This window comes from Galleria mellonella, unplaced genomic scaffold, assembly GCF_026898425.1.
Source record: "Galleria mellonella isolate WM207_F2 unplaced genomic scaffold, CSIRO_AGI_GalMel_v1 utg54, whole genome shotgun sequence".
Lineage (NCBI taxonomy): Eukaryota > Metazoa > Arthropoda > Insecta > Lepidoptera > Pyralidae > Galleria > Galleria mellonella.
In genome coordinates, this window is record NW_026442114.1 from 1,599,249 (window position 1) to 2,656,662 (window position 1,057,414).

General features: G+C 35.0%; 23 protein-coding genes and 2 long non-coding RNA genes across 32 annotated transcripts; 10 read left to right on the forward strand and 15 right to left on the reverse strand.

Annotated features, from left to right (window-relative positions):
- Positions 1–725: 725 nt before the first annotated feature.
- On the reverse strand, positions 726–7,668 carry LOC113513190 (activator of 90 kDa heat shock protein ATPase homolog 1). Its single transcript, XM_052898866.1, has 5 exons — positions 7,061–7,668; positions 5,980–6,345; positions 4,763–4,933; positions 3,793–3,953; positions 726–2,297 (listed from the first exon to the last, which is right to left on the reverse strand). The coding sequence occupies exons 1-4, from the start codon at positions 7,415–7,417 to the stop codon at positions 3,822–3,824; spliced, it is 1,026 nt and encodes a 341-aa protein (XP_052754826.1). The 5' UTR covers positions 7,418–7,668; the 3' UTR covers positions 726–2,297; positions 3,793–3,821.
- Positions 7,669–10,976: 3,308 nt separating this feature from the next.
- On the forward strand, positions 10,977–14,701 carry LOC128201547 (uncharacterized). Its single transcript, XM_052898892.1, has 2 exons — positions 10,977–12,048; positions 12,573–14,701. The coding sequence occupies exon 2, from the start codon at positions 12,578–12,580 to the stop codon at positions 14,447–14,449; it is 1,872 nt and encodes a 623-aa protein (XP_052754852.1). The 5' UTR covers positions 10,977–12,048; positions 12,573–12,577; the 3' UTR covers positions 14,450–14,701.
- Positions 14,702–16,219: 1,518 nt separating this feature from the next.
- Positions 16,220–36,740, forward strand: LOC113516587 (short/branched chain specific acyl-CoA dehydrogenase, mitochondrial). The gene is made up of 9 exons (XM_052898915.1): positions 16,220–16,365; positions 16,448–16,574; positions 24,887–24,987; positions 26,217–26,423; positions 27,781–27,951; positions 29,729–29,892; positions 31,014–31,158; positions 34,598–34,733; positions 35,516–36,740. Exons 1-9 carry the CDS (start codon positions 16,333–16,335, stop codon positions 35,692–35,694), a joined length of 1,263 nt encoding a protein of 420 aa, XP_052754875.1. The 5' UTR covers positions 16,220–16,332; the 3' UTR covers positions 35,695–36,740.
- On the reverse strand, positions 36,734–37,150 carry LOC128199946 (protein FMC1 homolog). Its single transcript, XM_052898916.1, has one exon. It carries the CDS (start codon positions 37,148–37,150, stop codon positions 36,824–36,826), a length of 327 nt encoding a protein of 108 aa, XP_052754876.1. The 3' UTR covers positions 36,734–36,823.
- Positions 37,151–37,177: 27 nt separating this feature from the next.
- Positions 37,178–38,133, reverse strand: LOC113513749 (SRR1-like protein). 2 transcript variants are annotated; one of them, XM_026897733.3, is made up of 3 exons: positions 37,958–38,133; positions 37,799–37,862; positions 37,425–37,715 (listed from the first exon to the last, which is right to left on the reverse strand). In XM_026897733.3, the coding sequence occupies exons 1-3, from the start codon at positions 38,098–38,100 to the stop codon at positions 37,674–37,676; spliced, it is 249 nt and encodes an 82-aa protein (XP_026753534.2). In that variant the 5' UTR covers positions 38,101–38,133; the 3' UTR covers positions 37,425–37,673. The 2 variants fall into 2 exon arrangements, with proteins under 2 accessions (XP_026753530.2, XP_026753534.2); XM_026897729.3 differs by having other exon boundaries at positions 37,178–37,862; positions 37,958–38,123.
- Positions 38,134–41,565: 3,432 nt separating this feature from the next.
- Positions 41,566–171,912, forward strand: LOC113513186 (uncharacterized). Of its 3 annotated transcripts, none has more exons than XM_052898912.1 (6): positions 41,566–42,124; positions 164,666–167,132; positions 167,223–167,869; positions 168,325–168,646; positions 168,865–169,210; positions 170,212–171,912. In XM_052898912.1, the coding sequence occupies exons 1-6, from the start codon at positions 41,996–41,998 to the stop codon at positions 170,618–170,620; spliced, it is 4,320 nt and encodes a 1,439-aa protein (XP_052754872.1). In that variant the 5' UTR covers positions 41,566–41,995; the 3' UTR covers positions 170,621–171,912. The 3 variants fall into 3 exon arrangements, with proteins under 3 accessions (XP_052754872.1, XP_052754873.1, XP_026752968.2); XM_052898913.1 differs by lacking the exon at positions 41,566–42,124 and adding an exon at positions 56,314–56,754; XM_026897167.3 differs by lacking the exon at positions 41,566–42,124 and adding an exon at positions 128,200–128,791.
- Positions 42,967–45,699, reverse strand: LOC128201550 (uncharacterized). Its single transcript, XR_008253281.1, has 3 exons — positions 45,198–45,699; positions 43,865–44,062; positions 42,967–43,428 (listed from the first exon to the last, which is right to left on the reverse strand). It is a non-coding gene; the product is annotated as an uncharacterized LOC128201550 (long non-coding RNA).
- Positions 171,913–174,115: 2,203 nt separating the features above from the next.
- Positions 174,116–192,915, reverse strand: LOC113512754 (sideroflexin-2). Its single transcript, XM_052898834.1, has 9 exons — positions 192,753–192,915; positions 191,871–192,028; positions 190,298–190,468; positions 183,780–183,981; positions 182,446–182,524; positions 180,217–180,304; positions 179,666–179,791; positions 178,834–178,881; positions 174,116–177,610 (listed from the first exon to the last, which is right to left on the reverse strand). Exons 2-9 carry the CDS (start codon positions 192,023–192,025, stop codon positions 177,499–177,501), a joined length of 981 nt encoding a protein of 326 aa, XP_052754794.1. The 5' UTR covers positions 192,026–192,028; positions 192,753–192,915; the 3' UTR covers positions 174,116–177,498.
- An 813-nt stretch (positions 192,916–193,728) lies between these two features.
- On the forward strand, positions 193,729–199,354 carry LOC113513198 (PWWP domain-containing protein 2A-like). Its single transcript, XM_052898852.1, has 3 exons — positions 193,729–193,913; positions 193,997–195,359; positions 196,534–199,354. The coding sequence occupies exons 1-3, from the start codon at positions 193,741–193,743 to the stop codon at positions 196,690–196,692; spliced, it is 1,695 nt and encodes a 564-aa protein (XP_052754812.1). The 5' UTR covers positions 193,729–193,740; the 3' UTR covers positions 196,693–199,354.
- Positions 199,355–202,296: 2,942 nt separating this feature from the next.
- Positions 202,297–233,366, forward strand: LOC113513200 (protein PF3D7_1417600). The gene is made up of 12 exons (XM_052898830.1): positions 202,297–202,803; positions 203,359–203,426; positions 204,625–206,508; positions 206,836–206,918; positions 207,084–207,138; positions 207,808–208,000; positions 214,947–215,123; positions 215,660–215,777; positions 220,068–220,280; positions 229,347–229,442; positions 231,071–231,282; positions 232,836–233,366. Exons 1-12 carry the CDS (start codon positions 202,409–202,411, stop codon positions 233,035–233,037), a joined length of 3,696 nt encoding a protein of 1,231 aa, XP_052754790.1. The 5' UTR covers positions 202,297–202,408; the 3' UTR covers positions 233,038–233,366.
- Positions 233,367–235,885: 2,519 nt separating this feature from the next.
- LOC113513193 (uncharacterized) lies at positions 235,886–252,459 on the forward strand. Its single transcript, XM_026897177.3, has 7 exons — positions 235,886–236,176; positions 236,263–236,381; positions 236,606–236,686; positions 239,814–239,922; positions 241,412–241,500; positions 243,512–243,683; positions 244,329–252,459. The coding sequence occupies exons 1-7, from the start codon at positions 236,149–236,151 to the stop codon at positions 244,475–244,477; spliced, it is 747 nt and encodes a 248-aa protein (XP_026752978.2). The 5' UTR covers positions 235,886–236,148; the 3' UTR covers positions 244,478–252,459.
- A 328-nt stretch (positions 252,460–252,787) lies between these two features.
- On the reverse strand, positions 252,788–659,221 carry LOC113513188 (max dimerization protein 4-like). Of its 2 annotated transcripts, none has more exons than XM_052898890.1 (7): positions 659,024–659,221; positions 658,798–658,891; positions 658,664–658,693; positions 334,969–335,083; positions 287,557–287,797; positions 259,489–259,697; positions 252,788–258,535 (listed from the first exon to the last, which is right to left on the reverse strand). In XM_052898890.1, exons 1-6 carry the CDS (start codon positions 659,076–659,078, stop codon positions 259,489–259,491), a joined length of 744 nt encoding a protein of 247 aa, XP_052754850.1. In that variant the 5' UTR covers positions 659,079–659,221; the 3' UTR covers positions 252,788–258,535. The 2 variants fall into 2 exon arrangements, with proteins under 2 accessions (XP_052754850.1, XP_052754849.1); XM_052898889.1 differs by having other exon boundaries at positions 658,798–658,906; positions 659,024–659,220.
- LOC128201546 (uncharacterized) lies at positions 563,549–644,916 on the reverse strand. The gene is made up of 3 exons (XR_008253280.1): positions 644,632–644,916; positions 602,552–602,590; positions 563,549–564,986 (listed from the first exon to the last, which is right to left on the reverse strand). It is a non-coding gene; the product is annotated as an uncharacterized LOC128201546 (long non-coding RNA).
- Positions 659,222–659,954: 733 nt separating the features above from the next.
- On the reverse strand, positions 659,955–666,271 carry LOC113513187 (DALR anticodon-binding domain-containing protein 3). Its single transcript, XM_026897168.3, has 5 exons — positions 665,518–666,271; positions 664,076–664,263; positions 662,458–662,591; positions 661,632–661,802; positions 659,955–660,075 (listed from the first exon to the last, which is right to left on the reverse strand). Exons 1-5 carry the CDS (start codon positions 666,156–666,158, stop codon positions 659,956–659,958), a joined length of 1,254 nt encoding a protein of 417 aa, XP_026752969.2. The 5' UTR covers positions 666,159–666,271; the 3' UTR covers position 659,955.
- A 699-nt stretch (positions 666,272–666,970) lies between these two features.
- Positions 666,971–668,568, forward strand: LOC113513191 (dnaJ homolog subfamily C member 25 homolog). Its single transcript, XM_026897173.3, has one exon. It carries the CDS (start codon positions 667,129–667,131, stop codon positions 668,140–668,142), a length of 1,014 nt encoding a protein of 337 aa, XP_026752974.2. The 5' UTR covers positions 666,971–667,128; the 3' UTR covers positions 668,143–668,568.
- Positions 668,322–730,425, reverse strand: LOC113513192 (blood vessel epicardial substance-like). 2 transcript variants are annotated; one of them, XM_026897176.3, is made up of 6 exons: positions 729,546–730,425; positions 701,024–701,181; positions 681,018–681,120; positions 678,902–679,042; positions 678,401–678,536; positions 668,322–671,480 (listed from the first exon to the last, which is right to left on the reverse strand). In XM_026897176.3, exons 1-6 carry the CDS (start codon positions 730,047–730,049, stop codon positions 671,416–671,418), a joined length of 1,107 nt encoding a protein of 368 aa, XP_026752977.1. In that variant the 5' UTR covers positions 730,050–730,425; the 3' UTR covers positions 668,322–671,415. The 2 variants fall into 2 exon arrangements, with proteins under 2 accessions (XP_026752977.1, XP_052754848.1); XM_052898888.1 differs by lacking the exon at positions 668,322–671,480 and adding an exon at positions 673,232–675,898.
- An 865-nt stretch (positions 730,426–731,290) lies between these two features.
- Positions 731,291–733,410, forward strand: LOC113513196 (ashwin-like). 2 transcript variants are annotated; one of them, XM_026897180.3, is made up of 3 exons: positions 731,291–731,465; positions 731,552–731,884; positions 732,391–733,410. In XM_026897180.3, exons 1-3 carry the CDS (start codon positions 731,391–731,393, stop codon positions 732,448–732,450), a joined length of 468 nt encoding a protein of 155 aa, XP_026752981.1. In that variant the 5' UTR covers positions 731,291–731,390; the 3' UTR covers positions 732,451–733,410. The 2 variants fall into 2 exon arrangements, with proteins under 2 accessions (XP_026752981.1, XP_026752982.1); XM_026897181.3 differs by having other exon boundaries at positions 731,552–731,787.
- LOC113513182 (cAMP and cAMP-inhibited cGMP 3',5'-cyclic phosphodiesterase 10A-like) lies at positions 733,082–751,050 on the forward strand. 2 transcript variants are annotated; one of them, XM_052898886.1, is made up of 14 exons: positions 733,082–733,169; positions 740,267–740,365; positions 741,473–741,675; positions 742,152–742,325; positions 743,653–743,801; positions 744,814–744,983; positions 745,376–745,509; positions 746,089–746,207; positions 746,324–746,561; positions 747,115–747,270; positions 747,829–748,008; positions 748,611–748,709; positions 749,866–750,035; positions 750,878–751,050. In XM_052898886.1, exons 2-14 carry the CDS (start codon positions 740,311–740,313, stop codon positions 751,002–751,004), a joined length of 1,974 nt encoding a protein of 657 aa, XP_052754846.1. In that variant the 5' UTR covers positions 733,082–733,169; positions 740,267–740,310; the 3' UTR covers positions 751,005–751,050. The 2 variants fall into 2 exon arrangements, with proteins under 2 accessions (XP_052754846.1, XP_052754845.1); XM_052898885.1 differs by lacking the exon at positions 733,082–733,169 and adding an exon at positions 739,011–739,537.
- LOC128201543 (uncharacterized) lies at positions 733,417–737,403 on the reverse strand. Its single transcript, XM_052898887.1, has 2 exons — positions 735,857–737,403; positions 733,417–735,332 (listed from the first exon to the last, which is right to left on the reverse strand). Exon 2 carries the CDS (start codon positions 735,162–735,164, stop codon positions 733,458–733,460), a length of 1,707 nt encoding a protein of 568 aa, XP_052754847.1. The 5' UTR covers positions 735,165–735,332; positions 735,857–737,403; the 3' UTR covers positions 733,417–733,457.
- Positions 751,051–755,218: 4,168 nt separating the features above from the next.
- Positions 755,219–760,301, reverse strand: LOC113513194 (sorting nexin-12). The gene is made up of 4 exons (XM_026897178.3): positions 760,040–760,301; positions 759,778–759,873; positions 757,325–757,427; positions 755,219–755,896 (listed from the first exon to the last, which is right to left on the reverse strand). The coding sequence occupies exons 1-4, from the start codon at positions 760,211–760,213 to the stop codon at positions 755,769–755,771; spliced, it is 501 nt and encodes a 166-aa protein (XP_026752979.1). The 5' UTR covers positions 760,214–760,301; the 3' UTR covers positions 755,219–755,768.
- Positions 760,302–761,477: 1,176 nt separating this feature from the next.
- Positions 761,478–775,140, reverse strand: LOC113513195 (pre-mRNA-splicing factor Slu7). Its single transcript, XM_052898879.1, has 12 exons — positions 774,833–775,140; positions 772,528–772,682; positions 771,090–771,182; positions 769,742–769,931; positions 768,839–768,921; positions 767,786–767,931; positions 766,012–766,195; positions 765,391–765,536; positions 764,734–764,839; positions 764,019–764,121; positions 762,327–762,514; positions 761,478–761,726 (listed from the first exon to the last, which is right to left on the reverse strand). Exons 1-12 carry the CDS (start codon positions 774,999–775,001, stop codon positions 761,550–761,552), a joined length of 1,740 nt encoding a protein of 579 aa, XP_052754839.1. The 5' UTR covers positions 775,002–775,140; the 3' UTR covers positions 761,478–761,549.
- An 897-nt stretch (positions 775,141–776,037) lies between these two features.
- Positions 776,038–787,102, reverse strand: LOC113513184 (kinesin-like protein KIF20B). The gene is made up of 13 exons (XM_052898910.1): positions 786,503–787,102; positions 785,905–786,159; positions 785,336–785,464; positions 784,749–784,865; positions 784,354–784,504; positions 782,903–783,259; positions 782,027–782,150; positions 781,227–781,371; positions 780,045–780,131; positions 779,495–779,530; positions 779,119–779,203; positions 776,809–778,921; positions 776,038–776,299 (listed from the first exon to the last, which is right to left on the reverse strand). The coding sequence occupies exons 1-13, from the start codon at positions 786,854–786,856 to the stop codon at positions 776,158–776,160; spliced, it is 4,095 nt and encodes a 1,364-aa protein (XP_052754870.1). The 5' UTR covers positions 786,857–787,102; the 3' UTR covers positions 776,038–776,157.
- A 5,823-nt stretch (positions 787,103–792,925) lies between these two features.
- Positions 792,926–809,744, forward strand: LOC113513197 (adhesion G protein-coupled receptor A3). Its single transcript, XM_026897182.3, has 9 exons — positions 792,926–793,512; positions 793,589–793,654; positions 793,995–794,210; positions 795,533–796,410; positions 797,004–797,152; positions 797,949–798,134; positions 798,568–798,799; positions 799,664–799,792; positions 801,332–809,744. Exons 1-9 carry the CDS (start codon positions 793,268–793,270, stop codon positions 804,160–804,162), a joined length of 4,932 nt encoding a protein of 1,643 aa, XP_026752983.2. The 5' UTR covers positions 792,926–793,267; the 3' UTR covers positions 804,163–809,744.
- Positions 809,745–810,136: 392 nt separating this feature from the next.
- On the reverse strand, positions 810,137–827,354 carry LOC128201549 (epoxide hydrolase 4-like). Its single transcript, XM_052898911.1, has 6 exons — positions 827,060–827,354; positions 823,504–823,814; positions 819,241–819,364; positions 817,673–817,787; positions 815,578–815,766; positions 810,137–813,936 (listed from the first exon to the last, which is right to left on the reverse strand). The coding sequence occupies exons 1-6, from the start codon at positions 827,273–827,275 to the stop codon at positions 813,776–813,778; spliced, it is 1,116 nt and encodes a 371-aa protein (XP_052754871.1). The 5' UTR covers positions 827,276–827,354; the 3' UTR covers positions 810,137–813,775.
- A 202,305-nt stretch (positions 827,355–1,029,659) lies between these two features.
- LOC113515928 (homeobox protein SIX6-like) lies at positions 1,029,660–1,032,856 on the reverse strand. The gene has a single exon (XM_031910888.2). It carries the CDS (start codon positions 1,032,647–1,032,649, stop codon positions 1,031,825–1,031,827), a length of 825 nt encoding a protein of 274 aa, XP_031766748.2. The 5' UTR covers positions 1,032,650–1,032,856; the 3' UTR covers positions 1,029,660–1,031,824.
- Between the last annotated feature and the right edge of the window lie 24,558 nt (positions 1,032,857–1,057,414).

The following is a 1,057,414-nucleotide window of genomic DNA, read 5'->3' on the forward strand; positions in this document are numbered from 1 at the left end:
GAAAAATAAGGCGTATTTGTATACAGTATCAGTATTTATTACTACTCTACTATTATATATATTATTTTGTTTATTCCAAATACAGCTCTCTTACACTTTAGCTGCGCACTCATTACATACTTTGGTGGAAAGGGATTGTAAATAATGCGAACTACTAGTTCCATTACTAACAATATACCCTGACAGTCCCCCCTTGAAACAATCATGCTAAATTCTTGGTGTATTGATATGAATGGGTTAACTGACCTGCCTTGGGGGGAAAGGGATCGTTAGTTACCGAGTCTAACAAGCCCATTGCTAGCAATATATCCTATAAAGTAGACCTCCACGCGGTTCTCCCTGGAAACCACGTGATTAATTCTTGAAAAATTCGTCACGATGCTACTACTACTTTCATACTCAGCTATTACTGGTGACCTGCCAGTGCATACCAATATATATATGTATATGTAAGTTACATATAAAATAATGTATTTATAAATGTTGTGAGCAAGGGTGGACTTATCTCTGACAGAGATCTCTTCCAGTCAACCCAGTACAGTAAGACATCTCTAAAAACCTAACTACAGTTGCCATCCCGCCTCCCAGGCGTGGCAACTACAGGCAAAACTCCCCTCATGGGGATGTCTTATGTCCAGCAGTGGACAGTTAACGACTGAAATGATGGAAAATAATGACTTTTGTAATTTACTAGTGCACTGCTTACATACAATAAAAGACAAATATGTTCTAACATAATTTATTGGACATTCCATAAATTAAAAAAAAAAGTATACATTATACAACCGCTACTTAAGAAAATAGCAAACTAAACAGTGTTCCAGCAAAGATGCGGTGAGTTACAGCTTACTGGCAGACTTGTAAGCTAAAAAAACTTAAGTAAAAATCTGTTGTACAGATTTTTTTTTTGTAATTCAAAAATAATTCGCTTTTAGCTTAAATTTCATTATAAATAAATTTATAATTTACGCTATTGAACAATAAACAGTATAAGGAGTTTGCACAGACGAGAGACTTGTTTGTAAATACTCTGTGGCTGATATTTAAATGATCTAATTCTCAGCCAGAAGAATGAATGTTGATTTTGTGGGTGAAAATTAATAAAGTTTCGTAAATTCTGAATTTAAAACATACAGTAACATAAATCATACTACCCACCCTGGCTCCACAGGGATCGATAGATAAATTTCTATTTTTTTTTTTTTTTAATATATACTACATACATTACTTGTAGTTGATAATGTAGCTTTGTACAAGTTTTTTTTTTTATCAGTTAAGTTTTTTTTTTTATTTTGCCATTACAAAGTATAGAAGGAGGAAGGAATTGTTAGTAATGGGGATGTAACAGCTACTTTGCTAGCAATACATCCTATCAGGTCGACCTCCTCGCGGTTCCCTCTGAAAACCATCATGGCTAATTCTTGTGGAATTAGTCACGATGGGCTATCTGACCTGCTTTCATCCTCATCTATCATCGCTCACTGGTACATATCATTATATAGTTTTAAAAACAAAAAAAGGGGCGAGAATAATCTCTCGTCTGCTCAGACCCATCGCTTTAGCTTATAAGCCTGCCAGTCGTATGTAGACTGTATATGGGTAAATATGGGTAACGTTCAAGTATTATGTAACGCAATTTGAGGGGGGAGGGAGGATAGGAGGTCTTGTAAAACATTACGAGTGTTACAGGATCAGAAGGGGAATCCGAACAATACGTTACGTAAGATTGTTTTCATTTTTTATTTAATTAAAACACTAGGGAATTAAAATCTCCCAAGTTGCTAACCCTATTCATTTGTTTTATGGGACATCGCTCGACTGTAATGTACGTCATTTTTGTTTTCGTTGTCAGTAGCCGTTAGTATTGTGACTTTTAATAATGGTCAGTTGGATGTTACATAATCTTTAGAGGCGAGAGGGTACAAAAAAAGGTCATGACGGGATTATGTTATGAATGAATTGTACGTGTACTTTATTTGCATTATACAATATAGGGGAAAACAAGACAATTCATAAATATAACGATACAATTGTATAAGTACAACAAGACGGTCTTATTGCTGAGAGCAATCTATTCAAGACAACTTTACAAGACCTTAGGGTAATAGATGTTATAACATGGGAGGGGGGGGGGGGGGGGGGCGAAGGTAAAAAACTTCAACAATTGCATTACGTAGTAATTGAACGTGAACTATACAAGTAAATTATAAATCACAGTTGCATTACAAATTATCAAATCACTGGTATTTCATTCGGGCGGGAAGCCAATTTCTTCACGAATCGCTTATTAATTGAACCTGAAAATATACAAAAGTAACTAAATGTAAATAAAACATTATTATACAATATACTACATATATACTGGCCGTGTGGTCCCCGCATAAAATAGGCCAGTCCTTCCTTTCCCGTGAGTGTCGTAAGGGCCGACTAAGGGATAGCGAGAGATGGGCAGCAGCAACCCTCTTAAAACATCTCTAAAAACCTGACTGCGGTTGCCAATCCGCCTGCCAAGCGTGGCAACTACTGGCAAAATCGTCTAAGGGTGAGACTTATGGACAGTTAAAGACTGTTTATACTAGATATCACTTATACTAGTTATCATCGTATAATAAAGCCGTAAACGTTGACCATGATATCGACATCTTTGGTAATTCTTTAGTCCAGTTTATAAGGCTTATTAATAATATGAATTGGTAGTTAGGTCTGCTCTAATTGTATAATTGTTACTTAGTATACATTGACGCTTATCTGTGAGAGCTGTATACACCTTTAATTGATGTGTTCATATGGCCTTAAGCTTGGTAGGGAGAAGTGAGATGTTTTTATTCAAGTAAACTTAGATTTAAGCATTTTTGAATAGTTATATTTCACTTTTTACTTACTTATAACATTGTACATTGTCTGCTTAATTGTGATCATACTGTTGGTGTGTCTTTTATAAATAAATAAATAGATATACGAATGGCGACCTCAAGTGCATTGCAGGGAGTTAGTGGATACAGGAGGATCAGGCCTTCCTTATTGCAGTCAATGAAGGAGGCCTATGTTCAGAAGTGGACAGACAATGGCAGAGATGATAATGATGATAATACATACTAACTGTATTCCACAGCTTCACCCGCGTGAAATAATACATAAAGTAGTCTGTGTTACATTAGGACATAACCTATCATAGGTAATGTATCAGATTTCATTCAAATGCATTCAGTAGCTTTTGCGTGAAAGAGTAACAAGTATCTGTCTATTCTCACAAACTTTCCAGTTCATAGCATATACGTACGTATTGTTCACCGCCGAGTGAACAACTTATAGCGAGACAACATCTACCTATTTCAAACACAATTCCGCGTTCTAAATTCAAGTACTTTCAATCTAATTTGTCTATAAAATATTTATTTATTTATCCCCTTATTCATAAAACGCCAAAGTCTCATAAACCCATTTCAGCTATTGAAGTGTTTTGTCTTTTTCTCTTACATGAAATTCCCAATTAAAAAGACAGTAAAATAATGTACATTTATTTGAACCATGTAGTCCCGGGATAGAATAGGCGACCCCCTCCTTTCACGTGGATATAGTAAGAGGTGACTAAGAGAGCTAAATAGTCTAGGGACGGGCAGCAGTATCCTTCTTAAAACACCAAAGCCTAACTGCGGATTCCCATCCGCCTACCAAGCATGGCAACTACTGGTAAAACCCCCCTTAGGGGGAGGCTTATGTTCAGCAGTGGACAGTTGTAACGGTTGTTTTTATAACAAAATAATCATTTATTTGAACATAATTGTCACTCACCTAAATTGTCTATGCGTGTTTGTAACAGATCAGAGGAATGCCCCAAAACCAAACGCGCGTTTAATACTGTCGAAGTAGTATCGCCGCCAGTTCTCTTGCGTTTGTTCTACTTCCGATGCGGGGACCAACACTTGCTTCAGTGTTACCAGCGTATGGTCCTCCTGAAAACAAAGATAATTTTTTATTGCTGTATTAAATTTTTATAGCTGAATTATTTCACTAAAATCATAAAATTGTAACTAGACGATGTTTGTATATTTATTTAAAAAAAAAAATTGATATGATATATATGCTGATATATGTCTGTCTTTATGTCTATTCCGGCATCAAGTAATAATTACTGTACCAAAAATATGTGTGATTTCCACAGTTGTGTTTCTGAAGGTCTAACTTATAATCTGTTTTTTTTTTTATACAACTTAGAATGGCAAACAAGCTGACGGCCCACCTGATGGAAAGGGGTAACCGTCGCCTATAGACATGAGCAGTATCATGGACGGACATAACAGAGTATACTGTTTCGCCCATGATACTACCCATGCGTTACCATTCCTGAGGACTCAGATGTTATTCCTCTGTACCCTATAAATTCACGCCATATCCCACCCTTCAAACTGAAACACAGCCATGCAAACATATTATCTAGTATATGTTATATGTATCTTTATCTAGTATATATATGTATATTTATCTAGTATTTTCTAGTATGTAAAGAAATAAAAACACCGATTTGGAAGAAAGGTTTACATATACAACCTAGAATGGCAAACATGCTGAATGGTATGGTACTGCTCATGTCTATAGGCGACGGTTACCATATTCCATCAGCTTGTTTGCCATTCTAAATTGTATAAAAAAAATTTAAAAAAGGCTCTCCTGATGGAAAGTGGTAACCGTTGCCTATAGACGTGAACAGTACCAGAAGTTTGTGAGAAGAATAAACTTAGTAAATCTAGTCCTTAACTCTTACCTTTTCTTCTATATTAAAGGTAACTTCAGAGAAATGCTGATCAGGCCACTGCTTATATCGCCAGTACTGCACTATCTTCTTCCCAGGGACCAGCTCACGGAACTCCCCAGTAATGTTGCCACCAAACAATGCAAATTTGCCACCCTTCTCAGCTTCCAACTTGACATGTCCCTGATAAGTAATTCAAATATTACAATGATAATGTTAATATATAAAAATTCATTTGATATATGCAAAAAAATATTTATTACTAGATGTATCCCACTTCCTGTGTGAATCAATACATAAATATGTGTATTATGTGCTGAATTAGAACATAATCTACTAGTATGTCATAGTTTATTCAAATCTGTTAATTTAGTTTCTTAATCTGCTAGTTATCGCATGAAAGAATAACAAAATCCATACATCCTTACAAACTTTCACATTTATAATAACAATAACAATGGAGATAGATGTAGATTATTTTTAACAATCAATAAATGTGTCTCAGTCATGAAGACGTAAGACTTGCGTGTAATTACCTTGAAGTCTAATCTTCTAGAACTTAATGAAAATAAAAAGAAACCAACTAATAACATGACCGTAAGATCTGCTGATGTCCAACAATAGTGCAAATCAAAAACAATTGTATATTTCTGTTTGTTACTAATTTCCTTTAGAGAATATTTCTGTGATAATTTAAATAAAAATTAATTAACTTTTTATTAAAAATTTTAAAACGTTTCTATCTTTAGTGAACTCTAATTCTATTAAATGACTATGTGAGTCAAATAGTAAACTCTAATTAATATTATTATGGCAGTAATACAATTTTTGCTAATAGTAGTTACTCTTTTTCTGAATTAGATGTTAACTTGCAGAAGTCCATAAGTGATATGGTCTATATAACTGGTTATTTGATTAGATTTATTTTGTTTAATTCCACTACCATTAGTATGTGCATGACTGCCAACACTCGAAGACTAACCACCACTTCCATGTTAACCATTAATCTCTGACTGATCAATCTTCGAGTGTTGTTCGAGTCACACAAATACTAACAATACAACCAGTAAATTACTCTTCCTTTCTCTTTCTAAAAGAATAATATAGCACCATACTTAATAAATAATTATTATTGAAATTAATAACTAACATATATAACTTATGGCATTATATCTTCAAATATAGTAACTACTTAACAAATGAAGCACAAATTATTAAGAATTGCTTACTTGAGTAAATGCTGTAACCATTTCTATTCGAGTCATTGCATTATAAAATTCCTCTGCACGACATTGAAACTTCTCAGACATCTCAATAGATTTTGTATCTAATTTACAACCAATTTGTTTATTCTCCGGTGATATTACTGGTTCCATATTAATTTTCTTATTGAAACCACTCGTTATGGTTGAGACATTGTCCGGCTTCACAGAGTTTTCACCTTTCTTGGGGAGTATGAGGCCTTTTGAAAACTCTTCTTTGAGACTTCGTATGTACTCTTTGAGTTGCGTACGTATTTCATTTCGGCCCACATTGTGCATGAATGCCTTCACCCGTTGAGCCTCTTCACCGCTACCTTTAATTGTTACAGTCATCTGAAATGTTTGAGAAATAAAAATATTAAAAATAAACCTTCATAACGTAGCTTGTAGCAACTTGAAGAGATTAGTAATGCAGACTATGGGCTCCATTGCTAGCAACATACCCTGTCAGGTTGACCTCCACATGATCCCCCTGGAAACCATCATGCTGAATTCCAGGTGTATTCATCACAACGCACAACTGACCTGCCTTTTCATTCTCACCTGTCATCCCGCAATGGTGCCCGTCAGTGTATAATGCAATATATGTGCTGTTAGTGTGGGCGAGGCTGGCATACTATTTTAATTAATTAAAAAAAAAAACTAGGTTGTAATAGACTTGATGTGAAATGAAATTATAGAAAAAAATTAATTATTATTTTATTGCTAATAAGAAATAAACAGCATTGGGAACATTATATAGTATTATCTCATTCCAAGCCAAGTCGAACTTATAAAACCTAACCTAAAATAGTTACTAAACTATACAAATTGATAGGAACATATGTAATGGAGGAAGAATGAAATAAGATTAGTACTGAATCAAAACTATAATAAATTTACCACCACTTTATTTATATGTGTTCTATAAAGAATTGAAATTCATTTGAATAATCTAGTAGGTGCAAGAAAACAAGACATTAGAATTTCATTATTAGACTGAAAACATACATATGTAATTCAGCAAACATTAATATTATTAGCTCTATTTCTAATATTCTATACTTACATCTACTTCACTGACGTCATTTTCCTCCGACAGATTCGGAATATGCACTTCACCTTTCACAACATCACTGCCACCTGATAATTTTCCTTCCCACTTCAATTTGATGTCCCATTCATAGAAAAATATAAGCTTTCCTTTCCTATTGTTCGCCGACGCTTCGCCTTCGATTTTTTCTAATTCAGTTATTTTACAATCCACACCGTTCTGGGATATTTTTAAGTCATTTAATAATTCTTTCAACCTATCTTTCGACCACGGTCCAGCGTTTTTTTCTGTCCAATGCCAGTTATTTACGTTGGTAGCATCAGGTCGCTCCTCCACGATCCACCGAGGGTCGCCTTCACCCCATTTGGCCATGTTTCGCGAGCTCTAAATATGAACAATGACTGAGGATTTTAAGATTAATCAAAATCGTATGTGACCGTTTGTTCTTTTAACACAGAATATCCCTAGACGAAAATGATAGTGCTCGTCTACGCACTATACAGTCAGAAAATACAATAAATCGCTCGATACAGTGGTAAACGATTTCTAATAGTCTCGTTTCGAGAAAAATCGCGTACAAAACGCACCATGCTACAAAACCACTGACATGACAATTTGACAGTTGAAGACAGTGTTCCCATAGTCTACATAAGAAAACTGCACGTGATATTTAAACTGGCAGTCAGGAGAAAGAATTCCTTTAAAAAAATATGGGCGTCTTTACACTCATAATTTCTTTTAAGTACACTTTTACTTTTAAATAATTTGATGATGGTGACGATTATAAGTAATTTATTTTTTGAGTAATTTTTTTAACACCTTGTTCAATTAAAATAATTGTCTATTTGTTATAGTCAGATCTATATGAAATATTAAGTAAATAATTGCTAAATGTTACAAATATACTCATATTATATATGTAATAAACCTGTAAGTATATATTCTATCAAACCCATATCAGTTATTTACTCCCAATGTTGTGAAATCTCAGCTTAACTGCCGTGCATTGCCCATAAAATTTTAACTACATTACTGGTAAGTAATATGAATCTGGCAACAACGGTATCGTTTCTGTATGTTTCTAGAAAATATTGCTACCAACCTAGTATTAGCATCCGGATGTCAAAATTACGTTTCATTATACGCATACTAAAGTCTTATTAAATAATGGAAAGATTTTTCTTACAAATTGTAATTATGATTTAAATTAAATATTGATTTTATTCAATTTATATACCTTTGAATATAAATTAGCTGAAACCTAATTAAGTATTTTTGAACATCTGTAAATTATTGATACCGATTAATTTCTCTCTTTTCTTCAGTAGGGAAAATAGGTAAAGTTTTATCTGAGAAGTTCAGGGTATGAAAAAGCTAATATGCATAAAGAAACGAATCATAGTTGTCCCTCCCTCAGAAAATTAATATTAAATTAATATTATTATTAATTAATTTTCTTCAATTTTAAAAACCATAACAATATTTGTTTTTAGTTAAAAAAAAAAAAAAATTACGCCTATGCAAAATATAAAATGATTATTTTCTTTCTCATATATAGGTGTGTATCATAGACCTTTCGATTATTGATTATTATATAATATTTTATACATTGCTTATTGATTCGATTATTGACAATATTTAATATAATTAAAATTAAAAAAAAAAATACATGTATAAATAGCGATCCGACCCGGCTTCATACGAATAGACAGAATTTTCAAAAATCAATGCGCTACACTCCACTTAACATTTATGTATGTGATATAAAACATTTCAATCGCTTCATTAATAAAAAAGTTATATCTATGTAAAAAAATCACATATAAAATGCTACCTATAAAATAACCAATCAGATGAATTGGCTAAAACTTTATGAAGGTATTAGGTACTATATTAACATTTAAGTACAAAATAAAATATAAGACCGGATTCATGAAGAGTTCCAATGGGAATGATATACGGGAACTACGTAGAAGCGGGCAACGCCGCGGGAAACGACTAGTTCTTAAATAATAACCAAATAAGTGAGGTACCGAGTTATTCTCTTATTTGGCAATAACGAGCATCGCGACGGGTACAAGAAAATAAAGGAGTGTCTTTCTATACGCTCCTTTATTTTCCCCCCTTTATTTTATATGTATATAAAAATTCCTATTAAGGGTAGGGTTTAAGAGATCTTGAAATACAATTTAATTTTATTATTTCTAATGAATAAAACTAGTTTTATTTTGTAAATAGAATGATCAGGATGACCTATGTATTAAACATAAGACAGATGTAAGAAATAAGAATTTCTGGGAGATAAGACAGTTTATGAATGAGGAACGATCATAGAAGAACAGTAGAGAGTGGTTAAAATAGATAATAACTTGTCATTTTGTTTGGCTGCTAACGATCCAAGACTAAATCCTGGATTGAAGAAGTCAAACTTTAGGTAAAGTAGCAATCATCATTATCATCTCAGCCATTGTCCGTCCACTGCTGAACTTAGGACTCCCCCATAGATTCCCGGTTCTGAACCACCATCACTCCATCTAGTAAGAGGGAGGAGGGGGGAGGTTATCTTATATTGCGTTTGCCCCATCGATTATCGGTTTTGCGAGCTATGTGACCAGCCCATTGCCACTTCAGCTTGCTTTTTCTTCGATCTATGTTGATCGCTTTAGTTCTTTTTGAATATTGTTACGTAAAGAAACTCCGAGCATAATCCTCTTCATAACTCGCTGAGGAACTTGAAGCTTTTCCATACGAGCATCATTGTAAGACCATGTTTCAATTCCATAGGTTATTAATAGCAACACGTACTGGTTTAAGCTCTTCGTCTTCAAAGTAGCAAGATCTGGACAAAGATTGTTGTAAGGGTTAATGTCTCTTGACCGAATTGCTTCATTTGCCATTCGTAATTGCATCAGCTTTCTCATTGCTTCTAAAATCACAATTACTAGGAACCCAAATTAATATTGCCAATTATCTTTTATAATAATACTGATATACTTGGTTGTTATAATTTTTTTATACCGCGAAGCTGACAAAGAAGCATATAGCCCGTCTGATGGTAAACAGTTACTTTAGCCTATGGACGCCTGCAACACTAAGGGTGTCACGTGCCCGTTGCCTACCCTGAAGAAACCTATATATACTCGTATTGAAGAACCCCAAACTGTAGTCTCTGAGCAGTCTCGCCAGGGGGCTCATTCCAAAGCCTGGACGTTCGCGGGAGAAAATTCCTCTGGAACACTGTACTTGTTACCGACCCTGATATATGTACCCTTTTTGAAGAACCCCATACTGTTTCTAGAGTAAACCTCGGCTGGGACCTCATTTTACAACCTGAGCGTATAGAAAATACTTATAATATAGAGAGGTAAGGGATTGTTAGTAATGGAGTCAAATAGCCCCAATATACCCTGTCAGATCGAATTCCACGTGGTTCCCACTGGAAACCATCATGGTTACAGATGGGCAAAGCACCGGGTTTAAACCCGGTGCTTTGGTAAAAACCCAATAAACACCCATAAACTCCCATAATCACCCAAAAAAATAGGTTTTTACGTATTTTTTTGAAAATATGTAAGTAATACCAATAAATTATTTTTATAAATTGTATTGATCAATTCTACAATATTAAATAAAACGTTAACTAATAATATTTCAGGAAATTTTAAAAATCTATATATAATAAAATGAAAGTAATTAATTTTCAGTGTTTTCATGTTGCAGTTGATCAACATGTTGGCCTTTTGCTTCCCGTAGATACTTTAAAATTTCTTCATAACACCTCGTTCGCACACATGGCCGTATATATTTAAATTCTTGAGCCACTAACAGTCCGAAATACTCATTTCTTTTATCCTCTTCTCCATAAATTAAGCATTTAGAACAGTTTGTTTCTTCTTTCAGTAAATTTTCTTTTACTTTATCCTCGTTTTTTTCTTTGTTGCGACGACGCTGGGTAAATCATCTGGACACTGGGTCTCACTATCGCCAAATATATTTGGAGATCGGCTTCGGCTACGGCTTGGCAGACATTTTTTTCTTTCTACAATTTTAAATTAAATTTATTAGAATAAATGCTTCGAACACACGCGATCTAAGTACCTTTTGTGTTTATTATACCTTACCTACCTAGGTATAAAAAGAGTACTTACGTAGATTTTCTTTTATTAACTGTTTTATACGAAGATCTTGATCTCTCAAATTAGCATCCATTTTACTTCCAGTGATTATCAACTAAATTAATAATCCACAAAGTATTAAATAACGTTTTTATGAAATATTTAGCACAAAAACAATACCCTTTAAATATCGATCGTCAGTAACTGTGGCTGACTTACCTATATTCTAGCAAGCAGGACTGCCAGATGTGAAGGGGAAATCCCCAATAAATTGTTGCATGTGACTGATGATGTGAGCATGTTCGTTTCATAATAAAAATGTTGCCAGGTAACCAAAAAGTCGTATGTTTTTGTGCGAATTACGATCATAATCTTTACGATCGTACATTAAAAAATAGACAAATAATAGTATGAGTACGATTTAAATCGTATATCTGTCAACCCTGCTAGCAAGACAGCGACAAAATCACGTTGCATAACAATGTAGCCCAAGCTTATATCTTATGAAATATACGGAAGAGATACGGACTTAGAAAAAACAGAAATGTTGTTCTTTGTGGAAGTCATTGATGAAATTCTATGTATTTTAGCCCGCAAACTTTCTTCAAACAAAAACAGCGCCATCTAGTATCGAGTTCTGTAATTATCTCTTTGTTTATGGATTTGAAGTAAGACCGCCACGCATGCAATACATTATGACTGGGGATTCCCCTATTCGTCGACGCTGAATATGAGGCGACGACAATCACTGTCAAACGTGTTCACTATTACTCTGACTCTGGTAACGTGACTTCCTGGTAACGTGTTAGGTAGGAAAAGCAGTAAAAAAGTGCATATTAAGGGAGCAGATTTGAAATAATATTTATACTTAACAAGAAATAATTAAAGGTAAGTGGATTTTTGAATGATACAATTATATCATGATCACTTAACAATTTTAACTTAAAATTAGATGTATTATTACAAGCTTTTATTTAGCTTGCGTTATGTAAATAAAAGTATGTAGGTATGTTCGTATGTTGATGCAATTATCCTCAATCCTCAACCGACTGGGATAAAATTTTCCATACACGTTTATTTTGGATGATAGTGCATAGTTAGCTGAGAGTCGTCATTGGATAATAATGGTGGATAGCCTAAGATGTGTACTAGATATTTATTTTTAACATAATATGCGTAAGTACCTAATCGAATTAAAGAAGTTGCTGAGAAAAATACAGAACAATACGATAATAAACTAGCGTCTGCGTTTAATCCTCCGAGGAGATGTAATTTTACAAAGGTTTTTTGTATTTATTTTATTATTTTTTTAATAAATTTATTGTAAATAACAAGAAATAATCATTGTAAAAAAATAGGCACTCTATTGTTGAATTTTCGTCAGACCAACTAATCATCGTTCATTTTTTTAGGTTCAATGGGGAGACCTAAAGATTTACGCATATGGGAGCACTACCGTACTTTACCAAACAAGTCTGTTTCTTGCAAGCTTTGTAATAAGGTCTACAAATTCAGTAATGCTGCCAAAATGCTTCAACATCTTATCACTTGTCCAAAATCTCCAGAAACATTAAAAGACTCTATGAAACTTATAAAAGATAGCTCGTCCAAAACCAAAATGTCTGGACTGTCAGAGATAGAGACAAATGATTCTTTTATAAGCCCCTCGTCGTCTGCTAACACTACAATAAATGCTGAGTTTCAAGACACCGATGATCATATAAAAACAGAATTAGCGAGAGCTATATTTGTAACAGGGACGCCATTATCGATGGTGCAACATCCTTTATGGATACAATTTTTCGAAAAATTGCAACCAAAATTTAAAATACCTTCACGTAAAGCTTTAGCGACAAAATACTTAGATAAAATATATAGAGAAATGCGTTTTGAGTTAAATGAGGAACTAAATGCTTGTAGTTACTTACACATTCAGTGCGATGGCTGGTCTAATTTAAGAAATGAAGGAATAATAAACTTTCTTATATCAAAACCTCAACCTGCATACGTTAAAAGTTTGAATACAGAAAGTAATCCTCACACTAGTGAATACCTTAGCCAAGAAGTTGAAAAAGTAATGAAAGTGTATGGAGCAAATAAGTTTCTTGTACTTATTGGCGATAACGCTAGAAATATACAAAAGGCATTCGAATTAACAAAACTCAAATATCCACATGTTGTTCCTCTCGGTTGCTGTGCACATATCCTTAACTTGTTGTGCCAAGATATTGTAAAGATACAAGAAGTAACTGTGTTTATTATGCAAGCCATAAATATAATAAAAACTGTTAAAAGGAGTCAACGATTAAGTTCCTTGTTGATAAAATCAAGGCAGGGTGAAGATTCTACACAAACACTAAAATTGCCTTGTGCTACAAGATGGGGAAGTCATGTTACTTCGTTAAAAAGTTTGAAAGCAAATAAGATAGCTTTGCAAATATTAACAGTTAGAGAAGATGTGGTAATTTCAAGAGATATTAAAGATTTAATTCTAAGTGATGATTTCTGGACGAAGACAGGGGAATGTATAAGTATTTTGGAACCAGTCACTGAAAGCATATTTTACTTAGAGAGCGACCAGAATCGTTTGCATCGCACATACATTACATTTAGAGATGTACAAGCTAAGATACGTTTTGCATTAAATGAGATTTCGACATTGAGCGAAGAAAGCAAACAGCAGATTCTAACATCAGTATCTTCAAGATGCAATATGGCAATGAGGCCAATACATTTTGCAGCATATATTCTAGACCCCAGGACTCTAGGAGTCGAACTTACTCAAGAGGAAGAACTTAAGGGTATGGAGTTTATCTACAATTTAAGCCAACACTTAAGTTTGTCAAATGTAATGGCAGATTTGGCGTGTTATAAAGCTAAAGAAAACTTTTGGGCCAGAGGATTTGTATGGAGCTCATTAGATAGCATTGAGCCCCTAATATGGTGGAAAGGTATTTGTGGTTCCACTGAGTTAAGCAAAGTAGCGATTCGTATTCTATCAGCTCCCTGTACTTCGGCAGCCACTGAGCGTTCCTTTAGTATCCAAGGCTACATACATAATAACAAAAGAAATCGACTTACAACTGAAAGAACTGAAAAAATTTCATTCATTTGTTATAACTGGAATCTTAAACATAAAGCTGAATGCGAGGACATTCAGTTTAATGAAGAAAATACCTTAGAAGCTTTCATTGAGCAAGTAAATGAACATAACAGTTTAGACGAAATAGAGCCTATCGAACCTATACAATTCATCGCTTGTAATAACTCTGAATCTGACAGTGATTGACTGTAGTTTTACATTTTACTTTCATCTCTTTCTTAATAAACTCAAAATCAAATTAAAAGTTTTTTATTCTGTAGGCTGCATAATAATATTGTCTATGTCCAGTATAGTGGACGTCTTGCGGCTGAGATGACGATGATGAAGTACAAAATCATAAACACCCAAAAATTTGGGTGTTTATGGGGTTTAAACCCAATAAACCCAAAACACCCGGTTTTTACCCACCAGACTTTAAACCCACCCAGGTGGATTGCCCATCTCTAATCATGGTTAATTCTAGTTGAATTCGTCTGGATGGGCTAACTGACCTGCATTCTCCTGTCATCCACCACATGACCACCATTCCTCACCTATCATCTTTCATTGGCTCCACCGGTGTATACCGATAGCGAAGGTGGGATTACCGTTCTATTATTATCCATTAAAAACACCTTATAATATAGGTATTATTTATTTAAAAGAATTTTGCGACAAAATTTGGAGGGTAGTTGCGTCGAGTTAACCTTTATAATTATTTATTCTTAACAAACCCATGTATAATCTGTCTCAATAGAATTTAATATTATTATATAAAACCTATAGATCCTTTCTCCTTTCGTGTTCTCAAGGTTGACTGGAAGTAATCCCTTTAAGGGATATTCTACCTATGTATTATATATTTTTGTTTTTTTTTTATACAACTTAGAATGGCAAACAAGCTGACGGCCCACCTGATGGAAAGTGGTAACAGTCGCCTATAAACATGAGCAGTACCATGGACAACACAGAGTATACTGTTTCGCCCATGATAGCCCCCATGCGTTGCCATTCCTGAGGACTCAGGTGTTATTCCTCCGTACCGAGTAAATTCACGCCATATGAAGAGTGGGCCCTTCAAACCGAAATACAGCTATGCAAACACAACTACTTTACGGTTGAAACACGAATGGGACAGAGGTGCCCAAGCAATCGACTTTTGTACAAAGTCTCCCTTCCTTGTTATAACCTAATATCTATATTATAAGTGAATATACAAAAGCACATATTTTTCTTACAACACGGGAGGCAAACGAGCATGCGGCTCACCTGATTGTAAGTGACTACCGCCGCCATGATCACCCACAACACCAACGGCATTGCAGGCGTGCTGCCGGCCTTTTAAAAAAGTATATGCTCTTTTCTTGAAGGTTATGATATTATAATTAAATAAATAATAAAAAAAAAATAAAAAAAAATTATAAAATAGTATACTGATATCAAATAAGAGTAACTACAGATAAAAAAATTGATCGATTAATTGAATGTTTCGATTTGTTACTAATATCTTGTTTCTGTAATAGTTTAAAAAAACTTGGTTACCATTTTATTAAGTCAGAACCGGTTTTATCTTACTTGATACCCTTAAACCAGTTTTTAAAATGACACGCCCCTGATGAAAAAACGCCATTTGTGCTATATACCAGCGAGGAATTGTTGGGGGATGATAAGGGATGAAAGTAGGTCCATAAGTCCATCATAACAAATTCATCAAGAATCAATCACAATAAAAAGAACCCCGTTGCGTTGCCATCAATGAACCGCTAGTCCCCATTACCAAAAAAACCCTTTCTACCTGCAACTACTGATATTATCTTGACCTTAAAATGGAACTAATATACCCAAGACAAGCGTTATAGAAAAGTATCCACATAAATTACTTTGATTAATAAACAAGTCACATTAAGACACCATTCATCATCAATTGGTCGAAACTCGTTATCTTAGTGTGAGTGAGATAATATAGGCTCTCAAATGGCCTCCGATGTAATGAATTCATTCAAACCAGTTCGATCTGTATTCCGGACTGCAAAGCGCCGGCGCACGCACGTCTACACGCGCGGTAATTGCAAATAGAAATCACAAAAACTATGTTCCCATTACGCCGTGTCGTTGGCAGCAAGGTGTGTGTGATTAGTGCATTAAAAGTTTAATTTAAAAATAAACTGGTGCATTCGATATTTGAAATACTCCGCGGTTTTGCAGATACTGGAGCAATGGCGCGCTCCGGTGATAGCTGGCGCGAAACAAGTGAAGAGTTACAGCTCAGAAGCATCAACGCCTCGACCTTTGTCCATGTTGACCGATGATGAATTGGCGATGAAGGATACAAGTAATTTTAACTATTTACATCCAATAATATAAAGTTAACGGGGAAATATGGAGATAGTGTTTTCTACAGATTATTGTATTAAAACAACTATTAATTGAATACGTAACTTACGTATTAGTCTGTACGTATTTTGACAAAATATTTTACAGTACAGTTCTGAAAGAATTTAGATACAATTTTTTTAAAATCGAATCTGAATTTTTTATCAACTTATTAAACTTGCCGCAAGTGGAAAACAAGATGACAGTCACCGTTTTGCAATAACCATAATTATGCATGGATAATTGACAAATGCATTAGGTAACTAACTATACATAATTATAAAACATGAATTAGTCTAAACACAAGTCTATTTAATCTTTTCCGCAACTACGTGTATTAAATCCTTTATATATATATATATATATATATATATATATATATATATATATATATATATATATATATATATATATATATATATATATACCCACTTGTTTATAAAAGTCTATGGTTTTGTCACTTTCTTTCAAATTGAGAATTTAGCGTAAAAGAAAAAGGCAAAAACAGTTAATTGCTTAAAGAGGTTTATTTATGAGAAGTTTTATGTTTTTCCGAATAAAAAGGCTGGTCTGACGTAGTTAAACATGTGTTTATAATTGAAATAACAAAAAAATATCTTTCGCGGTAATCCAGCTTATAATTGAATAACAAACAATATGAATGTTATTTACAAAATGTCAAATAATCAGGATAAATAATTATTTGTCGACTTCTCAATTCTTACAAGCAACTAGCTGACCTGGCAGTTTCAATTTCAATTTGTTAACATTTTTTTTTAATTAAACGTACACGTTAAAAAGTAAACCTATATTCCAAACGTCAGTATCAGTTGAAAAAAATATTTTTTAAAATTTCAACTTTAAGGGGGAACAGTGATGAGTTAAAGAGGGGGGACAACCCACCCCGAGAATCTGGTCCTGAAGAGCCTCCAATTACCTCCATTTTCTAAATCGATATCCATATTGTATACCTGTTTATTTAATATCATGGGCGAAACAGTATACTCTGTTATGTCCATGGTACTGCTCATGTCTCTAGGCGACGGTTACCATTTTCCATCAGGTGGGCCGTTAGCTTGTTTGCCATTCTAAGTTGTATAAAAAAATCTATTTTAGATATTACTTGAAAAATTTTAACTAAAAAAACACTTTAAAGTGTGAGCTGGATAACATCGGCTTCGTAAACTAGGAGCCTCATTCGCTCCAAACCTCTGACGGGCGATCAGGTAGCAATTATTTATCACGTTGAGGTCGATTTTCAGTCACTGACCCTAAAATGTTTTAAAACTGACGTCTTTTCTGAGTTGATAACTTTACCTGGGTCTAATCCGCCACTGAACGATACCACTCGTGCGAAGCCGCAGGCAACAGCTAGTTTATAACATGAAATCAAATTAACCATAGCTACCCATAGACACACGATTCACACAAATACAGATTGCTGGGGGGAAAGGGATTGTTAGTAATGGAGACTGAGAATCCTATTACTAGCAATATACCTAACCAGGTCGACCTACTCGCGGTTCCCCCTAGAAACTATCATGGTTAATTCCTGATGAATTCATCATGATGGGCTAACTGGCCTGTTTTCATTCTCATCTATCACCTTTCACTGGTGCTCCGCCAGCGTATCCGGTTAGCGCAGGCGGGGTTACCATACCATTTCCACCAATCAAAAAAAATACAGATTGCTTCACATCAAAAGAGATTTCTAAAAAATCTCAGCGATTACAAAAAATAATTATTATCATAATCGATTCAGTATTTGTGATTCGCGACAAGTTATGTCATAAAAGGAACAGAGATGAATTGAGAATCACTTCCAACTTCTGTCAAAAGTGTCTTATAATAAATGTCTTATCAACCAACTTCAAAAAGAAGGTTTTCAATTCGAGTGTTTTTTTTTATGCATTTTACCTCATAACTCCGTCAGTTTTTAACCGATTTGGAAAATTCTTTTTTTTTTATCTGAATAGAAAAATTACCAAAATCGATTCAATAGTTTAATTTATATATATATAAAACAACTGAATTTGACATAATTGAAGTCGGTTTTCCTTTTGGGGGCAATCTTTAGCAATTTTATATGCAAGTTTGCATCCACATAGTCTAAAAACTAATGCAACGGTTTCAACGCTTCTTTTTTAAACGAACCTCAGTTCACGAAATTTTCAGTTCACGGTAATTATTATTGGAAATAATTATAACAATAGTTTGTCATTGTTTACCATATAAACACTTAGGTGTTTTGTTTAAAATCTTTCACCTTCCATATTTGCGTCGGAAATGTTTATTTATCTTTATTTGTGCATTATGTAACTCGTACTAATTTAATTTTAAACACAATAAGTTTAAAATAAAATAAAAACCGTACAAGGTATGGAATTTTTTTATTTTAGTAATGCTAACCAGCCATGATTAACTCAACAAGTCGCTTCTTTAAAATTATATACGGAGAAGGCATGGGTAATATTGATACAGATCCGATATCTATTTTTTTTTTTGGTGAAAATGTTATAGTAACCCCGCCTGCGCTAACGGGATACGCTGACGGAGCACCAGTGAAGGGTGATAGATGAGAATGAAAACAGGCCATTTAGCCCATCATGACGAATTCATCAGGAATTAACCATGATAGTTTCCAGGGAAAACCGCGAGGAGGTCGACCTGGTTGGGTATATTGCTAGCAATGAGATTCTCAGTCTCCATTACTAACAATCCCTTTCCCCCCGATATCTATCTATTAGGTTCCTCTAGACATTGGTAGTGGAAAAAAGGTCATTACTCATTTCGATATCGCCCATATTGGTCGGATATCTATTTTCATGTAAGTTAAAAGTCTGTAATCAAATATAAAGTTTTTTTATCCAAAAAAAGATAACAAACTTTTAAAATATTCGTTTGGAACAGTATAGACATAGTAACTAATATATATATATATATATATATATATATACAACCCTAATACAGATTGTCATTTTTTTTATTTTCCATCCTATAACATCGAATCCTTTAAACGTAGTGTAAAAAGGCACTTAGTGAGCCGACATAGTGCGGTCAAGCGTTGAGAATAAATAATTCTCTTTTTGGTTATTTCGTATTCATAGACCACATTGTCTCTGTCTTCACTCAAAACGATGTGGTCCCATGTCATGCTATAATAAAATAAAAGAAATGATTCATTTTTAATTTACAATAGTTTTTGTATTTTATATATTTTTTTTTTGATGGATGACAATGGAGTGGCAGCTCCACCTGCGCTACCGGTATACGCTGGTGGAGCACCAGTGAAGGGTGATCGATGAGAATGAAAACAGGCCAGTTAGCCCATCATGATGAATTCATCAGGAATTAACCATGATAGTTTCCAGGGGGAACCGCGAGGAGGTCGACCTGGTTGGATATATTGCTAGCAATGGAATTCTCAGTCTCCAATACTAACAATCCCATTCCCCCCTGTATTTTATATTAGTCACCCTGCTTTAAAACTATAATGACATTAGAAACACATAAGGAGACCATTCCAGACAATTTATCATATTGAAGACTAGGCAGCATGGTCTCCGACCTTAGCCTGTTCCACAACGGAACAAACGTACTAAAATAAAAAACATAAGAAGACCTACTATAGGTACATTGTACTCTGTGATAACCACTCCATAGAGCTATTTATTAGTTTTTTTTTATGACATAAAGAATTTTAGAAAAAAAAATATAACAATGAATGATGGAATAACGCACCTACCTATATTAATGGTATACACTGATGGGGCGCTAATAGAGGATGAATCGATGAGGTTGTTATCCCGTCGGAACGCTTGGCAGGCGGATTAGCAACCGCAGTTAGACTTTGGTAATGTTTTAAGAGGGCCGCTGCTGCTTACTCCTCGAATGTGAAGTTTCCTTAGTCGATCTCTTACGTCACACACGGGAAAGGACGGGGTGGCCCATTCTATGCCGGGACCACACGGCAACAATGTTTTATTTATGATTTCTATACATTGTTAATATTATGTCAGTAAGTCGGTACCTATATAGATTACAAAAGCAATTTATAACAATTACCTTGCTTTATCAGTGACTATATTTTCACGACTCGTCTTATCAGTATTATGATATTTGACATATACCTACGAATATACATAGTTGTAGAATTTTACAAGCTACATATTATCAGTTGTTGCCAAGAGTTCATTTTCTATTTGTAATAAAATAAATATTTTTTCCTCAAAAATATTTGTTTAATGCTACCAGGAGTGGCACAAATATTGACAGCACAATTAATGATTTAAGATTATGTCACACAAAAAAGATGACCAATTTCAAATATGGCAAGACCAATTATATTGATTTAAATAGTTTTAATTTAGTAATTACTGAACAATTTAGATAAAATTTTCATGCGACTAATCTAAAATTATATCTTTTGAAAAAAAAAATTCCAAATCGGTCTAAAACTTATAATGTTATGAGGTAACAAACATAAAAAAAATATATAACCGAATTAAGAACCTGCTCCTTTTTGAAGTCGTTTAAAAAAAGGTAAAAATGTTTGTCTATGCACGCGTGAATAATAGAGTATTTAGAGATAGAGAGTATATAGAGTAGTAATATGAATTTACTACTCTGTATATGAGAAACACTGATAAAAAAGCGCGCTTTGTTTTTTCTTAAAAAAATATGTACGAGCTATTGGCTGACTAAATTTTATCTAGTCTATGTAATCAAGATTTTAATATCTTACCAATGTACTTTCGATCGATTGAATAATTAGATTAGGTTATAAATAGATAGGTATTGTGAGATCGAGCAGAGTTTATCTTTTAGTTACATTGTAACTTGAAGACCATCAGGTATATGTATTAGATAGATAGATAAACACTTTATTTGAGCCATTTATGACACACGTCAATTAACAAATGAGTTTATACAATCAGATTATTTACATTTTTTAAATATAAAACAAAAGATTAAGTATGTAAATATGTTTTCACCAAGTGTGTGTATGTGTGTGTGTATCATGTATTCATGTATGTATATTTATAAAGTATAATAATTTTGACATAAACCTATTAAAAAATTAGTTCATATATATTCTTCATAATAAAGATTTCATTGTAATATCAAATTAATATTTTAATTTTAGATAGATTTAAAAAAATGGCGTCTCAGAATTGACAACTGTGTCTGTTGCTAAGTGTTATGTTTGCATGACTGTATTTTTTCGGTTTAAAAGGATAATCATCGTCATCTGATGATGATTATTATCCATCCGCTGCTGAACATGAGCTTCCCTCATAGATTGCTATAAGGAACGGTCCTGAGCCAACGGCATCCACTGACTCCCTGCAATGCATTTGAAGTCGTCACTCTATTTAATGGGGAGATGTTCTATACTGCCTTTGCCCTTACTGGGTCGCCACTCAGGAATTTATCGCTTGTCGATTTTTCGAGCTATGTGACCAGCCCATTGCCACTTTAGCTTGCTTAATTATTATTTTATTAATTTTAAATAATAAAAATGAGCACTGTAGGTGTTATAAGCGTATTTAATCTGAGCCCATAATGCTGTTTTTGTTACCATTTTCCTAATAATAAGTTATTACCATAATTCCTTATACCAAATTTCAAAAAGTTAACTGCAGTAGACTTGTCTTGTGCATTAACAATAAATCACCCGTTCGCGAGTATGACGTTTGGCCCACCCATAATTACGTTCCACCATTTAAAACAAAAACAATGTCAATAATGATGTAATAAATCATTACATTTATAATACTATTATATAATTAGATTAGATATGACAAAGTGTCTATTTATATATTATAAATTGCCGGCAAAATAATCCTTATTACCAATATAATATGATATAAATGCACGCATACATGATAGTAATTATAATTGTTCAAATAAAATTTAGTACTCTTAATCAGTCTCGAACTAGACAATGTCTGCGTATTCAGAGATAGAACTGACGGCCACTTAAGGGTTCCGCGAAACATTACTTCTAATGGTTATGCGGATAGCGAAAGGATTGTCAGTCACGGGGACTTTTTTTGTTTTTTAATGGGTGATAATGGAATGGTAACCCCGCCCGTGCTATCGGTATACACTGGCGGGGCACCAGTGAAGGATGATAGATGAGGATGAAGCAGGTCAGTTAGCCCATTGTGACGAATTCAACAAGAATTGTTCACGATGGTTTCCAGGGGGAACCACGTGGAGGTCGACCTGATAGTGTATTGCTAGCAATGGGTTCATTAGACCCCATTACTAACAATCCCTTCCCCCATAGTCACGGGGACTAATAGCCCCATTGCTAGCAATACCTTATCAATTCCCTCCTGGAAACCATCATGGTTAATTCTTTATGAATTCATCACGATGGGCTAACTGACCTGCCCTTTTATTCTGATCTATCATTCCTAACTGGTGCCCCGCCAGCGTATAACGCTGATAACGGAAACCATTCCGTTATCATCCATTGAAAAAAAACGACCTCATAGCTATTTATTATAGGTATTGCTAAGAATGGGGACTAATAGCCCCATTGCTAACAATCCTCATGTATGCAATATAGAGATAGAGAGGGACAAAGGCTACATTTTTTCCTAATTAATCAGTGGGTCTTGGTCACGCGGACAAAGTCGCGGGCAACGAGTAATAAAACTAACTATACGAAACGATAGGTAACTATTATGTAGCATTATCAATAAGATTGTTGATATTCAATAACCTCCAAACGAGTTTATCGCGGTACGGTATATTTTTATAACATTTATTCTTGCCAGTAATGTAAAAAATTAATAAAAAGAAAAACTACTTCCCTGTTTCATTATTATACGAAATAAAATAAAAGGAGATTTTTTTTTTAATTCTCCCGTATTTTTTTTTTTGTTTGTTTGTTACGCGATATTTTCACAGAGTTATAACGGATTTTGACAATTCATAAACTCTGTTAATTTTTATAAACTGTAATCCCCTTATTCATAAAAACTTAAACAACCACTTCCCTGTTTCATTATTATACGATTTAAAATAAAAACATAAAGTTTTCATTTGTCCTGTATTTCTTTTTTGTTTGTTACGCTATATCTTCATAAAGTTATAACCGATTTTAACAATTCATAAACTCTATTCATTTTTATAAACTCCCACTACCTACCTTATTTATAAAAACTAATACTTTCTACAAACCTATTCTAATTATTACACTGTTTTGTCACTTTCTTTCAAATTGGGAATTTAATGTAAAAGAAAGAAACAGAACAGTAGGAAAGCTAAAATAGGTTTATTAAAAATTTGACGTTTTTATAAAAACGGGAGATAGGGGTTTTTCAATGGGTGGGAATGGAATGGTAACCCCGCCTGCGCTATCGATATGCACTGATGGGGCACCATTGAGGGATGACAAGTGAGGATTAAGGTAGGTCAGTTGGCCTATCGTGGCGAATTCCACAATTATTTAGGATTTAACTACGATGGTTTCCAGGGGTAACCGCGTGGAGATCGATCCCGTTACTAACAGTCCCTTTCCCCCGGGAATTAAGGTTTACTCTGGTATTATTGCTGTTATTTTTCTGCAACAATTTCATTACTCCATAAGAAATGTTACACAATTAGTTAAGTATACAAAAATGTTTGCCTAAAATTGTGGAAAAATTACCCAATTTCGTAATGCTCCTGTACTACATATACATTCAAAAACTCCCTGAAACATGTTTTCTAAACCGTTACTCATTATAGATATTCTTCTAATAGGTATAAAACATCTATACAAAAAATACATTATTCAATCAATCTCGAAGTTGAATATCTGTACCTAAGTATTCATTATTAACTACTTCAAACAAGAGTCCAATGTACAAGGAAACTAGTACTATTGCTTATACTTTGCTATTACCTAATAATATCAGCTATTTTGTATACAATAATTATTTTACCTTCATTCTATCTACTTACTTATTTACTCTACTATGAAGCATTTACTCTAGCACACTACACTACGAGAGAAGAGTAAGTTCTACCCAAAGGGCTCCAGCTGAAAATCAACGCTGTAGGTCCTTGGCTGCAGCATAACACTGAGCGGGGAATCATATCGGCAAACATTGTCTAAAACCTTTACCTTCTATACATGTTATGTTACTCTGTATGAACCTTTGTAACTGTAACAATGCTGAATAAACTATTATCAACATTTCTGTTTTATAATAAAGTTTACTTTCAGTCTGACTGCATACAAATTTATTTATTAGACAATTTACTTTACAGTTAGAAAGTTGGCCACCGAACAAATATTACCACTGGTGAGAAAAATGGAGGATGACCACCGCATCGATGATGGAATCAGACAGTTGCTGTTCGATAATGGTGTACGTACAGTTTCAATCTAATTGACATTCCACATTTAATTGAATTTACAGAGTACAGAGGAATAACACCTGAGTCCTCAGGAATGGCAACGCATGGGGGGGTATCATGGGTGAAAGAGTATACTCTGTTATGTCCATGGTACTGCTCGTGTCTATAGGCGACGGTTACCACTTTCCATCAGGTGGGCCGTCAGCTTGTTTACCATTCTAAGTTGCATAAAAAAAATTATAACAATGGTGTCCATATAATAACGGGGAAAACATACTATATATTATCACGCATTTTCATCCTCAGTATTCATAAGAACTAATAAGGCTGTATTGAAATGAGACACGGTTTATTTTGCAATGGCATAATTAAAAACTAAGAACTTTTGTTTTTACTTCGGCGCCTAGAATTTTACTATGGTCATAGCATTAGGGGGATGTCAAGAGAAGTGCTAGCGGATGCTCTGGGAGTACTTTTTTAATGAATGATAATGGAATGTTAACTTCGCCTCTGCTATCGGTTTACTTTGGCAAGGTATCAGTGAGTGATGATAGGTGAGGATGAAACCAAGTCAGTTAGCATGAATTCGACAAAAATTAACCACAATGGTTTCCCGGGGGAACCGTGTGTAGATCGACCTAATAGTGAATATTGCTAACAATAGGAACTAACGTCTTCATTACTAACAATCCCTATCCTCCCCCTCTGTGAGTACTAGTAAGCCCCTTCCTCGTCGAAAAGACTTGTAGTAAGCTGTACCCTGCTCTTATTAAAAGACCCATAACCAACAATGTATGCGGGGGGGGGGGGGAAGGGATTGTTAGTTATGGGGACTGAGAATCCCATTGCTAGCAATATACCCAACCAGGCCGACCTCCTCGCGGTTCCCCCTGTAAACTATCATGGTTAATTCCTGATGAATTCATCATGATGGGCTAACTGGCCCGTTTTCATTCTCATCTATCACCCTTCACTGGTGCTCCGCCAGCGTATCCCGTTAGCGCAGGTGGGGTTACCATACCATTTTCACCCATCAAAAAAAAAACAATGTATGCGATAGTTATGGATTCTCTCTGCCTATTCCGAACTTGTTGATCTGACTTACAAGTACATTAATAATACTTTCAATTGTAAATTTTGAAAAAGCGACAGAAATACAAGCAAGATAGAAGTACTCATGCAGATGTCTATCCAAAATCTATATCCAGCAAACGAATTATCACTTCCCATATGTTTTCAGCTTATGGGGATCGAAACACCTACAGAATACAGCGGCAGTGGGTGCGGATTCCTGACCATGATGCTGGTCGTAGAAGAACTGTCGAGGGTGGACCCTGCAGTGGCTGCTTTCGTCGATATACACAACACACTGGTCAACTCGCTGTTCATGAAGTTGGGGACCGAGGAACAAAAGCAGAAGTACTTAACGAAACTCTGCACGGAATACGTGAGTATTTATAAGATCTTACTTTAAATTTGATGGTGAATCTACAATAGATATCAGGAGTACTATCTCATCAGAAGCGTCTTCATCAAGAAGAGAGACCGACTTCTAAAAAACAGAGGTTCTCAATTCGAATTTATTTTTTCTTATGTTTGTGACCTCACTTTTAAACCGTTACTTATAAACCGATTTGGACAATTCTTTTTGTTTTTATCTAAAACGATATATTTATAGATTTTATCGAAGTCGGTTTAGTAGTTTAGTTTTTAAATCCAAATAACTGTTTTTACTACAATTACAATTTTAAATAATTTGTCTGGTCTTGACATGTACCAGTGTGTTTGTGTAGTTCTGTACAAATCTGTATTGTTAAGATTTTTTTTTATAAAAAATTAATTACCCATCTGTATTTTAAATATTTGAAAAGTTCTTCTATTTTGTCGTAATTTAAAGTTTTTTTCTCAAACATGCTTGGAAATGGGAGCATTATTTTGACAATCTTCTTCGAGATAAATCAAAATTGCCGTACTGGCCAGATAAATTACTATGTGAACTCATATCTGTCCTGTAATTTAAAAATGGAATAACCTTTTACTTCGAAACATGGCTAAGAAGGAGATAACTAATAAAAAGTTTTATTTAAGTTTCGAACTGGCTTGCAAATAGAAAGCTGTTTATTGAAAAAAAAAAAACAAAGGAACATTATGTCGCGTGAAAAATTATTATTGTTCGTTATTCGTCATTGAACTTAAAAAGTAAAACTGTGTTTTTTCGAACTGGCTTGCAAATAGAAAGCTGTTTATTGAAAAAAAAAAAACAAAGGAACATTATGTCGCGTGAAAAATTATTATTGTTCGTTATTCGTCATTGAACTTAAAAAGTAAAACTGTGTTTTTGATTTCCGCGCATTGTTTGAGAAAAGTACTATACAAGCCTTGGCCATAACTAGACATTGATGGACTCACGTATGTGTGCCTCGGCTAGGCCTCGGCCCACATTTGCACGTTCGTCCATCAATGTCTCAGTTGCTGGCCGCTGCAGTAATGTACTATAACCATTTAGTAATTACTCCTTTACAATCAAATTTGTTTAGCTTATAAATATTCAATTTGCTATTTATAACTTGTATAAATACGTTGATTGTTTACTACTATATTGTCGCATAGCAAAACTTGTCCTAACGTTACTTTTCATCACAATTATGTTTTTCCTACTTTTTAATAAATAAGAAAAGTCTAGTCCTACACTTTTGTGTCTTTTTAGAGTTGCATAAACACTTAGTTTTAATAATCAATATACTTTTTGTAGGTTATTGTTGATCAACTGTTGATGATAAATTATAATTTTTTGTATTTATCAGGCTGGTAGTTTCTGTCTGACGGAACCGACGTCGGGTTCCGATGCCTTCGCCCTGAAGACTGTCGCCAAGAAGGACGGCGATCACTTCGTCATAAACGGCTCCAAAATGTGGATCTCGAATTCCGATGTCGCTGGAGTGTTCCTTGTCATGGCTAATGCTGACCCTTCCAAGGTAAGAAGAATTGTAAAATGAAAATAGAAACAATATTTAGATCAAAATCTCCGCCTGCCTTTCAATATACATAATAAAATATCTCATACTCGACTTTATATTTTATAGTAATAAATGATTATTCCACAATTTCAATAATAACATATTTTTGTATATGTATTAATAAAAATATTACAGCAACTAAAACATATTTATATACAATTCGAGAAATCAGCAATTCTACAATCATCACAATAATCATTGTTGCATACACTGAACCATGCATATTTGAGACAATCACTCCATCCAGTTGAAGGTCGTTCTTCACTACATTTGCCTGTGCGCGGTCGCCATTTGACAATTTTTCCTCTTCGTTTCATGTCGGTCCTTTGAACTTTATAGTCGGCCTATAAGCATTACTTTGTTTTTGTTTTAGCATTTTCTCATTTAAGAGTTTCCTATTGTCGAGGCAACTAATTCATGCATTCTAATCTAATATTAAATGAAATATTTATAGCTAAGTTATACATCAAAACAGCGATGTTTATAATGATAGTACTGTTGCGTAATTTAATGACGTTATTCTGTATCTACGTATTGACACAGATGTAAATAATTCATATCACAATTTTGATAAAACTCCAAGTGGCTTAAAACATTGTATATATGTTATACCTACTTTACCGTTTAATACATATAGTTTAGTTCATATCATATTTAAGCTAAACTTTCATCCCGACCATTTGGATGAGTGAGGGTACTCCACCGTGCGTTTCAAAGTATAAGATTTCCAAAATGATACGACAATTAAACTTTCATGAAAAGAGCATATTCCTTCTTAAAAAACCAGAGGGAGATTTTGTACAAAAGTCGTTTGCTTGGATACCTTTATCCCATCCGTGTTTCAACTGTAAAGCAGTTGTTTGCATGACTGTGTATCAGTTTGAAGGGTGGGATATGGCGTGAATTTACAGGGTACAGAGGAATAACACCTGAGTCCTCAGGAATGGCAACGCATGGGGGGTATCATGGGCGAAACAGTACACTTTGTTATGTCCATAACACTGCTCGTGTCTATAGGCGACGGTTACAGCTTTCCATCAAGTAAACTGTCAGCTTGTCTGCCATTCTAAGTTGTATAAAAAAAAGCACAGTAACGGTGTTTTCGGTGCTCGACCTCTACTCTTCTTTCCCTCCACACAACCGCGTAACTATTATCTTAAAGAGGAAAATTTATTTTTTTATTTTAACGGATAAACTTGAAAAGTACTTAAGTTATTTTAAAAATTCTTTCAACTATAGAAAGCTACATTATCAGTGAATTACACGGAAGGTTATTATTTTTTTTAATCAGAGATCTCTTCAAGAAGAATGAATAGGTAATCCATGCAAAGTTGGGGCACCAGTACTAATCTTTTTATTCGATACAAATACAGTGTAAAAAACAACCAGATGGTCTACCATGAAATGAAATTCCAAAATTTCGAGCTCAATTTCGTGTTTTTGTTCGTACCGAAATCGACCCAGTAAATGGAGCTTAACGTTTCATTCATCATAAATACTATCCTAATAGTCCAGAGGAATGATATTTTAATAATTTTAAACGGCATGTATTGTGTAATTTTAACATCAATTTGATGTTTAAATTACACAATACATCTGTTTCGTTCGTCCCCGAAATTTCAGAAAATATTTCATGGTAGACCCATAGTTGTCCAACGTTTTCGAGACGTCCCAAAAGATTACATGACAATTCAGGTCGATAAAATTATATTATACAAATGTATCCATTCACCAGGGATACAAGGGTATCACATGCTTCATCGTGGAGCGTGAGACCCCAGGTCTGACCGTTGCCAAACCAGAGAACAAGCTGGGTATCCGCGCTTCAGGAACTTGTATGGTGCACTTTGACAACGTCAGAGTACCTGAGGGGAATATCCTTGGAGAATATGGTAAAGGGTGAGTGTTATATTTACATCTTACGCAATGTACTAGATATATTTTTTTTAATTATTGTGAATAACAACTACGTGCCATGAGCATAGTGTATTCTATAATGTTCGTGATGCAGTTCTTGTCTATAGGCGACGGATACTACTGCATATTTTTTTTTTATGGGATGAAAACGGAGTGGTAACCCCGCCTGCGCTAATGGGATACGCTGGCGGGGCACCAGTGAAGGGTGATCGATGAGAATGAAAACAGGCCAGTTAGCCCATCATGATGAATTCATCAGGAATTAATCATGATAGTTTCCAGGGGGAACCGCGAGGAGGTCGACCTGGTTGGATATATTGCTAGCAATGGGATTCTTAGTCTCCATTACTAACAATCCCTTTTCCCCCCACTACTTTATATTAGGTGGGCCATAAAAAATATATATCTTAAATGATCATTATTGGTTGATTCATCAAGACTATTCGAACATCAAGACTATTAGACATCGAAGTCATTGAATTATGACTTCTGCCTTACCAAAAAATTCTTTTGTTCTTCCTTAAACTTGGATCTAGTTACGGTCCTGTACCTTCAAAAGTTTGAAGCGGAATCTTAGGCTTTTGGTATAGGTCATACATCTATAGCAGAGGCTTTGTGGCTTTCTCTATTAGTTATTAATCTCTGATCGTTATTAAGTCTATACCCATATTGTGACATGTGTTTTATCTCGAAACGAGGCATTATTAATTAATCGAATCGAAGCTTTTAGCCCTAACTAGTTAGTTTTTTTTTTTTTATACACGATAATGAAATGGTAACTCCGCCTTCGCTAACGGTATACGTTGGCGGGGCACCAGTGAAGGATGATAGATAAGAATTTAAAGGCAGATCAGTTAGTCCATCGTGACAAAAACACCTGAAATTCAGTTGACCTGAAAACTATCAGGGGCAAGTGGGGATCGACATGATAGAGTATAATTCTAGCAAAGGGACTGGTAGTCTGCATTACCAACAACTCCCCCCCCCCCCCACTCAACTCGTTAGTAACAGTCGTTCGACGCCCAGGAGACGAATAAACAAATGAACAATAAATGTACCTACTAGCCCATACTAAATGCGATATTTCTCCAATACTATTACAGTTACAAATACGCAGCTGGTTTCCTCAACGAGGGTAGGATCGGCATCGCATCGCAGATGATTGGCCTCTGTCAAGGCTGTATGGACGCCACCATACCGTACACTCTCGAGAGAAAGCAATTCGGCAAAAGCATATACACCTTCCAGGTAGATCTTTTTTTATTTATTTCTGACTCACAGGACCCTCTGAAAAATGCCTTATCCTTCGATTAATTTTCAGATCAATATATCAAGCGTCAAAAACGGATTAAATTTTGTCAGCTACTTTAACGTTTGTCGTGTAGTTCCGGCATAGAATGAACCATCACATCCTTTTTCGTTGGTGTCGTAAGAGGCGACAAAGAGAGCTTAATGGTCGAGAAATGGGCAAGCAAGTAGCAATCCCCTTAAAACATTAGAATAAATAAAATAAATTAATTAATTAAATTCTAACACTCGCCTTAGACTACCTAAGCGGCTTTATAGCTACCTTTATCAGGGGAAAGCACAAAAGATCCCGATAAGCCGACGTGCCACGTCTTAATAATAATAATAAAGTGACAATAGTTCCAATAGTACTCTCCACGACAGGTGTGATACTGTAACAACTGCATCAGGCGATAAGTACCCTAAAGTTACCACCCCATACTTATCATCAATTACAGAAAGCCGTAATCATAAATACATGCCGAATTATCAGGAAATTTATGCAAATTGTCCTATAAGTTCCTGGTACATCTACATGTTAACATAATATTACAAACAGATTACACAAACAAATTATATTTATACAAAAAACATAGCACACAGTTATGCACTTGACTTAGGCCCGTGTACACTTGTAAAACCGGTTTTAAGCCGAGATATCGTAAATTTAAAATAATAATAAATCATTTATTCAGCTACAAAACGATTAATTACAGTATTTTACATTAAAATAATAATTCGATGGTAGCAAATGAAATGGTCCCCAGCGGTGCTATAGCGCTAATTTTCAGTGGGGTCACCACTCGATAGGTAACACTAAAAAAACAGGATTAAATTTATAACACATTGGACCTTATAGAAAATATCAACATTATATATATAATATAATAATATATTATAATGAAGATATATAAAATAATTATGTAGGTATATTAAGTAAGTAGGTATGCATGCATCAGTTATAATTTATCTGCCAAATTTACAATTTTTGAACTTGATTCATATGTTTTTAAGCGATATTTAAAATATAACAATAACTGTCTTTATTGAATAATAAATTACATTTAGATCTACTAGCCAACAAACTAGGCTGAGCCTTTATCTCAGTGGACAGTTCTGACTTCTTCAACTTCCTTTGACTTAAATAGTCTTAGCTGACCCCATACGCGAATAAAAGATAAGGTTGACTACCTAAATTTATAAATATAACTGCAAAAACAAAACGCTCCTACACCCCACTTTTTTTTTATTTTTCCCCTTTACTTCTGGTGTCCCGTCGCCCGTATCAAAAAGCAAGAACAGTATACCCACTTCAATTACTATTCACCAGAGGGAGACTGTGTATTAAAGTCGTTTGCTTGGGCACATCTATTCCATTCGTGTTTCTACCATGAAACAGTCATGTTTGCATGGCTATGTTTCGGTTTGAAGGGTGGGATATGGCAGTGAATTTACAAGGTATAGAGAAATAATCTCTGAGTTCTCAGGAATGGCAACGCATGGAGGGTATCATGGGCGAGACAGTATACTCTATTATATCCATGGTACTGTTCATGTCTATAGGTGACGGTTACCACTTTCCATCATTGGACCGTCAGCTTGTTTGCCATTCTAAGTTGCATAAAAAAAATTAAGTGTACCAAACTAAGAAAATAAGTCACTTGTTAGATAGACGTTTAAAATCGATCATGTGGCGGTATATTAAAAAAATATCTTCCACCGACATTATTTGTAAACTGATAAGAATACGTATCTACTGCGATTAAATATCTAAATATCTAGTAGTTATCGGTATAAACAGAGTTCTTGGCATCATGCCACGTTCAGTTAATATGCAGTTATGGCTATTTATAATCATACAGCATTATTATACTCGTAATGCATAGGTAAAAGTGCATAAGATTGTTTGCACTCAATTCTTTTTCTGTCTATTCGGTGAAGAACTGTCATGATAATATAAAGATAGTTTAGAATAATACAGAATAATGTAGTCATTATCAGCATCATATCAGCCGTTAAATGTCCACTGCTAAACATAGGCCTCTCGTATAGGGGGGAGGGGGTTGTCAGTACTTGCCACGTTTGGCAGGCTTTGCCAACAGCAGTCAAGCTTTGGTGATGTATAAAGAGGGACGCTACTTTTTGATTGATGAGTGAAAATGAATCCAAGCATTTGGCGTTCCATTGTTTCTGCCTACCCTAATGGGAGACAGGCGTGACAGATATGTATGTATGTATATATGTATGAGTGAAAATGGTATGGTAACCTCGCCTGCGCTAACGGGATACGCTGGCGGAACACCAGTGAAGGGTGATAGATAAGAATGAAAACAGGCCAGTTAGCCCATCATTATGTATTCATCAGGAATGAATCATGATTGTTTTTAGGGAGAACCGCGTGGAGGTCGTTTAATGCTAGCGATAGGATTCTCAGTCTACATTACTAACTATCCCTTTCCCTCCAGAGCGACGCTACTGCCCATTGCTTACTTAAGTTCCCTTAGTCGCCTCTTACGACACCCATGAGAAAGAAAGAGGTGGCATTCTATGCCGGGACCACACAGAGAAATGTATAAAGACTGTAGTAATAGTGAATAAATATACATTCGATCCAATACAAATATATGTACATACCAGTTTCCCCAAGTAACTGAGCGAAAATATGAAAATGTTATCTGAACACGTGACTGATCACATGAGTTTGTCCACGTGAATTAAAATGTTCATTGTATTAAAAAAAAACTACTTCAATTCTGGCAAAACCAGTTATTTTGTATTAAAAGACATGAAAACAAGAGACAATAGACAATACAAATTTTTATGTCAACAATTTTTTTTTCTATGTTTTATAATTAAGACATTGTTATGACTGTAATAATGGAATTTTACTAGTGTTTATATTAAAAGTAGATTTGCACGCCATTTGTGGTAAAATATGGAGACGTAATATTCTAATAATGTGGGGGGGGGGATTGTTAGTAATGGGGTCCAATAGCCCTATTACTAGCAATATACCCTATCAGGTCGACCTCCACTTGGTTCCCACTGGAAACCATCGTGACTAGTTCTAGTTTAAATCATCAGGATGGGCTAACTGACCTACTTTCATCCTCATCTGTCATCCCTCACTGGTGCCCCGCCAGCGTATATCGATAGCGCGGGCGGTGTTATCATTCTATTTTCACCCGTTAAAAAAAATTATTATAAAAAAAATAATTTAGAGCCCATTACTAACAATCCCTTTCCCCCTATATTATTATTAGGTTTAACTAGATGGTACAACGATTTGCATTGAATAAAATCGATAGAACAAAATATAATAGTGCACTTTCAATGAAAGCTATGTCCAGCAGTGGACTGATGAGTGACCGGAACTAAAAATTTCCATTCTGATCTACAGGGTATCAGCTATCAAATAGCTCATCTCCAAACCGAGTTGGAGGCAGCACGCTTGCTCACCTACAACGCGGCTCGATTGAAGGAACACGGACAAGAGTTCGTGAAAGAGGCAGCCATGGCTAAATACTTCGCATCAGGTAAATAAAATGTGACCGACATAGCCTGAAGGATAAGCAAGCTGAAGTGGCAATGGGCTGGTCACATAGCTCGGAAGATTTATCATTTTTCATCAAATGAATGATTTCTTGCCAGTCCGAAAAAATACTGGCCACTGGTACTCCCCGCATACTAGTGGTTGGTATGTCGTAAAACAAATTACTTCATCATGGATTCTGGTCCAAATTAAATAATAATTTTTAATACTATTGATGATTTCGGACGCTCATATCACAAACAACACGCGCTGATGTCTGCAATTGCACATTAAAAAGCTGCAATAATTATAAAACAATAAATATAGAAGTTATAAAAGAATCACTCATAATTATTTATCACGCAAATTTGTATGAAAAATTTAACCCACTTTTCTCGAAGCATTTGCATGAAGACACTATGTATAAGATCTAAGGATATACCTAACCAGAGGGAGACTTTGTACAAAAGTCGATTGCTTGGGTACCTCTGTCCCATTCGTGTTTCAACCGTGAAGCAGTTGTGTTTGCATGGCTGTGTTTCGTTTTGAAGGGTAGGATATGGCGTAAATTTACAGGGTACAGAGGAATAACACCTGAGTCCTCAGGAATAGCAACGCATGGGGGGTATCATGGGCGAAACAGTATACTCTGTTATGTCCATGGTACTGCTCATGTCTATAGGCGACGGTTACCACTTTCCATCAAGTAGACCGTCAGCTTGTGTGCCATTCTAAGTTGTATAAAAAAAACCTAAAATTAATGTTTTTGTTTTTTTTTTTTTGCAGAAATTGCACAAACCCTTACATCAAAATGCATAGATTTTATGGGTGGTGTGGGATTCACTCGTGATTTCCCCCAAGAGAAGTTCTTCAGAGACGCTAAAATCGGGACCATTTACGAAGGAACCAGCAATATGCAACTGCAAACAATAGCCAAGTACATAGAGAAGGAATATACACAATAGTTCAGATAATGTACTACAAAAACCTTTGATACTTCTAAGAACTAGTTTATGTAAAGTTAATAATACATTTTTTAATCAACAATTGACCAGTCCGTTGATTGTTTTGGTTCTACAGCATAATTGTACTACATACTTTCCAATTTAATCCATCAATATTGTAAACTGAATATTCCTATATGTAACAACAATAAGACCAAAAGTTTTAGATTATAATAAAAAATGGCATTAGTACAGTTTGGTAAAAAAAGTCGACAGTTAATCACTTTTAGTAAACAGTACAATAAGTACATTAAAAAATACACACCTACATGTGGAAAATTACTTTTTATTAAAGAAACACTGACAAACTGTAATACCTTGACTCGCTGCTAAATATGGCAATTAATATTTGTAGTAGTTGTTAGGAATCAATCTCGAATGAAATGTTAACTCTTATCACATAATTATTTGATTCTATAGCTCAAGATACATACAATATTAAAAACAATTATATTTTAAATCTGCAAGATCTTACATTGTCAGATTTGAATAAGTATCTATAAATAAATTTTGTAAATATTTAAAATTACATAAATCATAGATTTTTTGTATTTACATTTGGAAATTATTTGAGATTAGTGATCTTATAGAATAAAAAGTATTGAAGATTATCTTTTCACTCTATGTATAAATTTTATCTGTGGAATTTTACATGACAATATAAGGCAAATTTTAGAAACTGGAAATAGTAACTATGTAAAATGTATTTTAAATTTGAGCTCAAATGTCACTCAAAAAATATTGTATTATAAAACCATAAAAAAAGTAAAGATAAATTTAGTAGTTATATCTATTAAAATATGAATGTATTTTCATATTTGTAACAGGGTTTTACTGAAATTTCATAATCTATGATTTGGTTATAGTTTTGCATAGGCTATAATCAATGCTATACATGCATAATAATAAAAATATTTTTGAATATTAAAAAGTTGTTTCATCATATTTTTTTTAAATGGCCTTGATCCTTTTACAACTATCTATTGTTAATAAAACAAATATTTTAATTGATGATTTTTATTTCCTATTTTTTTTTTACAACAAAACTAGTTTTATAAATATATACATAGAAATAAAATCACATCAAAATTTATGGCTTCGGATCATGTGGTAATTTAAAGCCAACCATCCTTGCAGTTTCTTCCACAGATCTTTCTCCTTTACCTTTATATTCTGCATTGATTTCTTTATATCTTTTTGCATTATGCATGTAATCAACATATGTGCGTGCCTTGAAATGCATTTCATCAATTGCCTTACACAGTTGTTGATCAGTCGTCTGATATTTTCGATACTGTTTGAATATATACTGAACCATTTGGTTATCAGACAGTTTCTTATTAGTACTTTGTTGACGGATCTCTGATAACAACTGTCTTAATGTAACGAGTACAGGCTTAGAAGTTATTGACGCCATTGTTCAGAGTATACACCTTCAAACAAATCAAAGTTTCAACTTTTCAATCATTAAGGAAGTTATGAACTCCTCTGTATTTTCATAAGAAGGTTTGTTATTTTTCTTCCAAAAATTATGATCTATGGTATCTATTTTTTCTTTGGGAAACCAATGGAGCGATGTGTCATTGAAAATATCTGTATACTTGAAATTATTCTCCAACACAATCTCAGATGTAAATGGAAATAATTTATGTATGTATGCGACTGTTTCTGATAACAGTCTATTTGGTTGACTTTCTATTAGGGAATTAAAACTATTGCCAATAAGGACACAATTCTTTATATTCACTCCCCAATTACTCCAAAGGAAATTGTTTGTCAACTGTTTGGGACAGTGAGGAAAATAAAGTAAGGTTATGCCTTGATCAGAAATTACATAATTCCCTTCAATGTTTTGTTCAATTATTTCAATATTAAATCGCTTCAATATATCACATTCCCCTTTATAGAAGATTGGATCGTGCACATAAACCTTACTAGGTTCACAGAAGTCTTTCAGACACAGTAAAAAGGCTAGCTGGTACCTAGAAATATGACATTCTGCGATATGGCCTAGCCCAAAACAAACAATTTCTATAACCTTCCTAGAGGATAAGATACTACTTACAGCTTTTAATGCTTCCTCTGTATACTTTGAATTTCTTAATTCTTCAACAGCTGACTGAATTCGTCTACAAAAAATCAAAAACAATATATTGATATAATATAACCTCAATTATTGCATGACAGAAATATGTCACAATACTTTTAAAAGAAAAACAATCACCGTGCAGACTTCTCAATATCAATTGAGACCTCTTGTTTCTCAAAATTATTTTGTTTAATTGGTATTTTCGTTTGTTTATTTTTAGAAAAACGTTTTGTTTTTACTATTTGAAAGCCATCAGAGTCGAATGGAGTATTTAACATTTTGATATTGAAAATGACATTTCAGTGTCAGTCAGTCAATCAATAAAAGATTTATTTTTCTTTTTCTTCTCTTGCCATCTAGTATCGGAAGTCGGTGATTATCAGGGCTATTTTAAATATTAGAGACTGTCGCTCGAAAAAGAAATTTGGTGCTCATCCTAAACAAGACTATAATATTTAAACCACTAAATGCGTCTTTTGCCAAGTAGTCTATAGCTTTCTATCTTGGATAAAGTGGTATCTACTCCATGGTCTTAAAAGCCAAAGGATCGAATCAATGTAATATACATAAAAATACTTTTACTGTAACATTGTTACAGCATAATTAAACGAATATTAAAGTACTGGTAAGTAGATACCAATAGTAGGGTATATAATAATTACATAATTTTGAGTAAAAATTAGTAAAAAAAAGCGTAACCCTGCATGTAGAAAACGTTGGATTATATGCATGTGATTTACTTAAAATATTATTATTAATTTATTGTCAAAAACAAAATTTTACATAAACTATTACCAGGAGATAATAAAATAATGAATATATACGTATAAATAATTTTCCGTGTAGTCTTGGTATAGGTCACCCCTTTCTTTCCAGTGAGTGTCATAAGAGGTAACCAAGAAGGGCGAGGGGTGGGCAGCAGCATCCCTCTTAAAACATCTCCAAAGCCTAACTGCAGTTGCCAATCCACCTGCCAAGCGTGACAACTACTGGCAAACCCCCCAAGGGGAGGCTTATGTTCAACAGTGGACGGTTAAAGGCTGATATATTATATTGACGAATGAATAAAGACAACAAATCTAATGTAATTAATTAACTTGAACATAATAAGTAAAAGGAAGCTCATTGATATGTCTTATATATATGTCCCTTCTTATACGGTTCGAACATTTTCACCCATAACCACATGCATACAAATTATGCTCGTACTACCACCCACCGAAGTGGAACCAAGTAGACGGCTCGCTAGACGTAATTTAGCTATGTAAAGTATTGTATAGTATATTTTTAAATGGGTTATAATGGAATGATAACCCTGCGCTAACGGTATACGCCGGCGGGGCACCAGTAAAAGATGATAGGTGAGGATGAAAAGGCAGGTCAGTTAGCCCATCATGATGAGCACATCTGAAATTCAGGTGTACTCATCACGATGGTTTATAGGGGGAACCACGTGGAGGTAAACCTGACAGGGTTATGGCTAGCAATGGAAGTGGTAGTCCGCTTTATTAACAGTCCCTTCCCCTCTTTTGTACAGTATTAATAGGGTAACCTCTGACCACTAATTCATTATTAAAACTATATTTAAATCATTTTTTATGCTTACAAAAATCATAATAATCTTCCTTATTTTATTTTTATATTTTATTTTTACAACACAGGGGCAAACGAGCACGCGGCTCACCTGATGGTAAGTGACTACCGCCACAAATAATCACCCACAACACCAACGGCATTGCAATGAGGGGTCATAATAAGACCAGTACGTGCCAAAATAATATTTAGAAATTTTCTGTATGACACTCTGTGTTAGTTCTAGCTTGATGCAAAAACTATTACACCAAAAAATGTATTGCGATTTTTACAGTTATATTTCTAAAAACCCAACTTAAATTCAGATGCATGTTTTATCTTAAAAAGCTGTCTATTGTGGAAGTTCCCCATTTCATTTGTTTTTCAACCGACTCCAAAAAGAAGGAGGTGTTTAAATCGATTGTATTTTTTTTTGTACTTCCAAAATCTACGTATACGAAATAACGGGCTAATAGCTAGTGTTAGATAAAAGAAAATAAAATACAGAGTAAGAGCTAAAATAAAAAACTAGACAAGTTATATGTAGTCTAAAAAAGGCCGGTTTATGTTTAGGCCGGCAGCACACCTGTAATGCCACTGGTATTGTGGGTGATCATGGTGAACATTACCATCAGGTGAGCCGCATGCTCGTTTGCCCCCTGTGTTGTAAAAAAAAAGATTAAAGAAAAAACTTAAAGATCGTGCGGTCATATATTCAGGTTATGTACCTACACTACATTCTAAAATACAGAGGGAGACATTGTACAAAAGTCGTTTGCATGGGCACCTCTATCCCATTCGTGTTTCTACCGTAAAGCAGTTGTGTTTGCATGGCTGTATTTCGGTTTGAAGGGTAGGATATGGCAGTGAATTTACAGGGTACAAAGGAATAACACTTTAATCCTCAGGAATGGCATCGTGTGGGGTATCATGGGCGAAACAGTATACTCTGTTATGTCCATGGTACTGCTCATGTCTCTGGCCACGTTTACCACTTTTCATCAGGTGGCCCGTCAGCTTGATTGCCATTCTAAATTGCATAAAAAAACACGGGTGTGGCAGTGAATAATTTACAAAATTATACCAAATGCTCTCTATGTACACACCAACACAATGTAACCGAGTTATATACAATCACAGAATACCTAATAATACACACGTGCGGTTACAGAAGAGTTACCAGATTTAGGAATGAAGACGTGCGTGGAGTTCGCCAAAAAGGCATTAGAAGGTTTCCTCAGGGTCGACAACGTGACTTCCCTGGTGTTATACGTAGGTATCAGTATATAATCAATAATTAATTAATTACTAATTATTTCATTCGAATTATTTTGTTTTATTCAATAAAATATATATTAATTAAATAAAACAAGAGACGTATAGAATTGAAGTTTGTGACACTCAGTTTGCTCTAAATACTGCGTAAAGAAAGACACATGAAAAAATATAGAACTTGTTCCTTTCCCGTGGGTGTCTAAGAGCGACTAAGGGAACTTAATGGTCGAGGGATCACCACAAAAAGCTTAACTGTAGTTGCCGCCTGCCAAGCGTGGCAACTTCTGGCAAAACCTCTCAATAGGGGGAAGGCTATGTTCAGTAGTGGATAGTTAGAGGATAGTATCGTATAGTCTATATCCCTTACCCCCAACCCTTATAAGTTAGGTCAACAGACTTACCATGACAAATTTACCAAGTAGGTTTCCTGAGTGGATTGCGTGGAGATAGACCTGACCAGGGTATATTATTAAATGGTATATTTTTAGCAATGGAGCTGTCTCCATTACTAATAATACCCTCTCTCTAACTGTAGGTAAAAATTCTCTGGACTGTAAAACTACAATGCAATAAGATTCAAACAACGTAACATTAGACGTACAAAACACAATCGAGGATAGATAGGTACTTTACTAACATTAAGGTTTTATGCTTTTGTCCGAAAAACCTACTTCCCACACAACGAACTATACGTCCTTGGTCGAGTATTTAGGTTGGGGAAATTACCTACTAACATGAGGGACAACAAACGCGACGCATATCGAGTGGCCATTGTGTGTTTTGTGCTACACCGACAATCGAAATCTATGGACGGAGCATTCAAATCACGCTCCCGTATTCGTTCCAACATACCGTAACACGAATAAGGCGACAATAAAGTGTACCGAACATTATTATTAGCTGTACAAGTTTAGTCACAGGACGACGTTTCAGAACGCCACCCGGAATAAGCGCGCGAAAATTCCAGCGTTACGTTCCATTTCTTTTTTTTTTTTCTTCTAACTTTTTAAACTGCGTTCCTATTTACACTTTTATAAACACTTAGAAATAAACTTTCAAATGTTTATTAACAACGCAATTGCAATTTATACGTGAGAAGCACTAGTTGTGACCACTTGAGAGTAATCTATTCCGAAAGGTGTAATTAATTCGGTTCGCTTCGTTACTTTTTATATAACATATAATGTAGTACGGCGGTCAAGATTTGTTTTTTATGTGTATTTAGTTTTAGCGTGTCCGTAGACTGCGGCTATCGTGTCGTGATTGGGTGTGTAAAGTATGAAACTGTTTGTGTATAATACATTGATTGTTTAGTTCTAATGTAAAATGGAACGTTACACAGTGAACCGTAGGTCTAAAAGGAGGAACGATGGATTGTTGACTAAGTGGAGAAGAAAATGTGTCGGTGGTATCCTGAACAAGCGTTCGTGGATAAGTAGTGGATACGATCTGAATGTAAGTAGCTATCTATACAATGAACATGTACTCGTAGTTTATTCGAAAGTATAGAACGAGCAGATATCGAAAAATTTTCAAAACACAAGCACCACTAATTCTTTATCATCAACATATCAGCCGTTAACTGTCCACTGTTGAACATCAGTCTCCCCCTTGAGGGCAGAGGGAGTGTTTTGCCAGTAGCCGCCATGCTTGACAAGCGAATTGGCAACCGTAGGCAGGCTTTGAAGATATTTTAAGAGTAACACTGCTGCCCATCCCTCGCCCTCCTTTAGTGACCTCTTACGACACTCACGGGAAGGAAAGGGTGTCCCGTTCAATGTTGGGACTACACGGCTCCACACAATTACGGTCCATTAAGCGTCTTATGGATGAAACCCATAGATGGCTTTTATGAGATGATAAATAAAAAATAAACATACCACGTTTTTATCCTATACAAAGAGCCACGCTTACCATCAGACGGGCTGTATGCTTCCTGCATACAGCCCGTCTGATGATAAGCGATTACCGTACCCTATGAACGCCTGCAATACCAAGGGCGTTACGTACGCGTTACTGACGCTGAAGAAACCTCTTTATTCCTTTCTTGAAGAACATCATGCTGTAGTCTCTTGGATATTGATCCGCCCTGAAAAGACTACTATTTATTACTAGATATATCCTGCGGCATTACCCGCGTGAATCAGTAAATATATAAAGTATCCTATATGCTAAGTTAGGGTTTAACCTACTTGTGTACCAAATTTTATTCGAACCTGTTAAGTAAATTTTGCATTAAAGGGTAACAAACATCCATCTATCGTTACAAACTTTCGCATTTATTATATTAATAAGGTAATAATATTATATTTTATTTCTTTAATTATTAAAAAAATAGGAATACCTAACAATATATTTTTTTAATGGATCATAATGGAATGGCAACCCCGCCCACGATTACGATATGCAATGACGCGGCACTAGTGAGGGATGACAGGTGGAAATTAAAAGGCAGGAATGACAACTGATCTCATTGAGATGATACAATAAAAAAGGAGAAAAGGCGGGAAACTCGAATAAGAACAAGCGGGTTTTTTAAATTTTTTTTATTAATTTAATAAAACTATCTCTATCAATTCTTATTATTGAATAAAATATTATATTTTCACTAAATTCAGCGACAGTAATATAATTAGCATTCATGGGGAAGCGCAGTTGTAGAAAAAGGAAAAAAAAAGATGACGATTCAGGTGATGTAGACCATGAACCTTGTAATGACAAGGATATATATTCGGAAGATACTTCTACTGACTCAGAATCTGAAATTGATAAGGCCGATAAGTATAAACCTTACTACGTCACAGATTATATTAGAAGATATCCCGAGGAATCCCCTGGGACAGAATTTGTTGTCTTTGTAGAATCCTCAGATAGTCAGAAAACCATTGGATCCAGAGACTTGCTCTCACTCTCCTCCTGTTTAAAACGATTTAATAAAGGGGTAACTTATCTTAGATCTATAAATAAATTCAAAATCGGAGTATACTTTCAAAAGCCAGACTTAGCCAATGCTTTTTTAAATAATAAAACTTTTTTAAATGACTACCATTTTAAGGCCAGTATTCCTGCTTCTTCAACAGAAGTTACAGGCGTTATTAGAAATGTACCTACAAATATATCTAATAAAAAAATATATACTATAATATCGAGTTCTAAGAAAATTATTGCTATTAAAAGAATTTTAAGAAAAAATACCTTGACTCATGGATATGTGTTACAGCCAACTCTAACCGTGACAATTACTTTTGCTGCATCTGTATTACCTGAATATCTGGATATTGGAGGTTGGCGCCACAATGTCACTCCATATATACCACCAGTTAAACAATGCTACCGGTGCTTGAGGTATGGACATTTAGCTAAATTCTGTAAGAATTCTGAGCGTTGCAGCATCTGCAAAGGTGAGCATAATTATAAAACTTGTACAACTGGAATGGAAAACGCTATTTGTGTACACTGCAATGGAAATCACACAAGTGTATCACCGCAATGCCCTGTTAAACAAAAGAAAATTGCTGAAAATAGATCTAAATTCAGACCTGCTTCTTTTGGAGATATACTTAGCACTGAAATATTTCCTAAACTGGGTAACAAACCTAAAAAAAATGTAGACCTAATTTCAATTCTAAATTCTGATAACAAGAGTTTATCACTTTTAATAGAAAGCATAATCAAACTTATTTCACTACATAACACAAAGAACACATCTATTAACACTAAAAGTGTTTTGAATGTGTTATATGATACTTTTGGTAATAGACCTATTTCACAAAATTCAATCGAGACCAATTAACTATCATACAGTGGAACGCTCAGAGCCTACTGAGCAATCGACATATTTTTACACAATTTTTAAATGAACATCATATTCACATTGCTCTCATCTCAGAAACTTGGCTAAAACCACATTACAAATTAAAAATTAAAGATTATTGTATAGAACGAAATGATTGTGGTAATAACCACAATGGAGTAGCGATTATTATACATAATAGTATTAGATATAAAAAACTTCACTCTTTTTTCGACAATTCTTTGCAAACTATAGCTATTAGTATTGAAGTTAATAATTCTTGGTATTCAGTTGCCAGTATTGACTGTCCTACCAATAGTACACCTAGTTTTACTAAAGCCAAATTTAAGTTCTTTTTGGAGTCTCTTCCTAAACCCACTATCATATCTGGAGATTTAAATGCACACCATACTATGTGGGGTTGTACCTCCACTAATACAAGAGGTAAAGACATTCTTGATTGTTTAGATGAATGTAATTTGGTACTATTAAATGATAAGCAAGTTACTACTGTTGGCTCTCATATTTGGAGACCCAATGGCCTTGATTTAACTATGGTATCCCCATCCATATCATTAAAATGCGAGTGGTCGGTTCATGATGATCCGTTAGGAAGTTATCACCTGCCGACTTTTACTAAAATAAACACAAAGAACTCTTCATCAACTCCGTCAGGTGAACAACATGCTCCTATAGATGAAGTTAATAAACTTTTGTTAAATCGTATAAACCTACGTCTCGTTAATTGGGATCTTTATTCTGAAACTGTTAATCGATTACTTTTGGATTTCGAGTATGATGTCAATGAACCCTTAAACAATTACAATAGATTCTGTAAAATTATTTTGACAGCTGTGGAACGTTCCGTTCCACATAGGAACTTATCAAATAGCGGTGCAAATACTTCAAAGAGGCACAAACATATTGCAGTACCTTGGTGGAATAACAGGTGTGCGACAGCTGTCAATGATAGTAAAGCGGCTTACCTTAGGTTTAAACAAAATCCAACTCTCGATAATTACATAAGTTTTAAAAGAGTTCAAGCTGTTAAAAAGTTAGTAATTAAGCAAGTAAGACAACAGGGGTGGCAGGAATTTTGTTCCAAATTTAATAGATTAACACCAATTTCCACTGTTTGGCAAAATATGAGAAAACTAAATTCAAAACATCGTCAAAATCATCTTAAAGATATATCATGGGTCAATGATTTTTTACGTAAATATACTCCTGATTTTGTACACTCACCTTTTGATGACAAACAGTTTAATTCTGTTAATTCATGCCCAAAATTTCTCACTGACCCATTCTCAATTGATGAAATATCCAGTGCAGTAAAATCTAGAAAAGATACAGCTAGTGGCCTTGATCGCTTAACATACAATATGTTTCGATTGCTGAATAAAATAAACCTTACTAAACTCTTACAAATTTTTAACGATTTATGGAAGGACTGTATTATCCCACCAGAATGGAAAATGGATTGTTTGATTCCAGTAATTAAACCCGGTAAAGATCCTACAAATTTCGACTCCTATAGACCTATAACATTGACGTCCTGTGCAGGCAAATTATTCGAACAATTAATTAAACAGCGTTTAGAGTTCTTTATTGAAAGTAATAGTATATTACCATCGAATCAATTTGGTTTTCGCCGTGGATATTCAGCGCGCGAAAGTTTAGCGAACTTCTATGTCGACCTTAGTACTGCTTTGAATAACGATGAATATGTTCTATCTGTTTTTTTAGATGTCGTAGGAGCTTTTAACAATGTAAATTTAACAGTTCTATCTTCGATTTTATCCTCATTTCTTCCAATGAAACTTATCGAATGGATTTATAATTTTCTTAGTAATAGAGAAGTGTATGTTAAAGTAAATAGTAAATTAATAGGACCTAGGTTAAGCTCTAAAGGAGTATGTCAAGGTGGTATTCTAAGCCCGCTACTATATATTTTATATATCTATAAACTTAATTCAATTTTAGGAAACAGTGTGAACAACTTGCAATTTGCCGATGATTTATTAATTTATATAAAAGGAAAGAATATTATTGATATGCAATTAGTGTTAAATGAGTCATTAAAAAGACTTGAGAAATATTTTTCTCTTCTTTCCCTCGATATTAGTTTAACCAAAAGTAAAGTAGTTGTTTTTCATCAAGTTCATAAATATGTTCCATTAATGAATATTATATATAATAATCAAACTCTTCCAACAGACTGTAGCGTTAAATTTCTGGGGGTAATTTTTCATCAAAATTTAAAATGGGATCTATACGTTGATTGCTTAGTAGATCGTGCTTTAAGAGCCACTAATATAATAAGATCTGTAATTGGTCGTAACTGGGGAGCTGATCCTAAAATTATCCTTTTACTTTACAAATCTCTTGTTAGAAGTAATTTTGATTACGCTTTCTTTTGTTATGCCTCAGAACATAAATTAGTAGAAAAACTCGAAAAAATTCAAAATATGAATTTAAGACTTATTTTAGGTGCTATGTATACTTCTCCAATTATCTCAATGCAAGTAGAATGTAATTTGCCTCCTATCCTTCTTCGTTTCGAATACCTAAAACTCAAATTTCTCTTCAAAGTTTTTTCAGTTTCCAATAACCCACTCATACTCAAATTATTAAATTGCCCCATTTCTATGTTTTTGAATAAAACTATTGTCAATGATTTGAATTTACGAGATGAATATAACATCTATAGTAGTAAGATACTTCCTTGTTATAATGGCCTTTATGAGAGTAAGTTCTGTAAGATCAAAATTGTTATACGTAAAGACATAAAAGAAAAGCACGATATGTATGAGACTTTATCAGAATTTATTGACTACAGGCAGATATATACAGATGGTTCCAAAAATGCACTTAGCACTTCAGTGGCTTTTTACGATTTGTCAAATAGATTTGGTCACGGTTATAAAATTTCAACTTTGGCTAGTATTTACACAGCAGAAGCAAAAGCTATATTTTTAGCATTAGAATACATAGAAAAACAGGTACTATATTCGAAATGGATTATAATTACAGATAGTATGAGTGTTCTTATGGCATTAAAAAATAACACATTCATTTCATCATCAAACTACTTAATTCAAGAAATTCGTAATAAATATTATCATCTCTGTACTATATATGGAAAAGATATTATCTTCATCTGGACCCCTTCACATATTGGAGTGTTTGGGAATGAACAAGTAGACACTTTGGCTAAAATTATTAATTCAAGTGCTGCTCGTGTTCAAGATTTACCCCTTTGTTATTCAGATTGTAGTATTGGAATACATAAAATCGTTACAACTAAATGGGAGGAGCATTGGACTCAAATATTACAGACTAAAGGCAAATGGTACCGCAAAATTAATTGGCGTATTGGAAAACCGTGGTTCTGCAAAGGAAAGGACACAAACAGAAAATTTTACACCAATATTTGTAGATTACGAATCGGCCACGGACATTTCAACGAACACCTGCACCGAATGGGCATGATCGCTTCCCCATCATGCACATGGTGTAACTCAAATACAGCCCAATCTCTACATCACCTTTTTTTTGATTGCTCTGAATTTGTCATTCAAAGACACATTATGTTTGACGAACTTAGGATTATCTTCAAAAAACCCGAAAATATCCCGCACTCAATCCCGCTTCTCTTAAGATTTCCTTCTTGTTTCAAAGCTATTTTCACTTATATTACTACAACATTCAAGGAGCTATAAGAATACTTTTATTGAATTGCAAGACAATGATTTTTTATAATTATTTATTTTTAATTTGATAAATCCACTGGTTTAAGAAAACTCAAGAAAAGATATTTATGAAAATGTACTTACCGGATTTGACAAATGAAATATTGAAGATTATGACAATAATTGAAGCGACATTAGAAAAATAAAATTCCAGACAAATTATCTTTTTGAAGACTAGGCAGCATGGTCTCCGACCTTAGCCTGTTCCAAACGGAACAAACGTACTAAAAAAAAAAAAATTAAAAGGCAGGTCTGTTAGCCCAGATTTCTAGACGGAATCACATGCTAGCAATGGGACACATTACTAACAATCCCTTCCCCCCAATATATATATATATATATATATATATATATATATATATATATATATATATATATATATATATATATATATATATATATATATATATATATATATATAAATTTTAATCACCTACTAAAATTAGTCACTTCAATAAATACATCACTATACAATTACAATAGAAAATATACTGTGACACCCATCGTCCATGCCAATCCATTCATAAAACACTTCCATGTAATGGAATACAAATAATTATTTTTATAATAAAACATAAACATAAAATACCATCAAATTCTTTATGAAAAATAATTACCTTAATATTGCATTGATGATAATTACAATATTTCATTTAAATTATTACAAATCTATTAACAAACAAGAAAAGTATAAAACAACAAACTGGATTTCAAAATATGCAAATTATTGCAAGCGTAATATTTAAAAATATATATATATATATATATATATATATATATAAATACCGTTTACAGTTGGTTTACTAAAATACATATTAGATTAGATAGATAGATATATAATCTTATTACTTACAGCACACAAATAAGAATATACATACATAGATAGATACATATATATACATATATACCATATATGTAGATACATATATACCAGAGGGAGACTTTGTACAAAAGTCGATTGCTTGGGTACCTCTGTCCCATTCGTGTTTCAACCGTGAAGCAGCTGTGTTTGCATGGCTGTGTTTCGGTTTGAAGGGTGGGCGTGGTATGGCGTGAATTTACAGGGTACAGAGGAATAACATTTGAGTCCTCAGGAATGGCAACGCATGGGGGGTATCATGGGCGAAACAGTATACTCTGTTATGTCCATGGTACTGCTCATGTCTATAGGCGACGGTTACCACTTTCCATCAGGTGGGCCGGCAGCTTGTTTGCCATTCTAAGTTGTATAAAAAAAAACACAAAATAATTAAAGATTATGTATCACAAAGACAGCCGACTTTAATCGTGATAAAACCGGATATTTTAATCTAAAAAGATCTAGTGAACTGATTTTGCTTCAAATAAAAAAAAAAAGATTTTTCTAAATCGATTTAGAATTAACGGAATTGTGAGATAACAAACATGTGAAAAAATACACCTGAATTGTGAACCTTTTTCTTTTTAAAGTCGATTGAAGAAAAAGAGATAAAAGAATACATACAGACATACATTTTTTTTATACAACTTAAAATGGCAAACAAGATAACGGCCCACCTGATGGAAAGTGGTAACCGTCGTCTATAGACATGAGCAGTACCATGGACATAACAGAGTATAGTAGTAACATATTTTTTCATTTTTCTTAGCTAGCATTTGTTGCAAATGCTTCCATAATTAATTGATCGCATTCATTGTACTCGCCATCCAGTCTCGGTATAAAATAGGCCACTCTTTCTTTCCCACGGTATAGGAAGGGGTGGCTTATTCTATGCCGGGACCACACATCAGACTAAGATAAAAGCTAGTTAGAAATAATTAAGATAAAAGTGTCCTTTTTAAAAGGCCGGCAGAACACCTGCAATGCCGCTGGTGTTGTGGGTGATCATGGGCGGCGGTAGTCACTTACCACCAGGTGAGCCGCATGCTCTTTAGTGGTCTGTAAGTCTGCTCTTTATTTTTTTTTTACAACATAAGGGGTTATGTTGTAAAAAAATATATAGAGCAGTAATAAAATAAAACGAGTCAGCTAATTTGACAATTAGCTGATAAAAAGTTGACTCGTTTTTGAGGTTCGAAGCTCTATATATATAATTTAAAGATAAAACGTAACCTATAGATACGTTATGTCTAGAATACAGTGTATGTGTGACTAAATTTCAAATCTATCTTCTCGTTGCAGCGTGATTGAGCAACAAACATCTGTAAAATGTAAAAGGACAAGTTAATTTTTATTCCGGCCACGCAGATGAAGTCGCCATCAAAGCTAGTGATAAACAAATAAATTCTCTTTACTGCCAACTCCAATAACATCTTAATGTTGCTATAAAAAAAGAGAAGTACAATGAATCATCATATCAGACTTTAACTGTCCACTGCTGGACATAAGCCTCCCCCTTGAGGGGTTTTCTCAGTAGTTACAACGCTTAGCAGGCGGATTTTTTTTTGTAATGGGTAAAAATGGTATGGTAAACCCGCTTGCGCTAATGGGATACGCTGGCGGAGCACCAGTAAAGGGTGATCGATAAGAATGAAAACAGGCCAGTTAGCCCATCATGATGAATTCATCAGGAATTAACCATGATAATTTCCAGGTGGAACCTGGAGGAGGTCGACCTGGCTGAGTATATTGCTAGCAATGGGATTCTTAGTCTCCATTACTAACAATGCCTTTTCCCCCTGGCAGGCGGATTGGCAACCGCAGTTAGACTTTAGAGATGTTTTAAGAGGAACGCTGCTGTCCATTCCTTTCTCTTACTTAAGAAGCGTCTTACGACACCCACCGGAAAGAAACGGGTGGCCTATTCTATGCAGGGACCACACAGCGTTTTCTGCATATGTTGAATTAATTTTTTTCATAACTGAAATTATTCATTACTAGCTGTATCCTGCAAATTTGCCTACAAATCACTATATAGTGTCCTATGTGCTAAGTTAAGATATAACCTATCCGTATACCAAAATCTAATTTAAATTTGTTTAGTAGTTATTACGTGACAGAATAACAACATCAATCCATATACGTGCCTACAGCTACTTTTCATCTCCGCAGTGCTCGCCATAAACAAGGAATACTGCCTTACACGCTTGAACCTAAATGGTTACGTAAGAGTTTTTTTTTAATGCATGATAATGGAATGGTTACCCGCCCGCGCTAACGGTATACGCTGACGGGGCACCAGTGAGAGATGATAGGTGAGAATGAAAAGGCAGGTCAGTTAGCACATCGTGATGAATACACTTGGAATTCAGTACGACAGTTTCCAGGGACGACGACGTGGAGGTCGACCTGATAGCGTATATTGCTAGCAATAGGACTAGAAGTCCATATTCTTATAGAAGAATAAGAATAAGAAACGTCATAGAAGCTTTCTCCCGCGAACGTCCACAGTCGTCAGGCTATATGCTTTTTTGCCACCTTCGTGGTATAAAAAAACATGCTATATATAAATATGTATATGATCATATATACATGTTGTAGAGCGTCAACGTTTCTATTACGCAATTATATAACTTTTTAAAATTATATTTAATTCAATTCGTTTGATTCATTTTTTTTTTGTAATTATATTGCGCAATAACCTCGCCAATTTTGAATCGATTTTTACGATTATTTTTTATATAATCATATATATAATCGTTTTTTCGACGAGGCATTCATTTGCTGCCAGAAAGATGGGAAAAAGTAGTGTCTTGTGATGGCTGTACTTTGAGTGACGTGTTGTGCACCACATTGTGTAAATAAAGCATTGATTTTCACAAAAAAAAACAGCGAGAACTTATTCAAGTACCTTATATACATATACACATATATATATATATCTATCTATATATATATATATATATATATATATATATATATTATTACTTATATATTGATCAATAATATTGGACATCAATAAACTTGTCTTCTGTAAATCAATATTGGAATTGAGACGTTTCACACTCTCAAATTGCAACACTAGCGACATAACGATTACATACTGTTCTGATAGATGAATATTAGTGCAACTTGCCAATGCTTACTATTGCAAACCGATCCCAATTTTATCTTAATTCCAAATTATTATTTCATGAGTGCGTACTGCACTCATGAAATAATAATTTGGAATTGATATTAAATTGAATTTATTTCGATATTAAATTCACGAGTAGGCCTACTGATGGGATCAATTATTAGTTTCTTTTTATTTTTGTTTACATTTACATTAGGTTCTATTGAAAAAAACTAATTGTAGTCAATAGTAACTTTAAAAACTCAACTAGTTTCGGAATCAATTCGTGATCCTTAGCCATGAGCGATCTTGACACGAGCATGACAGTCTAATTAGACATAAGTTAAACCGGTAGTTATTATATTAGAAAATAATGTGTGCTCACGGAACTTTTAACAATAATTTATTTATTTATTTATTTTTAGAAAAACGTACAGCTAAATGACAATCAATGCATAATCAATAATATTGATTTTGTCACGTTTTAAACCGTTTTTTGTGGCACATTTTTAAATAATAAACGCCAACTACACTTTCACCAATAAATAGTGTACATAATAATGATTTATATTTGGCGATGCGGCCATAATTTGCATTGCAACAATGCGTGACGTTTCCTTATTGTCTTGGCGCATAAAAATTTGCATACATGTGTATGAAAACCGAACGAAACGATACATCAGACCCATACACAAGGTTAACTTGGAAACCGGTAATAATTCGTGAAACTTCAGTTATAAAAAGAAGTATGTATTTCAGTAGATTCCCACTTTCTCCAAAAAACACGACTGAGCTCCTAACCCGTTCTTCTCAGCTGAAATTGCATTACGAACTGGGCGGTAGAATCATAAAAAAAATTACTATTAAAAAATGCTTACAATCTGTTATGTCCACGGTACTGCTCATGTCTATAGGCGACGGTTACCACTTTCCATCAGGTGGACCGTCAGCTTGTTTGACATTCTAAGTTGTATAAAAAAAAACTTAAACGGGTAAACGCAATGTAGGACGACCTTCCACTAGATAGAGTGATGACCTCAAATCCAATGCCTTAAATAATAACACAAATTATTTTTAATAAAAAAAAAAATATAAAGTAGGTGTCTACCTACTTAGTACTTTTAAAAAAGTCTCATTCGACGCTTCCACGATTCTATATGCATATTGTAAAAACTAGTCTTTACAAACTCAATGGAAATAATATCTAAATTTTTATATAACAAGCGTGTCTCTAAAATTACATAACTGACATAATATATTTGGCATATTTTTTATATGTTATGATTTTTAAAGTGAAAGTAGACGTCATATAATATTAATACAAGTTTATGCGCAAATATAACAAACAAATTACTTACGTAATCTTATAACTGGCTATAGGGTTATAAAAATCATGGTACGCACCCATACTGGTAAACGTAACAACTCCATTTTTTTTCGGTAATTTTTTTCATGGGTGAAAATGGTATGGTAACCCCGCCTGCGCTAATGGGATACGCTGGCGGAGCACCAGTGAATGGTGACAGATGTGAATAAAAACAGGCCAGTTAACCCATCATGATGAATTCATAAGGAATTAACCATGATAGTTTCCAGGGAGAACCGCGAAGAGGTCGACTTGGCTGGGTATATTGCTAGCAATGGGATTCTTAATCTCCATTACTAACAATCCCTTTCCCCCTTCTATTCGGTATTAGTTTTGCATTTTAACTATAGATAGGAAATGAGAAGAGAAGAAGAGGAAAAGAGAGAGAAAAGATTTAATTGTTTGTTTGTAATACGAAAAACTTAAAAATTACTGCATCGATTTTTTTAAATATTTTCACGTATAGAAAGCTACATTATCAGCAAATAGCATATACATATGTTATTTTTAAAAATTCTATCTGCTATGTGGAAGAGGTTATGGTCAGTATGGGAGTGTCAATATGGAAATTACTGCGAATAACGACGAATGGAAGAAAAATAAAATTCGATCTACTGTCAATTATGTACATTGTTTGATCTATTAATTTATACAATTATAGATAATTAATTTACATAGATAATATATATTAACCCCCCCCCCCTAATTCATAAAACGTCAAGCTTTTCATAAGCCTATTTTAGCTATTGAAATGAATGACAGTGACCAGACCAGACTCTAATAGTTAAAATAGATATATAGGATTTATTTTTGAATAAGTGAAATGAGTTTGATAGGTGAGAATGAAAATAGGTCAGTCAGCCCATCATGAATCATCGCCCATCACCCATAGAATTAACCACGATAGTTTCTAGGGGTAACCACGTGGAGGTCGACCTGACAGGGTATATTGACTCCATTACGAGCAATCTCTTCCCCCCCCCCCCTCCTCCTCGGCTAACAATTTAAAAACATATCATGATATGACCACTACAAACATAATGCAAATAAAATTTGTCATAAGTCAAGAACGAAAAACAAATGTGAGGTTGAGGTTAATTCACAAATTTATTACGGGTATATATAATGTCTTATAACATTTATACCTACTATGAATCTGACCATATGCAAGTTTATTATAATGCTATAAATCTAAAAAAATATAAATATATATATACGCCATATCCCACCATTCAAACCGAAACACAGCCATGCAAACACAACTGCTTTACGGTTGAAACACGAATGGGACAGAGGTACCCAAGCAATCGACTTTTGTACAAAGTCTCCCTCTGGTAAATGCAATAATTTGTAAGTTACATATAAAATAATGTATTTATAAATGTTGTGAGCAAGGGTGGACTTATCTCTGACAGGAGATCTCTTCCAGTCAACCCAGTACAGTGAGAAAGCATTTCGTTAGCGGGCAGCTGAAGTGCTACAACTATTAGTACATAAACAAATATACAGTTAAATAAAATATTAAAATATATAATAAAATATTACATAAATACATACACTATAAATACATATAATACCTACCTATTTATATAATAATATTATTTTTGATGATTTAATGCCTATAATATATTAATGAATTCTATCGCTGTACAAGCTAAATAGAATTAGTTAATATTTTCCAGTCAATTATATATATATACATAATATAATTATAATTCATTAATAATTAAACGCCGTATCCAATCTATCAACTACGTAACGCTACGTAATCTGTATTCGACACAGATGTGTATGAATTAAAGAGTATAATCACACAATAACTCTTACTAGGGTAGAAAGGGAATGTTGCTAGCAACAAGGCTTAACTGACACCATTGCTAGTAATACATCCTATCAGATCGACCTCCACGCGGTTCCTCCTGAAAACCATCGTAAGTAATTCTAATGTAATTCGTCACGATGGGCTAACTGATCTGTCTTTTCATTCTCACCTATCACCCCTCACTGGTGCCCCGCCAGCGTATACCGTTAGCGGAGTTACCATTCCATTATCATTCATTGAAAACAAAATACTCTCTTGCACTATTGAGACTTGAGTAGGTACTCAAGTTTTCCTATACTGTATTGAGTTGACTGGAAGAAATCTCTTTTAGAGATAAGTTTACCATAGCTCCCATTATTTCTAATTGATATTATTATAGTGTCTCTGAGTGCAATACAAAATGTAATAAAAAAGTAAGTATTTTGTTATCTAGAAAAGTCAAAAATGTGGCCTGGGACAGAACCATTTGGTAAAAAATCTGATATATACAAAGAGTGGCCACAAAAAGAGGAAACACTTAAATTATGAAGAAAAAAAAGAGTTTTATAAATAATTTGTTTATTATTCTTTCATTAAAAAAAAAGTAACCACAATCTGAAAAAAGTTACTTCATTATAAACAGGAAAATGTTCTAAGACCCAACACCTGTTTCTTGAACCTATCTCACATACCAGATTATATTGCATTTTCTATAAAAGGCTTTTGCATCGTTAGATAAACTTGTATTTCGCACTACTCTAAAAATAATGCTAGAACAATCTGAACCTTATGCCAAGAGTAATAACAGGGTCTTGCCGCGAAAAATGTTGCTATTGCGACAGGCTGCCGTGGGCAAGTAATACTTATAAACATTATACTTGTTGTGTTGCTTAGTTGAATATACAGTGTTAGAAGGGAAAGGTCTGTGCTCAAATCACATCTATACAGACAGTTTAACTTGCAAATATAATATACGATCCATAATAGAACGTGTTTATAAAGTCGAGTCATGCCCCATCGTGTCTGTGTGCTATAATACTAAACATCCATTGTTATGGTTGCAAATATTTGTGCCTGTGCCATAAAAACAAAATTAAAAAACTATTTAGCTACTTGACATTTTGTTACGCGCCAAAAAACTGTGTACTTAATTGTATTGCCAGCCAGTGTCATTGTACATAAAAAAAAAAGTTAATTACTTTTAATCAAATAGACGTTGCAACAGAGAACTTTATGAAAAAGAACTGTTAGTTTTTAATTAATCTTTAATTGTTGTTCGAATGGTATGGACCATTGGGTGTCTTTGTAGATTCATTGACAAAGTGAGGTCGAAGGTGACATTATGCCCCAGATTTTCTTCAAAAAAGTAATGGTGGTGAGGGACCGAGGCGACTTCGAGGTAAGCTACTTTCACTTTCCGCGGTACACACACTCCTTGCCGGTATTAACAAAGCAATTACAGAAATATTAAGCTATATACATATACCATAATAAAATATTAACTGTCATTTGACTTTACCAATTAATTATCAATAATTCGATATTAAAGGTCCAATTGTTAACAAATTTTATTGGTATATAAAATTACTACGAGTATTCTGAATTCAAAAGTCAGTTCATACATAATAAAGTTTTAATAGTTCTGATTTTTTTTTTTAATCTGATACATGCTCGCACTAAAGTGAACTTTGTAAAATGTCATCAACTGTATAATCTTAAAACCAACAACTAATTATGAGAAGTGTCGCAAACTGTTTCGTTCATAAGTTTTATGTGCAAAAAATGCTCTTACATACAAAACTATTTTACATTTATGACGTAAATAAAATCCAATTCTTGTTATTCTTTTCTCCAAACTAAAATTTAGAACAAACTTTAGACTTTATTGCATAAATTTAAGTGAAAATTAGTTCAGAAAAAAATATCTATTTATTTATTTATTTCTTATTGCATTCCATAATATAATTTGTAGATAACATTTCAATTATGGACCCTGTTGGGCACAGCAAGTAGGAGAGAGGAGGACAACACTTTTTTCACTTTAGAAATAGTCTAAGGATCTGTTACAATATTGTCCAGTCATTGAAATTGTATCACGATAGGAACGTATTTTCTTATTATTATTATTCATTATTTAAGTATTGGTGTGTATCTATTCATATCGTAATTGTTATTAGTATTATATAGTAAGTCCCGGCATATAATAAATACTCCTTCCTTTCGCATGGATGTCGTAAGTGGCGACTAAGGGATCTTATAGTAGAAGAATGGACAGTGGCGTCCCTCTTAAAACATCACCAAAAGCCAAACTGCAGTTTCCAACCCACCTACCAAGCGTGGCAACTACTGGCAAAACCCCCAAGGGGAGGCTTATGTTCAGCAGTGGACAGTTAAAGGCTGATATCACGATGATGATGAATAGGTACCAAGCAGATAACCAGTACTGGCAGTGTCTTCTGGAATACCTATGATTTTATTATTAAATCAGACGTTAACTGTTCAATGCTGAACATAGGCCTATAGGAACATAGGCCAGGTAGTTACCACGCTTGGCAGGCGGGTTGGCAACCGCAGTTTGACTTTGATCATGTTTTAAGAGAGACGCTACTGGTCATCTCTCGACCATTAAGTTCCCTTAATCGCCTCTTACTTACTTTTTTTTTGAAACCTAACGTATGTTTACCATTTACATGCATTTGACCTTTGAAAATCGTTTAAGCAGTGTTATATTTCGTAAATAGTTTTGAAAACTACAAATCTGCTATTACTATTTGATGGTTTTTTTTTTCAATGGATAATAATGAAATGGTAACCCCACCTGCGCTAACAGTATAAGCTGGTGGGGCACCAGTGAGGGATGATACGTGAGATTAAAGGACAGGTCAATTAGCCCACCGTGATGGATACACCTCTTTTTTTAACTTCTGGAAAATGCTTTATGAAGACCCATACACCTTGTGGGAGGTGAATGGGTACTGTGGGAATCCCCCCGTAAGGTGGGAGTGTACCCACCAAAAACCAGACGATATACCCTCGAGGTGCTATATGTCGGAGACATGGGTTCGCTTTCGCACTCACCACATCTCCGACGGCAGCGACCTGCCCCCTGATGGTAAGAGCAGGTCTCCTCTCTCAAGATAGGGTGGCTGGCGTGCTCACCCTACCACTCGGGGGATGCGCCGGTATGTGATGAATACACCTGCAATTCAGCACGATGGTTTCCAGGAGGAGACCACGTGGTGGTCGGCCTGATAGGGTATATTGCTAGTAATGAGAATGAGAGTCCGCATATATATATATATATATATACACATACATACATATATATATATATATATATATATATGTGTATATACATACATACATACATACATATATATATATATATATATATATATATATATATATATATATATATATATATATATATATATGTATCTATCTATGTATGTATGTTCTTATTTGTGTGCTGTAAGTAATACGATTATATATCTATTTATCTAATCTAATATGTATTTTAGTAAACCAACTGTGAACGGTATTTTTTTTTAAATATCAGTGTTGCAATAATTTACATATTTTTATATGTTTCTATCGATTCATAGGGATGTAAATATTAATTACAAAGCAAAATATCTTGCTCAAACTCAAAGTTTTAATTAAATGAATGCACAATCCAATTGCATACGGAATGTTAATAAGGTAAAGGTAAGGCGTTTGTCCCATTGATAGCGATTATACCGATAATATCTTTAATGGATGAAAATAGAATTTTACCTTCACTTGTGCCATTTATTTTTAATGGCGGTTTATCAGTAATGTATGATACTGTATGAAGATGAAGCCTAGTGTGATGAATTTGGCAATAATTAACTACGATGGATTCCAAAAGAGACTGCGTGGAGATCGACTTAGAAGAGCATATCTTAAACAATAAGTTTGTTGGCCCTCACTTAAGAAACCCTCTCTTTAAATGTTTTAGTATGCTTATATGTATACAATTATATAATTTTATCACTTTGGAAGTGTCTAATTATGTATTAAACGGACATTATATTTTCTAAATAACCGTAGTATTAAAAAATACAGCACACAAATGTGAGAGAAATAGTCTTGTCACGTTTCTGTACCTTACGCAATAGAATGATTTTCGGAATACCTATGAGAACAGACAAACCTGTTTAAATTCTTTTTAATAAGCAAATGTAAATCTTCTCTATGTGATGATATAAATTATTGAAATACACACAAAAATATAATACTTACCAGACTTGATATCCTTCAACAATGTCAGCGTATGAGAATCACGATGCACATTGATGGATAATCGACGACCAACCGCCTAAATATTTTATATTTTTATTGCTTTATAAAAAGTATAACCCTATAAATTTTATCTCAAAATTTGTATAGCAATGAGGCCTCACAGATACAGTATAATACATAATCATCTTTGAAAATATATGTTTTTTCATATGAGCTCTTTTCTTGACGATAAATTTAAAAAATATATTCATAACTATATGTCTGTAAATTGAAAAGTAAAATCGCTCATTAGCGCTTATCGGTGCCCGCTAATAGTCGTTAGTCATACAGAAGCCTCTACCCGCCATACTAGTCGAAGCACTATGAGAACACGAGAAATACTATATTGCAAAATGTCGACGACCTCGCGACGTCAATCATGGTGTCGTGCCTATTTCTATGCAATATTAGACTTTTTGTTGATTTGAATATCCCTGTTCAGTATTTGTACCATTATTTTTTTATTAGACTGAATATGCTTCCCATTGGTACAAGTGTCTAATAAATTTGCTTTAAAAAAGTCTATGATTCTATTATGAAGAAACTGTGAAAGAAATGCATCATTCCTGAGTCCTCAGGAATGGTAACGCATGGAGAGTATCATGGGCGAAACAGTAAACTCTGTTATGTCCATGGTACTGCTCATCTCTATAGGCGACGGTTACCACTTTCCATCAGGTGGGCCGGCAGCTTGTTATCCTTTCTATGTTGTATAAAAAGAAATCATAGATAACCCACAATTACTCGTTTTGTATCTATATATATATATATATATATATATATATATATATATATATATATATATATATATATATATATATATATATATATATATATATATATATATATATATTTTTTTTTTTTTAATGTAAATGGAATGGTCGTCCCGTCTGCGCTATCGGGATACACCGACGAGGCACCAGTGGAAGATGATAGGTGAGAATGAATGCAGGTCAGTCGGCCCACCATAATGAATTCGACAAGAATTAACTATGATGATTGATATGATATATATGATAACTGGCCTGTTTTCATTCTCATCTATCACCCTTCACTGGTGCTCCGCCAGCGTATCCCGTTAGCGCAGGCGGGGTTACCATACCATTTTCACCCACCAAAAAAAAAATCGGCAGTACATACTACACAATAAAGTCTAGTACCAAGCTAAGCAGAGCTTGCATTAATAGGTACTACAACAGCGCAGAAAACACTCAGACCAATACAAACATACGATAACAAACGTATTTTGCCGGAATCGAACCCGCGACCGACGGACGATATGGCGGTACATTAAACCGGTATGTCACCAAGGTCATCCGTGTTTATGTCTACTCGATAATAATTCGATTTCCTTATTGTTTTTAAATCGAATACATATACAACAATTCTAATTGTCGCTTCCGCACTTCGTAGAATAGATTGGACCTGTCTATAGCCGGATGCAATGCTTTCTAAGCTCCTACGAAATGATGTTTACCATTACAAACACCATGACGAAATTAACGGGCAAACAAACTTTTCACAATTTCAAGAGAAGTGGAGCATGGCACGTCGACTGCGCATATAGTCGATTAACACTCCTAATACACACACATACAAGCTTCATAGTGGTGAACAAGATTCTAATAAGCTTTTATTTAACTTGTGTGTAAGCCGTGTGGTCTTAGTATAGAATGGGCTACCCCTTCCTTTCCCATGGGTGTCGTAAAAGGCGACTAAAGGACGAATAAACGAGAGATAGGCAGAAGGGTCCCTCTTAAAACATCACCAAAGGCTAACTGCAGTTGCCAACCTTGCCTGCCAAGCGCGGCAACTACTGGCAAAGCCCCCCAATAAGGGGAAGCCTATGTTCAGCAGTGGACAGTCAACAACTGGTGTGATGATGATGATCAAATCTGAAATGAAACTTAAAATGGCAGGAGAAAGAAGGGATCATTAGTAATGGAGTTTAGCAACCCCATTGCTAGCGAAATACAAGATCGACCTCCACAGGGTTCTCCCTCATGATGAATCATGATTGTTTTAGTGTTGAATTTGTCACGATAGCCCCAAATAACTTGCTTCTTCCTCACCTATCAACCCTCACTGGTATCCCGCTGGTGTATACCGATAGCGTAGACGGGATCACCATTCCATTATCATTACCATTGAAAGAAAACTTCAGGTTTCTTGAGAAAACCACATGAAGGTCAACCATAGACGGTATTACCAATAATCCCTTTTCCCCAGCAATTGAGGTCAGGTAGGTTAAGGCAGTTCACAGACAGTCTTATGCTCTATTCTATCTACAGAGGTGCCGTAAAGTGTGTGAAGCGCCTACAGTGAGGTACGAAGGTTCCACGAAGGTTACATTTGAAACCTACTTGTTTTGTAGGTGTACATATACTAAGATTTAAATATATATACACCTTTGCTACTAATTGCAAACTATGCTCACTACATTACTACTACGGTACTCAAACGGTGGAAGCACGAGAAATATTTTGTTTTCCTAGGAAATTCCAAATAATGGAGCGATGAGTCATCCTTGTTAGCTGTAATCCCTATCAGGTCGACCTCCACGCAGTTTCTCCTTGAATGAACCTATTACGGTTATCATATCAGCTGTTAATTGGCCACTACTAAACATAGGACTCCACCTATTACAGGGTTTTGCCAGTAGTTGCCACGTTTGGCAAGAGGATTGGCAACCGCAGTTAGTTTTTGGTGATGTTAAAAGGGAGACGTTGCTTCCTAACCCTCGATCATTAAATTCCCTTAGTCATCTCTTATAATACCCACGGGAAGGGAAGGGGCGGCCCATTCTATGTCGGAACCACATGGAAATCATGGTTAATTACTTAGTAAATTAACTATGATAGGTCAACTAACATGCTTTTAATCTTCGCCTATCATCCCTCACTGACGCCCCGCCAGCAGTTATCGACAGCACAGCTAAGGTTATCATTCCAAAAAAATCCTTTCTCTTAGGAGGGAGACGAGAAAGATACTTTAATAATGGGAGAAAGGGATTGTTAGTAATGGAGACTGAGAATCCCATTGCTAGGAATATACCCAACCAGGTCGACCTCCTCCGGCGGTTCTCCCTGGAAACTATCATGGTAAATTCCTGATGAATTCATGATGGGCTAACTGGCCTGTTTTCATTCTCATCTATCACCCTTCACTAGTGCTCCGCCAGCGTATCCCGTTAGCGCAGGCGGGAATACCATACCATTTTCACCCAACAAAAAAAAACACTTTTAGTAATGGAAAGATTAATCATTACTGTTAGCAATAGTTCCTCTCAGGTCGACCTCCACGTAGTTCCTCCCTAAAAGAAACTATTATAGTTAAACTACTAATAATTTCCCCACGATATGACAACTGGCCTTCTTACATCTTCACCTATCATCCCTCACTGGTGCACCGCTAACGTATACCAAAAACACAGGCAGGGTTACCATTCTTTTACTATTCATAGAAAAATACATGATATACCTAAAATTACAAATAATAACAATGATAGATATAAACATTTAGTCATATAAAGACGCTATATGCGTATACACAGCACGTGGTCGTGTTTCGTTAACTCACGAATCAGAGCGCGTCGGCCCCGTCGCATAACGTGACTTGCCTTGAACGTCCGTAGGTACCTGCTGACTTGTCGACAACTACCTTACTAAATATTATTCTTAGGGGGGAAAGGGATTTTAGTGATGGAGACAGAATCCCATTGCTAGCAATATCCTCAACCAGGTCGACGTCCTCACGGTTCTCCCTCGAATCTGCCATGGTTAATTCCTGATGAATACATAATGATGGGCTAACTGGCCTGTTTTCATTCTCATCTATCACCCTTCACTGGTGCTCCGCCAGCGTATCCCGTTAGCGCAGGCGGGGTTACTATTCCATTTTCACCCATCAAAAAAAAAATAGGGACCCTGCTGCTCATCCCTCGTTTTCCCGTAGTCGCTTCTTTCCACACTCACGGGAAAGTAAAGGGTGATCCATTATATGCTGGAACAACATGGCAACTGCATTAAGGGATGACAATTGCACCCTGTATAATAATATAAATCTATAAAGTACATATTGTACCTTTTTTTTATAGAACTTAGAATGGCAAACAAGCTGACGGCCCACCTGATGGAAAGTGGTAACCGTCGCCTATAGACATGAGCAGTACCATGGACATAACAGAGTATACTGTTTCGCCCATGATACCCCCCATGCGTTGCCATTCCTGAGGACTCAGGTGTTATTTCTCTGTATCCAGTAAATTCACGCCATATCTCACTCTCCAAACCGAAACACAGCCATGCAAACACAACTGCTTCACGGTTGAAACACGAATGGAACAGAGGTACCCAAGAATACCTAGAATAAAACATAACTATATGTCAAATAATTCTCATAAATAGGTCATTAATATATTACTAGCTTTTACCCGTGAATTCGTCCGTGTGACCGGGATATGTTAATTGACTTGAACAAAAACTTGCCTATAATCTTCCCCGTCCCATATAGTAAGTACGTGTTTAGCAAATTTCATAATGATTGGTTTAGTTTAGTCGTTAAGGTGATATAACTTACACATAAACAAACTCACTTTCACATTTATAATATTATTAAGGTTTAATTAATAACTTACTTCGTTCTGTTTGTGTATAATTTATTTCTGATTTTTTTTTGTAACTTAAGTACAAAATTAACTAAGTACTTTACTTAGTAAATTTCTCTTGACCGTAATACCAATTTCAATGATAACAACATTAATATAACCACAGAAAAAGAAAACGACCTGAAAATCCGGTCCAAACTTTAGACATCGTTTGTAAAAAAGATCCCAAATGTTCATAAACGAATTCACGAATTCAAAAACTCCTTACAATGCATGATGGAATAAAACGGTTAAACAGCTTGACGCTTGACATACCACCTAACTGAGTAGCGACTGTTTCAGCCAAGAAAAAGACAGTAAAGAATCAAAGAGCCTATTTCAGGAACAACTTGAAGAACGTTAAAGGAAATACAAGAGTATGATTTACACTGTGGATCAAAAATAAGTATAACTTAATTATTCACCGACACCGAACAAGCGATTATATGTCTAATGTTCTACTCGATAAAGCATATAATTTTATCTTATCAGAATAAAGTAACAATATATCTATCTACGAATTGACGTCACTCGGCGCCGACAGATGGCGCTAGTGGGTGCGCGAGCATGCGTCACTCATTAGTGATTGATTGTTCGACATTTTGTTGACCTTTTTATATGCAGTTTTAACTTAGTCATTAATTTAAAAGATGTACCTAGTTTAAATTCAATGGCTTTAACATTTAAATATGTTTACGTAGGTATAGAATGATGGGTTTCCGTAGGTGGATAGACTATAAAAATACATGAACAATTATTAACTGTATGGGCCATAATACAAAAAGTGTTAAACGTGACATAAAAATAATTGTCTTAAGCAATTGTTAAATAAAAAAAAATACATGGCAATTTTATTAACTTTTTATTCCCAACACGACAATAACAGAAATTACTTGACAAGATTTATGATTTTATCATTATTGTTATTGGAAACAAAGGGTTTAAAATAACATTGCAGGTTTGCTACTTTCTTGGTATAAAAAAAAAATATGTATAAAAATGCAGTGTTGCCATATCGTCCTGGCATAAAATGAGCCATCACTCCCTGTCTTGTGAGTGTCGTAAGAGGCGACTAAGAGAACTGGGGATGAGCAGCAGCGTCTTTAAATATCATCAAAAGCTAACTACGGTTACCGACTGGCCTGCCAAACGTGGCAACTATTAGCAAAATCTTTCCAATTGTAAACTGCCATAAGGAAGAGTCCCGTTCCTTCTGGAAATCTATAAGAGAGGTCTATGCTCAACAGTGGACAAATAACGGCTAAAGCGATGGCATAAATAAAAAAACTGTTTCATTTTTTTTTATTCTATGTTAAATCAGCTTATACAAGGTCTCCTAATTCTAATAAGGCCATTTAAATTGTATCCATTTTCTTAACCAGTTTTTTGACAGTAAAACTTTATTAAGTAGGTATTAGTAAATCAACAACTAAATTGTCGTAAGAAAACCAGCTTTTATTTCAAATTCAAGTACAACATTTATCACATGCCTTTTCGTAATGCATAAGTAGGTATAGAATGCAGTTTGCATCAAGGGTATCAAGTTGCAGCGAGCTTACAAACGAGGCGAAGTCAGATGGCCCAGTTAGTTTAGAATTAGCCGTTATGGTTTAAAGATTACATACTTATATGGAAATGTGTAATGTTTGTGAAATACCGTTTTTTGCAATAAAATACAAGTATATCATTTTAAAATAAACTTTTTGCTAGGAAATATTAATATTATATTTTACGAGAAAATAATTAAGTAAAAATCTATTTATAATTTAACTAATACAATAAAATAAATACAAAAGCTTATAAATAAATTAAAAAATATATATAAAATTGAGCAAAACCTGTTATTTTGATTTAAAAACTGAACTATTGAATCGGTTCTGATAGAATTTCTATGTAACCTATATTTAAGTATATTCTTTCAGATAAAATCGAAATTTTCAAAGCGATTTGTAACTGACGGAGATATGAGGTAACAAACATAAAACAAAATTACAACCGAAATGAGAACATGCTTCTTTTTGAAGTCAGTTAAAAAAAAATATAATCTATACGTATATGTCGAATGTCAATACATAAAAAAAAACGAATAAACTGTAGACTGTTTGATTGGACAAACGCCTGATCATTATCAATAAGTACGACTAGTAAACTATTGCTATTATATAATTTTAGGCGTTAATACATTATTGGAAGCATTAAAGTAATAGCAGTTACTACTCTTTTCATAAAAAATAACGTCATAGAAAGCATATATTCGCTATTATTAAAATGCTCATATAATTAAAATATTAACAACCTTAATGGTGTAACCATTTGACACACTACGCCATCTTCCAATGGTTTTTAACCATAGATTTTTTTATGAGTATAAATGAAATAGTGACCCCACTTGCATTATTTGTATATACTGGCAGCCTCAGTAAGAGATAATAGGTGAGAACAAAGTAGGTCAATTAGCTCATCGTGATGAGTTTAACAATTATAAACCACGATAGTTTCCAGGCAGAACCACATGGAGATCAAACTAATTGGATATACCATATTGTTAGTAACGAGGCAGTTGGACTTCATTACTAATACACTTTCCTCTCGCTTAGAAAGGATTACCGTTCTATTGTCATCTCATAAAAAAAAAAACAATTAACTGTACAATAAATTTCAATGTTTAACGAGTGTAAAATAACGTTGTGTAACATTATTTATATTCTAATGAGACGTTAAACATTATTTTCGCCGGGAAAGTGGCCCGTCATAGACAATAGACAAAATGATAAAGATGTAATCCTGTCAACTGTCAGATTTGACATATTCACTTGTTTCCTTTGCTTGTGCTATGAGAGATGATATTGAAAACACAACTCTAACACTTTGACGAAAAGGTGCATCATATTTGATCTCAACTTTAAAACTAGTGTTGTTCGCACGACAGGTATTTCGGTCGTAAGGTTGTGAGAAAGGTGACAGCTTATGTAATGGAAAGATTGGTGGTACAATATCATAGAAAATAGTGATTAATTTTAATTTTCTTTTTAGTATCAACCACAACGAAGTTAATTCGATTTTTATTTAATAACATATTCTATTGATGAAGTACATAATTCTATTTGTAGTAATTATTTATAAAGTTATATTATTTTATAGTTTGTAAATTCAAAATTAAACCATCGTTGTGGATTGTATAATACTAGCTTTTGCCCGCGACTTCGTCTGCGTGACCGAGATATGTTCACTGAACGGGATAAAAATAGTCTATAAAGCTTTTTCCATTCCAGATATGATAAATGTAAACCAAATTTCACGGTAATTGGTTAAGCTGTTAAAGCGCTAACCAGTGATGAACAGACAAACAAACCCACTTTCACTTTTATAATATTAGTAAGGATTATGGTAAGGTACGCTTGTTGGCTATCTGCACGGCAAATATTGTAGTGTATAATTTTAATTGAGTTTGGCTTTCTTTATAGTTTAATTCACATAGAAATGATACGACTCACTTAGAAAAAAAAAAAACTATTGATAGAATCATTATGCTTGTGAATCTAGATAAGATACCGTCGAACCGCTTATGTTCCGCTTTTCGCTTTTTACTTATCCCACACGACAATTAAACGCCGCATATTGTCACGTTCAGTTAGGACAAGTCATAAAAATGATTTCTCTTTTTAGTAACATAACACGTGACTAATTTGTCCAGTTCCAAAAATTATTATAATTTTATTATGTCATCACACCATACACAAATAATTTATTGTAATTTAATATTAAAAGATTTAGGAGACTTTGTACAAGAGTTGTTTGGTTTAGTACGTCTGTCCATTTTTATTACTGCCTTAAAGCAATTTTTTTTTAATGGGTGACAATGGAATGGTAACCCCACCCGCGCTATCGGTATACACCGGCGGGGCACCAGTAAAGGATGATAGGTGAGGATGAAGCAGGTCAGTTAGCCCATTGTGACGAATTCAACGAAAATTGTTCACAATGGTTTCCTGGAAAAACCACGTAGACCTAATATGCCCATATTGCTAGCAATGGGGCTGTCAAACTCCATTACTAACAATCCCTTTCCCTCTAAAAGCAATTGTGTTTGCATGGTCATGTTTCGGTTTAAAACTTAGGTTATTGCAATGAAATTACAGGGTACAGAGGCATAACTTTAGAGACAGAAGGGAGGGAATATTAGTAATGCGGACTACTAGTCCCATTGCTAGCAATATGCCCTGTTAGGTCGACCTCCACGTAGTTTCCCCTGAAAACCATCGTGGCTAATTCTTGTTAAATTCGTTACGATGGGTCAAATGATCTGCTTCATCCTCACCTATCATCCCTCACTGGTACCCCTCCAGCACATACCGTTAGCGTAGGCGGGATATCCATTCCACTATCATCCATTAAAAAAACCTTAGAGACGAGACGACAAATGACCTTAGTCTTCAAAATGGCAACGCATGATGGGTATCATGTGCGCACAGTATAGGTACCTAGGGGAAAGGGATTGTTAGTAATAGGAGGTTTAGTCCCCATCGCTATCAATATACCTTATCAGGCCGACCTTCACACGATTCCCCCTGGAAACCATCGTGACTAATTTATCGTTGAATTCGTCACGATGGGCTAACTGACCTACTTCATCCTCACCTATCATTCCTCACTGGTGACCGGCCAGTGTATACCGATAGCGCAGGCAGGGTTACCATTCAATTATCATACATAAAAAAACTTTAATAACCTTGATGCGTTCACAGTGCGCCGGCGCCGGTCACAAATAGCACAGAACCGTGGACTACTATAACAAAAACGGCGAAAGTGGTTTTCACTTACAAATAATAACAATCTAATTATACTTAATTTTTTTTTATAAACAGCTAAAACGAAAACAATGCTATTTAGAGTGGAAACCGAATTTACGCGGATCTCTAACGCATTATCTTTCCATTAGACAGCCGGTGCTCACTTTAATATATTATTCATCATAGATTATCAAGTTTTTTTTTTTTGGTGGATGAAAATGGTATGGTAACCCCGCCTGCGCTGACGGGATACGCTGGCGGAGCACCAGTGGAGGGTGATAGATGGGAATGAAAACAGGTCATTTAGCCCATCGTGATGAATTCATCAGGAATTAACCATGATAGTTTCCAGGGGGAACCGCGAGGAGGTCGACCTGGTTGGGTATATTGCTAGCAATGGGATTTTTAGTCTCCATTACTAACAATCACTTTCCCCCCCATAACGTGGAAACCGTATTTACGCGGATTTCTAACGTATAATCTTTCCATTGGACAGCCGGTGCTCACTTTAATATATTATTTATCATCCATTATCAAGATTAAATTTCATCTGACACGCTTGGGTATGTTTTTTTTTATGGATGAAAATGGAAGTGACCCTTCTAAGTTATTTGTTTACTCTGGCAGAGTATATATAAGAGATGAAAAAAAAAGAAGTTAGATCAGATGGCCTATCGCAGATGGACAAATTCATTAGGATTTTTTCAATGTATGACAAGGCTAAAATCGCCCGCGTTACCGGTATGTAACGGGAAGGCCCTAGTGAGGGATGATAAGTGAGGATGCAATACGTCAGTTAGCCCATCGTTATGAATTTTTTTTTATATACAACTTAGAATGACAAACAAGCTGACGGTCCTTCTGATGGAAAGTGATAACCGTCGCCTATAGACATGAGCAGTACCGTGGACATAACAGAGTATACTGTTTCGCCCATGATACCCCCCATGCGTTACCATTCCTGAGGACTCAGGTGTTATTCCTCTGTACCCAGTAAATTCACGCCATATTGTGAAACGCCCACCCTTCAAACCGACATCATGCAATACAGCCATGCAAACACAAATGCTATTAATCTCCATTACTAACAAACTCTTCTCCCCTCAGTCGACCTAGTTGGGTATATTGCTAGCAATGGGGCCCTTAATCTCCAAATCATCCACCACGCTTGGCCTATAAATCGGTAACCACAGTTGGACCTTAGAAATGTTTTAAGTGGAACGCTGCTGCCCATCAAGCGACCTTTAGCTTCTCTTAATCGCCTTTACGACATCCATGGGAAAAGAAGTGGTAGCTCATTCTATGTGAGAAACACACAGGAACCTTTGTATCTTACTTCCAGATAATCTTGTTAAAGCATGTTCAGACGTTTGTTTTTCTATAGAAAAACAAACGTCTGAACATGTATGTAGGTATAGACCTAACTGCGGTTGGTAAATCGCCTGCCAAGCGTGGCAACTCCTTCCTAATGCTCCTCAAATATTGCGTCTAAACTGCGCCCACCATGTACCCTCTTGTCACCTCTTGTCTTGTATTCCGTCACCCGTATCCAATAGCGAGGACGGGATGCCTTTAATACTGTACCGCAGGGGGGAAAGGGATTGTTAGTAATGGAGACAGAATCCCATTGCTAGCAATATACCCAACCAGGTCGACATCCTCGCGGTTCCCCCTGGAAACTATCATGGTTTATTCCTAATGAATTCATCATGATGGGCTAACTGGCCTGTATTCATTCTCATCGATCACCCTTCACTGGTGCTCCGCCAGCGTATCCCGTTAGCGCAGACGGGGTTACCATACCATTTTCACCCATCAAAAAAAAAAAACTACTGGCAGAAACCCAAATGATGATGATGTAGATATATCCGTATGACATTTTCTTTCTCAAATCGTAATGTAGCACACTAATAGTCCATTTCATGGATCAATATTATTGGATACATTTCTTTTAAATAACAAAATATACAGCTAATATCTTTTGATGTTTCTCCCAATCCTATAGGACTTTAAAAAACTTTTGTTTTATAAAAAATGTGTTAATGACCACTAGTAACCACTTTCCATCTTCAAATTTCGGTCATGTGGGCCATCAGCTTGTTTCTTTTTCGAACAATAAACAAAAATAAAAAGTATCTACGAAAGTGTTGCCAGGAATAAACCATTAACCCACAACCATAGACAAAACAGTATTTTTTTGTTTTATTTTCTTTTGTCTACACTACTGCAATAAAGATGTTTTAATTTATTGCTCCAACAGAATTTTTTGAAATTATTAGGAATGACAAGCTGACACTCGTGAGATAGAAAGTTTTTTTTATGCAATTTAGTAAATGGATAACCGTTGACTATAGACATGAACAGTACCGTGGACATAACAGTTTATATTGTGTCGCCATTTAAAGTTCCCTTAGTCGCCTCTTACGATACCTATGGGAAAGGAAGGGGTGGCCCACCCAAGTTAATATAAATATGTATGAAAATCCAACTACATGCTTCATCTATCAACAATAACATCATAACATCTTGGTTAAATACTTTTATAACACTAGTTTACTGAATTTTGAACTTTATGTGTACACGATTAAGGCCGCTACATAACAAAATATGTAAAATACTGTTATTCAATAAACTTGTAGTTTGACGTTTGACATCTACAGATGACAATTACGTAAGAATTATGTATCGTAAAAGGATGGTAGGTAAACTTTCCTTTCGATTTCGTAATTTTTTTCTAAACACGTGTTTTATGCGATTAATTATTTAAAATCATTGAGTTATTATTGCTAATTTAGTAAAATTTACATAATTAGCTAACATTTACAATTTTGTCTGAATAGATTTCAAATTTATACAAATACTGGTTTTTTCGCGCGGCTTCGTCCGCATGATCGGTATATGTTACTGACCGGAATAGAAAGTAGCCTATATACTTCTCCATCTCCTAACAGGTAACAAATAAACAAACACATTTTCACATTTATATTTTAGAAGAATATACAAAAATGCCTTGTCGAAATTAAATAAAATTTATAATTAAGCTAAAAAGAAAAAAAGTGTAAATTTTTCTACCTGTATCTAATGTAAGTAATAATTGTGTACTAATAAAAATATACAATACTTCATAAATGGAGAGAAAATTATTTCATACGTATTTTATATTAATCTTCATAGGATTTGTAACTACCAAGTGTTAAGAGTTCTTTGTTAGAGTCTCATCATTTTAACTTACTTCATCTAAAGTTTAACTTTATCCTTCGATAAAGAATTATTTAAAATCCATCAATGATGGCCAGTATCAATTCAAATTCAGAATTCAAATAAAAAAATCTTTATTCGAACACAGTATATATAAAAATATAAAAGCAACCAGCATCAAAAATAAATTGTACTCGAACTTTTCAAAATACTTCCATGTGTATTCTACTTATAGGCTTACAAGATAAATTACCAGCAATTAAAACACTACTTCCCCATAAAATATGTTACAAAATGATTAATAGTTTGAAAGTATTTGCTGAAGCTATTTACTGCTTTAACGGATTCCTTTGCCGATCGCCTGTCCTCTTCCCTCATACGGCAAACAATAAATCCCTCTCGCTCTTCTGGTCCCGTTGTGAACTGCGCAAGATATAGTTTTTATTATAAGCTGATCGCGGTAACATAGATTATAATCGGTTAAGCGGATATCTTGTAAAGATAGCGGTTTAATATTTTTTTTTTTAATTATATCATTCCCATGTCAAGTTCACACGTTCGGAATAATGGTGAATCTATAACCAGATGTAGCAACTTCATTGTGCTCCAAAGCTGACCAAAGAATAATTTACAATATTAATCTTCGCTTAAAATCATTAGTATCTAGTATTAAAATTTTAAAAAGAGAATTTCGAAAAATGGAACGAGAGAAATACTTAAAATCTGCCCCTAGACGAGCATAGGTTTATGCCCTTTTTAGCCATGTGATTCAAACAGTTCATCCATCCTTTTCTGGGTCACTGCACTTGCAACCTTTCATATTCGTACGTAACACCTTTCTTACCTTTGAGGGGAAAAGGAATTTTTTTTTTATTTTTATTATTTAGTTTTTTTTTTTTTAATTGTTAGTAATGGGGTGAAATAGCCCTATTACTAGCAATATACCCTGTCAGGTCGACCTCCACGTGGTTTCCCCTGGAAACCATCGTGACTAATTCTAGTTTAATTCGTCAGGATGGGCTAACTGACCTACTTTCATCTTCATCTGTCATCCCTCACTGGGAGCACCAGTGTATACCAATAGCGCAAACGGGGTTTACCATACCATTATCACCCATTACCCACCCACCAAAACCTCTCTTATGGGGGAGGTCTAAGATCACTAGAAAACGGTTATATAATGAACGTGATTATTTATCAAAGTCAAGAATATGAATATTAAATTATATATCAAAACGCAAAGGGAAGTATTGATACAGAAATATAGTCTCAATAGACAGAAGATTGGTTCATTTTTAAATATACTCCCAGATCCACATGCCTAAGTGGCAAAATCTTTATTATTTTTATATTTTTTTATACAACATAGAATGGCAAACAAGCTGACTGCCCATCTGATGGAAAGTGGTAACCGTCACCTATAAACGTAGCCAGTACCATGGACATAACAGAGTATACTGTTTCGCTTATGATACCCCCCATGCGTTGCCATTCCTGAGGACTCAGGTGTTATTCCTCTGTACGCTGTAAGTTCACTGCCATATCCCACCCTTCAAACCGAAATACAGCCATGCAAACACAACTGTTTCACGGTTGAAACACGAATGGGACAGAGGTACCCAAGCAATCGACTTTTGTACAAAGTCTCCCTCTGGTAATTGCTCCCTCTTGTATCAATGATTCCCTCTATTAAAATAGACTACTGAGGTATTATTTATTATTTATTTATGTATTAATGTATTAAGTATATGAAATACTTTTTAAGATTAGGGTATAATGGGGCTGGCATATCCTTATAGGATAAAAACCTCTAAATAAAAAAGATAAAAAAAATACGAGTAGAAGTAACATTGCTAAATTTCGTAATAACTTTTTGGAACCATCAGTATCGAATAATGCATAAGCTAAATGAATATTAGCATTTAAAATACTTTTTTTAGAAATCCTACTAAACTTACAGAACTTTTCAAGAATCGTTACGTTTTGGTAAACGCTCCTATGAGATGGAAAAAAACAACGAATTTATTCTATCTCTTGAACTATGTGTCACGAAGAATTTGGTCTTTTATTGGTTCTGTCTGTCTTTCATTTAGGTAGATATACCTCAATGAAAGACAGACGTCTCGTATATACGTAGATAATTATTAAAAATTAAATGGCGAACAATGTAATAGCTGTGCCATCCTTGCAACCAAAGGTTGCTTCCTTCACATTCACTTTTTAAATGTGAAGGACTCAAGGACTTGACGCATTAATCTCAGAATTGATTGGATACAGCCTTTTGTCACACTGTGAAGGGTCATAGGCCTACGTGAACCTAGTGGCTGTTAATGTCACAATGAGAATAGTTTCAAGGTGTTCGGAAGCTTAGTTACTTCAACGATCACTAACAATAATAGGGGCAAAAATGGCCATGCTCAATAGGTCTATAAGTCCTTAACTTCATCATTATATTATTCATCAACTATATGATGATTTAAACACTTCATTAACATCTTTCTACTATATCATCATAAACTATCTGCGATCCAGAGCACATCTATGGTCCAGAGCATTCATCGACACACTTAAGGTCGTCACCCCAACTTATTTGTGGTCCCCTTACATTATACTTAGCTATAAGATATTATGGTTCCATAACCTTTCTCCATCATGTCAAAAAGTGGAATTCTCGATGTCCTTAAAAAGTTTTTTATTAGTTTGTTATACCTTTGAGAATTTTCACCCTAAAGTAAATAATCCAAGATAAAATGTTCAAATATGTTAAATATTTATTTTCTTCACTTTTACCCAATAACAAACTTTTAACAGTTTTTACTATATTTATGCCATGTAACCACTATGAGGACGACGAAAAAAGTCCTCCGTTGCGCCTAACCTTTACCCCAAATTCCCCAAATTTCTCCATTCCCATTTTATACAGTACATTCTAAAATTTATCCATTTATTTAATTTTCTAAAACTTCACGAACACAATTTCTTTTTACCTAAAATTGCCAATGTAACAACTATTAATTCTTAGTAACTGCCTGATGACAGGTAGTTACTCAAAATGTGATCCATGGACACCTGTAAATTAGTTTAGTTCTGGTTACAAAGACTGGTTTCGGTTATGACATTGTTCAACTTTCCCCAAGGAAGGTCGAAGGTTGTTTTATAAAAAAACATCCTTCGTTCAAACCTTGTAAATGGAGTTTTTTTTATTACACTTAGGATGGCAAACGATGACCCAACTGATGGAAAGTGGCAACCGTCGCTTATAGATATTAATAGCACCGTGGTCAACTCAAAATGCACGGTGATTTTCGTGGTATTATGAGTTATTACTTCTGAGAACTATAGTTATGCCTTCGTAATGGATTTCATGGAATACGATCAAAATATACGCGGACGGAGTAGAGGGAACGTCTAGTCTATGTCAGCGGTCGACAACCAGCGGGTCGTCTTTGCGGCTCGTGGCCTGTTTTGTAAATGAGTCTTATAAATATTGTATAGTTAATAGAGTACTGATTATTTATTGCAATTATTACCTGAATAATTGTTATGTTTTTTTATATGCGATTGTATTTTAAGTAACAATTATTATTATTTTTAATTGATGTTTTATATAAATTTGTATACCTTATGATGGTGAAACATAGCACACTACACTTCTACAACATCAAACTTAGGGGGAAAAGGGATTGTTAGTAATGGAGAATGAGAATCCCATTGCTAGCAATATACCCAACCAGGTCGACCTCCTCGCGGTTCCCCCTGGAAACTGTCATAGTTAATTCCTGATGAATTCATCATGATGGACTACCTGGCCTGTTTTCATTCTCATCTATCACCCTTCACAGGTGCTCCGCCAGTGTATCCCGTTAGCGCAGGCGGGGCTACCATTCCATTTTCATCTACCGAAAAAAAACATCAAACTTATAACTAAACCTATGTTTATGCACATGAATGATTGATTGATAAACCTGTTTTTTTTTTTATTTTATTAATTACAACTTCTTAAACAATAAATATGTTTTTAATATATAATATATAGTTTGAAATTCTTCTTAATTTTTATAAATCAAAGTATTTTCGCATTTTTATTACCATCTATATACGAATCGATAATCAAAATTATAGATAAGTGTGGCACGCTTTTGCTTCACGTTACCAATAGGCCCTTGCTTGCCAAAAGGTTGCCGACCCCTGGTCTGTTTAACAAAATTAATATAGTTTTTTATTTTTTTTTTATTTTACTAATAATGTATGTACTCATGTATTTATTCATAAATTCTTCGTATGAAGCCCTACACACCATCGCTGTTTTGCAATTCGATACCTTTGTGGTGTACATTATTAAAAATCTATTTCAATATTCGTATGAATCATCCGCCATTGTTTACTATAGCGGATGTTGTTTGTGATTAGTTTAGGCAACGTGCGCGTAATACCTCTGGTATTGCAGGTGTCCATAGGCTACAGTAACCACTTACCATCAGATGGGCCGTGTGCTTGTTTGCCACCTTAGTGGTATAAAAAAAATTATAACCGACTTAAAAAAAGAAGGTTCTGAATTCGTTTGTATTTTTTTATGTTTGTTACCTCACTTCTAAACCGATTTTTTTTTATCTAAAAGGATATACAATATTTACACACATTGGTTCCATAGAAATTTTATTAAAATCAATTCAGTAGTTTAGTTTTTGAATAAAAATAACTGGTTTTATCAAAATTGAAGTCGGTTTTTTTTATGGGACACAATCTTTAATTACGAGTATTATTATAAAATAGGTTGACACTCGATCTTACCTCACCTGATGGTAAGTAATATAAGAACTAAGATGGAATGCGCTTACCCAAAAGATACTTATTCACTATCAACTTCTATGAAGTCTCAGATTGTATTTCTCCAAAAACACAGAAGGTGGAAGGATATTCCACTCCTTAGCAGTTCGCGTTAGTAATTACCTTCACGTGGTTTCCCTGGAAATCATCGTGATTAATTCTTGTGAAATACATAATAACAACTGATGGGGAAAAAATTTGTGGCGACCACGTACGATCAAACGCAGTGCAGGACGACCCCCCACTAAATGGAGTGAGGACCTAAAATGCTTTGCAGGGAGGCAGTGGATGTAGGTGGCTTAGGACCGTTCTTTATGGCAGTCTATGGGGGACGCTTATGCCCAGCTGTGGACGGATAATGGTTGAAATGTTTATGATAATATCACGTTGGACTAACTGACCTGCTTTCATCCTCATCTATACCATATCCCACTGATGCCCCATCAATATCTATATATATCGATATTCCATTATAGTTGGGGGGAAAGGGATTGTTAGTAATGGAGACTAAAAATCCCATTGCTAACAATATACCCAACCAGGTCGACCTCCTCGTGGTTCCCCTTGGAAACTATCATGGTTAATTCCTGATGAATTCATCATCATAGGCTAACTGACCTGTTTTTATTCTCATCTATCACCCTTCACTGGTGCTCCGCCAGCGTATCCCATTAGCATAGACGGCATAGTTACCATACCATTATCACCCATTAAAAAAAATCCATTAGTCTATTAAAATCCATTCAACGGGTTTAAATCTTTCTATACCTAACATTTATTGTAGTGTATTTCAAACGTTCTTTGTCATCATAAGTATAAAGGGAAAATGCATAAATAACAATGTATGCATTTATATATTACAGCACTAATATTTTTTATATATATATATATATATATATATATATATATATATATATATATATATATATATATATATATATATATATATATATATATATATATATATAACGCGAAAAAATATTAGTGCTTTGGCTAAGTTTTTGCTCATACCAGGTAGAAATATAAACACTAATAAAGGGCATACTGCCCATGAATGCTCGATTTAAAACAAACTAGCTAAGTATATAATTGTAGACCTTATATGAATCATCGTGAGTCACTCGAGGTCATTTAATACTTGTTTCTTAAAATTGTTACATACATACGTAGATATTATGATTTACGTTTTCTCGAACTTTTAAATTACTTCAAATATATTTATTTATTTAACTAACTGTATTGAGCAAAGAAAATATAGTACAAAAGGCGGACTTAATGCTAGTAGCATTCTCTACCAGTCGACCTTTGGGATGAACAGTGAATCACGAACGTGGTTATTAGGATACGTAATGATAATAATAGTTAATAATATAATTTAATATACAATAATTTTTTTTATACCACTATGGTGGCAAGCATACGGTACACCTGATGCTAAGTGGTTACCGTAGCCTATAAACGCCTGCAATACCAGGCGCAATAAAAATAAATAATATATATCTAAAGAACATAAAATAATGATTATGGAATTCGTCGCAGTGGGCTAATTGACCTGCTTTCATCCTCACCTATCATCCCTCACTGGTGCCCTGCCATATATATATATATATATATATATATATATATATATATATATATATATATATATATATATATATATATATATATATATATATATATACTTGTGTTTGTACCAAATTGATTAATAATCACAGTAATGTTACGAATATGATAGTTCGTACAGATGTTTTTATATTTTCCGTTAGTATTGTTCCTTTATCGACGTGATAGGTAAACACTTAAATGGTTAACGGATTCGAATGGAATTTGGAACACAGATAGACAATTTTCTAGATTAACATAAAGGTTTTACAGCATGAATTTAAATTAAGAACTTGTACCAGTTCAATTTGAATGTGAGCTAATTTAAAAAAAAAACCGATCTTTTTTATGAAGGATGGACAAAAGAAACAAAAAAAGTTAGTGTTTTAAATTTGTCTGACTGATATTCGAATTTAGAATTTCATAAATCACAATTTTTTCTCCACAAGAAACAGTGTAAAATTGTGAGATAATTATTTGAAAAATATCATTTCCTATAGGTTTTTTTATGTAACTTAGAATGGCAAACAAGCCGACGACACACCTGATGGAAAGTGGTAACCGTCGCCTATACACATGGGCAGTACCATGAACATAACAGAGTATACTGTTTCACCCATATTATTTTAAATATAAATATTAAGCAAATTGTGTTTTTAGAATAAATTCAACGGATTTACAATAAACAAACATATTTTGAAAAAATCTGACGTTAGATAAGGATTCGGGAGGAGAGACGTGCACTGCGTCTCACGACATCTTACTGAGGAAGAAGAGGGGTCAGGAAATCGCCAAAAACACTTCACATAATTAAAGAACAATCCCATAACCACATAAAAGTATGCACTAATGTGACGCGCTCTGCCAAACTGCAAGGGAAAAGAGAGAAAAAGATGTTTTTGTAAAATGGACTAAAGACATGTTTGCTAGCAAAATTTCTACCAGATTAATCTCCACGCCAAACTACCTCCCTACTTCCCCCGAACTAATTCCAGTTAAATTCGTTACGATGGACCAATAAATTTGACTCAAACTATTATCAATATTCCACCATCACCAGGAGAGAGACTTTGTACAAAAGTCGATTGCTTGGGTACCTCTGTCCCATTCGTGTTTCAACCGTGAAGCAGTTTTGTTTGCATGGCTGTGTTTCGGTTTGAAGGGTGGGATATGGCGTGAATTTACTGGGTAGAAAAGAATAACACCTGAGTCCTCAGGAATGGCAACACATGGGGGGTATCATGGGCGAAACAGTATACTCTGTTATGTCTATGGTACTGCTCATGTCTATAGGCGACGGTTACCACTTTCCATCAGGTGGGCCGTCAGCTTATTTACCATTCTAAGTTGTATAAAAAAAAAAAGAAAAACCAATAGCAGTTAGAAGCCAACAGAGGTAGGATGGGGCTACAATTCCATTTTAATGCAATAAAAAAAAAACATAAACAAAAAAAAAGCGTGACTTTTCACATAAATACAACGCAACAATGGGCGTATCTACATAACAGATGTAACCAACAAAGAAATAGTGGAATTGGCACATCTAATAACAAGCTGAACTAGACTATGTCGTAACATCGATGTTTTTTTTTTAAACTGGTCCTCACTGAACTAATTTTCAAAGCATTGGATTCCGTGAATTTTATACCACAGAAGCAAGTGGGGCAAACCAGTAAAATTTAATATAGTGATACGTAATCTATTAATAATACAAATGCAAAAGTTTGTAACGGTGGATGGATGAATATTTGTTACTCTTTCACGCAAAAACTACTGAACGGATTTGAATGAAAATCGGTACACGGGTAGGTTATATCCTTATTTAATACATAGGATACTTTATGTATTAATGTACGCGGATAAAGCTACAGGATTTAGCTAGTTGTTAATAACTCTTATCTAATTTACTTACACTGACTTCGTAAATCTTTTTTTTATACAACTTAGGAAAATCTAACGGCTCACCTGATGGAAAGTGGTAACCGTCGCCTATAGACATGAGCGGTACCATGGACAGAGTATACTATTTCGTCCATAATACCCCCATGCGTTGCCATTCCTGAGGACTCAGGTGTTATTCCTCTGTACCCAGTAAATTCACTCCATATCCCACCCTTCAAACCGAAACACAGCCAAAACACAACTGCTTCACGGTTGAAGCACGAATGGGACAGACCATGCGTCGCCATTCCCCATTCCTAAGGACTCAGGACTCAAGAGACGATTGAACGGAAATCCGCGTACTCAAACCGATGAAGAACTTAAGAGATCATCACCACCATTTAATCCATCCATTGTTTATTTGTAAATATGTACAATGCCCTAAAGTATGGACCTTTTATTAGTTGCCATTTGGAGGAATTACAATAGACAGTGGAAGCCTATTGCTTAATAGATATTTTTTTAATAGGTGATAATGGAATGGTAACCCCGCCTGCGCTATCGGTATACACTAGCAGGACACCAGTGAGGGATGATAGGTAAAAATAAAGCAAGTCAATTGAACTATTTTGATAATTCATCAATAAATCAATGGAGATGGTTTCCAGGAACAACCACATAGAGGTCATTCTGATAGGTTAATATAACCTATGTAATATATGGGGGAAAGGGATTGTTAGTAATGGAGACTGAGAATCCCATTGCTAGCAATATACTCAACCAGGTCGACCTCCTCGCGGTTCCCCCTGGAAACTATCATGGTTAATTCCTGATGAATTCATCATGATGGGCTAACTGGCCTGTTTTGATTCTCATCTATCACCCTTCACTGGTGCTCCGCCAGCGTATCCCGTTAGCGCAGGCGGGGTTACCATACTATTTTCACTCATAAAAAAAAACCTGTACAATATATGCTATATGCTGGCAATATTTATCTGTGCTATAGAGTTTTAAAATATTTCAGATGTTGCTGGGTATCTTTCAGCTATGTTAGTCTTCTTTTCCATTGAGAAGAATCTGTGACGCTCATACCGACCTTTGAATCTCTTACAACTATTATATTTGTAAATGCGAACGTCTGTGAGTATGGATGATTGTTACTCTTTCATACAAAAGCCACTAAGCGGATTTAAATAAAATTTGGTACACATATAGATTATATCCTAACTTAGAATACAGGATATTTTTTATATATATTGATTCACACAGGCAAAGCCGCGGTATACACTTAATAATGCATAATTTTATCACCAACGAACTAAACATAAATCACGTTAACCATAACAAAACTCTTTTTTTTTTCACATTTTACTATTTTTAATGCCTGTGTTGGAGGGAAAGGGATTGTTAGCAATGGAGTTTGACAGCCCCATTGCTATCAATATGCTCTGTTAGGTCGACCTCCACGCGGTTCCCCCTGGAAATCATCGTGGTTAGTTCTAATGGAATTCATCACGATGGGCAAACTGACCTGCTTTTATCGTCACCTATCATCCCTCCCTGGTGTCTCGACAGCATATACCGATAGCGCAGGCGAGCTTACGATACCATTATCACCCATAAAAAAAACCATAACAAAGCTACCGAATACCAGCATCCAAACAGCATTTGTACTAATTTCTTGCACATTTTACAATTTTTAGTACCTATATTATTAAAAACCTAATTAATTTCACGTCGTTCTTCACTTCCTACATGTGCATGGGGTGCATCTCGTGTCAAATACGAGAAAACGCGACAACCCGCCGATCAACAGTACACCGCCGCGCTCTGTTGGCGCGCGACGTTTTTGTCGGCCATTTTAAATTAAATAAGTGTATTACATTCGGAAACACGTAGAAAACGATTCAAGAACTGTTTCGCGTATTTCTGTGAATAATATTTATTTAAAAAAAATATTTGTTGTGTCTGTGTTGTGTGGACATATTGGCTTGGCACTATTTGAGGAATAAAATAATAAATAAATTGATTGGTAAGTCAGATTTCTACGTGATTTTTTTCTACCCTCATTTAAACAAGGAAAATATACAAAAGATGAAGCGCAAAGAATTTAGAAACATTGATGTTAAAATAAATCGTACGTATTTAAATATATGTACATACAAACTGACAAGCATTGTTGTGCCCCCCACCATTACTTACCCGTTTAATTTTTTTTTCAAGACTAACTCTTATCATAGGAGTTATTTTGTCTCATTTAGGTTTTGAACCCTAAAAAAAATATCCCTTATTAATTATTATAAGTGAGTTTGTTTGTTTATTACCTCTTAACACCTTAACTTACATTTAATGACTTATTTTAACAGCTCAATCAATATCATTAAGTTTTTCATAACATTATTTAATATGGATGTTGAATAAGAACGTCGACTTATTTTTAATTCGATCAATTAATATCTCCCATTCACGCAAAGTCGGGGATAAAAACTAATAGAGGTATATAGTTCTAAATATAATTTTATCATTCGCTACCCATTTAAACATAAGTACATTTATTGTGCAAGTGTCCCAATGAATAGACTTTATTGTACCATTCATTGTTGCCATATTGACGTGACACCGGGTTACCGGTACACAATGACCATCCTCAACTACTGAGAATTTTGTGATTACAACACCATTTAAATAATAAATTAAATAAAAATCATTGTCACAGGCCTCACCTACTAAGGAAGGTTTTGCCAGTAGTTGCCACCTTTGACAGGCCGGTTGGCAAACGCGGTTAGACTTTTAATAATATTTTAAGAGGGGCGGTGCTGCCTATCCCTCGACCAATAAGTTCCCTTAGTTGTCTCTTACGACTTCCAAAGGTATATATGTCCTTTACATACATATTCTTTATTGCACTTGTAAGTTACATATAAAATAATCTATTTATAAATGTTTTGTTAGCAAGGGTGGACTTATCTCTGACAGAAATCTCTTCCAGTCAACCCAGTACAGTAAGAAAGCATTTAGTTAGCGGGCAGCTGAAGTGCTACAACTATTAATACATAAACAAATATACAGTTAAATAGAATATTAAAATATATAATAAAATATTACATAAATACATACACTATAAATAAATATAATACCTACCTACTTATATAATAAATGTTAAAATAAATGAATATACATTATTCATTTTATCTACTATTTAAATAACAATATAGGTTAATTATTATACTAATAATTTTATATGTATAAATATATTGATAGGTTAGTACGTATTTCTATAGGTACTTTCTCTATTCGGGTTCTTAAGGTTGACTGGAAGGAATGTTTTTAAGTGATAAGTCCGTCTGTATACATTTTTGTTATAACCTAATATTTATATTAAAAGTGTATCTACAAAAGCATATAAATAAATAAATATCACTGTTTATAAATTTTAAATTTATGTAATTTAAAGTAATAAAATCTGGTCCCTCTATAATGTCATAATAGGTGTTTAAATATATATATATATATATATATATATATATATATATATATATATATATATATATATATATATATATATATATATATATATATATATATATCATTCATCAGAAATTAACCATGATAGTTTCCAAAGGGAACCGCGTGGAGGTCGACCTGGTTGAGTATATTGCTAGCAATGGGATTCTTAGTACATTACTAACAATCCCTTCCCCTTAACATGTAGGTTAGGTGTATTGTTTATTTTTTTAATGGATCATAATGGAGTGGTAACCCCGCCTGAACTAACGGTAAACGCTGGCCGGACACCAGTGAGTACACGTGCACATAACCGACCCTGAAAAAACCTTAATATACTCTTTTTGAAGAACCCCATACTGTAGTCTCTAGGGAAAACCTCGGCAGGGATTTCATTCCACTGCCAAAGCGTTCACTGGAGAAAATCCATATGCCATATGAAAAAGCCATATGGTTGCAAATATACAATAACATAAAAAAAAAAAACACTGATTTTAAAATTTTAAATTTAATTATTAATAAATAAAGCTTTATAAATGAGGTAGTTCTGTGATTACAAATATTAAAAAAAAAAACAACCGAATAACTGAATGGAAATACAAACCGAAGAAGGTTCTCACCTTTTTTAACGTCAGTTTGAAAATTATTTAAAATAAAAAAAAAATTTAAGAGTATAGACTGCGGCAAGGTTTCCGAAGACGGCATAGAATTCACAAAGCGAAATACGAGGCGACTTGAGTATCCCACAACATGCTATTGCGTGTGTTTACGATAAATAAAACTGACTTGGTTGACAACATTCCGGTACAATTCCGCATTGTCAACAACTTCGTGTCAACGTGCTGTGTGGAGGCTAGCAGATAACAAGCTAGGAATGATAAAGGTACCTTAGATTATATAGATAGAGCATCGTGCCTTAAAAACTTCATTCTTCAAAATCACCGGAGGGAGACTTTGTACAAAAGTCGATTGCTTGGGTACCTCTGTCCCATTCGTAGTTCAACCGTGAAGCAGTTGTGTTTGCATAGCTGTGTTGCGGTTTGAAGGGTGGGATATGGCGTGAATTTACTGGATACAGAGGAATAACACCCGAGTCCTCAGGAATGGCAACGCATAGGGGGTATAGTGAGCGAAATAGTATACTTTGTTATGTTCATGGTACTGCTCATGTCTATAGGCGACGGTTACCACTTTCCATCAGGTGGGCCATCAGCTTGTTTGCCATTGTATCGAATTCAACGATAAATTAGTCACAATAGTTTCCATGAGGAACCGCGGGGAGGTCAACCTGATAGGCTATTCTGATAGCAATGGGGACTAACCTCCCCATTACTAAAAATCCCTTCCTCCCTTTATCTCATACTAGCGTTTACCAAAAAGAACATGAATAAAACAATAGAAACAGAAAAGGCAAAATGCTGGTCCAACTTATACGACATGATGAAATAGAACTGGCTGGAAGAGAATGCATAAAATAATTGCCTCGACCAAAGGAAACTCTTAAATAAAAAAAATAAATTAATTAATTAATAGAAACATAGCCTATGTTCAGCAGAGGTCAGTTAACGGCTTATATGGTACATAGTAACCCTAATCAGAGGAATTGAGGCAGTGTTGCCAGCCTTTTAGGAAATTATTTAATTTATTATCTTTTATTATTTACTTGTAGTTCCTGATGCGTTACAAAATGGCTGCTTACATGCAAACATTGCTAATTGAATCAATATCTTACTTATTCCGTAATTGTATTTATATAACATATTAATTACCACTTGAATGCTAATCAGCTAAGATCTGTTTCCTCAAATGAGCGCTGTATGGTATAATTTGAAGACAATAAAAAATAATAGTAGCTACGTAACTATTAATTGGTATAATAAATATTAAATTATTTTATTAAAATATTGAAGGTATCGGTTGTATTTTTTTATATTTTTTTTATTTTTGATGGGTGAAAATGAATGGTAACCCCGCCTGCGCTAACGGGATACGCCGGCGGAGCACCAGTGAAGGGTGATAGATGAGAATGAAAACAGGCCAGTTAGCCCATCATGATGAATTCATCAGGAATTAACCATGATAGTTTCCAGGGAGAACCGCGAGGTCGACCTAGTTGGATATGTTGCTAGCAATGGGATTCTCAGTCTCCATTACTAACAATCCCTTTCCCCCTTATTTTTTTATGTTGAATAAATTAAAAGTTTATTTTTATTTATGTAAAGGAACTGTTAGTAGTGGGGTTTAAAGAGCCCATAATTAGCAATTTGCCCAATCAGATTGACCTCCACTCTGTTCCCCCTGGAAGCCACCACAGTTAATTTTTGAAGAATCTATCACAATGGGCCAACTGACCTGTTTTCGTCCTCACCTATCATCTCTCATCTCGGTTACAATTTCATTATCATTCTCACAATTTAAAACACCGACAATATAAACCTACAATACAGGGGGGAAGGGATAGGGAAAGGATGCTGACTGTCAACTCTATTGCTAGGGGGGGAAAGGGATTGTTGGCAATGGAGTTTAACAGCCCCATTGCTAGCAATATGCCCTATTAGGTCCACCTCCACGTGGTTCCCCCTGAAAACCGTCGTGAACTATTCTTGTTGAATTCGTCACGATGGGCTAACTGACCTACTTCATCCTCACCTATCATCCTTCACTGATGTCCCGCCGGTGTATACCGATAGCGCGGTTGGGGTTACCATTCCACTATCACCCATTAAAAAAAAACCATTGCTAGCAATATACTGTCAGGTCGACCTCCACGTGGTCTCCCCTAGAAACAATCGAGCTAAATTCCAGGTGTATTCATCACGATGGGCTAACTGACCTACCTTTTCATTCTCACCTATCATCCCTCATTGGTGCCCCGACAGCGTATACCATTAGCACAGGCGGGGTTACTATTCCAATATTATAACACCTATTAAAAAACCCACAATGCGGAGCGAAAGCGTAAATGGGTTTACCGTTCCATTTTCAACTATTTTGATATAAATAGATAGATACTCTTTATTGTTTCCTCCAAAAGATTAGAATAGTAAACTTATTATAAACAATTACAAGAAATAATCACAGTGAGAAAACAATGGGCGACCCTATCGCTAAAATCCATCTCTTCCAGGCAACCTTTGGATGGAGAGGAGTAAATATTTAATTTATTCCACATGTCTAAGTTTTAAACTATATTCAAAGTAACTACACTCGCATGAGCGTCTACAACCGCGTGTAACAGCCTTGAGCAGCACTCTAGCGGAACGTTAAGGCTCAGTACACACACTACACATGTTGCATTACATAAAAAAAAAATATTAAGAGCCTTCATACCGAAGTGTTCGTGAAGCGTACGCCTTTATCATATGTCAATTTACAAAAACAATTAAAACACAATTCTCAATATTTGTGAATTATTAAAAAAAAATCTTTGAATGAACTAAAATATAAATTTTCAAATATAAATGTACCATTGAATATTTTTGTTATAAATTGTCTCATATTTTACATTTAAAATTCTCTAAATATTTTGTTAGCGTTAAAATTTAAAATTTTATTTTATTTATTTATTTATTTAAAGGAACACCAACAGCATATTGCATTATAACACATATAAAAACATTTAATACAATACAATATTAATGCACATGCCTATTAAAGCTATTCACAGCATTTGCTTAAACTTAATTATACAGTATAAAATAAAGTAAACAATTTTAAGGAATTAATTAACACTAGACTACAAACATTTAAAAAATACGTTACATATTATGGAAATATGCTTTTAACCTGAGTTGTGAGTAATATTAGTAAATACAATTATAAGTAAATGAATGAAAATTAACTTCGATAATTCTTCCATAACACTCACATACAATTTGGCTACGTATAATAACTACTTAATATAATATAAAAAAAGTTTATATATATATATATATATATATATATATATATATATATATAAGAAAGGCAAGTTAAATTGGACCACCAACCACCACCATGGACTTATGTCCATAATATACTTTGCGACTTCCATTTTACCTTACATACATTGCCATTCTTGAGGACTATGGTGTTGTCTCTGTACCCTGTAATTTCCATGACATCTGTTAAGTCAATCGTTTGTTTATATTTTGATTAAGTTCCATTAAATTAGACAACACTTTGTTTTGTTTTTTTTTTTAAATGGATAATGGAATGGTAACCCCACCCGCGCTATCGGTATACACCGGCGGGGCACCAGTGAAGAATGATAGGTGAGGATGAAGTAGGTCAGTTAGCCCATCGTGACGAATTCAACAAGAATTGTTCACGATGGTTTCCAGGGGGAACCACGTGGAGGTCGACCTAATAAGGTATATTGCTAGCAATGGGGCTGTCAAACTCGATTGCTAATAATCCTTTTCTCCCCCTTTGTTTTGTCTTTGACGCTTAGTTTGAACGCTCTTAAGGCTTACTACACATTATACATGTTGCATTCTTTTAATGTGTAACGGGTAATGTAATCCACGTCAAGCGCTTTGAACTCGAGATATCCTATCCTATTATATATGGCATGCTCGCATGTATACTAATCCTATTGTAAAAAGTATTGTATAGCGGAGTGTGAAGAAATTACATTTGATGCAATAATAAAACGTAATATTTAATGTTCTATATTTAAATTTGGAAAGTCTTTTATAATACCAAAGAGACACATCATCAGAAGGAGACTTTGTACATTTTTTTTTTATGAGCAAAAATGGTATCATAACCCCGCTTATGCTAACGGTATACGCTTGCGGAGCACCAGTGAAGGGTGATAGATAAGAATGAAAACAGGCCAGTTAGCCCATCATGATGAATTCATCAGGAATTAACCGTGATAGTTTCCAGGGAGAACCGCGAGGAGGTCGACCTGATTGGGTATATTGCTAGCAATGGGATTCTCAGTCTGGATTTCTAACAATCCCTTTCCCCCCTTTGTACAATATTGGGTGTATTGTATTACGATTTAAAGTGTGAAATGGTTCTCGTGAATGGCAAATCATGAGATTCTAATGTGGATGTCACAGTATATTTTGTGATACATTTGTGATGACTACCTACAGTTATCATGACTATCACTGTTATCACTTTCCATCAAATGGGTCTTAATTGTCAGCTTGTTTGCCGTCCCAAATTGTAAAAAAAAAATTCTTTATTCATCTCTACAGTTGCCTTTGAACACTTGCAACAGGAGAGGAGTTGCTTGTGCGTTGCCGGCCTTTAATAATAGTGTTGTCAAAATTTTATTTATTTTAATTAAGTTCTCACAGATGACTAAATCATTGATAATCTAATTATATCCGCTATATTTAAAAAGTGACAGTTCATATTGCGTTGTCATTCCTCCTGTCTCGCCAACCACTTGACTTTATTCTTAACTAGCGTCCCGCCCCGGTTTTGCACGAGTGTATATTACATCACGTCACATTAGATACCTCTAAAATTATCAGTGTTTCTCTACAATATTATGCATGTATTGTACATAGAAACCTTCCTCTTGAATCACTCTATCTATTAAAAAAACCGCTACAAAATCCGTTGCATAGTTTTAAAGATCTAAGCATATATAGGGACAGACAGACGGGAAGCGATTTTGTTTTATACTATGCTATGTAGTGATTTAAACTCACCAAACATAATATATGCTCGTGACATGGTGAAAATAGTATAGTGTCAAAAAAAAGTCAAAAACCGGCAAAAATTGTTGTTGTATATCATTCCACGTTTCTTTAGGAGAAATACTCAGTTTCACTGATAAATAAATAACATAAAAGAGATTAAATTATATAAACTCTTTGACTCCATGCTGCTTCGGGAAAAATATTTAATTTCACTGGTAAAACAATAACTTTTTTTTAAATTCATTACATAATTATTTTAATTTCATAATATTTTATAGTATTACTAAAAACAAATAAATACACGAAAAATAAAATCTTTCCTTTTCATAATATAAGTAGATTTAGATTATAATTATTAAATAATACTTATGGGATTACTAATAATGTTTTCAACCGACTGTAAAAGGAAGGAAGGTTCTCAGTTCGGTTGTATTTTTTTTCTTTATTTTTTTTATACAACTTAAAATAGCAAACAAGCTGACGGTCCACCTGATGGAAAGTGCTAACCGTCGCCTATAGACATGAGTAGTACCATGGACATAACAGAGCAGACTGTTTCGCCCATGATACCCCCCATGCGTTGCCATTCCTGAGGACTCAGGTGTTATTCCTCTGTACCCTGTAAATTCACGCCATATCCCACCCTTCAAACCGAAACACAGCTATGCAAACACAACTGCTTTACGGTTGAAACACGGACAGAGGTACCCAAGCAATCGACTTTTGTACAAAATCTCCCTCTGGAGAATGTATCCATAGATTTTTTATATTAATCGATTCAGTAATTCAATTACAAAATCTATATAACTGATTTTGGCAGAATTGAATTCGGTTTTTTTTTTGTAAAACAATCTTTTGTCTACCTTGTTTCATTGTATGATTGGTTTACTAATCAGTATTTATAAGATATTATGTCTTAGTAATCCCTTTTCCAATGGACTCGTGTTTGTAAATTGTGTTTAAATATATCAATAATACTATTGTAATATTCCCCTTTCTTTCCCATGAGTGGTGTAAGAGGCGACTAAGGGAGAGCGAGAGATGGACAGCAGAGTCCCTCTTAAAACATAAACCTAACTAACGCTTGCCAAGCGTGGCAAGTACTGGCATACCTCCCCATATGGAGAAGGCTTATGTCCAGCAGTGGACAGTTAACGACTAAAGTAATAAATAATAATAATTGATTGGTAGACTGGAATGTTAAAAGCATTCTGCTTTTAACATTAAGTCAAGAAAAAGAAAAAAAAGAAGAAAAGAGCATATTCCTTTTTAAAAGGCCGGCAGCACACCTGCAATGCCGTAGGTGTTGTGGGTGGCCATGGGCGGCGGTAGTCACTTACCATCAGGTGAGCCGCATGCTCGTTTGCCCCCTGTGTTGTAACAAAAAAAAACATTAAGTCCGCCATGTACACATATTTATACTAATGAATAAATAAAAATTTTAATATTCGTACTCTCGTGTGCATCAAGCTTAGTACCGCTAAATTGTAGGCCACTGGAAGATTTTACTCGTCTGCCGAGCCAGCAACGGGACCCATTAACCAGTTTCCAATAATTGGCTGATACGTCCGAAGAAGCTGTGTGCATTTTAACTGTCATCTATTCGAAGACAATCAATACATATAATAAAATCGTAACCGGTCGCTGTCTGTACATGGAAGATATATAACAAAAACTATTAGCTATTATTAAGCAATAGAACCCAAAACGATTATTTTTAGATTTTTGTCTGTCTGTATATCTGTACGTTTGTGCACGTTAATCTCGGAAACGGCTTAATCGATTTGAATGCGATTTTTATTAATGCGTTACGGTTTACTCCTCTTAACATTTAGTGTTCGTTTTATTTCAATCGGTTTGTAAATTAAAAAAATACATTAATATAAAGAATCACATATAAAATGTTATAAAATGACCGATCACTTGAATTGGTTGTAACTTTTTCTATTATATGTTATTGAATTTCGAAATACTGTCTACCCGTGCGAAGCCGGGTAGGATCGCTAGTATATAATACTTGTATTTAGTAAACAAATATCTCAAAAACAATTATATTTTACTCCGAAAAAAAAACAACGATTTTCGTAACACAAAAATTAAATTTAAAATGCCGAATCGTAAATCTACTAGTAGGTTTTGCCCCTCAACAAATAGAGTTTTGTTTCGTAAAAAAAACAGCAACAAATCGCTTCACAATAGGCAACGATGTCAGGTCGACCTCCAAGTGGCCTCTCCTGGAAACCATTGTGGCTATATCCAGGATAATTAATCACGACGGATCTTTATCCTCACCTATCATCTCTCACTGATGTCCCACCAGCGAATACCAATAACGCGTTTGGGGAGAAACGGATTGTTAGTAATGGAGACTGAGAATCCCATCGCTAGCAATATACCCAACCAGGTCGATCTCCTCGCGGTTCCCCCTGGAAACTATCATGGTTAATTCTTGATGAATTCATCATGATGGGCTAACTGGCCTGTTTTCATTCTCATCTATCACCCTTCACTGGTGCTCCACCAGCGTATACCGTTAGCGTAAGCGGGGTTATGATACCATTTTCACCCATCAAAAAAAAATACCAATAACGCAGGCATATTCATTACCATTCTATTTACATCTCATTAAAAAAAACTCATTGGCGTTAATTAAATAAAAATATAAACGTGTATGTACTCTCTGACATGTTTTTGAGACACTTTGCTTGCATCCTGGGAGGGCACTAGACTTTTCCGGTCCACCGGCCCCTCTCTAAATACGCTTGTATATACTCAAATACCAATACAAATAATATCAAATCAATCATCAGTGTTATCGCCTAGTGACTCACTTGTATTAATTCACCTCAATTAACTGCCCCAAGCCAAGAACTGTAAATCGTTTAACTATGCAATTATGTCTTTAATGCACGCTTCAAACATAAAACGAGGCGGCCAGTAGCTGTTATATCTTATATACCCTGTGTGTTTAGCATAAAGGTCATTATGGGATGCCATCATAAATTAGAAAGCCGGGTCACATACTTGCCTCTTTCTGTAGCTTGTTTATGACTATGTAACCACACACTGTAATCTGACATACAAATAATATATACACATAAATATAGAGTAGGTGTGTGTGTGTATGTATCTATCTATTATAAATTTTATAGAACATAAAAAAAACTCCATAGAAACAGGCACTTCTGTCCCCCTCATGTTTCTACCATGAAACAACTTTGTTTGCATGGGGGGAAAGGGATTGTTAGCAATGGAGTTTGGCAGCCCCATTGCTAGCAATATGCCCTATCAGGCCGACCTCCACGTGGTTCCCCCTGGAAACCATCGTAAACAATTCTTGTTGAATTCGTCACGATAGGCTAACTGATCTGCTTCATCCTCACCTATCATCCTTCACCGGTGCCCCGCCGGTGTATACCGATAGCGCGGGTAAGGTTACTGTTTCATTATCACCCATAAAAAAAAAACTGTGTTTGCATTGCAGTTTGAAGAGATACGGTTTTTTTATGCAACCTAGAATGGCAAACAAGCTGACGGCCCACCTGATGGTAAATGATAAGCGTCGCCTATAGACAGGAACAGTACCATAAACGTAACAGAGTATACAGTTTCGCCCATGATACCCCCATGCGTTGCCATTCCTCAACTCAGGTGTTATGCCTTTGTACCTTATAAATTTACTGCCATATCTCGTCCTACAAACCGAAACACAGCTATGCAAACATGGAATGGTTACTCTATTTGCGGTATCTGTATACGCTAGCTGAGCACCAGTGAGGGATGACAGACAGACAGGAATGACGAATTTAAATAGAATTAGCCATGATGGTTTCCAAGGGCAACCACAAGGAGGTCGACCAGATTGGGTATATTATTAGCTATGGGACTAGTCCACAATTTCTTCGTCCACTAATGGATAGTGGTAACAGCACCATGGAGGTTCCCGTGGTTCTCCAGGAAATTCACTGTTGTGTATTCATCACGATGGGCTAACTGAACTGCCCTTTCATTCTCACCTATCATTCCTCACTGGTGACCCGTCAGTGTATACTGTTAACCTTCTGTGTGGGGGGGAAGGGATTGTGAGTAATGCGGACTATCAATACTCTCAGGTCGACCTCCACGTGGTTCCACCTGGAAACCATCGTGCTGAATTCCAGATTTATTCATCACGATGGGCCAACTGACCTGCCTTTTCATTCTCGCCTATCGTCTGTCACTGGTGCCACGCCGGCGTATACCGTTAGCGTCGCTGGGATTGCCATTCCATTATCATCCATTACAAAAAAAAGCCTTCTGTGTAACAAAACAAAACATTGTGTATTATTTACAAACAGACAGGTGCATAAAATTATTTAAATAGATCAAGTGTAAGTTTACTACAGTGCACCGGCGCTAATATAAACAAGTGCATCCGATCCGGCGCCGGCTGGCCTGACCTCGGCCCACGCGAATCCATTTGTCCAAACCCACGGCCTCATAATCGTCAAGTCAGCATTTAAATGATCCGGATGTAAATCACAAAGTAATCTAATTAAAACCTGATTTTAAATTGAATATGTGAACGCGATTAGTACCAAAAACACCGATTGTAAAAGATGTTCCATTTTTTATTAAATAAATGTACACTGTGTCAAGTAAAATAATAAGGATTATTAAGAAATTTGGCCGTGTGGTCCCCGCATAGAATAGGCCACCCTTTCCTATCTCGTGGGTGTCGTAAGAGCCAACTAAAGTAGAACGGGGGATGGGCAGCAGCGTCCTTCTTAAAACATCTCTAAAGCCTGACTGCGGTTGCCAATCTGCCTACAAAAATTGTGTGACAATTACTGGCAAATCCCCCTCAAGGAGGAGGTTTATGTTCTATAGGGGACAGTTAAAGGCTGATATGATGAATTGTACACTATGTCAAAAAAACTAAAATAAACATTTCAACAAAAAAAAAAAATTAACATTGATGCTCCTTACTACTATGGATTTGCTAGAAGGAACTCTTTTAGAGGTAAGCTCGCCTTTATACATTTACTTACCTCTGTCATATTTTTTTGTACTATCAGTGTATGCAATAAATTATAAAAAAATTAATAAAAATATAAAAGATTAATAAGATAATAATATAATAGTGGTCCACAAAAAATAAACGACTTCAATTGTGGTAAAACTAGTTAATTTGAGTTAAAAATTAATCACTGCACCGATTTTGTTAAAATTTCTATAAGACTAATCTGTAATCACCTGATTACATGATAAAAAAAAATGAATTTTCCAAATTGGTTTAGAACTAACGGAGTTATAAGGTAACAAACATAAAAAAAATACAGAATTAAGAATCTCGTCTTTTTTTTAAGTCGGTTAAAAAGACACTAATCTTAAAAAAAATCAAAGCGTAAATTTAAATTAATATCCCGCCAAAACTATATATTGGCTATGGTATTGCAAATATGGATACGGCACAATATGTTCGTATCATGTCAATGGTTTTATCTATTAGTTTTGTATTTTAATCTCTCAGATGTTATCATTGTCACACGCAGAACGCCACTTGAATTTTATCTCTGACTTGACATCGTGTGAGAAAACTAACTCTATACGTATCTTCACTTGCTTATTTTGGAAAGTTGGCGAACATTTTTGCATTTCTATTTATAACACTTAACACAGGGACGAAGTTGCATGTGCTTTTACATGCTTTCACATGTTCGTATGCCCTGAAGGTCTATCACAAAATGGAATTCCGAATTTACGGACTGAATTTCGTGTTTTCGTTCAAAATCGGTCCAGTAAATGGAGCTTAACATTTCGTTCGTCATAAACCCTACCATAAAAGTCCGTAAAACGATATTTTAACTATTTTAATATTTTTAAACGTTATGTATCGGGTATTTTTAACATCAAACTTTTGTTTCGTTTGACCGCAAAATTTTGGAAAACATTTTATGGTAGGCCCTTTTTGTTTATGTTGTTTGACCGTGATAAATAGTAATCTATGTCCTCTCCGTTCCAAATACTTGGAGTATACAAAATTTTATAACGATTGGTTCAGCCGTTAAGACATTTTTCTTGACGGCCCACCTGATGGAAAGTGGTAACCGTCGCTTATAGACATGAACAGTACCATGGACATAATAGACTATACTGTTTTGCCCATGATACCCCCCCCCATGCGTTGCCACTCCTGAAGACTCAGGTGTTATTCCTCCGTACCCAGTAAATTCACGCCATATCCCACCCTTCAAACCGAAACACAGCCATGCAAACACAACTGCTTCACATATTTAACGAAAACTTAATTACTTACAATCTAGATTGATTATTAAATATAAAAACACAGGTTATCTATATAAAAATTTATCTTTTTTTTATTTATTTTTTTATTCAACTTACAATGGCAAACAAGCTGACGGCCCATCTGATGGAAAGTGGTAACCGTCGCCTATAGACATGAGCAGTACCATGGACATAACAGAGTATACTGTTTCGCCCATGATACCCCTCATGCGTTGCCATTCCTGAGGACTCGGGTGTTATTCCTCTGTACCCAGTAAATTCACGCCATATCCCTATATATCTATATATCGTTATGGTTCAAGGTATAAGTTATTCCTACTAATAAAGTTAACAATATCCATTAATTAGGCAAACAAATGGTTTAATTATAACTGACACTTATAAAATGACGTGAAGGCGTAACTAAGCACCATTCGAGTGTCACGCGTAGGCGAAAATACACTTTGTCTATGGCATATATATATAATCTATTTCAACACAATCTAATGAAAAATTCTACAAAACACGCGAAAAATTCAAAAAAAATCATTAATTGGTTAAAAGTTTTAATTTAGTTAAATTTAAACTTTCGCGTTGTTTACACATAATTTTAAATACACAATTTATTTTATTATTTATTTATTAAAAATAATTAAAACATTATGAAAGCAAAAGCCAAACTAATGTTATAAACCTACTGTACTAACATACAAAATTATAATAAAAGTATTTAACCCGACAGATACTTCTAAGCCACTTCTAATATCTTAGGCGACTACTAAAAATATATTTTTATTTATTTATTTATTCATTAATACATATATGTATACATGGCGGACTTAATGCTAGAAACATTCTCTCCCAGTCAACCATAGGGAAGTGTTAGAATACTCGAATGCGGTACTAGTAATTACTAATATACATGCATACTAAAATTACATATATAAACGAATAAATATATATAAATAACAAATATACTTACACATATATGACATAAACTATATTATACACGAAGTTGAGAATAATATAAAGTACTTACAAAGTAAAGTACAAAAATATCGATAATGTTATTTAATAACCGTACTGCGTGAATTAAAGGAGCGTGCTGAACAATTGGGACTTCCGACGTGGATTGGGACGGATTCGACGTGGATTGTACCGCGTTCTTTGTCTTGTCGTGGCCACGACGTGATGCAATCCACGTCGAAACGTCGACAATAAAAAAACAGGTCTGTAGATACTATTTACCTGTAAAAGCTTTTACGTCGTGTTAAATTCCGATTGTGTATTTAAAATATGTTTTGATTTGTTATTAATTTTGTTTATTGAGCCTAATATTTAGGATAATTTAATAACACAATTTACTTTTTTTTTTATACAACTTAGAATGGCAAACAAGCTGACGGCCCACCTGATGGAAAGTGGTAACCGTCGCCTATAGACATGAGCAGTACCATGGACATAACAGTTTCACCCATGATACCCCCATGCGTTGCCATACCTGAGGACTCAGGTGTTATTCCTCTGTACCCAGTAAATTCACGCCATATCCCACCCTTCAAACCGAAACACAGCTATGCAAACACAACTGCTTCACGGTTGAAACACAAATGGGACAGAAGTACCCAAGCAATCGACTTTTGTACAAAGTCTCCCTCTGGTATTTACTTATCAAAAAAAAATACAAAATTAAAACAATACAAAATTAACACTTTCAAACACACTCTTTATCCTGAGGAGATAATAAATGCTGCTACAAAAAACATTTTAAAATTCCTATTATTAATAGGAATTAGCAGTAAACTTTAAAAAAGGGCGAGCACATAAGATCGTGGAAAGGTCACAGTGTCACAGGTTTTTCTGTCTGGAAAAGCCCGTCTTTCAATAATAATAATAATAAACGCCATCACTCACGATTCCTCTTCATGACGATTAGTTAAATCTAGTATCTCTGAGAAAATCTCGTGTCTCATTATAAATTACTAACTTTCCGTTGATGGAAAACACCGTAATAAACCATATATATATATATATATATATATATATATATATATATATATATATATATATATATATATATATATATATATATATATATATAGTGATTCGACCCGGTTTTTGCACGAAAATATAGAATTTACAAAAATAATACATAGTCTATGTTACTCGCTAATAACGTAGCCTTCTATGGGTGAAAGAATTTTTAAAAAAAAGGTTAAGTAGTTTTTGAGTTTATCCATTATAAACAAACATATAAATATTTCCTCTTTATAATATTATTATAATTATATATCAAGGACACAATAAGTGTTTTAGAAAGTCAAGTAGCCAACTAGACAGGCTGCAGGTGACTACCAAGCAAGGTCACATGCGCGTGCGTCGTTTTGCAGCAATTACTCTGTACTTTTGTGCATAATAAGTGTTTGATGATTACAATACAGTGGTACATTTTGCTTAAAAGGTTATTTTTTTAAATGTCAGTACCCAGCCGGATCCTAATTAAAAAAAAAAAAACAAGCATATGACAGTATTTTAAGACGCCTTTACAAGATATGCAGCTGTACTTTTTTTATGGGTGCTATGAAATGCCCAATTATAGGCGAGTTATATTTGTCGCCTATTACTTTTAGAATGCTGTTGGTGCTTGTCCTAACCCCGTGCAGCAATGATGCGGTTCTCTTTCTCCGTATAGATAACAATAATAACGTTATGGTTCCAGTAAGGATTATTTTTAGCCATAATTAAAATTTAGTTTTGTTTCCTCTCTAATTAGATAAGCAAGCCCGCAACCGCAGCCCATAAAGCGCCCACTTCAGACAGACAGACATGTTACTATTTTAACGATAATCATAATTTATTTGGTTGACCTTTTAACCTCACTGCATAACTCAAAAGAAGGCGAACCACACTTTGTGATTACACTACATGCATAATACATACAGATTGAGTAATAAATTATTAGGTATTTGGCTTTTTGGCTGTTACATCGTGCATGTGAATTTCAGAAGTAGAAAAACCTATCAAACTGACTGTTTCTACATGGCGTATCAAGATAAAAAATACTTGCACTAGTTTTTATTTCTTTTTTAATGCGTAAAAATGGAATGGTAACCCCGCCCTCGCTATCGGTATACACCGACGAGACACCAATGGAAGATGGTAGGTGAGAATGAATGACACGAAAATGAAACGACCTCCTCGCGGTTCTCCCTGGAAACTATCATGGTTAATTACTGATGAATTTATCATGATGGGCTAACTGGCCCGTTTTCATTCTCATCGATCACCCTTCACTGGTGCTCCGCCAGCGTATCCCGTTAGCGCAGGCGGGGTCACCATACCATTTTCACCCATCAAAAAAACCAGCAAGTGATGATAGGTATTGCTTTATCTCATACGAGTAAAGCAGGTCAGTTAGGCCGTCGTAACGAATTTGACAAGAATTAATCACGGTGATGTCCAAGGGGAACCACGTGGAAGTCGATTTGAGAAAGTATTTTGCTAGCAATAAGGCTATCAAATCTCATTGACTGACCTGTTTCATTCTCATCTATCATCTCTCACTGGTGCCCCGCCAGCGTATACCGATAGCGCATGCGGGGTTACCATTCCATTATCACCTATTAAAAAAAAAAAAACAAACAAATTAATGTTAATTTCGAAATTATATATTTTTAAATTGACCCAATTATTCGAATACAGAACGTACCTAATTAACACGACGCGGCGCGCTAATAAAGCATAATTAATTAATTTAATCGAAAATCAATTTTAGCATGTTGCCTTTAAAGGTCAAAGTCCTACAAACTATAAACAATGTCTATCCACGAACGAGAAACGTCCGATACGGACAGAAATACACCGCGTCTGACACGCATTAGTTAACAGTACCAACAGCTTCCGACCAATTTGAACATTCATAGACACAAATAGGGCTCTAAAAGCGATAACAGGCTGGCCATGAACGTGGCGTGAAAGGAAACATACTACCTACTAATATCTAGGGCTGCCAATGAATCTTTATTGAAATATTAGCTTTTGTCTACGGATCTACTTACTTATATACCTTTTACAGCGCATCAATGTTTATTTTTAAGCTTATCTATATAATCCCTTTAGGTGTGGGTAATATTTTATTTATTTATTTATTTCATTAACCGAATGAACTTTGCAGTTTCCCAATACTCTCGCTCAGGAAAGCATTAGTACAGTAATACATACGTATAATTAAATGTAATAATATTAAATACATTTACCAGAGGGAGACTTTGTACAAAAGTCTATTGCTTGGGTACCTCTGTCCCATTCGTGTTTCTACCGTGAAACAGTTGTGTTTGCATGGTTGTGTTTCAGTTTGAAGGGTATGTGGTTTGTAGGGGATATGGCGTGAATTTACAGGGTACAGAGGAATAACACCTGAGTCCTCAGGAATGGCAACGCATGGGGGGTATCATGGGCGAAACAGTATATTCTGTAATGTCAATGGTACTGCTCATGTCTATAGGCGACGGTTACCACTTTCCATCAGGTGGGCCGTCAGCTTGTTTGCCATTCTAAATTGTATAAAAAAAAATCTGGTCGAAAAATGAAGATGTTTTTTGACTCAACGTTGTTACAGCCCTGTTTTAGAAGATGTTAATACTCGTAATTAAGCGAACTTATTGGTTATTGGGGTTAAGTAAAGTAAGCTACTAAAATTTAATGTCTTATTTATTTATAGTGTTGCCATAGGTACAAGACATAAACATCAAACTCTGTTTCGAACACACTTTAAAAAAAAGACTCTGAACTCTATTGTGTTTCCGTTATTTTAGTGTGTATGTTACGCGATATCTTCGTAATTTCATATAAGATTGTGTTCTATAAAAAAAAAATTGCAAATGGGGCGAAACTAGTTATCTTGATTTAAAAAAATAAATTACTGAACCGATTATGATGAAATTACTATGAAATTTTCTAAATCGGTTCACAACTGAGGAGAGGAGAGTTATGAGATAACAAACATAAAAAAATACAACAGAATTGAGTACCTCCTTTTTTCGAAGTTAGTTAAAAATAAGATAAAAATAAAATAAAATAAAAAAAATATACATATGTGTAGCAGTGTGTAAGTAATAGCTAGAATCCACGTCCGTTCGAGTTTTATTATATATTCCCCAAATCTTTTTACTTTTCTTTGACACGATGAGAGGTCGTCAACATTTATTGAATTTTTATTTATATTTTTTATTTATATTAAATGAAAAAAAAGTTACAACCACTCGAACACTGCCCGATTCCAAATTTAAAATCGACTCGAAAGTTAATGGAATTCTTAAAAAAAAACAGGGAGCGACCGGAGCTCAACGAAGCGTGACGTCTTCCAGCCGAGTGACGAGGCGCTCCCACGAATATCCGGCTGGGTGTGGGATCTTACAAGTTACTTAGATATTTACGTAATTAACATTCGTATGAAATGCCTCTGTGTGAATGTGCGCACTTCCTACACAATGGTGGCTTTAAATAAATTGATTTAAATAAAGATACCTAGCTTAATTCGATGTATTATTTTTAAAAAGATGTACAATTTACATATGTTATTAATTCTCATTGTTTAGACACCAAAAAGTCTCTTAAAATTTTAACTTTAAATTTAAAAAGAAGGTTCTTAGTTCATTTCATTATTCAACTTTCATGTAATAAAGGTACATGAAACTTTAGTAATGAAGTTAATTTAACATTGGATATATATTTGTGGCGTTTGAAGTTGAAACTCTGGGTCCGTGGGGCCCCGAGGCCATGAATCTTTTCAAAGAGATTTCACGCCGGCTGGTGGAAACCTCTGGTGACCAGAAGGTTGGCCTATACTTTGATCAACGCATTTCCATTGCTATTCAGCGTGGAAATGCAGCAAGTATCCTAAGTACCCAACCAGCTGGCAGTGATCTCAAAGAATTTTTTTATCTTTAAACATTTTTTTTAATTCTTGTTCTTGATATTTATAGCACGTAGATGTTTTTTTTTTAATGGATGATAATGGAATGGTAACCCTACCCGCGCTATCGGTATACACCGGCGGGGCACCAGTGAAGGATGATAGGTGAGGAGATGAAGTAGGTCAGTTAGTCCATCGTGACGAATTCAACAAGAATTGTTCACGATGGTTTCCAGGGGGACCACGTGGAGGTCGACCTAATAAGGCATATTGCTAGCAATGAGGCTGTCAAATTCCATTACTAACAATCCCTTTCCCCCCAGCACGTAGATGTTAGGTGTGTATATAATAGATAGACTATATTTTTTACATATTTGTTTATATATATAATATATATAAAATTTTGTATATCAATATTAAAGTAATTTTATCATAGCATAATAACTAAATTACAAGGTGAATAAAACTTTTTGTGTATAATCATGTAACAGCCACAATAGGTAACTAAAGACGTTTGCTACCAGTTAACCATGTGGCAAGCAAAGTACTTTGTAGTCAGTATAGTTTCAAATTTAAAAGAAAAGTCTGTGTTGTAGCACTTAAGGTTCAAAAATATGTTTAGCTTGATCTGTTTTAGAAAATCAAATGGCACGTCTTTCTTACTACATTGTTTTATTGTGAACTAAAGTAACAATCTCTTTTTACTAATACTTTTTTTTATGGGTGAAAATGGTATGGTAACCCCGCCTGCGCTATCGGGATATGCTGGCGGAGCACCAATGAAGGGTGATAGATGAGAATGAAAACAGGCCAGTTAGCCCATCATGATAAATTCATCAGTTTCCAGGGAGAACCGCGAGGAGGTCGACCTGGTTGGGTATATTGCTAGCAATGGGATTCTCGGTCTCCATTACTAACAATCCCTTTCCACCCTTTTACTAATACTTATATTATAAAATATTAGGTGTCGGAGTGGAGTGTGTTTGTGTGTGTTAAGTATGAATGTATGGTAGTATATCTGAATGGATTGATGTGTGAACTGTATGTTAAGATTACATAATTATATTATCTTTATGAACAATATACCGTTAATAGCTACAAAAGTCTGCATTTTTTTTTACAACACAGGGGGCAAACGAGCATGCGGCTCACCTGATGGTAAGTGACTACCGCCGCCCATGATCACCCACAACACCAGCGGCATTGCAGGTGTGCTGCCGGCCTTTTAAAAAGGAATATACTCTTTTCTTGAAGGTTATGTTGTCGTATCGGTTCGGAAATACTGCTGCTGGAAGTTGATTCCAAAGAATGGTTGTGCGTGGAAGAAAGTGCCTTGAAAAACGCACGGTGGAAGACCGCCACTCGTCCAGATGATTGGGATGAAACTTTGGTTTGTGGCGGGTTGTGCGGTGGTGAAAATCAGCAGCAGGTATCAATCCGAACAATTCCAATGCATTATTTATTTCACACGATATCTTTGCCATTTCTAAACCTTTATAAACATAATAACCTTCAAGAAAAAAGCTTATTCCTTTTATAATAAAAGCCGGCAGCACACCTGCAATGCCTTTAGTTGTTGGTGGATTATGGGCGACGGTAGTCACTTACCATCAATGCAAATAAATTATCTCTCTATCTATTTGTTTGGTCAGCTAGTATGTACTTATATAATTACGTGCATGTCCAAATTAACGCCATGGGCACCGTTATCTCCTAAGCAATCGTTTAGTGATTAATATTCCTTGCTCTGTAATGTTTCTTAATGACAGTTCTAAATTCATTGAAAGGTTTAATTGACTGGGAAAGTTTGTAATTTATTGAGACACTATTTTGGATATAAACATCGATTGCAAAGACGTATTCGGACATTTATTACATAACCTAACTTAGACAGGTATGCCTTGAAATTCTAGAGGACATTCTAAATACATAATGAAGTAGAGTTTGGACTGAATAAAATAAGCGATTTTAAGCGTGACAAAATTAACATTAGGTAAACAGTAATGACAAATTCTATTTTAAAACGTATAAAACACATTGATTTACATCGTATTTATAAGTAGGTTTTGTACAGAAAATAACAGTTCCAATCGTGACAAAATTACATATTATTGAATCTTGTTGATTCAATATATAATGAAAGAAAGGAAGAATGAATATATACGGAATAAACTCTATTGAATGCAAATTATTAATCAGAACTGTCTTTTTTTTTACAACACAGAGGACAAAGGAGCATGCGGCTCACCTGATGGTAAGTGACTACCGCCGCCCACAATTTCAGCGGCATTGCAGGTGTGCTGCCTGCCTTTTAAAAAGGAATATACTCTTTTCTTGAAGGTTATGTTGTCGTATCGGTTTGGAAATACTGCTGCTGGAAGTTTATTCCAAAGAATGGTTGTGCGTGGAAGAAAGTGCCTTGAAAAACGCACGGTGGAAGACCGCCACTCGTCCAGATGATTAGGATGAAACTTTAGTTTGTGACGGGTTATACGGTGGTGGAAATCAGCAGCAGGTATCAATCCGAACAATTCCTCAGAACACTCCCCATGAAAAATTCGGTAGAAGATGCACAGAGATGCAACATCTCTGCGCAGTTTCAGTGGGTCGAGTCGGACAGTAAGGTGCTGACTATCAATAATTCGAGCCGCCCGACTTTGAATGCGGTCTAACGGAAGGAGTTGGTACTGTGGCGCTCCTGCCCATAGGTGAGAACAGTATTCCATATGCGGCCTGACTTGAGCTTTATATAATTTCAGGCGGTGTTCCAGCTTGAAATACCGTCTCACCCTATTGAGCACTCCTAACTTTTAAAGCAGCTTTTTTCTAGAAAACTATCTTAGCTTTCTCCTCCAGATGACCACAAAACTGGACGTCGTCGTACATTAACGCCCAGAATTCCTAAACTCGACTTTTTATCAAGGGATGTGCCCTGAAAGTGAAGAGATACGACAAACAGCGTCTTTTTGCGGTGAACGCACAGACTTGTGTCTTCTTAGGGTTAAATTGTCTATTTATCTATCTAATAACTTTCTAGCCACATTCACTTACTAAACTAAATTATTGGTTTAAAATTATTGACGTGCATTAGTAATAAAAAAGTCTTACATATTTTTATTATATGTATCTCATCATTTTAATTTCTTGATAAGCCATCCACAATGCAATTATTGTTATTTAAATATGTTACTTATATAATATCACTAAGCTACCAAATTATTTGTTACAATTATTATAACACAACAATTGTGCGTGAAATTGCGTGCCGGTGCGTAAGCGAACTCGCTATCTCCTTTATTTGTGATTGCATGACACGGCCAGTTTGTGCGTGAGAAGACTGACTTAATAACTGTGAACAGCCACTAACTGTTTGCAAACCAATTTAACAGCTATCAAACTATATCAATAATGAAAACGATGTAAGAACTGTATCCGTCTGTACACGCAACGTGCGGTTACTATTGACTAAACATGACATAAACAATCTATTAATTTTATGTGTTACTAAATTAATTACCAGTGATTTTTAATATAATTACAACAGTTTGCCTTCACAGTTTTATGGTCGTTCAGAAAATGACGAAACGCACATATTTTCCTAATGGAGAACATATATTAATTTTATTACGTACACAGAAATATTTTCAAATATCGTTTAATTACACAGATTAAAAAGCAAAGTTATGGGTATTTTTTTTAATGGATGATAATGGAATTACCATCTGCATTAACGGTATATGCTGTCGAAGCACCAGTGAAAATTAAAAAGGAAACAAAAAAGGTGCGTCATGCACAATTATATTAATGGGATTGCACTGATACACAGTTTTCACGACAAAAATTTGAACATAATAAATTTTGCAAATGAATACATACTGCTACTTACCTCTGCAGAATGAGTGACAAATGCCAATTAATAGATAGATAGTCTTTATTGTTTGCGTCAGGGATCTTCTTCTCTCAAAATCTGATTCTAGAGTAAGGGCATACGGGTATGCGATCCCGGCCTTCCGAGCCGCTGCAGTGTGCAAGTCATTTCCAAAACTGCAGTGTCCCCCCCTTTTCCATTCCCACATAAGTCCCTTATTCCTCTCATTTACAAATTTCCTTTACGCGTTTCCAACGTTTCTTTCCTTTTTTCCTTAACCCTTTCCTCCATGCCGTAGGTGGCGAAAACCACCAACAAATGCATTCCCAAAGAGGGTTGACGTCAGGCAGGCGGCCAGTCGTAAAACTATAAGTCAAATCTTTTTGTAATATGGATAGAACCATATTACGCCGAACCCATGTAATAATTGGGATAAGAATAGGAAGACGCCGAGATACTCATTATTGTTTCCTCCATAAAATTACAATAGTAAACTTATTACAAATACAAACAATCATAAAAAAAATATACACAATTAATCTTATAAATGTAACACCCTCTTATGAGTGTACCAAGTGTTTCAAAGGCGTTATTGGATTACATATTTATTTTAATTTCTTAGTTAAATTATTAGTTAATCACCTTAATAATTCAACTGCTCAAGTTGGATGAAGACCTTAGAATCTCTAGAGCTCTCGGCTCTCTCCAAGTGATTTGTCTTGTCATCTCCATAAATCCATCATTCATTAACATGGTCAACTTAAATGATGTCGACAACTTTCATTCCTAAGCCTCAAAAAAACTGAATTGTAAATAACTTTACCTTTCTAAGTCCATCAGTTATTGCATAAACAAGTTATTAGGTGTGTTAGAAAGAAAAAACAATAACACCAGAGAGGGACAGTAGATAATCGCATGGTTCAACGCACTCACTGGGACCTGTCGGACCGGCACTGAACTTGGCTCTAAAGATTATAAAATAGAAATAGTATTTCATAAGATCTACATATTTTTTATTATATAATATACCATATATAGTGGCAAGAGGGGGAAGGAATTGTTAGTAATCGGGTAGTCTCCTAATAGCTTCATTGCTAAAAATATATCTACTCTACCTAGAAACCATTATAAGTAATTCTTGGTGAATTAGGTACGATGACCAAACTTGCCTATCTTCATTTACACCTATTACCATTTACTGGTATCCCGTCTGCGTATTCCGATAGCGTAGGCGAGGTAATAATCCATCACTTCACCCTTGGCGGGTTTTGCCAGTAGTTGCCACGGTTAGCAGGCAGGTTGGCAATCACAGTTAGTCTTTGGTGATGTTTTAAGAGGGACGCTAATGCTCATCCCTCGACTATTATATTAAAAATGGGTAGTATTATGTGTACAAATGTAAAAATATTGACACTCAAATTTAAATTGATTCAGCTAATTTTTAAATGAATTTACAATTTATCTATGTGATGTAGCTTAACTGTCGACTGTCTTTACATAATATCTATTAACAATATTAACAGAATACGGCTGTAAACATAGTTTCCACATGATGGAAACCGGCACTACAGCCCATAAAAGATTACAACACCAGAGGTACTGATCGTGTACCCGAATGTTGTCGACCCTCGTGACTAGGAAGAAGGGATTGTTACTACTTAATGAAGATATTACCGTATGTATATTCTGGTATAGAATGAGCCATCCCTTCCTCTTGTGTTCAGTCTCGTAAGAAGCGACTAAGGGAACTTTTTTTTTTATACAACTTAGAATAGCAAACAAGCTGACGGTCCACCTGATGGAAAGTGGTAACCGTCGCCTATAGACATGAGCAGTACCATGGACATAACATAGTATACTGTTTCACCCATGATACTTCCATGCGTTGCCATTCCTGAGGACCCAGGTGTTATTCCTCTGTACCCAGTAAATTCACGCCATATCCCACCCTTCAAACCGAAACACAGCCATGCAAACACAGCTGCTTCACGGTTGAAACACGAATGGGACAGAGGTACCCAAGCAATCGACTTTTGTACAAAGTCTCCCTCTGGTAATAGTTAGCTCATTACTACGAGTAATGAGCTAACTGATCTGATTTCATCTTCCACTAGTAATCCGCGCTAATGAGATTTCTCTTCCATTTATCATCTAACTACCCGTTAACATTTCACAGCTAAACATAGATCTCCCACATGAAGGGAGTTTTGCCAGTAGTTGCCACGCTTAGCAGACGAGTTGGCAACCGCAGTTAGGTTTTGGTGATGTTTTAAAATGCCCTTCCATTATCACAAATAAAAAAAAGACTCTAGTAACTTAAGGATTTTGAATCTCTGTACTCAATAATTTCACTGCCATATCTCACTCTTCAAACAGAATCTCAGTCTATGATCAAACTGCATAGCAACAAAAGCCAAAAACCAAAAATATCTGACAACAAACATCTTCTAATCAGAACCAACTGAGGCTCACTTCCTAAATTGACCAGACCGGGAACTAAACTTAGGTCTTCTTTTTCTCACTATTGTAACCTGTTACGTTCTCTATATTATAAGCAATAGGTTTTTTTTTTTTTTTTTATGGGTGATAATGAAATAGTAACCCCACCCGCGCTATCGGTATACACCGGCGGGGTACCAGTGAAGGATGATAGGTGAGGATGAAACAGATCAGTTAGTCCATCGTGACGAATTCAACAAGAATTGTTCACGATGGTTTCCAGGAGGAACCATTTGGAGGTTGACCTGATAGGGTATATTGCTAGCAATGGGGCTGCCAAACTTCATTGCTAACAATCCCTTTCCCCCATAAGCAATAGGTTAAATATTCATTAAATTCTCCTTATATGTACGGAAAAAAATATCAAGTATATAACTTGACCAGTAAAAAAATATTATAAGGCAATAAAGATTAAGGCAATTGGTGCATTATAAAGTGTAAATGACTCACGTGAGAACACAAGGAACGCATAACAATGTGACCTCACCTTTAATTTTGGTTATGAGAATTATCAATTATAAAATTTAAAACAAACCATTATAAAACGCAAACTACTCCGAATTTCCATGAGAGAAGGTTTATTACCTCTTACCGCGCGTGCTATACGGTTATCGACTGTATTCCTTTGTGATAAGAACTAGACAAGTATACAGGTGAATGATATAAAATGCTCCATTAATTTTTTTTATTACAAGTAGATACCTACATCTCGTCTAGATGAGAACATACAAAGAAAGTTGAATGCTTATTGCGTGCGTTTTTAACCGACTTAAAAAAAAAGAGACTCTCAGTTCGGTTATATTCTTTTTTTATAATTATTACCTCATAGTTATGAGTTTCGTCAATTCTAAACTAAAAGATTGGTAGCATATAAATTTTATCAAAATTTCGTTTAAAAATCAGTAGTTTAATTTTTAAACGAAAATATCTGGTTTTGTCACAATTGAAAACGGTTTTTTTTTTTATATGAGAACTATAATTATTCCTAATGGCTGTGTTTCGGTTGAAGGATGGGATATGGCAATGAATTTACAGAATACAGAGGAATAACACCTGAGTCCTCAGAAATGGCAACGCAAGGGAGGTATCAAGGGCGAAACAGTACACTCTGTTATGTCCATAGTATTGCTCGTGTCTACTCGTATAGGCAACGGTTACCAATTTCAATCAGGTGGGCCGTCAGCTTGTTTGCCATTCTAAGTTGCATAAAAAATATTATTATTTCTGACTTTATTACATTACAAAGAGTTTACACGTTGTACACAATTTTTTAAAACCTTTTTTTTTTATCGACGACCTCTCACTAGATAGAGTGACGACCTAAAATGCATTGCAGAGTCAGTGGATGCAAGTGGCTCAGGACCGTTCTTTATGGCAGTCTATGGGGGAAGCCTATGTCCAGTAGTGGACGAATAATGGTTGAAATGATGATGATGATGATGAAACACTTTAATCTCGACTCAGAATTACATAAATATTACTTACAACAAAAAATAATAACCATATTTGTTTACCTAAAATTACCCCAAAGATACCAATAGAATTCTCACAAAAAGACGTTAATTTTATAAATAAAAAAATGTGTGTGAACAAAAAATATCCAAACCTCTTTCGTAACGAAACCTCGAAATTGTGTTTCATGGTAGGGTCTATCAAATTAGTGGATACTTCCACATAAAAAACTCACAGCCTATAGAACCTCAAATTACTGTAGGAATTAACAACTGCCATAAAACAGTTACGTGATTGTAGCTAATGAACGAGTTATAATACCGCTTCCTACCTATAGAGTTAACATTAACTGTCTATTAACCACTATATAGGTATACACAGTTAATAATCCTAAGGCATCAAACAAACTTTTTCATAATCTTCTCACACTCATTACAAAAACTAGTTATGCCAAATGCCTCTCTCCTTGTATAATTGCTTTTATACACAATAAAGTAAGTAAAATTTGCAATCTAAAATTATAAACCTAAAAGAAAACCAAAGTTTTACTTTTGATTGCAAATAATTGACGGAATTATCAGGTAACAAAAAAACACCAAAATTAAAACACTGCTTCTTTTTTTGAAATCCGTTTTCAAGTTCTATAAAATACATTTATTTAAATTATCTTTTTATGATTATTATATAAATGCATGGCCGTAGCTAGGAGGAGGGAGGGTCATTGAGGGGTAATGCCCTACTTTAAATGGTCCAATATCCTGCCCTAAAATGAAACACCTCAAGAAAATTAGATAAATTAACTTTTTTAAAATTACTTACTTATAACTACTAACCTACCAAAAAGTTCTTTTGCCCTACCTTAAACATAGGCCTAGCTACGGCCCTGTATTAATGTGCTAAATCGTTTTTATTAATTTGTGACTTTTTATTTACAGGTAAGAACAACTTTTGTCACGAGGTGCTCTCCTTATGTAGTAAGTCCTGAAAATACATAGTTATACTAATATTAATCCTCATAGGCAATGATAAATTACAAAACGTACTGATAAATCTTATTATTCTAAATTCTCCTCAAATACATATAAATCTTTATATATATATAAAACAGAATCACCGTTTGTTAGTTGCGTGAAAACTCAAAAACAGCTTGACCGATTTGAGTTTTATTTATTTTTCGTTTTATCTTTACAATACAAAGAAGGTTTAAAAGAAAAAAAAACAGAAAACCCTAAAGGTTAGCAAAAAAATAGAAAATTTTAAATACGTAAATTCGTATGGAAATTGCTACTTTGAAATACTTTTAATAGATGGCGTTGTAAGTGATATGAAGTTCACCGGGTCAGTTAGTAATATATTAATTATTGATTGGTTTTCGTTAAATTGACTATTTTATTCTATTTTTACTAATGTTGGGTCTATTTTGACATTGTTTTTGCAATCTATAAGCATTACCCCCAATTCTGGCTTCCCCCAAATGGGGGGTTTTGCCAGTAGTTGCCACGCTGCGCAAGCGGATTAGCAATCACTTTTAGGCTTTGAAGATATTTTAAGAGAGACACTGCTGCCCTTCCTTGACCATTTAGTTCCCAAAGACGCCTCTCACAATACCCACGAGAAAGGAAGGGATGGTTCATTCCATGCCAGAACCACGTGGCAAATGATTGTTATTATTTATCCGTTATTTTTAGCGACAAATAATTTTAAATTATTTACATCGATTGATACGATTTTTTTTTATACAACTTAGAATGGCAAACAAGCTGACAACCCACCTGGTGGAAAGTGGTAACCGTCGCCTATAGACATAAGCAGTACCATGGACATAACAGAGTATACTGTTTCGCCCATGATACCCCCCATGCGTTGCCATTCCTGAGGACTCAGGTGTTATTCCTCTGTACCCAGTAAATTCACGCCATATCCCACCCTACAAACCGAAACACAGCCATGCAAACACAACTGCTTCACGGTTGAAACACGAATGGGACAGAGGTAGCCAAGCAATCGACTTTTGTACAAAGTCTCCCTCTGGTTTTTACATTTAACATCCATATCCATAAATATAGATGATGTATATATAATCAAGCACATAACAAGTAACCCAGTTTTGTTAAATTAGCAATTACTTACTTTGAATGCGTTTGCGCAACACGAAACGTAATCGAACGTAAAGTGCGCTCAACCGGAAACTATGATGCTTTACTTTTAACTTATCGCGACATTGAAACAACTCGTTCAGTGATTAATTAATGTGATTAAAACAGGTAAACAATTAAGATTTTTTTAACGAAATAAGATCGCGTTCCACAGAAAAGAGAACCGACTACAATCGTGGTAAAATCAGTTGATTTAAAACCCAAACTTCTGGACCCATTTTGATAAAATTTCTGTGGAATCAATCTGGAAGTATATCCTTTCAGATAAACAAAGATTTTTTCAAATCGACATATAAATAAAGCTTTTATTTTTATTTAAAAATTATAAAGTTGTGAACCGATTTTCATAAAATTTCTATGGAACTATTAATGTTAAAAAAAAAATACAATAAACTGCTAGCGTTTCTTTTACTACACTAATTCTACTATTTGTCTATACAAATTAATTTATTTAAAAAAAAAATGCTATTATCATATCTAAAACTCTTTCCTTTATTTTGCTTTTTTTTATCGCCTACAATTCTTGCTACTCATTACCTGTCTGACAAGCGCTTTATCCGTCATCTTCCAAGATTCGAGTATATTTTATACTTATTGACATGGCAAAACTCGTTTTTTTTTAATCTCGCCTTTCGAAATGTGTATCGATTTTGTAATATCGGAGACGGTGTTTATCTATACTATTTTTTTTTTTGCATATTTTTAACAGCTAAAGTCTACATTCACACATAGACATAATAATGATAAGTACCATTCGTGTTTCAATCGTGTAGCAGTTATGTTTGCATGTCTATGTTTGGGTTTGAAGAATGGGGTATAGCGTGAGTTTACTGGGTACAGAGGAATAACACCTGAGTCCTCAGGAATGGCAACACATGGGGGGTATCATGGGCGAAACAGTATACCCTGTTATGTCCATGGTACTGCTCTTGTCTATAGGCGACGGTTACCACTTTCCATCAGGTGGCCCGTCCGCTTGTTTGCCATTCTAAGTTGTATAAAAAAAAAAACATTTATACCACTGAGGTGGCAAAGAAGCATACGTTCCACCTGATGGTAATCGGTTACCGTAGCCTATGAATCCCTGCAATACCAGGGGTACTACGCGCGCGTTGCCAACCTGTTGCTGAAGAAACCTCTTTACGGCAGAGAGCGTCCACAACGTTCATTAAGAGGGAGAAAGGGGTTGTTAGCAATGGAGTTTGATAGTCCCTTTGCTAACAATATGCCCTATTAGGTCTACTTCTACGTAGTTCCCCCTGGAAACCATCGTGAACAATTCTTGTTGAATTCGTCACGATTCGCTAACTGACCTGCGTCATCCTCATCTATCATCTCTCACTGGTGCCTCGCCGGCGTATACCGATAGCGCGTGTGTGGTTACCATTCCATTGTCACGTATTAAAAAAAACGTTCAATAGGAGACCATTTTTTATGACAGTCTATGGGGGAGGCTTATGTCCAGCAGTGGACGGATAATGGCTGAAATGATGATGATGTTGACATCAGTCAAATGTAAAAAAATATACATAAAATTCACCATATATACGTATCTGTGTTTATGAATGACTTAGTCTTAGCACAGCGCACGATGTTTTCCCCATAAAATAAAAAAAAACACATTTTAAACTACACATAGATAAGTAAATATACGTTTAAAATGTAGTCGCGCCATAGAATGGGCCACCTCTCCCTTTTCCGTAGGTGTTTTTTTTTTATGTGTGAAAATGGAATGGTAACCCCGCCTGCGCTAGTGGGTTACGTTGGCAGGGCACCAGTGAAGGGTAATCGATGAGAATGAAAACAGGCCCGTTAGCCCGTCATGATGAATCCATCAGGAATTAACCATGATAAGTTTCCGGGGGGAACCGCGTGGAGGTCGACCTGGTTGGGTATATTGCTAGCAATAGGATTCTTAGTCTCTATTACTAACAATCCCTTTCCCCCCCCCCTTTCCGTAGGTGTCATAAGAGGCGACTAAGCGAACTTAATGCTCGAAGGATGGACAGCAGTGTCCCTCTTAAAACATGACCCTCTTCAAAAGGCTAACTGCGGTTGCCAATCCATTCACTAAGCGTGGCAACTACTGGCAAAACCACTTCATATGGGGGAGGCTTTTGTTCAGCAGTGGACAGTTAACAGCTGATATGTTGGTGATGAAATATAGTTTATACAAGAATTCTCTTCCACAAAATCAATATTTTTTATTTATGGTGCAATAAAGAGTTAAATACATAAATAAATATATAATACTGAAATGAAAAACCAGAACGTGATGAATATAAATATCCAACTGGGTTGAGTGATATCGAAATGGGTGATGACCTTTTTACCAACATATTGGGTTTGTCTAGACATCAATGTCTAGAGAAATTTAATACATATATAGATTTCGAAGCGATACAGATATTACCAATGTCTAAAGTGCTGACAAAATAGATGCTTATACACAATACGAAACATATTATAAGTGGCATAATTTATTTGATGAGATAATAAAGTTTGCGTAATACGTAATTCCAACTCAACCGAAATAATTTGGAATTCGAAATGCTAGTGACGGAAGCATTATGGCATGAATATTAATAATTGTACGTTGAATTATCATTCCACCATTGTATTGCAGAGAAAGTGCCATTTTCAATGGTCATTCCGATGTTATTTGTAGACCACTTTCCCATAATGTACCCATGCGATGGCATTCATAATTCGCATAAACAGCCGTACTTGTATGATATAAATGGCCATAATAACAGATAATACAAGTTTAAAAATAGAATTAAATTATAGATTAATAATATGTTGTAGATACAATGGTAAATTTTTACGAATGTTGGTCGACAAAAGTTCGATTTCTAAATTAAAACATCGCATTCATCATCAGTCATAGTCATAATCGCCACAGTTTTTTTTTTTTTTATGGGTGAAAATGGTATGGTAACCCCACCTGCGCTAACGGTATACGCTGGCGGAGCACGAGTGAAGGGTGATAGATGAGAACGAAAATAGGCCAGTTAACCCATCATGATGAATTCATCAGGAATTAACCATGATAGTTTCCAGGGAGAACCGCGAGGAGGTCGACCTGGTTGGGTATATTGTTAGCAATGGGATTCTCAGTCTCCATTACTAACAGTCCCTTTCCCCCAATCGACACAGTGTACACTGTTATGACCACGGTACTGTTTATGTCTATAGGCGACAGTTACCACTTTCCATCAGGTGGGCCGTCAACTTATTTATCGATTCGATAGTTTAGTTTTTTAATCAAAACGACAGGTTTTGTCACAACTGAAATTGGTTTATTTTTGTGGGATACATACATACATACATATCTGTCACGTCTGTCTCCCATTACAGTAGGCAGAAGTAGTAATAGGTAGGTAGGTATGGAATACATACAATCTTTAATTATTGCAGCTTATGCATATTATTGTGTGCATCAAAGTTGAGCTATTGAATATTATATAAAATAAATGCTTTAGCGATTGCGTCTAAAATTAAATATATTTGCATAATATACAGATTTATTTGCGGAAGTATTTGTATGGATTTAAACGCATTATGTATTTTTAATAGAAAATTATATTATATACATTTACTTATTGTTACGGAAAATGTAGGTATATATACCTAAATGGATTTGGTACCTTCTTCTAAGATTGTTTCTCTCTATATATAAGCTATTCGGGGGGGGGGGGGGGAGAAGGGATTGTTAGTAATGGGGATTAGCAACCTCATTGCTAGCAATAAACCCTATCAGGTCGACCTCCATGCGGTTCCCCCTGGAAACCATCATGATTGATTCGTTGTTGAATTTGTCAGGATGGGCTAACTGACCTGCTTCATTCTTTCCTGTCATCCCTTACTGGTTCCCCGCCGGTGTATACCAATAGCGCAGGCGGGGTTGCCATTCCATTATCATCCATTAAAAAAAAATATAAGCTATTCGTATGTTTGATTGAAATGAATTTCATTTTCAACCGACTTTAAATAAGGAGTTTCTGAATTTGGTTGTATTTTTTTATAATTGTTACCGCAAAACTCCATCAGTTATAGACCAATTTGAATTTTTTTTTATTTGAAAGGATATATGTACTTTCAGATTAGTCTCATAGAAATGTTATTAAAATCGGTTCAGCAGTTGAGTTCTTAAATCAAAATAATTTAAGTTTTTCCACGATTAAAATAGTTAGTTATTTTATTTCATAAAACAACGTGTGTTATAATAAAAAAAATAATATACTCGTACCTACTTTCTTAATCATTGTGTCCCAGTTATTATTTTTATTATAATATTTCTAATGTTAATAAAAAAAAAATATTAGCCTCGTTATAAAATTAAAAATCACGTGTTATTTCTGTTCAGTCTAACTCATTAAGTTCAATAACCGGACACAGTTTTCAGTTAAATGACGTATCTTTTTGAGTACACTCGTCATTGTTGAATCACGATATTTGAAACCGTGCCAACGGGGTTGTAACACTTCGCCCATTCACTCTATAAGTGCATAGCAAATAGACTAATCAGATTCGTGGAACTAGCAATTAATTTGCGATTTCATAGATGTAGGTAGGGGCCACATGGTCCGTGCCCACCCCGTAATTGTCTAATGCCCACCACTAAATCGAGCATTTAGGCGTTAAGACATGTGAAAGAATATATGGTATAATACATTTTTTCTTCAGACAAATCGTAAATACGCCAATATATGGCAGGAGATACTCGTTTCGATTATATGTTTTTGTGTGTATGTATTTATAACATTCAAAATGCGTTCTACATATTTTAATGTAAACTAGCTAACTTGTCATGGCATTGACCAAATTTTAATTTTATTTCGTTCTTTCTAAAAAAGTATCAGAAGTTATCAAGTTATATTCTAACCAAAGAACAGCATTTTTTTATATTAAAGATAAACTCGACTGAACTTGTTAAACTTACTGCAAGAAAAAATATTTAAAACACCTAATATGCATACATGGGGGGGAAAGGGGCTGTTAGTAATGGGGTCTAAATGACCCATTGTTACCAATACAGTCTATCAGGTCGACCTGCACACGATTCCCCCTGGAAACCATCGTGATTAATTCTTGTTAAATTCCTCACGATGAACTAACTGACCTGCTTTCATCATCACCTATCATCCCTCACTGGTGCCCCGCCAGCGTATACCGATAGCGCAGGCGGGGTTACCATTCCTTTATCAGCCATTTAAAAATGATGAGTATATACATTATTTGAACAGTGTTTAATTTTTATTTATATATAATAATATCTCTTTCAGAGATAAGTTCGCCTTTGCTAACATTGTTATCAACTTATTGTATATATATATATATAATTAGTTCCACAAAAAACTTATTTAAAATTATTTTGACTTCAAAACTAAACTACTGAGCCGATTTCGATAAAATTCCTGCAGGACCAATATATAAGTATAACCTTTCAGATAAAAAAAGCAGTTTACAAATAAGTTTAAAGCTGACGGAGTTATGAGATAACAAATATAAAAAAAATATAACCGAATTGAGAATAATATTCATTTCGATTAAACACGTAAATAGAGAAAATATCTCTGAAAAAAAGTATATTAATGTAAAATGAGGAAAAAAAATTCAATGCTTTAAATTGTCATTCCCTAATACGTTAACTAAAGTACGACGCCAGTGAATTCCTAATAAAATTAAAACTAAACATAGCGTAAAATAAATTTTAATGCAATTATAAATGTAATGAAATAAAATTGTCTTGCATATTTTTGTCACGACGCGACAATCGACCCCATGGCACCGTGACCCCCGTGACCCCCGTGAAAGCTATGATCAACGGTCAACAACTATTTTGAAAACTAGTTTCTTGCAATATAGGTCAGTTATCCTAACATAGTATTATAGGTGGAAAAGGGATTTTTAATAATGGAAATTAACAGCCCTATTACTAGAAATATACCTTGTCAGGTAGACCTCCTCGCGGTTTCCCCTGGAATCAGTCTTGATTGATTCATTGATAAATTTGTCACGATGGACTAACTGCCTTGCTTCATCTTCACTTATCGTCCCTCGCTGGTGCCCCGCCAGCATATACCGTTATGAATTCACTTGGAATAGAACACGATAGTTTCCAGAGGAAACCGCGAGGAGGTCGATCTTACTGGGTGTAATGATAACAATAGGGCTACTTTTAATAATTTTTTTTTTAATGGGTGAAAATGGTATAGTAACCCCGCCTGCGCTAACGGAATACGCTGGCGGAGCACCAGTGAAGGGTGATAGATGGGAATGAAAACAGGTCAGTTAGCCCATCATGATGAATTCATCAGGAATTAACCATGATAGTTTCCAGGGGAAACCGCGAGGAGGTCGACCTAGTTGGGTATATTGCTAGCAATAGGATTTTTAGTCTCCATTACTAACAATCTCTTTCCCGCACGAAAACACAGAATAGATTCGTGCTGGTGAATCCACGGGTAACGACAAATCGTTACACTAAATATTGAGAAATCCATTTCTAAAATCATAATAAAAAAAAATAATAATCAGCGGAAACTTAATAATTAACAAGCCACGTGAAATTCAATAAACAAACAGAAAGTATGGTAAGTAAACGAGCATTATTCAAATCACTCTACGTTATTATACGCTGATCGCCACTTTAGAAGCTAGTTTGCTACACCGCACATAATGACCGTCTGTTTTACAACTAGACTATTGCCTTTTTAACTAACTTCAACGAAGGAGGTTCTAAATTCAACTGCTTCTTTATTTATTTTTGTATGTCTATACTAATATTATGTCGTAAGGGAGAAAAGAATTGTTAGTAATTGGGTCTATGGTAACAGTCAGCAATACGAGTATACTCCGTCAGGTCGACCTCCACGCGGTTTTACTTTGGAAACCATTGTAGTTAATTCTTGTTGAATTCGTCACGATGAGCTAATAGATCTACTTTCATTACTGTAGTTGCCAACTTACTTGCTAAGTGTGACAAATACTGCCAAAACCCTCCATAGGGAGAGGCCTAAGTTCAGCAGTGAACAGTTAATGTCTGATATGATGATGATATATGTATATATATATATATATGTATATATATATATATATATATATATATATATATATATATATATATATTTATACAACTTAGAATAGCAAACAAGCTGACGGCCCACCTGATGGAAATTGGTAACCGTCGCCTATAGACATGAGCTGTACCATGGACATAACAGAGTATACTGTTTCGCCCATGATATATATACATATTGATATTGTTACCAACAGGGTTGTTGTTGTTGGAGTCTTCATTACTAATAATCCCTTTCCCCCCACCACGCGGATGTTGCAGTAGCAAACCGGTACAGAACGGATGACCAAGCGGGTTACGAAAGCGAGAACATATTGGCCGGAGCTTAACGGTGCTCGGTGCGACGCGACCTACATAAAAGTTTACCCAAAACATTGTCACATCTCAAACGCAGTGCGCTCTTCGAGTCGTGACTCAAAACGTTATTAAAACGTAATGTGTAATAATTTTTTTATACAACTTAGAATGACAGACAAGCTGACGGCCCACCTGATGGACAGTGGTAACCGCCACCTATAGACATGAGCAGTACCATGGACATAACAGAGTATACCGTTTCGCCCATGATACTTGCCATGCGTTGCCATTCCTGAGGACTCAGGTGTTATTCCTCTGTACCCAGTAAATTCACGCCATCCCACCCTTCAAACCGAAACACAGCCATACAAACACAACTACTTCACGGTTGAAACACGAATGGGACAGAGGTACCCAAGCAAACGACTTTTGTACAGTCTTCCCCTGGTGAAATGCATTAAATGATCCCTTTGACATATATAATCATTTATAATAAACTAAATGGACGAAATGAAAACACTACCCTTGTATATATTTAAATAGAAACTAAAAAGTGGCTAATAGAGAAATGTTTGATAGGTGAGAATGAAAAGACAGATCAGGTAGCCCATCGTGATGAATACACCTGGGATTCAGTACGTGGAGGTCGACCTGACAAGATATATTCCCAGTAATGGGGCTATTTGACCCCATTACTAACAACCCCTTTCCCCCCAATAGATGATGTTTAAGAGTGTAATAACAATGTAAGAGGAGAAAAACTCAAAATAACTCAATCAACCAATCAATCAAAACCTTTAGCTAACATGGTAATCGTAAGATGGCCAGTAGGTTTGGTATAGGATTTGTTATATATCCAAGAATCACCATCGTCATATCAGCTGTTTACTATCCACTGCTGAACATAGGCCTCCCCCATAAAATGGAGTGTTGCCAGATAAGGGTAGCACAGTATAACTCTGAAGTCTATGGCGTTATTTACATAATCACATTTATAAAGGACAGTTACACATTTTCAACTGAGCGCTTGTCAGTCTGTTTGCCAATCACAAACAAATCACATTCGCGCAGAGCCAAAATGCAATCCGTATGTATAAGTGCATACTTATAACCATATTTTACGAACCCTCATTGTAAGCGCATGCGCAGCTGAGTTCTACAATAATATCAAATTACAAATTAAATATTAGCTAACTCCTGCGTTGTTTTGTATTGCTTTTCCAACTTCGTCTAAAAATAAAAGTAATTGAATAATAACTAACGTGAGTCATATTGTATTCTGTAATGAATATATAGACTTTACTCGTGTAATAATTTTGGGGTTATGAATAAGGGCTCCTACTGAGTCTGCGTGGAGGGAAAGAGATCGTGAGTTATAGGGTCTCGATGCCCTATTGCTATCAATATACTCTAATACAATGTCCTCCAAGTGATTCCCCATGGAAACTACCGTGGTTAATTATTGATGAATTGGTCGTACCAACTCATCAACAATTGGTACAACGTACCAATTAACCAGAGGGCCTAACATGAAATATTTCCTACAATTTGGGGCCGTACGTAACACAAATTTGATGTTAAAATTACATAATACATGCAATTTAAAAATGTTAAAATATCGTTCCTTTGGACTTTTATGGTAGGATGTTTTACGAACGAAGTGTTAAGCTTCATTTACTATGTATGTATGAATAAAAACACGAAATTGAGCCCGAGAATTCGAAATTTAATTTCATGCTAGACCCCTGTTTCATCCTCACCTACTCGTATTATCTCTCACTAGTGCCCCAACAGCGTATACCCATAGTGCAAGCGGAAATACTATTCCATTTTCATCCATTAAAAATCCCCAAAAAATTTCTTCACACTAATTGCTTATAAACCTTTAATTGCTTACGGCACATCAAAGTCAATATAGCGTACTGAAAAGAGCATACAGCAAACCGTTTTTGCAGTTAACAAAGAGTTAACTAACAATTAAAAGGTCCAAGGTTGGCCGTCAATTTGTCTCGGTAGGATGCGGGTCCCTTCGTATTGTCTAGAAATTATTCAATTGCCGATGTCAATGAACGCCCTACTGATAGCTCCCTAAGTTGTTAATGTTACATTACTTCTTATTTATTTCCACATTATTGCACCATTTATATAAAAAAAATAATTAATACAGTTTATTTTAATGATACGTGATACAAAAGGCGGCCTTATTGTTAAGCAATCTCTTCAAGACAATCTTTGGGTAGAGGGCATTGAGAAAAAAGACAAAGTTCTTACTAGCTTTTACGCGCGACTTTGTTCAGGTGACCAGAATCAAAAGTAGTCTATAGCCTTCTCTACCTTAGCTTTGTCTGTGTGAACAGGAGATGTCGATGGACATAGACAAAAAGAAACCCGAGTCCTTCTCATTCATACACGTACTATACGTGTATGAATGGAATATAACAGAAAAAAATATTTGGATTTCCCAGTGGATAATAATACCATGTGGATTTATTTGGTATTATTATTATTATTATTGAAAAATGTCATCTTTCAGCCAGAGAAACCTTTGACACTGCGACCTTTCCACGATCTTTTGTGCTCGCTCTTTTTTAAAGTTCTCTACTAATTCCTATCGGTGATAGAAATTTTAAGATGTTTTTGTAGCGATATTTTTTATTTCCTCAGGACACACATATCATATGTATGGTAAGTCACAATAAAATACCGACTTCGGTCGAGGCAAAACAAGTTCTTCAAGGACATGATTTCATTTGACTCACCCTTTAAAAATACTGATCTTACTTTATCCGCCCGTAGTATTGATTTACGCTAGCAAGATACTAGAGACAGATGATAATCCCTCTCTAGTACCCTACTAACCTAAAGCAACGGGGGGAAAGGGATTGTTAGTAATGGAGACTGAGAATCCCATTGCTAGCAATATACCCAACCAGGTCGACCTCCTCGCGGTTCCTCCTGGAAACTGTCATAGTTAATTCCTGATTAATTCATCATAATAGGCTAACTGGCCTGTTTTCATTCTCATCTATCACCCTTCACTGGTGCTCCGCCAGCGTATACCGTTAGCGCAGGCGGGGTTACCATACCATTTTCACCCATAAAAAAAAACATAAACCAACGAGGGAAAAGGGATTATTAGTAGGTGCTCTCCACGTGGTTCCCCCTCGAAACCGTCGTGGTTGATTCTAGGTGAATTAGTCACGACGGACTAACAGATCTGTTTTTACCCTTACCTATCACCCCTTCACTGGCCAGCGTATACTGATAACGCAAGCAAGATACTATTTTCACCAATTAAAAAAAAAAACCAATAACACAGGCGTAAAGTCCTTTTATTTTTTATCGATTTAGAAAAAAAAAGCAACAACCGGCTCACATAAAGCTATCGCATAACAACGTTTACCACCAATTCAGTGAGTTACTGTAAACAAAATAAACATACCAAGAATAGGCTATTAAAAAAAAAAAGATATTTATAAATAAAATACTAAAACAATACTTAAATGCCTTTATTACTAACGGAGATCTCACAGTGAATTGTGTTCTGAATACAATAGTTTTTTCTAACAGGAGATATGTAGCCGACACATTGTTTTTTAGGGTCCCGTACATCAAAACAATCCGTTAACCTTATTGCAGCTTTGTTATCTCACGGCCATTGACCATAATACTTCTTTTCCAAAACACCTAAAAACAAAAAAAGTTTTGATAAATAACCTTGCACATTTCTTTTTAAAAGGCCGGTAGCACACCTGCAATGCATCTAGTGTTCTAGTGTGCTCATGGACGGCGGTAGTCACTTACCATCAGGTGAGCCGCATGCTCGTATGCCCTCTGTTATAAAAAAAAAGTTAGCCTCAATTTAAAAAATTAATTTAAAAACTAAATGCGTGTTTGTATTTCCTTAATAGCAATGTTATCAAAACCTCTACAACTTTATTGTCATTTTTGGAATTGTAAATTTGGTTAAAACATATATATTAATAGTGTGGCTTTTGAAATAAAGTAAAGAATAATATAGTAAAGAATCCTATTAATAATCACTTTGTAGTCATTACAAGTGCGCGAGCGATGGTACCCAATGGATATTAATATTAGATGATAGATTGACAACTGATGGTGTATCTTTCGTCCTCTTTTTACTTATTATATTTTCATAAGAAGAAAGGAGGCAACCATATGATTTACAGTTTTTATTTTATCATTCCTTCCATAGAATACATATAATTTCTTGTTTTTAAGAAGGATTGTGTCGGATTGACGTCTGTCACATGACAGTTGAGGAGCGACAGCCGGTTCTCTATATAAAACCTTATCATTAACATTGTCTATGTCCTCTATTTAGATATCTATAATTTTAAAGGAGGAACTTAACAAACAGGACAAATAAAAGGAAAAAAAATTGAAACGCTATTCATACGCACAATGGCCCAAGTGAGAGGCTAAGCGCGGAAAATGGATTCTTTTTTTTTCACATTAAAACGCTAATTTTTCAACAACAAATATTTTTTTTTCTTTTATTTACGACTAGCATCTGCCTGTAACGTTATAAGCTTGGTTTTTCTAAAGTAAGTAACCACTTCAAGATGCTGTAACCAAAATTTTAAGTTAAACCTTCCGGAACACCGGAACCGAAATAAACAACAGATAGACAAAGTTTCAAAAAATTAATGTTTTATATTCTGTTCCTATTGAGACCTCTCCTCCCTTCCCGATGTTATTTTTTCTAAATATATCTTATGTACAGACAGCGTTTAGTTACAATTTTATTATAATAGTAACATTAATAGTATCCCTTTATGGGATAAGTTCACCGTTGTGTATTTAATCATTTAATGTATTCAATATGAATTATGTACAATAAAGATTTTACAATACAATAAGATAGTACAGAACCATCAATGCGCCAATCCAACTCGCACTTGACCAATTTTTGTCCATCACACACAATGTAATCTGTAAGTAGGTGAATATGCGGGTACAATTCGAACAATCGATCGAGCTAGTGATTAAAGCACATGTCAAGGACTAGAAAAGACAATGATGTGTACACCAATAAGAAAGTTGGTTTAAGAGCAGGGTTGCCATCTCTAAAAGTTGATAGATAACCAGGACAAGACGTGTGACAACCCCGAATTTGAGAGCCACATGCGTACGTCGCGAGCGGCCCAAGACTTTAAATTTTTAAATCCGGACTAACTTCGTTCGGACACTCCTGGATGCCCTCTAAACTTGGACAAATCCGGAGAAACCGGGCGGATGGCAACCCTATTTAAAAGTAACCCACTCTAATAAATACAATCGACCTTGATTCATCTACAGATAAAAAAAATAAGTATGTTAATAAGGAACCACTTATGACCGTATCATGAAGGAGAAAGTGGCATTACTCTTATTCCTTCCTATGATTTTATAAATACCTTCGAAGGGACTTCAACACAATTATGAAATTTTACTAAATATGATAAACTGTAACTAGATAATATCTGTGTAAGATTTGTTAAATATCTCCCTTTAATTTGAAGTAAGTTTTCTCAAATGTCTCCCTTGGTAAAACGAGGGAGACATTTAAGAAAAAGTTATATGAGGAGTCTTATTAATTAAGAACAAAAGAAACCAAAACAATAGATTTATTATAGAATTATAGAAATTTTATCTATCTATCGGTCTCTCTATATGTTTTATCCAGCATTACGCAAAAGCTATATATATATATATATATATATATATATATATATATATATATATATATATATATATATATATATATATATATATATATATATATATATATATATATATATATATATACATATTTATACATATTTGTATAGACACATAACATCTATAACTCTTCCATTTCTCTTCACCGATGAGTGAAAAGTGAAAATAGTTTGTCATAAACATCATGGCACGTCGCTCCTTATCTTCGGATAATGTTTAGTTTGACTGACACTATCAGGTCCATAACATCATCGTATACAACTATTTTAAGTATTTCACGTCGTACACTATCATTGCTGCTCCATTTACACATTGCTTACTTGATTGATTTATATCTTACAAACATAATTAAAGTTATATTTATATTAATTTACAAACAATTCCATTTAAATATTTGCTCCTAGAATTGTTATGAATTTGGTTATTCGATTAAAATCATTTTTGTTTAATTCTGCTACCATCGGTGTGTGTGCGATTGCGGAATTAAACAAAATAATTCTAATAATAAATTTTATAATTAAAAATATAATTACAACCTAGTTCAATAAAATATTTATTTGTCTACCAAACATTTTAACGTTTAGTAATCCACTCCTTCCCACTTGTAGGGGTGACAACCTCAAATGCATTGCAGGGAGTCAAATACAGTAGGTGGCTCAGCTTCCTTACGGCAGTTTAAGGGAAAAGGGATTGTTAGTAATTGGGGCTAACTGACTCATTGCTAGCAATACACCCTAGCATGTCGACCTCCACGCGGTTCCCCCTGGAAACCATCGTGATTAATTCTAATGGAATTCGTCACGATGGGCTAGCTGACCTGCTTACATCGTTATCTATCACCCCTTACTGGTGCCCCTCCAGAGTATACCGATAGCTCAGACGGGGTTACCATTCCATTATTACCCATTAAAAAAGGAGGCAGGCCTATGTTCAACAGTGGACAGATAGAGGTTGATGTAATTATGATCCAATTTTTATGCATCTAATACTTTATAGGTCCAAATCTACCAGAGGAAGACTTTGTACTAAAATCGTTTGCTTGGGTACCTCTGTCGCATTCGTGTTTTAACCGTAAAGCAGTTGTGTTTGCTGTGTTTCGGTTTGAAGGGTGGGATATGGTAGTGAATTTACAGCGTACAGAGGAATAACACCTGAGTCCTCGGAAAGACATCGCATGGGGGGTATCATGGGCGAAACAGTATACTCTGTTATGTCCATGGTACCGCTCATGTCTATAGGCGACGGTTACCACTTTCCACCAGGTGGGCCGTCAGCTTGAGTGCCATTCTAAGTTGTATAAAATACTATCTATATTTACACGTTCTATGTATTTAACTTATACTTCCTTCGTTACTTACTTCGTTCACGTCTACCGCCTCCTCCATTCTGTAGCTTCTGGCAACATGTGCAACTTCCTTTCGTTGTTTTGTTTGTGCACATGTGGCAGTTTACAATCTGATGCTATACACAAAACCCATTGTGGATTTAGAGGTGTAACTAACGACTTCAGTGTTTGAGGTCCCATGTTCAATTCAACCAAATATATGCTGTTACTCTGTTTAGTTGATGATTATTATTTAAAATACCATCCAGTTTAGTAAAATATCTGCTATATTTTATATTTATATTCTTTATTGTATATTTATATTATTTATTTATATACTTGAACATAAGATACAGCGATTAGTTTAACAACATGTTAGCAAGGGTGGGCTTATCTCTAAAAGAGATCTCTTCCAGCCAACCCAGTGCAGTTAGAGAGAAAATAATTAATTGACGGGTAATCTAGTACAGGAAAGGTACAGGTAAAAATAATGTAAATTTTCAATATGGCTTTAATTTGAGATGGCTTTGATATTTGATAAACATGAAGTCTACATAAAATACGCAATTTAAAAGGTTGAAGTAATATACTAAGAACTTACTCTACTAAGAATCTAATAAAAAAACAATGTTTCGTAACAATAACTGATGTTACATTTATATTATTGCTTCATTTTAAATTATTGCTTCGAGACCATAATTTAAAAGCAATACAATAATAATTAGTTCAATTAATTGTTAACCTAATTTATTAACATATTTTTGGGCTGATGTCATTTATATTTCTTTCAATAATCTAATATTAGCAATTTTGAAATTATCCTTCATGATGACAGATGTTCCATTTTTAAAAATAGCTACATGTTGTGGTTTGTTAGAATCAAAATAACAACCATAGAGATAATGTATTCTTTTAAACTTCTGACCACTAAGATTGACGCCTATTATCTGAGTATGAGACAGTTGATGGTCATTAGTACATACATGTGTATGTGTATATATGTAATGTATATGTAAATAAAGTCAGTATATTCAAGTGACAACAAAATTATCTATGATTCATTAACATAATTATCTATTACATATAGATCAAATAAGGTTTTTATCTCGAATTTTTGCGTCTAGCTTTTTGTTATAGCAGAATATTTATGGCTTTACAAATCAGTGAACTAATGTATGCATATAACCATATGGTTAGCCATAAACTTAGTACTATAATTATCTAGTAATCCTGATCCTTAAGGGCGGACTTTAAATTTGCGCAACGAATCTACCATCGACCCGTTAATTAGTAAAGCCGGTGTGCTAATTCACTTGAACCTTGAATTTTTTATAGGTATTTGTAGATTTCATCTCAAATTTACAAACAGTGTTAAGACGCCGTTAAACCAACAAATCTTAAGTGTTATTTTCCTGTTCTCAATTATATCAGTTACGTCCTTATATATATATATTATAGATATGAAAGTTTTTTTTTTTTTATTTATTTGTAACTTTTTGGAATCATGCAAATTGCTATACAGAAAGTAAATTTAATGAATAAAAATAGGTAACGGCATTTTTTTTCTTAGTCAATCAACATAGCATGAAAACGATATGTAACATACATACAAGTGAATATTAAATTTATAAATACTGGTAAACAGAGGCCAAATAATTATACTAACTAAAATAATAGTAATTGATTAAAACTGTAAATAAATACATATGAAAAGATATAACGCGTATGGTGATCTTTATCTATGCCAAAAATGGAAAAGTCATGATTCGAAGAAATTAATAAGGAAATTTACAATGCTATATCAGAATAGGAGAATGATTTTTGATAAAGTTTATCTACTCGCTACACAGTTATGTTTCTTACACTTTTTATGGTAATAAATTAACTGAAATAATATAAAACTTCAATCCACATTATTTAAGTACCAAAAGGTTGAGAACAAATACCAAATGAAGGGAGCAACAGTAAAAAATATCACAAAAACTAGAAGCCGCTTTGGGGCTATTGGGCACAAATGCATAACACCGCCATTCATAAGTGAGGAAACGAGACGAACTGGTGGACAGGAGAAAACGTCTGCAAGCACGAGAGAGTGAGGGAGATTGCATTCCAAAGAAGCATTATGTCGGTGCGCCCGCGCAGTCCTCGGCACGCCGGACCGCCGCTCACTGAATCCGACGCAGCGTAACCGAGAGCCCGCGTGTCGCTGCTCACGCGCAGTTGCCTCTCGTGACAACACTACATATTATACAGGGAATTCTGCAATCGATAATTCAACGATCAGTGCCGGTGACGTCACAGTGCCCGTTCCCATAGTGATCGATCAGTGAAGTGCTTATGTGTGCGCTGGACTATAGAAGAACCGAAGATACTTTCACTGGGCTGAAAGTTGCAAATTATTCTTTCGGAGAACTTCTTTCAAACGGAAACTGTTGATGTGCAAACAGCGATCAGGTATGCATTGAAATCGCGTACTACTTCCTACCTATACATATGTTTAAAATAAAACATTAACAAATAAATACAACATTAATAAATAAAACATTAATTTATTTATACGTCTAATATTTTAAAATATACTTCCTATTTCTTTTGAGTGAAAGTCGCATTGTAGTTGATTTTGGTCATTCCAGAAATTAGATAAAAACTGAAAAAACCGGAATCCGGCGTGAGAGGACCACAATCGTTAAAATATTAGTCACGATTGTTGTGACCTAGAATAATGTATAAATCATTAATTCTCAACGCTATTATTTAAATTTTAAAATATACAAAATCTTATTTTTTATGTACGTGTATGTATAGCACTTAAGAGTCATATCTGTAGGTAGATATAATAGAAATTACTTAGAAATTCTTTTTTCAATTGCTAGATCCTCCAGATTTGAATCCATTGAGGTCAAAGTTGAGATTAGATGGTTTAACAACATTGATTTCAATTTCTCTCATTGTCCTAAAAAAAAGTGGAATAATATCGGCCATTGTTTTTGGAGTCCAATTTATTTTATTCACAAAAACACATAGCAATATGGCCGTAGTATTAGAAATTATTCATAAACAAACACTTTATCGTCATATAAATTTAAATGCGGCCATAAATATTCCAAAAATTCATCATACCCCACGGAGAAATTTGGACTATAAACCTAATGCTGTTTTAATAATGTTACGCTTTCATGATTAGTGGTAAACAGTGCGTTTAATACAACACCATTGGACTATCTTCAAAACTATAAAATCTTAGTAGATAATAATTTGGCAGTGCTATGATCAGTTTTTTAGTTTGTAGTCTCAATTTATGAACTGCTATGGATATAGAATTGTGCTTATCTCAAATGTATTTATCTTGTTTCGTTATCTAACATTTGACAGATGTAGGGACAGATCTAACTTGACTATACCTATTAGATAAGATATAAGGGGAGGCAGCGGATTGCTTTTATTTTAGTTGATAATTTTGTAATATAAAAGAGTTAATTTTAAACTTTCCCGCTGTTAATACAATTTATTTGCATTTTTCATCGCGTTAAGTCCTGATAGTGTATTTAAAATATTAGACAATTCATCGAAATATTGAATTGAATAATCGATAATATTGTCAACACTAATCACAGACCTACAAATACGTATTAATATCAAATGAGATGAAGTACATTAATTGACATGAAATTGTATTTGACACATAGTTTTTTTAAAAAGAATTGTTGACATTGTTTATTTAACGTTTAAATTTTGCATGCTTAGGCATGCAAAATTTAAAAGTGCAAAAGTGCAAAATTTATAAGTATTCATTCATTCATCGAACAATGAAACAATATAAATGCCTACCAAATTAAATAGGTACGTTCCAAAATCTAATGGTACTTTAGAAAAAAAATTCAAAAATAATTTACTATATTTTTTTTAAGATTTACCGCCAAGCCATTTCTTTGGCCATAGACAAGTTTATTAATGTCATTATATTAGTCACTGGATTTTTAAATATAGAACGCAATGTTCTTTTACAAATTGATTTAGATAATTTAAATTTAATCGCAAATATAATTATCGATTACGAATTTACAGAATCGTCAGTCACGTTTCGCAATGTGCTTCAAAACTTTTTCTGCGTAAACTTCTAAACGTATACCGTTATGTCCAGCTGTGGTGAACCACAGTATCTCATTTCTGTTTTGCATGTCATTGTAATATCCGTGAATGCATAATGCCAAATTTGTGATCTTGAATTTTTGACACGGTCATCTCATTTTGTTTTTTTTTTTAAACAAAATAAAAATATACACCAACCACATTCCAGGGAGAAAAAAGGGATTATTAATAATTGGGACTAGCGGCCCCATTGCTAGCAACCCTATCAGGTCAACCTCCACGCGGAACGCACCTGAAAACCATCTTGGTTAATTCTTTATGATTTGTCACTATAAACCACTTGACCTGCTTTCTTCCTCACATATTATGTTTCACTGGTGTCCTGCCAGCGTATACCAATAGCGGAGGCAAGGTTACCATTACATTATAATCTATTGCAAAAAAATAATTCACTTATTTTTATTTGTACACTTGTACAACAATTAGTCCATTACCTTAAGGTTGTCTTGAAAAGATTGATCTCAGCAATAAGACCACCTTACTGTACTTATACAATTGTATCGTTGTGTTTGTAAATTGTCTTGCTTATTTCCTATATTGTATAATGCAAATAAAGTATACTCATTCATTCATTTGTTTCGCTATCTCGCACTAACATAATTATGTTACTACATTTTTTCTCTTTTACATCACCAATCAATATATTTTTTACCAATTTTTATCTATTTGATTCATTTAATTACACTAACTAATTAACTATTTCCTAATAACTGTTTATTAAATTGTTCACATGCGGTAGGACGTTAGGAATCTCTAATAAAAATTTTTAAAGCACCTCAATAAATTGATAGTATCATTTTATATTGTAGTCGCTCGTTATAGTGAGAATATAACTTTAGAGAAGGCATAAAGAAGATTTAATTCTGTAGTTTGCTTAATAAGTGGGACACTCGTAAAGGAACTGTTTAATAATTATTACTTCATATTTATATAACTTTAACAGCGGTCATTAATATTTAAATACGTCTACAAAATATATATATATATATATATATTCATATTTTACTAAAGATATATCACTATGTATTTATAATTATTTACTTATTACGTTATTAATATCTATTTAATTACTTTTTGCTTCCTTAAAATTAACATCTTCAGTTTATATCTTCTTTTTTATTTTACTCTAACACGATTTCTTAAATGTAATGTAACAATATTTGAGGCCTATAAAATCAAAGACAACTGAATGCCATAAAATCGATTTCATTTTCACTCTGTATACACTCAAATAAAAAAGAAGTTCTATTAATTAAAATTCAAATTATTACTGATATTCTATTTTTTTTTTAATTTAGTTTAAAATATAGAATATCGTTCTATATCCAAAATATTAGATTTTGTAGTTTCCTGAACATTAGACAGATTTGGATTTAGCTGTCTTTGATTTTATAGGACTCATTTGTACTTAGTAGTAAATGCACCGCCTAACTATTAAACTGTTTATTAATTAATTTTACAATATGAATATAAATAATTATAAACTACAGAATATATTAAATAACTATATAATACTAATAACAATTACGATATGAATAGATACACACCAATACTTAAATAATGAATAATAATAATAAGAAAATACGTTCCTATCGCGATACAATTTTAATGACTGGATAATATTGTAACAGATCCTTAGACTATTTATAAAGTAAAAGAAGTGTTGTCCTTCTCTCTCCTACTTGCTGTGCCCAACAGGGTCCATAATTGAAATGTTATCTACAAATTATATTATGGAATGCAATAAGAAATAAATAAATAAATAATCTTCTGCTTGCCTTATGGTTGAATGGTAGAAAACGCCATTGGGTATTAATTTTGCTATATTTATAATTACTTACATAATTGTGCATTGAAATTTAAATAAATAAAAAAATTCTTAAAAGCAACGCTAATTTATTAATTAGCGTTCTTATTTTTTTTTTTTTTGCAATAATTTACATAATTGTATACATTCGTCATCAATTAAATGTTGCATAAACAAATTAAAGAATCTATTAGAAAGCATAGCATGTCATTTAGAATGTTACAATTTATTCACGTCTTTAAATGACACATAGATTTCAATTACAAAGCGTTCAACTACTTTAGTTAATTAAAATACTTTAGTAATGAAAATTAAGTACTTCGCCTATCAAAGTAGACTGCCAATTTACCACAGATAAGGTTTTAAACTTGTTATAAAATTTATATTAGACCTCAAAGCCGGAAATTTATTGAAATTACCACAGATTAATAATACAGATTAATAATAGTATTTCCCATGTAAAGAGTAGTCCTTAATCTTTGACATCAAGTATTCTTATTTTTTATTTTTTTATTTACACCATGGGTTAATTCTATAAAGATCATAGATTTATATACGTTGCAGTCAAAACTCTTAACCAGTCCAAAGTAATATTGACTAGCAAAATCAGTCAAAAGTGTTTTTGACTGAAAATTATTGGTTATTAGTACTTTTGACTGGTTAGGAGTTTTGACTGCAACATATACAAGGGACTCAATTAGTTAACATCTGCTATATTTTACCCACAAGTACTCTCTTTAATCTACAATTCTTCCTGTATCGACATAAACATATCTTTTTAAAATCCTCTGTATATCGTTGCGTATATAAATTATTACAAAATTGTTTTCTTTTTGACCTTTTACAATATTCATCCAATTTTGATGCCAGTATATTAAATAACAAACTTCGTCTTTTAAAAATCTAGTTTATTCAAATATATTGATTATTAAATAAACCGAGTATTTCTGTAAAAGATGTTTAAAATAATTAAGTAAGTAAGAAAATATCTAAATCGATTTTTGGTGCTAACTGTACCTAACTGTAACTGTGAAAAAAACAATTACATTTGCCTTATTCATACGTACAGACAGCAAATAAGTAGTAATAATACGGTATGATTGGTATGCACTCAGCTATATCAGTCTATTTACATAAACGCGCGACTATGTACATAGACAAGCACTTACAACACTACAAGCTAATTCAAACATAAATTCCACGAGTTTGCGTCGATAACTCAAATGTTTGGATAATTTATCAGAGGACAGTCAGATATTACGACAGAGTCAAACGCCGGAAGTAAGTGCATCGTCGGTCAAGTGAATTGGTCTTGTAAGCAATATGTTATCTAATTACTATTATAAAATCGTACATATATGTCTAATATGTAAAATGTAATTATGCAAATTAATATCGTCATAAAGTAAACCGATTAAAAATCTATTTCAGGCTCATTTGAATTTCGCGTGAGATTTTTAATTTGCAACTTACGCAACGACAGTTTTATAGAAGAAATATTCATTACTTACATAAAACGTCTTCGGTTCGCTGCTAAATAAAAAAAAAAAACTGTCAGCATAGATATATTTTTTAAATCATTAAGCTGGCAGAGAACAGCATAGATAAAATAATAATCTGTGTTTTCTTTTTTTTTCTATACTGCCAGCCCTTTACAAATACGTAGTGAAATTAATGAAATTATTATTTGCAAATAATTAATTATATTTTAATAAATGTATAAAGGTAACTAATTTTTTATTTAAAAAATAAACGCCTCCATTAGGTGTCAATCGTTTACAAACAAAATAAATATCATAATTTCCACTATACCGCAGTATATTAACTTTATTATCTGTGGCTTTACTAACAATCCCTATACCGCCTGTCGGAAGATTCAAATTTCATTCTCTTGGCCACATCTGCTATTATAAGTATCAACTGAACTAAATAAACATAGAAAGTGTTGCCACATCAGAAATAGTCAAGGAAATGTAAATCAGGAAGCGTCATTACGAAGTATTCGTCTCTCGACACGATTTCACTAGAAATAGATGGGACCACTCGAAATGTCAAATATCGACAACATTAGTCGATATTCCCACACTTTGAAACCATATTGCTCATTTAAAAATAGAACGAGCGACATCATTCCATTCTGTTGATATATGGACCAAATCTTGTTTTGTAGACAACGAAATACAACTTTATGGCATTAAATTAAATACTTATTCGGAATGCAGTAATTTTAAGACGAGTGTAACTTATTGACGACCTCCTTGGCGCAGTGATGATACGTTGCGTTATGCAAATAATGTCCCGGGTTTAATTCCCAATCAGCTTAACTAGAAAGTAACTTATCTAAATTGGATCTGGATGTAAATCAAAATAGATTTAAAAACTAAACTACTTCAGTAGTTTAGTTTTGAAAAAATTTCATTAAGACCAATCTAAAAACATATCCTTTCAAATAAAAAAAATATTTTTTCCCATCGGTTTAAAGATGACAGAGTTATGAGGTATCAAGCAAAAAAATACAACCGAATTCAGCTACTACCAAATTTTCGAATAATTCACCATAGTACGACAAAATACCGTATGATTTTGCCGTCACGATATTATAAGTTGATTTTGCTTACCGCGACGGTATCGTTTACGCGCGTGCATGGAAAGACAATACGCAACATGGACGTGCACGGAAATTTAACAGTGTCTCAATACAATTGCATATATTTTGCTGTACTATTACATCGTAACGGGAAAATCATACGATATCTTACCTTGTTACGGTAAATTATAAATAAACCCCTTAATATCGAAGTGATTGTAATAAAAAGAACAAATAGAAGCAATAAATAATTTACTGAATTGGGTGTTATTTTCAGGAATTAATAAATAATAAATTTAATACAAAATATATAAAAATTAATCACTAGTTAGTTAGAAAAATAAATAATAAATAAAATTCAATTTCACTTACAATTGGCAAAATTACCATGTGACAACACAAACAAAATCATTTGCCCTTATCATCATCATATCATACCAGCTGTTAACTCATGACTGCTGAACATAGACCTCCCCATAAACTGCCATAAGAAACGGTCCCAAGCCACCTGCATCCACCGATTTCCTGCAATGCAATTTCATCCAATGGGAAATGAAGATTTTTGTTTCCCATTAAAACAAAATCCATGTAGAAACCCATACTGGCAAACGTGGTGTAAGACGACCCCCTCACTTTATGAAGGGACTGCCTCAAATGCATTGCCCATATAATTTCCATATTTTAATCGTCAAATTTTCAACAATTAAAAAAGTACAAAATTAAAGTGACACAGTTTAAAAATCTTATTGCCTGTTTCAACGCGCTATCACATCATTTTAAATGATCATTAAATAACACATAAAACCGTTTAATAGTGTTTATACTTCAGAAGATAGTATAATTGCCTGTTGAAATTCAGTTGAGATAAATAAATACAAGACTTTTATAGGAGTATCAACAGTTTCTAACCTATATACTCTTCCACCTACGGCTATTAAAAATACTGAGTTTACGACACTGAGTAAACGAAAGAACAAAGTTTTTTCCGTAGACAGAGAATGCGACCGCATACTATTCTTAATCTATGGATTTTTCATTCTTTTTTTAACCATATTTGAATATTATGACGGTTATTAGAGTATTATTATCAACGTGATTACCCCCACAGAATAGCAACTTCACCCCTTCGGCCGTAATTACTTACGGGTTAGAAACCCGGGTCTTAGATAAATTACTACTTAATCTAATACCTTTAGGCGATACGAATATAAAACGATTAATGTTGACTTATTCTTGTAGAGGATATACAATTTAGTCGGTTCACTTTCTCACAATATATCATTATAATTTAGTATTACCGATTTAAATTTAATGTTCCTTTAAACTCAGAATATCCTGAGAATAAAGGATATCCGCCGCAGATAATGTAGCTAAGTTTATTGCATATATAAATTGTCTTCGTAAGTTACGCAACGTTATGTCGATCACATTATATACAGAATAAATTTAAAAATAATTTTCAATATTTTTTTTTCTGTGAATACATCAGTCGTGAAAGTAATTTGTTATTCAAATACTTTAAAACAAAATTAAACATGAGAACTCAAAATAAAATTGCCTTTCTTTTTGGTAAGTTTTAATATCTTTAACTATCTTCAAAGAAGACACTCGACTGTATTTTACTACCAATCCAAACCGAGAGGTGTCTTTTTTTAATTGGTGATAGTGAAATGGTAACCCTGCCTGCGCTGGTCTATATATGCTGGCGGGGCACTAGTGAGTTCCACTTGAAATTCAGAATAATAGTTTCCAGGGAAGACTACGTAGAGGTCGATCTGACAGGGTATATTGCTAGCAATAAGACTGGTAGTCCGAATTACTAACAATCTTTAACTAAATGTAGGTAAAAAAAAATCGAATTAAGAACCTCCCTCATTTTTAAGTCGATTGAAAATAAATAAGAAAGCTCTCTCTCCAATCTTGCCCCCTTAAAAAATATAATATATACAATTCAAAGAGATGTGGGATAAAAAGGTATCCCACATCTCTTTGATCATTGAAACTTCTTTATTTATCCTTTAGACGATCAATTTCATAAGTGTTTTTTTCAATAACATAGGTAGTCGATAATTGATTTGCCGTTTCAATATGGCGTCGGAGATTAATTTTGCACGTGCGTTTTTAACGTTGTCTTACTTTGTACGTGCTCACATAATGCAAGCTGTGATTTATTATACAACTGTACAAAGTTCAAGTTCGACATGGAACATTGGCGGCCATAAATTTTTTATTTAAACTTGTTTTTGCTTTTGGTTCTCAATTCTTTCTTTGAAAATATTTTTTTTATGCTCAACATTTCTGGTATGCCATTGTTTGACAGTTCTGGTTTATTATTTTGTCTATGGTCTGGTTTTTTATGTGTTTTACCAATTAATTTGTTTATTATGATTATATCAAAATGTATCAATTACAGGGACTTGTATGTAGCTGTATCCTTCACTTTACTAACTTAATACTGTGCATAAAATATATGTCTTAAGTTAGGATATATTATACTCGTACACTTAACTTCACTAAAATCTGTTCAGCAGTTTTTGTGTGAAAGAGTAACAAACATTCATCTATCGTTACAAAGTCTCGCATTTATAATATCAATAGTATAATACTGCGGTAATAGTAAACACCATGGTTACTATAAACTCCCCATAGGATTACACATGACAAAACATAAATACGTTTCCGGCAATTGATTCCCATTTCCCATAAAACCCATTCAGCACCATGCCCGCGTGTCGTAACTTTACGAAAACAATGAACATCAGATGTTTTTATATGTAAATAGAAACCTCTGATGCAAACTCCAATATTCTATCGGTTTTGGTGTTGCAAGCGTTCATAGACCGCGATGAATGACCCCGCTTGCCATAAGGTCGGCCGTATACTTGACACTCAAAAATTTCCAAATATTTTTTATATAGCTTTGAATTGGGAAACAAACTAATAACCTGGGGATACGGGACTGTTAGTAATAGGGTCTAACGGCCTCATTGCTACCAATATACCATATCAGGTCGACCTCCATGAGGTTCCCCTGAAACCATTGTGGTGTTAATTCTTGTCGAATTCTTCACGATGGACCAACTGACCTGCTTTCATCCACACCTATCATCTCTCACTGGTGCCCCACCAGCGTATACCGATAACGCTGGCGGGGATACCATTCCATTTTCACTCTTTAAAAAAACCTTACTAGTTAGAGATAATCGTCGCCTGTAGACATAGACAGTACCATAAACTTCACAGAATATACTGTGACGCATCACAGATGGCCTTGTGTTGTTTCAAAAGGAAGGGTTCTTAATTCATCTCCATTATTGTTTGTATGTATGTACCCCCCCCCCCTTATGGGGGAGGCCTATGTTCAGCAGTGGGCAGTTAACGGCTGATACGATTATGTTTGTATAATACGTGCGCGATACCTTCACCATTTCCTTGCCGATTATAATGATTCTTTTTACACTTGATAAGGTGTAGATGGTCTCTTGTTGGTGCATATTTGTTCAATAGTTTGGTTTTTGTTGAACAAATCGTAATTTAATATGAATGATAATGGAATGGCCAGGCCTGATCAGGTCAGATGACTTTAACATGGTTTCCAGAGAGTATCGTGATTTGCCCGCAGTGGGGCCTCTAGTCCCCGTTACTGACAATCCCTTCCCTCTCCGTTCGGATTTGTTTTCTTTTTAAAAAAATACACTAAACGATTGCATTAAAATAAAAACATCTCTATGCATTTAATACAATGAAATTACGTTTACCCAACATTGTAACGCTAAAGGGTCAGTAACTCTAACTAATAATAGTTTACGAGGTACGCACCCACATATAAATAGACAAGTACATTAACTTCTCTTTGAAACACGAGCCCATTGCATTAGTGGTGCATTCCACGCAATGTTAGAATTTGGTTAGACATGTTTTTTAATAATATAAAATTAAAGAAAAAACATACGACCATTTCATTTGTAACAAAATTGGTACAGAAACATCACTTTTTTTTATACAACTTAGAAAGGCAAACAAGCTCACGGCCCACCTGATGGAAAGTGGTAACCGTCGCCTATAGACATGAGCAGTACCATGGACATAACAGAGTATACTGTTTCGCCCTTTGATACCCCCATCTGTTGCCATTCCTGAGGACTCAGGTGTTATTCCTCTGTACCCAGTAAATTCACGCGACTAAATCTTGGCGATTACAAAAGGAATTATTGAAATCGGTTCAAATTTGACGAAGATGTCACGAAACATACCTATCCTGCTATTACTGTAAACGCGAAAGATAGATAGATAGATAATTTATTTGCATTACTTACAACACACAAATAACCACAAACATACACAGTAAAAAGAGATAAAAGAATGCATATACAAAAAAAAAGGCAAAACAAGTAGCAGTTTTCTTCCTTCATGCGTGTGCTATAGCAACACAAAATGGTCACAACTCAGTTTATTGTTTTGCTCTCAAAAGAGCAATACAAGTGTTCATTACTCATTCACTCAAAAATTATTAATCAAATTTGAATGAAATATGGTGCACGTATATATTATATTCTTACATGGAACTTAGTATATGTATGAGGAATGGTCAACTCATGTTTACTTGTTTGTTTTCCATTTAATCATCATCATCATCACTTCAGCCATTATCTGTCCACTGCTGGACATAAGCCTCCCCCATAGACTGCCATAAAGAACGAACTCCTTTCCATTTAATCTATACTTATAATAAATCTGTAGAAAGGTCAATTCTGTACATGAAATATATTTCCAAAATAACTATCAGTGGGTGATTAGTGATCGAAACTGATGCCAAAAATGCAATCAGTAAAATTTTTGTCTGTCTATTTTGTATGTTCGTTATAGAAACAAAAACTACTAGACGGATTTTAACGAAACTTGGTACAATTATTCTTCATACTCTTGGGCAGGTTATAGTATACTTTTCATCACGCTACGATCAATAGGAGCAGAGCAGTGAAGGGAAATGTTGAAAATGTCCACCCGTGCGACGCCGGGACGGGCCGCTAGTATAAATGGAACTTCTAATTATAGTCACAGTATCCATAAGCCTGTTAATCAAAAAATAATTTTGAATAACATTTCTTTCACATATTCCAAAGTAAATACCCGAAAGATATCAAAATGGATGATGACCTTTTTTCCACCATCACTGTCTAGAGAAAACCAATATATAGATTTAGGATCGGTATCCATATTTTTTTTAATGGATGATAATGGAATGGTAACCCCACACGCGCTATCGGTATACACCAGCGGGGCACCAGTGAAGGATGATGGATGACAATGAAGCAGGTCAATTCGTGGTCACCCATCGTGACGAATTCAACAAGAATTGTTCACGATGGTTTCCAGGGGGAACCACGTGGAGGTCTACCTAATAGGGCATATTGCTAGCAATAAGGCTGTCAAATTCCATTGCTAACAATCCCTTTTCCCCCGGTATATCCATGTCTACTCTATACTATATTGCGTGGAGTACAATTGACTGTTGAACCTGCAGTAAAATTATTAATTGTACATGAGTATTTGATAGCAATCAGCGAGGAACGTGTGTTCTTACGTTCTCCACTATCGTTATGAAACCATATCAACTTGTCATATTGTTATTGCAATAATATACACAGTGCGTTACCACTTATTGATGTATTGTGTTTGGCGACGCCAGTTTGAAATTAAAACATAATTTATATTGATATTTGTGCCTACTCGCTTTTCGTTATATAAAAGGGATAGGTACTTTGCATTTTTAGTATTAATCTGTGGGCTATAGACTGATTGTGTCCGATCTTTGTCGATGCTGCCCTCTCGCGCCGGTCGCTCCTTCTGTTTCAAAGTTCGTATGAGTAACCGCGACTGGCCGCTCTCCTACAAATTAATTAACGAATAATATATTTCTGCTGTGTTTCGTGCCATCTTTCTGACCATCAGAACACCGGATCCTGTAGAGAGCTGCTGGAATTGTTCGCAGGTGAGTACCTATCCTATTTTTGGAATTACGAAAAGCGAGGTAAAAACCAGCCGGCGACCCGGCTCAAATATCGAAAGGAATATAAAGGAATATATTGTGATTATTATTAAGTTACTTCACCAGTGTTGTTAATTTATTATATTTAATATTTTCTATTTTAAATGTCAAATGGTTTTCTAGTCAAGTGAGTTCTATTTTATTTTTAAAACTTATTTTCATTTTTTATTCGATGTCTATATACATACATATGTCTATATAATATATATTTGTTATTTTAAATAAATTATTAACTTAAATAAAGTATACTTTAATTCCCTATAATGCTTGATTCCTCTTTCAATTACATCCTATAGTGCTAGCTATTATTTTATTGAACTAAAAAAAACTATTTTCTAGAAATAATTTATATGGCAAAACAACGTTTGCAGGGTCAGCTAGTATACATATGTAGCGGAAAATTAATGTATTCATTATATTTTTGTCGTTTATTTATTTATACTTTATTGTACAGGGGGGAAAGGGATTGTTAGTAATGGAGACTGAGAATCGCATTGCTAGCAATATACCCAACCAGGTCGACCTCCTCGCGGTTCCCCCTGGTTAACTATCATGGTTAATTCTTGATGAATTCATCATGATGGGCTAACTGTCCACACTTTAAACAGAACAGCCGTGCAAGTGGTAGGGGCAAAGATACTCAAATTGACGATTTTTATAAATTATTTTGAATGTAACATAAAGTTGCGACCGCCTAGCACAAAAGTGGGGTCATAGCCACAACCTGTTTACAGCCGTGCCGTTAGATCTACCGGGTATTACGGGCGGCGCCGGCGCATTCGCTCTTCGCCGCTTACCATATTCCATTGCGCCATAATAATATAGGTAGTATTTATACTCATATTTACTGTGAACAGCTTTTTAATTCCTTTAAAATGTGCGTGGCAAAAGATTTATACGTAATTGTAAATCTAGTTAACAAAGATATACCAACAGTGTTATACCTTAGTTAAAGAAACATTATACTAAAAGTATATTTATTTATTTATCTATATTAATAAACTTGGAAAGAAAGAAAGAAATATTTTTTACGTATTTTACTTACTGACGTAATGTGGACTTCTCCGTCCGAAATAAAAGTTTCTTTCATTCATTGTTTGTTTTTGTTTAAACAATTCCCATAGCTTTATCTGTGGCTGCGATAAAATGTAGTTTATAAATGTGTCTTTCTCTATCCCAAATATTTACTATATGCATTACATTTAAAACTCAGAGGAACCACTCAATAATCTTGCGGAACAACCCTAATCCATAACTACTTTTACTTGCAATACAATCGATACTGCTTCCTTGGAATCGTCGTAACCTTTTAAAGAGAAAGTGTCGTTTTAACTTAAAATATTGTGACAAATCGTCTTCCGCCAGTTAGTTAAATGGCCACGTTTCGATTCCGCAAATTCAAATGAAGCGGCAAGTGTCGCTGTGACCTTTGAAACACGCTTGACCAAACATTATTGGGTCTAAAAAGTGCAGGTGGCCTTGTTAGTTCTTGCAGAGTGACGTCACTGCATGTTTGTATAGGGTTGGCACCTTGGATTTAATAATGTTACGTCCATTTTTTTTTATGGGTGAAAATGGAATAGTAGCCTGCGCTATCGGTATACACTGGCGGGGCACCAGTGATAGATGACTAATGAGGATGAAAGCAGATCAGTTAGCCCATCCTGACGAATTCAATTAGAATTAGCCACGATGGTTTCCAGGGAAAACCACGTGGAGGTCGACCTGACAGGGTATAGTACTAGTAATGGGGCTATTTGACATATTAGTTGTTGTAAACACGGAAACCAGTGAGCTAGACATTAGACGAGACATAAGTTTGGTTTCTTGAGATTTTTTCTCATTGCCACTACAGTCGAAAATTTTTATTTGCAGAGAATATTTTTGATATATTGAATTTGCGAATTTTTATTTATTATTATTATGTAATCACAGTTACGTATCAAGCCGAAACATTGTCCTAAGAATTTATTTATTTATTTAAACTTTATTGACCAATAAAATGTATGCTATAAAAGGCGGACTTAATGCTATAGGCATTCTCTACCAGTCAACCTTTAGGATGGACAAAGATAGTCGAATAAGAATCTATAGACACTTACAATGGCATTCAAACATTAAAAACAACAACAGGGGCTTCTCTTTGCCCGCCAGAAGATGTGTGGGCGGGCAAGGTAGGGGCCCTCGGGGCGTACCCCATTACCCCGGCTTCTACTCCGAAGGCGACAACCTCCTTAGGCTTCTATTCTTCACTCTTGAATTTTTTTTTTATATATATATATATATATATATATATATATATATATATATATATATATATATATATATATATATATATTATAATATTAACTAATTCTTTGCACGCTACTATGTACGCGTGGTATAAAAAACCAGGTCAATGTTCACTTCTAGATGGCGTTAAACATACAAAATTTTAATTTAGACCTACAGGAACACAACTATGAACACCGCATCCGAAATAGTGTAGTAATTTTTGCGTAATGCCGAAACAAACACACAGACAGATAGACAATATTTCTAAAATATATTGTTTCTTTTATAACATAAAGGGCAAACGGTCATGTGTGTCACCTAATAGTAAGTGACTAACCCTGTGCACAGGAATTGCTGATGTACTCCTAAGCCTTTATTAAGAGGCCTTTATTTCATTTACACATATTAATTTTTCTCAAATATTTCCCATACGCATGGGGGGTATCATGGGCGAAACAGTATACTCTGTTATGTCCATGGTACTACTCATGTCTATAAGCGACGGCGATTTGTTTGCCGTTCTATATCGTATAAAAAAAATTAAAAAAAAATCTTCTATTTACAATTTTATTATAATAGTAAAATTACATTACATTTAACAACCCTATATGAACACGTCCGGCTGGTCAAACAATCACTGTTTATAACAAATTAATATTACATTGACTTGAATATTGTCATGTCACGCTTAATCAACACACTACTACAGTATGGGATTCTTCAAAAAACGCATGAGGGGTATCATGGGCGAAACAGTATACTCTGTTATGTCCATGGTACTACTACTTTTTTGCCATTCTAAGTTGTATAAAAAAAATCTTCAACCATAAAAAAAATGCGTAATTAAAGTTTGTGTCCCACAAACAAACAGACTTCTCAATTTTGGCAAATCATACATTATCTTACCAGTTGATATAAAAGATAAGAAGAAGAATAAGATAAAAAATATGATCCTTGTAGATTAAAACAATTTTCCACATTAGTTTATAGTTAGTAGTTTAATAATATAGTTTGAAGTCTCTTTTTAGCTTAGCAATATGTAACTTGGGTGTATGGTCCCGGCGCAAAACAGCGGGTCTACCATGATATGAAATTCCGAAATTTCGGACTCAATTTCGTGTTTTTGTTATACCAAAATCGGACCAATAAATGGAGTTTAACATTTCGTTCGTCATACATCCTATCAGAAAAGTCCTAACGAACAATATTTTACAATTTTTAATATTTCCAAACGGGATGTATTATGTAATTTTAACATCAAATTTCTGTTTCGTTTGGCTCCGAAATTTCGGAAAACATTTCATGGTAGGCCCTCAGGCCACCCCTTCCATTCCCGTGATCATCATAAAAAGCGACTAAGGGACAACGAGGGATGAATAGCAGCGTCCCTCTTCAAACATAATTAAAGCCTAACTGCGGTTGCCAATGCACTAAGCTTGGCAACTACTGACAAGACCCCCCAAGGATAGGCTTATGTTCAGCAATGGATAGTTAAAGGCTAATCAAAATATCACTAAATATCACTTCTCATTAATATTTACTATATTTGTTATTTCTCTTTTTACTTGGTGCAATAAAGTGTAAATAAATAAATATATAATAAAAATATAAATATACATCTTGTTTTGAATTAGCAAACAAAAGTAAGAACCTACTTTGACAGTTAACTGTACCCAAATAAACTGATCTCTTATGAACCGCAATGCTACATAATACAGTTAATTTCTATAAATTGTTGTTTTGTTAAAAACTAGTTACCTAGGTGTAAGTAATTTATGTCTTATACACTTAACATAAAGTTCATTTTACACAGAATAATCCTATCCTTACTGATCTTATAAATATGAAAATGATTTTTTTTGTAACCTTTTTTGTTATACAACTTAGAATGGCAAACAAACTGATGGTCCACCTGATGAAAAGTGGTAACCGTCGCCTATAGACATGAGCAGTACCATGGACATAACAGAGTATACTGTTTCGCCCATGATACCCCCCATGCGTTGCCATTCCTGAGGACTCAGGTGTTACTCCTCTGTACCCAGTAAATTCACGCCATATCCCACCCTTTAAACCGAAACACAGCCATGCAAACACAACTGCTTCAAGGTTGAAACACGAATGGGACAGAGGTACCCAAGCAATCGACTTTTGTACAAAGCCTTTCCTCCTTTTCCTTTTAGCGCCTTAAAGGCTTGACCAATAAGTATGAAATTTAGTATACACGTACTATATGGGATGGAGAAGGGTATAGGCTACTTTTTATTCCAATCAGTAAATATGAACAAAGTCGAGGGTAAAAGCTAGTTAATATAATAATTGCGAAAGTTTATAACAATGGATAAGATGGTTATTACTCTTTCACGCAAAAACTACTTAACGGAATTCTATGAAATTTAGTTTAGAACTAGGTTATATCCTAACTTAGCATATAAGATATTTTAAGTATTGATTAACGCAGGTAGACTCGCGGGATACAACTAGTAATTAATAATGTGAACAATGATGAGTGTATAACAATGGGGCTTCCATAAGCACCATTGTTAGAGTTTTTACCGAACCAAAAGAATTGATCGCGTGCTGATAACACTGGCTAGTAACATTTACATTGGATTTAAAATTATAACTTGATAATTACTAACTATCACTAGTTACTGAATCTACGTGAAATTTACGATCTTCACTTTGTATTAATTTTTGTTTTTAACTATTTTTTTTTATACCACAGAAGTGGCAAACAAGCATACAGCCTGTCTGATGGTCAACGATCACTATAACCTATAGACGCCTGCAACACTAGAGGTGTCACGTGCACGTTGCCGACCCTGAAGACATCTTAATATATATCCTTTTTGAAGAACCCCATACCATACCATACCATAGTCTCTGGGAAAAACCTCGGCAGGAAGCTCATTAACACAATATTAACACGAAGCCAGCATTTCAACTTCTGTCACAGAATGACATCTTTATAGGGTACTAAAAAGATGCTGCAGCAAAATTATAAATAAAAAAAAAATTATATAAAAACACAGAAAATAAATATAAGAAAGAGCAATTGAAAATATGTAATAGCTTCTAAACTACTTATAACATCATTACATAGTATATAACAAAGTCGCTGTCGCTGTCTGTCCGTCCCTATGTATACTTAAATCTTTAAAACGGATTTTGAAGCGGTGTTTTTTAATAGGTAAAGTGATTCAAGAGGAAGGTTTATATATATAATACATGCATAATATTGTAGAGAAACACGGATAAATTTAGAGGTTTCTAATGTGACGTGATGTACTCGTAATGTGTACCCGCGCGAAGCCGGGACAGGTCGCTAGTTATATTATAAAATACTCGTAAACGGGTGTCGCCATCTAGTGATAAAAATTTTTAGAATCTAAGACTTTGTGTTAGAGATGTTTTAAAAAGGAGACTTCTACCCATTCCTCGCCCTCCCTTAGTCGCCTCTTACGACTCCCACGCCACTGAAAAGAAAAAAGTGGTATTTTGTTTCCTTAAAATATCTCTAAAGCCTAACTGTGGTTGTCAATCCGCCTGCTAAACGTAGCAACTACTGGGAAAATCTTCGTTATGGGGGAGGCTATGTTCAGCAGTGGACAGTGGCATTCTGATATTATGGTACTCTAAAAATACATAAACAGATATGCCACTGTGAGCCACCAGGTCAATGTACCATCCCGCCATTAGCGACTGTTTGAGGAATGCACATAGCCATAAACAAAGCACACCTTTGTCATTTTATGGGGTTTTCGTGGGAAAACTTTTAATAATAGTTGTTTAGAGTTACAATATTACGAATATAATTAAAGATTACGCTTTAAAAAGAAAAACAATTAAGATTGAGTACCACAAAAAATTCCCAACTTCAATTGTGGAATAACCTATTATTTAGATTTTTACCAGAGGGAGACTGTACAAAAGTCGATTGCTTGGGTACCTCTGTCTCATTCGTGTTTCAACCGTGAAGCAGTTGTGTTTGCATGGCTGTGTTTCAGTTTGAAGGGTGGGATATGGCGTGTATTTACTGGGTACAGTGAAATAACACCTGAGTCCTCAGGAATGGCAACGCATGGGGGGTATCATGGGCGAAACAGTATACTCTGTTATATCCATGGTACTGCTCATGTCTATAGGCGACGATTACCACTTTCCATCAGGTGGCCCATCACCTTATTTGTCATTCTAAGTTGTATAAAAAAAAGAACAAAATACTATTCCAAGAAACCCTACTTCAAGTTTTCTAAATTCAGTATGTGACAGAGGATTTCGAAAGTTTTTCGATTGAAATAATCATTAAAATCAGCTCAACACTAAAAAATTACAGTCCAATGTGTGAATTCCTCGTTTTCGAAATTGCTTGTGAAGATTTATCAATTTAATGCGATATTGAGAAACGTCGAACACTAATTTCGAGTGCCTTGACCGAAAATCGTCAAAATACGTTGCGTGAATACAAAATATATATAAAATATGTTACTCGATACTCGAACATTTTGTTGGATGTTATTATTGAGACAAGTACGATTTCAAAAGAAAAATAAATACTACAAGATCATTCTGTTCAGCTTCGAGAAAGTAAGTGAAAATACCTTTAAACAATTACGCATACGGTCCGCCTGACAGTGTGCAAATGCATGCAATACCGGGATCGGAGTGGAAAGGAATTGTTAACAATGGAGTTTGTCAGTCCCATAGCTATCAATATACCCTATCAGGTCGACCTCCACGTGGTTTCCCCTGGAAGCCATTGTGAACAATCATTGTTGAATTCGTCACGATGGGCTAACTGACCTGTTTCATTCTCACCTATCATCTCTCACTGCCATTCTAAGTAGTATAAAAAAAAAACCGCATTAAAATCCGTTGCGCAGTTCAAAAGGTCTAAACGTACAGACGTCGGGAAGCGATTTTGTTTTATACTATGTAAAGTTACATATAGATGCCTACTTTATTTTATAACATTTATTTTTCCAACACGAATTTATTTAAGGTCGTTTAAATTGAATTTATTAGACGTTTATTCGCTAAAAATACTGTTAGATATTTTAAAAGTTTAATAAACTTATTTTTATATTATATTAAGCCTATTAAATCTGTACAAACCTGATACCTAGCTCAGTTATTGACCCCCAATGGCATCCAATTCGCATCTACATTATCTGGACGATGGCGACAAACTCTAATATCAAGCTAGCTTAGAACGAAACGCGGAAATATTAATATTAGTACGATAATGGACTGTATTTGGAGATGTTAAAGTGTAAAATCGGTTAACATTAGAAAATGGAGTTTGAAAAAGCGTGGGTATTATTTTTGGCGAGACCAGTCACCTTTGCATAAAGCTGTCGAAGAAAAAAAAAATTGTATCCTTATATCGTCGGTTCGTGACCGGTATTACAAAACGCGGACTCTTGCTGAATGCATTCCAATACATTCGACACAAAAACAGTAGAAGACGAATTTCTAGCGACGCGATGGTTTGGTATACCGTATTTTTTTTTAATAAGTGAAAATAGAATGGTAACCTTTTTAAGTAATATATACTTTAAGGATGTCTTACAATACAGTTGAAAGTAGAACGAATCAAATAGTACAAGAGACTTTTTTTTAAATGAATGAACGTGGCATGGTAACCTCGCCTGCGCTATCGGTATACACTGGCGGGTCACCAGTAAGAGGTGATAGGTGAGGATGAAAAGGCACATCAGTTAGCTCATCGTGACGAATTCAACGATAAATTAGTTACGATAGTTTCCAAGGGAAACCGTGTGGAGGTCGACCTGAAAAGCTGTATTGATAACAATAGGTACTAACCCCTCCATTACTAGTAATCTCTTCCTCCCAGTATATCGTATTATAATATTATAATTGCGAAAGGTTATAAAGATGGATGGATGTTTGTTACTCTATCACGCAAAAACTACTAAACATATTTATATAAAATATGGTACACGGGTAGGATTTTTTTTTATAGAACTTAGAATGGCAAACAAGCTGACGGCCCACCTGATGGAAAGTGGTAACCGTCGCCTATAGACATGAGCAGTACCATGGACATAACAGAGTATACTGTTTCGCCCATGATACCCCCATGCGTTGCCATTCCTGAGGACTCAGGTGTTATTCCTCTGTACCCAGTAAATTCACACCATATCCCACCCCTCAAACCGAAACACAGCCATGCAAATACAACTGCTTCACGGTTGAAACACGAATGGGACAGATGTTATATAAGATTTACAGAATAATATATCCTATCTTAGCACATAGGGTACTCTGTACTGATTTACTCGGGCGAAGCCTCGAGATACAGGTAGTTGCGCACCTACTATTATTTGTGTGAGGATAGAGCCCTCTATTGTCAAGAGTTTCTAGACCACCTTCGTTAAATATGAAGACTTCTGACGTGACTTTACGTGCCCTCCCAAACACTATATAAAATAAATCATTGTTGAATGGTGTAAACGTGTTTTTTAAAAAAAAAATTGACTTCAAATATGACTAATTTATTTAAAAACTAAACTAATAAACTAAATCTTGATAAAATTCCTATGGTGGTTCCATAGAAAATATAGCCTTTCAAACAAAAATAAGAATTTTTGAAACCAGTTTTTAAATGTCGGCGTTATGAGGTGACAAACATAAAAAAAATACAACGTCCTTCTCTATTAAAGTTGGTTGAATATCAGAAGAGATTTGATTTTGGACTCGGAATGTAGTCAAGCGTAAGTCTCTATTCAATTTTTTTTTATGAGTGAAAATGGTATGGTATCCCCGCCTGCGCTAACGGAATACGCTGGCGGAGCACCAGTGAAGGGTGACAGATGAGAATGAGAACAGGCCAGTTAGCTCATCATGATGAATTCATCAGGAATTAACCATGATAGTTTCCAGGGGGGACCGCGTGGAGGTCAACGTGGTTGGGTATATTGCTAGCAATAGGATTCTCAGTCTCCATTACTAACAATCCCTTTCCCCCCTATTCATAATATTATAACAGTCATTTAACGGTTCCATTGACAATTAGTAAAAATAGAACATTTAGTTTTATGTCTAATTTCACACTTTTTATTGTCCATGATGAAATTTTAGTGAAAGATAACCCTCACAAAGAGATGTGTAAAGATAATTTGCCTGAGAAAATCCTTCTAACATAATAAACATGAAAGTTTACGCTGACTTGTAGTTATTTAGATTTTTTACGTAACTCTGAATGGCAAACAAGCGAACGGCACGTCTTATGGAAACTGGTAACCATCGCCTATTGACATAAATAACACCATTGGCATCACAATATGTAAATACACTACAAAAATTTCTAAAAAGTTATAATTATGTACTCGTGTCTATAGATTTTTTATGTAACTTAGAATGGCAAATAAGCTGACGACCCACTTAATGGAGAATGGTAACCGTCGTCTATAGACATGAGCAGTACCATAGACATAACAGAGTACTGTATACTGTTTCGCCCATGATATCGCCCATTTTTTTTAATGGGTGATAATGGAATGATAACCCCGCCTGCGCTATAAGTATACGCTGACGGAATACCCATGAGGGATGATGGGTGATGATGAAAACAGATCATTTAGCCCATCGTGACGAATTTCACTAGAATTAACAACAATGGTTTCCAAGGGGAACAGCGTGGGAGTCGACCTGATAGGGTGTATTGTTAGCAATGGGTCTGTTAGACCCCATTACTAACAATCCCTTTCCCCCCGGACTAAGGTGTTAAACCTCTGTACCCTGTAAATTCACTGCCATATCCCACTGTTCAAACCGAAACAAAACCATGCAAACATAACTGCTTCACGATAGAAACACAAATGGGACAGAGGTACCAATGGATATGGGATAAGGCGTGAATTTACAGGGTACAAAGGAATAACATCTGAGTCCTCAGGAATGGTAGCGCATGGGGGGTATCATGGGCGAAACACTATACTCTGTTATGTCCATGGTACTGCTTATGTCTATAGGCAACGGTTACCACTTTCCATCAGGTGGGCCGTCAGCTTGTTTGCCATTCTAAGTTGTATAAAAAAAAATCTACTTTGGTACAGAGACTCCATCTGGTAATGTCTATAAATAGTTTCATTGGAAATGTATAAAAAAAAGGTCGGCATTATTTTCGGCGAGACCAATCAATATTCTCCCCTATTCAACATCCCAAATCAATTTTATAACGTTAAAAATCTGTTCTCTTAATTAAATTAACTAATTTAATACGACAAATTATGGTAAGTGATTAAAGTCGTGAGAAATACGTCTAAGTGTCAAGCTAAATGTAAATTGCCTTACATTAAATCCACAATAGGAAACAACATTTGTTTCTCGGAAAACTTGTGAACTTTACACTACCTGTCTTGTAACTTTGTCATTCAAGTTAGAACCTTACAGTGCAGGTTATAAGTGATAGAACTGATGCAGGTGGATAATTAAATGCGTTAGGTAAACGCAAGTCACACCGGTAGGTATTATTGTATCAAATGCCATAAACAAAGTATTAGTCATTTTCTGAATCACCTGCCCACACCTTCGAAATGAGAATTTGCTAATCAGAAATAAAAGCTGAAGAGTGTGTGCGTAAAGACAAGCAAAATATTATAATCGTTCACGCTCACTTTTTATCTTTATCCGAGCAGTGTGCTTTATATTATTCCCAAATTCGTGTATAATATAGTATATATCATATATGTGTAAATATATTTGTTATTTATATATATTTATTCGTTTATATATGTAATTTTAGTATGTATGTATATCAATAATTAGTAGTACTGCATTCGAGTATTCTGACACTTCCCTATGGTTGATTGGGAGAGAATGCTTTTAGCATTAAGTCCGCCATGTACACAAATTTGTACTAATGAATAAATAAAATAAATAAATAAAATATTATAATAAGTAAATTATAGACAATTGTTTTTAATGGATGATAATGAAGTGGTAACCTCGCCTGCGCTAACGATATACGCTGGTGAAGCACCAGTGAGTGATGATAGGTGAGATGAAAGGGCAGGTCAGTTAGCCCATCGTGATGATGACCACGTGCAGGTCGACCTAGCATGGAATATAGGGATAGCAATGGGAATGTGGACTGCATTACTAACAATCCCTTCCCCTCAGATAAAAAAAAAATAGATGTAGGCAGTAAGTCCCTAAAACGAGTTATGATACACTAATGAAAAAAATTAAGGAACCAAAAAATTCAAATTTTTAGGTGATTTTCAATACGCTGTAACTTGGAGAAAAATCATCGTAGAGACATTTTAAATAAAGCAAATTGTATCTCTAAGTGTCTAGTTTTTGAGTCTATATTAAAAAAAAATATTTTTTTTTCATGTATTTTTGAACAAAACACTGACAAAAAGGTTAAAAATTTTTTTTGTTTTTTTTACAACGAGCAAGATAAGGCAGAGTTATGAAGTCATATGATACGGAGACATCATACTCCCTTATTCATAAAAACTAAAACTTTTCTACACACCTATTTTAACTATTACACTGTTTTGTCGCTTTCTATCAAATTAGGAATTTAGCACAAAAGAGAGAGACAAAACACATCAATAGCTAAAATAGGTTTATGAGAAATTTGACATTTTTACGAATAACTTTACAGGAATAGCAATGCATGATATGGATATTGCAGTGTATTTTCAACCGATTTTAACAAGAAGGAATACGTTTTGTTTCTTTGTTACCTCATAACTCTGTCAATTATAAAACGAAATCTATATTTTTTCGAAATGGATATACTTAGAGATTGGTCCATTAGAAATTTTATCAAAATCAGTTTAGTAGTTTAATTTAAAAAATTAAAATAACTAGTTTTACTATGGCGTGAATTTACTTGGTACGGAGGAATAACATCTGAGTCCTCGGGAATGGCAATGGCATGGGGGGGTATCATGGGCGAGACAATATACTCTGTTATGTCCATGGTACTGCTCATGTTTATAGGCGACGGTTACCACTTTCCATCAGGTGGGACGTCAGCTTGTTTGCCATTCTAAGTTGTATAAAAAAAAACTACAACTGGAGTCTGTATTTTATATTTTATAAATTACGTAATACCCATGACGGTTATCATGTCGATAAACAACAGTTACCACTTTCCATCAGGCGAGACATCAGTTTACTTACCATTCAGAATAATGTAACCACTAATCGTGTGAGATTCATGGTTTCACCATAAAAAAACCTATGTTCCATTTTACATGAGACCACACCCGACATCAAACGCGAAAGTTTAAAGTGAAAATTGTCAATGCCAGTTTAGTTTCTACACAAAACATGTTGGTTTTTCTCTTCCATAAACTGCAATGTATTTGTGGCAAGGTTTCGAACCACTGCCGCCTACTTTCTGCCTATAACTGCGACTAATTAAATGTTTATTTATTTTTACACTTTATCGCACCATTTTTTTTTTAAATAATAAGAAAGAAATAAATATTTTTAATGAAGTAAATTTAGATTTAAAGCATTTTTGAATAGTTTTTCGTTACAACCCATTCGGAACGCAATTTCAGCTAAGAAGAACGGGTAAGAAACTCAGCTGTTGCTTTTTTAAAAAAGTTTAACTATATAAATAATGAATTTGTATTAATACAAACTACTAAACAGTATAAGATCGTAAAATTTAAAATATATAGTATATAATTAAAACAAATCACTGAAATAAATCGACTACATTGACCAAAATAAATACATTAAATTTAAATGTAAATTGATACATAATTAAATTAAATTCAATTCAATTTATTTTATTCGTTACAATATTGCATTGTGTTGAATATTTTTACAAGTGACAAGAAGATATCGTAAAATATAACAAAACAAAAAAAAAATGAAGCAACAAAATAACCAATAATAATTGTCAAAAATAACATTACAATCAATTTACAAATGTCATTAGTAAGGCATAGAATATTAAAAGAGTATTTTAAAATTCATCAATTGAGTAGATGCACCTTTCTAACAAAAGGGTATTAATAGGACTAAAAATTGTGTCCTACAAAAAAACAACTTCAACTTTGACAAAATCAAAGTATTTTGATTTTAAAACTAAACTACTAAACCGATTCTGATAAAATAAGTAAGGAACCAATCTATAAGTAAATCCTTTAAGATAAAAAAGAATTTTCCAAATCAGTTTAGAAATGACGGAGTTATGAGGAAACGTACATAAAAAAATATAATCGAACTGAGAACCCCTTCTTTTTGAAGTCGGTTGCAAAGGCGGTATTCTCGCTAAGCAATCTCTTTTAGAAAACCTTTAAATATATATATATATATATATATATATATATATATATATATATATATATATATACCAAAAATCATTAACCGAGAATACTCCGTATATGTACCATCAGTAACAATATTTTTGTATTTGTATTTATTGGAACCATAAAATTTTTTTACAAATTACAAAAGTAGGGTAGTGTACGATAACAGCCACATTAGTTAAAAATAACTGTGTCGTGGCTGTCAACGCCCACCTCCTCAAGGCAGAGGCGCTAGCGTTCCAGTAGAATAAATAAAACTGTTAATTAAACAAAGACAAAGTTAGTGTTAGCATATAGCATGTACATACAGCACATATATATGTGCTCAAATATTTTTTTTTTATACCACTTAGAATGGCAAACAAGCTGACGGTCCACCTGATGAAAAGTGGTAACCGTCGCCTATAGACATGAGCAGTACCGTGGACATAACAGAGTATACTCTTTGGCCCATGATACCCCCCATGCGTTGCCATTCCTGAGGACTCAGGTGTTATTCCTCTGTACCCAGTAAATTCACGCCATATCCCACCCTTCAAACCAAAACACAGCCATGCAAACACAACTGCTTCACGGTTGAAACGCGAATGGGACAGAGGTACCCAAGCAATCGACTTTTGTACAAAGTCTCCCTCTGGTAAAAGAGTTATATGTTTTCAAAGACACATTGTTACTAGATTTCCCAAAATGAAATGCAATGTTTAAACGTTTTTTTATTCCACTATAACTTCTAAATTCCGAAGTATGGGATTACGGTAAAACCCATGTGATTATTGTTATTGTATTGTTATAACTAGTTTTATCATGCATACACAAAAAAAATTAGAATGGAACTTTTAAATTCCTTTTAAATCACAGATGCAAATGCAGATAATGAAAGTAAATTAAGTTTAATTTAATAATAACGTGAGACCATTTTTTGTATGGTTCACAAAAATGTTTGATCTTTTAACCTATTATTTGTGACCTACGACTTTGCCCACATAAATTGGATTATAAAATATAGGTATCTTACGTATTTAGACAATATGATTCATCTAGAAGGAAAGGGATAGTTAATAAAAGGGAGGTGTGAGGGGAAGGGATTGTTAGTAATGAGGTGGTTAGTTCCCATCAATCAATATACCTCATCAGGTCGACCTCCACGCGGTTCCCCCTGGAAATCATTGTGACTAATTTTATTTTTTATATCAAACATATTACGACTCTAAGGATTCTAAATAAAAATAACGTAGTTTATACTTGAATGCCAATACTTACTTTTCTTGCTGACTGTATCTATAAATGTAAAACGCTCTAATACCCCGCGTCCGGTATACCCGAGACCTATCTTAGAAACCAATAATTATGTTGTCCTAAAAGCGATTTTGGTTTAATGGATTTGAATTTGCCCTAAAGAGAAAGTATGTAATAAGGAACCTCTGGGAATTACTACAGACAGCCTTCTCTCCTGGGAAGCTTATTTTATTATAAATTATCTATTAAGTTACAATTAAGTTAATTGAATTTACTGAGTACAGAAGAATAACATCTCGTAGTCCTCAGGAATGGCAACGCATGGGGGGTATCATGGGCGAAACAATATACTCTGTTATGTCCATGGTACTGCTCATGTCTATAGGCGACGGTTACCACTTTCCATCAGGTGGGTGGTCAGCTTGTTTGCCATTCTAAGTTGTATAAAAAAAATCTCTTATAAGTAATGTAAGCATAATAATATTCTAAAAATGTTTCAATTTAACATGTATTTTTAATGGGTGAGAATTGAATGGTAACCCCGCCTGCGCTAACGGTATAAGCAGGCGATGCACCAGTAAGGGATGATAAGTAAGGATGCAAGCAAATTGGCTTACCATGATGAATTTATATTTTGAATTTAACCACGCTGATTTTTAAGAGCGAATCGTATACAGGTCAACCTGATGGGGCATATTGCTAGCAATGGGTTGTTAGACAGAAATGTCAAAAATTGACAGAAATTGTTTATACAGATATGTATGTATGTATGTATGGGTTGTTAGACCCCATTATTAGCAAATGTTTAATTCCAATTATTTTCAACCGACTTAAAAAAGAAAGAGATCCTCAATACGCTTGTATTGTTTTATATTTCTTACCTTATAACTTTCTTTGGTATAAACCAATTTGATTTTTTTTTATTTGAAAACATACAGATTGATCCTAACGCAGACAGGGTGGCGTTTCTATTTTCATGGCGTAAAAAAACAAACATCATATATACATATGTGCATCAATGACATAAGCGTATGAGATCACACCGAACGTAAAAGCCGATAATGGCGTATTAAGTCCTCGGACTGAGTAGCAACAAATTTACAATTATCGTTTGTTTTTAAACTTTATTATACAGAAAAAAGGTATTAATACAAGAGCAAAAAGTATGTATGTATTTTTTTAATTTGGGAAGTAGTAGTGAGGTGTGTTTATAATAAAGAAGGAAAATATGTAATTGTATATATTAATTAACTAATTAACTTACATATAGTACATATTTTAATTATTTGTTGTGTAAGTCTGCAACAACAGTATAGTTACTACCAAATACAGTGGGATCGATTCTGAAGCCTCATTTCTCTAAACCTATTTTTATACTTATCTTTGCACCTAATGTTTTAATTTTTTTTAGTTTTACGAAATTACTGTTGTATGGGCCATCATAAACTAAATTTATAATATTTCTTACTTTTATTATTAAATTAATTATTAAATATTAAATAAAGGGATAAGTGAGATTTATCACTTAATATTTACTCTTTATTAAAAATTACTCCAAAAAATAGGCTTATCTTGGGCCTGCAATACCTATCTTAGACCAAATCATCGCTTTTCATCAGGTAAGATCGTAATCAATCGTAGGACCTTTCAATAGTTAAAAAAAAAAGCGAACCCTCAAACATAACTCTTTCTATTGTTCAACGAGGAACTTGTAACGTCCCCAAACGACTAGCAATAAAAGACCGAGTTTCATAATGTATAATCGAGTTAAATTTCGTATAAACTGCAACTGTTACGATTCGATTTGCGGTCTAAACCAATTCGTAAAGTCAAGCTCGATTAGCACATAACCCTACAGTTGTCCACGGTTACGTACGATGCTTCGCAAGGGTTAACAATCTGTCATTAAGGCAAGTTTATTGAGCACTTTCGAGGGCCATAGTTGCTTTGATTCTGTGGTTTGGTTCTAACCACAGCGGTTCAACCTATATTGAGTGTTTCAAAAGATCTACCGTTGGTTGAGGATTGCGTAACCTACTGTGACAACTGTCAAATAGCTTCTACTATGAAGCAATAATATATGTGTTATGTTTTGGTGTGAAGGGACAGGTAATTAGATCACAACCATTACATTCTTTGACATAAGATTTTATTTTATATCGAGATTTTATAGACTTGTGAATTTTTTTTATACAACTTAGAATGGCTGACAAGCTGACGGCCCACCTGATGGAAAATTAGTCTATATTGATCCTTAGAATAAAAATTTCGCTGCGGTATCTAATTTAAACTTTATAGATTGAGAGAAATCTCGCCTAAGAATCGAGCCCACTGTGTTCTGCGATCCCCTTATTCTAAAAACGTCAAATCTTTCATAAATCTAGTTTAGCTATTGGTGTGTTTGTCCTTTTTTTTTTGCATTTATTTCTCATTATGAAAGACAATAATAAAACACTAGTTAAAATACATATATACGTTTTAATGTTTATGAATAAGAGAGTAAATATCTACACTAGATGTCAACATTACATACAGACACTCCGGTATTATTATGTATACATAAAGCGCTTACAGATAGATGAATACATTCGCTTATTAACTAAGTAGGCTACCTTGCGCCTGCGCACAATGTAATGTTATTTGAAAAGGTGCTGATACGCGTGACGCCGCAATTTCACCGTCACATTCCAGTTTACAGATGAACTAAAAACGACCTGAATACCTTAGCGCTGCTTAATGAAGGTTTTTTTATACTACTCGGAACGACAAACAAGCTAACGACCCTGGTGGAATAATAATAATATATAATTGGGCATTTCAATCAGCGCCATCTAGTAGCAAATTAAGCAGAGCATGATTTTAAAATCGATATTCACGTACGACTTCAATAACGCCTGCGAGTCTGCACATCACTAATGAAACTTTTATAAAAAAAAATATTTTATTTCTAGCAATAATATCAAACTACTCATATAATTCCATGATCCATACCAAATTCTTCTGTTTGTTAGTGACATAATGGACAACGCGGGCTCCTTGCCAAAATTTTAGTTTTATTTTTTTTTTATTTTAATATTACATCTGGAATTAACAGCTTATATCTAAAATAATTAAAAATATTATATTTACACCATACATTAGCCAATTACAGATTCCCAATTTGTATACCAAACAATATTATGCTTATTTTTGGAGTGTAGGTTAAATTAAATAGAAAAAAATATATGTAAATGAAATCTATGAAGATACTAAATAAATAAAAATAAAAGAAATAAAAAAAAAAAGGTATAATATGGCAGATGGGATTTTTTTTTAATTAAAAGCATTACTACCTTAATTCTGGTTAGACTTTAAAGATTCTTTAAAAAAAAGGATTCACTTTTTAATTATTATTTTTTTGGAATAGTATATTAATTTTTTATGTACAACATAACAAGCGGAATTATTACGTCATTCGATAGGTATAAATAAATATGATACTATTTTTCTATAGATATAGAAGAATGTACGAATATATTTAAATGAAGACATAACTCTGGCCTTAAATAATCGATTCATTAAAAAAAATAACTTCCTTAACAACAATATATACATATATAGATAATATTGTGTGTATGAAAACAGATGAAGGTAGTAATTTAATTTAAGAATTTATTACCATAGAGTCATGCTTTTATAAAATTAGGTAAGCATCGTGAGAAATTATTGCAAAATAATCAAATACATAACATCAATATATTAATGTACATGCTATTACTTATACAAGTACATAGTTTACATATGTCAGTGACCTCAATATTGCTCACGTGTGTAAAACAGGGGCAAGATTAAATAAACAATAATTGTAGAACATGACATACTTTGTAACATCTTTCCTTTATTGTATAGCCAAGGATGTTAACTGATGAGATATGTGACCTTCAACTGTCTCGTTAAAGACTGCGTCTACATATGGCGAACGAATTATCTATACCTATAAAATAAATTAAGATTTGCGCATCTTTGTTCAGAGTCCCCTAGTGTGAGTTTTACAAAGATTCATGTTACTACTGCGTTCTTTTTCAAGGAGTCTGTATGGAAATCTCAGTCTACAAAAATATCCTTTAGAGACCCGATTAGATTTTCAATACATATTATTGGCGTAAACGTAAATATTAAACCGTAAATGACGTTAACGCGATCTTAATGTAATTTCTTGTAAAACTCACACTAGACATTAAAAGTCCTAGTGTGAGTGGTACAAAGATTAACGTTAGATCTCATTCGGTTTTACACAAATTAAATCGTATTATCGAAACTTTATTTTCTGAAATCATACACTAGAGACGCAGTTAAGTTTTTAATATAAATTATAAACGTAAATGTAAACGCGATGGTGACGTAAATTTTTATACAACTCACACTAGGCATTCAGAATCCTTTAGTGTGAGTTATACAAAAATTTTTATTACTACTACATTTACGTGGAAAACTTTGTATGGAAATATCCGTATTTGGAACCATTTTCCGAGCAGATATTTTAATTCTATATTTATAAATTATCAACGTAAATACTAACGTTCTAACAACGTAAATTTATGTCAATCTCACACTATGGACTCTATAGTTTTGAGACACTTATTTATTTATAATTACAATTTCATTGCACATTCATAAGGCATTTAACACAAGATCTTGAAACAGGTATAATGCAGTACATTTTTAAGGTTCAATAGCGAAATAGTAAGAAAATAATCTTATTATCTTATGGCGAGACTTTGCTATTTATCTAACGGTATATGGTATCCGGTATTCTCAAAAACTACACTACAGTTACACTACTAGTTACTAGTACAGTTACTACGCTTACTCGCATCATTTTAATAAATAAAAAAATATAAAGTAATCCTCTTTAATTCATGAAAACTAAAACCTCCTACAAACCTACTTTAAATATTATTATTTTTATCACTTTCTTTCAAATTGGTAAATTAGTGTAAAAGAAAGAGACAAAACAGTTCAATAGCTAAAATAAGATTAAGACAGGTTTAATATCTTTATCAATAAGAGGGTAAGTGTATAATTAATGGGAATAGAAGATAGAAATATACAATAAAGTTACTATCATAATAAGTAAGGTGTCATAAAAATAAGTTTGGTTGCACAATTCCTAACTTTAATCTAATCTAAGAGACAGTTTTTGTTTTGTGATTAAAATGTAAAAAATCTACTTTAATAGCACTGAGTGATTATGGAACAGTTTTTTCTCCCTTTCTTAGTCTTGTAATTTTTCTGTTGACCAGATACAATTTTAATTATTCCTCTCCATCCTAAAGTTGCCTGGAAGAGATCGCTATTTGGCGATAAGGCCGCCCATTGTTACCTCTTTATCTTGCTTTTATGTAATAAAGTTTACGTAATTAAGTATTAATTTTATGTAAATATTGCTAATCTTTATAATCTCTATCATTCTTTACAACAATAAAGAGTTTTCATTCATTTATTCATTTCAGTACAATAAATATATAAATTAAAAACATACAACCCCAATATTTACTACTTCCTATGCCACTGCGTTAGGTTGACTGGAAGAAATCTCTGTTAGTGATAAGTTCGCCTTCGCTAACATTGTTATTAACTTATTGTTGTTATTGTATGTTTTAGTGCAATAAAGATATATATATATATATATATATATATATATATATATATATATATATATATATATATATATTTCTTAAAGGCAACGTATTACAAAAAAATATAATTGAAAACTTAGTTGAATTATCGTATTAAATATAACAGTAAGCATAAAACTCGCTGTACACCTAAATATTTTCAAAACCGGTAAACAACGATGCATACATAAATAGCTAGAAAAGATTAACGCCAAATTTAGGTGAACGTGGTACACTTTCAAAATTTGTTATCTCTAATGAATAAACTCAAATAATACCAAACTGATTTTAATAATTTATTCATCTATAAAAAGCATCATTTATTAATGAGCCAGTAAAATAGAGTTTTTATTTTCAAAAAAAATAAAAGACCCCTACAGTATTTTGTTTACAACACGGTGGGCAAACGGGCGTGCGGCTCACCTAATGGTAAGTGACTACCGCCGCCCATGATCACCCACAACACCAGCAGCATTGCAGGTGTGCTGCCGGCCTTTTAAAAAGGAATATGATCTTTTCTTGAAGGTTATAATGTCGTATCAGTTCGGAAATACTGCTGCTGGAAGATAAATAAAATAAAATTAATTAAATTTCCATTTACTCTTGATGCTGACTGTACCCGATCTATTGAACAATGATATAGTTGGATAATAATAAAGCAGACAGACTGACGGTCTAAAAATAATAAACGATCCATGATTAAGCGATTTTGCGTAACAAATTTTTTGTTTACGGTTTTTTTTTTATATATCTAACTAGATAATCACATCAAGTGTTTTCCGGAAACTAGGATATTGAGTCTAGTCAATTGTGAAATTGTACCATCATCATCATCATCATACCAGTTGTTCACTGACCACTGCTGAACATAAGCCTTCTCTATAAAGGGAGTTTTGCGAGTAGTTGGCACGCTTGGCAGGCAGGTTGGTAACCACAATTAGGCTTTTAGAGACGTTTTAAGAGGGACGTTGCTGCTTATCCCTTGACCATTAAGTTAGTCGCCTCTTACGACACCCAAAGGAAAGGAAGAGGTGGCCTTTTCTATTCCGGGACTACACAGTGAAACCATATACAGTATGATTTTTTTTTATGGGTGAAAATGGAATGGTAACCCCGCCTGCGCTAACGGGATACGCTGGCGGAGCACCACTGAAGGGTGATAGATGAGAATGAAAACAGGCCAGTTAGCCCATCATGATGAATTCATCAGGAATTAACCATGATAGTTTCCAGGGGCAACCGCGAGGAGGTCGACCTGGTTGGGTATATTGCTACCAATGGGATTCTTAGTCCCCATTGCTAACAATCCCTTTCCCCCCATACAGTATGATTACACATAGATTAATAAAAATTAAAACGGCAAAGCAGAATTCTTGGATTAAATATTACTTTATTTATGATTCAAATTGTATATTTTGTACTCTATAATTTAAAAGATTTTAAAGTGTGTTAATTAAAAAAAATATATGTTGAATAATAACTATCGTGACTCGTACTGTAACTGCGTTATAATTATTTATTACGAGAGTAAATAACTAGTTTATAAACGTGACTTTATCCATGTTAGCAGAATTTTTATTGAACAATATAAAAGCCTATGTCCATCTCCCTTCAAAATATTACGTGTTTGCAAAAATTTCATGACGATTGACATAAAATGAAGGATGATTGTAGTATTAAAACGAAGTACTAAAATTTGGGGGGGGGGGCAGGTCGTCCGTGTCCACCCGAAGACTGTCTGATGCACACACAAAGTACAGAAGCTCTGTCAAGTCTGTCAAGTCTTTATTCCAAGAAGGCGCCCTGAAAAACATATCTTAAATAATAAGGAACCTGGAAGGATGATAAAAAACATATGCGGGTATTTAATCTATTAGTAAAAATGCATTAACACAAACTTAGAAATATCATTTTAATGGGGGGAAAGGGATTGTTAGTAATGGAGACTAAGAATCCCATTGCTAGCAATATACCCAATCAGGTCGACCTCCTCGCGGTTCCCCCTGGAAACTATCATGATTAATTCCAGATGAATTCATCATGATGGGCTAACTGGCCTGTTTTCATTCTCATCTATCACCCTTCACTGGTGCCCCGCCAGCGTATCCCGTTAGCGCAGGCAGGGTTACCATTCCATTTTCATCCAATAGAAAAAAAAATATCATTTTAAATAAATAATAAATTTCTTTTAATCAAATATGTAATGAATGTCTAGAAAATAATCGCAATTTCTCCGTAAACAATACTCCGTGATTGTTTACCGTCTATGAATATTAGATTAGCTTGTGAAGTATGTGACACCCATTCCATCATTGTTTGCGGAGAAAGTATGCAAGCGCTTGACGTAATTCATAGGCGACAAGCGATGGAAGCAGTGACCAAAATTATTATCGAGTTATTTACTCGTTTATTATCCAAGAAAATGTAATATGGACAGACTTTAATAAAACGACAAAACACAGAAATCCCTACTCACGTACAAAATCATTATATTACTGTTATAAACTAAACGTTTAGAATAAAACACAAATTAATTAATAATTATAAACACTAGCAATTTTTACAAGTTGCTTAAAGAGAATTTATTTAAAATATATATATATAAATATTAATAAATATAAATATAATATATATTTAAATTTATTTACACGGAATTTTTTTAATATAAGTAATATAATATTTTATGATGGATTGTAGTTATCTTATATTCATTTATATATAGCTAAAACCACGGAATATAAATCTAAAATCGGCGTGGTTGCATCCAACACTAAGCCGATTCAAAAATGATTATTTTTCAAAATTATTCATCCTAAAATCGAACCTAGGTCTTTATTTAGACAAGGCACCTAACTTACTCACTATGTGCGTTATTGTATTGCAATATAATTTTATGACGATAATCTCTTGAGACCTATACAATTAATACCCTAAAGGCAATGTCACATAACGCTTATGACTCGTTCCGTGTCCCAACCACGTAACAACGCAGACTGGATAACTCCACTGCACTTATTCCTAATTTGCGTATTGGTATAACGGAATACTCGATTAGATGCTAATGTAACTTGTATACGCAAATCAGTCACGATTTCTGTACGCACGAAAGATTCAACGCAGTTTTGCAATTTATGTAAGAAAAGATTGATTCACGCACACTTTTCGACATACTAATCGATGAAAAATGTAATAAATAAATCACCTTTACCTATTTAAAAGATAAATTGATATTAAATATATTTTTCTCTTCTTTTCAGAATGCCAGTTATGTGATCAACAGACGATATTCGAAGGGCAAGATGTCACCGGTATGCCACAACTTCGTCCAGAATGCGTGGAAGAAAGATTTCTGCTCGAACTGTTTCAAATCGCGAGAAGAACACGTTAAAAACGAGAAAGTAACAGAGGGCAGTAAATATTTAGCGACGCCATTCCAAAACAGAGGTGCATTCTTCAAAAAAACACCACCGAGCATACTAAAGATTCATCCAAAGAAAAAGGGTAAACGAAATGTAAGGTTTCCTGAGGAAGTATGTAGCGTTATTGGTTTCGGAGGTGATGATTGGTCTGATGGGGAAGAATTTGAAATTTCTGAGGAAAATGAAGATGATGATATATTCCCGGACACCGAAGAAGAGAGGGAACTTTATAAAATCACAAAGTCTAATACAGACTTTAATACAGTTAAAGCTAACTTATTAGGAGAATCAGTAGCCAAATCGTATACTTCGCTGTTATTAGGAAAAATGCAAACTGATTCTGATGGCAAAAAGAAAACTTTATTAGTATCAGTAACTCCTTTCGGACAAGACAATAAGAGTCCAACTATAAAGTCCCACGTTCGCAAACCCGCCGTTCATTTAGCAGAACCATCATCTGAAAATTCCTCGAATGGTTACAAAACTAACATAGTTCTTTCGTCATATATTAAAGAAACGGAAACTGTTATCTGTGCTGAAAATTCTACAGGTAATATACTATGTACAGAAAAATCTCTACTCGAAGAAATATCAGAAACATTAGGACACAAATATAATAGAGACTCGAATTTAACAAAAGAATCAACAAAACCTACAGTTATTGAGGAGAAAATGAAGGAAAGCATGCAAGATGAAATTGAGAAAAAAGACAATAATGAAATAAGAAAGAATAGTATCGTTAGAAAATCACCACTTACAAAAACGCAAGATAGACCTAAAGTAAATCTTAGTCGATCAGAGTTCAAATTTTGTAAGATTAATATTGAAAACAGTAGCGTTGATTCAGCTGTTAGTACTTTAAACTCTACTGCAAATACTTCATTAGCTTCAGATGATGAAAGCTTTAGTGGGCGAACAGACTCAGATAATGATGACAGTGGCCATTTCTCAGAAACACATAAAAATGAAGAAACTGTTAAAATTAAAGTATTCAATGAGAGTGATAAAAACATTAAAATGTCCCCGATTGGACAAATCAGGAAAGTGGATGGACAAGCTAGCACTGGTTATTCGACATTCCAAAGTCCAATAATCGATTTGCCTCCGATATTGCCTAAACAGCCCGATACCATTTTCTCAGCTGAAGCTAGTCGTGAATTAGCTGGTGAACCTGATGGCCGAGCTGATCCTGATGAAACTAGTGAAGCTCCGGCTTTACCTCAAACTCCAATTCCTCCAATGGATCCTCGACCATCATTTCTACATGGTATGATAACTGATATAATACCTTCTTCTAAACCAGCCTTACCAGAAAAACCAAAGTTGCCGGTCAAACCATTAATTAAACAAAGTACTAAAAAACCTACAGTCAACACACATCATCAACAAATAGCTATGCATATACAACATACAATGAAAAATGATGAAGACAAAGTTATTAAAATAAGCGAAGAAAAAAATAATGAAATAAATGAAGTACATGAAGATAAACCGGAATCAATTTATTATGCTAAGCCAGTATTAACAAAACAAGATAGCGATACGTCATTAAACAGTCTTAGTAAACGTAAAGCTCCAACTCCACCATCATCGCCTTCAGTTGAAGAATATTCCAGTAACTTGTACCAAAGAAATCATAGCGGTTTCGTTAAATCCGATTCTCCTGTTGTAAGGGAAATGGAAAAAAGAGAAAGAGCTACAATGTTATCACCTAAAATAAAACCTGTAGAAGATGTAAATAAAAAAACTGAATCTGTTCCGGAACCAGCACCACGTCGGAATATATCCCTTTCTCATGACAACTTACTTCTCGATGAGAAACGGAAAGGCAAACTGAAATTCTCAATAAAGAAGTTACTTCGTATAGGATCATCGAAAGATTTGGATAAAAAAGAATTGAGTGTCGCCCCAATAGCAAAATTACCCAGCAAAACGGAGGAGATTTACGATTTAACACCAAAACCTAAACCTCGGCTTGTTATTATACATCCTTTGGACATAAATGGGTCGTCTGTCGAGGTAGTGAAATCAAATTGCGAAATCTCAGATTTAAGAAGAATGAGTCATGACGATAATTCTTCAATATATAGTGGAAGTAGCTCTGCAACTGATGTAGAGACACTAAAAGTTATAAATAAACCTCCACCTCCTCCAAGACATTCTAGTGAGGAACACAAGACTGTATCCAACGTGCCAAAACCAGCTCGACCACCACCTCCAAAATCTGCTTCTTTACAAAAAAAGCAAAAACAACAAGCCTGGGCTACTGCGCCGAGCAAAACTGATAATATTTATGCAAATTTAGGTAAGAATTATATGTAAAATCAATGAATATATACAATTACTTATATTATATATGTCATGATATAAACATTCCAATATCTTTATTTTTCAGGAGAAATCAGATCAGCGTTAGCACCAAGAAAGCCAGAGCGCACCGCGAGTATGCGTGAACGAGAAGCACATTTAGAATTACCGAAACGTAGAACGTCAATAGACGACGACAAGGACGAAATCGATGACGGTCCGCAAGAAATTGTGCAAGCTACAAACGAAACAGTCATACATAATTATGATGACGTATATAATTCTGCTAAATATGAGGAAGAAAATTGTGATTCAGCTAAGAATAGCGACAGTGATTATGAATATGTGAACCATGCTCGATCTAGTTCACCAGAATGTGACACTGCTATAAAAGCAAGTGAAAGCACTTCAGTAAATAGAATAGAAACAAGAAAGGTAGAAACTGAATCTTCTGAATTTCCTAAATACAACAATGGAATGTTTAATCGGTCGTCTCTCCCTTATTGTGGCAGTGAAACAGAATCTGAAATTTATTCGCCCTACAGTTTCTATAGTTCGAATGACACTATGGACAGTCCTGGGAATGAAGACTATCAAAACGAAATGTCTTCTAAAAATACTACAAACAAGTTACGAGTGAGAAAGGGACGGAGCGTTGTGCACAAAAACTTAGAAGACAACTATGGTGCTGTCGTTATTGCAAATCATGAAGCTCTCGCCCAAGTTTTAGAACAGGTAATCTAAACAGTTGATATAATATTATTTTACTTTAATGTCATTGTTATTACTACAGACAATAGTTATGTACGATTAGTATGTTAAACTAAAGCAAATTTCTTAAAAAACTCTTTCCTAACGGATGGCTAGGTTACTTATGGATTGCATATGTAAAACCAAGTAATTTTTATTGTATCTTTATAAATCATTCAAAACTTTATCGCCCCTTACGACATCCTAAGGATAAAAAGAAATCTAAGACATTGTTTGCCACCATGACACATTTTGTGTTAGTGATGTCATTTGTCTTAGATTTCAAATAACACAATGACTTGCATACTACAGAAATATACCTATAAATATTATATATAATATAATAATCGATGCGTATGAACTAGGTGTTTCACATAAAACTATTGACTAAACCCTAACCGAAGAAAAAGAACTTAATATATGACTTATTTACCCTTCAGGTCCAACAAAGTGCAACTATGCTGCCATCTCTCAGAGGTTTGAAAGCTTGCACCAACCTACGATGGAACGATTTTGCAATCCAATCATCTGCGAAGAATAGCTTTGTTAAAGCTGGAAAACGGGTTTTCTACCCCGCCATATGGAGTTCCAACCAAGGACCAGTAAATGTTACCCTAATGCTGTACAAAGAACAGATGGCTTCACAAATGGTTTGCCAACAATCAGTACAACCACAGACCTTGAGTTTGAATGCCATAACTGAATTTTGCGACTTAGTACCGTTACAACAATTTGGTGAGGAAGGCGAAGACTTAGTACAAGGTGTGTATTTACCTTATTACAATTGTATGGTAAACTCCTCATCTTCTCATATCAAATCTTATCTATAATTGTTATATAATTAATCTAGTTGTACTACATTTTAATAACATCTATGTATGTATAAAAAAATATCTTAATCATAATGAAATAAAATTTTCAATCATGAACATTGTGATACTTCTTCGTTACATTTATCATCATTATTTTAATTTTTTCAGCCACCATTGTCGTCTTAGCACAAGCTCAAGTGGACACCATCCAATCATACGGCGAGAATCTCCACGCAGCCGAAGGTCTCAGCACCAAGGAATATCAGTTAGTGCAGACTGAACAGATCCACGAGGCTATCTTCATGATGCTTCAACTCATAAATGGACTGAAGTGTCTCCAAGCGCGAGGTCTCGAAGAGATACCAGAGAGTTTGTCGTCCTTTATAGCCTTGAAGGAAATGCAGCCTCTGGTATCACACGGGAGTACCCTCAATTTGCCATCGCCTGATGATAGACTCAATTCATTATGGGCTCCAAAAACTAATTGTTATGGACGACTTTGCATATTACAAGGGTAAGTTGTGTACAATGTTCTTAAAGTGGGCATGCTGTCATGCCTGAATATATATGGTAATTACCACAACTGTAGGTTTTTTTATACAACATATAAAGCCAAACAAGCTGACGGCCCACCTGATGTAATGTTTTTTTTTTGATTGGTGAAAATGGTATGGTAACCCCGCCTGCGCGTAATGGGATACGCTGGCGGAGCACCACTGAAGGGTGATAGATGAGAATGAAAACAGGCCTGTTAGCCCATCATGATGAATTCATCAGGAATTAACCATGATAGTTTCCAGGGGAAACCGCGAGGAGGTCGACCTGGTTGGGTATATTGCTAGCAATGGGATTCTCAATCTCCATTACTAACAATCCCTTTCCCCCCTGATGTAATCTGTTATAGACATGATCAGGACTATGCATATAACAGAGTATAACTGTTTCGTCTATGATACTCTTCGTGCGTTGGTATTCCTGAGGACTAAGATGTTATGTCTCTGTACCCTGTAATTTCATTGCCAAGTGCCAAGCATTCCAGGCTTCTGTATTTACTAACATCAATCTATTATCGCACCCTTTAAAACAAAATATAGTCATAAACACAATTCGCGACAGAAACACAAACTGAATAGACTTTAAAATTACTTCAATAAGCAATATTTTTTTAATGATACTTAAAATGGCAAAGAAACTGACAGTTCATCTGATGAAAAGTGGTAACCGTCATCATCATCATTATACCAAGCTTTAACTGTACACTGCTGAACATAAGCCTCCCCCTTCAGGGATTTTGGCAATAGTTACCACGCTTGGCAGGTAGATTGGCAAACGCAGTTAGGCTTTAGAGATGTTTTAAGAGAAACGCTGCTGTCCATCCCTCGCCCTCCCTTAGTCGCCTCTAACGACACGCACGGGAAAGGAAGGGATGCCCTATTCTTTACTGGGGCCATACGACCATTATAGAATACGATTAATAATATTTATAGTTGTCATAATTTGCCTGTTCGATTCCAGATTGAGCGAAGAGATCAACTGCAAATCGGCAGAGGAGGAACATCTCAATTCTCTATGTAAATGTGCTATCAAAGCCCTCGAGATCCTGCTACCGGGAGAGAAGCTCACGCCTCTACTGAAGGAAGTGCTCCAGGAAGAACGGGCCGTATCCTTGAACCAGGCAAAGTCCGTACTGGAGTTCATGTTATGGGGCCCCTTAGATGTGGTCCAGGGTGTTCCAGTGGATGAGAGGGAGTTGTCTCTGCAGAGGTGGTTGGACTTGGAGAGGGCGACGGTGTTACACGGGCTAGTGAGGACCAGGGTCCACCTGAATGTCTTCGAGCAACTCCACCTGATGTTCTTAGTGCGTTCAACGGCGAAAGTCATGTGTGACGCATCGGTTCTTCTGGAGAAAGCCAATGTATATTGACTTGTAAAAATCTAAGCTTTACTCGATTAAGTTTATGTGTATCGTTAGTTTTTGATGTAGACATTAACCCTCTTCTTCATACAAATGTTAAATCCCTCAGAAACCTATTTTAGCTATTGAACTGTTTTGTCTCTTTCTTGTGTGTTAAATTCCCAATTTGCATGAAAGAGAAAAAATATTATGGTCAAAATAGGTTTGTAGGTGATTTTATTTTTAATGAATGATTTTGAGCTACTTTTAGCATCTACATATACTTTAGTATATTTGAAAACAGTTTTTTTTTGTAATAAATCTCTTTATGTGGCCAAATACAATGATGTTCTACATCACGAAATGTTCAATGATTTCACAATTTCATTGAGTCTGTTATTTAAGTTAGAATTATAGCTTTAAGTTTTGGGCACCTGAATAATTACGTATAGGTCCTTAAAACAAATTGTTCCATCGTTATTTTATTTATACATTAAAAAATATTATTTTAATTGTATAATAATATTCTGCAATTTATTATAATCTTCTGCATCGTAAATTATTTTAATCAAGTCTAGTTTTTTTTTTTTATTTTTATGAACAGTGTTTTGAAAACAATAGTGTCTCTAAATTATATTTATTGTGATTAATTATTAATTACTGTCAGTAGACAGAGCATAAAAGATACAATTCATGTGTTTAATTACATTGAACTTTAAATCAATATCATATGGTTTAGTTTGTCGGTATTTTATACAATTTATAACCCTTGAAAAGGGGCATATATACTCTCTGCTGGGGTGATGACCAGACGATTCTGGAGTGGGCACGACCCCTCTAAATATGCCTATAGTGGCCCCACCGTCAACATCGTTATCGAAAATTGGTTAAAATGAGAATTATTTAAAAGATTCCTACCTATACATATATAACATAGACGTAATACTATAGTGCTTAGAAATGGCAGTGTGTTCTGTGACGTCCATGTTGCTGTTCAAGTCTATAGACAGCGGTTACCACTTTCCATCAGGATCACAGCTTATAAAAAAAAAAAATGAAATACTGTTATTCTACAAAGGAAAATACAATAAATTAGACTATATTAGGACCTGTCATTACCTATATATAGTTAAATACTATTCCTAGTGACTGCCAATAGTTGGAGATTGGGGTCGATTCTAAAACGTAACCTCTTTACTTAATGTTTTAATTCGATAGTTTCACGAATTTACTGTTTATAAACCATCATTAACTAAAATTTATGATAATTTTGACTTAAACCCATTAGAAATATAGTTCATATTGGTCTTTACAATAAAGATTTCGCTCTAATATAAAATTGAAATTTCATTTATATTGATAGGTTTAGAACGTTGGCGCCTCAGAATCGACCCCGTTGATAAATATATTCATAATTTAGGTGCCAATAAATAGAACTGAAGTTATATACTCATTAATATACGTACTGGTGCCTTATATACTTGTAATATACTTATTGTATTGTAAATTAAAATGTAATTTATACCTGTGAGCTCTGTATGTAACCGTCGAGTTCAAAATAATTGTTTAATTTTAAGTTGTTCGTCAAATAAAAATTACAGAATTCATATACGTAACATATTTGTTTTTATTTTTAACTATTAACTCACCTTGGCTTTGCTCGAGTAAGTCTATGGGAATACAAATTACATATAGTGTTTATTTAAAATTTTTGGTACTGTGAATGTGAATGTGAAAAAGAATCTACTTTCCGCGCTTAACCTCTCATTTGGCGTTGTGCGTATGAGTCGTGGCTAGCTATAACTTTTGGTACTTTATATATTTATATTTTTAATTGTAATTTTCGTACGAATTTAAATTTTTTTTAAAATGATATATATATGGCACGGATTTCATTTTTTTTTTTAAAGTTGGCCTACATTACTCGCTGATAATCTAGCTATCTATGGATGACAGAATTTTTGCAATCAGTTAAGTAATTTTTAAATTTATTTATTACAAACAATCATACAAAAACACCAATAACCTCAACAAAAAAAAAATATCTTTATAATATTTGTATAGATACTAGAATCGTATCATATTATCTGTGGTATAAATAACAATCTACGCAGTGTGTAAAGATATATATCTACTTCTTTCGCAAAGTAGCGTAATCATTTTTAACGTGACTACAACAATATAAAGAGTTGCGCTGTACAGACAAGAGACTTTGTACAAAAGTCGATTGCTTGCGTACCTCTGTCCCATTCGTGTTTCAACCGTGAAGCAGTTGTGTTTGCATGGCTGTGTTTCGGTTTGAAGGGTGGATATGGCGTAAATTTACTTGGTACAGAGGAATAACATCTGCGTCCTCAGGAATGGCAACGCATGGGTGGTATCATGGGCGAAATACATGGGAGTCTCGATATATTCATTGATGCCCATATTCATATTTATAGGCAAGAGGTACCACTACACAACAGGTTTTTTTTAATGGACGATAATAACATAATAGTAGCCCCACCTGCGCCATCGGTATACACTAGCGGGGCACCATAGAGGATTGGTGAGGATGAAAAAAAACAGGTCAGTTAGCCCATCGTAAATTAGTCACGATAGTTTCCAGGGGGAACCGCGTGGAGGTCGACCTGATAGGATATATTGATAGCAATGTGGACTAATCTCCCTATTACTAACAATCCCTTCCCCCCTATATAACAGGTTAACAAGTATGGTCTTTTCCAAATTGCATAAAAAAGTTAGATATTAGAAAATAATATTAACAACTCAGTGATTCTGTGATTTAATTGATTTTATATACAAAATTCATATATATTATATAAATACTATCAATAGGTTTCAAATTTTTATTTCCTTTCTCAATCGACTTAACAAAAGAGGAGGTTTACTCTCAGCTCCGTTATTAAACACAGGTTTGGAAAATTCTTTTTTTTATTTAAAAGAATATACCTACGGATTGGTTTCATAGAAATTTTATCAAAATGGATTTAGTAGTTTGGTATTTAAATCAAAATAAATGGGTTTGCCAAGCGTGACAACTATTGACAAAACTACGCTTTTGTGGAAAGCCTATGTTTAGCAGTGGACAGTTAAACGCTGAAATAATAACTGGCTTTTCCACGATTGAATTCGGTTTTTCTTTGTGGCACAATACCTGTTTATCAATATTTTGCTTTTAGCAATAAGGCCGTCCATTGTTTTCTCAGTGTGAACATTTCTTATAATTTTTTTTTATAACACAAGGGCAAACGTGCATGCACCTAATGGTGACTACCGCCGCCCATGATCACTCACAACACTAACGGCATTGCAGGTGTGCTGCCAGCCATTTGTTTGTATCTATAAATTTACTACTGTAGTCTTTTGAAGGAAATAAAGAGTATCTATCTATATATTAGATATATTTATAACCTATTTATTCGGCCATCATCATCATCACTGCAGCCAATTTGGCCACTGCTGGACAATAACCCCCCCTCCCATATATATTCGGTATTAGGAAAGAAATAAAAACTACAATAATTTATTTATAATAATTTATTGTTTTAGCTTCAGAAAGCAACAAAGAACGTTATTACTATTCCAATGATTCATTTAATACGCTTTTAAGTTACTACCAAACTAAATTAGTATGACCTACTAAACTAAATAGTAGGTCCTACCGGTTCGGAAGCGCAGTAGTACAAAGAAAAGTAGTTTATACACATTGATGTAATTATGCGACAAATTAAAAATATTATCTTTGTTTTAGCTTGAAAAAAAAATTAACTTATGCACTTTTTATTTATTAGGAGAGACAAAAAATATAAACACGTCCATAACGTGTACAAATAAAGAACTTTTTTTTATACAACTTAGAATGGCAAACAAGCTGACGGCCCACCTGATAGAAAGTGGTAACCGTCACCTATAGACATGAGCAGTACCTTCAGTTGTTCTAACGTCCTAACTTCGACATTAGGATAGTGGCCACATTATACAAAAGCTGAGTTTTTCTGAATTAAAATAGTTTGCAAGTAGTGTGTCCTCAATAGAAGATGACTATAAGATTATTAAATGACCAAGACAATCATCATCATCCTACATCATCATCATTTTCACCTACACAACATCTATGTACTATAGAACAGTTTATACCTATACTGTTCACCTACGTACCTTACATGGCAGTGTTACTCCAATCTTTTGTCGTTGTGTTAACAAAAAAAAAATTGTCTATTCGTACCATAGACTGTACTAAAACATCGTGAGATATTTTTATACCATCAACCATAACAACTAATTAATAATACACCATAAATTATCAAACAACTTTAATTATTGCTTATAATTCCAAATGTGGCGTTAAAACAAGCATAATTCGTTAGCAACATAACAAAATTAAAATGTTTTTTCAAACATTTAAAAAAGAATGCCAATCTTACAATTTTGGTGCAACATTTCTACTCGATTACAAAATTTGTTATTTTTTCCATAAAACAAAAACTAAATTGAGCGTTACAGCAAATTAAAGACTAGACTTAAAAAAAATATATTTAAAACCATAAAGTGAACAAAAACGGAATATTAAAAAGCGTTCGCAAGGCGTTATTTGGAATGTACATCATGAAAAAAAAAATAAAAAATATATGACACGAATATTAAAAAATGACCAGATCTCATGATTACAAAAAAAACCTACACAAGCTTTATATACAACAAAATAATAATTAGTATAAAAAAATAGCACTAGAGCAAGAAAACATGATGTTGGATAATGGCCTTAAGTCCCAGTGTGGAGATACATAAATCAGTGCCAGATCTAACAATTTGGCGCTGTAAGGAAAATTATTTTGCCGCCATTTTTAAATTTCGGTTAATCTCTTTTTTTATATAACATTTTAAGTTATCATCGTCACTATAAATCGTTAAAATGTTTAAAAAAAAAAACATTAGAATAACACCCACATTTTTTAATGGAATTTTCAATAATTAGTCGAAGCACCTGATCTAAGTACCACCAAATCACTAGACCAATAGGCGTTAACAATTTCTTAAACATTTTCTATTTGTACAATGAAATAATTCTATACTCTTGACACAATATTACAGTTTTTCACATAGATTTATTTTTATTTTTCATTCAAATGAAATGATTCCGCCGTTCATGCGTACCTTATTCTAATTTAGGCTGTATGGGTACAGAGCCTTGGTTTTTCTCACTGGGATAATAGAACAAAAAAAATATTTATCGCGCAATTAGAAAGAGATAGAACATAAGGTTTTTGTTTTGTATTTGTACAATAGAAAATTTATTACAGATAAAATACAGATATATTACCAATCTGCTTTACACAAATGCTTTCGTATTTTTTTAATAATAACAATATAAAATTAACATGCAAGTATGTATGAATAAGTATCGTGTTTACGAACTAGCAATATAATAAAAATTCGTGTGAATCAAGACTAAAGCATGAAAAAAAAACATTCCAAAAAACCAAACAATTGAAAAACAATAAAAAAAATATTTAAAGCTTTAACAATTAAAAAAAAATAGTTGAAACTGTCCAAAACATTCCACTATTTCACGCGTAAATTTTTCAAAATTAAAAAATAACTCTCAATGACACAAATCACGAAGACTTAACAATTTTTAGAATAATTAAAACTTAGTAAACAAAATAGCTACGATTTGGCGCGTAAATTCATAGACATCATAAATTTTATCTCTGAATTTCTAGCACTTTTCCCGCTTTTTTAAAACCATACAAATGAACAGTCATTTTTTTTATTGATGGCTTGTCCCTTATCTCGTAAATTTTTAAAAGAAAATTTGACTCATAGATTCTAAAATTTCCTTACTTTTAGATCTACCTATTAAAATCTTATAGAAATTTCCACAAGACCACAACAAGACAGAACAAGTAACCACTACCTTGTTTAAGAGTCAACACTTCCCTTATATAGCGAAACTGGTAAATGAATCTATGTAACCACTTGAAGTATGAACAATTTACAATAAATTAACACATTGACTGCCACGGCAATATTAAAAAATCCTAAAATGTGACAATTTGATTTTATCACATTAAATTATTAAAACCTGTAATTCTAATGCATATTATCAAAAAACAAAAAGAATTAAACAAATGTTAAAATATCATTTTACTTTTTGAATTTGAATAAATTTATTAATTATATATTTTTGGTTAATTTTTAATAAATTTTCTGTTTACACAATGATTTTTTGTTCCTTTCCCAGAAGCCATCTATCGATATTAGCACTGGTATATTCCAAGTTTAATCATAGCTGCACAAAAATGGCAAGAAAACACAGGACGAGATAACTCGTAGTTGGCGTCCTAGAAAAAAACTCAATCTACGAGTTATCTCGTAGTCGGCAGTCAACGTGTCAATATTCATAGTGTTGTGCAACTATTTATATTACACTTCTACCTTAAGATCTAGCTACTTTAAATGAACTGGTTGAACCTATATTCATTCCGAAAGAATATCGCATTGTTCAAGCTCACTCCCATCACTATTTAGTCTCGACCTGTCTAGACTAGTTCATTTTGGCAAATTTAAAAATTAGACCGTATTTCACTTGAAAATTACAAATTATTAAATATATCGACATCAAATCTTCCGAAAGTAAATCAACAACAACTACTAGTAAAACAGCCAATTGTCAATGGAAACAATAACTCCATTACTTATCGCTAAATAAATTAAAAAAAAACCTAATCAATGAGTGATGCCATCATATGATGACTGACATTTAACGTCAAAATAATGACATTAAATGTCGAATTAGACATTGTTAATATGGGAGCGTATTTTTTTTAAGTAAGGGGATATTGTAGCGTATTTTAAATCCTACTTACGTGACTAATCGTATTACTTTAACAACATATATTCATTTACAAGCCCTTGTTGAAATAAACATACTCCGGCGGGTTTCCACCTGTGTTCTTCACTATTTCATCGTACTTGTCCTTCTCGAAACGCTTGATTGTGTCTATGGACAATTTACTGGAAAAAAAAACATATCTCTGTTCACAATCAAGTTTTTTTTTAATATATTGTTAACGGTTATTAAAAAATATTGGCAATTCCATTTTCAAATAGTAATTTTAACAATAAAACAGAACATAAAATAGTAATACACAATAATTATTTTTTTATATATTGTTAATTTTTATAATCTGTATAATTCTTTGAAGGGAACTATAAAAGGTTTTCATTCATTCATTCATAATTTAATCAATAATCAACTAATGCAAAAATCTTTGTATTTCTTTCAGTGTTACCCTTTTTTACCCTTAAAGAAAATAGTAAATTTTCTTTAAGGGTAAAAAAGGGTATGATAACCTAGCCTGCGCTAACGGGATACGCTGGCGGAGCACCAGTGAAGGGTGATACTATACCATATATATATATATATATATATATATATATATATATATATATATATATAATTTTTAAAAAACAAAAAATTGAGTAAAAAGTGAAAAACAAATAAAATTATTGATTTTTGAATGGATTAGGGTGAGTTTAAGGGACAAAAACCTTGTTCCCTTATTTTTTCCAAAATTTCAATCAATTGGTCCGGGAAAAACCGTTGAACCGATCGCTCCAGGGATTTAGTGGGTTCTTTAAGGAACAATAGACTGTAAAATTTTCCTCAAACCTTAGCTTTCCCGCCCATATTAGCGAAGATACAGCCAAGTAACCAAAAAAGGAGAAAAAGTCACTTTTTTTTTTCAAGTCACTTTTCAAAAAAAAAAACAAGTAGACAAAAAAACATTTTGTTACAAATATATTTATAAGATGAACTCTACAATTATATATACGTTACAGCCTAAATGGTCGCGTACAAAGCGGTTGCACAGATGTTTTCTCCCACGAACGCTCAGGTTATGGAATGAGCTCCCTGCCGAGGTTTTCCCAAGAGACTACAGCATGGGGTTCAAAAGGGGGGTAAAGAGGTTTCTTCAGGGTCGGCAACGCGCGCGTAATACCTCTGGTATTGCAGGCGTTCGTAGGCTACGGTAACCGCTTACCATCAGGTGGGCCGTATGCTTGTTTGCCACCTCAGTGGTATAAAAAAAAATTAATCCTACAATTTCAATAGAATCCATATAAGTTATCAATCTCAAGAGAAACTAATAATAATAGCGTTTAAATATTGACAGTCGGATGCACACTACTGTTAGTGGAATGAATATAGATAAATTACTACATAGTGAACTTACCATCTCTGTGGGAACAATGCACACGCAGTGGGCACCATGAATGTGAGGCTGAAAAAATTTAACATGAGATATTAAAAAAAATATTAATTATATTTATATAAATACTAACGCCCCGATGCAGCTTTGCCACTTATTATAATAAAAACTACTCAATCTCTCAAGTTCAGGGTTGCCAGAAGTGTTTATCCAAATTTCATAATATTTTTTTACAAATTCATACGATTTCTTTCACTTTTTACCCAATCATAAAATTGTATCAATTTTCAATACATTCTGCCCTGTACCACAAAGCTAATGGTAACAATAAAAATCTCTTACTCCCTTTCTCTCTCTCTCTCGCCCCTCCTCCTTCCTCTCTCTTTCTCTCCTTCCTCTCTCCTTGTGCTTCTCATCGCTCTCTCTCTCTCTCTCTCGCCCCTCCTCCTTCCTCTCTCTTTCTCTCCTTCCTCTCTCCTTGTGCTTCTCATCGCTCTCTCTCTCTCTCGCCCCTCCTCCTTCCTCTCTCTTTCTCTCCTTCCTCTCTCCTTGTGCTTCTCATCGCTCTCTCTCTCTCTCTCTCGCTTCTCCTCCTTCCTCTCTCTTTCTCTCCTTCCTCTCTCCTTGTGCTTCTCATCGCTCTCTCTCTCTCTCTCGCCCCTCCTCCTTCCTCTCTCTTTCTCTCCTTCCTCTCTCCTTGTGCTTCTCATCGCTCTCTCTCCCTCTCGTCCCTCTCTTTCTCTCTCTTTTCCTCTCATCTATCTCTCTCTCTCTCGCCCTTCCTTTCCCGTGCCCTCCACCTTCTCTCACACACTCTCCCTCTCTATGACGTGACAGCGCAGCACAGTGTACTCACAACATGCCGACGATGGCGGTCTGTATGCCCACGTGCGCCCACTTGATGCGCTGCATCCACGGCCGGTGCTCGATCCTCTCCATGATCACGGGCAGCAGCAGCATGCCCGGCGCGCACATCACGATCCTGGTGGGTTTACCACGTATAATTTTTCTAAGTAACGTCACATATATCATCCAATCTGAGTATTTGCAATCAAGCTAACAGTCCGCCTGATGGAAAGTTTTTTTTTATACAACTTAGAATGGCAAACAAGCTGACGGCCCACTTGATGGAAAGTGGTAATCGTCGCCTATAGACATGAGCAGTACCGTGAACATAACAGAGTATACTGTTTCGCCCATGATACCCCCATGCGTTGCCATTCCTGAGGACTCAGGTGTTATTCCTCTGTACCCAGTAAATTCACGCCATATCCCACCCTTCAAACCGAAACACAGTCATGCAAACATAACTGCTTCGCGGTTGAAACACGAATGGGACAGAGGTACCCAAGCAATCGACTTTTGTACAAAGTCTCCCTCTGGTATAGTAGTGGTTACCTTACATACCTGGAGGTTACGACCTGCGATATCCCCTTGGCGGGCGCCAATTGCGACTTCCCTATTACTTTATCATTCTCGTCTGTCACATCCAAACCTGAGAACAAATGTAATATTTTACTAATATATTAAATCTGGGGGGAGAGGGGATTGGTAGCAATGGGAATTAATAATCTCATTGCTAGCAATATACCCTATCAGGTCGACCTCCACGCGGTTCCCCCTGGAAACTATTGTGATTGATTTCTTGTTAGGCTCGATAGGCCAACTGAACTGCTTCATCCTCACATATCATCCCTCACTGGTGCCCCGTCGGCGTATACCGTTAGCGCAGGCGGGGTTACCATTCCATTATCATCCATTAAAAAAAATATATGTTAAAACTATAAATAGACTATATCTATACATACATAGAGGATGTTTAATATATATAATATAAAACCAATAGAAGGCATAATAATAAAATTTTAAAAATTTGTCTGTCTATACGTATATTTATTCCCGCATATATTATATTTAATCACGCAAAAATTGCTGCACCAAATTAGATGCGGTTTTCACAACTGTGAATTACAATGAAATGCCTTTATTCGCATTAAACAGCCTTAAAATTATTAACACACGCCACATAGTACTAATTTTGACCTTACTACCTTAAGACAGGGGTTCCCAAACTTATTTTGTCTACTGCCCACTTTGAGAATAAATTATTTTTTAGCGCCCCCATTTTTTCACCTACACAAAAAGCACTATTCAAGATCAACAAATCACCCCCCAAGCGTCTACACAACACCCCCATTATTTTATCTGGGTCTCTTACCACCGGCCCCCCATTAGGCCTACAGCGCCCACAAGAAAGCGTTATCGCCCACTTTGTGAAAGGCTGCTTTAAACGATATAGGAATGGAAATATTTATATTTTATTAAAATATAGCGAAAAATAGAATTATGACGCACTGTTAAAGCATTAATAATATGCCATAAATGTTCATCACTCCTGCGTACAATGAAGCGTTTTCAGCGGTAAAGCCAATGGACGACTGCTAAGTTATTAATAGATAATCACACACAACATCAACCAGTCATAAGAGTCGCTCATCACGACATCGTGAGAACGCCAATCATAACGCAGGAGAAATTTACATGACCTTTCAGGTTTCAAACTATAACTTATTTGCAAAAGAAAACTTAAACGCATTACATCAAATTTATATTACATCAACGCTTCAAAATTATTTATTTTTTATTTACCCTAGTTAAAACGCTTCAAATATTAGGTGTATTTATTCATCATCATCATCTTCATCATATCATCCGTTCATCATCAAAACGCAAACGCACATCATTAATGTGGTACTCCTCCTACTATCATAGGCTTTTTATCATCTAAGCGATCTGTCATTAATAACTTATGTCACGATTACATTAACATTAAATGATCTACATCTATTCTATGTTTTAATATTATATTGTTATTACAACAATTAACACACACTCATATATTATTTATCGCTACATATTAAACATTAAATTTATATTAAATCGTTATACATAATGTCACTTATATAAATTATATTTGCAATGAGAATAAAAGAGAATAATAATTAATTATTCAAATATCGATCGACTATAAAAAATAATACAATAAATTTACAAGTGAAGGAAATGTCAATCAGAGGGGTCTTTACTGCTAAAATTAATGACACGTCAACAATAATATTGATATATTGCTAAAATAAATATAACGCTATTTCAATTGTATGGTTTTTCTATTTCTGAAATTCGCGCATAAGAAGTTGCGGGCAGAAAACTAATCTATACTTATAATAAATCTGTAGAGAGGTCAATTCTGTACATGAAATATATTTCCAAAATAACCATCAGGCGGTGATTAGTGATCGATACTGATGCCAAAAATGCAATCAGTAAAATTTTTGTCTGTCTGTATGTTCGTTATAGAAACAAAAACTACTGGACGGATTTTAACGAAACTTGGTACAATTATTCTTCATACTCCTGGCCAGGTTGTAGTATACTTTTCATCACGCTACGGTCAATAGGAGCAGAGTAGTGAAGGGAAATGTTAAAAATGTCCACAGAAATATGACATCGCGCTTTATACCTTACTAGCTTTCTTGCTAGCTTTCTCTATTCTTCAGTTCCTGGATGTCGTATCGTTAAACGCTTTTGCCATTGAATATCAATCAGCTATATTATATAAATTATATATTTAATTACCTAATATAATTTCGTTTTGCCTCATCAGCGGAATGTTGACCCAGTTGGCCGCAGCCACCGCCACGAATGGTACAAATCTCTGAAATATAAGTAAATAAATTATTAACTGACTTCATTAAGGAGCCAGTTATTAAACGAGTAGAAGAAAAAAAGCTTTATTGCATTCACACAAAACAAAACAAAAAATAATAATATTAATATGTAATAACCAAAGATTTCGGAATAGAATAGATAGGATGCATAATTCACATAGTGTGTTGCTCGTTGTATTTACGACGTTGCCAATGCGTTAGAGAGGGATAGACATATAAAAACGCATCCGCCTTTCGACTAGTCCGTAGAAGTAAAATTCATCAAGATATGTCACTTGGTTCTATTGGCCGTATAACCCTACCAAATTCACATACAACCTGCTTGCATACTTTCTACATAAACTGTGTCGAATATATAATCTAGTAATGCATGATTTGTTATTGACAAATAACTGACATATCAATATGAATGAAAATTTTACATACACATTTTCTATACGCTAGCCTGTTATGAATTGAGAAAAATAGCAACTGATGGTGTATCTTTCGTCCTCTTTTTACTAATTATATTTGCATAAGAAGAAAGGAGGCAACCATATGATTTACAATTTTAATTTTATCATTTATTCTATGTAATTCCTTATTCTTCTTAGTATGTAACAATTTGTTGCCAATATGGCCAACACTCAGCATTATGCTATGGCAGTTTATTTACCGCTACAGCACTGTTATTTTATATAAGCCAAACAGTAACTTTATAAATAGTGTCATCTAGTCCGAAATTAAGCTGATTTTGTTCTAGTCAACTGTCATACATACAATATATTTTTTTTTTTGTAAATACATACATATATGGACAACAACCCAATCCAATGTGTTAATCTCAAAATACCTCCAATATGTCTCTTGTAGTATCGACAGAGCAGTAACTGATAATAATGATAGAATCTTGTATCTCAAATGTCATAAAATTTTTCATACAAAAAAAATATCCTTAATAAATGTAAATTTTTCACCCTGTGTAAAAAGTGCCTTTTAAAAAACGTTACGCTAAAACTGACGAATACGACCAACAATGTAATAGAGAAACGTATAGTTATGAAGATGTTTTACAAACAATAAAGAAATTTAAGTATTTTATAATTTTATTTTTTTTAAACAATTTCATACTACTCCGACATGAAATTTCTTTTTTATCGTAATGTATATATCTAATACTATGCCCTGTAGCAGGGAACGCAGATAATTTGGTAACACTTTATATAATAATGTCATACAGAGGCAAATAAAGGCAATACTTACAGCCAGAATAGGATTCGTAGCGCGCTTCTGCACCACGAATTTAAACGTTAACGCCGTGGCCATAGCGGCTGATGTCGCCGAAACGTATGCGACGCCCATCTGCGTCGTCGTGAGCGGTGAATTCGCGTTTCGGTTCGTGTAATTCACGAGCGCGTTGAACGACTGGTTCACCCATTGCCAGAACACCACGGCCGTCGCGGTTCTGTGACAAATACAATGCATCAGTACAAGTGTCTGATCTAGCAATTTGCCGCTGCGGAAAAAAATTACCGCTATGGGCAAAAATTACTGATATGAGCAAAAATTTACGCTATAAGCAAAAAATTTCCGCTATAGGCAATAATTACCGCTATGGGCAAAAATCAGCGCTACGAGCAAAATAACCACTAAAAACGGAAAATACTGCCATGGACCAATAACGCCGCTAGGAGCAAAAGTCATTGCTATGTGCAAAAGTAATTGCTATGGGCAAAAGTCATTGCTATGGTCAAAAGTCATTGCTATGAGCAAAAATTGCCGCCCAGATAAAAAAACAGTTTACTAGCCTTTTAAACTGCCAGCAGTCCTAAATTTTGTCGCTCTGGGCATTTTTGACCGGATTTTCCCGAATTGTTTTATCCCCTCGCAAAAAGCGACTAAAGGTATTAAACCGTCCCTTTAGTCCCTCTTAAAACGTCATTGCATCAAACCCTAACTGGCAGTTAGCAATCCGCCTGCCAAGCATGGCAACTACTGGCAAAACCCCCCAAGGACACCCCCACAGTTAAAGGCTGATATGATGATGATGATATTATTAATAATATATACAAAAGTTTGTAACAATTGATGGATGGATGTTCTGTTACTTCTTCATGTAAAATCACTAAAGGGAATTCAATAAAAATTGATACACGGGTTGGTTATATTCTAACATATGCTATGTTAGGATATAACCAACACTGTAGGACACTTTATATACATATCCAGGCGGGTGACGCCGCGGTAATCAGTTAGTCATATATAAATATGAAAATTTGAAATTACAGATGGATGTCTGTTACACTTTCACGCAAAAACTACTGGAACGGATTTGATTGAAATTTGATGTACGAATAGGTTGCATCCCAACTTAGAAGATGGGGGGAAAGGGATTGTTAGTAATAGGTTAGGTTAGGTCGACCTCCTCGCGGTTCTCCCTGGAAACCATCGTGATTGATTCATTAGTGATTTGTCACGATGGGCTGATTGACCTGCTTCATCGTCACTTATCATCCCTCACTGGTGCCCTGCCAGCGTATACCGATAGCGCAGACGGGGTTACCATACCATTATTATCTATTTACAAGAAACTTAAAATACAGGATTGCTTGAACATTGTTTCAACTGTGAAGCAGTTGTGTTTGCATGACTGTGTTTCGGTTTGAATGGTGGGATATGATAGTAAATTTACAAGATACAGAGGAAGAACACCTGAGTCCTCTGGAATAGCAACGGATGGGGGGGTATCATGGGGGAAACTGTATACCTACTCTATTATGTCCATGGTACTGCTCATGTCTATAGGCAACGGTTACCACTTTCTATTAGGTGGGCCGTCAGCTTGTTTGCCATTCTAAGTTGTATCATCATCACTTATCATCCCTTACTGGTGCCCCGCCAGGGTATACCGATAGCACAGGCGGGGTTACCATTCCATTATCATCTATTTACAAGAAACTTACAACATAGGACACTTTATATAATATTTCGCGCAAGTGAAGCCGCGGTACACAGGTAGTGTATAAATAATATTCATATCTGTAATAGATATGAATATATCTATTATATGCTACTTAGCCTTTGTACCTAAATAACATATTATCTACTTATCTGGTCGTATTAAGTTTACATGGGCATAATTATATAATTTAATTGTATTGTTGACTTATTAAATATTATGACTGCACGAACAATAAGTTACTTTAAGTGGTTTTTGTTTGTCTTGGCATTACACAAAACCTAATAAAAATATATATATATATATATATATATATTTGTACAAAACTCGATTTTGCAAGCAATCGACTTTGTACAAAAGTCGATTGCTTGGGTACCTCTGTCCCATTCGTGTTTCAACCGTGAAGCAGTTGTGTTTGCATGGCTGCGTTTCGGTTTGAAGGGTGGGATATGGCGTGAATTTACTGGGTACAGAGGAATAACACCTGAGTCCTCAGGAATGGCAACGCATGGGGGGTATCATGGGCGAAACAGTATACTCTGTTATGTCCATGGTACTGCTCATGTCTATAGGCGACGGTTACCACTTTCCATCAGGTGGGCCGTCAGCTTGTTTGCCATTCTAAGTTCTATAAAAAAAAAAAAAAAAAAAATATATATATATTCCATCAGGTGGGCCGTCAGCATGTTTGCCATTCTGAGTTGTATATATATATATATATATATATATATATATATATATATATATATTTTTATTTTATTGTTTATGTCTGGTAATGTTTTTATTTTTTTGATCTTATCTTTATAAATATATGTTGATACATAATTATACATGTATGTATGTATTCATGACCGACTATCTATAAATAGTAATTATAACTATTTCGAGTAAAAACCATGTTTTATAATTATTATAACAGACTCTTTTACATAATTTAGCTTTTTCACGGGCATAGACAATTCTATACCCAGTTTAATACTCTTTACTTCATTGAAATGAAATGAAATGAAATTTATTTGTTATAAAAGTAGTACATAATAGATGGTATGGTTATTTATGTTATATAGATCTCACTTTTAGTCCTTACAGACATGCAAATACATATTTGAATTAATCTATTATTATTCTTTATACAATTCAATTAAAATTAAATATTATACATTTATTATTATTATAAAAAGTAATAAAATTATTTTTTATAAAACTGTCATTATATTCATTACGAATGTTAAAATCATGTCAAGTTCGTATTGTCAACATATTATGTTTTCTAATAATTATAGTTCAACGTCGTTTATACAATCACATATTGTATAGTAACATTTGTGAATTAATATCATTTCCGTTTTCTACTTTTTTATTTATTTTTATGCTTTTGTACATTTACTTATAGTACAGATATTAGGTTATAATAAAAATGTACACAGACGGACTTATACCTTAAAGGGATTACTTCTACCTAGAGAACTCAAAAGGAGGAAGTATCTATAGAGTTTGTATATAAAGCATAACATATATGGTGCAAAAAATATATCATAAATAATATGATAAACAATTAATTATTATTAGCTATATAGTAAGCAACAGAGGATAAATAAATTAAATTAGAAATATATAATATGCATATAAACATATTAATATATATATATATATATATATATATATATATATATAGATACATATATAAATATAGCTAAATATATATATATAAACATAGAATAACTATTATACATATAAGTAACACAACTGTAAATTGTAATTTTTTTTGTTTGTGCTTGTTTGTTTTGTTTTCTTTTAGCTTTTCAAAGGTTAAGTGTAAGAGATCCCTTTGTGGGATAAGTCCGCCATTGAATATTAAATCATTTATCAGTGCTCAATTTGAATTATGTGCAATAAAGACTTTACAATACAATACAATATGACGGTGCATGTATTCTGGTATCATTTGGGAAGGAATACCAGAGTCTAGCAGCTTGCACTGTGAAGGATTTGGTATAGGAGCGGGTGTTATTTTTTTTTTCCCGATTATTAAATATACGATTTTTCAAATTCTTTCCTAAATGTAAAGCATGAAATTAATATGTAAATAAAGCCGATATAAATATAATACATCTGGATCGTATTAATATTCATTACATTACATTACGAGTTTTAACTGATTTGGCCGTGACAAGTAACTATTATGATATAGTCCCTCTATAAGGATGCAGAAGCTAGTAGTGATTAAAATATCTTCATCATCATCATCATCATCATCATCACCATATGTCATTAAGTCCACCGTTGGACATAGGCCTCTCCCCGTTGGAGTATTTTGCTAGTAGTCGTCACGTTTGGCAATCGAGTTTGCTGTCGCAGTTAGGCTTTGATGATGTAAAACGTCATCAAAAAAGGAGGACACTGGATTCACACGCCTCGACCATTTTTTTTTTTTGTTCTATGTACTGGATTTGGATTCCCAAGCACTTGCGGTTGCGCTTTTGATGTACGCTCGCATATGCCAAGGTTTGCAGTCGATTAGGTAATTATATGGGTAAAGAATTTGGGCTTCATCATTAAGTGGGTACTTTTTTTTTTTAAATGGATGATAATGGAATGGTTACCCCACCCGCGCTATCGATATACACCGGCGGGGCACCAGTGAAGGATGATAGGTGAGGATGAAGTAGGTCAGTTGGCCCATCGTGACGAATTCAACAAGAATTGTTCACGATGATTTCCAGGGGGAACCACGTGGAGGTCGACCTAATAGGGCATATTGCTAGCAATAGAACTGTCAAACTCCATTGCTAACAATCCCTTTCTCCCCATTAAGTGGGTACTAAGAACATAACTTTTAAGATAACCTTTCTAATGCGGACTGATGGGCGGTGAGTTATCGTAGTGGAATTTACGATTTACAGGTTAACAGTTGATGGAGTCAATAGAAAATTTTGGAAAAGGTTTGAGACCTTTTGAAGAGGGTGAGCATACGCCTCGACCATTAAGTTCCCTTAGTCGCGTCTTACAATACCCACGGGAAAGGAAGGGGTGGTCCAATCTTTGCAGAGGTCACACGGCAGTATGGCAGTAGGGCAGATGTGGTGAAAAATATGTGATAATTATAGTAACACATTAAGGCAATACACAATATAAATATAATATACACATAAGAAATGCACATATAATACATAAACATTACTTTTAATATATATGGATAAACTAATACATAAGAAATATATACATATATATACATACATATATATATGTATATATATATATATATATACATATACATAAATTAAAACAACGATAAGCATTATGAGATATAATAACTATTGAGTAACCTGTAACTAGAGATGGTTTTGTTGACTCAACAAATAATTAAAAAGTCTTCATACATATCTATCATTTATATGCAAATAGCGTTCTAATTTTGAATTACTCAAAAAATATGTGAACAATTAGTAACATACTTTTAAATTAGGTTCTAAGGTTAGCCAGAAAACTCATAAGTGCTCATATTCAAGGCAAACGACCTATTTATAAACAAATTATCATGTAAGCGATTTTATGTGACGGTAGAACAATTTTTGGCAACATACCTAATATATGTATTTCGCGCCAAAACTTATTTTTACCTGACTACCAACGAGAACTTTTTTTTTTCGAATAAGAAGGTATGTCTTATCTTTTGTTTATGACATTATTTGGGAAACAACCTTAGTAAGTTTTTTTTTATCGAAATAATAGTGCTTAAAATAAATAAATAGGTATAATAAAAACTTTTTGTTATATTCGATTATATTATGACTGTATTACATATTATTACATTTTTATCTTATTTTTTAAAGATCCATCGTCGTTACATTCTTACAAAAACATAATGACTCCATTTAAATTTAAATAATAAAAATAAAATAAATGTTATTATTAAAAGTTGCGTAAATTATAATTTAGTTTTAACGGAGTTTCGGTCTCGAATTCAAGTCTCGATTAAGATTTTTTTTATGGTAAATATAATATTAATGAATTTATAGAGAATAAATCTCGTACGTCCTGATTACAAGGTCATTTTACAAGCTAATACTTCCGTATTGTTTTGTACTGTTGCATACTGTTTCTTATAGCAATGACGGTAAGGATCAAAATTGAACAAATAATAGAATAGCTATATAAATGTATATATACCCGTATCAGAGGTAAAATATTAAAATAAAATAGATCTTTTGCATACCGACACATAAATAGGTAACTTTCCACACTATCATGCATAGTAAGTACAGAATTTACATACAACGCGTTCGTTTTTCGACCCTGGACCATTTAAGGATGTATTGTATAAGTTTTTATATCAAAAATGTGGAGTGGCAATTTTTTTTATTCAAATATATATATATATATATATATATATATATATATATATATATATATATATATATATATATATATAATTTAAAAGTTAATATATATATGAAAATATATACCCTATACAGTTTGTAAATAATATTTATTGCGAATACTTTTTGTTTTTCTTTTTTTTGCCTTAAAAATTTTTCCTTGATCATCACTTCTTATGGCATCCTTTTAAAAAGTTGCCAATTTTGTTTTTTATTAATCAAACTGTGTCAACTTTACAAAACGTGTCTCAGAACTTTGTTTCTTGGTAATTGTTAATCTGCTTAATAAATTAATATGTGCGATATAACTATATACTATTGTATACCATATAATATATACTAAAATAAGTTTATAACGCTTGCTTTTCGAAAATAGAAAAAAAAACCAATAAAAAAAACAACAAAAACATATTAAGAAAAAAAAAATAGGAATCAAATATTACCTGTACCACTGCAACATGGCTCCCGTAACAAGACACCCACCAGGCATCTGGAATGACATCCTTCCGAAGACATTCTGCAGCTCACCACTGTCCGGGTGGAATGCTGATTCATAGAGCTGCTTTGCTTTTACGACCTTTTCATAAGGCGTATCCTTTGGCTCTTTTCCTGCTCTAAAAAAAAAATATGAAAGATGTAAAAAAAAAAAACAAAACTTAAACCTAATTTTAATGGCCAAAATGCCTCATGAAACTTTTATTACTATATCAGCCGTTAACTCCACTGCTGAACATAGGCCTCCCCCTATTGGGTTGTTTTGCCAGAAGTTACCACACTTGGCAAGCGGGTTGGCAACCTTAATTAGGTTTCAGTGATGTTTTAAGAGAAATGCTGCTGCCTATCCCTCAATCATTAAATTCCCTTAGTCGCCTCTTACCCGCAGGAGAAGCAGGGGTGGCCTATTCTATGCTGGGACCACACAATAATAAAACTAGTTTCACGTAAATTATAACTTTCATTGACGGTTTCATAAATCATGTCTATAGGCGACGGTTACCACTTTCCATCAGGTGGGCTGTCAGCTTGTTTGTCATTCTAAGATGTATAAAAAAAATCTCTAATTTTGTAAAATATTAAACTAGAAACTAGAACCAATATTATTAGGCTAAGTTGATCTGAATAAAGGCTATAAATAAAACAAATAAAAAAAAACATACTTCTGTAGATTTCTCAATTACTATATATAAAGCATAAAAAAAAAAAATAACAGAATCATTTATTTTATCTTTACTGAGTTTTACTTCTTATCTGTTCAAAGGTTATTGCCAATCATAAATTTATTATTCTATAAAATGTATTTATAAATACTTATTATTGTTTACCAAATTGATAACATAAAATAAGCCCTTATTAAAGATAGTGTCTGCTCTGCTTGGACCTGACCTAAGGGACTTCGAGTTCTTTTTTTATGGTAGATGATGAAATAATTACAATTACCTATTCTAATAGCATATAATAGCAGGACACCAGTGAAGGACAAAACAATAATAATATGGCAAAGAGGAAATAACAGACAGTAACACAACAGTTTTCAAAGTGAACCAAGTGGGAAGTGGACCTTCCCATCCTCCTCCATTTAAACACATTAAACAGTTAAAAAAACTGTTCTAGGTGAATGAAATTAACATAATTATCAGGATAAGGGCTTTGCTATATATAATTAAGGCATAATTATATAATATTAATTTTATCGCCATATAATACTTTTTATAATAATTTCAAAGTTTTTCTTAGCATTATAGTTTAAATACATATTAATCGTGGTTTTTATTGTGAACATTGTATTACTACATAATGACAGACTATATATTAGTAGCCTACATAATAATACCTTTTTCAACAAAAGTTATAAAAGTGAGGGTAGTTTTTAAAAACATTGCCATACACAATTATTGATATGTAACACTTAATTTTTAGTAATGTTACAGGTGTAATATTAATGGACTCAGATAATTCGTTATATATGATATGAAAAAATTAAGCACTTACTTTAAATGTGAATTATAAAAAACTTACTTGTACTGAAAATACAACTCTTTGGCTTCATACAACTCTTTTTCAGGCACCAAGGACAACAGGGGATTGGAGATGAATGCAAAATGCCTGAACCTCCCAAAGAATGTGCTTTGATCCCATAGAGGCTGTGTGATGTCTATCCTTTGAACTGACATTATCTAAAAAAAATCTCATTATAGAAATAAGAAACTAGCATTGCAGGGTTAAGATGTTGTTTTTTCCTAGAAACTAATTGATGAAACTTTATTATATAATATTAAAATAAATTGAATAAAATAATAATAATAAAACTGTGTATTATTAATACATAAACAAGGAGTGTAAAGAAAAGATAGAATAAAGGAATATTCATTACATTTTCTGTGCCTACCCAAAAAGAAATATAACAAAATAGCTTATAAAACCAAAGTTTGTAATTAGTCAAATTAATCTTATGAATCTATTTATTTATTTTTTTATTAAGAGGGTATCTTTAGTGGCAGTTTACAGAAGAAACACGTTTAATATGTAGTTATACAGTTTTTTTATATACATATATTTAATTATTATGATTCATGTGGTCAGCATGATATTATTTTACATAAAAATTGATCAAATAATCTGACCGTTTAGTTAACTCGCTGATAAAAATAAATGGTAATAAGGTATATTATGAATAACAATATGAAAATTATATGGGTATTTTACTAAACATATTCTATTTTATATTTATTACACTTAAATAATAAAAAGATGTACCATTACATTATAAAAAAAAAAACAGTGGTTTAAACATATATGGAATTGTAAATACACTAAAATAAAAAGAAACAGATTATGTAAGTTACAAACTTATAACAGATGTAACCTTCGATAGTAATGAAAAATAAGTTTGAAACTTACAATACTTAATTGCTTTCTGCTTCAAAAGAATTTGTATTTCACTTTTTAAATGAAATATGAGATGCGTACGAAAGACGTACAGCGACAGAGTGGTTTATTCAAGTTTTATCTTATCTTTTGTAGGTATAATTATTGAATATTTTTTTGTGAACTAACATGTCAACTGTCAAAGTAAAGAACTTGTGCATTGAGCTGTGATTTGTCATTGTCAGGTGTCAACGATCAATAAGGTATATTTTGATATTCCAGACAAATTATCTTTTTGAAGACTAGGCAGCATGGTCTCCGACCTTAGCCTGTTCCAAACGGAACAAACGTACTAAAAAAAAAAAAGTATATTTTGAAAATTTTTCTTTAACTTTGAATTTAGGAGTCGTCACCCGAAAAAGTAAATGTAATTTTAAAAAAAAAAGTTTGTTACAGGCTAAAAAGCTAAAAATAAAAAGCTTCATGTGGCTTTGTTTCCATTATAACTAAGATATAAGTGTCTTTGTCTTTTTTCTTTTCTCAATGTCCTCTATCCAAAGGTTGTCTGGAAAAGATTGCTTAGCAATTAGGCCGGCTTTTGTATCATTTCTTATTAAAATTAACTGTATTTACTATTTTATAAATGGTGCAATAAGGTGTAAAATAAATAAATATAATGACACTCCCTCCTTAATTCTTAATGTACTTATATTGCTTACCTATTGTGTTATAAGACTATCTGTTTATAGTATTGCAATAGAACAAACTAAACTATACCGCCAGTAGGAAAACAATATCTTAATATTTTTATCATTAGCTATGAAGTCTAATATGATGAACTCCTTTGGCTTATTTATTAGTTAAGAATCTTATTTATTTTTTAATGATTTCAATATGTGTTTTAATTAATCCTCAATAAACAAATTCTTCACGATCGAAATAAAGCAGTCTAAAAAGATTATTCTGGTTTACTAGTGGATAATCTAAAAAAAGAAATTAAATTATCTTTGGTGATTGGTCTATGGATCGAGTTAATAAAAATATGGCGGCTGTCGTTTCAACAGCCGATATGACGATTCAGAAGAATTCGCAGATTTTAGTAAATGTTGAGGAAGCATTGTCTGACTTAATAGTTGTTTCATATTGTAGTGAAGACAAAAAATTTCAAGGTGTCTTATTAGACTCTAACAAAGGGTAGGTACCAGTATTTAATGTCGAGTGCTGTCCATATCGATTAATAAAAAAAAACTGAAGCCTAAATTTTATAATTTTTGCAGTAATTTACCGTTCGGGGTGTATAGTCTACATCCAGCATTTACTAAGCAAAGTGTATCCACCGATAGTCAAGATGATAAATTACATTCCGCCAGTCAAAGATTCACATATCAGGAGCCTCAATACGCTACTGAAAATGCACAGAAATCAAAGAAACCTGGACCCAAGGGTAAAACGCAACAAAAACAAAAGATGACGGTGCGACTACGACCTCGCAAGGTATTGTGTTCCAACTGCAAGGGGATATGTAACGAAAACAGCGAAAATGTGGACGTGTCTAAGAAACGGAAGCTAGACTCAGACGACGATACCGCCCATAACACTGAGTCATCTAACGTGGAAAAGAAATACCTAATGGGCAGTATGCTTATACCCAAACTGTCCAGATTACAACCCAGTGAAATAACGAGCGCGATTAAGAGCGCCCCAAAAAATTCCAATAAGGCTAGTGATAAATCTGTAAGCAAAACAAAAAGTGAAAAATCTAGTGAGAATATGCGGGCAACCCGTGAACTCGCCTTCGTCAGTGTTTCTGAAGGAGATTTATGTGATAGATCGGATCAGAGAGATGAAAGTGGCAATGATATTTCATTTAATTCTATGTTTTCGAGTGCACGAACTCTTAAAATATGTTTCGGCGAAGGAGAGGGCACGGTTGTGAAGATTCCACCCCTGTCAGGTGACTACAATGAGGATTCTGGTGTTTCCTGTGACATATCTAAACCAGCTAAACCTGATCTGAGGGCTGCAAAAAAAGCGCTGAAGAAGGCTAAGAAACAAGCGAAAAAGAATAATACTGTAGATAAAAGTGATGTAGATGTGTGGATGGAACAGTCACCGAAGCACATTGGGGCTCTATCACCACGCAATAATGTTTCCAATCACCCAATGACTGATCCATTAGAGAAAAAACACAAGCACAAAGTGAAGCATAAAAAAAAGTATAAATCACAAAAGAAACGAGATGAGAATACAAGTAAATGTGCTGATATTGAATCAGTTGATTACTTTAGTGATATAAAAGACAATTGCCTCAATCAGAAGCTGTCTATTAGTTTGAGAAGATTGAGTAGAGACTCTTATGAGAGGCGAAGTGAACAGGAGGTAATGGAGAGTGGATCTGAGGATTGGGAAAGTGAAGTTGTGCCAGACTTCCCTGAGAACAGTACAGAAGGTGTTGGTGGAAGATTGTTACGGGTATCTCCTGGGGACATTGTTTGGGGGAAGGTAGTTGGGTTTCCATGGTGGCCGGGCCGAGTTCTAAGTGTTACACCAACGTCCAAGGCTCATGTTGCATGGTATGCTTCTACTACATCTTCACTGATGCCATGTGATAGCTTGAGTCCGTTCTTAGAAGACTATAAGGTATGTCAACTTTCCCTCATTTATATTTTTAACAATAGTATACTTTAGAAGATAAATTTATAAAAACTACACAAAGTGATTCATATTAATTTCTCTACTGATGATTCTGCTGCTTTAGAATTTTACTTAGAATGTCAGAGATTTGCAATAGCTTGTATAAACTACCTACCTAATTCAATTAATTAATGTATTCATACTTATGACCTCTCATGAGTACATTTCATCTGGTATGGGTTATTTTCATTACATGTTGTACTTAAATTATTTTAATTATAAGCATAATTGTATAGTCTATTCCAAGTTACATCAAAATCTGATTAAGTAAAAAATTGTCCTAATTTAAAACTCATCACTGTTTTTTATGAAAGTCTGTCTTTTGGAATAATATTAACTTTTGTTTTTAAAGCAGAAAAACTAAAAATAAATAATCATTTATTTTCATCTACTTAAATTTTAACACCTGGTAAAATTCTATGTATATTTGACACACGCACGCACACATGTACTCACCTTTTTACATAGTTTTCCTTATTTATTTATTTATTTTTTTGCAAATAAAGTGTACTAATAAATAGGTAATCACACTCAGAGTCCCCAAGATACAGGTCTGACCTAGTTTGGGGACTGATGGTAATGCAGATATTTCCTCCTTGAATATAAACTTAACACCGGACAGTGTAGTCAACTGTTGGGAAACTGAGAAATAAGTATATATCCTGGTTTCAAACAACATGTCTTTCAAGATCCTATTTAGTTACAGCATTTAGGATGTGATTTGGCCTTGTTGTACTTGACAATTTTTTTTTATCTTATGGGAGTTAAGCAGTCACCAAATGGTACATATTGTAATAAAAGACCTTTTACATTTGCCGGTGGATTGTGGTCGGAATTGCAATCTGAGACAACAAATTCTGGGGGATATACTTCTATATGTATAATGGTAACATTAATGTAATTCTTTGTCAATTTGGCAGTCGATGCCAAGTGTCTATATCTGTGGGTAAAGGTGTCATTGAAGAATTGACATGACAAACCTAACATTTAGACATTCCCTATAAGGCTGGCATAGTCACCTAGATGACATAAAATTTGAATATATATAATTAAAAAGTAAACACAAAAAAAAGTCGCTATTTATGTAAAAATGAAAACGATGTGTTCATTGCAATTTCAGATACGCTTTAATAAGAAAAAGAGGGGTCCATACAAAGATGCTGTTAAGCAAGCTACAATTGAGGCAAAGAGGAACGAATCTCTACTAGGCGATCCTCTAGCGAGCCCCACTCATGCTGCTCTCACCATGTCGCCGCGCCCCATAGATGTGTTCTCTTAAAAGTTAATTAGTATTTGAGGTAAATGTACAGTCGAATTTATTCAATTTATGTGATATTATAAGGACATGGAACAAGCACAAATCTGGGACTACACCAAGTGTAAAAACAACAATAGACCTTGAAAATAAAACTTTTACCTAAAATTCTTTTATATAGAAGTTAACAGAGCCCAATTAAACTCTTTTGCCTTTCCAGGCAAAAAGTAACATTTGGCCCACTGGTGGGGCTCAATCAGGCCCTGTTAAATAGGCTCTATTAAGTAGGTTTAACAATATGTTTACCACTTAACAACCTGTTCAATAACAACTTCACTGTTCTAATATTAGTCTGGTTTATTGGCATGTGTGTGTAAAAAAACATCACAAAACTCATCTTCTAGATTTAAACTACGCATAACTGTTTACATAATTTATTAGATTCAGTAAAATCAATGAGGAAACTGCAATTTGCTGTAGTCGTTTTAGCATAATTTGCAAATAACCTAATGTCAAAAGTTTTGTATATGTTTATAACTGAACTATGCGAATTTAATGAACTTTAGGAAAAATCATTATTGTTTTTTATTACTCTTTTTATAAAGGCATTATTATCTTTATTTACATTTATTACGATTATATACTTAATATTTTTTATATGGCCACTGACTAATTTCAGTTTTGTTACAAAATTGCAAAATCTAGTTAAGCACTAGTCACAACTCTGCGCTGTTTTATGTGGTAGTTTATAATTCATTATATTACTAAATTACAAAAATTCCAGAACAGCATTTTTGAGTCACATAATTAGGAAAATTGGCCCCCCATAAAGTAAGAACATGCTAAAAAATAATAACTAATTGCCAAGTGTCTGACTATAAATAAATTTAAATGTAGATCTGTTCATTCAAATTGCTATAAGTGAAGTCCCAGACCATTGTATGTATTTCTTATATATATAAATGTATGTATAAATGTGCACAATTTCTATTGCACTTTGCGCTAACATTACAATGAATAAATACATACAATGGACTTTCAAAAGTAGAATTTTAAGATTTTACAATTAATGTTACAATAAAAAATAAATTGATATTTTCTGGGTGTTAAAATATTACTCATATTAGGTACTTATTTCAATGTTTCGAAGGTCGAAAATCATGTAAATGTAATACAATATCTGCCATGTCCTCTTATATGCTTTGTTCTAAATTATGGAGTATTATAGTTCTGTCATTCATTTTTACGATTTGAAACAACAAAACAATTACAAGTATTTGTATTTATGTCTTTACATGTATAGTAAATTAATATATAGAGTTTTACACATATTCAGAGACGAAATAGTTATTTACGGTCTATAGAAAATTATAGCATCATGTTCAAATTCAACCTGTGCCATTTTTGCTTACAATATAATATTATAACTCTGACTCAAGTTTACTTCTTCATTCTGTAGATGCTTACATTATTTATACCATAAAGTACTAAATTCCAGCATCACCCTTTACTATGATATCTAATAATATTTATATGTAAACCTTTCATCCACATGAAATGATCAGAAATCATAGATTTGCAATCACAAGTATATGTTATTATATAAAAATTAAAGTTAATTTTATTACAGTTATTTTCCAAACTAGAGAGAAGAAAAAATAGGTTAATAGATTCTTTCAAGTAACTCAATTTCAAGCATTTTTAATAGTTTTTTTTTCTGTGTTAAATTCTTAAAGTGATTTCGACTAACAAGAACGGGTTGATCAATTAAATGACATTACTGATGATATCTTGTCTCCAATCATGTAATTTTATATTCGATAAATTTTAAACTGTTATTCTGCCTAAATTGTGAATTTGAGTCAACTTTGTCTCTAAAGTGTGTGGTAGCAAAATTTTGCAATTTCCAAGTGTGTACTTGTGTAATTCCTTTGTTTTAATAAAATATTACGCAATAACGAAATATAATGGTAGGCACATTTTGAATAGGTAACAATATGTTTTCTGAGAAGGCTTGTAAATAGGTACTTATGTAATTATTCTTTTCTGGCACTGTCAATGTTAAAACACACTGTGTTATGTTCATTCCTTTTATATATATTTTTCTCTTGACTTTGAAGCATTTTTGTATATTTGCTTTATTACTTATTATCATCTATTTTGTACCTAACTTTACACATATGTATATATTAATAATTGAAAAATAAAAATGTTTTCAAATAATTTTTAAGTATAACATATGTCTAAAATTTTTTTTTTTTATATAATTCAAAGCCAAGAGAATAAAGTTAATACTTCTTTGTTGTTTATTTTTAAGTACTCTAATTTTATAAAAACAAGTTATTTTTTTTTTGTTTTTACGATAAGTGGTTTTGGTTACTGTACACAAAAAAAAATTCGTTAAATCAAAAGTAACTGAATATCTCTCACGTGTCATAGACAATTTATTTTGTAGAATCCATAAAATATATTTTTTTATTGTTAATAAATATCTGTTAAGTTTATGTCATCGCAACTAAATTGCTTATTAAAAGAATCTTATTTGACTAAGTACTTGAAATGAAATTTTTGTACCTAAAATACTATGTCATAAAAAAATCTACAGTACAGATATGGAATATTGAGAAAGATGCACTGCTGGTATTGATTCAGTTGATGGTCGTAACTAAATAAAAAGAAACTGGAATTTCTTATTTTTTATTACATGATTCCTTTATTTTTATAATTACTTGTGTATTTTTATGAGAAAAGTCACAGATTTCACTGATATTAATAGCTCGCATATTGCATATATGCTTGCATCATATATATATATATATATATATATATATGATGCAAGCATATATATATATATATATATATATATATATATATATGATTCTCATTGACTGACTGATCCATATATCAATACACAACCTACACTGCTAAATCTTGAATCTTGAAATTTTGCAGATAGGTTCATTATATGACATAGGTAAACAATAAAAAAAGAGTTTTGAAAGTTTAGGGGTTAAGGGGGTATAACGGAGGTTGAAAGCTTGTATGGAATTTGATCAGTTTAGAAGTGAGACACGTAAAATATTATAGAACAAGAAATCTAATACAATATGTGAACGAAGCCGTGGGCAAAAGCTAGTAATGAATATAAATTACATTCAATAATTTTGGTAGACCAATATTTGCCACTGTTGTCAATAATTTTGGGGACCAATATTTGCCACTGTTGTCAATCAGGTTGGAATTCGGCTATATATGGTTATCAAGCCACCGATACATCTAGTAAGTTTACTAGCAATGCTTCTTTTTTAATATTTCAAACCCAATTAAGTTGGTAACAATATTTTTGTTTTTTTATTACTCTATACATATTGTAGTTATGACAATATCATGTAAGCAAAAATAAGTGGTAGTTTACTTAAATGATTGTTGTAGTGAAACCTCGATGATATTAATTTTATTAATTATGTTTCGTAAGTACATATTATATTTTAATGTTGGTAATAAGAGTCAGATTAACTTACATCTATATTAGTCGAGAAAGCTCGACTAGTTTCGAGACCATCCGGGACCCTTAGTGATGAGCGGCCGTGACGCGTACGCAAACTTGGTACGACTCAAATATACGTCAAACCGGTTGTTATTATTTTAAATTTGAATAATTTTTCTAACAGCCATATTTTTACAGTGCTCATGTTGTAAACACAATAATAATTCAGTGCAACTTTATATGAAGGAATATTTTATTACCACAGTAACACTCTCTGAATCAAATTTGTAACAAATCGAAACATTTAATAATTTATTTATTTATTCTTTATTGACCACAATACAAAATAATGTTTGGTACAAAAGGCTGACTTAATCAACCTTTGGCAACAGAATTATGCAGTGAAAAATTGAAAATTGTTTTAGATAAACTTATTATTAGAAATGGGCTATTGGTCCCCAAGTCGACAGGTAAATAAGGTCGATTAACAAAACTGCACATGAAGCAAAGTGCAAAAAAAAAACCGTGCAAACTCGGTAACTTACATTTAGACATCGAGGTTTCACTTTAACTATGTTTATATTTTTATTCCATCACTTTTATATTGTAATATACAAAAGAAATTCTGCCAAAGATCCATAATCTTTGTCTTAAAAACTGTTGATCATTCTCAATGTGATCATTTAATAGGTATATTTAATGATAATGTAGTTGGCTGCAATGTATCGATATTACAGGAACTATGTATATTTTTAAAACTGAAATAAGGCATTCGAATTTAATATCTTTTATTTATTCCTTTATTTCTAAACTATACGACATTATAACTAGTCCCTAAAGGGGGGAAAGGGGTTGTTAGTAATGGGATCAAATAGCCCTATTACTAGCAATATACCCTGTCAGGTCGACCTCTACGTGGTTCCCCCTGGAAACCATCGTGACTAATTCTAGTTTAATTCGTCAGGATGGGCTAACTAACCTACTTTCATCTTCATCTGTCATCCCTCATTGATGCCCCGCGAGCGTATACCAATAACGCAGACGGGGTTACCATACCATTATCACCCATTAAAAAAAAAACTAGACCCTAAAGGTTGTAAGATCGAATTTAGAATTAAAAACTGTACGAATAAAATTAGAAACAGACTCTGGCATTGGAAAATTTAAAATTATTTTCAAGGAGGCTTCTGTCATACTCATGATTCGCTTCCATACTATACATTACTACATTCAGTACTGACACCAACACATTTTTGCTTACCATAATTGAGAGCAGTGCACTGTTAATACTGTCCCGCTTTCACTCTCCTTTCAATTGAATTCATTATCGTACTATATATCCATCGACAGTTAAATTCTCTTAGTCGCTTCTTACGATATCCATGATGGAGGAAAGGGATTGTTAGCAATGGAGTTTGACAGCCCCATTGCTAGCAATATGCTCTATTAGGTCGACCTACATGTGGCTCCCCCTGGAAACCATTGTGAACAATTCTTGTTGTATTCGTCACGATGGGCCAACTAATCTGCTTCATCCTCACCTATCATCCTTCACTGGTGCCCCGATAGCGCAGGCGAGGTTACCATCTATTATCACCCATTAAGATATCCATGACAAAGGAAGTGAAACAACATGGATAGAGATGAAACAAATGGAGGCGTTTGGGTGTTCCCCAGGAACCTAAAGCGGTTCCCGCTTCACGGTCCAATTGTCCACCATTGATTCTCGACGAAATGTAGGCATATTGAATGTTAGGCAATAATTATTAATGTAAGTCATAGCAGTCATTACATCCTTCTGACAGCTTTGCAATTCGAAAATTAAAATTATGAACAAAATAATACATTGAGTAGAAAAAAAAATTAGAAATTACCAACTTTTCATAAATACCTAACAACAACAACAACAATATATATATATATAGATCAATAAATATATAGAAAAAATACTAAGTCACTACTTAATATTCGGCAAAACTTTATTTTAATCGTAAACATTTTTTCAAATATAATTAATTATTAGATTAAATCCTTAAATTGCACTCATATCTCTACTACATTTACGTATACCTACCTTATCTAATACATTATTTTATTTTGGCAATAATTTTGTTCGTGTTTGACAGCCTTTTGTTTTTTCCGTTTGAAGTTTTAAGATTTCAATTCTGTATATCATAAAACATTCTACATTAATTTATTTGAATAAACTTAAATTTTGATTTTGTGAATAAATATACTTAAGTAATTAACAGAATGAGGCGTACATACAAGTCAAAAAAGGAAATAGGTGGAGCTTTAGACCACAGAGATATGTTGTTTGCAATGGATGAGAAAAGTTCGGCTTTTGACGCATTTTATATTCAAAATATTAAACAAACTGTGCGAGAATTGTCGTCGATAAACACAGCAAATCATCACGGGTTTACTGCAAACAAAGTACGAAAGAGAAAATACGTAAAACGAATTCATAAAGATATAGAATCTACCACACATCGGGAGTCTCTAGCTGGATCTGCATTTCTTACACCGGACAAATCTATACGTGTTAATAAAGTGCTTGATCCATTCGACCAATTATTAAACACACCGTCGAGAAATAATGACTCGTTGCAGGTCAAAAAAGATAATTTGTTTGATAAACTTCAGAAGTGAGTTCATTTAAAGGACCTGTTGTAATTTATATTTATGGCGACATTGTTATTTTTAATTGTAAAGATGTTATTTACCTTATTTTATTAATCATCAACTTATTTCATAATATGGAATAGTTATTGTGTTGATTCTTATAAATTTCATTCTTAAATCTTGAATATAAATAAAGTAGATATATTGCTGTAGTATTGAGTACATATCTCTCCACTTGTTCTTCCCTCAACAAGCTCTGACAATCTTTAGAAAAAATAATCTAATATTTTATTTTTATATAAACTTATCAAAAATTTAGTTTATAATTATGTTATGTCCATGGTACTGCTCATGTCTGTAGGTGATGGTTACCACTTTCCTTCAGGTGGTCCGTCAGCTTTCATTTTCAGTTGCATGAAAAAAGTAATAGAATTTTTTTGCATATAATATTTACATTCACCTAAAAATTTGTAGATACACATGTTTGGGTGAAAATACACAAACTAATTAGTTAACTTATTTAATAAAATACACTTGTAGACTGTTTATTCTAATTATTATAATTTCTCTATTTTTAGCAAAGGAAAAACCTATTGTAGAAAAAAAGTTCCTAAAATAAAAAAATATTCAAGCAGTGACACAACAGGTAATTTATCAAAATTCAAAATTCAAAATTCAAAAATCATTTATTCATGTAGGACATTTTAGCCGCTTATGAACGTCAAATTTTTACATTATAATTTTATATTTACCCTACCGTCCAGTTCGGTATATAGATCCAATTGAGAAGAACTGGCAAGAAACTCAATTGAATTACTTTTTTTTTTAAAGCCAGTTTATTTACAATGTATATTTATATAGGTGTCTATGTCTAACATTAAATGAAAATTCAGTGCATGAACAACTATTGCCATGCACACTCGTCATTCAAGTAATCGTTTAGTGAGTAATAGGCTTTGCTCAGTAAATATGATTTAACAGATGTTTTGAATTTATTTAAGGGTAATTCCAACATATCCTTTGGTATCTTATTGTAAATTTTTATACCTATTCCCATAAAAGACCTATTAACTTTTTCTAAACGATACTTGGGGACAGCAAGTTTGTCTTTAAATCTAGTATTAATATTATGAATATTGCTGTTTTTTGGAAATAAGTCAAGATTTTTATGAACATATAGAATATTTGAATATATAAATTGAGAAGCAACGGTGAGAATATTTGCCTCTTTGAATTTCTCTCTTAATGAGTCACGACTCTTCATACAGTAGATCGCTCGAACGGCACGTTTTTGTAATATGAATATATTCTTAATATCTGCCGCTTTTCCCCATAGTAATATTCCATAAGAGAGTAAACTATGAAAATAACTAAAATAGACTAATCTAGCAGTATCAGTATCAGTGTACTGTCTAACTTTACGCACGGCAAAAGCTGCTGAACTTAGTTTCGCTGCAAGGCTTTGAATTTGTGCACCCCATTGTGTTTTATTATCTAGTGTGATTCCTAGAAAGACAGTAGATTCTATAAATTCGAGAGATTCGTCATTTAATTTAATTTTATCACATTATTTTGTAATGAATCTGCAGAATCATTTGTTATTGGTTTCACTAATACTATAAATGTGAAAGTGCATTTGTTTGTTTGTTACCTTCTAGCACCTTCACGACTTGACCAATCACTATGAAATTTGGTATTCACCTACTATGTGGAATGAAGAAGGTTATAGACTATTTTTTATTTCAGTCAATAAACATATCTTGGTTATGCAAATGAAGTCACTTTTAAAAACACTTTTATAATATTTTTAATATGTGTATAATAGTAATATTTTTGTGTTACAGATTCAGATAAAGAGAACACTATTAAAGATTGCAAGTCACAAAACTTAACTGATATTGGAATGCATGAGTTAGTAATAGAAAAAGATAAAAAATCTAGCCCTAAACATTTTGATGAATCTATAAATAACATAGTAAAAAATATGTCTATATTGAAAAGTCCTAATGCCAGAACAAATTCTATTGGAAAACCAAAATATTTAAAATACAAGAAAAATAGACTTACCCTGAATATTCAGTCACCATTATTACAAAATTCACCTATGTGTAGTACACCATTTAAAGAGAAATATAGAGGTGCATCTATCTATAATTTTTCTCCAATTAGTACAAAAAATAATGAGGATAGCCCAACCTTTATGCCTATATATGAAGAGAATAAAGAAAAATATTGTAACATATATTTAAAGGAACAGAATGATAATAAATTCTTATCACAAGCACAAGATATTGATGTGCAAGTATCTCCAATTCTTATGAAGACTGTTAATAGCATAAAAAAGATTTCTCCTTTGGCCAATGTTTCTTCATCTCCTATTGATTATGTCTCTACTTTCCAATCAATAAAAAATAAACAAGATCATCATCTTGTAGTTGAAGTTCCACCAGATGAGGCTTTAGTACCAAATTGTTCATTAGTAAATAAGAAAAAATCTCAAGAAAATGCTAGTAATATCTTACCTGAAATAGACAATATAAATAATGAAGATAATATATCTAGCATTGAACTTAGCTCTTTTCAAATAACGTCAGAACCATTTTTAGGGTTTTCTAACAATAAATCTCTAGACAAAAGCAATGTGAGCAATAATAACGATTCATATGTAAATAATTTAAAGACTAGTACACCCTGTGAAATTTTCAATATTGTTGATATTTTATCTGAAAGTGATAATGATTCTAAATCTGAGGAGAATAAAATGTCCAAGAGTTTATGTAGTGTAAGTAGTACTAGCAAAGACAACACATCATTGAGTTCACAAGAAAATGAATCTATGTATGATACATGTGATAGTGGTGAACTTCAAGATGAAGATTCGAGAGAATCATTAGTCCATGAACCATTAGTCGTTTTACAGAGAATGAATGATTCTGTCTTCCAAAAATATTTTGAATTAATGCCAAATTATGATGATAGAGAAATTAGTGAAAACAGTTTTGATAATATTGATAATGATAGCAAAGGTAGTTATCAAGAATATGCTAGTCTTGAAAATGATAATTCATCAAATGATCATTCCTGTACATCGCAAAATATAGATAATAATAATTTGTGTGAAGTTAATACTGAAACTGAGTCAGAAGATTCATCCGATGAAAATACAATAGATTTAAATACTAATACAGAAGAGGAAAGGTGTATAAGTTTTGTCACAACAAGAAGGCGAAATGAAGTTACAAATGATTCTATATTTGTATTGAATGATTCATATAGCAGTACAAGTAGTATTGATTGTGATAAATCTGTACTTAGTAATACAGTTAGATTTGAAGAAAAGCTAAAATTAGATAACATGCAAAATTTGCCAATGGCTAAAGATTTCTTGTATGAAGCTAAAAACTCTGATAATAATAAAGTTATTGAAAATAGGTCATGTCATTCCAAATATGATGAATCTAAAATATCCATAACCACAGCTACGAAAACGGAAAGTATAAGAGACAGTATGTCGAATGTTTCTCTAGATGGTAGAAAAAGTAATTTACAAAACAAACCATCCATAGTCTTGCAGCCAGGAAAGAAGTGGGAAAGGTCCTTGAGCATTTATAGAAGAATAACAATGGTTGGCTCTGATCACTCTCTTTTAGAAGAAGAGCCTCTTCGTACTAAAGGAAGGAAATATAGACAAAGTGTCATCAGTACTATAGAAATGCAAGATTTGTCAGGTACTTTTAAATTATGTAAAGAGTTTTTATATGAATATATAGAATATGTAAATATTGATGTGTATTCAAACAAATTATACCTTAAATTATTATAAAGTAATTCTATCTTGTAGGATTACCACACAAGATAGAATTTTTAGGTATTTCATTATTTTTAGGCAATTCATACTCTTTAAATGATTTTTTTTTATAAATGAAAGATTCTGTTAATGTTACATCTGTCACATCCATCCAAAGTTTCAGTGTAATGTCAGGTGTGATATTTTGGTTTTCACTTATTATCTTTTATTTCTAACTTCTTATTATGATTTTTTTATAATATTGCAGATTCACTACACAATGAATCAATTATTAGCCGTAGAAGTACTTTTGTTTCCAAACCAAACAGATGCACAATTAGGATTGTAAAGGTATGTTTTTGTTATCATGTGTTTATGCCCATAACAATAAAGGTAAAGGTTTATTTTAATTTTTAACCATAATTATTACACAAGTTAATATTTATAATATACTTATAAACTGCGAATATTTATTCAATTATATGGGTAAATAAAAGAAAAATTCTATTGTTTTAGGAAGCTAATAATCCCAGACTTAGTGTATGTTCAACTGGAATAGAAGATTTGGGAGGTGTGTATAATGAATATTTTCATTACTTTTTTTTTAATTATGTACAAAATAACTTAATTTATATTTTATTATATGAGAACTGTCCAAGTATTTATTTAGGATAAAAAAATCGGAGATGTTAAATATTTTTTAAATGGTAATACTAGAGAAAAACTACCATCTATTACTTTTTCGGATCTGTGGCACTAGCAATAATCTATGCTCTGTGCATTACATCGATTTCGCGGAAGAAGACGCTTTGTTGGGTCTTTGTCCATAATTTTTATTTTATTTTTATTTAACAATCACGTGTTAAATACAATAAGTGGTGTTTTATAATATCTGTTATTATAAAATAATAGTAGTTTAAACTATTATATTAGTGTGAAACTTGTGTTACATTAGGTACATCGATTGACTGCCATTTGTTATCCCTAACGGGATAATAGCTTGGTTCTGCGCCTTTGTCCAAAACAGTGTCTAAAGCCAAGTGCATGCATCTTTCCCTGCAATACACAGGTTCGTATGTTACGAAATCGTATAATTTGACGGCGATTTCTCGTCTCGTATGATTTCCCAGTAGAGCCTACGTAACGCGATTACGCGTAGCGAAAGTTCGTCATACTCATTCACTTCCTCGTATGTGTCACGCTCGCGACGCGACCTCTGATGCCAACGGATTATTTTCAGGATTTCTGACCGAAGACTGTGATGATACGATTATTGAGTTATCAAAACTATCGATCGCCGATTCGGAACCCGAGGTCACTGTGCTAGAGCATTTCCATGATACAACGGGCCGCGTAGCTACTGCCAGAGACTACGTGTTGCGACGCTGCAATCAAACAGAAGCAATACTGTTTGATGAATGCTATCCAGATCCGTAAGTCATATTTTTATTTATACAATCAGTGGGTACTAGACAGGTCTAGGTAGGTAGTTGCAATATTATAATTATTTTTTTTATTAAATATATTTGTGGATTTTGAACTAAATTATAGGTACTATACAATACATGTGTAGTAAATTAGTATTATTTATATGTTAGCAGGGTACCAGTGAGTAATGATATGTTAGTATGGAAACAGCTCAGTTAGCTTATCATGACAAAATCATCAGGAATCCCTATGGTTTCCAGGGGGGGTCTATGTGAAGATCAAACACATAGAGCAGTGTTTTTCATGTCATGACTCCCCTTAGTATGAAAAAATATTTCATGACCCCTGACCCTTCGCTTATTTTTTTTTTTTTTTTTCATGTATTTTATATTGTTACAAAGATGTTGTAAGGACTGAATACTGCAATCCATACATTTTTTTGCATTTGCATAATTAGGTTTCAGATAAATACAGAATTAAGTACATATTTTTACATCAAATATGTAGCTAAATTGATATCATGATGTATGCTCGTAATGTATGACCAAATGTGATCTCGGTTGTCCAACCTATGAGTGCGTGGCAAATCTTTCTATATAACTTTTTTTTGCTACCCCTCTGGGGTTGAAAAATGCTAAAATATGACTAGTAATGAGGGTGATACTATTCTATATTAACAATCCCTCCCCCATGGGATATAACAGAATGTGAAAATGTATAATATTTATACATTTTTATATGTTTGTTATTCAAACACACTCAATGTATTTGGTATACATGTATGTTGATGTTGTTTACTGATTCACGCAGACAGAGCCATGGAACACAATTAGTTTTTTTAATACTAGCTATTGTCCGCAGCTTTACTTGCATGTGGTATTCATTGTCTTGTTCTATAAAATTTCACATGTCTAACTTCTAAAGTGATGAAATTCTATGCAAACTTTCTTCCCCCATTTTACTCGCTTAAGAATTGAGTTTTCAATATTCCTTATTGTTCACCTATGCTATATAATGAATCTATTTGCAAAATTTCAAAATTTTACATTCAATATTTTCTGCTGTGTGTTGATATTTGGTTCAGCTATTCAATAAATTTTATCATTAATGTGTGCCAGGGAATGCTAATTTAGAGAGAACACGTGTTGAATCTTCTACATAAAACTAGACTGAATATTTATTTACAAGTACCCTCAATCACAATATATGACATTCATGTTATGTATTTGCTATTTTTTTTTTTTTTACTATTTAGATATCGCTGTACTACAGCACTATTTATTTCATAGTAGCATATCTATTTAAATATTTTTTTTTTATATAAAGAAGTTTAAATATTCACAGATTAATTTTAATAATGTAGGTAATAACAACCAGGGTTATTATACTGATGCCTTTTTCTATCATCATCTTTATATCTGCCTTTAACTGTCCACTGAACATAAGCATTTCCCTTGGTGGGGTTTTTGCCAGTAGTTGCCAAGCTTGGCAGGTGGATTGGCAACCACAGTTAGACTTTGAAGATATTTAAGAGGGACATTGTTATCCTCCTTTAGTCACCTCTTATAAAACCCACGGGAAAGACAGGGATGGCCTATTTTATGCCGAGCCTTGCAGCCTTTCTCTATACCAAATACTGTTTATATTAGGTTGGGCTTGTATAGTTGTGTATCAGTTTGAAGATATGGCAGTGACATTCTCTCTTCAGTTGTACACTCTTGACAGAGTGGTTGTGGTTTTCACAATGATAGTGGATCGTCGATGAGGCTCTCCTTTGCGATTGAGGTCCTCGCAATATGTCTCCATCTAATTCTATTCGCCGCCGAGCGAGAGCATTCCACAATAGACTGCTGTGTGGCTGTTTTGATGATGTTAGTCCATCGTGTTGATGATGTACCTTGAGAAGGTTTGCCTTGTACCGCTCCTTGGACAATTAGACGTTCCATACAATTGACATTGCAATTGCAGTGACAATACAAAGAATTAAAAAGAGATATTATCATAGAATATATTGAGATGCTGGCCATTTGTAATACATTCGATCAATACAATGGATGAACGGTTACAGTGCTAAGAGATAAACAAACTTCCTTTCACATTTATATTCTTAGTAAAGATTTGTTTAGATACATATAACCTAACCTAGTAAGACCTGATTTACATTACTAAAACACTTGTTGCCTATAAAAGCACTTAATTTGCACTTAAATGTGTTTTACAAGTAAGAAACCTAAAAGTGAGTAGTGCATACTAATAAATTGAAAGCTGCCTTAATATTCTTCTATTGAAGCATTCGTGACAATGTATGTTTATGTTATATAAAGAGAGCTTTCTTAAGTTACGACAATTCTTTTTACTTAGGAAAACATAGGGAGACTTTGTACAAAAGTCGTTTGCTTGGGTACTTCTGTCCCATTCGTGTTTTGACCGTGAAGCAGTTGTGTTTGCCCCCAACTGTGTTTCAGTTTGAAAGATGGGATATAATAGTGAATTTACAGGGTACAGAGGAATAACACCTGAGTCCTTAAGGATGACAACGTATGGAGGGTATATTCTGTTATGTTCATGGTACTGCACATGTATATAGGCGATAGTTACCGCTTTCCATCAGGTGAGCTGTCAATTTGTTTGCCATTCTAAGTTGTATAAAAAAAAATATATGAATATTTAAATTCTTTATACATTTACCCCCTATATAAATCTACATTGATAATTTATTACTTAGCCGTGACCTGTGACAATGTTATTATTATTTTATTACTATGTAAGCAGGACAGCATTATTGATAAACTTATACATAATTATATTTCATTGTTGAATAAATTATATTGATATTAAATGTCGATCGAGCACATTATGCTTGTTATTAAAAAAATAAAGTTATTGTTTAAAATATGCAAATTATAATTTGTAGGTAATTATAAAAAAAAATTCTGTGATAAAAATTAGAAATTTTTGTGAAATAGACATTATTTACATAATTGTTGTTCACTCCTAATTAAAAATACATAAATATAATTTTTCGACACTGGTAACTTAAGAATAATAATTCTGTTCTTTAGTATGGCAACTCTTAGCCCCTCTCTCTCTCGTCTTTTCGAATATGTCGTGATGTGATTGCCAAAAGTTTATCGCTCTCGTAAATTAGAAGTTTATCTATAATTTATTGATATTTCATTGAATAAAATATATTTATTTACTATATTTAATAAAATACTAGCTGACTCGGCAAACGTTGTTTTACCATATACATTATTTCTAGAACTATACATGAAAATTTATCGTACTACAATTATTATATTCGATTACCATCTTGCAACCCTATTGCGGCATATAAAAATCGCGATTAAAAAACAGGGGTTGATCGTAAAAGCGTGTAAATTTGAATTTGTATGTATTTTTCAATGCTGAATTATAATAAAATGAAAATAAAAAAAAATTTACAAAAAAATAAAAAAATATTTTGGGGTGGGTCACCCTTATCACTTACGGGTATGAAAAATAGATGTTAGCCGATTCTCAGACCTACTCAATACGCACACAAAATTTCATAAAAATCGGTAAATCCGTTTTGGAGGAGTTTGGTAACAAACATCGTGACACGAGAATTTTATATATAAGATATTTATATTTCAACAATATAGTGTATAGTAAACTTAGATTTCCGATGGCAACAATCGTGGTAAGTCTAGCACTTTAGTCTTAGCCTTTGACTTTTTGCTTAGGAAATCTAGATGTCTACCTGTAGTGTAATAGAAAATTAAAGTCAAATTAAGTAGTTTTCTTTTAATTTTATATCTTCCCGTTATTTTGTAATAAATTATAAATTTTCAATACACTTCTGCTTTTAAAATACTTTTCATAATTGAAGGAAATTTAATTACATATTATATTTTTTATATATTATATATATAATAACATATTACATATATAATTCTATGCACTTATACATATGCATATATATTTATCTATTTACGTATTTATTTACATATTTATACACAATAGAGTTTGATGTATTTACATCATTTTCACTGGCACCTTTCCTGCACTGGATTACCCAAATTAAATCATTTTCTCTCTAACTACACTGGGTTGGCTGGAAGAGATCTCTTTCAGAGATAAGTCCTTCCTTGCTAACAAGTTGTTAAACTAATTGTCGAATATATTGTTTAAGTGCAATAAATAAAAAAATAAATAATAATAAATTACTAAACGCATTGTAAATGGGTAGAACTACTTTAAATTGGTCAACTTGAATCTAAGTGTTGAATCATTTTCATTCATTACTTTTTATATTGAGTCTAATATATTCACTTTTTTTTTTATTTATTTACAGTTTATTGGATCGCATTTTTGTCTGTTTTATTTTTATATTATTGAGTCCGATAAGACAGTCATGTAAAGATTATTTACTAATGCCAAGTATATATTGGTACCTATTAAATGGTATTTATTTATTATATATTTGGCGGCGTAGCGGGCCGGGTCGTTGGGCTCTCTATAATGCTGTTGAACACAACGATGACTGGCTCATTCGTCATACTCGTTAACGGCTGCTTCTAGTAGGAACTGGTCTGTTCAAAAATACTGCGATTGTTGCTTTTTTATGGTTGAAAAAAGAATGGTAACCCCGCCTGCGCTAACGGGATACGCTGGCGGAGCACCAGTGAAGGGTGATAGATGAGAATGAAAACAGGCCAGTTAGCCCATCATGATGAATTCATCAGGAATTAACGATATTGTTATTTGTAGATTATTGTTGTTATTGTTGTTTTGTAGATTTTTATTCTCTTTTATTTATCAATACGAAGTTTGAGATAATTATTTTATTCTGTAAATTTTTATTGTTGTAAACTTATTATTAATAATAAGTTAAATTTACAAATTTGATAATTATTTTAAAAAAAAGCAATAGCTATGTTTCTTGCCTGTTTTTCTCAGTTGAAATTGCTTTTCGGACTGGGCGATAGATTTATAAACAAAATGACTATTCAAGAATGCTTATTTATTAAGTTTACTTGAATAAAAAATATCTATTATTATTTTGTTTATATATATATATATATATATATATATATATATACTTTTAGGTTATTAATATGTTGCACTTGTTTGTACATATTTTCTAGTTGAACTATTTAAACAAGCTCCGGATATTCACATGTGGTTCCCAAATTGTGATACCGCACATGTTATATATAAACGAATTTAGGCCAATTCAGAAAAGTATGCTTCATAAACAAACCAGGCTTTCATTTATGTAAAGAAATATGTTTAAACGCTGTATTTTACAAAGGTCGATTTTGTTAAAGTGATTAATCTGGCTCATGTTTATATTTCTTTCGTGTTTAAATGGAGAGGTACATTTAACACTGCTTTTTTTTTTTTTTAAACCTTGCGGCATTATTTTGCGTTTACATCCTATAGCTTTAACTGTGTGGTCCTGGCGTAGAATAGGTCATCTCTTTTTTTCGCGTGGGTGTCGCAAGAGGCGATAAAGAGAGAGAACGAGAGATGGGCAGCAACGTCTCTCTTAAAACATCTCCTAATCCTAAATGTAGTCGTCAATCCGTCCGCCAAACGTGGCACTACCTCGCCTCTTAGGACACCCACGGGAAAGGAAAGGGTGGCTTTTTCTATGCCGGGACCGTACGGTATTGTAGTTACATGTCATGCTATATAATAACGAAAAACCAAGTCATTTTTTGAATCCACATAAATATCCCACTTGTGGTCACTATAGGTATTTGTTTTAAGTCAATCGAGATTTTGAAATATTTTTCTATCAGGTCGACCTCCACGCGGTTCCCCCTAGAAACTATCATGGTCAATTCTAGTGGAATTCGTCACGATGGGCCAACTGACCTGCTTTCAGCCTCACCTATCACCTCTTCTGTACGCAGGCGGAGCACCTGTGTGCTCCGCCTGCGTATACCGATAACTCAGGCGGAGTTACCATTTCATTATCATCTATTAAAAAAAAATACGGGCAAATAAGCTTAAATTATGAAAATAAAAAATAAAGTAATACCAACTGCACAAAAATGTTGGAGGGTAGATTTGAAAATAATAAGTCACTGCCGTAAATGATATCAACCATGGAGTTCGCAGCAACAAACATAAGTTAAAATTTAATAGTGTTATAAGAGGGTAGTTGTAGATTACCAGATAGCGCATCGCGTGCAGTTTTTTTTTATGTTGTTGCCAATTACTAGTCTATACAAATATTAAAGATTTGATTTTTTTGTTTGTAATGTAATACTACTCAAACGATTTGAAAACTTTTCACGTATAGAAAACTACATTATCAGTCAGTAATATAGGTTGTTTAAAAAAATTAAGTGATCCATATCTGTCACGCCTGTCTCCCATTAGGGTAGGCAGAAACAATGGAACGCCAAATGCTTCGATTCAAACAAACCTCTTTCGCTTCCTTCACATTCATCAATCTCTTTATACACGCTCGCCGGTTACGGGTATTTTTAATTTGGCCCTTCATCAGCACGTCGCCTATTTGGTCAACATACGTCCGTCTAGGGCGGCCCCTACCGACATCTCCATTCATTCTTGCTCGATAAATCTCTTTCGTAATTCTTCTTTTATCCATCCTCTCCAAATGACCAAATTAAGTGATCCCTACGAAAAAATTACAATGACCTAACTCGATACAGGTAGGGAGGAAAGCGATTGTTAGAAATGGGGATTAGTAACCCTATTACTAGCACTGTAACTCTATCAGGTCGACCTCCTCGCGGTTTCCCCTGGAAACAATTGTGATTGATTCATTAGTGAATTTGTCGTGATGGGCTAACTGACCTGCGTTATTCTCACCTATCATCCCTCACTGGTGTCCCGCCAGCGTATACCGATAGCGCAGGCGCAATTCCGTTATCATTCTGTCCACCTGTGTGAAGCTGCAGCGGAGCGGCATTGATTAATATAATTCGACAGGGTGCTGAAGAATTGCCGCAAGATCGGCGAAGGCGTATACGGGGAGGTGTTCCTGTGGCGTGCTGGAGATGGCCGCGCTCGTGTGATGAAGATAGTCCCCATCGCTGGCACCACGAAGGTCAATGGAGAACACCAGAAGGATTTCAACGAGATCATATCTGAGATTGTGATTGCTATGTATGTATTAAATTAATAAGTAGACACCTATCAATTTATTAGTTGTCTAGTACGGATAATGTACTTATAACTTTGCTTAGTTTGCATTTTATATATGACAATCAAGCATATGGCCTGCCTAATGGCAAACGGCCTTATTGTCGTTACAATTTGCTGTAATATTTAAGATTGTTTCACAAAAAAAAAACCAACTTCAGTTGTGGCAAAATCAGTTATTTTGATTTTAAAACTACTTTTTTTAAATTTGATGATTTTGTACGGAACCCTCGTTGCGTGAGTCCGACTCGCACTTAACCGGGTTTTTTTTTTTATAATTGTTTGAAAAGAAAAAGAAATACAGTCCCGAGCCGCTTGCATCAATCAACATCCTGGAGCATGCAAAGTCGTCGCCTCGTCTAGTATGGGGTCGCCTATACCGCGTTTGTATGCAAGAGTTCGCCACTCGAGAACTTTTCTACCCCAATGATCTGAAAGCCTTGAGTTTGCAACATACATTATTCATTCATGTATAATATTATGATATAATTTATTTTTAGGGAATTGAGCGCACTACGCGCTCCCATAGCTGATATCGAACGCCATTTTGATGAAGGGAAAGACGTCGAAGCATTGGATTTACATTCTGTAGTGAATGCCACTGACATTTTTAATGAGGTAAGTTTTTTTTATACATTTATTATCTATTATTTCTTATCCTTATTAATATTATAAATGTTAAAGTGAGTTTGTCCGTTTGTTTATTACCAATTAGTGCCTTTCAATTACTATGAAAATACTATATGCGATGTATATCCCGTACGCAGACGAAGTCGCGGATAAAAAGATAGTATTGAATACACAATAAAAGATAGATACTCTTTATTGTTTCTTCCAAAAGATTACATTAGTAAACTTATATATATATATATATATATATATATATATATATATATATATATATATATATATATATATATATATAAGAAATAATCACAATGAGAAAACAATGGGCGACCGTATCGCTAAAAGAGATCTCTTCCAGGCAACCTGTAATAAGAGAGAGAGAGGAATAATTATAAACAATTTGATCGGCACAATTTGACACAATGAAAATTCTGATTCTGAAAATGTGGATTTGACACAATGAAAATTCTAGATAGAAAATTTTTAAAGGCTTGAAAATCTTAGATTTTATTTACTTTTTTCTGTTTTTATTAAATCGACTTGTATTTTGAGAATGTAACAGCAATAATACAAAATTAACTATTAAAAGAAAAACAGATATTGAAAAATACCTGACACATTACTATGTATTTTATTCCTCGTGTAACGTTCCTTTATAAGTTCACCACTCCCTACCTGAACTTGGGTTAAGGTCACACCTATTTCTATTACAATCCGTTCTTTTGTTACACCGCTATAATTGATCTCTCTACCTGCTTTTTTTAGACACATTCTTGTATTTTTTTTTTTAATTCAGTCTATATAATTCAAGTTTTTGTTTTAACCTTTGGTAAAATATATTTGCGGTTGCTATGCAATAAGTAACACGAGAGAGTAGCGTTATTTTTGGCGTATTTATTAAACAGTTTTGGGTTATCACCTTATCAATATTGATTTATGGCATATAAAGTGAACAAAATATGGTTGATGAGAATTTAACCTTTTGATCGCTTGGTTCTTACTTGGTAGTTGGTAGTCATTTTACTTTTTTTTTTTTTTTATTATTATTTCTGACTACGAGCAATAATGTTATTTTGTTTTATGTTCTATCCCTATGTAAGTATTATTTGAAGATCTTGTTTTTGATATTTATAGTACAGAAATATAAAGTTTTTTATTTAATAGATAGATTATATTTTTTACATAATAATATATAATATAATTATTGAAATTGTATATTTAAATAATATAATAAAAATATCGATTTTGTCTGGGAATAGAAAATTATTTGAAGATTATATAGGTATATAATATATAGGTTGTGAACACTTCGGTGGTCGGTCAGTGAATCATTCTGTTCATATACGGAATAGGCCCCTTTGTGTCCCGTACTATGTACTATTATGATAACACAACTGGAGCAGTGTTATCACAAGACGGTTATCTTTACACAGCTGCATTATAGCTCAGTACGCTAATTACAGCCATATATACATATATACAATTATATATGTATTTATCTAGTGGTTATTTATTTCATTAAAGATTGATGAATGTAGATGAAGTGAAAGAGGTACGTTTGAATCGAAGCATTTGACGTTTCATTGTGTCTGTCTACCTTAATGGGAGACAGGCGTGACAGATATGTATGATACGTGATAGATATGTGACAGATGTGTGATTAAAAATTCTCGTGTGTGGCCTATATCTCTTTCTCTCTCTCTCGATATATATATATATATATATATATATATATATATATATATATAATATATATATATATAATAAAAAACTGCTATTTCTAATGACAGTTGTTGTTTTTGGAGGTTTAATTTAAAATATGATGTTTTATCTTGATACACCATCTAGAACTAGTCTACTGCATTAGTTTTCCTACTTTTGAAATTACGCGTACTAAGTAATAGGCAAAGAGTTTGTAACGTATATAAATCCTTACGTAATAAATCCACCAATAAATATGTCATTAACACACATTAAATTAATAATATTTGAATTTAGAATATTGTAACGTGTTTCAAATGTATATAGAGATATGGATACAATTGCTGCACAAGTCAGTTTAAAAAAAAAAAAACATTAAAAAATGAATATTTGAATTGAGAACACATCGGTGAAGGATTACATAAAAAATCACTATCGATTACAAAAAGAATAATCAAAAGTTGCGAAGATTTGCGTAACGTACAGAAAAATACAGGACGAATTGAGAACCTCTTTTTTCAAGTTGGTTAATAAATACAAATTCATATAATTTGATACGTTGTTTCAATATATATATTACTCGTCTCAGTACATAAAGATAATAAGTTTATCTACTTGTACTTTTATGTACATATAAATAGCTATATTATGCATATATACCAACACGTGCCTAAGATTAGCATTGTCACAACATTATGAATGCGTCAGATTTAATTAAAGGAAAAAAATATTACAAAAATATATCTATACCTATCATTGCCCCAAGTTTCTCACGGGGTAAGCAGAAAGAAACGTCAATGACCTTGCATATATGACTTACTTTTTGCGTTCATAACTCGTCTTATGCATGCACGCTAGTTTTGGAGACTTGAAACCTTCTTCAAAAGTAACGCGGTAGACCGCGTTCTTTCAGATAGACCTGATCATAATAGGTTAGTCTAGGACCTTTTCCTATTTAAGAGCTGCGTCTTTGTCGGTGGAGCTCTTGCCTCTCACTACGATTTTCAGCGAGTCTCTTCAGCTATGACACGACACCAACTTTTTCCTTGATCTGCCTGATGTAACTGTCCAAGGCCCCCCCTTCCCTTCCTTCCTTCTCACTTTTGTTATAATGTTCACAAGTGAAGACACGTCGTGTCGTATCAAGTGTCCCAACATTTTCCCTTTCTGACCTTAATAGTTCTTATAATTTGTCTCTTTTCTTGAACCCTAACTAGGACCTCCTTATTACTAATTCGATCTTTCCAGCCAATTTTCTCCATCCTAACTTCTTACTTAATCTAGGACCTAGATTGAGTAATTTGTTTACCAACTTACCAGGGAAGACTATTTCTAGGTCTTCTCTGGTACCTACAGCTTTCCACATTTGCATTTTATATCTGTTTTGTCGACCTTTCATCTTGCATTCTTTATATATATTTCTATTGCACTATAACATACAGTAATAACAATAAAAAAAAAAAACAATATAAGCATAGATGAACGTACCCATTGCTCATGGTATTCTATGGGGGAGGCTTATGTTCAACGATGGACGTATAGCAGCTGAAATAATGAATAAGTATCGACAATTTTAACACATATATGAACTGATCTGAACGCTAGACAGAGTACTTCAATATAATAAAACTATATATATAAATACCTATTTTAAAATTGTCATACTTATCATTATTTATATTTACTAAGTTGTCGCCTTTACAATAACTGTATCCGTTACTGATGACAATCGAATTTGTACACGTAATTGAAGCTATGTCAATGCAGTTTGCGGTTTCTTCATTTATAAAACATACCCACAAGAACGTTGATTTTAATTTGTTTGCATTTTGTACCTTATGAAATGTAATTAAACCACTCTCACTTGTAATGCCAGAGGGAGACTTTGTACAAAAGTCGATTGCTTGGGTACCTCTGTCCCATTCGTGTTTCAACTGTGAAGCAGTTGTGTTTGCATGCCTTGTTTCGGTTTGAAGGGTGGGATATGGCGTGAATTTACAGGGTACAGAGGAATAACACCTGAGTCCTCAGGAATGGCAACGCATGGGGGGTATCATGGGCGTAACAGTATACTCTGTTATGTCCATGGTACTGCTCATGTCTATAGGCGACGGTTACCACTTTCCATCAAGTGGACCGTCAGCTTGTTTGTCATTCATAACATTAATTGGTTACCTTGTTTTTGTGTAGTCCACGGAGATGGGGCACTGTTGGCTTGTAACACAGGTTCTTCAAAACCTACTGCAAGCACCAGTCTCTTACAAAATTGGTCTTACATATCTAATTGTACCTCAAGTTGTCACATTTTTTTTTTTATTTTAATATTACTTCTGAAATCAACAGCTTATATCTAGAATTAGAAAAAAAAAAAAAAATTATTTAGTATTAAATATTATATACTTTGTATACCAGACAATATTACGCTTATTTTTGAAGGGTAAGTTAAATTAAATAGAAAAAAAATAAAAATAATATCTGTGGAGATACTTATTTGAAACGTCGTATCACTGGGAGTTCTTTATACTACTTTTTGTGAAAAGAAAATAAATCATTCATCCATTAATATTTTTCCTGTCGCAGGTACTAGCCGTAAGGTGTGTATACGGCGGCTACCCATCTCGCTTGCTTGACTTATGGGAACTGTACGACGAGTGCAAAGGCTCTGAGAACGACAATCCGGCCATACTGCCCGTAGACCAGCAGTACATTGTGCTGGAGCTAGCCAACGCCGGCCAGGACCTAGAGAGCTACCAGTTCAACAGCGCTGAACAGGCACACGCGCTGTTCTTGCAAGTGAGTTGTGATTTTTTTTCTTATCTGTCTACGTGAAGAATGGAGTGTAATGTTTTTCAAATGTTTAGTTTGGTTAGAACGTTGATTTTTTTTTATATTAGACTCTAAACCCCTGCCCCTGTTGTACAGTAGTTTATTTTTAATAAAATGCAGTCCGTGTTAGGCATTGATTTCTATACATAAAAGATTTTTTTTATAATCAGTTAAGTAATTTTTGAGTTTATTAATTATAAATCAAAAATTAAATGTTTTTATAATAGATGTTAATTTAGACACATGGCAGCCATAGTCTATCAAATTTAAGTCGACTTTGTATTGTAATGTATTGTAAAATCCCAAAAAAAGGTACCCAAGCAATCGACTTTTGTACAAAGTCTCTGGTATATTTTATACATATAAAAAAACTATGCTATATACATATATGCTTTCATGGCATTTATCGTTCGGATATTCGGCCTATTCACAATTTTTATTTTTTTAATTAAAAGTTTTTATTTCACATTAAGTTACATTAATACTGGAGGTCATCATATTAGCCTTTAACTGTCCACTGCTGAACATAAACCTCCCCTTTGGGGGGGTTTGCCGTAGTTATTGTAGTTGCCACGCTTGGCATGCGTATTGGCAAACGCAGTTAGGCTTTAGAAATGTTCTAAGAGAGACACTGCTGCCTACCCCTCGCTCTCTCTTAGTTGGTTTTTCGACACCCACGGGAGAGAAAAGGGTGGCCTATTCTATGCTGGGACCACCCGGCCTTCGTGGAGATGGCTCATATTAAATATAAACAATAGTTGAATCACGAATTGTTTTTAATAGATAATAATGAAATGTTAACTCTGCCTTCGCTATCGGTATACACTGGCGGGGCACCAGTGAAAGATGATGGGTGAGGATGAAGCAGGTCAGTTATCCCACCGTAACGAATCTAACAATAAATCAATCACGATGGTTTCCAGGGGGAACCACGAAGAGGTCGACTTGATATAGTATTAGCATTATTAGCAAAATGAGGCTACTAACCCCCATTACTAACAATCCCCTCTCCCCCCCCTGTATCACGAAGTTGACAATTGCAGTTTATGACTTAAAATCCCTCATCATATCATATGTATAATAATTTTATTGTATGCACACTATTGTGGGGTGATATTTGCTAGCTAGTTATAAAGATAATTTTCAGTGTAAGATTATAATACTGCCAGCGAACGCCCCGGCTTTGGATTTTTTAAAAATAAATACAATAAATGTAGCTTTCTTTAGGTGAAAGATTGTTAATAACTATTTTTTATTTTATTTCTCTACTACAAACAAAAAATAAATCTTTTCTCCTATATATTAGATTACGTTGCCATTTGGTGTCAGCATAAAATAGGCGATCGCTTTCTTTGGGAGGGGAAAGGGATTGTTAGCAATGGAGTTTGACAGCCCCATTGCTAGCAATATGCCCTATTAGGTCGACCTCCGCGTGGTTCCCCCTGGAAACCATCGTGAACAATTCTTGTTGAATTCGTCACGATAGGCCAACTGACCTGCTTCATCCTCACCTATCATTCTACACTGGTGCTCCGCCAGCGTATCCCGATAGCGCAGGCGGGGCTACCATTCCATTATCACCCATTAAAAAAAAGACCCCTTTTCCGTGGGTATTGTAAGAGGTGATCAAGGAAACTTAATGGGCGAATAGAAATGGGCAGCAGCAGCGTCCCTCTTAAAAAATCACCAAAGCCTAATTGCTCTTGCTAACCCGCCTGCCAACGATGGCAACTACTGACGAGACCTTTCCCTTATGGGGATGTCTATTTTCAGCAATGAACTGTTAATGCCTGATGATGGTAATTTATTACATATTTGATTAGGTACCTTTTATTAAAAAATATCGATTGCATCATCAAATAAAAGTAGCTCAAAAAGATAACTGATTTCACAGTCCAAAGTCAGATTGTATCGTACAGATATCGATTCGAAATTTAAACCATTTCTTAGTCATTATATTATTGATTAATGGAATGAATCATTAATCATGACTTATTATTTACAATTATTATCTATGGTGATATAAAAAATACTCGCGTTCGTAATTTAATACTATTAAAGGTAATACTTGAAATGTCTCCATTCATATGTCGCCCAGATTCGAACCCATGACCTTTTACATACTAGTCAGTCAAGGAAATAAATTAATTAGGACATGACGTCGTGTTATATAAAAAAATAGATAGTCTCGTCTCTATCTCTAATGTTCTGATTTAATTTTGTTTTTTTTTTTGACGTTACTATAGCAACAGTGATGTTCCACTTATTTTACTGTCTCCGATCAGCGCAAATTATTTACTTATCTGAACATTTACTCGCGGATTCTGACGGAGTTATGAGGTAACAAACATAAAAAAAAATACAAGCGAATTGATTACATACTTCTTTTTTTGAAATCGGTTAACAAATAAATCAGGTCATTGTATTAAATGACAGCCAAACATTGCGACTCGAGTTACTGCGAATTAAGACACGTGGCGTAACGAAAATTATACGTTTTTTTATTATAATGACGTCAATTAAAATGACGTCCGATTTAAACGAGTTGGCGTGAAATGCCTACAATAAAAGCATTAACTTTTATGTTTATTTTAACAGATTGTATGAATGTATGGAATGTTAACATTACATTTACAATAGATTACGCAATCGGTTAATTATATATTGTAAATGTGAAAGTGAGTTGGTTTCTTTTTTTTTTTAATGGATGATAAGGTAATGGTAACTCCGCCTGTTCTAACGGTATACGCTGACGAGGCACCAGTGAGGGATGATAGGTGAGAATAAAAAGGCCAGTCAGTTAGCACATCGTGATGAATTCGCCTGAAATTCAGCACGATGGTATCCAGGGGGGACCACGTGGAGGTCGATAGGGTATATTGCTGGCAATGGGACTGGTAGTCCGCATTAATAACAATTCTTTCCCCGTCACGATAGTAGCCATACATTTATTGTTTGGTAAAAAAGGCATAGTCTACTTGTAATCCTGGTTTTATTAAATTATTTCTGGTCACGAAGACGAAATCGCGGGTAAAGACTAGTTTGTTAATAAAATAGAGATTTTTGAGAGAACAAGTTGCAAAAGGCTGAGAACAGCATTGATTGAAAGGTATTTAGGGAGGATTTAAAGAAAGTAAATCGAAGTAGATTGGTTATGAATGAATGAATAAGAGAAGATACGTCATCTATCTCTGTTATCTATTCCATAAAAACGTAGCATAAAGATATGTTCACAATGATTTGTTTTTTGTACTTGGACAATATATTTAATAAAAAATCTTTTTTACACAATGATTGTTGGAGTTTTAATACGGGGTGTTGACGTTGAGGTTTTTTAGAACAATGTATTATTTTTATGTTTGTTCTATGTTAAATTTTTATAAGACATGTCTTGTATTTTTTTTCACTAAACTTATTATTTTATATTTCAAATACATATATGTTTTATTACTGCATCCTGCTATTTACAACAATGATAAGTACTTAATAAATCAAAACAGAAGAACTATTTGATTTTCAGCTATTTTGTAATATAGATTTGTATGTATACATACATAAAGATGTGTATTCACTGAGAGCATGCTAATATCACATTTTCAGTTCGTGTCTACTATTAACTGATGTGCTCATTTCTTAGTTGTTTATTTGGATTTATGCTTTTAAAATGTTTACCTTAAACAAAAATTGGTAAAAGTAAGACAGCTTTATTTAGAATATGTTCAATATTTAAAAATTATGTTTGTATATATTGTGATTGCTAAGCGAGCTAATTTGGAAACTGTCAAGCTTCCTTCGTTGGTAAATATAAATAAATAAATAGACATAACATGACTTGCTGGTTTGGTCTGAACGCATTTCTATATACAAATGGCTTTAATGAATAAACACCTTTTTTTTAATTGTCTACCAAACTGCTTAAATCTAGTTTTGATATATTTGTTATTCATATCTACAGTTTGTTAAATTCCTAATTTGAATGAATGAATGAATGATTTATGAAAAAATGTATTAATTCAAATACTTAATTGTAACTTAGTGTTTATTTTTTTTTTTTACTTTTTAACAATTGGCTTTGTTTTGTTTTTGTGTTTAAAGGGTGCCGTACTAACCAATGTTAATAATGCGTAATAAATCTTATATTTATATAACAATTAACATATTAATTGCGGACTAAAAATGGTCTAAAGGAGTACATCCATTGACTGAGACTCCAATAAATGACTTGGCGATACGTCGTTTGTTTTAATCGATTTCGCCAATGTGAATACAGCTTTACGAACCTAACATTTTGAAATGCTACGCCAATAGTGTTAATCTTTTGGAATCGTGCCAATAAACACACGTTAAAAATTATTTCACTAGACTCAAAAGTTGAAATATATTTCTTGGCTTGTATAACATCCCATAGAGAATAAAGTTAGTACGGAACCCTTAGCATTTTCCTTTTTTTTTCAGCAACACAGCATGACACGTCGTTTCTTCGGGCGATAAGTGAATTTCTAGTTCAAGTGTTATTGTTTCTTGACTAGATTTTCACTTATCCTCTGCAGAGACGCTTCCAGCTTTTGATGTTCACCGAGTTTCTTTTTTTTTTTAATTGTGTGTACAGAGTAGAGATGGGTGAATGTGATGATTTATTCGAATTACGTCACTAGTACTCGTTCGAGTGTTGCCCTATCGTGTCTAGAGTTTTTAAGCCACTATCATTGTATACGAGATTTCTGGTTTTCTTTACAGCGCGATGGGCTTATCCCCCCTTTCCTATTATTCTTTTATGTGCCCTCCAAAGCACAGGACACAAATAATGTTCAGAACAGACTTCAAAAAGAAAGGTTCTCAATTCTGTTGTATTTTTTTTTCCTCATAGCTTTGTCAGCGATAAACTGCTTTTTTTTTTCTGAAAGGATATAGTTTCAGATTGATCCAATAGAAATTTTATCAAAATCAGTTTAGTAATTTAGTTTTAAAAACAAAATAACTGGTTTTTCCACGATTGAATGAGTTTAAATATGGAACAAAATCTTAATTAAAGGATCCATTCTAAATTTGAAAAACTCAAGGTTTGGAATTCGGTAATGGCATTCCCGAGCCGCCGTCGAGCATTATCCGATTAACCTATCACCGCTCTGACGATGATATTAAAGTTACAACTATTCGAATAAATAATTAGAACGATTAATAATTCTAAATTCGAATATATTGTTTTGGCACAATCACCCATCTCTGACGGAGAGTAACAGATGCGTTGTGTAACGTACGTCTGCTTTGACATTGTATTTTTTTGCTAGTAGACAGTTGAACAGCCCGTCTGTTTACACTCGAATGTTTATATTTTTGTGTTATTTGGCATGTTTTTGTATTCTATCATAAGTAACGTCAGGTCATTGACGCTGTACTGTTTAGTTTTTTTTTTTTATATTTATTTTTCTATACTGTACTGTTGTAAATACTTTGTACCTAACTAGGAATGTAAAGTTTTTATGTCGCGTGTCTGTAGACAATGAAAGATTACTTAGAATGTTTTGTCTTATTGCTAGCAATATGGTATACTTCCGCGCGGTTACGCTTGAACCTGTGTGTTTACAGAGCTAGACACTTTACAATTAAAAATTTTTGAATCATTGAGTAGAAAAATAATTTTATACTCGACAGAGGTCTATGTCAGCTAGGAGTTAAAAGTTTTGTATTCACGCTTTATTCACGTTTTCATTATTCACGGATTAAAAAATTCGCGGCTAAAAAATCTATATTCGTGGATCTAATCGGTACATATTATTAAAAAGAATTAGATATCCTTTGTGAACGCGTCGGCAAATGGACTAATAAAAAAGTAAAACGGACCTTATTGCAACTGTGCCTAAAGTATGTTGTCAAATGCTATTGCCGCTGTATAAAGTGGTTCGGTTTTCCATATTCACGGTTTCTGTATCCGCGGTATATTTACGGAACGGTATACACCGCGAATAAAGAGCTTTTATTGTATATTGTAATTACAATATCTATATATAAAATGAAGAACTCCATCGAAGTAAATGTAAATATTTGATGGGTACGGACGATATCGAAATGGGTGATGACCTTTTCTTCTTATAAATGCATCTTATAAATAACAGATGAACCCGAAATATAGATATCGGAGTGCTGACGGTATTACCATGCCTAGCGTCAGTTATGGGATACAAAAAGTTTTTTTTTTTTATTGGAGGCAAAGAGCAAACGATCGTACGGCAAATCTTTCTAGTTTCTTTTTTTTTATGAAATTTAGAATGGTAAAAAAGCTAACGGCCCACCTGATGGAAAACGGTAAACCTCGCCTATAGATATGTGAAACACCATGGATAACGCAGATGCAGCATATTCATAGAGTCTTGGAATTGTAAATCAATATATTAAACAGATCATGATTCATCGCACACTGACACTATAGATAAAAAACAGTTCAGTCATTATTTATTATATCCATATGATACGAAAGTGATATCACGTCTGTCATTTGATATGTACTTATTATAGTACTAAACTATGTATTTTTTTTTTTATTGGATGAAAATGGAATGGTAACCCCGCCTGCGCTAGCGGGATACGCTGGCGGAGCACCAGTGAAGGGTGATAGATGAGAATGAAAACAGGCCAGTTAGCCCATCATGATGAATTCATCAGGAATTAACCGTGATAGTTTCCAGGGGGAACCGCGAGGAGATCGACCTGGTTGGGTATATTGCTAGCAATAGGATTCTTAGTCTCCATTACTAACAATCCCTTTCCCCCCAAACTATGTATTTAGGAGATATTTTATGGATGATAATGGAATGATAACCCCGCCTGCGCTAGCGGTTAACGCTGGCGGGGCACCAGTGGGAGATGATAGGTGAGAATGAGAAGGCAGGTCAGTACATCGTGATGAAAACATCTGGAATTCAACACTATGGCTTCCAGGGGGAATCACGTGGAGCTCGAACTGTCAGGGCATATTGCAAGCAATGGAACTAGTCCACAATGTTAGCAATCTATTTCCCCCTTAAACCGGGAGATACTGACTGACTGGAATAAACGCTAACCTATGTCTTTTTGCACGTGTGTATCAAATTTCATTACCATTACTTGGAACTGATAAAGCGCCAAGAGGTAAAAAAACAAACACACTTGCACATATATATTATTAGTTGATTTTTAATACTAGACTTTGTCCACGACTTCGTATGCGTGAATTTTGGAATTAGATAACCATTTCTAAATGGCGTATCAAGATAAAACATACACCATATTTTAATCTAAACCATCAGGTACATAAATGTGAAAACTCCATTGATTTTGGTGTAGTCATATTTACATAATGCCCGAATAAAATATACAGACGAGAATTCAAAAATATTGTTTTGTCATATTATTCGTAAATATCTCCTATCAGTATGGTCCCGGCATAGAATAAGCTACTCTTTTCTTTCCCGTGGATGTCATAAGAGGCGACTAAAGGAATTTAATAGTCGAAGGATGGGCGGCAGCGTCCCTCTAAAAACATCCCTAAAGCCTAACTGCGGTTGCCAATCCATCTACCAAGCGTGGCAACTACTGGCAAAACTCCTCTTATAAGGAAGGCTTTTGTTCAACAGTGGGCAAGTTAAAGGTTGATGTAATAAATAATAATTACGTGATGTCACTAAAGTATGATTCGTGGAAAACGCTGCACAATCAGCCGGCCCCACACGACGCGTCATACCCACCTGCATGCACACAGCGCCGAGTCAGCGCAACGCGCCGGCGAATTTTCAAGGAAACGACCATTGTTCACGGCTTCACATAATCGCTTCGCCAATAGACATCACTTTATTTTGTAATCAGAATCAAGTTTATTGTTAAAATTAAAGTAGTTTTATAAATGCTCCTTCAGCTGTAGTCCTTTTATCTAACGTTCAGACAAGAATTTTAAAAATATTGTCAATTATTAAATTATCTCTTATAATAATTAATAATAATAACAAATAACAACAAATAGGTCTACGAAAAAATCTCTACATCTCCCTACAAAAGGCTGCCATATTAAATACTTGCAGAATAGTCAGAAAATTCTTAGATATAGATGAGGATGAAGTAGCCACCCGTCATACACAAGCATAACCTTCCATACAAGGGGGGAAAGGGATTGTTAGTAATGGAGACTGAAAATCCCATTGCTAGCAATATACCCAACCAGGTTGACCTCCTCGCAGTTCCCCCTGGAAACTATCATGGTTAATTTCTGATGAATTCATCATGATGGGCTAACTAGCCTGTTTTCATTATCATCTATCACCCTTCACTGGTGCTCCGCCAGCGTATCCCGTTAGCGCAGGCGGCGGGTTACCATTCCATTTTCATCCACAAAAAAAAAACCTTCCATACAAACATACACACTGCACTTACTTGGTCACGTACCCGTAAGTGTAGTATAATTACCAGCGCTAAAAGCTGAGAAATATAAAAGACAAGTACAATAATATGATACCTATATACAGATATTGTTTATATCTATGCTCTGTTTCTAACTATATAGCTACTAATATATTATTTATCATATTATTTTTGCACCATATATGTTATGCTATATATATAAACCCTATGGACACTTCGGGTTCTCAATCTTGACTGGAAATAATCCTTCTAAGGGATAAATAAGTATCGTCTAAATACATTACATTAGTTTATTATTATATATAATTTTCGCCTATTCGACTTATGTCGTATCGTATGTTATTCTTTATATATATATATATATATATATATATATATATATATATATATATATATATATATATATATATATATATATATATATAAAACAATGTTAGCAAGGGCGAACTTATCTCTAACAGAGATTTCTTCCAGTCAACCTAACGCAGTGGCATAGGAAGTACTTTATGTCCTACCTTGCCCTCTCCTTTGTTGAGTGTGTACTGAATTTGTGTATTATGTAGGAATACGTTGTCTCCTAATATAATTATTTTATTATTATGTTAGTAAGACAAAAATAACATAATTGAATTGTCCATATTGCAGGTGGCCTTTGGTTTGGCGGTAGGAGAGGAGAGCTTCCAATTCGAGCATCGTGATTTGCACTGGGGGAACGTGCTGATCGCTCCTACTGATCAGAAGGTACTTTATAAATGTTTATCTGTATATAGTATTTTTTATGCTTAATAAGGGTTTAATAAGCATACAGCCCGGCTGATGGTAAATGCTCATTGTAGCCTATGGACACCTGTAACATCAAAGCTGTCACAAGCGCGTTGCCAACCAGAAATATTTCAAACCTCAGGATTTTTTTCTTGGCTATATTTGGCTAAGTACTGCGTTTAAGGGTTTGAGTATATAAATATACTCACTGAGTGCTAATTACACGCAAGAGGGGGGGGGGGGGGGAAGGGATTGTTAGCAATGGAGTTTGAAAGCCCCATTGCTAGCAATATGCAGTATTAGGTCGACCTACCCCTGGAAACCACCGTGAACAATTCTTGTTGAATTCATCACGATGGGCTAACTGATCTGCTTCATCCTCACCTATTATCCTTCACTGGTGCCTCGCCGGTGTATACCGATAGCGCGGGTGGGGTGACCATACCATTTTCTCACATCAAAAACAAAAAAGTAATTCATGAATACAATTCCTTCCAAACCATTCTGAGAAGACTACATCATTTACTTTTGTGAACAAACAACAATGGCAAACTGTTTTATTTCTGTTTTATATTCATACTTTGCGATTGTGTGAGCTCATTAGCATATCTGCTGTCTTCATGCAACAACAAACGTATGTGTGTCGTGTAAATATTAAATTTAAAAAATTAGAACCGTATATACCAATATACGGATAGGAAATGATGTTAAATATATTTACTTGTGTCATGTATGTCTCGTTTGTTAACAATTTACGTTTCGCAATTGTTGTAAATATTTAAATAAAAAAGTGACTTGTATCGAGTTATCAATATCAATAGGAGCGCCCAGTAACTACGTGCGAGCACGTCGACGGCACTTATTCGATGTTCCATTACGAAGAACAGAGTTCGCTAAGCAGGCTCCCCTATCTCTTGCATTGAAACTGCTCAATGATATTTTGAGCCAGTATCCGCAATTGGATGTATTTGCCTCCAACTTGCTGGAGTTTCGTCAAGTGACCACAGTGTTTCAGTTAAATCTTTTTATATTATTTTTTGTTTAGTATTTTTGTGTAATATTCCTTTTTGTACATTATTGTACTCATGCTTTCCTGGGTGAGCGTATTGGAAGACTGTAAGGCTCACCCAGTGGATGTAATAAATAAATAAAGAATAATATAATTGAATTGAAATTTTATTTTTCATTCATTATATAATAAATAGATAGATTAGATAGATAATTTATTTACATTACTTACAGCACACAAATTACAATAAAAAAAAAAAAAACTATGTTTAAGTAGTTAGTGACAGTATAACTGTCAGTGTTCGTGGTGCGATGTAATAACTGTACAAATGACTTTTGGACAAATGTTATTACTCAATTAAGTACTTGTTGGACTAAAGAATAATTCTACTTTATAAGCACATAAATAATATTTTGTTAATAGTATTAGTAGTAGTAGTATTTAGTAGAAAAGAAGTTACCATAATATTAAAATTTTGTATGCTATTGTTTTGGCAAAACACGCCTGTTCCTAACATATTATTGCTAACATCTGTATACCGTGTTTTTCAGCAAATAAATTATATTATTATTATTAACATAGCGTGACTTGTTGGCAGTACGCGACCTTCGTGCTGGGCGGGCGGGCCCACCGCGTGCTGCGGTGCGGCGTGGCGGCGACCATAATAGACTACTCGCTGTCGCGGCTCTCGTTGCCGCTGGCGACCGACTGCGCGGCGCTGTACAACGACCTCGCCGCCGATGAATCGCTGTTCGAAGCCGTCGGCGACTACCAGTTCGAGGTGTACCGCCTCATGAGGGAGAAGTTGGGGTGAGACTTTTTTTTTATAATACAGGGGGCAAACGAGCATATGTGGCTCACTTTATGGTTGTATGGTTTGGTTTTTTTTTTTATACAACTTAGAATGGCAAACAAGCTGACGGCCCACCTGATGGAAAGTGGTAACCGTCGCCTATAGACATGTGCAGTACCATGGACATAACAGAGTATACAGTTTCGCCCATGATACCCCTCATGCGTTGCCATTCCTGAGGACTCAGGTGTTATTCCTCTGTACCCAGTAAGTTCACGCCATATCCCACCCTTCAAACCGAAATACAGCCATGCAAACACAACTGCTTCACGATTGAAACACGAATGGTACCCAAGCAATCGACTTTTGTACAAAGTCTCCCTCTGGTGTATGGCCTATCGCCGCCCATAAGCACCCGCAATACCAGAGGCATTGCAGATATGCTGCCGGCGTCTGTGTTAAGTATGAATAAATTTATATTAACCATCTAGGGTTTGAAGAACAGAAACAGTCGACAAAGAAACAATATAAGATACATTTTGGTGACATTGGGGTCGATTCAAAGACAGAATTCTCTAAATCTACCTTAAAATTTAAATTTCAGTTTGATATCACTAAATCTTTATTCAAAGAACTAATGTAAACTAAATTTCTAATCTATACTTATATAAATATAAATCTGTAGGGAGGTCAATTCTGTACATGAAATATATTTCCAAAATAACTATCAGGTGGGGTGATTAGTGATCGATACTGATGCCAAAAATGCAATCAGTAAAATTTTTGTCTGTCTGTCTATATGTTCGTTATAGAAACAAAAACTACTGGACGGATTTTAACGCAACTTGGTACAATTATTTTTTATACGCCTGGACAGGTTATAGTATACTTTTCGTCAAGCCACAATTAATAGGAGCAGAGCAGTGAAGGGAAATGTGTCTGTTACATCAAAACCACTGAACCGTGAGGAAGGACATAGGCTACTTATTTTACGAAAAAAAAAACGACGGAAACACGGACGAAGTCGCGGGGAACAGCTAGTCTCTAATAAATATGTTATTATAGTAAATTTACTTTATGATAGTTCATAAAGTACTATTGAAAACTATCAAAATGTTAGTTTTAGAGATATTTTTAGACAATGACACCTTGGAAAAGGACCTCATAGCTGCAATCATAAATAAAATTATTGTTTTTTTTTTAAATATTAGTTTCATTAAGTATTATTTACCCTACATGAATATAATGAAACCAACACGTGAATTTGAAAAGTTTGGTAGTCGGACATAATTTATGACAAATTGTAGACATGGACTGTTTAATCCAACGAAACGAACACTGTTAGCCTTGTTTGTGATGATTTTTAATAATTATGTCCCAGGATAATCCTTATTATGGACAAATTACCAAAATAAATAAATATAAAAGTCTTTCTAATTTACCTTAATTTTCTGTATTCTATTCCATCTATAGAATTTGAAACAATCCAGAAACAATTAGTATATTTTAGTTGTGTAATTGACTTAATCATACTAAAATTTGAACTTTTTTAATAAATTTTTGTTCACAGCAATGATTGGAAGAATTTCGAGCCATACACAAATATACTGTGGCTGCATTACACTGTGGATAAAATGATAACGGCCCTCCGGTACAAGAGGACTAACACGAAGATTCACAAGCACTACATAGCCAAGCTGAAGGGAATCAAAAACAGGATCCTCGAGTACCGAAGCGCTGCACAATTTGTACTTACAGACAACGAATTTTAAACGAACAAATTATGATAATAGGACATTCATTATTGAAAATTGCGAAGGAAATTTAATATTTTTCTCACTAGTAATTAATTAAATAATTAAATTCAAGATGAATCTAGTTGTTAGCACTGTTTGCTGTTGTTATAAAAACAATATTATGACGATAAATTGCATAAATTCAAATGTAAATAGTTTTTGCTTTGGGATATTTGTTAAAGTTATAGAAGTTAAAATGATTATTTACAATACATTACAACAATATCTGCTGAAAGGTGCCTTCTTAGCTAGGCTAGTGCCTTTATTCACAATACTAATAAATGCATACATCATATTTAACATAATTTGTTTTATTAAATGTGTGAAATACATTTAACCCACAGCTATCAGACTAATAATCAAGATTCAAGATAGTATCTTACACTGAGTACACCCTGAATGCAAAAAATACCACCCTCACCATAACTTTTATAGAAAAAGTATAATACCAATATCACCAAATTTTTTTAATAGATTACAATTTTTTTTTATGATGGGTGATAATGGTATGGTAACCCCGCCTGTGCTAACAAGATACGCTGGCGGAGCACCGGTGAAGGGTGATCGAAAACAGGCCATTTAGCCCATCATGATGAATTCATCAGGAATTAACCATGATAGTTTCCAGGAAGAACCGCGAGCAGATCGACCTGGTTGAGTATATTACTAGCAATGGGATTCTCAGTCTCCATTACTAACAATCCCTTTCTCCCCAATAGATGATAATGGAATGCTAGCAGATGAAAGCAACTACTGGCAAAACCCCCTAGAAAATAGAAGAAGGCCTATGTTCAGCAGTGAACAATTAACGGCTGGTATGGAATGGTAGCCCTGTCTTGGCTATCCGTATACACTAACACCAGTGATGGTGATAGATGGAGATGAAAGTAAATCATTACGCTCATAATGATGAATAAATTAATAAACGAATCGTGAAGGTTTCCAAAGGGAACAACAAGTAGATCGACCTGTTAGAATATATTTCTGACAATATAACTTCTAATCCCCGTTATTAACAATTCCTTCTCCCACTAATATCACCTTAGCTTGTCACACTGTTGTGGTTAACATTGTTTTGTGGGCTTCATCATGAAGAACGATCCTACAAAATAGTATAAACAATACCAGCTTCATAAAGTCCTAGAATTTTTTTTTTTTTTTATAGAATGGTAACCCATCTGCACTATCGGAAGACACTGGCTGGGCATCAGTGAGGAACAATGCATGAGAATAAAAGCAGGTCACTTAGCCCATAGTGATAAATTTCATAAGAATTATTCGCGATGGTTTCTAGAGGGAACCACCTGGAGATCAATCAGACAAGGTATATTGCTAGCAATGGGACTTTAAAACCCCATTACTAACAATCTCCCTTCCTCCTTCGATGTAGTAGGCTTGTGAACTAAAAAGCAAAACATTCAAATTCAGGCAGCTCAAATTATTGATGATCAGCGCCCTACTCGACCCACTGAAACTGCGTAGAGACGTTGCATCTCTATGCATCTTTTATTGAATTTATCAAGGGGAGTGCTCTTAGAAATTGTTAGATTAATATCTGATTTTTACCATCGTACTACCCGCTACAAACTAAATTTGCATCCCAAACATCTGGATGAGTGGCAATCTTCCACCTTGCGTTTTTCAAGGCAATTTCTTCCACATTACTACCACGCTTTAGCATCAACTTTTAATTGCAATATTTCCGAACCGAAACAACATTGTAACCTTCAAGAAAAGAGAATAATATTCCTTATTAAAAGACCGACAGCACACCTGCAGTGCTTCTGGTGTTACGGATGCTCATGTGTAGCGGTAGTAATCATCAAGTGAGCCGCTCTCCATTCTCAAAAACCGTTCTTTGGCTTTGGCGATCATAGGAAAAACTTTGAATGTGCGCCCTACCCTAAAAATTAAAGTTGCCGAAAGTGAGTCAATAGTATTTTCGATACATCAGCAGAAGTACTGATTACAAATTTGATGCTACACTTTATATATGGCTTCTAAAACCCTTGGCATCTATTAACTTATGGCATTCAGAGCGCTGTTAGACTATTCTTTCTATGTTACCCGCTAACTTTTTAATTTCGAACGGATTTTGCAAATTAATGTCAAATAAATATAACTTATTAAACTTATAAAATATTTATAATAAAGTAATAAGGGGAAAGGGATTGTTGGAAATGGTATCGAGCAACTCCATTACTAGTAATATATCGATTTTTTTTAATGGATGATAATGGAATGGTAATTCCGCTATCGGTGTATGCTGGTGGGATACCAGTGAAGGATGATAGGTGAGAATGAAAACAAATCAGTTAGCCCATCGTGACAAATTCATTAAGAATTAAAAACAATAGTTTCCAGTTGGAACCGTGTGGAGATCGACCTTAGTGAGTATATTGCTTGTAATGAGGCCGGTAGTCCTTATTACTAACAAAATATACCTTATTACATTGACCTCCACGCGTTTCCTCTTGAAAAACATCATGATTAGTTCTTGTAGAATTTATTATAATGGGCTGATCTCCGTCAACCTCATCTATCATTTTTAACTAATGCCTCGCCAGTGTATACCATATAGAACAAGAAAGATTAGCATTTCATTATCAGAATTAATTTAAGGAGGAAAAACCACCTTAAAGACAAGGCTGCTTGTTTTCTTTGTTTTATAACCAAAATTTTGAAATCGAAGCATCATAAAATGCTTGTTTAATGACCGTGTGCGGTAGTCATAATTCGTCATTGTCACTATTAAGTTGTCAAACAACAGGCTGTCAGTTTCACTGTCAATTCTTATCAATTTTATTTATCACAACAATTGTCACAATTTGACAATTGATCATGCAGTCAAATTGCGATTGACGATTTTTGTTCGGTTCTCTTTTTCTTCTGTTCTCAATAACATATGAAAAATGCGCAAATAAATAGTGTAAAACTTTTAAAATATATTTTAATAATGTATTTATTTTGCACGATGGCTTTCTAACAAATTGAGAACTTTAGGTTCATATGATACGATTCGTGTATTAAAAAAATCTTTAAATACAATTTCCCTCTATCGACTTTAAATCGTAATATTGTTAAAGAATGGAAGGCAGCACAGATTCTCTTTCTGGTAAGTAAATTTTTCTATTACTCTTCAATTATTCTAAAAATATCAAACCACTATTGAAAGGTTTACATAATTTACGATAATTCTAGTTTTGTCGCCACCAATGAGCGGTTCTCCTGCTGTTTTATTGACTCCTGGACGGACCAGAAACATCGCTCAGGACATGGAAGCCCTCAGGCTATCGAGACAGGATAATCCGTATTTACAGGTGCGTAATGGAACATTAATTATTTAAGTCAGTAATGGTTACATGACACCTAATTACAACATTGATTATTTAATACTTTGTTATGTAGTAGTTTTGTTGTATAATTTTACAATAATTTTAAAGAACATCTTTAAATTTCATTTTTTAACAATAATTATACAATTTATTGTATAAATTTTTAAAAACATTTTGTATTCTATTTTTAAAATAAAATTTTGTTACAGCAAGTAATGGCCAGTAGAGAAAGCCTAATTGAGAGTCACACAGACGAGTGTGAGTCAGATGATACAATACTCATGTCACAGGTATATCATATTTCTCAATTATTTAAGTATATATAAGTAATAATGTTAAGTATATAGAAATACGAATAGATGGAAGTGTATATGTGTATACTTATAAGTTCTATAAGTATAGTTTATTTTTGATGGGTGAAAATGTACTGGTAACCCCGACTGTGCTAACGGGATATGCTGGTGGAACACCAGTGAAGGGTGATAGATGAGAATGAAAACAGGCCAGTTAGCGCATCATGATGAATTCATCAGGAATGAATCATGATAGTTTCCAGGGGGAACCGCGAGGAGGTCGACCTGGTTGGATATATTGCTAGCAATGGGATTCTCAGTCTCCATTACTAACAATCCCTTTCCCTCCTCTATAAGTATAGTATTATGCTATTTATGTGTATACATACTAACAACTATAAATTATAGTGTAGTAGGAGAAGGGATTGTTAGCATTGGAGATCTAACAGCCCTATTGTTAGCATATACCCTATCAGGTCGACCTCCATGCAGAAACTAGCTCCTTGGAAACTATCTTGATTAATTATTTTTATTTGTTATTATGGGCCATCAGAACCTGCTTTCATCCTCATCTCTCATTGATGCTCTGTCAGCATATACCGATAGCGCAGGTGGGGTTACCATTGCATTATCACCCATTAAAAAAATATTATAAATTACAGTAATTGAGTGTAAATATAAGTTATGTTAATATGCACATAACACCTCCATTTATAGAATAACAAAAATCTGAAAATGTGACCTTCCATTCTTGTCTTAAGTTGTTCATACAGGTGATCCGTGCATTTTTACTTTCTATGGAATTTAATATTTACAATTATGTATTTAATCAGGTATAAATTAACTAAATGGGCATATAGCAATATCTAAATAAAATATTTTTTGCATCCCTGCTGATATGATGCTACCAAAGGGAGATTTTGTACAAAAGTCGATTGCTTGGACACTTCTGTCCCATTCATATTTCTACCGTGAAACAGTTGTGTTTGCATGGCTGTGTTTCAGTTTGAAGGGTGGGATATAGCAGTGAATTTACAGGGTGCAGAATAATAACACCTGAGTTCTCATCAATGGTAACGCATGGAGGGTATTATGGGCGAAACAGTATACTCTGTTATTTACCTAACTTAGTATGGCAAATAAACTGATGGCCCACCTGATGGAAAGTGGTAACCGTCGCCTATAGACATAAGCAGTACCATGGACAACAGAGTATATTGTTTCGCCCATGATACCCTCCATGCGTTGCCATTCATGACTTTGAAAAAGCCAGTTTTTTTGGGGCCATTCATTTTAAGGTAGGGTATTGGGCCTTTTAAGCTAGAGCATTGCTTCTCAATGCCCTCCCCCTCCCCCTCAGTTACGTCCATGGTCATAATATATGTTACTGTTTTATTGTAAACTAAACCATATTAATTTGCAAATTATGTCATAAAATAACGTCACCCCGTTAGATTTACAATTGAAAATTGACCTGTCAAATTAATATATGTTAATGTTTAGTTAAAAGATTCATGGCTGCTATGGGATTTGTAATTACTGTTGTAGGCTTTTAAATAGGATTAACTAAGTGTTTATATGCTACAAATTAAATATACTTACCTCTCTCCCTTCGTCCACTTAATTGCTGAAGGTCGTGTCCTTGAAAGGTGTATATACTTACCATTGAATGGTATACATCAATAATCACATTTATTTTATGTACATAATTGGATTTAGGTATTAACTACTAGGTATTTACGAGTTAACTTATTATGGTAATGCATTTTGGTTGATTGGTTATTGTTAGTATAAATTCATATATTTCTACAAATTACTTTCTAAACCAATTCTGTTTAGATTTAACCATTTCACAGACATGGTGAATTCATTTGAGCTCTTTTTTTTTAAATGGATGATTATAGAATTGTAATCCTGCCTGCGGTATCGGTATACACTGGTGGGGTACTAGTAAAGGATGATAGATGATGATGAAGCAGCTCAGTTGTCTTATGACACAATGGATGAAGGGTATATTGCTAGCAATGGGATTGCTAATCTCCATTACTGACAATTCCTTCTCTTTTTAAGTTTATTTGAGCTGTTCTCATATTCTTATGATTTACCAACTGTATCCTGCGACTTCGCTCGCGTGAATTAGTATATAAAGAATTCTATGTGTTAGGTTTGGATATAACTTACCCATAATTGTATTCAAGTCCGTTTGGTAGTTTTTGAGTGAATGAGTAATAAACATCTATTCATCTATCCATACAAACTTTTGCATTTATAATATCAATATGATACTAAAGGTTTTTTTTTGGTGGGTGAAAATGGAACGGTAACCCCACCTGCGCTAACGGGATTCGCTAGCGGAGCCCCAGTGAAGGGTAATACATGAGAATGAAAACAGGCCAGTTAGCCCATCATGATGAATTCATCAGAAATTAACCATGATAGTTTCCAGGGGGAACCACGAGGAGGTCGACCTGGTTGGGTATATTGCTAGCAATGGGTTTTTTAGTCTCCATTACTAACAATACCTTTCCCCCCCGATACTAAAGGTTATAATTTTAATATAGTATGATAGAAATAGCTAATATCCAAATTGTATTATAAAAACCATGTGGTCCCGGAATAGAATAGGCCCACCTTTCCCGTGGGTGTCGTAAGAGGCGACTAACGAGAGCGAGGAATGGGCAGCAGCGTCCTTTTTAAAACATTTCCAAAGCCTAACGACGGTTGGCAACCCACCTGTCAAACGTAGCAAATACTGGCTAAACACCAGGGCTCCCCCTGGTGTTTAGCTTACGTTCAGTAGAGGACAGTTAAGAGCTAATATGATGATAGTGAAGGGGCCGCCTGAAAATCAACGCTATATAGGTACATCTCGCTGGAGCTGTACATATATAGCAACAGCTGAGGCGGCTCCTATTACCAGCAACATTAATTGTTTTTTTTTCTTTTTGTTGTTTTAATTTTTATTTTCTTAATACTGGTAATAAAGGTTATCTATCTATCTATCTAGTTATAAAAACACCATGTCTTAAAAAAAAAAAAAAAACAAAATGTCTTCAATTTTCATAATTCTTTTTATATTTATTGTGTATATCTTTTTAAAGCCACATATTTGTTAATATTACAGGAGTTCGGTAGCACCGCGCTGGACTTCGTGGAAGACGACCCGCTCACTCTCAAGGAGGTCCATGAGCACATGATCAGATCACCGCCACCAATCAGCAGCTGGCCGCACGGTAACAATTATATTTTAAAAATATTCTACAATTACAATCTTGTATTTATTTAATAGTAATATTTTGTCAAATAGCATTGTGACTGATTACCTTGCTTCCTTTTTACCTAGTTTGTTTTATGTATGTTTTTTCATGATGGCAAACAAGTGTAGCTGTGTATAACGTGTTTATTTACAACACAGATTAATGATAAAAATCTTAAAAATACACTTGTGACTTTGAACTAACATTTTTTTTTTAAATGTAGCTCAATGTAGCTTTTACCAGAGGGAGACTTTGTACAAAAGTCGATTGCTTGGGTACCTTTGTCCCATTCGTGTTTCAACCGTGAAGCAGTTGTGTTTGCATGGCTGTGTTTCGGTTTGAAGGGTGGGATATGGCGTGAATTTACTGGGTACAGAGGAATAACACCTGAGTCCTCAGGAATGGCAACACATGGGGGGTACTATGGGTGAAACAGTATACACTGTTATGTCCATGGTACTGCTCATGTCTATAGGCGACGGTTACCACTTTCCATCAGGTGGGCCGTCAGCTTGTTTGCCATTCTAAGTTGTATAAAAAAAAGAAGCTTTTTACTACTTAACGGATTTTAAAGGATTTTCAAAATCGATTACTTATTTTACTTATTTTTGATATAATGGTTTATTTATCTATTATATTGTACTATACAAACAAACATACAAAATATATTTTTCTCCTATTTATAATGTTAGTCTAGGTCTACAAATTATAGTAGCTTTATGAATTCTGTTATTACTACGATATTTTACTACAATTTCATTAAAATTATATTAATTTTTATAATAGTACATTTTGCCAGTGATTGTTGCAAATAAACATTTGGTAACCTCAAAAGTACAACGATAAATTAATTATTACTAATACTTTATTTTCCTCCAATAAACCAACGATCGCTTCACTGGAAAAGGCGGTTAAGAATACGCGGGACAACTGTCTCTCGTCTTGAGCAAGCCTCATACTCTCTAGTTCAAGGGTGGCCAACTTGTTAAGACCCAAGTCTGTTTATTAAAGACTCTATGTGCGATCTACCAATACAAAAAGCGGTCAGTCCAAGTCAAAAAGTTGGCTACCCCTGCTCTAGTTATGTAGTTTATTTGTACTCCTTATGCTAACTCCATTAACCCTTAAAAGCCTGATTTTTTTAAATCAAATTAAAAAATATATAAGTGTACCCTTTACTGTGTTTACTAATGGGGAAAAATAGTAAAAAAAAATCAAAACGATATTTTTATATATTTATTTTGAAAAAAAAAAACCATTTGGTAACATGCAAACAGCCAAATATTAAAATAAAATCGATTGTAGGCGCCCAATGCGATTTATAACCCCGGTATCAAATTTGAAACTTCAGGTATTTAAGGGTTAACTTTCCAAGCTTTACAAGTCTTGATGCCTCATACCTTGCTATGCAACTCCTTACTACGTGCATTAATACATTAATATTTGTACCGACACGCTTACGAAGATCCGCTGTCGTACCGCGCGTCGAGTGCGTTCGACTTCGCCGACAGTCCAGTGTCGTATAGCGCTTTCTCAGTCAATTCCCAGGATAAGGTTACTAACATATATATATATATATATATTTGTGTTGTCCTCTATGTTAGAACTAATCGCTTATGCACTATGGTGGAACAAAACGATGATCAACTGTTGGTGAAAGAATAGAAGAGTTTTTAATGAGAACATGTTACGACCTCCATGGGGCAGTGTCGGTATATTGTTTTTTTTATGAATGATAATGGATACTCCGCCAGCGCTAATGGTATACGCTAGGGGGGGGGGGGGAACCAGTGAGGGATAATAGGTGAGAATAAAAAAGCAGGTCAGTTAGCCCACCGTGACGAATACACCTGGATTTAAACACGATGGTTTCAGAACATGTGGAGGTCGACCTGAAAGGACATATTGCTAACAATGGTATTAGTAGGGGGGAAAAGGATTGTTAGTAATGGAGACTGAGATTCCCATTGCTAGCAATATACCCAACCAGGTCGAACTCCTCGCCGTTCTCCCTGGAAACTATCATGGTTAATTCCTGATGAATTCATCATGATGGGCTAACTGGCCTGTTTTCATTCCCATCTATCACCCTTCACTGGTGCTCCGCCAGCGTATCCCGTTAGCGCAGGCGGGATTACCCATAAAAAATGGTATTAGTAGTTCGCGTTACTAACACTTCCTCTATCTTATTTAGGTGAAGTTAAGTTCATTTTAGAGGTTATATAACTTTTTTTTTATGAATGTCCATGAAAACGTTAACGTTTTACTATAAACATTTTGATATAGTGAATAATATAATTCATAATACTCGTTAAAAGTAGGCATCAGTAATATGGATACCGATGCAATATTGCCTTCCTCTGGACATTGATAGGGAAAAATAAAAATCACCAATTTCGATATTACCTATATCGGTCTGATATCTATTTTAAAATGTATTTAAAGTCTGTTAATCCCTATTATTTTTTGGATAACAGACTTTTAACATATTCGTTATTGGACCAATACATAGATGTTTTTTTAATGCATGATTAATGGAATGGTAACCTCGCTTGCGTTATCGGTATACGCTGGCGGGGCACCAGTGAGGGATGATAGGTCAATAATGAAAAATGCAGGTCAGTCAGCCCATCGTGATGAATACACCTGGAACTCAGCACGATGGTTTCCAGGGGGAACCGCGTGGAGGTCGACCTGACAGGGTATATTGCTAGCAACGGGACTGGTAGCCCGCATTACTAACGATCCCTTCCCCCCCAATATATAGATATTGTAACTAAAATATTGTTGTATATTACCCACCCCTAGTTAAAAGTATCGATTTGTTCCACTTTTTTTTTGTTAATATAATGCACAATAATAATTAAGGTAATGCACAATGTTTAGTAATAAATAGTTATGAAAATATTTTTATTATACTCAGTTACAGTTGAACAGAATCTCTCGATAATTTATAATAATGTGTAATTGACAATATGAATTCATATAATTGAATAGAGAAGAGCAAAGATTTTTGTTTCTTTTCAGTCCTTAGTGACTGACAAGTCACTAAGGACTGAAAAGAAACTAACTAACTCACACTAGATATACAGGTTTTATTTACCATTACACCAGATTTATTATACCAGAGGGAGACTTTGTACAAATGTCGATTGCTTGGGTACCTCTGTCCCACTCGTGTTTCAACCGTGAAGTGTGAAACAGTATACTCTGTTACTGCTCATGTCTATAGGCGACGGTTACCACTTTCCGTCCGGGCCGTCAGCTTGTTTGCCATTCTAAGTTGTATAAAACAAAAAAAAAAAATTCGTTGCTCTTTCGATTGACAAGTTCGACCCTAAATACTACGATAACTGAGTATGATAAAATATGTATTAATGTAATACAATTATTTCTTATCTCTTTACTAGATTCGTAGTAATTATCTCAAATAATCTCTTGAAATTATAATAATCATATCTCTATATTATTTTGTATAAGATTACTGTACCTATTTATAATATTTTGTATTATTTACATTCAAATTGGTATGACATGAGGTGACGAGATGAGTTGGCAAATACAGGAGCTACTAGGGCCTCGTTCGCCTCGACGAGGCGCACGAGGAGATCGAGGCGAGAGAGGAGACGAGGCGCGGAACAACAATTGGGGCGGCGGCGGGCGACCGCGCTCTTCGCGATCGGTCTCGCCGCGCTCGCACGATCTCACGCTCTGCGGCCGACCGCTCTCGCTGCCGGGTACGTTATTCGAAATGACCACATTTTATATTTATTTATTTAATCAATTAGTCGAGCTTTACAGTTTCCCAAGGATCATTACCCTTATCATTGAGCACCCTCAAGTTTAAAACGTGAGTAAAGCTGAAATGATTACAATACAATAATTATTATTCAAGTTTTATGTTACACTAGCGATCCATCCCGACTTCGTACGGGTATATATATATATATATATATATATATATATATATATATATATATATATATATATATATATATATATATATATATATATATATATATATATATATATATATATATATATATATATATATATATATATATATATATATATATATATATATATATATATATATATATATATATATATATATATATATATATATATCATTAATAATACATATTAGCTTTATTAGGCAAATTTTTGATACCTTAGGTTATATTATTGATATTTTCGTAAGGATCTCTAACTTCTTTTATTTTATTATATGCTTATATTATTCCCTAATAATGTAGCTTTTTATACGTATAAGAATATTTAAAATTTATTAAGTAGTTTTTGAGTTTATCCATTACAAACAAATATACAAACAAAAAGTCTAAATCTTTCCTCTCTATAATATTGATCTTGATGTATTCCAGGTGAGACGCATCTCCGCAACGCTCTGAGTAAAAAGCCGGGCCAACAAAACGACCGATTCTCGTTACTGCAACACCCGCGCCCCCTACGGAGGCCTCATGCCCGACGCGACGATGACAGCGAGCAGCTTGTCCCGCAGTGTGATAAGTAACGCACATATACTACCCAGTGCGGATAAGATTACGCAGACGCGTGGTGTCACTACTGGCGGTAGGGAGTAAGATTACGCAGACGCGTGGTGTCACTACTGGCGGTAGGGGGTAACATTGCGCGGACGCGTGGTGTCACTACTGGCGGTAGGGGGTAACATTACGCGGACGCGTGGTGTCACTACTGGCGGTAGGAGGTAACATTACGCGGACGCGTGGTGTCACTACTGGCGGTAGGGGGTAACATTACGCGGACGCGTGGTGTCACTACTGGTGATAGGGGGTAAGATTACGCGATTATCTATGCTCTGTTTAAAAATGTGAGAGGTAAGATTGCGCGGAGGTGTGCCATAGATGTGTAGTTATTTGGAAATACTGGGTAGATTACGTATGGATGTGCCATCTTTATCTATTGATTTAGAAATTGAAAAGTGTCTAAGTGTAAGTGTGTAGTGGGTCCAACCCATGCGGAAAAGGATTGTAAATATTAATGTACTTAAATGAGCTTTTGCTCTAGGAAACAAATTTCATTAATATGTGTTTTTATGTATGGATCAATGATCAAGATTTGTTATAATAGAACTTTTGTTCTTTGTTTAAAGTAGGTGGAAAAAATAATGGAATCGAATACTAACATTATAATAGTTATTGTTAAAAAAAAATTAATAGAATATTATCTATACAAAATTTATAACTTGTTTAGCAAATAGCATGTCACCTAGCTTGTCACACTCAAACATGAAATAATATAAATATGTTATTTTTTTATTATTTTTTTTTTTTTACAAAGGAACAAACGCCCAAAATTCCAATCTGTGAATAATCTATGGGTTCGCTCACACAGACGTATTTTTTTTTCGGTCGTGAAAAATTGAATATGAAGGAATTATTTTTTATTTTTACAATGTCCTCTGAATTTCTATGAACATACACATAAATACCAATATTTGTATGTCCTTGTGTTAAATTGTAATTTCTGGACATCTTTTTGTCTTGTATGGGTTGTCATTAAATTACGTATGTGTGAATGGGCTGTAAGATAATCATAAAATAAAAAAAAATCACTCAATTTACAAAACGAGAAGGTTCTGAATTCGATTTTTTTTTGTACGTTACGCTATATGATTGGTAATTGTGGACCGATTTTAATCATTCTTTTTCGTGAGAAATTTGCATATTCTACTCACGTATTTGTTCTATACTAGTATTGTCATAATTGAAGTTGGTTGTTCATGAAAGTTATTCTTAAATAATTTGAACATATCTCGCAGTGAAACATGTAGTTGTTTACATAAATTCCTAATAAATGCTCACATTAGTATTATTTATTGCTATTAAATACCAAATGTATAGACATGTAGCGACACGTTGTAACTTAGTATCGAGGCTGCGCAAATGAGGGGCTTTTAGTTCGCGGACGAATTATCCCTATAGATACTTTCTCCTTTCGAGTTCTGAAGGTTTTTTTTTATTGGATGAAAATGGAGTGGTAACCCCGCCTGCGCTAACGGGATACGCTGGCGGAGCACCAGTGAAGGGTGATAGATAAGAATGAAAACAGGCCAGTTAGCCCATCATGATGAATTCATCGGGAATTAACCATGATAGTTTCCAGGGGGAACCGCGAGGAGGTCGATCTGGTTGGGTATATTGCTAGCAATGGGATTCTTAGTCTCCATTACTAACAATCTCTTTTCCCCCCGGGAAAAGGGATTGTTAGTTAGAAGAGAGAAGTCAATCTGTGTATATTTTCGTTATAACCTGAGGACCTACGATGAAATGTTTTCCGAAATTTCGGAGCCGAAAGAAACACAAATTTGATGTTAAAATTACATAATACTTACCGTTCAAAAACATAAAAAATATGAAAATATTATTCCTTTGGACTTTTATGGTAGGATTTATGACGAACAAAATGTTAAGCTCCATTTACTGGGCCGATTTGGATATGAAAGAAAACACGAAATTGATTTCGAAACTTCGGAGTTTCATTTCATGGTAGGCTGCTAGATATCATGGTACTGCTCATGTCTATAGGCGCCGGGTACCACTTTCCCATCAGGTGGGCCGTCAGCTTGTTTGCCATTCTAAGTTGCTTAAAAGAAATATATATATTATAAGTGAATCTTTTATAGTATTTTGCAAAAATTGAAAAAAAAATTCAATTCGGTTGTGTTTTCTTTTATGTTTGTTAAATCATAACTCCGTCAATTGTAAACCGATTCGAAAAATTCTTTTCTTTATCTGAAAGGTTTAAGATTGGTCCCGTAGAGTGTTTAACAAGATCTTTTAAGAGGGACGCTGATGCTCATCCCTCGTCTTCCCTTAGTCATTTCTTACGACACCCACGGGAAAGGAGGGGGTGGCCTATTCTATGCCGGGTTGACACCGCAATGTCTTTAATTCTAGAAAGATTATGTGTGCCTCATCAACAAAGAAGATATTTGTCCGCGGACTAAATGTCCCTCGTAGTCGCTGGCCGTTATTGTTGAAAATAAACATTTTTTATTAATTACAGTAAAGGTGGAATCACGTTTATTTTGAATTGTTCAGTAAAATACATCCGGTGGAATCAGTCCTAACTTACAAGAGATTTCATTATTTTAATTTTCGTGTACGACCTCCATGGCGTTGTGGTGGGCATGTTGCTTTGCCTAAATGAGGTCCCAAATTCGATTCCCGGTCAGACAAATTTAAGAAACAAATTTTCTCGCTTAAATCGGTCCTGGGTGTTCTGGATTGTACCCCTAGGTCAGGGGTTCCCAAACTTATTTTGTCTACTGCCCACTTTAAGAGTAAATTATTTTTAGCATCATTGGCATCAGTATCGATCACTAATCACCCCCTGGCAGTTATTTTGGAAATATATTTCATGTACAGAATTGACCTCCCTACAGATTTATTATAAGTATAAAAGATAGATAGATAGATGAACATAAATTTTAAAAATAGTATTTTTTTTTTAATATTTACAAATCGAAAGTACCGATAACGTGATTCCTTCTTTTTAATAGATATTATTCTAAAATAACTAATAAATATTTTAAAATAAATAATAATTCATGATTAGCTACATGGGACAGATAAAGGAAACACTAGGCGTCATGTCGTATAGGGAGATAAAGGATATGGCCTGGGATAGAGCTGGCTGGAGGAAGATGCATGAATTAGCTGCACCGACAAGAGGGAACTCTTAAATGAAAAATGAAATGAAAATATTTTTGATGGTAAATGGCCAATGTGCGTACAGTGTGTGTTGTGCTACTGTAAATATTGTTAATTTATAATGCTCGTAATATTTTGAATCAATTCAATGTATTTAACTATCATGTTTGATGTAATATGTTTTTGTAGATTTTTAATTTCGATGTTGGTTGAATATAAATAAGGGGCTATTCACATTACAATGGCTGGGTACTGGCTAACTTTTGGACGCGCGTCAACTCGGCCAGTTTTTCTCCGCTAAATAAATTTTATATACTCGTACTTATAGGTATGGTTCCATAGAATTTTTATCAAAATTGGTTAATTTTTTAATAAAAAGAAAACAACTGTTTTTTTATCAAAATTTAATACGGTTATTTTTGTGAAAGACAATCGAAATTGTATAAATTGGGCTTAAATATTATATTGTTTTTTTTTTTTTTTTTAAATATTCTACACTTACATTTTTAATTCATAAATCTATAAGCAGAACGGTAAACCGTCTGTGCTATTAGTAAAAGCTCACCAGCTTATACCAATAGGATGAAGTGAGCATGAAGTTGGATCAGATGAGCCGTCGTGTACCATAATATAAATACGCTGATATCTCCCCCTTATAATTAATCCATGTTCAATAATGATATATTAATTTGATGTTATAAATAAATTTTAAAATTACTCGCCGGCCGAAACTGGCCGTCTATTCTCCACCCGTTGTAACATGAATAGCCCCTAAAGAATTTAGTGTTAAAGTTAGCAAAGTAAGTGGCAAGTTTTAAACCCCATTATTAATAAATTTGGTATCTCGATGTAGGTACTACCTTTTAAATGGCTTCGATGCGGCATTCCCGCTATTTTTAGATATATAAGTTTGAATTCTAGATTTGCACACTATAAATATAGTAATAAAAATAATTTTATATCGGTTGGCATTGGCAGGGTTCAAATAAAAAAAAATAAAAAAAAATCGGTTAAAAGATACGAGGAAAACCATGGGGAATATAAATTTATTAATTATCTAACTAATTTATATTAATATGAAAGATTTTTTATTTCTATTAATTAAAGTAATTGTATTTAAAAATTAATTCAATAGTAACTAGTAAGAAGGTAAACAATCAAATTTAGACACAAAACAGGAAAAAAAAAAATTTTTTTTTCAATTAAACTTAGATTAAAGCATTTTGGAATAGTAGTTTTTTTTTTTCACCAATTATTTATCTATTTGTACCATATTGATTAACCTTCTTCTTTCGAGTCAATAGACAACTTAAATATATTTGGACCGGAACCTGGCAACTAATGCTACTAATTGGACAACACTCGATTGTCTATGGTCTGTTTAATATGAGATTCGTTTACATTTCACCTAGCTTCTATTGTAATAAATTATAGAACCACGAAATCGTTTGTAAACATATTTAAAAATGGAATTGATATTATAAAATCAGTGCCTCGACAAAGTGGCAAGTTTTTCTAATTCCATACATTGTTCATACAATAATAATCTTTATTTTTATAAGTGTAGAATACAGAATTGTCTAAAAAAACACGCGTTCATAGTTGAACGAGATGGCACATTTGATATCTTGTTCTCTTACATTATATAGATAGAGTATCTCCATACAAATGTTACGTGAAAAGCGGGTCAACTTTTTCATACAATTTTGCATGATTAATAGTTATGAGAGATTCCGTTATAACTTCTATATTTATTTTGTTTTATAATTTCTGCATCCTTTTAATGCGTAAACACTCATTTTATTTATTAAATAATACGTCAAGATACATTTTATGCGTACGTATGTGTATAGAACACTGATAAAAAAACGTGTCAGCTAATTTGACAATTAGATGACAAAAAGTTGACCCGTTTTTGAGGCTCGATGCTCCATCTATATACCCTAAGCTTGTTCTCTATAAAAACTGTGGATAAATTCTGTTCCTGCACATTTTAAAAATGACTTGGTGTTTAGATATTAGTACCGATTGGACTTTACCAGAGGGAGACATTGTACAAAAATCGATTGCTTGGGTACCTCTGTCCCATTCGTGTTTCAACCGTGAAGCAGTTGTGTTTGCATGGCTGTTTCGGTTTGATGGGTGGGATATGGCGTGAATTTACTAGATGCGGAGGAATAACACCTGAGTCCTCAGGAATGGCAACGCATGGGGGGTATCATGGGCGAAACAGTATACTCTGTTATGTCTATGGTACTGCTCATGTCTATAGGCGACGGTTACCACTTTCTATCAGGTGGGCCGTCAGCTTGTTTGCCATTCAAAGTTGTATAAAAAAAATGTCTGCATAATATAATACAAAAAATTTATGTCTTATCTAGTATAAAATAGTGTATTACAATCATTCATGGCGCGACCCCCATAATATGTAAATTATTTTCCGACCTCCTACGGTTCCTAATCTGTAAATATTGGAGGGAAGAAATTGTTAGTAATGGGGAGGATAGTTCCCATTGCTATCAATATACCCATCAGGTCGACCTCCACGCGGCGCCCACTTCACTATCTTTATTAATATTTTAAATGTAAAAGTGAGTTTATTTGTTTGTTACCTTTTAACGCCTTAACAGTTTAACCAATTGCTATGAAATTTAGTATACACCTACTATTTAAAATGAGCCTATATTTTATCACGCTCATATCCCAAGTCAAACAGACGAAGTCGCAGGTAAAACCTAGTATTGTCATAAAAATATATAGCAAAGCTGTAACTCGAAGTTGCTTTAATTTTTTTTTATCGCAAAATGTATGATTTGTTCACGTTTTCTAACGACATTATTTGCCACTAGTCAATAGAAATGCATAAAAATTTAATAGACTTTAGATGTCATTAAACATATAATAGCAGGGTGTAACATAGTTCTGCAATGTTTGTGTTCATATTTTAAATATATTAATATTGTTTTTTTTTTTTTTTTATTAAATAATATATCTGTGTTTATCACTAGAAGTGATAGATTTTATCGTTAAGTGTCCGTATATTTTGCTGAAATTTAATTTTAGCATAAACTTGTCTTCGAATTGTTGTATAAATATATATGTATGTATGTATATGTAATTGAAGTAAGTGTGTAATGGAAACCAAGTCAAGTGTGTAAAAAAAGTGTAAAAAAGTTCATTGAACATGAATAGGATTTCTCCTCATTCGAAATTTAAATAATAATCACAGATATAGATGATAGTAGATGACGCAGTCACGATTTCAAATGGTATTTTTTTAAAGGGCTCGGTACAGAAGAGATTTCTGTCAATAAATAGCTTCTAGAAACCCTGTTAGCCGCATCATAACTGTAAAATGACTTGCTTTGACTTCCACGAGACGGGCTTTGCCTAGTGTGTGGTGATAGCTATATTGTACCATAGGCTAATTTTGTTAAAGGAAATAAAGATATTCTTAAGTCACAATACAAAATATGTAAGTAATTTAGTAACGGCTATATTTTGAATTTATTCTTGATGTTATTGTTACCTCAAACTATTCAGTACTGTAGCACTGAGATTTTAACATCTATTGTTCTCACCTTTTCTTCAATTCATGTCATCCTAGTTTTCGTATAAGTTAAATTATAAATTCAATTAAAAAGTATATATATATTAATGTTTTATATACGCTACAAGAATAAATTGTAAAGTTTGGTGTAACAACAATTTGAAACTTTATTATTTTTAACCAATCTGATCTTTATTAATAAATGAATTTACATGCGTCATCTATCTTTATTTATATCTATGTTATCATCTTTCCATAGGTAGAAAAAATGTTTATTTGCTGCTTATAATTTTAATTGTCAAATATAATAGTAATATATTTATGATATTATGTGATGATAGGCCAATTTCTGAATGAGGGACAGCGTAGACGAGCTACAGTCTTAGGAAACTGTTACTGCGGACTTTATTCCTACAGATTAGAAGGAATCCTTAAGAGTATTTACCTCTAAAGATTGCTTATCACTATAATTTGAATTTTAATTCAATAATTTAGCAAAACTATTATGCTATGACCATCGAGAATTACATATAAAGTGTTGGCACTTATTAGATTATTTTCCAGGTGACTGGCCATTTAAAAAAGGTGATTTTAGCCCATAAATGAAAAACTACTTATATCACTACTATTGAGATCACCGTCCGGTGTTAAGTTCGCCAAATGTACAAAGATTTACAATTTTACTGTGCATTAAAGTTTAAATAAATATATACATATATATCTTTCGTAACACATTTAAAGTTATTATATATAGAATAATTTTATAGTAGTTTTTGTATGCGAGACAGCTTAGAAGCCCTGGCATGGTTAATCCGGTCCTCCAAGTTCTTTTAAGGTAAAATCTACCAAAATGACAGCTGTCACTCGCACTTTGCCACAACGCAAAATTATAAGTGTACTGTAGTGGAGATAAATTCTGTTTGTTCTCCTTTAACAAAAGGTTGCCTGTAAGAGATTGGCCTAGCGATAAGACCGCCTTTTATACCTTTTTATTATATTTCATTATTTATTTTTGTTTCTGGTGCATAAGAGCTAAATAAATAAATCGCCTGAGGGACTGTCTCTCGTCTACGCAAGCCTTGACGCGTGTTTCTGTAAATGTATTCTGGTCCAATTGCTCTGCCCTGTCGTGTATTATTTCTTGAAAGTCATAAATTGTGTGGGCAGATCAAGGGGATCGATTTTGTAAAGTTTTATGGTGCTGGTAATTCGCTGGTCGATATTTCCAGATTGTGTCGATATAGGCAAATAAAATGTTTTGATCCAGAACTAGTTGTTTTTATTTCATCATAACAGCCGTTGATTGTCTGCTGCTGATCATAGGCCTTCTATTATTGGGTGGTTGGACCAGTAGTTGCCACGCTTGGCAAACGAATTGACAAGCACATTTAGGCTTTGATGATTTTCTAAGAGGGACGCTGCTGTGTATATATATACATATATATATATATATATATATATATATATATATATATATATATATTATATTTTAGAAATTATGTTACCATAATTAGTTCAGCCGTTAATTTTAATGTAATCTCACGATGAGTCTTATGCACTCGCAGAGAACTTAAGGAATAAAATAATACAAAGTGGATTTTATTTATAATTTTATTAAATTAATTCTATAACTTTTTTTACATATAATAATTATGTGCCACTTTTCATCAATTACATTGAATAATGCTGCCAAGTCACATCAGCAGTGTCACAATAGTACCTAATGTTTGCCTCTACGTCCAGACAACGAAAGACTGCAACTTCGCCGACACTGTTGGTACAGGCAGTGTCTAGCGCTCGGCAAACTCGCGTGTTACGAAACAGTCGCGCGATCGTCGGCCGATAGTCACGCGATCGACGGTCGACAGTCGCGCGACCGTCACCAGTGATACGCGAGCGGCCGCATCGTTCCGCGCAGTCAACCCGGCGACCGCCGCTCCCCACGCAACTTGGTCCAAGAATATATTTATGAAATAATTTGTATAAAAATTTTGGCTCCAATATTTACAATCGCACTGATATTTTAAAACGCCGGACTAATAGGGAAGCCGGGCTAAGGCTTGGCATAGTTGGCGCCACACGTTAATTTATTTGTCGCATATCTAGAGTCCTAACATCTTAGTTGCAATATTTAGCAGTCATTTTTGGCGCCACTAGCGGAATAAGTCTATCCGACTTCCCCATTTACAGCCACTAAGTTGAGTAAACAGCCGGGGAGCGGCGGGCCGCGGCGGCCAAGGAACAATTTATTGCAATTTCATTTCTAATAACACATTTCTTATCTAATAAGAGGTGCGCGCGTACAGTGCAACGCACATTTCCATTACCCTATCGTTACAGTGAGATAGACGACTGTCGACGCTCGTACGTCGCTACGGAAAGAGACGAATAGTTGGGAAGTTAGCAAATAAAATTCACTGTAGCAATAGGAAATAGATAGAGTAGATTTAGTTAAGGAAGAAACAACACCGAAGGCAGAGTTTACTGGATCCGTTGGCCATAATCGCCCGCGCTACATTTACCTACAATACGTAACGACGGTACATTCTCCCTGTTCCATTTAAAATTAACATTTAGTAATAGGGGGCTTATACAGAATTTGTACTCTGGAAGCGTCCCGTCGCCGCTTGCACCCGTCTACACTCGGTTGCAAAATATTCGGGTTCGTCATTATATACATTATTGACACTAGAATTAATGTGATGCAGTCTCGAATGGAGTATTAAGCAGGCATGCGATGACGGTGATGGAAACACTGGTTCCACTGTAGCTGTATCAGTCGATATCCACTTAGCACGGTACTGGGTTTGAAGATTTGCGATGACTACACGAATGATACGTTGGCGCTAATGAGGCAGGATTTACTGGGCGTTGTGATTAGCTGATGTTTAGCATCGGGCACGGGTCCCTACCGTCGATTCGCACTCACTGGGACCGATTCTGAGTTGCCATAATTTCGCAAAATTATCTACTATATTATTTTATAGACCATCATAAAGTAATTTAATTTTACAATGAATTTGATCTAAATTTAGCAGAAAATTAATTCAAATTAATCCTTATAATAAAGATTTGGCTATGATGTCAAATTTTAATTTTAAAGATAGGTTTCGATTAATGACGCCTCAGAATCGACTGTCGCTTTATTGAAAGTGTACAAACACTATGTTACTATTTTAAGTGTATACCAAATATAGATTAAGGGTCGGCACATCTGAGCATTCCGTTCACCACAATAATAAAAATCTAAATAATCATATTTATTAAACTATGTTTGAATGTAGAACAGTCCTTATTCGTGCAAAACTGTATTCTAAAAAAAAATATACATGTTTTACCACTTTGAAATAAATATAATTCTAAAAACATACAGAGACATGTTTGATCGAATTAAATTGAGATAAAAATGTCATAATATTTATTTATGACGATTTGTGATGTTATAGTGATGTGAAGACTCTCAGTGCGAGTCGACGGCGAGCGCGTAATATTTGCGTGGCGCTGAGTGCGAGTGAGCCCGACGAGACGGCCGCGCCACGCCGGGCGGCGCGCCTAACTTATCACGCATTACTTTAAGAGATCAGACTGTCATTTCTAAAACAAATGTATTACTTACAAAAAACAAATGATACGTTTACAACTATCCTTATTATAAACATCCATACCTAAAACAATTTACAATCATATTTATGAATATATTAAAAAAGAAATATACACATTCAGCTGGGCTGTAGAGGAAGGAGGCGCGAGATGACGCGTGACGCCCGCCGAACGTCGCATTCAATGTATATAATACAATGTACTTCAGTCATGCTTATCTAAGAAATGAATCAACAATTAATTAATTATAAGATACAATATTAATTAACAAGATACGCGTACCCTCTGGTTGTTTTAACATGTGCGTGCATAGCTTGTGTTCCCATGCGTTTATAAGTATTTTTTGGTACATTTAGGTCCACATATAACGTATGTCATTTACGTAATTATGTCATTCCTTCCATTAAATAATAAGTTGGTTTTATCTAACAAATATAAGTAGGTAGGTACAATTATATTTTTATATGTGTGTATATACATTGTAGTACCTAAAATTAACACTTCGTAGAGTTGATTTGAAAAAAAAAAATTAGATATGATTTTTACAATTGTAATTACCTACATAAATATATTTAGTAATATAAAATGAATACAGAAAAAAAAAATTAAAATATGCGAGTAAAAATATACAGATATTATTCTAAATATATTTTAATTTATTAAAAATTATATTTACTCGCATGTTTTTTACAAATTTCAAATTTGGAACATCACTAGTGCGTACCCACATATTGCATCAGAACAGCGTGAAATGACATATTACCAAAATTGACGTGTGACAATGACGTGAGATCATATTCAACATTAATAAGTACTTAACAATACGATGGTTAGTAGGTAGCGAACGTGTCGCCGAGTCCACGCCCACTGTCATACACACGAAAAGTAAAATAATGATGGCGAAGCATGCTTAAATAATATAAGAAAGCATGCTATGAGTGAGCAAAAATAAGATGTTCAAAAAATGGTTGACTATTTGGTCTACCTATGTAAGTCTCGAACGCACTTCGCCTCGTCAAGTAAACAGCTGATAGTGTTGCGCTGAATACAATTAGTCTATCGATAGTATAAATTATCGATAATAAAAAAAAATAACAAGTAATGTAAAATTACTAGTACAAACTTATTATAAACCTAAGGATTATAGACCTATGAGGGTGTCATAGTATAATTTGTGACGATGTAATGTGATGATCTGTATACCGGCGACGGTTAGCATTTCCAATCCTGGCGGGCTTTCAGTCATTTTGGACCATTCGTATTTGTTCTTTCTCTTGTCAATCCTTTTAATCATATGTTTCGATTGGTCATTGTTCGTTCACATATATTCACTCCTGCCGTATCCGTATCTTACATTAACGTGTGATTATGCTATATTTAAATCAATAAATAAAATTGCTTGATGTTCGAGACGTGGGTACATTAAAAAAAAAAAAAACATGATCTCTTTGAAATTCGTTAAAAACAGAACAAAATACACACTTCAATATTAATATATTTAGGCATATTTGGCCTAAAATATCATACTAAAACAATTGGAATAAATTTAATTTATATTATTTTTATGTATAAATAAAGAATTCACTAACCTAAATTTGATAATTATTTTTTTATACAATAATTGATAAAATAATTGCGACTCGCAAATAATAATATATTATCTTCAATAAATAAATCTAGAGGAAATTGATATAAAAAATAATTGATTTCATATAAGTAATTCTTTTAAAATGTTAATAGAATTTTATATTTATATTAATTTGTATGTACATATGTATGACAGTGATGGACTATTGTATACGGACATTAAAATAAACAAAATCTATATGTATCACTTAGGGTTCATAGCCATAAAAACTTTTCAAGAATCTGCCACTAACTGTGATACCTAAGGTTAGGCACTACGATTCTTTGCAGTGAAAGCTATTTACTAAATTATGTCCACTTTCTTAATTTAAATTTGGAAATAAAATTTCACATTTGATTATTTAGGCTGTATAATAAATTTAAGAAATTAAACAGTAAATCAGCTAACCTTGTACACTGCAAAGACCGTATTGCTGCACGATAGGCGATAATCGATAGAATACCAGTACTCAGCAGTAAAACAACAAAATATTGTAATACCATCGATGATTTGCAAAAGTATCGCTTTCTTGATATTAAAATATCGAATATCGATAGCAATGTCACCCTATCGGGTTCAATAGCAATGATAATAGTGAAAGTATAGAGATTTTTAACTATCATCTATCGATAAGAAACGAAATTATTATTGTTTATAGTTAAAGCCAATTGTAAATAATTTTATTAATTGCAAACTTATACAATATTTTAATCATGAAAAGATAGAGAATCAATCATTTCATCACTATTGACACTATTGTAAATTATCGACAGTATTATTATATTTTGCAGTATTGATTACGTATAAAAATATCGATACCATAATTGGTTTTAGAAGTGAATCGGATTCGCATCACTAGTCAACTGTAAGTGTAGGTAATGTAGATACGTACGCGGTGCAGGAGGGGAGGATGCCCCCCTCCCGCATCCCGCACACTTATACCTACTATAATACCCTATTCCAAATACGCGTAATTTAACTTAATTACAATGAAATAAGATTTAAAATAATTTTACACATTTAAATTATATAAACTTTTTTTTAATGTTTGCGTAATTGGAAAAGAGAATAGGTAATGACGCAGACTGGTATTTCTTTTTTAGGATTCAGATGGCATAATAGATCTAGATATTTAAATATAAAATTTAGTGGGATCCTCTTATATCCATGGATGGACTCAGTGAATCGTGGGAGAGGTCCGCGATACGTCCACAGATCTGACGTTTACCTGATTAATTTATACAAGAAAATAATTATATACAAAATAGAAAATAGATATATCTATACAACTTTCGTTACAATAGCAATTATGTTTTTAAAAAAAAAAGAATCATTAGCAGTAAGTACTTAGAGAGTTTTTTCAAAACTTTCTCCCAATGTTTGCACAATTAGTGTTCGAATGTGCCAATAGAGAATTCGTTAAATACAAAAATAACATGATCTCTATATAAAAGAAATGATATCATCTATATTAAAGGGGCGCCACTAACGATCGATGGGTCGTGCGTTAAAAATGTCTATGAAAATCGACCCCTGAGCGGAATACAGTCATTCTTACATTCATTACGTCAATACAGTAAAACATCAGATGTATAATTAATATAGTAAAATAATATATTATTGAACAAACATATTTATTTATCGCACATTTTAAAAAGTGTTTAACACAAACATGTGACAAAGATGCGGAAACAAAACGCGTGGAATATGACATTTTATACGTCAGCTATAATATTGCAACAGAGCAGCGAGCCAAGCTCGCTGAAAAAAAAATACAATTTAAATTTATCTGAAATGTGAAAAATAAATTGACTCTAAATTTTTGGCAATTTTGTACTCAGTGATGGTTCGCAGAGGTGTGTTGTTTACAAGTGTTAGTGTGTTGGTGTAGGCGTGAGCGGCGCGGGCGCAGGTCTCGTCGACGCCAAGTCACTCTGTCACATGGAACTGTCACGCAGGCAGTCACCGTTCCGATCAGTCACAGAAACAACATTCGCCTTAGTACATGTATCAACAAAATGTTCTACGTTTTTACGTTACGAAGTTGAAGCGCCAACGAGCGTCGGCGCGCCCGCGCTCGCCCCGCGCCACCTCGCGCCCCGCGCCGTCATTGCCCACCTGCAAACCGACAACGGTGACAATATATTAAGAGCTCTTTAAACGATCAAGTGCATTAAGTCAAGTAAGTTGAGACTTAGTTGCAAGTCAGTTCGAAATTTAAATAAAATCTTTTATTAGTTACCTCCTTGGTAGCCATGTTTCGAAGTAAAAGGCCATTCCATTTTTAAATTACAGGACAGATATGAGTTTACATAGTAATTTATCTGACCGCAAAACACGACAGATATGGATTTTCATACAACTTTTGCCGGCCGCTGCCCGCATGTATCTGGCCAGTACGGCAATTTTGATTTATCTCGAAGAAGATTGTCGAAATAATGCTCACATTTCCAAGCATGTTTGGGAAAATATTATTATTAATTAAAATTTGGTTAAAAATAGTACATTACTGCAGCGGCCAGCAACTGAGGCATTGATGGACGAACGTGCAAATGTGGGCAGAGGCGTAGCCGAGGCGCACATCTGTGAGTCCATCAATGCCTAGTTGTGGCCAAAGCTTGTATAGTACTTTTCTCAAACAATGCACAAAAATCAAAAACAATTTTACTGTTTAAGTTCAATGACGAATAACGAATAATAATAATTTTTCACGTGCCATAATGTTCCTTTGTTTTTTTTTTCAATAAACAGCTTTCTATTTGCAAGCCAGTTCAAAATTTAAATAAAACCTTGTATTAGTTACCTCCTCGGCAGCCATGTTTCGAAGTAAAAGGTCATTCTATTTTTAAATTACAGGACAGATATGAGATTACATAGTAATTTATCTGGCCGCAAAACACGACAGATATGGATTTTCATACAACTTTTGCCGGCCGCTGCCCGCATGTATCTGGCCAGTACGGCAATTTTGATTTATCTTGAAGAAGATTGTTAAAATAATGCTCAAATTTCCGGGCATGTTTGAGAAAATATTATTATTAATTAAAATTTTGGTTAAAAAACATACAAACCTAAACCCTCGTGGAGCGCGCGGAACGGCGCGGGCGCGCGGTCGTGTAGACGGGGGCCGCGGGCGCCGCGGGGGGCGCGGGGGCCGCGGGCGACGGGGCACGCGCCCGCCGCGCCCTCACCACCCCCACGCCGCTGTCGCCACTGTGCCCGGACACCAGGGACTCGCTGTCGCTCTGGTTCGACGTGTACCCAATAACGTCCACCTCATCTGGAATAGAAATGAGCGCCTTGTCAATTTAAGCGAGAACACTACCATGCACGACTTTTTACAATTAACTATAAAAGTAAGTGAAAAGCGACTTGGTCCGAACGCTACCGTGCATAATTTTATACGTTTTATAACATAAGTAAGAATTTGAAATTAGGTAAGTTCCATAAAAAGTAACACACTTTGATCTCGGTAAGATTTTGTAAAAGAATCGTCATATTATATAATAAAATAGGTGTTTTTGTTTGAAGGACGCGATGTGGAAATTAAATTACATAACACCTTAGTCATACACCTTAACACGTTCCTCAGGAACGGCAACGTATGGGGTGTATCATGGGCGACACAGTTATACTCTGTTACGTCCATGGTACTGTTATTGTGTAAAGGCCACGATTACCACTTTCCATCAAATATCGCGTATCACAACATAAAAATACTGTTCAAATTAAAATCTCGTCTTTTTCAAATTCGCTAAGACGTCAATTGATGAAAAAAAAAAGTATTTAAATTAGCCAATTATATCCACAACGGTCCAAATAAGAGGATTAGTGCGGGGAAAAGAGTCCAACTTACATTAAATTCCATTACATTAGCCAACTATCTAACGTTATCAATATTGTTGATCTTTCCCTCTATAAATTACAATACTAATAGCCATATCGCGTATCATACATAAAAATACTGTTTAACTAAAAAAATCTCGTCTTTTCCAAATTCGCTAAAACGTCAATTGATGCAGAAAAAAGTATATAAATTAGCCAATTATCTCCACAACGGGCCAAATGAGAGAATTAGTGCGGGGAAAAGAGTCTAACTTACATTAAATTCCATTATATTAGTCAACTATCTAATGTTATTAATATTATTGATCTTTCCCTCTATAAATTCCAATACGAATAGTCACACGCACAAAACACTGAAACCTGTTCTGTGTTTAAAGCCAACAACAATAATGTTGACCTAAAATTAAATCAGCCCCTTAATATGTACACAAAAGGGGAAGCCATCGCAAACTATGCGAGCGACTTCTGCGTCCTTCAATAGGCGATTTAGGCGGTGTTTCCATAATGGCTTGTCACATTAACGGAATTTAATTTCCTTTGTACGTAACGATAGATTATCGGCTGGAAAATGATTACACTGAAGACCAGCATCGAGTTGATTTGAAGCGGGAAATGTTGATGTTTTGAGGCCTTAAAGAAAGGATAAGACCGAGCTCACCATATGAACTCTTCGTCTCTTACATTTTATATAATTATGTAGTTGTATATATATAATCCTTTATATTTTTTATATGTATAATATAATTATCATTTTATGTTATTTATGTATATATTATTTATTTCGTATAGATATACGTTATTAGTTGTTATTATCATTTCCTATCCCAATAATGAAGTACCGCGTTTGTGTTTCACTGTTCATGCCAAAGGTTGACTGGTAGACAATGCTACTAGCATTAAGTCCGCCTTTTGTACCATATTTTTTTTAGGTAAGTAATAAAGTTATTCACATTAAATAAATAATTAAGATTCTCAACACAATTGTGAGTTTGTTTTTTAATTTATTTCTTCGCCAACTTTGATTTTATTTGAAAACATTCAACTAACATAACGTAAGTATGAGTAAGACCGAAATAAAAAAATATATAATATCCCTTTTTTTTTTAAATCGTTTAAAAATAAACACAACACAAAAAGCGTAAGATAATATTTGAAAAAAAAATCGCTATTTTTTACTATAAAATTAACCGGTATGTATGGACAAAAATAGATGTAAGTCACAGGAGTAAAATATTCAAATAATATGTACCTATACAAGTTTTATCAATACTTAATGTTTCAGTTACATATATTTACCTATTTATATATTTACAAGAAACCTCAATAACCTTCAGTTATTATATTGTACGGTTCTCGAATTGTTTTTATATTAGCAACTTATATTAACGGTTCAGATGAAAAATGGGGAATATTTGATGAGAGCAAATGGAAGGGTCTTTGTGAAATAATCTTATTGATGATTTATATTCGTATATGGTAAGAGAAGTTCGTGGAAAACACACAATTTTCAAGCTTACTGCAACGGAATAAAGTTCTATTTTTGATATTTTGAGAAAAGAAAAAAATGTCAGTAAATCTTTCTACACAAATTCACAATAGACATTGGCGAGTTGTTCAGAAAATGATTTCTTTTATTGTCCGGTCAATTCCGTTGTACACAATTTTGAATTCAGTTTACACGTCAGAGACTAGTACCATTTGAGTTTGGTAAGTACTTGTTTATGAAACAAACAACCATTACAGTTTATTAATTAAACTTTTTTTTTTTATACAACTTAGAATGGCAAACAAGCTGACGGCCCACCTGATGTAAAGTGGTAACCGTCGCCTATAGACATGAGCAGTACCATGGACATAACAGAGTACTCGTATACTGTTTCGCCCATGATACCCGCCATGCGTTGCCATTTCTGAAGACTCAGGTGTTATTCCTCTGTACCCAGTAAATTCACGCCATATCCCACCCTTCAAACCGAAACACAGCCATGCAAACACAACTGTTTCACGGTTGAAACACGAATGGGACAGAGGTACCCAAGCAATCGACTTTTGTACAAAGTCTCCCTTTGCATGAAAAAAAATAACTTTCTTATAAAAACATCACTTATAAAAATGTTTTAGCTGCTGAACTGTGTCGTCTGCTTCTTTTGAGTTAAATCTTCAATTAAAAGAGAGTGACAAAACAGTGTTAAAATTATTTTCGTAGAAATTTTTAGTTTTTACGAATAATGGAGTAAGTGTTTAAGAAATGTAATTTTTTTTCCTAGAATCTACGTAATGAATGAACGAATAAATAATTTAATTCAAAAAGTATATTGTCTATAAAGTTTTAAAGTTTTAATAATAATATTCTTAAGATCTAGTATTAATATATATATATATATATATATATATATATATATATATATATATATATATATATATATATATATATATATATATATATAATAGTTATTCTATTGTTATTATACGACTAAAATATTACTAATGATCATGGCGTATTCTCTTATAGTGTTTAGCGACGTGTGGGTTGTGACCCCCTGGGGGGTCGTGAAGTCTTTATAGGGGGTCGCGAAAACTATCTCAGTGAAAAAAACAAAGTCTTAAAGATAGATACTATTATACTTAATTCTGTATTTATCCGAAACATTATTATGTAAATGCATAAAAATGTTGTATGGATTGCAGTATTTAGTACCTACAACATCTTTGCAACAATACATAATACATGAAGAAAAAGCGGAGGTCTTAAAATTTTTTTTCATTCTAGGGGGAGTCGTGTCATGCAAAAGTTTGAAAAACACTGCTCTATAATATATAAATCTAATATCAAGATAGTTTCAGTGTAAAAAAAAAATGCTAAGAAATTCATAAGTTCAAAAGGTTCCATTGTAATACGTATATATATAGTTCAACATAAGCGTACGTCGATTGAACGCGCGAATGTACGTACAGAGAGTAATTACAGCACAAGCCGCTGCCAGCCATAGGCCCGGAATGGTGGCGGCGTGTTCGCGCCAATTTCCTGCAATACATGTTAAATGGCGGCCAATCGAACCCCACCCGGCCCGGCACACTCTCACATATCGACGTTAATACTCAAGTACGTTTCACATACGTAAAATTTTTTCGCAAAAAAAAAAAAACTTAATTCAATCCTGACAAAACACGAATTCAATTTAATCGTGACAATGAACGATGAGATGTTTCTTAAATACATATTGAAAATAATAAAATTTAAAACGAATCCGAATTAGAATTAGAAACCGCTAAAATAAGACTAGGATCTACGATCAAACGACCACTGTCTGACCTAACTAAGAAAGATTCAAAGATATGAGAGAAACGTCTATTAATAAATTTCCGAAAGAGAAATGGCGTCTTGAAACGTCAAAATCAATACACAATTGACGGCTCAATCGTGCAGAATAGCCAAAAAAAAGGTGAATTTAGAAATTGTTTTGTAGTCGCTCAAAAAGTTATTACCTAATATTTTATAATTATTGTAGATGGCAATTAAATTGGATATTTATAATTAATTAAATGTCATATTTAATAAATATAATGATTACTTGTCAGCCTATTCATTCATTCATGAATAGACTAACAACTAATTAGGGGGATTACGGGAGAGCGAGATTATAACATTAAAGTTACATTTGCATTCAACGTGGACCGAACGATGCGAACTGGACAAATGTGCAATCGATGCGGGCGCAAAGCTAACACGTGGGATCAAAGCGCAATGAATAAAGCAAATGCGACATCGGCGCTGGCTATCTTTGATAGCACCATACAGCAGACAAATGAACGCAAATTCCACATTCAATAAACCGTTTCCTGCAAATGCTTGCCGGTTTACAATTTGCGGCACAATATTTCGACGGGGGAATTTATTTTCATTGTGAATTGAATGGGAACGCAATGCAGGGGTTGTCTAGTTTGTTAACGTACGAGTATTTCAGAAAAAAGCTGTGAAAAGTCCGGTTGGCTGTCTCCGAATGTGTGAAGTTTTTCTTTACTATAAATTCTACAGATAAGGTAGAGAATATTAATATAGCTTCGATGAAGAATGAGAATATTGAATAATCTCACTTCGATTTGATAAGATTTTTTTGAACTAGATTTTCTGAGATGAGTCTCGAGCCTCATTTACCTCTTAGAACCAAAATATTTTTGTAAATGTTTTAGATATAAAATATCTATTTTAACAATTTCCCGGATATTAGCGTTTTAACAGCTTAACCAATCATTCTGAAATTTAGTATATATGTACTATATGGGATGAAGAAAGAGATAAGCTACTTTTTGTCTCGGTCAGTGATCATATCGCGGTAACGTGGACTAAGTTAGTTCAGAATAAACAGAATTGTAATTAATATGAGAATAAATTATAATTATAAAAATGATTAAAATTGGAAAAATATAATGTATAGTATTTTGTTTTATGCAACTTAGAATGGCAAACAAGCTGACGGCCCACCTGATGGAAAGTGGTAACCGTCGCCTATTGACATGAGCAGTACCATGGACTTAACAGAGTATACTGTTTCGCCCATGATACCCCCAATGCGTTGCCATTCTTGAGGACTCAGGTGTTATTCCTCTGTTCCCTGTGAATTCATTGCCATATCCCACCCTTCAAACCGAAACACGAATGGGACAGAGGTGCCCAAGCAAACGACTTTTGTACAAAGTAATAGTAGTGAAAATAAGACAGAAAAAAGCAGACGATTTGGGAATATCTTCCTTTTGACGGTCTTTTGAAAATAGAATATTGTGGATTAATGCCAAGATGTCTTATACATTATACAAGACATTTGTATAAAATGCAAATTGTCTAAACAAAATTACTGTAATGGGGTGTGATGGGGTGAGAATACATTGTGTTTCGCCCCAGGACGTCGTGAGAGGTGAGTGGGGACACGCACAATAGGGTACAAGAGGCCAGTGTTTAGACGTTAATTGATTGATATGACGACAACAATGCACCTTAAGACGGTCGCCTACAAGGCAGACATTTAATAACCATTAGATATTTACTCTTATGTCTTAGACCTAGTATAATATCGATAAATATATATAGATATTCAAACACATAGATATTCATTTATAGTGCGATACATTGCTATGGAGGAGGGGGGGGGGGGAATAGGGTTAGTAATGGGGTCTAACAGCCCCATTGCTAGCAATGTACCTATCAGGTCGACCTCCACGCGGTTCCCCCTGGAAACCGTTCCGATTAATGGGCTAACTGACCTGTTTTCATACACACCTATTATCTCTCATTGGTGCCCCGCCAACGTATATCATTAGTGCAGACGGGGCTACCATGCCGTTATCGTCCATTAATAAAAAAAGATACGTTGCTACGTAAACATGAATATTGTAATCATAAAAATAAATATATGTTTTATCCTTACATTATGTAGATAGAGTGTCTCCATACAAATGATTCGAGAAAAGCGGTTCAATTTTTTCATACAATTTTGCGTGATAATTACCTGTGAATGGGGGGAAAGGGATTGTTAGTAATGGAGATTGAGAATCCCATTGCTAGCAATATACCCAACCAGGTCCTCCTCCTCGCGGTTCTCCCTGAAAACTATCATGGTTAATTCCTGATGAATTCATCGTGATGGGCTAACTGGCCTGTTTTCATTCTCATCTATCACCCTTCACTGGTGCTCCGCCAGCGTATCCCGTTAGCGCGGCGGGGTTACCGTACCATTTTCACCCATCAAAAAAAAATACTTGTGAATGTTTCCTTTATAACTTATATAATATAATTATTTTGTTTTATAGTTTTTGCGTCTTATTAATACATAAAAACTTATTTTAATTATGAATATAAATAAAGAAATAAAGATACGTCAAGATACATTACGTGCGTAAATATATGGAACATATAAAAAACGAGTCAGCTAATTAGCTGACAAAAAGTGGACTCGTTTTTGAGACTCGATGCTCTATCTATATAATGTAAGGTTTATCCTAATGCACCATCTACAAATAATCTATTTCATTAGTTTTGCGACTTCTGAAGTCCGCGCGTACGAATCAGGGGATAAAAATCTAGTGTGTGTGTGTGTGTGTGTTAGGTATTAGGGGGGAAAGGGATTGTTAGTAATGGAGACTGAGCATCCCATTGCTAGTAATATACCCAACCAGGTCGAACTCCTCGCGGTTCCCCCTGGAAACTATCATGGTTAATTCCTGATGAATTCATCATGATGGGCTATCTGGCCTGTTTTCATTCTCATCTATCACCCTTCACTGGTGCTCCGCAAGTGTATACCGTTAGCGCAGGCGGGGTTACCATACCATTTTCACCCAACGAAATAAAAAAAAAACGTTAGGTACTAAAAGAGAATACAGTTTATAAGTAAGGCAAAGGTATTACTTGGATGTTTATAACTTTGGGGGAATGCTAATAACACGGTTATTCACGCTCGTTGGCTTGTGTCTGAGAAGTTAATAAGTCGCTAGAAGACAGAACTGGAGTCTACCTGAAACTTGGACTTAGTAGTTTGGTTCGAAACCGCTCATTTCATAGTTATATTTAATTAATTATATATATTCTTTATTGCACTTGTAAGTTACATATAAAATAATCTATTTATAAATGTTGTGAGCAAGGGTAGACTTATCTCTGACAGAGATCTCTTCCAGTCAACCCAGTACAGTGAGAAAGCATTTCGTTAGCGGGCAGCTGAAGTGCTACAACTATTAATACATAAACATATATACAGTTACATAAAATATATAATAAAATATTACATAAATATATACACTATAAATACATATAATACCTACCTACTTATATAATAAATGTTAAAATAAATGAATATACTTTATTTATATACAAGAAAACCAGGGCTACACTAGTGTAAATAGAAATAGTCCAGGATTATAAACTGAGCCAGTAATAAGTTTTATAAATAGTAACAAAATAGATTAGAGGTACTGCACATGAAGTAGGAAACACAGGAATAAATAAAAAATTGTGTGTTTGTTAAAACACTGAAATGTTTTATAATACATCTTTATTTTTGTCTTTATAAATTTCTTCATGATTCCCAACCTTAACCTTAAATATTTGGCATAATTCCTATGCCACTGCGTTAGGTTGACTGGAAGAAATGTCTTTTAGAGATAACTTCGCCTTTGCTAACATTGTTATTAACTTATTGTTGTTACTGTATGTTTTAGTGCAATATATATATATATATATATATATATATATATATATATATATATATATATATATATATATATATATATATATATATATATATATATATATAATATTAAGATTGCCTCGTGGTCCCAGCATAGAATGAGCCACCCCTTCCTTTACCGTGGATGTATAAAGTTGTGTCTACATGTAGATTTTACTTTCCAATAAAGTAATTCCCAGTAAGTGCTTTATATTATTCTCAATTTCGTGTATAATATAGTACATATCATATATGTGTAAATATATTTGTTATTCATATATATTTATTCGTTTATATATGTAATTTTAGTATGTATGTATATCAATAATTAGTAGTACCGCATCCGAGTATTTCCCTATGGTTGACTGGGAGAGAATGCTTTTAGCATTAAGTCCGCCATATACACATATTTGTACTAATGAATAAATAAATAATAATAATAAAAAAATAAACATGATATTAATCAGCGTAGAAAAAAACAGTTTTAATCAATACCAAATAATTATGGGACCAAAATCATTCAGCTAAAAAGAAATATCAACCTCGATTCAGAATTGACGAAAATATCATAATACAAAAGTATAAGCAAATAAATTACTGGTCTCCTTTTACAATATAATCATTATATTCGTTTAAAAATTCCATCATGAATAAATTATAAGAAAAATAAAATAAACGTGTACATATTTATTTTCCGATAAAAATGCGTCGTATTATACGTTAAAAGGGATGGGGACAATCTTTTCCCCACTTCGGGGGCGCCATATCTCGTTAACTTGACGTTCAATCAATCGATTGAAATATTCCAATCAATTTAAGAACACCTCTAACAGCACCTCACTTTATGATATTCCTAAATATTATTTATTGTGCTTAGATATAAAACTGAATCTATTTAAATATTTATTTAACAAATTACTATCGTTTAGATGGAGTTAAAAAGTTTTCTGTGGTTAAAGGAAAAGGGGATTTGATTGAAATTAAAAACTATTAAAAATGTATTCTATATACATTGTAAGAATTCAATCACTTATGAATAAGTCCGTTTTCAACCGACTTCAAAAAGGAGGTTTCCAATTCAAATTTGCGTTCCACTAACTAAATCGACTTCAATGTTAGCAAAACAAGTAATTTTGATTTAAAAACTCAACTACTGAATTGAGTTTCATAACATTTCTGTGACCAGGACAACAGGGAGCAATTTGTGTTTTTCCAAAAAAATTAAAAAGGAAATTTACATCCTTTTGAACCGACTTTAAAAAGAAGGAAGTTCCCAATTCCGTTGTATTTCGTATGTTTGTTACCATACACCACATAATTCGGTACCTTATAAACTGATTTGGATTTTTTTAAATTTTTTGGAAAAACACTTACAAATTGGTCCTTGTTGTCCTTGCATAGAAAATTAATTTTAAAAAAGACATTTTTTATCTGTCCTTATAAAAATTTGTCTTCAAAATTTCGACCTTAAAAATTCAAAGATCCAGGTCCAAAAGACGGATCCTTAAATCGAATCGAGATTGAAAACCAATATCTACGGAACAAAAAAATATGGGGACTTATGGTCCAGTCACATCTATATACAGAAATGTAGGGTAGTCGTGAAATTTACACCTGTGTGCGTGGACGCCCAATAAATCTGGGGCCGATAATTTAGCGATCGTTTGTCTCCGAGGCCTATAAATCCTTGGGCCTTGTTGCTGACACCACAAGTATGTAAGTTTGTTCGTTCGAAACTTAGTAATATATATGTTTGCTCACTTAAATTACGATAGTTCGAGACAATAACTGTGTGGTCTCGGCATAGAATGGGCTACCCTTTCCTTTTACGTGGGTGTCGTAAGAGGCGAGACTAATGGAACTTAAGTCGAGGGATGGGCAGCAGTTTCTCTTTTTAAAAATCTCCAAAGCATAACTGCGGTTGCCAATCCGCCTGTCAAGCGTGGCAACTACTGGCAAAATCCCCAAGGAAGAGACTTATGTTTAACAGTGAACAGTTAATGGCTGAAATGAAGATGATGATGATGAAAAATTTCAAAGGATTTGAACCGAAAATTGAAAACCTGGAAAGTGCTCTGTGGGCTATAAAGGAAACCAGGAATGGAAATTGGAAATATATGTATAATGGGTCTAAGGAACTTAGAAGACTAGGGCCGAGAAGGCAAGCCAAAAGGAAATTAAAGATAGATGGATAGATGGATAGATCTATATATCTATCTATCTATATAAAAGAAAACTATAGATATGCGTGTCAATTTCGAATTTGGTAAATAATAATATATAGCTATAAATAATATATGTGGCCTGTACTCCACATGCTCTTAAAGTTTTCAAGCGAATACAAAAAGAAGGGGTTTTCCAATTTGGTTCTAATTTTTTATGTTTGTCACTCCATAACAGTATCAATTGTAAACCAATTTGGAAAATTATTTTTTTATCTGAAGGGATACAACTTATAGATTGGTGACATTGAAATTTTTACAAAACCAGTAGTTTAGTTTTGTAAATCAAAACAACAGAATGAAACATATTTTTTTTTTTAATTTTAGTTAGATAGATAGACATATAATTTACTCTTATTGTTACGCACCCACTTACGAAGTACGGATGGAAAATACAAAAAAAAAAAAAATAAGAAAAAAACAGAAACCTATTTGCGTGAAATTAGGATCTCATAAGACTTTTGACGCGTAAAGAAATTCAATTCCGTATAAATTGAAGGGCAAATTAGATCCTGCAGAAGGTTTTAGCCGCGGGTGTAAGGTGTAGCGGGCGGCCTAGCTATCTCTGATAACGCGAAATAAATATATTCACCTAGTAATGAGTAATACGACTGAATAACTTTAGCCTTTTTAACCAACTTCAAAAGAGGTGGACCATCTCAGTTCGATTGTTCTTATTTAGGTTGGTTATTTTAGAATTCGGTCATTTATAAACGGGATAAGTAAACTATTAAAATTGATTTTGATATTTAAATTTCTATGGCACCAATTTTTAAGTAAACCCTTTCAGTGAATTAAAAAAGGAATTTAACAAATCGGTTTAGAAATGACGGACTTATGAGGTAACAAACAAATAAGAAAAATACAACCAAATTGAGATTTTCCTCATTTTTTGAAGTCGGTTGACAGTTAATATTTCGCAAAGACATGTCTAAGATTATATGTACGCCTTTTTTGGAGCCAGGTCCTCCTGGAAAATAATCTTAAATACATAAATGGTTGAAGAGTTAAGCGGAAAGAGGTAACAAACATACTTGGGGGGAAAGGGATTGTTAGCAATGGGGTCTAATGAACCCATTGCTAGCAATGTACCTATCAGGTCGACCTCCACACGGTTCTACCTGAAAACTGTCGTGATTAATTCTTGTGGAAGTCTTCACAATGGGCTAACTGACCTGCTTTCATCCTCACCTATTATCTCTCACTTTATATATTACTGGCAACACTGAAAAAAAGCACGTTTTGTATTGATTTAAAAATATCAAACTTTTCCCTAACAAAATTTTGACAGGTTTATGACCACTCGATGCTCTATATCTAATATATAATCTAATTACGAATTATTCAGAGGCTATGCTATAGCTGATAACGTCCATAATTCACGTAGGTAAAATAAATGGCTGCCAGGTATTTCCTAAATGCCAATAGCTTTATATTGGGTTAGTTCTGAGTTTACTGCGCCGGTGGGAGTGTTAACGAATATGTCGTACTAATTTTCTTTATGATATTTAAACGGTGTGCCGTAAAAATCATTATGACGGGCTTACACGCGATACTTATATACGAAACTATATATATATATAGTATATATAAATATATAACTAGCTTTTACTGTGACTTCGGCCGCGTGACCGGGATATATGTGTATGTATGTATGTAGATATATGTATTTATGTGTGTGTGTGTGTGTGTGTATATATATGTGTATATATATAATTATTTGTAATTTATGTAAATATTTATTTAAATTTCTGTCTTGCACTACTACTGCCCACTCACTACTTCCTATGCCACTGCGTTAGGTTGACTGGAAGAAATCTCTTTTAGAGATAAGTTCGCCTTTGCTTACTGTATGTTTTAGTGCAATAAAGAATATATATATATATATATATATATATATATATATATATATATATATATATATATATATATATATATATATACATACATACATATATATATATATATATATATATATATATATATATATATATATATATATATATATATATATATATATATATATATATATATATATATATATATATATATATATATATATATATATATATATATATATATATTGATTGCGATTAAAAGCCTATTGTGTAGCCTTTGTATATGTAGATTTGGAATGATCAGGATCAATTCGGTTATTTTTTGAAATTTAAATAAAATGGCGGCCATAGGCTACAGTGAGCTTTTACCATCAGAGGAGCTGTATGCTTGTTTACCACCTTTGTGATATATAACAAAAAAAAAAACAAAATTATAAAATATTATATATTTTAAATAGTAACTTATATTTTATAATCAAATAAGAGAATGCCCCATTAATTATTAAACATAACATTTTCTCATATGGAACATGTGTCAAGAATGGTAAAAAAAATCGTTTTCCTTTCTGAATCAATATGAGATCAAATTTTTTTGTCATTTTTGAGAAAAAAGAATAGTCGTGTAAAAAGATGCTAATCAGTTTAGATACACCCTGTACATATATATAAGTACTATACATAAACAAGTGGGACGGCTAGTTAATCTCCCACAGCTAGTCACGTATCCCGTTTGGTCTCTCGTCATTAGAACATGTTAGGGTAAGCATATCTAATCTAGTTATCTTATCCGTATGTGAGCGAAATTTGGCGGGAACTTTGACGTTTCATAATTATGGGAATAGACAATAGAAAAGTTATTTTTTTTATGTGTTGTACGGTTTAGCATAGGTATGCCGTAGTCTGACTATAGGTGATAGCAGAAAACCATTTTTTTTATGCCACTTAGAATGGCAAACGAGCTGACGGCCCACCTGATGGAAAGTGGTAACCATTGCCTATAAACATGAACAGTACCATGGACATAACAAAGTATAGATACTGTTTCGCCCATGTACCCCCCATGCGTTGCTATTCCTGAGGACTCAGGTGTTATTCCTCTGTACCCTGTAAATTCACGCCATATCCCACCCTTCAAACCGAAACACAGCCATGTAAACACAACTGCTTTATGGTAGAAACACGAATGGGACAGAGGTGCTCAAGCAAACGACTTTTGCACAAAGTCTTCCTCTGGTAGTGTTTTGTCCAAAAGGGCAAAGCTACACGCTGAGTTGTGGTCTTTTTATGTTACTACGGCACACACATGTATTTTTTTCCTTAATGTCATTGTGGAAACTCTGATTTCTTTGTTTTTTTTTTTTATTTTATTTTACACGTGTACAATTAGCTTACAAAACGTTTTTATTATTATTTAAGGGTCTAAATAAGTTTATATTAGATATTATTTTACATTTTTTATTAAACTTGAAAAAAAAGATACGGCGATTAGTTTAACAACTTGTTAGCGAGGGTGGGCTTATCTCTAAGAGATCTCTTCCAATCAACCCAGTGGAGTGAGAGAGAAAATGATATATTTTTTGTTTTATTAAACCTAATTAATCTATTTCAAAATTTCGTGATAAGAATCATTAATTGTTATCTATGTGGTAGGCAATTTTTTTCAGTTGTTTTTATGCAGAGGGAGACTTTGTACAAAAGTCGATTGCTTGGGTACCTCTGTCCCATTCGTGTTTCAACCGTGAAGCAGTTGTGTTTGCATGGCTATGTTTCGGTTTGAAGGGTGGGATATGGCGTGAATTTACTGGGTACAGAGGAATAACACCTGAGTCCTCAGGAATGACAACGCATGGGGGGTATCATGGGCGAAACAGTATAGTCTGTTATGTCCATGGTACTGCTCATGTCTATAGGAGACGGTTACCACTTTCCATCAGGTAAAATCGAAAAGAATTACCCACAATGGAGTCAATACTCCGGTACTGACGTGAAATGATGAGACAAGATATAAAAATGGATGGGACAAGAGCATATGTATTATATATACGAGTATTGTATGTATAAGCAAGAGCTTTAACACTTTCCATCAGGTGGGCCATCAGCTTGTTTGCCATTCTAAGTTGTATAAACAAAAAAAAAACTCACTGTACCAACTCCGCATAGAACTTGGCGTGAAGATATGTATACCATCAGGTGCATCAGTATCGACTATTCCTTTTATGTGATATGAAGGAACGTCAAAGTTGAAAGATGTGGCGATATTTATACGGCGTTTTAAAGGCAAAAATAGGGTTGTCACGATCGAATTTTCTAATTATGAATTTATTGAAACTGTTTCATAATGACTTGTAAAACGTGTAATATCTCACTTATTTTATTTCGTTTCTATATTTTCAAGTAATAGCGAATAATATGAAATTTACTAAGTCCTAAAGTGACAAGGAGAATGAAGGTTTGAAGTGCATAACGTATTTTAAACTGACTTCAAAAAAAAGGAGATATTTTTTTAATATTTGTTACCTCATAACTGTGTCAGCTGTAAATTGAATTTGATATTTTTTTATTTGAAAGATTGGTTCAAGAAAAATTTTGTTAAAATCGGTTCGGTAAATTTTGTTAATATATATATATATATATATATATATATATATATATATATATATATATATATATAATTAGAGAAAATTTTATATATATATATATATATATGATAATATCTGGATTTGCCCCAATTGAAGTCAGTTTTTTTGTGAAACAAATTTTAATTATTGTTTTTTTTTCTATATAACCTATTAATATAATATATTATAAATACACTATCGAGACTTAACGCAACGAAAAAATGTGCAAGTAAATAGTACCTACCTACATACCTGCTTTTTTACTGCCGACTTTTCGACATGGACTGCACCACGTCGTGATCACAAAATAGTATTAAAATATAGTATTTAAAATATGTGTCAACAACACGAAAGTTTAAAATTAACTATTAATATACTGTTTTTAAGTTCTAGTTAGTAGTCATTATAAAGTATTCATAAAATTTTATAAACAAATTGATTAATAAACGAACAAAACTATTGGCTCAATTTTAAAATTAATAATAAAGAAAATTAAAATTTCCAAATTGGCAACCCTGAAGCAAAGAAGAAATTCCCCAGTCTGTTGTACAGGGCTGTAATAGGTTATTGTTGTGTTGCCATCTTTGATGTTCCTTGTGACTGCTTTGCAGAAATGCATTTTACTATTTCTCTGTGGAAATTGCATGTAATAGTTATAAATCTTAGAGAAATTGTAGCTTATTTCAAAGCATAGCGAACGAGTGCAGTATATTAATTTTTTTATGCAACTTAGAATGGCAAACAAGCTGACGGCCCACCTGATGGAAAGTCGTAACCGTCGCCTACAGACATGAGCAGTAGCATGGACATAACAGAGTATACTGTTTCGCCCATGATACCCCCCATACGTTGCCATTCCTCAAGACTCAGGGGTTATTCCTCTGTACCCAGTAAATGGCCACAACAGTATACTCTGTTATGTCCATGGTACTGCACATGTCTATAGGCGACGGTTACCACTTTCTATCAGGTGAGCCGTCAGCTTGAATGTAATTCTAAGTTGTATAAAAAAATCTTTTCATCATTACAAATAAATCATGGTCATACAGACAAAGTCGCGTAAACTAGTGAATATAAAAGACAGGAATTCAAATTAAATAATCTAGTATTCACAACTGCTAGAACTCCGTATATAAATCAGCACAAACTTGTCATGGGCATTGCGTGTTCTACTAACGACCTAATTAAAGTTGATTGTAATTTGCGAGGAGTTACCGTGATGCCGCATTATCAGATACCAGCTGTCCTATGTAGTGAACCTAAAGATTACGGCGGCGATTGCCTGGATTTATCTCGATAAATGTAACGAAGGAATGCCTCCTATCAATTTAGGTTAACTTTTTTTTATTATTATTCTTTATTGAACTTGTAAATTACATTATTAATGCATTTATAAATATTGTCAGCAAGGGTGGACTTTTCTCTGACAGAGATCTCTTCCAGTCAACCCAATGCAGTTAGAAAGCATGTTGTTAGCGGGTAGCTGAAGTGCTACAACTATTAATATTTAGAGTACATAAACAAATATACATTTAAATAAAATATTAAGATACATAATAAAATATTACATAAATACATACACTATAAATATATACAATACCTACCTACTTATACAATGGATGTTAAAATAAATAAATATACTACTAAAAATAGAAATTTAGTTAAATGATTTTAAGATTTGACAGTTTTAATAGGTGATAATAGAATGGTAACCCCGCCCGCGCTGTCGGTATACGCTGGCGGGGCACCAGTGAGGATAAAAGCAGGTCAGTTACCCCTTGGTGGCGAATTCCACTAGAATTAACCACGATGCTTTCCAGGGGGATCCGCGTGGAGGTCGACTTGATAGGGTGTATTGCTAGCAATGGGTCAGTTAGACTCCATTACTAACAATTCCTTTCCCCTCATTTAGGTTGGCTAACGGTTCTGTTTGGTTACCGTCATACATGTACTGTAACGTACTCATGTGGTGACAGTCTGGAAATCCTATGGCAGAGACAGGCCTTAAGATAGAACTAATATGGCAGAAATATTTATTAAAATTGTAAAAATAAGTAAACAAAATCAGTGCAGAATTCATGATTTGCTAGAAAAAAAAAACTAATATTTCCATTCCAATATGAGTGGGCTAACAATATTTAAAACTACATATTTTATTTCGAATTCCAAAACTATATAAGCATTAGTATTGTGTACTGTTGAGCTATATTGCTGTGACAAATAGACGGACAGACAAAGTCCCACCACAAGGGTTTCTTTGTATCTTTTAGACTCGGAATCCAAATACAGACGAATTGCGAACTTTCTTTACTTGGACATAATAAATACTGCATTAAGAAAAAAAAAATCATTTTAAATATAACCCTACTGTTATTGCTGAATGTGAACATTTGTTACTATCTCATACAAAAACTACTAAACGGATTTGAATGAAATTTGATACATGTATAGGTCATATCCTAATTTACTATATAAAATACTTTATTTATTTATACTTTAATGCACAATAAAATTATATGTACATATGGCGAACTTAACACCGGACGGTGTTCTCTACCAGTCAACTATTGGGCAAACCGAGAAATAAGCACTGTTTTTTTTTGATGGATGAAAATGGTATGGTAACCCCACCTGCGCTAACGGGATACGCTTGCGGAGCACCAATGAAGAGTGATAGATGAGAATGAAAACAGGCCAGTTAGCGCATCATGATGAATTCATCAGGAATTAACCATGATAGTTTCCAGGGAGAACCGCGAGGAGGTCGACCTGGTTGGGTATATTGCTAGCAATGGAATTCTCAGTCTCCATTACTAACAATCCCTTTCCCCCCAAATAGGCACTGTTAGACGGGTGAAGCCGCAAGAAATAGCTAATCTATAAAGTCATACAGTATCCGTTTCATCGATCTACAGATAGGATGTCGTCTCAACGTATTGCAGATTGGTATCCTTGATATGCAGACTGTCTTCCGCTCGATTCACGATCTGTTTTGATATGAACACTTCATACAACTGTCCTACATTATTTACGCGTAGATCCTTCTTAATTTTATTTATTTATTCATAATTTAAAGTCTTGACTATGAGTGTTAAGGAAAACATAGCCTGTTTTTCTTCTTGGACATAAAATTAACATGTCTTATGGTTAGTTATTAAAAAAAAACAAAGAAATTTAACATAGAATCTTTTTATTACAGAACTTTTTTCAGGTTATGTTTTACTGCATATTTTCTGGTATCTAATATATATATAGTAAAGTATCCTAAGCACAGAAGTTGAACATAAAACAGCAAAGGCAAAATGCAACAGTATCTCTCTTAAAACATCAAAGAAAGCTAACTGCGGTTGCTAATCCGTTTGCCAAACGTGGCAACTATTGGCAAAACGACCCTTATGGAGAAGGCTTATGTTCAGCAGTGGACAGTTAATGGTTGACATGATAATGATGTTTAATAGTAAAGAATTGTCAAGTATTTTAATTCTAATCATAGATTACTCAAAAAAACTCCCATTAAAATACTTATAATAACTGATAGTTATTATAAGTTTTTTTTACTACTAACTGTTTTTTTTACTAAGAAAGATCAGATAAGTTATCATGATCATTATCATCATAATCATCACCAGAGGGAGACTTTGTACAAAAGTCATTTGCTTGGGCACCTCTGTCCCATTCGTGTTTCTACCGTGAAGCAGTTGTGTTTGCATGGCTGTGTTTCAGTTTGACGGGTGGGGGATATGGCGTGAATTTACTGGGTACAGAGGAATAACACCTGAGTCCTCAGGAATGGCAACGCATGCGGGGTATCATGGATGAAACAGTAATTCTGTTATGTCCATGGTACTGTTCATGTCTATAGGCGACGGTTACCACTTTCTATCAGGTGGGCCGTCAGCTTGTTTGTCATTCTAGGTTGTATAAAAAAAAAAGTTGCCACGTTTGGCAGGCGGGTTGACAGTCGCACTTAGACTCTGGTGATGTTTTAATAGGGATAAATAATAGTCATGTTTAGTTTTAAATAACTTTTTACCAAAAAAAAATAGTGTTTAAAACAACTAGAACGTAAACTCTGTTTTTCAAATTAATAACATTCCATGTGGAAAACGAGAATAAACGTGAAATTTTTGCTAGAAAAAAAAACATAGTGTAATCGAAAAGCAGACTCGGTTTGATTTATTCGCCGCATAAATTGGCGGTCGTAAATTAACAAAAAGATTTGTTTATTCAAACAAAGGGCAGCGGCAGCGTGCTTTCATTAAATTGGGATACTGTGGGATTGATATTCATTTAGGGGATAGGAATTTTTTTCCCCCTCACTTTTATTCTAATGAAATTATAATGATCTTTAGACATAGAATTCAATTTTGCGAATTCAATGGATTTGTTATTTCTAATTTCCAACCACGGTTATTATGTTTTCCTTTTCACTAATTTTATAATAATAAATTGACTTGTCCATTTTTAACAATTTTTTAAAACTCTTTTGTATTACACGATATGATCGCCAATTGTGAACGTTTTTGTTTTTTTATTTTGGTCTACCATGAAAAGAACATTCCGAATTTTCGGACTCAATTACGTGTTTTTGTCCATACTGAATCGATCCAATAAATGGAGCTTAATATTTCGTTCGTCATAAATCCTTCTATAAAAGTTCATAAGAACGATATTTTAACATTGTTCATATTTTTAAATAGTATAAATTAATATTACGTAATTTTAACATCAAATTTGTGTTTCGTTCGGCTCGGAAATTTCATGGTAGGCCCTCAGTACGGTTTAGTCCAATCTTTACCATTATCATCATTCGTATCAACCGTTCATTGTCCATTGCTGAACATAGGCCTCCACTTTAGAATTTTGTAGTTGCCACGCTTGGCAGGTGGGTTGACAACCGCAGTTAGGTTTCGGATATGTTTTAAGAGGGACGCTGTTGCCCATCCCTCGACCATTAAGTTCCCTTAGTCGCCTCTTACGATACCTACGGGATAGGAAAGAGTGGTCCATTCTATACCGGGATCACACGGCAAAAATATCCAGTTAGACCAGTGTTATTGGTCACATATTAAAATTGTGATAAGGTATTGAAATGTTTTGCCTGTATTTGAAATTTAAACTGTAGTTTAGCTTTTTTGTTGTGAATATCTTTGCCATAGCGGGCCGAGAGGGCCGTGCCCACAGCAAAACTGTCAGATACCCACCCCATGATCTGAGCGGAGTTTTCAGCTGTATATACAAAGATACATCTGAAAGCACCTATGCGTCTTTTTAAAAGGTCAGTCCCCTATGGAAATTAATTTTAAATACGTCAAACATTTTCGCCCATTCAGAAACATCAAAGAACGAACAAACGAACTCACTTTAACATTTATAATACATATTAGTAAGGTTTCATCTATTTGACTTCAATATTCGTATTACCCCTTGATATTGGGGGTATATGATTGTTAGTAATGGGGACTAGCGGCCCCGTTAGTATCAAGTCGACCTCTACGTATTTCTCCCCCGGAACTATTTATTAATTTTTTTAAAGGAACACCAACAGCGTATTGTATAAAGTCGATTGCTTGGGTACCTCTGTCCCATTCGTGTTTCTACCGTGAAACAGTTGTGTTTGCATGGCTGTGTTTCGGTTGTGAAAGGTGGAATATGGCGTGAATTTACAGGCTGCAGAGGAATAACACCTGAGTCCTCAGGAATGGCAACGCATGGGGGGTATCATGGGCGAAACAGTATACTCTGTTATGTCCATGGTACTGCTCATGTCTATAGGCGACGGTTACCACTTTCCATCAGGTGGGCCGTCAGCTTGTTTGTCATTCTAAGTAGTATAAAAAAACATACAACAAACATTAAATACAATACAATATTAATGCACATGCCTATTATAGGTATTCACAGCATTTACTTTAACATAGTTATACAGTGCGAGAAAATGAAGTAACAATTATAACGAATTAAATAACACTAGACTACAAATATTTTAAAAGTTGCGTTATTAGTTACAGAAATAAACGTGTAACCTGAGTTGTGAGCAATATCAGAAAATACGAATATAAGTGAATTAAAAAAAAAAAATATATATATATATATATATATATATATATATATATTATGTAATATATCATAATATATATATTTTTAGAGTTACTTTTTATAAGATTATTGTACAAAGTGCTTCAGCAATTTATTCCTGTAGGAATTCGAGCTATCATGCTTTATATCAATTTCAGGTAATTTGGCATTAATTTCATTGTATGACGCACTAATCCTGGCCAGAGGTTAATGAAGTCCTAGGTTTATTCTGTAGCGCGGTAAGCTAAATGTTCTAATTATATAACTATCGTAATTATATAGATAGATAGATAGATAGATAGATATTCTTTATTATTTCCTCGAAAAGATTACAATAGCAAACTCATTATAGATACAAACAAATTACAAGAAATAATCACAGTGAGAAAACAAATGGGTGACCTTATCTCGCTAAAAGCGATTTCTTCCAGGCAACCTTTGGATGGAGAGGAGTAATTATAAACAGTTTGAAATTAAATTAATTAATTAAATTAAATAATCGATTCTATAATTTAATTGGTCAAGTTTTAGATTATATAGACAGAAAGTCTCCACACAAATGGCCCGAAAAAAAAATTAATTCTTTCTTTTTAAATCCCTTCATCTTTAGATCTTCACCTATCATCCCTCACTAATGCCCCGACAGCGTATATACCGATAGCGCGGACGGGGTTACCATTCCATTATCATTCCCCAAAAAATCTCTTGATTTTCGCAACAAAGGGTACCCTACGGGGTGACATATTTATTTTTAAACGCTCCAGAAAGCAGTTTGGGGTCTCACTCCAACGGAACGGAGGAAATAAACTGGCGAGAGGCGACACAGCGAGGGGCATCCGCGGAACGGTGGCGGCGCACGGCGGTCGCCTTGTTCAGAAATTATTTCGCTTTTGGCAGCGGGCGGCCGGACGTGGGTAAAGGAAAAAAATTGCCACAATATATCCTAGCGGACGCAAAGAGACGATCCTGACTAATATTATAAACTGGATGTTTCTCGCGTCTTTGCCTGTGTCAATATATAAAATATGTATTTTTTTTTTATACAACTTAGAATGGAAAACAAGCTGACGGCCCACCTGATGGAAAGTGGTAACCGTCGCCTATAGACATGAGCAGTACCATGGACATAACAGAGTATACTGTTTCGCCCATGATACTCCCCATGCGTTGCCATTCCTGAGGACTCAGGTGTTATTCCTCTGTACCCAGTAAATTCACTTAAAAATTAATATAATCTCTAATGTAGAAGTGCATATTTATAGATATCTTTCACTCGACATACTTATTGAGGAACATCAATAACACCACATATAGGGGAGTGTTGATTGCCGCAGCTCACCCGGCGCCCACCCGAGCCGTGGAGCGGTATAGGTGGCGCTAGTGTCGAGCACTAGGTGTAATTAATAAACGAGAGAGCACGATAAGCCGCGTGCCCGCCGTAAATCAACCGTGCTAATGACGCCGCGCTTACGTCGTGCTGGAACGGTTCTTAAAAAAAGCAGACTAGCTGGCTGAATGCTTTTATTTTTCGCTAATATTCTTGTTGAACATGTGACGGTGAATAGCTAGTTATAATTATTTGTTACGTTATTACATAGGTTTAGTTTAGGTGTATCATACTAGCGAATCGCCCGGCTTTGCACGGGTAGATACGTAGAAGAAACTTTTTTTTTCTTAATAAAATACAGAATATGTTACTTGTGGATAATATAGCTTTCTATTTGTGATTGTTTTTTTTATTATTTTAAGTTTTTTCCTTACAAACAAAAAATTAAATCTTTTCTCTTCATAATATTATCGTGGAGTCATTAGCGAGTAACATGAGCTAATATTTGAAATAGTGTAAAAATTAGAGATCTACCTGTTTAAACGTGCGAAGTGCCGTGAGTTGCCGTATGGTCTCGGTGTAGACTAGGCCACCCTTTCCTTTCCCGTGGGTGTCGTAAGTGACGACTAAGAGAGGGCGGGGAATGGGCAGCAGCGTCCCTTTCAAAACATCTCTAAAAGCCTAACTACGGTTGTCAACCTGCTTGCCAAGCATAGTAACTACTGGCAAAACTTTCCTTATGAGGAAGCCTTATGTTCAGAAGTGGACAGTTAAGAGCTGATATGATGATGTTATGATAAAACGTGCGAATCCGGAGGAGTTAGGTGCTTTTTTTTTACAACACAGTGGACAAACGAGAATGCGGCTCACCTGATGGAAAGCTTATATAATAAATTGATTTACATACTTAAATTTATATTGGTTACACTATTACGCTATACAATTAAACGAATTTCTATGCAATTTAGTGCATAGATAGATCATAAGGCGCAGATAAAGTCACCTACACACCATACTAGAACGGATCTTGTTTTGACATGAAAAAAAAACATATATTAGCTGTAAATAGTTTCTATTTTTATAAGCTAAAACTTGCAAAGTATGTTAGTTTGTTCATCTCTAATTTTGTAATCTGAATTAGAAGGAGTCCGTCCTAAACGATTTTGCTGAAATTTTAAGTAATTGTTGAACAAAAATCACTTACATTTTAAAATCACAGCTTTGATATTTTCACAGTAAAAATCACTATGTTAATTAACAATAAATTTATTAAGTGATCAAGCATCGATCATTTTTATGCCCTGGCCCATAAGCTTATTCAGTTCAACACTACATCTGTGGCCACTTGGCTGAGCTTTGCCTCTGCAGCTCTACTCCGGCGAGCACAAACAAACATACCCTACCGCCGATATGCAAACAAATATGTATATACGAGCATATGTATAATCCTCTTAACGTTTTATATACAGGGTGGTATCGAAATCATTAACATCGTTTTAAGAGTGAGTAATATACATATATCAATACTAGCTGACTCTGCAAACGTTGTTTTACCATATACATTATTTCGAGAACTATACATGAAAATTTATCGTACTACAATTATTATATTCAATTTTTGCAATTTTGCAATCCTATTGCGGCATATAAATATCGCGATTAAAAAACAGGGGTTGATCGTAAAAGCGTGAAAATTAGAATTTGTATGTATTTTTCAATGTTAAATCATAATAAATTAAAAATAAAAAAAATTGTCAAAGAAATATTTAGGGGTGGGTCACCTTTATCATTGAGGTGTATGAAAAATAGATGTTGGCCGATTCTCAGACCTACCCAATATGCACACAAAATTTCATAAAAATCAGTAAAGCCGTTTCGGAGGAGTTTGGTAACAAACACCGCGACAGGAAAATTTTATAAATTAGATTTATTTATTTATATTTTTACACGTATTAAAATATGTCTACAGGGCGGACTTAATGCCTGATGGCATTCTCTACCAGTCAACCGTTACATTAAACAGAGAGAATAAATGGCTGTGCACAGATTTAAAATGAAATTGTAAATATCTATTTATTTATCTCTCATATCAGCTCTTGACCGTCCACTGCTGAACATAAGCCTCCCTTTTAGGGGGTTTTGCTAGTAATTGCCACGCTTGGCAGGCAGATTGGCAACCTCAGTTAGGCTTTGGAGATGTTTTAAGAGGAACGCTGCTGCCCATCCCTCGCCGTCCCTTAGTCGTCTTTTACGACACCCACGGGAAAGGAAGGGGTGGCCCATTCTATGCCTGAATCACATAACAATTAATATATAACGTGGCAATAATGATCATGTATGATATTTATTATATAAACGTCGCATGCGGGCGCCGCGCGGTCTTCTCACGTCACTACGCTCACTAGATTACTGTAATGCGATTGCCGGCGAGGACGTGGCAGGAACGCGGCGGGAACGTGGCGTGCACGCTGCGTGCACGCTAACCGTATTCATTAGCCGGTTATGTGCATAGTGATGTGTCGATTTGGCCTTTTATATTAGTCGAGTGTTTTAGGACTCGATAATTTTTTTTAACGAGTACTAAGTAGGTAGGTATTATATGTATTTATAGTGTATGTATTTATGTAATATATATATGTATATTATAATATTATTTAACTGTATATTTGTTTATGTATTAATAGTTGTAGCACTTCAGTTGCCCGCTAACGAAATGCTTTCTTACTGTACTGGGTTAACTGGAAGAGATCTCTGTCAGAGATAAGTCCACCCTTGCTCACAACATTTATAAATACATTATTTTATATGAAACTTACAAGTTCAATAAAGAATATATAAAATATTCGATTAATTAATACTCGTTAAAAAAAGTATCGAGTCCTGATTCGAATACTTTTTCAATTTATTTCTAAAGTCTACTTTTAATAAACATAGTAAATATTCAATAATTGAGCATTTTTTTAAAATAAGTATCATATTAATAAAATTATGAGAAAAAAACAAGATCTTACAATAAACTAGTTATTTGTCCGCTGTTTCTTACGCACGGATTTCAGAAGTAGGAAAATCCAATAATCATTTCTGGATGATGTATCAAGATAAAATATCAGTTTTTAAATAAAACCTTCAGAAACATAACTGTAACATAACAACAGACAAAATTTCTAAAAATTAACGTATTAACTTCTATTGTCCTTATATTTTCTAAAATATCTTTATTTATTTAAGGAACACCAACAGCATATTGTATTATAACATATAGGTGTAACAAACATTAGATACAGTACAACATCAATGCACATGCCTATTATAGGTATTCACAGCATTTGTTGTAACATAGTTATACAGTGCGAGAAAATGAAGTAAATAATAAAAACAAACATGTAACCTAAGTTGTGAGCAATATCAGAAAATACGATTGAGTGAATTGAATTAAAAAAAATATAAAAATATATATATATATATATATAAAAATATATATATATATATATATATATATATATATATATATATATATATATATATATATATATTATGATAATGAGAGTACAGTATAATTCATGTACAGACATCGTTAAGTTACAATTTTATATCTTTATACTTATTATTCGTAATAAGATACACGATTCGTATTCGAGTACAGTTGTTACAGCGAGTATTCGAAAGCTGTTATCGAACATCACATATCCGAATTCTGTATATTGAGTATTCGAATACCTGAGTATCTAAAAGTATTCGATTTATTACACGAGTCCGCCTGACTCGGCACATCACTATATACAAATTGTACAACTCATATAGAATACTGAAGTGTACACAAAAAAATGTTCTGTACAGTTAAGAAGCGAGTTAAAGAAACCGTCGTGTCACGATCGTATATTGTTCTGGGAAAACTCGCCTCTTTTTCCCTGTGGTATAATAACTAAGTTACCGAAACTGCACCAACGTCGGAATTGTATGACAATTTTCAAAAACAATTCAACAATTTTCAATTATTTCTGATCAAATTAAAAAAAAAAAAATGTTATGCCAATGTTCGGTAGTGGATACTTAAAGGCTGATGTAATAAATATATATTCTTTATTGCACTAAAACATACATATGTTAAATACAACATATAAATATCAAATAAAAGAGAACACAATGATGAAACTCAAAGGGCTGACTGACCCGCCTTTATCCTCATCTATCATCATTCATTGGTGGCCTGCCAGTGGATACTATCGATATCCAGCGCGAGCAGGGTTACAATTCCATTTCCATTTCATTAAGAAAAAAAATAACAATATTGTATTTATCAAAACAAAAACACATTCTAAAATCTTCACACGACGAATCAATACGAAGTACACACCGCCGTTTATAGACAGAAAGCGACCTATTTACCCTAAACATTCGATAGAGATGCAAATATTTATTTTTACGACATCCGAATCTGCATGCAAACGGCCCGAGCACAAGCCTCCCGATAGGTCATCATAAATACGGCGTCGACGCAAATTATAAGGCCTAATGCGGTATAAGCCGGCTTAATGAGACAGTTAATCGCCTCCCACAACTATTTATACGGTCAATAAAACCCGCTTGTTTACCATATCAATCCTATAGGAACGGAGAATACAATGAAATAACTCGGCGATGAGGAAAGTAGGCATGGAAATTATTGCTACATTTAATTCATTATCATTTAGTGAAATTATTATTTTTATTATCACTGTGATAACGTCAATGTCAAATGATATAAGTGATTTTCGGTCGCAGTGATTTAATGTCACAATTGCTACTATTTTGCAAAAGATTGTGAAATATCAAGTATGATTTATACGATAAGAAGCAAACGAACTAGCGAATAGTGCAGTGTGAAAAAACTCTATTTATCTGTACGGTCCAGTCGGTCGTTTGCTGAGATTTCACACATTTAATTTCACTGCTAAACGAGCGCAGTCGAATAAATCCGAACGCAGCGATTATCTGCGATTTCATTTAGTGCGATTTGTAACAGTCTATATGAAGCAACAAAGCTGGAGTAACATATGATTTTGCATAGCATATGATATTTCACTTGAGACAGTGAAATATTCCAAGCCTAGAGGAAAGTAAGTTCGCAGGGCGGCCGACAATGGATCAGGAATTTATGTGCGTCCGCGAATCCCCGGAATAAGTGTGCCTCTGACAGTTAAATTGCAAAAGTTAATGCATAAATAAAAGGTAACAATATAGGCGGGTGGGCCTATTTCAGCCCCTGCGTAAGCCTCTCACAATGCCGCTGTTTTTCCGAGGCTTCGTCTTTTCGTGTTATGTCCGAATCAAGAATGTCTATTACAATTATTGTTTTGACATGTTCAAGCTAGAGAATAATGTAACTAGAAGGGGGGAAAGGAATTGTTGGTAATGGGATCTAACGGTCCCATTGCTAACAATATCCCCAACATGTCGACCTTCACGGGGTTCCCCCTGAAAACTATCATGGTTAATTTTTTAATGAATTCGTTACGATTGGTCAACTAATCTGCTTTCATCTTAACAACTTAGAATGGCAAATAAGCTGACGGCCCACCTGATGGATAGTGGTAACTGTCGCCTATAGACATGAGCAGTACCATGGACATAACAGAGTATACTGTTTCGCCCATGATACCCCTATGCGTTGCCATTCCTGAGGACTCAGATGTTCTTTCTCTGTACCCTGTAAATTCACACCATATCCCACTCTTCAAAACGAAACACAGCCATGCAAACACAACTACTTTACGGTTAAAACACGAATGGGCAGGACTTGGAATATCAATATTTTTAGAAATCAGTTCTATTGATCTTCGCTCTGCATGAATATACAGGTATTTTCAAATAGGTACCTTTCTAGTATAATACGAATGCGAAGCAGCAACGTGGAGAGATCGTATTTGCTTACCGGTATCTTTTATGGTAAAGTACCTGAACGGTTTATTTTACCGGTATTAAAATAGTGAGGCTTGATCTAATGTATTTACCGCTTTCGGAGACGGATGAAGGTGATCGCTCAGCGGTGGATACGCCCGATGATGACTCGAGTGATGATAGCGAGTCCGCTCGCGTGGCGTGCGCGTGCGTCATCGAACTCTCTGAGAGGCTTCGCGAGGTGATGTCCCGTGGGGACGCTCTGAGCTGAGCCAACCGCCGCCGGAGGAATCGCTGCTCTCTCGCTAATTGCTCTTTGTGGCTCGAATGTCGTTTTTCTCTTTCTTCCAAACTCTGTAACAACGACATGGTCCGTTATAGGCAAGTTTTTGTCAAAGGCTATTTTAGCGCTTACTGTTGTGTATTAAGTCGTTAGAAATGGTGTAAACCTTATTTACATGTCCGTAAGGCATAGAATAGGCCACCCCTTACTTTCCTGTGGGTGTCGAAGAGACGACTAAAGGAACTTAATGGTACAGGGACAGGTAGCAGCGTTCCACTTAAAATATTTTTAAATTGTTTTTAAAAGCGTACTTGGCATGTGAGTCGGTAACCGCAGTTAGGCTTTTAGTCGAACGCCGACTAAGGTAGGGCGAGGGATGGGCAGCAGCGTGCCTCTTAAAACATCTCTAAAGCCTGACTGCGGTTGCTAATCTGCCTGCCAAGTGTAGCAACTACTGGCAAACCCAAGGGAGAGGCTTATGTTCAGCAGTGGACAGTTAAAGGCTGATATGATGATGATGATGATGAAAGGTTTCGTTGGACTATTTCGGTATGAAACTTTTTTTAATATAAATTTAATGTTTATGACATTGTATCGACCTAAATGAATAAAGTTTACGAGATGCGATTACAAAATACGTATTCAACACAAACCTTAGGAAGTGGATAGATTACAGAGCGGTAGTGAACTTCAAAAATTAGTTTTGTTTCGCCCACACCACTCCCCCGAGGTGTACGCGAGAGAAGTTTCAAATTAGAGTAATCTGTGATATGAACTCTATTACAATTCATAATACGGCTTCATTTCAAAATAACTATATGTGTCAATCTAATATTATTGCTGTTTGTTTGTTATTTATCGAACATAATTTATATTTTAGACGAAAAGGGTTATTAACGGGATACGCAATTTTCCGAATATTATGTTTATACTAGGGGTGGGTAATATATGGTAATATCTATATATCTTAGTAACAATATTTATATATTTGCCCAATAACGAATATGTTAAACGTATGTTATACAAAACATAATATTGGATAACATATTCAAAAATAGATATTCGATCGATATGGGTGATTACCTTTTTCCGCTATCAGTGTCTAGAGGAACCCAGTATATAGATATCAAATCGGTATCCAAATTATCCATGCCTAGTTTATACAATACCATATCACTTTTTGAGTTGTGACTTTTTAATGAAACATTATATTTTTGGCGACTTCCGCGACTCTACAAAACGAATACAGTTTGGCGATAATATGGTCCCCATAATAAAAAACAATGCAACATTGTTTTTATTATATCATTTAGTTTATTCTTATTTTAATTTAACATTACTTTTGATACTGTTGCTCTCAATGGTGTTTTTAGGAGTACAAATTACTTTATACGACCAGAAATATTGTAACAGATATACTTTAAGTCAAGAGTCATCCTGGCAGATTATACGGAAACGGATTATGTTAACACAAGACCTGAGATAAACAAATGCGAAATCGATAGAGCGACATAATTACTGAGGGCACCGGAGTGAACATCCCTAAACGAGGCTGTGTGAAACATTAATATCATCGTTGATTGGGTACCTGCCTCTACTCGGGGAATACTACAAATAATAAGGTATTTACAGAAGTCTGTTTTGTAATATTTACAATAGTAGTAAATATATATATATATATATATATATGAAACTATCTAAAAACTGTATAAAAAAAAGACATAGACATGAGTCACACCTATAGACATGAGCAGTACCATCGACATAACAGAGTATATGTTTCGCCAATGATACCCCCCATGCGTTGCCATTCCTAAGGACTTAGGTGTTATTCCTCTGTACTCTGAAATTCACTGCCATATCCCACTCTTCTAACCAAAACACAGCCATGTAAACACAAACGCTTTACGGTCATGTTTTAAGAGAGACGCTGCTGCTCATCCTTCCACCATAAGCTCCCTTAATCGTCGCTTACAACACCCTTGAAAGGAAGGGGTGTTCCATTCTATGCCGGGATCACATGGCAAACTGTATACCTAGATTGTATCAACACTACGTCTAAATAGGAAATCTAATAGCAGTGAACGTTGAGAGAATTTCAATCTAGTTTTTTTTTTACGCGAGCCTGTAGAGGAAAAATGGATTTTACCATAACATGCAGATGACCCACTTTCGCGAATCGAGGACAGGTTTTCCATGTGGTCGTATGAGGTAGTTAGCGTAAAATGTTATTTTTTATGACGACCACTTACCGAAATATCGAAGTAAATGCAGTTAACTTTATTTATTTACTAGTGGCCCGTCCCGGCGTCGCACGGGTGGACATTTTCAACATTTCCCTTCACTTCGCTGCTCCTATTGATCGTAGCGTGATGAAAAGTATACTATAACCTGCCCAGGAGTATGAAGAATAATTGTACCAAGTTTCGTTAAAAACCGGCTAGTAGTTTTTATTTCTATAACGAACAAACAGACAGACAGATAAAAATTTTGCTGATTGCATTTTTGGCATTAGTATCGATCACTTATCACCCCGTGATAGTTATTTTGGAAGTATACTATTTCATGTACAGAATTGACCTCTCTACAGATTTATTATAAGTATAGATTAAATGAAATAAATAAAAAAACTACTTCAATTGTGACAAAACCAGATATTTTGATTTAAAACCAACTGAACCGATTTTGTTAGAATTTCTATGAGTCGAATCTGTAAGTATAAGGTGTAAGTAATCTGTAAGTGATATATTATTTAAAATAAAAAAAAAAACAGCTACGGATTTATAACTACACCGGCTCAAAAAAGACGTCATTTGGGTCATGGCCTTAAAATGACTAAAAAATGACGTCTTATTATAGTCACAGACGTCACCGTGCTACCTAAGTCTTACAATTTGAACTACTGTTCTATGGGAGGCCCGTCACGAAGTTTGTGTTTCACTTCATGCATAGACATTAAAACATCGCTGTTTTAAGGACGCTTAACCACTTTTTTAAACGTCCAAGCTTTGGGGTGGTTAGAGTGGGGGTCACGGGGGGCCGGGGGTCACATCACGCTATCGCCGCTGGCCGCAGATGAAATATCCGCTCATAAATCTGCCGACTCTCGCCGCCCTTCGCCCACTCCTGTCTACGTTTGGTAGGGTTTAAGCGTCGCATTATAAAAATGTCGCTTTTGGTAAGCGTCCTGATTTACTACAATATCGGGTGACTCTTGTAACTTTTTAAGTGACTTCCGGAGGGAGGAGCCTCTCAATTCGTCTGTAATCTTTCTTCGCTTGAAAACCCTTTGAATATATACTGCATACATTTGAAATGGTTAGTATAGTTTTAATTTTTTTACTGTAAATGTGACATTGTTGATTTTTGTTATATAATTGCGAATTTGTATACCTCGATAGATGGGGTTGATCACAGAAGACTTATCTTGTTTTACCATCCAATGTTACCTATGTATCACAAAATATATAAATAAAAAAAAATTGTATCTTTTTATCGAAGTGTACTAGCAAAGAAAATGAACATTTTCAGTAAAAAAAAAAATGGGTCGAAAACAATATAAAAATTTTTGAACACTCCATATTAGCACGACGCGTTTAGCTTTTAAGTTGGTATAAATAAATAGATAGATAATTTATTTCCATCACTTACAGCGCACAAATAAAAAACAGACATAGACGCCGTGTGATTCCGGCATAGAATGGGCCATCTTTTCCTGGGTGTCGTAAGAGGCGACTAATGGAACTTAAGTCGAGGGATGGGCAGCAGTTTCTCTTTTTAAAAATCTCCAAAGCATAACTGCGGATAAGCTTAATGATCTTGAGGTGGTCAGCAGCGTTCCTCTTAAAACGGTAACAAACACTAACTGCGGTTGCCAACTCGCTTGTCAAACGTGGCAATTACTGGCAAAATTCTGCAATAGGGGGAGGTCAATATTCAGCAGTGGACAGTTAACGCTGAAATAATAAAAAATAAACGGAAATGCACAAAACGAGAGCAAAAAAAAACCGTCAACCGTTACTGGTAACATAACCACAACAAATTCAGACAAAGGAAGAACTTTTTGAAAGTAGCTAAAAAATAAGGATCTTTTCAAATCAAATGGTTTTATTGTAGAAAAACATAATAATGATATAAATAATGGACTAAAAACTAAAAAATGCAATGATACTGTATATATAATCATATTGTTATCAGAATTCAATGTATGTATTAAATTTCAGATCAATCGATTAATAAGAGGCGGATAAAATTTCAATTGTTAGATTGAAATTACACGAGACACAAACAAAGCAAACTGTTCAAAAATACGTAATGTTCAAACGATATTGTAGCTGGTACACGAGCATTAAGTAACAAATCAGTCCCCAACGAAAGAATAAATGTACATTTCCCCGTTGCCACCAGATATCTGAGAATCTCCAGTTAACAAAGTAGAAGAAATAAACATGTAAATTAGGTGGCTGATGAATTTTAAACATTGTATTCTCGAGACAAGCGAAGTATCGGCGGTTATAATTTAATTGGTTATTTGAAAACTTTTCCAATCTGCATGGGGAATGGAGCGGTGGCTCGATTTCTGTGAGCTGCGCTAAATGTACGGAGCATTGTTGATTTAGGTGGTTACACATAATGGAATCACCCGCCCGTCGGTCGGAAAGCACCGCGGACTTTGGCAACGTTTTTAGTATCGAAACAATTATATATTTCCAAAACAAAATCAATAGAAAACTGAAACAAGTAAAACTATTCAATAACATTTTGAAATTTTTAGAGTATGAAATATTAATGGGCATATCTATTGAACCGATGTTTAAAATGGTATTGATTATGACATTGATGTATATTAAAAGAGGAATCAAAGAAAACATGGATAAACTGTTTGAATGATATTATTAGCAAAAGATTTGACTATGACTGTTGGTGAGATCAATGGAAAAGGAAAATACATTTCTAACGATGTGGTAATAACGATCAACAACTGTATGCAAAAGACAAAAAAATATAAAACCAAATAGTGACTGCAAAATTAGCAAAGAACAGTAGAATGAACTAAGGACGCCGTTTATCCAGTAGAATGTTTATGGCCTCGTAAACAAGAATTAAAAGGGAACTATTAAAGACCAGTTACATTAATCTGCTTGTAAATATCCTTGTCCTTGGAGATTAAACACAAATACGAGTTCAAATTAATTTCAGTACTATCAATGATCAGTACGACGCGGATCCTGTTAGTTGATTGGACGTATTTATGATATAAGTTATATGTGTATGTATCGACGGTATGAAGCTCGTCTCTCAAGTTGCTGGCAATTCAGCCGGCTTATCGGCTCACATGGGACGAGGCGAGGAGAGATGAGGAGTGTTGAGGAGTGAGGAGGGACGGAGCAACCGCGTGCGCTCATTAAAACCTTCGCAGGGGAACGTAATCGCGGATTTACGAGGCGACACGAGACGCCAGTGTGCGCCTCTTCACGTACATACGTATATCCCGACACCCTATCATCTTCATCTTAATTATTTGGGTCGCTTTTAAGTGTAGGCTTTAAAATTTAGCCACCGGAAATATATTGTGATACGAAAGATAGGGAAAGTTCATGGTCGCTTGATGCTCAATGGACTTTGGGATAATAGTTTCTTAGTAACATTAGAAAGTTTAGTATATATATACGAGGTTTGTCCGGAAAGTACGTATAAAAGTTTTTTAAAAATTTTATTTTACAATTATTCAGGTAAATCAATTTTATCCCCTTCAAAGTACTCCCCCTGTGACATAATGCACTTGTGCCAACGCCGTTTCCACTGTGAGAAGGCTCCTTGAAAGTCCTCTGGTTGTAGGTTTCTCAGCTGCCCCGTCGTAGCTTTTTTTATCTCATTTATGTCCCCCAAATGCCGCCCCCGAAGTACCAATTTGGTTTTTGGGAACAAGAAGAAGTCACACGGGGCCAAATCCGGCGAATAGGGGGGGTGTTCGGTCACCGTAATGGAATTTTTACTCAAAAACTCACGGACAACAAGAGAGGTGTGGGCAGGGGCATTGTCGTGGTGAAGAATCCAACGCCCCTCTCGCGCCAATTCTGGACGAACTCGTGCCACACGAGCTTTGAGGCGTCTGAGCACATCGACGTAGAATTTTCCATCAACTGTCTGGCCTGGAGGGACGAATTCTTGATGGACAATCCCCCGAACATCGAAAAAAACAATCAACATTGTCTCGGCCCTCTCTGAATCTTTTTAGCCACTTGTGGACGGTTGGTTCCTTCACAGCATCATCCCCATAAACTGTTCGGAGATCGGCAAAAATTTCACGGCCATTCTTGCCGAGTTTCGAGAGAAACTTGATTACGACGCGCTGCTCTTCAACGGAAGCGGGCTCCATGCCGACGGGGTTTCGTTAAGAGGTAACTTCACAGATGGCGTGACAAGCCAGTTCGCACCGCACGGCGGTCAGACCAGAACTGAAGCATTGTTAGGGACATAAGGAAGGGGTCCTGCGCTTACCTGGCCTCCCCACTCCTCTTTCTCGCATTCCAGAACACTTTTATACGAACTTTCCGGACAGACCTCGTATATACCGCAATTTTGTGCTAGTCAAGTAAGATAAAAAGTATCTGTAAATATACGTGGTCCATTGGTGTACTAAATTTTTTTCTATTTAATTATTTTAGTATACTTCACTAACAAATCCATACATCTATTTATCAAAATACATAGATACTAATAGAGTTTAAAAACACATATGATTTATTGCACTTAATTCACAACAATCTAGTTATTTAACGGTGTAAGATTACGTAAGATTTAGTTGCCGCTGATGTTTAAATCACAGGAACCAAAAAGGTAAACAACATTAGAGGCGAACGTCACCCATCGCGGGGTGTTTAAAGTCACCCGCGGACTTCCGTCCGCAGTTGTACCTATAATCCTCTTAATTTTAAAGCCACCCGGCCCTGCCGCATAATTTACTGGCGCTCAACATTTATTCGCCGAGCAAAACATTACCAGGTGAAATGACGTAAGCTTCGAATTCGCTACCGGCCCTTTTTACTGTAGTTTTCGCAACTTAGCTGAATAGCTTCCGCACATTCCTTTACACAAATGAAAAGTGCCCGGCTCCCATGAGTTGCGATGAGCCTTCGTTCAACGATGCCTTTTAATTAGTCCTGCATATTAATCAGGCGGAACGCGGGGAGGGTTACGAACAAATTGGCCAAACTAAATAAAGTATCTACAGAACCGTGCCTATTAACATATTACAGTCGTTCCATTGAGCAACCTTAGAGAGCTCTAATTCTTTTGTCTGGAAATAAACTGCGGTGAAGCATTTCGTACGTCGTTCCCGACCCATTTTCTAGTCGCGTGATGCCGGTACATTGGTTATTTTGTTTATTGAAGTGATCCGCAGTAACGACTAATAGAATATCTGAAATAAGACCTGCGTCGGATATATTTTTACTTACAATTCACGAGGAAAGTTATGTACAAGGAAATACATACACTTAATCAGCAAATTAATGAAATTCGTAAATGTGGATATCAAATTCTTAGAAACCTTACCAGGTAATTGATTTTTCATGCAATCTAATTTAATTAGACGAGAACTTACAACTTCGTTGAAAATATTGTTAATAACGTATCAGAATATTGAAGAGCGTAAGTAGCTTTAATGGAAAACACGACCATGGAAGCGTTTGCGCCGAGCCAACACAATAATAGCCAAGAGAAGTAAGTTTGGTTTAATAACAGCCTTACTCTAGCGACAGCGGTTTATTTTACACTCAATTAGTGAAGCCTCACACGTGACGCCTCTGTTGCCCCCAACACCCCAGACGCCTGCCACCCGGCTCCCCAGTTCCAGTCGTCGCTTGTTCCGAGTTTGTTCCGGAATTAATGCCTGTGGGAACAACTATCTAGCTATGAGGTGCGCGAAACGAGCCTCTTTTACGATATCTTCGAATTGTCAAAGGGGTTGCGTTATTTTTGTGTGTTCGTAAGTAAACGTTGAAAGGAATTGGCACAATGAAATTATCAGTGATCTACCATAAGAAAACAGAAGAGTTTATTTGAAAAACACAGTGATGTGGATTTTATTTGTTGAAAGAAATTTCAGAAAGAATTCAGAATTTAGAAAAGAAGATTAAATAAATAAAAGATCTGTACGAATTAGAGTAATAAATTCTAACATGTGTGCATACGTAGTATTTAGTATTTAGTCACGCTTAAATGGTTATAAAGATTTGAATGAAATTTGACACACTGGTAAGTTAAATTCTAACTTAAACCATGTAAGAACTAACCTACTTCAGCAAGCTCCCTTAACTCATGCAGTACGGTTATAAAATAATATTATAAACATCATTGATATATTTAGTAGTAGCCTGCCAAAGATATTGGAAGCGGCTCAGACATATCTCGAGTCGGGTTAAATACATTTATTATAACTTTGTGTGTTAGCACACTAGATTTATAACATTGATTTGGCTTTTGCTGTTATAATGTTATAATTATTTTTAATGAATAAATAAATAAATAAAAATATTGATTGACTACGAAGCAGGAAAGAGCTTATAGTAGTTTTTTTTTTATATACAACTTAGAATGGCAAACAAGCAGACGGAAAGTGGAAACCGTCGCGTATAGATATGAGCAGTACCATGGACATAACAGAGTATACTGTTTCGCCCATGATACCCCCCATGCGTTGCCATTCCTGAGGACTCAGGTGTTATTCCTCTGTACCCTGTAAATACACGCTATAATTATCACTACAACCCTCTATATGTACATCAAGTACAGTTAAATAGATGTAACATTTATTAAGTTAAATTGAAGTTATTGATCCGTTAGCATAACACACCTCATAGGAAACGACAACAAGTCTACTAATTCTGTTCATACCGTTGAGCAGCTGCGCTTGTATGTTTTGATTTGTAGGGGGAATAGGGCGGTGAAATTACAGGGCGCGGAAGGCATAACACGCTAGTCTTCAAGAATAGCAAATCATAAAGGGTACCCCGTGAGGGGTAACTTTGTATTTTGTGATGTGCAAGTGGTTATTGCTTTTAAATTGGCAAATCTTTACCACTTTTGATCAGTCATTAATAGATTAGATTATTTTTAAAATATTTCTACCGTGTATTGTGCTGTTTCATATTGTTTGGCTGCTATGATTTAATAAGATTAATGCTACAATATTATTTCTGAAAATTTTAAGAGCGTATGTCTAATGTATGCAATTGTTAAATATTTTACGCCTTAAAAGGTATATCATGGATGAACTATCTAAATTGTAAGACCTTGTACAATGCACCCATAATGAACAGTAAAGATTTAAAGTATTTTCTGCCTTCTTTTATCTGCTGTTCTAATTTATCATAATTAAAATTATAGTTGCATATTATATTATACACACACACACACACACACACACATACACACACATATGAATGTATGTAATATGTAATAATAATATTTATTATACATATTTTAGTACTTAATGCACCGTCTACTTAATTTTCTGCTTGCCTCATGGTTGACTAGTAGGGAACGCCATTAGGTGTTAAGTCCGCCATATGTACGCTTATTCATTATGTAATTGTGCATTATAGCTTAAATAAATAATAATTAATTAATAATTAATTAATTAATTAAAGATAATAATAAATTCAATATTTCCAGTTGCATAAAAATATTACATCCTTACTAATATTGTACATGTGAAAGTTGATTTGTTTATTATCTAATAAACGCGTTAATAGCATAACCAATTATGATGAAATTTCGTATATACTTATTATATGGAATGGAGAGTAATTCTACATTTTCCAGTCACGCAGACTAAGCTGCCGATAAAAGCCAGTTTCAAATAATTAGAATCTAAATCTGACAATAATAACTTTTTCGTCAGTAATAATAAATGTTCGATTTTCAAATAATATTTTTAATAAGTTGTCAGGTATTCTAAGTGGTCTGCAGTCGATCCACATGTACAGTATTATTGTGTCTACAGTCTCAATAGCTTTGCTCTGTTCCAACGGCCCCGCGAGACGTCTAAATTTGAAGATAGGCAGCCACCGGCTGCCATTTCATGCAAACGTGCCTAAGTGTCAGATGTCCTATCTGGGGACAAATCTCTCCAATTATAATGGCCGATTTTATCTCCACTTCCTTGTTTACGAATTTATTAAAAATAACGCGGTTTTTATATAGAAAGATTAGGTAGTATAAAATATTTTATATTCATTCATACAATTTTTTTTAGATAAATACATTTATACTTTTATTATTTTGTTTTTTTTCAATTATTTTTGTATCAAATCTTATGAGTAATTTTGAACAAATTACTGCGTTTCAAATGGATCATGTTGCTGAAAATGATGATGTAAAAGAAGAAAGTTTACGAATGATTTAAGATGAATAAATGATGAATGAATGAATATTTAATGAAGTGAAATATAATATTAATATTTTTAATATAAAAGTTACAATAAAGTTTCTTTACTGGATAATAAAAGTAAAAAGTACTTACATTACGAATAATATAATTGAAACACATACAAACTTAAACCAATTTTCAGGAATAAGCATCAAAAATAGTATTATTTTTTTTAGATTAAAACACTAATTACTTTACAGGGCATAACATAGAGCTCAAATTCCTAGGCTACATAGAAATATATCCATTACACAGGTGCGAAACCACCAATTATTTTTTAATAGGCCTCGTAACTAGTAATTTTTGAAATGTTCCACGTGCACGAAACACAGTAGAGTATTTAAGCAAATAAAGCTTTTACAAGTTGTACCTACTGCGAACATATAATTTCAAATCAAATGTATGCAACTACGTTGGAACAAAAATAAACCATATCGTCGTTAAGGGAGAATGATCGTAGAGTGAGGAAATATACCAAACCAGCCACCCCTACATCAGGCATAGCGCAAAAAAAGAAAAACGCTTAGTAGAAAGTAGCCATTTTGTATTGACTACCGACGAAATTAGGTTCATATATTTTTGGTAAGCGTACTTTAATGAATGTTAACGGCACTAAAAATATCTTTAGTGATGGGAGGTGTCTCGTTTGATAGAATAATTGTTTCTAGGAAACATTTAATAGGTGGCGTGTCTGGTCTAGACAAATAGATTCATCTATGCTATTTTCAACTTAAAATAGCAATGCTTTGTTCTATATCGTTTTACAGAATAATAAAGCTAGTGCTGTACATTAATATCTCCAATTAATGTTAACCACTTGTAGTTTGCTACAACCAGTAGTATAAAATATTGTTAGTCGTTTAAATACGCTAGTAACACTTTCGACGTTATGTAATCATAAGCCTATCTTATACAATGACTATATATGTATGAATACAGAGTAGCTTCTAAAATAGACAGTATCCTCCCGTTGTCATTGAATCTGAATATTATTCCCGCCAATTTTGACAGTTGTGAATTCTAAAATGGCGGACATCGGAACGTCAAGATGTGTTTTTATGACATTTGTTTCATAAGATTAAACACTTCATTTGTCAAATACGAGTATTTTAAGACAGTCAGGTCTAAAGATTGGTTTTCCGATATAGCAAAAATATATTACATGTTTTTTGCATAAGATTTGTTTAGTAAGTGTTCATTTCTTATGTCTTATGAATTACATGTTTAATGCAATACAACTAATGTCTTATTTGTTTGTACTGATTTGAGATTAATAATTCCTGATGTTGCGATGGATCTAGACTTAATCATACAAATTGTGATGGTCAATGTGTATTTATGATAATTCCGTATTATTATTAAAGATAGAAGACAGACTCTTGAGTGGCAACCCCGTACGGGTAAACGCAGTGAGGGACGACCCCCCACTAGATGGAGTGACGACCTCAGATACATTGCAGGAAGTCAGTGGACGCAGATGGCTCAGGACCGTTTCTTGTGGCAGTTTATGGGGGAGGCCTATGTCCAGCAGTGGACGGATAATGGCTGAAATGATGATGATAATGATTATTACTATTATTATCAAAGATGAGATTGTTATACTCCTGCCTTTCATTACTATCCGTATTAAAATTCTATCATTGATAGATGAAATACGATAGTGTAAAATTTCGTTTAAATCCACACAGTAAACACAATACTGGTTAGAAATCAATAAACTAATTATCATCATATCGAACGTCAATCACCTACTGTTAAACATAGACCTCCTCCCCCATAAGGGGGGGGTTCGCCAATATTATAATTACCTAGTCCATATTATAATTTCCACTCTATATCAGAACAGCTATGCACTTAGTTTACACTACAATAAATTACTTTCAACTATACCGTATTTCAGTGCATTAAATATTCTATTTAACAACATTCCTCAATTACGAGAAAATGCACCAATTATATTTGTACAAGCGAATATTTTATCATGTGAATATCATACTCGTATTTTTACACGGCAAATAATAAACAGAGCCGATAGCATGGCTGAACAATGCCAGTACGTGTGTTTACTTTGCACACATGCTATATTTCTCTTTTAAAAAAAAATATATCATTATTTTTATACTCTATGGTATTAAAACGATTATCGATATAGATTAAACAAACACCGTGTCGAATAGCACGCCAACCATAGATAAAGCACTTTTAATTTTAAACGAATTTCAAATATGGAACGAGAAATACAATGCGCCTACGTCAATCTTAATGACTTTCGAAGAGATTGGAACCTACTGACATAATGTCTTTCGTGGTGTAATTGGAAACGTGGCTTGAATAGCAGAGGGATACAGATTCGAGTCCCGTCGGGAGTACAATGTATCAATCTAATATTTAAGATTCCATTAGCGTTATTTGGCTAAGCACTTCTGTAAGGCCAGTTGGGACAACTCCAGTTTTTATCGAGAAATTTATTCTCTGCCACTTTTTGTTTATCCAACCTGTTTTCCTGCATACCTTCCCTATTTCGAGGGTTTGGTATATACGGTCTTGCTTTCCAAACATTTGTTTTTTTATAAATTCTTTTTATATGGGTATATGGAGGACTTAATGTTCGAATACGGTACTAGTAATTATTGATATACATACATACTATATATATATATATATATATATATATATATATATATATATATATATATATATATATATATATATATATATATATATATATATATACGACACACACACACACACACACACACACACACATATATATATATATATATATATATATATATATATATATATATATATATATATATAAAATATATAAAATATACTACATTGAGAATAATATAAAGTACTTACTGCTCGGATAAAGTATAAAAATTAGTATAAATGTTTTTTTCTTAAAGACTTTAATCGATCACTTAATGGTATCATAAAGCGCGTTCCAGAACCATGAAGATATCATCATCATCATCATCATATCAGCCTTTAACAGTCCACTGTTGAACATAAGCCTCCACTTGGAAGGTTTTAACAGTAGTTGCCACGCTTGGTAGGCGGATTGACAACCGCAGTAAGGCTTTAGAGATGTTTTAAGAGGGACGCTGCTACCCATACCTCGTCCTCCCTTAGTCGATTCTTACGACACCCACGGTAAAGGAAGGGGAAGATATATATAAATACTAGCCTAAATATAGATATACCAATTAGTGTATTACCTATCTAGGCATAAACAAACTCATACAATAAACACTCGTTAAATGTGATTATTGAGCCGGAATAATTTTTTGTTCCTCTCTTCAGCTTCGTTCTCGTGAACGTATGGGTGGAGGGGAAATATATGCTATAATTATCATACGAGATCATAGATCAATAACATATAGATGGAGTAATACATTACAAATGCTTGGAAAAAACAGCCTTCTTTTTTTAAATGGTGCGATTTTAAAACTGTATTATACTTTTTATTAGTCTGCTACCATCTGCAGAGGTATCCATATTAACAACTTTGTACCAAATCGATTAATAAATAACTATAATAAAAGAGATTAAACATGTAATCGTTGTGTATGATAATAATTTAGTTAGTGTTAAAAAAAACTGTCTTCAAATTTAAAAACTAAAATACTCAAACGATTTTGATAAAATTTCTATGACAACAAACTGCAAGTACATCCTTTCAGAAAAAAAAAATAATTTCCCAAAACAGTTTACAATTGACCGAGCTATGAGGTAACAAACATAAAAAATACATGAGTGAATATACTATTTTTTTTAGTCGAATAAAAACGAGTCATCTGGCTGTTTTTTTTTCTTTTTTTTTTTATACAACTTAGAATGGCAAACAAGCTGACGGTCCACCTGAAGAAAAGTGGTAACCGTCGCCTATAGACATGAGCAGTACCATGGACATAACAGAGTATACTGTTTCGCCCATGATATCCCTCATGCGTTGCCATTCCTGAGGACTCAGGTATTATTCTTCTGTACCCAGTAAATTCACGCCATATCCCTTCAAACCAAAACACAGTCATGCAAACACAACTGCTTTACGGTAAACTGTTTTTGGAACATTTTCTCTATCTAGATGTATAAGATCTATCATAGATATATACAATTTTATTTATATTCACGAGTTTTCCTTACAAACGTCAAGAAGAAGACAATTACTAGAAAAGTATTTTTGGCCGCTTATTTTTCTTTATGAAATGCCTATGTTTCCTATAGAATTTTCTGTTTATTGATAACTAGTTGTATCCTGCAGCTTTGCCAGAGTAAAACAGTATATAAAGTATAGAATACTTATACTTATGCTAAGTTAGGGGATATAACCTATTCGTGTAATAAATTCATTCTTTTTTTTCAACACAGGGGGGCAAACGAGCATGTGGTTCACCTGATAAGTGACTACCGCCGCCCATGGTCACCCACAACACCAGCGGCATTGCAGGTGTGCTGCCGGCCTTTTAAAAAGGAATATGATCTTTTCTTGAAGGTTATGTTGTCGTATCGGTTCGGAAATACTGCTGCTGGAAGTTGATTCCAAAGAGTGGTTGTGCGTGGGAGAGAGTGCCTTAAAAAACGCACGGTGTAGGACCGCCACTCGACCAGATGGTCCAAAAAAAAACTATTGAACAGTTTTTGTGTGAAAGACTAACAAATATCCATACATCCATGCTTACAAACTTTGGCATTTATTATACTAATAGAATTAACAGGATTTCTCTTATAAAAAGTAATTATAACCCATTTCTTTTTTTTTAATTCTTGTTTTTTCTTATTTTTTTTTTTGCTTGGTGATTCTTAATTCAAATTTCTTAATAGTTTAGTTTTTGTTAATTCTGTACCGATATTGATTATTGTTTTTGCAGCCCATAAGAATATTTTTACATTCAAGTGCGACGGGCGGTAAAATCATAAAAAATGGCAGTTAAAAAAAGAATAGTCAATTTTTATGACGCTACCCGCCTAATACGGAATGTAATTTCAGCTGAGAAAAATGGGGAAGAAACTCAGCTGTTGCATTATTCGAGCAAAATTTGATTTTACTGAGTTTATTTACGGGGAGTGAATAACTCAAATTTTGTAATCTTAGTAATAAACAATTTAGTACGCGGATCGTTTACATTCTAAGTTAAAATATAGGATCCTAATTTATTATTATTATTATTATTTCAGTCGTTAATTGTCCACTGCCGAACATAAGCCTTTCCCATAAGGGGAGTTTTGCCAGTAGTTGCCACGCTTGGCAGGCGGGTTGGCAATCGCAGTTAGGATTAGGATTTTAGAGATGTTTTAAGAGGGATTTTGCTGCTCATCTCCCGCCGACCTTAATCTATCTATACTTATAATAAATCTGTAGAGAGGCCATGAAATATATTTCCAAAATAACTATTAGGGAGTGATTAGTGATCGATACTGATGCCAAAAATGCAATCAGTAAAATTTTTGTCTGTCTGTCTGTCTGTCTGTCTGTATGTTCGTTATAGAAACAAAAACTACTCGACGGATTTTAACGAAACTTGGTACAATTATTCTTCATTCTCCTGGGCAGGTTATAGTATACTTTTCATCATGCCACGATCAATAGGAGCAGAGCAGTGAAGGGCAATGTTGGGAAAACGGGAGGAGTTACTCCATTTTTAAGCTTCCGTTGCGTGTGCTGTGCAGCCTTAATGGCCACTTTAAATGGACAAACCGCTACGCATTAGTGAAAACCGCATTCGAATCGGTTGTCGTTCTGGGATTGACATGCACAAACGTATAGGCAAACAGAAAAAAATCTAAAAATATATTGTTTTGAGTTCTATTGTGTTTATAAAGCCCCCTATATTAATATTCTTATATACATCTTTAATGTACAGACAGAAATCAGTTGCCACTTTATAATATGTATTAATACGAACAATTACATGTAATGATCACAGTGAGAAAACAATGGGCGACCCTTTTTTTATGCAACTTAGAATGGCAAGCAAGCTGACGGCCCACCTGATGGGAAGTGGTACAATAACCTTATCCAGTATATTGTCGGATATCTACGTTCATTTATACCAAGTGCCTCATTTCGTTATTACGTTTTTTTTTTTTGACGAGCGAAAATAGTATGGTAACCCCGCCTGCGCTAACGGGATACGCTGGCGGAGCACCAGTGAAGGGTGATAGATGAGAATGAAAACAGGCCAGTTAGCCCATCATGATAAATTCATCAGGAATTAACTATGATAGTTTCCAGGGGGAACCGCGAAGAGATCGACCTGGTTGGATATATTGCTAGCAATGAGATTCTCAGTCTCCATTACTAACAATCCCTTTCCCCTCCGTTATTACGTACTGGATAACTGTTATTTAACGAACAAACTCTTTTTTTCACATTTAGAATATTAGGATAGAAAAAGCGAAGTTTTACAATCACTCATAACAATTTTCGAATAACAAAATTGACAAATACGAATGTTAATGTAAATGTTACTTTATCTGTACGTAGTAAAATCCATTTTAGTACATTCGCATACAAACACGTTTGTACGCAAGAAATGTTGCAGCGTGCTCGTCACTCGACTACATCCGAACTTCGAACGCCTAGGTGTCGGATGTCGGCCGTAATTGTACCGTCTCTTGTGGCGAAACCCTGCCGAAATGAATGATGCGCTGACTCAGGTCGATTCCGAGTATTGACTCGAATATCTAATCGATATTAATAGTACTCGAATACTATTCGTGCAATTCATAAAAAATGACAATTTAAAAGTGTTCGTAAATAAGTCTATTTGAATAAACATGTTTTGAGTTTGAATTTTTATTATTCCGAATGAACGAAAAAAAAAAATTATAAAAAAAAAATTATAAATGACAGAGTTATGAGGTGACAAATATAAAAAAAATACAACCGAATTGAGTACCAACTTTTCTTTTTTGAAGCCTACTGTTCCTTTTTGAAGTCGATTGAAAATGCGTAGACTCAAGTTTATTTAAATAAACATTATTTCTTTTATTCAGTTTAACTGTTTTCGTTTCAGTGTTTTATTAATATTTTCCTTAAATACATCACTGAACATTTATTATTTTCATAAAAATAAACTTCGGAAATCAATTAAGAAATAAGTATTTGTCCGATTCCTCGGATTCGAGTCAGGATTTGATATTATTTTAACGTGTATTAAAAAAAAAGCTTGAATATCGAAAACGTCCGACTTGGCACATCACTAACCGAAATGAGTGGCCCCGGGCGGGCCCCGCAGTCCCCGCTCCATTCAAATTGGCGTGCTTATTAAATTTCCCTGGGTGAAAAAGTGACGTACGCAACTACGGTTGGAATATTAGTCAATTATTTTTTTTTCAACGTTGAATATTTCAAAGAACATTCAAAGAGGGAGGAGATTAATGTTTTTATTTTATGAAATATGCAAGTCATTCTTTTGCGATGTCCCACTATGTCCCGTATTTATATTCGCCATGATTCAACCGCGACGGTTTCCAGGGGCAAATGGCATGAACACGTGGTTATATTGCTAGCAATGGACAGTCTCATTGCTAAAAAGTGAGGAAAGGCTCTTGAGTTCCATTGCTAGCAATATAGCATATATTGCTCATCAGATCATATCAGATCGACATCCACGTGGTTCTCCCTAGAAAGCATCGCGGTTGATTTTTGTTGAATTCGTCATGATGGGTCAACTGACCTGCTTTTCTCTTCGCATAGGTGATGATAGCATCACTCTTTGGTGCCCCGCCGGCGTATACCGATAGCGCAGGCAGGGATACCGTTCCATGTACATCCATTAAAAAAAAATTAGGTAATGACTAGTCCCCATTCTTAACTCTTCTCCACCATAAAATTCAACCATGTACGTTCAGGTTACGGAATGAGCTCTTTATTAAGGTTTTTCCAAGGGACTACAGCATGGGGTTCTCCAAAAGGGATAAAATGTTTCTTCAGGGACGACAACGGGCGTGGGGCATTATCTGCGATTACAGGTGTTCATAGGTTACGGTAACAGCTTACCATCAGATGGGCCGTATGCTTATTTGTCACCTCAGTGGTATAAAAAAAAAAGAATAATTGTGATTATGAACTAGTAACTACTTGTGATTGTAAACGTAACGTCACAATGCGTCGAACACACTTATTGTAACGTACTCGACGATATGGGTTCCATTTCGATATCTATCTGTTTATATTTCTAGAAATGAGGCAACTAGTCCCCATTCTTAAGAATCCTCACCCCCAACAATCAACTTTTGAGTTTATTTGTTATTGCGTGAACGTAACACATTTCGCCGAGCATATTCTCATTAGCGTATTTAAGATTATTTCCCACGGGGAATTGGCCCCTTGAAAAAACGCACGTACTTAAGGACATGTCTTTGTGAAATTTCGCTTAGGGTGGGCATTAGACAATTTGAGGTAAGCACACCCACTCGGCCTCCCTCTATATACGTCTTACATATTTAGAAATAGGTGATATCTGATATCTATATATTGAGTTCTTCTGAACATTGATGACTACCCATTGCTTTTTTTTATACAACTTAGAATGGCAAACAAGCTGACGGCCCACCTGATAGTAAGTGGTAACCGTCGCCTATATACATGAGCAGTACCATGGACATAACATACTGTTTCGCCCATGATACTACCCATACGTTGCCATTCCTGAGAACTCAGATCTTATTCCTCTGTACCATGTAAATTCACGCCATATATACATGAAAAAAAGGAAAATATATAAAACAAGTAACAATTTTTTCTATCATGCGTGCACCACAGTAACAGTTCCTATAGTGTATATATATAGTAACAGGTGCCTATCGATTTACTCCCTGTGATTAATTAACACGTTATCCATATTTGGTTGGTCGCGTAATCAATCAAATTGTGACGTCACGACATGATAATGCAGTTGTGCCGAAGTTTGATTGCCAATTCTACAATATATAGTGAACACCATGGATATAATGGGGTCATATGCAGTAATTGGTTTTCAAGTCAAATATTACATTATGTTACTGCATAATCTATGGTTGCTGAAAAGAACGTGAAGTGTGAAGCAAATTGCGACGACCTACTAAGCAGCAGCCACATTCACGTCATTCGTTACAATTGAATTGCATTATATATATATATATATATAATGCAATTCATATATATATATATATATATATATATATATATATATATATATATATATATATATATATATATATATATATATTAAATATTGTAAATTTATATATATAACTAAATTTAGTTGCAATATTTTTATTTTTATTGGATGAAAATGTAGTGTTAACCCCGCCTGCGCTAATGGGATACGCTGGCAGGGCACCAGTGAAGGGTGATCGTGATGAAAACAGGCCAGTTAGCCCATCATGATGAATTCATCAGGAATTAATCATGATAGTTTCCAGGGGGAACCGCGAAGAGGTCGACCTGGTTGGATATATTGCTAGCAATGGGATTCTCAATCTCCATTACTAACAATCCCTTTTCCCCCTAGAATGCAATGATTATTCAGCAGTGGACAGATAATGGCTGAGACGACGATGATGATTTAAGACCTAAGTATATCTTTAATTAATTTTATTGGTCACAAAATCTTTTGAACTTTTTAAATAACATATTAAAAGATTCAGCTGAAAGGGTCATTCGAATATATTTAAAAAAAAAGGCAAACTTGCCATTAATAAGTTTGGGCTATAAAGAAAATTTCAGTAATAAAGCCGGTGAGGACTCCCATGGGGTCGTAGGCGGACATTAACGGTGTTGCCATAGTGCTAAATTAATTCCATGCCGTACAATATAGCCCAAGTTTATGAGTGATGCCCTTTTGTTGGTGTAAGAATAATTGTTATATTGAGTGTAATTATCGAAATTATTATATAAAGACCGTTTATAATCCTACACAAAATGTATATATTCATCATCATCATCATCATCTCAGCCATTATCCGTCCACTGCTGGACATAATCCTCCCCCATAGACTGCCATAAGGAACGGTCCTAAACCACCTGCATACTAACTCCCTGCAATGTATTTGATTTCGTCTCTTCATCTAGTGGGGGGTTGTCCTACACTGCGTTTGCCCGTACGGGGTCACCGTTCCAGAACCTTTCTTCTATAAGAACCATATTTTAATAGTAGTTTATTTAATGAGAAGTCTATTACCCTAAGGTTGTCTTGAAAAGATTGCTCTCAACAATAAGACCGCCTTACTGTACTTATACAATTGTATCGTTGTGTTTGTAAATTGTCTTGTTTATTTGCTATATTGTATAATGGAAATAAAGTATACTCGTTCATTCATTCATCATTCTCATCAACGAATGACACAGAAAATAAATATTAACAATTTTTTTTATACAACTTAGAATGGCAAACAAGCTGACAGCCCACCTGATGGAAAGTGGTAACCGTCGCCTATAGACATGAGCAGTACCATAGACATGACAGAGTATACTGTTTCGCCCATGATACCACCCATGCGTTGCTATTCCTGAGGACTCAATTGTTATTCCTCTGTACCCTGTAAATTCACGCCATATCCCACCCTTCAAACCGAAACACAGTCGTGCAAACACAACTGCTTCACGGTTGAAACACGAATGGGACAGAGGTCAAGCAATCGACTTTTGTACAAAGTCTCCCTTTGGTATACGCTTTACTTTTTATTTTTTGTTATAATAAAGTGTACTAAATATTAGGTAACCGCACTCTTAATCCTCAAGATACAGATCTGGCCTAGTTTAGGGACTGATGGTAATGAATGAATACTTACCTACTTACTATATTTAACTATATAAACTTAATTACATAAAAGCAAGACAAAGAGGCAACATTGCGTGGTCTTATCGCTAAATAGCCATCTCTTATATGTATTTATTTAAATGTACTATGTCTAAAATTACATGGTCGTTAAAAAGTCCACGCATGATCGACTAACACCATGCACTTAGGGGGAAAAGGGATTGTTAGTAATGGGATCTAACTAACCTATTGCTAGCAATACACCCTGTCAGGTCGACCTCCACGCGGTTCCTCCTGAAAACCATCGTGGTGAATTCTAGCGGAATTCGTCACGATGGACGAACTGACCTGCTTTTATCGTAACCTATCATCGCTCCCTAGTGCCCCGCTAGTGTATACCGATAGCGCAGGCGGCGTTACCATTTCATTGTCACCCATTAAAAAAAACACCATGCACTTTTGTCATTCAAGTAATCGTTCAGTGTGTAATTGTAGAGTTAAAAAATAAAATACGAATACATGGCGAACGTCCTTTTGCTTTTTAACTGAAAGCGAAAAAGGTTTTAGTGCCTTTATCGAGAATAAAACGCCTATTTTGCCTTTATAGACAATTTTCGTGTTTATCATACAAAAACGCTGTCTATCGTACGGACCTCGCTCTAGGCTAGGATGGGACTTGTTCAACACGACGCAGTCATATTGTTAGGTGAAATTTTGAATTTACTTGGTGTTGTACAAAAAAAGAAATAAAAAAAAAACTGCAATTCATCTATATATTAATCGAGTATCGTTATCGTTATATTAGCCCTTCATTGTCCATTGCTCCCTCTTGGTGAGTTTTACCAGTAGTTGTCACGCTTGGCAGGCGGCTTGGCAACAGCAGTTACGCTTTGGAGATGTTTTAGCAGGGAGAGTTGCTACCCATCCCTCCTCCTCCCTTAGTTGCCTCTTATGATATCCATGGGAAAGGAACGGGTGGCCTATTCTATGCCGGGACCACACGAGAATTCAATTCTTCAATATTTGAATTTAATACATGTGGATGGAAAAAAAAGACGACTTTATTGAAACCTTGCAATTTATGTAATTTTTGTAAGGCCGTTTAATAAGCACTAACTGATTTCTGCGGTGTTGCTTGCGTTTATCATTAGATAAAATATTATTGGTATTAAGTTACGATATAAACTACTTATGTATCAAATTTTATCCAAATCCGTTCAGCCGTTTAAGCGTGCCTGAATAACAAACATCAAAACATTCAAATAGTTTGACAAACAACATTTATAATATAAGTACGGCTTAATAATTACTATAAAAACATGGCAAGTACATCAGTCAACGCGGATATTTTTTCCGCATGCAACCCAATAAAAAATGAAACCCGTAATTTGATGTTGACATTAATTGGTCAGCGTTCCCGTACTGATAGACGTAACTACATTTTGCATGCGACTCCATATTTCTTTTTTGCTCCAATAATTTAAGATTGTATTCCATAATATTCCATTTCTCATTGTGATTATTTCTTTCTTGTAATTATTTATATTTATAATAAGTTTACTATTGTAATCTTTTGGAGGAAACAATAAAGAGTATCTATATATCTGCTACTAAGCAAAATAAAAATTCAGTAAAATATAAACAAAATTTCAGTTACTTTACTAGATAAACAATTTCATTGAATAGTCAGTCATCCATGCGTATATATTATGTATGTTATGGTAAAATTGTGTTGATCCACACCATGATATGGGCACGCTCAGCACGTCAATAGGAATCGATATCACATAACATTTTGCCAACAAGACGGAAGGATGAACGGCAATGAGCGTCTCATCTCTATCATTTCTTGCCATTTTCCTCGACAATGCGTTTTCCACTGATTTATCTCGGATTCATTCCATTCATCGATACATTGCACGCTTGTCGAATAATATAGAGGTACGACAATATATTATTGTCCTCCGGAAATTTGTTTTATTTGTTTATTTAAGTATAACATTATTGGCAAATAAGAATCTTACTATAATAATATTATAAATGTGAAATATTGTAAAGATGTATGTAACTCATACACGTGTGAATGGTTTTAATAATATAATTTATAATTTTGCTCTAAAGAAACAAAAAACATCACTTCTATCGTGGCGAAATTTGTTATTTTGATTTAACTACACTTTCTACGAGACCAATCTGAAAGTGTATACTTTCAAATAAAAAAATATGTTTTCAAATAGTAACTATAAGCAGGTATATGGAGAACTTATGGAGAACCGAATCTTATCAATGGTTTAAACGAAATCCATCAAATTAACGGATCGTTAACTTTACATTGCCGCACAGTTTTGATATTGTAGCATTTTTTCATTATTTAAATCCATAATACAAATGATCCTACCTTCCTTTCGTGTTTACTTACGTTCCCATCGGAAAGGAAAGGTAAAAGATGTTAGAAACGGGCAGTTAGGCTTCTAGTGATGTTTTAAGAGAGACACCGCTGCTCAATCCTGGACTATTAAGTTCTCTTAGTCGCCTCTTACAACGACCAAGTGAAAGGAAGCGGTGGCCTATTCTATTTGGGGCAACACAGCGAAATCTTGGGTATAGGCTACTTTTATTCCGGTCAATCAATACATATTACCAGAGGGAGACTTTGTACAAAAGTCGATTGCTTGGGTACCTCTGTCCCATTCGTGTTTCAACCGTGAAGCAGTTGTGTTTGCATCGCTGTGTTTCGGTTTGAAGGGTGGGATATGGCGTGAATTTACTAGGTACAGAGGAATAACACCTGAGTCCTCAGGTATGACAACGCATGGGGGTATCATGGGTGAAACAGTATACTCTGTTATGTCCATGGTACTGCTCATTTTTATAGGCGACGGTTACCACTTTCCATCAGGTGGGCCGTCAGCTTGTGTGTCATTCTAAGTTGTATAAAAAAAAAAATTGTATGAACCGTTAACTATCCTCTACTGAATATAGCTTCCTCCATAAGGGGAGTTTTGTCAATAGTAGCCACGCCTAGGCAGACGAGTTGGCAACTGCAGTTAGACTTTTCCCATTCCTCGACTATTAGGTTCTCTTAATCGCCTTTTACGATACCCACGGGAAATGAAGGGATAGCCCATTTTATATTGAGACCACACGGCACTATGGGATATATTGATTGATTTAGCCAAATTTTATGACGATTGGATCGTAGAAACGCCAAGACAATAAAGAATTTCTTACATTTATTTGCAAAGATTCATAACAGAATAAAGAAATATGCTCTAAATCTTAGATATTACATTTTAGGCATCTACTGTCATGAATAAATATATATATATATATATATATATATATATATATATATATATATATATATATATATATATATATATATATAAAAGTGTGATTGTCACAATATTTGACAATCGACGACTGTTGTCATTTTCCTTGTGAGGATTACGTCGTGACTGATTCATGGGATACTGTCACATATTTGAATGGAGCACAATTGGGTTGTCAGTGTGAATAAAATATATTTTCTTGAATATCATATTTTGGACGTAACTTCGTTAGATTCAGTAAACCTTTGAAATTGCTTTTCTTGTATAACAACACTAGTTTGTCTTTACACAATTGTTTTTATTTATACATATATAAATAGCTAATTTTACAGACGTCTTTTACCAATTTATATTTTTTTCGTTCTCTAAAAAGCTATTAGGACTATTAAAAATCGACCAAACTTTTTTTCAAATGTTACATTTACTAAAGAACAGTATTTTATTATTAAATAGATGTTGTATCAAAATATAAACAAAAAAATGTTTACCAACTATAAACATTTATTTTTTTATTTTCATAAAATATTATAATAAAAAAATCTCGTGCCACGATGTTTCTGGTCGAACTCCTCAAAAACGGCTAGATCGCTATATTAATGATTTTTTATGTATGTATATTTAGTAGGTATGAGAATAAGTCGTAAAGTATATTTCATACCACTAGGTGATTAGGATGGCCCTATACAGAAAAAAAAATATTTATATGGCAGAACAATATTTGTCGGGTCAACTAGTGTCTTTATAAATTTGAAATTTATATTAAAATATCCTAAGTCGTAAACGATCTATAATCAGTTATCTCAAACAAACAAAAATGCAATACTTTCAATATGGCTTCAGTTTGTTTATTCAATAATGTTCCCCCTACACGTTTCGTTGGTTAACATTATAAGAATTTAAATTAAAAATATTCCATTCCATTTTTAAAATTACATAACCAACGTTACGGTACACGGTTACAAAGTAAAATGATCCTCGTTATATGAATACCAAATACAGCAACGTCTGCGGCTTGTCACTCACAGATACGAGATAAATCCTCGAGCGCCGATAATGGCGATGCGGGAGCGGGTATATTGTACTACGAACACTCGCGAACGACCGAAACGTAATAAAAGCACGTATAGAGAGGTGCTCTTTGAACAAAGGACTGTTCTAAAAAGAAATATACAACCATCAATATTTTGAAAAGAGAATTTGTATTTTTTAACAGCGTATTCTGAAATTGAAAAAATATGTATACTTGTGTGAGAGTGTGTGTGTGTGTGTGTGTGCACGGCAGTCTGGGCTATGTCTTTGGACTACTTGAGTGTTTTTGGCGGGAAATCTAAGACTTTAATTAATATAATAACAAATTGGTATACTTTTGTGGTAATATAAGATTTAACTATGCAAAAAAATGACCATTTCAATTAAGTCAAAATACAGAAGTACCTGATGTAAATATATAAGCGACCCTCGATTTGAAGAACAGCTATTTTCCAAATTAGCTGACTAGTGTACATGATTATCATCAATGTTCCATATACTTACGCGTACAATGTACCTTTTTGTATCTATATTTAATTATTTAATAAATAAGTTTTTGCGTATCAAAAAGATGCAAAAATTATAAAACAAATATCGAAGTTATAAAGGAATCGCTCATAACTTTTTATCACGCAAAATTGTATGAAAAAGTTGTCCCGCTTTTTTCGAAGCATTTGTATGGAGACACTCTATCTATATAATCTAAGGTACCGACATATATGATAGACTCATTCTTATATTTTATTTATTTTATATTTTTATATATGTTTAAATTAATCTAAATAATATACCGTTTACTTATTTCTCGGTTTGCCAAATGGTTGACTGGTAGAGAACACGGTCCAGTGTTAAGTCCGCCAATTGTACATATAATCACACTGTACATTTTAAATAAATATATTTGTAATATAAATTTAAAATTCCATTTATCCTAATGGGTGATAAGCGTGATAGATATGTATGTATAAATGTGAAACCGATTTTTTTTTTGTTTCAGATATGAAATTCTGGTTATATACGAGAAAGGAGATATAGACTACTTCTTGTCTCTGTCAATCAATATATCCTGATCACGCGGACGAAGTCGCGGCGAAATACTAGTAAATTATAAAACAACCATTTCATTGAACTTCACTAGATGTCAATTCTCTTCACCTTAAAAAGAATGATATTAATCACAGTCATAATTAACTTTAGGGCAAGCGTGGATCTTGGGTTACGGAGGTCGGGACCTCTGCTCGCACATAAATATCGACGGCGAACCTAATTAGGATGCCGTTGCAAGGAAAAATGTGGCCAATTAGGATGTCGCCACAGTAATAGTAGAAGCGTAAGCGGGGGCAGATAATAGGCGATACTCAAATTACGTTGCTACGGAAATTTTTCATAAGCATGTGCTTACGAAAAAATTCCGAAATATTACATTTGTAATACATGGCAGTCAATAATGTCTTAAAAGATATAAATAAAAAACATTACGTTCTGAAACAATAAAAAAAAAAACAACGGCATTGAGAAATTTGAATTGAAAAAGTCCTAATAAATTTTGATGTAATTAATATTATGCCAATTTAGGAAACAAAGCTTTCTGAATTATCTCGGGTCTGGATGTTTCAGGTTTAGCCTCCAGGTGTTCGTTTCGTGGTCGTACCGTGCCGTGCATAGCCAGTGATCCCGGCATAGAATAGGCCACCCCTTCCTGTCCCGTGTATTACGTAAGAGCCGACTAAGGGAGAGCTAGGGATGGGCAGCAGCGTCCCTCTTAAAACATCTTTAAAGCCTGACTACGGTTGCCAATCCGTCTGTCAAGCGTGGCAATTACTGGCAAAACCCCCCAAAGGGAGAGCCTTATGTTCAGCAGTGGACAGTTAAGGGCTGATGTGATGATGATGATGTTCGTTCCGTGGTTCTTTATAATAAGAGTAATTTTTTTTTATAATTTTATTTTTTGATTAATAATTTGAGGAGCAGACAATTAGTGCGACTGTTGGCACTCATTATTATAATTATTTTGAAAATAAAAGTGCAAATTTGACTAGTTTCACTAGTTTTACATGAAAAACAGTTTGCTTTTTAATTTTTTTTTATACGACTAGAATGGCAAACAAGCTGACGGCCCACCTGATGGAAAGTGGTAACCGTCGCCTATAGACATGAGCAGTACCGTGGACATAACAGAGTATACTGTTTCGCTCATGATACCCCCCATGCGTTGCCATTCCTGAGGACTCAGGTGTTATTCCTCTGTACCCCGTAAATTTACGCCATATCCCTTCAAACCGAAACACAGCCATGCAAACACAACTGGTTCACGGTAGAAACAGGAATGGGACAGACGTACCCAAGCAATCGACTTTTGTACAAAGTCTCCCTCTGGTAATAAGAATAGTTCAATAATAAAAAGCATACTGTTCAGTCTAAAGTGACCATATTAGCTCCTTACTTCTGTATTTAACAATCCGCTGTCGCTACAGCTTATTCACTGTACTCACATACTCTAGTTACCGCCTTGTTTTTCGTAACTAAGGACTAAAAGTCCACCGGAATATTCCAGACTTATATAATTTGTACTTCCCAGATGAGGGTCAGTGCGCCTCGAGAGCTCAACGAAAGACCAACGAATTTATTCACGAACTTATTTACTCGTCTAGCCCGAAGTGTCCGCCCACAATTTCGACTGATGAAGACTTCATGATTTTAACTGAATTGAAATTTCTAGAAATTAATGATTAAAGAAATCAATAAGCCTTCGTTTATACGTATATTATGCTGCTTCAAATATCGTCAACATATCAGCCCGTGGGTGTCGTAAGAGGCAACTAAGGGAACTTAAAGGTCGAGGGATAGATAGCAGTGTCTCTTAAAACTTCATTAACGCCTAACTGCGGTTGCCAATCCGCTTGCACAGCGTGGCAAATACCCCCCTTATGGGGGATGCCTGTCTTCAGCAGTGGACAGTAAAAGGCTTATATGATGATGACGATGATGGTGATGGATGATAAATAATAAGCTTTAGGATCCAAATATAATCGTACAACTTTTATATAATATCTAGCCATCTCGATTTCAATTTATTTAATTCTTAGATAGATTCGGCAAGACGTGTGCTGAGTCAGTGGTTCTTTGATAGTTTATCTTCGAACGTGTGATTTCAACTTTTTATTTTGCATGACTACCTCCTTAAAATGTTTGTATCTGTTACTTCAAGTTTAATTTAGTTAACTGTAAGTATTAGCGATGTCATATGCATTTAGTTAAATCTTGTTTTTATTTGTGAAAACCAGAGGGAGACTTTGTACAGAAGTCGATTGCTTGGGTACCTCTGTACCATTCGTGTTTCAACCGTGAAGCAGTTGTGTTTGCATGGCTGTGTTTTGGTTTGAAGGGTGGGATATTGCGTGAATTTACTGGGTACAGAGGAATACCACCTGAGTCCTCAGGAATGGCAATGCGTGGGGAGTATCATGGGCGAAACAGTATACTCTGTTATGTCCATGGTACTGCTCATGTCTATAGGCGACGGTTATCACTTTCCATCAGGTGGACCGTCAGCTTGTTTGCCATTGTAAGTTGTATAAAAAAAAACCTTTTTGGCTAGTTTTATGTCTTTACTGTTGTTTTTTATCAAAATTAAGATTATTATCGTTTGGTTTTACTTTAATAAATAATTTAATTAAAACAGCATTATTTTTACGCATATTTTAAATAAAGGCAAATCAATTTAAACCTTAACTTTCTGTAATGCTATAGCCAATAGAATTTATATGTGTACTCGAGTAAGCAATGAGCTGTGGCGATATTGGTGGTGCAACTCAACTTCCGAGGGCCACAGGCTCGTATGTATTATTCAAGAGTGGGCCAGGCTCGCAGCCTTATTCTGGATATATCGAGTACAATTCCAGTAAAGTATTGAGAAGTGTGATCGAACTTATTGTGGATATATCTCTAGTGACTTTTCAAGTGAACTATCGAAACACGTAATAATTTTTTTTTTTCATTATTATTATTTTATCAGTCATTAATTGTACATTGGTGAACATAGGCCTTCCATAAGAGGGGGTTTTACAAGTAATTGTCATGACAGGAGGATCGGCATCTGCAGTTAGGTTTTAGTGATGTTTTAAGAGGGTCACGCTGCTGCCCATCTCTCGGTCATTAAGTTCCTTTAGTCGATACGATACACACAAGAAAGGAAGCGATGGTCAATTCTAAGCTCGGACCATAGGGCAGTAATATAACTTATTTTAGATATATTAAGTTTTTACAGCAAACTATCGAGACGGGACTAACAAAAGGAAATCAGCCTTATTTTGAGCATATGAAAGGATTTTTTACAAATAAACTATTGAAACGAAATAAATAAAATGTAATCAACCTTATACACGGGTACATTAAGTAGTTTTTACAATAAACTATAGAAATGAAAAGAAAGCTGGGTTTTACCCAGCTTTATTCTGCTTACAACGACCGATTTTTACAGCAAACTCTCGAAATGGGACTAAGAAAGTGGAATGACCTTTATTTATTTATTTATTCTTTATTGACTGTATTACAAAATATTTTTTTTCTATATAATTAAGCAATGTAACAAACTAAAAATAATTAGTTTTATCATGGGCATATGGAAAAAAAATTCCAATAAATATATTTATATAATTGGAACGCACATTCCGTAATCTGTTTTTTTTTCAGAGTATTTAGAGAAATATTCAAAAGACTTTAAAAAAGTAGGAGGTTCTCAATTCCGTTGTATTTTTGTATGTTTGTTACGTCATAACTCCGTCAGTTGTAAACCGATTTGCAAAATCCTTTATTTGTCTGAAAGGATATACTTACAGATTAGTTCCATAGAAATTTTATCAAAATTAATCCTGTAATTTAGTTATCAGATCAAAATAACTGGTTTTGTCACATTTGAAGTCTTTTTTTTTGTGGGGCACAATTTTTTATTATTATGGCTAACTATCGAATCTAAAATATCAAAATATAACGAGGGAGACTTTTTACAAAAGTCGTTTGCTTAGGTACCTCTGTTCCATTCCATGTGTTTCAACCGTAAAGCAGTTGTGTTTGCATGGCTGTGTTTCGGTTTGAAGGGTGAGATATGGCGTGAATTTACAGGGTACAGAGGAATAACACCTTAGTAGTCCTTAGGAATAGCAACGCATGGGGGGTATCATGGGCGAAACAGTATACTCTGTTATGTGCATGGTACTGCTCATGTCTACAGGCGACGGTTACCACTTTCCGTCAGGTGGGCCGTCTTGTCTGCCATTCTAAGTTGTATAAAAAAATAATGATCACTTTTATTATTTGACAAAGACACGTTTTTATGCCAATAAAAAAATAGCTTCAATTTACTAAATCACAAACGAATGGAATAGAGACAAAAACACAATAAATCACACCACCGAAAAGAAAAATCACTGAACTTTTCTCAGTTCCTAGACGAATACTGTCGATTCATCGATAAAGCAAATTAGTATCGAATACAGAATAGTGTTGTGCTCGTAAGTCGTCCGTCCGCACGGGATATATTTACGATGCGCGAACCGATATCGTGTTGCGTACGACGAAAAAAGTATTTATGGCAACTATATGAGATAATAAATTTCGCCACCACCCGTAATAGATGGAGCGTGAAACGTTTATTGTACATCGATTGATCAACTCTTAAAATCGAGAGAACGATGAAAATTAATCTAACAATAGTGTTGTCGGGGGAAGGGATTGTTGGTAATGCGGACTACCAGTCCCATTGCTAGCAATATACTCTGTCTGAGCGACCTCCACGTGGTCCTCGCTGGAAACCATCGTGCTGAATTCGAGGTGTATTCATCACGGTGGGCTAACTGACCTGCCTTTTCATTCTCGCCTATCATCGCTCACTGGTGCCTCGCCAGTGTATACCGTTAGCGCTCATGTCTATAGGCACGGTTACCACTTTCCATCAGGTGGGCCGTCAGCTTGTTTGCCATTCTAAGATGTATATAAAAAAGGCGGGGTTACCATTCTCTCTAGTTTATTCATCTAGTTTATTTTGATACACATTTAGAGTATTGTTAAATTGTTTCTAGTTGCGATTTGATATTTTTGGTCGTGGTATACACGTAAAACTAGATATTTACGAGTATTTATTTATTTCGTGAATTTACTGGGTACAGAGGAATAACACCTGAGTCTTCAGGAATGGTAACGCATGGGGGGTATCATGGGCGAAACAGTATACTCTGTTATGTCCATGGTACTGCTCATGTCTATAGGCGACGGTTACCACTTTCCATCAGGTGGGCCGTCAGCTTGCTTGCCATTTTAAGTTGTATAAAAAAAAAACAAAAAAGAATGAATGATAAAAACTACATACAAAATAAGGATCAAAAACAAAACAATATATATACACATATATATATATATATATTGTATCATCATTATTTCAGCCATTATCCGTCCAGGTGCTGGACATAGGCCTCCCCCATATAATGCCATAAGGAACAGTCCTGAGCCACCTGCATCCACTGACTCCCTGCAATGCATTTGAGGTGGTTACTCCATTTAGTGGAGGTTGTCCTGCACTGCGTTTGCTCGTACGAGGTCGCCACACAAAACATTTCTTCCCCATCGGTTGTCGGTTCTTCGAGCTATGTGACCAGCCCATTGCCACTTTATCTTGCTTATCCTTCAGGCTATGTCGGTTACTTTGGTTCCTTTACGGATATCCTCGTTTCGGATTCTATCACGCAAAGAGACTCCGAGAAATGCTCCGAGAATATTGGAGTATAATGCACTCAAGAGTGATACAATTAACAAATAAACAATGACACAATTTCCATCACATCACGTAATTATATTACAATTGTAGGTATCCATACTTAAATTATAAAACGAAAAATTAAAAAATAAATCCAGGATTTTAGTTTTTAAACTTTTTCGTCTCATCATAAGTTGCACGTTCATTGATATTCACGAGGATCCACGGCGAAATCCTCGAACGCCCCCTGTGTATCAAATACTACGCTTTCAATTACAACAGAGGGCGCCCCCTACATATAAAGTTACAGCTCAAAATTGATCCTCAATAGGTACTTTAATCGAGGGATAAACTACATCGCTCCTATTAGTTAGCGGGAGTGTTACACGAATTGTCATATAAATGTATGTATATATATCAATCATATATGACCATATATCTTGTTTATCTCTAAATAGCATAGAACAAAGCTCGCTGTTTGTACGTTTAAATCTTTTAAACTATGCAACGGATTTTAATGCGGTTTTAATCAATAGATAGAGCGAATAGGAAGGTTTATGCGTGTAGTTTAATACTGCTTTGTATTAATTTGTTGAAATATGGTCAGATTATTTTATTCTATTGTGTGTAATTGTAAAAATATGCTATTTTAGCTAAATATTCAAACTGAATATTTAAAAAAAATATTATTCTATATTTTTTCTTTTTTTTATTTCACATCCAATATACTTGTATAATAGCTAGCGTACAGGTATTTAGCATACGCAAAATTGCATAATCTCATTGTCAAATAAAGTTATGTACAAGTTGCGTAAATAATTACCCAACTCTCCCCTCAGCTCTAATACCTAGTTATAAATTCAAGTCAAGCCAACATCAAGATTTACAATTTCTGCGCGCTCTATACAGGGTGGAACAAAAATGATTAGGTTGCTTTTGTGGTTACGGGAATGTTTTGACAGGGGAAATGACATTTTTTTCCTAAAGAAATATCTGTCAGAAAAAGACAAAACAATTAATAATTAGTACAGAAGTTAATGATAAAAATTACAAAGTATTTATACTAATTTGCCTGTGTGTAAAGTCACGACGTGTGTCTGGGAAGTTCCGATATTTTGGCAGTTTTCAATTCTTTGGGAAAAATGTTCACGTTCACTGGTAAATATAAAAAGACAATAGAACAAATTATATTTTCATAATAATGCTGTTACTAACTTAGTAACGTCGACCATCGTGGTTAATTCCTATTTTATTCCCCGGAATGGTCCAACTTATCTGACTTCATCCTCATTGTGTGCCATACATTACTAGTGCCCGGCTATTGTACGCAGTTTACATTGGCGAGTGCACAATTCGTTGCTTTTTAATCAATTAAAAAACCACATAGGATATTAGATGTATCGACAAGCGTTCTTTAGCTTTCTTTCGCCATCTATTGGAACAATTTTTTCTTATCAGAATAAAACTATCCTATCTCTTAAGTTGCAGCAAACAATACTTATTTACATATTAAAAGATTGTGGTTCATAAAAATCACCCTCACTTCAATTGTGAAAAAACCAGTTAATCTAAAAATTTTATTTCCTTACTATCTAATTTAAAAATCTAAGAATTACAGATTGGTCCAAAAGACATTTTTATGGGACCAATTTGTAAGTATATACTTTCAAACAAAGAAAAAAATTTCCAAATCGGTTTATAACTGACTGAGTTATGAGGTAACAAACACAAATAAAAATATAATTGAACCGAGAACCTCCTTCTTTTCAAAGTCAGTTGCAAATTTTAATAAAATCCTTTGAACGTATTCAGAGATTAGCGTAAACGAATACTATTACACGGGATTTTTATGAATTATAATTTTCACTACTATTGTGTCTCATTCCCATGGGAAAATACAAAATTACGCCACGCAAATATCGCGAGAAGTTGCGAATAGCTATCGCGTAAAGTTATGAACAAGTCGCGTAAATAATTACTCAATTTTCCCTTAGCTATAATAGTTGTAAATTCCAGTCAAGGCTACATAGAGATTTACAATTTCCGTGTGAACGGGTCGCAGGGGGAGAGGAAACACCGAGGGCGGGCGGAGGGGAGGGGTGCTAATCGGAAAACTTACTTATTTCGCCGCCCAACGCCTCATAATACATTATAGTTTGGGCGTCTAAGTAATGGTGCTGGCAGATTTGAGGAATAGGTTTTGGTTCATTAAGCATCGGAAGTTAAATATAGCTGTTGTAATGGAAATAAGGCTTAGCCGATTTAGTTATATTCAAATATAATTTATTAATAAATACTTACTAGGGGTGGCCAATTTTTTTTAATTTTTATATATATATATATATATATATTATATATAGGCCTAATGACGAATATGTTAAATGTTACCCGAAAAATAATATTGGAATAATAGACATATATATTTAACATATTCAAAAATAGAAATCCGATCGGAAGGGTAATGACCTTTTTACCGTTCAGAGGAATCCAATATATACAAGTAGATATCGAATCAGTATCTATATTATCCATGTGCATAATATTAATTACCTTAGTAATATTACATTATAAACTATATTATATAGCTAGTTTATAATATAATATTATATTATAAACTAGCTGTATCCAGCGGTTTCGCCCGTGTGAAATAGTAAGTACATAATATGCTATGTTAGGATATAACATAAGGCAAAATATCTTACAATCCATATTTCAAACATATAAAACACAACATAATTTACGAGTAAAATTGTGTTTTAAAATTGTCTAAATCAGTTATTTTAATCTAAAAGCTAAACTACTAAACGAATTTTGATTTATTTACTATGAGACCAATTTGAAAGTACAAACTTTATTACGGACGGAATTATGAGGCAATAAAAAAAAAACAAACGAATTCAGAATCTCCTCCTTTTTTGAAGTTGATTAAGAATAATCACAATGACGCTAGAATAAAAGATGTTTCACACGTACACACTCACACACACATTGTATTATATGAAATATATCTTATAACGGTTCGCTTTATTCGCATTCTAAATTCAATTATTTTGATGCATTACATTGAAAATAATTGAATTTAGAACGTGGAATCACGTGTGCAAAACAGGACGTTGCTTAGCAACAAGCGAGAATTTGCTATGCAATTAAATACGGAAATCGTTACCGTCGCCTGTACATATGAACAGTAACACGCCCATCACAGAATACACTGTGACGCCAAAGGTTTATTTGACGCGTAGACTGATTGTATCTCAGGACCGACATGTTAGGCTTCCGTTCGCTACAATTTAATTGTCATATTCAACATTTTGTAGTGTGGTCCCGGCATAGAATGGACCACCCCTTCCTTTCTTGCGGGTCATAAGAGGCGACTAAGAGAACTTAATGGTCAAAGGATGAGTAGTAGTGTCTTTCTTAACACATCACCAAAGCCTACCTGCGGTTGCCAACCCACCTGCCAAGCGTGGCAACTACTGGCAAAACTCCTCTTAGGGGCGAGATATAGATATTCAGTGGACAGTTAACATATTTATTTATTCTTTATTAAACACATTGCAAAAAAATGTCTGGTAGAAAAGGAGGATTTAATACTATATGTTTCTTTATGCAACTTAGAATGGCAGACAAGCTGACGGCCCACCTGATGGAAAGTGGTAACCGTCGCCTATAGACATAAGCAGTGCCATGGACATAACAGAGTATATATACTGTTTCGCCCATGATACCCCCATGCGTTGCCATTCCTGAGGACTCGGGTGTTATTCCTCTGTACCCTGTAAATTCATTGCTATATCACCACCATTTAAACCGAAATACAGCCATGCAAACACAACTGCTTCACGGTAGAAACACGAATGGAACAGAGGTACTCAAGCAAAGGACTTTTGTACAAAATCTCCCTCTGGTTAATACTATATATAGGGGGGAAAGGGGTTGTTAGCAATGGAGTTTGACAGTCCCATTGCTAGCAATATGCCCTATCAGGTCGACCTCCACGTGGGTCCCCCTGGAAACCATCGTGAACAATTCTTGTTGAATTCGTCACGATGGGCTAAGATGAAGCAGGCCAGTTATGGCCTGCTTCATCCTTACCTATCATCCTTCACTGGTGTCCCGCCGGTGTATACCGATAGCGCTGGTGGGGTTACCATTCCAATATCATCCATAAAAAAAAAAAACAACTGTATATATTACTATATTAACAGGGCTATTATATATTCACATTGTGTATTCCCATAATATACTTGTTACTAACAAGTAAGTGTTAAATAATTAATTATTGTACACAGATACCGTTAGCGTTATTAATCAAGTAAATGAAATGGACAATTACGGTCCGGTCGTAGCATTAACATTCCTAAGTACAACGCATTATAGTTTATTACACGAAACATATTATAATAATTAGTTTATTTAAATGATTTGTAGTTTTTTTTAGGGTTCCGTGCCTCGACAGGAAAAAACGGTACCCTTATAGGATCACTTCATTGTCCGTTCGTCCAATAAATAAATAAATAAATAAATTCGTTCGTCCGTCCGTCTGCCAAGACTCTTTTTTCTTAGAAACACCTGGACTCAGGTCTGCAGTCTCTTAAAGCAGTGAAAAAATAAAACTTTTGGGGAGAAAGGGATTGTTAGCAATGGAGACTGAGAATCCCATTGCTAGCAATATACCCAATCAGGTCGACCTCCTCGCGGTTCTCCCTGGAAACTATCATGGTTAATTCCTGATGAATTCATCATGATGGGCTAACTGGCCTGTATTCATTCTCATCTATCACCCTTCACTGGTGCTCCACCAGCGTATCCCGTTAGCGCAGGCGGGGTTACCATACCATTTTCACCCGTCAAAAAAAAAAAACTTCTAAATCGACGCAATCAAAAGATACGGCCGGTTATATAATATTTAATTTATACTGCATATTTTAATATTCGCAAATAAAATCAAACCCTATAGGGCACTTCCCGTTGATCTAGAATCATGAAATTTGACAAGAAGCAGTATCATACAGCACAAGTAAAGGAAAAATCCGGAAACGGAAATTTGTAGTTACGCACAAAAAAAACTTGATAATTTTGTACGTAACCCTCGTTGCGCGAGTCCGACTCGTAAAGATTAGTAAGAGTTATCGTATCGTTTTAGCCGTTAACTGTCCACTGCTAAACATAGGACTCATTCATAAAGGAAGTATTGTCCGTAGTTGCCACGTTTGGCAAGAAAGTTGACAATAATAGTTAGGATTTGATGATGTTTTAAGAGGGACGCTGCTGCCCATTACTCGATCATTAAGTTCCCTTAGTTGTCTTTTACGACACCCACGGGAAAAATAAAGCCTATTCTATGCTGGGACCACACGGCAAAATGATATAATCAATGTAAGCCATTCCTTAAAATTGATATTTGCATTCATTAAAAGGCTCTCAAATTTTGTTCCTACAATAAATTTATATTATATAAAAAAAAAAAAATTAAATACTTGAAAAAAAAAAGAGAACTACTGTATCTGTACCAACACGTAAACAACTAAAAACGGAATTTAACAAAAAATTTAATCAACTAACCAGTGATATAGTTTTACGCAAAATAATGCTAAGTTCATTAAAATTTCATTAATTTATTTTCAGACACCTTGAGTCCTTTTTTTTTTGTAAAATAGACTATTGATAGATTTAGTATTGAAAATTATTCGATTAAAAAAAATCGTCACTCATTATCTATTCGTAAATCCATCGTCAGTTTCACAAGGAAGGCGTACTACCAAGTTTCGGCTACAGTGGGCGCCACCCTCGCCCGACAAGTAGTAACATAGATAATGGCGGCACAAGGCGGCCACTGCATCAAGCAATCCGGCGATAACACACGAATTACCAGCCTAATGAAAGGATCAGATAGTCGCGGCTCCTGATGCCAGCCCCGGCTAACAGCGGCCGGGGGATCGCTTGCCCCGATATATCAAGGCTTCTAACTTGTAAGTGAATATAGAGTGAATGAACGAGTATACTTTATTTGCATTATACAATATAGGAAATAAGCAAGACAATTTACAAACACAACGATACAATTGTATAAGTACAGTGAGGCGGTCTTGTTGCTGAGAGCAATCTTTTCAAAACAACCTTAGGGTAATGGACTAATTGTTGTACAAGTAGGTATTGTATAATTAAGAAAATTAATAGAATAAATCATTAAGGAAAATAATTATAAGTATTAAATATATATATAAATATAATATGTAATTGTTTATATTTATAATAAGTTTACTATTGTAATCTTTTGGAGGAAACAATAAAGAGTATCTATCTATGAGTATAATAGTCAAATTAAGGAGGGAGAGGGAGACTTTGTACAAAAGTAGATTGCTTGGGTACCTCTGTCCCATTCGTGTTTCTACCATGAAGTAGTTGTGTTTGCATGGCTGTGCTTCGGTTTGATAGGGTGGGGATATGGCGTGAATTTAAAGGGTGTAGAGGAATAACATCTGAGTCCTCAGGAATGGCAACGCATACTATACGCATATATATACTCTGTTACGTCCATGGTACGGCTCATGTCTATAGGCGATGGTTACCACTTTCCATCAGGTGGGCCGTCAGCTTGTTTGCCATTCTAAGTTGTATATATATATATATATATTTGCAGTGTAGTGTGTTAATTACACCATTATTTTATTATCAGCCATTTTTTATGGATGATAATGTAATGGTAACTCCGCCTGCGTTAATGATATACGCTGACGGGGCACCAGTGAAAAATGATAGATGAGAATGAAAAGAGCAGGCCAGTTAGCCCATCGTGATAAATATAACTGGAATTCAGCAGGATGGTTTCCAGGAGGAACCATGTGGAGGTCGATACGCCATGGTATATTACTAGCAATGGGACCTGGTAGTCTGCATTACTAACAATATCTTCCCCCATAATCCGCGATATTATAATTAGTACGTAACGTTGTTTTACCATATACATTATTTCTAGAACTATAAATAAAATAAAAATAAAATTGTGAAAAAATAAACAAAAATATTTAGGGGTGGGTCACCCATATCATTGAGGGGTATGAAAAATAGATGTTGCCCGAATCTCAGACCTACCCGATATGCACACAAAATTTAATAAAAATCGGTAAAGCCGTTTCGGAGAAGTTTAGTAACAAACACCGCGACACGAGAATTTTATATATTAAGATGTATATATATTTACTGAAATTATTTTTACGACAGGAGATAAAATAATCTTTTGTTTAATAAGTTTTTTAATTATAAATTAATTAACACAAAACCTTAATGGTCTAACAACATTATTTATCCTTAATCTATGTTAACATTACAACCGTAACAACTACTTTTATAATGACGTGCAAGTTATTTTCCATTGCGTATTCGTACAACAAATTCTTCGGATATTTCAACATACGAAACGATCCTTGAAAATGAAATATGTAGTTCAAAAGTTGGGTCGTAAATTTGTTTTTTTTTTTTTTTTTGTATCCGCCGTGTATTGCATGACACCACGAAAGCATTTACACGCATTTATCAAAGCGATGCTATTAATTATATGGACGTAAACGTTGCGTTTGGGAACGCACGAACTAAATACGACACTAGCGCCCTCACTAAATGTAACTGTTTTTTTTTATAGGTGAAAATGGAATGGTAACCCCGCTGCGCTAACAGGATACGCTGGCGGACCACCAGTGAAGGGCGATAGATGAGAATGAAAACAGGCCAGTTAGCGCATCATGATGAATTCATCAAGAATTAACTATTATAATTTCCAGGGAGAACCGCGAGGTGGTCGACCTGATTAGGTATATTGCTAGCAATGGGATTCTCAGTCTCCATTGCTAACAATCCCTTTCCCCCGAATGTAATTGTTAGGTTTCTATACGAATTGCAATGAACACTTCCAGTGGCGACTCCTAACAATTATATATCACAAACAGGTTAATAAATATATTGTGGGTAGGGAAAACGGGATAATAATATGAAGAGAATGAATAATATGAAAAGAAAACTTCTAATGGGTTTAAAAAAAAATGTATCATAATAAAATATTAATTAAATACATTTAATCCCATCATATCAGCTATTACCATGCCATAAGAAATTAAATAAAGAAATTTTTTAGTATGATCAGTATAAAATAACTACAGTTTATAACATTACAAATATTCGGAAATATTAATTTGTGTATAACAATTGAAACGCACATAACACGTTTTTAAATTTGGAATAACCATTGATTTTATTCACGCATCATTACGCGTAGATAAAATAAGATCGGATAACGTATCGCAGTCCATCAAGTGATACAGACATGGAGTTATGATTACTAACTTATTAGATATAATATAACTAACACAGACATGATATATGCCCCACTTAACCGTCAAGGGTGGACTAATATCACTGCCGACACAAAATGAGATATTTCATGTCGATTTGTGCAGACATTGATTTATTCAGGCGACAGGGAGTCGATGGAAATGTACGAGTATCACGCAGTGCTGTCTCACAATCGATTATCGTTTAATCGATGGATAATATAGATCAATCGATAATAAGTTTAGAATGATCTGTACATCAATAAGCCTATCTGATTGTATCAATATGAAGCCTCGAAGTATTTACGCCAATATTTTTATTTTTTCAAACTGCCATCGAGTTTGTCTGCACATCTTAAAGATTGACTGGTAAAGAATGTCTATAACATTAAGTCCGCCTTTTGTACTATTTATTTGATTGACCATATTTTATTGGGTGTATTACTTGTGTATATTTTATTGGTCAATAAAGTTTAAATAAATAAATGTCGTTCAATAGATTATAATCGATCGTAGTATATAGTATTATCGACAGTCTTGATTATATTAAATCAAAAAGTTTTTATCTAACGTTTTCTTCACTTTGGTATGCTATAAAAATAAAAAAAAAAAAAAATAAGAGATTCCACATTTAAATTTCCCTCCATATTTTTTGTGAGGCGGGAATATTTCTGCTCCGAGATTTTGTATAACTACTTTTTATAGATGTAAAAATTATTATTTTAAACTTTATGGTAAAGAGACAAGCACTGTTTTTAGAAATTATACAATTATGCGGTTGCGGGAAAATATGTGTAGACTAATAATGTAAAATATTTTGTATAATTGAAATATTGTAAAACATAATTATTATTTAATATAAAATTTTAATATATTATAAAATAAATAAATTATAATTAATTTATTAATAGAATTAAAGCTTAAGTATTCGAACTTAACATTTAAAGTTCCAAATCTTACGTGAGTTAGACCCACTAAAAAAAATACGTATTCCATTTTCAAAATCCCTATTAAATAACTGGACATTCTCTATAAAAGGGCATCAGTGATCGAATTTCCACAGAATAAACGACTTCAATCACATCCGATAACGTTATGACAGTGTATGCGGGTATCTTTCTTTGGTATCTGTACGGTCAGCAGCGTCATGGTTAATGTGACGTGCAAAACGAATGACCGTCCGGGTGTACAGCTCCCGGCCCGGTCCTGTTATCCGTGCTCGACAGATAAATGCTTGATATGTATCAAATGAATTTCGTTATCGGAGGAATCGTGGAACGACTATAAGTAGGGGGTGAATACAAGTTAAAAAATAATAAAATTAATTATATAAATTCATATTAAATACAACAATAACCGATGGGGAAGAAGGTTATTAAGTGACGGCCCCGTACGGGCAAATACAGTGTAAGATAACCCCTCACTAGATGGAGTGACGATCTCAAATGCATTGCAGGGAGTTTTTTTTTATACAACTTAGAATGGCAAACAAGCTGACGGCCCACCTGATGAAAAGTGGTAACCGTCGCCTATAGACATGAGTAAGTGGATGCAGGTGGCTCTGGACTGTTCTTTATGGCAGTCTATGGGAGAGGCCTATGTCCAGCAGTGGACGGATAATGGCTGAAATGATGATGACGAATTATGATATCAAATACAAGTAATATCTTTTTTTTTCAAGTTTGGAAATATTATTTTCATTAATTTATTTTTTATTTTTTGGACTAACAAAACCTCAGTTTGTCAAATTTAAATTTAAGCATTTTGAACAGTCATTCTTTCATGTTTTACCGCCCATTCGGTATACATTTTCAATTGAGAAGAACGGGGTCTTGGCTGCAAAAAGATGGTAGGTGAGAATGTGAAGGCAGGGACAATCAGCCTATCGTGATGAATACACCTGGAATTCAACACGATGGCATACATGGGGGACCACGTGGAGATTAACCTGTTAAGGTATATTACTGGCAATGGGATTGGTAGCCCCTATTACTAACAATCCCTCCCCCCCCCCCTGGTACAATGTCTTTGGTCCCGAACGGTCATATAATATTTGTCTGTTTATGTCCTTTGGAAGACTGGGCCTCTAGAAAAATGGTAAACGAATTCGTCGATGGAATCAACATCGCTGGCGAGCCCGTAAGAAAGATTTTTTTATACAACTTAGAATGGCAAACAAGCTGACGGCCCACCTGATGGAAAGTGGTAACCGTCGCCTATAGATATGAGCAGTACCGTGGACATAACAAAGTATACTGTTTCGCCCATGATACACCCCATGCGTTGCCATTCCTGAGGACACAGGTGTTATTCCTCTGTACCCTGGAAATTCACGCCATATCCCACCCTTTAAACCGAAACATAGCCATGCAAACACAACTGCTTCACAGTAGAAACACGAATGGGCTAGAGGTACCTAAGCAATTGACTTTTGTACAAAGTCTCCCTCTAGAATGAGATAGCAATGCCGGATGACTCGTGGACTCGCTAGCCATGTCGATTCCATCGACGAATTCGCTTGCCACTTGTCTAGAGGGCCTGGTATAAAATAGTTAGACTGTGGTATACGTATAGTGTGGTAACAGCTCTCGGTACAATGGCTCGGTGACGAATGCGCGCCGCGTCCGGCGTGTCCGGCCATCTCTCATACCGCTCGGACGCCCGCATACAATCGCTTTATGCATTCCGAATCGTGGAGCTACACTAGTGGCGTATGATAATGTTTGTCTCGCTATAAATTTGTCTATGTCCGTCTGATGTGGATTTATACAACACTAGCACTCCGTCCAGGCTTCGCACGGGTAGATACAATAGATAGGAATATAAATTAGTATTTTATTTTAGTTTTAATTGACAATTTTTTTAAGACTTTCGGTTGCATTTTTATAATTTTCTTACGGATCTCAAATTTATTTAAAAAATATACAGCCTTAGATTTTATAAATGGAGTGTTTCCATACAAATGCATCGAAAAAAAACGGGTCAACTTTTTCATACAATTTTGCATGATAAATAGTTATGAGTGATTCCTTTATAATTTAAGCATTTTTTGCGTAAACACAAATTTTATTTATTAAATAATACGTCAAGATACATTTAATACGTAAGTATATATGTATGTAGAACATTGATTAAAAAACGAGTCAACTAATTTGACAATTAGCTGACAAAAAGTTGACCCGTTTTTAAGAGTCGAGGCTCTATCTATATAATCTACGTATATAGCCTATATTCTTTCCTATACTTCCTTTCCCATGGATGTCGTATGAGGTGACTAAGGGAGGGCGAGGTATGGGCAGTAGCGTCTCTCTTAAATCATCTCTAAAAGCCCAACTGCGGTTCCTAACCCGCCTGCCAAGCGTGGCAGGCACTGGCAAAACTCCCCTTACAGGAAAAGCTGATGTCCAGCAGCGGACAGATAATGGCTGAAATAATAATAAAATATAGCCTATATTAGTCGCTGGTAATACTGTTTTCTATAGGTGGAAGATGTTTTATAATTGACCAAGTAGTAAAGTATTAACGTATCCAATATTAAGATCTTTAAAATATTAATATAGACAATACTGGCTTAAATAAAAAAAAAAGTCTGTAAGAGATCGCCCTAGCGATAAGACCGCCTTTTGTACCTTTATGTGTATATTTCAATCTGTATTTATGTTACTGTATTTCACTTGAATTATTCAATTGTCATTTTATATTTTTGTTTATGGTGCAATAAATAAATAAATAATATGCTTTTAAGTGATCTATTAGTGAAACTAAAGACTTTCACCACAAAAAAATTAATTGAAAAACGAACAAAAATAATAGAAGCGTTCTTAACGAAGTAAGGTTGTACTTATGTCATTTAAAAAAAATTACATATGTAAAACCCTTTATATAATAAGTTATTTCATAGTGTTTGATATGACTTTCAAATCGATTTATTTAATTCGAATAATCGTAATTCTACTGTATATGCTTGTTAACAATACTAAAGATATCAGCTACTTAAATATTGAGTTCATTACAAAACAACTCTTCCGTGCCAACCCTGAGCGGGGACAAAGGCGCAGACATTCCATCACGAAACCATCACAATCCAGAGTAATGGCACAACAGAAACATTCGCATGCAAAAAAAATGATATAACGAACGCTAAACAGGAAACCTGTCCGCGACATCAAACTGTGCTGACAAAGCATTTTCCATTACCACTGAAAGCATACGCAACTTAAAAAAGCGCCTCCGGTGAGTGGCGGTCCCGAAGGGTCTGGGGGGTTGGGGGATGAGATGGAGGGGGGGAGAGGTCAGGAAGTGGCGGGCCGGAAACGGCGCCGGGCGGAAGCGCGCGAACCCTTTACGTCCTTTGTTTATGGAAGGCTCACCCAACTATTGCGCGGAACGGGAAGCCGTCCGCTCGACAGCGACACTGACTGCTCAAGAAGTTCCCCTTTGTGGTCCCGAAACGGTGGCTCTCCTTAGAAAATATTCGAATAATTTTCCGTATTGATTTGTTTTCAATTAAAACTTAGCGAAAACTTAGCGGCGAATAGATTTTGTTGCCGAATTGTTAAATAAAGTTCGTACTTAATATATAGAGAAGGCATATTATCTGACATCAGATAATGATATACTTCTAAAGCAAATATATATATATATATATATATATATATATATATATATATATATATATATATATATATATATATATATATATATATATATATATATATATATTTAATAAAATAATATTCTTTAAATAAATAGTTGTATTGACCTACTAGAAACATAATATCTCACAATGAGATAATAGCCTATAACATCTGTAAAATTATAAACAGCTGCAGTGACCAGGTCGATATTAATTTTGATACTCCAATTGTTTTTGTACGAAATATCTATAAATATATAAAATGAGTCGTGCTGCTTATGGATATGGTGGCTTTAGTTGTTAGTTGTTAAGCATTTAATAATAGATGTAAGCTATATATATATTTCTCTGTACTTATTGTTATACATGTATCAATATATGCTGTGTTTGCCTATAAACAATTGTTACACTTAGTTCTAAGCTCCATAATTGTATATATATTTACATTATTTTGTGAAAACAATTGTTGGTAAACCTAAATAAATAAATAACAAAAATAAATAAACATTTATAAATTACTATCTATGATTAAAAAGTCGGATGTCTTACGCAAAACCAATCGTCGCTCCAGCTACTTCACCTACCAAAGAACGTCACAAATCATTCTGAAATCACAGATAGTCGCTACGACATAAGAAAAAATATAATATAACGAAAAATTTAACGGAACTTAATGGTCCAGAGATGGGTAGCAGTGTTCTTATCACAAAAGGCTAATTGGGGTTGCCAACTCAATAGTGGGCAGTAAGACAATGACGATATCGCACGATTGTAATGTTTTATTAATCGTTTGTATTACGCAAATTTGTGAATTATTTTAGGAAAATAATAAAAGGCTTATTCGCTTCAACTCGGAATTAGCGCCTCAAAATTAATACTGTCTGAAAAGAAACGCCGACAGCAAGTCGACCGTGTAACTTCTTTTAAAACCATTTATCTTTTTAATAACTTTTTAAGCGACTTTAAAATGGAGGCAGTTCTCAATTCGTCTGCATTTTTTGTGTCTTCGTTATGCCCAATTTTGAACTGTTTTTTTTTTTATGAAAGGCTCTAAAGTACCCGTAACAACCCGTAACGTGTATGAATAGATTGATAAATGTGGAGGAAGCGAAAGAAATCTGTTTGAATTGGAGTATTTGGCGTTTCATTACTTCTGCCCACCCAAATGGGAGACAGGTGTGATAGATATGTATGTTCCTCGAATGACCTCGGTCTCATGATCATGATAGGAAGTGATTGAAATTGAAGATAGATTTTGTAAACTCATAAACAGTCTACTACTATTACTAAGGGCTACATGGTCAAAGTGGACGCAGAGGCAAAAAAAAAAAGAGAAAGAGAGAGAGAGAGAGAGAGAGAGAGAGAGAGAGAGAGAGAGAGAGAGAGAGAGAGAGAGAGAGAGAGAGAGAGAGAGAGAAGAATAGAAATGAGAGAGAGAGAAAGAGGGAATGTTCCTATCGTTTGCTGTACGTATGATGTAGAAAAGAGAAAACAATATACATTATAAAAAGTTTTGTAAGAAGAAATTGAAAATAGGACTAAATCGTAGAACTGTATCGATATAATCTTTCCTACATCCAATTGTGTCTCATATAGGGCGAAACCTTCAATATTAAGATACTTAATAGTACACTATAGAGAATAATATATATAGAATAGTAGGCAGTAGAACAAAACGGACAAAAAAGTCCGTTTTGTTCTACTGCCTATAATGTGATAGGACTAAATCGTAGAACTAAATGGATATAATCTTTCCTACATCCAATTTTGTCTTAGATAGGGCGAAAAAGTACTTAATAGTAGTAGAAGTAAACGGACAAAAAAATACGTTTAGTTCTACTGCCTGTAATGTGATAGGACTAAATCGTAGAACTATATGAATATAATGTTTCCCACATGCAATTTGGTCTCAAATAGGGCAAAAGCTTTAATATCAAAGTACTTAATCCCTATACGTACAAAACAATGAAGTGTTCGTTACCTTTATAAATCTTTTGGCCTTTGTTAATAATCCTAATGTGGTGTGTCGTGGTGCTTCGGGGCCTAGTGGTACCATGTCCTTTAATTTTTCCAAGCAGCTTCTAAGGTGTGCTCTCCTGCAACAAACAGACGAAACATTTTAATTGTGAAATTAAATCGTAATATGAATCGTATTTATTTTTACAATTCAGAATGGAAAAACAGCTGATGCTTTCTAAATTAAAAAAGATGGCGGTCCTAAACTAATTTTGTAAAATTCCTTTATTTAACCTTAAAATATCTGTAGATTATAATTTTTTAAGTTAAATGATATTGAACTCCGTATTAAAACCTATTATTACATGTATTGCATTTCCATATTTAGAAATAACAGGATCTTCATCATGCCTCCAATCAAACTGTTTATAATTACTCCTCTCCATCCAAAGGTTGCCTGGAAGAGATCGCTTTTAGCGATAAGGTCGCCCATTGTTTTCTCATTGTGATTATTTCTTGTAATTGTTTATATCTAGAATAAGATTACTATTGTAATCTTTTAGAGGAAACAAAGAGTATCTATCTATCTATCTATCTAAAACCCGTATATAATATGTGCTCCAGAAAAAACATCCAGGTGTGGAGAGCAATTTTCAAAAAGAAGGTTGTTCCCAATTCGATTATATTCTTTTTTATGTTTGTTACCTCATAACTACAACATTTTTTTTTTTTTTAATTTAAAAGAATTTTTTCTATAAAGATTGGTTCTATGGAAGTTCTATTTAGTTTAGTTTTTAAATTAAAATAACTGGTAATGCCACAATTGAAGTCAGTTTTTCATAGTGGAACACAATCTTATTATGTTTTATATTATCTAAAGATATTATGTATATATATATATATATATATATATATATATATATATATATATATATATATATATATATATATATATATATATAATGTACATACGACACGAATAAATAAAGGTATTGTCCGGCCGGATGCCATTTGTCTGGCTCGTGCCGAAGGTCGCCTCTATTTCTCTCAGCCTTCGGACCTAAATTGTGTTTCTTATTTATTTGTATGTTCTTCGCAAGAATTGGCTTGCTACTGCCGTCTAATTTTTTAGGTAAAACTAGTTTATTACAAGATGGAGAAAAGTAATTCATTACACGTCTACCGAAGGTCAGGATAACATAGATTATAAATTTATGTTTATTTTTTTGGTATTCAGAGATATTCTTGACAAATTTTTTTTCGGTAAGTGACTACCGCCGCCCATGATCACCCACAACACCAACAGCATTGCAGGTGTGCTGCCGGCCTCTTAAAAAGGAATATAAACTAATATTGTAAACATCAACGCAGCACTAAGGGGTAAGAAACACGGGATTTTATTTATTAAAATCTCTATTTTGTTCTTTTTTTTTTATGACACTTAGAAAGGCAAATAAGCTGACGGCTCACCTGATGGAAAGTGATAATCGTCGCCTATAGACATCAGCAGTAATATGGATATAACAGAGTATACTGTTTCGACCATGATACCCCCCGTTATATTGCATTAAACAAAGTCAATTTCCGTCGTCTGTACGCTTAGGTCTTTTAAACTACGCAACGGATTTTATTGTAATTTTTATCAATAGATACGAGTGATCCAAGAGGAAGGTTTATATGTATAAATTAATAATCATCATCATCATTTCAGCCATTATCCGTCCACTGCTGGACATAGGCCTCCCCCATAGACTGCCATAAGGAACGGTCCTGAGCCACCTGCATCCACTGACTCTCTGCAATGCATTCGAGGTTGACGACCTACACTGCGTTTGCCCGTCCGGTTCGTCACACGAACCTTTTTCTTTTAATATTTTAATATTTATTATTTATTGTTTTATCCAGTCTAATATTGTTTTGTGTTAATTTGTTGAAACATGATAATAATTGTTCAAGATGTCGGAAGAAACCAAATCGACTGAGAGTTTTCATACAATTGTAATATCATTCGTTTAATGTACTACACAATGACACCACATTGTTTGTACGTTGCACCCATGCGAAGCCGGGGCGAGATGTTAGTAAAAATAAAAAGAAACATGCTGATGGACCATCTAATAGAAAATAAAAACCATTATCTATGTTAAAATGATTTGAATAATAAATAATAATAGAAAGGCACAGTAGAAGAAAAGTATGGAAATTAAAAAAAAATCAAAGCATAGATAATTCATAAGTTTAATATAATATTAATAATATAGCAATTTTGTGCTATTACTGATTGATAATTTGATTTGAGATTCAACTGCTATTATAAAGCACATGGGGAGTTTCCCATGGCTTATGCTGACAGGGAGGTAGTTGGGAAGAGTCAAGTTTTAGTTTATAGACCCCCGGGCAAGGCACAGTAGGGTCGGGCCCGGCGAGGCTTTATTTTTATGTAGTTTCGTATTTAATGCAGTCCCAGAAACGAAATTGTTACTGAGATATTTTGGGAATTGACTACTGAGAGGTATATTTCACTTGAATACTATAATAATATTAAGCCCGCTTTTTGTACCACATTTTATTGGTCAATAAAGTTTTAATAAATATAAATAACTGTGTTAGGTTGATTGGAAGAAATCTCTTTTAAGTTCGCCTTTGCTTATATATATATATATATGCAACGTTCAATGAATGTGATAACTATAAAAGGTGTGGTGTGTATAAAACTATAAAATACACTCAGGTTGTGGAATGAGCTCCCTGCCGAGATTTTCCCAAGAGACTACAGCATGGGGTTCTTCAAAAGAGGGGTAAAGAGGTTTCTTCAGGGTCGGCAACGCACGCGTAATACCTCTGGTATTGGAGGTGTTTTTAGGCTACGGTAACCACTTACCATCAGGTGGGCCGTATGCTTGTTTGCCACCTCAGTGGTATAAAAAAAAAGGTGAAATAGAAGTAATAGAAATCCTTTAAAATAAAGAAAAAGTTACATTTTTTCCTAGGAAACATTAATCGAAAAACAGCAAGTAAACTATCAACGTCGCATACTAAAACTGAGCGTGCAACTGGTATGTTGATATAGAAAGTTCTATTGATTTTTTCCTGTTATTCTTCGACGCTTCCACGCTGCCTTGAAAAAATAAAAAAAAATCTCAAAACTTTTAATAATTATCTTATTCATTTTCTATTTAAGCTGTACAATTTTTACTCTCGAACATTCTATGGATTTCTTTCAGCTTCTCAAAGGTTGACTGATCCTTCTACGGGATAAGTGCGCCATTGTATATTAAATCTTCTTAATATGTCCAATGTAAAATATGATTTACAGTACAAACAAGTACTTCCAGGAACCCTATTAAATAGCGTAACTGGAATAAACGACAATTCTTTAAGACTATAAATGACATAATTTTATTAAATGTTAAAAAAAGAATGTGCTGTCGCACTTTGGGAACCTCGCCGCCAGTATCCAATAGCGAGGGCGAGGTTGTCAGATATCAAAGCTACCAAAAAACTACTCAAAAAAAAAATACAATTCGTGTTTCTACCGTAAAGCAGTTGTGTTTGCATGGCTGTGTTTCGGTCTAAAGGGTGGGATATAGCGTGCATTTACAGGGTACAGAGGAATAACACCTGAGTCCTCAGGAATGGCAACGCATGGGGGGTATCATGGGCGAAACAGTACACTCTGTTATGTCCATGGTACGGCTCATGTCTATAGGCGACGGTTACTACTTTCCATCAGGTGGGCCGTCAGCTTGTTTGCCATTCTAAGTTGTATAAAAAAAAATCTTAATGAAAACATTTTAAGCAGTTTAAATTATTTTTCCTCGCGAATCACACGGCCCCCGTCCACGCCCTAAGTCCGTCCCTGTACACAGGTAGTGCTCGTAAATAACACAATCGGATTGTACTACATAGGCAGTAAATACGGCAGCCAGTATGCCCTGGCTATAATTTTGCCACTAAAACCATATTACATTAGGTGGAAGCGTTCTCCCGTTTCAGCACAAACGAAATGTACGCCACGCCGCAATTTGTGGCCGTTGTTACCCCTACCATTGGTTACTATTATCTCACTGACCACAATAAGCAATTTCAATAATATATACTTCTTTTTATTATTTCAGCCGTTAACTGTCCGCTGCTGAACTTAGGCCTCCCCCATTAGGGGAGTTTTGCCAGTAGTCGCCACGCTTGGCAGGCGGCTTGGCAACCGCAGGTGGGCTTTTAGAGATATTTTAAGAGGGACGCTGCTGCCCATCCCTCGTCCTCCTTTAGTCGACTCTTGGGTGTCGTACCCACGAGAAAGGAAGGGTTGGCCTATTCTAGGCCGGGTCCACACGGCGATATATAATATACATATATATACATAATATATAAGATATATTGTGTGGTTTCGATATATAACTAAACAAAGTTAAAATCATCATCAGTATTATTTTAAGGGAATATTCTACCTTAACAGATGTCCAAGAACCATGGTATAAGCTCTGCTTAGTTTAAAACTAGATGGCTCTGTTAAACGGCATTTAGTATTTAATTTCCTTGTTAAAAAAATTATGATTTATCTACTCAGATAGATCATAATTTTTTTTAACAATGACTACTCAGTCATCGTCATCATCATATCAGCCGTTCACTGTTTTTTTTAACGGATGATAATGGAATAGTAACCCCGCCCACGCTAACAGTATACACTGGCGAGGCACCAGTGAGGGATGAAAGCAGGTCAGTTGGCCCACAGTGATGAACTCATAAACAATCAAGATGGTTTCTAGGGGGAACCGCGTGGTCGACCTGGTAAGGTATATTGTTAGCAATGGAGCCTCTAGTCCCATCACTAACAATCTTTTTTCCCCACTGTTCACTGTTGAAAAAAGGCCTCCCATTTGGGCAACTTTGCTTAAGCAAATTAGCCTACCAATTGCCAATTTGTAAGCAGTTTGGCAACCGGAATTAGGCTTTTGTGATATTTTAAGAGGAACAACTAACACTATTATATATTCTTTACTGCACCTAAATAATACATACAACGATTAGTTTAACAACATGTTAGCAAGGGTGGGCTTATCTCTGAAAGAGATCTCTTCCAGCCAACCCAGTGTAGTTAGAGAGAAAATAATTTGGGTAATCCAGTACAAGAAAGGTACCGGTAAAAATAATGTAAATACAACAAACAAAGACAAATTGTGAATAGATATATAAATAAATAAATAAGAAAATAGATAAATATATATACATATGTATAAGTGCATAGAATTATCATGTGTTATTGGTTAAAAGGTATGATTTTAGTCTTCTCTTCAAGGAAGTAATGGAAGGACTATCCCGTATGTCAGCAGGTAGCCTATTCCTCAGTTGCACACTATGTTATTTATTAACTACTTAAATAAGTAGTAAATTAAAGAGGAATTGAGCAACAAACCCTTAAATACTCTGCAATCTTTCACATTTAAATACATTAAGTAGAATCTGCTGAATAAATGGAATTTATACATTATGTATTCCTTTAATGGATGTAGCTGTAAGTTTTCTAAATAAAATAAAATGGAAACAGGTCGACATCTGTTACCACCGATTCTGTTCAACAATTGAAATGAATTTTGTGAAGTCAACAAGGTTAAATTAAAATTTTAATAAACTCTAACTTCTAACTTTAGGATATTTAGTCTCTGAAGTATTGTAAAACGTAGCTAACCAACCCTATCGAACAAAGTGCTTAATTAAAAAAAAATATGACATCGATGTTGTAGCTGTTTATTTATAAAAAAGGTTGATGTAGCACAATTTTTTTATGCATTTTCTAAAGGCTGTAGGTTCAAACCCCATAAACACAGGGGAAGAAGAAATTGCTAGTACTGAGGATTAGCAACTGTATTACTAACAATACATCCTATCGGGTCGACCCCCTCGCAGTTCCCCCTGGAAACCATCACGGCTGATAGTTCCATGACCATTGACCATCATACTGGGAGTTAGTTCCATATTTTGATTGTGCATCGAAGAAAATGTCTACAAAAACACATGGTGAAGAACTGCCACTCACCATATGAAGTTAATTAAAGATAAGGAGTATTTGGTTAGGCCTTTGCTTATAAATAATGATGGTTTAATAATGATAAAACAGTGGACTGTACAACTGTTATAATTCTTGTTGTAGTTAATTGAACATTAAACAATATAAAATACGTACGCGTAAAGTGTCGTCGGTGGCGTGACACAAAGTGGCGAACAGAGCCGACCTAAGCCGAGACCGCCCGACGGCTCTCAGTGTTGCCGTTCGATGAATCTCGAACAGTAGTTTAAACCGATACAAGATCGAATCACCTTGGTAGTGGTACAAATAAGCTTAGTTAGCGACCGTCGACGCGACAACGGTCCCGCGCGCGCCCTGTGTGCACCCACCTTATTCCGCTTTGATGGTACACCTACTAATTCCAATTTCATTTTTATTGTGGAGAATAAAGGTATTTCTTTATTTGTTAAATTAACGTTTCCCGCTAGTGAACTGTATTGTACCATGCAATTCGATATTGTACATTTATACGGACGACAAAGGAATTATTTTAATTAGGTAGGCACCTTGCATGTGAACGAAGTTTTTTTTTTATAACTTAGAATGGCAACCAAGCTGACGGCCCACCTGATGGAAAGTGGTAACCGTCGCCTACAAACATGAGCAGTAGCATGGACATAACAAAGTATACTGTTTCGCCCATGATACCCCCCATGCGTTGCCATTCCTGAGGACTCAGGTGTTATTCCTCCGTACCCAGTAAATTCACGCCATATCCCACCCTTCAAACCGAAACACAGCCATGCAAACACAACTGCTTTACGGTTGAAATACGAATGGGACAGAGGTACCCAAGCAATCGACTTTTGTATAATGTTTATTTCTTTAAATAAATAAAAAAAACAATTAATGTAATTGTTTTTTGTTGTTATATTCGCGAGTTGTTATATTCGCGGTATTTATAAATACAATTATTGTTATTATATACTGTTGTTATTTTTTTTCCTTGTGGTCTCTTCTTTTCTCGTGGGTGCCGTAAGAGGCGACTAAGGGAGGACGAGGGTTGGTCAGCAGCGTCCCTCTTAAAACATCTCCAAAGCCTAACTGCGATTGCCAATCCGCCTGCCAAGCGTGGCAACTACTCGCAAACCCACCCCCAAGAAGGAGGCTTTATGTTCAGCTGTGGACAGTTAAAGCATGACATGATGAGCTTTTTTTTTATATAAAAATGGTAAGATATAATATTAAATTCCATACATAAAAGTACATATTTACACTAATATGATAAATCTGAAGGTTTTGGTTAGTTTAATTAAACACACTTATCTTTGAAACCACTAGACGGATTTGAAAATTTTTTTTGCATTTGATAGTCCATTTCTTGAGGTAGGTTAAGGGCGTATTCAACGATACGATATGAAAACTTACTACTTACAACTTGTGTAAAACTTCGAAGAAGTTTAAGATTTTTAGTCTATACTCTTGAAATCCTTATTAATATATCTTTACTCTGTTAATATACTAATAATAAATGTGAAAGTAAGTTGTTTAGGCAAATAAAATAGCAAGCAGACAGCCTAATGTGACAAAAACTGGCAACTGTTGACAATAACACGAACAGCATCGTAAACATTATGGAATACACTGTGACATCTATGCTACGTCTCTACGTTTTTGTGGAAACCTCAATACGTTATGGGCCCATTTGAAATGCTTGCATGCACACATTCAGTTGCTTATATTCTTTCTAAATACTACCACTAGGATGGATCTTTGTTGTTGTACTTCTAAGAACAAATTTTTTTGACCTATTCAATTCTTCATACTCAAATACGTATGTATCCTGCAAACTTGTAGTTTTTGTGGAAACCTCAATACGTTATGGGCCCATTTGAAATGCTTGCATGCACATGTTCAGTTGTTTATATTCTTTCTAAATACTACGCTAGCGTAGACCTTTGTTGTCGTAGTTCTAAGAACAAATTTCTTTGACCTATTCCATTCTTCCTACTGAAATATGTTCGTATCATGCGAACACAGCTATTTGGTACAAGAAGTTAGAATAGAATAGAATTATAATTAAAAAAGAATTTAGTGTAAAAATTTTCTCTTATATTTTTATTTATTTATACTTTTTTGCATACATAAAAAATATGTCAGTAAAAAGCAAATGTATAAAGGCGAGCTTAACTCTATAAGTGTAGGGAACTCTTGTAGAGTTAAGCTCCAGTTCCAGTAAACCCAAAATGGAAAAGAGCATCAATGTGGGTAGAGCGGTAGTATTTAGAAACAACATGTACAAATGAACATGTATGGGCCCATAACGTATTGAGGTTTACCCACAAACTAAACATTTATTACCCGTAGGTACATTCCTCGCATTATTATTCATTACGACATTATCTAATTATTTGGCGGAATCGTAATTTCAGAATCACTTTATCTTACCTGATAGCTGGCTCTTGTGTGCGTACAAATTGTTAATTTATCGCGATGTTATTTCCCCGGGACGAGAGCGGAATGGAAGGAAAAATAATAATCCAGAGGAAAAAGGCAAAAACTAATTCATGGAGAGGTAAGCGCGCTGAAGGAATGACGCTTTCCCCAACTAAAATAAGTAAACGGCAGCGTTTTATAGGCTGAAAGAATGAAAAAACAGTATTTTCCTTTTTTTTTCTTTCCTATATATTTTCCGACACTTTAGTAATTGTTTACGGTTAATGTATTGACTCTACTTTTTTCCGTTTCGCTGTTCTGTAGCGACGTGATGTGTTTGTTTGGTTAGACTTATAAGGAACGTAAGTTGGAAAAATTAAAAAAAGCAATTTTTCCTGTTTCCATGTTCGATACATTATAGATACACAAATAATAACAGAAATACAAACAAAAAGAGACAACATAATTATATTTGCTCTTCTAATGCAGTTAATTCTTTGTTATAAGTAATACTTTATGTTATTAATTACTTATAAGTAGGTGTAATTACTTCAAGTATGTTAGTAACAAAATTTTTCGTTTTGCACGAGTGCCTACAGTAACACAAAATGGTCACAGTTTATTGCTTTATCCTAAAAAGAGCAAAATATACATATATTGTTTTGGCCACAACATAATATCAGTGTTTTGACATATGGCAGTGAATTTATAGGGTACAGAGGAATAACACCTGAGTCCTCAGGAATGGCAACGCATGGGGGATATCATGGGCGAAACAGTATACTCTGTTATGTTCATGGTACTGCTCATGTCTCTAGGCGACGGTTACCACTTTTCATCAGGTGGGCCGTTAGCTTGTTAGCCATTTTAAGTAGTATTAAATAAAATATATAATCGAATACTAGTAATTATTTACGATAAATTGGATTTTAATTAAATTTATAAAGTATATACACGAACGATAATTAAAGCCCTTTAAATTTGATTGACACAAAATTGCCTTTTATCATAATATACGTAAACCTATTATAATTAAATCTTACTAGTAATATAAATTTAAAAGTATGTTTGTCTGTTACCTCTTGGCGCTTCAAAGGTTTCAAAGCTTTGACCAATCACTATGAAATTTAGTACAAAGGTACTACACAAGATGGAGTAGAATACAGGAATATATAAAAATATAATCGTCGAATAAAAGTCGAATATAAATCAAAGTCGCGGGTCAAAATATAGTAGTACATAATTGAATAGAAAGAAAAAATAGAATAAAGAGCCAATAATTACGCAAATTACCTGATCCTCGAGCTATTGTAACATAGTATAAACAACTACAATACATACCATAACCGCAAATACCTAGACTCGAGCCAAATTAAATATTAAAAAAAAAATCTTAATACCGTACTTTTTTTAGTAAAAGCCTATAAGGCACGAAACACTTCAAATAAAATATCCAATTCGATTTTCCTCAAAAAAAAAAACATACCAAAAAAAGTAATACCCTGCGTATTATCCGAAATTTTTCCAACTCCAGTCGTTAGCTCAAATTGAATTATTGTATATATTTAATTGGTTCATTTGCGGGGGGAGACCAGAACAGATATTCATCAAAGGAACCAGTGGATGGCTAAATGCTAATGTCTCATTAAGCCTCCTCTGGGGTGGAACATTATTCTGTTATTGTAATAATCAGTGAAATCCAATTATCTGGATGAAAGCGCCTGAGAAAGATCTATTTATGTATTACAGATCCTTTAACGCTGTGTTGTCCCGAAATAGAATGGGCCACCGCTTCCTTTCCTTTGAATGGCGCCTGAGGGAACTTAATGGTCCAGGGATGGGCAGCAGCCTCGCTCTTTAAACATCACCAAAAGCTATCTGCGGTGGCCAATTCACCAGCCAAGCGTCACAACTACCGGCAATGCCTCTCGATTGGGGGAAACCTATGTTTAAACAAACCCAATTTAAACATCATCAAAGCCTAACTGCGGTTGTCGATCCACCTGCCGAACGTGGCAACTATTAGCAAAAACCTCCTATAGGGGCAGCCTATGTTCAACAGTGAATAGTTAATGACTGATGATGATGATAAGACCTTTTACAGGATGGACAGAAACGAAGACCAAGGCATTTAACTGTGTACTAGCTGTTTCCCACAGCATCTTCCGTACCTTCTTTATATCCCGTTCCCTTGGGAAAAACAGTGTGACTTGTCTAGAAATAGTAGGAACAGATGGACCGCACTCTAGTGAAGATATACTGGTAGTATTATAACAAAGAAAGTAAAAGAAATGTAACAGTTTATTTAGGAAAAATGTGACACGAAACTAGCGAATAAATGCACGAGTTACAAGCGAGAAACAGTTGACAATGGATTCAATGGGTCGTGAACGGGATATGACAGTGTCGGGCTACATGTTACACAATTACACTGAATTTCCATCTAAATAGAAAACGTCAATGTAATATTGAAAATTTGTGAAGACGTATTAGATGTATTATATTTACTAGAGGGAGACTATGTACAAAAGTCGAATGGTACATAAGTGCCCAAGCAAACGACTTTTGTACAAAGTCTTCCTCTGGTATAACAATAATAAGCAAGATAATTAATAAATGTAACGATACAGTTGTATAAGTATTTATTAGTAGTTTTTGAAATATAGATATCTCACAACAGTCGAGGTTTTGATAAAGGTTTTTATATATTGTGTTCGTACGGAACCCTAAAAATGAATGTGTTTGTATCCTCTTTAATACAATATAAAAGCGCTCAGAAAAAAATTCCGGAAATACTTGCAAGGGTTAGCTCGACTCCCCGTGGAATGCGTGGCTCCAATTATATACGGCAAGCACTTACGTTGATTTTAGGGGAAAACATTAGTACCTATGTCCATTAGGTATTATATAAAGTAACCAGACTTATACTATATAAAAATCGTCTGCTTGGGTACCTCTGTCCCATTCGTCTCTCTGTAGTGAAGCAGCTTACATTGCTCTTTCTGATTGAGCATGGCAGTGTAATTACAGGGTATGGAGGCACAATACATAAAGGCATAAAGGAGTTAGCGCCGGCGGGATTACCATTCCATTATCATCTATTAAAAAAAAACACCGTCATCCTCAAGAATGGCAACGCATGAGGGGAACTGAACATCACAGCGTATTCTATGATGTACATGGTGCTGTCCATGTCTATAGGCGACGGTTACCATTTTCTATTAGGTGGGACGTAAGCTTACTTGCCATTCTAGGTACTTATAGCTTCTTCTTGCATTGAAACTACTCAATAATATTTTGGGCCGGTATCCGCAATTCGAAAGAAAGTTTCTGGAGTGGCGACTACGTATGGGTAAACGCAGTGTAGGACGACCCCCCACTAGATGGAGTGACGACGTCAAATGCATTGCAGAGAGTCAGGGGATGCAGGTGGCTCAGGACCGTTCTTTATGGTAGTCTATGAGGGAGGCTTATGTCCAGGAGTAGACGGATAATGGCTGAAATGAAGACGATGATCCGCAATTGGACGAATTTGCCTTCAACTTGCTGGAGTTTCGTCGGATGACCGCGGAGTGTTTGTGTTCAGAGAATTAGGCTTTAATGTTATTTCTAGTTAAATCTTTTTTATATTATTTCTTTTATTTATGTGAATTATTCCTTTTTTAAATATGTTATTATCTTGATGCTTTCCTGGGTGAGCATATTGGGAGACTGTAAAACTCATCCAGTTGATGTAATAAATAAATAAATAAAAAATAATTTACTAAATTGTACCATTTTGACTTCAACTTCGCGTCAAAGTTTTAACACAGTTAAGTTCCGTTTTAAACGTACTCGGATCACATACAGCCCGACGTAACGTAGTCTTAAATGAAATTAAAAATTGTTTTCCAGGAAAATTGAGATGTAATATGGAATTTTGTAACTTTTTAAGCGACTTCCAAAAGTTTGGATTTTTCAACCGACATCAAAAAGAACGTTCTATTTACGTTTATTACCTTATAACTCCGTTAATTATATATTTAGACATTATAGTTCTTTTTTTATCTGAATTACAGATCTTGTTTACAGATTGGATAAGTGCTTTATATTATTCTTAATTTCGTGTATAATATAGTATATATCATATATGTGTAAGTATATTTGTTATTCATATATATTTATTCGTTTATATATGTAATTTTAGTATGTACGTATATCAATAATTACTAGTACCACATTCGTGTATTCTGACACTTCCCTACGGTTGACTAGGAGAGAATGCTTTTAGCATTAAGTCCGCCATGTACACATATTTGTACTAATGAATAAATAAATAAATACTAAATCGTCTCATAAACATTTTGTCAAAATCTGTTTTAGTAGTTCAGTTTTTAAAACATAATAAATGGGTTGGACATAATTAAAGTCAGTTTTTTGTGGAGTAAAATCTTAAAATATAGTGTACTCGTATATATTACGCTATTTCTTCAACAATTCTGCACAATGGTATGACGAAAATACGTACAGAAATTTACCAGAGGGAGTCCTTGCATTTGTGTTTGGATGGCTGTGTTTTGAAGGGTGGAATATACCAGTGAATTTACAGGGTACAGAGGAATAACACCTGAGTCCTTAGGAATGGCAACGCATGGAAGGTATCATGGGCGCAACAATATACTCTGTTATGCCCATGGTACTGCTCATGTCTATTGGCGACGGTTACCACTGTCCATCAGCTTGTTTGCCATTCTAAGTTGTATAAAAAAAATTGTATACTCCTCCTACATATATAAATAATAAATTAATAATAAGATATAAATAATAACATTAATACATAAGTAAATAATAACCTACACACATAAATACATATATCAAATACATAGATACATACTATATTATATATTCACAATTGGCTCACTAAAAAAATTCTACGAACAAGACTGTAGCAAAACTGAAAAAGTACTACACTGTATTATCCGTTTTCATGTAAATTATCCAACTTAATAATATATAAACTAAATATTGTCGAGTCTATTAAATAATTCGCAAAGGAAATTCCAATGGAAACCGCAAAACTCTGTCATACAGGTAGAAACCGGTTTACGCATCCGCCATTTAGATTTACAACCACTAATAAACCGGTTTGAGATCACTGGTGTGTATTTTAAATGTGGAGCAATATGTGGGACATATATTTGAGTATACTGTTTATTAGCTTTTAACGATCTCTTCGTATAGTCAATGGGAAATGTAATAAAGCTGAGTTACTCAATAAATTTAATAAGCATACGGCTCACCTGATAAACAACTGGTAAACGGTTACCGTTTATGAAAGTCTGCATTACCAGGGGCATTAAGCACGCACTGTCGACTCTGAAGTAACATCTTTACTCGTTTTCTAAAGAACCTCACGCTGTAATCTCGACAGGGAATTCATTAAATAACCTGATCATTCGTAGGACGAAATATATCTGAAACCGCACTGTACATGACCATCCTGGCTCTAAGGTATGAGGGTAAACTCCCTGCGATTTAATTAGTAGGTAATCAAAAGTATTTTTGATGGTAAATAGAATGGCGAACTGATTCTATCTAATGGGGATGTAGTAATCTTCGCATATGGACATGAACAGTATATTATGGACACAACAGAGTATACTGTGTCGCCTATTTCCAAAAATGCGTGAAGGCGTTGCCATTTTTGAGAATTAAGTTGTTTCTTTTTTTAATGAATGATAATGGAATGGTAACCCCGCCTGCGGTATCGGTATACACTGGCGGGGCACCAGTAAGGAATGAAGATTGAGGATGAAAAGGTAGGTCAGTTAGCCTATCATGACGAATTCAACGATAAATTAGTCACGATGGTTTCCAGAAAGAAGAACGCATGGAGGTCGATCTGATAGGGTATATTGACAGCAATGGGGACTAACCTCCCATTACTATCAACCCCTTCCCCCCGGACTAAGATGTTATGCCTCTGTAGCCAGTAATTTCATTGCCATATCCCACCCTTCACACCTAAACACAGTCATGCAAATACAACTGCTGGGGGGAAAGGGATTGTTAGCAATGTGGACTACCAGCCCCTGTGCTAGCAATATACCCTGTTGGGTCGACCTCCACGTGGTCCCCTCTGGAAACCATCGTGATGAATATCAGGTGTATTCATCACGATGGGCTAACTGACCTACCTTTTCATTCTCACTTATCATACTTTATTGGTGTCCCGCCAGCGTATCCCGTTAGCGTAGGCAGGGCTACCATTCCATTATCATCCATTAAAAAAAAATACAACTGCTTCACAACAAAAAACGAAAGGCTAAAAAAAACTATGGCAATATCTAAGACTCGTAGTCTAGATACTAATCTGGAACATAATTTCCTTTCAGTAAATGAGATCAGATATTGTTTTTACTTCTTTAAGTGTGTAATAAACTAGACTGTAACTACTACAAAAGTCGGTACTAACTTTTAGTGAAGACAAAGAATCCGAAGGGCCGTGTGTTCACGCATCATATAATCTGTTAGTTGCGGGCTTAATTCACTGCAACAGGGACATTGTTATCGGGGCCCGTACCACGGTTTACGACCTCATAAATTACGTGGACTCGAAAACTCGTAAAAAAGTCGTCAAGCCAAAATTGGGCACACTCCACTATGATAATGCGGTGGACAATCGCGGTAATTGTGCCACTGAGTTGGCGAATGGCCGTATAAACTATTCTATTTGGGGGGGAAAGGGATTGTTAGCAATGGTGTTTCACAGCCCCATTTCTAACAATTTCGTGGTTCCCCCTGGAAACCATCGTGAACAATTCTTGTTGAATTCGTCACGATGGGCTAACTGACCTACTTCATCCTCACCTATCATCCTTCACTGGTGCCCCACAAGTGTATACATTTATCGTTCATTAAAAAAAAACTATTCTATTTATGAATGCTACTATTAGGCATGGGTAACATGTATACCGATCCGATATCTATATACTGAGTTTGGACATGGACAGTGGAAAAAGGTCATCACCCACCAAACTGTTTATAACTCTCCATCCAAAGGTTGCCTGGAAGAGATCGCTCTTAGCGATAAGGTCGCCCATTGTTTTCTCATTGTGATTATTTCTTGTAATTATTTATATTCATAATAAGTTTACTATTGTAATCTTTCGGAGGAAACAATAAAGAGTATCTATCTATCTATCTACTCATTTCAATATCGTCCATATCGGTCGGATATCTATTTTCGAGTATATTAAAAGTCTGTTATTAATGAAATTTTATAGAAAAATACAGTTACATGAAAAAAATACAACTATATATGTATACTTACAATGGTCTGTAAAACTTGTGGGAGACTGGATCCTAAACTAGATCAGACATCAGGTGGTCTATCATGAAATTAAATTTCGAATTTTCGGGCTCAATGTCGTGTTTTTGTTCGTACCGAATTCGACCCAGTAAATGGAGCTTCACATTTTGTTCATTATAAATCCTATACTAATAGTCCAGAGGAACGATATTTTAACATTTTTAATAATTTTAAACGGCATGTATTATGTAATTTTAACATCAAATTTCTGTTTCGTTCGTCCCCGAAATTTCGAAAAATATTTCATGGTAGGCCCCCTGTATCTCAGGAATCCAGGCCCCCAACTCGGACACCATGTACAGCTTGTATTAAGGCTAAAATTAATCCAATATTATTTTGGATAACAGACTTTAAACATATTCATTATTGGACCAGTATATTGTAATTAAAATAAATATATATCGCTATATATTTTATTATCCACCCCCACTAGCTACAACCGATGGCAATAACCAACTTCTTACCGACTGACATTCTAAAATATTTTTTATGTGAATCTTCGATATTTTAATAGTTATTCTGCTATTTGGTGCGGAGACAAATCATTGATCATTTACATCTGTCCACCCGTTCTAGAGTTATAAATGACTTTTTTTATACAACTTAGAATGGCAAACAAGCTGACGGTCCACTTGATGGAAAGTGGTAACCGTCGCCTATAGACATGAGCAGTACCATGGACATAACAGAGTATACTGTTTCGCCCATGCGTTGCCATTCCTGAGGACTCAGGTGAATAAAACTTCTACGGAACCAAACTGTAAGTATATCCTTTTCAAATAAAAACAAACAGAATTTCCCAAATCGGTTTCCAATTGAGGGAGTAACAAACAAGAAAAATACAAACGAATCGAGTACCTCCTTTTCGAAAGTCGGTTAATAAAAAATGTTTTTGTTTTTACCCCTCGTTCCCCATAAAATTCCTCTAATTTTATGATATGAAAAATTTTTTTAATACCAATACAGTGTAGGCGAGGGAAGTGAAAAGTTTCACTCGACAAATGAGGGTAGACAAGTCATCAGTGGAGGGGATATCTGAAGCCTGAAGCAATAACAGTGATGATATAAAGCAGGTAACGATCTCCTTGTCCAATAACATGAGTTATTATGTTCGCTCGCGAAGGAAAAACATTTTATTACTGTCCTTATCCTGTAGTTCAGCCTTTCCCAAAGTGGGTGATAACGCCCCCTTGTGGGCGCTGCAAGCCTAAAGGGGTAAGAGACTCAGAAAAAAATGGGGGCGTTGTGTAGAAGCAGGGGGGGCTGCTGTTTCTAGATCACCCATTTGTTCATCTAGAAACAAATAATCAGTGACATTTTTTTTTACTATTTAAAGGATCCTGCAATTGATTACACTCTCACCTGATGTAAAACGATGATGAGGTCTAAGATGGGGCTCGCGGGCCCATGAATGAAGGCTATTCGTGGGTCTGCAATATACTTTTCTAATTGTCTGTCAAATCTAACAAACTGTCAAATCTTGAACTAAATTTCTAATGTCAGTAGTATATTCATTTATTTTAACATTTATTACATAAGTAGGTAGATATTATATGTATTTATAGTGTATGTATTTATGTAATATTTCATTATATATTTTAATATTTTATTTAACTGTATATTTGTTTATGTATTAATAGTTGTAGCACTTCAGCTGCCCGCTAACGAAATGCTTTCTCACTGTATTGGGTTGACTGGAAGAGATCTCTGTCAGAGATAAGTCCAGCCTTGCTCACAACATTTATAAATGCATTATATTATATGTAACTTACAAGTGCAATAAAGAATATATAATAATAATTATACTTAAATAGCAAATACTTCTGCAAAATAACACCTGTTTCAGTAAAAGAACTAACACCGTCCGACGCTTACGTTTTTAGTAAAAAAAAGTGTTCGTAAACAAAACCACAGATAAATACTCGTGTAATGATATTTTATTAACGGTAGTCAGGGGGCAAAGTTCCACGTATATCGGGAACATTACTGTACTAACTTTTCGTCTCGATTAATGATTAAATATTAATCTAGAAAATGATCCACGACTCCTCGCATGGCTAAATGTATGTGCTAAATTATGTATGAATTCACCCAAGTTGAATGAACGATTTATTTAAGATTGTGTTATGCTAAATTTAAGAATATGTATATGTATCAGTTAAGGGGTCGATGTAGATCATCCGCGGAACAGCATGGGGTTCTTCAAAAGGGGGGTAAAGAGGTTTCTTCAGGGTAAGCAACGCACGCGTAGTACCTCTGGTATTACAGGTGTTCATAGGCTACGGTAACCACTTACCATCAGGTGGGCTGTATGCTTGTTTACCACCTTAGTGGTATAAAAAAAACTTAGTTGTTTTTTAATGAGCGATAATGAAATGGTAATGCCGCCCACGCTATCGGTATATGCTGGTGGGAAACCAGTGAGGGATGATAGGTGATGATGAAAGCAGGTCTGTTAGCTCATCGTAACGAATTGCACTAGAATTAACCAGGATGATTTCCAGAGGGAACCGCGTGGAGGCCGACCTGATAGAGTGTATTGCTGGCAATGGGTCAGTTAGATCCCGTTACTAATAATCCCTTTCCCTTCCGCGGAACTAGGTTAGGTTGGTTTTATGACTGATATACATTACTAGCTGCATTCTGCGGTTTTATTCACGTAAAACAATACATAGTGTGCTGATTCATACAAATACATCTACTCGTGTACTAAATTTCAATGATCGAATTAATATTAGATTATATAGATGGAGTATCAAGCCTCAAAAACAGGTCAACTTTTTATCAACTAATTGTCAAATTAGCTGACACGTATTTTATCAGTGTTCTATATATTTACGAACATAACGTATATTGACGTATTTTTATTTAATAAATAAAATGAGTTTTAACACATTAGAAAGATGCAAAATTTATAAAACGATATAAAATATAGAAGTTGCAGTGTTTCCCCCTTTCCTTTCCCACATAAGTACCTTATTCTTCTCATTTACCAATTTCCTTTACACATTTCCAAATTTCCCTTCCTTTTTTTCCTCAATCCTTTCCTCCATACCATGATGGAAACCACCAACAAATACATTCCCAAAGAGGGTTGACGTCAGGCAGGTGGCCGGTCATAAAATTAAAAACCAGATCTTTTTGTAATATAAATAAAACAATATTATGCCGACCGCAAATAATAATTAGAATGAGGATAGGAAGATGATGATAAATATAGAAGTCACGCAAATACAATTTTGCGTGATAAATAGTTAAGAGTGTTTCCTATGATTATATAGATAGAGTATCTCCATACAAATGCTTCGAAAAAAAGCAAGTCAACCCCGGTGAACTATCATAGTTTACCTAAATCATCAACATCATATCATTAACTGTCCATTGCCAAATATAGGCCTCCCCATAGACTGCCATAACAAAGCCTCGAACCACTTGCATTCACTGTCTCCTTGCAATGTATCCGAAGTCGTCGCTCCACCTAGTGGGGGACCGTCCTACACTGTGTTCGCCAGTACGGGGTCGCCACTCAAGAACCTTTCTTCCTCATCGATTGCCGCTCCTTCAAGCTGTGACCAAGCCATTGCAACTTTTTTTTTTATACAACTTAGAATGGCAAACAAGCTGACGGGCCACCTGATGGAAAATGGTAACCGTCGCCTATAGACACTTTACATAAATGATCGCATTTAATTCCCCTCTTTTGTATGCTATAATTAATTTTTCTCATACATATTTCAGCTTGTGCTTAGGTCACACTCGCGTAGGCGTCCCTCGACCGCAGCCTAATTACAAAATACGATCTAATCGGGAAACTTTAAAATCAATTAAGCTCGTCTGACATTTTTCCAAAAAATTAATCTTCTCACCCTTCTATTCGAGACAGGAATAAAACCGTGTTTAGTATATCCATTATTAACTTTCAACCGACTTTAAAAAGAACGAGGTTTTCAATTCAGATGTAGTTTTTTATTTGTTACCTTATAACTCTGTCAGTTCTAAAACAGATTTGGAGAATCCTTTTTTTTTATCTCAAAGGATATACTTACAGATTTGTGCCATAAAATAAATATATATTTATTTATTCTTTATTGACCACATTATAAAAAAAATGTGGTACAACAGACGGACTTAATGCTATATAGCATTCTCTCTCAGTCAACCTTTGGCATAAGAGAAATATAATAATGCGGGAAAAAACTAAAAATCGTTGTAAAAAAACAATTACATGTATGTATTCATAGTGACATACAAATCACAATACATACAATGGAGAACTACCTATAATTATATTATGATTATATAAATATACTTATACATATACTTAGCAAATATTACTTACATAAACAAATATATTACATATAAAAATACATAATAATAATAATAATGAAGGCTTTTATTTATTTCCATATTCCTAATATATTTACAGTATTGTTAGTATCTAATCTATTTATAATTTTTCTTAATAACAAATTGTTAGTGTAATTCTTTCTTCGATTCTTGGATATGGACCCCTCTTTGGGTGAAGGCCTCCTCCATCTTTCTCCACAACTCTCTGTTTCTGCCTATCATAAACCAGTTATTTCCTGTATATTCTGTTATATCCTCAGTCCACCGTCTTATTGGTCTACCAACGTTCCTCTTACCTCGTGCTCCTGTCCATTTCGTACTTTGAAACGTCCATCTATTATCAGTAAATCGTGAGATGTGACCAGCCCATTGCCATTTTATACGTAGAGCATATGTGAATGCATCTGTTAATTTAGTTTTTATTCTAATTTTTTAATTTTTATTATAATTCTATGTTTTTTCTTAATCCTAATATACTTCTTTCCATAGCTCTTTGTGTTGCTGTAATTTTTTGTGTGACTTTAAAAATATATACAGACACGATAATTATCGAGTAGTTTAATTTTTAGATCAAAAGAACTGGTTTTGTCACAAATAAAGACATTTTTTTGTAGGCCACAATCTTTAATTATACTCGTATATGTCTGTATGGAAGCTGTAGACAGAATTTATAAATAAGACATATTTAATTATACCACAGTTTCAAAATTCATTAATTTATTTAGACTACTAGTTTTAAATATCATACATTTAAACACATTACCTTCTTCTATCTGGCAGTCGAGTAAAACTAAAATTCGACTGCCGCACACGTCACCGATCACTCGTAGCTGCTGCGTAGACTCTACGTGTCGTAGCATTGTAACAGTGCTACGAAAGCCGTACTACGCGTGTAACGGTTAGTGCACCGCTACACGCGTAGGCAGTTAAGGGATTAGATGAAACTGTACAATGATTGTATCGACATGAGATCATTGTAAAGTGTTTATTTATATGTATATATATCTGCTTTTAAATTTTTAAAAGTACTCTTGAATATATATATATAACGTAATATGCCTGTTCGAGTGACGATACAAAGTTACAGTGTATCAGTTTACGCTAGATATAGTTCATTCATGGATTAAATTGTATTGAAATCCATTAAAAGACCCAGGATATCATTTAAAAATTCATATATCCTTTTACCAGAGGAAGATTTTGTACAAAAGTCGTTTGCTTGAGTACCTCTGTCCCATTCGTGTTTCTACCGTGAAGCAGTTGTGTTTGCATGACTGTGTTTCGGTTAAAAAGGTGGGATATGGCAGTGATTTTACAGGGTACAGTAAAATAACACCTTAGTTCTAAGCAATGGCAACACATGGTGGTATCATGGGCGAAACAGTATACTTTGTTATGTCCATTGTACTATTCATGTCTATAAGTGACAGTTATCACTTTCCATCAGCTTATATGCGTAAGCTAAGCTAAATTGCGTAAAAAAATCTTTTAAAATTAATCATTAAAATCCTTTATGTGCCATGTATGTACCGTACTTTAAGTCCAGAAAGCGTTCATCATTTCCAATTTAACAAATACAACTTGTTCCCGAGTTCAAATCACAACAATATAACAAAAATCTTTGGCAAGTTACTAAAAGCATTATCGAAGGGTAAACTTCGCTAATGGATTATCCGCTTACCAAAACCGCTCAAGTTATTTAAAAATTCCAAGCATTTTTACGCTCGATCGCTAAAGCTTGCAGACAATGAGATATCGACTGTCAAATGTTATATTTTTAAGTTACTACTAACAGGGGGTTCTTAATTTTAGTTATAGGGTTTACACTCTTGCGAGGTGTGATATTTAAAATTGGTAATTTTCTTAAAAAACTGCTTAAGTCAATAAAAATAACAGAGTTTTTACGCTCGATCGCTAAAGCTTGCAAATAATGAGATATCGACTGTCAAATGTTATATTTTTAAGTTACTTCTAACAGAGAGTTCTTAATTTTAGTTATAGGGGGTTTACACTCTTGCGAGGTGTGATATTTAAAATTGGTATTTTTCTTAAAAAAAACTGCTTAAGTCAATAAAAATATCAGAGTATTTTTACGCTCGATTGCTAAAGCTTGCAAATAATGAGATATCGACTGTAAAATGTTATATTTTTTAAGTTACTTCTAACAGGGGGTTCTTAATTTTAGTTAAAAGGTTTACACTCTTGCGAGGTGTGATATTTAAAATTGGTATTTAAAAAAAACTGCTTAAATCAATAAAAATATTAGAGCTTTTTTACGCTCGATTGCTAAAGCTTGCAAATAATGAGATATCGACTGTCAAATGTTATATTTTTAAGTTACTTCTAACAAGGGGTTCTTAATTTTAGTTACAGGGTTTACACTCTTGCGAGGTGTGATATTTAAAATTGATATTAAAAAAAAAACTGCTTAAGTCAATAAAAATATCAGAGTATTTTTACGCTTGATTGCTTAAGCTTGCAAATAATGAGATATCGACTGTCAAATGTTATATTTTTAAGTTACTTCTAATAAGGAGTTCTTAATTTTAGTTATAGGGTTTACACTCTTGCGAGGTATGACATTTAAAATTGCTATTTCTCTTAATAAAACAGTGCAAGTTAATAAAAATGTCCGAGTATTTTTAGGCTCAATTGCTTAAGCTTGCAAAGAATGAGTTATCGAGTATTAAATGTTATAGTTTTAAGTTACTTCTAGCAGGGGGTTCTTAATTTTAGTTACAGGGTTTACACTCTTGCGAGGTGTGACATTTAAAACTGCTATTTCTCAACAAAACAGTGTAAGTTTGTATATAATTATTAATTTCTTTTGTTTGTTTTGTTTTGATTTCTTTTGTTCTTGTTTTGTGCGCTACTGTATGGGCCGCATGCTTCTTTGATTAAATTATTTCTTTTTAAGTCAATAAAAATATCCGAGTATTTTTACGCTCAATTACTTAAGTTTGCAAAGAATGAGTTATCGAGTATTAAATGTTATATTTTTATGTTACTTCTAAGAAGCGGTTATTAATTTTAGTAGTATGGTTTACTCTCTTGATTTTGAAAAACTTTTTTGCAGTCAACATTTTTGCAATTGACATCAATTTTGTCGAGAATATATTTTAAGAAATAGCCGTTTATTTGCAAAGTAAAAAATCGCTGAACTCATTTAAAATTTAACATAATTTACGATTGCTTCTTAAAAGGTACTATAATGAGATATTGCCGACAGTCGATATCTCATTATCTTTTGTAATATTTTTAAAAGTTCAGAATTTTACTTATAGGGTTTACTCTCGTGTTGGGATTTTTTTTTTCTTAAATTTACCATTTTCTTTTACGAAATAAAATACAGCTCAACTCATTAAAAAAAAAAACAAAGTATTGTTACGTTCGTCACTAGTTTTTACTTGCGACTTCGTCCGTTCATTGTCTAGGATAAAAAGTAACCTACATCCTTTAGTAATTATTTAAGCCGTTAAAGGCGCTAAGAGGTCACAAACAAACTTACCTTCACATTTATAATATTAGTAAAAATTATTGAATGAATATCAAAGTTTTTTATTACAACAGAGATATTTTTGGTGGAGCAAAATATTTTTTTATTCATATTAGAATAGTAAACAAACTAATGGCTTGGTGGAGAATGGTGACTTTCACCCATAGACATGAACAGCCCCATGATATTTGAAAGTCAGATTAAACTTAAGTAGAAAAACTTACTGCTGTTATATATGTACGTATAAAACTCGAAATTTGTTTACGAATATCCCATTGATAAGTTACAAGTAACTTGAGTACAACTAAGCACCAAAAAAATTGATTCCTCCCAAACTTGGGGAGTTCTCTTTGATCGGAGAAGTGAATTGAAAAGTCTTACAGAACACAAGAAACTTTACGAAGAGATTGCTTTCATTTTTGTCCCGATTTTGTGTCGGCCTATTGTTGCCGGGATTTCATTTAAAATATACATATGTCGTACGGTAGATAAAATATAAGTCGTTACTGTTAACTAATATAATTTAAAATACGACTTTAAATTTTCTAAGTTAATTAATTAATTTAATATTATTTATAATTAATTTTGTTTAATTTTATTAATATTAAATCTGAAATCATGTTAAGATCATTTAATAACTAATGCTAAACTTAAAGAAAACATTGATTTTATTTTAAAAGTTTCATCAGCACACTTTAGTCAGGCTCGTGCTCGCGTCATACTCGCTCATGACTAAGGATCACGAATTGATTCCGGAACTAGTCAAGAGTTTTTGAGCTAATTACACGTATCTTATCTTATCTTATATTCGCATATGGGGTCAGCTAAGCTGTTGCACGTCGACCCATAATTACACGTAAGTTAAACCGGTTGTTATTACAATAAAACATTTATTACATAATTAATAATATACATTTGCATTTTACTGTGTTGAATGATGGACTGACGTTTATTGAATGATGTTACAGAGTTCGAAGACGAAGCTCTTTAACCAGTGCGTGTTGCCAGTGACGACTTACGGAACCGAAACATGGTCCTACACGATTGACCGTACGCAAAAGCTTTAAATTACTCAGCGGCCTATGGAGAGGGCCATGCTCGGAGTCTCTTTGCGTGATAGAATCCGAAACATGGATATCTGCAAAAGAACTAAGATAACCGGCAAAGCCCGATGGATAAGCAAGTTGAAGTGGCAATGGACTGGTTACATAGCTCGAAGAACCGACAACCGATGAGGAAGAAAGGTTCTCGAGTGGCGACCCCGTACATGTAAAGACATTTTAGTACGCCCCCCCCCCCTCACCTCGCCACTAGATGGAGTGACGACGTCAAATGCATTGCAGGGAGTCAGTGGATGCAGGTGGCTCAGGACCATTCCTTATGGCAGCCTATTGGGAAGGTCTATGTCCAGCAGTGGACGGATAATGGCTGAAATGATGATGAATGATGTTATAATTATTTCAATAAATAAATAATTCAATTTAATGTATATATATATATATGTTATAATAGATACCTATCAAGTATTACGACACACCCTCAACGGCGATCGGATCGGACCACCTAGCATGACGCAAGAAGGTGCGCTACCCAGAAAGACACCTGCGTCGAGTCAGCATTTCAATTCCCACAGCAAAAACACCCATTTCCTTTATGTTTTATTCGATATGACTTCACTTACGGATCGCACATCGATCTGAAGACACATATTATTGTAATAATTAATTTTAGAATTAAATTTAGTTATATTTATAAAATTGGTTTTTTTGGGGTCTTCCAGCGACTTCAATAACTTCAATAACTTATTTTCTTATTTCAGCGACTTCAATAACTTATTTTCTTATTTCAGCGACTTCAATAACTTACTTTCTTATTTCAGCGACTTCAATAACTTATATCATAAAGTATGACACAAATTTTAGTAAACATTACATATGTCAATATTTACCATCGATTTGGCGTTCTGTTGACTAATACATCTCATTCAAATTACCTGTAAAAAAAAAAGAAATATTACATTACAATTTATACATAAATACACAATTATTAAATATAAAATAAATATGTTTGCATAGAAAATATACAAACACGGTAATTGAAGTCATCTTTATTTCATTATAAGAGTATGTTTATAAATATTTAATGAACGATAAATAATTTAATAAGTCAAAATATTGTATAATAAATAAAATATATTTGTGGAACTGTTTGTGTTACAGAAAGTAACATATATAGAGGCATTAAAAAGGTTACGTCATAGACAGGAAGCAAATTATGCAAAAAAGGAGGGTAAGGGATTGTTAGTAATGTGAACTACCAGTCCTACTGCTAGCCTATCAGATCGACCTCCCCGTGACTTCCCCTAGAAACCATCGTGCTGAATTCTGGATGAATTTATTACGATGGGTTAACTGACCTGCCTTTCAGTTTCATCTATCATCCCTTATTGGGGTTACCGTTCCATTACCACCCATAAAAAAAAAAAACTACAAAAAATCAAAACAAAATAGCGTAACGTGTATAAAAAATAAAAAATAAAAAACGTAAACCTCTTTTCTAGAAGTCGATTAAGGCTAATAAAGTCTTAAATGTCGGCTGTCCAAGATAGAGCTATCTCGTTCGCTTGCACAACACGTACCTACCTATATTTGACGGTCAAATCTGAGACTGTATGCAAAATGTCGGTGAGTGGCCTTTTTGTCCGCCTCAAGTGACCTCTGACGGAAGATGGATGGGTTTAAAAAAAACCCTCATCCGGACACACCTGGACAACCGTTTAACCCGTGCGGATAAGACGTTGTTTGAATGTATAATTGTTGTATCACGTTACTAAAATGAACTTTGTTCACTTCTTACTAATCCTAATTAAATTTATAAATGCAAAAATTTGTAAGGAAGGAAGGATGGATGGATGTTTGTGTGTCTTTTAATGCAAAAATTGCTGAACGGATTTGATTGGAATTTAATACACAGGTAGGTAATATCCTTACCTAGCATGTAGAAAGAAAGAAACGGAAAACAGTGAATACTTAATAAAATTTTATTTATATTGAATATTTAAGAAAAAAAAAAATATAAAAGTCAGATAGCATATATTTATAATTATTGGAGTTAATTACAAAATAAGATCAACAGAAGAAAAAACAAATTTTTTTAGATTTCTTGTCTATCTATTCTATATTGTTCTATTCTATATTATTATTAGTATCAATAGTAATAGTTAATAACTACAAAATTTTATTTTTATATTTATTTAAAAAAAAAAATCAAACAACGAGCCAAAAATCTGTCTACTGAACTATAGACGCCAGGGGATTGTTTTATGAATTTCCATGACACTGAATAGGAAACGTGTATAAAATGTGTTATATTTATTAATCCCTAAATAAACTCCATGCTAATCACCGTCACAGTACCCAGACAAATATAAAATTATTTTGTAAATAAATGAATTGTACGTAAATGTTGAGTTTTTTGCGGGTTAATTTCAGCAGATAACAACATTCTGAACCCTGCAGTCGAGTCATAAAAAAAATACGATTTAAAAGAATTTGTAAACAAGTCTATCTGAATAAATTATTATTTCTGTACTATTCTATTTTGATAATTATTATGAAAATCGATCTAACACGAAAAATCCAAACACGTAACACGAAAGTACGTCTACTTTCGTGTCGATCGCATATTAATATCGTTACGAATGAAGTCGCTTATTTGTGTTACTCACAAGTTATTTCCCTTAAATTATACAAGATTACAATAGGAATGTCAATCAACCGAAACCATGTGAAGTTTCAAGGTCCACTGGTAATGGCTCGGCTCTACCCGAATAGGTTCAATGCCTCATTTCGAATTTAACTTTTCATATTAACGAAACATCCGCACTGAACATCCGCCACGAAGTTAACAGCTAATCCGTGTTACTAATGCTTATTTACACGTGTTTGATATTAACAGTTAACTTTATTGTAACATTTACTTTTCCATTTATTTATAAAAACTTAAATATTCTACAAACTTATTTTAAGTATTAAACAGTTTGTCACTTTCTTTCAAATCGAGAAACTAGCACAAAAGAAAGAGACAAAACAGTTAAACAGCTAAATTTATAAGAGGTTCGAAGCTTTTAATGAATAAAGGTTAAACTTTTTATCAATTCACTAATTATTATTGTCATCATTATTGTGAAAATATAGCTACATTGCATACTGTATTGTCACCAGAAATAAAGGTGCATGCAAAATTTCTGTAAAATCGGTTGGGAGCTCTAATTTAATACATGCAAGTTAAATAATATCTTTTAAAATCGGCGGACACCTCGTCTTTTTATAATAATTTGAGAAATAAAGCATTTTATATATATTTGTATTCACTGCAGTGATAATTCGAAAAACAATCCACTGGCGCCTGTGGTTTAAACTACAGACTTTGGGACAGTAACATTTGAAACTCCATTTAAATGTATATAACCTAGCATTATATACATGCCCCTGTACACCGTAATAGAAATTCAAAAAACACTCCCCTGGCGGTCATGGTTCATAGTACCGATTTTTGGGACATTGACATTCGATACTCCATCTAAATGTATATGATCTAGTTAACTGAGAAATGAATATCAAGCGTCGATCAGTGCAAGTGAACCTCCCATTCTCATGTAAATATCGCCTGACGTGACATTTCAAACATATGAGTTCGCTACGCCGTTTCCTTAAAACGACCCATTGTTGTCAGTTCACGGAGTAATGTATCGTATGATAATGCATAATGTTGGAGAGTTGGAGGTACATATATTTTTTAAAATAACTTCTAAAAAAGAAAAACATTTATCATTCAAAACTAACAACTCGCCGCGGTTACACAGTTTTTTTTTTTTTTAAATAAGTAACAAATAATTATGTAAATAAATATTACGAAGATAATATATAAACATACAACATGAGAACGTAGTAAAAAAATGCCAAAAAAACTCCAATTACAAACTAAATAGGCAACTTTATACTTATTTCTTTCTGTATTATTAAATATAAGAGTTATTTTTCAATGTCACAGTTTCAGATATGAATTTTTCTGCGCTGGCAACAAATTAACTTTAAACCCGCGCCACTTGCTACAAATAAAATTACACATTATACGTACAAACGGTTATCAACGTAAGGACAGCGCTCTGCGACGGACAGGGAGGTGGCAGCGAATGTCTCATAGGGTTGCCAGTTGTAATTAAAGATGCATTTATATTTATTTTTATACCACCGAAATACTGGCATATGTACTTTAAAAAGTTGTATACAAAAGTAATTAATGAAATACATTAACAAAGACATGAAAAAATACTTAATGAAATACATTAATAAAGACCTTTAAAATAAATAAATAAAAATACAGCCTATAATCAGAAGGAGACTGTACAAAAGTCGCTTGCATGGGTACACCTGTCCCACTTGTGTTTCTGTTGTTAAGCAGCTATGCTTGCATAGCTATTTCGGTTTAAAGGGTGGAATATGACTGCGAACTTACAGGACATGGAGGCATAACAACGTAGTTCTAAGAAATGGGAACGCTTGAGAAGTACAATGGGCATCACAATGTCCATGGTACTGTTCATGTCTACAGACGACGGTTACCACTTTCCATCAAGTGGGCAGCAAGCTTGTTAGCCATTCTAAGTAACATAAAAAAAATTTTAGTGTAAAATACTCATCAAAACTCTCCAGATTCGCAGCATCAGAGCGAGAAATACATTTATGGATGAAGCAAATAAATAAGCCGATAGAAGACGTACTTATAGAAAATGTTACGAAAAAGTCAAAACTACAGACATCAATTTTACTTATTAAATAGATGTTATAATAATTAAAAATTATATCAGACATTTCGTCCACATACATTTTTTTTTTATACAACTTAGAATGGCAAACAAGCTGACGGCCCACCTGATGGAAAGTGGTAACCGGCGCCTATAGACATGAGCAGTACCATGGACATAACAGAGTATACTCTTTCGCCCATGATACCCCCCATGCGTTGCCATTCCTGAGGACTCAGGTGTTATTCCTCTGTACCCAGTAAATTCACGCCATATCCCACTCTTCAAACCGAAACACAGCTATGCAAACACAACCGCTTAACGGTTGAAACAGGAATAGGACAGAGGTACCCAAGCAATCAACTTTTGTACAAAGTTTCCCTCTGGAACAAAGGCTCTTTTGGTCTTTTGAAAGTCAAGTAATTGCTTTGCCGATTACATGCAATTGCTACTCGTCAAAGTGGCCAACCAAGGAAGCATGCGGCTCACCTGATGGTAAGTGACTACCGCCCCCCATGATCACCCACAACACCAGCGGCATTGCAGGTGTGCTGCCGGCCTTTTAAAAAGGAATATACTCTTTACTTGAAGGTTATGTTGTCGTATCGGTTCGGAAATACTGCTGCTGGAAGTTGATTTCAAAGAATGGTTGTGCGTGGCACATTTATATTTGATACATATTCGGGTGATTGTGCGGTCTATTTTCATTAATGCCAGTGGCTATATTAATCCAAAACTTACGTCAAAGTGAAAAACTTTCTCTAATAACTACCAATTATCATTATATATTCTTAGTCATTTAAGGGTGTTTAAAGGAACATAATGGTCGAGGAATGGGCAGCAGCGTCCCTCTTAAAACGTCACCCAACTCAAAGCCTAACTGCGGTTGGCAACCCGACTGTCAAGCGTGGCAACTATTGGCCAAACCCCCCAAGGTGTAGCCCTGGGGGGAGGGGGTGTTAGGCCTCTGCTTGTGTTCTGTAGGGAACATTTAAGGGCTGTATCATTTTCATAATCATACCATATATTCACGAAGTAACTTCTGAGGATTAAACTATTAAAAACATTGCTGTTTCAAGGACGAAATAGTCAGGATAATATTACCTATCCACCGAAAAAGGTAATGTCCAACCAATAAACTAACATTTGTGATTCAGTTATAAAGATAACTGGGTGTTAATAGTGAGTCCGCGGAATGGAATGTTAAATGGGCATTAATTTCGCTGCATTTTGCGCTCGGTGGCAACCCTGCTGCGCGATAAGCGAAACGCGAATATATTCAATTAGGGGGTGAAAGCTCGTGGAGCGGATTAAGCGGCATTATGCCTGTTTATATATTCACTTTGTGACGTCACCATCCTTTGTTTTGTGCAGCGTGCAATGCTGGCGGTCATAAAAGTGCGCTGTAGTTATCAAGAATTATACTTGGGACAAAGGGAGTACCTATTCACAAAATGGTTTTCAGTAAAAACAGAACCGGCAAAGAGGTCGCCGACCTTTAGTAGCTTCAGAGTTAATTAACCTAAGTTTATTTTTAATGGGTTTGTATGAAATTTTCATTCACGATTAAAGATGAATGCACATTTTATAAATACAATGTCAAATTGGATTCTCAACTAAGAGAAATATTATAAATTTAATGACAGACACGGGGTTTCTGTTGTATCCTGCTACAACTATCTTAGTGATCTTATTAATACAGTGGAACCTCGATAACAAGAATTTCAAGGGAAATATTAAAAATTTAATATACAAGCTAACAACATACCTATTGGTAAATAGTAACCATCGTCTATACACATGAACTGCACCATGGACACCACAAAATACTCTGCGGTGCCCATGCTGTTTATTACTATTGTCTGACGGTCTTTTTCATGCAGAAAAACCTGTGACACTATGACCTTTCCATGATCTTATTCTAATCGTATTTATTTATTACAATTAAAATTGGGTGCCATAAAAAAACCGACTTTAATTGTGGAAAAACCAGTTTATATTTATGCAACTTAGAATGGCAAACAAGCTGACGGCCCACCTTATGGAAAGTGGTAATCGTCGTAAGCAGTACCATGGACATAACAGAGTATACTGTTCTCTCATGATACCCCCCATGCGTTGCCATTCCTAAGGACTCAGGTGTTATTCTTATGTACCCAGTAAATTCACCCTATATCCCACACTTTAAACCGAAACACAGCCATTTAATTTCAAAACTATTATATTATATTGGACCGATTTTGATAAAATTTCAATAAGACCAATCAATAAATATGTCCTTTCAAATAAAAAAAGAAACCTCCAAATCAGTTTATAACTGTCGGAGTTATGAGGTAGCAAACATAAAAAAATACAACCTTTCTTTTTGAAGTCGGTTAATAATAACTTTTTGTATATCATACAAAATTGTTCTTTCCAAAGGTTCCTATGGAAAGTTAAAGTAATATAGTCATATTCCACCCCATATTCTATGGAAAGAGTTCAGTTCATGAATAGCGCCTCTGTATTTCCTTTTATTCGTCATACGCAGCAGAAAGAGGGAAAAGTTGTTGCGATGTTTGGAGGAAAATATAAGTCATTTTATTGCCGGAATCTTACGAGTTGTGCTCGCACACGGATTCCTATCTTATCGAACCAACTACCCACGTATTTATCGTTTGCAGTCGCGTGGTATTCCCCCTCGGTTAGCAACTAACCAACTAAGAAACTTTCTGAAACTAGTTTAAGGAAATTCCCTCTATTTTGCGCCGCAGAATTGAGGTACCAGATTGAATTGATCGCGCTGCACGACTGACAGAAGTTTGTGGATATTTTTAAAGACACGAATTTCTTTCGTTCTGTTCATTATTCACGCTAGGTAATTTACGAGGCAGGCAGTGAGGGGTGCATTTTTATGGTTTACATTCTTACATATTTATTGAGAAATCCTGCCTTGTCTTTTTATCAAAATAATTTGAGACATTATACCGCAATATATGAGCGTTATCTGAAGTCCCTGTTTTTTACTTACATACATTTCTTTCCTGCTACTATTATAAGTGTGGAAGAGAATTTGTTTGTTCCTTTTTAGTGATTTAAAAGCTACACAAATTTACAAGAAATTTAATTTACATACCGTATTCAGAATATAATATACATAGGCCATATTTAAAAAAATAACAGAATAGAAAATATTTATTGCCAAAAAAACACATAGTTATAACAGAAAATACAGTTTTATTATTATTATTTCAACCGTTAACTGTCCACTACTAGACATTCGCATAGACTTCCTCATAAAGGGAGCTTTGCCAGTAGTTGCTACGCTTGGCAGGCGAGTTGACAACCGCAGTTAGGCTTTTAGGGATGTTTTAAGAGGGACCAGGAAAAAAAAGGGGTAGCCTATTCTATACCGGGATCACACGACCAGTTATTCTATTTGATGGCAACGATATTGTTATACAAATACGAATTAAGAATCTTATTTTGGAGGGGGGGGGGGGGATTGATACTAACGCAGACTACCAGTCCCATTAATATGGTTGTGCAACCAGGTCGACCTCCACGTGGTCCCCCCTGGAAACTATCGTGTTGAATCCCAGATGAATTCATCACGATGGGCTAACTAACCTGTTTTTTTAATCTCACCTATCATCTCTCACTGGTGCCCCGCCGGTGTATATCATTAGCGCGGGCGGAATTATCATTCCATTATCATCCATTAAAAAAAATCCTTACTTTGGAATTGCTTAAATATTATGTTTGGAATTATGACACTAAAATAATATAAACAGTGTCCCGCGGTGGGCCTGTGTACGGTAAACATTAAGTAATTCGTCGGTTCCGCAGCTCAGGAAATCAGCACTGAATAGCTCGTAGAGACCGGCTACAGACACGCCGCAGTGTACGAAACTACAGTGTTATCATGTCGCACAAATATGCTATTAGGTAATAAAAATAACAATATTTGTAACAAAACTAAAATAGAGATTAAAATGGATATTATAAATGAAAATGTGTATTTTGTTTTTTTTTTTTCTTAAACTTCAAAACAAAGAAATACCATTTTAACATAGGTTATGTTTAAGCGCATTTAAAAAGTAGAAGGTACTCAATTTTGAATTGATTTTAATGAATTATTTTTACTTTTTATCATGTAGACTAAAAAACGTATCAAGCAATCAGACTACTAGATTTGGATACACTTATATATTGTATTATATATATAACAAAAAAATTACACATTGAATTTTAAAAAGATAATATGTAACGACAAAAAAAAGCGTCAAATGGAGTGACTGAAATGACAATGTTAAACAGAATTTAGCTGAATATAATTTTTTGAACTAGCCTATGAAGGCCAGGCTAGGCTTTTTGAAGGCTAAAATATAATATTTATTGCCTAGTATACATAAATACATTTTGCTCTGCAAAAAAAAAAAAAAGATGATTCGTCGACGTTACATTTTAAAATATCTGAATTTGAAATTCGAATTGAGAACGTCCATCTTTTGGAAAACGCTTAGAACTCATATTTCCTTTGTGTAATGTTCTTTTGACAGTCTGCTAAAAATTTAATTCTTCTACACTGTGGCCACGGGCAACCGGGTAGGACCGGCGGTAGGGGCAGGGCGGGGGAGGGTAGGAAGTGCCTCGCGCGCCGGAAATGAGCTTTCGATATCCGTCCCGCCCATCACCCACTTTGTCCGAATCAATTTCGCTTTACAACGCGCGCCCAGAAAAATGCAAAAGATGCATCGCAAACATTCGGAGCGATTGCTGAACGGGAAATTGGCACTGTTTTGGTACGTTAAGGCATTGTTCGGAGGCGTTTATTTTTAAATTACTTCGAAAGAAGCCTGTGTTCAATTCGAATGTATTTTTATGTAGATGTTTTAATACTGTAAATATGTTTATTATTAAAGAACATTCGAGAAGAAAACTTACTTAATTATGAAATGTGGCAATTAATTAAAAACTTTCATTTTATTAAATAAAACCAGTAATCTATATAATATAGTTAAAAGGAAAGATTTGACTGTTTATTTGTAATGGACAGACTCAAAAACTATTCAACCAATTTCAAAAATTCTCTCTCTTAAAGAAAGCTACCAGAGGGAGACTTTGTGCAAAATTGCTTAGGTACCTCTGTCCCATTCGTGTTTCTACCGTGAATAAGTTGTGTTTGCATGGCTGTGTTTCGGTTTAAAGGGTGGGATATGGCGTGAATTTACTGGGTACAGAGGAATAACACCTGAGTCCTCAGGAATGGCAACGCATGGGGGGTATCATGGACGAAACAGTATACTCTGTTATGTCTATGGTACTGCTTATGTCTATAGGCGACGGTTACCACTATCCATCAGGTGGGCCGTCAGCTTGTTGGCCATTCTAAGTTGTATAAAAAATGTATACTGTTTAACCATGCGTACAGAGAGGGAAGAGACTGTTAGTAATGCGGACTATCTATCTCACTGCTAGCAATATACTCTGTCAGGTCGACCTCCACGTGGTCCACCCATGAAACCATTGTGCTGAATTCCGGGTGTATTCATTACGATGGGTTAACTGACCTGCTTTTTCATTCTCACCTATCATCTCTCACTGGTGCCTCGCCAGTGTACAACGTTAGCGCAGGCGGGATTGCCATTCTATTATGATCTATTAAAAAACCCCTGTGTACAGTAGTACGTAGGGCAGATGGGACATTTGGTACACAATAAAGAAATATAATGGATACCTTCTTTATTCAAACACATTTTGTTTATTATAAAGATGTATAGTTTAGAATATTCTTTTAGTTAGTATTCTTCAAGTCGTTTGCTTAAGTACCTGTCTCCCATTCGTATTTCTACCGTAAAGCAGTTGTTTTTACATGGTTGATTCAAATTGAAGAGAGGGATATGGCAGTGAATTTACAGGGTACAGATGAATAACAACTGAGTCCTCAGGAATGACAACACATGGGCGGTATCATGGGCGAAACAGTATACACTGCTATGTCCATAGTACTACTCATGTCTATAGGCGACGGTTACCACTTTCCATCAAGTGAGCCGTCAGCTTGTTTGCCATTCTAATTTGCTTAAAAAAATATTCGACATCTTCGATGATCCAGGGATATGATTTATTCCCTGTGACTGATACATATTTATACAAAAATTATAATAATCCTAATACGAAACGTAGGAGACATAAAACATGTTATTCAGAACGGTAGCCAATAACTATAATCTGCGTGAGTCATCAGTGAGACTAGAGAATCAGCAATCTCGACTACTCGCAGATGAACGTCGGCGATACGTCATACGAAGTAAAACATGTCCCAGTTTTTATTATGTCTCCCAAACATGTTCAAGGCTAGCTGATCCCTATTACCGATAGACGCCCCCTGGCTCCACTTCTGCCCCCGGTATCTCTACGTAATAAAATGTTTATCTATCTATCAATCAGCTCGACCCTTGAGCGGGCCGATCCTCATTACAAGTACTTTTTCAACTGCAGATATTTCAACGAGCGCTCCACGAAAATTCCACGAGATCCCAGAATAACTCGAGTCAGCGATGCGAATTTTAAAACTGCTAAAAAATCTAGTGATGTGCCGGATCCGTTAAAAGTAGGAAACCGATACGAATACGGATTTCAGATTAGTGTTTAGATCCGTGAATTCGGACATGGATACGAAGCACCTGTTCTTTACAATCTTATGAATATTATAATAACATTATTCTTAATAAAAAATACCAGTCTTGAAATCCAACCCGGTTGTTATTGCCAATTTGTAAAAGAACACTAATTGGAAAAAAAACTATTATATTATATGGCAAAAATATATAATAAAATACCAAAAGACATTTGGGAGCTTCCCAATTAAACTTTTAAGATAACGTTTAAAAAACGGTTATTTCATAAATAATTGAATAAATAAATCAACTAGAGATATTAATATTACTGTGCCTATTGAATTGAAATTAATTATACCAATACAATATCATGATATTAATACAGTATTGGTTCATTAACAATACACAATATAATGTAACCAATTTAATGTAATACATGTACGATGAAATGACAAACTTGATATGGTATATATACCAATAATCGATTGATTGTTGTACTGAATACTGTATGTATGTAATATTGTTATTGTTAAAATTTAGTCGTATATAGTATTAAGGACGTTACCTGCCTATATATGGCGAAACATGTACTAATGCGTTTTAAATGTAACACCTTGTATCTCATGTTTCAAGTGGATAATAAATAAATGATTACAATTGGCGAGACTTAAATACACATGGATGCAAAGGATGCATAGGATGGAGCCGGTTTGTAGTCATGAAGAGGATTATACTTAACAATGGATGAAACCGGGTTGATGTAAAGATGGATTAATATTATAATGTTTGGATATTTGTTACTTAAACAAACATCCCAACGTGTTTGAATCATGTTTAAATGGTTAAAACAATTTGAATAAAATTTTATACATAAGTAGGTTATATTCTAACTTGAAAAATAGGATACTAATTCATGCGGGCAAAAAGATAAGCTAGTTTAAGATATTTTACCAAGTACCATTACAGTAACTCAATATAATAAATGTTAAAATGTATAATTTTCGCAACATAAATGTGCTAAACATATGACTTTCAAAAATAAAAAATATTTTAAATGCAATCTAAAAGTATATCATTGCTACCTATATTTAGATATACGTAATAAAATTTAATGATGTAATAAGATCCGTTGAAGATATGTCAAAAAGTAAAAGATACTGATCTAAGATACTAGCTACCGCCTTCTTTCTTTTTTCCTCTACCCAAGGGTTATCTAAAAGAACTTGCCTTAACGATAAGACAACCTTTTGTACTTTATTACAAATATATCCGAGATATCTGAGAGAGAGAGAAAAGATTTATTTATTTACTTTTAGGGCCAGTTTAATTATACCACATAATAAATAATTGGTTCATATATCCAAATGAGAAAAAAATAAATCTTTTTTCTCATTCGGATATACGCGGATACGATAACGAAAATCAGGCACATCACTATAAAAAAACGAATGGACCGACTCCGGTAACAGTGTTTGTTTGGGAATTTTCTAACGGACTAGATTGAATTTAAAGTTGGCAGTGGTGGTAAAAAGGAGTCGCCGAGTTACCTCTTAAACCGCCGTCGAGTTAACCGAGCACTTACCGAGTTTCTTTGGACTTTAGTTGGTTCAACTTGGCCGCTGACGGCGATCGAGTCGCCAGCACATGTTGCAACTTGCAACTCTTTTATAGACATATTAAACCACATTCTGGCGTCGTATTCGTGTATTCTATGTAGGGTTTATATTATTTGATCTTTGGAAATACTTTATGTTGTTTCTACGCCGTCGTACGATGTGTACTGCCATGGCATAAGGCGGAATGTTAGCTACGGTGACGACTAAATACTAATTAATTTAATTCTATTTTCAAGCGGCTTCAAAAAGAATTTGGTTGTATTTTGTTTTTTTTTTTTTTGTTATCTCATAGCTGTTAGTTATAAACCGATTTGGAAAATTATTTTACCTGAAAGGATATAAATACAGATTATTGTGAGGCATCATTTTTGTTTATAAATAATTTATTATAAGTAACATTTAAGGGTGTAATTGGTATGTAACAAGAAGGGATTTAAAAATTCTTAAAAATTGAAATATAAGTATTAAAAAAAGAACATATTTTTTCTTCAAATCATTTATCAATTAAAATCAGTTCACAGTTCATAAAAAAGATATACTGTAATATACATAAAAAGAGTCTTTCCTTTTTGGAAATCGGTAACAAATATAATAACAACATCAAATAGAAATATCTCACGAACTTTCCTCAAAGACGAAATATGTTTGTTCAATAAACGAACAACAGTTTTTCTAGTTAGTTCCCAAACAGACTACGGACGCTTGGTTTCATTCAATCCAGAGTCACAAACAAAGTTGGCGTCGCCCATTCCAGTGACAATTTATTATGATTGACGTATGCATGATAAAATGGGAGTTGGGGAGATTGGAAGAAAATGTTGCCAAATATGTTTGGAATGTGATATTTTTATACAACGGCGTTGGTTGACTAGCATACGGCTCGCCGGTTAGTAATACACTATTACAACTCAGAATTGTATATTTGATTAACATTCTTTTATAAAATAAAACCTGTGAAGTACCATTCGGACTCATACAAAGAAATATACATACATGTATACACACACACGCACACACACACACACATAGATTAAAAACTGGACTATATAACTAGGTTAGTTTTGGTAGATTTTTTTGACAATTTCTCAAACCTTACGCTAGAAACAGATCTTATTTTTCTACGATTAATTCCCATAACAAATTTTGAAAGTACTTCAAACTATCTATAGATCAACTAGGATCAACTATTACTACTTTGTAGAAAAATTTATTTAAAATCGCGAAAACAAAACTCAAACTGGCAACACCGTCGCAGCATTTTTAATGGATGATAATGGACAGGTAACCCCGCCTGCGCTAACGGTATACGCTGTATCAAAATAAACTAGATGAATAAACTAGTGAGAATGGTAACCCCGCCTTTTTTTTATATGCATTTTAAAATGGCAAACAAGCCAACGGCTCACCTGATGGAAAGTGGTAACCGTCGCCTATAGACATGAGCGCTAACGGCGAGGCACCAGTGAGCGATGATAGGCGAGAATGAAAAGGCAGGTCAGTTAGCACATCGTGATGAACACACTTGGAATTCAGCACGATGGTTTTCAGGGAGAACCACGTGGAGTTCTGACAGCGTATATTTCTAGCAATAGGACTGGAAGTCCACCTTACTAACAACCCCTTCCCACCTGCACTCGTCGCAGCATTAGGCTTCTTTTGTAACATTTTGGTACGGAACCCTAAAAAATGTGAGCATAATAAATAGCGATTTAACCACTGTTCGAAGCAAGTCAAATTGACATTGTTTAAGTCCTATTGTCAGGCTTTTTACACCAGCCAGTTATGGTATAGTTATACAAAGAGAACTTATAACACACTGCGTGTGCAATACAATAACGCATTCCGGGGGGAAAGGGATTGTTAGTAATGGAGATTAAGAATCCCATTGCTAGCAATATATTCAACCAGGTCGACCTCCCCGCGGTTCCCCCTGGAAACTACCATAATTAATTCCTGATGAATTCATCATGATGAGCTAACTGGCCTGTTTTCATCCTCATCGATCACCCTTCACTGGTGCCCCGCCAGCGTATCCCATTAGCGCAGGCGGGGTTACCACTCCATTTTCATCCAATAAAAAAAAATAACGCATTCCGAGCGATGCTCAACTTGCCATGGCGGTGTAGTGCGTCTGGCATGTTCGCAGACAACAGGGTTAATGATTTTTTTGCTATCTCACATAATTATAAGGCAAAATTTCTTGTAAAGACTGTATTCCTCACTGCATACCTGACGACCAAAGATTTTATAATGAAATAATTTAAATTAGTATTTTACAATTAATGTGTATTTTAAAAATAATAATAATAATAGTTTGTATAATACTCGTATACTATATATACCTGAAAATAAAGAGATTTATTTATTATTTATAAAATAATGCTACCGTGTTTATTCACTGGTAGCAAGCACCAAACAAAGCGGTGACTCTGCAGATTAAAAGCCCCACGACACCATTTGTACAACTCATCGTACGTAAACACGTCACACCATTTGTTTCAATAAACTCGGATAAGGCGCATCATGCATTGACGGCATCGGTGGTGTAACGGTTTCACTCTCCGATGGTCGTAGGTTCGAGTCTCACATATTACAAATATTTATATTCATAAGCTTACTTCCATATTAATTTAAATTAAGTCCTACCCGAAGGGCTCCTGCTGAAAATCAGCACTAACTTGTAGTGGGCCATGTATAAATTAACCATATCGTCATAGTCGTAGAATACTGACGGATCTCTATATGTAATCTTTGTCAGATCCGTCAGTATTCTACGACTATGACGATATAGTCTAAGGTACATATTAAATCATCAATTTATCATATTTTCATTTTATAAAAAAAAAAATTGTTTTTGTAATACTAAAAAAATAAATGATTCGAAATTTATTGCTGTTTTTATTTAGTAGTTGGGTCCTTAAAAATAGTGCTACATTTCCTAGGAGTCCGTGGTTGAAAAGGGTTTTTGATGGTAAAAATTGAATGGCAACTTTGAAAAAGCTGAATGTTTATGTAGCAATGTATTTTTTTTATTAATGGATGATAATGGATTGGTAGCTCCGCCTGCGCTATCGGTATACATTGACAGGGCACCAGTGAGAGATGAAAGCTGAGGATGAAAACAGGTTAGTCACCAATCGTGACGAATTTAATTAGAATTAACCAAGATAGTTTCTAAAGGGGTCACGTGGAGGTCAATCTCACAGGGTATATTGCTAGCAATGGTACTGTTAGATCCCATTACTAATAATCCTTTTGCCCTCGGTCGAAAAGGTTTAGGTAACGCTGCAACAAATAATTGATACACTATATACATAAATATATTGGTATGTACTCAGAATATCAGTGCTTTGCTCTTCTGAGGATATAGCAATAAACTGAGTTGTGACCATTTTCTATTGTTTTTTTTATACAACTTAGAATGGCAAACAAGCTGACGGTCCACCTGATGGAAAGTGGTAACCGTCGCTTATAGACATGAGCAGTACCATGGACATAACAGAGTATACTGTTTCGCCCATGCTACCCTGCATGCGTTGCCATTCCTGAGGACTCAGGTGTTATTCCTCTGTACCCAGTAAATTAATTATTGTTAAGGCACACGCACGAAAGGAAAAATTGTACTTGACTTTATAATATTTTTTTCCTCTTATCTCACTTTTTATGTATATTTGTATCTGTTATAATTACGGTGCTGTAAGTAATGCAATTAAATTATCTATCTATCTATCTATCTATCTACTCGTATAGATACATTAAGAAAAGCATTCATACAATGTTACAGTCCATTGTACTCCGACGTCTCGTATCGCTCTCGAGAGGAGCATTTCTCAGTCACTCGTTAAGCAATAAGCAATTTATTACGGAGACCAGACCGCGCAGCGTTCCTTATGGATATTTAAAGCTGCAATGTAGTTGTCTGCAGGATCTCTGATAAAGAATTGTTATCTATACTCGATAAAGACGATTTAGTGACAAAAATCGAAGAAGGAAAGCTGTGTTGGCTTGGCCGTTTGGAGGGGATGGATGAAAGAAGAATTATAAAAGAGATTTATCGAGAAAGAATGAATGGAGATGTCGGTAGGGGCCCCTAGACGGATGTATGTCGATCTAATAGGCGACGTGTTGAAGAAGTGCCAAATTAAAAGTATGAATGTGGAAGAAGCGAAAGAGGTATGTATGTATTTATCGGCAACTGTACTTAGGTTTTAATGATGTATTAAGTGGGACGCTGCTTCCAATCCAAGCTTAATGGCTCGACCATTAAGCTCCCTTAGTCGCTTCATATGCCAGACAGGGAAAAGGATATTCTACGCCGGGACTATACGGTAATGTTGTATAGATATATCCGTAAATGTCAAAAAATATAAACTTAGAAATTTCATTCATTCATTCATTCATTTCAGCTATTATCCGTCCATAAACTTACATATAATTGGGGCAAAATAAGGAAAAAAACGGGGGTAGTTCTTTATCAATTAATATACGCGCCTGTATAAAAGACTAGTGAACCGGCCCGATTTCGCACGGGTAGATATTCAGAAATAATATAGCCTATGTTACTCGCTGATAATGTAGATTTGTATATTTAAAAAAAAAATCTATTCAACAGATTATGAGTTTATCGATTACAAATAAACGAACAAACAAATGTTAGTATAAAAATCAATCGCATTGAGAAACGAACCTCCACTATTTGAAGTCGGTTAAAAATATTCCCACCATAAACACAAACTTCGAAGATCCAAACTGAGGTGGATTAAAGCGGTAATTAATCAAGAGTGTGCCTTCGCGACAGCGCCCGCACGCCGCTCCCCCCCCCCCCCCAAGCCTCCCACTACCCTTCCTTATTTTTACAACGCCGAAGAAACCTCCATTTCATTAGAGCGCTACAAAAGAGTTGCTTCCTCCGTGTACAATTCAGTTACATTAAATGTTTTAATGGCGTTGCCAGTGCTTTATTGCGTTTCGGATAAAAACTTCACCGCGCGGCAAAGGGCGCAAATGGGCTTTAGGAGTTATTAGTAGAACTGACCTGTCTTGCTATCCATTCAAAATGGTAGGGTTCCGTATCAAATTGGTACATTTCGATGACTTAAATATGACTGCAATTATTGTATAAATACATGATATTTGGAATACCTGTCCCATTCGTGTTTCAACCGTGAAGCAGTTGTGATTGCATGGCTGTGTTTCGGTTTGAATGGTGGAATATGGCAGTGAATTTACAGGGTACAGAGGAATAACACCTGAGTCCTCAGGAATGGCAACGCATAGGGGGGGGGGGGGGGGTATAATGGGCGAAACAGTATACTCTGTTATGTCCATGGTACTGCTCATGTCTATAGATGACGGTTACCACTTTCCATCAAGTGGTCCGTTAGCTTGTTTGCCATTCTAAGTTGTATAAAAAAAAATACCTAGTTGGAATATATTGATGTTTAAATAAATACACATAATTTAAACAGAGATTTAAAGTGCTTATAAACAAGTCTATATAAACAAAGATGATTTGAATTTATCAGTATCGCTCCAATATCAATATATTGACTTCCTTAGGATATTGATGGAGGAAGAAAAGGTCATCACCCATTTCGTTATCACCCATACCTATTGATATTTGGATTCATTTTGATCAGTTTCCCCATTTCAATATTGGATAACTTATTACTTAACATGTACGTTACTGGTTTCTTTGCGTGATAGAATCCGAAACGAGGATATCCGCAGTAGAACCAAAATAACCGTCATTTGCCCGAAGGATTAAGCGAACTGAAGTGGCAATGGGTTGGTCACATAGCTCGAAAAACGGGATGGGGAAGAAAGGTTCTTGAGTGGCTACCTAGTACGGGCAAACGCAGTGTAGGACGACTCGCACTAGATGCAGTGACAACCTGAAATGCATTGCAGGGAGTTAGTATGCAGGTGGCTCAGGACCGTTCTTTATGGCAGTCTATGGGGGAGGCTTATGTTCTGAAGTGGACGAATGACGAATGATAGCTGAAATGATGATGATGATGACGTTATTGAGCTAATATATAAATATTGCAGCTATAACATGTACTGCCTGCATATATAACCTACCCCTAATACCCAGAAACTAGTCGTAACGTGTTTTTTGGACGGTAATTTTTAAGTCACAAAGAAAGAATAGGTCTGCTTAGAAGTTGTCATAATGTAATCATAGTCATATCGGCCGTTAATTGTCCACTGCTGGACATAGCCCCCCCCCCCCCCCCTCATTAGTAATTCTAACACCATACCTAATAACTGACCGAGTTATGAGGTAACAAAATAAAAAACCGAATTGAAAGCCTCCATATTTTTGAAATCGCTTGAAAATATTAAATATAACGAAAGAACATTCTGGGCCTCGGTTCCCACAAATATTTTAGACCACTTATTCAAGCTGGCGGCGAGGATTCATTTATTTGACATGCCCCTTGAATGAAAGGCACATTGTAGGACCAATTAGGACCAGTGGAACGAAATTGGAACGTGTACAGACCTTTTTCGGGGACACTGATAAAAGAAACCTTTTGTCTAGTTAGTATTTGAAATAAAATTGTGGGTACTTGACCTAAGGACGCAATTGATAATATATTAGTTTACACACGAGGGAGTATATAGGACAGGAATAATTTATTTTAATGTAATGACTACCGGTTTAATTTAAGTGTAATTAGATCGAAAAAGCTCGACTAGTTTCGGGATCAATTTGTGATCCTTAGTCATGAGCGACTGACGCAAGAATGAGTCTAGCTGCGTACTCGACTCGATAAGCGCGGGTTTTTTTAATGGGTGATAATGGAATGGTAACTCCCCTTGCGCTTACATGATACGCTGGCGGAGCATCAGTGGAGGGTGATCGATGAGAATGAAAACAGGCCAGTTTGCCCATCATGATGAACTTACCAGGCATTAATCATGATAGTTTTCAGGGAAACCGCGAGGAGGTCGACCTGGCTGGGTATATTGCCAGCAATGGGATTCTTAGCTTCCATTACTAACAATCCCTTTCCCCCCGCTGAATGCAAGCTGTAAGCGCTTACGGCATCATCGTAATAATAATCATAGGAATAATTTATGATTCCGGTCCGCAAGAAAGACTTTAGTCATGGCAAATTTAGTATGGCACTAAAAAGGGATTAAATAATAGAATTGTGACATAAATATTCAGTGACTAGGACGTTTATACTAACTAATAAATCGTGATAAATACACCTGGAAATTCAGCACGATGGTCACCCCGTCCGCTCGACCTGACGGGGTATATTGCTAGCAATGGGACTACTAGTCAGCATTACTAATACTCCCCCCCCCCAAGTGAGTGTTACCCCTTAGCGCCTTAACAATACAACTAATCATATATATGTATTTTATACGACGGAGGCTATTTTTTATGCCTGCCATCAAACATACCCTGATAAAGCGAACAAAGTCGCGGGTAAAACTTTGTACAAAATAAAATTAATCTTAACTTTTTCAACTCTTGCATATATAATAAAAATACATATTACAGTTAAATATAATTTTAAAATAGCCGCGTACACGTGTTACTTTTTACATGGAACCAAAACGGCGTAATAAAGATAGGATGCACTTTATGTTACCGGGCCTCAGTCACACAGACCTGTAATAATATTGGAGCGAATGTGACAAGAATATATTTATTTCTCTGGTAATTGATTAATTTATATTTTTCATTTCATTAGTAAAAAGGGGTCAAATTCAATCGTATCTCTTTTTCAAAATAGACAGGAGCATTACAAAATACACTATTTTTTTTAATGGCTGATAATGGAATGGTAATCCCACCCACGCTAACAGTATACACCGGCGGGGCACCAGTGAAGGATGATAGATGAGGATGAAGCAGGTCAGTTAGCCCATCGTGACGAATTCAACAAGAATTGTTCACGATGGTTTCCAGGGGGAACCACGTGGAGGTCGATCTGATATGCCCATATTGCTAGCAATGGGGCTGTCAAACTCCATTGCTAACAATCCCTTTCCCCCAAAATACACTATTGGTGCGCTTTATGCGTTGCCATTATTGAGGACGACGGTGTTATGACACAGGCTAACTTTCAAATCAAAACAACCATGTAAGCACAGCTGAATCACGGCAGAAACAGGAGTGGGACAAAGGTATCCATGCAGACAATTTTCTTACTAAATTTTGCTCTGATAGTTTTTTAGAATTCCGGCAACTGTACTATAGACGAAATTCGGACGAATTCTTTCATACTTCAATAAAATTATTCAGCACTGAGAAATCAAAAAACAGAAATATAAAGATAATTGTTTGAAACTATCCAAATACAAACACTGCTGTGTATTTGCATCCAGTCGGTGTCGGCAAATGCCACTAACTGCCGATATAGCCGAAATGCGACGATTTATCGGCGAACTGGATGCCGGCTGTTACGTCCACGTTACGTTTACGGCTCGTCTGCGGTTTAATACCACCTTTTATTGTGATAGCGGCGAATCGTAAAGTTAAAAGTATAATAAATATTATATTAAATTATATTGTTGATACGGTCTAACGGGCGGAGAGTGATAGATTGTTGCTATATTTAGTTGAACATGTTTTTAGGCGAAACCTTGCGATAAAGGACTGACAAAGTCATAAATATATCTTTCTACAGCAGTGTTTTTCAACCCTTTCAATGACCACCCCCCCCCCCCCCCCCGTATGAAATAATATTTAGCGATCTCCCACTTATTTTTTTGTTACTTTTTATTAACGTACAAATGTTTTAATTATAATTATTCTTAATAGGTCTATCTTTATAATTTTGTTTTTTTTTACTTACGTAGTCTTCGCGACACCCTGGGGGGTCACATGTTGAAAAACATTGTTTTACACGATGAAAACTAAATCATGAGAGATATTGAAGGGTATATTCTACCAGCGAAATATATATTTTCCTCATAAAATGTTTTACTTATTTATTTTAGTATGGATTAAAAAAAAACTACCAAAATATGGTAGATTACACCATGTGGTGTTAAATCCGCTATTTACACTGTCTACATGCATTAAAGTTTAATAAATAAATAAATGAAAATTATATCATTTTAATAAAAAAACATTGTGTCAACTGTGACAAAACCAGTTAGTTATTATGATTTAAAACCTAAATTACTAAATCGATTTTGATAAAATTTCTACAGGACTAAACTGAAAGTATATCCTTTCAGATAAAAAAAGAAATTTCCAAATCGGTTCACAACTGACAGAGTTATAAGATAACAAACATAAAAAATACAAACGAATTGAGAACCTCCTTTTTGTCGGTCGGTAGAAAAGTATCTTTAAAGAGAGCGAGTTACATCGGTTCAGTCACGCGGAAAGGATGACGAAGTTATATATAATGAGAAAGTGGAAGGACGCAGGTACCAGGGGAGGCCATGATTGATCTATTATGATAAGATAGATCGAGTACGGTCAAGGGTTCGATGCCGGGGTTTAATATTATGAAAGTGGATAAAGCAATACACGTGTATAAGGGTTTTCGAGCTCGGTCCCCTCTGTCTACCCCATATGGGGATATGGCGTGAAGACATATATATATATATTTAAACAGATAATTAACGTGTATAAATATAGTCGACGTCGTATTTTCACGTGTATCACGGTGTATTGAGCAAGGGACGTAAAGGTCATACGGCAGGAAAATAGAACATTCCAAAATGATCAAAGGGAATAAAATATGAAGCGAACACATACAACGACGGGTCAATGGTTTATTGATGGGATTATATAAATAATAAATAATAATATTATGATTGGACGCCTGGTAAACATAGTCGCAAATAAATTGAAAAAAAAAAAGTGTCCTACAATTATAAATTAGCTGACCCGATAGATATCCTGTTCAAATATCGATTTTTAATACATGACATTATATAGGGAAGAAAGATTCTTATAAAAGTGGCGACCCCATATGGGCAAACGTAGTGTAGGACGACTTCCCACGAGATGGAGTGACGACCTCAAATGCGTTGCAGGGAGCAGTGCATGCTTAAGGCCGTTCCCTATGGTAATCTATGGGGGAAGCCTATGTTCCGTAGTGGAGTGTTAATGGTTGAGATAATGATATTTTATATTACTGATTTATGCGTGCAAAGCCACGGGAAACCGCTAGTATACAATAACACATATGACAGTTTTTATTCCTAATAATTGTGCAAATATGCTAATTACATCATATTTTATAAATAAGACTATAATAAATACGAAAGTTTGTAACGATGGACAGATCAATGTTTGTTATTCTTTCACACAAAAACTACTATACCAATTTGAATGAAATTTGGCACACGGATAGATTATATTCTCACTTAAAAAATAGAATACTTTTTATACTACTATTGTGGAAAACAAGCATATGGTTAGCCTGATGGTAAACGGAGTAAACCCGTAGGAAAACTTAATACGCCCTTTTTGACGGACCCCATGCTGTAGTCTCTAGGGAAAGTATTAACAGGAAGATCATTCCACAACCTGTATATCCATTTTATATACTGATTTATGTATGCAATTGCAAAGCCGTAGGAAACAGATAGATAGATAGATAATTTATTTGCATTACTTACAGCACTCAACTACAGTAGAGAATATATCCCAGTTCGTTGGAATTTAATAGTCCTTATTCGGATAGTAATGTATGCTAGAATTTGAGCATGTTACGTCTAATATAGTCTCTGCTTACCGCAATGGTTAGCACTGACTCTGTAAGTTAATTAAATTAGTATGGAATGAACTCTAAAACTAGGAGTATGAGAGTTATATCACATTGTAAATGTTTTATAAAATGTGTTACTGTGATATTGGTTTACACCAATGTTTCCACATCACATATCACAATTAAGGTAACTGAATTAACATATCTTTTATAATTAATGACTGTGTTCAATGAAAAACAGACTTTAATTGTGACAAATTGATTTTAAAACTGAATACTTGTGATTAAAGAATACTATGGTTGATTGTAGCTTAATAGTTTTTTATTTTCTTTCTTTTTATCAATATGAAGTTTATAATAACCATTTCATCCATTCATATTTTTTGTTGACAACTTTTTTTTTTACAACACAGGGGACAAACGAGCATGCGGCTCACCTGATGGTAAGTGACTACCGCCGCCCATGATCACCCACAACACCTACGGCATTGCAGGTGTGCTGCCGGCCTTTTAAAAAGGAATATACTCTTTTCTTGAATGTTGTCGTATTGGTTCGGAAATATTTAACATATATTAGAAACAAAAAAACAACTATAACTATAATAATAGTATTTTTTTCATGATTCAGCCGCCCAGTTCGGAATGCAATTTCAGCTGTGAAGAACGGGCAAGAAATGCAGCTACTGTTTTTTTTTTTCAAAAAGTCATATAATTATTTATCATCATCATCTATTTTTCTTCACTATCAGTATCCTCACTTGTCCCAAAAAATATCCTAAGATCTGTATTCATTGAGTCTGCGTTTAAGATCTTCGCTTCAAATATACAGTCTACAGCCCAGCTCAAATACTTAAGAGGGTTCCGAGCTGAAAGCTCAAACGTATTTCGGTAGTGAGCACTAGTTCTGATAGTAGCATCCAATATGACAGGTGTCCGCAGGGAATTATTCAAACCACGACGGCTGTTCGTTTAGGGTTGTCACATAACATATATACTCGTACATATTTCAAATTAAGTAGAAAATTTTATCATAAAGAGATTATTTGCTTTTAATACCTAAAGAGGTATATTTTTAATGAAACAAAAATAAACACTTGTTTTCACTTGTAAAGCAATTGAGAATAGTTTGATAAATAAATGTGTTACTCTGTACCATTTACTGCCATATCCCACTCTTCAAACTGAAACATACGTATACAAACACAACTACTTCACGGCAAAAACACAAATGGGGTAGAGGTACCCAAACAAATTTGTAGAAAGTCTCCATCTATTTCTGCCTACACCAAAAATATAATATGTGTTATTCTTGATTATGGCCTATTTATTTATGTATCAAATGTCATTAATCGATTTAGAAATACAGCATTTTTTTTAATGGATAACAATGGAATGGTAACCCTGTTTGGACCTACGATATATGCTGGCGGGGCACCAGTGACGAATGATAGGTAAGATGAAAAAGCAGGCCAGTTAGCTCATCGTGATGAATACACTATGAGTTTAGGACGATGGCTTCCAGGGTCAACCACGTGAAATTCGACTTGATAGGGTACATTGAGTCTAACAATGGGTCTAGTTCGCATTACTAACAATTCCTTCCCCCCACATATACCATTAGCATGAATCTCCTTCATTTAAATTAAATAAATATAAAAATGTATATCTTCCAATATTGCCTGTTTGAATATCATACAATTTGTGTAAAAATACCATGAACAATTCGAGTCGTCACAACAATAGACATATGTCAATTATTGTTTTAATGATATCCCAAACAAAAATTGCCAACCCTTATTACAGTGGCGCCGATTTAAAAACAATTGGAAATACAAGGCACGTGACATTTCGCAAGGCGCGCAATTTGCGTCAGTCGAACCCAACTAAATTAACTATTCAAATACAAATAGCCTTTAATTCGTACTGTCTCGCTCTAACACTACGTACGTACCACGAGTGTATAAAAGAGATGGAAACACGTCTAACGATTTGTCTAACTAATGAATTGATCGCTAGGAACATTCGTACTCAGCAAGTTAAAACCTTTTCTTATATATATATTTTTTTTTTGTGGAAACAAGCTGATATCTGGAGAAATTCGAAGTTTGCCCCTAATTAACTATTAGCTAAGGAATAAAGCAATTTGTGATGGTGGGATAACGATCCATTTTTTATAAGCCTTTATTTATCTTGCTTCGTTCGTATGTTGGTTTTTTCGATTCAGCTCCTTTAGATAAGACACGAATTTATTGGTACTCTTAGAATAGAAATTTCAGCCAGCGTTCATATGAGATAGAACGAGATATCTATAATTTGCCATTGTATATATTATATAATTTGTAAGTTTTTTTATGCAACTTAGAATGGTAAACAAGCTGACAGCCTACCTGATGGAAAGTAGTAACCGTCGCCTATAGATATGAGTACAATGGACATAACAGAATATACTGTTTCGCCCATGATACCCCCCATGCGTTGCCATTCCTGAGGACTCAGGTGTTATTCCTTTACACCCTGTAAATTCACTGCCATATCCCACCCTTCAAACCGAAACACAGCCTTGCAAACACAACTGCTCACGGTTGAAACACGAATGAGACAGAGGTACCCAAGCAATCGACTTTTGTACAAAGTCTCCCTCTGGTGAATCTGGTCTATTAGATCGAGATCCACGTGGCTCTCCCTAGAAAGCATCGCGGATGATATTTGTTGAATTCGTCATGATGGGCCAACTGATGCTTTTCTCTTCGCATAGGTGATGATAGCATCAAACTGAAACACAGCCATGCAAACACAACTGCTTCATGGTAGAAACATAATTGGGACAGAGGTGGCCAAGAAAACGACTTGTACAAAGTCTCTCTCTAGTAATAGGTCACAATATAGATACGTCTGTAACTATTTAACCATATTTTTTTTAATATAGTTTTTCCGCATTTTATTATAATTACGAGTATTTATAAAGGTTGACTGAGATAGAATGCTATATTCGTAAAGCATTAAGTCCATCTTTTGTACCAAACATTATTTTTTAACGTAATAAAAAAAAAACTGTGTTTGTTTGGCTGTGTTTCGATTTAAAGGGTGGGATATGGCGTGAATTTACTGGGTACAGAGGAATAACACCTGAGTCCTCAGGAATGACAACACATGGGGGGTATCATGGGCGAAACAGTATACTCTGTTATGTCCATGGTACTGCTCATGTCTATAGCCGACGGTTACCACTTTCCATCAGGTGGGCCGTCAGCTTGTTTGCCATTCTAAGTAGTATAAAAAAAATTACAATAAAACTCACGCCTTCTCCTTTTAAAAAATATATTATACTATTATACTTTTATACTATTAAACAATTTAAGAAATAGGCAAGACGAACATTCGCTCGCATAGTCTAACTCCGCCTCATGAAAAATTCCATTGAAAATAAAAGTGAGGAAAGAAAAGTAGGCATTCTGTATGCCGAGAGTTACATCACACCAAGAAACCCGCACAGCCCCCTCGTGGAAACATATACATGTTTTATTATTATTAATATTACCGCCTATTTGATATTTTATTGCGGAAAAATTGCAAAATTATTCATACAGACAACGATCCAGTTATACAGTGATATAAACATACATACATGTTACACAAGCTTTTAAAGCTAGTGTTCAACGTCTCTAGACAAAGTACAAAAGCACGAGGCACGCAGTCAGGCTCGGGCTCGCGTCACAGTCGCTCATGACTAAGGATCACGATTTGATCCCGAAACTAGTAGAGCTTTTTCTTTTTTTTTATTAAAATATAATGTGTGCTTACGACACTTTTAACAACAAAAAAGTTCAAACGAATCTATTGATAGAATCATTATCACTAGCGAACCCTTGATATAGAATAAGAAGGCGACATTCGCTGTCTTGTTCTATCTCATGTGAGCGCTGGCCGAAACGATTCTATTGCCGTGTGGTCAAGGCTTAACTTAAGGCATAGAAGGCCACCCCTTCCTTTCCTGTCGGTGTCGTAATAGATAACTAACAGAATGGTCAAGGAAAGAACAGCAGTGCCCCTTTTAAAACTTCACCAAAGCATAACTGCAGTTGCCAACCCGTCTGCTAAGCGTCGCAACTACTGGCAGAACTCCCCCAATAGGGAGAGGCCTACGTTCAGCAGTAGAGAGAAATAAAGCCATGCAAACATAACTTCTTCACGGTAACACGAATGGGACAAAGGTAGCCAAGTAGTTTTACCAGAGGGAGACTTTGTACAAAAGTCGATTGCTTGGGTACCTCTGTCCCATTCGTGTTTCAACCGTGAAGCAGTTGTGTTTGCATAGCTATGTTTCGGTTTGAATGGTGGGATATGGTGTGAAATTACTGGGTACAGAGGAATAACACCTGAGTCCTCAGGAATGGCAACGCATGGGGGGTATCATGGGCGAAATAGTATACTCTGTTATGTCCATGGTACTGCTCATGTCTATAGGCGACGGTTACCACTTTCCATCAGGTGGGCCGTCAGCTTGTTTGCCATTCTAAGTTGTATAAAAAAAATGTATACGACTTTGTACAAAGTCTCCCTCTAGTATCGTGTAATATACACAAAAAACACAAATCTTCTGTCAATTCTGAGTTTTTAAAGTCTAAAACAGGGGTAATGATAAAAATGCTGCAATAAATGCACACAAAAAAACCACTAAAACAATGCAATTCATAACCTCAACAGGCTCACAGAAATCGCGTGATTGCACATAATAAATACATTAACGTGAATAACTCTTCATGCATTTCGTTTTTTCGGATTTAATCACAGCTTCTTGGCATTGTGTGAACGCGATTCCAACATCAATCCACGTTCAGTGCACGGGCATTTTATATTCTAGCAATGTTATTCACTAAGAGTTACTTACCTACGTACGTCTGAGTGCAAAATCCATTTTAATGTGACTTAATTCCGTGTAGACCGTACTTTCATTGGCTTTAAATGTACACTTACATTTTTGAAATTAGAATTACTTTAAAGAATTTCCTTTTTTTTCAATCTTCATCTCTTAAGTGTCTGTTTTATATTTTTTTTTTTCACTTTTTAAGAGGATTCTAATGAATAAATAATACCATTAGACATCTTACACAACGCCATCTAGTCCTTAACTAAGCGAAGTTAATAGTTTGGCTACTAGACAACACACACTTAAATACTTCTTTTTTGTAAATACATACATATTGTACATAAGCAAACACCCAGACCAATACAAATAGTCATACTAATGAATAGATAGGCCTTTCCCATAAGAGGGAAGGAGGGTTGGCCAGTAATTGCCACTTTTGGCACGAGGCATGGTAACTACAGGCTTTAGTGAAGTTTTAAGAGGGACGCTGCTGCCTATCCTTAGTCGCCTCTTACGACACCCACGGGAACGGAAGAAAGATCGCTTCTATGCCGGGTCTACCCGACATTCACTTTTTACCATTCAGTTATAGCCTAAATTCGTAGCTCTGTGTACTTTTCTTTAAAAGTTTGATTTGGTTAGGAAGATCATTTCCACTAACATTGAGAGTCCACACGAGCAGCTTATAATGATCGTGGAAACCAAAGACAATCTCGAGATGGACGTAAATATAAACACAAAACTTTCCATGTTTTCTTATTTATTTGGCATGGAATGACTGATATTATTGCTATATTTAAATCATTATAATTTAGTGAAATCATACTTTTTATTCACAGAAATATATATCATTAATGAAAAATCACAACATGTGATTTTCGATCACAATCAAATTGCGTGGCTGACGAATAAATCTGAACGGAGCGGCTAACAGTGATTTCACAGCAGTGATTAGTAGCACTCTTTGTGAAGCGATATACTAGGTGTGACGTATGATTTAGCATAGCATAAGAAATTTCACATGTGACTTGTGAAATATTCCAAGCTTACTCTACATACTTACAAACCAGATACTGGCGAATACCGGCAGCACACCTGCAATGCCGTTGGTGTTGTAGGTGATCATGGGCGGCGGTAGTCACTTACCATCAGGTGAGCCGCATGCTCGTTTGCTCCCTGTGTTGTAAAAAAAATAGCAACCCTCATTTTGAACTCGCTAAAAACCGTGGCCATCACCCGACATGACCCTCCAGCGTGACCGCTCCAACCGCTATTAATCTAGCGTAAACGACATTAAAATGCTGTTACTTGGTTCAATTACGCAACCGCTTAATTGGCGAAACAAGAGGCCGCAATCAGGCATAATTCTAAGAGTGACGTCCAAATAATGAGCTCCGGCCGGAGCCAGGGCATCATTCCATAAAACTGGGGTTTTATTGCGACTTTTACGACTTTATTTGAAGAGGCACCACCGAGGGGACGCGCTTAAGTGATTAAAATCGCGACGACTGCATTAGAACAAAGCGGGCGCAATGTTCAGATGAATTTAAATGGGGACGAGACAAAGGAGCCGGGAGGGATGCACCGTGTCATCTTGTAACGCGAGGGCTTGCCGTGTCGTTAAATCTGCCTTTTCCACCGGTCTCCTCCTCCGCTGGTCTCCTTCACGTCTGTCTCACCGCGGATCTGCTATTTGAATGCACGCTACGTCGCCTCCAGTGATGTCCCTAGACTGACTCGAGTACTGACTCGAATAAATAACAGGCACGCCGACGCTTGAGTACTTAGTATCAATATTTATCAATTGCCTAACTATATTGCATTTGAATACATTCGAATATAATAAACCTGTAATTGGCAACCGTAGTTAGGCTTTGGTGATATTTTAAGAGAGACGCTGCTGCCCATTCCTCGACCTTTAAATTCCCTTAGTCGCCTCTTACGACAATTATGAGAAAAGGCCATGTAGGGACCACTTGGCAATACCCAAATATGTTCAAGTCCATGAACCCGAGTCAGGATTTAATAAATTTTTTAATGAATACAGAAATACTCGAAAGCTATTATATTCCGATTCGGCACATCACTAGCCGCCTCGTATTTATCAGAGCTCCGCGAATGCGCCAGGTAAATATCGCCTCCGTGCATCTGAATGGATATTTCGATTCGCGACGGTCTTAAGGATTTGAAGTAACACCCTCAGTAGTCGTGGGGTGTTTCTGTTATGTGTTTTAATAGAGTTATGATTTTATATACATTCTCTACTGCATTCTGGCGATAATACTTTAACTGCCCACTAATGACATGCTTTCCAACTGTACTAACTGGGTTGATTGAAAGAAATGTCTTTCAAAGATAGATGCTATCTCACTGTATTGGGTTGGCTAGAAATGATCTCTCAGAGACAAGTTCACCCTTGCTCAAAATATTTATAAATGTATTATTTATGTAATTTACAAGTGCAATAAAGAATATACATATATTATGTGGCTTTTGGCTATAACAGGAAATCAGTGTCTTGCCCTTTTGAGAGCAAAAAGATAAAGTGACTTATGGCCATTTTGGGTTACTGTGGCATAAAAACATAAAGATTGTGACTCAAAAAAAAAACTGACTTCAATTGTGACAAAATAAGTTATTTTGATCTAAAAACCAAACTAAAGAAGTTTCTTCAGGGTCAGCGCACGTTATGCCCTTGGTAATTACAGGCGTTCATAGGCTACGGTAATCGCTTACCTTCAGGTGGGCCGTATGCTTGTTTGCCACCTCAGTGATAAAAAAAACTACTCGTGTTCAGAATACCATACATACACCTAAGTACCTATATTAGTATATATTATATAAATATTTAAAATACATACATACATTTACATACCTATATACATATTGTAATATTATTTATATATATAATTATATTAATTACATATACGAATAGTATAATAGTATACAAGACAAAAGAGAGAAAATTATAAAAAAGGTACTTTACTTCCATTATGGTTTTATACAATGACGGTATAAACAACCCTATACCAAACCGCCTGGCCAATTTGAGAATAACAAATAATATTATTGCTTGTAAAAAGGAACAGCGCCTAACAATGGTATACGTATGTTAATGTATTGTTACGGCATTCCATTATGTGACACTGATATCCATTAAATGTTTCCCGAAATTCCCTCTGCAAGGGGAGATAATAGGTACCCGTGGGCGAAAATGCAAGAAATAGCTACTTATAAATAACAAACCCTTTATGGCGCACAAAGTAAAAGTATACAAAGAAAATTGTTAAAGAAAATGCAATTACAAAATGCGACCCTAGCGCTTACAGTACATAATTATATACAAATAACATGCAAGAACCAGATGTAATATAAATATATATTGATTAATAACATTAATAAAATAATGTTAATTAATGAACATTAATAAATTATTATTAATAAATTAATGTTCATAAATGAATATTAATAAATACAATATTAATAAATTACTATAAATAAATCAATGTTAAACAATTATAAAATTAAGATACAATAAAAATAAAATAGCTTTCTATTTCTCGCAGCGCAAATTACAATTTTCAAGTTTAAATATTTTACATTCGTTTTTAAGACTGGAAGTAATTACATTTTATTTTATTTTTACTATATTATATTATTTATTATCCATATACTATATTATAAATAGATTGCAATAAATATTAATTTTAAAGAATAATTATTCTGATTTTAATCTTAATTTACAACTAATATAGTTTTTGCATTTATTATATATCTTAATAAATTAATATAGAAAATAAATGTTTTTTTACTGCATTGTAGCTCACATCTATTTTCAATCGACTACAAAAAGAAACAGATTTTCAATTCGATTGTATTTTTTTTATATTTGTTACCTCATACGAGTAACTCCGTCAGTTATAAACCGATTTAGATTTTTTTTAATTATCTAGCTTACAGATTGATCTCTAAGCAATTTTATTACAATCTAGTTTAGGTTTAAACTTAAAATAATTAGGTTTGCTAGAAATGAAGTAGTTTTCTTTAATAAACACATTTTTAAATGATATATATTTAATAAAAGAACAAATATAAGCAGTAAACGCTGTAGAATCCTATCGATTGAGCGTGGGAGGGCAAGCCAACAATCAGACGGTGCCACTAATGATTTGCATAGCTCGCATTCACGTAGCCACTTGTGTTTTTGAATAAGCTTTACATTATTTTGTTCCGACATACCCCGTTAGCGTGTACCTATGTTTTGTGTGTTTTGTATTTGAATGGATTAATCTGTATATAATACATTATTATTGCTGTATAGTCCCGATATAAAATGGGCCTTTACTTTCCCGTGGGTGTCGTAAGAGGCGACTAAGAGAACTTAATGTTCGAGGGATGGACAGCGGCGTTCCTCTTAAATCGTCACCAAAACCTGACTGCGGTTGCCAACTCACTTGGTTAAGCGTGGCAACTACTGGCAAAAACCTCCCAATAGAGGGAGCCCTATGTTCAGCAGTGGACAGATAACGGCTGATATAATAATTATAATATAAATCTATATATTATAATATATATTAATAATTAAGGCTCAAGTTTTTACACAAGCACTAATGGCACTGTGAATTGCCAAACTATGTTTATGTACGCAAAATTTTTAAACGACTTTAAAAAAAGATCCAGCTCTCAATTCTACTGCATTTTTTTATATTTGTTACTTTAGAACTCTGTCATTCATAAATCGATTTGATTTATCTGAATTTTTTTTAATCGATTTACGAGACATCGATATTTAATCGATCGACAGTAGTTTAGTTTTTATATCAAAATAACTTGTTTTACTACAATTGAAGGCGGTGTTTTCTTATGTGGTATATCTACTTGTTATATTCCTATAATTCCAATGGGGATAAATCAGAACAGCAAAGAATAATACCAGAAAAATACCTACAACGGAAACAGAATGTACAAATAAAAAGTTTTAGATTTTAATGAAAAGAACAAATAAAAATAACGATTTTTGACGAACTTTATGTTAACAATTTTATTAATCAATAATTAACTAAACAAGATATAACAATGGAACTATTTATATATAAGTGGATAACGGGAATTTAATGAACTTACTATGTCCATTATTTCTATAAATGTAACTTTATTTTTTAATAACAATATTTATAAAACTGTATTCATTTCAATTTATTAACAATACTAGTAACGAATTTACATATGAAAATACTTAGTTTGCAATAAAACAAATCGTTCAAGAGTGGAAAGACAAATAAAACCTCTTTCTCAAGCTAAGACCGCTGTAAAATGTCTCACAATATCTTGATTTACTGCACAGTGCAGCTAGAACGGGTGTCGCGGTGCAAAATGGGTTGATAATTAATTCATAGCGGTCGCAGGGTTGGGAGGCCAGGGGGCTGAGCGAAGGAATGAGGCGTGGGAGGGTTTGTATGGAACGCAGGGCGACGTACAATTAGTTGAGGCATTCATTACATCATACGTAAGTTTAAGACTGGCGCAGGCGGCGAGCTTAGCGTCTTGAGAGTGGGTAGTCCGTTACAGTAGCGTCTGAGAAGCGTATTAGAGTGCTTTCAGTTGGCAAATGCACTGTGAATGATACGTTCAATTGTGAGGGATAAAGTAAAAGTTAACATTTAAGATACTTGTTCACCAATCGCGACAAAATTAGAATAGAACTAAAAGGAGTTACCTTTGTTGATTGCAAAAAGAATCATAGCAGTGGTAAAGTTTGATGGCCAATAGGGCTGTGATAGGGAATGAGGTGTGTAGGAGGGTTTTTATGGAACCTAGGGCGATGTGCAATTAGTTAAAGCATTCGTAATATTGTACGTAAGTTTAAGTCTGACGTAGGCGATGAGTTTAACGTCTTGAGAGTGGATAGTCCATTGCTGAGAAATGTATTAGAGTGCTTTTGGTTAGCAAATGTACTGTATATACCACACTTCTTTGCAAGCGATATAGTAAAATTTCTATCTGTTCTCCTTTAACCAAAGGTTGTCTGTAAGAGATTGCCCTAGCGATAAGACCGCCTTTTGTACCTTTATGTGTATATTTTAATCTGTATTTATGTTACTGTATTTCACTTGAATTATTCACTTGTTATTATATATTTTTATTTATGGTGCAATAAAGAGTTAAATAAATAAATAAAAGTTAACATTTAAGATACTGCTCTACCAATCGTGACAAAACTAGAACAAATCTAATACAAGAATAACCTTTATTGATTGCTGAAAGAAACATAACGATGGAAAGGTTTAACGGCCAATGGGGCTGAGAGAGGGAATGAGGAGTGTGGGAGAGTTTGTATGGAACGCAGGGCGACGTACAATAAGTTGAGGTATTCATTACATCAAACTAAGGCAGAGTGGCTTTCGACATTAAACACGGGTACAAGTGACAGTCACAGACACAGTTTCCTGATGGAAAGTGATAATTGTAGCCTAAACATGAACAGTACCATGGACAACAGTCTGCTATCGGAGGATTTTCGGATACTACGGTCATATTGCTCGTCGACAGTCCAACAAAAGTGGATAAGCTAATGGTTGTAGACAAAATGAAAGGAAAAAGACCACGCAGACGATCACCTAGTCGATGGTCGGACCAAGTAACCGCCGTTACGGGACTGTCAGTTGCAGCTGCCCTGCGAGAGGTTGATGACCATGCAAAATGGAAGTAACATCATAAGAGAGACAACAGACACCTTTCAAGGACACGACCTTTAGTAATGAAGCGGACAAAGAGAGAGACCATGGACAACAGAGTATACTGTATCACAAGTGCTTCACAGCAGAAACACGTATGAAAGAGACAGGTGGTAAGAAACACATAATTAATGATCCATCCCCTGTATCCCTGATCCGATGAACCCATTCTATTAAACATTATAACCGGGGACATTCATCACTCATGTTTTTATAGTGCAATAAGACCCCACTAACGTCGGCGCAATGATATGTGAACGACTGCGGCGTTGCTTTTATCATCGCATAAAACATTTCATTAGTGGGCTTTATTATTAACATTCGCAAACGAGCACTCACTCAGGTTGTATATTATATAGCCGGATTTTGTACGAGTCAGCGGATATTAAATAATAGCTGACTGCCCGGGTTTGCACTTAAAATGCAAAAATTTACTCTTTTTTGCACCACTTAACACTATATTTACCAGAGGGAGACTTTGTACAAAAGTCGTTTTCTTGGGCACCTCTGTCTCATTCGTGTTTCTAGCGTGACACAGTTGTGTTTGCATGGCTATGTTTCGGTTTGAAGGATGGGATATGGCAGTGAATTTACAGGGTATAGAGGAATAACATCTGAGTCCTGAGGAATGGCAACGCATGGGGGGTATCATGAGCGAAACAGTATACTCTGTTATGTGTATAGTACTGCTCATGTCTATAGGCGACGGTTACCACTTTCCATTAGGTGGGCCGTCAGCTTGTTTTCTAAGTAGCATAAAAAAATACAAAGATATAAATATTATATTTGTGATGTACAAACGGCAGTCTTATCGCTAAAGCAATCTCTTCCAGACAAATTTTAGTTAGAGGAGAAAAAAACAGTATAACTGTGTCATAAAATAAAATATATCTTAAATAATTTTGACATTAATTAAATGTCAATTAGTCAATATTTTTTAAGATCACCTTATTGTCTATTGCCTTACTTACAATACTTTGTATAAAGATTTTTTTAATCAAAATCTTTCACTTTCCCATTCGATTATTCAAATATTTTGCTTCATACGAGTACAAACATTGTCCTGACAATTTTAAAGACAAGAAAGAATGAATTAAAAAAATACAAAATGTCGACTAATTTTTACTTATACGGAAATGTAATTTGTAATTAAGTATTATATAATTAATATTATAAATGCGAAATCATCTGATAGTTTGTAAGGATGGATGAAAAGAGAAATTTTTATTATTCTTTCACGCAAAACTTACTAAATGGATTCAAATGCAATTTGCTATTTATTTGTTATTTGTTATTTTTTTACCCTATCTTAGCACATAGGATATTTTATGTACCGATTGACGTGGGCAAAACCGCGGAATATAGCTAGTACTACATATACAGGCTGATATCAAAATAATTAGCATTCTTTAAAGCGAATTTTCTACCAATAAATCTACCAGCGATTTCAACCATTTTATTAATTAATAACATTTAAAAAAGTAAAAAGAAGAGATCCCAAGAGATCGAAAAAAGGCAGCAAGTCCGAGGTATCTGACATCTGATAGCTGTCTAGACGGGAGTGTTCAGGGAAGGAGAATTAATTATATTATATAATAAATACAATTTACAATAAGAATTAATCATGAGTTTGAACTGTCTTCAAGTAGGAAACAATAGATTATTTATTCAGCGAAATTATTTTAGTTTTTTTTACCACTATTTGTCGTTTAGTATCCATAAAGAATTCCATTGTTGAAGAGAAATGTCGGGGGGTCGGAATATTTGAATGACTGTGATTATAGTGTAATAAAAACAGGGTAAAGATAGGCGGAGAAACGACCAAAATTTTGTAAATATCAATACTTTTATAATATAATAAATACGAAAATTTATAAGGATGGATGTTTGCTAGTCTTTCATTCTAAAACTACTAAATATAGTGAATGAAATTTGGTAGAATCACGAATACGTTACTAGCTTAGTACATAGAACACTTTATGTATTTGCAGTATAGCTAGTATATTACTAATTTGACAACACTAATATGGGAATCTCTAAATTTTTGTTGTAATCGTACTCACGTTTCTCTGGTAAAAATATTTTATATTATTGGTAAAATAATTCTTTAAAAGAATGCTTAACAATAAATTTTAATATCAACCTGTATAAAGGTAAACATTATTATAGAGTTTTTCAAATTTGGAGGTTTACATATTCGAATGTTTACTATCCGCTCTTGTTTAAATAACTGGATAAATTTCAATGAAATCTGACACTTGGATACTATATTCTGTATTACCACATACTTATATTTCACGCATGCAAAACCTTGGGATTTATCCAGTATATATATAATATGTAATATGACATGTATGACATTTTGTAGTGACATTTTGTATAGAAAGGAGAATGCTGACTGACTGACTGATTGACTGACCCATATATCGATGCACAACCGAAACTGATCAATCTAGAAACTTAACTTCATTGTACTGCGTAAGTGAATATTAAGAAAGAACTTAAAAATTCAACCCCTGACGGGTTAAAACGGTGGTTGAAAATTTGTATGGAGTTTCCTTAGTTTAGAAGAGCTTTTACACGCGACCGAAATCGTGGGAAAAGGCTAGTTTATAAATAAACTGACTAGCTATCACTGACCCACTTGCTTCCTTTCAAGATTGGTGAATAGATCTGTTTGATTCGTTGTTACATATATACATACATTTTCTCATTCACATTTGTAACGTTTTCAATTTTTACAGTAACTTATTCCCTAATGAACTACGGCTATAAAGTTGAAATTTGCCTGCACCTCAACAAGTCTCTTTAAACTATGAAAATTCATTGCTCTGTTTCCCAGAAAGACCCATGAATTTTAATATAGGACAGGTAAAGGAAAAATGCACCAGGAAATACTGAACATTTTATGTCACAGTACAATGTGTATATTATTCATTGTCACAGTATAAGGAAACTTTTATTGGCAATAAGAATATTTTAAGATTTTTCTCCGCAAAAAAAAAAAAACTTTGAATCGTAACAAAATTATTATGGGTCCCATTGTCGCAGTGAACTGAATAAAAAAAAAATTTTCTTTACTCGCGACTTCCTTCGCGTGAATGGGATATATTGAGTGAGATAAAAAGTACTCATGTCCTTTTCCATCCCAAATACTACGAGTGAAACAAAATCTACGATGACCGAATGAGCGTCTATAGGTGGAGACCTAAACAAACACTTTAATTTTCACATTTATACTACTACTAGATACCATATGTGAAGGGGGGGAGGGTGTTATACCAAAAGTTACCACACTTTGGTAGGTGGGTTGGTGGTACCCGCAAATAAGCTTTGGTGATAAAAAATAAACAAAATATTAATAAACAAAATATACAAAAACAATATAAATAAATAAAATAAGTGCTACACAATCACACCAATTACCTGGTCCTCAAGCTAAGATACCTTGAGTTATGACAAACCTCTGAGAACACAACTTACAACACCCAAAACCGAATTCAGAAAAGTTCGTTTGCTAAATTGGCTCGACTGGAAATCGATCCCGGACGCTTATCTACACAAAGCAGCGTGTTCATCAATGCACCGCGGAAGTCGTCAAAGATCTAAACAATAAAATGCTTCAAATTCAAACTATGAGCATTCCAATTAGTACTTTTTTATACTGACACGACACATTGAGTCCGCAGCCACCTGATATTGTGATTTGGTGATTGTGAAATCGGTCTGTGGTTTGTTGGTGTTGGTGGTGGATTATCGCAGGTCCAACGCAAGATTGCATCTAACCTGCGGAATCTGGCTCTCTTGAAAAAATCCAAGATATACATCGCAGTAAAAATGAACGCCGCATGAAATTTCTTAATTTGATGCTTCAACAAAGGTACTTCCAGCAGCAGTATTTCCGAATCGATATGACAACATAACCTTCAAGAAAAGAGTATATTCCTTTTTAAAAGGCCGGCAGCGCACCTGCAATGCCGCTGGTGTTGTGGGTGATCATGGCCGGCGGTAGTCACTTACCATCAGTTGAGCCGCATGCTCGTTTGCCCTCTGTGTTGTAAAAAAAAAAGGTAGGTAGCCCTTGAATTTTTTTGATCCTACTATGAATCTCATCAATAGTGGATCCATCCTCTGGCCAGTACAGGTCGGTTTGTGACGAAACTTCATTATAATCACGGATTAAACCCATCCACTGTCCACTGTTGACCACATTTCGCTAGAAAGTACGATGTTCTACTTGCGTCCATTGAATCTCTGTAACACTTTTGAGTTCGTATCTCCTTTTCACAGAGAGTCTCCCCACGTTTCGCTCACCTGCATGGGATCGTCACTCGAGAAAGTTTCTTCCCCATCGGTTATCGGTTGCTCAAGTTATATGGCCGGCCTATTACCGTTTCAGATTGCAGATCCCTCAAACTTATTTCCGTTTAACCTAATTGCACCAGTTTTGGAACAATAGTGAAGTTACAGGAACTAATTGGGGATATGAGATAAGATAAACTTTATGGTTACAACTCCAAACTTTCCACACAATACAGTGCCCACCCTCCATAGGTTTCTTCAGTTGGGTAAAACACCTTTTGAGCCAAACATTTCTGTTGATGTTGGAGATTTGAACATATATGGAATTTGGAATTCATATTAAGCGATACAACAGTTGTACTATTTCAAACCAGAGGTTTCCATAGATTTTTATTTAATAATAATTAAGTGGGATTTGGACGATTAAAATGGCTGGTTTATTCAGCAAACATTGTTACACTTACAAAAAATGTTCATACAGAGTAACATAACATGCATAGGAGGTAAAGGTATTAAGCAATGTTTGTCAAAACGGTCTCCGCTAAGCGTTATGCTGCAGTTGAGGAACTACAGCGCTGATTTTCAGCGGGAGTCCTTCGGGTAGGACTTAATTTAAATTAATAGGGAAGTATAAACACAAATATTTGTATCATGCGGGACTCGAACCTGCGACCATTGGAGAGTGATTATTAGGGGAACCCTTCGAGTAGGACTTTATTTAATATGAAGGTATCTTTACTCACATCACAACTATTAAAGTAATTTTTTGTGTATTTGTTGTAATGTTTTATGTATTTATTGTAATGTTTTATGTATGTGTTGTAATGTATTATGTATTTGTTGGTAAGCGTGTTGAGTGTCCCATCCGAGAAATAGATATAGGCGACCCGCACCCATGCTAAAGGTAAAGGAGATAAGGGGCCGCCTGAAAATCAACGCTATATAGGTACATCTCGCTGGAGCTGTACATATATAGCAACAGCTGAGGCGGCTCCTATTACCAGCAACATTAATTGTTCTTTTTTCTTTTTGTTGTTTTAATTTTTTATTTTCTTAATAATGGTAATAAAGATCATCTATCTATCTATTTATCTAAAGTACAATCATACACAGGATTTTTTATTTTATTTTAATAATATTTATACACTATGCACTATTTTCTTCAGTCAGTGGACAAACTTTGAAGTTAAGCATTTCTGTTTGTACTTGGTTAAAATTGATGCGACGATTATCATTAAAAACAAAAGTTTTGGATATTTTTTTTTTATGTGCACATATCGTCATAGTCGTAGAATACTGACGGATCTTTATATGTAATCTTCGTCAGATTCGTCAGTATTCTACGACTATGACGATATGTAATTCATACACTATGTTTCCTTCAGTCAGTGGACAATCATTTTTGAAGTCAAACATTAGTCTGCACTTGACTAAATTTGGTTTGTGTTTGTAAGGATTACTATTAAAATGGAAAACTACGGATAAAATGATATTTTTCAGCGTCGGTTTTGCAGAATTTCATAGATTACGATAACCGTTTACCATCAAGCGAGCCGTAAGTTTATGTGCCACTTTAATAGTATAAAAAAATAAATGTTTTAATTGTACAAAAACCCGGATATTACACACTACGTTTCTTTCAGTCTGCGGGCAAACCTTTGAATTGAAGTCAAACATTACTGTTTGACCTTTATCAAAGTTGAATTGGGGTGAAGTGGATCCATTAAAACTGGAATGGGCACAATGTTTTTATTCTATAATAAAACTGCATACTTAAAATTATTTCTATAATATCCATTTTTTTTTTATAAATTTATATTAAGTAGTTATTATTTTTAATGGTACTTAATTCATTTTAAAGATCATTTCGTTCAATAGTCGAATTACAAATTAGAAACTAACGGGTCTCTCTCGTTTGTTTTGTCAGGTTTTGTCAGTACTTGTCATGCTTGGCAGGCGGGTTGATTACCATAGTTTTTTTATTGGATTATAATGAAATAGTAACCCCGCCTGCGCTATCGGTATACGCTGACGGGGCACCAGTGAGAGATGACAGGTGAGAGATGACAGGTGAGGATGACAGCAGGTCAGGTAGCCCATCGTAGAGAATTCATTAAGAATAAAATACAATGGTCTCCAGAGAAAACCGCGTGGACTGACTATATTGCTAGCAATGGGGCCTTAGTCCTCATTACTAGGCTTTGATGTTTTAAGAGAAATACAATATAACATGTACATTATAGTTACAATACCAATCATTCCATACAACTAATATAATGCTACCCTTTGGCTTTCTTCAGTTGGTGGAGTTGACATACAGCTTTAAAGCAAAACTTTCCTGATTGATCATTGTTAAGGGTCGCAGTGTGGGTGACCATAACTTTAGCAAACTATGGATTTATAATTTTTACTTTTTAAAAATTTGTTTTAATTAATAACAATGACATTATTAATTTTTTTTAAGTTAATAGATATTTTTTTATACCAGTGAGGTGACAAATAAGTATACGGCCCATCTGATGATAAGCGGTTACCATAGCCTATGAACGCCTGCAATACCAGGGGTATTACGCGCGAATTGCTGACCTTGAAGAAACCTCTTTACTCATCTTTTGAAGAACCCCATGCAATAGTCTCTTGAGTAAACGTCGGCAGGGAGCTCATTCCACAACCTAAGTGTTCGTGGGAGAAATAATCTCTGAAACCATGTTCTACGTGACCATGTAGACTCTAGGGTATGAAGGTGAACACCCTGTCAATGACGGGCTGTACGATGGTAAAAAGTAGCCGTGGGCATCGTAATGAACAATTCCTCTGAGCACAATTCATTGTACAAGCGGTAGAACACGCAGAGTGAGGCAAAAGCTCTCCTAAGACCTTAAGGTTTGATACCAATAGATTTAAATATGCATATTGGTTTATATCTCTTTACAATTTTTCATTTACGAGTACAAAGATTCTAAGATGATATTTTTCTTACAAAAGTATAAGTAAGTAAGTAGCATAAATTATAGTTTTTCAAACTATATGCAAATAACGTTTAAAAGATTTTATTATTATTCTTACTGACGTTTCATGATGAAGAAACATATGTAACTGAAGAAGTACATATATTTAATGTCATTAATATTTACATTCTTTTAAATTATAATATTAACCTTTACTGTATACTGCTGAATATATGTAAGTCTTCCGCATAAGGGGAGTTTTTCCAGTAGTTGCCACGGTTGACAGGCGGATTAGCAGTCGAAGTTAGGCTTTCAGAGATGTTTTAAGAGGGACGCTGCTGCCCATCCCTCGCTCTCATTTAGTCGCCTCTTACGACACCTGAAAAGAAACGGGTGGCCCTTTCTATGCCGGGATACACACGGCGAACTGAAGAAGTATATCGTCATAGTCGTAGAATACTGACGGATCTGACAAATATTACATATAAAGATCCGTCGGTATTCTACGACTATGACGATATTTAGTAAATGTCATTCATATTAACATTCTTATAAATTACATATCTGTAGTTACTGTCCACTGCTGAACATATACATTTCCCATAAAGAAGGCTTTTCCCGTAGTTGCCACGCTGGGCAAGCGAGTTGACCACCGCAATTAGGCACTTTAGTGACTTAAGTAGAACGCTGCTGCCCATCCCTCGGCTATTTAATTCCCTTAGTCGCCTCTTACGACACCCACGGGACAGGAAAGGGTGACCCGTTATTAAATAATAGTCAAAAAACAATAAATTACCAAGACTTTTCAAATTTGGACACCACTGACCAAAATACCGGACTTATCCCGATAAATCCGGACTTACGGTAACCCTGATTGGGCCTTTCTAAATGGGATTGCGGTCGGCACCGTGAAATATATCAAAATGGTAGCCCTGCCGACGATTCTATTGTTTTGTGAGCGTAATGTTACAGCTACGAGTCCGCCGTTTGTTTGCCTCTCTGGAGAATGCAATTGTTCGGACGTTCGGCGGCACTGAGTTATTACGAATTGTTGATTGTTCAGCGAATAGCTGATACGTAGATTATTTTAATGTACAGCCATCTTATATGAACATATTATAGAAACACGTGTATGATATATTCAATAGACTTAAAAAAAAGAGGACGATTTAAATTCAGGTTTTTTACATCATAACTCAGTTAAAAACTGTTTTGCAAAACTCTTTTTTTAACAGCAAGGATATACTTTCACATTGGTCCCAGTGAAATTTCATGGAAATCAATTCAGTAGTTTTTAAAATAAAAATAACTGGTTTTTCTACAATTAAAGTCAGTGTTTCGTTGAAGAACAAAATATTAAATTGTCTTAGTGAGATATACACACGAGTCTGGTTTAAACAGTTTATCATCTTCCACTGTGATTGTGTTTATTCTATTTTTGTCAGGTCGTTTATAAACTAGACAAAGATCCAAATGCAAAAACAAACATCTGATCTATCCAAGCATGCGCACTAATTTCAGAGTCCTTTGAATTTACTCGCAGACTAATTAATTTTAGTGACAAAGATTGAAAAGGGGATTTTGTGTTTGGTCGTTTGGAAAAGATGGATGAAAGAAATACGATAGAAATATATCGAATACGAATCTTAGACGTCACGCGGCATACTACGTATCGTGCTGAAAAAGGGTCAACTTAAAAGTATTCTAGCAGTGTGGTCCCAGTATAGAATGGGCCACCTCTTCTTTTCCCGGGGGTGTCGTAAGCGGCAACTAAGGGAACTTGATTGTCGAGGGATGGGCAGCAGCATCCCTGCTTAAAACATCACTAAATGCCGAATTCCGGTCGCCAACTCGCCTGTCAAGCGTGGCAACTACTGGCCAAATCACTTTAATGGTAAAATTTACAACTGACGGAGTTATAAGGTAACAAACATAAAAGAATACAACAGATTTAAACCCCTCCTTTTACTAAGTCGGTTCAAAAGCCTTTATTCTCGTGATATTTTTATAATGAGACTATTTCTTTTCACTTCTCTAAAGTTGTATTGATTCAGAAATAAAATATTCATCTGAGCATCTGTCGTTTAAATTCTAGAATAATATTATCATTCAAAAGTTCAAATAAAATAAAACTTTTAATTCCAGTAATAGGAAAAACAAACTATCACATACTGGACATAATCCTATTTGCATTTGGGATGCGAGTAAATTCGTCGGCTCGCGGCCTTCAGGCACGTACGCAAATACGGAGACAGTTTGCGTTGTATCTCAGCCTTAGTTGGCCGGGCCGGGCAGGGCCGGGCCTCGGCAAATAAGCCTGATTTGTATGGGCCGCTGTTTGTAGCTGACTGTCTGAATATCTAGTACTTTCGGATACCTGGGCCTACATTTAAAAGCGCGGCAAACTCGTTTTGGTCCAAGAAAGGTCGCTTTACACAATTCATTATACATATATCTTCACAACAGACCTATTGCCAGGTAAACAGAGAGAATTGGGTGCCGAAGATATTCTTTCATCATCATCATATCAGGCTTTAACTGTCCACCGCTAAACATAAGTCTCTCCTTAAGGGGGATTGCCAATAGTTTATGCGGAGTGGCAACCGCAATTAGGCTTTAGAGATATTTTAAGAGAGACGCTGCTGCCCGTCCCTTGCCGTCCCGTAGTGATCTCTTACGACAACCACGGGAAAGGAAGGGGCCTATTTTATGCCGGGAACACACCCTTTATTCAGCAGTGGGCAGGTAACAGCTGATATAATGATGGTAAAGATCTATATGTATTGATACTAATTATGATATCAATACCACGCCAAAATACATCAACTATATATATATATTACAAGACAGGGGGCAAATGAGCCTAATGGCAAGTGACTACCGCCGCCCGTGATCACCCACAACACCAACGGCATTGCAGGTGTGCTGCCGGCCATTTAAAAAAGAATATGCTCTTTTCTTGAAGGTTATGATGTCGTATCGGTTCTGAATATATATATATATATATATATATATGATTAATATGATACGTGGAATCTCATTGAAACATAATACGTATGTATATAACATATAACTACATAGGCAGTACAAGGCACATAGTTGTTAGATGTCGCATAACATAATTAATAATACATCCTCTGTTTCGATAGATATTAATCAATGCCAGTTTCCCGTTGATTGGTCGCAATCATTAATGATCCCACCTGCCGCTGATTATCAATATGTCTATGTCATTACCTGGAACAAACGAATGGTACATTAATTATTATTATTTTTAATTAATTATTGTTTATGGGTAAAATAGTTTGTAGGGAAAAGAGAAAAGAAAAGCCCTTTAAAGCAATTTTCCAATTTTCATAAGAATCTTCCTTGAACTTTTATTTTATACCACTGAGGTGGAAAACAAGCATACGGCCTACCTGATGGTAAGTGATGGCTACGGTAACCATTTTACCGTAGCCTATAAACGCCTGCAATACCTGAATAAACCTCTTTACTCGAGGGGAAAGGGATTGTTAGCAATGGAGTTTGACAGCCCCATTGCTAGCAATATGTCCTATTAGGTAGACCTTCAAGTGGTTCCCTCTGAAAACCATCATGAACAATTCTTGTTGAATTCATCACGATGGGCGAGGATGAAACAGGTCAGTTAGACCTGTTTCATCCTCACCTATCATCCTTCACTGGTGTCACGCCGGTGTATTCCAATAGTGCAAGCGGAATAACCATTCCATTATCATCCATTAAAAACTTTCGAGGTATAAAATAAAGTGATTAGAGAAATAATACCATACAAACATATAGAAGAAAAGAAAATGTAAATATATGTTAAAGATGTCTGCGGGTCTACGAAGACTGTCTGCGGGACCATGAAAAAAAATTTCGAAATTTCGGACTCAATTTCGTGCTTTTGTTTATACCAAAATCGAACCAATAAATGGAGTTTAACATTTCGTTTATATATATAATAATGAGTAGGGATAATATTTATATATGTATCACATCTCCCATATTTAGAACTAACAGAATTTTTCATCGTGCCTCCCACCAAATTGTTTATAATTACTCCCCTCCATCCAAAGGTTGCCTGGAAGAGATCGCTCTTAGCGATAAGGTCGCCTATTGTTTTCTTATTGTGATTATTTCTTGTAATTATTTATATTTATAATAAGTTTACTATAGTAACCTTTTGGAGGAAACAATAAAGAGTATCCCGGACATGCGAACAAAGTCGCGGGTAGAAACTACAACTTTTTTTGGTTGTATAGAAAACAGGAAACGTAAACCAAGACCGCATCGCATCCGCAAAACGAAGCCCCATCACCGTGGCACTAATGCGATACCGCGAATATTGTTTCTGACTAATTTCGGATGGGAAGCCACAAGAATTCAGGGGTCGGTCAGTTGTGTTCCCTGTATCAGCGAGAACTATCTTGATTGTTAAACTTTTTTTTTCGTTTTTAAAATATAATCCTTACTAATAATATACTAGAATTTGTTTGTTGCTTTATAGCGTCTTAACGGTTTAACCAATCACTATAAATAAAACTGTTTATCTTTAACTCTTTTGTTTAGTCCTCTCCATCCAAAGGTTGCCTGGAAGAGATCGCTTTTAGCGATACGGTCGCCCATTGTTTTCTCACTGTCATCATTTTTTGGATCTATAATAAAGTTTATTATTGTAATCTTTTGGAGAAAACAATAAATAGGTTGCTTTTTATGCCGGTCAGTAAACATATCGCAGTCACGCAGACGAAGTTGCGGGTAAAAGCTAGTAATAAATAAATGCAATATAACCATAACAATTGCCTACATCTCAAGTTAAGATATTTTTCGTTAAGAGGAACGTTTCTAAAATTGGGCCAACCGAGAATCGAACTCGGGATCCGAGATAGGACCAAACGGGATTCATGCGAAGAAACGATCCTACACCACTAAATAGAAATTGTCAATTAAATGTTTGAAAAGGAATTACTAAATGGATTAACTCTGTGCTTTAGACTTACAAATTAGCATGGGAACTAGCTATAAAAAACAGTTAACTAGCTAACAAACAGGGTAATGCTTTTAACTGATGTGTATACATGTTACTTAATAATGTATATATAAGTAAAAAAATCTTAAGTAAATAAATCTAGAAACAACAGCAGAGAGCGGGATGAGAAAGGAATTGTTAGTAATGAGACCCCATTACTAGCAATATACCATTTCAGGTCAGCCTTCTCGCACCCCTCTAGAAACCGTTCTACTGTATTCCAGGTGAATTCAGGCTACCTGACCTACCTTTTAGTTCTAATTGGTACTCCACCAGCGTATACCGTTAGCGCAGGCGGGATTACCATTCCATTATTACCCATTAAAACATAGGGTAGTCAGCAGAGACATTTGTTGTCTGATAACGTTGTGGAACATACCACAGTATGCCTACCTTTTGCCAAAGATTTTAAAATTTTACGTAACAGCGGGAAACGACCACCATTACTCAGGTTATTTTTTTATATTACTATGGTGGCATACTAGCATACGACTCGATTGATGGAAAACGGTTACTGTAGTCTGTGGACGCCTGTTATACTAGGCATGTCACGAGCGCGTTGCCGACCCTTAAGAAATCTTATTACGCCCTTTTTGAAGAACCCCATGCCGTAGTAGTCTCAAGGGAAAACTTCAACGGGAAGGTCATTCCCCAAATTAAACCGCGAATAATTTGGTTTGTTATTATTGGTTTTCCTTTACCAAATTCTACATTATGTTCAACCGACTTCAAAAAAGGATAATGCTCTCAATTCGTTTGTTATCTCATAACTTCGTCATTTATAAACCGTTTTGTACTTTTTTTTTTTTGGTTGCTTTGGTCCCATAGAAATTTTAACAAAATCGGTTCGGTAGTTTAGTTTTTAAGTCAATTTGAATAAAAAACTGGTTTCGCCACGATTGAAGTCGGTTTTTTTTTATGGAACACAATCTTAAATAATTTAATCTCATATTTATCGCTAACAATGGCACCCAACCCTTGCCATCACAAATTGAAATAGCTACTCATCTTAAGATCGGGTTGAATGATGCGTAATTTGTGAGGTATTTCAAACAAGTTTGATAGACACTATTGTTGACCGCGCAATTTAGGGCTTGAGGGATGATTTGATTAAGGGCCAACCACTACTGAGGAAAGCCCCACATTCTAGTGTTGGAATTAACTGATAATATTAATGGTAAGTCTAAACTTTGTTTGAGTTTACATTATTACATGTATCACATCTTTATATTTTAGAAATAATAGAATTTCATCGTGCCTCCGATCAAACTGTTTATAATTACTCCTCTCCATCCAAAGGTTTCCTGGAAGAGATCGCTTCTAGCGATAAGGTCGCCCATTGTTTTCTCTTTTGTGATTATTTCTTATAATTGTTTATATTTATAATAAGTTTACTATTGTAATCTTTTGGAGGAAACAATACAGAATATCTATCTTTGTAATGGGTCCGAACTACGTTACATACTTTATTAACTTGTGTTTTTTACATGCAGGTATGGATATAGCTGGGCTTTTCTTTTACCGTTTTATCTATTTAGGCATACCTTATTTAGCAACAGACATACATACTGTTCAAAATCATAACCCACCTTTTTGCTTCTCTGTACTCATCTTAAAATAGGACCTTATTTTTTAAAAATTAATTTTCCTTTTAAATTTCTTATCATTTTATATGAAATACTATTCTAGAATGTCCTATAGTCCTGGTATAAAATGGGCCACCCCTTCCTTTCCCGTGGATGTCATAAACGGCGACTAAGAGAATTTAATGATCGAGCCATGGGCAGCAGCATTTTTTTTAAATATACTTTTTAAATGAATTTACAGGGTACAGAGAAGCGACTTTCTGGAGAATTGAAAATGGAATGGTAACCCCTACACTACCGGTATTTGCTATCAGATATCAGACCTGCGATTTCTTTCATAATATCACTACGGGTGATGGTAATTACTTACCAGCAGGTTAGTCATGCTCGATTGCCCCCATTATCGTAAAAAATAAATGAATTTACAGGGTACAGGGTACCTACAGAGGAATAACACCTGAGTCCTCAGGAATAGAAACGCATGGGGAGGTATCATTGGCGAAACAGTAAACTCTGTTATGTCCATGGTACTGCTCATGTCTATAGGCGACGGTTACCACTTTCCATCAGGTGGACCGTCAGCCTGTTTGCCATTCTAAACTGCATAAAAAAATTAAAGCTTGACTGCGGTTGCCAACCCAACCCAATATTTTCAAGCATGCCAATTACTGGCAAACGCCCTCAAGAGGGAGGCTTATGTCCAGGAGTGAGCAATTAACGGTGAATATTATGATTTTATGATGACGATTCTAGACAGCATTGTGAATGCATAAAGACCTACTAACTGTATGAATGCAATTATTAAATAAAAAATTCACAATACACTTAATGTCTCTGTCAGTACTAAGAAATATTTAGTGACCTCAATTGAACACTGTGACTGTTAATTAGCCAGTCTTATAATTACACGACGCTTTATAGCGTCATTATGGTGAAAATTGATCGAAATCAACATAATTATAGGAATAGATATGCTTAAAAATTCTCATTTACTTCTTTATAGTTTATTGTATTCAAATTCAAATAGACTTATTTACAAGCACTTTTTTTTTTATAAATGTAGAGTTCGGAAAGACGTTATCTGCTTGCAGTCTATTTAAAAATGCAGCTTGCAGAACAAACTTGGACCGCGAATCACCTATCGTCCGCATAACGCGTCTGTATAATGATATTGTAAAAACCAAAGCCTAAACTTGACATTCACAACGATTGTCAATCTGTGTTTATGGTTAAATTAAAATGTTGATGTACCTCGCCATTGCATTATATTTATTTATAATTTAAAATAATATTATACATTACAATTTCCATTAATGTTATTATTCATATTGTTAATATTTTTACTTATTTAATGACATTTAATAATTTAATTATATTATATTTATCAAACACAAGGCATGCTGTGGTTGCCTATACCATAAATGTAAGAACAGTTAGATCTAATCTACCAGTGTATTGTATTGAAATGTTTAACTGTATCGTATGTTGATAATCCTATAAATAAATAAATAAATACACACTAATAATACAATAAAAAAATATGACAAAAGTCAGCAAATGTACAAAGGCGAGATTAATTCTAAAGAGTTCTCTTCCAGCAAACCCAAAGTGGAAAGGAGTATCAGTGTGACAGTTCTTTATAAGTAAAATGAAGAATGATTCTTTACCCAATAGTCAACGAGAGCAAAACTTTTTTTTCAGCTTTGTTTTTCGCTTCGCGTATACCAAGATAGGGGAAGAGGGCGATATTTATATTTAATATTTTCCATCGTAAGCGAAAAACTACAGGGCACAAGAAAAAACAACAGATACACACAAAAAAATAAAACACTGACTTGAAAGAGGCGAAATAATGTTATTTTGATTTAAAAACTGAACTATTGAATCGATTTTGGTAAAAAAAATTATAGAAGTTTCCAAATCGGTTCACAGGCGATGGAGTTATGACGTAACAAAAATAAAAAATAACCGAATTCAGAATCTTAGAGCTTAGACAATCACTACGAAATCTGACATATAGGTAGTATATAAGATATCTGCATCCCATTACTAAGGCTACTTTAATTCCGGTCAGTTGGCATATCCCGGTCTCGCTAACGAAGTAGTAGGTAAAAACTAGTAGTGGATGAGTTTTGCCAGCAATTGTCAATCTTGGCTGATGGGTTGGCGACCGCAGTTAGGCTTTTAGTGATGTTTTAAAAGGGACGCTGCTGTCAATCTTTCTACTATTAAAATTCCTTAGTTGCCTCTCACGACACCCACGGGAAAGGAAGGGGTGACCTATTCGTGCCAGGACCATACGGCCAAAACACTATCACTATATGGTATAAAATAAAGTCTTTTTCCGTCTGTCTGTTCCTATGTATGCTCAGATCTTTAAAACTACGTAGCGGATTTGGATACGGTTTAGTTTAATAGATAGAGTGAGTCAAGAGGAAGGTTTATATGTATAATACATGCATAATATAGTGGAGAAACGCTGATAATTTTAGAGGTTTCTAATGTAATGTCGTAAAGTAATGGGGAGCCGGCGGCGCTATTTAGAATCAGTATTGCACCCATGCGAAGCAGGGGCGGATCGCTAGTATATAATATATATGTATAAATAATACACCAATAGTAGGCTGAATGTATACCAGAATCAAGCACGCTACCAACAACCAAAACGTTCCCAATTCCCAAACTTTGACCTTTGTACCGAAATCCATTAAATTCAAACACATGAAATATTGCTAAGAACTGTCACCGTTGAATTACCATTTGGAAATGGCGCTCTAACTGGCCTATAGTCCTATTGAATTATGGTTTAATCTAAACCTGTATAATTCGCTTTGAATCCAATACATAATTTACGCGGCCATTTATTTACAACTGTGGAAGAAATTGAAAATTTGGTGTAGGTAATATACAGCGATATCTATATATTGCAGTATATATGTTTGTATATATAATGGATAACAATGGAATGGTAACCCTGACTGCACTAACTGTATACGCTGGCGGGGCAGCAGTGAAGGATGATAGGTGAGATGAAAATGTAGATCAGCTAGCAAATCGTGATGAATATTGCTAGCAATGGGGCTGGTCAAACTCCATTGCTAACAACCCCTTTCCTCCCGGTTTGAAGGGTGGGATATGGCAGTGAATTTACAGGGTGCAGAGGAATAACATCTGAGTCCTCAGGAATGGCGACGCATGCGGGGTATCATGGACAAAACAGTATACCCTGTTATATTCACAGTACTGCTCATATCTATAGGCGATGGTTGCCACTTTCCATCAGTTCCTAATATCATTTAGAACAGAACTTCCTAACAATTATTATAGTAAACAAACAAACAAACAGACTCACTTTCACATTTGTAATGTTAGTAACAATATTTTACCTTCACTTTGCAAAATAAAAAACGTTAAACGAAAAAGACGTGCGAGTGCAATCTCCAATTTTTTCTCATAAGAAAAAAAAAACATGAAATTTAAACGATCAGTTAATGCGAAGAACATTTTATATTTAACTCAATAAGGTTATAAAGTTCGCGATGTGAACCCGACGAGCCTCTTGATTCTCGAGGCATGTGTGAACTAGGGTTGTCACTTGTTTAAATAACATATTCGTAATAAAAATACGTCGTTCCTTCTATTGACTGAGTCTGTAATAAGAGTCTTCACTCGCATTCGAAGTATGATTTTTTATTTTGTACTAGTTTTTGTCTGCTAGTTGGTACGCGTAGATTTCCGAAGTGAGAGAACCAGTGACATAGACCATTTTCCAAGATTTCAAAACAGATTTTTCGGCATATAATTGTGGAATATACCAGAGGGGGAGACTGTACAAAAGTCGTTTGCTTGAGCACCTCTGTCCCATTCGTGTTTCAATCGTAAAGCAGGTGTGTTGGCATGCCTGTGTTTCGGTTTGAAGGGTGGGATATGGCGTGTATTTACAGGGTACAGAGGAATAACACCCAAGTCCTCAGGAATGGGAACGCATGGGCGGTGTCATGGGCGAAACAGTATACTCTGTTATGTCCATGGTACTGCTCATGTCTATAGGCGACAGTTACCACTTTCCATCAGGTGGGCCGTCAGCTCGTTTGGCATTCTAAGTTGTATAAAAAAAACCAAGATGTAAGACACGCAGACAAAATTTCTAAAAAATTTATTATTTTGGAATCTATTAGTCTTAAGAACTCTCATATTCATGTTTTAATAAATATATGCTATGTACAGACAATCTATTTAGAATTTATTATATTCGTAAATGTAAGATTTTCTATAATAATTATTTTTCTTGTTAATATTACAAACATCAAAGATATTTGGGAAATATTGGGATGGAGAAGTCGCGAGCACGATTTATTTATAAGACTTAGCCAAAAACCGGTTTAGCATTAATTTGAAATAATAAACAAACAAATGCGTTTCCATTGGAATTGAGATTAAAATTAAAAGTTTTCAAATCAACTTGGTAGTATCCAATTAATCTTCGCCGGGTTTTCTTCAAAAAAAAAAATTTCCAACGAAGTGTCAACCCTAGCGGTGAGCTTCAACTTTTCACCTTTGAGTGAAATGTAATAAGCACCGGCAAAGTTGGCTAATGAAAGAAAATTGTAAGTTTGTCGTACCGTCCACACGCCGACCGCTCCACCCGTTGAATTGACGTCGCTTGCGTCTTTATATATGACCATACGATATGTAACTATTTGATCATTATTTGTTCTGAATAAGTAATTAATGTGTTATTTTATTAATATTTTTATTAACAAAATAATACATTAAGTATTCCCGAATCGATACGACATCGTAAACTTTAAGAAAAAAGCATATTTCTTTTAAAGGTTGACAGCACAACTGCTATTCCAACGGTGTTGTGGATGCTTATGGGCGGCGGAAGTCACTTACCATCAGGTAAGCCGCATACCCGTGTACTCTGTTTTATAGAACAAAAAAACTACTAGCTATGTTCGAAGTGACGCAGTTCTAAATATAAAAATTATTTAAAAATAAAATATACCTACCCATAGATTAAGGATAGTATCTGGGCATTCTCTTTCTACGAATATACCGATTTTTTTTGTTATCAACAATAATTATATGAGGCCAGTACCTATTGTCAGCGGAGTCTAAGGTCCGTAATAATAGTAATTATGCCACATTGTCCGTCGAGGTTTCGTGCCAACGGCCAGTCTGTGACAACTTTAATTTACTACTCACTGCTTAGCCTTTGGGGTGACAATTATTATGGTGACCATGCATTTTGAATTTATATTAAAATTAGTTTCCACTTGCAACTTTCTCCACGCGATCAGGATATATTGATTGACCGTGTATATTTTACAATGATCGTTTGGGCAGTTCAAATGCCAAAAAGTATGAAATAAACTCACATTTTACATTTATCGTATTAATAAAAATTGCTTTCAAAATTGACTGTTAAATATTAAAAAAATTCGTGACTTAATGAGTGATATACTTCGAATTATAATAGACTACAAATCATAAGTTTGAATTTGGCGGAAATAAAAAATATGTGTAAATTAAAATATCTTACTCTTCGGTGATTACGTTTTTAAACCAAATTAATCCAAGTAAAGGTGAGTGGGCACGCTTCCATATTTATATACAGCGTGGCAGGCCATGTTGTATAATTTATATGTGCGGCAAAATGTAGGATTGCTGATTGTCACGTTCACCGCCACGACAAAGACGTGAATCAGGCTCGTGAGTATTTCTTATTTTTTAATACATTAAAATTATAAAGTATAACCCTCTCCGACTTGTTCCATTTTTAAACAGCGTTCCATTTTTTAATGTAAATTAAAATAAAATCCAATGCGACGGAAGGAGCGCGTTTAAAGTCCACTTTATTAATTTGAATATAAAATATAAGTGTATTTTCCTGCAAAACCCGTCGAGCCTAGTTACCCTCGCAACAAAATCAACAATTTTATAAACACACCGAACTCTGTACTGTTCCTGAACAATTTAATCTCTCCCCGACGAGTAAAACGGAGCTTAATATTTATGTTAATATTATACGATATTAAGCTATGTCGTTATTAAAAAGCGATGCTAAATTACGCGGCGTAATAATAGTACGGCGCAGTTGGGCGACATATTTCAATGTTAATTTTTACCTTTAAAACACAATTAATTGTGATTTATTAACGATCTAGGTGTAAGCAGCCACCTTGTTATTTAATAACACTGGCTCTAGGGGTCGAAGTTTATTGCTCGATATCCTTTGTTAATTAATTATTAATACATTTTAATAATTAATTATCGAAGTGAAGTAGACTTACTCCCTTATTTATATAAACGTCAAATCTCTCGTAAACCTATTTTAGGTATTGAACTGTTTTGTCTCTTTCTTTTGTACTAAATTCCCAATGTGAAAGAGAGTGACAAAAGAAGCTAGTTTTTTTTTATACAACTTAGAATGGCAAACAAGCTGACGGCCCACCTGATGGAAAGTGGTAAACGTCGCCTATAAACATGAGCAGTACCATGGACATAACAGAGTATACTGTTTCGCTCATGATACCCCTCATGCGTTGCCATTCCTGAGGACTCAGGTGCTTCACGGTTGAAACATGAATGGGACAGAGGTACCCAAGCAATCGACTTTTGTACAAAGTCTCCCTCTGGTAAATTATAATAGGTTTATAGAAGGTTCTTGTTTCTATGTATAAGGGGGTGAGATTGCAAGGTGCAGTCGAAAATGTTGCCATCCTTGTAAGGGAATATTCTTTTTTTTTCAACTCTCCACTGATAGAAAGCGATGATATGGGTCTAAGATGGGGTTCGCGGGCCCACGAATAGCCTATTCACATTTGCTTTAAATTGCTGCAGATTACATTTAGATGGAAAAACATACGCAAAGAGAGTGTATGGGTTTTTTTTTTTTTATGGGTGAAAATGGTATGGTAACCCCGCCTGCGCTAACGGGATACGCTGGCGGAGCACCAGTGAAGGGTGATAGATGAGAATGAAAACAGGCCAGTTAGCCCATCATGATTAATTCATCAGGAATTAACCATGATAGTTTCCAGGGGGAACCGCGAGGAGGTCGACCTGGTTGGGTATATTGCTAGCAATGGGATTCTCAGTCTCCATTACTAACAACTATACTGTTAAAAACAGTATTATACTGTTTTTCACTACATTATACTCTTTACTGTTAAACAACAAGAAAATATACAAAATACTGTTTTCAACATCAAAATGGTTAACACTATAAGTGTTACACTTTTTTTTTGTACCACTGCGGTGGCAAACAAGCATACAGCCCACCTGATGGTAAGTGGTTACCGTAGCCTATGAACGCCTGCAATACCAGAGGTATTACGCGTGCATTGCCGACCCTGAAGAAACCTCTTTAACCCCCTTTTGAAGAACCCCATGCTGTAGTCTCTTAGGAAAACCTCGGCAGGGAGCTCATTCCACAACCTGAGTGTTCGTGGGAGAAAACATCTTTGAAACCGCGTAGTACGCGACCATTGTGGCTGTATGACATGAGGATGAACTCCCTGCCGATGGCGAGGCGAGGCGAGATAAATTTTTTTTATTTAGTCAGAGGGCGCTCAGTGCAGATTAGGTTAATAAAAAATAAACATTTATTTTAATTTTAGTTAATAATTATGGCGAGACATACGAAGTTATCAAAAAAGACTGTGAATTGATAAGTCGTGCGATAAGCTCTAAAAATATGTATTTAACTCGTTAAATAGGGGGAAAGGGATTGTTACTAATGGAGACTGAGAATCCCATTGCTAGCAATATACCCAACCAGGTCGACCTCCTCGCGGTTCTCCCTGGAAACTATCATGGTTAATTCCTGATGAATTCATCATGACGGGCTAACTGGCCTGTTTTCATTCTTATCTATCATTACTTACTGGTGCCTCGTCAGTGTATACCGATAGCGCAGGCGGGGTTACCATACCATTATCACCCATTAAAAAAAAAGATAAGCCGTATGCTTGTTTATCCCCTACATAATAAAAACAAATGAAAAATCTATGACTTACGTAAATTTTTAAATTAAGAATCGACAATTGATTTTAAGCGCCATATTGAATTTAAGGTAGCACCAATACATGATTGAAGTCGCTTTATAAATAAAAAAGAATAAAGTAAAAAAAAATATTCAGACAAAAATACCATTCTTTCATTCACTCGCGAACGAAACGAAAAAGTAAAAGAAGAGCGAAGATTCGTTCCTGTATCTATTAAAAAAAATCTGACAATCGGTTTCCCGCCAAAACATCTCGATTAAATGGAAGTGGGCCGATGAATAACGAGACGGCTCTCATTAACACAGATGTTGCATAATATGAATACCACTTACTAATGAGGCTCCGTGTAAATGAGGTACGACGCATCAAGACCAATTAGACTGGCAGCTAATGACACGGACCGCCTTTAAATCAAATGTTGACAAAGGAAAAAAATTTAAACGGTGAGCGACTTGTAGCTTTTCGTAATGGGTTCCGTGTGAATGTTTATTTATGTATAGATATAGATAGGTGAATGTATTTTTAAAATAGATGGGGTAGTTTTTATTTTATTACGAGTTTATAGACAAACAAACAAGAAAATCTTTCTTCTCTATTATATTAGTATAAATAATCATTATTTTATTATAGTTTTTCTGTTATGTTTATTAAGTATACTTTTACTTACTTATACTTCATAACTTCGTTAATTGTAAATTGATTTGAACAATTCCTTTTTTATCAGAAAGGATACCCACACTCACGGATCGATCCCATAGAAATTTCATCAAAATCGGTTTAGTAGTTTACTTTTTAAATCAAAATTACTTATTTTGCCACAATCGAAGTCGGTTTTTTGTGGGACACTATTATTAATTATTGTAAGGGATAAGTTTGCTTCGGTATTAATCTAATATTGATTCGATTACAATTATAGTTTTTTTTTTGTGAAATAGTATCTGAAAATTCTATAACGGAACCCTAAAAATACATTACCGTCGCCTCCATTCATACATCCACGCCGCCATAAAACACGGACATACAAGCCGTGAACTAACATTACTATCGATTCAATGGTAGTGCAACACACAATTATGACTCTTATTGCGTTGCAATAAGGAGCACTGGTTCAAGTTCTTAAGCCGATTCACAATAGTGAATAGCGCTAAGCTCTTTTAAGATGTCATTGAAATGTCAAAGGGAAATTTGTTCGAGTCAAACACATGCATGAATCGTGCCTTATGTCAGATTTAACGAGTGGGAAGTACACGTCATATGTATTATATGTAGAAATTGGCTATTCACAAAAAAGAGCGTAGCGGGGAGGGGTAAGGAGGTGGGGATGGAGTACTTATTGTAATATATAAAAAAATATACAATATATGTATTATATTAAAAAAAAAACAAAATTCACATCTGCCCTCTTAAGGAGAGGAGATGACAAACTAACCCCTGGCAGAAACAGTCGGTTGGAGTTCACGGCCCCAGGGAGAGAAACCGCAGTACCCGGGACCACAACGTTAAGGCGCGGCGAGGAATACCGTAGTGGTTTTAGCCAGTAGGAGTTCGGCAGTATCCATAGGTCTCCCCCGGGACGTATGGGTCTGCATGATACTTCCCCATGATAAAAAAAGGAGATATATATATATATATATATATATATATATATAATGAGTAGGGATAATATTTATATTATTATATGTATCACATCTCCCATATTTAGAACTATTTATTTTTCATCGTACCTCCCACCAAATTGTATAATTATATAATAATTATTCCTCTCCATCCAAAGGTTGCCTGGAAGAGATCGCTCTTAACGATAATGTCGCCCATTGTTTTCTCATTGTGATTATTTCTTGTAATTATTTATATTTATAATAAGTTTACTAATGTAATCTTTTGGAGGAAACAGTAAAGAGTATCTAACTATCTATATTTAATATTTTTAAATTATAAGGCAAAAGAAATATAAACGTTGTAAAGGAATCACTCACAACTATTTATCACGCAAAATTGTATGAAAAATTTAGTCCGTTTTTCTCAAAGCATTTGTATGAAGACTTTCCATCTATATAATCAAAGATTATATGTTAATACAATTGGATTCATAAGGACAGTTAATAAATAACAATCACAAGCGAACGACATAAAGAACTACAGCCCGTATGTAAATTAAACAGTCGTAAAATAGATTAGAACAGGGTCTCCTGTCCGTTCTGTAACAAGCTATCGCATCGCCGGGAGGCACAGTGTAAGAATAATAACTGTTTCGTTCCATGTTATTGGTATCCACTTGTTTATGGGGGAATGGATGGTTTTGTGTGTATAACGGGACATAGTAATACATATCTTGGCATACATGTGCCCGCAGGCAAAAAGGGATACAAAAATAATAGATATTTTCGCTACAAATGCAGTAAGAATATAAAAAATCTAACCAAATACAAGTTCTATCGGGTTTCGGACTTACGAACATATTACTGTTTTTTTTTTTATTATACTAAGGCTTTGTTAAGCACACGATTAGCTTTAGATAGCAATTAATTATATACCAAAAAAATATTTAATTAAAAATAAATATTTAATCTAAAAATTAAACTACTGAACCGTTTTTGATTAAATTTCTATCAATCTGTAAGTATATCCTTTTAGATAAAAAAGAATCTTCCAAATCGGTTTTCAACTGATGGAGATATGAGGTAATAAAAAAATTAAAACCGAACTCCTTCTTTTTAAATTCCGTTGAAAATATGTGTATATAAACATACGAGTATCAATCTATGCATTACTAGCTGTATCCCGCGGCTTTGCCCGCGTGAATTAGTAACATAACCTATCCATAGAACAATTTCAATTTCTTTAATTTCATTCAACATTCAGTAGTTTTTGCGTGAAAGAGTAATAAACTTAATTCCATCCATCCATACATCTATCCAACCTTTCAAACCTTTGCATTTATAACAATAATATGATTTACATTCATTTGCCCTATGTATACATAGGACAAATGAATGTCATTCATTTGCCCTATCACCCACCTATACATAGGACAAATGAATGTAAACGAAGATTAGCTTTTTGAAACGAGTTTAATTAAAAAATGTAAAAAGCACTTATTAGGCATAGTAGGTATGTCTATACCAAACAAAATTTTAGTTGTCTGTTTGTAAAATTTCATAGTAAATGATTAGGTAGTTAAATTAAGACATATATAGACGATATATAGTTCTATTAAATGTGTATACATACATATATATACTATTACGTTATTTCACTTAGTTACCTTAATTCTAGAATTGTACTTCGTATCTAAAACAAAATGCCTAGCTGTGTGTAAAATAATCGTGGGCCATTGACCCCAGTAGCCAGACTAGACTTCATCTGTTTATCTAGACTAGACATAACAACGGACACACTATATGGGCCTGACAGTTTACATTAATACAATGTAATGACAGCTTGTTTAAAAATTAAGGTCAAACACATTGGCAGAATGTGTGACTCGAATCTTTTTTTTAAACATCTTGATTTCTTTACACGTTTACTCAAAATACTTTACATTCTCTTCCCATTCCTATCCGTGAAAGTCAATCTCTAAATATTTTTAAAAGTAGACTTAAAGAGCATCTTCTATTTTTATGAATTTTCACTTATTTATTTGTATGTGTAGAAATATTTGTGTATGTGTACGTATAAATGTATATCTACTATATATATATATATATATATATATATATATATATATATATATATATATATATATATATTATATATACGATTAAATATTATATAATTAGCTATGTATAAACTTAAGTCAAGTTCTTTTTTTGTTTGAATATTGTCACATTATTGTACACCGCTCTACCCGCTGACATTGATGCTCTTTTCCACTTTGGATTTGCTGGAAGGGAACTCTTAAAGTTCGCCTTTGTACATTTACTTACCGCTGACATATTGTTATGTACTATCAATGTAAAATCAAGTATAAAAAATAATAAATTGTGTTGCATAAAAAAACCGACTTCAATTGTGATAACATCGGTTATTTTGATTTAAAAACTAAGCTACGGAACCGAATTTAATATTTCTTTTATGGAACCAATCTTTAAATATACCCCGCCAAATAAAAATCAAAAAAAGAATTTTTCAAATCGGTTTACAAATGACGCAGTTATGAGGTAACAAACATAAAAAACATACAACATCCTTCTTTTTGAACTAACGTCTAACGTTTACGGCGTTCATGTATGTATGTATGTATGTGAATCTCTTTATTCCAACATAAATGTTATCGTTAGAATCCTTAAATCTTCCTGAGCAACGCCGGGTATAATTTGGCAATGCAATTATTTTTTGTTTTAATTTGCGAAACAAAATGTGCTTGTTTAATTGGTTTCCAATTCGCCTATAAATATTTATTATGTATACAATACCGTCGTGTAATTTCGTTATAGAATAGGCCACCCCTTCCTTTACCCGTGGGTGTCATAAGAAGCGACTAAGAGAACGTAATGATAAAGGAATAGACAGCAGCGTCTCTCTTTAAACATCACCAAAACCTAACTGCAGTTGCCAGCCCGCCTGCCAAGCGTGGCAACTACTGTTTTGCCATTGCAAAACCACCTAATAGGGTGATGGATGACCTGATCATGGATGATCTACATGATATTTTCCTGAATTCTGAAACTATTTTGATAATTCTATTATTCATATATACAGTTTATTTTCGCATGGGTCTCAAATTAATCTGTTACAATTGAAACATTTTATTTAATCCCTCATCTATACATATACGATCGATAAATCGAAACGCTTTAGAAATGCAATACACACAACTTTTTTGCCATAGATTAAATAAATTTACGCATAAATTTCTTACTGTATAACTCGAAGCAACAAAGATAAAGCGAGACATATAAGTGTAATGAATGCTAACACAGATGCAACTTGGCCCGGGGTAATGGCGCGTGAAGCTGATACGCCGAATTCATCGGCTCGCTCTATCTCACTCTGTCACATACTGGCGGAGTGAGAAGACCTAATTAGGGAAGTTCTCGACTTTAGCGAACTTGAATCGATATAAGTTTTGATACGTTGGTAATTCGCACGGATCGAGTATCGATTCAAGATAATTATGTGAGTTTTACTTTACACTCGCAACTCACAAGTGTATAACGTGACACGTGGTTCTTAAAACTCGATTCGGTTCATAAACTAGTGTAATTTTATAAGCTATTTTTAAAAGCAGATTTCCAATTTGATCGCTTGGCGTTATGATACTCGATTATATTGCCAAATTTGATCTAATTTTCACAATCGTCTGGCCTTTTTTCTTACTTTTTAAGTTATTATTGTAAAATATTTATTGTAAATAATTTACATTGGACACAAAAAAGATGTACTATACAATGGTGGACTTATCCCATAGAGAAATTCTTTTGGTCTTATTATTTTTCTGTTACGTCTTGACCAGATACAATTTTAATTAGGTACTCCTCTCCATTCGAAAGTTGCCTGGAAGAGATTGGTATTTAGCGATAAAGTCACCAATATTGCTTCTTTATCTTGCTTTTCTATAATTAAATTTATGTAATTAATAATTTTTTTTATTTTTTTTATATACATACCTGTTAATCTTTATATTCTGTATCATTCTTTGAAGAGAACAATACTTTTCATTCATTCATTATTTTTACAATTAGAACTTTATATATATATATATATATATATATATATATATATATATATATATATATATATATATATATATATATATATATATATATGGAATGCGGGTTAACGAAAAATGTCGCCGTCTATTAAAAATCTCGTGCCTCAGTATGGCAACATTTATTATGCAATCCGCATATGCTGTGGCTATGATAAATCTCTACGATACAGTTCCATTGTACAGTTCGTATTTCAAAAATAAAATAGTACAGTCTGTGATAAAACCGCACAGTTTTCAATAGACAGTTTATATGTATTACCAGCACTATTTTCGTCCTATTTTTTTTAAATAAAAAAAAACACAAACAATTTTTTTTAATGAGATCAATTTCTACCTTAAATTAATCGATAACTCTAACAAATGTACCATGTTAGTAAACTTGGTGAAAATATCACCTACAATACAAAAACCTAAATCAAATTAACAACTCCATACTTCTTTTTTACATCGAATAGAACTTTTCAATAAATGATTAATTTGCATAACAGGAAGATTCATTTGGGACGAACTCTTTGTATACCAAAGACATGAAAAAATACGAGTTTTATACGAGAAAACACAACTAGTTTATTTTATTAGAGCGAAAAGTCAAGAGTTCACGAGTTATGAAAGTAGATCGGAAATATCAATATTTATGCAAATAAATAATTGACTGATATGTAATTAGAGATCTTCGACACTCAGTTCTCTAGAAAGGGATCTGCCCCACTAGACAAGGTATAAACGAATCTATTGACAAAATCAGTTCAGTCTGCGTTTAAATAAGACAGAACAAGACAGTATATGTCGCCATCTCATTCTAACTCACGGTCTCGCTAGCCATAACGATTCTATCAATAGATTTGTTAATAGTTTGTCTAGAGGAGCTTGTGATAGAATTATCATCATATTAGATGAGGCTTAAGTAAAGTTAGATCATTATCATATCTACCGTTATCTGTCCACTACTGAACATAGGTCTCTCCCAAATGGAGGGGTTTGCCAGTACTTGCCACACTTGGCAAGCGTATTGGCAATTGCAGATAGGCTTTAGTGATAGTGAAAAAGGAACGCAGCTGCCCAAAGCTGTAAAATTAGATAACAACAAGTATATATTTAAAATATAATGTTAGTATTATAGAAAACTTTAAATTATAAAACCGATGTTCAATATTAATTAACACTTTTTACCAATAAGGTTCCCCGAGGACGAATACATACTTATAACCGAACATCCATCTCGCATATAACAACCTGACCTACGCAATAGAGTTTCAAACAAGCACACAACTACTTTCCGTTAATCCCTCGTTACCCGGCGAGTGTCAAGAGCAGTGTCGAGAGCGCGCGCAACTACAGTTCGCAACACAAACACTCCACGCGAACTGTAGCGCCCAGGGGAACGAAGTTTTTTTAAGCCAGGGGATGGAAAACCCAGCGTCGGGATGTTTGGACAGAGACTATAATTGAAGTGTATTTACATTTGTGATGTATGTACAGATATTTTATATATTACAACGAGGTTCCAAAAAGTCTAACTTAGTAATGTTCTAGAATGTAAGTGTACCATACCATATTAGCCATTAACTGTCCACTGCTGGAAATAGGCCTCTTCCATAATGCTGCCACCCTTGACAGGCGAATTGGCAACCGCAGTTTGACTTTGGCGATGTTTAAAGAGGGACGCTGCTGCCCATTCCTCGACCAGTTCCCTTACTCGCCTCTTACGACACCCACGGGAAAGGAAGGGGTGGCCCACACTATGCCGCGACCAAAGTTTACTTAACAAACAACTGTATACACTATAACTGTAGTATAAAAACTTTTAGATAAAGTTATGTGTGAATTCGTTGGGAATTGGGAATAATTTACTTTACAAACTAACGGTTTATCCTCTTCGTATATGCAAAGAAAACAGGACGCGTTTTCATCTTATTTTTCGATTCATCTATTAAACAGATAAGTCTCTATATAATACTAGCTTTTCACCCGCATTTGTATATTGTTATATAGATACTATATGCGATAGAGAAGGATACAGGCTACTTTTAACTCGATCAGTAAACATTCCGATCACGCGAACGAAGTCGTGGGTAAAAGTTAGTTTATCATAGTCATTTTTCATCATCAGCCTTTAATTGTCCACTGCTGGACATAAGCCACCCTTTGGAAGGTTTTGCTATTAGATACTTCGCTTGGCACTGTGTGTGTGGCTTGCACAGAATATCGGCGCTGTGGCAGTAAATAAACTGCCATAGCATAACGCTGAGTGCTGGCCACGTTGACAACTAGTTGTAGCATACAAAAACAATAATATTTATTGTCTTTATTTTGTTTTATTTTGTTAAAGCAATTGGTTGTCAATAAAACTTTTTCTTTCTTTCTAGTGACGAATTCATAATGACTTAACCAAGATGGTTTCCAGAAGAAACCGTTTGGAAGTCGATCTAACAGGGTATATTACTAGTAATGGTGCTGTTAGATCCCCATTACTAACAATCACTTCCCCCCCACTGAGGCGGTTACACTAGCCCGCCACCAAGCGCGTGGAACATCAAATCCTGCCTATTAACCGTCTCGTATCATGTTTATTCCGCGTCTAAAACTTATCGTTTCTACATCGTTAACGCTGCCGCCGAATGAAGCACTAAAAGATCCCCCTAAAAGCTGTTTAAGGTCCATTATAAGCGAAAATACCGAGGCACTTAAGGAGCCCGGATTTCGAGCGGCGGTGCGGGAGGGCCGCAGAATTTTCCGGACTACTTTTTCAGATTAAAATTTTGGCATCGTGGAAAGCGGCCCGTAATGAAACCGGTACGGGCCATTAAGCAACGGTCGGCCGGCCATTAGTTGTTCACGCTTGCAATTACAGCAGTTTGTGAATTACGATGGTTACGCGTCACCCACTACGGTCGCGGCGGATCGATCGGGCCGTGCCCTCGGGCTGTCAGCGGATCATAGCCGCGCCACGCGTCACTGCCCACGTTCGGTAATTGTATCTATATCCTATTTGTTTATACGCTAGCTGTGACCCGTTGCTTTGCTTCACTGCAATCAGAAAACACCCTACGGATGATAGCGGAGTGGTAACCTCGTCTGTGCCATCGGTATATGCTGGTGCGGCACCAACTAGGGATTACAGTTGAGAATGAAAAGGTAGGTCAATTAGTCTATCGTGAAGAATACACCTGGGATTCAGCACGATGGTTTCCTAGGACCTATCATCCCTCAATGGAATGGTAAGGGCCATTCCATTATCATCCACAAAAACAAACAAAATCTCGTATATAAATACATAGTGTACATACATAAATATATAGTAAACACACTGAATCCGTGGCTATTCGCATCGTGCTAAACAGAAGTGTTTAACTAAATTGTATTCTAGCTCCGTGAACTGGAAAACGGCGAGTCTGGAACTCAGCCGCTCGTTGTCAACGGACCAAATTCTCAAAAGCGTTCATATAAGCCCGTGTCACGTTCAAGAATCCGCCGCTCTAAGAGGATTACGGATTATTTCCAACAGAGCTGCGCTCGTGTGACGAGCCGGGACAATATCACCGGACAATATGAACTGTGTAGCGTGAATTTGTTTGGACCATGGCCGGACATTGCAACTAGGGATTACTTATTACCTATTGTTTCCTTTGCCGTGTGCCCTGGCATAGAATAGGCCATACCTTCCTTTCCTATGGATGTCGTATGAGGCGACTAAGGGAGAACAAGGCGAGCAGCAGCGTCTCTCTTAAAACATCTCCAAAGCCTAACTGCGATTGCTAATCCGTATGCCAATCGTGGCAACTTCTGGCAATACTTTATGTCCACCAGTAGATAGTTAAAGGCTGGTATCTGTGATTATCTGTTTCCTGCCGCTTTGTCCACGTGAATTAGAATATAAAGAAAGTAGCTTGATATCCAATCGTAGTTAAAAATTTTTTAAGCAACTTAGAATAGCAAATAAGCTGAGGACCCAACTAATGGAAAGTGGTATAGAGTGGTGGAAGTAATTTAATAGTCGAAGAATTGGCAGCAATGTCCTTTTAAAACGTCACCAAAGCCCAACTGCGATTGATAACCCGCTTGCCAAACGTGGCAACTACTGGCAAACTCTATGTGAGATGCGTATATTCAGCAATGAACAGTTAACGGCTGATTTTATGATGATAATAATAAAAAAAAAAAACAAGTGAAGAGCATGTTCTTTTTTTAAAGGCTTACAATTTCTTCGGTATTGCGGGTGCTCATGGGTGGCGGTAGTCACTCACCATCAGATGTTCAGCATGTTCGCTTACCCCCTGTGTTATAAAAAAAAAAACAAATCCACCCCAAGACTTTCTTTCATCAGATAACACACAATGAGACCATAAAACGCCTGTCACATAAAATTTTGCGGCCATAAAGGTATTAAATATCGTCAATAATCTATCCGTTGTCTGTGTACGAATAATTGTAAATTAGGGTTGTCACTTCCGCGGCCGTAAATTCGCCGATTGTCACATATTTCGTGACGCATTCTATCCGCTTTAACAACACCGTGTGTTGGATTTCGTCGAATTGACGCGACGTGACAAATTCGCCGTGGTCACGGCTATATAATATACCAATAGCGAACCGTCTTTTTTACCCGACTGAAAAAGAAGGGTAGTGGGAAAGGAAGTGACACAAACAACTAACTGCAATAAATAATTTGAGAAAATTCGCCTTCAACTGTGGAAAACTCAATTATTTTGAATTAAAAAGTAAATTACTCAATCGATTTTGATATAATTTCTATGAGACCAATCTACAAATATAATTTAAAAACTAAACTGACCTCAGTCGTGACAATACCAGTTATTTTCACTTAAAACCTAAACTATTGAATTGTTTTTGTTAAAATTTCTATGGGTCTATAAGTATACGCTTTAAGATAAAAAAAAGAATTTTGCAAATCGGTTTAAAACCGATTGAGTATGAGGTAACAAACATAAAAAATACGACTGAATTATAACCCCCCTTTTTCTTGAAGTCGGTTAAAAATAATACAATCAAATTGAGAAGTAGATGAAAGTTCGTACGCAAGGCTCAGTTTAGAAATACATTTTATAATAGAGTTTTTATCTCAGGATAAATAATACACCAAATATTGACGCGGGATAATATAAACAACCACTATGGCAACACTAAATATAAATTCTGCCGCAAAGACCACTCAAATAGACAGCAATTACGAAAGAGTGCTACAAAAAATTCGTTTTCTAGTAATTTATTCACTGAAAGCATAGAAAAAAGGTATTATTTTATATATATACTAAGAGGTAAGGACGTCGACACTTGGCAAAAATGTATTCTCTTGTATAAATTACTTGTCTGCATTAGAACCTACTGTTCTTACATTTTATGTGGCAACATTATGTTCTAGAGTTAGTTCTCTTTTTTCCTTACAATAGAAGCAGAGAGCGTGAATTGTTGATAATACTTTCTTGTCTTTAAATCAGGTCGTCTAAAATGGCTCTTATACGAATATTAATATAACAGAAATGAAACGGTATTATTAGAATTATATATACAGGATGATTTTGTAAAACTAACAATCTAATCATGTTACTGAATACCTTTATCATCATATCTGCCTGCCATCTAGTGGAGGGTAATCCTACACTGCGTTTGCCCGTACGAGGTCGCCACTCAAGAACCTTTGTACTCCATATTGAATAAACTTGAATATAAATTCCGTGAATTAAGAATAAAAATAAAAAATAATTGAGTATTTCATACCAACTCAATAGTTAGTAAGTAAAGCTCAAAACTTTTTATCGATTTAAGACCTTATTTCTATAGTGAAAGTATTCAATTTTACACGAACTGGTGGATGCTATCGACTTTATTTTTACCCTGTATACAATATCTTCACACTTGACTGTCAAAGAAAAAAGAATAATCTTTTTCGGATGTATGTAGCGCGCATGTCCGGGTCTTAAGCGCGAAGTATCGCCTGAATGGCTTGATGGGCTTTAATAAATAGGGTGTCGTTAGATTAGGGTCAAAAATTCGGGACAGCTATAGATGACTTAACGATAATATAAAATAAATATGGCGGTCATAAACTGTCAATATTATTTTACTACAGAAAATTGACAATCTGGACTTTTCGTGGCATGTTACTTTTATTAGTACAGTCTTTCGTGGAAGTTTGCAAAGTACGTTTAGCTATTCACATGTTATAACGCGGGCAAAATTTTTCCATAAGACATCTATGTACGAAGTACCTGTAGTGTAATATGACATTGTTTTCAAAAATTTCCAAAGTCCGCTTAATTTTTAGTGCCTCTTATTTTAAGATAGGGCATTGCTCCTCAATGCTTCCCCCTCCAAAACTACATTCATGGGGTACATTCACGGGATTCAATACACGAGAGACAAATGCCGTATAATATCAAATAACAAATTCTAATAAGGCCAATGTTGGTTTACCTCTATATAACTTTACGCCAGCATCACCTGCATGAACAATACTATTGTTCATGGGCCAGCCCATAGTTCGCGTCTCCATTGAGCCGCTCGTAAATTAAGAGGACCCTGGCTCCCAGCTCTCAGCCCGAGCCGCAGCCGGTCCTCGCCGAATTAACATAATAAAAAGGCCAAGCATTCATATGCCGCTCGTAAATAAAGTTTTATAGTCATCGCTCTAATGCTTCGAAAAATGTCGCCAGAGGGGTCGGCCGAAACTTTACATTCGAGAATTTCGCACCCTCAATACTTGTATGGACGGTTTAGACGCAGGGTTGCCAGTTTGGGAATTATTTGGAATTTTGACACGTGTTTGTTAAAGGTCACGGAAATTCAGGACTGTCCTAGATAGAGTACTCCTAATGGTGAACATAGAATAATTAACGGGAGACTAACATAGACTTTTATATCACTGAGGTGGCAAACAAACATACGGCCCACCTGATGGTTAACGGTTACTGTAGCCTACAGTATTACGTATACTACTAATACTTAGATAAATAAGATCATAATAAGTTATTTATACACTGATATAATCCTCATCTATATATTATATCTATCTATGTATATAGGTACATTATTTTTACATACGCAAATATCGTAAGACGGTTACACACGCCCACAATACCAGAAATGTCACGTAATCGATGCTGACTCTGAACCTTTCTTCCAAAAGGGTTCAAGGTCAGCCACGGATCGCAAGGATAGAGGATTAAGATTCTTGGAAACGGCAGAAGCAGATCGCTACAAAACATCATTATATCGGATTACGTATGTTCAATTTTAGTTTGGCATCCCTTAGAGAGTATATTTCCGGTTTATTTTTTATTACGCGGTCGGTCTTCCAGTAACAAGTTAAGGGATGTGGCGAGAAATATTATTTATAGGAAGTCATTGGCATTGAACTTTCGTGAGCGTAAAAAAGTTCTCAAGGTTTTCTCGGAAGTTGGGAAATGTCATTTCAAAATTCGGCAATAAAGCGATTTAGCTATATTGCTGTAATAGCCATGGCTTAATAACACCCAATGCTCTTTTTTTAACCGACTTTAAAAAGAAAAAAGGTTTTCTATTCGGTTGCATGTTATTTTATGTCTGTTACTTCCTAATCTTGTAAGTTGTCAACTGATTTGCAATATTCTTTTGTTTTTATCTAAAAGGACTTATTTAACTGATTGGTCATTTGTGATTGAAAATCGGTTCAACAGTTTAGTTATTAAATCAAAATAACTGGTTTATTGCCACAGTCAAATTTGTTTTTTTTTTTTGCGAAACAGAATATTATCACTAATTCTACTCCGCAGTTGTTGTCCAGTAGTTGCCACGCTTGGTAGATGAATTGGCAACCGCAGTTAGGGCTTTGGATGATGTGAGGGACACTGCTAGCCCTCCTTTAGGACCTCCACGGGATAGAAAGGGGTAGCCTATACTATGCCGGGACTATATATATATATATATATATATGTCTAATATATAAAATTCTCGTGTCGCGGTGTTTGTTACCAAACTCCTCCGAAACGGCTTTACTGATTTTTATGAACCAAAAATTGTGATAAGTGTGAGTATATGGTACCGAGACACGGCCCTACAAATAAAGCTGTTACAAAACTAGTGGAACAAAGATATTTAAGTAGACGATTATTGTACAGTCTTCTTCTGGTAAAAATTAAAGAAAAATGAGTTTAATATATATACAGATTGAAATCAAAATCGTTAGCACCCTTTGAAGGGAGTGTTCCATCAGCGCAACTGAACATTTTCGCCAAAGAAATAAGGGTTGAGAAACGATAAATTAATAAACGATAAAATTAAGAGTCTCATATTAACTTTTTGCGTCCAGAGGAGCTACCATGAAATGTTTTCCGAAATTTCGAGGCCGAACGAAATACAAATTTAATTTTAATAGAAATTTGTTCAAATTGCATGATACATGCCGTTTAAAAAAATTAAAATTATTAAAATAACGTTCCTTTGGACTTTTATAATAGGATTTATGACTAAAGAAATGTTAAGCTCCATTTACCGAGTCGATTACAGTATAAATAAAAACACGAAATAGAGTCCAAAAATTCGAAACTTCATATAATGGTAAACCCCCAGCTGTTTCATTAAAGTGGGGAAGTACAAATTGTGTGTCGATCTTGAATTTTCGAATCACGAAATTTCAGTACTAATACATACTTTAACACGTGTATATTCTTACTTCCTTATTCATAAAACGTCAAACCGCTCATAAATTTCTTTCAGAAAATGAACTGTTTTGTCTCTTACTTTTTAGTGAAATTTCCAAATTGAGAGAAAGTGACAAAACAGTGTAATAGTGGGGGGAAAGAGATAATTAGTAATGGAGTCTAACTGCCCCATTGCTAGCAATATACCCTACCAGGTAGACCTCTACGTAGTTCCCTTTAAAAACCATCGTGGTTAATTCTAGTGGAATTCGTCACGATGGACTAACTGACCTCCTGTCATTGTCACCTATCATCCAACCAGTATAATACTTAAAATAGGGTTGTAGTTTAATTGAGGGCGGGTTAATTTACATACCGCTAACGCTTTAGATTTCATCCTGAAGACGAGCGACAAATTCAGAAAAGACCGAGGCGTGACAACCCTAGTCACTTACCCGCTGGGTTAATGAGGTGCAGCGTACGACACGCGCCCGCTGTAAATAGCTCGGAAAAGATTTTGTGATTTACCGACTCTGTGATGCATCGATAAAATCAATGGAGGCTGACTTTTGTGATCGGGTTTCACAACGAGTTTGATAAGAATTTTTCTCTCTTTTTATCATACCTTTTAACATACATCATCCATCAAACCAGAGGGAGACTTTGTACAAAAGTCGTTTGCTTGGGTACCTCTGTCCCATTCGTGTTTCAACAGTAAAGCAGTTGTGTTTGCATGGCTGTGTTTCGGTATGAAGGGTGGGATGTGGCGTGAATTTACAGGGTACAGAGGAATAACACCTGAGTCCTCAGGAATGGCAACGCATGGGGGGTATCATGTGCGAAACAGTATACTCTGTTACGTCCATGGTACTGCTCATGTCTATAGGCGACGGTTACCACTTTCCATCAGGTGGGCCGTCAGCTTGTTTGCCATTCTAAGTTGTATAAAAAAAATACGAATAAACTAGCTTTTTGCCCGCTGCTTCGTATGCGTGAATTACAGTATGTAAACCAATGACGTGGTTCACATTTCTAGATGGCGTATCAGGATAAAAGATTAACCAATTTTCAAGTTAAATCTTTAATAACACAATTGCGCAAATTGCACCTAATTTCGTACGGTAGTTTTTACGTGATGCCGGAACAAACACACAGACAAGCAGATAGATAAATTCTAAAAAAATATTGTTTTGACTTCCATTGCTCTTATTAAGATTCTTCGTATATGTTTTCTCAAATATCTCTCATGTAGTACAGTACATTATCTAGTTATATTTTTATTATATTTACTAAGATATTAATAAGGCTTTGTTCAGACTTCTCATTTCACACACATATATATATATATATATATATATATATATATATATATATATATATATATATATCTACATAATATATATATATATATATATTCTATCTTTACTTATATCATTATGCTAAATCCCTTACGGGGTAGACAGATCTCTTGCTTTGCCCCATTTTTCTTATTTCTTATTCTTTTTATTTTGTGGTCTCTCGTGAAAACCCTCGTGATTCATTCCTGGTGAATTCATTATGGTGACTTCAGTTTAAACGTACTATCACTCTCTCGTACTCCACCCTTGTATATTAATGTATAAGTATTATACTATCTTTCCTTCGCATTTTTATTTTAGATGAATTTGCAAATTACCTGAAACAAATAAAAATATGAATTAGTGAAAATAGTAATGACAATAAAAATATTATAATTATAGTAATTTATCAAAAAAAAAATTTGCTAGTTGTTTGCTTTAGACACCTTTTTTCACATTATACTCTGTTATGGAAGTCAATGGATACTGGTGACTCAGAACCGTTCCTTATGGCTGTCTATGGGGGAGACCTATATTCAGATAGTGGCTGATACGACGATATTGATGATGATGATAAGACTATTATGTCCATGGTACTATTCATGTCTATAGGCGACGGTTACCAGTTTCCATCAGGTGGACAGTCAGTATGTTTGCCATTCTAAGTTGCATAAAAAACTGTTTATTCAACAATAACTAAATAAGACTTCTCAAATAAATTCCTTAAAAACAATTGTGAAAAGAATTATCAAAACCGATTTGAAGCTGGCAAAGATATCGTTCAATATAAATAATAATAATGAATTAAGAATTCCATTTTTAAATCACCTTAAAATCTTGATGCTAGTTGTTTAATATACTAAAAATAAAAATAAAATACTGGCCGAAACGTACATGTACGAGTACATAGTACGGCTGTATATACAATAAGCCCGAAATATGTCGCAGTAGATAAGGGGGGCAGCATTGTCCCCGGCACAAATATAAATTGCACCATAAACGTCAAATGGACACAATTGGTCAGGCGGCCAGTGATTTCGCCGATTCACTGAACGGTCACTCAATGCTCAATAATAATGGGTGCGGCAGACAATAAATTATATTAACGTTAACCAAATAAAATTCTATAACGTATTGTGCAAAAAAAGCGAATAAATTCAGCTTAGCACTGATGGCTTATTTTTGTAGCTTACTTTTGATGTTAACTCAGTCACACACAAACGACCGACTAACTTTAAATATTTAAATAGTTCCAAAATTGAAAATTCAAAAATGGAACGAACATAGCGCAGCTACATTCGCAACATTCACAGACACCTATTTCCACCGCGCCACTGGGCGAAAATGTTCCAAAACATCAAAGTAACAAATCAAACGCAGGTGACAGCCTGTGTGTTCTGTCCGTTCCACGCGTATTCCGCACTTTTTACCATTCAAAGCGTTCCATGTAACGACGGGTGGAATGTCCGCGCTGCTGTTACGCTTCTTCCCAAGAGCAATGTGCGGAATTCCGAACACACCCGACCAATCCCGACGAATCCGAATAAAAAGGTATTTCTCTTAAACAATGTCTTAATATTGTATATTGTGATTTTTCACAGTGTAATTGAGAGGTTTGATATATATGTTACTAAACCTTTATATTTCGAATCTGTCTTCTAACGCCATCTGTTACGTTTTATGATGGGGCGCAGTTTTACGTCCCATTTTATGAATAAGATCAGCGGACATTTATGTCAGAGAATAAAACCTTTTGTGATTATTTATTTGGAGACCATAAAATGGACAAATTATTATGAAACTGATACTTATGGAGAAAGCAATAAAGAGTATCCACCTATCTATGAAACATTACACTTTAAACCATTCAGGTTTAAAAAAAGAACACAAAACAATTAGCTTCTTTCTTTCCTTAATTTTCTTTTTTAAGTAACTTACAAAAAGAGTAAGTTTTCAATTCATTTGTATTTTTATTTTGTGTATATACCATATTATATCAGCCGTCTGTTCACTGCTGAACATAAGTCTTCCCCATAAAGGGGTTTATCAGTAGTTGTCACGCTTGGCAGGCAGATTGGCAATCGCAGTTAGGCTTTGGTAAAATGTTAAGAGAGACACTGCTGTCCTTTTACCTAAAATTAAATAAATAATTCAAGATTTTAAGTCCACAAAAATCATCTATTGTATTTCAATTGTGACGAAACCATTTTCATTTACGAGTATAAACCAATTTTGTATAAAATTTGGACAACTATTGCACCAATCTGAAACAATATCATTTCATATAAAGAAAAAAAAATCAAAATCGTTTTAAAAGTAATAAACTTATGAGGTAATAAACAAAAAAAAAAACAAGCAAATTGAAAAGAATAATTCCCTCTTTTTACAATTGATTGACAATTAGAGATGGGCAATCCACCTGGGTGGGTTTAAAGTCTGGTGGGTAAAAACCGGGTGTTTTGGGTTTATTGGGTTTAAACCCCATAAACACCCAAATTTTTGGGTGTTTATGATTTTGTACTTCATCATCGTCATCTCAGCCGCAAGACGTCCACTATACTGGACATAGACAATATTATTATGCAGCCTACAGAATAAAAAACTTTTAATTTGATTTTGAGTTTATTAAGAAAGAGATGAAAGTAAAATGTAAAACTACAGTCAATCACTGTCAGATTCAGAGTTATTACAAGCGATGAATTGTATAGGTTCGATAGGCTCTATTTCGTCTAAACTGTTATGTTCATTTACTTGCTCAATGAAAGCTTCTAAGGTATTTTCTTCATTAAACTGAATGTCCTCGCATTCAGCTTTATGTTTAAGATTCCAGTTATAACAAATGAATGAAATTTTTTCAGTTCTTTCAGTTGTAAGTCGATTTCTTTTGTTATTATGTATGTAGCCTTGGATACTAAAGGAACGCTCAGTGGCTGCCGAAGTACAGGGAGCTGATAGAATACGAATCGCTACTTTGCTTAACTCAGTGGAACCACAAATACCTTTCCACCATATTAGGGGCTCAATGCTATCTAATGAGCTCCATACAAATCCTCTGGCCCAAAAGTTTTCTTTAGCTTTATAACACGCCAAATCTGCCATTACATTTGACAAACTTAAGTGTTGGCTTAAATTGTAGATAAACTCCATACCCTTAAGTTCTTCCTCTTGAGTAAGTTCGACTCCTAGAGTCCTGGGGTCTAGAATATATGCTGCAAAATGTATTGGCCTCATTGCCATATTGCATCTTGAAGATACTGATGTTAGAATCTGCTGTTTGCTTTCTTCGCTCAATGTCGAAATCTCATTTAATGCAAAACGTATCTTAGCTTGTACATCTCTAAATGTAATGTATGTGCGATGCAAACGATTCTGGTCGCTCTCTAAGTAAAATATGCTTTCAGTGACTGGTTCCAAAATACTTATACATTCCCCTGTCTTCGTCCAGAAATCATCACTTAGAATTAAATCTTTAATATCTCTTGAAATTACCACATCTTCTCTAACTGTTAATTAATAATAAATAATAAGCTATCTTATTTGCTTTCAAACTTTTTAACGAAGTAACATGACTTCCCCATCTTGTAGCACAAGGCAATTTTAGTGTTTGTGTAGAATCTTCACCCTGCCTTGATTTTATCAACAAGGAACTTAATCGTTGACTCCTTTTAACAGTTTTTATTATATTTATGGCTTGCATAATAAACACAGTTACTTCTTGTATCTTTACAATATCTTGGCACAACAAGTTAAGGATATGTGCACAGCAACCGAGAGGAACAACATGTGGATATTTGAGTTTTGTTAATTCGAATGCCTTTTGTATATTTCTAGCGTTATCGCCAATAAGTACAAGAAACTTATTTGCTCCATACACTTTCATTACTTTTTCAACTTCTTGGCTAAGGTATTCACTAGTGTGAGGATTACTTTCTGTATTCAAACTTTTAACGTATGCAGGTTGAGGTTTTGATATAAGAAAGTTTATTATTCCTTCATTTCTTAAATTAGACCAGCCATCGCACTGAAGGTGTAAGTAACTACAAGCATTTAGTTCCTCATTTAACTCAAAACGCATTTCTCTATATATTTTATCTAAGTATTTTGTCGCTAAAGCTTTACGTGAAGGTATTTTAAATTTTGGTTGCAATTTTTCGAAAAATTGTATCCATAAAGGATGTTGCACCATCGATAATGGCGTCCCTGTTACAAATATAGCTCTCGCTAATTCTGTTTTTATATGATCATCGGTGTCTTGAAACTCAGCATTTATTGTAGTGTTAGCAGACGACGAGGGGCTTATAAAAGAATCATTTGTCTCTATCTCTGACAGTCCAGACATTTTGGTTTTGGACGAGCTATCTTTTATAAGTTTCATAGAGTCTTTTAATGTTTCTGGAGATTTTGGACAAGTGATAAGATGTTGAAGCATTTTGGCAGCATTACTGAATTTGTAGACCTTATTACAAAGCTTGCAAGAAACAGACTTGTTTGGTAAAGTACGGTAGTGCTCCCATATGCGTAAATCTTTAGGTCTCCCCATTGAACCTAAAAAAATGAACGATGATTAGTTGGTCTGACGAAAATTCAACAATAGAGTGCCTATTTTTTTACAATGATTATTTCTTGTTATTTACAATAAATTTATTAAAAAAATAATAAAATAAATACAAAAAACCTTTGTAAAATTACATCTCCTCGGAGGATTAAACGCAGACGCTAGTTTATTATCGTATTGTTCTGTATTTTTCTCAGCAACTTCTTTAATTCGATTAGGTACTTACGCATATTATGTTAAAAATAAATATCTAGTACACATCTTAGGCTATCCACCATTATTATCCAATGACGACTCTCAGCTAACTATGCACTATCATCCAAAATAAACGTGTATGGAAAATTTTATCCCAGTCGGTTGAGGATTGAGGATAATTGCATCAACATACGAACATACCTACATACTTTTATTTACATAACGCAAGCTAAATAAAAGCTTGTAATAATACATCTAATTTTAAGTTAAAATTGTTAAGTGATCATGATATAATTGTATCATTCAAAAATCCACTTACCTTTAATTATTTCTTGTTAAGTATAAATATTATTTCAAATCTGCTCCCTTAATATGCACTTTTTTACTGCTTTTCCTACCTAACACGTTACCAGGAAGTCACGTTACCAGAGTCAGAGTAATAGTGAACACGTTTGACAGTGATTGTCGTCGCCTCATATTCAGCGTCGACGAATAGGGGAATCCCCAGTCATAATGTATTGCATGCGTGGCGGTCTTACTTCAAATCCATAAACAAAGAGATAATTACAGAACTCGATACTAGATGGCGCTGTTTTTGTTTGAAGAAAGTTTGCGGGCTAAAATACATAGAATTTCATCAATGACTTCCACAAAGAACAACATTTCTGTTTTTTCTAAGTCCGTATCTCTTCCGTATATTTCATAAGATATAAGCTTGGGCTACATTGTTATGCAACGTGATTTTGTCGCTGTCTTGCTAGCAGGGTTGACAGATATACGATTTAAATCGTACTCATACTATTATTTGTCTATTTTTTAATGTACGATCGTAAAGATTATGATCGTAATTCGCACAAAAACATACGACTTTTTGGTTACCTGGCAACATTTTTATTATGAAACGAACATGCTCACATCATCAGTCACATGCAACAATTTATTGGGGATTTCCCCTTCACATCTGGCAGTCCTGCTTGCTAGAATATAGGTAAGTCAGCCACAGTTACTGACGATCGATATTTAAAGGGTATTGTTTTTGTGCTAAATATTTCATAAAAACGTTATTTAATACTTTGTGGATTATTAATTTAGTTGATAATCACTGGAAGTAAAATGGATGCTAATTTGAGAGATCAAGATCTTCGTATAAAACAGTTAATAAAAGAAAATCTACGTAAGTACTCTTTTTATACCTAGGTAGGTAAGGTATAATAAACACAAAAGGTACTTAGATCGCGTGTGTTCGAAGCATTTATTCTAATAAATTTAATTTAAAATTGTAGAAAGAAAAAAATGTCTGCCAAGCCGTAGCCGAAGCCGATCTCCAAATATATTTGGCGATAGTGAGACCCAGTGTCCAGATGATTTACCCAGCGTCGTCGCAACAAAGAAAAAAACGAGGATAAAGTAAAAGAAAATTTACTGAAAGAAGAAACAAACTGTTCTAAATGCTTAATTTATGGAGAAGAGGATAAAAGAAATGAGTATTTCGGACTGTTAGTGGCTCAAGAATTTAAATATATACGGCCATGTGTGCGAACGAGGTGTTATGAAGAAATTTTAAAGTATCTACGGGAAGCAAAAGGCCAACATGTTGATCAACTGCAACATGAAAACACTGAAAATTAATTACTTTCATTTTATTATATATAGATTTTTAAAATTTCCTGAAATATTATTAGTTAACGTTTTATTTAATATTGTAGAATTGATCAATACAATTTATAAAAATAATTTATTGGTATTACTTACATATTTTCAAAAAAATACGTAAAAACCTATTTTTTTGGGTGATTATGGGAGTTTATGGGTGTTTATTGGGTTTTTACCAAAGCACCGGGTTTAAACCCGGTGCTTTGCCCATCTGTATTGACAATACACAATTTTGTATTGCTACTATATAGTAGCTGTCAATTGAGTAGCTCTCGTACCAATCTCAATCAGTGCCTTAGACAGAGAACAGAGGTTGGAATTAGTTACAAGAGTGCGATCATCAATTGCAGCGATCGCTGAGCAACTTAGCAACTTCTGCGCGATTACAATCAATTATATACAGCCGTCTGTTGTTAACTGCTCCCTACTTAGAATAGTTGTACAGTTCACCCTTTGACTCGGAGATATTGAACGGTTTTGAGTTCTAATGTTAGATTTGTGATTAAATTTAACGTTAGTAGTTTCTGTGGAAAACAGTGAGAATAAGTAACGACGTGAGGTATAATAAAATATATAATACATACGTACATATCTGTCACGCCTGTCTCCCATTAGGGTAGGCAGAAACAATGGAAAGCCAAATGCTTCGATTGAAACAAACCTGTTTCGCTTCTTCCACATTCATCAATCTTTTCATACACGCTCGCCGGTTACGGGTACTTTTAATTATAATAAAATATATAATTATAAATAATATAAATATGTATAAGTGTCAATAACACCAAGAGAGACGTATGCTGATTACGAAATTTATAGAAATGATACAAATGATATAAAACTCGATCAAATTAGATTTATTTGTGATGACTAATAGATGCCATGGATAAATAAAATATTATATATTTCAAAACTTAAAAATAATAACAATTGATTTTGATTACACTCCCACCAAATCCGCTTCGAGCTTATATTGTGTAAGTTAATGACCTCCTTGTCTATCTCGATGTAACATACATAAATATTATTACATTGTTCTTTTTTACATAATCAATCTATATACTTTGTAATCTAAGCACAAACTCTACCATGAAATGTCCAAACAAGCAAAATTGAACATTTTGACAGCATATCTTTCGTTGTTTTAACATCAAGTTCTTGTTTAATCCGACTTCGAAATTTGGAAAAAATTTTCATGGTACGTAGGCAGATCACCCTTCCAAAAGTTCCTACAATAAAATTTAATGGTTCCACTTTTAATATCAACTTGGCACATCAAAGGGTTGTATTACTGAGAATTTTTCTAAGAGCGCCCTTCATTTCAGGAGCATTCTCTGGAACAAATAAAGACGCTCTCCGAATGGGACAGTTAATCGTTTATTAAAGATACTTCAAAGGGTTCCAAACGTCCGGATAGACAACAGGAGGGTTTATTATCGATGTTATAATTTGAAAGTGAACGTTATCAGGAAAGACAAAGTTTGGGGTTATCGGCATTTCCCTCGCTAAGAAGTAAGAACATCATTGTTTTGTTAGAGGGGCAAGAGAGTCGATGCAATTTGCAGACTTAGATATAATTATTATTTTATGTAACACTTTAAATTCAAATCCAAATCATCTTTATTCAAATAGACTTTTTTTTTTATACCACTGAGGTGGCAAACAAGCATACGGCCCACCTGATGGTAAGTGGTTACCGTAGCCTATGAACACCTGCAATACTAGAGGCATTACGCGCGCGCTGCCGACCCTGAAGAAACCTCTTTACCCCCCTTTTGATGAACCCCATACTGTAGTCTCTTGGGAAAACCTCGGCAGAGAGGTCATTCCACAACCTGAGTGTTCGTGGGAGGAAACATCTCTGAACCGCGCAGTACACGACCATTGAGGCTGTAGGACATGAGGATGAACTCCTTGTCGATGGCGAGCCGTACGATGGTAGAAAGTGGCTGTAGGCATCATATTGAACAATTCCTCTGAGCACAATCCATTGTACAGGCGGTAGAACACGCACTTGTTTACAAACACTTTTAAATCCTCATTTCTTTTATGAATCTACTGCAGGGTTTGGAATATTCTTATCTGCTGAGAAAAGCCCGAAAGAAACTCAACAGTTACTTTTTACTTTACGTTTAAATCTCTGTTAATATTATGTGTATTTATTTAAATTTACAACATCTAAAATTACATGGGTCATTAAAAAGCCCGTGCATGATTTGCTAATACCATGAATATTTGTCATTCAACTAATTTTGTGTGGTCATTAAGTATTTTTATTTAATAACATTTTCAAATTTTTTGAAAGTTAAATTCATAATATTTTTCAATAATTTATTACTTATTCTCAAAGAAGGTTAACGTCAGGAAGGTGGCCGGTCGCAAAACTAAAAACCAAATCTTTTTGTAATATAGATAAAATCATATTACGCCGACCACAAATGATTGGGATAAGGGTAGGAAGATGATGATGATCTTATTACAGCCTTTAAGATCTATTCCCATAAGACTTTTTTAACTTTTTCTAAACGATATTTCGGAATAGCAAATTTGAATTTATATCTAGTGCTAAGATTATTGGATCGCAGTTTTATTTTGCTTATTTATTCAACCAGGATTTAATTTCTTCGAGCCAGACACAGAGAACTTAGTGGCAGAGGCATGAAGACATTATAAATACCCTTATTCATTTCGAGAACGAGACAACGAATATTTAGGGATACAGGATCCAGACAAGCCAGCCAGACTCGAACTAATTCGGAAAATTATTTTTCCTAAATTATTAGCCCGACCGAGATTTGAACCCGGGATCTTGTTTACGCAAACCAACGTACTATGAGGCTCGTCAAATCATAACACGTAAGTCTTAGTCCCTTGTACTGGGGGAAAGAGATTGTTAGTAATGGGAAGGTTCATCCCCATTGCTATGAGTATACCTTATCAGGTCAACTTCCATATGGTTCCCCCTAGAAATTATCGTGACTAATTTATCGTTGAATTCGTCACGATGGGCTAACTGACCTGCCTTTTCATCCTCACCTATCACCTCTCACTGGTACTCCGCCAGTTTATATCGATAGGGAAGGCGGCATGTCATGTTCATCCATTAAAAAAAAGTCTCTTGTATTATTTGATTCGTTCCACTTTCAACTGTATTGTGAGTCATCCTTAAAGTATATATTACTTAAATACTTATTAACAACTTGTGTACAACCCTACGTTTAGTCACGAGTAGTTTATCTCAAATGACTTGCAAATAGCGAACATTTGTTTGAAAGTAAAATGGCGCGTTCACTTTAGCGGCGCCTCGGATGTTTGCAATGAATGTATTACTTTATAACACATATCGAGATACATTTGTAGTAATTAGTACAGCAATAACGCAGGCTTTGTAGTTATCGATTGGTGATTATTAACATCTGAGTTCTCATAGTAGCAGAGACGTCATGTATGTGTTTTTTTATTATTTTAGTGTCACACAAGAACACCAATTTTCTAGTCTTCAAGTTATGACAACACGTTATGGGAAATAGTGCAACGAACATTTAGATGTAATACTACATCTAGAGCGGAATTAATTTATAAAAAATAGTTTTTTTTTTAATTTGGACACTCATTTTTTTATGCAACTTAGAATGAAGGGAGACTTTGTACAAAAGTCGATTGTTTGGGTACCTCTGTCCCATTCATGTTTCTACCGTGAAGCAGTTTGCATGGCTGTGTTTCGGTTTGAAGGGTAGGATATGGCGTGAATTTACAGGGTACAGAGGAATAACATTCGAGTCCTTAGGAATAGCAACGCATTGGGAGTATCATGGGCGGAACAGTATACTCTCTTATGTCCATGGTACTGCTCATGTGTATAGGCGACGGTTACCACTTTCCATCAGGTGGGCCGTCAGCTTATTTGCCCTTCTAAGTTGTATAAAAAAAAAAACAAGCTGACCGTCCAATTCTCCAGAAAGTCGCTTCTTACAACATTCTAGAGTTTTTTTTTCGATGGGTGAAAATGGTATGGTAACCCCACCTGCGCTAACGCGTTACGCTGGCAAAGCACCAGTGAAAGGTGATAGATGAGAATGAAAACAGGCCAGTTAGCCTATCATGATGAATTCATCAGGAATTTCCAGGGGGAACCACGAGGAGGTCGAACTGGTTGGGTATATTGCTAGCAATGGGATTCTCAGTCTTCATCACTAACAATCCCTTTCCCCCCACATTCTAGAGTTGATAATAAGTAGTGACATTCTATGTTCTTACTTCACATCATCACGAAGAATATATAGCAATATCTGCAATTTTATAACCAATGCCAATGCGTTCAATAGATACCACCACCGGCTGTAAACTCAACAATCTATACATCTATCGACTATCAAATCGTAATAATAATTGGCGCAATAAAATCGCGTGTTTACGACGCCAAACGCTACTGCCGTCTCGATCTTACACGTGTCTCGTTACCGTACTGCGTAGTGTTGCCAGATTTAGTACTTTTTTCGCGATTTTGGGTAAAATTTTTGGACTATGTTGTAACGTGAAAGTTTTGACTAATATAATCGTTAGAGAAGTATTTGGAGAAAAAATTGAGTAATATTTGTTATGTATTTGTAAACTAAATATTGCAGTGTATAAATCTATAGACAATAACAACGAAATTAGCAATATATAGTGAAAAAAAATGGCGTTTATAGAAACTAAGGGCATTTTGTCATTGTTCGCATAGTGGTGAAATGGTAACATAGTGGTAGAATGGAACATAGTAACAACAAAAAGTGTGTGATTAGGTATAATTAAAATTATGTTCAACAATAAAAAAAAAAGACTTCAATTATGGCAAAACCAATCATTTTAATTTTAAAAACTAACCTGTACCGATTTAAAAAAACAATTCTATGGCACCAATAATACCATATAGTACCAATAAATTTCCATGTCGGTTTTTATTCGACGTAGTTATGAGGTATTCATTTAATATTTACCAGAGGGAAACTTTGCAGTTGTTGTGTTTGCATGGCTATGTTTCGATTTGGAGGGTGGGATATGGCGTGAATTTACTGGGTACAGAGGAATAACACCTGAGTCCTCAGGAATGGCAACGCATGGGGGGTATCATGGGCGAAACAGTATACTCTGTTATGTCCATGGTACTGCTCATGTCTATAGGCGACGTTTACCACATTCCATCAGGTGGGCCGTCAGCTTGTTTGCCATTCTAAGTTGTATAAAAAAAGTTAATAAATAAAAAATACAACTGAATAGAAAAACGTCTTCTTTTTGCAGTTAATAGAAATCTAAAAGAAACTGTATCAATTTGGGGAAAAAATATAATTTGAGTAGAATAAAAAAATCGCATATAGCAACACTGGTGTTACGTGACGGTACGATGCTGCACCGTCGATGGTAAACTGCCGCGATTTATTCAGTTTCTTTGTTGGTGGAACATGTAAAGGCCCGGAGCGTTGTTCTAAACGAAAGAAATGAGGGCAATGTTTTTTGGGTATACACAAACCCGGAATTAAGGGGGAAATATTAGTAAGGGGGACTCTCTGCCGCTTTTCGAGCAATTTTTCTTTGGGGACGTTCAATTTCTTGTTAGATTAATACTTCCTTAACGATTTCCTCTTTATACTGTATTCACTTATAGATAGAGATAAAAGAATTTCTAAGTGTTTACCCAAAATCGTGAGAAGAGAACGCCCTCTAGTGACAGTTATAGATCGTCTTCATTGTACATGAACCTCCATACGTGGCTTATAACAACAGACAATGTCTTTACATACTTATTGTTAAAATAATACATTAATTTAAAAATAATCCAAACTTAAATTTGTAAAGTTAGAGATTTTAATGGTTGGAATTTATTCTAAAATCTCCAGACCGCAGTCAAGCGTTATTCAAATAATAAATCCGATGACTGATTGACAAATTTGGTAAAAAATAATAAATATAACAATTGATTGTATCTGATACTTTATTAGAATGATCTTGTATAATTTTCGATTGTATCCAATACTTTTGAATAATTATGTATAATAATCGATTGTATCCGATACTTTTGAATAATTATGTATAATAATCGATTGTATCCGATACTTTAGAATATTTATGTATAATAATCGATTGTATCTGATACTTTAGAATATTTATGTAAAATAATCAATTGTATCTGATACTTTAGTATGATAATAAAAAAAATAAAAATAAAATATATATATATATATATATATATATATATATATATATATATATATATATATATATATATAACAAACCTTCAAGACAGGTATGAAAAAGGATCTTTATCAGCCGGCATGTGAATCGTAGGTTCAATGCAATCTTGCATTGAATCTACAGCCGTCAAAGATAGATTTCATAATTATCATCGATATGAAGTCAAAGTATATTGTATTATAACTATAATCTTTATTGTACATAATTTACATTGGACACATTAAAAGATTTATTATACAATGGCGGATTTATTCCGTAGATCCCTCTATATGCTTGTGCTATCTTCAAGTTATTAGGAAGCGAAGTATCGTGGCAATATAGCAAAAAAAATCATTTGTATCTGATACTTTAGAATGATTAGGTACCTATAACAATCGTTTGTATCCGATACTTTACAACGACTGCGTACAATAATCGTTTGCATTCGATAGTCACTAATTATTTAAGCTATAAAATCGAGCTATTAATCTTTCGTATCGAGATTTTGCACGTGCGTCGTTACCGTGGAACGTGATGGGACACAACAAAGGGATAAACGCCGGTTCTTAATTACTGTTATTTATTTAAGCGATCGGTATTCGGTGTTATAAATGCGATTTAGTTATGGCCAGATATTATGGACGTTTTGTTTTCGGTATTCGGAGATTGTTTCGATATGTACTCGGTATAAATGTGAGGTTGATTTTTACAAATTACTACATTTAAGTGACTAATTTTTGAATGGACATTCTATTAAAAAAAATCTCTTAATGCAATTTGTTGTAATTTTAAATGGATACATTAATAAATTGTGGTTAACATTAATAGTTATAATGACCTTGGTCTAGAGGTTTGACATATGTTTCAGGATTGTCAGTAATGCGAACTACAAATGGGGCTACCAGTCCCATAGTTAACAATATACTCTGTCACTTGACTTTGACTTTCACGTAGAACCCGTGTAGGTCCCGGCATAGAATGGGCTACCCCTTCCTTTCCCATAGATAAGCCATAGCCGACTAACTGCTCTTAGTTGGCTCTTACGACACCCACATGAAGGTAGAAGAATGAGCAACAGCGTCCCTTCCTAGTCGTCGTCTTAAAACATCTCTAAAAGCCTAACTGCGGTTGCCAACCCGCCTCCCAAACATAGATATCACTAGCAAAACCCCCCTTATGAGGAAGGCTTATGTTCAGCGGTGAACAATTAACGACTGAAATAATGATGTACTTCATTATTTTTAATGGATTAAATAAGTATTTGGAATGATAAATGAAATAATTGAAATTACGTACTGATTCACGCGAGCGAAGCCGCGGAATATAGCTCGTATACTCCGAATTAGGTTTTAAGATTTTAGGGTTAACTTCCTATCATTGTGTACTTAGATACGCCTGCAAGATCACGTAGGCGAATTATTGATGATGTCACTCATTGGAATACATTGACCGCGTCGTCCCTTCTGACGTAACGATACACTGCAATTCCCTCGTTATACTGCGTCACCGGGCGTGAATGCTTAATGGGCGACCTTGTAAATAATTTGGCAGATCACCTCATTAAGTATACATGGTGCTGTTCATGTCTATAGGCGATGGTTACTACCCATCAGGTGGGAAATTAGTTTTGTTGCTTTTCAAAGTCCTTAAAAAATATATAATTTTAGAGTAATAAAATGCGTAAAGAAAATTATTGATTTATAAGTTTTTTTTTAGGTAATGGATGATAATGGAATGGTAACCCAACCCGCGGTATCGGTATACGCTGGCGGGGCACCAGTAAGGGAAGAAAGGTGAGAATGAAAAGACAGATCAGTTAGCCTATCGTGATGATTACACCTGGAATTCAGCACGATGGTTTCCAGGGGGAACCCTGTGGCGGTAGAACTGACAGGGTATATTGCTTGCAATGAAACTGTTAAGTCTGCATTACTAAGAATCCCCCTCCCCCCCCTCGATTCATAAATCTCACTATTACATAAAACTTCTTATTATATCATAATATTAAAATAATAAACTTGTTACTGGACGTTGTCTATACCTCGGGAAATATTTAAGAAAAAATTATATGAAAAGGTCTTAATTTTTCATAAATGATTTCTATGAAAAATTAATGTGAAAATAAAAACAAAAAAACAATTATAAAAAATTTTAAGAAATTTTCTCAGTCCGTCTCTGCACCCGTCAATATACAGTTCAATATCATGCAAAATGGCGCTTAATACGTTTTACTTTTGCACCAGTATAAGAGTAAATACAGCCAGTCGTTTACCCGTACATTTGAGCGATAACTTGCGATGAATAATCAACGCTGGTACCCAAGTACGTAACGATAGACAACCACTTCGGTCGGCTCTCATAAATATTAACCAAACAAGGGATGTGTCAACTTGATCGGTGGCTCTAGACGTTACGATTCTTGGTCTGTGTTCGTGATGTGCTCTTATCGATAAATCGTTTAATAGTATCGATAACAGAATAATATTTTTTTATACCACTGAGGTGGCAAACAAGCATACGGCTCACATTGCTAGGTGCAATCGAATTCACTGGGATCCTTTTAAGGGAGTTACTCTACCAATCAAATTTAACATTTAAAGAATCATGAGAATCGAAATAAAGAAATACAAATATGCCCATTGCTAAAAAAAATAGTATAGATATTTTAAACATTTGTCGATTTTCAAGTCGTGTTTCTATTAAAAAAGTTTTTCATATTTTTAAGGAACTTGAGAATAAAATATCTTAATTTCTGTATGTACGATATATATTTCTGTATGTTTCAATCAACAAAAATTTTATTTAACATATTATTGCAGGTACTTGTTAAATTTTAAAATTAATTAAAATTTATTCTTATAAATTAAAATTTACACGCTTACAAAAATTAAAACTTTAAGGTACTTAAACAGCTACAGAACAGTAAAAATTAAATTACATAGTCAATATTAGTATTACCTATGTGATTATTTTAACGTAAATAAAACTAATTTTATTTTAATAGAGACGTTATTAACGAGCCTACTAAATGTGTGGCAATTCTTATAATTTTTGGGTACGATAATTTTTTTTATGCAACTTAGAATGGCAAACAAGCTAACGGCCCATCTGATTGAAAGTGGTAACCGTCGCCTATAGACATGAGCAGTACCATGAACATAACAGAGTATACTTTTTCGCCCATGATACCACCCATGCGTTGTCATTCCTAAGGACTAATGTGTTATTCTTCTGTACCCTGTAAATTCACTGCAATATCCCACCCTTCAAACCGAAACACAGTCATACAAGCACAACTGTTTCACGGTAGAAACACGAATGGAATAGAGGTGCCCAAGCAAACGATTTTTGTACAATGTCTCCCTCTGGTGAGTAAGTCAAAAGGTATAGATTAGACTAGTAACAATATAATATCGATACCTACTGTGCACATCTCTATCGCGCTGACGTTTCCGTAACTATGAATAAATCTCTAGTGATAGGAAATACGCGTCGCATAATAAACCTTATTTACTATTCTGAATGGGAGTTGGTTTTCGTCATACCGTCATCATACATGCTATTTATTTGGCCGTCAATGGATGCTAGGCGCTGGAACGGATTTAGGCACAGGCTTGCCAGAGTCAAATCTAAGGCATAGTCCAAAGAGTGACGATTCTGATTTTTTTATATTACGAGATATCTTTACTAATAAATAATTAATTTTGACTATTTTCTAACCAATAGAATTTACTTTTACATTAATATCACACAAATTTGTTAAATATTTGCAACTACAATATTGAGTTTATCTTATTAAAAAAAATAGGAAATCTGCTTCAACACTATTAGTTTTTTTTTTATAATACAAGAGACAAATGAGCATGCGGCTCACCTGATGGTAGTTTACGATTACCTGACAATTAGAACAGTCGGTTAAATAGCCAATTTTGTTAGGTTTTTCAGCGCGGATCGCGTGATAACTGTTAGGATATATTGTTAGTAATCCGCTACCATTTCAAACTAAGAGAACCTTAATAGATGACAATGGGATATTAACTCCGCTTGCGCCATCGGTATATGCTGGCAGGGCAGTGAGGTATTATAGATGAAGACGAAAGCCGGCCAGTTGATCCATCGTGACGAATTTAACTAGAATGAACCACGATGGTTTTCAAGATAAACGTGAATGTCGATATGATAGAGCAACGAGACTATTAACCCTCTGACCGCATATTTTTGTTTCGCTTCATTTTCGCACATCTATTTGACAATAAATAGCAGTACAAGTGTTTAGCCATCTAGCGGAATTCTGAGAAACAATATCAGTCTACCAAAACAAAAATCGCGGGATAACAACGTCGATAAACATAAAAAATGCGAGCACGTCGAAATCGCGGGATGCGTAAAATTAAACTATTAGATACTGCACGCGGAAATCGCGTGATGCCCGGTCAGAGGGTTCAACCCCCTTTACTAACAATCCCTTTTCCCCGACTAAGAGCATCATAACAAACAACTACTTGTCTGAAATCTATATTTAATTGGCTACTATTGTTCTTATCTACTATGAGACTGGGTAGGGCAGGGCAGGGTCAGACTAGATCAGGGTCAAACTATTTGGTCCTCGGCCCTCGTCTCTCCTATTTATTACTATTTAAACGGTATTTGCCCTTGCACTTTGGCACGTTTACGACGACTTTGCAATTAACTTGAATAAATCTTTAACGACAAAGTCGGCAAACAGTTTTAAGTGTCGTTAGTTTAGATTAATCATGAATCCTTTAAAAGGAATGTTTTACCTGTTTTCCTGAATATTTTCTTAAAAAAATATAGGGCAAAGGAATGACATAATAATTGAAGTCTCCCATACTATTTAGCATTTATATATATTTATATTCCTATACTATTTGCAGGGAGTCAGTGAATGCAGGTGGCTCAGGACCATTTCTTATGGCATTCTATGGGGGAGGCCTATGTCCAGCAGTGGACAGATAATGGCTGAAATGATGATGATGCTGATACTATTTAGCAGCTAAACATATCGAATAACGTTCATATTATAACTAAGTACAATGACGGTCATGGCACCTCTAGTGCGTTGCCATTCCTGAGGGCTAGATGTTATAGTCACGTGTCTAGCAATTTTGCCTTTCAAAAATCAAAATTCCGTCACGCAACATGGCTTAATGTACGAAATACAAAAAGAACAGGGAGAAAGAGATTGTTAATAATGAGATCTAATAGGCCCATTTTAACAATATACCCTGACAGGTCGACTTCCACGCGGTTCCCCCTAAAAACCATCGTAGTTATTTTTTGATGAATTCATCACGATGGGCCAACTAACCTACTTTATCTTCACCTATCATCTCTCACTGGTGCCCTGCCAGCGTATACTTATAGCATAAGCTGGGTTACCATTCCAAATAAAGAAAAAAAAACAAAACTTTTTTATTTAAAACCTACTTTTAGAAGCCTTTTTTTTAACAGAACGCAACAGAAAGGAGGACTTGCTTGGTCAACTATATGTATCCATGTAGACTACAGTTGTACAGTCTTGTGGCAACTGGCGAACTATTTTAAAGTTTGTTCAATGTGTAACTAATTACATGGATAATTAAACTGTATGTATACTAAAATCTACCAACTTTAAGGCCTATCGCGACCCACATCGGCCGGGAGCTCGCTTGCTCTTCATTAATCATGTTCAAATCGCACAAATGTATCTGGGAACGCTCGCTGCCTGCCAGAGGTGCCAACATCGGAAAACTAAAACTTAATCGGCTAAGAAATTTGGCAGGGTTACTACACAAAATATCTGCATAATTATGCAAGTATCATGCGCTGAATAGCAGTTTAAGATAAGAAGTAACCGTCTGTCTTACTCAATACGGCATGCATTGTGAAAGTTGCATAATCGTGAGCTTTCGCAGTTCTGGTTGCTAGGGAGGCTATGTGAAATAAGCAATTAAACCTGAAACAGCCGTTTTAGAATCAAGATATGTCTGCGTTCATTGTGTGGATATGGCTGGACAGATTTCAATGAAATTTTGTACACTTAATGAATTAATAAAAAAAAATCTCTTTATATACCCACAGTTTAAATTCATTAGTATATTTTTATTTAACTAGTGTAAATTCAGATATTAGAATAACAATAAATTACAAGTGAAAATCATTTCATTATAAATTCCTTACTCATCAGGATGTTCCGACTTGACCCACTGAAACTGCGCAGAGATGTTGCATATCTGTGCATCTTCTACCGTATTTATCATGGGGAGTGTTCTGAGGAATTGTTCGGATTGATACCTGCTGCTGATTTTCACCACCGTACAACCCGCCACAAACTAAAGTTTCATCCCAATCATCTGGACGAGTGGCGGTCTTCCACCGTGCGTTTTTCAAGGCACTTTCTTCCACGCACAACCATTCTTTGGAATCAACTTCCAGCAGCAGTATTTCCGAACCGATACGACAACATAATCTTCAAGAAAAAAGTATATTTCTTTTTAAAAGGCCGGCAGCATACCTGCAATACCGCTGGTGTTGTGGGTGATCATGGGCGGCAGTAGTCACCATCAGGTGAGCCGCATGCTCGTTTGCCCCCTGTGTTGTAAAAAAAGTGTAGAATATTGTCTTAACAATAGGGTTACTTTCTGTATTCAGCGAAAAGCAATACTGGGACTCTCCGATTCATTCTGGTCAAGCGTATTGAGACTCTTTTGTTGTGGCTGCAATTAGATTATGGAACACACTTCCTCATGAAATTAGAAATAGCCCAAGCATTGGGATTTTGAAATCGCGTCTGAAGAATTATTACCTCTCACAATGCTGATTTACGTGCTTATTATATTTGTGTATTATATATAATATATATCTATCTATTTATATGTATTTACTTATATATATTTTTATTTATTTATTTAAAACAATCGGTCTTTTCAATTGGAAAGACATTTTATTTATTTTTAACTATAACATTTAAGTCGATTGGTACACATGTGTGACTGTAACTACTAATGAACTGTCAGTTTTCTCATATTGGGTTTGCTGGAAGAAATCTCTATTGGAGATAAGCTCGCCTTTGTGCACTATTATGTTTGTTTTTACATTTCAATAACCTTTTGTGTACAATAAAGAATAAAGAATTATAGGTTTACTTACATATTTTCATGATGAAATAAGTCATTACTAATACGAGTTAAAAAAGTGACATTGCTAAAGTTGACAACTCATAAGTTAAAGAGGGAAAGGGGTTGTTAGCAACAGAGTTTGACAGCCCCATATACCCTATCAAGTCGACCTCCACGTGGTTCCCCCTGGAAACCATCGTGAACAGTTCTTGTTGAATTCGTCACGATGGACTAACTGGCCTGCTTCATCCTCATCTATCATCGTTCACTGGTGCCCCGCCGGTGTATACCGATAGCGCGGGTGGGGTTACCATTCCATTATCACCCATAAAAAAAAACCCATAAGTTATTGGAAAGTAAGGTGATAACCGTCGACGTCCTCTTACAGTTAAGCTTGCTTATTGTTTCTACAATTTTGTAAAAAAAAAAAAAATATAAAAATAGAATTCTTGTGTGCAATAATGTATAAATAAAAAAAAAAATACGTACACCAATTGACAATCACAGATCCTTCTAAATAACTCAAGCGATATCCTGGCACGGGGCGGGGACGAATACCTACATTTCATTGTGGTACATTTATCTCGGCGTCCTCGAGGTTAGTACAACGTTAGGGCGCCGATAAATCTAGTGCGTCTATCGTGATCGCGATCCTGTCGGCGAACGCGACGACGGCGAAACGCGTCGCCCTTCGCCGACAAACCTCGAAGAGACGACTGTCGGTCGACTTTGACCGCATCGCAATTGTTCTTATCGGTTCTTTGAGAGGCACGAAATGGTTAGTTTTTTCTTAAATTTACAATCGGAACCGCATTCGATATTTTGAGTTTAGGTTCCGTTGAGGTTAGGTTTGATTTATTTAAAAAATTTGTTCCGTGTAGATTGATTTTATCAATTACAAATAAAAAATAAAATGTATTGATTTAGTGTACTATAAGTATATTTATGTATGAGGCCTATAAAATCAAAGACAGCTAAATCCAAGTCTGTCAAATGTCCAGAAAACTACAAAAACTAACATTTTGTCAAGAATATAGAACGATATTCTATATTTTAAACTAGATTGAAAAAAAATTTTATATGAGTAATAGTTTGAATTTTAAACTCTCTCTATGTTTGAGTACAGAGTGAAAATGAAATCGATTTTATGGTGTTTAGCTCTGCCTTTGATTTTATAGGTCTCGTATGTAATTATTAATGGCATTAGTCCATTTAACTTTTTATACAAATAATACTCATTTTATTTATTTTATTGTAAAAATATTATATAATAGAATTTTATTGTTAAAAATTTCGTAAGCACACATTATATTTCAATGTAATAATTACCGATTTAACTTACGTGTTATTTAGTCGAGAAATCTCAACTAGTCGAAAAGCTCCTAAAAATTAGTCGAGATTTCTCAACTAAAATACATGTGAGTTAAACCGGTAGTTATTACATTAAAATACCCATGCGAAATGAACAAAACTTGTCGCAGGTATCAGAGGGGACATAAATTGCAAAAAGGCGACGCTAGGCGCCGAATCGTCAAATGGTGTGGACGAGATACATTCCAGATATCGGTAGGGTTGCCACTTGCGTAAACGAAATTGAAATACATTTTGTGAATAAAAATTTATATGATATTTGAAAATGAATTTAAACTTGTAACAATAATAAATAAATTATTCTTATTGCCGTATGGTCCCGGCATAGAATGGACCACCCATTTCTTTCCCGTAAGTTTCCTAAAAAGATATAGACAGCAGCGTCCCTCTTTAATTACCAAAGCCTTATTGCAGTTGCCAACCGTGTACCAAGCGTGCGACCTTTTTAAAATTATCATAGTTTATCTAAATGTTCTCGTTAATTCCTATCTCATACAATTCATAAAACATGCAGTTGCGCTGCAAGTCTAAAACGTAACAACTCAACCTTTGCAAATAATAATTCATTGCCTCGAATATCTATTAATTACTGAATCTCTAGATATCGAACCCAAAAATAATTTATTGTGAAACTTTTATAATTACATCAATTGTCCTCATTTGAACTTTGAATTTGACCTTTGGGGAATTTGTGTAAACAAGTTAAATGTAAAACTAAACAAGACTCGACTTCGCTGAATAATACCAGAGCCAAATGTTTTTACCTTAACTTATTTGTAACTCGAATAAACTTTGTACACTGATTGAGTTACTGAGAATAGGAAGTTGGTGTTGATCTGAACCATACTTGACCCATCAATATCGGGGAAACTTCTTAAGTATTATAAGGCAAATTCAGTGAACGTACGTGTTTACGAATTGCCCTATTCATTTTTATCGTGGTATAATTATTAGGAACTACGCATTTTACGCATATTCGTTGCGTTTATTCGATTTTCACAGATGACTAACTTTTACCCACTTAATCGGCATAAAAAGTAGCCTATATCTTTCTCCATTCCATATAATACATGTACATACTACATTTTATAGTGATTGATTAAGCCGTTTAGGCGCTATAAGATAACAAACAAGCTCACTTTCATAATTATTATATTACTAATAAACATTATGTCGATTCTATTTATATCCAAAATAAAATTTTCATATATTCAAGTCCGTAAATAAATTATGATTTTAAAAACCTAGTCTAATTCAAATTTTTGAGTTCGAAAAAGCAGAATACAAACAAATAATAATAAAAGTTATAAAATTCAAATTGTGTGAAAATAAAACATTTGTTTGGCTGGAAAATATTAGAATTATTTTCTCATTTAATATTCTAAATAATAATAAAAAAGAATATGGTAAGTGACAATATTTTTACAAAGCGTTTATATAGCTTAAAAATTTCTCACAGGAGACAACCCTGTTCAAGTCACAACGGCATAGGCCATCCGCGGCCGATCGAGATTTATGTTCAAACCGAGTTTCTATCAGAGCTATATATATATATAGGTACGCTATAACCATATATTGCACGGTATAGTGGTGTAATATCATATAATCGCTCCTCTATGTCCTCTGTAAGCAAACCTATTGCAAAGGAAATTGGGAATAGTACGGACTAGATCAAACCCAAATGGAATTTCTGATTGAATTACCAGTAAATGTGGGATTACCATATAGATGAAATAGAAACACAATAATCCTCTGGCAAATAGAATATTATATTAATCGATTATTGTATTATTAATATTAAAATTAAATTAATTTATTTGGCCGTGTGGTCCCGGCACAGAATAGGCCATCCCTTCCTTTTCCGTGGATGTTGTAAGAGACAACTAAGGGAAAGCGAGGGATGGGCAGCAGTATCTCTTTTAAAACATCTTCAAAGCCTAACTGCGGTTGTCAATCCGCCTGCCAAGCCAACTACTGGCAAAACCCCCCAAGGGGGAGACTTATGTTAAGCAGTGGACAGTTAAAGGCTGATATCTATATGTTATTATGTATGATGTTAATGACGTACGTATACAGTCTGCCTCTGGTGACAACAATATTCAACAGTATATTATATATATATATATATATTTCCAATAATTTGTTATATAATTTCTTAACTTATTATTTTTAATTCACTATTCACTCATATCTGATATTTAAAAAAAAATCAAGCTGTTCGTACGAAAATAAGGGCAAAGCCGTACCATAAGGGTTCTATTAACCTTTTTGGTATGGTACCTTAATAAATTCTAATAACTAGAGGGAGACTTTGTACCAAAGTCGTTTGCTTGGGCACCTCTGTCCCATTCGTGTTTCGGTTCGAAAGGTGGGATATGGCAGCGAATTTGCAGAACAGAGGAATAACACCCGAGTCTTCAGTAACGACAACGTATGGGGGGTATCATGGGCGAAACGGTATACTCTGTTATGTCCATAGTACTGCTCATGTCTACAGGCGACAGTTACGACTTTCCATCAGGTGGGCCGACAGCTTGTTTGCCATTCTAATTTGCATAAAAAAAAAAATATTTCATTGTATTACCCTATAAACGTAATATAAACAGAATATGCGTGCGGTGTTGTGTTTAAAGCTATATACTCCAGAGAGCACATTATCTTATACATGCCCTCATTTACAAAACCCCCACTTAATCCTTATCTATCGTATCTGTGACGTGACAATTTATACTTACGTATGTACCGTCTTAAGACCTACTTGATTCCCGGATTAAGGCTGCCCTAGTCAGGGAGAGACGTGACATAGCGGCAGGGTTGCCATATGCCCAAATATTGAGGCATAAACAGTCTCACGTTAAGGATATTTTAGAACTCTTATTTACTGATTTTTATAAATAAATCTATGACATGGGACAACCCTGAATTTTGTATTATGGCTAAGTCTAATTATTTTAATAAACAAATTAAGCAGTCTTCTGACAAAATTAAAACCATCTGGAGCATTATAAATAAAGAAACTGGAAGATCTAAAATAGCCTGTAATCAATTTACATTAAATTATGATAATAAATTAATAACAACAACAAAAGATGTAGTTAATATTTTTGAAGATTTTTTTGCTAATATTCCGATTGATATTACATCTTCTCTGGACTCATCTCAATCTCGAGCAAAAAAATTACTAGAGACTAATATCGGTTGTTGTTCTTTAAGATTTAAATTTTCACATGTTAGCCCCTTTCATATCATAAAAATATTCAAACAGCTAAATTTAAAAAATACGGAAGACCTTTGGGGCATGTCTGTAAAAGTAGTTAGTTCTTTCATAGATATTGTTGCTCCATATCTAGCCACTATTTTTAATAAATGTATTGATAATGGCGTTTTTCCACATTTAATGAAATTTAGCAAATTAATCCCACTATTTAAATCAGGAGATAAATTTGAGCCAGGGAACTATAGACCTATATCTATTTTGCCAGTTCTAAGTAAGGTGTTTGAAAAGATAATGTTAAATCAAATGTTACATCACTTCAGGGTTAACGGACTGCTTCACAGTCAGCAATATGGTTTCACCGCCGGCAAGTCTACCACTGACGCAGGTGTTGCGCTAATGACACATATTTTCGAATCTTGGGAGAGGTCACAGGATGCACTCGGAGTTTTTTGTGACCTATCAAAGGCATTTGATTGTGTGGATCATAAAACGCTTTTGTACAAGCTCGAACATTATGGTATAAGAGATAATGATCTAAAATTAATGAGAACTTATTTAGAGGATAGGGTTCAAACTGTAGATATTGACGGTGTAAAATCTAAGGGAGCTAATATTAAGATGGGCGTTCCACAAGGGTCAATCTTAGGCCCCTTTCTCTTTTTAATCTACATAAATGACCTTCCCTTTATGGTAGAGAAAATTGCAGATATAGTGCTGTTTGCGGATGATACTTCGTTAGTGTTTAAAATTGGACGTCAAAGTAATCAATTAGACGATGTAAATTGTGCTATGTCTGCAATATTAAATTGGTTTACATGTAATAACCTATTATTAAATTCCAGCAAAACAAAGTGTATAAAATTTACACTTCCTAATGTAAGACTAATAAATACACAGTTATTGCTTAATGACGAAATAGTAAATTTTGTTAATGATACAGTTTTTTTAGGTATAACAGTGGACTCGAAATTACAATGGGGGCCCCATATTTCAAAATTGGCCAGTAGACTCAGTTCTGCTGCATATGCAATTAGAAGAATTAGGCAATTAACAGACGTGGCGACGGCTAAACTTGTATATTTTAGTTATTTCCATAGCATAATGTCTTATGGCATACTGCTGTGGGGTAAAGCAGCCGATATAAATACTATATTTGTTTTACAAAAGAGAGCCATACGTTCTATTTATGGTATGGGTTCAAGAGAGTCATTACGTCAGTGCTTTAAAGACTCAAATATCCTCACAGTTACTTCACAATACATTTATGAAAATATTATGTATACACGGAAGAACTTAGCGAGTTTTAAAAAACTCAAAGACTGTACAAGTAGAAACTTACGCAATATAAATAAGCTTATTTTACCTAAATGCCGTCTGCACAAAATCAGTAATTCATTCTATGGTAATTGCATAAGATTTTATAATAAACTGCCGGAATCTGCATTAAATCTGACAGAGAGGCAATTCAAATCTTATATTAAACAATTTTTATGTAAGAAAGCCTATTACAGGATAGACGAATTCAAAGATGACAACATATCAAGTAAATAATTAGTTTATTAGCATACAACGTTATAATTTTATTTTCTCATTGCTTTCTTGATTTAATTGATTAATTTTAGAAATATGAAAGCGTAGCGGTTTTTTGTATTAATTGCCGCATGCATTCTTATGTAAAATGTGAATACTATAACTATCAGATGGCAATTGTGAGTAGCTTTGACGTGGTCTAGTGTTTTGAGTAGTCATGCTCACTAAAATGTCCAGACTTGTGGCGGCGTGGTGGGCCGGGTCATTGGGCTCCCTAAAATATGGTCGAGCGCAGTGATGGCTGGCTCATCCGTCATACTCGTGAACGGGTGCTGCTTGTAGGGACTGGTCTGCTCTAATCACTATGACTGATGTCCTCTTATTAATTGTTTAACCAGTTGGTTATGTATTCAATTTTTTTTTTTCTTTTTGAGTATTTAATTGAATTAGTGCTAATTGGTGGTTTGTATTCACACAATTAAACTTAAAAATGTAAAATAATAATAAAATTATTTAAAAGAGCATCACGCAAGTTTCTTGCTCGTTCTTCTTGTGATGAGACAGCTTTCCGAACGAGCGGTAAATTAAAAAAAATGTAATGACTTTTCAAAAGTGCTTCAATGTAAGTTTATTTGAATAAATGATTTCTATTCTATTCTATTCTATTCCTGAAAGTAAACCAATAAAAAATATTTGGCATTTTGTATTTATATTGTGATATATTTTATATTCAAGTATACAGTATTCCTCATAATTTTCTTGTGGCTTGTATGCCATTCTAAATTGCGCAAAAAGAAAATTACTAACGGCCCACCTGATGGAAAGTGGAAATCGTCGCTTATAGACACGAACAGTACCATGGTTTAAATAAAAACATTAAGAAATAAAATCAAAATATACCTTTTGATAAAAACAGTATAAAATAAAAAGCATAAAACACAAGAGTTGTTACTTTTACTAAAAGGTTTGTTTTCTTCATAAAATTTTTCAGATAAGTCAGTATTTATTATACATACATATCTGTCACGCCTGTCTCCCATTAGGGTAGGCAGAAACAATGGAAGGCCAAATGCTTCGATTCGAACAAACCTCTTTCGCTTCTTCCACATTCATCAATCTTTTCATACACGCTCGCCGGTTACGGGTACTTTTAATTTGGCCCTTCTTCGCCTATAGTAGATAACAATATACAATGCCATCTACCGGTAAAATTATATTATTGTTAGTATAAAATTAAACATGACAAAACGAAAGAGGGACAAAATTGCAATCAATCAATACATATAATAAAATCGTAAGTGGTCGCTGTCTGTACATGAAAGATATATAAGAAAATCTATTATAGGAGGGCTTTATGAACGCAATAGAACCCAAAACAATGATTTTTACAGTTTTTTAGTGTTTATCTATACGTTTGCGCACGCTAATCTCAGAAACGACTAAACCGATTTGAATGCGGTTTTCACTAATGCGTTGCGGTTTGCTCCGCTTAACATTTAATGTTTGTTTTATTTCAATCGGCTTATAAATAAAAATTGTTATATCAATGTAAAGAATGCTCACCCGTGCAAAGCCAGGGTTACTAGTACATAAAGCATCGAAATGTTCATGATACACCTGTCGACTCCAGATGATTCATGACAAGCGACAGCCCTGCCTTCGAAATCCGAGCTGTAAGTATAAGTCAAGCTAATCTGTTAACACCCTGTATTAATTTAATCCCTGTATTTACGTTTATTATGTCTTCACTTAGTATTTTGTTTGGGCCGACACACTCTTTAAGAATGTTGTTCTTAAATTATTAAAAATATATATATATATATATATATATATATATATATATATATATATATATATATATATATATATATATATATATATATATATATATCTATTTATTGTATACTACCAGACTATCCGTACAATAAATAGATAGATATATATATATATATATATATCTATCTATTTATTGTACGGATAGTCTGGTAGTATTGTTTCATTGTTACCCTATTCCCTTTGGCCGCAACAGAATATCAGTGCTTTGCTCTTTTGAGGGCGAAGCATTAAACTGTGTTGTGGCCATTTTGTACTGCTACGGCACACTCACAAACGAAAACTGTATTTAGCTTTATGTATTTTTTTTTTTATCATTTATGTTATCTCGCTTTTTTTTGTATATGTATGTTGTAATTTGTGTGCTGTAAGTAATGCAAATAAATTATCTATCTATCTATCTATCTATTTATATATAAATTAGATAATTCATTAAGTAAATTGTTTTAATTTAATAAATCATTAATAAAGTTTTGAAGCTAACGAGAATATATATATATATATATATATATATATATATATATATATATATATATATATATATATATATATATATATATATATATATATATATATATATATATATAGATATATATATATATATATATAAACAATATTTAAATAATTCTATTAGTTATCTAGTGCCCATTGTACAAATTCTTAGCTTCATAATGGCAATAAAGAAAAAAAATTACTTCAAAAATGCTTAAATCCAAGTTCACTCGAATACAATTATATTTCTTTCTTTCTTTTTGATACCAGCTGACGTAGTATATCCAATGGTATTTATTATTATTAATTTATAATTATTTTAATTTGTCACATTCGTTGGCAAGTATCAAATAAATACAACGGAAGTTTTTGACCACCTCGATGAGTAACTTATTTACCGTAAATATTGTGTTTATGGTTTGTCTCGAACTCCACATACCTGCAACAAGAATAATAAATATTAAAAAATATCGAACAATCGGTTAGAATTCTATTATTAATATTATAATACAAAAGAAAAATACTTCAATATAATTAATAATCTATACTTATAATAAATCTGTAGAGAGGTCGATTCTGTACATGAAATATATTTACAAAATAACTATCAGGCGGTGATTAGTGATCGATACTGATGCCAAAAATGCAATCAGTAAAATTTTTGTCTGTCTCTCTGTATGTTCGTTATAGAAACAAAAACTACTCGACGGATGTCAACGAAACTTGGTACAATTATTCTTCATACTGCTGGACAGGTTATAGTACACTTTTCATCACGCTACGATCAATAGGAGCAGAGCAGTGAAGGGAAATGTTGTGAATACAGGAGAAATTACTCCATTTTTAAGCTTCCATGGTGTGCAACCTTAATGGCCACTGTTTAAAATGTAAAAATGTCCACGAAGTGCGAAGCCGGGACGGGCCGCTAGTTCATTAATACATTCGTTTAGACTTGAACGAAAAGTTACATTTCACACAATTCCTTTTGTCATTTCTCTGTAACTCATATCCTACATATTACATTACATATTACATATACATATTACATATTACATATACATATATACATATATTCAACACACAGATTCCTCGAGATAAGAGAATATTTGCAATCTACATCACAAACATGTGCCAATGCAACGAACGGGAATTGTGCAGGGAAATAACAACTAGAGGTGAGCAGTATCATTGCCTTGCATTTTCCCATTTATTTTTTATTTATTTATTTATTTACACATGCACTAAACAAACCTTTCATTTAAATAATATCATTAATCAGATAAAATCTCTCTTTAAGAAAAATAATATAAATTATACATGTTACATATGACGAAACAACATAATAATGAAGATTACACAATTATATAATAACATTACTGTTTTACTTTGAATTTAGAATAAAAAAAGAAAAACATAAAAAACAAAATGAATGTAGCAGTGTTTGTGCAAAGGACCTAACTCAGCATATGTCGCAGTTTCTGAAGCTACGACACTGATATTTTCAGCAATATTTACCACAACATAGGTGTGTTTTTATTACAATTAATTTTGTACGGAACCCTCATTGCTGCGAGTCCGACTCGCACTTGACCGGCTCTTTTTTCAAGACAATTAGTTTGCGTGTTAAAACAATACTTTTAGTTCCGATTCGTACCGTTCGTGTCGTCGCTGTACTGTCACTATACTGGCACACCCGTAAACCGATGACATAATGAGCTACAAATAGACGTGTCACAGTACGCTGAAAGATTCGTGTCACCGGGTTCTGAGATACGTGTTTTGTGATCACACGTGTTGAACGTCATCTTTGATCACACAGTGTTTATAATTTAATATTTTATTTCGATGGAAATAAACAATATAATAATACAATAGCTTCAATTTAAGCTTAAATAATATACTTTTTTAACTTTCGTCTGTCTGTATATATATATATATATATATATATATATATATATATATATATATATATATATATATATATATATATATATATATATATATATATATATATATATATATCAATATAATTCTTGTTGAATTCGTCACAGTGGGCCAACTGACCTGCTTTTTCCTCTCCTATCATCCTTCACTGGTGCCCCGCCGGTGTATACCGATAGAGCGGGTGGGGTTACCATTCCATTATCACCCATTAAAAAAAAAACTGGTCGCTGTCTACACATGAAAGATATATAGGAAAAACTATTACAGAGGGACAGCAGGAAATAGTATATACATGATTTTAAATATAAAAAAAAAATAATTTGAAGTATGAAATAGAAGTCCAGGAAAACAACAGTGAAAACAGTCACATATACAGACAGGCAGGTAAACGTCAAAGGGGCTTTCTGTATCTTCCATTGTGAAGAATAAAGCTAGCAAAACAGGCTCCTCTTCCACTGGCATTGACTCTGCTCAACGGTGTCATGAGCCAGTATCCTGACTTCTCTAAATTGACTCGTAAATTTGTCAAGCTTTGGAGAATGGCAATAAATTACTTAGAGTTTGCAATAAATTCTGATTCCTAAGGGATTCACAATACATAAAACATAATAATATAATATAATAATAATAATTGTTAAGCTCCCTTAGTTCGTAAATATGCTAAATAAATAAATAAATTTAATCTCATTACACCATCTAGAAGAGATTAGCTACTTCCGAAATCCACACTCACAAGTTTGCGAGCAAAAGCTAATTATGATGCCCACAGTCACTTTCTACCATCGTACGGCTCGCCATCGACAGGGAGTTCATCCTCATGTCCTACAGCCTCAATGGTCGCTTACTGCGCAGTTTCAGAGATGTTTCCTCCCACGTTAACACTCAGGTTATGGAATGAGCCGAGATTTTCCCAAGAGACTACAGCATGGGGTTCTTCAAAAGAGGGGTAAAGAGGTTTCTTCAGGGTCGGCAACGCACGCGTAATACCTCTGGTATTGCAGGTGTTCATAGGCTACGGTAACCACTTACCATCAGGTGGGCCGTATGCTTGTTTGCCACCTCAGTGGTACAAAAAAAAATTAATGCATAAATTTATTATGAATATCTTACTTAATAACTTTTGATCCAACAACATATTTCATGTTGATCCAACATAACAATACACACTGATCCGTTTCGTTTGATCTCATCCACTTTGCTATGTCTGCCAAGGTAGTATTATATGAGTAACGCCAGTAAGCCTAGAATTAATATTACAAATATTGTAAGGTACTGGTAACACAATTTTGAATAATAATAATTAATAATAATGATTAAAATTGTGTTCTATTTAAAAATATAAATATTTTGATTTATAAACCAAATTACTGAAAGGACTTTAATAAAAAATTGTAAAAGTGGCACCAATCTGTAAATATATTTGCTAAAAAAATATATTTATCAAATCCGTTTACAACTGACGCAGTTATGAAATAATAAACGTGAAAAAAAAAAGTATAACCGAATTGAGTACCTTCTTTTAAAACAATAATTTCGAACAGCATGATTCTAAATTCAAATTATTATTGTTTTTTTTTTTTTTATTTGACAGATATTTCAGAGATGCCAGTATTAAAACCTATCGCTAGAATCTCATTTGAATGCGACAAGCGTTGCTTACAACACTATGCTGTACTGTAACTGTATTTGTACATAACACATCGATATACACACAATTCCCAGCGATAAGGCCGTAGCTGAACTACGCTCGCAATGCGAGGCGACTGGCAAACCTGTGGGAGGTCTCTGCCAAGCTATTAACATAAACACTATGCGCTGAACATTTTGGAACTCGGCTATCAACGATATTGACTGTAAACATAAAAGTTGCTTCATCATATTTCGGAAGTGGATTAAATTCTTTTGTTAGGGAATATTCCAAGAATTTTCCAATTTATTCACATGAACGTTAAGTTTATTTATTATATATGTTAACATAAAGTTTATATATGTAAAAGATACTTATCAAAGCGTCTTTATGTTAAAAAGCAATTAAGCGAGTTATGAATTTATCTAATGGGATAAGGGTATTATGTAACTAAATGGAAGGCCTTAAACACCCATTTATATACTCTTCGGCTTTAAACTAAAATAGAGTTATTAAAAATCGATTTAGAATTAGCAGATATATTGCTTAACATAATATAAAAAATAATTTATATGTTCCAAAAAAAACTGATTTCAATTTTGGAAAAACCAGTTACATATTTTGATTTAAAAACTAAACTACTGAACCGATATTGATAAAATTGCTATGGGACTGTTCTGTAAATATATCCTATTATATAAAAGAAGAATTTTCGAAATCGGCCTACAACTAATAGAGTTATGAAGTAACAAACATAAAAAAAAAAGAATTGGGAAACTCCTTTTATTTGAAGTCGATTGAAAACACTCTTGAAACATTTAATTAAAAACATCATCATTTAAGCCAATATCAGTCCACCGTTGGACATAAGCCTTACCCATAGACTGCCATAAAGAACGTCATTTGAGCCACCTTCAATAATTAAGAACAACAAGTATAAATACATACAAATTAAATATATATATATATATATATATATATATATATATATATATGGGAGAAAGAGATTGTTAGTAATGGAGACTGGGAATCCCATTGCTATCAATATACCCAATCTGGTCGACCTCCTCGCGTTTTCCCATGGAAACTATCATGGTTAATTCCTGATGAATTCGTCATGATGGGCTAACTGGCCAGTTTTCATTCTCATCTATCACCCTTCACTGCTGCTCCGCCAGCGTATCCCGTTAGCGCAGGCGGGATTACCATACCATTTTCACCCATCTAAAAAGATACATATATTTATATAATTATTTTTTTTTATGCAACTTAGAATAGCAAACAAGCTGACGGCCCACCTGATGGAAAGTGATAACCGTCGCCTATACATAAACAGTACCATGGACATAACAGAGTATACTGTTTCTCCCATTATACCCCCATGCGTTGCCATTCCTGAGAACTCAGGTGTTATTCCTCTGTACCCAGTAAATTCACGCCATATCCCACCTTTCAAACCGAAACGCAGCCATGCAAACACAACTGCTTTACGGTTGAAACACGAATGGGACAGAGAGGTACCCAAGCAATCGACTTTTGTACAAAGTCTCCCTCTGATAATTTCTAGAAATCGATCTAATTACGGACAAAAATATATTACTATCCGATTACAGATACTCGACTGTACTAAGCTTCTTATTCATTATTAATATACAGTGAGGTTACGACATTTTTCTTCGGAATGGTAGCGAAAAACCGAGCGGTCGGAGTTCTGCCAAATTATTAACATAAACACCATACGAGCGAAGTGTACTTAAGCCCGGTTATCAGTGATATTGACTATCCTAATTTTCTTGTTGGCCAGAAATGCACTCGAATTTAGATCGTGAATTGTTTATGTTAATGTCCCCGAGGGGGGTTTTCTACAACGGAAAACGGAGCAACGGAATGGAATAGAAATAAAATTTCGATAATACAACGGCCACTGTTGGTTAGAAGTATAATGGTCTGCTTGTAAATTGAGTTCGGTTCGGAATAGACGATTGTCATAATCGAAATAGAGGATCCGTGCAGTGCGGTGGTAATTTACCTTTACCACCGGAACATTCAACACTATTGTGGTATCTTAGTGTTAGAAATTTCGTAAGCACACATTATATTTTAATGTAGTAACTACCGGTTTAACTTACGTGTAATTAGATCGAAAAAGCTCGACTGGTTTTAGAATCAATTCGTGATCTTTAGTCATGAGTGACTGTGACGCGAGCACGAGCCTGACTACGCGCCTTGGCGCACTGAGCGCGAGCTGTAGGCACTTGTGGCATTATCACAGATAAGAAAGATGGCATTCGATATTCTTCGGGTATGAACTTTCACGTCACATTATTTAATCAAAATAAAAACAAAGTGCTTCGCCCTCTCCTAGTACGATCCTAATTCGGGAACTAAGTAATTACGCATAAAGTAGTACTTCGCCCTCTCCTAGTACGATCCTAATTCGGGAACTAAGTAATTACGCATAAAGTAGTACTTCGCCCTCTCCTAGTACGATCCTAATTGGGGAACTAAGAAATTACGCATGAAGTTTACGTATGATACGAGTCGGTACTCGAGTTACTTTTTCGATCTACACTTAAAACTTGCCCGTCTCAATACTAATGTTTCGTGTACAAAGCAAGTCAGATGTGATACAGCTGTCAATAATAATAGGGTAATATCTAGTAACATTTCAAAGTGTCAAACCGTGTGATATATCACGAGTTTGTGTGACGTGCGAGTGATGGGCCTGGTCAGGGTAACTCGAGTACTGACTCGAATATCTCTTAGTTGTTCGAGTACTCAATATACAGAATTCGGATATTCGTATATTCGGTACTCGAATACTAGTCACGCCATTAGTATTCTCTCTGAATAAATTCGTATTTATTGTATTTTTTGTGTATCATTATCATCGTTATCTCAGCTGTTATCTGACCACTGCTGAATACAAACCTCCCCTACAGACCGCCATAAGAAACGGTTCTGAGGCACCTATATCTACAGACTTTTCTTTTATACCACTGAGGTGGCAAACAAGCATACGGCCCACCTGATGATAAGCGGTTACCGTAGCCTATGAACGCCTGCAATTACAGAGGTATTACACGAACGTTACCGACGCTGAAGAAACCTCTTTAGCCCCCTTTTGAAGAACCCCATGCTGTAGTTTCTTGGGAAAACTTCGGCAGGGAGCTCATTCCATAACCAGACTCCCCGGAATGCATTTAAGGTCGTCACTCCATTTAATATGCCATTATATTTTTTCTTTTTTCTACTAAAGAAAAAATAAACGATACATATTTACGTTCAATGCGCAGTCATTATTTTATAAATAAATTATAACTATTGACCTTATTACCTTTCTTCGAAGTAACCCTCAAAAATCAATTAAAAAATTACTTGAGTCTAATGAAATACCCGTACAAATATTGAGTACGAGTCTTTTACTCGAATTAGAATTCGATTCTTTTATTAACAAGTACTAGAGTACTCGAATAACTTAAAAGGCCAACTGGACACATCACTAGACGTGACAATGGCATGGGAGCCACGCCCATGAAATTGCATCAAATATTCACCGATTGCTATTATTGACGTTTGAGAGTGGGTGTGATGGGAGGAATTCACATACGTTTTATTGGTACCTACATTTATCTGGTTGGGTAAGGTAAGCTCATGTTTTTTTTTATAGAAAATGTAACAGTGCTGGTGGTTTACGTTAGCAGGGTACCAGAGAAGGGATGATAGGTGGAAAGAAAATTAGGTAAGATGACACATCGTGAGGAATTAATCAGGAATTATGTCAATTATTACTAGTTTTTACCAGCGACTTTGTCCGTGTAAATGGGATATTTTCATTGGCCGAGACAGTAACCTATATTTTTTTTCCAGCCCATATAGTATGCCAAATTTTATATTGATTAGTTGCCTCTAAGGCACCAAGCAGTAAGAAATAAACAAACTCACTTTCACATTTTCAATATTAGTAAAGAAGTAGGGATTTTAGTCAACATCATCATCATTTCAGCCATTATCCGTCCACTGCTGGACATAAGCCTTCCCCATAGACTGCCTTAAGGAATGGTCCTGAGCCACCTGCATCCAATGACACCCTGGATTGCATTTGAGGTTGTCACTCCATCTACTGGGGGATTGTCGGGATTTAAGTAAAAATGTAAAAAAATTTTATATATGGAACAACAAAATGTCGGCTCTCGACGGACATACACAATGACACACATTGCTAAAGACTAAGAAATGTCTCCTTACCCTGTAATTTCCCTGCCATATCCCACCCTCCGAACAGAAACAGCAAAGCAAGCACAGCTGCTTGGTCTAAATGAAAAAGGAGACATCATAAAAAGTCGATGGGAAGACTGAACGTTCACTCAACACGTGTATAAGTCGTATAAGACTGTTTGCTGCCACCACTTTAGCACGTGACAAGGGCCCCGGGCCTCGGGATCCGGCATCTCTAATAAAAACTCCACGAGCCGTTTGCACAAGTAATGCCTGAGTCAACAGTACGCACGCTTGGGACAGATTTGGGAAGTTTTTCGTGTTTCCTATTGGCGGTCTGAATGCGGGCGGATAGCGGGTTTGTTTAGCGATCAATTAATTAAAAAATCCTAATTTAAGATATTGATTTTTTCTATGCAACTTATGAGTGGCAAACAAGTTAACGGCCTACCTGATGGAAAAGTACCATAGACATAAGAGTATACTGTGTTACTCATGTTATCCCTCGTGCTTTATAGCTGTTAAAATGACAATTGGTTGTTTAATACATAATTAAAATGTGCGGTTATTAAATTTTTTTTTTTATTATCATTTCGAATTCGGAATTCAATTTCAGCGAGAAGAATAAGCATGAAACTCGACCACTTAAGTAGTCTCTAGAAAGTAGTTAACAGCTATTGAGAAAGAGTAAATTTTTCCTATCCTAATCGTTTTTAATTATGTTCTAGATTTGAAAATGCAATGCAGATATCGGCAAGTCTAAAAGAAGTCGACTATTCTTCTATCCCTCTGCGATGATATTTTTTTAATTCCGCCAGTCACTAAATTACACTGCGTATTAAATTTAAAAATGTTCGACACTTTTTTTTTTTTTAATTTAAACCGTACATAGGTATCGATAAAGCAATGATATTTTGAACCGCCAATCGCTGTCACTCACACAATGTTCCAATTTCAAAAATGTGCAGATAAATACAATGTCGGTTGCAGGCGCACATGACAGAATGCTCGATATTTTAGCCATAGAGAATGCAATGCGTCAGGTGTTTTTTATGGCGGTTTTATCGATGCCCCTCGACATACGGCCTAGCTGTCGTGGTCGTATTTTGTTTTGAAGCTCTTTCATCTTATCTTTCTTTTCATCTCAAGCTTTCTTATGTGATTATCAGTTTTAATATAAGTCAGATTTTTTTTTTACTAATAATATAAATTGATTGACAGAGAACGCCTTTAGATGTTATGTTCGCACTGTGTACCTTTGTTATGGTATATACATGTACATACAGTGTACATACAGTGCATGAAAATGAAGTAAATAAATGTAAAAGTGAGTTTGTTCGTTTGTTACTTTCTGGCACTTTAATGGCTAAGCCAATCGTCACGAAATTTGGTGTACACGTAGCCTATGGGATGGAAAACAAACTTGTATTACTTTTTATTTAGGCCGATAAACATATTGTGATTAGATAAACGGAGTTGCAGGTAATAACTAGTAAAGTCTATGGTTCAGAGTATTAACCCTTAAATACCTGAAGTTTCAAATTTGATACCGGGGTTATAAATCGCACTGGGCGCCTACAATCGATTTTATTTTAATATTTAGCTGTTTGCATGTTACCAAATGTTTTTTCAAAATAAATATATAAAAATATCGTTTTGATTTTTTTACTATTCTTCCCCATTAAGTAAACACAGTAAAGGGTACACTTATATATATTTTTTATTTGTTTTAAAAAATCAAGCTTTTAAGGGTTAATATTACACCAACTGTTAACTATCTACTCCTGAATATAATCCCCCCTCCCCCCCATAAGAGAGGATTTGCCAGTAGTTGCCACACTTGGCAGGCGGGTTGGTGACCGCAATTAGGCTTTAGTAATGTTTTAAGATGGACACTACTGGCCATCACTCGATCGTTAAGTTCCCTAAGTCGCCTCTTACGACACCCACGGGTAAAGAAGGGATGGGTCATTCTATGCCGGGATCACACGGCAATTTGTTGAGAGTATTAACTTCCATGTTAAAACGTATTACTGATTGCAGATAGAATAATAATAGATAAATAATAGAATTGCGATAAATGTATCTTGATATCTAATTAAAATATAGTCTGTCTGTGTACCAAATTTCATTAAAATCAGTTTAGCTTTCTAAGCATACAAATATAGTAGAAGAATTGACTAAAAATCTTAATATTAATAAATACCAGAGGGAGACTTTGTACAAAGATCGTTTGCACCCCTGTCCCATTCGTGTTTCTACCGTGAAGCAGTTGTGCATGCATGGCTATGTTTCAGTTTGAATTTGCGGTATTTGCTTAATAAATAAGTATAGAAAAAAACTTAACTGCCTGCCTCTAGGCTCTAATGGCTGCGTAGATGTTTCCTCACACGAACGCTTAGGTTATGAAAAGAGCTCCTTGTCGATGGTTTTTCAAAAACTACAGCATGGGGTTATTCGAAAAAGAGATATAGATTTCTTCAGGGTCGGCAACGCACGCGTAATGCCCCTGGTATTGCAGGTGTTCATAGGTTACAGTAACCGCTTACTATCAGGTGAGCCGTATGCTTGTACACCACCTCAGTGGTACAAAAACAACATTATTATAAGTGGGTACTTATCCCAAATAATAAGTACATTACATTACGACTTCGCCCTCTCGCTTCAGAGCGTATTAGTTCCGACAAAGATAAATCGACAAGTCAAATTTTATAGACGTTGTTTCTCTTAAGCCGCCACTGTTTTTGCCGAGACTTACGGGGGAATCATTTGTCTTGCGCTTTGCCTCTTTATAGCAAATCAATTTGGAGGAACACATAAAGGAATTCGGTTGATTTTCCTCTAAAAAAATCCGGTATATAAGTAAGCTTTAATGTTTCAGAGATAGAGGTTTTGATGTTTGGGTGAATTAAGTATTTGCAGTGTATGTATGTTATTTTTACTATTCATTCTTATTATCAGACTAGCGCTTCGACCCGGATTCGCATGGGTAGACAGATTTTTCTCTGTCCCATTCGTGTTTCAACCTTGAAGCAGTTGTGTTTGCATGGCTGTGTTTCGGTTTGAAGGGTGGGATATGACTCTACTACTCGAATATTTAGGAATCCTTTTTATGTGTAAAATTTATATTTTTAATTTATTAATCTGTTTTCCAAATCTACATTTATTTTTAAATCAATTTCAGACTATTTTTGTAAATCATAAAACAAGATATGTAAATAAGAATATTGATCCTGTAAGTACCCATATTGTGGGCAGAGTAAACAAGCTGCAAGCTGTCGCACCGTTCAGTTATAATATCAACAATTTGAAACAAACATGAATAGAATTTCATAACGGGAGACAACCGCGCAAACACCTCGCCGACGGTTTCCAACTGCATTTTTATAAAGCAAATGCAATATGGAATGATGGCAGTGTGCGCGACACGGGTCTGCACGAAAATGCCTTGAGCTTGCAAACAAATGCGACCGCATTTAGAGAGCGTTCATATCGCACCGAAGTCTGGCCACGTCTGCATTATCTTGTACAGAAATAATTAAATATTTCTTTTGTATCTTTAAAGTTTTAAACAAGTATATTTAGAACAAGTAATAAACGTCTTCAATTGTGGGCACATGCATATATACACGCGCGTGCACGCACACATAAGCACATGTAACATGCACACGCACGCACATGTAACACGCACGCGCACGCGCACGCACACACACATTCACACATCCCAATAACTGACGAGATGTTTTATAGACATCATCTTGTTAACTGTCCACTGCTGAACAAAGGTCTCTCCTTATTGGGAGTCTTTGGCAGTACTTGCCACGCTTGGCAGGCAGATTGGCAACCGCAGTTAGGCTTTGGTGATGTTTTAAGAGGGACGCTGCTGCCTATCTCTCTACTAATAAGTTCCCTTAGTCGCCTCTTACAATACCCACGGAAAAAAAGGGGTGACCCATTCTATACCGAGACCAATTACAGACATAGTTACACGGAAATTATTTGTATTTAAATTTTGCTTTACAACAGTTCTTAATCTGAAAAAAAAAAAGGTTTACGTCAATAAATATAATTGGGAACACACTCTACCAGGAAATCTGAGAGACGTCAGTAGATTCGAATCTATCCGACTTTGGAAGGTAAAAGTTTTTAACCTAATGAACTAATTTTTATTCGCGTCTTCGTCTGCTTGACTGGGTTATAATTATTCACTGGCCAAGATAAAAAGTCGCATATGTCCTTCTTCCTAGTATGAAATTTCATAGTGATCCGTTAAGTAGTTAAAGTTCCAAAAGGTAACAAACTCAACTCACTTTCACATTTATATATTATAAACGATTAACAACAATTTGCAAATGCAAACACAAAGGCATGGCGTGAATTTACTGGGTACAGAGGAACAACACCTGAGTCCTCAGGAATGGCAACGCATGGGGGGTATCATGGGCGAAACAGTATACTCTGTTATGTCCATGGTACTGCTCATGTCTATAGGCGACGGTTACCACTTTCCATCAGGTGGGACGACAGCTTGTTTGCCATTCTAAGTTGTATAAAAAAAAGGCATTTTGATATATTTTTGGAAATCCACTAAAGTAAGTTCATCAAAATGTATAACAAAAACTAGCATCCATTTTCATATTTTCTTTGTAGCGTTCAGTAGATAGTTCTAAATGATTTTCAGCCCAATTTTGCAAGTCACCTTTTGTCCAGTGTAGTTTTTAATATCATTTTTCAATATAAGGCAAAAGTATTTAACTGGAAATGTTTTTATAAGACGCAGTCGCATTTTTTATTAGATGATGATGGAATGGTAACCCCGCCTGCGTTATAGGTATACACTGGCGATGCCCCGCCAGTGTATATCCGCGTATAGTGTATCCGCGTGGTTCCCCCTAGAAACCATCGTAGTTAATTCTAGTGGCATTTGTCACGATGGGCTAACTGACCTGCTTTCATCGTCACCTATCATCCCTCACTGGTGCTCCGCCAGCGCATACCGTTAACGCAGGCGGAGTTACCATTTCATTATCATCCATTAAAAACAAATCAATAACCTAAATAAAATTAGTATTAAGGACTCAATTTTTACATGCTTACATATGGCGAAACATGTACTTATATTTTTATATGTAACACCTTCTCATATCGTCGTAGTCGTAGAATACGGATCTATAAATGTAATATTCGTCAGATCCGTCAGTATTCTACGACTATGACGATATTTTAAGTGAATAATAAATAAATAAGAGGTCAAAATGACAAGTCATTTCTAACATACGATCTTAATACTTTGAATGGACGCAACGTATTTAGTGGGCAAAATATAAATTCACCTGAAAACAATAACCATAGCGCGGGTCGCTACACTGTAATTTATATTACCTTCATAATTCCTATACAGCGGCGGAATTTATTGCGGGCAAATTAATTTGGCCGACGAGCCCCTGTAAGCCGGCCGCATCTGCGCGCGAGATAAAATATACTCGATATCAGAATATCGATATTAAAAGCATTCGGATATGCGCGTTCACAACACGGGGGGCAAAAGAGCATGCGGCTCACCTGATGGTAAGCGACTACCGCCATGATCACCCACAACACCAGCGGCATTGCAGGCGTGCTGCCGGCTTTTTAAAAAGAGATATATACTCTTTTCTTGAAGCTTATGATGTCGCCGATAAACTGGAAGGCAACGTATATATTGCCACTAGTTTTTACCCGTGACTTTGTCCGCGTAACCTGGACTAATTGGAATAACATTTTAAGCTGCTTAGAAATAGTAGGAGTCCATTACGTCAAATTAAAAATCCAAAAACTAGTCGCCATAGACTTTTTAATACCATAAACCAATAACTCACACATGTATTGGGTTCAAAAAGCTTAGCATAATGGATTAAAAATACTTAAGTTATTTACAAGGGCACGGAGGATGACATTTCTGTCGATGAAGGGGAAGGCTCTTGCCGACATTTGCACACCCAAAAACACCAAAAATACCAAAGATTTTAAATTAAATATATTAATATAACAAAATTGTAACCGGACGATGTCTGTTATTTAAGAAAAGATGGTAGTTATTTAAGAAAAATTTATATGGGAATAAAAAAAAAATAATAAAACAATAGAGAATAGAAAAGGCGTAAATTGCTGGGCCATTTTATACGACATCACGATTTTTTAAAGAGCATAGTAGAAGGTAAAATATAGAGCAAAAGAGGAAAAGGAAGACCGAGGAATAACAACATGGGACAGATAAAAGGAACACTACCTACCTCTATTCGGTGCGCTCAAACTCTTACTAGCTTCAAAACCTCTGTTAAATCTTACTACCTCTCACTTTAGTACTATTTTCCTGTGTTCTCTCTTCGTTTTCCTTCGTCATTTTTTTTTCTGTTGTATGTGTGCTGTTAAGTATGTGTATGTTATGTATATATTTAATTGTATATATATTATATATGTATGTGTATGTATGTATGTATGTTATGTATATATTTAATTGTGTATATATTATATATGTATGTGTATATATGTATGTATGTATCTATATATGTTTGTATATGATAAATATATAATAGTGCGCCACCTACTCTTTGTCTTTTTCTCAATGTCCTCTACCCAAAGGTTGTCTGGAAGAGATTGCTTAGCGATAAGGCCGCCTTTTGTATCACTTCTCATTAATATTTACTGTATTTGTTATTTCTCTTTTTACTTGGTGCAATAAAGTGTAAATAAATAAATAAATAAATAAAACACTAGGTGTCATGTCGTATAGGGAGGTCAAGGATATGGCCTGGGATAGAGCTGTCCAGAAGCAGATACATGAATTAGTTGCACGGACAAAAGAAAACTCTTAAATGAAAAGAAAAAGAAGAATATGGGAATAACTTTAGAAATTCTATCTGTCCGTATATTTATTTCGACATCACATTAAAACTGCTACACCGAATTGGATGCGAAATTCACAATTGTGTTCCGTAAGGTCTAACTTAAAATCTAGTGTATGTTAAAGTATTCGAAGATGCAAAACCAACTTCAATCAATTTAATCATAGTTGAACATGATTAGAAGACTGTCATCATTGTGTTCTCTTGTATTTGATATTTATATGTCATATATGTATGTGTATGTATATATGTATATATATATATATATATATATATATATATATATATATATATATATATATCTTGTCTGTCTTGCACTACTACTGCCCACTCACTACTTATTTTTTTACAACATAGGGGGCAAACGAGCATGCGGCTCACCTGATGGTAAGTGACTACCGCCGCCCATGATCAGAATGGAAGTTGATTCCAAAGAGTGGTTGTGCGTGGAAGAAAGTGCCTTGAAAAACACACGGTAGAGGACCGCCACTCGTCCAATGCCACTGTGTTAGGTTGACTGGAAGACGTTTCTTTTAGAGATATGTTCGCCTCTACTGTATGTTTTAATGCAATAAAGAATATATATAATATTTTTTACAATGATCAAGTGGAATCCAGAATCGCTGTAATAAAATTACATTTACAAACACACGCAAACTTTCTGGACGAGTTTCGCCAATACATTTCATTAATAGTAGTACAGTCGGCCGCAAAAACGACATCGTCAGAACGCCCATAACTACAAGTGTCTATAAATAAACAAGTTTTATTGTGTGATTACATTGGATCGTAAAAAATTCAATTCCCGCGGCCCAAGTCCAGACATCTGTAGACGGATAGTCCTCAGATTATTTATTCATTTCGGTACATCGAGTTAGTCTTAATTTGATTTCGCAGTCGGCGACTGGATCGTTCAAAACAAACGTTTGACACCCCGTTAAAAATTAAGATTGACAGTACTCGAGTCGTTGACCCGTCGCTGTGTTTTTATCGGTCGCCACGTGGTAGGTACTGATGGAGAAATGAGGTAAAATATTCTGTTAAAAGTGTCGTAAACACACATTATACAGTATTTTGAAGTAGGCGAAGCGCGCAGTCAGGCTCGCGCTCGCGTCGCAGCCGCCCATGACTAAGGATCACGAACCGATTCCGAAACTAGTAAAGCTTTTCTGAACTTATTAAATATAAGTTAAATTGGTAGTTATTACATTAAATTAAAATATTCTGGGTCTCGTATACTTCTCTTTATATGAGTACTAGTTGATATACATTTTTTGTTCATCAACATATCAGACGTTAACTGTCCACTACTGAACGTAGGTTTCCCCCATTAGGGGGTTTTGCCAGTACTTGCCACGCCTGGCAAGCGGACTGGCCAACACAGTTAAACTTTGGTAACGTTTTAAGAGGAACTTTACTGCTCATCCCTAGACGAATTAAACTCCCTTAGTTAGCTCTTACGATACCTACAAGAAAAAAGTGGCCTATTCTATTCCGGGTCCAAACGTCTACATTATAATATATCCATAATAATTCGTAAAACTACGAAAGCGCCAAGTAAGTAATGAAAAAAATATACAAATAAACGTAAAAACGTAACATAAAAATCGATTTTGAAATTTTTTCTTCGTAACCGGGTTACAAAAAATACATAAATTATCTCAAACGAATAATTTAATATTGTTATCCACAAAAAAAATCTATTTTCACAAAACTTGTTACTTTGATTTAAAAACTAAACTAAAAAAAATCGTATTTGACAAAACCTGTTACTTTGATTTAAAAACTAAACAAAAAAATATCGATTTTGACAGAACCTGTTACTTTGATTTAAAAACTAAACTAAAAAAAATCGATTTTGACAGAACCTGTTACTTTGATTTAAAAACTAAACTAAAAAAAATCGATTTTGACAAAACCTGTTACTTTGATTTAAAAACTAAACTAAAAAAAAATCGATTTTGACAAAACCTGTTACTTTGATTTAAAAACTAAACTAAAAAAAAATCGATTTTGATAAACTTTCTATGAGACCAATCTATAAGTACATCGTGTCAGAAAAAAAAAAGGATTTTCCAAATCTGTTTACAACTAACAAAGTTATGAGTTTACAAACATATAAAAGAAAAAACCAAAATAAGGGCCTTCTTTTTTTAAATCGATTGAAAAGTGCTCGTAGGTATGTTTGTGTGTACGTATGTTTGAATTTTTTGGAATTGACAGATTTTAATTAACGACACTAGTCAAATTCCTCTGAACCTCCAGCTTTTTGGAGTCAGTATTAAAAAAACCGGTTAAAAATGCGGTTATAATCACCTTTACCAGAGGGAGACTTTGTACAAAAGTCGATTGCTTGGGTACCTCTGTTTCATTCGTGTTTCAACCGTGAAGCAGCTGTGTTTGCATAACTGTGTTTCGGTTTGAAGGGTGGGATATGGCGTGAATTTACTGGGTACAGAGGAACAACACCCGAGTCCTCAGGAATGGCAACGCATAGGGGGTATCATGGGCGAAACAGCATACTCTGTTATGTCCATGGTACCGCTCATGTCTATAGGCGACGGTTACCACTTTCCATCAGGTGAGCCGTCAGCTTGTTTACCATTCTAAGTTGTATAAAAAAAAAAAACCTAAACTTCTACATCTATCGAACAATAACTGAATAATGTAAATATAAAACAATTAAAAAGCAATTAATACTAATCATTGTATTGAATATTAATTTATTTAGAACGTTTTCATGGTTCGATGGACAATTTCAATGAATTATTACTTATTTTACATCTTCAAGAAATACAAATGGTTTAACTTTAAATCGCTAAGTCAGTGAAAACCTGTTATTGGCTTTTTATATGGATAAGTTGTTATTGTTTTAAGCTATAAATTGTAAGCTGTTGGTTTTCCAATAAATAAATAAATAAATAACGATTCACTACACTGTGAAGCAGTTGTGTTTGCATGACTGTATTTTGGTTTGAAGGGTGGGATATGACAGTGAATTTACAGGGTACAGAGGAATAACACCTGAGTCCTCAGGAATTGCAACGCATGGGGTGTATCATGGGCGAAACAGTATACTCTGTTATATCCATGGTACTGCTCATGTCTATAGGCGACGGTTACCACTTTCACATTAGGTGGGCCGTTAGCTTGTTTGCCATACTAAGTTGCAGGGAGGGCGAGGGATGGAGCAGCAGCATACTTCTTAAAACGTCTCGAAAGCCTAACTGCGGTTGCCAATCCGCCTGCAAAGCATTGAAACTACTGGCAAAACCTACATCCAGCAGTGAACAGTTAAAAGCTAATATGATGATGATGATGAAGTAATTATTCATTTTGTGTACATACTGTTAATCTTTATAATCTATATCATTTGTATAGGATAAACTCAATAAACTCAAAAAAGAAAACAAAACAAAAACAGACTAACAGTGTAAAAACAACAAAAGTGCTATTAATATGAGCCTGTTTTAACGAGAGTTACTCGACTAGTTGTTAAAGAAGATTCCAATAACTTCTTGGCATACTCGTATACACGTAGTTACGATGAAAGACATTTTTTATATATAAATAAATAAATATGCTCACGACTATAATTCTTGATGAGGTATATAGACGCATGCCAGCAGTTACCATTGTGGTGAACGTAACATTTGACTTCTTTTAATTTTAATTAATATTTACAATATATAATGAATTATAAATGAACATGAACTATTATTAATTAATATTGTATTTCACAAAAAAATCTATTTAATTTAATATTAAACCAGTGAACCGATTTTGATAATTAATTTAAATATTTTTAAGGCAAGCCAATTTTTACAAAGAAGAATTTTCCAAATCGGTTCACAATTAACAGAGATATGAGGTCACAAAAACAAAAATAAAAAAATTCGAATTAAAAACCTTTTTGTCGTTTACAAAAATAATGTACTGCGTATAAAAAAATATAAAAAAATAGCCCATTTATTTTTTTACCAAAATTAAATTAGTATAAACAAAAGCAAGGGTTTTTGGTTCGCGATCTATAACAAACCAAACGATCCTTTGATGTTATTTATCCCATGGCGTGTGATGGTACACGAGTCGTACAACACAACCCATACATAGCTCTCCTTCGATCAGGTTATAAAAACTCTACGAGGCCATTACAAAAGCGTCTCGCGTTATCCTCTGAAAGATTGCAATCGGATAAGGATATCGATGGGAGCTTTAGAGACGTACAGACGGACAGCGGGCGTACTATTCCAGCACAATTGGACCACCCTCGTCAACGCGCCGAATGCATCGTTAAACACGGATGTTATGTGAATTTGATATCTTCTACTCGGTACTAACCATGGTAAGGGTTGTCAAAATCACACATAATATTTTTTTTAAACGATTTTCCATTCGTTTTTCGTGTGTATGTTACGGATTATTTTCTTTAAGTTATGAACTGATTTTGACATTTTATGGACAATAGATAGGGTTTACTCCTTTGTACGAGGTTTGTCCGGAAAGTACGTATAAAAGTTTTTTAAAAATTTTATTTTACAATTATTCAGGTAAATCAATTTTATCCCCTTCAAAGTACTCCCCCTGTGACATAATGCACTTGTGCCAACGCCGTTTCCACTGTGAGAAGGCTCCTTGAAAGTCCTCTGGTTGTAGGTTTCTCAGCTGCCCCGTCGTAGCTTTTTTTATCTCATTTATGTCCCCCAAATGCCGCCCCCGAAGTACCAATTTGGTTTTTGGGAACAAGAAGAAGTCACACGGGGCCAAATCCGGCGAATAGGGGGGTGTTCGGTCACCGTAATGGAATTTTTACTCAAAAACTCACGGACAACAAGAGAGGTGTGGGCAGGGGCATTGTCGTGGTGAAGAATCCAACGCCCCTCTCGCGCCAATTCTGGACGAACTCGTGCCACACGAGCTTTGAGGCGTCTGAGCACATCGACGTAGAATTTTCCATCAACTGTCTGGCCTGGAGGGACGAATTCTTGATGGACAATCCCCCGAACATCGAAAAAAACAATCAACATTGTCTTGACATTTGAGCGGGATTTTCTTGATTTTTTTGTTCGTGGTTCCCCGGATGTCTTATCGAATTAGATCGGCAAAAATTTCACGGCCATTCTTGCCGAGTTTCGAGAGAAACTTGATTACGACGCGCTGCTCTTCAACGGAAGCGGGCTCCATGCCGACGGGGTTTCGTTAAGAGGTAACTTCACAGATGGCGTGACAAGCCAGTTCGCACCGCACGGCGGTCAGACCAGAACTGAAGCATTGTTAGGGACATAAGGAAGGGGTCCTGCGCTTACCTGGCCTCCCCACTCCTCTTTCTCGCATTCCAGAACACTTTTATACGAACTTTCCGGACAGACCTCGTATTGTCATTTATTAATTTTGTAATAATAATAATAAATTAATAATAACCATTTATTTCAGGTACTGACAGATCCATATATTGTCACATGATAAAGTACTATAACAAGACTTTACAGTAAAAATTTAGTTATAAATACATTCAGCAGTGTAGTTACATAATATGGCGATAATTCTAAACAATCGTTTTAATATGGTATATGAAACTAAATAATTAAAGATTGTGTCCAACAAAAAACCGACTTCAATTGTGACAAAATCAGTTATTTTGATCTAAAAACTGAACTTTTGAGCCGATTACGATAACATTTCTATAAAACCAATCTGAAAGTACATCCTTTCAAATAAAAACGAATTTTCTTAAATATCATTGTATATATTAATTAAAAAATTTTCATAATTCATAAATCTTCCAAAACGGTTTGCACTGACGCAGAGAGACTAATGAGGTAACAGACATAAAAAAAAAACCACCAAAGTCAGAACATCCTGTTTGAAGTCGATTAATAAGTTGTCATAGTTTTAAATAGGTAAATATTTAGATTTGTCTGATCATAACTAATTCTTCACCTTTTGGTGACGGAAAGGATACATCGCCAACCCTAATTCTTAAATCTTTAAAAGACCCGTTGACAAACAAACAATAGATTAGTGGATGAAAAAAGAAATTCAAAATAGCATTCTATGCCAACTGCTTGTCCAGTGGTATGACAGTAAACTTCTCTCTTAATAGGGAGAAAGCAGTTCACTTGATAAATCAAAACTATGCAACCATATTTAGGAAACCTTCCAACACGTACACAGCGATTTTAAATACACTGCAAAATACCTTATCTGGCGATAATCCACTCGCGATTCCTATCAGCTCGGATCGATATGCGTGAGTTTAAACGTACCTAGTGACGGACAGACGGCCGACTATCGGAGTACAATCGGTGACCCTCGTCACGTCAACGATCCTACCCGAGCAGGTCATTAAACATTGACGCTATAATGTGAGTGCTGGGTACTTCCACCAGTTCGCAGTCCAAGATTTACTCACTTCAAGAGCTATTTATGGTTTTGAACAGTATCGATTTACCGTGCGATGACGGAATCCTTACTAATTGTATACATACAAAAGTGAGATTGTTTGTTTGTTACTTTATAACACTTTAACAGCTTAACCAATCATTATGAAATGTTATTTTATGTAATGCTACTTTTAATTCCAATCACATGGACGAAGTCGCGGGTAAAAGCTAGTAAGAGTATAATACATTATCACTCCTTTTCACCTTCAGAATGTTGTAACAGATTGAGAGAGGGGGGAAGGGATTGTTAGTAATACGGGCTACCAGTTCCATTGCTAGCAATATACCCTGTAAGGTCGATCTCCATGTTGTCCCCCCTGGAAACCATTGCGCTGAATTCCAGATGTAGTCCAGATACATCACGATGGGCTAACAGACCTGCTTTTTCATTCTCATCTATCACCCCTCACTGGTGCCCCGCCAACGTATACCGTTAACGTAGGCTGGGATACAATTCCATTATCGACATTAAAAAAAAAAATTAAAGGAATTCTCACTAATAATGTAAAATGTGAAAGTGAGTTTTTTAATTTGTTTGTTACCTCTCAGCGCCTAAACGGCTGAACCACTATGAAATGTGATAAACATAAATGATTCGTTCATATTAATGCAAATTTCATAGTATTTTTTTACAAGCTTTTATTTAACTTCACTTTTGTTTTTTTTTTATATTGGTATGGGCTACAGAGGACATAGGCTACTTTTTCATCCCGGTCAGTGAACATATCCCGGTCACGCGGACGAAATCGCGGGTAAAACCCAGTATTATATAAGTGTCAAAGAAGAAAAAAATAGAAATAAAATCCTATATCAAAACGCAAAGTTCTCGAGATGCTAGAAGGCTATCAACATTCCTTTGTGGGCAGAGAAGCAGGCCCATTAGTGGGTTCAACGTCGACATAGAAAACCGATAAAAAACTGTTGAACATCCTATTGCTTCACTAGTGAACGAAGTCCCAAAATTCTTGTCGTTTTCAGAAAAAAAAAAATTTAAAAAATTTCGTTTTACCGGGGAAACATTTCTTTAAATGGATGTTTACAATTTTATTTTAACATTTTTTCATACATAAACATTTGTCGTCATTCAGCATAGCTTCAATATTTTCATTAGTATGTTTTTCTTGCGCCTTTCATTGCAAGTGGAAAGAATTCAGCTTCTATTTTTAATGTATTAAAGTATCATTTCAAATGATGTAAGGCATCATTTCCATCTTTTCATCTCATCGCGGGCCTCGGAATGTTGCAGCCACCGAAGCATACAACTCACTATACACTTGTCAATTAGAATGAAAAATGGGGGAGGTGCGGAAACATTTGCAACGAATTTCAGAGCTAAAATATACATGAGTAGCACGCAATTTCGCTTGTGGTGCTATTGAGCGCTTTACTTGGTGATGTATAAAGAAAATAACTGAAGGCGATACAAAAGTGAAACTGGAGGCCCAAAGCCTGCGTGTGTGCGTACGTGCGTGCGCGTGTGTGCGTACGTGCGTGCGCGTGTGTGCGTGTGTACGTGCAAGCGTGTGAGCGTGCGTGCGTGTGAGCGTGTGTGTCACACATACAAATAACGAAACGTTTCGTATCCATATTCCATTACAATTTAAAACGTGTAACTGCATAAATGGATATTATTACAAAACAAGCAGTTTTTTGTACCATAAATTATTCCGTAACAATTATGTAAATAAATTCACAGTCAAGACGTAGCAATTAATAATACAACATAGAATAATTTTGAACTTGGCAGACAACTTCTTTGCAGATGAAAGTATCCTTGCCCATGAACTCTGTCTCTGATGAGGGATAACAGGCAGAAATGATCATCATTAATATATATATTCACTGACACATTTCGCATGGAATAAAACTGCAATGTTAAGAACAAAGGAAATATTTGTTTCATCGACTACTCTTTCATTTCAGTTAGTTGCAGGCGATCCAATAAAAATACCGACTTACGAGTTTTATCCGTACTAAATTGCCCGATAATATCTATAAAGATTTTATTTAAATTTGTTTGTTTATAACGTTGTACTTTACGAGTTTTTAAACCAGGAAGCAAAAATTGAAACGACGCAAAAAGAACTGTATAGAACTATATATATATATATATATATATATATATATATATATATATATATATATATATATATATATATATCAAAATTATAAAAATAAATATATACTTAATTAATAAATATATAATGGAAAAATGGTACATAAACGAGCCGCCGGACTACCGTGGTATTAATAGTTGACAACCCTCCCGTGTGGAGAGACCATGTCTTGCAATGGGACGATAATAGGTTGTTATAGTAATGCCTCATAATAATGCAGATCATTAATTCTCAAGTTGACCTGTGTAAAGCGAGTCAACACGCCATTCCGTGTCGAAATATTTTCATAATGAAACAAAAATATTAACACAAACTTCCTACACAACATCACCCTGTATTCACAACCCAGTTACAAAATGTCACTGCGACTAGGGTGGCCATACCACAAATTGGGAGTCCTGAAATATCAAGATAGAAATAAAATGTCTAATGTACATTATATGTGCTGTGTGGTCCCGGCATAGAAGGGATCACCTCTTCCTTTCCCATGGTGGTTGTAAAAAGTGAGGAAAGGAATCTAAATGGTCGAGGGATGGGCACCAGTGTCACTTTTAAAACATCACCAAAGCGTTTGTCAACCCACTCGCTAAGCGTGACAACTACCGGTAAAACGCCCTTTATAAGGAAGGTTTATGTTCAAGGTTTATTATGTAGAAGTTCAATTATATAATCATTTTGGAGTTTAAAATACAGTGTAATAACGAGAATTGGACTCACTACTCGTATAATACGAGTATTCCTAAGTTAAAAACAAGATTTTGTAAAATTATTGTATAAAGACATGAATTGCATCGCAAATTCATAAAGTAATCAATTAATTCATATGTGTATGTACAAAGTGGAAACAAAATAATTAGATACATAGATATTGTACTCTTTATTGTTTCCTCCAAAAAAATTACAATAGTAAACTTATTATAGATACAAACAATTATAAGAAAGATTAGAATCTAAAAGCTTGTTCAATCAACAAAATGTACATTTATCGAAAAATGAAAATGCAATTAACGTTAAAATTAAACAAACATAATAATAAAACAAACATAATAATAAAACAAACATAATAATAAAACTAGAATTCCGCATATGTCCGTGACAAATCTGAACGTGTGGTCGCCCTAACTGCGTCTGACATTTAACGGTGAATTTTACAAGTTTTCTACAAGTATAAAACACACGATATGGGCCAAGAGGTGCGATAAAAGGATTATTTATGCCGTCAACTATGGAAGCTTGCCTAATAATAAGGGAATTTATTTGTTTTTCTGTCCGATTCACCGATAAAACTAGTGCGCCCCGCGGTGTACATTGCGTTCACTAGACGTTTATGCAGCTATTAGGTTAAAATAAGAACTTTGTACGCTGTGCTTGCTTTGATCAACCCATGCATAGTTCAGCCATGTTTATATTTTACTCCGATTAAATGCTACAACGATTTCAGCCCCTACATATTATAATAAAGGTTTATTAATTTAGTATAGTTTTTCAACCGACTTGCAAAAGAAGGAGGCACTTAAATCCGTTGGGTTTTTTTTGTTTGTTCCCTCATAACTTCGCCATTTATAAACAGATTTAAAAAAATCTTTTTTTTTTTTATCTAAAACAATATACTTACACATTGTTAATTAGTTAATTAAATTATATTAAAATTATAATGTAACGTATTCATTACGTTGATGAATACTACTTATAAAAATTTGCATGCATGCATTAAATATGGCGAAACATACTGAACAATAAAAAACAAACTGTACCATCATATTATCTATATTTCTAGCAAATAAATAAATCTTTTGTTTTTTGAGACCTTTAAATCAAAATATAAATTAAAAATATTAGTTTTGTCACAATTAAACTCGGTGTTTTATCTTAATTTTTTTCTTTTAAATTTAGATCCTTGCAGTCCTCAGTCTATTCATTATGCAAGCTGCTTTACATGTAGTACTCGTATTTAGTTGATTAGTTGGACAAAGATATAAGCTTAAATTTGATTGTGCACCCGCTGGTGCTTTAGTAATTCAACTAAATGACACAATTTTTTTTTTATACAACTTAGAATGGCAAACAAGCTGGCAGACCACCTGATGGAAAGTAGTAACCGTCGCCTATAGGACATGAGCAGTATCATGGACGTAACAGAGTATACTGTTTCGCCCATAATACCCCCCATGCGTTGCCATTCCTGAGGACTCAGGTGTTATTCCTCCGTACCCAGTAAATTCACGCCATATTCCACCCTTCAAACCGAAACACAGCCATGCAAACACAACTGTTTCACGGTAGAAACACGAATGGGACAGAGGTACCCAAGCAATCAACTTTTGTACAAAGTCTCCCTCTGGTGTATAATATTTAAAAATGGAGAAAAGACATAGCTACTTTTTATCCTGGTTTTACGAAATAAATGACGGACACAGTTCGGACACTTTTAAATACTAGATTCAATAATACTAACCATTATATTAAGACACATCTGCAGGAACAGGAACATCATTAGAGAAAAGTGATTCTGTGGAGGGTTCTTGACCCTCAATAGATGAAAAACACGATGCGAGATGGAGCAGATGGCCACAAATAACCATTACAAATTCACTGATCACATGTAAGAGCAGTATGGCTCGGCTAAAGACCAAATCTTGCCGGATGTAACATAATATTTGCTGAAGGAAGCATCGAGTACAAAAAGTTTTTCGAACTGCTCTAAGGACGCAGATGACCGTTATAGTTTCACCAAACTCATACAGAGGTGAGCGCAAAGGGGATTCCTAGCTTGCAAAACAAGCTCAAGCTATTATGAAGAACACGCGGTTTCCCCAAAAAACCATCGTGATTAATTATTGCTGAATTCACCACGATAGGTTTTTTTTTTACAACACAGGGGGCAAACGAGCATGCGGCTCACCTGGTGGTAAGTGACTACCGCCGCCTATGATCACCCACAACACTAACAGCATTGCAGGTGTGCTGCCGGCCTTTTAAAAAGGAATATGCTCTTTTCTTGAAGGTTATGTTGTCGTATCGGTTCGGAAATACTGCTGCCGGAAGTTAATTCCAAAGAGTGGTTGTGCGTGGGAGAAAGTGCCTTGAAAAACGCACGGTGGAGGACCGCCACTCGTCCAAGGTCAACTGAATCTTTCATTCACATATATTATACTTCTCTAGTGTCCCGTCTATATATACCAATAGCACAAGCAAGGTTATCATTCCATTTTCATCCGGTGGAAAAACGCATATTAATATGTTTACCACACGTGTGCAATTAATGGCGGCGATTAGATTAAACTCTTTTATCAAGAGAGGTCGCGGGCGTGCAAGGTCAGATATAAATCGACCCACACCTACTGCGGCCCGAGGAGTGTGAGAGAGCCGATGCACGTACCAACTGCTCGTTTAATTTTAAACCTTCCGATAAAACCGTCTGGCCAAATAAAATGTGATTCGGCTATCTCAGTGTTTGTCGGGACTTCAATTTTATCAACATTGGCTTGCGATTATCCTAGAACACATAAAACCCTGCCAATAAAGGAAATCCACCAAAATCCGTTCACAATTGTCAAGGATATCAAATATCACATAGATTAAAAATAATAGTTGAAAAACAAGTAACATGTCAAACAAACAAGACAAAACAACCTTTTTCGGAGTAAATAAAATTCCTTTTTGTGTTCATTTGGAGTAGTCATCATATAAACCCATAGTCATTAGGAAAATGGCATTGCTTTTACAGCATCAATCAGTGTTTGAGAAATGTTTAAAATGGTATAATTTTCAACATTTAAGATGGAATCCATTTTGAACCGATGGATTTTAAAATCAGATGGGTTTTAAAATAATATTTAGGGTTATGATCAGAGACATTCTGGACTCTTATTACGTCTATTCTGGGCCGTATTTATCAGTTAGATTTTTTTACAACATATAACATATTCCATTAGTAAATAACTACCGCCGCCCATGAGCACTCGCAACACCGAAGGAATTGCAGGTGTACTGCCAGTCTTTTAAAAAGAAATCTCTTGAAGGTTGTAATGTCGTATCGATTCAAAAGCATTTTAACTAGAAGTTGATTCTATAGCTTGGTTATGCGTCGTGTGCTTTAAAAATGCACGATCGAAGACCGCTGCTCATATAGATAGTTGGGATGGAACTCTAGCAGAATTAAAAACTATAAGGCTAAGTGACTAAATCCTAGTATTTTTTTATAATACTTAGAATGGTAAACAAGCTGACAACTTATCCTGACAGAAATGAATAATCAAAGAGGTTTACTTCCTACTATTTCATTTTTTATTTATGTAAACGAACTACGAGAGTGCATTGCGAACAATTTGGTGCACCATCCTTGCATCGTTCTTTATGTTCTATATTTTAGTTATTTTATATATTGTCGCTAACAGAGATAAATTTCAAAATTTACATAGTGACATTTACAATATGATTGCATGATATTTTGAGAATGGCGATGGCGAACAATTTTATTGTACCATTTGTAACACTAAACAGCGATGCATTTGAGTCACGTCGCGAGGTCATATCTCTGCGCAAACGCAACCGAGACGCAAGGCCGCGCCGCCAGACGACGGTTTAGCACCTTTTGCTTTGAAATGTTTTCTAGCTGATATATATATAATGTATTTTTAGAGGTAAATTGATTGATAGTAATCACAATTTTGTCTAACATGTATTTTAAATATTGACTAACTTTCTCCCCGCTACTACTTACGCGTGGATTTTAAAAGTAGGAAAAACTATAAAATTGTCAACTATAGATGGCGTATTAAATTATCATATTTTAAGTAAGACATTTAGAAAGTCTATAAGATATTTATGGATGATTTAATTTTTTTTTTTATAGCTTAAGATACCTTTATAGGTGGCAAGTTTTTGATACGAATAAACATAAAACGTGTCTAATAACAGGCAGTTAGTGTAACCAATGCATGTTGCAACACCGGGAATGTTACGTGCTTGTTGACGAAGGGCCTACTGGTATACTACCCCGACTATTAAATCTCGTAACTTAAAAAATGTAGCCGACAACAATAGCGTTGATGAATCTCTTATACGAACCAGAATTAATAATTCTGAAAAAATGGGGGGAAGGGATTGTTAGTAATGGGAAGCTTAGTCCCTACTGCTATCAATATATCCTATCGGGTCGACCTCCACGCGGTTTTCCCTGGAAACCTGTGGTTAATTCTAGTTGAATTTGTCAAGATGGGCAAACTAACCTGCTTCATCCTCATCTATCATTTCTCACTGGTGCCCTGTCAGTGTATACCGATAGCGCAGGCCGGGTTACCATTTCATTATTAACCATTAAAAATAAAATTCTGTGAAAATATATTTAAAAACTAATTAAAAACAAATAACTTCTCAGTTCAGTTATATTCGTTTCCATGTTTGTTACCTCAGAATTCCGTCATTTATAAACTAAAGATAATTTATAAACTGAAAGTATCCTGAAACTGAAAGTTTTACCTGAAAAGATTACTTTTAGATTGGTCTCATACTTGCAGAACTCTTATCAAAATTAATTTAAGAACTTAATTTTTTTTAAAACAAAACAACTAACTGGTTTCGTCACCATTGAAGTTGGTATTTTTTGTTTATGGCACAATATGCATTATATTATTTTATTTTAAAAAGTATTACGTCAGCTATTGTTGCATTTGTGTAGAAGGTCGAGAGCGGAGCGAGACCAGAGGTGCACGCTCTGTGCGCGGGCGCAGTCTGTCAAGGCCGAGTCGATCACGCCACGGTCGCTAGAATGCGCGCTTTATTTTCCTATTCACTTGCAATGTTGATGAACTTTGTAGAGTTTTAAAATTATAATAAAGTACAGAAAACTAACAATAATATTGCAATATCAATGCTGGAAAAATAAAGTGTATTAAACACCACTTTAAGCGATAGTGAATTTTATATATCATTGAATTTAGATTTATTTTTCTATGTTCAATGGTATATTTTTTTTTGAGAATGAAAATGGTATGGTAACCCCGCCTGCGCTAACGGGATACGGTGGCGGAGCACCAGTGAAGAGTGATAGATGAGAATGAAAACAGGCCAGTTAGTCCATCATGATGAATTCATCAGGAATTAACCATGACAGTTTCCAGGAGGAACTGCGAGGAGGTGGACCTGGTTGGGTATATTGCCAGCTATTCTCCATTACTAACAATCCCTTTCCCCCTGAAACTTAACGGTTGAGGACGGGCACCCTTAAATCATCGTCAAAAGCATGCGATGGTAACCCGCCTGCCAAGCGTGGCAACTACTGGCAAAACCCCCCAAGGGGAAGGCTTATGTTCATCACTGGACAGTTAAAGGCTGATATGATGATGATAATAATGATTCGTCTATAAAATTCATTAAATAACGTTTAATACATTTCGACTTTCCTACGATTTTATATACATACATACACGTCCTCGCTACAGTATACTCCACTATTTAAGAGAAGAAAGTGTTCAAGAAGATGCAACAATTTCACCTACACGCAGGAGATCGCGTGTTCTTATTGTCGATTGGCCATACTGTAGGTGTGGTGGTGACGTCACAAACAGAGTACCATCCCCGTCCGCCAGATTGCGCTAGATGACCGTTACAGACGACCACAGTCATATTTTATACTAGCGGCCCGTCATTTACATAGCGGCGCCGTGGACATTTTTAATATTTTTCTTTATTGCTCTGCTCCTATTGATCGTAGCGTGATGAAAATTATACTATAACCTGCCCAGGAGCATGAAGAATAATTATATCAAGTTTCGTCAAAATCCGTCGAGTAGTTTTTGTTTTATAACGAACATACAGACAGACAAAAATTTACTTATTGATTAGATTTTTGGTATCAGTATCGATCACTTTTCACCCCCTGATAGTTATTTCGGAAATATATTTTATGTACAGAATTGGCCTCTCTAAAGATTTATTATAAGTATAGATGTGTGCGGATGACAAGCTCTAGGTACTTATGTCTGCTAAAAACAGATAAAAAATTTCAGGTCTTTAAAAAATAATAATAAAAATGATAAATTCTTACGCCAATGATGACATTTATCCTGATGTTATTACCTGTAACAATAACAATATTATGATGAATAACATATATGTATGTATTTTCAATAGATTAATTCTGGGGGGAAAGGGATTGTTAGCAATGGAGTAAGACATTGCTAGCAATATGCCCTATCAGGTTGACCTCCACGTGGTTCCCCCTGGAAACCATTGTGAACAATTCTTGTTGAATTCGTCACGATGGGCTAACTGACCTGCTTCATCCACATCTGTCATCCCTCACTGGTGCCCCGCCAGTATATACCAATAGCGCAGGTGGGGTTACCATTCCATTATCACCTATTGAAAAAAAAAATAGATTAATTCTTCGTATATTGATGTTGTTATGTTAATAATGTTGTTAAGTTCTTTTTTTTTTCCTCTTGTCGGTGCAACTAATTCATGCATCTTCTTCCAGCCAGCTCCATCCCAGGCCACTTCCTTGACCTCCCTATACGACATGACACCTAGTGTTTCTTTTATCAGTCCCATGTAGTTATTCCTTGGTCTCACAAGTCTCACTGCCACATCCCACCCTTCAAACCGAAACACAGCAATGCAAACACAACTGTTTCACGGTAGAAACACGAATGGAACAGAGGTGTCCAGATAATGTTACATTTGTTAAAAATCGCTCTTTCAATACAAATACCTTGTGTTAAGAAGAACCAGGCAATAAACCTGTGGAAGTATAATCCACAATATTCAAACACGAGCTAATTCATATAATTTCGTAAATTTGCCCGACCGTAAATGACAAACAAGCTGACGGCCCACTTGATGGAAAGTGATAACCGTCGCCTATAGACATGAGCAGTACCATGGACATAACAGAGTTTACTGTTTCGCCTATGATACCCCTTGATACATATAATAACAATAAGTCACTTTTGGATCCCAGATCACGTGTTATACATAACACGTCACAGATATATTTAATAATATAACATCGTAATTATTGCAAAGATAAAAAACACGCAGTAAACAAGACGACGTGTTGTCGAGCACGTAACGACATATCGAGCATCGACTTGGATGTTATTGAATGCAGTCTAGCACAGTTATTGGCGATAAACGCAAATAATAATGCAGTTAAAACCAGATGCTACATATATGGTATTGAAACAACGTTCTTAATATAAAACCAAAATAAACGTTGAGTGCTTGAACTTTTCCCGTTATATTTTTATGTTAATGTAGAAAGATATTTGTTTATATTACATTGGTGGCAAACAAGCATACGACCCGTCTGATGGTAAATGGGGTTACTGTAGCCTATGAATGCCTGTAACACCTGAAGAAAACTTATACACATATAAGAATGCCTCAGCAGGAAGATTATTCCACAACCCGAGTATTTGCTGGAGGAAGTTCTTCTGAAATCGCACTGTGCGTGACCATTCTGGATCTAAGGTGTGAGGATAGATTCCCTGATGATGGCAAGTGATACGATGGTGGTAGGTGGCTGTAGGCATCGTATTAAACAGCCCTTTAGAACATAATCCGTTATATCTTAAAGTTAATTTAGATTTATTGTAAATAGTTTATTACTTTTAATTCTCACTAGTATATAAATGTAAAAGTGAATTTGTTTTTTTGTTACCTCAATGTTTTATTAAAACTAGATTAACTAGATTTAAATCGCTATAAAATTTGGTTTACAGTTACTATATGAGCTGGAGAAAGACATAGGCTTCTTTTTATCTTGGTCATGTAGACAAAGTAGCGGGTTAAAGGCTAGTTTTAAAATAATTTTGTAGTAAAGCTGCAGTAAAAGTCTGTTCAAACAAAAAGTTGACAAAACGTAAAAACTACATGTAAAAATTATAAAAATTTAAGACATTAGTTAACGTAACTGAATCAACTATATTTATTTATGTCAACGTTATCTTTGAAGGTCTCATGAGGTCATTTAGCGTTTGGTATCTTGCAACATGTACGACGGTTCGATGTCCGATATTAGACGCACCGTGTCGATAAACGCCGCTATCGAGATATGGCCGCTCCAAGTGACTGGATTACGATTTATCACTTTTTGCATCGAGAACAATGCAAACACTTTTATACGTTGTGTAAATTCAATATATGTGAATCGATACACTTAGGATTATCCGTGTGGAGTAACGGAGTAATCCTTTGCATTTCCAAGATATCGTCAGACGACTACGGATCAGAGTAATATACAACAATGCAGGGGGGAGGGGGGAAAGGGATAGTTAGTAATGGGGTCTAATAGCCCTCTCAGGTTGACCTCCACGCGGTTCCCCCTGGAAACCATCATGTTTAATTCTTGTCGAATTCATCATGATGAGCTAACTGGCCTGTTTTCATTCTCATCTATCACCCTTCACTGGTGCTCCGCCAGCGTATCCCGTTAGCGCAGGCGGGGTTACCACACTATTTTCACCCATTAAAAAAATGCAGGGGGGAGAGGGGAACTGTAAATAAAACCCCATACCCCGCCAAAGCCAAGTACCCCGAGTACTTGGCTCGCCAATTTGCTTTTGGGGTTTCATGTGATTAGTATAGGGATGTTACTAGGATGAGGAATCGAATAAGAAGACACAGATAGACGCGGATTTATTACTTTACTATTTATATTTATATACTGTTTTATAAAGTCGTTACGTACATACAGAAGTTCGTCAACATAATTAGAAAATAGGAAAGTGATATCAAAAGTATAAATTTACATATTAAAGAAAAATTTAGTTTAAATAATGAAAATTTGGCACTTCCAAAGTTTAGGGAAATGTCAATTTACGAGTGTATCTTTTCAAGGTCAATGTCAAATATGTGCTACAACTATGAGTACACATACAAAGTTACATCGATGTGGAAAAAAACGAGGGAAACGTCATCATATTTAAACTTATACAGTGGGTTGAAAATGAATTTAAAATAAAGAATATTTGAGTGTGTTACAAAAACAAGAATGAGTCGTGTTATAATTGTCAAGGTCAATGTCAATATTACACTACAAATGTTTGCTCACATATAAAGAAATCAAGGTGAAAGCCACAAGGAAAATATATATCAATTCAAAAGTTACGCAGAAGGGAAAAGTGAGTTTCGAATAAAGAAAATTTGAGCGAGTTACGAAATCAAGATTGAGCGAGTGCAAAGTCAATTCGCCGGCGTAACAATTATCAAGGTCAATGTCAAGTACGTTGTGCCACAACTGTGTACACAGACAACATAGTGGACGAATTAATATTTGTTTATCTTTCGACTCACATAGGCTACAGATAAGAAATATTTTTTTTTTATCAATTACATCACTAACTATGTATTTGTGTTGAGTTTCCAGATAATTCTTGTGTCTACTCTGTAACGATTATAAACAAGAAAAATGTAACCTCGAAACAAAATCGGAAACTTCAAACGGCACAAAATTTATATGCGACAAATACGTGAGTCAAAATCTATTTTGAATTTGGCTACGTAATCTCATATCATAGCCATGGAAAAAATCATAGACTAATTCCTCTTTTAAAAATTATTTAAAAACTGATCACTTATTAAATGTATTAGTGAAAACATGCTACCTCCTAATACTATTTTGCTTGGTATCCAATTTCATATGTCTGGTGTTATGAAACCCCAAATAATTCATTCGTCGGTCTGTCTAGACCTGTAAATGTATTATTTTTTTTTTATACAACTTAAAATAGCAAACAAGCTTACGGCCCTGATGGAAAGAGACTCAGGTGTTATTCCTCTGTACCCTGTAAATTCACGCCATATCCCACCTTTCAAACAGAAACACAGCCGTGCACACATAATTACCTCACGATTTAAACACGAATGGAACAGAGGTATCCACGCAAAAGATCTTTTGTACAAAGTCTCCCTCTTTAACGTTCGATATTTCAAGTCGATGGAAAAATCGAACAACGATTAAGACCAATTCGGGGTTTTTTTAATGGGTGATAATGGAATGGTAACCCCACCCGCTCTATCGGTATACACCGGCGGGACATCAGTGAAGGATGATAGGTGAAGATGAAGCAGGTCAGTTAGCCCATCGTGACGAATTCAACAAGAATTGTTAACGATGGTTTCCAGGGGGAACCACGTGGAGGTCGACCTAATAGGGCAATAGGGCTGTAAACTCTTATATATATAACTTATATAACCATCACTATTATACACCGCTACACATTATTTGAGAATAATCCTCAGAATCATTATCATTTTCATTTCAGCCGTTAACAGTTCATTGCTGAACATGAGCCTTCCCCATAAAAGGAGTTATGCCAGTAGTTGCCACGCTTGGCAAGCAGGTTTAGTAACCATAATTAGGCTCATAGAGATGTTTTAAAAGGGACGCTGCTATCCCTTTACCATTAAGATTCCTTAGTCGCCTCTTACGACACCCACAGTAAAAAGGGGTAGCCTATTCTAATCCGGGACCATACGGCTGGACATTATTCGACTACAATCCCCAGAATACACCTGACAAAAAAATCTCAGGAATGTTTGTTAAAACTACTATCGATCAAATGAAACATTCGTTGGCGTCTTGTCAAAGCAGCGCGCCAAGAAGACAAATATCGTAAAAACTAACAAATCGGTACGAGGTTATTAGTGATATTTGTTGGTTATTTAAATTCACTCGCGAAGTCAAATGCCGACCTTATCATTCAACCGATTAAGTATACAAATATAAACTTTGTACAAAAGTCGATTGCTTGGGTACCTCTGTCCCATTCGTGGTTCTACCGTGAAGCAGTTGTGTTTGCATGGCTGTGGAGGAATAACACCTGAGTCCTCAGGAATGGCAATGCATGGGTGGTATCATGGGCGAAACAGTATACTCTGTTATGCCCATGGTACTGCTTGCTCATGTCTATAGGTGACGGTTACCACTTTCCATTAGGTGGGCCGTCAGCTTGTTTGCCATTTTAAGTTGTATAAAAAAAAAGACTTGAATATTTACAATGTTTGGATGTTTGGATTTGAAAGTGAAAAATTAAAAGCATTCGAGAACCCAAGGGAGTTTGCCGGGGTCCCGAATGCTTTTAATTTCGTTAATTAATAATATTGCAAATGCTTCTTTTCTTGCTTTCTGCTTTTTAATGTTCATTAATATAACGAATCATTTTTTATTAATTTTGTTTTACTTAATTACAGCAGCCATTTCGCTTGTCGTGTTTTTTAGGATTGGAATAAGGGGAGATTTATTTACATGGTTCTCATCGTATATATATATATATATATATATATATATATATATATATAAAACACATTTTATTTATTAATTACTTAAATATAAATACATGAAGATACATTATGTGCGTAAGCAATACACTAATAATACACTGTTAAAAAAAGAGTCAGTTAATTTGACAATAACCTGATAAAAAGTTGACCCATTTTTGAGACTTCATGCTCTATCTATATAATCCAAGCAAATGACTTACTGTAATACATATATACATACATATCTGTCACGCCTATCTCCCATTAGGGTAGGCAGAAACAATGGAACGCCAAATGCTTCGATTCAAACAAACCTCTTTCGCTTCTTCCACATTCATCAATCTTTTCATACACACTCGCCGGTTACGGGTACTTTTAATTTGGCCCTTCTTCAGCACGTCGCCTATTTGGTCGACATACGTCCGTCTAGGGCGGCCCCTACCGACATCTCCATTCATTCTTGCTCGATAAATCTCTTTCGTAATTCTTCTTTCATCCATCCTCTCCAAATGACCAAACCAACGCAACATTCCTTTTTCGATTATTGTCGCTACATTGTCTTTCAGTCCACACTTCTGTGATACAAATTAATAAATTCATTTTCAGTAAAACGAGTCTAATCCAGTCCATGCAACTTCTTATTTTATGCTCTTTGTTCCTTTATTGTAACTATATCCAAATAAATAATGTATACAGCAAATTATATTACAAGCTACAGTGACCCTTATCTAAACCTAATTACCATAAAAAAAAAAACGCAGGGCAAGATTATAAAATAATTCGCCCGCTAAATGAAAGAGGTTATGGAGGTTACAAAAGGCCGGTCAAGTGCGAGTCGGACTCGCAGCAACGAGGGTTCCGTACGAAATCATCAAGTTTAATTTTGTTTTTGTGAAATAACTACAAACTTACGGTTTTGAGATTTCTTCTTTTACTTATGCTACATGATACTGTTTTTTGCCGAATTTCATGATTCTAGGTCAGCGGGAAGTGCCCTATAGGTTTTCATTCCCTTTACAAATATCAAACTATGCGATAAAATAGACACAAAAATGGCCGTATATTTCGATTGCGCCGATTTAGAAGCTTGATTTTTACACTGCTTTAAGACATTTCAGACCTAAATAGATGATATTAACTACAACTTGATGCCTAAACGCGTTCCTAAAAAAAAAACGGTATTGACAGACGGACAACACAATGGGTTCCGTTTTTTCCTTAGGAGGTACGGAACCCAAAAAAAAATTGTAAATTATTTCACTGTGTTCCTCTCTCGACACCCGTATCTTCACATTAAGAAGTTTTTATTTCTCTTTCCTAGTGCTTTGTACTGTGTTTTATTATACAAAGCGTTTGTAAAATCGTAAAGCGTCAGTTTAATGGGCTTTATTTAAGAAAGTTACTGATGCAAATGTGCACGGTTGTTATTTATATATATATATATATATATATATATATATATATATATATATATATATATATATATATATATATATATATATATATATATATATAAACCACAAAAAATCCGACTTCAATTTCGGCAAAACCAGTTATTTTTACTAAAACTAAATTACAGAACCGATTTTGATAACATTTTTATGAGACTAAAAAGTATATCCTTTCAGATAAAATAAAATTCCCAATAGATTTACAACTAAAGGATAGAAGATATAAGGTATACAATAGAAGATATAGAAGATATAGAGGTAACAAACATAAAAAAATACAATCGAATTTAGAATCTCTTTCTTTTTGTCGTAGGTTGAAAATAACAGTGTTTTTTAATATCCCAATTATTTGTTACAGAACTGTCAAAATAGCTTAATCAGTATTCTACTCATAGAAGTGATTACATTTACTTTTGTTTTTTTTATACAACTTAGAATGGCAAACAAGCTGACTGTCCACCTGATGGAAAGTGGTAACCGTCGCCTATAGACATGAGCAGTACCATGGACATAACAGAGTATACTGTTTCGCCCATGATACTCCCCATGCATTGCCATTCCTGAGGAATCAGGTGTTATTCCTCTGTACCCAGTAAATTCACGCCATATCCCACCCTTCAAACCGAAACACAGCCATGCAAACACAGCTGCTTCACGGTTGAAACACGAATGGGACAGAGGTACCCAAGCAATCGACTTTTGTACAAAGTCTCCCTCTATAAGACTAGTTTAATTATTAACGATTACTTTTATAAAAGCAGTAAACACAGTACTAGGAAGTCACGATCAAAGAGAGTTAACAGTAATGGCATTGTCGCCGTGTGGTCTCGGCAAAGAATGGGCAACCCCTACCTTCCCATTTAAGTGTCGTAAAAGGCAAGTACTGGAACTTAATGGTCGAAGAATGGGCAGCAGTGTCCCTCTTTAAACGTAACCAATGGCAAACTGTAGTTTTTTTTATGATAATGGAATGGTAGCCGTAGGTGGTAGTAGCTGGAATGGTAGTAGCGCTAATGGTATACGCTGGCGGGGCACCAGTGAGGGATGATTGTTGAAGATAAAAAGGCAGGTCAGTTAGCACATCGTGATGAATACACTTGGAATTCAGCATGACAGTTTCTAGGTACCACGTGTAGGTCGACTTAACAGGGTCGACATACACGTGGCATTATTAACGAACCCTCCCCCCCCCGGCAACTACTGGCACAAACTATAAAAAAAAATTATGCTACATAAAATAGTTAAGAAATAGACAACACTCATATGGGTACGTAGAACCATATGTTTGAGAAACCCTGCTCTGAGTCAACAGAAGCCAACATTACAAGACAGAATTCACCGTGACCGTGGTGTCCCTGATGCCCTGTCATTCTGCATGGAGACGACTTTCGTGAACAACAACTTATAAATATTCGCCACAACCATCAAGTGTCACATATTCGCGCCAAAATTACAATATTACTTTATACAAAATAGTGACGTTTGGATCAAGAAATTTGACATTCAACTGACGTCCTGGACGTCGACCGCATTCGTACCGAACTATCTAACGAATACTAACGACGACGGTACAGCTGTTGTTTACTCGTCACAAAAGTGTGATGGATTTTTTTTTAAAGGATGATAATGGAATTCTAACACCGCCTGTGCTATCGGTATACACTGGCGGGGCACCAGTGAGCGGATGAAAGTCGGCGTTGAAAGCAGATCAGTTAGCCCATTGTGACGAATTCCACTAGAATTAACCACGGGGAACCACGTATAGGTCGACCTGGTTGGGTATATTGCTAGCAATGAGATTCTCAGTCTCCATTACTCACAATCCCTTTCCCCCCTGTTGGCTTCTGTTGGCTCAGAGCAGGGTTTCTCAAACATGGTTCCACGTACCCATATGAGTGTTTCTTGTCTATTTCTTTATCATTGTAAGTAGCATAAAAAAAATTAATAGTTTCTGCCAGTAGTTGCCACGCTTGGCAGGCGGGTTCGCCAGCTGCAGTTCGCCGGGTGTACAATATTCCCTGTCAGGTTGACAGGTGTTTTTTTATACAACTTAGAATGGCAAACAAGCTGACGGCCCACCTGATGGAAAGTGGTAACCGTCGCCTATAGAAATGAGCAGTACCATGGATATAACAGAGTATACTATTTCGTCCGTGATACCCCCCATGCGCTGCCATTCCTGACGACTCAGGTGTTATTCCTCTGTACCCAGTAAATTCACGCCATATCCCACCCTTCAAACCGAAACACAGTCATGCAAACACAACTGCTTCACGGTTGAAACACCTACACTAGCCTGAGCTTGTCCTGTATCCATCCACCTTAAGTTTAGCATTGATTCCTATCAATGCTAAACTTAATGCTTATACATACTTTGATAATAAATACATTTCTATATTTTTCTAATATCTATCTTAAATCGATTCGATATTCAAAAGATCGACCTTCGTATTTCTAAGAAGAATTGAAATATTAAATTACTCAGTTCTTACGCAATTAGACGGGCGCATCTAAACGCTCTGTATTCACATGTTTTCGCCGTCGACTGTACACGGACTGACACTTTGACACTTTGGACGCGAGAGAATGTTTCTAAGTTTTAAACGAATTTATGGAATAAGCCAAATTTTGCATATAGTTCGACGGAGAATTTGCGGGTAAAGCTTTTAGGGAATTGTGTCTGAAGATGAAAGTATAAGAATATATCTCTAATGATCTTCCTTCTAGAAGTTCCTGGTAAGCAAGGTTAGAATTTTTTTATGCAATTATAATTAAAAATGTAAGAAATAAATTTCGAAACTGATCACTTGTATAAATAATAAATAACTATATATTAATAAAGACAGTTGAACCCCAAATGAGGCCATCTACAAAAGAACCAGAAAAAAAAATCAGAAGAAATCAGGATACAGAGGAATAACACCTCAGTGCTCAGGAATTGCAACACATGGGGGTATCATAAACGAAACAATATACGCTGTTATGGCCATACTGTCCATGTCTGTAGGCGACGGTTGCCACTTTCCATCAGGTGGGCCGTCAGCTTATTTGCCATTCCTGAGGACTCAGGTGTTATTCCTGTGTACCCAGTAAATTCACGCCATATCCCACCCTTCAAACCGAAACACAGCCATGCAAACACAACTGCTTCACGGTTGAAACACGAATGGGACAGAGCAATCGACTTTTGTACAAAGTCTCCCTCTGGTAAAATTTTTGCGTGAAAGAGTAACATACATGTATCCATCCATTTATCGTTGCAAACTTTGCATTTATTATATTAATAGGCTAGTACTCATAAAGTGTATTCTTTAGAAGACAATTCGGCGATAAACTAAAAATCACGTAGAAACAGGTCGAACGATAATGGCGTATTGCGTAATGTTGGCAAACAAAAACATTTACAAGAAACAGGTGATAAGTGGATAATGGACCGGCGAAAGTGTGATAACGCTGTGATAAGGTTCTCGGTAGACCGAACGTAGGTGAAATCCGAACCTAATATTTTAAGTCGAAAAAATGAAGGCAATTCTTTCATGTATTAATGTTGTCTGGATCATAGAACATACATAATTAGATAGAAAACGCTTTTCAAAAACAGTCCAACCTTTATTCTAGTACGCATGGAAATGTTACAGCAATACCTGGGCCCCGTGTATGTACACTGTGTATAAAAAAAGCTAATCTCAAGCATATTCGAATTTAATACACCTTTTCTATCGATTTTGCTTTAATTTCTGGAACAAATTTAATTTCGAAATCAACATTTACAAAACAAAGTCAAATATACACCATATTTGACTTGGATTTATAAATGTTGAACCATCAGTGTCATTTTAATTGACGTTAATTGTAGAAATGACGTGGGTGTTAAGAACTGTCAAATATGTGAGAATTTCGTGAGTTTGTCGTTTAGAAATTCATATTACTATTTAATACAATTTACTGAAATTAAACATTTTAAAAGGTTTGTATGATAAATTCTTATTTTACAATTTATGCAATTACATATTTTTACCTTTGGCTTTTACCAGAGGGAGACTTTGTACAAAAGTCGATTGCTTGGGTACCTCTGTCCCATTCGTGTTTCAACCGTGAAGCAGTTGTGTTGGCATAGCTGTGTTTCGGTTTGAAGGGTGGGATATGGCGTGAATTTACTGGGTACAGAAGAATAACACCTGAGTCCTCAGGAATAGCAACGCATGGGGGGTATTATGGGCGAAACAGTATACTCTGTTATGTCCATGGTACTGCTCATGTCTATAGGCGACGGTTACCACTTTCTATCAGGTGGGCCGTCAGCTTGTTTGGCATTCTAAAATGTATAAAAATAAATCTGTTTATATAATCGTGTATATACTATGTTTATATATTATAAACCTATATTCATATCATAGAACCTTATGTAAGACACGAGTAGTCGATATGTGTGTGCACAGTGTGAATACCCTAAATAACTTTCAACAACGATAAACGACGCGTTTTGTTTTGTAAAAAACTTTCGTCTTTTGACAATCAACGCTCCATCTAAATGTATATGATCTAGCCTTTGGCGTAATGGATTGATGGAATTTTATAAATGGAATATCCTTATATCAGGCTATGTGACGACAGTATAAAATAAATATGGCAGTCATAAACTGTCAACAACTTATTTTATACTAGGGTCTTGGAAACAGACGAGTGTTGTATGTAGACATCACGTCCGCTCTTTGATTTTAAGCGCCTTCAAAAAGGGACAAAATCTCAATTTCATTGCATTTCTATGCGCCTTACAAATGTGATATGTATTAATTACTCCCGCTTACACGGCACATTAATTTTGAAACAATTATAGTTCTTTTTTTAAACGTTAAATTATAAAAAAATATTGCAATAAAAAAAAATCACAAACAATGAACAATTCTCTTTATGACTTTATGGTTGTCAACTTTTTTATTCCAATTTTGAAATTTTAAAAGCATTACGTATTTAAAAATGGAATTATTCGCCGACAACAGGGCCGTTAGCGCGCGATAAAAACTAAAGCAAGGTCGATGCTCTGACGTCATGGTAACGCAGAACGCTGCACCGCGCTGCGCCACGGATTTTTGTATGGCTTCCCTTAGTATTGATATCTGGAACGCAATTCCTTTAGAAGCAAATACAAATGGGTACTTCGGTAACATTATTTCTTATGCAATCTTTCCTATGTTTATTGTGTATATACAAATAAAATGTATTCCTTAGCTTAGCTCACGATAGTTTAGACAAATTACCTGTTAAATTTACATAGATTAAATATTTAAAATTTTAGAAGTTCTAAGTAGCTGTTTTTTATCGTGACAAAATTAACAAAATATAATATAACCTTACTATCAATTGCAAAAAAATCATCAAAATCAATTCAAAATTCGAGAATATGACTCATAACATACACGCAAAAATACAGATAAATCGAGAACGTTCTTTTGGAACTAGTTCCAAACTCCATACTACTATTATAACAAAAGATTACTAAAAAAAAACGCTTACGTTTTATATGCCAATTATTCAACTTTCTAGTATATTTGCTCAAATATGGGTATTACAGTTGGTACATTATTAGATTTTTACGCCTCCATATTTTACCATAAATGGCGTGCAAGTCTACTTTTAACATAAACACTAGTAAAATTCCATTATTATAATCATAGCATCGGAATAGAACATACCATCCCTTTCTTTCCCGTCAGTATCGTAAGAGACTAAGAGAAGGCGAGGGATGGGCAGCAGTGTCTCCCTTAAAATATATCCAAAGTCTAACTGCGGTTGCCAATCCACCTGCCAAGCGTGGCAACTACTGGCAAGACCCCCCTAAGGCTTATGTTCAGCAGTGGACAGTTAAAAGCTAATATTATGATAGGAAGAAAAAAAACAATTTTTAACAATCATCTATTATTAAACCACTAAACCAAAACAACTCTCATTAACTAGATGCACTGTAAATAAACAGTACATAGGATGGAAACTGGAAAACGTAGAAATAATATTTATATGTTACACCCCAACAGCAACGGATCGTTTGTAAGCGAACCTAGCCGCCATGCAGTCTGGCTAGACATTCCCACCAGGCACACTAGGTGAACGGTAAGTGCGTGGCACACTAAGAGATCAGCTACGCTAACATTGTGGAAGCAATAAATATAATAAATTGTATAGAGGTAAAGAAATTGTTATTAATGTGGATCTAACAGCCCCATTGAGGGGGGAAAGGGACTGTCAGCAATGGAATTTGACAGCCCCATTACTAGCAATATGCTCCATCAGGCCGACCTCCACGTAGTTCCACCTGGAAACCATCGTGAACAATTCTTGTTGAATTCGTCACGATGGGCTAATTGACCTGCTTCATCCTCACCTATGATCCTTCATTGGTGCCCCGCCGGTGTATACCGATAGCGCGGGTGGGGTTACTTTTCCATTTTCACCCATTAAGTTTGCCATTCTAAGTTGTATAAAAAAAAATCTATGACTCACAGCAACCAGTAGGATTAAGTTTAAAAATAAAGTACATAAGCAATTTATCTCTCAGTGTACTTCGAGCTTTTCGTTAGCTCACTTTATGCAGTGTAAGATTGCGTGTTGTCTATTCTTATCCAATCGATACACTTATTATATTACAACACAACTGTTTACAGACGAGTTTCAAACTAACATAGTGTTTATTTATTTTAAATCGAACGCATACAACTTTAAAGACCATATTTGTATAATTTTGACCTAGTTGCAATTAGGTTTATTCCTTAGAGCAGTCATTCTCAACCTTTTTTTTGTTGCGGCAAAAAAATTCTACAAATAAATAGCTTCGTAACTTCGTAAATTAATATAGAACCTACAAAGAAAATAATTGTAAATAAAACTAAAAAGAAAATATAAAAATTGTGTAGATTATATATATAAGAGTGCCTCAGTAGAAATGCTTCGAGAAAAACGAGTCAACTTTTTTATACAATTTTGCTTGATAAATAGTTATAAGCGACTGCGATACTTCTATATTTATTTTGTCTTATAATTTCTGCAACTTTTTAATATGTAAACACTCATTTTGTTTATTAAATAATACGTCAAGATACATTTTATGCGTAAGTATATAGAGTACTGTTAAAAAAAACGACAAAAAGTTGACCCATTTCTTAGGCTCGATGCTCTATCTATATAATCTAAGCAAACTTGGTACAGAACGTGCGACAAAGTCGCGCAACAAAGAAAAAAAAAACACCTCAAATGATAAGTACGAAAATCATGGCTGGAAACAAAAGCGATCCGGTAACTTTGCATGAATTCAAAAATGGAAACAAACCCTCCAACCATTAGTATGGTAATATGAAATTACGAAGGAGATATTAAATAAAATGCAAGTGATAACGGGAAAATGTAACAGGCGGATAAAGAACGGGTGGATAAGGGTAGGCTGTCCCGCTCGCGCATAATGCAGATAGACAGTGATAGATTGAGTTTTATGAGTGAAGTTTAAGTGAGTGATTATCCGTCAGTAGGCTCCCGAATCCCTACTCATCTTACACTCGCCTTAATCAAACTTTCGTGAAATACGCATTGTTATAATTTTTACACAGTTTTCATATTTTTTTATTAATGAATGTTAATGGAATGGTTACCCCGCACGCGCTAACGGCGTGCCCCAGTGAGCGTTCTAAGTGGGCGATGATGGAATGGTAACACCGACTGCGCTATCGGTATACACTGGCGGGGTACCAGTGAGTGGTGATAGGTGTGAATGAAACCAGGTCAGTTTTTTTTTTAATGGGTGATAATGGTATGGTAACCCCGTCTGTGCTATCGGTATACACTGACGGGGCACCAGTGAGAGATGACTAATGAGGATGAAAGCAGGTTAGTTAGCCCATCCTGACGAATTCAACTAGAATTAGCCACGATCGTTTTTCCAGGGGGAACTACGTGGCTAATCGCATGGTGGGTATCATGGGCGAAACAGTATAATCTGTTATGTCCATGATATTACTCATGTCTATAGACGACAACTTTCCATAACTGATAACCGTCGCCTCATGCCATATCCCACCCTTCAAACTGTAACACAGCCATGCAAACACAACTACTTCACGATAGAAACACGAATTAGACAGAGGTGCCCAAGCAAACGACTTTTGTACAAAATCTCTCTCTGGTAATGACAATAATAATATAAAAAATAATAATAAACATGATACCCCTTGATAGGACAGAGGTAACCATGCATACATTTTTGTGCTATCTCCCTCCTTAAACACAACTGCCATGCAAACACAATTGCTTCACGGTAGAAACACAAATTAGACAGAAGTGCCCAAGCAAACGACTTTTGTACAAAATCTCCCTCTGGTAATAATTTTATTATTGTCAATAATAATATAAAAAAATAAATAAACATGACAGCCCTTGATAGGACAGAGGTAACCATGCAGACAATTTTTATGCTACCTCCCTCCCTACACGAAAATATGAAAATTACAAATTTAATTAGCTATCTCACTATAGACTCGCCTATGACGTACTTATTAATTTATTCATGTATTCATTACGTCCTGTGAACGAATCCTGCTGTATACACAATATCTAGGATTGAATAAACAATATGTAGACTGTACAAAAGTCGATTGCTTGGGTACCTCTGTCCCATTTGTGTTTCAACTGTGAAGCAGTTGTGTTTGCATGGCTGTATTTCGGTTTGAAGGATGGGATATGGCAGTGAATTTACAGAGTACAGAGGAATAACACCTGAGTCCTCAGGAATGGCAACGCATGGGGGGTATCATGGGCGAAACAGTATACTCTGTTAAGTCCATATTACTGCTCATGTCTATAGGCGACGGTTACCACGTTCCATCAAGTGGGCCGTCAGATTGTTTGCAAAGACAGATTTAGAGAAATGGCGCTTAAAAATCGACCCCATGCATCTAAAATTAAAATATCACCTTACAAGGCCCTTGTCGAGTGTAATAGGTTGGTCATTCTTGGTTTCCCTCGCATACCACTTGTATGTAGTGCATGCACTCGTAGCATGCATAACAGCTGTTATTGATTCAGCCCCGGTAAACAATATGCCAGCATGATTTATGTGCGAGCGGCATGCGCGATTTGCATACGATTTAGTAAAGCTTAAACATTCTTTAGACGATTTTGAATAATTGAACGTGAAATCTTTGCAAACTATTTTAACTATGATATTTTTAAAGGACTCGAAGTAGTAGAGAGGAATTTTTAACAGATTTTAAAAAAGAAGAAGGTTATCAATTGTATTTCTTTTATCTTTGTTACTTCAGATCTCCGTCAATTACGAACCGATTTAGAACATTTTTGTTTTAGAAAGAGAGAAATAATTTATCCAGAGCACACAATAACATACAAAACAAGAACAAAAGACAGAAAAAAACCAGTAGTCTAAATTAAAAAAAATAATAAATAAACAATAAACAAACAGCAGGACAACTCTTTATATGTCAACAATTTTATGTAAAAGTATGTATATACATTCAGTTTGGTCCTAAAGAAAATTTATCAAAATCGATACAATACTTTGGTTTGTAAATCAAAATAACTAGTTTTACCATAATTGAAGTCGATGTTTTCTTTTTGAGAAATATCACCTCAGAATCGATCACATTGTTAATTATTTTAAACAAGTGTCGAATAAAGACAAAAATTCTGAGCATGTGAGTGTCTATTAATAAATGAATGTCATTAACTTCTTTGTTGTTTATTGCGCCCTGCTTCTTTGAAAAAGTTTTAGTAATAAAATAATATTTTAAATGATGATAAATAATTATTTACTCCAAACCATCATCATCATCATCTTCCTACCCATGTCCCAATCATTTGGGGTCGGCGTAATATGATTTTATCCACATTACAAAAAGATTTGGTTTTAGTTTTACGACCGGCCACCTGCCTGACTTCAACCAAATCATCATCATCATATCAGCCGTCCTGTCTGTCTGTCCACTGTTTACAATAATCCTCTTGCATAAAGTATCGCCAATAATCGCCAGCTGCGTTTGGCTGGTAGGTTGGCAATCGCAATTACACTTTGGTGATGTTCTAAGTTTACGCTGCTGCTCATCCCCGACCATTAGATTCCCTTAGTCGCTTCTTACGACACCCACGTAAAAGATGGCCTTTTTTTATACAACTTAGAATGTAAACAAGCTGACGGCCCACCTGATGTAAAGTGGTAACCGTCGCCTATAGACATGAGCAGTACCATGGACATAACAGAGTATACTGTTTCGCCCATGATACCTCTCCATGCGTTGCCATTCCTGAGGACTCAAGTGTTATTCCATAACATGGCTCATTCTATAACAAGATGCATGCATGATAGGAGAAAATGATTAAGCTAATAGGCAAAGATGATCAAGCAGAGGTGCCTAGCTAAACAGAAATCCAATCACATAATATCTGAACCACAATTGCACAGTTAATTTACGTTTATTACCAACCATCCTTTTACGATTCCCGCTATGATATTGCAAATATAGTATTATCTATGCACAATGAAATAGTTAGGGTTGTTACAAAAAATAAATGTATGTATTATATATTTTTTAATTTTGTCACAAAGTTGATAAAACTTAATATGATATACCATCGTCATCATCATATCAGCAATTAACTGTCCACTGCTGAACATAAGCCTCCCCTTGGGAGGTTTGCCAATAGTTGCTACTCTTGGCAAGCAGATTGGTAACCTCTGTTAGGCTTCGGAGATGTTTTAAGATGGATGCTGCTGCCCATCCCTAGCCCCCCTTTAGTTGCCTCTTATGATGCCCATGAGAATGAAAGGGGTGGCCTATTCTATGCTGGGACCACACGGTAATATAGTATAGTATATATAACTCTATATCTATCTACTTACTTGACAACTTTACATAGTTTTTACGACGGTATTTTTTGTTATATATAAGGTGACCTTCATATTTACCTGTAACAAAATATACATAATATTTAAAATTTATATAACACAGAACTAATAAGTATATGAGATTTAGGGAAAATAAATATGTAAAATACAGTTTTCTTTATTTGTAGAAGAGTAGACTTGTAGATAAACGAAAACATTTTACGACTTCAAAATGTTACTACACTGTACTTTAAATACAATCATACTTAATGAAAAAAACTTTTAAATACGTCAAAACATTTATTATTTACATGACAAAAAATCATATTTCTTTTTGCTTTTATGTTACAGCGCTCCTCCAACTAGTGAAGGCTGACTATCAACTAACGGAATCTGATCTTGTCTCTTGCGAGATACAATAATTCTGCTGCACTCAAAATGTTCGTCCACTAACGGATATTGCGAAGCCCGAACTTTTCTACGACTGATCCTTCTTTTACCAGCATTTTGCCTATCATAATTACGTGTAGAAGATATCTGTCGTCTTTAAGTGTACATCCAAGGTATATAGTTTTCTGCTTTTTGAGGTGCAATAATTTGCGCTGTTGTTTAATCTATTTCACTGAAATAGGTGTTAACTTGCGGTTATCATCACTGGTTATTTAATTAGAATTATTTTGTTTAATTCCGCTAACATTAGTATGTGTGTGTGTGACTGCCAACAATAATAATAATTGCTCATATGGAATGTAGTGGAACTTCTGGTAGTAATAGTGGTGGTCACTTTTCGAGTGTTGGCAGTCACGCACATACTAATGGTAGCGGAATTAAACAAAATAATTCTAATCAAATAACAAATTGCTTGACCTGTCGCAGGGATGTGACCTTCTGCGTCCAACTTATCCTCAACATCCGTCTCATTTTGTGCAGGAATTAAATGTGCAATAATTGGATAGTGAGGAGGTTTGTTTAATAATTATTCCACCAAAATATTCGATAACAATAATCAACGGCCTGCCAACCCTATCTCAAATGGATATTATATATCTTTTTCTATTGGCTTCTGTAACAAGGGTCGCCATTCCTATTGTGTTTGGCTTTACCGTTATCGGAAATAGCATTAATGAGGAAACTCGCTATTGTGCCGGACGCCGGACGCCGGACACCGGCCACGCTCGGACGCCGGACAGATATAAACAAGGCTTTTAAAGCGTTATCTTTTAAATGTGCAACTTGCATTTTCTAATTTGGATATAGGTATGTATTGAATTCTACTTTTAAACGGTTTCCAAAAAAAAAAAAATACCAATTAGTCTACATTTTATTGGAATTATTTACGTTGGCTTTACTACTTACTTTTATACTTTACTTTTTTATTTTATTTTCTAATATTTTAATAATTTAAAACGTGAGTAAAGCCGACTTAATTAATTACACTACAGTATGACTCACGATAGTTATTATTAAATTTTTTTATACAACTTAGAATGGCAAACAAGCTGACGGCCCACCTGATGGAAAGTGGTAACCGTCGCCTATAGACATGTGCAGTACCATGGACATAACAGAGTATACTGTTTCACCCATGATACCCCCCATGCGTTGCCATTCCTGAGGAATACTATACTATAATCTAAGTAGGTTATATTTCGTTTATGCGTAACATCACTGCTGAGCTTAGACCGCCACCATAGACTACCATTAAGAACGGTCCTACATGCTATTTACGCATATTCTAAGCCAGTGATTCTCAACTACTGTGCCGCGGCACTTTTGTGTGCCGCCAAATTTTGAAATCGTTAAATATGTGCCGCAACAAAAAAAAGGTTGAGAATCACTGTTCTAAGCGATTAAATCATCAATTTAAAATAGAAATTATTTTAGTATTTCTCAAAGTTTATTCCTATGTACATAGATTTATCCTGGTACGCCATCTAGAAGTACATTAAATTGCTTTTCTTTCTTCTGAAATCAACGCATACGAAGTAGCGGACGTAAAGCTAGTCATATATAAATGCTCGCGTAACAAACGTAAAACAACTCCTTCTAAAAGTCTTTTAAAAAAATTAAACTTCCATTAAATAGGTGGCGTGAGAAACGCCACTTCATAAATTTGGATTTATGTCAGACTCTTTCAACATCCAAGCTTCACGTCTCTGGAATGCACTGCCTGAAGGTGTCCGAGAACTTTCATTACATACTTATATATATATATATATATATATATATATATATATATATATATATATATATATATATATATATATATCATTATCCACTGTTCATCTCAAAGGTTGACTGGTAGAGAATGCTAGTGGCACTTAATGCGCCTTTTGTACTTTGTTTTTGTTAATTAAGTTATTTAAGTGAAATAAATATAGACATATGTAGAATGTAGGTAATATGAGTATTATATGTATGTCGACTGGTAGATAACGCCATATGATGTTAAATCCGCCACTTCTACTATCTAGATGTATACGTATTAAAGTTTAATAAATAAACAAATTAAAAAAAGAACTAAATACACGCGTATAAAGCGTTGTTTGTAGCCGAAAAGCTGTCACACAATTATTACATTATTCATATGCCCCGTAGGGTCTGGAGATAACAATATCAACGTTCCCATAGGGGATGGGCAGAATTAAATGTCACCACTCACTATGAATATGGAGGGACACTGTTTGTCTTCATAATGTCAACGTAGGTAGCACTCGGACAGTGTTTATGTAAATTAAGGCACTGCCACCATATAAACTGTCATAATATTAGTTAATTAAAATAATTTAACTACAACGATAGGACACGTGTAATGGAGTGCATATATAGGTATGTTTAGATAGATAGATAACCTTTATTACCAGTATTAAGAAGTATAAAAAACCAAAACAACAAAAAGAAAAAAAGAACAATTAATGTTGCTGGTAATAGGAGCCGCCTCAGCTGTTGCTATATGTATATGTACAGCTCCAGCGAGATGTACCTATATAGCGCTGATTTTCAGGCGGCCCCTTAACTCCTTTACCTTTAGCATGCGTGCGGGTCGCCAATACCTATTTCTCGGATGGGAGACTCAACACGCTTACCAACAAATACATAAAACATTACAACAAATACACAAAACATTACGACCAAAACGGAAAAAACAAACTCTTAATAAATTATCGCATCTCACAATGACTGTATATAGAAGATAGGTTGTAACAGATTGATCTATTTTTTACCAACTTCCATTAAAAATTACTGTTAAATACACACAAATAAGTGTGTTATGTATACTGTGTTTGCGTTACGCGATAATTTCGTTTAATTGGAAACTGATTATAATGATTATTTAGTTAATAGTTTAGTCACATGTTAAACCTAAACATATTTTGGTCACTTTGGTAGTTAGTGAATTTACATTTTGAGCCTTCCATACTAATTTGACGTCTATATTAATACTATACATACTGTGTTTTTTTTTTTATTTTTCTTTTTTTGCGTTTGCAAACACTACGCGTTAGTATCTTTAGAAATAAGATTGCATTTCACAAAAAAAACACCAACGTCAATTAAAAAAAAACATTTATTTTAATTTAAAAAAAAATATTTTTTTTTTAATATATAGAATAATTTATATAATAAAGAGCTATGTTTAGAAGTGGACAGTTAACGATTAATATGGTATAGTAAGAGGCATAACACCTTAGTCCTCAGGAATGGGAACATGAGAGCTACCATGGTCGATACAGTACACTCTGTTATGTCCATGGTACTGTTTATCTCCACAGGCGACGGTTTACATTTTCCTTTAAATGGACCGTCAGTTTGTTTGCCATTCTAAGTTGTACAAAAAAGTCCAAGTTCCAAGTTAATTCACCACAATGTACCAATTGGACCGATATCATCCTCATTTCAAACTCCACTGAGGACTGATGAATGACGGTTCATTGTACACCGTTAGCAAAAGCGAATGCATCATTACATATTTATTCATTAAAAAAAAAATGCAATATTTCAAACATTTAATATGCATTAGACACAATAACGCGTTCATGCAATCATAAGTACCCACGGTCGGGGCGACCCTAAAATATTTATAAAGTTGCCACTGTCCAAAAACGACCAGAAATAAGTTGCATTATAAAAAAAAAAAAAAAAAACGGGAACAATAAAGTTGCGAAGTAATTTATAGATCAAGATAACGGGTGGACAGGCTCGAAAAATAACACCCTTTTACCCCCGGTGGCGTGACAGTGGAGGTTTGATTCCAGGTCAAACACAATGGGTTATGTAAACAATCGCACTTTACAGTATTAAAAATTGTGAATTACGTAACTTTGGAACGTTGGAGTTAGCACTTTGAGTGCTGGTTTCGCAGACTTGTGACTTTCATTCTATTTAAACTTTACTGTTTAATTGTCGAAGATTAATATTTTTTTATAATGGTTTTATTTAGCTTATTGTTTGTGTCTTGTGTCCAAACTGGTACTTATTCTGATAGCGTAGGCGGGGCGGGGTTACTATTTCATTTTCATCTAAAAAAAAAACAACTCACTGCCACATAATAAACAGATACTATCAAAAAATTGGATTTGTTACTTTACTCTATTAGTATTTGTCAACTAATTAATATATTAATCTTACTAAAGTATAATACACGTAGGCAATTACCGACCCCTTAACATGTAACATGGGCGCATTAATAAGGTACAGGGTTCGATGCTCATTTGCTCCAATTAGGTATGTACTTGAGCGAACCATCAATGTTCCGCTGCAGGGCACGTCTCTTCCCTAAAGACGAGAATACGGATGGAAATATATATTGTACCGTAACACTCATTTCTTTCGCAGTCGGGTAAGGAGATAATCGAGTTATAAATTAATGTACACAAAATGCATTATAAATTACACGTTTTATGACATTAGGCGGATCCGGTTTAGCACCTTTTCCCTTCCTAATTACAGTGGAGAAACGGTACGTTTGTTGGGAACAAGGGAAGCTGTTAAATTGGTACACGACGATAACAAGAAATAAATCCTTACTATATATATATATATATATATATATATATATATATATATATATAATTTATTTATTTATTTACGGGATACAACCCAATGGTTATATTTTACAGTAAAAAATATAAACATTCCAACTCTTGTTAATTCCGTCGGAGAGCATAGATAGAGATTCGTTCAAAATTCATTGCACTCACAATTTCATTCTGAAGTCACTTAAAAACACTAAATCATCTTTACTAATATACTAAATGTGAAAGTGAGTTTGTTTGTTACTTTATAGCGCCTTAACGGATTGACAAATCACTATTAAATTTGATTTCCAAATACTGTATGTGATGAAGAAGGGCATTGACTACATTTTATCCTAATCAATAAACATACCCTGGTCATGTTAGGGGGGAAAGGGATTGTTAGTAATGGAGACTAAGATCCCATTGCTAGCAATATACCCAGCCAGATTAACCTCCTCGCTGTTCTCCCTGGAAACAATCATGGTTAATTCCTTGTGAATTCGTCATGATGGACTAACTGGCCTGTTTTCATTCTCATCTATCACCCTTCACTGGTGCTCCACCAGCGTATCCCGTTAGCGCAGGCGGGGTTACCATTCCATTTTCACCAATAAAAAAAAATAACCTAGTCATGCGGATAAAGTACTGGGTAAAAGCTGGTAACGATATAAACCAGAGGGAGACTTTGTACAAAAGTCGATTGCTTGGGTACCTCTGTCCCATTCGTGTTTCAATCGTAAAGCAGTTGTGTTTGCATGGCTGTGTTTCAGTTTGAAGGGTGGGATATGGCGTGAATTTACTGGGTACGGAGGAATAACACCTGAGTCCTCAGGAATGGCAACGCATGGGGAAAGTATCAATGGTGAAACAGTATACTCTGTTATGTCCATGGTACTGCCTCATGTCTATAGGCGACGGTTACCACTTTCCATCAGGTGCGCCATCAGCTTGTTTGCCATTCTAGGTTGTATAAAAAAAAATTATCTAAATAAAAAATATTACATTCAACTTTTAATCACCGACAAAAATATTGCGCATTTCTCCCTTTAGGTGGCGACGGTATCATAAATTTTAATCCCAAATACTTTCCCTTCGTTGCTGTTGGGGAGGATCACACGGGAGGGCGCCGTCGAGTGGATGGGCCCTACAATTAAACAGATACGACCACCGGGACCAGTTGTCGATAACTCTTCAGCGTGGAATGTTCGAGGATAGCTCGAGGATGGCTCGAGGATGGCTTGAGGTGGCAACACAATAGGTTGCATGCGCTCGAAACAATGAAACCTCATTTCTCATTTAAAGGACTTTCACAAGGTCACACTTGACATTTCGACTTAAAAATGGGGAGACAGTAATTTGCTAGCCTGTTGAAATCGTACTCTGAAGGTGGACTTGTCCGAGAGCGAACCCTTGTTAAGAGTCCCCAATTTTTGTTCAGTGTAAACTAGGGTTGCCAACATATTTTTGGCTGATTATAGTGTTTTTCAAAATAAAATATAAAACATACAGCAGGTACGGAGAGCTTAAAAATTAATTGTTGCTAATTTTTTAATTAGAATTACTTTGTTTATTTCCGCTACCATTAGTATGTGTGTGACTGCCAACACTCTAAGATTGACTACTATAATTACTACCAGAAGTTCTACAACCTTGCATATTAACTCACAATTTCTGACTGTCATTCCGTCCACGCACATTTTACGACACGTGTTTCACCTCTAAACGAGACATTTTTAAGTAAATTATTAAATCGCTACTTAGGGCCTAGTGCTAACCGTTCGGCAAATTGATCTATTGAATGAATATACCTAAATACCATATATAGTACATGAATTCAACAGTATATAGTACGGCGAGCCGAAATAGAGTACTATGTATTATAATACAGTTGACAACCCTAGTGTAGACGTGTTAAGAACGGTGGAGAAAGGGATTAGTTCGTAATGGAGTCTGTTTGCAGGTCGACTTCTACACGGTGCCCTGTCCCTTTGCTTATTACCCCTCACTGGTACCTCGCTGTGTGAAAGAGACATCCAACCATCCATCAGTAAAAAATTTTTGGCATTTATCATATTAATAGAACTAATTGTTATTATTAGAACCCTGTGGGTTGTGCTCGAGGCTCGTGCTGAAAATCAGCACAAAATGCTGAGCACTGACCTCATTTTGCAAGTATTGCGACGCACGCACACACACACACACACACACGTTTTGGATGAAACTGTATTATACGATTTTTTTTTTTATTATAGACAGATACTCTTTATTGTTTCCTCCAAAAGATTACAATAGTAATTATAAATATAAACAATTACAAGAAATAATCATAATGAGAAAACAATGGGCGACCTTCCGACGCGACTCTTCCAGGCAAACTTTGGATGGAGAGGATTAATTATAAATAGTTTTTATTTTCTTTATATATATATATATATATATATTGTGTAATTTCTTTATTATAATTGTAAATTATTTTTTTTTACTCATGTATGAGTGTAATCGTATATTTTTGTAAAATAAAGTTTCCTTTTATTTTCCTTCTAATTTAGTATAAATTAAAGGAAATGCTTGTTTTGTCTTTACATATTGACATAGTATAGTCAAAGCCAATATTTACTCTTACCATATTTCTTATCTACATCTGAAGACCTACCATGAAATGAAATTCCGAATTTTCGGGCTCAATTTCGTGTTTTTGTTTGTACCTAAATCGACCCAGTAAATGGAGCTTAAAATTTCATTCATCATAAATGCTATCCTAATAGTCCAGAGGAACGATATTTTAATATTTTAAATAATTTTAAACGGCATGTTTTATGTAATTTTAACATCAAATTTTTATTTCGTTCGTCCCCGAAATTTCGGAAAATATTTCATGGTAGGCCCTCTGTGTAGTAAAAACAAATCTTGATACTTGAATAGTACCTATCACTACGACGAGCATCAATTGACAGAGGTGTCGATGTACAAGAAGCAAAGAAACTGTGTCAGGACACGAGCAAGTTATTGATCTGTATTCTTTGACTATCCCGAAGGTAAAGATTTGTTTGTGAGCAGGATGGCTTTAGAATAAACTGTAGAATCCGGTATTAATCGAATCAGGTTGCTTATATTTTAACACTAAATACAAATTCAAAATTGCTGTTCCAAATTATGGACTGGACATTAAATGTTATAATAAGATACCGAAGGACATTTTGGATCTGCCTTTTAATAAGTTTAAAACTGCTATTAAAAACACTTATTGAACAAAACCTACGAGTATTACACACTAAACGATTACTTGAATGACAATTGTGCATGGTGTTAGTCGATAATGCATGGGCTTTTAACGACCATGTCATTTTAGACATAGTACATTTAAATAAATACACATAACGTTAACAGAGATTTAAAAGAGTAACTGTTGAGTTTCATGCGGGCTCTTCTCGACAGATAACAACCTTTTTGAACTCTGCAGATTAGAAAAAATATGACGGTTTAAAAGTGCTCGTAAATGAGTCTTTTTGAATAAAGGTGGTTTGAATTTGAATTAATTTATATATTAAACTATAATACGCCTATATAATGTAAATGGGGGACGTAACGATATGACGTTACGTAGATATGACGATATCTACCGTGTGACCGTAGACAGGAATAACAGAAAATATAATTGACGGTGCAACGTGATGAGCAAATTAATTAGGAAAACAAAAACAATATTGAAATAAAATAGTAATTAAAAAATGACATATAATAATAATATATTATATACGTGTTATAAAATCCAGTTCCAACCCAATCCAATTCATACACAAGAATTATATGATTTTTTCTTACTTTTATAACATACTCCACTATTTTGAATTTTGTAAACCCCTTTAAAACCGTTTAACTGTAGTAGATGTTATTTTGCGGAAGTCCAAACCATTTGTTACTTGATTAGAATTATTTTGATTAATTCCTGCTATTTTGATTAATGACTGCTAACACTCGAAAATTTACTACTATTATTACTACCGGAACTTCTAGAACCTTCTATATTAGCCATCAATATAGAACGGCTAATATAGAACCTTCTATATTAGCCGACCGGCATACTGTCTACGCATGTTTTGCGAAAGCACAGAGGTGAAACACGTGTTGATATTTTTGATTTTCAATTATTTTTTGCAATATAAATGACTCAAGAATATTTAAAATTATTTTAAATTTCAGTATTTACTGAGATATAACTCTGTGATAGATGGACGGATAAAGTTGTAACATGAGCGATTGATTTGGCTAAAGATACATTAAAAAAAAAAACGGTCCAATCATTTTGGTAACGAACTTTAAAAATATCTAATTACAAAATACGAATAAAATGAAAAATACAAATTCTTCGAAAATTTGATTCTAATAATCGTAAGAAACTCGTTAATAAAACGTCAAATTAATACTGATATTAAATCGCTTGCAACTGTGTTGTGAAGTAAGTCTCGTAGTAGCATAAACAGTTTATAGCCCGGGAAAGCTGTTGGGAGCGTAATCTGAAGCTTTGCTGTGAATCGAAGTTAATTAATATTCAAATAAGTTAAATGTATATTTGAAATTGGAAAGCACAAATATGAGAAGACTAGATAAAGCTCTCAATTCGGCTCAGCGATAGAAGACGTCATATTTCATACTAAATTATCAATCAATGTCTCACATTTATTATTTTTTATAGTTTTTTTAATAATCGTTGGTCCGTTTACTAGCGGATTCGAATAATAATTAATTTCATTTTAATTTTATACCAAAAATAGTAATTTTAGGTATAAAATTAAAGACATTTCTTGTTCTATTAGAAATTACATTTCTTTTTTATACCACTGAGGTGGCAAACAAGCATACGGCCTACCTGACGGTAAGTGGTTACCGTAGCCTATGAACACTTGCAATACCAGAGGTATTACGCGTGCGTTGCCGACCCTGAAGAAACCTCTTTACCCCCCTTTTGAAGAAACCCATGCTGTAGTCTCTTGGGAAAACCTCGGCAGGGAGCTCATTCCACAACATATTAACAAAAAAATATATATATTAAATTAAAAAAAATATAAGATACCAAGGAAACCCTATAGCAAATTACTAGATGGAGATTTTGTACTGAAGTCGTCTGCTTGGGTACCTCTATCCCATTCGTGTTTCTGCCGGGAAGCAGTTGTATTTGGCTGTGTTTTGGTTTGAAGGGTGGGATATGGCAAAGAAATTACAGAGGCATATAACATTTAAGTGCTCAGGAATGGCAACGCAGAAAGTGTATCATGGGCGATACTGTTCATATCTAAACGTGACGGTTACCACTTTCCATTAGGTGGACCGTCAGCTTGTTTTCAATTATAAATTAAAAAAAATTGCTAAATACCATTTAGCAATTAGATTCCTTACTAATATTATAAATGTGTAAGTGTATTTGTTTGTTACCTTTTAGCAGCTTAACGGCTTTTTTATGCAACTTAGAATGGCAAACAAGCGGACGGCCCACCTGATTGAAAGCGGTAATCGTCGCCTATAGACATGAGCAGTATCATGGACATAACAGAGTATACTGTTTCACCCATGTTATTCCTCTGCACCTTGTAAATTCATCAATATAAAATTAATAAATAATAATTAATTAATTAATCAATATGAAATTTGGTATACACTTAGTAAGTATATGTGATGAAGAAGGACATCGGCTACTTTTTATTTCGATCAGTAAACATATACCGGCCACGAGGACAAAGTGGGGGGAGGGGGTAAAAGTCTAAAAAAAGCTGGTCTGACTATAATGAAGATTGATGTGAAATCCAAATTTTTCTATAATCTTTACTAATATTACAAATGGGAATAACTATTTTTACTGCTATTTACCCGTTACAGGGTAAATGCCGTAATGAAAAATATTTTCCACATTTACATAACTGAAATAACGTTATAGTACGCTCTATGTATAGCAAAACGAGTGTTTACGCGCAATGCGCGGGCGCATGGTTGCTATAACTCCCGCGCTGTTATTTCCGAAGGCGCTATTTCTGTGCGACCTTGACATTGCGCATGCGTCACGCTCCGCCGGATCGACTCCCGCGCCGCGCCCGCGCCGCTCCCGCTTGACGCGGCCCGATTCGATTGTAGGCCTGATGATTGTTGGCCCAATAGGTTTCTATATTATAATGTAAACCACGAAATAAATTAGTTACAAACCCAATCAAAACCAATTGAAATAATACCATACATATACCCGAGTACCTAAAAGGGAGACTACAAAACTCGATTACTTGGGCGCATCTGTCCTGTTCGTGTCTCCACCGTAAAGCAGTTGTGTTTGCATGGCTGTGTTTCAGTTTTAAGGGTGCGATATGGCAGGAAATTTACAGGGTACAAAAGAATAACACAGCCTTCAGGAATGGCAACGCATGGGGAGTAACAGTATACTCTGATACGTCCATGATACTGTTCATGTCTATAGCCGACGGTTACCACTTTCCATCAGGTGGGCCGTCCGCTTGTTTGCCATTCTCAGTTGCATAAAAAAAGAGTACGATACCATTCACGTCGTACCCTAGGTTTCAAATAGCTAAGGATACTGATGGTCCTAAGTCCAGAAAAACACGTTTCTACGTCGAAAATTAGATTAGATTTACAAATTACAACCAATTCCAGATTCCGTAATTCCTTCTTAAGAACTCAAAATTAACGGTAATATCTCCTATACTTATCTCACGGTCTAGTTATGGAATCCCTACCCGGATTTGTTTCCTGCCAAATAGGTGTATCGTGGACTCCTTCAAGAGGCGTAGGAAATTCTTTCCAAAATTAATGAAAGGGAATTTGTTTGTTCGTATTTCATCTATTGGGGCCTTAACGCCTTATCATTAATCACATGGTGGTGAATTCCAGCGTATACCGTCAGCGCAGGTGGGGTTACTGTTCTATTACTGTTAATGGGTTTTTTTTTAATGGGTGGTAATGGTATGGTAACCCCGTCTATTGGTATACACTGGCGGGGTACCAATGAGGGATGACAGATGAAGATGAAAGTAGGTTAGTTAGCCCATCCTGACGAATTAAACTAGAATTAGTCACGATGGTTTCCAGGGGGAACCACGTGGAGGTCGACCTGAAAGGGTATATTGCTAGTAATAGGGCTATTTGACCCCATTACTAACAATCCCTTTCCCCCACTGTTAATGGGTTAGACATTAAAAAAAACCATTCATCAGGTTTGTACATATACGAGTATATCTAACATATTATAAACAATTTTTCACTATACGTGCTATTAATAAATTTATCTGAGGGGGAAGGGATTGTTAGTAATGCGAACTACCTGTCCCATTACTAGCAATATACTCTGTCAGATCGACCTCCACGTGGTCCCCCTTGGAAACCATTATGCTGAATTCCAAGTTTTTTTTATACAACTTAGAATGGCAAACAAGCTGACGGCCCACCTGATGGAAAATGGTAACTGTCACATATAGACATGAGCAGTACCATGGACATAACAGAGTATACTGTTTCGCCCATGATACCCCCCATACGTTGCCATTCCTGAAGACTCAGGCGTTATTCCTCCGTACCCAGGACTAACTGATCTGCCTTTCCATTCTCACTTGTCATCCCTCCTGTGACCCTTCGGCGTATATCATTAACACAGACGGGATTGCCATGCCATTTTCACCCTTAAAAAAAATACCGTTCATAGGATTTGTACATATATATGTAACATACTACAGTTATTCACTGTTTGTGATATTAATAGATTTATCAATATGATCAAACTTTCAATGTCGGAACATGTCAAATTGTATACAGACAGACGCCAACAAAAAAGACAATACATATAGAAACAAGTTTTTGTTTGGTATCATAAATTGGAATGATATCACGCTACCAGCCTATATACAATTTTAACCTTTATCCCAACACTGTAGAGTACAAAATAAGAAATAATCCGTGGTATATATGCATTAGATATATTTTATTACGAACTATTGTGTCAGAATAGAACTAGTTGGACGAACAAGTCTGCGACCAAATATGGGGGGAAAGAGATAAATTTAGAATAAATGTTCAGATATGTCAAAATATGGTATTTAAATGTCATAAAAATTTAAAATTCACCCACACATTTATATTGTTTTATTAAAAATAATAATAAAAAAAAAATTGAAATAAGCACTGTGAATGCTAGCTTTCAGAATTAAGTGACACAGCTGTTCTTTATAAACTTTACAATAATACTAATTAATATTACAAATTGCCGTGTGGCCCCGGCATGGAATAGGCCATCCCAGAAGAATAACACCTTAGTCCTCAAGAATGGCAACGCATGGAGGGTATCATGAGCGAAACAGTATACTCTGTTATGTCCATGGTACTGCTCATGTCTATAGGCGACGGTTACCACTTTCCATCAGGTGGGCCGTCAGTTTGTTTGCCATTCTAAGTTGTATAAAAAAAACTGATCTTGTAATTTATAATTATTAATACTTCTAATAAGTTTGCTATTGTAATTTTTTGGAAAAAAGAATAAAAGAGTATCTATCTACTTGAAATATAGTCTCAATAGGCAGGATATTGGTTCAATTTTAAATATACTCGCAGATTCACGTTTCGAAATGGCAAAATCTTTAATTGCTACATATTTGTATCAATAATTAACATAGACTACCAAAGTATTATTTATTTATTTATGTATTAATGTATTAAGTACATGAAATACTTTTTAATTAATTAATTTTTTTATTTATTTATTTAACACTTTATTGCACCAACATAACATGATTTGTTAAACAATTTTCAATACGTATAGTGTAGTACAAAAGGCGGTCTTATTGCTAAGCAATCTCTTCCAGACAACCTTTGGGTAGAAGGAATTAAAGCATAAATAGGTAGGTGGCGCGTTAAAAAAAATAGATTTGTAAAAAATAATATCTGTGACAGCATAGTCATATACACATACATAAATAAACACATACATCCAAACATATACACATATATACATACACATATAAATATATATACATACATATACATATAGACGCATAAATTGTGATGTATGATGAGACTGACATATCCATATAGGATAAAAGGCTCTAAATAAAAAGATAAAAAAAAATCTATCTATTTATATAGATAATCGATATAATAAAAATCAATTGCCAGATGTAAGTGTATCACTTTTAAACAGCTGCATTTGTTTAGCTATTTTATTGTTGTATTTGTAATTGTTAGGAGAAAGTTTATATGAAAGAGGATTTTTGAAAAATCATACGGAAAAGTGAAAAAATTGGGTTAAAAAATAAAAAGTGAATGAGCGAGATAGAAGACAGTAGAAAGAGCTTGCGAAACTGAGACAGACACCTTATTTTACAAAATTATTTTATTATAAAAGAAACAAAAATTTTATTAACTAGCTTGTACCTGAGCGTTTACAGATATGTAATTCTGTGTCCAGTTTCTAATAAATAATTGCCTTTATTTGCTATTATTAATTATAATTAAATAATATTTAGCTAATTTTAGTATTAAGCCTAGTGTAACCTCTTGATATAAATTTACATAAGAAGCCGATGACAACCCTACCGTATCCGGATATCGAACCGGTAAAGTACAGCGAGTAAAGTGTACATAATTATGTACACTATACTTAACATTGGATACTCGAGTATAACAATCATTGAAGTCATGACTCACTGAGGAGGCTTAGGAAATAATATTTGAACAAGAAAGCAATAAACTTTACGCGCCGCGTTGTTGCTAACCGAACGATGTGTGGACGCACCGGTTCGATATCCGGATAGGGTAGGGTTGTCACTAGCGTCTTATGAAAATTTATATCAATACTAGGCTAAATGCTAAAATTTGCCAAGTTTTATTGATCTAATCTGATATACATATCACCATCATTGCTTAGCCTTTCCATTTATTTGAGGTCGGTGCATATATTAACAGAATCTCTTTCTACAATTCGTATATTGTATTTTTTTTTTTGTAAAACTTAAAATTGCAAACAAGCTGACGTCTCACCTTATGAAATCATATAAAAAAATCTTATACTTCTTAAAAAAAATATTGATAAGATTTAATTAAAAGCATTTCAAAATTTATTATAAAGTCTTAAATTGTACGCTAAACTATTCTAAAAAAATCTTTTAATAACAAAAAATAAAAAAGCTTATTTCATCATCATCATAATCATCATATCAGCCTTTAACTACTGAACATAAGCCTCCCTCCCCCTAGAGGGGTTTTGCCAGTAGTTGCCACTCTTGGCAGGCAGATTGGCAACCACAGTTTGGCTTTGAATATGTTTTGAATGGGACGCTGCTACCTATCCCTCGCCCTCACTTAATCACCTTTTACGACAATCACAGGAAAGGAAGGTATGGCCTATTCTGTGCCGAGACTATATGGCAGCTTATTTGATAATTAAAAAAAAAAAAGATATCAATTTGTAGAAAAATACGAATACAATTTTTTACAAATTAAAATATTTTTATTAATATTTATACTTACTAATATAAAATTTGGTATACACATATTTATTTATTAGATGAAGAATATCATAGGCTATTTTTTATCCCAGTCAATAAACATATCTCGGTTACGCGGATAAAGTCCTGAGGAAAAATTAGTAATAGATAAACTCAATAATGTGACAACCCTAGTATCAAGCTAACCATTGACTTTACAAGGCTGGGGTCTACGTCCGACACATCGTAAAGCCTTACGGAGCTATAAAGAGACTCGGCAGACCAGCAGTTCGAGATGATGAGGTGTATCGATATATAAGAGATAGGAAAAGTTGAATGAATAGGAGGGCCTTTTCAATGCAATTTCAGGTATTTTACAGAGGTCAATTTGAGAAATAATACAATGAACTAGCAACCCGCTCCGGTTTTGCACGGGTAGAAATAATTAAAGATTATTTTCCACAAACAAAAATAGTTTAATTTTAGCAAAACTCAAATCGATTACAATTGACGGAGTTATGAGGTAAAAAACAATTTTTGAAGTCTTTTGAAAATGAAATATAGCCCATATTCATTATTATCATCACATTAGCTTTTAACTGTCCACTGTTAAACATAAGCCTACCCCTAGAGGGGTTTTGCCAGTAGTTGCCACGCTTGGCAGGTCGGATTGGCTACAGCAGTTAGGTTTTGGAGATGGTTTAGGAGAGACGCTGATGCCCATTCCTCATACTCGCTGATTCTACAGGTGTACTTTTAGAGTTTATTTATTAACAACAAAAAATCATAAAGCCAGTTAGTCTACATAGTAATATGTCTTTAATTGACTTCTAACTACCCTTCTTCTAATGGTATTTGTCATTTATTTATTAATTAAAATAAAATATTACATAATAGTGAATGTAATAAACACACATAATGTATTTTATCTATATTTCTTATTACTTTTTTTTTTCATGTTATTTCGCGGCTCACTTTTGGCCACAACAGAATATCAGTGTTTTGCTCTTTTTAGGGCAAAGCAATAAGCTGTGTTGTGGCCATTTTGTGTTACTGTGGCATACGCATTAAGGGGAAAATTGTTACTTATTTTATGCATTTTTTTTTTGTTTTTTGTACATGTATTTTTATCTTCTTTCACTGTGCATTTATGTCTATTGTTGTTTGTGTGCTGTAAGTAATGCAAATAAATTATGTATCTATCTATTTTTAGAAGTACTGCAAAGTGCAGCTTGCAATGCGAGGCAGGTCGCTAGGACGTAAACACCGTACTCACCCTGAAGAAGACTTCCGGAAAAAGCCGAAACACTTGTCGGAATCGACAAATCTAGTAAGTCCAATAAATTCCGGTTTCCTAGTTATGTATGTATTAAGTTTAAAAGAACTAATAAAATCTGTGACGGAAGTCTCTCTTTACCCAATACATTAGACGCATTGTCAATTTGAATAGTACGCTTTCTCGGTAGCTTTTCGACAGTAAACATCCTTCTGAAACTGGTAATGGAATCACGATATGATAATATGTTAGTTCGCACTGCTGACTTCCACAGGTATTAACAAAATTTGGTTTGAGCCTTTTAACGAAATTTGGTTCAAATGAAAGATGAACCAAAATACAATAATACAATGTACCGGAATTAGCGGCAAACTAAGGTTACCAGGCAGTACCTCCAGTCGTCTATATATGGGAACCTTGGCTTTTAGTGGGTAAGAGTCCCAAACACCCCTTCTGTCCTCCCTCCGGCAGTTGGACGGTCTTTCGAAGATTTTCTAAACGATAAAAAAGGGGTTGCTAACCCTTATATACAACCATTTTTTATAAGCAACTCTATATTGTCGTGTAGAAAAATCTAAAACAACCCAATACCACAAATCCACCTTTCCCATATCATCCGTTAATTGTCCACTCCTCAACTAGGCTTCTCCCTATTGATTTTACTAGTAATTGTCACGCGGGTTGGCAACTGCAGTTTGTCTTTTGGTAACGTTTTAAAATAGACGCTGCTGCCCATCCTAAACCATTAAGCACTTTTAGTCGCCTCTTACGACACCCAAGGGAAAGAAAGGTAACAACCCAATATTATGATGAAATTATTAATAAGCCAAATTAGAATTAATATAAATAAATATTGTGAAATCACTATTCTTAATAATGTAATAAAAGAGACTTTTTTGTTACCTTAAACAAAACGACATAGATACCTATATATCCTGGTCAGTCAATATATCAAGAATATCGCAGACCAAGTAGCGGGTAAAAGCTAATTTCATATACAACCGTCATATATTTATATGAGCAAGAAAGATTAGTACAATTCAATCCCTAGGAATGAATTAATTTCTCCAAAGGCTATCTAGAACAGTCACCATGACAACAAAGAAGTAAATTTCAAACAATCGCTGAACTGCTATTACTATGAATATCAGAATCAATAAAGATCCCCTCTCGGCACTTCTATGAAAAAAATCATAATAGACTTGTTGGAAAAGTAAATTAAGAAGAAGTTAATGGGCCGGTCCTCGTCGTAAAGATCTACTACAAACAACGCTGGCTCGATATGTATTCCTTTAATATAAAAACTTTTCATAACAACGCAATATTTATAAGTTATATGAATTGCGAGTAGATGCTTAAAACATCAATTGAAGCTAATATCTTCAAACAAGTCAACTATGCTATATATACAATGTCAAGAACATGACCGTCTTTATTTCTATAGCGAAATAAGTAAACAATTATAATTACATAAATTTTTATAATTAATCTTTTTGTTACTATACTCATGCAAATCCAAGAGCTTATTACTTATTATTAATACTTAAGCAAAGGCTTTCAGTTTTTACCCCCTTATTCATAAAAATTAAAATCTTCTACAAACCTATTTTAACTATTTTTTACCCAATTTTGTAGCTTTCTCTGAAAGTGAGAATTTAGCAGGTTTTGGGAATCGTAGAGCTGATTTACCTGTTTCGATAATACCAGAGAACATAAAATCACTAAAGATGCAGAACCCCAAAAAACATTACACTTATTTATTTGCAAAATCGTTTAAACACGCAAATCTTGAGAAAGTAAATGTTGTAGTAACAGCAAAGAAAGAGCATTAAATATATTATTATTTAACGCTATAATAACAGCAGCTACGTAGAATGCAGGGGAGTTTCATTAAGAATGATCATCTGGCAACATTTTACTGTCGCTCTCCTTAAGCTGATTTATTCTTATCTCCCCAACCGCCAGCAAAACGGAGCAAATAAACAATCACAATAAACATCTCAACAAATTAAAAGCGTTGTAAATTAAAATGCAAGATAATAAATTTCAAAAACACGCCAAACCGCGACTTTGAAGACGCAATGAGCTAGCGTACCGAATCCAACAACTATTACTAAATAACAAATTCAAACTGTTCTTGGCAAAAACACGATCCTAGCATTCTGATGAATGAAAAGCCAGCCCATTTCCATCAGGGATTGTGTATCAGCAGTAAAAATGGCTGGCTCGGGACCGGAGACGTTTTACGATTCACGCCATCACTGTCATCGGTTCAACGATACTTGCCGATAGGATCTGTTATTACATTTTAGTTTCTCTTTTAGTGCGCAGTCGACCGTCGGCCCCGGCATAGATGGCAGATCTTATAAATTGACTAGAAGGAAAATTGAAGATTTAGTGCTACCGTCAAACGCTGGATTTAATCTTTCATCTGTCTTTTTATTGTCGATTGTGTATTTACTACGTTCAGTGCTTGCTAGGCTACGGTCTGATGATTCTAAGATCGAATCTCAGCCTAAACTTGTATATATTTTCAATACTCATAATTTTTTTAAGAGCAGAATGGCATTAATTTAGACAACACGTCTTAACTATTTGGATATTAATGTCGGGATTATTTGAAATAATTATCACTTGCTTCGTGTCGAGGGCACGTATAGCTTGAAAGTCATGTCAGATCATTATTCCTTCGTTTACAACGAGGATGGTTTAAAAAGTTTTGTCGCCAGAGGGCGACACCTTGTTACAAGTAGAGTAGCAATAATGCTTTACCATGTTTGTGCTCGTGAGTAAGTACAGAGTAAATGATGCTCGTGTATCATTGTACGCCTGAAATCGTCAAGTATTTTAAACAATACTAGCATTACTAACAGTTCACAGCATAACAGACATAGACTTTTTGATAATTAATTTAATTTTTTTTTCTTTTACATGGTACTATGTTTTGGACCATCTTTTCCAATATTTGTATTCCTTTGGTCATACACCAATCCTTTTCTATACATGATTCTGTTTTAATTTACAACGTGCATCAATTGTAATTGATGTTATAGGTCTAATGGGATTAAATTGGAATTGTGTAGCAGCAATTGAAGAAAAAACAGCCAAACAATATTAATCAACTATATAGATAAAAGAATTAATATAAATCCACCAAAGGCATCTTTTCACAATACATCATCTTAATATCTGAGAAGCATCTTAAAATTAAATAATTGTAGTTATATACATAAGTCAGTCAGTGATTATGTGAAACAAACCACGACACGTGTGGACCTTGGCTCCAATCCAAAATAGTTCAAACCATTTGGAGTTACATAATACTTTATTTAGAAAGTCATTAGTGATAAATTGAAGTGTATCGGGTTATAATTTACGTGACCCGATATCTCGAAGATAAAATATACAAGTATACATATAATAAAACTATAATTGGCCGGTGTCTGCGCGTAGAATATGATTGGAAACACGCGAGAGCCCATTAAAAGTGTAATCATCATCGTCATAGTGAGAAACTTATTACAAGAGATGTAGAAACACCAAAACAAAATAATGATATTTGAAATTGAATTATTTGTGACATAGATTCTTCTTTGAGTTCCACTCCTATCGGAGGTTGAACAACATAAAGACAATTTTAATTTCAGAAGCTGCCGCTCTAAAGATCGAGGTTGTGCTACAGCCAATCCACCCCGCAGATTCTTCAGACAGGAGTGCCGTTTCCTCCCGGCACTTCTTTTACCAGCATTTTTTCCTTGGATGATCGTGATTAGCTTTATTATAGCATTAGCTGGAAAATTTTGTATTTTTCATTCCTTATGACGCGATCGAAGCACAATATTCTACGATGCTTACCACTGTTCATAAGCTCCAACTTTTTCCTAAGCCTGTTACTTCAATATTTGTGACTCAGTTACGCCATAAGATCTTCAAAATAATGTGAAAGAAATAATAAATGTAATTGATATAAAAACATTAAAGGAGTTATCAAAATAGTTGGAACAAGATATGTGTGCAAGGGCAGAACTGTTTGGCACTCGGCGCTTCGCCTATCCCGAGGGAGTTTGTGTGGAAATAGATAGAATTCCGGCCATTCCATCGTATTGCAGGCCGAACCGATACGATCAGCACGTTATTTAGTCGCCGCTTACGAATAATGACAACTTCATTGGTTCGTAAAATGGTTTTATATATAGAGGATTGTTACGAGATCTTGATTTGTCATTTTGCGTAGCCCGCGGATATTGCGCGTAGTAACGGCTCTGTAAAACCCAATAATAGCTGAATATAGCACGTTAATACCCTGTTATAGGATGTTGGATGCCGTAAATTGTACAGTCGCGTGCAATGATATGTAAACAATGTAGTACCTTGTTGTGGTAACCATTCATTAGTTTGCCTATTTAAAAAGTTTTTGTACTTTCAGTAATTACTTTGTCATACACGTGCCATATTGTACGTGACTGACTGTACCAAGGTTATTTTTGGCGTAGTCGATGGCCAAAACCTATTGTAATCTGTAGATATACAGCAAATAGGAAAGTCCTCAGTCAATACTTCAACGTTATGTAGATATAAGTCTACTTTGTTAAGTATTAAGTATATTTGGTGAGAATGTTAAAAGAAGGCATTAAAAAAAAAGGAATGTGAAAAATAATATAGTCAGTAAAAGAAGGAGTGAATACCGAGTTGACTTCAAATGAATGGAAAAGAAAATCATTACGCCATCCCTAAAAGATATGGGATCAACAGAAAGATGCTAACAATGATAAATTCCCTCTGCTCAACGAACAAGGAATTATGAATGGTTCTATTGTAAACATAAACTCTTTAATAAATAAAGAAAAATGCTGAAAATCTATCATCGTGGTCATTTGATCTTTCAATCTGTGTGTATATACACGATATATTGTAACGTTTTTTTTTTAATATTTAAGTCAAAGGGATTTATATGTCAGCGAGATACAGGCTCAACCTAATTCGGTTCCTTCTATACCTTCCTTACCTTCGATAACTGATTTTTAACCGACTTTAAAAAAAAACTTCCTTCTTTTTGAAGTCGATTAAAAATAAGTTATCAATTCAGTTGTATTTTTTTTATGTTTGTTACCTTATAGCTACGTTAGTTCTAGTCCTATTCGGAAAATTGTTTTTTTTTTTACCTAAAATGATATCTTTATAAATTGGTTCCATAGACATTTTATAATAACTTTAGTTTTCAGATCAAAATAACTGTTTGATAACATAACAATTACAATTTAACGATATTACATACTACTTAGAGATTAAGAAGACACTAAAAGATTAATTAAAACGCCGTTTAAGACAGGTACGATGTAAAGCAAACGTTGTTTAATATTCTTCGCAACAACTTATGTCTAAGACGAATAAGATAAAGCCCTAGTAATTTCTAAACAAAGAGGGTGTACATGCGCGCCTCAACTCGCGGATAATCCGTGTACTGTTGTTATCCGACTTAATCCAAGCAAGTTGGTCGGTACAAGACAGGAGCGGAGGCGTGACACGGTTTCAGTGAATGCAAAAACTTTCTAATCCAATCTCGGTATTGTTATATCAGAAGTCGATGGATGCTGGTCGGGACCGTTCCTTGTAGCAGTCTATGATGAAGCACTATGTTCTGCTGGGAGACAATAAGAAAGTTTCTGACGGTACACGGATGAATATCTGTTCCTTTTTCAATCACTTTCAAAAAAAGGAGGTATTCAATTCGGTTGTATTTTACTTAAGTTTGTTACCTTATAAGCCTGTCGGTTTTGAACCGATTTGGATGTTTTTTTATTCAAATGTATATATTTACAGATTGTAATAAGAATAATTGTAATAAGAAAGTAATTTTCATTCAAAATAACTGATTTTGCCACAATTTAAGTCGGTTTTTTTGTAGAACAAAAATACTTAGTGCTCTTAATCGCCATGCGTTAATTTCTAATAAATCTTTACATATTATGATCTCTATGTAATAAGTATTAAGTTTATGAAACCAAAAAATTTTTTTTAAATAAAGAAGTATTTCTTTAATAATTATAATTATTCGTTTAAGATGGCGTGCGTCATAATTATGGATAATATTAAAAGTCATTTTCAATCCAAGGGTCTTCTCCTGTAGTGATTTGTCCGGTATGTGATCCCGGCTTCCTTAATATCCCATCCAAAATTGCAACGTCCCTCTTTTCCCTATAAATCCTTCATTACTTTTTACCAGCTTACTTTACACACAACGTCCCCCTTTTTTCTCCTCAATTCTTTCCTTCATACTGTAGGTGGTGGATACCACTAACAAATGTAATCTCATAGAGAGTTGACGTGAGCTAGGCATCCGGGTGTAAAATCAAAAGTCAAAATCTTTTGTAATAAGAATATAATCATATTACACAGACCCCAAATTTGAGATAATTGAAAAAATCATCTTCAATGATAGACATCCAAAATACCTTAGCACTACACCATACAGACATTTAACGTCGATTCTTCAACTAAAGCTTCATTTGCATTTACAAATATTCTAAATATTTTCCAAAACTTACCATGAGAATTCTTATACGTGCTCATAAAACAGTGTGTGAAGCGAGATGACACGCGTGATTATAACTACAATGTTAAAGACATTTCACTAATAGGTAACAGAAATAACTGAATACTAATTAGAGACAATAACAAGCACATATCTTAATTTCCATTTACAAGCGGTTTAAATATTTTCCTGCAACTCATTGCGAGTATATGTACGTACATATAAAAGTTCGTATGTAAGACGTCGTGTAAAGTATTGCATGCAATTAAGACAGAACTAAAATATGACCATCGTCATTTTTTTATTCTTGAAGGTTTCGTAAGAACACGTTATATTTTAATGTAAGAATGGCCGATTTATCTATAATTTATATTATAATTTATTTGGTTCACTGCAACACACACGCCATCAACATATTTTTGTATTTTATCTTTTGTGTTTTAATTTAACAATTATGTAATTTATTTGATTGTATGAATTTAGTTGTTAATTTATGTGTGTCATAAATGACTTAAATAAAGTGTTTATGTGTTTATCAGTTAATTAATCAATTTTTATTTATACTACAATTGAACATCAATAAATTGTTATACGGTCGGATCAATTATTAATTTAATTAAATTTCCATTATATTTGTATCAAAACAAACTAGTAATTCGATCGATGTTTGAAGCTAGCCGTCCGCCATCGCTCGTCGCTTGCGCCGGCGGCGCGTGTAACGGTCGGTGGCAGTGAATAGGGCACTCACCCGGCTACCGTGGCACGCACCACGCGACTCGCCGGCCACGTGGCCGCTGCTACGTACGGGGGAACGCACCGAATCTCGGAAGGCGCCATCGCTCTAATGACATTTTTTTTATGGGTGATAATGAAATAGTAACCTCACCCGTGCTATCGGTATATACCGGCGGGGCACCAGTGAAGGATGATAGATGAGGATGAAGCAGGTCAGTTAGCCGAGTCAGTTGTACGAGTTCTCTACTTACGTCAATGTCAATATACAGCGTGATAGTTTTTACCTGTAAAAAGAATATTTTTTAGGTAAATAAGATATACAGTTTACGGTTTAAGACATTCACTTCTCTTAAGATTTGTACATAAACCACTTAAATGAGAAATTAACAAGTTCGAATATCAGAGGGAGACTTTGTACAAAAGTCGTTTGCTTGGGCACCTCTGCCCTTATTCGTGTTTCTACCGCGAAGCAGTAGTCTGCATGGCTGTGTTTCGGTTTGAAGGGTGGGATATGGCAGTGAATTTACAGAGTACAGAGGAACAACATCCGAGTCCTCAGAAATGGCAACGCATGGGGGGTATCATGGGCGAAACAGTACACTGTTATGTCCATGGTACTATTCATGTCTATAGGCGACGGTCACCACTTTCCATCATCCATACTAAACTGCATAAAAAATGCATTTAGTATCTAATTAAGATATTTATTTATTTATTCTTTCATCATCACCATCATCATCATATCAGCCTTTAACTGTCCATTGCTGAACATAAGCCTCCCCCTTGGGGGGATTTGCCAATAGTTGCCACGCTTGGCAGGTAGATTGCCATCCGCAGTCAGGCTTTAGAAACGTTTTAAGAGGGACGCTGCTGCCCATCCCTCGCCATTCCTTAGTTGCCTCTTACGACACTCACGAAGGGGGTGGCCTATTCTATGCCGGGACCACCCGACAACTAATTATTCTTTATTGTAAAATATTTATTTACAGATGGCGAGATCAATACCATATGGCATTTTATAGCAGCTAACTTTTAGGTGAAGACAGAAGGAGAACAGTCATGGCGAAAGAATAAGACATATCTAATATAATATTTCCGTGTGATGATGTAACGCGAATGCATTAATTTACGATTACCGACGAGCCCCGTTGCTTAGTGGTGAAGACGTTGCTTTGCAAAAATAAAGTCTTAGGTTCGATTCCCGGTCGGTTCAAATCAGGATATGAACTTTTCTGAATTAGATTTAGTGTTTTATACTATCTTTAACTCGCGACTTCGTCCACATGATGGGGATACATGTATATATATACATACATACATAAATATTACATTTGGTATTACACACCTGTATATCAAATTTAGTAGTAATTGGTTACGCCGTTAAGGTGCCAAAAGTACAAAACCAAATAAATGACAATTAGTGTTCCACAAAAAAAAAACCGACTTCAATTGTGACAAAACTAGCCATTTTGATTTAAAAACTACTAAACCGATTTTAATAACATTTCCATGCTATCAATCTGTAAATATATCCTTTCAGATAAAAAAGAATCTTCCAAATCGATTTACAACTAACGGACTTATAAGATGTCAAACATAAAAAAACAAATACAAACGAATTGAGAACTCCCTTTTTTAAAGTCGGTTGATAAACAAACACACCCTCTATCACATTTTTAATATTATTAACTATATAAACACTCATTCCATTCTGATGCCATTAAAACTCTAATTTACCACTAAGCAAAAGAATTTCCCAATATCAATTACAACACTAATGTATCGAGATACACAAATAACGAAACCAACGATGCAAGTAATAAGATTCAAAGTCGTACAACAACACAAATCGATCCATCAGAGCCCGAAGAGTGAAACAAACATTTTACCCCTATTTTGTTATCTGTAAACTAATCCCTCCTATTGATCAGTTAGATACACGCTACATTGTCTGTTATCTTCATTATTGCTGGCCCACGAATTCGGTCGCTTCCTATTATATATGTATAAAAATATTGTAACTAGATGTCTGTACATTGCAGATATTTAAGAGTATTATTGGAGATATTTACAATTTTGTATTGCTATGGCACACTCACAAACGAAAATTGTATTTTGCTTTATGTATTTTTTTTTTATCATTTATGTTATCTCACTTTTTTTTTTTTGTATATGTATGTTGTAATTTGTGTGCTGTAAGTAAGTAATGCAAATATATTATCTATCTATCTATTTAAGAATAAGTCGATGATATTTAAGATTAAATTGAAGATACATCGACAGTGTAAATACAAACATTAATTGATATATTTCATTTAATATATAGGACTTGTATTTTGCACATATACTAATAACAAATGCACACAACGTTTTCTTAAGACATCGATTTTTCGTTAATAAAACAATGAAAAAATTATGGACAAAGCGACAACTTAACAATACTAAATTGTTAAATTTAAATATGTAAAAAAATGAAAATTATTAATACAGTGTATTTCTTATGAATAAAATTGTAAATCTGCGATCGTTAGAAGCACAATTCACACTTTAACACTATTCGAGGAATAATCAGATTGTCGACATAAGATATCGTGAACTTGCTCCAAGAAAATGGACAACGAAAGATTCCGATACCCGACTCAGCCCCGAGCCTAATTTATAAAGTTTAGAAAGTCAATATTTGGTGCGCCTACTTCGAAGGGAAAAGGGGTGAGTTGAGCTTATAATAATAAATCATAGTCCAATTATAACCAGCACAGCTGAGCGATATTACTATCAAATTATTGCTGCACTGATTATATATATATATATATATTCTTTATTTATTTATTTATTTTTTATTACAACGCGAGTACATTGGATCTCGCACTAGGCGAACTTGTATTGCGGGAGTCCATAAGAGATTACCGAGACACGGTGATTTACAAATATTAATTAAATTATTGCACTAAAACATACAGTAACAGCAATAAGTTAATAACAATGTTAGCAAAGGCGAACTTATCTCTAACAGAGATTTCTTCCAGTCAACCTAACACAGTGGCATAGGAAGTAGTGAGTGGGCATACTAGTCAAATGTACTATTCCAGATATTTATTTATTACATTTTAATATACCAATAATACACTTAGAAAGTATAAATGGCGGACTTAACCCTTTGAGTGCTCACGAGCGTCATAGCGCTCGTGAAATCAGTCGCTGTTTAGCTTGCTGTAAAAAAATATTAAAAATGGATAATTTTTGGACATACAGTTTTTTTTAAGAGACAAGGGTACATGACGTCAACGCGACAAAGATTTCTTTGACATTTTTAAGTAGATATGAATAAAAACCAATGGCATAAAAAGGGTTAACATCATATGACGTTATCTACCAGCCGACCGTAGACAGGAATAACAGAAAATATAATCGACGGTACATCGTAAAAAATAATTAACGTTTAAATTTAGAACGCAGACAGAATCTATAGGATTATAAGTATTTTATTTAGTAAACAATAAACGAGGATTTTTGGTTAAAAATAGAATAGTAAATCCCGCCTGAAAATTTTTTAAGAGCGATCATAATGAGACCAATAGATGCTTAAACAATATTGTTGCAAATTTTTGTCTGCCGGTCTGTATATTTGTTCTGACATCAACAAAAAAACTATTGCGACAAATTGGATGCTGTTTTCCGTTTTGTTCGTAAAGGTGTAACTTAAAATCTGGTATATGTTTTGCCTTAATACGCCACCTATAAACTATTATAAATTATTTTACAGAACTAGATGTTTCTAGTTATATAAAATATGAGCTAATATACTATAACATAGTATATAGTTATTATATATATATATATATATATATATATATATATATATATATATATATATATATATTCTACTTCAATATCTTTGTACGTTTGGATATTCGAAATTTCAAGACCAAATCCGCATGTCTCATTAAAAATGTGATAACACTCGAAGTTTCCCAGCGTTCCTGAACAAAGGCAGTGGAAATACTTATCATTGGAACTGCCATGCTCTTTACTACTCGTGATGTGGTGAAACTAACTTGCTTTTTAATAGGGCAGCAAACAACTCCAGAAGTGTTCTTTAAGTTTTTCATTGTTGCATCAGATATTTATGAACAAGCGAGCAGTAAGATGCAGTGAGAGTTATCACTGAAATATTTTTAATATTAAACTTATATATATTTATTTTATTAAAATAAATACGAAAATATGTGTTCGGCTATTGAGTTAGTATTGGAGGCTAAGATTTTTATTTTAATTCACAAAATTTTACCTTATTTTTTTTTATATCACTGAGGTGATACACAAGCAAACGGCTCGCTTGATGGTAAGCGATTACCAATGCCTATGAACACTTGCAATGCCAGAAACGTTACGTACATACGTCGACCCTGTTGACACCTTTTTTAAATCTTTTTTTCAAAAACCCCATGCTGTAGTCTCTTAGAAAATTTTCGACAGGCAGTATAGTCCATAACCTGAGCGTTCTTGGGAGGAGCTTCATATTTATTTTGCAGCATAAATATATTCATGGGTAGATTCTAAATTTACAAGAAAAAATCATAATCATTGTCATCATCAACAACAAAAAACAACATATCAGCCGTTATCTGTCCACTGCTGAACATAGGCCTGTCCCATAGACTACCATAAGGAACAGCCCGAGCTACCTGCATCTACTGACTTACTGTGACTTCAAATGCATTTGAAGTCCTCACTCCATACAATTGTCCCACACTGCATTTTGAACCTTTCTTCACTATCTACAAGATACAAATAGAGGTTTCAACTGTTCCATTAATTAAAAACAAATTCTTTTATAAAAGTCTTAAAAATAACATCTGTGAAGTCCTTAGAAGAGTAGAAACCCCAATGCATAATGTTCGGCGCGTGATTTCCAAAGAGAAAATATTTGTTGAACTGAACCTTGGACCTAAATTACATCTAACAAAAGTCAGTTTTCTAGGTCCTCAAAGAGGCTACGCTCAGGCACTTATTTTAAAATACAAAGCGTCGGAACGTCTTAAGAAAACTCAGCGATTGCGGTAATATTCCTCGTGGTAGAGTCGAATTGTCGCCGGAATCGCAAATTTCCATAACTTATGCGCCTTTTCGAATCTCCATTAGCAAATTACTGGGGCTCCCCGAAGCCCTTGTTTTACATAATGCCACTTACAATATGTCGCGAGTACTTCATTACGCGATCAAGACAGTACATTTATTTTTATGAAAAGAAATGTTACTATATTACCTTTTTTTATATACAACTTTGAATGGCAAACAAGCTGACGGCCCACCTGATGGAAAGTGGTAACCGTTGCCTATAGACATGAGCAGTACCATGGACATAACAGAGTATACTGTTTCGCCCATGATACCCCCCATGTGTTGCCATTCCTGAGGACTCAGGTGTTATTCCTCTGTACCCAGTAAATTTTAGAAATACCTAGAAATGTTATTATATTGCCTCCCACCAAATTGTTTATAATTAATCCTCTCCATCCAAAGGTTGCCTGGAAGAGATCGCTTTTAGCGATAAGGCCGCCCATTGTTTTCTCATTGAGATTATTTCTTGTAATTGTTTATATTTATAATAAGCTTACTATTGTAATCTTTTGGAGGAAACAATAAAGAGTATCTATCTATCTATATTACGTTACATTGTTTTAATGGTCGTTACTGTACTTTACTTATTGAGATAAGAAACGAAAAAGATTTTTTTATATATATATACCACTAAGGTAGCAAACGAGCTTATAGTAAACGGTCACTGTAGTCTGTGGATGCGTCCAATACTTTTTTTAATGGGTGACGATGAAAGCAAGTCAGTCAGCCCATCGTAACGTAGTGCACTAGAATTAACCGCAATGGTTTTCAGGGGGAACCACGTGGAGGTCGACTTGATAAGGTGTATTGCCGGCAATGGGTCAGTTAGACCCCATTACTAACACTCCCTTCCCCCTCCTACAATACTGGATGTATCACATGCGCGTTGCTGACTTTGAAGAAACCTTAATAAACCCTTTTTGAAGAACCCCATACTGTAGTCACTAGGGAAAACCTCAGCAGAGAGCTTTTCCATATTTGCTTACAAAGAGTTGTCTAAGAGAAATTCCTTTTAGGGTTGATTTATTAACCAATTTATTCATAAACTAGTTGTATCCTGCGACTTCGGTTACGTGAATCAATACATACAAGATCCTGTGTATTAAACTATATTTACCACTTATAATAGTGGTAGGCTTATAGTGTGTAATACTAGTAGGGTGGGGGGAAAGGAATTATTAGTAATAATGTCTAATTAGACCCATTGCTAGCAATACACTCTATCAGGTCGACATCCACGCGGTTCCCCCTGGAAACCGTCGTGGTTAATTCTAGTGGAATTTTTCACGATGGGCTAACTGACTTGCCTTTACACCCTCACCTGTCATCCCTCACTGGTGCCCCGCCAGCGTATCCCGATAGCGCAGGCGGGATAACCATGCCATTATCATCTATTAAAAAAAAAACAGGGTTATTGAATTTCCATAATTTTATTATTATAATTAAAAGAACAGAAGAATAGATCATCAGAATAGATAAAACATGGATTCTGAATTATTTTCTATTTGTTTTAAGTTTGCCATGCCGACGAAGCTTTCAATGGACTTTTTAGTGCAGCTACCGATTGATTGCTGTCGACAGGAAAATTATTTCCCCTGTCGTATTGCCATATAACAAATGTCTAAATCCTTACTAATATTATAAACGTGAAAGTGAGTTTGTATGTTACCCAAACAATCAGTATAAAATTTAGTATATAAATAGATAAATAGATACACTTTATTGTTTCCTCCAAAAGATTACAATAGTAAACTTATTATAAATATAAACAATTACAAAAACTAATCACAATGAGAAAACAATGGGCGACCTATATACGTACTATATGGGGGTAATCATATCCCAGTCATGCAGACGAAGTCACGGGTAAGACCTAGTAATATTATAATGACAAAAGGTTAGATTTTTATTTGTAATGGCAAATCTAAACATAATTTAACATTTTTTTAACAATTATTTCATCTATAGAAAGCTACATTACTGGCGAATAATATAGTGTATTTTATTAAAAAAAAAGTTCGAAGCCGGGAGTAACAAATATTGAAAGCGAATAAAGAAAATATTGCACTAAGAGTTAAAAAAAAAAAAAAAACAAACATTCTTTAAAGTCTCCAATTCTGGTTTCTAGGAGAGATCGCGTGAAGATCAACTTGACACATATTGCTAGCAATGGGGCTGTTTATTTCCATTGCTAATAATCCCCTCCCTCTTTTTAAACTATTGCATCACGATTTATACCCTTATTTACCTCTTATTACATCTTTTGAATTAAAAAGAAATGGTAACTTGATACATCCACACTCCATCTCCGAACTAAGTACAAAATATACTATAATAAAAAATAACAAATGAAATATTACATCAAAGTATTCATATTTCACGAGTAATCATGCAGAATGAACGTAATAAGCTGGTCGTCACTAGTCAACAAGGCGGCCATCTTTCTCGCGATTTGATTACAGAAACATCTCTGTTCCCTCACACTAAAATAGGCGGCGACACGAAAATGCCTCCCAAATGAAGATGTAAAACTGTTGTAATTTTACGAGGCACCGCCATTGATATACAAAGATGCCAAGATTCACAATACTACATAGAATTTACACATGAAAGTGTCCCGAAATTAAATTGGAAAAATCATTATTTTTTATTGTACATAGAGAAAAAAATAAAAAGTAACATATTAATAGAAAAGTCAAATTAAAAACAAGGGCGTGATTACCTTTTAAAAAAGGTTTCCTCCAGCAAACCTTCGAATTACAAAAGTATATTTTCAATGAAATAGACAAATATGTACTAGTCTCGAATCTCAAAAACATATATCGACAAATAATCTATTTAGACAAAGTAAGAAAAGATCGAGTACTTACCTAACATAAATAAGAAATTACGTTTAGACGTTATATTTTTCTAAAATTTTTAAAAAATATTTCAATACCTTTCACAAACTTTACTTATTATTAGAAATAAGTGGAAAACTTGGTTAAATACTCTTTATTTTCAATATAAATGAGAATGAATGCTAAAATGGTTGCAAATAGAGATAAACATAAGAGAAACCCATTACCGAACCCAAATAATTAGGACAAGTGCAGGAAGACAATGATGCGCTCTATTTTCCAGTGCCCATTTTTGCCTCTGATTGTGTATCTAAGGTTTTTTTACATCAATGGGCGCATTGCTCGTAAAAATGACAAGTGTCGTTCACCTCTGTAAATAAGCAGATGAAATTATATGTCAGGATTTTTTTTTCTCGTCCTCTACTGCAATAGTGTACGCCGTTTATTGTAATAACAATATTGAACTTTTTGTCACCAGCGGCGACGTCGAGTTTTTCCACTTTATTTACGACCCCTTCTTTCATGGTTATTTCTATTTGGTTATTGTTTGTGTTATACTTCTGTTTTTACGAGCACTATTGTTAAAGGTTATGTTTTCTAACAGTAACATGAAGTTTCCAAATGTAATCAACGGTGACAGTTTTTTTTTTACTAGCTTTTCCCCGTGACTTTTTTCTGTTATGCCGATTTCAGCATTTAAGAAATGATAGCTTCCCTTTGCAAGAATCATTAGTTTTATCATAAGCAATTGCAATGGGAAAATTAGTCAGTCTGTGTAAAACTTCAATCCGGTATAAACGCGTGAACTATAATAAAAGATAAAGTTGTAAAAAATAATTGTTGATTAATTGTCTTTTCATAATAAATTCAAATTAAAATATGCAGTAAGAAGAATTACGAAAGAGATTTATCGAATAAGAATAAATGGAGATGTCGGTAGGGGCCGTCCTAGACGAACCAAATAGGCGACATGCTGAAGAAGGGCCAAATTAAAAGTACTCGTAATAGGCGAGTGTGTATGAAAAAATTTATGAATGTGGAAAAAGCGAAAGAGGTTTATTTGAATCGAAGCATTTGGCGTTCTATTATTTTTGCCTACCCTAATGGGAGACAAGCGTGACAGATATGTATGTAGGTATGTAATAAATTGGTGTAAAGTGGTAACAATGTTTTTTGAACTTTTTTTTAAAACCTATACTTGGTCGGCCTCTTTACAAGCTGGCTATGTAAGATATAAGAGATTGTTATTTTCAAAAATCCTATCTACCCGTGCAAAGCCGGACCGGATCGTTAGTATTTAATGAAATTTTTAATTAAATAATCTAATTTCCGAATAATTCTCTGATAATGAAAAATGCCAGTCGCAAACCTAGCTAATCCTCGTGACGGCGGTGGGCTCGCCCCTTGCCACACTGAGTTCTGGTATACTCGGCGAAATATGGGCATTGTGAGTGTTACGTTATCTTCCATATTCATTAAACAACAGCCTTCCAACATTATTAGTACAAAGCTCTCATGTTTTTATTATAGGATCAACGCATTACGTCGTATTTGGGTAACGCGTTGGGGATATAAATATTAAAAAAAATGGATGGACAAAGTAATCCGAAGTTATGAAGTGTACAACGTTAAAATCTTTAACGTAGTCGAATCTTAGATCTAAAAAGTTAAAATTACAATAGACAGGTGTTAAATACTCGTTCAGAAGTTTTACTACAAACGTGCGTCTAACATATTTTCATTATTAAACAGTGTCTAAACGAAAGTAGGTATAGGAGATATCTTAAATAAACAATAAAAGATATTTTACAGTAATAACTTTTATTATAATAATCTTTTAATTTAACACGTAAGATTACTAATAAATCAATATTTTAAATAAATAAAAACAAATGACATTTGCAATATCGAAACGTTGAAGTTAATGTTGAATGAATAACTTCCTTAGCCATATTTTAAAAGTAAACCATTGCGGAAAGAGAATGTTGCTTTCTTGGTAAATTTAAAGAGCGACTAAACAATGTTTATTCTCTTGAACAAACTTTTAAATTTCAATTTTATTAAACACGTGTTCAGATAACGTTTAAAAATATGCTCTAGTAGAAACTAGTGAGTTTAACGCAAACCGTTTGGAGACGCTAATCTATAATCATCATGATCTTCCTACCCTTATCCCAATTATTTATTTGGGATCGGCGTAATATATTTTCTCTTCCATTCTTTTCTATCCGCAGTCATTTCCACATTCACTCCCATTTTGGCCATATCATCTTTCATACAGTCCATTTATATCTTTTCAGGTCCTCCTTTACCCTTATAGTCATCCACATTTGTACTTAATATGTTTTTTAAAACATGCTCCACAGGGAGCGCATCATATGTCCATACCAAGACAGACAGTTCAACTCAGTCTACCGAAATCATTTTAAGTCTTCCTCTACCCTTATAGTCATCCACATTCGTACTTAATACGTTTTTTAAAACATGCTCTTCATCTCTGCGCATCACATTTCTAGACCAAGATAGACGGTTACTTCTTAACTTTTTCTGTGAGGTTAAGATTTTTTGCACTTATAAGTAGTAAATTAACAAGATCAAGAACAAAAACATGCACCTTATCCCTGCGCAACATTCCGGCTTGTATAATTTACAACGTCTATAGGTGACGGTGACCACTTCCCACCAGATCTACCGTCAGCTAGTTTACCAAAGGGGGGCCGAAAAAAGAAAAAAAAAAACAGTAAAAATTAGTTTTTATGAGGGCCCATTCCTAACTGACGGTAAATAGATTACGTTAGAAGCACCCTTGAGACTGTACAACAATCTTATGGAATCGTTGTTGAAAATTCAATGACATCCGCCCGAGGCGGGCTGGCGGGCCGCTATCTCTTTATGAGTCACAAAAAAATTGTACAAACTTTTTATCCGATCCAATTTTGTTCAGTAACTATGCCGGGTGGATTTGTGATAAGCTTTTTTTATAACAAGGGTGGGATTAGGTAGCTGATGTGGAAGATACAGACGTCCGAAGGCCATGTTCAGTTGTGCCGCAATAACAGCCTTAATTAATTGGATGGGGCCCATTTATTTTACGACTCACCATCCAAAGGTTGCAAGTTCGAGCCCGTATACAATAAATAGAATTGTTTATACAATTTGTAATGCCAGACGAGGTTAGAGTCTATCTGATGGAAAGTGGTAACTGTCGCCTATAGACATGAGCAGTACCGTGAATATCACATATACATTCATCATTATCGTCATCTCAACCATTATCTGTCCACTGCTGGACATAGGCATCCTAAATAGACTGCTATAAAGAATGGTCCTGAGCCACCTGTATCCAGTAACTCCCTACAATGCACTTGAGGTCGTCTTGTTACCGTCTTGTCTTTTTTTTTAAAAAACTGTAATAAAATTATTACAAACATGTTATTAATATAATAAAATTGTATTTACACATTGTCTGTATATAAGATTACATATTGGGCCTCCCCCTATTGGGGAGTTTTACCAGAAGTTGCCACGTTCGGTAAGTAGGCTGGCAACCGCAGTAGAGCTTTATTGATGATTGATAGTTTTAACTGTTCGAGCCATGCTAACTTTTTTCTTTAATGAATGATAAAAGAATGGTTACTCCGCCTGTGCTATCGGTATACGCTGGCAGGACACCACTGAGGGATGATAGGTGCGAAAAGTGAAATGGTAAGTCAATTAACCTATCGTGATAAATACATCTATAACTCAGCACAGTGGTTTCTAAGGGAGACCACGTAGAGGTCGACCTGTCAGTGTATAGTCCGCATTACTAACAATCCCTCCCCCTTTCATGCCAAAGGTTGGATCTTTGGTTATTCTTTTACACCGTGTCATTTTCTTTCACACAACGTCGTATTAGTAAATAAGGAATGTTGCGTTGGTTTGGCCATTTGGTGAGGATGGATGAAAGAAGAATTACGAAAGAGATTTATCGAGCAAGAATGAATGGAGATGTCGGTAGGGGCCGCCCTAGACGGACGTATGTCGATCAAATAGGCGACGTGCTGAAGAAGGGCCAAATTAAAAGTACCCGTAACCGGCGAGCGTGTATGAAAAGATTGATGAATGTGGAAGAAGCGAAAGAGGTTTGTTTGAATCGAAGTAAGCAATCGTTCCATTGTTTCTGCCTACAATAATAGGAGACAAGCGTGACAGATATATATATATATATATATATATATATATATATATATATATATATATATATATATATACACATATATATGTATGTATTAGTAAATACGACGTTGACTATACAAATTATATTCCCCAGTCTCGCCCGCGGCTTTTTACATCTCAGAACGGCGCATTAATACAGTCAAGGTTGATTGGAATCCTAATTAAAGGAACGACTTAAATTACATTGCGCACACTTAAAGAGGCAATTACGAAGACTCTACGCTGTGCAATGTAAATATTTATTTTCTAATAAAAATACCCAGTTTTTTGTTAAGCAGCTCGTATTAAGTAATTCTAGAGGAATACCTGAAAGTTCTATTATTACTACATAGAATCAAAAATAGTTTAACAAGTACAAGTTTCCCAAAAAGCTGATTATAAACGTAAAAAAAAATATTATCGACTAAACATCTCACTGTAAAACTGTAACAAAATTATGATATAGAAGAAAATTAAAAATATTTGAGAAAAAAATAATATTAGTGGTCTTAATAAACGCAAAATTCCATCTGAGCAAGTTATCATATTCGTAATTTGTGTCTGACTACCATAATTAAATTATATATATATATATATATATAATTATATATTTCTATGCATAAGTATATATGAATTTATTTAAGTATGTATTGTATTGTAAAATATTGTACATAATTCATACTGAATGTATTAACTGTACGTATTAATAATTTAAAATGCACGTTTATATATTCACATATATACGTACAATTTACGTATGCATACCCCTATATGTATTTAAAAAACGAACAGAGTTTTGTGCCTCCAGTCAAGCTGTTTATAATTACTCTTCTCAATCCAAAGATTGCCTGGAAGAGATCGCTCTTAGCGATAAGGCCGCCCATTGTTTTCTCAATACAATTATTTCTTGTAATTGTTTATATCTATAATATGTTTACTATTGTAATCTTATGGAGGAAACAATAAAGAGTATCTATCTAGTCTCTTGTCTAGGTAGTCTCTGCCTGCTTTGTAGAGATAAAGTCGTATTATAATAACGTGGAACAATGTTGGCTATGACCTTGCATACAACGACGCAGTGCAACACTTGTGTTAACCGTGTCAACACACCACGTCATTACCTTCATGTGGATCAAGATTGACAGCACTGACTCACGTTATCGTGTACTCAGTTGAGTTTTAACCGCGCTTCTATTATAACAATATATAATTATAATAATATATACAACATTCTAACAATATTAAATACATTTGGTAGTGAATTACAAAAATTAACTATTCAACAGACTTCAAATTGTGTCGCACAGGGGGGAAGGGATTGTTAGTAATGGAGTTTGACAGCCCCATTGCTAGCAATATGCCCTATTAGATTGACCTCCACGTGGTTCCCCCTGGTAACCATCGTGAACAATTCTTGTTGAATTCATCACGATGGGCTAACTGACCTGCTTCATCCTCATCTATCATCTTTCACTGGTACCTCGCTGGTGTATATCGATAGCGCGGGTGGGGTTGCCATTCCATTATCACCCATTAAAAAAAATTGACTTCAAATATGGAAATCAATTTTTTGTGAAAACAAAAAAATAGTTATTTAGATTTAAAAACCAAAGTACTAAACCAATTTTGATGAAAATTTTATAAGGACAATTTGTGAGCATATCTATTCAAATAAAATAGGAATTTTCTAAATCGGTTTAGAACTAACCGAGTTATAAGGTAAGAAACATAAATAAAATAAAAAATACAACTAATTTCAGGACCTCCTTCTTTTTAAGTTGGTTAAAAACGATGAAGTTATCAATTCAGTTGTATTCTTTTATATGTTTGTTACACAAAACTCTATCAGTTATAAACCGATTTGGGATTTTTTTTTTCTATCTGATAGGATATATTTTAGATTGATTCAACTGAAATTTTGTAAAAAAAATTCAATAATTTACTTATTATATCAAAATAACTAAATTTACAACAATTGAAGTAGGTTTTTTATGAGAAACTTAATTTTTTTAGCAACTCTAAACAATTGTTTAAAAGTACCGACTTAGTGCAAAAGTCGTCTAAATTCTAATTAGTGCGAAGCTAAACTTCCTAACACACGATTCCGCATTCTAAATTCAAATATTACAAATCTATTCTTTTTTTTTTATCGACGTTAAATTTGGGATTTTTGTTTTTTAACATGTCAATCCCATAAAATCTAAACAGGTTATCTACTATTATAATTACAACTAAACAATACTACTTACTAATTCACTTGAGCACAAAGCAATTTTAGCAGTAAGGAGCATGCATTATGCTCTGAACAATACCCACTCCAAATTTATTAATATTAAACGTTTTTAAAAATGTTTTCCTTTCCCTTCAGTTAATTTTCTATCACATTCCATCAATAGATGCTGCACATCTTCAACTTTTCCACAGACAATAACGATTTGGTGATTTTTTTTTTCATTAAATATGCAAACTTTCTTGATGTACAGTGACCAGATCTGATCCTTAAAATTAACTTAATTTTACTTCTATTTAATTTACTATTTAAAAACCAAGCTATTCTTTTTTTACGAATCCTCTCATCGATCAGTGACGTTATTTATTAGATTTACAGGGTACAGAGGAATCCTCAGGAATGGCAACGCATAGGGCGTATCATGGGCGAAACAGTATACTCTGTTATGTCCACGGTACTGCTCATGTCTATAGGCAACGGTTACCACTTTCCATCAGAGGAGCTGTCAGCTTGTTTGCCATTCTAAGTTGTATAAAAAAAAAAATTAAAAAAAGAATAATTTCAAATCGCGAGACTTCTAAAAGGAACAGGAGTTGCCGAAGTCGATTAAAAAGTTATGTGCGTTGTATTAGAGGTTCACGAAATATGAATTTATGAATTTTCCTTTCTTTTAAGGCTCGACGACGGTTGGACAGCTTGAATTTGCACAAGAAGCACGTAGATTTTACACCTTGTAAAATCTGATGCACCGAGCTACCACGCCGCGTACTCGTCATGTTTCTGTATACATTTATTTTCTTTTAACTTTTCCACTGCAAAGTTCTAAACTTTGAATGCATTTATTATTCCAAGTATTGCTGACAGATTTTTATTGTTAGCAGAGTTATTCAGCATTCACGTATAATACTCGTGTACGTACCTACATATTTATAACTTTTCGAACAGAAAATAATTTTATACAAAATCGGTTTATTAATGACGGAGTGATGAGGTAACAAACATAAAAAAATTAACCGAATTCAGTACCTCCTTTTTCGAAGTCGGTGGAAAAAAATGGCGACTTATCATAACTAAATCAATATTGGCTAGTAATCTCAACTCTTCTTAATTTAAAATAGGCAAATAAAAATCACCTCTGCACGACTTTCATAGACACACCATATTTAAAACATGTATTTGAATTTAGAACGCGGAATTCCAGCGTTCTTAATTTAAATTGTAATATGTTTCACAAAATGTAATAATATATGTTAAGTTTGACAAAAGCTAAAATCTCCCTGGTTGAATCAAGCTGCTTGATCGTCATAGAAACATCCTTAAAATTTGTAAGATTCTCAGCAAACAAGAGTATTTGATTACAAATACGCCCATGTGCCCCTTGTTATTCAGTTTATGTCAATGTTACGTCACTTTTACTGCCACGAATTTAAGTGGGTCCCTAAGATTGATTGCCGTCGTAATTCCAAGGCGTATAAGGCATAACAGTGTTCTACGGAAGGTCACTGACAATATAACAGTAAAGTAACAGCCAATTTATTTTCCCACTGCTGGGAAAATGATTGATATGAAGTCATTCTCATTATTATGGACATATTTAGATAAACATCTCGCTATCTATCGGATTGGTGTCGCATTTATCTTACTGGCTGGAAGGAATAGAGATTAAACTTTTCGTCTGAATTGCATTTTGAATTTGGAACGTTTATGACCGCCATATTTAAGAACGGTTCGCACCGATGGCTGACAACTTTAAATTATTGTAACTTTTTAAATTGTTTTTATATTTATTGTAATGAATTGTTACTTAATAATTTTTTTTTTTAGTTTAAATAATTTTTGAATGTCGAGCCTAGTGTAATGCTCCAGTTGCAGCATCAGAAAATATTAATTTACATTATGAGTCGATTAAAAATTTACAAAGTTGACTGAAAGAAATCCTTTCAAGGGACAAATCCGTTTATGTACCTTATTATTTTCCTATATTAAGAATATAATATAAATATACAAACAAACAAACAAACAAACAAAAATATATTTAGCACACATTGGATCACGTGATTTAAACCTTCACTGTTAAGAGTCATATATTAAACGGTAGGTAAGTTAGTGAAGTTAATGCGTAGATGGCGAGACGGTGAAAATTAAATGCGAGAGCCCGCTCGCTACAGCGCCAGCGTGACAAACGATCAGTGCCTTTTGATTTGATTGAGAGCCTCCTTTTGGGGAGTCGCTTAAAAAACAGTGACATCAATTGTGAACACACACACACACGAGTGCCTCCGATTATATAGATAGAGTATCTCAATATAAAAGTTTCGCCAAAAATAGGTCAGCTTGTTTTATTCGTGTTTACGTTAATAGGGTTACCATAATATACATTTGTTACTCAGTATATGGGAGAAATTATATTGTAAATTTAAGTTGAAAAATAAAAACGATACAAAACTCTTACGAATGTATTTGATCGGACAAGATAAACAGTGCATAATGATTCGTTATTATGCTTATCATTATTTATGTATATTACTTTTACTTATATCTGAATATAGATATAAAATATTTTTTGTTATTAAATCATTGAAAAAGGTCGTTATTTTAATTAATACATATATATTAATTAATAAGTAAATAATAATACTTACATATGTATATATATTTATATTATATCGAGCAAAATATTTCCCAATTCGAATTTTAAAAATCGTCTTAATATGGGGAAATGTTTAATTCACATACTTGCAATACTGAAAAAATGGCGCGCTTTGTTTTGGTAAAAAATATATCTATTAAAATTGTGTCAGCTGAAGTGAAATTGGCTGAGTACATTTTGACCTGTTTCTGACACTCGATGCTCTATCTATATAATCTAAGACGAGAGTACACATACGCCAATAAAGGACGAGATATTTCGTAGATTAGATTGAAAACATTTGAATTTAGAACACGAAAGCGTGATCTGAATTTAAATGGGTTGGTTACATGGCAGTTGTATAAAACAAATATGGCGGCAAAAACCGTAACAATTGTGAGTACCAAGGTATAATGCATACTTAGGGATGGCAAAGCAGTAGTGATGTGGTACCATGTGGTAGGCAACTCTAACAATTTACCGTTCCCAGTAGATTAAAAGAAAAAAAAATTTTGTCGTCCACTTGTTAATTGATTGTACAAATCTTTTACAGGAAATAATATACATGTAAACGCAATTGATGTACTAGGATCGCAGACACCGCAGGCACCTTCGAACCGCCGAGATATATTATGTAAATTGAGATTTATGCACCGCGGGCGGAGAACGTAATGCGACGGACTGCGCACTTGTCACCGTCTATTCGCATTTGCCTTTATTCGCGCTCAAAGAGAACAGATGGGTTGACACTTTAAGCGACTTCCAAAAGGAGGTTCTCGGTTACTTTTTTAATTTTCTCTTTCCTGTTACGCGATTTTGACGACGTCAATTTTGATACGTTTTTCACAATTCTTTTGCAATCCATAGGGTTTATACCCGTGTTGGCACTATGGTAATTTTGTGTTTGAAGCTGTCGTTTTTCTTTGTGGAACAAAAAACTGTTTTCTGCGAAACAAACTTGACTTCTAAACGCGCAATTGCGCGTTCTGAACAATGCAATGTCATTCTGGAGATTCTATATTGAAAATATTTGAATTTAGAATTCGACGCTATCTGTATACGTGTTTATATGTGTGTGTGTGTGTGTTCACGATTGACACACATGAACAGCACCATGGATGCCTCCCTACTTCGTCAGTTCACTGCTACCTGCTACCCACCCTTCAAACCGAAACAGAGCCAAAATAATATGATGTTAAATTGAGTTTGTTCGTTACCTTTTTCTTAATATCTTAACGGCTTAATCAATCATTATAAAATTTAATATACCCATATATTTTCCCTTCCCGTGGGTGTCGTAAGAGCCGACTAAGGGAGGGCGAAGGATGGGCAGTAGCGTCCCTCTTAAAACATCTCTAAAGCCTAACTGTGGTTGCCAATCCGCCTACCAAGCGTGGTAACCACTGGCAAAACCCCCCAAGGGGAGGCTTATGTTCATCAGTGGACAGTTAAAGGCTGATATCATGATAATGATGATACTTCATAGTAAACCAGAGGGAGACTTTGTACAAAAGTCGATTGTTTGGGTATCTCTGTCCCATTCGTGTTTCTACCGTGAAGCAGTTGTGTTTGCATGGCTGTGTTTCAGTTTGAAGGGTGGGATATGGCATGAATTTACAGGGTACAGAGGAATAACACCCGAATCCTCAGGAATGGCAACGTATGGGGGATATCATGGGCGAAACAGTATACTCTGTTATGGCCATGGTACTGCTCATGTCTATAGGCGACGGTTACCACTTTTCATCAGGTGGGCATCAGCTTGTTTGCCATTCTAAGTTGTATAAAAAAACAAAAAAAAAATACATTCCGATCACGCGGTAGAAATCTTGGTTAAAAGAAAACAAAAATATAATGAACCTTTAAAACGTAACACCATTTTAAATATTTTCAGTGACTGCAAAGTTCAAAGGGACATATTCATTGATATCGCTATAAACATGTCCAGATTATAAATATATAAAAGTGATAAGTCGCCGTCTGTTACGATATACTTATATTTAGAGCGCGTGTATTAATCTTGGCCGCGTTTCGAGGCGTCCTTTTCAATAACTCGATATAATATCACGCGTCGTAATGTTTTGATTTCAACGTACTGGTGTTGTGATGTTTTATTTTATTTATTGATGTATTTTTTATTTATTTATTTATTTTTACTACGTTCAGTTTGACTTGTGGTGACATAGATGGCGTTAGTGCATAAGGACTGAAAAAGTTTGAAACTGATAGCACCTTTGACAACTAGTTACAAATAGTCCAAAAGAAAGTAAAATAATTTACTCATGAGCAATTTTTAACCGACTTTAAAAAGAATGAGGTTCTCAGTTCGATTGTTTTTTTTTAATATTTGTTAACTCAAAACTCCGTCCAAAAGTTATTTTTTTTTTTTGTGGAAAACATATACTTCGCTTGATATAGCTACGGAACTTAACAGCGGCACTCGACGCCACCCGGTACATGAACATAACGTTGCAATCAAAAAGTTAGCGCTACCCGCGAATACGAGCGAATCAGTAACTCGATTACAGTCGATTCCTCACAGCACGCGGCTTGATATGCCATTCGACAGCGAATAATGATTTCTATGTAACTAATATTACAATCGAAAATTGCTTGCAAGTAACGATTGTTTTTGGGAAACACTTTATAAACGTCTTTTATTCTTTGTGTTTCTTTTTTCATAATTTCAGCTACTTATACATTACATACATACATTATAGAACAATTTCAACAAAATTCTTCCTGAGCGAACTCAGGGACAACATTGTACATGAGACAAAAATGGGACTTTTGGACCCATTAATAATGGATCTAAGAGTCCCAGTGCTGGCAATATACTTTATTAGGACCATTTCCACGTGGTTCCCCCTAAAAAACATTGTGGTTATTTCTTGTCGAATTCCTCGTGAGGGACCAACTGATCTGTATTGATCCTCAACTATTATCTCTCACTGGATCGGGAAGGCTGATTCACAGAGGAATAACACAGTCCTCAGGAATGGCAATGCATGGGGGGTATCATGGGCGAAACAGTATACTCTGTTATGTCCATGGTACTGCTCATGTCTATATGTGACAGTTACCATTTTCCATCAGGTGGGCCGTCAGCTTGTTTGCCATTCTAAGTTGTATAAAAAAAACCTGGAATTCAGCATAATGGTTTCCAAGGGGGACCACGTGGAGATCGACCTGACAGTATATATTGTTAGTAATGGGACTGGTAGTTCGCATTACTAACAACCCCTTCCCCCTCAGATAAATTTATTAATAGCACGTATAGTGAATAATTGTTTATCATATGTTTGATTCATTGAATGATCTCTAATTACACAACTATCACACACTATTTACCAGACGCGACCTTCTAACATATGAACGAAATTTAAAAGGAAAATCCATTTTAGTAAAATTATTTATATATAAGGAATTAGGAATATATAAGGAATATTATTATTGTATATCGCATTATGGCAATTGTATTTTAATTTAAAGGGTCATCATCATATCAACCATTGACTGTCCACTGCTGAACATAAGTCTCCCCCTTAGGAGGTTTTGGCAATAGTTGCCACGTTTGGCAGACGGATTGGCAACCGCAGTTAGGTTTTAGAGATGTTTTAAGAGGGACGCTTCTGCCCATCTCTCGCCCTTACTTAGTTGCCTCTTACAACATTAACTGGAAAGGAAGGGGTAGCCTTTCCTACGCCATAACCACACCGCAATGTGATATTGAATGAGTTACCTCCTCCTTTTTTGAAGTGGGTTGAAAAACGATGGCCATGAATAGAACACTGAAATTACATTTCTTTCAATACGTCTAAGGACACTCAATGACCTTCATAAGACTTACCCCAAAAAAATTAACAAAAAGCCTAAAAAAGCAACCCTCTGAACGTGCACAAGACGATATTTCCCATCGCGCAAGTATTTACGGACGGCTTAATAAGAAAGCGCGTAATTATCCGAAAATCCCCCGCTATGCGTACGAACCCGTATCCGTAAGGAGTTGTGCAAACTGTTTGGGGCCCCTAATAACTTTTGCGCAGTTCTCCGTCCTAAAGATGCACGTTCTATCTATAGATTTGCGACTCGGTAAATTAGCCTAAATCCCGCTGTACATAAATAACATCATTGGATATTTAAAACAGAATTAGATTACACAATAATCTCTAAGAACTTTAAAAAAAAAAGTATAGAATATTTAAAGAAATTTCTTGCCAGTCATTTTTTTTTATACAACTTAGAATGGCAAGCAAACTGACGGCCCACCTGATGGAAAGTGGTAACCGTCACCTATACATAAGCAGTACCATGGACATAACAAAGTATACTGATTAGCCCATGATACCCTCCATGCGTTGCCATTCCTGAGGACATAGGTGTTATTCCTCTGTACCCTGTAAATTCACGCCATATCCCACCCTTCAAATCGAAACACAGCTATGCAAACACAACTGCGTCACAGTTGAAACACGAATGGGACAGAGGTACCCAAGCAATCGACTTTTGTACAAAGTCTCCCTCTGGTAAAATCAGATCGTCTTTCTCAGATGAAGTTGTATTCTGAAGTGATAGCAAAAACATTAAAAAATTGACTAAAAATACTTAAATTTAAGTTTGCTACAATGAATTTTTTTCTGTATTTGTAACGAGTAATACTCTGGAATCTCTACAATGATATAAAGATGTCTCTCTTGAATCTTTTTTTTATATCATGGATTAGAAAAGAAATAGATTTCCTCATCCCTCGACTCGATAGTCTCCTTTTTGCTACCGCATCATGAGAACGGTACAGCGATTGTTTTTGTTCCAATACAAACGACTGATTGATTGATACACACGCAATACTCATATAAGTGTTTTTAAAACTACTTGCACTTGTAGAAGTTTCTGATAATGTTAAGTGAATTGAGACATTGAATTATTTCAATAAGACTTTGAAGAAATTAAATGTATTCAAAAAATAATAAAGGTACGTAAAAATTTAAAGCTAGCTATTAACAAACAAGAATGTAAGGGAAGACTACAAGCAAGACAGTTGATTAAAGAGAGTAAATAATTGACAAAAATCTGAGCAGAATTGAATGTATTGAAAACTGATAAGTTAAGACGAAGAAATATGATGGAGACGAAGCGAAGGATGAGGAATGATGAACGTCGAAGGTGACACAGTGGCGTTATAATAACAAAGATGGTCGCGATCTTTTCATTGGGACCCACGAGTAAAATTTCATCTTGTTAATTCAACTAGCAAATTGAGAAAACCTTTCAAGATCCATACACGCCAGAAGCCACCTCACACAAATATTCATAGCACGAGCGAGCGGGACAGAGTACTCGATCGCTCAGCAAATACGCCTCGCTCCGTTCACCGCAAATTGAATCGTGACGTAATATTTAACGTAGACATTTTGCTACCCTCGCCGAGGCGAAATTACGAGAAGCTTGCCCGGGAATAACTTATCATATAGCTCGTTTAACTCAGCCATCAATAAGTCATCCTGGTATAATTTTATTTTGATGTCAAGTTGTGACCGGTGACCGTGTAATATTTGTAAGCCTTGAACGCCGCTGGTAGTATTGTTTCGAATGTTTATGTTTCGAACTTGTGCAAAAAATCTATGAATCTTCGCATTGTCCCTTAAATGATAGGCAGGGAAAACTAAAAGTAAAAAAGTCTTTCTATCTTTTATTTTATTCATTTCCATAACTCGTCTTATGTTATATTTGCACGTCGATTCCTTGTCTGTCTTTCCTTGACAGTTACAGTTATCTGGTAATTATAGGTTAATTTAGTTCTTTATTTTAACTTTCACATTGCATTATCTGTTTTACAATCTTACTATTATTTGACTTTTTTCGTTATTCCTAAACGAATGACGAACCTTATCTCCTTTTGTTGAGTCTTGAAAAGCAATTAACATTAGAAATATTAGGCACATCTGCGGTTTTAATGATAAATATAAGTTAAGCGTTGACTGTTGTGTTCCTACCTAAATGCAAAATTCGTAATGCAAGAATGAATCTTTACTTAGCAGAAATTATTTAAATACTCTAGGAGTAATAAAATTGTGTATCACAAAAAAAAAGCAACTTTAATTATGGCAAACCCAGCTTTGTTTAAAAATTAAATTACTGAACTAAATTTAATAATACTTCCATTGGACTAATCTGTAAATATACATCCTTTCAGATAAAACAAGAATTTGCCTAACAGATTTACAACTGACGGAGTTATGTGGCAACAAATAAAAAAAAAATACAACCGAATTGAAAAGCTCCTTCTTTTAAAGTCAGTTTAGACGTTATAATCAGTATCTAAATTTGAATTAACCGCTTCTCAGTAGTTCGGTTCTATCCCCAAATTCGTAGTTCAATGTCCAAAATAAACACTATCAGTCAACAAGCATCCGTAGAATTACGATGGGGGTCATAAATACCCTTTTGTAGGGTTGTCAAGCTATTACATTTGACAAGACTGCCAGGTGTTCTATCCAAACCACACTCAGGAACCAGTAATGAATAACATATTATTAATTAATTTGCATTGTTCTTATTGATATTCATATAGTAATATCAAAATAATAACGTCCAAAATCTTTAAAGAGCAATAGACAGAATAGTACAAACATTTCAGATCTCGAGTGACTGGCAAATACTTGCGGAGCGTTGTCTAGGCACGTGTGCGAAGACACAGCAACCCTAGCTTGTATGGAAGCTCTTGTAAAACGGACTGGGACACTCCACGTGTTTATTCTAGTCGCTCACAGAGACGGCGCGAGCGTATCGCTTCCCTGATATCGGTAAACAATTTACATGTTACCTATACAATGCTGGTGTGGAGTGCCTACTTCAAGTTCATGCACCTACCGGTTTGAGATGTTAAAATCAACGTGGGCGTGAACGCTACGCGTAAATTTTAGTAAAACGCAAGAATATCATATTGAGATGGATTGATAGATATGCTTTATTGTTCATAAATTGAATCACAAAAAAATACCGATTTCAATTGTAACAAAACCAGTTATTTTTAATTCAAAACTAAACTACTCAAACAATTTTGATGGCCAATCTAAAAAAGCGTCTTCCAAATCGGTTTACAACTGACGGAGCTATGAGGTAACAAACATAAAAAATACTATCGAATTGAGAACCTCCTTTCTGAAGTCGGTTGAAAACATTATAATAGCAGAAACAAGCAATAAATCCCATAGAGGAAACATAAAACGGCATTATCGGTAAGGCTGATCGCAAGCATGCAATATTCGTATGGGGACCAATTTCAGTTAGAATGCAAAGAAGTATTTCCAAACGAATTCCAAAATTAGCGAATTAATATTAAAGCTTTTGAATTGTATTCATATTATTAAAGAAGTTTGGATGTTTACCAGAGGGAGACTTTGTATAAAAGTCGTTTGCTTGGGCACCTCTGTCCTATTCATGTTTCTATCGTGAAACAGTTGGGTTTGCATGGCTGCTTCGGTTTAAAGGGTGGGATATGGTAGTGAATTTACAGGGTACAGAGGAATAACACCTGAGTCCTCAGGAACGGCAACGCAAGGGGGTTTCATGGGCGAAATGGTATACTCTGTTATGTCCATGATACTCATGTCTATAGGCGACGGTTACCATTTTCCATCAGGTGGGTCGACAGCTTGTTTGCGATTTTAAGATTCATAAAAAAATTGTTGTTACTAAATCATGTTTAAACGGCAGGACGGATTTGAATGAAATTTGGTACCTATAGACATACCTAAATACCTAAAGACATAAATTAGATTATATATTGACTCACACCGGTAAGCTGTGGTTAACGGCTAATATTGAATAACGTCAACATTATTTTGAGAATTACTATTGTTCTACGAACAAATAATAATTTGTCAAGATCGAGGTAGTTCTCTGTTAATTTAAATTGTTATTCAACATATTAAGTACTTTTTTTTATTACCATAGACATAATTAATTCCCATTGTAACGTACAAAGTAATAAAACGTGTCTATGGTTGTATTGTCGAAAACGGAATATTTGAAGAGATGTTATCAACACATGCATGGTGTAATTTGTATGGGAAGGGAGTGCCCACAAAAGAACAAACAAATGACTGACACAGTTGTCAAGTGTGAAAACAGATGGCTCTTATCATTACCTCTCAATTTGAAGTGTTAATATAACGTATTGGGTTAACGAGACTGTACACAAAGTTTTCATGTGTACACACGTGTGCTCTATGCTCTATACAATATGTAGGAAATGTTAAGGTTAGTAAAATATATACGAAAATTTAGCATTTAACAAAAAAACCCAATTATGACAACATATTTACCAGACGGAGACTTTGTACAAAAGTCGTTTGCTTGGGCACCTCTGTCTCATTCGTGTTTCTACCGCGAAGCAGTTGCATTTCCATGGCTGTGTTTTGGTTTGAAGAATGGAATATTTCCATCAGGTAGATTGTCACCTTGTTTGCCATTCTAAGTTGCATAAAAAATCCTTTCTTTCCTGTGGGTGTCATAACAGGCAACTAAGGGAACTTAATGGTCGAATGATTGGCAGCAGCGTTCCTCATAAAATATCAATAAAGTCTAACTGCGGTTGCCAATCGGACAGCCAAGCGTGGCAACTACTGGCAAAACCCTCTAACGGGGAAGGTCTGAGTTCAGCAGTGGAAAATTAACAGTTGATAGGATAGGATATGATTTAAAAGAGACAAGATGAATAATAGAAAAATAAGTACCTCACGACACCAATCGCCTGATTTTCATTCCTGTGTTATGAATTTATAAGGATTTAGACAACGAACATCTGAAAGTACACGCCAGAATGGATTCGACTGTTGCCACTGTGGAAAACGTAGCTTTTTGCTGAATTTATTATAGTCCTCTTAGATTATTATATGAATAAAGTGTCTTCATATAAATGCTTCGCCAAAAACTACATTTTCATATGTGCTTTATCCATGTGTGTGTGAATAGGGTTACGTTAATGTATATTCTACTCAGTATATGAGAAAAATTACATTTGAAGATTAAATTGAGAAATAATAACGATACAAAATTATCACGAATATGTTTGAAACAACAAGTGCGTAATGACTTTTTATTTTAACATGTTTTATACAACTTAGAATGGCAAACAAGCTGACGGTTCACCTGATGGACAGTGGTAACCGTCGCCTATAGACATGAGCAGTACCATGGACATAACAGAGTATACCGTTTCACCCATGATACCCCCCATGCGTTGCCATTCCTGGGGACTCAGGTGTTATTCCTCTGTACCCTGTAAATTCACGCCATATCCCACCCTTCAAACCGAAACACAGTCATGCAAACACAACTGCTTCACGGTTGAAACACGAATAGGACAGAGGTACCCAAGTAATCGACTTTTGTACAAAGTCTCCCTCTGGTAAAACAACACAAACACAAGTTAACATATGGAGGGTACACGAAAATGCGGCTCATTTAATGGTAAGTAGTTACCGCCGTATACTAAAGGCAAAAGTGATTTTTTTTGTCTTAAAAACATTGTTAGAAATACAACGGAATACAACTATTTATACACAAAAGCGATGCGATTAAAAGTAAATATTTGTATGCATTGAAGATCAATGAAAAAAGAACCCACTGTCCCTCGGATCACGTTGGAAAATTGTATCAACAGGAACCTTTTGATCCACGAAATAGCTACTTCAAACGCGTACACACACAACTGCGCCAATGACCCGCGAGACGTTAAGTAGACACATTACATCGAAAATATTTCAATTTAGAACGTGGACTCACCTATCTATAAGTTTTGTATATATTTTGCTTCACAACAAAGTGTTCTTGTTCTAGAAAGAAAAACAGCACATCCAGTTGTCACAACATTAATGGGTCCAATCATCTGGATGAGTGGCGTTGCTCCACTGCGTGTTTCTATAGGCACTTTCTTCCACGTACAACCAAAACATGGAAGTAACTCCTAGCAACAGTATTTTCGAATAGGTACGACATTGAAACATTCGAGAAAAAAACACATTTTTTCTTGAATGGATGGCAACACATCTGCAATTAATTTACTTGATGTTGCCGGCGACGGTAATCACTTACCATCAAGGGACCCGCATGCTCGTTTACCCTCTATGTTATAAAAAAAAAACACGAGAGAAAACCCATTCTGAATAAAATGTTGCCCAGCGCCATCTTTTATCATCGCACCGCTGGCCATCAACAGGGAATTCATCTTTGCACGCTAAAACCCAAACAGTCGTGTACAATGCGGATTCAGAAGAGGTTCCTCTCGCGATTGCTTAGACTGTGCAATTAACTTCCTGCTGAGGTTTTTCCCTAGAGACTACAGAATGGAGTTCTTCAAAGAGAACGTATAAAGTTTCTTCAGGATCAGCACCGCGTATGTGAGATCCCTAGTGTTATAAGTGTCCGTAGATTACAGTGACAGTTTACCATTAGACGAGCTGTATGCTTATTTCACATCTTTGTATAAAAAACCCTATTCAGTAGTAAAAGAATCGCGAAAATCGGTCCAGAAATAGCAACATAATGGTTTAACATAGTCATAAAAAATGTCATTCGAGTTGAAAGCCTTCTTCTTTTGAAAGTCCCTTAAAAGTAGGCACCAAAAGGTTTAGAGGGGAAATAATTTGCAATATTCAGATGCAGTAAATTAGTTTATTTGTAGAACGAGGACCAAGTGCGCTCTTTTTGCGGCGTCGGAAAAAGTCGGCCGGACGTTACCTGTTATTATGCGGTCTCTATTTTCGTCTGAAAACGCTCGAGCGGTCGTAGGGTTGGCAGATAGTAAAAAGTAATGTACAAAAAAAATACACGTCATGGGGAGATAATTATAGATATGAAAATTTCGTTATAAAAGTGTAAAATTTTATCAATTGTGTATGGTTTTGTGTCTGCATTTAATTAAAAAAAAACAGGGTTTTCAGATATTTTCTTATAGCCCTTAGTTAATTAGAAAAAGTTCGTTCACATTCTTATTACAAAGTTATATATATATATATATATATATATATATATATATATATATATATATATATATATATATATATTAATTAATATTATCATTAGTACTTGGTCCATGAATGAATTTCTCGGTTGAAGGCTTCAGTTTTGTGTTTCCGTTGGTATTTATGATAACCTACCACAATCAAGCTTTTAGTTGAGGTAATTTTGTACAAAATATTTTTAATAATCTCATATTGGGTTTGCTGGTAGAAATCTCTTTTAAAGATAAGCTCACCTATTATACACTATTATGTATAATTATTATTTTTATATAATTTAGTGTTTAATTTTTTATTTATTTATTTAAGGTAAACAATATATAATAGTAAAAATAAAGAGTAAATATGTTTTATCAAGATTACAATAACTTTTGGCTCGTTTTATCAAAAATCACCTACACATGATCTCTCTTTGATCTTATACCTATATAGAGGGCAAATCGGACGTATTTCCAATATTAATCCGAATGATAGGCGGTGGCAACCCTATTAGTAACTGCTGGGCGCTGTCTGATCCAATCTCGCGGCGACCGCTCGCCTGTCATATCGCAGCGAACGGTAATATCTCAACACCTGTGCCGACTCCAGCACCTTCATAAGTTTTTCGACACTTTAATCTTGAAAGTTATTTGTTCCTCTCACTCCAAATAGGCGATCGCGGTGTTATGGCAGGACTTGGGAGTGATTATAATGAACTCATTAATTATAACCTGCTTTTGAATGGACGCTTGAATTAAATAGCGTGTGAACAGCTTTATTGGCGTATTTTTCACAGCTCTACAAATTAAGCAATTTTGGTAGTGTATTAATGCGTCGATATGAAGACATATTTCGTATAAGTCGTGTAGCAGTTTCTTGTGAGATTACGATAAGAGATTTATATGTGTAATTTTTTATACTTAATTACTAGCTGTTTCCCGTGGCTTCGTCCGTTCGGTTCTCACTAATACTCGTCGCTGATGTAAAATCTGGAAATCTATTTAATCTAAAACCAATATAGGACCTTTTTACAAATTTTCAAAGTTATATATATAGTAAACTTATACTGATGTACCGAATACTCAACATTATCATCAAATCAGCCGTTAACTGTCCACTGCTGGACATAAATCCCATAACTTTCCATCAGATGGGCCGTCAGCTTTATTGCCATTCTAATTTGCATATAAAATAATATACAACTGATCATCGAATTCACTTTATTTTTCTACTGGCATTGTTCTTTACACTTATTTAAACCTTCGTCAATGAAAATAAAAAAAAAAAAAAACAATATCTACAGATATTAAAATTATTAACAGTATGATATTCACATACCTAATAGCATAAAGGGCAATTCTGCTGTGGGCAAAATTGCCCGTCGCACAAAAGTCGAACATAACACTAAATAGTGTTTTTATCTCGCACTGCATAAGAGAAAATAATTTAGAAACGGGAACATAATGTACAATTTTGAGAGACGCACAATTATTACGGCGACAACTTGTGATTGATGGACAGTAGAATCAAATGGATGGCCACGAATCTGTTGGATAAAAAGATAAATTGCCGTTAAGACTATTTCTTGTCGCACCCCAAAAAAAGGTCCAATATATTGAGCAATAATATGTGGCAATCCATCAATCGTGGACGTGAAAATACGCGAGTTTTCAACACGTGTCTGTAATTGTTTAATTTAATTAAAATTCAATACAGAAATATACTTTTTCTCTCATGTACCACACGTAAATTAATAAATAAAAATAAATCAGATTAATTAAAAATTGGTAAATGATTTATAAAGATTAAATGAGTAAATCCTATGATTCATGACCCTTCTGTATGAAGAGGCGTAGAAAGTAGGAGTCTTTATTAATTAGCTAATAAAGTTTTCCGGCCAATCTCCTAGATGGCGTTAGTGTCAAACAATCACATTATGTTTTATACATTAACCACACGGAGAAAGTCACAAGTAAAGGTAGTAACAAATAACACAAATTTGAGTTCTGTACAATTTTAAAGATTTCAGAGTCAAGATAACCGATGTTCTTGTATATGGAAAGCCATCATAGAGATCAAACCAAGCACCTCTTCAACACACATCAGTACCGAGGTCTAATCGTTAAGCAGTGAAATGCCTTTGTTCTTACTTAGCATCGTTCATATTTCTTGTCCAAAGCATCTGATATACGATACGCCTTCAAAGAATATGTGATGGAAAGGATACCGACACAATTTTATCTTCGATTTGGAATTCACGAGATTTGAAAAAGTGCCTTCAGATTTTATTTTATACTACTTAGAATGGCAAACAAGCTGACGGCCCACCTGATGGAAAGTGGTAACCGTCGCCTATAGACATGAGCAGTACCATGGACATAACAGAGTATACTGTTTCGCCCATTATACCCCCTATGCGTTGCCATTCCTGAGGACTCAGGTGTTATTCCTCTGTACCCAGTAAATTCACGCCATGTACTAGAAACAGGCTATGTTTGTATTATCTGTTCCAAGAGTCCATTTAATCTATTCTCAGGAGTGGATTCACGTTGCATAAACAAGGAAATTATATAATTCGTATTGCATAAGAAGCACACTATCAGAGACAAACCACTCAATTATTTTCATATAAACGTGCTGTAACAACTAAATAATAGTCAATTACAAACAGTATAACTGAGCAAATCATTTCAAGGCACCATTTCAACTAAATTAGCAATGTTTCGAGGAAAAGCTACGAGTATAATGGAAGTATCCGAAAGTGATGATCAATTATGAATGAAGCGTAAAATGGACGTTTCATAAGATAGAATTATTGAGTTTTAAGTCCATAATTTGAAAACTAAACCATTAAACTATAAGAATAATACTTATGCATCCAACATCACTGTTGCGTGGGGCAATAACTGCAATTACTTGATTACTTATAACTTTGCAAATAGAGTCGTTTCTTTTTATTATTCTTGAAGCATGCCCAATCTGTTCAATGATATTACAAGTTGCACATATTAATAAAGGTTAAGCAATGTCGAAACAGTCAATAGAGGTGTACAAAAATGTATTTTTAGTGCAAATGTAAACACTTATGCACTTTTATCAGGTAATCAGGTTTTGCTAGTATCGGATAGTAGCTATTCGGATAAATTTTTCAACGCCTTATCAGAACCTGTCTGATTGAGGTAGAATTTAGTCTAGATTGAAATCTATTAAATTCGTGTTACGCTATCAACTACTATCACTCTTCTAGCGTATACTAATAGCGTAGACGGGGTCACTATTCCGTTTGCATCCATAAAAACTACTATCGTTCTTTCTTAACTCTTCTTAAGCGTTAAACTCTCAACGCCTCTCGTTCAAAATATGATTTTAATAAGACTATTAAATTCTTCTATTTTAAAATGTGTCTAAGAAAAAGTTGAATTTAACAAACTTCACATATTTCGGTTACTATCGTAGTAGAAAGATTAGCCAATTTTTGGGGATATGTCAAAAATATTTCAATTGGACTTAAACCTGTTTTTTTTTGAGCTGTATTTACTAAGCTCGTTCCTTTCTCACAACATTCCACCACTAGACAAAAATAAAGTTAAAGAGAACACACTTCATAGACAAGTCACCCCATTTGCGGTCACGTACAATGTTTTGTTCGCTCAATCATCGTCGATCATTCGCCGTCCGTACTGGTTTTTGTTTACAGCTGTTTTGTACCCCGGACCCGTGTGACAACACCATTTAGCCTTAACTGGCCTTAATAACGTTCTTCTGGACTCTGTTGAAGACTTCGAGAAATACTTGTCATTGATTATTTTTTTCTGAAATTTCTTGTAAATATAAAGCAATAGTCTGAATATAAACGTAAAGTAATTTAATATAACTCTTTGATATATAAATAGTAAAAGTTGTTTCGTAACAACGAAGCCAGATTACAAATATCAAGTAAATCGCATAACAGTGAAACAAGATCCAAAGTTCAAAATGATGAAAGCCCGACTAACTCCACAATACGATTTTCTTAGAACACACTATTTGAAGTAAAAATGTCGTTATTTCGAGATGCTGTATACGCTCAAAGTTTTAGATTACAGCCCGTACGAGACGTTGACATTCGGTATGTGCGAGTAAAGCTCGCGAGCCGTTTGTTGTAATAAAGGAGCGAGCCTCTACAGTTATTAAAATATCACCTGTGCTCCTTTAAAAATTTTATGAGAGGCGCGAGAGGCGAGCGTCTAGATGCCGGGGGCGCAAGACGCTTGCGGCAAATCCACTCAGAGGCGCGGCGCGCTGCAACGATGCCTCGCCTTCCTCTCTAAATAAAATATCAACGTCCGAGAACCCTCGTCTGCCGGTTGCCAGGTCTGCATTTCATTCTTACAATATTTACCGAGATACATTTCACCTATATCGGTAAAGGTTACACTCACCCGTTCCCAATATAATTCCGTCCCATGACTGCGCATTTACCTGAAACAAAGAATTTAAATTTCATGAGCCTTTAAATGGAATTAAAGCAGCGTTATGCAAATAGGCATTAAGTGAGGGAATAAAACAAAAATTACCGTACACGTCTAGCACGGGCGTTTAATATTTAATCCGGCACGGTTCTCCGGACCGGGCGAGTTGTTTAAGCACGAACGCATTATGAATAAACACGGAGCAATTTAAGTGGTAGGGCAGTGTGGGATATCATTGTCGTGAGTAGTCGGCGTCCGAGGAGGCGGCCGGCTCGTACGCGCCCAATGCTACGATGTAAACAGTAGGCTGCAGGACGCAGGGCGTCAAGGGGCCTCCAGTGGTGCCGAGTGCGGGCGCTGGCCGGGGCCGGTGCAGGGCGGCGCGCAGGGCAGAGGGCGCAGGGCTCCGCGGCGATCGATACTGCTCACGTGCGCTCCACGCGGCACGCCGCTCCGCACATTCTTTGTTCTCACACGCCGAGTTATCGCCTCACGACGCCCTTTATTAACTTCCGCGCGATATTTCGCGTGACAATATAATAGTCGTCGCAAGCATTGGCGCATACGTTTTTGGGCGATCGCGTGCCGGCGTCGCCGGCAAATGCATCGGAGACGTTGCGCCGGCAGATTACTTCTGAGGCTCGACTAACAAAACGTCTGGCGAGGTCTTTTGTGACGTGAACTAAGAGATAAAAAGCGGTGGCAATTACGTGTTGCAGTGAACGCAACAAGTTAGTACGGTGCGCGAAATCTTTGTCTTGGCGTTTTTGAAATTGGACACGTAGTGGCCAGCAGTGGCCGTGGAAAAAACACGACAGATCTGAATGTAATCGTGACTTGGCGTTGGGGCCACTCCCTTATCCTTTGTTTGAGACAAGGACGCCCATCCTGAGAATAGGCATTTCACATTCCAACCCATTGCACAGTACATTCACTCATGATGAATGACATCTCCCTCCCTTTGTACACCCTTAACCTTGAAAGAACCGTGACTCAATCCGTAAATATTCGTTTAAGAATGTAGGAACGTATTTATAGCGGGTAGTGTAAGGTTCTTTGTGCCGTACTACTATATCATTCTATTGAATTATTCTGCCCTTTTTAAGAAATTTGTTACACAACAAGTTATTTTATTGTCAACGTTATTATGTAATGTTTTTTTTACGCAACTTAAAACGGCAAACAAGCTGACGGCCCACCTGATGGAAAGTTGTAACCTTAACTTATAGACATAACAAATAGACTTAACTACGCCAAGTCCTATTTAAAACAAGTAGAAATGACGATGTCAACGACCTTAACTTACATTTATCTCTTGCAAATCTGCTTTCATAACTAGACTCAAGCACGTCAGTTCCGAAAACTCTGACATAACAGATGTTTATTTATAAAAATATTTATGGAAGCGTCATTCGTTTTAGAAAAAAAAACTTGAAACATTTTTCCGTCTGTTAGTGGTTCAGCTGAGTAACAGTAGCAAGCTAACATTCTCGTCTAACGGGGAGAAACTCAAATCCAGGAGTGGGACGTTAATGGGTAGTTACGGTTATGGCATGGTAAACATTTTTAACATGTACAAACCAAAATAAATGAATGTACATACATAAACATAGAGGATATTGAAGTAAAATTATGCTTAACTAAGCCTTAATAATGTAAAACTGGTGTAGTATTGTAAACTGTAAGTATAACGAACTAATTGTAACTTTTTGGCTTATCACTAAAGTATATCGGGGAGCAGTAAAATTTAATGCGCACTCGTCTAATTTTCCCAACGAAACTACATCGGTGAGCCAATATAAAAATAAATCACGATAGAAGATATTAAAAGCTAATAATATAAAGAGCTTCAGCCGACTCGTCGGTATGTAACGACCAGTGAGGTTAAGCCACGTCGAGTGCGGCCATTACCTGGATGGGTGACCGTGTACTAGTAACTTTAGCGTTTCAAATGGTATGATAAATTTGACGCAACCACAATGATTTCGAGCGGCTTTTAGGAGACCGAGAGATTTGAGTCCGATTTTAATGGTACTTTTTTATTTAAAGGTTATCTCTCGTATAAATATATTACATAATTATGTAGAGTACTTTTTATACTTATTAACGCAGACAAAAACGTATGACAGTAAGTAATGAAGTCTTGCCAATAAAAATACGTCGAGCTGGGAAAAGTATACTAAATTGTTATAAGGGGAAACCACGCTGGATCGCCGGTACTGCCATATTTTATACCGAAAATATACAGTGTTCCCGTGGGATAGACAAATATCAAGCGACGCTTCGTGTAATACAAGTCGCGGGCATGAGTTATTTCAATGTATTATTACAATTTAAAATGTGCGCTTTGAAACGTTCTGAAGAAATCAGACATTATATATATATATATATATATATATATATATATATATTATTTTTTTTTTTTTGTTGTCTTTGTAATGGTCTTGACAAGGTCGGTATGAAAAAGAAAATATAGACGCTCCTTTCCACTTTGGGTTCGCCTTTGTAAGTTTATTTATTATTACTGTGTAAAATAAATAAATAATATGCTTATGCTTAAAAAAACCTTACGGAAAATAAAAAATGTGAATTAAAAATCTCCATATATAAAAAGTGAGTGAATGAGACAGAATACAATAAAAAGATTTAAAAAAATTAAAATCTAAAAACAGATTACACCTGTGCGAATCTGGGGCGGCCAGCTAGTTTAAAATATATTTACGGAATCAAAATGAAATAAAGGGCCGATCACATATCTCAGAAGACCATCAAAGACCTGTGTCTTTGTCGGTCCAGAGAAAAAGCTCCATTTTGACTCTGACTTTTGGAAAAACTGGAAGTAGTTACCCCACCTGTGCTATCGGTATATACTGGCGGGGCACTAGTCAGGGGTAACATGTGAGTATGAAGTCGATCAATGACCCCATCCTGACAAAATTACCAGGAATTAACCACGACTGTTTCAACGAGGCAAAGTTGAAACCCATTAACCGAGAATGATAACCCACTGATTACATAACAGTATATGTGATTCTAATTAATATTAGTAGTTGGCAAGGCGAAGTAACACGAGAACCAATTGTCGCCAGGTGGCGCGCGTTGTTCTGACGGGATAATTTAAGACACTAATAGCTACAACACACGACAGTTCTAAGAAAGCGTTATCGAACACCTACTTACATTGTCATACATATTATCGTCTAGGTAACATTGATACAAAGATTAGAATAGAATTCATTTTGCAAGAATGTAAGTGATTTTTAAATAAATGCAATAACCTCCGTACCTTGTAAATTACATGTATGAGAACAATGTAACAGTTATACAAATTACAATGTACGGTGGATGTAATTTATATATATAAGGACAGCGTTATAGTTATACAGTCCAATGTAAATTGTATATAATAAAGATTTTACAATACAATACTTATTTCGAAACACAAAGTTTCACTTATTTATTTATTAATATAAACATACACAACTCTCTTACAAAATAACTTGCGTGCAGAGTACCTTAAAAATAATGCTAATAACCAGTGGGAGACTTAGTACAAAAGTTGATTGCTTGGGTACCTCTGTCCCATTCGTGTTTCTACCGTGAAGCAGCTGTGTTTGCATGTCTGTGTTTCGGTTTGAAGGGTGGGATATGGCGTGAATTTACAGGGTACAGAGGAATAACACCTGAGTCCTCAGGAAAGGCAACGCATGGGGAATATCATAAGCAAAAAAGTATACTTTGTTATGTCCATGGCACTGCTCATGTCTATAGGCGACGGTTACCACTTTCCATCAGGTGGGCCGTCAGCTTGTTTGCCATTCTAAGTTGTATAAAAAAATAATCGATTTTCTAAACCAAAATTACCAGTCAAAAAAACATTAGGTGGATCAGAGTGGGTGTGTGTATGCCAGTCAACACCTGAACGAAACACCATATCGACAGACGTCAAATATAGTCGCAAAATGGTATAAACGAGATATCTCCAAAACTTATTAATAACTCCATTAACCCTTACAATGCTACTGTGGTTTATCATCAGCAACTAGTCGAATAAAACGTATTAAAAGAAAAAAACTTGGGTCGTTAGCAGCCGCTCGTCATTAGTTACAGTGAGATTACGTCGGTGTCGACAAGTCCACGTATTGATTGGTAGAATTGACCGGTATTGTTTACTTTGAACAATCTGGAGTTACGTGCAGGGTTACCGGTTAGTTAGGTATGTTCGTTTCTAAATATATACTTACACGGCTTCAATACAATGTTGAAATTATTATAGAAACACTCGGCACAGTACTCTCTGTTATGTACATGGTACTGCTCATGTCTATAGGCGACGGTAACCACTTTCCATCAAGTGATCTATCAGTTTGTTTGACATTCTAAAATGCATAAACAAAAATATTGGCTAAATAAAATTTAAATAAAGTCAAAAAGTTAAGAAACTCGATGCATGATTATTTTTTAAATTAATGCAGCATAGGGTTCTTCAAAAGAGGAGGTAAATAAGTTACTTCAGGATCGGCAAAATGCGCATAATACCCCTGGTATTGCAGGTATTCATAGGCTACGGTAATCGTTCACCATCAGGTGGGCTGTATGCTTGTTTGCCACCTCAGTGATATAAAAAAAAAAAGAAATTTTAGATAGATATATTTGAAATCGTTTAAACTACATCAGGCAATACAGACGCTAGCCAACAAAGTGTCGTTAAGAAACTACAATGCATTATAGAGTTACTATTTAATTCTTTTTTTTTTATATAGGTAGTTATTTTAAAATCGTTCATTTCTTTTATGTTGTCAGACGACAAAAAGTATTATTAAAGAATCTCAATGCATAAAAAAGTCACTTTTTAAAAAAATATTCCTTTAACCGTTTAAAATTTATTAGATAACACTAATGTTGCCAGTCTACAAAAAGTGCTGTTAAAAACTTCAATGCATTATAAAGCCATATTATAAAATTTATAACCTTTTAAATAGATATATTTACAATCGAATAACATTTATTAAGTACTTACTGATGTTGCCAGTTTACAAAGAACAGTTTTTTTTGTTATAAAATTAACTAGTTAAAACAATTCGAGTGAACCTCACACAACTACAATGTGATTTACATACAAACCCAATAAACACATAAAGTTAAACACGGGCCACGAGGTTTTACACTCGTCGTCCATTTTAATGCTAATTTCACATAATTATTTCTGAAATGGTAGTAGTCCATGTACAAATTAGGGCTGACAAATTACGTGGCAGATGTGTTTTATTTTTTCTTTAATTAATCATTTACATTTCTCTCAGTTTCGAATGTAAATGAGATATATGTTAGATTGCCGAGTTTAGTGGGTAAACCGTATTGTTTGAGTGCAATGTCTAAACATAAATATGTACATAATTATTACACTTACACTTGGTAATTTGATCATAAATCGAGGTACTTTAAATGAGAAATTTATTTTTAATTTAAACATGGATTTTAACAGTTTTAAGAGAAAAAATACTAATATATTTAACTTATCTTTAATGCCTTAACTGTGGATTAAGAGATCTAACAATAAGAGGGAAAATTTTCTCTGAATCCACATAGTGTTTCCAAGTAGTGATTCAAAGTCAAGCACGTTTCTAGAATTATAATTAAAATAATACAGTCGATATTTTCATGCTATATCAGTGTTAACAGATTAAAAATATTTAAATATTCATTATCAATTTTTTTGCAAAACTCTACTGGAAAAGATTTTCATTCAAACAAAGTCTTAATTGTGACATTTTAGACAGAAAGATTATAGTCACGTTCAGGACCGCAGGCACTATCCTCAATCTATGTCACGTTCAGACATTATTACTAAATGCTGACGCCACTCATCTCAACATTCCAAATTTAAAAATAAATTGTTTGCAATGCTTAATTGGAGCAAAGGAAACTATTTAAAACGTTATGAACACAAAGTATGCATTGCCCCATAAATCGATTCGAGCACGCATTAAGTCGATAAATCAAGGCGAGTCTGTTACAAATCAACGAACGCATTAAGACACCGGATTGCACCTGCCAAAACTAAAGCTAATTAGAGTAATATTTTTTAATACTTTCTTTTTAATAATAAAACAATAACAGAAAAAAATAAATATAGCCTGACTGAAGATTTTTCGAAGAGGGTGAATAGATAAGGACGTACAAAAATCATACGATCATGGTGAGCTGTTTATGCTTTCGGTGGTCTACGATGAAAAAAACTCTTTAAAAAAATTATTTGCAGACGCAAGAGAACAACATTCATAGTTTAAATGTACTTAGTATCCCGTAACATTCTCTTTCTACGACAACGACTGATATATGGACGTAATATTTTCATGTTGGTCACACTGTTTGGTAAAGAATCTTTTTTCTTCTTTTTATACTCGTATAAGTGCATAGATAAAGGATATGCGATCCGTATTTCATTTTGTTTTTCTAAATATCATTTACCACATTCTAAGGATAAACAGAATTTGTTAATTATTTTACTTTTTTGAATTTTTGAATTGGCTGTTTTGTATATAATTAGTGTGAAATAAAACCAATGAATATCTACATTTAGGTTTCATGTAATACATAGCAATTGTAAATAAATACGAATTATTATTGTACAATTATAAAACATGTTACGTCATCGGTCATTGAACTGTAAGTCTAATTACATGTTCAATTAAATAGTATTATTTATTTATATAATGCAAGGAAGTTTATAACTATTATACAATTTATATGTCACGCAATATCTTCGCCAAGTCTGGACCGATTCTGATAATGCTTTTACATTCGAAAAGGTTCACACACACGGCATATCTATTTATTAAAAATCTACTTATTATTTATTAATTTATAATTCAGCCGTCAACTGTCCAGTGCTGGACATAAGCCTTCCCCAATAAGGGGAGTTTTACCAGTAGTTTGCACGCTTAGCAGCCGAGTTGGCAAACGCAGTTAGGCTTTTAGAGATAGGTACTTTAAGAAGGACGCTGCTACCCATCTCTCGCCCTCCCTTAGTCGCCTCTTACGTCACCCACGGGAAAGGTAAGGGCGGTCCGTTCTATGCCGGCGCACACACGGCAATCTAAAAACGGCAAAAAAAAAACTACTTGTTTACTTGTTTTTTCTCCTTTCTACGTATTTCTTTAATCATGTCACGCTATTATTAGACATAACTGCAATGTTGAAGAATGGAGACTGTTTTCAAGTGGCATAATATGAAAGCATTCGTTATGCGTCGTATCACTCACGTAGTTACGTCTCACGACATACGAGTGACAGCCCACAACGCGAAATAAATTAAATGCCCGAAGGTCGCAGTTATTCTTGTTTGGGTACCTCTGTCCCACTCGTGTTCTTGTCGTGAAGCAGCTGTGCTTGTTTGTGTTGTATTTCAGTTTAAAGTTTTTTTTTTTTTAATGGGTGGTAATGGAATGGTTACCCAGCTTGTGCTAACGGTATACGCTGGCGGGGCTGGGCACCAGTGAGGAATGACAGGTGAGAATGAAATAGCAGGTTAGTTAGCCTATCATGATGAATACACCTAGAATTCAGCACGATTGGAACTTGGAGGTCGACCTGAGTAGGTATATTGCTAGCAATGGGACTGTAGTCCGCATTACTAACAATTCCTCCCCCCCCCCCCCCCGTTTAATGGCTAGGAATAGGTAAATTACAGGGTACCTAGAGAGACATGACATTTTGGTCCTCTAGAATGGCTACCCATGAGCAGTACCATGTATAAAGGCGACAGTTACCATTTACCATCAAGTAGGCTGTCGTCGTCGATTCCTTTGCCATTCTAAGCTGCATATAAAAAAAACATTTCAACTGTGTTCTTCCAAAAATCTGGACGTCTCATTAAATCTTTTAAATTTAGAATGTTACGATTCACCTCTATGATACGGGTGAAAGTCACGCGTAAATGGGACAAAGCCGTTGTGTTTTCGCGGGAAAATGTAATATCTCTCTGTCATTGATTAAAAAAAAAAAACTGAACACAATCAGAGTTTAAAAATAGAGTGCGTATAACCTATTTGCGCCTTTCCAACTATTCAGTAATTTTTGTACATAAACATGTCAATGTTTCTCATAAATTTTATAAAAATACGATGTCTAGGCGTTTCTCGATTGGCGATTTCGGACAAGCAAACGCAGTGTGAGATGATGCTTCTATAGATGGAGCAATGACCTTAAATGCACAAATTCAATGAATGCAGGTGACTCAAAAACATTTATGTCTTATGGCAGTCTATGGGGTAATCCTATGGTCAAATTGGACAATTAATGGCTGAAATGATGATAAATTCTATAGAGTTTTATGCATTATGGTAAAAAATAAACTCCTAATACCCTATCTCATGGTAAATAGCTAATATTACTTTTAAATTTGCTCTCAACTTTTGCTTACTGCAGAGTGTGGCAATATTTACACATTCACACACACATACACACATAACACCCAGTATAGATTAGAATTATCTTTCAACAAATTATATTTATTACATTAAATACACATATTATATTACAAGTACATAGTAAGTAACCCTGCGGAGTGGGGGAAAAGAGTTTGTTAGTAATGGAGACTAAAAATCACATGGCTAGCAATATACCCAACCAGGTCGACCTCCTCGTGGTTCCCCCTGGAAACTATCACGGTTAATTCCTGATGAATTCATCACGATGGACTAACTGACCTGTTTTCATTCTCATCTATCACCCTTCATTGGTACCACGCCATCGTATCCCGTTAGCGCAGGCGGGGTTACCATTCCATTTTCACCCATCAAAAAAAAAAAAAAACACCCAGACATAGATTAGAATAAATCGTCTTTCAACAAATTACATTTATTACATTGAATACATATATTATATTACAAGTACATAGTAAGTAACCCTGCGGAGTGAGGCCCTGGTGACCTGTAATACATATGTACTATAATACTGTTATGTACTGTAATACTGTATGCTTATTACCTATCTCGGGCACCAGTCTCTTACATAATTTGATTCCTTTAATGTAAGCATCTCTAATTGTATATTTCACTGTGATAAATTGTGTAGAGAAAATAAATCAATTATTATTACATTATTAACTTTCAAAATTAATTTAAGTTTTTTCAAATGTTTCGTACCGATTATTATAAAAGTGTTCAGCTAAGAAACTAAAATGTTCTTCATAAAATACTTAGTATATATGTAAATCTACCATTTAAAACCGAGCACCTACTTCATATTTTGTTCCGGGATCAAAATTCATTTTTTTTTTATTATTACTTTAATAAGGACATTCTTGCTTGATCATCTTTTTAAACAATCAATCGGAATGTTTCTGTATTTGAAAATCGACAGCCAATTGCCACGTTATTATACATAATAAAGTATAGCATATAAAGAAGTTTATAACTATGAACGGTCTTAATTAATTTAATTTTTAATTTTACTTATTTATTAAACAACTTGGATCCATTTTTATTTTGTTAGTAAGTGTACTTAAAAACTATGTTAGTACTTAATCATTAATAATGGTCTAATCCTCTCGGCCTAATTATAATTCGACATACATTTAGTCGGAAATTTTGTATGGAAAAATTAATGTAGGAATATTTATATCTATCTACACTCTCAATTCACAATACAACCCACCGCTGATCATAGGATACACTCTCAAATAAACTCCATTGTTTATTTTAGATTTAATCCAAACAACATTATGTAACTCCTAATAAGAATGTTTTCCAATAACAAGAAGGTCCACAAATAAATTTATATCAGCGTGTAACAAGGCCCGGCCGTGCCTCCACAGTGTTTGAACTTCCAAATAAAGAAAAAATAGAACAGGGGTCGAATAAGGAACGTAAATATTCAACGGGGAGCGGTGACGCAGTATTAAGGTAACAAGTCAAGCAAAATGACCTTGTTAATGGAAACTACAGACTCTCAATTCCTGCAACAAAGGCCAGGGGACCGTTAAGTTTATGGGTCTAAGCGTATACGCATGTTGAATGGCGCCAGTGTGGTAGGTATACGAATATCATGTGGGGTCAATGCACCTCTCTCGTCCCAGCACGCAATTCCAGCGAATCGTCTCCGGTCACTTGTTTCCAACAAATTAATGGTTGCCACTCGCTTTAGACGGCAATTTTACAAGCGCGTTTGCAATCGCTCGACATGTTTATGAAAATGTAATTCGAAATTTGAATTCGTTGTGTTTTCGAATTTTTTAATTTTAAACTGTCACTTTTAGTGGAAGGACAGATAAATGGCATTTGTTTATTTCCTGCGTGGATTAATTATGTCATATCGAAATGCTGCCAAATATTCATTGCTACGTTCCATATAAATAATTATGATAATATTAGTGAAAGAATGACACAACAGAAAGACATTTTTAATGACCTTTCCGCTAATTTTATCGCGTGATGTAAGTTGGCATGTTACCAATTACGTAAACATTATCAGGTGTTATCGGAGTAAACTTCCCGGGTGGTATTAGCCACTTACAATATGGATTACGCTCGGCTAGTGTTGTGAAATAGGCGCCTTTGTGCTAGTGGACCTTGAGTAAAATGAGAATTCGCTAAGTCCCGGTAAATTGAAAGCGTTCCAGCCGAGCGCGAGCGTAACCCGTAAAACGGAGTTCCCTGTTACGCGGCACCGGGATCGTATTAACTACGCCCTTTGTCAGCGCCCGCCGCGTATCGCCCTTTCACTGGCGCTTACAGGCATTGCTGTGCGCTCAGATAACAACGAACAAAGCGTTCCCCACCGAATGCCAATTCGGGAAATGCTCAGTCATCCTTATGAGCGACTATCGGCATTTTCATTGAGTTTCAAATATCCAATTGATAGTAACAGTTTGCGTTGTTCCAGCCGTTTTTTTTTTTTTTTTGTTTAAGTGCCTGTCCATTTCGAGTTATGCTAATAAAGGCTATCCTAACCTGTCCTCAGCTATAAGTCGTTAAGCGAGCTATGTAGAGTTCGAGTATAGCTGATACTCGAAGTTTCCTATATGATAGAATCCGAAATGAAGATATAAAAAACCAAAGCACAGATATCTCCTGAAGGATAAAGAAGCCAAAATAACAGTAAGTATTACATATAGCTCTAAAATTGACAATAGATAAGGCAAGGTTCTCGACTGACGATCTCGTAAAGGAAAATGCATTGTAGAACGACCACTAGATGGAACGATAACATCAAATACATTGTAAGTAGATGTAGATGGCTTAAGACAAGGTTCCTTATCTAATCTATGCGGGAATTCAGTAATGAACAATTAACGTCTAAAAAGATAATGATGAATCTTCTGTTCATTTAGGAATATATCTGAAGCAATATAATGGGACTGATATCTACCCTCAGATTATTTCACAACGACGTCCACACATAGAGACTCACAATCGAAAACCCTTCACCTAAGGTCTTCGATGCAGCAAAGGCAGCAGGTTGTTTGTAGAAATCAGTAAAAGGCCGAACGAAGCGTATCGCTCGCAGTCGACTTTCAGATTGGTTCAGATACGCGGGCAGGGCGTCGACCCCGCGCACGCGCACGTTCGCACACCGCTCTCGACACAAACATGGTTAAAAATAGCATGTGACGTCATCTGTTTATCATCGTACGCAAGGTTACGAGGCGAATGGAGCGAGTGCGACCACGAGAAAAGCACGCCTTCGTATGCGCGCGCGCTGCCTACGATTTGACTGAAGTTTGTCGAATACGTAATAGAAGAGAATACAGATTTTTTTGTTCTACAACTTAACGTATGAGTTCTTATGTTTACGTAGTGATCTACTAACATTTCAATCCATTAATATCCCACTCTTGGGCATGGGTTTCTCCTTCCATAAGACTAAGATACGGCCTACTATTATTATCAAGGGCTTGGTGTAAGGTTTTATTTCCAGTTTTGTTCTGTTGCACAAGTGCATGTCATAAAGCACATTCTTTATTCCTCTAGATGGATTACGACATTTCCGGGATGGCAACTGATATATATTCATTTCCGAGAGATGTCATTTAAATTCCTTGGGTGACATATTATTTTTACTAGATCATTAAAATAATACGATGGTCTTCTAGACTATACTAAATAGTGTTTAAGTTGCTGGTTGAAAACAAGTTCTCCGCCTAAATTTACTGAATTCCAGAAACACATTTGAGGTCTTACATCCAGAGGTCCAGAAATAAGAACACAGCAAACACTCAGGTTGTGGAATGATTGTCCTGAAGAGACTCCCCTAGAGACTACAGCATCGGGTTCTTCTAAAAGGGCGTGTTAAGGTTTCTTAAGGGTCGGTGACATCCCTGGTGTTACAGGCATTTATAGACTATGGTAACCATTTACATACGTTTACCATCCGACTGCCCATATGCTTCTTTGCCACCAAAGTAGTATGAAAAAAATATATAGTAATCCTTTCATATTCAATGTTAGATAAAATGGCCAAAAAAGAAATGAACGGTCGTATTTGTTGTTTTTTTTTTTCAGAAACTTGCGCATATTTCTTAACAAAACCGAAAGTTACAAAGAATCCAACCGTTTCACGTTGTAAAACGGGCACTTAGTACTTATTATTCCTCGTTCTGTGAAAAAAGTAACGTTTTCCAAAAAAAATTTTTCGCCGAAACTTTTCTATTTACTTGAAATCCATAAGAATAATGTCGAAGTCGTATAATAGATTCATTTTTACAAGTTCCAATTATGTTTTGTGATTCTTATGTTTATTGAGGATTTTTTCGGTTTCCATGAAAACTTATTTAGACACAATGTCAAATTAGGACGTGGCTTGTATACATTTTTTTATTGTTATGAAATGATCTCAACTTTATTGGGTATATTAGAATTTTCCGAATTAGTTCATAACTGGCGGAGTTAAGAGGTATCAAACAAAATATATGTTTTTATAATTTTATTTATTTTTTTGTATCTACATTCTGTTACTTATTATATAGATAATAATAATATTGTTTATTAATTATCATATTGTTTTTGCACCATATATATTATATATTATATACAAAAAATATTTTCTCCTTTCCGGTTCTCAACGATGACTGAAAGAAATTACAAAGTAAAAAATAAACAACGCCTGCATACAATTTTCGTTATAACATGATATCTATATTAAAATGTAGATACAAAAGCATATAAATAAATTAAAAAAAAATACAAAAATTAAGAACCTCGTATCTTTTAAAGTCGGTTAAAATACGACGAGAGACGAGCGTGTTCGTTATGTTAATCGCTGCGTAAACAACACAATATGCGCGTACGCACAATAACGATGTTAATGTGTAGTGAGAAGTCCGATTTCACAATCTATCGAGCTGTTCCGAGGCCGACGCCGGCATAATTCTTTTCCGAGTGACTCCAAATTGTGAATATTCTAAATCCAACTGTATTTTTGTGTTGTTTTCGTGTGTTTACCAATTCTGGAACGAATTAACGATTCTTATTGCAATGTACAAACGGCGACAGAGCTAAATACTCATACACACACATCACGTGCCGTAAATAAAGATTAAAACATGACGTGATTTTTGACACTTTGACATAATCGTAAAATTTTATTTTTGTACACATACACATACTCGTATATAGGGCTTGCTCCTGTGTTGTCCCATATTAACTTTTCGTAATTAAACATTTTATGAATGTGAAACGAAATCTTAGATTAGACACTAAATCATTCAATTTATTAATCTCGACTTTTACCAGAGGGAGACTTTGTACAAAAGTCGATTGCTTGGGTAGCTCTGTCCCATTCGTGTTTCAACCGTGAAGCAGTTGTGTTTGCATGACTGTGTTTCGGTTTGAAGGGTGGGATATGGCGTGAATTTACTGGGTACAGAGGAATAACACCTGAGTCCTCAGGAATGGCAACGCATGGGGGGTATCATGGGCGAAACAGTATTCTCTGTTATGTCCATGGTACTGCTCATGTCTATAGGCGACGGTTACCACTTTCCATCAGGTAGGCCGTCAGCTTGTTTGCCATTCTAAGTTGTATAAAAAAAAACTCCTCAAAATCCTACATTGTCCTCATATCTGTGCTGTAAGTAATGCAAATAAATTATTTATCTATCTTCTATCTATTTTTGTCTCTTTCTTTTGTGCTAAATTTCCAATTTGAATGAAATTGACAAAACAATGCAATAGTTAAAATTGCTTTGTAGATGATTTTATTTTTTATAAATATGGGAATAAATCATATTATATCATAAATACCGTGTGGTCCCGGCATAGATTGAGCCCCCCTTCCTTTTCGTGGGTGTCGTAAGAATCAAGTAAAGGAAAGCGAGGAATGGGCAGCAGGGTCCGTCTTAAAACATCTCGTAAAGCCTAACTGCGGTTGCCAACCCTGCCAAGCGTAGTTACTATTACCAAAACTCCCCTTATGGAGAAGGCTTATGTCCAGCAATGGGCAGTTAACGGCTGATATGATATGATGATGACATCATCAACATCAATCGATACATCGATAAAAATTTTATTTAAATCAGCTTTTACACGTTAATACCGTGCTGTGTATGAATACCTAAACTTAGCTGAATGGTGACCATTTTGTTTACATAATTTCTAATACAAAAATAAATTTATAATTAAAGTTTATTTTTGTATTTCCTTTTTCTTTATAATTTATAATTGTTTACGTTTTAGTTGTAACTATTATTGATATATGCCAAATAAATTGTTTTTCATTTTTTTTTTGTTTCTTTATTTCATGATTATTAATTAACCATACAGTGTAAGAACAACATTATAAATTTAGAAATATATCAAGTCTGTTAATTTCTTTTTTCTTCAACTTTGTCATGTAATTATAATAAAAATATTTCATTCAAACAACAAGTATTACAGGAGTTCACATTACATATATATGCAAAAGTCGCCATTCTTAGGAAACTCACCCCTAAATTTCTAATCATCATCAACCTTCAAGCCTTTCCCCTTTAATTTGGGGTCGGCACAGCGTACTTTAGCTACAAACATAATTACAAAACCCCATTAATGTGGAGTGGGTTTTTTATAACGGAAACACGCCGGAAGCCTCGCAAGAATTCTTTAACTTTGAAAGAACAAAGGCGAAATTTCATTTCATTCCTAAAGATCGTTTTGAAGTAAGAAATTACGAAATTAAGTCAAATATATTAACACTCTAAAACTAGTAACATCTCCAAATAAAGCGAAGGAAGGAGATATTATTTTTAGATGTGTTAACAGTATATAATATTAAAGAAAAATTAGCCAGACTTCTAGTATTATATTAGCAGCACTGCATTTATGTCTCTATTACAAAGTACTCTAAGATCCATCCTTATTCTGTTACCTTGTAATTGTTACTTTTTGGCTGATGGCTTTTGCCAAAGTCACAATAAATGAAAAAAATGATTCTGTTCTAAATCTATGCTGTAATCACACAAGCTTGTGTAGTAGATAAAGTAAACGTATTCTCTATCTACAGAATAATAGCGTGTGTGAAATGCTTATGGAAAGAGTACGAGAGCGTAAATTCTTATATTCATAAATAAATAAATAATACATTAAAAGGTACTGACTGTTTTACAAATAACCTACAAAACTAAGAAACAAGGTATTTACCTAAAAATAAAAATCGAATAATGAATTACCCAAAACAATAAAACAATTGCCAAGAAATAAATTTAAAAATAATTATAAAGACATTTTTTGAACTTTGGAACTGAATACTTAAATGCCAATATTAAATTATGACATATGTTTAACCGACTTTAAAAAAAGGAGGTTTCTCAATTCGACCATATATATGCTTGTTATACATTTATTTATTCATTTTTAATTTTAATAAGTCTGACGTTTCCTATTTTGAAATCATCATTATTGACAAGTTATACATTATATTAGCATGTAATATAATTAATTTAAAACAATATATAAAATAATAATGTAAATATTGACTTGCCGTAATGTGACGAAAACTATTACAATAGTTAATAAAGAAATAAAAAAATAAATAAATAAAAATCTTACCTACTTCTTAAAAAAAATTAATAGTTTTGAAAAAATACATTTGAGAACAAAAACATTTGAGTTCTGAGCTTGAATTTCCAACCACTATATTTTTCATCTTAAACGCATCAATTTGATTTCAACGGATTAATATACGGTAACTCGCCATTGTTAGGTTTCTTATGACTGTCACGTCTATTTGTTTAATAATAGTAAGGGGTTCCCATCATAAAACGCGGATTAATGGAATAACTAATACACGTGGCGGTAATATAAACCTGTACTATCCACTTTACATTAGACAAATACAAAGAGACAATGACAAACTAATGAAGAAGACGTCAGCCTCATACATTATAAGTTCTCGCAATATCAAGTGTCTGTGTAACGCCACCTGCGACTAAGGGTTGCCATCTGCAGACACGTAACGTGCACGCTCATTAATTAATTGATATGCTTTAGTGCCACCCCTGTATGTTTGGTGGTACGTGTATTTCACCTTAATGAGGGTGTTATCGACTTGTTGACTTTAAAGTCAAAATCGATGTTTTAAACGATTTTCAAAAGGAACTACTAAATGAGTATTTTTTGTGTAGTCAGAGGGCCTATCACGCAATATTTTCCGAAATTTCGGGGACAAACGAAATAGAAATTTGATGGTAAAATTGCCGTTTAAAATTATTAAAAATGTTAAAACATCGTTCCTTTGGACTATTAGGATAGGATTTATGATGAACGAAATGTTAAGCTCAATTATTGGATCGATTTTGGTACGAACAAAAACACGAAATTGAGCCCGAAAATTCGGTATTTCATTTCATGGTAGACCACCAGATTATGAGGTATTTTCGACAATAGAAAACACTTTCGATAATATTTTTTACATTTGAATTGACTACGTAAAAAGAGAATGACAAAGGTATTCTTACCCCTTTATTCATGCTACAAATACTAGCACACTGTTTTGTGACTTTCTTTCAAATCGGGAATTTAGCACAAAAAAAGAAACAAAACAGTTTAATAAGTTTATGAGAGATTTGACGTTTTTATGAATTAATATATAATCAATTAATAATAGATAAATAAATTAAATTTATATATAAATGAAGGGATTAATATACAATCGTAAACAAATTAGGTATGTCCTAGATTAAGGATACAACTTGTCTATGGTCCTAAAATGATTTACTCTATCCAAAACATAGATCATATAAGCGTCTGCACAAAAACTGTAATTGTTAAAAATGGCATGCATAATTATTTTATTTTGGAATTAAAACTTCTAAACCAAATTTCGAGCAACAAAAATAGCCACTTCTAATACACTGTTCATCTCCTCGTTTATTATTATTTCCTGTAAATTTCACCCGAACGTTTAATAACGGTAGTTAATTATCTTTATTTTCTCTATAATTAGTCTAATTATGGCAGTTTGCAGAGGACATGGTGAGCGGGAATTTTGAAGCGATTTCCAAAGGGAGGAGGTTCTCGATTCGTCTGTATTTTCTTGAGTGAACTGATTTTAATAATACTTTTCGCAATCAATTGGATTTACTACCGCAGTATTGCCATATTACAGTTTTGCTTTGCAGAGCAAAATACTGCTTATTTATTTATTTATTACTCTTTATTGCACTACTTTAGGAATAAAATACAAAGATTAATATATATTACACTTATGGATTAGAAAAGGCGGTCTTATTGCTAAAACAATCTCTTCTAGACAACCTTTGGATAAAGGATAGGGAAAAAAGACAGTAGCTATTTGGCGCAATAAGTGTGAAGTCCTATACTAGTTAACTTTAGTTACCAGTTTCCATCAGTTGAGTTACCGCTAACTGTTCGCACGCTTACTATTCCAACTTCCAAGTTGTTATAAAAAGTTTAAAAATTAAAAAAAGAAACAGTTTTTGATATTACAATCAGTTGAGTGTATAATTCATGAAAAATAAAAAATTAGTCATAGCGATATAACGAAGGCACGTGTAGCATTAAATCAACAAGTATACACGTACGGCGTTTAGTGAGCAATGAACTCTACAAATAATACAATAAAGCTTAGAACACACTACAGCCAACAACGAAACTAACGGATTAAGACGACGACCGCGTCCGATGCATTTTGATCGAATTGACAGGTGTGGTAATGGTAACCATCGACAATTTCGTATTTCTAGTCGAAATGGGACAATGCTTATACGGGACTGTAATATATCAAGTTAAAAATCAACACACACAGATTACAGCAGACATAGACAATTATTTTAAAATCTATATTACACCCATAGAAAGAGAATGCCACAGATAATATTCTTAATCTATGATTACACTTTTGAGCAAGTAATCACTACTTTATTTGAGAGTCGGCACTGCCCTTATAATGATGGAACTGGAAAATAAATTTATGTTACCATCTAAAAGAATGAACAAAAATATATGTACAAAATAACGATAGATAAAACCTAGCTATTGCATAGTGCGATTTTTTTTATTAACCGATTGCATTTTACACAAGTCTTTATTTTGTTCGAAATAACGCTAATTTATACAATATAAAAACTATAAACATAAATAAGGTTAAAATAGCTCCCAACGATACTGTTAGTCATTATTAATAACAATGGATTTGATCCGGATATCCCTATCGTATTCATATTTATAATATCTTTTGAAGTCTATTATTCACCTTATCTATTACTAATTATCAGATGATTATCGAAAACTGATAAGCGCCGACCTATGTTACAAGGAGTAAATGGATGCAGATGGCTTAGGACCGTTCCTTAAGGTAGTTTATGGGGGTCTTTGTTCAGTAGTGGAGTGATAATTTGAACCCATAAAATTCAAATTATGATAACTATGATATGCTATCATCAGGTTTCTTCAGGGTCGGCAATGCACGCGTAATACCTCTGGTATAGCAAGTGTTCACAGGCTACGGTAACCACTTACCATCAGGTGGGCCGTATGCTTGTTTGCCACCTCAGTGGTATAAAAAAATCGCTCTTGCCCTATATAGAACTTTATTTATCACTATCTCACTCATTTTTTTCATCACGAGTACAAAATTCTATTTAAATAAGACATTTTTACACACACGTTTCTGAATATATGTTTGGTATTTTAAATAATAAATCTTATAATTATCTACTCCTAGTGTCTGGTTAAAAATTAATAATTGAAGTTTGAAAAAAAATAGCAAACGATGCATCTGTTCCACAGTCTTCAAACTAGGTCATGTTTAAATTATAAGACAAACAACATCTGGAACAACACGGAACACCCCGTTCAGAAGCAATTTAAATAATTCGTAGTCGACATAGTGTGCAATACACATGAGCTGTTTAACCCGGTGTCTAACATACTGGTCGACACTACTGGTGACTCGAATATTGGCACGTTCGTCACTCGATGCCATTTCAACGAATACGTTTTTTGTAAAACAACATAGAAAATATCCCGAGATCCTCAGTGTATTGACTACGTTATAAGCTTAAAGATGTTGGAAAACTATATGTTGCAAAGACAGTGGATACAGGTAATTCAGGACTGTCCTTATGACAATTTAACATTTATAATAAAAATATTTTACTTATAAAATAAAATTCGTATTAGTGTCTATTCGTAACAACTGCCGGTATAATCGTACCATGAAATGTTTTCCAAAATTTCGGGGTCTAACCAAACACAAATGGCATGTTAAGATTAAATAATACATACCGTTTAAAAATTTTTAAATAACGTTCCTTTTGAATTTTATAGTAGGATTTACGACGAAAAAAATGTTAACTTCATTTACTGGCCAAATTTGGGTATGAACGAAAACACGAAATTGAATCATTCAGAGAGAAAAAATTCACAATTTAATTTCATAGTAGACGCCCAGATCGAAACGTCCAGATAACCCAGAAATTATCATAGTATATTAAATGTCTTTTATAATCTACGTTTGTAATTGAGTAAAACTCTTGGAAATTATATCGATTTGAAGATAAGATATTAAACATTTGAGTTAAAATAAGAAATAACATCTGGCAACCCTGTTCGTCTTACGAGTTAGATAAACATCCGTATATTCGGAGAGACCCACGTGTGTTACTGGCTTTAATATAATTATTTCTAGACTACAAATTTATTTACATATTACACATTACAACGTACCGTGATTCTTTCGTCGTCTATTGTACGAATTAGATTATGGATACGCTTGTTTACATGAAGCAAAAATGGTAACCTCAATACCGTAGAACTTGATCTGTTAAGCTTATAATTCATAATCAGTGTCATTGTTTCACTGTAAGTATATGGAGCGTGCGTTAATATGGGTGATGGATTAGCTTTAAAGGGACCGAAACGAATCTCTAATCACCTGTTAAGCATACACTATATTCAGTTGATTTTTTATACAAATTAAAATTTTATTAATATAATAAATGAGACAGTTTGTAACCATAGATGAATGGTTTGCATGATGATGGATGACTCTATTACGCAAAAACTACTGAGCGGAATTGAATGAAATTTGGTACACGAGTAGGTTTTTTTTTAATGGGTAATAATAGAATGGTAACCCCACCTGCGCTATCGGTATACACCGGCGGGGCACTAGTAAAGGAGGATAGGTAAGGATGAAACAGGTTAGTTAGCCCATCGTGGCGAATTCAACAAGAATTGTTCACGATAGTTTCCAGGCGGAACCAGGTGGAGGTCGACCTAATAGGGCATATTGCTAGCAATGGGACTGTCAAACTCTATTGCCAACAATCCCTTTTCCCCCGTACATGGGTAGGTTATCCTTAGCACTATGTACTGATTCATGCGTGATTCATATAGCTAGTAGTAAATAAGCTGATAACCCACTTGGTAAAGAGACAAGGGAATGTTAGTAATGGAGACTGAGGGCCCCATTACTAGCAATATACTCAACTAGGTCAACCTCCACGTGGCGCCCTCTGGAAAATATCTTGCTGAATTCCAGGTTCATTCAATTCATCATAACATCACTGGTGCCCTGCCGGTGTATACCGTTAGAGAGGACGGGCTACCTATTATCTTTTATTAAAAAAAAAACACCAATATGTATTTTATTATTCTGTGATCGAGAAAAAAGACACACTTGACAAGTCTTTAAATTTTTCAACGCTCATGATTACTTTCTTTGCACGTTATAAGTTAATAAAAAAAAAACCTTTTTACAAATCTCCATATTTTTTTTTTAATTAGCATGCAAATACATTAAAAAAACACTATGGATTTTTAGTACCACTTAAACCTCTTGGGGCTTGTGTGTGATACTTTATATTTCGTTCACAAATGTCAATATTTGCATTAATACGAGTATTCTGCTGTTTTAACAAGGTTGGACAGTAAATAAACTTTCAGTTTAAACTTCATGTTTTTTACAGTGATATTGCTTCGCAATTCGGTTTCTCAAAACAGACAAATGCTATGTCGTAAAAATTTGTATAGGACCAAATGGGAAAAATAATTAAAGAGAGTGTTCCACAAAAAAAAAAAACGAATTTCAACTGTGACCCAGTTATTTCGGTGTAAAAATTAAACTAGTGTACCGATTATGATAAAATTTCTATGGGACCAAATCGGTTTAGAACTAACATAAAAATATACAAACAAGTTGCGAACCTCCTACTTTTTAAAAATGGATAAAATAAGTATAATAACATTCGGTTTAAAATAATATCGTGTAACATTACAAACCATAACAATCATCAATAAAACAATGTCCCGTTGCTGAATGAATTTCCCCATAAAAGTAGAAAATAACATTGAGTATACAACCTAATAATAAAAAAAAAAAACAATCGAATAGGAAAAATACGGAAGCAAACTCTTTCGATTAAAAAGGAAGCTTTAAAAATACAGTTCTTTTTTTAAAAAAAGGGTTTGTTTAACCTACATATAAAAAAAGCAAAAAAAAAAGTACAGTAAAATTGAGAATCTCCCCCTATTGTTTTAAGACAAAAAATGTCTGAACATTGACTTTTTGGTTTCAATGAATGGTAGTATTACCGCAAATAATTTAGGGAAAGGGCGCGGCCGCGGGGGCGCGCACGGAGGGGCAGGGCAGGAGGGGGGGGGGGCTATGGGCGCGGCATGGCCGTGACGTCACGAGCCCTGGGTCGTCGACCCGCGGCGCAAACAGCTGACACGTTTGGCAGCACTCGGCGGTTGATTGATGTTTGTGTATCTTCACGCTCGCCCCGCGAAGGGGTAGCCAGAGGCGCTTCCGGGCGGCGTGATTGATTAACCGTATCATTAATGACCACCGTACATTTGTGTGCTTTACTTTGGAGTGTGGCGTAATCAGCGATAGGAAATCACTACCGATTACAATGCTGCATTTGACTTTTATGTATTTTGGTCGAGTACTAGAACAAACATCATCATTTCAGCCGTTAACTGTCCACTGCTGAACATAGGCCTTCCCTATAAGGGAAGTATTGCCAGTAGTTGCTACGTTTAACAAACGAATTGACAACCGCAGTTAGGCTTTTAGATATGTTTTAAGAGGGACGCTGCTGTCCATCTCTCTACCATTCAGTTCCTTTAGTCGCCTCTTACGACATCCACAGGAAGAGATGGGCTTTTCTATGCCGGGACCACACGGCCATAACCAGAACCAATATACTTATGAATATTTATCTTATATGCATTATCTTAGTCAATCCTGAACTTATATATATATATATATATATATATATATATATATATATATATATATATATAACAATTTTTTAATTAGACTTTGATAAGTTTTACTTATATATTAGTTACATATTTTTTATTCACCATATCATTCCTATAAAATTAAGTCGTTTTTATACAGCTAAGCTGTACTTATACATACATTAGTGACTTTTAACCGACTTCAAAAAAGGAGGTTTCTCAATTCGACCTAATATGATTGTTTTTGCAGCTACAAAAGCTTGTAGAAACCCCTAGCTGAATCTTTGTTATCGATATATTTATCAAAATGTAGGTCGCTCCACGTGTCGCGTACGAACATAAAAGTCCTCATGCAAATTAGTCGCTCCCGGTTGCCGATTCTAAATTCCGTGTCTTTTTGTATTTATGTTACACGATATCTTAGACAAGCCTGGACTGATTTAGATATTTTTTGCAGATTTCTATTTTTTTTTACATTACTACTGTATTAGTTACGTACTTTTAGCCTCGATTGAATTAGCTGATTTTTTACCGTGTCATTTCAACAACTAAGTCATTTTTATACATCTAAGTTAAGTTTATACAGTTCTCAGTGGATGAGTTTATAGTTAGGTTACAGTAACTCCTTGTTGTGTGCATCTGTATAGTCGATATATCAAACGGAAGATCGCTTCACGTGCCACGTAAACATGTAGGATATTTCATGCAAAATAGGTGTCCCGATGGTTGATTCCAAAATACCTATATCTTATGGAAAATCCAGGAAGAAAATAAATTTATTTTCACAGGTATTTTTGGGTGGATATTTTTAAATAGGGAATTTTATAAAATAGAAGCCACGTATTATCCGATTCTTTCTCCACAGAATTTTTTTCATAACATTTTTTTTTTATAATATTAATGTAAGTAAAAGTATTATTACATCTATGTTCGGATCGATAATTTTTTATGTGTTACGTGATATGTTCACTAATCCTAAATAATTCCTTTCACATTAAATTTTTCAATTCAACTTCGTCGGGATTTACTTCTATACTCTTATAGATTTTTAGTCACGATTAGCGTTTTTTAACATATCACTTTTATACAGCTAAGTTTATTATATATATATATATATATATATATATATATATATATATATATATATATATATATATATATATATATATATATATAAACTTAGCTGTATAATATACTGATACACCTGACTGATACACCCTATGCGTTGCCATATATATATATGGCAACGCATAGGGTGTATCATGGGTGAAACAGTATACTATGTTATGTCCATGTTACTGCTTGCTCATGTCTATAGGCGACGGTTACCACTTTCTATCAGGTAGGCCGTCAGCTTGTTTGCCATTCTAAGTTGTTTTTAAAAAAAAAGACAAATTTATACAACCATCAGTGGCAATTTTATAGCTATGATTATTTTTAGAAATCCCTTAATGTGTGTTGGTACAGTCGATATATTATAATTAAATCTAGTTCCACAAATAAAACTTCAATTGTGGCAAAAAAAAAGTTATTGTGATTTAAAAACTAAACCGATTTTAATAAAATTTCTACGGCGCCAATCTGTAAATATATCCTTTCAGATAAAAATAAAATTTTCCAGATCGGTTCACAACTGACGGAGTTATGAGGTAACAGACATACAAAAAAAAAATACAATCGCATTAAGAACCTTTACGAAGTCGGTTAAAAAGGTAGGTAGCTACGCGAGTCACGTAGAAATATAAGAGTCCACGTGTAAAGTAGGCGTCCCCGGTTGCTGATGCGTGCACCGTGGTATTTCAGAGCACACACTGCCACCCCTCCGGGAGTAAGGAGTGAGTGATATTAATATACTCGAGATTTTTAGTCGACTTAAAAAAAAGAGGTTTCTAAATCGGTCTTTTTTTATAATTGTTACCTCAGAACTTCGTCATTTATAAACCGATTTGGTGAATTATCTTTTTTAATCTAAAATGATATACATTCATATTAAGTCCTGTAGAAATTTTATCAAAATCGATTCAGTAATTTACTTCTTTTAAGAAGTAGAATAACTAGTTGTATCACAATTCAAATCGCCTTTCAGTATAGCTTGCAACGCGATGAGCACAGGAATCGTGAGATAGACAACTAAGTAAACATAGAACCTCCTCCTCGACTGCTGTCGGTTGGGGGGAAGGGATTGTTAGCAATGGAGTTTGACAGCCCCATTGCTAGCAATATGCTCTAATCAGGTCAACCTCCGCGTGGTTCCCCCTGGAAACCATCGTGAACAATTCTCGTTGAATTCATCACGATGGGCTAACTGACCTGTTTCATCCTCATCTATAATCCTTCACTGGTGCCCTATCAGCGTAAACCGATAGCGCGGGTGGGGTTACTTTTTCATTATCACCTATAAAAAAAGAGACTGCAGTCGGTTAAAAATGTAACAGTACCATTCAGAATATACAGTTACATTTAATAATCCTTACCAATATTATTAGTGAAAGTTGGTTTGTTTGCTACTTCTAAACTGGGTCAATCAATCGGCCTACAAATACATGATCAATCATCAAATCAATATATTATATAATCAATATTTATTCGTACAAATAATCGTACATATAGTATTTGGGATCGAGAAGGATATTTCTAATATTAGTACCGGTTAATCAAAGATATCTCAATGTACAGTCAAAACCAGTAATATCAAGTATGTAATTCATAAAAATATATACACACTGTGTATATATGTATATTTTTTTATTTGTCGCGCCCAAGTAAGAATTAATTAAACAATGTTTTATTTTTATACATAATTACATTTTAAGGGTCATAAAAAGCGATAAGCTGTAAAAATATTTACATTGTTACACACGTGACTATACGTGCAACAATTTACAAAACAAAATAACCTATTCACAGCAACAATACGTATTCTAATGTAATATTGATCAACAAATACGTATTAAACAAAGAAATTATTATGAAAATTAATCGCAACAATATTAAAAGTTAGTATAAAAAACATAAATCACAAGTAGTATGTGACAACCCTAACAGAAATCTATTGGAATGAAAAAAAAAATAAAACAGTGTTTGCGTAATATTACACATTTAATATACAATCTTTAACTTGTTTTAAAACAGTTAAAAAGGCATAAGTTTAAATTTTCAAAATCTAAACGAAAACATAAAACTGAGAAAACATTACATTATACTATTTTTGCTAACCGTAACAATTTAAAAGACATACATTATACCATTTTTTGCTGACCGTAACAATTTAAAAGCAAAGAAAATGTCTTTGAACCCTACGCTCCGAGTTACACATTCAAACCTTGTAACAGAATTATACAGAGATAAGAAACACAAGGTCGACTTTTAAATTTAATTTTAATTGGTTGTTAACCCTAATTACGTAATCTTGAAATATAAACAGATGTAAAGAGTATTTGGGTTGAGCCGCGGCGCGGCGCCACTGTCCATATACAAAAAAAAAAAAAAAATACTATGCAAGACCTATCTGAAGTAATTCTAATTTTTAAAATGATATCTATTAAACATAATGTAATATTTAAAATTGGAAATAAATTAATGTAGGTATATATACTATTGAAAATAAGTAAATAAAAAAAACTATAAATCTGTGAAGTGTTTTGTCTTTTTCTTTTGCGATAATTTCTCAATTTGAAAGACAGTGATAAAATAATAATTAAAATAAGTTTATGTCGTATAAAGTTTTTATTACTATTTTTAGTTTTATGTGTGACATTTAAAAAAAAAAACAATCAAATCACTGAAATTGACCCAGTAAATAGAGCTTAACTTTTCGATCGTCACAAATCTTACCATAAAAGTCCAAAGGAACGATTTTTAACCATTTTTAATATTTTTGAACGGTACGTATTATGTAATTTTAACAATAAATTTGTGTTTCGTTCGGTCCCGAAATTTCGGATAACATTTCATGGTAGGCCCTCAGATATCTAATATCCATTTCGATCGGATTCCTCATTCAAAATTTCTTGGACAATCAATATTTAATATATTCATTATTGGACCAATATATATAGATAAATAGATATAGATATTATTATATATTGCCCATACTATTCCGCATACAATTTACAACCATACGAAGACAATAACGGCAGCGATAAACAATTCCAGCATTAGAACTATTATCATAATGATTATATGAAGTATAATGATTCCCTTTATTGATGTAATGTAACGTGATGGCCGGGCCTCACGCTAGCAGCTGTCGAACACCATACAAATAATACACCATATTTATAACCCGTTTTCATAATTGACATATACAGTAATATTCGTATGTCTACTCTAAGTTGTTGATTAAAAACAAAAACATTAAAAAATAATCAAATTATTATTTTGAAACTAAAATTCAAATTGCCACTTATACCATAAAACTGTTTACGAGCTCTGATAAAAACCGAAATGAATTACACAAACACACACTAGTACACAATCCCTTCTTACTTTTATACGTTGTGTACTAATTTAGTCGGTATTGTCAACATTCGGCTCCTTATTAATTATAGAGGGTTAGTCTGTACAAATATTGATATTCTTCGCCGATCGAGGGGATCCGGTAAACAGAGGACTGATACTTTATTAATGTGTATGTGTAGCTTGTTTAGGACTAAACCGGGGATTTAATGTGAATTAAAGGTATGAGTATATACATAAAGAGATATTATACGTAGCCTTATTCGACAATTAATATTTTTGGGGATTTTTTCATTCCCTTTTGTTTTATTTTCTTTTTCTTAATTCCCCCTTAAACTTAATCTTGCTGGTTACTCTGTTAGAGTCATAGATTGTTTAATATATTTAATATATTATGTATATATTAGTCTAATTTTATTTTTATTTTATTTGACAAAAAACACAAAGTTGAAAAAACAAGATACAATGGGCCCCACACTAGGCGAACCTGTATCGTGGGCACTCGACAAAGATTAACAAATCACAAATGTGTTGTAATAAAAAGTACATAGTGGGCGGGTATTAATATAAAAAGGAATATAAAATTGAAATAGTGAAAGAAGTAATAAAATCAACAATATAGATACAGAAGCAATTATAAAACACTAATAATATATGTCTTTAAGAGAAGAATATATATGTTTATAATATATGAATATAATAAATAGTATAGTTTATATTTCCTCAATTCAATACAATTCAATGCACCGCCTACTTATTTCTCTGTTTGTCAAATGGTTAACTGGTAGAGAACACCGTCCGGTGTTAAGTCCGTCATATGTACATAGTTTCACTGTACATTAAAGTTTAATAAATTAATAAATTAATAAATTTACTTATTTATTTGTCAATTATCGATAAAATACAATTAATATTAAGGTACACGTCCTAAAGTTTGTATTAAAATGAGATAACTTCAACTAAATACTTTTGTAGCGAAATGAGTTTGTGCAATCGAGAACTGAATGTAATTTCGAAGCAATTTTAATTAGTTTGATCAACAAATAATATTTTCATTACATATACATCAAAGTTTCAGAGAGAGAGAGAGAGAGAGAGAGAGAGAGAGAGAGAGAGAGAGAGAGATAGAAAATCACATTTCATAATCGATCCCACTATCCCACTCACTTCAAGGGGACGTAACAAAACACAGGCCACGTACACGCGGCTAATTTAGTTTGATAATTCACATCGAGTTAACCAAACGAAAACTCCGTTTGTCGTCGCAAAAGGCGGACTACCCCCATGGGGGTAGTGCGGCGAACTCGTGCCGCGATCGGGTAGTGCGGACCAATCGTATAACGAGCACTTATTGCGGGCTACTCGGTGTGGGCATGCCTTTACAAAGTTCGCTTGATCCGTGAAATTAAGTTACCTACTCATATATTCGTATTAAATATCAATCTCGTATTTTTTTTAAATGTATTTGTGAAATTTTAAAAATATCTATAATAACTTATTTTTTTAACCGAATTACAATTTAAAAAGATATGTCTTTAATTAGACAGTTTTTTTTTTGGTTATTTGATTAAAATCGCCAACACTCGAAGATTAACCCACCATCATTACTACACCACAATCTTCAATTTTTTATGCATATTATGCGACATGTAAATCGATTTTCATAAGATACTTTTTCCTGAATTTTATTTATTTTTAAAATTATTGTAAAATACATTTGTTAAATTCGTTTACGTTACGTTTTAATTTTTATTAATATTTTTAATTTGTATGTATGTGTACATGACAGACTTAATGCTAAAAACATTCCGTCCCAGTCAACCATAGAGAAGTGTCAGAATACTCGAATGCGCTACTAGTAATAATTGATATACACATACATACTAAAATTTATATATATAAATACATTCATACATAATAATATTCGTATATACATAACAAATAAGCACTTACATATGGCAACACCAGGATGGCGTCGTGAGCATACAGATTTTGTTTATTTGTTTAGTTAACAAGAGATAACAATCACAAATGTACTTAATTATAAATACACAAGCAACGAGACTAGATTCGTATCAGAAATGTGTTAACACACCACGGTTGAAGATGCAGTTTAATTTGATTTAACAAACGATGACTTTCAAAAGATATTGTCTTTTGAAATTATAGAAAGGATAACATAGTACATAATGCGAAAGATAATGCGCATACTGAACTTATAATAAGAAACTAAGTGTCAGTGTTGCCAGATAAGGCTTTTTTTGCTAATTTGGGTAAAATTTTCGGTTGGCAAAATTGTTCACGCCATGCTTCTACCATTTCTTTTCAAGTTTCTTTAGTCGCCTCCTGCGACACCCACGGAAAAGAGAGGAGTGGCCTATTCTATGCTGGGACCACACGGCCAATGTTAGGTTAGTTAGCCCATTTTTTTTTAACGGACGACAATAAAAATGGTAACCCGGACTGCGCTATCGGTATACACTGCCGGGGCACCAGTGAAGGATGATAAGTGAGTACGAAGCAGGTCAACCTACCATGACAAATTCAATGATAAATTAATCACGATGGTTTCCAGGGGGAACAGCGAGGAGTTCGATCTGACAGGGTCCATTGTTAACTATGGGGTTGCTATTTATTCCCTATTACTAACAATTCCTTCTCCCCACTTTGACAGATCCACCAAGAATTAACCACAACGATTTTCAGGAGAAACCGCATAGTTGTCGACCAGATTATATTTCTAGCAATGGGGCCGCCAGTCCCCGTTACTAACAATCTACACATTTAGAAATTCAACAGTCGAATTTTTGTGACTCCATGTTAAAAATAACTGCATATAATGACATACAACTGTACGTGTATTCGCGAATAACTGTACTCTTCCTGTCTAAATATTGAATCTATCATAATAAACCCTATTAACTCCTTACATATGGTTGATTGTGCAACTGATCGCGTTTTATGGACAAGAACCATAGCTGCATTGTAATACTCGTATTCGTAATGCATAATCTGAGGACAGCGCCATGCGAATTGACAATGTTTTGCTCCAAGTTTATAAATAGCAGATTAGATAGCTTATATATATAAGCATTAAATATAATATAACCAAAGGGAGACTTTGTATAAAAGTCTTAAATCGTAAAGCAATTATGTTTGCATGGCTGTTTCGATTTGAAGGGTTGAAAATGGTATGGTAACCCCGCCTGCGCTAACGGGATACGCTGGCGGAGCACCAGTGAAGGGTGATAGATGAGAACGAAAACAGGCCAGTTAGCCCATCATGATGAATTCACAAGTAATTAACCATGGTCGACAGAGGTCGACCTGGCCGGGTATATTGCTAGCAATGGGATTCTTAACCTCCATTACTAACAATCCCTTTCTCCCCGATCTGAAGGGTAGGATACGGCAGTGAATTTACAGGGTACAGAGAAATAACACCTGAATCATCAGGAATGGCAACGCATGGGGGGTATCATGGGCGAAACGGTATACTCTGTTATGTCAATGGTACCGCTCATGTCTATAGGCGACGGTTACCACTTTCCATCAGGTGGGCCGTCAGCTTGTTTGCCATTCTAAGTTGTAATATCTAAATATTATATCTATGTATATATCTGTAATAAAATTATTATAGTTGTAATAAATTATTAAATAAACATTTTATTTTCATAACAATAGGTTTCCATCAAAACAGCTGCTCTCAAAGTGGAGCCAGCGGCGGTCGCGGGCGACCTCAGCCGATGCAGTATTAATTAATTAAATTTTAATTAAATCAATTAGGTGCGGCGGTTTTTATCGACAACACGAGTACAAACGGAGGAAGTTATCAATTTATCAAATTTTTGAGTTCACTTATTAGCTTACTTATAGAGCAGTGATACTCAAACTTTTCAGTGTACTTACATATTTATTATTTGTAGTTTTTTTTTATTATTTAAAATACGAGTACTGGCAAACCTCTCTTTGGGGAGGGGGGAATGGATAGTTAGTAATGAGGTCTAATAGTCCCGTTGCTAGCAATTGATCCTATCCGGTCGACCTCCACGCGGTTCCCCCTGGAAACTATCATGGTTAATTCTTGTCGAATTCATCATGGTGAGCCAATTGACCTGCATTTATTCTCACCTATCATCTTCCACTGGTGCCTCATCGGTGTATACTGATAGCGCGGGTGGGGTTACCATTCCATTTTCATCTATTAAAAAAAAATCCTCTTTGGGTAGGGGGATGGACGAGACTGTTAGTAATGTGTACTACCAGTCTCATTGTTAGCAATATATCCTGTCAGATCGACCTCCACATGGTCCTCTCTGGAAACCATCGTGCTGAATTCCAGATGTATCCGTTACGATGGGCTAACAGACCCGCTTTCATCCTTACCTATCATCAGAAATCTATGTGTAGCAGTGGACAGGTAATGCTCATGATGATATCTTCTTTCTTTACCAAACGAGCCAAAAACCAATGGGAGTCACAGTATATTTTATAATACCCACATTACTTATACACGACAGTTAGCACCTTTCATCAAATGGATCATCAGCTTTTATGCCATTTAAAGTTACATAAAAATCAGTTCTAATCTAACGCCACTCACTACACGTAAGGGTCAACGACACTTCAGTAATCCCAAACCAAGTTTCAACAAACCTAGTCGAGAACAGTGTATCTTATAATCGTTGAGTACCTATCGATAGTTTTAAATAATTACTATAATCGATTTATTGTTTAAATCGATTATAACTCGCAATCTCTAACCGCTGTACTATGTAACAAGCTGACGGCACACCTGATGGAAAGTGGTAATCGTCGCCTATAGACATGAGCAGTAGCATGGACATAATAGAGTATACTGTTTCGCCCATGACACCCCCCACGCGTTGCCATTCCTGAGGACTCAGGTGTTATTCCTCTGTACCCTGTAAATTCACGCCATATCCCACCCTTCAAACCGTAACACAGCCATGCAAACACAACTGTTTAACGTTAGAAACACGAATGGGATAGAGGTACTTAAGAAAACGACTTTTGTACAAAGTCACTCTCTGGTAATAAATGCATTTGTAAATAGTAAATTATTTTCTACTGCTAAATTTAATAAACTTGTAAACTAATAATTTAATAAACTTCGATACTATTAATTCGATAGCATCGATTCTGGATGAGCACAATCGATTGTTGTCCAACACTAGTTGGGAACACCTCAACGTTTTGTTAACACAAACGTCTATATTTAGAAAGCCAAAGCTCGGAGTTAGAGCGAATTCGATTAACCCAAATCTAATTGCGAAAGGTACGAAGCCCTCGGTATACGCGCGAAGCCACGTTTAACACACTATGTTTTTTTTTAATGGATGATAATGGAATCGTAACCCCGTCTGCGCTACCGATATATACTGACGGGGCACCAGTGAGGGATGATTGTTGAGGATGAAGCAGAACAGTTAGCCCACACATTACTGCACTTGGCAAGCGGGTTGGCAACCACAGTTAGGCTTTGGTGATATTTTAAGAGAGACGTTGCTGCCCATCCCTTAACCATTAAATTCCCTTAGTTTTAGTTCCCTAACTTTCTATTTATTTATTTTATTTATTTATTCTTTATTGACCACATTACAAAAAAAAAGTCTGGTACAAAATTCTATGATTTATTTTTATAAAAAGAAAATTGTATCTCCCATACTTTGGTTCCAGCAGACAAGTTATAAAAAAGATAAAATTTTGTCATTTCTCGATTAGTGCTCTTCTGGCTTCACTGATAGAACACTCCTTTATATTTGTACATAGATTAACCTGTTTACGGAGTAAAATCTACTTATTCGGGACATTTTTTTGATAACTGATACTCCATCTAGATGTTTTACATCTAAAACGAAACCCTATTCCTACTAATATTATAAATGTGAAAGTTTGTCCAAATATTTATATGTTTGACGCTCGAATTCCATACACACATAAAACACATTATATACTCATTCATACGGGCAAAACCGCGTGAAACAGTTAGCAACGTATAAAGTTCCATTCACCACTCACACCTCTAGGATCATTACAGTACACGCGCGATGCATAATCTTAAGCAACAGCTGAGGTCGTCGACCGTTTTTAGTGTATTTAGGTTGCAATGATTTACGCAAACGTGCGTGGCCGCGCGCATCCAATGCGTAGTGTTATCATAGTACCAGATCAAGCAAGTCGATGCGCAGTGTTGCCAGAAGCGGTATTTTATTTCACTCGAAATTCTTAATTTCAAACAAGTATATTATTAAAATATATATATGTATGTTTCAACCGTGAAGCAGTTATATTTGCATAGCTGTGTTTTGGTTTGAAGGGTGGGATATGGCAGTGAATTTACAGGAATAAATAACACCTGAGTCCTCAGAAATGGCAATGCATGGGGGATATCATGGGCGAAACAGTATACTCTGCTATATCCATGGTACTGCTCATGTTTATAGGCGACGGTTACCATTTTCTATTAGGTGGGCCGTCAGCTTGTTTGCCAGTCTAAGTTACATAAAAATATATTTTAAAAATCGCATCTTATGATGTTCATTCACATTTATAATTGAATTTACTGAAATTTTGTAAATGTCAATTGTTTACTTCCAATTGCGAGATAGTTCTTATCCCAAAAAGAAAAAAATCCGATAACTACCGGTAAGGAATACAACATTTAGCGAATTTTTCCTCAAAAAACAATCAAAATTAACCTTCTATACAGTTTCCAAATTCCAGAACTTTTAAATAAATTAGTCAAAATTCGCTAAACCGATTATATTTTTCTTCAAAAATTTCTACAAGAAAATATTTTATACTCAAAATTGTGGAAAAATCACCCCCATCTGGCAACACTGTGGATGCGCGTGCGCGCAGTCACGAGCGTTAGCAATGCGAATCCTTGCAGCGATAAGCTGCTTGACCGAGCATGCTATTTAAATATGTACTTACATAACTACGGCTGTATAACAGAGAAAACAATGTATCACCCCTCTTTTTCATCCCCGGATACTTGGCTCATTAAAGGCCCTTAGATAACGCCTTATGTAACGTATCCTTACTAAAATAGAACTCAGATATATGGTCATTGCCTGACATTGAAAAAAAAGACAACACTTTAGGAAGCACGATGTAATTTAAACCTTAATAACAAATTATAAAGCGCAGTTCAGTTTGTATCAAAATGATCCAAGTTATTTTAAAGCAAGAAACTACTATCTAACTGAAGTGTAACTGGCTAGTCCATTTTGGATGATTTCACCAGATTCCTAGTAATTGATATTAATAATCATTATCATAAGATAAACTAACTAGGAGAATAAAGAACAACAACACCGGAGGGAGACTTTGTACAAAAGTCGATTGCTTGGGTACCTCTGTCCCATTCGTGTTTCAATTGTAAAGCAGTTGTGTTTGTATGGCTGTGTTTCGGTTTGAAAGGTGGAATATGGCGTGAATTTACTGGGTACGGAGGAATAACACCTGAGTCCTCAGGAATGGCAACGCATGGGGAGTATCATTGGTGAAACAGTATACTCTGTTATGTCCATGGTACTGCTCATGTCTATAGGCGAAGATTACCACTTTCCATCAGGTGGGCCGTCAGCTTGTTTACCATTCCAAATTGTATAAAAAAAAATATTTATTAATATTATAATAACAACAAAATTGCAGAGACGAAAACTTGATAAAAGAAACTCATTGCTAAATTAATTCATAATAAACGAGCCACAATGCCGGTTTCCGTAGAAACCTGTCAATTATATAAATGGCAACTATGAGCATTTAGGATCCTTTTACAAATGACAAAAGTGACAATTTCACATTCAAAACAGTCGCTTTTATGATTCATATTACACAATGAAATTAGATTTATACTTAAACAAAATCGTTTGTCCTGACTATCAATACAGAACCAAAACTACTAAGTCTAAAAAGCTCTTTGGAACATAGGTTTGTTTTAAACGTAATCATCCGTAAAGATTTTTGAAAATTTCACCCTAAAAGGAAATCACGCTACAGTTAATTCTTTAAAATAAATTTTATTTTAAAATAGTTTTTTAAACTGTTATTTTTATCATGATTCTACTGTAGGTAGTTGTTATCGTTTGCTAGACATTCCTTGTACATATTATTTCTTACAGACTCTATAAAAAACGTACGGCGTGGTCATTAGTGTCTAAGCAGTCGTAGTCACAGACAAAACAAGTAATTCATAAAAAAAAATACACGACCAAACTGCCAAAAAAAGAACTAAAAAGTAAAGTATTAAAAAATTATTTTACATTTTAAAATGGCGCAATACAGCCGCTATATTGAATTTGTTACAAATAAATTTATTACTAGCAATATACTCGATCAAGTCGACCTCCACGCAGTTCCCCTAGAAACCATGGCGAATAATTCTTGTGGAATTCATCTCGATGAACTAACTTTTTTAATGGGTGCAAATGGTATGGTAACCCCGCCTGCGCTAACGGTATACGCTGGCGGAGCACCAGTAAAGGGTGACAGATGAGAATGAAAACAGGCCAGTTAGCCCATCGTGATGAATTCATCAGGAATTAACCATGATAGTTTCCAAGGAGAACTGCGAGGAGGTCGACATGGTTGGGTATATTGCTAGCAATGGGATTCTCAGTCTCCATTACTAACAATCCCTTTCCCCCCGATGACCTAACTAGCCAAGCTTTCGTTCTAACCTATTATCTAACATTGGTAAATTGTCCATGCCATTGTATACCATTAACGTAGGTGAAAGCATCATTCCATATTGATCCATTAAAAAAAAAGTTATCGTGGAATAAATAAAACTCATACACATACACGAACTCTGAAAACAACACACTTTTTTTTGGGGCCAATCGTTTAATAATCCCGGCTAAAACACCGCTTCGCCGTTGTCCATGTGCATGGGCGCAATGTAAACAAAGCGATAGCATTGTTGGCGGGGTCGACGAACCCCGACGTACACTATCGGCCACGTTTCGAGAGAGCGTTCTATGGTTATACACGTTTTGTATGCCGACAACTCTTCACTCGCCTACTTATTGCCGTGGCTACGGTGATGAGATGAAACGTTTTTTTTTAATGGGTGATAATGGTATGGTAATCCCATCTGCGCTATCGGTAAACACTGGCAAACTAAATTATGTATGCACACGAAAGATATCGAAGTAAAATTTTTAAAATGCCCAATCAAATCAATGTTTTTACAGAGCAGGTACAGGGGAATTTGCGGTTTTTGCTTAATAAATAAGTATAGAAAAAAACTCAACTGCCTGCCTCTAGGCTCTAGCCTAGATGGTCGCGTACAGCGCAGTTTTAGAGACATTTAATCCCATGAAAGCTTAGGTTATGGAATGAGCTCCCTGTCGATGTTAAAGAGACGAGAGAGTATGGGGTTCTTCGAAAAAGGGATAAAACAGATTTTTTTAATGTGTGATAATGGTATGGTAAGTCCGTCTGCGCTATTGGTGTATACTGGCAGGGCACCAGTGATAGATGACTGATGAGGATGAAAGCAGGTCGGTTAGCCCATCCTAACGAATCCTACTAGAATTAGACACGATGGTGTCCAGTGGGGACAACGTAGAGACGTCAACCAGAAAATCTTTACCACTTCCAATAAAAAAAATTAAATACCTAACTCCTGTGAAGTAATTTAAAGCTTTTGCCTATTAGAGTCAAATTGGTTAATTAACAACAGGAGATGTAACTAAAAATTTAAATAAACACAAATTTTTTTTAATACCAAAATTGTACCTCAAAACATTTCTAGTATGCAAGTAATATATTACGGAACGTACTTCGGAGGACAAATCTATTTATTATGAATAGAAATATGCAGTATTAAGGCAAACAGAAGATATTGGCCATATATAAAGGAAAAAAAAAGAAAAAAAAAAACTTTTATTTATCACTCAGCGAGCTGATGGTCCAACCGGAACGAGATCACGAGCCTCCATAGTTTCAGAGAACATAACGTCGGAAACTCGTCAATATATCACAAATGTGGGCGGAGGAGGAAAACGGAGGCGATACGATGACATAATAGGGTTGTCACTTCTTAACAACGTTTATTTTGAGAAAACGTACGTGTGACAGATTCACTTGCGTTTATGACATTTATTAAAATTAATTATTAATAAATCAATATGAAAACGCGTTCGTTACACCACGACGTAACCAATTTTATTATGAGGGGCATACATTTAGTATCTGACATGAAAAGGGTGTAAGTATAGGTGTATAGACTTGTTATCTCATTCGATCAATATTTTCATTTTACACGGTCGATGTTGCGGTCACAATTAGTAACAATATACTTTAAAACATCTACAAAAATAATGTATAAAAATTAAAAAATAATTCCCGTACAAAAAAACGTGTTAACTTTGTTAATTTTACTTACTGCTTAATTGTTTATGTAACGGATTGTCATGATCCATACCTGTAACAAAAATGTAAAATTTAAAATGTATGTATAACATAACATATATATGAATTAAAATTTTAAATCAAAATCGAGAAAATCATAGTTTAATATAGTTTCTAACAAATACATTTTACTTTGCAAAACAAAAATTAATAATAATCCCATTATTCATATTTCAAAAGTAATAAAATATCTTCAAAAGGGGGGGTAAAGAGGTTTCTTCAGGGTCGGCAATCTATCAATAAAGGGCTTCTCTTTGCCCGCCGGATGATGTGTGGGCGGGCCAGGTAGGGGCCTCGGGACGTACCTCATTACCCCGGCTTCTACTCCGGAGGCGACAACCTCCGGGTCGCTGGATTTGCAGTCGGTATACACCGATTGTCTGTGTATGCCGGCGTAGCGTCTTCAGGGTCGGCAATAATATAATGAGATTAATATAATGGGACTAGATGGCGCTTCGTTCTATGTCTGGTAGTATTTATTTTTGTTACAAGTGTCAACCCTACCAATGATAGTTTTGTGAGCGCCGATAATACGCCGAGTACCGCCCAATTTGAGCTAGGGCAAGTGAATTGCTCCAGAAATATTTAGGTTCGGCAAGTTACACAATCAGAGAAATGAGTAAATGACAACAGCATCCGACTGGGAGTGCTGGTGCCTGGCCAGACTCAGATATCATTATAGATAAGTGTTTTAGTGCTTCTTAATAGATCTGTCGTTTTTAGGGTTCCGTATGGCAATTCATAAAACTGAAATATTACAAATATGAAAATTAAAAAAAAAAAATCTTCTCTGACAGAGTTCAAAAGGGAAAAAGAGTTCAAACTTTAACTACATTTTAAAATAAAAAATCCCTTGTCGTTCATTCTCAGTTCAGTTTATCATATATATATATATATTATAGTTTCACTCGTGCTAATCTCTAAAACTGCTGAACTGATTTTAATGAATCATTTACTTTTTTGAATGATACATTTTTGTACCCCCCCACCCCAATACTAACATGTTCTATTCGGAAAAAATGTTCAATTTTACCAGTAGAAAACTCTATTAACAAGCAATTAATTCTCGACTGTTTTTTACCATAATATGCAGGCGATATATATATATATATATATATATACATAATAACATATATTATGTATATTACAGTTACAATATCTAAATATATATTGGCCCTATATAGATATATTAAATATCGGTAATTCAATACTATAATAAAAAAAATTAAGAATCCAATCGAATATACATATGTGCATACATATTCGACTTGTATCAACGATATCGAAACGGGTGATAACGTTTTTTCAGTTATCAGTATCTACGGGCACACGATATATAGATATCGAAATGGTACCCATATTACCCATATCGAATACATAATATGTATTTTATTGTTCCATAACTAATTACTACATATCCCTAGTTTCACTTTTTGAATACTACGAAAATAATAAATAACAGATTGTTAATTTGTTTTTCAACTAGAGAACAAGTTCCAGCAAGTTTTAGTTAATTAATCTAGAAACACTTGTAAAGGCCAGAAAGTCGGAATTAATTTTCTTAAAGTTTCGCTCAGTATCTTAATTGATAATGGAAGTTTATTTGTCTATGAATACTAAATGTATTAGAATTGAAAATATGAATCTTTCATATCAATTGCTTGTATAATATAACAATAAAGGGGGGAAGGGGATTGTTAGTAACGGAGACTGAAAATCCCATTGCTAGCAATATATCCAACCAGGTTGACCTTCTCGCGGTTCCCCCTGGAAACTATCATGATTAATTCCTGATGAATTCATCATGATGGGCTAACTGGCCTGTTTTCATCCTCATCGATCACCCTTCACTGGTGCCCCGCCAGCGTATCCCATTAGCGCAGGCGGGATACCACTCCGTTTTCATCCAATAAAAAAAATATATATATAACATAAAATATGTGTATATCGCTGACAAACGACTTCCATTGCAAACACACGGATAAACGACTACATATTTCGTAGATACCTACACCCTCATACCCTACAGCCTAGATAATCGCCTACAACGCGGTTTCAGAGATGTTTTCTCCCACGAACATTCAGGTTATGGAATGAGCTCCCTGTTGAGTAACAAGAGACTACAGCATGGAATTCTTCAAAATGGAGGTAAGGAGGTTCTTTAGGGTCGGCAATGCGCGCGTAATACTACTCCTGGTATTGCAGGCGTTCATAGGCTACGGTAACCGCTTACCATCAGGTGGGCCGTCAGCTTGTTTCTTGTCAGGCCTCAGTGGTATAAAAAAAACCATTGTAAATGTTGCATATTCATGCCGATATAAATTTTGAAGCTACTACCTAAATACAGTTTATTGCTCGTCAAAAAAACTGCCAGCCTTAATCTTTTTGTATAGATTTTAGAATGACCAACATACTGATGGCCCATCTGATGGAAAGTGATGGAAACCGTCGCCACTACATGCAGTGTTCTGCTCCGCAAAATACTGCCAGCGTTTATTCATTCAACTCGTAAGATTTGACTCAACCAAACTAGCATTTTTTTTATACCACTGAGGTGGCAAACAAACATACGGCACACCTGATGGTAAGCGGTTACCGTAGCCTATGAACGCCTGCAATACCAGAGGTATTACACGCGCGTTGCCGACCCTTAAGAAACCTCCTTACCCACCTTTTGATGAGCCCCATGCTGTAGTCTCTTGGGAAAACCTCGGCAGGGAGCTCATTCTATAACCTGAGTGTTCGTGGGAGAAAATATCTCTGAAACCGCGTTGTACGCGACCATTTAGGCTGTAAGGTATGAGGGTGAACTCCCTGTCGCTGGCGAGCCTTACGATTGCATTCATTGCAAATTACAATACAAGCTTATAAAAATATTACCGAATAGCACCACACTCGTGCTAATTACGTACGCGCCAAAATACCCAAAGTCACAGAAATTGCCAGTGATTTTGCATTCCGCCTATAAAACTCATAGAAAGTAGATACGCAATACGACGCGTGCGCGCGCTGTGAATAGAAATCGCGCACTTAAACAATAACTTGTGACAGGCCGCCGGAGCGTCGTAACGACTAGAGTACGCACACATTCGGAAAATGATGGAAATTGTCCACAAAGGCCAGTCATTAACTGTCCACTGCTGGACATAGACTAACCCCATAAGGAGGTTTTGCCAGTAGTTGCCACGCTTGGCAAGTGGGCTGGTAACCGCAGTTCGGGGGAAGGGATTGTTAGTAATGGAGACAAAAATCCCATTGCTAGCAATATACCCAACCAGGTCGACCTCCTCGCGGTTCCCCCTGGAAACTATCATGGTTAATTCCTGATGAATTCATTATGATGTGTATGACAGTGTAATCTGTGATGTTCGTATTGCTGTCCATGTTTATAGGTGACGATTCCTCTGTACCCTGTAAATTCACTGCCATGTTTCATCCTTCAAACCAAAACACAGCCATGCAAACACAACTGCTTTGCGGTTGAAACACGAATGGGACAGAGGTACCCAAGCAATCGGCTTTTGTTGTCTCCCTCTTTATCTATCGATAAAAAAATCGTACATTCTACTTGGAGTCTGCTGAAAATCGCAGCAGAAATGTGACACGCCGTCTGTCTGAGAGCCATAAAGGTGTTATAAAATGCAATTAGGCACAACGGAAACTATGGGGCTAGTTCACAAAAAAAAATACATATTAACGGTAAACTGTGAGAGGACAAAACGTCTGAGACTGAATGCTGCATTCGAGTTATTACGCAACTCAATTATGAACGGTTCGAAATACGTGAAGAAATATTACGCATTTAATATAAAAATGATTCATATAGTGTGAGCATTGTAATATGCAGTAGACACATACGAATATATATCTACATCTGCACTAATATTATAAAGAGGAAATATTTGTATTTTTGTGTGTATGTATGTTTGTAATGAATAAACTCAAAAACTACTTTGCTAATTCAAAAACTACTGATAATAAAAAAGCGAAAGTTTATGAAGATAAAGGAGAGAAAGGCAGAAATATTTTTATTCGAGTAAACTTAGATTTAGCATTTCTGAATAGTCATTTTTTTCATTACCGTCCGACGTTTGTATATTTGTATGTTTATTAATGAATCATACTTAAACTGGTGAATGTTACGTACACGAGGTTATATCGTAAATTAATACAGCATACTTTATATAGTGATACATACGGACAAAGCTGCAAAAAAGAGCTATTATTACATCTATTATTATTAGAAATACAATTTACAAAAGATATATATATTTTTTTATACAACTTAGAATGGCAAACAAGCTGACGGCCCACCTGATAAAAAGTAGTAACCGTCGCCTATAGACATGAGCAGTACCATGCACATAACAGAGTATACTGTTTCGCCCATGATACTCCCCACGCGTTGCCATTCCTGAAGACTCAGGTGTACCCTTATTACGAAATGATGACGATGTTTTGATATATATATATATATATATATATATATATATATATATATATATATATATATATATATATATATATATTGTTTTGTTTTATATATATAAAATATTTTTTAAATTAACTATAAGAACAGTCCCAACAATCACATCCGAACTGGTCACCCTAAGTCTAACCAACCAAATCAACAAACTATGGTGGCTGGGTGCCACTTTATTACATGGACAACATACATATTCATACACTTTTGTGCCTCCTTATCGGGACTGATCAAATGTCGGTATCAAATAGTCTGATAAGGGTACATTAGCAATATTCTATTAGACAAGTTAGAAGGATGACTCAAAAGGTATGTGAAAAAAAAATTTTATGCAATTTGGAAGCAATTTTGTTTTTGGCGTGATTTACTGGGTACAGAGGAATAACACCTGAGTCCTCAGGAATGGCAACGCATGGGGGTATCATGGGCGAAACAGTATACTCTGTTATGTCCATGGTACTGCTCATGTCTATAGGCGACGGTTACCACTTTCCATCAGGTGGGCCGTCGGCTTGTTTGCCATTCTAAGTTGTATAAAAAAAAAATGGTAACTGTCGCCTATGGATGTGAACATCACTACGGACACTACGATAACGATTGTTCCGCATATGCGTTGCTATGCCTTAACTCTAAGACATCTTCCGTACGCTGCAAATTCATTGGATAAGCCTAGCATGCGTAGTCCTAACTTTTTTTTTTATCACAAAGGTATACAAGCATACAGCTTATCTGGTGGTGAAAGGTCACTGTAGCCTATGGACGCCTGCGACACTAGGAGTACTACGTGCGCGTTGCCAACCCCGAAGAAACCTTAATATTATCTTTTTGAAGAACCCCATAATGTAGTCTCTAGGGAAAACCAATGGCAGGGAGCTCATTCCACAGCCTCTGCGTTCACGGGAGAAAATCCCTTTGAAATCGCACTGTACGTGACCATTTAGGTTCAAGCGTGTGAGGATAAATTCCGTGTCGATGACGAGCGATGCAATGATAAAAGGGAACTGTGTGGGGCATCATTTCAAACAATTCCACCGAAGATCAATTCGTTATACAAGCGGTAGAAAACATAAAGGAAGATAAATTCTCTTAAGGACTCGACACCGCCTGTGAAATTGGGATCAAATAAAACAAGAATAAAGTAAACAAGGAAATTAAACGAGTAATCAAATAAATAAAATAAAAAATATTAAACGCAGCAAAGGAGACATCGAGGTTGAATGAGCCTTCGTAAAAAGGCCGCTTTGAAATCGGTATTTGTTTGGGAGTTACAACGCCGAAAACAAATAAACAGATTCAGAGGAAAGATCCAAAGTTATAAAACACCATTATGAATCAAAGCGACCCATCAGTCCATGGGGAGGCCTATGTACGTTTAGCGACGTCTGAAATAATGATTGGTGGAAAATGTAATTGCAATGGTGGGATCATTTTCTTTCTTTGCTTTATTGCATTCCTTTTCTTTCTTTCATTGCTTTAGTTTTCCCGCCACTTCCCCATCAATCGCCATTACGTGCAGACATAAATTTTAACTGTAACTTTTATATAAATAGTTCAAACTCTTTCTTGTTTCGACATCAAAACCCAGGGGAAAGGGATTGCTAGCAATAATAATATCCAACAAGCTTATTTTATCATCAGTTTTCCCTTCACAATATAAAATTGGGGATTTAAAAAAACGTGCCTACAAACATTTAAAAGGCCAGCACATGCACAAGCAACTCCTCTCGTATTGCTGGTGTTCGTTAATGGGCGGTAACCGCTTTCCATCAGGTTGACCATCTATTCATTAGCCTCCCTACCAATAAAAAACAAAGGCCCATTTCTAGCAATATTCCCTAGAAATCGACCTCCTGGCAGTTTGCCCTGGAAATCGTTGAGGTTAATTTTTGATCAATTCATTGCGATGGACCAACTGATCTGCTTCATCCTCACCTATCATCCCCACACTGGTGTCCTGCCTGCATAAACCGATAGCGTAGGCAGAGATATCATTCCATTTTCATCCATTAAAAATGTACAATCAAAGCCTCCCAATGATTTCATTTATTTATAAAAGATACACCAACAATATGTTCACAATAATTAAACAGACTATGTTCAATGTTATAGGTAAGTAAGTAATGAAAAATGACTATTCAAAAACGCTTAAATCTAAGTTTACTTGAACAAAAAAATTTCTTTCTTTCTTTCTAAGCTTAGAGCTAGATGAACATATCAATTAGAGGCGTGTACAGCTCTTACAGATAAGTGTTAATGTATACTAAATTAACAATCATACAATTAATGAAGACTTAATTATTAATCTATATTATTAATAAGCCTAGTAAACTGCACTAAAGAATTACCAATAATGATGACGAGACGCGATGATAAACAGAATAGAATTTTTTTATCCGCTGACACGATTCATTAATTCGTACTTTGCGGATACAATAGTAACAAATTGTAAATAGTAAATCCCTTTAAAAGGCCGTCAGCACAACTGAAATCCCTTCGGTGTTTGCGGGTGCTCATAGATGGCGGTAGTCATTTATCATCAGGTGCGATGCAAACTAGGTAACCGTTTGTGTTATTAAAAAAAAAATAAAGAAAACCAAAAATTGTGTAAAATTTTTGGCACTAAGTTCTCTGTGCCTGGCGCGACTTCACATGCAGATTGATCATAGTAACATACCACTCCAAAATCATATCTTTCATACCAATCATAAAAATAACATGTAAAAGATTTTCACCACAGATACAAACACAAATTGAGAACCCTACACATGTACCGCGTGGGAAAGTGTAACGAATTCATTTACCTGTGGAACCCGATTCACCGTTACAAACCATTACAAACCTTAACGTTTGGTAAATAAAGACTATAATAGCGGCAACACGACGTGTTTTGTTTTTCTCTACGTATATAGTTACCCAGATAAATAATAATGATAGATCGGCTCACGTTTTTATCTCGCCCGCAAACTGCAATAGGCGTACATTCTAGTTAGATATAACTAGCTGAGATATCGCACTTATGGTAGAAAAAGAAATAATACATTTACTTCATCGCTGGCTGGCGGGCAAAATGCTTCGTGTATTATATTAGCGGGTTTATAAAAAAGAATACGTTCTTAATTCGAATTTTCTTTTTTACGTTATTGATACCTTATGATAAGATTCTTTATTCAAATCATTCTATCCCGTAAGGGCAGATTATAACCGATTTTTTATATACCTGGAACGCTCCAGAAAGGTTCCAGGTGTGTAAAAAATATGCTCTCGACGATAATCCCTAATGGGGCAGTCAGCTTTTGTCTACTGTCCCCGTTGTGGTGACCGCAACACTCGACATGCCCATAATACGCCGAGCATATTATAATCCAACATGGCAGGAGGGATGTTACCGCCGTCACCCGGATTAATTTTGCCTGTATATTATGTGATAATCGCTAATACTGAAGCGATTTTGATATTTTTTTTTTTATATCGAACGAATACAACTTTTGTAGTAACATTTTTCTTTTTCGAATATAATGCAAAATTTATATAAAAACAGGCAATTCAGCGTTCTAAATTTGAATCTCTTAAATTTAATATATGTACGAAACATCTCGCCCTTCGGTGCGTGCTACTCGTTTTGAAACAAGAATACTGAGAGTAATTTACTAAGCAGTATTAATTTTGTCAGAAATGAAATCTCTTTTCAAGCGAAACCTTTACTTGCGATGGTCTAATGACCCCGAATATTTGGGCCAATCAAAATAACAACATTGTGAATATTGTTCTGTATTGAAAATTAATAGATAAGAGTTTCATTCATTAATGAATATTAATATAAAGGTCGCCGGCTGCACAAAGCGCCATAAAGATTAAAATGTAATTAAGAACACAATTGAAAGGCCCAGAATCTATCCGTACGCCACGAGGGAGCAGCAAATAATTTACGTTTGTTTTTTAATATGAATTTCCAAGGCAATGGTTAATGAATTCCCGTCTTTGTAGATATTGTAACAATGAAATTATTTTTTCTCTTAATAGCTTGTTGTCCGCAAAAGTTTATTGCCCTCGAATTTAAGGGCTATTTAGGGGCCCGTAGGAGCAACAGTAAAACGGAATTCCTCAAACATCGCCACGTTTGTTACGGGCTGGATCTTTATGATACTTAGAATGGCAAACAAGCTGACGGCCGACTGACCTAATGGAAAATAGTATACGATCAGTACCATAGACATTACAGAATACGTCGAGACGTCCATGGTACCCATCGTAAAAAGATTACTAATGTAGTTGTTTGGAGGAAATAAATAACAACTAACTTGATTATTTACATAACTATAATGAGAGAATGACAGCAGAAATGATTGTGAGAAGTAAACGTCGCTGTCATGTCTGTACGTCCAGTCCGAAAGCTAGAAAGAGGTAAAATATCTATGTTTAATTAAATTAACCTACTTGATGGAGAAGAAAGTAATGATGTTGACAAGTGGCTATGAGATGAATATTTACAATATTTATTTACAGACGCCACACTAAAATACTAAGCCGAAAATGTAAAGTTAAATTGACTACTCTCAATAGCGAATATTCTTTATTGAACTCAAAAATACAGTAATAATATCAGTATTACAAGTAATATGAGAAAATATGAACTTGTCTGTAAAAGGGACTCGCCATCGACAGGGAGTTCACTCTCATATCCTACAGCCTAAATGGTCGCGTACAACGCGGTTTCAGAGATGTTTTCTCCCACGAACACTTAGGTTATGGAATGAGCTCCCTGCCGAGGTTTACTCAAGAGACTACAGCATGGAATTCTTCAAAAGGAGGGTAAAGAGGTTTCTTCACGGTTGGCAAAGCTCGCGTAATTCTCCTGGTATTGCAGGCGTTCATAGGCTACGGTAACCACTTACTCGTACCATCAGGTGGGCCGTATGCTTGTTTGCCACCTCAGTGGTATAAAAAAAAGAGATCTCTTCCAGTCAACCAGTGCTGGGCATAGGAAAATGTTGACAGACATTTTGAGTACATTTTATTGCTGAGTGTAGTTTTTTTTTGATGGGTGAAAATGGTATGGTAACTCCGCCTGCGCTAACGGGATACGCTGGCGGAGCACCAGTGAAGGGTGATAGATGAGAATGAAAACAGGCCAGTTAGCCCATCATGATGAATTCATCAGGAATTAACCGTGATAGTTTCCAGGGAGAACCGCAAGGAGGTCGACCAGGTTGGGTATATTGCTAGCAATGGGATTCTCAGTCTCCATTACTAACAATCCCTTTCCCCCCTGCTGAGTGTACTGTCCATTAATGATGTCACACTCATTATAAAATTTAGCAGCGTGGCTGAACGCATTTCGCTACTTGATAAAATATTTTACGTGAACTAGATGTTATTTTGCGGAAGTCCATATCACTGGTTAGTTGATTACAATTATTTTGTTTAATTCCCCGCTACCGTCAGTATGCGTGTAACTGCTAACACTCGAAGATTGACTATTTTTATTACCAGAAGTTCTATAACCTTCCATATTAGCCATGAATCTCCGACCGCCATTCAATCCACGCATATTTTGTGACACGTGTTTCACTTTTAAAAAGACAAAGAGACATTTTCAGACAAAGACACAAATCCTTTTTCAGACCTTTTAGAGGTATGTACATTATAATATGCAATAAGTTTTTATGCTTATTGGAATGGCAAACCAGCTGATGGTCCACTTAATGGAAAATGTAATATTAATTACTATTTAAATTAAAAATATATATATGGATTGGTAATCAAAAAGAAATGGACGGAATATGTGAAAGATGACATCGACAGAAAGAGGGTGACTAAAATGACTAGAAATAAATAAAAATGGATGAGGAAAAACATTACGCTGACCCCAAATAGATATGGGAGGCAGATGATGATGATGGTAATGGAAAGAGAGAAAAAACAGTAATATTAATGTTAGAGCGAGAAAAAAAAAGCAATTCACACATACGCTAGGTGACTGTAAATAAATTAACCAGAGTTATGAACGACATATATTGGAATTATTTTCACAATTTTAAAACATAATTTGGTTTGAATGAACGTAACTATTCAGGGTTGTGCATGCAATACCTGGATATATTACAATAAAAAGGAAAGGGATTGTTTGAAATGGTGTCTAACAGCCCTAGGTTTCCCATGGTGGTTAATTCTTGTTAAATTCGTCACGATTGGTCAACTGAGCTGCTTTCATCCTCACCTATCATTTCTCACTGGTGCCCCACCAGTATATACCGATAGCGCAGGTAAAGTTGCCATTCCATTATCACCAATTAAAAATAAATACACAATTAAATAAAATCTTATACAAAATTATAAATTTTGATTGAAAAAAAAAATGTATCATCCGAATAAAGCTCTGAACGTCCACTAAAATTATAACAAACACGTCTACTCTAGTTTTTTTCAAATTCAGAAATGTCACATGCTCACATACATTTATATTATTTGTATGTTTAAATTTTTTTGTTCGCCTGTGTGCTGGCATTTCTAAACTGCCAGTATGTAAGTATTTTATATTACGTTTATGGTGATAACATCATCATCATCATTTCAGCCATTACCCGTCCACTGCTAGACATAAGCCTCCCCCATAGACTGCCATAAGGAGCGGTCCTGAGACACCTACATCCTCTGACTGATTGGTGATAACATAAGTTTTAATTAGTTATAAATTCGAAAAACATAGGTCCATATACACGTACACAATCACTTTACATTTTACATTGAAAATTCTGCTTCAATGCCAAAACGAAATGGTCCACCAAAAACCATCGGCGGTTGACGAATTCCCGTTATACAGGGAGTACCTACTAATTAAATCAAACTTCGCAATAACCGGGCAACCCCTTATTTTGATTGCTTTCATGTAAATTCATTCCCAGCCATTCGTATTCAGTTCTAAATGAATTTCGTGTCCGACGCTATCCGACCGCAACACAGAGACATCGGAAACTTTATAAATTATTATAACGAACAAAAACAATAAACAAACTCCATACAAATACAATTCCAACTACGAACGGAATGCACTAATCGAATGTTCGAAGATTTTAAATAAAAATGATAAACAAGTTATGGGCCCAGCTGACAGTAATAGCTCTGCATAGACGATGTTTTTTGTCTGCGGACCAAATCTCCCTTCGTTTGCCTGCTCTTTCTATATTTTTAAGACCAACAGAAGATAATGTGTAAATTTTAGTCTTGTTATAATAAAACCCCTAAATTGCATGCTACAATGCACATATGTTGTGCAAATGTACAGCTTATAAAGAGGATCCGTCGTTTGCGAAGTTCTTTAGTGGTAATGGTCACACAAAATGGCCTTCCTTTAGCCCAAGGTTAAGGAAGGTTAAGGAAGCCCATTTAGTGCGGCCATTGCCACTAAACGTGGTAAAATTAATGGTAGTTGATTACAGTTAATTAATGGTTAAAAATGGCAATTGTCACTCAAATTAGGATTAATATATTGAAACCAATCAATATTTCTGAAAATATTCCCGAATGGGCGTGTAGTATAAATTAATATATAAATTCAAAGATTATATAAAAATAATATTTGAACACATTTACGAGGGATTGCGTCATCGAACGATGATCGATTTAATGGGAATGGTTGAAAAAAAATATTTTTGACTTCCAATTGGGAAAACTTGTTCACTTTCATAAAGATACCCATGGATTTCAAATTAATGTACGCTCTCTATTAAACTCTTAAGACATAAAAACCCTCTTCGTAATTCCTACTTAGAATATTCTATATCAACCTTAACACCATATACATACCATAATTATCACAGAATATTCTGTTCGTATATAAGTCTCGAATCATCGTCTATAAGCGATGGTTACTATTATTTCCGTTATCCATCAGGTGTCCATATTTGTTAGCCATTCTAAGCTGCATTAAAAACACTCTTAATATGATCTAACAGTCTAACTGATAGTGAACGGGGGGAAAGGGATTGTAAGTAATGGAGACCGAGAATCCCATTGCTAGCAATATACCCAACCAGGTCGACTTCCTCGCGGTTCCGCCTGGAAACTATCATGGTTAATTCCTGATGAATTCATCATGATGAGCTAACTGGCCTGTTTTCATTCTCATCTATCACCCTTCACTGGTGCTCCGCCAGCGTATCCCGTTAGCGCAGGCAGGGTTACCATACCATTTTCATCCATAAAAAAAAAACTGACATTGAACTGGAACCTACGACAGTGGCCTACTAAATGAGGGATCTAATGCAAGATGCCAACTCTAATGGAACCTTTTGACATGTTTAGAACAACCTCATGCTGAAGTTTTTATAAAAACAACAGTAACCTTACGAACGTCATTTATACTGAGCATTCGATAAAACTCCTGTGAAATCACATTGTACTTAATCATTTAAATGCAACTGCAATAAAATAAAGATATCATTCAAGGAAGACAAATTCTGTGTCGATGACGAGCAATGCGATGATAAAATGGGCGATGGGTATCACGTCAAATAATTATTCAGACCACAGAGACTTCGTATCAAAGATTGAAAAAGATTTAGATCGACAACAACGCATTACTGTATTACGACAGAAAATGGTCGATTCATAATTTCACCATTCTTAAAATTGGACGTTAAGGACAAAGTCTCAAAACGTACTTGTTATGGTTGTTAACAAGAAAATAATAAAATTGTCACTAATAACATTAAATGGAAGTAATAACACGCTAGGGCACGTAAAAGCTAGATAATCATGTAAATCGATAATGTAACTGTAGTTTGAATATTATAGTAACACAATATCGGTCAATAAATTAGTTTGTCCTTTACCACAACGGTTTCTTGTACGGGACATTTACTTATAAAATCGTCATATTTAATGAGCGAGTAAAATCAGGGATATCATTTGAACATTGTCGATTATGTGTATGATCTTGAGTCATTGTACCCAATAAATTTTTTAACAATCCTATCCTACAAAGAGAAAATAAGCAAGCGTTTTAGCAGCAACATTAATATAATAGAATGCTTAATAATTCTTAAACATTGTACTTAGTTCGAATTTATTTGTTGCCAAAAGAAACGGAACCATTGCCCAGTAAAAGGACTGTTGCTGTTATGGTATAATTTTTTTCTGTCATATCAACAATCCAAATGTTATTGGACCTTACTACATTAAGCGCTTAAAGTACAAATTTGCATGACACATTGAATGGATACAGCAAACCGTCACCCTTTGCTTTGACAAAGTCAAGGGATGATATCTGTAGCGAGCGTCACAAGTAATTAAGAAGCGAGCCACGCTTTGTACCGGCATCCCCTGGGATGACTTGGGGAGCTTTCTACGCTTCCCCACTTACATAATTTGTCTTAACTGCATAATCGATATCAATGTGTCGCCCTTATTTCGAATACAGTTTGACGAGTCTCATATGTCTAGGGAGGAAACGTGAGTCAACGAGATATACTCGAAACAGCGATATTATTATATTACCTTTCTGTATTCAAAATTTTCCAATAACACGCGTACATTTAATACCTCAAACGAATGTAAGTATTTAATTAACAATGAATGTGACAGTGTAACGGCACGCGAGAGGGTTGCGAGTCAAACGGAGCGCGTCTCTGTTAATGGGGTCAGCGAAATTGAGAAAAGTGAAACGACGGAGTGGGCCGGACGGGCATTTATTACCGGACCCGAGCGACAACCCTCAGCGGAGCGGGACGAGACGATACCGAGGAAAGGGACGAATTGTTGCAAGTAGCGGCCGGTGGAGGCAGTTCGCGCAGTCCGTCAATCGGCGTTTCGAAAGGACATGGACCACCCACTGGATACAATGTTCGTTAGCTCGGAATTAATAACAACATTAAGACTGTGCATGACAGCGCCACTGTCCCCCTAATCATCTTTTTTCATCCAACTAAAGGAGCGGCCACGAAATTTAAGTCGACAGCTTATATTTTGCACAGCTCTCTTAATTTATAAGAACTATAAATAATTAATTGGCCGTGCTCCCTAGAGGGACGACGTCCAGTTTACCCACATCAAGCCTGTGACATTTTAATGGCCATTTAAACGTGCAACCACGCGAGCCCTGGAACAGCTTTTGTATATTGTATAAATAATTGAATATCAAAGCAATGCAAAGATACATTTCGTATGCGAACCTCGTAAATATTGGCTAATTATTTCCGATCCGGATCTCCAATATTCGTGTTGGTATGCACGAAGCACGAAGCGTGTCTGTTACAAATCGCCGCAGGCTGTCCCTGCGTACTCGTAACGTAAATCAGTGCATCTAATCACAGAGCAGCGGGCGACGGCTCTGGATAGGGACTTGGAAATCAGTTTGCCACTATTGAATTATACGAGAGCTGCAGCTAGGACGTCATACGCCGAAGTTTAATCTCTCGGAGCGGCGGACGGGCTTATTATGCAAATATAGTCGACGAGTCTCCTCGGTCATCTTACAGTCACGTACGTGGTGGCACGTCTCGGCGGAGACCGAGCGCCGCCGGCAGGCAGCGCGTCTCTGTCGACGCCGGTCCGCACGCCACTGCGTCGTGCGCCCTGCCGACTGCCGCGCCTCGTTTCGCGCTCACTAACTTTGTTGTACACGCCGAGCCTCTGTTTACATCGGGAACTACGCAACCGATGTAACGAATGTAAATGAAATTTCGAGATTGACGCTCCACAGACAAGTAAATTATTTTGCAAAATGAAATGTCTTCATTATGCGACGATAATAAAATGAAACGTTGATGAAGATAAAATTATTTGACTATCAAAAGGCTGGAGAAACTTGGACGACATCAATTTATTGCCTTCGAATAAATTCCGACCTAAAATTCGAAATGAAGCTACGCGTCGCGGAAACGAACGGGAGCGAGAGGAAAATCCAACTCTTTCTTTCGAAGAGAGCCAACCCCGACGGGCGTTAATTAAGCGAAAATCGAAACGTCAAAGCTCGACTCGGGCTTTATGCAAATTCGCTAGAATTGACTTTCGTGTCGACGACGTTAGAATTTTTACCGCTTTCCAGACGATTGTTTGAACAAGGTAATTAGGAAACGATAAAGATATGTACGTGATCGTCTGAAACTTTCTGCGAGTATTCAACGAACGGGTTACGGGCGAAAACTGTAGTGTCATCCGCATAGTACTTTATTACAAATGTATTTATGTACAGAGTCGGCAAAAGAAGGGCACGAGACGTACGGTGTCGCCAGCGGGTCGGTACCGGTGCGTACCGTTAGAGTGAACTCGGCAGCGGCGGCGGGGTCGCGATCGCTGCCACCGCCGCCAGCTCCCTGGACAAACTAGCTAGCTACAACTCGTATAATTTCATGCCGGCTTACTAACAGACAACCTCTAACAGCCATCATACTTATCTTGTCTGATTTATTGTTACTAACTATAATAAGCCACAGTAATTGCAATTCTAATGCTGAGTGCCGACATCTCGAATTATATTATTACTTACTCACGTGTTATGGGGATCTATTAATAGACGCATATCCAACATATTAGTATTCAAGGAAAACAGTCGATCTACATAATATCCGTAGAAGGGTAAATCGAGTCGAAACTTCACACACGATGAGTTTGTGCTTGTATCGTGAGAAGGCGCATTTAGCGCCTTAGTTATTTTGAGTCGAATCGCGTGATATCATTAGACCATTATTGCTACCACAAATTTCTTTTGTCACTTAACCGGCGCTGAATTTGTAGGATTTATTGAGCGTGACGCATTGCCACGGGTGGTTTCGAACATTTTGACGCAGTCTTAGATAAGAGAGTATTGAACTGACATCGAACAGAATAATGTTCAGATAAGTTGATTGCAAATAAAATACAAGGATCAAATTTGGATTGCTCTAAATTATTCAATAAATTGTAATGGTTAAGTGAGAACAGACTTGAAACCACTATTTAGTTAACAACGCAATTTTCATAAAAATATGAAGACATAGGAAGTAGGGAGCTTGGCTTTGACTCCGAGGCGGTAACGAAGTGATAGCCAAGAGTAGTTGGCAAGCCTGACTATACGTCGCACGGCTGTGGAAAGAGGTGGAAAATGAGCACACTCGACTCGGCGCTAACTAAATAAATTCCTTTTAGATTTCGAATCGGATACAAATGAAACTGGATCCCGTTTGTTTCTATTAAATCTGGTAGTCAAAGGCTTCTATACAAATCCGAAAATCGAAAACGTACAAAGCTAATGTGTTACATCAATAATATAATAGAAAGGATTAAGGATTGAAGCTTTGGTTAAAGGTAAAGTAAAATAAAAGGATCCACACAATAAGATGTATGTCTTTAGAACATAAGTATAAAATACGAGCGTTGCCATTAAAAGCTGTCTATCTGTGCGCAATTCTGTACGTATTCTCATGTTTGGGGCGTCTGAAGCACTTCCCAAGTGCCCGGGGTAATTATGAAGCTTCCGGCTCCTGAGATCCCTCCCGGCATCCATTTTTAGCTGTATTCATAACTACATGTAGACGATAATGTACGTCGGAGTTTTTTGCCATCTGGTATTTAGAAAACAGGTTGAGGCTATCATATACAATTTTTAAAATTTTTCTTCGATTCGTAAGCAATATTTATAAAAATAAAACAAAACTTTGCACAATATTATCTGTCTGTTAATGTCAATAGTTCCCCATAAATGTCACTTGATTTTTAACGTTCCTTGCCTATTCAGATTAGTGTAGGTACACTTGAGTTTCGTGTCGTGCAAGATAGGAGCCGTAACCGCGCACCACTCGCCATAATGGACAAATAATGTGCGCGTACCTCAGCCCGCTATTATAATGTTATTTGAAGCCAAGCAGTAATTTGCTCAAGCGGATTGTTTCCACTACAATTCCGTTGCCGGGCGATTTAAATAATTCTCTTTGGACACTTTGACATCGATATTCTTTTGTTCAACTGATTATAACGACGGGCATAGCCGGCGGTGAAACTAATTTCTGAGACATCCGGAACAATGATCTATGTCGCCTGAGGGAATATTGATTTGAAGGTACACCTGCCCCGGTGAACGTTTCACTTGTTTGTCTCTCCCTGAAGGGAAAAACTCATTTCTCACAGTCAAAAATTATAAATTTAAACATTCAAAAAAGTAATCGTGCTCTTCAAATGAAATATTACGCAATTGTAATTTGGATGACCCCGTGAAATCGAATATTTTTTTTTAAATTAAACTTCATAAATAATGCGGTAAAAGTGGCGAAGAGTTGATTAGCTTCAGAAATAGTTTTGCGAGTCCAAACCATAATTTGGGGGTAACGACCTCGTCGCCTTATTTGATGTGGTCAATAGTCACAATAAAACTCCTTATTTCGCGTGTCTTGTCATAGATTTAGTATCGAAGGTAGTATCAAGACATCAAGACTGGCAAGTCAGGCCCGTCACACATAAGAAGTCTAATTAAAACAAGAGGCAGATTGGAACTTGAGTCAACAATTATAACAACAAAGTTTGTCGGAGTGGCGCGCCGTGCCTTGGAGAATCTGCAGCTATTTTGATACTCCCATCTTCACTCGAGAACGTCTGGCTTTCAGCTGCTTTTTGTTTCTTGCATTTTGGTAGAGAAAAGTACAGTTGGCTTCATATAAGTATAGTCTAAATTATCATAAGGCACAATTTTTTTTTAATGCTTTTAGAACGGGATTATTGTAATCAACCGAAATGATCTTAGTTGTAGATGATACCTTAGTAACACATTTTCTAATTACATGTAAGCTGTTGGAAAATATCCATCGTTCAGAGTACTTAATTTTAGATATGAACAAGTTAAAAGAATTATAAAAAAATATTTCTAGAAATCTACTAATGCATTACCTATCTTACTATCTTTTTAATATTGTAAACTGTAACTAAACGAAGTATGTACGTGGAAGGAACCTTTATGAAGCAACTTTGTCCGTCCGACACTCCGACAATTATGGCCCAAAATAAAAATAAAAAAACTATTAATTGTGGTATTAATAATAGTCATTGTTAGGAGTATATTTCGTATGACATATACAATAAAGGTCATTTTATCTGATATTCATATATTTATGTACAGAACCCTCAGCGTGTGAATTCAACTCGCATTTGACCAGTTTTATTTTAGAGATTTTCTTTAAAAGTATTAACAAATTGAAAAGTTTCGGAGTTTTTTTACAATTGATTCATCTATAAAGATAATATTGTTATAGGCATTGGTACTGCTCATGTCTATAGGCAATGGTTATTACCACTTTCCATCAGGTGGACCGTCAGCTTGTTTGTCATTTTAAATTGCATAATAGTTGGGTTTTTTTCATAGGTGAAAATGGAATGGTAACCCCGCCTGTGCTAACGGGATACGGTGTCAGAGCACCAGTGAAGGGTGATAGATGAGAATGAAACAGGCCAGTTAGCCCATCATGACGAATGCATCAGGAATTAACCATAATAGTTTCCAGGGGGAACCGTGAGAAGGTCGACCTGGTTAGGTATATTGCTAGCAATGGGATTCTTAGTCTCCATTACTAACAATCCCTTTCCCCCCCATAATAGTCGGTTTGTTTGTTTGTTACTATTAGCGTTTTAACAGCTGAACCTATTACTATGAAATTTGGTATACACGTACTATTCATATACGAGATAGAGAAGAATGTAAACTTTTGTGTCAGTTAGTGAACAAAATATCCCAGTTGGGTAGACAAAGTCGCGGGTAAAAGACTGTAGTATATAAAATAAACAACTTACGAAGGAATGCTGTCAAAAATAACACACCAAAACAAAACCAAAAGTTATTATTATTTGTGTTAACACAACTACACTTGTCCGACCAAGTTATCAAACTCCCACCTAATTATTAACACAATTAAGATAAACTTATCGAGGATGTTGGCCTAGCATCCCAACGAGCGCAGATCGCAGGGCCAACTTCAGGGTGGGGACGGGCGTACGTGACCTGTATTGGCCCAAACATATTCAAAGCAAAGCAATCCAGATTTCGGACGTGAGCACGGAATTTTCGAAAACAAAATATAGCTTATATTACTCGCTGATACTGTAGCTTTCTATAAGTGGAAGAATTTTGAAAATCCGTTAAGTCATTTTTGAGTTAACAAACAGTCAAATTTTTCGTCTTTATAAGTATAGAAAAATGGTAAGACATGATGCAGATTCAAAAACAATTAAAAGATCCAACTTCAGGATTAAATAGTAAACTGTAATAAAAAAATTGTCAGCAATTTATAGTGGTTTGCTTAATTTACTTAATTCTTTAACTCACTTAGTTTAATTGACTAACTATTTTTACATATAAATTAGATAGATAGATACTCTTTATTGTTCCCTCCAAAAGATTACAATAGTAAACTTATTATAGATATAAACAATTACAAGAAATGATTACAGTAAGAAAACAATGGACGGCTTTATCGCTAAAAGTCTCTTCCAGGCAACCTTTGGACGGAGAGGAGTAATTATAAACAGTTCGATCGGAGGCATATATTTAACCATCAAGTTATTTCATCTAAGTGTAAACTTCTCATGATACAAAAAGTTATTAATAATTTAATTGTTAAACAAATCCGATTTTATTTTAAATTTATTTGTTAAAAGACAGTTTACAAATAACAAAGGGACCAAGTTTTAAATTACTCAATTAGTCAAAAAAATGTCTAACGATTTTATATCATTTTTATATTTAAAATTTCTGATAAATTTTCGAATAGACTTATCTAGGAAACGGTTATTTCTAACTCGCCTTCGATATAGGTGTTTACCAAAACCACAATTGCGGTTGCCATTCCACCTGCCAAACGTGGTAACTACTGGCAAAACCCCCTTGTGGGGAAGGCTCATATTCATTCAGATAGGTGTTTAAATTGTATTTAATTCCTTATTTGTAGCCTACAAATAATTTTCTTAGTCGACATGCAAATTAGAGCCTTATTACTTAACAAATAAGAGTCACTCCATCGAAACGTCCACAATTTAACTGACATACTTAACAATTACGTCACAGACACATCCACAAAAGAAACTTAATCCCACATAATCACGATCCGCTATCACTTAATTTATTTGCCAAAACTTCCCCCATGAGGAGCATCTGAAAGCTCTATAGAAACGGGCGCCATTCATCAGAAACTACTGCGCGATACGATGTTATTTCACGATTGAGTGCCATGCCGAGTGAAATGATGGTGTGAAAACAACTAAATACCTATTCCGTGCAATAAGATCGTGGTACATCCTCACTAATATTATGAATGTGAAAGTGAGTTTGTTTGTCATCTCTTGGCGCCTTAACGGTGTTTTTTTTTTTCGCAGTTTGGTACACTTTATTGAACTAAGTGTTCCGTATTCGCTATTTGATCGCCTTAACCGTTATATTAGGAGTAAAATTTTTTTAAGGGTGATATTGGATTAGTAGTTTAGGCTACAACTTCGGGCTGATTGATGATAGATGAGAAACTAAGGATGAAGGCAGGTTAAATGAGTCATCGTGATGAAATGATCAAGATTTAATAACAATACTTGCCAGGGGAACTGCGTGAATGTCGACCTAATAAGATATATTTCTATAAAATACAAATTGTCAAAAGCTTTAATGCAATTATATTGACTCTCGTATAAGATACAGCAAGTAAACATTGTAAAGTAGTTACAGCTCCGTGCGGGTTTACGATAATCGATTCCATCACTCGATTAAATTTAATTAAGTAATACGATGCTCGATGAAAATCGATAGGCCGTATCGAGATCCTTTTAAATGAATTGAAAGATAAGGGGGATTAGTGACGATTGTGCTAAGTCAGCAATTTGCTGGAATTCCTTTCACTGGAGGTTTGTTTTTCGACATTCGACAATCATTAGCCTATTGTAATGTTGACTTTTAATAATTCAAAGTCAATCTTATTATTAATAAATTATTTTCCCTTCCATCCCTTCTTTTTTCGTGGGTGTCGTAAGAAGCGACTAAGAGAATTTAACGTTCGAGGATTTGGCAGCAGCATCCCTCTTAAAACGTCACCAAAACCTAACTGTGCTTACCAACCAGTCTGCCAAGCATGGCAAATTACTGGCAAAACCCTTCAAGGGGAAGGCATATATTCAGAAGTAGACAATTGGCGACTGATAAGATGACGATGATTGTTTTATGTTTTTGCTTAAAAAGAAATGTTTGACGTATACAATTGAATTTAATTTTGTATTTTTAATTCTGACAACTTCCCAAATAAATTTTTTTTTAATGTGTGAAAATAGTATGGTAGTTAGCCCATCATGATGAATTCATCAGGAATTAACCATGATAGTTTCCAGGGAGAACCGCGAGGAGGTCGACCTGGTTAGGTATATTGCTAGCAATGGGATTCTTAGTCTCCATTACTAACAATCCCTTTCCCCCCCAAATTACATATTTATCATCAATAGATATACAATAGAGCAAAATAGTTTAAACAACAGTAATAAGGGAGGGAAGGGACTGTTAGCAATGGGAAGGTTAGTCCCCAATGCTATCAATATACCTTATCAGGTCAACCCCCACGCGGTTTCCCCTGGAAACTATCGTGACTAATTTATCGTTAAATTCATCACGATGAACTAACTGACCTGCCTTTTCGTCACCACCTATCACCTCTCACTGCTACCCCGCCAGTGTATACCGAAAGCGCAGGCGGGGTGGGATTACCATGCCATTATCATCCATTTAAAAAAATGGATAACGCCATTAAAAATTATGATCGTGAGCATATATATTCTTTTACTTATAAGTATACATTACAAATACGATTGACTTTATTTGATTAATTGTTGAATATTAAAAAAAATACTTCAATATACGCAAATAAAATTAGACAAGTAGACAGGTACTATTTCAGAATTTGTAATTTTTTTTGTATGAAAATAAAATATATAAAATATACAATGGTTTCCAGAGAGAAACGCGGGGAGATCAACCTGATAAGATATATTGATAGAAATGGGGACTAAACTCGCCATTGCTAACAATCCCTTCTCCGAATCCCTGAGATTGACAATCACTGAAAAGAGGTCGTTAGAAATTCCCAAAGGAAAAGAGAAAATAGTTAAGCGCAGACGAAGCCACGGGCCCAAGTTTGTAGTCCCTAAAAACTGTTACTCAGTGAAGCCTTCCAAAAGAAACGTAAGATAATCCCTAAGGCCATATATCACGTACACAAACAAAGTAATCGTCGCCAGTCACACGGCTCACAACGGCCGGCGCGGCGGTGCGAACATCACGGCCCACGCAACAAACCATAAACAAAACGCTCTCGTAACAAATGGGCATAGGAACAACGGCACCGAACATACTTCCATTCTTGAATGTCGCCTGCGCCATATTTGTACCGTGAAAGACATTTGGACGGATTAGAGATGGCACTATTTTCAAGGACCATTCAAGCCGTGTAGGGTTACCATTTGGAAATTTTAAAAGCTAACAAAAGGCGGAGTTTTTTAATCTTACTAATATAACAAAATTGTAACTTGATTATGTCTATAGATATCTTCTATATGTAATCTTATTTATTTATTTTTATTGGCCGTGTGGTCCCGGCATAGAATAGGCCACCCCTTCCTTACCTGTGGATGTCATAAAAGCCGACTAAGGGACGGCGAGTGATGGGCAGCAGCGTTCCTCTTAAAACATCTCTAAAACCTGATAGTGGTTGCCAATCTTCCTGCCAAGCATGGAAACTGCTTCTAATTTGGTATAGTTAAAACCCCCTATTTTTTTTTAAAGATTTCCCTTGAACAAATATCGTCTAGTTACTATTTTATTATATTAATAAGATTGTATAACATTACCTATCTCTCCATATTATAATATAAAATACATGAAAATTTACTAATTAACATTTACTAAAGACTGTGTGAAACAAATTAATCAATAAATACGTTTACACCTTTAGTCCTAAAGGGCTAGTTTATACTAACGTTTCCTGCACTTTTGTGGTAGTCTAAACAAACTAAAGATAGTTTGTTTAGACTAGAGCACAAAAGTGTAGAGGTAAATAAGGATATATCCTGCAGTTTTCTCACACTCGAATAAATAAAGCATGAGAACGATCACGCTCGTCACAAAAACAAATACAAAAAAGTTTTATAAACAGTACATGTTAAGCACATTGTATATATCATAGTTCATCCAAAGGATGCTAAGTGATCGTACGACCTCCTTGAAGAAACCGCAAGAAGCAAAAAATACAAGTACGTCCACCAGTACGCAAACACGTACGTACGTACTGTGGCGAGGATACTTGTGTAGAACTTCCGACACTACAAATTGACTAAAAAGAGACCTTAAGAAAGTCAAATTAGATTTGGAACAACAAACATCAGAATCAAACGGTCCCCCCAATCGATAAATTCCATCGAATTCAAGTAGCGGACGAATACGTTTTCTCTTATCTGCCTATTATTTAGTTAGTGGCGAGATGGTGAAATTGGAGGGGGCAGGCGAGGCGAACTACACGTATTGATTGATGGCCTGACACGTGGGGCCGACCAACTTTCAAGCTCGTATCTAGGCGCCCTTAGTCCATTCTGGAACTAAAAATCCGCTGACCCTGTCACTGTTCAGTGAGCCCTATATAATCAGCTGCACATCGCGAATACCCAATTAACGTCCCTGTCGACCGGAGATTAAGCCGGTACCTATCAGATCACCGACGCTTAACCTTCGGGTGCGACGAACTCGCACTACTACGCAATACACCTACCAAATTAAAAGGGTTCAGTCGCGATTCAATCACGAAATCCGATGGACTAGTCCCGCTGCGATTCCACGGAATGTCGAAGGTTATCATATTCGGAAATAACTTCAAAAAGGTATCAATTCGTTTGGCGGAACATTCGATAGAGCCTCGTCCGTATTTTAATTACACTTCACACGGGCGGCCTCGTTAGTCCGTCATCGTATTATTGTTGGCGGAGATCAAACGTTTAATTCTACCGGCCCGTGAAGATTTTTTAGATTCTTTCAATTAATCGAGGGACGCGGACAGGACAAAGGCGATGGTGAAGGAGCGAAGATTTCCTGAAGACAATAGCAGTAATCACGGGCCGGTACGGCGTGATTACCGCCTCCTTGCGCGCCGCCGCTCCGCGCCCCTCGCCACGTTACTAACCACCCGCGCTACTCCTAGAATTTGTAAGCTCAAAGTTTATCGATGACTAAACACAATCATGGAGGTACTAAACTACTGTTATTAAGACATTAGATTATAAATTAATTATTAAACTGGAGACATATTAAAAACAGTCGAGCTTCGAGGCGTTCCACTAATAAGCCAAGCATAATGCATGTTGCTTGGCACACGTGCCACAAAAACACCTCCTCATAATCCGTATGCAGATTACTGGAAATTATTAACATGCCAAGGTTGCGAAATATGAAAACACGAGTACACTCGTGGAGTGCAATGAAGTAATATGATTTATTATACAGGCGTTGTATTTTTACATCAATAACGATGCGGTTCTGGGACACGGAGTCCGCCCCACGCCGCCGGCGACACGCATGAGCCGCATCTATCCAAAAGATTCCAATTCACGGGCAAATTCAATTTGCAAATCTTCCCCGACGGCAACGTAAGAATCAATTTGCACAATCGTCTAAGTGAATTACGTCATTCGGCTGCCGAATATCGTAACGAGAAAAAAGGCACCAAGGCCGCCGCGGCCGTCGGTGCAGTCCGTTCACTTGCGATTTCGAGCGGGATTTGAACATTACAGTACGTATGTATAGTGCGAGATCATACTGCTCCGCCGTGGGCCCCGCACTCGCCCAAAAGTCAAGGTGAACCAGTCCTGTTTACATCGAGCGCTCTTGCTAGGCTCCATCGATTCACATGCACCCGGCCGCGCCCGACCGGAGTCATGTCGCGGGAATCGCCGTATTTATTACTACCGCTATAATCGATACGTCAATTACTCATAGCCACGTGGCCATTCTCAGCGAAATAATGGCTATGACAATTCGATCGGCACACGCGCGAATGAGGTCGGTGAAACCCGCAGACATAGATACAGGTAGACGATGCAAGTACATCGATTTATATGAGAACTAACCGTGTTATTATTAACTACTGCTTTGATGCTACATATACTATTAATATTTTAACTATTACCGTACGATACCTTTTCCAAAATGTTTATGTACAATCTTTTAAACTTTTGTCATCATTATGTAGGCTCTTATTTAAATATAGCTGGAGAACATTAAATTCTGCAAAGCCTAATTTAAGGGTACATAATGGCATGCAAAACATTTGAGACTTCTTTCCAAATTCATATCTGTTTTAAAATCTTTCGCCTCGCAATTTCATTTACAACAATCATATAGTTGTTTGCACTGTTGAGTATTCATAACAATAATCAAATAACCAATGTGCTTATTTGTTTAAATTTATTTTGTTTAATTCCGCTACTATTAGTATGCGTATGACTGTCAATTTGCAAGTGTTGGCAACACTTGAAGATTGACCACCACTGTTACTACCAGAAGTGCCACAATCTTCTGTATGTTCAGCCATCAATCTCCGACTTCCATTACTACTACTACTGTGCTATTTACGCAGGTTTTGCAAAACTACAACATAATAAGTCTACTGGTAGCAGAATTAAACAAAATAATTCTAATCTTATAACCAGTGATATGGGCTTTCGCATAAGATAACACCTAGTTCAGTGAAATAAAAGCATTGCTGTAATCCGACAGAACGTTTCTAATTCTAAGCAATGTGGTGAATCACATGAGTTTGCATCTTTACTTGCTTCCCGAAAAAGGTAAACGATTCTAGCTCCCGCATACATAGCCATGTGCGTTGAAGTCGAGGCAAGTGTTCAAGGAATGATGTACTTTACTAGGTTAAGCAGCAACTTGAAAGTTGTCTGCGCATAGTAAACGAGCTAGGTACAAATAAGGAAATAATGAAACTGCTATATCTAATGTCTAAATCTAGCATCGAATGGTGATAGAGGATGAGTGAAGGAGCGAACGCTTGACAATTAAAAAAATATAATGAATTTTCAATAATAATAGAAACATCTTCGCAAATTTTTTACTGCCATATTCAGTTTTTGCTGTCGTTATAAAGCCTATAGTCAAAACCTTCCTTATGATTAAGACGGATGTAACGATAATCCATTTACGAAAATCTTCGAAGCTACACGTTAAATTTGTCATGTGGTCCCTACATAGAATAGGCCACCCTTTCCTTTCCCGTGGGTGTCGTAAACACCGACTAAGGGAGGGCGAGGGGTGGGCAGCAGCGTCCCTCTTGAGACATCTCTAAAGCCTAAAAAGAATAACACCCGAGTCCTCAGGAATGGCAACGCACGGGGGGTATCATGGGCGAAACAGTATACTCTGTTATGTGCATGGTACTGCTCATGTCTATAGGCGACGGTTACCACTTTCCATCAGGTGGGCCGTCGACTTGTTTGCCATTCTAAGTTGTATAAAGAAAAAAATTAGATAATGAAACTTTCTATTTTTAGGTCGGTATTACAACAAAACTCATTTTGTCGTTTCGAGTTAGCTTGATAGTCGTATTTTATTAAAAGTATATGGAAAACGATATCCTCAATTTACTCGCAGTCGAGTAAGAAATTACTGACAACAACATAGTTACCATGTGAATAGATGATCAAATAAATGCAATCGTCCGCTTCGAACGTCCTCGACAGTAATAAATGGTGGTTTAATGCACAGTGAGCTATTCAATCAGTCTTTTTGTAGGGTAAATGCATCGCAAATAAAGAGAGCAAACGAGGACTTGTTTGTATACTTGCAGTGGTGTACGACAAATATAAAGTCGATCGGCTTAGTCATTGAATATTGGCAACGTTTACACGAGTTTAGTACTTGTGACCAGTACTAAACTTTAGTAAACTTTAACGTTAGCTGACTTCAGAAATTAATTACAAATTAGACAAAACGATCATAACAAAATATATTAAAACACATTCTTTCGGGATAAGAAACAACTGTAAGCATCACTAAAGGTCTAATCCTCAGTTTACTTATTTTTCTATCAAAATAAAGCAAAATTGCATTGGTAACGCACGAATTGCCACGACGAGGCTGTGGCAAATTCAGCGAAAACATAGGGAATTTTGCGTAGTAAATTGTGGTTGATGTAGTCAACTTGACGCTTAGTAAATAGTACTACTGACTCTCACTGGACGATAACACTAAAACCGCAGAGAGCATACTCTGTGCTAATACTTAGCACTAATTCATTTACACGCCAAGTATTAGTTTAAGTGCTGCGCACTAAACAGCAGCTACTAAACTCATGTAAACAGTACGTAATATAATTAATTATGCATGCACAAATGTCATGATCGTCCATTCAAAGCGTATTTATAAGTTCATTTTGCCATTTCAACTGTAGAATATTCATTTGACAAATATGTTTTTGAAACAGAATTACAAAGTCAACGCTTTCATGGTAACAGATTAAATTAATAACGAAGATTTTTATTGTGATCCCGGTATAGAATAGGCCACCCCTTCCTTTCCCGTGGGATTCGTTAGAGGCGACTAAGGGAAAGCAAGGGATTGGCAGCAGCGTCCCTCTTAAAACATCTCCAAAGTCAAACTGCGGTTGCCAATCCACCTGCCAAGCGTGGCAACTACTGGCAAAACCCCTCAAGGCTTATGTTCAGCAGTGGACAGTTAAAGGCTGATATGATGATGATTATATGTTTTTTTTATTTTGTATTCCTAAGTGAAATATCAAAACCTTAGAATATACAGATAGTCTCCATAAAAAAGCTTCGGAAAAAGCGGGCCCACTTTTTTTTTATTTATTTATCTTTTTTTATGCAACTTAGAATGGCAAACAAGCTGTCGGCCCACCTGATGGAAAGTGGTAACCGTCGCCTATAGACATGAGCAGTATCATGGACATAACAGAGTATACTGTTTCGCCCATGATACCCCCCCCCCCCCTACATACACACACACAAATTGCTATTCCTGAGGACTCGGGAATTTTGCATGATAGAGATAAGTGATTCCTTGATTAGTTCTATTTTTGTCTTATAATATTTGCACCTTTTTAATGCTCAAAAACTTATTTGTTAGATAATTAAATACAGATACGTCAAGATACATTGTGTTCGTAAGTATATAGGACACTAATAAAAAAACGAGTCGGCTAATTTGACAATTAGCTGACAAAAAGTTGACTCATTTTCGAGACTCGATGCTCTATCTATATAATCAAGACCAAAACATATTATCACGTAAAATCTTTCATATATTACAATGAAACCTTGGACATATAATTGACTGTAGAGATACGGGTCGACATGAATGACACAACTTTATACAACACAAAGGTAAAGATGATATAATAAACAAAAGTGGCTGAATAAACATAACTCGAGTGTCATGGTAAATGATTAGTTATAAACGCAAGAGATGCCACGTAAGCCTTGCCGAAAGATTAAAAAAAAAAAACAATCGCTAATAATTATTAAAAAGACTATCAGCAGATGCATAATTCCCATTTGAAACGATTAACTAACATAACGTAAACGGGGGGAAAGGGATTGTTAGTAATGGAGACTGAGAATCCTATTGCTAGTAATATACCCCCCAACCAGGTCGACCTCCTCGCGGTTCCCCCTGGAAACTATCATGGTTAATTCCAGATGAATTCATCATGATGGGCTGACTGGCCTGTTTTCATTCTCATCTTTCACCCTTCACTGGTGCTCCGCCGGCGTGTCGCGTTCGCGCAGGCAGGGTTACCATACCATTTTCACCCATCAAAAAAATAACCTAACGTAAACGAAAATTTATTAACCTAACCTAACCTAATATTTACGATTTGTAAATGTAAATTTTTCGATCACAGATAAAAGTATTGAATGCAAATAGACTACCTAGATTAGGCTTAATTTTTTTTTTGTCGTTTATTTGACCAATTGATTTCTTAGGAAATCAAGCTGAAATTTACAAGCCAATCACAGCCTTAAAATAATAGTTTTTATTTACAATTGAATCGTATTAATTAGTAACTAAGATTGTCTAATGCTATTGTCTATTCCTAACTCCTAACTCGACCATTAGGTTCCCTTAGACACCTCTTACGACGTTCACGGGAAAGGGACGGACCTTTATGCCTTGACCACACGGCAAAATATTAGGTAGTCCCCTGCGATCATATTAGATACTACAAATGATTTCAGTATATGAAAATTCATATTGACGATGACGTTTCGATGATCTTGCACCACAATTCGTATTGACTGCCATATAAAGTTTCTTTGTTCCTTTCACTCGCATGTGTCAGAAAAATATTATAAGTATAAACATGTAAGTACTTACTCATGCCCTTTGTTTCATGTTTTATACGTTTATTGATTTTTCAACCGACTTCAAAAAGAAGGTTCTCAACTCGATTGTATTATAGTATATTTATTATAACTCGGTTAGTTCTAAAACGACTTGTAAAATTCTTTTTTACGTAAAATGATATACTTACAGATTGGTCCCATATGAATGTTATCAAAATTGGTTCAGTCGTTTAGTTTTTAGATTAAAATTGGTTTTATCACAATTTGAGTGGGTTTAGTTGTGGGACACAATTATTAATTTATATTATGTAGTTGTGTTTAACTACATAAATGTATTTTGTATGTATCATATAGTATTCGTAATCCTATTGGTCCCAACAGTATTACAAATGTAACAAGTTTCAAAAGCTATTTGAAACTTTGATGTGTTAATAACGTTGAAATGGCTTCACGATTTTCAACAATATTTGGTAAACAGATCGATCGAAACCTATATTGATATAATACACATAGAATATTTGTTAATCTAACACTTTATCACAACTTGACACTTTATTAAAATTAGTATTTTTTTTTAATTAGTATTGAAAAATAATTCTTGTAAGAAGCAACTTACAGTGGTACTCTGCACTATGGTTATGTTTTGTTAAGAGAGGGACTGGCTAAAAACCAGCGCTGTGCAGCTGTTCACATTGCGCTGGGACACTCACAGCATCAGCTGAGCCGGTTCCTTTTGCCGAGTATGCGACACTTTTTGCATATTTATATTTTATATTGTAATTGTATGGCAATAAATGTTTCTATTCTATTCTATTCTAAAATTTGCTGCAAGCAAAGCAACCGGAGAGTAGCTAATGCTACAGTGGGATTATAGTACGGATTAGTTATAATTTCGATTCGACCCGTGCCCCTTAGAAAGTTGCTCGTTTCATGGATACCACCGCCGGATCGTTAAATCCTTTTTGTAACACCCTTTATAATCCTTTAAACTCATTTAACATAATGTTCTTATAAGCTCATGAATGTGAGAGGCTCGTGGTCTACTAAACTGTACAATTGGACAAATCTAGTACAAAGTACATTAAAATTTCTATTATCCGAATATTCCATTATCCGGACTTATTCTTAACGGCTCTAATTATCGATTTAGAAATGGTATTATGTATTAATTGGGTAAATAGGTAATGTACCAGAGGGAGACTTTGTACAAAAGTCGATTGCTTGGGTACCTCTGTACCATTCGTGTTTCTACCGTGAAGCGGTTGTGTTTGCATGGCTGTGTTCCGGTTTGAAGGATGGGATATAGCGTGAATTTGCAGGGTACAGAGGAATAACACCTGAGTCCTCAGGAATGACAACGCATGGGGGGTGTCATGGGCGAAACAGTATACTCTGTTATGTCCATGGCACTGCTCATGTCTATAGGCGACGGTTACCACTTTCCATCAGGTGGGCCGTCAGCTTGTTTGCCATTCTAAGTTGTATTAAAAAAAATGTATAATCCATTATCTTTATACCTTGTAATTTTTTTTATATCGTATTGTCTAAATAACGTATGTAAAACTCTTTACATAATAAGAAAATATTAAAAATTTACTTATGTATTGTTTAATTTGCATTTGAAATCTATTATACGGAATACCAGTGGTTTTGTTTGATTCGAATAATCGAGATTCTACTGTATTCTTTAAAATTAACAACACACCTAATAGAGAAGGGGGAAGGTATTGGATATGTACCCTATCAAGTATTTTTTTTTTAATGGGTGAAAATGGTATGGTAACCCCGCCTGCGCTAACGGGATACGCTGGCGGAGCACCAGTGAAGGGTGATAGATGAGAATGAAAACAGGCCAGTTAGCCCATCATGATGAATTCATCAGGAATTAACCATGATAGTTTCTAGGGAGAACCGCGAGGAGGTCGACCTGGTTGGGTATATTGCTAGCAATGGGATTCTGTCTCCATTACTAACAATCCCTTCCCCCCCCCCTATCAAGTATTAGTGGATGATAATGGAATGGTAACCCCGCCTGCGTTATTGATATAAGCTGTTGGGGCACCAGTGTGTTGTAATAGATGAGGACGAAACCAGGTCAGTTAACCCATTGTGATGGATTCAACAAGAATTTATCACGATTGTTCCCAGGGAAACCGCGTGGAAATCGACTTTATTAACAATTCCTTTCTTCTTGCTTTATTAAGTCGACCTCCACGTGGTCCCCCCTGTAGTTACCTTTCATAACGATGACTCGATTGATATGACTTCATCTTCGATCAATATCACAGACGAATTAACCATTGCATTTTCATAAAAAAAACCTAATATTAATAATAATTATGGAGAAAGTCATCGATCAGTCGTATCGTCAGGTCGACCTCTACAGGGTCTTTCCTGGAAACTATTATCATACGTCATAATATATTATACCATAAGAATACAGGGTTAATCATAATATAGCTAACAATCCGTTATCGAAATGTAATCATTGTAAACTAGGCTCTATTACATCTAATTTAGAGCTAAAAATACTTACAGTTGCGTCATCTATTAAGTCCATATCTATGTACTTGTACCGCGCTATGGCATGGTGAAAGTTTGAACCGCAAGTACAGTGGAGAACAAAAGTATCGCGCGTCATTACAGTTAGGTAAAATAGCTGCTTTGCACATTGCGCTACTATTGTACGGAACCTAATAAAGCACTCAGAAGCTCTTTTTGGCATTGCACGCTTAATATGAACATTTTCTGCCAAATAAGGATACGCTGGGTCAAGTGCAGTAGGCTCCAATTGTACTCATTCAATTCAATACCTGACATCAGGCTTCATTAGACTAAGCAATAACTTACGGGTTTTTACCACCCCTTTTTTACATACAACTTAGAACGGCAAACAAGCTGACGGCCCACCTGATGGAAAGTGGTAACCGTCGCCTATAGACATGAACAGTACCGTGGACATAACAGAGTGTAACAGACATAACTGTTTCGGCCATGATACCCCCCATGCGTTGTCATTCCTGAGGACTCAGGTGTTATTCCTCTGTACCCTGTAAATTCACGCCATATTCCACCCCTCAAACCGAAACACAGCCATGCAAACAGAACTGCTTTACGGTTGAAACACGAATGGGACAGAGGTACCCAAGCAAACGACTTTTGTACAAAGTCTCCCTCTGGTAAATTGTATTGTATTGTATTTTGTTACTGTCCCCGTACCCCCATTCAATGCAAGTCACTTTACATTCTTCTTTCTGATTAAATTCATCGTGGTTTTCAAGACGGCAATAGATTTTTCTCCCGGCCCGTGTGGGCTCACCGCGCTTTGTCAGTTGTTGCGAGTGGCAATAAATTCAACTTGTGGCATCTTGATATAGGCAACAGCACTGTGTATGGTAGGATTGTGCAAAGATCTTACTAATATTACTAAACTAGCTGCCCCACCCAGCTTCGCACGAGTACTATCTATATTTTTGTAGATACTCCCTATTGCCTTTTGACTCATTCTATGGTACGTTATTTTATATGGGTATTTTTAACCAAAATTTTTAAGTTTTCCATATGATTTTTCAAATATTTTCTTACATACAATTCTGTACAGATAATTACAAACACAACAGTAATTAAATATTAAAAAAAAATAGAATTGAATTAAAAATTAAAATTAGATTACCCCAAAAAAAAAACCTGTATTCAACTGTGACAAAATCAGTTATTTTGAACTAAATCCTAAACTACTGGACCGATTTTAGTAAAAATTTCTATGAGACCAATCTAAGTATACCTTTCAGATAAAAAAAAAATTCGAAAACGGATTAGAACTGACGGAGATATGAGGTAACAAAAATAAAAAAATAACCTCTATTTTTTAATAGGTTAAAAAAATTTGCTAAATAGGCGCGACCATTCTAAAGTGTTGCCCTTATATATGTATATTCGACAAATAATGTTTATAATATAAAAAGATAAATGGGAAAGTTTGTAAATATGTTTGTTACACAGTCACGTTTAAACAGTTGAATGTATTTAAATGTTTTTTTTTACACAGTTGGATTATATCTTAACTTAATACATAGGACACTTTACATGCTGATTAACGCGAGCAAAACCACGGAAAACATTTAGTATATTACAACGTAATAATAACTTGTTCCAAATTGCTTTGTCATTATTAAAATATGTACATATAATACCTATATGTGTCAGAGTCATGTGGACTACTGTTTTATCTAGCTTATGATAAGCTACGCCAGAAAAACCTATAATTGTTGTCCATTTGATATTGTTACAAGTAATCGAAGGGAAACAAAATGATATTCAGCTGTTATAAATTATTTAAACCGTGTTTTTCTTTATTGAATTATCCTCTAACAAGAATAGTTAAGGTTTACTCAAGTCTGGACAGAGTGATCCACGTAGTTTTTTTTTTTGATGGGTGAAAATGGTATGGTAACCCCGCCTGCGCTAACGGGATAAGCTGGCGGAGCACCAGTGAAGGGTGATAGATGAGAATGAAAACAGGCCAGTTAGCCCATCATGATGAATTCATCAGGAATTAACCATGATAGTTTCCAGGGAGAACCGCGAGGAGGTCGACCTAGTTGGGTATATTGCTAGCAATAGGATTCTCAGTCTCCGTTACTAACAATCCCTTTCCCCCCGATCCACGTAGTAGATGTCTTCAAAATTGTACAAAGGAAATTTTTCATGCAATTACTTGCAACACTGAAAAAAATGGCGCGTTTTATTTTGATTAAAAAAATGTGTCAAATTGATTTAACTGAAAGATAATTTAGCTGACTAAACGTTGATACGTTCTTAACCATTCGATGCTCTATTTATATAATTTAAGGATAGGCTATTCCATCCATTATTGTTATTATTTCTAACAAGTAGTGGTAGGAGTGAGAACGTGAGAAATAACAGAAAAGGGCGCGAAAAAAATAACTCACGCCCGTCATAGTGGGAACGGGCTATTAGCATAAAGAAAAATATGTAAAAACAAATCTATTCACGCACGAAACATACAGCGTCCATAACACATTACCATACAAGACAGCCGCAATCACCTACCAACATAAACACGGCCGTGTAATAACAAATAGTTCACAAAAAAAAGACACATTTATCTCGAACGAAATGGCTGTTAGCACTAACAACCAAGTTCCCACATGCCATAAATTAGTATAATATCCACTTTTTCATCCGACAGTACCTACGCGGAGTAAACAAGTGGTTTCATACATTTTTATCTAGAGTTTCAAGGGTGTGATATTACGTGGTAACTTCAAAATATTAGGTTATGAAGAAAAAAATTAAAAACTCTGTTAAGATGGCAACTTTTTAGTCTATGGTTTAAAAAACATTGTTTTTTTTTCAAATTCAAACTTGGAATTGTGGAGTTGTAGAAAGGCAGGTTACGCGAAAAGATCGTATACTATCTAAAGAATAATTGGGAAGTCTCTGGAACTGCCATGCTTGGATAACGTGGAAAAAGAAAAGCTATTCTATATCTACGAAGTAAACTATTGTTGTTATTTTAAATTTGACTAGCAAAGAGCATGGGCCATACAGCCTGTACGATGTATATACGACGGTATATAATATCGAAAATTGCTTCTGTCTAAATTAAGATTATAGGTATATTAATAAATCGAAATAAAACAATAAGTGTCACAAATAATAATGGACAGTGGGCGAGCCACGAGCGCCCTGACTCAGAAAACATTACGTCACAATCACAAGCTGTCTGGTCTAGATAAAAAGCTGATAATATTGTAAACAGTTGCCGCACTTGTTAGGGATAAATACATTGCGTTCCTATTTACATCAATTAGCATAAACGTGTAGCAAACGATAAGTTAACAAGACCATTATTATAGATGAATACGACAAAAAAAAGTAAGTATCGATAAAATTAAAAAATGTACTAGGTGTGTACCATAGACTTAGTATACCATAGACATACTATAAACTATAGAATCCAAGACATTCTATGGTATGCACAAAGCATACAAGGTTGAGATCAAACGAGCATTTATAAAAATAAAATTTTTAAGAAATTGAATTACGAATCGTACATGTGGTGATGGTATATCCCATCCAACTACATTTAAACTACATTGACCAAGAACACAACATTATTCGAATAATCGCACGTATCTACATATATTCATATTATAAAGAGAAAATATTTAATAATTTGTATGTAATTGCTTGTTTGTTTGTAATGGATTAACTCAAAATATGCTCAACCGATTTTAAAAATTTTTTCACCTATACAGAGCTACATTATCAGCAAGTAATATAGAGTATATGTTATGTCCATGGTACTGCTCATGTCTATAGGCGACGGTTACCACTTTCCATCAGGTGGGCCGTCAGTTTGTTTGCCAGTCTAAGTTCCATAAAAAAAATATAAAAAAAAAATAAAGATTCAATCAAAGTATCAAACATATGTCTATTGATACAGCTAATATAAAATCCTAATTTATTCATCTATCTATCTACCCGTGCAAAGTCGGGACGCATCGCTAGTATTTCATAATCAGATGGGACTCGCTCTCAGACAGCGTTGCGTAGTTAGCCAACTTTTTGCCACTTAATGGATGTAAATTCGTGTTTTAGCAACTTTTTAAAATCGTTTAACATTTTTAATATTAATTCCTAAAACACTGGTGTGAAATAAGTCTCGCGCTAAGGTCATCCACGAATTTCTACGCTTTCTCTCATTTTGAAAGACGTTCGATCAGTAATTTGATATTTTATCGGAAAACTGCCAACAAATTGTCTGGATATATTTATTTCATTGTAAAATAACATACAGCAATAATGCCAGATCGGCTCAAGAAATTAGTCATACTGCTATATTTGCCTAGACAACGTGCGACTGTTCAACGTCGATATATCTGTAAATACGAGCACTTAATTGTCGCAGGCGACGTGTATTCGATTTTTTTCGCATAATTATTAAGTTATCGATGTCATTTCCTGACTGACTCATAAATATTATTGGCAGTAATTAATAATTGCATCAGCTTTTTAACGTATGTACTTACCTTGGTAACACCAAGTCTGTTCCCGTGTATTGAGTAAGTTTTAAAAGCAGGAGGCTATCTTTTTTTTGCCGATTCTAAATCGATTTAAATGTTATAGATTGAAATTAGAATTTGATATTTTTTTTTTTTTGCAATTGACAGTGGGTTTACTTTCGTGCCAGTACCAGTACAATTATGTTACTATTGTGTTAACTATTTTTAAAGCAATATCTTAAATTAATTTAATAACTCTCATAGTATTGTTTATGATTTAATAGACGTATAATAGTTTACTGTGACCCCAATAATTAAAGATTCCACAAAAAAAACCACGTTTAATTATAACGAAACTAGTTATTTTTATCTCAAAACTAAACTAAACAACTAATTTTGATAAAACTTCTATGGGACTAATCTGTAAGTATATCATTTCAGATAAAAAAAGAATTTTCCAAATCGGTTTACAACCGACGGAGTTGTGATAAGAGACATAGAAAAAAAATATAATAGAATTGAGAACTTCCTTCTTTTTAAAATCGTTTGAAAATCGAACAAGATCCGATAGTTAAGGAATTTGGTGTTCTGAGATTAAATATTTCATCCGTAATGTTGGTATCCCAATTAGGATGTAAGCGAGATAAAAGACAAAGAACAATACAAACAACATTCAAATATTAGTGGTGATAATTTTCAGTTCTTGAATGAACTTTTGAATGCAACATAAAACTACTACCAGTTTTACGTTCCGTTATTTCAGTATTACATTTATGGCACTCGTCTCGCCCGTAAAGTGGAGACTAGTCTAGAACCGGGCAGATCTTTATCACGGCAACGCATAGCAACAGACGGCGACATGCGTCAATCACATTTGATGTGATACGCTTTGCAATGGATGCAATACGATGACGTAGCGACGTGCACTTGTATGTATCGTGAATTCGTGACGTTAGCTCGAATTTTCAGCTATTTAATTAGTCCGATCCAAAACTTTTGAAGTCGATTCCGAGTTGCCAGCCATTTCTCTATATGTATAAGTACCAAAATTCAAACTATATATATATATATATATATATATATATATATATATATATATATATATATATATATATATATAGTATTAATAGTTCAAACTATTAATCGTATATGCACATCACACTTAACAGTAACGATCCGGCTCGAAGGACCATGTAATTTTAAACGAAAACAAAGAGTATAAGGGTCGATTCTAAGTCGCCATTTTTCTAAACCTTACTCTAAAATTAAAATTTCAATTTGATACCGCAGCGAAATATTTATTGTAAGAACCAATATGAACTAAGTTTCTAATAGATTTAATTCAAAATTTTTATAATTTTAGTTTATGATGGTCCATAAAACAGTAATTATGCGAAATTATCAAATTAAAATATTAGGTTTAGAAAATGGTACCTCAGAACCGACCTCGATTTGTTCATTTTAAAATTACATATTACTTCTTTTAGCCTCATTCATTCAATTCATTCATTCAATCATATCAGCCATTCACTCTGTCCACTGCTGAACATAGGACTCCCCCATAAGGAGTATTTTGTTATTAGTTGCCACGCTTGTTAGGCGTATTGGCAACCAACATTAGACTTTTAGTGATGTTTCAAGAGGGACACTGTTGCCCATGCCTCGACCTTTATGTTTACTAAGACGCCTCTTACAACATCCACAGGAAAGGACCGGGTGGCCCATTCTATGCCGGGACTACAAGGCATTGAGTATTCATTTGTTTATTCAGTAATCGGATACAAAATGACTGCATATTCTTAATATTATATTATGCTAAATTCAAACGAACACATTACGGATTTTATTAAAAAAAAAACTTAAACACTGGATGAAGCTACAATCTTTTTTTTTATACCACTAAAGTGGCAAATAAGCAAACGGTCCACCTGATGGTAAGCGGTTACCGTAGCCTATGAACGCCTGCAATAACAGGGTTATTACGCCTTGGAGAAACCTCTTTATCTCTTTTTAAAAGAACCCCATGCTTTTTTTTTTGTGCTATGTATTGGATTTGAGTTCCCAAGCACTTGCGTTTGCGCTTTTGGTGTACGCTCGCGTATGCCAAGGTTTGCAGCTGGTTGACTTATAATATGGATGATAGATTTGGGCTTCAACATTGAGTGGGTACTGAGAGCATGACTTTTAAGATAACCTTTCCGATGCGGACTGATGGACGATGAGTTATCATGGTGAGTTTTAAGATTTACAGGTTGACAGTTGATGGAGTCAATAGAAAATTTTTGGAGGTTTGAGAGTTTATGAAGAGGGTGAAGAACCCCATGCTGTAGTCTCTTAAAACTATGGAGGGAGGGTCAATGCATGCAGATGATTCAGAATCGTGCCTTATAGTAATGTATAAAGGAGAGCTAGGTCCAGCAGTGGATAATTACAGTTAAAATGAGGTAGCAACCACATTATGTTGCGTTACGTTTACGCATAAACAATTATAATGTAATAATTTACGCTATATTTATGAACATTATGTAACATCTGCCTTCCATAACGATAGATGATAAATGATATCACTTCACAACAAACTATACATAATCAATGAAGATTAGGACATCCGTTATAATCACGTAATACAATACACAATGGAGGGAAACATGTTATCCTTTGAACAATAGTTGTATTATAATAAAACTATAAATATACCGAGTCTAAGATACATCCAAACAAGGGTTCGTAAACTTTTAAAACGGCTAAAAAATACCTTTTATTTTATAGAACCCCATATTAAATAAAAAACAAAGTAATTTAAATAAGAATAAAAGCTTTTATTAGAAATATTTTAAAAATATAACACTTTATAGTCTCTTTTAATTTTTTATGTGTAGAATAAAATTGTTTTACTGTATAAATAACTTTGCGGAACCCTGGTGACTTTTTTACGGAACCCACTTTAGGAATGGCTGCATTAAAGTATTTAAAAATTGCTTAAAGTGTAAATAATTATGCTCACGACTTTAATCCCTCATGGGATGGGTAATCTTTTAGAGAAAACAATCTGGAGTATCAATAAATTAATACAATAAATATAACTGCATACATTACTCCATACAGTACTAAACTAAACAGAATTTGTAACTGTGGATATTAGACAATTCAGAAAAATATCAGTTTTTTTTTTTAAATACTTATTATAGAAGAAGGCTTAAGTTCTGTAGAGGGCAATAAATCACTGAAATAATGAAGATGATGGGCTATTTGATGAAAAGTGGTAACAGTATGGACAATATACAATATATGTACCGCCCATGGCGCCTCTCACAGTAAAATCATAATTTTATAGGTTTAAAAAACTAAAACTTCATGCCTCAATCAAAAATTATTCTTTGGCGTCGGGCGTATAAATTAAAAATCCAAAATGAATCCAAATATTCAGCTCACATGTAGCCCTGTAATTTAAATAATTATTTGTAACAATTACCCATGTAGAAGATAATGAAAAACCATTATTTCATTGAAAATAAAATCACTTTCATTATACGCAATTACTATAATCAACAGCAACATCGCGAGTTGTTATACCAACAGAAAAAAAAAAAAGAAAATAATAATTGTCTATGATTGCCGGTATTGAAGTCAAAATTTTGTGCGGGAAAAGCGAGCAATGTACACTGTAACTATTACTTATAATATTTATTGTAGAATTCAGTAAGTGATAACTACATTACGTTATTTAATAATAGTCGGCACTACCCTTACGCTGACGAAACTGGAAATGCACCTATGTAACAATCTAGTGGTACCAACATAACAAAATAATGAATGTGCATAGAATTGCACAAACTTTTTATAATAACTAGAGATTCGGCCTGGCTTCGTACAGGTGGATCAAAGGTGACAAACAAGCATACAGCCCGGCTGATGGTAAACGGTCACTGTAGCCTATGAACGCCTGCAACAATAAGGGTGTCACGTGCGCATTGCCGGCCCTGAGGAAATCTTAATATTTCCTTTTTAAAGAACCCCATACTGTAGTGCCTAAAAAAGTTTTCTATAGGTGAAAAGATTTTCATCTATTACAACAAACAATCTTTATTTTATAATATTAGTATTAAACTCTATCAATCAATCAATCAAAATAAATTTTATTCATATAGTTATATCTGTAACAGACTTATGATACGTCATTTAAAAATATAATTACTATCTCAGGAATAACATACATAAAAATATCTCTCTATCTGTAATAAATATCTCTCTATAATGTCGATATCTAAAATACCGATATATAAATTTGTCGTACAAAAACATTGCTGTTTCTAAGCATTTGTCATTGATCTAAAATGACATCTAGACCGCTTAAATTGCAATACATTACTAATACATACATAATCAAGTACGTACTCGACCCGATTCATAATAATCACATTGAATAAGCTACATTATAATATTAATAATGCCATTATTAATTGATTTCAATTGACTGAGACGCCATGGAAACGCCAATTGAGACTACGTAAACAGCCATTGAGTAATAGGTACTTTAAATTTATTCTCAGACAAAATTATTTTCTTTGTAAATAAATATTTGAAACAAATCAATGGGCAATTAGATGGGAATTTAAAGATCACCCCTCCTCCTTCTTTTGCCGCTTGTCAGGCCCCTTATCGATTCCTGTGCGTCTATCGATGGGTTCTCGTACGTTTTTAGCGTACACTTGAGAGATATCAAGACGCCGGACATTATTGTCTTTTTCTACATCATGTATGCGGTAGCGATGACGTGTTTATTGATAGATTCGTTTGCCACGTATCTAGGGAGCCTGTTTACAAGTAGGCGTGCAAAGCAATAGACGAATGAAATCAAAATTAATTATTTATGTACTCATAGTACTATTAACGTCAATAGGTGATTGCTATCATTTTTAATGAAAAACCTAATGAGGTTTTCTAAGTCGTTTACGATTCTAAGTTTAAAAAAAAAACTAGACCTTTTCCCACGGCTTTGTCCGCGTGAATATGTATATAAAGTATCTTATGTATTAAATGAGGATACAACCTACTCATGTACTAAATTTCAATGTCTCCAGCCGTTTAAACATTACATCTTTACTAACTTTCTATAATACTATAGTAGGATTGCCAATAAAAATCGCACTCCAAACCAAACAACTAGTACTACAAGAAGCCATGAAATCAAGTACCTACACAGAAAAGTCCGGTTAGGAAAATTACTCGAACACGCGGTGCGCGGACACAGCGCTGTGATGCGTCACGACGCGCGGGAACCGCCGTTGTATAAACAATCTACGACGTAAAATTGTAAACTCCATTGAAAGCTATGCTAGAGTTGCCAGATGCGATTTTTAGTATCCCAATTTAGTGTCTTTTTTCCTTTAAATTGATACGATTCCTTAATAGAAACCCATAATGTTTCCTCTTCTTACTGTACGCACACTGCCCGCTGGTAATTAAGGCTCGTTTCCACTCAGGGTTTACTGGAAGAGAATTTTTATAGGTTTAATCTCGTTCGTTGTACAGCTTTATTCAAAATAATATAAAAATAAATTATAACAATGTAATTTTTGTATATAATAAATATAAATAAATAAAATAAATTCCTTTCACTTTTACAAAGTACATACGACGAAAAAAAAAACGTCGTTTTTTACGCTGATTTCACATCTATTTACTATTTGCATTATAATATTCTATTGATCTATATACCGTTATCTATATGTGGTTGGCACATAACAAATCTGTCAAAAAAATTAAACACAAATTTCTCTATACCAATTTTATTTGTTGTCTAAACATTTCGCAAACACAGAAATGGTTACACAAAACTACGAAAAAAATACCCAATCTAGCAACGATGAGCTGTGCCAACATACAAATGTTTAAGATGTGTTACGAGCCGAGAGAATTGCGATACGAGGTATCATAAGATAATAACGCTTGATATATTATTAGTAATACCTTGAGAGCGTTGTTCATTACCACAGACAGTTGAGTAAGGCCAGTAGCTCGATTCTCGTAAAATATTCGAAATATCTTTGATTGAACACCTCGCTCAAAGTTCTATCCAAAATTTGCATTGACGTTTTTCGAATTCGTCAAGCGAAAAACAAAAAATGTGTGCAGTTATATTTCTTTATATTATGTAATTTTTAATTTATTATATAATAATATTACATTATTGTACGCACACTCCCGCTGGTAATTAATGCTCCTTTCTACCCAGGGTTTGCTGGAAGAGAACTCTTACAGTGTTAATCTCGCCTGTTTTGCATCTTTGGTCAAAATAATTTGTAACAATACATGAATGAAAACTCTTTATTGTTCTCTTCAAAGAATGATATAGATTATAAAGATTTACAAAAAAATACTAATGAATTACTTGCAATAATGAATAACAATGTAATCTTTGTGTGTAATAAAGCATAAATAATTAAATATACATTACCATTGAAAAACTACAAATTGAGAATACGAATTGTTTCAATGGCTATCGCTATGATGCGTTTGTGGTTTTCATTATGGGAATAGAGCCAATGGAATATGGTAGCACCTGACATCACGATGGGGACTTATTAGTAACAAAACCAGCGGCTCTATTTTCAACAATATATCTCGTCAAGTCGACCTCCACACACCCATAGAATACCATTTTGATAAGTTTTTAAAAGTTTATGACCACTATATTTATTTTATATTATAGTTATATAGTACATATCAACTCTATATTTAAAACTGATTCAATGACACCATATTTCTAAAAATCAAATTCAATTAGGCTGTACATTGTGTCAAAATTCTGACATACTTACGAAATATAACCTTTCTTTTTCCAACACTCAAATAATCCTTAATCTATGATTAAAATACGGAAATATCTAATAATAGAAGCTCGGTGAATTCAAATTGTTCGCGACCAAAATAAAACAAAACCTATTGGCAAATTATGTAAATTTATATTACATAATAATTTATTCTGTTACTATTACATACTAACAACGTGCGAATGGCGTGCCCATAATAGTTTATCTGGTTAGATGTTTAGCGATTCCGTCTATCAAGGTAATCAAATATTAAATCTAATTATTAACACATCAAAACTGATACTGAACTGTTTTAATTGTTTATGAATAATTATTAAAGTAACTACATAATTTGTATACATTTTTTAAGCATTCAGGGCCGCGACACTTTGTACAAAAAAAAGTATATATGAAATCTATGCAATCAGTTTATTGAATTTGAAAATTGTATATGTAAGCAGCATATTTGGTTCTTTTATGTATCGATATTTTGGGCATTTACTTTATGCCTAATGCACCGCAATTTACGCTCTCTGTTTATTCCAAAGATACGGTTGACTGGTAGAGAATGCCAACAGGCATTAAGTCCGCCCTATGTATGTAAATACATATTTTAATGCGAGAAAAGAATAAATAAAGGAATGAAAAATTTTTTTCAGTCTCTCAAATAACCTTACTTGACTACAGATGATGTATAAACAATAATTATATAAACAAATAATACAAAATTATTTGTGTTGCAAGCACAGTGTACTGTGCATCAATTAATACAAGGGGTGTCATAAAAACTAAAACCTACACTAGCTATTGAAAATATTTTGTCACGTTCTTTTCAATTGAGAATATAGCTCAAAAGAAAGAGATAAAATATTGTAATAGGTTAGGTTTATGAGACGTTTCATGTTTTTTTTTTTTTTATGAATAACGGGGTTAATGTATAAAAACACGATAAATTTTTGATAGAAACGCAGCATTAGACAACCATTTTGATACGTCGTTGTGGGTAATATTTCTCTACTGTAGGGTGGGAAACTAGAAATATTTTTATACTTTTATAGATAAAACGGGCTGGCGAGGAAATCTTTTATCATAGGACCGTTTATATAACTGTTCATCAATCACAGCTCCATGTAGCTAAGACGTTATAAGAAATTTCCTGGTGGAATGGGTGTACCGCAACCTTTGCAAGGAATATGGATGGTGTTGCCATATAAAAGTCCAAGTAAGTTTTTTGCTTAAATTGGAACGTAATATGCGAATTGATTTTCGCAAATTTTTAAAAGGTTATTTTTATCGCAAATTTGTAAAACTAAATTGTTAGTTTTTGTCTAATTCTTTTGAGTTAATTTTAACAAAATTACTCACGGAATACCTAATGAGGTATTTATTAGTTGATTATTGCAGTTGCTTATGGAGAACGTAACACTCGACATGCCCACATTTAGACGTAAAAAATTTTGGAATTCATTGTGACAAAAGGCGAACCTATCAGTTTCTCGGATTAATTTAATTTTTCCCAACACCGGACTGTTTAGAACGGTGAGAGGAGGTTGATCTCCTATCAAATCCTTCTGGAAACTATCGTGATTAATTTCTGAGGAATTTGTCAAGGTGGACCAACTGATGACTTCACCATCACTGGTCAGCGTATTCCGACAACATAAACTAGGTTACCATTTTTTCATTTCATTAAAAAAACGGACAGTTACTAAGCAATTTGCAAACATAAAATTACATGTCAAGTGTGTCGTGTGAAGCTACATGAATAAAATATATTTTAGATGTAGTTTGATTCGCATGGCTCCGTTCAAAGGTATGACCCTTACGTTTGATTTGAGCCAAAGAAGATTGCCTCTGTATTATTACATTTTATCGCGGCTTCGCAAGCGTGAACCCAATCCTTGGAAAATAATGATTATTATAATCAAGTATAGAGAATAAAAGAGGCAAAATGCTGGGCCATATTATACGACGCGACGATTTTTTAAAGAATATAGTAGAAGGAAAAATAGAAGGCAAAAGAAAAAGGAGATGACGGAAGAACTACATGGAACAGATTAAAGAAACATTAGGTGTCATGTCGTATAGGGACGTCAAGGATATGGGCTGGTATAGAGCTGGCTGGAAGAAGATGCATGAATTAGTTGCACCGACAAGAGGAAACTCTTAAATGAAAAAAAATATATATCAAGTATAGCATATCTGTATTTTAGTGAAAGAATTTTTAGAACTAGTTCAGTAATTATGAAGATAACCGCCTACGTTCATTCCGGACTTTAGCACATTAGGTACTGATATAATTGTATAAGTTAAGATTATGTTTTACAAAAAAACCGACTTCAATTGTGGCCAAATCGGATATTTTAATTTCAAAACTAAACTTTTGGAGTGATTTTGATAAAAAAATTGTATGGAACCAATACTGTAAATATGTCTTTTCAGATAGAAAAGGAATTTTCCAAATTAGTTAAAAAAAAAATAAAAAAAAAACAACCATCCAGTGTTGTAAGTAGTCAAACGTGCAGAAATATTCATCTGTTCTAGTCAGGTAGCTTTTTTTTGGCTTGTTATTTCTAGTAGATATTTGGCTTTTTACAGTACGAATATTAGTAATAATTATCATGCATGGTTTATATTTCAGCAATAGAAAGATGTATACGTTAATGGTCCTTGGTTATTAAAAAAAAAGATTAAAAAAATGTTGTAACTGACATGAATGAACAAGAATGTTATCGATTCTAAAAAAAAAAAAACAATCTTATCTATACTAACGATTATTAAATATTGAGAATCATTCAAAATCAAGTCTGAATAGATAATATTTATACGTCTCAATATTTTAAAGGTGAGTAATCATGAACTTTCACAAACAATTCACAAACACCTGCGCCATCGGTATACACTGGCGGGGCACCAGTGAAGGATGATAGGTGAGGATGAAGCAGGTCAGTTAACCGATCGTGACGAATTTAACAAGAATTGTTCACAATGGTTTCCAGGGGGAGCCACGTGGAGGTCGACCTAATAGGGCATATTGCTAGCAATGGGGCTGTCAAACTCCATTGCTAACAATCCCTTTCCCCCCTGGATGTAATAGTAGGTACTATATACATGGGTACCACTATCACACATAGGTTAATGCCATCTGGCGGCTGTTCTGGCTAATCCGGTGGTTCTTTTTTTTTAATGGGTGAAAATGAAATAGTGTATAGCAATATTTTTTTAATAAATGGTAACCCCATCTGTCTATCGATGTAAGCTGGCGGGACACCAATGAGAGATGACAGGTGAGAATGAAAGCAGGTCAGTTAGCCCATCGTGACAAATTTAACAGTAATTACTCACGATAGTTTACAGGAGGCTCGGCTGATAGGATATATTGCTAACATAGGAGCCGTGAGACTCCATTAGTAACAACAATTTTCAGCCTATTTTGATGGTTCCAATTTGATGGAGCAGTGAAATTATAGGTAGAGGTATTAAACCTCACATAACACCTTAATTCAAGGGAGAATTTCATTTTATTGTTAACAATAGAGGTCTTTTAGACCTTACTGCTGGCATTCGAGTATTCTGACACTTCCCTATGGTTGACTGGGAGAGAATGCTTTTAGCATTAAGTCCGCCATGTACACATATATGTACTAATGAATGGATAAATAAATATACCCTATCAGATCGACCTCCACATAGTTCCCTCTGGAAACCATCGTAGTTAATTCTAAAAATGCCAACGGACCTGTTTTCTTCCTCGCCTATCATGTCTTACTGGTACTCCGCCAGCATTTATTGATAGTTGAGCTATGTAGATAGGTTGCCATTAATTTTATCCCATTAAAAAAAAAACAATTTACAGTAATGGTAACACATGAATTACGCACCATGGGTGTCAGTCTGATATTCACGGTGTTATTCATGTCTATAGATTGCAGTTATCACTTTCCAACAATTCCTTTTTATTTTATTTTATCTTTATTTGGTTTCACAGAAATTGTTACACCGATAAGATTTAATATTAAAATTACTGTCTATTTATACTTAGTGTACAATCATTTTAAAGGAAACACAGCGTGCTAATTAACAAATAAACAATAATACGGCATAACAAGCTCTTGAGGTATTTAACTCTGTCCCATTCGTGTTTCAACCGTAAAGCAGTTGTGTTTGAAGGGTGGGATATGGCATGAATTTACAGGGTACAGAGGAATAACACCTGAGTCCTCAGCGATGGCAACGCATGGGGGGTATCATTGGTGAAACGGTATACTCTATTATGTCGATGCTACTGCTCATGTCTCTAGGCGACGGTTACCACTTTCCATCAGGTGGACCGTCAGCTTGTTTGCCATTCTAAGTTGTATAAAAAAAACATAGGTGTTGTTTTTAGATTCAATAAATGATTGCTTCACATAAATTTTAGCTTTTCAAATTAACTGCAATGATTTCCCATAGAAATCCCCTTCTGTATCGAAGTGACTGTGATATCCAAGTGTTGCTTGCAATAATTCGACAGCTTCCAAAGACGTGGAACAGTGGAGTTCGCACCGAGAACAGCTCTACATAGTGTACAAGTAATCGAAAAAGAAATTTAGCAAGATGTTGCATTTCCGTCCCAAGTGCCTAGCTAAAAAAAAAAAAAATTGTCGGCCGACATAAATACATATTATTTATTAGACCATACTATAAACACATTATTATTCATAAGACAGTTTACGGTGTATTTTCCTTTAACTAGAATGTAACATGTTTTTGTAGATAAGTACATAATATTAAATGTGAAAGTATGTGAAGGTATCTGTTTGTTATTATGCTATCTTCACACTACGTGCAACACCTTCACCTTTTTTTTTATGGGTGATAATGGAATGGCAACGTCGCCTGCGCTAACGGTACTCGCTGACAGGGCACCAGTGACTAATTACTAAAGATGAAAAGCCAGTCATTGGTGGTGCTGGGCTATATCATGATGAATTCATCTGGAATTAAACATGATAGTTTCCACAGGAGGAACAGGAGCGAGTAGGTCGACCTGACAGAGTGTATTGGTAGCAATAGGGAAGCCCCTATTACTACAATCTTTTGCCCCCACACTTTCATCTTAGATTATATAGTGTCTCCATACAAATGCTTCACTAAAAACAAATCAACTTTTTTTTATTCACGTGTGCGTAAATAGAATTACCATAATGTACATCAAATAGTTAGTATAAATGAGGGAGAGATTATATTGTAATATTAAATTGAAATATAAAATTTTGCATCATAATTTGATTGTAAATGGCCGTCATTTCAATTAATACATACATATTAATTTGTAACTAATACGAACATATGAATATTTATATATTAGTCATAGTTCCCAATTCAAATTTAAAAAATCGATTTGATCTAGTAAATTTTTAATTTAATTACTTGCAACACTAAATAAATGGAGCGTCTTGTTTTCATTAAAAAAAAAGTGTCAAATTGAGTCAGTCAAATGTCAATGTAAAATAACACCTTTTTGACATTTGTTGCTCTACCTACATAATTCAAAACCTTCACACTATGTGGCCAAATTTAAACTGAGCTAGTAATAACAAATTTATAAAAAAATATAACTAATTATTTAAATAAATTAAGTGACAGATTAAAAATATTGTACAAAAGGAATGTCAACGCATGAAGAGTATCATGGTCGACACAATTGGACGCAGTACACTCTATTATGTCTATGGTACTGTTTTTGTTTACAGGCAAAAGGTGCCACTTTCCATCGGGTGGGGCGTCAGCTTATTTGCCATTCTAAATTGTATAAAAAATTAACGCCAATCGAAATCTCTACCACTCAACATTTGTGGATCGCAGGTAATATGTTATATATGTGTAAATATATTTGTTATTCATATATATTTATTCGTTTATATATATAATTTTAGTATGTACGTATATCAATAATTACTAGTTATTCGAGTATTCTGCCACTTCCCAATGGTTGACTGGGAGAGAATGCTTTTAGCATCAAGTCCACCATGTACACATATTTGTACTAATGAATAAATAAATAAATATCCTCAATATATGATTGACATGGACAGTGAATCTCGAAATAGTATTTTTAAACGAGTATTAAAGTAAATAAATATATTTCCATAAACTCCCATGCTTCTACACAATGAAAAATCACGTATCGCCTAATCATTATGAATACTAGATTTAACCCACGACTTCATCTGCGTAACCGATATATGTTCATGGAACGGGAGAAAAAGGAGCCTATAACCGTCTCCGGAGTCCTTATCTATCTCTATATCAAAATTCATCATTATAGGTTCAGCGGGTTAGACGTGTAATCATAATAAACAAAGTAAATCTCTTTCGCATTTATAATATTAGTTAAGGTTTAATTTATTTTATTTTTTATTAAAGAAAAACCTAAAAAAAAATTTGTAGCTGTCACAAATTTAAATATAAAAAAAAAAACAGTATACACAAAAAGCTAATTACAGGTTTTCACAAATAAAAACAAGATTATCTATACTAAAATTACAAAGAGGTAAGATTTGATTGTTTGTTTGTTAAATAATTTATTAAACCAGATGTTACCTTGCGGAAGTACAATATAACTGGTTATTGGATTAGAACAAATTTGTTTAATTGCCACTACCATTAGTATGTGTGTGACTGCCAACATTCGAAAATCGATAACCACTATTACTAGCAGAAGTTCCACAACCTTCCATATTAAAAGGGGGAAAGGGATTATTAGTAATAGAGACTGAGAATCCCATTGCTAGCAATATACCCAACCAGGTCGACTTCCTCGCGGTTCCCCCTGGAAACTATCATGGTTAATTCCTGATGAATTCATCATGATGGGCTAACTGGCCTGTTTTCATTCTCATCTATCACCCTTCACTGGTGCTCCGCCAGCGTATCCCGTTAGCGCAGACGGGGTTACCATACCATTTTCACCCATCAAAAAAAAAACCTTCCATATTAGCCATCAATCCCCGACCGCCATTTTGTTTTTTCCTTTTATGGATAAACTCAAAAACTACTCAACCGATTTTAAAAATTCTTTCACCTATAGAAAACTATCAATGAGTGACATAAGCTGTCTATTATTTTCGAAAATTCTTCTATCTAACCGTGCAAATCTGGGCCAGATTGCTAGTTACAAATATATATATAAAAAAAATATGATATTCCCGTCCTACGTAACTGTTAATATTAATAGAAATCTACGAAAGCTATTACGATAATTATCAGCGATAAAATAATAAAATTAATTACTTAATTCAAAATAATCAACATATATAACTGCGCATAAAATTAATATATGATAGGTACCTATTAGATACACGCACACACCTATATACGTCCTACGTGGAAATGTAACAATGCGGGAATAGAGCAGTGTGTGTGAACAACCAGTATTAATTAAAACATATCAATAAGCAGTCGACAACTCTACTTCAATTATAGCTTTATTTCAATTAACGTTGGCAAATAACGTTAATTTGGATTGCTAATTACGTAAAAAAAAATCAATATTATGTAAAATACAAACCATAGGAGTACAGTTTATTTTTTACACTTGAGCAAGTCCTCATCGTCATCATATCAGCCTTTTACTGTCCACTGCTGAACATAAGCTTTCCCCATAAGGGGAGTTTTGCCAGTAGTTGCCACGATTGGCAGGCGGGTTGGCAACCGCATTCAGACTAGAGATGTTTTAAGAGGGACGCTAATTATGATGACAATGAATGTAAGGATTATTTTTTATTATTATTATTTGAAATGTAACTACCGTGTCCATAACGTGAACTTTTATGTAATTTTATTTTATTAAATAAAATATTTATTCCTTTTTTTTTTATTGTTCTATAAGTCACTGGTCGTCTTACCTCTTGATAACACGAGTATACTTTTTTTACAACACATAGGGCAAACGAGCATGCGGCTCATCTGATGGTAAGTGACTACCGCCGCCCATGGTCACCCACAACACCAGCGGCATTGCTGGTGTGCTGCCGGCCTTTTAAAAAGGAATATGCTCTTTTCTTGAAGGTTATGATGTCATATCGGTTCGGAAATACTGCTGCTGTCACTGCTTGTTTATCTTTATGTTTTTATATCTTTACAAGAGGGAGACTTTGTACAAAAGTCGTTTGCTTGGGCACCTCTGTCCCATTCGTGTTTCAACCGTAAAGCAGTTGTGTTTGCATGGCTGTGTTTCGGTTCGAAAGGTGGGATATGGCGTGAATTTACAGGGTACAGAGGAATAACACTTAAGTCCTCAGAATGGCAACGCATGGGGGGTATCATGGGCGAAACAGTATACTCCGTTACGTCCATGGTACTGCTCATGTCTATAGGCGACGGTTACCACTTTCCATCAGGTGGGCCGTCAGCTTGTTTGCCATTCTAAGTTGTATAAAAAAAAATCTTCACAAACAACACATTGTATGCCATTTTTTTTTAATGTTTGTACGATACTTGAACGTTGATATTATATTCATGTAGGTCGGAAAAAACTATGGAATCAATTTTAATTGCTGCCTCGCTGTGTGGAAACCTCACGCTGTAACAATGGGAGGCGTAACCAACAACACGAGGACAATCCGCCGTAGGTACATTTGCTCACAATAAAACTAATTTAAAAAACATCAAAAAGAGGAAGGCTCCGAATTCGGATGTATTTTTTTATGTTTATCACCTTATAACTCCGTTACTTGTTTAACTCTCCTCTATTTAAGTCTCCGTAACTCATTTAGAAAATTATTTTTTTATCTTAAAGGATATACATACTTACAAAATGATCTCGTAGAAATTTTATCAAAATCGGTTCAGCAATTTAGTTTTTTAGATCAAAACAACTAATTTTGTCACAATTGAAGTCTGTTTTTGTGGGACACGATCTTTTATTATTTGGAGCCGATTGAAAAAAAAATGTAAAATTAAATCTAGTTTTGATTTCGAATCGTACTCGCGTCAAGGAAATTTTATCGATTTAGAGAAAAAAAAAAATAATTAATTTAGGTAAAAATAAAAAATCAAAACTCGCATCCAGTTACCCTGCCCCTGGAAACCATCTTGGTTAATTCTTGATCATCACGAGGGCCCAACTGAGTTGACTTCATCGTCACCTATCATCACTCACTGGTACCCATACCACCGGAGAAGGAAGGGATTGTTAGTAATAGGGACTAGCCCCATTGCTAGCAATACACACTCTCAGGTCGACCTCCACGCGGTTCACCCTGGAAACCATCGTGTTCAATTCTAAGTGAATTAGTCACGATGGGCTAACTGACCTGCCGTTTCATCTTCATCTATCATCATTCACTGGTGACCGTCTAGAGTATACCATTAACGGAAGAGTTTGTCATACCACTGTCATCCATTAAAAAAAAGGTATCCATACCACCAGAGTATACCGACAGCGCAAGCGGATTGAGTACTACTCCAGTTACATGATAATACGTACTTGTAATTATTCTCATTCATGTTTTACCTTCTTAATTATACAATAATATCATATTTACGTGGCCGTGTGGTCCTGGCATAGAATAGGCCACCCCCTTCCTTTCATAAAAAACAATTAAGGAAGGGCGAAAGATGGGCAGCAGCGTCCATTTTTTTTTCTTGGGTGAAAATGGAATGGTAACCCCGCCTGCGCTAACGGGATACGCTGGCGGAGCACCAGTTAAGGGTGATAGATGAGAATTAAAACAGGCCAGTTAGCCCATCATGATGAATTCATCAGGAATTAACCATGATAGTTTCCAGGGGGAACCGCGAGCAGGTCGACCTGGTTGGGTATATTGCTAGCAATGGGATTCTTAGTCTGCATTACTAACAATCCCTTTCCCCCCCCCCCCGCAGCGTCCTTATTAAAACATATCCAAAGCCTGACTGCGGTTACCAATCCCCTGCCAAGCGTGGCAACTACTGGCAGACCCCCCAAAGGGGGAGGCTTATGTTCAGCAGTGGACAGTTAAACGCTGATATATGATGATAATCATACCTACTTGTACAACAATTAGTCCATTACCCTAAGGTTGTCTTGAAAAGATTGCTCTCAGCAATAAAACCACCTTACTGTACTTATACAATTGTATCGTTGTGTTTGTAAATTGTCTTGCTTATGCCCATTTTTGTTTAATGCAAATAAAGTACGTTCATTTATTAGATTCACAAAAAAAAAATTTGCTATGAACATTCAAGTAGTAGATATTTCGAAAAAAACCGATAAGATTATTTGTAAGCATACTAGATAGGAATCACCTACTTATAACATAGATTATCAAGTACCCGCTACCTAGAAGCAGGTATTTTATTTATTTATATAACTCTTTATTGCACCAAAAAATATAAAAATAAACAATGACATATAAACAATTCAAGTGAAATACAGTAGCATGGAGTACAGATCAAAATATACATATGAAGGTACAAAAGGCGGTGTTATCGCTAGAACAATCTCTTACAGGCAAGCTTTGGTTAAAGGAGAACATATAGAAGTGGGTAGGTGGCGCAAGAGTGAATTAATAATTTTTACGCATAATGCACAAAAACATCAAATACATATTGTTTATCTACAGGTATCTGAATATAGAGTAAAAATATCACATTTTTACACCTATATTAATATTCATTGGGGGTGGGGGGGGGGAAGGGATTGTTAGTAATGGAGACTGAGAATCCTATTGCTAGCAATATACCCAACCAGGTCGACCTCCTCGCGGTTCCCCCTGAAAACTATCATGGTTAATTCCTGTTGAATTCATCATGATGAGCTAACTGGCCTGTTTTCGTTCTCATCTATCACCCTTCACTGGTGCTCCGCCAGCGTATCCCGTTAGCGTAGACGGGGTTACCATACCATTTTCACCCATCAAAAAAAAATTCATTGGGGAAGAAATTGTGAATACTAGGGTGTATCTTTTTTTTTCAATGGATGGTAATGAAATGGCTACATCGCCTGCGCTATCGGTATACACTGGCGGGGCACCAGTGAGGGATGATTTGTGAGGATGAAAAGGCAGGTCTATTAGGCCATCGTGACGAATTCAACGATAAATTAGTCACGTAGTTTCCAAAAGGGAATCGCGTGGAGGTCAACCAACTTCCCCCATTACTAACAATCTCTTCCCCCAAATAGGGTGTATTAGCAATATTGCTAGAAACATACGTTGTCAGGTCGTCCCCCTTATGGTCCCCTCTTGAAAAACATAGTGGTTAATTCCTGAAGTATTTGTTACGATCCGATTTCAAACTCGCTAATCATTTCATACCGTTAGATACTTTGCCAATATATTATATATCGACAGCGCAGGAGGGATAACTGCTTTTTTTAGTAAATGAATGATAATGGAATGGTAACCCCGCCTGCGCTATTGGCATATGCTCGCAGGGCACCAGAGATAAATAATATGTGAGGATGAAGGCTGGTCAGTTAGCCCATCGTGACGAATTCCAAGGGGAACCGCGTGGAAGTCAACCTTGGGTTCGTTAGACCCAATTGCTAACAAACTCTTTCCCCCTGGATAACCTCTTCGATCGAATTAGAAAAAATACCTATGCGTAAATTGCAAAGGTATTTTTTATTACATTTGTATAAACTTTAGTGCATAGATAAAGCAAGACTTGAATTGACCAAAATATATATTTTTACGTGTTTGAATAAATAGAGTAAGAGTGAAATAAATTTTTGTTACGTGTTTTTCTTAGATGCTTATTTACATTTTGTTTTCAAATATAAATCCTATTTTTATCTCAACAAAATTAATGTGAAACCAACACACGGGTAAACATTTAAAAAAAAGAATAAAAAAAATCGGTTCCGAATAGACGAAGATTAATAGCCTATACCTATGCAGGTACTAACATATGGATGTCACTCACCTACCTACAATATGCATAAACGGTCGAACGGATTTCAAATAGGTACGCAGGTAGTTCTAAAATTGCAGTGAAACGAGAATGACTAGGTATCCAACATATACACTTAGTTACCGGTTCTAAATTCCTATTCAAATGTAATGGCTGGTTACTCCCAGCAAATAAGGTGTAATGCACGGCTTTGTTTCGCAACAAACTCCTCGTCGACTACTAGTACTATACTGCCTATACAAACAGCGTAATCCTAAGATAACGCAGCACGTGCAGACCGCACTAGGAGCCGGCCGGTGACGACAGAGGAAGATCAGCGTCCCGGCAATATGACATAACTAGGCAACACTCGGCCGTGGCAACACTGCCAAATGGGTTACGAGACGCATCCGCCCCGCCCGCTCGTCGTTACGTTCGTGCACTCTTTCCCTATCGGATTAGACGCCTCGCAAGGTCACTGCGCCACGCGCGAACCACAAGCCGGCAACGCTTGCACTCCCAGCGCACCGCATTCACAAAATAATACATAAACCACTAACCTGTTCTTTTCCAACTCGTTATGAGTGGTCCTGGAACAGAAAACATACAATGTAACCGTCCGTCGGATGCACTAATTTCACATAAACTTCACTTCACTGCACTACCACTGTTAGAGAGCCGACTCTCCACTCACCTGCTGCCTTGAGATTTCTTAGTCTTCGGACGCTTGCCACCAGAGCGAGACTCTTCGTACGCCGGTAAACTCGACGCGTAACCGTGCTCCGCTTCTGCAACAAAGAAAACTGCCATTCCGTCAAAATCAGCTGATTATGGCATGGCAAAAATAGACGGGAGCCATGTTGACGTGTGCGTGTGTAGTGCACTCGATTGACAATTCAAACAAAGAAAATCCAATTCACCTCTATCGCGCCTTTCGATGTATTCAGCAGCTTGGATCAGTGCAGCAATACTCATATTTATTGTATCCCGGTTTGCACAGGTATTCACGAACGTTACACGACTTTATTCGATTAAAACTATAAATAAAAGTATGTTTATACGCTCTGAAATTCACGACCGCGTTCACCGATGTCAAAAACACACTAGGCGAGTCGGGACGCGCGATCGTGTAAACCGCTTCGTGATTTGTCGGCGGCGTTCGTGCACCGCTCGGTCGCCCAATCGCGACACGCCAATGCCCACAATAAAATACCTGGGTCAATCACGTGAACTTTGTGTTTCCAAACAAAACATTTTTTTTCTATACGCTCTTTGTAGTGGAGAGTAGTACATATATCGAGCAAGTTTTTTTATTGTTTTGAATAATTTCTGCAGCATATCGGGCTCGAAGTGCGTTCACGGATTTCATATTAATCAATATTTACAATTAAATCAGTTACCGTTTGTAAATTATTAAGCTTGCTAGCTTCAGATATTTCAAAGTCCCTAATATTTAGTCTACGGATTTAGGTAATTTTTTTAGGAGTACTTAATTTAATTTATATATGTACTAGGCAAGGAAAATACATAATTTCATACTTTAGGTCACATTTTCAATTATTATATTTTTAAACAATCATACGGCCAGTCCGATAAATAATAACATCAGTGATATTCGATTACAAATTCATCTGAGTATTGTAACTTATACAAGACCATGTATTACAAGAAAGTTTGTGATTTCATTGACCACAAAAAACTTATTATAATCTGAAATTTTTATACATTACACTGTATGTGTATCAGCTATCAGCTATTTTCAGCTATCATGTCTTTAAACCGGTATGGTATCGAGCATGGCCGGTAGCAACTATTATAATACAGATGGGCAAGAGAAAAATAAAAAATCCGTTTACATTTGTGAAACACTTTTAATATTTAATATGTGTAAACATGTTTTGAGCGTATCATTTATTGTTTTCAACATATATATGCGAGCGAACATTACGGGCAGCATGTGTTTCCTTGGTTCCTGTATAAAAAAAAAAGTTATTTAATTATCAACAACGCAAAAAAAAACAATATTAATGAAATAGTGGACTCAAATACTGTATTTACAACAATTACAGATGCATACAGCATTTTTTTTTTAATATTAATTTGATTTAAATTAATTAAGGTATAGTAAATAATAATATTTAGTTTTAAACGGACATGTCATTCAGCGCCATCTAGTGTCGAACAAAGCAACTTTGTTAATACAAACTTCACAGTATAATGGAAGTCAAGTTACTGTAAATAAATAAAGCCCCAGGTTCGATTCTCGGTAAAAGGAAACTAAGTTTTTTAAATTGGCTGGTATGTAGGTGTTCTGGTCTATTGTTTTTTTGATTGATAAAATAATGACATTGAGGCCTAAGCCTCCTTACATATTAAAATACTAAAAGAATATAGTGCTCTATGAAAAGTAGACTTCATCTATAGAAATGGACAGCACCATGGATCATGCACAATCAGCTGTAATGATGGGGTAAGAATACAGTCTTATTGTTAAAAGTTTTGTAATCATACATTTTAATGTATTAACGCGAGCTCGCATCTCAGCCGCTCATGAATAAGGACCACGAATTGATTGCGAAACCAGTCGATATTTCTCGAACTCGTAAATTAAACCGGTAGTTATTACATTAAAACGGAATACAGTCTGTTAGTAATATTTCGCGACTTTAGGATAACATAGGAACTGGCCATATTATTAAAGAACATATGCCACACCACATGGCATGCGTTATAAAGGACCCAAATCTACCAGTAGTAGGGGGAAAGGGATTGTTAGTAATAGAGACTGAGAATCCCATTGCTAGCAATATACCCAACCAGGTCGAACTCCTCGCGGTTCTCCCTGGAAACTATCATGGTTAATTCCTAATGAATTCATCATGATGGGCTAACTAGCCTGTTTTCATTCTCATCTATTACCCTTCACTGGTGCTCCGCCAGCGTATCCTGTTAGTTGTTATTATTGTTTTATTGTTAACAATTAACAACAGTTTTTTTTAATAGATGATAATGGAATGGTAACCCCGCCTGCGCTATCGGTATACACTGGCGGAGCACCAGTGAAGGGTGATAGATGAGAATGAAAACAGGCCAGTTAGCCCATCATGATGAATTCACCAGGAATTAACCATGATAGTTTCCAGGGAGAACCGCGAGGAGGTCGACCTGGTTGGGTATATTGCTAGCAATAGGATTTTCAGTCTCCGTTACTAACAATCCCTTTCCCCCCTATTTATGTTATATGTTCACCCATCGTGACAAATTCACTAACGAATCAATCACGATGGTTAGCAGGTGAAACCACTCGACTGCTAGTAATACAGTTACTAATCCCAATTACTAACAATCATTCCCCCCCCCCCCCCCCCCCAATCAACAAGAGTTGTTAATTGTTGTTGTTGTCAATTGTTGTAATGAGTTAGCATTAGTCCTATCACCATCACTTACCATCAGGTGAACCGTTTGCCCCCTGTGTTATAAAAAAATGTGGTCATATTAATTATATCCGACCAAAGACAAAATACTTACTGTTAATATCCTTACTCTTCTATAATACTGACTAAACACCCTGACCATAGAGCATAGGAAGTTACATATGAGGTGCGGTCGAAATTCGCAATTCTTCTCATTTATTTCAACACAGTTGGCAATGAGGGATGGAAATCCCAAAATGTAGTTGAATATCAGGCACCATTCATCCTAAAATAAAAAAAAATGCGCACTTTATAAATATAATAAAACTGTAACTAAATTATGTCTGTACGTGATCTGAGAAATCATAATAGGTTGAATAAAAACCAAAACAATATTTTTTAGAAATAATTAAGTGTGGGACATGGCAATGAATTTATGGGGTACATAGGTACATTTATAGGGTACCTTAGCAATACAAAACATGGGGGATATCGTGGACGAAAGAGTATATTTTTTTATATCCATGATACTATATCATATCTATAGGCGATGTTTACCACTTTCCATCAGGTGGGCCGTCAGCTTATTTGCCATTCAGCGAATTGCTAAAATAAAACAAAAAAAATGATCATACAAAAACTACTGCTCTAAATTGGATCCAGTTTTCACAGCTACATTCTTAAAGTTCTAACTTAAAATTCTTTTATATTTCATCTTGATATGCCATATAGAAATAGTGTATTTTATTAGTTTTCCTACTCCTGGAATACACGCGTGCAGAATAGGGGGCAAAAGCTCGTATGAAATATGTATAGTAATTGTAAACTATAGAAATAAATGGTTTAAAATCCCCAAGCAAAGGAGTTTTTACAAATTCAAAAATTAAAAAATATCTTTTATTCTAATACCTTCATTATTGTATTCATAATATGAAATTTACCTCTTGCGTTAGCAAAGACAGATCTACATCTTCATATTTGGGTAAAGCTGGATATGAGCCTTCAATCACTTTGTCATTGTAAGTTCTTAATATTGTCTCCAGTCTTGCACAATTGTATAAAATGAATGCAGCTCCTGAAATGCAATTAAACAATAGTTTAATAATTTTATTACATAACTAGTAAAGGTACTATTTTATAAGGCAAAAGTTAAGCTTGTTATTAACTAAATGATAACAACATTATCAATAAAATAAATGTAAAATAGCTTGTCCTGGTTCGTATGGTATTGCCCTCGGATAGAACAAACCGCCCCTTTCTTTTCGGTAGGTGTCATAAAAGGCGAATAAGGGAATTTAAAGGTAAAGGGATAGTCAGTAGTGTCCCTCTTAAAAAATTAATAAAAACCTAACTATGTTTGTCAACTTGACTACCAAACGTGACAACTACTGGCATAGCTCCCGTTATTTTACTATTACGGGGAAGGCTTATTTTACTGATTTAGAAAGACAAAGATTCTCAATTCAGTAGTATTTTTTGTTATTATATATATATATATATATATAATGTTTGTTATTCATTTACATCTTTATTGCAACTAAAACAAAAAAAAAACACTCAATGAATATTAATTCAGCAAGAAATGGATATTTTACAAAAGGCAAAATACATAAAATTAAAGACAAAAGAGCGACTTCTAACTAGCACAATCTCATAAAGATTATTTTCGGTATTAAGGACAAATTAAATTGATTTGAACTTTTATTAATTTACAAAATATTGGTGATTGCCAGTAGCAGATTTTAAATTACAAAAGATATCTTTACTCCCCATGGGGTCTATGTGACCTGATGTGCTTAGATAGAGAAATTGCCATTATAAAAAATCTTGTTCTAATATATAATATTGTTTATAAACAAGGTGTTTAATTTTACTTATCATCATTATAAATAATAACCTCTTATTAGTCATGAGGTCTCACCCCAGAAGGTGACAAAGGTTAATACTGCACCTTTGACACCTTTATGTAGGTAATGAATCTACCATTATGATATTAGGCCAAGTAATTTATCATACAGTTTATATCAAGTATTCCTTTTATTAAATTAATGTATTATGTTTAATTTCCTTAGTTTCATTACACCATAGAGAAGACATGGTGACATATTGTATTCTTGCACAACCTACTCCTCACATAAAGGATTATTAGTAACGGGGACATATGTCCCCATTGCTAGTAATATACCTTTACCTCCATGCAATCCCCTTTGGAAACCATTATAGTAAATTCAAGACAATGGGCCAACAGATTTGCCTTTATTGTTTTATTTTCCATTAGTACCAGTGTATTGTATGTATATCGTTAAAATAGGTGTGATTATAATTCTACTTACACTCATAAAAAAATAATACCTCTATATTATTATTGAGAGACGTACTTTTACAGACAGAAAAACCCTTGTACTACAATCTCTCTATGATTTTTTTGTGCTGGCGCTTTTTTAAAGTTAGTTGCTAATTTTTATCAGTGATAGGAATTTTAAGGTACAATAAATACGACCGCCACATAGAATTTCTCTAGTTTCAACATCATTTAGTTAAAAATAAAAAAATATTTACCTTTACTGGAACCAGTAGAGGAGCAATCAAAGTTAATTTTTACTGCACTATTAGGTTTTATTTGAAGCAACTCAAACACAACAGCGGATTCACCGAGGTGTGATATGAACTCTTTCCATTTTGTATCTGTGGACACCCTCACGCCATATTTGTGTTGTGCTATTAATGTCATTTCTCCTTGTCTTATCCTGTAAATGAAATATTTTATTATCAATATCTTTTTTGTATAAAAACTTTGGTAACTATGCTGTCTAAATGTAATAAAGTCCAATACTTCATTCTGGTTTGATGAGAATTAATTAATTAAACGCCAGTACTTAATTAATATTTTAAATGTAATCTTATTAATTCTATAAATGCAAAAGATTACCTGAATGGATAGATATTTGTTACTCTTTCACACAAAAATTACTGAATGGATTTGAATAAAATTTTGTACACAGGTAGATTATATCCTAACTCAGCATGTAGGATATTTTACCGATTCACATGGGCAAAGCAGTGGGAAGTAGGTAATAATTTATGAAGATAATACACAATGAAAAGTAAATAAAAGATAGAATTTATTTGAGTAAAATTTGGCATAGACATAGACCTATAGTAATTTGCTCCTGTGACATAAAATACAAAATCAAGCAGACCAAGTCTCTTTAACTTTTATTTTAAAACCCCAATGCAAAAAGAGGGGTGTTATAAATTTGATGTGTGTATGTGTCTGCCTGTGGCATCATGGCTCTTTTTTTGATGCAGTTTTTTTGTTTGAAAGCTGACATGATTGTGATGGTTCTTGGTTAAAATTTATGAAACTTTGTTCAGGTATTTCAAAGTCATCAGCTATTTTTATAGTTTTGTGTTGGGGCTTTTTTAAATTTATAGTTAAATTATTTTTAATGGATTTAGAATTTTAATTCCTAAGTGGTAATAAAACACACAATATAACAAATAATATGTATTTGTTAATGCTGTCAGGATACTTCTTAGTGGACGATAATGTAACAGTAACCCAGTCAGTACTATCAATATATGTTGACAGGGCACCACTAATAGGTGAGAATGAAGCAGGCCAATTGGTTCATCATCACAAATTGCATAAGAATTAATAGTGACGGTTTTAAGGGGAGAACTTGTAGAGGAGGACCTGACAAAGTATATTGCTAGCAATGGGTCTGCTAGTCCCAGTTACTAATAATCCCTCCTCCCTCCACTGTTAGAATACTAGCGAGAATATACACAAGAATGTAGTCAGACTAGTTGATCCATAGTAATAAACCATGATTCATAGTGATCACAACTAAAGGGATTAACCACTATGTTTTGCAGGAGAGATTGTGTGGATGTCAAATGTGTGGATAAAAATAATGCTAACAATCAGGCTCCTAGTCCTTGTTATTAACATTTGATTCCCCCAAACAGTCATAAACTTTTCTAATGAGAATTCTTACCTAATAAATTCATCACCACTAACTGATGTCTCTTTAACTCCAGTTTTTGCATTAAGCACAGCACCACACAAAACTTTTCTGCCTCCATCACAGGCATTGGAAGACTTGGAACTTACTATAATATTATAAAAAGAGTTTTTACACTTTGAATTAATGCAATAAAGGTTTTGTATTGACTTCGTAAGATACTTTACACGAAGGGATGTAATAGAGTTTTCATTTTCAACTGGGTCACTAAGCACTCTTGATGTGCCTTCACGTATACTTTGCTCTATAAATTCATTATTCCTCGACGCTTCCAACAAGCCCACACGTATAGCGTGCGTGCGTTCGATGAACATGTAAACACGCTCTTTGGATTCGTTCACTTTTCGTATTTTTAGTACCCAATTCTTAGACTGTTCAATTAAATCTTCCACTTGTTTATCCATAAAACTTAATAATGTAACGCCTGGATCCACATCAACGGTTGTATTTAGATATTCATGCCACGATTTCACAGTATTTGGAAAACTAATGTCGCCATGTGTTGAGAGGTTTTCACAATGTTTTTTAATTAATTGTCCTTTTACAGAGTTATGTGCTCCTGTTATAAAGGCCAATACTGTTTCATAAAACTTCTCGAGAACGTTTTCTAACATTTTTGGATAAGTTATTCACATTACAAACATATGACTACATTATAAGAAATCAAATTACAAAAATAAGCAAAGGACGAAACAAGACATGAACAGTCTACATGGCATCTGTCAAAGTAAACGTCCATAAACTTTTTTTTTTCTAATTTATTAGGTTTCGGCCAGAAGACATCAGCAAAAAAAGTACATTAATTACAAATGAAATTAATACTAATTTAATCAATATCTAATACAATTAGTTAGGGGAGAAACGGATTGTTAGTGATGGAGACTGAGAATCACATTGCTAGCAATATACCCAACCAGGTCGACCTCTTCGCGGTTCTCCCTGGAAACTATCATGGTTAATTCCTGATAAATTCATCATGATGGGCTAACTGACCTGTTTTCATTCTCATCTATCACCCTTCACTGGTGCTCCGCCAGCGTATCCTATTAGCGCAGGCGGAGTTACCATACCATTTTCACCCATAAAAAAACCCGACTATTATGTATTTTTTTATGCAACATAGAATGGCAAACTGAAAAAAATGTGCTTCCTATAGGCTACTTTTACCCCGGTTATGCGGACGTAGTCACTCGTAAAAGCTATTATAACTAAATTTCTAATGGATCTAAGTTAAAATGACGGATTCATAAAATAATACTTTCAAGAAAATAATAAATTAAAATATTAGTTGTAAAAAATGGTGTGACAGAATAAAATTCCTTTTTTAGTTTTATTTCTATGATTATTATATTTATTTAGTAGATAATAAATTTTACAAGAATGAAGAACGCACCTTCAAAAATAGTCGACGTCGTTATGACGTTGACATCGATTGTCAAACTTTGTATAGTTGGTGGCTGTTTCGCTGTTGTCGTGTATTAAAATTTTTAAAAATAATTATCAAATTAGTATTAAAATTAAAAATTTGCGACTAGTCACAAAATCGAGCATTTATTTTATTTATATTATGTTTTAATCAATAAAATGATTCTACCTTTAAAATATTTTTTATACATCTTTCTAACATGTCAGTTCGCTCTGGTTTCATCGCACGATCATCTTTTGGAAGGTATTTATTGTGGGAAAGTGAATTGCTATGATGTACTTGGAGTCTCAAGAGAGGCTACTAAAAATGAGATCGCCAAGAATTATAGACAGCTGGCGAGGAAGCATCACCCAGATTTACATAGAACAGAGGAATCCAAGAAAGAGGCTGAGGAAAAATTTAAAGAAATAGCGACCGCATACGAGATATTGCGAGATGATGAAGAGAGAGCCGACTATGACTATATGTTGGATAATCCTCAGGAGTATTACGCCCATTATTATAGATACTACCGGCGTCGCATGGCGCCGAAGGTAGATGTTAGAATTGTCATATCTGTCACAATCACAATCATATCTCTAATACAGTACTATAGTGCCTGGTCTAAATATGACACTGCCATTAAATACTTCATGACTGTACCAAAGTATAGAAATAAAGCGTTAGAAATAGCTAAAGCAGAAATTAAGGATCAACAAGGGAAAAAGAATAAGAAAAGTAAGGCTGAACAGAAGGAGGAGCAGGATAGGATAATTAGAAGGGTGATAGAGGATAATATGGATATCAAAGGTGCCTATGCCAAGCCTGAAATTGTGGACATTTTGTGGGTACAACTAATAATCTTACCATATACAATAACATATTATATTTATTGGTATTTGAGGTGGATTTGGAAATTTACTATTTTGAAGCAACCATATGGAGAGGAGGAAAAACTGTATTTAATTAGGAAATATATGAAATTGGGAAAACATCAATTTAATGCTTTAGATGATAAGGAGAAACGAGAGTTTTTGGAGGAAGAGTTATGGATAAAAGAGAACTTTAAAGTTTGGAAAGAAATCAAGGATGAAGAGGCTAAAAAGGCATTAGCAGAAAATAATAAATATAAACAGTACAGAAGGTATATTAAACAGCATGGAGTTGGAAGAATGACTTTTGATGACTCATGATAGTATAAAGAATTCTTATTATTTATTAACATTTATAAAATCAAAATATGTAAAGATAAGGTTATTTTTTCAGCTTTATCCATTAGGTTTTACTATTTATTTGTCACATGTATTTCTCAATGCTCGAAGTATAGTAACAATCTCAATTAACGAAAGGAGGGTAAGAATAAAAAACAATCTTTACACAATTTGTTACTTTTATTTCATTAATCTCTAGTCGTCTCAACATGTACTACAATGATTCAATTTATATATAGTCACTCATCCATAATTTACATTCATCACAAATGGCAATTCGTTAAGGCATTCTAATTTAACACACCAGGTGCTCTATGAAATACATCAAGGCAAGTAATAGATCTATACACAATCACATTTTGTCTTCGTACCAAAATAAAATCACAGTTTAAAAGTAATTAACAAAAACACGAGAGATTCAAATGATATAGTCGTATGCACGTATTTTGTCACTGTTGTTACTGCTGTTTTATTTGGATGACGCATATAATAATGGTGGATAGTCAGGTACTTTTTAGTCCATTAAAATGACAAAAGAATAGTGCTCCATATACCTAAAGGAACATTGTGGTGTACCCTGAAAACTGTTGCTTGTTTGCATTAGCCTTTATAAGCCTGAGCAGACAAAGAATTTATGTTGGTATCGTCATATTCACTGGGTATTTTCCATCGAGAATTTATTTCTATAATTGGTTTTTATTTGAAATAATTTTGAGAAGTTCATAGAAATATCGATACATAAAAGAGACAAATATTACCTATAATAAAAATGTATTTGTTTAATATTATTTTTGTGTCTTGTTATTTGCAAATTTCCAAAAAGACATGCCATAATTGTTTATTAAATGTGTTAAAGTAGGCGTAAAAAATAGTGCTCTATTCAATCAGATAGGAAATATTTGTCTCTCGTCTGGACTCTGCGGGCTCATAATATAACAATACTTCAGTAATTATATTTTATCACTTAAGATTGTTCTACAACATATTAGACATTTACCAAATATAACCATAGCGTCCATAGCTGCACATTTCATAGGAGCTTACAGTCAATACCTATATTAATAGTTTGCATTGGCAGTGCGTTACCAATAGTAACAATTAGAAACATTCAAATTAGCCACAAAACAAAAATAATTTGGAATGTTTAGGTACATCATATTCAAAGAACATTTAAACATCAAACATACAATATTCGATACACGTTTACATGAAGAGGACACCTTTATCAATACCGTTATTTTATAACTGTACTTATTGCTTCATTGTTGAGTTAAAGGCCGTACTACACGATGGACATTTTGTCAGCGATCTTTGTGATGTCGCGTACGGTATTGCACGCACAACATACAGTATTTGTTAATTCGAATTTAACTGATAAAATTTTTGATTATCACTTCAAATCTCCCACACATACTGCGGTGATTAAACACTGAATTAATCCTATTGCCGTCAATTGGATCAATTGGGACAGGGTGGCTGTCGATCCTTGACATGTTTGATGCAAATATACTCACCGTAAAATGAATGATCTTAGTATGCCGAATACATGTCATTCATTGATCATTCATAAACAGTCGACATATCCCCCTACCTACTCCATTAGGGAGGGGGGATAGAGATTGTTAGTAATGGAGACTGAGAATCCTCCGGTCGACCTCCTCGCGGTTCTCACTGGAAACTATCATGGTTAATTCCTGATTAATTCATCATGATGGACTAACTGGCCTGTTTTAATTCTCATCTATCACCCTTCACTGGTGCTTCGCCAGCGTATACCGTTAGCGCAGGCGGGGTTACCATACCATTATCATCCATTAAATACCCCAAATACTCCATTATGGATTATATTCGTGAACATATTAATTTATTTAAAGCATGGGAAAATGAAGCAAAATATAAAAGGCAATTTTGGCCGCAGATAAAATGTCCTTCGAGTGCGCAGGTCATAAGTTGTGTACTTGTTCTTTATTACTATAATTTCTTCATAATAAATAGCTTATATGCTTGTAAATGTAAATTGTATGGTTGAATCATCTTAATTTGTATCATACTGCCTTAGAAAAAAAAAAATTAAGTCACGAATTCAAAATTTATTGCAAAATTAATTGAAAAATATTTTTAAATATAATATTAGGACCCCAAATACTGTTGTGAGGTAATAGCTATATTAAAAACTTTGTATGGGAATTTTGCTATGAAACTCTAGCTGAAACAGAACGCAAGTTACGTCTCCCTTTAAATTCGTTTAAACATATATTTTGTACACACACGTATTACAAATATAATATCTATTGTCTATATATAAATATATACACAAAACATACTTTTCCGTTTGTTACAATTACTATAGGGACATAAGGTATGTACCTATCGTATATACAAAAGGAGTGGCCAATATCAATTATATATCTATCTACATACAATGTATATTATATACATAAAATAATAGTAATATCATCTTTCCGTTCGCACAATCATGATTTTAAATCCCTACTTATATCCATACATTTTCTAAAGACACCATAGTATATTCAATATTTATAAAAAATATTGCAAGTATAACATTCGTTAGGCCTATTTCACACACAACGGAGCGCATGTCCGCAAGAATGCAATAAGTATGAAAGTATGAACTGAGATATGCCAGTTTGCGAGAAGTTATTTTCAATCGCTTTATTTCAATAAATATCAAAGGTGTTATATATAAATATTGGCTAGGTTATTTCCTTGATATGATAGGCTATTTTTCAGTCAATACAGATATAATTTAGGAAGTCGTTTTTCTGCATCCAGTTAGAAAATCATCAGTCAGGTAATTTTAATAAAGAAATTTTAATTAAATTAATTATGACCAAGGTCACAATTAATTAATTTTTTTAGAGGTGCTCTCGGTACAATATCAAGTACATATTAAATCAATAAGTAAGTTTTAAAACAGTTTCAATAATTAGGGGCTTCACGTATGAAACCATTTGTATTGTATCGAAAAATTGTGCACTGCAAATTATTGCAAAACTGATCGGTTTTATTACATACGATCACTTGACATAAAGCTGGTAACGCATAAACTTTGTGACTATTACGAATCTCAAGCTTAAAGGCCTAGTTCACACATCAACATGTCCACTTCACTTGCTGTAACACTATAGCGCGTTCTGAATATTCGAGTGTTGATAGTTACGTGCACTAGCGGCGGGCGTGTTGCGGTCCGCGATGCAGAGCGCGCGGTCGCACCGCGACGTGCAGGGCCCGTCCTCACACCGGCGTCTCGTGATCTGCCTCCTCGATCCGACCCAGTCGCCACGCGTTCGGGTCTGTTGCTATATATAAAGCTTAATTATACAATTTCTATTTCAATTATATAGAACTATTATGAATTATAATTATTTATGTATCCGTTAGACCAAATAGGTAGAATTTGCTATAAAGGAATTGATGATCGAATCTCTATTTTCTATACAGGGTGAGATCGAATACTTTGAAGAGAGTGTTTTATCAGCAAATCTGATTATTTTCACAAAGGAGACTTAGAAATACAATAAAAAAAATTGAGTTTCTCATACTAATACTACGTGATCAGCTGTTGAGTTGAAGCAAAACATCATATGGACAGGTTCAAATGGTGGTAAATAGCCACCGCGGCCCAAAAATGCTTGCAACGGCAGAGTTTAGTGGCTTTACTTACGCGTTGTCTATCTTGTGATAGGAGGATCGTAAAGTACCCATTAATATCAACACAGTCTATAAATGTATAAAAAGGCATTACTTGCACGTTTCTGACCCCTGCATTAAGATCTTAATAGGTTCACGCCGGGGCCGACTTTAATGTTTTTTGCTGCGAGGCGGCGCTCTAATTGATGCTAATAGTACAATCGAATACGTACCACCGGTGGTACACGCCGCCAGAAAAGACAGTCTAGTGCGGGCCACCGGTGGTACGCGCCGCCAGATAAGACAATCTAGTGCGTACCGCCGGTGGTACGCGCCATCCAATGAGACAGTCTATCGCGGGCCACCCGTGGCCCGCGCCGGCGTGAACGTGTTAAACTACCTATTAATTGATAATGATACCATATCTCGATAAATTAAAACAGCACGAAAGCAAGTTGATTAGCGGCGAAAATATATAAGTCAGGTGTACAAGTGCATTAGGCATTTGTACAAATACTCCTTCTGCCCATGTAACCTTACTATGTTGTTATTGCGTTAAGTTAAAAGTACTATTATAAAAACGATTCAACGCGCACTAATAACATTAAATGGATGTTAATTGATTACTTTTGTACAAAGCATATATACAAGTTGTTTTTAATTTAATAAGTAAGACATTAAAAATTTAGGATCCCCGACACCTAACCCCGAAACGTTTACACGGATTGTTATCAAAAATAATCTGTATCAAATAAGTTTACAATGAAAACATCCATAATTTTATAGACTTAATTTTTTTTTTTAAATGTATAACTCTTTAGCAAAAGAAATGAAAAGGTGGTCGGTTAAAGTGATTGCTAGTGATTTTAATAAACACCGTGCGTGACACTGACTAAGCATATCCATAGCGTGAATTCTAGAGATGTGTTATTGACTCACTATAATTCTAATACAACTATTCCTACTAAATATACTGTTATCTAATGATTTAATACTCATCGTCCCTTCCTTAATGTTACATTATCATAAACAACTTCAATGTGATATGAAAATGCGTAAGTTCTCTCCCGGTGAAATAAAGCATTGGAAAAGAAAACATTGGGTTGAACAATTGGGTGCGTTCGGGTGGAAAAAATAACGTAAAGAAAAAAAATTACCTTCGTATGATGATCTTCCAAACATGCTTTAGGAATATGGAGTTTAAGGACAGGACGATAAGGATAGTAATCGTTTATAAAGCTCATTATACCTTACATAAACTAGACTTAATAATAATAACTACGTATAATTGTACAATAATAGTAAAGCACACTTAATGGAAACATGACGAGATGCTAACGAAACATTAAATTCGTGTACGTTTTGATAAAATAAAAAAAAAAAAAAAAAAATATATATATATATATATATATATATATATATATATATATATATATATATATATGATTTCAATACTCATTTACGTTCACTAGCATCTATTCATTTTCTCTAAATATATGTTAATACATCACATGCATAATAATCTAAGTAGAGAGGTATTAGATTTATTAGCACAATCAGACTAGGATATTAGATAAGCCGTCTTATCCAAGGTACAAACGAATCTATCAATAGAATCGTTTCGGTCAGCGCTCACGCGAGAAAGAACAAGACAGTACACGACGCCGTCTCTTTCTATCTCATGGGCTCGTTACCGATAATGATTTTATCAATAGATCCATTTATACGTTGTCTAGGAGGGAAGGTTACCAAATTATTTAAAATGATATATAAAAATAATAATCCTTAAACCATTAAATTTACGAGGGAAAAATTTATATAAGCATTTCTCAGCCAAAGTACTGGTGTTATTTTGTTTAGTTGCGCCATCAATCGGGTTGGTTGGTAAAGATCTCCCACTAGTATAGAGAATGAGCCATTGATTGAAATATACCCTATCGGGTCGATCTTCAGGCGGTTCCCCTTGGAAACCAACCTGGTTAATTCTTGTTGAATTCATCACGATGGACCAACTTCTCATTTATCATCTCTAACTACTGTTCCACCAGCATATACCGTTAGTACAGGTGGTTTTATCATTCCATTTAGAGTAAGGTCGCTCAAGCCATATCCCCTAAGGAAATAAACTGTTATATTCAGAGCAATTAAAATAAAAGAAAATTTCTGTACTTACTGGATCTTTATTTAGTTGCCATTTAATTAACAGTCATAGAAACTTGAAAATCTTTAATCAAAATACCTAATTTAAAATTTTTTTAAAAATATGCCTTCGGTACGATTGAGTCACCTGGTCGCCTATTTCGTACCATCTATAGCCTTAGTCGTACTTAGAAAATAGACTAGTAATAGAATACATATAAACTATATTTTTATTAAATCTTTTTCTTTTTTTTTTATATTTTCCTTGGTTTCTATTCCCTTTTTGTAAGGACTTCAAATAAATTCCACTGTTTAGTACCAGTCTTCATTTTTTAATTGCTGTTTTTATGCAAGGCTCAGGAGATTAAATATTCAAGTGAAACTTTGATTGGTAATTTTATCAATTGTTAATATATATTTTCAGCCACGTATCCAGCTTCACGACTCACTTTAACGCGATATTGTATACGGAATAATAGGATTTTATTACTTAATATAAAATAAATCAAAAGCTCGATGTGTACTATGATTCTAACGATTAAGTCCTCCTAAACATATTTCAGGTTGATGATACTAAATGGAGAAATTTATAAGTATCAACCGAGATATTACCGGGATACGACTCGGGCGGCGGTACGGCTAAGGCAACCTTACCCTACACCTATTTAAAAAATGACATTTAACAGTAGATTCTGTTTAGTTAGGTTAGTGGTCACACATACACCAAAGGTGTACATTAGTATGGGTGCAAACATCAACCCTTTTTAAGAAATATCTAACGCTGTTCTTATAAGGAATGGATAGTTACACAAGGTTAGTGATCACACACGTATTAAAGGTGGTGCTACATTTGACGAAGCGCAACTAATCGACGCTTTTTAAGAATGATTACGATTGTGGAACTAAACGAAATAAAATTATATCTACTCAAGAAGCTAATGAACAATAAATTTCCACAAATAAAAATAAAAAATATTCATAAAAAAAATCATAGCAATTTTCAAAAGCGCTTTATAAAATTCATTATAGCAAATTTTATATAATTATCCTTCCCCGTAAAATGAGAAATAACATGTTCTCTTCAGTTGTCAATGCTTTAAACGACGTTTTTAATGTAAACAAATATTCCTGTCATTTTAATTATTTTTAATTTACATTAATCAAAATTGGTAACCTAAATAATAGGTAATATACGTTCACATGCAAAATATATACAATAATAATATCAATAAACATGGTAGGTATTATATAAATTCGTTTATATAACGATGTCATGATGTATATTATGTCTACGCATCTACACAACTGCTAGACACATAATTACTAAATTATTGCAAATTACGTGCATTTAGTAAATTTACAAAGAATGTAATATAGATACGTTTATTATGAAATACATAATAATATGAAGATCTACATGTACATATTTTGTTAGGTGTGGAACCGTAAAGGATTCTCCATTTCTATACGAAAATCTGGCTGATGGAATCCTTAAGGACATATAAATAAAAACTTTTTTGTTCTTTTTAGAAGGAAAGTACAACATATTATATATTCTTATAAAAATATAGAATGGTGTTAATTTAGCAAATAAAAATAAATGCTGATTCACACTCAACGGAGTGCACAAAAAATATGATAATAATACAGTTAAGTAAAAAAGTAAGTAAATAAAGCAGCCATATTTGGACTTAAGCCATATACCAAAGTGTTAAGATATAGAAACCCACGTCAGTTATTTATATTAATAACATGTGTAAACATTTCCCTTTTGGATCGTGTAATAGTGGATAACTCGAATGTCGGGGACAATGAAAGGAAAAGGGTTAGGGGTTCGATGGAGGTTGTGGGTTGGGGCGCGAGGGAGACGCGGTCAGCGGTCAGCAGCCGGGGGCGGAGGGGTCGGCGGGGGCGGCGGGCGCGGCGCGTAGCAGCGGCGCGTGCTCGCCTGTTCGCAACACGCGGCGACACGCAGACGCGTCAGCACAAGCACAACATTTACGATGCACGCTTAGATTATACAGATGGATCATCAAGTGTTAAAACAGATCAAAATTCAATCAACAAAAAATAATATTGACTGAGTTGAATTTTGGTAATTTTTACCTTCTTAATTTAAAATTAACTGGATGAAAATTCCTCAAATTAGTGTAGATTTTTTAATTTGAACTTACTTGTACCTAACAAAACCTTTCATCTAACTGCTCCTTTGTTAGTAATATACCCTATCAGATCGAACTTCATGCGATACCCCTGGAAATTATCGTGATTAATAATTGTTTAATTCGTCACGATGAGTCAACTGACCTGTATTCATCCTCACCTCTCATCCCCAACTGGTGACTCGTCAATGTATACCGGTAGCGCAGGCGGAGGCCACTATTTCATTTTTACCCATTAAAAATATATTAAACTTTACCATATATTTCTCCTACATACATACTGAGTAATAACTATACATTCTGGTAACGAGATTCACGCACACATGAATAAATAAGTTGACCTGTTTTTGCCGAAGCATTTGTATGAAGACTGTCCATCTATATAATCTAAAGATGCAGGGTAGGAGGAACAAGAGGACTTGACTACTTTTCTATTTAAGAGAGTTTTTCCAATAGATTTTGATTTTGATTTGATTATTACTTCTCGTATGTGTGTGGCATCCTCTGGTGTCAAGACTTTCTAGGTAGCACTTATCGTACTTGATGGTCTCTAACGTGTCTTATCAATTTGAACAATCACGTCACAAAAAACATTATGTATTGTCATATCTAACAACAAAGCAGAAGTCCTCTTGTGTAATTTATGTTATTATTTGACAGTAACCATAAGAAATCGGTAACTAAAAAATAATATCACTTTAATTCGCTTAATAAATCATGAATTTTAAATATAAAAGAAATAGTAAATAAAACATTTAAAAGAAAAAAATAAGGCAAGTTTTCAAGGCTACTGACAAATAATCTGCTTAAACAGAACATTGAATCCAACCAAAAAGGAGCATAATGTATGAAATAGTTGATTCCATAAAAACATACCAATTGATTGAACTAACAACATGAGCACGTCTGCCTTGATAGATGAACTAGTAGGTATAGAATAGTTTTAACATAAAAAAAGCAAGCAAACCTCAAATAGCCAGCTAGAAAATGTATAATTTATAAAAATAATAACAACAAAAACAGACACGCTTAAGTTGTAAAACATTAACTTATATATTTAGACATAATCTGCTTTAATAAAACTTAATGAAAATGTAAATAAACGAATAATTGACCCGACTGTAAGACAAGACTACTGATATCCAATAGAAATACAAATTAAAATCGAATAATTCCATTGAATGTTTAGATTTACATTTAGAAATATTTCTGTTTATTTCAACAAAACTCGGTTATCTTTTCATTAAGTTCTATCGAAACAGAATATAATTATGACATGTAACGACATCCAATACATCTATTTACCAATTTTTTTGCGAGTGTTCTCACAGGGCACATATTAATTAGAATTTTTTCAAGACCAAGAATGCATTTTTAGTTTATTCAAAATAAAGAACAATTCATATCAGACGCAGCGCAAAAAAATAAGACATACTTATTTTTGCCATCGTCATTTTGTCATTTGTAATTGAAATTAGTAATTAAAAATAAGATTCAAATAAAAAAAAAAATAACAGTAAATTACAATAATAATTTTTTGTATTATGTATTTATTGTACAAAAATGTGTTCTTAGTCTATAATACACGTAATATTTTATAACCGAAGCCTGGAGCTAATTAATAAGCATTTACTAATGACTGTCATCTACGCTCATTCACTACAGATAAAATAAATGATAAATGTAATGATTTTTTTTCTTTTTTTTTATATCAATTTAACCAGGCCAAAAGAATTAGCTTCAGTCTAGAATTAATTATAAATTAGTTTACATAATTGTACTAACCTCATGCATATATTTCTGATCAACTGTTTTGAAATTTTAAGTGTTCTATCAAAAAATTGTGATTGTAACGCACTCAGGTAAGATGGTAACAGATGGAGAACAGTGCGAAGTCGAATACAAAGATGTTGAGGATTTGTATAGAAACAAAATATATAGATTTTCCAACTAATCTATCAACGCACAATTTTTGAATATGGAACAAATGGCCATTGAGTTAGAAATTTAAAATTCGAATACAGATTTATTTTAGAACATGAACACACTCTTTAAAATTAGGATCGGTTTAGACGAAACGGAATTCTATGCATCACGCCAATACAATTGTTTCTTTTACTTTATCGAACACATTGTAGGTAAGGAATATAAAGTGTTTGCGCGGGTGAAGCGACAGGTAACAGCTAGTATTCTTTATATCCTTTTCTAGACAACTTAAATATTTGTATTTTGTCAAAACAGTTGTTCAAAACATCGAGTAAATTGGAAAGCAAGCAACACGTTCGTACCTTGCAGCTGCCTGTTGAGTAGTGCGGTGATGCCGGGCCCGTCGCCCGCCTTCTTCACCACGAGCATAGGTTTGTCTTCACCCTCTTCGTAACTGTTGGGTAGGTGGCCGTTACTTACTGCCATCGTTTCGCTCACCTGTAATTCGCATTGAACGTAATTGGTACCAGTTATTTTGAGCCAGTATCCACAATTAGCCTCCAACTTGCTGGAGTTTCGTCGGATGACCATTTACTGAGAGGGAGACTTTGTACAAAAGTCGTTTGCTTGAGCATCTCTGTCCCATTCGTGTTTCTACCGTGAAGCAATTGTGTTTGCATGGCTGTGTTTCGGTTTGAAGGGTGGCAGTGAATTTACAGGGTACGCATGGGGGGGTATCACGGGTGAAACTGTATACTCTGTTATGTCCATGGTACTACTTATGTCTATAGGCGACGGTTACCACTTTCCTTCAGCTTGTTTACTACTCTAAGCACAATTAAATAAATATTTTATTCACATACCTGCATAAGCTTATGTACCACATCTCGGCCCAGTATGTGATCGAACACCGCCTGCAGGAAGCCGTCCGACATGATGGACAGTTTCAGTTTGTCGCGATGCCACACCAGCACGCGGGACTCTTCCATAGCCATTATTGACACCTGCAATGTTATCGGCATCAAGTATAATTTCTAGTTCTATTCACAAGTTGTTTAATTCGTTAAAAAATTAACAAAATATCTGTGAACTTGTTAAGTAACACGTTCATACGTTGTCGCATTCAAATATGGAACATTCGAACCCATAGATTAAGGATACAGTACTTGCGTTCGTATCTCGTTTCACTCACAAATCTTATTCGCAGCTCGCGTTCCGTTCTATGCGCAAGTTCGTTAATCTATAGATCCATGCATACTCTAAGAACAAGGAATTACATAGAAGGAATGATAAAATAAAAACTGTAAATCATATGGTTGCCTCTTTTCTTCTTATGTAAATATAATTAGTAAAAAGAGAACGAAAGATACATCATCAGTTGCTATTTTTGTCAATTCATAGCAGGCTAGTGTACAGAAAATGTGGACTACCAGTTCCAGACCATTGCCAGCAGTATAACCCTGTCAGGTCGACCTCTACGTGGTCCTCCCTGGAAACTATCGTGCTGAATTCCAGGTGCATTCATCACGATGGGCTAGCTGATCTGCCTTTTCATTCTCACCTGTCATCCCTCACTGGTTCCCCGCCAGTGTATACCGTTAGCGCAGGTGGGGTTACCATTCCATTATCATCCAATAAAAAAAACAGTATGAATGTGTACAGGAAATGATAGAAGATCTCTCATCTTCTATCATTTCCTGTACACATCTATGGTCATCGTCCGAAGTAAATAAATCCGAAAAACTTCATAGTTGCTTTACATTACATTTAGGTATATATTATTTAGGCCGCCTTTCGTTTTGGGTACGAAATTCGGGCTGACTGTTTCATGGTAACCCCGCAATATTACAATTTTATATACTATTTACGGTTTTCCCTAGAGATTACAGTATATCTTCAAAAAAAGGTTAGGTTTCTTCAGGGTTGGTAACGCGCACGTGACACCCCTAGTGCTGCAAGCATTCATAGGCTACAGTGACCGTTTACTATTAGACGGGCTGTATGCTTGTTTGCCACCCCTGTTTTAAAAAACCAAACACTTCTTATAACATCATGCATCCAATTTTCGTCGCCTGCATTGTAAATCTATACCGTGACTGATTTGAGCAACAGCTGCGCACACGCAGTCTGCTAGTAAACAATCCGCTACTTTATGTTATGACACTTTCACTATCCTTGCCCCAATATGCGCGTGGGGTTGGCGAGGTGAACGACTGGTCTTATTTGGTGGGTCCACCATGTTTCTCTCCCGTGTATGGTGTTCTATCTTCGGTAACCGGTTTATACTTGTCTTTGCCAATATTACATTCAGTTACATTTACAAATTAACTTGTTGGATATATAATCTGTGATTATACGAATCTACATATATGTATATTTCATTGACAGCTGATATACAATATTTTACATTAGTATAGTTGTTATTGTAATTTATTATTCTCTATTTTGTACCTATAAATATACCTTCTCATTTCTAATCAAATATATAAATAATTAATCTAAATATAATAATTAAATATGTTGTTAAGGAAAAAACGGGAGAATGGTTGGACCAATCTGTGTTATTATTATTTTTTAATAATCGTTGAAGTCCAATAAAAATTCTTTACGAACAAAAAATAAGAAAATATGCCCGGAAAATATTTTTCGTTAGAAAAAGTTCAATTTTTCGTTTTTCCACACAAAACTCTTTTGACTTCGTGGGTAATAGTGAGGGATAACATTTGTCAAGTCAGCTTATGTTTACTAGAATAATAAAGAGGAAAGATTTGATTAATTGTTCGTTTGTTTGTAATGGATAAACTCAAAAACTACTCAACCGATATTTTAAATTCTTTTACCTGTAGAAAGCTTACATTATCAGCGAATAACGTATATTATTTTCCAAAATTCCATCAAACCGTGCGAACCCGGGGCCGGATCGCTAGTAAGAAATAAGAAGTAAAAAAGAAAAAAAAAGACATTAAATAAATACATTACCTGGAAGTACTCATCTGTAGACACGCCGAACCACTCTGGCGAGTCTAAGAAGTGGTGGGGGAACACTATGTGTAGCGCCCTCTGGTTCTGGGACACCACCAGTCTGGAAGAGCACAATGAAAGGAATCATTAACAAGAGGTAGAGTTTTGAATTTCAATTTTGTCAACTTAGTAAATTATTGCGAAAAAATTTTGAGTAATTTCTAAAATTTTAGAAGATCTAATAATTAAAGACTGTGCCCAAAAACAAAACTGATTAAAATTGGAATAATGAAAATAATTGTGTTGTCAAGTGACAAACTTGGATTTAGCTGTCTTTGATTTTATAGGCCTCAATTGCCCTATTACTTGTAACCATCGTGGTAAATTAGTCATGATGAATCGACTTCAATAATAAACTAACGCAACTTACTGGTACCCCGGTACTATTGACTTTGTAATACTTTTTGAAGTCATTCATAAAAATTTCAACAAAATATCAGCCGTGTTAGCTGTCCACTGCTGAACACAAGCCTCCCCCGTGGGAGTATTGCTAGTAGTTGCCACGCCTGGCTGGCGAGTTAACAAAATAATAATGAATGTTCTTTAAGAAATATTAATATATTTTTCAAAATTAATAAAAACTGCTTTTAATTTACCGGTGTAAGTAGCTAATTAGACCAACATTGGGTTTAACTGACGCGTCGTGGGATTTACTTTTTTTTATATATAACTACCTAATATATATTTAATATATAGCTAACTATATATAATGTGGGAGAAAAGGGATTGTTAGTAATGGGGACTAAGAATCCCATTGCTAGCAATATACCCAACCAGGTCGACCTCCTCGCGGTTCTCCCTGGAAACTATCATGATTAATTCCTGATGAATTCATCATGATGGGCTAACTGACCTGTTTTCATCCTCATCGATCACCCTTCACTGGTGCCCCGCCAGCGTATCCCATTAGCGCAGGCGGGGTTACCACTCCATTTTCATCCAATAAAAAAAAAAAAAAACTATATATAATATATAGTTACCATAGTATCTATAGATATCTAACACTCGCAGCAGGTATAAAAAAGTCGGAAAATTTAATACATAAAGTTTAATAAACTACGGTCGGTTTATTCGTGAGAAGGCGGTAATTAAAAGGCGGCTGGGGAATAAAGCAACGTAGTGTTTTGCGGTCAAATTGACCGCAGTTTATTTTGGGGTCACAGGTACATTTCCTGTTTAGCCACTGTGACCGACTCATTGTTTGTGATTACCATCAAAAGTGGATAAATAATTTTCAAGTCAACTGACTTAAAAAGGAAGCCTCTTGATTCGATTGCATTTCTTTATGTTTGTTACATGATACCGTCACAAATTCTAAACCCATATTGACGATTCTTTTTCTTAATCGTAAGTGTTAAACGAAAACTAAAACGAAAATATTAGTCTAATACAAATTTTGTTAAAATTTTAGCACATTTTATTGTGATTAAAAAATCTTAATGAAATCAACATTATTAGTAAAATAAACATTACACGAACGAAAACATGGCTTGTACTCGTATGTAACTAATTAACAATAGGGTACAATAAAAATTTAGAAGTCACAAAAGTCTTTTATTTTTTACAGCCTATATATACTTATATACTTTTTATATATTAAGTAATTGACATTGTCCTGCGCTTTTGAAATTTTCATTGCGCATTTAAAGTGATACTTGATCCTCTGAATTCCCTCTAGTATAAATTGCCAACATTAGTTCTAGTGTATCTTATTTCGATCGATGGTTTTCTATTTTCATTCCGATATTGATACATATTAAAAAAAAAAAAAAAAAAAACAAAAGATTTTGTATCTTTTTTTAGTCTTCTGAGATTAAGCCCAAACGAGGCTTACTGCAAAATTCAGATTTCGTAATCACAGCTTTTCAATCAAATCGTTTCCGAAATATTCCTCTGCGTCTACGGTTTTAATCATTATTGATTATTAAACTCATTGTGATTATTTCTTGTAATTGTTTATATTTATAATAAGTTTACTATTTTATATCTTTTGGAGGAAACAATAAAGAGTATCTATCTATCTAATTATAAAAGTGCTTCGTGATCATAGACATAAAATACACATTCACATTCACATTATTGTTACATCCAAAAGAGTCCTAAATTACAATTCAGTATTATAATCATAGGATAGGACATGAGTAAAATTGATTATTAACCAAAAATATGAAACTAAGAGTCTAGGCTTCATATTTAGAGAAAAATTGTAAAAACGTCTACGTCACTCGATGGTTCGAAACTAATAAATCATCATCATTATCATATCAACCGTTCTCTCCACTGTTGTATATAGGCCTCTTTATAGACTGCCATAAGGAATAGTTTTTTTTTATACGACTTAGAATGGCAAACAAGCTGCCGGCCCACCTGATGGAAAGTGGTAATCGTCGCCTATAGACATGAGTAGTACCATGGATATAACGGCATATACTGTTTCGCTTATGATACGCCCCATGCGTTGTCATTCCTGAGGACTCAGGTGTTATTCCTCTGTACCCTGTAAATTCACGCCATATCCCACCCTTCAAACCGAAACACAGCCATGCAAACACAACTGTTTCACAGTAGAAACACGAATGAGACAGAGGTACCCAAGCAATCGACTTTTGTACAAAGCCTCCCTCTGGTATAGGAATAGTTCTGAGTCTTCTCCATGGCTTGTTAGTTCTTCAAGCTATGTGATCAGCAGATTATCGCAAAATAACACATAGGATCTATAAAATGATGGTATAAGGCTGGGGGAAGCACAAAATATCCCAATGGGTCGACGTGCAACGGCTTAGCTGACCCCATATGCGAATAAAAGATAAGATAAGCCCATTGCCACTTTATCTTACTTATCCTTCGGGTTAAGTCGGTCACTTTGATTCTTCTGCCAATAATTATAAATACGAGGATCAACTTTATTTTAACTGTTACACTGTGTTGTCACATTCTTTCAAATTAGCAATCTAGAACTTAACGTCACGAAAGAGTTCAACAGCTAAATGGGTATATAAGTGGTTTGAAGTTTTTAAGAATAAGGGGGTTATATTTTTATGTATTTTAAATTTTGTTACATTTTAATAAGAGAGAGAGACTGGCTGAAAAGCAATTCTGTGCAGCTACACACATTGCACTTTTGATACTCGCAGCATCAGCTAATACAGCTCCTTTTGCCTTATATAAGAAGTAATATGTTCTTGCAATAAATATTTACCTCCTACCTTATATATCTACTTCTATTTAAAAAGACTAGTGGAAAGTGGTATCCAAGCATATAACTTGTATACCAAGTCTATTTTTGATTCGCGATTCTGTTTTTTAATCTCCGATTATGCATCTAGGGTTTATCTGTACATCATTGTTCGTAATCCTTGACATTCTCGCGTTTGTATGGCCCAAATATAATCCATAGTAAGCTCAGTGGCACAGAAAGGTCGCTCCTAATACAGTCTGACAATGAAGCGGGGTTGGTGCGTTGACGTCATCGGAACCTTTACGGCTGCCATCTCCCGACATTATCCAAATATTTCAATAGCGCCGTCTCATTATTCAAAGTATTTATTACACACTAATGGTACGATGTAAAGGAACCGGCGAACTGTAATGGAGTTAATGAATAGTACATAATTGAAACGCAGAGCACTAGGACACTGTCTGTGCATTGATAAATGGTTTTCAAGTACGGAAATTCTTGAGATTGATTTTTGATTTATGAACTTTTAGACTTTCGCGTTGCATGTTTACTGTTCTTGAGACGGAAATTAACTTAATTATATAGGTAAACTATGATAATTTACTTGAATTAACTCGATCTTTCTATCAGGTTACATTGAAGTCACTAGTAGACTGATACCACGGCTGGTGTAACCTGGTTGAAATGTCGAGATAATTCGGGTAAATTATCAGAGTTTTTTTATTGTTAGGAAGGCAAACGAGCAGACGGTCCACCTGATGGAAAGCGGCTGTCGTCGTCCATGAACACGTTAGGATTTTTTAAATGGTTGTAGGCTAGTTTTTTGAAAAGCCCGATATTATACTGTAAGGGGTAAAGTGAAGACGGAAGCTCATTCCACAACTAGATGCACGAATCAGAAGTGAACGAAATGTACGGACAGTGGTGAGCCAGGCCCTCAAATAAAGAGGGTGAACTCCAGCTTTATGGCGAGAAGTACGGTGGTAGAAGGGTGATAAAGATATCAGCCTAACCCAAATAATCGGGGGGAAAGGGATTGTTAGTAATGGAGACTAAAAATCACATTGCTAGCAATATTGGGTATAGTACCAGGTCAGCCTCCTCGTGGTTCCCCCTGGAAACTATCATGGTTAATTTCTGATGAATTCATCATGATGGGCTATTTTCATTCTCATCAATCACCTTTCATTGGTGCTCCGCCAGCAGATTCCGTTAGCGCAGGCGGGGTTACCATTCCATTTTCATAAAAAAAAAACAAATAATCTTCCATCTTTTATAAGATTTTTGGTTTAATTAATTATCTTTAAGTCCATAAGTACTGGATTATACTAAAAGCCATCAGTAAGTTATTAAGGAAGTTTGATAGTTGGAATATTTATATTGCACAGTAAAATCTGCACAAATGGCGAGCTTAATGCCGAATATGACATTCTTCACCAGAAAATCATTAAAAAACTGAAAGCGATTGAAGGACAGTGACAAATAAATGTGTTTGAGGAATTTTAAATGCGTTATGCATGCTATCCTGAATTTGGGAATCCAATATACAATTTACCATGTATGTTACTAAAATCTATTAACGAATTCGTATATTAAATACTCTAAGGTTGTGGACTTAAAAACATAGGTAACTGAACTAGCATAAACCTTTCTAAAATATCTCTAGTTTATAGTCAGCGTATATATTCCAACAAAGAGATATGAGATGCTAATCTCGTCGACTTCAACAATATCCACTTTTCATTCCCAGTAGTGGGAGACGTCATATTAAATTGTACAAAAAGCTGTTCTGTATACAACCAAAACTTCAGCAGATTGGAGTCCCTCGCCGTTGTAAAGTTATCTGCTCGTAATTATTAAAAAGACTGACCTTCATTATCCTGCGACCCTGTATAGATACGTACCCGTATACACAGCATAGTATACCAAGCGGTTAAGTACTTGTTATATTTAAACATAACCTGCCAGTATGTACGACGGCTGAGTGCCTTTAAAGGGACGCTTGTACTTCATACACAATACGATTTACCACTTCGATCAATCGACACGACAATCGTTACGATCCACTTTTCGATTTGCGTCGGTTACGTACGATTATCAAATCGAACTATTTATATTTGGATATAAGCCGAAATGGCTAAAAATTGTCAAATATAGTTCTATAATCTACACTAATTCTATAAAGAGGAAAGATCTGATCGTTTGTTGGTATTGGAGAAAGCAACACTGCCATCGAGTACCATATTCTCTTTAAAAAAAAATAGAAATACTACTATCTAGACTAACTACTAACTACAAAAATTACAATAAGGTTTTTTTTTACACCATTAATGTAGCAAACAAGCATATGACCCACCTGATGGTAAACGGCTATCGTAGCCTAAGAACGCCTGCAATACCAGGGGCATTGCACACGCATTGCGGACCTTGAAGAAACCTCTTTATCCCTTTCTTGAAGAACCCCATGCTCTTGTCTCTTGGAAAATCCTCAAATGTAATTTAAAGTATCAAAAATTTGTCTAATAAAGCTAATACAAAATATCTACACAGTCTACACGTGTGAAGAGCGGATTGCAGGTCTAAATATATGATGAAGGCGATGCACTGGATCACGGAGCCACATACAAGTGCAATAGATCGAACGGTTTCGCATTCGCTATTTTTGGACTTGTGTGTTGCGATGTTTCTACCACAAAATGAATATCTTTGGCCCTTTTAATAGCGTTCACAACTTTAACTTAACGAAATGTGGCAATTAATCTGTCCATTTTCGAAAACAATTTTCAATGTTTTTTTAATTCATTATTTAAAAAGTTCTCTATTAGTCAAGTAAAACGTTAATGGTGCCGCAAAATTCTCATAAATCTTGTACTAAATGTTTGGATTTTGAAGTTAAAAATGTATTTGAAAAATTTGGAAGCAAAATATGAAGTAGGAGCAAACTTTTCAGTGGTAGATAGATGTACATGCAACGTATTTTATGTTTTGGTTCGCTTGCACTTAAAGAATAATCCATTGGGAATATCGAAAACGGATCCATTGTTTTTGAGTTATGTCGTTACCATATTTCATTATATACGCTCCAGCTAGTTCTAAACAGAAGCAGAAGTTATGCTATGGATACTAGGCAATTGATAGAAATACTATCATACTTTTCTTGTTGTAAAAAAGTATATACAGAATATAAATAAAAAAAAAATTGAATGCGATATCGCAATACACATGCGATCCGACGGATCTTTCAACCATCGTTCCGTGTACGGAACCCATTAGTTAAAACTTGCTCCGTATTCCGTATATGAGGGCGGCATACAGCTGTGTTGATTTTGCCCCTCGTAAATACAGCTTTTACCGTAGCAATTACTTGGGACTTATGTACACGGATTTTTATAGCTCGGAGTAAGAGGCGCGTTGTTAAATTTTTATGAGACAAAGAACGTATCTACGGTTCAACTCGTTGTGACGCTGTACCGGCTCCGTTCGAGGACATCCTGCGATAATACGTGTAAATTGCAAATTATCTTTGAAATGTCATTTTAAAAATACCTTTCAATATGTTTACTCTAGTAAAAAAAATGCCAAGAGCTTATCTTTACGCTTAAGTAGATTGGTTTCCGGGTTTTAATTTACATACATTTATCTAAGTGTATGTAGTTTTTATCTATACGTATTTTGTATTCAAACTAACTCTGTAGGAAGCGAAAGCTTTAATTCCGAGCTATGGAAACGGCTACTACAATGGGTGTACAAATGTGGAAAGTAAATTTTCTTAAATTTGGGTTTAATAAATACTAGCTTTGACCCGTGACTTCGTCAATCCGCCCGGAATATGTTTACTGATACTATATCTTTCTTCATTTCATATAATACGTTTATACTAAATTTCATAGTGATTGGTTAAGTCATTAAGGCGCTATAAGGTAAAAAACAATCATTTTCACATCTATCTATACTTATAATAAATCTGTAGGAAGGTCAATTCTGTACATGAAATATATTTCCAAAATAACTATCGGGGGGTGATTAGTGATCGATACTGATGCCAAAAATGCAATCAGTAAAATTTTTGTCTGTCTGTCTGTCTGTATGTTCGTTATAAAAACAAAAACTACTAGACGGATTTTAACGAAACTTGGTACAATTATTCTCCATACTCCTGGGCAGGTTATAGTATACTTTTCATCACGCTACGATCAATAGGAGCAGAACAGTGAAGGGAAATGTTGGGAAAACGGGAGAAGTTACTGTATTTTTAAGCTTCCGTCGCGTGTGCAGCCTTAAACGGGCCGCCAATTTATAATATTAGTAATCCTTGCATTCTATAGTATATATTCGTATGTATAACTGTTTGCATTGGTCCGGATGTTTTCTATACATAATATATATGTGGAAAGTCGTGGGCGGAAAATCAGACTATATTCACTTTTTTATAATTTATTTGCTCCACAGCACTTTTACAACATTTAACTCCTAACGCCATCTTGCTTCATTCATTCGTCGACCAATCATACTTGTATCATGCATCTCTTTCACTCATCATCTTTACTCTCATTACTATTCCTTTCACACGCCTTCTAGAAACATCTAATCCCACATATATATTTAAAAAAAATAGTATTTAAGTATTTATATCAGTTTTTTAATACCTACAGCACAATCTCGGCTTAGTTTGGGGCTTTTTTAATGAGTGATAAGGGATGGGTAACCCCGCCCGCGCTATCGGTATACATCGGCGGGGCACCAGTGGAAGATGATAGGTGAGAATAAATGCAGGTCAGTGGGCCCACCATAATGAATTCGACAAAATCAACCATGATGGTTTCAAGGGGGAACCGCGTGGAGATCGACCTAAGAGAGTATTGCGAGCAATGGGGCCACTAGACTCCATTACTAACAATCCCTTTCCCCCTAATTTGGAGTTTTTTTTTTGGATGGGTGAAAATGGAATGGTATGGTCTGCCTGCGCTATCGGTATACGCTGGTGGGGCACTAGTGATAGATAGGTGAGGATGAAGACAGGCTAGTTAGCACGTCGTGAAGAATTCAACAAGAATTAACCGCGATCGTGTCCAAGGGGAACGGCGAAAAGGTCGACCTGAAAGGGTGTATTCCTAAAAATAGGGCAGTTAAACCCCATTATTAATAAACCCTCTCTCCCCTTTCTCAACGGCTGGTCATATTATGCTAAGCTTATTTAATGTTCTTTCACAGAACAGTTGAAGGATCCGAGCTTTTACGACGAAGGAAACACAGTCTCAGTATTTATATATTTGTTTTAATTGTAAGAATTTCCAGTATTAGCCATTCTGTTGCGGAACCCAAAAAATCGGTCATAATGACGCTACGACACTCTTTAGTGAACATATAAAAACAGGAACAAGAAATATGATTTACGAACTCGGGCTCACAAGCACAACCAAGTCACGGCCTAGTTTAGACACTAATGTGCTGGGCATAATGTTCAAATTCAAATTCAAAAATCATTTATTCATGTAGGACATTTTAGCCGCTTATGAACGTCAAATTTTTACATTTTATACATAAGTATTTCACTTTGAAATTACTGTAAGCCCACGACTGTATATTTTTATGTGCAATAAATCTTTTATTATTATACTAGCGGCCAGTCCCGGTTTCGCACAGGTGGACATTTTTACATTTCAAAAGTAACCATTAAGGCTGCACACGCGACGGAAGCTTAAAAATGGAGTAACTTCTCCCGTTTTCCCAACATTTCACTTCACTGCTCTGCTCCTATTGATCGTAGCGTGATGAAAAGTATACTATAACCTGCCCAGGAGTATGAAGAATAATTGTATCAAGTTTCGTTAAAATCCGTTGAGTAGTTTTTGTTTCTATAACAAACATACAGATAAAAATTTTACTGATTGCATATTTGGCATCAGTATCGATCACTAATCACCCCCTGATAGTTATTTTGGAAATATATTTCATGTACAGAATTGACCTCTCTACAGATTTATTATAAGTATAGATTGATGTTCTATTTGAAGCTTCTATTGACATAATCATCATTACATCGGCCTTGAACTATCCACTGTCATCAGTTGTCCAAGTCCTCTCCTTTTGTCAGTAGTTGCCACACTTAGTAGGCAGGTCGGTAACTACAATTAGGCTTTGGTGACGTTTAAAGAGGGATACTGTCATATATATTCATATCAATATATATGATATTCTTAGAGTAAAGATTTTGCTGTGATATCAAATTGAATTTTTTATTTTTATGATAGGTTTAGAGAAATGGCGTATCAGAATCGATCGCATTGTGATTATAGTTATAACACATACCTTCCTGTTGCAAACATTATATCTATCGGAGTCATCGGCCGCGCGAGTGAGTCAGCAACATAAAATTAAACGAGCTGATGTAACACTTGTTATAGAAATACGAAACAGCGTAGTAGTGTATTAAAATTACCTAAGAGATGAATTAATTAAGAGATAAATTGTTTACTTCATTTCATACTGTATAATTATGTTAAAGCAAATGCTGTGAATACCTATAATAGGCATGTGCATTAATATTGTATTGTATTTAATGTTTGTTATATGTGTTATAATGCAATATGCTGTTGGTGTTCCTTTAAATAAATAACAATAATCGTGTCTCCCACCAAATTGTTTATAATTACTCCTCTCCATCCAAAGGTTGCGTGGAAGAGATCGCTCTTAGCGATAAGGTCGCCCATTGTTTTCTCATTGTGATTATATCTTGTAATTGTTTATATTTATAATAAGTTTACTATTGTAATCTTTTGGAGGAAACAATAAAGAGTATCTATCTATCTAAATAAATTCTATTTGCGATCATAACTAATATAATAATAATATAAGTGTGTTTGTTTATTACCTCTTCGCGTCGTAACTGCTCAACACACTGCACATAGGCAAATAAGTAATGTAACATAATTTCTGTAACTCTGTATTTTTGTGATAATAAATAAAAAAAAAATAAATAAAAAAAAAAGTATGGTTGCTCCGCAAGAAATAGCGAGTTCGATTCTGACAAAGTGATAGCGAACGATGAGATGTTTCACGTGATTGAGTTTGTGTATTAATAATTGAGAAAACATATTACCTATTTAGATTATAGAAAATAAAAAAAAACAGTGTTGAATAAAAGGCTGGATGGCCTTTTATCGCCATCGACAGGGAGTTCACTCCCATACCTTGGAGCCTAGACGATCGCGTATACCGCGGTTTCAGAGATGTTTCCTCCCACGAACGCTCAGGTTATCGAATGAGCTCCCTGTCGAGATTTTTCCATAATACTGTAGCATGGGGTCCTTCAAAAACGGGATAAAGAGGTTTCTTCAGGGTCGGCAAACGCACGCGTAATGCAACCTATGAGGTTAAGGTAACCGCTTACTATCAGATGGGCCATACGTTTGTTTGCCATCCCAGTGGTATAAAAAAAAAAACGGAGGGCATGATTTTTGGTAAAACCTTCATTCTTTGACGATTTCGATTTTACACTAATATTATAAAGGATTTAGTAAAGATTATTCCAAAGAAAGCCAATTCTAAATGAAGTTCTATAAATTGTAAATCCTTCTAAACAAAACACTGTGATTCCTTTTGGATATTTCATTATTGGAATACAATAAAGACGTGACCTTAAAGTGCACGAACAATCTACATTATACAATTAAAAGTGTATTAGTAAATCGGCGAGGAAGGCTGACAAGTCAACATTCGGCCATTTTGTAAACTAGTAACTTCTCATTGCGCAAGTATCATATTATGATTCACAGCGTTTACTTTGAATTTCCCTTCCCAAGTTAACAGTTAATCACCAATATTTCCTAAATGTTTTTATAAAATAGTTTCAACTTCAATCGTATGGGACAATCAAGAGAGTAATCCCAGGGTTGGTTTATTCAGTGAGTTTAAATTTAACTCGACAGCTATTTCAAATGACCCGTTCCACTCGTCCCAACCAACTTTCCCCACTGGGGAATAAGAGTGGATTTTTTACACCTGTCCCTGTACTCATAAATATGTATGAACTGATTATTTGGAAGTTTTTAACAAATCCTAATTGCACGTATGTGAAGAAAAACAAAGCACCTACCTTTTTGGAAATCGGCTAAGAAGCTTCAACGACGAGTAATGACGGCGTTATAACGATATAGATTTTTTACATCGAACACGGCCTAAAATTAAAACGCGACGCTTGACCTATTTCCAACAAGGCTATTGTTTACCATCTGATTTTTTTATATTTTATACACTATTTTATATTATATATATATATATATATATAATAATATTATATATAATATTATATATATATATATATATATATATATATATATATATATATATATATATATATATATATAATATTATTTGTAATTTATCTATACTGTTAAGTGGGCGTCGTAAGAGGCGACTAAGGGAAGGCGAAATATGGGTAGCAAGAACCATTTTAAAAAACCTCCAAAGCCTAACTGCGGTTGCCAATCCGCCTGCCAATCATGGCAACTACCGGCAAAGCCCCCAGGGGGAAGGCTTATGTTTAGCAATGTACAGTTAAAGGCTGATATAATGATACTGTTACTAACTATATAGCTACTAATAACTCATTAGTAGCCCTTCATTCATACCAGTAGTGATTTTTGTGTATTAAATAATTAGAAATAAATATATCTATGTAAATTCAATGGTTAATATTTGCATGCCATTTGATGTGGCGAAACATAATGGACATCTTGTAAACTTGACAAAATCAACATCTTATCTACAATGTTTCTGACAAATAAATTTCATTTAATTTCATTATTTATTGAATTAAGCAACATATATGTTATGCTTTATATACAAACCCTATAGATACTTTCTCCATTCGGGTTCTCGAGGTTGACTTGAAGAAATACCTTTAAGGAATATGTCCGCCTGTGTACTTTTTTATTATAACCTAATATCTATACTACAAGTGAATGTACAAAAGCATATAAATAAAAAAATAAAACAAAATCTACAAATCTACACAAAAACATAAATCTACGATTACATAACTGCAAGTATTATAATTCATCTTTATAATTACTATTATAAATGTGAAAGTATGTTAATCTTTGTTATTTAACAACACTTAAATTGTTAAACAAGTTTAATTTCTTACTTTTACTTTAACTACTAACTGGGTCAACATAGGACACTTTAACCCTCCCTACTCACGCGAGTAAAGCAACAGGATATAGCTAGTGTAAAATAGTGGATGAATTATGAATCCATTAGCCGTTTGTTGCGGCTTCGCCTTGAAAGGCGAAAATGATTGAATGAAATCAATCAATCATTTATTTGCATAAACACTACAATTTATGTGAAACAGGTGGCAGGGCTCTGTAAGTAGAATGTATAATTAACGAGTGGGCATGTAATATTGTTGTAAATTAAAAAAATAAAATCATCATCAACGAGTAATTGTCCACTCCTGAACATGAGCGTCCTTCATAAGGAGGATTTTGTCAGTATTTGCCTAGCTTGGCAGGCGGGTTGGCAACCGCAGTTAGGTTTTTGGTGACATTTTAAGAGGGACGCTGCTGCCCATCCTTTGACCATGAGTAATAATCAAAATAAAAGCTTTGAATTATGACTAATGAAATAATAAGATTTTTTGTTTGTTTGCGCACTAACCTGTTCAAATCAGGCTGCTTTTTTTTTTTTGATGGATGAAAATGGTATTGCAACCCCGCCTGCGCTAACGGGATACGCTGGCGGAGCACCAGTGAAGGGTGATAGATCAGAATGATAACAGGTCAGTTAGCCCATCATGATGAATTCATCAGGAATTAACCATGATAATTTCCAGGGAGAACCGCGAGGAGGTCGACCTGGTTGGGTATATTGCTAGCAATGGGATTCTCAGTCTCCATTACTAACAAATCCCTTTCCCCCCCCTTAAATCAGGCTATTACAGTCAGATTTGAAAAAAGCGATACAACCACGGGTAAAGCCGCGAGATTCTTCTAGTTATATATAAGCGTATAACCTAGACCTGGCATATTATACTATTCAACTGAAACTATAATTATAATAATGTTGCAAAAATCATTAATTATTATAAGATTGATAACATTATCTGTGGTTTGAGCAGCTACAGATGGTAGATAATTAATACTGCAATGAATGTCATATATCAGCCAATGATAACGACATCCCACGTCGTTTACATTGACCTCAGCTGAACTATTCCTTATTATAATTGCAATAAAGTTCAAAGATAACTTATATCTGTTTTGAAAACCTTTTATTAAAATAGAATTTGCAATAAATTAAGTACTTTGCTACGCAAAAATGTGTCTTAGTGACAAACTTATTATGGAACCTACGCGAGTGTAAACCTTATTGATTATAAAAAGAATTATGAAAATTAGTTCAGAAGATATCTCGTAATATGTTACGCGAAAAATTCAGAGAAATTAAGATCTTGTTCTAATACAGAAGGTTTTGGTTTTTGGTAGAAGTAAAGTATTCTGTGGATTCCATCATCAGATTTTAATATTGGATATTAATATATTTTGTCAGAATTCCTTCACAGTATCAAGGGTAAGAATACTTATGGCAATGACGACAAAATAAGCAATAATAATCTAATACTATAAAACTCTAATTTTCCTGATGAGTGTAGGTAAGATATAAGAAGTGCAAAAGTTTAAGTCGTTGGCGACATCACTTTGGCATGGCATCGAAATCTAAAATTTAAACAATATTTATATAACATTTCGAACACTTATGACATGTCATTCTTATTCTACTACTTGATTCATACAAAAAGTTTCAGACAAAAAGACTGTTTCTATTTTCAAACAAAAGTCAAATTAGCATCTTTGGGATCTTGTATAACTACAAATTCGCAATTATAAAATGTAGATTATTTGGATTACGCAAAATCAGATCAGTCGTGTCTAAATTGAGTCGACCAAATCCAAATTCGGGTTTACCCTCAAGGATTACGGTGCTATTAGCATTTTTATTAGCGAAAAAAAACACGAGCAAACCGGAAATTTACATAGTTACCTAGATGTAAGAGAACTCTTAAAAGCTTGAGTAAATATAATATCAAATTCCATTGAAAGGCTACTAATGGTTGAGTGAGTAACTTAGCAACCGGATAATCGCAATCCCTAGAGACTAGCTGCCTTCAGATTTGTTGGCTGCGATTGCCTTTTGTAAAATATGGGTATTTTAGGTTGACCAGTCCTAAATTGAAGAAGTGGACTTTTATGGAAAAAAAATACAGCTACTTCGATAACTCCTGTTAGTATTCTATTTCTTTTTTTAAAACGAATATAATATAACGATAATGACGAAACATCACGCAGAAGTTAGTTCTATGTTAAATAAAAAAAATCATCTTGTACTAATTGAGTAACATCAGAAGGCCAAGACAAGACTGACGTTTAAAACTTTAACGATACGTCTAGTAAAAATGGTTTTAAGTATTGAGAATCTCGACTTTCAAAAGACGAGATTCTCAATACTTCTGTTTTCTTTTTTTTTATGTACACTATTCGATTACTAAAACTTCAATTTATTATTAAAATCAGTTACTTTTATTTAAAAACTAAATTACTGATTATTAATAAAATTTCTATAGGACTAAACTCAAAGTATAGGATATACCTACTCAGATTGTAGGGATTCAGAGCACGTTCAGATAAAAAAAAAATCCAAATTGGTTTAAAAATATCGAAATTATGTAGTAACAAACATAAAAAAATACAACAGCATTGAAAACATCCTTCTATCGAAGTCGGTTGAAAAATGTTTCAGAACTTTCAGAATCATACTGAATTTTTTTATGCAACTTAGAATTGCATACAAGCTAACGGACCACCTGATGGAAAGCGGTAACCGTAGCCTTGCAAACACAACTGCTTCACGGTAGAAATACGAATAAGACACAGGTACCCAAGCAAGCGAATTTTATACAAAGTTTCTTGTACTTGATATTATTCCTCTTTTATTAATTATGTGACAATTGGAGCTGCTATTTTTCTTTATAGAACACCCACATGTTATAAAGCAAAATCTACATACATATTTATAGATTAGATATACGATCCCGCGTTCTTAATTAAAATTCTTAATCATGATTAGGCATAGCTGCGGTTTTGCCTACTCACTAAAATATTCATATCTTTAAAATAAATAATATGTTGCTCAGACGTTTAAGCATAGAACAACTATAAGTTTCTAGACATGAGTAATATTCGAACTGCTGTAATATCTATGTATTGAGCTATTTTGGACATCGATGGCGGAAAAAAGGTCATTACCCATTCCGACATCGCCCGTACCGGTCAGATATCTGTATTAATTTCGATCGGGTTCTTCGTTTCGATATTTAATATTGGTTAACAAATATTTTTAACATAATCGTTATTGCATCAGGGGTTATTATTATTTATTCTAGAATCTGACAGATTTCTAGAGAAGGACCTCTAGAAATCTGTCAGATTCTAGAATAATACGGGCATGCGACCCTGGCCTCCCGAGCCGCTGCAGTGTCCCAGTCCTTTTCGCAACTAGTGATCCCCCCCTTTCCATTCCCACATAAGTCCCTTATTCCTCTTATTTACCAATTTCCTTTACGCATTTCCAACGTGCCCTTCATTTTTTCTTCAATCCTTTCCTCTATACTGTAGGTGGCGGAAACCACCAACAAATACTTTCCCAAAGAGGATTGACGTCAGGCAGGCGGTTGGATAAAAAAGATTTTTTTATACAACTTAGAATGGCAAACAAGCTGACGGCCCACCTGATGGAAAGTGGTAATCGTCGCCTATAGACATGAGCAGTACCATGGACATAACAGAGTATACTGTTTCGCCCATGATACCCCCCATGCGTTGCCATTCTTGAGGACTTAAGTGTTATTCCTCTGTAACCTGTAAATTCACTGCCATATCCCACCCTTCAAACCGAAACACAGCCATGGAAACACAACTGCTTCACGGTTGAAACACGAATGGGACAGAGGTACAAAACATAACGACTTTTGTACAAATAATAATTGGAATAAGGGTGGGAAGATGGTTATTGGGCCAATATATATTTTGTAACTAAAACATATAGATATTGCTATTAATTAGTTCTATAAGTTACAATTAGTTACAAGTTTGCACACGACTAAGTCGTTAACATCGCTTATCAGATTACTCGAATTACTGTGAATTAAAGTGAACACACAAAACTGCTAATACTGGTATGATGTCATCGACTGTGAAAACATTTTCAACTCTAGAACCAGATGCGATTCTTAGAATCGTTATAATTAATATTAGGGTCCTAAATTGTTTGATACATTTCTTGAGAATTCAACGATTCTTAGGAACGCTTTTAATAATTTAGTTAGTGTTAACCATCGCAGTAAACAGTCTGCAGATGTAAATACTCCGCCTGAAGACTGAACTGAATGTATTAAATTATATAGAAGTGTAGTTATCAAATGTGTTACTTTTATAAATACGCTCTATAGCAGGGGTGGGCAAATATTTTGATAGTCGGGCCACATTGCAGATGAAAATTTGACCTCGGGCCAGTTTTTTTTTTCTATTTTTAAGCCTAACTTTTACTAAGGATGTCAATTAATGAATTATAAAACCAACATATTTAAATCAAAATATTTATCTATCAAGTCATTTGAATAAAAAAATTAAAAAGAGAATTTTTAAGCATTAATATCAGATAATTATCAAACTGTACAATTATCATACAAAGCTGTTATTAAAAGTATTACCACTATCATCTATGCTTAATAGATTTAGTCACAAAAAACATGAACAGCAAATGCTGGCAACACTGTGGTGATTTACATAGACTATTAATTTGACAGAACGTCAAATTAATAGTTTATACAATGCTTCAGGGGCCAGACAAAATTCTACCGCGGGCCGGATTCGGCCCGCGGGCCACCATTTGCCCAGGTCTGGTCTTGGGTTTAAGTTGTAACTTGTGAAAAAATTTAAATAAAATACAGACATTCCAAATATACGAAAACTTCAATTATGGTCCCCTGCTCCTTGTCGAGGTTTTCCCAAGAGACTACAGCACGGGGTTCTTCAAAAGAGGGGTAAAGAGATTTCTTCAGGGTCAGCAACGCGCACGTAATACCCCTGGTATAGCAGTCGTTCATAGGCTACGGTAACCGTTTACTATTAGGTGGGCCATATGCTTGTTTGCCACCTCAGTGGTATAAAAAAATATAAGTCTAAATATAATTAATTCAAAATTGAAAATTAACTTAAAATTATTTTAGGGTGGAGACAAAAACAAACATAATTTAAATAAGTAGATTTAACCAACGACCGCCTGTATTAAATCATGACTGTAATTGAATTAATAGCAAAATCTGCTAAAATGGGAAATACGATAATGAAAACAGACATCAGATGACATTGCATGATTATAAAATAATTGCCTATCAGACTGAATTAAAATTTAAATATTGTAACCTAGTTGTTGTAACGCCAGATGTACATAGCATAACTATGTAATATTAATGTCACACTATTTAGTCCATTAGAATTATTTAATTCCACTACCATGTGGTCTCGGTATAGAATAGACTATCCCTTCCTTTCCCGTGGGTATCGTAAGAACCGAATAAGGGAGGGCGAGGAATGGGCAGCAACGTTTTGAATATCTCTTGAGCCTAGCTGCGGTTGCTAATCCACCTGCCAAGCGAGGCAACTACTGACAGGACCTCCTAAGGAGGAGACTTATGTTCATCAGTGGATGATTAAAGATATGATGATGATGATGACCATTAGTATGCGTCTGGACGGCAAAATGCTAACATTAGTCTCGAGCAGCAATCTATTAATTTGCCTGAAAATTCCTCGTATAGATCGTGTCGCAAAACATGCGTGGACCGAATGACAGTCGGGGATTGTTAGCTAATATGGAAGGCTTTAGAATTTCTGTTAATAATAATGGTAGTCAATCTCAGAGTGTTGGCAGTTGCACGCTTACTAAAGGTAGAGGAATTAAACAAACTAATTCTAATCAATTAACCAGTGATATGGACTTCTGCAAAATAATACCAAATCAGTAAAATAATGTCACACAAGTATGAGTACATTTTACTCCGTAATAAAACAGCGGCTCGTTTCGTAACAAATTACGAAACTTCGATAAACAGCGAGATGTTTCATAAACACATTATTTTTGAGCGAATTCCAAAAAGAAAATGTTATCAATACAAGTTAAATAAAGTTATCAAAATATAATCCATTAGCGATTCGACCCGGCTTCGTCTTTGTTACTTGCTGAAAATATAGCTTTCTATAGGTGAAATAATTTTTAATAATGAGTTTATCTTTTACAAACAATAGTACATTACTGCAGCGGCCAGCAACTGAGGCATTGATGGACTCACGTATGTGGGCCGAGGCGTAGCCGAGGCACGATTTGCACGTACGTCCATCAATGCCTAGTTACGGCCAAGGCTTGTATAGTACTTTTCTCAAATAATACGCGGAAATCAAAAACACAATTTTACTTTTTAAGTTCAATGACGAATAACGAACAACAATAATTTATCACGCGCCATAATGTTCCTTTGTTTTTTTTTTTCAATAAACAGTTTTCTATTTGTAAGCCAATTCGAAATTTATATAAAACCTTTTATTAGTTACCTCCTTGGTAGCCATGTTTCGAAGTAAAAGGTCATTCCATTTTTAAATTACAGGACAGATATGAGTTTACTTAGTAATTTATCTGGCCGCAAAACACGACAGATATGGATTTCCATACAACTTTTGCTGGCCGCTGCCCGCATGTATCTGGCCAGTACGGCAATTTTGATTTATCTCGAAGAAGATTGTCAAAATAATGCTCACATTTCCAAGTATGTTTGAGAAAACAATATTTCCTCTTTATAAAGAGGAAATATTGTATTGAAATTAATATAGATTACACAAATTTCGTGAAAATCGAAGTTGCTGTTTTTTTTTTTGCGGAACAAATAACTGCATGTTGCATAACAAAATCTAATTTAAGTCCATTTGATTCTGCATTTTTAATCTAAATATTTTTAATTTAATGTATGTATATATTTTTTTGAGACTTAGGATAGCAAAGAAGCCGACGGATGGTGTACTTCATGGAATACGCTTCATCACTACCATGGACGTGATGTCCAGCCGTGACGTGAAGCCCTTGGTAACCCTCATTCGCATTACGCAGTATTCCACATAAAAAAACCGACTTAAATTACGCCAAACCGTTATTACCTCCCAGAGGGAGACTGTACAAAAGTCGATTGCTTGGGTACTTCTGACCCATTCGTGTTTCAACCGTGAAACAGTTGTGTTTGCATGGCTGTGTTTCGGTTTGAAGGGTGGGATATGGCGTGAATTTACTGAGTACAGAGGAATAACGCCTGAGTCCTCAGGAATGGCAACGCATAGGGGTATCATGGGCGAAACAGTATACTCTGTTATGTCCATGGTACTGCTCATGTCTATAGGCGATGGTTACCACTTTCCATCAGGTGGACCGTCAGCTTGCTTGCCATTCTAAGTTGTATAAAAAAAACTTTACGATTAAAAACTAAACTATTGAATCGAGTTTCATAAAATTTCTATAGGACTAATCTGTAAGTATATCCTTTCAGATAAAACAAGAATTTTCCAAATCGGTTTACAACTGATGGCGTTATAAGGTAACAAACAAAAAAAAACTAACCGAATTGTACTCAAGGGGTACTCTCCTTGATTTTGAAGTCGGTAGAAAATGTCAAAAGACTCACTTGCCGGACAGCACGAGGGAGAGGCTGTCCACTTTGGTGACCTTCTCGTGCGCGTACAGTTCATGGCACTTGAGGTGTCGCACGTTCCGCATACACATTAGCACGCGGCGGAACTGTCTCCTTGACACCCTTAGGGGCTTGAAGAGAGCCACGTAGACCTGCGGAAACATTTTGGGCTTAGTGCAGTTCAAAATTGGCAAAAGACTGTTTTTCGTGATCTTTCAAACTTTTTTTTTATTCTGGAGATAAAGTTTTAAGTCAGCAAGTTGATCAGTGATTAGAGTTCCGCGTTATTGAAAATAAAATAAATATACTTTCACCCCAAATTAAGAGGTATTTAATGGATGATAATGGAATTGTAGCCCCACCCGCGCTATTGGTATACAACGGTGGGGCACCAGTGAGGGATAATAGATGAGGATGAAGTGGGTCAGTCAGCCCATCGAGACGAATTCAACAAGAATTGTTCACGATGGTTTCCAGGGGGAGCCACGTGGAGGTCGACCTAATGGGGTATACTATAGCAATGGGGCTGTCGAACTCCAGAGTGTTGTTAGCAATAGATACTATACTAGCTGTACCATTGTTACTAGAAACCCTCGAGGTAACTCATCGCGATACAATGGGCTAACTGATCAGACTTGATCCTCCCTTACTGGCTTGCCAACGTAAACCAATAACGCAAGCAGGCTTATCATCCGATTATATCATTATATAATACTAGCGGCCCGTCCCGGCTTCGAACGGGTGGACATTTTTACAACATTTTAATTGGTTTTTATGACATAACGATAATAGTTGGACATATACTATTGCTAAGTTTTTTGTAGTTATTGATATTTTCTTCAATATTGTAGAACATACTTTTGTTCCATCACCAATAGTTTCCGCAGCGCACGCGACAAAAGATATTTTATAGAATTTTTTTACACCTTGAGTTACGTTACTAAAGTTTTAGTAAGGGTCCCTAATCTTTTCTAGCAATAAATATAGCCTATGTTACTCAGGGTGAATGAAGCTTTCTAATGGTAAAAGAATTCTTAAAATCGGAAAACTAGTTTTTGAGTTTATTCATTACAAACATACATACACACAAAAATACAAATCTTTCCTCTTTATAATATTAGTGTAGATTATTTTATACGCCATTATTTTGGCAAAACATACATGTTCATAACATATTATTACTGGCATCTACAATATATACTGTGTTTTTTAAACATATAAATTATTATTATAAATAAAATCTTACATGTATTTGTTGATCGTTGCAGTTATGTAACATATACTCGTATAACGTAACACTCGACATATATAAGTTTCATTGAACTAGGGTTGTCAACATTTTTTCGGTTAATTATATTTCAAAATATAGTATAAAAAAGAAAGTATACTTAAAAATGTAGTATTTCTTGGAGAGATTGCAAAAAACAATTGTTAGCGAGATACTCTGTTTTTACTACCTCGAATTTATAATTCAAAATATCCTTTCTGTGGGTGCCTACTAAATATTTTTTTAATAAAGTTTTGCATACAATGTCTTAATTTAACAATAAATAGTACGGCGAGCAGAAATAGAGTACTATACTATATATTACAGTACAGTTGGCAACCCTACACTGAAATATTTGAATCCATCGTGGCAGGAGGCGAGCTTACTGGCGTCAATTTAATTGGCATTGCAGATAATTAGCTGAGAGCGACCTTTTATATGACATCATTCACGTCCTAATATCATTCTTTGAATAGAACCAGAGTGATATCACATTTAACAGAATTTAAATTTTATACATTCTATACATAGACGTATTGGAAGGGAGGATGGGAGTGCTTTGTGCCCACCATAGAACTGCATGTAAGACATGTCTCCAAAGTACATAAGCGCCTTTTAAGGGGCCAGACTCGATGTTACCGTGTGGTCGTGGCATTGAAAGGACCATCCCTTTCTTTCCCGTGGACGTCGTAAGAAGCGACTAAAAGAACTTAAGGGTCGAGGGATGGACAGCAGCGTCCCTCTTAAAACATCACCAAAGTCTAATAAATGAGTACACTTTATTTGCATTATACAGTATAGGAAATAAGCACGACAATTTACAAACACAACGATACAATTGTATAAGTACAGTAAGGCGGTCTTATTGCTGAGAGCAATCTTTTCAAGACAACCTTAGGGTAATGGACTAATTGTTGTACAAGTAAGTATGATAATACTGTATAATTAACCCTCCGCCAACCGTGTTTTTTTTTGCACACCGTCTACCGTCACGGACGATATCGTCTTAGAGGGTAATTTAACCTACTTAAAGGTAGGGAAAAATTCCAAAAAAAAATCGAGGAATATGTTCTAAATTTCTTTTTCCTGTTTCCAAAGTTCTTGACTTGAATACTTGTTGAAATAAAATTTTGTAATGTCTACAAAAAACTATATATATATATATATATATATATATATATATATATATATATATATATAATGATACAGGCAACAACTGATAACACCCATCAATAGGGAGAGACCTATGTTTAGCAATGGACGATGAATTTAACGAAATGACGATGATGAAGGGGCCAGGTCTACCCTGGACGATAACCTAAAATATACCAATAATTCTATATCAAATAAATATTCTTTAATTTGGATAATTTCACAATAACTAATGACAAAGACATCCAGTAACCTAGTTATGTTTGAAATACTTTTTGATTAAGCCGGCTATTCATCGGGTGATTAGGGTCGAGTCGGGGCCGTTTGAGTTGAATCCCTCTTCAAGTAAATTAATAAGAAGACTTTTCATAAAATAACTTTTGCTTTTGAAGAAAAACTTCAATCATGACAAAAATATGGTGTGCGTTAATCTAAAGAAATATCATACGTTAAGCGAAATCATACGTCACTCCAGACACGTCGCTTTCAAGCCACTATAACTATTTCAATAGACTGTTTTGAATTATACCGCACATAAGGATCACGAATTGATCCCAAAACCAATCGAGCTTTCTGGATCTATTTTTTTTTTGATGGATGAAAATGGTATGGTAACCCCGCCTGGGCTAACGGGATACGCTGGCGGAGCACCAGTGAAGGGTGATAGATGAGAATGAAAACAGGTCAGTTAGCCCATCATGATGAATTCATCAGGAATTTACCATGATAGTTTCCAGGGGGAACCGCGAGGAGGTCGACCTGGTTGGGTATATTGCTAGCAATGGGATTCTCAGTCTCCATTACTAACAATCCCTTTCCCCCCTTCTGGATCTAATTACATGTAAGTTAAATCGGTAGTTATTACATTAAAATAAAATGTGTGCCTAAAATGTTATTATATATTAAACTTTTAACAAAAAACAAAAATGCTACAAATCACAACTAATTTTATCTAAAAACCCGTTTATTTTTTTTTATTTTTCTTTCCTTAAAAACCTTAATCGGACTATTTCGAACATAAAAAAAAATTACCAAAACTATTGAACCGTTCTCAAATGATGTACTCACCAACAAACGGCATTTAAATATATGAAAAGGATTGATAGTAATGGAGAGGTTTGTCCCCATTGCTATCAATAAGAGTATATCAGGTCGATCTCCACGTGGTTTCTCCTGGAAACCATCTTGATTAATATATCGTTAAATTCATCACAATGGGCTAACTATTTAACTAAGCTTTTTCATCTTCACCAATCATCCCTCACTGGTGCCCTGCCAGTGTATACCGACAGCGCAGGCGAGGTTATCATTACATTATCATCCATTAAATAAAATATAGACAGTTAATGATAATAAAACCAATGTGGAGGGGGGAAGGGATTGTTAGTAATGGGGATTAGCAACCCCATTGCTAGCAATAAACCCTATCAGGGCGACCTCCTCGCGGTTCCCCCTGGAAACCATCGTGATTGGTTTATTGTTGAATTTACGATGGGCTAACTGATCTGCTTCACCCTCATCTATCATCCCTCACTGGTGTCCCGCCAGCGTATACTAATAGCGCAGACGGGGCTACCATTTCATTATCATCCATTAAAATAAAAAAAAAAAACCTATGTGGAAGATAGCAAATACCGGATGCGACACAACTGATAATGATCAAATAGATTGTTAATTGTTTACAGAACACTTGACTTCACCCTTAGCTAATACTGGTTACGGAACTGGCGTGCCTGTTCCGAGGCGGATTATGAAAGTGAACGAAGCAAGAAAAGTGTGTATGGCCTAATGATAGCTTTGGCATTAAAGAAACCCTTGCTCATAAGGGACTTGGCATTCATAAAAGGCCGGTAATAAATGACGACCTAGTATAATTATAATCACATTATACTAGATCACTATTTATAATCACAATCTCGTCTTCTTCTTCTCATGCTCTCCCCTAGGGGGAGCCGGGGAAACCTGTCCGGGGTTTTTTACCCCTCTCAGGTGGTCTCTAACCGCCGCTCATTAATATGAGCGGGTCGTTGGGGTGAACCTGGTTCTTAACGTGCCGCCCCGTTCACTCTGCGCGGTCTTCGCCTGCCGGGTGAGACCCCGTGGGGGAGGCCCAGCAAACTGCCAGCGTTTGAATGATCGGGACGGCATTTTCAACCCTCATCAGAGGGGGGAGGGGTCTTCATGTGTCCATGGCGTCTTCCTCTGGGTTTTCTTGCACACGAGCTATTAGTTCGCGTGCGTAGGGCTTGTGGTCCGGAGGTCGCGCGTGCAGGGGCGCTATTCCCTTTAGGTGGTCCCAGCCCGATGCGTCCGCACGCGCGAACATCTTCGTTGCGAGGCTGCCGATGAATTCGTTCAGCGGAGGGATCTTTAGGTCCCTCTCCAAGGTGGCGTTCCTTACGTATTTATGCGCGCCGGCGATGGTGCGCAGTGTAAGGTGTTGTTGCGCGCTGAGTTTCTTTTTATTCGACGCAGATGCGTAGACATACCATGCCGGCGCTGCGTACGTAAGTCGCGGTCGGATGTATGTCTTGTAAATGGCCGTCTTTATTTGGAGAGGGAGTCTTCCTGTCAACGCTGGGCGAAGGAGGTGCCTGGCCACCCTGGTCTTGTTGCAGACCCCCTTGATGTGGGTGTTGAAACTTAGACGCCGGTCGATGTTCACCCCCAGGTAGGTGACGGTGGTAGACCACTCGATCGGGGAGTCGCACAGGTGCAATTTGGGAGGGCAGTGACGTTGTCCGAAGTAGATCGCCTGCGTTTTGCGCACATTCACCGACAATCTCCAATCGTCCAACCACTTTGGTAGGGTGTCGAGTTGCCGCTGCATTTTCAGCGCTGCGTGCTTCTTGCCGATGGATGTCACTATGAAGGCGGCGTCGTCGGCGTACAGCGCGAGGAGAGACTCGGGGGTAGTGGGAATGTCGTCGGTGAACAGCGCGTAGAGCGCAGGCGATAGGCAGCTTCCCTGTGGTACACCCGCGCGGATGGGTCGCTCTCCCGAACAGGTTTGTTCCACCGTCACCATGAAGCGTCTTGAATGGAGGAATGAGGCCACTATTCGGACCAACCTTCTTGGTGTATCGGTCTGAGTGGCCATTTTATACAGTAGACCGTTGTGCCACACGCGGTCGAAGGCTTTCTCCATGTCCAGTAACACTGCAATAACGTGCTCGTGCTTATTGTGGGCGCTCGTTATGACGTGCAGGACTCTGGTCAGTTGCAGTGTCGTGGAGTGTTCCGCTCTAAATCCAAACTGCTCCAGACGTGGTTTTAAATGTGGTTGTAGATGTTTGAGGAGGAGTTTCTCAAACACCTTTGACATGTGTTGCAGTAACGTCACTGGCCGGTACGATTCCGGTTTCAGTACGTTCTTACCGGGCTTAGGCAGCGTGATGACTTTGCCTATCTTCCAGTGGTCTGGGAAATGCCCTGTGCGTACTATTCCATTGTACAGGCGCGTCAGTGCCGCTATAGTGCGCGGCGGCAGGTGACGCAGCGCCGTATTTGGGATGTTGTCGCTGCCGGGGGCTTTCCGAGGCTTCGTCTTTCTGATTTCACGCTGCACTTGTCCCGGTGTAAAGACAATCGGATCTTCGTGAGGTGATAGTGGCGATGATAGGTACTCCTTCACGAAGTTGTCTATCCGTGCAACATGATCACTATTTGAGGATGGATTGAGCTGGAACTGGCGCTCTAGGTGATCCGCGTGAATCTCCGCTCGGTCTACTGCGCGGTACCTCGGTGTTCCGTCGTTCGCCAGTAGGGGTCGGACTGGGGGGTGGGAATTTGTTAGCCGGCGACACAGGCGATGAATGCTGTTCCAGTCGTCACCGGCTTCCTCTACGTATCTTTCCCAACTCTCCTTTCTATGGGACTCGATGTCACGCTTTATTTCTTCTGCAAGCTTGTTTAACCTCGTTTTGGTGGTGGGGCATCTGGTGGCCTGCCAGTCTCTGCGCAGTCGGCGCTTAACGGCGAGCTTCCTCTTTATTGCAGCCGGGATGGTGTTAGTTGTTTTCGCTACCTTTCCCGGCTGAGATGCGTTTTGCATGGCGGCCTGTATGGAGACTGACAGGTCTCCCGCAAGCTGTTCGACGTCGGCGGAGGTTAAAATTGCCCTCGTTGGCGTGTTGTCTTGCATGAAGTCCGTGAATTTCCCCAATCCGTCCGGCGGCGCGGGGCCTGCGGCGTCAGGAGCACCGGGGTCATCAGGATATCCATGCACACGGGAAGGTGGTCGGATTGGACGTCCTCCAAGAGGACTTCCTGCGTCAGTTGGCTGTCCAGTCCCTTGTAGAGGGCTATGTCGAGCACGTCGGGTATTCTTGCGGCGTCGTGGGGATAGTGTGTAGGTACCTCTGGACCATGCACAGCGATATTCAGTTTCTCTACTATCCCCAGGAGTTTTCTGCCTTCGGCGCTGATTATGTTGGAGTTCCAAGCCGTGTGTTTACAGTTCCAATCTCCTGCGGCGATGGTCGGCAGCGGCTCCTTGAAAAGGGCCTCGACGTCGGCCGTTGCAAGTTTCGTTGTCGGCGGTTTGTATACTGCAAACACACGGATGGGATTTCTATTGTTGCACAGCTCGATCCCAAGTGCGTACATCGATCCAAGTTGCACCTGTGGGAGCGGCTGGTGGACGATGTTCCTCCTTACTAGGACAGCCAACCCGCGATACACCCTTCGGTCGTCCGTAAGCTCGTCCTTGCGGTATGCATGGTATCCCGGTATGTGGAGTGCGTCGGCGGCCCCTAGCATCGTCTCCGAGATGAGACACACGTCGACTTTATACTCCACGAGCATCAGTTTCAGTAGGGGCAGCTTCTTGCGGATCCCGTCCGCGTTCCAGTGAACTATTCTAATCATGCTAGCTGCGATAGTTTCACCAGGCCCGCGGTTATTACCGGCAAGGGGTCTGCGCCGGTTTGTACCGCGACTAGCACCTCCATCAAGATGTTAATCATCGCCCTCATCAAGTGGTTGTTGTTGGAGGTGCTGGATTCCAGTGGCTGCTTCGCCATCTTCCCCTTGACATTTTCGTGTCGTGGCGCCGCGCTTGATGCGGCCTTTTGAGTGGCGGTTTCGTGATTAGTGGGGGCGGCGACCGCAAGCGGACGGGTTGTTTTTGCCGAAGCCTGTGTCTTGGTCGGCGCGGCCTCAGTGGGTGCGTCTTTGCGTTTCCCTTTCTTCTTCTTCTTGCCTCTCTTCTTTTTACGGGGTTTTTCAGGCAGCTGTTTCCCTCTTTCTGTAGCCGGGTTTGCCGCGGCCATCAGGTTGGATTCGTTGGTGCCTCCTGGGAGCGTCCTGTCTCGCCCGGCGAGTTGGCCTGTTGTTCTGGGCGCCGTGCCCGCCTTTCTGTTTCTTATTTCTCTTTTGAAAACAGGGCAGGCGGGGTTGTTAGCGGTGTGGTTTTCTCCGCAGTTTGCACAGGTCGGAGGCTCCTCTCTGGGCCGCGGGCAGTCCCTGGCTACGTGTTCACCCCCGCAGCGGACACATGCCATCTTCCTGTGACACCCATGGGAGGAATGCCTGAAATTTTGGCAGCGGTGGCATTGCGCGGGGCCGTTCTTGCCCCGCCAGGCTTCGATTTTCACCCCCGGCATGCAGAGTAATTCATCAATAGCGTATATGCCGGGGGTGATGCCCGGGGTGCGCTTAATCTGTGCGTGAAATATGCACCCCGGGCGGCCCTGACGTGCTTTGATCTGACGGATGTACTCAGGAACGTATCCCAGCTCCGTCAGGGCGTCGGCAATGTCCTCCACTGGAGTGTCGGCTGGTATGCCCCGGATGGCCACTTTCAAACTTCTCTCCGCTGGCAGTTGGTAGGAAAACCAACTTATTTTTTCCGTTTTCTCGAGGTCGGAGAGGTACCTCTGGATGATACGGTACTCATCCTCGGACCTCGGGGTGAATCTCACCCCCTTGCCATAGGGGCGGGCGTTCGGGGCGCAGTTCAGTAACTTTTTCAGGTTCTTGAAGTGGCGCACCCAGTCGGGCAGGTATTCCACTATTAGCGGGGGCAATCTGGGTCTTTTTGCCGCTGGCGGGGGCGGAGGCGGTGCAGTGTCCCTTGCTGTGCTTGAGGCCGCGCCTTGGTTTTTCGTCATGTCCGGTGGTTGCGTAGGGGCCCTTACTGCGCCCGCATATGTCTGGCCCTGTGAGTGGGCTGGCACTGGGAGTTCCCTGGGTCTCAGCCTTGGGTCTCTCTGTGGCAGTGGAGTCAATATCTGCGGCGGTGAAGGCTCTTGGCAGGGACGCTTGTGTCCCTCGTTTGCCGCGGAATCTGGGCTTCTAGGCCTTCGGGCTGGTCGTATGGCTGCCAGTTGGAACGATCGACCCATCTCTCTTGCCAGCTCCATCTCCTCTATTGGAGGCGACGGCTGGTCCCTCAGTCTCTCTGCTTCATCCCCCACCAGAGCGGCGATCCTCTCTTTCATTCCCTGGGAGAGGAGGTCCGCGGACAGCACTTGCGCCAAAATCAACGAGTCTCGCTCTAATGTTGATTTCGGCGAAAGGCCGCCCGACGAACCCCCGCTCCGGAACTCGGAGAGGCTCGCCGCCCCCGGCGGTGGCATGCCGCTCGAGGTGAGGAACGAGGTGCCCGCCTCCGCGAAGTCTTCCGATGGCGACGGTGATGCGGGCGATGGGGGAACGGCGGCTTGTTGTTGTGAGGGCCCCTCTGTGGTAGTCCTCGTTGTTGGATGCTGCTGCTGATGCCGGTAATTTGCACTGGTGACACCGTTTGCACTATCACTCGGCATTTGTTCGCCGCACTGAGCTTGCACTAGTGTCGCCGGTAAACCGGCGCGAGGGATGGTTACGCCTGCACGGTTACTGCACGGCGCGGTTGCATCGTCGCGTGGCGGGTTTGTCGTACCCGTGGCACGTTGCGCGGCGCGGGAGCGGGAGCGCTCTCTCCCCCGCGAGGGGGAGATCGCTGTACGCGGGCGCTGCGCACGGGCGCGCGCTGGAGGGGGGGCAGCGGCGGTTGAGCCCCCCTCCTGCGGTAATGGTACACTGTGGCCCTGATAAGGGCCTTTTTCATCCGGCCGCCTGGCCGGGCTCGGCATTCTTCGAATTCTTCGGATTCCTCTTCCTTCTGCTTCGTTGGTCGTTCTCTCAAGCAGTCGTCCGCGATCCCTTCATTCTGGGGATGCCTGTCCCCGGATGGACTTCAATCTTGGGTAGGCGGGGTGGGCTATTCTCAGCTGTCCGCTCCGATGACAGCCGGTTCGTTGCCTGGTACGTTTGCAACAACAAACGCACCAGACAACGTCTTCTCTCCTTGGTGCTGGCTACGGTGAGTTCGCTGGATCCGTGCGGTGCGACGTTGAGGCGATGGCGGGGCACACTCGAAGTTACCGCTTCGATGGTGCTAGTGCGGCGGTGCACGCAGTGGAGCTGGTACGGTGGTGCACAAGATGGTGTAGCCGCGCTGCTAGTACGATGGCGCTGCCGCGGTGCTGCTCGGTCGAGTTGCTGCGGTGGCGCACACGCAGGTGTTGTAGCGGTGCCGAAGCGGTGATGCTGCTGCGATGTATCTTCGGTGCTGCCAAGCTGCTGCCAAACTTTCCCTTCTTGTCGCTTCGACTGCTGGCCGATCCAATCACAATCTCAGCTCAAATATGATAATTTTAAAACAGGTTACTGAGTAGTTAATTAGTTTATGCTATAATTATTCAATATGGAGAATAAAGTTACTGATATTTTTAACCGATTTCCAAAAGTAGAAAGTTTTCGATTCAGTTGTATTATTGTTTGTTACCTCATAACTCCGTCAGTTATAAACCGATTTGGAAAATTCGGGATGTGAAAATGGATATCCCATCTATAAATGATCTTTCAAATTGGTTTCCTGATTTCCAAAATACATGCGTACGAAGTAAAAAGCTAATAACTATTAAAAATATCAAACAAATTACGTCGTTGAAGGCTTTTTCAGAGGTTTATTTACAAATAGAAGACGCTGTGTTTGTTTGTTTTCTGAATAAATAATTACTGTTCAATTTAGAAAGTACACGAGATGGTCTCTTGTTTTCGACTTGTCAAGATAAGGCGATGTCATGGCATCGCGAGTGAAACAAATCAGGGCCAGTTGGCATTCGAATTTATTGTTTGTAACTTTTAAATGAATCCAATTATTTCGCTTTACTGATGTTACTAATACAATAAAATTGTAACTTCGCCTACTTACAGTTTGTACATAGAAGATATTTAATAAAAATCGATATCTAATGTTTTAATAAAATCAATAAAAGTCAAAATATCAATTCTTGTCCGTCTATCAGCATGTTTGTTCCGGCATCACGCAAAAGCTACTGCACCAAATTTTTTTTTATACAACTTAGAATGGCAAACAAGCTGACGGTCCACCTGATGGTAAGCGGTAACCGTCGCCTTTAGACATGAGCAGTACTATGAACATAAGAGAGTATAATGTTTCGCCCGTGATACCTTCCATGCGTTGCCATTCCTGAGGACTCGGGTGTTATTCCTCTGTACCCATTAAATTCACGCCATATTCCACCCATCAAACCGAAACACAGCCATGCAAACACAACTGCTTCACGGTTGAAACACGAATGGGACAGAGGTACCCAAGCAATCGACTTTTGTACAAAGTCTCCCTCTGGTATATAATAATATGTAAGGGTATATACCTGAAATAAAATGATTTATTATAATATCTGAATGTTATATGTCTATAACAATGCCCATAGCTAGATCCAATAGAAAAAAATGTGCCAAAAGTACATATGTAATAGCATTTCAGTTTCTCGTTAATACCACAATCTGTGGACGGACGGAGGAGCTGTTGTGAATAAAGGAAAACTTAGATAATAATCCAATCGAGTCGTCGACACCCCCGACTCCAATACAACGCGTATTTCATAGCATATTTGTAGCTACTACAAAAATTTGTATTTTTTAATTTATTATTAACGTGGAGTACCAGTCCCATTGCTAGCAATATACTCTGTCAGGTCGACCGCCACATGGTCGCCCCCCGAAACCATCCAGGTGTATTCATCACGATGGACTTACTGACCTGTCTTTTCATTCTCACCTATCATTCCTCACTGGTTCCCCGCCAGTGCATGCCGTTAGCGCAGACGGGACTACCATTCAATTATCATCCATTAAAAAAAACCACATCATTTCATAAGTTGCATAGGGAGACAATAACATGGTTCGATTCCAATTGGATTATTCCAGAACAGGTGCACCTTTCGACTGTCGTAAGTTACAAAAACAAAGTTGTTTTGCCAATCTGTTTACTTGCCAGAGAGGAAACATTGGATGTATGTATCGAAATTGCATTGAGGTTTAATACTGGTATTAGGTATACTATCCGGTACTGATATCTAGTTCAATGTCTGAACTGGAGCAACATAGATTATATTTAATTTATATACTAATCAACTTAATTTTTTATACCACTTAGAATGGCATACAAGCTGACGGCCCACCTGATTCTTTCACATACACCCACTCTAACTTGCCTATCTTACTTTAGAATTATAATTTTATTAATTATATCAATATTTTCTATATTAGAAAATAGAGAAAGAAAGAAAAAATAAACAAAAATGAATAAACAAAATCAAAACAAAGCACTAAAATGAAGTCATTCTGTTACATGTCTTTTTGAACATAACGTTAAGTTCAGTGCCACAATATATATATATATATATATATATATATATATATATATATATATATATATATATATATATATAACAAATTAGATTCTGTTCAGCCGTTCAAGCGTAATATTAAGTAACATATACAAATCTAAACACAAACATCTCTACAAACTGTTACAATTATGATATTAGTAGTATTAAACTCTGACGATGTTTTCGAGAAGTCAACGTGAGATTTTCATTAACTCGACTCCCCCTGGGCTGCCTTCCTATAAATGAGATTTGATGCGATTTTGCCGGACCCTCCACCCCCGTTATAAGCTGACGTAAATAAATCAAAGCCCCCTAATTGGCTCTACCTCAGTGACATTTTTAGTTAAAAGCTCATTATTTGTATGGTTTGGAGTATTACTTTGTTGCAGCAATGATCTCGACATTGTTTACATAACTATAACATACGGAGTTAAGATAGATATAGATATATAGATAGATACTCTTTATTGTTTCCTCCAAAAAGATTACAACAGTAAACTTATTATAAGTATAAACAATTACAAGAAATAATCACAATGAGAAAACAATGGGCGACCTTATCGCTAAGAGCGATCTCTTCCAGGCAACCTTTGGATGGAGAGGAGGAATTATAAACAGTTTGATCGGAAACACGATAAAATTCTATTACTTCTAAAATATAGAGATGTGATACATGTAATAATGTAAATATATATCCCTACTTATTATATATACTTATTATATCTATATATAAATTAAATAAATCTATGAAGGACTAACAAAATTCGTAAAACAGGGAATACTATTGAAGATAATAATGTACAACCAGTTATCAAAGAGAGTAAAGGGATTGTTAGTAATGGGATCTAATTGATCCATTGCTAGCAATACACCCTATCATATCGATCTCCACGCGGTTCCTCCTGGAAATCATTGAGATTAATTCTAATGAAGTTCGTCACTATGGGCTAACTGACCTGCTTTCATCATCACCTATCATCCCTCGCTGGTGATAGACACTGGCGGGGCCAGTGTATACCGATAGGTCGGACGGGGTTACCATTTCATTATCATCCATTAAAAAAACGATTATCAACAGAACTGAAACGGGGCACCAGTGAAAGATGATGGAGGAAATTAGGTCAGTCGGCCCATCGTGACGAATTCCACAACAATTAATCACGTAGTTTTTAGGACAACTGCGTAGAGGTCGACTTGATATACTATTAGCAATAGGGCTGTCAAACCCCATCAATAACAACCCCTTTTCTCCCATTACAACAGATGTATTTAGCCACATGTTTCCTTCTTCCCACAAACGCTTAGGTTATGGAATGCCTATTGAGATTTTTCCAAGAGACTACAGCATAGGGTTCTTCAAAAAAGGGGTTAAAAATGTTTTTTCAAGGTTGACAACGCGCGCGTAATGCCCCTGATATTGTAGACGTTTATAGGCTACAGCAACCATCAGGTGGGTCGTACGCATGTGTGTCACAATAGTATAAAAAAGCCGGTTAATACGTAAACAGTCGTATCTTTCAATTGCGTCGATTTAGAAACTTAATTTGTCATTGCTTTAAGAGATTTTAACTTGATAACTCCACACGTTCCTGACAAAAAGGGTCTTGTCAGACGTACAACGAAGTGATCCTATAAGATTCCGTTATTTCCCTTGGAAGTACGGAACCCTAAAAATCCAGACGATCTAAGCAAAATTGTTCAATTAGCGCTATGCATGTTAAGAATAATTCCTTCAAAACTTTCACATTCATACTGGTAGAATTTCATCATTCTGTATTACCTATTATTGTATTAGACATACAATGTTACTGTTTACAAAACAAACATACTCTGCTTCTTCAAATACGACCTCTCGGTTATTTTCATCATATTGTGGCCACTATGTCAACAAAATGTCAACGGTGTAAAATTGAGGTCGGAAACAGGCGATATAAAACCTTATGATTTATACTCAAAGGTCAATTTGTAGGCACAAATTGATGGTAAACATAGTCGATTGGAACAATAAACTGTGGTTAACAAATCACTTTACAAATACCCGAAATGATACGTTTTAAACTTTTTTACAGTGGGATCTAATGGTTTTTTTAATGGGTGATAAGGGAATAGTGACCTCGCCTGCGCTATCAATATACGCTGGCGGGGCACCAGTGTAGGACGATAGATGACGATGAAAGCAAGTCAATTAGCCCATTGTGACATATTCCACTAGAGTTAACCACGATGGTTTTCCAGGAGGAACCGCGTAGAGGTCGATCTAATAGGACGTTTTGCTGGCTATGGGTCAGTTAGATTCTATTACTAACAGCCCCCCCCCCGATCTAATGGTTTTATTTAACATAATTTTCGTCATTTGTATATTAGACACAATAGATAATGTTTTTTGGAATTGACTTTTGAAATTGAATTAAATTCACTACCTACTTTATCCTTTCCAATCTTTTCAATCCTCACATTTCAAATGCTTTGAGCATTTATCTTTTTGTTTTTATTAAATAGAAAAAAAAGCGATTGGTTTTTATCAAGACTTATATACAAAATTATGGGGAAAATTCTCTAATATTTGTGTGTGTATATATATATATATATATATATATATATATATATATATATATATATATATATATATGTATATGTATATGTATATATATATATATATATATATGTATATGTATATATATATATATATATATATATATATATGTATATATGTATATATATATATATATATATATATATATATATATATATATATATATATATATATATATTTGTAGTATTAATTATATATACTAAAGATATCGTACGGACGTCGACTAGAGTCCACATAGAACGATCACTTTTCCGACTTTGCTATTAAATAAACCATGGATTTAGATAATAAATAGAAAAGTCACATACTTGTGTTAATAAATAATGTTTTACAACCATAATGAGCTTATTGTTTTATAGAGTGGGCGAGCTGTTATCACTCATCCTGGCTTAGTCCGCTGTGGGCGGACTAAAGCCGGCATTCTATAATAACGAATATTATCATTATTTTCCAATTATCTACATAAATACAATAAAGTGCATTTTTAAGCAAATTTAAGAAACATTGATAATTCGTATTTAACGAGTAAAAAAATTTGCCTCGTCAGAAAACGTCATCTTTTCCGTTATCTTAAACTTTTAAGATAATGGAACGCCCAACAAATACCTTTTATTTTATGGAATCCCATATCAAACGATTACAAATCAAAAACACTGTAATTTAAATAAAAACAATTACTTTTATTAGAAATATTTTAAAAGTTTAACACTTTATAGTTTCCATTAAGTTTTAATGTGAAGAATTAAATTGTTTTACTGTATAAATAATTTCACGAAACCCTGATGACTTTTTTACGGAATCCACTTTACGAATCGCTGTTCTAGACTATGTAGTGGTAGTGTTAGCTTATACTTATATTGTCGTTAGCCCACGTGTCATTACAACGTAAACTCTCATCTTTTGATAGTAAATGCATAAGATCCTAATTAGATCGGTTTGAAGGAAAAGGAATTGTTAGTAATGGGGATTGAACAGCCCCAATGCTAGGAATATACCCTATAAAGTCTACTTTCATGTGGTGTTCCTTGGAACTCCAACTCTTTCCCGCGGCTCCGACAATAGGTGGACGAGGTACACCGGGGGGTTTTAGCCAGTAAGAGTCCGGTAGTACCCACATATCTCCCCCGAGGTATGTGGGTCTGCATGAAGCATTTCCCCTCGACAAAAAAAAGGATGGGCGAACTCACCTGCTCTCATTCTCACCTATCATCACTCACTGGTGCCCCCCAAGTGTATACCGATAAAACAGGAAGGATTACCATTCTATGATCACCCAGGTATCACGGCCTCTGAATTTAAGTGCGTCCCTAATCTAAAATGACACGACAAAATCCAAATCTTTCATTTCGACAATAACTTACTTTGTGCAAGAACTTCATCAGAATTGGAAGGATTATCATATTAGATAGTAACTGCCTATTAATAAACACAGACCTCTCCATAAATGGGGGTTTTGTCAGTAGACGCCATTTGGTTGGCTTGGTATGCGGATTGGTAACTGCAGATAGACTCTGGTGATATTAAAAAAGAGGGACGCTGCTGCCCATCCTTCGACCATTCAGTTCTCTTACTCGCCTCTTAAAACATCCGGGAAACGAGAAAGGAAAGGGTGGCCCATTCTATGCTGGAAGCACATGTCTCTTTTTTTAAGGGTTACCAAAGTAGAAATGATTCTATAACCATAATGTCAAGATTAAATAAATAACCTTTGGATAACATCGATTTTGCCATGTAATTATCAGCCCAATACCAATATCCGACCTATATTGGTATTTTGGAAGTATGCCATGTTGCAGGAAAGGTTTTTATTAGTTACTAGCTACCCGCTCCGATTTCGCACGTGTAGGTAGCTAGAATGATAAATTATATGAAATATAGCCCACGTCGTTTACAGCCGTTAATTGACCACTGCTAAACATATACCCTTTTCTATAAGGGAGTTTTGCCAGTAGCTGCCACGCATGGCAGGCAGGTTAACAATGGCAATTAGGCTTTAAGAGATGTATTAAGAGGGACGCTGCTACCTATTTCTCGATCATTAATTTCCTTTAGTCGCCTCTTACGACACTCACAGGAAAGGAAGGGGTGGCTTATGCTATGCCAGGACCACACGGCCAATAGCCCTTGTTACTCGCTGATAATGTAGTTTTCTATAGATGATTTTTTTTTTAATTGAAGCATAAAAACAAAAGAAATTGTACTTGTAAAATTGTACATCTTCCCTGAGATCAACACTGTAATATCCAGTATCAATGTGTACAGTTGAAAACACAGTAAGACAATAAATTACCGATAACGAAGTAAAAACGACTCAACAGAAATACAATAGACAGTCTGAGAAAGCCGTAAATGTTACAATGCAAAAACAATCATTTATATCGTATCGACTATACATTATTTGTAGGGAGGCGCGCAGGTAACGCAAGCAGGTAGACGACCCGACAGTAAAAACACGGTGAGATTTAGATCTGTGCATAAAAACATTTTAATGTAATTAAGTCTAGGGTTGTCAATTTTTGTTTCTCACAACATTTTCTCACCAGAGGGAGACTATGTACAAAAGTTGTTTGCTTGGGTACCTCTGTCCCATTCGTGTTTCAACCGTGAAGCAGTTGCGTTTGCATGGCTGTGTTTCGGTTTGAAGGGTGGGATATGGCGTAAATTTACAGGGTACATAGGAATAACACCTGAGTCCTCAGGAATGGCAACGCATGGAGGTATCACGAGCGAAACAGTATACTCTGTTATGTCGATGGTACTGCTCATGTCTATAGGCGACTGTTAACACTTTCCATCAGGTAGGCCGTCAGCTTGTTTGCTATTCTAAGTTGTATAAAAAAAAATTGTGCCCAAGGACACGCTTTTGATAATTTTTAAAAGTATTGGATTTTTGTTGTAGCATCTTGATATGTGTTAGCCGTGAGGTCCCGGCATAAAAAAAGGCCATCCTTTCATTTCCCGCGGATGTCGTAAGATGGGCAACAGTGTCCCTCTTACAAAGCCTAACTACGATTGCCAAGCTTTGCCAAAATTGGCAAAACTTCCCAAGGGGAAGGCTTATGTTCAACAGTGGACAGTTAAACGCTGATATGAGTCCAGTTGTTTATCACTAACTAGGTATTGTTAATTTCGAAATTCCAAATTAAATAATGATATATATTAATAAAAATAAAACTGTCAGTACTATTTGATGTTTCATTGGTCCTGTTCCACTTGAACTAGCTCCTAATTAGTTATGTTTGTAAATCAAAATATTTTGGTAATTCCTCTTTTGAATCATCATTTCAGTATTTGGGGACGGCAAGTGGCAACCCTAAGTTAGACCCGATCCGAAACCATGAATTGCCCTACATTTAATATTCGTTTGTTAGGCTTCTTTTTAGAATGCGCCTTTTGTGTAGCATAAAACGTTTAACCGTGATAAAAAACCGCAATGTGTAGATTATATGAGTATAAAATGTAAGGGGTCGTGTTAAATCTATTTATCAAGAGTGAGGCGTGGCTTTAAATATTCTCTCCAAATAGCAAGCAGGTATCGTATAAGTTAAAGGATTCTTGATGACGAAAACGTGCTTCTTTCGGTCTGTGATTTTAAAATTGTTGATATTTTTCAATATTTATGGATAGTAAAGTTACGTGAGAATTTATGGTGAGTTTGCCGTTTTAAAGTAAGCACCTACTTCATTTATTATTTTTGTTCAATTTCTTTTACTCGACGTATTATTTGCAGTAATAAAAAAATAGTTTAGTCTAAAATATCTAAGGTTTGGACAAACATGATTTGAAGTCTTTATCTCCATTGTGAAATTCTTCTAAATCACATTTTTTTATTTATTTATGCGAAAAAGACTCGAACCTCAGTTACATAGGACAGCATACTCATTCATTTCTCAACAGTGGATCTGCTCGACTTCAACAGAAGAACTGGCTGTTAATCTCCTAACAAACCTATTATTAGCTTAGCGAAATGGGTATCGCATTTAAAGTGCAATAGGTAGAAGCATAAAATCGATATTTTCCAAGCCGATCACTTTGACGGTGTTGTACCCATTTACAAGTGGCTCGATCCACAACCACAGAGTACAGTCCACTATGAATATCCCTACAGTTAACAATAATATAGCAAGTCAACCCAATAGCTTCGGTCGAGCTAAGATGCAAGCAGTGCCGAATTTTTTTCATATATTATATAGAATGGCAAGCAAATTGGGCATCCATAGGCTAGCGACCACCTACAGACAGATTGTATACATGTTTGAGAAAAAAAACTGGTGTCCCCTCTGATGGAAAATGGTAACCATCGCCTACAGGCAATCGTGTACACGCTATTACATCTGCCTTATGCGTGTTCTACATTACTTATATATTACTATTTTAAACCGATTAACAGATATGAAAGCACAGCTGCTTATCGGCAAAAACACAATCTTTCATTTCTAAAAACACGTGAATTCCCGGCTATTGAGTACTGACAATTGAGGCTTTTGGTCACAACAGAATATCAGTGTTTTGCTCTCTTGATAGCAAAGCAATAAACTGAGTTGTGACTATTTTGCGTTATTGTTGCACATAATGTTGTATAACCAGGGTTGTATTCCCAAAGAGGGTTGACGTCAGGCAGGTGGCCGGTCGTAAAACTATAAACCAAATCTTTTTGTAATATGAATAAAATCATATTACGCCGACACCAAATGATTGGGATAAGAGTAGGAAGATGATGAATGTTGTATAACCAGGCTATCTAAAAGTCTTGACATGGATTTTAGTTCGAGTTTTCCTTCTCCTATATTATAATGTTATGATTCGTTCCCAAAGTCGCCTCTTACGACATCCTCGGGATAAAAAGGAAGTACATTGCCCTCTTATTCCGTCAACACACGGAAGTCCTCCTTCCTACGGTATCCTTCCATCTGGAAAATCAAGTAGTTTCTGCACGAACACAGACGGAAACTGTTGTGTAGTAGTTATTATTAAAATCACATCTCAGTGAGCTAATGCGGTCTATTCGATTGAGAAACTTCAAAGGGACAATATGAGTCCATGATACGTCATATATATACAGGGTTAATCAAAAAGGGTGTCAACATGATCATACACGTCTCGTTGGAACTAGGATAGTGCGGATTTTCGGTACTCTGTCCCGATGTCCTTGAGGAAATGTTTACTCGAGAAAAGTTTATGTACAAAAATCGTCTTTATGGACCTCTGTCTGTCTAATCTTTAAAGAAGCAGTTATGAAACAAATCATCAGAAATGCTAAAAAATAAAAGAATATGGAGACATAACAGGAGGCTTCAAAAATGGTAATGTGTGAGGCTATGAGATTCAGAATCTTTTGAGATATCTGATGTTGGTGATTGCCATTATCTTGGTAGATTGTCAGCTTATTTGCCATGCCTGCATTACATAAGAAAAAACTTTAGAATGCAGAATTGTCCAGCTTTAAGATAAAATTATAGGACAGTCCTCCATGATGAACAAATTTACATTTTTTGTTAAAAAATCCACTAAATACAATAATATTTTAGATTGAGACTGATCAAAATCGGTTCATTATCGGCGAATACTAACGATTCTTGATGTGTAGTTCCGGCATAGAATAGGAGACCCCTTTCTATACCGTGGCTGTCGTAAAAGGCGACTAAGGGAAGACGATGATTGGACACCCACCCACCTAAAGAAGAGGCTTATGTTTAGCAATGGACAGTTAAAGGCTATGATGATGATAATGACTAACAACTCTATATGAATCGACCGAATTATACTCGTATAGAAACGCGTCTGTTGTGAAATGCACCCCATTTTGTTGCAAGTGGTGACGTCACGAGGGCATTCACACCGTCTTGCCCTAGTGACCCACTGTTCAAAGGATTACAATAATTCACTAATTTGCACTAAACTAGTGACTTGGACGTTAATTTATTAGATTACAGCGCAACATAGGAGTGCATTATACTGAGTTCATGTAATATGTGAATGCTGCTTCTTGAATGATGATACTCACTGTAACAATGTTTATTAAAATAAAAATATTATTTACTAGCTGTTTCCCGAGGTTATTTTTTTTATACAACTTAGTATGGCAAACAAGCTGACGGCCCACCTGATGGAAAGTGGTAACCGTCGCCTATAGACATGAGCAGTAGCATGGTCATAACAGAGTATACTGTTTCGCCCATGATACCCCCATGAGTTGCCATTCCTGAGGACTCAGGTGTTATTCCTCTGTACCCTGTAAATTCACGCCATATCCCACCCTTCAAACTGAAACGCAGCCATGCAAACACAACTGCTTTACCTTCACTGCTCTGTTCCTATTGATTGTAGCGTGATGAAAAGTATACTATAATCTGCCCAGGAGTATGAAGAATAATTGTACCAAGTTTCGTTAAAATCCGTCGAGTAGTTTTTATTTCTATAACGAACATACGGACAGACAGACAAAAATTTTACTGATTATAATGGATGGATGGAGATGGATATAGGCTATATTTTATCTATTCACGCGGACAAGGTCGAGGGTAAAAGCTAGTCATTACTGATAGTTTAAATGTGAAAGTGAATTTGTTTGTTACCTCTTAGCTTTTAACTAATTTAATTAATAACTATGAAATTTGGCACACAAGTACTATTTGGGATGGAGAAGGCTACAGGCTACTTTTTATCCTGGTCACACAGACGAAGACGAGAATAAAAGCTAGTTAAAATACAAAGTAGATCTTTCCCCGTAACAAGCAACATTTTGCTGGGTAAAGAACAGCAGTTTCAATCGAACTCGAATCGCTACAAAATTAATATGAGATCAATACGGCAACTTGGGCATTCTTATTCCGTTACTATGGTAAAGTAATCGTATGTTTAATCATTCATTCAGTCACATATTATTATTAAATGTTTACTGAATTTATAATCACTTTCTATTTTATTTCAGGTCCCTTACTACTGGAAGAAGAGAGAGAGGGAGAGAGAATAACATACCAAATATCATCATCATATCAGGCGTTAACTGTCCACTGTTGTACATAAGCCTTTAGGGGATTTTGACAGTAGCTACCACGCTTGGCAGGCAGGTTGACAACCGTAGTTAGGCTCTGATGATGTTTTAAGAGAGACTGCTTCTGTCCGTTCCTCGAAAATTAGTTGCCTAAGAGGCGATCTTATGATACCCTCGGGAAAAGAAAGGGTGACTCATTCTATGCCGGGATCACATAGCAAAGATCAAGTGAGGGTGGTTAAAAAGCCTTCATTACGCGAATCATAATAGAATGCTTGCATAACCCGTTGAGTATAATAAGCCTTTTGCGCTGTAGGCGTAATATTAATTGTATATTTACATTAGGTTTTTGGCCAAAAGGTCTCCTTACAAACATTTCATCTTTCATCATCCACTTTCAAGACTCGTCTCGTGCACGCCTAATCCAGAAGACTGGCAATACGAGATTACAATAAGCCGATTTCTATAAATGAGGGCACTTCGGTACAGTAACTTTTATATGAAGTAGCGATAGTGCCCCAGTCGAGCTTAGCCAAGTTTTTACAGCGCGCCGCGCTGGGACGAACTTTTGCCTGGCCTGATTCAATATTATAGTTACAGCGCGGCCTGTGTAGGTGATAGATAGGTCAAAGTTTAATAGATGCAGGGTTCACATCCATTCGGATTTACACGGATATGTCCGAACACCCTCTGAACAAAATGGAAGCTGATCCTAACTTTTCCATTTTCACCCATTAAAAAAATATTTGACAGCATTTTCACCTATCATTTATTTACTGGTATTCTATCAACTACAAATAACGAAGACAAAGTCCATTTCCATCTAAAAAAAACCTATTTTCCTCACATACATCCTTTCATAGCTCATCACATGCTTTACGAATAACAAACGCCTAAAATCATATATGAAACAGGCGTGTTATTTAATACTAAAATAACAGAATTAATTAATGTTTCGAAACCAATTAGTGAGGTTAAGATAGTATCGAGCTCCTGGCGTGGCTGTAAGACAATAGATCGAGAAGACAATAAGGGTAAGTGCATACTACACATTGCTACAATTGAAACACGTTTCCATACTCCGCGCATAGGACTGAAAGCAATCATCATCATTGTATCTGTTAAGACTATTAAAGCTTATCATCACTGGACAGAAAATTTTGCGGAAATCCATATAAATGTTTCGTCATTTCTACCATTATTTGTCCACTGCTGAACATAGGGCTTTCACATAGATTGCCATAGGGAACGGTACTAAGCATATCAATATATAGATAGATAGATACTCTTTATTGTTTCCTCCAAAAGATTACTATAGTAAACTTATTATAGATACAAACAATTACAAGAAATAATCACAGAAAGAGAAAAAAAAAATGGGTGACCTTTTTGCTAATAACGATCTCTTCCAGGCAAGCTTTGGATGGTGAGGAGTAATTATAAACAGTTCGATTCAATATGAAATTTGGTATACACATACTATATGGGAATACTATATGAAAAGCAGCCTCTGCTCTTCTCCAGAAGGGCATAGGATGCTTTTCATCTCAATCGGTAAATATATCCCGGTCACGTGGACCTAGTCGCGGGTAAAAGCTAGTCTTTAAAAAAAGTAGCACGAAAAAGCGAAAATATTAAAATAATACGTGTAACCATGACCATAAACGATTTCTAAATTCGATTTTTAATCGAACGTTTCAATTTGTCTCTGGTCTGTAACTATCCAACAATATTCATTTACATACAAAACCTGTTACATGCATCACGCCACTTGATTATATTCAAAACTGCATAATACCAAATTAATTAATGTTGAAAGATAACACGTCACATTGCCAAAGTTTTACTGGCAAATTAAATGTCATTTATAAGAGAATTAAATACGTTTAATTAAATTGATAGGAAATTACCAGAATTAATAAATACGGAATTTGCTATTTATAAGCGAATTCTGAAAGACGGTATTCTGCCAGTTCTTGCATATGATTTCAAAACCTGGGTCCTTACCAAATCTCACTTTAAAAAGATAGATAATTTATTCAAGAGGAAGACCTTATAAAAGATGGGTAGACAACATTAGGGCTGAAACAGATGGAATTTGGACAAGAATCATTGCAGATCATTGAAGAAAAACTTTGCCAACAAGTAAATAAACAATAATCATTAAGCAATTACGAAATTATAAGTTATAAAAATAATTTATGTAATGTCTGAATTTAATGTCTTAATAATTATTTTTGCGAATCTAAAATTTATAGGGTTCTCTCCTGTGTTAAAGTTTGTGTATAACTTTATGGCGATTAAAACTGTTTCTTTGCGGAGAAAAAATACCTTTATTGTCCAACAAACTCTATAGATAAAAAAGCGTTTCCACGTTCTAAATTTAATATTTTAAATCTATAAGTCATCTCGTTGTCTATTGATGCCTTTTAATAGAAAAAAAAAAGTTTAAAACAAATGAATATTAATTTTGTCACGATTTCAACCGCTTTTTAATAGAAAAAAAAAAAAAAAACTATCTATTTGTCATATGAGTAAGAATGATCTACTTTGCGCCTATATCTCGTATACATTATTATACCTAGTATATTAATATAATAAAATAGAAAAGTTTGAACGCGCTAATATCTGGAACTACCACTCAGATTTGATTTTTTTACATTATATTGCTAATTAAAGTCCGGCAACGGTGTTCATGGACGACGGTAGCCGCTTCCATCATGTGTATCGTCTGTTCGTTTCCTTCCCCAACAATAAATAAAAATTCTCATTTCTTAAGAAAAGTTGTAGGCTAATAGTTCAACAACACGACACGACCGAAGACGAAACCGCGGGAATACAGCTAGTCTATATATGTTCGTGCTCGATTACCATCTTATATAAAAGAAGTGGAGGAAAGTAAGTTAAAAATTCAACGATTAGCATTTCAAACTAAATTTTCCCGTTAAAGGCTTATTAAAATCCTCAACCCCGCACCGTCCAATCACGTCTCTTTTGAATATAACCCTTCCAATATAACTCTACCCTCGTTCGTTGTTTATCTATCTTTATGTCAAGCCCCTTGCGGGATAAGCAGAGAAAACCAAATACCATAAGCCTCTTTTATCCTTACATGATACATCTTTTGCTTTATTCACTTTCTTGGGTGCACTCCCGTTCCAAAGACATTTGACTCGTACCTCAAATACAACACGGCAAATCTTAATTAGGCATTATTATTCTTCTAGCTTCTGAAACACTGACTGTAACAGAATCTCTATGGAATAAGTCCGCCGAATAATAAAGCTTTGTAATGTGTCAAATATAAAGTAATTTTACATTACAATATAATCGTTTTTTTATACCCCAAAGGTGGCAAACAGCTTGTCTGATGATAAACGGTTACTGTAGCCTATAAACGCCTGCTACACTAGAGGTGTCACGTACGCGTTGCCAATCCTGAAAAACTTAATAATCACATCCTTTTTGAAGAACCCCATACTGTAGTCTCTAGGGAAAACCTCGGCAAGGAGCTCATTCCACAGTCTGAGTATTCGCGGAAGAAAATTCCTCTGAAACTGCATTGTACGTGACCATTTCGTTTCTAGCGTGTGAGGATGAATATATATCATATAAGTTTTTTTAATAGATGGTAACACTGTCTTCGTTTTTTATATAAGCTGACAGAACAGACAGTGAAGGATAATAGGTGACGATGAAGCAGGTAGTCGGCCTATCGTTCGATTAATAGAATAGAAATTAACTACGATGGTTTCAGGAAGAAACGCGAAAAAGTCGACCTGTTTTTACTAACAAATGAGAACTAATCTGACCTTACGTTATGTTAAGTTGCCTGCCCCCCCCCCCCCCCCATTACAAGTAAGTCAAAGTCTTCTCCAATACCAATTCATCCCGTATTTTTATTATTATCAAGAGACGGGCTTTTTCAGGCAGAAAAACTTGTGACACTGCAACCTTTCTAAGATTTTTTGTGCTCGCCTTTCTCAAAGTTTGCTGCTAAATTCTATCAATGATAAGAATTCTGAGATAGTAGGGATGATATTTTTATCTCCTCAGAATATAAAGTGTATTTTCCAAAGGAGATATCGTTTATATACGAATGGGCTACAGTCACATATTAAGTGCTGCGGCATTTCTTTCACGTTGTGACAAAATCTGCACTTTTTATGCATAAGACTAGTTGGGCCATATGCTTGTTTAGTTTGCAGTGCCTAGTGATAGCCCTTGTTAATTCACACATATTATTTTTATTTAGAAGAGAAACTTTTAGAGTATTTCCGAAAACATCTTAATCAGGACTTTAGGGCGTTTTAATCCTGGCAACAAGAGCCAGCTTTTATTTGCTGTATTTAACCTTCCGAGTTTCAAGTGTCTGAGCTTTAGGCTCAAAGCATTCTACAGTACGTTTTTGGTTCTATTTAGGCATTCTTTGCCCGTTCCTTTGCTATCCATTCTGGTAACTACATCCTTCAAGGAGGGAAGGGATAGTTAGTAATTGAATCTAAGGCTCCAATTGCTAGTAATACATCCTACCAGGTTGACCTTTACATAGTCCCCCCTGGAAATCATCGCGGTTAATTCCTGGTGAATTCGTCACAATGTCCTTTCATTATCACCTATCGTCTGTCAGTCTTTTTCCGTCAACGTATATCGACAGCGCTGGCTGAGTAACCATTCCATTTTCACAATGGAATATTAAAAAAACCGCATCCTTCATGCACATTTGTTCGTAATATAATTTTAAAAAAGGAAAGTAGTGGTTACAACACGATACGTTTACCGTCGCCGGCATCACGAATTTCGGTTACGCTCGCTGAACTAACTACATTTAATTACACATTCGGAAACTAAATAATACTGTAGCGACGTCAGTAAATACGTGTATTATGAAAGAAAACATCAGTTCCGTTCGTTGGATTGGATGTTACATGATTACTGTACAAATTGTTGTGACGTTCTTCTAATGGGGTTGGTGACTATAGTGGAATATTATTTATTTACGCTAGAGTTTTGTTTAGAGAACATGGATTTTGAAAGTGATTACCGTCACCAATAGATATAAACTATGAACCTCTCGAAATACACTGTGACACCACTTTAGTACCACTTACACAGGCCCACATCCAACCTTGATATATGGGGGGAAAGGGATTGTTAGTAATGGAGACTGAGAATCCCATTGCTGTAATATACCCAACCAGGTCGATCTCCTCGCGGTTCCCCTTGGAAACTATCATGGTTAATTCCTGGTGAATTCATCATGATGGGCTAACTGGCCTGTTTTCATTCTCATCTATCACCCTTCACTGATGCTCCGCCAGCGTATCCCGTTAGCGCAGGCGGAGTTACCATTACATTTTCACCCATCAAAAAAAAAACTTGATATATGATGGGATATATATACTCATTAGCACTGTGTGCTTTTTTTTCTTCTCATTTATGTATTAATTTACCTATGACTCACCACACAAAGGATTTAAGTAAATAATGAAATAGGAACAAATAATTTTTGTTCTACAACAGTGTATTGGTGGTGTGTTTTTCAAAAAAAGAACACAAACTTCAATTGTTACAAAACTAGTTATATTGATTTAAAAACCACTTAACTATTTTTGATAAATTTTTTATGGGACGAATATGAAAGATATATATTCTTTGAGAAAAGAAATTGATTGTTTACAAAAAACTCACTTACTACATTTTGACTCTGATTAGCTATAATTTGGATAGATTAAAAATCCACTTTACCATATAAACTGATTGATGAAAATCTAATCTTAATATTATACTGTCAGCCCCAAATATATAAAAACTGGCCAACTATAACAAATGAATCATACATACTATGATTAATTTATACTCCCTATTATAATTGTCTGGTTAATAAAGTATTACATATTTTTTTAAAGTAGGAATATGGAAAAATAAAACAAATATTAAATGAATGGCCTGCGGAGATGAGGGACATTATATCTGCCCGCAAAGTAAATTTCCTTTATATTTATTTTCTCTAACCAGCTTTTAAAGTTGGATGAGAAACAATCCTCCACATTATCCTAATATCATAATGAATAATAAGAAGTCTTAAAAATTGCAAATCAGAAATAGAAAACTTAAGGCTAGTTAATAAAGATGGTCAAGAGTATTCTTGTCTAGCAGTAAAATGGATTGAATACAGAACTATTTAATTATTTAAAGGAATTCAAATATTATTTACTTAAACTGTAGACTTTCTAATAATCTATTCTCAAATAAACCACATTAATCAACATATTCAGTAGCAAAAGACTGCAAGAGCTTACAAACAAGTTTGTTTAAATAAAAACTGAGTTTTAATTAAAATAATTATGTTAATTTGATGCCCATTTAGCTGCTTAATCATTGTTTGCTTAAATGCTTATAATAAATTTAAATAAAATTCTAATTGCCATTCTTTATAACTTAGCAATCATGATGTTATGTCTAACATCAGATTTACATATACAAACAGGTAGATATTTCAATTTACAGATATTATAGTGTTTAAAATTTAATCAAATTAATTATAAATAAAGTTCTTATTTCTTATTATAAATATATTTTAGATTCAATGTTTTTTTTTTATTTTTATTTTTATCAAATGTTTTAATTTTTACACACTAGACGGTAGAATTCAATCTAAATCCTATTTATTTTTCCAAAAAACTTTATGAATAGAGGTCAAATTGGTTCAGCCATTATGAAGTAATGCACTTACTAACTACCTAATAGCATTTATTTTTATTTATTTAATTGGATAATATCAATAATAAATTATAAAAGATTAATAATAAATAAGAACTCACCTCCTCTATATCTTTGTGGAATTTGATTGGCTTCATCAAATAAAAGTGCACTGAGAAGTACACAAAGTTTATCACAATAAATGCACTGTTCCACAGCACTCCGTCCAGGTAGCACTCCACACTCCACGCCCACATGCCCGAGAACGCGCACCCGATGATAAGCGCCACCCTCAACCATATCAACCCACTAGGAGTATGAGGAGCCAAGAATGAAAGCAAGAAAAAAATGTTGGCCACTTGGAAAAATATATGATTTATTGGCCGCCACTTGGGGCAGTGGTGTAAGTACAACTCCCACATTGACGGCTGCTCCTGAATGGTAACGTTCACGAAGTCTCCCACTTGGGATCCTGATAACTTCGTCGTCTCCAGCAACCCCATTTCACTTGTCCTCTCCGTGGATTCAGGGACCTCCGTGACGTCACTGCCCGTCGATGGCAAATCGGTCGTGACATTCTGCAGCCCAGTTATCATACCGATCGTTAAGGCACCGAGAAACAACATAGTCCCACCACGCTCCCGCCGAAACACGAACGAGTTTTGTCATCGAAATGTTACCGGCAATTGGCATTTGCGCTTGTTGATGTTCACTTAAACACTTAGATTTTGTACAATATTAAGAAGAAACATGAAGGTATTTACAGACGGCCACTGATCAGATTTATTTAAAAAATAAAATTTATAGAACTCATAAAACACTACAAGTTCTTGCAAAAGCGTTTGAGTGCAAAATTAAATAAAGGAGATGTCGGCGTAAAGAAAACTTAATACGAATAAAATCTTTGCAATAGTCTAAAATAAAACGTTAGAATTAGAAATAGTAAAGCAAACAATCGAAGCACGTAAATGACAGACTACACCAACGAACTATGACAGAAGCCATAGCTAACTACTTTTACTTCATAAAACTCGAAATTCAATCCTTCATAGACAAGGAGTAAGTAGTGTAGTTAAATGTTAGTTTCATAAATAACAGATAATAAAACATAGGTTATTTTAATTAAAAAAGTAGTAGTATGAGTACACTATACTCGCTCCATACATTGTAAAGCGGTTCAAGTAATGGCAATGGTAAGTAATATTTTAGTAGTTTTTATTGTAATGGATTTGAATTGATGAGATATTTGTAGTCAAAATAAATTAATAATCAAAATATATGTATACATAATTAACAGGTTCCTATCATTTTTTATTTTGAGAGCACCGATATTAACTAACTGTGATAAGAAAACGTTTATTATGTATTATTATTTATATAGATAATGGAGATGTAAAATATCTAATATTCAAAATAAACATCTTCTCATAATTCAAAATATGTTTAATTGAATTCCAATGTTACATTTTAGTGACTTTCTCCTCAATCGTTTTAGTCGTCCATCGAGTCATGTTACTTAATATTTATATTATTTAATATAATTAACATTTGCTTCGTGGTCTTAAGGATACAGATAAAACCGTTGTCCAATAAGTTATTATTAGAGGCCTTCTTATTTATAGAAGATGGCCTAGAAATTCTTGACAACCGAGAGAATCATCCTTACACGAGTATTAATAATAATAGTATTTAATAAATTAAAAGGTTTTTTAATTTGTTAAACGATTTTTTTAAACAGTTTTTTATTTGTATAATAGTTCGTTTTTCTATAACTAGATAATAGTGACTGACAGTTTTCGCATGGTCGTGATTGACATTGATGGACTTTTAATAGACAAAAGAATGACATTTAGACATTTAGGTATGGCGGTTTATAATTTCTTTTTTATTTATTTAGTAAAATTAAAATGAAATACGTCTTTTTTTAAGTATTCTATTCTGTGATTTTGTGATATGTTGAAACCGTAATGGCAGTACCGTACGAAATGTTATTACATCCTGAATTATTAACAAATGAGCAATTAATTCAGATTATAGAAGAAGTACTTGACAAATTTTTATTTTTTTTTTAATATTCTTTGCTCGTCATATAATTTGGGTATTTATAATATTTGTTCATTTTTTACAGAGACATTTACGAGTTTCAAATATGGAAAGTATACCAAGGCACGAGCTATTAGAGATTTTTCATAATTATTGCGTACCTTACGGCCAACGAAAATATAGAGACACAGGAAGAGGGAAATTATTGAACAAGACGCGCCAAACAAGCCCTGAACCAAAATCGGCTTTAAACAACAATAATCATTGTAGAAAATTGTCACAGCCATGGCCTACTGAAAGACTAAAACCACCACCTGACCAGTTAAGTGGACGAGTAAAATTGTTGAAATTAGATAATAAATCTGCATTTACAAACAACATTGTTGATACCTCAAAAAGAAAATTGTGTATTGATTCTGTAAGTAATCTAAAATCTACTAATTTTTAGAAAACAATAATAATTTATTTAAAGGAAATGAGATGTCTTTTTTCATTGCCGTTAATATGAAAATTATAAATTATGGGCAATATTACGTACAGATGATAAAAAATGATTAAAGAATCTTTGCTAAAAATATTTTACACATAAATACAATATTCATTGTGTTACTGTATGTTATTTGAACTTATTTATTATTTCATGTTGATGATTTAAAAAGAGTTCCCAATTTTATCTTTATGTAATTTATGTTTAGAAAGCACCTGCTTCTCATGATATATATCGCTAGATATTTTTTAAATAAAATACAATTGAATTGATATTTATAGCTTTTTTTTTTTAATTTATTCATAACAAACAAAAAATAAAATGGTTTCTCTTTATAGTATTCATATTAGTATAATATTAATCTTATATATTATATTTATTAAAACTATATGAATAATCTGTATATTTGGTTAAAACAATAAATAATCATGTTTCAGGGTTCCACAACAGACTGTACACCACCAAAACGGGAAAGGAAACCAATCACATGGCCTTAAAAGAGGGTTCTATCCTAATTATATTTTATAGACATTTGAACAATTATGCTTTCAAACATGTTATTATTTATAAGATTTTTTTTTGACAAACAACCTATTAAAAGCTACTGAATTATACTAGACATATTCACATACACCTCTAATATTTTTAATTCCAAGTTATTAAGAATGGTATTGTTAAACTAATTAGGCTAGTACAGAAAGAATGCCTAAATATAACCAGAACCTTATTGTGGCATACCTCAAAGCCTCAAGCTCAGATATATCAAATTTGAAAGCTTAGAAGCAGCAAAAAGTAGCTGGCTCCTATCTAAGAGGTTTTCAGCAAATTACTCTAAGAAATTAATTATTTTGAAAAAAAATAATATGTACATATTAACAAAGGCTCCCACTGGACACTGCAAACTGAACACGCATATGGTCCAACTAGGCTTATGCCGAAAAAGTATTTGCAGATTTTGTCACAATGAGGAAGAAACGCTGCAGCACTTAATATATGGCTGTAGCCCACTCATACATAAACAATATATCTCCTTTGGAAAACAAAGAATTTCTCCTGAGAATTAAAAAAAAAAATGTCCTACAAAAGACATCTTAAAATTCCTATAATTAATAGGAATTAACAGATTAAAAAAGGACAAGCACAAAAGGTCACAGTGTCACAAGTTTTTCTACATGAACAAGCCTATCTTTCAATAATAATAAATGGGGCAGAAAAGGTATTTCAACTTAAAATTTACTATTGAGTAGAGATGGGCAATCCACCTGGGTGGGTTTAAAGTCTGGTGGGTAAAAACCGGGTGTTTTGGGTTTATTGGGTTTAAACCCCATAAACACCCAAATTTTTGGGTGTTTATGATTTTGTACTTCATCATCGTCATCTCAGCCGCAAGACGTCCACTATACTGGACATAGACAATATTATTATGCAGCCTACAGAATAAAAAACTTTTAATTTGATTTTGAGTTTATTAAGAAAGAGATGAAAGTAAAATGTAAAACTACAGTCAATCACTGTCAGATTCAGAGTTATTACAAGCGATGAATTGTATAGGTTCGATAGGCTCTATTTCGTCTAAACTGTTATGTTCATTTACTTGCTCAATGAAAGCTTCTAAGGTATTTTCTTCATTAAACTGAATGTCCTCGCATTCAGCTTTATGTTTAAGATTCCAGTTATAACAAATGAATGAAATTTTTTCAGTTCTTTCAGTTGTAAGTCGATTTCTTTTGTTATTATGTATGTAGCCTTGGATACTAAAGGAACGCTCAGTGGCTGCCGAAGTACAGGGAGCTGATAGAATACGAATCGCTACTTTGCTTAACTCAGTGGAACCACAAATACCTTTCCACCATATTAGGGGCTCAATGCTATCTAATGAGCTCCATACAAATCCTCTGGCCCAAAAGTTTTCTTTAGCTTTATAACACGCCAAATCTGCCATTACATTTGACAAACTTAAGTGTTGGCTTAAATTGTAGATAAACTCCATACCCTTAAGTTCTTCCTCTTGAGTAAGTTCGACTCCTAGAGTCCTGGGGTCTAGAATATATGCTGCAAAATGTATTGGCCTCATTGCCATATTGCATCTTGAAGATACTGATGTTAGAATCTGCTGTTTGCTTTCTTCGCTCAATGTCGAAATCTCATTTAATGCAAAACGTATCTTAGCTTGTACATCTCTAAATGTAATGTATGTGCGATGCAAACGATTCTGGTCGCTCTCTAAGTAAAATATGCTTTCAGTGACTGGTTCCAAAATACTTATACATTCCCCTGTCTTCGTCCAGAAATCATCACTTAGAATTAAATCTTTAATATCTCTTGAAATTACCACATCTTCTCTAACTGTTAATATTTGCAAAGCTATCTTATTTGCTTTCAAACTTTTTAACGAAGTAACATGACTTCCCCATCTTGTAGCACAAGGCAATTTTAGTGTTTGTGTAGAATCTTCACCCTGCCTTGATTTTATCAACAAGGAACTTAATCGTTGACTCCTTTTAACAGTTTTTATTATATTTATGGCTTGCATAATAAACACAGTTACTTCTTGTATCTTTACAATATCTTGGCACAACAAGTTAAGGATATGTGCACAGCAACCGAGAGGAACAACATGTGGATATTTGAGTTTTGTTAATTCGAATGCCTTTTGTATATTTCTAGCGTTATCGCCAATAAGTACAAGAAACTTATTTGCTCCATACACTTTCATTACTTTTTCAACTTCTTGGCTAAGGTATTCACTAGTGTGAGGATTACTTTCTGTATTCAAACTTTTAACGTATGCAGGTTGAGGTTTTGATATAAGAAAGTTTATTATTCCTTCATTTCTTAAATTAGACCAGCCATCGCACTGAAGGTGTAAGTAACTACAAGCATTTAGTTCCTCATTTAACTCAAAACGCATTTCTCTATATATTTTATCTAAGTATTTTGTCGCTAAAGCTTTACGTGAAGGTATTTTAAATTTTGGTTGCAATTTTTCGAAAAATTGTATCCATAAAGGATGTTGCACCATCGATAATGGCGTCCCTGTTACAAATATAGCTCTCGCTAATTCTGTTTTTATATGATCATCGGTGTCTTGAAACTCAGCATTTATTGTAGTGTTAGCAGACGACGAGGGGCTTATAAAAGAATCATTTGTCTCTATCTCTGACAGTCCAGACATTTTGGTTTTGGACGAGCTATCTTTTATAAGTTTCATAGTCTTTTAATGTTTCTGGAGATTTTGGACAAGTGATAAGATGTTGAAGCATTTTGGCAGCATTACTGAATTTGTAGACCTTATTACAAAGCTTGCAAGAAACAGACTTGTTTGGTAAAGTACGGTAGTGCTCCCATATGCGTAAATCTTTAGGTCTCCCCATTGAACCTAAAAAAATGAACGATGATTAGTTGGTCTGACGAAAATTCAACAATAGAATGCCTATTTTTTTACAATGATTATTTCTTGTTATTTACAATAAATTTATTAAAAAAATAATAAAATAAATACAAAAAACCTTTGTAAAATTACATCTCCTCGGAGGATTAAACGCAGACGCTAGTTTATTATCGTATTGTTCTGTATTTTTCTCAGCAACTTCTTTAATTCGATTAGGTACTTACGCATATTATGTTAAAAATAAATATCTAGTACACATCTTAGGCTATCCACCATTATTATCCAATGACGACTCTCAGCTAACTATGCACTATCATCCAAAATAAACGTGTATGGAAAATTTTATCCCAGTCGGTTGAGGATTGAGGATAATTGCATCAACATACGAACATACCTACATACTTTTATTTACATAACGCAAGCTAAATAAAAGCTTGTAATAATACATCTAATTTTAAGTTAAAATTGTTAAGTGATCATGATATAATTGTATCATTCAAAAATCCACTTACCTTTAATTATTTCTTGTTAAGTATAAATATTATTTCAAATCTGCTCCCTTAATATGCACTTTTTTACTGCTTTTCCTACCTAACACGTTACCAGGAAGTCACGTTACCAGAGTCAGAGTAATAGTGAACACGTTTGACAGTGATTGTCGTCGCCTCATATTCAGCGTCGACGAATAGGGGAATCCCCAGTCATAATGTATTGCATGCGTGGCGGTCTTACTTCAAATCCATAAACAAAGAGATAATTACAGAACTCGATACTAGGTGGCGCTGTTTTTGTTTGAAGAAAGTTTGCGGGCTAAAATACATAGAATTTCATCAATGACTTCCACAAAGAACAACATTTCTGTTTTTTCTAAGTCCGTATCTCTTCCGTATATTTCATAAGATATAAGCTTGGGCTACATTGTTATGCAACGTGATTTTGTCGCTGTCTTGCTAGCAGGGTTGACAGATATACGATTTAAATCGTACTCATACTATTATTTGTCTATTTTTTAATGTACGATCGTAAAGATTATGATCGTAATTCGCACAAAAACATACGACTTTTTGGTTACCTGGCAACATTTTTATTATGAAACGAACATGCTCACATCATCAGTCACATGCAACAATTTATTGGGGATTTCCCCTTCACATCTGGCAGTCCTGCTTGCTAGAATATAGATAAGTCAGCCACAGTTACTGACGATCGATATTTAAAGGGTATTGTTTTTGTGCTAAATATTTCATAAAAACGTTATTTAATACTTTGTGGATTATTAATTTAGTTGATAATCACTGGAAGTAAAATGGATGCTAATTTGAGAGATCAAGATCTTCGTATAAAACAGTTAATAAAAGAAAATCTACGTAAGTACTCTTTTTATACCTAGGTAGGTAAGGTATAATAAACACAAAAGGTACTTAGATCGCGTGTGTTCGAAGCATTTATTCTAATAAATTTAATTTAAAATTGTAGAAAGAAAAAAATGTCTGCCAAGCCGTAGCCGAAGCCGATCTCCAAATATATTTGGCGATAGTGAGACCCAGTGTCCAGATGATTTACCCAGCGTCGTCGCAACAAAAAAAAAAAACGAGGATAAAGTAAAAGAAAATTTACTGAAAGAAGAAACAAACTGTTCTAAATGCTTAATTTATGGAGAAGAGGATAAAAGAAATGAGTATTTCGGACTGTTAGTGGCTCAAGAATTTAAATATATACGGCCATGTGTGCGAACGAGGTGTTATGAAGAAATTTTAAAGTATCTACGGGAAGCAAAAGGCCAACATGTTGATCAACTGCAACATGAAAACACTGAAAATTAATTACTTTCATTTTATTATATATAGATTTTTAAAATTTCCTGAAATATTATTAGTTAACGTTTTATTTAATATTGTAGAATTGATCAATACAATTTATAAAAATAATTTATTGGTATTACTTACATATTTTCAAAAAAATACGTAAAAACCTATTTTTTTGGGTGATTATGGGAGTTTATGGGTGTTTATTGGGTTTTTACCAAAGCACCGGGTTTAAACCCGGTGCTTTGCCCATCTGTACTATTGAGGCATTTTTTAAATAATAAATTAGAAAATTTAAAATTATTGGAAATTCTTTAATTGTTTTTGATAATGAATAATTGCAATATTGTTACACTGTATATTTATAAGTGTATTTATAAATTTTGAAATGAAGCTAATTCCTTTTTACATGTTTGGCAAGTGGCATATGGCATCACCAAAGGTTTAAGCACAATTAGATAAAGTTGGTTTGCTTAAATAACTGGTGAATAAAATGTAGTACAGCTGTCAGTGGACTGCTTCTCAAAATGCTAATTTTCACAAAAAATACTGATTATCTGACCAACTGATTCTGTTGTGGAAGAGCCGATTGGAGATAACAAGAAAAAAAAACATCTACAATAGTCATTGATGGACTTTATTTCTTACTGTAGATATTATGTATTCTGGTATTGTTGTTGTTGTACCAGCCATTAAGTGTCCACTCCTGAACACAACCTGTATTATTGTGTAATAATTTTATATTTCTATCTCAATTAAAATAATTGTAACTGTAAAATAATTGTTAACTGTCATTTTGTCAAACAATATTAAAGAAGAATAGGATAGCGGTTGAACATTTCCTATTTTTGACCCATAAATTATAAATATTTAATATTCATACATATTTACACATTACATACTTTAATTTGATATTGGCAATGTGTTTGCTCAAACATTTTAGACTTTAAATCATGTTTCTTCAGTAGTCAATTCTAAGGAATTATTCATTGACATTTTTAAGATTATCTTCCAAGGGAGGTATGACCTCTTAAAAAAGACGTATATGTACTCTCTGACATGTGTTTGTGAAGCTTGCTTGCATCTTGGTGTAAGTATGGCTTATTTGGCCCCCATAGGTACTGTTCTTAGTCTATGCTACGAATATTGTTCTCAAAAATTACTCCCAATCTGTATTTAATCTAAATTTCTGTTTTTATGTTATTGCATTATTTCATTATTATTTTTTTATTGTAATTTTATTTTACTATATATCTGTGGGGTATATAAGTACATTTTAATGACTTGTCATAATGAATTTGATGTAAATAGGTTATAAGAATCAAATTTGTTGTTTTACTTGTACACTTAAATGAAGTCTATGACACAAATTTGTAATAAAATGACGAATTAATCGCTTTTAAAATCCATTTTATTTAGTATTGCTTTGGATAAAACTATTTTTTTTATGATCAATCCTTTTTACAAGGTAAGGACTTTTATCTACTTTATGTTATATAGATATGTAATTAATAACAAACCGAAATTATAAAGTGTATGCATTTTTATTTTCCCTCGTTCAAACGACTTCAATATTTCCTCCCTATCACAACCATGAATCCTATTAAATCATGCTATCTCAAACTATCCTATTTCCTATTTTGGATTATGTTGACGTTAGTTTTTTTTTATACAACTTAGAATGGCAAACAAGCTGACGACCCACCTAATGGAAAGTGGTATCTGTCGCCTATAGACATGAGCAGTACAATAAAAAATATATGTGTGTGAATAGTACAATGACATTATTATTACTAACTCATTTCATAAACTTCTACCTTAGATTATAAGTTTCTACATTCAAATAAAGAACTGTCATGTGTCAATTGACAAATAACAAACCTGGTACCATAGACTTAGTATAATATATACTTCATAATCTAAGTTTATTACTATACCTACTTATTTCATAAGCCTCACTTTATTCGTTTCTACATTCAAATAAAGAACTAATATCTGTCAACTGACAAATCAACAAACCTAGTGTTGTTGATAAGTCATAATATAATATATAATTATACTAAATCATGTACGATCCAACACCAAAAAATGCTAAATCAAAAAAAAGCAGACTCGATACGATCAATCAAAACGAGGAGGGCAAGCGTCCTAATGTCTCCAAAGTGCATTCCCACTTTCTAGTTCCCTCCGAGAAGTTGGATAAAGTGACCAGACGAGTCATCGCTCCTTATGCTCAGATAGAGAGGAAGGGATTGAAAGACGAGGAATATAGAGAGGGGCGATATTTAGATATAAACAGATTCAATGTCTTCTTGGAAGACACTGTGGATCTCGACTCATTGCTGTACGAAACGGCTATGGTCTTAAAAACGATTACTGATAGTTCTGGTAAGTAGGTATAGATTGTCTACGTTAAAATGGCACGCCCCTCCAACTTTTTACTTCAATATGTGTGACCAGGTGTAGACATTGGTGATCTGTTTGTATTTGTGAGAAAACTTCTTCAGTAGTCGTCCGGCCGGAGAAGTGTAAAATCAGTTTACTTACTCTTGCTCTCTCATTGTTAGTTCTTTTGATTTCGAAGGAGCGTAATATGTTATCACTAGCTCATTAGAAGCAGTTACGAAGTACCAAATGCGTGGCACTACGCCGTTTTTATGTTTATGTTTTTTTTTATTCTAACTTAAAAGATACAGCGTCTAGAATTTTTTTGTTTTGTTTTCTACAAACCTTGTTAATCAATTATATTTTTGAACATGTTGAAATGTGTTGGAGTATGTTTTATTTTGATTCGAAATCTAGAAGTTGTAGTTTTACTACTTACAATTTATGCAGGAGTGGTCAACTCCTAAAGAATAGCCCCTTTATTTATAAAAATAACAAACAAATCTCTCATAATCCTATTTTAGTTATTGAGATTTTTTGTCTGTTTTTTGTACTAAATTCTCAGTTTGAAAGTGACAAATCAGTGTATAAGTAAAATAGGTTTGTAGGATGTTTTAGTTTTTATGAATAAGGGGGTATATTTGTAACAGCTAAGATGTCTGTAACAATAGGTACATATCAAAGTCAATATGAGAGACAGAGAGAGTTAGAGAGTGCCGTTTAATTTTGCAGGCGTTTTCGTCTACATTGTAGACACGTTAAAAAATGAAATCGTAATGATGCCACACAACACCAAGCTACCAGAACGTCATGAAGTTAATATACCTATTGGTTAGTGAACAAATAGTTTTCTTTTTTGTATCAGCCGTTAACTCTACTCTGAATATAGCCTCCCTTATATGGGGGGTTCGCCAGTAGTTGCCACGCTTGTCAGGCGAGTTGGCAACCCATTTTGGCTTTTAGTGATGTTTTAACTGGGACGCTACTGCCCATCCCTCGACTGTTAAGTTCCCTTAGTCTCCTCTTACGACACCCACGGGAAATGGGTAACCTGCTAGCTACGCCGGGACCTACACGGCTATTCCTAGATACATCATGATAATTTGTATCAGCTTGTGTTGTTGTTATGCATTTTATGTATTCTATGAAAATATAAATCATAGGTTCTCCGTAGAAGAGCCAGAGAACAGCAGTTTTTTTTTCATTTTAATTTTTTCATAGTAAAGAAACAAGAACCCCGTGTACACTATCCGTATACACTTTTTTACACAACTTAGAATGGCAAATAAGCTAACGCCCCACCCGATGGAAAGTGGCAACTGTGGTCTATAGACATGAACAGTACCATGGACATAACAGAGTATACTGTGTCGTCCGTGATACCCCTTAGATATGCGCTGACATTTTGAGGACTAAGCTGTTATGCCTTGGTACTATGTAATTTCACTGCCATATCCCAACCTTCAAATCGAAATACAGGCATACAAACAACTGCTTTATGACAGAATCAAGAAAAGGACAGAGGTATCCAAGCAAATGAAGAATTTTGTACAGTTTCCCTCTAGTAAATGAGAATGAGAGATGACAAGTTAGTTGACTCATAGTGACGAATTCAACAATTATTAACCACGATGATTTACAGGGATATTTTGGTAGGAATACAGTAGTTAGGCCCCATTATTAGTAGATAATTCCTTTCTCCCCAGAAAAAGATAGGGGGCAAGAAATGAGATCATTCATCATTGAAAAGGCGCAGATAGTACTCATAGTTTTTATTTAATAATTGACAATGTGCTGTTAACACCATAGTTTTATGGTGGTAAGATACCAGTATGAGAGATAATAGAAGCGTATGAATTAGTTAGACTATTGTAATAAATATACCACGAATTCACAATTTAAAAAAGATCTGAATCCATCCATGTAATCCATTTTTAGAGGAAGGTAAAGTAGCGGCTGCCCATGTGGCAGCAACCAAAGAGTTTCTACTTCTAGAAGATGTGCAGCGTGACCGGAGGTTCGCGGAAGGTCTCAAGTGGGTAGATGCAAAGGTCGCACTACTGATGCCAGTGGTGAAGCCTGACGGAGAGTGTTATGCTGTGCTGGAATTGTATAGAACTTCCACAGAAGTTTATGACGAAGTGAGATGATAATATGAACTGTTAATCATTCACTGCTAAATACCAGGCCTCCACAAAAGAACGGTTTTGAACCACCTGAATTCACTGACTCCTTACAATGCATTTATGGTTGTCGCTTCATTTTATGGGGGGTCATCTTAGACTACGTTTTTTTTTTATACAACTTAGAATGGCAAACAGGCTGACGGCCCACCTGATGGAAAGTGGTAACCGTCGCCTATAGACATGAGCAGTACCATAGACATAACAGAGTATACTGTTTCGCCCATGATACCCCCCATGCGTTGCCATTCCTGCTTGTTTGTCAGCTTGTTTGCTATTCTAAGTTGTATAAAAATAAAAGTATTTTTAATTAATTAATCAATAGTGCTGGTATATTTAATAATTTTCTAAATATATTAGAAAATTATTTATTGATTATTTTGTAAAATTATGTGGTATGGACACTAATGTCTGCCCTACATCGTCATATTCAGAACGTCGTGTATACAGTGGTGAGTGTAGCGTGCTGGGCCGGCGCTGCGGTCCACCAGGCGCAAGCGAGGGTCACTCTGCAGAAGACTGCCCATCTTAATTGCGAACTGCGCACGCTGCTGCAAAACTATTTCTGCGACTTGGCCTCCATTGACACAATGCTAACCGATATGTTGGTATGTATATATTTTTATTTTTTACTAGCGGACCGTCCCAGCTACGCACGGATGGACATTTTTACATTTTAAAAAGTGGCCATTAAATCTGTACACGCGACGGTAGCTTAAAAATGGAGTAACTTCTACCGTTTTCCCAACATTTATCTTTACTGCTCTGCTGCTATTGGTCGTAGCGTGATGAAAAGTATACTATAACCTGCCCAGGAGTATGAAGAATAATTGTACCAAGTTTCATTAAAATCCGTCGAGTGGTTTTTGTTTCTATAACGAACATACGGACAGACAGACAAAAATATTACTGATTGCATTTTTGGCATCAGTATCGATCACTGATCACCCCCTGATGGTTATTTTGGAAATATATTTCATGTACAGAATTGACCTCTCTAGAGATTTATTATAAGTATAGATAGATAATAACAAAGCTTTTGAATTGATAGCTAATTAATTATAAGAAGATATGTACATCGGACGTATGGTCCCGGCATTTTATGGACCATTTACTTTCTCGAGGGTGTTATTAGTAATCTAATCCTAACTGACGTTGCCATTCCGCCTGACAGGGGGGGGGGGTTAGTTAGTAATGCGGATTACCAGCCCCATTGCTAGCAATATACCCTCGTGGTCGACCTCCACATGGATCCCCTGGAAACCATCATGTTGAATTCCAGGTGTATTTATCACGATAGGCTAACTGACCTGCTCTTTCATTTTCACTTATCACCTCTCACTGGTGCCTCGTCAGAGTATAGCGCAGGCGGGGTTACCATTCCATTATCATCCATTACAAAAAGAACCGCCTGACAAGTATGATGATATGATGTACTTCATAAGCGTTTATTAAAGGGGGGGGGGGGTCATTGCACACCCGAGAATTGTCTGGTGCCCAGTCATAACTTATCTATCTTCCCTTGCAAAATAGTCATAAATACGTCAGTGATGTACCTAAAAGAAACCTATTCATATACTTTCGAAATGAAGAGGTCAAATTCGCCTGAAAAAAATTATTGCGACTTTATTACATCGCCATTTCTGAACCAATTTGCATAATTCCTTCTGCAATTTTTTTTTTTTTTTTTTTAGTAAAATTAATAATATTTGATTAAAAATATAGGAAATAATAAGCAATAATATGTCACAATGCGATTCGCACGACCACTCGCCCGAACATTACCCAGGGGAGTAGCCTAAAGCGGGAGGTTTGCAGTCTAAGCTTAAATAAGTACATCACTGCAAATAAAAATAAATCAAATTCCAGAAGGTATGATATAAATTAATAAAAATATTTGATGATAAAAAATGACATTAATCGTCCATGACGTAGGCCATAGTGAAGTCGTTTATGGGCGCCATGAGGAGCAGTTTTTTCATCATCGACAGAGATCACGTCGGTGAAAACATACAAGCTGACATGTGGGATGATGGATGGACATCGGAGAAGACCACCATGCCAAAAAAGAGATTAAAAATAAAGTATATCGTTTACGCTAATATTTATATTTTTAAGTTATAGAACTTACCCCAAAAATATTAGCAACTATTAAGTCGTATACCTAGAATAAGAAAGCTGAACTGACAGTGAAAACAAACTGATAGACAAGTGGTGATCTCGTATTTTCTTTTAATGGGTGAAAATAGAATGGTAACCCCAATGAGGCACCAGTGGAAGATAAAAGGTGAGACTGAATGCAGGTCAGTTGGTCCACTATGTTGAATTCGACAAGAATTAATTAACCATGATGGTTTCCAGGGGGAACCGCGTGGAGGTCGACTTTCGAGGGTGTATTGCTAGCAATGGGGCTATTAGACCTCATTACTAACAATCCCTTTCCCCCCGGTGACCCCGTATTGTGTACAAATACAGTCCATTCGTTATAGAAAACGACAACCACTAACATTTTACATCGATAATGAAAACAAGTAGCTCAGAATTCAGAACCTTTCCTTACATTAGCCTATTGAGGCTGGTCCATATTCGGAAATGATGGGGGGGAGAGATTGTTGGTATCATAGCCTCATTGCTCGTTATATATTTTATCAGGTTGATTTTCATGCGGTTCCCCCTGGAAACTTACGTAGTAAATTTTTTGGAATTCATCATGACGGGCTAAATCCTGCTTTCATCCTCACCTATCGTCTCTCACTGGTACTCTGCCAGCATATACCGATGGCACAGGAGGAGTTACAATTTCATTTTCACCTATTAATAAAATATTCGTAAAAGGGGATGCTGAAATGACTTTTCAGTAATTTCTCTACACCCATCAACATTATTTCAATGTAGATGTTGATAATAGTGACTAAAGTGACAATGTGAGACATGATCGGTTCATGTTTCACTATGCACAATATCAGAGGATGACCACTAGTGAAGTGAGGACCCTCTCATCATCACAAGTTAAAGAAGAAAGTGATAACTACAATGACTTGCAGCATATTCTAAATTACTCCAGTACGTTAGTAACATTTACAATACGTATTCCAGTCTAAGCCAAGAACAAACTCCAGCAGGCTATGTGGCCAGAACAGGAGAGTCACTAAACGTGCGAGACGCATACATAGATCCCCGGTTCGTGAAGGAAATAGACCCAACAACGGGAACAGTCGTACGATCATGTCTCGCTGCACCGATTGTAGACAAACATGGAGTCATTGGTTAATTTATCAAATTTAAATATTATATCTGTAGACTATAACGAGGGTGGCTTTACAGAACCTACCTTAGATGTTGCTTCTTCTACTTCAGACAAGAGTTGACTAGCATGATAATTTTTGGCTGGAAAGTTATGGTGTGAAATTACTGGAAACTGAGACTCGAGATAATTAGATTAACTCTCAATTGAAACCAAGTTGACTGGTGTTGCAAGCGTCCATGGGCTACGTATTATCATCAGACGGGGACGTAAAGTTGGTTTACACTATCATTGTAAATATAATTTGACTTCAAAACAAACTACCATATTGTAAAATTTAGACAGATACAGGCACGTTTGTTTGTAGAATAGGTTGACCAAATACTTTAATTAAATGTAAATTACGTATCCCAGGTGTAGTGCAATTAACAAATAAAAGTAATGCGCTGCCATTCAACGCAGAAGATGAGACTATATTTAAAGTATTCATCAGTTATTGCTCCCTGATAGTGCACTTTTACCATATGCAACAAAAGAAGATTTATCACGTAAGTTTTGCTTCTATTTGTATAAACATGCCCTATCATACAATACACCCTCTTTTAGTGTAGAGGCACTTTCCATCGCATACATCCTTTCTGACGTTGAACTTTCTTATACAGGAGGTAGAATCGGAAATTGTTTTTAATCGTCTACCTTTTTTTTACACAACTTAGAATGGCAAACAAGCTGACGGCCCACCTGATGGTAAGTGATAACCGTCGCCTATAGACATGAGCAGTACCGTGGACATAACAGAGTATACTGTTTCGCCCATGATACCTCCCATGCATTGCCATTCCTGAGGACTCAGGTGGTATTCCTCTGTACCCAGTAAATTCACGCCATATCCCACCCTTCAAACCAAAACACAGCCATGCAAACACAACTGCTTCACAGTTGAAACACGAATTGGACAGAGGTACCCAAGCAATCGACTTTTGTACAAAGTCTCCCTCTCCCTAATTATAATCATAAGAGTAAGATAAAAGAAGAGAGCGAACAAAGCTAGACAATGTGTGAGCCGAATATTACTAACTGCTTTTGGCCAGTTCCAAAAATTAATGAAATTGTCTTTTAATTTAAAGGATAATTTGAACAAAGTGTATTCTGATTTGATGAGTCTACACCTGAAGCCTTGCAAACATGACATGGAAGAACTGATAGAGACAAACGGTATGGTACTGCCGCCTAACAATTTCAAATCGTGAGTGACGCAATTAGCTATTGAAGTATTTTGTCCTTTTCACATTGTAATCGACAGTTTCAATTTATCAAAATCAAACGGTTTCACTTTAATTTCTAATCAATCAACCTCAACAGTTACGATTATCACATAAGCGACGGCAGCAAAGAAGACATGCCAGGACTCATCTGCTATATGTTCATGGAGACATTCGCAGACCGCAACTTCGACAGGAATCAGCTGGCAGACTTCGTGTTCACAATACTAAACTGCTACCGACACAATCCGTACCACAACGCGGAGCACGCCTTCTATTTCACCCACACCATGTATTTAATACTGCTCAACAATTCTGGATACTTCGATTTTGTAGAGGTACTTCGTAAATCCAAACTTCTGTTCTTTATCATCGTCATCATGTCACCCGTTCGCTGTCCACCAATATAGAGTACTGTCTACCCCCATAAAGAACGATCCCGAACCACCTGTGCCCACTGACTCCCTGTAATGCAAGTTATGAATAAACGAATGTAATAAGCAAAGTTCATTTCGGAGACAAAAGACTTCCCGTGCCCCCCCCCCCCTGGAACCATCATGCTGAATCCCAAGTGTAGTCATCACAATATGCTAACTGATCTGCCTTTTTTATTCTCACCTATCATCCCTCACTGGTGCCAGCGTATATCCTTAGCGCAGGCTAGGTTATCATTCCATTATCATCCATCTTAATTGTTATTGCTGTGATATAAAAAAAAAAACTTCACGTAAAATAAAATACTCAGGTATAATGCAAAAAAAATCTGAGCTCGCGGCCTCTTGAACCGGGGCCCTTTTGGGTCGGGGGCCCGTGGCATTTTGCCAGCCCTATTGTTACGCCACTGAACATTGCTAAAGAAACCGATAAACGATCAGATATTATTGTTGACAGACGGTAGCGCTGATGCTGGCAGGGCTGTGCCACGACCTCGATCACCCCGGCTACAACAACAACTTCCTATCTCTCTGCAAACATCCTCTAGCCCAAATGTACAAGTCGTCCATGCTTGAATATCATCATTACTTTCTTGCAAAGAAAATTATTGAGGTACTGTACTATGTATATTAATATGAATAATGACAATGACTGTCCCATGTGGCCAGACAACACTGGGACTGGATCAGCACAGGGAATGAAGCGATCAAAAATATCAAGTTTAATTTTCAGAAAGTAATATGCAAATATTGCGTCGTGAGAGGCGACTAAGAGAATTTATGGTGGAGGTATGGGCAGCGGCGTCATTCTTAAAACATCTGTAAAAACCTAACTGCGGTTGCGAACCTGCTTGCAAAGCGTGGCGGCTACATGCAAAACTCCCCTTATGGGGAAGGTTTATGTTCAGCATTGGGCTATTAACGGCTGAAAATAATAATTTAATAATAATAGTATACAAATATTTAAAATAAAACAAATAGTACTGATTCGTAAAAATTGAGGCACTTTTATGTGAAGTCGTTCAAAGTGAGAACACTTTTTTTATTTTTTTTATGCAACTTAGAATGATAAGCTGATGGCCTGTGATTCTCAAGGCCTCGTACTTAATGCCTCGTTTCTGAGAACTAAGGTATTATGAATCTGTACGCTCTAATTATTAAAATATTTCAGGACAAAAATATCCTCGCCAGGATACCAGATATGGACCGTGTGCGTATAATGGAAGAGATAAAGTACGACATCTTGTGCACAGACCTGGCCGTCTACTTCCAGATACGAGCCCAACTCACGCCTCTAGTCGCGGACCATGCTTTTGACTGGACTGATAACTCACATCGGCGGATGTTAAAGGTCTTTGTTTGAATGTCTAGAAATTTTTTAAATTCAATACAAATACACCAGAGGGAGACTTTGTACAAAAGTCGATTGCTTGGCTACCTCTGTCCCATTCGTGTTTCTACCGTGAAGCAGTTGTGTTTGCATGGCTGTGTTTCGGTTTGAAGGGTGGGATATGGCGTAAATTTACAGGGTACAAAGGCATAACATCTGAGTCCTCAGGAATGGCAACGCATGGAGGGTATCATGGGCGAAACAGTACACTCTGTTATGTGCATGGTACTGCTCATGTCTATGAGCGACAGTTACCACTTTCCATCAGGTGGGCCGTCAGCTTGTTTGCCATTCTAAGTTGCATAAAAAAAAAACAGTGATGATTTCAGAGTTTGTAAACAAGTATGCTTGAATAAAGATAGTTTGAATTTACCTATATTTCTGTTCAGCGTTCGAATTCCAAAAATCAGAGAATATAAATACAAAAGATTCTAGATCGCCCATAGGCGATGTATAAGAATTTCTTTGGATCTTGATTTTTTATCAACCAATCAATTTCTTTGTCCTTTCAACTTTGGAGGATATGAAAAAATAATTATAACATTAATCTTATACTATTGCAGGGTATATTAATGACAACGAGCGACTTGTCTGGTTGCTGCAAGCCCTTTGGTGTAGCGAAGGCAATAGCCCAATCAATTTATGCTGAGTTTTATAATCAGGTGCAATTAATTGAATACTTTTTAGGTAATGATTTCAGTGGCTGTGTGGTCCCGGCATAAAAAAGACCACTCTTTTTTTCCTGTGGGTGTCGTAAACGACTAAGGGACGGCGAGGGATGGACAGCAACGCCCCTTTTATAACATCTCTAAAGCCTGACTGCGGTTGCCAATCCGCCTGCCAAATGTGGCAACTACTGGCAAACCCTCCCAAGGGGGAGGCTTATGTTCAGCAGTGGACGGTTAAGAGCTGATATGATGATGACGATGAATCATTCCACTTACTTTAGTTACTTAAATTATGTTCAATTCTTTTTTAATGGACAAAAATGAAATAGTAATGTCTCCTGCACTGTCGGTATGTACAAACGAAGCACCAGTGAGAGAAGATAGATGAGAAGGAAAGCAGGTGAGTTGGCATATCGTGAATTTATAATAATTAACCACAATGGTTTTTAAGGGAAACCACTGCACGGAAGTCGTCCTGATAGGTTATATTGCTAGCATATTGCTAGCAATGGGGCAGTTAGACCTCGTTATTAACAGTCACTATATGCCCAGTCTATTTGTCCTTTTCCCTCACCATATGCCATTTCAGCTTGATGATCTTTCATACTTCTAAGAGCACATTAAAAGTATTCTTGTGTGTGGCCTCTGATGAGATGAGAGAGCCTTCGTTTACAACAACATCTTGGAAATACTCAGCACATCCCTTCTCTAGTTTTTTATTGTACTAGCAACACTTTGCTCCGCTGCTAATTTTTTTTTAATGTCACGTACGTGTGTTCAATTCGACTCCGGTTTTAAACAAGTTATAATTGCGTTTCAGTGTATCTGTATGTATATAAAATTAAACACAGTTTACAATCAAATAGTTTATTTATTGCGCTCTACTGTAATAAGATCGAACACAACAGTGGGCTAGAAATCCTTAACCCCAAAGGAATGTTGACAAGAATAATTTTAAATAGATGAAAAGGCAATGATAACTTCAAGCGGATTAGACAGATGTGAATAAAGTTAGGTCAGTCAGCTTATTGTCACGAATTCGTCAGAAATTAATCACGACGGATTCCACCGACTATTTGCATATCAACCGATCAACAATCTGTCCCCCCCATGCCCAATTCGTAGCATATAATTTACTAAGTATACCTAGGGAGACAAAGAACGTGCTATGGGCTACACGCCCCTCAGCATGATGGACCGGCGGCGGCGCGTCAACCAGCCCGCCGAGCAGATCCAGTTCCTCTCCGTGGTGGTGCTGCCGTGTCTGATGCTACTACAAAACATATTCCCCAATACTGTGCCGCTCATTGACAACTGCAGGTGAGTCTCTTGTCATTTTTCTTTAAGACCCACGCAGACGATTTTTTCTCCGGAATTAAATTTTGTTTTGTGTTAGCAGAGTTTTTTTTTAATGAGTGATAATGGAATGGTTGCCCTGCCTGTGCTATCGATATACGCTTGCGGACAGTATATGGGCTAACTGACCTGCTTTTTCATTCTCACCTATCATCGCTCACTGGTGCCCTGCCAGCGCAGGCGGGGTTATCATTCCATGATCATGTGTTCATCCCGTCAGTGCAGGTTACCATTCATTATATCATCTATTAAAAATAGCCTGCCCACATAGATAACTGGTAAACGAATCGATCAGTAGAAACGTTTAGTTTAGCGCTCGAGGGATATTTGACAATTCTGAACCGATTTTAATTATTCTTATTCAATTATAATTTAAGATTGTATTTTACAAAAATAACCGACTCGAGTTGCAACAAAACCAGTTATTTTGATTTAAAAATTAAAACTAATGAACCGATTTTGATTAAATTTCTACAGGACTAATCTATATATATAATAGAATTAGGAAGTAGTAGAATTTGGAAAATGCTTCATTGAAAAAAGAATTTTCCAAATCAGTTTAGAACTGATACAGTTATGAGACAACATACAATTGTTGTTGTTGTGGGCGATCATGGGCGGCGGTAGTCACTTACCATCAGGTGAGCCGCATGCTCGTTTGCCCTCTGTGTTGTAAAAAACAAAACAAAAAAAAGAAACGAAGTGAGACTATTTAATTTTGAAGTCGGTTGAAAAGGGTTTACTCCTACGTTGGTTTTATACAAATTTTGGTTAATACTGAAGCCAGTGAATAATATTTTGGACAGAAAAACCCAAGAGGCGTGGCACGAAGAGATCGAGATCAGAGGACAGAAGCTGTGGCGACAGGACGATTCGCTGCCGAGCACTGCGCGAGGACAGTTCCTCATCAACAAGTCTGATCGAGATATATAATAATTATTAAATCGTAGATTATATAAATAGAGTATCGAGTCTCAAAAACGGCTCAACTTTTTGTCAGCTAATTATCGAATTAGCTGACTCGTTTTTTTTATTAGTGTTCTATATACTTACGCATACAATTTATCTTGATGTATTTATATTTAATTATTTAATAAATAAAATGAGTTGTGACCATTTCATTGACTTAAATTTGAAAAAAAAATACTAATATAGTATTTTAGATGTATTATTATTGTTATTGAATTTACCTTGTAGTGCCACCATTAAATGGGCCACCCCTTTTCCCATGAATGTCGTAAGGGGATTTAATGGTCGACGGATGGGCAGCAGCGTCCTTTTTAAAACATCACCAAATGTCAAACTGCGGTTGCCAACCTATCTGCCAAGTGTGCCAACTATTGGCAATACCCTCCTTATGGGGGAGAAATGTTCAGCAATGAAAAGGTAATGTCTTATATGATTACTATCGAACTATAAATCAAATATTGGTCTTTGTTTCAATAACTAAATTTATTAGCTACTTCAAAATAGATTCTCAAATTCGGAACCGATTTTAATGATTCTTATTTTTAGAAAAGAATAGATACCAGTTTTAGGGGTACTGCATTAAAACAACGATAGTGACATGATAGCAAATTTATTTATTAACCTAATTATGATCCACATAATACAAATGTAACCGATGTTTACTGGTGTTTAACAAATAACCATAAAAATCAATTTCGTGTAACCGACCAGCCCTAAAAACAAAGTACATTTTTACCGATTTAGTATCGTGGGCGTCACAGCATATTCTTTTTTTTTTTATACCACAGGTAGCGAACAAGCATACAGGCCACCTGATGGTAATCGGCTACGGTAGCCAATGAACACCTGCAATATCAGGGATATAACGTGCGCATTGCCGACCCTGAAGAAACATCTTTAACCCCCTTTTAAAGAACCCCATGCTGTAGTCTCTTTGGAAACCCTCGGCAGGGAGCTCATTCCATAACCTTAATGTTGGTGTTTCTGAAATATCCATGGTGACTTACCATTTTCTATCAGATGGGCCATCAGCTGATATGCCACTCCATACTGCATACAAAAGCCATTTTAGCTAGTTTATATCAGTCTATATTATTAATGGTGACTTCAAATTTGGAATATCATCAAAGAATATCTTATTTGATTTTACATTATGAAATGACCACCATGACCATGAGTTTTAACAGTCTCTCATGTAAACTTGCAATTTCATAATTCAGTCGTTTCCATGGTATCCAAATATAACAACTTCAAAACAATATAGCACTTGGTTACTTGGTTATGCTACTTTTAAATGACGTTAATATCACAACAAACTTATGTAGAAACGTGGTATATCAAAACTAACTTCAACATATCGTATGAAATTAGTCTCCATGTAAATTAGGCTCGTAACTTTGATACTAGCCATTTATAATTAAAAAAAAAATGTACTTTGTCTATACAGCCAGCCGTAACATCAATCTATGCCGTCACTATAGTGAATCGTTACACAGTACTACCAACCTTTGTACACTGAAGGCCTTGATAAACAAATTAGTACATAATATAACGGTATCACAAGTAAAGATTTATAGGGCCGAGTGCGGACAGAATGTGTGGACGTTTTGGCGGGAAAGGAGAAGTTTATCAAATACTTGTCTATGCTGTTATATTTGTCTCTATATTTTACACAGTGTATATTTCTTTGAGTGAAACAATTTTCATAAAAATTAAAACTTGTTTTTTGTCACTTACTAATTAAAAAAAAAAAGAATATTCAATAACTAAATATTTGAAGATTTTTGAATAAAGGAATAAAACGATATTTATTATTAATGCAATTATTAGTACTTCGTTTTACCACTTTTCCATGCAAAAACATATTAAAAAATAAAACATTTGGTTTATGACTTTACTTCAAATTTAGGTATAATCTTTTTTTTTAATTAGCAACAATAATAATAATTAAAAAAATATATTGTTTAAATATAAAGATAATCAAAATTAATCTCCAATCACTATATATTTCTCTACATATGTGTGTCACCACAAACGTTCTTCTGTCTGCACTCAAACATCGATACACAATTTTTTAATACCCTCAATCCGTAGTCTACGACAAACTAATACATCGAACGGTTCAGACTTGTTGATAAAGTTTGCTTTTTGTGTGTGACATCCTATCGAGACGGATTTAGGATCTTAGATTATGAAAATTATTATCTTTTATTGCGAAAAAAAAAACATGATATGACGTAACGTAATAGTGTAGATAACACCAGACCAATGCCAGTTCCAAGCTGGTTTAGACATCAAGTCCACATTATTCCGGTCTATAAAGTAACTGGAATAATTTAAATAAGCTTTTGATTTCAATATATGAGATCTACCAGAGAGCAGAGAGGACGGCCGATTTAATTTTTTTATTCTAAAAACAAACGTAATGCAAACTTTTTTATTTACAGCAAGTTTTTATCTGGCAACTCAAAAGAAATTTAATTCCGATTTACGCAGTATTTTTTAATTTATAAAAGTCGAGTATTAGATAAGATAAATCATGAAAATATACACATTATTTATTTATCAATACCTATAATTTAGTAGCCCATATTTTATATAGATAAACAAGGCATTTATGGTGTCCTCAATGATCTAGTTTCCTGATGTTGAAATTGCCTAAATTTGAAATCTATTTAAATTTCATAATTACCAGAAATCAAACTTTTAAAATATGACTAATATTGGACTGCCAAATAAGGGTTATTTATTTTCTTTTTCAAAACCTTTTCACTTGTATTTGGAAATCAACTAGATTTAAATTACTGGAAAAGCGAGCACTGTATTAAACGCACTGGTTCCAGTGACTGGAATAATGTGAACCGGGCACAAAGTCATTTAATTAATACTTAGCTATTTAGCTATATCTAGTTAAATCTATATAAAATACCTGCAATTTCTCGCACGACGTCAACACATTACAGGACAAATACGGATGTATTAAAATATTTCCTCTAATATGTAGCGCCCATATTTCTATATCCTCTGAGTAAACACATAATAAATAATAATTTATATAATAAATTATATAAATTCTTAATGAAATGAATTATAAATTATATTAATGAGATTTAATAATAATGCTACAATATAAGATAATCTGTAGAAATACATACGATTTCTGTTTTGAGTATTCCAAAATTTTGATGAAATGTTACTGCAAAAACTTTAATTAATGTACATAACCTATTCATATGTAACTCAAATGCTTATTAATCAATTCAAAAATCGGACTAAAAAAGTTTTTGTCAACAAAACAGAAATCCCCATCGGTACCGACTATATGAAGCGAATATATAAACAATTTCAACAATTCCAATAATATTGCTTAAGTGTAAACGATAACATTATCTTAATATAAACAATTTTGTTCTAATTGAATTAATTATTTGATGAATAAACAGATTTATTACACACATAAGACTATCTTTACATTTCCATTTTTATAAAATGAAATAATGTTTAGAAAACATTTTTTTTTTAAATACTTTTATTTATGGTATTTTTTGATTAGTCTGTGGAATGAAGTGGCGGGAAACGTATCTGTTCAATTCTGAGTAGTCTATGTTCTATAACAGATGTTAACCACGGATAATGATCTAAACATCCGACAATTAATCATCACTTCATAGCAGTAATAACATTTAGATTTTTAAAACAATTCTCTCATAGCTGACAATAGGGGTACGCGAATTTGAAAGAGTTAAAATGACAGTGTTCACGCTGCATTATTAGGTGAGAATGAATTTTTTTTCATAGGCGTAGCCAGTATTACTTCTGATGGACTTGTAATGTTAATTAAAAAATAAAAGAAAAAAAAATTACGAAAAATTTATTGTTAATAGTTTCGTAACTACACGTTTTATTTTAATGTAATAACTACTGGTTTAACTTACTTGTATTTTAGTCGAGTAAGTTCGACTAGTTAGTCAGGCTCGTGGTCACGTCACGGCCACTCACGACTAAAGGTCCCGATTAGTCCCAAACTTAGTCGAGCTTTCTCGACTAAAATATACGTAAGTTAATGCGGTAATTATTACATTAAAAATGTACGAAAAAAATTCACAAAGTAAATATCAATACCCAGTATGTATATATATATATATATATATATATATATATATATATATATATATATATATATATATATATATATATAAAGTATAAAAATGTTTTTAATTGAACATTTCACAACAATATATGTAGCTTGTGACTACAGACATATGCTGAATGCTGTATAAATAGCAAATATATAAATATATCATAAGAAAGAAATAAAATATGTAATATTAGGTTGACTGGAACAAATCTCTTTTAGAGATAAGTTCGCCTTTGCTAACATTGTTATTAACTATTTTTTTTTCGGAAAATTCTTTAGTAAAGAAGGGTAGACGAGGGGGAGGGAAAGGAAGGTATATGGCCTTCTAGTTACGCCCATGACTCCTGTTTTATACTGAAACAATATTTTGTGAACCATTATCATTATAACAGTCCATAAACGTCCCACTGTTGGGCACGAAGTTTGTGAGTCGTGATAATTATATAGTGTGCTTTCGAGTGGTGGTGGTTGATTTAAAATTCGAATTCACTGGAATGGAATAACCTCAAAGAGGATTTTTTTAACTGGCAATTTATAACGTAAAGAGAATTGCCTTAAAAGTCGAAGGCGGCAAGTTCGAACGTTGGCTATTATGTGTTCCGTATCTTGCCTGGTACATAGTTCTTGTCGATGACTTGTTCTTGCAGGAACATGTGAAGGCACCGCTCGTTCTGGGCTAGTGGGTGACCGGCGATCTTGTTGATAAATACTTCTAGGCCTAGAAATAGTAAAGAGCAACAAGTAAGTAAAGACATATATTGGGTTAGGAGGAAAGCGGATTTTATGGACTTTTGGACTATTGGAGCGAAACAGGAGTTTAGCTCCAATACTTACTAATAATACTAAAAAAATACAAATCTTAAGGTTTTTTCGAGTTAATACTTTAATTCTTAAATTTATTAAAAATATTCTGTTTCAAAAATTATGGAATAAATGTTAGGTTCTTCCTGTGTTCATGGCGACTCGAACCAAAGGCCCCTTCAGGCCGGAGGCTCGTGGCATATTGCCCACTCTGCCACCTTATTACGCCATTAGGTATTAAGGTATCAAAATATCTAAATATGAAAATATTAATAGGAAAAGCAGATAAATTTAAAAATTATACAAATATATTATTTAACTAAAATAAAACTATGTAGGAATACATATGACATCAAACAAATACCCGGTAATATGCTTTCTCACTGCATTGGGTTGACTGGAAGAGATCTCAGTCAGAGATAAGTCCACCCTTGCTCATAATATTTATATATACATTAACAATGTAATTTTTAAGTGCAATAAAGAATACATAAAGATAATAAAGATTTTAATGTCTATTAATAAACCGTTAAATATAAGCATTCATGAAAGTTAGTTGATAATTGCAGAAAAAAATTTCATGTCTTAATGTCAATGTAACTGACATGACCCCAGAACGTTTGCATTTCCATTTTGTAAACAATATTAATCAGAGCAGCTTATCAATTGACGTAACCAAACATCAAGTTTTTCATATATTAATAAGAATGTAGGTATCTTTATATATTATAGTAAACATGTACAACACTTATTTATGCAGTTGTATTTAAAGATTGACACAAAATGAAATAATAATAAAAAAGATAGGTAATTAGATAAACTATTAACAAATTGTACATTTAAAATGAAAATACTAATCCGGCTCGAAGGACTATGTAGAAATATGTATACGATTTATGTTGTAAATGAAGCACGTGATTCAATAGCTATTTAATATTCTAAAATACTAATAAATGCCTGTGCATTTGCTAGTTTTTTAGAACACACGTGCTTACGTAGATGAAACAACTGACATCTCTGTAGAGGTCAGTCGAATGCATGAATACTAAATATCACAGAATTACAAACATAGTTGAAATAATCAACACAAAGACCTAAACAGACTCATGGGACCTTTTATACGATTAACTAATTGATCTTTATATTGCTTACTTGTTTAGAGCAAGCAAGTTTTGCGGATTCATAGTAGCAGGAGTAATATATAAATCTTTTATATATTAAGAATTATCTCTCCTTGAAATTACAATGAGTTAAGCAAGACCATAGACTCTACAGAAACAGAATTTGAATAATTTATTTTAATTTATTATAAAAACATTAATAGTTAATAATTAAATTTATTTACCTTTTCTGCGATCCTCAATAAACTCCTCTTCAAATATACCATCATCGCCGCGGAATGGTAGCTGTCTCTTTAGAGCTTTGCCAGGCAAAGGTGGTACCACAATCTGCATTAATAAAGTGACATTAAACATAAAGTGAATTAAGTAAATATTTAAATAAATTCAACCTCAGATGAACATAGATAAAACTAACTTAATGACATTGGGGGGAAAGGGATTGTTAGTAATGGAGACTAAAAATCCCATTGCTAGCAATATACCCAACCAGGTCGACCTCCTCGTGGTTCCCCCTGGAAACTATCATGGTTAATTCCTGATGAATTCATCATGATGGGCTAACTGGCCTGTTTTCATTCTCATCAATCACCCTTCACTGGTGCTCCGCCAGCGTATCCCATTAGCGTAGGCGGGGTTACCATTCCATTATCATCCACCAAAAAAAAACTTTATGACATTTAAAAACAAAAAACTCTGAATAATATAAATATTAATTATATGGGGAAGAAAATTAAGGAAACTCATTGTGTTAAAGTTTTAGGTATCCATATTGATTCTGATATGACTTGGAAAACACAGATTGATCACATTTGTACAAAAGTAAATCAGTACTCCTATGCGCTTTACTTATTATGAAAAGTCACTAATCAATTTGCACTTCTGAGCACATATCATGTGTTTGCAGGCTCAACGTTCAAGTATGGAATTCTCTATTGGGGAAATTCCTCAGGGAGAGAAAAAGCTTTTAAAAGCCAAAGAAAATGTGTTCCTTCCATATGTAGATTACAGGAAAAGCCATATTTTAGGAAATTGATAATCTTGACCTTTTCTTCACTTTATCTCTATGAAACTGTAATTTTAATAAAATCTAATATTACAGATTATGAAACTCTAAAAAGTAAAAGACATTGTCATGTTATTCGAGTCACAAAGTGTAACACAACAGTATACAATAATAGCATATTCTGCATGGGTCTGAAAGTGTCCCAATATATAAAAGACATTAATCATTTGTCTCTGTTTAAAAAGGAACTAAAGAAGACACTAATTGACAAAGCATACTACACTCTAAATGAATATATGACAGATAGTTTTAAAAATTAAACAAACAAAAAATTACTGTGTTGTATTCCCATGAGACAAGAGACAAGATAAATTTTGATATAATGGTTTTCTTTGTTTTTTCTATAATCTATTATAATTAAGACATTGTGATATATGAGACTATAATAATGGAACTTTACTAATATTTATATTAAAAGAAGATTTGCACACCATTTATGGTAAAATATGGAGGTGTAATAACCTATTAATGTACCATATATATATATAGGCTACCCCTTCCTTTCCTGTGGATATCATATGAGACAACTAAGGGTACAACTTAATGGTAGAGGGATGGAGAGCAGTGCCCTTCTTAAAACATCACTAAAAGCCTAATAGTGGTTGCCAACCCATCTGCCAAGCATGGCATCTAACTCCCTGTATGGAGAAGGCTTATATTCACCAATGAACAGTCAATGGCTGATCTGATGATATATATATTAGTATTGTATATTACAAATATAATATAATGGGGGAAAAGGATTGTTAGTAATAGAGATTTACTAACTCCATTACTAGCAATATACCCTAGCAAGTTGAACTACATGCAGTTTCCCACAGAAACTGTCATGGTTATTTCTTGTGGAATTCACAACGATGAGCTAAATGATCTGCTTTCATTCTCACCTATCATCCCTCACTGGTGCCCCACCAGTGTATGCCGATAGCACAGACGAGGTTACCACTCTATTATCCCACAAAAAATATATAAATATAATAATATTAAAAGTTTGTAAATAATTAAAATGCTTTAGATTTCTGTTTTGCACTAATGCTGTCACACACTACTTCCTATGCCACTCTGTGTTAAATTTACTGAAAGTGATCTCTTTTAGAAAAGGTTCACTTATGCTTACATCATTTCTAAATGTTAAAAAATAAAGAAAATAAATGGAATTTGAACAGAATGTTTATTAAAGTCGCAAGTGCAAGATAAAACAGGTGGTTTATATTGATAAACAATAGTATTTTCAAATACAACAATGAATAATTAGACAATTAAAACGGCTATAAACTGCAATACATAGACAAAGTTGTAATTTTTAAATTTATCTTGTATTTCAAGGTAATTTTTGGTCCAGTGTAATATTTCTTTTTTAAATTACTATGAGAAACTAATTCTCCTAATAAAACTGTTTTTCCTTTGCCTATTGTTCATTTAGTTTCACTTGTTAATTGTGAGTTAAGACAAACTAAGTATGAGTCATCTATGTACTGTACTGCAATAAACAAAACCCACAATTATTTCAGACAATATTGGCAATTTATTAATGAATTACCGTTAAGTATTTTATTGGATATTGATAACAAATACATGCCATTATCAGTAGATGACTAATATCATTGTGCTCACCTTACTGTCTCTCTCCAGTTCGTTTCTTAGCCATTCAAAATCACTATACCGCCGTCTCACGCTTGACTCCTTTACTTTAAACACTGGTAGGTTCGTCTGCAAGCAAGAAACAGACTATGCTAGAACGAGACCCTTAAGAACGACGTATTGACGCGTCAAAACCCCAACACTGATACGCCCACAAACAAAGCAGGAACACCGACTGTGGCAAGAGCTAATTCAATTATGTCTCTACAAATGCACGAGAAATTCATTGGCTTACCCTCATGCGAACTTCGTAATCCGTATAGCGTTTTTTTCCGACACCCATAGACGTAACAGGGTTCACAACATCAATCTCGAGGAAATTCGCCGGCGCCGCGTAAGCGTCGTCTAATGTTTGTTTCTTAACGTTTAATCTTCTAGTCGCGTCGGCTGTCGTATCCTCAGCCATCATAACGCTTTATTTATTGTAACAATCACAAAAGAATAGGACGGCCCACTATACTATTAATCAAATAGGAAATGAAAAAATGACATGACACGAACAAAACATGATTTGATTGACGTTTAATTTGAAAAATGTGGCGACATAACCACAGATCATAAAGAACGAATGACAATACTTCATAAACGGTCAAATTACATTATTTGCTAATGGGGGCGCCGTTGTGTTATATACATAATCTCTACTTTCCATTGTAGGAACAAATAAACGGAAAAATAATACTCTTCTTTTCAATATCCTTTTTAATCCAACATGTCCACATTACTTTCACGAAAGGTTCAAATTTCGCGAGATTGATGTTCGCCTGAGATATAGTAATGATTTCATTATAGATTTGCCTTGTTTTAATACTCAAAGCTGTGCCAAGTCATTTATTATAAATACTGTATGTCTCTGGAATTCACTTCCTAATAACTTGAAGATGGCACAATCATTAAAATCGTTTAAAGCAGGTATTTATAAAATTTTATTCTAGAACTCCTTTTTCATTGAGCCAATTGTGATTTGATGATGATGAATTTGTATATCTATGTTTTTATTAAGTATGTATATTTATGCGTCTATGTTTATTATTATTTATTTATATATTAATGTTATATTATTATATAAATAAATAATATATTATTATAAAAAATATAAATATTATACAGTTATTTTTATTGTATTATATATTCAATTTTTACTGAGTTTATTTATCTTTAGCTGCACGGTTATTACCCTTATACATTCTATAGTTTTCTTTCAGCATCTCAAAGGTTAACTGTAAGAGATCCCTTTATGGGATAAATCCGCCATTGTAATTTTTTTTTTTTACAACACAGGGGGCAAACGAGCGTGCGGCTCACCTGATGGTAAGTGACTACCGCCGCCCATGGTCACCCACAACACCAGCGGCATTGCAGGTGTGCTGCCGGCCTTTTAAAAAGGAATATACTCTTTTCTTGAAGGTTATGTTGTCGTATCGGTTCGGAAATACTGCTGCTGGAACTTGATTCCAAATATTAAATCTTTTAATGTATTCAGTATGAATTATGTACAATAAAGATTTTACAATACGATATAATAAATTATTAAAATCTTGATTATATTTCTTTTAAGTTTTCATTAATCATTTACTATTATTTAAGTTGTGACTAGAGGTCACAATAAATATAGTTATTACGTTTGATTGTCGATTTTCGGCGACCGAAGGTGGTTAAAAAAAAGACCAAAATATTTATTCTTAAGTATTTATTTTAATAAATTATATACATAGTCGTACGTTAGATAATATGGAATAAATGTTTCACGAGAGGAACTGGCTCATGGGGTCCTCTTCTCTTCGCCTCTTCATCATATAGGCTTCCATTTCATCTTCAGTGGGCTCCTTGACTTCCACCATGCTATTGTATGGTCGCTTGCGCTCATCCACAGAAAGAAGATAGTCAGCTCGCTTTTGTTGCCGTTCTTCCATCTCCAATGCCTAAAAATGAGGATAAAATTAATTATGTTTTATACAATTTTAAATATTAGTATACATTTATATTATGCCATAAAGGTGACAAAGAAACAGCCTGTCTGATTATCAACAGACACGATAGCCTATGAACGCCTACAATATTAGGAAAAACCCTTACTGTAGGTCTCTAGAGAAAACCTCAGCAGGGACCTCATTCCATAGCCTAAGCTTTTGCGATAAGAAATTCCTCTGAAACCGTACTGTACGTGACTATTTTAATTTTTTTATAGGGGCTAGTCAGTGGCCACACCCCCACCTGGTGGTGAGCAGGTAATGTGGTTCAAACGTGAAGGTCGGTACATAATAGATAATGTTTTTTTTAATCAAAAAAGTTCCTGTTGTAGTGCCTGTGTCATTTTAACTAAATTAATGATTTTAATTTCATCTAATTCAAGATGAATTACATGGAGGTAAAAAAAAGGATCATCAAAAACAGTTCATTAGACACAACACAAACAATAGAACTATATTGAAAACTTTCTCTTTTTAAAGTCAGTTATGAGTAAATGTTACATGAATGAACGCTGTTGAAAATAAAAAAAAAATATTGCACTATTTTTTTACCTTTTTCAGTTTATCCTCCACTCGTTTCTCTTTTTTGAGATCCTTCTTCTTCTTTTTCTTTGCCTTCTTCTTATTCTTCTTTTTCTTGCTTGTCTTCTCCGTTTTAGATCTGATCTCTGGTTCGGAATCAGAGGAACTACTGTCGGAACTTGAGTCCGATGAAGACGAGTCTGACTTGTCTGATTTTGCTGAGAACAAATAATTTATATAATTAAAAGGAAGATTGGATTTTTCTTTACAATAAATAGTATAAAATAAAATATTTTAATAAAAATGGTTCAGAATGAACCATTCGCAGTTTAGGTGCCAAACGGTTAAGGCTAGCACTAGGCTCAGAGCAGCAATCTATTAATTTGCCTGAAGATGCCTTGTTTAGAGGTGTCGCAATACGTGTGTGCACGAAATGGCGGTTGGACATTGATCGCCAATATGAGAGATTATAGAACATCTAATAATAATAGTAGTCAATCAAGTCGCATGTACAGTAATGGTAGAGGAATGAAACAAAACCAGTGATATGGACTTCCGCAAAAAGACACCTAGTTCAGTAAAATATTTAAATATGAAAATAAATATATTCTTGGGAATGGCAATATATTTGAGGATCTAGATAGATAGATAAACTTTTTATTTGAGCCATTTATGACACACGTAAATTTACAAATGAGTTTATACAATCAAATTATTTACACTTTTTAAAATATACAACAAAAGATAAAATATGAAAATATGGTTTCGCCATGTGTGTCGCAGTGACCCAAATAGGCTACAGCTCAGTGATAGTTTTGCTTAAAAGCAAAGCACTGATTTTCAGCTACAGCCTGAAGTTAGGCTACACGGACGCGTACAACATGTGTACAAAATGTGTTGCCATTCCCAAGGGGCAAAACAATGTATTTTGTAATGTCTATAGACTGTTCATATCTATGGTTACCAGTTTCCATTATATAGACAATCAGCTTGTTTGCAATTTATCATAATAAAGATTAGAACATGTTCAATCAAGGTTCAAACATTCCTCATGTAGTTTTATGTCTGTCAAAAATACAATACATAAAATAGTATTTTTTATAGGATGATGAATGGAGTGATATATACTGCGCTATCAGTATACGCTGGCGGGACACCAGTGAGCGATGATAGGTGACGATGAAAGCAGGCAGTTAGTCCATCGTGATAAATTCCACTAGAATTAACCACAATGGTTTCCAGGGGGAACCACGTGGAGGTCGACCTGATAGAGTGTATTGTTGGCAATGAGTCAGTTAGACCCCATTACTAACAATCCCTTTCCCCCTATAAAATAGTATTACATAAGTATCTCACTGACATGATGAGGAATTTTGTCTTTTACAGGCACAAGATCTCATATTTACATTTTTAACACTTCTTTGCATGATTTTTTTATTGGCGAAATAAATCAAGGTGATATATTCATGTTCAAAATTAAAAGAAAAATGGTTAAAAAAAATAAATTTGACAGCTATGTTGTTTTTTTCTGTAATGGACATTAAAAAGGTATCCAGATCCGATCAATTTAAAGTGAACTTGTCCTTTTATACAATTTTTGGGCATTCAATGTTATGATGGAAATTTCCACCATTATGCAAAGAAGGATTAAACATGCCTAGTGATATTTATTGTTATGTGACACAAATATGGCCAGTTTTATTTCTCTGTCTATATACACACCTTTCTCTTTCTTCTCTGTAGTATCTTTGGCAGCAGTTTTCCTGTCATCTTCCTGTACATCTAATACGACTGATTTTCCAGCCTCACCCACGCAGTACGACATCTGAACAGAACAAAATAATTTTATCAAAAAATTTGTAAAAAAAACTGACTGTTCACAAATAAATAAAATGAAACGAAATTCCTTTTAGGTTTTGAGAGACAATTTTTAGCTTTAAATTCAGTCATAATAAAATTATCTAAAATTTATGCTACAAGTTAAAAAAAGGATTTTTTTTACTGAACTAAGTGTCATTTTGCTGAAATCCATATCACTGATATATAAATTAGAATTAGAATTTGTTTAATTCTGCTACCATTTACCTGAATTATTTTGTTTAATTCTGCTACCATTTACCTGAATTATTATGTTTAATTCCGCTATCATTAACTTACCCGAAGATGACTCATTCAGAAGTGAAACACGTTATGCAACATATGTGTGGGGTGGATAACGGTAGGAGATTGATAACTAATATGGAAGGTCATAACGTAACTACTGATAATAAAAGTAGTCAATTTTCATATGTTGGCAGTTGCACACTTACTAATGGTAGCGGAATTAAACAAAATAATTCTAATTAAATAACCAAGGAAAATTTTGTTTATGCAGAACAATAATATATTGTCTGTCTTGGCCATAATTATTAAAATCGCATGGGCAGTTTAACTTTACCTTTATAAACGAGTGACAGCACTTGTAGCCCCACTGTCCATCCTTCCAGTATGAGCCCCACACCGCTGTGTGGTTGTTGATAAGCACGTCCTCTTCATATTTGCTCCTGAAATTGTTCGTTTCTTTAAAATTTTCTTATTGTGCTTAACATCACGATAGAAATGCATTAATGGTGATAGTTATTTCTGTATCCATTTTTTACTTAATAATTCTTATAGGGAGAGAGGGAGGAGACTGTACAAAAGTCGTTTGCTTGGACAGCTCTATCCCATTCATGATTCAACCGTAAAGGAGTTGTGTTTGCATAGCTGTGTTTTGGTTTGAAGGGTGGAATATGGCGTGAATTTACAGGGTACAGAGGAATAACACCTGAGTCCTCAGAAATGGCAACGTATGAGGGGTATCATGGGCGAAACAGTATACTCTGTTATGTCCATGGTACTGCTCATGTCTATAGGCGACGGTTACCACTTTCCATCACGTGGGCCGTCAACTTGTTTGCCACTCAAAGTTGCATAAAAAAAAAACACAAATCTAATCTAATCTAAAGATTTCAACCATGACGAAACTTCCGGTTAGCAAAGAGTTAATAAGTATGGGAAGTATGGGATCTAAACCTGGCACAGCTACTTCACAATGAAGTGAAGCCGTACTCACTTGGCAAGCTGCTTCTCGGCGCCGTGCGCGAGCGTGCCGTCGCGGTTGTAGACGGTGTAGAGCTCGGTCTGCGCCAGCAGCAGCTCGCGCGGCGGCGCCGCCAGGTGCTCCGCGCCGCCGTACTTCTCCAGCACAGACTGCTTCACCTGTCCACCACACACATTTGTATCACATCACATTTTTTTGTCCTCTGGCAACACTGCCGACAACTGTCTTTGCCAGCTGACTCCAGTTTACCTATTGCTTTTATTTATTATACTAGCGGCCCGTCCCGACTTCGCACAAGCGGACATTTTTACATTTAAAAAAAGTGGCCATTACGGCTGCACACGCGACGGAAGCTAAAAATGGAATAACTTCTCGCGTTTTCCTAACATTGCCCTTCACTGCTCCTATTGATCGTAACGTGATGAAAAGTATACTGTAACCTGCCCAGGAGTATGAAGAATAATTGTACCAAGTTTCGTTAATCCGTCGAGTAGTTTTTGTTTCTATAACGAACATACAGACAGACAGACAGACAAAAATTTTACTGAGAGCATTTTTGGCATCAGCACCGATCACTAATCACCCCCTGATAGTTTTTTACTACCCATTTTTAGACATTCTTTTTAGACATACCTGCGTCTTGAACTGGTCCTTCTTGTCGCGGTATTCTCGTTGCAGCAGCTGCAGCTTGGTAGGCTCGGCCAGCAGGTGCACGTCGAGGCCGCGCGCGTGCGCGTCCCACGCGAACAGTTGGGCGGCCGCGTGCGCGCAAGTGTCGCCCGTGAACCTCACGAAGTTCTCGCCCGCGTACTCCGACCTGCCGGCCACGTATCATAAAGTTAAGAGAACTATTGCAAACGGGAACGTGACGGCTCACCAGATGGAAATATTATTACTGTTTTTTTTTTCAAGTAACTTATATATTTTTTTATTACACTAGATTAAAAATATATTACCTTAGGGTAAAGGGTTTTTTTTTAAAGAGTGAAAATGGATTGGTAACCCCGTCCGCGCTATCGGTATACACCGACGAGGCACCAGTGGAAGATGATAGGTGAGAATGAATGCAGGTTAGTTGGCCTACCATGATGAATTCGACAAGAGTTAAACATGATGGTTTCCAAGGGGAACCGCGTGGAGGTCGACCTGAGAGGGTATATTGCTAGTAATGGGGCTATTAGACCCCATCACTAACAATCTAGGGGAAAGGGGTTATTAATTATTGTTGAATTATTTACGATGGAGCAACTGACCTGCTTCATCCTCGCCTATCATTAATGAGGCACCAGTGAGTAATAATAGAAGTAAAGAATAGAATAGAAGTCAGGTCAGACGAATTTATTAGGAAATAATCATGATTATATCTGTTCTCCTTTAACCAAAGGTTGTCTGTAAGAGATTGCCCTAGCGATAAGACCGCCTTTTGTACCTTTATGTGTATATTTCAATCTGTATTTATGTTACTGTATTTCACTTGAATTATTCACTTGTCATTGTGTATTTTTATTTATGGTGCAATAAAGAGTTAAATAAATAAATAAATAAATGGTTACCAAGGAGGGGTTTATTTTTTTTGATGGGTGAAAATGGTATGGTGACGGGATACGCTGGCGAAACACCAGTGAAGGGTGATAGATGAGAATGAAAACAGGCCAGTTAGTCCATCATGATGAATTCATCAGGAATTAACCATGATAGTTTCCAGGGGAAACCGCGAGTAGGTCGACCTGGTTGGGTATATTGCTAGCAATGGGATTGTCAGTCACCAAGGAGGGGTTGCCCTGACAGGGGTATATTGCTAGCAACAGGGCAATTAATCCTCGCAATCAACAATTCCATAAGTGGACTAGCTGACCCGGCAAAGATCCTCTATGTTTGTCGATAGTAAACATATAAAATAAAATCAAATTGATATTTCATTTTGATGTATTCGATCATATAAAAATCTTCTGCGCCATGTTTCTGTGCAATACAATAGCTTTTTCTTTAATTTTTTTGCCATTCAGGCTATTAAGCACTGGAATGCTGTACCCTTTGACATCAGCGGGTCTACCATGAAATGAAATTCCGAAATTTCGGACTCAATTTCGTGTTTTTGTTTATACCAAAATCGGATCAATAAATGTAGTTTAACATTTCGTTCGTCATACATCCTGTCATAAAAGTCAAAAGGAACAATATTTTAACATTTTTAATATTTCCAAACGGCATGTATTATGTAATTTTAAAATTAAATTTCTGTATCGTTTGGCTCCGAAATTTCGGAAAACATTTCATGGTAGGCCCTCAGATTTGCTCCAAGCAAATTGGCTTTCAAGTTTCGTTCTTTTTTACATAGAATTCCTAGAATCTATGATTGAAACACTTCGTCTTATTAATAAATTATCTTGCTTTTTAAATTACTTACTCTGTAGCATTAGGATTAGGGTTGTCCCTCATGGAGCGTGTCTTGGGGTCGTAGTACGCCGAGTTAGGGTCCAAGTTCCGCAGGTACTTGGCGGTGTCCTCTCTGATACGCAAGTTTCGCACCGTGATACGCTGTTTGGAATCCACCTACAAGACAAAGGCGTCGGTTTGAAAAGCGATTACGTTACAATCTTAGATTATATAGATAGAGTGTCTCCATACATTTGTAATGCTTCGAGAAAAGCGTGTCAACTTTTTTATATAATTTTGCGTGACAAATAGTTATGAGTGATTCCTTTATAACTTCTATATTTTATTTTGTGTTATAAATTCTGTACCTATTAATGCGCATAACCTCATTTATACGTCAAGATACATTTTATGCGTAAGTAAATAGAATACTGATAAAAAAAAAACAAGTTAGTTAATTTGACAATTATCTGACAAAAATTTGACCCGTTTTTGAGGCTCGATGCTCTATCTATATAATCCTAGATTATTTCGTAAATGCATTAAATTAATGCATTAAAAAAATCATTTAAACGACTTATTGATAGTTAAATCCTTTGTCATTAAATCCTACGGTAAATATCACATAGCCTCTTTTTTTTTTATTGTTAGGGAGGCAAACGAGCAGACGGTCCACCTGATGGAAAGCGGCTACCGTCAGCCATGAACACTTGCAACACGAGAGTTGCTTGTGTGTTGCCGACCTTTTAAATGTTTGTAGGCACGTTTTATTAAATTCCCCATATTATATTTCACCAGAGGGAGACTTTGTACAAAAGTCGATTGCTTGTGTACCTCTGTTCCATCCGTGTTTCAACCGTGAAGCAGTTGTGTTTGCATGGCTGTGTTTCGGTTTGAAGGGTGGGATACGGCGTGAATTTACTGGGTACAGAGGAATAACACCTGAGTCCTCAGGAATCAGGTGGGCCGTAAGCTTGTTTGCCATTCTAAGTTGTATAAAAAAAAATTCTATTAAGGACGAACCTATTAAAAAAATCAGTAGCCTTTTTATCTGTAAGTTGCCGACCTAATTATGAAGAATTACCTTAGTTCCAGGCATGTCAACTTCATCCACGTATTTGTCTTCGTCTTCCTCAGCATTGTCATCATCTTCCATCGCTGTAGGATCTGTTGAAATATATAAATAACTTTAAGTTCCCTATCGACTTACAAACAGGAGGTTCTCGTATTGTATTTTTTTTTATGTTTGTTACCTCATAACTCCTTAAGTACTAAACCGATTTGGAAAATTCTTTTTTTAATTGAAAGGATATACTTTCAGATTGGTCCCATAGAAATTTTATCAAAATCGGTTCAGCAGTTTACTTTTCAAATAAAAATAACTGGTTTTGCTACAACTGAAGTCATTTTTTTCTATGGGACACAATCTTTAATTATTTTTTTATTTATTTGGTTTGTTTTTTTATTAATTACATACTTATGTTTCCATAGCGTATGATTTATCTTCATAGTTTACAAGTAGATTTTGCTCTTTTTTCATCCAACTTGAAATGGCAAACAAGCCGATAGTCTAGTTGATGGAAAGTGATAACTGTCGCCAATAGACATGAACAGTACCATGGACATGGACGTATACTGTTTCGCCCATGATATCCCTCATGCGATACTATTCCTAAGGATTCAGGTGTTATGCCTCTGTACCCTGTAAATTCACTGCCATATTCCACCTTTCAAATCGAAACAGCCATGCAAACACAACTGCTTCGCATTTTTTTTTAATCAAATACGAGGTTACGTGTAACACATTAAATAGTGTGAATTATTTAGGTATTGAATATTCTTCTATAGAATACGGAAACCATCTATCTATCATCAGATACATAGATGCCTGACTTCCACTTTTGAGTTATTAAAAAAAAAACAGAATAATTATCAATTCACAACTTAGTGGCTTATGAAAAAAAAAAAAAACAAACTCCCAACTCACCTTGTTCCAGTTTCTGTGCCCGTAACTCTCTTTTAGCATCTTCAACTTTCTGATACTCCTCTATAATGGCCTTGTGCTGTGCGGGGTCGTAACCGTTCCACCTGTCCCGCTTGCCATCGTAACTGAGGTTCAGATTAGGCTGTTGGTACTCATCCGGAGCTATACCAGCATTTGAAAATTTCGCTCCAATCTGTAGTGACACAAAATTTATCGATAGTCTTTAAGGAAACAAACCTTGAAGGGTGCAATGGGGGACAGCTTTTTTCGGCATTACTAACTCCACATCATCTTCTTGAGTCCAACTGCTAGATAATCAATATGAAAGCTATCATTGATACCTACATTGTATATTGTTAAATTTAGATTAACAAGTTGAGCCCGGCGCCGAATTTGCTGTCCTTTCCGTTCAGCCGGCAGCCGGCGAGAGATACAATGTTTAATGCTATCGCCAAGAGATTACTTTAGTACTAATGAGATAAGGAATTCTTTGTCGCGCTATTTTGGACGTTTTTTAGGTGTATGTGTAATGTATGTGTGATTCTATTCCATATTTTCGTATGATGTATAGTAAAACCATGTACGTATCTCAGGGACCGACGCTGGCCACACGGAAAGTTCCCTGCTGGTCCCAACGTGTTAATATAATTAAAGATTGTGTCCTACATCATAAAACAGACTAGTTTATTTTTTTTTTTATTTAAAAACTGAACCGATTTTGATAAAATTTCTATGGGACCAAACTGTAAGTTTGTTTGTTTGCTTATAAAAAATAACTTTCCAAATTGGTTTACAACTACCGTCAGTTGTCGACTCTTGTAGTCATAGCTCCATTCTTATGGGGTAACAAATAAAAAAAAAATACCACTGTATTGAAAACCTGCTTCTTTTTGACATCAGTTGTAATGACTTAATAAGTCTTAATAAATTGATTTGGCAAGACTGAAACCACTTGCAGTGTTACATCCATATGAAAAATACATTTCACAGGCTAAGGCACACTTTTAGTTGCCGCCAAATTTTGCAAACATTTAAAATTTTTGTCATAAACTATTTATGCAGTGTGTTGTAGTAAGTAAATAATTTTTATCTTTTCCTTTGTGTGCCGCCAAATTTTTTAAATCGTTAAATATGTGCCGCAACAAAAAAAAGGTTCAGAATCACTGGGCTAAGGTATTTAATATTTAAATGATTTTTATATGCTACAGCGGTAGCCCACAAATATAATTTTCAAACATGCTATTGTAAGGTTTTTAATGATTCATATTTATAAAAAATAACTTTGAAAAAATGCAAAAATCCTTATTTAAAGGAAGCTGATGAATAAAATAGAAATAAGAAGGTAATTTACCTTTCTCGGTCTCTCTAAGCAATCTTTCTTCTTATGAGTCATTGCCCCACAGTTCTCGCATGCGCCTTTTCTGAATTTCGTAGCTACTTTTGTCTGTAAATATAATATTTTAGAATAAATATATAAATTTTTTTTATTCACTGAATAATGTTGAATTTGGCTAATGTTTTATGTTTTTAACTTAATTTGCAGGAATGAGAATTCTTTAGTGTATTTCACATAGAATATATCAAATCCACACACAGATGTACATATATATATATATATATATATATATATATATATATATATATATATATATATATATAATATACATATTTATGAATATCATCTTACTACATACAACCAGAGGGAGACTTTGTAAAAAAGTCGATTGCTTGGGTACCTCTGTCCCATTCGTGTTTCAACCGTGAAGCAGTTGTGTTTGCATAGCTGTGTTTCGGTTTGAAGGGTGGGATATGGCGTGAATTTACTGGGTACAGAGGAATAACACCTGAGTCCTCGGGAATGGCAACGCATGGGGGGTATCATGGGCGAAACAGTATACTCTGTTATGTCCATGGTACTGCTCATGTCTATAGGCGACGATTAGCACTTTCCATCAGGTGGGCCGTCAGCTTGTTTGCTATTCTAAGTCGTATAAAAAAAATACAAACACTTTTGAGTATTTATTAAATGCAATGATAAAATAATATAATATAACAAATTTAATTTTAAACGCTATTGTTTTATAGACAAGTAGCTTTTTGCCTGATAATTCATACGCATGGATTTCAGAAGCAGGAACAACAATGAAACAGACCACTCTAGATGGGGTATCAAAATTAAAGATATGCCATATTTTAAGTTAGACCTTCGGGTATACAACTGTGAAAATTACATCCAATTTGTTGCAGGAGTTTTTGTGGGATGCTAGAACAAACATGCAGACAGGCAAATGGACAAAATTTTTAAAAATTGTTGCTTTGATTTTTACTGCTTTTATATTATGTTAGAAAGATAATGTCAACATAAAAGACAGTTAATTTGGGACATTAACAAACTGAGTCCTATGTTTAACAATAGGTTTTTTTTTTATACCACTGAGGTGGCAAACAAGCATACGGCCCACCTGATGGTTAGCGATTACCGTAGCCTATGAACGCCTGCAATACCAGAGGTATTACGCGCGCGTTGCCGACCCTGAAGAAACCTCTTTACCCCCCTTTTGAAGAACCCCATGCTGTAGTCTCTTGTTTTGGTAATAGCAGATTTTTTTTTTTTACAATCCAGGGGCAAACGAGCATGCGGCTCACATGATGGTAAGTGACTACCGCCGCCCATGATCACCCACAACACCAACGGCATTGCAGGTGTGCTGCCGGCCTTTTAAAAAGGAATATGCTCTTTTCTTGAAGGTTATGATGAAATAATTATATTATGTTGATTGTTAACTTACAGTATCCACTCCTTTGTAATAATATTTGTCCAGTTTTGTGAAATTAGCTTCCCTGTCTTCTTGTGGCCGCTGGTGCTTCAGTGTGGGTCCAGAAGTACCATAGTACCATGGTGCCGATGATATGTATTGTGGTATATGGGGATTTATGTCCTTGCCTTTAAAAAAGATTATATTAACAATTAAGGTTACTATTTGGGATGGATAACAACACAGGCTACTCGGCTCAATCAACATATCCCAATATAATTGTATTATCAACCCGTCTTGGCTTGGCAAGGCTACATACAAAATAATATATAGTCCTTATTTTACTGATAATGTAGCTTACTATATATGGAAGAATTTTTAAAATTGGTTGAGTAGTTTTTGAGTTTATTTATTTATTAGAAGCCAACAGCGTTACAGTTAAAATTTTTTTTTGATGGGTGATAACGGTATGGTAACCTCGCCTGCGCTAACGGGATACGCTGACGGAGCACCAGTGAAGGATGATAGATGAGAATGAAAACAGGTCAATTAGCCCATCATGATGAATTCATCAGGAATTAAACATGATAGTTTTCAGGGAGAACCGCGAGGTCCACCTGGTTAGGTATATTGTTAACAATGGGATTCTCAGTCTCCATTACTAACAATCCCTTTCCCCCCTACAGTTAAGATTTACATACTAGTATTTAAAATATTAAGGCTTATAACAAGTTTCTTATTATTATAAATGTACAAAATTGGTTTGCGCAAAAAAAGGAAAAGTACAATGCAGACATTCAATCACAAGACACTCAAATACAAATGTTTACCGTTGCATGTATGTTACAGTATATTCAGTACTGCTATATTTATTTTATACATTTATAAATACAACAGAGTTTGCATGAATACACTACCTCCTGTTACTGTTACCAGTATAACACATTAAAATACACATGTCCACTCACACCATGCAAATACAATCACACAGACCCTAAGATTTTACTTAATTACCTAATTAACTTGATTGATTATAATCGTCACTCATAGTGCTTACAACAAGCTTCATAAATGTCAATTTAGATTTATCCAATAACCAACAAAAAGACAATCAAACCCTTTATAAGTATTGACAACAAATTCATTGATAGGTATGTAATATTATTTTATTTTGTAAGAGGTAAGTAATGATTGAAAGATGGGTAGTATCTGCAATATATCAATATTGATATGAATATATATGACAGTATCCCTCTTTAAACGTCACCAAAGCCTAATTGTAGTTACCGACCTGCCTACCAAGTGTGGCAACTACTGACAAAAGGAGGGGACTTGGACAACTGATGTCAGTGGATAGTTAAACGCTGATATAATGTTGATTATGTCAATAGAAGCTTCAAATAGAATATCAATCTATACTTATAATAAATCTGTAAAGATGTCAATTCTGTACATGAAATATATTTCCAAAATAACTATCAGGGGGTGATTAGTGATCGATACTGATGCCAGAAATGCAATCAGTAAAATTTTTGTCTGTCTGTCTGTATGTTCATGATAGTTTCTATCACAAACATACAGACAGACAGACAAAAAACTATGCAATGGATTTTAACAAAAGTTGGTACAATTATTCTTTATACTCATAGGCAGGTTATAGTATACTTTTCATCACGCTACAATCAATATGAGCAGAGCAGTGAAGGAAAATATTAGAAAAACAGGAGAAGTTAAGTTACTCCATTTTTAATATTCCATCGCGTGTGCAGCCTTAATGGCCACTTTTTAAAATGTAAAAATGTCCACTTGTACGAAGCTGGGACTATAATGGGTATATAAATATATATACTGGGTAAATAAATGGTTTCTTTTACAAGAACTAAGGTAATGATATTGTGTTTATTCTGCAATATGTTGTACTACTACTTACTACTTACTTTAGCAGGTAGTAATTACATATAAAAGAAAAACAATCCATCAGTCAGTAACGCCCCATTTCTTATAAAACATAGGCAAACTTTGTTTCTATAACAATCTCTTCTCTTTTTATTAATAAACAAGCTAGCCAGTAATAATATATAAGCTTATATCTTTCTTGTAATTATTTAAATGTAAAAAATAAGACAATATTAAAGGGATATGATTATTTTTTCTAATTATATAGCAATATGTACCTGCTGACGAGGGACGAGCAGCAGCATCCCTATTAAGACATCTCTAAAAGCCTAACTGTGCTGGCCAATCCGCGTGCCAAGCGTGGCAACTACTGGCAAAACTCCCTTTATGGAGAAAACTTATGAACAGCATTGGACAGTTAACAGCTGAAATAATAATGTACCTGTTTCATCGACAGCAGCAGGAGCAGTACCAGCTTTCCGTGCCTCCTCCAACTCCTTAGCTTTCCTCCAGTCCTCCCTTGACTTCTTCTTTGGCTCATCTTCCTCGTCGCCAGCTTCATCTTTATTGCGCAAGATTTGCGATACAGCTACCCGGGCGTTGGTTGTCATGATGGCCGATTATTTTATAGATCACAAACAAATAATTTACGATTTCACTAAATAAAATAACATTACATTTATTAACAGAATAAAATAAGATAAAGTATAAACAACACGACACAATATACGATAGAAAATTGAATGACAATTAGATGACCTATGTCATATAACAAATGATTGTCAGTCAATGATTGATAGCACTGACAGATGAATGACAGAACAGTGTTGCCAACTCGGTAGTAGATTCACCAGAGGGAGATTTTGTAAAAAAAGTCGATTGCTTGTGTACCTCTGTCGCATTCGTGTTTCTACCATGATATTTCACGGTAGAAACACGTTTGTTGTGTTTGCATGGTTGTGTTTCGGTTTGAAGGGTGGGATATATGATGTCGTAAATACATACATTTTTTGCGTTTACATTGCAATCGTTGGTTGAACCCTACGAGATAGATTAAAATAATGTACTATAATATTATACACCTTACGAAGGCCTACAAAAAGTCCGCGATGTCTATTTCTTAGGGACAACATATTATGTCCATTTTAATACTTAAAAGATGGGTAATTTCAAAGCGGTAATTGAAAAGTTATTTATATAAATCCGGTATTAATCGTTAAAACTTTAAACACGTTATTTGACTTGAGCATTTCATGAAGACTATATTGTTTTTCTTTACACCATGCAAATTAAATATCTTAGGAGAATCTTAGGCAAAATCAAAATAATGCGCAACGAAATTAATTCGTATCGCCATGAGCCATGAGCTGTCTGAACCTGGGTGGGGGTCTGAAAGTTTAGATAGTGAATCGATGTAAATTAAAATTTTGTATAAAGAGGAAAGATGATTAATTTTTTGTTTGTCACGATTTAACTGAAAAAAACTACTCGACCAATTTTACCGAAAGCTACATCTCGGAGACCAGAGGCTATTTTATATTTTCTGTAAAGAATACCGTGCGAAGCTGGAGTGGGTTGCTAGTCCGATTATAAAACAAGAATGCACTTCATTTCCTAAAGGTATGTATGTAAAATTAAACCAGAGTATTCTTATAATCAATATTTAATTAATTGTAATAAAGTCAATACATAAACTCTGTTAATATCTATGTCGATTAAAATTATCATTACGGGACGAAAATGGGTTGCGAACGCGAATTTTAATGTTTACAGCTTGCGGCGTGCTCGAGTACGGTGGTAGGAAGGCCGAGGGACGTAGATGCGTTCGTTGCTGTCACCCGCTGCGCCCATAGACTCGTCCAGTGGTTCAATGCGCGGCGTGAATAACTTCCTCCGACTTCGTGTTACGCTGTACAAAAGAAAATATATATAAATTATATTAATATAATTTTGAGATGGTTAGTTAAACTAGAAAAGCATATAAAATTGCTTACTAAAAAAAGGGCAACTCAAAGCCAACGGTTTGGGATATAGAAACTTTACAACTTATGGCATGATTCTATTTGCAATGGGGAGTTATTATAAAAAAGAGACTTTGTCAAAAGTCTTTATAGAGTAGGCATAACACTTGAGACAGCCAGGAATAATTTTATAAGTACTACAGCAGAGTTCGAGTGTTTTCAAAACATAACATTGGGTCACGGATCGCTATGTAACCCACTTATTACTTAGCACTCAAATGCAATAGGTATCTTCTGCTAAAAAATTTGATGAGATAAACATTTGGCCTTTGATCTAAAATGGGACAATTCTCCAACAACTTTTATATAGTAAATTGTATATTTATCATTTAAACATTGTTATATGGACATTTAAAAGGCAAATTTTAAAATAAAATATTACTTGTCGTATACCTACCTTTTCGATGGACAGCTCTGTATTTCTAAGACAGGCGGTCTATTTTCATCCTCAAATTTAGATTTTTCTGGTGAAGGTATATCTTTAACAATTTTCACGGGCGCAGGAACATCTAGAGTAACATCAGAGAACTCTGTTTGCAAATTAACAATATCCTTCAAACTAACAGTCTCTGAATCAGACTTTTCTTCATCATTTTCATTTTTTCGTCTCCTTAATCGTAAATTCCTCTTAGATGGCTTAGTCTTACTTTCACATTTAGATTGACTCACAACTAAAACTTCTTCTGATTCTGAATCTTTATGATCTTTATTAAAACATTTAAGAGTTTCAGTTTTTACAGAGGCTTTGTTTCTTAGGTTATATTTCACCTCCTCTACTTCAGTAAGTTTTTGGGTTTCCATTTTAATTTCATCAACCTTAGACCCATTAGTTTTTTGTGTCACAATTTGATCATTTTCTATGGCCTTTGATATATTAGGCTCTTGAGATAAGAATACATCAAAATCAGTTGGCCTGGGAGCAGTAATATTTTTGTAGATATTTTCAAAATCTTCTATAGTATTATTTCCACTAATAGATGCTTGCTGCATATTTAGACTGAGTTCTTCTGTCTTTTCCACTTTTAGTAAGGGGGTTTTTTGCACTGCAGATATGTTGGTTAAAATAGTTTGTTTGACATCTTTTATTGGCTCTTTGACTACTGACTCAGACTCTACTTTATCTTTTCTTTTATTATTCTTTTGTACTTTACTAGCAGACTGTTGAGCTAATACTAATTTTTCAATAGATTTACGTGCATTTTCGATGACATCCAATTCTTTGGTAAAATGATGTGGCTGAGGCGAATCAAACCCTTCGAATATATCAACAGAGTTTTGTTTTTTTGGCACAGCTATGTTTTTGTGAGTTGATGATATATTTGTTTGGCGTGTTAAACTTTCACCTAGTAATTTTTTAATTGTACTAGGTTTGAAATTGTCAGTTATTATTTCATCTTTGACAATAGATGGAGAGCGTAAAATATCATTATTTAAGTTATCATTTAAAAGATCATTCTTTACGATATTACAATCACTATTAATATTCACATCTTTACTGTCAACATTCATGTGACTTTCTTGATTTACTTTTGTGCTCATAAAGTAATCTGTTTTTGTTAATTTATTATTTGGGTCCACTTTATCAGTATTCTCATTTATAATAGGCTGTTCATCAAAGTATGTCCTTTTCTCTTTTAGTATTTTAATATTAACGAATTCATCACTAATGTGTTTAGTTTCGTTACAGGTGTTAGTAGCCATTTCCAGTTGTTCAAATTGTGTTAAAGAATTATCGCCTGGTGTTGATTTAGCTGAGTTTATAATTTTACTTACCAATGTCTGAGATACCTTGATATTCGGTTTTGTTTCTGTATTGTCTGTTTGTGTGTATTTCATTTCTGCCTTTATATCATTATCTTTTTTAATATTTAGATCAATTTTTTGAGTTTCTATCTCTCTTGACAGTTGCTTAACAATATCTGTATTAATAACTGGCAAAATAGAAATAGGTTTAAGTTTGTCCGATTCAACATTATTCACATAGTAAATACCTCTGGAATGTGAGAGTACTTTTTCTTCATTTACATTACCAGTTTCATTTTCTTCAAAACTTTTGACACAGTAAGTACCTCTAAAATCAGACGTCTTTAATTTATTAACAGATTCATGCTCTTCTTTTTCACCTTCAAAGTCTTCTGTTTTTGTATTATTAAGAGACTTTTCCATCGTGTTTTTAATAGAATATATTTCTTCATCTTTGTCATATGTAGACTCTTTATCGGTTTCATTAGAACTATAATGGTCATCTTTAAGAGTGTCATTAGTTTTGTCAAAAATGCTTTCATTATTATCAATTGTATGCTCATCATCTTGCATAGTACTATACGAAGTATTATGAGAATTTAAGCTCTGCATAACAAGTTTTGAGCGGTTAATATCTTCTTTTTTAAATGTGGGTTCCAGACTCTCATTGCATGGATCTTCAACTTCTTCCTCACTGTCATGTTCACTATCACTCACGAGCATTACATCTTCACGTTTTTCTGACTGGTTATCTCCAAAGACTTTATCTGAAATAGAAGGTTTTATATTAGTGTTCGTAATTTATTTATTGACTTTTTTCTTATATTATGATTAATATTTACTTTAAAAAGGTTAGATAAGTTTTATTTTACAATTCTTTTGCTATGTATGTTGGATGACTTACAGTCTGTAAGTAAAAAAACTAATTTAGATTGTAATATAAATATATATAATGTCATTTTACCGTCTCTTTCGTCGATGCAAGCTCTTAGATGCTGCACTTCCTCTTCAGCGCGAGCACGTGCTAACCGCTCCGCAGTTAACTTCTCCTATTATATTTATTTTTAATTAGATAATCTTTATTTATTTTTTTTATAATTGTCAGAATTAGTAAAGAAATCTTGGTATATCATAAAAAGTAATAATAAAAAAGGAGATGAAAATATATTAATTGATAGAACTAAATGCATATTATTAATTTTATTATTTTAATTGTATATTAAACTTTTAATTTTATGATTTAAAAAAAAATTGAAACAAACGGTTGAGTATATTATTAAATTTTTTTACAAGGATGTCAGGTATTTAATAAAAAAAAAAATATATAATAATTTGTTTACCTCTAAGATTGCAATTTCTGTCATTAGTTCTGTAACCTGAAAAATAAATATGCAGTTAGAATAGTGTTTTTAAAAATAAAATATGAATTATATTCTTCATAATGGCAACATTTAACAAATGATTTTGGACAATCTGTTTGTATATAATAGTGTTGAGTATAAATATTCATAATATTAACTCTCTCCTCTCTTAAAACGTCATCAAAGCCTAACTGCACTTGCCAATCTGCCTGCTTGATAACTACTGGAGGAAAGTGGTGGAGACTGAGAATCCCATTGCTAGCAATATACCCAACCAGGTCAACCTCCTCGCGGTTCTCCCTGGAAACTATCATGGTTAATTCCTGATGAATTCATCATGATGGGCTAACTGGCCTGTCTTCATTCTCATCTATCACCCTTCACTGGCGCTCCGCCAGCGTATTCCATTAGCGCAGGCAGGGGTTACCATTCCATTTTCACCCATAAAAAAAAACCCTTTATGGGGAAGACCTATGATCAGTAGTAGACTGATATGATGAGTACGATGAATATAAACATTATTATATACCTTTTCTTGAAGCAAAAGTGTTTCTGCATTGGAAGGTGTAGCGGCCATCTTCAATTTGTTTTCATATTCTTCTATCATGTCATCCATCTATGTACAAAAGAATTATAATTAATACTAGCGTTTCGCTCCGGCTCCGGATGGGTAGATAGATCTATCTATCTATCCATTTAAGAGCTGCACTCTTATCGGTGGAGCTCTTGTCACTCACTACGATTTTTAGCGAGTCTCTTCACCTCTTGATACGACACGACACCAACTCCTTCCTTGATCTACCTGATGTAACTATGTCTTGGTCTCCTAATGTTCATAAGTTCGTCGTGTCGTATCAAGTGTCCTAACATTTTTACCCTTTTGTCCTCAATAGTTCTAATAATTTGTCTTTTTTCCTTAACTCTAAGCAGGACCTCCTCATTGCTAATTCGATCCCTCCAGCTAATTTTCTCCATCCTTCTCCAGCACCACATTTCAAAGGCTCTAAGTTTATCCATTTAGATAGATAGAAAGGTAATATTTTATATTAGCTTTATTAGGCAAACTTTTGATGCCTTGGATTATATTATTATAATTTTCGTGGGAATCTTTAACTTTTTTGAAAATACGATTATAGTCTATATTACTTCTTGATAATGTAGTTTTCTATAAGTGAAAGAATTATTAAAATCAACTGAGTGGTTTGTTTGTTTGTTTGTAAAACTTCATTGTTCTAAATTAGAATAATAGATTTCTTATGATTTCTAATGAAATAAGTACTATGGCAGAATTATCCCATAATAGTTAACCTTTGAATGTTTGATAAAAATTATGAATTGGTTTTGATAGAAAATAATAGCTAATTAAAAAATATTAAATGTTACAGTTACAATACAAACACAGCATTGATACTGGACAACATATCTTAATGATACGTAATACATTCTATTTTAATTAAAAAAAAAAAAAAAAAAAAAAAACATTTCCTATTTATAATATTAGTAAAGATATAGGAGAGAGATACACTCTATTGTGGAATGCTCTCAAAAAAATCAAATTTCCAGTAAGAGTTTTCACTGGTAATCAGTAGTTCAGACTAATGGCCTGAACTCATTATTTCAGTTTTTGCCAAGCTATCCCTTACATCATTACATCCTATGTAGCTCTGTAAGAAGGCTACGAAGAGATAAATAAAGGTGATGATGACGATACCTCCGAGCGCTGTGCAGCCAGCTGCGCCTCGTAGTACTGGCGCGTCATGTCCTTGGCGTCGTCCACCAGCTCGCGCATGGTGGCGGCCGCCTGCTGCTGCCGCTCCTCCATGTTCGCCAGCAGCTCCTTGTTGCGGGCTTGCGCTCTGCAATAGCCACTCACTACAATCCTATTCTACTAAGAAATTATTTTAAAAGCAAGATATTTTTGTGATAGATTTATGGACAATAATATTTTTAATTTCACGGTATTGGTCCCAGCAGAGATAGGTCCCTTCCTTTCCCTTAGTGTTGTAAGAGGCGAATGAGAGAGGGCGAGGGATGTGGATCGGCGTCCTTCTTAAAACATCTCCAAAGCCTAATTGCGGTTGCCAATCCCTTTGCCATGTGTGGCAATTGGCAAAACCTTTTAAGGGGCTTATGTTCAGCAGTGGACAGTTAAAGGCTAATGTGAAATGCTTTTAAATATAATTTTAATCATTAAATTAAACAAATACTAACTGTGGAATGACATACCTGTTGCGATTTTTTTCTAGATACTATAGTATGGGGTTCTTGCAGAAAGGGTGTATAAAATTTCTTCCAGGTTGGTAATAAATTCTGACACCCCTAGTGTTGCAGGCGTTTATAGGCTACTGTGACCATTTGCCATCAGATAGACTGTAAGCTTGTTTGCCAATTTTGTGGCATATAAAAAAAACCGTTTTAAGCATTGATCTTTCATATCAATCTTATTAAGATTTTATTTTTAAAAATGTTACGAATACAATGTATGTATACCAAAATAATATTAACACTTACTGAACCAGTTCGAAATGCAATCTCTCATTGTCCGCGCGAAGTTTCATCACTTCAGCACTCGAAGGTATTGTCGAATTTTGTGTACTGTCTAGGCAGGTCATCTCTGCTATTGTGCTGTTAACCTCTGTACACAAAGTACTATTTATGTAGTAATATAAAATATTGTACAAAAATTAAGTTTTTAAACGAATGCACTGTCGTAAATATACAAATATTTTCGGTGGGAATCAGCTGTTTTCATTTTGGAACTTGTCTCTTGCACCATGTATAAGTACATATAAGTAGTGAGGTATGGATAGTGAGTATTTAGCGGCGAGTTTTACCAGTGGGAGACTTTGTACAAAAGTTGATTGCTTGGGTACCTCTGTCCTCTTCGTGTTTCTACCGTGAAGCAGTTGTTTGCATGGCTGTGTTTCGGTTTGAAGGGTGGGATATGGCGTGAATTTACAGGGTACAGAGGAATAACACCTGAGTCCTCAGGAATGGCAACGCATGGGGGGTATCATAGGCGAAACAGTATACTCTGTTATGTCCATGGTACTGTTCATGTCTATAGGCGACGGTTACCACTTTCCATCAGATAGATAGATAATTTATTTGTATTGTTTACAGGACACAAATTATAAAAACGAGATAATATAAATGATTAAAAAAAAAATACATAAAGTCAAGCACAATTTTCTTTTGTGTGTGTGCCATAACAATACAAAATGGTCACAACTCAGTTTATTGCTTCGCCTTCAAAAGAGCAAAGCACTGATATTCTGTTGCGGCCAAAGGGAATAGGGTAACAGGTAAGGTAAGGTAACAAAATAATCAGGTGGTCCTTCAGCTTGTTTCCCATTCTAAGTTGTATAATAAAGTGGTGTTACTGACGTATGTCGCGCGCGACGGCGGCGAGCTGCAGCACGTGGCGCGACTCGGGCGCGGCGAGCGGCGCGGGGTTGAGCGTGACCACCATGGCCACGGCCTCGGCGCGCGCGCCGCTCAGGCCGGCCGCCAGCAGGCGCGTGAGCTTGGACTCGCGGTATGGCACGAGCTCGGCGGCGGCGGCGGCGGCGGTGGCGGCGCGGCGGCGGCGGCGCAGCGTGTGCAGGCAGCGCTCGAGCACGTGCAGCGACGAGTTGATGGCGCGCGACTCCTGCATGCGCGCGCCCGCGTTGCGCGTGCGCCGCGCGCGCTCGCAGCCCGCCAGGTCGCACAGCCGCACGCTCGCCGTGCGCGCCACGCCCTCTGCGAACCATTTTTTTTTACCACAAAGGTAGCATACGAGCACACAAGTCATCTGTCAGTAAACGATCACTGTAGCCCATGAACGCCTGTAATACTTTTTTTTTAATGGGTGATAATGGAATGGTAACTGCACCCGCGCTATCGGTATACACCGGCGGGGCACCAGTGAAGGATAATAGGTGAGGATGAAGCAGGTCAGTTAGCCCATCGTGATGAATTCAATAAGAATTGTTCACGATGATTTCCAGGGGGAACCATGTGGAGGTCGCCCTAATAGGGTATATTGCTAACAATAGGGGTATCAATCTCCATTCCTAACAATCCCTTTCCCTCCCACCTGTAATACTAGGGGTATCACATGCATGTTGCTGACTCTAAACAAACCTCAATGAACCCCTTTTGAAGAACCTCATACTGTAGTCTCCAAGGAAAATCTCGACAGAAAGCTCATTCCACAGTCTGAGTAACCATGCAACCATAATTTCAAATAACAAAAAAGCAATCAACAAATATTTGTAAAAAATCAAATTAGGAATATTAAAACTTCGAGTTTAAAATTTGCAATTACCACAATTAACTTTGCTATTTGGGATGATACTGTTCAAGAACAAATAACATTTATTGAATTTTATATGTAGTTTCACCTTGAAATTTTTTTCAAGACTACAACAGTAAAAATTTGCATGTATTTAAGAAAAAAACTGAAAATATTTTTTTATAACAATAAAAATTATAGAACAAATGTTTCACATTTTAGAACATATGCATATGCATGCATTACAAAATGTGAATTTATTTTACAGTTAAATTACTTATTTACTTTTCTAATACAAAAAATGTGCTTGTTTTACTTTGTTTTAATTTCGTTACATGATAAACCGTTTCTACTCCAATGTTGAGTGTCATTTAACATTGATTTTGTAACATACCAAAAGGGATTATAAAGATATAATAAGAATTATAATCAATCAAGAAAAAGTAATTTTTAGTTACAACATACGAAAAACCCCTAAAAGTTAAAAAACGCAATTTTAGCGTGGAGCTGGTGGAATAAAGAGAAATAGAAGCTTGGAGTGGAAAGGGATAAGCCATACCAGTTTCAGTAAGCATGGTGATGGTGAATATGCAGTGCGAGCGTGAGGATTGCGCGTGGATGCCGGTGGCGGCGACCTGCAGGTTGTGCTTGCCGGCCACCATCACGTCGTACGCCTCCTCGCCGCTCCGCACGAACGCTTGCGTCACACCCTGTTTAATGAATGATATGACATATTAGATATACTCAGTTTTCTGCATCATTACCTGTGCGAACAACCTGTGTGAAACAAAAAAATAATTAGAGTATTTGACATTTTTAAACAATATCAAATATAAAATTATATAAGCTTCTTTGTAACTTCCAGTACAGTTACATTTCAAAAGAGCTTTTTGGGAGTGTTTTCTTTATCACATAAGAGAACTGGGTGATGGTATACAAACAAAAAAGACTTACTTTAACAAAGACATTGCCATTTGAATCTTCTCTAATTTGGAGCTTGTTAGAAGATCTCCTGTCTGAACTTGCCAACAAATCATATATGCCCTCATTGTATATCTCTACAAATGATACCTAAAAATGGCAATAAATTATTAATCATTAGTGATTGTTACCAATTATGCCTATTATGTTTTTATATTTAAACAAAAATACTGAATCATTTTGAACAAAACTTAACTACTTAAATATTTTTATGAATATTATAATTGTGAAATTGAATGACTTTATTTTTCACTGCATGATGCCTTATTGGCTCATTTAATTATCATGAAATTTGAATAACAGACAATTTTCTGTATAGAAAAGGAATTAAATAACTTTTTATGCCAGTTAAGTGGACGAAGTGGACATCTTCATAGTGGTAAACTCATTTATATAGTAAATAAAAATCTGTAGAAGTATCATAAACAAGCAGGTATTCTAATATAAACAGAATAGCTGAAAAAATATTGTTATCCTAGAGTTTTAAGTAGTAAAGAAGCATATTCCAAGCCAACTTGAAAAAAAAATTCTGATATAAACAATAAATTAATTCTACCTACCCATACATAATATTTAGTTCTGTTGGACAAATCCAAGCTGCTGGCTGTAAAGTCACTGCAGAGCCCTGCACTCATCCGTTTATATTTATCTCTTAGCGGGGCTGATACCTGTCTCAGTCGCTTCACCCACTGAAAACCATAATGATCCTAAGTACAGTTAATTTTAAAAATTCACATTGTTTATACATATTTTAAATACACAATAGGAACTTGATAAAAAAACTTTTGCAGATAAATAGTACCTACTTACCTGCTTTTTTATTGATGACATTTCGACATGGATTACAACATATCTAGTCACAACAGGACTGTGACATTTTTTGTAATTTACCATAAGAGCAAATTTGTATGCAGCAAGAAAACAGAGACAATGTATAATTGTAAGCTAAATTAATACTTTAGACATATATTAATGCATAGTTTACATTAACATATGTCATATGTATAGAGTTGAGTAAATTTATTTTTTCACATAATACAATTATGTAATATAGAAAAAAAATCTGAAATTTTATATTAAATTCAAGATTAAAGTGCTTAACACGAATAACTATTGTGGAATGCAACACCTGCAACTCATACTCTTGTTCAGCATAATCCAGCTTGTCAGCACCACCTTCTGAAGGTTTATAGACAGGTTGCTGTGCAGCATCAACCACTCTGAAGACATACTCAAGGGAGCGGGGTACAAGACCTGGAGATGCTACTGTACCCATTAATGTATATGTTTTTCCAGAACCAGATGCACCATATGTAAGTAGAGTGAAGCTATGACCATCTGGCAGTTTCTTCAAATTGTCCTTAACCACATGTTCAAATATCTCCTGAAAACAAAATGTTATCTATATATGTATGGTATTATATTAGGTAATATTGGAATATAGGAGAAAGAGGATTGCTTGCACTTAGATTTAGGTTGATAAATGTACAGTAACACCCAGAATCATCAAGGTTGATTCCTGATGAATTAGTCATAATGGGCAAAATGTATTTATTTCATTTTGATGAATTAAACGTAACAGGTACTCCACTAGTGTAAATTTTACGCAAACGTAATTAGAATTCCATTAAATTTCATGAAATTATTTTTGTCATATTCAAATATGAAAATTAATGTTTTATTAAATTCATGCAATGGTGGCCTAGTACCATTTAAATGAAACTTACTTTTTGAGTGGTCTCCGCATCAAATATACGTGAAAATGTGTACATTTTCGATATATTGTGCTCAGTTCTTCGACCATGACCAGCAGTGGCCGTGTCGACAGATGTTATCAGACACCTATCTGAACGGACTTCATACAAATTGCTCTGGCCGTGATAGGGTTTCAGGCGCAAATATACTTGCACTAATTCAGGTTCGTCACTCACAGAGTCTTCATCAAATAGTTCCATTAAGTTGGTGCCCTTCTGAGGGCGAGGTCGCATAAATGGATTTAATATAAGAGGCGGCCGAGGTTCAATGAAAGAAGGGATGTCGCGTTTGGATTGATCATTATCGGAATACCGTTGTTCAATCATTGTAACGTAATGAACTTAACAGTCACTAAACTAATTGAAACATTGGAAGCATTTGAAAAAAAAAGAGTAATAATAAACGCCGAGAAAAACAAACGCAACGGTTAATTTTTTTTTTTTTTTAGTACGTTTGTTCCGTTTGGAACAGGCTAAGGTCGGAGACCATGCTGCCTAGTCTTCAAAGAGATAATTTGTCTGGAATTTTATTTTTCTAATGTCGCTTCAATTATTGTCATAATCTTCAATATTTCATTTGTCAAATCCGGTAAGTACATTTTCATAAATATCTTTTCTTGAGTTTTCTTAAACCAGTGGATTTATCAAATTAAAAATAAATAATTATAAAAAATCATTGTCTTGCAATTCAATAAAAGTATTCTTATAGCTCCTTGAATGTTGTAGTAATATAAGTGAAAATAGCTTTGAAACAAGAAGGAAATCTTAAGAGAATCGGGATTGAGTGCGGGATATTTTCGGGTTTTTTGAAGATAATCCTAAGTTCGTCAAACATAATGTGTCTTTGAATGACAAATTCAGAGCAATCAAAAAAAAGGTGATGTAGAGATTGGGCTGTATTTGAGTTACACCATGTGCATGATGGGGAAGCGATCATGCCCATTCGGTGCAGGTGTTCGTTGAAATGTCCGTGGCCGATTCGTAATCTACAAATATTGGTGTAAAATTTTCTGTTTGTGTCCCTTCCTTTGCAGAACCACGGTTTTCCAATACGCCAATTAATTTTGCGGTACCATTTGCCTTTAGTCTGTAATATTTGAGTCCAATGCTCCTCCCATTTAGTTGTAACGATTTTATGTATTCCAATACTACAATCTGAGTAACAAAGGGGTAAATCTTGAACACGAGCAGCACTTGAATTAATAATTTTAGCCAAAGTGTCTACTTGTTCATTCCCAAACACTCCAATATGTGAAGGGGTCCAGATGAAGATAATATCTTTTCCATATATAGTACAGAGATGATAATATTTATTACGAATTTCTTGAATTAAGTAGTTTGATGATGAAATGAATGTGTTATTTTTTAATGCCATAAGAACACTCATACTATCTGTAATTATAATCCATTTCGAATATAGTACCTGTTTTTCTATGTATTCTAATGCTAAAAATATAGCTTTTGCTTCTGCTGTGTAAATACTAGCCAAAGTTGAAATTTTATAACCGTGACCAAATCTATTTGACAAATCGTAAAAAGCCACTGAAGTGCTAAGTGCATTTTTGGAACCATCTGTATATATCTGCCTGTAGTCAATAAATTCTGATAAAGTCTCATACATATCGTGCTTTTCTTTTATGTCTTTACGTATAACAATTTTGATCTTACAGAACTTACTCTCATAAAGGCCATTATAACAAGGAAGTATCTTACTACTATAGATGTTATATTCATCTCGTAAATTCAAATCATTGACAATAGTTTTATTCAAAAACATAGAAATGGGGCAATTTAATAATTTGAGTATGAGTGGGTTATTGGAAACTGAAAAAACTTTGAAGAGAAATTTGAGTTTTAGGTATTCGAAACGAAGAAGGATAGGAGGCAAATTACATTCTACTTGCATTGAGATAATTGGAGAAGTATACATAGCACCTAAAATAAGTCTTAAATTCATATTTTGAATTTTTTCGAGTTTTTCTACTAATTTATGTTCTGAGGCATAACAAAAGAAAGCGTAATCAAAATTACTTCTAACAAGAGATTTGTAAAGTAAAAGGATAATTTTAGGATCAGCTCCCCAGTTACGACCAATTACAGATCTTATTATATTAGTGGCTCTTAAAGCACGATCTACTAAGCAATCAACGTATAGATCCCATTTTAAATTTTGATGAAAAATTACCCCCAGAAATTTAACGCTACAGTCTGTTGGAAGAGTTTGATTATTATATATAATATTCATTAATGGAACATATTTATGAACTTGATGAAAAACAACTACTTTACTTTTGGTTAAACTAATATCGAGGGAAAGAAGAGAAAAATATTTCTCAAGTCTTTTTAATGACTCATTTAACACTAATTGCATATCAATAATATTCTTTCCTTTTATATAAATTAATAAATCATCGGCAAATTGCAAGTTGTTCACACTGTTTCCTAAAATTGAATTAAGTTTATAGATATATAAAATATATAGTAGCGGGCTTAGAATACCACCTTGACATACTCCTTTAGAGCTTAACCTAGGTCCTATTAATTTACTATTTACTTTAACATACACTTCTCTATTACTAAGAAAATTATAAATCCATTCGATAAGTTTCATTGGAAGAAATGAGGATAAAATCGAAGATAGAACTGTTAAATTTACATTGTTAAAAGCTCCTACGACATCTAAAAAAACAGATAGAACATATTCATCGTTATTCAAAGCAGTACTAAGGTCGACATAGAAGTTCGCTAAACTTTCGCGCGCTGAATATCCACGGCGAAAACCAAATTGATTCGATGGTAATATACTATTACTTTCAATAAAGAACTCTAAACGCTGTTTAATTAATTGTTCGAATAATTTGCCTGCACAGGACGTCAATGTTATAGGTCTATAGGAGTCGAAATTTGTAGGATCTTTACCGGGTTTAATTACTGGAATCAAACAATCCATTTTCCATTCTGGTGGGATAATACAGTCCTTCCATAAATCGTTAAAAATTTGTAAGAGTTTAGTAAGGTTTATTTTATTCAGCAATCGAAACATATTGTATGTTAAGCGATCAAGGCCACTAGCTGTATCTTTTCTAGATTTTACTGCACTGGATATTTCATCAATTGAGAATGGGTCAGTGAGAAATTTTGGGCATGAATTAACAGAATTAAACTGTTTGTCATCAAAAGGTGAGTGTACAAAATCAGGAGTATATTTACGTAAAAAATCATTGACCCATGATATATCTTTAAGATGATTTTGACGATGTTTTGAATTTAGTTTTCTCATATTTTGCCAAACAGTGGAAATTGGTGTTAATCTATTAAATTTGGAACAAAATTCCTGCCACCCCTGTTGTCTTACTTGCTTAATTACTAACTTTTTAACAGCTTGAACTCTTTTAAAACTTATGTAATTATCGAGAGTTGGATTTTGTTTAAACCTAAGGTAAGCCGCTTTACTATCATTGACAGCTGTCGCACACCTGTTATTCCACCAAGGTACTGCAATATGTTTGTGCCTCTTTGAAGTATTTGCACCGCTATTTGATAAGTTCCTATGTGGAACGGAACGTTCCACAGCTGTCAAAATAATTTTACAGAATCTATTGTAATTGTTTAAGGGTTCATTGACATCATACTCGAAATCCAAAAGTAATCGATTAACAGTTTCAGAATAAAGATCCCAATTAACGAGACGTAGGTTTATACGATTTAACAAAAGTTTATTAACTTCATCTATAGGAGCATGTTGTTCACCTGACGGAGTTGATGAAGAGTTCTTTGTGTTTATTTTAGTAAAAGTCGGCAGGTGATAACTTCCTAACGGATCATCATGAACCGACCACTCGCATTTTAATGATATGGATGGGGATACCATAGTTAAATCAAGGCCATTGGGTCTCCAAATATGAGAGCCAACAGTAGTAACTTGCTTATCATTTAATAGTACCAAATTACATTCATCTAAACAATCAAGAATGTCTTTACCTCTTGTATTAGTGGAGGTACAACCCCACATAGTATGGTGTGCATTTAAATCTCCAGATATGATAGTGGGTTTAGGAAGAGACTCCAAAAAGAACTTAAATTTGGCTTTAGTAAAACTAGGTGTACTATTGGTAGGACAGTAAATACTGGCAACTGAATACCAAGAATTATTAACTTCAATACTAATAGCTATAGTTTGCAAAGAATTGTCGAAAAAAGAGTGAAGTTTTTTATATCTAATACTATTATGTATAATAATCGCTACTCCATTGTGGTTATTACCACAATCATTTCGTTCTATACAATAATCTTTAATTTTTAATTTGTAATGTGGTTTTAGCCAAGTTTCTGAGATGAGAGCAATGTGAATATGATGTTCATTTAAAAATTGTGTAAAAATATGTCGATTGCTCAGTAGGCTCTGAGCGTTCCACTGTATGATAGTTAATTGGTCTCGATTGAATTTTGTGAAATAGGTCTATTACCAAAAGTATCATATAACACATTCAAAACACTTTTAGTGTTAATAGATGTGTTCTTTGTGTTATGTAGTGAAATAAGTTTGATTATGCTTTCTATTAAAAGTGATAAACTCTTGTTATCAGAATTTAGAATTGAAATTAGGTCTACATTTTTTTTAGGTTTGTTACCCAGTTTAGGAAATATTTCAGTGCTAAGTATATCTCCAAAAGAAGCAGGTCTGAATTTAGATCTATTTTCAGCAATTTTCTTTTGTTTAACAGGGCATTGCGGTGATACACTTGTGTGATTTCCATTGCAGTGTACACAAATAGCGTTTTCCATTCCAGTTGTACAAGTTTTATAATTATGCTCACCTTTGCAGATGCTGCAACGCTCAGAATTCTTACAGAATTTAGCTAAATGTCCATACCTCAAGCACCGGTAGCATTGTTTAACTGGTGGTATATATGGAGTGACATTGTGGCGCCAACCTCCAATATCCAGATATTCAGGTAATACAGATGCAGCAAAAGTAATTGTCACGGTTAGAGTTGGCTGTAACACATATCCATGAGTCAAGGTATTTTTTCTTAAAATTCTTTTAATAGCAATAATTTTCTTAGAACTCGATATCATAGTATATATTTTTTTATTAGATATATTTGTAGGTACATTTCTAATAACGCCTGTAACTTCTGTTGAAGAAGCAGGAATACTGGCCTTAAAATGGTAGTCATTTAAAAAAGTTTTATTATTTAAAAAAGCATTGGCTAAGTCTGGCTTTTGAAAGTATACTCCGATTTTGAATTTATTTATAGATCTAAGATAAGTTACCCCTTTATTAAATCGTTTTAAACAGGAGGAGAGTGAGAGCAAGTCTCTGGATCCAATGGTTTTCTGACTATCTGAGGATTCTACAAAGACAACAAATTCTGTCCCAGGGGATTCCTCGGGATATCTTCTAATATAATCTGTGACGTAGTAAGGTTTATACTTATCGGCCTTATCAATTTCAGATTCTGAGTCAGTAGAAGTATCTTCCGAATATATATCCTTGTCATTACAAGGTTCATGGTCTACATCACCTGAATCGTCATCTTTTTTTTTCCTTTTTCTACAACTGCGCTTCCCCATGAATGCTAATTATATTACTGTCGCTGAATTTAGTGAAAATATAATATTTTATTCAATAATAAGAATTGATAGAGATAGTTTTAATAAATTAATAAAAAAAATTTAAAAAACCCGCTTGTTCTTATTCGAGTTTCCCGCCTTTTTTCCCGCAACGGTTAAGTTTTTTTTTTTTTTTTTTTTAGTACGTTTGTTCCGTTTGGAACAGGCTAAGGTCGGAGACCATGCTGCCTAGTCTTCAAAAAGATAAATTGTCTGGAATGCAACGGTTAAGATGGGAGACGGTTCAACTTTTAAAACTTTTGACAGTTGTGATTTTTGTCATTTTTATGACATTTAATTTTTTTCTCTGTGTACGTGTATTAAGGTAATCATAAACAGTCATGTATATTATATTTCAAGACAGTAAAATAAAATTGCGAGTTTGATTATGCTAGTATTTGATTAGAATTGTCTTTTTTAATTCAGTTACTTAAAAAAACCAGTGACATGGAATTTTGAAAAATAACACTTAATTAATCATAATATTTAATTAAGCCACTTAATGATACAAGATGTTTATGAAAAACATGATAAAAACTATGTTCGATACGATTATATAATATAATTAATAATTAAAAAAACAAACCTGAAGCACTATTTCCTCAAACCTAGTTCTTAAGTTAATATTTTAATTTAATAATTTCACAAAATAAATATTTTATGGACCATCATAAACTAAATTTCTTTTAATAATTAATTATAATCAATAATCTATAAGAAATTTAGTTAATATTGGTTCTTAGATTAGATTTTAAATGATTTAAAATGGTTTGCACTTATTTGTAGTTTCTACAAAACATCACTGATTCAATCCTCGGCATTTATTAATTCAAACAATCATTCGCTCACATTCATTCATCAGTCAAAATTTTACAAATGTCGGATTTGTACTTGTGTATTGTTTCGTGCTTGTTTATTTTTAAAGTAGTACCGTAACAAACTTATTCCAGCTTTTTATTTATTTTTTCTTACATATTTGAAAATTGTAACTTTTTAGATTTTGAATTGAAATGGGCCTTGAACATTGTCAGTGACGAAATAAAGATTTTCTAAAATGCGATTATTTTTCGTATTTGGCTTTGTGCCATAGCTTTAATTGCAGTTTTTACTGAAATAGTCGTCATGCAGTGGCGGGTGATTGTTTTGTTGGTGTTTGTATGCGTGTATAATGTATTTGGGTATTGTCCATCACTCTGTTCGTGTAAGAGCAATAAACCGAGCGATACACCACTAATGTTTGGCCCTGGAGGTTTCCCTGAGCCTTTACCAGGGGAGCTTTTAAGGCTAAAATGTGGAGGTACGCCGACACAGATTACCGAGCTTAAGGAAATAGACTTGAGCAAACTATGGACCAATGTTGTGAATCTGTAAGTACTTACCTATGAATTTTAAAAAAGTATTTGATTTTTTTTTTTAATTCTAAATGAGAAGTTGTCGTTTCAGGAATTTGTCTGGTAATGCCATATCAACACTATCAAGAGAACTGCATCTACCTAATTTACAAAAGTTGTAAGTATAGTCTTATTGTAATATACTAAGTGACAAAGCTTAGATGAGGATCCTTTTGTTTAGAGCAATTACAATTTTAAAGCTTTCCAAATGAGTTGAGTTCTGATATTTTTGTAAGTAAGAACTTGGATGTAATACTGAATTGACACTTTTTGTTCCTTAACATACCATAATAAGAAAGTTTACTGTTCAGTTATAGGGGATGGACTTTTTTTGTATTATTTGAGATATTTGTTAGTCTAATTTATACTTGATAACGTTTTTTACACTTACTAAACATAATTAAATGAGTTATTATTTTTTTCAAAATGTAATAAAATGTTTAAATTTTAAATTTCAGAGACCTAAGCAAGAACCAAATATCATTAATAGAATCGGATGCTTTTTATAATATGACTGCACTACAGAGGCTAGATTTATCCAATAATCAAATAAGTAAGATCTACAAAGAGATGTTCAAGGGCCTTATCAATTTGGAGAGACTGATCTTAGCCCAAAATCACATATCAGTGTTAGCTGTTGGTACTTTTGAATATCTAATAGAATTGAAACAATTGTAAGTATTAGTTGATAGTATACTTTAATCTGAGTTTCATGGTAGAAATTTTATTATTATTATGTTTTTTATACAACTTAGAATGGCAAACAAGCTGATGGCCCACCTGATGGAAAATGGTAACCGTCACCTATAAATGTGAGCAGTACCATGGACATAACAGTGTAGTTGTGTCATATTTGGGTAATAAGGATAAAAAATTACTGTCAACATGTGATTGGAGTTATTATATTTTTGGTGTGAATGAAATTGAAACTAAGTTTTGAAAAAAAAATAACAAAGAAAGTCATGGAAACTTTTGTTTGAACATTATTGGATATACTTATGTTTTCAATCCTAATTCATATAGGCAAACCTGTGGAATACATCTAGTTATATATATACTAGAGCAGTGATTCCTAATATGGGTTCTGTAGAACCTAGGGATTTCATAAAAAAGTCACTAGGGTTCTGTGAAATTATTTATACAGTGAAACAATTTACATTAAAAATTAAAGGAAATTATAAAGTGTTATACTTTTAAAATATTTCTAATAAAAGCTTTTGTTTTTATTTAAATTACAGTGTTTTCGGTTTCGATTTATAATTGTTTGATATGAATATATGGAACCCATAAAATAAAAGGTATTTGTTGACCATTCTGTTATCTTAAAAGTTTAGGAACCCCTGTACTAGAGAATTGATATTACGATTTGGTTTTGTTAATTTTTTTATGATGTGATATTATCTAAATATTACATAGAAATATCTTTCTTAGTTTATTATTTATCCATCAAAAGAGATCAAAGACAAATAGATGGTCACTTTGTTATCTGTTCTAATACTAGCTGTATCCCATATTCTCTCTTGTGAATCAGTATATAAAGTAACTTTTGTGCTAAGATAGGGTATAACCTACCCATTTATTAAATTTATTTCAAATTCAATACATTTTATATGCCTTTATTATATAAAAAGGATTAAAAAGAGAATTTTTTTTTTGTATTTTTTGTAATGGATGGACTTGAATAACTACTCAACATACATTTAAAAAAAAATTATATAAAGTTACCTACATTATAAGTGAATAATATAGGATTTATAAAAGTAAAAAAAAAAAAAAAATAGAGATTCCTATGAAAATTATAATAATGTATATCAAAGTATAAAAAAATTGCCTGTCAAAGCTAATATAAAATACAAATTTATCTTTCTATGTACCCATGCATAGCCAGAGTGGATCACTAGTTCCGGATATTATGTCAAATATTACATTATTAATAGTGTTAAAATATGAATGTCTTTTGAATATATTTACATAAATCTGATGTATTTATTTACAGAGATATCTCAGAAAATCCTCTGATATGCGACTGCAACATGCTTTGGGTGGGAGACTGGGCATCCAACACCAGTGTGAAGCTTGTTGGCAATCCAAAATGTGCCTTCCCTGAAAACATGGCTTTGAAAATTGTTAAAAAACTGAGGATTTACTTAGACCTGTCTGAATGTACTAATGTGTTACCCTCAAGGACACTGATAGTGAAACCCGCTTACGACCAAATAGTCTTCGAAGGGGATACTTTAACATTGACCTGCAATGCACCATTTGCATCAGCCTTGACCGAGTATAAATTGAAATGGGTCCACCCAATGCTAGAAGTCTGTGATGTTAATATCACAAACACGAACATGCTAGAAGAAGGTATAGCTGAGACATCAGTACACTTTCCTAATATAACAAACCATCATATGGGAAACTGGACGTGCGTCTACAACGACGCGAACTTTATAGGACATAACCACACCATTGAAGTGTTGGTATTCTCAAATAAGACCCGTTATTGTATGACCAATCATACGATAAATAATAAAGGTTTATATTCGTGGCCTCAATTGCTGTTGAATCATACTGCGGCAGTGCCCTGTAGGACTGGAGAAGGTTTGGCCTATAGGCATTGTCACGCGAATGCCACTTGGGGTCCGGCAAACACAACGGAATGTTCGTACATTAGTAATGTGACAAAATTACTTCAGCAGTTTGCTCTATTGAATGTGAGTCTAGTGCAATACTCGGCTCTGAATGCAACGGAGAGATTGGCGATACTGATTCAAGAGAAGACATACCCGTTGGCGGAAATAACGGACCCTGATGATGTAATGTTCATTGCAGAGGCCATAAAAAATTATATGCAGTATATAACAGAGGAACGCGATTTAGGTGAGTGTGATTTCTTTTTAATACAGGGGAATTTTGATTTTAAACAAATATCACAGAAGGTCACGATCTTGTTTCAGTAAAGAAAGGTTGTTTTGCTCAAACGACGTTCCGTGTTTTATTCTCGGTAGGTCACACCTGAGCAATACAATAGATAAATTTAAATATAAGATTTTGACGAGGGTTTGGCAGTGCTTCTAGGTGTTATTGTCCAGTCTTGCCTTACTTTACATACTTTGTATACCAACAGAATATCTTAGTTTCAAGACAAATTGGTATAATTGCTAATCTAAATTATGCTACATATTCATTTCTTATTATTATTATATTACTTAGTTTTTGTATATTTCTTAGATTTTTAGTTATGTTAAAGAAAATAAATGTTAATTAATCAAAATATTAACTAAAAAATAAATAGGTCGAGGAATCGTAACTGCGGTTGCTAACCAGCCTGCCAAGCGTGACAACTACTGGCAAAACCTCCCTTTATGGGAAGGGCTATGTTCCATAATGGACAGTTAACGGCTGTTAAAAAAAAAACATTAATTTCAAGATTTTTTGCAGGGCGTCAACACAAGATTTTTCTTAAATTTCAGGTGCGAAACTCTTGGACGTGATAAGCGCGGCGATGAACATCAGCATGCCGGTGCTGTCGCTGGCGGAGCTGCAGCACGGCGCCTGCAGCCGCCTGCTCCGCGCCGCCGAGGACATCTCCGCATACATCAGCAACGTGCAGGGACAGAAGGTGCTCAGACATAAATTGAAGATTTATTTTATGAATCATCCAATCGTAACTGGTAGCCGATTTGATGGAAAGTTCTTAATGAATGATACTGGAATGGTGACCTGCTTGCCTTAACAGCATAAGCTGGCGGGGCACCAGTGAGGGTTAATAGATGTGTATGAGAAGGCATTTGGCCTGTCATGGTAAATTCACCTGGAATTAAACACCATAGTTTCTAAGGGGGACTTTGAGGAGGGTGACCTGAAAGCGTAACAATGGAGTTGCTAGTTCCAATTATTAACAATTCTTTTTTCCCACTTGAGTAGTATACACTTTTTTTTATTTTTATTTTTTTTATGCAACTTAGAATGGCAAACAAGCTGACGGTCCACCAGTACCCAGTAAATTCACGCCATACCCCACCCTTCAAACCGAAACATAGCCATGCAAACAAAACTGCTTCACGGTTGAAACACGAATAGGACAGAGGTACCCAAGCAATCGACTTTTGTACAAAGTCTGTGTGGCTCTACACTCTACATACACACTTCATAAATGCCATTCTTGAGGACAAGGTTTTATGGCTTTGTACCTTATAAAAGCAATGGCCATAACCTATTCTTTAAATCTAAAACATAGTCATGCAAGCACAACTGCTTTGTGACAGGAACACAAGTGGAATAGAGTAGTCATCACCTATGATTGCTGATATGAAACCTTTACGGGTTGTAGTTGGACCCTGGGGGTTGATAGACCACTTAGAATATCGCCATCTTTGAGGATCTGTAACTTATTCACCATATTAATTCATCGGTAGACGAACATGGCCGTGGAGCGGTTCCCGGTGCGCGAAGGTTTCAGCGGCGTGACGTGCGTGTGGTACAGCCCCGCGCCGCCGGCCGCCGCCGCCGCCACCAGCCCGCGCCTGCATTGCACCACCACCAACCGCACGGTGGCGCCATTGCTCACCGTCACTGATGCCTACATACACGCCAGCGTACAGGTACCGTTCATTTTTTAGATTCTAGAATAAAGGCATACGGGTATGCGACCCCGGCCTCCCGAGCTGTTGCATTGTCCCATTCCTTTCCGCAACTGCAGTTGCCCCCCTCACCTCTTTCCTTTTCCACATAAGTCCCTTATTCCTCTCATTCACCAATTTCGTTTACGCATTTCCAACTTTCCTTCCTTTTTTCCTCAATCCTTTCCTCCATACCGTAGGTGGCGGAAACCACCAACATATGCATTCCCAAAGAGGGTTGACGTCAGGCAGGTGGCCGGTCGTAAAACTAAAAACCAAATCTTTTTGTAATATGGATAAAATCATATTACGCCGACCCCAAATGATTGGGATAAGGGTAGGAAGATGATGATTAATTATACCATAATTCATTGCCATCATAAATAATTAGAAATGTCACATAATTCACTTCCAGATTCCACAGTCATTCCTATACAGCACGACAGATTCAGGGACGTTACTGCAGAGCAAACCTCAGGACCTGGTGGTGGCCATGTATGAAGATGCATCGCTGTTCCCTCTGCTGCCTGAGCAGAGTGAGGGTGGACCGTACTTGAGCTACAGGGCGAAGGATTACTACGGTAGAAGCACTAAGAGGGAAGACATGAACATGGAGATCACTTCGCCAGTCGTTGGTTTTCAGTTAGGTATGTAGTGGACTTAATTATAATAAATAGGTATAATTATTTATTAAATTTCAAGGAGAATAAGTTGAACCGTTACAGTATTAAAAGATAACAAGTACATTTATAATATTATTAAGGATATGATATAAAAGAGAAGTTTGAAAATAAATTCACAATAATTTTACTATTATAATAAAATTGTGTCTGGATGATGACTGCACATGGGAGTTATTTAAGACAAATTTATATGAGGAGTCTTAATTAGAGCAGTAAACCCTAGAATAATAATTTTTAGAATATTTGTTAGTTTGTACCGGTATTACAGATGTGAAAACTGGTCTAGGATCTATTTCGTTGGCTTGCCTACTTTTTAAATCCAAAAAGGCAAAAACTAGTTTAAGTATAAAATAGAACCATTTTAATTTTTTATTTCTATTGCTTTGTGTACTTTTAATTATTTTTTTATTTTTACCGTATAGTAAAAAATCGTGTCATGCCATGTTACGATTTATTATGAAAACATTCAATCTTAAAGTCAAATTAATATGGAATGAATATAGCAGGAAATTTTCTCCTTTAATAAATAATCGTTTAAAGCGGTTCGCAATTGGTATTTTGTAATATATACTGACAGAACAATAATTAAGATCTTCCTCATTTCCGAACATGTACCTCGTATGTGGTGCTACTTGTAGGAACTAGGGTGTTTATCCTTCGGGTGTTAATCCTATCTATTAACTTGGTCCTTGAACTGAAGCAGCGCGTTTCAAGTCTAAATATGTACCGCGCATTGTCCGGATCGTCCGTGTGAGAGCTAGTCGAGTGGGGGTAGAGAGTTGTGGTAGAAGCCGCTAACACGTCGTGGTATGTTCCCGGGGGCGGCAGAGGGCGCGCGCGTGAGCGGGCCGCTGCTGGAGCCGGTGATCGCGGCCGTGCGCGCGCGCAGCCCGCCCGCCGCCGCGCGCGCCGCCGTCTGGGCGCCGCCCGCGCGCCGCTGGGCCGACGCCGCCTCGGGTACGCCTGCACCTGCACCTGCACCTGCACCTGCACCTGCACCTGCACCTGCACCTGCACTACACTACACTACACTACACTGCGCTACGCTACACTACACTGCGCTGCGCTACGTTACACTGTACTGCACTGCGCTACGCTGCACTACACTACACTGCACTGCACTGCACTGCACTGCGCTACGCTACGCTACACTACACTGCACTATGCTATGCTACGCTACACTATACCACACTACACTACCCTACACTACATTAGACTACGCTGCACTACACTGTGCTACGCTGCACTACACTATGCTACGCTGTACTACACTGCACCATACTACGCTACATTATAAATAAAGAAAAGAAATATAATACTCCTCTGACCAAACCGCTACTGAAGACATATCTTTACAAACACAAACAGAGCACTACATCTGTATATGGTCACATCTCTCCCTCTTCATCCACTTCATTACTGGAGGTCGTGTCCTCGATAGTCCCGTAACAGCGGTTACTTGATCCGACCATCGACTAGGTGATCGTCTGCATGGTCTTTTTCCTACTATCTTGCCTACAACCATTAGCTTGTCGGATTGTCAGACTGTTGACGAGCAATATGACCGAAGTATCCGAGATATGGGACATAAATTATAGGTCATATACGTTAAAGTATAAAGTTGAAGGGGCATGCCATGTTAATATAGGCAATCTATACATTACACTACCTTTTTTTTATAATCTGTGTTAATAATTCTGTTTTATATCGATCTGCACCTGTAACTTTTGTTTCTACTGTAAGTAACATCACTATGTCGTCATAAAATTTACAGTATTGTTGTCACACATAGTGGTGTGTGATGACATCACTAGTGCAATATTTCAAACAGCACCCTCCGTCGTCATTCATCATCTTTATCCCACCACATTTTTTTTATACAACTTAGAATGGTAAATAAGCTGATAGCCCACCTGATGGAAAGTGGTAACCGTCGCCTATAGACATGAGCAGTACCATGGAGATAACAGAGTATACTGTTTCGCCCATGATACCCCCCATGTGTTGCCATTCCTGAGGACTCAGGTGTTATTCCTCTGTACCCTGTAAATTCACGCCATATCCCACCCACCCTTCAAACCGAAACACAACACTGCAAACACAACTGCTTCACGGTTGAAACACGAATGGGACAGAGGTACCCAAGCAAACGACTTTTGTACAAAGAGTCTCCCTTTGTTAATTTTGTTTATTGACACTTGTTTATAACATTTCACTCTGCCTTACGTTATTAAACTAAATTGCATATGTTTTTTAATGGAATAGAAACCCCGTCTGCGCTAACTCTGGTGGGGCACCAGTGAGGGATGATACGTGAAAATGAAAAGTCAGGCCTGTTAGCCCATCGTGATTCCAATACACTTGAAATTTAGTATGATGGTTTCCAGGGGGGACCACGGGGAGTTCGACCTGTATACCATTGTTAGCAATGGGAGCCTCTTAGCATGTATTATTAAATCTATGGAAAAACTATATAACTTTCTTCTTTAATTACAGACTGCAAGATAACTCACGTTATATCCGAAATGATAATCATAAGCTGCACCAAACTGGCTTATGTGGGATTGCTGCAGAACGTCGAGACCGGCATTTACGGAGCCAGAACCGACGGGGCTAGATTCAAGGTATCCCATCCAGCAGTGTACGTCGGCAGTCTCATATTAATAGGATGTGTTAGCTGCGCCACGCTCACGTACATCATGTGTTACCCAGCTATACAAATGGCCAAGAAGACCAAACACGCACTCATCAATACTTGGATAGCTATCGGTCTACTTTGTTTCTTGTACACATTAGGCATATATCAAACCGAAGATGTCAAGTTATGCCAAATATTGGGGCTGCTGATACACTATTTGTCTCTCTCTTGCTTGCTATGGATGTGCGTATCCGCTAGTAACATGTACAAGTGGGTGACAAAGACACACAATCCTGTGAGGACACCAGAAGACGACATTCCACCTGATGTGCCAGTACAGAAACCGATTTTAGGCTTGTACTTAGTCGGGTGGGGTATAGCTTTGATTGTATGCGGAATATCAGGTGCGGTGAATCTAAAAGACTACGCAGGTTATTCGCAATGTTTCTTGAGTACGGCGCCGGCGTTGAGTGCTTTGTTTGTACCTGGTGGTATATTATTAATGTTCTTACTTATTCTATTCTTGTTGATACGGTGTACGATCAGAAACATGAATGTACAGTTGTCAGAGGGCACACAAGCGACCGAGAATGTGGATTTAGAGATGTGGGAACCTAATCAGGCCACTGAGCGGACAGAGAGAAGGAGCATCAAGTCGGCAGTAGATTCAGAAGTTGATGATATTGAGCATACTCCGATAATCCAGTTAAGAGCACAAGTTATAGTCTTGTGTCTGTACATGTCTGTGTGGGCTTGTGGGGCTATAACGGTATACAGGCCCTTACCAGCCTACTTGCCGTACCAAGAGGATATATGTAGTATAATTTACGCTGTCTGCGCTACTGTGTTAGGTACTTTCATACTCTTCTTCTATGGAATTGCTAGAAGCGACGTTAGAGCACAGTGGTCGATGATGCATTGCTATCTGCAGAAGAGTAAACAGTGTTGCAGAAATAGAAGCGTTTTTGACACTAATCAGCAGAATTTGCCGGGTGTTCCAACTACTACCACCCCAGTGACTCTTCCGATACCCAATGATAACAGATCCAGATCGGGCAGTAGAAGTTCTAATAGAACGAATTCGAAGACTAACAACAGCGGGACGTATAAAGCTGGAGCTGAGTTAAATGGGCAGACGCTCCAAAAAGATCACCTCAAAAATATTAATGGAAAAACCCCAAATATAAATTTAGTTGTATTACATAGGCAACAGTACAGATCTAATAACTCTATGATGACTTACCCTGAAAATTCTAGTGTTGGCCCAGAAATATTTTATAATCCTAACCAAATGAATGTGGCTAAGAAATTCTTTAAAAAGCAGAGGCAAAATATGAAGAGAAATTGTTTGGAACTTCCTGTTAGGAGGGATTGTGACAATGATTCGCATATTTCCCTTCCGTTACCGACTAGGGAAGCTTACAGTGGTGTAGCGAATATTATAAACTCTGGTTCAAAAGTGAATAACACCAATATACATGTAGAACGATCAAATAACGGGATCAAGGAGAAACGTAATGTTATTAATCCGAATTTACTAGAGGAGGAACCGAAAGATAACTACAAAAATTACTCTATCGATAGGAAGTCGTGGAATAAAAACGAAGAAAGCAAAGCTAGAGCTCAAATTATGAATATCTATACAAATGTTCCGGAAACTCAAGTGCCACAGCATCAGATTGTTAAGGCTAATGCGCCAAAACCCTTTTCCGGCCAGAGGACTAGTGTCTCTGAAGAGTGTCTACAGAGTCATGCAAGTGAACAACCAGAAATGAGAACGATCTCTCAGCAATGCAGTTTGGAATATAGTTCAGCGTCAGAGATAGCAATGCCGCACACATGCTCAGATCAAACGCTGAATACTCACTCAGAATTGACTTCCTTCCAAGAGACTCACAGTGCCTTATGTTCGACAAACGAAATCACAGATACAGAAAGTTTTGGGCAGTATATAGACTATATTCAGCCCAAACAAGATGCCAAAGATGCTGTTGATAAATCTTTACAAGATATATCTGAAGAATGCACTATGAACAGCGACGAAATTAACCGATCGAACACTCCGCAACGCTTGGATGAAACTGGTTTGGGCGAAATGGACAATTTACTGCAGAATCCAGACAATGATTTCACCGATTCTAAGGAAAAGTTGGACGAAGACAAAGATGGCTTTTTCATAGCTAAAACTACGTATGATTTCGAGACGTGCAGCACGAACGCCAGCGAGCAGGGCTTCGAGAACGAAAGCGACATCTATTGTCCTAATTATCAAATGTCGGAAGTGAGTATACGCAGTCACGGGTTGTACGCGCCTTCCCCGTCGTCGATGTGTCCAAACGAGATAAGTTTCAGTAACGAAGACGTTTCGAATATCGAGAGTCAGTACGTGAACTACGATCCAGGTTGGCGGAAGACGATAAAAAGCAACCCGAAGCTAGGTAAATACGTTCCGACGCCGGCGCTCAGTTGTCCGGAAGTGAACCGCGACAGTAGCCCAGTGTCGTTTGCCAGTGAGTTGGACGAGTTGTACACGCAGATAACCAGTAGGGACAAAGAGAGGACGCCGCGGAAGGAGATGGGATTGGATGTGACTATGAACAGTGACGTCACGCTGAAGCCCACCGATAGTGACAGTTGTGTGAGTGAGGCCATATCTGACGTTGATATTAATGGCGAAACAACTGTGTAAATTATGTTGAAATGCGACTGCTATGTACAGTCAGCAGCAAAAGTATGACACAGTTTTCAGTGACAAACAAAAAAAATCAGTCGGAATATAAAAATGAAATATGAATATCACTGTACATGACAATGATATGCGAACAACGTGATACATTTTGCATTAAATGTCCAGTAAATTTAATTAGAAGATCTTGTAATGTCTCTGTGACAATGTACTTCGTTGTTCTCAAATGACTGGTTAATATTGTCAGATAAAAGTTAAAGTGAATGATTGATTTTTGAAGATTCTTGAAGTCTTTTTTACTATTTGATACAAATTATTTTTTATATTACTGAAAAATAATTTGATTTAATGAAGTTAAACGTTTATTTCATTATCGTAATATTTATGTTACTTTTATTGAAATACCAAAAGTTTATTAATTTTTTCAAAAATAATAATTATTAGTGTGTCTTCCAAGTTTACGACTGGCCAAATTACCGACCTCCTAATGGCGACAGTGATGTCTGAGAACACATCAAATAATTTTCTTGTATGTTCAGATGTATGAAAATTATGTAGTCAGTTTTGTCACAAAAATGCAATTTGTTGTGTCATACTTTCGATGCTGACCATACATGAATAGTTATTGTACTATACTGTTACTAAGTTATCCACTATATCTATGGAGGTATGCATTTATATACTGTAGATAAAATGTTTTATAATGATCCAAATTATTATTATTATTTGTAGTTCAATTAAATATTTTTTAGGGTACTGCAATACGAAAGTCGAGCGAGTTATTTTATTGAATAATTCGAGATAAGACTCGACAAGCCATAATTAGAGTACAGTTTTCCACGTCGGTGACTTTGCCCTTTTTTCCGATATCATGAACGTGCACGGTACGACGATATCTTTGACGGAAAATTAAAAGTGTCTTCAAACAATTGTATATAAGTTCTTATTACCTACGTCACGTTAAAATCGTGTCGTGCCGTGTTACGGTAAATTGTAAATCGCTCAAACAATATTGGTCAACAAAATGTTGTTTATAGATACTTTGTAGACATTGCCAATTCGTGTGAGGTCGTTCCTAATTGATAGAACAATTAGGATCGAAAATATTAGTGCCATTACACAATCTTTGTATATTTTTTAGCTTAGATCATATACTTCAAGATATACGTCATGTGTCAAATAACTGTCAAAGTGACATTTGGTAGACATTTTTTATTATTATTTTTTTATTAAACACGCCATTTTCTAGTGTTGCAAGTCAATTCAATTAAAAATTCGTGTGGTCATTTTTTTCTTACATGTATAACAAATGTATTTATGTACATATTTTATTCATGTATTAATAAAAATGGCGGTCATTTTGTATGATGCTGCTAATGAATAAATAATTATTTCAAGTCGATTCTCAGCATAAATTTAACTCTTAATCATAGTCATGAGAATTTTGTATTACGTTTTATTTTTCAATTTAAATTTACAATTACGTATCTCCCACATACTGAGTAATGACTGTATATTATGGTATCCCTATTTACGCACACATAGATAAAAAATTGTATTGTTAATACAATGCGTTTGTATTGACACTATCTTGAAGTATATGACCAAAGAATTTTAGTTATAAGCTGTACAATAATTTGTCTGTAAAGTTATTTATTTGTAAGTTGATATTGGTCTGATAAACTGTGGCTTTGTATTTGTGCATGTACGATGGACGTGTATGAGGTTGTACTAATAATAATATCGTGCCAAAATTGTCTATGGAATGTTCTAGATTGTTATATGCAATTGGTAACCCTTGTCACTCTCATTAGGATACTAAACACTGACTGAATTAATATTACCCGCCTGCGTCTAGTCTTACTTGCAGAATGTTGATTTGATCTAATAATTTTATATTAAATGGATTTGTTATTGTTGAACGCTAAGGGACCACTCACACTTATTCAGCTTCATTCGCGTTTCGCTGAACGATTCTGGTCACACTTATACAGCTCTGCTTCTATCAGCCGCGTACGGCGTCGTAAGAATGAGAAAAGCCGTCGTAGCGTGCTATCTCCGCTCAAACGCTTGTCTACTGCTTACGGCGTAGAGTATGCTGCATTTCGTAAAAATAAAATAATTATAATTACTATAAAATACGTGTGCACTCTTTAATGCTTGCGTACATAATGATTACGCAATAATGAATCAAATCAATGCAGAAACAATACAGGTCGCAACTTGACAAGGAGTCGCGAAACATCCCTGTGAAGAGCTGTTTCGCCGCGTTTGACGGTGAACGCGGCGGAACAGCGCTGAACGCTCTCTATAGCATTCGCATGATCAATACACATTTATCCTCATTTTATACTGAGTTACCGCGAAAGCAGAATAGACGCGGAGAGCTGAACGGATGCGTACACGTCTCAATAGAAAATCGTTGTTTTCTATGGACAAAAGCTGAGTAGAGCTGAATAAGTGTGAGTAGTCCCTAAATCGTTGAAATACCAGAGGGAGACTTTGTACAAAAGTCGTTTGCTTGGGTACCTCTGTCCTATTGGCAACGCATGGGGGTATAATTTTTTTTTTAATTATATTTCTTACATAATCATTCAATCATATTTCGTTTACTATCAGATGGGCTGTAAGCTTGTTTGCCACCTTCATGGTATAATAAAATAATGGATCAAAATACAAGTGTATCATATCCATATATTTGTGCAGGAAAATATGTAATATTTAAATCTTCTAGGAATTTTTAAAAATATTTGATTTTAAGAGAGAAAATTATACATCTTTTGTTTTACTATCGGGATGCGTTAATTATGCAAATACGTTGTAATGAGTTAATTCATTAATTAATTAAGTCTTGAAGTTAATAAAAGCAAATATAAATTATTTACTCGATCAGATCAACATTGTGTAATGTGTTTCCACTATGGGGTCGATTTTTATTGTGACATTCTCTGTCTCTGAAATGGAATTCCTTACAAACATTTGTATGATGCCCGTGAGGATTGCGCAGTGGTAGAAATACGAAATATATTTTTGTGATATAACTACAAATTTAAGGTTTTCAGTTTTTCCCCTTTATTTGTATTGTACGATATTGTTTCTTGTCAAATTTCGTGATTATAAGTTAACTTGAAGTATCTTATAGGTTCTGATTCTCTAAATTCTAGTAAATTCTAATTTACCAGAATTTAGAGAATTTCGAGAATAAAGTTTCATCCCAATCATCTGGACGAGTGGCAGTCTTCCACCGTGCGTTTTTCAAGGCACTTTCTTCTACGCACAACCATTCTTTGGAATCAACTTCCAGCAGCAGTATTTCTGAACCGATACGACAACATAACCCTCAAGACAAGAGTATATTCCTTTTTAAAAGGCCGGCAGCACACCTGCAATGCCGTTGATGTTGTAGGTGATCATGAGCGGTGGTAGTCACATGCTCATTTGCCCCCCTGTGTTGTAAAAAAAAAATTCTAGTAAATGTCACCCCACCCTGCGTGTCCTACCACTTGTACAACGCATTGTGCTCAGAGAAATTGTTCAATATGATTCCCACGGCCACTTTTTTCCATCGTACAGCTCGCCATTGACAATGGAGTTCACTCCCATATCTTAAAGCCTGGATGGCAGCGTACAGCGCGGTTTCGAGGCGTTTCTTCCCACAAACGTTCAGGTTATGGAATGAGCTCCCTGTCGAGGTTTTTCCAGCAGATTACAGCATGGGGTTTTTTTTTAAAAAAGGGGTAAATAGGTTTCTTTAGGTTTGGCAAAGCACAAAAACGCAACAAAAGAAGGATAAATATCAGAGGCAGACTTTGTACAAAAGTTGTTTGCTTGGGCACCTTACTCCCATTTGTGTTTCTACCGTGAAGCAGTTGTGTTTTCATGGCTGTGTTTCGGTTTGAAGGGTGGGATATGGTAGTGAATTTACATGGTACAAAAGAATAACACCCGAGTCCACAGGAATGACATCGCATGGGGGGTATTATGGGCGACACAGTATACTCTGTTATGCTCATGGTACTGGGCCTATAGACATGGTAGTCATGTCTATGGTCGACGGTGACCACTTTTCATCAGGTGGGCTGTCAGTTTGTTTGCCATTCGTAGTTACATAAAAAAAATCCAGAGAATGCTACCTCAGAATCGACCCCGGCATCTTATTTAGACTTGTAGTGAATGTAAATTAAATGATTTATATAACAATGTGTGCCTATCAATGTCGTGTCTTGGCCTAAATTGTTTCTGCAGTTGTAATTTGGGTACAGAATGGTATATACACAGAATTATTGTTGACTAGGCTTTTTACCCGCTATTTCGTACGCTTTTATTTCAGAAGTAGGAAAATCAAAGAAATAGACTATTTCTAGTTATAGACGTATAAAGGTAAAACATATATAAGATTTAGGAATACAATTGTGAATATCGCATCCAAATTGGTACAGTAATTTTTGCGTGATGTCGAAACAAACATATTAACAGACAAAATTTCTAGAATTTTTTTTTTTTTTGGTGTCTATTGGTCTTATTAAGACTGCTCGTATTTTTTCTTAAATATCTCTAAGGTAAAGACAACGTGTAGTTACAATTTTATTATATTAGTAAGTTAGTCTATGCCTGAAACAATTTCTTATTTATGGTCATCTTTTTGGAGGGGAAAATAAATAGTGTTATTTATAAAAAAAAAACAAACTTATTTTAGTTATGATTTGTCACTTATTTTTAAACTGAGAATTGAACCCATAAAAAAAGTTAAATAATTCAATATTTAAAATGGTTCTATTAGGCATTTAACGGTTTTGTAAATATCTACCAATGATGGAAGATAGTAACCGTAAACCATAGACACGGTTAAAGTATCCCGTATCGCCTATAATGATGTTTCACAATTTATCAATTTTAATTCACCAGAGGGAGACTTTGTACAAAAGTCGATTGCTTGGGTGCCTCTGTCCCATTCGTGTTTTAACCGTGAAGCAGTTGTGATTGCATGGCTGTGTTTCGGTTTGAAGGGTGGGTTATGGCGTGAATTTACTGGGTACAGAGGAATAACACCTGAGTCCTCAGGAATGGCAACGCATGGAGGGTATCATGGGCGAAACAGTATACTCTGTTATGTCCATGGTACTGCTCATGTCTACAGACGACGATTACCACTTTCCATCAGGTGGGCCGTCAGCTTGTTTGCCATTCTAAGTTGAGTAAAAATATATATATATATATATATATATATATATATACTTTAACGTACCTTATGATTTATGACTTTTATATTAGAAGTTACACTTAAAACCGCAATTCAGAATTAATAATACAAGATCCTTTTAAAATTGTATATATCTTGATTACATAAATATAAGCAAATTATATAAAAAATACTTCTGTATATATTCCATTTTAAATCGTAAATAGAGAACTGGGTAATTGACAGAATTTTTGAATTGAATTCGTATGATGTTTTGAATGTATTTATAACCTATAAAAGATGTATAACAGGCGAGCTTAACTCTTAAGTTTTCATTTAGTAAACTCAGTATTATTACTTATTATTGTAATAAACAGTAAAATGCTATGATTAGTTTAAAAAAAAAGTTTGACTGTTAGATTTTATATTCTCTACACTTGAATATGTACATATAATACTCATATAAGACTTTCAATATATGTAGTTTTTCAAATAGGTTCTCGCATATTTTATACATATTTTTTTATTGTTTTTTTTTTTATAATTATTAATGTAAATACTAATAAGTATTGTAATTAATAATTTCAAAAATAAGGTCAATCACCCAAAAGTAGCAATGTAACGTATTATTTGAGCTAATGTGATATAAAATATCTTCCTTTCATTGCGTATAATGTGCAATGTATTGTACTCAAGAGAACAGTTTTGAATTCTATTGAATTGTGCAAATAATATATTGTTAGTGGAAATTTATAAATGGTTAGCTTTTTGTGGGCATATTGCGTATTAAAAGAGGCGTTTGCACTTAATAATTGCAGTTTTATTTACATTAAACGTTATTCTAAAAACATTCTGGGTGAAACAGTGTATTCTGTTATGTGCATGGTACTGCACATGTCTATAGGCGACGGTTACCACTTTCCATCAGGTGGGTCGTCGGCCTGTTTGCCATTTCTAAGTTGTATGAAAAATAAAATATAAAAAAAAATCTAATTAACCTACTTACGTATGAATCGTTGAAAAATGGTAATTGTTTATAAACATATTTATCTTTGGTAACATACAAAGGTCGACGAGTGTCTAGATAAAATATCAATTATGTTTGTAAATGATAATGAATTTTGCGTAACTTTTATTTGACACTGTATCAGTACTTCATTAGGTATAATATAGTAATTATATTTTTATATTTATATACAGTAGAATCTCGATTATCTGAATTAAATAAAACCAAGGGTATTCCGTATACGGAATCCGGATTTTCGATTATAATCGAAAATCCGGATAATCGATTTCAAAGTCAAGTCGAACATCTATAAATTATAATTTTTTTTATTATGTAAAGGGTTTTACATACGTCATTTAGACAATATGATATAAAAAAATACGAGCTATAAAGATAACGGATGCATAATATTTATTTACACAATTAATACATAATACCATTTCTAAATCCATAATTAGAGTCGTGAAAAATAAGTCCGGATAATCGAATATTCGGATAATCGAGATTCTACTGTATATACCCATATATAATATGCTGAATATAGATCTACAAAAGCAACGTAAAGTCTGTACAGTGGTTTTACAAATTTAGAAATGTACAATTCATATTTATTTTGCTTAAAGCTATGCAATTAGCCCAATAATGAAATGGTGAGCACAATAGCATTACTCCACTATTATTGGCGGGGATTTTTTTATATATGTATATATATATATATATATATATATATTATGCATATGAAGTACAAAATACGGTCTTATCGCTAAAGCAGTCTCTTTCAGACAACCTTTGGGTAGAGGAATATAGAATACACGATGGTGGGCCGATGGTAGCTATTTGGTAATAAGTAATTGTTAGTACTATCATATTAGTGGAAAAGGGATTATTGTTTGTTTTGTAACAGGGTCAAATCAAAGGGTAGTGTATATTGCTAGCAATGGTCAATCCCATTGCTAGCAATATACACTATCAGGTTGACTTTTATACGGTTCCCTCTGGAAACCATCTTCAAAATAGGTCAACTGGCCTGCTTTATCCTCACCTATCATATTTCACTAGTGCCTCGCCAGCGCTACCAGGGCTACCTTTCCATTTGTAGCCATTAAAAGGATAAGGTCATATTTATTGGTGTATTTATGATTTTCCAGGGGGATCTGGTCCCTGGAGAAAGGTGCATATGCACTTTCAGATATGTTTTTGCGGAACTCGCATCTTGAGGTGAGCACCAGGCAATTCTGGGATGGCCACGGACCACTCCCCCCCCCACCCCCTAAATACGTCCATGGTCATATTACTAGTAATATACTCTGTCAGGTAAATCTTCACGTTGAACTTTATTGGAAATCATCGTGGTTTTTTTAATGGATGATAATGGAATGGTAACTCCGCCTGTGCTAACGGTATACGTTGAGGGGGAGGGGGTACCAGTGAGGGATAATAGGTGAAAATGAAAAGGCAGATTAGTTAGCCTATCGTGATGAATACACCCGGAATTCAACACGATGGTTTCCAGGGAGGACTACATGGAGGTCGACCTGACGACCTGAATATTGCTACCAACGGGACTAGCGGTCCGCATAACAAATAATCCCCCCCCCCCTTAATTCTTGAATTTTGACTTCGTTGTCATCTATCATCACTCACTGGTACCTCGCCAGTATACGAGTATACCAATAGTGCAGGCGAGGTTATATTTACTTGTATAAAAAAACTGGTATCCCACATCTGTTCCCAGTCTTGGGACTTGGGGTGAAAGAGATTGTTAGTGTTGGGGTCCAACTACACTACTAGCAATATCCCCCTGGAAACCATAGTGATTAATTCTTTAATTCGTCACGATGGGCTAACTGACCTGCTTTCATCCTCACCTATCATCCCTCACTGGTCCCTGCCAGTGTATACTGATAACGCTGGCGGAATTACCACTCTATTTTCATCCATTCAACAAGTCTTGAGATTTTATGTATTTATTACTTATTTGTAGATTTTGCAGTATTGATACAAAGGAATTTTATGTTGTGATTATTTTGTAACTTAAATTCAATAACAATTTTATACAAAATATAAAATGCTAAGTAAATAATTCACATTCATTACACATGATCTAAAACTTTAAGATTCATAATTTTTAAACTTAGACTATATAGATAGAGTGTCCCTATACAAATGTTTCGAGAAAAGCGGGTCAACTTTTTCATACAATTTTGCGTGATAAATACAATAGTTATGAGTGATTCCTTTATAACTTCTATATTTATTTTGTCTTATAAATTTTGCATCTTTTTAATGCGCAAAAACTTATTTTATTTATTAAATAAATATAGATGCGTCAAGGTACATTGTGTGCGTAAGTATATAGAGTATTAATAAAAAAAAAAACGAGTCAGCTAATTTGACAATTAGCTGACAAAAACTTGACCTGTTTTTGAGGCTCGATGCTCTATCTATATAATCCAAGTTTTTAAATTAAAAACATAGAAACTATGTCTTATGTAGATATTTACAGTGACATTAAATACTACATATACAAATTGCTCACTTACTTTAAATCAAATCAAATCATATTTATTCGCTTGCTACATACATAGTACAATAAGAAGTTACATACATATACAGGCACATAACATGCACCCCCCCCCCCCCCGCAGAAGTATGCAAATGTTAAAATGGTTTTAAGTCTACATTCTATTATAATTATACAGTGCAAACATTTTCCAAATTACAATACTTATACTTTATATAAATGTTTATATATAACATATATGTATATACAAACGGTAACTTAGTCTATATAGTATGTGCTTTAAAACTTTTACAACTACACATCCACAACAAGTAGTTTAGAAATTATGAAGAAAGAAATGAACATAAATATCGATCAAAATCATAACCCTCTTTTTTACTTCGCCGTTGTCGAGTAAAAATAAGTTACGACTTATTTAGTCGATGTGACTAGACAGTTATATTGACCAAATAATTCGACACTCCTATAAATAATTTTTATAACTGAATATCATTTAATTCTACGTCAATGACATTTTATAGTAGTCCAATCAAGTCTTAAAATAAGGGAGGGTTGTGGTAAAATTTTATCAAATGTCGTCATCTAGGATTTGCATATAATTAAAAAAAAAAACATTAATGATCGTGTCCTGTCTAGGTATTATTCAAAGTATTACGTATGTCTTGTAATTTTATAATTAACTATAGACTTTTTTTTATTAATAATTAAAAATAACTCGTGACGCATCATGTGGCAAATTTAAAAAAAAGTTCAACTTAGAAAAATCATAAGAACAGAGGCACAATTTAAACTTATTATTGAAACATATTTTAATACATTTGTCTCTGGCTGATATATTCCATCGTGATCTTTTTTTTTAATTATAACCTACTTAATTTTTGTGTTATTCCAAAAATGAATCCAGTTACTACCCTTGTACAGGCAGTACGAGCGAGCTATTCACATTGCACGCTCCATTCACCAGTTTGCTGGTGAGCTCCCGTCCGCGATCAGCCACCGCCCCCAGTAAGCCCCTTATTATACTTCTGGACACCTCTTGTGGCTGCTTCTTCGCTGTATCTTTTGTCTCTGTAAAATAATAGGTGCATTGTTTAAAGCTAAAGCAGCGATTTTATTTCAGTTATTCAGTTAATTATAAAGACATAATTAATCTGAAATTTTTTCATAAGACATAAACTGTGGGAGACTGTACAAAAGTCGTTTGCTTGGACACCTCTGTCCCATTCGTGTTTCTACCGTAAAGCAGTTGTGTTCGCATGGCTGTGTTTCGGTTTGAAGGGTGGGATATGGCAGTGAATTTACAGGGTACAAAGGAATAACACTTGAGACCTCAGGAATGGCGATACATGGGCGAAACGGTATATTCTGTTATGCCCATGGTACTGTACATGTCTATATGCGACAGTTACCACTTTTCATCAGGTGGGCTGTCAGCTTGTTTGCCATTTCAAGTGGTATAAAAAAAAGATATCGGATCACAAAAATTACAGATTTTGGCCCACAGGAAAAAACCCACATCAATTGTGACCAAAACCAGTTGTTTTGATTTATAAACGAAACTACTGAGCCGATTTTGATGAAATTTCTATATGATCAACCTATAAATATATCCTTTCAGACGATAATAAAATTTTCCAAATCGGTTTACAACTGACGGAGTTATGAGGTAACAAACATGTGAAAAATTACAACACAATCGGGGACCTTCTTATTTTTAAAGTCGTTCGAAAAATATGAATGAATAACCTACACTATTTGTTTTTATTGGATGAAAATGGAGTGGTAACCCCGCCTATGCTAACGGGATATGCTGCCGGGGCACCAGTGAAGGGTGATCGATGAGAATGAAAACAGGCCAGTAAGCTCATCGTGATGAATCCATCAGGAATAAATCATGATAGTTTCCAGGGGGAACCGCGAGGAGGTCGACCTGGTTGGGTATATTGCCAGCAATAGGATTCTTAGTCTCCATTACTAACAATCCCTTTTCCCCCCAACCTTCACTATTGTGAAATTGATTAAAGATTAAAATTGGATTTTACAAAGAAACCAATTGATTTTATGAGCGTAATACGACAGTGTGGATATTGTTTGTGTACAATTAATTATCTCGTAGTAATTATTAAAATCATACGATAAATACGTGGAGCTCGAAATATGTGACTTGATTAGGTACATATTAGAAAATCCTAGTGACGACATCTGGTTATGCATAGTCGAGATTATTATCTGTGGCTAACTCGTGCTTATATAAATATTGCATGCTAACAAGTTGTTAAACTAATCATTGTATTTTATTTATTTATATGTTTTTGTACACACTAATAATACATTAAAATATGACAAAGGTGAGCGATACAAAGACGAGTTAAACTCTATAAGAGTTCTTTTTCAGCAAAACCAAGATTTATTTTTAAATAAATGTGAAAGTGTGTTTGTTAGTTTACAGCGCGCTGACGTTTTAATTTAAGTGTAATTATTACATCGAGGAAGTTCAACTAGTTTCGGGAGCAACTCGGGACCCTTAATCATGAGCGTATCTACTGTATGGGATGAAGAAGAACAGAGGCTATTTTTTATCCCGGTTAATAAATGTATCTCGATCATGCGGACGAAGTCACGGGTAAAAGTTAGTTAACTATATATTTGGACTTATTATTGAATTTACGCGAAGTTACGAGAACATTAGAACCAACACATTCAACTAACCAATCAGAAAGTCCAGCATTATCGCCGGCAGTTTCTCGTCGGTGGGGTCCGGTTTCTCCACCAGGCGTATCTTAGAGGCGCTGCAGTGGAGTGTGGAGGCCACCACCAGTAGTGCGCCGTTGGTGGCGCCCACCAGGAGTACCGGCGCTTCCACTAGGTGCCCGGCCCGGATGCGCCACCAAGCTGCGCCTGTATAAAATAAAAACAAATTATGTAACCATATCTAAGCAGTAAGTACTTTATATTATTCTCAATTTCGTGTATAATATAGTATATGTCATATATGTGTAAGTATATTTGTTATTTATATATGTTTATTCGTTTATATATGTAATTTTAGTATGTACGTATATCAATAATTAGTAGTACCGCATTCGAGTATTCTGACACTTCCCTACGGTTGACTGGGAGAGAATGCTTTTAGCATTAAGTCCGCCATGTACACATATTTGTACTAATGAATAAATAAATAAAAATAAAAATATTGTTTATACTGTTTTGTCCCAGCATAGAATAGGCTACCCTTTCCTTTTCCCATTAGTGTCGTAAGAGGCGACTAAGGGAATTTGATGGTCGAGAGACGGACAGCAGCTTCTCTCTTAAAACATCACCGAAACATAATTCCGGTTGCCAAACCGCCTGCCAAGTGTTGCAACTATTGGCAAAACCCTCCCAATAGGGGGAGGCCTATATTCAGCAGTGGACAGTTGCCGGTTGATATGATAATGATGATGATGAAACAAAATCCAATCTTTTCATTTTGATGATGACAGTTGGAGTGTTTTGTCAGCTGTTTGAATTTTTTTTTATACAACTTAGAATGGCAAACAAGCTGACGGCCCACCTGATGGAAAGTGGTAACCGTCGCCTATAGACATGAGCAGTACTATGGACATAACAAAGTATACTGTTTCGCCCATGATACCATACCCCCATGCGTTGCCATTCCTGAGGACTCAGGTGTTATTCCTCTGTACCCAGTAAATTCACGCCATATCCCACCCTTCAAACCGAAACACAGCAATGCAAACAAAACTGCTTCACGGTTAAAACACGAGTAGGACAGAGGTACCCAAGCAATCGACTTTTTTACAAAGTCTCCCTCTGGTATATTCACTGTTTTTTGCCTTTTTGTTTAAAATTTTTATGAATAGATAAACACTTTATTTGAGCCATTTATGACACATGTAAATTAACAATTAATTTACAATCAGACTATTTACACTTTTTTTAAATATAAAACAAAAGATAAAATATGAAAATATGTTTTCACCATGTGTGTCGCAGTGACCCAAATAGGCTACAGCTCAGTGATAGTTTTGCTTAAAAGCAAAGCACTGATTTTCAGCTGCAGCCTGAAGTTAGGCTACACGGACGCGTACAACAAACCCAGAGTGTAACCTGTGTAACCAATTTAACAGCCAAAGATAAAATTGTATTATATAGATACATACATAAATGATGCATAAATAATATATTTCATTAATTAATTAAACTTTTTTACAAGTGACACATTTTTACCCAAAATTAAAATGGCGAATAAATACCAAATCTGGCAACACTGATAGCGACACTGGCTAAGATAGAAGATGGCCGTTTTAACCCTTCTTTACATAATTAATAAACCACACTATATAACTTATATAAAAGACCAAGTTCACTTTAAGTTGATTGTGTCTGGATAACTTTTTAATGTCCATTGCAGAAAAAAAAACAGCTGTCAAATTTTTTGTTATAACCATTTTTCCTTTAATTTTAAACATGAATTATATCACTTTGATTATATGACTTTGATTTCACCAATAAATAAAAATCATGCAAAGAAGGTTTTTTTTGATGGGTGAAAATGGTATGGTAACCCCGCTTGCGCTAACGGGATACGCTGGCGGAGCACCAGTGAAGGGTGATAGATAAGAATGAAAACAGGCCAGTTAGCCCATCATGATGAATTCATCAGGAATTAACCATGATAGTTTCCAGGGAGAACCGCGAGGAGGTCGACCTGGTTGGGTATATTGCTAGCAATAGGATTCTCAGTCTCCATTTCCTTTCCTACCCGCAAAGAAGGGTTAATACGATTGAGTTATATACTCACCTCTGAGATAGTTAAGGGCTCCAGTCCAGTCACAGGCCCGTGAGCTGGCCCATCGTCCGTTCTCACCATCCTGCAACTCCCCCTCAGCCAGCCACCGTTCTGGCAGATATGGCCACTAAAAAAAATGGAATTGTTCACGATGGTTTCCAGGGGGAACCACGTGGAGGTCGACCTAATAAGGCATATTGCTAGCAATGGCGCTGTCAAACTCCATTACTAACAATCCCTTTCCTCCCAGACAAATCACCCATTAAAAAAAAATGTCCACACGGCAATTACTCGTGTATCTAGCTAGATCTTTGATATAGGTAGGTACTTTTGTGGAACTCTTATCTCGACTTATCAACAGTAAGGTAGTTATATCGACGTTAGTGTTGCCATTAATTAAACGAGAATCACAGGACAATAAACATCGACTCCAATTAAAGCAGGCGTTACATAAATTATAATTAATGTATGCCGGTGGAGACTTTAACCTGGCCATTATATAAGAATTCCACTGATATTGATACACAATACATGCCAGTTAGATTGTTCGCGTCATTAAAAGAAAATAATAAAAAAAGTTATACAATTGCATTATCTATAATTAAGTAAGCGGGTCAGTGTTCCGCGTTGTGATACGTTACCAAGTATACTACGAGTCGTGCGAGGATGGTGCCCTCTGATATCAAGAGTTTCTAGGCCGTGTACGTTATTTTTTTTTTTAATATTCAGTACCTTTACAGTATTGTTACAAAATATAGTAGATATAATGTTATTTATTTATTTTAATACAACGTGCACGTGATACCTCTAGACTGTAGTCTACGGATATGTAATGCACGTCACGGTCACTGCAGTGACCATCAGAAGGGTTGTTTGCTTGTTTGCCACCTTCGTGGTATATTTTTTTTTAAACTTGATTGCATAGTGTAATTGTATGTATATTTGATGGACTTAACACCGGATAACATTCTCTACTAGTCAACCAATGGGCAAGCCGAGAAATAAATAGATGGTGCATTCAAGAATTATATATATAACATATATATATATATATATATATATATATATATATATATATATATATATATATATATATATATATATATATATATATATATTTCATAAACATCTTTACAATGATATTCTGTAAAGGCTCAGCAATTGGTAAAAGACTTGACAATAAAAAAAAATTAATTATTAGAAGTCGTGGTATTTTTTTTAATGGATGATAATTAAATAGTAACCCAGCCCACGCTATCATATACACTGCGGCATACACTGACGGGGTACCAGACGGGTGATAGACGAGGATGAAGTCAGGCCAGTTGGTTCATCGTGACGAATTTAAAAATAATCACGATGGTTTCCAGTGGGAACCGCGTGGAGGTCGACCTGATAGGGTATATTGCTAACAATAGGGATTAACGTCTTCCATTACTAACAATCCTTCTCCCCCCCCAGTCGTGGTATTTATACATGTAAGGAAAAGATTAGTAGCTTAGTAAATATTTTTCTTTCTTTCTTTTGGCACATTGTTCCATTTATAAAAATAGAAAAACATAGTTATGTTGATATATTACCTGTATAAAATGCAAAACTCCGTTACAGAAAACAGCTGGCGGATTTTGCCAGTAGAGATTCGGGTGTGGAGCTCCGATGACGGCCATCTTGCTTATTAAATGTCCGTGGCAGTGGGCCAGGTACCTGTGAACAAAAAGTATTAAAATATAAGACGACGCAATGCTTGTATCTACATCTAGCTTTTATCTCGAGGTCACCTCTGTGACAGATAATGACTCTGTTACGACGTAGGTAAAGATATTGTGTCTCGGATATCCAAACCTCAGATGACTGGGGTAAAGAGGGATTATTAGTAATGAGGCCTATCTGCTCCATTGCTAGCAATATAGGGTACATTAAGTCGACCTCCAGTCGGTTATCTTCGGAAACCATCGTGGTTAATTCTTGTTAAAATGGGGGAAAGGGATTGTTAGTAATGGAGACTGAGAATCCCATTGCTAGCAATATACACAACCAGGTCGACCTCGCAGTTCTCCCTGGGAACAATCATGGTTAATTCCTGATGAATTCATCATGATAGGCTAACTGACCTGTTTTCATTCTCATCTATCACCGTTTACTGGTGCTCGGCAAGCGTATACCGTTAGCGCAGGCAGCAGTTACCATACCATTTTCACCCATCAAAAAAAAATTCTTGTTATATTCTTCAAAATGGACCAACTAACCTGCTTTCATTCTTACCCGCCATAACTCATTGGTGTAGTATGTAGGACGGTCCTTAAAGAGATGGAGTGACCTTCTCAAATGCAAATCAAGGAGTCAATCAATGTGGATTGGTTTAGGACTATTCTTATGGCAGGCTATGGGGAAGGCTTATGTTCATCAATGGACAGATAATGGCTGAGATGAATCGACTTCAAAAAGAATATTTTCAATGTATATAATAACTGATTCGTACTATAATTTTAAAGAGAAAATGCATGAAAATATGTGTTACGGTCTTATTATCTACAGTGATAAGAGTGCAGATATGTCTGTGTACCAACACAATGCTCGCGGATCTGACCCTTGAGTCGGGAAAAATATTTATGTCATAATAATCGCGTATTTTATTACATATATGTAGTAAACATTTTATACTATCAATCTTCACGCCAGTTTCGTACGGGGTAGGTAGAGACAATAGAGTCTTTTTTGATTGATCATGTTAGTTTTAAAAATTAAAAATATAAAAGATATATATTTTACCAGAGGGAGACTTTGTACAAAAGCCGTTTGCTTGGGTACCTCTGTCCTATTCGTGTTTCAACCGTAAAGCAGTTGAATGAGTTCAATATGATGTTGCTTGGGTACCTCTGTCTCATACGTGTTTCAACCGTAAAGCAGAGGTACAGTAAAAGAAAGAAGTACAGAGGAATAACACCTGAGTCCTCAGGAATGGCAACGCATGGGGGGTATCATGGGCGAAACAGTATACTCTGTTATGTCCATGGTACTGCTCATGTCTATAGGCGACGGTTACCACTTTCCATTAGGTGAGCCGTCAGCTTGTTTGCCATTCTAAGTTGTATAAAAAAAAAATGATAGGGATTATTGCAAGAAAAAAAGGAATTTTATTACGCAATTCAATATAGACTGGCGTGTGGAACACGGCGCCGGGTACGTACGAGTAGTTACATAGTTGTGAACTTTCGTTATCAATCCTTAAACGATAACAGTAGGATATTTACATAATAGTCGTGTACGATAATCATATTTCGATACCTCATAGTGCTACAACTTGAATAGATTATTAGTTAGATTCTATGATATTTCTATGAATATATATTTATTTATCTATATATGTAGGTATATTAAATGTATACGTATACGTGCATTTATACGATTAAATATAATAGTAATTAATTTAATTTTGTCTAGTTTGTTCAAAAATTGTCACGATATTGTACACTGCTGTATCCGCTGACATGCTCCTTTCCACTTCGAGTTTGCTGGAAGAGAACTCTATTAGAGTTAAGCTCGCCTTTGTACATTTGATTACCTCTGTCTTATTCTTATAACTGTTGTGTACAATAAAGAATTAAATAAATAAATAATTTCGTATATAGTTTTATAAGCATAATTTTTATTGTAGTTAAATCTTCAAATGTTGGCAGTTGCACCCGTCTTATGGACATTTATAACCATCCATTATGATATCGCCCATATCAGTTGTATATCTATATTTATTTACAAAGTGTTTTTCTTTTCAATTTTATATATAACTAATATATCTGTTACTGGGCCAATATATGTATAAATATTGTAACCACTATATAGTTATTCATTATTTCAGCCGTTAACTGACCACTGGTGTACATAAGCCTCCCCCATAAGGGGAGTTTTGAAGAAAGAAGAAAAAGAAGTTTAGACTTTAGAAGACTTTTTAAGAGGGACGCTGCTGTCCATCTCTCGCCGTTCCTTAGTCGTCTCTTACGACACCCACGGTAAAGGAAAGGGTTGCCTATTCTATGCCGGGACCACGCGGCTGTATACGTATATATATATATGTATATGTATATATATGTACATATATATGTATATCTCTGGTATTGCGCGCGAGAGTTGCAAAGAATCGGAATCGGTAAATAATATCTAAATATAATATAATATGATTATTATTATTCAGATACATGATAAATACATGAATTACTCAAAGTTTTGTTATCATGGTACGGATTACCCGCTATGAGTCGCAATCCCGTCTCGCGGATAGCGGATTCTCATCAGATTACAAGAATGAAGAGTGATTAATACATCAAGTATTACTATAAAAAAAGTGTTTACTTTTACGGAAATTGTAGATACGTGTAGACGCCTGCCTAATTAAATTATGACACAATATTTTTAGTACTGATATTATATTATTTGATTAGATATACATATATGAGTCAGGATAAACATTTCAGACATTTCAGTTTAATATTATTTATTGTATTTTTATTACATTACCAAAGGGAGACTTTGTACAAATGTCGTTTGCTTGGGCACCTCTGTCCTATTCACGTTTCTACTATAAAGCAGGTGGATTTGAAGGGTGGGATATGGCAGTGAATTTACAGGGTACAGAGGAATAACACCTAAGTCCTCAGGAATTACAAATAATGCGCGAAACAGTATACTCTGTTATGTCTATGGTACTGCTCGTGTCTATAGGTTACCACTTTCCATGTGGGCCGTCAGCTTATTTGTCATTCTAAGTTGCATATAAAAAGAACTACGTAAGTGATTTAACTTATAGTTTTTTAAGAGAAGGAAAATTATAGAGTAGGATAGATATATTTATTTATATGTGTCAAATAAAAACTAGGTGTCTTGTCACAAGAGAAAGTCAAGTAAATAATTTAAAATAGTGAGACAGATTCATTTGGAGAAAAACAAATAGTTGCACAACCTTTGGACACATTACACAGTAGCATTTAATTTCAAATTAAGCAGAGCTTATATAAATAATTGATAGAAATATATAAATATCCAATATATTCATAAATAGTGTGGAGTACAGGCCACATATATTATTTATAGCTATATATTATTATTTACCAAATTCGAAATTGACACGCATATCTATCGTTTCCTTTTGGCTTTCCTTTAGGACCCTAGTCTTCTAAGTTCCTTTGACTATTATATACATATTTCCAATTTCCATTCCTGGTTTCCTTTGTCGCCCACAAATAGAATAAATAAATAGAATAAATGTTTATATTGTATAGGAACCTGCGACCAAGTTCTTACAAGGGGGGGAGGGGGGAACGATTACCAGTCCATTCTCAATCATTCTGCTAAATTCCAGAGGTAATCATCACGATGGGCTTACTGACTTGTCTTTTCAGTTTCACCAATCATTCCTTACTAGTGCCTCGTCAGCATAGACCGTTAGCCCAGCCGAGGTTGTCACTCCATTATTATCCATTAAAGAAAAGATCTTACCAGAGTGAGACTTTGTACAAAAGTCGATTGCTTAGGTACCTCTGTCCCATTCGTGTTTCAACCGTGAAACAGTTGTGTTTGCATGACTGTGTTTCGGTTTGAAGGGTGGGATATGGCGTGAATTTACCGGGTACAGAGGAATAACACCTGAGTCCTCAGGAATGGTAACGCATGGGAGGTATCATGGGTGAAACAGTATACTCTGTTATGTCCATGGTACTGCTCATGTCTATAGGTGACGGTTACCACTTTCCATTAGGTGGGCCGTCAACCTGTTTGCCATGCTAAGTTGTATAAAACAAAAACATATAAAGGGCACATGAATTAATTTAATTAAAAGATAATTAGCTTACCACGACAGCATACCGCCAATTCCGAAGCCTATCACTACAGCTGGCTTCGCTTGGGATACACCGATAGCTTTCATCAACGCAGACAACTCTGCTACAGCCTGAGGCGGTGATAAGTCCCATCGTGCTCCACCCTCACTGCCCCCAGTGCCCCTCAGGTCTAGACTGACTACGTAATATCCAGTCTCCATCAGTCTCCTCACGACGGCGGACCATGTGGGGCACCACAAATTTCCATTGTCAGGTGCGTCACCCAATATGAGGACTACCTGGCCATTCTTTGGCCCGCTCGCAACGTAGTGGTATTTTACACCCTGTAAAAGTCCATCCAATATTTCGTCATAGTCGTAGAATACCGACGGATCTTTATATGTAATATTTGTCAGATCCGTCAGTATTCTACGACTATGACGATTTATGACTTTTAATTGGCTTCAAAGAAAGGGCTTATTAATTTGACTGTATTTTTATTTATGTTATTTAGTATAAGTAAAGGCGACGGTTGCCACTTTCCATCAGGTGGGCCGTCAGCTTGTTTGCCATTCGAAGTTCTATAAAAAAAAATTGCGGTATTCCATGTCACTGGTTATTTGTTTAGAATTATTTTGTTTAATTCCGCTACCAATAGTACCATATGTGTGAGACCACCAACACTTGAAGATTGATTACTATTATCACTACAAGAATTTCTATAATTTTCCATTTTAGCTATGAGTCTCCGACCGCCATTCAGTCCACACATCAGAGGCAGACTTTGTACATAAGTCGATTGCTTGGCTACCTTTGTCCCATTCGTGTTTCAACCGTAAAGCAGTTGTGTTTGCATGTCTGTGTTTTGGTTTGAAGGGTGGGATATGGCGTGAATTTACTGGGTACGGAGGAATAACACCTAAGTCCTCAGGAATGGCAACGCATGAGGGGTATCATGGGCGAAACAGTATACTCTGTTATGTCCACGGTACTGCTCATGTCTATAGGCGACGGTTACCACTTTCCATTAGGTGGGCCGTCAGCTTGTTTGCCATTCTAAGTTGTATAAAAAAAAAAAACATTTTTTGACACGTTTCATCTCTACACGAGGCGTCTTCAGGTAAATTAATAGATTGCTGCTAGGAGCTTAGAGTTAACTGTTTGGTACTCAAACTTGTTTGTAGAAACATTAATAGTAGTTAATTTGGATTTTTTTTTTTATTTAAAAGGTAATACTTATAGGTTGGTTTCAAAGAAATTTAACCAAAATAGGTCCAGTAGTTTAGTTTTAAAGTCAAAGTAACAGATTTTACACTAAATCAAGTAGGTGTTTTTGTGAAATACAATTTTATTAATAAAGTTTTTGCCGATTTCGTGTACGTGTTGTGTCTGCTAGTCATCAGTAATGAATGACGCATAATATACAGTTCATGGTTCAGGAATTAGATAAGTGCTTTTTGAGAAATTGTTTATTTCAGATATAGCACAATATTAATTAAGATATGTAAATAAGTTTTCGATAGACTGTGCGGCAGATAAACCTGTAGAAGTACTGAGATATTTGTAGATATGAAGAGTACAAGATATAGGAAAGAATACAGGTTGAAATTTACATTTTACTACCCAGGTAGTAAGTTGACGTATGCGACTCAAATAAGACGCCATTTTTAAATAGTTTTAGGATCAGTGACTGTAAATTGACGTATGACAGTATGACGAATGATTGCTACCTGGTTATTTATATATAATTTTATATATATTTATATATAAAATGTGTTTATTTACGACATCACATTAGCAACCTCTAAATTTATCAGTGTTTTTCTACAATATTGCATGTATTATACATATAAACCTTCCTCTTGAATCACTTTATCTATTAAAAAAACCGCTTCAAAATCTGTTGCGTAGTTTTAAAGATTTAAGCATACATAGAGACGGACAGACAGCGATAGCGACTTTATTTTATATTATGTAGTGAGGGTATATAAATGCCATACGAAATTTCGCGTGGATTTTCTCCACGGTTTGACGTAAAAACTATTAAACAGATTTGAATGAAATTTGGTACACGGGTAGGTTATAAGGTTATTTTTTTATACTACTATGGTGGCGAACAAGCATACGGCCCGTCTGATGGTAAACGCGGTTACCATAGCCTATGAACGACTGCAATACCAGGGGTATGTTTTTTTAATGAGTGAAAATGGCATGGTAACCCCGCCTGCGCTATCGGTATACATTGGCCGGGTACCAGTGAGAGGTGATAGGTGACGATAAAAAGGCAAGTCAGTTAGCCCATCATGACGAATTCAACGATAAATTTGTCACAATAGTTTCCAGGGGGAACCGCGTGGAGGTCGACCAGATAGGGAATATTGATAGTAATGGGGACTAACCTCCCCATTACGCCTATAACACCAGGAATGTTACGCGCACTTTGCAGTCCTTTAAGAAATCCTAATACACAATTTTTTAAAAACCTCATGCGTTAGTCTCTGGGAGAAAATCTCGGCAGGAAGATCAGTTTACAAACTTAACATTCTATGCCAATTTACGAGGACAAATACGTGAGAAATAGCTAGTAAATAAATAAGTCAAATTCGTTAGCTGTACGTAAAACTAAGAATCAATTCATGACATATATTTGGACAGAATTTTTGTAAATTAAAAACAAATAGAAAACGCCAAAAAAGTTAAGAAAAAATGTTCGAAAGAGGACACCTAAGTAGGTATATAGTCTTTTTTTAACATTGCTGTGGTGGCAAACAAACATACGACTCATCTGATGGTAAATGGGGTTACCGTAGCCTAATGGATGCCTGTAACACCAGGGAAGTCATTAACGCGTCACCGACCTTTAAGAAACCTTAGTACGCCCTCTTTGAAGAACCCTCTAGGGAAAGCCTTGTGAGAAAAAATAAAATGTACAGCTACACTTTATATTAATCTACACTAATATTATAAAGAGGAAAGATTTGTATTTTTGTGCGTATGTTTGTAATGAATAAACTCAAAAACTGCCGATTCCAAAAATTCTTTCACCATTAGAAAGCTACATTCACCCTGAGTAACATAGACTATATTTATTGCTAGAAAATATTAGGGATCCTTACTAAAACTTTAGTAACGTAACTCAAGGTGTAAAAAATGCTATAAAATATCTTTCGTCGCGTGCGCTGCGGAAAATATTGGTGATAAAACAAAAGTATGTTTTTTTTTCTTTTTTTTTTTATACAACTTATAATGGCAAACAAGCTGACGGCCCACCTGATGGTAAGTGGTAACCGTCGCCTATAGACATGTTCTACAATATTGAGGAAAATATCAATAACTACAAAAAAACTTCGCGATACTATATGTCCAACTATAATCGTTATGTCACAATTAAAATGTTGTAAAAATGTCCACCCGTGCGAAGCCGATAGATATAAGATACAAATGTCATTGTATAGTGAAAGCTAAATGTTTTTATAGCCGTCTCTTCTATCAGTATTTAATCAATAACCCGATTAGTGTATATCAGGAAATCCTAATTTTGTGTCATTTACCTTCTACATTTTAAAGTAATTTTTAACATACAACTTACCATAATTTTAATATAACAATGTGTCCCTATTGACGAATCTACAGTCAACTCAACAGGCGAATGGTCCTTTAGCGATTTTCTGCGGTGCCCTTTCCAAAATCTTTTCACGGATATCTTTATAAATTGCCACAGTCCAATAAATATGCACTTAAATATTTGCTCTACTGCCTCCCAACCAGAGACCAGTTCCAATACGTTTGTATTCTTTGCACCCATATTTTTTTTTTCACATAATAAAAAAAAAATCCACTGAACGTTCGCTTACCACCAATGTCTTTGCCGTTGTATCGGCAATTATGACATTAGCCGTAGGTATATCTCGCTCGGCTTGGCTCGATGACTTCCTTATCAGTATTATCAATCATTGGAAGCAAGTGGATGTATTTGTTGTTAATATTTATAGAATTGGCCATATATTGGCTGATTTTTATACGAATATGTCTACTTGAATACTTAATACACAGTCATCAATATCATAATACCAGAAGTTAACTCCCCCCCCCCCCTAGTATGTATAGGCCTTCCTATAATTAAATGCCTGAAGTTTCAAATTTCATACCGGGGTTTGCATTGTTTCATTGTTAAATAAATTTAAATATTTTAATTACCGTAATGCCTAAAGTATCAAAAATGATATCAAATGTTTTTTTCAAAATTAATATATAAAAATATCGTTTTGATTTTTTTACTATTTTTCCCTATTAGTAAACACAGTAAAGGATACATTTATAGAGTTTTTAATTTGATTTAAAAAATCAGGCTTTTAAGGGTTAAGGGGGATAATAGGGGGAGGAGGGCTTGCCAGTAGTTGTCTCGCTTTTTAGATACATAATGTGTTTTTTTTATACCACTGAGGTGGCAATCAAGCATACGGTCCACGTGATGGTAAGCGGTTACCGTAGCCTGTGAACGCCTGCAATACCAGGGCACAGATAATATAATACTATACTAGACCAGGGGTATTACGCGCGTCTTAAATGGTATTATTATTTATAATATATATATATATATATATATATATATATATATATATATATATATATATATATATATATATCAGTATCGATCACTAATTACCCCCTGGTAGTTATTTTGGAATATTTCATGTACAGAATTGACCTCTCTACAGATTTATTATAAGTATAAGACATAATTATGTGTTGTTTTTTTTATAAATCTATCCTTGAATATAGAAATACACATATAACAAACATTTGTTATTAATAAATGACACAAGTATAAAGGAGTTATTTGAAAACAAATTAAGGCCGAGACAGGAGGCACTCAGCCTCAGCCGAAGTTGAGTGCATAATGACGAGTGACGAAGAAATGTCAAGTCATCACGGATAACGATGCGTCCAAATGCGTCCCTGGACAACATTTAAATCTGCTCAAGCGTCGATCGACTCACAAGAACGTGTTTGTATTAATTTTTGAATTTGATATTGTTTATTTGTAAGATTTGTGCTTGATGGCGCCTTAATGAAATGTGAGAGCAAAATGTGAGATGGACGCATTATGTGGTTTTATTCCGTTAATTGAATTCCGTTATCGATGCACCATTTATTTTCTTATCGATCAATCGATACATGTAATAAAATCGTAACTGGTCGCTGTCTGTACATGGTAGGTGTATAAGAAAAACTATTATAGGATGGCTTTATGAACGCATTAGAATCCAAAACAATGATTTTTTTAGAATTTTTGTCTGACTGTCTGTACGTTTGTGCACGTTAATTTCAGAAACAGCTCAATCGATTTCACTTTGCTCCACTTAACATTTAGTGTTTGTTTTATTTCAATCGGTTCATAAATAAAAAAAGTTATATCAATCTAAAGAATCACATATAAAATGCTATAATATAACCGATCAGTTGAATTGGCTGAAACTTTATGAAGGCATTAGGTATGTAATTATCATTTAAGTATATAATACAATATAAGACCGGATTCATGAAGAGTTTCAATGTGAATGATATATAGGAACTACTTAGAAGCGGACAACGCCGCGGGAAACGGATAGTATATAGTATATATATATTATCCATGCCTATACAGTACAGTCTATACAACATATAGTACACGCCTATTAATTCATATATATATATATATATATGTATATATATATATATATATATATATGACAATTAGCTGACACTTTTTTTATCAGTTTTCTATTATATGCCTATTTTTGAATTTGTCTCGGCTAGCTTTGGTGATTTATAAAACGACATCCATACGTATACATTAAACAAAGACTTTTTAAAGCTTATAAGTATTTTGTGACTAATGAAAAAGATATGGCGACTCCGCCTTGTTATAACCCGGATAGAAAATACATTACTGCAGATTATGCTGTATGGCTCAGTACCTTTGCCTTTCCCTGAGTGGGATAAATTAAACTACTATACTACTCTATATACTTATGCATACAATGTATCTTGATGTATTATTTAATACATAAAATGAGTGTTTATCGGGGGGAAAGTGATTGTTAGTAATGGAGACTGAGAATCCCATTGCTAGAAATACACCCAACTAGGTCGACCTCCTAGCGGTTTCCCCTGGAAACTATCATGGTTAATTCCTGATGAATTCATCATGATGGGCTAACTGGCCTGTTTTCATTGTCATCTATCACCCTTCACTGGTGCCCCGCCAGCGTATCCCGTAGCGTAGGCGGGGTCACCATACCATTTTCACCCATAAAAAAAGAGTGTTTATCCATTAAAGAGATGTAAAAATTATAATATGAAACAAATATAGAAGTTATAAAGGAATCACTCATAACTGTTTATAACGTAAAATTGTGTGAAAGCTTTTTTAGAAGTATTTGTATGGAAACACTCTATCTATATAATCTAAGGTACCTATATTTATTGTTATTTGTGTGCTGTAAATAAGTTATATATCTTATCTATCTAATAAGATTAGTGAGGTAAGATTTCTTTTAGGAAAAAAGTAGATTCGGAGTAATAATAATTATATTTTTATTATATATCTACGTATTTATTGACTTACCTATATAGATGTCGCAAAAATTATGGAGTCTCCTAAGTTCAATACGGTATTAGGGGAGATTTCTCCCCATTCAAGTTTCACCCATAGTTGATGCGTTGGCACGTTCTCAGCACCCTCTGTCAGAAGGTACCGTAGGTATAAATGTATAATTGTATATATGTATATGTAAAGAATGTATATTTAAATATAATATCGACGCTGTAAATAATATCGAGTGCCAAGTGACTGATTTTTAGTGTTCCGTAAAAGATAAGGTACAAAGGAACCCTTCTTTGTCCATCTGTCCGTCTGTCCGTCTGTCGCAGCGGTAGTCGATTATATTTGTACTTGTATTGAACGTAATATTTGAGATGTAGTCTTACTAGAGATTTGTTTATGTATTAATAGTTGTAGCAGTTCAGCTGCCCGCTAACGAAATGCTTTCTCACTGTACTGGGTTGACTGGAAGAGATCTCTGTCAGAGATAAGTCCACCCTTGCTCACAACATTTATAAATAGATTATTTTATATGTAACTTACAAGTGCAATAAAGAATATATATAGATATTAAGTCCTTAATTGTTTGTGGTGAGAAATAATAAATAAATAAATAAATGTACTATCTATATTTACAAATATACAAGGATGTAAGTTGGTTAAATATACATTTTTTATTTCAATGTGATTTGTATGGTGGAACAGAACGATCGCTCGATAAGATCCACCCGGCTTTCAACTACGTGATGTGAGGTTGGGGCGCTTATCTGAGCGGAGGGGAGAAGGTAACAGGAAAGTTAAACATTTGTTATTTTGCAGCCTTTCCACTAATATAATGTTAGCTTCATCATCGTCATCTCAGTCTTTAACTGTCCACTGCTGAACATAAGCCTCCCCTCTGGTGGGATTTGCCAGTAGTTGCCACGCTTGGCAGGCGGATTGGCAACCGTAGTTAGGCTTTGGATGTTTTTTTTTTATACAACTTAGAATGTAAAAGTTTCATAGAAAAAACGTGACATATATTTTTAAATTCCTCAATGAACTCAATTCGCTATAAATGTCAAAACGTTACTCCGTTAGGAAGCATACAAAAATACTTACTCATTCAAATTTAAATTACCTTTATTCAAATACACTTGTTTACAAGCACTTTTAAATAGTTTTTTTTTTTTAATTTACCGCAGGGTTCGGATGGCTGTTATCTGTTGAGAAGAGCCCGCAAGAAACTCAACAGTTACTCTTTTAAAACACTATTAACATTATGTATTTAGTCTACAAAGAATCTTGTTGTTTTTCAATTTTTTTTATACAACTTAGAATGGCAAACAAGCTGACGGCCCACCTGATGGAAAGTGGTAACCCTCGCCTATAGACATGAGCAGTATCATTTTTGAATGCGATTGAGTACGTATAATAAAATAATAACTCTGTTTAAAGCAATAGACAATTTAATATTGTTTTACGTACTAGGGATGTTTTTTTTAGTACGTTTGTTCCGTTATGGAGTATTAGGGATGTGCTCTTTGACAGTTCCGTTCTGTTAAAAAATAAAAAAAAAAACTGTCGTCGATAGAGAGCCGCTTACACTGTCAACTGAATGTCGCTGCAGTCACGCAGCACGCCCGCAACGGGAGATCGTCGCATGGCCGTTAATGGCACATTGTGCAGTATCTATTAACAACGAACACATAGCCGTCGAGGGATGGATCGTGCGATTGTCATGTAAATGTTCGCCGCCGACAGGGGGCGTGACGACGCCCCACGGAACTGTCGTGAGATGATTAATAATTATGTACCACTTGGGGGCGCTTATGTAACGTTGAGATTGAAATATGTTACCCATAGCCGAACACTTTGGCAGTGTTTCTATTATGTTTATTATGAAATTAGGTATTAAATTAATACCTATCCATTCATATTAGATACTATTGATTTTCTTTGATGTTATTAAACAGGAAAAATTTACCGGGTATTTAAATAAATGAAAATTTATTCACGGCATATACAAAAAGGTCCTTCGAGCCGGATATGAGCCAGCGACCTATGGATAACGTCGTTCATATTGACAATTTGAATATTATTTTTAATTTTACATAAACTGTCAAAACAATGTTTCATACAAAACTAATAAAGAGGTTGCATTACTTAAATTATAATTGCTCTTAACGTCCAATGTCCCTGTGACTTTAAAATTTAATTAATATTATAAAGTGAAAAGATTTGGCTTTTTGTATCGTCATCATCAATATCAACGGTTAACTGTCCATTGCTGAAAATAGGCCTCCTCCATAAGAGGGAGTTTGCCAGTAGTTGCCACGATTGGCAGGTGCGTTTTTTTTTAATGGGTGATAATGGAACGGTAACCTCACCTGTGCTATCTGTATACCCAGGCAGGGCACCAGTGAAGGATAATAGGCGAGGATGAAGCAGGTCAGTTGGCCCATCGTGACGAATTCAACAAGAATTGTTCACGATGGTTTCCAGGGGGAACCACGTGGAAGTCGACCTAATAGGGCATGTGGCTAGCAATGGGGCTGTCAAACTCCATTGCTAACAATTCCTTTCTCTCCTGGCAGGTGGGTTGGCAACCGCAGTCAAATATTTTTAATCTTATGTGTTAAATTTAAATAATCTTTTTCCAAATAGACTTGTTTACAAGCACTTTTAAATTGACATTTTTTTTTCTTAATCCACTGCTGGGTTCGGAAGGTTGTTATCTCTTGAGAAGAGCCCGTAAAAACTCTTTCTTTCTTTTTCTCTGTTAAATATTATGTGTATTTATTTTGTTTACGAAGGATCTTGTCGTTTTTCTATGCGATTGAGTACGTATAATAAAATAATATCTCTATTCAAAGCAACAGGCGCGTAATGCGGGTCACCGCATTCATTTCACAACCGCATTGCACTTTTTCAACGCACGCACAATGTAGTATTTTACAAAATAAACGCCTTAAATTTCACACCGTTATTGAGATATTTATCAAATCATTCCATATAATATTCCAGGTAGCGGCGGTGTCCTGTTGCTAACGATTCTGTGGTAATATGACGCTTGCTGTAATACAAAATATGTATTTTGCTCTTTGAAAAAATAATCGAGTCTTGGGGGTGTACCACGAAATGAAATTCTGAATTTTCGGACTCGACTTCGTGTTTTTGTTCATAACGAAATCAGTTTCTCTTAGCTTAAAGGTACAAAGGAACGATGTTTTAATATTTTTAAATAGTACCTATGTATCATGTACTTTCAACATTTCGTTCGGCCCGAAATTTCGAATAACATTTCGTGGCGTTGACTCGAGTCTGGGACTTGGACAAGTACTTGAGCATCTATATGGTATTCGAGTACTTAATCAGACTTGAGTATATTTTCAATCGATTTATAAAATTTAATTTTATAAAGGTAATAAATGTTCAGTAAACCAATAATTTTTCTTTTGGTAAATTAAAGAGAATATTAATAAAATTCTGTACAAGAAACAGAAAACTTAGAATAAACACACGAGTAGTATTCGAACATGGTGCTCGAAATCTATATTCGAATATCGTATGTTCGAGTTCTGTATACTGAATACTCGAGTACCTATTATAGGCCGTCCATAAATTACGCCACATTTTTTTACATCACCTTGCTCTATCCTTGTAATAGTTGATTACATTTGTGAAACTCTTCTTCCCTCGTGTTATGTCATATATTTTGCAATTTTACATCTAAAAATGATTACATTAAAAGAGCAGTTCCGAAATTAGTTCTATTTACATTTACAAATAGAGTTGCAATTATTTTAAAATTTTTCGTTAATACTTATAAATATTGAAATGTAACTCTCCTCCCCATGTCACGCATTGTCACATTTGCTCCTTAGGTATTCGAGTCAGTACCCGACTCAGACATACTCGGCACATCACTAAACATGTAATGTAACTTATACGAAAAAAAATTCGCTGCAAATAAAGTAATAGAAATTAAAGTTGGCCTAAAAGGATATATCCAAAGCCGTAAACCTAACATAAAAAAAAAAAAACTTATACAATACACTTCGTGCTAAAATAAAAAAAAAAAAAACATAATGGCGCGTTCTGATAAAATATATTGTTTCGCGCCTAAACTTTTTTTTTATAAAAAAAGGAGGTAAGTTGGTTTGAGTATATTCGACATTGATTTTACGTTTATAGCATACATTTAATAGGGGTGTCATTTTCCTACCAAATCCGATTAGTGAGTTTCGTGTTTCACGCGAGACGAGCCTGCAAACCGGTTTTACATTAATGGACTCACAATAACGTTAACTGAGACTCGTAAGTATTTGAAATGTAAAACATTTGGGCATTATAATAATTCAATTATATTGTTGTTCTCGCTTTTGTGCAATGTTGAATGCGTCTTTTAAATATAATAGAATGAGTTTCTCAAGTTATATCTTTTTAATTTGTCTAGGTATACATAGTCTATGTATTGTAGCATAGTTACTATATATATTCACTGAAAATAATTTACGATTATTTATGTAATTTAAAAACTACACTACTGAGTCAATTTGGATAAAATTTTAATTAATTGGATGAATTTTTAATATCTTTTTAGATAAATGTTAGAATTTATTAAATATATATATATATATATATATATATATATATATATGTATATGTGTGTTTATATATATATATATATATATATATATATATATATATATATTTATATATATATAAATAAAAAATAAATGTACAGACACTATCTAGTTACAAATATTTTCGTAAGATGTCGTTGCCTCACTGGCCAGCCAGTTTGGTAATATTGTAATGGGTGTTATTTTGAGATTACCTTTTCTGACGTAGTTATTGTGCTTTTCCCCCTAGTCGCATTCAATTTTGCGGATGAAAAGGAATGGTGAAATATTGTCATTATGGTGATGAAGAAAAAAGATTTTTTCTTCATAATTTTATATATTGACATTTAGAGGTTATGTTTTTTTTATACAATTTAGAATGGCAAACAAGCTGACGGTCCACCTGATGGAAGTAACCGTCGCCTATAGACATGAGCAGTACCATGGACATAACAGAGTATATTAGTATACTGTTTCGCCCATGATACCCTCCATGCGTTGCCATTCCTGAGAACTCGGGTGTTACTCCTCTGTACCCTGTAAATTCACGCCATATCCCACCCTTCAAACCGAAACACAGCCATGCAAACAACTGCTTCATAGTTGAAACACGAATGAGACAGAGGTACCCAAGCAATCGACTTTTGTACAAAGTCTCCCTCTGGTTAGGTTTAGATGCACATAGAGGTTTTCTTTTTTATATTTTATCTAACTAGATGTTATTTTGCAGAAGTCCATATCTCTGGTTATTTCATTAGTATTTTTTTTTTGTTTAATTCCCCTACCAATAGTAAGTATGTGTGTACTGCCAACACTTAAAGATTAAGAGAAAAATTTATAATTTTTTTCTTTATAAATACTATTAGACAATATATACATATACATGTATATATATTATAACATTATTTCAACAATTTGAATATTATATACTTATAATTTTGTTGGTATTCTTGATAAGTTAAATTTTGCAATCATCCCAGTTTGTTATCGATCTTTTTAAGAGTCTAAGCATTCATTTAAACGATTCGAATGCAATACACTGCACCGCTAACCGCTTCAGGGCGTTCCGTCCAGAAAAGAGAAAAAGTGCGAAAATCGGTTTACTGACAGCCCGAACGGTGGACAGTTGTACTTTTTTTTTATTTCCTTTGCCTTTTTTCGACGAGCATTAGCATGCGCCGGGTGGCCGGTAACTGTGTTACGTGCGGCGTTGCCAGTTTTGGGATTTTTTTCGCAATTATGGGTAAAAATCAGTCTCTAGGATAGATAGATAGATACCTTTTATTGTTTCCTCCATAAGATTACAATAGCCAACTTACTATATGTATTTATAGTAAGTTGGCAATAGCAATAACAATTGTAAGTAAATATTACACTAAGAAAACAATAGGCAGCTTTATCGCCAAGAGCGATCTCTTCTAGGAAACCTTTGGATGGAGAAGAGTAATTGAAACGGTTTGACTGAAGACACGAAAATCTGTTCGATTTTTAAATATATTAAATGATTAACACATGAAAAAAAGGATAAATGAAATAATTGCTGTAAAGTCGTATTGAAAAAATTTGGATAAAAATAAATGTTTTTAAAATTTTGGTTTTTATTTATTTAAGTATTTAATATTGGTGTACTCGTATATTGGTGTATATAATACACCAATGAATCAAAGAAGATAACATTGGCGTAAAGAATAATTTGTTTTTATTGTTAGTGGTAGTGATTACGTGGTAAAAATGTATTGAAATAGTTAAAAAATATATTAAAAATAAAAAAAATAAAATGTATTTTATTATAGGGAATGACGATCTCAAATGCATTGCCGGGAGTCAGTGGGTGCAGGTGGCTTAGGACCGCTCCTTACGACAGTAGAAAGGCGAATCTATAAGGAAGGCCTATTTATTTATTTATTTAACTCATTACTGCATCAAAAACCACCAGACCAGAGGGAGACTTTGTACAAAAGTCGATTGCTTGGATACCTCTGTCCCATTCGTGTTTTAACCGTGAAGCAGTTGTGTTTGCATGGCTGTGTTTCGGTTTGAAGGGTGGGATATGGCGTGAATTTACTGGGTACAGAGGAATAACATCTGAGTCCTCAGGAATGGCAACGCATGGGGGGTATCATGGGCGAAACAGTATACTCTGTTATGTCCATGGTACTGCTCATGTCTATAGGCGACGGTTACCACTTTCCATCAGGTGGGCCGTCAGTTTGTTTGCCATTCTAAGTTGTATAAACAAACAAAAAAAAAAAAACAAAATATATAATGACAATTTGAAAATTCAAGCTCTGTTATATGCCTATGTCCAGCAATGGATAGACAGCGGCTGATTTGATGACGATGTAAATGATTTTGAAGAAAAAGACTTGTAATTCGGAGAGAAATAAAAAATATCGCATCTGGCAACACTGGTTCGTGGACGAACAGCGTTCAGACTGCATTACACGTTACAATAGCGGGGGCCACTCGTTACATACTTGACTGTGTAACTTCGTTTGTGAACGAACGCTCGCGTGGCCCTTCGGTCGTATGCTACGTTGCTAAATGGACATTAAACATAAATTACCGATTATATTGAATGTAATCCGCGGCTTTGCGCGTGTGAAATAGATTAAAAGCTTATATTATATAGATAGAGCATAGAGTCTTAAAAACGAGTCAACTTTTGTCAGCTAATTTGACAATTGATTAGTTTTTTTTTTATTAGTGTTCTATATAATTACGCATAAAATGTACCTTGACGTGTTACGCGTAAAATGTATCTTGAGTGTTTACGCATTAAAAAGATGCAGAATTTATAAGAGAAAATAAATACAGAAGTTATAAAGGAATCACTCATAACTATTGTATTTATTACGCAAAATTGTATGTAAAAGTTGATCCGCTTTTCTCGAAGCATTTGTATATAATCTAAAATTAAAAGATATCCTATTTTACTTTACTTACCAATCTAAGTATCATAATACATATGTACTGGGGGGAAAGGGATTGTTAGTAATGGAGACTGAGAATCCCATTGCTAGCAATATACCCAACCAGGTCGACCTCCTTGCGGTTCCCCCTGGAAACTATCATGGTTAATTCCTGATGAATTCATCATGATGGGTTTTCATTCTCATCTGTCACCCTTCACTGGTGCTCCGCCAGCGTATCCCGTTAGCGCAGGCGGGGTTACCATACCATTTTCACCCGTCAAAAAATACATATGTACTTGTATACACATATTATTTAATTTCAATTATTATACAATATTTAAATTCACACAAAATCGGTAACGTATTCAATCAACAAACATAGGGGGGAAGGGATTATCAGTAATGGGGAGGTTAGTTCCCATAGCTTGCATCTCACCATATGTTTGCTACAATACAACAAGTATGTATACTTACATAGCTTGCTGTTATCAATTTTGTCAAGAATTTTAAAGACAAAAATGTATATATTTTTTTTTTAATTTTAATTTTTTTCTAGTAACATATAAATTATGTCCAACATACTTCTGTGTCAACGGCGAAAGCATTTTGATTTCCTAACGGAGGGTGCGTCAGTCGCTGCGAGAGTTCGTAATAGCTATTATGGCGCCCCATCACAAAGATTTATTTAAAATGTTATTTTACACCCAACTATGTATTTCCATTGTACGGAATCTATGTGCAATGACATTGTAATTTTCTCTGTTGTTAAAACTTATTGCATTTTGAACCGTGGCGTGGTTCCTAAAAAATGTAGTGGCGTATTCATGTGACGCCATTTTGTCGAGCCTAGGGTGCATGTAACTGTTATTGACTTGCGTTATTAGATTACATTGAGTGGATAAGTTACGACACGACATATAGACATTTGTCCATACTGATGAATATTTGGTTCCACTGTTTTGCTCATACTGACCATTTATTAGTTTAATTGCACATTAAATAGCATATTTATCTAACGTTTAGATGTTCAATATTATGATATTTATATGATAGGTCCTTTGTACAAACTTTGTTTTTTTTATATGTTTTTCTTTTTTGATTCTAAATTCAAAGTAAAATAGTAATGTTATTATATAATTGTGTAATCTTCATTATCATGTTGTTTTGTCATACATATGTAACATGTATAATTTATATTATTTTTCTTAAAGAGAGATTTTATCTGATTAATGATATTATTTAAGTGAAAAGTTTGTTTAGTGTATGTGTAAATAAAATAAATAAATATTTTATAGGAACATATGTGAATTTATCTTTGATTTAGTGATTAATCTAGAGACGTATTTTTTATTTATTCGATAGTACTTAGTTACTGTTATCGAAGTATTATTACTTTATTTTTATTAAAACAAACGGTGTCATTTTCTTTAAATAATATACTAGAAATTTGTTTTACTTTACATTTACTTCTTTATTCATAAAAACATCAAACTTCTCACAAAACAATTTTAGCTATTGAATTGTTTTGTCTTTTTCTTTTACACTAAATTGACCATTTGAAAGAAAGTGTCAAAACAGTGTAATAGTCATAGTAGATTTGTAGAAGGATTTAGTTTTTATGAATAAGGGTTTTTTTTGATGGGTGAAAATAATATGGTAACTAACGGGATACGCTGGCGGAGCACCAGTGAAGGGTGATAGATGAGAATGAAAACAGGCCAGTTAGCCCATCATGATGAATTCATCAGGAATTAACCATGATAGTTTCCAGGGAGAACCACGAAGAGATCGACCTGGTTGGGTATATTGCTACCAATGGGATTCTCAGTCTCCATTACTAACGATCCCTTTCCCCCCACCAAATAAGGGGGTTTGTATAAGGGGTGAGATGCTAGCTAGTGCGTATCTCTGGTATAAGATGTATGGTATAAGATGATAACAATATCCCTCCTGTGACAACGCACGAGGGGCCACGTTATACCTACGAATCTGTATCTATTTTATATAATGTCCACGGATTTTATTAATTTTTCTTTATCTATGTGTACGTACAATTTCTTTCGACTACTTTTGTGCACTTCCAATGGTGTTTGTGATTCCTAGGATTAAAAAACATTAATATTATCTTTTTAAAATCAAAGTAGGCAGTTATCAGAATCAAATATTGCAGAGTTATCTATTATTTGGTATTTAAAAATAGAATAGAAAGAGACAGATAAGTAGGTATCATTTGTAATCTATGTCATTTCACCAAAGTCACAATAAATGAAAAAAAAAATCTATGTCATATAATTAATTTTTTTTAGTGTAACTAAAATTAAGAAAACCAGCCAGCATGTCTTTCAAACTGTCGCTTTGTACACAGATGTCCGTACTCCGCTAACGAAGTCAATTTGCCGGCTTCGTAATGAACCTCTCGTCGTGATGACCACTCTCGGCCTTCAGTCTCGGCTTGGCCTCAGTGACGATTCTGTTAATACTTAACTAATTATTATTAAATTAATACTTTACTTTTTTATCAATTGTAACACTTCATTGGGATCTTGAGTTTATAAATGTCGATGGTTCTCTAGCCAATTTTAATATTGGAATGTACTGTCATGATATGATTGACAAAATTTTTGCTCGTTACTTCGTAGGCGTGGATTTTATGAAGTAGGGAAATTGATTATATAGGCCATTTCTAAATGGCGTATTAAAATGAAATATATACGAGATTTTAAGTTAGATCTTCAGAAGTACAACTATGAAAATTATGCCAAATTTGATGCAGTCGTTTTTGCGTTATGCTGGCACAAACATATAGATAGATAAACACACAGTCCATCAAAGCACAATCCATGTTTTCGTAACCCTTATGGCAAGAGGTCATGAGCATTTTGAGATATATTTTCTACCTAAGGATTTCATTATTCTCTCCCTTAAAACCGGAATAAAAAAAAAATAAGCAGTGTTGCTTGCGAGTAGAAAGAAGTAAAAGAGGTAAAATAGCTAGACGAAATTAATTTCTCTTTCTGTTTAATTAACTTAAACCTTATCATTTATTTATATATTAAATTATTTATTTATTTATTTACTTAATTCTTTATTGTACACACTAGTTTTAAGAATAAGACAGGTAATCAAAAGTACAAAGGCGAGCTTAACTCTGATAGAGTTTTCTTCCAGCAACACCCAAAGTGGAAAGGAGCATTAATGTCAGCGGATACAGCAGTGTACAATATTGTGACAATTTTTAAACAGACAAAATTAAATTACTATTTGATAGTACTTGCGAGCCTTCTAAACGCGTTTAAATTCAAAGACATTCAAATTTAGAATTATACTCTGTACGCAAATAAAAAAAGTTATACTCACATTTCGAATTCTGAATTTTTTAAAATAAGTACCTATGCGTGAAATAAAAAGAAAAAAAAAAGTTCGAATTTCAAAAATCTGTTTTAAGCTACACAATCTCGAGATGTGACTGGCAGCTGCCACTCACGGAGTGGCTTCGTTACGGCGAGTGCGCCCGCTACTGGCTCCGAGGACGGGCGACAATTATACGCGAGTTGACTGCTACTCGGGATAATCTGCAGCCATATTTAATGGATAGGGTTCGCATCAAAAATTGTTAAATGTACTAAAAAAAGCACATACATTATGACCTTCATAGTTTGTACCAATTGTTACACCTATTCATATACACACATTTTTAGTATATTAATAGTTTTTTTAAATTAAACTTTTAATAATATAATAATTTTTATTTCGGACTTTTCTGGTCCATTAAATATTTATTAGTAACAATATTCTTAAAACTAATGTTAGTAAATTTTGTATGTAACACAATACACACACACATACATATATACATACACACATAATTTATTAAATAGTATATAGCTAATCACCGCCGTACAATTCTTATTATGCAAATTTAAATAATATTAAATTCTATTAATATATTGGAAACATTTTTGATGAGTTTAGTCATCGCAAACAAGAAATTTTTGATCTGGGATTAGTGATGTCACGATAAGTAGGTAGTTATTTATTGGCCTACCCATACAAAAGATGTTTGAATGTTTATTATTAAAAACAACTACAAATTTAGTATACTTATAGATGGATCATTTAAATTAACACGTAGAATTTTTATTTGAATTTACACAGACAAAGCCGTGGATTATGGCTAGCGTAATATAAAATAACTAAGTACCAACATACAGCATAAATGCAGTATAAAATATTGAAGCTCCTAGTTTTGCAGGAGCTTATAAAATATGTACGCTGCCGTCGGAAGCGACCGCCAGTTTCCGGCGCAGACAGACCTCTTATCTATGCCCGGTTGTTGTTTATGGTTGTTTTGAATAAGGAAATATGAATTTATTATTTTTATTAGGGTAGTTGTGGACGGTAATAAGTACGCGCTGCACTTACCTAAGTTTTTTTTTTTTTAAAATGGAACAGGTAAATTTATGCAGTCCATCAGATATTAAGACAAATATCACGATAGGCTGAACTATTATGTCTTCATAATGTACCTAGGTATTTTTTCTAAAATGTTTAATTATTTGTTCCATTTAGTGGAACAATTGAATTACTACTTCTAATAAAAATTATATCTAATTTGACCACAACATAATATCAGTGTTATGCTCTTTTGAGGGCAAAACAATAAACTAAGTTGTGACCATTTTGTAATACTGTGGTACACACATGGAAGAAGAAAACTGTTGTTTGTTTTATTATATTATATTTTGCCTCTTTGTATATGCATTCTTTTATCTCTTTTTACTGTGTATGTATGTTATTATTTGTGTGCTGTAAGTAATACAAATAAATTATCTATCTATCTATCAATCTAACTATAAAGTGCAGTGAAGAAACTTCAAAAATATTTTTTTTTGTTATAATTTTTAGATACGCCACTATACGATAAAACTAAGTAATAGGTACCTAATTCATCTTAGGAAAATAACGGTTTCTCAATTGACTATAGAACCCAAAAAAGTAGGAAAGGGATTGTTAGCAATGGAGTTTGACAGCCTCATTGTTAGCAATATGCCCTATTAGGTCGACCTCCACGTGGTTCCCCCCGGAAACCATCGTGAACAATTTTTGTTAAATTCGTCACGATGTTCCAACTGGCCTGTTTTCATTCTCATCATCTTCACTGGTGCTCCGCCAGCGTATCCCGTTAGCGCAGGCGGGCTTACCATTCCATTATCACCCATTAAAAAAAAAAACAAAAAAGTATAAGCACAGGTATCATAATCATAATATTATTATTTACCAACTCTCGTGTCCACTACGCCAGCTGACCAAACCATAACCTAAGTTAAACTCAGTCATACATATTGATTTCAAAACCGGCCGCATTCTTCTCTATGACTACTTCAGCTTGGATAGTTTTGGCGGTATTGTCTCTGGTCACGTCCCGCCATTGTCCGCGAGACTTGTTTGCGTCTATAGGATGATTATCAAAATAGCCGGGATGCTGTATGTTATTTCAACTGGACAGCGCGTGACTAGGTTACGTATGTGTACGCACTTGAATTTTAATTGAGGTCCTTTAAAATTTTTAGGGAACCATAGATTAATTGTTTATTTTTTTTTTATCTCATTTTAGGCAAAGTGCTTATTTTTATTTGCCGTGTTTGATATTATTTATTTTTTAATAAGAAATTTTAGTAAATATTAAAAGAAACGCATTTAAAATGTGGATTGATGAAATTTGCAGATATTGAATTGAGTGTCAATAGATAGAGCTACTTGATAGAGCACTTGGATACATCTATGCCCTCATATATATATAGCTGTCTATGGGATTCTAAAATAAATACTGTTGATCCATTCTTTAACAGAAACTGAAAGTAAGTTAAAGATAAATATTTTTCTTATAATTGTGTATCAATTAGTCATATTATGTCGAGCAGGCACTATTTATTCCGTGGTAGTTTTAATTTGTTATTAGGAGGATATTTTATTAGGTAGGAGTAAAGAGAAACTCAGCTGTGGGATATTAATGGCATATTATGGTATTCGTATATACATTTGTTTTATTCACTATTAAAATACACCTAGTTATTTTATGTTATTTTAAAAGTAGTAAACGAAATTTGAACTTGAATAAAAATTTGGTTTCTTATGTACTAGATAACCTGCCTAACAGAAATACCTTATTTCCTCTTATATGTACTGCTTATAAAGTAAACATATAAAGATTTACATTGTTCTACGCATAAAAACCAATAGTGATTTAACCTAATTTGTCATATCGTATTGAAATATTATTTAAACAGCACGAACCGGTATTTTCAACGCATTTAAATTTGAATTTAGAATGTCACCCGTTGTCTATGGTTTAGATTTATGACAGGCACAGATTTAATGCTGGGGAGCGGCTCGCGTCCCTATCGGAGCGTTGTCTTCGATTGGCTATATGCCACTTACGGCGTATTCATTACACCTCGTTATGTGCTGGGTACTGTGGGTGGACTTTAGGTGTGCGTGAAATGGATACTGCCCTACTGGGCGGGGTCGATGTCAGCCAATCCTGTAAGTGATACTCTACTTCTTCTTCACGCACGAACATAGAATTTAGACTCTATTCATGGTAGTTAGAGCTTTGTTTCCTACTACGAGTTATGATTGTTTTGTAAGCGATACCCTAGTTTTTCTTACGCAACGCGAAGGATTGTAGTCTCTGTCATATGGAGGTTACGGTTAAAAATACCGTGTTAAGTATTTGAAATTGATATAGGTTGTCAAAAATTTATGTGTCAGTTATTTTTCAACGTATGTCTATGTTTGTCTATGGACAAATGTGGAACACATTTTTTAAATTATTATCAACAGATTATAATTTGGTGTTAGATGGCAATTTATTTAAGTATTTCTGTATTTTTAAAACTAAGTAATATTAAAAGTCGTTTTAAAAGTAAAAACTTTACCATAGATATTAAAAGTATGTATGGTAAAGTATTAGGCAAGTCTTATAATCAAATTTATTATGTACATATTTATTACCTAATTTCCGTTAATAGTATTTAATCCCAAAGCGTCTCATTACTTATGACTTTAGGCGATAAAAATGTATAATGAGCTTAACAAAACGAGTACTTGTAAGTAGACAGCTACAGTTACGCACCTAGTAAAGGAAACAACAAAAAGAACTCGCCAAGAAACATATTTTGTAATTAGAAACTTAAAAAAACGTGAATTGATGATGATTAATTATAAAAAAAAGCAGGGTGTATTTCATTAGTATTAAATGGAACATGGATTCCCGCTCATGACGTAGCCGTAGTCACAGATAAAATATTTCACTTGTCACCCAAATGAGTTTTTACAGAGTAGGTAGGTTGCTATGTTTTTTTTTTCATTCCATTGGCTGTATGTATAAAAAAATCATTAGAAAGGGGAGGTCGGGGCGCACCTGACGCCGGAAGTCATTAGTAAATAGATGGACACACAACAGAGAGTGATAACACCCCACTCTCCCCAAAATTACACAATACAATTCTTATTTTGCATTCGTACAACTGTTACATTTGCAAAAGTGTATTCTAAACTGTTCGGATAAGGTTCAAAATGGTTTGTCGTTGAGTTTTATAGGTGTAGACACAAAATGGCCGGGTGTTTTATAAAAAAATACATTGTGGAGGCAACACCCTACTGTTGGCAGTGTCTGTATCTTTTGTTACGATCTTGTATTGAGAGTTGAGGACTTAAAATGTATTAAGATAAGCATTTTTTTGCGGTCATTTTGGTTAGTCTTGTTTGTTAGCATTATGCGCTTTACAAAGAAATGGGACCTCATTTTGAATTAGATGAATCATCAAAGAGTGCTTAAATCTATTTCCGTTTGTTTAGCTACTTTGCGGGTGAGGTCTCTGTGATCTGTTATTATTTAGACAGATATTATAATAAGTACTTACTAGGGGCTATACCATAGTAAACTAGAGTTACGTATTTGCTACTGAAATAGTTGACTGGACATTTGTCCTGTTCAAACTTCAATTACCAGTTTCTTTATTAAAAACTATAAATCAGACTCTATTAGAGTTTACTCTAATATATACCAGAGGGAGACTTTGTACAAAAGTCGTTTGCTTGAGCACCTCTATCTTATTCGTGTTTCTACCGTGAAGCAGTCGTGTTTGCATGGCTCTGTTTCAGTTTGAAGGGTGGGATATGGCGTGAATTTACAGGGTACAGATAAATAACACCAGAGTGTTAAAAATTTTATAGATAAATAAATAGATATATAATTTATTTACATTACTTACAGCACATAAATCACGATAGACGTAGATAGAGACATACACAAAAAAGGCGAGATAAAAGAATACATATACAAAAAAAGAAATACATAAAAGAAGAAACTTATTTTTTTTCCTTTTGTAAGTGTGCCACAGCAACACAAAATGGTCACAAGTCAATTTATAGCTTTTCCTTCAAAAGAGCAAAATACTGATATATTTTGTTGTGGCCAAAACCGAATAAGGTTATCAGCTACACAATAAACAAATATGCGACACTTCATCTAGTTTTTTTTTTTTTGATGGGTGAAAATGGCATGGCAACCCCGCCTGCGCTAACCGGATACGCTGGCGGGGCACCAGTGAAGGGTGATTGATGAGAATGAAAACAGGCCAGTTAGCCCATCATGATGAATTCATCAGGAATTAACCATGATAATTTTCAGGGAGACCTGGTTGGGTATATTGCTAGCAATGGGATTCTCAGTCTCCATTACTAACAATCCCTTTCCCCCGACAGTTCATCTAGTAGGTAAATGGAATAGAAAGGTAACTTGATGGAATATCTAATTTTTGCTTTTCAATCAAGAATTTTGACCTTGTAGTCCCGGCATAGAATAGGCCACACTTTCCTCACCCGTGAGTGTCGTTAGAGGCGACTAAGGGAGGGCGAGGGATGGGCGGTAGCGTCCCTCTTAAAACATCTCCAAAGTCTAACTGTAGTTGCCAATCCGCCTGCCAAGCGTACAAGCAACTACTGGCAAAAACCCCCAAGGGAAGGCTTATGTTCAGTCATGGACACTTAAACGTTGATCATCTTATCAGCTTTTATGATGATGAATCAAGAATTTATTGAAATTAATTTTGAAAGTGAATTTTAATAGGATAAACATAAAATGGCAACCCCAGTCTCACTATCGGTTTACCTTGTACATATAATCTGTGCTCAATTGAAATAATAAAAAGAAATCTACTTACCTAGATACTGTATCGAGCAGCTGCATTCTAGAGAATTGCGTAATGACAATAAAAAAAAAAGTTAACCCTAACTGGCAATGTGCAGTCACGAGGACCGATGCGTTACATTACATCGCGAGCGGCTAGAGGGCGCTACGCGTTCAATCCAACCCGTTCCCGCTTATTAACTTACCAAAACCAACAATCGTGATTAAATCGCGCATGAACTAATAAAATAATAAGACTGCGCTCTCTAACGCTTCAATTAATGCTCGGCTTATATGGAGCTATATCTGAATTGCTATACTTATAATAAAAAAAAAAGTATTTTTTGAAAGCTGGTGTTCATTTTCATATACTTCTATCTGTTCTCCTTTAATCAAAGGTTGTCTGTAAGAGATTTCCATAGCGATAAGAGCGTCTTTTGTATCTTTATATATATATATTCTAATCTGTACTTTATGCTACTGTATTTCATTTTTTCTAATTGTCGTCGTATATTTTTAAAGTTTTTTTGGTGCATTAAAGAGTTAAATAATAATAGATCTATATGTATGATTGGCGCTTAGATTAATAATGTAGTATTGTTTCTTCCTAAGAACCATGTATCTAATTGTTAAATATTGTACGCCATAAAAAGCAATATGGATGAACTGTCCAAATTGTAAGACCTTGTATATATTCGTAACAGACAATACAGTTAATAATAATAAATAAAAATGTCTTATCCCTTGTGCTATAAAAAATATACATATATAAAAAAATATATATTTTGTAGAGTATGTATTATATTTGATAATGATAGTACCCATGCAGAAGTATCAATTAGTTTGAAATTGGTATAAATATCGTGACATATAATTATAAGTTTGTGTTCTACGTAAATCCAACTTCAATTGTGGTAAAACCAGTTATTTTGATTTCGAAATTGCATTACTGTACCGATTTTGATAAAATTATTGTAATACCAATCTTGCATAGTATTCTTAAAACAAAAAATATTCATATACCTTTAACGATATTAATTTTCCAAATCAGGTTATAACTGACGAACTAACAAATATAAAAAAAAAAACAGAAATCTTCTTTTTTTGACACCACTTTTCTGAGAATTTTGGGAAGATTTTAAAAGTAAGTCACTATTATTTTTATATAATTTTTGTAATTAATTAATAGGTTATGTCAATATTTTTTATACAATTTATTAAATTGTTGCTTCTCGACTGGATAGCGAAGTACGATCGTCAAGTAAGCCAACACTTACTTCACTAGAGGGGCAGAGTGGTGAGGGGGGGGGGGGGGCGTAAATTTCATTACAATTAGCTGTCACGTCGTATGAATAATTCATGGGTCTCTCCGACCGCGCAAACAGCGAAGGGTTGATTGTCAGATGACCGTTTACGAGCTCCTGTTTGCTGGAATTACTAGTCCAGTAATTTGCGTTTCACGTTCATTAACACGGGTTTACGTTTAGATTTAGTGTTTCGAATAATTTAAATTCTAAAACGTCAGTGCTTGATTGACGCAGTGCGAAATTTGATTTTAATCTCTCACAAGTTATTAATTGGCGTTGCAAGGAAGCCATAAAAGGATGTAAGAACGTAATATTAGGTAATACTCTCTGCAACTACAAATTTCTTCATAAATCACCTCAAAATATAGAATTTAAAAAGTAAATAAATTAGGATGTGGTTGCTATTTGTAAAATAAAAAAAAAAACCTGCAACAACTCCTATTTTCTTATGGCAATGCTAACATGATTTTAAAATAATTTGTAATTCATGCTGAACATTAAAATGATGTTATTATATATATGTATATATATAACATCATCAATGCCCTGATGCTTTCGCGGTTCTCATTCTCTCTACGACGTTAAATCGGAAATCTAAACATATGTCAACCCTAGATTGATGTGACTTCGACAAATTGATTCGACTGTGATTCGATTAGTACAATAAAAACGACTTTTTTAGCAACACGTGACAAATACATGAAAAGTATTTTTTTTTTAATTTTCACTTTGATAATTATGTATGTACAAGATGCATCTGTAAGAAGTAATTAAATACTAGATAGAAGATGCACAGGAACAACAAGCGAACGGATGCGGTGGCGCCGGCGCAGGCAGCCAGTTGGCCCGCGTCACTCTGCTCGCACACACGCTGTATAATGCATGGCGTAAGGCACCACATTTAGCGGACTATAGGTACGTGATGAATAACAGTATATGCTGAATTTTCATCGTGCCTCCCACCAAACTGTTTATAATTACTCCTCTCCATCCAAAGGTTGCCTGGAAGAGATCGCTTTTAGCGATAGGGTCGCCTATAGTTTTCTCATTGTGATTATTTCTTGTAATTGTTTATATTTATAATAAGTTTACTATTGTAATCTTTTGAAGGAAACAATAAAGAGTATCTATTTATCTATTTATCTATGCTGAAAGGATTAACATTAAATTAGGTATTATTGCTTTGTAAAAACAAAATATGGATTGTCTCTATATTAATGTGTCAGTGTAATGTAGCAGGTAACTTCTTGAGCGCGTGTGAGAAGCCACTTCATCATGGCTGATCGCCTTTCGTTTTTCTACCATCTATTCACGCTGAATAGACCGTGATAAACCGCTGATACAGTCCACATACGCTGATCTCAAGACGAAGACGACCTTTGGCCGAGAAGAAGAGCTGCAAGGCCCTGGATACAAGGATTGCCGCCAGCAGAGACACAGAGTTATCTACTGGTGTATGCAGCGTACTACGTCACAGCTTAAGGTCAGCCCTTGTCCCTCTTAACGTACATCTTTGATATTCTGAACCAGACCGCAGTACGTACCAGAGGGAGACTTTGTAGAAAAGTCATTTGCTTGGGTACCTCTGTCCCATTCGTGTTTCAACCGTAAAGCAGTTATGTCTGCATGGCTGTGTTTCGGTTTAAAGGTTGGGATATGGTGTGAATTTACAGGGTACAGAGGAATAACACCTGAGTCCTTAGGAATGGCAACGCATGGGGGGTATCATGGGCGAAACAGTATACTCTGTTATGTCCATGATACTGCTCATGTCTATAGGTGACGGTTACCACTTTCTATCAGGTGGACCGTCAGCTTGTTTGTCATTCTAATTTGTATAAAAAAAAAGTTCATTAGACACCTAATATTCGTTCCCTGCGCGTACAAATGTCATTAAACAGATGTTCTACCGTTATTTACAATTATATTATAATTTCAAAAATTCTAATATGCTCGGTGAAATGAGATTAAGGAGTCATATTCACTACAATAGTAACCATAGTCTTAATATAACATTATACTTTGTAATCTTACATAGAAGCAGTCAAAAAACGCATGTACCTGATTAAAGATTATAGATGAGTGTAAATTTATTTTTATTTTAAATTAAGAATAAAATAATATTCACAAATATTACAATTACGATATTTTTTATTATTCTCTAAGTAGTGCCATGAAAAGTAAATAAATAATTACAATCGCTTGTTCTCATCGCTTGGACCATACGCGCGTCTGAAACCCGATCACCGCGGGTCGTAAGGTGATCGCATGACTAACGTCACAGTGACATGCTCTGTAATGAACTGCTAAATACACTGTCAACACGTCGCACCACAGAATTAGACGCGCAGTTTGATCCTGGCCGGTTTTAGTTGCTCACTAAATAAATATGACAAGACATAATTGAGACATTTCCATGAAATCGTTGAGTAATATGACATACCAGAGGGAGACTTTGTACAAAAGTCGATTGCTTGGGTACCTCTGTCCCATTCGTGTTTCAACCGTGAAGCAGTTGTGTTTGCATGGTTGTGTTTCGGTTTGAAGAGTGGGATATGGCGTGAATTTACTGGGTATAGAGGAATAACACCTGAGTCCTCAGGAATGGCAATGCGTTGGGGGTATCATAGGCGAAACAGTATACTCTGTTATGTCCATGGTACTGCTCATGTCTATAGGTGACGGTTACCACTTTCCATCAGGTGGGCCGTCAGCTTGTTTGCCATTCTAAGTTGTATAAAAAAAAAACTTGATGGTAAGCGGTTATCGTTGCCTATGAACACCTGCAATAATCCAGAGGTATTACGCGCGCATTGCCGACCCTGAATAATCATCTTTACCTCCATTTTGAAGAAATCCATGCTGTAGACTCTTGGAAAAACCTCAGCAGGGAGCTCATTTCATAACATTAGCGTTCGTGGGAGAAAACATCTCTGAAACCGTGTAGTACGCGACCATTTAGACTCTAGGATATGAGGGTGAACTCCCTATCGATGGCGAGCTGTACGATGGTAAAAAGTGGCCGTGGACATTATATTGAACAATTCTCCTGAGCACAATCTGTTGTACAAGTGGTAGAACACGCAGAGTGAGGCAAAATCTCTCCTAAGACTATGATAAAAACTGTCTAACACCTACCTATTCAGTCAAGTTCTTTTACAGGATTAGCAGAGAAAATTGAGTAGGTACGAAAGGCCAGTACGTTTTTTTTACAACACATGGGGCAGGGGGGGAAAGGGATTGTTAGTAATGGAGACTAAAAATCCCATTGCTAGCAATATACCCAACCAGGTCGACCTCCTCGCGGTTCCCCCTGGAAATTATCATGGTTAATTCCTGATGAATTCATCATGATGGGCTAATTGGCTTGTTTTCATTCTCATCTATCACCCTTCACTGGTGCTCTGCCAGCGTATCCCGTTAGCGCAGGCGGGGTTACCATACCATTTTCATCCATAAAAAAAGACACATGGGGCAAACGAGCATGCGGCTCATCTGATGGTAAGTGACTACCGCCGCTCATGATCACCTACAACACCAACGGCATTGCACGTGTGCTGCCGGCCTTTTAAAAAGAAATATGCTCTTTTCTTGAAGATTATGATGCCGTATCAATTCGAAAATACTGCTGCTGGAAGTTGATTCCAAAGAGTGATAACCATTCTTTGTGTGGAAGAAAGTTCCTTGAAAAACGTTCTCAAAGACATGAATCTTCTTTTCATTTAAGAGTTCCCTCTTGTCGGTGCAACTAATTCATGCATCTTCCTCCAGCCAGCTCTATCCCAGGCCATATCCTTTATCTCCCTATACGACATGACGCCTAGTGTTTCCTTTATCTGTCCCATGTAGTTATTTCTCGGTCTTCCTCTTCCTCTTTAACAAAGATATGAATATGAATATGAAAAAACTCAAGTAACACGGTACTTGTAATGTTTGCGACGTGCTCACCCAAATATTTTCCTCCATTACAGGCGACTGTCCTAAACAAACATCCTGATACTTCCTTCGTGACATTAAACTTTGCAAAAACATTATAAGTATTAAATTACTGAGTTGATCCTTTTCGGAAATTTCGACTCTCACGTCTGGTGGCGCCACTTTTTTTTTTTAAATTTTAGTTTATATTTGAGCTTAAATATTATTGTTATTGCCGTGGTGTCCCGGCATTGGCAGAATTGGCTATTTCTTCCATTCCCGTGGGTGTCGTTAGAGGCGCCTAAGGGAACTTAATACTCGAGAGATGCACAGCAGCGTCCTTCTTAAAATATAAAAAAGCCATTTTATTGTTAGAGGTTTCGTAATAACACATTATCTTTTAATGTAAGACCAATGGGAATACTTTACGTGTATTTAATTAAAAATACTCGACTAGTTAGTCAGGCTTGTGCTCGCTTCACAACCGCTCAGGAGCAAGGGTTCCGGAAAGATAAAAAATATTTTTCCAAATTGCTTTGTAACTGAAGGAGTTTTTTTTTATACAACTTAGAATGGCAAACAAGCTGACGGCCCACCTGATGGAAAGTGGTAACCGTCGCCTATAGACATGAATAGTACCATGCACATAACAGAGTATACTATTCCGCCCATGACACCCCCCATGCGTTGCCATTCCTGAGGACTCAGATGTTATTCCTCTGTACCCTGTAAATTCACGCCATATCTCACCCTTCAAACCGATACACAGCCATGCAAACACAACTGCTTCACGATTGAAACACGAATGGGACAGAGGTACCCAAGCAATCGACTTTTGTACAATGTCTCCCTCTGGAGTTACAAGGTAACAAATATAAAAAAAAATATACACCCTATTCTTGTTCAACCGACTTTAAAAAGAAAGAAATTATTTGAAATCGGTAAAAAATGATAATATTCTTATAATTACTACTCGTATGTGTAAACGTAAATTATTTGTTAGTATTGATGCAGTCAAGTATTTTTTATTATACTACTATGGTCGCAAACAAGCATACGGCCCGTCTGATGGTAAACGGAGTTACCGTAGCCTAGTGTGTGAGTTAATAAATAAATATTTATTTTTAATAATAAACGTATCTGATATACCGAATAAACATGACAGGACAAAAGTTCGCGCCACCAGCCCAACCCATGGATCGAACACTCACCATGAGTTGCGTAAATGGTGCTTGCAAAAAAACATTGTAATCTTTTTTTAATTAACAGGAAGCCGGTGAAATTAAGTCATCTCTTATAATTACAGGTGGACGGGGGGCGTCGCGCCCCATAAAAAGTACCGATGGTACGTAACGAGTATGTACATTTTGCACGCGGCTTTACGTGGTGGCAGTCACCGTATAAAGTGGCAACGGATTGGCTAATTTATTGGAAGTAGTGTTAATTTGTAAGAAAGGTTCTTAAGTGTACATTAAATAAACAAAATTGATCAAATGGATTTATGATTTTTTTTATACAACTTAGAATGGCAAACAAGCTGACGACCCACCTGATGGAAAGTGGTAACCGTTGCCTATACACATGAGCAGTACCATGGACATAACTGTTTCGTCCATGATACCCCCCTGAGGACTCAGGTGGTATTCCTCTATACCCAGTACAGTCACGCCATATCCCACTCTTTAAACCGAAACACAGCACACTGCTTCACGGTTGAAACACGAATGGGACAGAGGTACCTAAGCAATCGACTTTTGTACAAAGTCTCCCTCTGGTAAATTTTTTGAAGATAATCCATATTATACTGTGTTTTTGACATTTCTTATTATAGGGAACAGTGATTTTTCGGATATAAATGTAAATTGGACTGGACTCTCTTTTCCGCGCTAAGTCTCACATTTGGGTTATTGTACTTATGAGTTGTGTCTAGTACTGCCAGCCCAGCTCCGCCCAGAAGTACAGAAGCTTCTTGGGATCTTCACAGGCCTCAGAAGTGATTTCACTGTTTCAACTAGTCCTAAACGTTGAGGGGCCACGGCTTCACATTTCAAATTGACGTGAACAGCTGTTTTTTCGGCACCAAAAGAGCCTCGACATAAAGGACCCTTATCCAATGGAGGATAAATCAGTTATTGAAAAATATCTTATCCAGTGCCCGGTAGCGTTGGATTATTATTATTTTCTTACATCACAGGGGGCAAACGAGTATGCGGCTCAATTGATGGTAAGTGACTACCGTCGCCCATGATCACCCACTACACCAATGGCATTGCAGGTGTGCTGCCAGCCTTTTAAAAGGGAATAAACTCTTTTCTTGAAGGTTATGTTGCTATATCTGTTCACAAATACTGTTGCTGGAAGTTGATTCCAAAGAGTGGTTGTGCGTGGAAGTAAGTGCCATGAAAAACACACGGTGGAGGACCGCTACTCGTCCAGATGGTTGGGATGAAATTTTAATTTTTGGCGGGTTGTACGATGGTGAAAATCAGTAGCGAGTATCAATCCGTAAATCAGTAAATTTACCAGAGGGAAACTTTGTACAAAAGTCGATTGCTTGTGTACCTCAGTCCCATTCGTGTTCAAACCATAAAGCAGTTGTGTTTTCATGGCTATGTTTCAGTTTGAAGGGTGGGATATGGCGTGAAATTACTGGGTACAGAGGAATAACACCTGAGTCCTCAGGAATGGCAATGCATGAGGGGTATTATGGGCGAAACAGTATACTCTGTTATGTCCATGGTACTGCTCATGTCTAAAGGCGACGGTTACCACTTTCCATCAGGTGGACCGTCAGCTTGTTTGCCATTCTAAGTTGTATAAAAAAAAATCCGACAATTTCTCAGAGCACTCCCCGTGATAAATTGTTATTTGTTATTTGTCTTGTTGTTTCGGAGTGCTTTTAGTACCTTTGCGCTATCAGATAAGAATTTAATGCCAATGTCATTTATTCCTAGCTTATGTACAGCTGCAGCAGCCTCGGTTATTATATTAATATTTATATTAAGGTCTAAGGAAAAGACTCCGGCTCCTGAACCGTTCTCAGTTTTGGAGCCATTCGTGTATATGCGTAATTCATGTACACCGGATTGGTCCTTTTTTTAGAATATAAAATATATAATATAGCTGACCCGGCAAACACTGTGCTGTCCCATGTCGCCACCTGTCGGATCCATTTTCAACCGACATTAAAAAGATGAGTTCTCAATTCGGTTGTTTTTGTTATGTTTATTACCTCATAACTCCGTTATTTATATACTAATTACAATTTTTTTATCTAAAATAATATAGGTACTTATTTAGATTGATCCCGCGGAGATTTCATCAAACTTGTTTCAGTAGTTTAATTTTAAAATAAAAATAAATCAAATAAAGTAGCTTTATTTTGGAACATAATTTTTAAATTATTTAATAAGGTTAAATAACTGGCATTACGAGTATAATCCGTGTTCGAGTTCCACTCGCCTGATTATTTGTTATTCTAGTGTAACACCCATATCAATAGGTAAATCATACCGACATAATGTGAATTTCATGTTCCACATATCTCTGATCGTAAACTGTGTATGAAATTGTAATAAAGGTTAAATGTAAATAGAAAGAAACGATAATATATCGCCGCGTTTAATTATTCAAAACAATAAACATATTTCATTGGCTGTATTAAGTTAAGAAGTTCTAAGTAAATACGCATAATATGTTCTTGCTTCGCTTGAAATATTGCGTAAATTATTGCTCAACTTAAATGTTTTTACTTGAGTATTAAACAAATATAAATAAAACAATTTATTTATTAATTTATTGTATTCAAATTGTTGTTGTTGTATCAGTTATTAATTTAATATTCCAATTCTATTAATACATTGTTGAACAAAGCCTCCTCCATAAGGGGGTTTTGCCAGTAGATGTCACGCCTGGCAGTTGGGTTGGCAACTGCAGATTTTTTTATACAACTTAGAATGGCAAACAAGCTGACGGCCCACCTGATGGAAAGTGGTAACCGTCGCTTATAGACATGAGCAGTACCATGGACATAACAGAGTATACTGTTTCCATTCCTGAGATGTTATTCTTCTGTACCCTGTAAATTTACGCCATATCCCATCTTTCAAACCGAAACACAGCCATGCAAACACAGTTGCTTCACGGTTGAAACACGAATGGCACAGAGGTACCCAAGCAATTGACTTTTGTACAAAGTCTCCCTCTGGTAAAATTTAATCTTCAATTATCTAATAATTAAATAATTCTTCTTATAAATAAATAATCTAATAATTTAATTTTTAATTTATATTCATTGAATATAGATGTACCTCTTCATAAATATATTATAACAACTCAACTTTATGACAAGAAATCGACTCTAACCATAGACTTAGTGTAACGTACTACTTTAAGGAGGAAAGGGATTGTTAGTAATGGGCTCTAATTTCCATTTAAGGTCCAAGTTCTAAATTCTATTACTAGCAATAGCCCTGTCAGGTCGACCTTCACGCGGTTCCCCCTGGAAACTATCGTGAACAATTCTCGTTGAATTCGTCACGATGGGCTAACTGACCTGTTTCATCCTCATCTATCATCCTTCACTGGTACCCCGTTGGTGTATACCGATAGCGCGGGTGGGGGTGGTATTCGTCATGATGGGCTAACATACCTGCTTTGATCGTCACCTATCATCTTTCACTGGTGTCCCGCCAGCGTATACTGATAGCGCGGCGAAATTCCATCATTATCCTTTTGAAAAAAATGTACTACGTATTTCAATCTAAGACTCTAATAAATGCATTTTGTTTAAGAAAAATATAAATATTGTATTTTATACAATAAATAAATTTGGTAATTTTTTTTTAAATTATGGGTATTTAAAATCCCAATGCTAAATACCCAATGAAAACCACATTGGGTTTTCTCCTTTCATTTCGCATGTAAAGAATTATTGTTTAATGCAAACATATAAAATTTGAGCGTATTTTTACTAGAGGCATTATAATGTGATAAATAAATAGGTAAGAGAAAAAAAAAAAAATGAAATTTGCCAGCACAGCTAGTTTGTTCAGGTGAACAGTAAAAAATATAATAGTTCACTAATAAAAAAAATATTACAAGCATGTAAGTATTTGAAATTGCGATTTTTTCATACGCACACGCAATTAAAAATGTATCATGTAACATGATTTATTAGGTATATTTTTTTCACCGAGCCACTACGCACACGGGATCACCGGCCGTCCGCTGGTCGTGCTAATTGGTAAATGCCTTATAAAAATAATTGCTCTAAAAAATAATGAGCGAACAAAATACATTTAGTCACCGTATAAGGCGCGCATAAATTACCTATTTATAATTACTCGTTATTTCCTACATTGTTTAAATTCTTAACAGATACGACGTTTCTCAGTTTTATGCCTATTCCGTCTATTTATTTCATCTATGAGGAAAACAGAAAATATGTGTGTTTTTTTTATACAACTTAGAATGGCAATTAAGCTGACGGCCCAGCTGATGGAAAGTGGTAACCGTCGCCTACAGATATGAGCTGTACCATGGAGATAACAGAGTATACTGTTTCGCCCATGATACCCCCCATGCGTTGCCATTCCTGAGGACTCAGGTGTTATTCCTCTGTACCCAGTAAATTCATGCCATATCCCACCCTTCAAACCGAAACACAGCCATGCAAACACAACTGCTTCACGGTAGAAACACGAATGAGACAGAGGTACCCAAGCAATCGACTTTTGTACAAAGTCTCCCTCTGGTAAAATAATTACATAAAGTGATTGTGAAAAAATCTTTCACCTATAGAAAACTACATTACCAGCGAATAACATAGAAATTAGCCGTTACCTGTTCATCATAGGCCTTCTCTATGAGAGGGGTTTCGCCAGCAGTTGTGGCAGGCGAATTGGTAGCTGCAGTAAGCCTTTGGTGATGTTTTAAGAGGGTCACTAGTGCCCATTCCTCGACCATTAAGTCCCCTTATTCGCCTATTACAGCACCTATGGGAATAGAAGAGGAGGTCGATTTTGTGCCAGAACTACACGGTACATGCTTGATCTTGATTTAATTTTAGATCAAGCATATCTAGATAGAGTATTTTTTTACACACGTTTCGTCAAACAGTTCAACTTTTTATTTTTGTTTCATTGAATTTCTATGATAGATCACATTTAGGTACACGATTCGCCAGTGAGTGCGTGAATAAAGATAGGTTCTTGAATTTTGCAATTATTCACGATTGTATGCTTTCATTTGTCATAAAAAATACGGATTAGCCAAACGGTAAAGTCCGCCATTGTATATTAAATCTTTTAATGTATTCAGTATGAATTATGTACAATAAAGATTTTACAATACAATACAGTTTTGCTGGACGTTTTTTGGATTAAATGCTTTGTCTATTTATATAAATTATCCAAGCTTATATCTACATATCACTATTTAAATTGGCATTCTTAACTTCACATACGTATGTAGTAAGTAGGTATCTTACTGATAACAATTGTCTCCTCTGCGCTGTTAGTTCTTCATTAATCTATGATTGTAGACAACTTGTCTATTGTTTTACAAACGATCTGTCTGTCTGTCTGTTATGGATCGTGGATTATAAACTGCCTTGTACACACATGTATCTATTTCTATTGGTGTGAATTGTGAAATAATATCTAAGTGTTTTTTTATTTTCATTATGTATGCGCCTCGCTGGTTTATTGTGTGTAACTCGAGGTCTTGAGTTCGATGCACAGTTTGTGAACATGTTTTATTTTTTAAAATTACATATATTTTATAAATATGATATTTTTCTCCTTTTTATTTACAGGATGTTACGAATAATTTATTATTAAATTATTTTGTATCGATAAATTAAAAAGATTTTTTTAAAGGTTGTCTGCAAGAGGTCGCCATAGCGATAAGACCGCCTTTTGTAACTTTATGTAAGTATATATTTTAATTTGTACATTATGCTATTGTATGTCACTTGAATTTTTTTGTATTGGATTGTCGTTGTATATTTTTATGCTTTTGGTGCAATAAAAAGTGCAAAAGGAAAAAAAAGATGCTTGAGGCATTCAAAATGTGGTCATGGAGGAGAATGGAAAGGATAAACTGGACAGAAAAACTAACGAATGAGGAAGTCTTGGAAAGAGTGAGTGAGTTACGAACATTATTAAAAACAATAGAGAATAGAAGAGGCAAAATGCTGGGCCATCTTATAGGGCATGATGATTTTTTAAGAGCATAGTAGAAGGAAAAGTATAGGGCTAAAGAGGAAGTGGAAGACCCAGGAATAACTACATGAGACAGATAAAAGAAACACTAGGTGTCATGTCGTATAGGGAGGTCAAGGATATGGCCTGGGATAGAGCTGGCTGGAAGAAGATGCATGAATTAGTTGCACCGACAAGAGGAAACTCTTACCATAAATGAAAAGAAAGAAGAAGGAGTGAAATAAATAAAATAAATAAAAAGCGAGAGAGAATAGAAATTTCTTAATTTGGTTGAAAACATAATTTACTCGTGTATTTTAAATTTACCAGAGAGAGACTTTGTACAAAAGTCGATTGCTTGGGTACCTCTGTCCCATTCGTGTTTCTACCGTGAAGCAGTTGTGTTTGCATGGCTGTGTTTCGGTTTGAAGGGTGGGATATCGCGTGAATTTACAGGGTACAGAGGAATAACACCTGAGTCCTCAGGAATGGCAACGCATGGGGGGTATCATGGGCGAAACAGTATACTCTGTTATGTCCATGGTACTGCTCATGTCTATAGGCGACGGTTACCACTTTCCATCAGGTGGGCCGTCAGCTTGTTTGTCATTCTAAATTGTATAAAAAAAATTATACACATCATGCTATACTCACCTAAAGGAAAGTGGTAACCGTCGCCTATTCACATGAAGAGTACCATGGCCAACATGGGATTTATGATGCTGCTCGTGGTAGGTATTTTATATGCTTTAAAATTTCTGAAGGCCATGGTGTTATGCTTCCGTACTCTGTAATTTCATCTGTAAGGGTTTGCTAACCATTCGCTCGTTTAAGACTTTTCAGGGCTGAGGGGGGGGGGGGTTCCTATAAAAAGACGCAAATGTACTGTCGAATCTGTCTTCGCATATAGTTGAAAGCTCCGCTACTTGTTTTGGGTGGGCATTAGACAATTCCGGGGTGGGCACAGTCCATCTGGTCCCCCTCTTGATACGCGTATGTTGGTGACTGTACCTTCCATGTTATACCTACGCTGTCCGCACATGTTTGTCTTGCTCCAGAGATGTTTTCAAACAGCTTCTGATCGTGTCACATTTTTCTGCAGCGCGTACCAAGAAATTAGGGTTGTCAACGTTATTTTTTATATTTACTTATGTATGTTAGATTTTGTACTAATACTTTAAAAAGTAATTCTTAATAATAAATGTGAAAGTAAATTTATTTGTTACTTCTTGGCGTCTTAACGACTTAATCAATTACTATGAAATTTGATATATAACACATAATACATATATGGGATGGAGAAAGATATAGCAGGCTTATCCCGGTCAGTGTACATATCTCGGTCATGCGGACGAAGTCGCGGATAAAAGCTAGTAATAATATAAAAAATATTCTTTTTCAATTTTGTATAGATATCAATGTTATGAAAATTAAAGTCAATGTTTTTTTTTTGATGGGTGAAAATGGTATGGTAACCCCGCCTGCGCTAACGGGATACACTGGCGGAGCACCAGTGAAGGGTGATAGATGAGAATGAAAACAGCCCATCATGATGAATTCATCAGGAATTAACCATGATAGTTTCCAGGGGGAACCGCGAGGAGGTCGACCTGGTTGGGTATATTGCTAGCAATAGGTTTCTCAGTCTCCATTACTAACAATCTCTTTCCCCCCTAAAGTCAATGTTTTATGGAGCAAATTTCAATTATAGATTATAGGACTATCTTTTATCCGCGACTTCGTCCGCGTGACCGGGATATGTTCACGGATCGGGATAAACAGTAGCCTACTATAAACTTCTCCATCCCAAATATGTAATCTATGTAATATACCAAATTTCATAGTGATAGGTTAAGCCGTTAAGACGCCAAGCAGTAACAAACAAATTTAACTGCGGCGAATCCTAACTGCGGTTGCAAACCCGCCTGCCAAACGTGGTAACTACTGGCAAAACCCTCCTTATGGGGAGGCTACGTTCAACGGACAGTTAACGGCTGGTACAAAAAGTTATTTTATTTATTTTATTTTATCTTTATTTGGCTCCTAGCGATTGTTACACTAATAAGATTTAATATTAAAATTACTGTCTATTTATACATAGTGTACAATCATTTTAAAGGAAACACAGCGTGCTGTGTAATAAATAAACAAACTCACTTTCACATTTATAATATTAGTAAATATGTTTTTGTGTATATTTTGAACCCGTCTACTCACTACGTAGAAGTAAGTAAGTGACACATGTCTCTTGTAAAATATAATTACACTACATGTTATAGTACAAAAATATTTTTGCTCCTACATTCAATATTCGATAGTAATTAATCCAATTACTCTATAATTAACAAACATTACGCGTCATGTTTTACAAGAAACTATGGTAAACGTACAGACAGACGGCCAGTTGTTAAAATTAATTGTGCTTCATTGGATAACGCATAAATTAATTATTTTTTAAAACGTAATGAGCTATACATCAGAAACTGAACATTGGTTAATTATTAACGTTCATTATTTTATTTTTTTTTTCACTCTAAAAAACATTGGACTTATAAAAAAAATATTTATTGTTTACCAGAGGGAGACTTTGTACAAAAGTCGTTTGCTTGGCCACCTCTGTCCCATTCGTGTTTCTACCGTGAAGTACTTGTTTTTTTTTAATGGGTGATAATGGAATGGTAACCTCACCCGCGCTATTGGTATACACCGGCGGGGCGCCAGTGAAGGATGATAGGTGAGGATGAAGCAGGCCAGTTAGCCCATTATGACGAATTCAATAAGAAGTGTTCACGATGGTTTCCTGGGGGAATTACGTGGAGGTCGACCACGAGGAGGGCATATTGCTAGCAATCGGGCTGTCGAACCCCATTGCTAATAATCCCTTTCCGCTCGAAGCAGTTGTATTTGCATGGCTGTGTTTCAGTTTGAAGGGTAGGATATGGCGTGAATTTACTGGGTACAGAGGAATAACATCTGAGTCCTCGGGAATGGCAACGCATGGGGCGTATTATGGGCGAAACAGTATACTCTGTTATGTTCATGGTACTGCTCACGTCTATAGGCGACGGTTACCACTTTCCATCAGGTGGGCCGTCAGTTTGTTTGTCATTCTAAGTTGTATAAAAAAAAATATTTTTTTAAATACATTATTAAGTAACTCTGAACTATGTCGTAGTAATATAATAGAATTGTAACTAAAAGATGGCTGTATATGGGAGATATATAAGGAAAAATGATATGAGAAGTAGTAATAAAACCAATAGACGCCAATTTTTTTTAAATATTCTGTCTGTCTGTCTATTTGACTGTCTGTCTGTCTGTATGTTTCGATGTAAAAACTACTGCACCAAATTGGATGCAGTATTCACATATGTGTTTTTAAAGTTCTAATTTAAAATCTGATATGTGTTTCATCTTGATACGCTTTCTAAAAATGGTCTATCGGTTTTCCTATTTCTGAAATCTATATAATACGGATTTGCATACAAAATGTTATTTTTAAATAAATAGTAACAAAAAAAAAAAAAACAGAACGGGTATTTCTTTTTTATTTTGTGACAACCCTATTTCGAAGCGTCCCCGTCGACGTGTCTTTTAAAACTGTGTAAACACAAGTTCTCGAGTTACGGGATCAATTTTAAAACAATATAAGAGTGAGTCCGAGTTGGGTATAGGCGCCTGCGTGCAAACACACAGACCAACCACTTCAAATTTATACTTAGTATACCACAGATACGGCCGTGTGGTCCCGGCATAGAATAGACCACCCCTTACTTTCCCGTGGGTGTCATTAGTGGCGACTCAGGGAGGGCGAGGGATGGACAGCAGCGTCCCTCTTAAAACATGTCCAAAGCCTAACTGTGGATACAAATCCGCCTGCCAAGCATGGTAACTACTTGCAAGATCTTGGTTCCTTCAAAAAGCAATAAACATGATACGAGATTCAAATATGCGCGATGAGTTGGCTCCTTTCAACCGACTTTACAAAAAGGAGGATATAATAAGATAATAATAATCTTTTATTATTATCTTTTCCAAACTATGGATATTTAGATCTTGGTTTTTAGCCCATAGTCTTATTTTAATCGGTGAAAATTAAATGGTAACCCCGACTGTGCTATCGGTATACGCTGGCGGGGCACCAGTGACGGATGATAGATGAAAATGAAAGCAGGTCAGTTAGCCCATCGCAACGAAGTCAACAAGAACCACGACGGTTTCCAGGGGAATCGAGTGGAGGTCGACCCGATAGGGTACATTGCGGACAGTCTTCTTGTAATGTACATATAAATAGTTACATAGAAATCTTAGTATTCATTGGTAGTTTGTAATTTACGTAAGCGAGTATCATACCAGCGTCCGGACCAGTATCATTCCGCCGTTAACATTCGTACAGGCGACCTCGTAAATAATCCGCGATTACGCTATTACGCGGACAGGTGGCGACGCAAAAAGCTGCCGATTGCTCGGGAAAAACAATCAAAAGGCGCCGCGCCGCGAGGATCTGACGCGCCGCGCTTTGATCCGGCGACAATTATGCCCCCTCCCCGCTCCCCGCGGGCGCCCCGCGCGAGGAAACTCATTTTCCAACGCCGAGAACCTGCGCGCTTATTAGACCACTACAATTTTACTCTTTCACTCGAAATAACATTTGTAATCTTAAAAATAAAAGCGTACAGTTCAAAATGCAATACTCATTTTTTGAGATGAGCATAAATATATTTGTTACATTACTCTTCGACACGGAGCATTTGCGTAACGTTTCGTAGCTTTACATTCTAGTGTCACCGATATAAAGTTCACATTCCTTTAAAACAAGTATAGCTGTATGCCACTCGCGTTTTGGTCTCTGAATTCTCGCGGCGCGGATCAGCCGTCAATCATTTCGTGATGTAAACGCTGACAAAGGAAAAATCCTTTTGCTCGCCGGCAAAATAACTTGCGAATGATCAAAGTGCTAAGGTGACACCTTAAATAAACTCCTGTTGAGTTAATTTCGTTTCTGAGTGAATTTATAAAGCGTTGAATCGCGTTCAGTTTCCTAATATAGGCATTTCAATTTGTAAATCGCTGCCGTTGAAGTTTTTTTAGGAAGTACTCGTATTGTGCGCGCGTTTACGTTTGGTGGGTATCTTGTTCAGTCCGCTTCTCTCACGATTGTGTTCATTTCAAATTTTTGACATATCTCTTGTTTTATTCAGGTATATATAACCTAAATACTTTTTCTGTACTTGCGCTTTAAGCATTTTTTTTTATGCAACTTAGAATGGCATACAAGCTGACTGCCCACCAGATGGAAAGTATTAACCGTCACCTATAGACATGAAGAGTACCATGGACATAACAGGGTATACTGTTTTGTCTATGATACCCCCCATGCGTTGCCATTCCTGAGGACTCGAGTTTTATTTCTCTGTACCCTGTAAATTCACTGCCCTTCAAACCGAATTATTATTCTATTTTATACTTTGGTCAACGCATTTCCATAGCTATTCAGCGTGGAAATGCAGCAAGTCTCCTAGGTACCCTACCAGCTGGCAGTGTTCTTAAGGAAACTTTTTATCTTTAACTATTTAAATTTTATTCCATTATAATTATTATTATTCTAAACCTCCAACCGTGGTTGATATTTTTAATACCTGCATTATGGATGCAAGTACTAAGTATATACTTTATAATATATACTTTTTTATAAGTGTATTTCTACCGTGAAACAGTTGCGTTGGCATGGCTGTGTTTCGGTTTGATGGGTGGGATATAGCAGTGAATTTATAGGGTACAGAGGAATAACACCTGAGTCCACAGGAATGACAACATATGGGGGGTATTATAGGTGAAACAGTATACTCTGTTATGTCCATGGTACTGCTCATGTCTGTAGGCGACGGTTACCACCATCCATCAGGTGGGCCGTCAGCTAGTATGTCATTCTAAGTTGCATATAAAAAATATGAGGCATGTGTACTAGCATTTTTTTCTGATACAAACTGCATAATGAGCAATACGACATGCAAGCGGCCCGCGATCCAAAACAAAGAGCTAATTGATAAACGCTCAGGAAACCCCAAGTGTCACCGAATGCCAACACTGAATGCGTCCCCAAATGAGCATATAATGGCCGCGGCGATTTCTCTAATGAACGAATGAGTGAATGAAATAAAAGCAGCCATTGTGCAAAGGAAGCGGTGCAGGCAAGCAGCGCATTGTGCCGCGTCAAAGTACACCGATTTCTATAAACTATTCTACAAGAATATGATCTGCAAATTGAAGTTGAAATTAGTAGGAATGTTTCCCGCTCGCTTCGCCTTTGTTTGTCGAGGGTTATCGCATTTCGATTGCCGCTTTTTCATTTGTCTCACCCGGCTCTTGCAGTAAATTATAGGACAGGTAGATTCATTAAATATTAATTACAAGTGTAGAAATCCTGTATTTTATTTATTTTTCTCAAACATGCTTGGAAATGTGAGTATTATTTTGACAATCTTCTTCGAGATAAATCAAAATTGCTGTACTGGCCAGATACATGCGGGCAGCGGCCGGTAAAAGTTGTATGAAAATCCATATCTGTCGTGTGCTTTGCGGCCAGATAAATTACTATGTAAACTCATATCTGTCCTGTAATTTAAAAATGGAATGACCTTTTACTTCGAAACATGGCTACCAAGGAGGTAACTGATAAAAGGTTTTATTTAAATTTCGAAGTGGCTTACAAACAGAAACTTGTTTATTGAAAAAAAAAGACATAATGTTCCTTTGAACATTATGTCGCGTGAAAAATTATTATTACTGCACCATTTATTTTATCTTTATTTAGTCTTCTAGCAATTGTTACACCGATAAGATTTAATATTAAAATTACTGTCTATTTATACTTTGTGTACAATTATTTTAAAGGAAACACAGCGTGCTAATTAACAAATAAACAATAATACGGCATAACAAACTCTTGTGGTATTTGACACAGGTATAGTTTTTTTAGATTCAATAAATGATTGTTTCACATAAATTTTAGCTATTAAAATTAACTGCAATGCTTTTCTATAGAAATCCCCTTCTGTATCGAAGGAGTATTCGTTTATTTTATTTTTATTTATCCGTTTATAAAAATATTAAATACATTTCAATGTAATAATTACCGGTTTAACTTACGTATAGTTTGGTCGAGGCCGCTCAATTAATTTCGGGACCATTCGGAACCCTTAATCGTTAGCGGCTGTGAGATTGTGGCGACATAGTCACAAACACTGGCACCGATACTGACACCGACTGTGACTCTGACGCAGGGCTGTAGCTAGCCTAGCCTTCCTTAAACTCACGTATAAAGAAGGGCAATAGAACTTTTTGGTAGGGCAGAAGCCATAATTGACTTTGAAAAGAAAATCTGTCTAATTTTTTTGGGGCTTTTCATTTTAAGGCTCAATATACAGTGAACATTTGTAATTTTTATTGGATATTAAAATGGTTTTTTTTTAAGTATAGTTGTCAATTTAGTTGTAAGTGCCAGTGTCAGTGTTGCCAGAGTCAGTGTCAGTATCGAATTCAATGCCGGTGTCACTATCGGTATCACTGTTGGTATCAGACTCGGTGTCAGTGTGCCAGATCTTTTAAGCTTGTATTTTTTTTGTTCTATCATATTGGAATGGCAAACAAGCTATTGACCTATCTGTGGAAAATGGTAACCGCCTTGATATCCCACCGAATTCATCATTCCGAATTGCATTTAAAAAAAATATGTTAAACTAAATAGATCGAATGCAGGTGTCAGTCTGTCTGTGGTGTGGTGGATATTAATTATAAAACAAATTAACATTCATTTTCATTAAGCAGCTCATATTTTGCATATTTTATCGCGTAGTTATGATATCGACAAAGACAGCCGCGATGCAATTAGCTGCTGTTCTAATTATCTATATAATTTGATAGTAAGTTTTATATCTTTTAATTATTATAAAAAAATATTAAATACTAATGTTATCAACTAAGGTTTATACCATAGATAAAAAAAAAATTTTATAGTGCTGTGTAGTCGTCTTCTTGGGTACTTTTGTCTCATTCGTATTTCTGAAGTAAAGCAGTTGTGTTTGCATGGCTATATTTTGCTTTGAATGATAGGATATGGCAATGAAATTACAGGGTACAAAGGTATAACACCTTAATCCTCAGGCATGGCAATGCATTGGGGATATCATTGGCAACACTGTAAATACAGTATACTCTGTTATGTCCACGGTACTGCTCATGTCTATAGGCGACGGTTACCACTTTCCATCAGGTGGGCCGTCAGCTTGTTTGCCATTTTAAGTTGCATATAAAATTATATAGACATAGAAATAACGGGAACAACATGGGAGTTTATCGATTGGTAAATAAAATATCAAAATGGTTCAAGTTTTTTTTTTATACCACAAAGGTGCCACCTTTAAGCATATAGCCCGTCTGATGATAAACGCTCACTGTAGTCTATGGACGCCTAGGAGGAGGAGCGAGGTAGAAGGGATATGCAAAGAGAATGGAAGAGCAATATACCCTGTAAGTTGGACCTCCACATAAAAGCTTTGATAAATTCATCTCGATAGGCTTACAGACCTGCTTTCGTCCTATCATTTTTTAATGGTGCCCCGCCACTGTATACCGATAGCGCAGGCGGGACTAACTTTCCATTAGGAAGCGAAGGCATTGTTAATAATGTGAATTAATAACTCCATTACTAGCAATATATCCTGTCCTCTTCATCCTTCCCTCACAAAATTCCAAGTGAATCACTACAAGCTATTTCATCTTCATCTATCATCCCTCACTAGTCCCAGCCAGTGTATACTGTTAGCGCTCAAGAACTGAACCAAGTCACCAGTAGAAGCTAGTCAAATGAGGGTGATTACAGTAAGCGTCCTAATCTACATTTATCTAATAACCGGAGACTGTATCATGTACACTGCAGGGTGATGTTAACCGAATAAAGTTGTAGCCCGCCACGTGGCGCCGTCATCAGACCGCTTTTGTACCAAGCAGCTGTAGAGTTGGACTCGCCACTTATCGACGAATCACAAATGTCTAAAAAACTTAGTAGATACCATAAATTGATGAAATACGAAGTTGAATGGTAGAATTAATTTTTTTCAGAACTCTTGATTGTAAGAGTAACTTTAAACAAGAAAATAAAAATAAAAAGATGTTTTCTCACTTTGGGTTTACCGTATCTTTTACCTAACTTCGTAACAAATTTAAACAAAACTAAAAAAAAAAAATAACATAATAAATATATTTTTCTGTCACTTAATATAAAATTTTTAGCAACATAACTTTTTAAATGTATACACATATATAAAGGTTGTGAGAATGGCATGTAAATAGAAATTTATATTTACGCCACGTGTCTTATTTATTTATTTGAACTTTATTGACCAATAAAATGTGGTACAAAATGGAGATTTAATGCTATAGGAATTCTTTACCAGTCAACCTTTAGGACAGGGGTTCTCAAACTTATTTTGTCTACTGCCCTCTTTGAGAATAAATTATTTTTTAGCGCCCCCATTTTTTCGCCTACTTAAAAAACATTATTATTTCAAGATCAAGAAATCACCCCCCAAGCCTTTACATAACGCCCCCATTTTTTTTCTGGGTCTCTTACCGCCCTTTTAGGACAGCAGCGCCCACAAGGGGTCGTTATCGCTCACTTTGGGAAAGGCTGCTTTAGGATGTGTAGAGATACTCGATGATGCCTTACAGTATAGGTAGAGAGACAAGTGTGCTAAAATGTGCTATCTTTGCTTTAATTATCTACTCTTATAATTCTAAATACCCTTATAATATGAATTAAAATTTCTTTAATTCCTCTTAAACTCGCCTGGTTTAGGATGATTAGAACCAAACGATAAGGTTATAAATAAGTTAATGTCCTTTTCTTATGAAAAAAACCGGTAACACACGCCTCTAGTGTTTTTAGAATCTATGACCTGCGGTGATCAGCTACTATCAGATGAGTGGCATGCACGTTTGAATGAATGAAGGTATTAAAACTCTTTATATTCCCTTCAAAAGGATAACACGGAAAAAAAGATATTTGCTACCTTTTTATATATAAAAAACAAAAAAAAAAATTAATCACTATCGATATATTTCGAAGTTCTCTTACCCATCCCTATTTGTTCGGTGTAATTGTCAAATTAGCGAGCGACTCAGATCAAAGGATTCGGCGATTTGACGCTTTTTGATAATGTGATAAGTGTCGTGCACGATTACAGTGGGGCGCCGCGTTGTCCCATTGTCGGCGGGAATTGTATACCTATTTTGGAAAACAAAGAGACGTGAATGGAATTATTTTTGTTTCTTAATAAAATTTTAAGTGGCAGACTACCTTTTTATTCGATTGATTTCACAATGGTGAAAAAATATGGTGATGATGATGAGCCGTTAAGTGTTCACTTTTAAACATAGGCCTTCTCCATAAGGGAGGTTTGCCGGTAGTTGCCACGCTTGGTAGGTGGTTTGGCAATCGCAGGTAGACTAAGGTGATATTTTAGGAGAGACGTTGTTTCTTATCACTCGTCTATTAAGTTCCCTTAGTCGCCTCTTACGACACCTACGGGGAAGCAAGGGATGGCCTATTCTATGTCTAGACCATACGGCCAGGACAGAACAAAATATAAACTTTATAAAAATAAATCAAAACATACCTAAGTCCACCTTTTACACTGTCCTCAATAAATAAATATTTGAATTATTTATTTATTGACTAGCTTGCGAAGAATTATCTGTGAGGCTGGGCCCAAAGTGATATAACTTTAGACAAATTTAGATGATTGGATTTTAGAACGGTGGACTGTACATTATTTTCTTGAATATTATATAATACTTAAATTTTTTAATCATAAACTATTCACCCAAGGGCTTGACCCATCATAGATATTAACCTAATTTAATCATTGTTTTGAACAAAAAAAAAAATATTTCTTTTTATTTTAAATCCAAACAAACATAGTGTCTAAGATCGGGAGAAAGGGATTATTAGTAATGAATATAGCCCTATTGCTAGCAATATAGGGTATATTGTCAAGTCGACTTCCTCGTGATTCTCCCTGGAAACTATCTTGATAAATTAATTGTGAATTTGTCACGATGAGTCAACTAGACTGATTTCATCCTCAGTTATGATCCTTACCTGATGCTTGGCCAGCGTAAACCGATAGCGCTGACGGGGTAAACCATTGTCATCCAAAAAAAGTGTCTAAGATTAAACTAATCAGGAAGAACTTAATATAGGATTTTAATTAAGGTTTTTTTTTTTAATTTAATTAACATTATTTTATAATATTAATAACAGATGTTGATAAAAACGCTTGCAATGCGACCAAGCGTCGACCCATAGAATCTCCCACCCTCTGTTATGGGGTAGAAAAGTATAACAAATGGGGTAATTTGTTTTGCGACAAGACGGAGTTTCGAACGATCTCAGACGTTGAAATCGATTACTACGGTCATACAATGTTTTTGAAATTTTGGTGTATAATATATGGCTTTATTTTCACCTGTCATAGATTTTTTTTTTTAGTAAAACTGAATTACTTATGGATTTTGTTTTTATATATAACTTAGAATAGCAAACAAGCTGACGGTCCACCTGATGGAAAGTGGTAACCGTCGCCTATAGACATGAGCAGTACCATGGATATAACAGAGTATACTGTTTCGCCCATGATACCCCCCATGTGTTGCCATTCCTGAGAACTCAAGTGTTATTCCTATGTACCCAGTAAATTCATGCCATATCCCACCGTTCAAACTGAAACACAGCCATGCAAACACATCTGTTTCACGGTTGAAATAACGAACGAATGGGACAGAGGTACCCAAGCAATCGACTTTTGTACAAAATCTCCCTCTGGTGAAAAATATAAAGATAAAAGAAAATATGGTATAAAAGGCGGACTTAATCTAGTAGATATCATTGCCTACCAGTCAACCTTTGGGATGAACAATTAATCACGAATACATATATATATATATATATATATATATATATATATATATATATATATATATATATATATATATATATATTGTAGAATTAATCTCGCAAATACATTTTGTACGTATTGGGAGTTTTGACATAACATTTATAAGGGTTTTTATTTGATAAATGACTGGAATGATGAATTGATTTATGCTGGCGAGGTACCACTGAGAAATGGTAGGTAAGGATAAAGGCAGACAGTTTTTTTTTGGGTGTGAAACTGGCATGGTAACTGGAGTTTGATAGCCCCATTGCTAGCAATATGTCCTATTAGGTCGACCTCCACGTGGTTCCCCCTGGAAACCATCGTGAACAATTCTTGTTGAATTCCTCACGATGGGCTAACTGACCTACTTCGTCCTCATTTATCATCCATCACTGGTACCTCGCTAGTGTATACCGACTGCACAGGCGGGTTAACCATTCCATTATCACCCATTAAAAAAAACCCCGCCCGCGCTATCGGTATATACTGACGGGACACCAGTGGAAGATGATAGGTGAGAATGAATGCAGATCAGTTGGCTCACCATGATGAATTCGATAAGAATTACACATGATTGTTTCCAGGGTGAACCGCATGGTGGTCAACCTGAGCGAGTTGACTTGCTAGCAATGGGGCCATTAGACTTCATTGCTAACAATCCCTTTCCCCCTAGCTAGAACAATTAAGCCATCCTGACACATTTCACTAGAAATTAAAGACGGATGATTTCCAGGGAAAACTTTTCCAACAATGGGCTGCTACGCCCTGCTACTAACAGTCCCATAGGAGAACTCCACGATTCAGATTAGCTAAGTCTTACGATTCCATATCTTTAAAGTTCAGTACAAATAATACTTGTATAAGTATTATTTATTTATCTGTAAAAATAGGATAAATATAAATTAAAAAAAATAAATTAATTAAAAATATGAAATCATTGAGGCATTTTCTATAAACCTGTCTCTTAATTTTATATTTTCTTTTCTTAGTTTATTTTTTTAATACACAGGGGGCAAACGAGCATGCGGCTACGCTTACCATCAGGTGAACCGCCGCCCACGAGCACTCTCTACACCAGAGGCATTGCAGATGTGCCACCGGCCTTTTCTTTACAATTTTGGCTTAAATCTATTATAAATTTAATATAATCCAGTCACTGCGATAACTCATTGATTTTTTAACAAACAGAAAGAAATATAATTAATATTTATTTATAATTAATTCACATTAGACCAATATGAACTATTTAGAAATTCAATTCATATATTGATCTTCATTTTAACTCCTGTGTGGGTGTTGTCGCATTATTCTGTAAAATAAAGTTTCTTTCTTTGTTTCATTCTGTGGACCTCTTATTATATTACTAGCGGTCCGCCCGGCTTCGCACGGGTGGACATTTTTACAACATTTTAAAAAGTGGTTATTGTGACATAACGATAATAGTTGGACATATAGTATCGCGAAGTTTTTTTGTAGTTATTGGTATTTTCTTCAATATTGTAGAACATACTTTTGTTCTATCACCAATATTTTTCGCAGCGCACGCGACGAAAGATATTTTATAGCATTTTTTTATACCTTGAGATACGTTACTAAAGTTTTAGTAAGGATCCCTAATCTTTTCTAGCAATAAATATAGTCTATGCTACTCAGGGTGAATGTAGCTTTCTAATGGTAAAAGAAATTTTGAAATCGGCAAAGTAGTTTTTGAGTTTATTCATTACAAACATACATATAAAAATACAAATCTTTCCTCTTTATAATATTAGTGTAGACGTAGACTAGTGTAGATGTAGATGTAGATTATTAAAATCTTTATTTCAAAAATATACGGTTGTCTGGTAGGGAATGCCATAAGGTATTAAGTCCGCCCTGTAGACATTTTCTAATGTGTGCAAAAAGATAAATAAAATAATAAATATTGCTGCGGTGTCAAATTGAAATTTTATTTTTAGACATACGACACTTCCGAGTCGACCCATTATCTACGTTCACATATACCCACTGAACTGTATCTATGAAAATAGAAACATTCAACGAAATATCCTCACGCCATCCGACGTGCGTTTGTACCAAAACTACAACTCACTGACCCCTGGTAGCCATGGGAATTATAATAATAATCGTAGCCGGTAGCCGGGGGCATTGTGCGCCTGTCAAAACTCCCGCCTCTACGGACCAACTGTTTTTAGAAAACAATTTAAGAAGCTTCCGTTTATTGCATTGTATAGTTAAGCGGATCGCTTCGACGCCTAATTGTTGAAGAAAGCGGACAGACGTGGTAGTGGTATGTTTTTTTTTTTCGATAATCAAATAAACATTAATAATTTTCAACGTCCAACTGTTGGGGAATAATTATGGAGGTATTGAACGGTTGTGGCGCGAAGTGACGTGACATGTGACGCCATGAGCCGGTGTGATATAGCCTTGCGTAACTTTCATACTAGCTTTAAATATATGGATTTAGTCAGAAAACATAATGCCAACGTTTTTCTATATTATCTGTAAATGTATAAATTTGGTTAGAAAACATCATGCCAACGTTTAGGTAAAATATTAAATCACAATAGTGCCAACTTAACTAACAAAAATACTGTCAAATTCGATGCAAATGGCTGACATTTAAACTAGTCGTGGAACAGTTTTAGCTTTGTATTTCATATTTGTTTTTATTTTAACGTGAGTTTATTTAACGTAATTGTTAGTAACGGTGACTAAGGGCCTAATTGCTTGGGGGTAAAGGGATTGTTAGTAATGGAGACTGAGAATCCCATTGCTAGCAATATACCCAACCAGGTCGACTTCCTCGCGGGTCTCCCTGAAAACTATCATGATTAATTCCTGATGAATTCATCATGATGGGTTAACTGGCCTGTTTTCATTCTCATCTATCACCCTTCACTGGTGCTCCGCCAACGTATCCCGTTAGCGCAGGCGGGGTTACCATTCCATTATTACCCATTAAAAAAAAACCCACTTGAAACATTTTTTTAAGTTGATTTAAATTAACTATGTATATTGAAAGTGTCTTATCGATAGTCTATTTATACGACATGGTAGAATTCATATCACAAACACTATTTCGACTTAGTGTTACCTGTATAAATATTGATCCTCTGTCAATGCGCTTGACTAATTGGCCGCCTTCACGAGGGGATGGGAGCCGAGTGGATTACTTATGAATCGTTATAAAATTACAATAGTATATTTATGGAAAACTACTACATTTACATTCATATATTGTAGAGTTTTTTTTTTTTTTGTATTTATTAGAAATGCAATAGTTAATTCTCTTCATTTAAAGTAAACGTTGAAAAGTTTTTTTCTTAATTTGTTTTTTATCATTACAGAGTATCATTTGAATACAGATAAAACTATTTTCATAGACAATTTACACGGCAGCTGTTTAATAAAATGGCATTGTCATAATGGTTACCGTGTGGTCTCGGCATAGAATGTTTGCCATTCTAAGTTGCATAAAAAAATTAATAAAAAAAACAACAATAACTTCAGTTATGTTAAAACCAGTTGTTTTGATTTAAGAACTAAACTATTGAATCGATTTTGACAAAATTTTTATGGGACTAACCTATGAGTACGTCCTTTTAGATAATTAAAAGATTTTCCAAATCAGTTTACAATTGACGGAGTTATGAAGTAACAGACATATAAACAATTACAATCGCACTGTGAACCTCCTTTTCAAAGTTGGTTGATAAAATTGAATAATATTGGTATGATAACTACCATAGGTATAGACAACGGCCTTCAGTACTCGCGGACGCGTCCGTGAATCTATCAGATTATTTGTGCCGCGGCACCAGTAGGCGTGGGGAGAATTGGCCCATCCTGTGGTGGAATAAGGATGCGCCGATCATACTGATTGGCGGATGTGGTCGGCTGCCGGCTGGCGAGCTGCGATCAATGCCAATCTTTATTTCATGTTGCATCGGAAGTTAGCTTATTATCCAAGATGTATGCTTTAGTGGGGAGGGGATTGCTGATTACGGGGACAAGTAGCCCCATAGAGTTGCTAACCCTATAAGGTCACGACCCGATTTCTCCTGGAAACTGTCGTAGTTAATTCCTGTTCGATTCATCATTGTGGGCCAGATTGTAGACCAGAGGGAGACTTTGTACAAAAGTCGATTGCTTGGGTACCTCTGTCCCATTCATGTTTTAACCGTGAAGCAGCTGTGTTTGCATGGCTGTGTTTCGGTTTGAAGGGCGGGATATGGCATGAATTTTCTGGGTACAGAGGAAAAAAGGCCGGCAGCACACCTGCAATGCCGCTGGTGTTGTGGGTGATCATGGGCGGCGGTAGTCACTTACCATCAGGTGAGCCGCATGCTCGTTTGCCCCGTGTTGTAAAAAAAAAAAAAAAAAAAAAAAAAAAAAAAAGAATAACACCCGAGTCCTCAGGAATGGCAACGCATGGGGGGTATCATGGGCGAAATAGTATACTCTGTTATGTTCACGGTACTGCTAATGTCTATAGGCGACGGTTACCACTTTCCATCAGGTGGGCCGTCAGCTTGTTTGCCATTCTAAGTTGTATAAAAAAATATATATAGATTGAGTTACTTGCGTCCTCTATATATATGTGTCTATGTACGTGCCGCTATATAGTGACGGAGTTATGTTACCCAGAAAATAGGCAAAACATAATTGTTTTTTTTACCACGTGTTCTGTGACGTGCGTATTCGTGACATCTACAAATATATGTGCTCGTGTGTATAAATATATAATAAAGTGGATATTGTTATCATAACAGTTTCTATTATTGGGAAAAGATGTCGCCTCCGTGCTGATATAGCGATAGGAGAATGAAAAATATTTTGTCCTTTTGCCCTTGCCAATAGGATAACGAGGAATATCTATGTCCTCTATGCTCCTATTTTATTTATTTATTCATTAGTACAAATATGTGTACATGGCGGACTTATTGCTAAAAGCATTCTCTCCCAGTCAACCATAGGGAAGTGTCAGAATACTCGAATGCGGTACTACTAATTATTGATATACGTACATACTAAAATTATATATATAAACGAATAAATATATATTAATAACAAATATACTTACACATATATGACATATACTATATTATATACGAAATTGTGAATAATATAAAGTACTTGTCCTATTAGAAGGAGAATGATAAATACTATGTCCTCGTCCTCTCACCAGTAGAGGAACAGTGAATACTATGGCCTCCTGCTCTCACTAGTAGGAGAACAAGGAATAGTATGTCCTCGTGCACCCACCACTAGGAGAAGGAGGAATCTCCATAAAATATATTTTACCTTACTAGATTTTGAATTTCATAGCTCATAATTTTATATTTTTCAAACTCAGGCAATTTCGCCTAAAGCTGATAGAAACTGAGTATAAAAATTATATACAATATATCTACTGTTGTTAAAGAAACTGTACAAACTCAATTGAAACAAAAAAATCTATCTAAACACCTCGCGAGTGACAAATGAATGATTCATATCTAACAACAATTCTGTACAAATGATTCAGTATGTTTATATTAAATTTATTTTCTAACGAATGCTATCGATTTATTTAGAAGAAAGAAAAACAATTTAAGCTGACAGAAGCTTATTGAGCAGCGAAACGTATTCAAATATCGAAAATTGTTGACAAATTAAGTTCCCTGCCCGGACTTGAACTCCCTTACCACTTGAGAGACGACTCTACGAAAATTTAACTTGCTGACCATTTTTATTATTCACTTCACAAATCGAAACTTAGTTCCTAACACAATGCAATAGAGACCATAATTGTACTGTCATATTATCAGGAGGTGCATTTCTATTCTAGTCGATTTATATGAAGGGACGGGACAGAGTCGCTCGTTTTACTAGTTACTCAATTAGGCCCTTTGTATTTGTTTATCCGAGTTTGTATAGCTCGAGAGAGGGACGCAAATATAAACAGATACACGTGTAAAAGAGACGGGCTGTGCAAAGTAATTTGAGACAGTTCTTTTCACTGGCGCGGTAATACGTTCCTATTTTGAATAGCAACATAAAACTGGCGGGAAATGCATTTACATTTTTTCTTTTTTTTTTCTAATTCGTGTAATGGCCGCCGTCACTGATTTTCTTTGATACGTTCAAGTTTATAAACCGAATGCATTACTTTGATAGCATTTGTAACATTATCTTTAACACGTTAACTGCAACATATTGATTACCAATGGTTTAAGGTTATTTTTTGTGTTTTGTCTGAAATATTTTAGCTTCAAAATGACTGATTTCATAATAATATTGTTCTTAATTATAGTTCCTAAAGAACCAAAATAGTATGGTGAATAAATTTTTTTTATACAACTTAGAATGGCAAACAAGCTGACGGCCCACCTGATGGAAAGTGGTAACCGTCGCCTATAGACATGAGCAGTACCATGGACATAACAGAGTATACTGTTTCGCCCATGATACCCCCCATGCGTTGCCATTCCTGAGGACTCAGATGTTATTCCTCTGTACCCTGTAAATTCACGCCATATCCCACCCTTCAAACCGAAACACAACCATGCAAACACAAGTGCTTCACGGTTGAAACACGAATGGGACAGAGGTACCCAAGCAATCGACTTTTGTACAAAGTCTCCCTCTGGTGACTCTTGATAGTCGATTATTTATTTATTTGTATTATCAATATTAAAAGAATTGCACTCCATGCACCACGATGAATCAGCGCCATTTCACATTCAATTTGATTCGAGGCATCTTTTAATGTTGACACTTGATCTTTTATTCGCGCCGCGACATGGATGGTGTAAAAAAATTTTCGTTGCATCGCACCCCATGCCACCACCCCTGTGATTGGGCAAATATCGTAATATCGGAGCCGGTCGTGCGATCGTGACCGATGGTGCATAAAATATCGCGCGCACAGAAATCAAACGCGACTGGACGGCTTTATGCAGGCCTGGCTACGCGCGGGTAGGTCGAATAGTCGAAATAATATATAGTAAAAGTTCTGTATTTACGCTTCCTTTTTCGAGTTTGCATTATGCGCCTATTAAAAAACTGCGACTCAATTCCTATATTTCTTTTTGATGGGTCAAAATGGAATGTTAACCCCGCTCGCGCTAACGGGATACGCCGGCGGAGCACCAGTGAAGGATGACAGATGAGAATGAAAACTGGCCAGTTAGTCTATCATGATGAATTCATCAGGAATTAACCATGATAGTTTCCATTATGACCCGCAAGAAGGGCGACTTGGTATATTGCTAGTAATGCGATTCTTAGTCTCCATTACTAACAATCCCTTTACCCCCTAATTCCTATATTCGCGGCTAAAGATTTCTCTATCCGCGGATTTAATCGGTATATATCAATCAAAAGGATTCGGTATCCTTTGTAAAGGCGTCGGCAAAAGGACTAATAAAAAATTAAAACAGACCTTATTGCAACTGGGCCTAAAGTATGTTGTCGAATGCTGTCGCCGCTATATAAGTGGTTCGGCTTTTTATATTCACGGTTTTTGTATTCGCAACATTTTTACGGAACATAGGTATATTCCGCGAATATACCTATGTTCCGAAGCTTTTACTGTAGGTCTAGCCTATCTTACTCGCTGATAACGTAACTCTGTCAATGTTAAAGAAGTTTTAAACTTGGTTAAGTAGTTTTTTAATTTTGTCAATTCTAACCAAGCAAACATAAATTAAATACTTTCTCTTTCATCATCATCATATCAGATTTTAACTGTCCACTGTTGAACATAAGTTTTTTTTTTTACAACACAGGGGGCAAACGAGCATACGGCTCACCTGATGGTAAGTGACACCGCCGCCCATGATCACCCACAACACCAGCGGCATTGCAGGTGTGCTGGCAGCCTTTTAAAAAGGAATATATTCTTTTCTTGAAGGTTATGTTGTCGTATCGGTTCGGAAATACTGCTGCTGGAATTTGATTCCAAAGAATAGATGAATGCCCATATAATATTTGTAAAATTTTAGTGTTAGATTTACACGTATATGCAACGAATTCTATGATTAACGTTTTTGTTCATAGATAGAGCATTTTTCAAATAATCAACAAGAAATATTGAACAATTTTTAATTGTTTTTAAACATTGTTATACTTCATATGCAATTAAAAACCGTATAGGGTATGTTTTAAAAAACCCCATCAAGTCACTTATTGAAATTACATACAAACAAACACTCGAAAAACATACTATTCTTAGGTAGAAGAGTAAAAAACATGGGCACGAATTGATAAACTCCTTTTTTAAAGCTGGTTAAAAAATGTATTTATCTTGTTTCATTAACGTATAAAGCAGACCACTTGTGCACAGTGCACCCTTGCCTAGAGACTACATAATGAACTCACTAAGCCAAGCAGACCTTTTTGCTAAATCCTGTTATTGTTGTTGACTTCAATCATAGGAAGTGATCGACATTTTTAAGATTTTTTTAAAGATGCAAATAGCATGGTTACCTCGTTTGCTCTATTGGTATAAGAAATAACAAAATAACAAATAACAAAAGAGGAAAGAAAAAAAGAAAGAAAGAAGGAAAGAAAGAAAAAAGGAAGAAAGAAGGAAACGAAGGTAGTAAAAAATGAAGAAAGACAGAAAAAGAAAAAAAGAAAGAAAAGAAGAATAGAAAGGGGGAAAGAAAGAAAGGAAGAAAGAAGGAAAGAAAGAAAAGAAGGAAAGAAAGAAGGAAAGAAAGAAAAGAAGGAAAGAAAGAAAAGAAGGAAAGAAAAAAAGAAACTTTTATTTAATGATTAATTACAAAAATACTTAACAATGAAAAAATAAAAAAAGAAAAGCTCTTAATTGGTATCAATCAGCTATGCGTCCTTTTGGGTACGACGTTTACCTTCAGTATAACAGTACGGTGGCAATATCCAGCGAAAGAACAGGTAAAGGTGATGTTAGGTTTTTTTATACAACTTAGAATGGCAAACAAGTTGACGGCCCACCTGATGGAAAGTGGTAACCGTCGCCTATAGACATGAGCAGTGCCATGGACATAACAGAGTATACTGTTTCACACATGATACCCCCCATGCGTTGCCATTCCTGAGGACTCAGATGTTATTTCTCTGTACCCTGTAAATTCACTGTCATATATCACCCTTCATTACAACCCGGTAGAAATACGAATGAGATAGAGGTGCCCAAGCAAACGACTTATGTACAAAGTCTCCCTCTGTTAAGTGTCTCAAGTAAAATGGTAAAGGTAAATGGTCTGTTGTGAAAGAGGATGTCCTATCGTGATGAATCGTACTTCTAATTTTTGGTATTACTCTATTTATATATAAAAAATACTCCTAATAAGAACTGCTGTAACTAAAAATGTATTTGTACAAATAGGTACATATTAGGGGGAAAAAGGATTGTTAGCAATGGAGTTTGACAGCCCCATTGCTAGCAATATACCTTATTAGGTCGACCTCCATGTGGTTCCCCCTGGAAACCATCGTGAACAATTCTTGTTAAATTCGTCACGATGGGCTAACTGACCTACTTCATCCTCACCTATCATTCTTCACTGGTGCCCCGCCGGTGTATACCGATAGCGCGGGTAGGGTTACCATTCCATTATTATCCATTTAAAAATAGGTACATATTTGAAATATTAAGTTCTATTTTGAAATCAAATTAAGGCGAATTCCCATGTGAAAAAAGTCAGTTATACAAATAAAATATGAAACAGAAATTAAACGTCGACTATTGAAAATATACTTTTTAAAGTGAGCGCTTTCAAGTTAAGGCCTAAGTGCTGTTTGCAAAATAGAAATCAATTGGGCGGCCATTGTTTTGAGTGCTCGCAATCGGCCACTTCATTAGTCAAGTGCGAGAGGGCTTTTCAAGGATATTTTGCGTTCGTTTAACTCGCTAATGTTACTTGTTAGTTTTGCTGTGGGAATCAAATTTAGAATGTATTGTTTTATTGCAACTTTTGTAGGGGGTCTTATAACGTTTATTGGTCTCTTAAAAACGACTTTTCAAAGTCAATGAAGGGGTAATGTATGTGATTTGTGTAATTGTATTTGAGTTTTTTTGCATGAATACATTGTTAAAAATGTATTTGATAAAGTTTTAATTTTATTTTGTTGATTATTTTAATTATATCGTTGTAGTTATATGGCATTGCTTGTATATAAAAAATAAATTAATGAATAAACATTATAAAACAAAATAATAATGATGGTAAAAAATATATATGAGACATATAAAAAGTAAGGCCATTGTTAATTATTTATTAATTAAAAAATACATATCAGACAATGAAATACTTCATACTGAATTAGTGAAAAATAGAATAAAAGAACTTGTTATCATATCAGTCTTATACTGTTCTCCCCCTTGGGGGGTTTTGCTAGTAATTGTCATTCTTATCAGACAGGTGGGAAACTGCAGTTTGATTTTTAACGATATTTTAAGAGAGATGCTGCACATCCTTCGTCCTTTAAGTTCCCTTAGCCTTTCTTTCTTACGACACCTACGGGGAAGGAAGGGATGGCCTATTCTATGCCGGGACCAGATGGTCTATCCTTAGAAAGCATATATACAAGTTTATTTGAATAAAGATGACAACAAAGCAAAACGTATGCCTCCGTCTTAAATTTTCCGCTCATTCTTCTTCCTTTTATTCTAGATCCTTTACTGTTCAGGCAGTTCGCCTATGGAACTCACTACCTACCTCAATTCGGTGCGCTCAAACTCTTACTAGCTTCAAAACCTCTGTTAAATCCTACTACCTCTCTCTTTAATACTATTTTGTAGTTTTAACTTCTGTGTTCTTTCTTCGTTTTCCTTCGTTATTTTCTTCTGTTTTATATATGCTATTAAGTATGTGTATTTTTATGTATATATTGGATTGGGTATCACTACATAGTATAAAACAAAGTCGCTGTCGCTGTCTGTCCGTCCCTATGTATGTTTAAATTTTTAAAACTACGCAACGGATTTTGAAGCGGTTTTTTTAAATAGATAGAGTGATTCAAGAAAAATGTTTATATGTATAATACATGCATAATATTGTAGAGGAACACTGATAATTTTAAAGGTTTCTCGTGATGTGATGTACATCACGAGAAACCTGTGCACCCGTGCGAAGCTGGGGCGGGTCGCTAGTATATAATATATGTATGTGTGTATATATATATATATATATATATATATATATATATATATATATATATATATATATATGTATGTTTGTATATGATAATATTTATATAATAGTGCGCCACCTACCCTTTGTCTTTTTCTCAATGTCCTCTACCCAAAGGTTATCTTTCTTTTGTATCACTTCTCATTAATATCTACTGTATTTGTTATTTCTCTTTTTAATTGGTGCAATAAAGTGTAAATACATAAAGAAATAAAATAAATATGCACAAGTTTATTTAAATACAGTTGATTTCTGTTGTCAGTCATTGTCAGTTTACGCACTAGACCTATCCCCAATGTTCACATCTCGATACAGTAAAATTGTCATGAAATACATACATTAATAGTACGTGAAGTTTTCTCACTGTATCTGTTCTGTTATAGCTGACCCATTTTAAAACTAATGAACGCTTGAGATTCGGCGAGTGGCACGTGAAGGCACGTCGTTAAATGTTCGAGCACATTGCATACTTCACGCGAGACTTTTTTTTGGAAATGTCACTGGCGGAGTACTTGTGAGATATCATCTAGACGATGATGGTGATTTAAATATACTATGTCTAAAGGGAAACTCTTAAATGAAAAGGGAAGTAGTTTGTGCGTGAAAGACTAACACACAAGCCATCCATTCATTCTTAGGAACTTTCGCATCGATAAACAGGTGTAGGATTTTCTTGATACAATTGCTAAATACTCAATTGAGCTGTTTATTTCCTGTGTGAAATATGGTCACACAGGAGATGAAATCTTGACATTTGAACTTATGGCAATGATAATCGAAGTCATTGCATCATGACTCACTACGTGCAGCTGTTGGGCGATGATAATGGATTGTAATTGAATGATTTTTGTTTTATATAATTTTATTTGCAATTGAGTGTTTTTAACCGACTTCGAAAAGAAGTAAGTACTCAATTACGCGTTATAAGTTAAAACACAACAGTGGAAGCGTTTTATAAGGGAAAAGATTCTGTCTGTCGAGGAGGACTAACCTGGCATCGGCTTCGTGAGTTTTTCTGCTGTAGGTGATCAGCAGTTCTTCCTCAACCCCTATATGCACGCACACACAAATTCTTACAGGCTCTTCAGGGCACATACGGTTTAAACCACACAAATTACGTTTATTTTACAGGAGCAAGCGTCCGCGCACACGTCTCCATTCAGTCGGTACTTTTTATTCGTTAAACTAAGGGTGGGAGAAAAATAATAATGACGGACTCCAATATTGTACACAATCTGTGTTTTATTACAGAGGGATTAAGGCTTTATTTTGAACACGCGTATATTTTTTACATGTCTGTTACCTCATTACTCTGTCAGTTTTAAACCAATTTGGAAAATACTTTTTTATACAGATTTATTAAGAAGTAATTTATTTAAAAATAGAATGAGTAGTTTAGTTTTAATATCAAAATATCTGGTTTTGTCACAATTGAAGTAAGTTTTTTTTGTGGGACACAATCTTTAATTATAAAATTTCCAGCAGTGAGTGAAAAGACAAGGGAATCGTTCAGTGAACTTAATCTAATATTTCAATTAAACTGTAGAATTGTGATTCTAAATTTTTATGTTAATAATTGAGTTACTGTCCCCTTCTTTAATTTTGTTGAAGCAGATTTTTTTATGTCTGTCTTTTTTTATACAACTTAGAATGGCAAACAAGCTGACGGCCCACCTGATGGAAAGTGGTAACCGTCACCTATAGACATGAGCAGTACTATGGACATAACAGAGTATACTGTTTCGCCCATGATACCCCCTATGCGTTGCCATTCCTGAGGAATCAGGTGTTATTCCTCTGTACCCTGTAAATTCACGCCATATCTCACCCTTCAAACAGAAACACTGCATGGCTGTGTTTTGGTTTGAACACAACTGCTTTACGGTTGAAATATGAATGGGACAGAGGTACCCAAGCAATCGATTTTTGTACAGTCTCCCTCTGGTGGTATTCTAATATTATTATATCTTTAAAAATTATGATTGTCTTTAATGACCAAATCGGTTCACAACTTACGAAGTTATGAGGTAACAAAAATAAAGGGCTAGGAATGGGCAGCTTCATTCCTTTAAAATCATATCTAAAGCCCTGACTGCGATTGCCAATCCGCCTGCCAAGCATGGCAACTACTGACAAAACCCTCCAAGGGGGAGGCTTATGTTCAGCAGTGGACAGTTAAAGGCTGGTATGATGATGATGATGATGAAATATAAAAAAGACAATCAATTTGAAAACTTCTTCATTTCGAAGTCGGTAGATAATGTAAAAGCAAAAACAACAAAGTGGAACTCAGTACCGGTTCAGCGGCGCGACAAATATAGTTACGAGCGAATTGCATTCGTCAAAAATGACTAATTTTAATTGCGAACGTTGATAGAGAGGCGCATTATCGCGTTATTTCCGCTCCCGAATGCACCCTACGGCTGCGAAGCGACAGGGCTGCCACTAAAAAGTGTTTTTTTTTTGTATTTTAACGTTTTGAGGTCTTGTAATTTTGCCAAATTGTTTTTTAATGGGTGAAAACTTATAATAGGTAATCCCGGCTGCGATATCAGTATAGGCATGTTGGCGAGGTACCAGTGAAGGATAATAACAATGAAAATAGGAGAGTTATATAGCTTTATATACATTCTTTTTTTTTTATACAACTTAGAATGGCAAACAAGCTGACGGTCCACCTGATGGAAAGTGGTAACCCTCGCCTATAGACATGAGCAGTACCATGGACATAACTGAGTATACTTTTCTTCCCCATCAGATTCAAAAGTTTCACCATCAAAAAGGTGCATCAAGTTTCATACTTATTTCATTCAAAAAGTAGAGATTTGGATAGACATATAAACAACATCGTCACAACTTATAGGCTTATAAAAGATTTCCTTTTTTTTTTCAAATTGTGACAACCCTATCGTTCTAATTGTGATAACCCTGACGTTCCGCTCTTGTATACACCGTAACACAGTTCTGTTTTTATTGCAGTTACGAATGTTAAGTCTTTGTTTCGGTGACCATTTTGTTGATGTTGCCTGATTTCTGATTATGTTCACTACAATTTATTTTCGAAAGAACCAGTATCTGGCTAGACCCGTTCACGAGTATGACGTATTAGCGATTCATCATTGAGTTTCAATTATCATTTTATTTACGAGCCAAGTGTCCACTTGAACCCGTTTATGAGTATGACGTATTAGTCGAATCGTCATTGCATTCTGATTATATTTATAAATGCTCTATAATTTATTTATTTATTTATTCATTAGTACAAATATGTGTACATGGCGGACTTAATGCTAAAAACATTCTCTCCCAGTCAACCATAGGGAAGTGACAGAATACTCGAATGCGGTACTACTAATTATTGATATACATACATACTAAAATTACATATATAAACGAATAAATATATACGAATAACAAATATACTTACACATATATGATATATACTATATTATACACGAATTTGGGAATAATATAAAGCACTTACTGCTCGGATAAAGATAAAAAGTGAGCGTGAACTCTATCATGTAGGTAATTAATTTATGACGGCCTATCAAAATGGCCGAGTTGAATAACAGTTATCAATAATAATAAATGGGGGAAAAAATACAAGAGAATATTTATGTTATATTCATTCTTTTTTTATACAATTTAGAATGGCAAACAAGCTGACGGCCCACCTGATGGAAAGTGGTAACCGTCGCCTATAGACATGAGCAGTACCATGGACATAACAGAGTATACTGTTTCACCCATGATACCCCCTATGCGTTGCCATTTCTGAGGACGCAGGTGTTATTCCTCTGTACCCTGTAAATTCACGTCATATCTCACCCTTCAAACTGAAACACAGCCATGCAAACACAACTGCTTTACGGTTGAAGGACGAATGGGACAGAGGTACCCAAGCAAACGACTTTTGTACAAAGTCTCCCTCTGGTAAGTCTCCGTTATTTATTTACACTTTATTACACCAATTTAAAATAATAAATACAGTAAATGAGAAGTGTCAGATTTTAAGAATTTTTTTTTTTATTCTTAGAATGTCAAATAAGCTGGCCGTCCACCTGATGGAAAGAAGCAACTGTCGCCTATAGACATATGACCTTATGCGTTGCCAATTCTGAGGTTTATGGCCTCCAAAATACATAATTTCACTGCTATATCTATCCCCTCAAACTTAAACAGTCATGCAAGCACTATTGCTTATCGCTTCACGACGGAGATACATATGGGACAGAGATATCCAAGCAGACGATTTTTGTACAAAGTCTCCCTCTGGATAAACCTTTTGTATATAATGTTTTAATAATACTTGTACGTCCTATGATGGTAAGACAGCGTCCTACATATTTTTTTTCTTTAGTGGCGTTCTCTTCGATACTAGGGTATTTTGCCAAGAACAAAACGGGGAAACGACAGTAGTAATAAAAATACCTAACACAAACGAATGTCCTACATATTCTACATTACCCGTAAACTTGTTACTGTATCTATGTTTATGAAAATATATGATTAATTGATTGAGGACTTCAAAAAACGAAAGCCCTTCCAAACAGTCAGATTTTTTTTGTCTTTTGCGTTTCTCCCTGTACCGATTTTGATATTTCTCTTTGCAATCGGTACGGATTTGTTTTCGTGTTGGCCATATATGAATTTTGGTCAGATATGGATTTAAGTGGGTATTCTTTGCGGGGCAAAATCTTATATAAGTCATGATTTGTGATAATTTAGAAAATCTTATATGTTTAATACTCGAAAGATGTAGCGAGAAGAAATAAGTTAGCCAGTGTAAGCTTATTACACGAATTGGTCCCGAGGCGGTGACGTATACTACTATATATATCCATCAGTGTTGCCAGATTCTGTGTTTTTTCCTCAATTTTAGGCAAAGACTTTTATGCTCGCAAAATTTTTGTGAAAAAAAATTGGCAGAGAAAAATAAAATGAAAGTGTACAAGTTTAGGTAGTTTTTTTTTTATATTTTTGGTATTTGTAAACCGAATAATATCCAAATAATTATAGTAACGTAAAATTAAGAGATCAACCTTTTTTTCGATTTGATGAAGGGGAAGGAAGTCACATCAATTATTAAAAATATTTGAAATTTGGGGAGAAATAAAAAATTGTATCTAGCAACCGACTCTATGCTCGAGATTGATTCCGCATCCACCCCGTCTCGACAATATGTCCGTAGGATTGTCTCTGATTCGATTTGTCGATGCTCTAGTAGATGATATAGTCGGGATTTGATTTCGAGATGTATTGTTACCCGAATTATTTTAGTACACGTTGTATAGAATTGTCAATAGACAATTTGATTATTTTTTTTTTTAATAAAAAATTATAATGAAATTATTTGAAGTTTATTAGAGAAGTTTTATTAGTGAAACCGAACCATATGTTTATATGTAAGTATTAATGAACAATATTAATATGTATGTTTATTTTATGAATGTTTGTATATATGTAATTTAGTATCTTATATTAAAATATAAATAATTCTATTATTTTAAACCGCCATTGAGTATCTCTGCACATCCTAAAGGTTCACTGGGAGAGAATACTTATAGCATTAGGCTCGCCTTTTGTTCCACATTTTATTAGTCAATAAAGTTTAAATAAAATAAATAAATAGAAACGTGGAGTGAAAAACCACAAGAAAATATTTATCGCTTTTCTTGGTATCAACCTTTTTAAAATATATATAAGATCTAATTTAAATTGTAGGAGGGAAGGGATTGCTAGCAATACTTTTAGTCCGTCAGATTTATCCCCATGCAATCCTCTTTGGAAACCACTGTGGTTAATTTTTGATGAATCAGTCACGATGGCGTAACTTCTGACTGGCTGGATTCTAGCGTTGCCGCTAATGCAGTTGGGGTTGCCATTTAATTTTTATTACATAAATAAATGTAAAATGTAAAAAAACTACTATACATTAGAAACATCGAAAATCGATATCCAGAATCTCGATCATTGATAAATTCAAATCGATATTAGAAATCCTACCTAAAATGTGAGAACTTAAGAGTTTATTATTAATAAATTCATAATCTCATCCATTTTGAGTTCACAATACTGTGGCAGGATTCGCGCTGTACACTCTGCAGCATTACTTATTCAGCGACGCAAGCAGGGCATGAAACATTGGGTTATTTTCTCATTTAGATCATACCAGACGACGTAATTGTGTTGGGATTAGGGTATCCAGTTACCTATTTGGGGTTCGGTGCTCCGGTGAAATCAAAATTGCTAACAGATTATGATGGTATTATTTGCTTGTGGAGGTATAATTTTTCAATAAATCTGACGTTTCGTGAATAATTTATTGTGAACATGTAGTCTATGGAAAGAGAAATATAGAAAAGGACTAATTGACTTGGTAATGTGTCGAGTCGATTTTTTTTAGTATTCGTTATTTTATAATATTTGAGTATTTTCAATCAATATCAAGAATGGAGGAAGTCAATTCGGTTGTATTTTTTTTATGTTTGTTACTTTAGAACTCTGTCATTTATAAATCGAATTGGAAAATTATTTTTTTGACGAAATGGAAAAGATCTTATAGAAATTTCATGCAAATTAATTCAGTAGTTTAGTTTTTAAAACAAAATAACAGATTTTACCATGATTTAACTCGGTGCTTTTTTTAGAGGGACAAAATCTTAAATTAATTAAAAAAAAAGTATCGAGTCTTGACTCGGACACGTAATCGGATACACGTACAGATATTACAAATCGAATACTTTTAATTGATTTATGAAGTTTAGGTTTATAAAGAGAATTATATATGAATGAAAAAAAAAAATATATATATATATGATAAAAAATTAGGCTTCAGTAGCGACTCCAAATTTAAGATTTTCGAATGCGTCTGTGTTACTTGTAGATTATTTTATGCAATATCGTCTACGGAGGCGTAACAATAAGAATAGAAAAAGATAAGAATATTGTTTATTCAACTAAATTTAACTACTGGCAAGATTTTCCTTATAGGGAAGGCCTATGTTCAGTAGCTAGTAGAGGGAGACTTTGTACAAAAGTCGATTGCTTGGGTACCTCTGTCCCATTCGTGTTTCAACCGTGAAGCAGCTGTGTTTGCATGGCTGTGTTTCGGTTTGAAGGGTGGGATATGGCGTGAATTTACTGGGTGCAGAGGAATAACACCTGAGTCCTCAGGAATGGCAACGCATGGGGGGTATCATGGGCGAAACAGTATACTCTGTTATGTCCATGGTACTGCTCATGTCTATAGGCGACGGTTACCACTTTCCATCAGGTGGGCCGTCAGCTTGTTTGCCATTCTAAGTTGTATATAAAAAAAAAATATAGTAGCTGATAAAATAATAATGAAAAACTTAATTACAAGTATTTTCTAATAGTCATTTATTTAAAATTCTTCCTTCCATTCGAACTGCAACTGTACTCGTAATAGATTCATAAAAAATACTATTTAAAAATGCTTAAAAATCAAGTTTCCTTCAGCTAAGAACTGGCAACAAATTAAGTTGTTCTTTTTTCAAAATTCAATTTCAAAAAAGTTAATTTTACGACAAAAATGTGAATGGGTAGACGTATGAATTTCTTCATGTTGCATCATTATGATAAGCAGACAAACCGCTCTGCTGGTTGGTGCGATCTGCTGTAGATTAATGTGTATGCGATTAGGTATGTATATATATCCCAACACATCTTAATCCACAGGAATGGTTATTCACGAACTTTTACCCTGAAAGTTACAATGTATTCTATGAATTACCCATTGCTGTTCATGTCTATAGGCAACGGTTACCACTTACCATCAGGTGGACCATCAGTTTGTTTGCTATTCCAAATTGCATCAAGAAGGTAATGGACAGAAAAATGGTTGGATACATTTAATTCTTTTATCATAACAATAAGTAAGTAATTAAGGCTTGATCATAGAACCTCCATGGCCGATTCGATTTACTCAAAACCCTCAAACTCGTTGCAATTATGTGGCACGGCAGCTTCTCAAAATCAAGTTTGCGATGTTCCATTTTCAGGAAGGAGTCGACACAGAGATGCTTTGTCGAGATAATTGACAACCCGGGGGCAAAACATGGGCCCACTAGCTCCGTAACTAAGTGTAATTTAACTGTGGTATCACAAAGGTCTCATTTACGTGGCATTCGCGTTTAGATTGAACATTTCGGGTGGAAATAATGAGGTTTGGATGCGGTGTAATTAGCATTTTAAAGTGGTGAACTCCTCGAGAACGGTTTGTTGTTAACAAGTACAAGGCATGGGTACTCTCACCGAGATACTGTGAGAAATATGAGCTGGTACATCTGTCGTTCTAAAACATTGCAATTTGAGTGACTAGCTGTAACTGGGGCGAAGGGTTTACGAGTATATATAAGTATTTACTAGACGGAGAATTTGTACAAAAGTCGTTTGCTTGGACACCTCTGTCCCATTCGTGTTTCTAGCGTGAAGCAGTTGCGTTTGCAGGGCTGTGTTTCAGTTTGAAGGGTGGGATATGGCAGTGAATTTAGAGGGTACAGAGGAATAACACCTGAGTCCTCAGAAATGGCAACGCATTGGGGGTATCATGGGCGAAACAGTATATTCTGTTATGTCCATGATACTGCTCATGTCTATAGGCGACGGTTACCACTTTCCATCAGGTGGCTATCAGCTTGTTTGCTATTTGAAGCTGCATAAAAATTACTATCAAGTTATAGGAGGATTAACATCATTTGTTTGGCAAGCCATATATGGAGGACTATAAAGCCAGTTCTGTCAGTAGTTGCCACGCTTGGCAGGCGGGTTAGCAACCGCAGTTAGGCTTTGGTGACGTTTTAAGAGGGACGCAGCTAATTCTTTTAGAATTCATCATGATATGTCAATAGACCCTGCTTTCATTCTCACATACCATCCCTCACTGGTACTTCGCCAATGTATAACTAATTAGCTGCAAGCCGGGGGCTTAACTTAGTATATGTAATTTTTTTATTGTTATACGACATACTATTTGTACATTTTTAATACACAGCTCGAAATTTAGGATACTATTGTTTCTGCTTACCCCAGTGCGAGGCACGCGTGATGTATGTATGTTGACACTAATTAAAATGTTAGTAAAGAATTCCTATATTCCGTGTGTAGGGCTCATACATTACTGGGCCGGTAGGTACCGGTAGGTCGTTATGTTACCTATGCACTTCTCTGCCTTATTACGTGTTTGTGAACGAAACAAGTTTGTGATTAGGGTTCCTCAATGTATTAAATAATACTTGGCCATAAAAATAATTATATACGCTGATGACTGCAATTCCTAATGAAGTAAAGCCAGATGGAGTGAAGCGTTTAATATTATTAATATATATATATATATATATATATATATATATATATATATATATATATATATATATATATATATATATATATATATATTTAAACTTTAATGCACAGTAAAATTTTATGTACATTTGGCTGACTTAACACCGGACGGTTTTCTCTATCAGTGAATCATTGGGCAAACCGAGAAATACGTAGGCGGTGCATTTTTGAATAGAGGAAAAATAAAGCAATACTTGATAAATTCATATAATATTACTTCAAACCGAAACACAGCCATGCAAACACAGCTGCTTCACGGTTGAAACACGAATGGGACAGAGGTACTCAAGCAATCGACTTTTGTACAAAGTCTTCCTTTGGTAAACATAAAGAATGTTAAATAAAAAACAAAACAAAAATTAATCAAGAACCTTCGATTGATTTGATTATAAGTGAGTCCAAATATATCAAGGTCGGTTCGATAATTGGGAACCGCCTTTTCGAAGTTGAAAAAACAAACTTTACTCTTCACAGAACCACGTACAGTAGTTGCGCGTCGCGCTTAACACACGAGTCAAGTAAACAGCTGCTTATAGTGTTATTAAAAACGCGAAATGAGTTTTTAAATTGTACATTTAACGAGACAATTTTTAATCGTATTAGTGTGTTTGCAAAGAAGACTGTAAATAGCTGTCAAGTAATATGTGCTGGCAATAAAGGGCATGCAATCGTTGCAACAAATTGAGAGGAATATCGTAGTATTACTATATTATGTATCGACATATCGGTCTCTTAGATGCTTTTTAAGTTTAGAATTTAGAAGAGGAGTTAATTTTGTTTTTAGGTACTATTTTACTTAAGTTTTTGCGTTAAATTTAAATATACTATGCGCTTGATAGCAAATTGTTTAATGTAGTACATTTAAAACATATATTTTGCATCTCCCTTTCGCGTGGGTGTTATAAGAGACGAGTGAGGAAATGAAATGGTCAAGGTGGGTGGGCGACAGGCGAGGATGATGGCAGGTCAGTTGGCCTACAGTGACCAATTGAACAAGAATTAACCACTGTGGTTTTCAGGGGAACTGCGTGGACGTCGACCTGATAGGGTATATTGCTAGCAATGAGGTTGTTAAATTTTATTACTAACAATCCCTTCCCCCCGGTCAAGGTATGGTTCCTGCTGCAAATACTAGCAAAACTCTCCTTATGATGAAGGCCTTGGACATTTCAACAGTGGATATTAACGGCTGATATAATTATAATAATGGCAAACAAGCTGACGGCTCGCCCGATGGAAATTGGTAATCGTCGCTTATAGAGTATCATGGGCATAACAGAGTATATTGGGAGAAAGGGATTTTTAGCAATATACCCAACCAGGTCGACCTCCTCGCGGTTCACCCTGGAAACTATCATAGTTAATTCCTGATGAATTCATCACGATGGGCTAACTGGCCTGTTTTCATTCTCATCTATCACCCTTCACTGGTGCTCCGCCAGCGTATCCCGTTAGTTCAGGCGGCGTTACCATACCATTTTCACTCATAAAAAAAACAGTATATTGTGTCGCTTATCATGATACCTATCGTGCATTGCTATTCTCGAAAACTAAGGTGTTATTGCCTCTGTACCTATATTATCTATATTCTTTATTGAAACTTAGTAGTATCAAGTATTATATTATCTGTGGTAGTAGGTACGTACGTAATATGCAATCTAGATAACAAAAGCTTCCCACATTTCGTAGACCTTTGTCCGCAGTTCGGAGTCGACGGACCGCTGACAAAATGGGCAATCAGAATGCATTTTATGAAGACTGCCGTCGGATTGAATAACACAATAACAAAGTGCCTCAAGGTACGCCGCAATATCAACCATGTTACTTTGTTACTCGTTTCCGAGACGAGACTGAGAGGTGGTTCTTCTCTTTGCTATGTGCTGCGTCGTGAAAACATGACTGATAATAAAAATATAAATAGTTTATGGTTGTAAAAAAAGTTTATGGTTGTTTTGGCGGGAAATTAAAGTGCACAGAGTAAGTAACTGTTATGTACGTTATTTGGGAGTCGGCACTGCACTTATATTGACGAAATTGGAAATAAACCTATTTACGTAAGTATCAGTACAATAGAATAAATTAATATTTATAGAAATGTATAGCCAAAAAAAATTTATTGTAATAACCAAAAAATGTAGCCTCTTTTTAAAATATTCATATTTGTTTATTTATATTTTACACACTGATAATACATAAAAATATAACAGAGGTAAGTAAATGTATAAAGGCGATCTTAATTGTACAAGAGTTCTATTCCAGCAAACCTAAAGTGGAAAGGAATATGAGCTATCCCTTTCTTTCCCGTAGGTGTCGAAAGAGACGATTAAAGGAATTTAATAGTAGCGGTATGAGCAGCGTCCCTCTTCATTCATCATATCAGCCTTTAATCGTGCACTGCAGAACATAATCCTCTCCCTTGAGGCGTTCTGCTAGTAGTTGCTACGCTTGGCAGGCGGATTGGCAAACGCAGTCAGGCTTAAGAGATGTTTAAGAGAGACGCTGCTTCTCGCCTTCCCTTAGTCGGGTGGTCTATTCTAAGCTTAATTGCGGTTGCCAACCCCCTTGCCAAAAGTGGCAACTACTGGAAAAAATCATTAAGAGGGTAGGCCTCCCTTTTAATGAGTTTCCCAGTTTGTTCAGCAGTGGACAGTCAACAGCTGATATGATAATAATTATAAAAAATTAATTTCAACAATTATTTCTGTATAATTTCTCTAATTAATACAGGTAATTAGGATTTGAATTACCTAATTGAAAATTCAATATTTTACAATTTTAATATGCTAAATATAATAATATATTTTCAAATTAATTAGGTGAAGTACTTATTTAATTTATTTTTAGACAGAATACCTCATTTATTTGTTTCAAAATTTATTTAAACGAAAATAATAATTGCCCACACAATGTAACTTCATATCAAGTTGGTACTTTTATTAGTGACAGAGAAATGGTTGTAATCGTATAAATAGACATCGAAGTCTCCTTTAAACATTCTGGTTACAAAACCTTAAAAAAACAAAGAAGTGTCCACTAATTGGGTAAGTGTCTTGTTTGACAATTGATAGCAACTGACGACTGAACATCGATTAATTAGTTAGTTAGGTAACCGTTACACACTGGTGGGAAAGTCACGTCTGGCGAATGGAATAAAGTAAATGTATAATCCTATTAATGTAATAAATACGAAAGTTTGTAATGACGGATGGATTGATGGATGTTTATTACTCTTTCACGTAAAAACTTCTGAAATAGGTTTGAAAGAAATTTGGTACATAGGTAGATAGATAGATAATTTATTTACATTACTTACAGCACACAAATTACAATACAAAAATACACATAATACACAGTAAAAGAGATAAAAGAATGAAAATAAAAAGCAACAAAACATAGGTAGGTTATAACCTAACTCAGCACATAGGATATTATAAATAATATATTTATACCTTTATCTTTATTAAACATTTGGCAGTTTATAAATTTTTTTTTGCCGGCAATACTAATTGCTAATTGTTGTAGAAATATATTTGAATTTCTGTACTATTCTATTCTGTAGTGAGAGAGGGGTGGGGAGGAAATGTATGAAAAGTAAATTATAAATAATATAGCAATAATAAACTATATAAAATATAATAATAACATATAGCTGTTAAAATATTGCTGTTCAACTTATTAGAACTAAACCACGCAAAAAAAATTGTTATAAAAAAAAAAATAAAAACATAAAATAAACATTATATTATTATAATAAGGTAGTATTGTATAATGGATATGAAACGGGAAATGTCAATTTACTTTACATTATTTCCATAAATGCACAATAATAATGACCTTATCACTTGGTCGATAACATATTTTATTCCGTGTAAGTCACATAGTTGTCGACGCAATATCTCCACCCGTGTGCGCCGGCTGCGTGCACTCAGTACATCTGCCTCGATCCTAATACGAAATAATGGAACAATGGAAAAGAATTTAACGGGTATTATGTTAATGATCAGTTAGGACCAATTCACATTGGACGAACGGTGCGACATCGTTCGATGTACGCCGATTTTACATTGACAATTTTACGTATCGACTCTTTCAATAGAAATTAAACAACCGAATAATTTGTTTCATAAAACGGTCTGCTCATGTCCAATAGTAATACTTATTTAAAATTAATTAAATGATTTTTTTTATACAATTTAAAATGGCAAACAAGCTGATGGCCCACCTGATGGAAAGTATAACCATCGCCTACAAACATGAGCAAAACCATGGACATAACAAAGTATACTGTTTCGCCCATGATACCCCCCATGCGTTGCCATTCCTGAGGACTCAGGTGTTATTCCTCTGTACCCAGTAAATTCACGCCATATCCCACTCATCAAACCGAAACACAGCCATGCAAACACAACTGTTTTACGGTTGAAACACGAATGGGACAGAAGTACCCAAGCAAGTTGGTTTTTGTTTTGTTTTGTGGGACACAATTTTTAATTATTCATTAAGTACTATAAAAACAGACTTACTGTAGTAATCTAGTTTTGGACTTTGTAAGAGCACTTCTTGAGTACGGCATTTCGCTGTATCGAGAGTTTTCATTATCGCTTTGATCGTTTAGTAAACAACTTCCACGTCGCTTCTGCCCTGTCAGTGTGCATTTGACATTATGAGAAATAGTTATTGTTTTTATATGGTATCCGCGTCATATACAGTCCTTTTAGATATGTCGATAATTGGCTAGAGAGTGGCATATTTTTTACATGTCGATCCATTTCAAGGCAGCGCAATAGTTTTTCGCATATTAATTGCTAACAGTATTGTTGTTACTTAATTGCTTTATCTATCAATACATTGATTGTAAAATTGTTCACTTGTTTCCCACGCGTACAATTAAATAGAAATGCGTAAAGTGCTTTTTATTTTATTATATTCAAATGTAGGTATGTGTTCTGTAATAATATTTTTAGGGTTCCGTGCCTCAACAGGAAAAAGTGGAGCCCTTATAGGATCACTTCGTTATTCGTTCACCCGTCTGTTAAGACTCTTTTTCTTAGGAACGTGTGAAGGTATCAAGTTGAAATTAATATCATGTACTCAAGTCCGCTATCTCTTAAATCAGTGAAGAAATCAAGCTTCTAAATCGACGCAATCTAAAGATATGGCCGTTTTTGTTTCATTCATATCGTATATGTATTTTGCCATTCGCAAAGGGACCATAATCTACAGGGTACTTCTCGTTGACCTAGAATCACGAAATTTGGCAAGAAGCAATAACATGTAGGACAAATAAAGAAAAAAATCCGAGAACCGTAAATTTGTAGTTTATTTTAGAAAAAAATAACTTAATGATTATGTACGGCAATTTTGGAAATGCGTAAAGAAAATTGGTTATTTACCAAAAAAAAATTGGTAAGTAAGAGGAATAACGGACTTATAAGGGAAAGAAAAGAGGGGGGGGGGGGGCACTGCAGTTGCAGAAAGGACTGGGACACTGTAACGGCTCTGGAGGCCGCGGTCGCATACCCGTATGCTCTTATTCTAAAATCGGACAGATTTCTAGAGAAGAACGCCCCTGACGGAAAAGTATAGAAACTATTGGAACGGATATATATATATAATTAAAGGAATGGTCAAGACCGAAGACTATAGAGGAAGTAAAGCAAGAGACATGTAGTATGGTTGAGATATTTTCCAAAATGGCATCTAATACATTAATTAAAGATTTTGTTGTACAAAAAAAAAAAACTGAACAGATTTTGTCAAAATTTCCTTTTAGGTAAAAAAAGTCCAGATCGGTTTAGAACTTACGGAGTTATGAGGTAATAAAAATTAAAAAACATAACCGAATTGAGAGTTCCCTTCTTTTTGAAGTTGGTTGAAAATGATCGGTGATAACATTAAAATTTTGTATGTGCCGATCGACTTTTGTACCAAGTCACCAGAGGGAGATTTTGCACAAAACTCGATTGCTTGGATACCTCTGTCCCATTCGTGTTTCTACCGTGAAGTAGTTGTGTTTACATGGCTGTGTTTCGGTTTGAAGGCTGGGATATGGCGTGAATTAACTGGGTACAAAGGAATAACATCTGAGTCCTCAGGAATGGCAACGCATGGGGGGTATCATGATCGAAACAGTATACTCTGTTATGTCCATGGTACTACTCATGTCTATAGGCGACGGTTACCACTCTCCATCAGGTGGACCGTCAGCTTGTTTGCTATTCTAAGTTGTATAAAAAAAATGTGCATGCCTTGTGGAGGCCTATGTCCAGCAGTGGATAATGGCTGATGATTGAAATCATAATGTTTACCCTTCTTTGCATAATAGTGGAAATTTCCATCATAACATTATATAAAATAACAATTTCACTTTAAGTTGATCGTGTCTAGATAATATGTTTTAATGTTTAATGTCCATACATACATACATACATACATATCTGTCACGCCTGTCTCCCATTAGGGTAGGCAGAAACAATGGAACACCAAATGCTTCGATTCAAACAAACCTCTTTCGTTTCTTCCACATTCATCAATCTTGTCATACACGCTCGCCGGTTACGGGTACTTTTAATTTGGCCCTTCATCAGCACGTTCAATGTCCATTGCAGAAAAAAAAAACATGGCTGTCAAATTTATTTTTTTAACCAAATTTCCTTTAATATTGAACACGAATTACATCACCTTGATTTATTTTACCAATTAAAAAAAATCATGCAAAGAAGGGTTGAAACAATAATAAATATAGTAAATATTAATGAGAAGTGATACAAAAGGCTTTTTACCATACAAAAGGGTATTAAATTACTTCTATAGTTCAACCTTTTTAGTGCATACTAAAAAAAACAATGTATAATTTAGACATCATTTATTTTATCATTCCTCTTAATATCGTAACGCCCAAACGGAATCGGACAGACGGACACTACAATTATTTTGTTATACACTAAAATCAACCCGTTAATATCACAGGTTTGATATCAGTATCAAAAGAGGCCGCTGCGATCGGACACCGAGAGATAAAACAAAAACGTCGATTTCAATCTCTACGGCCGATTTATTCGACACCTCGAGAGCGATCCGCCCCCGCCCCTGCGCCGCTTCGCTACACGCTGTATATCATTGCTAAATCACCTTTTATTATCTAGATTGTAGTCTAATGTACCAGATGGATCTTGTCCCTGGCGGTGTTTTAAAAACGCAAAATTCCCGCACGTAAATATTGTTATTTCTATCTAGTTACGTTCTTATGTGTGTGTGTGTGTGTATATATATATATATATATATATATATATATATATATATATATATATATATATATATAGAGAGAGAGAGAGAGAGAGATGTGGAAAGAGATGGGGTATAGGGTCCTTCAAAAAGAGTATATTGAAATTTCTTCAGGGTCGGCAATGTGTACGTGACCCCAAGTGTTACAGGCGTCCATAGGCTACAGTGATAAATTGCCATCAGACGGGCTGTATGCTTGTTTGCCACTTTTGTGGTATAAAAAAAAAGATCCTGTTTATTTTTCTATTTCAACTATCATAATACTCAAGATATTTTTACTTTTTGAGGACTTTTTGATTATTTTGAGGACTAGACGATTAGGTACTTTAATTCATATTTATTTACTATTTCTCGTAATTAAATTTAATAAAAAAAAATGCATAAAATGTATTTAATAAAAACAGATATCATTTAATTAACTTTCATTTCATTTTGCTGCATGAATGATTAGAAAAAAAAAGATAAAAAACAAACTTGCACTCAACTCATGTCCAGTTTCATTAAAATACAATACACTCAGATCCATATTCAATAATTATCAGCTACATGACCTTAACCGATATACTTAATTAAACAGCTGCCTTTATCTATATCTGTCCCGTTCTCTTAACAAACGCGCAAAAAGGACAAAGTACGTGTTCGCTTAGTGAGAATTTTTTGACCATAAATGTTTGGACGTTGGCAATTAGTGGTAAATGCCATACATTTGTGTAGTTCTTGTAATTTATCGTGTAACGTTAAGTGTAACTGCTTAATATGTTAAGTTCAATATTGATTTTATAGTAGATTTAACGTAGCGACCCTGTATAGACAAACGCAGTGTAAGGAAATTCCTCCATGAAGTGGAACTAGGTAAAAAAATTCAGATAAAATAATTCAAATAAAATGATATTTTAAGATTTTTAATATTTTTAAACGGTTAAGTATCATGTAATTTTAACATCAAATTTGTGTTTCGTTCGTGAATTTACTGGGTACGAAGGAATAACACCCGAGTCCTCAGAAATGGCAACGTATGGGGGGTATCATGGGCGAAACAGTATACTTTGTTATGTCCATGCTACTGCTCATGTCTATAGGCGACGGTTACCACTTGCCATCAGGTGGGCCGTCAGCTTGTTTGCCATTCTAAGTTGTATAAAAAAAAACACCGACATTTCGGAAAACATTTCATGGTAGCTCCTCTGATCACGCGAATCCGTCATTGAAGTAAAAACCTGTATGACTGTAAAAGGTAAAGTAGTAAAACATGCAAATTTGTGATGATTTAACGTAGGCCAGTCCCATATGAATTTTTATCACAGCTCACACACTTGAAAGCAGAAAAATCTCGCCACGCATTGTGAATACTGAAAAGCTGTCGTCTGCTGAAGGGAAATACTAAAACCCAACTATGTATTTATGTACTGTAGAATGGATTTAACTATGTTGTATATTATAGTAATATATAATATATCTAGTCATCCTCTTTATATATATATATATATATATATATATATATATATATATATATATATATATATATATATATATATATATATATATATATATATATATATATATATATATTTGTTTACTTTTATGCAAACAAAAGTGGTAACCGTCATCTATAGACATGAGCAGTACCATGGACATAACAAAGTATACTGTTTCGTCCATGATATCCCCCATGCGTTGCCATTCTTAAGGACTCAGGTGTTATTCCTCTGTATCCGCTAAATTCACGCCATATCCCACTCTTCAATCCGAAACACAGCCATGCAAACACAACTGCTTCACGGTTGAAACACGAATGGGACAGAGGTACCAAAGCAATCGACTTTTGTACAAAGTCTCCCTCTGGTGTTCACCCCAAAGGTTGACTGGTAGAGATTGCTACTAACATTAAGTACGCCTTTTGTACCACATTTTCTTCAATAGTTTTTGCGTGAAAGAGTAACAAATATCCATCCATTATTACAAACTTTCGCATATTTACATATTAATAGGAATATCATTATTTCCGCCTTTTACAAACCATAAAAATACACAGACATAAAACATTTTGTTGCGGTCGCGACTGGATACCTCAATCACGAGGCCGACAATTAGAGGTCCATTAATAAGCCCCCCACTGTCCCCCGGCACGCCTCGCGTCGCGCCGACCCTAATATGGACACCCCTGACTTGAGGTCACTCGGTGAACCTGGTACGCAAGATTCGTGGCGATAATCGATTCATTGGGACATAACGGGGATAAGACATTTTAGATAGATATATACTCTTTATTGTTTCCTCCAAAAGATTACAATAGTAAACTTATTATAAATATAAACAATTACAAGAAATAATAACAATGAGAAAACAACAAAGGTTGCCCACCTTATCGCTAAGAGTGATCTCTTCCAGGCAACCTTTGGATGGAGAGGAGTAATTATAAACAGTTTGATCGGAGGCACGATGAAATTCTATTATTTCTTAATATAGAGGTGTGATACATGTAATAATGTAATATATATATATATATATATATATATATATATATATATATATATATATATATATATATATATATTTATATATATATATTTTCATTATATATTTATTTTATTTAAGGATATCATCACCATCATCATCACATCAGCCTTTAACTGTCCGCAGCTCTGTGGGGGAGGGAGGGTAGCCAGTACTGGTCATGTTTGGCAGGTGGATTAACAATCTCAGTTAGGCTCCGGAGATGTTTTAAGAGGCTTCTGCCCATACTCAGCCGTCCCTTAGTCGCCTCTTACGATACCTACGAGAAAAAAGGGGTGACCACATAGCGAGGTCTTAATTTTTAAACTCGATTTATAACTGACGCGAGTTATGAGATAATAAAAATAAAAAAAAGGATTCAACCAAATTGAGAACTTTCTTCTTTTTGAATTCTGTTTTTAAACTGACTTTTTTGCAAACGATTATTACTGTCTATTTAAGTTGTCCGTCAAATTGTTCGTCATGCTAAAATACATCAAAAATATTACAAAATAATTGCATACCATTTCGAAGGTATATCCATAATAGTCTCACGCGAATACAGCGATTCGCTAATGAAGATATTTGGGGCAGCGCTATCTTATTGTCAATAAATATCAGCTACCCGCCCCCGCCTCCGGCGATGACTCTTCCGCTCCGCTACACCCACACTGTACGAGCCTTTATTGCCTCCTTTGTTACGAAATCGATATACGAACACACCCCTTTAGCGTTTTTAAATTGTAACGATCACTGTCGAGATAAAGATGTTTTGTGGCTTACGCTGATATGAGCTGTTTCATTGAGTTTTGAGTTAAAAAAAAAAAACAATATTTTTATGGCTATATTATGCTATTATCCCGCAAGAAAGGGGTCTTCCCGCGGCGCATCTGCACTACAGCTAGACACAGTAACGGAGTGCCCAGACTAATCTTCTCTCTTTCGAGGGAAAGGGATTGTTAGCAATGGAGTTTGACAATTCCATTGTTAGCAATATGCCTTATTAGGTCGACCTCCACGTGGTTCCCCTTGGAAACCATCGTGAACAATTCTTGTTGAATTCGTCACGATGGGCTATCTGACCTACTTCATCCTCAGCTATCATCCTTAACTGGTGCCCCGCCGGTGTATACCGATAGCGCGGGTGGGGTTACCATTGCATTATCATCCATTAAAAAAAAATCTCTCTCTCTCTTCAGTCGTACACTCTTGACAGAGTGGTCGTGGTTTCTACAATGACAGTGGATCGTCGATGAGGCCCTCCTTCGCGATTGAGGTCCTTGCAATACGTCTCCATCTACTTCTGTTCGCCGCCGAGCGAGAGCATTCTACAATAGACTGCTGTGTGGCCGTTTTGATGAGGTGAATCTTCTCACCATAATGGTTTTTCCAAGGTTTTCCCTAGAGAATTCAGTGTAGGGTTCTTCAAAAAAGGTATGCTAGTCGATTACTTTAGAATTGGTATACAAAACTGTCAATTATTACAGTATTGTAAATATAAATCTATTTGCATCCTTCATGAATGACTGAAAGTGGTCATTTTAAACCTGTTATATCGATTTAAATGTGACTCAAATGAACCTCTTGTGCCGACGTGACAGTAATTAATGTGGCACGGTCGAATAACGAAGCTGTTTATTGTAATTCGTTGCTAAATTGCGGATAATTGGGAATTGTTGGAAATAAACCCTCCTATAAACGCGGTTTACTTACTTTCACGAGTAAGTTATTGCTAATTGCAATGATTCTCTTGCTGCAAAAAATATATTTTCAATAAAACGAAGAACTTTAAAGTACTTTATTTATTATTTATATTTTTAATGGATTCTACTTTTGGCCAGTTTGTATAATTTTTTTTTTATTAAATAAAAACTTAAATTTGGAATTTTATGATTTTAAAGAAATATTTTAGTGCAAGAAAATTAACTGTACTTAAGAAATGAACATAGTTAGATATTATTTGGTGTTCCGTCCAAAAGATTAAACTAGTAAACCTATTATGAAATAATGATCCGGCCGGTCTTCGCATGAAGATAGAATTATTAATTTAAAATAATAATAGCCTATGTTATTCGTTGATAAAGTAGCTTTCTAAAGGTAGTTCCTGAGTTAACAACATAATGATTATAGATACACACAATTATAAGAAAAGATCACAGTGAGAAAACAATGGGTGGCTTTATCTCTAAAAGCGATCTCTTCCAAGCAACTTTTGGACGGAGACGAGTAAAAAATATAGTGTGTATATCATGTGTGAACTGCATAACTTTGAATGCACTTGCTCCGCGTAACTGAAAAACGCGGGTTTGAATAACATGATTTCGTACAGGTGAATTAATTTTGTCCAATATTGGTAAAAGGAAATTTCAGATACATTTTTGACAAAATTAAAGTGATAAATTTTAAAGTGGATTAAGTGAATATGCTTGACCATTAACAGGTCATATAATTAAATGTCCCGCTGTCTTCTGTTCCTCACAGCAATAATAATTGGTGTGCCACTTACACGAGAGTGTGTAATTATGTTCAATCACACTTCGTTAACATCGAATCTGGGACGATTAACACTTTGTTGGCTTTTTACCCGCAAATCAATCAGCCACCGTGTCCGCCATTTTGCTTAATTACCACCACAAGATGGCGACGCAAGATGGCGGTGTTGGTTCACGGTTTTTTGTGTGCGTTCTTCTTTTGCGTCTTTGTAACTTCATTATATACAATACAAAGTATGTATAACTATTTTTATTAATTACAAATTTACGATTAGTCGAATATTCTGTATGATTGACAGATAGAACAGGTTTTATACTTATAAAAAATAACTTCTTTTTTCTTAGGAGTTGAAATTTTTTTATGGATGATAATGGTAGAATGGTATATACGCTGGCGGGGCACTGGTGAGAGATGATAGGTGAGGATGAAAGCAGGTCAGTTTGCCCATCGTGATGAACTCCATAAGAATTAACCATGGTAGTTTCTAGGCGGATTCGCGTTTTGACATTTTGCGCATTCTGACAAGATATATTGCTATGTTAGCAATGGGGCTGTTTAGGAGTTGACATTATGTACTTAAGTACAGGAAAGGAATATTTTCTCCTAACGAGATTGTCGATTTTAAACTCATTTTACTAATTTTGAGAAGAGCCTAATTCTAGACGATATACAGGACGCATTTTTTTTATTTCTTTTTTATATATTAAAATAATAATTTTTGAAATATTATTAATATCATATTTTAGTTAATTTTTTTCTTTGCTTTTGTGTGTAGATTTTATAGTTCTGTTACCGTCCTGGAGACACCATATTACCAAACTAGCCTACAGTCCTTTCGCATATATTTTTCTAAGGGTACGGTTTAATCATAACCCCTGTGTTTAGTATCCACATACTATATGGGATAAAGAAAGATATAGCCTATTTTTTATCCTGGTAAGTAAACATATCCCGGTCACGCGGACAAAGTAACGGGTAAAAGCTAGTACATAGATTAAGCAATATGATATTATACAATGTAAGTGTATTTATTAAAGTTTTGCTCAATTATCAACGCTCATTATTATGAATACCACGCGATATCCATAAATAACTACGTTTAGTCCGATCGAGCCATAAGAACCATTTTAGGCCGTCTATTATCCCTTGGCGATGGCGTCTGACCAAAGGCCTTATCGAGTACATAGTAGCAGTATGTGTGATGTAGTTTAGGAGCTCGTGACCTATAGGGACACCTCAGTAATTTTTTAAAGAGACCCTTACACGTATATAATCAATTCTGAAAACAGTCAACAATTTTTTGTATAAAACAATAGTCGTGAGCATACGACCTGTCTGATGATGAGCAATCATCGTAGATTAGTAGTCTTTGATGGTAGCATCAAATTTATTACAGTACATGTATATCTCCACTCATTGTATCTTATAATTTTACTACCATTTTTGGATTTCTAAATTAGGGAAAAGGATTCTATTTTCTATTTTATGAGTGTGACAAAGAACAGAAGAGAAATAGAATCTTTACTAATATGGTAAGTATGAAAGTGAATTGGTTTTTACCATTTATCTATTTGTATGGTAGTTTTTGTTACCACGAAATTTGGTACCCACCTACAATTCATATATGGGACGGAGAACGAGACAAATTACGTCTTATCTCGGTCAGAGAACATATATCGGTCATGCGGAGGAAGTAGCTGGTAAAAGCTAGTCGAGAAAAAAAATAGGTAAGCGTCTCTCCACTTTAGTGAAAAATTTTTAATAGTACAAGTAAGTGTGAATTAGGCCACCGATATTAGAAGAGCGCAGAAACGGGCGTAGATAAAAACGCCGCCGGCCCTTACAATATTATCTTAAACGGCCGTGGAATCCGCAGATGTCGCGCGATAAAAAGAGGTAGCGACATCCGTGAAGCGGTCCGATTATGTCATTACGTTGGACGCTGGCAAAAAATCAAAGGGCATTTTAGTATGCGATGATACAGTGCAATTAAAAGTGAAAAGGAGCGAGGTTTTGGGTACGAACGAGTAGCCGAAACGGCGGCTTCGGTGCCGCAGACGATGGTATGGCCGTATCGATTCTTCGCGTAATTGAGGACGAGCGTTTTTGTCAGATAGGGTTCGTTGCATTTCATCATCGTCATATCAGCTTTTAACTGTTCATTGCTGAATATAAGCCTTGGGGGGTTTTGCCAGCAGTTTCCGTGCTTGGGAGGCAGATTGCTAACCGCAATTAGGCTTTGGAGATTTTTTAAAGGGATGCTGTCTCCAATGCTGTGCCTACCTTTAGTCACCGGGTTGAAAGGGATTGTTAGTGATGGAGACTGAGAATCCCATTGCTAGCAATATACCCAACCAGGTCCACCTCTTTGCGGTTCTCCCTGGAAACTATCATGGTTAATTCCTGATGAATTCATCATGATGGGCTAACTGGCCTGTTTTCATTCTCATCTATCATCCTTCACTGGTGCTCCGCCAGCGTATCCCGTTAGCGCAGGCGGGGTTACCATACCATTTTCACCCATCAAAAAATACCCTTAGTCTTACGATATCCACGGGAAAGGAAGGTGTAGCCTATTCTATAAGCCTCCCCTATAGCCTCCCATAAAGAATGGTCCTGAGCTACCTGCAGCTACTGACTCCCCGCAATGTATTTCAGGTCGTCACTCCATCTAGTGGGGCGGTCGTCCTACACTGCATTTACCCATACGCGGTCTTTCAAGAACCTTTCTTTCCCATCGGTTGTCGTTTTTCGAGCTATGTGACCAGCCCGTTGCCACTTCAGCTTACTAAGTAATTTGAAGCTTTTGCATACGGGCAATCCTGTAGGATCATGTTTCGGTTCCATAAGTCGTCACTGGCAACACGCACTGGTTAAACACCTTCGTCTTCAAATTCTGAGGTATTTTGGATGAAATTTGTCTGTCTTTTTTACTTTATCCGAGCAGTAAGTGCTTTATATTATTCTCAATTGCGTGTATAATATAGTATTTTATATATGTGTAATATAGTTAATATTTGTTATTTATATATATTTATTCGTTTATATATGTAATTTTAGTATGTATATATATCAATAATTACCTACTAGTACCGCATTCGAGTATTCTGACACTTCCCTATGGTTGACTGGGAGAGAATGCTTTTAGCATTAAGTTCGCCATATACACATATATGTACTAATGAATAAATAAATAAATAAATGTAATACTAAATTCCCATGAGGAACTCTTCGCTTTTACCGATGGATCGCGAACGACTTGTATTTCATTCAACATAAATACATAGTTAAACAGTTCGTAGAAGTTCTACAATCGGTATCTATGACACTGTACTGAGAATCGTAGTAATTATAAAAAAAAAACAGCGTACTCAGTGTCCCGTAATGGCAACCGATCGCAATCAATACCTAGGTTCGTTTTATACCTCTTCTATTTAATATTAATATCCTCTTATAATTACGTTCAATGATAAAATCTATTGGGCAGTTTAAAATATTTCGTATCTATTTACACCTGTCGTGCATTTGCAACAGGTGTAAATTGCTAAGTTTAATATAATTGCAATTGTATATAATTGTAAAATAACCTAATTACGTTAAAACTGTGTCAACCAAAAACCAAACCATTTCAGCCGTTAACTACTCACTGCTGGACATTAACCTTCCCCATAAGGGGTATTTTGTCATTTGTTGTTTGGTAGGTGGGGGGCAACCGCAGTTAGGCCATTGGGGATGTGTTAAGAGAGATGCTGCTGCCCATCCCTCGATCTTAAGTTTGTGCCTACATGTGCAATATTGCACAATGTAATGACTGTTGCACGTCAGTAATGACAAAATGTGCGAAACCATTATAAAACTACCATATGACCTTATTGTACTACATTTTTTGCATTAAAATTCATTCATTCATTCAATGATTATTCATAATTTCAAAGCGAACTTTGCACCGTTCCTTAATTTGTAAATGACCTAATTTAAGCAACGTAACTTGAATGTTTCATCTTATACTCACTCGCGATATACGAGTAACCTTTGTCCGATGTGCCGTAGGTTTATTTTACAAGGTTAAAAATTTTGAACAACATTTTAAAAATAAATCTATTATTATTCTTATTACTATTGTAGAGTTGTAAATGGAATGACAAACAAGCTGACGGCCCACCTGATGGAAAGTGGTAACGGTCACCTATAGACATGAGCAGTACCATGGACATAACAGAGTATACTGTTTCGTCCATGGTACCCCCATGCGTTGCCATTCCTGAGGACTCAGGTGTTATTCCTGTGTACCCTGTAAATTTACTGCCATATCCCACCCCTCAAACCGAAACACAGCCATGCTAACACAACTGCTTCACGGTTAAACGTCACGATTGGCCAAATAAATGCAGGACGTGTCGCAGGAGAAGGCACGTTCAGTCGTGCGAATCTATGAACGGGCGCAATTACTAATTAAGAATCATAACTCATCAATATAGCAATTAATAAGCAGACGCCGTTCCCGAGCCACTTATTTAACTAATTGCAACTGATTTTCATAAAAATCGCTATTCTGTAACAGTTTTGTGATATGTGGATCTATATAGAGCTGTAAATAGCGTTGAATTATCGATTTGTAACTGCCGAGTATTTTGTTCACTTAACGACATCTGTCGACAAAACGAATAAGATAGGAATAGTAGATTGTAAGGTTGTAATAGATAAATGTGGCAAATTAATCCATCATTACATACTTTTTGCTAATGCGTAAATAATGGATTGGTGTATTTAAAGAGGTTAGACCGGGTTCACTTCAATATTTTCTGGTGCCCACCCTCGAGGGGTGGTGAGTCGAGCGAAACTTCGCAAATACATGTCTGATAATAATGTAAAAATTAATGAAATCTGGATAATCCACAGTATATAGACAAGTTAAAAAGAAAATTCGAAAGCATTAAGCAGAATAAGTTAAGCAATCAATTTTAAACTTTAAAATTAAATTTGTATAATTTGTAATTTTGTAAATTTGCAAGTTATTAGTTTTGTTTTTTAAGGATGCTTATTTGAAATAAGATTACAAGTATCCTATGTGCAGATAGTATACAGATCATACGCTAGATTTATTTATTAAATTTCATCAAAATTCATACAGTTGTATCATCGAATAACATATATATATTGTAAACATTTTCACCTTTCACATTAAAAAACATGAGTATTGGCCACTCTGTATATGTCCATGTGACGTCATCGATGCATCGTTGCGGACGATGCGCCCGCGCAGGCCGTTACAACAGGCAGGGCCAGTTTTTGCCGCACGGGAGCGCGCAGCAACTATTCTAATACTGAACGGGAATACAAACTCGCTTCTGCTTGTCACATGGGACTTAAAGAAATAATGCATTTTGTAGTCGCGTATTTTGAAGCGAGTCATGTTCACTATAATGTCCAGACTGGTGGCGACCTGGTAGGCCTGGTTGTTGGGCTCTTTATAATATAGTTGAACACAATTATGACTGGTTTATCCGTCATACTCGTGAACGGGGGCTTCTTGTATGGACTGATCTGTTTAAGCATACTGCCTACCTTTATTTTAGTGATGTTTTAAGAGGGACGCTGTAGCTCATCCCTCGATTATTAAATTCTCTTAATTATTTTTTGTGACACCCACCGAAAGGAAGGGGTGGCCTATTTTATACTAGGACCACACGGTATATATATATATATATATATATATATATATATATATATATATACAACTTAGAATGGCAAACAAGCTGACGGTCCACCTGATGGAAAGTGGTAACCGTCACCTATAGACATGAGCAGTACCATAGACATAACAGAGTATACTGTTTCGCCCATGATACACCCCATGCGTTGCTATTCCTGAGGACTCAGGTGTTATTCCTCTATACTTAGTAAATTCACGCCATATCCCACCCATCAAACCGAAACACAGCCATGCAAACACAACTGCTTCACGGTTGAAACACGAATGGGACAGAGGTACCCAAGCAATCGACTTTTGTACAAATTCTTCCTCTGGTAAGTTAGTTTTATAAAATCAAAGTAACTTATTTTTCCATAATTGAAATAGTTTTTTTTGAGAAATAGAATATTAAATTATTTTTCTATGACAACATAAACTATTTTCAGACGAAGTCACGGTTCTTTCGTAGTTATGTTTACTTTACCTATTACATTCTGTATGTGAGACGTTAACATTATAAAAACAGTATTATGCTTAAAATATGGAAACTGTGAACGCACCGATAAATTTATTATTCCATTTTTCTTAAGTCAACTAAAGATTACGTTTGTGGGCATTATTATCTCCTATTTGTAATTATGGTAAACGTGTGGGGCCCATAATATGATAGCCTGCAACTCTTGAATGTTACTTACTTAACATAACAGAGTAGTGCAGGCTGATTTAGTAATAGCTATATTAAATTAACGGATATTCATGACCCCTACTATATTTCTACGAAGTCATTTCGATAATATCAAATGTACATTCGAATACTTAATTTTTATTTAAGCTTATTTAAATAATAAATAAGTTTAAAGGTATAAACTTACATTCGCTTTTCCATTTGTTATCCAATCGACTTAAAAAATGTACATTCGAATACTTAATTTTTATTTAAACTTATTTAAATAATAAATAAGTTTATAGGTATAAACTTACATTCGCTTTTCCATTTGTTATCCAATCGACTTAAAAAATGTACATTCGAATACTTAATTTTTATTTAAACTTATTTAAATAATAAATAAGTTTATAGGTATAAACTTACATTCGCTTTTCTATTTGTTATTCAGTCGACTTCAAAAGGAAGGAGGTACTCAGTTCGCTTGATTTTGTTTTTTTTTTATGTTTGTCACGTCATAATTTCGTCATTTATAAATCGATTTGAGTTTTTGATAGAAAGGATATACTTACAGTTTGGTCTCATAGGATTTTTATCTAACTCGGTTCAATGGTAAACCGTTAATTTAAAAACTAAACTTTTTAAATTAAAATAAGTGGTTTGTTTTTTAAAATTATATATATTTAGAGGCTTTTATCCTATAAGGATATGTCAGCCTCATCGTACCCTAATTTTATAAAATACCTCACATACTTAAAACATTGATACATAAATAGATAATACATAATATTTCAGTAGTCTATTTTGATAAAGGGAATTATTGATACAAAAATATAGTAATTAAAGATTTTGCCATTCCGGAATGTGGCTCTGCGAGTATATTTGAAAATAAACCAATCTCCTGTCTGTTGAGACTATATTTCTGTATCAATACTTCCCTTTGCGTTTTGTATTTCGTACATTCAGATATCATATGGTGAACATCATGGTTTGTTATATATTTATATAAAATGAAAATTATTATTAGATACTCTAAAATGACTTTTTTAATGGATAATAACGGAATAGTAACTTTGCACTATCGATATACGATGGCGGGGCATCAGTGTGCGATGATAGGTGAGAATGAAAACGAGCCACCTAGCTCATAGTGGCTAATTCCACAAGAATGAATTACAATGGTTTCGAGGGGGAGCCGCGTGGAATTCGACCTGATATTGCTAGCAATGGGGCTGTTAGATTCTATTACCAACAATCCCTTACCCCCTCCAAAATAAGGTTTAGATAAAAAGACCTAATCATTTTGTATTACTATGGCATACGCATGAAATAAAAAGGAAATTGTTGTCTTATAGACAGATAGATAGACAGATACTGTTTATTGTTTCCTCCAAAAGATTACAATAGTAAACTTATTATAAATATAAATAATTACAATTATATATTTTGCTTTTTGTTTTTTTTTTTTTTAGTTTATGTTGCTTTGTGTTGTTATTCATTCTTTTATCTCTTTTACTGTGTATTATGTGTATGTTTGTATTGTAATTTGTGTGCTGCAAGTAATGTAAATAAATTATCTATCTATCTATCTATCTATTAAATTATCACGCGATTAATACATAAAGGCAAATAAAAGTGTTATAATTAAATTTCAGAGGATACTTTAATTGCAATTAATTATGCGCGTGCACAAAAACATATCAGAATAACAAAGCAGCATAGCTAGATCCAGATTTCCAATTCTGTCTATCAGATAACAAAATAGCGCGTTGCACGCGAACTTTCCTAAAATGGCGGTAAGGCGTGGAATAGGTCGTGTTTCACAATCGAATGAATGAATGAGTATACTTTATTTGCATTATACAATATAGGCAATAAGCAAGACAATTTACAAACACAACTATACAATTGTATAATTATTGAAAATTAATATCGATGGTTCATATGTCATAAACTTATATTATATAGATAGATTGTGTCCATACAAATGCTTCAAGAAAAGCGAGTCAACTTTTTCATACAATTTTGTGTTATGAGTGTTTCCTTTATAACTTTTGTATGCAACTTAGAATAGCAAATAAGCTGACGGTCTACTTGATGGAAAGTGGTAACCGTCACCTATAGACATGAGCAGTACCATGGACATAACAGAGTATATTGTTTCGCCCACGATACCCCCATGCGTTGCCATTCCTGAGGACTCAGGTGTTATTCCTCGGTACTCTTTAAATTCACTGTCATATCCCACCCATCAAACCGAAACACAGCCATGCAAATACAACTGCTTCACGGTAGAAACACGAATGGGACAGAGGTACCCAAGCAAACGATTTTTGTACAAAGTCTCCCTCTGCTATATTTAATTTGTTTTATAATTTTTGTACCTTTTTTAATGCGTAAAAACATATTTTATTTATTAAATATATGAATACAGATAGGTCAAAGTGCATTATGTTTGTAAATATAGAATATTGACAAGAAAACGAGTCAGAAAAACAAAAAGACAAACAGTTAACTCATTTTTGAGACTCGATGCTCTATTTGTGTAATCTCTATTGAGTAATTGCTATATGAAGACGTTGAAATACTGGGACAGGTGGGACAGAAGCAGAATTTTTCAGACATGACATTTCTTTTGTATACAAAATTATTAGTCGTTTGTAAACATATTTCTTGGGCATTGTTTCAATTTAGAACAAACATTTTATTATATTATTATTGTACATATTCTTGAATTCAAAATTAAGCAATTGTATCGCATATTTATTTTATAAATTTATAAGTAATTTGTATAATAAAAAACTTAACTGCGGTTGCCAATCTATCGGCCAAGCATGGCAACTATTGACAAAACACCCCCCTTATGGGGAAGGCTAATGTTAAGCAGTGGCCAATTGGCAGCTGATATAATAAAATAAAAAACAAAAAAGAAATTAAATGTTTATCTAAAAACAATAGTAAGGTTTTAAAAACAGAAGGTACTAAAGTCACGTGTCGCCCGATACGTGATCCATTTCACACCTACCGGCTGTGAGGCGCAGTCACCATACTAGTGACCGGTAATCGGTATTTATCTGCTATTATTTCACTTAAGTAATTACTGCAGCACATTATACGGATGCACTGGCGGGTGCATTGTCCTCGTCTAATTACATATTATCCATTCTTTAATGGTTTGTTTTAGTTTATGGTAACATTATAATGTTATTTTTTATTTGGCTGTATACTAAGTGTCTTTTGCTTCGTTATAATCATAAATATGTAAACATAGATAAAGAATAGATAAACTATCCAATGTCTATGAGGTAAACGTAATATTACTCGTTCTATAGTAAAATGTGAACAGAGCGGGAGACATAGATTAAGAGTAGTAGGTGCGGATTCTCTTTCTACGGCTGGAAACAATGGTAAATAGCAAATACGTGGTTAGGTGGATGCATAGATGGGACCATAGACTTATTATGGCGTATGACGTGATAGGATGATTTTTAAAAGGATTTGTCCACACTTAAAAAAAATATAAAAAAGATATGCCATGAATGAGAAATTTCTCGACGATTGGTTGAGATTAAGAAACAAGGTTAAAAAACCAGAGGGAGACTTTGTACAAAAGTCGTTTACTTGGGCACTTCTGTCCCATTCGTTTTTCAATCGTGAAGCAGTAGTGTTTGCATGGCTGTGTTTCGGTTTGAAGGGTGGGATATGGTAGTGAATTTATAGGGTACAGAGGAATAACACTTGAAACCTCAGGAATGGCAACGCATGGGAGGTATCATGGGCGAAACAGTATACTCTGTTATGTCCATAGTACTGCTCATGTCTATAGGCGACGGTTACTTTCCATCAGGTGGGCCGTCAGCTTGTTTGCCATTCTAAGTTCCATATAAAAAAGTACATTTCATATTTATAATATTAGTAAGAATTGTTGTAGAATTAAAATATATAAAGTAATATTTATATTTATAATAAGTTTACTGTTGTAATCTTTTGGAGGAAACAATAAAGAGTATCTATATATCTATTTACACATGTAATTCGCATCAAAACGGATATTATGTTAATTGAAATATTACTGATTTATTCACACGCTACGTATTGGTAGACATAACAATAAATTTAATTGTAATTATGTATTAATGTATTGCTTCCACACACTGTCCGGATATACATATACGAATACGTTAGATTCAAATAAACAATTTAAAAAATATGCTAAGAATTATTTGAAGAACTATTATTGTTTAAATCTACAAAAAGCATGTAACTCCTTGTGATTGCATAACATTACAGCTTTATGGTGTAATATAGAGACAATATATATATATATATATCTCTTATCTCATATTCTCTTTCTCTCATATATATATATATATATATATATATATCTATATATATATCTATATATATGTATATATATATATATATATATATATATATATATATATATGAGAGAAAGAGAGAGGGAGGATGAGCTCCCTGCCGAGTTTTTCTCTACAGACTATGGAGTATGGGGTTTTTCAAAAAGGGTATATTAAGATTTCTTCAGGGTCGGCAACGTGTACCGCCAGTGTTGCAAGTGTCCATAGGCTACAGTGATAGCTTACCATTAGAGCTGTATGTTGTTTGCCACCTTTGTGGTATAAATATAATTTTTTTATTTCAATTATCACAATATCCAAGATTTTTTTTATACAACTTAGAATGGCAAACAAGCTGTGATAATACCAGTTATTTTGATCTGAAAACTTAACTACTAAACTTATTTTGATAAAATTTTCATACGACCAATCTGTAAGCATATCCATTCAGATGAAAAAAGGTATTTTCTTATTTGGTTTACACCTGACGGAGTTATGAGGTAACAAACATAAAAAAAATGCAACTGAATTGAAAGCTTCCAACTTTTTGAAGTTAAATTCAGTCGGTCAAATCTTAATTTAACTGAATCTTGACACATTTTTAATACTAGATGCTCTATTCTTTATAGGTGTTAATGAAATAGTAACCCCACCCGCGCTATCGGTATACACCAATGGGGTACCAGTGAAGGATGATAGATGAGGATGAAGCAAGTCAGTTAGCCCATCGTGACGAATTCAACGAGAATTGTTCACGATGGTTTCCAGGGGGAACCACGTGGTGGTTGACCTGATAGGACATATTGCTAGCAATGGGGCTGTCAAACTCCATTGCAAACAATTCCTTCCCCCCAGATGCTCTATTTATATAATTAAATGCGTATCTTGAATGGTAAGGATATTTTTATTCGTTAATGTTATTTTGTTAACGGTTAATTAGGTTGATTTGTTTAACTGTTTAATATAATAGTTAATGGTATATTCATTAACTATATATCTCTAATAAATGTCGAATAAAAACTTGCTAATTTTCATATAAATATACCTAAATGTGTTTTTGTTTTATACAACTTAGAATGGCAAACAAGCTGACGACCCACCAGATGGAAAGTGGTAACCGTCGCCTATAGACATGAGCAGTACCATGGACGTAACAGAGTATACTGTTTCGCCCATGATACCCCCCATGCGTTGCCATTCCTGAGGACTCACGTGTTATTCCTCTGTACCCAGTAAATTCACGCCATATCTCACTCTTCAAACCGAAACAAATGCAAACACAACTGCTTCACGGTTGAAACACGAATGGAACAGAAGTACCCAAGCAATCGACTTTTGTACAAAGTCTCCCTCTGGTATGTACCTATGTAAATTCAATGGTTAATATTTGCATGTCATTTGATGTGGCGAAACATAATGGACATCTTGTAAACTTGACAAATGCAACATCTTATCTACAATGTTTCTGGCAAATAAATTTCATTTCATTTCATTGTAAACAAATCTATGGGCCACTTGATGGTAAATTTTTTATACCATTATAATAAAATTGTAACCCTGTCAATTTACATGGATAGGATACTCGTGAGGGAATTATATGTCAGGATGAAATCAGGTTTTTTTAAGACATGATAATAGAATGGTAACACCGATTGCGTTATCGGTATATACTGGCAGGGTACCAGTGAGGGATGATAGGTGAAGATGAAGCAGGCCAATTGAGCTACCGTGACGAATTTATAAGAATTAATCGGGATAGCTTCCAGGAGGAACCGCGTGGAGGTCGACCTGCGAAAGATATTGCACCAAATTAACGTACAAACGAAATTTGTGTTTACATTCGACATGCATTGCCGTATATTCTATTTGTTATTACTCGTACACCGTAATCTGAATATGATAGTTAATTTACGATCAAAACGGGTTTTTGTTAATTTTTAATTAATACCTAATTAAGTAATCGTGGAAGCATAACCGTGTGCGCTGTTTACATGCAGTGAAATAAATCTAGTTCGCCGAGTATCGGTACCGTCGTGGATCACGGTGGAACGGCTACGCAATTTTTTTTTTACAACGCAGGGGGCAAACGAGCATGCGGCTCACCTGATGGTAAGTGACTACCGCTGCCCATGATCACCCACAACACCAGCGGCATTGCAGGTGTGCTGCCGGCAATATATATATATAAATCGCGATTAAAACACAGGGGTTGATCGTAAAACGATGAAAATTTAAAGTTGTACGTATTTTTCAATGCTAAATTATAATAAAATAAAAATAAAAAAAACTGTCAAATATTAAAAAAAAAATTGGGATGAGTCACCCTTATCATTGACAGGTATGAAAAATAGATGTTGGCCGATTCTCAGACCTACCCAATATGCACACAAAATTTCATAAATATCGGTAAAGCCGTTTCGGAGGAGTTTGGTAACAAACACCGTGACACGAGAATTTTATATATTAGATATATATAAAGTTGAACACGATAGAAAATTCTTATGAATTTAAATAATAGTTTAAACATTGCATAATAATTTATAATGATGAATTTTAACAAATAATTTAATTTACTAATGGCGTAAAATATGTTTCCGTTTTTAAATCCTCAAAAATAGCAGCTATTTTATGAATACATGTACAATTTATAAGCAATATGTACATATGTATACGTATATAACATCAAAGAAAGTAGTTCCAAATTGAAATTAAAAAAAATCGACTTGGTCTGGTACCTAAATCTAAAAATATGGCGCGTTTTGTATTAATTAAAAAAAAATACCTTTCAAAATGTAACAGCCGAATGATACTTTAGCTGACTAAATTTTTACATGTTTCTGACACTCGTTGCTCTATCTGTATAATATATTTTTTAATAAATATAATATATTTTATATTGGATCGTACAGTGGCCGTGCAGCAGTGACGCGCCGAGCGGTAGGAAGCCGGTCGAAACTGCAATATCTTCGTTATGCTGCACAGCGCCACATTTGCATGTCGTATATTCGCTAATACTACTGACTACATTATTTTAAACTGAACTAGGACATATTTTAGGTCATATACAGACATGTACTATTTTAATTATTATATATTTTTTTTTATGTTTGAAAATGGAATGGCAACCCCGCCTGCACTATCGGTGTAGCGTATACCGATAGTGCAGGCGGGGTATTAGCGAGAGATGTTGAGTGAGGATGAAACCAGGTCAGTTGACCTATTGTGATGGTTTATAACAGGAAATAACTACTATGGTGTCCAGGAGGAACCGCCTGGAGGTCGATCAGTATATATATATTTTTTAATGGGTGATAATGGAATGGTAACCCCACCCGCGCTATCGGTATACACTGGTGGGGCACCAGTGAAGGATGATAGGTGAGAATGAAGCAGGTCAGTTAGCCCATCGTGACGAATTCAACAATAATTGTTCACGATGGTTTCCAGGGGGAACCACGTGGAGGTTGACCTAATAGGGCATGTGGCTAGCAATGGGGGTGTCAATCTCCATTCCTAACAATCTCGTTCCCCCCGGTCGACTAGGATAAGATATATTGTTAGCTGTATAGCCTATTAAACCTCATTATTAATAATCTAATTTCTTCCAAATTAATATGATTAGGTGTACATAGTGAATAAAGGTTACTGTACAAGAAGACCTGACCATAAAGTAGTTTTGTATTTTTAATTTTTAAGCATGGCAACAATAGCAAAAGATAAAATATATAATTAAAACTGTTTCTGCATCTAACCATCCTATGTACTAGTCGTTACCTATGTACCTGTTAAATAAATTTACAATAAAAAATACCAATAATATAAATCCATTCATATTTTAAGAAGTTCGTTGTTCAATTTATCCGACAATTACAGTAACTTTTTAAAACATTTTTATATTTATCGCAATATATCGATTCAAGAAAAAAGTTCATAAAATCATTTTTTTTTAATGGGTGATAATGAAATGGTATCCCGCGCTATCGGTATACACCGGCGGGGCACCAGTGAAAGATGAAAGGTGAGTATGAAGCAGGTCAGTTAGCCCATCGTGACAAATTCAACAAGAATTGTTCAAGATGGTTTCCAGGGGGAACTACGTGGAGGTCGACCTGATAGGGGCATATTGCTAGCAATGTCGAACTCCATTGCTAACAATCCCTTTCCCCCTCATAAAATCATATTATAAATGTGTGTAAATTTTTGTTTATAACTAACCAATTATCGTGAAATCTAGCATACATCTGAATGCATGAATGCAATTAATAAAATTTTTTTAGTAATATTTTGTAGGCAAAAAAGATATTGGTCAAAAGACATCTGGTATTTCTCTTTATTATTACTCATGCCCTGTAAAAATTTCTTAGCCACAAAGAATATTTAAAAATATATAATTCTAATACGTATTTTCTTTTTTATACAACTTAGAATGACAAACAAGCTGACGGCCCACCTGATGGAAAGTGGTAACCGTCGCCTATGGACATGAGCAGTACCATGGACATAACAGAGTATACTTTTTAGCCCATGATACCCCCCATGCGTGGCCATTCCTGAGGACTCAGGTGTTATTCCTCTGTACCCTGTAAATTTACGCTATATTCCACCCTTCAAACCGAAACACAGCTATGCAAACACAACTGCTTCACGGTTGAAACACGAATGGGACAGAGGTACCTAAGCAATCGACTTTTGTACAAAGTCTCCCTCTGGGAATTATAATTGTATTAAAATAGTTTTTTTTATATATTTTTTTTTATTTGACAGCTCATATATATTATCTATGATATCCATCTAATATTATTATATCTACATTTTTTTTTGTTAAAAATCTTGCAAAATATAGAACACTGAAAATGTCCTCAAAATTTCATGGTCACCGTAAGAAATAAGCATACACAATACACATACAAGCATGTCAGCGCACACATCGTAACTTATATTTGAAATATATATCAACCTAGTTCAAAGTTAAGCAACTACTTGCATATGTAATAACAACTAGTTTCTTGATTTCATGTAAAATAAATTATATTTGAAATAATTTATTTGCAAATAAAATTGTATTGTGCTCTCGTTGGTTTTAAAACCTCTGTTAAGCTCTACTAGCTCTCCCTTTAGTACTATTTTCCTTGTTCTTTCTTTATGTTTCTTCTTCATTCTTTCATGTTGTATGTGTGCCATTAAGTATGTGTATGTGTATATATCTCGAAATTGTATCTATTTATAGTAAATCTACTACTGTAATTTTTTGGAGAAAACATTATATTTTAATGGATGATAATGAAATGGTAACCCCGCCTACACTATCAGTATACGTTGGCCGGCCACCAGTGAGGGATGATAGGTGACGATGAAAGTCACCTGTCAGTTAGGCCATCGTCATGATTTCCACAGGAAGTAATCACGATGATTTCCAGGGGGAACCGCGTGGAGGTGGACCTGATTGTTGACCTGAGGCTGGCAATGGGTCAGTTAGATCCCATGACTAACAATGCTTTTCTCTCCCTGTTAGTATTTATATAACAGTGCGCCACCTACCCTTTATCTGTTTTCCCAATGTCTTCTATCCGAACGAAGAAATAAAATTCCAAATGTCTAGAAGAGATTGTTTAAAGACAAGGTCGCCTTTTGTATGTATTTTAATGACAAGTCATTAATATTTACTGTATTTTTTATTTTTATAAATAATACAATAAAGTGTAAATAAATAAACATTAGGAACATCCTCAACATTTCGTGGACACCGTATTCAGTACACACACATAATACATGTGTGCGCACACAAACACACCATTACATGTGTTTGCAACATTTGAGTGTGTCGGCTACACGTTATAATAAGCCTGTTTTGCATACCACACATACATATCGCAACTGTTGAGAAATATAAGGTAATTCATGCAGTGAATTTTTTAAGAAAGGTGCCTAGTACGTGTTGATTTCCGATTGTGCATAATTGCCGTGCATACGTCGTGCGTTTGTTGATTTATGTGGCTCGTTAAGTAAGCTTCCTATGAAAAAAAAAACTAGTTTTTTTAATATATATGCAAGAAAGAGAGGTGAGAAAGGACAACTCTATTTCAATTATAAGGGTTTTTTTATGAATGATAATGAAATGGTAACTCCGCCTGCGTAACTGAAATGGTAACTATAATTAAAATATAATTAATTAATTATATAATTAATTATATATTTTTTATTAATATAGTAATACTGATAATGACTTAATCTAGTTTTTGATAGATATCCATAAAATGATTAATAACCATTTAAATTCCAAAAACAACTTTTTTTTTCATCGTTGCGAAACATAGCTTATTTGCTTTATAAATGGTTTAATATTGGACGCCGTTAAATGTATTAAAAGAGGTTGTGAATTGAAACGATATTACATTATATTTCGATACAGTATCGATACGGTTTTATTTATAACACATTTTAATAACCAATAAACACCACACGCAATACAATCTCTTTCGATCACTCGCGGCTGCAGTGCGATGCGCGGGCGCAGATCGCGCGATCGAAATTTTAAGTCAAGCTCGGCGCAGTTAGCGGGCGGCTAATTCAACGTTCTCGTTTTATTTATGTCTTCATACGTGCCGCCGATAGCTCCTAATTACGCTGCCGAGGCAAAAACACTAATCGTGCATCGTGCATAACCTAGCTGGCTTTGTAACGATTCAATAAACTACCACATGCAAGCTAATCTCCACTCAATTGTTATTAAATTTAAAGTCGATGTTGCTTTTCAATCAAATTTCCTTTATGTCGTTTTGCAAATTAATACTTTATATAAATCAGTATCAGAATGACATAAGGCAATAATCGATTATAATCATTAGGATCAAGGATATAAAATTGGGTTTGAATTGAACTTTTTACAAAGCGCATATAAAGCATTATGCTATTATACGAATCTTGCATCTGTTTTTTTGATGTATACTATATTAGCATAGACTTACAGTCCACTTTTGTATAAATAAAGTAGAGCGTATAGAACCTTCTATACACGAGCCACATATTTGCCCAAGAGAAGCGTTAATGAGCTAAGGTTCCTTCGGATTCCAATGCAGCAATGTTACTATATCGGCTTTTGTCGGCGCGATACTTTTTGCGATCTCAAATGATAACAATGAGCGCTGTTAAGAAAAGTGGGATGAGAAATTCTATAGATAACAAGAAGAGAGATAATGGCGGTTTAATTAATTATCGTTTTGTGAACTGTACACATATTGTCTATGATTATGTTATGGTTTTGTGCAGCGTTAGATTTATGTTCCAATTGATACTGTACTTACGTTAATTGTTGAGCTACGAAGCCATAGAAAAAGCTGTAGTGAACTAGTATTTCTGAATAAAACAGCGAGTGTAAAATCAAGCTTTTTTTTATACAACTTAGAATGGCAAACAAGCTGACGGCCCACCTGATGGAAAGTGGTAACCGTCGCCTATAGACATGAGCAGTACCATGGACATAACAGAGTATACTGTTTCGCCCATGATACCCCCATGCGTAAAAAACAAGCTTAACTAACTAAACGGGCGACTAAAATACATATTGATTAACCGTATGGTCTCGGTATAGAATAGGCATAATGGGCAATAGCATCCATGTTAAAACATCATCGAAGCCTATTAGTAACCACTCGCCTTTGACAACCGCCTGCCAAACATGGTAACTACTGGTAAAACCTCACTTGGTCAGGGGGGGAAGGGATTGTTAGTAATGGGGAGGTTAGTCCCCATCTCTATCAATAAACCTTATCAGGTCGACCTCCACGCGGTTCCCCCTGGAAACCATCGTGACTAATTTATCGTTGAATACGTCACGATGGGCTAACTGACTTGCCTTTTCATCCTCACCAATCATCTCTCACTGGTGCCCCGCCAGTGTATACCAATAGCGCAGGCGGGGTTACCATTCCATTATCATCCATCAAAAAAAAAATCTCACTTTGGGGCTTTTGTTCAGCAGTGGACAGTTGGCTGATAATAATAATAATATAATGATATTTTTTTAAGTTGATTAAAAATATAATAATAGCGATGATGATTCTGATCTGATATTCTGATCAGAAATAGATTACTCATTTTCACTGCCATACCTTTTAAACCGAAACTCAGTGTTTCGGTACAGAAGTATAGCATTTCTGGATAGTACTCAAGACCTGAACGCGCGAGTGGTATCATGAGCACTACAATAAATTCTATAATGTTATTGATTGATTTAGCATTCGATGTTTTTTTTTAATAGATGAAAATGGAACGGTAACCCCGCCCGCGCTATCGGTATACACCGACGAGGGACCAGTGACAGAGGATAGGTGAGAATGAATGCAGGTCAGTTGACCCACCATGATGAATTCGACAAGAATTAAACATGATGGTTTCCAGGGGGAACCGCGTGGAGGTCGACTTGAGACCTGTTACGCCCATGATACTCCTCATGCGTTGCCATTCCTGAAAACTTAGGTGTTATTCATTTGTACTCTATAAAGTCACCGCCATATCCCACCATTCAAACCGAAACACAGCCATGCAAACACAACTGCTTCACGGTTGAAATACGAATGGTACAGAGACACCCAAGCAAACGACTTTTGTACAAAGTCTCCCTCTGGTAAATATATCCTGTTATTTTCATTTCTGTCCAAGAGGATCTTGATTATACGTTTCGTAGCGAAATAAATTGTTAATAACGCGAACATAGCCATGGGCATTGCACTAGTATAATATTGCTGCGAATATCTGTCTCAAACAACTGTAAAGAATCTTGCGGTGGGTGGCAGAAGGTTTATAAGCACGCTTATCAGCTTATATCATCTTTTTATCGAACTTACACGGCCGCTGCGCATTTACATAGCGGTTGAAGCGCTTTTTTTTTCAATTATTTATCTGATCGTATTGTTGATTTAAACGCCTAACTACCACAAAGTACAAGGATTACAGCTTACTTTGTTCACTTGTAGTTTTTTTTTTCTAAGATAAGTATTGTTATGTCGGAATCAGTTATATTTCGCTTAAGAACCAGGAATTACGTAGAAGGAATAAAAACTTCATAGCAGGCTAGTGTATAGAAAATGTTATACGGCCGTATAACCCTACCAAATTCAGATACAACCTGCTTGCATATTTGTTACTTAAACTGTTTCGAATGTATAATCTAGTAATGTAAAATTTGTCATTGACAAATAATTGACATATCAAACATTTTCTATACACTAGTGTACTGCTATGAATTGAGAAAAATAGCAACTGATGGTGTAGCTTTCATCCTCTTTTTACTAATTATATTTGCATAAGAAGAAAGGAGGCAACCATATGATTTACAGTTTTTATTTTATCATTCTTTCTATATAATTCCTTGTTCTTAGTATTTTGAATTTGTGTTGTGATAGACAGTTTAAAAGGCATATTATGTTCTCACGGACATTTCTTTACGTTAATTAAAAAGTCCTATATCCTATGGCGGGCACTAAATAATTTTAGAGTGGACATGGCTCATCCACCCCTCCCCTCCTTAAGTACGTCTATGGACGACATACACTTTGTTTTATGCTTATAGTGCCCCGGTTTACATTCTTGGTCAGCAGTATGGGTCACTTATCGAAATAAAATTATCATATCTTTCAAGTTGAAGCAAACAATAAGTATTTATAAAATTTAATTTGCTGAAATGCAAATGCATATCAGCAAATTAAATTTCGTAAGTTCAGCCATTTGGCGGAACGCAAGTTCAGCCATTTTGGCGTTCCGAATGGGCGGTAATGAAAAAATTACTATTCAAAGATGCTTAAATCTAAGTTTACTTCAATAAAAAATATTTCTTTCTTTCATTATAATCGACAGCTATTTTAGAGATTAGCGTAAGCGATCATCGAGGCATGGGATTTTTATAGATATATAAATATAAAAAAGTCGGTTAAAAATGACATTGTACAGTAAACGCTAAGGGGATTATAGAACTCGCGTAGCTAGGGTGTCCGCCGCGGCGTCGTTCCGGATGGCCGTGGACAGTCAGTCACAACGTCTCATTATCCGCCACACAATTATACGAATCGTTTCTGACCATTAATTCTAGATTCTATGTTATTGAACACCAATTGATTTTATGCGAAGTTATTTATTTATTGGGAACGAACGAATAAAAAGCGGTTTCATAGTCGAACAGTTTGTACGGTTGGCTTCCTCAGGAATTGTTGGGCAAACGTAGTGTTTTGTGCAAATTAAATAAATGCTCGTGTTTTTTTTTGGTGGATGAAAATGGACCGGTAACCCCGCCTGCGCTAACGAGATACGCTGGCGGAGCACCAGTGAAGGGTGATAGATGAGAATGAAAACAGGCCAGTTAGCCCATCACGATGAATTCATCAGGAATTAAAGATGATAGTTTCCAGGGAGAACCGCGAGGAGGTCGACCTGGTTGGGTATATTGCTAGCAATGAGATTTTTAGTCTCCATTACTAACAATCCCTTTTCCCATATATATATATATATATATATATATATATATATATATATATATATATATATATATATATATATATATATATATATATATATATATATATATATATATATATATATTTTGGATAATTAATAATGGTTAATTGATTAGAATTATTTTGTTTAACTACCGCTACCGTTAGTACGTGTGACTGCCAACATTCGAAGATTTTATTTTTTTTATACAACTTAGAATGGCAAACAAGCTAACGGTCCGCCTGATGGAAAGTGGTGACCGTCGCCTATAGACATGAGCAGTACCACTGATTATAATAGAGTGTACTGTTTCGTCCATGATACCCCCCATGCGTTGTCATTCCTGAGTACTCAGGTGTTATTCCTCTGTACCCAGTAAATTCACGCCATATCCCACCCTTCAAACCGATACACAACCATACAAACACAACTGTTTCACGGTTGAAACACGGAGGGGACAGAGGTATCCAAGCAACCTCTAAAACTAAAAAATAATTCCATTTTATAAGCCACATAAATAATATTTTATTAATAGTATTTGAAACGTTACCATAAATATTAAAATTTTGCACGCCATTGTTTTAGCAAAACACGCCTGTTCCTAACATATTATTAACATTACAGATGTTACCGTGTTTTTTTAGGAAATAAATATATATATATATATATATATATATATATATATATATATATATATATATATATATATATATATAAATATTATTATATTAAGCAAACGACTTTACATAGCTCAAAGAGACGACAACCGATTGGGAAGAAGTGCAACTAGCAAGAGTGAAAACCTCAAATGCATTACAGGGAGTTAGTACAACACTCATGTGGCTCAGGACTAAAGTACAATACAAACAAGTTGCTCAGGACCGTTCCTTACGGCAGTCTATACGGGAGGCCTATGTCCAGCAGTGGAAGGACAATGGCTGAAATGATGACGATAATGAACTATTATTATTAATCCCTTTCGTTACTTAAGGGACCACTCACACTTATTCAGCTCCATTCGCGTTTCGCTGAACGATTCTGGTCACACTTATACAGCTCTGCTTCTATCAGCCGCGTACGGCGTCGTAAGAATGAGAAAAGCCGTCATAGCGTGCTATCTCCGCTGAAACGCTTGTCTACTGTGTACGGCGTTGAATCTGCTGCATTTCGTAAAAATAAAATAATTATAATTACTATAAAATACGTCTGCACTCTTTAATCTTTGCGTACATAATGATTACGCAATAATGAATCAAATCAATGCAGAAACAATACAGGTCGCAACTTGTCGACAAGGTTCGACGGTGAATGCGGCGGAACAGCGCTGAACGTTCTCTATAGCATTCGCTGAATAGAGCGAAGTGTGAGTAGTCCCTTATTCAGCTCTATGCAGCTTTTGACAATAGAAAACAACTATTTTGTATGAAGACGTGTACGCATCCATTCTATTTTCCGCTTCTACGCTAATGGAGCTGAATGGAGCTAAATAAGTGTGAGAAGTCCCTGAAGCGTGTCCAGTTCACCCATTTTAGTAATACCTACACCTACATAAGGTAAGTAGGCCGCAAAGTACGTTCCGATATCACACAATCACACTTCCAATTTACCGGTAAATAATTATCATTACTAAAACGGAACGTTTATCTCGGCCAAATGGAGTTATACCGCGCGCCATCGCATCCATACGGTAGGCTTTAATTATAAGACATAACTCAACATACGCCTACTGTCCGTTTTTGTATTTGTTTATTTCTCCAGCATAATTTGTTTTAATGCTATCAGATGGTAATATTGAGTTTTGTCTCCACAAACGATCTGCGAGTTAATTGTGTATTTTCGCGGGCTTTACAGTTTCACTCGTGCGTTGGTCACGTCATCTGTCATTGTAGATGACAAATTGCTTTTGAATTTCGAACGCGACATCGTGTATACGAATTTGTGGGATTTCTTTTTAGAACTAACTTCAAAAAGCATAAGATTCTTAAATCGGTCGTATTTTTTTTTCTTCATTACGATTGTAACCTAATAGCTCCGTCATTTGTAAACCGATTTGGACAATTCTTTTTTTTTTTTTATCTAAGGATATACTTACAGATTGGTCTCATAGAAATTTTATCAAAATAGCTCCAGAACTTTAGTTTTTAAATAATAACTACCGATTTTGCTGCTGTCCATCCCCCGACCATGGAATTTATTTAGTCGTCTCTTACGTTACCCAAGGGAAAGGAAGAGCTGACGTATTTTATGTCAGGAGCACATAGCAAATCATCTTACTATGAGGGAAAGGGATTGTTAGCAATGGAAATTGAATGCTCCATTGCTAGCAATATTCCTTACTAGGTCGGCCTCCACGTGGTTCCCCCTGGAAACCATCGTAAGTCCTCAGGAATGGCAACGCATGTACACTCTGGCAACAGTATACTCTGTTATGTCCATGGTACTGCTCATGTCTATAGGCGACGGTTACCACTTTCCATCAGGTGGTCCGTCAGCTTATTTGCCATTCTAAATTGTATAAAAAAAAGTATTACATACGAATAAAAAAATTTGTCTCTGCCTCATTCGTCATACTCGTGAACGGTTGCTACATGTATCTTTATACAATATTAAAAATCTACATATAAATAAACTGACAGTTTTATAATGAACCTTATTGCTGCAGTTAGTGCATTTTTATAGCTGCAATGTTACAGCCCTTTAATAGCTCACGTATATTAAGTATAACATACACTGCCCATACGATCTCATAGTGGTGGGCGATATAATATCATATTTATTGCTTTTATGTAATTGAATTTGTATAATTTAGGTATTCATTATGTTTAGAGTGCTTGAAACTGATAGAAATTGACTTCTGACTACCCTACTTCTAATTTTTTTTTTTTATACAACTTAGAATGGCAAACAAGCTGACGGCCCACCTAATGGAAAGTGGTAACCGTCGCCTATAGACATGAGCAGTACCATGGACATAACAGAGTATACTGTTTCGCCCATGATACCCCTCATGCGTTGCCATTCCTGAGGACTCAGGTGTTATTCCTCTGTACCCAGTAAATTGATTCAATTAGCGAATAGAACGTACGCACACAATGTATTTTATCCATATTTCTTTATTTTTTTTTTTAGTTGAATTTTGCGGATCACTTTTGGTCACAATAAAACATTAGTGTTTTGCTCTTTTTAGGGCAAAGCAATAAGCTGAGTTGTGGCCATTTTGTGTCACTGTGGCACACGCATGATAGGGGAAAATTGTTACTTATTTTATGCAATTATATAATAATCCAATAATGTATATATTATATTATATCGAAATGAAGGATATCATCTAAATGTTTACAGATATCCGACTGGTATGGGCGATATATAAATGGATGGATGACTTTTTTCCACTATCAATGCCGAGAGCAATCCGATATATAGATATCGGTGCGGTACGTATATTGTCCATGCCTACAATCTCAAGATATCATAATTAACTCGGATGGCGGCATGTTCAAATTAAATTATGTCCAAATTAAACGTTACGGCCGCTATAAATCGGAGGTGCGCAGGCGCCGCTGTTACGCGCACGCATGATATATCGGCTGCTCTCCTATACGATACTTGCAAGGTGAATTGTGGTCTAAGTCACGGACGGATGACTTTATCATTTCGGGCTATAGATTCTCTCTCTCCGCTCCCACGTTTTAACTACGTAAATGTGTGTAAATCTACTTGTTATAGATTTCTGAGATTTATATTAAATTTCAATTCTAGCTAATACATATACAGTAGTAGCTAGTACATATTATAAATATACAATACACAACTAAATAAATCCTCTGGAAACCCTTGTGGTTAATTCTTTCTGCTGCTTTCATTCTCATCAATCGTCCCTCATTAGTGATCCATCAGCTTATACCAAGTGCGCAGGCAGGGTTGCCATTCTATGTTTTATCACTAATTGAAACAAATTGTATATATTTTGCAATGCCCATTGTATTAATAAATAACACAATGGGCACCTTGCTTATTTGAACAACTTGCATAACCTTATGGTTATGCAAGTTGACGGTTACCGAGCAGTTTTCTATTTAAATTGGTAACATTAAAAGTTTTTTACGATATCAATTTAAATACTCGCAGAATATAGATTTACTAGATCGCTACAAGTCTATGCCTTGTACCGAGCGTTAAATGAAATACAACTCAATCTGCACACAGTGCTCCATTTTGTTTGTTTTTTTTCTCTCTCTTTCAGAATCAATAAGCGAGTGATACTCGCCGAATACGAAACGAGTGCCGACGATACTTATAACTTCATTAAAAAAAACGAGACAACTCTACAGATTAAAAATATAAATATTGTAATTAATATTATACTAGTTCTTTTGTAGCGCTTCTAGCATGTTTGCTCAATCTCGCGTAGATGACTACTACGCTGTAAGGAGAAAGAGGACTGCGTCATTGCTACACAGGGTTAGGACAAGCACCAACAGCATTCTAAAAGTAATAGGCGAGAAATATAACTCGCCTATAATTGGACATTTCATTCAGGTGCTGATCTAGTCGGCTGGCTCACATCTCAGTGAACTGCTTAATTTAATCAATTTGCTTTTCTTTTTTTTTACTAACATAGTTTGTATATATATATATATATATATATATATATATATATATATATATATATATATATATATATATATATATATATATTTATAATACTAGTTTATAATATTGTCTGGATGATTTACTTAATCGTTTTTAAATAGCTAAACAGATTTTAATTAAATTTCAGACACAAGTAGTTTGTATTCTAGATTAACTTTTTATGAACTTATGGTCGAGGGATGGGTAGCAGTGTCAAACCTGCCAAACATAGTAACTACTTGTAAAACATAACAGAGTATACCGTTTCGCCCATGATACCCCCCATGTGTTGCCATTCCTGAGTACTCAGGTGTTATTCCTCTGTGCCCTGTAAATTTACGCCATATACCATCCTTCAAACCGAAACACAGCCATGCAAACACAACTGCTTTACGCTACGAAACACTAATGGAACAGAGGTACCCAAGCAACCTTTGTACAAAGTCTCCCTCTGGTGAGACTTCTATATACTTCTCTATTGATAACTCATATAGGCCAGACAAAACAGAAGAGAAGAAGAGAGACTATTTAAAAGATAAGAGCGGTTAGTTACGAGGAATAATTGAAATAAATAAATTTCAAATGTTATTTGTAATTATTACCCAATTATGTATAAGACATAATATCAATATGTCTGCTTTGAACAAAATGCACACCGTTCACGGTGGCTGAACTTGGCAATGTTTGCAATTAGTCTAATGCATACAAATAGCTGGTTATTTTTATCGAATTAGTATCTAATTGGGTATAATGCTAGTGAAGAGACCACGTTAATTGTTGCAATTAAAAATACTTTATATTTTTTTTTTTTGTATCATATGGCATATTTACCAGAGGGAGACTTTGTACAAAAGTCGATTGCTTGGGTACCTCAGTCCTATTCGTGTTTCAACCGTGAAGCAGTTGTGTTTGCATGGCTGTCCTTTCGGTTTGAATGGTGGGATATGGCGTGAATTTACTGGGTACAGAGGAATAACATCTGAGTCCTCAGGAATGGCAACGCATGGGGGTATCATGGGCGAAACAGTTTACTCTGTTATGACCATGCTACTGCTCATGTCTATAGGCGACGGTTACCACTTTCCATCAGGTGGACCGTCAGCTTGTTTGCAATTCTAAGTTGTATAAAAAAAAATATTACAGTAATTTTTTTTTTTTTAATTATAATCAGGCAAAGGGCTAGTGTTGCCCGTTATGAGACGGGATTTTAAAAATAAATGGTAGAGGATTTTGGTATTATTGATAGTTTGATGTTATTTTGAGAAATACCTAAAGAAAGATAAGAAGTCATGGATTAAAAGTTCAAGATGAATTAACAGGCATAAAATGGATGTAGGAAAACGAATTTTTAATGAAATAAGTGACTCAATGTGAGTTAAAAGTGATTTAAAAGAGTAACTGTTGAGTTTCTTGCGGGCTCTTCTCAACAGATAATAACTTTACGAACCCTGCAGTGGATTAAAAAAAAAATACGATTTATAAGTGATTGTAAAATAGACTTGCTATTTAAATGAAGATAATTTGAATTAGGATTTTTTTTTAAATAAAAAGAGGCAAATATGCATGCGGCGCACTTGATGGTAAGTGACTACCGCCGCTTATAGGAATGAGTGAGGAATGAACATGTAAGAAACAGGAAAAGAAAATATTTTTTTATTTTTATTTTTTTTATTTTTTTATTTTATTTTATACAAAAATCCACAGCTCTTAAAAAATAACTTACATGCTATATATACTTATATGATTTAGATTGTCCACATCTTTATCACTTTTTAAGTAATTTATTCATTATTTTATCATCATCATCAATGGTAATAATCATCTATGCACGACGCATCTTTTTGGTTTTATACTATTTCTGTTCTTTCTACTATACGAGGTTTGTCCGGAAAGTACGTATAAAAGTTTTTTAAAAATTTTATTTTACAATTATTCAGGTAAATCAATTTTATCCCCTTCAAAGTACTCCCCCTGTGACATAATGCACTTGTGCCAACGCCGTTTCCACTGTGAGAAGGCTCCTTGAAAGTCCTCTGGTTGTAGGTTTCTCAGCTGCCCCGTCGTAGCTTTTTTTATCTCATTTATGTCCCCCAAATGCCGCCCCCGAAGTACCAATTTGGTTTTTGGGAACAAGAAGAAGTCACACGGGGCCAAATCCGGCGAATAGGGGGGTGTTCGGTCACCGTAATGGAATTTTTACTCAAAAACTCACGGACAACAAGAGAGGTGTGAGCAGGGGCATTGTCGTGGTGAAGAATCCAACGCCCCTCTCGCGCCAATTCTGGACGAACTCGTGCCACACGAGCTTTGAGGCGTCTGAGCACATCGACGTAGAATTTTCCATCAACTGTCTGGCCTGGAGGGACGAATTCTTGATGGACAATCCCCCGAACATCGAACTCTTTCTCGGCCCTCTCTGAATCTTTTTAGCCACTTGTGGACGGTTGGTTCCTTCACAGCATCATCCCCATAAACTGTTCTGAGATCGGCAAAAATTTCACGGCCATTCTTGCCGAGTTTCGAGAGAAACTTGATTACGACGCGCTGCTCTTCAACGGAAGCGGGCTCCATGCCGACGGGGTTTCGTTAAGAGGTAACTTCACAGATGGCGTGACAAGCCAGTTCGCACCGCACGGCGGTCAGACCAGAACTGAAGCATTGTTAGGGACATAAGGAAGGGGTCCTGCGCTTACCTGGCCTCCCCACTCCTCTTTCTCGCATTCCAGAACACTTTTATACGAACTTTCCGGACAGACCTCGTAAATAAATAAATGTTTACAAAACACAATTTTAGTTTGCAAATGAATAGAAAAGTAGATGATTCATCTAATATGGCATTTTAAGAAGTGCCGCATATTCTCTGATATTTATCTCGTGTCTCAACTCGGCGTATCTCAGATTGTAGTGGCGTCACACCCTTTCTCGGAAGTGCGGCGAGCGATCGATAATAAGTTCTTTTGTACTATGTTACTTATGTGTAAAGTTATATTATTACTACCTATACTTACGCATAATCGCTTCCAATTAAAAAAAAAATTGTACAAGTCTATGCAACCAGTTCGTTAAAATTAAAAATTTTATACTACACATACAATATAAAATTTTCATATATTGTCGTTATTGCATATTGTAAATAGTTATACAACATTTAATATTAGTTTATTTTGTTGTATTGGTACTTTAAATGGTTACACAGATTCTTTTCCAGTTTTATCGATAAGCGCAGTGCTGACTCATATATAGGACAGCATATTACATATTTAAATTTCAGAAGTATAATAAGTCGTTGTTATTTCGATATTTTTAACCTATAACTACAATTGACAATTATTAACACAATTTTATTAATTTTTCCTTCCCAACCTTTCTATTTGTATGCTTAAGTACATTTTCTTCTTTTAATTTTAGTAAACTTTTTGTTCTGTTATTACAATCTCCAGTCCCCGTCCAATATAGCGCCTCTGTTTTCGCGCCAAATTAGAATTGCCACTTAAATTCTTAAAATGGGTAAGTAGCACTCCTGATAAAAAAATCATTCCAATTTCAAATGTTGTTTAAACTCGACTTTCTTTTTGAATTTTCTTTCTGGTTGTGGTAGTAATGACTATGACTCATGACAATTAGACTAAGTTCAACCCTGTGACATCGACATAAGGTTTAATTTTATTGTAATTAATTTGAACGGTACGAGACAGAATCATTGTTTGAGCACTGCATTGTATTAATTTTTATTTGTTTTTTCTTCAACTCTAAAGCAACTCAATTAAGATATCGTATAGACAATTAGGTGACAAAACCTGTAGGCGGTCACAATTATTCGAGCGAGCGATCCGATTGAAAAACATCGTTCGTTTCAATAAAGGAATGTTGATGTACTGATACAGATATTTTGTTCAATCGATCGATTATCGCGATCTTATGTGTTATTTTAACCCTTAAAAGCCTGATTTTTTTAATCAAATTAAAAAAACATATAAGTGTATCCTTTTTTATGGGGGGAAAGGGATTGTTAGTAATGGGGTCTAACTGTCCTATTGCTAGCAATATACCCTATCAGGTCGACCTCCACGTGGTTCCCTCTGGAAACCATCGTAATTAATTTTAGTGCAATTCATCACGATAGGCTAACTGACCTGCTTTCATCCTCACCTATCATCCCTCGCTGGTGCCCTGCCAGCGTATACTGTTAGCGCAGGCGGGGTTACCATTCCATTATCATCCATTAAAAAAATATATTAAAATTAAGTGTATCCTTTACTGTGTTTACTAATGGGGAAAAATAGTAAAAAAAATCAAAATGATATTTTTATATATTAATTTTGAAAAAAAAAAAAAAACATTTGGTATCATTTTTGATACTTTAGGGCATTACAGTAATCAAAATATTTAAATTTATTTAACAATGAAACAATACAAACCCCGGTATCAAATTTGAAACTTCAGGTATTTATGGGTTAAACTCTGAAAACATCTCTAAAGCCTAACTGCGGTTGTCAACTTGCCTGGCAAGCGTGGAAATTACTAACAAAACCTCCCAAGGGGGAGGCTTCTGTTCAGCAGTGGACAGTTAAAGGCTGATATAATTAGGCTATCTTTTATCCCAACCAATCAATACGATCATGGGCGGCGGTAGTCACTTACCATCCGGTGAGCCGCATGCTCGTTTTCCCCCTGTGTTATAAAAAACAACAACGGACCATCATAATCATAAGTACCATCTCACCTTTAACTCACGATTAAAAGGCCAAGTAATTGTTTTTGCTAGATTTACGAACATTGCCTAATTTTATGGCGAGCTGTGCATACAGATTTGTCACGTTTGAGCCCTCGTTGTTTATGGGTACCATGTACCCCTTTGACTTAGCCGTAAGCCGACTAGCAAACGCGAAAACATCGGATAAAACTAATCTTCCGCGTAAAGTCAAGGGTTTACGACCTTGTGTTGAATACACACGGACTTGTTGTTCATCAAGCAGAATTTTCTAGTTTTTTTTTTTTTTATGATTGCCCTCTCAGGACATATTTAAGAAAATTTTATATGAGAAGACCTGTATATGCCAAAACAATATTTCGAAAATTTTCCGAAATTTTATTTGTTTGCCTGCATCTTTGTTCAGGCATCATGCAAAAACTATTGGATACATATTTTTTGGATAAAATGGACACAGTTTTCACAACTGTATTTCTAAAGGTTTAACTTAACTGATGTATGTTTCGTCTTGATGCATCATCAATTTAGTATAACTAAGTATTAAAGTGTAGTAATTATTAATTCAGTCTTGCGCCACCTACCCACTTCTACTCGTATCTGTTCTCCTTTAACCAAAGATTGTAAGATATTGTCCTACTAATAAGACCGCCTTTTGTACCTTTATTTGTATATTTCAATCTGTATTTATATTACTGTATTTCACTTGAATTATTCACTTGTCATTGTATATTTTTGTTTATGGTACAATAAAGAGTTCAATAAATAAATAAATTATTTACATGGGATTTCTTACCGCATGCCAATATAGATATACAAGCTCGCCGTCCGCAAGGCGCATGTGTCAGATCGCCAAGTTATCGGCAAGACACGTAGTGTAGGGTAACAATTAACATTCGCCCGGGCCGGCCGTCCCGATCATCAGCTAGATGCGAACGCTTCTAATATGGGAGCTTTTAATTACCCAGCGGCGCCTTAAAGGTGGGTTGCGTGTTTACAGCATATAAAGCTCAGGTTGGGTAAAATGCCGGCCTTATATCAATTGCCACCTATGATCGTGCTCTGATAGTAGTCGAGCTATACACGATTTCTTGTTTTAACCTACATGGATTTTTTATGAATCTTACCAGAGGCAGACTTTGTACAAAAGTCGATTGCTTGGGTACCTCTGTCCCATTCGTGTTTCAACCGTAAAGCAGTTGTATTTGCATGGCTATGTTTCGGTTTGAAGGGTGGGATAGTGCGTGAATTTACAGGGTAGAGAGGAATAACACCTGAGTCCTCAAGAATGACAACGCATGGGGTGTATCATGGGCGAAGCAACGTACCTACTCTGTTATATCCATGGTACTGCTCATGTCATGCTGTCAGCTTGTTTGCCATTCTAAGTTGTATAAAAAAAATAGGAAAAATACAGAGACGGATTATATATATATATATATATATATATATATATATATATATATATATATATATATAAACTAGTACATATATAGATAGATACTCTTTATTGTTTCCTTCAAAAGATTACAATAGTAAACTTATTATAAATATAAACAATTACAAGAAATAAATGCAATGAGAAAACAATGGGCGACCTTACCGCTAAGAGCGATCTCTTCCAGGCAACCTTTGGATGGAGAGGAGTAATTATAAACAATTTGGTGGAAGACACGATGAAATTCTATTTTTTTTTTAATAGATGATAATGGAATGGTAACCCCACCCGCGCTATCGGTATACACCGGCGGGGCACCAGTGAAGGATGATAGGCGAGTATGAAGCAGGTCAGTTAGCCCATCGTGACGAATTCAACAAGAATTGTTCACGATGGTTTCCAGGGGGAACCGCGTGGAGGTCGACCTAATAGGGCATATTGCTAACAATGGGGCTGTCAAATTCCATTGCTAACAATCCCTTTCCCCCCCGATGAAATTCTATTATTTCTTAATATAGAGATGTGATACATGTAATAATAGTATACCATACAATAGAACGCTTAAACAGGTACAAAATGCACTAGAACAAAAAAAATGCAACCCAACAACTGCAAATACAATGGTTGGACAATTAGTTAAACAGTTATCCAATATTTCCTAGCGTTCTATCTAGTTATTATGTGTCTGCGAGACGTGGGATTATGTTTTTGTTGGTATTGTCAACAAGATGTCGCTGTCTTACTTTCCGTTAGGGCCTGTTCACAGTGAAATTTAAAACGGCAGGACTTTTTTATGCAACTTGGGGTCTGTTCACATACTGTCACAGTGAAATTTTAAACGGCAAGACTTTTTATATGTAACTTAGGGTCTCTTCACACACGGTCACAGTGAAATTTTAAACGGCAAGACTTTTTATATGTAACTTAGGGTCTCTTCACACACGGTCACAGTAAAATTTTAAACGGCAATACTCTTTATATATAACTTAGAGTCTGTTTACATACTGTCACAATAAAATTTTAAACGGCAAGACTTTTTATATGTAACTTAGGGTCTCTTTAGACACTGTCACACTGAAATTTTATACTGCAAAACTTTTTTATATGTAACTTAGGGTCCGAACCACAGATATGCAAATACAACTTTACAGCAGAAATATAAATGGGACAGACAGACTTATAATAAATCGAAGATTGCGAGAGTAATCTTTTAGAACATTGGCTTAGAAAGTAAGAAATAAAAAAAAAAATTATTTGTACTCATGATATAGTTTAACTTATTCAAAGGTCGTAATAGTTCCCTCTTATACATACCTATAACAAAACTAGTACATTATCATAGATTAAAAACAGTAATTCTCTATCTATGTACGTCTTAATAGATAAGACATGTCAAAACACGATGACCTGTCACGGTACAAACATGTTAAATTATCCAGTTTTTCAATGAAATAATGAAGTATTGAAGTAAATATTTTTTAAATAATATAAGTACCTGTGCTGTTTATTATGTCAACTAAAGTAATTTATACTTGGCGTTTGACATTTACGCGTGTGTTGCCAGTAATTGGGGCCAGCTTTGGATGTCGTATTGATGAGTGGTTTAGTTCACATTCAATGACTAGGTTATATTTTTTTTAAATACCATTAATTATGTAAATATAATGAAATTAGCATTTTATCAACATGTCACTGGCAATTAATTTAATATGTTATTATCATAAACCATAGTGTTGTGTAATAATCGATTAATCAATGAATCGATATTGTTTATCTAGATTAAATATATATCGATTGGTGAATCGACAATGTCGATAATATCGATACTTATTCGAATCCTGCTATATTAGATTTCATATTATCGCGTATTATACGACGAAATATATTAAAAATACTAAATTAGTTTATTTTCTTTACGATTCTAGTATACCTATTATATTTAATATAAGTAATTTTTTTTTTGTTGGATGAAAATGGTATGGTAACTCCGCCTGCGCTAACGGGATACGCTGGCGGAGCACCAGGGAAGGGTGATCGATGAGAATGAAAACAGGCCAGTTAGCCTATCATGATGAATTCATCAGGAATTAACCATGATAGTTTCCAGGGGGAACCGCGTGGAGGTCGACCTGGTTAGGTATATTGCTAGCAATGAGATTTTTAGTCTCCATTACTAACAATCCCTTTCCCCCCAATATAAGTAATTATAAAGATATTTATTATGTTACACAATTTAATGTATTACGATGATCTGGCGTATTTATTAAACATATTACGTGTATGTTTATATTAGTCTAAGTGAGCCACAGACAGCCATCTATGTCGAGGCTGTTTTGACGTCGAAGAAACGGCTGTTCACGTAATCCTGGAATGTTAAGCTGTGGCCTCTCAACGTTTAGAAATCCTCGGAACAGTGAAGTCGCTTGTGAGGCCTGTGAAGATCCCAGGAAGCGTCTGTGTTTCTGGGCGGAGTTGGGCTGGCTGTACCAGCCACGACTCATACACACAATTGCCCAAATGAGAGGCATAGCGCGGAAACAGTCCAATTTACATTTACATTTTATTAGTCTAATTATATGTTAATTATATATTATGTATTACTTTATATGTTATCAATTATATAATGCACCGCCTACTTATTTCTCTGTTTGTCCAATGGTTGACTGGTAGAGAACACCGTCCGGTGTTAATTCCGCCAAATATACATAGATTTTTTTTTAACTATAAGCCAAATCTTTTTGTAATATGGATAAAAAAAACATATTACGCCGACCCCAAATAAATTAGGATAAGGGTAGGAATATAATGATGTACATGAAATTTCACTGTACATTAAAGCTTAAATAAATAAAATTATTTTACATATTGATTCACGCAGGCGAAACCGCCGGTAGCAATTAATAACGTGAAGTCAGTAAAGATAGTTTTTATTACATAAATGCATACATTATACATAATTATATAGCTATGTATGTGCATATATAAATATTTAAAGTATAATCACAACACACAATCGGAAACCGGAAAGAAGTAGCACCTACGATTCGCTACCCTATTTGGTATTTCAAATTGTTATAAAAAAAAAATAAAATGACAGTGACGTGAAATTGAAGAGATGAAATCTCGTCGCAGGAGGTCGCCCCGACCCCACACACTTGACGTATATTGCGTTGTCCGGTGAAAATAGTTTCCAATAAATTAAATGTCTTTATGCTATGGGGTCCAGTCACGTGGCCGCGATGCTAAGAGGGCGATGCGAATCTTTAGGGAAATTATTCTAGGACTTTAGGTGAATTTTGTCTATATATAACGGGAATTTTATAAACTTACCGTTTGTCGTTTCCGACATCGTTAAAAAAGAACATAAATTAAAAAAAAAAATAAACAAATAATACAGTGATATTTTTTTTTTATTGCTAGAAGAACGTAGAATCGATTTTGAACAGTTAAACTGAAGCACGCGCTGCTAGTGTCCTCCAATCGATAATTAATTAATTGATCGTATTCACACAGAATAATCGAAATATCCATTGGCCTATTGATAGTATAAAGATTATCGATTAAATCGACATTTTACACAATTTTATCGATTATAATCTAGCAATACTATTGACTGACACTTAGTCAAAACTCCAATTAAAAAATAATTTACAATTATTTAATCGATAGTGTTGTTCTAGTATTCGCCACCAATCTTTCGATCGATTATTTCGATTAATGTTTAGTTAAATTTATTGATGATAATATTAATAATTCTTTTTGCAATAGGCTTTATTCTCGTGGATAGGCTTTACTGTTAGTACCGCTACAATTGATAATTGAAGTTGCCGTTTTTGATAATTCCGTTTATAATCGAAATTACTTCCTTCTGTGTTTTTTTTAATACCACTGAGGTGGCAAACAAGCATACGGCCCACCTGATCGTAAGCGGTTACCGTAGCCTATGAACCCCTGCAATACCAGGGGTATTACGCGCGCATTGCTGACTTTGTTTCTTTACTTCCCTTTTGAAGAGCGAAATTGTCGATCACATACTGCTTTTGCCAAGACTATGTCGGCTTAAATTATTTTTCCATATATATATATATATATATATATATATATATATATATATATATATATATATATATATATATATATATATATATATATATATATATATATATATATATATATATATATATATATATATATATATATATATATATTATATATATATATATATATATATATATATATATATATATATATATATATATATATATATATATATATATATATATATATATATATATATATATATATATATATATATATATATATATATATATATATATATATATATATATATATATATATATATATATATATATATATATATATATATATATATATATATATATATATATATATATATATATATATATATATATATATATATATATATATATATATATATATATATATATATATATATATATATATATATATATATATATATATATATATATATTATATATATATATATATATATATATATATATATATATATATATATATATATATATATATATATATATATATATATATATATATATATATATATATATATATATATATATATATATATATATATATATATATATATATATATATATATATATATATATATATATATATATATAATAAACTATTCCGAGTGCTGTTCCTTCTACCTTAAATCTGGTAAGAATAACCTGTCAACCCCACGGTACATAACAGAAATTTAATTTACTATAACTGACAAGAACTTGGAGACCTAAGTCGGATCATGACCGTCACTATTACGTGTTGCCAATGGCTATGAGTTTTATAGTAGATATGTCTTATTTTAAGGTGTGAAGATGGAATGGTAATGGAAAAGCTCCCGCCTTCAGTTTTCCATATAATACGGAGACTTTAAAAAAAATGTACCTATAAACATTTAAAAGGCTACGCACAAGCAACTCTTCTCGTGTTGCAGGGCTACGGTTGCCAAGTCATCTTTTCATCAGGTGGACCGTCTGCTTGTTTGCTTTCCTAACAATAAAAAAAAAATAGTGTTGAGAGACAACTATATTTTTTTAACTAAATAAAATAATTATCAGTTACACTACGAGTATTGTATTAGGATAACGACGAAAAGTAGTTTATAGGATTAAAAATAAACGAAAAAAAACTTTCTACAAAGCGTCTTTGATAGTATGGAACCTCCATACTATCAAAGACGCATTGAAAATATTACACGTAATAAAGCAGGGATTGTCCAAAGTCCAACAGAGCCCGGATAGCCGTGATTTGCGCAAAATCTCTTTGAATATCCAATTTTATTTACAAAGAGCCTGTACAGAGAATTTTGCATTCAATTTTCATACAGCTCACTGCCAAGATATTTCGCCTCTCTTTCTGGTTTAAACAAGATGATATTGACAAGAAAGGGAGAGGAATAGCGAAGTCGGTCAAAGCAAAGCGTTCTACCCTCCACGAAGGCAAGTGGACAGCTCGCGTGAAATATTAATGACTTGTTTTCTCTGTGATATTTAGAGATTTTACCAGTTGGTTCACGTTTTAATATTTAATAATATGTTAATTACTTTCCTAGTAAGGTTACCGTTACTAAAAATCCTGTGTTTTTTAGATATTTTTATGAAATCTGATATATTGTCCTGGTTATCTAAACATTGCTATGTACTTTTTATACTTAATTACTTTTTTTTTTATACAACTTAGAATGGCAAACAAGCTGACGGCCCACCTGATGGAAAGTGGTAACCGTTGCCTATAGACATGAGCAGTACCATGGACATAACAGACTATACTGTTTCGCCTATGATACCCCCCATGCGTTGCCATTCTTGAGGACTCAGGTGTTATTCCTTTGTACCCTGTAAATTCAGGCCATATCCCACCCTTCAAATCGAAACACAGCCATGTAAACACAACTGCTTTACGGTTGAAACACGAATGGGACAGAGGTTGGGTACCTCCTGGCAATCGACTTTTGTACAAAGTCTCCCTCTGGTAACTTCTTAAATACAGCAGCAAAATGAAGTAGCAAATTTTAAAAGAACTGGCTATTAAAATTGAATTATTTTGTTTAATTCCGCTGCTATTAGTACGTGTGAGACTGGCAACATTCGAATATTGATTGCCACTATTATTATCAGAAGTTCCACAACCTTCCATATTGGCCATCAATCTCCGACCGTCAGTTTGTTCACGCACCTTTTGCGAGACTATCGATAGTGGAATGAAAATAATTACATTCAAATAACGAGTGATATGTACTTCAGCAAGTTAACACCTAGTTCAGTAAAATATTTCAATATGAAACTTAAAAGTAATAGAATTTCTTAGGCTTAAGAGAAATTAATGGTCGAAGGATGGGCAGCAGCGTCTCCTTTAAAATATCACCAAAGCTCAACTGCATTTGCCAACCAGCTTGCCAAGCGTGGCAACTACTGCTAAAAATGCCTTTAATAACTGTTTATAATTGCTCTTCTCCATCCAAAGGTTGCCTGGAAGAGATCGCTTCTAGCGATAAGGCCGCCCATTGTTTTCTCATTGTGATTATTTCTTGTAATTGTTTATATTTATAATAAGTTTACTATTGTAATCTTTTGGAGGAAACAATAAAGAGTATCTATCTATCTATCTTAATGGGAGAGGCCTATATATCATTTGATAATACCTATATCATATACTAATAAAGTTTTTCAAGACACCTTGTTTACCTATCTACCTTTTAGGATCCACTTGATCCAACACTCAGCGATATTGTACACCGAACTAATTTCCCAAATATTTGCTTAACAAAAGTAGACAAAACTTTGAAAGCAAAACAAATGCATCCCCGCGCAAACATGCCGGCGCTATAAAATGTCAACAGGGGTGTTGGATTGTGCAAATAGGTCGAATGCACACTCAGTACAAGGGTGCTTAGCGGGCATTGTCTTAACTCTTAAACTAATGGAGATGGAGATGCGCATTTCACTTGCATGGACATTCTTTGGGGAAAACATTTCTTTTTATAATTGACTGGCTGAATCTAATAGCTTCATCTGCGTGAATGTGCTAAGTTAGGCTATAAACTACACGTGTACAAAATTTGATTCGAATTTGTTTATTTATTTATTCTTTACTGCACAATAAAACTTTGCAAGCTTAACGCCATATGGCATTCTCTACTAGCTTTTATTTGTTTATACAACTTAGAATGGCAAACAAGCTGACAGCCCACCTGATGGAAAGTGGTAACCGTCGCTTATCGACATGAGCAGTACCATGGACATAACAGAGTAAGCTGTTTCACCCATGATACCCCCCATGCGTTGCCATTCCTGAGGACTCAGGTGTTATTCCTCTGTACCCAGTAAATTCACGCTATGTCCCACCCTTCAAACCGAAACACAGCCATGCAAACACAACTGTTTCACGGTTGAAACACGAATGATAAAAATAAAAAGCGTATGAAGGGCAGATGTGGCGAAAATTATGACATAATTATACATAAGAAATACACATAAACACTACTTATAATATACACAGTTATACTAATAATATATGCATATATATATATATATATATATATATATATATATATATATATATATATATATATATATATATATATATACATACATAAAAACTATGGTATACATGAGATATAGTATATTCAGTAACCTGTAACTAGTAACTGTTTAGTAGTTTTTATGTGAAGAATAAACATCCATCCAACGTTACAAATTCTCGCATCTTTATAATATATTATTACTATAATACTGATAGTGGTCTAAAGACAGGCAACGCACAAGTGTGAAGCAGTTGTGTTTGCATGGCTGTGTTTCGGTTTGAAGGGTGGGATATGGAGTGAATTTACTGGGTACAGAGGAATAACATCTGAGTCCTCAGGAATGACAATGCATGGGGGGTATCACGGGCGAAACAGTATACTCTGTTATGTCTATGCTACTGCTCATGTCTATAGGCGACGGTTACCACTTTCCATCAGGTGGGCCGTCAGCTTGTTTGCCATTCTAAGTTGTATAAAAAAAAAACTACCTTCTTTTTGAAGTTGATTGGAAAGCCGCATTGTCTTCTACAGGATAAAAGCACTTATTCCGATAGAACAAACAAGGAAAACCGCAGTCTGTCACTTGAAATCGATTAAACAACATTCTATATTAATCACAAGATCCCCATATGTGACTGACTCTCGCTCCGTACCACTGTATTGGCAATGTCTCGAAATTACATTTCGGACATAACTTTTTCTCTATTTGTCCTACGTCGTTAGACAAGGAAGCAAAGTTATTCGCTCGTTGGTGATTCGCGATAAAGTTGTAGTGGTAGGTAGGTATATCCACCCTCTATTTGGGGTAGGAAGTAAATCCTTTGGCACACTGTCACGGCTTACGGATTACGTGTGAATGAGTGTTGCCCTGTGTTATACATAAGTTGCTGGCTTGTTTCCTATTCTGTTACTTTAAGGTGGAGAAAATTGGCATAATCTTATGTTATTGTGCCGTTTTTATGAATAGATGAGGTAGAATTTTAGGCCATATTATACGAGATGGAGTTTTTTAAAGAGCATAGTAGAAGGAAAAATAAATTCCCAAAAAGGGTTTTTTTATGGATGAAAATGGTATAGTAACCCCGCCTGCGCTAACGGGATACGCTGGCGGAGCACCAGTGAAGGGTGATTGATGAGAATTAAACAGACCGGTTGGCCCATTATGATGAATTCATCAAGAATTAACCATGATAGTTTCCAGGGGGAACCGCGAGGAGGTCGACCTGGTTGGGTATATTGCTAGCAATGGGATTCTCAGTCTCCATTACTAACAATCCCTTTTCCCCCTCCCAAAAAGGGTTGACGTCAGGTAGGCGGCCGGTTGTGAAACTATAAGCCGAATATTTTTGTAATAAATTACGCCGTGCCCAAGTAATAATTGGGATAAGGGTAGAAAGGTGATGATGATGAGTAGAAGGAAAAATAGAGGCAAAAAAGGAAAGGAAAAGCTGAGAAATAATTACATGGGACAGATAAAGGAAAGACTAGGTGTCATGTCGTATAGGGAGATCAAAGATATGATCTGAAATACGAGTATGGAATAAACAGTAGATGTGTATACGAGACGTAGACTGTACAAAAGTCGTTTACTTGGGTAGATAGATAGATAGATATAATATTTATTTGCATCACCTACAGCACACAAATAACATTAGCTATTGGTACATATTTAAAAGGAAATAAAACAAAACATATACAAATAAAAACAAACAAAAACAAAGTACATAAAAACACAATACATGTTACACAATTTCTCGTGAGTGTGCTACAGTAACACAAAATGGTCACAACTCAGTCTATTGCTTTGCTCTCAAAAGAGCAAAACACTGATATTCTGTTGTGGCCAAGAGTCAGTCGCGAGAATTCTTGACAAACAAAAAAAAAAAGGAATTAAGCTAAATACTTCCGTCCCATTCGTGTTTCAAACCGTAAAGCAATCGTGTTTGAACGGCTGTGTTTCAGTTTGAAGGGTGGGATATGGCGTGAATTTACAGGGTACAGAGGCGTAACACCTTAGTCCTCAGGAATGGCAACGCATTGGGGTATCATGGGCGAAACAGTATACTCTGTTATGTCCATGGTACTGCTCGTGTCTATAGGCAACGGTTATCACTTTCCATCAGGTGAACTGTCAGCTTGTTTGCCATTCTAAATTGCATAAAAAAATGTATTACAGTAATTGCTCCGACAAGAGGAAACTCAATAAAAATAAAAATAAATTGTGTGGACGTTATTTTTTATATATACATACATACATACATATCTGTCACGCCTGTCTCCCATTAGGGTAGGCAGAAACAATTGAATTTTTTATATATATAAGGCTGATAAGATGATAGCAAATCTCATAATGATAGCTGAGCTATTAAGGCACTATGTGGTAACAAACAAACATAATTTCATACTTATTGTTAGTAAGGATTGAATTGACGGTATAAATGAATATTGCGTAAACCAATTGCTGATTCTCTACGACTTGCATAATGTAACGCCTGGACTTTGCATATGCATAGGAATATTAACTCCAATATGAAGAAGCGAGTGTTATGTCCGCTCAACTACGCTCACCGCCCGAATGTAAAATACGAGTATGCTTTATGTTATAAGAGGTAGCGGAATGGAATGTCTACGGAATATAACTTGGTAATAATAATAATATCATATAATATTATTCATATAATGTCTTTCTTCTGTCTAGGCTTAAAGAGCGTTCATAAATTTAGCAAATTCCAAAGCACATATGAAATAGCTGCAAAGTTTTGAGTAGTAGATTTTTTTTTTATACAACTTAGAATGGCAAACAAGCTGACGGTGAGCCTGATGGAAAGCGGTAACCGTCGCCTATAGACATGAGCAGTACCATGGACATAACAGAGTATACTGTTTCGTCCATGATACCCCCATGCGTTGCCATTCCTGAGGACTCAGGTGTTATTCCTCTGTACCCTGTAAATTCACGCTATATCCCACCCTTCAAACCGAAACACAGCCTTGCAAACACAGCTGCTTCACGGTTAAAACACGAATGGGACAGAGGTACCCAAGCAAACGACTTTTGTACAAAGTCTCCCTCTGGTAGTTAAAAATAAAATTTTCTGTAAATGATGCAGACTGACTAAAGCGAACGTTAGCTTTCGATGCGATATTGAACGCTACCTCCTATCACTTGCAGCACACACGGGTTCAATATTAACTGTCATTGCCAAGAATCGCGCGGTTGATTAATCGTAGAGGACAGACAGACAGACACAGGTGAGCTGTGCTCATTCGCTCCAAATGTTAATTGTACTGCGCTTTGTGTCTCTATTGTCGGTTTATGATTAAGACTTTTTGTTCAAGAACCCTTTCATAATGCCGGATCTTCATTACTGGATTGTTGTTTATATTTATTATTCACATTGAGCTGTTGATGTGAATAATAAATACAAACAACGGTTTTTTACAGATCAATTTTTTTTTTAACGCGCCACCTTCCTATTTATGCTTTAATTCCTTCTACCTAAAGGTTGTCTGGAAGAGATTGCTTAGCAATAAGACCGCCTTTTGTACTACACTATACCTATTGAAAATTGTTCAACAAATCCTGTTATGTTGGTGCAATAAAGCGTTAAATAAATAAATAAAATAAATAAATAAATATATAGGTAATAATCTACTATAATCAACTTTGTGCATAAAGAGATTTTTTTTAATGCGTGATAATGGAATGGTAACCCCACCCCGCCTGCGCTATCGGTATACGCCGGCGAAGCACCAGTGAGGGACGATAGGTGACGATGAAAGCAGGTCAGTTAACCCATCGTGATGAATTCCACTAGAATTAACCATGATGGTTTCCAGGGTTGTTGATGTTTTGAGAGGAACGCTGCTGCCCATTCTCCGACCATTGAGCAATCTACTTATTTGCTTATCATTTTAAACTTAGATTATACAGTTAGAGCGTCACCATACCAATGCTTCGAGAAAAACGGGTCAACTTTTTTATACAATTTTGCGTGATAAATAGTGATTCCTATATAACTTCTCTATTTAATTTGTCTTAAATTTCTGCGTCTTTTGAATGTGTAAATATTGATTTTATTTATTCAATAATAAGTCAAGATACATAGTATGCGTAAGTATATAGAACACTGTTAAAGAAAAACGTTTCAGCTAATTTGACAATTAGCTGACAAAAAGTTAAAATACGGGTCATTTGAGGCTCGATGCTATATCTATATAATCTAAGGTTACAAAGTAAACGTTTGCTGCCAGAGTCCCTGTTCGAATTGAAGCGTAATAGTTTATCCGCCTCAGTTTACATCTTTATACTTTAATACCAGCATCCTGTCTCCGAGCCAGTCCATCATTTATCACGCCCTAATCCTGTCAATGATCAGCTCAAACGCAGATTTAATGTTTGTGTTTTGTCCGCAGTTTAAGCTTGTTGAATGATATTTGATAACGACTAGTGCCTTGTTAACGTTGGATCCTATTCAAAAATCAATTATTCTGGTCTAAGTTATAAGCGTATGCGGTTTATCAGAACTGGTACTTTTTTATATTTATTTTATTAATAACAAAAGTAAACAAATATTGGCTTGCCTTGCTAAGAGCGATTTTTTTAACGGGTGATAATGAAATAGTAACCCCGCTTGCGCTAACGGTATACGCTGGCGGGACACCAGTGAGGGATGATAGGTATGGATGAAACGGCAGGTCAATTAGCCCATCGTGATGAACTCACCTGGAATTGGCGCTATTTTCCAGGGGGAACCGCAGAAAGGTTGACCTGACAGGGTATATTGCTAGCAATGGGGTTGGTAGTCCCCATTTCTTGTTAGTTATGATTGTTATTTGGGAAGCAGGGATTGTTATCCCTTCTTCCGCTCCTTATGGACATCTGTAACATTAAAATCAGAGATACTACGCCGATTTTTGTTACAAAGACATGTAGTCACTGTAGCTAAGAATATCATATTCTTATTTAGTAAATAATCAACATGATTCAAAAACAAATTAATTTACATAGTTTTTTTTTTAAAGTATTTTTCATTATCTCTTTAGACACATTTCAATGTTGCCAGTATTTTTTTCTCTGTTAACCCATAATATTTTAGAATAGCTTGATTTTTAATACAATACTCCAAAAGGTTACTCTCAAAATCTTAGATTTATTGTATACTCGTATCTGTCTATACCATTTGTGTTTTTGCTGTGCAGCTGTGTTAGCATTGTTTATATGTCAGTTATATGGCTGTTTCAGTTTGAAGGTTGGGATATGGCAATGGAACAGGGTACAGGGCATAATAGCTTATACCTTACGAATTGTAACGCATGAAATGTATCATGGGCGACACAGTATACTCCGTTATATCCATGGTACTATTCATGTCTATAGCGACGGTTACCACTTTCCATCAGGTCGATCTGCAGCTCCTTTGCCATTATAAAAAATATATATATATATATATATATATATATGAAAAGACTTAAAAGCTTAACACTTACGCCAGATCCTAATACTAAGTAAATGCCATTCAAATAAGAATTATGGTGGTAATGCTAAACGATTCAACACTCGCACTAATTATTTCCCCTCTATAGCTGCCAATATTTGTCTTAAAGAAAGCAAGATCTCTATTCAGGACTGTCCGCCATTCTGTACCAGTTCGGGCAACATGATACTGGAATACGAGCTAATGTATACGACGGCCAGGTATCAAAATACGGTACGCGTTTTAAATAAACGTAAATGATGTTAATAGAGGGGAAAAAGATTGTTATGTATTGTAATGGGGTTCGATAGTTCCATTGCTAGCAATATACCCTATCAGGTCGACCTCCACGTGGTTCCCCCTGGAAGTCATCGTGACTGGTTCTTGTTGAATTCGTCACGATGGGCTAACTGACCTGCTTCATCGTCACTTTTAATGTAATCTTTCTCTCTCTCTCTCTCACACACACACACACACACACATATACATACTTGTCAGAGACTTTGTACAAAAGTCGATTGCTTGGGTACCTCTGTCCCATTCGTGTTTCAATCGTGAAGCAGTTGTGTTTGCATGGTTGTGTTTCGGTTTGAAGGGTGGGATATGGCGTGAATTTACTGGGTACGGAGGAATAACACCTGAGTCCTCAGGAATGGCAACGCATGGGGGGTATCATGGGTGAAACAGTACACTCTGTTATGGACATGGTACTGCACATGTACATGACCAAACCGGTCAGATGATAAATGCTATCATAAAACCTTTTTTTGTAAAAGAGTATTATGTGTTTTCTAATAATATCTAACTGATATTTTTATGAGTATTTCCACTACTGGTGATTTAGTAGAAAATTTAAATAAGTAGATACACAATGCCGTGTGGTCCCGGCATAGAATGGACCACCCTTTCCTTTTCCGTAGATGCCTAAGAGAGTTTATTTTAATGGTCAAGAAATGGGTAACAGCGTCCTTTTTAAAACACCACCACCTAATGTGCTTGCTAACCCAACTTATGGGAGAGGCCTATGTTCAGCAGTGGACAGTTAACGGCTGAAGTGATGATGATGATGAACGTCCTCGTAACAAAAGAAATATTTTTATTCAAGTCAAACTTATATTTAAGCATTTCTGAATAGTCATTTTTTCCTTATCGCCCATTCGCAACGCAATTTCAGTCCAGAAGAAGGGATAAGAAACTCAACTTTTTCTTTTTTCAAAATGTTTAACTATATTAATGAATTTGTGTGAATACAAACTAATATACATATACTGCTATATAAAGGTCATAAAATAACGGTACTAAAGAGGTTTTTTTTTTGATGGGTGAAAATGGTATGGTAACACCGCCTGCGCTAACGGGATACGTTGGCGGAGCACCAGTGAAGGGTGATAGATGAGAATGAAAACAGACCAGTTAGCCTATCATGACGGATTCATCAGGAATTAACCATGATAGTTTCCAGGGGGAACCGCGAGGAGGTCGACCTGGTTGGGTATATTGCTAGCAATGGGATTCTCAGTCTACATTAGTAACAATCCCTTTCCCCCCGTATTAAAGAGGTTGTCTTATATGAAAAATGTCACTTACTGTCTTCTAATATGGGACAGTCAAATTCATACTCGACTGAAACCTGATCTAGCAATAATAAAATATTCATTGACGTTAATTTGATATCTCCACCTTGTTTTGTTTTATTTAATTTCTCACAAACGCTTATAGGGCTAATGGGGTATCCTATGGCCTTTTAATTCACTGGTGCTGGTGCTTTCATTACAATCTTTGCAAATTGTTTCTATTGTATTATATTTGTTTTTATTTTTTATTTTACAAGATTGATTCGTATTTATTTATTATTTGATAAAAACTTGATAATTAAAGATTGCGTCCCCAAAAAAAAACTTGAATTCAATTGTGATGTAACCAGTTATTTTGATTAAAAAAACTAAGCTTTCAGTAGTTTTTAAATGAAAAATAAACACAGAATCGATACGACATCATAACCTTCAAGAAAAGAGCATATTCCTTTTTAAAAGGCCGGCAGCACACCTGCAATGTTTCTGGTGTTGTGGGTGATCATGGGCGGCGGTAGTCATTTACCATCAGGGCTCACCTGATGGTAAATGGCAGGCATGCTCGTTTGCCCCCTGTGTTATAAAAAAAAACATACACCCTTTCATTGTTACAAATAGTTTAATGCACGTAGTATTAGGGTTTTAATGCAAAATAAAATTAATAAGGTGGTGTTTCACAGAAAAACTGACTTTAATTATAACAAAATAAATTATTGATTTAAAATATCTGTCTGTCCCATTCGTGTTTCAAACGTAAAGCAGTTGTTTGCATGGCTGTGTTTCGGTTTGAAGGGTGGGATATGGCGTGAATTTAGTGGGTACAGAGGTATAACACCTGAGTCCTCAGGAATGGCAACGCATGGGGGATATCATGGGCGAAATAGTATACTCTGTTATGTCCATGGTACTGTTCATGTCTATAGGCGACGGTTACCACTTACCATCAGGTGGGCCGTCAGCTTGTTTGCCATTCTATGTTGTATAAAAAAGACTCTTCACAGATGAAGTTCCATAGATTATTTATTACTTTTAATAACTGTCTGGAAGTTGGCGATCAATTCACCACGGCACACCATCGACCACTCGGACTCGAACAATACTATTCCATCTCGAATTTGTCAGTACCAAGCGTCCACTTCTCACGCGGACCCCAACAAATAAGCCTCCTACTGTTTATACAACTGCCCCACAACTGCACAGCCGTAAACGACAACCTAACGCAATGAAAACACGACCTTGTTCCCTCAAACGGTAGACACAAAATCCATTAATAATTGTTCACTATTGTTTTTTCCAAAGCAATGAAAGTATAGCTGTTATTGTTTTGACCAAATACAATAATACGTCAGTGTCCAGTATTGTTTAGTGGATTATCGCCCGCTGTTTTTCTTACTAATTGGGCGAGAAATCACGGTTTTATGAAAGGCACTTGTCGTGGACAGATCTGAGGGTTCACTACCAATTTGTGAGTGGATAAAAGATTATGGACCAATATACAATGTATTATTGCTTTTTTATTGTTAAAAATATTTAAATATATATATATTCTTTATTGCACTAAAACATACAGTAACAACAATAAGTTAATAACAATGTTAGCAAAGGCGAACTTATCTCTAAAAGAGATCTCTTCCAGTCAACCTAACGCAGTGGCATAGGAAGTAGTGAGTGGGCAGTAGTAGTGCAAGACAGAAATTAAAATAAATATTTACATAAATTATAAATGACGTAGTTATATTTCGCAGGATATCATTTTTTTACAACACAGGGGGCAAACGAGCATGCGGCTCACCTGATGGTAAGTGACCACTGCCGCCCATGATCGCCCACAACACCAACGACATTGCAGGTGTGCTGGCAGCCTTTTAAAAAGGAATATGCTCTTTTCTTGTAGGTTATGATGTCGTATCGACGGTTATCTCTTTCTGTCAGGTGGACTGTGAACATGTATTCCATTCTAAGTTGCATATAAATATTACTAGTTTTTTTATTATTTTCATATATAAGAGGTTCGGTCCAAAGATAAGTTCTCTATATAGATAGAGAACTAACTTTTTTTTATACAACTTACAATGGCAAACAAGCTGACGGCCCACCTGATGGAAAGTGGTAACCGTCGCCTATACACATGAGCAGTACCATGGACATAACAGAGTAGGTATACTGCCTCGCCCATGACACCCCATGCGTTGCCATTCCTGAGGACTCAGGTGTTATTTTCCTTTGTACCCTGTAAATTCACGCCATATCCCACCATTCGAACCGAAACACAGCCATGCAAACACAACTGCTTCACGGTATAAACACGAATGGGACAGAGGTATCCAAGCAAACGACTTTACAAAATCCCCCTCATATGATGTTATTATATATTGTGTAAAATTAAATTCATCCCTTAATCAATGAAACAATAAAATATTTTTACATCAATATATGCTATTTTGTACTAAAACTGTCGTTATTATAATTCAAAGTTAGAATTTTTTTAGGACCCCAGAATTGAGATCAGAAAGAAATGCCCACCGTTTCAAATTTAACTCACTGCACGTTAGACCCTGTGCTGCAACGAGACGCCAATAAATCATGTAGCCCCACGCTCGGCCTGTTTGATTTAATATTGTCATAATAATAAAAACGCACTGACGAACTATCGACATATATTAAGAAATCGTAACAGATGTGCCATCATGAATTAGGCAGAAAACTTTACATCCATTGTTTGCTCACTGATCTATTCATTTATATCTTTACAACTGTAATTTGACCGTGTGTGTATGTGTAACGCATCAGCCAAAATGTTGAATTTTTAATTACATTTTTGTGTAGTAGGTAACAACTTGAAACCTAGGACAATTTAATAATGCTTATTATTGTGGGAAAATGTCTCTTATTTTTTTTTTTATTTCTATTTCTCATTCTCAAGGAAAAACTCTAAACTCAACGTGTATTTTTCAAAGAACTTTCTTTCACGCTCAATCACGATTTGGAATCAAATTCCAGCAGCGGTATTTCGGAACCGATATTACATTGTAACTATTAAAAGCATGTGGTTTTTAAAAGACTTGCTATATACCTGCACTTCATCCGATGCTACGAACGTTTATAGACGACGGTAGTCACTTACCATCAAATGAGCCGCATGATTATATGCTCTCTGTAAAAAAAATACTGCATGAACGACATCGTGAATATAATATTTACTCGTATGTAAGGCAAAATTTCATGAAAGATTAATGACAATAAATAATCATATTGTAAAGACTGTATTCCGCACTACATACTTGACGACAAATAATTTTATAATGAAATAATTTAATATAATTTTGTAATTAATGTGTATTTTATAAATAATAATAATAGTTTGTATAATTAATAATGTAACTGTAAACTATGGGTATATACCTGAAAATAAAGATTTATTTATTTATTATTTATTTATAACAGCTAGTATTACAGTTAGATGTAGATAGAGATAGATAGATACTCTTTATTGTTTCCTCCATAAGATTACAATAGTAGACTTATTATAAATACAAGAAATTTATGTTCACTAGACAATTACAAGAAAATATTACACTAAAAAAGCAATGGGCGGCTATATCGCTAAGAGCGATCTTTGAATCTTTAAACTGTTAACGATAAAACAGTATCGTTCCTGAATTGTGTACTCGTATGTGATCAACCATATAAACAAAACACTATTTCTGTTTTATATCGATATAGATGTAGGTGTAGGTATGTATAAAATTAGGTAGATTTTGAGACACTAGTCCATCTGCACGTTCTACGCTACATACATAATCTTTGCCGACAATCCGCCTTCTCCGCAGTTTATAGCTGATGACCTTTTTTGCCCCACTTCGGCAAAGCTTTTGACACCTGCGTGATAGCTACTTTAATTTGCCCCGCGGTGTTGATATGTTAAGGATGCCACGATGTACCGGGGATGTGGACTTTTGAATTGATGAGATTTTTTATTATTTTATGGAACCTTAAGTTGGGTCATTATTACCATACATAACTAGACGCGTCACCATAATGTCGATGTATTGACAGGTTGACGTCATAATTAATTTGTGGCTCTGAAAAAATTAAAAAGTCTGCCATTTTTCTTTTTATATATATATTAATAGTCTCCCAGAGGGAGACATTGTACAAAAGTCGTTTGCTTGGGTACCTCTGTCCCATTCGTGTTTCAACCGTAAAGCAGTTGTGTTTGCATGGCTGTGTTTCAGTTTGAAAGGTGGGATATGGCGTGAATTTACAGGGTACAGAGGAATAACACCTGAGTCCTCAGGAATGGCAACGCATGGGGGGTATCATGGGGGAAACAGTATACTCTGTTATATCCATGGTACTGCTCATGTCTATAGGCGACGGTTACCACTTTCCATCAGGTGGGCCGTCAGCTTGTTTGCCATTCTAAGTTGTATAAAAAAAATAAAAATTATGTACATTTGGCGGACTTAACACCGGACGGTGTTCTCTACTAGTCAATCATATATATTATATATTATTTTATTTATATTATTTTCAAATATTTACGTATACACAATTTATTATACAAGCGGTAGAATACACAATGGGAGGCAGAGTCTTGCCATAGACTTAAGAGTATGATACCGTCTTTGAGCATGGGATCGTCGACTATTCCCATAGTCGGTCTCCGAACCGAGTCAAGAGGACCAAGTGGACAGTAATATTATGTTTTAAGTTGGTCACTTCAGTGCCAACCTAAATGATTGTCAATCTATAAACTTTGGCAAAAAATGTTTAATTTTCTTTAAAAAATTCTTCTATTTCTTACATCAATCGATTAAATCTTGCAGACTGACTTTTGACGTCATCGGATTGAGCCAATCAAAATCACATAGGAGATCATCAAGTGGATATTACGCCAACCCAACCAATCCAATCAACTCAACCCGAATAAAATGAACCCAACTCGAATGCGGCAAAAGTTATTTTATTTTGACGTTTCTACAAAGTGATATCGAACTGACCCCAATTCGAATACGTCAAAAGTCAGCCTCGCTGTTTAAAAGTCTAAAATATTGTGGACACTTGAAGAGTACTTCGACGGTTGACATTTAAATCTTTTTAATTCGGAAAGGGTACAATTAAAAGCATGTTCGCGAGTCCGCCATCAATCAGACGCTGTCAGCGCACCACAGATATCATCTGTAAAGATTATCGTCGGTCCATTTGTTCGCGGTGGTGGTATGTGAACGGAATACCGCCGCATGTATCAAATTTGATACACCGCCTCGTTACACGCCAGTGGGAAAAACTTTGATAGTTGACGGAGTTCTTGCGCCTGGTCTAAAGGAAGAGATGTGGCGGAGAAACGCAATTTTATTAATTAGATGTGTTTTTATTTGTATTTGAAAGATACATATACATTACTCATACATATATTATAAAATAGTTTTAAAATATAGCTATATTTAACAAAATTTAAGTAAACATGTTTTATAATGTTTATTGTCCATTGGTCGAAATTTTTTATTAGACATTCTACCTAATTATAAAATTTACCTGGTTTATATAAATTAATAAATATGTATAAATTAACCTGGTTAAACCTAAAAATAGTAAAATATGGTTAAACATAACTAATGGTAACCTAACCTAACAACCTCGTGACCACAGCTAGTGTAATCTGGTGGAAACTTAAGTACATTATCATGGTATACCTAAATGATCACGTTAATTCGAATCTGTTATAAACCATGAAAGATTTTTTAAAAATTCTCAATAAATATTTATTTATGTATATTTGCCAACTAAGGAAGCTTGACAGTTTCCTAATTCGATCCCTTAGCAATCACAATATATACAAACATTATATTGTAAAAACCAAATGTTTTAAATGCACATATAAAGAGTTTTTTAAATATAATAGGACAGAGATGAGAGGAAAGGACTAGAGGAAGCCTTCACCCGAGGTGGGGTCTATATCCATTAACAAAACTAACTAGACAATAAGCAAAACATTAATTAATAACTACTTTAACAAATTAATACCAATATTTTGAAACAGTAATTTTAAGGATAAGGAAATAAAAAGGATAAGGAAAAAAAAATATTACTTCATTTATTTTATATATATAGTTGTTGAAATAGTTGGATCGAGAAATAGACGACAATTTTTAATTTATCCTGTATTTTATTTAAATACATATTTTAGCCGTGCAACGCAAGTAGAGAATACGATCCCGACTGGTTTTTTTAATCCCGGGATTTCGGGATTACTGAAAGATAATACCGGGATCCCGGGATCGATCCCGAGATCAATTAAGGAATGCAGTGGCAATAAAAAATCAGTAAATTATCTTCAATTATTCTATTTTTATTTTGGTAATAGGTAATAGTTTCATTTTAATAGCCTTAAAACAAAATTATGCTTCTAATTTCGTTGAAAACTAATATTTGTACTTTACAAATTGTAATACATACTTACTAAAAATTAAACTTTGAGAAAATCAACTTTGTTAGACTTAGAGAAACCTAGAAAAATAATTAACAATACGTATTTTGTTTTATGCTAGATAAATCGGTCATCACGTTTTATATTTAAAATAGACTAATTATGTATTGCGAAAATAAAATCTTAAAAATAATAAAGCGTTCAATGTTTCATCTCCAAGCCTGCTTCTGAGTTTATTGGACATATATGCAGAAGATGAGAAGCACGTTCAGGCTCAATTGAAGTTAGAGGAATTGTCAATAAAGGCTTGTTCCAGATTGAAGCCTCAAGTGAAACTTGCCTCGAGTTTGAGTTGCATTTCCTTCTTAATAATTTTAGAAATGTCATTACCCTGTTTTTTGACTAAGTAATGACTCCATACAGACAAAATATCTCCATCTTTTTTGCATCTAATATAAAAACTTTCTTTAGACAGCGACATTTTAATAGCCTAAAACAGAAAGAAAAAATAAGACCCCCAATAACAAAGAGGATTCAAGAAAAAATATGAAATAAGATTAGGCTGTATAGATTTTAGTCCCCTACCCTACGCATTTCACTATGAAATAAATTTAATAAGAATAACATAACAGAAAATGAAAACTTGTTGTTTTTAATATGTTTTCATTACTCCTTATTGACTCATAATACAACATTGTTTCGCTAATTAACACCATAATAATATAGTTTAATAATAGTTACATACACACAACACCGTGAAGACGAACTTTTGTAAACATTCACACACAACGCCGTCGTAGACTAATTCAATCGATCAGCTGTTTATCCAAGATGACCAATAAATACCAAATAGACATTAAATGCGTTTCGTTTCATGCAAAAACACTAAATATATTAATTCGTAAACATTTTTGTTAATCCCGAAAATCCCGGGATTTGTTACATGAAATCCCGAGATTTCCGGGACCGAAATTGCGATCGGGATCCCGGGATCCCGGTTTTGGGATCCCGGGATCCCGATCATCTAAACGCAAGTGACAGATAAAGTCAGAAAGGCAAAAGACAAAATACCAATATGGCGTGCGCTGAGTTATTCCCAAAGCGATAATAGATGGCGCTACGTGTTTCCTTTACATAAATTAAGATTATTAAATTTAATCTATTTACAACAATAGTAAATCGCTGATGACTTATACCAAGCCCCAACACTAATGACAAGTTTGGGAAAAACGTTTAAGAGCGAGGTTGCGACCGCGCATTAGTTACGGGCGCGGTGGCGACACTACATTTGGATCACAATAGAATATTCACAGTTGAGACTCGCTCGCACTGTACAAAAGAATATGTACAATATTTTGATTACCAGTTATGGGGGCCAGCGGCCTCTTTACTGACAACACACTCTGTCTAATCCACGCCCAAGCAGCCCCCTCGGAAACCATAGCGATTGAACACCACAATCGTGAGCTAATTGGGAAGGGGGGACTACCAGTCCTATTGCTAGCAATATACTCTGCCAGGTCGACCTCCACGTGGTACCCCCTGGAAACCATCGAGCTGAATTCTAGGTGTATTCATCACGAAGGGCTTTTTTTTTCAGAATCTGCTGTGATTCGATCAGTTTTGGAGCCGAAGCGCGACGCAAATGGGATACAACGCCCAGCGTGTATGTGTGGTAAGTTTTCATGTTTTAGCTTTAATATTAATTGTTTATATATATATATATATATATATATATATATATATATATATATATATATATATATATATATATATATATATATATATATTTTAATTTATCTTTATTGTTATTTTGCATAATTACTTGCTTAAATGTACACATATTATTTGTTTTATTGTATATATTTTATATTATTATATTATTGTTTATAAATATAATTTTTTTGTGATATAATTAGAATATATGTCATTTTACGATTTTATGTATTTATCTGTAGTATATTACTATTAAAGCCATCCAGTGTCAGGTGGTCATCACGACGGGCTAACTGACCTGCCTTTTCATCCTCACCTGTCATTCCTCACTGGTGCCCCGCCCCGCCAGCGTATACCGTTATCGCGAGCGGGATTACCATTCCTTTATCATCCATTAAAAAAGAAAGATGGGCCAATTGACCTAGTCTCATCCTTCCTTATTATCCCACACTATTCTCATATTAGCACTGTTTATCTGCCCATTTAGGTAATATTGGAAGCTTTAAATTGTTTAATATTTTTTAATCTAGCTTTTTATTTTAACTCTTAAACGTAGGTATGTTTCAAAACTCAGCAAATCAAGAACAGTTGTATACAATAGGGTCGGCAACGTGCGCGTAATACCTCTGGTATTGCAGGTGTCCATAGGCTACGGTAACCGCTTACCATCAGGTGGGCCGTATGCTTGTTTGCCACCTCAGTGGTATAAAAGAAATACAAACGAAATGGCTGTATGACTAACAAAAATATATGACTTTTGGTGGCATGATATAAGAGAACGATCTATTCTTTAGTGTTACAGGCGTCCACAGGCTAAAGTGAACGTTTACCATCAGACGCGCTGTATGCTTGTTTACCACCTTATTGGTATAAAAAAAATGACTTTTTTTATGCAACTTAGAATGGCAAACAAGCTGACGGTCCACCTGATGGAAAGTGGTAACCGTCGCCTATAGACATGAACAGTACCATGGACATAACAGAGTATACTGTTTGTGATTATTTTTTGGTAAAAAATTTAATTTTTTTTATTAAGTTGAACAATGATTGAACGTGATGACGCATCACATAATGTGTTCTAAACGTCCCTCATGATCGATGTGATGATGTCACAGCTATTTCCGAGTTCTATTAGCGGTTACAGATGATTGTTACAAGTCATCGTAGACACAAGTCTTTGTAACACACCGACGTACCTATTTTATATGTAAATCACCATACTGTGTTTGCATCGTTAGGGTTTTCTTTTTGTAAATGGTTGAAAATGGAATGGTAACCCCGCCTGCGCTAACGGTTTACGCTGGCGGGGCACCAGTGAGGGATGATAGGTGACAATGAGGGGCAGGTCTTTTTTTTAATGGATGAAAATGGAATGGTAACCCCGCCGGCAGCTATCAGAATACCAGTGAGGGATGAAAGGTGAAGATGAAGCAGGTCAAAAAAAACCTAATTACTAACAATGCCTTTCCCCCACTACATACATATTAACCCTAAATAGATACTCTACGTCCGCGAGACGTAGAGTATCATTAAATATTGTTATCTCTTTATATCTACAATACGCAGTGCACTGTCCGTCTCAGTCAACTAAGATAGTAAGATGTGTTTTTTTTTTTACTGGGTGAAAATGGTATGGTAACCCCGCCTGCGCTAACGGAATACGCTGGCGGAGCACCAATGAAAGGTGATAGGTGAGAATGAAAACAGGTCAGTTAGCCCACCATGATGAATTCATCAGGAATTAACCATGATAGTTTCCAGGGGGAACCGCGAGAAGGTCGACCTGGTTGGGTATATATCTAGCAATAGGATTCTCAGTCTCCATTACTAACAATCCCTTTCCACCTAGTAAGTGTGCTATAAATGTACTTAAATTATAAGAGATGATTGTTCCTGTTATATTAAAGACTGTTTAGCATTTATACCCTTAAAAAGTTGGGGGAAAGGTACTGTTAGCAATGAAGTTTGACAGCCCCATTGCTAGCAATATGCCTTCTTAGGTCGACCTCCACGTGGTTCCCCCTGGAAACCATCGTGAACAATTCTTGTTAAATTCGTCACGATGGGCTAACTGACCTACTTCATCCTCACTTATCATCCTTCACTGGTGCCCCGCCGGTGTATACCGATAGCCCGGGCGGGGTTACCATTCCTTTATCACCCACTAAAAAAAAAAAACCGTTGCCTATAGACATGAGCAATACCACGGACATAACAGAGTATACTGTTTCGCCCATAAAAGACTCAAGGGGCTAAGTTCTCTCCGTCTATCCCGTAAAAACCTAGCGCGAAGATATAGATATACAAATAGAATAAGTCGTTTATTCAATACTAGCTTTTACTCGCAGCCTCATCCATAAATCGAAATAAGTTCACTAACCAGGATAAATGGGATAGAGAAGGATAGGCTACTATCCTTCTCTCTCTACAAAAAACCCTCAAAAAGTGCCATTATATTTGTAATTGAAGACTTGTAGTCACATAGAAACTTCCTATTAAAAAAAGTTGAATTATATTTTGTGTACTTCTAAGAGAGTTTTATGTTTATTGTTTTTTTTTTCTTTTAATTAATGAATATAATAACTTAATGTATCGAGCAAAGCTCACCTTGCCATAATTCAAGGAGTACTGACACCAACACTCATGTATGGAAGCGAATCGTGAGTATGGCAGAAGAAGCATGAAAGTAAGATAAATGCTGTAGAGATGAGAGCTTTGAGAAGTATGTGTGGTATTACATTAAAAGATAGAGTAAGAAACAGTGTAATTAGAGAGAAGTGTGGACTGAAAGACGATGTAGTGACAAAAATCGAAAAAGGAATGTTGCGTTGATTTGGTCATTTGGAGATAATGGATGAAAGAAGAATTACGAAAGTGATTTATGGAGCAAGAATGAATGGAGATGTCGGTAGGGGCCGCCCTAGACGGACATATGTTGACCAAGTAGGCGACGTGCTGAAGAAGGGGTAAAATTAAAAGTACCCGTAACCGGCGAGCGTGTATGAAAAGATTGATGAATGTGGAAGAAGCGAAAGAGGTTTGTTTGAATCGAAGCATTTGGCGTTCCATTGTTTCTGCCTACCCTTATTGGAGACAGGTGTGACAGATATGTTTGTATGTATGTAATAACTTAATAAATGTTTTTTTTACTTAGTACAATACTTAAACTAATATGTGAGACCCTATAAACAATTAATAAATGCATATATATTAAAATATATGTTAATAACTAGGCGTACGTCTCTGAGACGTATGATTATCTTTACCGCCATACCAAATATCTTTCTAGGGTTAAAACAGACATATTTAAAAGCTTAAATGTTTCAATTCAGACGTAATTATCTATGGCTTCAGTGAAGCACACACATACATACATACGTACATACAACTTTATAATGCTTGTAATCAATAAGTTTTTACTGGTGACTAATTAAAACATAATCAACTGCTAGGTAAGTGTTTTGCCTCTTTTTCTAACAATTTGTCTACGTGTCGTGTTAAATGTCAGTATGGTGAACATAGTAGAACTGGTGCAACTATGTAACAATACCACAATAATTAGATGGTTGTATTGTTTTTTTGTGGGATGATTTTTTTTATACAACTTAGAATGGCAAACAAGCTGACGGCCCACCTGATGGAAAGTGGTAACCGTCGCCTATACACATGAGCAGTACCATGGACATAACAGAGTGTACTGTCTCGCCCATGATACCCCGCATGCGTTCCCATTCCTGAGGACTCAGGTGTTATTCCTCTGTACCCAGTAATTTCACGCCATATCCCACCCTTCAAACTGAAACACAGCCATGTAAACACAACTGCTTCACGGTTGAAACACGAATGGGACAGAGGTACCCAAGCAATCGACTTTTGTACAAAGTAATAAGGGATGGGTAACCCGCCTGCGCTATCGGTACACGCTGGCGGGGCACCAGTGAGCAATTATAGGTGAGAACGAAAGCAGGTCAGTTAGCACATCGTAATAATTTCTATAGGAATTAATCACGATGGTTTCCAGGAGAAACCGCGTGGAGATCGACCTGTTAGGGTATATTGCAAGCAATGGGACTGTTTTTTTTTTTTGATTGGCGATATTGGAACGGTAGCCCCGCCTGCGCTAACGGGATACGCTGGCGGAGCACCAGTGAAGGGTGATAGATGAGAATGTAACTATTCCATCATCATCCATTAAAAAAAAATGGTATGTGTATCTTAAATTTCATAGTAATTGCTGAAATCGTTAAGGTAACAAACAAATGAACTAACAAACTAATTTTAATATTTATAATATTAGTAAGGACTAGCGGCCCGTCCCGGCGTCGCACGGGTGGACATTTTTACATTTTAAAAAGTGGCCATTAGTGGCCACAACGAATAAGAACAAACTCTGAATTTAATCATCGTCATGACCCCCTAACCGTCCACTGCTGATCATGACTCTTCCCCAGAAGGGAAGTTTTACAGGTAGTTGTTACGCTTGGCAGGCAGGTTGGCGACCGCAGTGTTTTTTATTGATGTTTTAAAATTTTAAAAGTTTTAATATTACGTGAAAAATGTATAATTTTGTAGTTCTTTTATTCATGTTATATCCAGGAACAACATATTTAATTGTAACTTAATTAAATAATTATAACTACATATATATATATATATATTTAATTATGACATAAATTTTTACCAGAAGGAGACTTCGTACAAAAGTCACTTGCTTGAAGTACCTCTGTCCCATTCGTGTTTCTACCGTGAAACAGTTGTGTTTGCATGGCCGTGTTTCGGTTTGAAGGATGGAATATGGCGTGAATTTACAGGGTACACAGGAATAACACCTGAGTCTTCAGGAATGGCAACGCATGGGGGTATCATGGGCGAAACAGTATACTCTGTTATGTCCATGGTACTGCTCATGTCTATAGGCGACGGTTACCACTTTCCATCAGGTGGGCCGTCAGCTTGTTTGCCGTTCTAAGTTGTATAAAAAAAATCTAACTACATTAATTTATGACTAATAATTTAAAACGCAAAATAATTCGAATTTGTTTTGTTCACATGCCTGTCAAATCAGCTTTGAGCTTATATTGTGCAGATAACCTATCTCACTCTAAAATATATGTTATTATGTTATCTCTCTGTTACACTGCCAATCTATATCTTTTATACTTATAATAAATCTGTAGAGAGGTCAATTCTGTACATGAAATATATTACCAAAATAACTATCAGGGGGTGATTAGTGATCGATACTGATGCCAAAAATGTAATCAGTAAAATTTTTGTCTGTCTGTCTGTATGTATGTTCGTTATAGAAACAAAAACTACTCTACAGATTTTAACGAAACTTGGTACAATTATTCTTCATACTCCTGGGCAGGTTATAGTATACTTTTCATCACGCTACGATCAATAGGAGCAGAGCAGTGAAAGGGAAATGTTAAAAATGTCCACCCGTGCGACGCCGGGATGGGCCGCTAGTGAAAAATAAATCTGAGTTAACTTTAATGATGGATTGAAGAAATTTTAATTATGGATTATCCATTATTAAAATGTATAACTTAATACATGTTAATGTTCCATTTTGTTTAAAAATAAGTAATTAAGGAGAAGTAGAAATCGAGCCGCCGCTATGTTAATCACTTCGTATATTAAGATTATGAAGGTGATAAATTATTGTGATGATTTATCCATTGTATAAATCATGACTTCACTTTTTTTTTTATTTCTGAGTTCTAATGAAAGTTAAGTATGTTAATCATGCGTTTTTGATAATATTTTAATAATATAATCAATTAGGTAGTTGAATTCTGTCGCTTTGCCCGCGTAGTACACTAAGTACATAAAAGTACATAAAGTAACCTGTGTACTGTAAGTCAGGATATAACCTATGCGTTTATTTTTTTTATTTTTATTTTTTTGTATGTAACTTAGAATGGAAAACAAGCTGATGGCCCACCTGATGGAAAGTGGTAACCGTCGTCTATAGACATGAGCAGTACTATGAACATAACAGAGTATACTGTTTCGCCCATGACATCCACCATACGTTGCCAGAAGACTTAGGTGTTATTCCTGTACCCTGTAAATTCACTGTTATATTCCTCTAGTATATATAATATATACTAGTTTTTACTCACGTCTTTGCCCGCATGATCGGGATAAAAAATAGAGGAAATAATAGATTTCACATTTATTAATCATTACCATATCAGCCTTTAACCGTCCACTGCTGAACATAAGCCTTCCCCTTGGGGGGGGTTCTGTCAGTAGTTGCCACGCTTGGCAGGCAGATTGACAACCGCAGTTAAGCTTTAGAGATATTTTAAAGGGGACGCTTCTACTCATCCCTCGCCCTCCCTTAGTCGCCTCTTACGACACCCACGGGAAAGGAAGGGGTGGCCTATTCTATGCCGGGAACACACGGCCAGTTATATGTACATTTATTGATATTACTAACTAGCGACCCGCCCCGGCTTCGCATGGATACACATTACTATATATCGTATTAGAAACTCTCTATTATGCATGTATTATACATATAAACCTTCTTTTAGAATCATTCTGTTTATTAAAAAAAAGCCCGCATGAAAATCCGTTGCGTAGTTTTAAAGATCTAAGCATACATAGAGACAGACAGACGGGAAGCGACTTTGTTTTTTACTATGTAGTGACGATATCGACGAAGATTTAATTTAACAAACTGTGTCGCCCATACCCCATGTAAGACCATCAAATTCCGGCTTTAATACGTAACATGTCCCGGCCGGCGGGTACCTACAGCTCAATTAATTAATGAACAACATCGGCGACGTCGGTGGAACAAAGCCTTGTTAAATGGTAGATCAGATTACGTACCGATCTGCTGAAGATTCCAATACTAGTACATATAAAGTGAACTAAAAAATTAACCGCCGTGAACTCTTCTATATTAAGCTAGCTGTTAGGAGTGGGCAATATATTTTTTATGGCAAACAAGATGACGGCCCATCTGATGGAAAGTGGTAACCGTCGCCTATAACACTGGGGGGAAAGGCATTGTTAGCAATGGAGTTTGACAACCCCATTTCTAGCAATATACCCTATTAGGTCGATCTCCACGTGGTTCCCCCTGGAAACCATCGTGAACAATTCTTGTTGAATTCGTCACGATGGGCTAACTGACCTGCTTCATCTTCACCTATCATCCTTCACTGGTGTCCCGCCGGTATATACCGATAGCGCGGGTGGGGTTACCATTCCATTATCACCTACTAAAAAAAAACCGTCGCCTATAGACAGGAGCAGTACCACGGACATAACAGAGTATACTGTTTCGCCCATAAAAGACTTAAGGGGCTAAGTTTTTTCCGTTTATCCCATAAAAACTTAGCGCGAAGATATAGATATACAAATAGAATAAGTCGTTTATTCAATACTAGCTTTTACTCGCAGCTTCATCCATAAATCGAAATAGGTTCACTAACCAGGATAAATGGGATAAAGAAGGATAGGCTACTATCCTTCTCCATCCCATTTAGTACATGTACCAGAGGAAGACTTTGTATAAAAAGTCGTTTGCTTGGGTACCTCTGTCTCATTCGTGTTTCAACCGTGAAGCAGTTGTGTGTGCATGGCTGTGTTTCGGTTTGAAGGGTGGGATATGGCGTAAATTTACAGGGTACAGAGGAATAACACCTGAGTCCACAGGAATGGCAACTCATGGGGGGTATCATGGGCGAAACAGTATACTCTGTTATGTCCATGGTACTGCTCATGTCTATAGGCGACGGTTGCCACTTTCCATTAGGTGGGCGGTCAGCTTGTTTGCCAGTCTAAGTTGTATAAAAAAAACATGTATACTAAGTTTTAATGTGACGCTAAGAGGTAATAAACAAACAAACTTTTACATTTATAATATCAGGATAGGATACGGTGCACCCGCCCTTCCCTCTCCCCTTCCCCCTCTCAAGATCGTCGGTCAGAAGCCTGCTACAAAGTGTCGTCACATTGCGGTCATTAAGTATTCATTAGTGATGGACAAACGGCATGGCATGTCTGTTTGCAATAGAGAAATTCATTTTGTGTGATACAACAATATAATGGACGCGACAAGCAAACTGTGTTCTAGTGTCTGTAATTTATGTCTTAGACCTAAATAATCTAGATGGCACATTTATATTTGTTTATTATTATTATTATTTCAGCCGTTAACTGTCCACTGCTGGATCTTTAAAAGCCTAGCTGCAATTGCCAACCTGGCTGTCAAGCGTGGCAACTAGTGACAAAACCCTCCTTATGGGAGAGGCCTATGTTTAGCAGTGGACAGTTTTTTTAATGGGTGGTAATGGAATGACAACCCCGCCTGCGCTAACGGGATACGTCAGCGGAGCACCAGTGAAGGGTGATAGATAAGAACGAAAACAGGCCAGTTAGCCCATCATGATGAATTCATCAGGAATTGACCATGATAGTTTCTAGGGAGAACCGCAACGAGGTCGACCTGTTTGGGTATATTGCTAGCAATGGGATTTTCAGTCTCCATTACTAACAATCCCTTTCCCCCCATCAGTGGACAGTTAATGGCAGATATGTTGATGATGACCTTGATTTTCATACTTTTTAATTATACTTCAATTCTATATTTGTTTGAATATAAAGGTTTATACACATTGTACTTGAATACAGTTAATTTTATGCCATCTAGCGAAGGTATATCTTAGTAAACTAAATGTAAGGATATCGTGCAGTAGTCATATGTGAACGGCATTTATAATATCGCTTAGCCAGGTGCTACGCGAGCGATGCGCAAGCGCCGACCCGCGTCTAATGTTGCAAACTGCCTCACTGACATAGTTCCTTAATAACTATACTCATTTTTAAATTATTCTTTTTCAATGATTTATAAAAATATAAAAATATAGACGTTTATTTCGCTTTAGAATCATTGTAAAAATATATAGAATATATGTTAATATCTCTTACACTAAATAATATCTCTCACACGGTACAGTGGATAATAAAAAAAAAAAAGAAATACTATATAAAATTATGTTCATGGCATACCACCTCATTTATTACTTAAGTATTGCTTTTGTAGAGAATTATGTCCCATTTCTCTGAACTGATTTTTTTTTATACAACTTACAATGGCAAACAAGTTGACGGCCCACTTGATGGAAAGTGGTAACCGTCGCCTATAGACATGAACAGTGCCATGGCCATAACAGAGTATACTGTTTCGCCCATTATATCCCCCATGCGTTGCCATTCCTGAGGACTCAGGTGTTATTCCTCTGTACCCAGTAAATTCACGCCATATGCCACCTTTCAAACCGAAACACAGCCATGCAAACACAACTGCTTCACGGTAGAAACACGAATCGGACAGAGGTACCCAAGCAATCGACTTTTGTACAAAGTCTCCCTCTGGTCTGGTCCAAAGTCTGCCTTTTCATTTTCGCCAATGACCCCTTACTGGTGCCCCGGTAGTGTATGTCGATAGCACAGGCGGGGTCATCATTCCATTATCATCCATTAAAAAAAACCTACATGCCTTTTCATCCTCACCTATCATCTCTCACTGGTGTACATTATTTATCATACATTTAAAAAAAAAACATCTAAACAATGGATGTAAAATTTCATAAAACGTTCCTTGGTCCGTTCAAATCGTTGGCAAAAGCTATTGGATTAATAAAACGCTAAACAACCACAATACTGATATCGGATTACTAAAAATCCGTACACTGCGGGCACAAAGCGCATGCCATTTCGCGGTAAAACGTGTTAATAATGTGGTCCGAAGTGTATTTGGCGCAAGTTGTGAGAGGTCAGCGGAATAACATCTCATTAATTAGTTGAACTAATTAATGAGATGTTATTAAGTATTATTGTTATTATTCTAAATACTTACATGAATATTTTACGAATGTTTTTAACCATTTGGATATTGTATATACTACTAATATTATAAAGAGAAAACATTTGATTGTTTGTTCGTTTGTTTGTGATGGAAAAACTCAAAACTACTCAACCTATATTAAAAAATTTTTCTTATATACTTTTTTTTATACAACTTAGAATGGCAAACAAGCTGACGGTCCACCTGATGGAAAGTGGTAACTGTCGCCTATAGACATGAGCAGTACCGTGGACATAATAGAGTATACTACTTCGCCCATGATACCCCTCATGCGTTGCCATTCCTGAGGACTCAGATGTTATTCCTCTGTACCCTGTAAATTCACTGCCATATCTTACCCTTCAAACCGAAACACAACCATGCAAACACAACTGCTTCACGGTAGAAATACGAATGGGATAGAGGTACCCAAGCAATCGACTTTTGTACAAAGTCTCCCTTTGGTAGGTTTGTTTGATTATTATAAGATCTGCCAAATACCTTTTAAGCATAATCTAAATGAGGATATTTAAAAATATTTTCTTTCGGTAATCCCCACGTTAGTTAACTACCAGATGTACTTATTGCTAGTCCGCTCCCGCTCATGACTTGGAGCAGGGTAACGCGATACTAGCACCACTGGGTAGCTCTCCGTACATCCCGACCCTAATTTTACGGCTCATTAGCCGATTCCCTTGTTCTTTTTGCAGTGAGCCAATGTCTCGTGAACGCTTCGCCAATTTTTCTGGCAATGACTTTATTATCTGTACCGTACAGGTAATGGTTACATTAATTATTGTATCAAATACAATGTACGTTGCAGACATCTGATACTGTATTGTTAAATTGTTATCCAAATGATCGTTTAAATGTTCAGTGAAATCGAACGATGTTTGGAGAAATCCAATAGTCGATTTATACTTGGTTACATAGAGCATAGAGTCTTAAAAATGGGTCAACTTTTTGTCAGCTAATAGTCAAATTAGCTGTTTTATTTTTTTTGTCAGTGTTCTATATACTTACGCTTATGTTATAGTGTCCCTTGACACGATAATGTAGCAATTATAAGACAGAATAAATATAGAAGTTATAAAGGAATCACTCATAACTATTTATCACGCAAAATTGTATGAAAAAGTTGACACGCTTTTCTCGAAGCATTTGTATGGAGACATTCTATCTATATAATCTAAGACTTGGTTATTGTTTTCTTGTCAGAGTTGAAAAATAATAAAACTAAAAATTTACACAGGAAAGACTAATTTGAAAATAGAATTATAAATTGTTTTTTAAATTTTTCAAGATAATTTAAAAAAAAAAGAGGTTCCTAATTAATTAAGTTTGTTAGCTCATAATTACGTCAGGTGAAAACCGATTTGGAAAGTTTTTTCTTTATCTAAAAGGATATACTTATAGATTAGGCCCATAGTAATATGATTCAAATCTTTTCAGTGGTTTAGTTTTTAAACAAAAATAATTAGTTTTACCACAACTGAAGTAAGTTTTTCTTTTTTGTAAAACACAATCTTCACTATTTTGTAAATTTATTGTTAAAACATGAGTAAAAAATATTATAATTAATCAAATAATATAAACAAATATATATCTAATAATTACAATACAGTAGAAATCACGATAGTTATTATACATCAATAACGGATTGATTGATAATCTTTAATAAGCACCATAAATTTAGTTTCCTTTGCCTTTTAAAGACAAATTAAAAAGCCAGCAATGATATATGACTTAATCGCTCACTTGCCACAGATTGTAAAGAGCGTACATTTTTAAACGAATGAATGATCAAAGAGCTATAAAAATACTTTTATTGAAATGCAAGACAATGGTTTTTTATCATTACTTATTTTTAATTTTATAAATCTACTTGTTTAAGATTATGTAGGTACAACAGTGGACAGATAACAGCTGATATGAGGGGGGGGGGAGAATTGTTAGTAATGGGGTTTAATGGCCCCATTGCTAGCAATGTCCCCAATAAGGTCTACCTCCACGCGGTTCCCCCTGGAAACCATTTTATTTTTTTAATGGATAATAATGACATGGTAATCCCGCCTGCGCAATCGGTATACGCTGGCGAGGCACCAGTGAGAGATGGTCGGTGAAGAATGAAAGAGGACCAGTTAACATCGTGACGAATTCAATAAGAATTAACCACGATGGTTTCCAGGGGGAATCGCGTGGAGGTCGACCTGATAGAGAATTTTGCTGTGTGTGAGTAGGGCTGTTAGACCCCATTACTAACAATCCCTTTCCCCCTTCTCACAGTGAAGTAGATAAACCGAAATCAAACATTGCCTTACTCGGTTGCAAGCACTGATAATCGTTCTCAGTATACGAGCTCATTTTGCTGTCACTGTGCTGCGAAGCAGAAACATAAATTATTATGGAATGGCCATTTGAGCACATTAACTGGGAAATTGCGATAACATATATTGTTTACGGAATAACAAAGGTAATAATTCGCATATATATTTTAAAATTAACCCCGTTATGGAATTGTTTTTTTTTTTTTATACAACTTAGAATGGCAAACAAGCTGATGGCCCACCTGATGGAAAGTGGTAACCGTCGCCTATAGACATGAGCAGTAGCATGGACATAACAGAGTATACTGTTTCGCCCATGATACCCATCATGCATTGCCATTCCTGAGGATTATAATTAATTGTATCGGAAAAAGAAATCAATTCTCACACAACACACGCCTTATTTAGCAATACGAGATTATCAATAGACTCGGGAAATGTTTGGGGGCTCTTAAAAGCAGTTTTGATTTGAGTTCGTAATCCATACAAATGTCCAATGCAAATATTTGGCAACAACTTGTTCTGATTTTAATAGTCCAACCAGAGGGAGACTTTGTACAAAAGTCGATTGCTTGGGTACCTCTGTCCCATTCGTGTTTCAACCGTGAAGCATCTGTGTTTGCTTGACTGTGTTTCGGTTTAAAGGGTGGGATATGGCGTGAATTTACTGGTTACAGAGGAACAACACCTGAGTCCTCAGGAATGGCAGCGCATGGGAGGAATCATGGACGAAACAGTATACCCTGTTATGTCTATGGTACGGCTCATGTCTATAGGCGACGGTTACCACTTTCCATCAGGTGGGCCGTCAGCTTGTTTGCCATTCTAAGTTGTATAAAAAAAAATCATTTTCTAATCACTTTCCTATGTCATGTTTTGGGCATGAACCTAGTTGGGTCATATGCTTGTTTAGTTTGCAGTGTCCAGTGAGAGCTCTTGTTAATACACACATTATTTTTACTTAAAAGAATTAATTTTTTATGTGTAACTTACAGAAAACCCCTTAATCTGGGCTTTCCAATGATTTTGGTCGTACGTGTATACCAAATTTCATAGTGATTGGTCAAGCCGTTAAAGCGATAATAAATAACAAACAAACCAAAAGATATTTACAATATTTGTTCGATCCTTATCCAATATTGGTGGGTAATTACACATTTTGTTCCGTCAATTTTGTAGTTAACTGTCATCAGTGGATATTGCGATGACACTTGTTCGGTGAACGCCTGGCAGAGCGCCCGTGAGCGCCTCCTCCACTAATTCATGTGAAGTTGATATTCAAAATGATAGCCTTCCGGAAGCCGTGCTTACCGTGTTCGGTGCTAAATAAAAGTGTTCTCCTGTCCATCATTGAGAAGCTGCTGCTCCAAACTACTAGTGAATCGTCGTGCGTGTTTACCAGCAGTGCTTCGTACACCCGTGGTGAACGTGAGCCTTAAGGTTGGTGGAGCTTATATTACTCACTAATTTGGACGAGGACCTACACTCATTCAATCCATATATACATACAGTCCACATATTGATTCAAACCGGTGACCTCTAGCTACCTCAGTGCAACAATCTCACAACATTAATAAGTATTTTCATATTTTATTTCACAAAATTCAATATCTACTCTTCCGCAGCACATCGTGAAGTATCATTCAAATTTTAAATGCACACAGAGTTAAGAAAAAAGCAATATTGCTTCATTCGTCTTAGCAAAACGTCGTATCTTTAGATACGCAGCAAAAACTAGTCAGGATCGCGGCGAAGAGGGCCGCTGCGGGTATCCAGAAAATTTATATCCTCGCCGGCGGCTCGTTAACATTGCTACGCACAATTACGAAGGTGCGCGCGTCACCATCCCACCGTTATAAGGTGACTTTAATAAAAACACACTGTGTGTTAGCGGCGATTACACTAAATTCCCTTAAAATAATCCCGATCGGTTCGGATGTACGAAAAATTAACCGCTGTTGCTGTTATGTATGGTGCTGAAACATTGTAACAAGTAGGGGTAATATATAGCAATATATATATATATATATATATATTAGTTACAATATCTATATATTCGTCCAATAACGAATATGTTAAAAGTCTGTTAATTAAAATAAAAATATTGGATAACAGAGTTTTAACATATTTTACCAGAGGGAGACTTTGTGCAAAAGTCGTTTGCTTGGGTACCTCTGTCCGATTCGTGTTTCAACCGTGAATCAGTTGTGTTTGCATTGCTATGTTTCGGCTTAAAGGATAGGATATGGCAGTGAGTTTATAGGGTACAGAGGAATAACACCTGAGTCCTCAGAAGTAGCAACGCATGGGGAGTATCATGGGCGAAACAGTATACTCTGTTATGTCCATGGTACTGCTCATGTCTATAGGCGACAGATACCACTTTTGATCAGGTGGGCCGTCAGCTTGTTTGCCATTCTAAGTTGTATAAAAAAAATAGATATCCGACGGATATGGGCGATATCGAAATGGGTGATGACTTTTATTCGCCATCCGGTTCCCCCTGGAAACTATCATGGTTTATTCCTGATGAATTCATCATGATGGGCTAACTGGTCTGTTTTCATTCTCATCTATCACCCTTAACTAGTGCTTCGTCAACGTAACCCGTTAGCGCGGGCGGGGTTACCATTCCATTTTCACCAATAAAAAAAAACTCAGTTTAGACTCACGTTGACTCCTCTTGCTCGACGTGTGTGTGCGATTACTCACGTTTATAATGCAGCAAATGGCCTATTTCACTAATAACCCGGTAAACGCTCGGGTGCGGTCCCAGTGGCACGGTGACCGGCGCGGGCGCATCGGACCCAGTGATGCGAAGTTGAAATCAGTATCGATAACTCGACACCCTTAGTTTATATAGATAAAGCATCGAGCCTTAAAAACTGGTCAGCTTTTGCCACTTGATTTTTTTATCAGTGTTCTATTTACTTGCGTATAAAATGTATCTTGACGTATTGTTTAATAAATAAGTGTTTTTACTAATTAAAAAGATGCAGAAATTATAAGACAAAATAAATAGAGAAGTTGTAAAGGAATCACTCGTAACTTATCGCCCAAAATTGTATGCAAAAGTTGACCCGTTTTTCTCGAAGCATTTGTATGAAGACGCTTTATCTATATAATGTAAGTCAATAGCGTATCGGCGGAATATGTGGGATTACAAAAACTGGGTACAATTATGAATTTCTTTTATATGAGGTGAAATCAAAATTATGAGTAAATTATATTATTTAAAAGAGCAAGCGCTCTACCAATAAAACAGAACACTTTCACTAAAAAACAGGCCGAAAAGCGATAAAAATTCAAGAAAAGCCAGGTAAATTATTATAGTTTACCTAACTGATCGCATTAATTCCGTCTTTTTATACCACTGAAGTAGCAAACAAGCATACGACGCACCTGATGGCAAACGGTTACCGTAACCTATTTGATGTATTACGATGTATTACGCGCGCATTGCCGACCTTGAAGAAACCTCTTTACCCCTTTTTTGAAGAACCCCATGTTGTAGTCTCTTATAGACCATGATATTAAAATATTATTTTATTTGTCGCGCAGTGTAACAATCGAAGCGTGGATAACGCATTCGAAAAAAAAACGCGCGAATCCCGAATCTCGCGAGGCGGGTAGCGTGCGGCCTATCGCGTTACACGCAAACGGAGCGTGAGTGATACGCCTCGTGTGCGGCGCGCCTTACCGCCAGACAACATCCTGGTAAAATAATATTTTGCAAAACTTCCAAAAAAGACAAGCTATCATCTTCTCGGCTTTTTCACTCTTGACTTATTAAGGCATTGGATACTACACTCCTCGCAAAAATTAAGGGAACATAAAATTTTTTGAAATTTTTGGGTGATTTTCAACAGGCTGTATTTCAGTGAAAAATAATCGTACAGGAAATTTAAAAAAAGGGTTTTGAAGCTTGAAAACTCTAGTTTTCAGATTTTTTGGTGAAAAAAATTTTTGAGCTCCGGTTTCCATGCAATTCTTAAACAAAGCTGAAAATAATTTTTTTCTAAATTTTCTAGGTTTCTTTTTTCACTCTATGGGCATGGAAAAATTTTTTCGAGCTACTCCATTGTATAGGTCTCTTAACGTGTTTATTCAGCTTCAAAAATCGCTTTGGATGGCTCAATTACGACCATTTGTCTCCGAGATATCGAACTTTGAATGCAAAAGCATCCTTTTCCATTCAACTGCTAATATCTCTGGAACTACTGGTCGCACAGCAAGCGGGCGCCGAGTTTCTTTATCTGCATAAAATTTCCAATTAAGCACAGTCAAGAGTTAGTGAAGAAAAAATTTTTTTCCACCTCTAACATTGAATTGAAAAAAGTGGAAAAAAGTGACTTTTTCTCCTTTTTTGGTTACTTGGCTGTATCTTCGCTAATATGGGCGGGAAAGCTAAGGTTTGAGGAAAATTTTACAGTCTATTGTTCCTTAAAGAACCCCCCAAATCCCTGGAGCGATCGGTTCAACGGTTTTTCCCGGACCAATTGATTGAAATTTTGGAAAAAATAAGGGAACAAGGTTTTTGTCCCTTAAACTCACCCTAATCCATTCAAAAATCAATAATTTCATTTGTTTTTCACTTTTTACTCAATTTTTTGTTTTTTAAAAATTCATTATCAAAAAAAAAATCGAAAAAAATCAAGAAAATTTTATGCAGATAAAGAAACTCGGCGCCCGCTTGCTGTGCGACCAGTAGTTCCAGAGATATTAGCAGTTGAATGGAAAAGGATGCTTTTGCATTCAAAGTTCGATATCTCGGAGACAAATGGTCGTAATTGAGCCATCCAAAGCGATTTTTGAAGCTGAATAAACACGCTAAGAGACCTATACAATGGAGTAGCTCGAAAAAATTTTTCCATGCCCATAGAGTGAAAAACGAAACCTAGAAAATTTAGAAAAAAATTATTTTCAGCTTTGTTTAAGAATTGCATGGAAACCGGAGCTCAAAAAATTTTTTCACCAAAAAATCTGAAAACTAGAGTTTTCAAGCTTCAAAACCCTTTTTTTAAATTTCCTGTACGATTATTTTTCACTGAAATACAGCCTGTTGAAAATCACCCAAAAATTTCAAAAAATTTTATGTTCCCTTAATTTTTGCGAGGAGTGTATATTTTTTTAGAGCTATGTAAGAATACAAGTGTGTTTACAATAGGTACATATATATATGTCCTATGTTTTGTTGTATTATTGACCCGACCATAGACAATCTGATCATGACAAAATAAAAATTGAGAAGACAAATAATGATAATAAATGTTGTTCTCATTTCGACAAAATAAATAAGTTAGGTGATATTTTTGTAATTTAAAATTTTGAACACTTAACATTTTACGAAATAAAAAAACTTTCCATATAACATTTAATAATAAAAATAAGACTACGAAGACCTTAGATTGTTTCAAAACAAATAGAAAAAAAAAATAAAGCAAATAGGCACGTACTCGGTACATAGATTAAGAAAGACGTCAACTTTTTATACTAAACGGTTTATAAGCATTAAAAGCGCATCGACAATGAATTGATGTCAATACAAACAGATGGAGAATCATCGGGCGCGAGACGGGGGGAATTATCTCTAACAAGTGGACACCGTCGCTGACAATTACACACAAATTGAACGTGCTCTAAGCGCACGCAACTCGGCTGCGGCACAGTGTAGAGGTAGCGAGTGCTCCCATCTCATTTGTGTTATACCTAAACGTGAAATTTTGTAAACATCTTTATGGATATAAAAATATTATTTAGTGTTTTTTCTTCACCTTTAAAAAATACTAAAAAAACATATGTAAAGAGCACAAAAAGAACGTGAAAAGACGGTGCAATGAACTAGTACAATTAAATAATAAATAAATCAATATATCACACTTACTTCAAGATAAAACAAAATAAAACACATTAAAGTTACTCTAATTGAAACGTTTTTAAAGTATTTAAATACTAAGAAGTACTTACCTAATGGTTTTTTTTTTATTTTACAAAAAGGACTGAAGACAATTGAGTTTGTTTGTACTTAAACAGAAGTAATGCGATTTATTAATTTTTTATAGCATTAGACGAAACGTTAGTTAGAGTACCTATTTAAATAAAATTCAATAGCTAAAATTTATTTTATATATTTTATAGTTATTCTACATATTCTGTTAGTATCTGAACTTTATTGTTTATAATTTATAAATAATAATTAATTCTTATAGAATTCTGTAGGGAAATTCGCATTGTGGTTTACACAGCACGTGTTTTGTCGTTTGTAGTTAGACAACTGTGTATATTATAAACTATGGCCTAACACCAAACTGTCGCGTCGAACAAACTAATTAAACGAACGAGCACCGGGAGCCGAAACATAAACAATGTTGTTTACACTGACAGATTGAGATGCGCCCGGCACTGTTTACGCCCCACAAATTGTGTTTTAATTTTTTAAACTGGCAACACGAGGGCCCCGTGATTGGTCCGAGGCGCGAGGCGAGATAGCGCGCGTCATTTATTTTAATTCGTCCCCATTTTGGCAGGCGGCGGGCGGTTGACAGCACGAATAATGCTCAATCTGTGATGTGTCGACCCCTTGTGTTGCCTAATTGAAGTTTGAGATTACCACATATTGAGCGGAGGAAAAAGTACTGCCAAGAGATTAACTCCGTTGCTTTACTATCACCAGATAAGTTGTTAATTGGATAGGATTGGAAAAAGCGTTGCAATATATCTAAATTACAAAATATTTCTATCTATATATCTTTATGTCACGTTTGTTATAACGAAAGAACTAAATCCAAACAGAGTCTGGCATTATCCTCGCTTATTTCATTGTCTTTAAAATGCTTTCCATGTCGTTTTTATTTGTGTTTGCATGACTGTGTTTCGGTTTGAAGAGTGGGATATGACGTGAATTTACTGGGTACAGAGGAATAACACCCGAGTCCTCAGGAATGGCAACGCATGGGGGTATCATGGGTATACTCTGTTATTTCCATGGCACTGCTCATGTCTATAGGCGACGGTTACCGCTTTCCATCAGGTCAGCTTGTTTGCCATTCTAAGTTGTTAAAAAAAATAAAAAAAAAATTTTAAAGACAAATAATATTAATCTATTCTCAATTTGACCACAGACTTTAACAATAAACAAAAGAGTATATATGCGTGTGTGTGTCAAATACATGGTAGTGTGTGTAATGTTTTTTTTTTTTTATTGATTTATACTATTTTTAATCATAATTTAAATAAAATATTAGCATTCTGCACTCTTTTTCTATATAAACTATATAAGTAGTGAAAAATTCCATACTCCTCCGTTCGCGCAATTTTTATAAAAAAGCGCTTCAAAGTTTTTCTTTACCTATACTTACAATAAATCTGTAGAGAGGTCAATTCTGTACATGAAATATATTTCCAAAATAACTATTAGGGGGTGATTAGTGATTGATACTGATGCCAATAATGCAATCAGTAAAATTTTCTGTCTGTCTGTATGTTCGTTATAGAAACAAAAACTACTTGACGGATTTTAACGAAACTTGATATAATTCATCTTCATACTTCTGGGCAGGTCATAGTATACTTTTCATCACGCTACGATTAATAGGAGCAGAGTAGTGAAGGGAAATGTTGGGAAAACTGGAGAAGTTACTCAATTTTTAAGCTTCCATCGCGTGTGCAGCCTTAATGGTCACTATTCAAAATGTTAAAATGTTCATCCGTGCGACGCCAGAACGGGCCGCTAGTGTATTAATATAATGATACTAATTTAAGTGAGTAAACCCACGGGATATGGCCAGTAATAAACGAAAAAGTATTGCAAGATTAATTGAAACATGAATGGTATACTTTATTCAGAACTTATGAGGTTTTTTAATCAAAACACATTTGCCTCTTTGCTATTTCTTGTAAAAAAAAAAAAAACACAATAAGGGCCAAGATACACGAGTGCATGGTTCAGTGGAGTATAATGCCAGCGTCTTTTGTCCGTGTGTACGTACTCTTGTGCCCTTCAAAGGGTTGAGTGCATAATGAGAGTGTAACAAAAGTCGAGGATCCCATTCGATACTCGTGTTTATATAATCTGTTACAATTTTGCTTTTCATTAACAATGACGATGGTTTTTTTATCATATTTGCCGTCTGTGCACTCGAGAAAAACCCAAGACGCTTGTTATGGCTTCTTGAGGAAATAAAAAAAAAATATCTATTGATATGTGAATGTAAAAAAGACAAAAGAACAAAATAATGTTTGATGAATGTTTTTAACAACTTTCAAAAGAAGGAGGTAACTAGTCGATTCGTCCGTGTTTTTTTTTTTTTGTTGTTATATTGTATTACTAGGTTGCGTCGTTAAATCAAAATATTTCTTTATTTTTTTTTTTTGTTTAAATTTTGTTTGTTCTTTATTGATATTTGATCTGTATTGATTTGATTTTTTTAATAGATGATATTTTTTTAATTTTAATGGCAAGATTTTTTTACGATTTATCATAAGATGATATGATTTTTTTAATGGCAACCCCGCCTGCGCTACCGGTATACGTTGGCGAGGCACCAGTGAAGGATGACAAGTGTGGATGAAAAGACAGGTCAGTTAGCCCATCGTGATGAATACACTTGGGGTTCAACACGATGCTTTCCAGGCGGGACCATGTGGAGGTCGACCCGACAGGGTATATTGCTAGCAATGCGGCTGGTAGTCCGCATTACTAACATCATACCCTTATGGTGATAGCTAGTTAAATATATATTCTTATATCTACTTATAGCTATATATAAAAGCAGTTATTTTTTTATAACGTACCTCAGTATTTGGACATTTGTTGGAAGGAACTTGTTTTTACAGTGTCGCTCGCTGCCCACCCTCCAGAAGTAAGCACTTAGTGATATTAACACCCATCCACTGTATAATTTACTCACTTGTCTACTTATATTTTGTTACTATCTGTAAACTACGGCTTTATCCGCGTGAATCAGTGATGGCGAATAGAGAAGTAGAATAGAGAAGAAATATGTATATAGTGACTGCGAATAGAGAATAATGGAAGAGAAAAACATATGCGTGAATTTACAGGGTACAGAGAAATAACACCTGAGTCCTCAGGAATGGCAACGCATGGGGGGTATCATGGGCGAAAAAGTATACCCTGTTATGTCCATTGATACTGCTCATGTCTATAGGCGATGGTTACCACTTTCCATCAGGTGAGCCGTCAGCTTGTTTGCCATTCTAAGTTGGATAAAAAAAAAATTACCCCGACCAGAAATAATAATTGGGATAAGGGTAAAAAGATGATTATGATCTATCTTCATTTAGTATAGCATAATAAAGAACTATAATAAGCAGCAACAATTAATATCTTTATTGTTGTTGTAAATGCAAACTCGAATGTATGAGTATACTTTATTTGCATTATACAATATAGTGAATAAGCAAGACAATTAATCTTGATTTTAGCGATAAGACCGCCTTTTATATTCTATAAATGTAATATATGTATTTGTATTAATTTTTAAATAATGCAATAAAAAATAAATAAATTAACAGTGAGTTAATTTTAAAAAATATACAAATATAATATTGATCTAATTTATTAATCTCAATGGATGGTGGACTAAAGAAGCTTTCGCTCAATTCCGCAAGTCACCGCCGACATGTGGCGACTCCAAAATTGAAACCCAGCGCGTGTACATTTTTTTTTTTTATTATTATTATAACTTTTTTTTAAGAATCGAAGAAGTCATTAGATTGTAATTCATAACGGTCGACGTTTTTTGCCTCCGCCTCCGCCGTAGCTCCAGTCAGGTGTTTTAATATATTTTTCGATACAAAATATTGTTGAGCAAAAACTAAAAGCATTAAATATGGCGGCTGGCCCTTTCCTTTATCTGTGCACAAAAAGTACGCAAATATATTACTTCATTTTCTCCGCAACCCCTTTACACTGTAGTAATTTTTTAATATATAGCAACACTATACAAGTTTTTGATTTCTTGCAACACCCATTTAAGGGAAATATTGCTCGTGTTTAATTCTATTTCGTAAACGTAGCCTATAAAACGCGAACCTGTCACTGCTTGACCAAAACCGGGGATAAATAGGCTTATTATTGTTGTCTATAAGAAACACGGGTTCCGTAATGTGTAGCCGGGTGTTGCGACTCGCAGGAAAACATAAATAAGTACCTGCATAGTTCTTTTGAGATATTGCTTAATACATTTTACGTTTATGGAAACTGTACGTATGGCAAATTAATTTAAGACGTATTGCGGACGTTTTAATGGTATCTAATTCTCATATTTTTACAACATAATGTTTGTGATAGTAATTTTCTTGTGTTATTACATTATTGTAGTTATTAACAACTTGATAAGTGTCAATGCTTAGGAATTTATTATTTGATTAAGTGGTGCATGGAGCTGTGACGTTTTTAAACCCATCTACTAGGTATTGGTAATATTGATTCCGATTCGATATCAATATATTAAGTTTTTTTTTACCTTTCTCTGCCATCAATGGCGGAAGAAGGAGAGGAAGTCATCATATGGGCGATGTTATATGGGCGATGTCCCATATCGACTACGCCCATATAACGCTAAAAACCGAGTCAATGGGATGTTAGAAGTGAAATTGAACACATTCAGATTTTTTAAATTTTTTTATTTCTCTGTCTGTTTGTCTGTTTGTACGGGCTAATCTCCGAAACTATTGGAACGATTTAAATGAAATTTTACACAGCTTTACCGTATCTTACATCCTTGGTCAACAATTTAGATACTTTTAATCACAAAAATTTAAAGAGTTCCCGTGGGATAGTTAAAAAACTAATAGCTTATACAAGTTGGTACACAATCTACTTAAATAAAGTAATTTTGACCTAAGGCAAAGAGTGAGAAGGACACGTCATTTGTTAATTTTGGCCCATTATTCCTAGACATAATAAATATGTAGGTGCATACATCAATATAATACTAAAGAGGAATAACAAATATTACGCGAACAAAGTCGCGGACATCAGCTAGTTTTAAATATTTTAGTATTATTTTCACATACAATAGATAAATTATATCCTATTTCACACGAGCAAAGCCACATGTTTACAGCCAGTTCATAATGTTATCGTGAATTTAGAAATCAGAGAGCGTCAGGCCTCAGTGGTTCCCTGTCTCGATTCAAAACACTGTAATAGGCGTGAGTTCGAATCTTGCCGTCACAAAAACTGTTTGGTGTATCCATTGAAATGTTCAAGTAACTGTCCATGGTAGTAAACACCATAAATATACCTAATTTAGTCGAAAGACTCTATTACAATGGCTTCAAATAGTTGACTACGAAGTTAGCGATCCTATCTTTATTTGCTTATACTTTAATATATACAAGAATTTATCATCACCATTATAACAGTCTTTACTGTCCACTGCTGAGACCTCCAAGGAAGGTGTGGTCCATTCTATGCCGGAACCACACGGCTAGTTTTTTTTTGATGGGTGAAAATGGTATGGTAACCCCGCCTGTGCTAACGGGATACGCTGGCGGAACACCAGTGAAGGGTGATAGGTGAGAATGAAAACAGGCCAGTTAGCACATCATGATGAATTCGTCAGGAATTAACCATGATAGTTTCCAGGGAGAACCGCGAGGAGGTCGACTTTGTCGGGTATATTGCTAGCAATACGATTCTCAGTCTCCATTACTAACAATCCCTTTTCCCCCACACGGCTAGTTGAAGTATACCTAATAGTAATAAGTAGGTAAATATTAAAATGGGGGGGGTAAGGGATTATTAGCCCTTTGACAGCCCCATTGCTAGGAATATGCCATATTAGGTCGACCTCCACGTGGTTCTCCCTGGAAACCATCGTGGCTAATTTATCGTTGAATTCGTCACGATGGGCTAATTAACCTGCTTTTTCATCCTCATCATTCACCCCTCACTGGTGCCCCGTCAGTATGTACCGATAGTGCAGGCGGAGTTACCATTCCATTATCATCCATAAAAAAAACTGTTCAGTGCTGAACATAACCCTCTCCTTTGGGGGGTGTTGCCAGTAGTTGGCACGCTTGGCAGACGGATTGGTAACCGCAGTCAGGCTTTAGAGATGATTTAAGAGGGACGCTGCTGCCCATCCCTCGCTCTCCCTTTTCTAAACAACTGAACTGATTTTGATAAAATTTCTATAGAATCAATAAGTATTTAGCCTTTCAGATAAAAGTAGAATTTTCCAAATCGATTCATAATAAAAATTACTGGAGTTCCGAGATAATAAATATAAGAAAAAAACAATCGAGTTGAGACCACCTTCTTTCTTAAGTCGGTTAATAATAAGGTAAGTACTTTATATTATTCTCAATTTCGTGTATAATATAGTATATATATATGTATGTGTGTATATATATATGTTTTTTTTTTATACAACTTAGAATGGGAAATAAGCTGACGGCCCACCTGATCGAAAGTGGTAACCGTCACCTATAGACATGAGCAGTACCATGGACATAACAGAGTATACTGTTTCGCCCATGCGTTGCCATTCCTGAGAACTCAGGTGTTATTCCTCTGTACCCTGTAAATTCACGCCATATCCCACCCTTCAAACTGAAACACAGCCATGCAAACACAACTACTTCACGGTAGAAACACAAATAGGACAGAGGTACCCAAGCAATCTACTTTTATACAAAGTTAGTTGTTTTGTACAAAGGTAGTGTAATTTTAGTATGTATGTATATCAATAATCACTAGTACCTCATTCGAGTATTCTGACACTTCCCTATGGTTGACTGGGAGAGAATGCTTTTAGCATTAAGTCCGCCATGTACACATATATGAATTCTATTGAATAAATAAATAAATAGATAACTAAGTATTCCTAACTAATCACCAATATGAAGTAGGTACTATCATCTATCAAACTCGGCCAACACCGCGCCCGTACCACCGTTAATTCATTAACAATTAAGCAATCATTACGCCCGAATCTGGATCGTCTATGAATCTATCATCTGCCTAATATTTCATAACAAATTATAAATCTCCCAATACAGTTAGATGCTATCTCAATTCCCGGCCCACAGAGACCACGGCGGGTTCATAACAGAACAAAAAGCAGCCGTCATCTCACAATGCGCCCACAAAAAACAATATATCAGTAACACAATCTGTAGATGTTAAACATACAATACAAACAATGCTATGTTGATTGAAACGTCAAGCAAATGACGGCAGATTGATTCCGATGGCAGCATTGTACTTATTAACATCGTAATTACGGCACGCTGGGATCTTACTATTTATTTTGTGTCCAAATTTATTATTGAGACGATGAAAAAACCTATCACGACGCAATGAGTCGTGTTTTTCGGGATTGGGTGCCTATAACCGATTTCCATGTCGGTACAGACGCGAAGCGATGAGTTTTGTTTTGCGTCCTTTTGTTTCGATGGGCCGATCGACTTTGAGCGGGAACTTTTGACAGTTTTGTAATGTTTCGTTGTAATCGTTTTGTTTTTATTATTAGTAAATATCTTATTTTACGCACAAGAAGCGGCTATAAATTCGTTCGAGATTTGTTGTCAATTGACAGAGTGTTTTGATCAGCAAAAGTTATAATGTCTATGGAAATATCCTATTAAGAGTTATCACTTATTTATTTAATTATTTCTTTACTACGTAACAAAATTAATTATCAACAAAGTTATATCGAGTGTAGTGAATCTTATTGCTCCCATTATAATTAACCAGATTTTCAAGTTACAAACAAGCTGAAGGCTGATTGAAAGTGGTAAACTTTGCCTATAGACATGAACAGCACTTGAAGTAACATGGAACTACAAAAAAAATCAATAAATGCTTCCTTTGACCAGACCAAGTGTGTTTTTGAGTCTCCGAATTCTCAGACCATTTTGGCTGTATCGCACATTTATTTATTATTTATTTATTTTACACTTTATTGCAACAAATAAAAAAGTAATAAATACATTAAATATTACTGAGAAGTAATACAAAAAAGTCACCAGTGAGAGATGATAGGTGAGGATGAAGCAGGTCAGTTAGCCCATCGTGACGAATTCAACAAGAATTGTTCACGATGGTTTCCAAGGGGAACCACGTGGAGGTCGACCTATTAGGGTATATTGCTTGCAATGGGGCTGTCAAACTCCATTGCTAACAATTCCTTTCCCCCTCTTCAGGTATATTTTTTTTAAGAGGTGTAAATGGAACGGTAACCCCGTCTGCGCTAACGGGATACGCTGGCGGAGCACCAGTGAAGGGTGATAGATGAGAATGAAAACAGACCAGTTAGCCCATCATGATGAATTCATCAGAAATTAACCGTGATAGTTTTCAGGGGAAACCGCGTGGAGGTCGACCTGCTATATTGCTAGCAATGGGATTCTCAGTCTCCATTACTAACAATCTCTTTCCCCCCTTTACAGGGCACGATAGGGCTGATATACTTGATATCAGCCCTATCGTACCCTAAACTGATTTCTCAAACAAACCTTTATCTACTTTTCTTAGACACGGAAAGAGAATTAATGGGCGTAAGGACTTAAACTTTTATTATTTTAAACTATTTATAAAAATTGCAAGAAAAAACCTAGAAAAGGCGCCATGATTCACGTGTGAATGTAGTAGACGTTTATTAGAAATTGCAACAGAATTTATTATGGTATTACAACTTTCTTTTAGTCGCTCGACGTGTCTTCAATCTGTAAGTAATTAAACTGTAATTAGCTTAATGAAGTACACCGTGGTGTCTAGTTTATTGCAGTACATGACATTATTTGTATGTAGAAACATGTATAAATCTATATTTAATTAAAAACCGGACAAGTGTGTGTCGTACTCACTTACCGAGGATTCCGTACATAATGGTACTGCTTATGTCTATAGGCGACGGTTACCACTTTCCATCAGGTGGGTCGTCAGCTTGTTTGCCATTCTAAGTTGTATAAAAAAAAACATAAGATACTCTGATTTATATATTGTTGTTTTAATGTAATAACTACTGGTTTAACTAACATGTAATTAGATCGAAAAAGTTCGACTAGTTTCGGAATCAATTCGTAATCCTTAGTTAGAAGTGCCTCTTTTATTTTTTGAGACTATTGCAATAAGTTGGCGTCCAATTTTAATATAGACCAAGGATGGATACTTTCTAGTGCTTGGACGCCGCTTTTCCGCATTTCATTTATTTATTTATTAATTAGTACAAATATGTGTACATGGCGGACTTAATACTAAAAGCATTCTCTCCCAATCAACCATAGGGAAATGTCAGAATACTCGAATGCGGTACTACTAATTATTGATATACATACATACTAAAATTACATATATAAACGAATAAATATATATGAATAACAAATATACTTGCACATATATGATATATACTATATTATACACGAATTTGGGAATAATATAAAGCACTTACTGCTCGGATAAAGATAAAAAGTGAGCGTGAACGCTTTCATTCACGGTTAAATCAGATGTCGAGTTGAAGGACGACATTATGAGCACTGAACATGGTTCGCATGGCTGTGTTTCGGATTGAAGAGTGGGATATGGCAGTGATTTTACAGGGTAGAAAGGAATAACATCTGAGTCCTCAGAAATCGCAACGCATGGGGGGTATCATGAGCGAAACAGTATACTCTGTTATGTCCATGGTACTGCTCATGTCAATAGGCAACAGTTACCGCTTTCCATCAGGTGGGCCGTTAGCTTGTTTACTATTTATTCTAAGTTGCATAAAAAAACTGTATGCACACGACGGCTTAACAACACAACTAGTGGCGATAACAAGACAGTCGAAAAGGAAGACTATGGGGACCAGCCGTTCATACCCGAAGAGTTCCGAGCACCATTTTTCTTATCTGTTACGGTGTCGCAAGCGCCTACAGCTCTCGCTCAGCGGGCCGGAGCACGCAATCTCTCTCTCATCACAGTCACTCATGACTAAAGATCACGAATTGATACCGAAACTAGTCGAATTTCTTCTAATTACACATAAGTTCAAATATAATGTGTGCTTACCAAATTTTTAACAGTATTAGGTATTATTTGTCCCGATCCGTAAACATTTCCCGATCACGTGGACAAAGTCGAGGCTTGTATAATAATAATATGACAAAAAAACTAAATACGTAAATAAATTTAATTGGGGGAAAGGGATTGTTAGTAATGGAGACTGAGAATCTCATTGCTAGCAATATACCCAACCAGGTCGACCTCCTCGCGTTTATCCCTGGAAACTATCATGGTTAATTCCTGATGAATTCATCATGATGGGCTAACTGGCCTGTTTTCATTCTCATCTATCACCCTTCGTATGGTGCTCTGCCAGCGTATCTATCCCATTAGCGCAGGCGGGGTTACCATACCATTTTCACCCATCAAAAAAAAAATTAATACCTAAATAATCTCTTTTAGAGATAAATTCGCCTTTGCTAACTTTGTTATTAACTTGTTGTTAATACGGTATGTTTTAGTGCAATAAAGAAATATATATACATAGCTAATCGCCATACATACTCCGCAGATTTCACTCTCACGGCACTCCACCATCAAAGGTCACATCGTACCTGTCCTGCATTCTGTGACCTTTCATTTAGGAGAAAGCTTAAATGGCGTCTTAATTTTATTCTTTCAATTTATTGGTGAAATTTTTCAAGGCCATAAAAAAGGCAGGTTACTTGTTCAGCTATGATAGGTACCCCAAAATTCGTTGAAACAGTTGTCCTTCTGAATTTGTTTAATCAAAAGATATTATTTAAATATTATAAGTAACTTATTAAGAGAGAGTATTATAAGTATTTACCAGAGGGAGACTTTGCACAAAAGTCGTTTACTTGGGCACTTCTGTCCTATTCGTGTTTCTACCGTGAAGCAGTCGTGTTTGATAGATTGTGTTTCGGTTTGAATGTTTTTTTTTTTAAATTTGGCAATGAATTTACAGGGTAGAAAGGAATAACACCTGAGTCCTCAGAGATGGCAATGCATAGGGGGTATCATGGGCGAAACAGTATACTCTGTTATGTCCATGGTACTGCTCATGTCTATAGGCGACGGTTACCATTTTCCATCAGATGGGCCGTCATCTTGTTTGCCATTCTAAGTTGTATAGAAAAAAAAACTATAAACGTATCTACAATCCAACATATCGCATATATTTATCAAGAAAACAAATATTGTTAAGCAAAAAATCTTGGACGTATATTAAAACATCAGTTGTAAGGTTGTAAGCTGTCAATGTAACAAGCGTCGATATGAGTCGCCGACGACACCGAACGTAAATACAGATCGACCGATATGCTATTAGGAATCAAACTCGCCCCGTGAGACTTGCGATGCCTTTAAACGTACTCTGACTTCTCTTACACCGACACGTAACACAATAATTACTATACTAGCCTTTACCAGCGGCTTTGTCTGCTTGGCTGAGATATGTTTCCTGATTGGATAACCTAGTTCTTTTCCATCTTATATAGAGTGCGTTTTGTAGTATGTGTGTGTTTCTGTGTGCGTGCGTGCGTACGTGCGTGCGTGCGTGCGTGCGTGCGTGTGTGTGTGTGTATGTATGTGTGTGTGTATGTGTGTGTTGTTGTGGGAATATTAGGTTAATCAAAAAGAAGAGGGGGAATACACCTGAGTCCTCAGGAATGGCAACGCATGGGGGGTATCATGGGCGAGACTGTATACTCTGTTATGTCCATGGTACTGCTCATGTATATAGGCGACAGTTACCACTTTCTATCAGGTGGGCCGTCAACTTGTTTGCCATTCTAAGTTGTATAAAAAAAAAGAAGAAAACTCTCCAAACTTCGTGAAATCTAAACCAAATAAAACTATAAACACATAATTTCTGAAAGCAACAGGGTTTACTTCTGTGTAAGTCATTAGCCCATTTCAATTTTATTACGATGGATATAACTGTACAAAGATATTAATAATGTTATTGCTGTAGCATGTGTGCCCTTTTAAGTTGCTTAAAACAAATAAGTATTTTTCCAAAATTTCGACTTTATAACTTTGTAACGATAAATTTGTAAATTATTATTATTATAAGACACTGTATCCTTAACACCAGTATCGGAGAGAACATCGCAGATAACTTATATTTATATATTTAATATTTATACATAGGTATATTTTATATATATAAATATAAATCATTATATATTGTACATAGTTAATCATTTTATTTTTTGAATTCGTTAGGGGTACTTATAATTATTTTCCTAAGTATTTACGCCGTTAATTTTTTTTAATTCTACAATTTTATCATACCTACTTGTACAACAATTAGTCAATTATTCTAAGGTTGTCTTGAAAAGATTGCAATCTCAGCAATAAGACCGCCTTACTGTACTTATACAATTGTATCCAAATTTTTATTAATTGTCTTGCTTATTTCCTATATTTTATAATGCAAATAAAGTGTACTCATTCATTCATTCATTCATGAATTTTCATGAAATGAGAAAGAAGTATCAATGTCAATACACAATACATACAACTTTACATCAATAAAGCCTTCTGCAAAACTTTCCAAAGACACATTCTAAGCTTCCAATTATTCTTTTTAGCGATGTACATATTTTTTATAACTTTAATTTATACTATTTATAATCTAATACATTCTTTAGGAAGTAACACAGTAAAGGTGGGGAGGAGGGATTATTAGTAATGGGGAGGTCAGTCCCCATCGCTATCAATATACCTTATCAGTTCGACCTCCGTCGTCGTCGACATCGTGACTAACTTATCGTTGAATTCGTCACGATGGGCTAACTGACCTGCATTTTCATCCTCACCAATCATCTCTCACTAGTTCCCCGCTATTGTATACCGATAGCGCAGGCGGGGTTGCCATTTCATTATCATCCATAAAAAAAAAAAAACATAAAAGGTATCTTATCTATCACCCTCTGGTAAATATTTTTTTTTACAACGCAGGGGGCAAACGAGCACGCGGCTCACCTGATGGTAAGTGACTATCGCCGCCCATGATCACCCGCACCACTAAAGCCATTGTAGGTGTGCTGCCGGCCTTTTAAAAGGGAATATGCTCTTGAAGGTTATGTTGGTATATTAATAGGTATATATATCCATAAAATCAAACACCAATTTATTTCTTGTTTTCATGTCCCCAATCTGAAGTACAAACCGAGTCAGCAACGGAGCTACATTATAATTTATACAGTGTTCAGTCAAGCTCACGCTGTGCGACTCTGATGCTGTAATGAGTACGGTCCAGTCTATCCGCGAATCGACAGCTATAAGGTATCTGCACAGTGTGATTCATATGCTATACTATAATATAAAAATACTATCCGAAACCACTTGGCCTCTTGGAGGACTTGGGTGTCTAAAACAATGGCAACATTTCTAATTCAAGTATTAGAAAGTTTTCTTTAAGAGAAATTGGATTTTTTGGAAATTCTAATCTCGTATATTTCACTATTTTTAGATAAATCTTGTTGCTAATTTGCTGTACAGTATAAATATTATTTACAGTATAACTTGATTTCTCTGATCTCATTCTGACTTAAATGGAACAGTAACGCTTAGACTGTTACAAAAAAAAGAGAGCACAATGCATTCTTTTCATATACACACATGTTTTATCGCTCGAAGTTTCATGGCGTGATGGAATCCGAAACGAGAATATCAGCAAAAGAACCAAAGTAACCGATATAGTATAAAAGATAAGCAATCTGAAGTAGCAATAAGCTAGTCATATAGCTCGAAGAACCGACAATTGATGGGAAGAAACGTTCTTGAGTGACAACTTCGTACGGGCAAACGCAGTGTAGGACGACCCTCCACTAGATGGAGGGACGACCTCATATGCATTGCAGGAAGTGGATGCAGGTGGCTCAGGACTGTTCCTTATGGCAGTCTATGGGAGAGGCCTATGTCCAGTAGTGGACGGATAATGGCTGAAATAATTATGTAGACACACACATTTGTACTTACATATGTTATGCTCCAACGACAGCTATAGTTCTCACTTCACGCCCAATTTATAATTCTTCAAGTGCTAAGTCAACTATAAGGTAAGCAGAGAGAACAGCACGAAGTTCTTTATTTTTATCTCATATTTCTTACTTTATCTATTTTTATAACTAGCCAAATGCTTTTTACACGTTATTTCGGTGACTCTCTGCTTCCCATTAAGATATATACAGCACAACCATTCTTTGGAATCAACTTCCAGCAGCAGTATTTCCGAACCGATACGATAACATAACCTTCAAGAAAAGAGCATATTCCCTTTTAAAAGGCCGGTGGAACACGTGCTATGCCGTTGGTGTTGTAAGTGATCATGGGCGGCGGTAGTCACTTGCCATCAGGTGAGCCGCATGCTTGTTTGCCCCCTTTGTTGTAAACGAAAATATATATTTCAATATATATATTTCAATTTCTCTTCACTTTTATGCAGGGCCTTAACCGTATCGAATCTCTTGTACTGTACGATGGGTTTTATCCGGATCGATCTTATCACGGTTTCTGGTATCGAGGAATTATTTTTGATGGAAATGTTGTTACATATCTGACGGGGCTGTAATGTGCCGGCGAAATTGACTTGTTGTACAGCCTTCGATTGAAGTATCGTCAGATCTTTACGATTTTTAACAACGTAATTGAATTGTTTAACCGGAACTTGTAATGTTGGGCGCAGTACGTTTCATGAGTGTTTTGAGAAATTATTTTTTTAGAATAGATATATAATAATCATGTCACTATTTGGCTTATTAATGGTATACCTGTAGGTAAAGAAAGCCAAATATCAAAGATTACTACAAGCTTAGATCATATAGATAAAGCATCTAGCCTCAAAAACGCATCAACTTTTTGTCAGCTAATTGGCAAATTAGCTGACTCGTTTTTTTTTCAGTGTTCTATATACTTACGCATAAATTGTATCTTGACATATTATTTAATAAATAAAATTAGTGTTTACGCATTAAAAGGATGCATAAATTATAAGACAAAATAAATATAGAAGCTATAAAGGAATCACTCATAACTATTTATCACGCAAAATTGTATAAAAAAGTTGAACCGTTTTTCTCGAAGTATTTCTATGGAGATACTCCATCTATATAATCTAAGACTTTTTTTTATACAACTTAGAACGGCAAACAAGCTGACGGCCCACCTGATGGAAAGTGGTAACCGTCGCCTATAGGCATGAGCTGTACCATGGACATAGCAAAGTATACTGTTTCGCCCATGATACCCCTTATGCGTTGCCATTTCTGAGGACTCTGGTGTTATTCCTCTCTACCCTGTAAATTCATGCCATATCCCACTCTTCAAACCGAACTTCCCCTTATAGCTTACTAAACCTTATATGCTTATAATATAGCCTCATAAATACTTTTGAGATTTAGATTAGATTTGTTTATTTGCCAGAACATTGTTTTTTACAGATATTGATCCATTGTGATGTACAAATGTTCGCCTTATAGTCTAAAGCATGCAAAATTATTATTGGGTACATTGGTTAATACATACATATAAGTGAATTAACATTACACCAACTATTTTTTCAACTAATAATAATAAAATTATAATACTATGTTAAAAAACTAATCAATAACAATTTTTGGTGGATCTGGTTTCAGTTCCCATCTCAATAACCAATATGAAAGCCTCAATTATCCATGCTCTATCGCCTAATACAAACAAGCACGTCAAACAATCACTTTATCTAAATCCGATGACGAATTCCACCGCAGCGCGTCATTACGCGCCGTCGCTGGCCGCCATTACGCTGGCTGCGCCGGCGCCGGCGCGCGCGCATACTGCACAGTCACCGTCGCGTTCACACACTTACACCGACATTATCCTTGTTTCCCAACCCTTTTTTTTTATAATATCATACTTATTTCTTCAGACAAATTACTTAGCAGTTTGTGGACATCGGCATGTGATAAATACTCCGGAGATGTATCGAAGAAATCCTGATAAATATCTGTGGATTAACCAGAGGGGGACTTTGTACAAAAGTCGTTTGCTTGGGCATCTCTGTCCTATTCATGTTTTTGCCGTGAATCACTTGTGCTTGTATAGCTGTGTTCGGTTTAAAGGGTTATTTTTAATTGATGATAATGGAATGGCAACCCCGCCTGCGCTAACGGTATGCACTGGTGGGGCACCAGTGAGGGGTGATAGGTGGAATGAAAAGGCAGGTCAGTTAGCCCATCTTGATGAATACACCGGGAATTTAGCATGATGGCTTCCAGGGGAAACCACGTGGAGGTCGACCTTATTGTAGACTACCAGTCCCGTTGCTAGCAATATGCCCTACATTGCTAGCAATGGGACTGGTAGTCTGCATTACTAACAATCCCTTCTCCCCCATGGTTTAAAGGGCGAGATATGGCAATTAAATTATAGAGTACAGAGGCATAAAAACTTAATCCTGAGGATTAAGATTGCCAACGCATGAGAGGTATCACGGCTGCCACAGTATACTCCGTGATATCTTTAGTGATGACAAACATCACTTTTCAAATGATAAGCCGTCTGCATGTTTGCCACCTCTGCCCCATTCGTGTTTCTACCGTGAAGCAGTTGTGTTTGCATGGCTCTGTTTCGGTTTGAAGGGTAGTATATGGCAGTGAATTTACAGGGCACAGAAGAATAACACCTGAGTCCTCAGGAATGACAACGCATGGGGGGTATCATGGATGAAACAGTATACTCTGTTATATTCTTGATACTGCTCATGTCTATAGGCGACGGTTACCACTTTCCATCAGGTGGACCGTCAGCTTGTTTGCCATTCTAAAGTTACATAAAAAACATGTTTTCTAAAGACTGATCTGACAAGATATACTATATTACTAGAAAGAAGGCTGCTAGTTCCCTTTACTAACAATTCCCTCCCTTCTCCCAACACGATTAACCATCAACTTGCTTGCCATTCCTATTCTTACGATCATAAACGAGCATTCCATTTCACGCGCACCACGTCTAAAAACCTTAAGAGGGGTGCCCACAAGGGCACCAGATTACGCATTTTATTATGAGATATCATTAATGGGAAAGGCCACCTTGCAGCGCTCATTAACACAAATGGACTCACGAGTCGCGGACGTACAATAAAAATCGCATTTACAAAAAAAAAAAGCATGATTAATGACATACGAGTATACCTTCAGAACAATGTGAGAACAGTAGCTTGTGTGACATACAGCCAGTGCGCTTAGCGTACACTTGTTCTCAAATAACTAAAATGATCTAAATTCCCCTGTTTCTGTCTAATTGTTTATTTTATTTTATATTTGTTTATTATAACACAATAACCTCGCATTCTTTAAACATAACGTAAAGAAGCACTTAATAAGCGAACGTAGTGCGGTCAACCGTTGAAAGTAAATCATTCTATTTTCGGTTGGTCGTAAATATGGATCATATTGTCTCTATATTCACTCAAAATTAAGAGGTCACATGTCGTGTTATAATAAAAAAAGACAGTAGATTTTTTAATGGGCATAAATGGAAAGACAACCTCGCTCGCTATCAGTATACGCTGACGAGGCACCAGGGAAGGACGATAGATGTAAATGAAAACAGTTTAGCCTATCTTAAGGAAATAATGTAGAATCAATCACCACGGTTTCCAGAGGAAACTATGTGGCAACACTAAAACATGCCTAGACAATGGCGGACCGACATAAACGTAGTGGGTACGCTGTGCAAATTTACATTTTTTTACAATTACAGCGCAACAGTCACCATACTACCCTGCAAATTTTATATTAATCGTGCGGTTGAGACGCCCTCTGTGTGACATTATACTTTAGTACTACAAGACTGTCTTATTGTTGCGCTGTAAATCTTATTATATTATATCTATTTTAAAGTAAAACTAAAACTGTTAAATATATTAAAGACTATAACTGCACCAACCGGAGTATTTATTAATGTTGTATCAAACACAATGTGTTGAACGACCTGAAGATACCCTATATTGCTTGCAATAAAGTCGTAAGTCCCCGTTACTAACAATCCCTTTCCCCCCAAACGGTAGGTTAGACAGTCATAGATTCTAATTGACCCCAGATATAAATTTTGTGAGGGAAAGGCTGCAAAAAAGTTAAATCTACAAAGATTTCTAAAGAGATCTATAGGTACAAACCTATAGTAGTTATCTTTTTTCTTGCATTTTTTTATATTTTTTGTGAATTAGTAATTCATACACAAAATATAGCTATGGATTTTGTTTGAGTCAAGACAGACGTCTGTCTCATATATACTTAAATACTCATATATATTTTCAGGGTTTTTTTATACTACTTAAAATGGCAAATAAACTGACGGCCCACCCAATGGAAAGTGGTAACTGTCGCCTATAGACATGAGCAGTACCATGGACAACAGAGTATACTGTTTCGCCCATGATACCCCCCATGCGTTGCGTTTCCTGAGGACTCAGGCGTTATTCCTCTGTACCCAGTAAATTCACGCCATATCCCACCCTTCAAACCGAAACACAGCCATGCAAACACAACTGCTTCACGGTAGAAACACGAATATCTACATAGTTGTAGACAGGTATGTAGATATATTTAGCATTTTCTTAATCTTGTCCAAACTTGTCGACATGGGGGAAAAGGGATTGTTAGAAATGAAGTCTAATAGCCCGTTGCTGACAAAATATCCTTTCAGGTCGACCTCCACGCGATTCCGCCTGGAAACCATCATGGTTAATTCTTGTCGAATTCATCATGGTGGGCCCACTGACTTGCATTCGTTCTCACCTATCATCTTCCACTGGTGCCTTGTCGGTGTATACAGACGCCAGGCCATTCCATTTTCAACCAATAAAAAAAACCTTACTTACGTCTGAATAGTTATATATCTTATCTATTTATATTCTATATGTTCTACTTTAAAGATTGTAAGAAATTGCCCTACCGATAAGACCGCCTTTTGTACCTTTATGTAGGTATATATTTTAATCTTTATTTTATACGAATTGTATTTCACTTGAATTGTTTATATGTCATTGTTTATTTTTATGTTTCTGATGCAATAAATAAATATATTTTGTAATATAAAAAACATTTTATAACATAAAAATAGCTCAATTATCACAACGAATTCAAAACCTAGCTTTATTTGATACAAAAAAAAAAAAATTATTAAAATATATCCGTATCGATATAGAAATATGTTTTACATTTAAAAGCGTGACCAATTTATTTCGCATCTCTATTTCTCACAAAAACAGTCACTAGAATTATCTACTCAAAACTATCATAGGTTTCTCAAAAAAGGTCCAATTAGGCTAACGTCAACTAACGAGTGCGAGCTAGACGGAGATACCGTTAGAACGAGATAAATAACAGCTTGTAACAAAGAGGTTTGGCATTACACAGAAGCACTCCCCCAGACGATCATTATGTCGTTGAGACTACGAGAGACCACGAGAGGGCGCCACCCATCTCATTGTCGACTGTTAGACAACATAGTTAAGAGTATAAATTAATAATTTTTTTTTAAGTAATCAGATTGAGTGGTTCTGGTGCCTTATTGCTTTTGAGATGTCTATATTATTTTATTGTTGCTATTTTTTTTTTGTTGTTTTTGTTGAGTTTTTGTTTTAGTTCTAATGATTATATCTGTTAGTTGTTTTCTATCTGATTCGATTATTGAGATAAAGAGTTCTAGTCGCTGTTAGACACAATTTATGGTCTAAAAAGGATTTTTTTTTAAACAGAGGGCAAACAAGTATTCGACTCACCAGATGGTAAGTGACTACCGTCGCCCAGGATCACCGACCACACCAGAGATATTGCAGGTATGCTGCCGGCCTTTTAAAAAGGAATATGCTCTTTTCTTGAAGGTTATGACGTCCTTTCGGAATAGAGAAATAGAGAAGCCCACTGCCAATTTATCTCTTTGGTGGCGTCTTTATTTTTTACGTAACTTAGAATGGCAAACAAGCTGATGACCCACCTGATGGATAGTGGTACCTAACCGTCGCCTATAGACATGAATATTACTAAGGACATAACCGAGTATACTGTGATATCTGATCCTATATATAATCCTGTACTGCCATTCCTAAAAACTAGATATTATGCTTACGTGTCCTGCAATTTCACTGCCATACGCCCCATCCTTAGCCATGCATGCACAATTACTTCACGACAGAGACACGAAAGGGACAGAGGTATCCATGGATTCGACTTCTGTACAGTCTCTCTCTGTTTATTTCAAGTTATATAGAAAAGAAATTGAAATATATTTGTTACTTACTTAGCGCTTCATAGACCACGAATTGTCGTTCTCCGACAAGCCACGTAGAAGACTTCGGCTTCAACGAGGGCAGTCTGGATACACTTGTAACCAAAAGATGTGAACTTTACTTGCTTAGTCGAGTATCATTATTTATTTTTTTATTTATTTAACTCTATATTGCACCAAAACATAAAAATAAACAATGACATATAAACAATTCAAGTGAAATACAGTAGCATGGAGTACAGAGTGAAGAATTGTTCGGATTGATACCTGCTGCTGATTTTCACCATCGTACAACCCGCCATAAACTAAAATTTCATCCCAACCATCTGGACGAGTTGCGGTCCTCCACCGTGCGTTTTTCAAAGCACTTTCTCCCACGTACAACCACACTTTGGAATCAACTTCCAGCAGCAGTATTTCCGAACCGATACGACAACATAACCTTCAAGAAAAGAGTATATTCCTTTTTAAAAGGCCGACAGCATACCAGCAATGCCGCTGGTGTTGTGGGTGATCATGGGCGGCGGTAGTCACTTACCATCAGGTGAGCCGCATGCTCGTATGCCCCTGTGTTGTAAAAAAAAAAGATCAAAATATACATATAAAGGTACAAAAGGTGGTCTTATCGCTAGGGCAATCCCTTACAGATCGTTACCATCACATTAAACATTAACTGTCCAATGCTGAACATAAGCCTCCCGCTTGGGAGGTTTTGCCAGTAGTTGCCATGCTTGGCAGGTGGGTTGACAACTGCTGTCAAGCTTTAGTGATGTTTTAAGAGGGCTGCTGCTTCCCATCCTTTAAGTTCCCTTAGTCGCCTCTTACGACTCCCACGGGAAAGGAAGGTGTGGTCCATTCTATGCCGGAACCGCACAGTTAGTTGAGGTATACCTAATAGTAATATTAAAATGGGGGGAAGGAACTGTTAGTTATTTAGTTATGCGGGCTACCAGTCCCATTGCTAGCAATATACCCTGTCAGGTCGGCCTCTACGTGGTTCCCTCTGGAAACCATGTTTTTTTTTATACAACTTAGAATGGCAAACAAGCTGACGGCCCACCTAATGGAAAGTGGTAACCGTCGCCTATAGACATGAGCAGTACCATGGACATAACAGAGTATACTGTTTCGCCCATGATACCCCCCATGCTTTGCTATTCCTGAGGACTCAGATGTTATTCCTCTGTACCTCTGTATCTGTACTGTAAATTCACGCCATATCTCACCCTTCAAACCGAAACACAGTCATGCAAACACAACTGTTTCACGGTTGAAACACGAATGGGACAGAGATACCCAAGCAATCGACTTTTGTACAAAGACTCCCTCTGGTGCTGAATTCCAGATGTATTCATCACGATGGGCTAACCTGCTTTTTTATTCTTACCTATCATCCCTCACTGGTGCCAGCGTATACTGTTAGCGCAGGCGGGATTACCATTCTATTATGGTCCATTAAAAAAAATTTAAAATGATTCACTGTTGAATAGAAACTTAAGTACGTTAAATCATCTTGACAATTACTAATTTTTTTTTTTATTTTTATCCTTTTGCAATATAGGTAAAAGGAACGAAGCCCATACAGCCTTTTTCTTTTATTTATCCTTTTTATAAAAGTATAAGTATACGCGTGGGGGGTATCATGGGCGAAACAGTATACTCTGTTATGTCCATGGTACTGCTTGCTCATGTCTATAGGCGACGGTTACCACTTTCCATCAGGTGGGCCGTCAGCTTGTTTGCCATTCTAAGTTGTATAAAAAAATTCTGTTGTATTACAGATGGACTTCCGTAGTTTTTTCTCTGTTATTATTATTAAATAATTTTTTTTCATACCAGATTCTGGTGAAAAGTGCGAACAATATTTAAATCTATATTAAAATGTACCATCCTTTATACTAATTTTTAAACAAAATAAAATTATTTGTATTTGTTATCTATAAAACAATGAAGAGGGTCTCGATTCGCCAATATTTTTTTCGGAACCGATTTTGATAATTATTTTGTAATAGATAGGCTTTTCCCCGGTGTCGTTACCACATTCATTTTATCATGATTTAAACAGCTGTCATGACCTTGTGTCAACATTTTTAAATTTATTTTGCATATGATTCTACATTGAATTTTAAATATTTTAATTTTAATACGTCTAAGAATTATGGGTTATTCTTTTTAAAGTATGAATAGTGAGATAACTAATCAATATTTATTTAAATACTATATTAAAATTGCTGCTTTCCACCACTTCTTGCAAATACACATTTATTTCTTTATTTGTGCATTTATTTATTGTTACCTGTAGTTTTTTTTTATACCACCGAGGTGGCAAACAAGCATACGGCCCACCTGATGGTAAGTGGTTACCGTAGCCTATGAACGCCTGCAATACCAGAGGTATTACGCGTGCGTTGCCGACCCTGAAGAAACCTCTTTACCCCCCCCCCCCCCCCCCCTTGGAAGAACCCCATGCTGTAGTCTCTTGGGAAAACCTCGGCAGGGAGCTCAATCCACAACCTGAGTGTTAACGTGGGAGGAAACATCTCTGAAACCGCGCAATACGCGACCATTGAGGCTGTAGGACATGGGGATGAACTCCCTGTCGATGGCGAGCCGTACGATGGTAGAAAGTGGCTATGGGCATCATTCATCATCATTGAACAATTCCTCTGAGCACAATCCAGTTTATAGATGATTAAATTCCAACACAATGCAGGCAATTATAATTTTTGTACATATGTCAAATACTTATATATTATAGCCTTATAAAGAATATATTAAATATTGGTTATTCACTATGGACTATTGAAATAAAAATCCAATCGAAATATAAATATCCAACTTATTTTGTATATAATATATATAAAATTTTGTATATAATTATTATATATCAATAATTAATTATAATCTACTATATTTAAATGTCTAAATGTGTATATTATTAAATAAATTAGTTTTTTTTTGTGCTGATGTTATATTGGCATATATATATATATATATATATATATATATATATATATATATATATATATATATATATACATTATTACATGTATCACATCTCCATATTTAGAATTAATAGAATTTTCATCGTGTCTCCGATCAAACCGTTTATAATTACTCCTCTCCATCCAAAGGTTATCTGGAAGAGATCGCTTTTAAAGCTAAGATCGCCCATTATTGTCTCATTGTGATTATTTCTTGTAATTGTTTATATTTATAATAAGTTTACTATTGTAATCTTTTCGAGGAAACAATAAAGAGTATCTATATATCTATAATGTAAGTTCTGTATTTTAAATCATAGTTGTAAATAGAAATACATACACATACAAATTCCATTCACGTTCACGTGCACATTAGTAAAACAAATTTAAAGCTTAATTGAAAAGCAACATTTTTTAGGCCCTTAAGTATTTTTTTATACAACTTAGAATGGCAAACAAGCTGACGGTCCACCTGATGGAAAGTAATAACCGTCGCCTATAGACATGAGCAGTACCATGAACATAACAGAGTATACTGTTTCGCCCATGATACCCCCCATGCGTTGCCATTCCTGAGGACTCAGGTGTTATTCCTCTGTACCCTGTAAATTCACGCCATATCCCACTCTTCAAACCGAAACACAGCCATGCAAATACACAAGTGCTTCACGGTTGAAACACGAATGGGACAGAGATACCCAAGCGATCGACTTTTGTACAAAGCACAAGCTAGTGATCTCTATAAACGATCTAAACTTGAATTTCATAATTCTATTTCAGAGTTTCGATCCTGTGATCCCTGGACAGTACTCAAGCGTTGACCGAGTGTTACCGCTATTCCCAATAAGGCTTTACTATTACATATTCAAAAGTAATAAACTGCTAAAGAAGTTGCTAACAAATAACCATCAATTTTGATCCAATATAACGGCGCAGAGTTGAGCAAATCGAATCAATACACCGTAAGATGCGGTGTGGGGTGCTGGCGGGGTGGAAACCCCCGGGATTTCACTTTTCAACCCCTGTTATTGTTTCAATCTCTCGCTCCGAAAGTTGTGCACCCCGGTGGATTGAAAAAGTTGAAACGCGTTTGAGGTTTTGATTTCCCGGCTTTAGGGGTTTCTTGTTGCGAGGCACGTAACAGTATATAGCATGTAATGGACTATATTATGTTAAATATTTTTAAGATATTAGAAAAAATATACCTATTCGTTATTACAAAATTTATGTAGGACCAGTATAGGAATAAACAATTGATGTATTATTGGTCAAATTTGGGTTAATTTTTTTTTAAACATATCTGTATAATAGAAGGAAAGATAGAGGGCAAAAGAGGAAAAGGAAGACCGAGGATTAACTACATGGGACAGATAAAGGAAACACTAGGCGTCATGTCGTATAGAGAGATAAAGGATATGGCCTGGGATAGAGCTGGCTGGAGGAAGATGCATGAATTAGTTGCACCGACAAGAGGAAACTCTTAAATGAAAATGATGATGATGATGATATCTGTATTATAAGCAGAATATCATGATTAAAAAGAAGATCTGAAGAAGAATTTAAAAGCCTCTGGAATTTAACTGCAATCGAAAACAACGTACATTAATTTAGAAAAAAAATTATCCAATTACTTGCAACACTAAAAAGTGGCGCGCTATGTTTTGATTAAAAAAAATCAACCTAAATTTCTGAAATCTTTGATCTATAATAATTATTTTTTTACAGTCGGTACTCCATCTGTCTAATATAAAAATAAAAGTATTTAAACCCCCTAATTATAGGCATCCTTAATCTATGCCATAATATATTATATCTAATGTGAGCATAGATAAATTACCACTTTTTTTTAGTACGTTTGTTCCGTTGTGGAACAGACTAAGGTCGGAGACCATGCTGCCTAGTCTTCAATATGATAAATTGTCTGGAATTAATTTACCACTGTCATCCCAGTAATTGCTATATTATGAGTCGGGACTGCGTTTATATTGACAGAATTAAAAAGCAATCTTTGAAACCAGCTTAAATTATCAATACATTAAAATAAATGATTATTCATAGGTTTGTACAACTATTTATAATAAATATGCCTCTGTCAAAAATATTGATATCAATTGACAGCATAAACAAGCCATTTTATAGAGTAAAATTTTCATATTCAATATCCTGGTTGCATAGATTATATACATGTTTTTACGTTAAGTGACGCGGACCTGATCACAACCTAAAGACGGTTCTCAAGGAAACCTCACAAAATGACCACATTCAGTGTAATTAGGCGTTACAAAATGTAACGATGTCAATAACCTTCATATAATCATATTACTGCGTGACATCACGGATCGCTCATTATCGCACGGTGTGGTGTTTGGTGTTTTTTTTTTTATTTTATTTTTTTACAAAATGCGGTCGCGGCCCAAGGTCGCTGGTAATAGCGCTATTAACGCGGCATTGAAATACGGATTTGGGGAAACGCGTGTAATTGCTTACATTATTATTCGACTACGTTAAAATGTCTGAAGCAGTGATACTTGATCCCTAATCTCTGATCATAGTCATCAGAGGGCCTACCATGAAATATTTTCCGAATTATCGTGACCGAACGAAACACAAATGTGACCTTAAAATTACATAATATATTCTGTTTAAAAATTATTAAAAATGTTAAAATATCATGGACTCTTATGGTAGGATTTATAACGATGAAATGTTTAACTCCATTTTCTGGGCCGATTTATAAACAAAATACCAAAATTGAGTCCGAAAATTCAGAATTTCATTTCATGTATTGTCCGCCCAGGTATCGTCTGTCCAATTCGTGAGTATCGAGTATCAACAAAAATGTGAGTATTGCCATATTGGAGTCGATTTTCAAGCGTCATTTCACTTAAACTACCTCTAAAATAAAACAACGAAATCTTTATTGTAAGGACCAATTTGAACTAAATTTCTGATAGACTTTAATCAGAATTAATTGAATAAAAAGTAGCCTATATCCTTGTCCATTCATATGGTACATGTATACCAAATATCATAGTAGCTGAGTAAGCCGTTTATAACACAACAAACAAACAAACTCACTTTTACATTTTTATATTAGTAAGGAAGTAAAGATAAGTAGGTACTAGCTAACACGGCAAACAATAATTGGGGAGAAAGGGATTGTTAGTAATGGAGACTGAGAATCCCATTGCTAGCTATATACCCAACCAGGTCGACCTACACGTGGTTCTTCCTGGAAACTATCATGGTTAATTCCTGATGAATTCATCATGATGGGCTAACTGGCCTGTTATCATTCTCATATATTACCCTTCACTGGTGCTCCGCCAGCGTACCCCGTTAGCTGGGTTACCACCTGCATTTTCACCCAACAAAAAAATAACACGGCTAACATTATGTAGCCCACTACCGCCATCTACCGCGACCATTTTTCTTATCGTGAAACAATTTACAAAATTGTCGAAGACACCACGCTGGCATACACAGACCATCAGTGTATGCCGGCTGAAGAAACCAAGTGACTCGGAGGTCGTTGCCTCCGGAGTTGGAACCGGGGAAGAGGGGTATACCCCGAGGCCCCTACCTTGCCCGCCCACGCAACATCTGCGGACAAGAAGACCTTGATTGATTGACAAAATTGTCATTAAAATCGCTTGAGCGGTTTCGGAGATTAACTCGAACATCATGACTCGGTATTTATATAAGATAAAAATTTGAATTACGAACGAATAATTCTAACATATGTATGATCGATTGTATAATGCAGTATGCGAGTAAATGCGAGCGATGGCTCGTCTCACTTCGTTTCCTTAAAACAGGAAGCCAGTGCCGTCTCCGGAAATCTATGAGATTGGACAAAAATTGACGCAGCTCGCTTCTACACAGTGTTAGCTGACGCTCGCTACCTTGTTACGGTGTTACATGCTCGTAGCGTTTCCGTGTTTTTTTTTTTATTTGGTAGATCGTTTTAAATTTATCTATATCTTCTATTCTTAATAATATAAATTATACTAATAGTGTATCCATAAAAATGCTTCGCCAAAAACGGGTTAACTTTTTAATTCTTTTGTGCGTGAATAGGGTTGCCATAATATAAATATACTGCTATGGGAGAAATTATATCGTCATAGTCGTAGAATACTGACGGATCTGACAAATGTTACATATATAGATCCGTCAGTATTCTACAACTATGACGATATAATAATAATAATAATAAATATTTTTTTCAGCCACAAAACAACAATGTTAATTACTATTTTTTACATTTAAATAATTATTATGTGGTAGCAGCTTGAATGGTCCCCACTCAGCGTAACCTACAGCGTGGTGCTACAGAGCTGATTTTCAGAGTGTATAATCTGATGTATATAATCTAATGTAGTAACAAACTGATAGGTATTTCAAGACCACACGCACGAGTATTTAATAACTTTACTAGCTAAATAAATTTGGTATTAATATAAAAGGCTTAGCCAATATTGGCAACGCCAATCAAAAGCTAGAAATAAACTAATATTTGCGTGTTGGTACTAACGCCAATTTCCTAATTTTTATTTATTTATACTTTTGTAATCATTAAAATATATCTACAGGGCGGATTTATCTCACCTACCGACTCTTACTGGGGGGAAGAGATTATCAATAATGGAGACTACCAATCCCATTGCTAGCAATATACAGTCAGGTCGATCTCCACGTAGTCCCCCCTGGAAACCATCGTGCTGAATTCCTAGTTTATTCATCACGATGACCTATTTGACCTACATTCATCCTCACCTATCATCAATCACTAATGCTTCGCCAACTGAAGCCGCAAGAATTTATACATATAAATACTTTTAGCACTTTTAGCAACTCAGCAAAATTAAGCAATTTTATTTATACTTTATTATATAAAGTGATAATATTTATAATAATCTAATTACTATCCAATTAATATCAAATTTAATTTATTATTTATATATCCACATTTTTCCATTTTTTTATGCAACTTAGAATGAAAAACAAATCGACGGCCCAGTTGAATGAAAGCAGTAACCGTCGCCTATAGACATGAGCAGTACCATGGACATAACAGAGTATACTGTTTCGCCCATGATACCCCCCCCCCCCATGCGTTGCCATTCCTGAGCACTCAGGTGTTATTCCTCTGTACCCAGTAAATTCATATTGCATTCCTATGACTTACAATGTAGTCTATGTACGTACAATTGTCAATTCTTTATACACTAACACGTCTATAAATAAATTGTACAATTAAATTTTATTAAGACGATCGTTTTATAACCTGTTTATAAGCGATTAATGTATTTACCAGGCAAAGTTTAATCATTACTGACATTTCTAAGATAATGAGTTAATTGTGGGTTAACAGTGCACCGTGTTAGCACTAGTTATGTCTTAATTATAAAGTTACTAAGTTGGCAAGTTTTCGTGTTATTTTAAAAGTTAAATATGTTAAATAAAAATGGACGCGATTAATGATATTGATATGTATTAGGTCATACAAATGTTTCCATGTGTAGACTTTGTACGGATAGATAAGACTTAGGATAGGAATAAGACCAGAGGGAGACTTTGTACAAAAGTCGATTGCTTAGGCTCCTCTGTCCCATTCGTGTTTCAACCGTGAAGCAGTTGTGTTTGCATGGCTGTGTTTCGGTTTGAAGGGTTGGATATGGTAGTGAATTTACAGGGTACAGAGGAATAACACCTGAGTCCTCAGGAATGGCAACGCATGGGAGGTATCATGGGCGAAACAGTGTACTCTGTTATGTCCACGGTACTGCTTATCTCTATAGGCGACAGTTACCACTTTCCATCAGGCGGGCCGTCAGCTTGTTAGCCATTCTAAGTTGCATAAAAAAATGTATTATTTGGAATATAAAGTGACATGGGCTACTAATTATGTGAATAATAAGCTTATCTTGGTCACGTAGACAAAGCCGCGGGTAATGGCTAGTAAAAAATAATTTATTGTTTATTTGAAAAAGTACAACCAATAAATTATTTGCTTTGTCTATTTTACTTATCGGTCCTCCAACGGCGGCAGATAAAGGGCCATGTCCAACTGCCCGCGCGAGCTTGTTCCTTGATATTTGCAACGTTTGAATAATTCTCCCATTAAAAATATGATTATGGCGCTTATAAAAAGCTTATACAACATACTTATCGGTTAACGGACCTGCCCTTGCTTGTATGTCAATTTAGTTTTTTTTTTTTTATAGGTAATTTGTTCAAATTATCAAACTGTTCAATTACATTTATTTTTAATCGACTTCAAAAAGAATTCGATTGAATTCTCATTAAGGTTGTATTTTTTTTAAGTTTGTTACCTCGTGACATTTTTTTTTTGTACTACTTAGAATGGCAAACAAGCTGTCAGTTCACCTGATGGTAAGTAGTGACCGGCGCCTATAGACATGAGCAGTACCATAACAGAGTATACTGTTTCGCCCATGATACCCCCCATGCGTTGCCATTCCTGAGGACTCGGGTGTTATTCCTCTGTACCCGGTAAATTCACGCCATATCCCACCCCTTAAACTGAAACACAGCCACGCGATTATAACATTAATAAAAACAATAGAGATTAGAAGAGGCAAAATGTTAGGCCACATTATACGACATGACGATTTTTGAAAGAGCATTCTAGAAGGAGAAATAGAGGGCAAGAGAGGAAGGGGAAGACCGAGGAATAACTACATGGGACAGATAAAGGAACCACTAGATGTCATGTCGTAAAGGGTGGTCAAAGATATGGCCTTGAATAGTGCTGGCTGGAAGAGAATGCATGAATCAGTTACACCGATGAAACTCTTAAATGAAATAAGAGAGACCTCATAATTTTGTCAGTCGGGAACCGATTTGGAAAATTATTTTTTTATCTGAAAGAATATACTTACAGCTTAATCCCATGGGAAGTTAAATAATATACTTACAGATTAGTCCCATGGAAAGTTAAATAATAGACTTACAGATTAATCCCATAGAAGTTTAAATAATATATTTACAGATTAGTCCCATGGAATTTTAAATAATATACTTACAAATTAGTCCCATGGAAATTTAAATAATATAGGTACTTACAGATTAGTTCCATGGAAATTTAAATAATATACTTACAGATTAGTCCCATGGAAATTTAAATAATATACTTACAGATTAGTCCCATGGAAATTTAAATAATATACTTACAGATTAGTCCCATGGAAATTTAAATAATATACTTACAGATTAGTCCCATGGAAATTTAAATAATATACTTACAGATTAGTCTCATAGAAATTTAAATAAGATACTTACAGATTAGTCCCATGGAAATTTTATTAAATTAATTTCAGTACTTCAGTTTTTAAATCAAAACAACTGGGTTCGTCACAACTGAAGTAGTTTTTTTTCTATGAAACCCAATTTAATTATTAAATTTTTGATTCATGAAATTTCTGTCTTAATCTATACTAATATTATAAAGCTGAATAGTTTGTTTGTTTGAACGCGCTAATCTCCGGAACTACTGGTCCGATTTGAATAATTCTTTTTGTGTTGGATAGTCCATTTATCGAGGAAGGCTATAGGCTATAAAACATCACGCTATAACTATTAGGAGCGAAGCATCAGTGAAAAATGTTTCAAAAACGGGGAAAATTATTCATATATGAGGGCTTCCGTTGCGTGCGCTGCGTAAATGGTTCAAGTTACCCAAAAAATATGTATGAAATAATTATTCCTCTTTAAATGATCTTAGTAAATGTCCTGGATAGTGTATGTCTATCTTTTAAGATTGACTCACTATAACCTTTTTTATGGTAATCAAAGTTGCTCGAAATTAATGCATTATTGTCAATTATTTGCCCAAAAGTTTTATCAACATAATAATATGAATCCTTATCATAATAACAGAAATTGACGCAGACAAAGTCGCGGGCAACAGCTAGTATATTCAGTAGCCGAGATAAATCTTAATTTTACGTACGACTAATGACTTCTATCTAACTCTGTAGATATTGTAGGGTGTAATGGGGTGCAGTGTCCCATTGCCGCAGGCGTCGCCCGCTGGCACAGTAATACGAACCAGGATATTGCCTCTCGTCACTGACCTAGTTACAATACACGGTATAAAAGAGCAGGTACGCATAACTAGCCGAAATCAAGTGATAGTTTAAATACCCATGTAATAATAATAATATTTTTTGGGAGAGAAAGGGATTGTTAGCAATGGAGTTTGATAGCCCCATTGCTAGCAATATGCCATATTAGGTCGACCACCATGTGGTTCCCCCAGGAAACCATCATGAATAATTCTTGTTGAATTCGTCACGATGGGCCAACTGACCTGCTTCATCCTCACCTATCATCCTTCACTGGTGCCCCGCCGGTGTATACCGATAGCGCGGGCGGAGTTAACCATTCCATTATTCTCCCTTAAAAAATCACTTAAAAAATGTAGAGAAGCATACCCACATAAATGTTGTTACACAAAAATGTTTCTGTACCGTATGGTCCCGGCATAGAACAGGCCACCCCTTCCTTTCCCGTGGATGTCGTAAGAGACGACTAAGGTACTTTATGACCGAGAGATAGGCAGCAGTGTCCCTTGTAAAACATCACCAAAGGCAAACTGCCGTTACAAACCTGCCTGCCAAACGTGGCAGCTACGGACAGACCCCTCTTTTAAGGAGGAGTCTTATGTTCAGCAGGGAACAGTTCAGGTCTGATATGGTGATGGTTACCATAATAATCCCTCACAGGTACCCCGCCAGCATACACCGGAGTCACCATTATAATTCATTGAAAAAAAACCCACATGAGTCTTGGTGTGAAGGTAGATAGAATCAAAACTTCATTTCCGCTTGCTACACACAAAACTGACTCCCACTAGTATTGCTGTATTACGCAGGGGTGGCCGACAATCGAGGTTATTGAGTTTGCTACGTAAAGATAGCGCCCTCGACTGAATCACTTCACGATAATGCGATACAAATGCACTACTAGTGGGGACACGGCGGATCCGATGGATTTAGATCAGGTATGATCAAGCTACGGCCCGTAAATTATATGAGGGCCGCTTACATTTTTTTTTATTTCGATATAGAATTGTCCATCCATTCTTTTCCTCTAGATGTCGTAGGAAGTGACTAAGGGAAATTAATGGTCGAGGGATAGGCGACACCATTCCTCTTAAAGGGCTGTACTGTCAAGTCGACCTGCCCGTGGTCCTCTCTTGAATCCTAGATGGTCATTCCAGATGTATTCATCACAATAGTCTAACTGACTTGCTTTCATCCTCATTTATCATCTCTCGCTGGTGCCCCGCCGGTGTATATCGATAGTGCTGGCGTGATCACCATTCGATTTTCAACATTTTTTTTTTATTCAAAAATTTGTTAAGGTTTTATTTAGTACATCGGAGTAACTATGCCAGCCTCATAGGGATTGTCTGAAAGTCAGTCTGTCAGTCCGTCAGGGACACCTTTACCTACATATATAGCCGTCTTGCATGGCAACTGCCAGGTTGACCCAGTATTAAATTTTCAACATATTAAATTATATTTGTTATTCATATATATTTATTCGTTTATATATGTAATTTTAGTATGTATGTATATCAATAATTATTAGTACCGCATTGGAGTATTCTGACACTTCCCTATAGTTGACTGGGAGAGAATGCTTTTAGCATTAAGTCCGCCATGTACACATATTTGTACTAATGAATAAATAAATTAAAAATCAAACCTAAGACCTCAAGATCTGCTTTAAGTTTTTAAACTACTTTAGCAAAAATTTTTCAAATAAGTCATTCCAATATACAATCCGTAACAGCTTACTCCTCTCAATAATATACAAATATTCTGTTGGTTATTACAATAGAAGATCACCGTCGAAAGGAACGTATTACATATTGCAATAAACTAAACTGCATTTACACAAAGACCACTCGACTCAAAGTCAACACTAATACTGTGTTAGGAAACGCATTAATACACCGCACCCAACAATACGGCATAACAAGAATCCAATAAGAAACACGGAAACACGACACTGGCAACCCCCACGAGAAATCCCATGGAGCGCACTTCAATAAACTGTGAAAACATACTAAACGTCGCGTCGGTGTTGCCAGCACTCCTTTGACAAATAGCGGTTAATTGAAAACGGACTCGGGGGGTGGTGCAATTGATAAGATATTGGCCGGTGTAATGAGCATCTCTGATGGAACATTCAGTAATAATTATATAGGTATATTTTTTAAGTAATGCAAATAGAATGGTAAACTCGCCCACGCTATCAGCTTACGCTAGAGCACCAGTGATAGAATGAAATGAAATGAATATGTATATGCTAAAAACACTTTTACATAGATGATTAACTCTACGAATTACACACTAGACATTCAAGACTACCAGAAGGAGACTTTGTACAAAAGTCGATTGCTTGGGTACCTCTATCCTATTCGTGTTTCAACCGTGAAGCAGTTGTTTTTTCATGGCTGTGTTTCGGTTTGAAGGGTGGGATATGGCGTAAATTTAATAGGTACAGAGGAATAACACTTGAGTCCTCAGGAATGGCAACGCATGGGGGTATCATGGGCGAAACAGTATACTCTGTTATATCCATGGTACTGCTCATGTCTATAGGCGACGGTTACCACTTTCCATCAGGTGGGCCGTCAGCTTGTTTGCCATTCTAAGTTGTATAAAAAAAAGTATCGTGACCAGTGAGTGCTGATTAATGAGAAAAAAAAGATAGCCAGTTACTTGGTCGTGATGAATCCTTGAGAAATAAATCACCATGAGGGGATTGTTAGTAATGGGTTCTAACAGCCCATTACTAACAATACACCCTAACAAGTCGACCTCCACGCGGTTCCTCCTGGAAACTATTGTGGTTAATCAAATATGAATTCTTCACGATGGGCTAACTGACCTGCTTTCATCTTCATCTATCATCCTTCACTGGTGCCCCGCCAGTGTATACCGATAGCGCAGGCGGGGTTACCGTTCCATTTCCACCCATTAAAAAAAATCAGCATGCTTTACAGAAGGAACTGCATGAAGGTTCTTGTCATTGCTATCATCATCATCATCATTTGCTGAATCTAAGCCTCTTTCTACTGGATGATTTTCCCAGTATTGATCACGCTTGTCAGGTGGATTGGAAACCAGCTTTAAGTTTTTGGTGATGTTTTAAGGAGAACGCTGCTGCCCATCCCTTGACTATTAAGTTCCCTGAGTTGACAAGGAAGGGGTAGTCCATTCTATGTTAGAACGGCACACGGTAGTCATTGCTATACTATGGCATAATTACAGAGAAATGAAATAGTCATTTATGTGATATCATCGAAATACTACATAGACTTAAGAGTATATAGATAGAGCGTCGTGTGTTTAAAATGTATCAACGTTTAATCAGGCAAACTGACATTCGACTGACTCAATGTGACAAATACTTTCTTTCAATGTTGCAAACAATCAAGTTAAAAATTTCCCAGATCAGGAAGATTTCTTAAATTTTAATTTATGACTATTTTTTTTTTTTTATATAAATATTCTTAAGTATTTATTGTTTACAAAAGTCCCATATACTGGGTAATAAATGTACTTACATTATGGTAATCCCATTCACGCAAATATGGACAAAAAAGTTCACCTGTTTTTGCAAAGGATTTGTTTTGTGATACTCCATCTATGTATATCATCTAAGTAAATAAGTCATAAAATATAATGTAAATTACATTTAAAAATAAACTTAACATGTTATCTTTTACTAACCTCTTCCTCCTATGTTTTACACCAATACCCAATGTCAGGGGTACTCAAGCCGGGTGTTGCACGAGTGTTGCTTCTCACAACAGCTTCGAGTCCGCCACCCCTGACTGACGCCCACGATGCCTGCTCAAAACACGGGCATCGGTTAAATAGCGCACTTAGCCCAATAAATGTTTTCGTTGCCGGTAAAGTCCATATTCCAATTTTGAAATTGTACAGTTAATTCGAAATTTAAATATTTTCATTGTCAAAACATGTCATTATTATGGCTTAGGCGAGACTTATTCTAATAACTAGAAATTACAGTTTAGTTCATTAAGTACCACTCGCAATCGGCAGTAAATTCATTCTCGCATTCCGAAACCAAAATGGTCACGCACAGTGAGTTTTTTTGTTTTTTTGCCTCCCGTAGGAGTGCAGCTTGTTCCCGGATATTAATTTCCAGGTTTGTTAGCTAATTTAATTACCTTCTAAGTTTTCCTCGCTCTTTACTACCATGTTCCCTTCATTCCTCATTTTTCATTCCACTTTTTCCCAATTGTCGTAGCGATCTTCGCACAGTGCAGTTTCAAAGGAGCTTCCTGCCGCAAATGTTCAGATTGTAGAATAATCTTAGTGGCGAGGTTTTCCCTGGACACTACAGTATGGGGTTGTTCAAAAAGAACGTATTTTTTTTAATAGTCGGGTAAATGCACGTTACATCCCTGGTGTTACTTATGAATGCCAATTCATAGGATACGGTAACCTCTACCATCAGACGGGCTGTATGCTTGTTTGCCAAAGGCGAATCATCAATATATATGTAGTGAAGGCAACACGAAAAAAGAATTTTTTTTAAATTGTTTATAAAAAGTAAAGAGTCTCGCTGAAACGAGCACGAGCAAGAATTCCAGCGACATGAGCGATGCACTATGCGATGTGATTGTTTTCCATGGATTTCATATTAAGGGTTTGAAGAGGGAGACTTTGTACTAAAGTCGTTTGCTTGACCACCTCTGTCCCATTCATGTTTCTACCGTGAAGCAGTTGTGTTTTCATGGCTGTGTTTCGGTTTGAAGGGTGGGATATGGCAGTGAATTTACAGGGTACAGAGGAATAACACCTGAATCCCCAGGAATGACAACGCATGGGGGTATCATGAGCGAAACAGTATACTCTGTTATGTCCATGGTACTGCTCATGTCTATAAGCGACGGTTACCACTTTCCATCAGGTGGGTCGTCAGCTTGTTTGCAATTCTAAGTTGCATAAAAAAACAGCGCTGTGGCAGTAAATATACTACCATGGCATAATGCTAAGTGTTGGCCACATTGGCAACTGATTGTTACAAATTATTATATTGTTTTTTTTTTAGTAAATGCATTTAGTTGTCAATACAGCTTTCTTTCTTTCTTTCTTTCTCTTAATACGGTACGTCATCGACCTTCCCCTTAATCTGCTTTTCAAAGCCTTCCGTCGTGCCCATCCTAGGATTATCTGGTGCCTATCTCAGGATGCGAGCGAAGCTTCCAACTATAGACAAAGACATGTCTTTGAGAGTACACAATACGCCTTTTTGTGGGGCTAAGCCTCCCCAAGAAAATAATGTTCAATACGCTAAACCTATTTTGTATCCTCATAATTAATATAGTCTTTTATATATAAAATTATATAAGTGTGATAGTCAGCTTGTTTGTTACTTAGTGCATTAATGATTTAACCATTATTTGATATGAAATTTTATATACACTTACTATTTATTTATTTATTTCTTATTCACTGCATTACAAAAAATGTTTGGTACAAAAGGCGGACTTAGATAGATAGATACTCTTTATTGTTTCCTCCAAAAAATTACAATAGTAAACTTATTATAAATATAAATAATTACAAGAAATAATCACAATGAGAAAACAATGGGCGACCTTACCGCTAAGAGCGATCTCTTCCAGGCAACCTTTGTATGGAGAAGAGTAATTATAAACAATTTAGTGGGAGGCACGATGAAACATTTTGTTAATTCTAAATATTATCCCTACTCATTATTATATATATATACATACACACACATACATACATACACACATACATACACATACACATATACATACATGCATATAAACGCCTACACAAATATATAAAAATATATAAATACTGTTCACGAAAAGTATGCAAGAAATAAGTATGCCAGTCAACCTTTGGCATAATGAGATATTATTATATGAAATACTGAAAGAAGTGTGGACTGAAAGACTATGTAGTGACAAAAATCGAAAAAGGAATGTTACGTTGGTTTGACCATTTGGAGAGAATGGATGAAAGAAGAATTACGAAAGAGATTTATCGAGCAAGAATGAATGGAGATGTCGGTAGGGGCCGCCCTAGACGGACGTATGTCGACCAAGTAGGCGACGTGCTGATGAAGGGCCAAATTAAAAGTGCCCGTAACCGGCGAGCGTGTATGAAAAGATTGAATATGGAAGAAGCGAAAGAGGTTTGTTCGAATCGAAGCATTTGGCGTTCTATTGTTTCTGCCTACCCTATTGGGAGACAGGCGTGATAGATATATGTAAAAATAATAGTCTTTTACATACACTCCTTTTCAATTCTGTTTAAAAGTAGGAAGTACCTAATTCGATTGTATGTTTTTTTTTACCTCATAACTCTGTTAGTTAGAAATCGATTTAGAGTTTTTTTTTATTTGAAAAAATATACTTACAAATTAATCGAATAGAATAGAAATTTTATCAAAATCGTCTCGGTACTTTAAATTTTGAAATAAAAACTTGTTTTTGCATAATTGAAGTCGGTTTTTTTTTTTTGTACAATATACATAATCCTAAATTATTATTCCATTCATTGAACATATATTGGTCATGCGGACGAAGTCGTGTGTAAAAACTAGTCGAATACATATATACAGACAGTTATCAGTTCATCCCAACCGTCTAGACGAGTGCCGGTCTTCCACTGTGCGTTTTTCAAGGCACTTTCTTCCACGCACAACCACTCTTTAGCAGTATTTCCGAATCGATACGACATCATAACCTTCAAGAAAAGAGCATATTCCTTTTTAAAAGGCCGGCAGCACACCTGCAATGCCGTTGGTGTTGTAGGTGATCATGGGCAGCGGTAGTCACTTACCATCAGGTGAGCCGCATGCTCGATAGCCCCCTGTGTTGTAAAATAAAAAGTTTCCGATTTATAAGGTCCAGCCTACCCACATTCGTTAACCGCTAGCGATGGTTAAGTAATCGTAAAATATGATGTTTATGTACCACGGCGACAGGACAGCGGTTGGAATACTTTGAAATATATGTTCATGTTTAGAAACGAGTGTGATAACCACAAAGCAGTTAGCTTTACCATCAAACTGCGCTATAGAATAAAATAAAAATAGCAACAAAAAAAAAACAAAAAGCTTAAAACACTTCTTTATTTCATCCTGTATTTAATACAAAATTGAGGAGGGAAATAATTGTTAATAATGGAGATTAGCAATCCTATTCTATCAATATACCCTACCAGGTCGACCTCCTCGCGGTTCCCCCTGGCAACCATCGTGATTGAGTTATTAGTGAGTTTGTCACAATGGGCTAACTTACTTCATCTTCATCCCTCACTGGTGCCCCGCCAGCATATACCGATAGCGCAGGCGTGGTAACCATTTCATTAACACCTTTTAAAAAAAAATAACAACATACATAGACGGTAGAAAGAGATAAAAGAATGCATATACAAAACTTATGCAAAATATATGAAACGAGTAACCATTCTTTCATGTGTGTGCTATAGCAACACTAAATATTATACACATTACATTGCTAGTAGTTGCCACGCTTGACAAGCAGGTCGGCAACAGCAATTAGACTTTGGTGATGCTTTAAGAGAGGCTGCTGCCCATCCTTTGACCGATAAGTTATCTTAGCCTCTTACGATACCCACAGGAAAGAAAGGCGTGGAACATTCTATGCTGGGACCACGCAACAAATATTTATATATATATATATATATATATATATATATATATATATATATATATATATATATATATATATACCCGTATATCATCACGCCTGGACACTAACGGAGTAAGCAGAAGCTCTAATATCCGCAATTAGGGGAAAGGGATTGTTAGTAATGGAGACTGAGAATCACATTGCTAGCAATATATCCAACCAGGTCGACCTCCTCGCGGTTCTCCCTAGAAACTATCATGGTTAATTCCTGATGAATTCATCATGATGGGCTAACTGGCCTGTTTTCATTCTCATCTATCACCCTTCACTGGTGCTCCGCCAGCGTATTCCGTTAGCGCAGGCGGGGTTACCATACCATTTTCACCCATAAAAAAAAATATCCGCAATTAATAAATAATTAACTGTCCAGACATAATAAAAACTTTACCTCATTGTTTTTTTTTTTACCACAATGTAAGTATGTTTAAAAAACAGGAGTTCAATTAAAAAGCTTTCTTGATAACGAATTCGCGTGCTAGCACCGCTGTCGTGATGGATGGACTAGAGGACAGAGAATTAATCATCGCAATTGTGCCTAGAGCGACACATAAAATTAATTTATCTAAGGGACTCCTCGAGGGAGAGGTAATAATGTAACTCATAATATCTTATTACAAACCACAATCCTGTTAATTCAACTCTACAGATCACTGTGACTTGCGGATGATATCTTTTGGTCGAATTTTATTAGCAGCAATTAAATGAGAAATAAATTTGTTCAGGTTAATTGTAAAACTTATAATTAATTACAATATTTATAATAGATCTCCATCCAAAGGTTGCCTGGAAGAGATCGCTTTTAGCGATAAGGTCGCCCAGTGTTTTCTAATTGTGATTATTTCTTGTATTTGTTTGTATATATAATAAGTTTACTATTGTAATCTTTTGGAGGAAACAATAAAGAGTATCTATTTATCTATGTTTTTAATCGCCGTTAGATTCCGCTATTGAATGGACGATTTCTTTTTATCTCGTGGGTGTCGTAAGAGGCGACTAAGGTAATTTAATAGTCGAGAAATGGACAGCAGCGTCCCTCTTAAAAAATCACCACAATTTACCTACGGTTGCCAACCCGCGTGGCATGCGTAGCATCTACTAGTAAAAGTAGTTCACGGTTGAAACACGAATGAGACAGAGATACCCAAGCAATCGACATTTGTACAAAGTCTCCTTCTGGTAATTTTATAAAAAAAAAATAATATTATAAAAAAAAAGTACTTGAATACTAACAATAATTTGACATTATCATTACCAAAAACAAAACAATCCTTCGCTTCACGTTTCAAATATAGAAAAACAAACAATCCTACCGTAGTAGGTACTTGATGCGTTATAAAAATAAACCCCCGAATCAAAATTCAAAACGTTTGTCAACTAATAAAAGTAAAACAATCCTGGCTGGATGGTATTGTTTAAAAACAAAATAGAAAAAAAAAAGTTTGAGCTGTTACAAGCTGTCAAACTGACAGCGCCGGCGCCGGCCCCGGTGAGAATGGAGACGTCAATAGGCCTAAAATAAACAATGTAAAAAAATGAACTAACCTATCATTTATGTAGTGTATTAGAATTATAATGTAGAAAAAATAGGAACCCAACCCAAATTAAAAATGTTGAAATAAACTTTTCATAATAAATCTTTTATTTTTTTTTTTTTTTTTTATTAATCTTCCCTACATTATTTTACTAGTTTACTGCAGATATATCTCAGCCATTTTGTATTCCATATATATTAGTAGAACCTATGTAGATTGTTTAATTGTAACTGGTACTTAATTGATAATTTATTTGGTATTACTTGAAATATTTTTAGCACACTATTATCTACAGTTAAGGACATAACTGTAAATATTGTTGGTAGATAACTTTATGTCTGAATTTATGTATGTATGGTGTATATTTATGGTTCTTTATGTATGGTGAATATCCACACCACCATTATAATACCATATTGTAAATTTTATAAACGTCAATGAAATCTTTTTTATATGTACCACTAGAGTAACAAACGAACATTCGGTTCGCTTTATTGCAACGAAGATATTTTGAGATTGAAATTGAATATTATTATATGTATTGTATAATGTATTAGGTTTGGATTCCCGAACACTTGCATTTGCGCTTTTGGTGTACGCTCGCATATGCCAAGGTTTACTGTTGGTTGAGTAAACATCTGGATAATGGATTTGGGCTTCATTATTAAGTAGATATTGAGAGCATGACTTTTAAAATGACCTTTCTGATGCGCATTGATGGGTTTTGCTTATTTATAATATATATTATAACATTCAATATTCTTACATTATCACCACATGATTTTCATTACGATAAATATGCTGTTTCCCACTTTGGGTTTGTTGGAAGAGAACTCTTTTAGATTTAAACTCGCTTTTGTACATTTGCTTAGCTCTGTCATGTTTTTTATGTATTATTAGTGTGTACAATGTAACATAGATAAATTAATAAAAAAAATATTCACCGAATATATTGGGCGTAAAACTACTCCGATACAAAGGAATTATTATCTTTTTTTTTTTTTTGTAAAATTATTGTCAATAAAAAGTGAAAGATACCAGAGGGAGATTTTGTACAAAAGTCGATTGCTTGGGTACCTCTGTCCCATTCGTGTTTCAACCGTGAAGCAGTTGTGTTTGCATGGCTGTGTTTCGGTTTGAAGGGTGGGAATGGCGTGAATTTACTGGGTACAGAGGAATAACACCTGAATCCTCAGGAATGGCAACGCATGGGGGGTAACATGGGCGAAACAGTATACTCTGTTATGTCCATGGTACTGCTCATGTCTATAGGCGACGGTTACCACTTTCTATCAGGTGGGCCGTCAGCTTGTTTGCCATTCTAAGTTGCATAAAAAAAAAAAACAATTTCATTCTTCTAAAAAGGTAAACTTTTAATGAGAATTTATTTTTTTCTTTTAAAATGAAGAATGTTTTACTTTTAAAATGTCTCTAATAAAAGTATTTGTTCGTATTCAAATTACAGTGTCTTTTATTTGTAATCATTTGCTATATGGTTCCTTAAAATTTATATGGTGAGTGTTCTGTTATCTTTACCCTTAAATACCTGAAGTTTCAAATTTGATACCGGGATTATAAATCGCATTGGGTGCCTACAATCGATTTTATTTTAATATTTGGCTGTTTACATGCTACCAAATGTTTTTTCAAAATTAATATATAAAAATATCGTTTTGATTCTTTTTTACTATTTTTCCCTAATAGTAAACACAGTAAAGGGTACACTTATATATTTTTTTATTTGATTTAAAAAATCATTTAAGGGTTAAAAGTTTAGGAACCTCTATTGTAGACAATAAATTATAATTTACTACCTATATTTAAGTAAATTTATAACCAATTCTATCAAATCAGTTACGTACCTATATTTTGACAGTTCGTAAACATACAATACACAATGTATCTAATAGAGAGTATTAAGAGACTAAACGATAAATCAGTCTTATTAAATTTGGAACATTAATACACAATGTATCGTTTGTTTTGACACTGTCCGAGCTATTATCGACCATTTACAAAGTTACCTCATCTACTTACATAACGATGAATTAATATATTAAACCTTATCTAATTGTGATAAAATAGGCAATCGTTTAACTCATAATTAGTCGACTTTTCATCGAACAAATCGGTAAGCGTCTGAGCTGTCAAACAAGCTCGCGCGTTTTATTATTTTTTTTTTATCGTTTTTAAAGCTTCGACAACAAGAAACATACAGCCGGGCGTCGAACCCGACATGTTAATTGCAACTCAAACAAATTAACAGACATATCGTTAGCTAATGAGGTTGGACTGGATAGACTAACGTCTGTGCCCATACCTGCCTAATATCGGAGCACCGATGATAATCGTTCTTAGTACACGACACGCGACTATGTTTACTGATGCAGGTGTTTTAAATATTCAAATGAACTTGGTGTTTGTCATGCGTGTGATTAAAATATAAACTTAGACACTTATGACCTTAAACACTTATAAGATTAAAAAAATAATATAATTGTCTATAGGATTAATACATTTGTTTAGCCCGCGTCACTTCGGATAAGAAACGTTTGTGTGAAATATATGTAAACAGATTAAAAATTAAAATTTTATACATATATAAGTAGCTATAACTTTTATACTACTTATCGATATCCATATTTTGAAGCAAGATATGTTATAAATATTTGCACAAAACTATTAATTTAATTTATTTTATAGTATCGATGCTTATAGATGCTTGCATAGATTCATTATTAAGTTACGTCAATATAAAGGCAGTGCCGACTCTTAAAATAATTAATGTAATAATAATAATTTCTTTGCCAGAAACATTATAATCTTTTTTTTTTTATACAACATAAATCCTAGAAACCTTTTTTAATTATTACACTGTTTTGTCACTTTCTTTCAAATATAGAATGTAGTACAAAAGAAAGATACAAAACAGTTCAATGGCTAAAATACATTTTTAAAGATTTGAAGTTTTTATGAATTAGGAGATTGTAGTTATATGCTTACTTACTAGAATATATATAGCATGCGAGCAAAGCCACGGGAAAGACTAAACAAGTTGGAACGGTAGAACAGTTCTATCATTACGCTAGTCAGACGACTCTGTCTATCTAATTGGTTTTATTTTCTTATCGGATTCCTAAATTTTCTTTCTCTCTCTAAATATATATGTCTTTGCTCTTCGACTAGTAGGTACTAATAGAACAAGAGCGCAGTGTGTCACAGTTTACAGTATGAGGATGACAAACGCACAACGGCCCAAATGAGAGGCTAAGCGCGGAAAACAGAGTCTTTTTCACATGGGGATGACAATCCCCAAAAAGTTGTAAGAGGTAAGTAGTTTAAGAGAATAGAAAATAATACGCAAACATTTGCTTTGCATTATTTAAAATTTGTGTTGAACAGAAAAAAAAAGAATAAACAAAATCGATTTTGTATTGGTTTCCGTAATTACCGTGTGGTCCCGGCATAGAATAGGCCACCCCTTCCTTTCCCGTGGGCGTCGTAAGAGGCGACTAAGGGAGGGCGAAGGATGGGCAGCAGCGTCTTTCTTAAAACATCTCTAAAGCCTAACTGCTGTTGCCAATCCGCCTGCCAAGCGAGACAACCACTGACAAAACCCCCCCAAGAGCGAGGCTTATGTCCAACAGTGGACAGTTAATGACCAATATGAGTGATGATGATTTAAAAATTGTTTCCCAAAAAAAATAATATCTTAACAAAATTGATTCCGTTTTGGTTACGTAATCGCGTGACAGCCGCGAAATAAATTAAACGACAAATCTAAAATGCTTAGAATTATAAAAAAAAGAATGAGTTTATACACTATATATATATATATATATATATATATATATATATATATATATATATATATATATATATATATATATATGTATATATGTATATATATAATAAAATTGTAACTACTCAGTATATGAGGAATATTTAGGAAAAATTAATACGAGAGATTTTAATAAGACTAATAGAAGCCAAAGCCAAATAAAATATTTTGTCTGTTTATATGTTTCGGTATTAAACAAGAACTACTGTACTAAATAGGAGTAGTATAATAATATAGTTAATTAGTAGACCTAATTAAAAAAAAATCTATTATTTATTTATTTAAAGGAACACCAACAACATATTGCATTATAACATATATAACAAACATTAAATACAATACAATATTAATGCAGATGCCTATAAAAGGTATTCACAGCATTTGCTTTAACATAATTATACAGTATGAAATGAAGTAAACAATTAATTTAGATTTTAAACAATTAAGGAATTAAATAATATTATAATGTATATATTTATTTATTTAATATCCTTTTATTATGCGTATGTTTCTATTATATGAATTTATCAAGAATTGCTTTATTTTCCCTCTATTCAAAAATGCACCGCCTACGTATTTCTCTGTTTGCCCAATGGTTGACTGGTAGAGAACACCGTCCGGTGTTAAGTCCGCCAAATGCATATAGCATTTTACTGTGCATTAAAGTTTAAATAAATAAATAAATATTATAAATTTGAAAGTGTGTTTATTTATTTGTTACCTTATGGCACCTTAACGGCTTAGCTACACTATGAAATTTGATGTACACGTACTGTATGGAATGGAGAAGGACATAGGCTACTTTTTATCCTGGTTAGTGAACGTATCACGGTCACGCAAACAAAAGAGCGGTTTAAAGCTAGTTCTGAATATATATAAATAAAACGCGTTGAAATCTTTTACTTCTATTAATTTAATTTTTCACAAATTACCAGTTTATATTAGTGATCACAATATGGGGCTCTTCAAAAAGAATGTATTAAGTTTTCTTCAGGGTCGGTAACGCGTACGTGACACCCCTAGGGTGGCAGGCGTCCATAGTGACCGTTTACCATCAGACGGGCTGTATGCTGCCACCTTTGTGGTATAATGAGAAGTTTGATATATGGGTATAGACAGACCGACTGTTTTTTCTTAGCGTTACTATAATACATCTCAACAAACGCTTAGGTTATGGGATGAGTTGTTGAAGATTCTCCAAGAGACTACAGCATGGAGTTCTTCAAAAAAGGGGTAAAGAGATTTCTTCAGGGTCGACAACGCCCACATGATATCCCTGGTATTGCAGGTGTTCATAGGCTACGGTAACCGCTTACCATCAGGTGGACTGTATGCTTGTTTGCCACCTCAGTGGTATAAAAAACACCTTCATAACCAAACTTGCATTTATTAAAATTAAAATAGGTGGTTGCGTGCAATTTAAAATAGCAAACAAGCTGAAGGCACACCTGATGGAAAGTAGTAACCGTCGCTTATAGACATAAACTATCGATTATCACAGAATATACAGTGACGCCCATGATATCCCTCATCACCATCCATACGCAATATGTATATATATTCCTTCCTTTTTCTTCCTTTAATATTCCTATAATTTCCTTCCTAACATAAAAATAGTTAAAATTGAAAACAGAGTTTTTCTTCATTAATTTAGAAATGTGTTTCCCGAAAAAAAAACCAACTCAAATTGTTACAAAACCAGTTAGTTAATTTGGTCTAAAAATTAAACTACTAAATATATTAAACTGAATTGTTTAAACTTAATTTTGTTTATTTATTTTAAATTTAACTAAATTGTACAAATTAGTTTAATGTATTTAGTAGTTTAATTATTAAATTGAAAAGATTTTGATAAAATTTCTGTGATAAAAAAAGTGTTTTTCAAAACGGTTTATAACTAAAGGAGTTATGAGGTAACAAACATAAAAACAACCGAATTAAATAACTCCTTCTTTTTGGAATCGTTTAAAAATAGGATGTTTGTTTTTTTTTTACAACACAGGGGGCAAACGATCATGCGGCTCACCTGATGGTAAGTGACTACCGCCGCCCATGATCACCCACAACACCAACAGCATTGCAGATGTACTGCACTGTACTAGATGTACTGTACTTTTAAAAAGGAATATGTTCTTTTCTTAAAGGTTACATTGCTATATCGGTTCGGAAATACTGCTGCTGGAAGTTGATTCCAAAGAGTGGTTATGCGTGGAAGAAACTGTCTTCAAAAACGCACGGTGGAAGACTGCCACTCGTCCAGATGGTTGGGATGAAACTTTAGTTTGTAGCGGGTTGTACGATGGTGAAAATCAGCAGCAAGTATCAATCCGAATCATTCCTCAGAGCACTTCCCATGATAATTTTATGAAGGGAGTTAATATTTAAAAAAGCATTACGCCGTATCCGTGTGTGTGTATGTGTGTGTTTTATTATGATTAAAATAGTAATTTTTCAACAGAATAAAATGCACTTATGTAATTACAAATGAACAATTTTGCAGTTGGAGTGCACTTAAAACATAATGAAGTGCTAAAAACTTGATAATTAACGGTGATCGAACGATTTAATGAGTTATATTACACCGATTAAGCAATTTTAACATTCCACGAGGGCAATTAATGTGGGGTGCTTCCACGCGGTCTATGAATTCTTTTCCGTTACAACGATCTGTCTGCGGTCACTTTGATATATTTGTACGTACGGCTAATCGACCTTTTCAAGTTTCTTCGATTATCATTTATTTATAAAAGATAGACAACAACAATATGTTCACAATATTTAAACAAATTATGTACAATGTAAGTAAAAAACTGAGTTTATTTACTCAGTTTTTTACAATTTGAATAAATAAATAAATAAACTCAGTAAACTGAGTTGTGACCATTTTGTGTTACTATGGCACACGCATGAAAGAAGGAAACTGTTGTTTTATATATATTACTTTTTGGTTTGTATGTTGCTTTTTTTTTGTTTTTCATCCTTTCATCTCTTTTACTGTGTATTACCTATGTGTATGTTTGTATTGTAATTTATATGCTATAAATAATGCAAATAAATTATCTATCTAAGTAAGTAATGAAAAATTACTAGATATTCAAAAATGCTTAAATCTAAGTTTACTTGAACAAAAACATTTCTTTCTTTCTTTCTAAGCCTAAGGCTAGATGAACATATCAATTAGAGACGTATACAGCTCTTACAGAAAAGTGTTAATGTATACTAAATTAACAATTGTATAATTAGTGAAGACTTAATTATTAATCTATATTATTAATAAACATAGTAAACTGCACTAAAGAATTACCAAAGATGTCGATCGAGATCATGGTCATCGTTTACGGCTTTATTATGGGATGATAACATTCTGTTAAGGGATGAATTGGATCCTAAGTTAGATTATCGTAAAGATAATATCATTTAATATATATTTATAATCACTAGATACAAATTTGCTATCCTGAAGTACCGTTTAGAAAAAGTTAATAAGTCTTTTATGGGAATGCGCATTGTGCACGACGCACCTTTTTAGTTTCTTTTTTAATTTTATTAAAAAGATATTTTGTTTATAATTTGAAGTCTGTGTCAGTTTAGGTTTTGTTTTTGCCTTCGCTTTTTTACTCCGTTGGTTTGCTATGTATATTTTTTATATAATTATATTATCTTTCTAAAACATCGTGTTTCCATACCAGCATACAGTCCTTTCGCCCACACGCATTAAATGTTATAATTAGGTAGCGAAGGATATTTTGGATCTACCTTTTAATAAGTTTAAAACTGCTATTAAAAACACTTGTTGAACAAAGCCTATTGTGACACACTAAACGATTATTTAGTATTAGTCGATTATGCACGGGCTTTTAACTACCATGTAATTTTAGATATAGTACAATTAAATAAATACCCATAATGTTAACAGAGATTTAAAAGAGTAACTGTTGAGTTTCTTGTGGGCTCTTCTCAACAGATAACTTTCCGAATCCTGCAGTGGATTTAAAAAAAATGGTGATTTAAAAGTGCTTGTAAACAAGTGTATTTGAAAAAAGTTTATTTCAATTTGAATATGTGTACCCAGAAAGTATATATATTATTTGTTTGTTTGTTTGTTTAGCACCTTAACGGTATACTGAAATTTGCTGTACATGTACCTACTATATATACCTAAATGATTGAGAAGGACATAAGCTATTTTTATCATAGTTATACTACATGCGAAATCGCGGGTAAAAGCTAATATCACAAATGATGTACATAGTTTATTCTGAAGTCTGGTTTAGTGTTATCTTTAGAACTAAAATATCACTTTAATATCTATTACAGAGAAGTCATTAATCTAAAAACTTTAATGAACTAAATTTGATTAATATATTAAAATGGTAACTATACGATGTATGTATTACTTATTATATTATTAATTAAAAAAAAAAAACAATAGGTATCTTTAGCATATTTATAAAACCAATAGATGAGGGAACAATAATATTTAGATTTTGTTTCTGTCTATTATATATTAGAAAAAAATGTTTATTCCAATATCACGCAAAAACTATTGCATCAAAACAGCGGGTCTACCATGAAATGAAATTCCGAAATTTCGTGTTTTTGTTTATACCAAAATCGGACCAATAAATGGAGTTTAACATTTCGTTCGTCATACATCCTATCATAAAAGTAACAATATTTTAACATTTTTATTATTTCCAAACGGCATGTATTATGTTATTTTAACATCAAATTTGTGTTTCGTTTGGCTCCGAAAATTCAGAAAACATTTCATGGTAGGCCCTCAGATGCGAATTTCACTATTGTATTCCTAAAAGTTTGACTTAAAATCTAATGTATGTTTTATCTTAATAAACTATCAAATAGTAAACTGTTTTGTTAGTTTTCCTACTTCTGGAATCCACGAATACGTGGTAGCGGGCGAACATCTAGTATGAAATAGACTTGAAAGGAAAGTGCTTAAAATTTTGGATATAAATTAATTCTTAAATTGAAAAAAATATGTATATAGTCACTGGTGGTGGCAAAGATGCTGGGCCACCTTATACGACATGACGATTTTTTAAGAGCATAATAGAAAGAAAAATAGAAGGCAAAAGAGGAAGAGGAAGACCGAGGAATAACTACATGGGACAGATAAAAGAAACACTAGGCGTCATGTCGTATAGGGAGGTCAAGGATATGGCGGGGGATAGAGCTGGCTGGATGAAGATGCATGAATTAGTTGCACCGACAAGAGGAAACTCTTAAATGAAAAGAAGAGGTAAAGACATTAAGATGCTTATTATAGGAACGTCAATAAATGTATTTTAAATTTTAACCGATTTCAAAAAGAATGAACTTATCAATTCGTTTGCATCTTTTATTTAATGTTTGTTACCTCATAACTCTGTCAGTTGTAAACTGATTTGTAAATTTTTTTTTTATCTAAAAATATATATTTACAGTTTAGTTCCATAGAAATGTTAATAAAATCAGTTGTGAAATCTCGTTTTTAAATTAAAACTAGTTGTTTTGCTATAATTAAAGTCTTTTTTTTTTAATTATTTCACATATTTTATAGATTTTTTTTTTATACAACTTAGAATGCCAAACAAGCTGACGGCCCACCTGATGGAAAGTGGTAACCGTCACCTACAGACATGACCAGTACCATGGACATAACAGAGTATAATGTTTCGCCCATGATACCCCCCATGCGTTGCCATTCCTGATAATTGTCTCATTTCTATTATTAAAAATTTCGAAAACGTAAACTATAAATGTTAAAAACTCTTTTGACTTATGTCCATTATTACAAATACACGTCTAATTCAATTCACGACCGTGAACTCTACGTGTAGAAGTACGCGATCAGACGTACATTTAAATCAACTCATTATGGGACCCGGAGGGCTTTTTCTTATGCAACTGCGAATGGCAAATAAACTGACGGTCTACCTGAAGGAAACTGATAATTATCAAGAAACCCCACACTTCCCAAATTGATTGACTAGCAGAGAATGATATTAAAATAAATACCGCCATTTATACCACATTTTATTGTTTTATAAAGTTTAAATAAATAAACAAATATAACGAAAATAAACAAAATAGAATATATATTACAAATCATCGTCTATATCTTATATATAAAATTCTCGTGTCACGGTGTTTGTTCCAAACTTCTCCGAAACGGCTTTACCGATTTTTATGAAATTTTGTGTGCATATTGGGTAGGTCTGAGAATCGGCCAACATCTATTTTTCATACCCGTCAATGATAAGGGTGACCCTCCCCAAAATATATTTTTTTTATTTTTTTGACAAATTTTTCCATTTTTATTTTATTATGATTTAGCATTGAAAAATACATACAACATCAAATTTTCATCGTTTTACGATCAACCTCTGTATTTTAATTGCGATTTTTATATTTCGTAATAAGTGGTAAAACAACGTTTACGGGGTCAGCTAGTATCTAAATAAAATGCGATCATTTTCGATAAAAATACACATAGGTAAATTCTGGATAAATTTATAATTAAATTTGAAAGAAGTGACAAATCATAGTGACCTAATAGTTAAAATGTCCTATCTACCTATTTGTTTTATTTGAAAATAAGGATTATTTTCAAATAAAACAGATAGGTAGATAGGACATTTTAACTATTAGGTAGTAGATAGATAAAGATCCATTGTAAATCAATTATATTAAATTTATTTAATTTAATATGAAATCAAATTGAATTATCAATCTTTAATTGTCATCCTATAGCATTAAAATTGCCTTTTGTACCGCATTTTATTAATAAATAAAGTTTTAAATTGCCGTTATTAATATAAAAATATAATTTCCGTGTGATCCCGGCATAGAATGGGCCTTAAGTGACGTAATCGACGACTAACAGAACTGAATGATCGAAGAATGGACAGCAGCGTCCCTCTTGAAATATCTTTAAATCCTAACCCGCCTACCAATCGTGGCAACTACTTGCAAAACCTCACTTATGAGGGAGGTTTATGTTTAGCAATGGACAGTTAGCGGTTGATGAGATGGACGGATGGAAACTTTTAATTAATTAAATATTTTATTACTTTTAGTCCAAATGTATAGTCACTTTTTATATTTATAAATAGATATAAATTCCTATGCTTATTACTTTATTACAACACACACCTACCAACAATATAATTAGAAACACTATCTGTGATCGTTCCATGGATAAAATTTATAATATATATATATATAATAACGATATTCTTTAAAAAAATATTTATATTCCATTTGTATGTGATAAATGTACTTAAATTTGTTATTGATTAACACCAATAATAATCTCCTTATAGGGGAAAAATAAAGAAATATACCTACATGTACTTAAGTAGTATTCATATTTTTTAAGTACTTTAATTTTCCCCTCTTTTTATTTTATTAATTAGGATAATAAATCTCTTTTAGAGATAAGTTCGCCTTTGCTAACATTGTTATTAACTTATTGTTGTTACTGTATGTTTTAGTGCAATAAAGAATATATATATATATATATATATATATATATATATAATAAAATTACAAAATATAAAATAATTATCTAACAAAAGCTAGGTAAGTAATTATAGTAAAGCCCTTATGATAATTATACATACATACATACATATCTGTCACGCCTGTCTCCCAGTAGGGTAGGCAGAAACAATGGAACGCCAAATGCTTCGATTCAAACAAACCTCTTTCGCTTCTTCTACGTTCATCAATCTTTATTGTATCCTCCTGTTTTTTTTATGATATTAACTTTAAATAAAAATAGATGCCTATTATGTTTAATTGTTGTAGGTAGCCAAAAATACTGTTTTTCAACTAACTAATAAACTCATATTTTATTAGGTGTATGAAGGTAAATAAAACATATTTCTTTTTATGCAACTTATAATGGCAAACAAACTGACGGCCCACCTGATGAAAAGTGGTAACCATCGCCTATAGACATGACCAATACCATGTACATAACAGAGTATACTGTTTCGCCCATTATACCCCCAATGCGTTACTATTCCTGAGGACTCAGATGTTATTTTTCTGTACCCTGTAAATACACTGTCATATATCACCCTTTAAATCGAAACACAGCGATGCAAACACAACTGCTTCACGGTAGAAACACGAATGGGACTAGAGGTGTCCAAGCAAACGACTTTTGTACAAAGTCTCCCTCTGGTAAAATATATACAATCTAGTGTCACAGAGGGATTAATTAATTGCCAATTAGTGAAATAATACAAGTTATTTGTTTACGAATATAATTTTATTAACAATTTTAATTTAATGACTGTAATGTAAGTCGATATCTATATACAATTTGCATTTGTTTATATTATATTATACATTTTTACAATTCTCTCATGAGTCGCTAATCCTAACCTACGTATCCTAACGCGTCCATGCACGTAATTAGGTATCTATAATGCACAAGATATTTTTTTTTGTGTAATCTACAAAAATATTTGGATATATAAATAATATTTTTTTTTAATAAAAAAAAAAGTAATTCCTCGTTCGTGGGATATACAGGTGAAATTGAAATAACATCGTTTTATGAAAGTGTTTTATCAATGAAATTGAATATTTTACTCCGAAGAAAAATGAGTCGAATAATAATAATAAAAAAGAACTTGAGCCTTTATCTAATTGTAGTAGTGGAGTGTAAATTTGTAGTTTTACAATCGATTTTATTTTTGAAAAAAAAATCAAGTTTTTTTTTAATTTTTAAGAAACTTAGAATGGCAAACAATCTAACGGTCCACCTGGTTTAAAGCGGTACTTGTCATACATAAACAACATTATGGGTATTACAGAATACTCTAAGATCCCCATGATGCCCCTCACACGTTACCGTTCTTGAGAACTATCGTGTAATGCTAATAAAGCCATATCTCACCATTCAAACCAAAATATAACCATGCAAACATAATTGTTTCACGGCAAAAACACGACAGAGGTATCCACGAGAACGACTTTTATACAGTCTCCCTCTTATTTCTTCTTCTCTTTTCTAAAACACCCTATTTCTTTGATAAAACACTCTCGTAATACGATGCCATTGACATTAATTTCATCCTGTACATTAAAAATTACTACTCGTATACCTAATTTGTTTTCACTTACAGGCTATATATTTAATAAACAAATTTGGTATATTTCCGTATTATATTCATTCAAAAATAATATAAATAGAATAATATAAAATCAATTAACACAGAAACTCTTTTAATTCTGATAAAAAAGTAATTGTAATAAAAAAAAAATAAACACGTCAAAATTGTTTAAAAAATTTGCCAAGTAAGGTAAAACAGAGTAGATAGACCTACTTATACCTCGTAAGTGTATAAAATAGTCGAATTAAAATACTGTCAAATATATCAATATGCTGTAGACATATATTGTTTAAGTAATTAAAAATAATAACATAAAATATGTTCAATTAAAAATACTATGTCAACTTTGCATCCAATGAACTGTCTAATCTAATTCTATACAATTGTATTGCTATTTATATTCCATCAGAATATTATGGAATTAAAATTTCGACTAATGTAATGTTAATATTTACGAATAGAATCTAATATAAGCAATTAAGAGGCATTCGGACGATAACGAGGCGACATGTCCACAGCATTTCGAGTTTGTCGCAAACATCTGCTATTATGAAAATAAATAATTCATATACACAGGCAGTTAAATATCGTTCGCACACGAGGAAAGTGTCTCTTGTTCAGGTACAAGCCTTCGAATAGTTAATACGAATTCTACTCACCAACATAATTATCTACATAATTACCAATAACTAACGTACAACTAAACTCTGATATGACAGATAAGACTATGTATAATGGTAAAATAGTAAAGGCTGTATAAATATTTAGGTATGTAAATGCTTGTCTTCTAAAACCATAGAACGAATCTAGGCGAGTCACTTAGACGAGACGAAATTAAATAGAATACGCACTTAAGAATTTATAACCTACCGCGCGATAAAAATTACACATTAAAAACAAAACAATAACCCTGTTTTACCTTCCAAATATAAAGTTTCCTATCATTGCATTAAAAATGTTACACTGATCAAGAAGGCCTACAACTTTTTTTAAAGGCAAGAACCTAATTACTTTCCCACTACAAAATAGAGTGTACATACCTGATACGGAGAAATGCTGATTTTACTTCGAGCACTCGCTTTACACTTTTAACAATATAATTATGCCCTTAACAAACTTGTTTACAATGCCTTAACATCACATACGTCACGGATTTTGTGACTCTAACTAGAATAATAAGATAACTTCTCGTCTATATTGCATCGTTCGTACGCCACTGGAATCGTCTCTGTAACGTGCGAACCGCGTAAAAACCGCCAACAGCACGCCGTATAAAAATTGTATCACCGTGATATTATTTACACTATCAGTCTCTGGGGCTGGTGGACGGGCTACTCCTCGTCCACGTTGATCTCGGAGTCAGCCGAGTCCTCGTCGTACGTGGACGACGAGGCGAACCCTCGGCCGAGTAACGCGGAGCGGTTCTTGGCGGCCGCCGCTCGGTCCCGCTGCCGGCGGTTCTTGAACCAGTTCCCCACTTGCGTCGGTGTTAAACCCGTCGCCGCCGCTAGTTCCCTCTTCTTCGTCGGGTTCGGGTACGGATCCTGCAGGTACCATTCTCTTAAAAGCGATCTCGTCCTCTCTTTAAAACAGTGCGTCTTCTGTTCGCCGTCCCATATCGTTCGCGGCAACGGGAACTTCTTGCGAACTCGATATTTATCTACGGGTCCCAGGGGGCGCCCTCGGAGTCTTTCGGCCTCTTGATAATGTGCCTCTAGCCATAGAGCTTGCAACTTAGCGTGGCTCGAGCGCTGGAAACGATGTCGCTCGAGTATAGAATACAACTCCCGGTGTCTCCCCGCGTGAAACGCAACCACGGCCCTAGCGCGCAACACAGCTTCGCAGCGTTCCAGCTCGGCGACATTGGGGTGGGCGACCGGGAGGGACCAGAGAAACCTAGCGAGCCGCTCGACATCTCCACTTTCCTCGAGGGTCTCGCACACGGTGGCGACCTGCGCGGCGCTGAAGGAGAGCGTGGGCAGGGGCAGCAGCGGCGTCGGCGCGGCCAGCTCGATGGCGTTGAGGGCGAGCGAGGGCGCGGGCTCGGCGCAGGCGGCCGGCTCGGCGGCGCGGTCGGCCGCGGCGGGGCCGCGGTGCGCCTCCAGGATGCGCGCGTGCAGCGCCGCCGTCGTGGACTCGTCCCAGGAGCCGCGCATCGGTGCGAGTGTGCGCGGCGAAGTCGCGCGCGGTGTGAGCCGGCGGCTCGGCGGCGCCAGGGGCGTGCTCGGGCCGCGCACACGATTGGCTATCGGTTACTGTGCGCGGTGCGCGCCGGCCAATCGCGCTCGCCGCCCGCCCGGGGGCCGGATAGCTTTCAACCGCGCCGTGGCGCGTATCCGGCGGGCGCGTTTAACGAGGGCGGCGGGGCGCGGCCCCCCCGCGCCGCCATGATCCGTCACGCACACCGCCGCACTGCCGAGCACCCGCCCGGCCGATACCACGCCGTGATCCCTCGACGCACCTCGTGTCTCTACCTCGATCGATTACCTGCAAACCTGCAATTAATAGCCTCCATGCATGTATTCAGCCGGGTAGGTTTCACGCTTCTGATTATTCCACGTGTCACTGCTGACCGACTAGTGATTAATTCAGATACGTAACATGCCTACTGTATCTCATTAAATCCAAATATAGACGTCGTTAAAGAATATATTATATTAGATGTTGATGCTAATTGGTAAGAAATAGCAAAAAGGAAATCTTTATTTAAGAGAAAAAAAATCTTACGGCTTATCAATTTCAAGTGTTTCATTTTGTGAGATACTCTTTATACATCATTTTTTTCATATGGCCTCATGACATCTATGTCTGTATTTCGTTTACTTTGGTGATACAGGTATATCCCTAATTGCACATCATATTGATCTATTTCAAAACTTATTATTAATGAAATATTTTTTCTTTCATACTGAAAATAATATATTATTATATCTATTATTTCTAAATATAACACATGTTAACAATCAGTCTAGCGAAAAAAAGTAAAATTCGTAAAATATTAGGCAATGATCAAAACGTTTCAATCGCACTATACTTCAGCGAGATTTCAGCGTGAAAGCCTTTCCAGAGTATTAAGTTATTGAACGGCAAACCACACCCAGGCGGCTGTAACGCTACACAGGTGCCCCTCTCCACCACCCCTAAACCCCCAGACTCCCCCTACCTACCACCCTGGATTGTAGGTCGTATTACACGTATATTTACTCGGATTACGTATCACAATAGTAATAGGTAGTTAGTTTTTCGTTTTTAGATAAAATAACATTTTGTTACAATCGGTTATATTTACGGTTGTTTACTGTACCTATTTGTCGTACTAGATGGATAGATACAAATACACTTAGGAACCTATATAGATTCTCACTATATTTGTATATCGTTATTTTTTAAAGGTGCACAGAAAGGTAGCCATTGTAGATAATTTCCATGAAATGTTGGCGTATGAAACGTTGGTAAACTACAAATAGCTCATTTATAATCTAACCTTGATGCCTATTAAGATTGCAAAAGGAGGATACCTACTTACCTACCTAGGTAGATACACTTTTTTTTTTATAAGTGACAATGGAGTGGTAACCCCACCCGCGCTATCGGTATACACCGGCGGGGCACCAGTGAAGGATGATAGGCGACGATGAAGCAGGTCAGTTAGCCCATCGGGACGAATTCAACAAGAATTGTTCACGATGGTTTCCAGGGGGAACCGCGTGGAAGTCGATGTAATAGGGGCATATTGCTAGCAATGGGGCTGTCAAACTCCATTGTTAACAATCCCTTTCCCCCCAGGTAGATACACTTAGGTATTACCAAAATGTACTAATCATGTGAGGGTAGGTCTCGCCATCTAGTGTCAAGAATTTCAAGACAGCCTTAACATATGAAAGCCTCTGGCTTAGCTTATTGAACAAGGGCTTTACGTGCCCTTTTGAAACACGGAGCGAGACAATCATTCAGTTATTTATTAAAATCAACTAAAACTTATTTCCGTGTGGTCCTGGCATAGAATGGGCCTTCCCTTCCTTTCCTATGGGTGTCGTAAGAGGCAACAAAGAATAGAACGGTCGAGGAATGGGCAACAGCGTCCCTCTTAAAATATTACCAAAACCTAACTGCGGTTGCCAACCCGCCTGCCAAACGTGGCAACTACTGGCAAAACCCGCCTTCTGGGGAAGGCCTATATTTCGCATGATTATATTTTGTCATTTAACGGCTGATTTGATGAAGGAAACTCTTTATAAATAGTAATATTTACTTATAAATAATTCAATTATTTTATTGCTAGTTCGCAGTCAATTAAAATGCCACGCATCTGAGTACAACGTTGTTTTTATTAAGACAAGAAGAACTCACGGAAACAGATGTCTGCGCCACGTAATTATTTTGAGTAACTTATATATTTTACTACAATTATTATAAGTCATTAAATAATCAGCTGAGTTGCAATTAATCATTGTTATTTATGCGTTAAACGAAACTATTTCTTTTAAGTTTTACTAAGAGAAATAAATTTAAGATATCTCTGAATGGCGGATGTGTGAATAAAGCAATTGAAAACTTGAATCGTAACTTATTTTACGTAGATACATAGATAAAGGCATGCTCACAATACATTTGTACAAGTTACTATTATGTATAATAGATAATAAAATATACTAAAATTGATAGGAAACTATGATTTATGATAAAATTTAAAAGTGATACAACAAAATAATAAATGTTTTTTTGTGTGTTATTATTGTTATATTTTTATATATTACCCGACCACGTTGTAATACAATTGTACCTCTATGGGTTAAGTACCTGATAATAAAAAAAATTATTGTTATTAAAAAAGTAGTAATATTGGTCTACGTGGAATATATATAATAATAATAATAAAGCCTTTATTTTCTGACCACAATTTTACTTTAACTTACATACTACTTATTACTAAGCTAGCTTACTAGCAACCATTGTGTTGATCAGGTTGTCTGTCGACATAGGCCTCCCCTAATTGCTTCCACAATGCTTGCTTTGCGTGGAATATATACTCAGTAATGAATTTTTGATAAATTAACTATTGCTGCGCTGTTTAAATGCCGGATTTCTTTTTTTTTTTTAATTTAGTTGAAATGTCAATTTACTAGAGGGAGACTTTGTATAAAAATCTATTGCTTGGGTACCTCTGTCGCATTCGTGTTTCAACCGTAAAGCAGTTGTGTCTGCATGGCTGTGTTTCGGTTTGAAGGGTGGGATATGGCGTGAATTTACAGGGTACAGAGGAATAACAACTGTGTCCTCAGGAATGGCAGTGCATGAGGTGTATCATGGGCGAAACGGTATGCTCTGTTATGTCCATGGTACTGTTCATGTCTATAGGTGACGGTTACCACTTTCCATCAGGTGGGCCGTCAGCTTGTTTGCCATTCTAAGTTGTATAAAAAAAAAGGTTAAAGTACAAAGTTCCCAATTAGCACTTGATGATTACATAGCTGATCCAACAACAAAGTTGAGGGGAGAAATGGATAGTTAGTAATGAAATCTAAGAACCTCTTTTTGCTTGTTAGCAATATTTCCTATCCAGTCGACCTCTGCGTGGTTCCCCCTGGAAACTATCCTGGTATATATTTTAATATGTACTTTATGCTACTGTGTTTAAGATGAATTTTCTAATTGTCATTATATATTATTATGTTTTTGATGAAATAAGGAGTTAAAGAAATAAAATGATCGTGATTAATTTCTAATTAATTCATCACGATGGACCAGCGTATACTAATAGCTCAGGCGGGTTTTTTTAGTCCTTAGTCATTATTTAAAAAAAAACAATGTATATTAGATAGATAGATAGATAAACACTTTATTTATGACACACGTAAATTAACATATGAGTTTATACAATCAGATTATTTAAACTTTTTTAAATATAAAACAAAAGATAAAATATGGAAATATGTTTTCACCATGTGTGTCGCAGTGACCCAAATAGGCTACAGCTAAGTGATAATTTTGCAAAGAGCAAAGCACTGATTTTCAGCTACAGCCTGAAGTTAGGCTACACGGACGCGTACAACAAACCCAGTGTAACCTGTGTAACCAATTTAACAGCCAAAGATAAAATTGTATTATATAGATACATACATAAATGATGCATAAATAATATATTTCATTAATTAATTAAACATACAATATAAATAATTCATAAAATATGTCTGAAATTATGTATAATCCTAAAAAAAATTATTAAATTAAATTGAATATTACAAAATACTGAATAATAATAATAAATATATGTTACAATGAACAATGTCAACTTCATCCATAATATATACGTAATTTTTTTTATTTTAGTATTTACATTAATCACCAGTACAAAAATCATTAATTTAATGGATGAAAATGAAATTAAGGGATTACAATTCCATTATCACTCCATAAAAAACCAGCAATGTTCCAATAGCCATTGACCGTAATAGTGACACGTAATGAATCCGGGATAGGATATTACCAGGATTGGGTTGTTTCAAGGGATTCCCGCGCAATTTGCATTTTTCGAGTTTGCAACCATCGCGAGATTGTGACGACATTCCATTTGATTACTGCATCTCTGTAATCCACTTACGAGTTCGCGCCAGTTAATTCCGTAAAGTTGGACGATCGTATTAGAATATTCTATACGGCGCTCTCTCTTGGAAGCCTCTTAAATCTGAAGAATTGTGTATACTTTAGAACTTAAGACAATAAGCTTTAAAACTTAGAAGCAATATTAAATATAATGCTAACTAGTTCAACGGCGTTGTATATATTACTGTCTATCTCTCTCGCTCCCATTACAACACCTAAAAGGGGGGGAAGGGATTGTTAGTAATGGGGAGGTTAGTGCCTATTGCTATCAATATATCCTATCGGGTCGACCTCCACGTGGTTCCCCCTGGAAACTATCGTGACTAATTTACCGTTGAATTAGTCACGATGGGCTAACTGACCTGTCTTTTCATCGTCACCTATCATCCCTCACTGGTGCCCCGCCAGTGTATACCGATAGCGCGGGCGGGGTTACCATTCCATTATCATCTCATAAAAAAAAACCTAAAATGTGCATATATAGACGTAAGTAACCAGTTATTTGATTGAGAAGGTTTTTATTCGCAGTTTGTGCGCCAAACGGTTAAAGTGTTAAAGGCTCCGAGCATACGATCTAAATGCCTCGTTTTAAAGGTAAAACACACATCGCAAAACGTGCGTGAACCAAATGGTAGTTGGAGATTAATAGCTAATATGGAAGATTTCCACAATCTTTTGGTAGTTTTTGGTAGTAATTATGGTGATCAGTCTTTGAGTGTTGGCAGTCACACACATACTAATGGTAGTGGAATTAAACGAAATAATTCTATTCAAAAAACCAGTGATATTCTTAAAAAAATAAAATAGTCATATTAATAAATTCATTATAAATTAAAATAATCGGAAACCAAGTTAAGAAACATAGGTTAATAGAGCAAAAGTGGATCAAGTTCTTGTATTATTACGTATAGTATTTTTACCAGAGGGAGACTTTGTACAAAAGTCGATTGCTTGGGTACCTCTGTCCCATTCGTGTTTCTACCGTGAAGCAGTTGTGTTTGCATGGCTGTGTTTCAGTTTAAAGGGTGGGATATGGCGTGAATTTACAGGGTAAAGAGGAATAACACCTGAATCCTCAGAATGGCAACACACATACTGTTTCACATACCCCATGGGGAGTATCATGGGCGAAACAGTATGTGTGTGTACTATTATGTCCATGGTACTGCTCATGTCTATAGGCGACGATTACCACTTTCCATCAGGTGGGCCGTCAGCTTGTTTGCCATTCTAAGTCGTATAAAAAAAAAAGTATAAATATAAGTAGAAATAGTAATCGCAGTTGGTTACATAACCTGGGTATAAAACGCATTAAAAATAAGGACACGCTATGAAGACATATCGTCGGTAAAATAAAAGATCTACTGCCTAGCTATACCTAGAGCCATCGCCTCTAAACGCAAGACCACAATTATTTCATTAAAATAACTATCGTAGCAATTAAAATTGTCTCTCAGCTGGTGCTCAGTTGGTGACAGCAAAATTATAGTTATATTAAACCTGCCTTATTAAATACTCAAGAGAATTACTGTGGTATAAGTAGTAAAAGTTTGTAGTTAAAATTGGGTTTTGCATTGGGTATTTTCTCATCTATAGTGGCAGACAACGGGCAAGATTCATTATGGGTGCCCTAACTGGACATATGCTAATAAGGCATATACTACACAAGATGGGTCTATCTTCATACACACACTGTGCACACTGTGCGGGGAGAAATCGGAATCCATGGAACACTTGATGTGCAACTGCGATTCGTTGACAAGTATGCGTGTGAGTCTACTGGGAACGGCTTATCCAGAAGCAGGGACTACAGATATCTTAAACCGCGGGATATCGTTGGGGTACCACATAGGATCTATGAAATGATGGTATAAGGCAGGGGGAAGCACCAAAGATCCGTATGGGTCGACGTGCATCGGCTTAGCTGACCTCATATGCGAAAAATAGGATAAGATTGGGTATTTGGTTACGATTTGTTAACCCAAGTTGATGACACTTAGTTTATAATCTTGCATCCTAAATGTCATTAACAATTTTCCCTAAATAATATATAATACGAAATAGTGTTTTCTAAGTTTTTTTTTTATGTTTTTTATATTATACTTTGATCATCATCATCATTATCATTTCAGCCGTCTGTCCACTGATTTACATAAGCCTCTCCTTTGAGAGGTTTTGCCAGTAGTTGCCACGCTTGGAAGGCGGATTGGCAACAGCAGTCAGACTTTAGAAATATTTTAAGAAGGACGCTGCTGCCCATCCCTCGCCCTCCCCTAGTTGTCTCTTACGACACCCACGGGATAAGAAGGTGTGGCTTATTCTATGCCGGGACCACACGGCTAATAATAATAAACATGTAAAAATAATCTCAAAAAACCCTCCACATACCTCCTCCTGCTATAGTGGATCATTTAAGGCTCATGCGGCTAGACTATGGAACTCTCTTCCATTGCATGTTCGTGAAAGTCAATCGCTGTATATTTTGAAGAGCAGATTTAAAAAGCGTCTTCTGTTCTCATAAACTTTGTGTAGGTATATGTACATATTTTGTATATGTAGATATAATATTTTGTATATATATGTATTATTATATAGAAATGTGTATGTATTTTAATGTAAGTAGATATATAAGTTATTTGTATTTACATAGGTAAGCGTATTTATTATTTCTCAATAGAAACTAGGTACCATAATGTTTCCTCTTCTTATTGCACGCACACTGCCCGCTGGTAATTAAAGCTCCTTCCCACTCAAGGTTTGCTATAAGAGAACTCTTACAGAGTTAAGCACGCCTGTTGTACATCTTTATTCAAAGAAATAATATAAAAAATTTATATAGTATTTTTTATATACAATAAAGTATAAATAAATAAATGAAAATGTATGCTTCAGAGTGGATACATAATTTATTCGTCGTTATCTACCAAGCAAACAAATATTCCCTAAGTGGCTGAGCTGGCGTATCTCCTGTAATACAGGCCTTCTGTTCTGATACCACCCCCGCTCCCCCCCCTCGATCGATAAAGCCGAGAGTTCCATCTTTGTTTGGTGGATATAAAATCTCAAGGGGTGTGGTCCCAAACCGTCATCTTGTGATTGCTCCCGTATTGTATTGTTGCGTTACTATGATTTATCATTCCCCATGTATATTTCCCTTGTATTGTTACCTCGTCCTTTTACTATTTTATATGTTATTAATGTTATTTGGCGGGAAATTGGAAAGCTTCTATTTACGATTGTAAATGCTTACATAGGTGTGTGGACATTTTATTAGTTTCTATCTTCACGCCGTGTCCCACAAGGTAGACAGGGTCAATATATAAGTAGTTATTAATAAATTGTTTTTATATTAACAATACAGAATTAACTTTTTCCATTGGCAAATATCCAAATGGGCAGGCTTGAGAATTTCTCGGCTTAACGTTAAATATTTTTAAAAGACAGAATATCTTTAACCGACTTTAAAAAGGGGGAAGGGATCGTTAGTAATGCCGGCTACCAGTCCCATTGCTAGCAATACACTCTGTCAGGTCGCCCTCTGCGCGGTTCCCCATGGAAACCATCGTGATGAGTTCCAGGTGTATTCATCACGATGGGCTGACTGACCTGCTTTTTCATTATCACCTATCACCTATCATCCCTCACTGGTGCCCCGCCAGCGTATACCGTTAGCGCAGGCGGGGCTGTCACTCCATTCATCGTCCTTTAAAAAGAAACCGACTTTAAAAAGAAGGAGATTCCTAATTTGTACATATCATTGTGAAATTATTATTGGAGAGATCTAAATAAATATAATTGCTTTATATAAATTAGTAGATAAACAATTATCAGTAGGTACTACTAGAAAGCCTATGTTAAACTCTGTACGCATGTATACGAGTATAATACTACGGTTTCTGTTTCCCACAGGACAGGCTCAGCCTAATGTAGGAATCAATGATAAATTCTGTGCTTATACATATATATTTTGTTAAATAAATTTATCTTTATTTTATAACTTTCTATCTTCACGCCGTGTCTCACGAGGTAGACAGGGTCAACATGTAGTTATTAAAAAATATTTTTATACTATTAATTCCGAATTAAAATATTCCACTGGCAAATACCCAAATAGACAAATTTGAGACTCAACGTTAAATATTTTTAAGGGGCAGAATATTTTTCTTTTTATAGAGGAGGTTCTAATTTTTTTTTGTTTGTTACCTAACTCCGTTTGTCATAACTCCGTTAATTCTAAACCGATTTGAAAAAATATTTTTATCCAAAAAGATCCAAGGAGAGATAAAATCATTCAGTAGTTTAATTTTTAGATCAAACTGACTGGTATGGTCACAATAAAATGTCGGTTTTTTGTAGGACACAATCTTTAATTATGATACTTTATCTCGTCACTAGATGGCGCTGCAGCCCGTCTTGCATACATATCGATTTGTACAGACTATCAAATGTAATCTAAAAAAAATAGGATTTTAAGAAATTATATAGGTATTGAAATAATGTTTAAAAACCAGAGGAAGACTTTGTACAAAAATCGTTTGCTTGGGCACCTCTGTCCCATTCGTGTTTCTACTATGAAGCTGTTTTGTTTGCATAGCTGTGTTTCTATTTGAAGGGTGGGATATGACAGTGAATTTACAGGGTACAGAGAAATAACACTTGAATCCTCAGGAATGGCAACGCATGGGGGGTATCATGGGTGAAACAGTAAAACCTATAAAAACTTATTAAGTTTTTCTAAAGGTTACCTCGTAGCAACAAATTTGAATTTGTATTCAGATTTAAAATTACTGAGGTCGCATATAAACATAGTGTTTTTAAATTGTTCACAAAATATAAATAAATAAAGTACAAAAGATTTTGATGAGATATAAACTTTCATTTCGAACTGAACGGCTCGCAATCATCTGTAACAACAGTAGAGGAGGTGACAAAAATATATGTACCATATGAACAATGGACAATTCCATTTGGATTTCGCAACGTGTGCTGCTTCGAATCCCACGCCAAGTTTGAAAAGTTCAAACTCTAAGGGTCTTATTACACTATCACATAGATGGAGAATAATATTTATCATTTAGAGTATATACTCTGTACACAGGTACAGAGTAGAAACAAAAAATTATGACACTGTAATAAAACTTTTGTCTATAGATTGTATATTAAATCTACGTCAACACCTTTCAAACGTATTTGTATTGACCTAAACACGATCCTATATCTAAGACAGTGTAATAATACACACATAATAACACAACACGCATCCGTTGAGCAACGATAAAATAATATAACACTAAAACGACAGAAGCCATCGAATACAATATGCTATTTTGCATTTGTAAATTTGAAAGTAAAAATCTACGATGCTACTGTGCCGCAACTAAGTTACTGAGATACTGCGGCCCCTGAATGCAATGCTATGCGATATTCAACTTTATTTAGTATACTTAATCCTTAGAATAGCAATATGGGGTCTTGCTGACCCGAATTATTCAAGTGGCAAAAGACACAATGCGTCATACGTCACGCCCGCAGTTTACGGCGCGAGGTATCGCTAGCGGTTTGACACATCGCTTAGCGAATGTGATTTGTGAAGGGTTAAATTTGATGGCTCTCGGGATGAGGTGATGCTTTAAAGAGTTAACTACGAGAAAGTGAAATGATTTACATAAAATAGTTTTGTTTTATTTCGACAATTACAACTAATTCGTACGGAATAGATGGATCATCTGTGTGAAACACAGATAACGAATAGTATCAATAGTATCATATATACTATGTATATATATATATATATATATATATATATATAAATATATATATATATATATATATATATATAAACTTATGGTAGTACGCCTCATTATTTCAGCCGTCAACTGTCCATTGCTGAACATAAGCCTTCCCCATAAGGGGAGATTTGCTAGCCCATGCTTAGCAGGCAGGTTGGCAACCGCAGTTAGGCTTTTAGAGATGTTTTAAGAGGGACTCTGCTACCCATTACCCGACCATTAAGTTCCTTTAGTTACCTTTTACGACACCCACAGGAAAGAAGGGAATGGATTTCTATGCCGAGACCACATGGGCAAAACACATGCCTATATTTAATTTAAACCTAACTGAGACTGACAGGGGGGAAAGGTATTGTTAGTAATGGAGACTGATAATCCCATTGCTAGCAATATACCCAACCAGGTCGACTTCCTCGTGGTTTCCCTTGGAAACTATCATGGTTAATTCCTGATGAATTCATCATGGTGGGCTAACTGGCCTGTTTTCATTCTCATCTATCACCCTTCACTGGTGCTCCGCCAGCGTATCCCGTTAGGACATACGGATAGTCTGTCTATCATATCACCATTTTAGCCATTATCTGGCCACTGTTGAACATAGGCCTCCCCCATAGACTGCCATAAAGAACGATTCTGGGCTATCTGCATCCACTGACTTCCTGCAATGCATTTGATATCATCACTCTCTCTAGCGAGGGTGTCTATTTACATACAATCTACTGATCTTGGTTTTATCAAAACCGTTTTAATTTCAGTTATTATTTCTTACCATTGAACATAAGTTTTTCTCGTAAAATGTCAGAGAGGCTTTTCTCTATCCAGCTTCCTACCAGCTGCTCTGCCTGCAATTCATCTTTCTTTCACTAACACACTGCTACATTCATTTTGTTTTTTATATGTTTTTCTTTTATTCAAAATTAAAAATAAAATAGTAATGTTATTATATAATTGTATAATCTTCATTATCATGTTGTTTTGTCATACATATGTAACATGTATAATTTATATTATTTTTCTTAAAGAGAGATTGTATCTGATTAATGATATTATTTAAATGAAAAGTTTGTTTAGTGTATGTGCAAGTAAATAAATAAATAAATAATTCTAAACAACATGGAGAATTGTCTTAAACATTCAAACTTCCAAAACATTATATTTATTTATTTATTTAAACTTTATTTCACAGTACTTCTATGTACATTTGGCGAACTTAACACCGGACGGTGTTCTCTACCAGTCAACCATTGTGTAAACCGAGAAATAAGCATGCGGTGCATTATTGAATAGAGTAAAAATAATACTATTATATATTCATATATTATAAACATATAATTATTAAGAGACTACCGACTAAACCGTCTTTAAAAAAAAACGTTCACGCTCACTTTTTTACTTTATCCGAGCAGTAAGTGCTTTATATTATTCTCAATTTCGTGTATAATATAGTATATAACATATATGTGTAAGTATATTTGTTATTCATATATATTTATTCGTTTATATATGTAATTTTAGTATGTATGTATATCAATAATTAGTAGTACCGCATTCGAGTATTCTGACACTTCCCTATGGTTGACTGGGAGAGAATACCTTTAGCATTAAGTCAGCCATGTACACATATTTGTACTAATGAATAAATAAATAAATAGATAAAATATTAATATATAAAACAATTGAATAAAATATATATTACTACATCATCATAACAGTGTTATTGTTCTTCGATATTTTTATAACCCCATATTGCAACCCCATATTCAAAAAGCTACAATTTAATTTCAAAATTCATATTCTCTGCAAACCGCAGAGTATTAATACACATCGCTAGATTGGGTAACAAGAATAGCAAAAATGAGACAAGCTTGCGATCACAGAGCTAACCCTTCGAACACGGTTAGTTAGCCGCGGCCTGCGGTCTTTGAGACCCGCCCGCGCAGGGTTAAATGTAATGGTACATGAAATTACCAGGCATGCAGTTAAACGCATTTCAATAGCCTATTTGGTCGCATCAAAGTGTTGCTGAAACAGTTATGCATTTGCGATGTCTTGTTTTATGGTTTGTTTATAGTTTTACATAGGCGCTTCGGTGGGTAGTGATGCATCTTGGTTTGAATTTCATGTCATCAAATCCTTCTATGTATAAATGTATTTAAGAGGCACACCAGAATTGTTTGGTGCCCAACTACTCACCAGGGGGAGACTTTGTACAAAAGTCGATTGCTTGGGTACCTCTGTCCCATTCGTGTTTCAACCGTGAAGCAGTTGTTTGCATGGCTGTGTTTCGGTTTGATGGATGGGATATGGCAGTGAATTTACAGGGTACAAAATAACACCTTAGTCCTCAGGAATGACAACTAACGGGGAGTACATGGGCGAAGCAGTATACTCTGTTATGTCCACGGTACTGCTCAGACGGACCGTCAGCTTGTTATGTATATTGTATATATATATATATATATATATATATATATATATATATATATATATATATATATATATATATATAAGGTAATTAATATAGCTTTAAACTACGATTTTACGGAGTCATTTTAATACCTTGATAGTTATGTTCCGGTTTAAATAACGAGTTTAAGAAGCCAGTGATTTTCTGAAATGTATTTTCCCGTGACGCGTTCCTATCATGCTGAAACTTCGGATTCTTCAACATTCATCAAACATAGCGTGAAACAACTCTCAACAAGTGAACAAGCATAATGCGGCCAACTGTTAGCAGCATTTAGAATGATCACACACAGTGCAGTTTCAAAGGAGCTTCCTCCCGCGAACACTTAGGTTGTGGAATGGACTTCCTGCAGAGATTTTCTCTAGTGCCTACAGCATGGAGTTCTTTAAAAAGGGCGTATTAAGGTTTCTTAAAAGTCGACAAAACGTGCGTAACATCCCTGGTGTTATCGACGTCCATAGGCTATGGTAACCTCGTTTATCATGAGATGGGCGATTCTGGGACCAAAATGAGTTATTAACAAAATCAATTGAAAAGATATTTCATAATTCTTTCTTTATTGTACACACCAGTTATAACAATATGACAGAGGTAATCAAATGTACAAAGGCGAGCTTAACTCTAATATAGTTCTCTTCCAGCAACACCCAAAGTGGAAAGGAGCATCAATGTTAGCGGGTAGAGTGGTGTACAATATTGTGACAATATTTAAAAAAACTGGACAAAAGTAAATTAATTACATTATATTAAATCGTATAAACACACATATACATATATATAAAAATATACCTACATATATACATATACTTACACATACATACACACACATATACATACAATATACCTACATATATAGTTAAATAAATATATGTTCATAGAGATAGAAGATGCTCTTTAAGTCTACTCTTAAAAATATTTAGGGATTGACTCTCACGGATAGATATGGGAAGAGAATTCCACAATCTAGCAGCATGGACGGTAAAAGACCCACTATAGCAATTGACTCATTTTCATGGTAAACAGGAGGCAAAGCATCATGATTATAACATACACACATAAAATATACAGGTAATTTGTGAAACCTTATCTTTTAGTCGATACTTAAGTATACTCGTACAGCTTTAGGGCTGTCGACATCGCTTATCTATCTAAAGCTAGGGTTGTCCCTCAATATTCTATCCTTGTGGCGATTGATGACACCGTAGAACAGCTTTAGTCCATAACACCATAGTCGAATGCGCGTTACTCGTCCATTGTCATTGGATTTCTGGACACCCACAAAGGGACATTCGGCAGTGGCCGCCGAGCCTTCCGCAGTTACGCGACGTTTTGTTATCGACTATTGTTTGGAGCAAGTCATAAGCTTACAGCGTTATATGCATATTTACTATTAACACTGTTTTGCGAAGTATAACAAAAAGGTAAAAAGTTTTTTTGGTTTTGAAACACAACTGTAAGAACTGCATCCACTTTGATGCTGTAGTTTATGCTTGTTTCCTGAACAAACATACTGACAGACAGATAATATTTTCAAAAAATTTTGTTTGAACATCTATCGGTCTTATTACCCAGGTTGTCTGTAAGAGATTGCTTTTAGCGATAAGGCCGCCTTTTGTATAAGCACATTCTGTATAAATACTCCTTGTATACATCTCTACTGTGCGCAATAAAGAGTTTATTATTATTTCCATTACCCCCATACGTATTTTTTTTAAATATCTCTCATGTACAGACATTGTCTAGTTACAATATTGTTATCTCAGTAACATTGTATATTAATACTGGAAATTATTGACACTTAGCGGATTTCAAAATAATAAAAATAATCAAACTGATTAATAAAGATCCTTGTAGTATTCCATATATTTTACAATATATTTAATTTCTGATCATCGCCTTCTGAACCTTTCAGACAAATTCAAAGATGCAGTTTGCAATCATTTAAACAAATTCATTGAAGAGTTAAACGCTTGTAGAATTTTTATTCTATTACATTCTCTAAGCTCCAGTGACTTGTGGCAAACAACAAAACTATACAATGCGCATGGCCCTTTGTTCAAACGGTAGTTTAGCAAAAGCAATTTCATGTTTTATGTGCCAGCAACAGATATGAACACACGAACGACTATACAAGATATGGACTGAGAATTCCAATGCAACGAGCCCACAGGTACGTCGCTTACAGAATTGCGATATTAAATCGACTGTCGGACTGTGAGCATTGGTTTAGTGTGGTTTCAAAAGAAAAGTACACTAGTTCGACTCCTTGATTGAAACGTCTTTAATTATTTGTTTAATTATTTTGTTAGAACAACTACTATAGACTGCCCTAAGCAAGGAAGGGTAATACCCATGAAGTTTGGCTGATAGGAGTCCAGTATAATACATCCATCCCTCTCAATAGAATGAGACTTTCCCATGGTAAGGAGAATGGGATTTTTAGTAATGGGATCTAACAGCCCCCTTGCTAGTGATATCAGGTCTCGCCTCCATGCTGTTCTCCTTGAAAATCGTCGTGGTTATTCTTTGTAATTCGCCACGATAGTTCAACTGACTCGCTTTCATCCTCACCTATTATTTCTCACTGGTGCCCTGCCAGCTTATGCCGATAGCATAGGCAGAGTTACCATTCCATTCTCGCCCATTAAAAAAAATTCTTGATGGAAAAAAGTTACTTACTTGGGTCATTATTTACTTAATTAATGACTAATTAAACTGATGATTCTATTATCACTACACGTAATTGTCAATATAGTGATTTAACACACTGCATCGCTTTCCAATAGTTGCTTATTGGAGGGGGAAAGGGATTGTTAGTGATGAGATTTCAACAGCCTCATTGCTAGCAATAAACCCTATCAGGTCGACCTCCATGCGGTTCCCCTGGAAACCATAGTGGTTAATTCTTGTTCAATTGGTCACTATGGGCCAACTGACTTGCCTTCATCTTGTCACACTTCACTGGTGCCCCGCTAGTGTAAACAAATAGCGCAGACGAGGTTACCATACCATCTTCTCCCATTAGAAAAAAAGATGCTTATTTAATGCCCGCACAATGTAAATTTTGTATTCATAAATTTATTATTGATCTACATATTCTTTTATGTATTCGTATTTAAAAAAAAAAGTTATTTTATATCTAACAGTTTTCTATTACCCATTACAAGTACAAATGTTTAGTTAGACACAAGATGGCGCTGTGCCATATGTTCCAACCTAAGAACAAGGAATTACTTATTAATAGAAACTATAAATTATTAATTGCCTTTTTTCTTCTTATGCAAATATAATTAGTAAAAAGAGGACGAAAACTACACCATCAGTTACTATTTTTTTTTCCAATTCATAGCAGGCTAATGTATACAAAATGTTTGATATGTCAATTATTTATCGATGACAAATTTTACATTACTAGATTATATATTCGGCACGGTTTATGTAGAAAGTATGCAAGCGGGTTGTATCTAAATTTGGTAGGGTTATACGGCCGTATAAAATTTATATAATAATTTATAATATATAATATAACTTTATATAAAAATTTATATAAATTTATATATACTAGCCCGCTATGAATTGACAATTTTATCACTCCTTCTATGTATTCCTTGTTTTTAGTAGAAGACTATTTCGTCTTTGATATGTACAGAGTAAGTATTACAACGTAGTCATATCCATGGTACTGCTTATGTCTATTGGCGACGGTTACCACTTTTCATCAGGTGAACTGTCAGCTTGTTTGCCATTCTAAGTTGCATAAAAAAAATATAAAACAGTAATAAAATTGTTAATTCATAGAATTAACAATTTTATAACTCGTTCTATGTAATTTTTTGTTTTTGATTTCCAACGTTATTAATTTATGACAAACGTGCTAAAATTAACCTATACCGCCATCTGTAGGATTTATAACCGTGGGCCGTCATGCGGCGCGGGCGCAGCGGTCACCACACAAAGAGTGATTGAGTCTCCCCGCACCACGCCGACCCTATTAGAGCTGTGTCATCATATATCACCCGGTGATTAGTTTATGTGACAAGTGTTCATACTGTTCACCATTGTGGGCCGCGGTTTCGTGAACGCGACGCCCATTACGTGTATAAGGAAAGATATTTTATAGCATTTTTTTACACCTTGAGTTACATTACTAAAGTTTTAGTAAGGATCCCAAATCGCTTCTAGCAATATATATAGCTTATGTTACTTAGGGTGAATGTAGCTTTCTAATGGTGAAAGAATTTTTGAAATCGGCAAAGTAGTTTTTGAGTTTATTCATTACAAACATACACACAAAAATACAAATCTTTCCTCTTTATAATATTAGTGTAGATTAACATGACAAAGTACGAGTATGTACGAATTTGTTTATAGTAAATTTGTTTATTTAATGTAAAATTAATTAGTGACTTTAAAAAAAAGTAATTAATATAATTTACATACTTGATATTAGCTGAATATGATAAATGAAATCTCTGTATCACGTATTCGAAGCAAATAAAATATTATATTCTATTTTTTATTACAATTTATTTACGATACATTTTAATACGTAATAGTACAATTTATTTGATGGTGATCAGTCTCTTAGCGGACATGAATCACCTTTAACTTTGTGGTCGGGGGCGAATAAACTTGAACGACGTATTCAGTGCCGCCCGCCGACACTTTTAATACGCGCATTCACGATACGGACGACCTCTAGCGGAGTGTTTACTATGCTGCGTTAGCTTATTGACCTGTTACTAGTGCAGTAAAATTGTATTTCATGTTTTAGCAAAATAATATGACATGATGAGTCATTTTGAACACTTTTTAATCGAATACCAAAAAAAAAAATACAATTCGGTTGTATATTTTTTTAAGTTTAGTTTTTTTTACGTCATAAATTTGTCAGTCGTAAACCGATTTGGAATTCATCCAATATTATTTATTTATCAACAATAGCGCTAAGAAGATTACATTTTGACACTTGAATATAGTTAATTATTTATATACAAAGTTTTATATATATTCCTAGCTGACCCCGTAAACGTTGTTTTACCATTTATTGCGAAATATAAAAATCGCGATCAAAATACAGTGGTTGAACGTAAAACGATGAAAATTTAAAGTTGTATGTATTTTTCAATGCTCAAATATAATAAAATAAAATTAAAAAAAAATTGTCAAAAAAATAAAAAAAAATATTTTGGGGTGGGTCACCCTTATCATTGACGGGTTTTAAAAATAGATGTTGGCCGATTCTCAGACCTACTAAATATGCACACAAAATTTCATGAAAATCGGTAAAGCCGTTTCGGAGGAGTTTGGTAATAAACACCGTGACACGAGAATTTTATATATTAGATTACCAGAGCGAGACTTTGTACAAAAGTCGATTGCTTGGGTACCTCTATCCCATTCGAGTTTCAACCGTGAAGCAGTTGTGTTTGCATGACTGTGTTTCGGTTTGAAGGGTGGGATATGGCGTGAATTTACCGGGTACAGAGGAATAACACCTGAGTCCTTAGGAATGACAACGCATGGGAGGTATCATGAGCGAAACAGTATACTCTGTTATGTCCATGGTACTGCTCATGTCTATAGGCGACGGTTACCGCTTTCCATCAGGTGGGCCGTCAGCTTGTTTGCCATTCTAAATTGTATAAAACAAACATAAAACATACAAATATGTAAAAGATATAATCTATCTATTATATATACCTTCCAACTACGTACTATAAATATCAAAAACAAGTCCTTAAAAAATTACTTAAAGATAAAAAATTTCTATGAGTTCCCTGCCAACTGGTAGGGTGCCTAGGAGACTTGCTGCATTTCCATGCTGAATAGCTATTGAAATGCGTTGAACAAAGTATAGGCCAGCCTTTGGAATTTATTTTTTTATCTGAAACGGATATACTTACACATTTGTCCCATAAAAACATTATCAAAATCGGTTCCGTAGATTAGTTTTTAAATCAAAATAAATAATTTTGCCACAACTGAAATCTTTTTTTTAATGTGGAACATAATTATCAGATGTTCTAATCTTCTACGCACGTTTTGCGGCACGTTTGTCACCTGTAAATGTCTGTTGCAAAACTTGCGTGGACAAAATTTCAGTCGGAGATTGATGGCTAAAAATGGTCGAGGGATGGGTAATATACCTAAAAGCCTAACTGCAGTTGCAAAGTCGTCTGCCAATCGTGACAACTACTGGCATAACTCCTCTTATGGGGAAGGCTTATGTCCAGCAGTGGACAGTTAACGGCTGAAATGGTGATGATAAATGATGGAAGGTTGTAGAAATTTTGACAATAATAAGTCAATCTTCGAGCGTTGGTAGCAGCACACATACTGATGGTAGTGGAAATAAACAAAACAATTATTTTTCAAAACAATTCGAAACTTAAAGCAAATAATCCGTAAGTACAAATCTGTACTATATATACAGCACACGACTGCGGCTGCCCCCTCTAAGTAAAAGCTTCTAAGATTAGTAAGGTGTTACGTACATGCATTACTTATGAATTGAACACCGTACCGCCACGCTCGGTTGCATTAGCTAAGTGCATTAGCGCAAAATAAACGTTGGCGGTTGATGCGCGAAACATTAATCCCGAATGCGCGTGTCCATTGTGCGACACGACACGGGAATTAATGCAAGACTTTTATTAACATTTTTGGTTATACCAATTTAGAAAGAAACAATTGAGATTGTATAGGTACTACATAAAAAAACCGACTTTAATTGTGACAAATTATTTTGATATAAAAACTAAATTACAATAAATTAAAATAATGGTGCAATGAGTTAAATAAATAAATAAATTACTAAAGTGATTTTGATAAAATTTCTGTGAGGCCAGTCTGTAAGTATATCCTTTTTGATAAATAAAGATTTTTGCAAATCGGTTTACAACAGACGGAGTTATTTATGTATATTAATACATAAGAAAATACAATGGAGTACAATATTTCTTTTTGAAGCCGATTAAAAATTACATAGCTCAAAAAGTCGTACGCAAAATTGTGACATCTCTTCGTATACTTTAGTATATTCTTCTTATCTTGTTATATTTAAATTTATAAAGTACATAATATAATCGATACATAGTACAGAATAAAATAAAATAATTATATACCTGAACTCTTGTGTACCAGAAATTTATCAGAAATTAATTGAAATCGATTCTTCAAAAATCGGATAATCGATAAGTGAATCCAATCGAGGTAAAATACTTTGCATCTCTTCTAAATTGTCTCTTAATTTAAATATTGACCACTCATCGTTGTCTTGTCAATTTGTTGCTTGATTATAATAATTGTCTTATTTAAAGGGAGACTTTAAACAAAAGTCGATTGCTTGGTTACCTCTGTCCCATTCGTGTTTCTACCGTGAAGCAGTTGTGTTCAGCCGTTATCTGTGCACTGCTGAATAAAGGTCCCCCCATAGTTTGTCATAAAGAACGGAGCCATTCCTTATGGCAGTTTACCATTGAGGGAATTTTTATCTTTTATACAAATTTCTTTTCTTTGTATAACCAAAAGAGAATATTCAGATTTAACATAGAAAAATAAAGAACAAAATAATATAGAGTACAATGGAAACGTAACATGAGTTTTGCGTGGCGCAGATTGGCTAAATCCCTTGTTTTTTCGGCATCAACATCCAATTAGTTTGTAATACTGTGTCACATAATAAGAAAACATGTATGTATTTAAAACAAAGGTTTTACTTCAGAGACACTTCTCTGACTCTCACTTCAGAGACACGTCACATTATATGTATATATGTCACATTATCGAATTTTCGCTATTTTCAACCGACGCCAAAAACAAGGAGGTTGTATTTCTTTTATGTTTGCTACCTTATAACTCTCATAGATAATAATATTTATATTATTATATGTATCACATCTCCCATATTTAGAACTAACAAAATTTTTCATCGTGCCTCCCACCAAACTGTTTATAATTACTCCTCTCCATCCAAAGGTTGCCTGGAAGAGATCGCTCTTAGCGATAAGGTCGCCCATTGTTTTCTCATTGTGATTATTTCTTGTAATTATTTATATTTATAATAAGTTTACTATTGTAATCTTTTGGAGGAAACAATAAAGAGTATCTATCTATCTATCTATAGATTTTTTTTTATTTTATGTATTTTTTATATAATATTTCATAAAAAAAAAATAGTTGAATACCGATAATACAAGCTTTACTTGGTTAAAAACTAGATGGCTCTGTGATATATCCAATGTTATTTATTATTATTAATTTCCCTATGCTTTGTTTATTCCTATATCTACAATAGACTAAGCAAAAAGCTATCATTTAGCAATAAATAAGCACATTGTATTGTGGTAATAGTAGCGACTGGTGCACACCCTCCATGCACGGGAGCTGTCAGCTGTCAATCACAAGCGTAAGCGGATTTGCTCGCCCGCCTCCTTGCTGTGTGGGTTTGAGTCATAAGATATAGCGGAGTACCGATAATTATATAAAACCAGATACTACGATGTTAATGTTAATAAAACCAAATAGTACTTTTAGAAGTATTGTTTTTTATTGTGTCAGCTGGTAACTATTCACTGCTAAACATAGGCTCCTTTGAGATTTTGCCAGTAGTTGCCACACTTGGCAAGCGGATTGGCAATCGTAGTTATGATTTGGTGATGTTTTAAGAGGCGCAGCTGATCTCTCAGTAACACAAAGTGGTCACAATCTAGTTTACTTCTTTACCCTTAACAAAGACAGATCATGCCCTTAAAAAATAAAAAGATATATATCCATAAAGATGTATATATATATGTGTAGATATTTTACAGATAAAAATCTTTTTGCCGTCTTGAATAAATTGTTTATTAAGACATTAGCACTACTAAGGTAAAAATATAATAAAATTATAATTACACAGATCAGGAAAATATGTATCATAACTTATTCAAGCCACAAGTGAGTTTTTTTTTTGATGGATGAAAATGGTATGGTAATCTCGCCTGCGCTAACGGTATACGCTTGCGGAGCACCAGTGAAGGGTGATAGATGAGAATGAAAACAGGCCAATTAGCCCATCATGATGAATTCATCTGGAATTAACCATGATAGTTTCCAGGGAGAACCGCTTGGAGGAGGAGGTCGACCTGGTTGGGTATATTGCTAGTAATGGGATTCTCAGTCTCCATTACTAACAATCCCTTTCCCACCGCCACAAGTGAGTTGAACCTATCAAGTATTCAAATTCAGCATAATCTCATAAAACTAAATAAAATGTTTTAATATTTCCTTATCCAATCGTCACTTTACGTACTCGTATACAGAATTAGAAATGGAACTGTAAAATTACCCACATCATTTATTTCTATATTTTCGTGTTCACAAATTATAGATACATTCCGCTATTTACTCATTAATTGCACCAAACGAACAATATATGTATATGGTAGAAAATCATACATAGATATATTTAGATTTCAATGTGTACAATTATAACATAAATAAATATTATATATATATATATAATATTGCTTATTATATAATATATAAGAGATTGCTTAGCGATAAGGCCGCCTTTTGTATCACTTCTCATTAATATTTACTGTATTTGTTATTTCTCTTTTTAATTGGTGCAATATAGTGTAAATAAATAAAATAAATATTACAGAAATAAATATTTACAGTTATTTTTGCCTATATATAGGCAAAAATAATTGTATAATATGGTAAATTTGAATAAGAAATACTAACCGATTTCCTGCGGTTTCACTCGTTCGTTTCAATAATAAAATATATATGAACATAGAATATTGCAGTTAAAAATAATTCAACGATAAATAGTTAACCTTATTAGAACACCATAATTGAAATAAAAGTCAAAATAACGAACAACCACACAGATAACTACAATACCAGTTTGTTTCCCATAAAAACATGGGGCAAACTAATCGCTTGTGGGAGCGACAGGGCTAGCGTCATCGCGTTACTGGAATAATGTTTGTGTTTACATTAATACTTAGTAATATATTTGCTATAGGGTACGCGGTAATACCATGAACTAATTCGCCTCTAATACCCCATAGTGAAAGCATGGACTACACCCTATAAATGCTTATATGAGACGTAACGATAATATTGAGGTTACAGATTTGCAAACATACATCGTTGCTTTCAAGATTTGTATTGTTTTTTAAATATATTTAAATAAAATATACACTGATTAATATAATTTGTTGAAATAATTTATTAATTTGGACAACTATTGTACAGGCTTTTTGTTTACTGTAATAAATAATGATAATAATGAATGTATTATATGACTAATGAAAGGAAATATTTTTTTATACAACTTAGAATGGCAAACAAGCTAACGGCCCACCTGATGGAAAGTGGTAACCGTCGCCTATATGGTAGACATGAGCAGTACCAGGGACATAACAGAGTATACTGTTTCGCCCATGATACCCCCCATGCGCTGCCATTCCTGAGGACTCAGGTGTTATTCCTCTGTACCCAGTAAATTTACGCCGATTCCATTGCTAGCAATATAACCCTGTCAGGTTTATATGTAAAATGTAATAGTACATAAGATGAGAAAGTTTAATAAAAGTTAAAAGCCTGGAAATTAATATGCGGGGCCGGCGTATTATATAAAAAAAACACTGTCTGGTCGACCTCGTGGAAAACATTGTGCTGAATTCCAAGTGTATCCATCACGATGGGCTAACTAACCTGCCTTTTCATTCTCACCTATCATCCCTCACTGGTGCCCCGCCAGCGTATACCGTTAGCACAGACGGGGTCATCACTCCATTAGATTCCATTAAAAAAAAAACTCCGCCAATACGTACAATAATACACACACCTACTTGGTACTACGTGTGTTTCCCAGCCGCGATTTCTCTCACCTCATTCTAGTACGGCCGACAATATTCCCGCTAAGCGGATTGTCCGTTGTCCGACCATTACCCGCGTCCACACTGACGCCTCCGCTACCCTTGTCCGACCACTGCAGCTGTAATCCGACCAATTGTCACCACTGACAGGTAGACACAGTATAATAGACTCAGTACGCGTTAATAATAGTGTCATTATTGTACTTCATAGTCTTAATCTTGATACTGTCGCTTTGTCTAAATGAAAGAAAAAATGTAAAAAAAAAATGGGAACAAAGTGGAATTGTTTTTAAAAAAATCATAATTTAACATTGTATAATAATATATTTGCACGCCCTATATATATATATATATATATATATATATATATATATATATATATATTAAATATTATTTTAAGGGCTCTTACCTTCTTCACGTATATCGGCCCTATCGTACCCTAAACTGATTTCTCAAACAAAACTTTATCTACTTTCCCTAGACGCGGAAAGAGAAGAATTTATGGGCATCAATAATTTACAGAGATGTTAAAAAATTTCTGGTTCAAGTTCAGCTAACATAGATTGAATAAGACCAACTTAAATTTATTTAAGTTAAAGTGGCGCATGAATTCTTCCCTATATGATGGTAAAACATAGCACACTACATAATATAGAATATTAAACTAAGCTATGTTTATGCATATAAATAATGTATCGATTGGAATTTTGATTGATTTTTTTTATACAACTTAGGATGGCAAACAAGCTGACGGCCCACCTGATGGAAAGTGGTAACCGTCGCCTATAGACATGAGCAGTACCATGGACATAACAGAGTATACTGTTTCGCCCATGATACCCCCCATGCGTTGCCATTCCTGAGGACTCAGGTGTTATTCCTCTGTACCCAGTAAATTCACGATTGAAATAAGAAATACTTCGACAGCAGTCTGTTTTTGATAAATAAAATAATTATTGTCTATGTACCTACCTAATAAAAAATTTTTACAAGACAAAATATAAAAAAAAAACTGTAATAATTTGGAATTTTGTTCGGTCCCGAAACTAACGTAAAATTTTAAGGGTTACAACGCGTATGTGACACCCCTATTGTTACAGTTCCAAATTTCGTAGATACAGTTCCAAATAATATAAAAATTTATAATATATAAAAAATAGATGACTAAATTATACATCAAATAAT

Bases quoted from the DNA above. Each gene is read 5' to 3' on its own strand.
- LOC113513190 (XM_052898866.1), bottom strand. From the start codon at position 7,417: ATGGCCAAATGGGGTGAAGGCGACCCTCGGTGGATCGTGGAGGAGCGA. The intron at 6,346-7,060 runs GTAAGTATAGAA...CAAACATTTCAG, and splicing joins ATGACGTCAGTGAAGTAGAT to ATGACTGTAACAATTAAAGG. The intron at 3,954-4,762 runs GTAAGAGTTAAG...CTTTGTTTTCAG, and splicing joins CCTTTAATATAGAAGAAAAG to GAGGACCATACGCTGGTAAC.
- LOC128201547 (XM_052898892.1), top strand. From the start codon at position 12,578: ATGGGGAGACCTAAAGATTTACGCATATGGGAGCACTACCGTACTTTA.
- LOC113516587 (XM_052898915.1), top strand. From the start codon at position 16,333: ATGTTCCCATTACGCCGTGTCGTTGGCAGCAAG. The intron at 16,575-24,886 runs GTAATTTTAACT...TTTACTTTACAG, and splicing joins ATTGGCGATGAAGGATACAA to TTAGAAAGTTGGCCACCGAA. The intron at 26,424-27,780 runs GTGAGTATTTAT...TGTATTTATCAG, and splicing joins CGAAACTCTGCACGGAATAC to GCTGGTAGTTTCTGTCTGAC.
- LOC128199946 (XM_052898916.1), bottom strand. From the start codon at position 37,150: ATGGCGTCAATAACTTCTAAGCCTGTACTCGTTACATTAAGACAGTTG.
- LOC113513749 (XM_026897729.3), bottom strand. From the start codon at position 38,100: ATGTTAAATACTCCATTCGACTCTGATGGCTTTCAAATAGTAAAAACA. The intron at 37,863-37,957 runs GTGATTGTTTTT...GATTTTTTGTAG, and splicing joins GATATTGAGAAGTCTGCACG to ACGAATTCAGTCAGCTGTTG.
- LOC113513186 (XM_052898912.1), top strand. From the start codon at position 41,996: ATGGAACGTTACACAGTGAACCGTAGGTCTAAAAGGAGGAACGATGGA. The intron at 42,125-164,665 runs GTAAGTAGCTAT...TCTTCTTTTCAG, and splicing joins GTAGTGGATACGATCTGAAT to AATGCCAGTTATGTGATCAA. The intron at 167,133-167,222 runs GTAAGAATTATA...TTTATTTTTCAG, and splicing joins TAATATTTATGCAAATTTAG to GAGAAATCAGATCAGCGTTA.
- LOC113512754 (XM_052898834.1), bottom strand. From the start codon at position 192,025: ATGTCAGTTCAAAGGATAGACATCACACAGCCTCTATGGGATCAAAGC. The intron at 182,525-183,779 runs GTAAGTATTGCC...CTTATATTTCAG, and splicing joins CTACGAATCCTATTCTGGCT to AGATTTGTACCATTCGTGGC. The intron at 177,611-178,833 runs GTAAGTTCACTA...TTTTTTTTCCAG, and splicing joins GCATTGTTCCCACAGAGATG to TAAATTGTCCATAGACACAA.
- LOC113513198 (XM_052898852.1), top strand. From the start codon at position 193,741: ATGGATCGAGTTAATAAAAATATGGCGGCTGTCGTTTCAACAGCCGAT. The intron at 193,914-193,996 runs GTAGGTACCAGT...TAATTTTTGCAG, and splicing joins TTATTAGACTCTAACAAAGG to TAATTTACCGTTCGGGGTGT. The intron at 195,360-196,533 runs GTATGTCAACTT...TTGCAATTTCAG, and splicing joins CGTTCTTAGAAGACTATAAG to ATACGCTTTAATAAGAAAAA.
- LOC113513200 (XM_052898830.1), top strand. From the start codon at position 202,409: ATGAGGCGTACATACAAGTCAAAAAAGGAAATAGGTGGAGCTTTAGAC. The intron at 203,427-204,624 runs GTAATTTATCAA...TTTGTGTTACAG, and splicing joins TTCAAGCAGTGACACAACAG to ATTCAGATAAAGAGAACACT. The intron at 220,281-229,346 runs GTGAGTTGTGAT...TCCATATTGCAG, and splicing joins CACACGCGCTGTTCTTGCAA to GTGGCCTTTGGTTTGGCGGT.
- LOC113513193 (XM_026897177.3), top strand. From the start codon at position 236,149: ATGGAAGGCAGCACAGATTCTCTTTCTG. The intron at 239,923-241,411 runs GTAACAATTATA...ACGCTTACGAAG, and splicing joins AATCAGCAGCTGGCCGCACG to ATCCGCTGTCGTACCGCGCG. The intron at 243,684-244,328 runs GTACGTTATTCG...GATGTATTCCAG, and splicing joins CCGACCGCTCTCGCTGCCGG to GTGAGACGCATCTCCGCAAC.
- LOC113513188 (XM_052898889.1), bottom strand. From the start codon at position 659,078: ATGAGTATTGCTGCACTGATCCAAGCTGCTGAATACATCGAAAGGCGC. The intron at 658,907-659,023 runs GTGAATTGGATT...ACGGAATGGCAG, and splicing joins CATCGAAAGGCGCGATAGAG to TTTTCTTTGTTGCAGAAGCG. The intron at 335,084-658,663 runs GTTAGTGGTTTA...TGTTTGTTGCAG, and splicing joins AACGAGTTGGAAAAGAACAG to GAGAGCACACCTTAGAAGCT.
- LOC113513187 (XM_026897168.3), bottom strand. From the start codon at position 666,158: ATGTTAGAAAACGTTCTCGAGAAGTTTTATGAAACAGTATTGGCCTTT. The intron at 661,803-662,457 runs GTAAATTTCATA...TTTTTATTTTAG, and splicing joins TGTCTTTGCTAACGCAAGAG to GATGAATGGTGCCTGATATT. The intron at 660,076-661,631 runs GTAAGTATTTTG...TTTTTTATACAG, and splicing joins GAAGAGTAAGGATATTAACA to GAACCAAGGAAACACATGCT.
- LOC113513191 (XM_026897173.3), top strand. From the start codon at position 667,129: ATGATTCTACCTTTAAAATATTTTTTATACATCTTTCTAACATGTCAG.
- LOC113513192 (XM_052898888.1), bottom strand. From the start codon at position 730,049: ATGTTGTTTCTCGGTGCCTTAACGATCGGTATGATAACTGGGCTGCAG. The intron at 701,182-729,545 runs GTGAGTTCTTAT...ATGTTTCCGCAG, and splicing joins TCCACAAAGATATAGAGGAG to GTCTACGTGGCTCTCTTCAA. The intron at 678,537-678,901 runs GTATGTGAATAA...TGCGAATTACAG, and splicing joins TGGTACATAAGCTTATGCAG to GTGAGCGAAACGATGGCAGT.
- LOC113513196 (XM_026897180.3), top strand. From the start codon at position 731,391: ATGGCAGTACCGTACGAAATGTTATTACATCCTGAATTATTAACAAAT. The intron at 731,466-731,551 runs GTACTTGACAAA...CATTTTTTACAG, and splicing joins TAATTCAGATTATAGAAGAA to AGACATTTACGAGTTTCAAA. The intron at 731,885-732,390 runs GTAAGTAATCTA...ATCATGTTTCAG, and splicing joins GAAAATTGTGTATTGATTCT to GGTTCCACAACAGACTGTAC.
- LOC128201543 (XM_052898887.1), bottom strand. From the start codon at position 735,164: ATGAAACTTATAAAAGATAGCTCGTCCAAAACCAAAATGTCTGGACTG.
- LOC113513182 (XM_052898885.1), top strand. From the start codon at position 739,216: ATGTACGATCCAACACCAAAAAATGCTAAATCAAAAAAAAGCAGACTC. The intron at 748,009-748,610 runs GTCTTTGTTTGA...ATACTATTGCAG, and splicing joins CACATCGGCGGATGTTAAAG to GGTATATTAATGACAACGAG. The intron at 750,036-750,877 runs GTGAGTCTCTTG...TATTTTGGACAG, and splicing joins CCGCTCATTGACAACTGCAG to AAAAACCCAAGAGGCGTGGC.
- LOC113513194 (XM_026897178.3), bottom strand. From the start codon at position 760,213: ATGATGGCTGAGGATACGACAGCCGACGCGACTAGAAGATTAAACGTT. The intron at 759,874-760,039 runs GTAAGCCAATGA...TCTTGCTTGCAG, and splicing joins ATTACGAAGTTCGCATGAGG to ACGAACCTACCAGTGTTTAA. The intron at 757,428-759,777 runs GTGAGCACAATG...TTATTAATGCAG, and splicing joins AACTGGAGAGAGACAGTAAG to ATTGTGGTACCACCTTTGCC.
- LOC113513195 (XM_052898879.1), bottom strand. From the start codon at position 775,001: ATGACAACCAACGCCCGGGTAGCTGTATCGCAAATCTTGCGCAATAAA. The intron at 772,683-774,832 runs GTACATTATTAT...TCTTTTTTAAAG, and splicing joins TGCTGCTGTCGATGAAACAG to GCAAGGACATAAATCCCCAT. The intron at 766,196-767,785 runs GTAAGTAATTTA...CGTGGCCGGCAG, and splicing joins CCTAATCCTAATGCTACAGA to GTCGGAGTACGCGGGCGAGA.
- LOC113513184 (XM_052898910.1), bottom strand. From the start codon at position 786,856: ATGATTGAACAACGGTATTCCGATAATGATCAATCCAAACGCGACATC. The intron at 779,531-780,044 runs GTATATAATAAT...TTTATTTTTCAG, and splicing joins CACTTTTGCTTCAAGAAAAG to GTTACAGAACTAATGACAGA. The intron at 778,922-779,118 runs GTAAAATGACAT...CTTCTATTTCAG, and splicing joins TTGCATCGACGAAAGAGACG to ATAAAGTCTTTGGAGATAAC.
- LOC113513197 (XM_026897182.3), top strand. From the start codon at position 793,268: ATGCAGTGGCGGGTGATTGTTTTGTTGGTGTTTGTATGCGTGTATAAT. The intron at 798,135-798,567 runs GTACCGTTCATT...ATTCACTTCCAG, and splicing joins ACATACACGCCAGCGTACAG to ATTCCACAGTCATTCCTATA. The intron at 798,800-799,663 runs GTATGTAGTGGA...CGGGGGCGGCAG, and splicing joins AGTCGTTGGTTTTCAGTTAG to AGGGCGCGCGCGTGAGCGGG.
- LOC128201549 (XM_052898911.1), bottom strand. From the start codon at position 827,275: ATGGGTGCAAAGAATACAAACGTATTGGAACTGGTCTCTGGTTGGGAG. The intron at 823,815-827,059 runs GTAAGTTGTATG...GGACTTTTACAG, and splicing joins ATTGTTATATTAAAATTATG to GGTGTAAAATACCACTACGT. The intron at 819,365-823,503 runs GTAAGCTAATTA...TTTTGTTCACAG, and splicing joins ATTGGCGGTATGCTGTCGTG to GTACCTGGCCCACTGCCACG.
- LOC113515928 (XM_031910888.2), bottom strand. From the start codon at position 1,032,649: ATGCGCGGCTCCTGGGACGAGTCCACGACGGCGGCGCTGCACGCGCGC.